At 38.4% G+C, this 972,338-nt stretch overlaps 1 protein-coding gene across 2 annotated transcripts; it reads left to right on the top strand.

Moving 5' to 3' along the window:
- The first annotated feature begins 210,087 nt into the window (after positions 1 to 210,087).
- On the top strand, positions 210,088 to 843,440 carry UNC13C (unc-13 homolog C). 2 transcript variants are annotated; one of them, XM_064267529.1, is made up of 33 exons: positions 210,088 to 213,317; positions 323,743 to 323,765; positions 324,353 to 324,408; positions 382,560 to 382,568; positions 415,636 to 415,714; positions 416,758 to 416,763; positions 418,025 to 418,096; positions 440,224 to 440,443; positions 458,845 to 459,072; positions 459,723 to 459,864; positions 504,215 to 504,384; positions 507,314 to 507,429; positions 509,550 to 509,713; positions 546,765 to 546,921; positions 569,908 to 569,976; positions 585,908 to 585,997; positions 591,718 to 591,846; positions 632,905 to 633,038; positions 646,089 to 646,174; positions 699,251 to 699,377; positions 701,254 to 701,350; positions 702,146 to 702,289; positions 710,337 to 710,414; positions 719,096 to 719,173; positions 746,567 to 746,655; positions 758,283 to 758,432; positions 763,526 to 763,649; positions 767,413 to 767,469; positions 773,621 to 773,701; positions 783,525 to 783,672; positions 833,378 to 833,470; positions 835,001 to 835,160; positions 841,670 to 843,440. In XM_064267529.1, the coding sequence occupies exons 1-33, from the start codon at positions 210,347 to 210,349 to the stop codon at positions 841,953 to 841,955; spliced, it is 6,633 nt and encodes a 2,210-aa protein (XP_064123599.1). In that variant the 5' UTR covers positions 210,088 to 210,346; the 3' UTR covers positions 841,956 to 843,440. The 2 variants fall into 2 exon arrangements, with proteins under 2 accessions (XP_064123599.1, XP_064123598.1); XM_064267528.1 differs by lacking the exon at positions 416,758 to 416,763.
- The last annotated feature ends 128,898 nt before the right edge of the window (positions 843,441 to 972,338 follow it).

Genomic DNA, 972,338 nt, shown 5'->3' with positions numbered 1-972,338 from the left:
CCTAACCCTCACCCTTAAACTAAACTTCACCCTAGCCCTAATGATAAACTTAACCTAAACATAAGACTAACCCTAAACATAACCCTAACCTTAACCCTAAACCTAACCATAACCCTAACCCTAATCAAACCCTAACAGCAGCATTAACACAACCCGAACACTAACACAAACCCTAACCTTAACCCTACCCTAACTCTAACACTAAGCCTAAACTCTAACCTTAACCCTAAGCCTAACCCTCACCCTAACCGTATCCCCCAACCATAACCCTAACCCTATCCCTAACCCTAAACCTAACCCTAAACCTAAGCCTACCCTAACCCTGAACCGGATCCTAACTTTAACACAACCTGAACACTAACCCAAATCTTAACATTAACCCTACCTTTTTAAACCCTAAACCTAAACCTAACCCCTAACCCTAACTCTAACTCTAACCTTAACCCTAACCCTAACCTAACCCTAACCTAATTTTAGCCCTTACCATAACCTTAACACTAACCTTAACCCTACCCTAACCCTAACCTTTGACTGTAACACTAAATCTAACCGTAGCCCTAACCTCACCCTTAACCTAAACTTCATCCTAACCCTAACCCTAATCCTAAGCCTAGCCCCCAAAATAACCCTAACTCTAACCTTAATCCTAACCCTACCCTAACCCTGACCCTGACCCGTAAACTAAAATTCACCCTAACCCTAAATCTAACCCTAACCTGAACTTTAACCCTAACACTAACCCTACGAAACCCTAACTCTAACCCTAACACTAACCCTATCACTAAACACTAAACCTAACCCTAAACACTAACCCATATCATAACCCTAATCATAACCTTAACCCTAAGACCTTACTGTAGCCCTATACCTAACCCTAACTCTAACCTTAACCCTAACTGCAACACTTACACTAAACACTCACCTTAACTGTAAACCTAACCCTAACCCCTAACCCTATCCCCAAACCCTAATGTTAACCTAAACCCCTAACCCCGAACCATGACGGCTAACATCAAAGCATAACTCAACCCCCAAACCTAAGCTTAACCATAAAACTAACTCTAACCCAAACCACAATGCCCAACCCTAAAGCCTAAACCTAAACCAAAACTGTAAACCTAAATCTAACCCCTAACCCTAACACCTAACATGAACCATAACCCTAACGCTATACCTAACACTCAACCTAAACCTAACCCTAGGCCAAACCATAACCCTAACCCTATCCTCACCCTAAACCTAACACTAAGACTAACCCTCACACTTAAACTAAACCTCACCCCAACCCCAACCCCAACCCTAACTCCTAATGCTATACCTAACCCTTAGTTTAACCCCAACCCCTAACCCTATCACCTCAACCTAAACCTAACCCTACTATTAACCCTAACCTTAACACTAAACTGAACAGTAACCCAAGCCCTAGCTGTAACCCTAACCCTAAACCTCAATCTAAACCTACACCTCAAACTAAATTAAACCTAAACCAAACAATAACCCAAACTGTAACCCTAACACTAACCCAAAACCTAACCCTAAACCCTAACCCTAAGCCTCACACATAAACTAAAAGACACTCCAAACCTAATCCTAACCCTCACCCTAACCCCTAACCATATCCTCCAATCCTAAACCCAACCCTATCCCTAAACCTAACACTAACCCTAAGCCTTACCATTAACATAAAATTAACCCTAATCCTAATGATAAACTTAACCTAACCCTAAAACTGACCCTAATCCTAACCCTAACCTTAACCCTAACCCTAAACCTGACATTAAACCTAACCCCTAACACTAACACTAACCCTAACCAAACCCTAACCCCAACCTTACACAACCTGAACAGTAACCCAAACACTAACACTAAACTTAACCATAAACCTAACCCTTAACCCTAACCCTAAAGCTCACAACCTAAACTTCTCCCTATCCCTAACCCAAACCATAATCCTAATCCTAACCCCAACCTAACTCTAACCTTCACCCTTAAACTAAACTTTACCCTAACCCTAACCCTAAATCTAACCCTAACCATAATCCTAACACTAAATCTAAACCTAACCCTAACTATAAACCTAGCCCACCTCTAACCCTAAACCTAAGCCTTACAGTAACCCTAAAACAAACCCTGACACCAACCCTAACTCTAATCCAAGCCATAATGCTAAACCAAATCTTAAACCTAAAATTAACCCTAAACATAACCCTAACCCTAATCTTAAACTTAACCCTAACTCTAACCATAACCCTAACCATACTAACCCTAAACCCTCACCTTAACTGTAAACCTAACTGTAACCCCTAACCGTATCCCCAAACACTAAAACTAACCTTATACCTAACACTAACTCGAACCCTAACCCTAACCTAACCCTTACACTAACCCTAACCCTACCCTAACTGTAACCATAAACCTAACCCTAACCACTAACCCTAACCGTAACCATCTCCCTTAACCTATATTTCACCCTAAACCTGATGCTAACCCTAACCACAACCGTAAACTTAATAAACTTAACCCTAACCCCTAACCCTAAACTACCCTAACCCTAACCACAAACCCTAACCTGCAACTTAACCCAAACCCTAACCCTAATCCTAATCCTAACCCAAACCCTAACCATAACGCAACCCTATCCCTAACCCTAACGTTAACCCTAACACTAACCCTTAACTGAACCCAAACCGAACCCTACCCCTTACCCCAACCCTAACCTTAATACTAACCTTAACCCTACCATAACCGTAAACTTAACCTTAACCCCTAACCCTAACACTACCTTAACCCTAACCCCTAACACTTACCCTAACCCTTAAACCTAACACTCACCCTAAACCTAACCTAACTCTAAACATAAACTTGGCCCACCTCTAACCCTAAACCTAACCCTTACAGTAACCCTAAAACTAACCATAACCCCAACCCTTAACCTAACCCTAACCCTAACTCTAATCCTAACCCTAACTCTAACACTAACCTGAACCCTAACCTGAACCCTGACCCTATAACTGTAACCCGAACCCTCACCGACAATGTAACTTCATCCTAACCCTAACCCTACTCCTAAACCTAACCCTAACCCTTACCCTAAACTTAACCCTATCCCTAACTCTAACCCTAACTCTAAACCTTACCCTAACCCTAACCATAAATGAAAACCCAACCCTAACCCTAACCCATAACCCTAATTCTAACCCTAACCCTCTCTCTTAACCTAAACTACACCCTAACCCCAATGGCAAACCTAACCCTAAACATAAAACTAACCCTAACCCTAACCTTCACCTGCAACTTAACTTAACCCTAACCTTAACCCTAAACCTAATCCTAATCATAAACTTAACCCTAACCCTAATGCTAACCCTGTCCCTAACCCTAACTCTTACCTTAACCCAAACCGAACCCTACCCCTTACCACAACCCTAACCTTAACACTAACCTTAACCCTATCCTAAACCTAACCCCTAACCCTAACCCTACCTTAACCCTAACCCTAACCCTAACTCTTAAACCTAACCCTCACCCTAAACTTAACCTAAACCTAGCCTACCTCTAACCATAAACCTAACCCTTAAAGTAAACCTAAAACTAACCATAACCCCAACCCTTCTCCTAAACCTAACTCTAGTCCTAACCCTAATCCCACCCCTAACCCGAACTCTAGCCAGAACCCTGACCCTAACTCTAACCCTAACAGTAACACTTATCTTAAACCCTCACCTTAACTGTAAAACTAACCATAACCCTCATCCTTAACCTTTACTTCACCCTAACACTAAATATAACCCTAACATTAAATCTAACCCTAACCCTAAACCTAACTATAAAGCTTACAATAAGCCTAACCCTAACCCTCACAAGAACCCTAACCATGACACTTAACCTAAATCTTCACATTAACTGTAAAGCTAACCCTAACCCCTAACTGTATCCCCTAACCCTAAATCTAAACTTATCCCTAACCCTAACCTGAACCCTAACCTAGCCCTAGCCCTAATCCTAAACCTAAACTAACCCAAACCCTAAAATAACCCTAACCCTAATCCTAAAACTAACCCTAACTCTAATCCTAACACTCAACCTTAACTTCACCCTAACCCTATCCGTATAACTAACGCTAACCATAATCCTAAACCTAACCCTAACCCTTACCCTAACACGAACCCTAACACTTACACTACCTTAACCCTAATCTTAACCCAACCCTAAACCTAAACCTACCCTAACCCTAACCGTAAATATAACCCTAACACTAACCCAAACACTAGCCGTAACCCTAACCCTCACCCTAAACATAAACATCACCCTAACCCTACCCTAACCTAAACCCTAATCCTAAACCTAAACCTAACCCTAACCTTAACACTAACCTGAACAATAACCCAAACCCTAGCCCTAACCATAACCCTCACCCCAAACCTAAACTTCACCCTAACCCTCACCCAAAACCTAAACCTAACTAAAACCCTAACCCTTCCCTAACCCTAACCCTAACCATCACCCTAAACCTAACCTTTACCTTAAGTTCCACCTTTACCCTAACCTTAACCCTAACCCTAAAGCTGATGCTAAGCCGAACACTAAAACTAACCATAACTGTAAACCTAACCCTAACCGTAACACAACCTGAACACTGACCCAAACCTTAGCATTAACCCTAACACTAACCCTCACCGTAAACTTAAACCTTGCGCTAACACTAACCCTACACCTAACCCTAACACTAACCCTAACCGTAACTCTAGCCCACCTCTAACCCTAAACCTAGCCCTTACAATAACCCTAAACCTAACCCTCTTAGTAGCCCTAACACTAAACCAAACCCTAATCTTGAACCTAACCCTAACCCCTAATCCTAACCCTTACCGTAACCTAACCATACCCCTTACCCCAACACTAAATTTAACACTAACCTTAACCCTACTCTAACCCTTAACTTAGCCCTAACTCTAACGCTACCTTAAACCTAACCATAACCCTAACCTTAACCCTTAAACCTAACAATAACCCTAAACCTAACACTAACACTTAACTTCACCCTAACCCTAATACTAAACATAACCCTAACACTAACACTCACCCTTGACCTAAACTTCACTCTAACCCTAATGATTAACATAACCCTAATACTAAACTTAACCCTAAACCTAACCCTAACCATAACACTAACCCTAAACTCAATAACCTTAACCCCTAAACTTAAACCTAACCTTAACCCTCACCCTTAACTTCACCCTAACACTAACCCTAAATCTAACCATAACCTTAGCCCTAATCTTAAAACTAACCCTCACCCTTAACTTAAATTCATCCTAACACTAACCTTAAATCTAACCCTAACCCTAATCCTAAACCTAACCCTAACCTTAAAACCTCACCTTAACTGTAAAACTAACCCTAAACCTCACCCTAACCCCTAACCCTATCCCTCAACCCTAAACATAAACCTAATCCAAACCTTAACCTTAACCTAATGCTAAACCTTACACTAAACCTAACCTTAAACCTAACCCTAACCATAACCCTAGCCCACTTCTAACCCTAAAACTAACCCTTATAATAACCCTAACACTAACCTTAACCCTAACCCAAAATGTACCCCTAATCCTAAAGCTAACCCTGACCCTAACTCTAACCGTAACACTTTCCCTAAACCCTCACCTTAACTGTGAACCTAATGCTAACCCTCACCCTAACACCTAACCATATGCCCCAACCCAAACCTTAACCCTATCCCTAACCCTAACACTAACCAAACCCTAACCCTAAACCTAACCCCAACCCTAAACCCAAAGTAAACACAACCTGAACAATAACCCAAACCCTAACCTTAACCCTACCCTAATGCTAACTCTAACCTTAATGCTACCCTAAAGCTAACTCTAACCTTAACCCTAATCCTAACCCTAACCCTCACTATTAACCTAAACTTCACCCTATCCCTAACCCTAAATGAAACCCTAACCCTAAACGAAACCCTATCCCTAACCGTAACCCTAACCCTAACCTTAATCATAACACTTACCCTAAACTTCACCCTATCCCTAAGCCTAAAACTAACCCTAACCCTAAACCTAATCATAACGTTAACCCTAACCTCACACTAAACCTAACCATAATGCTAAACTTAAACCCTAACCTAACGCTAACCCTTACCCTAACGTTAACACAACCTGAACACTAACCCAAACCCTAGCATGAACCCTAACCCTAACACTCACCCTAAACGTAAACTTCACACTAACCATAAACCTAACCCTAACCCTAAACCCAACCCTTACAATAACCCTAACCCTAACTCTAACCCTAAACCTAATCCTAAACCAAAACCTAACCTTAATCCTCACCCTAACCCGAACCCTAGCCCTAATCCTAACCCAAAAATGAACCCTAACCCAAACCCTGACCCTAAATCTAACCCTAACTGTAAAACTTACCTTAAACCCTCACATTAACTGTAAAACTAACCCTAAACCTCACCCTAACACCTAACCCTATCCACCAACACTAAACATAAACTTATGGCAAACCCTAACCCTAACCTAATCCTAACCCGTACCCTAACTTTAACCCTAACCTTAACCCTACCCTAAACCTAACCCTAACCTGAATGCTTAACCTAAACTTAAGCCTATCCGTCAACCTAACCCAGACACTAACCTTAACCCTAAACCCAAACCCTAACCCTAACACTAACCGTTGCCCTTAACCAAACTTCACTGTAACCCTAGCCCTAACCCTAAACCTAACCCTAACCCTTACACTAACCCTAAACCTAACACTGGCCCTACCACTAAAGGTAACCCTAACCCTAACTCACACTAACCTTAACCTTAACACTTACCCTAAACCCTCACCTTAACGGTAAACCTAACCCTAACCCTAGCCCCTAACTATATATCCGAACCCTAAATCTAACCCTATGCCTAACCCTAATCTGAACCGGAAACTTAATCTAAACCTAACCTTAACCCTAACCCTTACATTAATGCTAACCCTATCCCTAAACCTAACCCTAACTCTAGCCCTAACCCTAACCCTAACAATAACCCTAACCATAAACCTAGCACAACTCTAATCCTAAATCTAACCCTAACACTAACCCTAACTCTAACCCTAACTGTAACACTTACCCTAAACCCTCAATTTAACTGTAAACCTAACGCTAACCCTCACCCTAACACCTAACCGTATCCAACCCTAACCCTAACCCTATCCCTAACCCTAAGCTAACTCTAACCCTGACCCTAACCCAAACTCTAACCTAACACTATCCCTTATCCTAATCCTAACCTTTACCCTACCCTAACCTAACCCTAACTCTAACCCTAACCATAAACCTAACCCTGGCCCTCACCCTTAACCTAAACTTCACCCTATCCTTAATGATAGACTTAACACTAACATTAAAACTAACCCTAAACCTAAACCTAACCGTAACCCTAACCCTTTCCATGACCCTAACCCTAACACCTAATCCAAAACCTAACCCTAACCCTCACTCTTAACTTCACACTAACATTAACCCTAAACCTAAACCTAACCCCAACACTAACCATAACCCTCAATCTTAACCTAAACTTCACCCTAACCCTAAAGCTAACCCTAAGCCTAACCCTAATGCTAAACCGGACCCTACCCCTTACTGTAACCCTAACCCTAACGCTAACTGTAACCATAACGGTAACACTTACCCTAAACCCTCACCTTAAATATAAACCTAAACCTATCCCCAACCCTAACCAAAACCTAACACAAACCCTTACCCTATCCCTAACCTGAACCCTAACCATAACCCTACCGTAACCCTAACACTAACACCCACCCTAACCCCTAACCCTAACTCTAACCCTAATCCTAACCCTAAACCTAATACTCACCCTTAAACTAAACTTCACTCTAACCCTAACGATTAACTTAACCCTAACACTAAAACTAACCTTAAACCTAACCCTAACTGTAATCCTAACCCTAACCATAACACTAACCCCTAACCCTAACTCTCAAACTAACCTTAAAACCTCTCCTTAACTGTAAAACTAACCCTAACCCTCACCCTAACCCCTAACCCTATCCCCCAACCCTAAACATAAAGCTATCCCAACCCTAACCCTAACCTAATCCTAACCCTTACACAAAACCTAACCTTAACCCTAACCTAAACCCTAACTCTAACCCTCATCCTTAACCTAAACTTTATCATATCCCTAACCCCCAAACTAACCCTAACCCTAAAACTAACCCTAACCCTGACCCTAACCCCTAACAATAACCCTAACCCCTAACACTAACCCTTAACCTAAAGTTGACCCTAAGCCTAACCCTAAATCTAACCGTACCCGTAAACCTAAACCTAACCCTAAACCTACACTAATCGTAACCCTAACCCTAATTGTAACACTTACCCTAAAACATCACCTTAACTGTAAACCTAAGCCTAACCCTCACCCTAACCCCTAACCGTATCCCCTAACAATAAATCTAAATGTATCCCGAACACCAACCCTAACCCGAACCCTAACCTAAGCCTAAGCCTTACTCTAACCCTAACTTTAGCCCTAACCTTAACCCTACCCTAAACCTAATCGTAACTGTAAACCGAACCCTAACTCCTGACCCTAACTCTAACCAGTCTACCTGTTACTCCAACGCTAAACTTAACACTAACCTTAACCTGACCCTAACCTTAAACTTAAGCCTAACCCTCGCCATAACCCTAACCTTAACCCTAACCCCGAACAGTACCTTATCCCTAACACTAACACTAACCCTTAATCCTAACGCTAACGCTAACCCTAAGCTAACCCTAAGCCACCTCTAACACTAAACCTAAGCCTTACAGTAACCCTAAAACTAACCCTAAATCTAACCCTAACTAACCCTGATCCTAACCCTAAGACTAACCCTAATCTAACACTAACCCTTATCCTAACCTTAACTTTCTCGAACCCTCACCTCAACCCTAACCCCTAACCATAAACCTAACCCTAACCATAACCCTAAACCTAACCGTAAACCTAACCCTCACCCTTAACTTCACCTAACACTAACCCTAACCCTAAACCTAACCCTAACCCTAAAACTAACCCTTACCCTAAACCTAACCCTAAACTTAAACACTCATTTTAACTGTAAAACTAAACCTAACCCTCACCCTAACCCCTAACCCTATCACCCAACCCTAAACATAAACCTATCCCAAACCGTAACTTTAACCCTAACCCCCAACCCTAAAATTAACCCTAACACTCATCATAACCCTAACCCTAACCTAATCCTAAACTGCACCCCAAACCTAACCTTAACCCTACACTAACCCTAGCCCCTAACCCTAACTCTAACGCTAACCAAACCCTAATCCCTAACCCTAGCCCCTAACCCTAAACCAAAATAACCCTAACTATAGTTTTTTTTATAGCTCTAACCCCTAACCCTAACCTTACCCTAATCCTAACAGTCAACCTAAACCTAACCCAAGCCCTAACCCTAACCCCACTAACCCTATTCCTCACTCTTAAACTAAACCTCACCCCAACTCCAACCCTAACCCCTAACCCGATCCCCTAAACCTAACCCTAACATTAACCCTAACCTTAACACAAACCTGAACAGTAACCCAAAACCTAGCTATAACCCTAACCCTCACCCTAAACCTAAAACTCAACTTAACCCTAACCCTAAGCATAACCATAACCGAAACCATAAACCTAACCCTAACCCTTACCCTAACCTTAACCCTAACCATAACCCTACTCTAACACTATCCCTAACCCTAAACACTAAACCTAACCCTAAACCCTAACCCTAATACTAACCCTAAAATTCACGCTTAAACTAAACCTCACTCTGAACCTAACCCTAACCTCCACTCTAACACTAACTCTGACTCTAACTCTAACCCTAAACCTAACCCTAAACCTTAACCTAATCCTTGCCCTAACCGTAACCCTAACATTAACTCTCACCCTAAAACTAACCCTAACACTAACCCTCACACTTAACTTAAACCTCACCCTAACCCTAACCTGAGCACACACTCAAACCCTAGCCCTAACCCTAACCCTTACTCTAAACCTAAACCTCACCCTAAGCCTAACACTAAACCTAGACCTAACCTAACCCTACCCTAACCCTATCTCTAAACACTAAACCTAACCCTAAACACTAACCTGCATCATAACCATAACAATAACCTTAACCCTAAGCCCTTACCATATCCCAATACCTAACCCTAACTCTGACCCTAACCCTAACTCTAGCCCTAAATCCTCACGTTAACTGTAAACCTAACCCTAACCTTAATCCTAACCCTTACCCCTACCCCCAACCCTAACCCTAACCTAAACCCCTAGACCCTAAACATGACCATAACCCTAACCCTACACTCTAACCTTAAACCCTAACACCAAAGCCTAACTCAATCCCTAAAACTAACCCTCAACCTAACCCTTACACTAACCCTAACCCTAACACCAACCCTAACCAAAACAGAAACCTAACCATACCCAAGCCACAATGCCTAACCTGAACCCTAACACTAACCCTAAAACTAACCCTAAATCTAACCCAAAATATAACCCCAACCGTAACCCTAACTCTAATCCCTAACCCTAAACCTAACACTAACTCTAACCATAACACTAACCTTAACCCTAACCCAAACCCTAGCCCTAACCCTCACCCAAAACCTAAACCTCAGCCTAACCCTAACCTTAATCCTAACCCTAACCCTAAACACTAACCCGTATCATAACCTAAATCATAAACTTAACCCTAAGGCCTTACCATATTCCTATACCTAACCCTAACTCTAACCCTAACTCCCTAAACCCTCACCTTAGTTGTAAAACTAACCTTAACTTTAACCCTAACCCCTAACCCTATCCCACAACCCTAACCCCAATGGTGACCTAAACGCCTAACCCCTAACTGTAACCATAACCATAACCCTAGCCTAAACCTAAGCCCTAACCCTAACCTCTGACAATAACCCCTTATACCAAAGCCTAACTCAATCCCTAAACCTAATCCTCACCCTCACCCTAACACTAACCCTGACCGAACACAAACCTAACACTACCCCAACCACAGTGCCTTACCCGAACCCTAACCCTAACAATAACCGTAAGCCAAAATCTAATGCTAACCGTAACCCTAACCCTAACTCCAACCCCTAACCCTAAACCCTAACCCCCTAACTCCCTAACCCTAAACTTAACAGCCTAACACCAACCCCCTAACCCTAACCCTTAACCCTAACCGCCTAACCCTATAACCCTAACCCCAACCCTAACCCTAAACCCTAACAATGCTAACCCTAAGAACCCTGACCCTGACCCAACTCTAAACCCTACCCCTAACCCCTACCCTAACCCTTAAACCTCTAACCCTAACCTTCTAACCCTAACACCCTAACACCCTGACCCCAACCCTAACCCTTTACCCTAGCCCCAACCCCTAACCCCTAAACCCAACCCTAACCGCAACCCTAACTCCAAATCTAAACCCTAACCCTAATCCTAACCCTAACACTAACCCTAACCCTAAACCCTACACCCTAAATCCTAACCCGAACCCTAACTCTAAACCCTCTAACCCTAAACCCATAAACCCCTCACCCTAACTGTAATGCCTACCCCATTCCCAACACTAGCCCTACCCCCAACCCAAGCCCCTAGCCACTATCTCAGGGGCCATAGCTCTTAGCCAGTAGCCCCTAGCCCTTAACACTAATCCTAGCCCGAGGCCTAACCCTGCCCTAGGCACTGACCCTAGCCATATACCTAGTACAATCCCTAACCCTTGCCCTAGTCACTGACCCTAACTATATACGTAGTACAAGTCCTAACAGTATAACCCTAACACTGTAACCCTAACACCCTAAGCCTAACCCAGTAACTCCAACCCACTGACCCTAATTCCCAACCCTAGAACCCTAGCCCTAAAACCCTGAACCCTAAATGCTAACTGAAACCCCAAACCAACTCCACTCCGAAGCCCAAACCCCAACCCCCAACCCTAGCACTCTAACCCTCTAACCCTCTCACCCTAACACTAACCCTAACCCAACCCAAACCCTAACCTCTAACCCCTAACTCTAAAACGAAAGCCTAAGCCATATCCCCAACCACCAACCCCAACCCTAAACTGTAAATCCTAAACCCTAAACTGACCTTAACTCTGTTCTTTAAGTCTAACCCTAACTTAGAATCTGCTTGTGGTAATTATGAATGTGTCTTTTCTCTAGAACTTACCTGGATGGCCGCAGTCCTGGCAGTTAACCACAAGGAAACAGGCACACAGGCTGCTTTGATAAACGTATATTTATACATGGTCCAAGGTGCCAGGTACACAGTAGGTCCCCCATGTTTGTTGTTGCTAGGTGCCCTTGAGTCATTTCCAACTCACAGGGGCCCCATATACAACAGAAGGAAACACTGCCAGGTCCTGTAATAGCCTCACAATCATCGTTATTCTTGAGCCAATTGTAGCAGCTCCTGTGTCAATGCATCTCGTTTAGGATCTTCCTCTTTTTCACTGAGCCTCTCTTACCAGGCATGAATGTTCGGTATTTTGCCCATAGAATCCTTCACTATTACAACTTGAGGCTTGAATATTTTCTTCAGTTCTTTCAGCTTGAGAAATGCCAAGTGTTTTCTTCCCTTTTCCTTTTCTAACTCGAGGTCTTTGCGCATTTCATTATAACACCTTGTCTTTTAGAGCCACCCTTTGAAATCTGTTCAGCTGTTTACTTCATCATTTCTTCCATTTGCTTTACCTACCTGACATTCAAGGGCAAGCTTCAGAGTCTTTCTGACATCCTTTTTGGTCTTTTCTTTCTTTCCTGTCCTTGTTAATGACCTCTTGCTTTCTTCCTGTATGATGTCCTTGATGTCATTCCACGACTCCTCTGATCTTCGGTCATTAGTGTTCAATGTATCAATATCTAGTCTTCAGATGGTCCTTAAATTCAGGTGGGATATACTCAAGGTTGTACTTTGGTTCTTGTGGGCTCGTTCTAATTTTCTTCAGCTTCAACTTGAACTTACATACAAGCAATTGATAGTCTTTTTCACGGTCGGCCCCTGGCCTTATTCTGACTGACGATATTGATCTCTTCCATCATTTCTTTCCACAGATGTAGTTGATTTGATTCCTGTGTGTCTATGTGTATAGTCGCCATTTACATTAGTGAAAAAGGGTATTTGCAATGAAGTTGTTGGTCTTATAAAATTCTATGATGTGATCTCAGGCATCATTTCTATCACCCAGGCTATATTTTCCAACTACTGATCCTCCTTCTCTGTTTACAACTTTCACATTCCAATCACCCATAATTATCAATGCATCCTGATTGCATGTTCGATCAATTTCAGACTGCAGAAGTTGGTAAAAATCTTCAATTTCTGCATCTTTGGCGTTAGTGGTTGGTTCGAAAATTTGAAAAATAGTCATATTTATGGGTCTTCCTGGTAGGCATATGGGTATTATCCTATCACTGACAGTATTATACTTCATGATAGATCTTGAAATATTATTTTTGCTGATGAATGCAATCCCATTCCTCTTCAATTTGTCATTTCTGGCATAGTAGACCATATGGTTGTCAATTCAAAATGGCCAATACCAGTCCCTTTGAGCTCACTAATGCGTAGGATATTGATGTTTATGCATTCCATTTCATTTTTGATGGTTTCCAATTTTCCTAGATTCATACTTCTTATGTTCCATGTTCCAATTATTAATGGATGTTTGAAACTGTTTCCTGTCTGTCATTGGTGACACAGCAACATGCAAGCCCCCACAGTACGACAAACTGTCTAAACAATACAAACAGCATTGGTGCCCAGTGCTGTTGGGCGTCCCCTGGTGATTCCTCCCTGCTGCCACAGGGCACACACCACAAGGCACCTCCTCTGCCACCCGATGGCTAACTCTACCTCCCCCCATCTCAGAGGACCCTCCAGATCCAGGCGGGGATGGGGGTCCTCGCCCCTCCACATGGGGTAGGATCAGGGCCATTGTCAGCAACACCCATGACAAACTTTCTGCCTTTGTTCCCAGCCCTGGTAGAGGGGTGCAGAAGAGGCCTCCGGCTGCCTTCTCCCTCATGTTTGGGGCTGTGGTTACCCAAGACTCCCCTGTGATGGAACCCCTGGGCCGGGTCTTCCTTCCCAAGCCCTTCAAGCACCCAGGACCTACGGGAATCAGCAGCTGGACCCTCCCACTAGAGAGGCTGTGAATCCCAACAACCTGCTGTGTTTCCAGGGCCAGGGCTCCCTCCTGGAGCCCACTGGGGGTGCCAATTCCTGGAGAGAGGTGTGGGAGTCCTCACAACGGATCCCTCCCCTGCCCAAGGATGTGGCTGCCATCTCCCATGGTAATCACTCAAGGCAGAGCTGGGTGGGAGGGTGAGGTGTAAAAAGAGCATGCTGCTACTGTGGGTGGGAGATGCTGACCCGATGCCCCGGAGCCATTTACAACCCCCTTGGGTACCTGGGATGCACACACTGGGACACTGAGGTCCGGCAGGGTGCACTCACAGACTGGGTGCCACCAAGCTGGGTTGGAGCAGCAGATGGAAACACAGGAGGGTCTTCCTGGTGATCCCAATCCAGAGAATCGCAGGGGTGGTGGCATGGCACCTTCCCACACCTGCCCAACACACCTTCTTGGAGCGAGGCACGTCAGGCCTGGGAGAGGTTCACCCAACTGGGCTGCCCATGTCTCCTAACTCCAAGGAAGCCCAGCATGTAGAGCGGCGTGAAGACCTACCTCCAATTCACGCAGCACAGCCTGGTCGACACCTGCAACTGGCACCAATGACCCACATATTGTGGCACCTGGGCCCCAAGGCAGGGTCACCTGGCCATTGCCATGCACACTGGCATAGGTGTGGGGGCTGGCAACATGGCGGGGGAGGGGGGAGGGAGGGATTGAGGAGGCAAGAGAAGGATCCTGTGTGGGGAGTGAGGGGGTGGGAGAGATCAAGAGGATGCCCAGATGTGTGGAGTGAGGTGAGGGTGGTCAGAAGGAAGCCCGGATGTGGGGATTGAGGAGGTGAGAGTGACCAGGGAGGGCCCTGTGTGAGAAGTGAGAAGACGGGAGGGGTCAGAAGGCCCAGGTGTGCAGAGTTAAGGAGAGGAGCAGTCTCCATGAAACAACTTTCCCGGTACCTAACAACAAAAACATCAACAACAATCAGAATGAAATGGAATGGAATACATAAAGTAGAATGGTAAGAGAGTGACTTCAGAGTGTACATTATAGAGAATTTTGATATAAGAGGTTTTAAAATATTTAATAATAGAAATAAATAAAAAAGGCTCATAAAAAACATTTAACATTAAATACAACAATAAAGACATGGACTTAACTGTATTTCATATAAATCCCATAATCACACAGGAGAATGAACAAATAAAAAAGAACCAAAAAAAGTAATTTAAAGTGTGATACCTTGATTATATATTCTTAGGCTACGGATTAAATATAACTACAAAAACATCTTAAGGTTACTTAGGTTAATTTTTTGCAGTAGTGTGGTTGCAGCAATTCTGCAATTATTTTTGTGTGTATTATGTAACTAAGCATATGATTACATCTATTAATGTAATTGAAACCCTGGATCTTTACTGGAGAAAGGAGATACAGATACTGAAAGGGGGAGGAAGGATAGCTCCCAGGGTTAGATTAAAATTAAAAAGTTTAGCATCAGTTCATAATTGAAAAAATGGCTTGGGGGCAGTGTTTCACCTCCTCCAACCTCACAAGGGGGAAGGAGAATGAAGATCAACAGCCCAAGGCTGATTCCTATGAGATGGAGGCCAGACAAGCCTCCTCTCTCCCCGCCATCTTTACAATTCTGACAACAGTCGTCCCTCCAACAGCACTGTCTACCATGTTCAGTAATTCATTGCAATGGCCACACAGAACTCGCAGACCATACTCACAATTATGGGGGTAATTATATAAGTAACAGTTACAATTCAGGCTAAAGAACACTCAGTATATAGTGCTTCCATGAGGATACCCTCTCCTCAGCTGCGCTCCTCTCCCTGACCCTCAGTCTCTGCCCAAATGCACTCAGCTTTCTCTCTGTGGGCCGGGAAGCCCACTGTGCTGTCTCCTGCTGCCAGGTCTCTACTGCTGGGTGTCTCCTTCCTTGGTGGTGGTGGGCTACTCCTCCCTGCTCTGGAATTGGCTCTCTTTTAAGACAAAAATGACCAATCCCTTTGGCAGGCCACAATTACCCTATCACACAATCATCTGGGTGGGAGTTACAAGCCCAAGGCTAGAAAAGCCACCCATGAAAGTAATTAGTCGCACAACAATAATGTGCATATATACTTATGTGAAGAAAATGAAAATCTTCACAAACGGGACCATAAAAAAATATAATAATAAACGGTGAAGAAATTATAAAGTTATCAAGATTTCATCCTACTGGAATCAACAGTCAACAACCACGGAAGCAGCAGTCAAGAAATCAAACAATGTACTGCACTGAGGCAAATACCCTGCAAAAGACCTCTTCAGAATCTTTAAAAAGCCAAAACGTCACTTTAATGACTATGGTGTTTCTGAAACAAAACCACGGTATTTTCAATCACCTCATAAGCGTGCAAAAGCTGAACAATGTCAAAAGAATTGACCCATTTGAACTGCGCTGGCAAAGAATATTGAATGTACCATGGACTTCCAAAAGAATGAACAAATCAGTATTGAAGAAAGTACAGTTTGAATGCTCTTTAGAAGTGAGGATGGGAGAATTCATCTCGCTTACTTTAGACATGTCATCGGAAGAGATCGATCACTGGAGAAGGACTTCATGCTTGGTAAAGAAGAGGGTCTGTGAAAAAAAGGAAGACCCTCAATGAGACAGATTAACACAGTGAATGCAACAATGGGCTCAAAAAAAAAAAAAAATCCACAATTGTGAGGATGACACAAGACCGGACAACATTTCATTCTTTTATACAAAAGGTTGCCATGAGTGGGAGATGACTCAACGGCAACCAACAACATGCATACTTGTGGCCATGTGTGTCTATTTGCCAGCTCTGCCCACTAAAATGACCAAGAATCAATGACACATAGCAGCAATGAGCTCACCTAGCATCCACATTGTGATTTCTTACTTTCATTCCCCACTAAAAGGAACCAGGCCTCCTTGGACAAAGGGTTAATTGCAGTGGGGAATGTAGAAGACTACAGTTAGGGTAGATGGAGGGACAGGATCAACATGACAGTGCCGAATGCCATGGAGGCGGCGGTCACTCAGAGATAGACTACAGGCAGCTTGTGTTCTGAAAGGTCTTTGCCATATGTATGTCCTCAGAGCAGTCACTCCCCTCTCTTGGCACAATTTCAGCCCCTAACAGAACAAGGGGTTTCATCCTCCTCACCTGGACCCTCCTGATCCTTATCCTGTCCCTTTTCCCGATCCCATATCCATTTGCAACCATGGAATTGCAGCACCCACTTGGGAAGGAGTGGGCAGGTGCACACCAAGAGTTGGTGAGGTGGGCTGGTTTCCATTTTCTAATGAAATGGAGGTTTTGGTAAGCTTCCAAACCTGGCCCAGGAAGGCGGTGAGGTAGATGAAACATATCCTCCCATGGTAAAACTCGGAGAGGTGCAGGCCCCCTAAGGTTTCAGGGAGAAAACCTGAAAATATCTGAGAGTGGGGAAGTTGCGAGAGGGCAAACTTTATGGAGGGGCAAAAAAACTATCAACCAAGATAAATAATATTTCAATGCAATAGCTCTAAAAATGAAAGGTAATGCAAAAAATCAGTGATGAATAGAACATAAAAAACACAAAGACTGGATCCTAACAGTGTCTTTCTGAGCCATATTGGAGCCTGATACACTGTAATGATATTAGCCAGCCTCCACCTCATATGATGCGTCAGCATCCCCATTGAGCCCCTCTTCACCCTGTTACCTGGTGCACCACACCCCGCTGCAGCTAGCTGCCCCAGATAACCGTGCTACCGAAAACACCCAGGTTTTCCGCATCTCAGCTCCCCACAGCTGCCCCATTTAGATAGTTTCCACAGCCACCCTGCCTTACTTCGTGCACTTTAGTTTCAAGAGGACCAGTGTTCACTTAAAATGAGAATTACCTCACCCCACCCTGAGACCATAATAAAGGCTGTGCCCCAGGTCAGTGCGCTCTCTCTCTCTCCACCTACATCCTCTCTGCGTGTGCCACGGCCTATAGGTGTGCCACATACCCCCAGGACCTGAGAGTAATAAAGTTATTTCCATTTTTGTGACTTGTGGTTAAAGTGTGACTTTCCATCCGGGACAATACACAGAACCTGTGGGTTGTGGGAGATGGCTGTCTTCCCCACTCAGAGTCACAGCTAAGTTAAACACAATCAGGATATTCACAAAGAAAAATGTGCACCTGTATATACACGCTTTAATGTATTTTTACTTCTTTATGTGTTTCCAACTGAGAGAACTGCCGAGCTCAAAATTTTTTCTTGACCAAATGATGATCTTAAATAACTTTTTTTGTCCAACATGGATTTTTATCAAAAATTAAAAAGAAAAAAAAAATAAAGTCTCATTAATCCTGACCACTGAGTTTCTCGGTACCCCTTAAATATTTCCTTGTTCACTCTAACCTGACCCTGGTAAGGAGGCGGTGTATGGAGCCTGCAGGTCAGAGTTCAGGCCAGAGAAGGCCCTGGCTTTTTTCATCTCTGGGCCCCTCGACTTTCTGTCTGTTTCCTCTCTCCATACCGTTCTAACACTCAATAGACTTATGAATATTGAGCTGTGCTTTATTTCATGTCGTCTGCACCGTTCCCATCAAGGCACAGGATGGTGCACCCCACTTGAGTTTCAATCTCCAAATCCGTGGCTTAGAATCGTTTAAGGTGAATTTAAGCAATTTAGCGGATGGCCGCGAGAGGGCGCGCGAGCCACCGGTTCTGCTCACCTGGCCCCCTGAGCGCTGGAAACGCCCGGTGCTTGCCCGGGACAGACCTGGGCGCTGCTCCCATGGTGACAGCAGGAGCTTTCCTTCCCAGGACACCCACCTTTCCAGGGCGTTCTCTCAATACTCGCATTAATGCTACCCTTATCCTAACCGCCTCACTCACTCCTTCTGCTGAAGGGAGTGGGCCCCCGAGCAGGCCGAGCCTTCACGACCCGCCTCCCCTCACTCTGCCTTGGATACCTACAGGCACCTGCAGGGCCACCGCTCCGCGCCTGAGGCCTTGCCCCTCCGTGTACAAAGACCCCGCCTCACCGCGCCCCAAGACCCTGCAGGCCCCACTTGGTGCCCGCCCCCGGGACAGTCCCTGCCCGGCTCAGGGAGGACGCGAGGGAACTTTGGGAAACCAGTCCCCATGCGTGACTCCTACAGCCCATATTGAGACTATTATCACCGCGGCGCGTCACTCACGTTTGTCAGCCCCGCATCAACCCTGGGGAGCCGGGACCCAGAGCAGCCAAGCCCCCGGGGTCCGTGCCCACCGCCTGAGCCCTCAAAGCCCCTATAAACCCTCATAAACCTCCAGCTCAAAACCTTCAAATGTCAGCCTGAGAGACCCCAAATCTCCTCCAACCTCAAGGCTCCAAATTCCGCCAGCTTGAGGGGCTCCCAAATCCCCTCAGCACCAGAGACCCCGGTGCATAGCGACTGACACACAGCGTCGCACAAATATTTAAATAAACTACCTGGGTGCTCAGGACCCCTGCCTGCTGCTCCCCCAGTCACCCACAGGGGGACTGGAACCCGGACATCCACACTGTTAACCGACAAGGAGTGGGATCCCGGGCCAGCTCCTCTCCGGGTGAGGCCGGCGCACGCAGGGGCGAGGCGCCAGCAAGCGGGGTCGCAGCGGCGGGTGGGTCCTCTGCGTGCCCCCACTCCACAGGTTTGCAGACACGGCGGGCCGCCCTCTCTGTGCCCGCCGCACACACCTTCGCGTGACCGGGCCTGTTGAGCCTGGGAGCGGGTTCCCCGTCCGGGTCCCCGAGTCTCGTCTTTTTCAGAAAGCACAGCGCGTGAACCAGCACGAACACCAACCTCTCTCCACCCCGCGCCATCAGGTCTGTGCCCCCAACTCCCCCTCCACGCGCTTCCGGGGTAACTGGCACCGCGGCGGGGACCACGGCTGCAGGCGCCCCCCAGCAGCCCAGGTGAGGGGGCAGGCGAGGTGGGATTGGGCGGCAAGAGGGGAGAGAGGGGCAGAGGATCGAGGAGTACTCTCAGGTGCGGCTGAGTGAGGATGTGGGAGGGGTCAGGAGAAGGCCCTCTAGAGTGCAGTTAAGTATTGGTGGTGCAGTGGTTAAGCGCCTACCTGATAATTTAGAAGTGGGCTGTTGGACCCAGCGGCCGCTCAAGGATTGACAAGACCTGGCGACCCGCTCCCAATAGGTTCCAAAAAACCAAACCAAAATCGAATTCCGACTCATAGTGATTCTATAGGACAGAGTTAACTGCCCCATAGCGTTTCCAAGCAGCGGCTGGTGGATTAGAACTGCCGACCTTTTGGTAGCAGCTGTAGTTCTCAACCACTGCGCCACCAGGGCTCCATACATAAAAATTACAGCCTAGGGAACACTGTGGGGGTGTTGTAAGTTGTTGCATAGGTTATTATGAGTCAGAATCGACTGGAATGCACACAAATATGATTGTACTAAAAAAATTCCTCCACACATCTGTCTGCACGACCCCTGAACCACACATATGTGCATGCTATCACAGCATTGCGTCCAAAGATGGAAAATCACAACTGATCCAAGTCCACCTTTCAGCCAAAGATTGTTGTTGTTGTTAGGTGCCTTCAGGTTGGCTTCGACCATAGCGACCCCGTATACAACAAAACGAAACGCTGCCAGGTCCTGAGCCACCCTCACAATGGTTACTATGCTTGAACCCATTGTTGCAGCCACTGTGTCAATCCATCTCATTGAAGGTCTTCCTCTTTTTCACTGACCCTCTACTTTACCAAGCAAGATGTCTTTCTCCAGGGACTGATCCCTCCTAAGAACATGTCCAAAGTACCTGAGATGAAGTCTTTCCATCTTTGCTTCTAAGGAGCACTCTGGTTGTAGTTCTTCCAAGACAGACTTGTTTGTTCTCTGGCAGTCCATGGTATATTCAGTGCTCTTTGCCAACACCATAATTCAAAGGCATTAATTCTTCTTGGATTTACATTATTCGTTGTCCAGCTACCTCATGCATATGAGGCAATTGAAAACACCATGGCTTGGGTCAGGCTACCCTTAGTCCTTTAACTGACATATTTGCTTTTTAAGACTTTAAAGAGGTCTTTTGCAGCAGATTTGCTCAATGATTTCCTTTGATTTCTTTACTGCTGTTTCCATGGGTGTTGGTTATGGATCCAAGTAAAATGAAATTGTTGACAACTTCGATCTTTTCTCCATTTATTATGATGTTGCTTATTGGTTCAGTTGTGAGGATTTTTTATTGCGTTATGTTATGGTGTAATCCATACTGAAGGCTGTGGTCTTTGATCTTCATCAATAAGTGCTTCAAGTCCACATCATTTATCAACATCTGAAGGAGCGATGGTGGTGCAGTGGTTGGGTGTTCAGCTGCTAACTGAAAAGCCATTGGTTCAAACCCACCAGCCACTTGGAGGGAGAAAGATGTGGCACTCTGCTTTCCTAAAGATTATAGCCCTGGGAACCCTATGAGGCAGTTCTACTCTGTCTTATAGGGTTCCTATGAATTGATTCTACAACAATAATATATAATATATATATATATATAAAATCTCAACATCTGAGAGGGAGAAATACATTGTAATTAAACAAAGCTGGCTTTCTATATTTCAGACCATAACATCCTAGGTTGTAATTTGGGAATATTTTGCTCTACACCTATACTTAAACCCAAAAAACCAGACCTATACTTTAAAAAAAAAACACCAAACCCACTGCCGTCAAGTCGATTCCGACTCATAGTGACCCTATAGGACAGAGTAGAACTGCCCCCATAGAGTTTCCAAGGAGCGCCTGGCAGATTTGAACTGTTGACCTTTTGGTTAGCAGCCATAGCACTTAACCACTATGCCACCAGGGTTTCCAACCTATACTTAGGTGGATATTATTAAGAGTGCAGTTTAATCAACTTTGTAGAAATTAACATCGAAATAAGAGAATGCATTAGTCATTATGAATTATGTGGTTACAAAAGGTACACTACTTATAGGAGAATCTAAAGCTTATTCGTGTAAATTTAAATTTAATAAATGAATTGTGGGAATGTATAAAACAGTGGAGAGTGGCTGAGCGACTGCAAACTGGCTTGTACCCAGTAAGTATGGCTTTACAGTATCCAATGATCTCTTAGCAACAGTTAACAGTTCAACTATGAATAATCATTTAAGAAAATGATAAAAAACACTATCTTACCACCAATATATATTTTTCTTTTTCTGTATGATGTTATCTTCATCTGTGAGAAGTAAACTGAAAAAAAATTTGCTTCTTAAAGACTGTGTAAAACATGCAACTGAGGCACAGACTAACTCATGAAAAGTACCCCAAAAAAACCCATTGCTTTCTAGTCGGGTCCGACTCATAGCGACCTTACAGGACAGAGTAGAACTGCCCCACAGAGTTTCCAAGGAGCACCTGGTGGATTTGAACTGCTGACCTTTTGGCCAGCAGCTGTAGCACTTAACCACTACACCACCAGGGTTTCCTTTGTGAGCAATAGCAGCACATGATATCCCTTGGCTACGTTACCAGAACTCACCACAAATTATGCTCTTGCTTAGATCAGTATTTAAACTGAGTCTTGTGTAGAATACGCTGGTATGTAGAATTTGCTGAGTCCTAGAGTATACATCCAATGCACTCCTTTCTCTTTAGATTACTTTCTAAAAAGGCTTATAGTTGTAGAGTCTCAACTGACACCTTGCTTAACTTTTTCTATTTAAATGATCAATATCTCTTTTAGAAAATAGCCACATTAAAAAAGACAATTTTTATGACATATATAATTCTGAGAAAAATATTTAATAATTTAAGTAGGATTGAGTAATAATTTTAAAAAGATAAAATAGTATCGCCATAAATTTTTTTCAAATCACATATTTCATGCCACTATGGTTTTCTTTTTCTAGCTAAATTCTTTTGAAAATTAAGATTCAGGTTGCAGATGTAATCACGGCAGGCTGTCTTTCTGAGGTATGGGTCATTCCATCAGGACATATGCAGTTGCCTGTTTTCTAAAAACAATCTCAGAAAGAAATGGACAGTGGGACTTTATGCAAGGCAAAATTCTATAGAGCAGGGTCTAATTTAAAGAGATAGTTTGTTTACCTTGAGTTTGGTATGTTGGTCCTTTAATACTATTTTATCTTTTTACATGACAAACAAGAAATATGGAAAATCTTAAAATTTTATTTTCATTGTAAAAATAAAGTATGCTTATCATCTAAAAAGGTGAATACGTAGAAAGGATAAAATGCCATACCCTTGGCAGTATGTGTAATGGTTCGGAACACAGTCTTTAGAGTCTAATTGACCAGGTTCAAATCCCAGCTGTGCCAGCAAATAAGTGCATGACCTTGGGAATGTTACTTCCCTTATCTGTGCCTCATTTTCTCCATTTGTAAAATGAGGATGATGATAATAGTAACTATACCTCAGGGTCGCTGTGAGATCAAATGAGTTATTCAGGTAAGCCATCTGGCTCCAGTAAGTATTCAGTAAGCACTGGCTATCATCATCCCATCCAAAAATGGCTACTCTTGATGATTTGCTATTTTCTTGGGCTTATTTCCTTATGAATTTTAATATTTGTGATAATAATATGTATGTATGATGCATATATATGCATCTTGCCTTTCTGTCTTTTAAATTAATTTTTAATAATGTTTACTTTTTATGAGTGCAAAATTATTCCACAGTCTGTAGTATGAACAGCGCAGACAACACGTTGACTGAAAATATTGTTCTGATCATGGTATTTTGTTTGTCTTTTTACTGTCTGAACTCCACACTGACTTTAAAGTCCATGTTTTAGTTATCCAGTGCTGCTATAACAGAAATGCAAGTGGATGGTTTTAACCAACAGAAATTTATTCTCTCACAGTCTAGGAGGCTAGAAGTGGAATTCAGGGTGCCAGCTGCAGGGGAAGGCTTTCTCTCTCTGTCTGCTCTGGGGGTAGCCCCTTGTGTCTAGGAGCTTCTCAGCACGGGGACGGCAGGTCCAAAGGATGTGCTCTGCTTCTGGCACTTCTTTTTTGGTGGTATAAGGTCCCTCTCACCTCCTCTCTGCTCAGCTCTCTCTTATATATCTCAAAAGAGATTGACTCAAAATAAAACCTAATCTTGTAGATTGAGTCCTGCGTCATTAATGTAACTGTTTTTAATCCTGCCTCATTAACATCATAAAGGTTATGAATAATCACATCAGATCACGAAATGGTGAACAACCACACAATACTGGGAATCATGGCCTAGCCAAGTTGACACATATCTTGGGGGGACATGGATCAATCCACAAAAGCTTCCTTAAGGGTTAATGAAATCTGCTTTATAAATGGCTCCTTGCTAATTCCAAAGCCTCAAGGCATCCATTGAATGTCAATGCCTTATCCTCTGGAAAAGACTATGCAGGTTGGAAAGGTCTGAGTAATTGGAAGAGGATTGAGGTGGGGTTCCTTAGAGGAGGGATATGGAACGGTAAACTCTGATCTTGTGGGTAGCTGGGGGGAGTGTGGCTTTTTCCTCTTAAAATATCTAAGAATAAACACATCTTGACACTGTGAGAATTGATTTCCTTCTGGACTATTAACATGATTTAGATAAGAATTCTTGTAAGATAATAACCCTTCCATTATTTTGATAAGGTGCTCTTTTTGCTTGCTCACTTTGTCCAAGGTTATATTACAAAGCTTTATCACATTAAACTAACTATGGGTACAGAATGGCCAAATTGCTGCTTTCTAATCCCAGAGGTCTCCACTGAACGCCTGATTCCATTTGTAGAACGGCAGGGAGGGAGGGGGAGGAGGTTTCGAATTGAACCTGTTCCAATTGGCTCAGTTTTGGCCAAGGCACTGACACTGGAACAGACCCAAATTCTTAAAATTTGGATTATCCAAAATGATAACAGGAATGGGAAAAATTATGGGTCAGAGCATTGCGATGTGAGACTCGGAAGAGGCGCAGTGAGCCCTTTCAAGAGCCTGATGCGTGAGATTGGATTATTGGCAGGACTGTGGACAGTGGCACATAATTAAAGTGGTGCAGTCAGCCGCCATCTTTGAGCAAGGCACCACTGTTTTTGACTCTGCTCAAAATGCAGGGAGCAAGAGATTTGGTTGCTATGCAACTCATACACTGCTTTTGTTTTCTAAGAGGGAGATTAGATTTCTAGCAGGGCTTTGACCCGTAGTTTTTCCCATTCTGGTTCTCCCAAATTTTCAAAATTTGAATCTGTTCCTGTTTCACTTTCTTGGTCATGACTGAACCAGAAAAACATGTTTGAAGCCCTAGTTTCAATATACTCCCACCTTACTAACTATTGGAGGAGCAATTGTATTACATGCTTGGACTGATCAAGAAAAAATATCCAGGGCCCATTTAGAATGGTAGTCTACCATTCTTTATAATAAAAAGACCAACTGAACCAAGAAAAAAGGCGGAATTATCCGTGAGACGATCAGCCCCTGAGTTTTTTTTCTGGGTCTGGAGGCTAAATTCCAGACTTCTGTTAAATGTGCACCAGGGGTCAGAACAGGGGATGCTCTGGAGACCTGATGGTCTATACAGCCAGCCTCAGCAGGGTCTTTATCTCTGTTTCATGTGCAAGCTATTCCTGTCAACAAAAAACAGGCAGTTGAAATTGCTACATATGCTTTTGGCCAACCCATAAAGAGTTAACATGACTCCTGTGGATTGGAGGGATAAGAATAAGTTAAATTCTAAGTCAGACTCCAGATTTCATTACTCAGGGCTATGGAAATGCTATTTGAGGTTTTCTATATAGATCTTAAGGAGCCCTGGGGGTGCAGTGGTTAAAGTGGTCAGCTGCTAACTGAATGGTCAAGAATTTAAACTTACCAGACACTCAACAGGAGAAAGATGTGGCAGTCTGCTTCCATAAAGATTAAAAAAAAAAATTAAAATATTACAGTACTGGAAACCCTGTGGGACAGTTATACAGTCACCAGGAGTCAGAATTGACTCGATGACAATGACTTTTGTTATATAGACCTTAATAAGTGCCATATTTAAAAATAAAAATAATCATAAGGGCTGAAAGCAAGCTGATAATCCACCATTTTTCTTGACAGGCAGGTGGACACACTGCATCAGGATCTGCTGGCTTGAAGGTATAGTTTTAGGGCAGTAAGAGGCCTGCAGTCATGAAGAGGGCCACATGGGGGCAGTAAATCTTTACAATCATGAAGTGTTCGGCTCTAATTGTTTATACAACTCACAGATGAGATAGCATGTATCTCATGAGTCACCGAGAAGCAAGTGTTAGTACAACGGAAAAAACATTCATGACTTTGCTTTCTTTTAAGGGCCCTTCACAAGTAGAAGGCTGTAATGTTTGATCTTCATCGGGAAGTGATTCAAGTAGCCTTCACTTTCAGCAAACAAGCTTGAGTTATCTGCATACTGCAGGTTGTTAATAATTCTTGCTCCAATCCTGATGGCCCATTCTTCTTCATATAGTCCAGCTTCTCAGATTATTTGCTCATCATACAGATTGAATAAGTATGGTGAAAGGATACAACCCTGACATACACCTTTCCTAACTTTAAACCACGCAGTATCCCCTTGATCTGTTTGAAGGACTTCCTCGTAGTCTGTGTTCAGGTTCCTCGTGAGGAACATTAAGTGTTTTGGGATTTCCATTCTCAGCAATATTATCTATAACTGGCTAGAATCCACACAGTCAAATGCCTTTGTATAGTCAATAAAACATAAGTAAACATCTTTCTGGTGTTCTCTGATTTCAACTACAATCCATTTGACATCAGCAATGATATTCCTTGTTCCACGTACTCTTCTGAATTCAGCTTGAGTTTCTGGACCTTCCCTGCTGATGTATTATTGCAACTGCTTTTGAACGATCTCTAGCAAAATTTTATTGTGTGTGATATTAATGATATTTTTCTATATCTTCTGCATTCTGTTGAATCACCTTTCTTTGGAATGGGTACAGATAAAGATCTCTTCCAGCAGGTTGGCCAGGTAGCTGTTTTCCAAATTTCTTGGCATAGAGAGTGAGCACCTCTAGTGCTGCATCCGTTTGTTGAAACATCTCAATTTTTATTCTATCAGTTCCTGGAGCCTTGTTTTTCACCAATGTCTTCAGTGCAGCTTGGACTTCTTCTTTCAGTACCATCGGTTCTTGAACATATGCTACCTCTTGAAATGGTTGAACATCGATCAGTCTTTTCGGTACAGTGGTTCTGTGTATTCCTTCCATCTTCTTTTGACACTTCCTGCATCGTTTAATGTTTTCCCCATAGAATCCTGTGATACGGCAACTTGAGGCTTGAATTTTTTACTTTAGTTCTTTCAGCTTGAGAAATGCCGAGCATGTTCTTCGCTTTTATTTTTCTATTTCCAGTCTTTGCACATTTCATTATAATACTTTATTTTGTCTTCTCGAGCAGCCCTTTGAAATCTTCTGTTCAGCTCTTTTACCTCATCATTTCTTCTTTTCACTTTAGCTATTCTACATTCAAGAGCAAGTTTCAGAGTCTCTTCTAACATCCATTTTGGTCTGTTCTTTCTTTCCAGTCTTTTTGATGACCTTTTGCTTCCTTCTTGTAAGATGTCCTTGATGTCATTCCACAACTTGTCTGGTCTTTGGTCATTAGTGTTCAATGTATCAAATCTATTCTTGAGATAGTCTCCAAGGTCAAGGTCATACCGTGGCTCTCATGGACTTGTTCTAATTTTCTTTAACTTCAACTTGAACTTACTTATGAGCAATTGATGATCTGTTCTGCATTTGGCCTCTGGCCTTGTTCTGACTGATGATACTGACCTTTTACATGGTCTCTTTCCACAGATGTAGTCAATTTGATTCCTGTGCATTCCATCTGTCAAGGTCCATGTGTACAGTCACCATTTATGTTGTTGAAAAAAGGTATTTGCAATGAAGAAGTCATTGGTCTTGCCAAATTCTATCATATGATCTCTGGTATCGTTTGTATCACAAAAGCCATATTTTTCCAACTACCTATTGTTTTTATCCTTCTTCTTTGTTTCCAGCTTTTGCATTTCAATCACCAGTAATAATCAATGCATCTTGATTGCATGTTTCATCAATGTCAGACTGCAGAAATTGGTAAAAATCTTCAATTTCTGCTTCTTTGGGCTTGATGGTTGGTGCGTAAATTTGAATAATAGTCGTATTCGCTGGTCTTCCTTGTAGGTATATGGATATTATCCTATCCTTATACGATATACCAAAAAAATAACAAAACAAGAGAAGAACAAAAAACCCACTGCCTTTGAGTTCATTCTGACTCATAGCGACCCCATAGGATAAAATAGAACTGCACCATAGGGTTTCCAAAGCTGTAAGTCTTTACAGACGCAGACTGCCCCATCTTTCTCCCAGAGAGCAGCTGTTGGGTCCGAAGATGTGTAATATCATTTTGTCTAAATTCTTCTTCTTAAATAAAACTTTGGAAATCTTTCATGTTTTGTATTTACCAAGTCTCACCCACCAGAAATTCAATTCTCTTACTTCTCTCCTTAAAGTATTTAGACCTTATCTTTAAATAAAGCACATATTGAGTGTTCCAAAAACCAAAACACCAGACCCATTGCTGTCCATTTGATTCTGACTCATAGTTCCAAATTATTCCCTGATATGCATTCTCTTCTTTTCTATAATAACACAACTCTTGAAATCTAACTGGGCATGCTCTTCTTTTTCACCTTTTTCTTTTTTTCCACTGTCTTAGACCACATGGATGATTGCATAATCCCAATGTTGCTTCTTGGCAGAGGAACAAAAAGGACCCTTGGCCACTCAACTTGCCATTTCAGGGCTGCCTACACCAGGATATGAGAAAAATAACTTTTATCTTATTTAAGCCACTGTAGTTTGGGATTTCTTTTACAGCCAAGTGAGCCTGTCTCCTAATTAACACAAGCATCTAATATGTGCCAAGCAATAGTTGAGCACTTTACATGCATTGTCACATTTAATTTTCACAATCACTCTATAAGGCAAGTGCTGTCATTATTTCCATTTTGCAAATGAGTAAACCAAGGGATGAGTTTTAAGAAGCTTGGCCAAGGTCACATAGCTAATAAGTGGAAGAGCTAAAGCCTCTCCTCTGAACCATCACAACATACTTATATTCAAAGCTAACTCCATCCCTTCCCTCATTCCTTGCATATAATCAAGAAAAAGTCCTGCAAATCACTCTTCACAATAGTGTTGGAATCTATTCCTTTTTCTCAGCCCTGCTACCACAAGCCATCTTCATTCCTTATAATTCGTCTCCCAGTTGCTAATTATGTACCCCTGTAATTTTAACTCATTCTCCATTTAGCTTCCCAAGTTACCTGCCCCTAAAATAAATTTGACTGCTGTGTGTTGCCCATTTCATTTCTTAATCAGGTTATTTGCTTCCTTTCCTGTCTTTCTTTTATCAGTTTGGCCAGTGGTTTATTGATTTTGTTGATCCTTTCAAAGAACCAACTTTTGGTCTTGTTGACTCTTTCAATCGTTTTTCTATTCTCTATTTCATTTATTTCTGCTCTAATTTTTATTATTTCCTTTCTTCTGGTGCCCATGGGCTTCTTTTGCTGTTCTTTTTCTATTTGTTCGAGTTGAAACGTTAATATTTGATTTCGGCCCTTTCTTCTTTTTGGATGTGTACATTTATTGCTATAAATTGAGCTCTAAACACTGCTTTTGCTGCATTCCAAAGGTTCTGGTAAGATGTGTTTTCATTCTCATTTGATTCTATGAATTTCTTTATTCCATTCTTGATTTCTCCTATTATCCAGTAGTTTTTGAGCAAGGTGTTGCTCAGTTTCCACATATCTGATTTTTTTCCTTGCTGTTTCTGTTATTGATTTCTACTTTTATGGCTTTAGGATCAGAAAAGATTCTTTATAATATTTCAATGTTTTGGGTTCTGTTAAGGCTTGCTTTATGGCCTAAAATGTGATGCATTCTGGAGAATGTTCCATGTGTGTTGGAAAAGAATGTATACTTGACTGCTGTTGGGTGGAGTGTTCTGTATGTATCTACAAGGTTGCGCTGATTAAGTCTGGCATTTAGATCTTCTGTATCTTTATTGAGTTTCTTTCTAGATGTTCTGTCCTTCACCAAAAGTTGTGTGTTGAGTCCTACTACTATTACTGTGGAACTGTCTATTTCTCTTTTCAATGCTGTTAGATTTTATGTATTTTGGAGCCCTGCCATTGGGTGTGTATGTATATACTAGGGCTATGTCCTCCTGGTGCACTGACCTTTTAATTTTTATATAGTGTCCTTCCTTATCCTTTGTAGTGGATTTTGCTTTAAAGTCTATTTTGTCAATGATTAATATTGCCATTCCTGCTCTTTTTGGATGGATGTTTGCTTGATATATTCTTTTCTATCTTTTGAGTTTCAGTTTGTCTGTGTCTTTAAGTCTAAGATGTGTCTTTAAGTCTAAGGTGTGTTTTTTGTAGGTACCATATAGATGGATCATCTTTTTTTTTTTTTTTACCCATTCTGCCACTCCCTGTTTCTTTATTGGTGCATTTAGTCCATTTACATTCAGTGTAATTATTGATAGGTATGAGTTTTTTTTTTTTTGAGTTTACTGTTGTCATTTTGTGTGCTATTGAGTTTCTTTGTTCTACTTAATTTTCTGTGCCAAGTCATTTTTCTTTATGTATTTTCTTTTCATCTTTTTCATTATTGTTGATCTTGTGTTTGCTGAGTATTTTTGTTTTTCTTCTTTTTTATTTTGAAGGGTATGTTTGTTAGTTTCCTCTGAAGTCACTTTAAAATTTACATGTATTTTCTAAGTTTAAGCAGGTCTTTTATTTCTTGATATTGCCTTAACTTCCTCTCCATGGAAATTCTATGGCTGGACTGTTTAGTTCCTCTTCTTTGTTTTGACATTGTCATGTTTATACATTGATGTCTCTCGTTCCCTATTGTCAGTCTTTTAGCTTTGACTTGTTTTAGTGACTTCCCTATCTGGGTTGATAACTAGTTGATCTACCCTGTGTTCTAGTCTTGGGTCGTTGTCGGATATTGTTGATTCTCTAACTGGAGGCCCCCTTTAATATTTCTTGTAATTTTGGCTTGGTTTTTACAAATTTCCTTAACATCTGTTTATCTGCAGAAAACTTAATTTCATCATCATATTTGAGAGACAGTTTTGCTGGATACATAATTCTTGGCTGGAAATTTTTTTTCCTTCAAGGCTTTATATATGTCATTCCATTGCCTTCTTGCCAGCATGGTTTCTGCTGAGTAGACAGAGCTCAGTCTTATTGGTTCTCCTTTGTAGGTGACTTTTCGTTTAACCCTAGCTGCTCTCAAGATTCTATCTTTGTCTTTGGTTTTGGACAGTTTGATTATGATATGTCTTGATGACTTTTGCGATCTACTCTGTGTGGGATTCATTGAGGTTCTTGGATAGATATCTTCTTGTCTTTCATGATATCAGGGACGTTTTCTACCTGCAAATCTTCAACAATTTCCCTGTTTTTTCTGTTATCCCCCCCTCCCCATTCTGGTACTACAATCACTTGTAGGTTTATCCTCTTGATAGTGTCCCACATAATTGTTAGGCTTTCTTCACTTAAAAAAATTTTTTTTTCTGATTTTTCCATAAATAAATTGGTGTCAAGTAATTTATCTTCAATCTCACTAGTTTGGACTTCCATTGCCACAATTCTGCTCCTATGACCTTGTATTGAGTTGTCTAATTCTGAAATTTTGTAGTTAATCTTTTGGATCTAGTTGCTGTCTCTCTGGTTTCTAGAAACCTGTTAAATTTGTTGTTTTGTTCCCGTATTGATTTCCTGAATTCCCGTATTGCTTTATCTGTGTGTTCCTTGGTTTGGTTTGAGTTTTGCTGATCACCTTCCTGATCTCTTGGAGAGCTCCGTATGTTAGTGTTTTGAATTCTAACTCAGATAATTCCATGACTTATCTTCCTCTGGAAGGTTTCCTGGTTTTTAATTTTGGTCACTTGCTGGTTGTCATCTTGAGCTGCTTCTTTATGTGATTGGATATTGACTGTTGTCTCCAAGCCATTGATAAGTTATTGTATTTATCTACTGTATGTTTGTTTACTGTGTCCTAGCTTTTGTTTTGTTTTGATGTGCCCATGTAGGCTGGGTGTGTGAGCTACTTTGGTTATTGTTGTCTTTGAAGTGCTCACATCCTGTCTCCAGGTGGTTAGACCAGCTGATAGGTGTGTGAACCCAGGAGTGTGCTCACTTTTCTTGTCTGCATGCAGCACAGGTGTTCACATCATCAGTCACTAAGTGTGCGGTGCAGACTGTCACCTACAGTCCTAGATGGGCAAGGCTGTGTAGGGGTGTTCAGAAAAGGCACAAGTACCTGGCTGCAGTAGGGGCCTATGTGCTGAGCAAGGCAGGGAGCTGACAGCTGCCCCCGGGTGCCTCTGTGGAGGACATATCTCTGTCCCCTAGAGTGCGTAGTGGGTAGAGTATTGGAGCCGGCCCTTGGGCAGCTGGAGCCATTGGCTAGAGGGACTGGGAGTCACCACTTATTCTCAGACCCCTCTTAGTGGGTAGCTAGATGGAGTGGGTGGTACTGCCAGCCCTCAGGCTCCTGATGTGGGTGGGTGAGGTCCCTGCTTAATGGGCAGGACAGTGTCAAATGTCACAAATCTGCAGCTCCCCCTTGGCCACTGCAGCTGAATAGGGGCTTCAGGCATATGCTCTGTTGTTTTATGCTAATGAGGACATGCAGTGTTGAATCAGCCCACACAGGTCTAGTCAGGTGTGAAAGGTGCTGCAAGTTTATGGACCCCTTATGCCAGTGGTTGGATGAAAGAGCAGGGCCTCCTGATCTGCCCTGAGTTCCAGCTTAGGGGGCATGGCAGCTGTTGAATATTCCTGAACTGGTTTCAAAACGGACCAGGGAGGATGGTAGGCAAGGGGAAGGAAGCACTTTTTTGCTGTGAAATTCCCGGGGCGGGGGCTTATTTTGCCCCACGTGGTAGGTTAGACACTTGCACTTAACTTTTGCAGGTCCAACACCGCTTCCATCCAGCTCTGGAGGCTCCTGCAGACTCGCTACCACCAGGCCTCTCCGGAGGTGATGAGATGTGTCCCGAATGCTGCTGCTCACCTCAGCTTGAGTGCCCTGGCTGACCCGGCCAACAGGTTGCCCACAACCTTGCGACAAGCATGTCTTTGCTGCTTTTGAATTGTCTCTCTTTCCCCCTGCTGCTCAGTCTGACTCTTCAGCTTTTTCTTTGATGATCAGGGCTCCTAGATTGTCATATATAATTGATTCACTTGCTTTTTTGGGTCTTTGTTGTAAGAGGGACGATAGGATGCATCTTACTATTCTACCATTTTGGCTGCACCTCTTTTTTAAAAATTATTTTAAATTAAAATAATTTTTTTTTTTTTTAGTCTTTACTTTAAAAAATATTGTTCTGAACAATTAAGTCAAATCTGGATATGTTCTCTGTGGAAAAGAGAATCACCTCCAAATTTTCTTAATAAGTCAGTGCCTTGTACATTTTATTTCTTTTGTAAAAATAACATATTGGAAAAGTGAAAATTTTTCTTAGCAAAGAATGCATTCCTCCTAAATTTTTAAATCGCCTTGGTATTCTTTTTCAATTTATTTGTCAAACGTGTTTATGTGAATGATTATATATAGACTCCAACAGTAAGAAATTAATTTTGCTCCTGCAGCTGTTTTAAGTATATCTATGACTTTTTTGAAAGTAAATGCTGAATTAAAAAAAAATAAAAAATATATACAGACTATCGCTGTGAGTCGGAATCGACTTGATGGCACTGGGTTCTGGGATGTACATAGTCAAATGTAAAGTATATGATATGATTAAACAATTTATTAATTAACTTGTCATGCTGCATGTCACTATGTGTATATATGTGTGTGTATTAAAAAAAAAGTTGCTGTTGATTCCGACTCATGATGGCCCCATGTGTGCCAGAGTAGAACTGTGCTCCATAGGGTTTTCAATGACTGATTTTTTTGTAAGTAGATAGCCATATATATATATATGCTTTTTCTTCTTTGATCACTTTGTCAACACATTTTATCAAGGATGAATGGTATTTTTATTGAAACCATGTAGTTACTCTACAATGCTCCGTGAAGTAAGTTGGGCTAGTACTGTGCACTTTTACTTGGGAAAGGATACCCTGCAATATTAAATGACTATAAAGGGGTGGGGCTGGCTTTAAAGGGCAGGGCCTCTGAGAGATTTTTCCAGTGCTCTTCCTGCTACACTTTTTTTTTTGCGTGTCTTGTTCAGTGTTTGGTAGAGCTGCCCAAAGAGAAGACCAGGAGCAAAGCCAAGAACAGAGAGTCTGCAAATGGCATAAGGAGCTCTTGGCAAACAGTAATTTTACTCAGATCTGAGAACTAGAAGCTGGCTGGAAAGCTATACTATAAAAAAAAAAAAAGATCGACATAACTAGATAGCAAATCAATATTCATGCAGAATAAACTATATTGGCCAATTACTTCAATTTCAAAGAAGTTAATTTGTGTTGCAATAACTTTACAATTGTTTTCTGAAGAGCTGAAGAAATAGCCCAATAACGTTCAAACTGCATATTTGTTTTCAAGAAGTTTCATTTCAGGTCAGCTGGAGGCTCTCCTGGGACCAAATCCCGATCTATGATCTACAATCAGTCTGCTCTTAAAATAAGAGGATTTCTAACAGGGATTAACTGACATCCTCCTTTTACTCACTTTAAAAACTTTGTTATCATTCCTGTATGGAAATCATCACAAAAGAAGAGTTTGAGAGACAGTTGTTCTGCTGAAGACATTGCAGCAGATAATAGACAAGATACAGAGAGAGCTCACTGCCCCCTCTCAACAGCATTGTGTCTTACTTCCCTTAGAGAATACAAAACTGGGTTTTAGGATAACAAGGGCTTGGTTTTAATGTTTGTGAACAAAAGAAGAAGCCTGTGAATGAAGCCTGAGTTTGGAAGGCAATAACAAATGAAACATAAGTAGAGAGAAAAAGAACTTGGGCTAAATTGGAACTGGAACAGGAAAGAAGCAATTTTTTTTGTGCATTGCCCCAAGTAATATTGGGCTTGACAAATGCATTGCACCTTGAGTCAAGTTTTCGGCAGAGCCTAAACCATAGAAAGGAAATAAATCCATCCTTTAAAGGATGCATTAGCTCCTCTGGGTTACTTGAAGAAGTTGGAGGTGTATGTGTCAATTTACCCTGTGAAGGGAGAGAAGAGGAACTTAATAAATGTCTAGGTTTTCTATTCTGAGACTCAAAGTAGCCATCATTTGGAGAGAATGCTGCTTTACCCAGTTTTCACGGATGGGAAATGTTATAACTGAAAAATGTGTCCAAGTATATGGAGCTGCGCCCTATCATATGTTGTCAAAAATGTCTTAAAGTAGACCTAAATGTAAAATATAAAACGATAAAGATCATAGAGGAAAAAATAGGAACAACGTTAGGAGCCCTAATACCTGGCATAAATAGTATACAAAACATTACTAACAATACAGAAGAAAAACTAGATAACTGGGAGCTCCTAAAAATCAAACACCTATGCTCATTCAAAGACTTCACAAAAAGAGTAAAAAGATTACCTATAGACTGGAAAAAGTTTTAGCTATGACATTTCCGATCAGCGCCTGATCTCTAAAATCTACGTGATACTGAGAAAACTCAACTAAAAGACAAATAACCCAATTAAAAAATGGGCAAAAGATATGACCAGACACTTCACTGAAGAAGACATTCAGGTGGCTAACAGATACATGAGGAAATGCTCATGATCCTTAGCCATTAAAGAGAAATGCAAATGAAAACTATAATGAGGTTCCATCTCGCTCCAACAAGGCTGGCATTAATCCAAAAAACACAGAATAATAAATGTTGGAGAGATTGGAACACTTATACACTGCTGATGGGAATGTAAAACGGTAGAACCACTTTGGAAATCAATTTGGCCCTTCCTTAAAAAGCTAGAAATAGAACTACCATATGATCCAGCAATCCCACTCCTTGGAATATATCCTAGAGAAATAAGAGCCTTTACACTAACAGATATATATCTGCACACCCATGTTCATTGCAGCACTGTTTACGATAGCAAAAAGATGGGAGCAACCAAGGTGCCCATCAACAGATGAATGGATAAATAAATTATGGTATATTCACATGATGGAATACTATGCATTGATAAAGAACAGTGATGAATCTGTGAAACATTTCATAACATGGAGGAACCTGGAAGGCATTATGCTGAGTGAAATTAGTCAGTTGCAAAAGGACAAATATTGTATAAGACCAGTATTATGAGAACTTGAGAAATAGTTTAAGCAGAGAAGAAAATATTCCTTGATGGTTAAGAGAGGGGGGAGGGAGGGTAGGAGACGGGTTTTCACTAATTAAATAGTAGATAAGAACTACTTTAGGTGACAGGAAAGACAGCACACAATACAGGTGAAGTCAGCACAACTGGACGAAACCAAAAGCAAAGAAGTTTCCTGAATAAACTGAATGCTTCAAAGGCCAGCATAGCAGGGGCGGGGGTTTGGGGACCATGGTTTCAGGGGACGTCTAAGTCAATTGGCATAATAAAATTTATTTAAGAAAACATTCTGCATCCCACTTTGGAGAGTGGCATCTGAGGTCTTAAATGCTAGCAAGCGGCCATCTAAGATGCATCAATTGGTCTCAACCTACCTGGACCAAAGAATGAAGAACACCAAGGACACAAGGTAATTACGAGCCCAAGAGACAGAAAGGGCCACATAAACCAGAGACTATATCAGCCTGAGACCAGAAGAACTAGATCGTGCCTGGCTAAAACCAATGACTCCCCTGACAGGGAACACAACAGAGAACTCCTGAAGAAGCAGGAGAGCAGTGGGATGCAGACCCCAAATTCTCATAAAAAGACCAGATTTAATGGTCTGACTGAGACTAGAAGGACCCCAGTGGTCATGGCCCCCAGACCTTCTTTTGGCCCAGGACAGGAACCATTCCTTAAGCCAACTCTTCAGACAGGGTTTGGAGTGGACAATGGGATGGAGAGGGATGCTGGTGAGGTGTGAGCTTCTTGGATCAGGTGGACACTTGAGACTATGTTGGCATCTCCTGTCTGGAGGGGAGATGAGAGGATAGAGGGAGTTAGAAGCTGGTGAAATGGACATGACAAGAGAGAGTGGAGGGAGGGAGGGGGCTGTCTCATTAGGGGAAGAGCAATTGGGATTGTGTAGCAAGGTGTATATGGGTTTTTGTGTGACAGACTGACTTGATTTGTAAACTTTCACTGAAAGCATAATAAAAATTAAAAAAAAAGTCTTAAAGTGCTTTGTCTTGTAATGGGATAATAACCTGTGATTTTAAAACATTTGAAATAAAATTCATGTAACTTTTAATGGAACTTTGCTCAGAGATAACTTGCTTTAAGTCAGATTAATGTGAATGAGAAATAATGTAGAGAGCATTCCTTAGAAAATGAATAAAGGCTGTCAAGTTCTGGTTCCTATCCTTTGACCACAGTTTAATTGCTCAGTGGTAGCCACCAGACTCAAGCCTCTATTCAGAGCTAGAATTTTTGAACACATGATTATGAAGGCCTTTAGTCATTTCTCTATTGTCACGGAAATTGTGAGGTTTTTTAAAGTTGTTTTGTCACTTACAATCAGAGTCCTGATCAATACGTTTATTTGTTTGTGGAGAAATTAGAGGGCTCGTAGTTTCAAAATCTTTTGATGCAAAATCTTTTGATGCCAGTCCAAGAAGTGGAATATGCCCAAGTTATTAAATAAAACAATACATGATGCTGTTAAGATGCAAATATTATCTAGAAGGACTACACATCAAGCCTCTAACCACCATGCTCACTTTAACATTAATTATCTTTCTGCTTTCTAGTCAGCAATCTCTTCAAGTCTTGTTGGAAAAGTCCTCACAGGTCAGTTCTGAAGGAAAAAGAAAGGTCGGAAACAATGGTCATAGGAAGTATGGGTAAAATATCTGTATTTGAGCATGTCCAGAACATTCATGATAATAGTAGCTTAACCTCTGTAAAATGGGTATAAAAGAATACTTAGCTCAGTGGTTTGTATGAAGGTTGATTAGGATAATGCATTGTCAAGTATTGGAAATTATTTTATGTTCAGTAAATGTCAGCTATTGCTATTGAGAAACTGTTTTAATTCCCTTGAAGTCCAGATTTCTGGGTCCATGGAATTAGGGTGAATCACCTAGGCTATTTGCCCTTTGGTGTCCTTTTGAACCTTGGACCTTGGAGAAACTGGTTCCTGGGAATTGCCTTTGAGTCAAAAAATGGTCTAGATAAACTAGTAAGACTGTTTTTGCCTTGGGTATTGTGTTCTTTTAAAGAATTCAGTCACTTTTGGATCAGACTGGGAGCTATGTTTAGGGCAAATGGGTAATTATTTTAATTGTTCCTCAAGTTTATGCTGTGTGAAAACCCTTTCTGGTCACAAATTTATTTATCAATGTGTTTCGACCCTTTTTTCCATGTCAATGCCGATAAGATTTGGTGTAAGAGTGTTTTAAGGTTCTTTCATCTTTGGAACATTTTTGACTCTCTAGTTGAAATGTTTCCTGATTTGCAAATTGCATATTAAATAAACTTAAATCAATTTCTATTATTGGCTTTATATCATTTTTTGTTTTAACACTATTATTATAAAAATACTAAAATATTTAACGTAAATGAATGTTTTTTATTATGAACTATTTCAATGTTTCCCATAATCCAATGGCTGTTCAATTTTTATGAAAATACATTGTCTTTGGGATTTGTAAGTCTAGAGTTTTTTTTTTTTAATACTACATATTTCTTATCATGGTATTTGCTTATACCTAAGCTTTAAGGTCATCTTATTCTAATTTGTTATTCACAATACTCATGTGCCGGTAATACTCATTATTTGCATGCGTGTGTGCACGTGTGGAAGTATTTGTATACTTAATTTTATAATATGTCACAGTCTGATAACAGGGAATTGTACAATTACTCAAAGTGACAAGACTAGATGACTTGTGTGGCCCTTTGAGAAAAGACATTGTAACACTTTTTTACGATCATTTGATAGGATAACAGGGTTGAGTGAAGCACAGTTTGCATTTATTGAAAAATAGATTTGATGGTGGTGGCCCACTCTGTTCCAAGGACTCTGGTCAATCAACACAGCCAGGAAACCATTTTGGTGGAGGGGAGAGTGTAACATTCTTGAGGTCTGAGTTATGGATTAGCGTGACCTCTACAGAGGTTTTTAAGCATAAACTAGTTGGACAGATTTTTAAAAAGTGCTATTTTCCACTGAGGATTATGGTACTGTTTTTGTTAGTAGAGATTGTCTGGTCATCTCATTTTAATGCCCAGAGAATCTGAGGACAGCTATATAATTACAACATCTGAGAAAACTAATCTTGTAGGAAAAGATTCAATGGGGAACCAAAAATTTCAGTATTTTTTTAAAAATTTTGCTTAAAACAACACAAACATACTATCTTCCAGGTGTGTAGAACAGAAAGTCACCATGTATCTCACTGGGTGAAGATCGATGTATCAATGTGTTGACAGCAATTGCCATTTTGATAGATTGCAGACATCACAAAAAATGAGGTGGATTCTAACCTCAGAAAAGCTCAGTACATCCGGTGGTAGATCTGAGCCGTGGGCTGTATTCTTGGAAGCTTCAAAAATGGAGAATTTGACTGTTGATTTTCACTTCTGACATCAACTATTATTGCTGCTTACTCTAAATGTTTCCTTTTGGTATCAGACTTGCAAGAGCTGACAAAGAGAGCATGTTTCCTAGTCTTTTCGGTAGAATCAGAAGCAAAATATAACTCTTAAAAAATAACCTTTTTTTTGCATCCGATTCAAAAGTTACTTTCATTTTCTTAACCCAAAAGAAGAGAGCCAAATGCCAAATTGAGCCTATGACATGTCTTTTCATAGAATTGTTGGTAAAGCAATTAAATGCATAAATGACAGAAATGATAGATGTTGGTTCCATTATTGCTATTTTATGCAGGCAGAGTATCCATTTTTCCATGATTAGATTTTTATGACAAGAATATTTTTTCATCATAAAATACAGAAGAGTTATTTGTCAAAGAAGTTATATTTGTTTTCAGCCATTGCAGAAATCTCAGAGGAAAAATTTCCAGACTCCATTTTACTTTTAAGAGGTCTGTACAGAAACCTGAAACAGTGAGTTTTTTCTTTGACAATGAGTTTTGTTTTGACTTTGAAAGCCCCAGGCTCCCTCAAGTAGTTTAATACCTGGAATAAGTATATGAAATATTTCTGGGTACTGGTATTTATCTTACCACATGAACCTTGGCAAAAATTCGTAGATAAAATCTGAGGGTAGGTTTCTTTCATTTTCTCTGTACTGTTTGCAGTTTTGCCAAATTGTCTTTATGTCAAAGTCTATGGAAATTCTTCTGGTCCTGTGCACAGCTAAGTTAGGGTGTCTTCCTGGAACAGAGAGTCCAGTCAAGATGGCCATTCTGATTAGAATGGTTAATAGAAGAGAGTCAGAGAGTGCTTAAAGCTGAGAGAGGTTGTACAAAACAACTATACACTATTGCCAGTTTTCAAATGGGAAACTGAGGTGCACAGAGATGAAGTGACTTAGCAAGGTTACGTGGCAAGCTCATGTTAGAATTGTGACTCAGGCAGACTGACTCTCCATCTAGTGATTTTTCTCAATAATTTCCTGGGATTCTGTTACTTCACTCCTAAGTTGCCCTCATTCCATTCCATTCCATTTCAGCTGGCCCCTGATTTTGGCCACACTCTGGTTTTGGCCTCAATTCTGCCCAAACAGGATTTCGCCACCTCTAGTTTTGGCATGGAAACCCTGGTGGTGTAGTGGTTAAGTGCCACAGATGCTAATCCAGAGGTCAAATCCATCAGGTGCTTCTAGGAAACTCTATGGGGGGCAGTTCTACTCTGTCCTATAGGGTCATTATGAGTTGGAATAAGCTCGACAGCAATGGGTTTTTTTTTTTTTTAGTCTTGGCATAAGGAGCCCTGGTGGTGCAACGGTTAAGCTCTTGGCTGCTAATAGAAAGGTTGGCTGTTCGAACTCACCCAGTGGCTTCTGGTGATCTGCTCCCTTAAGAATTACAGCCTAGAAAACCTTATAGGGCAGTTCTGTGCTGTCACATGCAGTTGTTATGAGTTCAAACTGACTCAACAGCAGCTAACTCTCTGCGTGGTTTTGACATGCATTTTCTCCTTTGGAGGTTTCAGTTCCTGGTTAACTTGAGAAGGATTGTATTTTTAGTTCCAGCCTGTTTGTCTTTGTTAGTATTACTGATACTGCTATTGCTACTATTTCTGCTACTACCACCATCACTATAATATTTCATTCAGCTATTACTTTGCGTCAGGCACCATGTTTGGCACCTCATAAAAATAATCTCATACTCCATACAGTATTCTTTGAAGCAGATATTTTCTTCCCCTTCTTGCAGTGAAGGAAATTAAAGTTCAGAGAAGTTAAATCAAATCTCCATGATTTCACAGTGCCAAGTACCAAACCTGAAAGTATAACCCAGGAGTGTCCAAAGCCTGTTCTCTTTTCATGGCACTCCTCAATTCCTGTCTGCAACTGTTTAAAGCTCAGATTTTGAGTCACAAAATTATTGCAAATTTCACTGTTTAGGGAATTCTGCTTCCCTTTATTCTGCTCTGTAAAATATCTTTCTTTAGTTATGTATTAACAAGTGAGGCTTTCCTCTTTGGGCTTGTCTGGTGCAGGACTTCCTGGCTCTCTGCTCTGAGGGCCCTGTATTAGCTGTTCTACCCTGTTACATGTTCAGGATGTGGGAATGGGAATGGTTAAATGTCAGTTCTTCCCAACTTGATCTATAAATTCAGTATGATCCCAGTCAAAATCCCAGTAGGCATTGACACAATGTTAAGAATGTAACCAATGTCACTGAACAATATGTGCAGAAATTATTGAATGGGAACTTGTTTTGCTGTGTATATTTTCACCAAAAATACAACTACAAAATAGTTTTTAGGGGGTGGTGGGGCCAAGATGGTAGAGTAGTCAGATGCTTCCTGTGACCCTCTTACAACAAAGACCCAAAAAACAAGTGAAGAGATTACATTTACAACAAACTAGAAGCCCTGAACATCAAAGGCAAAGTTAGAAAACTGACTGAGCAGCAGGGAGAGGGAGAGATGGTTCAGAAACAGGGAGGAGTTGCTGGACCTGAATTGCTGGGAACCCTCAGGCACCATTCCCAGGAGCAGCTGTGGTGGGCTGGTAGTAGTGTTTGGCTTCAGTTTCCTCAGGGAGAAACATCCAACCACACAGCCCACTCACACCTCCAGAACCAGAGAAGAACGACACTCTTGGCAAAAGCTAAGTACTTGTATATATTTTACTGTGACCCCTGCCCGAAGCCAGCTTCAGTGGCTGTTGATTTCCCTGGGCCTGAGATAGGTCCTGTTGCACGACCTGAGCCATCCTCCTGGCCTTGGAGAAGGAATAAATTCACAATTGGGGAAAAGATAATCTGCCAGCTCCACTAAGCTGGGAAGCTCAGGACAGAAGCAGTTTCTGTTCAGGCATAAATGGTCCATGGACTTTGAATACTCTTCCCCCCTGCATGGACCTGTGTGGGCCTATTATAGGAGAATAGGCCCTTGTTGGCAGACTGCAACTGTTTCAGCTATGCAGTGGAGAGGTGGGTGTTTAATGTTTGACACCACTTTGCCTATTAAACAGGGTTCTCACCTACCCACATCAGGGGCCTAAGGACTAGTGGCTCCACTCATGTCACCAAGCCACCCATGACTGGAGTCCAAGGGTAACTGGTACGTCCTAGTCCTTACAACCAAAAGCATTGGGAGTCTAATGTTAGTCTGCAGAACCCACCCACCTGTGTGCTCTGGGGAACAGGGATGCACTTTCCTCACAGACACTTGGGGGACAGTTGTCAGCCCCCTGCCTTGTTCAGAGCATGACCCCCTGCTGCAACCAGGTACCAGTACCTACACCAACCACCCCTGCTCCCCTAAGACTGTAGGACAGAGCCTGTACCACACACTTGATGACCAACTACCTGTACACCTGAGCTGAATCCATACAAGAAAAGTGAATGGACTCCTAGGCTCATATACCTGGTGACAGCTGTAGCCATCTGAAGACAGGATGTTAGAGCTTCAAAGGTGAAAATAATCAAGCTAGTTCACTCAAGCAACCTATTTGGACATATCACAACAAAACAAGAAGCTAGGATACAGTAAGCAAACATAAAATAAACTAATACAATAACTTATAGATGGCTCAGAGACAACGGTCAATATCAAATCACATAAAGAAGCAGACCATGATTGCTACAACAAGCTCTCAAAACAGGGAATCGAGGGATCTTCTGGATGAAGGTGCCTCCGTGGAATTACCAGATGCAGAATACAAAATGTTAATATACAAAACTCTTCAAGACAGCAAGAATGAGATCAGGCAATACGTAGAACAAGCCAAGGAACACACAGATAAAGCAGTTGAAGAAATTGAAAAGGTTATTCAAGAACATAATAAAAAATTTAATAAGCTGCAAGAATCCATAGAGAGACAACAATCAGAAATTCAGAAGATTAACAATAAAATTATAGAATTAGACAACTCAATAGAAAGTCAGAGGAGCAGAATTGAGGAAGTGGAAGGCAGAATCTGAGAGACTGAAGATAAAGCACTTGGCACCAATATATTTGAAGAAAAATCAGATAAAAGAATTAAAAAAAGTGAAGAAACCTTAAGAATCATGGGGGACTCTATCAAGAGAAATAACCCACGAGTGTTTGGAGCACCAGAGCAGGGCGGGATAACAGAAAATAAGAGGAATTGTTGAAGATTTGTTGGCAGAAAACTTCCCTGATACTGTGAAAGAGGAGAAGCTATCTATCCAAGATGCTCATCAAACTCCACGTAAGGTAGATCTTAAAAGAAATTCACCAAGACATAGTATAATCAAACTTGCCAAAATCAAACATAAAGAAAGAATTTTAAGAGCAGCTAGGGATAAATGAAAAGTCATCTACAAAGGAGAGTCAATAAGACTAAGCTCGGACTACTCAGCAGAAACCATGCAGGCAAGAAGGCAGTGGGATGACTTATATAAAGCATTGAAGGAAAAAAAATTGGCAGCTAAGAGTCATATATCCAGTAAAACTGTCTCTCAAATATGAAGGTGAAATTAAGACATTTCCAGATAAACAGGAGTTTAGGGAATCTGGAAAAACCAATCCAAAACTATAAGAAATACTAAAGGGAGTTCTCTGGTTAGAAAATCAATAATATCAGATAGCAACCCAAGACTAGAACACTGGACAGAGCAATCAGATTTCAACCCAAATAGGGAAATCACTAAAATAAATCAAGATAAAAAAACCCCAAAACAGGGAAACAGTGATGTCATTATGTAAAAGAAGACAACATCAAAACAATAAAGAGGGACTAAGAAATGTAGTCGTAGATCTTTCATATGGAGAGAAAGACAAGGTGATATAAAGAAATAAAAGTTAGGTTTAAACTTAGAAAAATAGGGGTAAATATTACAGTAACCAAAAAGGAGACTAACCACAAATAAAATACAAGAAAAAAATAGAGACTCGGCAGAAACAAAATCAACTACAATGAACAGGAGGAAAAGACAAAGCACATAAAATTAAGTGGGAAAAAGAAACTCTCAAAACACACAAAAAAAAGACATCAAAACAACAGCACTAAACTTACAAAAAAAAAAAAAAACTTATACCCACCCATAATTATGCTGAATGTAAATGGACTAAATGCACCAATAAAGAGACAGAGAGTGGCAGAATAGATTAAAAAAAGTTCCATGTATATGCTGCCTACAAGAGACACACCTTAGACTTAAAGACACAAAGTAAAACTCAAAGGATGGAAAAAATATATCAAGCCAACAACAATCAAAAAAAGAGCAGGAGTGGCAATATTAATTTGTGATGAAACAGACTTTAAACTTAAATCTACCACAAAGGATAAGGAAGGACACTATATAATGATTAAAGGGACAATACACTAGGAGGATATAAGCATATTGGATATTTATGCACCCAATGACAGGGCTACAAGATACATAGAACAAACTCTAACAGCAATGAAAAGTGAGATAGACAGCACCAAAATTATAGTAGGAGACTTCAACACATCATTTTCAGTGAAGGACAAGACATCCAGAAACAAGCTAAATATAGACACAGAAGATCTAAATGCCACAATCAACCAACCTGACCTCATAGACATATACAGAATGCTCTGCCCAATAGCAGCCAAGTATACTTTCTTTTCCAACTAACATGGGACATTCTCTAGAAGAGACCACATATTAGGTCATAAAGCAAGCCTTAGCAGAATCCAAAACATCGAAATATTGTAAAGCATTTTCTCTGATCATCAGGCCATAAAAGCAGAAATCAATAATGGAAAAAGCAGGGAAAAGAAATCAAACACTTGGAATCTGAACAATACTCTGCTCAAAAACGACTGGGTTATAGAAGACATGAAGGATGGAGTAAAGAAATTCATAGAATTCAATGAGGATGAAAACACTTCCTATCAGAACCTTTGGGACACAGTAAAAGCACTGCTTAGAGGTCAATTTATATGAATAAATGCACACATCCAAAAAGAAGAAAGGGCCAAAATCAAAGAATTATCCCTACGACTTGAACAAATAGAAAGAGAGCAACAAAAGAAACCCTCAGGCACCAGAGGAAAGCAAATAAGAAAAATTAGAGCAGAATTAAATGAAATAGAGAACATAAAAACAATTGAAAGAGTTAACAAGACCAAAAGCTGTTTCCTTGGAAAAACTAACAAAATCGATAAACCATTGGCCAAACTGACAAAAGCAAAACAAGAGAGAAAGCAAATAATCCAAATAAGAAATGAGATGGGTGATATTACAACAGATCCAACTGAAATTGAAAGAACCATATCAGATAACTACAAAAAATCCTACAGTAACAAATTTGAAAACCTAGAAGAAATGGATGAATTTTTAGAAACACAATACCTACCTAAACTAATACAAACAGAGGTAGAACAACTAAATAAACTCATAAAAAAAGAAGAGATTGAAAAGATAAATAAAAAACTCCCAACCAAAAAAAAAAAGCCCTCGCCTGGAAGGCTTCACTGCAGAGTTCTACCAAACTTAGAGAGAAGAGTTAACACCACTACTACTAAAGGTATTTCAGAGCATAGAAAAGGATGGAATACTCCCAAACTCATTCTATGAAGCCGGCATATCCCTGATACCAAAACCAGGTAAAAAAAGAAAAAAAATTTTAAAGATACCACAAAAAAAGAAAATTACAGACCTATATCCCTCATGAACTTAGATGCAAAAATCCTCAACAAAATTCTAGCCAATAGAACTCAACAACATATCAAAAAAATAATTCACCATGACCAAGTGGAATTCATACCAGGTATGCAGGGATGGTTTAACATTAGAAAAACAATGTAATACATCATATAAATAAAACAAAGACAAGAACCACATGATCTTATCAATTGATGCAGAAAGAGCATTTGACAAAGTTCAACACCAATTTATGATAAAAACTCTCAGCAAAATAGGAATAGAAGGAAAATTCCTCAACATAATAAAGGGCATTTATACAAAGCCAACAGCCAACATCATTCTAAATGGAGAGAGTCTAAAAGCATTCCCCTTGAGATCGGGAACCAGACAAGGATGCCCTTTTTTTATTCAACATTGTGCTCGAGGTCCTAGCCAGAGCAATTAGGCTAGATTAAGATACAAAGGTCATCCAGATTGTTAAGGAAGAAGTAAAAGTAGCTCTGTTTGCAGATGACATGATCTTATACACAGAAAACCCTAAAGAATCCTCAAAAAAACTACTGAAACTAATAGAAGCATTCGGCAGAGTATCAAGATACAAGGTAAACATACAAAAATCAGTTGGATTCCTCTACACCAACAAAACGAACATCGAAGTGGAAATCACCAAATCAATATCATTTACAGTAGCCCCCAAGAGGATAAAATGCTTAGGAATAAATCTTACCAGAGATGTAAAAGACCTATACAAAGAAAACTACAAGACAGTACTGCAAGAAACCAAAAGAGACCTATATAAGTGGAAAAACATACCTTGCTCATGGATAGGAAGACTTAACATCGTAAAAATGTCTATTCTACCAAAAGCCATCTGTAGATACAATGCAATTCCGATCCAAATTCCAACGACATTTTTTGATGAGATGGAGAAACAAATCACCAACTTCATATGGAAGGGAAAGAGACCCTGGATAAGTAAAGCATTACTGAAAAGGAGGAACAAAGTGGGAGGTCTCACTCTACCTGATTTTAGAACCTATTATACAGCCACAGTAGTCAAAACAGCCTGGTACTGGTACAACAACGGATACGTAGACCAATGGAACAAAATTGAGAATCTGGACATAAATCCATCCACATATGAGCAGCTGACATTTGACAAAGGCTCAAAGTCAGTTATATGGGCAAAAGATAGTCTCTTTGACATATGGTGCTCGCTTAACTGGATATCCACCTGTAAAAAAATGAAACAAGACCCATACCTCATACCATACACAAAAATGAACTAAAAATGGATCAAAGACCTAAATATAAAACCTAAAATGATAAAGATCATGGAAGAAAAGATAGGGACAATGCTAGGAGCCCTAATACATGGCATAAACTGTATATAAAACTTGACTAACAATGCAGAAGAGAAGCTAGATAACTGGGAGCTCCTAAAAATCAGACACCTATGCTCATCCGAAGACTTCACAAAAAGAGTAAAAGGTTACCTACAGACCGAGAAAAAGTTTTTAGCTATGACATTTCTGATCAGCGCTTGATCTCTAAAATCTACATGATACTGCAAAAACTCAACTACGAAAAGACAAATAACCCAATTAAAAAATGGGCAAAGGATATGAACAGGCACTTCACTAAAGAAGACATTCGGGTAGCTAACAGATACATGAGGAAATGCTTACGATCATTAGCCATTGCAGAAATGAAAATCAAAAAACTACAGTGAGATTCTATCTCACTCCAACAAGGCTGGCATTAATCCAAAAAACACAACATAACAAATGTTGGAGAGGTTGTGGAGAGATTGGAACACTTATACACTGCTGGTGGAAATGCAAAATGGCCGAACCGCTTTGGAAATTAATTTGGCCCTTCCTTAAAAAACTAGAAATAGAACTACCATAGGATCCAGCAATCCCACTCCTTGGAATATATCCTAGAGAAATAAAAGCCTTTATATGAACAGATATATGCACACCCATGTTCACTGAAGCACTGTTTATAATAGCAAAAAGATGGGAGCAACCAAGGTGCCCATCAGTGGATGAATGGGTAAATAAGTTATGGTGTATTTACACAATGGAATACCATGCATTGGATAAAGAACAATGATGAATCTGTGAAACATTTCATAACATGGAGGAATCTGGAAGGTATTATGCTGAGTGAAATTAGTCAGTTGCAAAAGGACAAATATTGTATGAGACCACTATTATAAGAACTCGAAAAATAGTTTAAACAGAGAAGAAAATATTCTTTGATGGTTAGGAGAGTGGGGAATGGCGGAGGGAGAGGGGTTTTCACTAATTAGATAGTAGATATGAACTATTTTAGGTGAAAGACAGCACACAATATAGGAGAGGTCAGCACAAGTGGACTAAACCAAAAGCAAAGAAGTTTCCTGAATAAACTGAACACTTCGAAGGCCAGCGTAGCAGGGGCGGGAGTTTGGGGACCATGGTTTCAGGAGACATCTAAGTCAATTGGCATAATAAAATCTATTAAGAAAACATTCTGCATCCCACTTTGGAGAGTGGCATCTGGGATCTTAAATGCTACCTAGTGGCCGTCTAAGATGCATCAATTGGTCTCAACCCACCTGGATCAAAGGAGAATAAAGAACACCAAAGACACAAGGTAATTATGAGCCCAAGAGACAGAACAAAAAAAAAAAAGGGCCACATAAACCAGAGACTACATCATCCTGCCACCAGAAGAACTAGATGGTGCCCAGCTACAACGGATGACTGCCCTGACAGGGAACACAACAGAGAACCCCTGAGGGAGCAAGAGAGCAGTGGGATGCAGATCGCAAGTTCTCATAAGACCAGACTTAATGGTCTGACTGAGACTAGAAGGACCCCGGAGGTCATGGTTCCCAGACCTGTTAGCCCAAGACAGGAACCATTTCCAAAGCCAACCTTTCAGACAGAGATTGGACTGGATCATAGGATAGAAAGTGATACTGGTGAAGAGTGAGCTCCTTGGATCAAGTAGACCCATGAGACTATGTGGGTAGCTCCTGTCTGGAGAAGAGATGAGAGGGCAGAGGGAGGTCAAAAGCTGGCCGAATGGACACTGAAACAGAGAGTGGAGGGAAGGAGTGTGCTGTGTCATTAGAGGAAGAGCAACTAGGAGTATATAGCAAGGTGTATATAAGTTTTTATATGAGGGACTGACTTGGTTTGTAAACTTTCGCTTAAAGCACAATAAAAATTAAAAAAAAAAGTTTTTAAATCCCAGCAATCTATTTTGTGGATATTAACAAAAACTTTACTAATTTTTTAATTAATAAAATCTTATTATTAATAAGATTCTAAATTTTATATGGAAAGATAAAAGATCTGAAATAGATAACAAAATACTGAAGAAGAAGAACAGACTTCATTACTTGCTATAAAAAAAAAAGCTACAGTAATTAAGATGGTGTGGTTTTGGAGAAACAATAGGCACATGGATCAACAGAAGATAGCGTTGGAGAAAATCCTGGTAACTTTGAGTTTGGGAATGAGATTTTAGATACAACACTGTAGCTCAATCCATAAAATTAAAAAAAAAATAGGTTGGACTTTATTAAAATTAAAAACTTCTGCTCCGTGAAAGACACTGTCAACAGAATGAAAAGATAAGTCACGTATTTGGAAAAAAAAAATTTTCAAGACACAAATCTGATATCAACAACTAAATTCTTGATTAAAAACAACAAAAAGAAAATAATCACTTCAATTGAAAAATCAGCAGGTATGTGAACAGGTCCCTCACCAAAGGGAATACATATATTGCAAACAAGCATCTCAAGATGTTCAACATCATTTGTTATTAGTGAATTGCAAATTAAAACAACAATGATATATCATTACACATCTATTCAAATGACTAAAAAAATTTAAAAAATACCCAAAGCTGGGAAGGATGTAGAGCAAGAGGATCTCTCATTCACTGCTGGTGGGAATGCAGAATTGTTCACCCACTTTGGAAGTCAGTCTGTGAGTTTCTTAAAAAACTAAATGTAGTCTTACCACGCAATCAAGCAGCCAAGTTGCTAGGTATTTACCCAATTGAGTTGAGAACTTAAGTCCACATAAAAACCTGTACATGAATAGCTTCATTCATAATCACTGAAAACTAGAAGCTACCAAGATGTTCTTCATTCAGTATGTGAACGGATAAAAAAAATAACTGGCACAGCCATACAATAGAATATTATAAAATGATAAGAAAAAATAAGCTATCAAACCATGAAAAGACATGAATCTTAAATATGTACCGTTAAGTGAAAGTAGCCAGTATGAAAAAGATACATACTCTATAATTCCAATTATATGACATTCTGGAAAAGACAAAATTATAGAGACAGTAAACAGTTCAGTGGTTGCCAGGAGTTCAGGGCAACCCCGTGATGTGAAGTTTGCCCTCTCAGTTGTGGAGGGGGATGAATAGGTGAAGCATAAGATATTTTTAGAGCAGTAAACTAATAAAAATGTCAGTTTGAGGGCTAAGGTGTACCTGACACAATCCACGTTATTTTCAATCATCTCATATGCAGGTGAAAGCGGGATGGTGAATAACGAAGGCCAAAGAAGAATGGATGCATTTGAATTACCGTGTTGGTGAAGAATATTGGATGTACCATGAACTGCCAGGAGAATGAACAGATCTGTCTTGGAAGAAATATAGCCAGAAAGCTCCTTAGAAGTGATTGATAATGGCAAGACTTCATCTCACATACTTTGGACATGCCATCAGAAGAGACTAGTCCCTGGGGAAAGACATCATGCTTGGTAAAGTAGAGGGTCAGTGAAAAAGATGAAGACCCTCAACAAGATGAATTGACACAGTGGCTGCACTAATGGGCTCAAACATAGCAATGTTGTGAGGATGGTGCAGCACCAGGCATTGTTTCGTTCTGTTCTACATAGGGTTGCTATGAGTCAGAATTGACTTGACGGCACCTAACAACACAACAAAAAACTACTATGTATGATTCTATCGGTATACACACATGTATTTGTGATACCGTAATGGTGCATTATGCATTTGCAAATCCCATTGAACTTTATATCACAAAGAGTGAACTTTAATATAGGCAAAATTTTAAAAAATCATTTATAAGGTCAAGGGATTTACACAAGTTATGCAGGCTATGACAAGATAATCTAAATGTATTACAAATGTATGAAACAATCTCACTGAAGAGAGTAAAAGAAAAAGTTGGTGACTTAAGCAACTTTGAAAATTAATGGAGTCTATTTTTTTTTATAGGACCAAAGGAAAAAGGAACTCCACATAAGTATCGTACTCTTATTAATAAAGTTTTTTCCCAGGTTACAGGTTAATAATGGTGATACAGCTATCCAAGTATTCTGAAACTGAACAATTACTTAAACAAATAATGGATGATGGGAGTCAGGCTTCTCACTGTTGAACTGGGAATTTACAGATAACTAAGAGAGGAAAAAAAAAAAATATATATATATATATTCTTTTTTTTTAAGAGAGGAGGCTAATATGATCAACCCACATAGTAATGATTAAGAGCTGGAGACACCGGCAAGAATTCATGTTTAGCTTGATGTAGATACACACGGTTACACAGAAATATTTATAGATATGTGTATATATACAGGCTAGTACACAGTACACACATTTATTTCTTTGCTCTGTCAGCTGAGAGGCCACAAAGAAATGAAACTCCAGTAGTAGCAATGAGTGCATCTAGCACTCAGATCTTGGATTCTAATACTGTTCTCCAATAAAAGGAATCAAGGCTCCTTGCAGAAATAGCTGTTTCTAAAACAGGAGGAGGAAATATACAAGATGAGCCTGGAGCATCTTTTAGTGCCAGAAAGAAAGATTCTGCTAAACAAACAAAATCCCCCCAAAACAAAACAAAAAAAACACTTGACATTGATGTTGTTGTTGTTAGGTGTCCATGAGTTCTGTTCCTACTCGTAGCTACCCTATGTACAACAGAATGAAACATTGGCTGATCCTGTGCCATCCTCGCAATTGTTGGTATGTTTGAGACTGTTGTTGCAGCCACCACGTCAACCTATCTCATTGAGGGTCTTGCTCTTTTTCACTTACCCTCTTCTTTCCCAAGCATGATGCCCTTCTCCAGGGATTGGTCCCTCCTGATAACATGTCCAAAGTACATGAGATGAAGTCTCACCATTCTTGCTTCTAAGGAGCACTCTGGTTGTACTTCTTCCAAGGCAGACTTGTTCTTTTTTCTGGCAGTCCATGGTGTATTCAATATTCTTTGACACCACCATAATTCAAATGCATTGGTTCTTCTTCGGTCTTCCTGATTCGTTACCCAGCTTTTACGTGCATATAAGGCAATTGAAAATACCATGACTTGTGTCAGGTGGATCTTAGTTCTCAGGGTGACATCTTTCCTTTTTAACACTTTAAAGAGGTCTTTTGCAGCAGTTTGTTTGAGCTCCTGACTGTTGTTTCCATGGCCGTTGATGTTGGATCCAAGTAAAATGAAATTCTTCACAACTTCAATATACTCTCCCTTTATCATGATGTTGCTTATTGTCCAGCTGTGAGGATTTTTGTTTTATGTGAGGTGTAATCTATATTGAAGGCTAGAGTCTTTGATCTTCATTAGTAAGTGCTTCAAGCCCTCTTCACTTTCAGCAACCAAGGTTGTGTTGTCTGCGTATTGCAGGCTGTTAATGAGTCTTCCACCAATTCTGATGCCATATCCTTCTTCATATAGTCCAGCTTCTCAGATTGAATAAGTACGTTGACAGGCTATAATCCTGAAGCACACCTTTCTTGATTTTCAGCCATGCCGTATCCCCTTGCTCTGTTTGAACAACTGCCTCTTTATCTATGTGCAGGTTCCATATGAGCACAATTAAGTGTTCTGGAATTCCCATTCTTTGCAGTGTTATCTATAATTTGTTATAATCCACACAGTTGAATGCCTTTGCATAGTCAATAAAACAGGCAAATATCTTTTGGTATTCTCTGCTTTCAGCCAAGATCCATCTGACATTAGCAATGATATCCCTCGTTTCATGTCCTCTTCTGAATTTGGCTTGAATTTCTGACAGTTTCCTGTCGAAGTTCTGATGCAGCCACTTTTGAATGATCTTCAGCAAAATTTTACTTGCATCTGATATTAATGATATTATTTGATAATTTCTGCATTCTTATGGATCATGTTTCTTTGGAATGGGTACAGATATAGATCTCTTCCAGCCCATTTGCCAGGTAGCGTTTTCCAAATTTCTGGGCATAGAAAAATGAGCACCATCCATTTGTTGAAACACCTCAACTGATATTTCATCAATTCTTGGAACCTTTTTTTTTTTTTTTATAGCTTTTTTTTTAAATAATTTTTATTGTACTTTAAGCGAAAGTTTACAAATCAAGTCAGTCTCTCACACAAAAACCCACATACACCTTGCTACACACTCCCATTTACTCTCCCCCAAATGAGACAGCCTGCTCCCTCCCTCTGCTCTCTCTTTTCATGTCTGTTTTGCCAGCTTCTAACCCCCTCCACCCTCTCATCTCCCCTCCAGGCAGGAGATGCCAACATAGTCTCAAGTGTCCACCTGATCCAAGAAGCTCACTCCTCACCAGTATCCCTCTCCAACCCATTGTCCAGTCCAATCCATGTCTGAAGAGGTGGCTTTGGGAATGGTTCCTGTCCTGGGCCAACAGAAGGTCTGGGGGCCATGACCACCGGGGTCCTTCTAGTCTCAGTCAGACCATTAAGTCTGGTCTTATGAGAATTTGGGGTCTGCATCCCACTGCTCTCCTGCTCCCTCAGGGGTTCTCTGTTGTGTTCCCTGTCAGGGCAGTGATCGATTGTAGCCAGGCACCGTCTAGTTCTTCTGGTCTCAGGATGATGTAGTCTCTGGTTCATGTGGCCCTTTCTGTCTCTTGGGCTCGTAATCACCTTGTGTCCTTGGTGTTCTTCATTCTCCTTTGATCCAGGTGGGTTGAGACCAATTGATGCATCTTAGATGGCTGCTTGCTAGCGTTTCAGACCCCAGATGCCACTATTCAAAGTGGGATGCAGAATGTTTTCTTAAATAGATTTTATTAAGCCAATTGACTTAGATGTCCCCCGAAACCATGGTCCCCAGACCCTTGCCCCTGCTAAACTGACCTTCAAAGCATTCAACTTATTCCGGAAACTTCTTTACTTTTGGTTTAGTCCAATTGTGCTGACCCCCTGTATTGTGTGCTGCCTTTCCCTTCACCTAAAGTAGTTCTTTTCTACTATCTAATTAGTAAATGCCCCTCTCCCACCCCCCTCCCTCCCCCATCTCATAACCACAAAAGAGTGTTTTCTTCTCAGTTTAAACTATTTCTCAAGTTCTTATAATAGCGGACTTATACAATATTTGTCCTTTTGCAACTGACTAATTTCACTCAGCGTAATGCCTTCTAGGTTCCTCCATGTTATGAAATGTTTCACAGATTCCTCTCTGTTCTTTATTGATGCATAGTATTCCATCGTGTGAATATACCATAATTTATTTATCCATTCATCCATTGATGGGCACGTTGGTTGCTTCCAACTTTTTGCTATTGTAAACAGTGCTGCAATAAACATGGGAGTGCACATATCTGTTCGTGTAAAGGCTCTTCTCTAGGATATATTCCAAGGAGTGGGATTGCTGGATCGTATGGTAGTTCTATTTCTAGATTTTTAAGGAAGCGCCAAATCGATTTCCAAAGTGGTTGTGCCATTTGACATTCCTATCAGCAGTGTATAAGCGTCCCAATCTCTCCACAGCCTCTCCAACATTTATTATTTTGTGTTTTTTGGATTAATGCCAGCCTTGCTGGAGTGAGATGAAATCTCATTGTAGTTTTGATCTGCATTTCTCTAATAACTAATGATCGTGAATATTTCCTCATATATCTGTTAGCTACCTGAATGTCTTCTTTAGTGAAGTGTCTATGCATATCTTTTGCCCATTTTTTAAATGGGTTATTTGTTTTTTGCAGTTGAGTTTTTGCAGTATTGTGTAGATTTTAGAAATCAGGCGCTGATCAGAAATGTCATAGCTAAAAACTTTTTCCCAGTCCATAGGTAGTCTTTTTACTCTTTTTGTAAAGTCTTTGGATGAGCATAGGTGTTTGATTTTTAGGAGCTCCCAGTTATCTAGTTTTTCTTCTGCATTCTTTATAATGTTTTGTATACCATTTATGCCATGTATTAGGGAGCCTTGTTTTTTGCCAGTACCTTCAGTGCAGCTTGGACTTCTTCCCACAATACCATTGGTTCTTGATCATATGCTCCTGAAATGGTTGAAGGTTGACCAATTATTTTTGGTACAGTGACTGTGTATGTCTTCCATCTTCTTTTAATGCTTCCTGTGTCATTGAACATTTTCCCTGTAGAATCCTTCAAAACTGCAACTCAAGGCTTGAATTTTTTAATTCAGTTCTTTCAGCTTGAGAAATGCTGAGCATATTCTTCCCTTTTGGTTTTCTAACTCCAGGTCTTTGTGGATTTCATTATAATACTTTACTTTGTCTTCTTGGGCCTTCTTTTGAAATCTTCTGTTCTGTCCTTTTTCTTCATTTCTTCCTTTCACTTTAGATACTCTATGTTCAAGAGCAAGTTTCAGAGTCTCTCCTGACATCTATTTTGGTTTTCTTTTCTTTTCTGTCTTTTAAATAACCTCTTGCTTTCTTCATGTAAGATGTCCTTGATGTCATTCCACAACTCGTCTGGTCTTTGGTCATTAGTGTTCAGTGCAGCAGGTCTATTCTTGAGGTGGTCTCTAAATTCAGATGGGATGTACTCAAGGTTGTACTTTGACTCTTGTGGACCTGTTTTAGTTTTCTTCAGCTTCAACTTGAACTTGCATATGAGCAATTGATGGTCTGTTCCACAGTTGGCCCCAGCCTTGTTCTGACCTATGATAATAGGTTTCTCCTTCATCTCTTTCTACAAATATAGTTAATTTGATTCCTGTGTATTCCATCCAGCAAGGTCTATGTGTATAGTCATAATTTATATTGTTGGAAAAAGGTATTTACAATGAATAAATAAGGGTATCCACATAATTCATTTGAAACCACATTTTTAAGGGTATTTAAAGGGGCAAAGGAATCAAGCGAAAACACTCCCATGGCTAAAGCTTGAGAAATTTGAGCAACAAACTAAAGTAGTATTGGACTATGATTTAAAGTATAAAATAAATATTCATGAGACCATACTGATATAAATACATGATTAATAAAATAAATAAATGTGGGAGAAGAGAGAAATCTCCTATGCAGAAGAATTTCAAATAAATTATGTGAATACTTGCCTTCAACATGGGGGAGCATAACTCTGTCCTCCTTAAGTCTGGGCTGCACAGAGTGACTTCCTTCCAAAGAGTACAGTATGGATGGGGGGGGGCTTGAAGAGTAACCTTACGATGGATAAAACCTGATAAACATTACTTCAGCCAGATGATCAATGTCAACATCACGGTCAATCAGGTTGATAATACACACCTTTTATACTGTGTGGTAAAAATGGCACTTCTGTGATCTTCCTACAAAAATCTGTTGCCATCTAGTCAATTCCAACTTATACCAACCCTATAGAACAGAGTAGAACTGCCCCATAGGGTTTCCAAGGACAGCCTGGTAGATTTTGACTGCCAACCTTTTGGTTAGCAGCCATAGCTCTTAACCAGCATGCCACCAGTGTTTCTAATCTTCCTACTAAACAACCGTTATTCAAATCTAACCATGAGAAAAACATCAAATTCTAATAGAGGGTTATCCTATGATACACTTGACCAGTACTCCTTAAAACTGTAAGGGTCATCAAAAAAAAATCATAACCAAGAGTAGAGTTGAGGAGAGTTGACAAATAAATGTAAAGTACCCTGGGTGGGATCCTGGAACAGAAAAAAGACATTAGTAAAAACTAAGGAAATCTGAATAAACTATGTGCTTTAGTTACTAATAATATATGAATATTGTTTTATTAATTATCACAAATGCACCATAGTAATATAAAGTGTGAATACTAAAACCTGGTGCCATCAAGTTGATTCTAACTCCTATCGACCCTATGGGACGGAGTAGAACTGCCCCATAATGTTTCCAAGGCTGTAAATCTTTGTAGAATAAAACTGTTGCATCTTTCTCTCATGGAGTGGTTGGTGAATTTAAACCACCGACCTTTTGGATAGCAGCCGAGTACTTAATCTCTGAACCACCAGGGCTCCTGATATGAATACTAGGCTGTTCTAAAAAATTAATTGTATTAAAAAATTAACTTTGGTAAAAATGTTATCATCCTTATCCTAATAATTCTTCATTATTTAACATGTTTATCTTTTCACTATAAAGTGAGTCATTTCACTAAAAGAAATGTTGTTGGTGTTGTTAGGAGCCGTTGAGTCAATTCTGACTCATAGTGACCCCAAGTACAACAGAAATATAGGGGGGGAAAAAGAAAATTAAGGGTGAAATAATCACTTGGAGTCAAGGGCCCCTTGACTCCACTGTAAAGAATGTAAAATCCAAATACTCAATTTTCCAGCTTGCTTTGAAGCACGGAATGGTCATGTGAATGTCCTTGAGTTGGGAACAAAAGTCAGCTGACACCATCATTCCCTCTTCTTATACCTTGAAGGCAGACATGATGATTGGAGCTGTAGCAGCTGTTTGAGAACAAGGAAGGGAGTTGGTGAGCCCTGTATATCTTAAGACTTCTTGCTTTTAAGGAAATAAGCCCCCATCATTGAATCACTATAGTTGGGTTTTAATTGCTGCTAAAAACTTTTTTCTCTGAAGTAGTTGGATATTAATTTATTCATTTGCTGTTGTTGTTAGGTGCTGTCAAGTCATTTCTGACTCATAGTGACCCTATGCACAACAGAATGAAACTCTACTCGGTCCTGCACCATCCTCGCAGTTGTTGCTGTGCTTGAGCCCATTGTTTTGCAGCCACTGTCTCAGTCTATCTCATTGAGGGTCTTCCTCTTTTTCACTGACCCTCTATTTTACCAGGAATGATGTCCTTCTCCAGGGACTGATCATAAATAAAACTTTTATTATCTTCTAAATAGTTTCATTTTAGAACATTTCTAACATTTGCAAAAATAGAGAGATTAACATAATAAATCCCCGTGAACTTGTCACAAAGGCTCAAGAATATCTACACATAGCCTATCTTATTTCATCCGCCTAACACCTCCTCATATTCTACCCTATACTGTATTATCTTGATAATTATAATGCTTTCAAATTTAAATATTACATATAATTATGCAGAGAATATTTTCATGAATAAAGCTTTATCTGTTATTAGGGTTATTTCTTTATGATAGATCTTTAGAAGTGAAGTTATTGGTTCAATAAGTAACAATGTTAGTCTTTTGTAGGTTGTAGAAGATTCAGACATGGGCTAATACTGTTTAAATCTTAGCTGAGATAATTGGATGTCCATAAATTGACAAAATAAAACTATATTTTCTGTAAAATAAATTTCAGAATGTTTCTGTAAACCTAATTAAAATATATTTTAGCCTAAGTAAGCTGTATATATAATAATAACACACATAATCCCTTGCAGATGAGTTTTGCACTCTCCAGCTCTCTGTGAGATTAGAATTTGTGCAGATAGCTAAAGACTAAATAGTGCTTTTTTTGTTTCTTAGGAGTTACAGATGGGAAAGATTTACCCATCCCTGAGTTCATTATATCATTAAAGTGTCCACCAGTTTTGTGATGTCTATGCCAAATCCTTCAAATGTTTGAGAAATCACTGCTCTTTGATGAGCGCTGAAAGCATGAACCAAAACTAAAGTTAATCTGTTGATTAATTTTAGCGTCTTCAACAGAAGGGCTCTCATACGATGCAGAAAATTAAGAATTTCTGAGCCTGAAGGTGATGTTGAGGCCATTTAGTCCAGCTTTTTTTTTTTTTTTTTAACTTTAACATTCTCCAAGTTTCCTTAGAATTCCACAAACATATTTGATTTTTACTGTCATGGATTGAATTACGTCCCCCCAAAAATGTATGTATTAATTAGGCTGGGCCGTTATTTCTGGTATGGTGTGATTTTCCTATATGTTGTAAATCCTGCTTCTATGATGTTAATGAAGGAGGATGGGTGGCAGTTGTATTAGTGAAGCAGGACTCAATCTATAAGATGGATGGTGTCCTGAGGCAATCTCTTGAGATATAAAGGAAAGAAGCAAACAGAAAGACAGGGGGACCTCATACCAGGAAGAAAGCAGTGCCAGGAGCAGAGCGTGTCCTTGGGACCTGGGGTCCCTGCGCAGAGAAGCTCCTAGTCTGAGGAAAGATTGTTGAGAAGATTGACAGAGAGAGAAAGCCTTGCCCTGTAGCTAACGCCCTGAATTTGGACTTGTAGCCTACTAGACTGTGAAGAAATAAATTTCTCTTTGTTAAAGTCATCCACTTGTGGTATTTCTTTTATAGCAGCACTAGATAACTAAGACAGAATTTGGTACCAATAGAGTATGGAGCTGCTCTAACAGATACCTAAAATGTAGAAGTGGTTTTGAATCTGTGAATGGATATAGGACTGGCAGCAGCAGAGAACCCGCAGCAGCAGAACCAGGAGACCAGCGTGAGATGTTGCTGGAGCCAACTCACAGAGCAAGAGGGCTGAGTGCCTGTGTGCAGGAGGCTACCTGGAAGAGTGGGGTGCCTCCAGGCACTTATCAGTGGAGCACTGAGCTTTGAAACACTTGCTCCAGCAGGGCAGATGTGGGTGTGAGGCCTGAAGCTGAAGAGACAAGGAACACAAGAAGCCGAGCTGCCTTAGTCTCAAAAGGTATGGCCATGACCTCAGGGGTTTCAAAAGGTGGAGTCACCACTCAGATGGACTAGGAGAATGGTGTGCCTAAAGCCAAGGGAGCAGAGTTGCTGTCCCAGTCGGCCTGGAAGGCAGAGCTGAAGCCCAGGGCTGAGGGGCCTCCACTCAGAATCTAGAGAGTGTGGCCAGTACCTAGGGTCTAGAAGTCAAGGCCATTGTGTAAATTGTCTCAGAGAACAGAGGATTATTTTCAAAGATTTGAGGGCTAATGTAATATGTTCTGCTGACTTGCTTGATGCCTGTTATCCTTCCTTTTCCTCTAGTTTCTCCCATTTGTAATGGAAATGTCTAGCTTGTGCCTGTTCAGCTATTGTACCTTTGGAAACAGGTAACTTGTATTCTAGATTTCACAGATGAAGAGAATTTTTGGATTTTGGACTTGGAGTTAAGACTTTTGCTATGACATGATGGGATAAATATATTTTCACATTGCAAGGATGTGATTTTTGGGAGGCCAAAGGGTGGAATGTCATGGATTGAATTAGGTCCCTCCAAAAACGTGTGTATCAGTTGAGCTGGGCCATGATTCCTGGTATTGTGTGATTTTCCTATATGTTGTAAATCCTGCCTCTATGATGTTAAGGCGGTTGAGTTAGTGGGACAGGACTCAGTCTACAAGACTGGATTGTGTCCTGAGGAAATCTCTTGAAATATAAAAGAAAAAAGAGAGCAGAGAGACAGGCAACCTCATACCATGAAGAAAGTAGTGCCTGGAGCAGAGTGTGTCCTTTGGACCTGGATCCCTGCACAGAGAAGCTCCTAGTCTGGGGTAAGATTGATGAGAAGGTTGACAGAGACAGAAAGCCTTGCCCTGTAGTGACGCCCTGAATTTGGACTTGTAGCCTACTAGACTGTGAAGAAATAAATTTCTCTTTGTCATCCACTTGTGGTATTTCTCTTATAGCAGCACTAGATAACTAAGACGATTACTTAAAAATATATCTCAAACAATATAAATTATAATAAATAGAAACATAAAGATGCTATATGCCAAATATGACATTAGTGACCACCACCAAGTTAATGAGCTGCTAATGTAATTTACTTTTGTAGAGTTCTAGGACAACACTTCTCTAGTCATCTCTGGGAGTACATTTTATCTTTTAGACATGGTTTTCATTTATTTGGTGTTTGATTTTTAACTTACTTGAGACAAATGTGAGAAATACACAAGAGCATATATGTGCCAAACACAATTAAATGACAGTAAGACTAGATCTAGTAGTGAATTGTGCCTTTCATTACGGTTCAGCACTTACTCTAAACTTGTACTTCTGGCTAAGTTTAGTAGAAGGTTTTTCTGAACTTGCATGGGTTGTTTGTTTTCTAAAGGTATCACTTGTAAATACTTCTGTGTGAATTAGTATGTTCTTCTTGATATAGGATACTAGTATGAATATTATTGTTAGAATATTCAATATTATTATTAAAATAATACATTGGATGCTGAAGCAGACATATGTTTGTAACCCTTAAGCATTATGGCAGATACCACTAGTGATTTACTCAATTTCTACTCTAGCCTTCTTCCTCAAGTGAACCAGGTTATGTCCAGGTCAACAACGTGCTCAGCTGAAATACAAGGGGAGCCTGCCTGGAGTTCCAGTAAAGTCTGGCTTTTTTAATGCGTGCACCGTCCCTTCTTCTTTGGCACTTCCTTCTTTCCCATGCCTGGAAAGTGAATGTGAGATAGCTATCTTGCAACTATGGCTGTGAGCATAAAAACCACACCCTAAGGACAGTTGGAGTCCCTGGGTGGTACAAACAGTTAATGAGCTCACCTGCTAATTGAAAGTTTGGCTGTTTGAGTCCGCCCAGAAGTTCCTCAAAATAAGAGTCTGGCAATTCTGAAAAATTCGTCATTGAAAACCCTATGGAGCACACTTCTAGTCTGACAAATGGGGTCACCATGAGTTGGAATCAACTCAATGGCAACTTTTTGATTTTTTAAGGGCAGTTAGTAAAAAAACAGAAGGTACCTGAGACACTGATGACATCATAAAAATACTCCATCAGCCCTCAATGACCTACCTCCTAATGTCTTGTTAAATAAGAGAAATAAACTTCTATTTGGAAAAGCCAAATAGTGGAGTGAGTTGGGTTTTTGTTACATGTAATTACTTAAAAATAATGAAAATCACTGATGGATTCCAGCCTCCCTCTTTTGTAGGCGTGGTTACTGAACTGTACACTCCTTCTTTGCTTTCTAACACCTTATCCAACTTCATTTTTCTTTATGGTGTCTAATATGAGCTGAAATTGTGTATTTATTTGTTTATTTCTTTAATGTCTGTTCCACACTAGAATATAAATTCCATGATGTCTAGAACTTGGTCTTTCTTGTCCATTGCACTATGGGCACACATTGAAGATATTCAGTATATGCCTGCTGAATGAGTCATTGATCCCTCAGAGGGGTTAACCCTTTCCTGAACCATTTATTTTCTGCTTTGATTTTTTTGTTGATATCATGTGTTTTCATTAAGGGAAACATGCTGAATCATTGAGTGTGTCTGAATTTTTGGTAGGTAGTATGAATCTTTTTTCTTGGCCCCTCCCACAAACCTACCCTGAGTGTTTAGTGGTATGTATGAAGTAACACAAATTATACCCTTGGAGTTCCCACTGGAGTCTATTGGTGTAACAGATAAAAATTTTCAAAATTTCTGTTTTTCCTACCAAAAAATCAGATACCTCATACAAAAAACCCCCCAAAAAACCCACTACTGAGTGGATACTGACTCATAATGACCCTGTAGAGTAAAGTAGATTACCCAATAGGGTTTCCAAGGAGTGGCCGCTGGATTCAAACTGCCAACATTTTTGGTTAGCAGCTGAGCTCTTAATTACTGAGCCACAAGGGGTCATCCAATACCTTGTAAAAACAGTAATTTGTGGCAAATTCCCATTTCTTCAGTTTCAAACAGCCACAAAGGCCTCTGCTTGCAACAAGACAGTCAGTGTGCAGCAGCTTCCCAATAAACCTTCAGAGGCAAAAAAAAGTACTTGGTCCCTAGAGGTACCCATGAGCATGAAAGGGTTGTTAAGTGATTAGACCAAGAAAATGGTAAAAATAAGGATTAAAATCTAACTCCTGTTAACCAGCTCAGTAATCTTTCATTACACTATTTGATGCTTTGGGTACTGTTTCAAGTCTTGGATAGCAATGATAACTTTATACATACATTTAAAAGCAGTATGTTATAATTCAATAGAATCTACTTACAAGGTCTTCAAACTCTTATAGTTATCAGCTCATCAGGATTTTCTGTTAAGTGATGCCATCTTCGCCAACTTTTCCTGAATCGCCAGGACTGGAAACTGCCTCTCAAAGATCTCTCTGTACATGGACTCCTTTCTTGGAAAATTGCAAAGCACATTAGTGTATTAAATGTTCTCATAAGTAGTATAATAAAAAAATCTATTTCACTACATTTTAACAATTTCCAAATTTATTTTCTCTCACAATGCCCTGTCAGTTTTCATTTTCTGACTGCCCCTACTAAAAATCCCAAGGGAGTAATGTAATACTTGAACAACCCTAGGTCTTGACCACTGTAGTTTTAGTTTTTTAAGTCCTTCAATTTCTTATGATAAAAGCTTTGCTGAGCATTGGTGTCTGATGATAAAAATCCTGCTCTATACAAGTGTTCTCATATTCGGCTAACTCTTCCAGTTTTAAGACTCATGCTGCTCAGTTCAATATAAGAACCTCCTTGGAAACCCTGGTGGCCTAGTGGTTAAGAGTTTGGCTGCTAACCAAAAGGTCAGCAGTTCGAATCCACCAGGCTCCCCTTGGGAACCCAGTGGGGCAGTTCTACTCCGTCTGCTGTGAGTCCATTTACTCTGTCTCGTTATGAGTCCGACTCTATGGCAGTGGGTTTGTTTTTTTTTGGTTAGGTCACTTCCTCCTGCTGGTGATTATAGTCCTAAAAATGCAGGCTTTTCTCTTTTTGCTTGATTATGATGATAATAGTGATGGTGATGATAACCATCATCAACCATTTCAAGTGGTAAAGTTAAGACCATTATTTTTAAACCCATCAGGTTTATCTTTTAATCACGGTCTTCATAAAATTGCATTAAATGATCAGGGATAAAACAGAATTATAAGGTTAGTCAGTATCATGGATTGAATTATGTCCCCCCAAAAATGTGTGTATCAACTTGGTTAGGCCATGATTCCCAGCATTGTGTGGTTGTCCTCCATTTTGTGATGGTAATTTTATGTTGAGATTAGGGTGGGATTGTAACATCACCCTTACTCAGGTCACCTCCCTGATCCAAGGTAAAGGAAGTTTCCCTGGGGTGTAGCCTGCACCACCTTTTATCTCTCAAGGGATAAAAGGAAAGGGACAAGCAGAGAATTGGGGACTTCATACCACCAAGAAAGTAGCACCAGGAGTAGAGTGCGTCCTTTGGACCTGGGGTTCCTGCACCTGAGAAGCTCCTCAACCATGGAAAGGTTGAGGACAAGGACCTTCTTCCAGAGCTGACAGAGAGTGAAAGGGTTCCCCTGGAGGTGATGCCCTGAATTTGGACTTGTAACCTACTAGACCATGAGAGAATAAATTTCTCTTTGTTAAAGCCATCCACTTGTGGTATTTCTATAATAGCAGCACTAGATAACTAAGATAGTCAGCGAAGTTTTTATTTATATAATAATTCTAAAGTCCTGTCAAAATTCTCTTACACACACACACACACACACTTTTTTCCCTAATAACTGTATATAGTCTTCAAAAATTCGAACTTTTTCCCAACTGGTTTTTTTCAAGGTAGCCTAAAGAGAATGATCACCATGGCCTCCTCTAATCTCCTAGTAAATGAGAAAAGAATCAAAAGCATGAAAATGTTGACTGGGCCATTTTAAAGTTAATAAGTTTATAATAGGGCCAGATTGTCAACAAATTTTAAGAGAACAAGGTAGTATATGTTTTGTAGGCCCATAACAATTTGCTAGGGAATTGTAGATTGCAGTTGGAGAATGGTATCCATACATTCATTTTCCAGGTTATTGTTAGAAGGCACTGATCTAGTCAGACATATCCGAGTTTGAATCCGCCACTCTCCCAGGGCTCTGTTCTTGGCATTCTTCGTTTCTCCATAAACACGCACACACATACACACACACTGTCTCTTGATGATTATTCCCAGGTCTGTGGTTTTAAATAACACCTGAGGACTCCTTAGTGCTCATCTCCAGTTCTGACGTCTCTGCTGAACTCCAAATTCATATATCTAAGTCTAATGGGCATGTTAAGGTTAAGATATTCTAAATAACCGAAAAAACCAAACCCAGTGCCATGGAGTCGATTCCAACTCGTAGCAACCCTATAGGACAGAGTAAAACTGCCCCGTAGAGTTTCAAAGGAGCACCTGGTGGATTTGAACTGCCAACCCCTTGGTTAGCAGCCATAGCACTTAACCACTACACCACCAGGGTTTCCAGATATTCTAAAGAGAAAGTTTAATTTCTACCTCCTGCCCAAATTGCTTCTTTTCCAGTTTTCCCATTTCAGGAAATGGCCCAATCTAGTTGATCAAAGCCCCAACCTAGGAATCATTCTCGATTTCCGTTTTTTTCTTATACCTCAAATCCAATACATTAGTAAGTCCTGTCATTACTCCTTCTAGTTGAGTCCAACTCACATCCAAATCTGATTATCTGAAGCTGTGTTAACTGATAAACTCTGATCCAAGCCATTTTGACCTCTCATCTGGACTACTGCAACTGCCTTCTACGGATCTCTCTGGGCTCACTTTTGCCTACCTGGTTCATTCTCAATACAGCCAAAGTGATCTTTCCAAAGTGTAAATTGCATTATATCAGTCTCCTACTCCTTGGAAACTCTATGGGGCAGTTCTACTCTGTCCTATAGAGTCGCTATGAGTCGGAAGTGACTCGAAAGCACTGGGTACCCAAAACATTTCAGTGGCTTTACATGTGAATTAGAAGAAAATCCAAATCCTTAGCACGGCCTACAAGTCCCTCTATGATCTGGTCCTTGCTTATCTCCCCACCACATCACCTACAACTCTCTCTCTCTTACTCACTGCATTTCTGCAGCCCTGGAATTTTTTTTTTTTTTTTTAATATTTGTCCCTCAAACACACTATGTTCATTTCTTCTTGGAAGGCTTTGTGCTTGTGTTTCCTCTGCCTGGAATGATCTTCTGATGTGTTTTCAAATAAGCAGCCTCAGGTCAGTGCCACTTTTCAAAAAGGTGTCCTCTGATCACAGTTGCTCCTGTGCACCACAAGTCTCTCTATCCTATTGTACTACTGTACTTACTTATGTACCTGTGTACTTATGTACCTATGCCCACTGGAATATAAGTTCTTTGAAGTCAGGCTATTTGATTATTTTGTATCCCCAGTGCCTAACAGAGAGCATCTCATAACAAGTGCTCTACAAGAACTTGTTGGCTGAATAAATCTGGAATATTACAAACACTTCATTGTCCTCTCTCTCTAGTCTCTTCCTTCAAATCACTTCCTTTCCAAATTAAACTTTCAAAACATCCATTTCTTATGTTACCTTTCTAAAGGAATCAAGTTCCAAGTTAAAAAAAAAAAAAAGTTTTTTTTTCAAGTTACTCATCTTGAATTTCAAGATACTAGTTTTCTCAACCTACTCATCTGATTCAATTTTTTTAGCCACTGTTACCCAAAATGAACCTTCTGCTTGAAGTTTCCTCTCCCTGTCTCTGAGAGTGTCTCTTTCCTGCCTCTCATCTCTGCTATTGTCCCTCCCACTAGGAAGTCTGACCCAGTTCCACACGGTTCAAGTCCCCCCTCTTCCACCAAGCACTACTCCAGCCTATAGAAAGCTCTTTCTTTTCTGCCATATGTATTTTATACTTTATTTTGTTGTCAGGTTTTTATAATATAACCTATTTTATGTGGTATTGGTAATCTTCCTGAAAGTAAAGACTGAATCCTAATATTAAAATATCCCCTCAATCTCAATATCCCACAGATAGCACAGTCATTTAATTAATCATTAACGACAGACTAGAATGATAGCCTGTGGATTTAGTTAAGATGTACAAATTTGTTTTTTTAATTTTAAAATTTAGAAAGCAATTTATTTACATTTTAAAAAATTTATTTTGTTGTTGATACATTATTATTATTATTAGCATATTCCGTGATTTATTCCAGGATTGTAGATGCAGTGCTCAGGTGATCCAGGCAAGTAAAGTAAATTAGAGAAGTGGGCCTGTTTTATAGATATCAAGCATATAAAAATATTCTGAACTTCTACAAATAAATGTGTGTTTTTTTCCTTAAAACATGTGGCCCTTTCAGCTTCTTTTTTATTTTTGCAGTTTTACTGGACATGGCAACAGAAAAATATCTATTTACTATAAAAAAAATAAAAGAGTAAGGATGAAGACGAAAAGCAACTGTCTCTTGGCCTCATTGTGGAGAAGACAATGAAGTGTGGTGGGGATTATGGAAAATTGTAATTGCATAACTCCCCTAAGGAGGGCAGCCATAGCACATATGCCAGGGGATTATTGCTATATAAAAATGGAGACCTAGTGTTCATTAACCTTCTGATTTTTTCAAAGAGGGCCAGAAGTGCATATATCTTATGTTAAATCAGCCAATTTAACATTTTCAACATATCTGAGGTTCAGATCTGCAACCTTTCTTTATATTTTCAAGGTGTTGACTCATAAGATGTCCTATGTTGTAAATTAATTGCATTCCAGGAGTGTGTATTACATTCTCCCATTTTATCTTCATTTTCTATAAGGGCTCAACAAACATTCCTTTTATGTATTTTTTCTCCCTTTCCAACATTAGTCTTGAGAAATCACCAGAGATTATTTTAAAAGTATCATATGTATTTTCTGATAATAAAATTAGAGAAAATGTGGAAAATACTGAAAAGTATATATAAGAATGATTTGTCTACACACTGATACCATTTTCATTCTATATTCAATCTTGTTGTTGATAGCTGCCTTCAAGTTGGTCCCTGATTCACGGCAACCCCATGTACAATGGGATGGGACTGTTGCAATCTATAGGATTTTCATTGACTGATTTTTGGAAGTAGATTGCCAGTCCTGTCCTCCTAGTCAGTGTTGGTCTGAAAGCTCTGCTGAAACTATGGTATATTTAACCAACATAATAAAGTCAATGGCTTTTTTTTTTTTCTTAAAAGAATTTTTCCATAAAATTAAAAATCTTTGGTAAAAATCATTTTAATGGCTGCATAGATTTTCATTGCTTGGATGTACCAAAATTTATTTAGCCAAACCACTTCTCTGTTGTTGACAATTAGATTGCTTCCACTTTCCCCCCATATCAAATGATGTTGCAATAATAGTTGTTGTACGTAAATCTCTGTCTACATTTTGAATTGTTTTCTTAGAAATGGAGTCAGTGAATCCAAATATGAATATTTTTGAAGCCAAATTGATTTAAAAAAACCTTATGCCAATTTACAGTTCTACCTGCAGCAATTTCAGAATGTACATTTCACTGTATACTGAACATTTGGATAGTCTTATTTAAAAAAAGTGTTTTTAAAGGTAGTTGATTATTCCATATCTTCTTCCTTCTCCTCAGGTCTTCCCCCTTGCCTCTGACTCACCTTAGCAAATAACATTTATTCCTACTTAAAGTGAAAATCAGGTTTTTTAAATCCCTGTTTTGACAGTTACCCATAGCCACACTCATTCTTTTCCACATATCTCAAAGGAAGAAATGATCTTTTTGTCTTTGACTAATACCCCCATGTGCACTTTAGCACTCATCTGTTTCTATATCCTCCAAGATCATGCTCTGCCAGCCATACTTTCTGTCTTCAGTATTTTCAATGCCTCCCTATCATCTGATTCTTTACTTCCAACTTATAACAATACTTAAATTTACCCCATTAAAAATTCTTTCCTGAAATAATACAGGAACAAAATACCAAAATAAATTCACAGCTAGAAATCATGCAAAAAAAAAAAAAAAAATTAGAAATCCGAAAGATAAACAACAAGATTTCAGAAATGGACAGTGTCATAGAAAGGCTGAGGAGGCTTGAAACAATGGAAGACAGGATCAACAAAATTGAAGACACACACTTGGATACAACTTTGAAGAAAAATCAGAAAAAAGAACAATGAAAAATGAAGAAATCCTGAGAATTATGTAGGATACAATCGAAAGCAAAAATCTGTGAGTGATCAGAGTTCCAGAAAAGGGGGAGAAAATGGAAAACATAGAGAGGATCACTGAAGAACTCTGACAGAAAATTTCCCTAATATTATGAAAGATGAGAAGCTAACCATCCAAGAAGTTCAAAGAACCACACGTAGGATAGAATCTAAAAGAATTTTCATCAGGGCGTATCATAATCACACTCACTAAAACAAAAGACAAAGAAAGAATCCTCAGAGCAGGTACAGAAAAACAGAAAGTCACATACAGAGGGGAAACAATAAGACTAAACTTTGATTATTTGGCAGAAGCCATGCAGGCAAGAAGGCAATGGGATGACATATATAAAACCTTGAAAGAAAAAAAAAAATACCAACGAAGAATAATATATCCTGCAAAACTCCCATTCAAATGTGATAGTGAATTTAGGACATTTCCAGATAAACAGAAATTAAAGGAATATGTAAAAACCGAATCGAACTTATAAGAACTATTAAAGGGAGTCCTTCAGTTTGACAAGAAACTACATCAGACTACAGCCTGAATCTAGGATGCAAGATTGTACCAGCCAGATAACAACCTAGGAAAGGAACTCTTAAGGACCATCCAAAACCAAAAGAATTACAACAAGGAACCAGAGAGGTTAATCTGTAAATGACAAAAACATCAGAACAATAAAAGAGGGAATAAGCGGTATAGATACAGAACTTTCTAATGGAGAAGAAGGCAAGGCGATGCCAAGTAATAATAGACTGGTTCAAACCTAGGAAGATAAGGGTAAATTTCAAGGTAAACACAAAAAAAAGTTAAACTCACTCATCAAAATAAAGAAGAACATAGTCTCAGTAAAAACAAAATCTACAAAAACAAATGAAAAAAATCCACAAACAAAGAGAATTCAGCAAAGATTCCTGCATAGAGAAGCTCCTAGTCCAAGGGAAGATTGGTGACAAGGACCTTCCTCCAAAGCCAACAAAGAAAGACTTCCCTGAAGCTGAGGCCCTGAATTTGGACTTCTAGCCCACTAGACTGTGAGAGAATAAACTTCTGATTGTTGGAGCCATCCACTTGTGGTATTTCTGTTGCAGCAGCACTAGGTAACTAAGACAGTTACGTTTGCAATCATGCTGCATTTTGTTCACCTGAAGAGTAGGGATAATAGCAGTTCTGAAGAGTGGGTATGATAGTAGTTCCTTCCTCTAAGTGTTGAGGGATTAACGAGACAATAAATAAAAACAGCAACAGTACATAATAAATGTTAATCTGTTTAACCTGTTGCCATCAAGTTGATTTCAACTCATAGCAGCCCTATAGGATAGAGTAGAACTACCCCATTGGGTTTCCAGGGAGTGGCTGGTGGATTTGAACTGCCAACCTTTTCGTTAGCAGCCAAGCTCTTAACCACTGCACAGCCAGGGTTCCTAAGGCTAGACATTTAAAAAAGTCTCAGTAAGGGAAATAGCTATTCCAGTGGTCTTCGTACTGAGGCATGCCTGGAGAGGAAATCACAAGCAGAAATTATTTGTATTTGTTGGGCGGTGAGAGCATAACACATGGAACTCCCTGCTTCAGGGTCGAGATGTTCAATATGGAGAGCATATTGTTACCCTTGACACATTAAGCAGACTGAAAGTACAGGTGGTATCCAACTAACGATGGGGTTCTGTTCTGATGACTCCGTTCTGACCTAAGTTGAAATCTATTTTTTTAGTTTTCATTATTATTGCCTTTAACTATCTGTATCTTTATAAACACAATCTTTTTTGTCTTCGGGGGCTGGTAACATTACACATAAACTTACAAATATATTTTAATACCTATATACATACATAAAAAACACACAAATCATAAAAATTTGCTCCAACGATGAAGAAGAGTTGGACTATATTGGCATTTTGTCAGTTGTGGTAATAGCTCCACTTGTAGAAGCTTCTGGATCATCTGGAATTCTCCCTGGGAATGGGGATAATGTTTCCAGTCGGAACATTAGTGAGAGTTATCCGTATAGTCCTTTTTTTTTTCTTCATATAGTCCACGGTAACATCTCACTGCTTCCGAAGACTGTCTATTGATTTCAGCAAAGCAATCAGTGTTTGGGTCCATGTTTTCAAGCAGCTGAAGCCCCTGATTTAGTTTTAAAAAAGCTCTAGTTAATCTTTTCACTGTAAAATTTTTTGACAAACTTCTCTCCTTCCTTTTCTGTCTTGTCCAGCTCCTTCTTGAGTTTTTTGGCAGTTTCAGTGTTAGTGCTTCCCACTTCTCCGGTTATATGCACGTTATGGAAGCCAAATCTGCGTTTGAAGTGATGAAATCAGTCCTTGCTGGTGTTAAAGTACTCCACAGTAGTCTTCTCCTTGCTCTTGCTTCAGGTTTTCAAAATGGCTGCTTGCCTTCGTTTGAATCGTCAGTAAACTTGTAGGAATCCTCTTCTGGATTTGGTCTTCTATATAAATTACCAACAGCTTCTCCATCTCATGGGTTGACCCTTGCCTCTTCTTTGTTAAAATTGTCGATTTTATGCCAGTAGCTCCTTTAACTGCCTCCAAAATCCTATTGTTATCCTTAATGATTGTCGAAATGGTCGAACAAGACAGTCCTTCCTCATGTGCTACTTTGCCAACTTTCTCTTCATTATCATAGGTCTGAATGATCATCTTTATACCCAAGTCTTCCTCACCTTTTTTGGATTAGAAATTTCAGTGACATGACTTCTTTTGCTAGGCATATTGTTGGAGCTATAAGCAGTGCAGGTGTTACAGTTAGAGAAACTTGAGTAACTCAGCTTCAGATTAACAACTGATGCTGCTTATGGTATAAAATGGTGAATAAGATCATGCTGTAGACCTGTTCTACAATGAACTCAGCGTCAGTGCCATAATAATAAAGGCAGAATCATAACGGCTGTCGGGTGCATGTGCAGTTTGATTGCCATATGTTGCTAGAGTAGAACATCGCTCAACTTTCTATTTCTTATGACTTCTGACACGGACTTCATTGTAGACCAGGCCATAGCCTGCTATATGGCAGTGTTTTCAACAGTAAATTATAAAATTGAACATCTGCTGGTGAACATCTGGGAATGATACATCAGCAAATTACGCACTGCAACGTTGTACCTAGTACATATTGCTAACAATAAGATGCACCAAAAAAGATAGCATGGTCCTAAGTCAGTTCGTCTTAACTTGGATATACGTCGAGGACTACTGTACAGATGCTGTAATAAATGCTGAGAGAATATGAAAATATTCACTGTCCCACTAGAACAAAGCATATTTAGAGGCTGAAGGAATCCCAAGAGGCCAACTTAAAAGTCTCTGTAATAGGATTATATGAATAGCCTCACTACTGCTTTAGGTCTACCAATCCAAGGTGAGCTGTTTACATTGCTGCCTCCGAAGTTCTACAAAATTCTGATGTTCAGCATCCATTTCAGCAACAACTGCTTAGATGGCATCTGATGATTCTGTCTGTCTGAAACTGGCCTCTGTTCTTCTAGAAATGGCTTCCTCTTCTCATTTTGCAGATTCCCTGGATGTTGCAAACAGTTAACACCCTTGGCTACTAACCCAAATGATGGCAGTTCAAGTCCACCCAGGGGTATCTTGGAAGAAAGGACTGGTGATCTACTTCTGAGAAATCATCCATTGAAAACCCTACGGAGCACAGTTCTACTCTGACACACGCGGGGTTGCCATGAGCCAGAATCGTCTGGACATTAACTAGTGGTTCCCCTTTTGCATGGCATGACAAGGGGGAAGTCAGTCATGGTGTCCTATTCTTTCTTTGCCAGGGAGCAGCCAGGGAAATTGAACTTTCATCCCAGGAGACTGAATCTTGAGTAGATGGACTCAGGACTGAAATGATTATTGCTGATTCTTCCAGACAGCAGTACTCAGACCTGGGAAGAGACTGTTCTTTTTTGCTATCAAGGTCCCCAGAGCTGTTATGTTTTCTGCTTTTTCCAAAGCCTATTTCTGAACTTTTTCTTCAAGTATATGAGCTATCCCATATCCTTTCAATGATGTTATTTTTAATTTAAAGTGTTTTTCTGTTTTTACCATCGTTTTAGTATTAAGATACAAATGATATGTTAATTTTAGAACAATAAAAATATATCAAAAATTGGTGACAATATTAATCATGATTTTATTATTAAAAGATACTAAGTGGTTCAATACATTTTTAAACATATTTTTACATGGTTTATAAATATATACATATACTGTTTTATTGAGAACTCCAAACATATACATTATAAAAATTTAACGACAAAAAATATATTTAAGATACAGTATGATTTCCTCCCAGCATAGCCTGTCAGTCCCAATCCCCAAGCCACCAAGTGCCATGCCTCAAAGGGAGTTGCTTTTACTAGTTTGCTCCTAACATTGCAGAAATACCCAATTTATGTAAATATACTTATATATATCTCATTGCAAAATTCCATCTCAGAGCACTTTTCTACACTGCACTTTTTGTTTCTTACCATTTTATCTTGGAGATTTTATTCCATATAAACACAAGTTGAAATATGTATCTAAAAATGAAATATTAACTAAATTTAGCAGAACTCCTGAAGCACTAGAATAAGTTTCTAGTGCTCATATACTCCAACTCCCGTATTTTATGAAGAAATTGAGACTCAAAATTCACACTCAAAAATGTGAAAATGGCACAGTGATAGAGCAGAGACTAGACCACAGGCATTCTGATTTTCAGACCTATGACTTACATTACACCTAGAAAAAAGTAAAATATGGAAAGGAAGAGGAAAATCATAGGGTTGGCAAGTATAGTGGGCAAATAATACTATTACACTGTAAGATACTTGCTAACATTTTGCTGAGCGGCTTGTGTTTCTGACTCACTCACTGAAAAAAAGCTGGAGCAGATATTTAAAGCCCTCTGGAGTTTTGCTGTGGTTTGGACTTGAGTGAAAGAAGACGAGGGTGAAATTCCTAGCTCTCTATTGGCTAGAGAAAAGGAGAGAGAGTCCCCATCCCTCCTCTCCAGCACACAGCCTTCTCTCTGCCCTCGGGTATGCCTGCCCTGGACAGAGGTGGGTCCAAGGGATCTTAAGAGAGGCACCCAAGAGCTAAGGCTAATTCCTCTAGGAGTTGTTCAGTTCTCGGCCTGAGCCCTGGGGCCCAGGTCAGCCCAGTTCATCAATCAGAGCTCCAGGGGCTGTTTTTGCAGAAATGCTCTACCTCATTAGGGAAAATATTTTATAAGCTAAAAATCTATGGGGATATTGCTTTATCAATCACACTGGGGAGACAATCATTTTCTATTACTTTTAGCATTTTACTGTACTCATAAGCCAACTAACTAACCCATCACCTATCTGGAAACCCCTTTGTAAAAAATAGCATGAGGGCAGTGTCTGAGTTCCTCCAACTTCATAAGGGGAGAGGGGAATCAAAGTCAACAGCCCAAGGCTGATTCCTATGAGGCGGGGATCTGATTCCTATGAGGCGGGGGTCATATGTGCCTCCTCTTTACGCCATCTTTACCAGTTCTGACACTAACCGTCCCTCCCACAGCACTCTTTACTTATCTGCTGAGTTTGATAATTCATTGCAATGGTCACAGAGAACTCACAGATTATACTCACGATTAAGGAGTTCATTAGGGAAGTAACAGCCTCAGGAACACTCAAGGGTACAGTTCCCATCAGGACAGCCTCTTCTCAGCCTTGCTCGAAGGCATGCCTCTCTCTGGCACCAGGCCTCTGCCCAAAGGCACTTAGGATTCTCTCTCCACGGACTGGGAAGCCCACCATGCTGTCTCTTGCCACCAGGCCTCTGCTGCTGGGTCTTTGCTGCTGCTTCAGGGTTATAGCTTGTTGCCTGTCTCCTGGGCCCAGGAGCTTCTCGGTGCAGGAATTCCGGGTTCTAAAGACATGCTGGCTCATAGCTGTTCTTCCTTGGTGGTCTTTCTTGCCTCTGGTGTCACTTATTTCAAGCCCAGTGGGATGGTAAAACTGATCAATCCCTTTGGTGGGCTACAGTTACCATGTCTGCACTGTCTTGCCCAATTACTTGGATGGAAATTACAAGATTATGGCTAGAAAGGTCACACAAAAGTGATCCATTACCCTGCACCCTTCTGCTTCCCACAAAACAGCAACACTTCTCCCCCATGGAGGACTTTTCCCAGCTAGACTTTTAAGCAAAAGACTACTTGAATCTACATGTAACTGTGAATTTAGAGGTAGAGCATCTTTCCAATAGAGTGCTATATAGTTTACTTGTTGTTGTTCTTAGGTGCCGTAGTGTCGGTTCCGACACATAATGACCCTATGCACAACAGAACGGAACACTGCCCAGCCTTTCACCATTCTTACAATCATTGTTATGCCTGAGTTCATTGCTGCAGCTACTGCGTCAATTCACCTTGTTGAGGGTCTTCCTCTTTTCCGCTGATCCTGCACTTTGCCAAGTGTGATGGATAATATTGCGATGAGTGGGGATTCCAGAACACTTAATTGAGCTGATAAGGAACCTTTATATAGATCAAGAGGCAGTTGTTCAGACAGGACAAGGGATACTGGGTGGTTTAAAGTCATGAAAGGTGTGCATCAGGGTTGCATCCTTTCACCATACCTATTCGATCTGTATGCTGAGCAAATAATCCAAGAAGCTGGACTATATGAAGAATAATGGGGCATCAGGAGTGGAGGAAGACTCATTAACAATCTGCGGTTTGCAGATGACACAACCTTGCTTGGTGGAAGTGAAAGAGACTTGAAGCACTTACTAATGAAGATCAGAGACCACAGCCTTCAGTATGGATTTCACCTCAACATAAAGAAAAAAAAAAATCATCATGACTGGTCCAATAAGCAACATCATGATAAATGGAGAAAAGATTGAAGTTGTCAAGGATTTCATTTTACTTGGATCCACAATCAACACCCATGGAAGCAGCAGTCAAGAAATCAAAAGATGCATTGCATTGGGCAAATCTGCTACAGAGGACCTCTTTAAAGTGTTGAAAGCAAAGATGTCACCTTGAAGACCAAGGTGCTCCTGACCCAAGCCATATTTTCAATCACATCATATGTATGTGAAAGCTGGACAATGAATAAGGAAGACCGAAGAAGAATTGATGCCTTTGAATTGTGGTGTTGGAGAAGAATATTGAATATACCATGGACTGCCAAAAGAACAAACAAATCTGTGTTGGAAGAAGTACACCCAGAGTGTTTCTTAGAAGCAAGGATGGTGAGACTGCATCTTACCTACTTTGGACGTATTGTCAGAAGGGATCAGTCCCTGGAGAAGGACATCATAGTTTAGTAGAGTTAGAAATTAAATATTGAAATTATTTACTAAAGTCAATGTGTCTTGACTTTTAATTCAATTCCATAAATGTACTTTGAGCACATATATTGTATAAGTCTTTGTGCTGGGAATGCGGTAGGGAGGGTGACTGGGCAGAGTAAATGATGAATATAATATAGTTCCTACCCCAAGGAACTTGTACTGAAGCAAGGAAGTCCAACTCATGCATGGTTAGCAGGGATGGCTTACCCAGTAAGCAAGGTAGACATGGACTTATTTGTGCTTATTTACTAATCTGCAGTGCACAATTTCAAAGATGTGGTAAAACCCATGTGAAATTGCACACTACAGATTAGTAAATAAACACCATTAAGCCTGTGCGTACCTTACTTACTGGTTAATTCATCCCTGATGATTAGCTATAAGGCAGGTGGAACAACAACCAGGCTGTAGAGAAGAAAGAAGGAGCCCTAGTGGTTAAGCTCTTGGCTGCTCACTGAAAGGTTGGCAGTTCCTACCCATAAGCCACTCCAGGGAAGAAAGATGTGGCAGTCTGCTCCCGTAAAGATTACAGTCTTGAAAACCCTGTGGGGGAAGTTCTACTGTGTCCTATATGTTGCTGTGAGTCGAAATCCACTTGACACTATTGAGATTGGGGTTTAGAGAAGGAAGTGTCTCAGGTGTTACATGGGCCTAAAGAGAAACTGTTAGACAAACAAATCCTTGTCTGAAGTTCTAGAAGATGAAAAAGTGAAATAGGAAAATAGATGAATTTCAAGCATCTGGAGAGGAAATGAATTTTTATGTCAAGGAAAAAAAAGCAGATCATAAATGGAAATTTTTATAAATTGAACTGCTTAAAATGGTTTCTAAAAGATTTTGTTCATATGTTGTTTTTGTTAGGTACTGTGGAGCAACTCATAGCAACCCTATGCACAACAGGACGAAACACTGCTGGTCCTGTGCCATCCTCACAATTGTTGCTATGCTTGAGCCCATTGTTGCAGCCACTATGTCAATCCATCTCATTGAGGGTCTTCCTCTTTTTCACTCACCCTCTGCTGCCTTCTTCAGGGACTGATCCCTACTGATAACATATCCAAAGTGTGTGAGATGTAATCTTGCCATCCTTGCTTTATATATATGAAAAAAATCCAGAATAACCAAAGTAAAAATGCAGACTACAGACTAGGAACATATTGTAGCAGCTGAGTCCCACAGAGGATTAATATTTTTAATCTATAAAGTGTTCATATAAATAAAAAAATCACAAAGGCCTCAAAAGACAAATGGACAAAGGGTTTGAGTGGATATTTCAAAAGTGAAGGAATACAATTAAAAAATTTTTGAAAACATGTTCAACTTCACTAGCAAGCAGAGTAACGCAAATTAAACAAATGATTGTATCGTATTTTGCTTATTAAATCAGCAAAAATTTTAAAAGAATATAAATCAATGGTGTCACACTGTAATGCACTAAATAAATACTTGTTGAATAAGTGAAGAAATGGATTGGTGAATTTTAGGAAATATACAAGATACAAATTGTTTTACATCATGATTGAAATCTATGCATATGAATAAAAGTATATATATGAAAAAATACTGACAGGATGATATCACTGTTCTTTACGTCAATTTTCCTATCTGTAAAATGGAGGAAAAAAATGTATTTCTTTTACGTTCCCTTGCTTTGCTTTATTTTCCCTTTAAAATCTGTAATAGTGTTATATTCTTTATGCTCTTGAAATAAAAATCTGTAAAACAAGGGCTTCAAAATAAAAGACTCGGTAAATTGGAAATAAATTATTGTGGGAGGTAGGTATAGCAGTATGGTATAAGGTCAGGACTGTATATGAAAAATAATAGAACAGCTGAGATCTTAAGGCAGAGATCTCTGTAGTTGTTGGGTGCCATCTAGTTGATTTTGTCTTATAGGGACTGACCCCATGTGACCGAGTAGAACCACCCCATAGAGTTCTCTTGGCTGTAATCTTCACAGAATCAGATCGCCAGGTCTTTCTCCCTCAAAGCTGATGCGTAGGTTTGAACCACCAACCTTTTAGTTAGCATCTGAGCACTTCCATTTGGGCCATCAGAGATCTTTAGTATAACTTAAATCACTAACTATACCTGGGGTTGAAAAACAGACTAGGGGGAGTCAGCCCTTAGAATATAACCCAAGTGTCAGAGAACAGTGGCAAGGCCTCCAGCTCCACAGTGGGTGGTAAATATGAGCAGTCTGACAAAGACATCCTGATCAATGAAAATTCTACTTGTGATTTATCTCCACTATTTTTTCTTATAGATGTATAGGAAACCCTGGTGGCAGAGTGGTTAAAGCATTTGGGTGCTCCATGGAACAAAGATGTGGCAGCGCAGACCGCTCCCATAAAGATTACAGCACTGGAAACACTACGGGATAGTTCTCTTCCGTCCTGTGGGATCGCTATGAGTCATAATCAACTCGACGGCGATGGGTTTTGTTTTACAGCTACATATTCTCCGAATATCTTTACTCTTTAATAATGTTCTTGTCTTTTCTTGAATCTAAGAAGTAGGCTAGCCTGAAATGAAAAGGATGGGAGAAAAATAGCACTACGGAAGGAACCAGGGGCGAATGACAGAGGCCAGGACCTGTGAGCAAAAGAAAAGAGACCTAGCAGCAGTCAGAGTTGAGGAGCAGAGCCACCTGCATTGTCAAATACCTAGAAACTCCATGCAGTCTTGTTAAACGTGTATTCCTATAGCTTGCTTTTTTAAAATGCAGATTTGTAGCCTAACTCAGAACTACTAAATCCCAGTCCTTTCTCACGTGCATTTTAAACATCTTCTCAAAGTGATACCTGAGCATTTTAATGTTTGAAGACCAGCGGTTTTTGTTTTTTTGTGCTTTAAGTGAAAGTTTACAGCTCAAGTTAGTTTCTAGTACCAAAATTTATACATGTATTATTTTTTAACATTAGCTGCAATCCCCACGATGTCACAGCACACTCCCCTTTTCCACCCCAGGTTACCTGTCCCCTTCCCAGCTTTTCATCTTGCCTCAGGTCAGAAGCCCACCATTTGGTCTCGTGTATCTGATTGAACTAAGAAGCACATTCCTCATGTGCATTATTTTTTGTTCTATAGTCATGTCTAACCTTTGTCTGAAGAGTGGGCTTTGGGGATGGTTTTAGTTCTGGATTAACAGAGCATCTGGGGGCCATGGTTTCGGGGGTCCCTTCAGTCTCTGTCAGATCATTAAGTCTGGTCTTTTTATGTGAATTTGAATTCTGCCCGGCACTTTTCTCCTGCTCCATTCGGGACTCTTTGTTGTGTTCCCTGGAAGATCAGCTTTTTAAAGAATTGTCAGGGAAGTTTATAAAAAAATACATATTCCTGGATCCAAATTCTGTGCACTACAGCTGGGCTGATACCAAGGAATCTTCATTTTTAGTAAGCACCTTGAGTCTTTGAGGCAGGTGGTTCACAGGTTCTACTTTGGGAAACGGTACAATAGGATCTTTGAAAAAGTTTAAAATTGGCAGGAAAACAAAGACCCAGATTACTTGGCTGCATCATTAAGGCATCCTAACTAATTTCTTTTTTATTTATTTTTATGATATTCCAGTCCTGTTGAGTTTGTTTCAGTATTTAAATAGATGTAGTATGAGAACTTTGTGAGAGAATCTGGCCCTTTCTGCCTCCCACATCATCGCTATTGGTATATCGTGTAAGTTGTAAACCTGCATTGGGGTGACTTTTCTAAGCCTTCTCCTGAATGCGAGAAATGATTTCATTTGAGTTTTTCCAAAATTGTTAAGTGGTGGCTGCAGCTAAAACATGAGTCAGAAGTGGCTACCCTCCTAGTGTCGGTTATGGATTGAATTGTGTCCCCCTAAAATGTGTGTCAATTTGGGTAGGCCCTGATTCCCCGTATGTGTGATTGTCCACCATTTTGTCATCTGATGTGATTTTCCTGTGTGATGTAAATCCTACCTCTATGATGTTAATAAGGCAGGATTAGAGGCAGTTATGTTAATGAGGCAGGACTCAATCTACAAGATTAGGTTGCATTTTACGTCAATCCCTTTTGAAATATAAAAGCGAGAAGCAAGCAGAGAGACAAGGAGGACTCATTACCACCAAGCAAGGACAGGCAGGACTGCGTGCATCCTTTGGACCTGGGGTCCCTGCGCTGAAATACTCCTAGACCAGGGGAAGATTGATGACAAGGACCTTCCCCCAGAGCCAACAGAGAGAGAAAGCCTCTCCCTGGAGCTGGCATCCTGAATTTGGATTTCTAGCCTCTTAGACTGTGAGAGAATAAATTTCTCCTTGTTAAAGCCATACATCTGTGGTATTACTGTTATAGCAGCACTAGATTACTAACAGAGTGTCAAAGGCCCCGCTTCTTGCTGGCTATGCCTTTAAGACTGGAAATCAGTATGGAGATGGAGGACACTAGGATCCCAGAGATTTCAATAAAGAAAATGCAAAAAGAAAAGACAGAGAGAAGAGAAAGAAAGAGAAGGCGCAGGAGGAAGAGAAAGGAGGGGGGGTGGGGGAGGGGGAAGAGGAGGGAGGAGAAAAGAAAATGTTGAGTTTTCTTATTGGCCCAAGGGGAACTTGTAGTACATCAGTCCTCACATAACATGTGTTAGTTGATTATCATTTGTCTGAACACAGGCTTAAGGTTAGTGGACATCCAGGGAAATGAACATCCCAAAATTCTCATGGTGAATTTTTTGGATTTAGAGATGTATAACTCAGTGGAAATTCAGGCCATGGTCAGAAATACTACACATACGAAGGCCTCTTCTTCATTTCCCCTTTCCTTCCCACCACACGACTGCTCACTGCGGCTGTGGGCTGGTGCATAGCTTGCACGCTCACACAAGCACACATGTACACGTGCGCGTGCATATGCCTGCAGACAAAAGCATGTGCACACACGGATACTCACTCATACACATTTTAGTCATTTTGTTATTCTTCATCTGAAAGGCAGGGAAAGGACGGACAAGGTACATACAAAGCAGAACCAGCTTTTGAGGCTTAGAACATCAGGATTCGAGGCTATGTTAGGTCCTTAGCTACCTTCATGAGGAGCATCCGTTGGTGACATTGACATTTCTGTTCCCGGCTAGTGAGTCTTGTTTATGTCTGTTCCTTGCTATGACAGCCAAGTTAGTGCTGAGCACAGGGACCTGTCCCAGCCCTTGTAGCTGATATTACACACTATCTGGCTCATGGGAAATGAGACTGGTGCTGCTAGAGACTGAGTTCCCATTGCCTGGTGACTGCTGGGTCCCAAAGGGTTTTGCAAAGACTAATGGTGGTAAAGTAAGGATCCTGAAGCCAGACGAATGTTCCTGCAAGTGCTTCATCGGAGAGCCCGTGTCTCACATGTGATGGGATTTATCTGGTAGTGTAAGGTCATGGGCTTGTGAATTTGGTTGGGACATTGCTTAGTGCTATAGAGTAATTTTTAGAATGACGGGGCATGAGCAATGTCGATGGGTCGTGCAGCTAGACCTCCCCTCATTCTGCTCGAAGGCAATGTGTGGAATGGGATTATTTTCTCTTCAATCTTAGATTGCTCTTAATGATATGTACAGGTATAGGAATCATGACAATTCATGTGAATTTAACAATATAGAATAGAAACAGGTATTTTCTATCTTGTCAAATTTTGTCTAATGTTTTGCAAATCTCAAATTTTCATAGTAGTACAATATAAAGGTTAAATGTGTAGCTTTTGGGTTCAGTTCCTGACTTGAATACATGCCAACTCTCTGACCTTGGGCAGGGTATGTAAACGTTATGATGTCTTAATTCCTTTCATTTAAAAGTGGGGATTAATAACAATGTATAATCCATAGAGTTATTGTTTTTTTTTTAATTGTGCTTTAAGTGAAAGTTCATAATTTGTCAAATTTCTTATACAAAATCTTATACACACATTGTTATGTGACCCTAGCTGCTCTCCCTGCAATGTGACAGCACACTCCTTCTCCGCATCCTGTATTTCCCTTATCCAACCACCTCCTGTCCCACTCTGCCTTCTCGTCTTGCCTTCAGACAGGAGCTGCACACATAGTCCCATGTGTCTTCTTGAGCTAAGAAGCACACTCCTCAGAAGTATCATTTTATGGCTTACAGTCCACTTTTATCTTTGTCTAAAGAGTTGGCTTCATGAATGGTTTTAGTTTGGGCTAAAAGAGAGCTCAGGGACTGTGAGCTCTGGGGTCCCCCCAGTCTCAGTTACACAATTAAGTCTGATCTTTTTACTAAAATTTGAGGTCTGCATCCCACTTTTTTCCTACTCCATCAGGGATTCTTTTTTGTGTTCCCTGTCAGGGCAGTCATTGGTGGAAGCTGGACACCGTCTAGTTCTTCTGGTCTCAGGCTAATGGAGTCTCTGGTTTATGTGGCCCTTTCTATCTCTTGGGCTCACATTTTCCTTGTGTCTTTGGTGTTTTTCATCCTCCTTTGCTCCAGGTCTGTTGAGACTCATTGATGCATCTTAGTTGGCTGCTTTCCAGCTTTTAAGACCCCAGACACCACTCACCAAAGTGGAATGCAGAATGTTTTCTTAATACAATTTGTTCTGCCAGTTGACCTAGATGTCTCCTGAAACCATGGTCCCCAGACCCACACCCCTCTTATTCTGTGCCTCAAAGTGTTTGGTTGTATTCAAGAAACTTCTTAGCTTTTGGTTTAGTCTAGTTGTGCTGACTTCCCCTGTGTTGTGTGTTGTCCTTCCTTTCACCTAAAATAAATCTTGTCTACTACCTAATTAGTGAATACCCACCCCCCCTTCCTCCACACCATCGTAACAATGAAAGAATACCTCATTCAGTGTTTAAACCTTTCCTTGAGTTCTTACAATAGTGGTCTCATACAATATTTATCGTTTTGTGACTGACTAATTTCACTCAGCATAATGCCTTCCAGATTTCTCCATGTTATGAGATATTTCATGGATTCATCACCGCTCTTTATTGTTGCATAGTATTCCATTGCATGAATATACCATGATTTGTTTATCCATGCATCCATTGATGGGCACCTTGGTTGTTTCCATCTTTTTGCTATTGTGCACAGTGCTGCGATGAACATGGGTGTGCATATATCTATTTCTGTGAAGGCTCTTATTTCTCTAGGATATGTTCCAAGGAGTGGGATTACTGGATCTTACGGAGTTCTATTTCTGGCTTTTTGAGGAAGTGCCAAATTGATTTCCAAAGTGGTCGTACCATTTTACATTCCCACCAGCAGCGTATAAGTGTCCCAGTCTCTCAACAATCTCTCCTACATTTATTATTTTGTGATTTTTATATTAATGCCAGCCTTGTTGGGGTGAGATGGTATCTCATTGAAGTTTTGACCTGGATTTCTCTAATAGCTAATGATCATGAGCGTTTCCTCAGGTATCTGTTAGCCACCTGAAGGTCTTCTTTGGTGAAGTGCCTGTTCATATACTTCACCCATTTTTTAACTGGGTTGTCTTTCTCTTGTTGAGGTTTTCCAGTATCTCGTAGGTTTTAGAGATTAGACGCTGATCAGGTTTGTCAAAGCCAAAACATTTTTTCCCAGTCTGAAGATTGTCTTTTTACTCTTTTGGTGAAATCTTTGGATGAGCATAAATATTTGATTTTTAGGAGCTTCCAGTTACCTAGTTTTTCTTTTGGTGTTTGTGCATCATCAGTAATGTTTTATATACCGTTTATGCCATGTATTTAAGGCTCCTAGCATTTTCCCTATTTTTTCTTCCATGATCTTTATTGTTTCACATTTTATATTTAGGTCTTTGATCCATTATGAGATAGTTTTTGTGCATGGTGTGAGGTATGAGTCTTGTTTCATTTTTTTTTTGTAGACAGATATCCAGTTATGCCAGCACCATTTGTTAGTGATTATCATTTCCCTATTTAATGGACTTTGGGTCTTTGTCAAATATCAGCTGCTCATAGGCAGATGAATTTAGGTCTGGATTCTCAATTCTGTTCCATTGGTCTATGTATCTGCTGTTGTACCAGTAGCAGCCTGTTTTGACTACCATGGAGGTAAAATAGGTTCTAAAATCAAAGCCTCCCACTTTGTTCTTCTTTTTCAGTAATGCTTTACTTATCTGGGGCCTCTTCCCCTTCCATATGAAGTTGGTGATTTGTTTCTCCATTTCATTAAATGCCATTGGAATTTGGATCGGGATCGCATCGTATCTATGGATGGCTTTGGGTGTAATAAACATTTTCACAACGCTGAGTCTTCCTATCCATTAGCAAGTTATGTTTTTCCACATATGTAGGTCTCTTTTGGTTTCTTGCAGTAGTGTCTTAGAGTTTCTTTGTATAGGTCTTTTATGTTTCTGGTTAGATTTATTCCTAAGTACTTTATCTTCTCGGGGCTATTGTAAATGGTATTGATTTGGTGGTTACCTCTTGGAAGTTCTCTTTGTTGAAGCAGAGGAATCCAACTGATTTTTTTATGTTTTTCTTGTATCGTGGTGCTTTCTGAACTGTTCTATTAGATTTCTTGTGGATTCTTTATGGTTTTCTGTGTACAAGATCATATCATCTGCAAATAGAGGTACTTTTACTTCTTCCTTACCAATTTGGATGCCCTTTATTTCTTTTTCTAGTCTAATTGCCCTGGCTAGTACCTCCGGCATAATGTTGAATGAGAGTGGTGACAAAGGGCATCCTTGTCTGGTTCCTGTTCTCAAGAGGAATACTTTCAGACTCTCTCCATTTAGGATGATGTTGGCTGTTGGCTTTGTATAAATGCCCTTTATTATGTTAAGGAATTTCCTTCTATTCCTATTTCACTGAGAGTTTTTTTTATGAATGGGTGTTGGGCTTTGTCAAATACTTAGAAAAGTATCTGATCATCAACTGATAAGATATGTGGTTCTTATCTTTTGTTTTATTTAAGTGATGGATTACATTGATTGTGTTTCTAATGTTAAACCATCCCTGCGTACCTGGTAGGAATCCCACTTAGTCACGGTGAATTTTTTTTTTTTTGGATATATTGTTGAATTCTACTGGCTAGAATTTTGTTGAGGATTTTCACATCTACGTTCATGAAGGATATTTGTCTGCAATTTTCTTTTTTTGCAGAGTCTTTACCTGGTTTTGGTATCAGGGTTATGCTGGCTTCATAGAATGAGTGTGGGAGTATTCCATCATTTTCTATGCTCCGAAATACCTTTAGTAGTTAATTCTTCTCTGAAAGTTCGGTTGAATTCTCTTGTGAAGCCGTGAGAGCCAGTGCCTTTTTTTTTGTTGGGATTTGTTAAATTGCCTTTTCAATTTCTTCTTCCTCTTTTTTAAATAGGTTTATTTAGTTTTTCTACCTCTGTTTGTGTTAGTGTAGGTAGGTAGCATCTTTCTAAACATTTGTCCATTTCCTCTAAGTTTTCAAATTTGTTACAGTACAATTTTTATAGTATTCTGGTACAAATCTTTTTAATTTCAGTTGAGTCTGTTGTGATATCGCCCATCTCATTTCTTAATCAGGTTATTTGCTTCCTACCCTGTTTTTCTTTCATCAGTTGGCCAATGGTTTGTCAATTTTGTTGATCTTTTCAAAGAACCAGCTTTTGGCCTTGATAACTTTTTCAGTTGTGTTTCTGTTCTCTATTTCATTTAATTCTGCTCTAATTTTTATTATTTGCTTTTTTTCTGATGCCCAAGGGCATCTATTGCTGCTCTCTCTTTCTATTTGCTTGGGTTGTAGGGATAATTCATTGATTTTGTCCCTTTCTTCTTTTTGTATGTGTGTATTTATTGCTATAAATTGACCTCTGAGCACTGCTTTTGCTGTGTTCCAAATGTTCTGGTAGGAAGTGTTTTCATTCTCATTTGAGTCTATGAATTTCTTTATTCAGTTCTTAATTTCTTCTATAACCCAGTAGTTTTAGAGCAAGGTGTTTTTCAGTTTTCATGTGTTTGATTTTTTCTCTTGCTTTTTCTGTAATTGATTTCTACTTTTATGGGTTTGTTGTCATAAAACAAGCCTTGTAATATTTTGATGCTTTGGATTCTGTTAAGGCTTGCTTTACAACCTAATATGTGATCTATTCTAGAGAATGTTCCATGTGTGTTGGAAAAGAAAGTATACTTGGCTACTGTTGGGTGTAGCAGTCTGTATACGGCTATGTCAAGTTGGCTGATTGTGGCATTTAGGTCTTCCATGTCTTTATTGACCTTTTTGGGTGTCCTGTCCTTCACTGAAAGTGGTGTGTTTAAGTATCCTACTATTATTTTGGAGCTATCTGAACAATAATAGTTTTATGTATTTTGGAGCCCTGTTGTTGGGTGTGTAAATATTTATTATGGTTATATCCTCCTGGTACATTGACCCTTTAATCATTATATAATGTCCTTCCTTAACCTTTGTGGTGGATTTTACTTTAAAGTCTATTATGTGAGAAATTAATATTGCTACTCCTGCTCTTTTTTGATTGTTGTTTGGTTGATATATTTTTTCCATCCTTTGAGTGTTAGTTTGTTTTTGTCTTTAAGTCTAAGGTGTGTCTCTTGTAGGCAGCATATAGACGGACTGTGTTTTTTTTAATCCATTCTGCCACTCTCTGTCTCTTTATAGGTGCATTTAGTCTATTTACATTCAACATAATTACTGATAGGTATAAGTTTAGTGCTGTCATTTTGATATCTTTTTTCTGTGTGTGTGTTTTTGACAGTTTATTTTTTTCTGCTTAAATTTTTGTGATGAGTAGATTGTCTTTATATATTGTCTTTTCCTCTTTTTCATTGCTGTTGCTTTTGTAGTTACTGAGTCTTTTTTTTTTCTTGTTTTTTATATTGATGTGTAGGGTTATTAGTTTCTTTAGTACCTTAATATTTAACTATATTTTTCTAAGTTTAAATCAAACTTTTATTTCTTTATATCACCTTGACTTCCTCTCCATATGAAAGATCTATGACTACATTTTTTAGTCCCTCTTTTTTGATTTAATGTCATCATCTTTTACATAAGGATGTCTCTGTTTCCCTGTTTTGAATGTTTTATCTTTGATTTTTTTGTGATTTCCATATCTGGGTTAATCTGGTTGCTCTGTCCTGTGTTCAGTCTTGTTTTGTTATCTGATGCTGTTGACTTTCTAACCGGGGGACTCCCTTTAGTATTTCTTGTAATTTTGGTTTGGTTTTTACAAATTCCCTAAACTTCTCTTTATCTGGAAATATACTAATTTTGCCTTCATATTTGAGAGACAGTTTTCCTGGATATATAATTCTTGACTGACAATTTTTTTCCTTCAAGACTTTATATACATCATCCCATTTCCTTCTTGCCTGCATGGTTTCTGCCAAGTAGTCCAAGCTTAGTCTTATTGACTCTCCTTTGTAGGTGACTTTTCATTTACCCCTAGCCACTCTTAAAATTCTCTCTTTATCTTTGGTTTTGTCAAGTTTGAGTATAATATGCCTTGGTGACTTTCTTTTGGGATCTACCTTGTGTGGGGTACGATGAGCATCTTGGATAGATATCTTCTCATCTTTCTGCCAGCAAATCTTCAACAATTTTCTCTGTATTTTCTGTTATCCTCCCTGTTCTGGTACTCCAATCACTCATAGGTTATTTCTCTTGATAGAGCCCCACATAATTCTTAGGGTTTAGTCATTTTTTTTTAATTTTCTTATCTGATTTTTCCTCAGATATGTTGATGTGAAGTGCTTTATCTTCATCTCACTAATTCTGACTTCCAGTGCCTCAATTCTGTTCCTATGACTTTCTATTGAGTTGTTTAATTCTGAATTTTTTTTTGTTGACCTTCTGAATTTCTGTTTGCTGTCTCTCTATAGATTTTTGCAGCCTATTAAATTTGTGATTATACTCTAATCTTCTTAAGTTCTTCTAATGCTATGTCTGTGCATTCCTTGACTTGTTCTGCATGTTGCCTGATCTCCTTCCTGATCTCTTGAAGAGTTCTGTGTATTAATCTTTTGTATTCTACCTCTGGTAGTTCCAGGGAGCTCTCTTCCTCTAGAAGATTTCTTGATTCTTTGTTTTGGGAGCTTGTTGAAGCCATCATGGTCTGCCTCTTTATGTAATTTGGTATTGACTGTTGTCTCCGAGCCATCAATAGATTTTTTTATTTACTTTATATTTGCCTACAGTGTCCTAGCTTCTTGTTTTGTTTTGATATGCCCAAATAGACTGCATGAGTGATTAGTTTGATTATTGGTGTCTTTGAAGCTCTAATGTCCTGTCACCAGGTGGTTAAAGCTGTTACTAGGTGTATGAGCCCAGGAGTATGTTCACTTTTCTTGCAGTGGAGAGTTCACTCACACCTCTGGGGTCAGTAAAGAGCGGTGCTGTCAGCATAAGATAAGTATATGCATCTAATCTACCTTGCGGACAAAAAAAATCACCCCTTTGGAAAAAACCCTCTCCCATTTACCTGACTCCACCCAGCTCTGCCCTGGTCCTGAGCTGGCTTCAGTGATAGCCACTTTCCTTGGGTTGGAAGTAAGACCACTTGTGCTCCCTGAGTCATCCTCCTGGCTTTGGAGAAGGAACAAGTTAACAAGCGGGGAAAAAAATAATCTGCTGGCTCCTCTAAACTGGAAACTCAGGGCAGAAACAGCTCCTTTGCCTAGGCACAAGCATAAGCAGTCCATGGACTTTGAATGCCTTTCACTACTGCACAGGCCTGTCTGGGCCCATTTTAACAGCATAGGCTCTGATTAGCACAGTAGAAGAGTATACACCTGAAGTCTAACTTCAACTGTTTCAGCTATATGGTGGAGAGGTAGGTTCGTGACATTTGACAACACTCTGCCTATAAAGCAGGGACCTCACCTCCCCACATCAGGGGCCTGAGGACTGGTGGCTTCATCCGTGTCATCTAGCTACCCTTGACAGGGGTCCAAGGATAAGTGGTGCCTCCCAGTCCTCACAGCCAACGGCATTTGGTAACCATAGCCTGGATGCAAAACCCACACACTTACATGCTCTATGGAACAGGGTCACACTTTCCAAACAGACATTCAGGGATAGTTGTCTGTCCCCTTCCTTGCTCAGTATATGACTCCCTACTGCAGCTAGATACCTGTGCTTACACCAATCGTCCCTGCTTGTCTAAGACTGTAGGTGAGAATCTGCACCACACACTTGGTGACTGACTACTTGGACACCTGAGCTGAATCTGTACAATACTAGGAGCCTCTAGGTACTCACTGTCTTCACTTAAGGAATCCCTGGGTAGTGCAAAAGGTTAAAGTCCTCAGTTGCTAACTGAAAAGTTGGTGGTTTGAGTCCACCTAGAGCCACCTCAGAAGAAAGGGCTGGTGATCTACTTCTGAAAAATTAGCAGGGGAAAACCCTAAGGAGAACAGTTCTACTCTGATACACAGAGGGTCACCATGAGTCGGAACTGACTTAACGGCAACTGGTAACTGGCGTCTTCTCTCAAACCCATGAAAATATGCCACATATAGCACAATATTGTATTCTCAAGAATGGTATCTAATGTTTTGGTTAAAAATATTCTGTAGACAGCCTCTACATTTTACAGTCTGTAAACTTTTAAACAATGATCTTGATAAGAATAATATTATAACAAAAATACAATTAAAGAAAATTATCTTTTTTTTTTTTTAATCACTATAGTCTTACCACACCCTCATATTAGGTTGCTTTTCTTTTTCATGTTACTTTCCAAATCCATCTTTATAGATAAACACGTACATACTTTATAGATCAGAAGAGAGTTATATATTTTTGTATTGTCTTCTTATTTACTTAGCCTTATTTACTATCAGCATTTTTATGACAAAATCTTCATAATTATCCATTTTAATATTTAGATAACATTCCACTGAATGGATATTCTTTGTTTCACCATTTTCCTCTTGTTGGCTACTAAGGTCGTTTTCCTCTTATTGTTAGGATAATACTACAGCATATAAGTTTGTATATAACCCTTTCCTCCTTCTCTTGGATTCTTCCTCAAAGAATCAATTGAAAAAGTATTGTTACAGTCATTATTGCTAACTGGATTGTCTATCGAGCCCACTGTAGTTTTATTGGGTAAATATATAATCTTAAAGGAATTTTGGTATGGTAACTCACTCAGGTTAGGCAGGAGTGTTATTTATTTTTATTCAAGGGGAGATTCCAGCTATATGTGAATGTTTTTAAAATACTTTTATAAAACATTCACTCCTGGGTATATAAGGTCCTTCAGGAATAAAAACTCCAGACACAGAGTCTAGGGGAGCATATGAAGCATGGCTATTGAGAGTAGATAGATGCTTCTCCATTTATTCTCTCAAAAACATTGACAGAACATCTTGTATGTGTCGGACACTCTGCTAGAGCCTGAGGATATAATGGTGAGCAAAAAAGGCAAGTCCCCATTTTCTTAGAGCTTGCATCTACTGAGGGAGTCATTTTTAGTCAAATAACCACACAAATAAATAATACATAGGTCACATCTTTAATAATAGCTACAAAAAAGGAAATATGTATGTGCCATGAGGGTTTAACTATGGGAACTGAACAAGGCCAAGAGGCTCATGGAAAGCTTTTCTGAGGAAGTAGTATTTGAGCTGAGTTAGAAGGATGAGTAGGAATTAATTTAGGGGACTGGAGAGTTTTCCAGGCAGTGAGGAGAACATTTGAACCAGCCCTATGGCAGGAATGGAAAGGTTCATTGAAGACAAGAAAGCCATGACAGTATGGCTGGAACACAGATATTGAAGCAGCTTCTCTTTCGTGTAGCAGGAAGGCACATTACTCTAAAGTATTTACTCTGGATATGACTGGGAGAATCAAGTCAACGTTTTATTATTTTCTAGTCTGCACACTTCTCAGAGCTACTGAAAAACTAGTTCTAATGCTGGTAAAAGCCTTCAAAGCTGCTTGGTGGTCTATACATGCTTCTTAAAAATAATGTTCTATTTGTAATCAGTAAGAAATAGGAGTTGCTGTATTATTTGTAGAGCCCTTTTTAATGACAAGAAATTCACATCTCTAACTTAATGTCAATAAAGTCATTCACTCTCAAGATGACTTCTTCTGAGCCAAGCCAAGCCAAGCCAAGCAAATATAAATACTCTGGTTGACATTAAAGTTGCCCAAATCTGTAGAGATTATAGATTGCATTTGAAAGGAAGTCAAATTGCTTAAATATCTATTATTCTCAGAGCTTTCCAATTTAATAACTTCTTCAGCGGTATATCAGTGGTATATCAACTTTGCGAATGTCAGGACAATTTATAGCTATTTATGACTGAATCTTCCGTGGGCTGTAAAGGACTCAAAACACCTGGCATGCACATAATACTGAATAAGATTTGTAATTTCTTCGAGTCCCTGCAGGTGGACATATATTACAGATTACATCTCTGTAAACTACTTAACTCATTGCTGTGGAGTTGATTCTGACTCACAGGAACCCTATATGCTGGCAGACTATATGAAGAACACCACAGCATCAGGATTGAATGAGTGTGGTGAAAGGATACAAACCCTGACACACACCTTTCCTGATTTGCAACCGTGCAGTATATCCTTGTTCTGTATCAACGACTACCTCTTGGCCTATGTGGAAGTTCCACATGAGCACAATTAAGTGTTCTGGAATTCCCATCCTCAGCAATATTATCCATAATTTGTTAAGATCCACACAGTCAAGTGCCTTTGCATAGTCAATAAAACACAGGTAAACATCCTTCTGGCACTCTGTTCTTTCAGAGATCCAAGATCCATCTGACACCAGCAATGATATCCCTAATCCCCTGTCCTCTTCTGAATCCAGCCTGAATTTCTGGCAGTTCCCTGTCAATATACTGACACAGCTGTTTTTGAATGATCTTCAGCAAAATTTTACCTGTGTGTGATAATGATATTGTTCCATAATTTTCATATTCTGTTGGAACACCTTTCTTTGTAATGGGTACAAATATCCATCTCTTCCAGTTGGTTGGCCAGGTAGCTGTCTTCCAAATTTCTTGGCATAGACAAGTGAGGGCTTCCAGTGTTACATACCTTTGTTGAAACATCTCAATTGGTATTCCATCAGTTCCTGGAGACTTGTTTTTTTTGCCAATGCCTTCAGTGCAGCTTGGACTTCTTCCTTTAATGCCATTAGTTCTTGATCATATGCTACTTTCTGGAATGGTTGAATGGTGACCAATTCTTTTTGGTAATCCTTCCAAAATATACAGTGACTCTGTATTCCTTCCATCATCTTTTAATGCTTCCTGTGTTGTTCAATATTTTGCCCAGAGAATTCTTCAAAACTGCAACTCAAGGCTTGAGATTTTTCTTCAGTTGTTTCAGTTTGAGAAATGCTGAGTGTGTCCTTCCCTTTCGGTTTTCTAACCTCAGATCTTCACACATTTCAGTATAATACTTTGTTTTCTCGAGCTGTCCTTTGAAATTTTCTGTTCAGCTCTTCATCATTTCTTCCTTTTGCTTTATTTACTCTATGTTCAAGAGCAAGTTTCAGAATCTTTTCTGACAACAATTTTGGTCTTTTCTTTCTTTCCTGTCTTTTTAATGACCTTTTGCTTTCTTCACATATGATGTCCTTGAAGTCATCCGGCAGCTCACCTGGTCTTTGGTCATTAGAGTTCAGTACATCAAATCTTTTCTTGAGACAGTCTCCTAATTTAGGTGGGATACACTCAAAGTCACACTTTGGCTCTCGTGGACTTTAAAAAAAAATATTCTCCAGCTTCAACTTGAACTTGTATATGAACAATTGATGCTCTGTTCTGCAGTCAGCCCTGGCCTTGTTGTTGCTGATGAGATTGAGCTCCATTGTCTCTTTCCACTGATGTAGTCGATTTGATTCCTGTGTATTCCATATGGTGAGGTCCATGTGTATAGTCACCATTTATGTTGTTGAAATAGATATTTGCAATGAAGAAGTTATTGGTCTTGCAAAATTCTATCATTAGATCTCCAGCATCATTCCTGTCACCAAGACCATAGTCGCCAATGACCAATCCTTCTTCTTTTTTTCCAACTTCTGCATTCCAATCACCAGTAATTATCAATGCATCTCAATTGCATGTTTGATCAATTTCGGACTGCATAAGCTGGCAAAAACTTCATTTCTTCATCTTTGGCCTTAGTGGTTGGTGTGTAAATTTGAATAATAGTCATTTTAACTGGTTTCCCTTGTAGGTGTATGAATATTATCCTATCACTGACAGCATTATACTTCAGGATAGACCTTGAACGTTCTTTTTGATGATGAGTGTGACACCATGCCTCTTCAATTTGTTATTTTTGGCATAGTAGGCCATATGATTGTCTGATTCAAAATGGCCAATACCAGTCCATTTCATCTCATTAATGTCTAGGATATAGATATTTATGTGTTCCATTTCATTTATGATGACTTCTAATGTTCCTACATTCATACTTTGTACATTCAATGTTCAATTATTAATGGTGTTTACAGCTGTTTCTCCTCATTTTAAGTTGTGCTGCCATCAACAAATGAAGGTCTTGAAAGCTTTATTTCATCCGTGTTATCAAGGTTGACTCTACTTTGAGGAGGCAACTCTTCCACAGTCATATTTTGAATGCCTTCCAACCTGAGGAGCTTATCCTTTGGCACTATATCAGGCAATGCTTTGCTGCTATTCATAAGGTTTACACTGTTCAGTTTTTTTAAGATGTAGATCACCAGGTCCTTCTTCCTAGTCTGTCTCGGTCTGGAAGCTCCCTTGGAACCTCTCCACCATGGGTGACCCTGCTGGTATTTGAAATACTGGTGGCATAGCTTTGAGCATCACAGCAACATGCAATCCACTGCTGTATGACAAACTGACAGACGAATGGTTTCTAGTAAGGTATTAGTAGCACAATTTTACAGGTGATGAAGTGGAAGCCAATGGGGACAGACTACTTGTTCAGAACTACTTAGCAAGAATGAATCAGGATTAAATCCAGGTCTCTTAATTCTTGGTCTTTCATGTTTGCCCCCATTCCCTAGCCTCTTGGACTTCTTTTTTGGTCCAAATCCCCCTATTCAGGAATTACTCCTTTTTGTTTAAAGCAGAAAATAAGTAACATCTGTGGGGTCTATTAACATGACCCTCTTTCCTCAAACCATCTTCTCACATGTCACAAAAGACAATAAACTATTGACTTAAAACAATAGAATATACAACATCGAAGAAAGAATACTGGACCAGGTATCAGGAAATCTAATTTTTTGTCTTTTTTTATTTCTGTCATTTACTGTGTAATTTTAAATAAGAAATTTAACCTTTTTATGCCTCATCAAAAAAGATAATATGGATATGGCTGTAGATAAAAAAATTTTGTCATGAACATTTTGAGAATGTATGCAAAGATGTAATAAATGAAGTGTTCATTACTTAATAGACACAACTATCAACAGTAAAATGCATAAGGCAATATGTAGTTATTTACTCAGCCATTCTATACATTGCTCAGGAGACATTTTCTTTTTAATAACCTGTATTAGGTTGATAGAGGCTTTCCATGAGAATTGATGTATTGATTTGGATTTCACAAACTGCAGTTTGTGAACTGCAGTAGGAATAAAAAACTTCCTTTTCTACTCCTTGCTTACTGAGCTACTACTTAACTTATAAGAACCAAATCAAATGACGTAACTTCTATGAAACCTTCTGAACTCAGTTATACCATCCGCCAGGAAACCAAGCCAAAACTCATTGCTGTCGAGTCGATTCTGACTCATAGAGACCCTATAGGACAGATTAGAACTGCCCCATGGAGTTCCAAGGAGGGACTGGCAGATTCAAACTACCAACCTTTTCGTTAGCAGCCGTAGCACTTAACCACTACGCCACCAGGGTTTCCATCTGCCAAGAAGTAGTGCGATTATTTGTTTAGTATCTGTCCCATAAACAAAAATGATGTAGCCTCAGGATCTAATCTAGTGCCTGGCACATAATAATAGATGCCCAGTAACTATTTACTTGATAAAAGAAGACTCTGGGAAACATTTGGCAAGTCACCACGTCTCTGTCACTGAACGTAACTAGACAAAACACTTCAGATTATTTAGGATTGTCTTCATTAAATATTTGATATTATGTGATGTTTATGGTAGAAACAATAATAAAGAGGGTATAATAACCTGAGTAATCAACAACGCTGATAACTTGCAAGAAATTTCCCAACTGCTCTGACTTGTCCTCAAAAGCAACTCTGCAGCCCCATGCATTGCTACTTCCTTCAATATTAACTGTCACTACAGAGCTCAAATTGTTTGTTTTTTGGTGGAAACTATTAAACTGTAGAGTTGCAGAGAGTAGGATTCAGTTGGAAAGAGATGTGCACACAGAGAGCATGGGGCATATTGGGGGAGTGTGTGGTTCTTTCTCGGGATGGAACTATACCCCAAGAATCATCTCTCATTTTATATCATCTCCACAGCTGCTTCTCAGGAACCATTCTTTTTAGGCTTGCCAAATTTGTATAGTAATTGTTCAAGTTAGCAGCAGATAGGCAACCAATAGCCGTTTTGGTAGTAAGTGGCTTATTCTGGGTAAAGGGAAAGTTTATTCAAGAGAAGTGGCACAATGGAGTTTATAGACTAGATTTGTTTCCAGTCCTGCTATTTACCAGCTGGGTGACCTTGCAGAAGCCATGAAGTATTTCTAAGACTCAGTTGCTCGTTTGTAAAAAAGGGAGTAATGATGCCCTCTTCTTTCATAGAATTGTTGTGAGGTTCAGTTTTGACAATGAAAGGATAAGTGTTTGCAAAATATAAGATGTTATTATTAACTTCTACCACTTATATTTTACTTTCACAAATTCTGAAAATAATGACAGAATGTATTATTATTTTTAGCTTGCATTTAAGGGTAAATTTTAGTTTGGGATAATTTGAGCAGTAACACTGGCTCTATGATCTTGTGCTTAGTTTAACTCAAATAATTACTTAATTTTCACTACAACTTTAATACATTTAATATGTTATACATACTGGCTTTTCCTCAGAAAATTCAGAAAGAGATATTCTTTCCTAATCTCAAAGAGAGTCTGTGTTTCATTTGACTAAATCATAGACCTTCGGACACTGATCTTCTGATTATTATCATAGTCAAACTTTGACTGCTTTGAGCACACGTAAATACAGTCTGTAGATTTCAAAATATCGAGGCTTTTCACTTTAAGATGGAAAGTTGCTTTAAAACTATGCATTGGGGTATACGGCTATATGTGTGTGTGTGCATGCCTGCCTCTAAGAATCCCAAGGTGAGATGGGAATTGTTGAATCAGAGTATTGTTTCAGCCAACGGTTTTTGTAAAGAGAGAGCAGCACTTAGTTTCATGGGGAACGTCCGGGAACAAAGGGAATTTGCTTATATTATTCTACTTCTTCAATGGGGCGGATAAATGTCACCAGGTGAGTGGATTGTGTATTCATGGACTTTGATAGCAATTACATTAGATTCTTATATCAGATAGCCTCTCATAGGACTCAGCTAATCATATTAGATCTTTTTATGTTACAAAAAGTAAAACAATGCATATCTACAAAGAAGGCGCAAAAACAAGACACTCTTGTTTGGGTCCCATCATGATTTCAGATCCCAGAGGATATGTGTTTGGCAACACAGCCTCTTCTTCCCCAGAGAGAGGCTTGTTTTCTCTGTGGCAATTAGCATTTGCCATAGACCTGAATTTGGAAGGTGTTCTGAGGTGAAAAAAAACTGTTTTAGAGCTTTGGTATAAAGCCCTTTAGTCAAGCAGGGTAGAAGTGTTTTTGCATTTTTAAGTTCTGGCTTTTCTTAAACTCCCTGAAAAGGAAAAACAGGCTAGCCGTTTTATTTAGATTTTAAACACACAGCTCTCTTGGTAAAATTGCAGCCTGCCTCATTTAATTTGTAGTATCAGGAGAAACAATCCCTGGTGAAAATGTAAACACCAGACTATTATTTACCAGTGGCACTGGCTCTGTGCCTAATCTTCAGGTGTCTACAAAAACAATTTTTTAAAGAAAGAGCTTCTTTGTTTGGATCTTCTGAAAAATCATCATGCCTGACCAGGTGCCTTGTTTTTGTGACCATTTCTGGCTGGGTCTGTAAAATATGAAGTGACATTTCAGATGAGTCTTCCTTATCTGACTCCAAGGACTCTGTGCCCTTGGATAGGACCCACAGCATTGGTATCACTTTTATGGGAACACAATGTATTTTAAAATGACTCCCATCTGAGAGTTAACGAGAGATATTTGTAAGACATGAATGCATTTGGCTAAAAACAATACATTCTTGTTGATTAAAGTAAGCTATTTTGGTTGTCTCTTTTTGGTGGGGGACTATGAGTCTTACAGACTTTAAAGCAGAGGTACTTTTTGAGGGAGGTACCCACTGCTGTCGAGTCGATTCTGACTCATAGCGACCCTATAGGACAGAGTAGAACTGCACCATAGAGTTTCCAAGGAGAGCCTGGCGGATTCGAACTGCCAACCTCTTTGTTAGCAGCAGTAGCACTTAACCACTATGCCACCAGGGTTTCCTTTGAGGAAGGCAGAAGGACCAATATCGTTAATTTCCCAGAGTTTAATACAGAATAGTCAACTGTGCGGAGGATCAATGATTCTGAAAAAAAGCATAGGATTTGGAATTGCAAATCGAGGGCACTGGGTTCTGGGTGGGTTGGGTTTGAATAACAGCTGCATGATCCCAGGAAACCACTTAATCCCTGCAACCTTGGTTTTTTTACTGGTAAATTGGGGATAATTATTTTTCTAACTTTTGTTCTACCACTCAAACTCAAATGATGTAATGCATTTGAAAGTATTTTATGAATATTAAAGCAGTGAGATATTTTTATTACCACCACCAATACTATTGGGAAAGGAAGGAGAGAACTTAGAAAACAAAGTACTTAAAACTATTCTATAAACACTTGTTACATTTCTACTATGCACTAGAGATATAAGGATACATGACATCCTCCCTGACCTCAAAGAGCACACCTGATGAGAGAGATAGACTTGTGAAAAATAGAATTACAAAGCAGCGTGGTAAATGGAATGATAGAGGTATCTACTAGATCACAGAACAGCACCAAAAAGGAAGTGAGTAGTTTGGCTTGAGTGGGTCTGGAAGGGCTTTACAAGGAAGACTATACCCAATCTTTTATACTGATGGGTTGGTAGGAGTTCACCGACTCCCATGAGGAAGAGGGCACATTCCAGAGAGAAGAAAACGGAGGCATGAAATAGCAGGGTGCGTTTGAGAATCTGGGAATAGCTTGCTATGCCTGGATCTCCGCTCTTATGTGGAATAAACTGAATGAGCTATGGCCAGACAGGTAGGCAGATGCCAGATTATGGAGGGTCATTTTCCCCACGTAGCACTTTCCTCTAGAGAAAGATTTTAAGTAGATGAATGGCATCCATTTATCTGACAAATGCTTATATTGCACTTTCCATATGCCAGGCACTGTTCTAAGATCTTCGTACAAGTAAACTTATTTCATCTTCGTATCAAACAACTGAAGTAGATATTCTTTTTACCTCATTTTATTTCCGAGGAAAGTGAGGCAAAGAGAGGTTAAGTAACGTTCCCAAGGCCACACAGATAGGTAGTAGAATTCAACCTATGCTCTGGAGCACATACTCCTAACAACTCCACTAAGCTACTACTGAAGATCAGTTTCATGTTTTCCAAAGATCATCTTGGCCACTATTTAGAGAATGGATTAGGGAGGAAGCAAGGTTACAAGCAGTGAGTCCAGTTGGGATTCAGATGCAAGAGTCCAGGCAAAAAATGATGAATCAATGAGGAAAGAGAGAGAGAATAAATGGGTTCAAATGATGTGGCTGTTGTTGTTGTTGTTGATTTTGACTCATAGGGACCCCATGTGACAGAGTAGAACTGCCCTGTAGGGCTTCCTAGGTTGTAATCTTTATGGGAGAAGGTCACCAGGCCTTTCTCCAGTGGAGCCACTGCATGGATTCACACCACCAATTTTTTGGTTAGCAGCAGAAAGCTTAACTGTTGCACCACCAGGGCTCCCTAAAGGGTGGGTAGGAGTTAGAATTGATGCTACTTAGTGTAGATTGGAAAAGGAGCACTGGTGGTGCAGTGGTTAAGCATTCAGCTGGTAACCTAAAGATCAATGGTTCCAACCCACCAGCTGCTCCATGGGAGAAAAATATAGCAGTCTGCTTCTGTAAAGATTAGAGCCTTGGAAACATTATGGGGCAGTTCTACTCTGTCCTATAGGATCGCTATGAGACAGACTCAACAGTTTGGTTTTTTGATTTGGAGCGTAGGCTGGCTGTGGAGTGTAAGAGTGAAGAAAGAGTTGATGATCTCAGATTTCAGGTGAAAGCAGCAATGCCTGAAGGAATGTATCTTAGCCTAACTTACTATTTCATCTCTTGGATAAGAAATCTTAACACACAAAAATTCTTTATGTCAGTGGGAGAAGACTGGATTCTATTAACAAGACTGGAAGTATTGAAGGAAGAATAAGAGGGGAATGTGGATTTTTGGCGGCTGTGGAATATACAAGTAGGTATGTTTAAAATAAAAATGGTTGGGTGGATCTGGAATTCAAAGGAAAAATCTCAGTTTGAAAATTTGGATTTGGGAATAATCATTAGAAGCTGTGGGTATGTATGTGATTGCCCAAAGAAAACTTGAAAACAGATTGCTGCTGGTTTAATCTGCTTGCCGGATGTGCGTCCTGTAGACATTTGACTTTACCTTCTTTGGCATAAAATGAGGAAGAATAGAGGGCCTGGAATCAAACTCTAGGGCGGACCAGCTAACATGGTGTCTTCAAGGTGTTGAAGACTAAGAAGCTAAAGAAAAGATAGAATGAGTAAAATCATATCATTATATTCTTCCAGCAATTAGTTGAAATAGACATACGTAACTGCTCAATTAGAGAGTTTGTCAACTGGAGAAATAATAGTTTATAAAAAAGGAGAGGTAAAGGATGTCTACAAGTTGAATATTTCAGCATAGAAGTAGAAAATCTGACTACTCAAAAAGCAAGTTCTATCTTTTTAGAGTCCCCTAGGAAGACACATGATTATATCTGCTTTTAGTTTTGTTATGAGAAAATGTCATTGTAGACTCTTTCAGTTGGGATTTATAATAAAGTATGATTTTCAGTGAATTGCTTTCAAGTGGCAGGCTAAGATACATTCCTGCAGGCATTGCTGCTTTCACTGAGTACTGGGAGGCCTAACTTACTATTTCATCTCTTGGATAAGAAATCTTAACACACAAAAATTCTTTATGTCAGTGGGAGAACAAACAATTACAGGTGTGGGTCATGCCCATCACGTTCTGTGTGGGAAGACTCTATATCGAAATTCAGCCCTGAAGAAAGAAATGAAGGTTATATCATGACAGGAGTCACTGAAGACAAGGATCATAATCAGTGTTTGCCAAAAGGTTTTAAAGGGAGTTTACTTCATTGTACCATGTTATTTTGAAATGCAACTGAGTAAAAGTGGTATTGCCAGAGATTTTTTTTGATGCGTGCATCTACCCAAAGTGATTTTAAAACATCTAACACTAAAATTTAGAGTGGTAGAGGAAGAAGTCACTTCTCAGAAGAAAAAATATTAATATTTAAATCCATGGCTAGCTATACAGTGGGTAAGTTTGGGCCTAGATGATTTTATTTGGGTGCATATAGTGGGTGCAGGCTACATTAAATTTGTGCTGTGCTCTTCTTGTACTGACTGCTTAAATATCAGCAGAATTTCAAGAGTAGAACTTGTAAGCTTTTGAATAATGCAAGTATAGTGAATTTGATTATAAGCATTTTAGAGGCAGACTGTCTCCACTTTAGAGGCAGACTGTCATGTTATCTGGCACGGTACCCACTGGAAAATTTTAGAAACCAAGTATAGCTCTTCATCCTAAAAACTGCTTTCAACATTACAACTAAAGAAATCAGGGTACAATTTCTATGAGAAAATTACCAAAAAGAAAAAAATAAAGATGCTAATTGTGTTATAGAAAGGAAGAGCTGTAATGTCATTTGTTTTAGTTATCTATTGCTATGTAACAAACAAAAAGCTGAAGCTGAAGAAAATTAAAACAAGCCCATGAGAGCCAAAATACAACCTTGATTATATCCCACCTGATTTTGGAGACCATCTCAAGAATAGATTTGATGCATTGAATGCTAATGACCCAAGACCAGATGAGTTGTGGGATGACATCAAGGACATCATATATGAAGAAAGCAAAAGGTCATTAAAAAGACAAGAAAGAAAGAAAACAAGGTTGCCAGAAGAGACTCTGAAATTTGCTCTTGAGTGTTGTCTTGGTTATCTAGTGTTGCTATAAGAGAAATACCACAAATGGATGGCTTCAACAAACAGAAGTTTATTCTCTTACAGTCAAGTAGGATAGAAGTCCAAATTCAGGGTGGCAGCTCCAGGGGAAGATTTTCTCTATCAGTTCTGGAGGAAGTCCCTTGTCATCAATCTTCGCCTGGACTAGGAGCTTCTCCATGCAGGAACCTCAGGTCCAAAGGATGGACTCTGCTCTCAGTGCTGCTTTCTTGGTGGTATAAGATCCCCCTGTCTCTCTGCTCATTTCTCATTTTAATATCTCAAAAGAGATTGGCTTAAGACACAATCTAATCTCATAGATCCCATCAACATAACTGCCCATAATCCATCTCATTAACATCATAGTGATTGGATTTACAACACACAGGAAAATCACATCAGATGAAAAAATGGTGGATAATCACACGATACCAGGAATCATGGCCTAGCTAAATTGATACACATATTTTTGCAGGACACAATTCAATCTATGACAAGTGTAAAGTAGCTAAAGTGAATAGAAGAAATGATGAAGTTAAAGAGCTGAACACAAGATTTCAAGGGGCAGCTCAAGAAGACAAAGTAAAATATTATAATGAAATGTACAAAGACCTGGAGTTAGAAAACCAAAAGAGAAGAACAAGCTTGGCACTTTTCAAGCTGAAAGAACTGAAGAAAAAATTCAAACCTTGAGTTGTAATACTGAAGGATTCTATGGGCAAAATATTGAATGACTCAGGAAGCATCAAAAGAAGATGGAATACACAGAGTTACCATATCAAAAATATTTGATTGACATTCAGGCATTTCAGGAGGTAGCACATGATCAAGAGCCAATGGTATTGAAGGAAGAAGTCCAAGCTGCACTGAAGGCATTGGCAAAAAACAAGGCTCTAGGAACTGGGGGAATATCAATTGAGATGTTTCAACAAATGGATGCAGTGCTGGAAGTGCTCACTCCTCCATGCCAAGAAACTTGGAAGACAGCTACCTGGCCAACCAACTGGAAGAGATTCATATTTGTGCCCATTGCAAAGAAAGGTATTCCAACAGAATGTGGAAATTATGGAGCAATATCATTAATATCACACACAAGTAAAATTTTGCTGAAGATAATTCAAAAACAGTTGCAACAATATATTGAGAGGGAACTCCAGGAATTCAAGCCAGATTCAGAAGTGGACATGGAACAGGGACATCATTGTTGATGTCAGAAAGATCTTGGCTGAAAGCAGAGAATACCAGAAAGATGTTTATCTGTGTTTTTTGTGACTCTGCAAAGGCATCTGCTGTGTGGGTCATAACAAATTATACATAGTATTGCAAAGAATGGAAATTCCACAGCATTTAATTGTGCTCATGCAGAACCGGCACATATTCAAGGAGGCAGTTGTTAGAACAGAGCAAGGGAATACTGCATGGTTTAAAATCAAGAAAGGTGTGTATCAGGGTTGTTTCTGCTCACCATACTTGTTCAATTTGTATGCTGAGCAAAAAGTCTGAGAAGCTGGACTGTACATAGAAGAATAGACATCAAGATTAGAGGAAGGCTCATTAACAAACTGTATTATGTAGATGACACAACCTTGCTTGATGAAAATGAAGAGGGCTTGAAGCACTTACTGATGAAGATCAAAGACTACAACCTTCAGTATGGATTACACTTCAACATAAAGAAAACAAAAATCCTCACAGCTAGACTGTTAACCAACATCATGATAAATGGAGATAAAATTGAAGTTGTCTAAGATTTCATTTTACTTGGATCCACAATCAACACCCATGGAACAGTCAAGAAATCAAATGATGTGTTGCATTGGGCAAATAAGCTGCAAAAGACCTCTTCAAACTGCTAAAAAGCAAAGATGTCACTTTGAGAACTAAGGTGTGCCTGACCCAAGCCATGGTATTTTCAGTTGCCTTATATGCATGTGAAAGCTGGCAATGAATAAGGAAGACTTAGGAAGAATTGACATCTATGAATTATAGTGTTGGCGAAGAACATTAAATATACCATGGACTGCTAGAAGAACGAACACATCTGTCCTGGAAGAAATATAGCCAGAGTGCTCCTTGGAAGCAAGGATGGTGAGACTTTGTCTCAAGTACTTTGAACATGTTATCAGGAGGGACCAGTCCCTGGAGAAGGATATCATGCTTGGTAAATTAGAGGGTCAGTGAAAAAGAGGAAGATCCTCAAAGGGGTGGATTGACACCGTGGCTGCCACAATGGGCTCAAACATGGCAATAATTGTGAGAATGGCGTGGGACTTGGCAGTGTTTTGTTTCTGTTATACATAGAGTTGCTATGAATCAGAACCAACTGGATGGTCCTAACAGCAACAACAATGACAATATAACAAACTACCCCAAATCTTGGGGCTTAATACAACAACATTTTATTACTTCTTGCTATTCTGTGGGTTGAAGGAATGGTTCTTCTGCTCCAGCTGGGGTCACTCACTTGGCTGCATTTATCTGGCAACTGGGCTGGTATGAAACATCCAAGATGGCCTCTCTCACATGTCAGGGCCTTGGTGCTGAATCAGTTGAATCTCCTCAGTTCTACTTCTGGGTTTCTCATGGCCTCTCTCTCTACACGGTGTCTTATCTTCCAGGGTTTCTTTACATAGTTGTTCACTGCAGCAGGAGAGACCAAACTTCCTTAAATTAGTTCCAAGAGAGCCAAAGTGTGTGCTACCCAACTACGTGTAGTATTTGGGTGGTGCAAACATTTAACACTCTCGGCTGCTAACTGAAAGGTTGGAGTTTGGAGTCTATCCAATGATGCTTTGGAAGAAAGGCCCCAGTGATCTACTTCTGAAAAATCAGCCATTGAAAACTCTATGGAGCACAGTTCTACTCTGCCACAACTGGAGGGCAACTGTATTTTGTTTTTTTAACCATGGCATAAATGGTTAAGTACTTGACTACTAGCCAAAAGTTTGGCGGTTAGAACCCACCCAGAGGCACCTCGGAAGACACATCTTGTGATCTGCGTCCAAAAGATTACAGCCTTGAAAACCCTACAGAGTAGTTCTACTCTGCACACACAGTGTTGCCATGAGATGGAATCGACTTGATGGCAACTAACAACAACAACTTAAAGGCTAAATCCAGAACCGATACAAATCTTTTCATTGCATTCTGTTGGTTAAAGCAAATTTCAACAGCAGCCCAGATTCAAAGGGAGGAGAAATAATCTCTACCTATTGATTTTTTTTTTTATTGATGCCAGGTGTGGCCGGTGTCTAGAGGGATGGGAGAAATTTTTTGTGGCCATCTTTGGAGACTAACAATCATGTCATTAAAAGTACATTTTCTGGGAAAAGGGCTGCTTTGGCTCCTTCTAGGGTAGTAGTGAGCTAAGTATATACAACACTGGGATTGAAAAAGAACCTTATTGGTCTGTCTGTGTTGGGGAAAATTGTTTCTCAGTAGCCTTTGCTGAATTTTACTTGTATCTTCCCACTCTATACTGACGTGCTATACTCATTACCTAACTGAATGAATGTAATGTACATGTTTAAATTCCACTCTAATTTCTTTATTCAGCAAACTACGGAGGGCCTATTAACTGTTAGATCCAATGTTAAAGGCCATGAACAATGCAGACATAGAAGCTGCCCTTATGCATTTTAGTTCTGAGATTTTAAGATTATTTTTCAGTGTTGAGATTTCTAGAGCAAGGAAATAAAAGTATGATTTAAACCCAAATAAAACATTGTCAACTCTGCAGAGAACACTTTGTTGTATCAAATGAAAAATACTCTCTAGTCATTGTCTAATGGATCCTTCCTAAATTGAATGTGGTTGATTGGGAAGGACACTTAAGAGGTTTCCCAGGGAAAGAATCAGCAGGTGACAATTGTCTAATGTCAGTTCATGACAATGACTTCTTAAGTGAGATGAGCCCATCTCAGGTAGGAAGTTGCTTTTTTTTCCTCTTTTTTATTTGTTTCCTTATTAATTATAATCTTTGTATTACAAATTGTGTGTGTGTGTGTAAATTGTCTTTGAATCCTTGTTCCTAATCAAACAATTTATACACACACAATTACAGTTTGTCATTCACATCTAAGTGTTTAATCCATCTAGAATTGATTTTGGTATATATTTTAAAGATCGAACTTCATTTTTTTTTTCCTTCTTACTTGGATAGTCAGTGGTCCTGGCAAAATTTATTAAATTGTTTAGTCTTTAACCACTGATTGACAATGTTCCTTTTTCCTGTGGCAAGTTTCAGTGGATCTGCTTCTGAACTTACATCTCTATTTCATGAATTAATGTATCCACACTTAGGCCAATATTATACTATCCTTTCGTAATTATATAATAAATCTACTATCTAGTCGGAATCAACTCGATGGCACTGGGTTTGGGTTTTGGTTTTAGTAGGACATATTCCACAACTTAATTATTCTCCTTTATAAGTATCTTTGCTGTCCTTATCTCTTTGTAATTCCTGATTAATATCAGAATCAGCTTCTCTGCTGTTGTTAGGTGCCTTTGAGTCGGTTCCAACTCATAGCGACCCTGTGAACAACAGAAACACTGCCCAGTCTTGCGCCTTGCCCACAATCAATGGTCATATTGAGCCCATTGTTGCAGCCACTGTGTCAATCCATCTCGTTGAGGGTCTTCCACATTTTCATTGACCCTGTACTTTTCCAGGCATGATGTCCTTTTCCAGGGACTGATCTCTCCTGATAACATGTCCAAAGTTTGTAAGATGCAGTCTTGCCATCCTTGCTTCTAAGGAGCATTCTCATTATACCTCTTCCAAGACAGATTTGTTCATTCTTTTGGCAGTCCGTGGTATTTCAATACACTTTGTCAATACCACAATTCAAAGGCATCGGTTCTTCCTCTGTCTTATTTATTGCACAACTTTCACATGTATATGATGCAATTGAAAATACCACGGTTTGGGTCAGGCACACTGTAGTCTTCAAGGTGACATTTTTGCTTTTCAACACCTTAAAGAGGTCTTTTGCAGCAAATTTGCCCAATGCAATGCATCTTTTGATTTCTTGACTGCTGCTTCCATGGGTGTTGATTGTGGATCCAAGTAAAATGAAATTCTTGACAACTTCAATCTTTTCTCCATTTATCATGTAACTTATTGGTCCAGTTGTGAGGATTTTTGTTTTCTTTATATATATATATATATATATATTTATATTAAGGTATAATTCTCACTGAAGGCTGTGGTCTTTCATCCTCATCAGTAAGTGCTTCAAGCCGTCTTCATTTTCAGCAAGTTAGGTTGTGTCATCTGCATAGCACAGGTTGTTAATGAGTCTCCCACCACTCCTGATGCCCCGTTCTTCTTTGTATAGTCCAGCTTCTTGGATTATTTGCTCAGCATACAGACCGAATAGGTATGGTGAAAGAATACAACCCTTCCTGACTTTAAACCATGCAGTATCCCCTTGTTCTGTCCGAACAACTGCCTCTTGATCTATGTACACGTTCCTCATGAGCACAATTAAGTGTTTTGGAATTCCCATTGTTCCCAATGTTATCCATAATTTGTTATGATCCACACAGTCGAGTGCCTTTGCATAGTTGATAAAACACAGGTAAACATCTTTCTGGTATTCTCTGCTTTCAGCCAAGATCCATCTGACATCAGCAATGATATCCCTGGTTCCACGTCCTCTTCGGAATCCAGCCTGAATTTCTGGCAGTTCCCTGTCAATCAATAGACTGCTGCAGCTGCTTTTGAATGATCTTCAGCAAAATTTTACTCGTGCGTGATATTAATGATATTGTTTGATAATTTCTGCATTCATTTTTATCACCTTTTTGGGGAATAAGCATAAACATGGATCTCTTCCAGTCAGTTGGCCAGGTAGCTGTCTTCCAAATTTCTTGGCATAGACTACTGAGCACTTCCAATGCTCCATCCATTTCTTGAAACATAGCAGTTGATATCCCGTCTATTCCTAGAACCTTGTTTTTTGCCAATGCCTTCGGTACAGCTTGGACTTCTTTCTTAAATACCATTGGTTCCTGATCATGTGCTACCTCTTGAAATGGTTGAATGTCAACCAATTGTTTTTGGTATAATGACTCTGAGTATTCCTTCCATCTTCTTTTGATGCTTCCTGAGTCGTTTAATATTTTCCCCATAGAATCCTTCCCTACAACAACTTGAGGCTTGATTTTTTTTTCTTCAGTTCTTTCAGCTTGAGAAATGCCAAGTGTGTTTTTCCCTTTTGGTTTTCTATCTCCAGATCTTTGCACATGTAATTATAATACTTTACTTTGTCTTCTTGAGCCACCCTATGAAATCTTCTGTTCAGTTCTTTTTTTTTTTTTAATAACTTTTATTAAGCTTCAAGTGAACGTTTACAAATCCAATCAGTCTGTCACATATAAGTTTACATACATTTCACTCCCTACTCCCACTTACTCTCCCCCTCTTGAGTCAGCCCTTTCAGTCTCTCCTTTCTTGACAATTTTGTCTGCTCCCCTCTCTCTCTATCCTCCCATTACCCCTCCAGACAAGAGTTGCCAACACAATCTCAAGTGTCCACCTGATATAATTAGCTCACTCTTCATCAGCATCTCTCTCCCACCCGCTGACCAGTCCCTTTCATTTCTGATGAGTTGTCTTCGGGGATGGTTCCTGTCCTGTGTCAACAGAAGGTCTGGGGAGCATGGCTGCCGGGATTCCTCCAGTCTCAGTCAGACCATTAAGTTTGGTCTTTTTATGAGAATTTGGGGTCTGCATCCCACTGATCTCCTGCTCCCTCAGGGGTCCTCTGCTGTGCTCCCTGTCAGGGCAGTCATCGATTGTGGCCGGGCACCAACTAGTTCTTCTGGTCTCAGGATGATGTAGGTCTCTGGTTCATGTGGCCCTTTCTGTCTCTTGGGCTCTTAGTTGTCGTGTGGCCTTGGTGTTCTTCATTTTCCTTTGCTCCAGGTGGGTTGAGACCAATTGCTGCATCTTAGATGGCCGCTTGTTAGCATTTAAGACCCCAGACGCCACATTTCAAAGTGGGATGCAGAATGATTTCATAATAGAATTATTTTGCCAATTGACTTAGAAGTCCCCGCAAACCATGTTCCCCAGACTCCCGCGCTTGCTCCACTGAGCTTTGAAGCATTCATTTTATCCTGGAAACTTCTTTGCTTTTGGTCCAGTCCAATTGAGCTGACCTTCCATGTATTGAGTGTTGTCTTTCCCTTCACCTAAAGCAGTTCTTATCTACTGATTAATCAATAAAAAAACCCTCTCCCACCCTCCCTCTCTCCCCGCCTCGTAACCACGAAAGTATGTGTTCTTCTCAGGTTTACTATTTCTCAAGATCTTATAATAGTGGTCTTATACAATATTTGTCCTTTTGCCTCTGACTCATTTCGCTCAGCATAATGCCTTCCAGGTTCCTCCATGTTATGAAATGTTTCAGAGATTCATCACTGTTCTTTATCGATGCGTAGTATTCCATTGTGTGAATATACCACAATTTATTTACCCATTCATCCGTTGATGGACACCTTGGTTGATTCCAACTTTTTGCTATTGTAAACAGAGCTGCAATAAACATGGGTGTGCATATATCTGTTTGTATGAAGGCTCTTGTATCTCTAGGGTATATTCCTAGGAGTGGGATTTCTGGGTTGTATGGTAGTTCTATTTCTAACTGTTTAAGATAACGCCAGATAGATTTCCAAAGTGGTTGTACCATTTTACATTCCCACCAGCAGTGTATAAGAGTTCCAATCTCTCCGCAGCCTCTCCAACATTTATTATTTTGTGTTTTTTGGATTAATGCCAGCCTTGTTGGTGTGAGATGGAATCTCATCGTAGTTTTAATTTGCATTTCTCTAATGGCTAATGATCGAGAGCATTTTCTCATGTATCTGTTGGCTGCCTGAATATCTTCTTTAGTGAAATGTGTGTTCATATCCTTTGCCCACTTCTTGATTGGGTTGTTTGTCTTTTTGTGGTTGAGTTTTGACAGAATCATGTAGATTTTAGAGATCAGGCGCTGGTCGGAGATGTCATAGCTGAAAATTCTTTCCCAATCTGTAGGTGGTCTTTTTACTCTTTTGGTGAAGTCTTTAGATGAGCATAGGTGTTTGATTTTTAGGAGCTCCCAGTTATCGGGTTTCTCTTCATCATTTTTGGTAATGTTTTGTATTCTGTTTATACCTTGTATTAGGGCTCCTAGGGTTGTCCCAATTTTTTCTTCCATGATCTTTATCATTTTAGTCTTTATGTTTAGGTCTTTGATCCACTTGGAGTTAGTTTTTGTGCATGGTGTGAGGTATGGGTCCTGTTTCATTTTTTTGCAAATGGATATCCAGTTATGCCAGCACCATTTGTTAAAAAGGCTATCTTTTCCCCTATTAATTGACACTGGTCCTTTGTCAAGTATCAGCTGCTCATACGTGGATGGATCTATGTCTGGGTTCTCAATTCTGTTCCATTGGTCTATGTGTCTGTTGTTGTACCAATACCAGGCTGTTTTGACTACTGTGGCTGTATAATAGGTTCTGAAGTCAGGTAAGGTGAGGCCTCCCACTTTCTTCTTCTTTTTCAGTAGTGCTTTGCTTATCCGGGGCTTCTTTCCCTTCCATATGAAATTGGTGATTTGTTTCTCTATCCCCTTAAAATATGACATTGGAATTTGGATCGGAAGTGCGTTAAATGTATAGATGGCTTTTGGTAGAATAGACATTTTTACTATGTTAAGTCTTCCTATCCATGAGCAAGGTATGTTTTTCCACTTAAGTATGTCCTTTTTAATTTCTTGTAGTAGAGCTTTGTAGTTTTCTTTGTATAGGTCTTTTACATTCTTGGTAAGATTTATTCCTAAGTATCTTATCTTCTTGGGGGCTACTGTGAATGGTATTGATTTGGTTATTTCCTCTTCGGTGTTCTTTTTGTTGATGTAGAGGAATCCAAGTGATTTTTGTATGTTTATTTTATAACCTGAGACTCTGCCAAACTCTTCTATTAGTTTCAGTAGTTTTCTGGAGGATTCCTTAGGGTTTTCTGTGTATATAATCATGTCATCTGCAAATAGTGATAACTTTACTTCTTCCTTGCCAATCCGGATACCTTTTATTTCTTTGTCTAGCCTAATTGCCCTGGCTAAGACTTCCAACATGATGTTGAATAAGAGCGGTGATAAAGGGCATCCTTGTCTGGTTCCCGTTCTCAAGGGAAATGCTTTCAGGTTCTCTCCATTTAGAGTGATATTGGCTGTTGGCTTTGCATAGATGCCCTTTATTATGTTGAGGAATTTTCCTTCAATTCCTATTTTGGTAAGAGTTTTTATCATGAACGGGTGTTGGACTTTGTCAAATGCCTTTTCTGCATCAATTGGTAAGATCATGTGGTTTTTGTCTTTTGTTTTACTTATGTGATGGATTACATTAATGGTTTTTCTGATATTAAACCAGCCTTGCATACCTGGTATAAATCCCACTTGATCAGGGTGAATTATTTTTTTGATGTGTTGTTGGATTCTATTGGCTAGAATTTTGTTGAGGATTTTTGCATCAATGTTCATGAGGGATATAGGTCTATAATTTTCTTTTTTTGTAATGTCTTTACCTGGTTTTGGTATCAGGGAGATGGTGACTTCATAGAATGAGCTGGGTAGTATTCCGTCATTTTCTATGCTTTGGAATACCCTTAGTAGTAGTGGTGTTAACTCTTCTCTGAAAGTTTGGTAGAACTCTGCAGTGAAGCCGTCCGGGCCAGGGCTTTTTTTTGTTGGGAGTTTTTTGATTACCGTTTCAATCTCTTTTTTTGTTATGGGTCTATTTAGTTGTTCTACTTCTGAATGTGTTAGTTTAGGTAGGTAGTGTTTTTCCAGGAATTCATCCATTTCTTTTAGGTTTTCAAATTTGTTAGAGTACAATTTTTCATAATAATCTGAAATGATTCTTTTAATTTCATTTGGTTCTGTTGTGATGTGGTCCTTCTTGTTTCTTATTCGGGTTATTTGTTTCCTTTTCTGTATTTCTTTAGTCAGTCTAGCCAATGGTTTATCAATTTTGTTAATTTTTTCGAAGAACCAGCTTTTGGCTTTGTTAATTCTTTCGATTGTTTTTCTGTTCTCTAATTCATTTAGTTCAGCTCTAATTTTTATTATTTGTTTTCTTCTGGTGCCTGATGGATTCTTTTGTTGCTCACTTTCTATTTTGTTCAAGTTGTAGGGACAGTTCTCTGATTTTGGCTCTTTCTTCTTTTTGTATGTGTGCATTTATTGATATAAATTGGCCTCTGAGCACTGCTTTTGCTGTGTCCCAGAGGTTTTGATAGGAAGTATTTTCATTCTCGTTGCTTTCTATGAATTTCCTTATTTCCTCCTTGATGTCTTCTATAACCCAGTCTTTTTTCAGGAGAATATTGTTCATTTTCCAAGTATTTGATTTCTTTTCCCTAGTTTTTCTGTTATTGATCTCTAGTTTTATTGCCTTGTGGTCTGAGAAGATGCTTTGTAATATTTCGATGTTTTAGACTCTGCAAAGGTTTGTTTTATGACCTAATATGTGGTCTATTCTAGAGAATGTTCCATGTGTGCTAGAAAAAAAAGTATATTTTGCAGCAGTTGGGTGGAGAGTTCTGTATAAGTCAATGAGGTCAAGTTGGTTGATTGTTGTAATTAGATCTTCCGTGTCTCTGTTGAGCTTCTTACTGGATGTCCTGTCCTTCTCCGAAAGTGGTGTGTTGAAGTCTCCTACTATAATTGTGGAGGTATCTATCGCGCTTTTCAATTCTGTTAAAATTTGATTTATGTATCTTGCAGCCCTGTCATTGGGTGCATAAATATTTAATATGGTTATGTCTTCCTAATCAATTGTCCCTTTTATCATTATATAGTGTCCTTCTTTATCCTTTATGGTGGATTTAACTCTAAAGTCTGTTTTGTCAGAAATTAATATTGCTACTCCTCTTCTTTTTTGCTTATTGTTTGCTTGATATACTTTTTTCCATCCTTTGAGTTTTAGTTTGTTTGTGTCTCTAAGTCTAAGGTGTGTCTCTTGTAGGCAGCATATAGATGGATCGTGTTTCTTTAACCAGTCTGTGACTCTCTGTCTCTTTATTGGTGCATTTAGTCCATTTACATTCAGGGTAATTATAGATAAATAAGTTTTTAGTGCTGTCATTTTGATGCCTTTTTATGTGTGTTGTTGACAATTTCATTTTTCCACATACTTTTTTGTGCTGAGGCGTTTTTCTTAGTAAATTGTGAGATCCTCATTTTCATAGTGCTTGACTTTATATTAGTTGAGTCGTTACGTTTTTCTTGGTTTTTATCTTGAGTTATAGAGTTGTTATTCCTTTTTGTGGTTACCTTATTATTTACCCCTATTTTTCTAAGTAAAAACCTAACTTGTATTGTTCTATATCGCCTTGTATCACTCTCCATATGGCAGTTCAATGCCTCCTGTATTTAGTCCCTCTTTTTGATTATTGTGATCTTTTACCTATTGACTTCCATGATTCCCTGTTATGTGTATTTTTTTTTTTAATTAATCTTAATTTGTTTGTTTTTGTGATTTCCCTATTTGAGTTGATATCAGGACGTTCTGTTTTGTGACCTTGTGTTGTGCTGATATCTGATATTATTGGTTCTCTGACCAAACAATATCCTTTAGTATTTCTTGTAGCTTTGGTTTGGTTTTTGCAAATTCTCTAAACTTGTGTTTATCTGTAAATATCTTAATTTCTCCTTCATATTTCAGAGAGAGTTTTGCTGGATATATGATCCTTGGCTGGCAGTTTTTCTCCTTCAGTGTTCTGTATATGTCGTCCCATTCCCTTCTTGCCTGCATGGTTTCTGCTGAGTAGTCAGAACATATTCTTATTGACTCTCCCTTGAAGGAAACCTTTCTTTTCTCCCTGGCTGCTTTTAAAATTTTCTGTTTATCTTTGGTTTTGGTGAGTTTGATGATAATATGTCTTGGTGTTTTTCTTTTTGGATCAATCTTAAGTGGGGTTCGATGAGCATCCTGGATAGATATCCCTTCGTCTTTCATGATGTCAGGGAAGTTTTCTGTCAGGAGTTCTTCAACTATTTTCTCTGTGTTTTCTGTCCCCCCTCCCTTTTCTGGGACTCCAATCACCCGCAGGTTATCCTTCTTGATAGAGTCCCACATAATTCTTAGGGTTTCTTCATTTTTTTTAATTCTTTTATCCGATTTTTTTTCAGCTATGTTGATGTTGATTCCCTGGTCCTCCAGATGTCCCAGTCTGCATTCTAATTGCTCGAGTCTGCTCCTCTGACTTCCTAGTGCGTTGTCTAATTCTATTATTTTATTGTTAATCTTTTGGATTTCTACATGTTGTCTCTCTATGGATTCTTGCAACTTATTAATTTTTCCAGTATGTTCTTGAATAATCTTTTTGAGTTCTTCAACAGTTTTATCAGTGTGTTCCTTGGCTTCTTCTGCAGTTATCCTAATTTCATTTGTGATATCATTAAGCATTCTGTAAATTAGTTTTTTATATTCTGTATCTGATAATTCCAAGATTGTATCTTCATTTGGGAAAGGTTTTGATTCTTTTGTTTGGGGGGTTGGAGAAGCTGTCATGGTCTGCTTGTTTAAGTGGTTTGATATGGATTGTTGTCTCCGAGCCATCACTGGGAAACTAGTTTTTCCAGAAAATCCACTAAAAAAAAATGCAGTCAGATCCCTATCAGAGTTCTCCCTCTGGCTCAGGCTATTCCGATGTTAATGAAGCCGCCTGGGGAGGGTGGGGGAGGGAACAGAGAGATAGGAGAGTAGCACCTCAGAATATAGCCAGAGTTGCTTGTCTTGCTTGGAATGACTATTATATCTGAGATTCCCGCGGGCGCGTCGCCTATGTGTGCTGGCTGTGTGGAGATTGCCCCCGGGGGGTCTGGCCCGCTGGAGTCACGGTCAGATCCTCCGCTTCCAGCCCCACGCCCAGAGTCAAGGCTCCCCTACTGGGACGGTGCACTCCCGACTCCAAAATCAGTCGCTGCCTCCCGGGGACTTCTCGTCCCTCCAGCCGCGTGTCCGTGCCGCCCCCCGAGAACCAGTTGGGCCTCCTCCCGGGGTTAGTTCAGATGGGTGGAGCAGCTCCCCGTGCTTGTGCCGTGACCGAGTGTCCCGGCTGGGATGCTGTTCTCCCCGCTCCAATACCAGTCGCTGCCTCCCGGGGACTTCTCCTATCGGCTGTGTCCCACGCCGCCCGCGCGACACGGCTGGTCCCCTTCCCGAGGTTAGTTCAGGGGGGTGGAGCAACTCTCCGTGTTTATGGCGTACCTGCGTCCAGTCCAAAACCCTGCGGGACGGTTCCCCGGCTCAGACTCTGCTCTTTCTGCTCCAAGACCAGTCGCTGCCTCCCGGGGGCTTCTCCTACCGGCTGCGTCCCACGCCGCCCGTGGAACCGGCTGGTCCCCCTCCCGGGGTTAGTTCAGGAGGGTGGAGCAGGTCTCTGTGCTTGTGCCGTACCTGACTGTTACGCTGGCTCCAGGCTCTGGAAACAATCGCTGTTTCCCCGTATTAGTTTGTTCTCCGTCTCTAAACCTATGTTTGTTGTTCAGGGTTCGTGGATTGTTATGTATGTGATCGATTCACTTGTTTTTCCGTGTCTTTGTTGTAAGAGGGATCCAAGGTAGCGTCTGACTAGTCCGCCATCTTGGCTCCGCCCCCTGTTCAGTTCTTTTACTTCATCATTTCTTCCTTTTGCTTTAGCTGCTCAGCTTTCAAGAGCAGGTTTCAGAGTCCCTTCTGACGTCCATTTTGGTCTTTTCTTTCTTTCCTGTCTTTTTAATGACTTCTTGCTTTCTTCATGTATAATGTCCTTGATGTCATTCCTCAACTTGTCTGGTCTTCAGTCATAGTGTTCAAAGCATCAAGTCTATTTTTGAGATGGTCTCTAAATTTAGGTGGGATATACTCAAGGTCATACTTTGGTTCTTGTGGACTTGTTCTAATTTTCTTCAGTTTTAACTTGAACTTGCATATGAGCAATTGATGATCAGTTCCACAGTTGGCCCCTGGCCTTGTTCTAACTGATGATATTGAGCTTTTCCATTGCCTCTTTCCACAGATGTAGTTGATTTGATTCCAGCGTATTCCATCTGGCGACTTCCACGTGTATAGTCACTGTTTACGGTGGTGAAAAAAGGTATTTGCAATGAAGAAGTCATTGGTCTTGCAAAATTCTGCCATGCAATCTCTGGCATTGTTTCTATCAGCAAGACAGTATTTTCCAACTACCGATCCTTATTCTTTGTTTCCAACTTTTGCATTCAAGCCACTAGTAATTATCAATGCATCCTGATTGCTTGTTCAATCAATTTCAGACTGCAGAAACTGGTAAAAATCTTCGATTTCTTCATCTTTGGCCTTAGCAGTTGGTGCATAAATTGAATAATAGTCGTATTAATTGGTCTTCCTTATAGGTGTATGGATATTATTCTGTCACTGACAGCATTGTACTTCAGGATAGATCTTGAAATGTTATTTTTGACAATGAATGCAATGCCCTTCCTCTTCAAGTTGTCATTCCCAGCATAGTAGACCATGTGATTATCCAATTCAAAGTGGCCAATACCCGTCCATTTCAGCTCGCTAATGCCTAGGATATTAATGTTTATGCATTTCATTTCCTTTTGATGATTTCCAATTTTCTTAGATTCATACTTTGTACATTCCAGGTTCCAATTATTAATGAATCTTTGCAGCTGTTTTTTCTCATTTTTAGTCATGCCACATCAGCAAATAAAGGTCCCAAAAGCTTGACTCCATCCATGTCATTAAGGTTGAATCTACTTTGAGGAGGCAGCCCTTCCCCGGTCATCTTTTGAGTGCCTTCCATCCTGGGGGGCTCATCTTCCAGCACTATATCAGACAATGTTCTGCTGCTAATTCTTTTCAGAAGTAGGTTGCCAAGTCCTTCTTCCTAGTCTGTCTTACTCTGGAAGCTCAGCTGAAACCTGTACTCCATGGTTGACCCTGCTTGTATCTGAATACTGTGGCATAGCTTCCAGCATCACAGCAACACTCAAGCCCCCACAGTATGACAAACTGACAGACACACAGTTCCTTAAAAAAAAAAAGCCTCTTGGAATATCGATAAGAATTACTTTGAGGCTATATACCAATTTTGGGAAAACTGACATCTTATTTGTGGAAAAAATATATACATATATTTTTCAGTAAAGCTTACAGATACATTGAACCTTATATTTATGGAAAAAAATTATATATTTCAATAAAGCTTACTGATTTATTGAGCCCTATATAAGTAAACAGTTTATGCATGATCATTAAATGAAGCTTTCATTTTGAGACAATTATAGATTCACATGAAGTTTTAGGAAATAATAAAGAAAAATCCTGCGTACTCTTTGCCCAGTTTCTGTGAATTGTAACATCTTGCAAAACTATAGTACAATATTAAAAACAAACAAACAAAAAAAAAAACCATTGCTGTTGAGTTGATTCCAACTCATAGCGACCCTATAGGACAGGGTAGAACTGCCCCATAGAGTTCCCAAGGAGAAACTGGTGGATTCGAGCTGCTGACATTTTGGTTAGCAGCAATAGCACTTAGCCACTACGCCACCAAGGTTTCCATAGTACAATATTACAGTCCACAATATTGACTTTGATACAGTCAAGGTACAGTCTATTTCCATCAACACAAATATGCTTCCTATTGCTCTTTTATAGCCACACCCACTTCCCTCCCAACCCCAATTTCTCCTTATTGTCATTATGTGCCATCAAGTCAATTCTGACTCATAGTGACCCTATATGACAGAGTAGAATTGCCCCATAGGGCTTCCTAGGCTGTAATCTTTACAGGAGCAGATCATCAGGTCTTTACTCTCACAGAGTGGCTGGTAGGTTTGAACCTCCAGCCTTTCAGTTAGCAGCTGAGTGTTTAACCATTGTGCCACTAGGACTCCTTACTCCTTAATCCTTGGCAACCACTAACCTTTTCTCTATTTCTATAATTTTGTAATTTCAAAAATGTTTTATAAATGATATTGTTTTAGTCATCTAGTGCTGCTATAACAGAAATACCACAAGTGGATGGCTTTAACAAAGAGTAATTTATTCCCTCACAGTAAAGTAGACTAAAAGTCCAAAATCAGGGCATGAGCTCCAGGGAAGGTTTTCTCTCTCCATCAGCCTTCTCATCAATCTTCCCCTGGACTAGGAGCTTCTCCTCACAGGGACCCCGGGTCCAAAGGACTTGCTCTACTCCCAGAACTGCTTTCTTGGTGGTATCAGATTCCCTGACTCTCTGCTTGTTTCCTTTTCCTTTTATCTCTTGTAAGATAAAAGGTGGTGCAGGCCACACCCCAGGGAAACTCCCTTTACATTGGGTTAGGGATGTGACTTTATTAAGGGTGTTACAATCCCGCCCTAATCCTCTTTAACATAAAATTAATATCACAAAATGGAGGACAACCACACAATACTGGGAATCATGGCTCAGCCAAATTGATATGCAGTTTTGGGGGAACATAATGCAATCCATGACAGATATCATGTATGTAACCTCTTGAGATTGCCTTTTTTTCACTCAGAGTAAGTCTCTGGAGATTTATCCAGATTGTTTTTTGTATTAATAGTTCATTTTTTAAAAAAATTGTTGGAAAGGATTTTATGTTATGGTTGTATCACAGTATATTTAAGCACCCACACCTTGAAGGACATATGGGATTTTTCCAGTTTCTGGCTATTATGAATAAATGTTTCCTCATGTCTTTTGTCCACATTCTAATTGGATTTTTGGCTTTTTTTTTTTTTTTTTTTACTACTCTTGTGTCTTCAGTTCAGTATTATATTTTCTCCTTGTATTTAGCTTCTCTTTTTTTTCAGTTCTTAATAGAATCTTCTGCAGAGCAAATTTTTAAAAAATTTTGATGAAGTTCAGTTTATCAGTTTCCGTTTCTATAGATCATGCCTTTGGTGCCAAATCTAAGAAATTTTTGCCTAGACCTGGGTGTTTAAGTGTTTAAGACCTATGGCTGCTAACCAAAAGGTAAGCAGTTCAAATCCACCAGGCACTCCTTGGAAGCCCTATGGGGCAGTTCTACTCTATCCTCTAGGATCACTATGAGTTGGAATCGACTTGATGGCAGTGGGGTTTGTTTGTTTTTTTGGGGGGGTCCTGGAGATTTTATCTTATTTTTTTTTCTAGAAGGTTTATAGTCCTACATTTTACTTTTGCTTGTAGTATTTTGTAGCTCTGTATTTGATGCATGTATACTTAGGATTTTCTGTTTTCTTGGTGTACTGATCCTTTTATCCATACACAAAGTCACTATTTGTCTCTCACAATTTTTTTTTCTGCGAAGTCTACTTTATCTGATATTAATACAACCACTCCTGATTTCTTTTGATTAATGTTTACATGATACATCTTTTTTCATCCTTTTACTTTCAACTTGCCTATATCATTATATCTGAAGTGAGTTTCTTGTAACCAGCTTAGAGTTGGGTTGTTTTATAATCCATTCTGCCAATATTTATATTTTAGTTGAAGTATTTAGACCATTTACATTTAATGTAAAATGACTTCTCTGCCATTTTATTTTTGTTATCTGTTTTCTTTTTCCTGTCTTGCTGTAGGCTACCTGAACATTTTTTAGAACTCCATTTTGATTTATCTATGGTGGTTTTGAGAGTATCTTTTTGTACAGTTTAGTGGCCACTCTAACTTTTACTTTACATATACATAACTTATTACAACGTATTGGTGTTATCATTTTACTACTTTGTGTGATATATAGAAACTTTATTATCTCCCTTTACATTTTTTTACCCTCCTTTGTTTATAATATAATTGTCTTTAATCTTTCCTCTAGGGAACCCTGGTGGCATAATAGTTAAGCACTCAGCTGCTAATTAAAAAGTCAGTGGTTCAAACCCATCAGCTGCTCCATGGGAGAAAAGACTTGGTGATCTGCTTCCACAGAGATTTTAGCCTAAGAAATCCTGTGGGGCAGTTATGGTCTCTATAAGTTGGAATCGACTTGACAGCACATAACAATGAGAACAACAATTTTCCCTCTACATAAATTTCAAACCGCATAGAGAGTATAATAATTTTTGTGTCACCCATCAAACACAGAAGAGAAATCTAATGTATTTACCCATATTTTTACTTACGGTGCTCTCCATTCTGATGTTTGCACTTTTCTTTTGCTATCATTTCTTTCTTTAAAGTGAGAACTTCCTTTAGCCATTCTTTTATGGTAGGTCTGCTGGCAAAAAAAAAAAAAAAAATTGTCTTAGTTTTTCTTCGTCTGAGAATGTCTTAGTTTTATACTATATTATATATACTACATTCCTGAAGTATATGTATATTTGTTGTTGTTGTAAATAGGATCCTGGGTTGACATTTTTTCTTTTTCACAACTTGAAAAATTTTGCCTTTCATCCTTCTGGAATATGGTTGCATTCTATATTTAAGTACTGAAGCAAACTTACTATTGTTGTTGAAAATTTCTGCATCTTTACCAATTTTTAAGTGAAATTTACTGTGAGAGTTGATATGTTATTTCTCTCTATGTTCTATCAATTATTGCTTTATATATTTTGATCCTATATTTTTTAGGTATGCATATAAATTTAGAGTTAAATCCTTGTCACATTGTTGCAATAATTTTTTTTTTTTATTGTACTTTAGATGAAGGTTTACAGAAAAAACTAGCTTCTCATTAAACAAATAGAACACATATTGTTTTGTGACATTGGTTGCCAATCACACAACATGTCAACACTCTCCCCTTCTTGACCTTAGGTTCCCTATTACCTGCTTTCCTGCCCTCTCCTGCCTTCTCACCCTGGCCCCTGGGCTGGTGTGCCCATTTAACCTGGTTTGTTTTACGAGCCTGTCTAATCTTTGGCTGAAGGGTGAACCTCAGGAGTGACTTCATTACTGAGCTTTCAGGGTTTCCAGGGGCTATACCCTTTTTTTTTTTTTTTAATACCCTAGGGGTTTCTCCAGTTTCAGTCAGACTAGTAAGTCTGGTCTTTCTTTTCTTTTCTTTTTTTTTGTGAGTTGGAATTTTGTTCTACACTTTTATTCAGCTCTGTCTGGAACCATCTACTGTGACCCTCTCAAAGCAGTTGGTGGTGGTAGCCAGGCATGATCTAGTTGTGCTGGACCCAGTGTGGTGGAGGCTGTAGGATTTGTGGTCTATTAGTCATTTGGGCTAATCTTTCCCTTGTGTCTTTGGTTTTCTTCATTCTCCCTTGCTCCAGACAGGGTGGGACCAGTGGAGTATCTTAGGTGGCCACTCTCAAGCTTTTAAGACCCCAGACACTACTCATCAAAGTAGAATGTAGAACATTTTCTTTATAAACTATGTTATGCCAATTGAGCTAGATGTTCCCCAACCATGGTCCCCACAACTCTCAGCCCAGTAATTTGTTCCCTCAGGGAGTTTGGATGTGTCTATGGAGCTTCCATGATCTTGTCTTGGACAAGTTGCGCTGGCTTCCCCAGTATTGTGTACTATCTTACCCTCCATCAAAATTACTGTCTTAGGCTGGGTTCTCTAGAGAAGTAAAACCAGTAACATGTGTAAATATATATATAGAAATTTATATCAAGGAAACAACTCACGCAATTGTAGGGGTTGGAATGCCCCAAGTCCTTGGATCAGGATAGAGGTCTTTTCCAATTCACAGAGCCACAGAAGCTGGTGAACCCAAGATGAGTAGGTCGGACAGCAAGACTCCCGTTCACAGGCTGTGACAGTCTAGGAATCCCCAAGGTCAGCAGGCAAGACCTCAAGATTTCTCCTGAGTCACGTTGCTGCAGAGGCTGGTGAACCCAAGATAGGCAGGTAGGGGAGCAGGATTCTTGCTCATAGGCCGTGAAGATCAGTGAATCCCAAGATGGACAGGTAAGCTGCTAGCTAAAGTCCCAAGAACCACAGGTCAGACAAGAGACAGCTCCTGGATCCAGAACAAGCCAACAACCTTTGCAAGGTGAGCAGGAAGGAAGTAGCAACAGAAGGTGGAGAGATGAAGGCTGAGGGGGTGGTGAGCTGCCACAGGCCCCACCCCTGCTGGTACCACTCAGCAGATTCCATCATGGGGGTGATCACATATCAAATTTCAACAGGGAAGTGATTACAAAATTATACAACTGCCAAAACACTGAGAATCATGGCCCAGCCAAGTTGACACACAATCTTAACCATCACAGTTACCACTTATCTATTGTCTATTTAGTGTTTTTGCATCCTCAACCTTCCCCTCCCTTTTAACCATCAAAGATTGTTTCTTTTTGTGTATAAACCTTTTCGTGAGTTTTTATAGTAGCGGTCTTATACAATATCTGACCTTTTGTGATTGACTTATTTCACTTAGCATAATGCCCTCCGGATTCATCCCTGTTGTGAGATGCTTCACATATTCATCACTGCTCTTTATTGTTGTGTAGTATTCTATTGTGTGTATGTACCAAAGTTTGTTTATCCATTCTTCTGTTGATGGGCACCTAGGTTGTTTCCATCTTTTTGGTATTGTGAGCAATGCTGCAATGAACTTGGATGTACATATGTCTTCTTGTGAATGGTTCTTATTTTTCTAGGGTGTATTCCTAGGAGTGGGATTGCTGGATCATATGGCATTTCTATTTCTTGCTTTCTAAGGAAGTGCCATATAAAAAAAAATTTTTTTTTCTTTTTAAGTTTTCCAAAAATGATTGTACCATTTTGCATTCCCACCAGCAGTGCATAAGAGTTCCAATCTCCCCTTAGCCTCTCCAACATTTATTTTCTGTTTTTTTGATTCGGGCCAGTAACGTCAGGGTGAGATGGCATCTCATTGTGGTTTTGATTTGCATTTCTCTAATGGCTGGTGATCTCAAGGATTTCCTCATGTGTCTGTTAGCAGCTTGAATGTTTTCTTTTGTGCAGTGTCTGTTCATATCCTTTGTCCATTTTTTAATTGGATTATTTGTCTTTTTGTTGTAGAAGTGTTGGATTTTCCTGTAGATTTTAGATATTAGACCTTGGTAGGAATCGTCATAGCCAAAAATCTTTTCCCAGTCTGTAGGCTGTCTTTTTACTCTTTTGGTGAAGGTTTTTGATGAACATAAGTGTTTAATTTTTAGAATATTCCAGTTACCTAGCTTATCTTTGGGAGTTTGTTGTTGGTTATGGTTTGTGTCCTGTCAATGCCATGTAGTGTTGATCCTATTTTTTTCTTCTATGATCTTTATAGTTTTTGATTTTATATTTAGGTCTTTGATTCATTTGGAATTAGTTTTTGTGTGTGGTGTGAGGTACAGGTCCTGTTTCATTTTTGCCAGCACCATTTGTTAAAAAGTCTGTCTTTTCCCCATTTGGTGGACTTTGGGCCCTTGTCGAAGGTTGCATGACTGTAGGTGGATTGATTTAAACCTGGGTTCTCAATCCTGTTCCATTGGTCAAGGTATCTGTCATACTACCAGTACCAGTTGTTTTGGCTACCATAGCTATATAGCAGATTCTGAGGTCAGGTAGTGTGAGTCCCCCTAGTTTCTTCTTCAATAATTCTTTACTTATCCAGGGCCTCTTTCCTTTCTATATAAAGTTAATGATTACTTTTTCCATCTCTTTAAAGAATGCTGTTGTTATTTGGATTGGGATTGCATTGTATTTGTAGATTGCTTTGGGTAGAATTGACATTTTCACAATGTTGAGTCTACCTATTCATGAGCTTGGTACATTTTGCCATTTATGTAGTTTCTTGCAGTAGAGCTTTGTAGTTTTCTTTGGATAGGTCTTTTACATCTCTGGTTAGATTTATTCCTAAGGATTTTATTTTTTTAGGGGATGTTATAAATGGTATTGTTTTCCTGATTTCCTTTTCATCATTCTCTTTATTAGTGTATAGGAATCCAACTGATTTTTATATTTTTATCTTATATGCTGCAACTCTGCAGAATCTTTCTTTTAGTTCCAGTGTTTTCTTATGGAGTCTTTTGGGTTTTCTATGTATAGTATCTTATCATTCACAAATATGGACAGTTTTACTTCTTCATTACCAATTGGGATGCCCTTTATTTCTTTTTCTTGCCTTATCACTCTAGCTAAGACTTCCAGCACAATGTTAAATAGGAGTGGTGAAAAAGGGCAACCTTGGCGTGTTCCTTTTCTCAAGGAGAATGTTTTCAGCCTCTCTCCTTTAAGAATGATGTTGGCTGTTGGTTTTGTATAGAAGCCCTTTTTTTATGTTGAGGAATTTCCCTTCTATGCCTATTTTATTGAGAATTTTTTTAAGGAATGGGTGTTGGACTTCACTGAATGTCTTTTCTGCATTGATTGAGATGATCATGTGATTCTTTTCTTTTACTTATGTGGTGGATTACATTGATTAATTTTTTAATATTTAACCATTCTTTCATACCTGCTATGAATCCCATTTGGTCATGGTGTATTATTTTTATGATATGATGCTGAATTCTATTGGCTAGAATTTTTAGAATTTTTGCATCTATATTCATAACAGATATTGGTCTGTGTCTGAGTCATCTAGTTCTGCTATAACAGAAATACCACATGTGGGTGGTTTTAACAAAGAGAGGTTAATTCTCTCATAGTCCAGTAGGCTAGAAGTCTGAATTCAGGGCTCTGGCTTCAGGGAAGGCTTTCTATCTCTGTTGACTCTGGAGAAACGTCCTGGTCATCAGTCTTCCCTTGGTCTGGGAGCATCTCTGCAGGATCCTCAGGTCCAAAGGATGCACTCTGCTCCCGGGACTGCATTCTCAGTGGTATGAAGTCCCCATGTCTCTCTGCTTGCTTCTCTCTTTTATATCTCAAAAGAGGTTGGCTTATGACACTATCTAATCTTGTAGACTTCACCAGTATAATTGCCACTAATCCATCTTATTACATCATGGTGATAGGATTCACAACATATAGGGAAATCACATCAGAGCATAAAATGGTAGACAATCATACAATCATACAAGGGAATCATAACCCAGCCAAGTTGACAGATATTTTGGGGGGACACAATTCAATCCATGACAGTCTGTAATTTTATTTTTTTGTGGTGTCTTTGCCTGGTTTTGGTATCAGGGTTGTGCTGGCTTCATAGAATGAATTCAGAAATATCCCTTCCTTTTCTATGTTCTGAAATAGTTTGAATAGTACCGGTGTAAGCTCTTCTCTGAATGTTTGGTAGAATTCTCCAGTGAAGTAATCTGAGCCAGGGCTTTTTTTTTGTTGGGAGTTTTTTTTTTTTTTTTTTACCTTTTCAATTTCTTCTTTTTTTAATCTCTCCAGATTTTCAACTTAAGTTTGTGTTAGCTTGGGTGGGTAGTGTGTTTCTATAAATTTGTCCATTTCCTAGAGGTTTTCAAATTTGTCAGAGTATAATTCTTCATAATACTCTGTTATGATCTTTTTTTATTTCAGTTGGGTCTGTTGTAATGTCCACCATTTTGTTTCTTATTTGGATTATTTGTGCCTTCTCCTGTTTTCCTTTTGTCAGTTGAGCCAGTGGTTTGTGAATTCTTTCAAAGAATCAAACTTTTGGTTTTGTTGATTCTTTCTATTGTTTTTCTATTCTCTATTTCATTTATTTCTGCTCTGATCTTTATTATTTCCTTTCTTCTGGTGGCTGTGGGGTTCTTTTACCGTTCTCTTTCTATTTGTTTGAGTTGTATAGATAATGTTTTGATTTTGTCCCTCTCTTCTTTTTAATGTGTGCATCTATTTCTATAAATTTACCCCTGAGCACTGCCTTCAATGTGTCCCAAAGTTTTTGGTATGATGTGTTTTCATTCTCATTTGATTCTAAACATTTTTCAATTCCATCTTTGATTTCTTCTATTACTTAGTGGTTTTTAAGCAGGGTGTTATTCAGTTTCCATGTATTTGACTTTTTTTTCCCCCTTGGTCTTCCTGTTGTTAATTTCTACTTTGATGGCATTGCGTTCAGAGAAGATACTTTGTATTATCTCAATATTTTGGACTTTGTTCAGAGTTGCTCTGTGCCCTAAGATGTGGTCTGTTCTGGAGAATGTTCCATGTGCTTTCGAAAAGAATGTGTACATCATAGCTGTTGGGTGGAGTGTTCTATATACGTCTATGATGTCAAGTTGGCTGATTATGCCCTTTAGCTCTTCTGTATCTTTGTTGAATTTCTTTCTAGATGTTCTGTCCTTTACTGAGAGTGTTGTGTTGAAGTCTCCTACTATTACTGTGGAGCTGTCATTTTGTCTTTTCAGTACTGTTAGAGTTTGTTTTATGTATTTTGGAGCCCTATCGTTGAGTGCATAGATGCTTATTATGGTCATGTCTTCATGCTGGGTCATCCTTTTAATCATGATATAGTGCCCTTCTTTGTCTTTTATGGTGGATTCTGTTTTAAAGTCTATTTTATCTGAGATTAGTATTGTCACTCCTGCTCTTTTTTGGTTGCTGTTTGCTTGATTTTTTTTTTTTCATACTTTGATTTTTAATAAATTTACATCCTTGTTTCTAAGATGTGTCTCTTGCAGACAGCATATTGGTGGGTCCTGTTTTTTAATTCATTCTATCACTCTCTGTCTCTTTATGGGCACATTTAGGCCTTTTACATTCAGTGTAATTACTGATAGGTGTGAGTTTATTGCTGTCATTTTGTAGTGGGTAGCCATTGTTTCTTAATTACAGTATTATTCTCAGCATTAGTGTTCTCTGGAGCCATATGATTGTACTATCTTTGTTAATTGTTGTAGTCTCTTAAAGCTACATAAAGGAAAAATGGATTAGTTATTTTGATCATATAATTTGTTTGGCTCATTAAAAAAAAAATTCTTATTGTGGAGACTAGTAGGTTGCAATGAAGGTCCTAGCTTGTTATATTTGGTGACTGTGGAAAAGATCATCAATTGTTCATATGCAACTTCAAGTTAAAACTGAAGAAAATTAGAACAAGTGCTTGAGAGCCAAAGTACGGCCTTGAGCATATCCCACCAGAATTTAGAGACCATCTCAATAATTTGTTATGTTGAGCACTAGTGACCAAAGACAGGACAAGTTGTGGAATGACATCGAGGACATCATACATGAAGAAAGCAAGAGGCCATTAAAAGACATGAAAGGAAGAAAAGACCAAAATGGATGTCAGAAGAGACTCTGAAACTTGCTCTTGAATGTTGAGAAGCTAAAGCAAAAGGAAGAAATAATGAAGTAAAAAAGAACTGAATAGAATATTTTGAAGGGTGGCTTTAGAAGACAAAGTAAAGTATTATAATGACAAGTGCAAAGAGCTGGAGATAGAAAACCAAAAGGGAAGAACATGCTTGGAATTTCTCAAGCTAAAAGAACTGAAGAAATAAATTCAAGCCTCCAGATGCTATAGTGAAGAATTCTATGGGAAAAATATTAAACTACTCAGGAAGCATCAAAAGAAGATGGAAGGAATACACAGAGTCATCATACCAAAAAGAAATGGTTAATGTTCAACAATTTCAAGAGGTAACGTATGACGGGGAACCAATGGTACTGAGGGACGAAGTCCAAGCTGCACTGAAGGCATTGGTGAAAAACAAGGCTCCAGGGATTGATGAATTATCAATTGAGATGTTTCAACAAATGGATGCAGTTCTGGAAGTGCTCACTCATCTATGCTAAGAAATTTGGAAGACAACTACTTGGCCATTTAACTTGAAGAGATCTAGATTTATGTCTATTGCCAAGAAAGGTGATCCAGCTGAATGTGGAAATTGTCGAACAATATCCTTAATTTCACAAGAAAGTAAAATTTTGCTGAAGATCATTCAAAAGCAGCTGCAGCAGTATATTGACAGGGAACTGCCAGAAATTCAAGCTGGATTCAGAAGAGGATGGATGTGGAACCAGGGATATTATTGCTGATGTCAGATGGATCTTGGCTGAAAGCAGAGAATACCAGAAAGATGTTTACCTGTGTTTTATTGACTATGCAAAGCACTCAACTGTGTGGATCGTAACAAATTATGGATAACATTGGGAAGAATGGGAATTCCAGAATACTTAATTGTGCTCATGAGGAACCTGTACCTAGATCAAGAGGCAGTTGTTTGGACAGAACAAGGGGATATTGCCTGTTTTAAAGTCAGGAAAGGTGTACTTCAGGGTTTTATACTATCACTATACCTATTCAATCTGTATGCTGAGCAAATAATCTGAGAAACTGGACTATATGAAGAAGAACGGGGCTACAGGATTGGAGGAAGACTCATTAACAACCTGCATTATGCAGATGATACAACCTTTTTTGCTGAAAATGAAGACGACTTAAAGCACTTACCGATGCGGATGAAAGACCACAGCCTTCAGTATGGATTACACCTCAACATAAAGAAAAACAAATATCTTCATAACTGGACCAATAAGCCATATCATGATAAATGGAGAAAAGATTGAAGTTGTCAAGAATTTCATTTTACTTCGATCCACAATCAACAGCCATGGAAGCACCAGTCAAGAAATCAAAAGACGCATTGTATTGGGTAAATCTGCTGCAGGAGACCTCTCTAAAGTGTTGAAAAGCTGTCACCTTGAAGACTATGGTGCATCGGACCCAAGCCATGGTGTTTTCAATCACAACACATGCATATGAAAGCTGGACAATTAATAAGGAAGACCTAAGAAGAATTGACACCTTTGAATTGTGTTGGTGAAGAATATTGAATATACATACTGTAGAATACAAAAAGAATGAACAAACCTGTCTTGGAAGAAGCACAACCAGGATGCTCCTTAGAAGCAAGGATGGCGAGACTGCGTCTTATGTACATGGGGCATGTTGTCAGGAGTGATTAGTTCCTTGGAGAAGTACATTGTGCTTGGTAATGTAGAAGGTCAGCAAAAAAGGGGAAGACCCTCAATGAGATGGATTGACACAGTGACTGCAACAATGGGCTCCAGCATAACAATGATTGTGAGCATGGCAAAGGACAAGGCAGCATTTCATTCTGTGGTACGTAGGGTCGCTATGAGTCAGAACTGACTCGACGGGCACCTAACAACAGCAAGAATATACTTAGTGGCTAGCCTAGTGTGGCACATAGAAGATGGGTGATTAATATTTGTCAAATAAATTGATAAATGAATTAACAAAATAATTTATTAGCCCTCCACTGAAAAACAGTCTTCAGTTCAATTAGAATGCCCTTTCTTACATTTTCTCTTGATCACACCCAAACTCCATCCTTGAAGGCCCAATTCAAAACCGAACTCCTTCACAGCACTTTCTGAATTCTCTCCCAACTGGAAGCAGTCTGTTCCTTTCCTGAAATCATATATGAAGTCTCTCATCATGTCACCGATCACTTTCCACCTCTTGCTGCAAATATTTATCCATGTATCTTATTATGGCCCTCAATCTCTCTTTATTTCCTAAAGGGGGCATCTATGTCTCTTATCTTGTATCACCACATTCCCTGATAAGGTGCTTTGCACACTTCAGAAACTCTTGGTGAATTTGTACTTATTGCATGAAATTGTGACTGAATGAGATGATTGTTGCTCTTGTCTGGGAGTTATTATCTGATGATACCGAAGGGTTGTCAAGGTTAGATGACTCTCCGGCTTTCACGGCAGACAAACAGATGGGCAGAAAAACACCTACAACTAAAACTCGTGTCTTATGTCACAACAACTTTGTCTTCAGAACTATGTTATAGCATACATTTTGGCAAAAGCTAGTTAATATCTGTTGGAAAAAATTTAGCTGTAGTTTTAACTTTGTCAACAGAAACTGATTTGCTGTCTAATTCGGTAATGAAACTGTATGAATATATTCTAAAGGTAGATGAGCAAAAATTGAAAGTAACCAAAAGAGTAGGCTGGGTGGATAAGCCAGAACCAAAATCTTAATTTAAAAACATTCTCCATCTCAAAAGCTATCAGTATTAAAACTACCTAGATTTCCTAATATAACCACCTTTGTTTGTTTACTTTTTAAATTTTTAATTCTTTAAAGTGTCGATTTACTGAATTTTATTTTTGAAGGTGGTTTTCATGGAGATTTTAAAGACAGAAAAGATGACACTGCTTGCAAAAGAAAGCTAGCATAGATACTAAAGACCAACAGAAATTTATTTATTGCACCCTACCAACCTAGTGCTATACTCTACCAATCTAAAACTAGAGTACATTTATTTTCTGAGCTCTTAAATTAAAAAAAAAAAAAGAGGGTATGGGGTAATTTAAATTACTCTGGATGGATGTGTAGGAATTAACCAGGTGAAGAAATAGACTTTCAGGTAGAGGAAACAGGAAGAGTAGAGGCACAGAGGTGGTACAGAGTGTGATGTGTGAAGAGACCTTAGGCTGAAGTGAAAGGCAGGGGAACGATAATAAATAAGGCTATAGAGGTGAATTCAGAGCCTTAGATGTTGTGCTTAAAGAACTTGGAATTTATTCTTTGTGTGGGATAAAACACTAAAGGTATTTCCCATTGATTCATTTATAACTATTTACTGTGACAGGCACTGCCCTAGGGGTTGGAAATATAGCAGTGGGCAAGACATAGTGCTTGCCATCAAGGAACTTACACTCTAGAAAGAGGGACAGTCAAATAGATAGGCAATTAAGATATAATAAATGCTTACTTTTGTCTGCGGTGGATAGACTTGGCACCTTTCTAAGGAGCTGCAGTTATTTTAGATTGCTCACTCTTGCTGTGGTTTGGAGGATGGCTATAGGCTAGCAAAGCATGAGACACTTACCTTATTTAGGTACGGTGCCTACTGCATGACAGACACTTAGCCAATGTCCAGAATTCTGGTCTGCTTCCTACTAGTTAGAAGGGAGATCAGCAGATGTTTGAAAAATGAACACCTGACTGAGTGTTCACGGAGGTATTCACTGAGGTAACCAAAGGAAATCTGTAGAAGTTTCTTTTGATTTTGTACTGTGTTCCTCTTTGTCTTAAGAGAGAAACAAGAAAGCTTCAAGTTTTCTAAAGTAATTTGTGTAGAATAATTTCTAAATGATTAATTATGATCTCAAGTACTCAGTCATTTTTTTCTCCTATTTACCCATAGCATCTGTACATACTTCCATTAGTATTTACTGCAGTACTGTAATCATCTGATTACATAATCCAGGACTATGAGCACTCCAGGGCTGTGAGCTGAATCCTAAGCAGAGAACCAAGCACATCAAAGGGACATTTTTCTCAAAAGCATCATCCCAGAACTACCTGAGGGGCTTGTGAAAACACAGATTCCTGGAGCCCTGCTCCAGACGTACCGAGGGCTTGGGAATCTGCATTTTAAATACATTTATCAAATATTCTTTTGTATACTAAAGTCTGAGAAGCATTTAATAAAGACTGAACAGCATTCAAAAATTTTTTTACAGTGGAGAAGTTATCTTGCAGTAAATCTAGGTTTAACTAAAATGTTATGTAACATTAAACATCTCCACTGTCTTTTTTTTTCTTTGTATTTTTGGAATCACTATCCTCAATATCAGAAACACAAGCAGGAAGAAGATATGTCAATGCACAGAAGTGTTCTTAGAAAAACATTTGTGACACTGTCACCTTTGTCTATTATATCAGTACAAGATGGTGGAAAAAAATCCACGTTAACCCCAGCCAGGCAACTGAAAGTCATATCCATAGCAACTTCCGAAACTTAAAATATAAAGAACAGGCTGGGTAAAAATGATCAGTATTGAGAGTCCACAATATGGCACATATCTTACATCTCTGATCTTGTTTAAACTTCTTGATAGCCACATGAAATAGGGAATTTTATTTCCATTTTGTAGATGGGAAACTGAGACATGGAGAGGTCAAGCAATGTGCCCAGAGAAAATCTCTTTGTGTGTGTGTGTGTGTGTGTGTTTTCTTTTCATTATATAAGTTGTCTATCATTTTCCCCTTTTCATTTTCTCTCCTTTCTTTTGCCGGTTTAAAACACTAGCAGCAACAACATAAATAGAAGCTGACGTAGATTTTTTTGCCTCAGCAGGGGTTGGCGTTTAGTAGCTGATTTGCTGTTAGCCTTTTCCAGTATAATTGTGCCAGACCCGGATTTTGTAGTTACTCCTCAGATTTAACATCAGAAGACAGTGGTTGGGGAATTAAAGGCATCAACTGATACTTCAGGCTTTTTATGTTTTATTTTGAATTACATTCAGTGGGCCCACCTCCAGCATCTATCGACAAAGTGGCGCTCTGCAAGGCAGAAAACTGAGCGGAAACAGTCACATCTGAATAAGGATTCGGGGCCTAAGACATAGAAACAGCGAGGGTCAACCAAAGATCACACATTTTTCTCTCAACTGGGAGGGCAGGCTCAGGGTTAGCAGTAGGCTACAATGCCTTGTTATGCTTAGATAAGAGGTAGTTGTGTTCAAAGGGGCTTTCAGGAAACCAGGCAAGGTAAGTGCATTTTCTTCATAAATATATTCTTAAAAGTTTTAAGTCTTTATGTAGCAACATTTAAAAGATACATTATAAATAGAAATTTAATATAAAAATCTGGTGAGAAGATCTTTGGAATTTTACTCCTTTCTCTACCACTCATTGTGAGGGGAACGGAAGAAGATGAGGCTTTTTCTCTGAAGCTGTTTCCTAAACAGATTAATAGAATTTTAATAATCTATACCCTCAACAGATAAATATGAGCGGTGGACTGGATAATTTCTAAGGGTCCTTTTGATGAACTTTAATACTTACCTAATATGTCTGCTTCTATAGGCGTCGATTGTGGATTCAAGTAAAATGAAACCCTTGACAACGTCAATATATTTTCTATTTATCATGATGTTGCTTCTAGGTCCCATTGTAAGGATTTTTGTTTTATGTTGAGGTGCAATCCATACTGAAGGCTGTAGTCTTTGATCTTCATGAGTAAGTCTTCAAGTCCTCTTTGGTTTCAATAAGCAAGGTTGTGTCATCTGCATATTGCAGGTTGTTAATGAGTCTTCTTCCTCCAATCCTGATGCTGCATTCTTCTTCATATAGTCCGGCTTCTCGAATTCTGTCGTAGTTGTCTAGTGCTGCTATAACAGAGATACCACAAATGGATGGCTTTAACAAAGAGAAATTTATTTCCTCACAGTAAAGTAGACTAAAAGTCCAAATTCAGAGTGTCAGTGGCAGGGGGTGGCTTTCTCTCTCAATCAGCTCTAGAAGAAGGTCCTTGTCATCAGTCTTCCCATGATCAGGGTTCTTCTCAAGCCCAGAGACCCTGGGTCCAAAGGATGTGCTCTGCTCCCAGCACTGCTTTCTTGGTGGTGTGAGGTCCTCAACTTTCTGCTTGCTTCCCTTTCCTTTTATCTTTTGGGAAATAAAAGGTGGTGCAGTCCCCACCCCAGGGAAACTCCCTTTACATTGGATCTGGGAGGTGACCTGAGTAAGGGTGGCATTACAATCCGCCCTAATCCTCTTTAGCTGAAAATTACAATCACAAAAATGGAGGACAACCACACAATACTGGGAATCATGGCCTAACCAAGTTGACACATATTTTGGGGGGGACATAATTCAATCCATGACAGATTATTTGCTCAGCATACAGATTGAATACGTATGGTGAAAGGATACAACCCTGATACACATCTTTCCCGATTTTAAACCATGCAGTAGCCTGTTGTTCTATTCAAACGACTGCCTCTTGGTTTATGTACAGGTTCCACATAAGCACAATTAAGTGTTCTGGAATCCCCATGCTTCACATATCCATAATTTGTTGTGATCCACACAGTCAAATGCCTTTGCATAGTCAATAAAACACAGGTAAACATCTTTCTGGAATTCTCTGCTTTCAGCCAAGATCCACCTGATGTCAACAATGATAATCCTATAACTCTTCTGAATCCAGCTTGAACTTCTGGCAGTTCCCTGTCAATGTACTGCTGCAATCATTTTTGAATGATCTTCGGCAAAATTTTACTTGCGTATGATGTTAATGATATTGTTCTATAATTTCCACATTCCGTTGGAAGTGGTATCTGGCTTTAAGAGATTAAGCTAGCAAGTGGTAGAGAGGGAATGAAAACTCAGCTCTATTTGATGCAAAAACCCATGGTCTTAACCATTAACTTTCAGGGATTCCTTTTCCTGCAAAATTCTAAGAAAATGATGCAACACTGAAAAGGGCATATATATATATATACACACACACACACACACACACACCCCCACACACACACAAATAACCTTTACTCCTAGGACATTTTTCCTTACATTAAACTCAAATCTATATTGTTACAGGTTCATGTGATTCTTTTGGCTCTGTCCCTAAAGAGCTAGAAACCAGCTGGTCACAAGGATTTTATCTTTGTCCAAGGTGTTTTTATTCCTTAAATCTCTGTAAATGGAAAACTTTGACTGCAAAGAACAAAAGAATAGAGGTTGCACAGGATGGTGTACTTCTTCGGTTCATGCATCTGCTATGGTACTGTTGGGGGATTGAGAAATTTTGACGCTTACAATGGTGGGCTGAGACAACAAATACCATTGTCCACATTCTACAGAAAAGGAAATAGATTCAGACATCTTGTGACTTGCTTGCTCCATGTTACACAGAAATAAAGAAGCTGGATCTTGAACTCAGGAGTTCTAAGCCTAACTCATTCTCCCAATTCATTCTCCCTCTCCTCACCAATTCATCTCCCCCATGCAGCAATTAAAGTATATTGTCAGTAATTATCAAACATTCATTGAATATCAAGTTTGCTCTAGGTCTGACATTGTTTTCAAACATTGACACCTATTTGGAACATATTGGTATGTTTTAAAAATACTGATTCCTGCTGGCTGACATCCTAGATATTCTCATTTAATTGATATGGAGTGTGACCTGGGTATCAGAATTGTCAAAAGCTCTCCATCAAGATTGTCAAGTTAAGAAACCACTATGCTGTGTACTTGGTTAGGAATAAAAGGAAATCAGGCAATCTGATACCCTCAAAAATTATCAAGAAATAGAGGGTCAAACCCCATTCTTCTTACAACAATTTTATAGAAAAGCCATTAAAACAGTGACTCAAAATGTTCATAAAACTCATGGCATATATAATAAAAGTCGATACATTTTAGTCTCTTAGAATGACTGATTTTCTTCTGAGAGGCTTGGGGAAACACACAGCAAAAATGCAAACAAGATTGCTGTAGTGCCTGGCATTCATGTGAAGTGAAAAATGTGAAATATATGTCATGTCTATGTCCGAAACATTGCGTAGTAGATGCTAATAGGGAAAATTGCTACTGAATTAGCCCCTCACAACAAGGACACTCAGGAGGTAATTTGGGCTTCTTTTTATATTGTGCTTCAGACTTTGATGTGATGAGAGGATTTTGAAATACACTTTGAGAGTTCTTTTCCTCAGATTCACGTGGTTAAGTGATTGGAGATCACATTTTATTTATATGTAGAAAACCTCCATTAATGTGATGCAAAGAGGCACTTTTGAATCCTGAGGGGAATGAGAACTTAATGGCTTTTCTTAGAAGAGCCTGCAGGGTAGGCGAGCTTCTAGGCTTTGCCCACAGGCGGCTGCTGTTTGATGCTCCAGGTGTTGCCCTTCAGGAGGGCTCCAAGAGTCAAGGCACATTAGCAATGAGTCTCCAGCTTCCGTCCGACTCAATCCTAAGGAATCTTTTAGAAGCAGGGTTATTTCTGGAATAGTAATATTATGGCATCACCCAAGAGTGTTACAAAAAAAGCAAGTAAGTATTATTTTTGGACTTGGATAAAACTTGAACAAGTTTGTTCCAAAATGGATTACAAATTGACACAGTTGCTCTGTGGCAGGGACTGAAGGCAACGACTCAGAGACAGAATGAATATTTAGATATAACCTGCATGTCCAGTAGTATTTGTGATTACACTTGCCAACACATTTGACATTAATTTCGCCTGTGAAATTGTAGGATTGAAAGGGACACAAAGAATGCCTAGAGCTTTCTGGTTCTTCACTAAATTGCCTCTAAGCCATATAGGATTGATAGGTTTCCTCATTAGAAACCTCTCCTTGCTCTTAGATACCCTGGAAGCAGTGTTAGAGCAGAATCCAAAGCTTCTTTTTAACAGCCAGCAGATGCCATGTGCAGTTGGGTGTGAATGGACTGGCACCGTGGCTGCGGAGGGGCACAGAAGACAGGCAAGGATGCATGGCTCTGAACTTCAAATGGAAGGAGCAGCAAGGCAGCTCAGCTCTCCTCTTCCTCCCCCTTTATCTTCTCTTTTACTAATTTTCTTCCCATCTTTTTTTTTAATATTTAATTTTATTTTTGGTGAAACTATACACTGGAAAATGGCTTCCATTCCAGTTTCTAGATGTAATGATTGCTTACATTGTGTCAGCATTCTCATAATTTCTTCACGCTGTGTCAACATTCTCGTTATTTCTGTTCTAGTTGTTTCACTTCCATTTATTTAAATTCCCTGCCCCCCACAACTTCTCATCTATGCTTTAAAATAACTGTTGACCTTTTGGTTTTATATATATATATATATATAAAATATATGTGTGTATATATTTTATATATATATCTGTCCTACAGGGGCGCTGTGAGTCAGAATTGGCTCGACCGACGGCAGTGGGTTTTTTTAGTGGGTTGCCCTTTTGGTTTCTTATAATTGATTGTTCTAAGGAGCACATTTCTCTTGGGTGTTAATGTTTATTTTGGACTATAACATTGTAATTATTATTATTGTTATTAAGAGAAGTTCAGACACTGAGAGCAGAGCTCTGTCTTACCAGGAGTTTGTGGTGTTTGGGTGTTAAGTGACTCTTCCCTAGTCCAGGCCTGTCCCTTGTGCTGCCCACCCCTGCCCCTTCTCATCTCTCCAGGCCCCCACTCATTGCCCTCTGTGTCCCTCCAGGGTCTGCTCCACGAAGAAGGAGGAGGAGGCTTGTCCTACCTCCCTTGCCCACCCGTGGACACCAAGCCCCTAGACCATCTGGAACTCGGCCCTCTTGGCCTTGCCTGGACGGAATGTGACAAGGCAAGCTGACCACCACCCCACTCAGTCTTCAGGAAGCTGTAGAGGGCCTGGGAATGGGTACAATTGACTTCACAGGAATCCTTTTATTGTCCCTGGACAGTGACCTGACATGAACTGTCAGAGGAAGGCACTCCGTTTTCTGAGAGTAAGAGGCTGGCAGTGAGCATCTGGGAGGGCTGTCCTTTGTGCATGTCCAGCACTGGATGCTGGGATCAGGCAGCCTAGGTTCTGTTTCCAGCCCTACCGCTAATATCTCTGCATGACCTTAGGGAAGTCACCTGAATTCTCTGGACTTCAATTTCCTCACCAAGAAAATAAAAGGATTAGACTAAGATCCCGTCCAGACCTAAAATTTCACTGTTCCCTTGGCACACATGGCCCTATATTTGGAAAACAGCTTCCTTGGTCTCTCATTCAAGGTTAACCCGATTGGGAGGAGGATTTACGCTGTGTCAGATCCTATAACATCATATTTACATGAATTGCCTCATTTAATCCTCACAATAACTTTTCGGAGGCGGTATTATTGCCCTCATTTTACAGAGAAGAGAAGGCGCCTAAGGCTTGGAGAATAATAGGCTCTGGTAGTGCTGTGGTTACGAGCTCAGGCTACTAACCAAAGTGTCAGCAGTTCCAGTGTACCAGGCACTCCTTGGAAACCATAGGCGGCAGTTCTATTTTGTCTTATAAGGTCACTATGTGTTGGAATTGACTCGATGACAACGAGTTTGTATGTATACTTAAATGTGATACTCAAGGATGATAATCTGTACTCTTTGAGCTAAACTGTTACTTAGTTTACAGGTGACTTTAGGGGGCTGTTTCAGTTCAAGATTTGAAAAGCAACTCACGGCTGTAGTCTCAGGGACTTCTCCAGCCTCAAAAAGTCCAGGAAGTCTGGATTCTTTAAGAATTTGAAGTGCTGTTCCACATTTTTCTCCCTTTTTATAAGAATTCATTTATCGTGTCCTTGATCAGAATGTTCAGTAGTGATAGCCAGGCACCGTCTAGTTCTTCTGGAAACAGTGGTTAATGGAGACAATTAGTCCTACTGTCCAATTCCTTCTCTGATTCCTGAGTTTTCTTCTTTCGCTTTTGTTCTAGGTAAATAAAGACCAACAGTTGCATCTTAGATGGCTGCTTGTAATCTTTTAAGATCCCAGACACTACTCAAGATACTGGGAGATAGAACATAAACTTTAAGAACCATACTATGCTAATTGACTGGATTTTCCCTTGAGACCACAGCCCTAAGCCTCCAAGCCAAGAGAACTAATCCCTTGAAGTGATTGGTTATGTCTAATTAGTATCAGTGTCTGTAGTCCTCCCCTTTTTTTTGTTTGTTGTTATTGTTGCAAAGCCATACACAACATAGCATTTGCCCATTCACCCCTTTCCACTATGTACAGTTTATTGACATCAATTACATCAGTCACACTGTGCAAACTGGTGCCACATTTCCTTTATTATAAAAAAAAGTGACTACTACCCCCATAACCACTAATGGACATTAAAAAACAAAAAAACATTGCAACTCATAGCGACCCTATAGCAACTAATGAACATTAGTAGCTGTGTATTTACCTATCCTTGTCATTTCATAAAAGTGAGAACATAGAATATTTGTCTTTTTGTGATTGACTTATTTTGTTCAGCATAATGTCCTCCATGTTCATTATCATTGTAAGATGTTTTGGGAACTCATTTTTCTTTATCGTTGTGTAGTATTGTATTGTATGTATGTAACATATTTTGCTTATCCAATCAACTGTTGATGGGCACGTAGGTTGTTCCCAGTCTTTCTCATTTTTCAAAGAGCCTGAGCTTCTCGCAGTCCTGAAAAATAGGAGGAATAACTACTATGTGCTGGTCAGTTTTACAAATGTCATCTCATTTAACTCAAATAACTTGTCATGATCTATTATCATCACCTCCTCTGCCAAAGTCTGGGCTAGGCGTTTCTCTGCCATAGTCTCATAGTATTCTCCATGCCTAAATCTATAATTGCACAGTGTTATAATTGCCTATATGTTATTCTCCTCCACTAGACTGTGTGGTCCATGAGGGTAGTGAAAATATTTCTCTTTGAACTATCACTGGTTAACATGGCAGTTTCACATAATAGATAGTAGAATTATACATTTATTTAAAACTTCGGTACATGATTATTTGCTAAGGAAGCAAGTATTTAGTGAATCATCAGAGGGTACTAAGGTCCAGGGAGTTGAAGTGCTTTGTACAACTTTTCTAAACAGTTAGAAAAAGGCTCAACCTGTAACTCACACCCCAAAGCTTCAATTTTAGGTCTCAGGGCATTTTCTGCTGTCACACAGACTCTTTAGGTGAAGACGAAATGGAAAATTAGATGTCACCATATATTTTCACAGCTTGCTATTAAGTGAATTGCCCAGGTTTTGTCTTCCTATGGAAGTCATGAGTTAGATTTGCCTATTACAGAATTATAAATTTAGGTGGTTCCCAGGACAAGCTAATGAAGGAATAGTAAGATTTCTCGTTGGTATTTTGGTTTACGTATAAGGGATAGGGCATTTTTTGTCTCACATTTTTGGGAGAAACTTTATATGAATTATAGGTTTTTGGAGTCTCTGGGTAGTGCGCATAGTTAAATACTCAACTGTCAGCTGAAAGATTGGCAGTTCAAATCCACCGAGAGGTGCCTCAGAAGACAGGCTTGGTGATTTGCTTCTAATAAATCACAGCCTTGAAAACCCTATGGAGCAGTTCTACTCTGCACACACGGGGTTGCCATGAGTCAGAGCTGATTTCATGTCAACTAACAACAACATGACTATGTTTATATTTCACAAAATCATAATAAACTAAACATTTCTAGCCTTACATGGAGTTTCAGCATATGTTATTATTACTTTAAGGCATTCATAATTTACAGTGATACCAAAGTCAAGATTAAAGGTCAAAATCGAAGGTCAAAATGATCAAGAAACCAGCATCTTTTCACAGTTCACTTACAATAATAAAAAGTTGACCCAGCAAGGACATCTGAAATTCAGTTTCTGGGTGCCACTTTCTGAGTTTTGACAATATAAGAGACTTGGAGTGTGTATTTTCAGCCACAGAAGCACAAAAATATCAGTGCCTTTAAATGGCAGTCTATTTCAGGAAGATATATCTATATTAGATGTCTTGGATCGGCTATGGAATTTCCACTCCATAGACAGAGATGCTGGGCTGCTCTGTGAAGATTTCTGCCTCTTTTGTTCTGTGAAATCAAAGTTACAATCTTTTTTTTCTTAGACTCATATGTATCAAATTGAAATAGGAAAAAATTCATAATAGGAAAATAAGAAAAATTGAAATAATTTTTAATATTGAATGTGCAGAATTAAATACAACATTATAGAAGACAGGGTTAGTCAGAGACATGATTTTCTGTTGCTGTATTGCTGTTATTTCGTTAGAATGAAGAGAACTAGGATGTGAGAAAAATTGAAACTTCTCCAGCCAAAAATGATGCGGATAATTAGAGCAATCTACATTTGGCCGAAACACAATGAAATGGACAAGGTTGTTGAAATTCCACCTCTAAAACATTTAAATAAGTCGGAGTATTCTTTACAGCATCTTAAGGCAGTCAAGGTGTGGTAGGGTGTGAGTGGATGGTGTCATCAGCTCAGGAAGCCATGGGAGGGGAGTGCATGGAGTGGGAGATTTTGTACATGCCCAGTCAGCTGGGTGGTACAGCAGTAACACCATCACCTACTGTCCCATCCTGATACCTTCTCATGCTGGTCATTTTAATCAGATTTCACCTGTCTAAGAATATCAAAAGTATGGAGCATTCACACAACAAACATGTGTTTAGTTAGTGCCTACAACATGTATGTTATGCTAACTACTGTACTTTTAGACAAATAACAGGGGCTCTCTACAGTTTGTTTGCCAACCGCACCCTCCCCCCACCCCTCATGGCATTTTCCCAAGTTTGCTATGCTACTTTTTTTTTTTTTACAGCAACACGTTAAAAGGTCTTTCTTCCTAGTATGTCGTAGTCTGGAATCTCCACTGAAACCTGTCCATCATGGGTGACTCTGCTGGTATTTGAAATACCCGTGACATAGCTTCCAGCATCATAGTAACACGCAAGTCACCATCGTTTGGCAAACTAATGGACAGGTGGTAGAACGTATTACTGTATGCATATCGATTATGGCAATCATCACTGTGAAATTCTAACATAGGCAGTGAAAATTTACAGGAATAAAAATGTTCTCACAGTTGTGTTTTTAAAAGTGGTGGTTCCTTTCTTTGCAAATACTTTAATAGATTTAAAAAAAAAAACTTAAAAATCCTTCCCGACCCTCCCCACCCATACACAAATAAAAACACTTTGTGTTTACAGCCCAGAGATTCTGACTAGCTTGGTATAAATGCCATTTTCTTTCTGTGGTTATTGTTCAACGTTTAACAACTAACTATGACACAGTAAATGAGTAAGGAAAAGAGGAGAGTTTTGCCTTATTTTAAATTCAGTTTAAGTCACACATTAATTGAACTTTTTAGTAAATGCCAGGACTGTGCTAAGCTTTGTGTGGGAGGCAGCAGCGAATACCCTGCAGTCCCTGCCCCCTAGGAGCTCAGTCTAGTGGGAAAGAAGGGGCATCAGTAAACAGATCTCTTATGAGGCAAACTATTTGAAGGATTACCATAGTGGGTGGGAAGCAGAGACTGAGGATGATCTTATTCCTCATTTCCTGAGAGCTTTGAAAGAGATATTGAAGCAGTGCCAGATTATGTTTCCCATATAAATTTACAGGGGTATGAAAATCAATAGAGCTGGTGCTTAAAGAGAGCTGGGTGAGCTTCAGGGAATTTTCGACAAAGTTTTTTACCCAGTACCCCTTCTTCACACTTGGTATGACATGTTTAAAGAATTGGGGTTACTTCTCTAGTATCAACAACCTCAAACTTGGACAGCTCTACAGACACAGTGCGACATTCTTTCTCCCCAAAACTTTATTGGGCTCAGCCTCAGGCTTCCATGTGACTGCCTAATTTAAACAATTCTTTGCCTCCTTATTTCCTTCTACTGCCAAAATCAGAGTGAAGTGAATACCTGTGCTGCTGCTGTTGCCTTTTCACCTGGTTCCTTTAAATGAGACAGACCTCGTACTGACAGGGAAGTTAGACTGCATCTAATCCTGATGCCCTGTCTTACTTATGAGGGATCAGAGGTCTTGACTTGTCCAGAATCACCAGTCTTTTCATAGCGGAGCTGTGATAAGGCTCAGGCTCTCTGGCCCCCATTACAGGCTCCTCCCGCTGGCCCTGCCTCATACCTTATTTCTTACCCTTGCTAATGTTCACACTGGTAGCCATGTTAGTTTAAAGGTCATTGTTTATTATCCACCCACATCTAAAAACTTCCCCACAGTTTTAAGAGGCTGAGGCTGCTCTCTTTCATTTTCAGGGCTCAAACAAAGTCTTTATAACTCATTTTGGTAAATTATTGTTCACGGTGTTACTTGATAGGAATTTCATGGCCATGCTTTTTGTATTCAGTCCTTATAACAGAACACATATTCGAGCTGTGATATTATAGTAAAAAAACCCACTGTAGGAAACTCAATATATAGATGTCCCTGTTTTTCCTAATAAATCTTACAGCAAAGTTTCTTATGAAGTGAATTTCTATTCACATTTTCCCATGGACAACTTATGAAATCCAAGCTGGATAGCACTGTAATAAAATTAAACTGAAGAATGAAGCAAATCTTTACAAGTCACATTTTAGGAGAAAAAAAACTGGCATTTTAATAAGTGTAGGGAAGTTGCTAGAAGAAGGCAGGTTTTGGACTCTCTGGAAAAGAAATCTTTCTCCTGTGATTTTGTACACTTTATACTTCAGGAGAACATTGACTGAGATAACCTTCTTACCCAGGGTCACTGTTTCCAAGTAGCTGTGCCATTTCCTCCTGATTCATACAGCTACTAAAAGGACAATTTGCATCTGAGTAGAATCAGATCTGGGTTTGGATCCCGAAATGGTAAGAATTTCACTGGCTTAAGGGATATTATTATCTGTACTAACAACCTTAGTAAGAATATCAGAAAAATGAATACGTATATCTTTATATTAAAAAATAGAATAGGCAGCACAGGCTTAAATTACTAATTTGCTGATTATTTTTAGACACTGGCTTTTAAAAATACTAATAATATTTGAGTAACATTAATATTTTTGATATATTTACTTTCTCATTACAAAGTTATGATTTCTTTCAAGCACATAATTTGAAATTATTTTATTTTCATGTGTATGGGTCTCTGTTTGAGTGTATGTTTATTATATCAGAGCCCAGCCCTACTTTTTCAGAGAACATGTCTGATTTATAATCATGTCGAAAGGGAAATAAGACGCCCTTAGTCGCAATGGCTACCATAGCAAACTTAGTGACAACTATCTCTCTCAGAAAGCAGACAAACCTATAAGATGCTGACTGTCCCGCTTCAGTGTTGCAGCAGTCATCAGGTAACTGGCTGCAAAAAAGAACACTGCATTATTAATTCAAGGGAAGCAGGGAATATACTGAAGCAGATACCAACATTTTTAGTCTTTTTTTTCTTCAGACATAAAATGGAATCACAGAGGTGAGTCCCTGCTCTATTTAATTCTTCCCTTGGTTAGAATGTCAGCTTTCTTTTCTCTGCTGCCCTCATAAGACCCACCTGAAGGGAATAACTAAAAAGAGTTCATCTGCCATCTTTTGTACATAATAAAATTCAGGCTGCCTAGAAATCAAAGGTAACAAGTTATCCCCGCCTGCAAAAAAAATTATAATAAAGCATATTCTATAGATCTCTCTATTGCATACCCTTCTTCTTTAGTAGATTGGATTGCCAAGGTCAGAAGGCTAGTTTTGCTCTCCTAATTCTAAACTGACCGAAGGTTGATGATGTTCTAATGACCTTACTAAATGATTCCGGCTTTGCAGTGTTTGCGGAGCACAAATTAGTTGCGCCAGCAGGGGGCGAGCATTAGCCACACGACAGGCTCAGAGTTACGTTACCCTTTCTGGACGCATACTCACGGCCCCACTTTCCCACTCACATGCACTTGCGCGCTTACACTTTTATTCCTCTCTGAACCTTATTTTAAAATTAAAATTATTATATTTCTTCTCTTATATAAAAACCTTCAACTATTGTCTTCATTGCTTATCAAAATTATACCCACCCAGGCGTAATGGAATGCACCAAGCTTTGAATTAAAGTTAACCTGTCTGTTTGTGTTTGAACCCCAGGTAGCTGTGTAACCTGGCGCAAATTCTCTAACTTCTCTGAGCTTCAGTTTCCGCATTAGTCAAATGTGGATAATAAAAGTGCCAACCTTTTGATGTTGCTGAGATACCTATACGGGATGTTGTTGTGTGCCGTCAAGCCAATTCTGAATCATAACGACCCTGTGAGTCAGGATAGAACTGCTCATAAGATTTCCAAGGAGCGGCTGATGGATTTGAACTGCCAGCCTTTTTGTTAGCAGCCGAGCTCTTAACCACTGAGCCACCAGGGCTTCTATATGGGATGATACATGGAGTTCAGCTCAGTATCTGCTTCGTGGTAAAATCCTGGCAACTATTGTATAACACTAGCTCTTAGTTCAAATCCTGGGAAATCATAAACCTGTTGCCCTGGAGTCGATTCTGACTCATAGTGACCCTGTAGGGCAGAGAGTTGCCCCATAGGATTTCCAAGGAGTGGTGGGTGGATTTGAACTGCTGACCTTTTGGTTAGCAGCTGATCTGTTAACAGGTGCACCATCAGGGCTCCTGGGAAAGCATAGATACTCAAAAAACAGTAATAATACCCATTAAACAGGCCCTGTTAAGATTGGATTTGGGAAGACTTATTACAGGATGAGTCTGCAGAACTCAAGGAGGAGGTGCTCAAGGAAGACTGATGCATATTTTAGTTAACAAAGGTGATTTGACAGAAGTTAAGGAACCATGACTAAAGTTCACGGTTCACAAACCTAAAATGACGAAAAAATTGTCAAGGGAATTGAGCGCTGCACATGGAAATGGAAATAAAACAGCCTGGATGGTTTTATATCCAAAAACATGATTTACATTTAAGCAACCCGTCAGGACAGAGGGATTTTCTGCTTCTATTTTAGCACCCAAGTTCTTTCTGGCAGGATCCAAGGCAGAGCATATCTTCTGAAGTTTGGCACATCACAAACAGGCCCATCTGTTCTGGAAAGAAATGATGTTTACCCATTGCTCTTTTACAATTTAGAGGCTTGACTGATAAAAGATGTGAGCTTGGGGGAGCAAAAATGGGTTCCAGTTGCAGGAACTAAAATCAGAAAGGACCAACATGTTTATGGAGTAGAATGAGTACTGAGAACTCTCATGGGTAAGACTTTATCTACTTCTTTATCCTGAAATGTGTATTCAGGTGACTACTAAATCAAGCTACTTGATAGAAAAGGTTTTGGAAGCAAATTAACAATTTTGGGGGGATGTTCGTTTACTTGCTGAAAAGAGTCGATATATTTCATCTATCCCCCTAAATCCTGAATAATCTGTGGAAGTAGTATTTTAAGTATTGTAAGAATTACACTTAGTACAAACACTATATTTTCTCAGCTATTATCCCTATGAGTGTCTATGGAAATTAGGAAAAAAATAGTCTTTCTTCAAATAATTACTGAGCGTTCCATATTTCTCAGCAACCTGCAGACATGTAATGCATCTCAAGGCAAAATAAATTCTAAAGTGATGCTTAGCTGTTCTCCTGAGATACTTATATACACATCTAAATAAAATAGGCCTGGGTACCTACCCGAGTCAGAAATCTGTCATATTAAACAAAGACTTAGCTTTCATTATTAAAGGTGATACATAAAACGTGACACTTCTCTAGATGAGATGCTGTTTCTAAAACACTACTTTGAGTGTCTAAAACTCAAAGTATGTTTTAGAAATAATATCTAGAGTCAGCACTAGGTGAAGATTTGACAAGCAACAAGAAAACGTATAACCCTTTGGCACCTCGGAGGCTCTGACAGCAGACGGTGTCACCGGAGGGAAATGGCAGCACAGCATGAAGCCACGTTGTCAGCTACAATCACAGGCATGTAGTACATGCTAAGATGATTTCTGAATCGCCACGCTTTCTGTGGAGGCTGAACCTTGGAGAATTTTTTTTTCCAATGGTGGAAGTGGGTTTGCCATTTATGGTATCTTTGTCTTAATATAGCTGTTGTCATTAAGATTTTTCTGTGTGATGCTTGTTAAATATTATACCAGTTCCTTCCAAATCATATTTCATCAATGCTTAGCAGTGGTTTCTGATCTTTAGGCTGAGAAAGTTTTGCTTCGTTCACTCCCCAAATGCGCATCTTTTAAGCAAGAAAATACAGTTGTGCAGGAAAGCTGTGTTAACAACCTTGTAAGTTTTCTTCTCTGATTATGCTAATAAGCCCCAAATAATTTTTATTTATAATGGTATGGAAATATTTGGTGCATTGCACTCACACAGGTAACACAGCCCAAAACAAACTGGCCCCTCTAACCTGTGATCAGCAGGCATAAGCTAACTTGAATTGTACATGTTTTATTATGAAAAATTTTCACATATACAAAAGTAGGCAGATTACTGGAATGGATTTCCATACACCTAACAACTGGCTTCAATGACTATCAACTCATGATCAATCTTTCATCTATACCCCCATCTGTTCTACCCCAGCCTGTATTAATTTTGAAGCAAATCACAGACATTATGTTCTTTCATTTTTAAATATTTCGAAATTCATATTTAAAATATTTAAGCCCTTTTGTAACATAGTCTTCTATATATTGCTTCATAAATTAGCAATTATTCTGTGATACTCTTAAATATCCATTTAAATGTTCAAATTTCCAGTTATCTTGCGGAAGTTCTCTCCAACTTGCTCTCTTTTCTCTTTAAATCGGACTCCAAATGATCTGTAAAAGTTAAGTTTACTTGATTTGTCTTTCAAGTCTACATTAGTCTTTACCCTTCCCTTCTATGGCTTACTCATCTTTTTATTTTTTCTCTTCTGCAGTTTATTGGAACAAACTCTTGAATAAAGTTTCCACATTCTGTATTTTTCTGATTGGATCTCTGTAGCATAGTTAGCGCATTTTTTCTTTCTTCTATGCTTTATATTTCTGTAAATCAGTGGCTGAGTCTACTGGCTTGATTAGATTCAGATTCAATATTTTTCGGTAGGACTATTTCATAGGTGGTTGCATATTTTTCCACAAGAAAGAACATGACATCTGCTTGTATGTCTTTTTGTGAGGTTAACACCTGTAGATGGTTGATGCCACCATTTTTTTATATTAACATGTCTTCAGTCTTTTTGGTTATCTGAAGCTTTTTTTGTAGCATAGTGCTCAAGAAGAGATCACAAAAATAATATGCCTTCCTATTTTGTGTGTTTGTAGCAGCTTGTATCCATTAGCCTTGAAAGTCGGTTTGTCTGAATAACAAATTCATGGCTCATATTTTCTTTCCTTAAGCCTCTTAATTATGTTACTCTCATTGCCTTCTGTCATAAATTGTTTTAAAAAAGTCTGAAGATAATCTGATTTTCTTTCCTTGTAAGCGACTTGGTCTTTTTCTCTGAATCTCCAAATAATTTATTGCAGTATGTCTTGGCATTGCTCTTTTCTTGGTTGTTATTTCCAGGCACGCAGTATGCCCTCTCAAAACAAATATCAATTTTTTATTTTTCCCCCAGGGAACTGTCCTTAAAGTTTTTAGTATATCTCCCTGCCCCTGCATTTTCTTCTTCGGGGACTCTAGTTTTTTTTTTTTTTTTTTTTTGGACTGGCTCTATTGTCTTTTTATCTTGAATTCTTTTTTACTATCTTACGTATTTTTTATTTCAAAATTTTTACTTCTTTTATTTATATTTCACCTAAGGTAATACCTCTTCTGTTTATAAACTCTTGTGTTTTTGCATTTCTGCAATAATTTTGTTTTCATTTCTAATTCCGTCCTGAATTCTATAACGTTATTTCTAATTTTTCTTATATCATTTTCTTAATTTATCTAAGCTTATTTTGAAATATTAGGTTACTTTTTAAACCTTTTTTGTAAGCTTGTCTTTATGTCGTATTTTCACTTTCTTGAGGGATTTTATTCTGCCTCATATACTCATTTTTTTTCTGTATGACAGCTTAAAACCCATTACTGTCGAGTCCATTCTGACTCATAGCGACCCTGTAGGACAGAGTAGAACTGCCCCATAGAGTTTCTAAGGAGCACTTGGTGGATTTGAACTGCTGACCTTTCAGTTAGCATCCGTAGCTCTTAACCACTACGCCACCAGGGTTTTCTACGATAGATTAGTATGGGATTTAAACATGTTCTCTTTCTGTTTCTTACTTTTTCATGAAATTAGTTTTCCTAAATGCATATTCCTTGTAATCAGCCTAAGTTGAAGTGTGCAGCTACTGTTCTTAATGGCCTAGTGCTTTTTCAAATGGATACCTGTCTTAGTGTCCTAGAGTGGTGTTATGGGTTGAATTATGTCCCCCCAAAATGGGCGTCAACTTGACTAGTCCATGATTCCCAGTATCGTGTGATTGTCCACCATTTTGTCATCTTATGTGATTTTCCTATGTGTTATAAATCCTACTTCTATGATGTTAATGAGGTGGGATTAGTGACAGTTATGTTAATAAGGCAGGACTCATTCTACAAGATTAGCTTCTGTCATAAGTCAATCTCTTTTTAGATATAAAAGAGAGAAGCAAGCAGAGAGACACGGGGATCTCATACCACCAAGAATGCAATGCTGAAAGCAGGGCCTGTCCTTTGGACCTGAGGTCCCTGTGCTGAGAAGCTCCTAGACTAGGGGAATATTGATGACAAGGACTTTCCCCTAGAACCAACAGTCAGAGAAAGGCTTCTTCTGGAGCTGACACCCTGAATCTGAACTTCTAGCCTACAAGACTCAGAGAATAAACTTCTGTTAAAGCCATCCATTTGTGGTATTTCTGTTTTTGCAGCACTAGATAACTAAGACATGCTGCCATAACAAGTACCACAAAGTGGAGAGCTTTAAAGAACCGAAATTTATTTTCTCACAGTTCTGGATGATAGAAATCTGAATTCAGGGCATTGACAGGGTTATGCTCTCTCTATATCAGCTCTAGATTCTTCTCTGTCTCTTTCAGCTTCTGCTAGCCCAGTTGATTTGGCATTCCTTAGTTTGTAGACAGATCCTTACACGGTGTCTTCCACCGGTGTTTGACTCTTTGCCTCACTGCCTGTTCTCCCTTAACCACTCAGAAGTGGTTAGGAGCCCCTCTACTCTGGTATGACCTTGTTAACTGATAACACACACACAAAAAATCCTATTTTCAAAGAAAGTCACATTTATAGATACAGGGGTTAGAACTCCAACATATCTTTGTGGGGGACACAATTCATTCCGTAGTAGTATCTTTGTTTATTTTGAGGTTGTCCTATTGTCACTTTTTTAATACTTATTGTTACTTCCTTCTATTCCCTCTTACACAAAGTTAATATTAATGAAGTCTTACAGTTGTCTATTTGTCTCCACTTATTTATATTTTAGGAGCCCTGTTTGCACACTGGTTAAGATCTTGGCTGCTTACCAAAAGGTCGGCAGTTCAAATCCACCAGCCAGTCCTTGGAAACTTTATGGGGCAGCCCTACTTTGTCCTATAGGGTTGCCATGAGTTGAAATTAACTCGATGGCAATGGGGTATTTATATTTTGGAATTCATGGCAATACGCTGTCAACTGTTTTAGTTATTTTTGTTGTCTGTGGGTTTGGTTTTGTTATCCTATTGTTGTTGATAGGTGCCGTTGAGTTGGCTCAGACTCACAGCAACACTATGTACAACAGAATGAAAAAATGCCTGGTCTTGCATCATCTTCATAATCGTTGCGATGCTTGAGCCCCTTGTTGCAGCCACTGTGTCAATCCATCTTGTTGAGGGTCTTCCGCTTTTTTTTGTTGACCCTCTACTTTACTGAGTATGATGTCCTTTTCCAGGGACTAATCCCTCTTGATAAAATGTAAAAAGTACGTGAGAAGAAGTCTCGCCAGCCTCGCTTCTAAGAATTCTTGCTGTACTTCTTCCAAGACGGATTTCTCTATTCTTCTGGCAGTCCAAGGTATATTCAATATTCTTTGCCATCACCGTAATTCAAAGGTGCTAATTCTTCGATCGTCTTCATTCATTGTCCAGCTTTCACTTGCATATGAGGCGACTGAAAACACCATGGCTTGGGTCCGCGGCATCTTAGTCTTCAAGGTGATTTCTTTGCTTTTTAACACTTTAAAGAGGTCTTTTGCAGCATATTTGTCCAATTTGATTTCTTGACTGCTCCTGCCATAGGTTTTGATTATGGATCCAAGTAAAACGAAATCCTTGACAACTTCAATCTTTTCTCCATTTATCGTGATCTTGCTTATTGGTCCAGTTGTGAGGATTTTTATTTTCTTTATGTTGAGGCATGATCCATACTGAAGGCTGTGGTCTTTGATCTTCATCATTAAGTGCTTCAAGTCCTCTTCACTTTCAGCAAGCAAGGCTGTGTCGTCTGCATAATGCAGGTTGTTAATGAGTCTTCCTCCAATCCTGATGCTGCATTCTTCATATAGTGCAGGTTCTTGATCATTTGCTCAGCATACAAATTGAGTAAGCATGGTGAAAGAATACAACCCTGACATACACATTTCCTGACTTTAAACCACGCAGTTACCCCTTGTTTCGTTCAAGCTACTGCCTCTTGATCTATGTACAGGTTCCTCCCGAGTGCAATTAAGTGTTCTGGAGTTCCCATTCTTCGCAATGTTATTCATAATTTGCTATGATCCACACAGTCAAATGCCTTTGTATAGTCAATAAAACACAGGTAAACATCTTTCTGGTATTCTCCATTTTCAGCCAGAATCTGTCAGAGATCAGCAATGATATTTCTCATTCCACGTCCTCTCCTGAATGAGGCTTGAACTTCTGGCAGCCTCTGTCGATGTACTTATGCAGCTGTTTTTGAATGATCTTCAGGAAAATTTTACTTTTGTGTAATAGTAATGATATTGTTTGATAATTTCCACATTCTGTTGCATCACCTTTATTTGGAATAGTCATAAATGTAGATCTTTTTCAGTTGGTTGGCCAGATAGCTGTTTTCCAAATTTCTTGGCATAGGTGAGTAAACACTTCCAGCTCTGTATCCATTTGTTGAAATAAGTGAATTGGTATTCCATCAATTCCTGGAACCTTGTTTTTCGCCAATAGCTTCAGTGCAGCTTGGACTTCTTCCTTCAGTACCATCAGTTCCTGATCATATGCTATCCCCTGAAATGGTTGAACGTCGACCAATTTTTTTTTGTATAGTGACAGTGTATTCCTTCCACCTTCTTTTGATGCTCCCTGAATTATTTAATATTTCTCCTGTAGAATCCTTCGCTATTGCAACTCGAGGCTTGAATTTTTTGTTCAGTTTTTTCAGCTTGAGAAATGCTGAGCAGGCTCTTCCCTTTTGGTTTTCTAACTCCAGTCCTTAGCACATGTCATTATAATACTTTGTCTTCTTGAGCCACCCTTTGAAATCTCCCGCTCAGGTCTTCTACTTCATCATTTTTTCCTTTTGCTTTAGCTACTGGATGTTCAAAAGCAAGTTTTAGAGTCTCTTCTGACATCCATTTTGGTCTTTTCTTTCTTTCCTGTCTTTTTAATGACTTCTTGTTTTCTTCATGTATGATATCTTTGATGTCATTCCACAACTCTCCTGGTCTTCGGTCATTAGTGTTCAAGGTGTCAAATCTATTCTTGAGGCGGTCTCTAAATTCAGATGAGGTATACTCAAGGTCATATTTTGGCTTTTGTGGACTTGTTCTAAATTTCTTCAGCTCTGACGTGAACTTGCATATGAGCAATTGATGGTCTGTTTCCCGGTCGGCTCCTAGCCTTGTTCTGACTGAGCTTTTCCATCATCTCTTTCCACAGATGTAGTAGATTTTGATTCTTGTGTATTCCATCTGGCGTGGTCCATGTGTGTAAAAGTCACTGTTTATGTTGTTGAAAAAAGGTATTTGCAATGAAGAAGTCATTGGTTTTACAAAATTCTATCTTACGGTCTCTGGCACCTTTCTATCACCATATTTTCCATATTTTCCAACAACTGATCCTTCTTGTTTGTTTCCAACTTTTCAATTCCAAACACCAGTAATTATCAATACATCCTGATTGCATGCTTGCTCAATTCCAGACTGCAGAAGTTTGTAAAAATCTTCATTTTCTTCATCTTTGGCCTTAGTGGTTGGTGTGTAAATTTGAGTAACAGTCATATTAACGGGCCTTCCTTCTAGGGATATGGATATTATCCTGTCACTGACTGTGTTGTCTTTAGGATGGATCTTGAAATGTTCTCATGATAATAAATACAAAGCTATTCCTCTTCAAGTTGTGATTCCCAGCATAGTAGACCATATGATTGTCCTATTCAAAATGGCAAACGGCAGTCCATTTCAGTTCACTAATGCTTAGGATATCGATGTTTATGTGTTCCATTTCATTTTTTTAGATTCGACAAAGAACAAAGAGAAATTTATTTTCTCAAAGTTTAGTAGGCTAGAAGTCCAAATTCAGGGTATCAGCTCCAGGGGAAGGCTTTCTCTATCATCTCTGGATGAAAATCCTTGTCATCGATCTTCTCCTGGACCAGGAGATTCTTCACGAAGGAACCCCGGGTGCAAAAGATGCACTCTGCTCCTAGCATTGCTTTCTTGGTGGTATGAGGTCCCCCTCTGTGCTTGCTTCCCTTTCCTTTTATCTCTTGTAAGATAGAAGGTGATGCAGGGTATACTCCAGGGAAACTCCCTTTACACTGTATCAGGGATGTGACCTTAGTAAGGGTGTTATATCCCAGCCAAATTCTCTTTAACCACAGGCAGAGATTATGACTTACAACACACAGGAAAATCACAAAATGAAGGACAGCCTCACAATACTGGGAATCATTGCCTAACCAAGTTGACACATATTTTGGGGGGACACAATTCAATCCATGACATTCCACTCTTTGCCCCCCCAATTCATGTCCTTGCTACTTGTTAGACACATTCACCCCATTGTATCATAGCAAAAGTCTTAAATCCAAAGTCCCAAATCCAAAAATTCCTCTTCATCTGTGAAATCTAGAATACAAGTTAGCTGCTTCCAAAGTACAATGGTAGAATAGGCAGCCACAAGCTAGACATTTCCATTACAAATTGGAGGGAAAGAAGGCATAACAGGCACCAAGCAAGTCAACAGAACACGTTACATTAGCCCTCAAGACTCGAAAATAATCCTCTGTTCTCTGAGACCAATTATACAACAGCCCCGCTCTCCAGACTCTAGGTATTGGCCACACTCTCCTGATTCTGAGTGGAGGCCCCTCAGCCCTGACTTCAGCTCTGCCTTCCAGGCTCACTGAGACAGCACCTCTGCTCCCTCTGCTTTAGGTGCACAATTCTCCTAGTCCATCTGAGTGGTGACTCCACTCCGAGAAAGATCGGAGGCCATGGCTCCACCTTTTGAAACCCCAGAGGTCATGGCCATACCTTTTGAGAATGAGGCAGCATGGCTTCCTGTGTTTCTTGTCTCTTCAGTTTCTGCTTCCTGGTTCCTTGGCCTCTCGGCCCTTGAGCCTCACGCCCACATCTGCCCTGCTGGAGCAAGTGTTCCAAAGCTCAGTAGCCCCACCGATAAATGCCTGGAGGCACCCTACTCCTCCAGGGATCCTCTTTTGCACAGGCACTCAGCTCTCTCACTACATGGGTCAGCTCCAGCACTGTCTGGTGCTGGTCTCCTAGTTCCGTTGCTGCCAGTTCACTGCTGATGCCGGTCCCTCTGCTGCTGTTTCTCACCATCTGTGCCTTCTCCAGTGTTAATGGTATTTCTCACTTCCTTTTGAGTCTTCTTTCCATTCACAGTTTCAAAACTGCTTCCACATTTTAGGTATCTGTTAGAGCAGCATCCCACTTTCTTGGTACCAAATTCTCTCTTAGTCATCTAGTGCTGCTGTAACAGAAATACCACAAGTGGATAGCTTCAACAAAGAGAAACTTATTTTCTCACAGTGTAGTAGGCTAGAAGTCCAAATTCAGAGCATCAGCTCGAGGTGAAGGCTTTCTCTGCAGGCTCTAGAGGGAGGTTCTTGTCATCAACCTTCCCCTGGACTATGAGCTTCTCCACAAAGGAACCCTGGGTCCAAAGGACAGACTCTGCTCCTGGCACTGCTTTCTTGGTAGTATGTGTCCCCTGCATTCCATTTTGTTTTTGACAATTTCTAATTTTCTTAGATTCATGCTTCGTACATTCCACACTATGATTATTAATGGATATTTGCAGCTGTTTTTTTCTCATTTTGAGTCATGCCACATCACGAAATGAAGGTCCCAAAAGTTTGACTCCATCTGTGTCATTGAGGTTGACTCTACTTTGAGGAGGTAGCTCTTCCCCAGTTGTATTTTTAGTGCCTTCCAGCCTGAGGGGCTCATCTTCTGGCACTGTATCAGACAATGTTCTGCTGCTATCCATAAAGTTTTCATTGGCTAATTCTTTTCAGAAGTAGACCGCCAGGTCCTTCTTCCTAGTCTGTGTTAGTCTGGAAGTTCAGCTGAAACCTGTCTTCCATGGATGACCCTGGTGGTATTTGAATACTGGTGGCATAGCTTCCAGCATCACAGCAACAGCCAAGCCCCCACAGTGAGACAAAGTGACAGATGTGTGGGGGGTTGTTAATATGTATTAACATATTAACTTGTTATCCTAGTTACTGCATGTAGTTTTAAGAAGCATTCCCTTGAACTAGTCTTATGTATTAATACATAGATTAACAGAACACCCATTTCAGGTAGCAGTATTTTAATTTTCATATAGGATAATTCATTAACCTGAAAAAAACAAAAAACAAGTCTCTATTGTCATAATTTCAGGTATTGTAAAGGGCAGTGTTTTCATGCTGAAGCCTTTTTGAAATTTTTTAAAAACAAAAAGCCTTCTTTCAAAACATATATTAGTAATTGGAAATATCTTCATCAACATAAGAAGACTTTTATTTTCTCCTCTGTAATTATTATAATGCTATTGAATGCTGCCCCCATCCATCTGCTCCTGAGGTACAGTATCTCCTTCTCTAAAACTCAACCAAAAACAAAACAAGTGACGACGATGATAACAACGATGATGATGATGATGATGATAGCCAATAGGCTGCCAAACACTTTACATTTTTGACTCATTTAAACCTCACAATAGCCACATGAATGGGTAGTTACTCTTCACTTCATTTTTTAGATGAGTAAACTAGAGTTTTAACTAAGTGAATTGACTTTTTCAAAATCATACAGCAAGTAAGTGCTAGAGGCAGAATTTACTTGGGCTCCTCTGTCTCCATCTCCCCTACCCTCACTCCCTTTTGCAAATTCTGGGCCTCTTTATTTCTTTAATTTATTTCTATACATCTCTCATACCCCATTGTAGCCATTTCTTTCTCTCTCCAACTGGGAAATTCATATTTGTTATTAAAATTTTGGCCTAAAGCTGATAACTTCTTTCTAGAACATGTTAGCTTCTTATCCAGCTTTCTATTTCCACATAGAGATGGGGTAACAGAAATGTAAAATAAGAAAGACCCTCTAGTAAGAAGATTTAGTTAATCTGGGAGGGTATTCGATGAGGTATTACCTCCTAAAGTTTAGGTTAAAATGTTGCCATTTTATTTTTCTTATGAGTAACTCGACGGTACCTCTTTTGTCAAGAATAATGAACCTGGATAAAAGAAATCTAAAATTATTTCTGGCTATTTCTAGAGTAGGAGAACATTAAAAAACTCCAGTGGTCTCATTTTAGTTTCATGGTCAGAACTCCACTGAAGGGAAGGGAAGAAGACAGTGCTTTCAAATTGTCTCATCATTTGCTGGGTGTGTTTTTTTTGGGGGGGGTTGTCATCATGTACTATACGTTACTGCGTTAATTATTACTACATAACGGAAACGAAAATATGAAGATTTGGAGCATAAAATAAACTTCATAGTTTGTTTTAAGCTTGTGCATGTTTCTTCACGAAAGCTCTAGTGTACAGAGTATGCCATGGCTTGGTTTTAGTTTTTTAGGGGGAATTGGGAGATGGAGATAGATAATTAGTTTTAAGGTACCATCTGCTTCATGTTATAGGGGAGCAGAGTGCTTCCTTTGGGGTATCCTACTGTCACACTCAGTCTCTGAAATTGCTACTGCCCAGTAGTGGCCAGCCCAGGCAGTTTTTAAAATTGATTTCTCTACATAGCCCCTTGGGGAACTAAATCAAAACACTCCTATGCCTATGACATGGTAAATGCTGAATAAATGGCTGCTGTTGAAGATGAGGTTCTAGAATACCCAGCCCTAGGAGCATTAATGAGGTATAATTTAAATGTCAGCAGAAATGTCCCCTAAATAAGAATTACCAACTGTACCTAAGTGCTATAATGTCAGAATTATCCTGAAAAGGCTATGGGTTCATTGCCTCGACTTTCTCTTCCTCTTATGTGATATATATATATATATATATTTACAGTATAGCATTTATAATATAGCATTGGTTACTCGGAGCCTTTTTTCAGTAGAGATAACCAAAGTAACCAAAGAGTTGCTGAGGGAGAAATGAAAAAGAACAAAGAGCTGGAAAGTGAAGGGCTTGAAAGTCACACTTTATTTAGCTCAGGGTTTGTGTAGAGTCAACCCTCTGACAACCGTAAGAGGGCTTCTCTTCCTGGCTCCAAATCAAAAGGCAGAATTTTTTTTCCCCTTCCACACTCTACAGAGTATGTGGATATGCTCTGTGGAAACAGAAACTAGGAAACTGAGCAGAATATGAAATGCCATGGAGAGGAAGGCTATGATGGCCACTTAAATAAAATGTTCTAAGTGGGTCTATTTTTGATACAAGCGTTTTAGACCACTTTAAAGAAATATGTTCTTAACTTGCCACATGGCTTGTACATGTCCTAGGCAGTTATTGTTTAAGTTAGGTAGACAGGAGTTTCAGTACAAGGCATGAACAATTGCTTATAACCAGAAGCTGGGCAATTAAAATCTCTTAGGTATCAAATACACTTTTTGAAAACCTGCTAGACAAAGGGAATACCTTCGCAAGTTTTGAATCTGTGTAGTTTCTTGTAAACAATGGTTCTCACCCAATCATCATACAGCTTCTACTGAGGTCATTTTCACTGCTCTGGGAGTCACCAGTACATATTGACGAGCTCCTGGAATAATGGCATGGAATGTTACGATTCACAGTTACACTCCTTAGTCTTTGCAAGAGAGGGAAAGAAGTCACTGCTGTTTTGGGAAGAAAGAAAAACCCAAGAATCATTTATTTATCACTGTGTGCATAAATATTTTGTCTGAGAAATTAATTTCTTCTAATTTTGAACAAGATAACTCAATTTACATATGGACTTTATTGTTAAAGTATGTAAAGTGTTTGATGGACATAAAATGTTTATCAAGCAGACATAAACCATTAAGGATAGTAATTGCCATTTTTGTCAAACGAAATTGAAATTTGCATTTGGAAATCTATAAAGAATAGAAAAGGGAGAAATAAACACATACTTTAGGCACATCATACGTATGAACACATATATACGAAGGGAACTGAGGCTCAGTGAGGTTATGTAACCTGTGCAAGGTAGTACAGGTAGAAAGTCACCAAGCTACTAATAAAAGAGAAGCCTTTTTGGTGTTCTAAAAGTAGGGTTAAAAAAAAATTCTTATTAAAATTAAAATTAAAAAAAAAATTACTCCTCTGAAAACTTCACCGCTATGAATGTAGGGTAAGTTAGTAATACTAGGAAGTAATGAGAGTGATATCTGGTAAGAAGTTTTATGATATATTAATTATTATGAGCTAATATTTTTTTTTAATATTAATATTAATACCAGAAAGATGTTTACCTGTGTATTATTCACTATGAAAAGGCATTCGACTATGTGAATCATAACAAACTATGGATAACATTACAAAGAATGGGAATTCCAGAACACTTAATTGTGCGTATGAGGAACCTGTACATAGATCAAGAGGTAGTCCTTTGAACAGAACAAGGGGATACTGCGTGGTTTAAAGTCAGAAAAGGTGTGTGTCAGGGTTGTATTCTTTCACCATACTTATTCAATCTGTATGCTGAGCAAATAATCTGAGAAGCTGGACTATATGAAGGAGAAAGGGGCATCAGGATTGGAGGAAGACTCATTAACAACCTGCATTATGCAGATGACACAAACTTAACTCACTGAGGTGAAGAAGACGTGAAGCACTTAATAATGAAGATCAAAGACTACAGCCTTCAGGATGAATTACACCTCAACATAAAGGAAACAAAAATCCTCACAATTGGACCAGTAAACAACATCATGATAAACAGAGAAAAGATTGAAGTTGTCAATGATTTCATTTTACCTGGATCCATAATCAACACCTGTGGAAGTAGTAGTCAAGAAATCAAACGACGCATTGCATCGGGCGAATCGGTTGCAAAAGATGTCTTTCAAGTGTTAAAAAGCAAAGATATCACTTTAAGGACTAAGCTGTGACTGAGCCAAGCCATGGTGTTTTCAATCGCCTCATATGCAAGCAAAAGCTGGACAATGAATAACAAAGATTGAAAAAGAATTGACTCCTTTGAATTGGGATGTTGCAGAAGAATATTGGATATACTATGAACCACCAGAAGAACAAACAAATCTGTCTTGGAAGAAGTACAACCAGAATGCTCCTTAGAAGCTATGTCTCACATACTTTGGACATGTTACCAGGAGTGATCTGTCCCTGGAGAAGGACATCATGCTTGGTAAAGTAGAGGGTCAGCAAGAAAGAGGAAGACCCTCAACAAGATGGATTGACACAGTGGCTGCAACAATGAATTCAAGCATAACAATGATTGTGAGAATGGTGCAGGACTGGGCAGTGTTTCGTTCTGTTGTACATACAGTTGCTAGGAGTTGGAACTGACTTGACAACACCTGAGAACAGCAACAACAATATTATTTGAGTACCTACTACATGTCAGGAAACCCTGGTGGCGTGGTGGTTAAGTACTACGGCTGCTAACCAAGGGGTTGTCAGTTCGAATCTGCCAGGTGCCCCTTGGAAACTCTATGGGGCAGTTCTACTCTGTTGTATAGGGTTACTATGACTCGACCTCACTTGGTTTTTTTTTTCACTACATGTCAGGTATATACTACATTACTTTACATGGTTATCTCATTTGATTCATCAGCAACAGTATGAATAGGAATTATTATTATACTCATTTTACAGATGAAGCAATTAAAGCTTAATTAGAGAGATTAAAGCATTTGACCAAAGCCATAAAAATAGTACTTTCTAGAACCAAGTTTAGAAACCAGGCCCTCTGATTCCAAAGTCTGGGTTCTTTAATGCTCTGTTGTGTCATTAAGTCATAGTTTCCCCACATAAACAAAAGTCAAAGTAGTAAGATAAATCTTTTTACTCAATGTTGTCCAAATGCCATGTCTTCCAAGCATATATGTTATTACACTGAATAGCTTTCAACATCGAATGATGATTACCCCAGAAGAAATACTATTCTAATAGAGTATATGCTTAAATAATTTCACTCTTTTTATTCATTTAAATAAAATAAAAATAAACGCACAAAATTTGCCATCTATTTTGACGTTTGTTTAAATAAATACCTGACAGATTTGTGGTGGAAGTAGTTTTGAAGTAGGAATTGAATGTCTGGTTTCTAGTTGTGTCTCTACCCCTTATTAGTTCTGTAAAATCAGGTGAATCATAAAATCCTCCTGAGTCTCTGTTCCGTCATTATGGTATGGCGACGATAACACTACTACCATAATGTCTTGTGGGCTTTTTAAATAAGTATTACATGAGAAAATAGATGTACAAGCGTTTTACAAGGATGTCAAACAAACTTTAGACATTATTGAGTCACTGAGTCACTCTTATTGGAATATGGAGTTAGAAGGTTTGTTCTGGCACACATTTATAACATGGATCAAAATACAGAACAAATCTAATTACACAGGGGCTCAACCCATGGCCTTAACTTAATGCTCTGCTAACTAAGCCAACTGTTACGTATTCACTTACTCACTCACTCACTCATTGGACTGGCCATTTCTGATATGAAAATGATAAACCATGGTCTCTGTGCTCAAGGAGTTCACAGTCTATCGAGGAAGGGCAGGCAGATGAGTGAATTGTTACTAAGTTGTTATTAGCTGCCATCAAGTCTTTCAGATTCACGTTCTGTACCACAGAATAAAACGTTGCCTGGTCCCACAATCGCCAGCATGTCAAGTGTGTCATTGTGGCAATTGTGCCAATCCATCTCAGTGAAGGTCTCCCATGCTCTCATTGGCCCTTTACTTTACCAGACATGATATCCTCTTCTAGTTATTGATCCCTCCTGATGACATCCAAAGCAAGCAAGTTGAATAATACTTTATTGTGATCCATAAGATTTTCACTGGCTAAATTTGGAAGTAGATCACCAGGCCTTTCTTCCTAGTCTGTCTTAGTCTGGAAGCTCAGCTGAAACACGTCTACCATGGATTGACCCTGTTGGTATTGAAATACCAGTGGCATATCTTCCAGCATCATAGAAACAAGCAAGTCACCACAGTATGACAAATTGACATACGGGATGGTGGTTAAAATTCATAGGTGCACTTAAATCTGCAGATAAATAATAATCAATCTAAATCCTCATTTGGAAAATTCAGAGGTACATTTTTAAAAACTTAAACAATAAACATTATTTCACACTTTTCCTGGGTCAGAAATTCCAGAATAACTTAGGTATTTTAGGCTTGGGGTTCCTTAAGTAATTTCGCTTGGGGACTGCAGGCATTTGAAATCTTGTGTGGTTATCGGATCAGCTTCTTAAAATGGCACACTCACATGGCTATTGGCAGGAAACTTCAGTTTCTGGCTGGCTCTTGGCAGAAGACATTCGTTCCTTGCCACCTGGAATTCCTCCTAGGCTGCTTGAGTGTCCTTATGACATGCATCTAACTTCCTCTAAAGAGAGCAAACCAGGAGAGAGCGAGCAAAGAGAAAGCCGCTGTACCTTTTATGAGCTAGCCTCCAAAATCGCACACTATCACTTCTGCTTAAAGGTACGTTTTAAAAAATGACTTATAATTTAATGTAAAGTTGTAATTTAAGAACAGGGTCCAATGTGTGCATTACTGTCATGAAATCTACCAGTACCAGTTGCCTTTGAGCCGATTCTGACTCATGGTGGCCACGTGTGTGTCGGAGGAGAACTGTACTCCAGAGGGCTTTCAATGGCTAATTTTGCAGAAGTAGATCACCAGGCCTTTCTCCTGAGGTGCCCCTGGGTGGACTTGAACCTCCAACTTTTTGGTGAGCAGCCAGGCATGTTAACCATTTGCATCATGCAGGGACTCCGTATTATGTACATCTTTCCAAATTACATTGGATGGTTTATTCCTAAGTATTTGTTCCCTTATATATTATTCACTCACATTGAGCTAGAAACCCACCAACTGGCTATTATAGGTGAAATAATGTTTTTGTCCTCAATTATCTTGACAATGAATTTCACCAATTATTTTTCATGGGTACAGAAAGTCAATGACTGTTCAGTTTCCTAGATATAGTGAAGTCCACTGATTGGTCACAAATTCCCTAAAATAGTGAGGTCTTCTAAAGAGCTGAAAATTCAACTAAATGTATGAAAAGTTGATTTCATTTAAGCTTTTCAAGAATTCCTCCATTGCTTAACTTCAGGTGCCCAGGCAGGAACAAAATTCTTCAAGAAGGACCATTTTACTTGGTCCTTTTGGTTTAGTCAAGCTTTGCTACTAATAAAAAATGACCAGTGACCCAGACACATCACTCTTTTCCCCCCTGAGCCATAAATAAAGACACATGATCTGGCCCAGCTTATCTTGGGAGGGTGATGGTACCCTAGAGGTTTATTCCTCCTGAAATTACTGCTGAAGGATTTGTAGGAGAAAGGATCTTGTTGTCTTAATTCATCAATCTTCCAGCAAGTTTTGGGAGATGTACCTGTGGACATCACTCATTTCCTATCCGGTGTTGTTTAATGTTACTTATGCGAGAGTTTTAAAAGTTCTTTGCAGGAAGGGAACACATCTTATTGATAACAATGTGTAGGCCTGTAACTGACTGCTGCATTCACATCATTATGATTATACATTATTGAGACCAGGTACTCAGCAAGTGAAAACTACCAGTCAAGAGCAAATGAAATTCTGTTAAGGATTTTGGTGTCCCTGCAGGTCAATAAAGTCATCAAGCTCTGTCACTTCCTCCAGTAGTGACATATTTTATTAGCAGCTGGTATCCCTCTGATACATGACTCCTGCCACTTTTAGAGATGTAAACAATTTCCATTTTGAAATGTATAACGAGAATCATGATCGTTGGAGCTAAGCAGTACATTCGTCAGAGCACGTACACTGGCTTTGGAGTATTCGTGAAACATTATTTCTTCTTACCAGCAAAGACTGCTAGTCACCACTCTTGGTGTTATTTCCTCTGGGACAGTATTTGCATTAGAGCAATATTTTCAGAGTGCTGTTTATCACACTGAATATATATTCTGGAGACCACTTATGGTTAGGATCATCTTATTTGTATATCCTTTTGTAGGTTTAAACATTTAAACTACTGACATTTACTGCAGACTTTTATTTACATTGCAGTATGCTGGGTGCCATAGGCTCTCCTAAGCTAAAAAAAAAAAAAAAAAAAAGCTAAGCAGAGCTTTAATACTTTGGACTGGGTATTGCATACAATCCATAAGCCACCCTTTCCTCCCCTGGCCTCCCCCTAAAAAAAAAAAAAAAAAAAGAGGCTCTGTGGATAGATATTCTTTTCTCTGTGTATTGAAGTGCGTTCTTCAACATAGTGTATTGGCTAGCCTGGAATTCTCTTCATAAAAATATGAAGTTTTGCCCTACCATCTACTTTTAGGTCTAACCAGTTTTCCTTTGCTACTTCCTAGTGCTCACAGCCGAGGGCAGCAGAGCTTTGCCCTGCTCTCCAATTTAGTGGCTGCTGAAGGATCACACTGCCTGGTGTTTGCCCCCTGATGCGGCTCATTAGACCTTGAGCAGCTGCTTAAGTCCATTAACAGTCGCTTAAGTAGCAGGCTGGGAAAGTTGTGTTGCTATGAGCTAAGGGTGGGGTTGAGAGCTGGGAACGGGGTGGCTCAGCTGCCAGTACCTGGCTGTATAGACTGTCTCAAATTTGAGGACGATGCTTTCAACATAGATTATTCATTGGTTGTGACATATGGTATGCAGGACATGTATTGCCACAAGTTTTGCCAAAGAAAATGCTGTATCAATTTAACTGTTCATTTTGCTGGCAACTATTTTGTTAAATATTTAGGTAATTAATATTGAAAGTGGAATTATCTCTAAAGTTGGTAAAGATATGGTTATCTTTACATCAACTGGAAAATGCCATATAAATCTGTGTATATGCTTCTTGTATGGTTTCATCTTACTGCTAGTTGAACGTTCTTCAGTCTGAAAACATCCTCCTATCTTTTAAAAAACGAAGAAGAGTAAATATAACTAAGCCAGCTGACCAGACGCAGTTTAAAGCCTAGAAATTATTCCAGGACTTGAGCTTCTCTAAGGCTTTATTTTAAGACCCAGGACTTTTTGACTATTTGTTTCAACAGGAGAGTTAGAGGATTGAAAATGTTTTATTGATGGAAAGTGGGAGCTGTTACTACCCCACCTCCTCTACTCAGCAAAACTAAAAAAGAAAGCAAGCCTGTTCAATTCCCAGCCAGATCTTCTAACATCAAACGAGAAGAATTTATTTCTAAGTGAGAAAAAAAAAAATCTTTGTATCACTATAAAATTTCCACCATTTTCAACTTTGGCTTGTATATGTATCTTTAATTTAAATTGTGTGGAATCACCTTTACATGGTTTTCCACATTAAAAGGAAAAGGAAGCAGGAGCAGAAGAAAGAAGCAGGAGAAAAAGGAAAGAGCCAGGAGAGGAAGAAGAGGAAGTAAAAGAAAGAAGTAAACGAGTAAACCCCCCCTTAAAAAAAATTTTTTTTTTTAAGATGTGTCGGCATCTCCTCCGTCTAAATACTGGGTCCTGTTACCTGCCTCTCCGTGGCTCATTGGGAATTAAACTGTGTGCAGTGTACTTTTCACGATTCCAAGCACAGCCGACTACATCTAAAAGGGTTATCACTAAATCGCCCACACTAACAAAAAGGCTGCTAACACGGAATTGGCCATAGGATTGTCTCCTAGGTCACCACCCAGTGATAAAAGGAAGATGAGGCTAAGGAAGCGCCAGCATCCAGGCGTGTGACCCAGCGGTGAAGCTACGCCCGGCTCAGGGAGCTGTCAGTGCGATGGTCACGGCCACACCTGGCAGCGGCCACAGTGCATCTCCGGTTCCCAAGGGGTGGGCTCGTCCTGGCGGAGCTGCTCGGTGCAGCGGCGGCGGCGGCGGCGGCAGCAGAGGGAGCCGAGACGCTGGGCATCGCGGCGCCACGGCTGCACCCGGAGAAGTTCTCAGCACACACACACCGCCAGGCTGCTCTTCACCCTCAGTTGCTGAGGAGCCTTGGCGCTCGTCAACGCACGGGAGCGACTCCCATTTTGCTTTCTTAGAGGAAGGCTTGAGAAGCGAGCTGCCGAAGGAATTTGGCAATGAGACGAGTGAAAAGCAATTCTGTGCCAGCAGCTAAATCGTAAAATTGCTTTGGAAGCTGCCCGGGGATCAGGATAGAACTGACAAGAACAGACACCATTGCAGACCAGGGGCATGCCTGGCTGCACATGAGACGAAGCTCTGGGACGCAGCCTCAGCTCCTGTTCTAACTATTTGTGGCTGAATGAAGGAAAGGAGACTAGAAACACTATTGCGAGTGGTATTCCTGAAAGGAAAACACATATACTCAAAAGGAGGGGAGGAACAACCCAGCTGGTGTGTGCATTTTTTTTTTTTTTTTTTAGGAGAATCCGTCAGGTATGTTCTCTCCTCCTTAGCACTGCCTCATCTGCATGTTTTCCTGTCTGTCTTGTTGCTTCTTTTTGTTTGCACTTTGAATCACATCAATGGGGCTCTCCTAGTGTCAATGCTGACCTCGCCTGTGTTTACAATATGGGTGATTCCATTGAGAATCACGAACTCCTCAGTCAATGCTTTAAATGTGGAATAATAAGTGATTGCTTAGTTTCCACTCAACTTTCAGGGGAATATCTGCATAGGGACAAAAGGCTGTAGTATTTCCTGATCCCCTGGGATTTGGTGAAAAAAATTTTGTTTAGAGCCAAACGGATAGGAAAAGTTGAGGGCTTCTAGTAAGGGGTTAAAAGCCAAGATGTCATAGACCAGCATTGTGTCACCCAAGTGTTTTTCCAGCTCAGCAGGGAAACTGGAACAAATAGAGCTTTATCAATGGTTCTGCAGTTCTAGCTCTTCATCAGTCCTTCCAGATGAATATCTTGCAGATTTACTTTCAAGAAATGAATTGCTTTAATTGTGTTTCTAGTTCTGTTTTACGACTGTTCTAAGGTGCTGAAGGAGGTAGTCTAAAAAATACCCCTTTGCTTCAACAGTGTGAATAAGCCCTAACTTCTGCAATTACATCATCGATATATATGTATATGAAAAGAAAGATAGATAGGGCAACAATAGTAACGTTGGCTGCCTTCGTACCTAGGCTGAGATGACAAAGCTTAAAGTCAATTTTCCTTATGAGGCTTTTAAAGAGAAAAATGAAAGAGATGGGTGTATAACACACATAAAGATGAGTTTTTAAAATACACTGCATTTCTTCAAAAAGTGAAGAATATAAATGTCCTTATTTTGGAATTAAAAATAAATGTAATACTTGTTATCTAAAATATTTAAAATGCCATCTTTTACCCATCAAATACCATCTTATTTTCATAAAAGTGGGGGAAATTGGCAATAAAGTAAATGTACATGTATTGAAATTTAATGAGCTTTTCCAGGAGAGGAGAAGCAAGAGAATGAGAAAGTTCACTAAATTTCTGTGCATAGCAAAATATTTTTCAGATTTGTAAGTGTTTTGTTAACACAAAGAGTTACTATGAAGACTTCAGACTCTGAATTAATTATTGCTGGTCCTACTTTCTTATGGACTGGTGGCAAATGGAGTTTAAATTGTAATTTATTTATACTGTAAAGTAAGTCACCTCTCTGCTCTTTTAAAACTAAAACCTAATTTTTGTCAAATGGCAGCGATCTGGAGCACTGAGTTGGGCAGTACAATAAAATGAGGAAATCAGTTGTTTCAAAATTCTACACACTGCTATAATAACAATAATATTAAAATATGATAAGTAACTACAGGACTTCCCAGGACCAGGAGAGTGATTTAAAAGATGGGCAAAGAGATGAGATTACATTCATTAGTAGGGTGTGTAAAACAGTCTGCTTCTTCTGTCGGCGTCTTGTCTGGAGAGGGCTATTATATTTGTAGATGAAACACTGTAGCAATGATACAATAGTAATTTTACTGAATCTACTAAATGATTATTTTCCAAACTAATGAATAAACTGGTCTAACATAACTTAAAGAATATATGAATCTCTTATGTACTAAGTTGCCTTTTCAAACTAGAACGGAAATCTGTTGAGAAAGTAATTTCAATAGGATTGTGAACTTGAATTTGAAGGTGGATAAGCAGATACAGGTTTATTTCCTAACATTTGATTATCCCTTTTTAGACTTCTATTCATCAGATTTGGAAACTTCTCCCAGAGATTGTCATCACCATGTGCTTGAAGAAATGCATGCAGAGGTGAAGCCGGAGGTAAATATGCTAGATAAACGTAGGGAAGTCACTTTGCATGTGCATATCATTAATCAAGTAAGCTTGTTCCCTTCCTAGGCCATCTAATAACTTTCTGTGGCTGCTAGTTTTTAAATATGAAGCATTGAATTATGTGGTGCATAGAGTTACTTGCTTAGGAGGCAGGCGATCGTTGTAAACAGATGAAAACTGTGGTGTTTCTCCTTCCAAAGACAAATTTAGACCACCTAGGCATGTGTGTGTATGTGCAGGGGGTGGGGTCAGTCAGGAGGGGACTCTTCTTGGGCGTCTTTGAAGATATAGGGAAAACCTGTGTTTTTGAATGTCAGTACACTTTGGTATGATACTATCTTTTTCCCAGTGCTCCAGGCATTACCATTTGTATTGGCCCACTAGCTAATGCAGCCTATCAAATCGTACCACAGGTTGTCACAGGCATTATGCCACCTTACATTGTCTTCCAGTTTTATCACCATCGGTGCCTGCTGGTCATTCTTTTTTGTCCCGTAATCTTAACTGCAGAAGAACTTTTTCTAGAATTTTTGAAGATGTGGGAATCACCTTCTCACCTACAAAATTTTTCCTGTTTTTCAGCTGGAAATTTTAGGAATTTTACATACATGGCAAATTTATTTCTAAAACACACTTTTATAAACAGAAAGTCACTTTCTAGCTACGTTATGGTTTATACCTAATATTGACATATATGACAACTTACATTTAAAATATCACTTAAGCAATAATTGCAAATTTAAGGAACGAAATTTGCATTTTTTTTGTTTGTTTTGTTCTTATACATCTTTCCTGAGTCTTAAATGGTCTGTGCTTGGATTGCTAGGCTCCAATGTCCTTTCAGCTTAAAAAAAAAGTGGATTTATTAATAGCCTTCTCAGTCTGCAGCCTTTGAGCAAGCAGAAGAATGTGGGCTCTGTAATCTCTACACAGATAATGGATGCCACAGCCGTGTTCTTGCTCCACTTGTAGTCTTTTAAGGCATGGTTAGGAGGACAGGAATAAGTATTCTAACCTCTAGATCAAAAGCCCTTCAGAGGAGAAGTAGAAATGAAGACACACTGAATCATTGCTCCTTCTCTTGTGAAAAGGGTTTGTGACCAAGAGGCATAAATGTTTCCTTTCTCTTGATTACCCCAGTTATATTGTATAGTTTAGCCTCAGTGTATAGTAATTACTATCATCTAGATATGGGAGAGGGTTTTACACTATTCCCCCTACAGCAAGAGTTGAGAAAGCATTTTCATGGGAATATTTCTGTGCAACGAGATGTGATTCAACATAAATTGTACTCAGGGTTTTAAAAATATATTTTCAACGGTTAATCAGAAAAAATGGTTGTTTTCCTCAAATGCTACTTGTCTTTCTTAGACTTTTGCAACTCCACCTTCAGCCTATCTCTATTCCCAATAGCCAGTCTCCACTGGCCCAGGTCTTGTGGTCAGGGCAAAACGTAGTTCGTTCTGGAGTTCCTGGATCTTAGGCATCTGGGTGCGACATGTCTTCTAGACAGAGAAACAGTTTATGCTTACATAGAATCTGCTTTGCTTCATGGGCTTTGTAAGTTGAAATAACATACCCAAGGAGTAGCTTTTACAGGAGTATAAAATCTATACATGAATGAATGAATGAAGGCACAGCTCTTGGACAGGGCTCACGGTTTCTCTTTTACAGGTGGGAAAAGCTGCTGGTTTAGGCATGATCACTGAGGCACGTTTCTGAGAGCAGGCATTGTTGGCATGATCCTAGAGCAACGGCAGGAAAATCAGATGTGTTTGGAAGCATGTCATCGTTAGTGGCACCTAGCTGACAAAACCTAAACACATGCTTTATCAATGAAAAACCTTTAGCAACAAAAAAAGCCAGTGAGATAAGATAGAAAACTAATGTGCACATCCCAACAATAAGTTCAATACTTTTTGCTATTTAGTAGAAAAAAATACTGGAATCAGTAAAATCCTGGCTTAGTCTCCAACTGACTGGGTAAACTTGGACTGTCACTTTACCTTTCTAAACTTTGGTTTCCGCGTCTGTAAAAGATCAGTGTTTGATTAGATGCCCACAAAGATCCCTTCTAGTTCTCAGACTCAGAGAATCTCTTTCTGTAAAATTTATATACTGCAGACTCTATAGGGGTGACTCCAGTTGAATTGTTAGCTATGGTATTTCTTGACTGGTTTGCTTCTCCTGAGAAACTAGAAACATTTCAGTATCAGTTTGTAAGTGATATTTACCTGTCTGGCCAACTGAAGAAACACTATTAATCTTTTTAAGGTTGTTTCCCTTCTTATAACTAGGCAATGACAAGTGTTTGTCTAGTTATATTCAACACAAACTGCATGGTTTTGTCTAAGGTCCTGTATCTGTGAGTCGTAAAATGTTTGCCACAGCTTGGATAGATATTGAAATGCTGCCCTTTCATTACAAGAAAGAAACAAACGGAGTTTGGGTACTTAGCTGCTCACTTTATTAGAGTCATTCATAAATTAGCTTTACTGAGTGTTTTTTAAGATCCAGTATACACATATTGTACTTAGTTTTTTGAATAGATTTACTTTCTCTTCCTCAACCGTCTCCCTTTCTGGATGGGCACACTCAATGAGAACATGTTAGAAAGGAGGGACACGCAGGGTTCTCTTGTGGATAAAGGGGAAAACTTAACTAGGAAAGCTCACCAAGCCAAGGAAGAGTTTTTATTTCCTTGTTAATTTCAAAGTAGGTTGGTTGACAGGGGCAAAACATATAAATGATTTCATATATGTAAAACTTAAAGCTGAATTCTGGTACTTCTTAGAAAGTAATCCACAGGATTGTGTTTAATCACATATAAGGTGCCACAATATCACTGGGGGATAGTTAAAGCACATGTTAAAAAAAATCATAAGAAAAATAAATATAGACGAAATAAATATGTACTTCCATTACTGCCTTCTTCCGTTTAGCCTTGAGTGGGAGCATTTTCTTAACTTCTCTGTCTACGTTTGTCTTGGTGACCTGAATTACCTTAGCTGCCAAATCACCCCTTTGAGGATATTTCCACTAAGAAGTCTCACTATCACCTGAAGTCAAGAAATTCAGCTCCTCTAGTTCCCCCCAAACTGCTCCCCTTCCTGATTGCCTCAGTCTCCCAGGCTCAAATCCCAAGTCATTCTTACTGTTTTATTCTCCTTCATACCCCATATTCAATTACTCACCCAATCTCATTTTCTCTTTCACACATCATTTCTGACCTTGTCTTCTTTTCTCTTCTGATTGGCACCTCCCTAGTTCAAGTTTGTGTCACTTCGTGCCTAGGAGACTGCTCTACCCTTCCAATTGTTCCATCTGCTGTGAAGCTCTCCTCCGGGCATCTGTTCTGCATACCACTGCCAGATTCATTGTCCTAAAAAATGCTTTGATCATGGCACATGTCAGTCCCCTGCTCAAAAACTCTCAAGGACACCACACGGTATATAAAATACAGAACACCTTTACAATTAGAACCTATCCTGCCTTTTCAACTTTACTTTCCTCTAGTTTCTTAACCAATCCCTGGTAGACTTAAACAGATCACCCACCGTTTCCAAATCCTGCAATTTTATACAATTCTATAGTACTACATTATTTGCAAAATTCATTGTATGCTTTCCTATAAGATTTCTTCCTTGGTCTTGCCCTTTAGTTTAAACCTTTACTGTTGTGTGTGCCTTTTTTTTTTTTTTTAAATTATTACCCAGATTATAACCCCTTAAGTACAGTATCTGTGTATTTGGCAGTTTACTTAAAATTCACACATATCGATGTGTTTGCTTTTATATTTCATTTGCATTCTATGACACTATCAGTTATTAGAGTAAAAGACTAGTAAAGGAAGGAGAGAAACTGGTATACAAAGCAGGGGATATCGAAAAGGAAAAAATGTAAGGCCAGGAGGAAAAACTCAAACCTATACTGTGGCTCAAGACAGGAATTACCTCTGCAGCTACATTTAGGAAAAATTGGAATAACTTTGGACAACCTGTTTTTGGTGAAACTAAGTACCCCGGGAACCCAATACAAGCTTGTGTATGTTTTTCACAGTTTTAGAAGTCATCAGACCTTAATAACTTTCAATATTACAGCTGACATGGGTTTCAGGAAGAGCCTACTACCATAAAATGCTCCTAGGAATGTGAGGAGAGATTAGAGTGTGACCAGTGGTCCTGGTTTATTCTCATTGTTTAGAGATTCTTCCAGAGATTGTTATAACTATGCGCTTGGGGAAATCCATGTTCTAAGATAAGTATTAGATACTTCAGGAGACACTCACTAATTCCATAGGTCTAGTGCCCATGCAATTTATGAACACGACCATTGAAAGGCAGAAGAGGTATAGCCACAGAAGAGGTAGAAGATGGACAGTTAATAACAGGGGAGCTGCCTGCCTGACTTTACCTAGGTCAAAATCATGTCACATGATAAGTCACTGTCAACTTGTGATGGTGTTTGTCTTCTTTTTTTAAAACGTAATTGATTTGACTTGTTGTTGTTGAGAATATACATAGCACAACATAAACCAATTCAACAATTTCTACATGTATAATTCAGTGACAATGATTACACTGTTCAAGTTGTACAACCATTTTCACCCTCCTTTTCATAATTGTTCCTCCCCCATTAACATGAAATCACTGCTCTCTAAGTTTCCTGTCTAATCTTTTGAGTTGCTTTATCAATTTGATCCCATATAGATAGTTCTTAAAAGAGCATAGTGCTCAAGGCAGACATTCTTTACTAGTTAGCTAAACTGTTGTTTGGTTTAAAGAAGACATTGGGGGATATTTTTTGTCTTCCTCTTCTTGATCAAAGGTGCTGAGACTAAGCACTACTCTTTTTGGTTTGGTGTTTCTAGTAATAATACTTTCCTCACCAGCTCTGTGCCTCGTATTCTTCTTTGCTTCCTCTGAAATAAATTTTTCCCCTCTTGACTTCAGCCAATAATCTACAATGAAATCTACCTCTCTCCTATTTACTCTTGAAGTACAGCACAGCTGCGTCCTTATTATTGGTCTCTACTACTGTGGCTCCTGCTTGATGGCATCTAGTACCTGATGGCTTCAATATTCACAGCTCTGTGAAGAAATTCATGGACTTGCCAATGATCTTTTTTTTTTTTTTTTTTTTCCTGGAAGGATTTCTGGGAATCTATTTAGCTCAAGATAGGAGACAGTGTGGTTGATTGCAGACAGGTGCTTCCACCTGAGATATTTCATGTTGGAGGGAAATTCCTCAAAAAAAAAAAAAGATATGAATGACAAGCCTAAGCAAACTCTGCCTTAAGCTCCTTATTTGAGGATGAAATCTCTAAATTCCTCAATATTGATAGTAAGGGAAGGGTATGTGAATTAGGAGGCACAAAGTAATGTCACCTCTAGAATCTGTTGGGAGAAATCTCAAGTCTGGATTTGTGAATTTTCCTTGTGAGTTTCTTAGTTTCAGATTGTTGTTGTTGTTAGGTACTGTCAAGTCGGTTCCGACTCATAGCAACCCTATGCACAACAGAACGAAACACTACCCAGTCTTGTGCCATCCTTACAATCACTGTTATGCTTGAGCTCATTGTTGCAGCCACTGTGTCAATCCACCTTGTTGAGGGTCTTCCTCTTCTCCACTGACCCTGTGCTTTGACAAGCATGATGTCCTTCTCCAGGGACTCATCCCTCCTGACAACATGTCCAAAGAATGTAAGAGGCAGTCTCGCCATTCTTGCTTTTAAGGAGCATTCTGGTTGTACTTCTTCTAAGACAGATTTGTTCGTTTTTTTTTGGCAGTCCATGGTATATTCAATATTCTTTGCCAACACCACAATTCAAAGGCATCAATTCTTCTTCAGCCTTCTCATTGTCCAGCTTTCACATGCATGTGATGAGATTGAAAATACCATGGCTTTTTTTTTTTTTTGGGTCAGGCACACCTTAGTCTTCAAGGGGACATCTTTGCTCTTCAACACTTTAAAGAGGTCCTTTGCAGCAGATTTACCCAATGCAGTGCATCTTTTGATTTCTTGACTGCTGCTTCCAAGGCTGTTGATTGTGGATCCAAGTAAAATGAAATCCTTGACCACTTCAAACTTTTCTCCATTTATCATACTATGCTCCTTGGTCCAGTTGTGAGGATTTTTGTTTTCTTTATGTTGAGGTGCAGTCCGTACTGAAGGCTGTGGTCTTTGATCTTCATTGGTAAGTGCTTCAAGCCCTTTTCACTTTCTGCAAGCAAGGTTGTGTCATTTCCATGACACAGGGAGTTAATGAGTCTTCCTCCAATCCTGATGCCCCGTTCTTCTTCATATAGTCCAGCTTCTCATAATATTTGCTCAGCATACAGATTGAATAGGTATGGTGAAAGAATACAACCCTGACACACACCTTTCCTGACTTTAAACCAATCAGTATTACCTTGTTCTGTCTGAAGTTTCAGATTACCTTCCTCTTAAGACCCTTGAGGCTATCAGCCTTGATGAATTTCTCCATGTTTGATTCCAGTTGTCTGCACTTCAGGCCCTATCTAAAGTATATCATTTGCTGATTGCTGTGTTTGAATTATACAGTTTTCTCCCATGAGAATGAAAACAGTGTTTCTTAGAAAGCAGAACATTTGAAAAATCTACAAGATGTTACACAAATTTCAAATGGCAAATTTGATTCAAAATATAAACTGCTAGATCATTTTGAAAAATTCTAGAGAACAAAAAGTACTTGTCAGAGTAGTCACAGTTTCTGGATACTTAAGTTTTTTATTCAATTGCTCCTCAGTTAATCCATTTATCATCTCAATTTTCATTGTGAACTCAATCTCTTAGTTCAGTTAGCCAAAACTCTTAGAGGACTGATGATTTCATCTGGTACTGCTTTATACCAGATAAAAATGGACCAAGTATCAAAATGTGTTCATATTTTAATGCAAAAAAAAATTGTTACTATATGTCTGTGAGGAGCCCTGGTGGTACAGTGGTTAAAAGCTTGGCTACTAACCAAAAGGTTGGCAATATGAACCCACCAGCAGCTCCTTGAAAACCCTATGGGGCAGTTCTACTCTGTCCTGTAGGGTCATTGTGAGTTGAAATTAACTTGACAGAGATGGGTTTGGTTTTTGGTTTTTATATGGCTGTGGAAATTAGTGAACGATAATATGAAATGATCTGAAATTAATGAAGAGATGCTGTGAATTCCTATTTATAGGGAATTCAAACATTAGTGACCAATTAACTAATTTGGAGCAGTAGCTTTAGAAGAAAGATAAACATCATAGATCTTTATGGATGAGGATACTACTTACAGATTAAGACTTGTCATCTATGTGTGTAATATTTGCTTGATATATATTTTCCATCCTTTGAGTTTTAATTTATTTGTGTCTCCAAGTCTAAGGTGTGTCTCCTGTAGGCAGCATATAGATGGACCGTTTTTTTTTTTTTTTTAATCCATTCTGCCACTCTCTGTCTATTGGTGCATTTATTCCATTAACATTCAGCATAATTATGGATAGGTATGAGTTCAGTGCTGTCATTTTGATGTCTTTTTTGTGTGTTGTTGACAGTTTCTTTTTCCCACTTAATTTTTTGTGCTGAGTAGTTTGTCTTTATATGCTGTATTTTCCTCTTATTCGTTGTTGCCTTTGTTTCTGCTGAGTCCCTATTTTTTTGTTGTATTTTATTTTGATGAGTAGGATAGTTAGCCTCCTTTGTGATTACCTTAATATTTACCCCTATTTTTCTAAGTTTAAGCCTAACTTTTATTTCTTCATATCGCCTTGTCTCCTTCTCCATATGAAATATCTATGACTACATTTCTTAGTCCCTCTTTATTATTTTAAATAATGATATCGCTGTTTCCCTATTTTGAGTGTTTTTTTTAACCTTGATTTATTTTTATGATTTTCTTGTCTGGGTTAACATCCGATTGCTCTGTCCAGTGTTCTAGTCTTGGGTTGATACCTGATACTATTGATTTTCTAACCAAAGAACTCCCTTTAGTATTTCTTGTAGTTTTGGTTTGGTTTTTACAAAATCCCTAAACTTCTGTTTATCTGGAAATGTCCTAATTTCACCTTCATATTTGAGAGACAGTTTTGCTGGATATATGATTCTTGGCTGGCAATTTTTTTTCCTTCAAAACTTTATATAAGCCATCCCGTTGCCTTCTTGCCTGCATGGTTTCTGCTGAGTAGTCTGAGCTTAGTCTTATTGACTCTCCTTTGTAGGTGACTTTTCATTTATCCCTGGCTGCTCTTTAAATTCTCTCTTTATCTTTGGTTTTGGCCAGTTTGATTATAATATGTTTTGGTGACTTTCTTTTAAAATCTACCTTATGTGGAGTTCGATGAGGATCTTGGATAGATATCTTCTCATCTTTCATGATATCAGGGAAGTTTTCTGCCAACAAATCTTCAGCAATTCTCTCTGTATTTTCTGTTATCCCTCCCTGTTCTCGTGCTCCAATCGCTTGTAGGTTATTTCTTTTGATAGAGTCCCACATGATTCTTAAGTTTTCTTCATTGTCTTAAATTCTTTTATCTGTTTTTTCTTCAAATATACTGGTGCCAAGTGCTTTATCTTCAAGGTCCCTAATTCTGTCTTCCACTTGCTTGATTCTGCTCTTCTGACTTTCTACTGAGTCGTCTAATTCTGTAATTTTATTGTTAATCTCCTGAATTTCTGATTGGTGTCTCTCTATGGATTCTTGCAGCTTATTAAATTTTTCATTATGTTCTTGAAGAACCTTTTTAATTTCTTCAACTGTTTTATCTGTGTGTTCCTTGGCTTGTTCTGCGTATTGCCTGATCTCCTTCTTTATGTCTTGAAGAGTTCCCTGTATTAATCTTTTGTATTCTGCATCTGGTAATTCCAGGAAGGCATCTTCATCCAGAAGGTCCTTTGATTCTCTGTTTTGAGAGCTTGTTGAAGCAATCATGGTCTGTTTCTTTATGTGATTTGATATTGACTGTTGTCTCTGAGCCGTCTATAAGTTATTGTATTAGTTTATTTTATGTTTGTTTACTGTATCCTAGTTTCTCGCTTTGTTTTGTTTTGATATACACAAATGGGTTGCTTGAGTGAGCTAGCTTGATTATTTTCACCTTTGGACCACTGAGGCCCTGTCACCAGATGGCGAGAGCTGTTATCAGGTATATGAGCTTATGAGTCCATTCACTTTTCTTGTGTGGATTCAGCTCAGGTGTCCAGGTACCTGGCCATCAAGTGTGTGGTACAGGGTCTGTCCTACAGTCTTAGAGGGACAGGGGTGTTTGGTGTAGGTACCAGTATCTGGTTGCAGCAGAGGGTCATGCTCTGAACAAGGCAGGGGGCTGAGAACCATCTCCTGAGTGTCTCTGAGGAAAGTACATTCCTCTTCCTGAGAACATGCAGGTGGGTGGGTTCTCCAGGCCATGAGCACCCGATGCTTTTGGTTGTAAGGACTGGGAGGTACCAGTTATCCTTGGACTCCTGTTGCAGGGGCTGGGTGACCTGAGAGGAGCCACCAGTCCTTAGGCCCCTGATGTTTGTAGGTGAGGACCCTGTTTAATAGGCAAAGCTGTGTCAAATATCAAGCATCCGCCTCTCCACTGCAAAGCTTAAACAGTCACAGTCTACCAGCTACAGCCTATTTTCCTAGAATAGGCTCACACAGGTCCATGCAGGGGGGAAAGTTATTCAAAGTCCAAGGACCATTTATGCCTGGACAGGAGCTGCTTCTCTCCTGAGTTCCCCGGGTCAGTGGAGCTGGCAAATTATCTTTTCCCCCTGTTGTGAATTTATTCCTTCTCCAAGGCTGGGAACATGGCTCAGGGCGCTAAAATGGACCTATCTCAGGCCCAGGGAAATCAACAGCCACTGAAGCCCTCTTAGGGGTAAGGTGTGCAGTAAAATATATGCAAAACCCGTTGCCGTAAATATATGCAAGTACTTAGCTTTTGCCGAGAACGCCATTCTCTGGTTCTGGAGGTGTGAGTAGGCTGTGCGGCTGGCTGCTCCTCCCTGAGAAAACTGTGGCCAAATGCTACCACCAGCCTGCCACAGCCACTTCCGGGAGTGATGCCTGAGGGATCTCAGTGATTCAGGTTTGGCAACTCCTCTCTGCTTCTGAATGGTCTCACCCTCCACATAGGCCATTTTCTAAGTTTGCCTTTGTTGTTTAGGGCTCCTAGCTTATCATAAAGATAATCATTTCAATTGATTTTTCAGGTCTTTGTTGTAAGAGGGATCGCCGGAAGCATCTGGCTATTCCACCATCTTGGCCCCTCTCTATGTCTGTAATATTATATAACAATGGCAGATATTCATTATGATGGCATTGAATATTCTCAAGGCCTCTCATCAAAGCTTGCTATATGGTACGATATTAAATTATTCTTAGCATAATTAGTCTTTAACACTTACTCATTACTGAAAAACTGATAAGTATGTATTTTGGATAAATTGCTGTTGGTGTAAGGTGCCTTTGGGTTGGTTCCAACTCATGACAACCATATGTACAACAGAATGAAACACTGCCCAGTCCTGCTACATCCTTACAATCGTTGTTATGCTTGAGTCCATTGTTGCAGTTACTGTGCCAATCCATCTCATTGAGGGTCTTCTTCTTTTTTCACTGACTCCCTGCTATGAAGCATGATGTTCTTCACCAGGGAGTGCTCCCTCCTGATAACATGTCCAAAGTACGTGAGATGTACTCTTACCATCCTTACTTCTAAGGAGCATTCTAGCTGTACTTCTTCTAAGACAGATTTGTTCATTCTTTTGGCAGCCCATGATATGTCCAATATTCTTCGCCAACACCACAATTCAAAGGTGTCTGTTCTCTTTTGGTCTTCCTTCTTCATCATCCAGCTTTTGCATACAGATGAGGTAATTGAAAATGCCATGGCTTGGGTCAGGTGCACCTTAGTCTTCAAGGTGATGTCTTTGCTTTTCAACACTTTAAAGAGGTCTCTTGAAGCCGATTTTCCCAATGCAATGTGTCTTTTGATTTCTCAACTGCTGCTTCCATGGGTGTTGATTGTGGATCCAAGTAAAATGAAATCCTTGACTACTTCAATCTTTTCTCCATTTATCATGATGTTACTTACTGGTCTAGTAGTGAGGATTTTTGTTTTCTTTATGTTGAGGTGTAATACATCTGAAGGCTGTGGTCTTTGATCTTCATCAGTAAGTGCTTCAAGTCCTCTTCATTTTCAGCAAGCAAGGTTGTGTCATCTGTATAACGCAGTTTGTTAATGAGTCTTCCTTCAATTCTGATGCTCCATTCTTCTTCATACAGTCCAGTCTTCAAATTATTTGCTCAGCATACAGGTTGAATAGGTATGGTGAAAGAGTACAACCCTGACATCCACCTTTCCTGACTTTAAACCTCACAGTATCCCTTTGTTCTGTTTGAACTACTACCTCTTTATCTATGTACACATTCCTTATGAGTACAAAAATTAAGTGTTCTGGGATTCTCATTCTTTGTGATGTTATCCATAATTTGTTATGCCCACACAGTCAAATGTCTTTCCATAGTCAATAAAACACTGGTCACCATTTTTCTAATATTCTCTGTTTTTAGCCAGGATCCATCAGACATCAACAATAATATCCCTGATTACACATTCTCTTCTAAGTCTGGCTTGAATTCCTGGCAGTTTCCTGTTGGTATACTGCTGCAGCCACTTTTGAATGATATTCAGCCAAATTTTACTTACACGTGATAATAATGGTATTGTTCAATAATTTTCACATTCAGTTGGATCACTTTCTTGGAATAGGCATAAATATGGATTTCTTCCAGTCAGTTGGCCAGGTAGCTGTCTTCCAAATTTATTGGCACAGATGAATGAGCACTTCCAGCACTGTATTAGTTTGTGGAAATGCCTCAATTGGTATTCCATCAATTCCTGGAGGCTTATTTTTCACTAATGCCTTCAGTGTGGCTTGGGCTTCTTCCTTCAGCACCATTGGTTCCTAATCATGTGCTACCTCCTGAAATGGCTGAACACTGACCAATTCTTTTAGGTATAGTGACTCTGTGTATTCCTTCCATCTACTTCTTCTGATGCTTCCCATGGTCATTTAATATTTTCCCTGTAGAACCCTTCAGTATTGCAAGTCAAGATTTGAATTTTTTCTTCAGTTCTTTCAGTTTGAGGAGTGCTGAGTGTGTTCTTTCCTTTTGGTTTTCTATCTTCAGGTCTTTTTGCATGTCATAATGATACTTTACTTTGTCTTCTGGAGCTGCCTTTTGAATCTTCTGTTCAGCTCTTCTACTTTATCATTTCTTCCTTTTGCTTTAACTATTTGACGTTCAAGAACAATTTTCAGTGTCTCTTCTGATGTCCATTTTGGTCTTTTCTTTCCTTCCTGTTTTTTAATGACCTCTTGCTTTCTTCATGTATGATGTCATTTCACAACTCCCCTGGTTTCAGTCATTAGTGTTCAATGCATCATATCTATTCTTCAGACGGTCTCTAATTTCAGGCGGAATATACTCCAGGTTATACTCTCTCGTGGCTCTCATGGACTTGTTCTAAATTTCTTCAGTTTCAGCTTGAACTTGCATATGAACAATTGATGGTCTGTTCCACAGATGGCCCTTGGCCTTGTTCTGACTGATGATATAGAGCTTTTCCATCATTTCTTTCTACAGATATAGTCAATTTGATTCCTGTATATTCCATCTGGTGAGGTCCACATGGATAGTCATTGTTTATGTTGGTGAAAAAAGTTATTTGTAATGAAGAAGTCATTGATCTTGCAAAATTCTATCATGTGATCTCTAGTATTGTTTCTATCACCAAGGCCATAGTTTCCAACTACCAATCCTTCTTTGTTTCCAACTTTTGCTTTCCAATCACCAGTAATTATCAATGCATCCTGATTGTATGTTAGATCAATTTCAGACTGCAGAAGCTGGTAAAAATCTTCAATTTATTCATCTTTTTAAGTTTGAATAATAGTCATATTAACTGGCCTTCCTTCCTCGAATAAACAGGCATTTCCTATTTAGTTAAATAACGCAATGTTAATGATAAGGGATGGCTGACAGCTTAATTAAAGTTCTATTTTATTTGGTTTGGGAAATGGAAGAAATGATCTTTGAAAAATAATTAAATTCCTACATAGGTTGATTATTAGCACTCTGAGAAAATTCTGTCCCAAGATCATTGATCTGGAGCCCAAGAATTCATCTTGCAAGAGGAAATCTGAAAGGAATGCTGTTATACAAAATCTATCACTTTTCCCATAAAAGTAATTCAAAACGAGCCTCCTATTGAAGGGAAACCAGAGCATCAACTCTATGCATAAAGACAGTACGTTTTTCATAGTCCTGAGTTCTAGCAGGTTTATCTTAATTACATTTGCTTATGATACTACAGAAATTAGTCTGTGGGTCCTGCGAATTCAGCAGTTGGCTGTAGAGGAAGGTAGAGCAGGAGTGTCACAGTGATGGGAGAAAGCCAAGGTTGGATTTAAAGCTTACTATTTGTTTACCATACAATCCACATTGCAGAAATCCCAGCCCACAGAGCTGACGGTATTTACATTTTCTGTTCTTGCTGTATGCCTTAGGCTTAGGCTACCTGGGGGACACCTTCTGTATCTTTCTGGTTGAAAGTTATCTCCTGTCTCTGAGATGCTGCCTTTGTCCTAATTAGACAAAAAAAAAGAAAAAGAAACCCATTGCCATTGATTTGATTTGACTCATAGACTCATAGAGACCCTTAGACTAGCTATAAAACACTTGGAGTCTAGGGGATGCCTTCTTGGTTAATTACAGAGCTCTGAGCAACTTTTGCAGGAGAGATGAAGCAAGTTCATTTTCAGACAAGTTGTGTCTTTGTGTAGTTTAATGTATGGCTACCTGCTTAGCAGCCTAAGGGCTTGGCTTTCGCATCACCTCTCTTGCATCCAGTCTGGCCTGAATTTCTAGTGCCTCTACCTCTTTCAGAGCCCTGGAGGTGCAGTCCTTAGGAGATACAGCTGATAATGAAAAGGTTGGCAGTTCAAATCACCAGCAGCCCCTTGGAAACCCTGTGGGACAGTTCTACTCTGTTCTGTAGGGTTGCTATGAGTGGGAACTGACTCGACAGCAATGAGTTATTTATTTATTTATTTATTTATTTATTTGCCCCCTTCAAGAAGCCCTGGTGGTACCATATTAAAACTTTGGCTCTAACCAAAAGGTTGGCAGTTTGAACCCACCAGCCACTCTATGGGAGAAAGATGTGACAGTTTGATTGTGTAAAGATTATGTCCTTGGAAACCTTATGGGGCAGATCTACTCTGTCCTATAGTGTAACTATGAGTCAGAAAAAAAAACTCACTGGCATTTTTTTTTTAAACCAGTTCTACCCCTTTCTCTTTTTTATATAATGTCTTTTCCTCTTTTCCATTGTTGTTGCTTTTGTATTTGCTGAGTCTTTATGTTTTTCTTGTTTTTTATTTTGACGTGTAGGATTGTTAGTTTCTTTTGTGGTTACCTTAATATTTACCCCTATTTTTCTAAGTTTAAACCAAATTTCTATTTCTTTATATCGCCTTGACTTCCTTTCCATATGAAAGATCTACAACTACATTTTTTAGTCCCTCTTTTTTGATTTAATGTTGTCATCTTTTACATAATAACTTCTCTGTTTCCCTCTTCTGAGTGCTTCAGCTTTAATTTATTTTTATTATTTTCCCTATCTAGGTTGATATCTGGTTACTCTGTCCTGTGTTCTAGTTTTGGGTTGTTATCTGATGTTATTGATTTTCTAACAGGAGAACTCACTTTAGCATTTCTTGTAATTTTGGTTTAATTGTGGCAAATTCCCTAAACTTCTATTTACCTGGAAATGTCCTGATTTTGCCTTCATATTTGAGAGACAGTTTTGCTGGATATGTAATTCTTGCCTGGCAATTTTCTTTTCCTTCAAGGCTTTATATATGTCATTCCGGTGCCTTCTTGCCTGCATGGTTTCTGCTGAGTAGTCCGAGCTTAGTCTTATTGACTCTCCTTTGTAGGTGACTTTTTGCTTATCCCTGGCTGCTCTTAAAATTCTCTCTTTATCTTTGGTTTTGTCAAGTTTGATTATAATATGTCTTGGTGACTTTCTTTTGGGATCGACCTTGTGTGGGGCATGATGAGCATCTTGGATAGGTATCTTCTCATCTTTCGCGATATCAGGGAAGTGTTCTCTCAACAATTCTCTCTATATTTTCTGTTATCCTCCCCGCTACCCCCAGTTCTGGCACTCCAGTCACTCATAGGTGATTTCTCTTGATAGAGTCCCACAAAATTCTTAGAGTTTCTTCATTTTTTAAAATTCTTTTATCTGATTTTTCCTCAAGTATGTTGGTGTCAAGTGCTTTATCTTCAGTCTCACTAATTCTGACTTCCATTGCCTCAATTCTGCTCCTATGACTTTCTATTGAGTTGTCTAATTCTGAAACTTTACTGTTAGTCTTCTGAATTTCTGTTTGCTGTCTCTCTATGGATTCTTGCAGTCTGTTAAATTGTCATTATGCTCTTCTCTAATCTTCTTAAGTTCCTCTAATGCTATGCCTGTGCGTTCCTTGGCTTGTTTTGCGTTTTGTCTGATCTCCTTCCTGATCTCTTGAAGAGCTCTATATATCAGTCTTTTGAATTCTACCTCTGGTAGTTCCAGGGAGTTCTCTTCATTCGGAAGATTTCTTTATTCTTTGTTTTGGGAGCTTGCTGAAGTCATCATGGTCTGCCTCTTTATGTGATTTGATATCGATTGTTGTCTCTGCACCATCCATAAGTTCTTGCATTCATTTATTTTATGTTTGCTTACTGTGTCCTAGCTCCTTGTTTTGTTTTGTTTTGATATGCCCAAATAGGCTGCTTGAGTGAGCTAGTTTGATTATTGGTGCCTTTGAAGCTCTAACGTCCTGTCACCAGGTGGTTAGAACTATTACTAGGTATATGAGCCCAGGAGTCTGTTTACTTTTCTTGTATGGATTCAGCCCAGGTGTCCAGGTAGTTGGTCACCAAATGTGTAGTGCAGGTTCTCACCTACAGTCTTAGATGAACAGGAGTGATTGGTGTAGGCACAGGTATCCGGCTGCAGTAGGGGGTCACGTGTGGAGCAAGGCAAGGGGCTGACAACTGCCCCTGAGTGTCCGTGAGGAAAGTGTGTCCACTTTTCCTAGGCTGGTGGGTTTTGCAGCTGGACTATGGGCACCCAGTGCTGTTGGCTATAAGGACTGGGAGGTACCACTTATCCTTGGACCCCTGTTGAAGATAGCTAGGTGGCCTGGGTGAAGCCACCAGTCCTCAGGACCCTGATGTGGGTAGGTGAGTACCCTGCTTATAGGCAGAAAAAAAAAGCAGAGCAATGTCAAATGTCATGAACCTTCCTCTCCACCATATAGCTGAAACAGTTGAAGTCAGACTTCAGGTATATACCCTGTTGCACTGTGCTGAGGAGGGTCTGCGCTGTTGAAATGGGCCCACACAAGTCTATGCAGAGGTGAAAGGCATTAAAAGTCCATGGACTGCTTATGCCTGTGCCTAGGCAAAGGAGCTGTTTCCGCCCTGATTCCGAGCTTAGGGGAGCTGGCAGATTATTTTTTCCCCCTGCTTGTTAATTTATTCCTTTTCCAAGGCTGGGAAAATGGCTTAGAGCTTATGGCAGGCCTTACTTCCAGCCCAGGGAAAGCAGCTATCACTGAAACCAGCTCAGGCCCAGTGCAGAGTGAGGAGGGGTCAATTAAATGGGAAAGAGTTTTTTTCCAAATGAGTGTTTTTTGGCCCATGCAGTAGATTAAGTGCAAGCAGTAATCTTTTGCTGATTGTGCATCACTTTTTGCTGATTCTGGAGGCATGAGTGGACTCTCTGCCACTCAGTCTCTCCCGATGTGGAAAACATGTCCTGAATGCCACTGTTTGCCTCACCATGATCACACCAGCAGATCCGGCTTGCAGGGCACTGGTTCCAGCCAGGTCAGGTCTAGGAACTCCTGACTGCTTCTGAACTTCTCCCTACCCCTGACGCTTAGTCTGATTCTTAAACTTTGTCTTTGATGTTCAGGGCTCCTAGATTGTCATATATAATTGATTCACTTGTTTTTTCAGGCCTTTGTTGTAAGAGGGACCCCTGGAAACATCTGACCACTCCTCCATCTTCGCCTTGCCTCTGTACACCCTTCTCTTCATATCTTCTCTATATTATAAATTCTCTGAGGGCAAGAATTGTGGCTTTGTACTCCAAAACTTGTAGAATGCTTCTATGTATGAGGTGCAGGAAAAAACAAAACTATTGAATTAAAATGGTTCTAATGGAATGCAATGCAGCAGTTACCTCTTAAGTAAAAAAACAAAAAACAGTGCTTAAAAGAGCTTCGCTTGGTATTTTAAAGAAGGAGGATGTCATAAATTGTGATAGTTGGTCAAAGAATATTCCAAGGCAGAGAGATGCTTGTGGGGAAAAGGAAATAACACAGGTATTTTGAGTGGAGAACAGCAAGCTGCTTTTGAAAAAGTCTTTGCTGAGTGCATATTTGTCTACTAGGCACTTTGCTAGTCTCTGCAGAAGCAAATATGAAGATGAATAAAAAGGTGTCTTTCCATTAAGAGGGTCTTACAGCCTATGAGGGAGGGAAAAGATGGGTGCAAATTATTATACGAGGGATAAATTAAGCGGGGTTGAAAAAGTATTGAACATGGGTTAAAAATGAACTGCAAGTGGAAGGAATGAGTTTTAGGTTTCCATATTGTAACAGTGATAGTGTGGTATGGAGAAGCTGAGAATACAATCTACCCAAGTAAAGAGGTAAAGAGATGTCTTGGGTTAGGGAAGAGAATAATGAGGTGGGGAGTAGGGCAGGCATCAAGGAGTCACTGTTTGGTGAAAATGGCTAGAAAGATATAATATTGTTATTGAAATTGCTTGGTTAAATGACTATTCATTCTGATCTTACAGAGGGCAGGGATTATTGCTGTTTTGCTCATTATTGTACCCACGAAACCTAGTAGAGGTCACAACACATAGCTGGTGATCAATAAATATTTGTTGGATGAATGAGCAAGGTGTAGTTATCTCTGTTTTGTCAGTATTTTAAAGCTTTTGAATTCCAATCCAGGCTTCTAGCTGGTTAGATTACTCTTGAATAGAATTTTCCCTTCTTTATTATCAATAGTAGCAAACTCTGTGTAGACCATTACATACTGGGGTTTCAAAGAATGGTCTTGCAAATGAGAGGCTCACAGCCTTATAAGGGAGAGAAGACAGAGACAGATGCCATGTTTGGTGTGAGTAGAACATTACAGAGTAGGTTGAGCTGTTGCTCTAATATCAACACATTATTTGGTATTTTGGAATCTGTTCAATAAATATCCACTCTCCAAATTGTGATCAGTTATCTTACACCTGAATACTATGGCTTAATTTGATTTATCAATGAAGGCAAGGTTATGCAACCTCAATTACAATTGTGGAAAACTGTCAACAAAATCTGAGTAATATATACTGCTTACTTGTTTAAAAAAAAAAATCTAGGCACTCTTTTTTGATTTCTGCCTGAAACAATAGCCTTGCAGGAAATTCAGGGATAAAAAGAGGAAAAAAAAAAAATCATTAGTCCAAAAAATTCCTAAAGACAGGACAGTGAACTTCAATTAAAACTTCAATGCCTCATGCTGCACCTATGCTGATATGAAATCAATAGATTTCTTCTTTGTTAAACATAGGGTATTTGTAATTTGGTTCTTGTGTCTTGTAAAATTGTTTTGCTTTTTTTTTACTCTTGAATTAAAAACAGTGAAATATACACTAGATAGAGGATCATTTCTGTTGATATGTCAGCTGTATCTTAATTTATACAACATACGAGTTTCCAAAACATCTGCAAGTATGAATTTGCTTGTACTAATGAATAACTGGGCTTTTTTGAAATAGTGCACAGATTTGTGATATGACCACCCAGTTCTCCCTTTAAAGGGAACTGTTCTAGATGATGACGTGGAACTCTGCAATAGTGCCTCATCTCAGAGTTTATGAGGTGAAATCAGGAAAAATTGGGCTAAGGAGTCTGGCAGAACTCTATAATCATGCTTCTTTTTGTGATCACGAACACTATCCCTAAGTGGCATGATGAGGCAGAGGCAGGGATCACTGGGAAAACTCCATCTGCCACTTAACTAGGGAAAAACTCATAAGGAGAGAATGGGCTAGGTTGTCCAAAACATAAACAGGCCATGATAACTATGAGCACCTCTGCTCTGAAACCCTGGTCTATATCTTGTCTTCTGGCTGTATTCCTCATCCCACTGAGTTTCACATAGACTTGCCTTCTTACCTTAACCCAATTCTCCATCTATTTATTGATCCCTCTATCCTACTAAAACATATCTATTTTGTGTCTCAATTCATTAGTCTTTAAATTATTCCAAATATGCATATATTATTTCATGTACAAGGGATTACGAGCCCTGGTGGTGCAGTGGTTAAGCACTAGGCTGCTAACCAAAAGGTTGGCTGTTCAAACTCACCAGTGCACTCTGCAGGAGAAAAATGTAGCAGTCTGCTTCCATAGATTACAGTCATATAAACTCTATAAGGCAGTTCTACTCTGTCCTGTAGGGCCACTATGAGTCAGAATTGACTTGATGGCAATGAGTACCCAAGGGATTATCTATGAAAGACTATGAAAAAAGAATGAATAAAGTTTTTTTTTTTTTTTTTTTTTGCAGAACCCAACAAAAGATAAGATTAGATTCAGAGTAGATGTGCAAGGACCTTCCATTTTGCCTGTTGGGCAAGAAATTGGTGACACAACTCTAGCTTCAATTGGTTTATTCATATTTGTATATAAAGAACATACTAGAGTCTTATCTAAGTGTTATATGATAAAAATTTTAAATACTTCATGTTTTTTCTTCTAGTTTTCAGTGATGGTAGATGCACATATCTTTCCAAAAATGATAAATATACTTTGTTAAGTTCCTGTTTATTGTGCAATTGGATTTAAGCTTCCCTACTTGAAAAGTTTGAACTTCTAGAGAATGAAAACTATCTCAAATGAAGATAAACTGGATGTGTCAGGAGGAACAAAAATAGTTTTCATTTATTTGCTATAACTTTAGGTTGCATAAAGTTCATGTCCTTCTCCCCTCAGCATACGCTGATGCCTTAATTCTTACTCTAAAATTCTTCCAAATATCTCAGAAAAATAAGTTAGGCTGCATCAGTTATTAGCATCTTTTGTCATCATATTCTTCCCTGAAAATTGTGACAGGTCAGGTAAAACCTGAGTGTACTGAACACTTGAGTAAGGGCAAGTTTTTAACTGGGACAGAGAAGATGTGTAAAGGAGAGGACAATGCATTGGGAATAAATTTATTTACTTCACAATCCTTGTATTTGAAGGGCTAGAAATCTCTTCTTCTGAGGAGGAAAAACTCCAAGGCTCAGACCACCTGAATGAGAGCACCATTAAATGCTGGAAACCTTTGATTTAGGAGGGTGTTCATAGTTGAATACAGCTGGAAGTTGGAGAATCTACAGTGGAGACAGAATTTCTAATAAAGATCCACCAAAAATGATTTCTTACATTCTGTACCATACAAAGCCTTTTTAGCAGAATATTTAGTATTTTTTTTATATATATATTTAGTTTATTTAGTTGTCAAGGATTTCATTTTACTTGGATCCACAATCAACAGCCATGCAAGCAGCAGTCAAGAAATCAAAAGATGCATTGCATTGGGCAACTGTGCTGCAAAAGATCTCTTTAAAGTGTTAAAAAGCAAAGATGTCACCTTGAAGACGAAGGTGCACCTGACCCAAGCCACAGTATTTTCAATCGCATCATGTGCATGTGGAAGCTGGACAATGAATAAGGAAGACCGAGGAAGAATTGACACCTTTGAATTGTGGTGTTGGCAAACAATATTGAATACACCATGGACTGCCAAAAGAACAAACAAATCTGTCTTAGAAGAAGTACAGCCAGAATGCTCCTTAGAGGCAAGGATGGCGACACTGAGTCTTACATACTTTGGACATGTTGTCAGGAGGGATCAGTCCCTGGAGAAGGACATCATGCTTGGCAGAGTACAGGGTCAGCGGGAAACAGGAAGACCCTCAGTGAGGTGGATTGACACCAGTGGCTGCAACAATGAGCTCAAGCATAACAACGATTGTAAGGATGGCTCAGGACCTGGCAGTATTTCGTTCTGTTGTGCATGGGCTATCTATGAGTCAGAACCGACTCGACGGCACCTAACAACAACATATTCAACAGTATTTATTTGCTCAGCATACAAGAAGAATGGGGCATCAGGATTGGAGGAAGACTCATTAACAACCTGCGTTGTACAGATGACACAACCTTGTTTGCTGAAAGTGAAGAGGACTTGAAGCACTTACTGGTGAAGATCAAAGACTACAGCCTTCAGTATGGACTACACCTTAACATAAAGAAAAGAAAAATCCTCACAACTGGACCAATAAGCAAATCATGATAAATAGAGAAAGATTGAAGCTGTCAGAAATTTCATACTACTTGGATCCACAATCAACGCCTATGGAAGCAATAGTCAAGAAATCAAAAGACACGTTGCTTTTGGCAAATTTCATGCATAAGACCTCTTTAAAGTGTTGAAAAGAAAAGATGTCACCTTGAAGACTAAAGTGGTTTCAATAGCCTCATATGCATGGGAAAGCTGGACAATGAATTAGAAAAACCAAGGAAGAATTGACACCTTTGAATTGTGGTGTTGGCAAAGAATATTGAATATACCATGGACTGCTAAAAGAATGAAGAAATCTGTCCCAGAAGAAGTAGAACCAGAATGGTCCTTAGAAGCAAGGGTGGTGAGACTACATCTCACATACTTTGGACATGTTATCAGGAGGGATCAGTCCCTGGAGAAGGACATCGCGCTTGGTAAACTAGAAGGCCAGTGAAAAAGAGGAAGACCCTCAAGAGATGGGTTGACACAGTGGCTGCAACAACGGACTGAAGCATAACAATGACTGTGAGGATGGAGCAGGACCAGGCAGTGTTTCATTCTGTTGTACATAGGGTAGTTATGAGTCAGAACCTACTCGATGGCATCTAACAATAACAACATATTCAACAGTTTGGTTAAATGATTCAGCAGAAAGTTTAAATTGATGTTATGTTTTCTCTGGCAGTGTATAGTTACCTGGGTAGATGGCTATAGGTCTCTTTGGGGAAAGTCTAGGGGAATCATTACCATGTTCCTTTGTCATGGTGTTGCAAGGGCCTAACACCTGGAGATGTGGTCTGTTCTTCAGTCAGTGTGTTCAGGATTTGAATATGGCTTAGGTCTGGAAATGGGGCAAGAGATCTGTCTTCTTGTTAGGGAGGACGGCCTCAATCCCTTGACCACCCATTCATTATTTCTTTTGGTTGACTAAATTAAGCAATATCTTTGGTGTCCATCTATCCTGCTTCTAAAAACTGTGTTCTACCAACCATTTCCATATCTCTAAGTCAGACCTCCATGGCTGCCACTCCAACATTGCAGCTTATAAAAACTTCACCCACCTTGTTCTGATAATTAAACGCTACCTATCTTTTCTATTGTTAGAGTTCTGTAACATCCCTGGCCTATGGAGGACAGCTGTCACTGAGTTTCTCAATATGCCAGTGCCCCTCTCAACTTTACATTACTTATTTAATTGGTAAATGTTGTGTTCTTTGCTATTTCCTGAGGAACATTCTTGGCTGGAAGATTTTCAGGTTTTATGTAGTATATCCACTGTACCAAATCCACATCTCTGAAACTTACTATCTCTTTTTCTACTGTTTGCTATACTATTTCTACTTAGTGCAGAACAAAACTTTTGCAAGCTACAAAGAACCACCCTAGCTTATGTTTACATTGTCCCACATGGTCCTTGCCAGGGTGTTAAATTCTGTATCACAAGTGAGTGCTCCCATAGCAATAAATTTTCCCTTATTTAACTTTATATACTTCCTCACTGATTCAGAACTCTCAGAGTCTAGATCTAGTCTATAACTACTCTTACAGTTTCTATTGGTGCATGTTGATAAGATCCTGTAGATTCTTCGGTATATTTTCTCTTTCTTCCCTTAACAGACTCATCACTTCCCAGCTGGGTTATATTGTGACTTTACCCTCATTATTGGTTTGGAAATCCAAGACAGTGTTTGGGGGTAGATCTTGATATTGATCCAGAATTTTCCATCCCATGACTCACAGTTCCATTTCTTCTCAATCAAATCCTCATAGGCATAGTCAATCTGCCTAAGTTGAAAACTAAGCATTCTCTGGAGCTCTGCCATGATTATGATTAAGTTCTGGGTCTAGTGCTCAGCTTTTCCTGCCTTTGCTGCAGGAGGAGAGAATTTATTTATATAGTGACATGGAGATCCGTTGTCTTTACCCTTAACCTTAAACTGGTGATTAATCACTCAACCTTTCCTTGTCTTTCTCCCGAACAAAGTCTATTCTATTCCATAATGCTAATCACTTCTTCCCTTGAACCTCTCAAGTACCTGAGCTATTGTACCAACTAGTGTATTCCCTTCCACTGGTAACCCATCCCACCAACCACCAGTGAAAATTTTAATAATTATACCACTATAGCACACTACATGCTATCAGTTTTCCATATAGCATCAGTGCTTAGGTCTTCATTGACAGCCTAACAGAGAAGATCTGTCTAAAATTTTCATTTTAGAGTTAGCTTCCTCAGCCCATGCTAAGAAAGTACCAACTTTCTTAGGTCAAGTTCTCTGGGAAACAGGCTATGAAATAGAGATATATATGCAGGGCTTCTATTGGATTAGGTAGAGAGAGAGGCTGGATTGCAATACATTTGTAACTGAGGGCTCAGCCAATCCCACAGGAAGCTCTGATGTGGGAATGGCCCCTATATCAAAGTAAGGGGGCCAGGCCTTTTAACCTCCACATCATTTAATCATTGGATGTGGGATGCCCTAAAGGAGGGACCATAACAATTTGGACATGGGCCATTCTCAAAAGTGACACAGCTGTGAGCCTTCAGCAATCAATACTTCCAGCAGTTGGAAGAATGAGTGACTTCAAGCTGAGGGAGTATCTGTGTGGTGCAACTCGGTTACAACACACCATATCTTTCCATCACTTTTGAAGGTAGATTTGAGTGGGAGACTGAAGTGAAAATATTATGGTTGAGATTAAATTGATTTTAATAACCCGGGGTATACAGAAAGTGTACACTCTCTGGAATACCCAACTACGTTCCTTCTCTTAAGGCACAGAAGCTTACTCAGAGGGCTACTCAGAGGGCTTTTGTACTAATTAAAAAAAAAAAATCTGTAATGTTTTAGAAAATTAGAAGACTGTGGTTCCTGGGTGTCAGAGGCAGTATCTCTAATTTCCCACAGCATACTTCTCTTTCTTTGCCATATAGCTGCAGTCAAGGCATAAGGAAAAGAGTTGGGTTGATTCAGGGGGCCATGCAAACACAGGCACAGCCAGAGTTTGAATCTTGTCGTGGTTTATGTGACTGAGGAAGGGTTTACCTACCTTTGTGAGAAGAGGCTTTGGAATCCCTGAATTTAGATGAATGGACATGGTATACTTTTACCTGTTTGATTATTGTAGATGTAAGAATTTTATTATTGCCTTCTTAATTTCTTGGTATTTTCTTATTTCAGTTATATTACATCCACACCCAGAGTTGCTATAAATCAAGCTACCAGCTTCATCTATTGTGATTATTTATTCCTAGATGCTCTTTGAGGTCAGAGCTGGCTGATGCTAAGCATGTTTTAGTTTTAACCTGAAGAGATTTTATATGTATAATTGAGTATTCCATAATAAAAATATCATAAAAATTTTAAAGAACTGAATTTGATACCTCAGAATCTTCACTGGGGGCATGTATTACCTATCATTATGTGGAATGTGCCATACCGTTGCTGGAAAATTAGAAGATGTCTTGCTATTAGGTATTTTGAAATAATTTTTTTTTTAATAGATTTACTTAAAAAGCACCCTGTGATACAGGAAAAGGATGAAATTGTAGCTCTGTTTAGTGTGACACTAATTTTAATTTTAGTTTTAAATGCCCCACCCAGATTGCCTGAATGCTCTGAAGCATAAGTAATTGGCTTTTACCCAAGAGTTAGACTCAAATGAAGTCCCATTGTGTAAGGAAAATTGCACCGGATCTAATACTCTAAAGGGGAAGGGAGAAAGAATGCTAATTATGTAAGCATCTAAGTTCTGGTCTGCTGCCACCCTGCACAACATTCATTAAAGTTTAAAATTCTCACTTTTCCTACAGTACAAGGATGCATCTAGAATTATGCAGAATCATAAGACAGCTAGGAAACTATATCAAAAGTCAAGTGTGAAAGGCTGTGTGTGGTGAGGAGTAAATGAATTTTTTTTTTTATTGTGTACAGTAAAATTACTGGAATATCATAGGACCAACATAAAAATGTTCAATTTTTTGTGGATTTTTATTTTCAAACAAGAAGATAACCTTAAGAGAGCATTGATGAGTGACTGGGAATGGAGAGGAGGTATAGGAAATGAGAGGTTTTATAGAGTTAGGGACCACAGATTTAGGAACTGGTTAGAAGTGGGGAGCAAAGGAGATGGAGGAATCTAGGGTGAGCCTGGAGTTCCAGTCAATATGACTAGGAGAATGCTGGTTTTATTAATAAGTACTTTGAGAGAAAATCAGAAAGTATTTTCCTGATAGTAACGTGGAACACATTTCCATGTGCTTGTTGGTCATTTAAATATTTTCTTTGGTGAAGTGTCTGTTCAAGTCTTTTGCCCCTTTTTAATTTTTATTAAATTTTTTTTTCATTTATATAATATATGTATACTTGATCCAAGTCTTCTGCCAGACATAAGTATTGCAAAGACAATCTGTGGCTTGTCTTTTTATTTTCTTAATGATATCTTTGAAGAAGAGAAATTTTCTAATTTTGATGAAGTCCAGGTTATCAAATTTTTCCTCGTGTTAAAACATCTTTGTACTTTTTCTAAGAACAATTTCTGTATTTTAAATTTGTGACAGTATTTTTTGTGTTTTCTACCAGAACCTTCATCACTTTAGTCCATGTCAAATTAATTTTTGCATGCATTATAAGCTATTTTTTCATGTGTCTACCCTATTGCTCCAGCATCATTTGTTGAAAATGCTATCCCATCCCTGCTGAAATTTCTTTTCACTTTCGTAAAAATTAAATTGGTCATATACACATGTGTCTATCTCTGTACTCTGTTCTGTTCTAACGATCTCTTATCTCATTTGTCAATATCACAATTACTGTAGCTATTAGTAAATTTTGAAATCAGGTCGTGTAAATCCTCTTATCGTATTATTTTAAAAGATTGCTTTAGTTATCCTAGATTATTTGCATTTCTATATACATTTTAATATCAGCTTGTTAAATCTGAAAAACAAAAGTTTTAGATTTTAGTTGGAATAGCATTAAGTATATGGATCAATTTAGGAAGAATTGGCATAATAATAATACTGAATCTTATGAACATATATTGTCCCTTCATTTATTTGGTTCTTTAATTTTTTTCAGCAGTATTTTGTAGTTTTCAACACAGAGGTCTTGAACGTATTTTGGTAAATTTATTTCTAAGTTTATGATTTTTGATGCTATTTTAATTGAAATTTAAAAAAGTTTTACTTTCTAGTGTGTTGTTGCCAGCTTAAGAAATACACTTGTTTTATGTATATTGACCTTTATTCTGTCTACTTGATAAATTCACTTTTTAGCTCTAATAGTTGTTTTGTAGATTCCTTAACATGTTCTCATAAATAATCATGTTGACTGTGGAAAAAAAGAATTTTACTTTTTCCTGTCCAATATTTATGCTTTTTATTTTTTTTATCTTGCCTTATTGAACTATTTAGGCTCTCCTATTCAATGTTGTATTCAGTGTTGGATACAAGTGGTGAGAGTGGATATGCTAACCTTATTCTCTGTCTTATGGGAAAGGATTAAGTATTTTACCATTAAGAATAGTCTTAGTTGCAGATTTTTTTTTTTTAATCAAATTGATGACATTTCTAAGAAATTTTTTATGGCATGGGTGGGTGTTGAACTTTGTCCAATGGACTTTTCATTGTGCAAGTACTGATGTTACTATATGTTTTTCTTCCTTGTTTTAATATAGTGAATTACATGATTGATTTTCAAAAATTAAGTCAAACTTACATTTCTGGAACAAACCGCACTTATTCAGGATGCATTATCCTTGTTATACATTCTAGATTTAATTTGGTAATATTTTGTTAAGGATTTTGCATCTATGTTTATGAGAGTTATTGATCTGACATTTTCTTTTTTTTTGTAATATTATTGTCAAGTGTTGATATTGTGGTTTTGTGGGCAAATAAAACAAGTCAGAAAATGCTTTTTCCTTTATTGGAACAAGTCTATGTAAGATTAATATTTTTTCTTTATGTGCATACGTGAAACTACGTATATATCTATTTTTATATACACACACATTATCTGTCTGTTGTTTAATTTCAGAACTTGGGGTGGGGCATTTCTAGATATCTTATTGTTGCTGCTTTTTAACTTTATTATGATCATAAAACAAATTCTGTAAGATTTTGATCTTTTGAAAATGATTGAGAGTTGTTTTAAGGCTCAGTATATGGTCTATCTTGGTTAACGGACCATATGCACTTAAAAAGAATGTGTATTCTAGAGTTATCGTGTGTAATGAGTACATGATATTTTGACAGAGAAATTAGATGACTTCTGGGATATATTCCTTATTTCTAAAAAGGCAAATTCCTTGAGGCAGTACATCCTAAGAAAGAAGTATGGAGTATGTTTCTTAAAACAGAGTCCATAAGAATAATATAATAATACAATTTTATTATGTGGAAATTATAGAATCATTAATATCACACGCAAGCAAAATTTTGCTGAAGATCATTCAAAAATGGCTGCAGCAGTGTATCAACAGGGATCTGCCAGAAATTCAGACTGGTTTCAGAAGAAGACGTGGAACCAGGGATTATCATTGCTGATGTCAGATGGATCCTGGCTGAAAGCAGAGAATACCAGAAGGATGTTTACCTGTGTTTTATTGACTATGCAAAGGCATTCGACTGCGTGGATCATAACAAATTATGGATAACATTGCAAAGAATGGGAATTCCAGAGCACTTAATTGTGCTCATGAGGAACCTTTACATAGATCAAGAGGCAGCTGTTCGGACAGAACAAGCCGATACTAATTGGTTTAAAGTCAGGAAAGGTGTGCGTCAGGGTTGTATTCTTTCACCATACCTATTCAATCGTATGTTGAGCAAATAATCCGAAAAGCTGGACTATATGAAGAAGAATGGGGCATCAGGATTGGAGGAAGACTCATTAACAACCTGCGTTATGCAGATGACACAATCTTGCTTGCTGAAAGTGAAAAGGACTTGAAGCACTTACCAATGAAGATCAAAGACCACAGCTTTCAGTATGGATTGCACCTCGATATAAAGAAAACAAAAATCCTCACAACTGGACCAATGAGCAACATCACGATAAACGGAGAAAAGATGGAAGTTATCAAGGATTTCATTTTACTTGGATCCACAATCAACAGCCTTGGAAGCACCAGTCGAGAAATCAAAAGACGCATTGCATTGGGTAAATCTGCTGCAAAGGACCTCTTTAAAGTGTTGAAATGCGAAGATGTCACCTTGAAGACTAAGGTGCGCCTGACCCAAGCCATAGTATTTTCAATCGCATCATATGCGTATGAAAGCTGGACAATGAATAAGGAAGACTGAAGAAGAATTGATGCCTTTGAATTGTGGTGTTGGCGAAGAATATTGAATACACCATGGACTCCCAAAAGAATGAACAAATCTGTCTTTGAAGAAATACAACCAAAATGCTCCTTAGAGGCAAGAATGGCAAGACTGCGTCTTACATACTTCGGACATGTTGTCAGGGGGGATCAGTCCCTGGAGAAGGACATCATGCTTGGCATAGTACAGGGTCAGCGGAAAAGAGGAAGACTCTCAATGAGGTGGATTGACACCAGTGGCTGCAACAATGAGCTCAAGCATAACAACGATTGTAAGGATGGCTCAGGACCTGACAGTGTTTCGTTCTGTTGTGCATAGGGTCGCTATGAGTCGGAACCGGCTTGACGGCACCTAACAACAACAACAACGACAACAACAAGAATAATACGAAGACTTCAAGAAGAGGCAGAAAGATACCACAGGGTCAGGTACAGCCTCAGGTTCCACAAGCCAAGACTACTGAATTCTAACTCTGTGACCTGAAGCAAGGAACCTAACTTCCTGAAACTTTGGTTTTCTGGGAGGTAATGAGCCTCACTCCCGTCTTTGTTAAGCATCCAAAGCCTTTTTAAGATGAAGTAAGGGAATATATATGGAAACATTCTGAAAGTTGTCATAGCAAAACACAGGTAGCAATATTATTATACCATAATATAGCACAATTCTATAGCTAATTTTAGTCATATCTAAGTAAAACTAATTTTAGATTGTCCAGCAAGTGGTACTAACATTGATGGAATCTGTAAGTCAATACATTGTTCCTCACATAGGTCTTAGAAAACCACAGTTAGAAATCAGTCTAAAATTGTCACCAATTACTAAACCATTGTACTGCTTTTAAGAATGTACTCTTGGAATTTAGAGTGGATTAATGGACAGATCAATAAGTAATAAAACTGAGCAAAATGAACTACCATCACCTAATCAACCATGAAAATACTTAGTGAAGAGCCTCTTCTTGAGACACCTGAGGTGAAGAACTCATCAGATTTCATGAATTAGATTTGTGGGCATCTAATTTTTTTTTTTTAATAACTACAACGGAAACCCTGGTGGTGTAGTGGTTAAGTCCTACGGCTGCTAACCGAAGGGTCAGCAGTTCAAATCCACCAGGTGCTCCTTGGAAACTCTATGGGGCAGTTCTACTCTGTCCTATAGGGTCGCTATGAGTCAGAATCGACTCGACGGCACTGTTTTTTTTTTTTTAATGACTACAACAATATGCCAGCAATAGTTACAATTTTTTTATTATAGATACATTTAGTATAATTTTATCATGAGAAATGTTTTTGGCTAAAATAGTTTATTATATAGATAAATCTTATAAAAATACAATAAAACCATCTAATAATGAAACTTTTCCTTTCAGAATGTATGATAATTCCTCCCACAAGGAAAGTATTAGATTTCCTTTCCACTATCGTTTAGGTCAAGGTCTATTTATTGTTTAGAAGGTTATTTACAGTTTATGACAGGTTTGATGCATTTACTCATTATTTTTTTCCAGTGAAAAGTAATTGAACTGCTATTAAGTATCAGGGACCCTGATATATTTCATTAGAAAACACAGATGTAAAAAGGAGGAATTATGTTATCATGTGTTATGTGTTAAAATACATATAATGCTTCAGAGAGATATCTATAATGATTAAACGAACTGATCACATAGATAGATAAAGGAGTACATTAACTTGTGTCTGGACCATCAAAAGTTTTCTTGACCTGGATCTAAAATCTAGCTGCCAAGTCAGGAATTCAAGGCATTCTGCCTGTCTTCTTAAGTTTTGGTTTAAATAAAGTTTTGTCATGGAAAAATAAGAAAGAAAATGAGCATTAATGAAAGCAAACAATCTGCCCAGCCAGAAAATGTGATGTGTTCACTCACATTGCTGCACTTTCTCACCTTTGTCACAAACAACTCCATGAAATAAGTGATACCACTCCCGTTTTATATAAAGGAAACAAGTTTCTAATGATCACAATTCCAGTTTTAGAAACATGAAAATATGTCTTAGAATCAATCAAATATTAAGTAGAATCATTTTCATAAGATTGTTACCCACTAGTTTAGATCATATAACTTAAAAAGATAGCTCTTTATTTTCATATAACCCTACAGATTTTTATATTACAGACATCCAAAACTAATGTGACTCTTACTATACCTTTATATAAAAATATTGGAGAATTCATATTAGTCTAAATGAACACAAAAGAGGGACTGTGTTGCTGTGGGGCTTTCTTGGCTGCTCTGTACTCTGGAAAAGAGCACTCAGATGGAAATCTTGTTATCATTTATCAGTGAAACAACAATAAAACATTTTTGAGTGCTTATGGTGTTCCAGTCACTGCTCTAATTATTTCTTATTTCATATTTCTTATTCCAACATAAAGAAGTTAGAACGTTATTATATCCATATATCTGGTGAGGAAACAAAAGAACAGAAAAGTTAAGCGATTTCCTGAACCATGATTTAAAGCAGGCACTCTGGCTCAGGCCTCTACCCTAACCAGCATCGCCCTTGAAGGGGTATAGGTGCATGTTGGAGTTCAGCTGGGCACCAAATGAGTATGCCTCCCTCCTCATCAAGGTTGAGGTGGTCCTTGAATTAACTGATGTTATCCCATTTGAACAGAGTGGTATAGTAAGGCTTGGGAACCACACAGAAATTGCTCAAATCCTAGTCCTATCACTGGAGTAAATATGGAGTACATCACTTAGGATCTCTGAATCTTGCTTTTCTTGTCTTTAAAGTCAGAATATTTTCCCTAGTGGGTTTTTTTTTTTTTTTTTTTAAGAGCACAGAATAATCATTTTAGCATACGTAAACCAGAGTAGACATTTCCTGTACGGATAGAGACACCGCAAAGTTCTTAGGAAGCCCGGAGGTGGGGGTGCTGTGATTTGTTCTCACAGGGGGTCTATCCCCCTTCCTTGGCACATGATACCCAGTTGGTTAATGTGCCCATACTGGTGGAATAGAAGACGTGGGAAACAAAACTAGTAGCAACTTTTGCTCTAGAATAGTGTTCTTCCTCTGTAGCCTTCCTTTTATACAGCTGAAATCTCTTCTTATGGTTCTAATACATGCCAATTGCTGAAAGAATTTTCTTTCAGAAATCTCTTTTAATATCAAAGGACTTTCCAGTTTCAGGAAAGTACAGACATTGCCCACAGGGAATTAAGGTAAAAGCCAAGTTTGTTAAGGATGGAGTTAGATTTCTATCTAAGAGAATATTTTGCACAGTAGGAAGATGTCAAACCCTTCCCTGTGATTGCTTTTGAGAAAAGGCAGCACAGAACAGGAGTAAAAACAGTGAAGTTGAGGGCAGGAAACCTGCATTTTGGTCCTAGCTCTGCTTGTAAACTCAGACAAGTGTTTTGACCTTTTTCGGCTTCTGCTTCTGCTTCTAGAGGGGCCATAGGGGCTGCAGCTCAGGTGGAAACAGGAAGTAAATGGGACTCCAGTCTCACTCCGTTGACTTAAACCAAAAAGGAGCTGTGTTTTTTATCGATCGCAAGCATTGTGTTTTCATGTCTGGTTTTGTTTAAAAAAAAAAAAAGGAAGAGGGAGCGATTTCTGAGGATAAAAACAAAAGGAAGAATCTAAGCATCAAACACATAACAAATAACTTTGCCCTGAAATGATATCACCCTAAGTTTTTCATTTCTAAACAAGGGTGTACCAAGAAACCCTGGTGGTGTAGTGGTTAAGAGTTCGACTGCTAACGAAAAAGTCAACAGTTTGAATCCACCAGGCACTCCTTGGAAACTCTATGGGGTAGTTCTACTCTCTCCTATAGGGTCACTATAACTTGGAATTGACTTGATGGCAATGGGTTTGGTTTTAAGCGAGGGTACCTATGCTTTGTGCATGAACGGGCAGAAGTTGCAAAGATTGAAAAAGGTATAGTTCTTATCCTCAAGGAGTGTACACTGTAGATGGGAACAGAGCTAAGCCACTACCAAGACAGCAAGTGGACAAAGCTTATTCTAGGCTTCCTAGTCTCCCACTTCTGGCCTATCCTCCTACCTCTCACTTTGGTGATGGACTCTTCCCATCCTCAGGCTCCCTCGTGTTCTCTCTGCTGTCCCTCCTCTTGAGCAATGTTCTCATAAACCGTTTATACCGAGGTACAAAGTGATTGATAAACCTTAAAGAATGGAGTATACTTGGTGGTATTCGCATTTTAACAAGGACCAAAATCTTAAATAAAATGAATAAAGCTTTAATTGTAAAAGCTGGTATAAGTTTTTTTTTTTTTTTGAGGGGGGTGTGTTCAAACACATCACGAAGGTGACCACCTATTTCCCTAAGGTTGGTCCTCCCGTGCACAGTAGGATAGCATGATGATTATGAGAAAGAACTCTGAAGCCAATCAGTTGGGTTGTAATTATAGCTCCACCCACTTACCAGCTGTGTAGCTTTGGGCTATCCATGTAGACCCTCAGCTTCTTCATCTATAAAATGGGGACTAATACCCCATCTTCTACAGAGATTACTGTCAAACATTAGTGTAGTAATCTATAAAAAACACTCGAGACAGTGGTCAGCAAATAATAAATACTAAAAATGGACATGCATGTACAAGAGCTATATGGAAACAGTTCAGAAGAATAATTAAGGATTCAATGTCATGGTCAGGACTATAAGGACTGTAGGAAAAAAAGAAGACTGGGCAGTTAAAGAAACATTCATTGAAAAGATTAGTCTCGACCTGCCCCATAAAGGATTGGGTCTTAGGTGGAAAATATAGGAAAGATGAAGAACATGCAACTACTTTAGTGTCTATGAAACTCAGTACCCCGACCATAACCTGGAGATAATACCCTTACAAAGTTACCATGAAGATCGTATGAGATGATGAAAGCAAAATTGCTTTGTAGATTCTCATGTGCTACAGTGGTGTTAATACTGTATATCATTGCTCTTAAACCAAAGTAACAACAATAGAAGTGAATAAAAAGTGTATATGGGTTGGAGTTGGATGAATAAATTCACAAAATACCTGATTAGTTAGAATAAATAAGACAGAGGAGTTATTTCACCTTCATTCTAGGGGAAATGAGTCTTTCTAGCTTTTTTTTTTAATTGTAATTTATTAGCTTAGGATAAAACTTTTAATCACTTTCAAATTTAATCATTTTGATAAATGTTTTTAATATATTTTGATCTATTATTTTTGTTTTAAAATTAGGCAAAGAACTAATAGTTTCCAAAAACATTTCATAATTTTGTGTGTTTCAGCTATTTTCCTTGTCCAATTTTCATCGACCATCAGTTACATTATATAGTCGTTTTACTCATCCATAAGGAAAAGATCTAAAACAGGTATAAATCTGCACTGACCTAATAAGGATATTATAGAAGATGCTTTTTAAAACTTGGTCTTTAATATCAACTTATTTTCTCATCACCTGTCTTGTCCCAAAATGTTCCATCTTTGCTTGTTACAGCTCCTTAGTTCTTGTGACTCCTTACTGTCCATTGGTGTGGTTAGCTTTCTCTTCTGTCTCCAGCTACCCTGGTTTCCTGCTTTGCTATGCTTGAGAGGACCCTGCCTATAAATCTCCCCTGTCAAGGTGCTGGCCAGTGCTACTTTCCACTGGGTCTTTCTCAGGTAAATGAACTGTCCCTGAATTTTGTTAGGTTTGCTCCTTCTCTGCTACGGAATCCCCCTTTCCACCAGAGGGGAAGTTTTTTTCAGTCGGCCATCTTTCAAACCACCAAGAATTTACTGTTGAGCAGTTATATGGTGAATCATGTTTAGGTATCTCTTTTTTATTTACTTTTTGAAGAATTTCTTTTAAACCAGAAATTATAATACATGTTGTTGTTGTTAGGTGCCATCAAGTTGGTTCTGACTCATAGTGACCCTATGCACAGCAGAACAAAACACTCCTCGGTCCTGTGCCATCCTTACAATCATTGTTATGCTTGAGCCCATTGTTGCAGCCACTGGTCAAGCCACCTTGTTGAGGGTCTTCCTCTTTTCCACTGACCCTGTAGTTTACGAAGCACAATGTCTTTCTCCAGGGACTGATCCCCCTGACAACATGTCCAAAATGTCCAAAGCATGTAAGGCACTGCCAAAAGAATGGGCAAATCTGTCTTGGAAGAAGTACAACCAGAATGTTCCTTAGAAGCAAGGATGGTGAGACTACCTCTTACTATAACACATAGTTTAAGGGTGTTTATGGATGAGTTGCTGTTGTTGTAGTGAGAAGTAAAGGCTTTCTTGCTATGACCTTGTGGAGGACTAACTATAATCCTAGCAGTCCAGGATGATGCACACAAACCAAATGCACACTAAGAGGCAGTCATGAACTAGGATTCTAGTTCAAGAGATTGTGGTGAAATCCAGTAACCAGTAGTGTCTCCTTCTCAAAATGAACTTATAAACTTAGATTTTAAAACTTTTTCATAGTTTATTTCAATTTGGCTTGTTCAAACCCATATTTCTCTATTCCCTTTCATACTCATTCCTTCTGGCCTAGGTAGATACTTCTTCACCTTTGGCCATGACATGAATGTCTTTGGTGTTTGACTTTCACTTAAACTGCTACTCCTCTCTGTCTAGATTGTTTAGGGCCCAACTGAGGCTTCACGGAACCTCTATTGTTTATCTGTTAATCCATGGGTTTACTATTTATCCATTCATTCACTTACATATTCATATTTCCAACAAACATTAGAGTCTCCTACGTGTCGATAAATACGGATATTTAAAGTTAAATACAGCATGGCTCCTTCTCGTCAAGAGTTAACAGTCAGTTGGGGATACAGGCATGTAGATAAAATATTTCAAATAAATAATTATTGTATTGTTACAATTATCACAATAAGGTACATTCAAGGCATTGTGGGAGCACAGAGGAGGAAATGATGAACTCTGAGGAGGTCAGACAAGCTGAGGCCTACGTGTTGCTGGGTTCTAAGGATGTATAGATATTCATGACAGAGATGTGCTGGGGAAGAGGAAAAGGGAAAGACTTTTTTTAAATTGTGTTTTAAGTGAAAGTTTACAGTTCAAGTTAGTTTCTCATACAAAAATTTATACACATATTGTTATGTGACCCTAGTTGCTCTCCCTATAATGTGACAGCATGCTCCTCCTTTCCATGCTGGATTTACCATGTCCCTTCAATCAGTTCCTGTCCCTTTCTACCTTCTCATCTTGCCTCCGGACAGGAGCTGCTCATTTAGTCTCACGTATCTATTTGAGCTAAGAAGCACACTCTTTATGGGTATCATTTTATGTCTTATAGTCCAGTTTAATCTTTGCCTGAAGAGTTGGCTTTGGGAATGGTTTTAGTTTTAGGTTAACAGGGGGTCTGGGGGCCATGTCTTCCGGGGTCCCTCCAGTTTCAGTCAGACCATTAAGTCTGGTCCTTTTACTAGAATTTGAGTTCTGCGTTCCACTTTTCTCCTGCTCAATCAGGGGCTGTCTGTTGTGTTCCTTGTCAGGGCGGTCATTGGTAGTAGCCAGGCACCATCTAGTGCTTCCAGTCTCAGGCTGATGGAGTCTCTGGTTTATGTGGCCCTTTCTGTCTCTTGGGCTCATATTTTCCTTGTGTCTTCGGTGTTCTTCATTCTCCTTTGTTTCAGGTGGCTTGAGACCATTGATGCATCTTAGATGGCTGCTTGGTAGCTTTTGGAGATACTAGATGCCACTCACCAAAGTGGGATGCAGAAAGTTTTCTTCACACACTTTGTTCTGCCAGTTGACCTAGGTGTTCCCTGAGACCATGGTCCCCAGACTCCTGACCCTGCTACTCTGTCCCTTGAAGGGTTTGGTTGTACTCAGGAAACTTCTTAGCTTTCGGTTTAGTCTACTTGTGCCAACTTCCCCTGTATTGTGTGTTGCCCTTCCCTTCACCTAAGATAATTCTTGACTAGCGTATCTAATTAGTGACTACCCCTTCTCCTCCCTCCCCACCCTTGTAACCATCAAAGAATGTTTTCTCCTGTGTTTAAACCTTTTCTTAAGTTCTTATAATAGTGGTCTTATATAATATTTGTCCTTTTAGAACTAATTTCACTCAGCAGAATGCCTTCCACGTTCATCCATGTTATGAGATGTTTCGTGGATTCATTGTTGTCCTTTACTGTTGGGTAGTATTCCACTGTGTGAATATACCATTATTTGTTTATCCATTTGTCCTTTGAAGGGCACCTTGGTTGTTTCCATCTTTTTGCTATTGTGAGCAGTGCTGAAATGCACATGGGTGTACATATATCTATTTGTGTGATGGCTCTTATTTCTCTAGGATATATTCCAAGGAGTAGGATTGCTGAATCCTACGGTACTTCTATTTCTAGCTTTTTAAGGACACACGAAATCAATTTCCAAAGTGGTTGGGCCATTTTACATTCCCACCAGCAGTGTATAAGTGTTCCAATCTCTCCACAACCTCTCCAACTTTTATTACTTTGTGTTTTTTGGATTAATGCCACCCTTGTTGGGGTGAGATGGTGTCTCATAGCATTTTTTTAATGGCTAATGATCATGAGCATTTCTTCACGTATCTGTTAGCTGCCTGAATGTCTTCTTTGGTGACATACCTGCTCATATCTTTTGCCCATTTTTAAATTGGGTTATTTGTCTTTTTGTTGTTGAGGTTTTGTAGTATCTTGTAGATTTTAGAGATTAGACCCTGATCAGATTTGTCATAGTCAAATTTTTTTCCCCCAGTCTATAGGCTGTCTTTTTACTCTTTTGGTGAAGTCTTTTTATGAGCATAAGTGTTTGATTTTTAGGAGCTCCCAGTTATCTAGTTTCTCTTCTGGTGTTTGTGCATTGGTAGTAATGTTTTGTATTCTGTTTATGCCATGTATTAGGGCTCTTAATGTTGTCCCTGTTTTTTCTTTCATAATCTTCATTGTTTTAGATTTTATATTTAGATCTTTGATCCATTTTGAGTTAGTTTTTGGGCATGGTGTGAGGTATGGGTCTTGTTTCACTTTTTTTGCAGGTGGATATCCAGTTATGGCAGCACCATTTGTTAAAGAGAGTGTCTTTTCCCCATTTAATGGACTTTGGGTGTTTTTCAAATATCAACTGCACATAGGTTGGTGAATTTACATCTGGATTCTCAATTCTGTTCCATCAGTCTAGGTATCTTTTGTTGTACCAGTACCAGGCTGTTTTGACTACCATGGCAGCATAATATGTTCTAAAATCAGGTAGTGTGACGCCTCCCACTCTGTTCTTCTTCTTCAGTAATGCTTTATTTATCTAGGGCATCTAGAGAAAGACATTTGAGACAGGAGAAACAACATAGGTAAAGGCATATCGGTAAAGCTAAAAGTATTGTAATTAAGGAATTACTATTACCTCAAAGTGGCTGATATTGTTGGATAATTTCTTCACAAACAAACAGTATCATTAACATCACATGCAAGCAAAATTTTGCTGAAAATCATTCAGAAGTGGCTGCAGTGGTATATCAACAGGGATCTGACAGAAATTCAGGCCAGATTCAGAAGAGGATGTGGAACCAGGGATATCATTGCTGGTGTCAGATGGATCTTGGCTGAATGCAGAGAATACCAGAAGGATGTTTACCTGTGTTTTATTGACTATGCAAAGGCATTCCGCTCTGTGGATCCTAACAAGTTATGGATAATGTTGGGAAGAATGGGAATTCCAGAACACTTAATTGTGCTCATGAGGAACCTTAACATAAATCAAGAGGCAGTTGTTTGGACAGAACAAGTGTATACTGAATGGTTTAAAGTCAGGAAAAGTATGTGTCAAGGTTGTATCCTTTCACTATACCTATTCAATCTGTATGCTGAGCAAATAATCTGAGAAGCTGGACTATATGAGGAAGAATGGGTCATCAGGATTGGAGGAAGACTCATTAACAGCCTGCATTATGCAGATGACACCACCTTGCTTGACTGAAAGTGAAGAGGACTTGAAAGACTTACTGATGAAGATCAAAGACCACAGCCTTCAGTATGGATTACACCTCAACATAAAGAAAACAAAAATCTTCACAACTGGACCAATAAGCACCATCATGATAAATGGAGAAAAGATTGAAGTTGTCAAGGATTTCATTTTACTTGGATCCACAATCAACACCCATGGAAGCAGCAGTCAAGAAATCAAAAGATGCATTGCATTGGGCAAATCTGCTGCAAAGGGCCTCTTTAAAGTGTTGAAAAGCAAAGATGTCACCTTGAAGACTAAGGTGCACCTGACCCAAGCCATGGTATTTTCAATCGCCTCGTATGCATGTGAAAGCTGCACAATGAATATGGAAGACCGAAGAAGAATTGACACCTTTGAATTGTGGTGCTGGAGAAGAATATTGAGTATTCCATGGACTTCCATAAGAACAAACAAATCTGTCTTCGAAAACGTACAACCAGGATACTCTGTAGATGCAAGGATGGCAAGACTGCGTCTTACCTACTTTGGACGTGTTGTCAGGAGGGATCAGTCCCTGGAGAAGGACATCATGCTTGGTAAAGCAGAAGGTCAGCAGAAAAGAGGAAGGCCCTCAACAAGATGGGCTGACACAGTGGCTGCAACAATGGGTTCAAGCGTAACAATGATTGTTAGGATGCCACAGGACCAGGCAATGTTTCACTCTGTGGTACATAGGGTCGCTATGAATTGGAACCAACTCAGCGGTGCCTAACAACAACAACAACAATGTGGCTGAGGGACAAGATGTGCTTGGAGAGTGACAGGAAACAAAACTACTGAGGTAGGAGGTGTTTTAAGTAGGAGGAAATCTTTTAAAAAATCTTAATTTTAAAGAGGAAGACTTGGGAGAAGGGCTAAATTATAGTTAGGGAGATCATATAAGATACTGTTGTAATAGTGCAGATGAGAAATAGGGAGTTCAGAACTCAGGTAGTTCAGAAAAATGACTAGGTTTTAGATGGAGTTTAATTTTGGGCATCTAGGTGGAGATATTTAGAAAGTAGCTGAAATGTGGCCAATTTTTTAACAACATTTCTTGAATGCTTATTACATGTGCTGGGGTCAGGGCATTAAAATTTGGATAAGACATAATTTTTATCCTTAAAGTGGACCCACTCCAGTGAATAGAGACAGAAATATGATTATAATACAGAAGAATTCTGATGACTTTTTGAACTAGGTGGTGGGAGAGCATGGCAAGGAGATGGAAGAGCTTGGCTCCAATGGTTGGTGAAGTCCTCAAAGGACAAATGATGTTGCAGCTTAAGCCCAATTTTTACAGAGAAAGATGGATATGAGTGGTATACTAGTTAGACAGAACAAAAAAATTACGGAGGTGCAAAAGAGCATAAATCCCTTCACAAATAACAAGTCATTTTGCTTGGTTGAAATACAGAGTGAGTTAGTTCGTATGTGCAACTGTGGACAAATGACCTTGAGTTTGTGTTTAGTGGGGCAGGACTTAATCCAGATTCAATTTTCCTGCGTAAAATTGTTATAACAACTACTACTTATGATAAAAAATAGTAACCTTCAAATAGTAATGCAACTGCTCAGGAGGTCTAGATGTAGAATTTCATGAAAAGTTCAGAGGCAGTAATGAAATTGCTGCTTTCCTTTAAATACAAGGTAGGCATATGTTTCTAGGTTTGGGAGACCCAGTATTTTGGATTGAATGATTGGAGGAACAGTTTATCCTACCAAAGTCGATTTTAAAGTAATTCTTCTACTCTACTGCTACTTAACTTTTCAGGTGGAATAAGTGTTTTTTCAACAAGGAGTGGTCACAGAGAGGTACAATAAATACTTTTTTAATTTAATTCAGAAATCAATTTCTTGGCCTTTTTTTTTTTTTTTTTAGTAGAAAACAGATCTTGGTTTGTAACTGTGAGTACAAAATTGTTTTAGAAAAGAGGAATCATACTCTTGCAGTTTATGAAACCTAGAAGGGCATGGGCTTATTAGAGTCAGTCTCTTCTGCTCCCTTATCTTTTGCCTCCCTTCTTCATTTACCCTCTTTTTGTCGGTTGTGAAGTCTGGCTCCTGGCCAGAGCATATGTTTCCCAAGTCCCTTCAGAGCCTGATTGAAGTAAAATTGGTAGATATCCAAGTGGAGGGAGCTCGTAAAGAGTCTGCAGATTCCTACAACAATATGCAGTTTATGAAGTATTTTTTAATAAATTAAATAGATTATCTTGCCAAATATTAATACATACTCCAAAATGAGCTAAGAGTTTTAGTTGTTACTGTTATTCTGTGATACATTTCAGTGGTAAAATGGTAATTTCAATTGAACAAAATTTTATTTGAATGCCTATCATATGCAAAGCATAGTGTTAACAAACCAGTAAAATTAACAGAAAGTTTTTTCTTTTTCTTCATGTAATTCAAGAAACTAGCCATCATACAGATGATTTAGTTGTGGGTAATTTGCATTATGAAACCCCAAGTCATAAAATGAACTATGTTCAATCAATTCTTGATTATTGGTACTCACATATTATCTGTGGTACAATTTCTTTTTGTGATTTGGTACCCTGTTTCCTGTCATGGTCCTTGCCATTGGCGAACTTAATGACTACATAAGATTTATTTTCTCCTGGTGTTTACTTCATTACATGAGATATTTATTTGCTTGCATTAATTTAATCATTATTTAAGGAATTCCTAATCCTTGAATACCTAGAAAAGTGAAAAATTATTTGAATAAGAAAAGGTCTTACATAAATGGTTAATATTCATTTGATGAATTTTAAATATTTGAGGGAAAATACACTTAACTTTTTTAAATAAGTTTTATTGTGCTTTAAGTGGAGTTTACAAATCAAGTCAGTCTCTCACATAAAAACCCATATACACCTTGCTACACACTCCCAATTACTCTCTGCCTCATGAAACAGCCCGCTCTCTCCCTCCACTCTCTCTTTTCGTGTCCATTTCGCCAGCTTCTAACCCCCTCCACCCTCTCATCTGCCCTCAAGGCAGGAGATGCCAACATAGTCTCAAGTGTGCACCTGATCCAAGAACCTCACTCCTCACCAGCGTCCCTCTCCAACCCATTGTCCAGTCCAGTCCATGTCTGAAGAGTTGACTTTGGGAATGGTTCCTGTCCTGGGCCAACAGAAGGTCTGGGAGTAATGACCACCGGGGTCCTTCCAGTCTCAGTCAGACCATTAAGTCTGGTCTTATGAGAATTTGTGGTCTGCATCCCACTGTTCTCCTGCTCCCTCAGGGGTTCTCTGTTGTGTTCCCGGTCAGGGCAGTCATCGGTTGTAGCTGGACACCATCTACTTCTTCTGGTCTCAGGATGATGTAGTCTCTGGTTCATGTGGCCCTTTCTGTCTCTTGGGCTCATAATCGCCTTGTGTCCTTGGTGTTCTTCATTCTCCTTTGATCCAGGTGGGTTGAGACCAATTGATGCATCTTAGATGGCTGCTTGCTAGCGTTTAAGACTCCAGATGGCACTCTTCAAAGTGGGATGCAGAATGTTTTCTTAATAGATTTTATTATGCCAATTGACTTAGATGTCCCCTGAAACCATGGTCCCCAGAACCCTGCCCCTGCTATGCTGGCCTTTGAAGCATTCAGTTTATTCAGGAAACTTCTTTGCTTTTGGTTTAGTCCAATTGTGCTGACCTCCCCTGTATTGTGTGTTGTCTTTCCCTTCACCTAAAGTAGTTCTTATCTACTATCTAATTAGTGAATACCCCTTTCCCACCTTCCCTCCCTCCCCCCTCTCGTAACCACAAGGAAATGTTTTCTTCTCAGTTTAAACTATTTCTCAAGTTCTTAAAATAGGAAAATACACTTAACTTTAAATTGTTGTTTGTCTAATTTAACACAATTTTAGGGGTGGAAATATAGTGAAAATGATACTGTCATGAAATTAATATGGCTGTTTAATTTGTATGAAATTTTACTCAACCATTTCTAAATTATTATTGCCTGTTATTGTGTCCACTTATAATGGTGTAATGGTTAAGAGCTCGGCTGCTAGCCAAAAGGTTGGCAGTTCGAATCCACCAACTGCTCCTTGGAAACCCTATGGGGCAGTCTATTTTGTCCTATGAGGTTGCTATGTGTCAAACCATGGTTTGGTCCGGTTTTATAAATGAGTTAGGAAAAAATTATAATTTAAATATGGTTATTGGTACTGATTCGGTGTAGCTAGTTGTTTTAAAAGTAACTCTGTGTTGAAATTCAGGTATTTCCCCGTCCCCTCTCTAATTTTTCACACATTATTTTGAATATTTTTGGAAAATGTAGAAAATGGGATAAATCTAGCATTGAATTCTGATATTCACTTTAACCTTCCTTTTTTTTTTAGACACTACATGAAGTTATGTGGAATTGGAGAGATTCACAAAGCCCCTCTTCCAGGAGAGAATGTCTTTCATAAATGGAGAATTGCTTCTGGTTTTCAAAGAACATTGATATTGTGGCAGAGCCATAGCTGCACTTCCTGCTATTTTCGGTGATTCACAGACCATCTGAACAGTGATGCTAACCTTGGACTTACAGATTTTCAGCCTGATATCTTGTTTATTTCTTTGGGGCAGAAAAGCTTGCATTAATTGCTCTCCATGGTGGCCAGTCTTTTCAAGAGCCTGATTTTACCTTACATACATAAGCTTTGCAAAGGAATGTTTACAAAGAAACTGGGACTTTCAACCAAAAAAAAAGAGAATTATCAGCAGAAAAAGGACCAAGACTTTCCTACTGGTGGCCAGACCAAACACCCCAAATTTTCAAGTACCTTGAAAAGCACTGTAAAGAAGATTGCAAAGTGTTCATCTGCTCGAAACTTATCCACTGAAGAAGCCGAGGCTAATAGAGAATTTTCCCTCTCACCAACTTTCAGTTACCGAGCAGCTATTGCCAATGGCCTACAAAAGAATATTAATGTAACCAACGGTGATAATGAGGACCTGCTTCAAGAGCTGTCTTCAATTGAGAGTTCCTACACAGAATCATTAAGTGAACTAAGAAGTAGTACCGAAAACCAGGCACAATCAACACACAAGATGCCAGTTAGACGTAATCGAAAAAGTTCAAGCAGCCTTGCACCCTCCGAGGGCAGCTCTGATGGGGAGCGTACTTTGCATAGCTTAAAACTAGGAGCTTTACGCAAACTGAGAAAATGGAAGAAGAGTCAAGATTGTGTCTCCTCTGATTCAGAGTTGAGCACAATGAAGAAAACCTGGGGTATAAGAAGCAAATCTTTGGACAGAACGGCACGAAACCCAAAGGCGAACACCCTTGAGCCAGGATTTAGTTCCTCTGGCTGCATTAGCCAAACACATGATGTCATGGAAATGATCTTTAAGGAACTTCAGGGAATAAGTCAGATTGAAACGGAACTTTCTGAACTACGAGGGCATGTCAATGCTCTCAAACACTCCATCGATGAGATCTCCAGCAGCGTGGAGGTTGTACAAAGTGAAATTGAACAGCTTCGTACGGGCTTTGTCCAGTCTCGGAGGGAAACCAGAGACATCCATGATTATATTAAGCACTTAGGTCATATGGGTAGCAAGGCAAGCCTGAGATTTTTAAATGTGACTGAAGAAAGATTTGAATATGTTGAAAGTGTAGTGTACCAAATTCTGATAGATAAAATGGGGTTTTCAGATGCACCAAATACTATTAAAATTGAATTTGCACAGAGGGTAGGACATCAAAGGGACTGTCCAAATGCAAAGCCTCGACCCATACTTGTATACTTCGAAACCCCTCAGCAAAGGGATTTTGTCTTAAAAAAATCATACAAACTCAAAGGAACAGGAATCGGAATTTCAACAGATATTCTCACTCATGACATCAGAGAAAGAAAAGAGAGAGGGATACCATCCTCCCAGACATATGAGAGCATGGATATAAAGCTGTCTACTCTGGAGCCCAAAATCAAGAACAATTGGCAGTCGCCCGATGTCAGTGATGGAGAGCTGGAATCTGACCTCAATAGAAACGTTTATGCTGTGCTTTCCAAGTCAGAGTTTCAAACAAAAGGAAGTTCTTCCAAGTCAAGCTCAAAGTCTCACAACTCTAGATCCAAGAATAAAACTGCTAATGGCAGCAAAATTAAAAATAAATCAGATTATGATAAAATTTCCTCACAATTGCCACAATCGAATAACTTGGAAAAGAAAACCACAACCCATTATGCAGATGCAGCACCCCTGTGGCATTCCCAGAGTGATTTTTTCACTGCTAAACTTAGTCGCTCTGAATCAGATTTTTCCAAATTATGTCAGTCTTACTCAGAGGATTTTTCAGAAAACCAGTTTTTCACGAGAACTAATGGAAGCTCCCTCCTGTCATCTTCGGACCGAGAACTCTGGCAGAGGAAACAGGAAGGCACGCCTAATTTGTATGACAGTCCCCAGGACCAGCATTTGAATGGGAGTATTCAGGGTATCCAAGAACAAAATGAAATTGAGAACACAGAAACTGTGGATAGTGGAATGAGTAATGGCATGGTATGTGCCTCTGCAGACCAAAGTCATTACAGTGACTCACAGCTCTCTTTTCATGAAGATCTTTCCCCATGGAAGGAGTGGAATCAAGTAGAGCAAGGAGCTGATTTAGGCTTGGATTCGTCCACCCCGGAAGCTTTTAACTATGACCAACAGCTGGATGTTTACAATAAAGACCTAGATGACTTGGGAAAGTGCCATAGTGACCTTCATGATGACTCTGAGAGCTATGATTTAACTCAAGATGACAACTCATCTCCTTGTCCTGGACTGGATAATGAAACACAGGGTCGATGGGCTGGTCTGTATGATTCTTATCAGGAAGCTAATTCTAATGAACTGTACCAAAATCAAAACCAGTTGTCCATGATGTACAGAAGTCAAAGTGAATTGCAAAGCGATGATTCAGAGGATGCCCCACCCAAATCTTGGCATAGTCGATTAAGCATTGACCTTTCCGATAAGACTTTCAGCTTTCCAAAATTTGGGTCTACTTTACAGAGGGCTAAATCAGCCTTGGAAGTGGTATGGAACAAAAGTACACAAAGTCTCAGTGGCTATGAGGACAGTGGCTCCTCCTTAATGGGGAGATTTCGGACATTATCCCAATCAACTGCAAATGAATCGAGTACCACTCTTGACTCTGATATCTACACAGAACCCTATTACTATAAAGCAGAGGAGGAGGAGGACTACAGTGAACCAGTGGCTGACAATGAAACAGATTATGTAGAAGTGATGGAACAAGTCCTTGCTAAATTAGAAAACAGGACTAGTATTACTGAAACAGATGAACAAATGCAAGAATATGATCACCTTTCATATGAAACTCCTTATGAAACCCCACAAGATGAGGGTTATGATGGTCAGGCAGATGATATGGTTAGTGAAGGGGGACTGCAGCCATTAAATGAAACATCAGTGGAAATGGAAATAAGAGAAGATGAAAACCAAAACATTCCTGAAGAGCAAGTGGAAATCATAAAGCCAAAGCAAATTTGTCCTTCTTTTAAAGAAGCAGCTTTAAAAGCCTATAAGAAGCAAATGGCAGAGTTGGAAGAGAAGATCCTGGCTGGAGGTACTCATGTTTAAATACTACATTATAAGCTACTTGTGTTTTACCATTGAATGGTGTTTCTTTACAGCATGTTCTGTTTTTACTCTTGGTAGAAATAACTTATTTGCAATGATTTTAAATGCTTATTCTAAAAACGATTTTATTATACTCAAACAGTTCCCTTAACATGTTGGGTTTGATGATTTAAAATTAAAGCATATGTCAAGCAGGTCACATTGAAATGAGCCCTAACTTTCCCCTACACACTGTGGATTAAGATCTCTACTAGGCTTAGGCATACACCCATATCATATTAACCAACAACTCTGTGACATCAAATATTTGTTGAAGAAAGAATGAGTGAAATCAAAGAGCAGCCCCTTAAGTCAGCAGTCTGGGGTCTACTCCTTGGTTTAATTAGGTTTACAGGGATGGTGAGAATTTTTTAATCTTAAAAAATTTTGGAAAGATGGACTCTTAGACTTACTACTCCTTCTGTCATCAAATCTACATGTTGGGGCCTGCCAGTAGGAAGAGCTGGGTCTGCACAGCCAACTCTAGCCAGTTCCATGGAGGACCATGACCTCCCTTACTACCTACTGATGCAGCTGAGAGAGAACAACAGAGCCAAGAGCCCAGGCCAGGCATAAATCTGACCTTTAATCCAACATTCCTAATTAGAAAAGTCACTCTTTGAGGAGGAGTCAGTAAGGGAGTAGAGTAGAAAAGTTTCCTCCTAAAGAGTTGAGTGAAAATCCTCTCCCATTATGAAAATGAAGAGTACCTTACCTAACAATTTTACTTAATTTCCTGGAAGATGAGTTTTAGATCATATACTTTTGAAAAGCAGTTACAGGTAAATGTTTCATCTATACAGCAATCTTGATCTGCACATATCCCAAACCATTTTGCCTGCTTATCACTTATATCTTTTAGTTTGTTATATATTTTAATGAATTATGTATTTTTAATATTTGCCTGATTATGGCATTGACATCTTTAATTCAAAAATTTACTCCACATTATGTATCCTAAAGGTATATATTTATGTAATCGAGTATTACTTGCTATTATGAAATCCTGTAATCACTGCAGCCAGTAGCCGATTGCAGCTTCTTTTTCTTGACCAAAACTGTGATCAGATATTTCTCCAAACTGGCCATTTTCTGGTCAATATGAATGAATTATTGAATAATCAGAGACTTTAATTGTAAATTGTTTCAGGCTCTAAGACATTTGAAATAACAATTAGAGTTCTCTGTTCTAAAAACCTGTCTATATAAAACAACATGGCCTAATGTTATTCACTTAAAGAACAACATAAGTCACTGGGAATGTGGGCATTGGGTGTGATTTTTTTTTTTTTTTTTGAGGTGGGGCTTCTCAAGTATGTTTAAAACTGATTTGAAAATGCAAAGTAGTCAAATGCTGTGTAAATATATTTAATGTTGGAATAATGTCTATCTCATTTCAAAGCAACTTTTGGTAGTTATATGTATGTCTTATTGAAGCTCAGCTGAAAATTTTTGGGGACACAGAGCAGCAGTTTGGCTTTGTATTATATTTGCTGTTGGCTCAGAGGAGTCGTCTCAAATGCAAAATAATACTGAGCATTGTGTGAGTATGTATGTGTGTGTGTTATGATATAATAGATGAATGTTTCAATGCCAGTTGAAATATTAGGCATATCACAAAGATAAGGCCATCAGTTTCAGAAAAAAATAGATCTTCACCAACTTTTAAAAAATTCCAACTTAGCAAGCCTCTACAAAGCATACTTTTACAGCAAATGACCCTTCAAGTAGCTTACAAATCTTGTCAACTAATGGCACTTACTTTTGGAAAATATAAATGCACTTGGTTATCCATACACCACCAACTTAAAGATTCTACAACAGATAAAACAATATTGTGTCATATAACTGACACACCAGGCCTGGCTGTAGAGAACTCACACTCCTCTGCAGTCTTGGAGCTTGGCTTGTTATCCGGTGAACCAGTTTTGAATGGAATCTGTTGAATATCTCCTGTGCCAGGGGAAATCAGCACACACTTCTTTAAGACGCACTCTGGTTGCCGAAAGGTACCAGACTGACCACTCAGGAGGCTGAAGTAGCCTAGTTTTAAAAGGCTATCTGTATACCCCTTTGCAGCACCTAGGTAGTTTTCCTTACTCTGTGCCACCAACATGTCTCAGGAGGAAAGGCAGCCAAAAAAGGGCATTTTCCAGGCCCCTTCCCTGCTTGGAGCATCTCAATGAGGTGCCAATTGTCATGATTATTTTTGTGCCTATGGCCATCTGCTTACTGGGCTTTGGGCAGATGCCAATGGATTTTTCTCTCCGTGGCTTCAGTCAACATTAGGTAGCTGTGTTGTCTTTTTTCTATTACCAACCTGGCCAGATTGGACTGTAGAGCTCGTGCTGTAAAACCCTGTGGGATGCTCGTCCGCTGACATAGCTTTATAGAATCATAGGCTTATAAATTTGAGTTATTTATTTGAACTCTCTCATTTTCAGGTTTCTAGTAAAGAGGAATTTTTAAAATCCCAATGTTTATTTATGTAGATATTGTGGTAATAGTGTTTCTGAGAAACTTCACCTTGAACAGCATGCTAGTGGGGAAAGAGATCTTAGAATGTGTGTAGCCAGAAAAACACCCATGAGGTCAAATTCTTTCTTTATGGCTGAATCCTGCTGAATGGTAACCTTTGTGTAACTGGTCCAAACCCCACACCATGGTGGTGCCTCTCTAATCTCTCACCTCCAGTCCTTCACTGCCCATTGCCTTGCATTAACTGTTGTCTTCTCTGAACTCCACACTATGATGGTGCCTCTCTAATCTCTCATCTCCAGTCCTTCACTGCTCATTACCTGGGATTAACTTTCATCTCCTCTGAACCCCACACCGTGGTGGTGCCTCTCTAATATCTCACCTCTAGTCCTTCACTGCCCATTACATGGGATTAACCGCTGTCTCCTCTGAGCTCCCATTTACATGCATCTTCTTGTCACTTACCACTGGCTTCCACCTTATTTAATACCAATTTATGTCCATTTTCTCTTCTAAACTGTAATCTAAATACAAGAGATCTTGTCTTTTTAATCCTTTCAATTTTCACTGTGCCTAGACCAGTGCTTTTATACAGATATTGCACTGAGCTAATAATAATTGTTGGATGAACGACTGAATCAAAGGAGGCAGGCAGGATACTAAATAAAAAGCACAAGCTTTGGAGTGTGATCCGTATTCAAACTGGGGCCTTTAATTGATAAGACTGTGACTACATTTCCTGAGAGCTCAGAGCATGGTTAGAGAGGAAGGCTTACATTTTTGGAGCACTACTATGTGTCATGCACTTTCCTGGGATGTATGTGTTAGATGTTTTCATTCTTCTACATCTTACAATACCACTGTAAACTTGGTTCCGTTATTATCCCATTTTACAGATAAGGAAACTGAGATGCTGAAAACTTAAGTAACATACTCAATGTCACACAGCTAGCAGAATTAAATGTATGGTTATTTTAGTTATTTAAAGCAGCCATATGCTTACTCGCTTCAAAGATTGTTTTACTCATGTTTTAAGTTGGGAAAAAAATGATTAAAGATGGAGGACAGAGTCAGTCACTAGTTTTATTCCAGCTAAAGAATTTTCATGAGAAACCAGTGATAGTATGAAAAGCACTATGTTTTCTGACACACTGAGGTTTTGACATGAAATAGTACATTCTCAGTTTTTCTACTTCAAATCCCTGTATCATCTTATAAATCAAGGCTTGAAGAGCCCAATAAATACTGTGCTATAGCAACTTCTTGGAGGATGATGTTTTTAAAATCTGAGTACGCTTTACTTGGAATTAGAGCCTAAAGCCTGTTTGAAGTAAGATTTTCTCGTAGAAGAACAAGAATCTTGATTTGTTTTGAAATGCTATTCACAGGGTGTCTGTGGTTTCTGAAAAAGACTGTGACATTAGTAGTTAAGCATAATTATTACACTAACTTTTTTTAAAATCATGGTATGCACCTTATTTTCTGAATTCCTATAGAACTTTGTTGGAACGTTTTGGCTCCCAAATAAGGATATGACATTGAATATATAAATACTTTCCTGAGGTTGATAATTTATTATGTTAGGTCAGTGTTTCCCAATCTAGCCATTCACCATCTGGGGAAGGATAGTAATTTTTTTTATTGTTCCTGGGTGTTGTTTTAAAATTTCAGATTATGGGGATCCTATCATTGAAAAGTTTGATTTGGTGGGCCTATAAAAGGGGCTAGAATTAGGTATCCAAAATTTTATTCATTATTGATGCTCTTGTAATAAAACAACCACCACCATGCATATACACAAATGAAAACATAATATAACAAAATCCCCCAAATTCAAAAGTGAAATAGCTCCTCCCACTCTTCAGAGAGAAGTAATCAATTTCAGACACACATACACCTCTTTTCTTCATTTTCTAACATGATGTTAATACTGTCATATATTCATGTTCTGCACCTTTTTTTATGTAATGTATACTTGAACTTTCTTTTCATTTTTATACCTATTGCATTCTTTTTAATAACATGGAGCTTTCCACTACATAGTTGTTCTATAATTTATTTGACCAGTCACCTGTTAACGGGCATTTGAGTTGCTTACAAACTCACAAACAGTACAGCACCATCATCTATCTATATTTGGGAAATGAGATAATATGCATGTAGGATATGATGTTCTTAGATGTGGAATTACTGGGTCAAAGGATTTAATTCTGCTTAGAGGAGTTAGAAATTTATGAGCCCTAGGTTAATTCCAATACTTCATTCTCATAGCATCTATTCATAGTTACACTTTTTACACTTAGGTAAAAAAAAAAAAAAAAAGTGCTTTCCTAGGTATATATAGGGTTTCCTACACTTAGGTATATATGGTTATTTGATTATTGTAGGTCTCTTCCACCAGAGAGTGTCGAAAAGTCAGGGAGTGATTTTTTCTTTCCATTGCTATTGCAGTGTCAGAACCTGGCCCAGTGTCTGGGACATAGTAAATGCTCAATAAACATTTGTTGAATAGATAAATAAATTCTGGCCTCATTTCTAAGTTGCTGTCTATGTAATTCCACCTAAAGTGGAGAATTGTGAAATTTAGATAGCTTTCATTTTCTTTCTTTCAACCAAAAGGACATATTTTGAATACATATTTCAGTATAGTGGAATAACTTTAGTTGGTTTTAACTAGGGAAAGCACAACTGAGAGAAAATATGACGTCTTTTGGCTCAGTTAATCACATCTATGAGAAGACTAGCTATTCTTTCCATGAAGATGTAACCTAGACATCTCTAAAACCTTAGCTGAATTTACTTGAATTCCAGGCTTAGTGTTTATGATGAAGTGTTTTCTGTGGGGTTTGTCACCCTGACTCAAATCTGTGAAGTAGTGCTTCTCAAACTTTAGAATGTACCTGGGCCTCACCTGCAGAGAACCCAGATCAGGAGGGGTGGGGCATGCCTTTTTAGGGTGCCCCCTGGTGGTTCTGATGCAGGTGATCATCAGAGAACTTTCAGATGGCGCTGCAAACATTGGTAGCAAATAGTACACCTGTTCAGGCAGCTTTGTTTAATCTCTCCTTCTTTTTAAATAAGAAGGGGTAGAATCAGTCTAAGGAAAACGTGTTCATCATTTTCTTAATTTAAAAACAGATAAAGAATGATTTCCCAGTCCTCCAGAGGGATAGATTATTACATTTTATGAAAAGGCTTTGGTAATACCTAAACAATAAAACATGGAGAGGCAATAGATGTGTTCTTTAAAAGATGTATGTAAACTGAACATTTTAGAACTCACGTATTTCATAAGCCCTAGGAAATTTTGCTGTAGGAAACATTAAGTGGATAATTTAGACTACAAATAAATCCTATCATCCCATATTTTATCTGTTTTTGTAAGTTTGAGTTTTTCTATGTACATCTTCTTCAAAGCAAGCCCAGCAGTAATGGTAATAGTAGAAAAACAATCCAGTTGTTAAAAAGCAAGGCATAGCAATAAACTTTTAGCTTTAGTACTGTTCACTTCTTAATACTCTAGAGTAACCTATAATGTAAATTGATTATTTTGGTTTTTTAACAGACTGTGGTCTAGAAAGGAGACCTATGAGGGGTGAAGTGACCAAGGGCCCCTAGGGGCAGCAGAGAAGCAGCTGTGGTGGCTACTTCTTGTTACAGCTGAGACCTGAAGTGCCCAATGGGTAATCCTTCTGGGAGACATGGCTAGAACTCAAGGGATAAGTGTACTTGTAAATCAGCTGAGAGAGAAGACAGGAAATGATAGGATGTACAAGGAAATTAATCCATGTGAAGCCAAAGGTCTCAATGTGTACACTGGTCTGAAATGGAACTAAGAGAAAGGGATGGAAGCTAACATGTATACTGAATGCCTTCCTATCAGATTCAGTTTGAGATATGTTAAGTACATATTTAATCGTCACTAAAACCTTGGGAAGGAGCCTTGGAAGACAGACCTGGCTAGTGATCTACTTCTGAAAGATCATAGCCATTGAAAACCGTATGAAACATAGTTCTACTCCGACACACATGGGGTTGCTATGACTTGGAATTGACTCAATGGCAACTGTTTTGGTTTCTGATATAACCTTGGAAAAAAGGTGATATTATGCCTATTTACAAATGAGACTGCTGAGTCTAACAGAGGCAAAACATAGTCCAACAATATATAGCTAATAAAGATATTGATAGAATCTGATTGTACACCTGATGGAATCCAAAGCCTGAATCTCTTTCTATGGCATCCCATTCCTGTGTGGACAAGTCTTATAATGAAGGAACATGGTGCATGCATACATATAAGTTGAGCTTTCAAGGTCAACAAGTTGTGTGTTAATGGTGAAGTAAATATTGATTTCTGTTAACAAAAAGTGAGTGATAATAGTTTGGGCTAAGAGATGGTGTTATGTTGTTATGAAGTTTAGCAAATCCGGAAGGGTGACACTTGTCACATTAAAGCCTTTTTTAGGGATGAGGAAGTGCTAATAACAGTAGTTTCTAAGGAGTATAAAATTTTGACAGAAGATAGGGAAGAAATTCACAAGAAGGTAGGGCGGAAATTCACAAGTGAGTAGCCATGAACAGAAACAGTGAAAATGTTGTAGGGTTCAAAAATTTGTTGTTGTTAGGTACCATCGAGTCAGTTCCAACTCGTAGTCACCCTGTTCACAACAGAACGAAACACTGCCTAGTCCTGCGCCATCCTTAAAATTGTCACTATGCCTGAGCCCATTGTTACAGCCACTATCAATCCATATCATGGAAGGTCTTTCTCTTTTTCGCTGACCCTCTACTTTACCAAGCATGATGTCCTTCTCCAGGTACTGATCCCTCCTGACAACATGTCCAAAGTATATGAGATGCAGTCTTCCCATCCTTGCTTCCAAGGAGCATTCCTGTTGTACTTCTTCCAAGACAGATTTGTTTGTTCTTTTGGCTGTCCATGGTATATTCAATATTCTTCACCAACACCACAATTCAAAGGTGTCAATTCTCCTTCGGTCTTCCTTATTCATCATCCAGCTTTCCCATGCATATGAGGCGATTGAAAACACCATGGCTTGGGTCAGGCGCACCTTAGTCCTCAAAGTGACATCTTTGCTTTCAACGCTTTAAAGAGATCTCTTGCCACTGATTTGCCCAATGCAATACATCTTTTGATTTCTTGACTGCTGCTTCCATGGGTGTTGATTATGGAGCAAGTAAAATGAAATCCTTGACAACCTCAACCTTTTCTTCATTTATCATAATGTAGCTTATTGGTCCAGTTGTGAGGATTTTTGTTTTCTTTATGCAGAGGCGTAATCCATACTGAAGGCTGTGGTCTTTGATCTTCATCAGTAAGTGCTTCAAGTCCTCTTCACTTTCAGCAAGCAAACTTGTAAATGGCTTCCAAATTGGAACACCTGAGAAGCTCCCTAACCAGGGGAAGATTGAAGACAAAGACCCTCCTCCAGAGCAGACAGAGAGAGAAAGTATTCCCCTGGAGCCAACACCCTGAATTTGGACTTTTAGCCTACTTAACCATGAGAAAATAAATTTCTCTTTGTTAAAGCCATGCACTTGTGGTATTTCTGTTATGGCAGTACTAGATGACTAAGACAGAATTTTGTACCGAGAGTGGGGTGCTGCTCTAACAGATACCTAAAATGTAGAATCAGTTTTGAAACTGTGAATGGATAGAATTGCCACAGTGACAGAGGACCAGCGCAGCAGAGAATCTGCAGCAGCAGAGAAGTGGTAACAGCAGAGAACCAGCAGTGGCAGAACCAGGGGACCAGTGCTACAGCCAACTCATGAAGCGAGAGAGCTGAATGCCTGTGTGCAGGAGACCTCCCAGTGGAGTGGGGTGCCTCCAGATGCTTATCAGTGGAGCTACTGAGCTTTGGAACACTTGTCCCAGTGGGGCAGATGTGGGCATGAGGCCCAAGAAGCTAAAAGGACAAGAAACCATGAAGCTGAAGCTGAAGAGAAAAGGAACACAAAAAGCTGAGCTGTCCCAGTCTCAAAAGGCATGGCCATGACCTCAGGGGTTTCGAAGGGTGGAGCCATGGCTGGTGTTTCTAAGGATGGAGTTGCCACTCAGATGGCTGAGGAGAATGGTGCACCTAAAGCTGAAGGAACAGAGTTGCAGTACCAGTGGGCCTGGAAGGCGGAGTTGAAGCCCAAGGCTGAGGGGCTTCCACTCAAAATCTGCTGAGTGTGGCCAATGCCTAGAGTCTGGAGGATTATTTTCAAAGCTTTGAGGGCTAATGTAATGTGTTCTGCTGACTTGCTTGGTTCCTGTTATCCCTTCTTTTCCTTCAATTTCTCCCATTTGTAATGGAAATGTTTAGCTTGTGCCTGTTCTGCCATTGTACCTTTGGAAGCAGATAACTTGTATTCCAGATTTCACAGATGAAGAGGAATTTTTGGATTTTGGACTTAGAGTTGAGACTTTTGCTATGATATGATGGGGTGAATACGTTTTGCATGTTGCAAGACATGAATTTTTGGGGGCCAAAGGGTAGAGTGTAATGGATTGAATTGTGTCCCCCCAAAAATATGTATCAACTTGGTTAGGCCACGATTTCCAACATTGAGTGGTTGTCCTCCATTTTGTGATTGTACTTTTATGTTGAGAGGATTAGGGTGGGATTGTAACACCACCCTTACTCAGGTCACCTCCCTGATCCAAGGTAAAGGGAGTTTCCCTTGGGTGTGGCCTGTACCACCTTTTATCTCTCAAGAGATAAAAGGAAAGAGAAGCAAGCAGAGATCTGGGGACCTCATACCACCAAGAAAGCAGCACCAGGAGCAGAGTGTGTCCTTTGGACATGGGGTCCCTGTACCTGAAAAGCTCCTCGACCAGGGGAAGGTTGAGGGCAAGGACCTTCCTCCAGAGCCGACGGAGAGAGAAAGTCTTCCCCTGGAGCTGACGCCCTGAATTTGGACTTTTAGCCTACTTTACTGTTAGAGAATAAATTTCTCTTTGTTAAAGCCATCCACTTGTGATATTTCTGTTATGGCAACACTAGATGACTAAAAGAACACACACACACACACACACACACATACTTTCATTAGTCTTCTTAGGAACCCTGTAAGGTAGGTAGCTTAATAATGGCTAACATTTATTTAGTACTTCCTTATGTGCCAGACAATATTCTAAATATTTTATACTATATCAAGTCATATAATCCTCATAACAACTCTATGAGGTGCATAGCATTATTATCTCCATTCTTTGGTTAAACAACAGAGATACTATAAATGACCCAAGGGGAAAAAAAGCTAAGAAATGTCATAGCCAGAATTTGGACCCAGGCATTCCTCTTCCAATTCTATGCACTTAGTTGCTACTCTGTGTTGCTTAGTTTATTAGTTCAGAAATTAATATTGGTATTCAACTTTACAAGGTGGAGACACCAAGGTGGCAAAATGTTGATTTACCTGACAACACCAATTTGTCATAAGAGCTGCAATTACAAGCTATCTTCCCAAATCATAAGCCCAGAACACAAGCTATCAGACCATTTTCCCATTTTATAGGATATTATTATAGGTGACATGATTATTCAGGTGTCATTTCTGTGTAACTTGTGATAAAAAAAATTGTTGACTACATATAATAGTGCCAACACAAAATGACAGATTGAATATAATCTTCTTATTTTCCAAGGATGTAAGTCAAGCTTACTCTTTTCATAATGCCTGTTCTGATGCTTAGCAGTATCTTGTAGAAAGCCCATGATTTTAGCTTTTCTATTTCTGTTCTTTAGTGATTACAGTTGAAGGCCCACACAGTCTCACACTCACACACACACAGAAAATGTGAATTACTTAATGGTTAATATGGTATTTTACTATCTTGTAGGAAATTTCCTACTTGGTCAACATTCCCTTTGCATTTTCTAAAGACGCAAAGTGATTATAATATTTTTTAAAAAGTTAGCTATTACATATATAGAATTTTCATAAAATATCAATGAAGTAGACTGGAGCCAGTGACTAAATCCCGGATCTATGTTCTTTCAAGTTAATTACCAGTAGTTACGTAAACTGTAAAACTAGCAAGTAATGGTACCAGGAGTCAGGCCCAAGACATTTGATTCCTACTCTGATATTCTTCAGACAGCAACATGCTCTTAGCTCCTTTTGCGCATTTGTACTTCTTTCTTCTGGAAGTTAGAACATCTGGCATGTAACAAGCCTCTGGGGCTGTGCAAAGAAAATTCCTCTGCTGACTCCTGGACTTAGTGATTCATAGATTCTAAAATGATGAGAATCACCTGTAGGTACTTATTAAAAATACAGATTTCTGACCCAATGTCCTTTTAGTTAGAGGGAAAGTCTTCCCCCCTCCCCCCACTCTTTTCTGAGTGATTACATTTGCTCCATTGGCTTGAGTTACCATCTGTGTGTTGATGATTCCAAATCAATGTCTTTGGGCTAACTCTCCCCTCTTCAGACCCAGGCTATTGTATTTGTACCTTCACTCACCCACTCATTCATTAGGTCTTCAATATTTAATTGCCTGGCTGGGCATTTGGGATATGTTGTTGTTAGTTGATGTCGAGTTGATTTCAACTCATGGCAACCCTGCATGTGCAGAGTAGAATTGCTCCATAGGGTTTTCAAGGCTGCGACCTTTCAGAAGCAGATTGCTAGGCCTGTCTTCTGAGGCACCTCTGGTAGTTGAGCTCTTAACTATTTGTGCCACCTAGCAAATCATATTTGATCCATTAAATAGGTGAGATTAATTAATTTTAAAATTACACAAACAAATAATTATAAACTTTGATAAGTGCTATAGTAGTAAATACAAAGTGTGAGGAGAGCATATTAGAGTTTAGAAAAGGTTTTTCTGAGGAAATGATATTTTATCTGCAATAAGAAGAATGAATACAATGAAATAGGCTAAGAGAAAGAAAAAAAGAGCATTCTAGGCAAAGATGACAGCATGGGTCTGGGTCCTGAGGCAGAAAATATTGTAACACATTTGAGGACCTTAGAACTGGGTGTGACTAGACAGCATCGAGCCAGGTGAAGAATGGTGTGAGATAAATCTGGTGCAAGAAGCAGAAGCCAGATTTTTCTGAGTTTTGAGGATCATTTCGGGGATTTTGATTTTTCTCCTAGAAATCATGGAAAGCAATCAAAGAGATACAGTATGCATGTAATGATCAGAAGTAGACTGTAGTCCTATCAAGGAAAAGGCTGTACTGCAATCTTCAAACTAATTTCTACCACTGAATTCTTCTCTCTCACCATTGCCTAATCAGGATTCTCCTCCCAACCGTATTTCGGTAAATGGTACCACCATCCTCCTATGCACTCAGGTCAGAGAGTCTTCCTCCTTGGCTCCTTCCTTGTTACATTGAAGTGGACATTTGCCCAATTTTTGGATGCCTAGCATCTGAATTCCTTTATTTCTTTCTTCCAATATGTGAACCTTTGGAGGGAAGTCGTACCCTGTGTCCTACTGCAGAAGCTGAAAAGAGCTGGACGTTGCTTCTTCCCACCCCTGACAGCCTTGGCTTAGATCTGGCTAATTGGAAGATTCTGCCCAGTACTTTGAATGTGAAAGGAGTGATGTAAGGTAGCGATAATTAGAAATTATATATTAGCTTGTGTGTGGAATCAAGAATACAGTGGTAGTGTGTGCCAGGAGTGGTGAACTCGCTGTGGTGATCTCGGCTGTGTCTTACGCCACTTTAACTCCTATGTCTCTAGCCTGATTCTTGAGACTTCCAGTTGATTCTATGATCTTCCCAATGGAACTCTTATCTATTTTTATTAGCCAAAGTGAATTTTATTATTTGGGGTACACATATACCTCCAAACTCAATCATATAATAAGCCCTAAATTTTACCTCCTAACTATCTCTCAGGTACAACAAATTCTCTCAACCTCCATTACCTCTACCCTAGTTATAGTTCCATTATATCTTGTCTGAACTATCACTATCACTAGAGGTTCCTAACTGGTCTTCTGTCTCTGCACCCTTCTCCCCAACTTATCTCCTCTCTGTATTCAGAAACACATAGAGATCTGCAAAACTGTAAAACCATCCTTCTCTTACTTTTAAGGTAGGATTGAAAAAACAGTAAGACCATTTTACTGAAAACGTCTGCTTTCTTGTTGCTTCCTTCAGTAGGCTATCAGTTCACAGGAAGCAGGGGCTGCCTTGGCCTCTTACACAGTGCCCACCAGTAACCAACAGTGAGGCAGCCCAGGCAAGTATAAGCAGCCAAGCACAGCCAAGCAGGCATTCTGGAGTCAGCCTACAAGCGTATGATCTTGGGAAAGTTCTTTAACTTGTCTGTGGCTCCGTTTTCTCAGTAACAAAATGCAGATAATAATAGTATCTCTATGTGGCCAAAAAATACAATAAATAAAAATGATAAGATAGGCTTCCAGTCAACCCTGTAAGTAATTAATAAGATAGACAACCTCATCTGAAAAGGACAAAGACTTCTTCCTTTTATCTTAAACTATTTCTGAGAAATATGAGCCAGAAGCCAAATGCTACAATTACCTTCTTATATATTTCTTAACTGAAGTAAAATAACTATCCAGAATGCATTTTTGGAAAGTGATCAATTATCTGATTATTCGTATGGTTTGAAAGACTGTGGGCACAGGGAGCCTGATAGAACCTGACACAGTATTAATGGCTACAGTTATTGATATTTTCATAGAACATAAAAACATGCAACTGCCTGAACTCTCTGGCTTGTTGTCAACTGATTTGCCTTGGGAAAGTTTCAAAATAGAGAACCAAGTAAGTCCACCTATATTTATTAGTGCTAGAAGTATGATAGAATTAAGATGAGGGCAATAGGGAAGAGAAAAAAGATACAAGAGACATGGATTCTTTGCTTGATAGGGTTATAGTCTAGTTCGGGTCAATTCAGAATTATCTCTTGAGCTTACTGTCTTGAGAGGCATTGTGGGTAATAACAAAAGAAATAGACTAAGGAGTCTCCTGCCTTCATACATTATCATTCAATTGTTCATTAAAAAATATTTGTTGACACCTACCTGAATGCTGTCAAGGAGATCATAGTTATAATGAGAGGAGAAAACATAGACAAGATAAATAAATAACTGAATGACTAATGACAAAGTTACTAATAATAAGTTCAGAAAATAAAATGAAGTCATAACAATAAAAATAATAACTAACATTTACTCAACCCAATCTATATGATAAAAAGAGGTACTATCCATGCATTTTCCTATTTAAGTCTCCACACAACCTCAGGAAATACAGCTAATGTCCCTGGAAACCCGTGTTGCTCTTCATGACTTTCCTAATTTTAGCTGCAGCTGCAGTGGAGAATAGCATATGGACTCAGCCTCATCTTTCACTGGCAGTGTCCCACCTTAGCGAACACTTTGAGACTTTAGGATTTCTGCCCCAAAACCTTCTCGAATACTGAATGATTCTGCTCAGCAGTCCACAAAGAGAAGAGGTCAGCAGTTTATACTTTATATGAATATAACCTTTCATCTTTCACAAAGACAATTCAGGGTGGCCACTGGAACATTTCTGGAAGTCCTGGCTGAATCAAGTCCCATTGCCTCCAGTGACAACCTCAGTAATGAATCCTTATATTGGAGTTCCCTCCTTCTTTGTTCCTTTCTTCTCATTCTTTTATTCATGCTTCCAGGGTCTGCCTCCCAAATACACTACCTACCCTCATGGGCTTGTCCCAGGCTATATTTTTGGGAGACCCAAACTAAGACCTGAGGTTGTGACTATTAATATCCCCATTTTATGGATGAGATAACAGTGTCTTACCACATTAAGTTGAATGTCACTTAGCTAGATGACTGATCTTAAACAGAGCCAAGGTTTCAATACCTGCCCCTGCTCTTAAATTACTACACAACCTCTTGAAAACAATATGAAGGTAATTGTGGAAAAAGCATAATCACTGTAATTACAATAAGAATACCTTGATCTGAGGGGCCTTAGCAATAATCTAAGACAATGAAGGCAATTGGGTTAGAACTTATTGTTAATGACAGTAGTAAATGAGCAAAAACACCTCTGTGCTTGTTGAAAATCAACAGGGCAAAGTTGTGTGTAAATGAATGGGGCTTCTTACCAGCTTTTCCCCCCTGAACTGGCAGTGCCATGTCTTCCAGCTATCAAGGGTCCTGTAACCACATGCTCTCTGCTTCATCCTCCCCTGCCCTTCCAAACCTTGCTTTGTAGAATGATGTTTATCGTAATTGATTTTCAGTTAATAAGTTGAGTATCCTGGGGATGTTTGCATTTGATGCCTTTTTCTCCTTCATTATAGAATGACAGATTTTCTGCTGATAAAGGCAATCTAAGCATTGGCAAACAGGTGGGGTATAGTTTTTGGAGGGCAGAACTTGTCCAAATATCGTGAAATAACACAATATTAGCAACTGAACACATATAAAGATGGACTTGAATGAAATCATCTTTGAACAATTTGAAGCTTCTGTATTTTAGGGGAGTTAGAACTGATGGATGGACATGGAAAGAACCAGAGAGCATGATCTCTACATCAATTATTTGGAAAGGGGCACAGAGTGTATTTCTATGTAGGCATGTGCGTGCATGCATAATGACCTAACTCTACATATAGCTGGAGAAATGGCTTTCATCAATGCCTCCTATAGACATTCTAGAAAGAATAAAATTAGGGTCAAATACAGTAACACTTTGATCTGGCTGCATTAAATCAACCATTGCTGTTCTTTTCATGTGCTGTCAAGTTGATTCCAATTCACGGTGACACTATAAGGCAGAGTAGAACAGCCCAAAGTTTTTCCTAAACTGTAATCTTTAAGGGAGTGGATCACCAGGTCTTTTCTCCAGTGAGCCACTGATGGATTCAAACTGCTGACGTTTCAGTTAGCAGCTGAGTGCTTAACCATTGGGCCACCAGGGCTTCTTAAAAATAACCATAACCACCAGCAAGTATATTATCTGCTTAAAATGTCATCTCATTATTAAAACCAATTATTATGCAGAACGAAGTTTTGCATGTCATTCATGAACTTTGTAATAAATTTTATTTATTGCAACACCAAATTATTATGCAAGTGCTTACTCCTTATGAAGGTTCCGAAAACTTGACTCCATCCTCGTCATTAAAGCCAATTCTACTTTGAGGCAGCAGTTCTTCCCCAGTCATATTTGGAGTACCTTCCAGAGGGCCTCACCTTCTGGCACTATATCAGACAGTGTTCCACTGCTATTCATAAGGTTTTCACTGGCCAATTTTTTCAGAAGTAGACCTTCAGGTCCTTTTTCCTAGTCTGTCTTAGTTTGGAAGCTCTACTGAAACTTGACCACCATGGGTGCCCCTGCTGGTATTTGAAATAGTGGTGGCATAGCTTTCAGTATCACAGCAACATGCAAACCACCACAGTATGACAAACTGACAAATGAGTAGTGAAGTGGCATGACTCAAAATGAGAAGAAACAGCTGAAACATTCTTTAATAATCAGGACATGGGATGTACGAAGTATGAATCTAGGAAAGTTGGAAGTTGTCAAAAATGAAATAGAATGCATAAAAATCGATATCCTAGGTATTAGTGACCTGAAATGGACTGGCATTGGTCATTTTGAATCAGACAATCATATGGTTTACTATGCCAGGAATTACAAATTGAAGAGCATCACATTCATCCTCAAAAGAATTTTTCAAGATCTGTTCTGAAGTACAACGTTGTCAGTGATAGGATAATATACATAAAGTCTTGCAAGAAAGATCAGTTAATTAAACTTATTCAAATTTACACACCAAACATGAAGGCCAAAGATGAAGAAATTGAAGATTTTGTACCAAATTCTGCAGTCTGCAATTGATCAAGCATGCAATCAAGATGCATTGATAATTACTGTTGATGGGAATGCAAAAGTTGGAAACAAAGGAGAAGGAGCAGTAGTTGGAAAATATGGCCTTGGTGATAGCAATGATGCTGGAAATCGTATGACAGAATTTTGCAAGACCAATGACTTCTTCATTACCATTTTTTAACAACAGAAATGGCGACTATACACAGAGACCTTGCAAGGTGGAATACACAGGAATCAAATCAACTACATCTGTGGAAAGAGACGATGGAGAAGCTCAATATCACCAGTCAGAACAAGGCCAGGGGCTGACTGCAGAACAGACCATCAATTACTCACTTGAAAGTTCAAGTTGAAGCTGAAGAAAATTAGAGCAAGTCCACAAGAGCCAAAACTCAGCCTTGAGTATATCCCACCTGAATTTAGAGACCATCTGAAGAATAGATTTGATACACTGAACACTAATGACAGAAGATGGGACGAGTTGTAGGATGACATCAAGGACATATTACATGAAGACAGCAAAAGATCATTAAGAAGACAGGAAAGAAAGAAAAGACCAAAACAGATGTCAGAATAGACTCTGAAACATGCTCTTGAGCGTAGAGTAGCTAAAGCAAATGGAGGAAATGATGAAGTAAAACAGCTGAACAGATGATTTCATAGGGCAGCTCAAGAAGACAAAGTAAAGTATTATAATGAAGTGTGCAAAACCTGAAGTCAGAAAGTCAAAAGAGTAGAACAGGTTCAACATTTCTCAAGCTGAAAGAACTGAAGAAAAAAATTCAAGCCTCGAGCTGTAATACTGAAGGATTCTATGGGTAAAATATTGAATGATGAAGGAAGCATCAAAAGAAGATGAAAGGAATACACATACCCACTATACCAAAAAGAACTGGTTGATGTTCAACCATTTCAGGAGGTAGCATATGATCAAGAACCAATGGTACTGATGGAGGAAGGCCAAACTGCATTGAAGGCACTGGTGAAAAAACGGATCCAGGAATTGATGGAATACCAACTGAGATGTTTCAACAAATGGATGCAACACTGGCAGTGCTCACTTGTCTATTTTGGCCAACCAACTGGCAGAGATCCGTATTTGTACCCATTCCAGAGAAAGGTGATCCAACAGAATGCAGAAATTATAGAACAAAATCATTAATATCACGTGCAAGTAAAATTTTGCTGAAGATCAACCAAAAGCTGTTGCAGCAGTACATCAACAGGGAACTGCCATAAATGGAAGCCTGATTCAGAAGAGTACGTGGAATGAGGGAAATCATAGCTGATGTCAGACGGATCATGGCTAAAAGGAGAGAACACCAGAAAGATTTTGATGTCAGATGAATCATGGCTGAAAGGAGAGAACACCAGAAAGATGTTTTATTGACTATGCAAAGGCATTCTACTGTGTGGATTATAACAAATTGTGTGTAACGTTGAGAAGAATGGGAATTCCATGACACTTAATTATGCTCATGCAGAAACTGTATATAGACCAAGAGGCAGTCGTTCTAACAGAACAAGGGGATACTGCTTGTTTAAATTCAGGAAATTGTACATTAGTGTTGTATCCTTTCGCCATGCTTATTCAATCTGTATGTTGAGAAAATAATATGAGAAACTTGACTATATGAAGAAGAATGTGGTATCAGAATTGGAGGAAGACTCATTAACAACCTGCCTTATGCAGATGATACAGTCTTGCTTAATGAAAATGAAGAGGACTTGAAGCACTTACTGATGAAAATCAAGGACTTTAGCCTTCAGTACGGATTACACCTCAACATGGAGAAACCCAAAATCTTCACAACTGGACCAATAAGCAGTATCATGATAAATGGAGTAAAATTGAAGTTGTCAAGGGTCTCTTTTTACTTGGATCTGCAATCAACACCCATGGAAACAGCAGTCAAGAAATTAAACGACACATTGCATTGGGCAAATCTGCTGCAAAGGACCTCTTTAAAGTGTTGAAAATCAAAGATGTCACCTTGAAGACTAAGGTGTGCCTGACCCAAGCCATGGTGTTTTCAATCGTCTCATATGCATGCGAAAGCTGTGTGATAAATAAGGAAGATTTTAGAAGAATTGACACATTTGAATTATGGTGTTGGCAAAGGATATTGACTATACCATGGACTGGCAGAAGAACGAACAAATCTGTCTTGGAAGCTGTACAGCCAGAACGCTCCTTAGAAGCAAGGATGGTGAGGCTTCGTCACACATACTTTGGACATGTTATCAGGAGGGATCAGTCCCTGGAGAAGGACATCATACTTGGTAAAATGGAGGGTCAGTGAAAAAGAGGAAGCCCCTCAACAAGATGGTTTGGCACAGCAGCTGCAACAATGGGCTTAAGCGTAACAACAATTGTGAGGATGGTGCAGGACCAGGCAGTGTTTCATTCTGTTGTACACAGAGTCGCTATGAGTTGGAACTGTCTTGATGGCATCTAACAATGACAGCTCCTCATGATTTGTTGCTCAGGTAGCTTGCTTTTCTGCCAACAACTTAAACAGTGACAGGAAGTATTAATTAGAATGATTTCCTTTTCTTAAAGCAAAGACGTAACTGTAAATGTCTTAGAGACTGAGAAAGATTATGGAGAGAGGAAATACATCTGATTCACAGCTGAAGGTCAGATGATTACTTTGTGCTGAGTAGTATTATTGAGTTATGAATGCATTCATTTATTGCCAAAATTTGATTCTATTGACGATTTTGATTTCACTGGCATTTCTCAGTTTTAGTATGAATGATCTAGGTAGCGAAGCACGTTGTGGGAAAGGCAACCATAAGGCAATCATTTCCATGTCAAGGTAAATCAAATCAGATTGATAAGAAAACACTCCTTTGATCATGTTGTTGTTGTTAGGTGCCTTTGATTGTGAAACCAAAAAATCTGTCGACGTCGAATTGATTCGGACTCACAGCAACCCTACAGGACAGAGTAGAACTGCCCCATAGGATTTCCAAGGAGCACCTGGTGGATTTGAACGGCCAGCCTTTTAATTAGCAGCTGTAGCTCTTAACCGCTACACCACCAGGGTTTCCAATTATAGGGCTGAATAAGTATGAGGGATGCTCGGACAAGCCTAGAAGCCGACTCTTCAAAGAAACTTTTCCAACCTCTTAAGCTTCCTCACTGGACTGGGGAATGATTACTGGTGTTTGAAATGTAAGTAACTATTAAAGAGTTGTTTACTTGTCATACTCTGTTTAGCACACCCAAACCCAAACTCACTGCCACTGAGCCCATTCCCACTCATAGCAACCTATGGGACAGAGTAGAACTACCCCACAGGGTTTCCGAGGGTGTAAATCTTATGGAAGCATACTGCCACATCTTTCTTCCACAGAGCAACTGGTGGGTTTGAACTGCCAACCTTTTGATTAGCACTTGAGGGCTCAATCCCTGCACCACCAGGGCTTCTCCCATTTAGCATAAATTATCCAATGTTTTGAAAACCTGAACTCTCTCTTTTCAAGTGCAATAGCAGACAAGAAAAGATATGTAGATTTAATGTGGCATTTTTTAGATTGGAAGGGACCTTCTGGTTCATTTAGGCCAGTTCCATCATTCAACAGTTGAGGGAAAGGAGAGCCTGAAGGCTGGATGATTTGTCCAAGATCACACAGGCAATTATGTTAGGAATTTACTAGAATCTGGTTCTCCTCTTGTAGTCAGCTATAAAGCAAATGCTTAGTTGCAATAAAAGAATGCTGCTATTAAAATAGCTGTTCACTTCACCTTGCCATAGATGCAATTAATGATAAGACTAATTGCCTCAGAGTTCATCACATAGTTTATAGAAAGAAACGAAAATGCAAAATACTTCGGCACTATTTAGCAGTATTAGAATGAAAATCTGAAAATTCAAAAAGAAAAAAAAAAGGAAAAGTTAAAATATTTTTGAATGAGGTCGCAGAAATATCATTACTTTGGATATGCCCCAATTCTTTTTTGTGTGTGTGTGCTTTAAGTGAAAGTTTATAATTCAAGTCAGTTCCTTGTACAAAAATGTGTACACACATTGTTGTATGACCCCAGTTGCTCTCCCTACAATATGACAGCACACTCTTTCTCTCTGCCCTGTATGTCCTGTGTCAATTCACCCAGCTCCTCTGCCTTCTCATCTGGCCTCTAGGCAGGAGCTGCCCACATAGTCTCATGCGTCTACTTGAGCACACTTCTCACCAGTATCATTTTGTGTCTTATAAAAAAAAAACAGTGCCGTCGAGTCAATTCCGACTCATAGCGACCCTATATATATATATGTATATATATATATATATAGTGTCTTATAGTACAGTCTAATCTTTGTCTGAAGAGTTGGCTTTGAGAATGGTTTTAGTTTTGGGCTAATGGACAGTCCAGGGGCCATGACCTCTGGGGTCCTTCCAGTCTCAGTCAGACCATTAAGTCTGGTCTTTTTGCTAGAATTTGAGGTTTGCATTCCACTTTTCTCCTGCTCCATCACGGATTCTCTGTTGTGTTCCCTGTCAGGGCGGTCATTGGTAGTAGCCAGGCACCATCTAGTTCTTCTGGTCTCAGGCTGATGGAGTCTCTGGTTTATGTGGCCGTTTCTGTCTCTTGGGCTCATATTTTCCTTGTGTCTTTGGTGTTCTTCATTCTCTTTTGTTCCCGGTGGGTTGAGACCATTGATGCATCTTAGATGGCCTCTTGCCAGCTTTTAAGATTCCAGGTGTCACTTACCAAAGTGGAATGCAGAACAGTTTCTTAATACATTTTGTTCTGCCAGTTGACCTAGATGTCTCCTGAAACCATGGTCCCCAGACCTCTGCCCCTGCTACTCTGTCCCTCGAAGGGTTTGGTTGTATTCAGGAAACTTTTTAGCTTTTGGTTTAGTCCAGTTGTGCTGCCTTCCGCTGTATTGTGTGTTGTCCTTCCCTTCACCTAAGATAATTCTTGACTAGTATCTAATTAGTGAATACCCCCTCCCTCCCTCCCCACCCTTGTAACCATCAAAGAATGTTTTCTTCTGTGTTTAAACCTTTTCTTAAGTTCTTTTAATAGTGGTCTCATACAATATTTGTCCTTTTGTGACTGACTAATTTCATTCAGCATAATGCCTTCCAGATTCATCCATGTTATGAGATGTTTCACAGATTCATTGTTGTTCTCTATTGTTGCAGAGTATTTCATTGGGTGAATATACCACAATTTGTTTATCCATTCATCCACTGATGGTCACCTTGGTTGTTTCCATCTTTTTGCTATTGTGAACAGTGCTGAAATGCACATGGGTGTACATATATATTTGTGTGACGGCCCTTATTTCTCTAGGATATATTCCAAGGAGGGGGATTGCTGGATGGTACGGTGGTTCTATTTCTAGCTTTTTAAGGACATGCCATATCAATTTCCAAAGTGGTTGTACCATTTTATATTCCCACCATCAGTGTGTGTAAGTGTTCCAGTCTCTCCACAACCTCTCCAACATTTATTATTTTGTGTTTTTTGGATTACTGCTAGCCTTGTTGGGGTGAGATGGTATCTCGTGGTAGTTCTGATTTACATTTCTCTCTTTTTTTTTTTAATGGCTCATGATCCTGAGCATTTCCTCATGTATCTGTTAGCCACCTGAACGTCTTCTTCAGTGAAGTGCCTGTTCATATCCTTTGCCCATTTTATAATTGGGTTATTTGTCTTTTTGTTGTTGAGATTTTCCAGTATCTTGAAGATTTTAGAGATTAGACACTGATCAGATTTGTTGTAGCCAAAATTTTTGTCCCAGGCTGTGGGTTGTCTTTTTACTCTTTTGGTCAAGTCTTTCAATGAGCGTAAGTGTTTGATTTTTAGGAGCTCTCAGTTATCTAGTTTCTCTTCTGGTGTATTGTTAGTAATGTTTCTTATACTGTTTATGCCATGTATTAGGACTCCTAACATTGTCCCTATTTTTTCTTCCATGATCTTTATTGTTTTAGATTTTATATTTAGGTCTTTGATCCATTTTGAATTAGTTTTTGTGGGTGGTGTGAGGTATGGGTCTTGTTTCATTTTTTTGCAGATGGATATCCAGCTATGCCAGCACCATTTGTTAAAGAGACTGTCTTCTCCCCAGTTAATAGACTTTGGGCCTTTGTCAAATGTCAGCTGCTCATAGGTGGATGAATTTATGTCTGGATCCCCAATTTTGCTCCATTGGTCTATGTACCTGTTGTTGTACCTGTACCAGGCTGTTTTGACTACTGTGGCGGTATAATAGATTCTAAAATCAGGTAGTGTGCAGCCTCCCCATTTGTTCTTCTTTTTCTGTAAAGCCTTACTTATCCGGGGACTCTTACCTTTCCATGTGAAGTTGGTGATTTTTTTCTCCATCTTGCTAAAAAATGCCATTGGACTTTGGATTGGGATTGAATTGTATCTATAGATCCCTTTGGGTAAAAAAAAAAAAACACTGCCGTCAAGTCGATTCCGACCCATAGCGACCCTATAGAACAGAGTAGAACTGCTCCATATAGTTTCCAAGGAGCACCTGGCGGATTTGAATTGCCAACCTCTTGGTTAGCAGCTGTAGCACTTAATCTTTGGGTAGAATAGACATTTTCACAATGTTGAGTCTTCCTATCCATGAGCAAGGTATGTTTTTCCACTCATGTAGGTCTCTTTTGGTTTCTTGAAGTAGTGCCTTGTGGTTTTCTTTGTATAGGTGTTTTCTGACTCTGGTTAGATTTATTCCTAAGTATTTTACCCTTTTGGGGGCTATTGTAAATGGTATTGATTGATTTCCTCTTTGATGTTCTCTTTGTGGATGTAGACGGATCCAACTGATTTTTGTATGTTTATCCTGTATTCTGATACTTTGCTGAACTCTTCTATTAGTTCCAATAGTTTTCTTATTGATTCTTTAGGATTTTCTATGTATATCATACATAGAAGATGTCATATCATATCATCTGCAAATAGAGTTACTTTTACTTCTTCCTTACCAATTTGGATGCCCTTTATTTCTTTTTCTAGCCTAATTGCTCTGGCTAGGACCTCTGGGACAATGTTGAATAAGAGTGGTGATAAACGGCATCCTTGTCTGGTTCCCATTCTCAAGGGGAATGCTTTCAGACTCTCTCCATTTAGGAGGGTGTTGTTTGTTGGCTTTGTATACAAGCCCTTTATTATGTTGAGGAATTTCCCTTCTACTCCTATTTTGCTGAGAGTTTTTATCATGAGTGGGTGTTGGACTTTGTCAAGTGCCTTTTCTGCATCAATTGATAAGGTCATGTGGTACTTATCTTTTGTTTTATTTATGTGATGGATTACACTGATTGTTTTTCTAATGTTAAACCGTCCCTGCATACGTGGTAGGAATCCCACTTAGTCAGGGTCAATTATTTTTTTGATATGTTGTTGAATTCCATTGGCTAGAATTTTGTTGAGGATTTTTACATCTAAGTTCATGAGGGATATAGATCTGTACTTTTCTTTTTTTGTGATGTCTTAACCTGGTTTTGGTATCAGGGTTATGCCGACTTCATAGTATGAGTTTGGGAGTATTCTGTTCTTTTCTATACTCTTAAATACCTTTAGTAGTAGTGGTGTTAACTCTTCTCTGAAAGTTTGGTAGAATTCTCCAGTGAAGCTGTCAGGACCAGGACTTTTTTTTTCTTGGGAGTTTTTTAATTACCTTTTCAATCCTTCTTTTGTTATAGGTTTATTTAGTTGTTCTACCTGTGTTTGTGTTAGTTTCGCTAGGTAGTGCCTTTTTAGACATTTGTCCACCTCCTCTAGGTTTTCAAATTTGTTAGAGTACCATTTTTCATAGTATTCTGTTATGATTCTTTTAATGTCAGTTGGGTCTGTTATGATATCGCCTATCTCGTTTCTTATTCAGGTTATTTGCTTTCTCTCCCATCTTTCTTTTGTCCATTTGTCCAATGATTTATCGATTTTGTTGATCTTTTCAAAGAACCAGCTTTTGGTCTTGTTAACTCAATTGCTTTTCTGTTCTCTATTTCATTTAATTCTGCTCTAATTTTTATTATTTGCTTTCTTCTGGTGCCCAAGGGCTTCTTTTGCTGCTCTTTTTCTATTTGTTCAAGTTGTAGGGGGTAATTCTTTGATTTTGGCCCTTCCTTCTTTTTGGATGTGTGCATTTATTGTTATAGATTGACCTGTGAGCACTGCTTTTGCTGTATCCCAAGAGTTCTGGCAGGAAGTGTTTTCATTCTCATTTGATTCTATGAATTTCTTTATTCTGTTCTTAATTTCTTCTATAACCTAGTAAATTTTGAGCAAGGTGTGTTTGATTTTTTTTTTCCTTGCTTTTTTTGTTATTGATTTCTACTTTTATGGCTTGATGGTCAGAAAACATGCTTTGTAATATTTCAATGTTTTGGATTCTGTTAAGGGTTGCTTTATGACCTAATATGTGGTCTCTTCTGGAGAATGTTCCATGTGCTTTGGAAAAGAAAGTATACTTGCCTGCTGTTGGGTGGAGTGTTCTGTATATGTCTATGAGGTCAGGTTGGTTGATTGTGGCATTTAGATCTTGCATGTCTTTACTGAGCTTCTTTCCGGATGTTCTATCCTTCACCAAAAGTGGTGTGTTGAAGACTCCTACTATTATTGTGGAGCTGTCTATCTCACTTTTCGATGCTGTTAGAGTTTGTTTTATGTATTTTGGAGCCCTGTTGTTGGGTGTGTAAGTATTAATTATGGTTATATCCTCCTGGTACATTGACCCTTTAATCATTATATAGTGCAATTCCTTCTCCTTTGTGGTAGATTTTACTTTAAAGTCTATATTGTCAGAAACTAATATTGCCACTCCTGCTGTTTTTTGATTGTTGTTTCCTTGATATGTTTCTTTTTTCCATCCTTTGAGTTTTAGTTTGTTTGTGTCTTTAAGTCTAAGGTGTGTCTCTCGTAGGCAACATATAGACGGATCATGTTTTTTTTAAATCCATTCTGCCACTCTCTTTCTCTTATTGGTGCATGTAGTCCATTTACTTTCAGAATAATTTTGATAGGTGTGAGTTTAGTGCTGTCATCTTGATGTCTTTTTTGAGTGTTGTTCACAGCTTATTTTTTCTACTTAATTTTCTGTGCTGAGTAGTTTTCCTTTATATATTGTCTTTTCCTCTTTTTCACTGTTGTTTCTTTTGTACTTGCTGCGTCTTTATTTTATTTTTTTAGTGTTGATGTATAGGATTGTTAGTTTCCTTTGTCGTTGCCTTAATGTTTACCCCTATTTTTCTAAGTTTAAACCAAACATTTATTTCTTTATATCACCTTGATTTCCTCTTCATATGAAGGATCTATGGCAACATTATTTTTAGGTCCTTCTTTTTAAATTTAATATTGTCATCTTTTACATGATGATGTCTCTATTTCCCTGTTTTGAGCATTTTAGCTTTGATTTATTTTTCTGACTTTTCTATCTGGGTTGATATCTGGTTGCTCTGTCCTGTGTTCTAATCTTGGGTTGTTATCTGATGTTATTGATTTTCTAACTGGAGGACTACCTTTAGTATCTCTCGTAATTTTGGTTTTGTTTTGGCAAATTCCCTAAATTTTATTTATCTGGAAATGTCCTAATTTCACCTTCATGTTTGAGAGACAATTTTGCTCGATATATAATTCTTGGCTAGCAATTTTTTTTTTCTTCAAGGCTTTATATATGTCATCCCATTGTCTTCTTGCCTACTTGATTTCTGCTAAGTAGTCCGAGCTTAGTCTTATTGACTCTCCTTTGTAGGTGACTTTTTGTTTCTCCCTAGCTGCTCTTAAAATTCTCCCTTTATCTTTGGTTTTGTCAAGTTTGATTACAATATGTCTTGGTGACTTTCTTTTGGGATCTACCTTGTGTGGGGTATGATAAGCATCTTGGATAGATATCTTCTCATCTTTCACGATATCTCTCACCAAATCTTCAACAATTCTCTCTGTATTTTCTGTTATCCTCCGCCTCCCTCCCCCCCATTCTGGTACTTCAATCACTCGTAGGTGATTTCTCTTGATAGAGTCCCACATAATTCTTAGGGTTTCTTCATTTTTAAAAATTCTTTTATCTGATTTTTCCTCGAATATGTTGGTGTCAAGTGCTTTGTCTTCAGTCTCACTAATTCTGATGTCCATTGCCTCGATTCTGTTCCTATGACTTTCTATTGAGTTGTCTAATTCTGAAACTTTATTGTTAATCTTCTGAATTTCTGTTTGCTGTCTCTCTATGGATTCTTACAGTCTATTAAATTTGTCATTATGCTCTTCTCCAATCTTCTTAAGTTCCTCTAATGCTATGTCTGTACGTTCCTTGGCTTGTTCTGCATTTTGCCTGACCTCCTTCCTGATCTCTTGAAGAGTTCTGTATACTAATTTTTTGTATTCTACCTCTGGTAGTTCCAAAAAGTTCTCTTCATCCAGAAGTTTTCTTTATTCTTTGTTTTGGGAGCTTGCTGGAGCCATCATGGTCTGCCTCTTTATGTGATTTGATATTGGCTGTTGTCCAAGCCATCAATAAGTTATTGCATTTATTTATTTTATGTTTGCATACTGTGTCCTAGCTTCTTGTTTTGTTTTGTTTTAAATTGCCCAAATAGGCTGCTCGAATGAGCTAGTTTAATTATCGGTGCCTTTGAAGCTCTAATGCCCTGTCACCAGGTGGTTAGAGCTATTACTAGGTATATGAGCCCAGGAGTCCATTTACTTTTCTTATATGGATTTGGGTCAGTTGTCCAGGTAGTTGGTCACCAAGTGTATGGTGCAGGCTCACCTATAGTCTTAGATGAGCAGGGGTGATTAGAGTAAGCACAGATATCTGGCTGCAGTAGGGGGTCACAGGCAGAGCAAGGCAGGAGACTGACAACCACCCCTGAGTGTCTGTGAGGGAAGTATGTCCCTGTTCCCTAGGGCACCTGGCTTGGTGGGTTTTGAATCCAGTCATTGGGTACCCAGTACTGTTGGCTATAAGGGCTGGGAGGCACCACTTATCCTTGGATCCCTTTTGAGGGTGGCTAGGTGGCATGGGTGAAGCCACCAGTCCTCAGGCCCCTGAGGCGGGTAGGTGAGGACCCTGTTTAATAGGCAGGGCAGTGTCAAACGTCACAAACCTAACTCTCCACTATATAACTGCAACAGTTGAAGTCAGACTTCAGCTATATACCCTGTTGTACTGTGCTAATGAGGGCCTACACTGTTGAAGTGGGCGCACACAAGTCTATGCAGAGGTGAAAGGCAGTCAAAGTCTGTGGACTGCTTATGCCTATGCCTAGGTAGGCAAAGGACCTGTTTCTGCCCTGAATTCCCAGTTTAGGGGAGCCAGCAGATTATTTTTTCCCCATTTGTTCTTTCTCCAAGGCTGGGAGGATGGCTCAGGGCCAGCGATAGGTCTTACTTCTAGCCCAGGGAATCCAGCTATCATTGAAGCTGGCTTGGGACTTGGTGCAGAGCAGGGAAGAGTCAGTTAAATGTGAGAGATTTTTCCAAAGGGGTGTTTTTTGGTCCACATGGTAGATTAGACGTAAGTACTTATCTTTTGCCTATAGCACAGCTTTTTACTGATCCTGGAGGTGTGAGTGAACTCTCCACTGCTTGGTTTCTCCCAATGTGGAAAACATGTCCCAAATGTTACTGCTTGCCTTATTGTGCTTACGCCAGCAGATCTGGCCTGTGGGGTGCTGGCTTCTACCAGGTCAGGTCTGGCAACTCCTTGCTGCTTCTGAACCATCTCTCCCTCCTCCTGCCACTCAGTCCAATTCCTCAACTTTGCCTTTGATGTTCAGGGCTCCTAGATTGTCATATATAATCAATTCACTTGTTTTTTCAGGTTTTTGTTTTAGAAGAGACTGCCAGTATTACTACTTCACCATCTTGGCCCTGCCTTGGATATGCCCCAGTTCTTAATGTTATCTGTTGGGTGACCAGGAAAGTTATTCGTTAAATCTTCTTTCAATTTTACCTTATTGTCATGGAGTTTGGGAGCTGGAATGGATCTTGGAGGTCATTGAATCAGCTGTTCCCAAGCCTGGATGCATGCATATCAGCATCACCTGGGTAGAAATTTACATATGAAGGTTCTGGGGTCTTTTCCTGAGGATTCTCAATCAGTAGGCCTGAAGCAGAATCTGGGAATATGTATTGTCACTATGACCTCCCACATTTCTGAAGATCAGCCAGGTCTGAAAACCTCTGATCTAATCCAATCCTCTTGTTTCACAGATGAGAAAAGCTGAAACCTAGAAATATTACTTACTGGTTCAATTTTATTTTCAGGACACCATAGGAAATGGTTGGAGAGGAAGTTACCCCTTTCTCCTCTAGGAACACCCACTTTCCTCTACCTATTCCCAGTCTTGTGTTAATTACCAAGGAACCTTTGGTAAATCCAGGATTTGATAAACAAACTAAACATTGTTACTGATAAAAGCTTTAAGTCGTCCCAAATCCTGACATATCAGAGCTAAAGGGGCCTCTGTGAATGTGATGATCAAATTCACTTGTTCTCAAGTGGAAGTGCCGTTGGTATCTAGTGGGAAGAGGTAGGGAATCCTGCTAATCATTCTCTAGTGCACAGGGCAGCCCCCGCCACAAAGAATTATCTGGCTCAAAATGTCAGTTGTATCAAGGTTGAGAACCTTGGTCTAGACCAGATCTTTCATTTACAGAGAGAAAAACTGAACACCAAGAAAACTGTGGATTTTCTAAAGGCATTAAGAATTGTATATCCTGTTCAAAAATTCTTCTGTTTCAGTTCTTTAGATGCTTCTCTTTGGGGAATGTTTCAATGTGCCTGTAATAGCTTGGTTAGCTATATCCGCTATTAGCGTATATATCCATCACTTGTCTTTCAGTTTGTTGTACTGTGGTAGTTTGCGTGTTGCTGAGATGCTGGAAGCTATGCTATCAGTATTTAAAATACCATCAGGCTCGCTCACAGTGGACATGTTTCAGCAGAGCTTCCAGACTAAAATAGACTAGAAGGACGAGAAAATCTACTTCTGAAAAATGGGCCAGTGAAAATCTTATGAATACTCTCAGAAGACGAGCCCCTCAGATTGGAAGTCACTCAAAATAAGACTGGGGAAGAGTTGCCTCCTCAAAGAAGAGTTGACCTTAATAACATGGATAGAGTCAAACTTTCGGGACCTTCATTTGCCTGTGTGGCACAGCACGAAATGAGAAGAAACAGCTGCAAACATCTGTTAATAATCACAACATGGAATATATTAAGTATGAACCTAGGAAAACTGGAAGCCATCAAAAATTAAATGGAACAAATGGAAATCGGTGTTCTAGGCATTAGTGAGCTGAAATGGACTGGTACTGGTCATTTTGAATTGGACAATCGTATGGTCTACTATGCTAGGAATGACAAATTGAAGAGGAATGGTGTTGCATTCATCATCAAAAAGAGCATTTCAAAATATATCCTGAAGGATAATGCTGTCCATGATAGGATAATATCTATATGCCTGCAAAGAAGACTAGTTAATATGACTATTATTCAAATTTACACATTAACCACTAAGACCAAAGATGCAAAAATTGAAGATTTTTACCAACTTCTGCAGTCTGAAATTGATCAAACATGCAATCAGGATGCATTGATAATTACTGGTGATTGGAATGCAAAAGTTGGAAACAAAGGGGAAGAATCAGTAGTTGGAAAATATGGCCTTGGTGATAGAAATTATTCTGGAGATCCTATGATAGAATTTTGTAAGACCAACGACTTCTTCATTGCAAATAACTTAGTTTAACAACGAAATGGCAACTATACATGTGGAACTCACTGGATGGAATACACAAGAACCAAAATCGACTACATCTGTGGAAAGAGACAACGGAGAAGCTCAATACCATCAGTCAGAACAAGGCCAGGGGCTGACTGCAGAACAGACCTTCAATTGCTCATATGTGAGTTAAAGTTGAAGCTGAAGAAATTTAAAACAAGTTTGTGAGAGTCAAAGTATGACCTAGAGTATATTCCACCTGAATTTAGAGACCTTCTCAAGAACAGATTTGACACATTGAACACAAATAACCGAAGACCAGTCAAGTTGTGGAATGACATCAAGGATGCCATACATGAAGAAAGCAAAAGGTCATTAAAAAGATAGGAAAGATGAAAATGGATGTCAGAAGAGACTCTGAAACTTGCACTTGAAGGTAGAGTAGCTAAAGCAAATGGAAGAAATAATGAAGTAAAAGAGCTGAACAGAAGATTTCAAAGGGCAGCTCGACAAGACAAAGTGAAGTGTTATAATGAAATTGTGCAAAGACCTGGAGTTAGAAAACCAAACCAAAAGGGCAGAACACACTTGGCATTTTTCAACCTGAAAGAACTAAAGAAAAAAATTCAAGCTTCAATTTGTAATACTGAAGGATTCTATAGGCAAAATATTGAATGACGCAGGATGCATCGAAACAAGATGGAAGGAATATACAGAGTCACTGTACCAAAAATAATTGGCTTATGTTCAGCCATTTCAGAAGGCAGCATATGACCAAGAACCGATGGTACTGAAGGAAGAAGTTCAAGCTGCACTGAAGGCATTGGCAAAAAACAAGGCTCCAGGAATCGATGGAATATCAATTGAGATATTTCAACAAACAGATGCAATACTTGAAGTGCTCACTTATCTGTACCAAGCTATTTGGAAGACAGCCACCTAGCCAACTGACTGGCAGAGATCCATATTTGTGCCCATTCCAAAGAACGGGCAAATTTCAACAGAATATGGAAAGTATCAAAAATTATCATTAATATCACCCAAAAAATATCACATGCAAGTAAATTTTTGGTGAAAATAATTCAAAAGCTGTTGCAACAGTACATTGACAGGGAACTGCCAGAAATTCAGGCCAGGTTCAGAAGACGACAAAGAATGAGGGATATCATTACTGATGTCAGATGGATCTTGGTTAAAAGAAGAGAATACCAGAAAGATGTTTACCTGTGTTTTATTGTCTATGCAAAGGCATTCAACTGTGTGGATCATAACAAATTATGGATAACATTGTGAAGAATGGAAATTCCAGAACACTTAAGTGTGCTTGTGTGGAAACTGTACGTAGAAAAAGAAGCAGTCGTTTGAACAGACTAAGGAGATACTGCTTGTTTAAATTCAGGAAATTGTGCATCAGGATTGTATCCTTTCATCATGCTTATCCAATCTGTATTCTGAGCAAATAATCTGAGAAACTGGACTATATGAAGAAGAATGCAGCGTCAGGATTGGAGGAAGACTCATTAACAACCTGCGATATGCAGATGACACAATCTTGCTTGCTGAAAGTGAAGAGAACTGGAAGCACTTACTGATGAAGATCAAAGGCTACGGCCTTCAGTATGGATTATGCCTCAACATAAAGAAAACAAAAATCCTCACGACTGGACCAATAATCAACATCATGATAAACGGAGCCAAGATTGAAGTTGTCAAAGATTTCATTTTACCTGGAAGCACAATCAATGCCCCTGGAAGCAGCAGTCAAGAAATCAAAGGATGCATCTACCAAATCTGCTAAAAAGACCTCTTTAAAGTGTTAAAAAGCAAAGATGTTGCCTTGAAGACTAAAGAACCTGACCCAAGCTGTGGTGTTTTCAATTGCCTCATATGCATGGGAAAGCTGGAAGATGAATAAGAAAAACCAAAGAAGAATTGGTGCCTTTGAGTCATTGTGTTGGTGAAGAATATTGAGTATACCATGAACTGCCAAAAGAAAGAACAAATCTGTCTTGGAAAAAGTACAGCCAGAATGCTTCTTAGAAGCAAGGATGGTGAGACTCTGTCTCATATTCTCTGGACATGTTATCATGTCCATTTTTTAATTGGATTGTTTGTCTTTTTGTTGTAGAGGTTTTGGATTTTCCTGTAGATTTTAGATATTTGGTCTTTGTCGGATTTGTAATAGCCAATTTTTTTTCCCCAGCTTGTAGGTTCTCTTTTTACTCTTTCGGTGAATTCTTTTGATGAGCAGAAGTGTTTAATTTTTAGAATATCCCAGTTATCTAACTTATATTCTGAAGTTTGTATGTTAGTTATGGTTTGTGTCCTGTTAATGCCATGTATTAGGGTCTCTAGTGTTGGTCCTGTTTTTTCTTCTATGAAGTTTATAGTTTTTGGCTTTATATTTAGGTCTTTGATGATCCATTTTGAATTAGTTTTTGTGTATGGTGTGAGGTATGGGCGCTGTTTCATTTTTTTGCAGATGAACATCCAATTTTGCCAGCACCGTTTGTTAAAAAGACTGTATTTTCCCCCATTTGATGGACTTTGGGCCCTTGATGAAGATCAAGTATCCATAGGTGGGTAGATTTACATCTCCATTCTCAATTCTGTTCCATTGGTCAGTGTATCTGTCAGCATACCAGTGCCAGGCTGCTTTGACTACTGTAGCTGTAGAGTAGGTTCTGAGGTCAGGTACTGTGAGTCCTCCTACTTTATTCTTCTTCAATAATGCTTTACTTATTCAGGGCCTCTTCCGTTTCCATGTAAAGTTAATGATTGTTTTTTCCATCTCTTTAAGAATGTTGTTGGTATTTTTAGATTGTTTTGGGTTTTTGGGTAGAAATGTCATTTTCACAATGTTGAGTCTACATATCCATGAGCATGGTATGTTTTTCTATTTATGTAGATGTCTTTTGGTTCCTTGCAGTAGTGTTATGTAGTTTTCTTTGTATAGGTCTTTTACTTCCCTGGTTAGATTTATTCCTAAGTATTTTATTTTTTTTTTAGGGGCTTTATAAACGGAATTGTTTTCCTGATTTCCTTTTCTTCATTCTCTTTATTGGTGTATAGGAATCCAACTGATTTTTATTTATTTACCTTGTATCCTGCCACTCTGCTGAATCTTTGTTTTAGTTCCAGTAGTTTTCTCGTGGTCTTTTGTGTTTCTGTATATAGTGTCATATCTTCAGCAAATAGGGACAGTTTTAATTCATTACCAATTTGGATGCCCTTTATTTTATTTATCTATTTCTTGCCTTACTGCTCTAGCTAGGACTTCCATCACAATGTTAAAAAGGAGTGGTGATAATGGACATCCTTGTCTTGTTCTTTTTCTCAAGGGGAATGTTTTCATGCTCTCTTCATTAAGAATGATGCCCTTTATTATGTTGAGGAATTTGTCTTCTATACTTATTTTCTTGAGAGTTTTTATCAGGAATGGGTGTTGGACTTTGTCAAATACCTTTTTCCATTGATTGAGATGATCATGTGATATATTTATGTGATGGATTACATTGATTGATTTTCTAATGCAACCATCCTTGCATACCTGGTATGAATCGTACTTGGTCATAGTGTATCATTTTTTTTTGATGTGCTGCTGAATTCTATTGGCTAGAATTTTTTTGAGAGTTTTTGTATCTATATTCATGAGAGATATTGGTCTGTAATTTTCTTTTTTTGTGGTGTCTTAGCCTTTTTTTTTTAAAGAAAAAAAATTTCTTTTTTTTTCTTTGCCTGGTGTTGGTGTCAGGGTTATGCTGGCTTCATAGAATGAATTCAGAAATATACCTTCCTTTTCTATGTTCTGAAATAGTTTGAGTAGTGCTGGTGTAAGCTTTTGAATGTTTGGTAGAATTCTCCAGTGAAGCCATCTGAGCCAGGGCTTTTATTTCTTGGGAGTCTTTTCTTATTATTTTTAATTACCTTTTCAATCTCTTCTCCTGTTATGGGTCTGTTCAGATTTTCAACATCAATTTGTGATAGTTTGGATAGGTAGTGTGTTTCTAGAAATTTGTTTATTTCCTATAGGTTTTCAAATTTATTGGTGTATAGTTTTTCATAATACTCTATTATGATCCTTTTTATTTGTGTTGGGTCTGTTGTAATGTCCCCATTTCATTTCTTATTTGGCTTACTTGCATCCTCTCCTGTTTTCATTTTGTAAATTTGGCCAGTCGTTTGTTGATTTTGTTGATCCTTTCAAAGAGCGAACTTTTGGTTTTGTTGATTCTTTCTATTGTATATCTATTCTCTGTTTCATTTATTTCTGCTCTGATCTTTATTGTTTCTCTCCTTCTGGTGGCTGTGGGCTTCTTTTGCTGTTCTCTTACTATTAGTTTGGGTTGCATGGCTAATGTTTTGATTTTGTCCCTTTCTTCTTTTCTGATGTGTTTATCTATTGCTATAAATTGATCTCTGAGCACTGCCTTCGCTGTGTCCCAAAGGTTTTGGTATGATGTGTTTTCATTCCCATTTGATTCTAGAAAATTTTTGATTCCATCTTTGGGTTCTTCTACTACCCAGTGGTTTTTAAGCAAGGTGCTATTTAGTTTCTATGTAATTGATTTTTTTCCCTTGCTCTTCCTGTTGTTAATTTCTACTTTGATGGCATTGTGGTCAGAGAAGATACTTTGTATTATTTCAGTGTTTTGGATCCCATTGAGGGTTGCTTTATGGCCTAAGATGTGATCTATTTGGGAGAATGTTTCATATGCATTGGAAAAGAATGTATACTTTGCAGCTGATGGGTGAAGTGTTCTGTATATGTCTATGATTCAAATTGGCTGATTATGGCCTTTAGATCTTCTGTATCTTTGTTGAGTTTCTTTGTAGATGTTCTGTTGTTTACTGATAGTGTTGTGTTGAAGTCTCCTATCATTATAGTGGAACTGTCAATTTCTCTTTTCAGTGCTGTTAAACTTTGTTTTATGTATTTTGGAGCCCTGTCATTGGGTGCATAGATATTTATTATGGTTATGTCTTCAGGCTGGATCATCCCTTTAATCATGATATAGTATCCTTCTTTGTCTTTTATGGTGGATTTTGTTTTAAAGCCTATTTTATCTGAGATTAGTATTGCCACTCCTCCTCTTTTTTGGTGGCTGTTTGCTTGGTATATTTTTTTCCATCCTTTGATTTTTAATAAATTTATGTCTTTGTTTCTAAGGTGAGTCTCTTGTGGACAACACAGTGATAGATTCTGTTTTTTTTAAATCTGTTCTGTCACTCTCTGTCTCTTTATGGGTGCATTTAGGCCATTTACGTTCAGCACAATTATTGATAGGTATGAGTTTATTGTTGTCATTTTGTAGTGCTGATGATTTCTATGTTCCTCTTACTCTCCTGTGCTGAATTCCATTTGTTTGTGAATTTTTTTTTCATTTCTCTTGTGTTTGTAGATTTTGTTTTTACTGAGACTTTATGTTTTTCTTCTTTATTTTGATGAGTAGGTTTATTACCTTTTTTTGTGGCTACCTTGACATTTACCCTTATCTTCCTAGGTTTCAACCTGTATATTATTACTTGGTATTGCCTTGCCTTCCTCTCCATTAGGAAATTCTATACCTACATCATTTATTCCCTTTTTTTATTATTCTGACATCGTTGTCATTTGCGGATTAACCTCTCTCGTTCTCAGTTGTAAATCTTTTGGCTTTGGATAGTTCTTGAGAGTTCACTTTCTAGGTTGGTGTCTGGCTCCTCTGATCTTGTGTTGCAACTCTCCTCACTCTCTGTTCTCTGTCAGTTTCTTACTCCATTCAGTACTTGGTTGAGTTCTTTATCTCTTCATTTGATGCTTAGGGTTTCAGGATTGACATTTGTCTCTGTTTTTCTTAGTTTTGGGGTCTTTACTGTGGAGGGAGGGTGTGGTGTTCCTGTCTATAGCACCATGTTGGCTCTGCCTCTGTAGTGTTCATTTTAAAAAATAGCTGCCCAATTTGTAGAAGACACTCCCATGAATTCTTCTACAGCTATTCTAACACTATTCACTTAGCACTTAGAGACAAAGTGATTAGGTTGACCACTCATAAAAGTATTTTTGGAAGTACATTCAGCATTTTGGTTAACACAGGTTTTGTTTTGGGTCCTATTAAATTGTTTATTTTTTTCTCAAATAAAACTAATATATACTTACTGTATAAAATTTGAAAAATACAAGAGAATCAGTATTCTTTAAACTAAAATGTGGGAGGTGAAAAAGAGCTTTTTGTGACCTTAAAGGCAACTTCTGAGAAGAATTCTATTTACATATTGTTTTTAAATTAATATTTGATTTACTATAGCTGCAAATTTTAAAACATAGTTTTTCCTTATACTTTTAAGTTCAATTTGTATATATTGTTCTACTTATATATATATAGAGTAAATTTTGACAATTACTTTTAAGGAGGCTTTTGATCAATGTTATGTCCTGTTTACAAAGGAGGTCAGCTATACAGTTTAAAACTTTTTAAACTGCTTTTATACATTAAAGTACGTGGTTTTCTTTTTAAACATTTTAATTCCCAAGGTAGTTAAGTAATTCTTTAAAATATAATGAATTAACCTCATAAATATGTGGATATCAAGTTCTCCAGCCCAACACTTTTTAGAAACTTAGCTAAATTCTCTTTCAATAACTCAGATCACAACTTCAAAGTCAACTAATTATGGTTAAATTTATATGTTAAGTCTAATACAGCAAAAAATCTTAAATATTTCTAATACTTTACTACATATAGACAGATTGTTCTTATTTTTTGCGGAAATCATTTTCCCAAACTGAACACGCTTGTATTCCAATTACGGGTTTGAATTACCATTTCTGAGCTAAATTCTAAACCACCTCACTAACGGAGGGTTATCTTATCTCAGGCCAGTTGAGATTACAAAGTGCGAGATTTTCAGCCAGGACACGTTATTTGATTCTCCCTGTGTCACTTGCCTACGATTTGCACTGCTTTTCATAATTGTTATAACAATAGGGACTCATGCCCTTTAGAGAATGTTGCCCTCTCCTTGATTCAGGGTATTGTTATCTAACATTTCTGCCTACCCCCATTGAGCTTGTTGTAATTTTCTTCACTGCTTGGTTGAGTTTTGCACTTATTTGATCCTCCTGATACGTTTTAATGTCTTCCCATCTGGCTCATAGCACATTTTCTTTCTATTCTGTGAGATATTCCACACCCTTATGTAATACTTTTAAAATCTCATTTAACTTTATTGCCAGATTTCAGTTGTCAAAATTCTGTGTTGTTCTTATATTGCTCCCAACTGCCAGCCACACTCTTAATGAGAGAGAATGGCATGGCATTGAATGCTGCATGTCCCTTGGGTCTTTGGCTCCACATAACACTTGTAGTCAAGCTAATGACAGTAAGAGAAAATAACCACCTAGAGTACCTCCACACAGACACTGCTATTGTTGACTTTTAAGCATACTGACTTCCAATATTTCCAACATTGGAGTGTCCTAGGGCTCAATTCTTGGACTCTTTCTTTTCTCTATCTAACCTTAACTTTTTAAGTCCCACAACTTAGTCTCATCTAGTTCCATGACTTTAAATGCCGCATATATCGATGATGACAATTTTTATATTTCCTAGTGCAGACCTTTTTCCCAACCTCTAGGCACTGGGTTGTGTTTTTTAGACTGTTATATCCAACTGTTTACTTGACAAAGTCACTGCTTGCTCTTCCCACCCTCCACCAGGTGTCTCCATCTCTGCCCTGGGTTACTGCAATAGCCTTAGGACTGTCTTCCCTGCTTCTGTCCTTGACCCCCTTTGGTAGAGGCCTGTTTCTGGGTCTATCAACTTTGGTACTTTCAGCTTTCTGCATGTACTGACTGAGCACACTTCATGGTCTGGGGAAAAAAAGGGCCTGCAGGAAGAGAGTTACAGGAAAAAAAAAAAAAAGCTTGCAGTAAGCTGTCCTCAGGTGTGTAGAGATAAGCGCCCAGAATATGTGTAGACTAACAATGCTACCAAGATATTCTCTAAGCTTGATATCTCTTCCCTCATGTTCACTTGACTAAATCTTCCACCTCCTGCAAGTCTTTCCTCAGATCATACTGTCTCTGTGAAACTTACTTCTATTTAATTTTGCAACCTCCACCCACCAAACAAACATTTCCAATTCCTGTCACCCTGCTCTTCCCTTTCTCTTATCAGTTGAACTTATCCTTCTAATTTACTGTATAAAGCTAATTACTTAATATGTTGTTTGCCTGCCACACTGGTAAGTTAGCTCCACTAGAGCAGGTAAATTTTTGTATGTTTTCTTTGCTCATGGATATCATAGAGCAGAAGCTCTATGATATTTGTTAAATGAATACATTTCTGTATTTTTAAATACCACTAAACCAAAAACCAAACCCACTGCCGTCGAGTCAATTCCGACTCATAGTGACCCTATAGATAGTAGTGCATATAGTAGTAAGATATATAGTAAGATAGTAAAAAAAAATTTGGTATCCTGTATTTTGCTTAAAATTATAAGTATTTGGAAATCCTGGTGGTGTAGTGGTTAAGTGCTACGGCTGCTAACCAAAGGGTCGGCAGTTCAAATCCACCAGGCACTCCTTGGAAACTCTATGGGGCAGTTCTACTCTGTCCTGTAGGGTCGCTATGAGTTGGAATTGACTCAACGGCACTGGGTTTGGTTTTTTTTTGGTTGTATTTCTCATATTGTGAAAACTCTTAATAAATGTCATGTTTATTGGCTGCCAAATATTCCATTGTCTCTATAAATTATAATTAATTTAAACATTTTTATAACATTGAGCATTTAGATTGTTTCCTATTTTCTTTTTGTGATTATAAATTATTCTGTCATGAGCTTCTCTGAGCATAAATTTGTTCTCATTTTAAATATTATTCCTTTAGTATATATTCTTAGACGTTAAAGTATTGATACATACATATGAAATTGTCTTCCAGAATTTTGTTTTCATATGCCTCTGACCAGCAATGAATGAATATTCCTGAATCACTATACCCTTGCCATCAAACTGGAACAACATAGCACAATGGTTAAGAACAGGTTTCTGGAGATAGATTGCCCAAGATTGAGTTCAGTCTCTTTGATTTATAAGCTATGTGACTGTGCCAAGTTAAACTCTCTGTGCCTCAGTTTCTTCATCTATAAAATGAAAACAACATTGCTTACCTAATAGGGTTGCCAGTATTAAATTGCTTAATATAGGTAAAGCACTTAGACGAGAAACTGGTACATAATAAGCATATGTAACTGTTAGCTATTATTATATTGAAACCTTTCCTGATAGATAAGTCAACAAATGGCACTTTGTTTTTGCTTTATTTGCATTTTTGACATTGTGTCCTGAAGAAGTTGAAGATTTTTCCATATAATTGGTACTTTTTTTTTTTTTTGAGAATTGTATGTCTTCTTAGTGTTTTCTTATTGGTTCATATAGTAAGAATATTATCTGATATATTTGGGGCAAGTATTTTCCTAATTTAATATTTGCAGTTTAATTATTTTTGATATTCATAAATTTTACATGTTATGTGGGAACCGTATGAATATTTTCCTTTATGATATTTTTAATTTTTTAAGTTTAGAAGATTTTCCTCAATTAAAAATCAAATAGATATTCATCTGTGTTTTAGATTTTTATTTTTATTATTATTGTTTTACTTTTTGCTTCTCTTATCCAGCTAAAATATATTTTAGTGTATTTTGGATGCTAATTTCTCACTTGATATTTGTTTCCAAATTAGCACATGGTTTTGGAGGAAATTTGAATTAGGGCAGAGGCAAAAGTGGTCCAGTTTTCAAATCCAGGTACCAGAAGTTGTGGCGATTTGAACTTTTGTATGGGAGCAGTTAATCTGTTTTCATGAGCCCCATGATACTCCTTAGTGCTGCTGCGTAAAAAAGCATTTCTAATTGGCAGGAGGATTAACTCCAATACCCTGAGAGCTGGAGAGGTTGGTTCTCAAATAGTTTTAACTCAAGAGCAGGGTCCAAGAGAGGCTATGGAATGAGTGTTCTTAAGAGCACACAAAACATCTGGCTTCACATGAATAATTTTATCATCTCTCTCAGAAGGCTATTGCTGGGCATAATTTGAAATAATGGAACATTTCTAGTACTTCATCCCTACTGAAGCTTGTCTCTCCTGGGGATATAGTGCTGTCAGTGATGACGAGGATTATTTGGTAAGATTTATGGAGATAGTAATGTCTCAAAATGACAGTAATGTCTCAAAATTTGGTCTTGTACTTTTCAATTTATAATGGGGGCGCTGGAACTTGACATTATAAGAAACCATACTAGAACAGAGGCAGGTGGTAGAGTTCTAGATCCAAATAATTGCCAGAAAATTTTCTTACTTCCTAAAAATTTATTTTTGAGATAAATTATTGAATGAAAATACATGGGAATTTTTGAACTTATCCTTGAAAATCATAGTTGGGAGGGATAACCTTAACAGTGATTTTTTACTCCCAACACACCTGAAAGATTGAATTCGCACCTACTGGTAACATTAAGTGTAGTGGTTAAGACCTATGGCTGCCAACCAGTGACAGAAATAGGATGCTTCGTGGTTAGCATTCAGGTAAAAGGATATAGAAAACAAGTTCAGAAATGCAGTTGACTCCCAAACTCTCTGATCCTTAACTTGGAGTGTGTTCTAGGAATTTCCTACTGATTGAGGCCAAAATGCAAATGAGAACCCCACAGTGAACACTTGGCTCAAGTGTCACATTCTTTATAAAGATTTCATGTGCTTCCCTACCACCTGCAATTTCACCACACCCTTCTGCCGGCCTCTACTTACCGAATAGGTGCTTCCCTCAGAGTACCCAGCACATTCTTCTGCCCTTGTCAATCTCTTCCTCTTAGACTGTGTGCTCCATGAAGGCAAGGACCATAACTGACTTGTGTTTTTGTCCTCCTATCACAGTGCCTGGCTGAGGGTTGGAATCTGTTAAATGTTCTTTGGATGAATTTATGCAAACAGAATTTCATGAATAGAATTAAGTGTTATAAATCCAGGCCTCATATTCTAAAAGTTCTGATATTTTTGCAGAATCAAAAAGCTAGGATCATTCAACTGTATGTTCAGCATCCATGCTGTAAACTCTTGATAATTTAAATACAAGACTGTGTTCCAAATTTGCCCAAATTTCTTCGCTCCTTAAAACCTTCCATTTCTTCTGAATCTACAATGTACTAAGTCAGCTGTATTTCAATCATGAAGTCATATTATAATATTAGTTATTTATCTCCATTATGTATTTTCCTTTTATATCCTATTATGTAGATGAGAGCCCAAATGAAATTTTCACCAAAATATTTATCTTTGTGGTATTATTTTCTCCTATTGGCCCTTGATGAAAGTTACAGATAAACTGAAATGACTTTTGGGCAGATGATTTTTATTTTTTGTTAGGACTCATGATATCTGCTGTCCAATGAAACATCTGAATAACTGTGCCCTACATTGTTTGATTAGGGTTGTTTTATTGAGTTATTTTTATTTTTATTGTGCTTTAAGTGAAAGTTTACAAATCAAGTCAGTCTCTCATACAAAAATTTATATACACCTTGCTATATACTCCTAATTGCTATCCCCCTAATGAGACAGCCCGCTCCTTCCCTCCACTCTCTTTTTTCGTGTCCATTCCTCCAGTTTCAGACCCTCACTGCTCTCTCATCTCCGCTCCAGATAGGAGATGCCAACATATTCTCAAGTGTCTACTTGATCGAAGAAGCTCATACTTCACCAGCATCTTTTTCTATCCCATTGTCCGGTTCAATCCCCATCTGAAGAGTTGGCTTTGGGAATGTCTTGGGCTAACAGAAGTTCTGGGGTTCATGACCACTGGGGTCCTTCCCGTCTCAGTCAGGCCATTAAGTCTGGTCTTTTCATGAGAATTTGGGGTCTGCATCCCACTGCTCTCCTGCTCCCTCAGGGATTCTCTGTTGTGTTCCCTGTCAGGGCAGTCATCGATTGTAGCCGGGCAACATGTAGTTCTTCTGGTCTCAGGATGATGTAGTCTCTGGTTTATGTGGTCCTTTCTGTCTCTTGTGTCCTTGGTGTTCTTCATTCTCCTTTGCTCCATGTGGGTTGAGACCAACTGATGCATCTTAGATGGCCGCTTGCTGGGTTTAAAACCCCAGACAACCACTCTCCAATGTGGGATGCAGAATGTTTTCTTAATAGATTTTATTGTGCCAATCAACTTAGATGTCCCCTGAAACCATGGTCCCCAAACCCTGACCCCGCTACGCTGGCTTTCAAAGCATTCAGTTTATTCAGGAAACTTCTTTGCTTTTGGTTTAGTCCAGTTGTGCTGACCTCTCCTGTATTATGTGTTGTCTTTCCCTTCACCTAAAATAGTTATCTACTACCTAATTAGTGAATACCCGTCTCCCTCCCTCCCTTCTGCCCCCCCTCCTTGTAACCATCAAAGAATATTTTCTACTCTGTTCAAACTGTTTCTCGAGTTCTTATAATAGTGGTCTTACACAATATTTGTCCTTTTGCAACTGACTAATTTCACTCAGCATAATACCTTCCAGATTCATCCATGTTATGAAATGTTTCACAGATTCATCATTGTTCTTTATGGATGTGTAGTATTCCATTGTGTGAATATACCGTAATTTACTTATCCATTCATCCATTGATGGGCACCTCAGTTGCTTCCATCTTCTTGCTATTGTAAACAGTGCTGCAATGAACTGCATAGATCTGTTTGCATGCATATATCTGTTCGTGTAAAGGCTCTTATTTCTCTAGGATATAACCAAGGAGTGGATTGCTGGATCATGTGGTAATTCTATTTCTAGCTTTTTGAGGAAGCCCCAAATCGATTTCCAAAGTGGTTGTACCATTTTACATTCCCACCAACAGTATATAAGTGTTCCAGTCTCTCCACAACCTCTCCAACATTTATTATTTTGTGTTTTTTGGATTAATGCCAGCCTTGTTTTTTTTGTGTGTGTGTGTTGGGGTGATATGGAATCTCACTGTAGTTTTGATTTGCATTTCTTTAATGGCTAATGATTGTGAGCATTTCCTCGTATTTCTGTTAGCTACCAGAAGATGCTTTGTAATATTTCAATGTTTTGGATTCTGCTAAGGCTTGCTTTATGACCTAATATGTGGCCTATTCTAGAGAATGTTCCATGTGCACTAGAAAAGAAAGACTACTTGGCTGCTGTTGGGTGGAGTGTTCTGTATATGTCTATGAGGTCAAGTTGGTTGATTGCGGCATTTAGATCTTCCATGTCTTTACTGAGCTTCTTTCTGGATGTCCTGTCCTTCACTGAAAGTGGTGTGTTGAAGTCTCCTACTATGATTGTGAAGCTGTCTATCTCACTTTTCATTGCTGTTAGAGTTTGTTTTATGTGTCTTGCAGCTGTGTCATTGGGTGCATAAATATTTAATATGGTTATGTCCTCCTGGTATATTGTCCCTTTGATCATTATATAGTGTCCTCCCTTATCCTCTGTGGTGGATTTAAATTTAAAGTCTATTTTTTCAGAAATTAGTATTGCCACTCCTGCTCTTTTTTGATTGTTGTTTGCTTCATATATTTTTTTCCATCCTTTGAATTTTAGTTTGTTTGTGTCTCTAAGTCTAAGATGTGTCTCTTGTAGGCAGGATATAGACAGGTCATGTTTTTTAATCCATTCTGCCACTCTTTGTCTCTTTATTGGTGCATTTAGTCCATTTACATTCAGCGTCATTACAGGTAGGTATGAATTTAGTGCTACTATTTTGATGTCTTTTTTTGTCTGTTGTTGACAGTTTCTTTTTCCCACTTAATTTTTTGTGCTGAGTGGTTCACCTTTATATATTGTCTTTTCCTAATATTCGTTGTTGATTTTGTTTCTGCTGAGTCTTTAGTTTTTCCTTGTATTTTATTTTGATGTGTAGGATAGTTTCTCTCCTTTGTGGTTACCTTAATATTTACCCCTATTTTTCTAAATTGAAACCTAACTTTTGTTTCTTTGTATAGCCGTCTTCCTCTCCATATGAAAGATCTATGACTACATTTCTTAGTCCCTCTTTATTGTTTTAATGTTGTCTTCTTTTATGTAATGACATCATTGTTTCCTTGTTTTGGTTGTTTTTTTATCTTGACTTATTTTTGTGATTTCCATGTCCGGGTTGACATCTGATTACTTTGTCCAGTGTCCTAGTCTTTGGTCAATACCTGACATTATTGATTTTCTAACCAAAGAACTCCCTTTAGTATTTCTTGTAGTTTTGGTTTGTTTTTTATGAATTCCCTAAATTTCTGTTTATCTGGAAATGTCCTAATTTCGCCTTCATATTTGAGAGGCAGTATTGCTGGATATGTGATTCTTGGCTGGCAATTTTTTTTCCATCAATGCTTTATATAAGTCATCCCATTGCCTTCTTGCCTGCATGGTTTCTGGCAAGTAGTCTCTCCTTTGTAGATGACTTTTCTTTTATCCCTAGCTGCTCTTAAAATTCTCTCTTTATCTTTGATTTTGGCAAGTTTAATTATAATGTCTTGGTGACTTTCTTTTAAAATCTACCTTATGTGGAGTTTGATAAGCATCTTGGATAGATATCTTCTCATCTTTCATGATATCAGGGAAGTTTTCTGCCAACAAATCTGCAACAATTCTCTCTGTATTCTGTTATCTCTCCCTGTTCTGGTGCTCCAATCACTCGTAGGTTATTTCTCTTGACAGAGTCCCACATGATTCTTAAGGTTTCTTCATTTTCTTAAATTCTTTTATCTGATTTTTCTTCAAATATATTGGTGCCAAGTGCTTTATCTTCATGTTCACAAATTCTGCCTTCCACTTGCTCAGTTCTGCTCCTTTGGCTTTCTTTTGAGTTTTCTAATTCTGTAATATTATTGTTAATCTTCTGAATTTCTGATTGTTGTCTCTCTATGGATTCTTGCAGCCTATTAAATTTTTCCTTATGTTCTTGAAGAACCTGTTTAATTTCTTCAACTGTTTTATCTGTGTGTTCCTTGGCCTGTTCCGTGTATTGCCCGATCTCCTTCCTTATGTCTTGAAGAGTTCTGTATATTAATCTTTTGAATTCTGCATCCAGTAATTCCAGGAAGGCACCTTTATCCAGAAGATCCTTTGATTCTCTGTTTTGAGAGCTTGTTGAAGCGATCATGGTCTGTTTCTTTGTGTTGTTTGATACTGACTGTTGCCTCCGAGCCATCTATAAGTTATTGTATTATTTTATTTTATATTTGCTTACTGTACCCTATCTTCTTGCTTTGTTTTGTTTTGATATGCCCAAATGGGTTGCTTGAGTGAGCTAGCTTGGTTATTTTCGCCTTTGGAGTTCTGATATCCTTTCCCCAGATGGCTAGAGCTGTTAACAGGTGTATCAGTCTAGAAGTCCATTCACTTTTCTTGTATGAATTCAGCTCAGGTGTCCAGGTAGATGATCATCAAAGTGTGTGGTAGAGGCTCTGTCCTACAGTCTTAGAGGCGTAGGGGTGATTGATGTAGGCCCGGTATCTGATTGCAGCAGGGGGTCATACTCTGAAAAAGGCAGGGGGCTGAGTATCATCCCCCAAGTGTCTCTGAGGAAAGTGTGCCTCTCTTCCCTAGAGCATACAGGTTGGTGGGTTCTGCAGACAGACCATGGGGCACCCAATGTTTTTGGTTGTATGGACTGGGAGGTACCAGTTATCTTTGGATCCCCATTGTGGCTGGCTGGGTGACCTGAGTGGAGCCACCATTCCTTAGGCCCCTGATGTGGGTAGGCGAGGACCCCATTTAGTAGGCAAAGTGGTGTGAAACATCAACACCCACCTCTCCACTGCACAGCTGAAACAGTCGTAGTCTGCCAGCAAGGGCCTATTCTCCTGAAATAGGCCCACACAGGTCCATGCAGGGGGGATAGGTACTCAAAGTCCGTGGACTGTTTATGACTGGGCAAGAGCTGCTTCTGTCCTGGGCTCCTCCGGTTAGTGGAGCTGGCAAATTTTCTTTCCCCCAGTTGCGAATTTATTCCTTCTCCAGGGCCAGGAGGATGGCTCTAGGTGCTCAACAGGGACTGTTTCAGGCCCAGGGAAATCAATAGCTGCTGAAGCCAGCCTGGGGGCAAAGGGTGTGGTAAAATATACGCAAGTACTTAGCTTTTGCTGAGAGCACCATTCTTCTCTGGTTTCAGAGGTGTGAGTAGGCTATGTGGCTGGCTTCTACTCCCTGAGGAAACTGGCCAAACGCTACTATCAGCCCGCCACAGCAGCTCCCGGGAATGGTGCCTGAGGGCTCCCGGTGATTCAGGTCTGGTAACTCCTCTCTGCTTCTAAACTGTCTCTTCCTCCCCCTGCCTCTCAGTTCATTTTCAAACTTTGCCTTTGATGTTCAGGGCTCCTAGCTTGTCATCACTATACTCATTTCACTTGTTTTTTCAGGTTTTTGTTCCAAGAGGGCTCACTGGAAGTGAGCCACCTTGGCCCTACCTCTCTGCTAGATTGAGTTTTGTTTGTTTGTTTAATGATTATAATCCATAGACAAAAACAAACAACAAAAAAACAGTCACTGTCCAGTCAATTTTTACTCATGGCAACCTCAAGTGTGTCAGAGTACAAGAGTGCTCCAAAGGGTTTTCAGTGGTTGATTTTTCAGAAGTAGATCACCAAACCTTTCTTCTGAGGCACCTCTGGGTGGACTGGAACATCTATCCTGTCACTTAGTAGCCTAGCACGTTAACCACTGCACCATAAAGGGATTCCAGTCTACATATAAACAGCCATTATTTTAGAGGCTGAACTTTGTTTTGCTACATGCTACATTACGAGAATTGCTCGGTGTCTACAAAGGCAAATAATCTGTTTGATTAAATTCATTAAAACATGAAGCCATTTAATTGATTATTATAATAAAACACTCATGTCTTACTTCTAAACTGGTTAAAATACCTTATTTGTAGTATGTGAACAGGAAACAAATGGAAAAATCATAGTTCTGTATATTTGGGTTTCCCTGAACACTAAATCATCTGGTTAGTAGTTGGTCCTTGCCAACAGGATTATCAATTTTGTCCTATATTCTTTTCTGTCATTTCTCTAGTAAATTAATACCAAACTAACCATTCATTTATACTTTGGCAGGTGTTTAACTTGAAAAAATAGCTTTATTGAGATTTTATTTTTTAAAAAATTTATTTTGAGGTTCTTTTTTGATATGTACTGCTACAAAATAGTATGTATTATTATTGTATTGATGACAGAGATTTATTAATATTTGGTGCTTCAAGCTGATAAACTGAAAGATTTTAGTTCTGTAGCCATGTCTAGACAAAATTCAAATGTGGATATTTGATATATTTTGCTCACAGTCAGTATGTATTTGGACAGTATTGTACATACTGCTCTGCATTAACTGTTTTATAGAACTAATTAACAAGGCTTTGGAGACATCTTTGCATAAGTAGTGTTGGATTTTTCAGAATAAATTTATTCCTACATGTATTTGCTCTCAAGATGTTGATAGTCAATCTAAAGACAGGTTAGAATAGAGCCAAGATCACAAATAAAAATTGAAAGGCATGAATCTGAAATATCAGTTTTGATTTCAATGGGAAATTTTTACTATTGACACCAAAGAATTTTGTGACAACTAAAAAATAAAAGAGGAGAAGTCCCTAAAATGACTGTAGTAGAGTCTGTTGGTACTCTGGCTACATCCCCTGGAAACCCTCCATTGCTTGAAACATTTGTGCATTATTTCTCTGGCTATAGGAGCATGGAAGGTCCATCAGAGGCAGGCCAGAAATGTCAAGGAGTTAACATCCTGGGAGTGACCTTCAACTAACAACTGGAGGGAATTGGTAGATATAGTCCCCAGTTTTCTTGCACTTGAGTGGGGCAGCTCTGAGATGTGTTTAAACCATTTTCCTGTGGCCCAGAACAAAGCCTCACTCCCCCAAGGGGATAACTTCCTTATTTTGGCTTCCTTCATTTCACTTTCTCACTTTCCAAATCCTCTTCCTTTTTTTTTTTTTTTTTCTGGGATTACCTCCTAAATAAAGTTGCTGTTGTTGTTAGGTGCCATTGAGTCTCTTCTGACTCATAGCAACCCTATGCACAACAGAACGAAACACTGCCTGATCCTGTGCCATCCTCACAATTGTTGCTATACTGGAGCCTATTCTTTCAGCCACTATGTCAATCCATCTTGTTGAGGGTCTTCCTTTTTCTCTCTGACCCTCTGCTTTACCAAGCATGATGTCCTTCTCCAGAGACTGATCCATCTTGACCACATGTCCAAAGTATGTGAAATGCAGCCTTGACATCCTTGCTTCCAAGGAACATTCTAGTTGTACTTCTTCTGACACAGATTTGTTCGTTCAGTTGGCAGTCCATGGTATATTCAATATTCTTCTCTAACACCACAATTCAAAGGTATCAATTCTCCTTTGGTCTTCCTTATTCAGTCCAGTTTTCACATGCATATGATGCGATTGAAAACACCATGGCTTGGGTCAGGCGCACCTTAGTCCACAGGGTGACATCTTTGCTTTTCAAACACTTTAAAGAGATCTCTTGCAGCCCATTTGCCCAATGCAATGTGTCTTTTGATTTCTTGACTGCTGCTTCCATGGATTTTAATTATGGATCCAAGTAAAATGAAATCCTTGACAGCCTCAATCTTTTCTTCTTTTATCATGACATTGCTTTTTGGTCCACTTGTGAGGATTTTTGTTTTCTTTATGTTGAGGTGCAATCCATACTGAAGGCTGTGGTCTTCTTCAATAGGTGCTTCAAGTCCTCTTCACTTTCAGCAAGAAACGTTGTGTCATCTGCCTAACACAGGTTGTTAATGAGTCTTCCTCTAATCCTGATATCCCATTCTTCTTCATATAGTCCAGGTTCTCAGATTATTTGCTCAGCATACAGATTAAATAGGTGTGGTGAAAGGATACATCCCTGACACACAGCTTTCATGACTTTAAATCCCATGCAGTATCCCCTTGTCCTGGTTGAACAACTGCCTCTTGATCCATGTACAGATTCCTCATGAGCACAATTAAGTGTTCTGGAATTCCCATTTACAGCAATGTTATCCATGATTTGTTATGGTCCACACAGTCAAGGGCCTTAGCATAATCAATAAAGCACACGTAAACATCTTTCTGGTATTCTTTGCTTTCAGCTAGGATCCATCTGTCGTTAGCAATGATATCCCTTGTTCCATGTCCTCTTCTAAATCTGGCTTGAATTTCTGGCAGTTCACTCTTGATATGCTGCTGCAGCTGCTTTTGAATGATCTTCAGCAAAATTTTGCTTGCATATGATATTAATGATATTGTTTGATAATTTCCTCCTTCAGGTGAATCATCTGTCTTGGGAATAGGCATAAACATGGATCTCTTCCAGTCAGTCTTCCAAATTTCTTAGCATAGACAAGTGAGCACTTTCAGTGCTGCATCTATTTGTTGAAAAATCTCATTCGGTATTCCATCAATTCCCGGAGCCTTGTTTTTCACCAGTGCCTTCAGTGGAGCTTGGACTTCTTCCTTCAGTACCATCGGTTCCTGATCACGTTACCTCCTGAAATATTTGAACTCCAATCAATTCTTTTTGGTATAGTGACTCTGTATTCCTTCCACCTTCTTTTGATGCTTCCTGAATCGTTTAATATTTTTGCTGTAGAATCCTTCAGTATTGCAGCTCGAGGCTTGAATTTTTCCTTCAGTTCTTTCAGCTTGAGAAATGCTGAGCATGTTCTTCCCTTCTGGTTTTCTAGCTCCAGGTCTTTGCACATTTCATCATAATACTTTACTTTGTCTTCTCAAGCTGCCCTTTGAATTCTGTTCAGTACTTTTACTTCATCATTTTTTCCTTTTGCTTTAACTACTCAGCATTCAAGAGCAGGTTTCAGAGTCTCTTCTGATATCCTTTTAGGTTTTTTCTTTCTCTCCTATCTTTTAATGATCTCTTTGTTTCTTTACATACCATGTCCTTCCTGTCATTCCACAACTTGTCTGGTCTTCGGTCATTAGTGTTCAATTTGTCAAATCTGTTCTTGAGATGGTCTCTGAATTCAGGTGGGATATACTCAAAATAGTACTTTGGCTCTTGTGGACTTGTTCTAATTTTCTTCAGTTTTAACTTGAACTTGTGTATGAGTAATTGATGGTCTGATCCACATTAGGCCCCTGGCCTTGTTCTGACTGATGATATTGAGCTTTTCTGTTGTCTCTTTCCACAGATGTAGTCGATTTGATTATTGTGTATTCTGTTGGCGAGGTCCATGTGTATGGTTGCCATTTATGTTGGTGAAAAAAGGTATTTGCAATTACAAAGTTATTGGTTTTGCAAAATTCAATCATGTGATCTCCAGCATTGTTTCTATCACCAAGGTCATATTTTCCAACTACCAATCCTTCTTCTTTGTTTCCAACTTTCACATTCCAATCACCAGTAATTATCAGTGTATCCTGATTGCATGTTTGATCAATTTCAGACTGCAGAAGTTGGTAAAAATCTTCAATTTCTTCATCTTTGGCATTAGTGGTTGGTACATAAATTTAAATAATAATTGTATTCACTGGTCTTCCTTGTAGGTATATGGATATTATCCTATCGCTGACAGTGTTGTACATCAGGATAGATTTTGAAATGTTCTTTTTGAAATGAATGCAATGCCATTCCTCTTCAAGCTGTCATTCCCAGCACCATAGATCATATGATTGTCCGATTCAAAATGACAAATATCAGCCCATTTCAGCCCACTAATGACTAGCATGTCGATGTTTATGCATTCCATCTCATTTTTGATGATTTCCAATTTTCCTAGATTCATACTTTGTACATCCTAGGTTCCAATTATTATGGATGTTTGCAGCTGTATCTTCTCATTTTGAGTCGTGCCACATCAGCAAATGAAGGTCCCAAAAGCTTGACTCCATCCATGACATTAAGGTTGACTCTACTTTGAGGAGGCAGATCTTCCCCAGTTGTCTTTTGAGTGCCTTCCAACCTGAGGGGCTCATCTTCTGGCACTATATTAGACAATGTTTTGCTGCTGTCCAGTAGGTTTTCACTGGTTAATTCTTTTCAGAGGTAGAACACTAGGTCCTTCTTTCTAGTCTGCCTTAGTCTGGAAGCTCAGCTGAAACCTGTCCACCATGGGTGACCCTGGTGGTATTTGAATACCAGTAGTATAGCTTCCAGCATCACAGCAACACACAAGCCCCCAGAGTATGACAAACTGACAGACATGTGAGGGCCCAAATAAGGTACTTACACTAAATTCTAACTTAGGGTCTGCTTCTGGGAGAGCCCAACGTAAGTCTGTGACCAGGTTGCTGGAGGAAAGATAGTACTATGCTCAGTACTATTTGTACACTTTGGTTGCACAAACAGAACAAATGCCTTCTCTTTGCTCTTGTAAACTTGTCTACCTTTTGCCCTGTATCATAGATTTTTTAGTAATTAGACCACTGCTCAATTTTCATTAATACCAAAGCTCTCTCTATTAAAGCAGGGTTGGAACACATATACCAGCAAAAAGACTGATGAGGAAGCACTATATAGCTTCCTCCTCCCAAGTCCAGATCTTGAAATCTTACCTCCTTTGTTAATAGAAAGGCACAAGAGACTGCTTAGGCATGCATAAAGAGGAGAGAACAAAAGGAGCAACAAAAGGGAGCTGCAAGAGAAGAGATGAGTCCCTCAACATGGGGACAACATAAGGTAAAACAGAGGGTTCACATTCTACAAAACCTTTTCTTGCAGTACCTTGCTCATTATAAATACAGGCCAATTCTGTATAAAATCTGACCCATCAGCTTCCTCTCTCAGAGGCGGAAAGAATTAAGAAGGAAAGAAGGAGAAGGGAATGGGAAGTGAATAAGGCAGTTTCTCACCCTTTTTCTCTTACCACCACTAGTTGATATCGAATTGATTGTAATTCATGGCAGACGCCCATGTGTGTCACAGTAGAACTATGCTCCCTAGTGTTCTCAATAGCCAATGGTTTGAAAGTAAGTCACCAGGCTTTTCTTCTGAGGTGCCTCTGGGTGGACTGAACCTCTAATCTTTCAGTTAGCAGCCAGACACATTTCAGGGGTGGATAACTCTCTTACTTATTTAGTGCTGCTATAACAGAAATACCACAAGTGGATGGCTTTAACAAAGAGAAATTTATTTCTTCACAGTAAAGAGACTAAAAGTCCAAATTCAGGGTGTCAGCTCCAGGGAAAGGCTTCCTCTTTCTGTTGGCCTTCTCATCAATCTTTCCCTGAACTAGGAGCTTCTTTGCGCAGGGACACCAAGTCCAAGGGATGGGCTCTGCTCCCAGCACTGCTTTCTTGGTGGTATGAGGCCCCTTCACTCTCTGCCTGCTCCCTTTTCCTTTTATTTCTTGTAAGATAAAAGGTGGTGCAGGCCACACCCCAGGGAAACTCCCTTTATGTTGGATCAGGGATGTAACCTTTGTAAGGGTGTTACAATCCCACCCTAATCCTCTTTAACATAAAATTACATCACAAAATGGAGGACAACTACACAATACTGGGAATCATGGCCCTGCCAAATTGATATGCACATTTTCCAGGGGACATAATTCAGTCCACAGAAATCCTGATGGCATAGTGGTTAAGAGCTATGGCTGCTAACCAAAAGGTTGGCAGTTTGAATCCACCAGGTGCTCCTTGGAAACACTATGGGGCAGTTTTACTCTGTCCTGTAGGGTTGCTATGAGTCGAAATTGACTCAGCAGCAACGGGTTTAATTCAATGCATGACAATAACCCAGTAAGCAAGGTAAGCACAGGCTTACTTGTGCTTACTTACTAATCTGTAGTGAATTATTTTACAAGGATGTGGCGAAACCCATGTGAAATTGTTCACTACAGGTTAGTGAGTAAGCACAAGTAAGCCCATGTTTACCTTGCTTGCTGGGTCATCTGCCCCTGTCAGGGATTATAAATTTGAAAAGAGGCTTTGATTCTGTAGGAAGGTGCTGTGGGATTGGGAGAGAGACAGATGCCAGTGGTACCTAGAAGCAGAGTCTTTTTATTTTTTTTAGATTTTTTTTATTATACTTTAGATGAAGGTTTATAGAACAAACTAGCTTCTCATTAAACAATTAGTACATGTATTCTTTTAGGACATTGGTTAACAAACCCATGACATGTCATCACTCTCCTAGAAGCAGAATCTTTGATGTGGTGAAAAAAAAAATGGGAAATTATTCACTGCGGATGACCTGGTAAGCAAGGTAAGGACCATGCTTACCTTGCCTATTAGATAATCCATCCCTGCCCTAAAGATTATAGTGAGTACATTAAATATGTACTTAGCATAACGCAGTGGTTTGTAATGTGTCATCTTGAACCAGCAGCATCAGCATCAACTGGGAGCTTGTTAGAAATGTGAATTTTCAGTACCACTCAAAACTACTAAATGAGAAACTCTGGAGGTGGAGCCAGCGATCTATGGTTTAACAAGCCCTCCAGGTGTTTCTTATCCACCAAGTTTGATAGCTATTAGTATAATATTTGTTGACAGCTGCAAATACTGAGAGCTGATACTTGGTGGACAAAGAGGTTCTGCTGTAACTTGGTTTATGGATTAGCACCCCAGATTTGCCATTCCAAACCCTTTCACTATGAAAGACAAAATTATGATCAAGAGTGCTCATTTATCTTGATTCAGGAAGTTGGTGATAGTGAATGGGGAGATGGTTCACTCATTTTTAGCAGGGATAGACCTGGGGAACCATGGTGGGGATGGATTCAGAGACTGGGGTTTTTGGCTTTCTCTTTCATGGAAGAGAGAGGATGCCTTCCTATTCCAAGATATTTCCTTCACAGTGACTGAGATTTCACTAATTAGACTTAATAAGAAAACATTCCTGAGCAGGTGAAGGAGTATGTGGGGAGATAGTCATAAACTTAATGTGAATTAGTTTAATTAGGTTTCATTCTAATCAGCTTTCATTCTATCCTTGCTGAGATGCCTAAAGAAAATTAGAGCTTTGATTTAGGGAAGGAGTAATTATGAAGCAAGACATACATGTGTTAGAATAGGCATATGGGGCTTCATATGGGATGGAGGGGAATTCTATGCAGAGGCCTTGGTGAGCTTGGATAGGACAATAAAGGGGAAGGAGAGAGGTACAGACGAGGAAGTGTATGTCAAAGTAACTATTGTCTGTTTCTTACTTTTATTTAGAATCCGTTTTAGAAGCCACAAGCTCTCCATCAAGAATAGCAATCTTTTTTTCTTTTTTTTAACATCCTACTGACTTCCCCCTCACTTCTTTTCATTCTTGTGGGGTCAGGGAATATATGGAAGGAAACCAATATTTCTCTGGAGGAAAAAAAGTTGAAGAGGATTCTCTCATGAGTGAATTCTAGGCACCCAGTAAATGACAAAAGAATAAATTAACCTTAAAAAAAAAAAGGTCACTTTTTGTGTCAAGTATTTGGAAGAAATTCAATGCTTCTGTTGAATTCCATAAACACTTTTTGTGCAGAAAAATGCTAGTGGGAGGTACCACTAACTACTGCAGGAGATACCAAGATGATGGGACACAGGACCATCCTAGGGTGTCTCTCAGTGAGAAGGGGAAAAGCCAAGTAGACAGAAAATTGTAATAAAACTGGAAATAGGGGCTTTTTGTTGGTACAAAGGACAATAGTAGTTCTAAGGAGAGGACGGTGACTGTTGCTACTGATGAATTTCTGAGGTTTGAGCCATAGCCATGTGCTAAAGAAGCCGGATGAAGGCTTTATTGCCCTTCTCTATGTCTTGGAAACCCTGGTGCCGTAGTGGTTAAGAGCTATGGCTGCTAACCAAAACGCTGGCGTTTTGAATCCACTAGGCACTTCTTGGAAACTCAATGGGGCAGTTCTACTCTGTCCTATAGGGTCACTATGAGTCGGAATTGACTCAATGGCAAGAGAGTCTATGTCTTAACTTCTATCTCCTTGTCTCAGTTTTTTCTCCTTTTTTTCTTTAGGTTCTTAAGGTGTTTGATGCTTTGACTTCAACTTTTGGTGAGGTTACCCTCACAATGAATGCTTAGCCTATGAAGGTTAGGTACAGAGGCACTAACTCAATGTCATATGGCTACATAGAGATCCACGGCTCCATGATCTAGCCATTATTATATTTTGAATATAAATAGATTTTACTTGCTCTGCATAAATGTGATCAATTTCTTGCTAGAAAAATTATAAAGAAACTATTACATCTTTGAAGCTTAAGAAAATGTCTATAGTTCCCTTAAGAAGGGGAGACCACGATGAGGTCTCTCCTCACTTTAGAATTTACAGTAGGGTTTGGCAGGCCGAGGCCTTAGATTTCCACTCTGCTCCCCTTAGTTAGGATCAGCAGAGCATAAATTTGTATTGAGCTGGTACTATTTCATTCAATATGCAGGTAGAAGTAGTGAAACAAATGCAGTGTGGCTGATTTCCCAAGAGATTCTGAGATCTCAAACTCAAAGCTCATTCAAAGAATTAAGTAGAAATCTTCCAAATGTATATTTACTCACATTGGTCACTTCTCTTTCCCATTTCTATTATTTCCCCCTCCTGTGTGCTTAATCTGTCAACAGGAATCACCACCTAAGATCTAGAGAAAACCAGTTTAATTGCAACAGCTAGAGGTACTGTTCAATTTTCCTTTAGAGAGTAGGCTTTAATTGAAGAATTCACATCTCTTTTGCATGTGCTTGCCAAAACATTCTAGGTTTTAATTTGCTGTTGCTGACCATCACCAGGTGAGGAAGCTTTCATAGAAGAAAGTCTTGCATTTAGTTTCTAAAATTGGAGAGAAGCAAGAGTGTTTGAGAAGTGAAATATGTAAATAAATTCAGGCTGCAGGGATTTATAACTAATACTGCTTTTGTTACAAAAAACTGTCTGGGTTTAAGATTTACTCACTCCAGTTTCATGGTAACTTTGGAATTCTGAGCTAATGTTGAGGCCTCAGTTTTGGACTATAGTGTGCATTTCAATTGGCCTAACTCTACAGGATCTCACCTTCTAGCCAGTATCAGGGAGAGAAACAGCAGGTACAGTCAGGAAAGTCCTCAGGGCTCTCCTCCCTTCTAGAGAGAGTCCTGCTTTCCCAGCCTAACAAGAAAGCCACTTTCAGGGTATGTTCTCCAACTTCTGCTTGACCCCTGCTATTTCTGCCTTTGATTTGCCAGCAGTCAGCTCCCTCAGTTCCCAACTTCACTCTGTTTGTTTTTCCCACATTAAATAATCTCTGTTGCCGGCACTCACTGCTAACCGATTCTTCAATGCTCCTTTTGTTTGATGATTTGTTTGGAAATTTTGGATCCAAAACTATCTTCAGTTATAATGAGCCATGCTAAGGTGAGTCAGAGTACTGGCCCCTTTGATGTCCAGGTAATGCAGGTAAGCTGTTATAACAAACAATCCCAAAATCTCAATGGCTTAGCACAGCAAAGATTTACTTCTTGCTTACATTACAGCTGTGTGTGGATTAGGAGGTTAACTTTCAAATGGGAATGCAGGTATCCGAGTTCTTTTTGGGGGGAGGGAAACCCATCTTGGAGTCTTTCACTTCTAGTCAATCCATTGCCGTCAAGTCGATTCGGACTTATAGCGTCCCTACAGGACAAAGTAGAACTGCCCCGTAGGGCTTCCAAGGCTGTAACCTTTACTGAAGCAGATTGCCATGTCTTTCTTCTGAGGAGCAGCTGGTGGGTTTGAACCACCAACACTTTGGTTAGCAGCTGAGTGCTTTAACCACTGTGCCACCAGGGATCCTTTTACTTCCCATTAGTGGAAAGAAAAAGTTCAGGGCCTCATGGGAGCTTATAGGGCCATGCCATTCCATTGGCCAGAGCTGGTCCCATGATCCCAATCTAATTGCAAGTGAGACTGGAAATGTACTCTTCCTATGCACCCAGGAAGAGGAAATGGTATTGGTGAACATCTAGCTACTCTACCACACCCAGAAATTGGCAATAAAGGGAGTAATGTGAAGTGATTTTAGTATTGGCTTAAGGAAAAAAAGCAAGCATAGTTTGAGTTTAATGATTTCCTCTTCAGTGGTTAATTAATCATACCTACAAATTTTACTACCTATTAGCATGAACACCCATGTGAAGTTCTGGAAATCTGAATGACCTTGTCTCTAATTATGGCTTTAATACTACTTGAGCCAGTCTTAAGCAAATAGAAAAAAGTCCAAAGAACCCCTAAGCTAGTCAGCAAAGTCAGCTTCAGACCAGTTTCTGGGAATACTTTGTTTTCACTTTTGTGGTTACTGCCAATAAAAGATATTCATAGGTGGCTTGATTTAATGAGTAGCCGGTTGTAGATTTATTATGTCTGAGTCCTGGTGGCACAGGACTGCTAACTGAAAGGTTGGTGGTTCGAAACCACCAGCAGCTCCTCAGCTCCTTAGGAGAAATATGTGGCAGTCTGCCTCTGTAGAGGTTTACAGCCTAGGAAACCCTATGAGGTTGCTATGAGTCAGAATTGACTCATAGAAGTGGGTTTGTTTTTTTCTTTTTTGGTGGAGGGATGTCTGAGAATTTTCCTTCCTCCTAATATGTTTGTCAATAGCCTAGGATATAGTAGATACTGAATAAAAATCAATTCCTTTTCCCCTCCTCTAATAATTAATTCCTCCAATGAATCTGGGGAGAGTCTTTTTAAATATTTTGCTAGTAGATTTGGGCTCATGCTGTTTAGAGCCAGCCCGTCTTGTCACCACTTTTTCAAACATTTTTTCTAAGCTTGGAAGTCCACATTTAAATTCAATGTTATCTGTACTCTTAGTATGTAAAGCAGACACAGAGACAGTGCTATGGGCCAAGGATTTCATTAATCCTCTAGTTCTCAGCCCCACCCCAAAGTGGCTACGAGGACCCTTCAGAGCTCTCTCCACTAGAGAAAACTAAGACCCAGTAAAGTGAGATTGTGATTCTAAGAGAAAGTCACACTCTATACCTTCTGATGACTATTTCCAAGAAATAAATGACCAAACTGGCAAGCCTTTTCTCTCTTCTGAGAAGCAGAAATCAGAAATTAGACCAACAAGGTATTTGAGCCCTCACAATTGAGGAACAGGACAAAGAACTCCTCGACATGTTAGTGTCAAGACTTCCAACACGTTTTGTCCAGCAAAGTATTCCAGAAGGCAGAATTTTTTCCTGAAGAAATATCTAAATTTAATGCCTAGATTCCAGGGATCAATGTTTGTTATTAAACCTAAGCAGAATAAATGTTGTTTAATAGGGTTGTTACCATATTCACCCCATCTAATGTTTGGCTTGTTTGGACAGTTTTGTAGCTTATAGCCTTGGCTGATGCTGATATTTTTTGAGGCAAATGTGTTTCTTAGATTATTAAGACAGTAATTCTTCTCCATACCCTTGTTTAGTTCAATCTGATGACTGACTGTTTTCTTAATCATGGATGAGTATTCCTGAAACTGATGTTGCCTCAAGTAATTACATTTACCTCAAGGAAAACTGGATTGTCCTCACATAAACATTTTTGAATATTTAGGTCAGTGACATATTTAAAATGTCTTTTCATCATCTGCTTTATCTTCTGAGAGAAACAAGTTTATCTATTAGGATGTCTTTTAGGGCAACACACTCCATACCTAATTTTGGATTTTTTATTTTCAGATTTAAATTTTAATGTCTTATAATGTGTTATGAAATTATTAAATATTTTCCGTACTTCAGTTGATTAAAAAATTTCCCCTTCTCCAAAAGAAGGAAAATTCATTGTTTCAGTCAATAAGTCATGCAGTGACAGTTAAAGACTGTCTCTATGATGACTCATCTGAATACTGTTTTAGAAAATAGCTATAAATATTGGCACTGTGTAGGCAAAACAGAAGGATAATTGAAGTTTTCTACATCTGACAGGAATGTCTTTATAAGTGCCTACTGTACAAAGTAAATGGTAATTCCATAATGAATTAAATATTTGTATCTTTCTGAAGTTACTAGGGAATATTCAGATTTATTTGTCACTAACCATCTGAACTTGGATACTTTGCAAGTCTCTGCATTTCAGTTTTTTTCTGTTTAGAATGAGAGTAATGCTCCCTATGGCCAACAGGTGGGATGCTGTGAGGACATAATGAGGTCATATATGTGAAAATACATACATAAATATGCCCACAGTCCAACTCCTTTCTCAAAGTAAGGAATTTGAGTAGGGCAGCCAGATAAAATACAGGATGCACAGTTAAATTTAAATTTCAGACAAACAAATAATTTCACTTGCTAAATCTGGCAACCCCAGATTGGGGTTATTGAGAAGAGCACCAAAGGGCAGTCCCTGTCACTTCCAAAGGAAAGAGAAATTTTCTGCCCTTCCTGTCGCCTACGTTGGTGACTGGTTTTCAGGAAGCTCCTTTGGGAACCCCATTAGTCAGTCGTAAGGAAAGCCTTGATAAGCATTTCTGAATATACCCTGAATAATTCAATAGCCACTACTGTTTGAAAGGTTTTGAGAAATGACTCATGGATGTTTTAAAAAAGAAGTTTCATTAAAAATTATCTAATTTGCTCCATTTAGAGATGAAGCCTTAAGCCCAAAGTCGTAAAATGATTGCTTGCCATTACACAGGTAGCTAGACACAGGATCACAGCTACAACTGCATTCTTCTGACTCCAAGCCAACCGTCTTCCCGTTCCACCATACTGTGGGAGAAGAGTCAGCAAATAATGGCCAGGGGGCCAAATCCAGGCAACCACCTACTTCTGTTTATAAAGTTTTTTTGAAAGATAGCTATACCTATTTGTTTACATATTTTCTGGGGCTACTTTCTCGCTACAATGGCAGGATTGAGTGGTTGCAACAGAGATCATGTGGTCACCAAAGCAGGCCTATAACATATACAGTGAAACACGTGAGAGCCAGAACTCATGAAACTGCCTTGTTTTTCTCGGCCTTGAAAGTTTTCCACCTTTGACATGGTGAAGTCTTACCACTTTTCTATCACACGCTTTAGTGGAAAATATTTTAGTTATTCTTCTCTGACAGGTTTTCGCTTTACACAGGTTTCAGCTTTTTCAGGTTTGACTGTACTTATCTAGGCCTTTACAGAAAAGTTCTTGCCAGTCCTTGTTGTAGGAGAAAGGGTTGTTTCCCCCTAATGGTTGTGAGATACAATTGGGTTTGATCTTCTAATTATCACAGGCAGAACTATATAATAAATGTATAATTTCTTTCTAAAAATGACAAAGCATAAGCCACATACACCCATGAACAAATATATAGATTACTATAGCTGGAGTAATCACTGAATTACAGTAAGGTACACTAGAATTGTCAGAACTGAATTTTTTCCCCTTTACATTGTTGATCCCGTGAAGAGGGTAAACTACATGATTAATGAATAATACTTGTTGAGATGAAGTTGTGCACAGGACATTGTGGCTATTTTAGGCATTCTAAAACAAGGCACAACACATAGCTTTGCCATCAAGATGACACCTAAGTCGTGTAAAAAAGGGTAAAGTCTTATTCTGTATATCACAAATAATTCCAGAACGCAATAGGATATTGAATACATATGCATACAAATATAGATGCTCACACATTAAACTATCCTGTCCATCTACAGAGACCAGACTGAAGAGACAGTAAGAAGCAGCTCTAAGGAAGCTGATTCGGACTCAGTGTGATGAATGCTTCGTTATTGCTTTTGCAAATACAAAGGTCCTCACAGAAAGGTGGGAGTTTCCCCTCAAGTTGCAAGTTTTCAAGCAGCCCTAGGATGATCATCAGGAAGTTGTAGAGAAAGAGCTGAACTAGATGGCTTTTATAGTTCTTTTCTATACTGAGATTCTAAAATTAACAGCCCATGGTATTGTTGGAGTCCTATTTAAAAAAAAAAATCTCCTTTATATCACAGTCAAGGAGCACTGGTGGCATAGGGGTTAAGCACTTGCCTGCTACCAAGAAATCAGTGGTTTGAACCCACCAGCCGCTCTATGGGAGAAAGATGTTTGGCAGTCTGCTTCCTTAAAGGTTACAGCCTTGGAAAACCTATGGGGTAGTTCCACTGTGACCTGTCGGGTTTCTATGAGTTGGAATCTTCTTATCTGCCACAGTATACATGTTTTTCAATGGGACTTCTTATTTTAGATATTCATTAGATTTGCATAAAATAATCCTAGGGACCACATCCTGAGTAATTGCTCTGATGTATCTGTGGACAAGCACACGTTTTATGCTTTGCCAAGTTTGCTTCAAACTATTTTTTTTTTTTTTGAAGCTATAAGTATCTTCTTACCACAGGCCACACATTTAAGAGGTATTTTGATTGCTGAAAAAAAAAAAAAGAGTGATTTTCCAAGGCAACTGAGTAAGCCATCTGCTGAAAGTGACCCTAAAAGACAGAATACAACTGCCCCATAGGGTTTTCAAGGCTGAAAATCTTTGTGGAAGCAGACTGCCACATCTTTCTCTTGCAGAATGGCTGATGGGTTCGAACTGATGACCTCTTGGTTAGCAGTTGAGTACTTAACCATTGTGCCACCAATAGTGGATTTTAAATCATGTAAGATGCATTGTAAAGATAGATGGTGTTTTAAGCTATGGCAAGGTATGTCTGACTCCTGGGGATGTAATTTAATGTCGATGCTGAACAGCCATGTAAGGAGTAGTCCTCAATCTTCTGTAAGAGGTTTTCCATATTTCCTTAACCACATAAGCAAGGAAGAGAATTAGCAGTTATTGATACCTCTTCTGTGTTGCATATTTTATACTTTATTTCATCTAATCCTCAAAATGACAGGGTACATTCTTACCAGTGTTCTAGGTATTGTTGACCATGAGTTGTTGACCATATATATTAACAATGAGGAAATTAATTCTCAGAGAACTTATGAAGTAAGAGGTAATATAGGTTAAAAGCAAAGAAACTAGCATTATGATTTAGGTCTGCTGGATTCCAAAACCCATATTGGGGCTACTTTATCCCAATGTCTCCTACTAGCAATAAGGAATCCAAGTAACTCAGACTTGGGGCTGTTCTGATTTAGTCATACCTATTTATAGTCCAAATGTTTTCGTTAAGCCCTTGCTGTGTTCGAGGCACAAGGCACGATGCCCATTGTTACAGAAACTCAGAGATCCATCCTCTTGCCACCCTCAAGGATCTTATAATCTAGTTAGGAATAAAAGACAATTGAGAGATGAAAAGATAACTAAAAATGGAAGGTAACCCATGCCAAGAGCTGGCTGAGCGGAATATGTATATGTTAGAGGGCCCTGATGGCACAGTAGTTAAGCATTTGGGTGTTAACCAAAAGCTCGGCAGTTCAAATCCAGCACCCACTCCTTGGAAACCCTATGAGGCAGTTCTACTCTGTTCTATAGGGTCACTATGAGTCAGAATTGACTCAACAGCAAGTGGTTTTGTTTTGTTTTGTTTTTAAGAGTTTAGAGAAGGACAAGTCATTTCCAGCTATAAGTGACTCCAGAAGGGAATGGGATTTGTCTGAATGTAATGTAAGACATTATTGCAGCCCATCAGCCAGTTGGAGGTTATAGCATGTATATCTCCTCTAGCCTGCAGACCTGTTTTGTATTGCCTGCATAATTGTTGCTGTTGTGTGTGTGTTTTAATTTAGGTCAATTCACATGAAAATCAATTCCTGCTTTTCCTCAAAAGACACTTTTTAAGAAGACCTGGGCCCCGCATGCCCATATGGTAGAATCAGGGCTGTACGTTCCAGTTTGCTGCAGTGCAGTATCTGGTACTCACAGGGTACAGCTGCTCTGCTTCTCACATTTTTGAGCCTTGCCTGGCCCTGTGGGCATTTGAGTTTACAACCCCTGGTCCGGATGAGGAAACTGAAACCCAGAGAAGGTGAAGTAAATTTTCCAAGATTCTCAACTAATTAGTAGCAGAGGCTAACTTACAACCAAGATCTCCTATTAACCTCATTTTCTTTTTATTAGACCACGTTATTATTCATGAGAGTCAATTCATACTTTGGGAGAGAATGTGAAGTCAAAAGAGGTATACAACTCATTATACAACACTCATGTGCCAGGTGTGTTTGAAAGGTCAGAATTTGTTAAGGCTTAGAAAAGTAATACTGTTTGTATATCAACTATTCAGATATCCAACAGCATCTGGGGCAGCAAATTAGTATTTCTACAATGAAATATATGAATATTCACCCTAAATGGAAAAAATAACAGCAATAAATTGCCACAAGTCAATTCAGGGAGGCTTTTGCCATCACGTGAGTTCAGATCAAGTCACATTTTATAATACAAGTGTTTCCATTTTCTACACTTTTAGGATTTCAAAACTGCAAAGTTTTGTGGATAACTATCATTATCTTCATATTCTTATGTCCATTGCCTCAGTTTTCTTATCTATAAAATGGGAGTATTAACACCATTTTTATTCAACATTGTGCTGGAGGTCCCAAGCAGAGCAATTAGGCTACAGAAGGAAATAAAGGGCATCCAGATTGGTAAAGAAGAAGTAAAAGTATCTCTATTTGCAGGTGATATGACCTTATACACTGAAAATCCAAAAGAATCCACAAGAAAACTACTGGAAATAATAGAAGATTTCTGCGAAATATCAGGATACAAGATAAACATACAAAAAACAGGTAGATTCCTCTACACCAACAAAGAGAACTTCGAAGAGGAAATCACCAAATCAATACTATTTACAATAGCCCCCAAGAAGATAAAATACTTAGGAGTAAATCTAACCAGAGAAGTAAAACACCTACACAAAGAAAATTACATGACACTACTGTAAGAAACCAAAAGATACCTACATAAGTGGAAAAACATGCATTGCTCATGGATGGGAAGACTCGATGTTGTGAAAATGTCTATTCTACCCAAAGCAATCTACAGATGCAATGCAATCTTGGTCCAAATTCCAATGGCATTTTTTAGCGAGATGGAGAAACAAATCACCAACTTCATACAGAAAGGGAAGGGGCCCTGGATAAGTAAAGCATTACTGAAGAAGAAGAACAAAGTGGGAGGCCTCACACTACCTGATTTTAGAACCTATTATACTGCCACAGTAGTCAAAACAGCCTGGTACTGGTACAACAGATACATAGACCAATGGAACAGAATTGAGAATCCAGACACAAATTCATCCACCTATGAGCAGCTGATATTTGACAAAGACCCAAAGTCATTTAACTGGGGAAAAGACAGTCTCTTTAGCAAATGGTGCTGGCATAACTGGATATCCATCTGCAAAAAAATGAAACAAGACTTGTACCTCACACTACCCACAAAAACTAACTTAAAATGGATCAAAAACCTAAATATAAAATTGAAAATGATAAAAATCAAGGAAGAAAAAATAGGAACAATGCTAGGAGCCCTAATACATGGTATAAACAGAATATAAAACATTACTAACAATACACAAACACCAGAAGAGAAACTAGATAACTGAGAACTCCTAAAAATCAAACACTTATGCTCATCCAAAGACTCATCAGAAAAGTAAAAAGACAACCCATAGCCTGGAAAAAAATTTTTCGCTATGACAAATCTGATCAGCATATAAACTCTAATATCTACAAGATACTGCAAAACCTCAAAAACAGAAAGTCAAATAACCCAATTAAAAATTGGGCAAAGGATACAAACAAACTCTTCACTAAAGAAGACATTCAGGTGGCTAACAGATACCTGAGGAAAATGCTCACGATCATTAGCCATTAAAGAAATGCAAATTAAAACTACAATGAGATACCATCTCACCACAACAAGGTTAACATTAATCCAAAAAACACAAAATAATAAATGTAGGAGAGGTTATGGAGAGAATGGAACACTGCTGGTGGGAATGTAAAATGGTACAACCACTTTGGAAATCGATTTGGCGCTTCCTTAAAAAGCTAGAAATAGCAATCCCACTCGTGGAATATATCCTAGAGAAATAAGAGCCATCACATAAACAGATATATGCGCACCCATGTTTATTGCAGCACTGTGCCCAATAGCAAAAAGATGTAAACAACCAAGGTGCCCATGAAGGGATGAATGGATAAACAAATTATGGTATATTCCCAGAATGGAATACTATGCAATGATAAAAAACAACCATGAATCTGCAAAATGTCTCATAACATGGATGAATCTGGAAGGCATTATGCTGAATGAAATTAGTTAGACACAAATGGACAAATATTGTATGAGACGACTATTATAAGAACTCAAGAAAAGGTTTAAAGAAGAAAACATTATTTGATGGTTATAGGGGTGGGAAGGGAGGAAGAAGGGTATTCACTAACCAGCTAGTAGATAAAAATGATCTTAGGTGAAGGGAAAGACAACACACAATACAGGGGAAGTCAGCACAATTGGACTAAACCAAAAGCTAAGAAGTTCCCTGAATACAGCCAAACACTTGGAGGGACAGAGTAGCAGGGGCAGGGATCTGGGGACCATGGTTTCAGGGGACATCTAGGTCAATTGGCATAAGAAAGCGTATTAAGAAAATGTTCTGCATCCCACTTGGGTGGGTAGCATCTGGGGTCTTAAAAGGTAGTGAGCAGCCATCTAAGATGCATCAGTTGGTACCAACACACCTGAAGCAAAGGAGAATGAAGAACACCAAAGACAGAAAGAAAATTTTCCCAAGAGACAGAAGGGGTCACATAAACCAGAGGCTCTATCAGTCTGAGACCAGAAGAACTAGATGGTACCTGGCTACCCCAATGACCGCCTGGCAGGGAACACAACATAGAGTCCCTGATGGAGCAGGAGAAAAGTGGGGTGCAGAACTCAAATTCTAGTAAAAATACCAGACTTAATGGTCTGACTGCCACTGCAGGGACCCTGGAAGACATGGCCCCCAGACACTCTGTTAGCTCAGAACTGAAACCATTCCCATAGACAACTCTTCAGACAAAGATTAGACTGGAATATAAGACATAAAATGATACTCTTGAAGAGAGTGCTTCTTAGCTCAAGTAGATACATGAGACTAAATGGGCAGCTCCTGTCTGGAGACGAGATGAGAAGGCAAAAAGACAGGAGCTGGTTGAATGGACATGGGAAGTCTGGGTGGAAAGGGGAGTGTGCTGTCACATTATGCAGAGAGCAACTAGGGTCACATAACAATGTGTGTGTAAATTTTTGTATGAGAAACTAACGTGAACTGTAAACTTTAAGCACAATGAAAATAAATAAACAATGGAGAATTAAGAGTTCCTACTTCATATGATAATTTTGAGGTTTAAAGGGTTAATATATATAAAGAACAGTGCCTGGAATATAGTAAAATCTACGTAAATAATGATCATTGTTATTTGCTGTTAGTAGTATTTTAGTTTAAAATACTTATTTCATAAATCAGAGCCCTAATTTGTTCTTCTGCAACCATAACATAAGTGCCCTTTAAAGCATACAGAGATAACACCACAAAAAAAGTGAGACTGTGTATGAACGGCTTGTCTTGACCCATGACCCATTGGCCAAATGTGGCCTGCTGCCTCTTTTTGTAGGGCACGTATGCTAAAAGTGCTTTTTTACATTTTTAAAGGGGTGGGGAAAAAATCAAAAAAAGAGTAAGGTTTCTTGACATGTGAAAATTCAAATTCAGTGTCCATACATAGTTAATTGAAACACAGTCATACTCATTTGTTTTCTGTTGTCTATGGCTACTCTAATGAAATAGAGACTATATGGACCAAGAAATCTAAAATATTTACTGTCTGGCTCTTTACAGAAAAAGAAATAGAGACTGTATGGACCGAAAAGTCTAAAATATTTATAATCTGGCTATTTACAGAAAAAGTTTGCTAACCGCTACCCTGACCTATTCCTGATCACACATTCCCTGTTGCTCTTGCTTATTCTGGCTCCTGACTTGGTTGCCGTTCTCTTTCCATGTCTGGCCTTGCCAAGTGAACCCATTTTACTCTACCTGATTTCCTAAGATAGCCTTGGATTTGCTTCTACTATGATATAAGCATCCCCTTTCTCTGTTGCAGAATTTGACCCTCTCCTTTCCTCTTTTCTTGTCGCATGGACTTTGTATCTCCTTGTTTTCCCAGTTCCAAGAGTGGGAAAAATAAACCCGATCTATAGCTAAGTGTGGAAGGAGGGAGTGAGGAGCAGGGGTGCATTTGCTTGAGCATAAAACCATCTGTAATTTCAGCCATTTCAAGAATATCTGAAATGCCAGCCCTTCATAATCCTCCATCCCTAACCTTCCTCACCTTCCACCCACTCCAAAAAAAAAAAAAACCCGCCAAATTGATTTTTTAGAAAATCTATGTTGTTGTCAGGTACCATCGAGTCAGTTCAGATTCATGGGGACCTATGCACTCCTCACAATTGTTGCTGTTTAAGCCCATTGTTGCAGCCACTGTGTTAATCCATCTCCTCGAGGGTCTTCCTTTTTTTCGCTGACCCTCTACTTTACCAAACATGATGTTTGTCTTAGTTATGTAGTGCTGCTATAACAGGAATACCACAATTGGATGGCTTTAACAAACACTTATTCTCTCATACCCTAGTAGGCTAGAAGTCCAAATGTAGGGTGTCAGCTCCAGGGGAAGGCTTTCTATCTCCGTAGGTTCTGGAGAAAGGTCCTTGTCATCAATCTTCCCTTGGTCAACCGCAGAACCGATATCAATTGCTCATATGCAAGTTGAAGTTGACACTGAAGAAAATTAAAACAAATCTATGAGAACCAAAGTACACCTCTGAGTGTACCCCACCTGAATTTAGAGATCATCTCAAGAATAGATTCGAAGCATTAAACACTAATGACCGAAGACCAGACAAATTGTAGAATGACATTAAGGACATCATGTATGAAGAAAGCAAAAGGTCATTAAAGGAGAAGAAAAGACCAAAATGGATGTCAGAAGAGACTTTGAAACTTGTTCTTGAACATAGAATAGCTAAAATGAATAAAAGAAATGATAAAGTAAAAGAGCTGAACAGAAGATTTCAAAAGACAGCTTGAAAAGACAGAGTATTATAAAGAAATATGCAGAGAATTTGAGTTAGAAAACCAAAAGGGAAGAACATGCTCAGCATTTCTCAAGCGGAAAGCGCTGAAGAAAAAATCCAAGCCTCAAGTTGCAATACTGAAGAATTCTATGGGCAAAATATTGAGTGACTCAGGAAGCATCAAAAGAAGATGGAAGAAATACACAGGGTCACTGTACCAAAAAGAATTGTTGAACGTTCAACCACTTCAGGAGATAGCATATGATCAAGAACTGATGATACTGAAGGAAGAAGTCCAAGCTGCACCGAAGGCACTGGCAAAAAAACAAAGATGCAGGAATTGATGGAATACCAACTGAGGTGTTTTAACAAAGGAAGCGCTGGAAGTGCTCACTTGTCTTTGCAAAGAAATTTGGAAGACAGCTGCTTGGCTAACTGACTGGAAAAGATTCATATCTGTGTCCATTTCGAAGAAAGACGAATGAGGAAATTATTAAACAGTATCATTAATATCACACAGATTTTGCTGAAGCCCAAATCACTCACAAAATATGGAAAAGATTAAGGAAGAGGGTGTATGTAAACATCTTTGCCCAGCATCTCAGATTTAGTGAGTAGTGAGCTTTCCATAAATGATGATTTTTAGTACTATTAGAAATATTAAGTAGCCATTGTGGAATATCAGTCTGGCCAACTACAATGTAATTTATTATTGCAAATAACTGTTGGGTAATTTTGGTCAATTAAAAGAAACCCCCATTTGTATTTCATTCATGTATTCATGTGTGCACATGTTCAAAGACATTACCTGTATAACTACTATCTCCAGATATAATAGTGCCCGAAAGTAATTCTCAAATATTAGATATCTAAACATGCAAATTACATAGTTTTTTAAACCTGAAAAGTCAAAGAGGTTCTCTTAGTTTCTTAGTGCTGCTGTAATAGAAGTACCCCAAATGGGTGACTTTAAAGAACAGAAGTTTATTTTCTCTCAGTTCTAGAGGCTAGAAGTCCACATCAGGGTCTTGACCATGTTGATTCCTTCCTTGCCCATAGCCCTGGGTATTCTTGGTTCTTTGGTTTATAAACAATACTCACGTGGCCTCAGTCTTCCCCTCTGTGTTCCCTCATGTCTGATCTGCTTTTTCTGTAACTCAGAAGTGATTAGGTTTAGGACAAACCCTCATTAACATAAAAAAGAAAATATATTTCCAAATAGGACTATATTCATAGATATAGGGGTTAGGATTCCAACACTTGTTTTGTTGTTTTGTGGGGACGCGATTCAATCTATAACAGAGACCTTTGAGATCATCTAGTTAATTGCCTTCATTTTACAGATGAGTCTGCTGAGTAATTTGCTCAAATCCACACAACTAGTTCATGGCCAAGTCTAGTTCAGCATACGGTTCTCTAGAGTTCTAGGCCACTTCTTTCCACTCCTTCACTCAGACTCTTGCATTTAATTTCCACTGAAATGCTTCCTCTCCTTTCATTTGTAACCGAAGAAAACATTTAGGCAAATTATTTTTGAAATGCTTACAATTCCCCGGAAAACACATTTTCTTGGTACTCTAAATAGAAGTAGTTCAATTCTTTACTCAGAGCCCAGGAGGCTGCTAGCAATGGAGAGAAAGTTAGCCTCTATGTCTACCTCATAATGAGTTTGCTTCAATGTAAGGAAACCAGGAATTTGAATTGCTATCATACCTTCTCCCCTAAATGCACAGTTTTAGGCTTACTTCCTTGTTCTGTTTTAGAAAAATTCCAGTGTTAATATTCTTTGCTCTGTAGTAGAGATGAAGGGAAAAGAGATGGATGAGTTAAACAAATATTTCCACCTGTATTCCCTCCCTGAGAGTTGAACTTAATATTATTAGAGTGATTTACAGATTTACAAATTGTTTTGATTTATTTTTTAATCTGTATAATGGATGTTTTATACCTGTTTTTATGCATAAGAGAACAACATCTGAGAGACAAGTGATTTATAAAGGCACATGGCTAGTCAGTAGTTAAACCGTGTCTTTGGTTCTGGTCTTTAAGCAACAAGCCCAGGGTCCTTCTGAGAAGACCAGAAATCTTTTATTCCCCTGTGTTTATGGATCTCAAGCCACCTTGGAGGAAAAGGGAAATAAAAAAGAGGAAAGACTACGCAGAATGAATAGGCTATTTCTCACTGCGTATCTTGCTTAGAAAAATGCCAAATATGCATTCTTAGTACATGGAGATTATTAAACTTTTTCTTTCTTATGCTACACTTTTAATGAATTTTATTATTTTCAAATTTCATTCAGCAAGACTCGCATTCTTAAAACATCTAATTTAGTCATTGGCACAAAAATTGGCAGCTTTATTGGTCCCATAGTATCTAATTAAATTTAATAACAATAATTACAAACCAATTTACTAAACAAGAAATTGTTACCTAAACAAACCCATGTAATTTTCTTTCCCCATCATCTTTCTCCTTTGTTTTTGTACTCCTTCCACTCTATTCCTTTTGGTCAGTTGGGTGTGAGTTTCTGCTATACAATATGAATAGGTGGGTATTGATTATCTCAAAAACCTCTTTTTGCAATTGCATTTTATGGGCTTAAGAATTGATTTCCTAATCATTAATATCCTCATTTTTTTCTTAAATGAAAGAAGTTTTATTTAAACTATTGATTTCTGGCTTTACATATTCCCAGCTTCACGTTTGTTCTCTACATTTTTCATTTTCTAGATTTAGGGGTCCTGAGCCTGAATCTACCTTCTCTACCACCATTGCCATTTTTTAGGCATGTAGCTTGATTGGATTACTTGACTTCTCTGAACTCCAGTTTCCTTAATAGTAAACCAAAAATCAAACCCATTGCCATCCACATATGTTTGGAAATTAAGAAATACACTTCTGATGTATCAACCAGTTATGATACATAGATGTCACTGTTTATTTGGGTAAATAAACTGTAAAATATTAAGTTAAAAGAATTGAGAAAATTTATACAGAGTAGATACTGGGTTGTTTTCAAGAATTACTGTGGTTATTTTTTTAAAAACAGTTCTTGTATTTTCAAGCTATTTACAAATGAAATACTTGTAGATGAAATTATATGATGTTGGAGATTTGCTTCAGAATGACCCTAAGAGGGGAGGAGTGAATGAGGATAAAAGCAGAGGAAAAAAATACTGGCCAAGAGTTGATAATTGTTGAACATCAGTTATGAGTATGAGGGGCATTCATTAAATTAATATATTAACTTCTGTATATGTTTGAAATTTTTCATAATAAAATATTTAAAAAAGAAATGCATTGAGAAATAATGCCCAAATTAAAGAAGAAATTCCAATAAAAATTAGCAAATATGTTGAACTGAATGATATAAAAAAAAAATGGTATGTAAAAACTGTGGGATGTAGTAAAGCTAGGCTTAGAGAGAAGTTTATAGTCTTTAGTGAATATGTTAGAAAAGAGAAAAGGCTGGAAATCACTGATATAAGCATTCATCTCAATATGTTAGGAAAAAAAAAGCTCAGTAACAGGAAGAACAATTAAAAAAATCAAAGGCATGGAAACTGAATAACACCTTACTTAAGAATCACTGGGTAATAGAAGAAATCAAAGATGAAATTAAAAAAAAATTCTTAGAATCAAATTAAAATGAAAACATGTCTTACCAAAACCTTTGTGACACAGCAAAAGCAGTGCTCAGATGGCACTTTATAGCAATAAACGCACATGTCAAAGAAGAAGAAAGGGCCAAAATAAAACATTTACCCCACAACTTGAACAAATAGAAAGAGAGCAGCAAAAGAAGCCCACAGTCACCAGAAGAAAGGAAATAATAAGAATTAGAGCAGAAATAAGTGAAATTGAGAACAGAGAAACAATAGACAGAATAAGAAAGACCAGAAGTCGCCTCTTTGAAAGGGCCAAGAAAATTGACAAACCATTAGCCAAACTGACAAAATAAAAGCAGGAGATGAGATGGATGACATTACAACAGAACCAACTGAAATAAAAAGGATCATAACAGAATATTATGAAAAAGTGTATTTGACAAATTTGAAAACCTAAAGGAGATGGACAAATTTCTAGAAATACACTACCTACATTCGGTTGGATCACCTTTCTTGGGAATAGGCATAATATGGATCTCTTCCAATCAGTTGCCTGGAAGCTGTCTTCCACATTTCTTGGCATAGATGAGTGAACACCTCCAGTGCTGCATCTGTTTGTTGAAACATCTCAATTGATATTGCATCAATTCCTGGAGCCTTGTTTTTCACCAATGCCTGTAGAGCAGCTTGGACTTCTTCCTTCAGTATCATTGGTTCCTGATCATATGCCACCTCTTGAAATAGTTGAATATCGACTAATTCTGTTTGGTATAATGACTGTGTATTTCTTCCATCTTCTTTTGATGCTTCCCGCATCATTTAATATTTTCCCCATGGAATCCTTCGCTATTGCAACTCAAGGTTTGAATTTTTTCTTCAGTTCTTTAAGCTTGGGAAACACCGAGCATGTTCTTCCCTTTTGGTTTTCCATCTCCGGGTCTTTGCACATGTCATTATAATACTTTATTTTGTCTTCTCGAGAGGCCCTTTGAAATCTTCTGTTCAGTTCTTTTACTTCATGAATTCTTCCTTTTGCTTTAGCTGCTCGACACTCAAGAGCAAGTTTCAGAGTCTCCTCTGACATCCACCTTGGTCTTTTCTTTCTTTCCTGTCTTTTCAGTGACCTCTTGCTTTCTTCATGGTTGATGTCCTTGATAACTCGTCTGGTCTTCGGTCACTAGTGTTCAATGCGTCAAATCTATTCTTGAGATGGTCTCTAAATTCAGGTGGGATATATTCAAAGTCATATTTTGGCTCTCGTGGACTTGCTCTGATTTTTCTTCGATTTCAACTTGAACTTGCATATGAGCAATTGATGGCCTGTTCCACGGTCGGCCCCTGGCCTTGTTCTGACTGATGATATTGAGCTTTTCCATCGTCTCTTTCCACAGATGTAGTCAATTTGATTTCTGTGTTCCATCTGGCGAGGTCCATGTGTATAGTCGCCATTTATGTTGGTGAAAGAAGGTATTTGCAATGGAGAAATCGTTGGTCTTGCAAAATTTTATCATTCGGTCTCCGGCATTGTTTTTATCACTAAGGCCATATTTTCCAACTACTGGTCCATCTTCTTTGTTTTCAACTTTTGCATTCCAATCGCCAGTAATTATCAATGCATCTGACTGCATGTTCAATCAATTTCAGACTGTAGCAGCTGATAAAAATCTTCTGTTTCTTCATCTTTGGCCCTAGTGGTTGGTGTGTAAATTGGAATAATAGTCGTATTAACTGGTCTTCCTTGTAGGCGTATGGATATTATCCTATCACTGACAGCGTTGTACTTCAGCATATATCTTGAAACATTCTCTTTCACAATGAATGCAACATCACTCCTCTTTGAGTTGTCATTCACAGCATAGTAGACTACATGATTGTCTGATTCAAAATGGCCAATACCAGTCCATTTCAGCTCACTAACGCCTAGGATATTGATGTTTATGCATTCCATCTCATTTTTGACGACTTCCAATTTCCCTAGATTTATACTTCATACATTCCAGGTGATCCAACTGAACGTGGAAATTATAGAACAATATCATTAATATCACACACAAGCAAAATTCTACTGAAGATCATTCAAAAATGGCTGTAGCAGTGTATCGACAGGGAACTGCCAGAAATTCAGGCTGGTTTCAGAGGAGAACGTGGAACCAGGGATATCATTGCTGATGTCAGATGAATCCTGGCTGAAAGCGGAGAATGCCAGAAGGATGTTTACCTGTGTTTTATTGATTATGCAAAGGCATTTGACTGGGTGGATCATAACAAACTATGGATAACACTGCGAAGAATGGAAATTCCAGAACACTTAATTGTGCTCATGAGGAACCTTTACATAGATTAAGAGGCAGTTGTTCGGACAGAACATGGGGGTACCGATTGGTTTAAAGTCAGGAAAGGTGTGCATCAGGGTTGTATTCTTTCACCATACCTATTTAATCTGTATGCTGAGCAAATAATACAAGAAGCTGGACTGTATGAAGAAGTATGGGGCATCAGGATTGGAGGAGGACTCATTAACAACCTGCGTTATGCAGACAACACAACCTTGCTTGCTGAAAGTGAAGAGGACTTGAAGCACTTACTAATGAAGATCAAAGACCACAGCCTTCTATATGGATTACACCTCAACATAAAGAAAACAAAAATCCTCACAACTGGACCAATGGGCAACATCATGATAAACGGAGAAAAGATTGAAGTTGTCAAGGATTTCATTTTACTTGGATCCACAATCAACAGCCACGCAAGCAGCAGTCAAGAAATCAAAAGATGCATTTCATTGGGCAAATCTGCTGCAAAGGAGCTCTTCAAAGTGTTGAAGAGCAAAGATGTCACCCTGAAGACTAAGGTGTGCCTGACCCAAGCCATGGTATTTTCAATCACATCATATGCATGTGAAAGCTGGACAATGAATAAGGAAGACCGAAGAAGAGTTGAAGCCTTTGAATTGTGGTGTTGGTGAAGAATATTGAATACACCATGGACTGCCAAAAGAACGAACAAATCTATCTTAGAAGAAGTACAACCAGAATGCTCCTTAGAAGAAAGGATGGTGAGACTGCGTCTTACATACTTTGGTCATGTTGTCAGGAGGGATCAGTCCCTGGAGAAGGACATCATGCTTGGCAGAGTACAGGGTCAGCAAAAAGAGGAAGACCCTCAACGAGGTGGATTGGCACAGTGGCTGCAACAGTGAGCTCAAGCATAACAACGATTGTAAGGATGGCACAGGACCGGGCAGTGTTTCATTCTGTTGTGCATAGGGTCGCTATGAGTCAGAATTGACTGGAGGGCACCTAACAACAACACACTACCTACATAAACTAACACAAACTGAGGCAGAAAAACTGAAGAGACCCATAATAAAAGAAGGGGATTAGACCCTTGTCAGACATGTCATAGCCAAATTTTTTTTCCCCCAATCTGTAGATTCTCTTTTACTCTTTTGGAGAAACCTTTTGTTGAGCATAAGCATTTAATTTTTAGGAAGTCCCATTTATCTAGTTCATCTTCTGCTGTATGTGCATTTTTAGTTATATTTAGCATTCTATTTATGCCCTGTTTTAGAATCCTGGAGGTACAGTGGTTAAGAGTTTGGCTACTAACCATAAAGTCAGCAGTTTGAATCCACCAGCTGCTCCATGGAAACCCTATGGGGAAGTTCTCTGCTGTCCTATAGGGTAACTGTCATGGATTGAATTGTGTCCCCCAAAATATGTGCCAACTTGGCCAGGCCATGATTCCCAGTATTGTGTGGTTGTCCTCCATTTTGTGACCTGATGTAATTTTCCTATGTGTTGTAAATCCTAATCTCTGCCTGTGGTTAATGAGGCAAGATTAGGTTATGTTAAAGAGGATTAGGGTGGGATGTAACACCCTTACTCAGGTCACAGCCCTGATCCAATGTAAGGCGAGTTTCCCTGGGGTATGGCCTGCAGGACCTTTTATCTTACAAGAGATAAAAGGAGAGAGAAGTGAGCAGAGAGATGAGAACCTCATGCAACCATGAAAGAATTGCTCAGAAGTGGAGCACATTCTTTGGACCCAGGGTCCTTATGCTGAGAAGCACCTAGAATAGGGGAAGGTTGATGACAAGAACCTTCCCCCAGAGCCAACAGAGAAAGAAAGGCTTCCCCTGGAGCTGGCATCCTGAATTCAGACTTCTAAACTGTGAGAGAATAAACTTCTGTTTGTTGAAGCCACCCACTTGTAGTATTTCTGCTATAGCAGCATCAGATAGCTAAGACAGTCACTGTGAGTTGGAATCAGCTCAACGGCAATGGGTTAGCGTTGTATATGTTTTCTCCTCCATGACCTTTATCATTTTACATTTTATATTTAGGTCTTTGATCTATTTTGTGTTAGGTTTTGTGTATGGTGTGAGGTATGGGTTCTGTTTCATTTTTCTACAGATATTTGTTGAAGAGACTGTCTCTTCCCCATTTAATGGGCTTTGGCCCTTAGTTGAAGATCAGCTGTCCATAATGGATAGACTTATGTCTGGGTTCTCAATTCTGTTCCATTGCTATATGTGTCTGTCATTGTACGAGTACCAGCCTGTTTTGACTACTATGGCTGTATAGTAGGTTCTGAGATCAGGTAGTGTGAGGCCTCCTACTTTGTTCTTCTTCAATATTGTTTTACTTATCTAGGGCCTCTTTCCTTTCCATATAAAGTTGGTGATTAGTTTTTCCATCTTGTTAAAAAATGCTGTTGGAATTTGGATCGGGATTGCATTATTTCTGTAGATCGCTTTGAGTAGCATTGACATGTTTACAATGTGTCTTCCTATCCGTGAGTGTGGTATGTTTTTCCATTTATGTTGGCCTCTTTCGTTTTCTTGCAGTAGTGATATGTAGGTTTCTTTGATAGGCCTGTTGTGTCCCTGGTTAGATTTATTCCTAAGTATTTTATCTTTTGGAGGGCTATTGTAAATGGCATTGTTTTCCTGATTTCCTTTTTGAAGTTCTCTTGGTTAGCGTAGAGGGATTCAACTGATTTTCGTATGCTGATCTTGCATCCTGTCACTTTGCTGAATCTTCTGTTAGTTCCAGTAGCTTTCCTGTGGAATCTGTGGGATCTTTCTATGTATAGAATCAAATCATATGAGAATAGGAATAGTTTTACTTCTTCCTTGCAATCTGTATGCCCTTTATTTCCTTTTCTTGCCTTATTGCTCTACCTAGAACTTCCAGTATAATGTTGAATAAGAGCGGTGATAAAGTGCATCATTGTCCACTTACCATTCTTAAGGAGAATGCTTTCGGTCTCTCTTTGATGAGACTAATGTTGGCTGTTGGTTTTATATGAATGCCCTTTATTATGTCAAGAAATTTCCCTTCTATTCCAATTTTGTTGAGAGTTGTTGTCAGGAATGGATATTGGAGTTTATCAAATGTTTTTCAGCATTGATTGAGATGATAATGTGATTCTTTTGTTTTATTTATGTGCTGGATTACACTGATTGATTTTATAATGTTGAACCATCCTTGATACCTGGTATGAATTCCACTTGGCCATGAGGTATTATTTTTTTGATATGCTGTTGCTATTGAATTCTATTGGCTATAATTTTGTTGAGAATTTTTGTGTCCATATTCATGAGGGATGTCTTAGTCATTTAGAGCTGCTATAACAGAAATACCACAAGTGGATGGCTTTAACAAAGAGAAGTTTATTTTCTCACTGCCTAGTAGGCCACAAGTCCAAATTCAGGGCATCAGCTCCAGGGAAAGGCTTTCTTTCTCTGTTGGCTCTGGAGGAAGGTCCTTGTCATCGATTTCCCCTTGGTCTGGGAACATCTCAGCACAGAAACCTCAGGCCCAAAGGATGTGCTCTGCTCCCAGCCCTGCTTTCTTGGTGGTATGAGGCCCCAGTGTGTCTCTGCTCACTTCTCTCTTTTCTATCTCAAAAGAGATTAGCTTAAGACACTATCTAATCTTGTAGCTCTTAACAATATAGCTGCCACTAATCCATCTCATTAACATTGTAGTGATGGGATTTACCACACATAGGGAAATCATATCAGATGATAAAATGGTAGACAATCATACAATACTGGGAATCATGACATAGCTAAGTTAACAGATATTTTTAAGGGACACAATTCAACCTGTGACAAGGGATATTAGTCTGTAATTTTCTCTTTTTGTGGTGTGTTTACTGGCTTTGGTATCAGGGTTATGCTGGCTTCGTAGAATGAATTTGGGAATATTCCTTCCTTTTCTATGTTCTGCAACACTTTCAGTAGTATTACTGTGAACTCTTATTCGAATGTTTGGTAGAATTCTCCAGTGAAGCCATCTGGGCTGGGGCTTTTTATTTTTTAATTTTTATTGTGCTTTAAGTGAAAGTTTACAAATCAAGTCAGTCTCTCACACAAAAAACTTATGTACACCTTGCTACATACCCCCAATTGCTCAGCCCCTAATAAGACAGCCTGCTCCCTCCCTCCACTCTCTTTTCATGTCCATTTTGCCAGCTTCTAACTCCCTCTACCCTCTCATCTCCCCTCCAGGCAGGAGATGCTAACATAGTCTCAAGTGTCCACCTGATCTAAGAAGCTCACTGCTCACCAGCATCCCTCTCCAACTCACTGTCCAATCCAATCCCTATCTGAAGAGTTGGCTTTGGTTCCTGTCCTGGGCCAACAGAAGGTTTGGGGGCCATGGCCACTGGGGTCCTTCTAGTCTCAGTCAGACCACTAAATCTGGTCTTTTTACAAGAATTTGAGGTCAGCATCCCACTGCTGTCCTGCTCCCTCAGGTGTTCTCTGTTGTGTTCCCGGTCAGGGTAGTCATTGGTTGTAGCCAGGCACCATCTAGTTCTTCTGGTCTCAGGCTGAAGTAGTCTCTGGTTTATGTGGCCCTTTCCGTCTCTTGGGGTTGTAATTGCCTTCTGTCCTTGGTGTTCTTCATTCTCCTTTGATCCAGGTGGGTTGAAACCAATTGATGCATCTTAGATGGCTGCTTGCTAGCGTTTAAGACCCCACATGCCTCTCTCCAAAGTGGGATGCAGAATGTTTTCTTAATAGATTTTATTATGCCAATTGACTTAGATGTCCCCTGAAATCATGGTCCCCAGACCCTCGCCCCTGCTATGCTGGCCTTTGAAGCATTCAGTTCATTCAGGAAACTTCTTTGCTTTTGGTTTAGTCCAGTTGTGCTGACCTCTCCTGTGCTGTGTGTAGTCTTTCCCGTCACCTAAAGTAGTTCTTATGTACTATCTAATTAGTGAATACCCCTCTTAGGGCTTTTTTTGTTGTTGTTGTTGGGAGTTTTTTCTAAAATTTATAGAAAACTTCAGCACCTCAACAATAAAAAGAGAAAAAATCCAATTAAAAAAATGGGCAAAGGATATAAACAGACACTTCACCAAAGAAGACATTCAGGCAGCTAATAAACTTATGAAGAAATGCTCGCTATCCTCAGCAATTAGAGAGTTGCAAATCAAAGCTACAGTGAGATACCATCTCACCCCGACATTACTGGCACTAATCAGAAAAAAAAAAAGATAGAAAAACAGAAAATAACAAATGTCAGCAAGATTGTGGGGAGATTAGAACTTCCATACACTGCTGGTGGAAATGAAAAATGGTACAACCACTATGGAAAATGGCATGGTGCTTCATCAGAAATCTAGAAATAGAAATACCATATGATCCAGCAATCCCACTCCTAGGTATATACCCTGTCTCTAAACCTGTCTCATTAACATCATAGAGCTTAGAATTTACAACTCACAGGATAATCACATTAGATCACAAAATGGTGGATAACCACACAATACTGGGAATCACGGTCTGGCCAAGTTTACACACAGTTTTGGAGGACACAATTCAATCTGTAACAAAAAGGCAAGAGAGGACACTGGGAGTAACCCAAGAATAAAGGGCAACTGTGATAAATACTGTAACCTAGACAGTTCTGCAATGACAGTATTAACAAACAACAATTTATGAATGGATACATAGGTAGATAGATATGCCAAGAAGTGTGGGAGGATGTAAGGGAGCACATCTAGCAGCAGATACAGGTTTGGTGGTGATTTTTCTACATACATGACTATTGGAGCTTCTCACATATTAACATAGACAATAGAGTACACAAAGGAAACTTCTTATATATAACCAAACACCTTATGGGATGAAGTTCCTAGGCTTGAAGGCAAAGGGCCACAGACTTGGGGAACATCTATGTCAATTGGCACAACATAGTTGATAAAGAAAATGTTCTGCATCCTACTTTGGTGAGTAGCGTCTGGGGTCTTAAAAGCTTTTTGAGCAGCCATCTATGATGGAACTATTGGTCTTTTCCCATCCAGAGCAAAGAAGAGTGAAGAAAACCAAATTAGTCCAAAGGTCTAATGAACCACAACCTACCTAACACCAAGATCAGAAGAACTAGATGGTGCCTGGCTACCACTACCGACCTCTCTGACTGGGATTACAACAAAGTGTCCTGGACAGAGCAGGAGAAAAATGTAGAACAAAAAAATCAAATTCATAAAAAGATCAGACTTACTGTTCTGACACAGACTGGAGGAACTTCCGAGACTATGGCCCTAAAACACCATTCTGACCTGGAACTGAAGCTGTTCCTAGAGGCCACCGTCCAACCAAACAATAGACAAGCCCATAAACAATAACACATGAGAGGAATATGCTTCTTAGAACAAGCAATTATATGAGATCAAAAGGGCGATATTTGCCCAAAAGCAAAGATTAGAAGGGAAGAATGGGTAGAAAATCAGGAAGAAAGGAAATGAGGAACCCAGAATGGAAATAGGGGTGACACATTGTGGGGAATGAAACCAAGGCTGTGAAACACTTTCTGTACAAACTATCAAATGGGAATCTAATTTGCTCTGTAAACTTTCACCTAATGCACAATAAAAATTTTTAAGAAGAGCAACACAAGGAAAATAGAAGGCAGTGATAAAGATAAAAATGCAAATTAATGTCTAAAAAATGAATGTAAAAAATGGTTAACAAAGCCAAATGTTGGTTCTTTGAAAAGACTAATAAAACTGCTGAACACCTCGTGAGATTGATCAAAAACAAAACAGGAAAGAAATAACTAATGTGAGGAGTTAAAGAGGGATGTTACTGCAAGTCTCAATATTATCAAGATACTAATTCTCCCCAAAATGATCTCTGGACTTAATGCAGTGTAATGGAAACACCTAGAAGTTTACTTATAGAAGTTGAGAAGCTCTTTTTAATTGCAAGGATAAAAAATAAACAATAGATTATTTTTGTCATATATGAGATAATGTATTGATTTTTAATTTTTTATTGTAAAAGTTTTCCAGTATGCACAAGGGTAGGAAAATTGTGTAATGACCCTCCAGGTACTTGTTTCCTAAATTCCTAAGTTAACACTTAGCCATTTTTGTTTCATCTACCCCCTATATTTTCTTTTTTCTGATTTATTTAAAGGAATTTTTAGACATCATGTAATTTCACCTTTAAACACTAGTTTGTGCCTTCAACAGACAAAGACTTTCAAGACACTCTTGATAAAAAGTACAAGTTCAGAGGATTTGCTCTCTAAATATAGACATATAATAAAGTTGTAGTAAATAACATCAGAGGGATATTGATGTTAGGTTAAAAATACAGACCAAAGGATGAGACTAAAGAACCCAGAAATAGACCAAAGCATTTCTGGTGCTTGATTAACGATATAGGAGGCCCTATGAACCAACAGGAAAAGGGTAGTGTTTTCAATAAATGGTGCTGGATCGATTAGATATCTATATGGGAAAAATAAACGTTAATCCCATCCTCATATCACACATAAAAATCAGTTTTATTGGATTGTATATCTGAAGGTAAAAAGCAAAACAATAAAGCTCTAAAAGAGAAAATAGGAAATTGTCTTCATGACTTCTGGGGTTTAAAAGATTTCTCAAAACACAAAGAGCACTAACTATAAAGGAAAAGCCTGACAAATGGGAATACCGCTAAAATGAAGTGATTCTATTCATCAAAATATAGCATTAAGAGAGTGAAACAAAGGAAATCATAAAATGACAGAAAATATTTGCAATACGTATAACTGACAAATAACTTGTACTCAAATTATGTAATGAATGTCTACAAATCAAGAAGAATGAGACAAAAAAATAGAAAAAAGGGCAAGAGATACGAGTGGCACTACACAAAAAGGATATCCGGCTTACCAATCAACATACAAAAAACTACTCAGCCTCACCAGTAATCAATGATATGCAAATTAAAACCACAAAAAACACGTGTGTGTGCCACCAGAAGAGTTAAAGTGAAAAAGTTTGCATATGGGAAATGTTTGTTATCGTGTAGAGCGGTGGGATTTCTCACGAATTGCTGATAGGAGTGGAAGTAGGTTCAACCACGTTAGAAAAGTTTGACTTCATCTGGCACAGCGGTTAAATCTGTTGTGTGGTGTAGCCACCTTCATCAATTATTGTAGTAGGTCTAGGTAACTTGCTGCAGTGTCTACACCAGCATTTGCTGCTTGACCTTGCCCTTTTATGTTATGGAGATGGCTTTTTTCTTTAAACCTCATGAACCAACCTCTGCTAGCTTCAAACGTTTCTTCTGCAGCTTCCTCCCCTTCATAGAATTGAAGAGAGTTAGAGTCTTGCTCTGGATTAGGTTTTGGCTTAAGGGGATGCTGTGGCTGGTTTGATCTATTCAGACCGCTAAGACTTTCTCCACACCAGCAATAAGGCTGTTTGCTTTCTTATCACTCCTGTGTTCACTGGATTAGCACATTTAATTTCCTTCAAGAACTTTTCCTTTGCATTCACAACTTGGCTAAGTTTTTTATGCAAGAGGCCTAGCTTTCAGCCTATCTAAGTTTTTGACATGCCTTCCTCATTAAGCTTAATCATTTCTAGGTTTTGATTTAAAGTGACAGATATGCAACTCTTCCTTTCACTTGAACACTTAGGGGCCACTGTAAGGTTATTAATTTGCCCAATTTCAATATTATGTCTCAGGGAATACGGAGGCCTGAGCAGAGGGAGAGAGATGGGGGAACGGTCAGGTGGTGGAGCAGTCAGAACACACACATTTGTCGATTAAGTTTACCGTCTTATATTGGAACAGTTCGTGGCACCCCAAAACAATTATAATAGTAACATCAAAGATCATTCATCACAGATCACCATACAGATATAATAATAATGAAAAAGTCTGAAATACTGCAGGAATTACAGACACAGAGATGTGAGGTGAGCACATGCTGTTGGAAAAATGGCGCTGGAACACTTGCTAGACACAGAGTTGCCACAAACTTTCAATTTGTAAAAAACACAGTGTCTGTGAAGTGCAATAAAGCAAATCATAATAAAATAAGGTATGCCTAAACTCTAAATATTGTTATGCATATCTTTTAGCATACATTCGTCTGTTCATGCTTTTAGTTTGAGAATGTATTTAGCAGTACAATTGCTACGTCACAGGGTACGAGTATGTATAACTTTGATACCCGTTGCCGGTGAATTGATTCTGACTCATAGTGACCCTATAGGACAGAGTAGAACTGCCCTGTAGGGCTTCCAAGCAGCGGTTAGTGGATTCCAACTGCTGACCTTTTTGGTTAGCAGCCCTAGCTCTCAACCACTATGCCACCAGTTAAATGTTGTAATGTTAATTCTGACTTTTGGGTGTCTATCTTTTATCTTAATGTGTTCTATGATTTGGGAGTAGGGCAAAACATTAATTCTATTTATGGTAGAATCAAAGAATCATAAAATTTAGAAAGCCCGTGGAAATTCTCTGTCGGTTTATCAGTGCAGGTGTCCTTCCCATCACATCCACAACCGATGGATTTGTAGCCTCTGCTTGAACACTGCTGGTTTCAGGGAGCTCATTACCTTAGAGCACAGCTCTCTGCATTTTTGTAAAGCCCTACTTATGAGAACGTTCTCTTTTGTAACAAGTTGAAATACATAAGCTTGCGTTTCTCACCTTTTCTCACCCTTTTGGTTCTATCCTTGTTATGATGTTTGTGATGATTTTTATTTCCACTTTCCTCAGTAATCAGTGTATGCTAATTACTTACAGATTGTCAAAGATTCCCTAAGGTCCTCAGCTGTGCAGGTTACAGGCTTAAATTAGTGCATCCTGTTACCACCACAGGTGGATTTCCTCTGCCAAAACTACTCGGGGTACTACTGAGAGATGCCTACAGAGCAGTTGCCTTAGGCAGAACCTTATCTAGAACTCATTAATCTGCTTTATCTAGGCACAAAGGAGAATTATTATAGATTAGCCCCTGAACCTAAGAGGCTATATTTCTCTAATGACCAAAGCTGTCCTTCTACCAGGGACTTCACTGGCTGGGAAATTATCAAATAATTTCCAATTATAATCAACTCTGGTTAACCCAGATATTGAGAAGAAAGGATCTTAGAGACAATCTCCAATATTGTTTAGAACACAACTAGGAAAAATGTGGAACAAAATGGAATGAATGTAATTTCATTTACTCAAAATACATTCAATGTTGAAGAACACTTTTATCTGTCCTAAAGATACTATTGAAAAGTATACAAATAATGTCCATACGGCTTATGAATCCAAAATGTCATATGCATCTCTCAATTTTAAAATATACTTAAAGTTACTCTCTTTTAAGATGAGATCTTAAAGTTTTTGGATCAGCTGAATTGTCCTTTTTTTTTTTTTTTTTTAACATGTTAGACATAGATGCAGAAGCGGCTATAAGCTCCCTCCTTCTCTTCCCTTTTCTTACCACTTCACCAAAATTCTCCCCTTTCACAGCCTGAATTTCCCAGGATCCAAGCCTCAGGAATCATTTTCCCCCTACCCCGGCTCCTGACCTTCAGTTTGAGGCAAGTCAGCCTTTCACTCTTTGGAGAAGCTGGGTGGAGAAGGGACATGTTATCCTTGTGTATACAGGTCTGATTGTGAAGGGAGAAAAGCAATCTTATGCCTCGTGGTGAAAACGTGATTGATGATGCAATGTCACTTAGTTATACATGTAGAAGTTGTTGAATTGGCAAATGTTTTGTTGTGTATATTTTCACCACAGGAAAAAAAAAATATATATAATCGTAGATGTAGTTCCAAAGGAGAGATGGTTTCAAATGGGTAGGGAGCCCTGTTGATTCTTAGAAATTTAGATTTTCTTGCCAAAAGCACTATCATCATTATTGTTCTTGTTTGCTGTTGTTGTTGTTTGAATTATAGCTTGGCTACAAACAGATTTATCTCTTCCTGGACTGTAGTTCTTAACAGAATATGTTACTTCCTTTCCCCAAGTCATTCTCTTAAGGTTAAATTTGACATGGGAGCTAGCATTGTGGGTTAAGAAGAGAATGAATACCCTCCATCTGTCTTTTTACCTTTAATTTCTAAGCATTAGGAGACAATGTCATTTACAGTTTGGTTCAGCACTCATACTGCAAGCAATAAATGAGGATTTAAATTATTTCTACTTTTTCATGCATGGTTTACTTTTCTTTCTTCCAGTGCTGGGGGAAAGGGGTAGAAGAGAAGAAGGAACTAGTCTCAGACTACTGAAATAGAAGGAAAATTAGGATTGGTACTCACCTGGGCTTGAGGCTAGATAACTAGAGAAAAAAACATCTTGAAAGTTCCAGAAACTTGAAGCTGGGCCTAGCAATATTGTGATCCCATTGAATACCATACATCCATGCCCTAGAAAATTCTCAACAGCCCTGTTCCAGGTGTCCACTATGGTTCATTAAAGTGCCTCCTTTCCCAACTCCTTTCTGCTCCTGCCTTGACAATCCAATACCTCTTCCACGTGGTTCATGGACCTGCTAGGGGTCTGATCCTGGGAAAATCATTATCCTCTCCATGTGTGTAAGATGGAGTTAACAATACCTACCTTGCCCAGCTCTTGTTAAAATTAGTAATGAGATATGCCTAGTACTAGCATGGAGCCTAAAACAAAGAAAGCTCTCTCTATAAATGGTAACTCATTATTTGAGAGAATGTGCCTAAACTTACCATTTCTTCTCTTAATTTAATGGGAGTGTGGACATGGAATGTCATAGACTTAATTGGGGTTTGGGCTTTACATGGAAGAGAGTGGCCACAAAATTAGGATTTCAAATTCTTCACGTGCAGATTTCAGACAACAGGAGTCTTAAGACGGTGTCCTCTTCAAGATTAGAGGAAAAACTGTGTATATGTGTGTCAAGGTGAGGGTATGTGTGTTCATCAGAGAGGAGCTGGTTTTGTGTTGATTAGAAAATATTTACAGTCTTTCCACATTATTTTCTATTTCTCAAATTTTCAGTTAATTCAGCAAAAGCACTCCGATTATGCTCCAGGCATCCTTTCTTTCCCCAACGTAAATGCCTTACTAAGTTGTGTGATTGATACATTTTACTTTTGGATTCGGAATGGGACATTAATTTCTACTGACTGGAGAATCCAAAGGTGTGTGTATATATATATATATATATATATATATATATATATATATATATATAAAAGCAACTCAGAAAATATTACAAGAGTGTAAATACTATACATGAAAGGGAGGCTTAGCCCCATGTTCCCCAGACTGACTTCTGACAGTATGACCAGGACAAGCACTAGGACTTCCAAACATGTTGCTTCAATCAGGCCCTCAGTGTAATGTATGAGAGAGAACCTGAATCGTAACTGAGCTCTGACCTGTGTTACTGAGAGGGACATTGGCTGACACAAACATCCTGGGGCTTACATGTGTTTCTTTTGCTGATGTACAGAAAAACTGTGACATCAGTTAAAGTTCTTTCTCTGAGGGCATGTGTCACCTGCAAATGTCAAGTGATAATTCTGTTCTAGTCAAAGCTCCTGAAAATGGAACCACTTCAGAACTGCAAGAACATATTCTGTGTGGACCTTCTCTTGGGGCCTTGTAGGCTATGGTGAATTTTTTTTCGGATACTGTCTGAAAAGAGCTTTATCAGTAAGGACTCTGTCATTTGTGTAGGAAAAAAACTTGGCAAAAAAGGCCTAAAGTTGAAAGGACTAAAAGCTCTGTCTACTTAATACCAAATATCCTATTTAAAATAAGAATATAAGCAAATGCTTTTATAATAATTACATAATAAACATTCTTCTAAATGCTTTGTATATTTTCTCATAATCCTCACAATAGACTTACGAGGTATTATCTCAAGTTTACCAAAGGCAGGCCTAGAAAATTGAGTGACCACCCACAGTTAGAAAGTGATAGAGTCAGGACCTCAACCCACATACTCTGGCACAAGATTATGCTCTTAACTAACTGTTATATTTAGCCAGTCACTAAGAAGTCTATTCAGCACACGGCCAATCATTGAAATGTTTGAAAATACCTTAATAGTAGAAGTTACCCTCACCGTTTTTCCCATAAAAAACCATTGCTGTCGAGTTGATTCTGACTCATAGGATGTTGATATTCTATAGAGATGGCAGGTGACACATTCAATGGCTCCGGTGGAGGGGCTCTCAGTCCAGAAGACTCCATTGCTGGCCTAAGCAATCTGAGATTGAGTCAGGTGCATCAACTCTGTGAAGCCATCAACTTGGTTCTCTTCCTCCAAAACTAAGAGTGCGTGGTGGGACTGGGGCATACCTGTAGGAACCTGAGGATGACATGACTGAGGACTACCAAGGAGGATTTGGAGCCTAGATGCAGAGGGTTTGAGAATACTGTTGACACCCATTTAGTCTCTGGTTCTATAAGCTCTAGAGGTCATCCCATAATATGCATGAATCATATACCTTCCATAGAGGCTCACAGGGTTACCCCATCAGTGCCTTGGGGCCCTCCTCATTGGGTCTCCTCTGACTTCCTCTGGCTGACACTGAATTCTTGCTTTGTGACCCTGGTTTGAGCCTACCTATGACCTTTTCAGGCTAGTATTTGTACTTGTCCCTCATGAATTTAGAATCTTCTTGTCTTCATCATCTAGTGCTGCTATAACAGAAATACCAGAAGTGGACAGCTTTAACAAAGAGTAATTTATTTCCTCACAGTCTAGTAGGCTACAAGTCCAAATTTAGGGCATCAGTTCCAGGGGAAGACATTCTCTCTCTACCAGCTCTGGTGGAAGGTCCTTGTCATCAATCTTCCCCTGGTCAAGGAGCTTCTCAGCACAGGGAGCCTGGATTTAAAGGACGAGTTCTACTCCCAGTGCTGCTTTCTTGGTGGTATGAGGTCCTCATGTCTCTTGATCACTTCTCTCTTTCACATCTCAAAAGAGATTGGCTTAGGACACTGTCTAATCTTGTAGATCTCATCAGTATAATTGCCATTAATCCATCTCGTTACATCATAGTGATAGGATTTACAACACATAGGAAATCACATCAGATGACAAAATGGTAGACAATAGTACAATACGGGGAATCATGACCTAGCCAAGTTGACAGATATTTTTGGGGGACACAGTTCCATTACACTCTTCTTTCCCTAAGTAACTGTCTTGAAATGTCCAAGTAGCTCCTCTTACTTTGTAATGCCTCAGGTAGAAACTTCCCCTTCGTTCTGTCTAATCCCATTTTTTTTCTTGAATATTTTGCTCATTTATTCTTCCATGTAGATTTTAACGTCCTTTCATACGTTCTAAAATGTCAGTTGAAGTTTATATTGGAGCTGCCTTAAATTTGTGGGTTTTTTGGAAGGAATTAATATGTTTATAGTGATGAATCTTCTGACCCCAACTATTTTTTGTCTTCGTATTTAGTCAAGGTTTATTTATGCCTTTCTGTAAATTTTTTGCAGTTTTAAAATGTGTTGTTGTTAGGTGCCATCGAGTTGGTTCTGACTCATAGTGACCCTATGTACAACAGAATGAAACAATGCCCTGTCCTGCTCCACGCTCACAATCATTGTTGTGTTTGAACCCACTGTTGCAGCCACTGTGTCAAGCCTTCTCACTGAGGGTCTTCCTCTTTTTTGCTGACCCTCTACTTTATCAGGCATGATGTCCTTCTCCTGGGACTCATCCCTCCTGATAATATGTCCAAAATACATGAGATGAAATCTCACCATCCTTGCTTCTAAGGAGCATTCTTGCTGTAGTTCCTCCAAGACAGATTTGTTCGTTCTTCTGGTTTGTCGTTGTTGTTAGGTGCCATCGAGTCGGTTCTGACTCATAGTGACCCTATGCACAACAGAACAAAACACTGCCAGGTCCTGTGCCATCCTTACAATCGTTGTTATGCTTGAGCTCACTGTTGCAGCCACTGTGTCAATCCACCTCTTTGAGGGTCTTCCTCTTTTCTGCTGACCCTGTACTCTGCCTAGCATGATGTCTTTTACCGGGGACCGATCCCTCTGACAACATGTCCAAAGTAGGTAAGGTGCAGTCTCGCCATCCTTGCTTCTAAGGAGCATTCTGGTTGTACTTCTCCCAAGACAGATTTGTTCATTCTTTTGACAGTCCATGGTATACTCAATGTTCTTCGCCAGCACCACAGTTCAAAGGTGTCAATTCTTCTTCAGTCTTCCTTATTCACTGTGCAGCTTTCATATGCATATGATGCGACTGAAAATACCATGGCTTGGGTCAGGCACACCTTAGTCTTCAAGGGGACGTCTTTGCTCTTCCACACTTTAAAGAGGTCCTTTGCAGCAGATTTACCCAATGGAATGTGTCTTTTGATTTCTTGACTGCTGCTTCCATGGCTATTGATTGTGGATCCAAGTAAAATGAAATCCTTGACAACTTCAGTCTTTTCTCCGTTTATCATGATGTTGCTCATTGGTCCAGTTGTGAGGATTTTTGTTTTCTTTATGTTGAGGTGCAATCCATAGTGAAGGCTGTGGTCTTTGATCTTCATTAGTAAGGGCTTCAAATCCTCTTCACTTTCAGGAAGCAAGGTTGTGTCACCTGCATAACACAGGTTGCTAATGAGTCTTCCTCCAATCCTGATGCCCCATTCTTCTTCATATAGTCCAGCTTCTTGTATTATTTGCTCAGCATACAGATTGAATAGGTATGGTGAAAGAATACAACCCTGACGCATGCCTTTCCTGACTTTAAGCCAATCAGTGTCCCCTTGTTCTGTCCGAACAGCTGCCTCTTGATCTGTGTAAAGGTTCCTCATGGGCACAATTAGCAGTTCTGGAATTCTCATTCTTCACAATGTATCATTGTTCTGGTAATCCATGGTATATTCAATATTCTTCATTGACACCATAATTCAAATACATCAATTCTTTGGACTTCCTTATTTATTGTCCAGCTTTTGCATACATATGAAGTGATTGAAAATACCATGGTTTGGATCAGGTGCACATCAGTCCTCGAAGTGACATCTTTGCTTTCTAACACTTTAAAGAGGACTTTTGTAGCAGATTTACCCAATACAAACTATACTTTGATTTCTTGACTGCTGCTTTCATGGGCATTGATTGTGAATCCAAGTAAAATGAAATTCTTGACAACTTCCATCTTTTCTCCATTTATCATGTTGTTGTTTATTGGTCTAGTTGTGAGAATTTTTATTTTCTTTATGTTGAAGTGCAATCCATACTGAAGGTTGTAGTGTTTGATCTTCATCAGTAAGTGTTTCAAGTTCTCTTCACTTTCAGCAATCAACGTTATGTCATCTGCATAGTTTAGGTTGTTAATGAGTCTTCCTCCAATTCTGATGACCCATTCTTCTTCATATAGTCTAGATTCTTGGGTTATTTGCTCAGCATACATATTGAATAAGTATGGTGAAAGAATACAGCCCTGATGCACACCTTTCCTGATTTTAAAATATACAGAATCCTCTTTTCTGTTTATTGGTATGTTTATTTCTATATAAGTTAGATTTTTATTGTTCTTTTGAATGGGATGTTTAAAATTATTTTTCCTAACTAAATATTGCTAGTGTTTAGAGAAGTTATCAGTGCCTGAATATTTATTTTGTAACTAGTCCTTTTATTAGATCTTACAGTCTTTCAGTAGATAGGTTTTTCAGGAGGCATCACTTATATTGAATTTTTGTTGCGCAAGACTTAAAATTTTCCATTTGGCTTGGCTTCAACTACCAGCAATTCCTGTTGAGATTTGTCCCTTAATTTTTAGTGCTCTCATTGTTGGCAAGCTTTTTATTACTATGCATCAACCATGTTTTTCTCCTTAGTTTTGTTTCAAGAACATGGAAATGTTACTCAGAACCTAATATTAAAACTGGGTTATATTGGATTCAAATTTGCTGTACCTCTTGGGATTAAGAATTTTGACCTGGAATCCCTTTCTTAGAAGGTACAGAGAGGGTTCTTATGTTTTCTTTTTAACTTCTTCCTTCGACATTACTACCTTTCCAGGCCGTGGCTATGGTTCTCTTGCCTCACTGGTAGGATGTGAAATCCCAAAACACTCCTTATCTGAGATTTTTGCAGATAAGGATGCTACCTGAACAAATTAGTCAAGGATTACAGGGGGTGAGGTTATGAAATCATGTATTTGACATGGTTTTCTTTTTTTTATTATTTTGAACCTCCATAATCTTCAAAATTGGGAGTTATTCTTGGGGTGATAGTTAGGGTCGCTAAGGAAATTAATTCAACAAATATTTTCACAGCATTTCTATATATAATTTAAAAAATCATAGCTATGATAGTGATAAAAAATAATAGCAGCATTTTATAATTTCTATGTTTCTGGTGCTATCTTTAAATATATTACTCCACTTATCTTCGAAACAACATGGTAAAGTAAGTGTTATCTCTAAACTGTGTCTTGAAGAAGTTTACTAACTTGTTCAAGAAAGCATAGTTGGGGTTGGAGCTAAGATTTAAACTTTGCAAGATCCTTCCTCTTGCTCCACAAGAACACAGCTACTTGTTGGCAATGTGAAAAAATTGAAAAGAATTATGCAACACATCCGGTATGTTTAGAAGTCTACTGGGGGGTAGACATTGAAACAAGAAATTAAAATATAATATCAAAACGGTATATTAGTGGAGGTATATAGAAGATGCAACTGGAATATAGCGGACATAATTGCCTATGACATCATCATGTTTTTGTCTTTTAACATGGATTTTGACATTACCTCATTGGAGACCTCAGTGGAAATGGTTTGTAAATTTCTAGTTACTATATGACAAAGATGGGGAAAAATTCTTTGTTCAGAAATCAGTTTCTGACAATATCCTTCTCTCAGAGAAACATGAAATTACATAATCTGAGAAGAATCTCCTAGCTTCTTGGGTTAAAGTAGTACAGTTCTGTTTATCCTCCACTCATTCATGCCCTGTCCTTATTTGGCATCTACTCTTGGTTACAAGTCCTATACCAACTTATATTTGTGCCACCATTATTCATCTCTAAGGCTGTGTTTACAGATGCTAAAAAACATTGCTAAAAAGTATTTGCTTGTTTTTTGGCTATTTTGGCAATATAATCAAAGATTTTTCCCACACAAATATTTGAGACAGTCATGTATGTTTAACCTATTTATTTCTTATTGGATAAATAAAATGACTGATTGAATTGGTATGTCATGTTCCCCAGGGTCCTTTATTTTTATATGCATTTATTTAAATATGGCTAAAGGGTTAAGCTACTTGTGTTTGCTTTGCATCGTGTCTTCTTAACGTACCCTTTACTTTTATTGAAGTGTGTAATTTCATGATTAGAAACTAATAAAAAGCATAGTTTGTAATATATGTCAAGCAGGATATTAATGTTGCTGTCTTAAAATTAACAGTTTAATGAGAACATGTTTTATTTTTAAATGAGTTTTTATTTTAAGATTTCATTAATATCTGTGGATAATTACCAAATGCTATACAGATGGTGCTGCACTGGTCTAGATTTAGCATGATCTGAGAATCTTGGGAAAGCCATATTCAGATTCTTCCTGCTATAATTTAGGTCTGGTCTGGATATGTGTGATTGCCTCTTGCTGCTGTTCATGTATGTCTATATTAACAACTCCTTTTCACTTCTGATGAAGAGACATAGTCACATTTCACTTTATAAATACATTGTACAACAGCAGTTTGATAACACCCTTTAAAAATATGACAGCACAAGCCAGGGTTCTTCTTCAAAATGCTATTCTCTCAGTTCGAAGTCCCATGGCAAAAACAGTAAGTAAATAAGTAAATTGAGGTTTGTATAACCACTGTGGCGGTTATGAGAATGTGCCTCAGATCTCTGAATGTGGGGAGTATAATGGGCCTATAGCCCAGCTGCTGTGCTTTGAAATCCATTACTACATTCCCACAGAGGTCACGCTTCCCATAGGCCACTGCATGATTTTGACTTGAGGACTCTGCAAAGGCCCCGCTGAATTCTCTTAGATCCGTGCTGCTATCTAAGACACGTCCACCCAGCCTTGCTTTCTTCCATAACTCCTTCACCCAAGGTTAGTGTCAGGCCTGCATTGCAGTTTGGTGGCTAATTCTAGCCTTTCCTGGTTCTCTCCTTACTTTCCTTTATAGATATTTTCTCAAAATAAAACTTTTGTGCAGCTAATCTCATTTTCACAGCTGTTTCTTAGAGGACCCAGTCTAACACAACTACCTTTCAAGCTAACATGGTATCACTGATCTTTTTTTGTGTGTGTGCTTTAGGAGAAAGGTTAGAGAGCAAATTAGTTTCTCATTAAACAATTAATACACAAATTATTTTGTGACATTTCTTGCCAAGCCCACGATGTGTCAACACTCTCCCCTCTTCAACCTCGGGTTCCTCATTTCCATTCATTGAGTTTCCCTGTCGCTTCCTGACTTCTCATCTTTGTTTTTGGGCTGGAGTGCCCACTTAGTCTTGTAAACGTAACTGCATGTGACGTTGAACTACATGTGATGTTGTTTGTTCTGTAGGCTTGTCTGATCTTTGGATGAAGGGTGAACTTCAGGTGTGACGTCAGTACTGAGTTAAAAGGGTGTCTGGGGGCCAAGGTTTCTTCAGTCTCTGTCAGACTAGTAAGTCTGATCTTTTTTATTGACTTTGAATTTTGTTCTACATTTTTCTTCTGCTCTGTCTGGGACCTTCTACTGTGATCCCTGTCAGAACAGTCAGTGGTTGTAGCTGTGTACCAGCTAGTCGTTTTGGACTCAGTCTGGTGGAAGCTGTGGTAGTTGTGGCCCATTAATCCTTTGGACTAATCTTTCCCTTGTGTCTTTGGTTTTCTTAATTCTCTTTTGCTGCAGATGGGGTGGGACTAATGGATGTATCTTAGTTGGCAGCTCACAAGTTTTTAAGATCTCAGATGCTACTTACCAAAGTAGGATATAAAACATTTTCTTTGTGAACTATATTATGCCAGTTGAGCTAGATATATTGACCTAGTTTTATGCCAAATTTGCTTGGAGGTGATTGCAATTATGTCTTTAAACAAGCTAGATTCACATAATTCTTTGATAATGCTCATTTCTCTATGTGAAAACATAATCTGTGATAGACCAAGAACTAGGAACTCGTGTACTCCCTGGGGAATTTTATCAGGGGAACATGCTGGGTACAGTGCTTTCAAGCCTGCTATGGAGAAATGCCAATGCTCTGCTCCCCTTTGCAGCAACACTTCTCAAGTTCCCTCTTCTGCTTTCATTCTCTCTTCAATATGGGTTATACCCCATTTTGATGCACAGTCAGATGATGACAATTCCATGCTTTAAACAATTAAAAACAATTTCATATAAATTCCAAGTTCCTTACTATTGCCCCCAATTTAACATGGACCAGCTCCTGTCTTCTCCTGTGTGTTATTTTATACTCTTCTACCTCTTATTCACTGTATTCTAGTCCCCTAGGGCAGAGGCAGAATATAGATACAGATCTAGGCTAAAAGAAAAATAAAACCTTGTGTATTTCTTTATGTACATATATATGTAAATTATTTTTTAAATATCTAGAAGGATATTGAGACTGAGAGTGGGAACTCTTTTGTCTGAAATGTTCAAATTCAATTCTCTACAATAAAAATGAATACATGTACAAACTGACAATTATTTAAATCAGATTAAGTAAAAGACTCAGTATATGGTTTTTTTTTTCCTTCTCCAAATGCCCCACCTAGAGATAATTGCATCCTTCCTCTTCTGTGTTCCCATAGTAGTTTGATTACAGCTGTATTCTAACACTGAATTTCAGTTACTCCACAAATATTTATGGAGCACCTAGTATATATATACTTGGCTAAGATAGTCATGGCTCCTTCTCCCATGGAGCTCACTTAGCATAATGGTTTCAGTGACAATTTCCCCTTTAAAATAATCACTTATTTTACCACATATGTTATTTGTTAATTTGCCTTTTTCATTTTAACAATATATCTTTCTGATATTTGATATAAATATATCTCATCTTTACCACTGTGTAAGAAAATTGGTCATTTTAATGGCGAACTTAGGGCCACTCTTTGTAAGAAGATTGTGAGATGCCAGTAAATTGCAATGCCTTATATTCTGTATAACATGGGTTTTCTTTCCAGAAGTTTAATTATTTTCAGATACTTTTTCATTTATTCCTTCATTAACTTGTGGAGGAATCTGGGCCCCAGAGTAATGTATTATTTTCTAGGCAGAAGTGTAAAAGTTAAATAACTTACTCATCCTCATGCCAAATTCTAGGAGTGAACCCTAAAGGAGGTGTGGCCTCTAACGATCTCTAGATCCATTGGTGAATCTATCTGTCCACCTGTCCATCCTTCTTGGTACACAAAGGATTTGAAATGATTAACCGTGTTTAGTAATGGAACTGATATCTTATATACCCAGTAAACCAACAGTAAGAGGAATGCATCAAAATAACACTGCAATCAGTGTGGGAATAACCCTCCTTCAAAATGAGTGCTGTTATGGGAACAACAATCTGTGTGTAAAGTTTCTGGGTTTTTTCTTTTTTTTAGTAAGTACCCTCCTGTAAAGCCACATTTGATTTTTTAAATGATTATGAAAATGTATCTGCTATATCATTTTATGGAAATCCTGGTAGCATAGTGGTTAAGAGCTACGGCTGCTAACCAAAAGGTCGGCAGTTTGAATCCACCAGGTGTTCCTTGGAAACCATATGGGGCAGTTCTACTCTGTCCTGTAGGGTCGCTATGAGTTGGAATTGACTCAACGGCAACGGGTTTGGTTTGGTTTTATATCAGTTTACACTTGCTCTGTTAGAGGAGAATACAGATGAATGTGTTTTTTTTACTAGCACGGTGGTCAGTAACAAGTCATGGCAGATTCAGTGGTTTCAGCTGGGAAGAGCAGTCAGGGCACTTTTAGAGTTCATCTGTCTTGTGCAATAGGAATATCTAGGGAAAAAGATAACTATTTAGGAATAGCTGTGCTAAATAAAGCACACGGTCTACTCTGGTGTCTCCGTCTTACAACTTTCTTTCCTTTCTCCCAACACCAGGCAGCACCAGCTTCCCAATACCCTTTTATGTAAACACCTTTATATTCTTCCCAGGCATAAAGGTATTAAGTTTTTACTCTACGTGGGTTTCTTTCAATGGAGTAAGAAGAAAGAAAGACACACCACCATAAAATATATATGAAAAAAAGAATTTTACTTTTCCAATTCATATCACAGCAGACAATTATATACACTGTTGAACCTTTCCACAGGCACACTTCCTAAACTTTTTAGCAGGAATATCCTTAACAAAGAAATCTAATGTTTTCTTTTCAATAATTTGTAAGTGATGATGTCCTTAACAGATATTTCCGTCTTTGTCAAATGTCAGAGAATCCCTAAAGGACGTTTTTACTCTGTAATCCACTGAAAAAGTGGGTCAGCAGAGTGTGAAACAGTTGAGGATATAAGAAACAACCGCAATAGCTTCTACATGTTAGGGCCAGAAAAAGGGTTGTCATTTCTGCAACTATGCAATTTGTGACTGTCTTATGTATTTTAGCGACCAGAATATTTTTTCTGAGAGGCTTATCAAAGGCTCAGCTTTCTCTTTGTTTTAGCCAAAGATGTTCATGATATTTTGATACCACTTGGTGAAATTGTAGAGCTTTTTCCCTGAGAAAGGGCAATTTTGTCAAAGTAGAATCATTACCAACCAAACCAAACCTGATGCTGGTTAGTTGATTCTGACTCATAGTGGCCCTATAGGACAGAGTAGAACTGCCCCATATGGTTTCCGAGGAGCAGCTGGTAGATTCAAACTGCTGATCCTTTGATTAACATCCTTTGGTTAACAACCACTGCACCACCAGGGCTCCAGAACCATGACAAGTAGTAGCAAATTCAGATTTCCCTCCCTTGGTTTCTCTGTGCCTTGGAATGACAGAATTCTCCAGAGTGTTCCAGTGTAATGGGCTGTAGCATCTACGAAAAATGAAATGCTGCTCTTTCTCTTCACCTTCCTCCCATTAAATAACCCAGGGTGTGATTAAATCTAATTTTCCCACTGCTCCCGCGCTATGTTCCACATCAGTAGAGCTGCATTTTGCTAGATAAAATAGCATACCCTGACCAATGGTTTCACTATAAATCCCTGACCATGCATCTAAAAGGAGCCCTTTTCAGCAACTCAACTTCATTTTCTTAATCAATTTGCTTTTTAACTTCCCAAGATGATCTCATCTCTTCTCCTTTTCTTTAAACTCCAATATGCATGTACCCACTCTGATGAAGTTGTTTCAAACTTTGTTGAGATTACAGAAACATTAAGATGAGAAGTCCATTATTTTTCTATCATTGAACTCTGAAACTTACATGCATCTAGAGTATCTTCACTCTGATTATAATGGAAGAAAAGCGCCTGCTTCCTTCTAAAGTATCCTCACTACCACTTGTACTGTTCATCCCATCCGCTCTGATTTTTTCAAACATTTTGCTTCTATAGAGAAAAAACATGCTTTATATTCCATATAAAAAATTTTCTGTACCCTCCTCCAGGTTCCTCTTCTGTCCCTCACACAACAAAAGGGTTATCTCTATTTGCTGTCTCCACTTTCTCACCTCTTATGTCTTTTTGACTCACTTCTTTCAAGTTTTTGCCACCACCACTCCCCTGAAATACTCTCATTAGGATCAACAATGAACTCCACTCAGTCAAATCTCAGCCTGCAATTTACTCAGTTTCTCAGTGTAATACAATCTGATTGATCACTCACTCATTATTAAAATTCTCTAGTCTTGGCTTCTTTGACACCATGTTTACCTGGCTTTTCTCCTACCTCACTGGCCACTCCTTTTCAGTGTCCTTTGCTGTCTCCAGCTCTTGCACCCAAACTCTAAGTGCTGGTGCATTGCAGGGCTCAGACCTGGGCCTCCTTCTCTTCTCTGCTTTCACTTTCTGCCTACTTGATTTCATGCATTTTACAGTTCTCTTTTATGCTGAAAACTTTATATATACATGTATTTTTAAACAATGTCTAGTGCACCTTCATACAAATTTTATAACCTTTATATGTCTCATTTTCCTCATTTATAAAATGGGAATGATAACATTACTTACTTGATTAGATAATTGAGCGGATTAAATGACTTAATGTCTATAAAAATAGTGAAATTTTGTTAATGTTTTGAAAATACTCTGTATTCTTCTGCAACTTGATACATATAGCTCTAGTTTATTGATTTTCTCTACTTGATAGTAGGGCACTTCCTATTACAATTTATGTTTAGGTTACTTACACTTTTATCCTATTCAAAAAATGCTGTTGTAAGCCCTCTTGTACATGTCTCCTTGGGTACGCATGGAAGAGAGCCTCTATGGAATATACATTGTCCAATCGTGGACATGCACATTTTCAGCTTAACTCAGTATTAACTAATTGCTACATGGAGTTGTACCCAGTTGTACCAGAGGTGAATGAAAGCATAGTATATATTACATCCCTGCCAACTTTTTATATGATCAGATTTTCTAACTTCTGCCAATCTGATGGATGTAACATAGTACATAGGTAGAGCAATTTATTTATTTGTGTGCTTTCAAGTCATTCTTTTTTTTCTTCTTTGAATTGTTCATTCATGTAATTTGTTCTTTTTCTAATAGACTATGCTTTTCTCTTGGAGAGAAAAACATAAATACTTTACCTAATACCTTCTCACTTAAGTTGACTGTATCTTCTCACAGTCTACGACTTATCTTTTCACTCTTTTAGGGTGTGTTTTGATAAATAAAAGCTTTACATTTTATGCAGTCAAGTTTAACATTTTCTTCCTTTGTGAGATGGGGTTTCTGGAATTCGTTTAAGAATTTTTTCTCTACTCTGAGATCATATAGTCTCTTAAATTTTCTTTTAAAAATTTTAGGATTTTAATTTTTACAGTTATTTTTCTAATCCATGTGTGTTTTTAGGTACAGTATGAGGTATAAGTCTGTTTTTTTCAGATGCATAACTAATTATCCTAGCATATGGACTTCAATTTTCCACCTTTCCTCACTGATCTGTGATGCTACCTCTGCCTGGTACCTAGCGTATATGTGCAGAGCCTGTTGAAAGATCTCATTATATATTTATTGTCTTAGGCTGGGTTTTCTAGAGAAGCAAAATAGGTGAAGTGTACACACACACACACACATATACAGAAAGAAAGATATTTATCTCAAGGAAATGGCTCATGCAGTTGTAGAGCCTGGCAAGTCCCAAATCTGTGGGTCAGACGTCAGGCTGGAAGCTTCTCCTGACTCAAGTAGCTGCAAGGGCTGACAAACCCAAGTTCGGCAGGTCAGATGGCAGGACACTGGCTCACAGGCTGCAGAGGCTAAGGAGCCCTAAGATTGTCAGGTAAGCTGCTAGCTCAAGTCCCAAGAACTGGAGGTCAGATAATAATGAGCCAGTTGCAGGATCCAGAGTGAGAGCCTTGCTGGAACATCCATGTCTATACTAGAGGCAGACCACACCCCCAGAGAAACTCCCTTTCAACTGATTGGCTCCTCATGGCAGGTCTCATCATGGAGTTGATTACATCATTACACAACTGCCAAACTACATCATAACTGCCAAACCACTGAGAATCATGGCCCAGCCAAGTTGACAGATAATCTTAACCATCACATTTGTCTATCTCTAAACCAAGGCTTGGTGGCGCAGTGGTTAAGAGCATGGCTGCTAACCAAAAAGTCAGCCTTTCGAATCTGCTCCTTGGAAACCCTATGGGGGAGTTCTGCTGTATCCTATAGGGTCACTATGAGTCAGAATCAACTTGACAGCAACAGGTTGTTTAGTTTTGAAACCAAGACCATAGGGTCTTTACTACTTTATATTATTACATTTAGTTAAATTTACTGTAGTTTTTATTGTTTTCTTGGGTAAATTCAGATCTTGCTTCTTTCATAGAGATTTAAGAATGTACTCAATTTCCATGAAAAATTCTGTCAATATTTTGATTGTCATATTATTTCCATCACTGTATATCACTCTTTTTTGTACAATAAAAGCTTTAATTTTTTTATCTTTTTTTTTTTCTCACAGTTATGACTTATGATTTTGGCCTCCTTGAGAATCTATTTTAAGTCTGGATTTTTTTCATTTTGTTTTTAAGTCTGTTCATTAAATGGGAAGGCCAGTGATAACTGCTGTAAGATTCAGGGTATAGGTTTGAGAACTCAGGTAACTAAAAACTACCATGCCCATCAACACTAAAGAATTAACTGAAAACCAAGGACATCACTTTACTTCAGTAAATTAGTGTTGGGAGACTGCTGGTGAGCTACATCTTAATGGCTCTGGTCCATCATTCAGACTCTTCCTTTGCCATGGTAACACACAACGGGCTTCAGTTGACAGAGCACCGATTTTACAATCATTCATGTCTACTTCAAACCCACACTGCAACTTACTGGTTGTGTGACATAGGGGAATCATTTGAGCTTTGGTTTTCTCATTAGTAAAATTATAGTAATATACATATTACATGGTTTTGGTAAAAATAAATAAGATAATAAATGAAATAACACAGCATGCTATCCAGGATGTCACAGGTACTGAATAAAACATTTGTTTCCTTCTTCTTTGGAATTAATTTCGGGATATCTTACCTAAACTTTTGCCGAATAGCAAGAATAAGTATTCTTTTCAGGTGATTTAACTACTTGTTGAAGCAATAACCATATCAGCTCAATTAATTTTTAATGGCTTTTTTTTTTAGAGGAGGGTGCTTTTCTTCTATATTCTTTAAAATTATAAAGTGAAGCAAGATAGACTCTGAAACCAAACTCCTTTATTAGAATCCTGGCTTTACTACTTACTAGCTGTATGATCTGGAGAATTCAGCTTTCTTATAGGTAATATAAAAATAATTCTTTTAAGGTGTTTTATAAAAATGAGAAATAGTAGATTCAAACCTCCCACTGTACTACCTGCTATAGAGTGGGAAGTTGGAAGAAAATTCTGATTGACAAAACACCATCAAAAGTAATAAAAAAAAAAAGAGTATTACTCATTTTCATAATCTCTTCCTTGAAAAAGGAAAGACATTTAAATTAAAAAAAAAAAAAAACATGGATTTTTCCCTTTTGGCGAAGCACAAGAAACATGAAGGAAAAAAAAAAAAAAAACTACACCAAGGCATATCATAAGCAAAATGCTCAACACAGATCGTAAAGAGCAAATTGTATAAGCTGGCAAAGGATAAAAGACACTATCAGATCCACATTACAAAAAATATTAAGGTAAGCCTTTCAGGCAGCAGGAAAATCATATCAGATAGAAAAATGGATCCACACGAGGAATGAAAAGCCCCAGAAGTGGAACTACATGAGTAAAGATATAAGATATTGTTCCTGCTCATAAGGGGTCCAAATCTATTATAAGAATAAAAACTGGGTTGCATAATTCATCAAAAAGTGTTAAAGCCCCAACTCATTTGTCGGTTGTCATACAACAGTGGCTTGTGTGTTGCTGGAAGCTATGCTACCGGTATTTCAAATACTACCAGGGTTGCCTGCTGGTGGTCAAGTTTCAGTGGAGCTTCCAGACTAAGACAGACTAGGAAGAAGGACCTAGCAGTCTACTTCTGAAAAAAAATTAACCGGGGAAAACGTCATGAATAGCAGTGGAACATTGCCTGATACAGTGCCAGAAGATGAGCCCCTTACGTTGTAAGGCATTTAAAATATCACTGGGAAAGAGCTGCCTCCTCAAAGTAGAGTTGACCTTAATGATATGGATGGAGTCAAGCTTTCGGGATCTTCATTATCTGATGTGGCAAGACTCGAAATGAGAAGAAACAGCTGCACATATACATTAATAATAAGAATGTGGAAGGTACAAAATATGAATCTAGGAAAATTAGAATCATCAAAAGTGAAATGAAATACATAAACACCTATATCCTAGTCATTAGTGAGCTGAAATGGACCGGTATTGGCCATTTTGAATCAGACAATCATATGGTCTACTATGCCAGGAATGACACATTGAAGAGGAATGGCATTGAATTCATCTTCAAAAAGGACATTTCAAGATCTATCCTGAAGTACAACGTTGTCAGTGATAGAATAATATTCATATGTCTACAAGAACGACCAGTTAATATGACTATTATTCAAACATTTCAAAACTGGCTTTCTTCATTTAACGTAATGCCCTTGAGATCCTTCTAAGTTATTGCATGTATCAGTAGTTTGTTCATTTTATTGCTTAGTTGTAACCCATGGTATGGATGTACCACAGTTTGTTTTACCACTCGCCCATCATGGGATACTTTGGTTGTTTCCATTTTTGGGTATTACAAATAAAGCTGCTATGAAAAATCATGTGTAGGTTTTGTGTGGACATGATTTTTTTATTTTTCTAGGATAAATGCCCAGGAGTGCAATCGTTGGGTCATATTATAAGTGTATTTTTAGTTCCTTTTTTTTTAAAACAACTGACAAACTTTTTCAGAGTAACTACATTATTTTATATTCTCACTAACAATAAATGAGAAATCCAATTTTACTTCATCCTCTCCAGCATTTGGCATTGTCACTATTTTTAGTTTAGTTGTTCTAATAGGTGTGGAGAGACATTTCATCATAGTTTTAATTTGAATTCCCCTAATAGCTAACAATGTCGAACATCTTTTCATGTCCCTGTTTACTATCCATACATCCTCTTTAGTGAAATGTCTCTTCATGTTTTTTGCTTTTTTTCTAATAGTATTTGCGTTTCACTGTTGAGTTTTAAAAGTTCTTCATACATTGTAGGTGCTAGTTTTTGTCAGATGCATAATTTCCAAATGTTTTCTTCCGGTCCATAGCTTTCATCCTCTAAACAAGATCTTCCCCAGAGCAGAGTTTTTAGTTTTGATGAAGTCCAAATTATTGCTTTTATTTTTCTATCATGGTTAAGAATTCCTCACTCAGCCATGGGTCTTAAAGCTTTTACCCTATGTTTATAACCAGAAGTTTAATATTTCACATATAAATATATGATACATTTTTTTAGTTAATTTTTAAACAAAGTGTGAGTTTTATTTGAGGCTTTTTTTTTTTTTTTTTGCCTATGGCTATCCAATTGCTCAAACACCATTTGTTGAAAAGCCTATCTTTTCTCCATTTTTATTGCTTTTGCATCATTGTCAAAATAACAATTGGCCATAGTTGTTTGGATCTATTTCTGGGCTTTCTCTTCTGTTCCATTGATCTGTATGTCTTTCCACTCACCAATACCACACTATCTTAATTACTGTAACTATGTAAGTCTTGAAATGAGGTACAGTTATTCCTCACATTTTATTCTTTTTTTCCAGAATTATTTTTAGCTATTTTAGTTGCTTTGCCATTCATATGCATTTTAAAAGAGGAACCTAGTCTATATCTAAAAAAATCTTGTGATTTTGATAGGAATTGTGTTAAACCTATATATAAATATGGAGAGAATTGACATCTTTATTATGTTGTCTTTCAATCCAGAACATGGTATATACCTCTCCGTTATTAAGATATTCTTTGATTATTTTCATCAGCATTGTGTAATTTCTGCCTACAAGTTTTGTTTGTGTTTTGCTAGATTTACATCTAAGTATTTCATTTTTTGAGGAATTGTAAATGGTATGGCATTTTAAATTTTGATTTTGTATATACATTGCCAGTATACAGAAACAAAGTTTTTCTTTTATATTTATCTTATATTCTGCAACCTTGCTAAACTCACTTCTTAGTTTTTTAAGTTTTTCTTTTTGTGTATTTTTTTGAGATTTTCTGCATAAGCAATCATGTCATCTGCAAATAGAAACAGTTTTGTTGGATCTTTCCAGTCTGTATGTCTTTATTTCTTTTTCTTGCCTTATTTTTCTGCCTAGTGGTTTCAGTATTATGTTGAATAAGAGAGACAAGAGTCGACACACGTGTTTCTGATCTTAGGAGAAAGCATTGCGTTTTCACTGTTAAGCACATTAGCTATAGCTTGTTTGTAGATGGTTTTTTATCAAGTTATCTATTCTTTTCTAAGAATTTTTATCATAAATCATTGTTGAATTTTGTCAAATGATTTTTCTAAATCTATCGATGTGACCACATGGATTTCCTTTCTTCATCTGGTAACATGGTGGATTACATTGATTAAGTTTTGAATATTGAACCAGCCTAGTATCCCTGAAATAAATACTACTCAGTCACGATATTCTTTTTATATGTTGTTGAGTTGTATTTGTTAATATTTTGTCAAAATTTTCCACATCTATATTCTTGAGGATGTTGTTCTATTTTCTCTTTGTACTCTCTTTGTGTGGTTTTGGTATCAAGGTAACATCGGCCTCCTAGAATAAGTTGGGAAGTATCCCTCTTCCATGTTCTCAAAGAGATTGTATAGACTTGATATTAATTTTTTAAAGGTTTGGTAAAATTCTACGGTGATACCATCTGGGCCTGCATATTCTTTTTCAGGAGATTTTTAATTATGATTTTAGTTATGAGGCTATTCAAGTTATCTACTTGATATTGGATAGTTGGGATAGTTCGTGTGTTTTGAGAAATTGGCCCATTTCATCCAGTTGCCAAATTTATGTGTGTAGATTTGTTTACAGATGTCTGTAGGATCTGTAGCAATATCCTCTGTTTAACTCCTAATTTTAGTAATCAGTCTTTTTTTTTCCTTTGTGAGTCCTGCCAAGGGCTTGTTAATGATATTGATCTTTTCAAAGAACCAACTCTGTTTCATTGATCTCATTTAATTTTAGTTTAGTCGTAAATATTTCATACTTTCTATGGCGAGTTTTCTCTGTAAATAATATTAAGGAATGTTTATAAGTTTCCAAACATGTTTTTTTCTTTTTTGGATGGGGGTATTTTCTTTCTTTCTTTCTCTCTTTCTCTCTCTCTCTCTCTCTTCTTTCCTTTCTTTCTCTCTTTCTCTCTCTCTCTCTTTCTTTTTCTCTCTGTCTTTCTTTCTTTTTTTCTTCCATTCTTCCTTCCATTCTTCCTTCCTTCCTTCCATTCTTCCTTCCTTCCTTCCATTCTTCCTTCCTTCCTTCCATTCTTCCTTCCTTCCTTCCTTCCATTCTTCCTTCCTTCCTTCCTTCCTTCCTTCCTTCCTTCCTTCCTTCCTTCCTTCCTTCCTTCCTTCCTTCTTTTAAATGCCAACTATTGTTGATTTCTTATTTAGTTTATGTGATATACTTCCATTTGTGGCCAGGTACATCATCAATTTTTAATTGTATTTTATTTGAAAAGAATAAATGTATTTCAGTTTGGTGTGAATTCTGATCCCACACCCATACTTGATACAGGCCTAAGGTTACTATTTTTGACGGGTAAATTTTTCTATTCATGCCCTAAGTGAACGGAAACTTGCATGTTGCTTCTCCATTTCCATAGGTGATTTTTACCCCATGCATTTATACTGTATGAGTGTTTTTATACTGTGTTGACTTCTGCTATATCTAGGTAGCTCCAGAAAGTTCCAGCTTTCCTTGTGCACAGATTCAGTGGTGTGGGCTCACTTTTTATATGAAAATTCCATGACAAGCAGTGTTATTCATCTTTGGATCATGGCATCCCTAGTCCCTAGCATAATGCCTGGCACTTAGAAGGCACTTGATCAATGTTGGATGAATGAATGAATTGTTCCCACACCCCTGTGAGCAATTTTGGCTTTTACTCCATTCACTATTAGTTTTGAGTTTCTTCTTCATTTGTAGTGATTGGGATATTACTTTTTGTTGTTGTTTTTGAGCTTAAATGAGTTATTCAGTTGCCGTCGAGTCAGTCCCAACTATGGCAACTGTATGTGTGTCAGAGTAGAACTGTGCTCCATAGGGTTTTAAATCATTGATTTTTTGGAAGTAAATCACCAGACTTTTCTTCCAAGTTGCCTCTGGGTGGACTTAAACCTCCAACCTTTCAGTTAGCAGCTGAAAGTGTTAACTGTTTACACCACCCAAGGACTCCTTTTTGAGCTTAGATATGTTTTAATGTTTTTAAAATTACATTGCCTAGAATTTGTGTGTGGCATTGTGGTATAGGTGGACCAGAGGGCAGAATCTTTCTACACTATTTTTTTTGTCAGGACAACTGGACTGGGTTTAAAAAGAGAAAATAAAACTCTGATGTTATATTTCACTCTCTTGCTCAAAAACAACCTGTGGTTCTGCATTGCAAGTAGGATATAACTTAAATTTGTTCTTAGACCATATAAGGCTTTTCATACTACAAACCCTACACATCTACCTTTACTGTCACATATTTCAGTTCCTAACAGTCTGTGGTCTTCCAAGCTTCAGTGCCTTCGTAAATTCTTTTCCCTCTGCCAAGATGCCTTCATCCTTTGACAAACACCCACTTGTATATCATCTCTCCCATGAATCTTTTCCAAACCTAATGTCCTCTCTGGCTGAAGGGTTAGTAGTTCTTTTCTCTGTGCTCCTATATCGTGTTGTTCTCATCTCTCATATACCCTTATCACATTGTATTGTCATTGTGGCTCAATTTCTCAGATTTCTGTCAGCCCGTAAGGGAAATAACAATGGTATATGAGATATGAGTTACATTGGGATTACTCTCTCACTTGGCACCCACCCCATTTCGTCTAGAATGACACTTGAAATGTGAGCCATACCAAAGTGCTTCCTTTGCCTTAGCAGAGTGTGTTGATGTTGTTGTTAGGTACCCATTGAGTCAATTCCAACTCACCGTGATCCCATGTACAACAGAATGAAATGGAGCCTGGTCCTGCACCATCTTCACAATCATTGTTATGCTTGAGCTCATTGTTGTAGCCACTGTGTCTATCTCACAGATGGTCTTCCTCTCTTTCACTGACTCTCTACCAAGCGGAGTGTGATATGTGTTAGTACCTCACAAGAGAGTCAAAAAAATTCCATGAAAGAGCAGATAAAGTGCTTAGCAGAATATATAACACGTAGTAGGTACTCTGTAATGGTAAATAGAAACCCAACAATACTCTGATTACATTAATGAGTTTTCTCTAAACTGTTTTCAGCTCTCATGTGTCTACTTTCCTTCCGATAATATGTTCAAAGTATGTGAGACTTAGTCTTGCCATCCTTGCTTCTAAGGAGCAATCTGGCTGTATTTATAACAAGAAGATTTGTTTTTTTTTTTTTGGCAGTCCATGGTATTGTCCAAGGTGTGCTGAAGGCATTGGCAAAAAGCAAGACTCCAGGAATTGACAGAATAGCAATTGAAATGTTCGACAAATTGATGCAGTGCTGGAAGTGCTCACTAGTCTATGGCAAGACATTTGGAAAATAGCTCCCTGGCCGACTGACTGGGAGAGATCCATATTTACACCAATTCCCAAGAAAGGTGATACAACCAAATATGGAAATTATCAAACAATATCATTAATATTACATGTAAGTAAAATTTTTCTGAAGATCATCCAAAAGCAGCTGCAGCAGTATTTATTGACAGGGAACTGCCAGAAATTCAAGCCAGATTTAGAAGATGACATGGAACCAGGGATATCATTGATAATGTCAGATGGATCCTGGCTAAAAGCAGAGAATAACAAAAAGATGTTTACCTGTGTTTTACTGACTATATGAAGGAATTCAACCATATGGATCATAACAAATTATGGATAAGATTGTGGAGAACGGGAATTCCAGAACACTTAATTGTGCTTATGAGGAATCTGTACATGGATCAAGAGGCAGTTGTTTGAACAGCACAAGGGGATACTGGTTGGTTTAAAGTCAGGAAAGGTGTGCATCAGGGTTGTATTCTTTCACCATACCTATTAAATCTGTATGCTGAACAAATAATCTGAGAAGCTGGACCATATGAAGAAGAATGGGGCATCAGGATTGGAGGAAGACTTATTAACAACCTGTGTTATGCAGATGACACAAGCTTGTTAGCTGAAAGTGAAGAGGACTTGAAACATTTACTGATGAAGATCAAAGACCACAGCCTTCAGTATGGATTGCACCTCTGCATAAAGAAAACAAAAGTCCTCACAACTGGACCAACATAAATGGAGAAAAGATCGAGGTTGTCAATGATTTCATTTTATTTGGATCCACAATCAACACCCACGGAAGCAGCAGTCAAGAAATCAAAGGACACATTGCATTGGGCACATCTGCTGCAAAATACCACTTTAAAGTGCCTGACCCAAGCCATGGTGCTTTCAGTCACCTCATATGTGTATGAAAACTGGACAATCAATAAAGAAGACTAAAAAAGAATTGATGCCTTTGAATTGTGATGTTGGAGAAGAATATTGAATTTACCACAGACTGCCAAAAGAAAGAATAAATCTGTCTTGGAGGAAGTACAACCAGAATGCTCTTTAGAAGCAAGGATGGTGAGACTATGTCTCGCATACTTTGGACATGTTATCAAGAGGGATCAGTCCCTGGAGAAGGATATCATGCTTGATAAAATAGAGGGTCAGCAAAAAAAAGGAAGACCCTCAATGAAATGAATTGACACAGTGGCTGCAACAATGGGCTCAAGCATAGCAACAATTGTGAGGATGGCTCAGGACCGAGAAGTGTTTCGTTCTGTTGTGCATAGGGCTGCTATGAGTCAGAACTGAATCGACGGCACCTAACAATAACAACATGATATATTCAATATTCTTCACCAACACCATAATTCAAACCCATCAATTTTTCTTTGGTCTTTTTTATTTATTGTCCAGCTAATTCATATACATATTTTCAGGAAATATATGTTAAATTTATTTTTAATTGTTTTTATGGTCAGAAGTACTAAATAAAAAAATCCAAACGCATTGCTGTCGAGTTGATTCTGACTCATAGTACTAAGTAAAAAATATAGGAAATTTCTCAAATTTTTCTTTGTAATTTCTTCTTTCACCCCTAATTTCAAAAGTTTCTACTCATTCAATAGGTTTAATAAATATTCTTTATATTTTACTTTTTTTACTCTTTAATATATCTGGAACTTTAAGATATGTATGAGATAAGGATACAAGTGAATATTACAACTATTTAACTCATTGTCTAAGCACCATTTCTTGACTAGAGCTTCTCTTTCCCTTTGATAACAATGTGTTCTTTCTTACTTCTTAAAGTTCTTAAAGATAAGGATATGCTACTTGGTCATATTTTATGTTTCATTGATCTTTTAATCTATTGTTTTGCAAAGACCATACTTTTTTTTAGCTGTTACAGATTTCTAATATTTTAATATTTGTATACACCCTCTTCTAAATGCTCCATTAAAAAGTCTTAGTTAGTCTCACTTGTTTATTAACCTGTTTACACTTTGAAATAATTTCAAGTTGCAGCAATTTGCCATTAGGATTTTGGCTGTTAAATATGTAAATCTATTAGAAAATAATCTATTCCGTTTATACAAGAAGATGAAATAATGTTCCCCTTTATTCATATATTTAGGTGTTAGCCCTCATGGCACAGTGGTTAAGAACTTGGCTGCTAACCAAAAGGTTAGCAGTTCAAATCCACCAGCAGCTCCTTGGAAACCCAATGGGGCAGTTCTACCCTGTCCTGTAAAGTTACTATGAGTTGGAATCTACTCAATGGCAATGTTTTTTTCTGTAAAGTGTTGTAGCCAATTCAGGTGGTTTAATATATGTTCAGCAAACATTTATTGGTCATTTACTAATTTCAGAAAAATAGTAAAGACCTTAAAAAGAGGATTAAAAAACAGACTGTCATAAAGGAGCTCATATTCTGGCAGGACTGCAGATAAGTAAACAAATGATGAAGATGAGCACAGAGGAAAGCACCTTGAACAACACTTATGTGCAGGGCCATGGGTTTTTGGGTTTAGGCTCGAGCTGAGTTTTGGAGGATGATAGGGACTTAGCTAGATTAAGAAGGGGGTCAGTTATTTTAGAGGAAGGAAACAAGTGCAAAGGCAAATAGATTTGAGAGAGAAAGACAAGGAAATGGGATTTCAAGAATTCAGTTGAGGCCAAAGTGCAGGATGTGGGTGAGGAATGATAATCATGAGACCACAGTAGATCCGGATCAGATTTTCTTTCATGAGTGAGATGGGTGACATTGATGGGTTTTAAGAAGGGAAATAACATGATCATATCTATATTTTAGAAAAGCTTAAGGGAGGAGAATATAGCAGAGATACAAGAATGGAGTCCAAGTGAATAAAAGGGGCCGGCTGATAATTAAAAAAGGAGCCGTGGTGGCTCAGTGGTTAAGCAGTCGGTTGCTAACCGAAGGGTCAGCAATTCAAACCCAGCAGCCACTCTGCAGTGGAAAGATGTAGCAGTCTGCTTCTGTGAAGATTACAACCTAGGAAACCCTATGGGGCAGTTGTACTGTCCTATATAGTCACTACTTTTCAAGCATTCTGACATATTTTCTAGCTCTTTGTCTTACGAGGATCAAGTATCCCTGATCCCTTGGGGGTTCAACTTTGAAACTCTGATTTTAGACACTGTAACATTTTTTTTAACATAGTAACGCTTTGTTCATGTATATGTTTAAATGATTTCCTGAGAAGTTCTCCACCTAACATTTATCCTTTTCCTGATTCTCTTTCAGATAGCAGTTCTGTGGATGAAAAGGTCTTAAATCACGCTTTCTCTTCCCTTTCGAGGGATCTCGTCTTTTGTACATGTTTGTTTGTGACATATTAGATATGTTTTGGTTCCTCTGTTTTAGTTGTGAAATGTGCATGTTATCCCAGCTTTTCATTCCTTGGTTGTCCTTTAAGTGTGCCCCAGTATGTTGCATTTATGAAGAGGTTACACTTTGCCAGCTGTGCTTTCTTTAGCTCACACTTGCCAACCTAGGGGTCTGCTACAGTCAAACACAGCATCTGTTCTTAAGTGTGGCTAATCATAACCTTCCTGACTGATTCATGATCTTCACTGCACATTCAGCTTTGAAGGGCAAATAGTATTTGGAATATATTTTCTTGGACTCTGCCAGTGCTTTTCTTTAAATGCTGACAACTAATTTCAAAACCTCCACTCACAAAAACATGGTGGTTTTGACTTGGAGCTGACCCTACTCAGCATTTGTCTTAATAGGTGTCATGTGTCTAGTACCATTGGCCCGTGACCCAGTTTCGTGTACATAAAGCTGTAGTGTGCTAAAAGCCTGTTTTTTTTGTTGTTGTTGTTTTATTTTTTCTTGTTCTTCATTTAAGGCTCGAATAGTAAGTGGCAATGATTTGGATGCTTCCAAATTCTCTGCACTCCAGGAGTTTGATGGGTAAGTGTACATTCACAAACTTTCTAATTCATTCCATTCGTCAGTGTTACTTGGCTGTGCTCTCAAAATGTATATTTTGAATACAGACACATGATGATATAATTAGCTAGTCTAATTGTTGGATCCATTTTCAAAATAAAGTGTTATTTTTTTTAGCAATAAAAGGATACATGCTCATGGCAAAATTTTCTGACAATATGAATATATATACATACATACATATATATATGTAAATCACCTAACCAGATTAACTGTCAACACTGTCGTTTCAGAGGCAAATATAACTGTACAGTTTTACGTAAATGAATGTCATATTATTACAACTCATACTACCTTACCATTTACTTTTTTGCCCTTAATGATATGTGTGTGAGCACCTTTCCCTGTCAATAAGTCAATGAGTGTAACCTGTATCATTATATTGACTGTTGCATAGTATTCCATTTAATAACTGTTCAAAGTATTTGATATTTAATTACAAAACAATGTATGAATTATATTTTCCATGTAAAATATTCAAACAAAAGCAAAGGACTCCTGTAATTTTCCAGTTGCACACCAGCATATCAATTTGGTCTGTATCCTTATAAGCCTTTTTCTATGTGCATACATACATACCTATGTCACATAAAGTAAGTAATTTTGTATTATGTATATCTATGCATTTTAATATAAATTTGGCCATTCTATAGATAAATAAACACTAGTTTAGTGCTGACTTTGTGTCAGGTGACGTTCTAAAGGTTTCACGTGTATTGCCTTCCTTGATCCTTGCAGTAACCCAATGAGGTAAGTACTGTTTTGACCCCTACTTACAAATGAGGAAACTGATGTACAAAGTGGTTAAAAAAGCTCTTCTGCCATATAGCTAGGAAGTGACAAAGTCAGTATTCTGATCCTTTAATCTAGCTTCAGAGTTTCTGTTCTTCATAACTATGCTATATTGCCTCCACAACTTCCATTTTTCTTTTCTTTTTTTTCTATTTAACAATGTGTCTTAGAAAATTTTCACTCCATTATCTCTGATGTGAATATTTCACGACTGTTATGTAATGCTTATTTGTTTATTCTTCTATGGGTGGACTTTCAATATAATTTCTAGGTTTCATTACTGTAAATGATACTGTTGTAAACATAATAGCTAGATTTTTGAAAGTGTAATTGTGAACCGAAACTTATGTGTGCTTGTGTGCATGCACACACACACACATACACACATATATACAAATATGTATGTATTATATGTATGTGTTATGTTTTGAATGTTGAAATCTGAACACATTTGTGAAATTTAGATAGATGTTTTAGCTGCAGCAAGGATTTTTTAGGCAAAGATACAGTTTCAGAGTTCTGTTTTATAGTATCCTCATTCTTTGAAAATTGTTTGTTGAATATATCTATATGTCACTTTAGATAAAACATTTTTTGATTTAATTTGTTAAAATTTTAAAATTTCTGGAAAATGATATACATAATATTTGTTTGTGCCAAATAGAATTAATACATTATTTCTATAAACTCTTCAAAGTCCTCAAGATAAATATATGAATTACTTATATTCCATTTGTGATGTCGCAAGAAATTGAATGTTATGCAAACCAGTTATGATAAAAGCTCGCTATCAATTATTCATACAGAATTCAGATAATAAATGAACTACTCTGTTCTTCCCTATGCCATACAGAAGTCTTATCAGAGTGTGTGATCTTATAGGTCCTGCAACTTCCACCACCTATGACATGCATCACTTCATAACAACTCACCTTCCTAGCTCATGAGTGATTATGGACCTTTATTGTTATCAAAGCAATAGAGTTAACCTGCATCCATGTTTTTGTTAAGTGCCTGCTGTGTAAATATCTAATTAAAATAGGTCATCTTTGCATTTCGAATAGGTCACTTCCATGTCATTATTATACCAGAAACTGATAATTTCAAGGGCTTTCCAAGCAATTTTTCAGTTATGATAGTATGCGAAGGAGATGATAATTTTTATTTCCTGAGCCTCTAATCACAAGCTCTTTCAGAAAGATTTGTTTCTTATTTTACTTTTTCTGTAAATATTTATATATCTCTTTAATAAAATAAATTACTACTATTATCTCTCTAAGTAGCACAACTTCTACTGTCCTGGAGAGCTGAGACTGGAGCTGACTTTGAAGTTAGAGAGCCATTACTTCTTCATGACAATTCAACTACATTCTTTATTTTTCTACCTTCAACATCCCTAATCAGTTCAAAGCCAAACCACATTCATCCTTCCCTCCTCCTTCTCACGTGTCAATGAAAAAACAATCTATACACACTGAAACCAAATAATAGAGGTAACATTGCTGCTATCTTATTTCTGCTTAATCTCTGCCTATCTCCTGTAAGTATTGCTGTAAAAGACATGCCAAGTTTCATTCTGTTATTCCAATCTGTAACAACAAAAAATTTAAACAGGCTCTGGGAAAGAAATTGAGAGAGGGAAAGAGAAAAGTTTAACCAAAGGGGAAGAAGAGAGAGAAGACTGGAAAGATGCATGTTTTAGTGAAATCAATAAATTTGACATTTTATGCAATTTTGTGGTTTTATAAGGTTTTGTTAACTTTTGTCATATATGTCAGTTAAGAGTCATACAAGAAGCATGTACACAGTACAGTATTAGAAGTATAAGAACTTTATTGGGAAAACACTTCTGAAAGATAAAATGGAGAAACAACAGGAACAGGCAAGAAGAGCCTTTAGCTCATGATATGGGGCTGACACCCATGAAGGAGGGGGAGGGGGAAGGAAGGAGGATTGGGTTTGAAGAGCCTCAGTTTAACTGCAATGAGGTTATGAGACATTTCCAATCAGGCCAGTGGGGAGTCCTAGAGAAAGCATTTCCTGTTAGAGGAGTCCCACACTGGGTATAAATGGACCAGCTCTATTACTTCCTCCATGTTCAGTCATTGGCTGTGAGCAGGCTGGGGAGAGTGTGAATGAATGTTGCAGTGGACTATTGAGATGCAGCAAATGGAGGTTGTGAGGCAAGTACACACTTCTCAGCAGGTTCTCTCTAAGGAGATCTTAGTAATATAGCTCTGTGTCCCTCTGCATAATAAGTCAACCTGATACAACTACTGATAAGTCAATTTGATGAAACTAGTAAATGATAGTGAATAAACCAGGTGAGTACCTTCTCCAAATATGAACAACCTTTTAAATGAGAATGATACTCTTTTAGTGTTGCTTGCATATGACTTAAGTTCACCTTTCCCTGGGCATTAGTAGTCAGAGTTGTATGATGAAGAACACTGCAAGGCTTCTATATATTGTTTTCTTTCAATTATTGAAGTACCAGCCTTGTCTTCACCAAAATTCAAGCAAGTCTATAAAACAATGATGAAGATAACAGGAAATATAGTTTAAGAGAGGAGACAATCACCCTCTTTCTTTCCTTTCTCCTCTAGTCGTCCGTGCCCTCTGCAGAATGAATCTCTTGCAGCTAAGTTCTTTGAGTCTGTGTAGGAAGGTTTATCCCCTGTCCATTGTGCTGAACTAGGTTATGGCTGCTTTCCATAAACCCAGGATTCTGGTGACTCCTGTCCAACCACCACCAGGATTGTTGAATCTTGCCAGGGAAGAGGTGATGGTGAGAGAAACGAGAAGAAGCAAAAGGAGGGAAAAATTGAGAGAACCGTTGAAGGGCCAGGACACCAAGAGATTTACAAAAAAAAAAAGAAAAAATTCTGTTTTGACCTCATTTTCGAATGAGTACTATTACCAAAAAATAAGAAATAACTGTCAAGATACATGAGACTGTGCAATTATTGCCATAAACAAATAATTTGGTGAGTTTGAATAAGCCGAATATCATCCAAAGTTCTGTACTATTCCTTCGTTTTTAAATTTGCTTCTATTTTAAAATAGTGATTTTTATTGCTGTTGTAGAACCTGAGTTAAGTTTCATAACATATGAATGCAGCTGGTTTAATATACTATTGAAATTTCTGACATTGCTTTTTTATTTATGAAGTTTAAGAGGTTGCATACTGCCCACATGTCCTCTTCCCTACTCCTTGTTTTGACCTCTATGTTTAGCCTGGGTCTAAAATCGTAACAGAAGCTAAGGTTGTATTACTCTCCAGGGGCTTTTAATCCACCTTACTCTTACCAGAAGTATTCTGTCTAGTAGCTGATAACTTTGCTCAATTTTTCCTATCTAGTTTTTTTTAGTCCATAAATCAGATTATTTCCTTTTACCTCAGGTACCTTCCTTATTTCTCGAGGGCCAGAAATTCTCCTAAACCTAGACTAGAGCAGCTTCTACTGCTATAACCCCGTACCCATGAGGTGACTCTCCCACGTACACGACCATGCTTGCATGCTCTGAACCAGGTTGCCAAATATTAAGAAAATGGCACATGATATGACACAGCCCCCACGTGACACAGTTTACTTCAACCACAGTAGAAGGTTATTCTTCGAAGAAAGTGGAAGTCTTCGTCCTTCTCTGACTTCTAAGTTAGTTGTTTTATAGAAGAGTTCCCCAGGGGATTTGGTACATAAGGAGTGCACTATATGTTTAGGTAATGCTGAATTAGGGATTGTTAATTATAACAAGGGTTATTAAATGCAAAAAGAACTCATTTTAAAAATTTACTGTGTCATAGCAGTTTAATGACTGTGCCTGTATTTTTTCAATTTATTTTTATTCATATTGCCACCAACCTAGTTTTAGCCCTCAGTATATTTTACCTAAGTAGTCAGAATTGACTCGACGGCACTGGGTTTTTTTAATTGAAAACTGATATTCCTTCATGAATTTCTTCCTCTGCATTAAGTACATGCTACATGCTGTTAAATGTTAATCTCCTTAAAACACAGCTTTTTCTACTTAAATGTACTTAATGGCTCCCCATATTCTGCAATGTAAAGTATCAATGTTTCCACATAGCTTTGAAAGTTCTTCCTAATTTCTGTTCGTATTTTTATAGTGGGGAAGTAATCTTTCCCTTTTCTGGGTTCCCACTTGTTCATGTCATTTCTATAGTACATTTTACATTCTTAAATTACACAGTTTGAACAAGACTCTTATCCTCCAACCTGATTGTGTACTTCTTATGTGCATAGGGAAGGTCTCTCTCACTTAGATTTCCTTCCATAAAGCTTATGACGGCTCTTTGCCCATACTAGGACCTCACTTGTAAATTAGTTTAGTTTTAAAAAGGACAGCCTCTTGGATCAATTGGTTAGAATTACTTACCTGAGGATATTCTGGCCTATTGCATTTTAAGAAAAATGGTTCTTGAAACATTCATGGACTCAGCATGAGACACTCATGCAAAGTACTATGAGTTTAAAAAGCAGCTAGCCCCCACCCTCCTCAAACCAGTATTACTGAGCACTTACAGGAAAAAACTATCAAGGGATTTTCCTCATGTTAGAGCTAACCCCCTGATCAGGAGGCCACTCTGCTTTTGGCTGTGAACCCCCTTTTCTCTAGTTTGGAGGAATTTTGAAGGTTATACTGAGCAAAACTATGAAAATGTTACTGTAATTGGACTAAGATAAGAATTTTATCTTTGTTTCTATATCTAAAATCTAAGCACTTTAGACTACTCTAGATATAAATTCACACTGTGTTAAAGATTTCCTCTAATCCACTCTGTTATTACTTCTTTGAGAAGGAGACCTATTTGTGATTCACAATTGGAGAACCTTTTTCACATTGCTCTTTATAAAAGCAATGAATGGGAATTGTCTTGCTTCAACTACTGTAGGCTAAACAATCCCTGGCATCTCTAGGCTAAGGTCAGGTCCAATCATGCCACAAAGTATTTATAAAGCTGTAAAGGAGCCTGTGTGGTCCTTGGGGAAGTCCTAACCCTACGAAGAACTTCTGATTGTGCCAGGCCTGCTAATGCTCAGTACCTTGCCTCTGGTCCTTCCACAGAGCAGCCACATGTTACCCTGTGCACAAACTGGGCCTATGTAGACAGCCTCTTAAGTAGGAAAGCTGATAGCAGTACGGCCACTAAGCTTCTAAAGCCCATGCTTCAAGAACTGTTGCTAAGCTAGTAGCTTCCTGCAGCCAAGGACATTGCCCATCTGACTTTGGGATACCACAAGCTCTGTTATTTAGTTCAGGATCAGTTGAATGCTTCACTAGGCCCTCTTGGAACTTTGTCAGGAAGCACTAATTAGGTAATTACGGAATCTTTAGAGTAAAATCTGAAGTTAGCCACAGAGACCAGAAACGATCATTGACTCTAATGTATGCACTCACAAAACATCAGGGCCACGGCAGTGAACCCCTAAATTGGGAAATACACCTTGGCCTTTGGCGTTATATTTGTGGAAGTAAGAGCAAAGCTTACTAATTACAATCTTAAAAATTCCATAGGTTTCTTGGGGTGGATTTTTTTTTTCCATTGTAGATAGTGACAAAGAATTCACAGAACAAGCTCAAAGAAGTAAGAACATTGAGCTGTCATGCTCAAACTACTGATAACTCATGAAAAGTTCCATATGAAATTGTAGATGGACACCTTCTTCACCACATCATATCCTGGCCTGAGTTTGGAGCTTAACATTCTTGCTTACTAATGCAAAACCAGTAACCAGTAGCTGTTGACTTAGTTTTGACTTACATCAATCCCCTGTGTGTTAGAGTAGATCTGTGCTCTGTACAGTTTTCAGTGCTTGATTTTTCAGAAATAGATCACCAGGCCTTTCTTCTGAGGTGCCTCTGGGTGGACTTAAACCACCAGCCTTTTGGTTAGTAGCCAAGTGTGTTAACCATTTGCACCACCCAGGGACTCCTTTTACTAATCACGATAGACTAAAATCCAAGATGCTCAAGTATTGTTGTTGTTAGGTGCCATCAAGTTTGTTCTGACTCATAGTGACCCTATGTACAACAGAATGAAACACTGTCCTGTCCTGGGCCATCCTCACAATTGTTGTAATGCTTGAGCCCATTGTTGCAGCCACTGTGTCAATCCATCTAGTTGTGGGACTTCCTCTTTTCTACTGACCCTCTGCTTTACCAAGCATGATGTCCTTCTCCTGCGATTGGTCTCTCCTGATAACATATCCAAAGTACATAAGATGAAGTCTCGCCATCCTCCCTTCTAAGGAGCCCTCTGGCTGTACTTCTTCCAAGACAGATTAGTTCTTTCTTCTGGCAGTTGAAGGTATATTCAATATTGTTCACCAATTCATAATTCGTAGGCTCGAGTATCATCCACAGTCAATCCAGAGATACTGTTTAAGACTCTGACGTCTTCTGGTAATGATGTTACGGAACAGATCCCTCTGTCCTCACACATCCACAAGAAACCTGATATCTACTCTGATAGAAACCATCTTCTATGCTTGGAGGAAATACCATAGAAAAACCTTTCCCCAAATCATATTTTTACTTCTATTATTTAATGGTACCTGGGAATATGGAATTTCAGGATCATCCTGGATCTTAGGGATACCTTGCAGGCAAGGGAAACTCACAAATTGACATTCTGTATGAAGGCCACTCTTTCATCCTTAAGGAAGATAGTCTTCTGTTTTAGATGCACAGGATATATATGACAACATATCCCTGTCAACCCAGGATGCAGACAGTGGCTCCTTCAGGGAAAGAGACCACAGCCTTCAACTCTGACCACTTCCCTTTAGCCACTGGCACTGGCACCTTCCAAAAATTGTTGATTATGACTAGTGTTGTTCCTCAGAAAGGATCTGCTTTTCTTCTTATCCTTAGATGATTGCCAATAATAATAATAAAAAAAAAACAAGAAACTCATCTTTCCCTTCTTTTTGTGAGTGACTATCTCCACCTTACAGGACCTGAAATACATTTAAAGGAATCACAAATAATGCACTTTCTCAAGTTATAAGGCCTACCTCAATTCTAGTGATATAAATTGTATCATACCCCCAGACCCTGAGGCCAAATCTTTTTTAACTAGAAAAGTAAAACACCAACATAAGCTTAGGCATGGTGCTACTTCTACCTCCTCACCCTTGTAATTCTCATTCAAGACTCCTTTTCTTGCTCCAGATTCCAACTTGGAAAGTCACAAATATCTATCAGTCTAGTGTTAATTATATTCTCTTCTAATGCTGAGCATTTCTGTAGCAACTACTGGGGACAATCCAGCCTCAGAAAATAAAATTCCTAGTTACGAAATGTAGGGGAGTCTGCAGTATACTTGTTGCAGGAAAAAATTCTGTATAGAAGTACAACATTCTCCTAAAGCCTTCTCTGTATTCAATTTGCTTATTGAAAAATTTTATATATTATCATTCATTTTCAGTTCTTTTAAACTAGATCCATAATCGTGACCTCTAAAATCTATTACTTCACTTAAATTTATTAGGGAATCAATTAATCTATATGGGTAATACTGCACAGAATAAAGTTTAATCTTCTAATGCCTTCTGGATATTTTCTGAGTTTGAGGAGTAGCAAATTACAATCACAGATGCACCCTTTATGAAGATCGTATTCAAGTAGTCGGTCTTAAAACAGTGCCAGTTCAGTAACTACAAAACATATCATGTTACATTGAGCAGAATGGTCACTTGTGTTAGAAAATTATCAGCTATTAGTTCAAAAAAGGAAAAAAATTGAAAATAACCCCACAAACCAAGGTAACAAATATAATGAATACCTTGCTTCCTAAACCTGCTAGTTCTTTACCAAATGTAATTGATATGGCTGTTGAGTGCATCATAACATATATAATACATCTTTAAAAAGAAAAGGAGAATTGAGCGTAATTATTGTTATTTTCTAATAAAGCATATATACAGTATGGTTTTTAAGTTCTTCTAATAAATATCTACCATGTTCCTGAAGGAAGATAACAGATTTTTTTTGTATAGGCAGATAATTTAGTAGTGTAATCGAGCAATAAAATAATCACTGCTAACAAAAGTGTGCTTTTTATCACCTTATAAGTAATTACTCACTCATTGCTTACCTATTTAAAGTAATATGTTCGTTATAATTTTTATTAAATATTAAAATTTACTGCCAAAACTGTACCACAATTCTCAGGTCCAGCCAACTCTAAATCTAAGACTAGCAAGAATAAGATAGAGTTCTCAGATTTTTGTCATTTTTGGTATCTAGAAACAGTTTGAAATACGATAGGGTAGTTATAAGGAAGCATTTTAGATATTATTTTAAAAGTGGAGATAATGTGTCAAAATCATAATTATAAGATAGTAAGAAAATGTTTGAAATGTTAAAATACGCCAGACCCAGACCTAAGCATTTTTCATGCAGTATCCCCTTTAATCTTCATACAGCTTTTTGAGGTAGATATTATAATTATTTTTCTCATTTTATAGATGAGGGAACTGAAGCTTAAAGACATTAAAACTGGTCAAGATCAAACAGCAACTAAGCTAAGATTAAAACTAAGTCTCTCTGACTGCAGGGTGGGACTGCTTCACTATTATGTTAAATTGAAGTAATTTGCAAAGAAATGATGCTTATTTCTGGGTCAGTTCTGTGCAATTATATATGATATTTTTTGAAAATATTTTTTATTGTGCTTTAGATGAAGGTTTACAGAGCAAATTGTTTTCTTACCGAACAATTAATACACGTTTTGTGACGTTGGTTGCCAACCCCACAACGTCTCAACACTCTCCCCTTCTAGACCTTGGGTTTCCCATTACCAGCTTCTCTGTCCCCCCTGCCTTCTTGTCCTTGCCCCTGGGCTGGTGTGCCTGTTTAGTCTCATTTTGTTTTATGGGCCTGTCTAATCTTTGGCTGAAGGGTGAACCTCAGGAGTGACTTCAGTAGTGAGTTAAAAGGGTGTCCCCAGGCCACGTTCTTGGGGTTTCTCCAGTCTCTGTCAAACTAGTAAGTCTGGTCTTTTTTTGTGAATTAGAATTTTGTTCTACATTTTTCTCCAGCTCTGTCCAGGACCTTCTACTATGATCCCTGTCACAGCAGTCAGTGGTGGTAGCTGAGCACCATCTAGTTGTGCTGGACTCAGTCTGGTGGAGGCTGTGGTGCTTGTGGTCCGTTAGTCCTTTGGACTGACCTTTCCCTGTGTCTTTGGTTTTCTTCATTCTCCCTTGCTCCAGATGGGGTGGGACCAGTGGAGTGTCTTTAATGGCTGCCCACAAGCTCTTAAGACCCCAGACACCACTTATCAAAGTAGGGTGTAGAACATTTTCTTTATAAACTATGCTATGCCAATTGGGCTAGATGTCCCTCAAGATCATGGTCCCCAGCCATCAGCCCAGTAATTTGGTCCCTCAGAGAGTTTGGGTGTGTTTACGAAGCTTTCATGACCTTGGCTTGGTCAAGCTGTGTTGACTTCTCCAGTGTTGTGTACTATCTTATCCTTCACCAAAGTTACCACTTATCCATTGTCTAGTTAGTGTTTTTCCCTCTCCACCTCTCCCCTTCCTTGTAACCATCAAGATTGTTTCTTTCTGTGTGTAAACCTTTTAGGGAGTTTTTATACTTGTGGCCTCATACAGTATTTGCTCTTTTGTGATTGACTTATTTCACTCAGCACAATGCCCTACAGATTCACCCATGTTGTGAGATGTTTTGCAGATTCATCATTGTTCTTTATTGTTGCATAGTATTCCATTGTGTGTATGTACCATAATTTGTTTATCCATCCATTCATCTGTTGATGAGAACTTAGGTTGTTTCCATCTTTTTGCTATTGTGAATAATGCTGCAATGAACATGGGTGTGCATGTGTCTGTTCATGTGATGGCTCTTATTTCTCTAGGACACATTCCTAAGAATGGGATTGCTGGATCATAAGGCATTTCTATTTTTGGTTTTTAAGGAAGTGCCATATCATTTTATATATGATATTTTGAACTCAATAGCTCATTATATATTGGTCTGACAGTGTTTCTAGGTGTATCAAATACATTTTGTAGATATATTTCTATTTAGATTTCAAAAAATGTTTTGCCAAGAATTCTCAGAATATCTCCTAGGTGAGTAGCCCCTAGATGAATTAGTAACTGGTTGAATGACTGGATCCAAATTGTGATAATTTATGCATGATTGTGTACTCATGGGGAGACTTTTAGTGGAATGCCTCAGGAATCCCCCTGAAGCATATTATCCTCCTTTAGACATATTATTTTTTAATGGAACTGAATGGGAATGTAAAAGATCTGCTTATAGTATTTGTGGGTAACATATTCAAGATAAGTAGTATATTGAATAACAGAATTAATATAAAAAAGACATTCACAACAATGAGGTGACTCTTACAAGATGAAGTATAAATGGCATATCAGTAGGATAAGCTATGTTATGCTGTAATAGATTGATCAAATAAAGTTTATTTCTCATTCATACTACATTTTCAATGCATGTAGATGCTTGGGGTGGTGGTGGTGTGCTCTGCTCTTTATAATCACTAAGGGACCCAGGCTAGCAGAGGCTTTGTCTCAATATATCATGCCTTCATGATTTCACTGCAGGGAAGTTGTTGTTAGGCACTGTCTAGTCAGTTCGAACTCATGCAGATGCTGTATACAACAGAGTGAAACACTGCCAGGTTCTGTGCCACCGTCACAATCGTTGTTATGCTTGAGCCTATTGTTGCAGCCACTGTGTCATTGAGAGTCTTCCTCTTTTTTGTGACCCTCTACTTTATCAAGGATGATGTCCTTCTCCAGGGACTGAGTCTTCCTGACAACATGTCTAAAGTACGTGAGACAAAGTCTCACCATCCTTGTTTCTAAGGAGCGTTCTGACTGTACTTCTTCCAAGACAAATTCGTTCATTCTTTTGGCAGTCCATGGTCTATTCAATATTTTTCACGAACGCCATATTTCAAAGTTATCTATTCTTCTTCAGTCTTCCTTATTCATCGTCCAGCTTTCACATACATATGAGGCGATTGAAAACACCATGGCTTGGATCAGGTGTGCCTTAGTCTTTAAGGTGACATCTTTGCTTTTTAACAGTTTAGAGAGGTCTCTTGCAGATTTGCCTAAGGTAATGTGTTGTTTGATTTCTTTACTGCTGCTTCCATGGGCATTGATTGCGGATCCAAGTAAAATGAAATCCTTGACAACTTCAATCTTTTCTCTGGCAGGAAAATTAGAAGGTGGCAAATTGGGGTCTAACTCTCAAAGCTTCTACCATGAAGAGATACACCTCATTTTGTTCACATTTCATTGGGCAAAGCTAATCACATGGTAATACCCAGCTTTAAAGAGAAAATTTAAGTGTAATTGTACCACATGTTTGTAAGGAGAAAAGAATTGGAATATTTCATATATATATATATATTTTATTGCATTTTTGGTGAAAGTTTACACAGCAAATTAGGTTCCTATTTAATACATATTGTTCAGTGACATTGGTTACATTTTTAACAATGTGTCAGCATTCTCATTGTTTCCCTTGTGGTGGTTCTGTTTCCACTAATCTAGGTCCCCTGCACCCCATTACCTACTCATCTTTGCTTTAGGGTAAATGTTGACCATTGAGTCTCATGTAGATGATTACTTAAAGAAGTTTATTTTATGAGCCACTTGGTTATTTGGCTGAAGGGTGACCTCCAAGAGTGGCTTCAATTCCAAGTTTAAAGGGTATCTCAGGGCAACAGTCTCCATGGTTCTTCCAGTCTCTATCTGTCCAGTAAGTCTGAACTTTTTTAAAATTTAAGTTTTGTTCTCCATTTTTCTTCCATTATATCCTGTGTCCCTGGTCAGAACAGTCAGTAGTGATAGCCAGGCACCATCTAGTTCTTTTGGTGTCAGGATAGATGAAGCCATAGTTCTTGTAGGTTATTAGTCCTGCAGACTAGTTTATTCTTTGAGTCTTTGGTTTCCTTCTTTCTCTTTTGTTCCTGATGATTACAGAATATTAGTTGTATCTTAGATGGCTATATGCAAACTTTTAAAACCCCAGAAACTATTCACCATACTAGAATGTAGAAAATTACCTTTATGAAGTATGTTATGTCAATTGGCCGAGTTGTTCCATGAGATATGGCCCTTCAAACCAAGTAAATCAATTCTGTGAGGTAGGTTATGTTTGAGAAGCATCTGTAACTGTGTCCACTATGTGCTTTATTATAAGTATGAATATATATGCATGACACATAAACATGTGTATACATATGCCTACAGATACAGTTATACCTACCCATCAATATAGTGATATGTGCCTTCCTGTGCACATATGTGCATATATATCTACCTGTGTAACCACATATTTTTTTGTGTTTAGTACTGTTGTTGCAAACTTGTATATGTTACAGCATTTACTTAAATTGTCTTATTGTTGTGTACTTTTCAGTTGTATCATTTACCTTGGTCATGTTGTGCAGACTTCACTCATATTCGTTATAAACTTTCCCATCACCAAAAATAACAAGTGTCTATAAAGATAGATGTCAGAAGAGACTCTGAAACTCGCTCTCAAATATCAAACAGCTAAAGCACAAGGAAGAAATGATGAAGTAAAATAACTGAACAGAAGATTTCAAATGGTGGCTTGATAAGACAAAGTAAAGTATTATAATGACATGTGCAAAGACCTGGAGATAGAAAACCAAAAAAGGAAGAATGTACTTGGCATTTCTCAAACTGAAAGAACTGAGGAAAAAGTTCAAGCCTTGAGTTGCAATGGGAAAGGATTCTACGGGAAAAATACTAAAAGACGCAGGAAGCATCAAAAGAAGATGGAAGGAATATACACAGTCATTATACCAAAAAGAATCAGTTGACATTCAACCATTTCAAGAGGTAGCATATGATCAGGAACCGATGGCACTGAAAGAAGAAATCCAAGCTGCACTGAAGGCATTGGCAAAAAACAAGGCTCCAGGAATTGATGGAATATCAATTGAGATGTTTCAACAAATGGATGCAGTGCTGGAAGTGCTCACTTGTCTATGCCAGGAAATTTGGAAGACAGCTATCGGCCAGCTGACTGGAAGAGATTCATATTTATGCCTATTCTCAAGAAAGGTGATCCAACTGAATGCAGAAATTATCAAACAATATCATTAATATCATATGCAAGCAAAATTTTGCTCAAGATCATTCAAAAATGGCTGCAGCAGTATGTTGAAAAGGAACTGCCAGAAATTCAGGCTGGATTCAGAAGAGGATGTGGAACCAGGGATATTATTGCTGATGTCAGATGGATCCTGGCTGAAAGCAGAGAATACCAGATGGATGCTTACATGTGTTCTATGGACTAGGCAAAGGCATTCGACTGTGTGGATTGTAACAAATTATGGATAACGTTGCTGCGAATGGGAATTCCAGAACACTTAATTGTACTCATGAGGAATATTTACACAGATCAAGAGGCACTTGTTCAGACAAAACAAGGGGATATACTGAATGGCTTAAAGTCAGGAAAGGTGTGCGTCAGGGTTGTATCCTTTCACTGTACCTATTCAATCTGTATGCTGAGCAAACAATCCAAGAAGTTGGACTATATGCAAGAGAATGGGGCATCAGGATTGAAGGAAGACTCATAACAGCTTACAATATGTAGATGACACAACCTTGCTTGCTGAAAGCAAAGAGGACTTCAAGCACTTACTGATGAAAATCAAAGACCACAGCCTTCAGTACGGATTACTCTTCAACATAAAGAAAACAAATATCTTCACAACTAAACCAATAAGGAACATCATCATAAATGGAGAAAAGATTGAAGTTGTCAAAGATTTTATTTTGCTTGGACCCACAATCAACACCTATGGAAATAGCAGTCAAGAAATCAAAAGATGCATCTCATTGGGCAAATCTGCTACAAAGGACCTCTTTAAAGTGTTGAAAAGCAAAGATGTCACCTTGAAGCCTAAGGTGTGCCTGACCCCCCGCCAAAATTTTTTTTTCCATGGTATTTTCAATCACGTCATATGCATGTGAAAGCTGGAAGACCGAAGAAGAATTGATACCTTTGAATTGTGGTGTTGGTGAAGAATATTGAATATACCATGGACTGCCAAAAGAATGAACAAATCTGTTCTGGAGGAAGTACAACCAGAATGCTTCTTAGAAGCAAGGATGGCGAGACTGTGTCTTACCTACTTTGGACATGTTGTCAGGAGGGATCAGTCCCTGGAGAAGGACATCATGCTTGGTAGAGTAGAGGGTCAGTGGAAATGAGGAAGACCCTCAACAAGGTGGACTGACACAATGGCTGCAACAATAGGCTCAAGCCTAACAACGATTGTGAGGATGGCACAGGACCAGAAAGTATTTTGTTCTGTGGTACATAGGGTCGCTATGAGTCAGAACTGACTCGATGACACCTGACAACAACATTATGTGGAAAAGTGATTCTCCCTACATCCCTTTCACATCTCTGTAACCATCAAAGAACATTGCTTTTTGTATATATACCTGTTCTTGCCTTTTTATAAAAGTGAGTCCATACAATATTTGTTCTTTTATGATTGATTTATTTCACTCAGCATTATGTCCACCAGATTCATCTAAGTTATGTTTCAAGAACTTATCATTTTCCTCTCTAGCTGCATAGTATTACATTGTATGTATGTGCCACAATTTGTTTATCTATACATCCATTGATGGGCACTTATATTGTTTCCATTTTTTTACTATTGTAAATAATGTTGCAATGAACATAGGTGTTAAAACTGGAATATTTCTGAACATCTCTAATGTCTATCATATTTAGGAATAATGTTATTGTTAGATCCTGTCCAGCCAGTTCAGTACATAGTGACCATATGCATAACAGAATGAAACACTACCTGGTCCTGTGCCATCCTCATAATCATTGTTGTGCTTGTGCCCATTGTTGTAACCACTGTGTCAACCCATCATGCTGAGGGTCTTCCTCTTTTTCACTTACCCTCTACTTTATCAAGCACGATGTCCTTCTTCAGGGACTGGTCCTCCTGATAACATGTCCAGAGTACTTGAGACAAAGTCTCACTGTCCTCCCTTCTAAGGAGCATTCTGGGTATACTTCTTCCAAGAAAGATTTGTTCATTCTTCTAGTAGTCCATGGTGTATTCAATATTCTTTGCCAACACCATAATTCAAAGGCATCGATTCTTCTTTGTTCTTCCTTACTCATTATCCAGCTTTTGTATGCATATGAGGTGATTAAAACATCATGGCTTGGGTCAGGTGTACCGTAGTCCTTAACGTGACATCTTTGCTTTTTAGCACTTTAAAGAGATCTTTTGCAGCAAATTTGACCAATGCAGTACGTCATTTGATTTCTCGATTGCTACTTCCATGGACATCAAAATAAAATGAAATCCTTGGCAACTTCAATCTTTTCTCCATTTATTATGATGTTGCTTATTTATTTATTTTTATTGGTCCAGTTGTGAGGATTTTTTTTTTCTTTATATTGAGGTGTAATCCCTACTCAAGGCTTGATCATATGCCACCCCTTGAAATTGTTGAATGTCAACCAAATCTTTTTGGAATAGTGACTCTGTGTATTCCTTCCATCTTCTTTTGATGCTTTCTGAACCATTCACTATTTTGCCCATAGTAATGTAAAAAAAAAAAAAAAAAAAATTTTTTTTTTTTTTTTAATGTAGTAGTTAAGTGCTATGGCTGTTAACCAAAGGGTCGGCAGTTCAAATACACCAGGCGCTCCTTGGAAACTCTTTGGGGCAATTCTACTCTGTCCTATAGGGCCGCTATGAGTTGGAATCAACTTGACGCACTGGGTTTGGTTTGGTTTTGGTATCCTTCAGTATTGAAACTCGAGGCTTGAAATTTTTCTTCAGTTCTTTCAGCTTGAGAAATGCTGAGCATGTTCTTCCCTTTTGGTTTTCTAACTCAAGGTCTTTGCACATTTCATTATAATACTTTGTCTTCTTGAGCCACCCTTTGGACTCTTCTGTTCAGCACTTTTAATTCCTCATTTCTTCCATTTGCTTTAGCTACTCAACGTTCAAGAGCAAGTTTCAAAGTCTCTTCCCACATCTATTTTGATCTTTTCTTTCTTTCCTGTCTTTTTAATGACCTCTTTCTTTCTTCATGTATGATGCCTTCGATGTCATTCCACAACTTGTCTGATCTTCAGTCATTAGTGTTTAATAATTCAAATCTATTCTTAAGACGGTTTTTAAATTCAGGTGAGATATACTCAAGGTCATACTCTGGCTTTTGTAGATTTGTTCTAATTTTGTTCAGCTTCAATTTGAATTTACATATGAGCAATTTGATGTTCTGCTCTGCAATTGACCCCTGGCCTTGTTCTGACTGATGTTATTAAGCTTCTTCATTGTCTCTTTCCACAGATTTAGTCAATTCGATTCCTGTATATTCCATCTGACAAGGTCAACATGTATAGTCACCATTTATGTTTTTGAAAAAAGGTATTTGCAATGGAGAAGTCACTGATAAAATAATGTTGTGCAATCTCTGGTTTCGTTTCTATCCCCAAGGCCATATTTTGCAGCCACTGTTTCCTCTCCTTTGTTTTTAACTTTCACATTCCAATCTCTAGTAATTATCAATACATTTTGACTGCATACTTGATCAATTTCAGACTGCGGAATTTGGTAAAAATCTTCAATTTCTTCATCTTTGGACTTATTGGTTGGTGTGTAAATTTGAATAACAGTCATATTAACCAGTCCTTGTAGGGCTATGGATATTATCCTGTCACTGACAATGTTATACTTCAGGATAGATCTTGAAATATTCCTTTTGAAGAGGAATGCAATGCAATTCCACTTCAACTTGTTTTCCTGGCGTAGTAGACCATATGATCATCTGATCAAAATGGCCAATACCAGTCCATCTCAGCTCACTAATGTTGGTGTTTATGCATTCCATTTCATTTTTTGATGACTTCCAATTTTCCTAGATTCATACTTCATACATTCCACATTCCTATTAGTAATGTATGTTTTTAGCTGTTTCTTCTCATTTTGAGGGATAATATATATCTTAAGTTCAGATCTTAGAGAAGAGAGGAAATACAGTTTAATGTTAACACATGAAAAAGTTCAAAGTATATAATTTAATCTGTAAGACTGTGGCGATAGTGCAATGGGCCTCAAGGAAAGCCAACCCATAAATCCGTTTGCCTTTGAGTCAACTCTGATTCATAGTGGCCCTATAGGACAGAGTAGAACTGCCCCATAGAGTTTCCAAGGAGCACCTGGTAGATTCAAACTGCCGACTTTTTGGTTAGCAGCCATAGCACTTAACCACTACGCCACCAGTATTTCTGAAGGAAAGCCAAGGTACTCTTAAAGTACATTGAAAGGAGTGTAATATGCAGAATAATGGTAATAAAAAAACCCAAACCCGTTGCCATCAAGTCATTTCTGACTCATAACAACCCTATAGGACAGAGTAGAACTGCCCCGTAGAGTTTCCGAGGAGTGGTTGGTGAATTCAAACTGCTGACCTTTTCGTTAGCAGCCAAGCTCTTAATCACTGCACCACCAGGGCCCCAATATGCAGAATAGGGAAGTGAAATTCTGCTGCTTCTGGAGCTCTGTTGCTCTTCAGGACTGCTCTCCTCAGTTCAGGGCACCACATTTGAACAGATTGTGAACAAAGAAGAAAGCCTGCTGACCAAACCAGCAGATTGGAAAGGGATCTGAAACCACACCGTATGAAAGATCATCAAGGAACTGGAAATGCTCTATCTGAAAAACAGAAGGTTCAGATGAGAATATGTTAGAAGTCTTTACACTTTTCAAAGATGGGGCGTGGAAAAGGGAATAATTTTTTTTTTAGCTGCTCAAGGGGATATCACTAATCATTGAGTAGAAATCATGGGTAGGCAGACTTCTGCTCAATAGGAATAAGAATAAGAACTGCCTTTGTAAAAACTAAGTTCCCCATTTCTAGAGATATTCAAATACCCTGAGTGATCACTTGTTAGAAATGTTGCAAAGAAAATTGAAATATCAGTTGGCTAATTCTTTAAATTCGTTTCCATCCTTAATATTTTATTGTATCCTATTCTAATATAATTACTGTAACACTTAAATGTTGCTGTGTAACGAACCACCCCAAAACCCAGTGATGAAAAACAATACATGATCATGAATTCATTGATCTTTAGTGAATTCATTCATACATGTATGGTCGGCTGGACAGGGGCTTGTTCTCACATATCTGGTGGTTGGGCAATGTGTCATCTAGCAGGCCAGTCCAAACTTGTTCCTATGGCAGTGGCAGGATCCAAGGGAATGAGGGGAAGCATACAAGGCTACTCGAAGCCAAAGCTGGGACTGACACCATTACCTTTGCTGCATTCTATAATCTAAGACAACTCATAAGGCTAGCTCAGATTTAAGAAGCAAGGAAATAAACTCTGCTTCTTTATGAGATGGGTAAGGAATGAAGCCATTTTTTAAAGATTTATTGTAATCAAGCATACCTATAATTAAATATGCTTCAAAATAACTTACTTTTCATAATTAGAAGAAAATATAATGTTATTTCCTGCATTTATCTTCACTTACAACAAGATGTTCTCTGTATATAGAATAATAAAAAATAGCAATTACCAAGAAAGTATCAAAATCTCATTTTTGGTATTTATCTAATTATCTCAGCTACAATACAGGGTGAAGGGTGATTTACTTTTCAGATGAGTGGATAAAATGCTGTGAAAATTTAAGAGAGGAAAATATTTCTGCCTTGGAGTTATCAGGGCAGACTTTATGGAGAAGGTGGTGTTGAATCAGGATTTGAATGTTGGATGGAGTTTTGACATGTGAAAATGGAAAGGAAAAGGCAGACCACTAAGGAATACAAAAACTTTAGTAATGTCATGGCCAAGAAAATATTTAAAACTTGGAATACCTTCATACTGTGAAATATGACTCAGCTATTCTGAGAACATAGTGGTTGAACAATAACTACTGAATGATGATGAAAATGAGAGGAAAGAAGGTGGTAAATTTGCATTCACAAGTTTGTATAGTTTTCATTTGTCAAAACAGAGTCATCTGCCAAAAATATAAGAACAATTTTTTAGAAAGACATTAATCTCCAGAAGCAAATCCCTCAGGCATAGCAGTAGTCTTTTTTGCTTTGAGGACTTTTAGGGAGCTCTGTCAACCACGATAAACATCACTTTAACTCCTGCTCATTATCTTGATGTTTAGACTCTGAGGTCCCAGGTAGGAAAGGCCAAAGTGTGAGATTGGTAGAAGCCATCACTGCTCAGAATAATGACTCCAAATCTTTTCACACAAGGTTACACTGTCTGCCACATAATCTTTACATATAAAAGCTCCTTTAGGAAATGTTGCTGAGGAGAGTCCCAAGTTTATTGGTAAGATGCATTTATTTATGTCAAGTGTGTGAAGGACCAAATCTATAGAGTAAGAGTTAATGAACCCACGGTTTGAATATAACGGAATACCCCATTTGGGTCCGAGCTTAGATTTGTCAGTCTGATGAGATGTTTGAAAACTCTTTTCAAAATACATGTGTGCCTCCATTCATTTACACAGGGTCCGAGGAGAGTACCTGGGCAATGTTCACAATTGGGGTTCAGACCTAGACATATCTGGTGGAAGACTGGGTTAGAAGCAAGAAATTGATGGGATACAAAATTCAGGGAAGGATAGTAAGATCTGTGAAAGTTCTTTTCGTATAGGAACAAAAAGCCTGGTATGGCCATTCAGACTTAGCAGTAAGACCTGAACATCACAGGAAAGTAATTCTGATTACAGTGTGTGTGTGTGTGTGTGTGTGTGTGTGTGTGTGTGAAGTTTCCCTGACCCTGCCACTCTGGTTGTGCAGATGCTTTGGAGAAAATATGAATATATATGAATTTGAGCTGATTCTTTGAGATCCAGGCAAACCTACTGAGGTCACCCCTCACCAAATGGGTGCAACCCCCCCAAATTTACAAATTAGAGATAAAACACTAATTAAGGGCAAATAATACCTTTGCTTCTCCCATTCAGTCAATGGAAAACCTGAGGAGGAGAAAAACACACATTTCCTCTGAGGAAAAGACAGAAAATAGTGTGCTATATCAGCAGAAAACAGAGAACTTGGAATTAGAAGACTTAGTTTTATGTCTTGACCTTAGCATGTATACGAGTTTGGGTAATCTTGGAGTCTTAATACCTCATTAAAAAAATGACGGTTATAATCATAACTAGATCACAGGATCGTTTAGTGCTTCTCAACTTTTTAAATCTATGACATACAGAAAATAATAGTTTTATGATACATTATAGAAAAAGTAAAAACTCTGCTTATGGTGGCCAGAGGCAGGGTTTTCTGGGACTTTGGGGTTTCCCAGGACACAAGATTTTCAGTGCTGAAACTGGAAAAGTCCCAGGCAAACTGAGTTGGATTGGTCACTTTAGGGGCTTTGGGGTGACTCTGATTTAACTGGCCTCTGAGAAGATCAGCATCTCTGCATGCTTGTAACGTAAGTGTAGCTCACTAGAAGCTCTGGTTTAGACAATTAAATTAGGCAATAATTTATATAATATACTTCTATCTATGCAGCTTTGCTCCTCTGTGCTTTTTCCTAAGAAATTGGATAGATTCGATCTTGGAAAAGTAATTGTTTACTCCAGCCCCCTACTTGGCATATTTCATTAGACTTATGTGTTTACCTCTTGAAAACAGGAAGGTCATATCTCAAGAAGTCAAAGTATAGCCCATCTCCCAGAAAGACAAAGAGATGTGCAGAAAGAGTAGTCCTTAAGAGTCAGAATGGGAACTACATTTCTGGACTGAATTGTATAGTAAGGAGGAGAAACTTGTGTAGAGCAGAAATTTGTTCAGTTGTGCCTAAAGAAGCTATGACAAGTACAACTCAGAAAGCAAAGTCTCCTCTGTTTTCTAAAAACTTTGATGTTTGAGAGATGGCATGGAAGATATTGATAAACATGTTGCCTTTTGTTGTGTAATATGGTGTAGTTTTCTGCTTTTAATATTAACTTTCTTATCCTCTCAACTGAAAGGCCCCTTTCTTTCCTATTATTGCAAGCTGGGGCATTTTTTTTTTTTTCATGGGAGGGTTTTATTTCACTATCTTTGATCGGAAAGGCCAACTTCTTATTGGAGTCAAAGCTGAAAATAGATCTTGCCACTGCTTCACACCGTTAAACATCTCCCTAGTGGCTATATGTCTTATTTATTACTCTTTAGCTATTTCATGCTTACTATTTTTATTGAGCCAGCTACAATAGAACTGTCTAGTAAATATGCTGAAGTAATAATTTCCAAGTTTCTCTAGAATCCAAATCCTATTGAGGCGGCTGGACCAGGCAGAATAAACGCAGTAAAAGTTTGACACAATATAAATATCAATGGATTTGAGTAGAGAGGAAAAAACAGAGGATGAGGACTGCTTCATTTTAGTCAAAGTCAGGTCAACACCTTTATTGAGGGTGCGCCAAATGCAAAACCACTGTTCATTCCATGGGTATCTTTTGATTATACCAGAGGAGATGGTTGAGAGGATAAGACAGGCAGTGAATTAAAAGGACCATATGAATCAGGAAAGATTATTTTATCACCTGCATATCTCTCCTTTCCTTGAATAAAACCAGCTTTTGCCAATCAAGAGATATGAAAGCATTGGAAAAGGAAGTTAAAAAGAATTAAATCTTTGTAGCATGAAGAATGAGGTGGAAGAAGTGTATAATATATATTGGAGGCCAAAAAAAAAAAATTGGAAGACTTTTGGAATACTGTTGACAAAAACAGAGCATAGGGGCTACTTTATTAGAATAAATGATGAAATCAGCTTTAAGCCTCTTCAGCTTGGAGCAGATTTGAAATGGATAGTAAAACAGAAATGTTGGGTAGACCAAAAGGAAATAACGTTTAGGTCATGAGTGAGAGCTGAGGACTGGTATAGAGATTTGAGATTCAGTACAACAGAAATGATAGGTCAATATATGTAAATGGATAGAGAGGGGTATAGATACCAAGAGTGAATGACTAAGAGAAAAAGTATGTTATTGCATCCTCCTCATAATCCAGCACATGTACCTGTCAGTTTGTTGTACTGTGGTAGCTTGTGTGTTGCTGTGATACTGGAAGATATGCCACCAGTATTTCAAATACCAGCAGGGTCATCCATGGTGGACAGGTTTCAGCAGAGATTGCAGACTAAGAGAGACTAGGAAAAAGGACCTGGCAGTCTACTTCTGAAAAATCTGGCCAGTGAAAATGTTGTGAATAGCAGCAGAACATTGTCTGGTGCAGTGACAGAATATGAGCACTGCAGGTTGGAAGGCACTCAAAATGAAACTGGAGAAGAGCTGCCTCCTCAAAGTAGGGTTGATCTTAATGACATGCATGGAGTCATGCTTTTGGAACCTTCATTTGCTGATGTGGCACAACTCAAAATGAGAAGAAACAGCTGTAAACATCCATTAATATGAATCTGAAGTATGAATCCAGGAAAATTGAAAGTTGTAAAAAATGAAATGGAATGCATGAACGTCAATACCCTAGGCATTAGTGAGCTGAAATGGACTGGTATTGGTCATTTTGAATCTGACAGTCATATATTATACTATGCCAGGAATGACAAACTGAAGAGGAATGACAGTACATTCATCATCAAAAAGAATATTTCAAAAAGAATGTATCCTGAAGTGCAATGCTGTCAGTGATAGGATGATATCCATATGCCTACAAGGAAGACCAGTTAATATGAGTATTATGCAAATTTATGTGTCAATCGCTAAGGCCAAAGATGAAGAAACTGAAGATTTTTACCAACTTCTGCACTCTAAAATTGATCAAACATGCAGTCATATGCACTGATAATTACTGGTGATTGGAATAAGAAGGTTGGAAACAAAGAAGAAGGATCAGTAGTTGGAAAATATGGCTTTGGTGATAGAAATGATGCTGAAGATCGTATGATAGAAACCAATGACTTCTTCATTGCAGATACCTTTTTCCAACAACATAAGTGGCAACTAGACATGAGGACATTATCAGATGGAATACACAGGAATCAAATTGACTACACCTGTGGAAAGAGACAATGAAGACACTTAATACCTTCAGTCAGAACAAGGCCAGGGGTCAACTGCAGAACAGACCACCAATTGCCCATATGTAAGTTCAGGTTGAAGCTGAAGAAAATTAGAATAAGTCCACAAAAGCCAAAGTACAACCTTGAGTATATCTCACCTGAATTTGGAGACCTTCTTAAGAATAAATTTGACTCATTAAACACTAATGACTGAAGACCAGAAGAGTTGTGGGATGACATCAAGGACATCATACATGAAGAAAGCAAGAGGTCATTAAAAAGACAGGAAAGGAAGAAAAGATCAAAATGGATGTCAGAAGAAACTTTGAAACTTGCTCTTGAACATCCAAAAACCAAACCAAACCCAGTGCCGTCGAGGCGATTCCGACTCATAGCGACCCTATGGGACAGAGTAGAACTGCCCCACAGAGTTTCCAAGGAGCACCTGGCAGATAGAGTAGATGAAGCAGAAGGAAGAAATAATGAAGTAAAAGAGCTGAATAGAAGATTTCAAAAAGGAACCTGAGAAAACAAAGTATTATAATGAAATGTGCAAAGACCTCGAGTTAGAAAACCAAAAGGGTAGAACACGTTCAGCATTTCTCAGCTGAAAGAACTGAAGAAAAAATTCAAGCCTCAAGTTGCAATATTGAAGAATTCCACAGGGAAAATGTTGAATGACACAGGAAGCATCAACAGAAGATGGAAGGAACACACAGAGCCACTGTAACAAAAAGAATTGGTAGACGTTCAGCCATTTCGGGAAGTAGCATATGATCAAGAACCAATGGTACTGAAGGAAGAAGTCCAAGCTGCACTGAAGGCACTGGCAAAAAACAAGGCTCCAGGAATTGATGAAATCCAACTGAGATTTTTCAACAAACGAATGCAGCACTGGAGGTACCCACTTGTCTATGGCAAGAAATTTGGAGGATAGCTGCCTGACCAACTGAGTGAAAGAGATCCATGTTTTTGCCCATTCCAAAAAAAAATAACCCAGCAGAATGTGGAAATTATCAAACAATATCATTAGTATCACACCCAAGTAAAAATTATGCTAAAAATCATTCAAAAATGGTTGCAGCAGTTTATTGATAGGGAACTACCAGAAAATTCAAGCTGGATTTAGAAGAGGATGTGGAACCAGGGATGTAATTGCTTATGTCAGATGGATCCTGGATGAAAGCAGAGAATACCAGAAAGGTGTTTATACCTGTGTTTCATTGACTATGCAAATGCATTCAACTGTGTGGATCACGACAAATTATGGCTAACAATGCAAAGAATGGGAATTCCAGAACACTTAATTGTGCTCATGTAGAATCTGTACATAGACCAAGAGGCAGTTGTTCGGACAGAACAAGGGAATACTGCATGGTTTAGAGTCAGGAAAGTTGTGCCTGAAGGTTATATCCTTTTGCCATACTTAATTCAATCTGTAAATTTAGTAAATAATCTGAGAAGCTGGAGTACATGAAGAAGAATGCAGCATCAGGATTATAGGAAGACTTATTAACAACCTACGATATGCAGATGACACAACCTTGCTTGCTGAAAGCAGAGGACTTGAAGCACTTACTGATAAAGATCAAAGACTACAGCCTTCAGTATGGATTGCACCTCAACACAAAGGAAACAAAATCCCTCACAACTGGACCAATAAACAACATCATGATAAATGGAGAAGATATTGACGTTGTTAAGGACTTCATTTTACTTGGACCCACAATTAACACCCATTGAAGAACCAGTCAGGGAATCAAAGGATGCACTGCGTTGGGCAAATCTGCTGCAAAGACCTCTTTCTCTTTCAAGTGTTAAAAAGCATATATGTCACTTTGAGGACTAAGGAACGCCTGACTCAAGCAATGGTATTTTCAATTGCCTCATATGCATGTGAAAAGCTGGACAATGGATAAGGAAGACAAGAAGAATTGAAGCCTTAAAATTACGGTGTTGGTGAAGAATATTGAATATACCATGGACTGCCAGAAGAATGAACAAATTTGTCTTACAAGAAGCACAGCCAGGATGCTCCTTGGAAGCACCGATGGTGAGACTTTGTCTCATGTACTTTGGACAGGTTATCAGGAGGGACCAGTCCCTGGAGAATGACATCATACTTGGTAAGGTAGAGCGTCAGCAAAAAAGGGAAAAATCCTCAACAAGAAGGATTGACACTTTGACTGTAATGATGGACTGAAGCATAACAACGATTGTGAGAATGGCACAGGACTGGACAGTATTTTGTTCTGTTGTACATAGGGTAGATATGAGGTGGAACCAACTAGAAGGCACCTAATAACAACAATAATAATATATAGTTGAACCATATGTATATAATTTATAATTTTGTGTTTATGTTTATTGTTAAGTTTGTTGCCAGGTATTAAATATTTTTGGTTCCTTATGTAATTGGGAAGGAGCCCTGGTGACACAATTGTTAAATGCTTGGCTGCTAACCAAAAGGTCGGTGCTGCGAATCAACCAGTGGCCTTTTGAGAGAAAAGACCTGGTGATCTGCTCTCCTATTGGGCAGTTCTACTCTGTTATAGGGTCGCTATGAGTTGGAATTGACTCAACAGCACACAAAAACAGCATGTGATTGGGGGTCTCACCCTTATCTTTATTCTAATTGGTTCTTTTTTATACAGATGCCCCTCTATTTCAGAGTTTTCAACTTGAAGCTTTCGTATGCTCCAAAACCAAAAGTGGGTCTCTCTGCTAGTAACAGCAGATGGACAGTTTTTGTGCACAGTCATTTTGTTCTTGGACAGATCAAGTTATGGTTTGCTTCCTATGCTTCTGTATTTCTGAGGTGGCTTATGGGTAATATAATGCTAACAGAACCCTCATGGGGCAGTGGCTAAGAGCTCAGCTGCTAAACAAAAGGTTGGCAGTTCGAATCCACCAGCCACTCCTTGGAAACACTATGGGGCAATTCTACTCTGTTCTATAGGATGGCTATGAGTCAGAATCGACTGGACGGCAATGGCTTTATAATATTAACATGTCTGATAAATTCAATAACAGTGAGTATGTTAAAAATTATGAGCTTTAGAAATAAAGGTTCTAGGGTTCAACTGGAAATAAAGAAAAACAAAGAAAATTGGAAAATATAGTTGTTATATGTGCATATGAGATAATTTTTTGACAAGGGAACCATTTGGAAGAACACTGAATGAATCTTGCAGCACATTGTTAAGTGCTGTGTCTATGCAATCAACAACGATCAGCAAGAATTTAGAAAAGTGATTAATGAAATGGGAAAATTTCATTAATTTTGTGTGGCTGGAATAAACATCTATATCAATATTGGTTGCCTATTAAAAAAAATTTTTTTTTTTTTTAGCCTAGTGTTATTCCAGAAGGAGGGTAAACATGGTAGAGTGCTGCTGATGACCCTTTTGTCACAGGTTGGATAGGTTAAAGGCCCATCCACATAGGCACAGCATCAAAATGAATTGCGAGAAATGCTTTGCAGCTAAGTCAGCTGTTAAAGAAGTAGACTCTTGCTGAGACCATCAAAGGGGATGAGTATTTGCTTAAATTTTTTTGTCAATGTAGATTAAAATGGTCCTTTAAAAAAAAAGCCTGAGAGATGGTTTAGAAGACTGTATCTGCTTATACGTCTTTGTTAGACTACAGCACAGCACTATTTGATAGAAATATATCTAAGGACTATATGCTTTTTTTTTTTAAGTCAATTTGAATTTACACAATAATGCAATTATAAGCAGCTTTTCAGAGCCCATCCACTGCATAAGTAGAGGATTTTCTCTATGTAGAAAAACTACTGGCTTTTTAAAATATGTTGTACGTTACCAGTTACCACAGAGTCAATTGTAACTCACGGCAACCCCATGTGTGTCAGAATAACTGACCACCTTATTAAATTATCTCATGGGTTCCAAAAGGTATTCAGTTGACTACTAAAGTTTTCGGGGACATACTCTGTAAACTTCGGTATCCCATTGCAACTATGATTAGAATTTAATACCTTTTACATGACCTGCAAGAGTCTGGCTACCTCCCTAACCTCATCCCACACCCCTATTTCCTTTCTTCACCGTACTTTCTGCCACATTGGCCTGACTTGTTTCCTCAAATATGATTGTTGATTTTCCAACATTAGGACTTTAAACTTACTGTTCTTACTGCCTAGAGTATTTTTGGCACATTTAACCTCTCCTCACCATCTCTTGCTCATACCTTAGATCTCTGCTTACGGGACCCTTCTTCCAAGATTTCTCTGACCCTACAGTTAGACTAGGTTCTCCTGTCCTCTCTCCCTCAGGTGCTTTTTCTTCAGGGAAATTTTCAGTTTGTGAATCCATGTCTTTTGTATGATAATGTGTTTGATATCTATCTGCTTACGCACAAGGCGTAAGCTTTTAACCACTATATTCCTGTCCCTACATAGTGCATGTTATATAGTAGGAGCTCCATAAATATTTCTTGGGTAAATTGAATGCTTTCAAAATTGGTTCCTGTTTCTTTCAGATAAGACCTTACTATTTAGAAAGAAATAAATAATAGAAGCTTGTCCCTATCATGATGTTCATATTTGATAGTGACTTAATAGATTTCTACTGGAGCAGCATTTGTATATGATAAATGTACAATATATTAATGAACAGAGGGTCCTCTAATAATGGAATTCTCAGACATGAAAGTACAGAGTAGCAAGAGGAGAAAAATGGAAAAAAAAAAACAATCAGATCATAACACACAGGCGACTATCACTTTCAAGTTCAACATTTGGCAAAAGCCAATATCTGCTGATATGAATAGTATGGAGGGAGTTTAATTACACAAAAATAAGTATATTGTGGGGAACCTCAATATACGCCACTATTATCATTATATATATTTTTTTATGGTACTGAGACATTGTGAGGTTTCTTTTTTTTTCGTAGATTAAAAACATTTGGTAAGGATTTTTTTTAATAATTTTTATTCTGCTTTAAGTGAAAGTTTACAAATCAAGTCAGTCTGTCATGCAAAAACCCATATACACCTTGCTACACACTCCCAATTACTCTCCCCCTAATAAGACAGCCCACTCTCTCCCTCCACTCTCTCTTTTCGTGTCCATTTCGCCAGCTTCTAACCCCCTCCACCCTCTCATCTCCCCTCCAGGCAGGAGTTGCCAACATAGTCTCAAGCGTCCACCTGATCCAAGAAGCTCACTCCTCACCAGCATCCCTCTCCAACCCATTGTCCAGTTCAATCCATGTCTGAAGACTTGGCTGCAGAAATAGTTCCTGTCCTGGGCCAACGGAAAGGCTGGGGGCACTGACCACTGGGGTCCTTCCAGCCTCAGTCAGACCATTAAGTAAGGCCTTATGAGAATTTGGGGTCTGCATCCCACTGATCTCCTGCTCCCTCAGGTGCTCTCCGTTGTGTTCCCTGTGAGGGCAGTCATCGGTTGTAGCCAGGCACCATCTAGTTCTTCTGGTCTCAGGATGATGTAGTCTCTGGTTCATGTGGCCCTTTCTGTCTCTTGGGCTCGTAATCACCCTGTGTCCTTGACGTTCTTCATTTTCCTTTGATCCAGGTGGGTTGAGACTAATTGATGCATCTTAGATGGCTGCTTGCTAGCATTTAAGACCCCAGACGTCACTCTTCAAAGTGGGATCCAGAACGTTTTCTTAATAGATTTTATTATGCCAATTGACTTAGATGTCTCCTGAAACCATGGTCCTCAGAACCCTGCCCCTGCTAAACTGACCTTCGAAGCATTCAGTTTATTCAGGAAACTTCTTTGCTTTTGGTTTAGTCCTGTTGTGCTGACCTCTCCTGTATTGTGTGCTGTCTTTCCCTTCACCTAAAGTAGTTCTTATCTACTATCTAATTAGTGAATGCCCTTCTCCCAACCTCTCTCCCTCCCCTCTCTTGTAACCCCAAAAGAGTGTTTTCTTCTTAGTTTAAACTATTTCTCAAGTTCTTGTAATAGTCGTCTTATACAATATTTGTCCTTTTGCAACTGACTAATTTCACTCAGCATAATGCCTTCCAGGTTCCCCCATGCTATGAAATGTTTCACAGATTCCTCTCTGTTCTTTATCGATGCATAGTATTCCATTGAGTGAATATACCATAATTTATTTATCCATTCATCCATTGATGGGCACCTTGGTTGCTTCCATCTTTTTGCTATTGTAAACAGTGCTGCAATAAACGTGGGTGTGCATGTATCTGTTCGTGTAAAGGTTCTTATTTCTCTAGAATGTATTCCAAGGAGTGGGATTGCTGGATCGTATGGTAGTTCTATTTCTAGCTTTTTAAGGAAGCACCAAATCGATTTCCAAAGTGGTTGTACCATTTGACATTCCCACTAGCAGTGTATAAGTGTTCCAATCTCTCCACAGCCTCTCCAACATTTATTATTTTGTGTTTTTTGGATTAATACCAGCCTTGTTGGAGTGAGATGAAATCTCATTGTAGTTTTGATCTGCACTTCTCTAATGGCTAATGATTGTGAACATTTCCTCATATATCTGTTTACCTGAATGTCTTTTTTAGCGAAGTGTCTATTCATATCTTTTGCCCATTTTTTAATTGGGTTATTTGGCTTTTTGCAGTTGAGTTTTTGCAGTATCATGTAGATTTTAGAGATCAGGCACTGATCAGAAATGTCATAGCTAAAAACTTTTTCCCAGCCTTTTTACTCTTTTGGTGAAGTCTTTGGATGAGCATAGGTGTTTGATTTTTAGAAGCTCCCAGTTATCTAGTTTTTCTTCTACGTTCTTTATAATGCTCTGTATACTGTTTATGCCTTGTATGAGGGCTCCTAACATTGTCCCTATTTTTTCTTCCATGATCTTTATTGTTTTAGATTTTATATTTAGGTCTTTGATCCATTTCAAGTTAGTTTTTGTGCATGGAGTGAGGTATGGGTCTTGTTTCATTTTTTTGCAGATGGATATCCAGTTATGCCAGCACTATTTGTTAAAAAGACTGTCTTTTCCCCATTTAACTCTTTTGGGACGTTTGTCAAATATCAGCTGCTCATATGTGGATGGATTTATGTCTGGATTTTCAATTCTGTTCCATTGGTCCATGTATCTGTTGTTGTACCAGTACCAGGCCTCTCAATTTGTTCTTCTTTTTCAGTAATGCCTTATTTATCTGGGGCCTCTTTCCCTTCCATATGAAGTTGGTGATTTGTTTCTCCATTTCATTAAATAATGTCGTCGGGATTTGGATGGGAATTGCATTAAATGTATAGATCGCTTTTGGTAAAATAGACATTTTTATAATGTTAAGTCTTCCTATCCATGAGCAAGGTATGTTTTTCCCTTTATGTAAGTCTCTTTTGGTTTCTTGCAGAAATGTGCTGTAGTTTTCTTTGTATAAGCCTTTTACCTCTCTGGTAAGATTTATTCCTAAGTATTTTATCTTCTTGGGGGCTACTGTAAACGGCACTGATTTGGTGATTTCCTCTTTGATGTTCTTTTTGTTGTTGTAGAGGAATCCAACAGATTTTTGTATGTTTATCTTATATCCTGATACTCTCCTGAACTCTTCTATTAGTTTCAGTAGATTTCTTGAGGATTCCTTAGGGTTTTCTGTGTATAATGTCATGTCATCTGCAAATAGAGATACTTTTACTTCTTCCTTGCCAATCTGGATGCCCTTTATTTCTTTATCTAACCTAATTGCTCTGGCTAGGACCTCCAGCACAATGTTGAATAAGAGCGGTGATAAAGGGCATCCTTGTCTGGTTCCCGATCTCAATGGGAATGTTTTCAGGCTCTCTCCTTTTAGGGTGATGTTGGCTGTTGGCTTTGTATAAATGCCCTTTATTATGTTGAGGAATTTTCCTTCTATTCGTATTTTGCTGAGAGTTTTTATCATGAATTGGTGTTGAACTTTGTCAAATGCCTTTTCTGCATCAATTGATAAAATCATGTGATTCTTGTCTTTTGCTTTAATTATGTGGTGGATTACATTAATTGTTTTTCTAAGGTTAAACCACCCCTGCATACCTGATATGAATCCCACTTGGTCACGGTGAATTATTTTTTTTTGATATGTTCTTGAATCCTGTTGGCTAGAATTTTGTTGATGATTTTTGCATCTACATTCATGAGGGATATAGGTCTATAATTTTCTTTTCTTGTGGTGTCTTTACCTGGTTTTGGTATCAGGGATATGGTGGCTTCATAGAATGAGTTTGGTAGTATTCTGTCCTTTTCTATGCTCTGAAATACCTTTAGTAGTAGTGGTGTTAACTCTTCTCTGAAAGTTTGGTAGAACTCTGCAGTGAAGCCATCCGGACCAGGGCTTTTTTTTGTTGGGAGTTTTTTGATTACCTTTTCAATCTCTTCTTTTGTTATGGGTCTATTTAGTTGTTCTACCTCTGTTTGTGTTAATTTAGGTAGGTAGTGTGTTTCTAGGAATGCATCCATTTCTTCTAGGTTTTCAAATTTGTTCGATTATAGTTTTTCATAGTAATATGTTATGATTCTTTTAATTTTAGTTGGGTCTATTGTAGTATCGCCCCTCTCATTTCTTATTCGGGTTATTTGCTTCTTCTGTTTTTCTTTCGTCAGTTTGGCCAGTGGTTTATCAATTTTATTGAATTTTTCAAAAAAACAGCTTTTGGCCCTGTTAATTCTTTCAATTGTTCTTCTGTTTTCTTTTTCATTTAGTTCAGCTCTAATTTTTATTATTTGTTTTCTTCTGATGTCTGTGGGTTTCTTTTGTTGCTCTCTTTATATAAGTTGTAGGGATAATTCTTTGATTTTGGCCCTTTCTTCTTTTTGGATGTGTGCATTTATTGATATAAATTGGCCTCTGAGCACCGCTTTTGCTGTGGCCCAAAGATTCTGATAGGAAGTGTTTTCATTCTCATTGGATTCTATGAATTTTTTAATTCCATCCTTAATGTCTTCTATAATCCAGTCTTTTTTGAGCAGGGTATTGTTCAGTTTCCAAGTGTTTGATTTCTTTTCCCTGCTTTTCCTGTTATTGATTCCCACTTTTATGGCCTTATGGTCTGAGGAGATGCTTTGTAATATTTTAATATTTTGGATTCTGCTAAGGCTGGCTTTATGACCTAATATGCGCTCTATTCTAGAAAACATTCCATGTGTACTAGAAAAGAAAGTATGGTTGATTGCTGTTGGGTGGAGTGTTCTGTATATGTCTACGAGGTCAGCTTGGTTGATTCTGGCATTTAGATCTTCCGTGTCTTTATTGAGCTTCTTTCTGGATATCTGTCCTCCACCGAGAGTGGTGTGTTGAAGTCTCCTACTATTATTGTGGAGCTGTCCATCTCACATTTCAATGCTGATAGAGTTTGTTTTACCCATCTTGCGGCCCTCTCATTGGGTGCATAAATATTTAATATGGTTATATCTTCTTGGTGTATTGTCCCTGTAATCATTATATAGTGTCCTCCCTTATCCTTTCTGATGGATTTAACTTTAAAGTCTATTTTGTCAGAAATTAATATTGCCACTCCTGTTCTTTTTTGATTGTTGTTTCCTTGATATATTTTTTCCATCCTTTGAGTTTTAGTTTGTGCCTCTAAGTTTAAGGTGTGTCTCTTCTAGGCAGCACATAGACGGATCTTGTTTTTTAATCCATTCTGCCACTCTCTGTCTCTTTATTGGTATACTTAGTCCATTTACATTCAGGGTAATTATGGAAAGAAAAAAAATTTTTTTTTCTTTATGAATTTAGTGCTATCATTTTGATGTCTTTTTTTGTGTGTTGACAGTTTCTTTTTCTCACTTGATTTTCTGTGCTGAGTAGATTTTCTTTATATATTGTCCTTTCCTCATATTTGTTGTTGTTGATTTTGTTTCTGCTGAGTCTGTATTTTTCCCTTGTATTTTATTTTGATGAGTAGGACAGTTTGTCTCCTTCGTGGTTACCTTATTATTTACCTGTATTTTTCTAAACTTAACTTTTATTTCTTTGTATCCCTGTATCTTCCTCTCCATATGGAAGGTGTATGATTACATTTCTTAGTCCCTCTTTATTATTTTAATGTTGTGTTCTTTTATATAATAACATCACTGTTAGTCTGTTTTGGGATTTTTTTTTTAATAATCTTGCTTTGGTTTTTTGGATTTCACTGTCTGGGTTGACTTCTGGTTGCTCTGCCCAGTGTTCTAGTCTTGGGTTGTTACCTGATATTTTTGATTTTCTAACCAAAGAACTCCCTTTAGTATTTCATGTAGTTTTGGTTTGGTTTTTATGAATTCCCTAAACTTTTGTTTATCTGAAAATGTCTTAATTTCACCATCATATTTAAGAGACAGTTTTGCTGGATATATGATTCTTGGCAGGCAACTTTTTCCTTCAATTTTTTAAATATGTCATCCCATTGCCTTCTTGCCTCCATGGTTTTTGCCAAGTAATCCAAGCTTATTCTTATTGGCTCTCCTTTGTAGGTGACTTTTTGTTTATCTCTCGCTGCTCCTATAATTCTCTCTTTATCTTTAGTTTTGGCAAGTTTGATTATAATATGTCTTGGTGACTTTCTTTTCAGATCTACCTTATGTGGAGTTCCATGAGCATCTTGGATAGATATCTTCTCATCTTTCACAATATCAGGGAAGTTTCCTGCCAACAAATCTTCAACAATTCTCTCTGTATTTTCTGTTATCCCTCCCTATTCTGGTACTCCAGTCACTCATAGGTTATTCTCTTGATAGAGTCCCACATGATTCTTAAGGTTTCTTCATTTTTTTAAATTCTTTTATCTGATTTTTCTTCAAATATATTAGTGCCAAGTGATTTATCTTTTAGTTCAGAAATTCTTGCTTCTACTTGATCAATTCTGCTCCTCTGACTTTCTATTGCGTTGTCTAATTCTGTAATTTTATTGTTAATCTTATGAATTTCTGATTGCTGCCTGTCTATGGATTTTTCCAGCTTATTAAACTTTTCATTATGTTCCTGAATAATCTTTCTAAGCTCATCAGTTGCTTTATCTGTGTGTTCCTTGGCTTGTTCTGCATATTGCCTCATTTCCTTCCTGATGTCTTGAAGGGTTCTGTATATTAAACGTTTGTATTCTGCATCTGGTAATTCCAGGAATGATCTTTCATCTAGAAGATCCCTGGGTTCTTTGTTTTGAGAGCCTGTTGAGGTGATCATGGTCTGCTTCTTTATGTCACTTGATATTGACTGTTGTCTCCGAGCCATCTATAAGTTATTGTATTAGTTTATGCTTGCTTACTGTGTCATAGCTGCTTGCTTTATTTTGTTTTGGTGTACCCCTATGGGTTGCTTGAGTGAGCTAGCTTGATTATTTTCACCTTTGGAGTTCTGGTGTCCTGTCCCCAGCTGGCTAGAGCTGTTATCAGGTATTTCAGTCTAGGAGTCCATTCAAGTTTTCTTATATGAATTCAGCTCAGGTTTCCAGGTAGCTGATCATCAAGTGCGTGGTATAGGCTCTGTCCTACAGTCTTAGAGGGGCAGGGGTGATTGGTGTATATACCGGTATCTGATTGCAGCAGGGGGTCAAGCTCTGAACAAGGCAGGGGGCTGAGAACTGACCCCCAAGTGTTTCCAAGGAAAACTCATCTCTGTTCCCTAGAGCGTGATGGTGGGCGGGTTCTGCAGAGCGACCATGGGCACCCTAAGTTTTTGGTTGTAAGGACTGGGAGGTACCAGTTATCTTTGGACCCCTGTCGTGGGTGGCTGGGTGACCTGAGTGGAGCTACCAATCCTTAGGTCCCTAATGTGGGTAGGTGAGGACCTTGTTTAATAGGCAAAGCAATGTCAAACATCAAACACCCACCTCTCCACCACACAGCTGAAATGGTTGGAGTCTACCAACGAGGGCCTATTCTCCCGAAATAGGCCCACACAGTTCCATGCAGAAGGGAAAGGTGCTAAAGGTCCATGGACGGTTTATGCCTGGACAGGAGCCGCTTCTGTCCTGAGCTCCCCTGGTTAATGGAGCTAGCAAATTACCTTTTTCCCCCAGCTGCAAATTTTTTCCATCCCCAAGGCCAGGAGGATGGCTCTAGGTGCTCACCAGGGTCTATCTCAGGCCCAGGGATTCAGCCGCTGAAGCCGACTTGGGGGTGGGGGGGTGTGGTAAAATATATGCAAGTACTTAAATTTTGCTGAGAGCGACGTTCTCCTCAGGTTCTGGAGGTGTGAGTAGGCTGTGTGGCTGGCTGCTTCTCCCTGAGGAAACTGCAGCCGACTGACTGCTAGTACCAGCCCACCGCCTCCGCTGCTCCGGGAATGGTGCCTGAGGGCTCCCCGTGATTCAGGTCCAGTAACTCCTCTCCACTTCTGAATGGTCTCTTCTGCCCCGCCCCTCAGTTCATTGTCTAACCTTGCCTTTCATGCTCAGGGCTCCCAGCTTGTCACAAATATACTCGTTTCACTTGCTTTTTTGGGTCTTTGTAGTAAAGAGGGCTCACCGGAAGCGTCTATTCTGCCATCTTGGCTCTGCCCCTCTCAGTAAGGATTTTTTTATCTCCTTTTTTAAAAAAAGTGTTATTTTTCTGAGAGGCAGCCATTTTATTTTCATAGGTTATAGGATTTTATCTGTTATAATATGCAGCCTGTACTTCAAGGTGTTTGGATGTTAGATTAAAAATGGTCTTCAGAAGATACAGTACTCTACAGATACTGCTATTCGTTAGATGTTACTTGGCAGCAAAAGAGATATTTCATTTCAGGAAAACCCATTCTAATGCGTAAGTTGGCCCAGCCTTATGTAAAAGTCTCAGAGGATACTTGGTGAATTTTTCTCTAAATGTATAAGCTCCTGTCTTACTCAGTATCTGAACAGGAAACACATGGCATCAGCAAACTAGGAGAATTGAGGAAGTTTATTTACAAAGGGACTATTTACAAAGTGTGAGTATAGGGAAGCCACAAACGGATGGGACATATAAATTACATACAAGTGTACAATTTAATGAGTTGTTAAATGTATAGAAACTCATGTAATGAGCAACCCAATAAAATTTCAAACATTCTCATCCTTAACAAAACTTTCCCTCATGCATCTATGTGCTAACCCCCAACTCTAAACCATAGGCAATCACTGATCAACTTCTGAATGCTATAGATTAATCTTGCCTATTCTAGAATTTTATATAAATGAAGCAATACAGTAAGTACTCTTTGACTCTAACTTGTTTAGCTCAGCATAATGTAGTATGTGTCAATAATTTGTTCCTTTTTATTGCTGAGTAGTAGTCCACTGTTTGGATATACCACATTTTATCATTCCTCTAATGAAGCACACCTAAGTTGTTTTTTTGGGGAGGAGGGCGGGTATTTTTAATAAAGCTGCTGTCACATTTTTATATGTCTTAAACTGATGGCATCCAGTTTGTGTTTTTTTTTTTTTCTTTTTTGCGTAGTGCATTTTGTATCTTAAGAAATCTTTCCCATCTCAAATTTGTGAAGATTTTCTTCTATGTTTTCCCTTAGAAATTTTTTAATTTTAGCTTTTCCATTGAGGCCTGTGATCCATTTATATTTAAGTTTTGTATATATTGTGAAGTAAGACAGGAAGTTTATTTTTGTCCATATGGATACACAGCTGCTCCCGTATCATTTGTTGAAAATATTAACATTTCCCCATTGAGTTATCTTGGCACTTTTGTTGAGAATGAATTGACCTTTTATGAATGGGTTAAGTTCTGAACTCTATCGTGTTCACTGATTTGCATGTGTATGTTTATGCCAATATCACATCATCATGATTTCTGTAGCTTTATAATAAGCCTTGAAAATTGTTAGTATATTTTACCTATATTCTTCATCTTTTTTAAAACTTCTCTCTCGCTCTTTTTTTTTTTTTTTTTTTTAGCTATTCTAAGTTGTTTGGATCTCCATATAAGTATTTATAAGTTCTACCAAAAACCAGCCTGAAATTATGATTGGAAATGTATTAAATTTCTTAATAAATTAGTGTCATCTTAAAAATAATGAGTCTTCTGATTAAAGAACATGGGAGTTTTTTTTCATTTATTTACATTTTCTTCAGTTTCCCTTTGCAATCTTTTGTACTTTTCAGTGTACGAGTCTTGCATGCATTTGTTAAATTCGTTTATATTTCATGGTTTTGGATGCTGTCGTAAATTGAACCTCTAAATTTTATTTTCCAACTTTTCGTTGCTCATAATTAGAGATGAAATTTATTTTTGTATTCTACAATCTTGCCAAACTCACTAACTCATTTGCATAACATTTTTGTGGATTGCTTAAGATTTTTTATGTGCATAGTCTGTGTGGCTACAAATGCATACCGTTTTATTTCTTATTTATTCCTTTCCAATCTATATGGATTTTATTTCTTTTTCTTACTTTAATGCACTATGATCTCCAGTAAAATGCTGATTAAAAGTGGTGAGAACAGACATTCTTGGTTTGTTCCCAATCTTAAGGGGAAGCATGCAGACTTTTACCATTAAATATGCTAGTTGCAGTTTTATCATAGTTGCCCTTTATTATGCTCACTTTTATCCCTAGTATGTAAGATTTTTTTATCCTGAATTGATGTTAAATTTTGTCAAATGCCTTTTCTACACCTATTGAAATTATCATATGAGTTTTTCCTTTTAATCTATTGATATACTGAATTACATTGATCAATTACTAAATGTTGCACCAGTCTTGAATTCCTACTTGGTCATTGTCTAGTATCCATTTTATCTCTTACTGAATTCATCATGAATTCATGAGGTCAATTAGTTTCTGGTGTTCTGCTCTAATATTTTTGTCTGGGTTTGGTATTGGGGTCATACTTTCTTCATAAAATAAGTTGGCAAGTGTTCCTTTCTGCTCCATCTTCTGAACGAGTTTGTGTAAGAGTGGTATTTTTTTCTTGTTTGATAGAAATCACCAGTGAAGCCATCTGAATCTAGAGTTGTTTATATGGGGAGGTTATTAATTATGAATTCAATGTCTTTATAGATAGGTACTTATTACATGTTCTGTTTCTTTTTGTGTATATTTAGGTAACATTTTTTCAAGGAATTTGTTCATTTTATCTAAGTAGCTGAATTTATTGGTATAAGGTTATTAATAATTTTTCCTTATTAATCTTTTGGGTTTTAAGAATTCCTAATTAATAATCAAATATCCAATGAAAGTAGTAAATATTAAGAACTGGTACTTTTTTTGAGGGGGAGGACATTGATGGTAGCTCAGAAAGAGGCCTGGACCACACATTAATTCTACACTTATTTTTTTTATCTTGCTCTCAAGGAGCTCATAGATTAATAGGGGAGATAGATTCACAAACAAATAATTACAGTAGTCAATAGAAGATTTAATGGAGGAATGGATAAAGAAAGGAGAGGTACTTGCAAGGTATGACCTCTTGACCTGGGTCTGGAAGAATGAATGGAAATTTTCCACACGGATTAAAGAGAAAAAGACTATCAAGGCCAGAAAAAGAGCACTTTAAGAGGAAATGAGGTATAAACCAGGGTAGTGAATCTGGGAAACTACAAGAAGCTCAATATGGAGGAAATAAAGGTAAGATGGAACTAGCAGGAAGGAAGAGTGAAGATATAGGCAAAGTTTACATCATGAAGGGCTTGATTTGCCAAGTAGTGTGGGTCTTGTACAGGAAAATTTGGAAAGCCCCTGTGGTATTTTAATCAGGAGAATGCTAAATTAGATGTAGGTTTTGAGAAAATCAATATTATGTATCGAAGAGAAGGAATTACTAGTTTGTGAGAATGAAGGGGGGAAGAGGATCTTTTGACATCATCTGATATCTACCCAGACCTGCACCATCTTCCTAACATTATTATGATTGAGCCCATTGTTGCAGCCACTGTGTCAATCCATCCTGTTGAGGGTCTGCCTTCCTCTTTTTCATCAACTCTCTACTTTACCAAGCATGATATCCATCTCCAAGGACTGATCCCTCCTGATAACTTGACACAGTCTGTGAGGTTAAATCTCACCATCCTTGCTTCTAAGGACCATCTTGGCTGTACATCTTCCAAGACAGATTTTTGTTCTTTTAGCAGTCCATGGTGTATTCAATATTCTTCACCAACATCACAATTCAAAGGGATCAGTTCTTCTTTGGTCTTCCTTATTCAGCTTTCCATCCAACATCAACAACAATAACCCTTGTTCCATGTCCTCTTCTGAATTCGGATGGAATTTCTGGCAGTTCCCTGTGGATGTACTGCTGCTGCACCCGTTTTTGAATGATCTTCAGCAAAATTTTACTTGTGTGCGATATTAACGATATTGTTTGATAACTTCTGCATTCTGTTTGATTACCTTTCTATGGAATAAGCATAAATATGGATCTGTTCCAGTTGGTTGGCCAGGTAAGCTGCCTTCCAAAATTCTTGGCATAGATAAGTGAGCACTTCCTGCCTGCATCTGTTGAAACGACTCATTTGGTATTCCATCAGTTCCTGGAGGCTTGTTTTTCGCCAATCCCTTCAGTACAGCTTGAACTTCTTCCTTTAGTACCGTCGGTTCTTGATCATATGCTACCTCCTAAAATGGTTAAACGTCAACCAATTCTTCTTGGTACAGTAACACTGTGTATTCGTCCCTTCTTCTTTTGATGTGTCATTCAACATTTTCCCTGTAGAATCCTTCACCATTGCATCTCAAAGCTTGAGTTTTTTCTTCAATTCTTTCAGTTTGAGAAATTCTAAGGGTGTTCTTCCTTTTTAGTTTTCTAACTCTAGGTGTTTGAACATGTCATTATAATAATTACTTTGTCTTTTTGAGCCACGCTTTGAAATCTTCTGCTCAGCTCTTTTATTTCATCATTTTTTTTCTGTTCGCTTTAGCTACTTGACATTCAAGAGCAAGTTTAAGAGTCTCTTTGACATTCATTTTGGTCTTTTCTTTCTTTCCTGTCTTTTTGATGACCTCTTGCTTTCTTCATGTGTGATATCTTTGCTGTCATTCCCCAACTCATCTGTTCTTTGATCATTAGTGTTCAGTGCTTTAAATCTATTCTTGAGGTGGTCTCTAAATGCAGGTGGGATATACTCAAGGTTGTACTTTGGCTCTTGTGGACTTGTTCTAATTTTCTTCAGCTTCAAGTTGAACTGGCATATGAGAAATTGATGTTCTGTTCCACAGTCAGCCTCCGGCCTTGTTCTGGTAGATGATATTGAGCTTTTCCATCATCTCTTTCCACAGATTTAGTCGATTTGATTCCTGTGTGTTCCATCTGGGGAGGTCCATGTGTATAGTCACCGTTTATGTTGTAAAAATGTATTTGCAATGAAGAAGTCATTGGTCTTGCAAAATTCTATCATATGATCTATCCCCAAGGCCATATTTTTCAACTACCTATCCTTCTTTGTTTTCAACTTTAGCATTCCAATCACCAGTAATTATCAACGCATCTTGATTGCATGTTTGATTAATTTTAGACTGCAGAAGTTGGCAAAAATCTTCAATTTCTTCATCTTTGGCCTTTGGTTGGTATGTAAATTTTAATTATAGTCATATTAACTCTTCTTCCTTGTAGGTGTATAGATATTATCCTATCAGTGACAGCATTGCACTTCAGGATAAATCTTGAAATGATCTTTTTGACAATGAACATGATGGCTTTCCTCTTCAATTTGTCATTTACTGATAGTATAGCATATGACTGTCCAATTCACAACAGCCGATACCAGTCCATTTCAGCTCACTAATGCCTGAGGTATCAATTTTTATGTGTTTCATTTCATTTTTGACATTCCAATTTCATAGATTTGTACTTCGTACATTCTACATTCCAATTATTAATGGATGTTTGCAGCTGTTTCTTCTTATTTTGAGTCATGCCACATCAGCAAATGAAGGTCCCAAAAGCTTGACTCCATCCACATCATTAAGGTCGACTGTACTTTGAGCTTTGAGGAGGCAGCTTTTTCCCATTTGTATTTTGAGTGCCTTCCAACCTGAGGGGCTCATCTTTTGGCACTATATCAGACAATGTTCTGCTGCTGTTCATAAGGTTTTCACTGACTTTTTTTTTCAAAAGTAGAACACCAGGCCCTTTTTCCTAGTCTGTCTTAGTCTGAAAGTTCAGCCAAAACCTGTCCATCATAGGTGACCCTGCTGGAATTTGAAATACCAGTGGCATAGCTTCTAGCATCATAGCAACATGCAAGCTACCACAGTACAACAAACTGACAGACGCATGGAAAGTTGAACCAGTGTGATGGGTTATACTGAATTAAATTCATGGCCATTTTGTGTTCTTGATAAAAAATTCACTCATATCAGTAATGTCCAACAATGTTGTCTGAGCTTATTAGCCATAGTGTAAAAAAATAAAGACTGCGTAATAGACTAATCCAAATGCTAATATAAAAATATTCCACGTTTGAACAGTATAAACTCTCATTAAATGCCATTACAGAAATTAAAATCAAAATGGCATCTAACTTTCTCTGTAGAAATTGTACTTCACAAATTTTTAAAACAAAAATCCTTCCATTCCTGATTTCATATTTTTGCTCTTCTAGTTGCTCCATAATCAGTCTCAGGTACTTGAGTGCAGTCTAGGTTCCTTCTTGAGCATCAGCAGCCTAGGCTGTCTTTCACTAAAATGAGTTAGTTCCTTTAACATCTCGAGCATTAAATTAACTCAGCTCTGTCTCTCCTGAGTCCCACTTGTCCAGAGCACTAAAGGTTCAACAGGGCACATAAAAAGCAACACAAAACAAAACACAATTCGAAACCATTTATTTGGAGAGGGATGGCTGACTAGGCAGACGCTACCTCGGATCCCTCTTGCAACAAAAAAAAAAAAAAAAATTTTTTTTTCTTTTTTTTTTTTTTGACTCGGAAAAACAAGTGAATCGATCACATACATGACAAGCTACAAACCCTGACCATCAAACACAGATCTAAAGAGTTGACCTGAGTGACAGGTGAGCGAAAAGCTGTGTCCTGAACCAGCAGCCACTTCTGGAACCCGCTACCCACCCCACAGCCTTGAGCCCCAGTGGTTCCCTGGTGCCAAGTGGCAGGGCTGATTGCGGCTTTGTGAGGTGGGGCAGGCACGGGACACAGCCCTAACCCCTAGCCCCTAGCCCCCTGGGGAACCTCCGTAGAGACTCAGCCAGCGCAGGCAGGCTGCACACTGACAGGGCTAATGAGAGGGCGAGCAACCACGGGAAAGCAGTGACTGTTTTCAGAGCCTGGAGTCAGGATCCCAGCCAGAAAACCTTTGTGCCAGGCTTTGGACTGAGTGCAGGGGAGCTGAGCACAGCATCCTGAGATGACGCAAACAAGGGATGCAGCCCTAGCCCCCAGAAGTGACCTCGGGGGAAGCCCAGCCAGTGCACGCAGGCAGCGCAGCGACGCGGCTGATGGGAGGAGAAGTCACCTGGAGGCAGTGACTGGTTTTGGAGCTGGGAGTGCAGCATCCCAGCTGGGGAACCTTGGCACTGGGCTTTGGACTAGGAGCAGAGTAGCTGGCCATGGCTTCTGAGACAGCACAAGCATGGGAAGCAGGCCTGACCCTCGGGGGCAATCTCTACCCAGCCAGCGCACACAGTCGACGCGCCTCTCGGGAATCTCAGATAAAACAGTCATCCCAAGCAAGATAAGTAACTTTGTCTATATTCTGGGGTGCTACTCTCTCCTATCTATCTGGTCCCTCCCCTCCGCTTCCCAGGCTGCTTCATTAACGTTGGAATTTCCTGAGCCAGAGAGTGAAGTGCTCTGCATTTTTTTTCTTTGTTTGTTTATTTTGTCTTTTCCTAATCTTTTCTCCTGGCTTGTGAGAAGCAGCTACAAAAAACCCAGGGACCAAGAATTCTTCCCTGACTTCCCAAAATTGGACTAAAAATACAGAACCAGCTCCAGCCAAGCATTTGAGATCCACGGTCTTGGGCTTTTATCCCTACAGGGAACAAGGTGGCTATTATAATGCAAAGGCAATTCTGATAAGGATCTGACTGTAATTGTTTTAGGGGATTACTGGAAAGACAAGTTTCCCAGGTCTGATATCTCTACCTATTAAACAGAGCCCTCACTGACCCACAAAGGGGAACTGAAGGCTGAAGCTCCACCCAAACCACCTAGCCTCCTGCCATAGGGGTCTGAGGATAGTGACATCTACAAATCTGTACAGGTACATGCATTAGGTGCCTAAGGTACAGCAGCAGAGCCCACCCACCAAAGTGCTTTAGGAATAGAGACACACCTACCTCACTGGCACTTGGGGGAAGCCTGTCAGCATCCTGCTCCCCCGCCCCGGAATGTGACCCCCTGCCGCTACTACAATCTGGTGCACACAACTATCACCACCACTCCTCCAAGAAAATAGGTGACAATCTACCCCACACACTTGGTGACCCAAAATCAGATTCTACTCAAGAACAGTGAATGGACTCTTAGGCTTATATTTCTGGTAATGGCCCAAGCCAGCTGGTAAGAGGACATAAGTGATTCAAAGCTTACAACAAGCAAGACAGCACAATCTAGTAGCCCATCTACATACATTGAAAAAAAAAAAAAACAAGTCTCAGTGAGCCAATATAAAATAAACCATTACAGTATCTTATAGATGGCTCGGAGACAACAGTCGATATCAAACCACATAAAGAAGCAGACCATGATTGCTTCTACAAATCCCCAAATAAAAGAATCAAAATCTTTCCCAAAGGAAGATACAATCCTAGACTTGCGAGATGCAGAATATAAAAAACTAATTTACAGAATGTTTCAAGACATCAGGGATGACCTCAGAAATGAAATAAGACAATCTACAGAAAAAGGCAAGGAACACACTGATAAAGCAGTTCAAGAAATCAAAAAGATTATTCAAGAACATAGTGGAAAAATTAATAAGCTACAGGAATCCATAGAGAGACAGCATTCAGAAATCCAAAAGATTAACAGTAAAATTACAGAATTAGACAACTCAATACAAGTCAGAGGAGCAGACTCGAGCAACTGGAATGCAGAGTGGGGGAGTTGGAGGATAAGGCAAGTGACACCAATATAGCTGAAGAAAAATCAGATAAAAGAATTAAAAAAAAATGAAGAAACCCTAAAAATCATGTGGGACTCTATCAAGAAGAATAACTTGTGTGTGATTGGTGTTCCAGAACAAGGAGGGATAACAGAAAATACAGAGAGAATAGTTGAAGATCTGTTGGCAGAAAACTTCCCTGACATCACGAAAGACAAAAGGATAGCTATCCAAGATGCTCATCGAACCCCATATAAGATTGATCCAAAAAGAAAATCACTCAGACATATTATCATCAAACTTGCGAAAACCAAAGATAAAGAGAAAATTTTAAAAGCAGCCAGGGATAAAAGAAAGGTCTCCTACAAAGGAGAGTCAATAAGAATAAGTTTAGACTACTCAGCAGAAACCATGCAGTCAAGAAGGCAATGGGATGACATATATAGAGCACTGAAGGAGAAAAGCTGCCAGCCAAGGATCATATATCCAGCAAAACTCTCTCTCAAATATGAAGGTGAAATCAAAACATTAACAGATAAACACAAGCTTAGAGAATTTTCAAAAACCAAACCAAAGCTACAAGAAATAGTAAAGGAAATTGTTTGGTCAGAAAATCAATAACATCAGATAAAAACACAATACAGGGTCACAGAACAGAACATCCTGATATCAACTCAAATAAGGAAATCACAAAAACAAATTAAGATTAATTTTAAAAAGAAAAAAAATGCTCAAAACAGGGAATCATTGAAGTTAATATGTAAAAGATCACAATAATCAAAAAGAGGGACTAAATGCAGGAGGCATAGAACTGCCATATGGAGAGGAAAACAAGTTGATATAGGATGATACAAGTTAGGTTTTTACTTAGAAAAATAGGGGCAAATATTAAGGTAACCACACACACAAAAAAGAGGTCTAACAATTCCATAACAGAAAATAAAAACCAAGAAAAACATAACGACTCAGCAAACATAAATTTGACTACTATGAAAATGAGGAACATACAATTTACAAAGAAAAACAACTCAGCACAAAAAAGTAAGTGGAAAAATGAAATTGTCAAAAACACACACAAAAAGGCATCAAAATGACAGCACTACACACATTCTTATCTATAATTACACTGAATGTAAATGAACTAAATGCACCAATAAAGAGACAGAGAGTCTCAGACTGGATAAAGAAACACGATCTGTCTATATGCTGCCTACAAGAGACACACCTTAGACTCAGAGACACAAACAAACTAAAACTCAAAAGATGGAAAAAAATATATCAAGCAAACAACAATCAAAAAAGAGCAGGAGTAGCAATATTAATTTCTGACAAAATAGACTTCGAAGTTAAATCCACCACAAAGGATAAAGAAGGACACTACATAATGATTAAAGGGACAATAGACCAGGAAGATATAACCATATTAAATATTTATGCACCCAATGACAGGGCTGCAAGACACATAAAACGAACTTTAGGGGAACTGAAAAGTGAGATAGACACCTCCACAATTATAGTAGGAGACTTCAACACACCATTTTGGGAGAAGGACAGGACTTCCAGTAAGAAGCTCAATAGAGACATGGAAGACCTAATTGTTACAATCAACCAACTTGACCTCATAGACCTATACAGAACACTCCAACCAACAGCTGCAAAATATGCTTTTTTTTCTAGTGCACATGGAACATTCTCTAGAATAGATCACATATTAAGTCATAAAACAAACCTTTGCAGAATCCAAAACATCAAAATATTACAAAGCATCTTCTCAGACCACAAGGCAATAAAAGTGGGAATCAATAATAGAAAAATCACGGAAAAGAAATCAAATACTTGGAAACTGAACAATACCCTCCTAAAAAAAGACTGGGTTATAGAAGACATAAAGGAGGGAATAAAGAAATTCATAGAATGCAACAAGAATGAAAACACTTCCTATCAAAACCTCTGGGACACAGCAAAAGCAGTACTCAGAGGTCAATTTATATCGATAAATGCACACATACAAAAAGAAGAAAGAGCCAAAATCAGAGAACTGTCCCTACAACTTCAACAACTAGAAAGAGAGCAACAAAAGAATCCATCAGGCAACAGAAGAAAACAAATAATAAAAGTTAGAGCTGAACTAAATGAAAATAGAGAACAGAAAAACAATTGAAAGAATTAACAAAGTCAAAAGCTGGTTCTTTGAAAAAATTAACAAAATTGATAAACCATTGGCTAGACTGACTAAAGAAATACAAGAAAGGAAACAACCCGAATAAGAGATGATATAGGTGGTATCACAACAGACCCAACTGAAATTAAAAAAATAATATCAGATTATTATGAAAAATTGTACTCTAACAAATTTGCAAACCTAGAAGAAATGGATGAATTCCTGGAAAAACACTACCTACCTAAACTAACACAATCAGAAGTAGAACAATTAAATAGACCCATAACAAAAAAAGAGATTGAAACGGTAATCAAAAAACTCCCAACAAAAAAAAGCCCTGGCCCGGACGGCTTCACTGCAGAGTTCTACCAAACTTTCAGAGAAGAGTTAACACCACTACTACTAAGGGTATTCCAAAGCATAGAAAATGACGGAATACTACCCAGCTCATTCTATGAAGTCACCATCTCCCTGATACCAAAACCAGGTAAAGACATTACAAAAAAAGAAAATTATAGACCTATATCCCTCATGAACATTGATGCAAAAATCCTCAACAAAATTCTAGCCAATAGAATCCAACAACACATCAAAAAAATAATTCACCCTGATCAAGTGGGATTTATACCAGGTATGCAAGGCTGGTTTAATATCAGAAAAACCATTAATGTAATCCATCACATAAATAAAACAAAAGACAAAAACCACATGATCTTACCAATTGATGCAGAAAAGGCATTTGACAAAGTCCAACACCCGTTCATGATAAAAACTCTTACCAAAATAGGAATTGAAGGAAAATTCCTCAACATAATAAAGGGCATCTATGCAAAGCCAACAGCCAATATCACTCTAAATGGAGAGAACCTGAAAGCATTTCCCTTGAGAACGGGAACCAGACAAGGATGCCCTTTATCACCGCTCTTATTCAACATTGTGCTAGAGGTCCTAGCCAGAGCGATTAGGCTAGACAAAGAAATAAAGGGCATCCAGACTGGCAAGGAGGAAGTAAAATTATCTCTACTTGCAGATGACATGATCTTATACACAGAAAACCCTAAGGAATCCTCCAGAAAACTACTGAAACTAATAGAAGAGTTTGGCAGAGTTTCAGGTTACAAGATAAACATACAAAAATCACCAGGATTCCTCTACATCAACAAAAAGAACATCGAAAAGGAAATCACCAAATCAAAACAATTCACAGTAGCCCCCAAGAAGATAAAATACTTAGTAATAAATCTTACCAAAGATGTAAAAGACCTATACAAAGAAAACTACAAAGTACTAGTGCAAGAAACTAAAAAGGACCTACATAAGTGGAAAGACATACCTTGTTCATGGATAGGAAGACTTAACATAGTAAAAATGTCTACTCTACCAAAAGCCATATATACATACAATGCACTTCCGATCCAAATTCCAATGACATTTTTTAAAGTGATGGAGAAACAAATCACCAACTTCATATGGAAGGGAAAGAAGCCCCAGATAAGTAAAGCATTACTGAAAAAGAAGAAGAAAGTGGGCGGTCTCACTCTACCTGATTTTAGAACATATTATACAGCCACAGTAGTCAAAACAGCCTGGTACTGGTACAACAACAGGCACATAGACCAATTGAACAGAATTGAGAATCCAGATATAAATCCATCCACATATGAGCAGCTGATATTTGACAAAGTCCCAGTGTCAGTTAATTGGGGAGAAGATAGTCTTTTTAACAAATGGTGCTGGCATAACTGGATATCCATTTGCAAAAAAATGAAACAGAACCCATACCTTACACCATGCACAAAAACTAACTCCAAGTGGATCAAAGACCTAAACATAAAGACTGAAATGATAAAGATCATTGAAGAAAAAATAGGGACAAGATTAGGAGCCCTAATACAAGGCATAAACAGAATACAAAACATTACCAAAAATGACGGAGAGAAACCAGATAACTGGGAGCTCCTAAAAATCAAACACCTATGCTCATCTAAAGACTTCACCAAAAGAGTAAAAAGACCACCTACAGACTGGGAAAAAATTTTCAGCTATGACATCTCTGACCAGCGCCTGATCTCTAAAATCTATATGATTCTGTTAAAACTCAACCACAAAAAGGCAAACAACCCAATCAAAAAGTGGGCAAAGGATATGAACACGCACTTCACTAAAGAAGAAGCTAACAGACACATGAGAAAATGCTCTTGATCATTAGCCATTAGAGAAATGCAAATTAAAACTGCAATGAGATTCCATCTCACCACAACAAGGCTGGCATTAATCCAAAAAACACAAAATAATAAACGTTGGAGGGGCTGCCCAGAGATTGGAACTCTTATACACTGCTGGTGGGAATGTAAAATGGTACAACCGCTTTGGAAATCTATCTGGCGTTTTCTTAAAAAGTTAGAAATAGAACTACCATACAACCCAGAAATCCCACTCCTCGGAATATACCCTAGAGAAATAAGAGCCTTTACACAAACAGATATATGCACTCCCATGTTTATTGGAGCCCTGTTTACAATAGCAAAAAGCTGGAAGCAACCATGGTGTCCATCAATAGATGAATGGTTAAATAAATTATGGTACATTCACACAATGGAATACTACGCATCGATAAAGAACAGTGATGAATCTGTGAAACATTTCATAACATGGAGGAACCTAGAAGGCATTATGCTGAGTGAAATTAGTCAGATGCAAAAGGACAAATACTGTATAAGACCACTATTATAAGTTCTTGAGAAATAGTATAAACTGAGAAGAACACATTCTTTTGTGTTTAGTAGAGGGGGGAGGGAGGGATGGTGGGAGAGGGTTATTTACTGATTAGTTAGTAGATAAGAACTACTTTAGGTGAAGGAAAGGACAATACTCAATACAGGGAAGGTCAGCTCAGCTGGACTGGACTAAAAGCAAAGAAGTTTCCGGGATAAACTGAATGCTTCGAAGGTCAGCAGAGCAAGGGCGGGGGTTTGGGGACTATGGCTTAAGGGGACTTCTAAGTCAATTGGCATAATAAACTCTATTATGATAACATTCTGCATCCCACTTAGAAGTGTGGCTTCTGGGATCTTAAATGCTAAGAACGGCCATCTAAGATGCATCAATTGGTCTCAACCCATCTGGATGAAAGGAGAATGAAAAACACCAAGGTCATACGATAACTACGAGCCCAAGAGACAGAAAGGGCCACGTGAACTAGAGACTTACGTCATCCTGAGACCAGAAGAATTAGATGGCGCCTGGCCACAACTGATGACTGCCCTGACAGGGAACACAACAGAGAACCCCTGAGGGAGCAGGAGAATAGTGGGATGCAAACCCCAAATTCTCATCAAAAGACCAGACTTAATGGTCTGACTGAGACTAGAAGAATCCCAGCGGTCATGGTCCCCAAACCTTCTGTTGGCCCAGGACTGGAACCATTCCCGAAGACTACTCATCAGACATGGAAGGGACTGGACAATGGGCTGGAGAGAGATGATGATGAGGAGTGAGCTACTTGTATCAGATGGACACTTGAGACTGTATTGGCATCTCCTGTGTGGAGGGGAGATGGGAGGGTAGAGGGGGTTAGAAACTGGCAAAAGGGTCAAGAAAGGAGAGACTGGAAGAAGGGAGCAGGCTGACTCATCAGGGGGAGAGTAAATGGGAGTATGTAGTAAGGTGTATATAAGCTTACATGTGACAGGCTGACTTGATTTGTAAACTTTCACTTAAAGCACAATAAAAATGATTAAAAAAAATTTATTTTCCCTGAAGTAACAATATTTCATGAGCAAAAGAACAGATAAAGCAGGCATGACTAAAGATAGTCTTCTCAATTTCAATTTCACTAGGGTGCTGTTATGGATTGAGTTGTGTCCCTGCACCTCCCCCAAATATATGTCGTAAATGCTAACTCCTATAGTGGTTATGAAAACACTGGTGGTGTAGTGGTTGAGAGCTAGGGCTGCTAACCAAAAGGTAGACAGTTCTAATCTACTAGCTGCTCCTTGGAAACTCTATGAGGTAGTTCTGCTCTGTCCTATAGTATCGCTATGATTCAGAATTGACTCAATGGCAGGGAGTTAATGGGTTATACTGGTTATAATCCTATTTGAGTGTGTGTTTTCTTTGTCATGTTGATGAGGAAGTATTAATGTAGGATGTGTCTTAAGTCAATCTCTTTTGAGATATAAAATAATAGATAAAGCAAAAGAGCACAGTTGGGGGAAGAAGGATGTCATGCCATGTGAAATCTCCAAGGAACCAAGGAACAGAAACTGCAAAGAGACAAGGCCCTTCCCCAGAGTCAACAGAGAGAGAAATCCTTCCCCTAAAGTCGACACCCTGAATTCAGACTTTTAGCCTCCTAAACAGTGAGAAAATAAATTTCTGTTTGTTAAAGCCAACCACCTGTGGTATTTCTGTTATAGCAGCACTAGATAACTAGCTGCCAATTGTTCAAAGTTCATAAACTTTGAGTTTAAACTCATTTAGAGGAAACCTCTGATGGAGAGATTAATTTTTGCTTTTACCAAATCCGGCCAAACTTTTTTGCCAAGCCCAAGCCTGTTTACCCCACATGCTTCTTTTTGCATTTCCTGAGCATGTAATTTTGGTGGCCTAGTGAAAAACAGAGAAAGCTGTGCCTTTTTGTCTTTGCTCTGCTCCTCGATTTCCCAGGCTTTGGCTACTCTTCATTACTCAAAGGGGGCAAAATATCTCCCTTTCACCATTTTTTTTAAATGCAGTAGAAACTAACTTACATTGGAAAAACAAACCATTTATCAGCCCTGGATGAGAAAAAGACTAAACGGGGGGGAGGGGAGAGAAATGTTTCAAACTAAAAGTAAAAAGGAAGAGAAGGCCAGGGTGACCCATCTAACAAAATCCTATTCACCTACTAGGACCTAAAACATCATAAGTCAAAGATCTGTGTTTTTTTAGATGAGTCTTCCCTCTTTTCTGTGCATCTAATATCATTTGGGAAACCCTGGTGGCGTAGTGGTTAAGTGCTATGGCTGCTAACCAAAGGGTTGGCAGTTCAAATCCACCAGGCTCTCCTTGGAAACTCTATGGGGCAGTTCTGCTCTGTCCTATAGTGTTGCTATGAATCAGAATTGACTCAACGGCACTGGGTTTGGTTTTGGTTTGGTTAATATCATTTGGGTTGCTTAACTTAGATCCTGGTTATCTCAATGAGGTACTTTCCTCTCAAAATGCTAGTTCACTAACTAAACCTGCCAAAACTGTTGCTTTATGTTATTTTTTTAAATTATATTTAATGTTATCATAGCCAGTTATCTTTGAGATTTCTAAATTTCATCTCTAAATTAACTTTTCTTTGTGTGGAATTCCAAGTTGCCAATCAAAATAAAAATATTACTTTTGAAATACCTACACTAATGTTTGATACCTTAATGTAGGATTCTTTGGTAAAGCTGATATAGAGCATATGGTTCACATTGGAGATCTATGTGCATCTCCACCTCCAAGTAAAGCCTAAATCTAAATCTTGGAGTCTGTCATGGATTGAATTGTGTCCCCCCAAAATATGTCAACTTGGCTATTGTATGATTGTCTACCATTTTATCTTCTGATGCAATTTCCCTATGTGTTGTAAATCCTATCAGTATGATGTAATAAGCAGAAATTGTATTGATGAGGTTTATGAGATTACGTTAGTGCCTTGAGCCAATCTCTTTTGAGATATAAAAGAGAGAAGTGAGCAGAGAGACATGGGGAGCTCATACCACCAAGAAAGCAGTGCTGGGAGCAAAGTGTGTCATTTGGTTCCTGTGCTAAGATGCTCCCAGACTAATGGAAGGCTGATGCATGACAAGGACCTTCCTCCAGAGCCAACAAAGAGAGAAAGCCTTCGCCTGGAGCCAGTGCCCTGAATTTGGACTTGTAGCCTGCTAGGCTATGAGAGAATAAACTTCTCTTTGTTAAAGCTATCCATTTGTAGTGTCTGTTATAGCAGCACTAGTTGACTGAGACAGAGTCATACCATTATTTGATTGGCTTCAATGGACAGTCAACTTAGACATTCAAGTGAGGAAGAGGTGATAGTGTGTGCAGGGTAGTCCCCCAACCCACCAACCTACATGAATAAGTTGAGGAGAGAGTGGAGAGGAGAGGGAGAAGCGGAGGGATGATAAAACCATTACACGAATCTTTATCTACTACACTGCAGCCATAATTTTTAATGCAAAACAATCCTCTTGTTTTCTTTGTGTGTTGTTAAGTTGATTCTGACTCATGGCTACCCTGTATATGATAAAACGGAACTGCCCCATAGCATTTTCTAGGCTTTAATCTTTAAGGGAGAAGATCACCAGGTATTATCTTCTGCAGAGCTGCTGGATGGATTTCAACTGTTGATCTTTTGGTTAGCAGTCAAGCGTTTAACCACTGCACCACCAGGGCTCCTTATCCTAAAAAACCTTACCCTAGTCTCCTATAAATATAAAAAACCAAAAAATCAAACCCACTGCTATCTAGTCAATTCCTACTTATAGTCACCCTATAGGACAGAGTAGAACTGCCTCATAAGGTTTCCAAGTAGTGGCTGGTGAATTCAAACTACCGATCTTTTGGTTAGCAGCTGAGCTCTTAAACAATATGCCACAGGCCTCCTCTGTAAATATAGCTGGACTAATATCTTGAGCTTCACCAATTAGATGTGCAAAGACCATGGAGTTAGGAAACCAAAAGGGAAAAACACACTCAGCATTTCTCAAGCTAAAAGAACTGAAGAAAAAATTCAAGCCTCAAGATGCAATATTGAAGGATTCTACCAGGAAAATATTGAACAACACAGGAAGCATCAAAAGAAGATGGAAAGAACACACAGAGTCACTGTACCAAAAAAAAAAAATAGATTGACATGCAGCCATTTCAGGAGGTAGCAGATGATCAAGAACTGATGGTATTGAAGGAAGAGGTCCAAGCTGCGCTGAAGAGAATGGCAAAAAACAAGGCTCCAGGAATTGATGGAATACCAATTGAGATGTTTCAACAAATGGATGCAGCGCTGGAGGTACTCACTCATCTATGTCAAGAAATCTGGAAGACAGCTTCCTGGGCAGCAGACTGGAAGAGATCTATATTTATGCATATTCTGAAGAGAGGTGATCCAACAGAATGTGGAAATTGTAGAATAATATCATTAATATTGCACACAAGTAAAATTTTGCTAAAGATAATTCAAAAGTGGTTGTAGCAGTACGTAGGCAGGGAACAGCCAGAAGTTCCAGGCTGATTCAGAAGACAATGTGGAACAAGGGATATCGTTGCAGATGTCAGATGAATCTCAGCTGAAAGCAGAGAATACCAGAAAGATGTTTGTGTTTTTATTGACTACGCAAAGGCATTCAACTGTGTGGTTCATGACAAATTATGGATAACATTGTGAAGAATGGGAATTCCAGAACACTTAATTGTGCTCACGAGGACCAAGAGGCAATCATTCAAATACAAGGGGATACTGAGTGCTTTAAAGTTAGGAAAGGTGTGCGTTAGGTTTGTATCCTTTCACTTTACTTATTCAGCTTGTATGCTGAGCAAATAATTCAAGAAACTGAACTATATGAAGAAGAATGCAGCATCAAGTTTGGAGGAAGACATATTAACAATCTACAATATGCAGATGATACAACCTTGCCTGCTGAAAGTAAAGAGGGCTTGAAGCACTTACTGATGGAGATCAAAGACTACTGCCTTCAGTATGGATTACCCCTCAGCATAATAATAATAAAAAAAATTCTTACAACTGAACTAATAAGTAACGTCATGATAAATGGAGAAAAGTTCGAAGTTGTCAAAAAAAAAAAATACTGCATTAGAGTTGACTCCAACTTGTAGTGACCCTATAGGACCAAGTAGAACTGCCCCATAGGGTTTCCAAGGAGTGGCTGGTGGATTTGAACTTCCGACCTTTTGGTTAGCAGCCTGGCTCACTGTATCTCTTAATCAACGTGCCAGCAGGGTTCCTTTGAAGTTGTTGAGGATTTTCTTTTACTTGGATCCATAATTAATGCCCATGGAAGCAGCAGTCAAGAAATCAAATGACATATTTCATTGCGCAAATCTGCTGCATAAGACCTCTTTAAAGTGTTGAAGAGCAAAGATGTCACTTTGAGGACTATGGTGAGCCTGACTCAAGCCGTGGTATTTCCAATCACCTTCTATGCATGCAAAAGCTGGACAATAAATACGGAAGACAGAGGAAGAATTAATGCCTTTGAATTATTGTGTTGATTAAGTATATTGAATGTATCATGGACTGCCAGAAGAACAAACAAATTTGTCTTGGAAGAAGTATGGCCAGAATGCTCCTTAGAAGTGTGGATGGCTAGACTTCATCTTTAGACATGTTACTTTGGAGATGTTATCAGAGGGGACCAGTCCCTGGAGAAGGACATCATGCTTGGTAAAGTAGAAGGTCATCAAAAAAGAGGAAGATCCTCAACAAGATGGGTTGACACAATGGCTACAACAATGGGCTCAAACATAGCAATGACTGTGCGGATGGTGCAGGACCTGGCAGTGTTTCGTTCTGTCGTACATAGGGTCACTGTAAGTTGGAACCAACTCAACGGCACCTGACAACAACAAAAATATCTTTAGCTTCATCAATTAGATTAGGATTCTCTCCCTTTGTGAAGAAATCAGAATGGAATGGAGCACAGAGCGGGCCAGGGAAAAAGAGACATTTTGTCCTCAAAATCCATGTGGTGGTAAAAGAACTCTTACTGGTCCACAAGCAAAGACACAGAAGCTTAGAGTAAGAGTTCATAAAAATTTTATAGCAATTTAACATCGTCCCACCATTCCCACCTGTGATCCATGGGCTCATATGAATGAACAGGTATGGATCAGTTCAGATGTTGTATAACTGACATGGTGAAGTTCAGGGGGTGTATGCTGCATACCTGTTATCAGCAGTAAGACTACATACTGGTCTACCGTGCATAGGAAATTAAAAAAAAAAATTCTCACCATTCATTACAGTTTAAGAAATACCACTATAGAATACATCTTTTACTGCCTAAAATAATGTGTTTCTGCCATACATAGGATCTTTCTTCCCGACCACTCAGATGAAGTTTCTGCTTTTTAGACTCGTTGCCAATCTCTACCCTTTTATACTATCCTTCTTCATTTCAACCTCGTGGAATCATAGAATGAAATATCCTAGAAAAGAATTTGAAGATAGTACAATAGTCTCTTTAGCTGTCATCTTCAAGGTTATAGATTCTTTTTCTCTATTAAATTTCATGATGGCTGTTTCGTGATGACTTCTGGAAAATAAGAGTGAATCCCAGTGAATGTACTAGGATTGTCATCTTCCATCAAAGACACTATATGCCTCTCAGCTTGAGTTGTCTGTGCTGGCCGTCTGTCTCAATCCTTTTGAGTTTTGGGATCCACCTTACCTTGGCTCTCTAGTATAGTCACCTTTTATAGTATCTCCCATAACTCTGTTAACCTCTTTTAATAATGTTTCTGCAAATACTACATGTCAAAAAATGAGGTTGCAACAGTGTTTGAAAGTCTTAAGCTCTTTATCAAAAAGTTCTTAAGGAGAAAATTATAATTCTAATAATTCATATCTCCAGTAAGACCAGAGAGAATTAAAACATCTATATTTGAGCCTATAAACCTATCTTTCATGAAAACCTGACATTGATGAATAAATTTAATATTAGCAAATATTACCTTAAAAGTATAAATGTGGTATGGGTTTAATATTTGAGGACTGAGATATTAGATCTAAAATTAATTTTTGCTTCATCATGCAGTCATGATTTCTACCTTGTTCTGTGGAGCAAAAATATGAATAGTTTATAGGGGACATCTTATAATACTATAAAAATGTATAAATGCTAGCAGAATAATGACGTTAGAGTTTAATATTTTTTCTCAAATGGACACTAGTAGCATTGAGATTGATATCACTAAATTATCTTTAAACTGGGAGACTGAATATGTGATAGCATTGCCTATATCTAACCTCTTAAATGAATACTTCTTTCTGGTTTTAACCTAGAAATCTGACAACTTGAAAGTATTCTGAAGAATGGTCTTAAAAAGCGCCTGTGTCTAATAACACAGGTACTTATATTTTAGGATCACCCCATGCACATGTGTAAGGGGGAATGCAGTCAAAGAGAAATAATCCTATACAATTCTGTAAAATGCTACCACTGCTAGCTCCACCACCAGTAATAATTTTTTTTTTTTTACTAGCTCCACCACCAATAATAATAAAAATGATGGCGATAGTAATAGTTATCAGAGATACTGTATGTGTAGTTGGAGATAATGAGTACATTGACTCATTGGATTCTCCCCTTAGTAATACTTAAAAAGGTTTTTTCGCAACTCAGGATTTTATAAGCACAAAAACAATATATGAGCTGAGGCAGCATCCCCATGCCCTGGGAAAGGACTACTGTATTCTTATGCATAAAATACAGTACATGCCACTTGCTATATTAATACAAATATATATGCAATAAAAACCCCTTTGCTGTCGAGCTGATTCCAACCTATAGCAACCATATAGGCAAAAGTAGAACTGCCCCATGGAGTTTCCAAAGAGCACCTGATGGGTTCGAACTGCTGACCTTTTGGTTAGCAGCCTTAACACTTAACCACTATACTGCCAGGGCTTCCAAATATGCAATAGTCAAACAAAATACACATATAACTACATTGTAACTCTTGTATGAGTCTTCTGTCTCTCTTAACTAAGAGGTTAAGGGGAGGCCATCATCAGCTAAGTCAGAGAAAAAGCAGAAGGAAAAATGAGAAACTCATTTGGCCACTTTTGCTCTAATGTATTTTTTTTTATACTGTATTTCTATGCAAGTAACACATTCTTTCTGTGTTTCTTTACCCTTACAAGTGCTGCTATGCCAATTTTCTTGCACATGTTAGAAGCATAGTGTACTTATGAAAATAGTTTGCAGGAGAAGGGCACAGCCAGCAAACAGATGCAGAAAGCATGCATTATTTGTGTAAAAGAAGGGTACTGTTTTCTGTGGGCCTGTTTCCTCATAAAGGAGCTTGAACTTTTTAATTTAAGCATCAGATATAAACTCAGACACAGTGGTGTCACTAGGGAGGTGCGGGGGGTGTCGACCGTACCAGGTGACACTGCCAGAGATAACACTATAAAATTTTTTGTAGTATTTCAGCAGAAATTTACCATTTTTAATAAAAATATCCCTGTAGTTACTTATAACAACAAAATTTTTCTTAAGCCCAGCTTATATGTATCAATACACCTACAAGGCTAAAACTCTATGCTAATTTACTTTTTAACCTTCTAATGCACTCAGGTCAGAGCTGTCATTATTACCCAATTACAATGATGCTTTGAATCACGTGGTTTCGTCGCACATACCACAAGCACATGCTGTTGTTTTTGTTTTTCTACTCTCTGATTTTGTCAAATTTTCTGCAGTTCTAGCTATAATATTGTGGTGATTACTGTGATAGTGTGACACCATGAGTTACCACACTGGGTAACACCAACCCTAGTGACGCCACTGTTCAAACGTGATGAATGGTTAATTAAAATTGAAAAGTGTGCCCACCCCTAGAATACCCTGAAGTTACTGAGTATTTTATTGGTCATAAATAGTGGGTAGAGTTCACTTCAAGAGTCTTATACCTCTGTGTCTTATGCTCCTTGATATCATGGAGGTGGCAACAACAGAAGCTTCTCCTTTAAAAAAAAAATTTAGGAAGCTCTAAAGATCATTCTCATATCTCACGAGACTCTGAAGGTGCAAGCGCGGTCTTCCTTTAAAAACACTGCCTCTTCTTCTTGCAAAGTTCGCACATGCAGAAGCATTGTTTTGTCTTATGAGGGTAAGGTAGGAGTCGGGGAAAAGCTTCACCGTTGGTTGGTTGTAATAGATAATTCTATCATAACCCTGTATGTATAAATTCATATACATTTTAGCCATATTAAGCCTATAGGAATTAATCTAAATAGAAAATGCCAGTATTATCTAATGTTCATGTATACTGGCTAGCTATATATGAGTTTTTCCCCCACTTCATAGTTTTAATATTTGGAATAAATTCATTTGTTAAACTTGTTCGTTATGGAGTTGATTGTATGACATAAAGGTTATGAAAAAAAATGTGTAACAGTATTTTTTAAAATTTAGAAAAAATCTAATAGGAAGTTTAATTACTATGCATCCATCCTCTTCCTGAGTTAGGAAGATATAACAGCTGTTTTATTTCATTCCCAAGAAAATGATCTTCATTATAACAGATAAAATTCTGTTCCCTTCGTTGTATGTGGGTAGTATTAGTAAACATTTTTTCTCTTCCTCTTTTTTGTCATTTCCTTTAATAGTTAGTGGCATGTAATCCTACAGGAATTCATTACTCTAAATTTTATTACCTATGCAGGTTCTCTTTTTGCTTAAAATATAAGTATACCCTTCCTTCCTCCTTCTTACCCTTTAACTTCCATCAGGATATTTTTCTTTTAAGCAGAAAAATTACAACCTGTTTTCAGATATGGTAAACCTAGTGTTTCTTCATCAGGCATGGTTTTTAAGCTAAAAAATCATTTATTCAATAACTTATTGGCCATTGGGACAAATTGAAATTAAATATTAACATAAACAAAATTAATACATATGAATTATTGGTTTCCTATTTACTATAGCAATACAAAGTTTCTTCTATAAATAAGTGTATTTAAACTTAAAAGTAAGTTGATTTAAAGAAAAACTTAAATAAAAAAGATACTGATTGTACATAGATAAAAGAAATTTGGAAAACACTATTAAACAGTATTATACGGGGTGGATTCACTTCATGAATTTAGGCAAACTGTCGAACAATAAAAGCAAGTAAAATTTTTCTGAAGATCATTCAAAAGTGGCTGCAGCAGTCTATCAACAGGGAACTGCTAGAAATTCAGGATGGATTCAGAAGAGGATGTGGAACCAGGGATGTCATTGCTGATATCAGATGGATCCTGGCTGAAAGCAGAGACTACCAGAAGGATGTCTAAAAAAAAAAAAGAAGGATGTCTACCTGTGCTTTATTGACTACGCAAAGACATTCGACTATGTGGATCATAACAAATTATGGATAATATTGCAGAGAATGGGAATTTCAGAACACTTAATTGTGCTCATGAGGAATCTGTACATGGATCAAGAGGCAGTCGTTTGAACAGAACAAGGGGGATTCTCCATGGTTTAAAGTCAGGAAAGGTGTGCATCAGGTTGTATCCTTTCACCATACCTATTCAATCTGTATTTTGAGCAAATAATCTGACAAATTGGACTATATGAAGAAGGACGGGGCATCAAGATTGGAGGAAGACTCTTAACAGCCTACGACGTTATACAGATGACACAGCCTTGCTTGTCCTCTTCTACAGGTTGCTTTTAAAAAAATCAGCATAGTGTGCTTATAGAAATATCCACGGGTTGGGGGGAGGAAGGGTGTGGTTGGCAAACAAATGCAGAAGGTGTGTTATTTGCGTTAAAACATGGTAATATTTTCAACACCATAGTCTCTGCAATGCAGACTGTGCATTTCCTTCACACAAAGTTTTATGTCTAATTTAATTTGTTTTTTAGTCTTGTCTTATTTCTGAAGTAACAGAAGTTAATAAGACATTTAATAAGAAAGAAGGTCAAGGTGTTTTCCTATGTTGAATTTCCCAGTGTTTCTCTATTTGATTCATTATCTGTTTGCTCTATAGTTTAAATTTCTTTCCCTGAAAGTAGATGGAGAAAGTAAAATAAATTCTGGTATATACTTGATGCTTGAAAAGTTGATTCCAGTCAAGAATAACTGCAGAATTTACATTCATCAATCAAGTAGAGTAAAACTAAAATATTTTCTCCTTAATTATACAACATATTTCAAGATTCTAAAAACAAACTTGTCTCTTAAACATTTTTCAAGGCAGATAATCTATATTATGATTTTTTATAACTGAGAACAAATCCACCCCCACAGTGCAAAGATATTAATCAATACCATCTCCATATAAGAACACCTGAATACCTTTGGGCTCTTGGAGAAAATCTCAGTTATGGAGTTGAGAAATAAGACCGTGCCTTTGGCTTCTACATTACTTAATGCACATTGCCCTTAACCACCAAATTATAATGTTCTACAATTAATGTTTTCTCTTTCCACGAGATGATGAGGCTTACCAGGACCCAGACTGTGTTTTTACTTCTACAGCTCAAAATATCCAACAGAATGTGACTGTTGTTGTTGTTGTTAGGTGCTGTCCAGTCAGTTCCAACTCATAGTGACCCTATGCACAACAGAACGAAACACTGTCCGGTCCTGCGCCATCCTTATAATCATTGTTATGCTCGAGCTCATTACTGTAGCCACTGTGTCAATCCACCTCGTTCAGGGCCTTCCTCTTTTCCACTGACCCTGGACTTTGCCAAGCGTGATGTCCTTCTCCAGGGACTGATCCCTCCTGACAACATGTCCAAAGTATGTAAGACGCAGTCTTGTCATCCTTGCTTCTAAGGAGCATTCTGGTTGCACTTCTTCCAAGACAGATTTGTTCTTTCTTTTGGCAGTCTGTGGTATATTCAATATTCTTCACCAACACCACAATTCAAAGGCATCAGTTCTTCTTCGGTCTTCTTTATTCCTTGTCCAGCTTTCACATGCATATGATGTGATTGAAAATACCGTGGCTTGGGTCAGGTGCACGTTAGTCTTCAGGGTGACATCTTTGCTCTTCAACACTTTGAAGAGGTCCTTTGCAGCAGATTTACCCAATGCAATGCGTCTTTTGATTTCTTGACTGCTGCTTCCATGGCTGTTGATTGTGGATCCAAGTAAAATGAAATCCCCATCAACTTCAGTCTTTTCTCCATTTATTATGATGTGGCTTACTGGTCCAGTTGTGAGGATTTTTGTTTTCTTTAAGTTGAGGTACAATCCATACTGAAGGCTGTGGTCTCTGATCTTCATTAGTAAGCACTTCAAGTCCTCTTCACTTTCAGAAATCAAGGATGTGTGTCACCTACATAACGCAGGTTGTTAATGCATCTTCCTCCAATCCTGATGCCTCGTTCTTCTTCATATAGTCCAGCTTCTTAGATTATTTGCTCAGCATACAGATTGAATAGGTATGGTGAAAGGATACAACCCTGACTCACACCTTTCCTGATTTTAAAGGACTCAGTATTCCGTTGTTCTGTCTGAACAACTGTGTCTTAATCTATGTAAAGGATCCTTATAAGCACAATTAAGTGTTCTGGAATTCCCATTCTCTGCAATGCTATCCATAATTTGTTATGATCCACACAGCCGAATGCCTTTGCGTAGTCAATAAAGCACAGGTAAACATCCTTCTGGTATTCTTTGCTCTCAGCCAGGATCCATCTGACACCAGCAATGATATCCCTGGTTCCACGTACTCTTGTGAAACCAGCCTGAATTTCTGGCAGTTCCCTGTCAATACAGTGCTGCAGCTGTTTTTAAATGATCGTCAGCAAAATTTTGCTTGCATGTGTTATTAATGATACTGTTCTATAATTTCCGCATTCGGTTGGATCAACTTTCTTGGGAATAGGCATAAATATGGATCTCTTCCAGTCAGCTGGCCAGGAAGCTGTCTTCCATTTTTCTTGGCATAGATGAGTGAGCACCTCCAGTGCTGCCTCTGTTTGTTGAAACATCTCAACTGATATTCCGTAAATTCCTGGAGCCTTGTTTTTGCCAATGCCATCAGTGCAGCTTGGACTTCTTTCTTCAGTACCGTCGGTTCCTGGTCATATGCTACCTCTTGAAATGGTTGAACATCGACTAATTCTTTTTGGTATAATGACTCTGTGTATTCCTTCCATTTTCTTTTGATGCTTCCTGCATCATTTAATATTTTCCGCATAGAATCCTTCACTATTGCAACTCAAGGCTTGAATTTTTTCCTCAGTTCTTTCAGCTTGAGAAATGCTGAGCGTGTTCTTCCCTTTTGGTTTTCTATCTCCAGCTCTTTGCACATGTTATTATAATACTTTACTATGTCTACTTGAGCCATCCTTTGAAATCTTCTGTTCAGTTCTTTTACTTCATCAATTCTTCCTTTTGCTTTAGCTGCTCAACGTTCGTGAGCAAGTTTCAGAGTCTCCTCTTACATCCATCTTGGCCTGTCAGTTTGTCATACCGTGGGGGCTTGTGTGTTGCTGTGATGCTGGAAGCTATGCCACTGGTATTCAGATACCAGGAGGATCACCCACTGAGGACAGGTTTCAGCTGAGCTTCCAGAGTAAGACAGACTAGGAAGGGGGACCCAGCAGTCTACTTCTGAAAAGCATTAGCCAGTGAAAACCTTATGAATAGCAGCAGAACATTGTCTGATATAGTGCTGGAAGATGAGCCCCTCAGGTTGGAAGGCACTCAAAAGATGACTGGGGAAGAGCTGCCTCCTCAAAGTAGAGTTGACCTTAATGATGTGGATGCAGTAAAGTTTTCAGGACCTTCATTTGCTGATGTGGCATGACTCAAAATGAAAAGAAACACCTGCAAACATCCATTAATAATTGGAACCTGGAGTGTATGAAGTATGAATCCAGGAAAATTGGAAATTGTCAGAAATGAAATGGAATGCATAAACATCGATATACTAGGCATTAATGAGCTTAAACAGACTGGTATTGGCCATTTTGAATCGGACAATCATAGAGTCTACTATGCTGGGAATGACAACTTGAAGAGAAATGGTGTTGCATTCATAGTCAAAAAGAACATTTCGAGATCTATCCTGAAGTACAATGTTGTCACTGATAGGATAATATCCATATGCCTACAAGGAAGACCAGTTAATACGACTATTATTCAAATTTTTACACCAATCGATAAGACCGAAGATGAAGAAATAGAAGATTTTTATCAGCTGCTAGAGTCTGAAATTGATCAAACATGCAATCAGGATGCATTGATAATTACTGGTGATTGGAATATGAAAGTTGGCAACAAAGAAGAAGGATCGGTAGTTGGAAAATATAGCCTTGGTAATGAAAGAATGCTGGAGATCAAGTGATAGAATTTTGAAAGACCAACGACTTCTTCATTGCAAATACCTTCTTTCACCAACATAAACGGTGAGTATACACATGGACCTCACCAGATGGAGTACACAGGAATCACATCGACTACATCTGTGGAAACAGACGATGGAAAAGCTGGATATCATCAGTCAGAACAAGAACTGGAGCCAGCTGTGGAACAGACCATCAATTGCTCATATGCAAGTTCAAGCTGAAACTGAAGAAAATCAAAGTGAGTCCACAAGAGCCAAAATATGGCCTTGTGTATATCCCACCTGAATTTAGAGAGACCATCTCAAGAATAGATTTGATGCAGTGACCACTAGAGACCGAAGACCAGATGCATTGTGGAATGACATCAAGGACGTCATCCATGAAGCAAGCAAGAGGTCATTGAAAAGACAGGAAAGAAAGAAAGAATGTGACTAGTACATAATGAAAAAACCAAACAAACTTAAAACAGTTGTCATGGAGTCAACTCCAACTCATGGCAATCTCATGAATGTCAGAGTAGAACTGTGCTCCACAGGGCTTTTAATGGATGATTTTTTGGAAGTAGATCATCAGGCCTTTCTTCCAAGGTACCTCTGTGTGGATTTGAACCTCCAAACTTTTGGATAGTACCTGAGCACAGTAATTGTCGGCATCACCCTGGGACTCCTGGTACATATTAGAGCTTAATAAATGCTTGTTTAATATTCTTACATCCTTTAACTAATAGAAAGTCATCACATATGAAGCCAATCTAGTAGCATAAGAAGGCACAAAATGAACTTGTTTTAGAAAGACTCAAAATTTGTTAACCAACTTTCTGGTTATGAGGTATATAAAAGTAAAATTGTTATTGAGTTTTTATTGCACTTGTGTACTGGATACAGGCAAATTGTAATTATATGAAATATATTCTACTTCTTATTGTCAAAATATATGAATTTTAATAAAAGAATTTGATTAAAATATTTTATAATAATGATGATGAAATAAAAACTACATTTTGAATTAATTGTATGAGTGATAGTTGACCAAGCAATTTTCAAATATTATCTTATTTAATCTTAATGACTTCAGCTGTGAATGGGCTTCAAAGCCAGTTTACCTAACTCCAGAGCCTAAGCTCTTCATAATTCTACTACTGCTTCACTCTGGCAATTTCATGTATGTAATATTAGTCATCAATTGTTAAGCACCTCTTACGTGTTAGGCACTCTGCTTTGTGAGCTCACTTGCTCCTCATAGCTAGGTAGGTTTGTATTATGACTTTTTATGGTACTTTAAGTGAAAGTTTACAGAGCAAATTAGTTTCTCATTAAACAATTGATACACATATTGTTTTGTGACATTGGTTGCCAATGCTCTCCTCTTCTTGACCTTGAGTTCACCATTTCCATTCATCTGGCTTTCCTGTCCCTTCCTGCCTTCTCTTCTTTGCCTTTGGGCTGGTGTGCTCATTTAATCTCCTGTAATACATGTTGAACTGCGTGTGGTGTTGTTTGTTTTATAGGCCTGTCTAATCTTTGGCTGAAGGGTGAACTTTAGGAGTGACTTCAGTACTGAGTAAAAAGGGTGTCCAGGGCCATACTCTTGGGGTTTCTCCAGTCTCTGTCAGACCAGTAAGTCATCTTTTTTTGTGAGTTTGAGTTTTGTTCTAAATTTTTCTGCCACTCTTTCTGGGACCCTCTATTATGATCCCGATCAGAGCAGTTGGTGGTGGTAGCTGGGCACCAGCTAGTTGTACTGGACTCAGATTGATGGAGGCTGTGGTAGTTGTGATCCATTAGTCCTTTAGACTAATATTCCCCTTGTGTCTTTGGTTTTCTTCATTCTCTCTTGCTCCAGATAGGGTGGGATTAGTGGACATGTCTTAGATGGCCACTCACAAGCTTCTAAGATTCTTAATGCTACTCACCAAAGTAGGATGTAGGACAGTTTATTCACAAGCTATATCACGCAGATTGAGCTAGATGTTCCCCAAGACCATCGTCCCCAGTCCTCAGCCCAGTAACCTGGTCCCAGCCCTCAGCCCAGTAACCTGGTCCCTCAGTATGGATGTGTCTATGAAGCTTCTATGACTTTGCCGTAGTCGAGTTGTCCTGACTTCCCCAGTGTTGTGTACTGTCTTACCCTTCACCAAAGTTATCACTTACCTATTATCTAGTTAGTGTTTTTCCCTCCTCACCTCTCCCTTCCCTTGTAACCATCAAAGATTGTTTCTTTCTGTATGTAAACCTTTCCATGGGTTTTTATAATAGTGGTCTCATGCAATATTTGTCATTTTGTGATTGATTTATTTCACTCAGCATAATGCCCTCCAGATTCATCCATTTCATGAGATGTTTCACAGATTGATTATTATTCTTTATTGTTGCATAGAATTCCATTGTGTGTATGTACCATAGTTTGTTTATCCATTCGTCTGTTGATGGGCACTGACATGGATTGAATTGTGCCCCCCCAAAATATGTATCAATGTGCCTAGGACATGATTCCCAGTATTGTGTGGTTGTCCTCCATTTTGTGATTGTAATTTTATGTTAAAGAGGATTAGGGTGGGACTGTAACACCCTTACCAGGTCACATGCCCGATCTAATGTAAAGGGAGTTTCCCTCAGGTACGGTCTGCACCACATTTTACCTCTTAAGAGATAAAAGGAAAGGGAAGCTAGCACAGATGGGGGACCTCATACCAGCAAGAAAGCAATGCCAGGAACAGAGTGCATCCTTTGGACCTGAGGTTCCTGTGCTGAGATGCTCCCAGACCAAGGGAAGATTGATGACAAGGACCTTCCTCCAGACCTGACATAGAGAGAAAGCCTTCCCCTGGAGCTGATGCCCTGAATTTGGACTTGTAGCCTACTAGGCAGTGAGAAAATAAACTTCCCTTTGTTAAAGCCATCCACTTGTGGTATTTCTGTTATAGCAGCACTAGACGGCTAAGACAGGCACTTAGGCTGTTTCCATTTTTTGCTGTTGTGAATAATGTTGCAATGAACATGAGTGTGCATATGTCTATTCATATGACAGCACTTACTTCTCTAGGATATATTCCTAGGAGTGGGATTGCCGGGTCATATGATATTTCTATTTCTAGCTTTTTAAGGAGTAGTGTATCATTTTCCAAAATGGTTATACCATTTTACATTCCCATCTGCAGTTCATAAGAGTTCCAATCTCCCCACACCCTCTCCAACATTTGTTTTCTGTTTTTTTGATTTGTGCCAGTAATGTTGGGGTGAGATGGTATCTCATTGTGGTTTTCATTTGCATTTCTGCAATGGCTAGTGATCTCGAGTACTTCCTCATGTGTCTGTTAGCCACTTGGATGTCTTCTTTGGTCTATTCATATCCTTTGCCTATTTTTTAATTGGATTATTTGCCTTTCTGTTGTAGAGGTGTTGGATTTTCCTATAGATTTTAGAGATTAGAGGTTTTTTGGATATGTCGTAGCCAAAAAAATTTTCCCAGTCTGTTGGTTCTCTTTTTACTCTTTTGGTGAAGTCTTTTGATGAGCATAAGTGTTTAATTTTTAGAAGATTCCAGCTATCTAGCTTATCTTCTGGTGTTTGTGTATTGTTAGTTATGGTTGTATCCTATTAATGTGGCATAATAGGGCCTCTAGCATTGACCCTATATTTTCTTCCATGATCTTTATAGTTTTTGGTTTCATATTTAGGTCTTTTATCTATTTTGAATTAGTGTTTGTGTATACTGTGAGGTATGGGTCCTGTTTCATTTATTTACAGATGGACATCCAGATTTGCCCACACAATTTGTTAAAAACACTGTCTTTTCCCCATTTACTGGACTTTGGGCCTTTGTCAAAGATCAGATTACCATAGGTGGATTCATTTAAATCTGGGTTCTCACTTCTGTTCCTTTGGTGAATGTATATGTCATTATACCAGTACCAAGCTGCTTTGACAACCGTAGCCGTATAGTAGGTTCCGAGGTCAGGCAGTCCAAGGCCTCCTACTTTGTTCTTTTTCTTCAATAATGCATCCCTTGATCTGGGAGCATCTCAGTGCAGGAACCTCAGGTCCAAAGGACACACTCTGCTCCTGGCATTGTTTTCTTGGTGGTATGAAGTCCCCCATTTCTGCTAGCTTCCCTTTCCTTTTATCTCTTGAGAGGTAAAAGGTGATGCAGGCCACACTCCACAGAAACTTCCTTTACATTGGATCAGGGATGTGACCTGGTAAGGGTGTTACAGTCCCACCCGAATCCTCTTTAACATAAAATTACAATTACAAAATGGAGGACAACCACACAGTACTGGGAATCATCTCCTAAGCACTTTGATACATGTTTTTGTGAGACACGATTCAATCCATGTCAGTGCCCATCGACAGATGAATGGATAAATAAACTATGATACATACACAAAATGGAATACTGTGCAACAATAAAGAATAATAATCAACCTGTGAAACATCAGTTATGAGTCATAATCGACTCAATGGCAATGGGTTTTTTTTTTTTTTTTTGGTTTGGGTAGTATTGACATTTTTCACAATGTAGAGTGTACCTGACCATGAGCTGTTTTTTTTTTTTTTCATTTATGCAGGTTTTTTTTGGTTTCTTGCAGGAATGTTTTGTTGTTTTCTTTGTATGTCTTCTATGTCCCTGGTTAAATTTATTCCTAAGTATTTTATTTTTTTAGGGTCTGTTATAAATGGTGCTTCTTTCCTCATCTCCTTTTCATAGTTCTCTTTATTGGTGTATAGGAATGCAACTGGTTTTTTGTATGTTTGTCTTGTATCATGATACTCTGCTGAATCTATTAATTTCAGTAGTTTCCTCGTGGAAACTACTTGAGTGCTCTATGTATGGTGTCAGAAACCCTGGTGGCATAGTGGTTAAGAGCTACAGTGTGCTACAGCTGCTATTCAAAAGGTGAGCAGTTTGAATCCACCAGGTGCTCCTTGGAAACCCTATGGGACAGTTCTACTCTGTCCTTTAGGGGTTGCTACAAGTCGGAATCGACTCAACAGCAATGGGTAATGGTATGTATAGTATCACATCATCCATAAATAGGGGTACTTTTACTTCTTCCTTAACAATCCGGATATTCTTTATTTCTATTTCTTTCTTATTGCTGTAGCTAGGACTTGAAGCACAATGTTAAATAGGAGTGATGATAATGGGCATCCTTGTCTTGTTCCCATTCTCAGGGGGAGTGTTTTCAGCCTCTTTTCGTTGAGAATGATGTTGATTATTGCTTTTGTATAAAACCCATTGCTGTTGAGTCAATTCTGACTCATAGTGACCCTATAGGACAGAGTAGAACCACCGCATAGGGTTTCCAGGAAGTGGTTGGTGGATTCGAACTGCTAACCTTTTGGTTAGCAGCCAAACACTTTGTTGAGGAACTGTCCTTCTATTCCTATTTTATTGAGAGCTTTGATCAGGAATCGGTGTTGAACTTTATCGAATGCCTTTTCTGTGTCAATTGAGATGATCATGTGATTTTTTTTTTTTAATTTATGTGGTGGATTATGTTGACTGATTTTCTAATGTTGAACCATCTTTGCATACCTGGTACGACTCCCACTTGGTCGTGGAGCATTTTTTTTTTTTTTATATGATGCTGAATTCTATTGGCTAGATTTTGTTGATAATTTTTGCATCTATATTCATGATAGATATTTGTCTGTTGTTTTCTATTTTGTGGTGTCTTTGGTTTTGATGTCACAGTTATGCTGGCTTTATAGAATGAATTTGGAAGTATACCTTCCTTTACTATGTTCTGAAACAGTTTGAGTAGCACTGGTGTGAACTCTTCTCTGAATATGTGGTAAAATTCTTCAGTGAAGCCATCTGGGCCAGGGCTTTTTTCTGTTGGGAGTTTTTTTTTTTTTTTTTTAAATTACCTTTTCAATCTCTTCTCTTATTATGGGTCTGTTCAGACTTTCTACCTCAGTTTGTGTTAGTTTAGGTAGGCAGTGTGTTTCTAGAAATTTGTCCATCTCCTCTAGTTTTTCAAATTTATTAGAGTACAGTTTTTCATAATACTCTGTTATGATCCTTTTTTACTTCAGTTGGGTCTGTTTTAATACCCCCATTTCATTTCTTGTTTGGTTATACGCTTCCTCTGCTGTTTTTCCATAGTCATTTTGGCCAATGGTTTGTCTATTATGTTGATCCTTTCTAAGAACCAATTTTTGGTTTTGTTGCTTTTTCTTTTGTTTTTCTATTCTCTATTTCATTTATTCTGCTCTGATCTTTACTGTTTCCTTTCTTCTGGTAGCTGTGGGCTTCTTTTGCTGTTCTCTTTCTATTTGTTTGAGTCGTAAAGCTAACATTTTAATTTTATTCCTCTTTTTTTTTGATGTGTGCATCTATTGCTGTAAATTGACCTCTGAGACCTGTCTTTGCTGTGCCCCAAAGGTCTTGGTATGATATAACTTTATTCTCATTTGATTCTAGGAATTTTTTGATTCCATCTTTGATTTCTTCTATTGCCAATGATTTTTAAGCAAAACATTGTTTAGTTTCCATGGAATTGGTTTTTTTTTTTTTTTCCCCCTTGGCCTTCCTATTATTAATCTCTACTTCCATGACATTATGATCACAGAAGATGTTCTGTATTATCTCTAGGTTTTGGATTTTGTCGAAGGTTACTTTGTGGCTGAAGATGTGGCCTATTCTGGAGAACTTTCCACGCACATTGGAAAAGGATGTACACTTTGCTGCTGTTGGGTGGGGTGTTCTATACATGTCCATGAGTTCAAATCGGTTGATTGTGGCCTTTAGATCCTCTGTTTCTTTGCTGAGTTTCTTTGTAGATGTCCCATCCTTTATTGAGAGTGGTTTGTTGAAGTCTCCTCCTATTATTTTGGAACTGTCAATTTATCTTTTCAGTGTATTACAGTTTATTTTATGTATTTTGGAACCCTGCTATTGGGTGCCTAGATGTTTATTATGGTTATAGCATCATGGTGAATTGTCCCTTTAATCATTATATAATGCCCTTCCTTGTCCTTTGTGGTGGGTTTTGCCTTAAAGTCTATTTTATCTGAGATTATTTCACTCCTGCCCTTTTTTGGTTGCTGGTTGCTTGATATATATATTTTTCCATCCTTTGATTTTTAATATATTTATGCCTTTGTTTCTAAGGTGTGTCTCTTGTAGAAAGCATATTAATGGGTCCTGGTTTTTGTTTTTTATCCATTCTGTCACTCTCTGTCTCTTTATGGGTGTACATAAGCCATTTCATTCAGTATGATTATACATAAAAGGCGTGAGTTTATTGCTGTCATTTTGTAGTGCTTTTTTTTTTTTTTGCAGTGCTGACTTTTTTTGTTTTTCTTACTGTCCTGCACTGAGTAGCTTTTGTTTGTGGATTTTCTTTTTGTTTGTGTTTCCTGAGATTTTATTATTTTCTTCTTTATTTTGATGAGTAGGTTTAACTTTCTTTGTGATTACCCTGAAATTTACCTCTATCTTCGTAAGTTTGAACCAGATTTTATTATTTAATATCACCTTGACTTCCTCTCCATTTGAAAGTTCTATACCTACACTGTTTATTCTCTCTTTTATTGTAGTGATGTAAATATTTTAGTTTTGTTTTATCCTTGAGAGTTCATTACCTACGTTGGTATTAGGCTGATGCTGTCCTGTTTCTTAGATTCAAGTTGTTGTCTGATGTTGTTGGTTCTCTAAATGCACGTTCCCTTTAATAATTCTTGTAAATTTGGTTTGGTTTTTACACATTCCCTTAATTTTGGTTTATCTGGAAGTGTCCCAATTCTGCCATTATATTTGATCAAGATTTTTGGAGGATATATTATTCTTGGTTGGTAATTTTTTTTCTTTCTTTCAAGGTTTTATATATGTCATCCCATTGCCTTCTTGCCTGCATGGCTTCTGCTAAGTAATCAGAACTTAGCTTTTTTGTTTCCCTTTTGTATGTGACTTTTCATTTTTCTTGAGCTGCTCTCAGTATTCTTTGTCTTTAATTTTGGCAATTTTGATGATGATATGTCTTGCTGACTTTCTTTGGGGTCCTAGCCTATGTGGGGTTCCTTGAGCTTCTTGGATGACCATCTTTTCATCTTTCATGATATTAGGGAAGTTTTCTGTCAGCAGATTCTCAATGATCCTGTCTGGTTTCCATTTTCTCCCCTTGTTCTGAAACTCTGATCACATGGAAATTTTTGCTCTTGATTGTATCCCACATAGTTCTTAGGTTTTCTTCATTTTTTTTCCCCATTCTTTTCTCTTATATTTCCTCAAAGTTGTATCCAAGTATTTGTTTTCAATTTCACTGATCCTGTCATCCATTGTTTCAAATTTGCTCCTAAATCTTTCTATTGCGTTTTTAATTTCTGAAATCTTGTTGTTTATCTTTCATATTTCTAATTGTTGTTTTTATATGATCTCTAATTTTTTTATTTATGTTGACATTTCATTCTTATAATATTTTCCTGAATTCTCCCATCACCTGGTCTGTGTTGTCCATAATTTTATCTATGTTTTCCTTAGTTTTATCTGTGTTTTCCTTGATCTCTTTCCTAATCTCTTGGAGAGCCCTGAATATTAGACTTTTGAATTCCCTATCAGGTAGTTTCAGTGCCTTTCCTTCTACTAGAAGGGCATCTGGTGTTTTCCTTTGGTAACTTACTGGAGTCATCCTGTTCTTGTTTTTTTTATATATATGTTTTGATATTGTCTGCTGTCTCTGAGACATTCAGGAATTATTTTCTTCATTTATTGATAGTATGTTTGTTTGTTTTGTCCTGCTTTTTGTTTTATTTTATTATGTCTGTATGGGGGGGTTGAGCATGTTTTATTGCTTGCTCATCTATGGACATGATCGTTCTAACCATTTTTTCCAGGTGAACAGGGTTGGTTGCTTAGCTATGGTGCAGCAGGGCAAGTCCAGTGTAGGGGGTAGGAGCAGTGATGGGTCATCGCCTGTGGCACGAATTGGGGCTGGCAGTGCAGGTCTGGGAGCGGCACAGTGGAGTAGGGTCTGGGGATCTGAGGTCTGTGCCAGTCCTGCTCACAGGCAGTACTTGGCAGGGCAAGGCTGCAGGCAGTGATGGGCAGGGCCTGGGTGTCTGTGCTGGTGCTGCTTGGGGGCACAGTGTTCAGCAGGGTGGGGCCTGGTGTGGTACAGGGTGGAATCCAGGGTTCCAACCTGGTCCCGCTTGGGGGTTCAGCACTAGGTGGTGTGGAGTCAAGGGGTGGTAGAGGGCTGGGTCTGGGGGCTTGGAGACCAGCACCAGTGCCACTTAGGGGCACAGTGCTTGGCAGGGCTGGGCCACAGAAGGCATGGGGTGGGGTCCAGGGGTCTGTACGAGTGTTGCTTTAGGGTATGGTGCTATATGGTGTGCAGTGAGGGTGTGGCACAGAGTAGGGTGCTAGAGTCCAGATATCCATGCCAGTGCCACTCAAGGGTGAGGTGCTTAGCAGGGCAAGACTAGGCAATGCTGCAGGGTGGGGGCCAGGGGTTAGCACCAGTGCTTCTTGGGGCCACAGTGCTTGCTGAGGTGGTGCCAGGGGCACTACAAGACTGGGTCCAGGAGTCTGGAGATCTGAGCCCGTGCTGCTTGAGGGCACAATGCTGAGTGGGGTGGGGATAGGAGGTGGTGCAGGGTGAGGTCTGGGAGTCCAGGAGTCTGCATTATTGCCTCTCTGAGATGTGGTACTTGGTGGGGTGGGCCAAGATTGCAGCCTGGAGCAGGGTTAGGGTGTCCAGAAGTCCACACCAGTGCCATTTGGGGACATGGTACTCAGTGGGTGATACAGAGAGCAGAAGGGAAGGGAGATGCTGCGAAGTGGGACTGAGAAAGTAGAGAAAGAAACAAAAGCAAAAAAATCAGAAAAAAAATGGCAGCATGGCTGGAGGTGGCATATGGGGGTGGGGGAGACCTGGGGAGGCCATGTGCCAGTGGCCCTCTAGCCACTCTGTGCAGCAGAACCTATTGAGAAGGGGCAGAGGCAGCACATAGGGCTAGGTGGGTGAGAGAAAGGAAAGGAAAGTGTCTTGGTTATCTAGTGCTGGTATAACAGAAATACCACAAGTGGATGGCTTTAACAAAAGAGAAATTTATTCTCTCACTGTCCAATAGGCTAGAAGCCCAAATTCGGAGCATCAGCTCCAGGGAAAGGCTTTCTCTGTTGGCTCTGGAGGAAGCTCTTTCTCGTCAATCTTCCCTTGACCTAGGAGCTTCTCTGCACAGGGACCCCAGGTCCAAAGGACATGCTCCGATCCTGACACTGCTTTCTTGGTGGTATGAGGTCCCCAACTCTCTGCTTGGTTGCCTTTCTTTTTATCTCTTGTAAGATAAAAGGTGGTGCAGTCCACACCCCAGGGAAACTCCCTTTACATTGGATCAGGGATGTCACCAGGAAAGGGTCTTACATTCCACTCCAATCCTCTTTAACATAAAATTACAATCACAAAATGGAGGACAACCACAGAATACTGGGAATCATGGCCTAAGTTAATACACACATTTTGGGGGGGACATAATTCAATCCATGACAGAAAGAAAGAAAAGAGAGGGAAGAAGCAAACAAAACAAAACAAAAATATGGCATTGAGGGAATTGGCCGTTGGAGGTAGGACAGAATTGGGTGGTGAGAAGCTGGGGTCTTTTTCTCCAGGTGGTGCTGCATGGGCTGTCAAGACAGGGCAGAGGCAGCACAGGGCCTCGGTGGGAGGGAGAAGGAAAAGGAAGAAAGGGAAAGAGAAAGAAAAAGAAAAATATTGTGCTGTGGGAGCTGGGCAGTGGGGACAGGGCAGACACTGGGTGGCCGTGAGTCAGTGTCTCTATGGCTGAGTGAACATGGCCTGTTGGAAAACAGCAGAGGCAGTGTACAGGGCAGAAGGGTGAGGGATGGGAAAGCATGTATCTCTGGTTACTGGGTGTTCTGTCTCTGGTTGGGAGCTCTGTGAAGTTGCCTTCCAGTACTCCTTGCCCAGGGTTGTTGATGGCTGTGCTCTGGTATGGCGAAGCCGTGCCACATTAGCTGGTAGGGGACCTCCACTCCATAGCTTTCCTTGTTCTCTGTTCTCTGCCAGTTTCTTCTTCCATTCAGTGCTTGATTTAGTTCTTTAATCCCTTCATTTAATACTTACGGTTCCAGGATTGATGTGTGTATCTGTTTTACTTAGTTTTTCAAGTCTTCTCTGCAGAGACACGGCATGGTGTTTCTGTATATAGTGCCATGTTTGCTCCACTCTAGATTTGTATTATTTTCTCTATTTATTAGATACCCTGTTCATGTAGTTGTATTTGCTGCAGGGCTTCAAGCCAATTCAAACCAGTTCTGTCATGGCCAACAAAGAGAAACCAGAACAGAGCTGAATTTTCACAATTTGAGTGATCTGGAATGATAACTGCAATGGGAAAATTACAGATAGAAGCCCCGGAATGGGAAACTTAGAAGAGGCACAGTGAGTCCTTTCAGGATCCTGATGCATGAGAATGGATTATTGGCAGGACTGTGGAGAGCAACACACATTCACAGCAATGTGGTCTGCCATCATCTTTTAGCAGGGCACCACTTCTTTTTGACTGCTCAAAATACAACAGGCAAAAGGTTTTTTTGCTATGCAACACACACACTGCCCTTGTTTTCTAAGAGGGAGATTGGGTTTTAGGAGGGCTTTGACCTGTAATTTTCCCATTTCAGTTATCATCCCAGTTCACCCAAATTTTAAAAATTCTGGTCTGTTCTAGTTTTGCTTCCTTGGCCATGACTGGACCGAGAAAAACTGATTAAAAGCCCTGATTTATTGGCAGTTTAAAACTGATGATTACAAGCAGGGGAAATCATCAATGCTTAGATCTTATTGTCATTTCCAAATCAGAACTTTTCTGAGGAAACAGTGCACTCTTCCACTATGATAGTTTACAAAGGATATTCCAAAATATTAGCTATTACTAGAAAATCTGGAGATTTCTGCTTAAAAAAATAAAATAGCAAGGACATTCCATTGGATATTATGAGGACTAGTAATCTGTTTTCTAGATACGAGATGCTTATTTTCTTTGTCTCAGAGGTCAGTATCTGGAAGCAGAAAAAAATGTATAAAACTCCAGAGCCTACGCACTGCCTCAGAAAATTCTCTTCTATTCTCTTCACCCAGAAAATAAACTTTCAGTGGGCACACAAGGCAGAAATGAGTTGGAGAGTGTGAGTGCTCAGCTTCCCTGTTGATATTCCATTTAGAATTTCTTTTCTTATAAAGTAAGCTCTTTGATGTTACCTTTTTTAAAAATGCAATTTATTTTAACCGCACGTCCAAGAAAAACAGCACCAGTTGCCTACTGAATCTTTTGTAACTTTTAGGAAAATGAGTTCCATAAGTAATAACTACTTCAGTAGAAGTTATTAGTACATTTTAAGAGTATATCAGGGTGTAGAGCTGTTTCTGCAAGGGTAGGATGAGACAGTTGAGGCAATTTTCTAGATATTTTGGGCAAGTAGAAGCAAGATAATTAAGAGTTTTCCTGGTCATGAGTCAGTGTTAGTTACGGTAAAGTTTACAGGGCCGTGTTCAGATCAAGTTTTCATAAGGGGAGGAGTGTCACCTGCCGCATGATACCCATTTCTAAATCCTATTTTGGAAAGAATGCTACTGCAAAAGATAGAATTGATTTAAATGATTTGGAGAAAAAGTTCAGAAAAAATGTAACACTCCAGGTAAAGGCTCCTGTTTTTTACTAGTAGTTTTGCATTTATAAGAAGGCATAGGGAACAGAATTGATTCTATGAAAGTGTTCAGAGTGGCAATGCCTTACTCCTAGCACAAGGGCCATAGGTTAATGTGTAAGATTAAACTCTCTGGTATTCTGGTCCCTACAGGAAGGGGCTAAAACAACTGCATCTATCTGTCTATCTACCTGCCTATCTAGGATATTTCACTAATACAGTAACCCTATGAATTAATATTGTTCCCCCCCCCCCCCCGTTACAATGATAAGGAAGCTAATCCAAGTTTGCACAACCAGTAAGTGGCAGAGTAAAAACTCAAACCCAGAGAGAACTACAGAACTAGTGTTTTAAATTTTTTATTTTAAAAAAGAGATAATAAACAAGCATTATAAATAGTCAAAAGATACAAACAGTACATAGTGATAAGTCAATCTCCCTCTCACTGATAACTCTGGTGACACATTTCTTTTCCTTAGAGACAATCACTGTTACTCGCTTACTTATGTATCCCAGTGATATTCTGTGCCCTCTAAGCATTTTTATGTATATCTTTATGTGTGTAAAAAAAAGCAAATGGTAGAATATCAGATATATTATTCTGCATCTATTTTTTTTATTTATTTAAACAACATATCTTAGAGGTTCTTTCTTCCTCATTGAGGAAACAGCTTATTTCTCTTAAAAGCTTACCTTTTTTAATTTTATCACAAAGTCTATCCCTTCCCACCTCTTTCTTATTCCCTCTCCCTTTTCGTCATCCATCTCCATCCTAGAAGCTTCCACCTATGTTGAGACACCTATCAGCCTTACTGCTTTTCAATGTTTCCTCTTTTCCCATCTACCCAAAAGAGTTGCACTCACATTCCCTAGCCCTTCAATCTATCCTGCAATTTCTACTTTACCTTTACATCTAAATCAATTGAAGAGCTAGATTATCTACTGGTTGTGATCTACGTCTTACTAAGAAGGGAACTGAGGCAATAAGAGGTAAGTGATCTAGTCTTAATTCAGTGCAAGACCATCTCTTAAGAAAAATCCATCTCCTTGCAAAGATTTCCCTATTATCTGTATAGAAATTATTCCTAAATGTACATATCTGGGCTTAATTTATTGTTCTCATTTGGATCTCCGTTATTTTTAATGAATTACTAATGAGTTTGTACTAAAAATGAAAAATAAATTATTTTAATTAACTTTGTTTTTCTTCTTTACTCTCTATACAAAGAAAATAATGTTTTCAGTCTTATTCTTTCTCTATCAGTGACAATTTGTCTTATTTGCTTTCTAAGGTTTAAGACCATGTTGGTACTGTTAAACTCTCTTCCATCTTTTTTCCCCTGACATTATCAACTTTCTGAGTGGTCTCTATTCCTTTAAATTCAGTTTAATAATGTAATTTACCATGGATTTCTGTTAGTCCTCCTGCTTTCAATCTCTTCCAAATCTAATCAGATTTTGACATAACTCATGTGTGAGAAAAATTTGTCATACCAAGAAGCTCTACTACTACTTATTGGAGAATATTCTTTTATTCATCCATTCAAAAACAAATAGTAATTAACCTCCTACAATATCCCAGACACTGTCGTAGTCTCTCGTTAACTGTCATAAATAAGACAAGCAAGATAACACTCTCATGGAACTTAAATTCTGATATAAAAAGAGGAAGAAAGGAAGGAAAGAAGGAAGACAGGGAGGGAGGGAAGAAAGAGAGGAAGATAGGAAGGATGGAAGAAAAAAAGACATTTGAAATTATCAATGTTAAGTACTATGGAGGAGATAAAACAGAACAACGTCCTAGAAAGAGTCAGGGTGGATTTCCAGAATTTTTTCAAGGTGATAACATTTAAATGACAAGAAAGAAGGTTGGTATGCCTGAAATGCAGCAAACCAAGGGAAACAGTGGTTGAAGATGAGTTTGGGGAGAGGCAAAGCCCATAATCACCAAGGGTGTGGACTTTATTCTAAGTTTGTTGCTGTTGTTGTTATGTCCCTCATCAAGTCAGTTCCAACTCATAGCCACCATATGTACAAGAGAAAAAAACACTGTCCAGTCCTGCTCCATCCTCACAATTGTTGCTGTTCTTGAGCCCATTGTTGTAACCATTGTGTCAATCCATTTTGTTGAAGGCCTTCCTCTTTTCACTGACTCTCTACTTTTGCAAGTATGACATCCTTCTCCAGGGACTGATCCCTCCTGATAACATCCAAAGTATGTGAGATGTAGTCTCGCCATCCTTTCTTCTAAGGAGCATTCTGGCCGTACTTCTTCCGAGACAGATTTGTTAGTTTTTTGGGCATCCCATGGTGTATTTTATGTTCTTCACCAACACCACAATTCAAAGGCATCAATTCTTTGGTCTTCCTTATTCATTGCCCAGCTTTCTCATGCATATGAGGCGATTGAAACACCATGGCTTGGGTCAGGTGCACCTTAGTCTTCAAAGTGACATCTTTGCTTTTTAACACTTTAAAAAGGTCTTTTGCACCAGATTTGCCCAACACAATGTGTTGTTTGATTTCTTTACTGCTGCTTCCATAAGTGTTGATTGTGGGTCCAAGCAAAATGAAATCCTTGACAACTTCAATCTTTCTTCCGTTTATCGTGACATTGCTTATTGGTCAACCAGTTGAGATACTTCAACAAGTGGATGCAGCACCAGAAGTGCTCACTGGTGTATGCCAAGAAATTTGGAAGAGAGTTTCCTGGCCTACTGACTGGAAGAGGTCCATATTTATGCCTGTTCCAAAGAAAGGTGATCCAACCAAATGCAGAAATTATTGAACAATATCATTAATATCACATGCATGTAAAACTTTGCTGAGGATCATTCAAAAGTGGTTACAGCAGTCCATCAATAGGGAACTGCTGGAAATTAAAAAAAAAAAATTCTAATCTTAATGGAAGACAATGAGGGAATTTTAACTGAGAATCTGACATGTATTTTGCAGAGATCATTCTGGCCACTGTGTGGAAATTAGTTAGGAGACTATGCAATTATCCACCCTGGATGGGATAATGGTTTAGACTAGAGAAGTAAAGCAGTTGTTGATGTAGATGTCCCTATCCTGAAGGCCCTTCAAAGTACTTTGTCAAATTCTACTTTATCAATACTCTTAATTTTCATCTTTATGTGGAGGGGTGATTTTAATGTTTAAGGTAATGATAACATCTGCCATTTGTAAATTTAAAAAATTTTTCAGTGTCCTTTGACATTTTTGTGACAAGAATAACAATCCATATTTTAATCATCAAATATTTTCAATGCTAAATAAAAGACAAGTTTCAAGATTGAAGATATAATAAATAGTATTGGTTTTAACAAGATTCATGAGTATGCTAATACTTTATGCATTTAGTAAATGTTATTGAGCACTCAGCTCTGTATATTTTGCCCAGAGAAGTGGGGTAATGGGAGAAGGATAGAAGCAACATCCCTAAAAGAAAATGGTTAATAATTAGCATATTAGATCATCTCTTGTTTTGACATTTAAATGGCTGATGGTTATTAGAGCGTGGGCCTTGAATCAAGGCTTACAGCTTTTAAGGGTTCTTCTTGCTTCTACTTTCTAAGACAAAACAGATCATCATCACAGGCAGTAAACCAGGCTCAGGAGAAGGGAATGCCTGTAGGATATGATTCTGCCTAGACCAGACAGTAATTGTGTTAGACAGCAGTTGTCAGCAAGTGTAATATAAGAATGAGAATCTCGTGCAGCTGCTAAAAGATACACATACAGTGAATATAAAGAGTTGATTCAGTGTAGGTGAACAATCACAATCTGGAAAATTACAGCAAAGTGAAACAGCAAGGCAAGGCTCTTCACTTATGAAATTGATCTGACAAGATCACAATTCATGAATGTCAGAAGTCTAATATAGTAACCTCTGGTTATGTTTAAAACTCCCAATACTAAAGTATTGTGCTGGGGTTGTTAAAATATAACCCACTCCTAATGGAAAATAAAACCCAGGATGTCTGAAGGAGCAAGAATAACTTGGTTCCTAAATAAAAGTTATGACTAAAAGTTTACATATCACAGTATCAGAGAGGAAGTATTCCCATCCAATGCAATGTGGCTATTTAAGGTGGCAGCAACACCATGTTGATGGCATTTATGATGATGATGACAACGATGAAGAATTAAAGAAGAGGGAGGAGAGGAGTGAAGCAGGAAAGGGAGAAGCATTAATGGAGGTAGAGAGGAGGAAGAAATTGTGGAATCAGACGTATATCCTCTGAGATTCTGTAATTAACCAAATTTTTAAGGGAATAGGATGATCCATGTAAGTTAATTATCCATATGCCTGAAGTGCCTCTTTAAAAAACAAAAAACCGAGCCAGTTGCCATGAAGTCAATTCTGACTCACAGTGACCGCATGTGTTTCAGAAAAGAACTGCGTACCATAGGCTTTTCAATGGCTGTGATCTTTTGGAAGTAGAGTGCCAGGCTTTTCTTCCAAAGCACCTCTGGGTGGATTCAAATTGCCACTTTTCAGTTAGTAAACATGTGCTTGGAATTGTCCTGTAAAGATATTTAAATAATTAAAATATTTTATTGGCACTATTTTCAATAAATATCTTTCTAAAAGTATTGCATACATCTTTGCCTTATTAAATAAAATATTCAGGACATAATGTTATCACTATGAATATGAATCACTACTCTAATGGTGAAGAAGATGAGCTCTGAAGCCGGCCGGGCTGCCTAGGCTCAAGCCTCAGCACTTGATTTGATAGCTGTGTGATTTTGGGGTAAGATACTTAACTTTTCTGTACCTCAATATGCTCAGCTATAAAATAAATAGTTCTAGCTCATAGATTTATTGTATGGGTTAAATGAGTTAATATGTGTAAAGCAGTTATAACAACACCTGGCACGTAGTAAGAGCTCAGTGAATAATTATTATGGAACAGTTATAGGTTGTCTACTTGTTCATTCATTCATTCTAATACTGTTTATTAATTACTATGTGTCAAGCATTGTTCTGTACACTTAGGAACAAAACCAACATCACTGCTCTCATGGAGCTTGAATGCAAGTGGGTGTGTCAGACTATAAAAAAATAAGATAATTACATTACTTGACGTATAAGTCCACCACGTGTCTGACAGTTTGTTATACTGTGGTGGCTTGCATGTTGCTATGATGCTTGAAGGTATGCCACCAATATGCAAATACCAGCAGGGTCACCCTTGGTGGACAGGTTCCTGTGGAGTTTCCAGACTAAGACAGACTAGGAAGAAGGACCTGGCATACTACTTCTGAAAAAAAAATTGACCAGTGAAAACCTTATGAATACCAGCAGAACATTGTCTGATATAGTGACAGAAAATGAGCCCCTCAGATTGAAAACCCAGTGCCGTCGAGTCGATTCTGACTCATAGCTACCCTATAGGACAGAGTAGAACTGCCTCAAAATATGACTGGAGAAGAGCTACCTCCTCAAAGAGAGTCAACCTTAATGACATGGATGGAGTAGAGCTTTGGGAATCTTTATTTGCTGATTTTTCACCACTCAAAATGATAAAAGACAGCTGCCAACATCCATTAATAAGCAGACATGGAACGTAGGAAGTATGAATTGAAAGTCATCAAAAATGAAATGGAACTCATAAACGTTAATATCTTAGACATTAGTGAGCTGAAGTGGACTGATACTGGCCATTTTGAATCAGACAATCATGTGATCTACTATGTTGGGAATGAAAAATTGAAGAGGAATGGAATCTCATTCATCATCAAAAAGAATATTTGGGGATCTATTCAGAAGTACAAAGGTGTCAGTGATAGGATAATATTCATACACCTACAAGGAAAACCAGTTAATATGACTATTTTTCAAATTTACACACTAACCACTAAGGCCAAAGGTGAAGAAATTAAAGATTTTTACCAATTTCTGCAGTCTGAAATTGATCACACATGCAATCAAGATGTATTGGTACTTGCTAGTGATTGGAATGCAAAAGTTGGAAACAAAGAACAAGGATTGATAGTTGGAAAATAAGGCCTTGGTGATAGAAATGACCCTGGAGATCACATGATAGAATTTTGCAAGACCAACAACTTCATTGCAAATACCTTTTTCAACAATGTAAATGGCAATTATACATGGGGACCTCACCAGATGGAATACACACGAATCAAATAGACTACATCTGTGGAAAGAGATGCTGGAAAAGTTCAATATCATCAGTCAGAACAAGGCCGGGGGCTGACTGTGGAACAAACTACCAGTTGCTCATATGTAAGTTCAAGTTGAAAACCTGTTGCTGTCAAGTTGATTCCAACTCATATCAACCCGAAAGGACAGAGTAGAACTGCCCCTTAGAGTTTCCAAGGAGCGCCTGGTAGATTCGAACTGCTGATCTTTTGGTTAGCAGCTGTAGTTCTTAAGCACTACGCCACCAGGGTTTCTGTTCAAGTTGAAAAAGGGAAGTTCAAAAGGGAAGAACACACTCGGCATTTCTCAAGCCGAAAGAACTGAAGAAAAATTTCAAGCCTCAAGTTAAAATACTGAAGGATTCTATGGGGAAAATATTAAACAATGCAGGAAGCATCAAAAGAGGATGGAAGGAACACACAGAGTCAATATACCAAAAAGAATTAGTTGACGTTCAACCATTTTGAGAGGCAGCGTATGATCAAGAACCAATGACACTGAAGGAACAAGTCCAAGCTACACTGAAGGCATTGGTGAAAAACAAAGATTTAAGAATTGACAGAATATCAATTGAGATGTTTCATCAAACAGAAGCAGCACTGGAAGTACTCAGTCATCTATGCCAAGAAATTTGGAAGACTGCTACCTGGCCAACTGACTGGAAGATCCATATTTATGCCTATTCCCAAGAAAGGTGATCCAACCAAATGCGGAAATTATAGAATAATATCATTATTATCGCACGCAAGCAAAATTTTGCTGAAGATCATTCAGAAACAGCTGTAGCAGTATATCAACAGAGAACTGCCAGAAATTCAGGCCAGATTCAGAAGAGGACATGGAACCAGGGATATCATTAATGACATCAGATGGATCCCGTCTGAAAGCAGAGAATACCGGAAGGATGTTTACCTGTATTTTATTGACTATGCAAAGGCATTCGACTGTGTGGGTCGTAACAAATTATGGATGATATTGCAAAGAATGGGAGTTCCAAAACACTTAATTGTGCTCATGAGGAATTTGTACTTGGATCAAGAGGCAGTCATTCGAACAGAACAAGGGGATACTGACTGGTTTAAAGTCAGGAAAGGTGTGCGTCAGGGTTGTTTCCTTTCACCGTACCTATTCAATCTTTATGCTGAGCAAATAATCCGAGAAGCTGGACTATATGCAGAAGAACAGGGCATTAGGAGTGGAGGAAGACTCACTAACAAACTGCATTGTGCAGATGACGCAACCTTGCTTACTGGAAGTGAAGAGGACTTGGAGCACTTACTGACGAAGGTCAAAGACCACAGCTTTCAGTAGGGATTACACCTCTACATAAAGAAAACAAAAATCCTCACAACTGGACCAATAAGCCACATCATGATAAGTGGAGAAAAGATTGAGGTTGTCAAGGATTTCATTTTACTTGGATCTATAATCAATAGCCATGGAAGCAGCAGTCGAGAAATCAAGACACATTGCATTGGGCAAATCTGCTGCAAAGGACATCTTTAAAGTGTTGAAAAGCAGAGATGTCACCTTAAAGATAAGGTGCACCTGACCCCAGCCATGGTGTTTTCAATCCCCTCATACACATGAGAAAGCTGGGCAATGAATAAGGAAGACCAAAGAAGAATGGACGCCTTTGAATTGTGGTGCTGGTGAAGAATATTGAGTATACCATGGACTGTCAAAAGAATGAACAAATCTGTCTTGGGAGAAGTACAACCAGAATGTTCCTTAGAAGCAAGGATGGATCTTACATGCTTTGGACATGTTGTCAGGAGGGATCAGTCCCTGGAGAAGGACACCATGCTTGGTAAAGTACAGGGTCGGCAGAAAAGAGGAAGACCCTCAACAAGATGGATTGACACAGTGGCGGCAACAGTGGGCTCAAGCATAACAATAATTGTGAGCATGGCGCATGACCGGGCAGTGTTTTGTTTTGTGGTACATAGGGTTGCTACGAGTTGGAATCAACTCGACGGCACCTAACAACAACAAGGGGAAAATATTAAATGACACAGGAAGCATCAAAAGACCAAACCCATTGCCACTGAGTTGATTTCGATTCCTAGCAACCCTATAAGACAGTAGAACTGCCCCACACATTTTTCCAAGGAGCACCTGGTAGAATCGAACTGCCGACCTTTTGATTAGCAGCCGTAGCTCTTAACCACTACGCCACCAGCGTTTCCAGCATCAAAAGATGAAAGGAATACACTGAGTCACTGTACTAAAAAGAACTGATCTACATTCAATCATTTCAGAAGGTAGCATATGATCAAGAACCGATGATACTGAAGGAAGAAGTCCAAGCTGCACTGAAGGCATTGGTAGAAAACAAGGCTCCAGGAGTTGACGGAATAACAGTTGAGATGCTTCAACAAACTGATGCAGCATCACTGGAAGCCGTTACTCATCTATGCCAGAAAATTTGGAAGACAATTACCTGGCCAACTGACTGGAAGAGATCCATATTTGTACCCATTCCAAAAAAAAGTCATCCAACAGAATGAGAAAATTATTGAACAATATCATTAATATGCACAAGTAAAATTTTGCCACAGATCATTTAAAAGCAGTTGCAGCAGTACATACATACAGTACTGCCAGAAATTCAAGTGAGATTTAGAAGACAATGTGGGATATCATTGCTGATGTTAGATGAGTCATGGATGAAAGCAAAGAATATCAGAAAGATGTTTACATATGTTATATTGACTATGCAAAGGCATTCGACTGTGTTGATCATAACGAATTATGGATAACATTGCAAAGAATGAGAATTCAGAACACTTAATTGTGCTCGTGAGGGATCTATACATAGACCAAGAGGCAGTCATTTGAACAGAACAAGGGTATACTGAGTGGTTTAAAGTCTGCTTCTCTGACTTTCTATTGAGTTGACTAATTCAGAAATTTTATTGTTAATCTTTTCAATTTCTGTGTGCTGTCTCTGGATTCTTGCAGCCTGCTAAATTTGTCATTATGCTCCTATATAACCTTCTTAAGTTACTCTGTTGCTTTATCTTTGTGCTCCTTGGCTTGGTCTGCATTTTGCCTGATCTTCTTCCTGATCTCTTGAAGAGCTCTCTATATTAATCTTTTGAATTGTACATCCCGTAATTCCAACATTTTATCTTCCTCCGGGAGGTTTCCTGATTCTTTTTTTTTTTTTTTGGTCACTTGCTGAAGCCATCATGGTCTGCCTATTTATGTGATTTAATATCGACTGTTGTCTTTGGGCCATCAATAAGTTATTATGTTTATTTTATGTTTGCTTACTGTGTCCTAGCTTCTTGTTTTGTTTCATTTTAATATGCCAAAATAGGCTGGTTGTGTGAGGTACTTTGATTATTGGCATCTTTGAAGCTCTTATGTCCTGTAACCAGGTGTTTAGAGCTGCTATTAGGTATCTGAGCTCAGGAATTCATTTACTTTTCTTATGTGGATTCAGTTCAGGTGTCCAGGTCATCGGTCACCAAGCGTGTGGTGCAGGCTCTCACCTACAGTCTTAGATGAGCAGGGCTACATAAGGGTGATTGGAGCAAGCACAGGTATCAGGGGGTTACCTGCTGAGCAAGGCAGGGGGCTGATGGCTGTCCCTGAGCGCCTGGGTAGAAGGCGTGTCCCTGTTCCCTAGAGCGAGTAAGCGGGTGGGCTTTGCAGCCAGACTTTGGGCGTCCAATGCTGTTGGCTGTAAGGAATGGGGGTATCACTTCTTTTTGGACCCCTGTCGTGGGTGGCTAGATGGAGTGGGTGGAGCCACCAGTCCTCAGGCCTCTGATGTGGATAGGTGAGGACCCTGCTTAATGGTCAGGGTGGTGTCAAATGTCGTGAATCTGCCACTTCCTCTTAGCTGTTGTAGTTGAAAATAGGCTTCAGATATATATTCTGTTGTGCTGTGCTAATGAGGGCCTACACTGTTGAAATCGGTCTACACAGGTCTAAGCAGGAATGAAATGTGTTCAAAGTTTGCATTTGTGTCCCTAGGCAAAGGGGCTGTGCCTGTCCTGAGGTCCTGGCTTAGGGGAGCTGGAGGATTACTTTTTCCTGTTTGTTATTTGTTTGTTGATTTGTACCCTCTCCACAGCCAAGAGAATGGCTCAGGGCACATGAAGTGTCCCACTTCTGGTCCAGGGGACACAGCAATCACTGAAGTTGGACCAGGACCAGAGCAGAGAGGAAGGGGGAGGGTGAAGAGGAGAGAGATACTTCCCAAAGGGGAAGGGTTATTTTGATCCCATGAGGTGGGTTGGATGCTTGCACTTGACTTTCGCAGATCTAGTGCCACTTCCACTTAGCTCTAGAGGCTTGTGCGGGCTCTCTGCTGCTCAGTATCTCCCGATGTGGAAAACACGTCCCGGGCACTACTGCTTGCCTCAGTCCATGTGTGCCAGCCTATCTAGCCTGCATGGTGCTGGCCAGGTGAGGTCTGACAAATCTTTCCTTCTTCTGTACTGTCTCTTCCTCATCACACAGCTCAGTCTGACTCCTCAACTTTGTCTTTGATGTTCAGGGCTGCTGGGCTGTCAAATATAATCAATTCACTTTTTTTTGGTCTTTGTTACAAGAGGGAGCATAGGAAGCATCTGACTATTCTGCTGTCTCGGCCCCACTCACTAATTAGATGATTAATGCTCCCATCTAATAAGCATGGTCTTCTTTTTGCTTTATTTTGTAATGAAATACAATGCTGTACCATAATTATTTCATGATGAGAGATTCAAGCCTTTATGATACAAATTTCCCCTTTTTCCAGTTACCTGTTAAAATAATTCCTGTTTTATACTCTTAGGCAAAAAAGAAAACCAGGGGAGTTTTTTAAATTTCTGATCACCGAAGACTTTCAAATAGGTATATGTTTTTGTTTTAGAAAAGGATTCTTCCCATTCATTAATTTTACCAAAATTCATTTACTAAGTATCTGATATGTGTAAAATCCTATACAAATACTAGAGATGAAGAGTAAATTGTATATAGTTTCTGTTTTTGAGGAATCCACAATCTGGGGGCAAGTCAGATGTGAGCAGATAATTATAACACAGTGCTTGATGTGTGTTATAAAAGGAATAAATTTCCAACCCCTGGTTGGAAATCCATTAAAACAGTATCTGGTGTATACTTACCATTTTCTCTAAACTAGATTTTAATTCTACCCTGAGATTTCTGTAATATGAAAATGATTACACCACCATAGAATGACATACCATCAGAAAGTGACTCAATTGTCTTAGATGTGAAATGCAGTATTTCATGAAGAGTAAATGAAACATAAAGAACAGTGCTTGGCACTTAAGCATGAGTTTTTTGTTTTGTTTTGTTTTACTCTTTTTTCTTTATCTTTTAGGATGAGCAGGGCCTGGAAAGTAATCATGCCTTTCTTGGTACTACCCATCAAAGCTAGACTACTAGGTTGGGTCTGTCTTTAATCTAAGCTGGTGGATCATGTTATATGTGTGTTCCTGTGAGCATGAAATAGGGAAACTGTAAAAGAAATCAAGAACCATTGCCTAAAAATAAGAGGGATTTGAACTGTGAAAGTCAGGCAACCACCAAATAGCTTTAACTTCTCTTCAGTCAGATACCACTAATTTTATTAATGAGAGGAGAAGGATTATTAAAATTTTCAGGCAATTAAATATGCAGCATACTTCCATAATACGTGATTGTTTATGTTAGGTGACCTCAAGTTGGTTATGACTCACAGGGACCCTGTGTACAACAGAATGAAACACTGCCTGGCCCTGCATCTTCCTTACAATTGTTGTTAGGTTTGGGGCCATTACTATAGGTTCTGTGTCCATCCATCTCATTGAAGGTCTTCCTCTTTTTCGATGACCCAAAACTTTACCAAACATGATGTCCTTCTCCAGGCACTGGTCCCTCCTAACAACATTTACAAAGTATGTGAGATAAAGTCTCACCATCCTTGCTTCTAAAGAGCATTCTGGCTCTTCTTCTTCCAAAACATATTTGTTTGTTCTTCTGGCAGTCCATGGTATACTTAGTATTTTTTGCCAACACCATAACTCAAAGACATCAATTCTTCTTCAGTCTTTCTTATTCATCGTTCAGCTTTCACATGCATGTGAGGCAATTGAAAACACCATGGCTTGGGTCAAGTGCATAGTAGATTATATGATTGTCTGATTCAAAACGGCCAGTATCAGTCCATTTCAGCTCACTAATGCCTAGGATATCAATCTCCATGAGCTCCATTTCATTTTTGATGACTTCCAATTTTCCTTGATTCAAATTTCATGTATCCCACATTCTGATTACTAATGGATGTTTGCAGGTATTTCTTATCATTTTGAGTCATGCCACATAAGCTAATAAAGGTCCAAAAAGCTTTACTGTTTCCATATCATTAAGGTCAATTCTACTTTAAGGAGACAGCTCCTTGCTAGTCATATTTTGAGCACCTTCCAACCTGAGGAGCTCATCTTTCAGCACTACATCAATGTTCTGCTGCTATTCATAAGATTTTCACAGGCTAGTTTTTTTTTTTTAAAGTAAATTGCCAGGTCCTTCTTCCTAATCTGTCTTAGTCTGGAAGCTCCGCTGAAGACTGTCCACCATTGGTTAACCTGCTGGTGTTTGGAATTAAATCAATTACATCTGTGGAAGGAGACCATGGAGAAGCTCAACATCATTAGTCAGAATAAGGCCAGGGAGGCTGACTGTGGAACAGACTATCAATTGCTCATAGGCAAGTTCAAGTTGAAGGTGAAAAAAAATTAAAACAGGTCCACAAGAGCCAAAGTACAACCTTGAATACATCCCAATTGAATTTAGAGATCTTCTCAAGAATAGATTTGACACATTGAACACTAAAGAACAAAGACCAGAAGAGTTGTGGGATAACACGAAGGACGTCATCATGCGTGTAGAAAGCAAAAAAAGGTCATTAAAAAGACAGGAAAGAAAGAAAAGACCAAAATGGATGTCAGGAGAGGCCCTGAAACTTGCTCTTGAACATAGAGTAACTAAAGTGAATAGACGAAATGACGAAAGAAAAAAGCTGAACAGAAGATTTTAAAGGGTGGCTTAGGAAGACAGAGTATTCTACTGAAATATGCAAAGACCTGGAGTTAGAAAACCTAAAGGGAAGAACACCCTCAGCATTTCTCAAGCCTCAAGTTGCAACATTGAAGGATTCTATGGGCAAAAATTGAACATAGGAAGCATCAAAAGAAGATGGAAGGAAGCATCAAAAGAAGATAGAAGTATCACAAAGAACTGGTTGACATTTAACCATTTCAGGAGGTAGCATGTGATCAAGAGCCGATGGAACTGAGAGAAAAAGTTCAAGAAGCACTTAAGGCATAGGCAGAAACAAGGTTCCAGAAACTGACAGAATACCAATTGAGATACTTCAACAAACAGATGCAACATTAGAGGTGCTCACTCAGCTATGCTAAGAGATTTGGAAGACAGCTACCTGGCCAACTGACTGGAAGTGATATATATTCACGTCTATTCCAAAGAATGATGAAAAAATGGGATGCAGAAATTATTGAACAATATCATTACTATCACATCTAAGCAAAATTTTGCTGAAGATCATTCAAAATTGGCTACAGCCATACATTAACAGGTAACTGCCACAAATTCAAGCCAGATTCAGAAGAGGACATGGAATGAAAGGTATCATTGCTGGTGTCAAATGGATCTTAATGAAAGCAGAGAACACCAAAAAGAAGTTTACCTGTGTTTTATTGACTATGCAAAGGCGTTCGACTGTGTAGATCACAACAAACGTTATGAATAACAGGAATTCCGGAACATTTTCACAGCCTATATACTATGAAAAGGAGCTCTTGGTAGTGCAATGGTTAAAGCACTGGACTGCTAACTGAAAGGTCAGCGGTTCAAACTCACCAGCAGCTCTGCAGAAGAAAGATGTGGCAGTATGCTTCTGTTAGGATTTGTTACTTTGGAAACCGTGTGGGGCAGTTCTACTCTGTCCTATAGGGTAGCTATGAGTTGAAATCGAATCCATGGCAACAAGTTTGTTTGCTCGCTTTTTGGTATATTGTATGAAAAGTGGGAGCCCTGGTGGCACAGTGGTTAAGCATTCAGCTGCTAACCAAAAGGTCAGCAGTTTGAATCCCCTAGCTGCTCCTTGGAAACCCTGTGGAGCAGCTTTACTCTGTCCTATAGGATCACTATGAGTCGGAACTGACTCGATGGGAATGGGTTTGTTTTTTTTTTTGGTTATGAAAAGTGAATTTTTTTTATTACGATAAGTCATTTAACTTATTGAAATCATTGATCTTTTTCTCCTTTCAGGGCTGGGCGTGGACTTTATGGTATTGACAGTATGCCAGATCTCCGTAGAAAAAAAACTTTGCCTATTGTCCGAGATGTGGTAAGTTACTCCTGTTTAATCCTCTTTGATTGCATGTGTTGTCTTTTTCTCTATTATTATGCTGTATTGTCCTTCTCATTAACTGACTAGCCTGTATGTATTTCATGGAATAAAATATATAAGAGGCCAGATTCTACCAAGTGTTAGATTTATTATATCTTTAAAATCTATTAGATGGAGGAAATAATTCTAACCTTGTGACAGCTTCTGATACTAGTTGAAATTACAAATTGAGTTAAAATGACCCTATAATTGAGCAAAAGGAATCAGCAGCCTGAGTGAGGTGCTGCAACTGGGCTTTGATGTGTTCAGCGTTATGAATGACCACTAGTTTAATTTGCAAAGTTTAAGGCTTGATTGAACTTCTTTACCTTAACCCAGTAGACTTTAATACTTTGTAATGCAAGCAGGTATTAATCAGTCCTTCATTCTATTATACTAAAATCCAGTTTAGCTAAATTAATAAGCTATTCTGCTATCTAAAGGAAACCATGGTTCCCAAGTCATTAAAATTTTATTAGCCATGGATATAACATAACTCTCAATAACTCAAACTCTCCTATAATAAAATACTCTGGGGGTCACTTAGAGATTCAAAGGATTGATGATTGAATACAGTAGATTGGAAAAACAGCCCATCAGCATGGAAAACAACATGTTTTTCCAGCATTCAGACTGACTTCACATTTTTCTGTAGGCATAGTCTTAATAGTTTAAAGCATGAAAAATGAACTTTCCCTCCAGAGAAACAGAAATTTCCATCTTACCAACAACGTGTATAATTTACTGATACCAGCATTTTTTAAATTTTGCTAAGGAAATCTGTCTGAAGGCCATCACTTTGGTTTCTTATTAAGAAAAATAATATCTTGGTGCTTCAACTCAAAGCATGATTTGTCTGTATAATTGGCGCAGATTCCTGCCATTATAATGTGAACATTATTTTAACGTGTTATGTTTATTTAACCTCACTATGCTCTTTTCCCACTTTTGATATATCTAATTATTTACACTCTGTTTCCTCTCACTCCTGGAATCTTCAGGCCATGGTAAGTGGTTTTTAAATTTTCATAATTAATATTTGCCAATCTCTCAAATGCAGACTACATTTATTTATGGGATTAAAGAGGGCAAAATGGGGGAAAAATACAGAGACATACAATAATAAAAGTCTGGTTCTTCAAGAATCTAACAAAGAGTTCAATTCTGAAAGACAGATGAAATTATATATACAATAGGTAAAAATGACAGACTAAAATAGAATACAGACATTATTTTAGGGACAATATTGGTCAGACATGGAAGATCATCTTGAGTAAACTCTTGAAGGTAAGCTCTCTATAGGTTTTCATGGAAGGGGTGGAAATGGGTGAAGAGTGACTTCCTTACTTAGACATGTGCTTAATTTTATCTGAGTACCCAACTGTGGAGGCCTGGTGGCCCAGTGGTAACGAGCTCAGCTGCTAACCAAAATGTCAGCAGTTCAAATCCACCAACTGCTCATTGGAAATCCTGTAGGGCCGATGTACTCCACCCTGTAGGGTTGCTATGAATCAGCATCAACTCAAGGACACCAGGTTTTTAGGAGATATGAGCAGGAGTAGAGGTGATCAGGATTGCATTTTCCACTTTGACTTCCCTTTACCCCTACTGGGATACACATTTAATATTCCCATATAGATCTTATTTTATTTCCAAAGTTCTCTATAGCATTGCCAAGTTTATTACATCACATATATTTCAGGTTAGGAGCAGGTGATAATGGTTCTATTTTATAGATGGGAAACTAAAGTTTCCTGAGTTAAGATCATGTAAGTTACTAGTATCAGAAAAGAAAACAAATCTGAGTAAAATGATTCTCAGTACACAAAATGGCCTCTTGGAAGAAAATATCCTTGCTTAGATATGGAAGAATATTCTAGGGAGCTGTGAACAATCCAAGGACCATCAAACAGCAATTGTGATTCAGACCCTCTCAAAGGTCAGGCTGGCTCTGCATCAATGATGATGGTTTATAAAGGGATATGATCATGACTGTCATTGGGGAAAAAGTCATTGAAGCCTGTCTTTAGCCTTGAAACTGGTCATTCTGCCTTGTTGGACCTGAGTTTTCTCATCTGTAAAATGTAGGGGTTGAGTTTGATAATCTAAGAGACCTTTTACATCTGATATTGGAAATAGCAGGGGAGATGATCCCTACTGACTAAAATTTGAACAGTAATTGTCGTTCTTACATATTCACATTCTTCTAAGCGACAAGTACATGGCAGCCTCTCAGGTACCAATAAGTCATAATTCTATTTGTTTTAGACCCTGGCTGCCCGAAAATCTGGACTGTCCCTGGCTATGGTGATTAGAACCTCACTAAACAACGAGGAACTGGTAGGTGCAGTGCTAACTACTATGTATTGTTAGTTACTAACTAACTATCATTAGTAACCAATTACTATTGATCATAATCACAGGGTAAAAACCATTCTGCTTGAGCTACTCCTTTGCAGTGTTCATCCCAATGATCTAGGAATAACTTGGAACGTGGTGGAAAATCTGAGCACCAAACGTGCTTCCTTAGGGCTTCAGCTTTAGCCATGGTCTCATAACCCCTGCCAGATTATGGGTGGGACTATATAAATAAGGTGCTTGTGGCCCACCAAGGAAATTAGATAGTTTACAGGGGAAAGCCCGAGAGACTGTGGGCTAGAGAGAGGCACTCCTGCAGGCATGGCTGAGAAGAAGCTGTCCTGACTGAAGACATGTATATTGAGTTGTTTCTGTTCCTTAACTGTAACTTGTTACTTCCCTAATAAACCCCATAATTGTGAGTTTTGTCTGTGAATTCTGTGTGGCCATTGCAGTGAATTATCGAACCCAGTGGAGAAGTACAGAGTGCCACGGGAGCGACAGTTGGTGTGAGAACTGGTAAAAAGGGCTGGCGAGAAGGAGGTGTGTCTGACCTTCACCTCATAGGAATCAGCCTTGAGCTGTTGATCCCAATTCTCCTTCTCCCTTGTGAAGTTAGAGGAGGTCAGAGTGTCCCCCCTCCACCACACCATTTTTACCTGAGGTAATTCTTATGTATATATCTACATTTTAACAAGATCCCCATGTACATAAGAATCAGCTAGGGGTCTTGTTAAACTAGAGATGATGATTCAGTACATCTGGGGCAGAAATACAAATTCTCTGCAGGGGGTTGAACTGTTTCACAGCCCTGGCTGTGGATGCTGTGCATTGGTAACTCTGTCCTGCACAGACTCTTCCAGGGATGTTGCTCAAGACAATTTATGTGCATCCTCCCCTAAGGGAATGAACTTATCCTACCTTCCCCACATTTGGCAACTTTGTCATTCTTATGGAATAGAAGAATTGCCAACAATATTACTTGTTTTAGCTTTCTATACATTTAACATTTAAATACCATTATTTACATTTCTGAAAGAGCCTTGGTGGCACAGTGGCTAAACATTTGACTGCTACCTAAAAGGTCAGCTGTTCGAATCCAACAGCTGATCCGCAGGAGAAAGATGTAGCAACCTGCTTTCATAAAGATTACAGCCCTGGAGGTCATGGAAGGTCCATAGACACATCCAAATTCCCTGAGGGTCAGAATTACTGGGCTGAAGGCTGTGGGGAGCATGGTCTCTGGGAACATCTAGCTCAGTTGGCGTAACAGTTCATAAAGAAAATGTTCTACATTGTACTTTGGTGAGTAGTGTCTGGGGTCTTAAAAGCTTGTGAGCATCCATCTAAGATACTCCACAGGTCTCACCCCGTCTGGAGAAAGGGAGATTGAAGAAAACCAAAGACCTAGGGAAAGATTAGTTCAAAGGTCTAATGCACCACAAGTACCATGGCCTCCACCAGACTGAATCCAGCACGCTACATGGTGTCCAGCTACCATCACTGACTGCTCTGACAGGGATCACAATAGAGGGTCCCAGACAGAGCTGGAGAAAAATGTAGAACAAAATTCTAACTCACCAAAAAAGGACCAGACTTACTGATCTGACAGAGAAAAAAAAAAAAGATCTGACAGAGACTAGAGAAAATCTGAGAGTATGGCCCCTGGACACCCTTTTAACTCAGTACTGAGTTCACTCCTGAGGTTCAACCTTCAGTCAAAGATACAGGCCCATAAAACAAAATGAAACTAAATGGGCACACCAACCCAGAGGCAAGGACGAGAAAGCAGGAGGGGACAGGAAAACTGGTAATGGGGAGCCCAAGATCGAGAAGGGGAGAGTGTTGACATGTTGTGGTGTTGGCAACCAATGTCACAAAACAATATATTAGTTTTTTAATGAGAGACTAATTTGCTCTGTAAACCTTCTAAAGTACAGTTAAAAAAAAAAAAGATTACAGCCTTGGAAACCCAAAGGGGCCATTGTACACTGTCCTACATGAGTTGGAATCAACTAGAACACAACAGGATTTATGTATCTTATTCTCTTCTTCCTGTCATTGTCATGTTTCACCGAAAAGTCAACTTTTCCTAGGCTTCTCTAATAGCAAGCTACCTCCCATACAAAGACACATCTGTGAAACAATGTATGTCTATTTGAATATCGGGGTGCTACAGCAAGTTAAAGCATTTTCTGTTGTGCCATGGAATAAAAAAGTGTGGCTGCTTTCCCAGACCTACCTGGTATTAGTGTTACAATGCCATATAATATTTTGAGTATAGTGTGGGTACAGGAAAAAGTAGACATCTTCTTGTGCCTGAGAAAACCCCGTACTACTTGCTGAATCTCCAAGCATCTGGTCTTTTGTTTTTGAGGAAATAATTTATCCAGGGTCAAGACTTATTACTGATAAGCCCCTAAACCTACACAGTCCCTTTCTTGTATTTTAAAACATGGCATTTGGTTTGAGCCACAAATAATGTTTCTCATGGAAAAGTTAACAGGAAAGCAATAGAAATTAGTGGGCTGTTACTACATTTTCTGAGGCCCTGAAAAGGGAACACACCCTTACTTGATGTTTTAATTAGCTATTGATCTACTTTTCAGGAACTTAAAAATATCGCTTCCTTAGTTTCAGAAACCCAGAATAAAAGACTTCTTGTGTGGATGTTGGTGGATAAATCAACCTCCCAAAAAACCCACTGCCGTCGAATCGACTTTGACCCATAGTGACCCTGTAGGACAGAGAACTGCCCCATAGGGTTTCTGTTGTGGAATAAATTGTATCCCCCAAAAATGTGTATCAACTTGGATAGTCCACAATTTCCAATTTTGTGTGATTGTCCACCATTTTGTCACCTGATGTTATTGTCCCATGTGTTATACATCCTACCTCTATGATGTCAGTGAGGTAGAATTAGCAGCAGTTATGTTAATGAGGCAGGACTCAACTCCACAAATTAGGTTGTATTTTAAGTGAATCCCTTTTGAGATATAAAAGAGAGAAGCAAGCAAAGAGATGGGGACCTCATACCACCAAGAAACAAGAGCCAGGGGTATTGTGCATCCTTTGGACCCAAGGTCCCTGCACTGAGAAGCTCCCAGGACAGTGGAAGATTGAGGACAAGGACCTTCCCCCAGAGCCAACAGAGAGAAAGCCTTCCCCTGGAGCTGGTACGATGGATTCTGACTTCTAGCCTCCTAGACTGTGAAAGAATAAATTTCTCTTAAAGCCATCCACTTGTGCTATTTCTGTTATATTAGCACTAGATAACTAAGACAGTTTCCAAGGCTACATATCTTTACAGAAGCAGACTGCCATGTCTTTCTCCAGTGGAACAGCTGGTGGGTTTGAACTGCCAACCTTTTGGTTAGCAGCCAAGTACTTTAACCACTGCACCACCAGGGTTCCTTGGTGAATAAATAGAGTCCGTCAAATCTCTCTAAAGCTCATAAAGCCCATTTCCCTGGGGCCCATCATTCAAAAAGTAAATGAAATATGACTTCTGTACAACAGCCATATTAAATGTCATTCTTAACAAGGTGCCACATTCAGTCATTATATGGGCAACTAACATAAATGCTGAAGCAAGTAATTTTCCCTCCTTGGTGCTGAAAGTCTTCCTAGGCGCCCTTGATGTGAAAGCACGAAGTATTTGCTTTTACATGAGGGAAAACAGCTTGACCATGTGGAAAATATCAGTTGGTAGCACTTCTATTTTAATTAAAGAGATGTTGTTGTTAGGTGCCATCGATTGAGTCAGTTCTGACTCATAGCGGCCCTACGTACAACAGAACAAAACACTGCCAGGTCCTGCGCCATCCCCACAATTGTCGTTATGCTTAATCCCATTATTGCAGCCACTGTATCAATCCATCTCAGTGTGTTGGGGGTCTTCATCTTTTTCACTGACCCTCTACCAAGAGATATATGGTTAAAAAGCTCATTCATCTCTTCCAATGAGGCAGGGGGCTCCAAAATCTGATGCAAGATGACAGTGGGCCAGTCAGGACTGCCACCATTAACATTGTGCTGGCAGTGGGTGAAGCACTGCCAGGTGCCCCCATAAAGCACCAATTTAGACCCACCTAGGAAGAGCTATTAGGGCTAATTAGGAACCTCAGTCTAATAAGTCATTAAGGGCTATAGCTTCTGAAAATTTCCATCTGTCTATATAAGAAGGGATAACCAATCTAATATACGTATACCATAACAACAGTCTGCCTGACAGTATACTGTCCAGCTTTGTGCTTGCTTTCATAGAAGGTTAGTTTTCTAGGGGCAGACTCAAAGGATTCATTCAATAGTTCAGCATATATTTATTGAGTACCTACTGTGTCACTATGAGTCAGAACTGACTTAAGGGCAGCGGGTTTGGTTTTTGGTTTACTACGTGTCAGATATTGTTTCAGACTTTGAAAATAAAACAGTGAACTGTCTGAAATTCCCACCTTCATGAAGCTTGTATAATGGAGAGAGGAGGGCTGTATGCACTGTTGCTACAGGACATAATGGAAGCTTTTAGCAGACAGGAGTGTTTAAACCAAGGAAGACTCAGATGGGGGTTATGGGAAACTCAGGTAGAGCAAAGCCTAAGAGGGATTATAAAACCTTCTGTGTTCTACTTGGATCAGTGGAAATGTTTAGGAGGGCTAATCTAATGGCAGACTTCCAGGAAGTGTCAAGTCTCAGTAATGGTGGTTTGTCTGTGAGGAGCGGCTCCTTGTCCCCCCGTAGCAGGATTCAGGCCCAATCAAAGCACCTACATGATCTAGGTGAGAGGGCCCTATTCTTAGCATGAAGCTAAAAAGTTAACATGGAGGAAAAAAAAAAAAATTTTTTTTTTTTAGGCCAAAAAAAAAAAAATTTTTTTTTTTTAGGCCAAAATACCTGTCTGATGTTTGGGGTTCAATTAGGAAGCTGCAAGGTACTGCGGACTCCTTGCTAGAGAAGAGAAACCTTTGAGACCATGTGGACAAGCGTTAAATGATATGGGCTTGAATCTGAATCTCAGCTCCACCATTTACTAACTTTGAGAACTTGTTTCTTATCAGTGTTCTTCATCTCCCTGCAACATGTTTGCTTCATCTAAAAAAAGAAAATAATAATAATCTCACAGATTGTGAGATAAAATAAATGCCTTTTATAAAATGCCCCTTCTCATTCCTCTTTTCTCCTTATGTAGTGCCAGGAAGAGCAGGTGGCTGTCAGGGCAGTGGAGCCAGAAACTTGCCATCATGCCTGTAGAGTACAATGTCAGTCTAATGCCTCCCGATTGCTTTTGTAGCAGAACGCCGTATTCCTTTCCAGGGAGTGTTGAAAAGGGAACCAGTGGCAGTGACACCAAATTTAGGGTTAACTCTTTTTGACAAGTATTGGTATTGCTCCTGCTTCTAACCTTCAAAACCTTCTTTGGCATATGATAGATATGGTCCATTTTCACCTTTTACTAGTTGTAGGACCTTGGGCAAATTACTGAAACTCTCTTGGCCTCAATTTTCTCATATGTTTTCCAATTAGTTAAGATTTTGCAATTACATTCATGAATAAAAATAGCCAACGGTTTGCTGTGTTACACCTATGAGTTGCTTATTCTTGAACATTTTTTTAATATGCTACATGAATTTTTGTTTTGTTGTTGTTGGGTACATAGGTTTCAGGACTTTTATGTTACTGATGAATTGTTCCTTTCAATTTTATCTGGTCATCTTGTTAATCTCTGGCAACGCTTTTTCCTTAAAATCTATTCTGTTATATTAATACAGCTATATTAGTTTAATTTGCTTAATATTTTCCTTGACATATCTTTTCCTCTCTCTTTTTTAATCTTAAAGCGTTTATGTGTATCTCATTCATGGCACATAGCTAAATTTTAAATACTGCATCTGAGAATATGCCTTTTTACAGGTGCAGTCAATCAATTTACATTTATCACAATATATTTGAGCTTAGTTCTATTACTTTTTTTAAAAAATTCACTGTGTCTTTTCTTTTTACCCTTTAATTTTCTTTTCAGACTTCTTTTGTGTAAAGTGAGTCCTCTTTATTTTCTCTCTTCTCTTAACTGGATGAAAGTTATTTATACTATTTCTTTTAATACAGTAAATTCTTTTTAATGTTTAATAGGAACATTTTCCTTTTCAAATTTTAAAGTTAATCAATAATCTGAAAAAAATAACAAACTGAAAATGCTTAGCTTTTCACCACTACCCTCAATATCCTTGCGTATATATATTTTGTTTGTTATATTTATTTATTTTAAATAAATCTACTTATATAATGTTTATTTATATTTACCCATTGTTTACATTGCTTCTTGTACCCTAAGATTTCTTTTCAAGTTTAAACAGTTTCTCTTTTGATAAGTTTTAAATGAAGTTTTATGAGTGGTAAATTTTCATAGCCATGACTGTTTAGCTGGTTATAGAATTCTAAATTGACAGTTATTTTCCATCAGCACTTTAGATGTATTATTCCACTGTCTTCTGGTATCTATTTTTTATTACGTTGTAAAAAATCCTTCTTTTCTTTCTAGTTTAAGATTTTTCTCTTTGTCTTTGGAATTCTGTGGTTTCACTATAAGGTTTCTAGGTATAGACTTATTGTCACTTATGCCAGTTCATTTCTGGTTCAAACTGCTGATGAGAATTTGCATTTCTGCTCCAGATAGGCTGAATCAGAATCTACATTTTAACAAGATCCCCAGGTGTACATAAGAATCACCTGGGGACACATAAGAATACATAAAAGGTCCTGATTTATGTTCCATAATCAATGTGCTTCTTCAGTCTGAGGACTCATAACTTTCTCTAATTTGGAAAAATCATCAGCCATTATGTTTTCCAATATTACCTCTTACTCATTATCTATATTTTCTCCATCTTAAACTCTCACTAAATTAATATTGAGCTTTTCTCATTCCATTCCCCATTTGTCAATGTCACAATCATGTTTTTTAAAAACATGAGTTACTCCCCTGTGCAATATTCTGGGTGATTTTCCCAGATTTACTTTCTATGTCATTAATTCTTAAGTCAATTATATCTAATCTTGTTTATATTCTCCTGTATATATAGTTTTTTTTTTCAATTTCAACATCTACTTTTATTTTGTTGACATTCTATTAGGTTCCTTTTCAGACATCTCCGTACTTTTTATGTCTATGATTACTTTGTGATGGTTTATAGTCCTTCATGTTATGTTTACATATTTTTTAAACATATATATTTTATAGTTTATTTTGTTGTTGTTTGGTGTCATTGAGTCAGTTCCACCTTATAGCCACCCTATGTCCAAAACAATGAAACACTGCCTGGTACTGCACCATCCTTACAATCCTTGTTGTGTTTAACCCCATTGTTGAAGCCACTGTGTCAACCCATCTCATTTAAAGTCTTCCTCTTTTTTGCTGACCCTCTACTTTACCAGGCAAGATGCCCTTCTTCAGGTACTGCTCCCTCTTGATAACATGTCCAAAATACATGAGACAAAGTCTTCCCATCCTTGCTTCTCAGGAGCACTCTGGCTGTACTTCTTCCAAGACAGATTTGTTTGTTCTTCTGTCAGTCAATGATATATTCAGAATTCTCCACCAACGCCATAATTTGAAGGCATCAATTCTTCTTTGATTTTCCCTATTCATGGTCCAGCTTTCATATGCATAGGAGGCAATCAAAAATATAGTGGCTCGAGTCAGACATACCTTAGTCCTCAGAATGACATCTTTGCTTTTCAACACCTTAAAGAGGTTTTTTGCAGCACATTTGACCAATGCAATACATCCTTTGATTTCTTGACTGATGCTTCCACGAGTGTCGATTGTGGATCCAAGTAGAATGAAACCCTTAACAACTTCAATATTTTCTCCATTTATTATGATATTGCTCATCGGTCCATTGTGATGATTTTTGTTTTCTTTATGTTGAGGTATAATCCATACTGAAGGCTGTAGTCTTTGATGTTCATCAGTGCGTGCTTCAAGTCCTCTTCACTTTCGTCAAGCAAGGTTGTGTCATCTGTGTATCGCAGTTTATTAATTGGTCTTCCTCCAATTCTGATTCCTTGTACTTCTTCATATAGTCTGGCTTCTTGAATTATTTCCTCAGCATACAGATTGAATAAGCATGGTGAAAGGATACAACCCTGACACATATCTTTCCTGATATTAAGCCACACTGTATCCACTTACTCTGTTTGAACACCTGCCTCTTGGTCTATGTACAAGTTTGACATGAGCAAAATAAAGTGTTCTGAAATTCCCATTCTTCACAATGTTATTCATAATTTGTTATAATCCACACAGTTGAATGCCTTTGCATAGTCAATAAAGTACAGGTAAACATCTTTCTGGAATCTTCTGCTTTAAGCCAAGATCCATCTGACATCAGCAATAATATCCTTTACTCCATGTTCTCTCCCGAGTCTGGCTTGAATTTCTGGCAGTTCTCTGATGATGTATTGCTGCAGCCACTTTTGAATGATCTTCAGCAAAATTTTACTTGTGTGTAATATAAATGATAAAATATTGTTCAATAATTTACACATTCTGTTGAATCACCTTTCTTTGGAGTGGGCACAGATATGGATCTCTTCCACTTAGTTGGCCAGGTAGTTGTTTTCCATGTCCAGTGCTGTATCTCTTTGTTGAAACATCTCAATTAGTATTCCATCAATTCCAGGAGCCTTGTTTTTCACCAGTGCCTTCAGTGCAGCTTGGATCTCTTCCTTCAGTACCATCAGTTTTTGATCATATGCTACCTTCTGAAATGGTTGAACATCGACAAATTCTTTTTGGTGCACTGACTGTATATTCCCTTCGTCATCTTCTGATATTTCCTGCATTGCTCAATATTTTGCCCATAGAATCCTTCAAATTACAACTCGAAGCTTGACTTATTTCTTCAGTTCTTTCTGCTTGAGAAATGCCAGGTGTGTTCTTCCCTTTTGTTTTTTTTTAACTCCAGACCTTTGCACATGTCATTACAATACTTTGCCTTCCTGAGATGCCCTTTGAAATCTGTTTAGCTCTATTACTTCATCGTTTCTTCCCTTTGCTTCAGCTACTCTATGTTCAAGAGTAAGTTTCATGGTTTCTTCTGACATCCATTTTTATCTTTTCTTACTTTATTTCTGTTTCATTTTTTAATGGCCTTTTGCTTTCTTCACGTATGATGCCCTTGACATCATCCCACAACTCATCTGGTCTTTGGTTATTGGTATTCAATGTGTCAAATCTATTCTCTATTTGGAGATGGTCTCCAAAATCAGGGGGGATACACTGAAGGTCCTATTTTGGCTGTCATGATATTTTAATTTTCTTCAGCCTCAACTTGAGTTTGCATGTGAGCAATTCATGATCTGTCCCTCGGTTGGCCCCTGGTCTTGTTCCGACTGGTGATATTGAGCTTTTCCATTGTCTCTTTCCACAGATGTAGTTGATCTGATTCCTGTGTACTCTATCCAGTGAGGTCCATGTGTATAGTTGTTGTTTATGTTGTTGAAAAAAAATTTTGTGATAAAGAAGTTGTTGGCCTTGCAAAATTCTATCATGTGATCTCTGGCGTCATTTCTATCACCCAGGCCATATTTTCCAACTACCTATCCTTCTTCTTTGTTTCCAATTTTCACACTCCAATCATGAGTAATTATCAACACACCTTGATTGCATGTTTGATCAATTTCAAACTATAGAAGTTGATAAAAATCTTCAATTTTCTCTTCTTTGGCATTAGTGATTGGTACCTAAATTTGAATAATAGTCGTATTAACTGATTTTCCTTGTAGATGTATGAATATTATACCATCACTGACAGTTGTACTTCCAGATAGACCTTGAAATGTTCTTTCTGATGATGAACATGACATCATTCCTCTTCAATATGTCATTTCCGGCATAGTAGACCATGTGATTGTCTCATTCAAAATGACCAATACTAGTCCATTTCAGCTCACTAATGCCTAGGATATCAATTTTTATGTGCTCCATTTCATTTTTGATAATTTCCAATTTCTCTATATTCATATTTCATAATAACCAACATTCTGATTAGTAATGATGTTTGTAGCTGTTTCTTCTCATTTTGAGTTGTGCCACATCATCAGACAAAGGACCCAAAGTCTTTACTCCATTCATGTTATTAAGGTTGTCTCTACTTTGAGGTGGCAGTTCTTCCCCAGTTGTGCTTTGAGTGCCTTCAAACCTGAGGGACTCATCTTTCAGCACAATATCAGGTAATGTTCTGGTGCTATTCATAAGGTTTTTACTGGCCAATTTTTCAGAATTATACCGCTAGGTCCTTCTTCCTAGTCTGTCTTAGTCTGGAATCTCCACTGAAACCTGTCTATCATAGGTGACCCTGTGGGTATTTGAAATACCAGTGACATAGCTTCCATCATCATGGCAACACCCAAGCCACCACAGTATGACAAATTGACAGAGGTGTGGTGGTATTTTGTCTTAAAATTTTAAATGGCTTCTTTTTAGTTTCTTGGAATACTAGTTCTTTTTTGTCATGGGCTATTTCCTCATTAGTGTATTTGAGCCCTTTGTTTGTTTGTTTATGAACTCATATTTTAGAGTCCAGCTTATCCTGGGTTGTAGAAGTATTTTGCATATGTTTCTGTCAATAGCACCAGGGGTTTAACTGGAATAATTTTTTTTTTATAATTTTTATTGTGCTTTAAGTGAAAGTTTACAAATTAAGTCAGTCTCTCACACAAAAACTTATATACACCTTGCTACATACTCCCAATTCCTCTTCCCCTAATGATACAGCCTGCTCCCTACTGCCACTCTATCTTTTTGTATCCATTTTGCCAGCTTCTAACCCCCTCTACCCTCTCATCTCCCCTCCAGGCAGGAGATACCAACATAGTCTTAAGTGTCCACCTGATCAAAGAAGCTCACTCCTCACCAGCATCCCTCTCCAACCCATTGTCCAGCCCAATCCATGTCTGAAGAGTTGGGTTTGGGAATGGTCCCTGCCCTGGGCCAACAGAAGGTCTGGGGGCCATGACCACTGGGGTCCTTCTAGTCTCAGTCAGACCATTAAATCTGTTTTTTTTTTTTTTTATGAGAATTTGGGGTCCGCATCCCACTGCTCTCCTGCTGCCTCAGGAATTCTCTGCTGTGTTCCCTGTCAGGGCAGTCATCGGTTGTAGCCGGGCACCATCTAGTTCTTCTGGTCTCAGGATGATGTAGTTTCTGGTTCGTGTGACCCTTTCTGTCTCTTGGGCTCATAATTACATTGTGTCCTTGGTGTTCTTCATTCGCCTTTGATCCAGGTGGGTTGACATTCATTGATGCATCTTAGATGGCCACTTGCTAGCATTTAAAACCCCAGACACCACTCTCCAAAGTGGTATGTGGAATGTTTTCTTGATAGATTTTATTATGCCAATTGACTTGATGTCCCCTGAAACCATGGTGCCCAAACTTCTGCCCCTGCTATGCTAGCCTTCGAAGCATTCAGTTTATTCAGGAAACTTCTTTGCTTTTGGTTTAGTCCCATTGTGCTGACCTCCCCTATATTGTGTGTTGTCTTTCCCTTCACCTAAAGTAGTTCTTATCTACTATCTAATTAGTGAATCCCCTCTCCCACCCTCCCTACCTCCCCTCTCTCATAACCACAAAAGGGTGTTTTCTTCTCAGTTTAAACTATTTCACAAGTTCTTATGATAGTGGTGTTATGCAATATTTGTCCTTTTGCAACTGACTAATTTCACTCAACATAATGCCTTCCAGGTTCCTCCATGTTATGATGTTATGAAATGTTTCACAGATTCGTCACTGGTCTTTATTGATACGCAGTATTCCATTGTGTGAATATATCACAGTTTGTTTATCCGTTCATCCCTTGATGAGTACCTTGGATGCTTCCATTTTTTTTTGCTATTGTAAACAGTGCTGCAATAAACATGGGTGTGCATATATCTGTTTGTGTAAAGACTCTTATTTCTCTAGGATATATTCTGAGGAATGGGATTCCTGGATCGTATGGTAGTTCTATTTCGACCTTTTTAAGGAAGCACCACATCAGTTTCCAAAGTGATTGTACCATGTTACACCCTCACCAGCAGTGTATAAGTGTTCCAATCTCTCCATAGCCTCTCCAACATTTATTATTTTGTGTTTTTCGGATTAATGCCAGCCTTGTTGGAGTGAGATGGAATCTCATTGTAGTTTTCACTTGGATTTCTCTAATGGCTGATGATCGTGAGCATTTCCTCATGTATCATTAGCTACCTAAATGTCTTCTTTAGTGAAGTGTCTATTCATATCTTTTGCCCATTTTTTAACTGGGTTATTTGTCTTTTTGTAGTTGAGTTTTTGCAGTATCGTGTAGATTTTAGAGATCAAGCGCTGATTGGAAATGTCATAGCTAAAAACTTTTTCCCAGTCTGTAGGTAGTCCTTTAAATCTTTTGAAGTCTTTGGAAAAGCCTAAGTGTTTGATTTTTAGTTATCTAGTTTTTCTTCTGCATTCTTAATAATGTTTTGTATACTGTTTATGCCATGTATTAGGGCTCCAAAAGTTGTCCCTGCTTTTTCTTCCATGATCTTGATCGTTTCAGATTTTATATTTAGGTCTTTGATTCATTTTGAGCTCGTTTTTGTGCATGGAGTGAGGTATGGGTCTTGTTTCATTTTTTTGCAGATGGATATCCAGTTATGCCAACACCATTTGTTAAAAAGACTATCTTTTCCCCATTTAACTGTTTTGGGGCCTTTGTCAAATATCGACTGCTCATATGTGGATGGATTTATGTTTGGATTCTCAATTCTGTTCCATTGGTCCATGTATCTGTTGTTGTACCAGTACCAGGATGTTTTGGCTACTGTGGCGGTGTAATAGGTTCTAAAATCAGGTAAAGTAAGGTAAAATCACTTTGTTCTTCTTTTTCAGTAATGCCTTACTTATCCAGGGCCTCTTTCCCTTCCATATGAAGTTGGTGATTTGTTTCTCCATCTCGTTAAATAATATCGTTGGGATTTGGATTGGAATTGCATTAAATGTATAGATTGCTTTTGGTAGAATAGACATTTTTATACTGATAAGTCTTCCTATCCATGAGCAAGGTATGTTTTTCCACTTATGTAAGTCCCTTTTGGTTTCTTGCAGAAGTGTATTTTAGTTTTCTTTGTGTAAGTCTTTTACATCTCCAGTAAGATTTATTCCTAAGTATTTTATCTTCTTGGGGGCTACTGTAAATGGCATTGATTTGGTGGTTTCCTCTTCGATGTTCTTTTTGTTGGTGTAGAGGAATCCAACTGATTTTTGTATGTTTATCTTGTATCCCCATACTCTGCTGAACTCTTCTATTAGTTTCAGTAGTTTTCTGGAGGATTCCTTAGGGTTTTCTGTGTATAAGATCATGTTATCTGCAAACAGAGATACTTTTACTTCATCCTTGTCAATCTGGATGCCCTTTATTTCTTTATCTAGGCTAATTGCTCTGGCTAGGACCTCCAACACAATGTTGAATAACAGCGGTAATGAAGGGCACCCTTGTCTGGTTCCCAATCTGAACAGGAATGCTTGCAGGCTCTCTCCATTTAGGGTGATGTTGGCCATTGGCTTTGTATAAACACCCTTTATTATGATGAGGAATTTTCCTTTTTTTCCTATTTTGCTGAGACTTTTTATCGTGAATGGGTGTTGAACTTTGTCAAATGCCTTCTGTGCATCAATTGATAAAATCATGTGATTCTTGTTTTTTGTGTTATTTATGTGGTGGATTACATTAATTGTTTTTCTAATGTTGAACCATCCCTGCATACCTGGTAGGAATTCCACTTGGCCACGGTGAATTATTTTTTTGATATGTTGTTGAATCCTATTGGCTAGAATTTTTGTTGAGGATTTTTGCATCTATGTTCATGAAGGACATAGGTCTATAATTTTCTTTTCTTGTGGTGTCTTTACCTGGTTTTGGTATCAGGGATATGTAGACTTCATAGAATGAGTTTGATAGTATTCTGTCCTTTTCTATGCTCTGAAATACCTTTAGTAGTAGTGGTGTTAACTCTTCTCTGAAAGTTTGGTAGAACTCTGCAGTGAAGCCGTCTGGACAGGGCCTTTTTTTGATTGGGAGTTTTTTGATTACCTTTTCAACCTCTTCTTTTGTTATGAGTCTATTTAGTTGGTCTACCCCTGTTTGTGTTAGTTTAGGTAGGTAGTGTGTTTCTAGGAATTCATCCATTTCTTCTAGGTTTTCAAATTTGTTAGAGTACAATTTTTCATAGTAAATAGGGCTCCCTGTGATTCAGGTCCAGTAACTCCTCTCCACGTCTGAACAGTCTCTTCCTCCCCTTGCCCCTCAGTTCATTTTCTAAGCTTGCCTTTGAAGCTCAGGGCTACCAGCTTGTCACAAATATACTCATTTCACTTTTTTGGGGGGGTCTTTGTTGTAAAGACAGCTTGCTGGAAGCGTCTGTCTATTCCGCTGTCTTGGCTCCGCCTCTGGAATAAATTTTTAAAAAATAAATAATTTGCCTTGAAATTCCTTGTACATGTTCATGTAAATTTGGATTACACAACCATATATAGTTCAGGCTTAGATTTTTCATTTTTCTCACTCAGAGACCTAGGAATAAGGCAAGTTCACATGCCATGTCTGAAAATGACCTCTAAACCCAAGTCCCCCTTTCCTGGAATTTAACAGAATCCCAAATGTCCCTCAGCTTCCACAGAATCAGCTCTTGTAATTCTGGTATAAAGTTCCTTTTTTTTTTTTCTTTCTTTCTCTTTCTCCGGGAACCTTGGAAGTCTATTTCTTTTGAGCTTTTCTATATAATAAAATATTTTTATCATATTTTATACAACACTTCTCTAGTAAGAAGGGAGGCTGTATCACATCTGGTCTACCATGTGGCTAGATTAGTTTTACAATATGTAAAATAAATATGTTAATATTTCTGCAGAGTTTTGGGGGAAATCTAGTGAGATAAATATAAAGCATCTAAACTATTTTGACAGTAAATGTTAGTTATTACTTTTATTATTGGTTATGTTTCCACCATATACTTTCCATGGCTTCATAATTTGATTTGCTAGGTAGGGTACACAAGAGGCCAGTAGAATGAGTTACTTCCCTTTAAGGGGTATAATCACCCCTTTGCCTATCTTCATTTGACAGTTCCCCAATGTTTCTTAACACTTTTTCATGGCTTCTCCTAGAAACTTTATAAGAACTCAGTCTCTACCCCAAGTGGCAAAAATTAGATTTACTACATTAAAATGGCTGAAACTTCCCCCAGTAGAGAAATTCACATTATTTTCAGCCTCATATTTAACAAATTAATCATCTCATACCACCTCTGTTATTTATATATTCATTTTCATTGAGAGTTTGAATTGGAGAAATAGTGATACTTATACATCAAAAAAAAAAAAAAAAAAAAATTGTCATTGAGTCAATTCCAGATCATAGGGACCCTGTAGGACAGAGTAGAACTGCCCCATAGGGTTTCCAAAGCTGTAATCTTTATGGAAGCAGACTGCCACATCTTTCTCCCGCCAAGTAGCTGGTGAGTTCAAACCACAGACCTTTTGGTTACCAGCCAAGCGCTTAACCACTGCACCACCAGGGCTCCTTGTCACACCTATTAAAGAAAAAAAAAAAAAAGAAAAACCAAATCTGTTGCCATCAAGTTGATTCCTACTCATAGTAACCCTGTAGGACAGAGGAGACCTGCCCCATAGGGTTTCTAAGGAGCAACTGGTGGATTCCAACTGCCAACATTTTGGTTACCAATGAAGCTCTTAACCACTGCACCACCAAGGCCCCATGATACCTATAGGACATGATCAATCTATTGTAATTTGCTTCCAGATCATGTTGCATGTCATAATAAGGGGGATATCCTGTACTGTACTCTGCTTGAATTAATGAATTCTCCACTTTATCATCTTTCTGCCTTCTTTTTTGGACTGACACCATAAGTTAGTACTTAAGACAATGAAATTGTTGTTGTTGTTGTGTGCCATCAAGATGATTCCAGCTCATAGTGACCTGACATGACAGAGTAGAACTGCTACGTATGGTTTCCTAGGTGTAATCTTTATGGGAGCCAGATCTTTTCTCCCACCAGTGAAGGTTATCTGTTATAAAACAACACAAGTAAAAGTAAAAATTCTTACATGAATAAGCATATAACTTTTAGTCTCTGCACTTTCCCATATCAAAAAAATTATCTCAGCAATTTAATTTCTACAGTTAAACTTGCATGAAGATTTTTTTTTGATGAGTAAATCAGCACTGAAATTATGAATGTTTTTATACCCAGAAAATCATTCTAACTTTGTTCTGTCTTGATGTTTATAATGAATTCTAACAGTCACATTGAACCTAATCTTTCCTCTACAAATCTTTCTGATGGTTTTTGTCCAGAAACAGTAAAATGTGTGCCTACAAGACAGGAAACAATAGATCATTTTTTCCTAAAAAGCAAGTATCCAGTACATGAAAAATGCTTCAACACATAGTCTGTTTTTTCTTTAGAATTATCAAAATGCATTTTCTGGAGTATAGGAAGGGGGCTGTTCACATGAGAGAAACCTACAAGATGATGAAGAAAATAGAACTTCATTAGTTAAGTTCCTGGTTAACATACTGGGGATGTGAGGGGCAGGAAGGAGTATGAAGAACAGAGGCACACAGGCATTGTTCTTATTATAATTATTAACAGTTGGTAGATTGGAATGCTGATGGTCTAAAAACAGTAGTCATTGCTCTTGGCTGGAAGCCCGATTGCTTTATTTCTTAGACTCAATTTAGTTTCTTCACATAGTTATGAATAAAAAAGGCAATTAATATCCTTCCAGTGTCCTAATTATCCAAAAAGTGATATATTAGTAACTGACAAACTAACCCATTGCCATCGAGTCAATTCAACTCATGGTGACCCTATAGGACAGAGTAGAACTGCCCCATTTGGTTTCCAAGGAGCAGCTGGTAGATTTGAACAGTTGCCTTTTGGCTAGTAAACAAGCTCTTAACTACTGTGCCATGAGGGCACTGATATATTAGTACAACTCATTTTAAATTTCAGTTTCTTGGAGCAATAATTTTCACCAAAATATTTGTCCAAGATATGAGTATCCTTCCCTTATATAGTCTATAGTTTGTACTTGGCTCCAAAAGTATATTAGTTCACTCTACACTGGCATTCCACACTAGAAAATTATCTTCTTTGTTGAAATCATTTAAGCAATGTGAAAATAATGTTTATTGCTTTTTTTAATTGCAAAGGTCTTACATGCTGTCTATACATTAAAAAAAAAAAAAGACTAAGAGGAAATGCATCAAACAGTGCCTGACTTTAAAAAATTATGGTGAATCATTTTTATTTTAGTGCTGTTCTGTGTTTTATAAATTATTTTTGTAATGAACATATTTTTTACTATTTTCAGAGAATACATAAACTTTAGAAACTAATATATGCTTGTTGTAAAATATTTGAAATGTTTAGAAACATTTCAAATAGGATAGGAGCAAGTCACCCATACTTCATAATTTATTCTGTCCTTGGGTCCCAATCTCAGTAATTAGGGTTCTGCTTGTTCTTGGGACCACCCCCTCTACATGTTCTAGTTAAGACTTGTTCACTAGGCCAGAGACCCTCTCCTGGCAGCATGCTCCGTCCCATCTTTCCCTTTCAGCCAGGGCCCCAACTGTCTCTAGCTAATTGTCTGCTTGCTCTAAGTGCTACCTTTTTTTAAAAAAAAATTCTTCTCTCTTCCCTTTAATCCAGGTCCTAATGGTGAGCTACAGACTTCCACTTGCCATTGTTCATGGCAAATTTTAGAATTTCCCCTTGTTTTCTTCTACGTGGCTTGTATTTAATGCTTACACCAGTTTTTGCTTTAGTCCATAAAAATCTCACACTCTTCTGTCCTTCTATATGATCTTCTTTGATCTGGTCTTATTTTGCTGCTGAGAAAACACCTACTTTTCCTAAGATGCAGTATTCTCCTAAGATCGAGAATCCCCTCCTATAAAATGTGTTTTTACAAGCTGTCTTTAACTTTTCATTTCCCGAGTTTTTAAATTGACCATCACTCCATCTTATACATTGCTGTAGTAAAGAATGCTTTCTTCCATTATTTACTTTAGAGTTATTTTCAGCTTTTTTAAACACATACCTGTATCCCAAAAATCAAGAACAAAAAAGACTCGTTATAATTTCCCTGAGATTGTGTTCATATACCCTATAGAGATTTATCTAATTTTTTTTCCAGCTTCAGTAGCTTTTAAATGTTGAGATTTGCTTTAATGTCCCATTTGACTGATTTTCAATGTGCTGCCTAGTAAATTTTTCATGTTTCTTATTTTTTAAAATGTGCTTCATTCTCTCTTTGGATGAAATGAATCATGGTGATTTAACAAAACAGAACCAAGCAAAACTTTTCAATGACATTTTCTCAGATGTTTATTTAGAACTCTCTTAAATTTGTTTTCCTCCAGCATGGTTAAATTTTTTAGCAAGTATTACTCATACTCTTTATATATCCTAAGCACTTACAGGACTATTTAAAAAAAAAAAAAATCTCTTGCCATCGAGTCGATTCCAACTCCTAATTACCCTAAAGGACGGAGTAGAACTGCCCCACAGGGTTTCCAAGGAGCACCTGATGGGTATGAACTGGCGACCTTTTGGTTACCTGCAGTAGCTCTTAACCACTATGCCACCAGGGTTTCCAGGACTGACTATATATCACTTGAATTAAAGAAAATGGACATAGGGGATTAGATAAAATTCATCAATAATTTACTTAATCTTGAAAGATGTTGGTAAACTGATGTCCAAAAACAACTCTTGCCTAACTCTGCTTTCTAAGTTCACATGAATTTCTTACTTTTCTTGTGTTCAGAGCAAACTTTATTTTATCCCCAGCTAGTATTCTATTTATTGAGTTAGGAGAATTGATATTTTCCCCCACTAAGGAAAACAACAAATTGCCTGATGCAACTGCAAGTATACCTCGATTCCCTTCTTACTGTTTTAGCTAAAGCACAAACGCTATATTACACACACATACACATACACACACACACACGTGTACATGCCTGCTCACACACACAGCGCCCCACAACCCAGGTAGAAGAGGAGGCTCTGTCTGTGGAGATCTGATGGAAATCTTTATACCAAGGATCATTCAATTCACTTTAATGATATTGAAGATAACTTCTCTGCTAGGCAATAAAACAGAGGCAAAACCAAAAATCAAACCCGTTGCCATCAAGTTGATTCTGACTCATACCAACCCTATAGGACAGAGTAGAACTGCCCCATAGGTTATCCAAGGAGCGGCTGGTGGATTTGAACTACTGGTCTTTTGGTGAGCAGCCGAGCCCTTAAACCATTATTGGGTCAGGCAGTGATGAATAATACATGCACCTACCTCTCAAAGAACTCTCAACACTTCCTTGAACGACAAGACATCCCCATTATGAAATGAAACCAAGAGGTATCCTAGGCTCAGTTTATCTTTATTGAAAAAGTGATGAACCCAGTTGTTTTCTCCATATAACCCCCACTTGAATAATTCTCATAATTGACCAGACTTTAGACTCACTCAACATATAAGGAGCTCATGGTCACCAGACCCTCGCATAGTCTCGATCTAACTGTTCAGAATTAGAAAAATTTTTGGTGAGGCTTAACTCCCTGGCAGGGGATCTGCCAGTGCTGTTACCAAAAGCGTTACGGGAAAACACATAGTGAGGGGAATGTACTAATTAAAAAAAAAATGCTGTTATCATACCAAGGAATTGAAAAAATAATGCAAATTTGGTTATTTCAACACTGCAGGGAGATGTTCCCAAATGTTATTTACACATAATTAATACAAAATATAAATGCATTCTTTCTAACATTATCAGCTGAACTCCTACACAATTTATGTAAATATCCATTTATCATGCATTAGGCAGTTGTGTGAAGCTATCTGTAATGTAACCTCAGAGAGTGCTGGGCTTTCTCTCAGGAAGTACCTGCATAGTGGGATATGAAAAAGACTCAACCAATACAAGTCTTTTTTCTATCACCCTATGGTTGATTTTCAAAAATCCACCATCAGTACTGATAATTAGTATTCATTTAGTATTTTGTAGTTCATAGGATACTTCCATTACCATTATATAATTTGATCTTCAAAATAACGCCATGAGATGGGCCAGGCAGAGGATGCAAACAAGGCTTAGAATTTAAGTCTCTTTCTAGATCACAAGACTCATAAATGATAACGCACTCTTCATTTCACAAAAATGAATTTTACTCCTAGTATGTACCAGGGACAATGACAAGCACTGTTGAGGCACTAAGGAGAGAAAGATAGAAGACAGTTCCTGCCTAAAAAAGCATATATTTTAATACTATATGTTTTTTTGGGGGGTCTAAAAAAAAAAAATGCTAGGAATTAGCATAAACTCCCCAGAGAAGACAGAGGACCAAAGCTCAGGTCTCCTGCTACTTATTCAGTGGATTTTCCCTCTCCCAATGGCTTCTCTTTAGAAAGTTTTTCTATGTGCTATTAAAAAGTATCTTACTTTAAAAATTTTAAATATAAATTACCATGGGGGAGAGTCACATATAGCCTTTATCTCTACTAATGCTTCTGTATGAATTACTTCTTGATGTAGCTGCTGAAAGAAGAGCAGTTCCCTGCAGAATGGATTACAGAAGCATACCTTGGGGTTGGGCAGGGGTGCAGAGTCAGGGAGGGAGAAGAGTAAGGAAATGCATGCTGGAGTGGGATGGCACAAAGGAGTGGTGATGTTTCCGGAAGGTTAGGGTCAGCACTGAGAATACTTTCCATCTACTTCACAATCTTATCAAGAACTAATGTAGAATAAGGATAATAATATAATTTTACCTTTTTAAGCTAACATTTCCTGAGCACCCCTGTCATGCCAGAGGCTTGTTTGGGCTTTGAGGATAGATAGATATAACAGTGCGCAAGATGTTCACCCTCCCTACCCTCACAGAGAGTAAAGTATAACAGGGGAAATGTTCTCAAGTGCCCTCAAATTGGTTCCAACTCAGAGCGACCCAGTGTGCAACAGAACGAAACACTGCCCGGTCCTGTACCATCCTCACAATTGTTATGCTTGAGCCCATTGTTGCAGCCACTGTGTCAATCCATTTCATTGAAGATCTTCCTCTTTTTTGCTGATCATCTACTTTACCAAGCATGATGTCCTTTTCCAGGGACAGCTCCTTCCTGATAACATATCCAAAACATGTGAGACGAAATCTTGCCATCCTTGTTTCTAAGAAGCATTCTGGCTGTACTTCTTCCAAGACAGAGCTGTTCATTCTTCTGTCAGTTCGGTATATTCAATATTCTTCACCGACACCACAATTCAAAGGCATCCGTTCTTCTTTGGTCTTCCTTATTTATCATCCAGCTTTTGCATGCATATGAGGTGATTGAAACACCATGGTCTGGGTCAGGTGCACCTTAGTCCTCAAGGTGACATCATTGCTTTTAACACGTTAAAGAAGTCTTTTGCAGTAGATTTGCCCAATGCAACGTGTCTTTTGATTTTCTCCGCTTATCACAATGTTGCTTATTGGTCCAGTTGTGAGGGTTTTTGTTTTCTTTATGTTGAGGTATAATCCATACTGAAGGCTGTGGTCTTTGATCTTCATCAGTAAGTGCTTCAAGTCTTCTTCATTTTCAGCAAGCAAGGTTGTGTCATCTGCATATCACAGGTTGTCGATGAGTCTTCCTCCAATCCTGATGCTGTTTTCTTCTTCATATAGTCCAGCTTCTCGGACTATTTGTTCAGGGGAAGTAGACATTAGCAAGTCATTTTAATGAATGTGACTATGAAAGAAGCATGCACAACAGTGGAGCCCCCTCCAGTCTGGAAGATTAGAGAGTTCTTTGTCTTCCAATGACTGAATTGGGCCCGATAGCAAGAGAAAAGAACAAGTGAGCAGAGTTACAGTGCTTGCTGTCATCACTTAAATCAATAATCAAGGGGTTCCTTCAAAATAGCATTTTCAAGGTAAAGTGATAAAATGGTTTGTTTTACGTTGAAATTCTCCAGATTCACTGATTTGGCTTGCATTGGTAACTTCTCTCATCTTCACAGAAAATGCATGTTTTCAAGAAGACCTTGCAAGCATTGATCTACCCCATGTCCTCTACCACCCCGCACAATTTCGAGGTCTGGACGGCTACTGCACCCACCTACTGTTACGAGTGTGAAGGGCTCCTGTGGGGCATTGCCCGCCAAGGCATGAAGTGCTTGGAATGTGGAGTGAAGTGCCACGAAAAGTGTCAGGACCTCCTAAACGCTGACTGTTTGCAGAGTGAGTACTTGGTTAGGCTGAAGAATTGGCTTTACAATACCTGTTTTATTCCATTTATTTTGCGGTTAAACTTCTTTAATTCTTACTGTTTTTCAGCAAATCCTACCAGCCCACCTCCTGCCACGTACACAAAGAAACACATACTACCCATCATAGTCAAACAGTTGATTATGCATTCCTACATTGTGAAACTTACCCCTTTGCTGTGAGTTGATTCTGACTTGTAGCGAATCTATAGGACAGAGGAGAACTGCCTCATAGGGTTTCAAAGGCTATAATCTTTACAGAAGCAGACTGCTACATCTTTCTCCCATGGAGTGGCTGCCAGGTTTGAACCCTCGACATTTTGGCTAACAGCTGAGCGCTTTAACCACTGCATCATCAACCTACTCCTTAGTGTTAAACTCAGGAAAACCAAACCCATTTTTGTAGAGTCAATTCTGACTCATAGTCGACCCTATAGGACCCTATAGGACAGAGTAGAACTGTCCCATAGGGTTTCCAAGGAGCGGCTGGTGGCTTCAAACTGTCAATCTTTTGGTTAGCAGCCAAGCTCTTAACCACTGTGCCACCAGGGCTCCATTGTGGAACTAGGCCCTGTTAAAAATCCTCAGAATGAGCATGAGAAATGCAATTGCACTCTCATCAAGTTTTATACTCTTACCTTCAAATTGACTTGCAATCCACTTTTTCACTTTATCTCATAATGGCCCCATGTGGTAAGTGGGAATTTGTAAAATCATGCAGCCTAAACAGGGACCAAGGCACACCCTTGTAATTGCAGCAACTGGAATTATTTTCTAACCCTTACTGGGTGCCTATCTGACAGGAACCACGGTTCTTCCACAGCCCCTGCTCAGGCCATGGAATAAATAGGTTTTGGTTTGAATGTCAAAGCTGAATTTATTTACCAGATGTGTGACCTCAGACAAATTATTTAATTTCTGAAAGTTTTATTTTCCTTCACTAGATGAACAGGTATAATAAAATTTACCTAGGTATGTCATTGGAAGGACTAAGTCAAATAACAGGTGCTCAGCGAATATTAACAGCCTCCCTGTCCTCCGCTCTTTCACATTCCTGAATGCAAGCACGCCAGTTTGACCTTTATGACGAGTTAAATTTCCCACTTTTTTATAAGATGAGGTCCAGAAATATCAAAACTCCATACTCTAAAATTATCGACTTTTCACTGTTATGTTTGTTTGGCCATGCCTGTCAACCTCAAGAGAGCCTTAGTAGCTCAGTGGTTAAGAGCTCGGTTGTTAACCAAAACGTCGGAAAGGGGTTTGGTTTTTTGTTTTTGTTTTGGTTGACCTCAAAGCACTAAGCAACCACTGCAAATGGAATTTATATAAACATGGATCTTCATTTGAAAATAATGTTTTTTCACATCTAAACATTGTCCCCTCTATTTACTGTTTATATGATGCGCTCAATCTAAATATGTGAATTGGCTAAAATTGAGGGAGGCAGAGAAAAATGTCAAAATAAAGATTAAATCAGAAATATTGTCACACCTGGCTTGTTGTAGTCATGGTCAAATACATTTTATAGTTGTCTCCAACTGATTAGTATTCTCACTATACAATCAGATCAGATCGAGGTTGTGTTAAAGGTAATGAATACATTTACTTAGCAAAGGAAGTAGTATCCCTTCTTTGAAAAATAAAAATTATATTTTAGAATGACTACCTAAAGGAAGGGAGGTTGGCTCATTATTACTCACCCAATTTACTTGCAAAGTATCAAAATCAAAAATCCAATTTACTTGTTTAAAAAATGAATTGTAAATAGCCGTCTTAAAAAAAAAAGTCATATTAGAACTGTGAGGTTTGAGAAAATAAGAAAAACGTCATCTCAAAACAAATGGCTTGAATCTTTTAGAGAAAAAATTATGCAGATCATACCAAAGAAATGACCTCTTTCATCTTTCAGTCTTTCAGAGAGGAGAGCTGATACCCATTCATTCAACTTTAGAACCATTTTCATATGCATTATTTGATATTGGTTAAATAAATTAGGCAATCCAAATTTTTCATTGAGGTTATCCATTGAAATGCACATGTAAATTGGAAGAGTCAAAAATAGTGCAGAACAATGAGGGTGCTGTGTATGCCCCGGGAAGGGGGTATTTTCTTTAAAAACTCCTCCTCACTTTTCTGCTAAAATCTGCACTCTCACATTAAACGCAGAGGGTTTGCAGGTTTCTAAATTCAGCTTCACCACTTCCCACAATAACAGTTGCTGAAATTTTGTACTCTCCCTACAAACTCAGTGACTTTTTTAAAGAAAATTTTCTTATCATTTGGTTTAAGCCAGAAATTTGCAATGGAGACATCTTGTGTGAGGATACCTTAATGTATGCCAACACTGAAGAAAAGGAAAGAAAAAAAAAAAATTAAGAGAAATCAGAGCTAGAAGGCATAGCTAATTCAGCCTCCTGTAAATGTAAGAAGGTTCTATGATTTCCTTTTCCAAATGGTCATTCAGTCTCTGCTTGAATATCTCCAGGGAAAATTTAATACCTTGATTGGCATCTTAATTCAGCATTAGAAAATTCTAGCTATAAATTAAAATTTGAACCAAGGTCTTCCTCGGAGTAACTTTCACCCCTTAAACCAAATCTTACCACTGGAAAAAATATTTAATAAATCTTCTTACTTTGTATATGACAGTTTCCCAAATACTTAAAGATAATTTTTTAATTTTCTTCAGGCTTCTAGACCCCTCATTATTTTGCTGACTCTTTTCTGAAGATATTGCCTTTGTCATCACATGCACACAGAGAATTAAAGAAAAGAAAAAACAGAATGAACAAACAAAAAAAACACTCCACATGCGGTCTAACCAATTACCCGTGCAGAAGTGAGAGTATGTAAAGTTACTTCAAATTGATTTGAGTTTGGTATTTCATTCCCATCAAGTATTGGGTGTGTGACTTGCATACTTGCAGTCAAGTGGAATTAGATCAGGTAAATCTAAAAACCCACTCACTGCTTTCTTGTAGGTTTAGAGGTGCACGAAAATGCCAAATAGATACCCCAAACAGCCTCATCTCAACTCCTCTGTAGCTGATTTTACTTGGTGGTAAACCAAAAACCAAACCCATTGCCATCAAGTTGATTCCGACTCACAGTGACACTACAAGACAGGGTAGAACTGCCCCATAGGGTTTCCAAGGAGCAGCTGGTGGATTTGAACTGCCAGCCTCTTTGTTAGCCGCTAAATGCTTAACCACTGGTGCCACCAGGGCTCCTACCTGGTGGTAGTTCCTACATTTCACTGCCTTCCTGGCCCAAGGCTGATAGGAGGTGAGTAGGAGCAGAGGAGGTACAGGGAAACTGAGAGGGTAATCTTTGAGAAAAGAGAACTGATTTATTCTTCCCATCTTGGTTCCGAACCAGTGGCAGCACCAGAGTCCACCTGGTTTTTCTTAAATGAATTCATTTGTGCCCTGCCATTTACAAAGACACTCTTCTTTCTGGAAAAAGAAAAACACATATTGTTGTGGAATAATTGGCTAAAGAAGGAGCAGGTTCATGACCCTGAATAATAGTAATATAACCTATAGAAACCTGTTATAGCAGTTGCAGTGGCAGTTTTCCCCTAGGAAAAAGATAGGAACCATGTGTGTCGAATCTGGTGAGTGTTGTGTGTGTGCAGAATGAGACATAAATAAAAGAGAGATTATATGTAAAAATAATTTCCTTGATTTTCTTTTCAAAGTGAAAAAGAGACAACTATAGAAATTAGAAAAATGTGCAAATAATCACGCTACCTAACCCAACTGGTCTATACTTCCTTACACATCTCCAGAGAAGGAATCCCAGAGCCTCACTGAATAAACATTCTGCTTAATTATAATTCTTAACTGGAAATTTCAAGTACCTGCATAAGGTGAGAAAGCATTCTACCAAAAGTCCAGAGGAGCTGCATTTTGTAAGATGTGTTCTTTGCTTCTGTATTTTACCCACTGATGTTACATTAACCTTGTTGTTGTAGTTGTTAGGTGCCATCAGTCAATTCTGACTCATAGTGACTGTAAGTGACAGAGTAGAACTGCCCCATAGGGTTTTCTAGGCTGTAATCTTTACAGGAGCAGATCACCAGGTGTTTCTCCCGTACAGCCTCTGGGTGGGTTTGAATCACCAACCTTTCGGTTAGCAGCTGAGTGCTTAACAGTCCGACCACCAGGGCTCCTCATGTTAAAAAAAAAAAGATGTTAAGCTTAAAAAAAAAAAAAAAAAAACCAAACTCTTTGCTGTTAAGTTGATTCTGACTCATAGTGACCCTATAGGACAAAGTAGAACTGCCCCATAGAGTTTCCAAGGAGTCCCTGGTGGGTTTGAACTGCCGACCTTTTGGTTAGCAGTCATAGCACTTAACCACTACACCACCAGGGTTTCCATGTTAAGGTTGTATGTTCTAATATAAGCAACTGCAAATTCATAACATTAATAAAATTTTGTTAGTATACTCCTACCTGTAAATTAGATATTGATTCCTCTTTCTTTGTATTCCGAGTACCACATTCTGTAACCATGGTATTTTAAGACAGTCAGTTATTTTTATTTATTGAGCAGGCGACTGTGAATGGGAACTTTATTCTGGGTTTTCAGAGCTAGAAAGAAAGTAATATGTGTCTCTGGCCTCAACTTTACTTTCTAGAATTAACTCAGATGAACAGATGTGAACACAAATCAATCATGGAAACTCTTGACATTCTATTCTTTCAACTCCAATCATACAAAATACGTTTATGTAATGAATGCTTAGAAGTAGTACTCTGTGTATCTAGTGCTGTAGGGTAGGACCGTATTTTTTATTTTTCCAGAGCTTATCACACATGTAGTCACAACAGTTGCTCAATAAATGTTGGTTAAACAATTAATGAGGGCAAGAGAACTACAATTAGAAATGGCCTATAATGGTTTGAAGATCATCTTTCCATAAAAACAGACTATCAGGGGAGGCTTTGAGACCTTGAATCCAATCTACTGATTTTATTAACTTCTAGAAATTTAGTGTCTTGACAAAAAGAATCAAGTGGGTCACACAGGCAGGGTTAGAACACAGGTCTCTGAACTCCCAGCCTAGTGCTTTTTCTTAACTTATAAGGAAATATGTAAAGTTGGTCCTACAGGAAAAATGGGAAGTTGTTGAATTTTGCTTTTAGCATTTTCCTATGTGTTGCACCTGTGTTTTAGACATTCCAAACTGTCTAGACCTTGGCTTCTCAGAGATTCCTGTCATGATGACTCCTCAAGGGCTGCCCTCTATGGCCAATCCATCAATCTTGGAGTATACCCTCAAACACCAACACCTCTATCACAACATACTTAATGCATTGAAGTTCCAAAAAGATTAAGAGTGAAATGACCCAATAAATTAATCCTGGTAAAACCGGAATCAGTATTTAATAAGTTACCTGAACGCAATGGCCAGTTCCTAAACCTAAAGGAATGAACTTATAATGGAATATTCTCAGGTGTTGGGGTAGGCTAATAAAGGAGGATAAAGAGGGTGGGTGTATCTTACATAATAGCATATAACATATGCTATGAATATCAGTTTTTTTTTTTTTTTTGGTAGACTTGAACTACTTGAGAAAGATCTGGTTTCTAATTCCTGCCAGTAGGGAGATTTTTAAAAACCTCTCAGGGCATCACTTTCCTCATGTGTGAAAAGATAATAATGCTTGTCAATGCCCCCCAGCCAGAGATCACCAGGAACATACCTGCAGTTTGAAAAGTCGGGCTTATCACTCATTGTTGTGAGGGAGAATGCACGCCAGAGTTGAGCCATAGGGCGTCTCAGAGAAAGCAGAAGCTGAGTCTGGCCTGGGTGTTGTGTGGAAGTGAGGACATTCTATGACTGTCTTAATAAATGTTATCTAGAAAGAGGGAAGATGAGAGCGATGCTATAGCTACAGTTGCTAAAGAAGCAGCAACCATTCATATTAGCTGGGAAAGGGGATGTTTGGTATGTTACGGTTTGTACAGTGACCCTGTCTTTGTGCTTAGACAAAATTATGAAGTGATCTTATTTTGTCTCACTTCAGCATGGTCACAGGGTACCCTTGTCTGAGACTGATGTTCATGAGATTGCTGACATACAACAGGAGAATGACACGGCCCAGGTGGGAGCACCAGGTCAGCTTCTAACAGCACTGGGAATTCTTTGTAGGTGACAGCCAAGTTCATGGTGTCAGAGACTGTTTTTGCTTTATTGTGTGTAGAATAGTTTTTTTGTTTGTGTGTTTTTCTTTAAAAGAATATGAAGACAAGCTCTAACATTTTAAACATTGAATAAATGTATTTCTTCCTTCCATTTCTCCCTTTTTTCTCTTCTTCTCAAAGTCAATTTTTTTTTGAAAATTTAACACTTTATTGATTAGTCATTTGTTTACCTAATCATTATAGATAATTTTTGACCCTTTAGTGATTAAGAAGTCTCTAAAAAATCAATATGCTTATTAGAGGTAGTGGCTTTAACACGTAATAATGAGAATGTGTTCTTGATTTTGTATTTTTTAAATATGCAGACATTTCCTAAAGTTGTTTTAAATTTTTGCATTTAGTAATAATGGGATGATTGAATATAGTGGGGATAGCATAGGTAGAGGAAGAGAAAAGGTATTTGGTTTTGTTTTTTTTTGGCTTTGTTTATTGGCAATGAAGTCCTTTATAGAAGCTAGTAGTTCCTTGAAAGGTGGCTACCTGCCTACATTCTCCCACTGTCAATGGCTGGGCTGTCTTCAGGAGTGGGATTTGATACTATGTTAGATCTGTGCTCCCCCAGTTACCCTTAAACATAAGTCCTTTGTTGTTTGCAAGAAATCGTGTGAGGTGTGTGGCTTTGATTGTATAAGAAAAAGGAGACAGATGACTTATGGATTGGGGGAGTTGGGGGTCTACCCCTTGAAAAGATTGGAGGCATGTTTAAAAAAGAGGGTCGATTATCTTGAATGTAGAGCAACTAAAGAAAAGGGTGGAAAACACCAACTACATGCCCACCTACATGATTTCATAGGAAAGAAAAACAGAGAGGCACCAAAAGTAGACCCACCTACATGATCTTACTGCCAAAGAAAAGAAAAGCAGTAAAGACACATTTCTATGCTAGACATGGCTAGAGAGAGAAAGGAATATTCAGATGCCTCGTGTCGGACTCTCTGCATACATTCCATGGATGTTAACCACGTACCTCCTCTGGGTCCACCAGCCTCAGGCACAGACAACGGTTTACGGGTGTCCAAAAAGCAAATGATTTTCTCCAGTTTCTTTGAACTCTATTTTCTTTTATCTTTAAGAATTTCACTGGTCCCCATCAAAATAGCTATAGAATATCAGTGTTCTAAAGCATGTGACAGATCCTGTCCATGGGAGATTTTTCAAGGAGTTGCTTCATAGGTCAAGTAATTAAGAAGCTCAAACCCCTGAAATTCCCTGTTAGTGTGGAATTCTTTAATAAATGCCTATATCTTCACTTTTTTGACATTCTGAAATATATTTATTCAATTATTCTTATTGAAGCTATATGCATTGTCTCATTTAATCTTCTCAGTTACCCTATTAAGGAAGGCACTGCAATTGTTTTTCTTTTTTTTTCCAGAAGAGGAACCTAAGGCTTAGAGAGATAAAGTAACTATCCTAAGTTTCCATGGTTAGACCAAGATTCACATACAAGACTATCTGTTTTTATACCCAAAGCATCGTTAGCCACTATGGTCTTTTGCCATGTTTAAGAGATTTTCTTGATGTATTTCTTCCATTTATATTTGCATGTATTCTCTTTTTTTATGCTGATTATTAAATGCATGTATATGTTAAAAAAAACCCACTGCCATCGAGTCAATCCCTACTCATAGCAACCCTGTAGGACAGAGTAGAACTGCCCCATAGAGTTTCCAAGGAGTGCGTGGTGGATTTGAACTGCTGACCTTTTGGTTAGCAGACATAGCACTTAACCACTACGCCACCAGGGTTTTTTTTTATGTATACATGTATATATAGGCCAACCAAATTCTGCCTTCTAGTGATAGGCACATAGCCTTTTTTCTCCGAGAATTCCAAATCAGAAGCCAAGGGCCAAATATATTTTGTTCTCTGGCTAGGGTGTATTCCACAGCACGCTCATCATTTTACATTGAACTTAATCTTGCTTATCCCAGGATTGTGGTCTTAGTGTCAGAGTTTGCTAAAAGTTCATAACACATTACATTATACTCAGAGCCAAATAAATACTCAATTGTAGTAATTATTTTATCTTAGGCTCTGCTAAGAAACATCTTCTTGTTTCTGTTTATAGAGTATATGGCATTTTCTAAACACTGCTAAATACTTGAAATACACGTTTAATACAGCCTTATAGACTAGCATGAGGCTCGAATACAGGTAGCTATGTCAGTGTTAATTTTAAATATTCAACAATTTTGTGAGGCAGATGCTTGAAATCAGTCACGGTAGAATTTACACCATGGAAATGTGCTAATCCTACAAATCAGATTCTTTTTTTTTTTTTTTTTCCTCCCTAGGAGAGGAGAGAAGAGGAGAAAATGTGGTCAGTGAGTTTAGAAGGCCTCTATTTTCTGTTAAGTAGGAGATCAGATCATATGCTGACAAAGAGGATAATGAGGGTGAGGTAGGTGACTTGAAGAGAGTAGAAATGTTTTGGAATAGCTGTTGAGAAAAATAGGAAAGAGAAGGCACAGAGACCAAGGGAGAATGTTGTGGTTGTTATATGTATGTAGGTAATTATTTAGAAGAAACACTAAAATTGTCAATAGTTGAAGTGTAAGGGTGGTGAAATTGTGAATGAATGTTTCATTTGAAATTTAGATGTTTTGAATAATAAATAAAAACTTAAGAAAAATGAAGGGTTCTGGTTAATTGGTTGTCCCATTAATTGATGTGGAAGGGAACTGTGTGGCATAAGTTTGCCTCTGTCTAGGGTTTTACTTTCTTGCAGTTTTCTTGTGCATAATTTTATTGTTTGATCTATCAATTATTTTTAAAAGTAATAATGATTCATCCATTCCAGTTGGATAATGCATTATACTTTACTAAGCGCCTTTCCTGTACATTATCTCTTTTGATTTCATTTATTGGTGATCTCTGCATTGCATATTACTGTACTTCAGTGATGCTACTAGACCTTCTACCATACGTTGTGAAGGGAGACTCATATAAATGCAAATTTAATGTTATCTCTATGACTTTGAGATAAACAGGAGAAAGCTGAAGGAAAATAATAAAACCAAAGGGCTTAAAATACATGACAAGTTGCAACTATTTAAGAAATCATTTGATTAGAAAAATAAAATGAGGAATGTGGGTTTGATAAATAATAGGGCAATGAAAAATACTTGCAGATGAGTGACAAAAACGTAATTATGAATTTGTCTTGATCTCTGAGCTAAATAAATCTAAGCTGAATCATTTTCTTTCATTCACACAACAAACGTAAAAGTAAAAATAATATAGCTACAGATCTTTTCTAGAAATAACAGATAAAAAGCTTAAATATAATTCTCAGTTAACCTGATCTTCTTAGATTAACAATATTGCAGCTAATGGATCTGTCTGTTGTCTGTTCATACTAGAGTAGATTCTTTACTCCAACATCAAGATCAGAGGTGAAAGATTTCGAAGCTAATTGTCAAATTATCCAAGAGTCAGTTTTAAGGACAATATTGATTTCTTTGGATGAAGAATCACTTCACATTCTAGCTTTTAAGTTGGTAGCCATTGCTTCAGTGAGCATTTTTTGTGTAGGTAATAGCTGAGCTCTCCCTGAAATTAGAAAAAAACATAAAGTTTAATTCCAGGGACTCTAACACTCTTTCCTAAAGCCCTCGGGGGCAGTAATAGCCACAATAATAATAGTTGCTTAGATGTTAGCGTCACATGGATATTACCCTATCATGGATAGCTTTGAACTACAGGATAGATCTTGAAATTTTCCTTTTGATGATGAATGTTATGCCATTCTTCTTCAATTTGTCATTCCCAGCATAGTAGACCATATGATTGTCTGATTCAAAATGGTCAATAGCAGTCCATTTCAGGTCACTAATGCCTAGGATATCAATCTTTATGGGTTCCATTTCATTTTTGACGACTACCAATGTTCCTAGATTCATACTTCGTACATTCCATGTTCCCACCGTTAATTGAGGTTTGCTGCTGTTTTTTCTTATTCTGAGTTGTGCCACATCAGCAAATGAAGGTCCCAAAAGCTTAACTCCATCGACATCATTAAGGTTAACTCCAATTTGAGAAGGCTATTCTCCCCTAGTTGTATTTTGAATGCCTTCCAACCTGATGGGCTCCCCTTGCGGCACTATATAAGACAATGTTCTGCTGCTGTTCATAAGGTTATCAGTGGCCAAGTTTTTTCAGAAGTAGATTGCCAAGTCCTTCTTCTTATTTTGTTTTAGTCTGGAAGCTCTGCTAAAACCTGTCTGCCAAGGGAGACGCTGCTGGTATTTGAAATGCCAGTGGCAAAACTTCCAGTACCACAGGAGCACACAAGCCGCCACAGTAAAACAAATTCATGGTCATGCACCTACATGGAAGGGCAGTTAATATGGCTTTCAAATTTATGCACCAATCACTAATGCCAAAATTGAAGATTTTTATCAACCTCTGCAGTCTGATATTGATGAAGCATGCAATCAAGATGCATTGGTAATTGCTGGTGTTTGGAATATGAAAGTGGAAATAGAAGAAGAAGGCTCGGTAGTTGGAAAATACGGCCTTGGTGATAGAAACAATGCAGGATATTGCAAGATAGAATTTTGCAAGACCAACAACTTCTTCACTGCAGATACCTTTTTTTCACCAACATCAACTGTGACTATACGCGTGGACCTCACCAGATAGAAAATACAGGAATCAAATGGACTACATCTGTGGAAAAACACCATGAAAATGCTCAATATCATCAAACAGAACAAGACCAGGGGCCAAATGCAGACCAAACCATAAACTGCTCATATGCAAGTTCAAGTTGAAGTTGAAAAAAATTATAACAAGTCCACTAGAGCCAAAGTATGACCTTGAGTGTATCTCACCTGAATTTAAAGATTATCTCAAGAATAGTTTTGATGCATTGAACACTAGTGACTGAAGGCCAGAAGAGTTGTGGAATGACATCAAGGACATCCTGCATGAAGAAAGCAAGAGGTCATTAAAAAGACAGGAAAAAAGCAAAAGAACAAAATGTATATCAGAAGAGACTCTGAAACTTTCTCTTGAATATAGAGTAGCTAAAGTGAATGGAAGAAATGATGAAGTAAAAGCTGAACAGATGATTTCAAAGGGCAGCTCAAGAAGACAAAGTAAAATACTATAATGAAATGTGCGAAGGCCTGTAGTTAGAAAACCAAAAAGGAGGAACATGCTTGGCATTTCTCAAGCTTAAAGAACTGAAGAAAAAATTCAAGCCTCAAGTTGCAATTTTGAAGGATTCTATGGGGAAGGTACTGAACAATGCAGGAAGCATAAGAAGACGATGGAGGGAATACACAGGGTAAAAACTGTACCAAAAACAATTTGTCAATGTTAAACCATTTCAGGAGGTAGCATATAACCAAGAGCAGATGGTATTGAAGGAAGAAGTCCAAGCTGTACTGAAGACATTGGTGAAAAATGAGGCTTCAGGAAGTGATGGAATACCAATTGAGATGTGTCAACAAACAGATGCAGTGCTGGAAGTGCTAGCTCATCTCTGCCAATAAATCTGGAAGACAGCCATGTGGCCAACTAAGTGAAAGGGATATATATTTGTGCCCATTCCAAAGAAAGGTGATCCAGCAGAATGCCAAAATTATGGAAAAATATCATTAACATTACAAGTAAAATTTTGCTGAAGATCATTCAAAAGCAGTTGCAGCAGTACGTCGACAGGGAACTGCCAGAAATTCAAGCTGGTTCAGAAGAGAACATAGAATGAGGTATGCCACTGCTGATGTCAGATGGATCTTGGCTGAAAGCAGAGAATACCAGAAGGATGTTTACCTGTGTTTTATTGACTATGCAAAGGCATTCGACTGTGTGGATCATAACAAATTATGGACAACATTGGGAAGAATGGGAATTCCAGAACACTTAATTGTGCTCATGCAGGATGTGTATATAGACCAGGAGGCAGTCATTGGAACAGAACCAGGGGATACTGCCCGTTTTAAAGTCAGGAAAGGTGTGCATCAGGGTTGTATCCTTTCACCATACTTATTCAATCTTTATGTTGAGCAAAGAATCAGAGAAACTGGATTATATGAAGACAAACACGGCACCAGGATTGGTGGAAGACTCATTAACAACCTACATTTTGCAGATGACACAACATTCCTTGCTAAAAGTCAAGAGGACTGGAAGTACTTTCTGATTAAGAGCAAAGACTACAGCCTTCACTATGGATTACACTTCAACATAGAGAAAGCAAAAATCCTCACAACTGGACCAATAAATGACATCATGATAAATGGAGAAAAGATTAAAGTAGTCAAGGATTTAATTTTACTTGGATCCACAAGCAGTGCCCATGGAAGCATCAGTCAAGAAGTGAAGGGACATATTGCATTGGGCAAATCTGCTGCAAAAGATCTCCTTAAAATGTTGAAAAGATGTCACTTTGAAGACTAAGGTGTGCCTGACCTAAGCCATGAATTTTCAATCACCTCATATGTATATGAAAGCTGAACAGTGAATAAGGAAGATCCAAGAAGAACTGATGCCTTTGAATTATGGTGTTGGCAAAGATTATTGAATATAGCAGGGACTGCCAGAAGAACGAACAAGTTTGCTTTGGAAGAAGTATAGCCAAGGTGCTCCTTGGAAGCGAGGATGGCAAGTCTTTGGCTCACGTGCTTTGGACATGTTATCAGGAGGGACCAGTCTTCAGAGAAGGACAGCATGCTTGGTAATGTAAAGGGTCAGCAAAAAAGAGGAAGATCCTTAATCAGATGGCTTGACACAGTGGTTGCAACAGTGGGCTCAAATACAGCAATGATTGTGAGGATGGCACAGGGATGGGCTGTGTTTTGGTCTGTTGTACATACGGTTGCTGTGAGTGGGGACTGACTCAATGGCAACAGGTTTCAAGACATTTGTACTGTCCTTTCAAATTACTTTAAAAAGAATTAATTCATTTTATTATTTCTTTTTCATTTTATGTGATTCAAGTCCCCAAAGGTTAAAAATAAAGACAGGTAATCTGCTCTTTCTACGATTACAGTATTCATCTCTTTTAGTTTCTTCTAATCACACCCTGGCTATTATGAAAGTTGTTCCCCTCCCCTCCCCACTATAGGAAACAATGTTATACTTCCAAATAAATCAAGATTTTCGCTAAATTCTTGATGTCAACTTGTGTATGAGTTTATCATAGGGAAAGTTAATATTTGATGTTCCTCTTTTGTCTTAGCTTCTATTGACTTAAATTGGGCTTAACATTCACATAATTATATTCAAAGGATATTACTGAGGATATCTTTTGTTGTAAGAATTGTGTAGCTAAATTATCCCCTTTAGTCTCCACAATATTCCATGAGATATTGGTATGCCAATTTCTGAAAAAATCATGATAGAAATTGGGCAATGCTTTTACAATCATGTAGATGAAAATTGGAACAATTACTAGCTATGAACACATCTTTTGATCATTTTCATGACATCTCAGTTGCCTCTGTGCCAAAAAATGCATGGTCCCAGCAGTAACTGCTCTTGTAGACATTGGTAAATGAGCTTTTATTCTCTTTACTTAAAGCTTCCTAAATGTTCCAGTCCTGCTTCATCCTTACAATCACTGCTATATTTGAAAATATTTCTGTAGCCACTGTGTCAGTTCATTTTGTTGAAGGTCTGCCTCTTTTTCGCTGACCCTCTACTTCATGAGGGGCTCTGGTTGGCAGTTTGAATCCACCAGCGGTTCCTTGGAAACCCTATGGGGCAGTTCTACTCTGCCCTATAGGGTCGCTTTGAGTTGGAATCAACTCAACAGCAATGGGTTTTGTTTTGGTTTTCTACTTTATGACATGATGTCCTTCTCCACGGATTGGCCCCTTGTGATAACATGAGCAAAGTAAGCAAGACAAAGCCCCACCATCCTTGCATTCTGACTGTAAGTTTTCCAAGATAGACTTGTTTGTTCTTCTGTCAGTCTATGGTATATTCAATTTTCTTCCCCAGCACTATAATTCAAATATGTCAATTCTTTTTTGGTAACCTTATTCATTGTCTCCCCATGTGTCTGCCAGTTTGTCGTACTGTGGAGGCTTGTGTGTTGCTGTGATGCTGGAAGCTATGGCACTGGTATTCAGATACCAGCAGGTTCACCCATGGCACACAGGTTTCAGCTGAGCTTCTACACGAAGACAGACTAGGAGGAAGGACCCAGCAGTCTACTTCTGAAAGGAATTAGCCAGTGAAAACTTTATAAATAGTAGCAGAACATTGTCTGATATAGTGCCGGAAGATGAGCCTCCCAGGTTGGAAGGCACTCAAAAGACAACTGGGGAAGAGCTGTCTCCTCAAAGTAGAGTCGACCTTAATGGCATGGATGGAGCCAAGCTTTCAGGAACTTCATTGTTGATGTGGCATGACTCAAATTGAGAAGAAACAGCTGCAAATGTCCATGAATAATCTCAACGTGGAATGTACAAAATATGAATCTAGGAAAATTGGAAATCGTCAAAAATGAAATGGAATGCATAAACATCGATATCCTAGGCAGTAGTGAGCTGAAATGGGCTGGTATTGGCCAGTTTGAATCAGACAATCATATGGCCTACTATGCTGGGAACAACAACTTGAAGAGGAATCGTATTGCATTAATTATCAAAAAGAACATTTCAAGATCTATCCTGAAGTACAATGCTGTCAGCGATAGGACAATATCCATATGCCTGCAAGGAAGACCAGTTAATACGACTATTACTCAAATTTACATACCAACCACTGAGGCCAAAGATGAAGAAATTGAAGATTTTTACCAACTTCTGCAGTCTGAAATTGATCGAATGTACAATCAAGATGCATTGATAATTACTGGTGATTGGAGTGTAAAAGTTGGAAACAAAGAAGAAGAATCAGTAGTCGGAAAATATGGCCTTGGTGATAGAAACAATGCCGGAGATTGAATGATAGAATTTTGAAGACCAACGACTTCTTCATTGCAAATACCTTTTTTCACCAACATAAAAGGTGACTAAACACATGGACCTTGCCAGATGGGATACACAGGAATCAAATCAACTACATCTGTGGAAAGAGATGATGGAAAAGCTCAATATCATCAGTCAGAACAAGGCCAGGGGCCGACTGTGGAACAGACCATCAACTGCTCATAGGCAAATTTAAGTTGAAACTGAAGAAAATTAAAGCAAGTCCACGAGAGCCAAGGTATGACCTTGAGCATATTTCACTCGAATTTAGAGACCATCTCAAGGACAGATATGACATGTTGAACACTAATGACCAAAGACCAGACGAGTTGTGGAATGACATCAAGGACATCATACATGAAGAATGCAGAAGGTCATTAAAAAGACAGGAGAAAAAGAAAAGACCAAAATGAACATCAGAAGAGACTCTGAAACTTACCCTTGAACATCAAGCAGCTAAAGCAAAAGGAAGAAATGATGAAGTAAAAGAACTGAACAGAAGATTTCAAATGATGCGTTGAGAAGACAAAGCATTATAATGACATGTGCAAAGAGCTGGAAATAGAAAACCAAATGGGAAGAACATGCTCAGCATTTCTCAAGCTGAAAGAACTGAAGAAAAAATTCAAGTCTCGAGTTGCAATAGTGAAGAATTGTATGGGAAAAATATTAAACGATGCAGGAAGCGTCAAAAGAAGAGTCATTATACCAAAAAGAATTGGTCAACATTCAACTATTTCACGAGGTAGCATATGATCAGGAAGTGATGGTACTGAAGGAAGAGGTCCAAGCTGTGCTGGAGGCATTGGTGAAAAACAAGGCTCCAGGAATTGACGAAATATCAACTGAGATGTTTCAACAAACGGATGCAGCACTGAAAGTGCTCACTCGTCTATGCCAAGAAATTTGGAAGACAGCTACCTGGCCAACCAACTGGAAGAGATCCATATTTATCCTTATTTCCAGGAAAGGTGATCAAACTAAATGTGGAAAGTATTGAACAATATCGTTAATATTACAGGCAAGCACAATTTTTCTGAAGATTATTCAAAAGCGTCTGCAGCAGTATATCAGCAAGGAACTTCCAGAAATTCAGGCTGGATTCAAAAGAGGACGTAGAATGAGGGATGCCATTGCTGATGTCAGATGGACCCTGGCTGAAAAGAGAGAATACCAGAAAGATGTTTACCTGTGTTTTATTGACTATGCAAAGTCATTTGACTGTGTGGATCATAACAAATTATGGATAACATTGCTGTGAATGGGAATTCCCGAACACTTAATTGTGCTTATAAGGATCCTTTACATAGATAAAGAGAGAGTTGTTCAGACAGAACAACAGAATACGGAGTGGTTTAAAATCAGGAAAGGTGTGCGTCAGGGTTGTATCCTTTCACCATACCTATTCAATCTGTATGCTGAGCAAATAACCTAAAGAGCTGGACTATATGAAGAAGAACGAGGCATCAGGATTGGAAGAAGACTTATTAACAACCCGCGTTATGTAGATGACACAACCTGGCTTGCTGAAAGTGAAGAGGACTTGAAGCACTTACTGATGAAGATCAGAGACCACAACCTTCAGTATGGATTGCACCTCAACATAAAGAAAACAAAAATCCTCACAACTGGACCAGTAAGCCACATCATGATAAACGGAGAAAAGATTGAAGTTGACAAGGATTTCATTTTACTTGGACCCACAATCAACACCCATGGAAGCAGCAGTCAAGAAATCGAATGATGCATTGCATTAGGCAAATCTGCTGCAAAGGACCTCTTTAAAGTGTTGAAAAGCAAAGATGTCACTTTGAAGACTAAGGTGTGCCTGACCCATGCCATGGTATTTTCAATCACATCATATGCATGTGAAAGCTGGACGATGAATAAGCAAGACCGAAGAAGAATGGACACCTTTGAATTGTGGCGTTGGAGAAGAATATTGAATATACCATGGACTGCCAAAAGAACAAACAAATCTGACTTGGAAGAAGTACAACCAGAATGCTCCTTAGAAGCAAGGATGGTGAGATAGCGCTTTACATGCTTTGGACATGGTGTCAGGAGGGATCAGTCCGTGGAGAAGGACATCATGCCTGGTAAAGTACAGGGTCAGCGGAAAAGACAAGACACTGAATGAGGTGGATTGACACAGTGGTTGCAACAATGGTCTTAAGCATAACAATGATTGTAAGCATGGCACAGGGCTGGGCACTGTTTCGTTCTTGGTGCGAATGGTTGCTATGAGTCAGAACTGACTCGATGGCTCCTAACAATAGCAACATTCATTGTCCAAGTTTTGCATCCATATGAGGCAACTAAAAATACCATGGCTTGGATCAGGCATACCTCAGTCCTCAAGATGACATCTTTTAACATTTTAAAGAGGTTTTTTTTTTGCAGCAGATTTGCCCAGTGCAATATGTCATTAGATTTCTTGGCTGATTCATCCTTGGGCATTGAATGTGGATCCAAGTAAAGTGAAATCCTTGGCAACTTTAATCTTTTCTCTGTTTATCATGATATTGCTTATTAGTCCAGTTACAAGGATTTCTGTTTTCTTTTGCTGAGATGTAATCTGTACTGAAGACTGTAGTCTTTGATCTTCATCAGTAACTGCCTCAAGTCCTCTTCACTTTTATCAAGCAAGATTGTGCCATCTGTGTATCACAAGTTGTTAATGAGTCTTCTTCCAGTCTGGATACCTCATTCTTCTTGATATAATCCAGCTTCATTTAATTATTAAAAATTCCATCAACAAAGATAATCAGGTACTTTGGATAAACACGGATATTTGAAATATAGATTTCCTAGTGACATTTGCCATTTACATCCAATTTATTTCTTATTTTTTTTTTTGGTTAGTTATTGAGTAAACATAAAATATAACACATTTGATGGGTAAATTATTTTGTTGTTTTTAAAATTTCTTTTTAAAATTTCAGAGCAAATATTTATACAATTCCGGATTCAGTCCAGTAATAGAGTAAGAAAACTGGGGATCTGGTGCTCAAATCATTTGCCTCATGATACAAAAAAAAAAAAATTCTTCTGAATCTCAGGGTGGTAACTTATTATCCTAATTTTTTTCCAAGAAAGCCACCCTGACTCTTCAGGATGAAATCATTCATTCATTCTCATTGTGCTTCTTCTTTTTCTCCTTCCCTTGGAGTATCAAAAAGTAACCACACACACATTCACGACACCATCAATTTTTTTTCCATTGCAGGAGCAGCAGAAAAGAGTTCTAAGCATGGTGCTGAAGACAAGACTCAGACCATCATTACAGCCATGAAGGAAAGAATGAAGATCAGAGAGAAAAACAGGCCAGAAGTGTTTGCAGTAATTCAGGAAATGTTTCAGATTTCTAAGGAAGATTTTGTGCAGTACACAAAGGCAGCCAAACAGAGTGTGTTGGATGGGACATCTAACTGGTCAGCAAAAATAACTATTACAGGTAAAAAAAAAAAAAAAGTCTCTTCAGTCGCTTTTTTTTTAATGAGAAAACAAGTACCACTTTACTTACTCCTAGTTCAATATCCCTCATCCATCTGTGTGAGTCAAGCAATTTGAGTTTAGTGATGTCTAGTAATTTGAACTTCCGAAGTTACTTGTGTTGTTAACTCCAAGTCCCTATGTATCATGTTAACATTTGCCAAGCCTCTTGCCTTACTTGTACTGTATTTACAAGGCAAAATAAAGATGCTTCTTTTTACCGGGTTTAGTTGTTCAATACTGACTGCTAACTCATAAATCTATTTTAAGTCACAGACTTTTTTGCATGTTATATGTGCACCTTTTTTTCTCTATACATGTATACATTATTACGTGTCTGAATATACGCTTGTATATATATATGCATATGTATATAGGTAATGTTTGTTAAAGGTGAAAACAAATATTAGTCTATGGAAGATTTTACTGTTCGATGTATTCATTCTTTTATTTAAAAAACTTTAAGTCCTGTTTGTCATGAGACTGAAAGCAATGAGGATATAGCTACAAACCCAGGGGGCAAAGTAATAGAAATTTTTTTCTTCATAATTCTATAGATCTTATATAGTACTTACTCTATTATCTTTTTTTGTTTGTCTTGGTTTGTTCCAGTGGTTTCTGCTCAAGGCTTGCAGGCAAAAGACAAAACAGGGTCAAGTGACCCATACGTTACTGTTCAGGTTGGAAAGAACAAAAGAAGGACCAAAACAATTTTTGGAAACTTGAATCCAGTATGGGATGAGAAGTTTTATTTGTGAGTATACAATGTAAAACTATTACAAATATTAAAATATTTGAAATAAGTTAAAGAAGACATGCAAAGCATATAAGTAATAATTGTCTTATATTTATTTCAATAATCTCTTGTGCCCATTTAACACTCTCATAATAGTTGTTATTTATGCTTTATATTTGAAAGCAAGTGAATAACAAGAATATTAAAAAAAAAGACATGAGGAAGAAAATTGGGGTGACTTTGCAGGAGAAAAAGATTCAGAACATGGTTTAAAACTTGGAATGACCCAACAAAGCTAGTTAAAGAGTTGATTCGACAATATTTTGCCATCTGAAGATTTATGAGAAAAGACAATAAAGAGAACTTGGGCATCACCAGGCCCATCACTTGGGGTAGGACCACACCTGTGGTGGCCCATAGTGATGAAATGGTTGATGATAACTTTCATGACCTCTGATTTTCTGTTGGGCATTCATTTTTAAATCTCTTATATCTTGCACTGAATAGTAAGAAATTATTTTTCTGTCAAAGGTTCTTTCCTTTCCACCACTCCTTATACTCAGAGAGACATGAAATGATGTCCAATCACTGTTGGGTAGATATAAAAAGCATGGGTTTAAAGGTAATCCTTTCTTTCTCCCATCCTCTCTTAGCTAACGGTTTAAACATGGATCTTGCTTAACATGCTAAGTAAGCAAATCCAGCACATACAGATTGTTTGGGAATGTGGGTAATACTCGTAAGAATTACTGAGCTTTTCACTAAATAGACAATATATAAGTGGTAACTTAGGTGAAGGATAAGACAGTACACAATACTGGGGAAGCCAGCACAACTTGTCCAAGGCAAGGTCATGGAAGCTCCATAGACACATCCAAACTCCCTGAGGGACCAAATTACTGGGCTAAGGGCTGCGGGGACCATGGTCTCGGGGAACATCTAGCTCAATTGGCAAAACATAGTTCATAAAGAAAACGTTCTACATTCTGCTTTGGTGAGTAGTGTCTGGGTCTTAACAGCTTGTGAGCAGCCATCTAAGATACTCCATTGGTCTCACCCCACTGGAAGCAAGGGAAATGAAGAAAACTAAAGACATAAGGGAAAGATTAGTCTAAAGGACTAATGGACCACAGCTACCACAGCCTACACCAGACTGAGTCCAGTACAACTAGATGGTGCCTGGCTACCACCACTGACTACTCTGTCAGGAATCACAACAGAGGGTCCCAGACAGAGCTGGAGAAAAATGTAGAAGAAAATTCTAACTCATAAAAAAAGACCAGACTTACTGGTCTGACAGAGACTGGAGAAACCCCAAGAGTATGGCCTCCAGGCACCCTTTTAGCTCAGTAATGAAGCCACTCCTGAGGTTCGCCCTTCAGCCAAAGATTAGACAGGCCCATAAAACAAAGCGGGACTAAAGGGGCACAGCAGCCCTGGGGCAAGGACTAGAAAGCAGGAGGGGAGAGGAAAGCTGCTAATAGGGGACTCAGGGTCAAAAGAAGAGAGAGTATTGACATGTCCTGGGGTTGGTAACCAGTGTCACAAAACAACATGCGTACTGTTTAATGAGAAGCTAGTTTGTTCTGTAAACCTTCATGTAAAGTACAATAATAATAATAAAAATTACTGAGTTTTTTGTATACATGTGCTGAGATAAAAAAAAAAAAAAGGCTGAGGAAGGCAGTGTTAAATAGGTCTGGAAATCAGTTGGGACCAAATAACAGAAAGGGTGTACAGAGTTACAGAATTTAGATGGTTTCTCCCTTCAGATTGATGGGAAAACTTCCCTTAACATCCCTTTGTTTGTAACAGAAAACCAGAAGTCTATCAGTAGTCACAAATTCAAATTCCTAATAGGGTCAAGTAAATGAATAAAGCTGAATACGGAACACAGAGGTGAGAGGACCATGGAAAACTGCAGAGCAAGTGACTCTTGGAAAAGAGACAACTTCCATTGCCATACAATCATGCAGATGTAGTGCTGCTAGTGCTTCCAGTTTTTCAGGAGAAGCTGAAAATTTGAACTTTTAAAAACAGCTTTTTAGTGAGGTAAAATTGACATAAAATAAAGTCTACCTATTTTAAAGCATATGATTTGTTAAGTTTTGATATATATATAAAAAATACTTCCATGAAATCATCACCACAGATTAATGAACATATCCACCACCCCCAAAAGGTTCTTCATGACATCCCTTCCACCTCTCCCCATGCTGAGGCAATCACTGATCAGCTTTCCAATGCTGTAGAATACTTCTCTTTTTTTGCACTTTACAGTTTTACATAAATGCAATCATGTGGTAGGTATTCTTCTTTTGTCTGCTTTTATTCACTAAGCATAATTACTTAGAGATTTGTCCATGTTATAGTGTGTATCATTACTTCAGTTCCTTTTACTGCTGGGTAACATTCCATTGTATCACTATATCACAGTTTGTTAATACATTCATGTACTGATGGACTTTTGGGTTGTTTATAGTTTGTTTTTTTTTTTAATTAATTTTTATTAAGCTTCAAGTGAACATTTACCATTCCAATCAGTCTGTCACATGTAGGTTTACGTACATCTGACTCCCTTCTCCCACTTGCTCTCCCCCTATTGAGTCAGCCCTTTCAGTCTCTCGTTTCGTGCCAATTTTGCCATCTTCCCTCTCTATCTTCCCATCCCCCCTCCAGTCAAGAGTTGCCAACACACTCTCCAGTGTCCACCTAATTTAATTGGCTCGCTCTTCATCAGCATCTCTCTCCCCCCCACTGACCAGTCCTTTTCATGCCTGATGAGTTGTCTTCGGGGATGGTTCCTGTCCTGTGCCATCAGAAGTTCTGGGGAGCATTGTTTCTGGGATTCCTCTGGTCGCATTCATATCATTAAGTATGGTCTTTTTATGAGAATTTGGGGTCTGTATCCCATTGGCCTCCTGCTCCCTCAGGAGTTGTCTGTTGTGCTCCCTGACAGGGCAGACATCGATTGTGGCTGGGCACAGTTCTCCTGGTCTCAGGGTAATGTAGGTCTCTGGTTCATGTGGCCCTTTCTGTCTCTTGGGTTCTTAGTTGTCATGTGACCTTGGTGTTCTTCCTTTGCCTTTGCTCCAGGTGGGTTGAGACCAATTAATGTATCTTAGATGGCCGCTTGTTGGCATTTAGGACCCCACACGCCACAATTCAAAGTGGGATGCAGAATGTTTTCATAATAGAATTATTTTGCCCGTTGACTTAGAAGTCTCCTCAAACCATGTTCCCCAGACCCCAGCCCCTGCTCCGCTGACCTTTGAAACTTTCATTTTATCCCGGAAACCTCTTTGCTTTTAGTCCAGTCCAATTAGGCTGACTTTCCTTGTATTGTGTGTTGTCTTTCCCTTCACCCAAAGCAGTTCTTATCTAGTGATTGATCAATAAAAAACCCTCTCCCTCCCTCCCTCACTCCCCCCTTTGTAACCACAAAAGTATGTGTTCTTCTCCGTTTTTTCTATTTCTCAAGATCTTATAATAGTGGTCTTACACAATATTTGTCCTTTTGCAACTGACTCATTTCGCTCAGCATAATGTCTTCCAGATTCCTCCATGTTATGAAATGTTTCAGAGATTCGTCACTGTTCTTTATCGATGCGTAGTATTCCATTGTGTGAATATACCACAATTTATTTACCCATTCATCCATTGACAGACATCTTGGTTGCTTCCAGCTTTTTGCTATTGTAAACAGAGCTGCAATAAACATGGGTGTGCATATGTCTGTTTGTGTGAAGGCTCTTGTATCTCTAGGGTATATTCCGAGGAGTGGGATTTCTGGGTTGTATGGTAGTTCTATTTCTAACTGTTTAAGATAACGCCAGATGGATTTCCAAAGTAGTTGTACCATTTTACAACCCCACCAGCAGTGTATGAGAGTTCCAATCTCTCCGCAGCCTCTCCAACATTTCTTATTTTGTGTTTTTTGGATTAATGCCAGTCGGTTGGTGTGAGATGGACTCTCATCGTAGTTTTAATTTGCATTTCTCTAATGGCTAATGATCGAGAGCATTTTCTCATGTATCTGTTGGCTGCCTGAATATCTTCTTTAGTGAAATGTGTGTTCATATCCTTTGCCCACTTCTTGATTGGGTTGTTTGTCTTTTTGTGGTTGAGTTTTGACAGAATCATGTAGATTTTAGAGATCAGGCGCTGGTCTGAGATGTCATAGCTGAATATTCTTTCCCAGTCTGTAGGTGGTCTTTTTACTCTTTTGGTGAAGTCCTTAGATGAGCATAGGTGTTTGATTTTTAGGAGCTCCCAGTGTTTATAGTTTTTGACCATTGAAAATAAAACTGTTAGAAACATTTGTGTATACATATCTGTATGGATATATGCTTTCATTTCTCTTAGATAAATACATAATAGTGGAATAGCTAGATCATATATTAAGAGAATGCTTAATATTTAAGACACCAATAAAATATTTTCCAAAATGGTTGTACCATTTTAAATTTCCAACAAATGTAAGTATGACAGTTCCAGGTCATACACGTCCTCATTAACACTTGGTAAAATCAGTCTTTTTAATTTTAATAGATGTGTAATGGTATCTCACAGTGGTTTTAATCTGCATTTTCTTACTTACTAATGTTGGAGCATTTTTTCATGTGCTTGTTTGTTAACCATATATCTTCTTTGGTGAAGTGTATGTTTAAATCATTTGCCCATTTTTTTAATTGCTTTTTGTTTTGTTTTCTTATTATTGAATTTTTTAGGGTTCTATATTCCAGATAAAAGCCCTTTATAAGTTATATAATTTGAAAATATTTTTTCTCCTTCGGTGTCTTCTCTTTTCATTCTTTAATAATGTTTTCCAAAGAGGAAAATATTTTAATTTTAACGAAGTTTGATTTATTAATCTGCTTTTCTATAAATTAAACAAGAAAGATTGCCTAATCCAAGGTCATAAAGTTTTTCTCCTATGTTTTATTCAAGAGGTTTTGTAGCTTTATGTTTGTATTTAGGTCTATGATCCATTTTGAGGTGATATAGCGCACATTGTGGACCCCAGTTCACTTTTTTGCATATGGATACTCAATTATTCCAGCACCATTTTTTGGAAGCAATAGTCTTTCTCAATGAAATTTCTTTTGCACCTTTGATAAAATTCAGCTTCCCATATATATGTGTTCAAATCCACCAGCCGCTCCTTGGAAACCCTATAGGGCAGTTCTACTCTGTCCTATAGGGTTGCCATGAGTCAGAATCGACTCAACGGCAACAGGTTTTTTTTTTTGATATATATATGTGAGTCTACTTCTAAACTCTTTATTCTGTCTGTTCCACTAGTATTTGTCTATATTTATATGTGAGTCTACTTCTAAACTCTTTATTCTGCCTGTTCCACTAGTATTTGTCTATATTTATGCCAATACCATACAGACTTAATTACCGCACTTTATAATAAGTCTTAAAATCAGGTAGTATTAGTACTCCAACATTCTTTTTTTTTAAGTTATTTTGGCTTTTTTAGGGCCTTTGAATTTCCACAAGAATCTTTTTGTTGTTGTTAGGTGCTGTGGAGTTGGTTCTGACTCATAGCAACCCTACATACAACAGAATGAAACACTGCTGGGACCTGTGCCAGTATTTGAGGCAGGCCTCATCATGGGAGGCTTAGTGAGCATGGCCCCCAGGTGATCCCTCTTCCTCTCAGTTGGATCAGTCCTCACTTATTGGCCTCAGTTGTGGTCTTACTCTCAGAACCAGGACCTAAGTCCAAATCACTCACCACAAAGGGGTTCCAGACCCTGCAATTGCAACTACCCAGAATAAAACTATAGTTAATATCATAGTTAAACAGGAAAGGAATGCTTCCCACCCAAGATTAGGAATAAGGCTAGGATGCCTGCTCTTACCACTCCTGGCCAATATTGTACTGAAGACTCAGCCAGTGCAATAAGGCAATCAAATTTCATTAGGCTTTTTTAGTAGAAAATGATTAACTGATTCTAAAATTGCAATACAAAAAAAAAAAAAAATGCATTGCCATTGAGTCAATTCCAACTCATAGTGGCCCTGTAGGACTAGGTAGAACTGACCCATGAGGTTTCCAAGGCCGTCATCTTTAAGGAAGCAGACTGCCACATCTTTCTCCCACAGAGCCATTGGGTCGGTTCAGACTGCCCACCTTTCAGTTAGCAGCCAAACACTTAACCACTGTCCCACCAGGGCTCCTAAAAAGTTACAATAAGGCAACCAAATTTCATCAGGCTTTTTTTGGTAGAAAATGATTATCAAAAAAGCCTGATGAAATTTGGTTGCCTTATTGCACTGGCTGAGTCTTTAGTACAATACTGAACAGGAGTGGTAAGAGCAGGCATCCTAGCCTTATTCCTAATTTTGAGTGGAAAACATTCCTTTTTTGTTTAACTATATTAACTGTAGTTTTATTCTAGGTCATTGCAGGGTCTGGAACCCCTTTGCAGTGAGTGTTTTGGCCTTAGGTCCTGGTTCTAAGAGTAAGACAACAACTGAGGTGGGCTACAGCCCACTTAAGTGGACCTACCTGGCCAGGGGAAGGCCTGCATCAGGTAGGCTCCCATTGTGTCCCTCACCATGAAGCCAAGTGGAGGGCTTGCATGGATGAGTTTTTTATATCCACCGGGACAGCTGCCAGAAGCCAGGGAGAATCGGCAGTCATATAACTCTTCATTTCCCTCAAACAGCTTTTGAGCCATGGGGACTACCCAACTGTTGTATGCTGTCCACTTTCTGTTTTAAGTAATAAAAGCCACTGTCCATTTGCTAACACCTGTTTGGGCTCTGATCTAAAGAACATGATATTTAAGGAGCAATCCGTGTTAGTTATGAGTGCCCTTCTAATGGCTTCCAGGCTATCTGGAAGTCGGGTACAGCCTGTGAGAAATGCGCAGTTTTGTCCTATTGTCTTACAGACTTGGCATAGTCAAACAGGATTTCATAGAATTTAAAGAGGGCAATTTTTGTTTTAGGGTAGAGAAGTCAGCCCAGGGGATAAAAGGTTTGACTTCCTGGTGAAGTTGGTTAGAAGACATGGTGAGGGTGGAGATGAGGTTGCACGTTTGATTGGTGAAGCAGCAGCAGGCTTTTGGATAAGTGAGGCTGTTCCCGTGACCATTTGAAGAATTCCTGGGGTGCAGATGGCCAGAGACTTCGACCCCCTCAGGGTCCTGCCCTCCTCCTTCTGCAGCTTCTTCCTAGAGGGCTGTGTGATTGTAAATTCACGGGAGAAATGCTGCTTAGAGGGAGGCCCTGGGAGTTGAAAAGGGGCTGCTCCAAGAAAGAGAAAGGAATCCGCAGATTCTGGCAGTAAGGGAAAACAAAGGTTTGTGTTGGAATGCTTACAGTGGTTGTAGCTATGGGTAATGGGTAAAATGAAAGTGAGAGATGAACTGAGTTGAGATTCTGCAAGCTGAGAGAAACAGCACTAGCTTCAGGGCCCTTTCCAAAGGAAAAGGTTGTGCTGAGCAAAAAGTTCTATGGGAGTGGGGGACAAACGGGAGAGTGGAAAGGAGCTCTTTCCAGCAAGGGGGAAATTTGTAAATGGTTGTTAAAAATGTGATGAGTGAAGTAGCCATTACCTGAGACTGGGTGCAGAGATCTTTGCTGGTTTTCCACTGTTAAAAAGGCCTAAAGAAGCTCTTCCTACTTAATGCCAGTTGGGAGGAATTAAAGAAGCCAAAAGACAAAGGTAACCAGGAGAACTGCTGAAAATGGCTGGAGGCAAGGGCAGAGTGAGTGAATCAAAATGACTGACAAGTAGCCAGGAACCCGAGGCCCTTATAAATGAGGAAAATGGTCCTAGTGGAAAATGGAAGTTTGGATTAAAGCAGAGATTTAAACTGACTTTATGTGAAATATTTCGAAAAAAATGTTAATGTATTTTATAAAGAGAAAACATACTGTGGAAAACATTTTGCTTTGTATGTAAAAGTAGAAGAAATGCCAAGTTTGCCCTTCATGCCAGTACTGATTCGCTATACTACAAGAACTCCAGTTCTTATAATAGTGATCTTATACAATATTTGCCCTTTTGCAACTGACTAATTTCACTCAGCATAATGTCTTCCAGATTTCTCTATGTTATGAAATATTTCATGGATTCGTCAATGTTCTTTATTGATGCATAGTATTCCATTTAATTCTGCTCTAATTTTTATTATTTGCGTTCTTCTGGCGTCTGAGGGTTTCTTTTGTTGCTCTCTTTCTGTTTGTTCGAGTTGTAGGGATAGTTCTTTGATTTGGGCCCTTTCTTCTTTTTGTATGTGTGCATTTATTGATATCAATTGACCTCTGAGCACTGCTTTGCTGTGTCCCAAACATTCTGATAGGAAGTGTTTTCATTCTCGCTGGATTCTATGAATTTCTTTATTCCCTCCTTAATGTCTTCTATAATCCAGTCTTTTTTGAGCAGGATGTTGTTCAGCTTCCAAGTGTTTGATTTCTTTTCTCTGCATTTTCTGTAATTGATTTCTACTTTTATGGTCTTATGGTCTGAGAAGGTGTTTTGTAATATTTCGATGTTTTGGATTCTGCAAAGGCTTGCTTTATGACCTAATATGTGGTCTATTCACCTAATATGTGGTCTATTCTAGAGAATGTTCCATGTGCACTAGAAAAGAAAGTATACTTGGCTGCTGTTGGGTGAAGTGTTCTGTATATTTTTATGAGGTCAAGTTGGCTGCTTGTGGCATTTAAATCTTCCATGTCTTTACTGAGCTTCTTTCTGGATGTCCTGTCCTTCACCAAAAGTGGTGTGTTGAAGTCTCCTACTATAATTGTAGAGCTGTCTATCTCACTTTTCAGTGCTGTTAGAGTTTGTTTTATATATCTTGCAGCCATGTCATTGGGTGCATAAATATTTAATATGGTTATATCTTCTTGGTGTATTGTCCCTTTAATCATTATACAGTGTTCTTCCTCATCCTTTGTGGTGGATTTAACTATAAAGTCTGTTTTGTGAGAAATTAATTTTGCCACTCCTGCTCTTTTTTGATTGTTGTTTGCTTGATATATTTTTTCCATGCTGTGAGTTTTTGTTTGTGTCTCTAAGTCTAAGATGTGTCTCTTGCAGGCAGCATATAGTTGGGTCATGTTTTTTTTATCCAATCTGTAACTCTGTCTCTTTGTTGGTGCATTTAGTCCATTTACATTCAGCGTAATTATGAATAAGTATGAGTTTATTTTGGTGCCTTTTTTTGTGTGTGTGTTGTTGACAGTTTCATTTTTCCACTTACTTTTTTGCGCTAAGAAGTTTTTCTTTGTAAATTGTGTGTTCCTCTTTTTCATTGTAGTTGAATTTGTTTTTGCTGAGTCTTTATGTTTATCTTGGTTTTTATTTTGAATTGTGGAATTGTTAGTCTTCTTTGTGGTTACCTTAATATTTACCCTGATTTTTCTAAAGTATAAACCTAACTTGTATCTCCCTATATCGCCTTGATTTCCTCTCTGTATGATTATTGATTTCCTGTCTTTATTGATTGTCAACTTTTACATAATGACGGAAACCCTGGTGGCATAGTGGCTAAGTGCTACGGCTGCCAACCAAGAGGGTGGCAGTTCGAATCTGCCAGGCGCTCCTTGGAAACTCTGTGAGGCAGTTCTACCCTGTCCTGTAGGGTCGCTATGAGTAGGAATCGACTCAGTGGCAGTGGGTTTGTTTTTTTGTTTTTTATGTAGTGACATCACTGCTTCCCTGTTTTGAGCATTTTTGGGTTTTTTTATTTTATTTTTGTGATTTCCCTGTCTGAGTTGATATCTGGATGCTCTGTTCTGTGTCCTAGAGTTGTGCTGATATCTGATATTTTTGATTTTCTAACTAGAGAATTCTCTTTAGTATTTCTTGTAGTTTTGGTTTGGTTTTTGCAAATTCCCTAGGCTTGTGTTTATCTGTAAATGACTTGATTTTGCCTTTACATTTGAGAGACAGTTTTGCTGGATATATGATTCTTGGCTGGCAGTTTTTCTCCTTCAGTGCTGTATATATATCATCCCATTGCCTTCTTGCCTGCATGGTTTCTGCTGAGTAGTCTGAATTTATTCTTATTGATTCTCCTTTGTAGATGACTTTTCGATTATCCCTGACTGCTCTTAAAATTTTCTCTTTATCTTTGGTTTTGGCAAGTTTGATGATAATATGTCTTGGTGACATTCTTTTGGGATCTGCCTTGGAAGGGGGTCAATGAACATCGTGGATAGATATCCTTTCATCTTTCCTGACGTTGGGGAAGTTTTCTGCCAGCAAATCTTCAACAATTCTCTCTGTATTTTCTGTTATCCTTCCCTGTTCTGGTATTCCAATCACTTGTAAGTTATTTTTCTTGATAGAGTCCCACATGATTCTTACGGTTTCTTCATTTTTTTGAATTCTTTTATCTGATTTTTCTTCAAATATATTGGTGCCTAGTGCCTCATGCTCCATCTCCCCAATTCTGCATTCCAGTTCCTCAATTCTGCTCCTCTGACTTCCTATTGAGTTGTCTAATTCTGTAATTTTAATGTTAATCTTTTGAATTTCTGAATGCTGTCTCTCTATGGATTCTTGCAGCTTATTAAATTTTTCATTATGTTCTTGAATAATCTTTTAATTTCTTCAACAGTTTTATCTATGTGTTCCTTGGCTTTTTCTTACCTGATCTCATTTCTGATGTTGTTCCTGATGTCTCGAAGCGTTCTGTATGTTAATCTTTTATATTCTGCATCTGGCAATTCCAGGAATACATCTTCATCCGGGAGAGTCCTTGATTCTCTGTTTTGGGAGTTTGTTGCAGCAATCATGGTCTGCTTCTTCATGTGATTTGATATCGACTGCTGTCTCTGAGCCATCTATAAGTTATTGTTAATAATTTATTTTATGTTTGTTCACTGTGTCCTAGTTTCTTACTTTGTTTTCTTTCAATATACCCAAATAGGCTACCAGAGTGTGCTAACTTGATTATTGGAAACTTTGAAGCACTAATGTCCTATTACCAGATGGTTAGAGCTGTTGCCAGGTATATGAGCCTATGAGTCCATTCGCTTTTCTTGTATAGATTCAGCTCAGGTGTCCTGATAGTCAGTTACCTAATGTATGGTGTAGGCTCTCACCTACTATCTTAGAGGAGTAGTGGTGATAGTTGTATGTGCTGGTCTCTGGTAGCGGCATGGGTTCACAGTCTGAGGAGGGCAGGGTGCTGACAGCCTTCCCCCAAGTGTTCAGTAAGGAAGAAGTATCTCTATTCTCTAGAGTGCTCTGGTGGGTGGGCTCTGTAGCTATACTAGGCACTTAGTGCTTATTCCTGTAAACACTAGTAGGCACCACTATCCTCAAACCCTTTTTGCAGGCAGCTAGGTGGTGTGGATGGAGCCTCAGCCCTCAGGTCCCTTCTGTGGGTAGGTGAGAGCTCTGTTTAATAGGCAGAGTGGTATCAGACCTCCAAAACTTGCCTCTCCACCACACAGCTGAAACAATTACAGTCAGATCTCTAACAGATTTGCCCTTGCATTGTAATAGCCACCTGGTTCCATGTAGGGGTGAAAACCAAAGTCTGTGGATCACTTATGCCTGGATTAGAGACGTTTCTGCTCCGAGCTTCCAGTTTAGGGGAGTCAGGAAAGTATTTTTCCCTTATTTGCTAATTTGCTCCTTCTCCCAGGCCAGGAGAATGGGTCAGAGAGAACATTGCACCTTCTGTGTCAGGCCCAGGGAATTCAACTGCTAATGAAGCCAGCTGGGGAAGAGGGGGGAGGGATCAGATAGATAAGAGAGAGTAGTTTCAGAAGGCGGTATTAGATCCATGTGGTAAGTTTGACAAAATCACTTATCTTGTGTTGAGAGTGCTGTTTCATTTCAGACTCCAGAGGCATGTGTAGCCTGTGTGCACTGGCTGGGTCCCCACCGAGATTCCCCCAGGGAGTTAGGGGTGCATCCCACACTTGCCTTCTTTAGCTGAAGCACCTTTGTCCTAAACCCCACAGCCAGACCCATGGCCATCACACCAGGGGGTCGGGGTGTTGGCATCTCGTTTGCCTTTTTTCACTGAAGCAGCCACTTTGTAAACTCTGTGACTGGCCCAGCTAATGGACACACTACAGGGTAAGGGATGCACCACTTTGCTTGCCTTCTTTTGCTGAATCTGCAGTGTCTCAGGAAACTACCATCAGCTCCACCACATTTGCACTAAAGAATGGCCTCAAGGAATTTGAGCTGAGACACTGCATGGGTTTGGCAACTTGTTGCTGCTTCTGTACTGTCTCTCACTCCCCTGTCACTCAGATTGATTCCTTAGTTCTGTGTTTGATGCTCAGGGTTTGTAGATTGTCATATATATGTAATCAATTCACTTTTTTGGGGGGTCTTTGTTGCAAGAGGGTTCAGTGGAAGCTTCTGACTGGTTAACCATCTTTGCCCCACCTTGGTTTTGTTCTAGAATGTGCTTTAAAGATATTGTATCACTGTTTGTGCTTGTAGTGTGAAATATGCTGTTACCTTTATTTTTGTTCATCTGTATGTAATGTCTTTTTTTTCCTTCCTAGTGCTTTTAAGATTTTTTTTCTTTACTCATTTATACTATTTGATTATGAAGTGCATTAGTATAATTTTCTTCATATTCCTTGTGCTTGGGATTTGTTGAGCTACTTGGGTCTCTGAGTTTGTAGTTTTCTTCACATTTGGAAACTTTTAACCATTACTTCTTTAAATGTTTTTTCCTTATCCCAGCTCCTTGGAGGGGCTTCACTGATACATATATTAGGTCTCTTGAAGGTGTTCCACAGTTGATTGATAATGCTCTCTCTTTCTACTGTTTCATTTTGAATGGTTTCTATTTTTAAGTTTTTATTAACCTCTTCTTCTGTAATATATAATCGGCTATTAATTATTAATTAAACCACTATATGTTGCATCTTATATATTGCAGTTTCCAGCTTCAAAAGTTCAAATTGAGTCTTTTTTTTTCTTTTTTACATATTCCATATCTCTACTTCTTAAACATATGTAATACAGTTATAATAACTCTTTTGATGTCTTTGTCAATTTTGACACATGTATCAATTTTGGGTCAGTTTTGATTTTTTTTTCTCATTATGGATCATATATTTCTGCTACTTTGCATACCCGGTAATTTTATATTGTATGTGAGACATTGTTAATACTACCTTGTTGGGTACTGGATATGTTTGTTGTCCTATAAATGTTCTTGAGCTTTTTTTCTGGGATATAGTTAAGTCATATGGAAACAGTTTGATTCTTTTGGTTCTGGCTTTTAAACTTTGTTACGTGGAAATGGAGTAGTGGTTAGTCTCAGACTAATTGCCCACTCTTGAGGCATGACCCTTCTGTGTACTCTGCCTAATGACTTATGAATGATGAGGTTTTCTCATTTGTGTGTGGAAAACAGGCATTACTCCTAGCCATGGGTAAATTCCTGGCCATGGGTGAATGCCTGACATGGTTACATCTTGAGAAATCAGTGGAGTACTGATAAGTGCATGTTGTGATGAAACTACCCAAGACCGGAGTAAGAATCATCAAAAAGATTTAGGATCTCTCTGGTCCCTGTTACTCCCTTTTGACTAAAATAGAACCTCTGTAAGTCTGAATATAATAAACAATAAAATAAAACATGCCAAATGAAGTATAACATCCAGAGATTTTTGACTCACAGTTTAGCAGTTGGAATCTGTGAAATAAATCATCCATCCAAAGGAAAGCAGTAGTAAAAATATTTAATTTTTCAACTCTGCAATGGGTTCCCCTTGAAAAGTCGGGTGAGTATGCATAACAGCATGCATATGAGGAAACAGCCCAAGGGCAGGGTAAGAACTACCCAAAATCATTAGATGCGACAGTTTCCATTGCTCACCCAGGCAAGGACTAATACCTGTTCCCACCAGACAGTCTAGAAATCCTCATTATTCATGAGTACACAGACAAGTACACCACAGTTTAAATATAAATTATTTGTCCTCTAGTTGGTAGTTTTTGTTTTAGTATGTTGTGTGCTTCTTTTTTTTTTTTTCTTTTTGATAGGAGGCACTGTCTATGCTGACATTAACAATATATCTATTTTTAAAGCAACATTATTTTGAAGGAGGAAAAAATCAAATTTAAATCTACCTGCAATGCATGTAGAGTGTTACCCATATAATAAGAAAGCCAGAAAAAATTCCAATTTCCTATTTCAGTGAAATATGGAACAGTAAAAATATATAGACATATTGAACATAATTTTTTGTAAGATCCTATATTTTACCTACAAAATACTTGTTTTAAGTGAAGTCACATTTACAATTATTTTCCATTAGTCTTCTTCCAAGATTTAAAAAATGAATGCCAAAATTTTCTTTAACCTTAATTGTTGTCAGTTTTCTAAACTCCACAAAATTCTAACAATTCTGATAATAGAGGTTCTATAACTCTTAGTTCCAGAAATACTATTTTGAAGCTTTCTCATCAAAATGGCTTGAGAATTACACATTTTCTTTTCATTAGAAGGGGTTCTCATTTGCAGGAGGTAATAAGCTCTTAGTGAACTTATGTGCAGATTTTGAAAAATGTGCACGTATCATAGGCAATAATTTCATCAATGCAGCCCAGTATCTTGGCTCTTTTGCCCTGTGTCACTGGAGTGTAAAAACGTGTCTTCTCATTCTGAAAATAGAATGTCCCATTAACAATAAGGATTTGGTTTGCACCTTGGGAAATTTAACTTCTGAGCTTTAGTTTTCTAATCTGAATAATTGGGATAATAATATGTACCTCACAGGGCTGTTACATTTGTTCAGTTAATGTAAGTAATTCTCATAATACTTGTTAAGCATTAAAAATGACAATTATTATCACTACTAACATCAATAATACGGTCACATCACTTTTATTGAGAATCAGGACTTTACAGCAAACTTGACGGTAAGTAATATTCGGATGTCAGAAAAAGCTCCAGCCTAAACAGTAAGGCTGAGAGAGCTCCAATGAACAGGGTGCTGTATAAAGAAAGTACTGTTAAAATAAGAACTAGCAAACTGAGATTGGACAAAGGGTCTGAAAGACAGTTTTATCCAACTCCCTTACTTTACTAACTGAAAAAAATCAAAGCTCAAATGGGTAAAAGCAGAACAAAGCCTACAAAGAAGTCTCTCTGTTATGCAGCCACAAATAGAAGGTCCCCCTTTATGCAGCCACAAACGGGATATAAGCAGAAATAAGGGAGTGTTTTCTGCACTTCCCAACTTGTACCTTGAAAAAGTGCTGTTGACTACACAAAGCAGGCAGTCATAACGCTATTCAGATGACAATGTAATTGAAATCAGTTTTCAATTTTGGGATTTGAATTGAAAGCCTAATTGTCACCATATTAATGCCACTTTGATGCGCTTCAGAGATTAATGCTAAGTAATTTCAATGACCATAGGTTAAAAGCTTATAACTTTAATCTTCAAAAGGCCATGGCTGTTGTGTGACTCTAGAATAGGGGACTCTGGAGAGTATTGCACGGAGCAGAAACCTGTTGCCGTTGGGTCAATTCTGACTCATAGGGACCCTATAGGACAGAGTAGAACTGCCCCATAGAGTGGAGCACCTGGTGGATTTGAACTGCTGACCTTTTGGTTAGGAGCCATAGCACTTAACCACTATACCACCAGGGTTTCTGCAGGGAGCAGAGGCATGACCAATTGAGCCCTTGAGGACTTTTGGGCTAGGAGAGCTGTTCTAGGCTAGAAGAGCTGTAAATGTGTATCTGATTTTTAAAATATCACATGAGGATTAAGATAATGTATATGAAAGTGCTTTGAAAATTATAAAGTATTACAGGAATCTAAGGTGCTCATTATCTTTGCTCTTTGATCTTAATAAGAAGTATAGTTGATCATTTCATGATTAATTATGACATTTGATTTTACTTTCCTATGGTACAGATAATGAAATCTTTTATGCTTATAATAAACCATTCCCTCAGGAAGAAAAGGAATAAGTCTTTCTCTAAAAAGATTCTAAAGAGAAAATGGTATGCAGTCTCATTTGCATGTGAAATTTTGAAGTTAAGAGAGTCATATATTTTTGTATTTCAATACTACATTTTCTAAAGGACTGTATAGTTGATCCATAGTTGAAATGCTATAGATAAAAATTCTATATTAAAAAAAGAGTGCCTCATTTTTTGTTAACTTCTGAAATAAAAACAAAATTTAGTGTTGATCTCCTCCTGGAGGGGAGGTAGCTCATGAAGGTAACAGCTGGGAGTGGAGGTAGCTCATGAAGGTAGTAGCAGGGATGTGTTGATTATCTTTTTGTAGTTGGTATTAACCAATGGAGTAAAGAACCATGTTAAGAATATAAAGCTAGTCAGCACAATGCCTGCTGTAGGAGTACAAACGTGGCCTAGTTTACTTACTGTAGTACTGAATAGGAAGGGCAGTAATGTTTAAGCATTCTGCTTATGTAATTGACAATCGGCTCCACTTGGCTAGGGGTGATTACAACTGATTTCCACTCACATTTTCTTTCCTGAATGTCCATTTTATGTAAGGCACTGTGTTGAGTGTCATGGAGAATACCGATGAAGAGATTCCATGTTTTATTTAAAAGCTATCTGGTCTAGAAGTTTATAAATATGAGTTCCAGTCCTAGTCTGGCTTTAGCATGCTTCTTGACCTCCAGGAAATTCCTTAGCTTCTTTGAGCATCAGTTTCATAGCTAGGAAATATGAATAAAAATTATTCCCCATCCTGACTCAATAAAGTCGTTTTAAGAGTCAGTGTAAGAAAGGCTCTTTTCACACTTACGCCCATAAACTCAAGGCCGTTGCTCTACAGCCTTCATTCCCTTGGCCTCCTTGAAGTGTATGTCTGCCATGTTCAATTCACAGCCACCCAGATGGGATGGCACACAGAAAAGGCCTCAGGCCCATGGCCTTCCACTGTGCCGGGTGCTGTTCAGTCAAGGCTGAGTATGAATTAAGCATAAACTAAGCTCTATTAGAGACAGCTTATTTAAACACTGCAATTAAATAAAAATAACTGCATGGCACAGCATGGCAATACTTTTAAATGACAGCCTGAATGGAATCAAGCATTTGATTTATTGCCGAGATCACTGATTACTAGCACAGCCCTTTCCTAGACTACATGGTAAGGAGGCATTCCCTCATCTGTCTGAACCAGTTTACGACGACGGTATCAGCAAGTCATTTGTCATAGAAGAGAGTCCCCACAATTGTCTAAGAACAGAACAAGTTGTGAAGGAGTCTAGTCATACTTCATGAGATTAGAATTTTTTATGCTAATCATTGTTTGTGTTGTGACTATGCCTGGCTCTAGGGAGATAAAATAACCAACATATTGCTTTTCACTTAGTAAACGAGGTCAGGAAGACTTAGTACAATAGCATTGGCTTCATTACTGTTCCACACCAGAACTTCAGGGTTTTGTAACTGGGAGAGGATGAGAGTTGTAGAAAGAGACCTGGAGTGAATTTCATGAAATAGGAATTTAGGGTTATCAAAGCGACTTAATTTATAGCTTTCAAATCATAAAACATCTGAATCGGACAGATTCATAGAGGTAGCACTATGATAGCCTGTAGTCAGAGAGGCAAGGTGCCATAAACTTTACTTTTAAATTGAAGGCCAAACGGAATTGAAAAGAATCTCCCGAGTCTTTAGGGAGCTGTTGAATTACAAACAGCAGCCCTTGGGACAACAAATATCTCCTGGTGGAAAGAAAGAGAATCCCCCACACTATAATTAATGGAAAAGGCATTGGGAAGGGACAAATTTTATTATATGTGTAAAAATGGCTTCAGGGGCAGTATCTGAACTCCTTTAACTTCACAAGGAGGAAGAAAAATCAAGATCAACAGCCCAAGGCTAATTCCTGTGAGGTCAGACATGCCTCCTCTCTGCCACCTTTACCAACTCTGACACCAACTGTCCCTCCCACAGTAGTCTCTACTCTTTGCTGGGTTCAATAATTTATTGCAGTGGCCACACAGAACTCACAGACAATATGCAAGATTGTGGGGTTTATTAGGGAAGTAACATTTACAATTCAGACTCAGGATACATTTCTTCCATCAAGACAGCCTCATCCTAGCCCTGATTTCAGGCATGCCTCTCCCTGACCCTAGGCTTCTGCCTAAAGGCACACGGCTTTCTCTGCCTGTGGGCTGGGGCCCCTTGGTGCCTGGGGCCCCTTGGCGCCCGGGGCCTCTTGGCTTTTCTTCTTTGGTGGTGGCGGAATTTTCTCTCACCTATCTCTGGAGCAGCTTAGTTAAAGCCCAGCGGGATGACAAAACTAACCAATCCCTCTGGTGGTCTACAGTTACCATATCTGCACAGTCCTGCCCAATCACTTGGGTGAGAGTTACAGGGCCGTGACTAGAAAGTCCACACAAAAGCGGTCTACGGTACTGCAGGCCACCCCCTGGCTTTTCTAGCCATGGTTCTTTTATGCTTGGAGGATAACTTCCCCCTCCCAATCATTTTTCCAGTCCAAAACAGTCGTTAACAACTAGTCCAGCAGGTAGGACAAAGAGTCCTCAGGGTGATGTTATTCAGGGATCAGCTATTCAGGTCTGCTGCCGGCGTCCAGCTGATCTTGTCAGGCTCTCCAAAAGTCATCTTGGCTTCACGCTTTCTGGTGTCTGACAAAATTTAACTGAGAGAAGATCATTCCCTTGCTCTGAGCTTCACTGAGGTATCAGCATAAGCCAAACATTTAAGGGACTTCAGGTTCAGCCACGGTACTGAAGTCCACCAGTGTCTCCCCTCAGCCCACTCTTTCACACTTATAGCCTCTACAATTAGGTTTTTACAATCACAATGAACCCTGTTACCAATCAACACTCTCAACTGAATCACATAATCCTATCAGCATCTTCTGCCACCCTTTCTTCCCCAGACCCATCAGGAAAAGAGGAATCTATTCAGTGGGGATTATCCCTTGTCCCCCTCATTTAATGTAAGCACACTCACAAAAGCGTATAAGCCAGCCGCTTCGTGCCTTTATCTCCCTCCCAGTTCCCCTCCCCCCCCCCGTTTATATAGCTGGTGTTTAAATTACCCATCCCTATCAAACTTTTTATCAAACCAGTTCCACTGCTATTCATTGGCTAATGCTTTTCAGAAATAGACTGCCAGGTCCTTCTTCCTGGTCTGTCTTAGTCTGGAAGCTCAGCTAAAACCTGTCCTCCATGGGTGACTCTGCTGGTGTCTGAATACCAGTGGCATAGCTTCCAGCATCACAGCAACACACAAGCCCCCACAGTACAGCAAAGAATATTGAATATACCATGGACTGCAAAAAGAATGAACATATCTGTCTTCGAAGAAGTACAACCAGAATGCTCCTTAGAAGCAAGGATGGCAAGACTGCATCTTACATAATTTGGACATGTTGTCAGGAGGGATCAGTCCCTGGAAAAGGACATCATGCTTGGCAAAGTACAGGGTCAGCAGAAAAGAAGAAGACTCTCAACGAGGTGGATTGACACAGTGGCTGCAACAATAAGCTCAAGCATAACAATGGCTGTAAGGATGGCACAGGATCGGGCAGTGTTTTGTTGTGCAGAGGGTCGCTATGAGTCAGAAGGAACTCAACGGAACCTAACAACAACAACATCAAACCAGTACTCTCTGAGGAGATAAGCATGCTCCTTGGTCTTGGAGAATCTTCTGTTCCAGTTGGAACTTTGAGCATCTGCACCTGCATCCACAAGCAAAGCCCAGTCCAGAGCAAGGTGCCAAATTGCAGCAATCTACATGAGCTCAAGGTGTCAAACAACTTTCCAGTCATTGGGTTGGGTTCTGGTAAGCTCATCTCTAGCCGTCCAAGCTAAGTCACAATGGGTAGCAGCCTTAGACACCATAGTTCACACATACCTCCAGGGACTTCAGGCCTGCCTTTCACACTCAGCCCTAGCTCCCTTGGGCTAGGTCAACAGGTTCCACCCATAAACTTCAGGAATCCAACAACTCCTTTTACTTCTTACCAACCAGCCCTTCTTCTCACTCTCACCCATGTGCTAGGCCAATGGGTGCCAATGGAACATGTCCAAACTCAGCCCACCTCTTCATTGCTGCACTTTCCCCACTTGCACTCATTGAGTGCACCCAGGTTGTCACCACAAGCAAGCAGATCAAACTGTCTACTCACCAGCTCCCTTTAACTCCCAGTCCTGGAAGGGGGCTCCTTCTGAAGGACACTGACTTTTCCTGCTTTTATGTATTCAACAGCAAACTACTTGCTCAAAATTCAAAAAGCAAAATGGTCATTTTTTTTCCTTCTACAGGCCCTGCCTTCAAATGCAAATCTCCAGTTTCTTGGCAGTTCTGGGTGGTTCTGCACGCCTTTTCAAGTGCAAAATCTGGGTGGGGTTCAGGCTTTCGCCCTATGCCCCGCTGTATATACAGAGCTACTGCATTCAAATCAACAGCTTGTATTTTCTTGGGGGCAAATCCTAGCTTCCCTTTTAGCATATCCAATCAAGTATTGGCTAAAGGCAGAGTTATACCCTCTGTAATCTATAATATCCAATACTCATTTCTACTGTACATTTATGTCTGCTTTACAACACTTTTTTTTACAACAAGAGGCAGGAGAAATATTCAATATCTATAGTACATACAGATAAACAAGTAATCCTAAACACATAACCCTTTTTAAAACATCCTAGTTTTGTCTTCTGTTCTTCACACCTTAACTATCCTTGCATTCATATGCAGATGCCATTGGGTCTCTGGCTGGGTGGAGCCGGTATACCCTGGTCACCTATCAATCATCCCACTCATCTGACTTAGCTTTGGCCCCAGGGCACTCCAGGTGGGGCTTTTCACTCCTCAGCTGCAGCATAACCTTCCCTTCAGCCATTACAGGTAACAGCAACCAGAATAACCATCTAAGAATCAAAAGTTTCACTGCCTAAGCCCCATCATTCTTTCTCTTACAAAACCCTGTGCTTTCATGAGTCTGGAGCCATTGCAAAGAATCCTGCTTCTGATACCAAATGTAAAAAGAGTGGGGGTGGTGTCTGAAATCCTCCAGCCCCACAACGGGGAAGGAAAATCAAGATCAACAGCCCAAGGCTGGTTCCTATGAGGCAGAGGTCAGACAAGCCTCCTTTCTCAGTCATCTTTACCAACTCTGACAGCAACCATCCCTCCCACAGCACTCTCTACTTCTCTGCGGTGTTCGATAATTCATTGCAATTCACAGACCATACTCATGATTATGGGGTTTATTAGGTAAGTAATAGGTTATAATTCTGGCTCAGGAACACTCAGGGATACAGTTCTTCCATCAGGACAGCCTCTTCCCAGTCATGCTCACAAGCACTCCTCTTCCTGGCCCTGGGCCTCTGCCCAAAGGCACTCAGCTTTCTCTCTTCATGGGCCAGGAAGCCCACCACACTGTCTTCTGCTGCCAGGTCTTGCTGTCTGCAGTGTTATAGCTCTCTCACTCCTGTCTCTCTCCTTTCTCACACTTCTTGATATATCTCATATGTCAACCAACGATTTAGTAGGCAGATAAAGGAAGATCAACATGTTAATATGCTAGTACTGTTCGTATCCAAACTGGGAGTTTGTAGATTCCTGGGCAACTTTTTTCCATATCTGTTCCAATGCTCTCTATAGAAATAATTCATTCAACTGATATTTACATGTGAGTACTCTCTTAGGTTCTGGGAACCCTGAGGTGAATACTAGAGGCAAATACCTGACTCTTTTAGAGCTTTGATTCAAATGGAGAGGAGATAGTGCTGAGGCTAATATCACCAGCCACAGAGAGCGAATCCTAGAAGGTTGGGGAAACAATGGACAGCTCTGTTTGGTGCTGCCATGTTGGCTGGGCTTAAAAATGGAATTATTTTCTTCAAATAAAGAATGTTTAAAGCAAGGTACTCCTTGAAGACTGCACACAAGAAATTCTAGATAGGTATCCACTTTGTTGAAGAAATGACTAGGGAGGAAAACCTAAAACCCAAAGCATTGCAAGTATCACCATAATTATAAAATACCATAATTATAGGCACCAACATTTGTGTGGCATTTTCCTGTATCTGAACTGCTATCACATGCATTACACTTCAAAACTACCTTGTGAAGTGTTATCATTATTATTTTGTTTTATTGTTGTTCTCACTTTACAAATGAAGAAGCTAAGGCTCAGAAAAGTTAAGAGTTTTTCTAAAAGACTCCTCCAACAGGCAAAATGAAAGAGCCAGGATTTAAATTCATCTGGTGGCACAGTGGTTAAGAGCAACAGTTGCTAACCAAAAGGTCAGAAGTTCAAATCCACCAGCCACTCCTTGGAAATCCTATGGGGCAGTTCTACTGTCCCATAGGGTCACTATGAATCAGAATCGACTTGACAGCAATGGGTTTGGTTTTTTGGGTTTATCATCACAGTAAATGCCCTTTCCCCCCATCTCATTCCTTCACTAGTGCCAGTGGTTCAAAACAACCACACAAAGAGTGCCATGCAAGAGTCAGTTCAGAAAGCAGACCTCTGTTAGTCTCTTCAGAGTCCTGGACATAAGATACATCTACCCTTTTTATGATATTATTTTCATATGTAATTACTACCTCTGAATTTTGATTTCCAGCCAAGGTGGAGTAACATGGACCAGATTTACTTTCCCAACTGAAATAAAATAACTAGGCAAAATATGCAGAACAATCATTTTCAAGACATTTGATATGAGGCAATGAAAGATGGTATTGCCTGAGACAAAGGAAACAAATACGGTGTGTTCTATAGTATTCTCAGCTTACTGCTTTGAGAGGCTGTGAGGCATGGAGAGGAAAACCTGGGGGCGCCCAACAGACTCTGAGTTGAGAAGACAGCTGAAAATCAGGGAAGGTGGAGTAGTTGTGGATGAAGTTCACAAGACAGAGTACTGGAGCAGAGAGAGCTATACAGAGAAAGCACTCCCAAGGTTTGCAGAAGAGCCTCCTTGAAAATAGTTGAGTACTGATTTGCACGTGAATTTAAGAAAAATACTCAAATTTGTGGAAAAACTCATCCATAAGGATTAACCAACACTACCTACTTTTACACAGAGTGGGTAATAATGCCTGCCCCCACCAGCAAGATTGGAAAACCTCATAATTCATGGGGTACTGATTTTAGTATTCAGAGTATTTGGTATTCAAGTATTACTTGTCTTAGTGAGGAAAAATTTTCCCCTAGACTCAATTCTACTCTCTCCTCACCTAACAAGTCTTCAAAGCAGAATCTGAAAGAGTTAAACTGTTTCCAATTGACTTAACTTTTCCCAGAACAAAGTCCATGAATATTTATAAGAATACGAAACTATCCAGCACCAAATGAAGCAATCTTTATAAATCTAACATTCAATCAAAGATCAACAGAAAACAATCATATATTTTCTATCTCCTCCACGCCTTTATGCTGTTTTACCAAGTCTTGGCAAGGATGTGGAGGAATTGGGACTCTTACAGCTGGGAATATAAAATGTTACAACCACTTCAAGAAACTCTTAGTTTCCTGAAAAGAAAGCATGAGTCCACAGAAAGACTTGTGCACAAATGTTCCTAACTGCTTTATTTGTAACGGCCAAAAGCTAGAAACAACTCAAATGTCCATCATTAGGTAAATAAATATACAAGTAATGGTTTAGCATAGGTTTAAATACTGTTTGTCAAAGAAAAGGAATGAACTATGTGTATACGCAACAGGGATGACTCTCAAAATGATGCTGAGTGAAAGGCTGACAAACGGTACACACTGTATAGTTCCATCTACATAAAGTTACAGAAAACGCAAAACTGTCAACTAGTATACAGTGTGTAAAATCAGAGCAGTGGTTGCCTGGGGAGCAGGGAAGGGAAGGAGTAGGAGGGAATGATTATAAAGATGCCTGAGGAAATCTTTGCAGGTGATGGATATGTTGATTATATTTATTGCACTGGTGGGTTACATGGGTAAAGACAAGGCCTATCAATTTGCATATTTTAAATATGTGCATTTAATTGTCAATTATACCTCAATAAACTCTATATAAATAAAAAACTTCTGGCAAAAATTTATCACTATATTTTACCAGTCAATATTCCATAAATTATGCATTTACACTACACAAATTCAAGGTAATACAAAATTGCTGTTTCTAGACTGATGAGGAGGAGGACAATGACGCTGATGAGAATCACCACCACAACAGTGACAACGTCTGCCTTCCTTGATATTCTGGCAGTTTACGGTTTCTAATGTTTTTCTACACATCTAACATCAGCTAAAGTTTAGAAGAAACCCAGTACCATGGGCATTTGTATCCTCACATTTATAGTGAGAAAGATGAGCCTCAGACTTAAAGGAAGTTATGAATGGTGGAACCAGACCCCCAGCCTCTGCCTTTCATTCTAAGCCCTTGACTCTCAGTGGAAGTTCCTAAATGGAGCTGGTTGGTACATAATGTTGTTTTAAATTCTTCACAGTTTATGCATTGAATTTTTTTTTTTAATATTTATTTTTGGGGAGGCAATGTATGCAACCAAACATACACTCATTTATAATTTCTACACGAACAGTTCAATGACATTGGTTACGTACTTCACCTTGTTTCATTCTATCTATGCTCATGTCGTTTTATCGCCACCAATTTAGGCTCTGTGCCCCTTCAAGTTCTCATCTGTGCTTTAGATTAACTGTTGCCAGTTTAAACTCATAGACGATTCTTTATAAGAGCACAATGCTCAAGGCAAACATTAATTGGGCTGAACTGTTATTTAGTTAACGATGGATTAATGGGATAGTTTTGGTTCAAGGTTTAAAGACTATTTTCAGGCATTAGATTTGGGGGTTCCTCCAGTCTCAATGGATTCAGTAAGTCTGGTTTCCATATGAGACTAGAGTTCTGTTCCATACTTTTCCTTCTTTTGATCAGGATCCATCTATTGGGTCCTTGATCAAAATATTTGGTTATAGTAGCTGAGCACCATCCATTTCTTCTGGTCTCATAATAAGGGAGATATTAGTTTATGCAGCCAATTAAACCTACAGTCCATTTCCTTCTCTGATTCCTGTATCTCCTTCTATTCCGTGTGAATAGAGACCAATTTCTGTGCCTTGCAAACTCTTAAGACCCCAGGTACTACTCAACAGAACTGGGAGGTAGAACAGAAATTCTAATAACAATGTTTGGCCCATTGTCTAGATAGACCTACAAAGTTGTGACCCTAAACCTTGAAACCAAGAAAACTAATCCCATGAAGTTTTTAGTGGTACCTAACTATTATCAACAGGCACGGCCCTTTTTGTTTGTTTGTTTGTTTTTTGGCTACTGTTCATTGATTTCTATATAAAAAATCAAAATTAAAAGAATGTGCCATCTAGGGAAAATCTACTTGAGTTTACCATTTTTTCCCATTAATCTTAAAACATTCTAGGGGATTTTGATATAGTCCTTAATTATTTTCATGGTTTTTTAATATATGTTAGTATCATTTCTTACCCAAGTTTTCAGCTCTTTGAGAGTGGGGACCTCAGATAATACAAGGTAATCACTAGATGTTTACTCACTGATTATTTTCAAATGATAAATTCTAAAGTTAATTTCTGACCAATGAAAGTGTATTTTATAAACTTTTTAAAAATTTATTTTCACTATTGCTTCACCCTTAATTCTCTCCTCCTCTGTTCCTCAATGTCAGTTTCTTTCAGGAAACTCCAAAGACATGTCTTTCTTCTCTATGCATGCTACTTGAGCATTATTTTAGTGAACTGGGACATTGATGTTTTTATTAGCATAACCAGTATGTTTTCTTGCCAGATGAAATCTTAACAATACCATTAGTCTTCATGACGTTTGTTATTTTTCTGTCAGTTCTGTCTCTACCCAATAAACTTTGATGCTTCTTTTGATTAGAACTGGACATGAGGGGACAATAAAAAGGACAAAGCTTACTTTGATTTACCTAAAGAAATAGCAGAAGAAAGTAACCTCTTGAGCTTTTACTATGACTAGATTCGTGTCATCCGTCTTCACTCTGTCCCCACAGAGTGAAGGATGAAGTTAAGAAAACACAGGAAGGGAAACTACCACTAACTCTGGGGGACCTTTGGCATGTATGTTTACCTCTAGATCATTCTATGGCCTCTCTAATATCATAGGTTTGTTACTTTAGGAAATTCTACTATTGACATAATTAAACATTGTATTAAAAATTTCCATCGAATATTGTATCAAGTCATCTTACTGAGGATTTATTTGGCCTTCTATTTTACTAGATACAATGTCCTTTTCTAGTTATTGGTCTTTCCTGAGGGTGTGTCCTAAGTAAGTGAGCTGAAATCTTGCCATTCCTGAATCTAAGAAACATTCTGGTTGTATTTCTTCTAAGGCTGACTTGTTTATTCTTTTGGCAGTCTGTGATATATTCAATATTCTTTGCCAGAACCACAGTTCAAATGTTTCAATTCTTCTATCTTCCTTTTTTATTGTCCAATTTTGCATGTGTATAACCCACTGCTGTCGAGTTGATTCCGATTCATGGGAACACCATGTGTTACGGAGTAGAACTGCTCCTTAGGGTATTCTTGGATGTAATCTTTACAGAAGCAGATTGCCAGGCCTTTCTTCTGTGGAGCTGCTGGGTGGGTTCAAATTACCATCCTTTATGTTAGCAGCCAAGTGCAAACCACTTGCGCCACCCAGGGACCTTGCATACCAAACAAACCAAACCCATTGGCATAGAGTCAATTCCAACTCATAGTGACCCTATAGGACAGAGTAGAACTATCTATAGGGTCTCCAAGGCCATAATCTTTACGGGAGCAGACTGCCACCTATTTTTCCTGTGGAGCCGCTGGTGGATTTGAACTGCTGACCTTTTGGTTAGCAGCTGAGCACTTTAACCACTGTGCCAACAGGGCTCTTTTTTGCACGCATATTAGAAGAGTTGAAAAGACCATGGCTTGGGTCAGGTGCACTTTAGTCATCAAGGTGACATCTTTGCATTTAAAACTTAGAGAGGTCTTTTTCAGCAGAGCTGTCCAATTCAATATGCCGTATGATTTCTTGACTGTTGTTTCCATGGACATTGTTGATCCAAGCAGAATGAAATCATTGACAACTTCAATGTCTTCGTTTATCATGCTTTTTATCGGTCCAGTTGTGAAGATTTTAGTTTTTTTTTTTTACATTCAGGTGTAATCCATACTGGAAACTGTATTTTTTTCTTTTTTTAACTTTCATCAGTAGTACTTCAAGTCATCTTCATTTTTGGTAAGCAAGGTTACAGACTGAAGAAGTAAGGTGAGAGGATATAATCGTACTGCACACCTTTTCCAATTTTGAACCACATAGTATCCGCTTGTTCTATTCAAACAGCTGCCTCTTGATCCATGTACAGGTTCTGTATGAGAACAATTAAGAGCTCTGAAATTCCCAGAGTTTAAGATGGGTTAAGCTATGCTTAATTAAACATTTAATTATAAGCAATTTTTTATTTATACCTTTGTCCCAAAGAGGATTTGAAACATTAATTAGTTAATCCAGTTTTAGTTTCCAGTTATGCGTTCAGCCATAAGGATTGAAATGAAACTAAATGATAGAAATCCAAACTATTTTCTAAGACGGGAGTAAAGTGTCGGGGAAATGGTAAATAGGAGAAAATTAAGTTGCTGATGCATTTGCATAGCTAATAAAACACCATTTCTTAATAATTTTTCTCTTAAAATATTTTCATAAATTCAAAAAGATATATGGTAAAGATGTTCTGTGTAGCATTGTTTGTAACAGTACACAATGGAAACCACCTAAATGCTCATCTACTGTATATAGGGGATGAATTAAATCAATTAGGACACACTTAAATAACTATGTAATTACTAAAAAGAAATATATACGTGTGTGTGTATCAGGATGGACATGATATATTAAAGTCAAAGTGCCATGTGGCATGTAAAGTATTGTAGCAATTTGAAGAAGTGGATAAAATTAGAGAAAATAATGCATTAAGCCTTACTAGTGTTTTTTTTAGTGCTAAACAGTAATGTTCTATTGAAATATTGATAATGATACTCAGTTAATTAAGTAATGTAGTGAACACAAATAATCACAGTAATAACTGAGCTCACTGCAAATGGAGATTGGTAAAGGTGTGCTCCATCTTTCTGAAAAACACTCAATACTGTTAAAAGTATTTAAGCACCCATAAACTGATACAAACAAAAAAATCTGTTGCCATCAAGTCAATTCTGACTCTCTGTGAGTTTCTATGAGTCTACTTATACAGAGTGACTATGAAAATAATAGTTCGTGTGTATAGAGCATTACTATTTTTCCAAAGCATTTTTATTCCCATGATTTTTTTTCAATTCATTTACAACCAGAATGCTCCTTGGAAGCAAGGCTGGTGAGACAACATCTCGCATACTTTGGACAGGTTATCTATTGGAAGGGATCAGCCCCTGAAGAAAGACATCATGCTTGGTAAAGCAGAGGGTCAGAGAAAAAGAGGAAGACCCTCAATGAAATGGATTGACAGTGGCTTTGACAATGGGCTCAAGCATAACAAGGATTGTGAGGATGGTGCAGGACTAGGTAGTGTTTCATTTGGTTGTATATAGGGTCACTGTGAGTCAGAACTGACTAGAGAGCACCTAACAACAACCATGCAAAAGTGTTTATTATTTATTTTTCTTTTTTTTTAAATTGTGGTTTAAGTGAAAGTTTACAATTCAAGCCAGTTTCTCATACAAAAAACCATACACACATTGCTACACGACCCTAGTTGCTCTCCCTATAATGTGACAGCACACTCCTTCTCCCCACCCTGTATTTCCCATGTCCATTCAGCTAGCTCCTGTTCCCCTCTGCCTTCTCATCTCGCCTCCAGACAGGAGCTTCCTACATAGTTTTATGTGTCTACATGAGCTAAGAAGCACACTCCTCACCAGTATCATTTTATGTCTTATAGTCCAGTCTAGTCTTTGAAGAGTTGGCTTCGGGAACGGTTTTAGTTTTGGGCTAACAGAGAGTCCTGGGCCATGACCTCTGGGGTCCTTCCAGTCTTAGCCAGACCATTAAGTCTGGTCTTTTTTACTAGAATTTGAGGTCTGCACCCCATTTTTCTCCTGCTCCATCAGGGATTCTCTGTTGTATTCCCTGTCAGGGCAGTCATTGGTGGTAGCCAGGCACCATCTAGTTCTTCTGGACTCAGGCTGATAAAGGCTCTGGTTTATGTGGCCCTTTTTGTCTCTTGGGCTCATAATTACCTTGTGTCTTTGGTTTCTTCATTCTCCTTTGCTCCAGGTAGGTTGAGACCAATTCATGCATCTTAGATGGTCGCTTACTAACTTTTAAGACCCCAGATGCCACTCACCACAGTGGAACGCAGAATGTTTTCTTAATGTCCCCTGAAACCATGGTCCCCAGACCCCTGCCTCTGCTCCTCTGTCCTTCGAAGGGTTTGGTCGTATTCAGAAAACTTCTTAGCTTTTGGATTAGTCTGGTTGTGCTGACTTGCCCTGTATTGTGCGTTGTCCTTCCCTTCACCTAAAGTAATTTTTGTCTACTATCTAATTAGTGAATACCCTTCTCCCTCCCTCCTTACCCTCATAACTATCAAAGAATGTTTTCTTCTGTGTTTAAACCTTTTCTTGAGTTCTTATAATCTTGGTTTCAGACAATATTTGTCCTTTTGTGACTAATTTCACTCAGCAAAATTCTTCCAGAAACCTTCACGTTATGAGGTGTTTCATGGATTTATCGTTGTTTTTTACCCTTGTGTAGTATTCCATTGTGTGAATATGCCATAATTTGTTTATCCATTCATGGGCACCTTGGTTGCTTCCATCTTTTTGCTATTGTAAACAGTGCTGCAATGAACATGGGTGTGCATATATCTGTTTGTGTAAAGGGTCTTATTTCTCTAGGATATACTACAAGGAGTGGAATTGCTGGATCTTATGATAGTTCTATTTCCAGCTTTTTAAGGAAGTGCCAAATCAATTTCCAAAGTGGTAGTACAATTTTACATACCCACCAGCAGTGTATAAGTGTTCCAGTCTCTCTACAAACTCTCCAACATTTATTATTTTGTGTTTTTTGGATTAATGTTAGCCTTGTTGGGGTGAGATGGTATCTTATTTTAGCTTTAATTTGCATTTTTCTAATGACTAATGATTACGAGCATTTCCTCATGTGTATGTTAGCCACCTGAATGTCTTCTTTGGTGAAGTGCCTGCTCATATCCTTTGCCTATTTTTTAATTAGGTTGTCTTTTTGTTGTTGAGGTTTTCAGTATCTTGCAAATTTTAGAGATTAGTTGCTGATTGAATTTGTTGCAGCCAAAATTTTTTTCCCAGTCTGTCGGTTGTCTTTTTACTGTTTTGGTGAAGTCTTTGGTTGAACATAAGTGTTTCTGTTTGATTTTTAGGAGTTCCTAGTTATCTAGTTTCTCTTCTGGTGTTTGTCCATTGTTAGTAATGTTTCGTATACTGTTTATGCCATGTATAAAGGCTCCTCGAGTTGTCCCTATTTTTTCTCCCATGATCTTTATTGTTTTAGATTTCATATTTAGGTCTTTGATCCATTTCGGGTTAGTTTTTGTGCGTGGTGTAAGGTACGGGTTTTGTTTCATTTTTTTGCAGATGGATATCCAGTTACGCTAGCACCATTTGTTAAAGAGACTGTCTTTTCCCCTATTTAAGGGACTTTGGGCCTTTGTCAAATATCAGCTGATCATATGTGGATGAATTTATGTCTGGATTCTCAATTCTGTTCCATTGGTCTATGTATCTGTTGTTGCACCAGTACGAGGCTGTTTTGACTACTGTGGCGGTATAATAGTTTCTAAAATCAGATAGTGTTGAGGCCTCCCACTTTGTTCTTTGTCGGTAATGCTTTACTTATCTGGGGCCTCTTCCCTTTCCATATGAAGTTGGTGATTTGTTTCTCCATCTCATTAAAAAATGCCATTGAAGTGTCTATTATTTACCAATTTCCTTTTCTCAAATGAAGAATTTGATGATACGCCCTTGAAAATGTTTTTAGCACTAAATGGTTTTATCTATCAAGATACAAATGGCAAGACTTTTCAAGCAATGCAGAGAAATGCCGAAAGGAGTAAGGGAAAGAACCAAAGAAATATTTCAAGCTAGATGTATAGCTTTATGTATCTCCCTATGGCATTTTCTTCATGGGCTTGGCATACATGCTGGCCCTCACATTTATTCCCTGAAGTATTATTAGTTTGTTGTGTATCTCAGGGTATTGAACTCTGCAGGCTACATTTCCCAAATTTCCTTGCCCACTAGGTTTAGCCATGAGGAGGCACTGCAACAAGATCGAGGGTGGGAAGATAGAAGCCAGGCTTATTTCTCCCCTTCTCTCTCTGCCTTGGACAGCACCCCCAACTCTGTCTGGGTCTCCTCTATGAGTCAACCTCCCTTTGGTTCTCGCTCCCAACTGGAAGTTCCCCCTGTGGTTCTAGCCCTTGCTTCTGGGCTTCTTCTTTTTTTTTTTTTTTTTAAACTATCACTTCTCCGTAGTCCTCCAGCATAAGGTTGGTAACATCTCCCTGTTACTGCTAATTTCTAGGGTGCTCTATTCTTCTGTTTTGGATTCTCAGCTATACCATCCCTAGTATAAGCAATCCCCTGTATTAAATACGATAGAGAATTTCTGATGTTAACTGCATCTTGACTGAATTAGTAGGTTCTGATAAATATATGCAAGTATGCTTTTATTTACTTTAATCTGGGTGACTTAATCAGGCAAAAGCAGCGTCTGTTTTATCATTTACTCATGCTTTGTGGATATAAGGAGGGAGTAAGGTACATTATTTTCTGTGTTAGTCAAGTTTCAGTGAAAAAAAGATTTGTAAGAATTCCGAAGTACTGCGAAAACATATGCACAATTCAACTGCCCAGGTTTAATGTCTTGAACCACAATTCACCTTCTACACGCACCTGGCTCCTATTTGGTGCCAGGTACTGCACCACACACTTGGAGTATATGAGTGAGTGAGGCCTGGCCCCAGCTCAAATAGGGATTTCAGTCTTAATTCATTTGTAAATATGCAGTGAGTGTACAAGCAGTAGTCAGAATATTTCAGTTTAGAAAACGTCACTTATCTTAGTGTGTATGAGCGGCTACCAAATACAACCCAGAAAATGGAGTGTTTGTCCAGCAAAGTGGAACATTCCTGAACTGCAGGAAGTGCTTTGAATTGGAGTATATGTTCCTTTCTAGGACCAAGTCAAGTCCTTGTCCCAAGTTCTTTTTCAAAGAAAGAACAGTGGGCTCTCTGGGCCACCAACCCCTTTCCTTGGCCTGGGAAGAGCTCACGAACCTTTATGAGATAATCAGAAATAACTGCTGCTTCCCTGCCACCCATAGTGTTTGGCCTTTCTGATTTTTGATACCTTCCTGCCTGTTACGTACTGAGTTTACGTAAGATAGTGAATAGTTTCATCTTGCTCCAAATAAGATCATAGTTTTTTTTTTTTTTTAATTTAATTTTTTGATTTACTGGTTAGGCGAAATTAAGTTATAAAACAGAAAAGTTATTTTCAGCAAAACTTATACCAAATTAAGGCAAAATGAATACACAAATTACATTTTCTTTCCTGGCAGCTCACTGTTTTCATAGTTAATCAGGTAATTCACAGATAAGCAACAATGGGGAGAAAGTCTTAAAGTACAGATTCTCGTTAGTGGAATAGGTTGAAACAAGCATGTGTTTATTCAGCAAATATTTATAGTGACACACACATTAATTTGTTCTTACAGTGAGCATTCTGAGGTAGGTACTATTATTATCACCATTAAACAGATAAGAAAAATTTTGGTATCCAATTGTATAGCTATACATACAGATATATTTCCAATCATACAGACATACACACAGACATATATACGTATATTACTGATATTTATGCATACATAAAACATACACAATTTAAAAATTAGAATCATTTCTGTAAACTCTATGTTTTTTCTTTATTACTGATCATAAAAATTTCCACATTACAAAATATATTCCTAAAAGATTACTTTTAATAGTTGAGTAAGATTTTATTGTATCAGTATACCTCAATTATTTAATCAGTTGCCAATGCTTTGATATTTATGCTATCAAATTTTTCCCTGTTTTATGTATCTTTGTGGTAACTTGTCCTTTGCTGTTAAAGGCAAAATAGATTTGATTGTTTGAATGATATAATTAACTAGACTTAGCTAGGTAGCTGTCATCAGAAACCTACTAAGGTCTTAGCTCAGTTCTAAGTGTTTTACATATATTATCTCTAATCCTCTTAAAAAGATAATTATTTATATTTTCATTTTATAGATTGGGCATGGAAAGTCAGTGCAATTGTGTAACTTGCCCAAGGTCAGATTGCTAGTAAATGGCTAAAATGGAATTTGAAACAGGCAGGTCTTTTTCCAAGTTTGTTCTATCACCCCATCCTGCCTAACACACAATTGACCCTGAAAGTAAAATGCTAAAATGTATTCTTATACTATTAATCACAACTTTGGAATATTAGAACTAGAATAGGACAACCCCAAAACAACAGCAACACACACTGTTCCAGGCCCCTACAGTTATTTTTTCTTTTGCTCCTCATTATAACCCAGGACTATGGAGATCACTGAATCACAGCTCTCCTCTGTGGACAAAGAGACTTAAGAAAAGAGCATATCACCACTTAAAGAAAACGCATACTTTGGGAAGATAACACCTTTATTTAAATGTCAAATAAACGTGAAACATATATTCAGAGTAGACCCTGTTTCCAGCCTCAAGCAAATGGTCCAATTTCAGCTACATTATTATGCCACAAATTAGAACCTGCATATTTGTAATATTTAATGAGGAACAAAAAGAAAGAGTATGATTATTCTAGGAGTCCTGGTGGGGCAGTGGTTAAGCACCTGGCTGCTACATGAAAGATTGGAGGTTGGAGCCCACCAGCTGCTTTGTGGGAAAAAAGAGGTGGCAATCTGCAGCTATAAAGACTGTTATTTTTAGGTGCTGTTAGGAGCAGGAGGGACCTGATAACATGTCCAAAGTAAATGATACCAAGTCTAACTATCCTCACTTCTAAGGAGGATTCTAGCTGTATTTCTTCAAAGACATAGTAATCCTGTAAAGATTATACCCCAGGAAACCCTATGGGCAATTCCACTCTGTCCTATAGGGTCTCTGTGATTCGGAGTCAACACGACGACACACAACAACGACATGATGGTTCTTAAGCTGTGATATTTCACTTATTTATTCAGTAAATAATTTTTAAATACCTACTTACTGCAGGTGGTAGGGTTTGAAAATAATCAGATGAGCTTCCAGGGAACTTTCACACAGAGGCGAAGTTTTATCCGGGTTTGAAAGACAAGTAGGTGTTCACCAGGTAGAGAAGTAGGGGAAAGACATCCTTACCCTAAGGAACGCAATGAACAGAAGTCTGAGCTGGGAAAATATATGGTGAACCAAAAAATGGTGAGGAGAAACCACCACCACTACCACCACCCCACTGTCCCACCTTCCACCCACCCCACACTTGCACATATATACATTTCTCCTATGTTCTTGAGACAGTGATTTGACCCTTCTATTTTCTGATCTCTCTCTTCCTCCATGGTCTCTCTTGTCCCAGCAAAATGGACACTACCATATTTTTCTAAACTAGTTTCTTGCCTAAAATCATTCTCAAAACAGCTGTTAAAGTAAGTTTACTCTGCAACATTAGATTCTGTGAAGAAAATATTATGCATAGAAATATAATCCAAGACCCTGAAGAAGGTATGATTAACTTGTGAGGTGAGAAGGTGAGGCAGGGAAGTGGATGCATCTTATAAGGTCATACTGTGCCTTTTGTTTCTATGATCCTTTACAGCACGTGGACTTCTTCAGTCGACGGTAAATGCCAGTGCGTGAACACCTCTTCTTCAAAAGTGGCGCTAATAATATTTTCTTGTTCTTATTTTTATTGTCTTCTATGTCATTCATTGGCTCATAGAATGGGTCTACGAAGTCTAAACACTAGAAATATAAACCTCAAAGAAAACGTACACAAAAGTAAAATGTTGGTCTGTTTTTTGACCTTAACTCCTGTGATTTAGGGGTCACTGATGAATGCAGGAGGGAAAAGTAACTGCACTGTTGATGGTTTAACTTAGGGCTTGTCCATTTTCTGTGATAGAATTAAAAGATAATGGAGTTAAGGGTAATGAAAATAGGGGGTAGTTGTAATAAAAATGGGTTCCATAATTCATAACCACTAAGAGAATATATAAAAGTTTAATGTACCACAGTATTTCCATTTGTTGGGTCAGAGTTTAAGGAATTAAGCCGTAACTAGAAAATTAACGTTGGAAAGGCTACTGCTGTTTTACCTTAGGACTGGTTTTGCAGGAGGTTTCTGGCTGATGATTTTCTTAATCAATGCACAACCTAGACTGAACTAAAGCTGAAAGGAGACTATAAAATACAAAACATATAATAGAAATCTTCACTAATTCCCCCACCCATATTTTGAAATACGCCCTTATAGCTTGTTTCAATGCACACATGAATGTATATGTTTATTCCTATATATTATTTCTCTTATTACTGTGTCTTTTAATAAAACCTGGTAGAATACTATTTAACAAATTACAGACAGAACCTTCTTTGCTGTACTTAAAATATGCAGCTAGAAAATTTACATATTCTTAAAGCACATGATTTTTAATGGTGATGTCACTTACTACTGGCTTTTTTTTCTGATACAGTTGTCATGTTAGAGCTATTTTAGTTATTTCATTAGATCTAGCTCAAGACCATGGGTATTATTTTCATTTTGAAAGACCGTTTGCTTGTGTGTTCCTTTAGTAATGACTTTCCATCAGGGGAGGGCTATTGCAGCAGGAATTTGTTTTTTTTCCCCTTGGAATCAGGCTTCATTGTCTTTATGAAATCCAGGAGCACCTCTCTAGAGGCATTCTAGATACTTCTCCATTCCAGAAGGGGCTGCACTTTGCTAACTTGGATAAGAAGAGATTTTATTTTTGTTTTAACCATAAACCCAGTGCCGTCGAGTCGATTCCAACTCATAGCGACCCTATAGGACAGAATAGAACTGCCCCATAGAGTTTCCAAGGAGCGCCTGGTAGAAGATACATATTTGGGCCATACCTGGAAACTTCAAATCTTAAAATATTCAAACACCTTAGGGAGACCATTTGCAAAGCTGGAATAAGTAATTACAAAGATACTAGTCATTTGGATGACTGCCAAAAGAAAACTGGCCAAATAGTGATTGACTCTACAGAGATATGGCATCTGTGAATTAAAAACAAACAAAACAAAATAAAACACACATAATAATAGAGTCCAGAAAGGGGAAATGCGCTTTAATTTGGGAAGGAATAAAATACTTTATCTCTGTAAGAAAAAAAAAAAAAGTCCCTTCTTTAACAAAGAAAAAATATCAAATTAGAAATATGAAACACTCTTTAAGAAGGGAATTAGCCTTAAGAGAAAAACCACAAAGCAAATCGCTTGGACCTAAAAATAGCTACTTTATTAATCATTTGTGCACTAAAATATCTTAATCTCTGTTGATTAAAAAAAAAAAAATTCAAACTCACAAACTAGTAAACTAAACCAGGGGCCTTAATTAGCTATTTAATCAGGCTGAAAATTGCTAGTACAATGAGAGTTAATGGGACTATATGTGATAAATTTTTCTTTTGTATATAAAGATATTTCTCTTGCTTCCAAATTCTGTTTACTACAGAGCCTATCATTTCCCAGCTGAAATGTACACCCTTATATTTGTATAAAAGTCCAGGTTTGTGAAATACGTTTTGAATAGTGAATTCCATAAAACACAGCAAGTGTACAGTAACAGTTCATAAATCAAACTTGTTTTAAAATAGTTATTTTTTTAAATAATTAAACTTAAAATGAACTTACTAGGCTTTTTATTTTCCCCCTTGATTCAAATAGGATTGCATTCACTTTCACATTAAGCCACTAGCTCAAAAAGATTTATTTATTTCATCCAAAAAGAATTCTAGGTATAGACATTTCGAGGCTAGGGTGGTATCTTAGTTTCCTAGTGCTACTGTAACAGAAATACCCCAAGTGGGTGGCTTTAAAGAATAGAAATTTATTTTCTCACAGTTCAGGGAAACAGCCCGAGGGAAGATTCTCTTCTGTTGGCTCTGGGGGAAGTTCCTTGTCTCTTCCAGCATTCATCAGTTCCTTGGTGATCTTCACATGGCATCTGTCTTCCCCTCTTTTTGCTTGTGTCTGTGTCTGTGTTACTCCTTATAATTAAGATATGAATAATAGGTTTAGGTTACCCCCCCCACCCCACCCCATACACTCATAGGGCCTCACTAACATAACAGAGAAAACTCTTATTTCCAAACAGAATTACATACATAGGCATAGGGGTTGGGATTCTAACATATTTTGGGGGAACACAATTCAATCCATAACAAATGGTAATTCAGTTTTTCCATCAAGGATCTAAGCTCACTCTGTCTTCCTGTTTTAACATCATTAGTGAAGGCTGCTCTCCATCCACGTTCCAGAGTAGTAAAAAGAGAAAATAGAAGAGACCGTGTCAGAAGACTTCTGTTTATCTCATTGGATAAACCATGTCACATGGCCATCTCAGTTTGCAAGGGAGGCTGGGAAATTACAAAAATATAGGAAAGGGAAAGGCGGAGGGTGTTGAGAGGTTGTTGTGTGAAGTAACTTATAGTATCTGCCATTGTTTACTTCTTTGACTACTCAACATTTAGATATATGCTTTCTACCCACATGTTTACTTTAAAATGAAATAAATTTATCTTCTCCCTTTCGATGTAGGTAATCACAACACTATACAGCTACTGCATTTAGCTTAAAATCCACAATCTTTGTATCGTATTTAGTTTCTCCACGGCAGTGGGTTTTTCATAAGGATCCAGGTTTATTTCATTGTCATTCAGTGACATATAAATTAAAGACAAGTTATTTTCCTCCAACACTCTCAATGTATAATTGTGGAAAGGAAAGAAGATAGGATAACAACACTTAAAAAATTCCCATTCAGTTAGAGTGGAAGTAGGAAATACAGGGCTGGTCCTGGTACGTAACAAATATAGAGTCCTGCTGGAGAGGTGTATTCAGGACTTCCTGCTATCCTTCCAGAAGCAGTTATTTGGTTAGCCAACCTGGCAGTCCCTGGTACTTCTTTCTGAATGAATTATCTTTTATCCATTTTCCTCCAACTCCTTGGTTCTGCATATTGGTAGAACTTTCTTGCCTATTCTAGCAATACCTACACTTAACAGTAGATACTCTGTAAAGTGAAAGTGAGTGAAGGAAGGCTCTAAAAATAATCCAAAGGCATTCAGTGGTCTACAATAACCGTAAATTGTGACATTGCCAGGAAATCCAGGCATGTGGCCTTCCTAGTTGGGGAGATACTGCACTTGGAGCCCACTTCCTATTTCTGTTGTCAGCCAAACCTGAGGCGCGTTTGGCAATATTTTTCTCTGGAAGATTTACCTGGCTTTCAGGCTATGTGCTTCAGGGCTATTTTATAATCAACTACAAAAGCCTGGAAATTTTAACTCTTAGCTACTGGCTGTTCTGTTCTAACCAATACCGCTCCCTTAAACTAATGGCTGCTGCCTCGGGCCTTGTAAAATACTATGCAAAGGTGAGAATGCACCATCCTTTATCAGATCTTTGCCACTAAGTTCCCTCTCATTGTCACTCAGAGAACTCCTAAAGGAAGTTGTTTGAAAAGACCTGGGGCAACAATTTTATCTCTTTTCGAGCTGCACTTGGAAGCCTCTGCTTATATAGATACAATTTTTGATATAGAAGCAGCTAGATTTTCTCCACCCTGCAGGGCTCCAAATTATGATATTCTCAGTCAATTTCCACCGCAGGTCACACGCAGAGTGAGCCTCTGTTGGCATAGCTGTGTTTCCTTGCATCTCTGTTTGCAGACCATCTAGCCGTGGTTTGAGTGCATCTCTACTGCAGTACATTTTGAAAGTAGCAAGATTTAATAAGCACACACCAACATTCTGAATTTTATTCTTACCATTCCCGCTAATAAAAAGCCTCAGGTGGTTTAGGTTCCCAGGTAGAGCAAGAAACAGTTTGACCAGCTGTTTCCCTATTGCTTGTCGCAGTGTGTTGGCTTTCCAGCCTGAGGGGATTAAATCTTCACTGCCTGCCACATCGTTCCTCCAGAGAGTCGACTCCATATTCTAGGTTCTGTTACAGCTCCCTCCATTCTTTAAAAATGACTACATCAGTCAGTATTCTCAGTGGCAAACAACAGAATCCACTCTGGTTAGTTTATGCAGAAAAAGATTATTTCATAGACCATTAGGTCTCTCGAGAATCTTTGGAGAGATGAGAACAGCCTGTGAAGCTACACTACAGGAATAATGTCCAATTATATTGCAGAGTTTCTTTGGAATAAACACCATTGACACCACTGAACAATACTTTTGTCCCTCAGGAGTGAATAGCAGGAACTCCATACCAAAGAATGGAAACCACCACCATTATTGCCAGAAGAGCATTTCCCCAGAATAGAGACACTGTCCCTTTGCTCATTTTTGAGTTCATATCTTGTTTGAATGCAGGTCAAATACCTGGACCATAGCTACAAAGCAGTCTAGGAATGTGAGTTACCTACTTTCATCCCTGATAGAAGCATTCAGGGAGATAGAGCTGAATGGAAGGAGAGTATTCAGAGATGCTGGGTATCCATATAGGATGACTTTCCACACCACCTTAAACTAAATCTCTGTTCTACTCCATTACAAACACCTTCATCCTTCATGTAATTTCCAGTATTTGAAACAGGAGTCCCTCTGCCATCTTTACTCCATGGAGGGCAAAATATAAATTGCTGATCGTTTTAAAACTTAAAACATGATGCCAAAATGTTTTAAATTATTATTTCTCAAAAATACCTCTTTAGAAAAAAGTAGAAACTGGCTGGTCTTTATGGGAAAAATAAAATAATTTTAAAATTCAATCAATCAGTTCTAACAGATGTTAGTAATGTAAGATATTAACCAGAGGGTAATCTGGTGGGAGGTATAGAGAAACTCTGAACAATCATTGCAACTTTTCCATAGATCTAAAATTAAAAGTTTATTTAATTAAAAAAAAAATGAAAAACAGAATCAATGAGAAATGAAGACAGACAAACTCCCTCAGCAAAGTCACAAGTATGATTACAGGGGGTTTAAGATTGATGATTATTTATATTTTTCCTGCACCAATTAATATCACATATATTTTTTTTACTTTGATATTAAGAGTTTTGTTGAGTGAATTTGCTAATCTCACTAAGCCTCAATTGTGTCTAGCCTATTAAAAAAAATAATAATTTTTTTAACCTATTTTTTATTAGTAGGTGCTAAATAAAAAATGATAATGGGAAATTGGATGAATAGAAGGAAATCTGACAAGGGCATATTGAAATCATGACATCCTAATTTAAAAAAAAGACACAAACTAAATTTATGTAGAAACAATAATGGAGATATGAGCAGTCATTTGGAAGGTGTATTTCTACCTGGTATCAAAAAAAGGGCTGTTTCTAGCAGAAATTTGGAAAGAAATATAGTATTGCTTCTATTTCTTCTTGCTGCATAATTTGTGTGTATCTGTGCATTTATGCATATATATTTATGAACTATATAGAAACTACATGTACGTATACATATGTGTACATGTGTTGTTAGGTACCATCGAGTCAGTTCCAAATCATAGCAACCTTATGTACAACAGAATGAAATACTGCCCAGCCCTGCACCATCCTCAGGATCATTGCTGTGCCTGAGCCCAAAGTTGCAGTGACTGTATCAACCCATCTCGTTGAGAGTCTTTCTCTCTTTCACTGACCCTCTACTTTACAAAGCATGAAGTCCTTCTCCAGGGACTGATGCCTCCTAATAACATGTCCAAAGTATGTGAGACGAAGTCTTGCCATCCTCGCTTCTAAGGAGCATTCTGGCTGTACTTCTTCTAATTTGCATTTGTTTGTTCTTCTGACAATCCATGGTATATTCAGTATTTTTTGCCAACACCATGATTCAAAGGCATCAGTTCTTCAGTCTTCTTTATTCATTGTCCAATTTTCATATGCATGTGAAAACATCATGGGCTGGGTCAGGCACACCTTAGTCCTCAAAGTGACATTTTTGCTTTTTGATACTTTAAAAAGGTCTTTTTGTAGCAGATTGGCCCAATGCAATATGTACATATATGTACATATTATTACTATCTATATGGGTTACAATTTGTGTGTATATTTGACCAGCTTAAAAATCCTACCGTTCTTTTATAGCAAAAACTATACTCTGAAGAAATTCTTCATAATGAGACCAGATATTTTATCTTGTTAAATAATAAATTCTAAGATGCTTATTAAGCTTTATAATCTAGAGCTTGTTATTTATTGTACATGTTATTTGCAGGTAAAATACCTTTCTTACAAGTGTTTATGGGGAATAAATGAGATAACGTCTTACCACAATTAGGATAGTGGCAGATACATAGTTTTATTACCTCATTTTATAGATTAAAAAAGCTGAGATTCATAGAGGTTAAATCAGTTAAAAATAGCCAGTACTCAAAGTTCCCTTTTTATACAAAATCATAATGTAAAGACCCAGACACAACTACTGTAGAATACATATTTTAGTAGATACCTGTTTTCACCTGTTGGTAGAATCAGCATGAATGTGACCGTTTCAACTGCAGACTGATACAAATACTTTGACTTACTACTTTGTGTAGCTTTGATATTGGTGATATAATTTTTCAGAATGAAGAATAGCCTTTGGTAAAGTTCTAAGCAGGAACAAAAAATCTTCCTGTAATTAGTGACTTTACGTATTAGTTGCTTTCCTGAAAATTTCAGTGTCTATTAAAACATGCAAAAGACAAGGTGTTTTTTATATAAAAGACTTGGGTTCCAAGCTGAGATTATTATCAATGGATTTTGCACTTTAATGCCTGATGGGGCATTTCAAACTGTGCAGTTTGTATGGTAAACAGTGGTCTTTTGTACAGTAAAGCAAACAAACCCATTGCCGTCCAGTGGATTCCAACTCATAGCGACCCTACAGGACAGAGTAGAACTGCCCGATTGAGTTTCCAAGGAGTGCCTGGTGGATTTGAACTGCTGACCTTTTGGTTAGTAGATGTAGCTCTTAACCACTACACCACAAGGGTTTGGCAGGGTGTCTGAATCCCTGGCTTCAGCCTACTGAGTACCAATGGTGCCCTTCTATGTTTATGAAAACCAAAAACGCTCCAGAAATTGACAAAATGTTGTGTTGAAAACTCCTGAGATAAGTAGAAATAGTGACATGAGGATTTGTACATAGGCTCATCAGGCTCCAAATCCTATTATTATATATGCTGTATGATCTTGCCCCATAGGTTAATAGAAAAGACATCACACTTTCAGGTTTCTTAAATTATTTTTGCACCCTGGGCCCACTTGGAAATCCGGTGTAAGTCATCTAATGCTGCTATAACAGAAATACCACAAGTGAATGGCTTTAACATAGAGAAGTTTATTCTCTCACAGTCCAGTAGGCTAGAAGTCCAAATTCAGGGCACCGGCTCCAGGGGAAGGGTTTCTGTCTCTGTCGGCTCTGGAGGAAGGTCTTTGTCATCAGTCTTGCCTTGATCTGGTAGCAACTCAGCGCAGAAACTTCAGGTCCAAAGGACGCGCTTTGCTCCTGGCACCCTTTCTTGGTGGTATGAGGTCCCCCATCTCTGCTAGCTTCCGTTTCCTTTTATCTCTTGAGAGATAAAAGGTGGTGCAGGCCACACCCCAGGAAAACTCCCTTTAATTGGATCAGGGATGTGACCTGGTAAGGGTGTTACAATCCCACCCTAATCCTCTTTAACATAAAATTGCAATCACAAAATGGAGAACAATCACACAATACCAGGAATCATGACTAATCAAGTTGATACACACATTTTGGGGGGGACATAATTGAATCCATAATACCTGGTAAAGACTATGAACCTCCTCCTTTCTGTTTATTAAATATATAAAACACAGAATTGAAAAGAATATAAATTATATTTATCAGTACAGTAATGATAAGTATAAATAATATTTCAAGATCCTTAACACTTATAATTTTATATGTAAATATCTGATTTTATTGGTGACAAAATCTTACAGATATTTATAATACTGCCTGTATTTATAATTGTTTATTGCTTATATCCATAATTGAAGGAAAGTAAAGATTAAGTTGTTCTTTTTCTTCAAATCCAAGTTCAGGGACCCTCTGAACTCATCCACAGACTCCAAGAAAAAGAGCCCAGTGCTAGAGTGAATGCACGTACAGGGCATATCCAGAGCTCGGGGTTGATCATGAACTGCCTCAATAAGCTGGAGAAAAACTTATGCAGATGAAATGACTAGCTAACTCTTAAAGAACACTTAGTTAACACGCAGAGACGGAAGATAGATGCATTCTAAGCACAGGGAAGAGTGTATACAAATATCATGGGTCAGCAAAGTCCATAGTGTATGTAGGCAATACTAAGTAGTTTTTGTTGACAAGGGGTGGGGGGCCCAGAAAACCTGGAAATGAGGAATGGGCTAGAATGTGCAGTTTATCTTTCAAACAAAAGATTCTGCTGCTCTAATTCTACTTGATCTATCAATGTCTTATGTATTTACTGTTTTGTTAGTTTATTAAATATTTGTGCTTATCATTTTGTACTATGTGAAATCCACTTCCTCAACCCCCTGACAATACAATGAGCTTCATATTCATAGTGCAGAATTTTCTGGGCCGTAAATATATTGTTCAAGATAACTCTTACAATATGAAGTATCTCAATAGGTGAAAATATCCCAAGCAAAGAGTTCTGACGTGTATATGATTATATCTAGTTTGTTGTTGTTGGGTGCCATCAAGTCAACTTTGGCTGTTAGTGACACTGTAGGACAGAATAGAACTGTGCCATAGGGTTTCCTAGGCTGTAATCTTTACAGGAACAGATTTCCAGGTCTTTCTCCCATGAAGCCACTGAGTGGGTTCAAACCACCAATCTTTTGGTTAGCATCCAAGTGTTAACTGTTGAGCCACCATGGTTCCTTATGTCTAGTTCAATTAAATGAAATAGGATGGGATAGGTCAGGATTTTTCCTTATGAATATGATTCAACTAATGCAACTTTCCTCGATATCCTTAATACCTGCAACATCCCATGGATGGAATGGGCCAATGGAAAAATCTCATTTATTATGTAATTTACTATGTCTTTATAGATCAAACAGGTTTAACAGAAATTGCTAACATCGAATGCCATTTGGAGCAGTAATCAATGGTTGCTAACTTGTCCGCATTTATTTTCAGCGAGTGCCATAACTCCACAGACAGAATCAAAGTCAGAGTGTGGGATGAAGATGATGACATTAAATCCAGAGTCAAGCAACATTTCAAAAAAGAGTCAGATGATTTTCTGGGACAAACAATTGTAGAAGTAAGAACCCTGAGTGGAGAAATGGACGTCTGGTACAACTTAGGTGACTATCTTTAGGTCTATTTGAAAACAATTTCTATAAAGTTTCAGAGTATCTGTGGCATGAAGTATATTCCTATATCACAAAAACAAAGCCCATTGCCATTGAGTCAACAGCAACTCTATGGGACAGAGTGGAACTGCCCCATAAGGTTTCCAAGGAGCAGCTGGTGAATTTGAACTGTCTAACACATACACTTTTTGGTTAGCAGCCAAGCTCTTAACCACTTCACCACCAGGACACCATATTCCCATACAGGTAAAAATGGTTGGACTTTAGGTGGCTTAATTTCATTAGAAATTAAAGGTGGTAATTATTTATTCAAATTCAGCATTACTGAAATACGTGAGTAAAAAAAGCCAACTGGAGGTCTTTTAGAGAAAAATCTTGTATTGTTCTTAATTTTTTAATTCATAAAACAAAAGCTTTAAAAGCCAACAGTAGGAGAAACAAATAATCAACCAATGATTTAATGCTGTTTTGACTTATTTCCTTCTGGTGCCTTAATGAAATGTTGGCAATAAAGGAAAAAAAAAAATCTATTTTGGATGTTTTTCAAATGATGATAGAAATAGAGGTTTTAGTTGGCAAAGCCAAGTACATATGTGGACTTGTACTGACTGATGACAAAGATATTGAGAATGTTTATTGGCATGGTTTTTTAAATGAAAAACTATTATGGAATCAGGAATTAAATAAAGATAGGTTTTAATTTGACTTTTACAAGAATTGAATAATAACCTAGAATCTTCAGTACAGATTTAATAATCATAAAAATTATGGGTCACCTCAGTTTCCATAAAGGATATGATCCAGAGATTTCTTAATCATATCTTCTGAACTGTCTTAATTACATTTTTGAGGGCTATCTGGCTGTGAATCAAAAAAGACTTTTGTAGGATCACCATTTAGTATGCCAATATATTTTAGTGAATTAAAGATTGCTTTTGGATTTATAAAAACCTGCATAGTTCAAGTAACATAATATTTGACAAAGTGAAGGGAGAAGGGTACTTAGAATTAATGAAACAGTATTTTAAAGAAACAGAGATGTATAATTTATCTGGACAGAAATGATTCAAACTAGACTAAGAACTCATTGTCGAAAAATATGTTAAAGAAATATTCCTTAAAGAAAATCAGTGCTCCTACATTAAAAAATTATTGGAGTAGAATTTTTCCCTCAGCTATAATGAGCATCCCCCCACATCTTGCTTACATTATTAAATAACTAGTTATGAGAGCAGATATGTTAGGCAAGGATAAATTTCAGATCATTTACTCTGTCCAATACTCACAAACTGTGCTTTAAAGAAGCTCACCTACATACAGACATCTTTTCCGTAATAATTGAGGTGGTCACATTAAAATCCAGAATAAAAGTTCCTCAAATTCGTTCTTTTGACATAATGTACATGGGTATATTAAGTTTACCGAGGAACTTGAATGTGCTACTAACAACACCTCCTCCCCAGCACCCGTGCTGAAATGGTCCTTCAGTCTATAAGGGGAAGATGTGAAACAACACACTGTAAGCCTTCGTCTACTCACCATCAGTTAGTACTCTGGTGTCCTAATTTCACTCTCTGTACAACTTTCTTCCTTCTTCATCACTTAGAATTCATCAGACAGAGGAATTTTAGCCAAAAGGCATAGGGGCCCGGACAGCCAGCTTCCCGTGAATCCATTGGGATAATGATAGTGAAATCAAAGAGCCAGTAAAACTCCTCTGGAAAAAGCTCTGTGAGGAAAAGAAAGAAAGAAAAAATCCCAAGGACTTGCTTTTCACTTGGCCTCAGAAAAGGACTTTAATGTTTGTTGAGCTATCAACTGTCTCCCAGCCAGGAGGAGAAATGCTCATGCTCCTAGCACTCCTAAGTGAAAAATCCATGCAAAATAATGATTATTAAATAGTAAGAATGAGAAGTCAGCATACATTCAACAAGAAGAAAGTAGGCTCTGTGATTTAACTGCATCTTACGTGGCTAAAAATACACTATGTTTAGAAAGAGGGCCACATCTCTACCGCTAACTTTGCATCAGTTTACCTCCTCATGTTTCATTTATGAAACGGGGCCCCATACCTCTTCGTATTTCACCTGTGAAATGAGTATCAAGCTTAGGTTCCCTACCTACATTCAAATGCAAGGAATTTTGTGACTATACCTTTATTTCTCTCAAAATTTTGATACTGGACACACACACACACACACACAAACTTGACAGAATTGCATATTTATTCTATTCAACTAACCAGTTAATCCAACACTTATAAGTAAACACAAGCTGTAGGTCTTAGTCACTGACAGTGATTACAATGTGAGTTATCACTTAACTAACAGATTTTTTTGTTAGCCAGAACTTTGGTTTATCTTTTCAAACACATAAACGAAAAGAAGCAACAGATAAATAAGTTTCCTGGTTATAAATACAATAGTTTCCTGGTTAACTTCGTATTTTAGTTATCTTGTTTTTAACTGCCCAAATTATTTATTTAATTTCATTTTATAAACTTATCAAGTACACGATAATTTATCTAAGAATTTGGAAACCTTGGTGGCGTAGTGGTTAAGAGCTATGGCTGCTAACCAAAAGGTCGGCAGTTTGAATCCACCAGGCGCTCCTTGGAAACTCTATGGGGCAGTTCTACTTTGTCCTATAGGGTCACTATGAGTCGGAATCGACTCAATGGCAAGGAATTTTTTTTTTAATTGACTGTTTTTTTATTTAAATTATCTGCAATGCTGTTTGACAGTCACAATGATATGACAAGCAAACATTTTAATTTTTATTTGAGGACGATTATGGTTAATAGTCAAGTATTAATTTAAAAAGGGATTTAGCCACTTAAAATTTTTTTTTAAACTTTTGAGAACTTGTATGCAAAATATGGCATTGGTGAAAATGACATGGTTACGTTTTGCTTCATCAGAGAAACGGACAGATAAATCAGCTGTATCTGGGGCCATTCGATTGAAAATCAACGTGGAAATGAAGGGAGAGGAGAAGGTTGCTCCATACCATGTACAGTACACGTGTCTACATGAGGTAAGATGAATTATATTAATAATAAAACCTAGAAAAAGAACTGATCTTGATTATGGATCATGCAACAAAATATTTGGTTTGAAAATAATTGAATTAGGTTTATGGAGTTGTTACTGGAATTCTTACTCTGTGTACAATATTATAGTAGGTGAGGTCCTAGGGTATCAAAAAGCTTATGTATTTCTCCCTGTAAAGGTTGTAGTCTAATTAGAGTTTAGAAACAAGCACATGAGTCAGGTGCTAATAAATAGGGCAGTAAGATAATAATGCATAAATAGACTAAATTAGATTACTGTTCTTCCAAGGAAGAAAAAGAATGTTAAAAAGTGGCCATTGAGGAAACGAGTCATGATAACTATTTTAAAGCATTGAAGGATACAGTACTTTACTTATTCAGGAGGTGATCCAAATCATGATTGTTCTTGAGAATCCTGAGGTAGTGTTCAGATTTTTTGAAGATTTAATTAGGAGCATCGTTTATAACCAAAAATATTAAAAATGCTGATCTATCAATGACTTTTGAGAATCAATGTGATAAGCAGTCATTTTTTTCTTCCTTCTTCTGAGTACAACAAAGGACTTCATATTTATTAAACTCTCCTCCATTCTAACTACTCATTCCCACAGATACATATAGGTATGGAGAATGTGGTTACCCTACTCATGGGAGTAGAGAATAACTCACCCAAAAGGTAGGGTCTGATTGGACCTGGAGGGAGGTGGAGACCATCCAACATGAATCCAAAGACGGATTCACCAGGCCCTTGTGTGCTTCAGTATAGATAGATACATCAGACAAATAATCTTGGTTTCCTATTGGCTGCTTTGCATCTGAGAGTGAAGATACAGGTGTCACCAGAGCCTTTCTCTGATGAAAATGATACTTGTCCCATTTATCAAAACATAGGAGGTGAGACTGAACAATGTACCTTCCCTCACATTCAAAAAGGTAACAATGGAAATATTGCATTGATTAAGCGTAGGGTTGCACAGACAATTATCTTAACTGCTGTCAATAAATTGTACGCCTGTAAAATGTTGAAAAAAATGTGAAAATCACACAGATGATATCCAAACTCACAATATTGATAAAGTAGAAATTATTCTAATGAACTAAGAAAATCTAAGTTTAATCTAAATCTTTTAAGTCATAAAAAAGGGTAAAGAGCGAATACTTTCCCAAGACAGAAAAAGACAGCTGAAAGAACCTTTTCTCTTTTACATACTATTTTTAAAATATATCTATGAAAATTTATATATATAATTATTTGCACTCCATTCTTCTAAAGAAGGAATGAGGAACAGTGTTTAAGTTATTTACATATTGCACCAGTAATTAGGTATAGGACCTAGGCTTAACTTCCTGACAATAATCTGGTCTGTCATAGTCTTTCAAGAAAGTTGTTTCTGTTTTCAGACCAATAAAAAGAGCTTGCTTGACCTGGCCATGATGTGGAGCCAATTCTGGCTTTAAGATGTGAGTGGAAAAGATTCAGGATCAGACAAACAGCATTATTCTTTGCTTTTCAGAATCTTTCCTGCTGGTCCAAGGACCAGAAAGAACAACCCAAAAAGGGTGCTTCATTTGACTCAGGTTACACCCATGCAGCAGTTCTTACACTTGAATTGTGGGTAGTGATTTTTTCATTACAGAATTCTCAAACATTCCTTTCAACCTCAGTGAATGCCCTGCCTCCTACCATTTTGCAGCCAAAGCCTTTCTAATATCATGTACATAACCAAATGATGTACTAACATAGCCATAACAACGTTATTTGTCCAGGGCTTTGCAGTTTACTCAGAGCCCATGAATGCAAAATCGCTGTCATGTTCTAGCATGTAGAAATGTTTAAGTGCAAAAGATTTCATTTCCTTCTAAAAATGTTTTGGTATACAAAGAACATTTGAATCAATAAGTCTGTAGAGACCCAAGCAGAAATGAAAGCAGATTTTGTATAACAGATGAGGTGAGTTAATAAAAATACAAGATATTCCTATTGCCTATAAATGCTGATGAAACATTAGAAGCAATTACAAGTGTATTTTACTGAAAGTTGTAGTTAAATATTTCTGGACTATTGTGAGGAATTACAGAATAATTGAAAACCCTCTTACTTTAGAATCTGTTCCATTACTTGACTGAAGTGAAATCTAATGGTGGAGTGAAAATCCCAGAGGTCAAAGGAGATGAAGCCTGGAAGGTTTTCTTCGATGATGCTTCCCAAGAAATAGTGGATGAATTTGCTATGCGTTACGGGATTGAATCCATTTATCAAGCAATGACGTAAGTTCTTCAGAACATTTTCTTGTTCAAAAATCTGTTTGAAATCTAAAGAAAAAGTATCCATTTTACTCATCCAGTCTACATGAAAATTTGATTTAAGAGATTTTTTTTAACGTGAATGTTTGATGCTGAATGCCCCGCCTTTTGTAGCTGTAAAGTATTTAACAATCTGGAGAGTCACTGCCACCATCTTCCCAGCAGTATTCTTTACTGAAAGTATGGTCCCAGAGCAGCAGTATCAGAAACACTTGGGACTTTGTTACAAATGCAGAATAGTGGGCCTCATCCAAAACCAGCTGAGGGTGGGCCCTAGCAATTGTGCTTTATTATTATTATTAATATTTTTATTATGTTTTCAGGGTAGGTTTACACAGCAGTTTAGGTTCCCATTCAAAGATTTATACACAGGTTGTTCAGTGGCATTGGTTAGATTCTTCGCAATGAGTGACCATTCTCAATATTTCCATTCTGGTTTTTCTGTTTCCATTAATCTAGTTTCCCTGTCCCCTTACATTCTCATCTTTGTTTTAAGTAATTGTTGACCATTTGGCCTCTTATAGATGATTTTTTAAAGGAGCATAGTACTCATGGGTGATAGTCTTTATTTTGTGAGCTTATCTGTTATTAACTAAAAGGTGACCTCAAAAGCTAGTTTCAGTTCAAGGTTTAAAGAATAACTCAGGACAATAGTCTCAGGGAGTCCTCTAGTCCCAACTGGTACAGTAAGTCTGTTCTTTCTGTAGGAATTTGAGATTCTCTTCCACATTTTTCTCTCATTCCATCAGGGTCCATCTATTGTGGTCCTGGTCAGAACAGTCATTAGTGGTAGCTGAAAACCATCTAGTTCTTCTGGTCTCAGGGTAGATAAGTCTGTGGTTTGTGTAGACTATTAGTCCTGTAGACTAGTTTTTCTTTGAGTCTTTGGTGTCCTTCTTCTCTTTTATTCCCGATGAGTAGAGACCAATAGTTGTATCTTAGATGGCCATTCACAAGCTTTTAAGACCCTAGACACTACTCACCAAACAAGGATGTAGAACATGAGCTTTATGAACTATATTACGCCAATTGACTGAGATGTCTCATGAGACTATAGTCCTAATGCTTCAAACCCAGAAAACCAATCCTGTGATGCATTTGGTTATGTCAAAAAAGTATCCATAATATGCCCCCTATGTGTTTTATTGTATATATGAATATATATGCACATACAGTCACATACATGCATATACACATATACACATACATCTATATATGCTCACATATACCTACCTAGACAAGTATTTGTCTGCATACATACGTGTATTTTTTGGTTTTATTCCTGTTGTCTCAAAATTATACATGTCACCGCAATTACCAAAAGGTCCTTTTTTCTCATGTACGTTTTAGTGATGTTGTTTACCTCTGTCAAGGTATGCACAATTCACCCTCATTTGGTGTTACCTTTCCTATCACCAGAAATGACGTCTTTACTGTATAGAGACTGAATTCCTCTCCCCCACCCCTGCTATCCCTGGTAAAAAAAAAAAAAAAAAAGTAACCACTAATTAACATTAGTTTCAGTATATTTGCCTATTTGTCTCATTTCATAAAAGTGAGAGCATATGATATTTGTTTTTGCTTTTGTGATTGACATTTCTCTCAACATAATGGCCTCCAGGTTCATTATGTTCCAAGATGTTTCGGGAACTCATTTTTCTTTATCACTGAATAGTATCCCATTGGGTGTATGTAGCACACTTTGCTTATCCATCCGTTGATGGACACTTGTGTTGTTTCCAGCTTTTTGCTATTGTGAAAGTGCTGCAATGAACATAGGTGTGCATATGTCTGTCTGCCACTTCTCCTAGACCCCTAGGGTGTGTACCTAGGACTGGAATTTCTGGGTCATGTGGTGGTTCTATTTTTATTCTTTAAGGAACTGCCACACTGTTTTCCACAATGGCTGTATCATTTTGCATTCCCACCAGCAATTGATAAGGGTTCCAATTTCCCCATATCCTCATCAAAATTTGTTATTTTCTTTTTTGTTGTTGTGGGTTTTTTTTTTTTTAAAACTCTTAGCCACACTAATGGAAGTGAAATGTATTTCATTACGGTTTTGATTTTCATTTCTCTGATGGCTAATGACATTGAGCATCTTTTCATGTGTCTGTAGGCCATTTGAATATCCTCTTTTGAGAAAATGTCTGTTCATCTCCTTTGCCCAGTTTTTTATTGGGTCCTAGCAGTCGTGTTTTAACAAACCATTCAGGTGATTTTTATACACTCTAAGGTTTGCAAACTAATTTCATATTTGATATCCAAGGAAACTTAAGCCCTGATGTTTGAAGTGTACTATCCAAGGTTATGGAAACCCTGGTGGCGTAGTGGTTAAGTGCTACTGCTGCTAACCAAAAGGTCAGCAGTTCGAATCTGCCAGGCGCTCCTTGGAAACTCTATGAGGCAGTTCTACTCTGTCCTATAGGGTTGCTATGAATTGGAATCAACTCGACAGCAGTGGGTTTGGTTTGGTTTGGGTTTATCCAAGGTTATAAAGGCAGTTGCTGTCAGAAGCACATCCAAAGCCATTACACTGTCTTGTCCCTAATATTAGACTATTCCCTTCCTTTCAATATTAAATCAGTGTTGCTAATTCAGTAAAACAAAGACTTGTTTAGTACCCATGAAACCCAGATACGGTACTTAATGCGATACGCACATCACTTCTTTGAAGAATTTCAGTAAGACTTTACTTGTCTTATTACTTGCCTATAGTTTGATAAGTGCATTTGGTTCAGATGTGTGGTGTGATATGTAGACTATTCATATGCATGTATTAGAACACTTTTCTTTCATATTAATGGTAAAATCATATTTCATTTAACTGACTAGATGCTCAATGATTGAGATGGCTGATATTAATCGAACATCTGCACCAGTGTCTAGTCAGTTAAATGAAATATGATTTTACCACTAATATGAAAGAAAAGTCTTCTAATACATGCATATGAATAGTCTATCACACCACACATCTGAACCAAACGCACTTATCAAACTATAGGCAAGTAATGAGACAAGTAAAGTCTTACTGAAATTCTTCAAAGAAGTGATGTGCATATCGCATTAAGTACCGTATCTGGGTTTCATGGGTACTAAACAAGTCTTCGTTTTACTGAATTAGCAACACTGATTTAATACGGAAAGGAAGGGAATAGTCTAATATTAGGGGCGAGACAGTGCAATGGCTTCGGATGTGCTTCTGACAGCAACTGCCTTTATAACCTTGGTGATGGAAACCCTGGTGGCGTAGTGGTTAAGTGCTATGGCTGCTAACCAAGAGGTCGGCATTTCGAATCTGCCAGGTGCTCCTTGGAAACTCCTATAGGGTTGCTATGAGTTGGAATTGACTCAATGGCGGTGGTTTTTTTTTTCAATGATTGATGTGGATTGGAGCAAAATCAGTGCTCCTTTTCCAAGTTTACTGTACATTGCATTTAATCACAGCCAAATAACTCTAGAACAGCATAATGTAAGAATGAGTTTTATAACTATAGAGAAAGTATGACGTTTCAGCTTATAGAATGTTTTGATGCTAAATAATAAAGACTTACAGATGCTTAGACTCAAAAGGGACCTTAAAAGTCACTTAACTGAACTTCCCTCCCAAAGCAGAAGCCCTGTTACTACATCCCTGACCAGAAGTCATCACTCTGCTTGTACAAACCCAGTAACAGGGAGCTCATTCCTTTAGGGGCAACCTATTGTGTAATTGGGCAGCCATAATGGAGTCTGAGACTTTGCCATCTGCTTCGTCTCATGCTAACAGCTATAATTCAGCAGAGCACCTCGTATAAAGCTTGAACACAATTAAAATGCAACTATAATTAATAGTTGAAAGTAAATTAACTATTATGCCCAAAGAGACCTAGGTTAAAAAACCATGCCAAAACAACTTGCTTCAAGAAAGAATCCCAGTAAAAGGAAAGGATCAGGTTAAGCTTATTACAAAATATTGTGTGAGCTGATATTAGATTACTTTCATTTTTATGTTTTCAACATTCTGAGAAACATAGTCATATTAGTACAGAAAAATGGGAACTATATGATAATCGAAAATAAGAGAATTAACTTTTCTTTATCTCATTGCATTGCACATCCCCTTGCCTCTTAGCCCAAGTAAATAATAACAGTACTAAAATCCTTTTTTGGGGGGTACTCATTTGGAATTGAATGGTCTGCAGGTCAACTGCGTCCTAGCCTGTTTATAAAACTCAGGCTTAACAAAGCCCCTGTTCACACTAGATAACAGTCTGGTTTGCATGAGTCAACAAATTTCCTTAGTAATGGATCAGATAGTAACTATCTCAGCTTTCAAGCCCTACAGTCCCTATCACAACTGATCCATTCTGCAGTTGTAATGCAAAAGCAGCCACAGATAGTAAGTAAACAAATGAGTGAGGCTATGTTGCAATAACAACTTAGTTACAAAAGCAAAAACTGCAGGCTGGATTTGGCTTCCGGGCCATAGATTGCCAACCATTGGTCTAGAGAGGGAAAGCAAGGCAGATTGACATAAAGAAAGAATGTCTTGGCTTTTTGTGATAAATTGACAAGTATACTTCAATGATAAGCAAATAAGTGGTAGATTATATCTAATTGTCATATATTTGATCATGGATTGATATTTTTAATTAACTGTTTATTCGAGCATTGAATACAAAATTTACCATCTTCCCAGAATAAAAAACATTTCTATTATTTGGTAATGGGATAACTACTAAAAAGAACACTACCAACAAAAGTACAATCTCCTCACTTATTATTTACTGTTGAGCATTAGTTGTTGGAAATTGTTCTTATATGAAAACATGCAGGTACAGTACCCATTTTATATTAATATGTTGATATAATATATACATAATTATGTTTAAGAGAGATAACAGAATGGAATCACTCAAAGGTGCACTTGAATTCCATTTTCGAATTTACATACTGAAACGCTGAAGAGAGTAGTCATGTCTTTCATTGCTGCTTTGTAAGAAATCCTGAGTGCATGACAGAAACTCAATATGTATTTGTAATTGAATGAATCTGAAGCAGCTGTTTATTAGAATCACATTTATTCTCATCTCTGGCATATCTCTGAATGTCAGAGATTATCAGTTGCTGTCTTAGTCATCTAGTGCTGCTATAACAGAAATACCACAAGTGGATGGCTTTAACAAAGAGAAATTTATTCTCTCACAGTCTAGGAGGCTGAAAGTTTGAATTCAGGACACCAGCTCCAGGGCAAGGCTTTTTCTATCTGTCACCAATCTTCCCCTAGGTCTAGGAGCTTCTCTGTGCAGGGATCCCAGGTCCAAAGGATGTGCTCAGCTCCTGGGGCTGTTTTCTTGGTGGTATGAGGTCCCCACGTCTCTCTGCTGGCTTCTCTGTTTTGTATCTCAAAAGAGATTGATTTAAAACAAAACCTAATCTTGTAGGTTCAGTCCTACCTCATTAACATAACTGCCTCTAATCTTGCCTCATTAACATCATAGAGGTAGGATTTACAGCACATAGGAAAATCACATCAGATGACAACATAGTGGACAATCACACAATATTGGGAATCATGGCCTCGCTAAGTTGACACATATTTGGGGACACAATTCAGTCCATGACAGTTGCCAAACACAAGCAAAGTGAAACAGAAAAGTTTAATTAAGCTGACGTTGGTACCTATTTTAGCATTTATGCTGTATTTAAGTATTTTTTAGCACACCACCTTCATCGATCATTTCTAACAATGTGAGAAGGTTTCAGAGTATTGACATTTTCCTGTCAGGTTAGAAATATAATTTACTGAGATGCTTTTGACTAATACTTTCAACACAATAGTTTTGCAATTGAACCATAACTTGAGTCCCAACCTACTGTCATATATGAATAACTCAACTTAAAAAAATGGTTTATGTATAACTCTATGTTCAAATTTAAACCGACTGACTAATAAATCAGTATTTTTCTGTTGTTCTGAAGTCTTGTTTCTAGGTACCACAAAACAAAACCAAATAAACCAAACAACAAACACAACAAAACAAAAAAATTAGAAATAGACATGTCAAGCTCGTCTTGGATTTACTTTTGTCTTGTTTTTAAAATTGCAAAGTTGGGGGAACTTAGCTTAAGGAAGGAACCAGTGCCTTAACTGTGTAGTCAGAAAACTTACGAGTTTCAGGACGAGCAAACTGTTTGATTCTTGTGGGCTTTTTTAGACAACATTTCATCAGAAGCAGCTATCAAGTTGCAGTTTCTTTTGATATTTAAAGTCCTCTTACCAAAAACCAACCAAACCAAACCCAGTGCCGTCGAGTCGATTCCGACTCATAGCAACCCTATAGGACAGAGTAGAACTGCCCCACAGAGTTTCCAAGGAGCACCTGGCGGATTCAAACTGCCGACCCTTTGGTTAGCAGCTGTAACACTTAACCACTATGCCACCAGGGTTTCCAAAGTCCTCTTACACTCAGCCAAATCCCTAGGTAACATTGAAATCTCTTTTAGTAGAGATTGCTTGATTTCTTTTAAACATTCTCCCATTTCTTTGAAGATGGATTTGGAGCAGAAATAAAGAGGAAGTGTGTATTAAGTCAGAGAGTCTGGTAGTACATTATTAAATTTTCCTCTTGTGTATTGCTTATCATAAAAAGGAGGCTGAATCTATTTTGCTGGTAAATAACCTGAACATTAACACTGCACTTACCAGTTCTTCAAGGTACCTCCTGCTTACTGTATATGCACTCTCCTTTTACCACAGAACATTTTCTAGAGAGCACAATTCATTAGCTCTATTTGTCATATAAAGATGTATCCTTCACTCATGAGCACTTGCGAGAAGGGGGAAAAGGAATTATAATTCTCCTATTTGGACAAGTGGCTGATCAAAGACAGAAAGGATTTATTCCCACATGGTCAATGCAACTATCCACCTAAAATAAAAGCAATTTTCCAATTTATGACAGAACAGGAGTCTGTTCCCTCGCCTGAAGGGGAACAGCGTTCCACATTACTTTGCACCATGAAGTTGGCCCTAGAGTCTGTTTCCACCATGATGTTTTTGGAAGTCTTTGACACCCTTCACATATTTATACAAACATATATGTTCCTAATAATGTTCTGACAGACCAATTTTTCATCCCCAAACACACCCAGTGAATTTCATGTAAGATATTATGGGTTAAATAGTCCTCTGTTGGTGATTGCTTTTGAGCCAATACACTTTGAGTGCTTATTGAGCCTTTTATTTGTTGTAAAATGAAACCCAAAGTGTTTCACAAAATCTGGGATTCTATTAGATTATGATCATGCCTTCGTAATACCAAATGAGAGAAAAAAACATTGGGCCAATATTTTGACCTTGGCATGCTTAGCAAACAGCCTATGCTTTGGCACCAGCCATCTTAAATTAATTTAAATTTGAAACAAAACTGGATGCAGTTTAAAGTTACCGGTCTATTTTAGCTGTTTGAGCCGTATCCTGCTTTCTAAGAGGAGTTCTGCTTAATTGATTCATTCATTTATTTAAGAAATATTTGAGTGCCTACCATGTGCCAGAAGCTCTTCTAGGCACTGAGAATACAGCAGCAAACAAGAAGTCAAGATCCTCTTTCTTTTGGAGCCCTTATTATAGAACATGGCCTTCATTTATTAATAAGGCATTTTCCGAGTATCAACTAGGTATGAGGACTTATACAGGGTAAGGGAGAACGAGCAATAAAAGATAGCTATTGCTCCAATGAGCTTTCGATGTAGGAAAAGAGGTGTGCGTAATTTAACAAGACAGTGTGGTAGAGGTGTACGTGGGTGCTGTAGGAGCATAGCTGTAGGATGAACAAACACAGGCACGATGAGGAGGGGTCAGAGAGGGCTACACCTTCCTTCCTCTTCAACCTGTGTCACTCCTCTAAGCTCTATGCACTCCATGCCCTTCCTGTCCCACTCCACCGCCCCCATAGTGAAAACCTCCATGATTGTGTGAAAAAAACCTCCATGAATGTGAAAGGCTATGGTGCTCTTGGTCATAGGAGAAGTGATTCTTAAAGATTTGAGCCCCACTCCAGCGACAAGGATGAACAGCATACACAGTCGTCACAGAAATGCATTTTTTATATAAAGATGTATCCTGATCTGAGCAAGCATGAAAAATGTTGTTTCAGTGTATTTCTAGGAGCAAGAATACAGTCTTTCATCTTGTTTTGTTTCTTTGAAATCTCTTCCAATGGTATAAGAATCACTATCCTTTTTCAGCACTTCTTTCCAATCACCCTGTTCTTCTGTTCATTAAAAACTATTGAATTTTATCTTCTGAGTCAAAGACATTCCTTTGAAAACCACAAGTTGGGCGTGATTAGGGATAACATCCATGGAAAGGCATGTGAGTTAGATAATTGTTTTATTTTTCCATCACGGTGGCTATGAAACAATAGGAAGGGAGCTGAAGCCAGATACGCTGTTTGAGATGCACGTGACTTCCTGATATTTTGCTAAAATATTTTGGGATTTAAGAGTTGATAAATGTTGCAGTGGTTGTTTCAGCTGAAAACATGTCAGCAACTATCTCATTGGCAATTTAAACATCTAATATTTCCCACGGAACTGTAATTCAATTTGTTAAATTATTTTGACACTAACCCCATTTTCTCAAAAAATTGAAATCAAGTGCTTTTAACATTATTAATTTGTTGTTTTTAATCATGTCTTTGGTGGGAAGTGTTAAGCATTTCCAGAGATTGGAAAAGCACTTCTAAAGCTATTTGCAGAAGCACTTTTTAAGGCTATTTTATTTAAAGCCCTACTTTTCTGAAGGGCGGGTTGTCACAGGAATATGATCTGCCATTTTAAATTACAGATTGTGCTTTTAGTCTTTTCTTGTTCTCATCCAGAGATCAGTTTAAGTAATATTGGAACCACAGCCTTTCAGGGGAAATGCTTTTCAGTGGAGACTGTTAGAAGCAAAAAAAACAAAAAGTTTGCCTTGTCGGTAACTGCACATACCAAACCGGAACCAAAGCCGTGGCCATTGCATCGATTCCGACTCACAGGGTTCCTATAGGATAGAGTAGAATTGCCTCATAGGGTTTCCAAGGAGCAGTTGGTTGGTTCAAACTGCTGACTACTGGTTAGTAGCCAGCTCTTAACCACTGCGCCAGCAGGGCTTCTGTAACTGTACATAAAGGGGTCAAACTCAGGGATGCTGACACTTGTGCCAGATTGAAGACTTTGGGGAAGTTTGTTAATAGAAAGTTCTGCGAACAGCAATCGTTGCCTCAGGCTGACTCCCCTGTCCCCTTGCTTTTTGTCATCCTTTCTAACTCCTGACTCCATTAGAATCAAATGATGATAAAAAGTAATACATATGGCAGGACATAATGTGCTATCTATGTTCAGAGTCGCAAGCATGTTAGAACCAGTGAACATTAGGTCTTCGAACTTTTGTTGTTAGAGGGCTTCTAATTGCTGTCGTTAAGTTGCCACCTAGTGATTCTAACTCATGGTGACCCTATGTGTGCAGAGTAGAACTGCTCCATTGGGTTTACAAGGCTGCAACCTTTTGAAAGGGTATCCCCAGACCTGTCCTTCGAGGTGCCTCTGGGTGAGTTCAAGCTACCAGCCTTTCTCCTTTTTGTTATTAGGTGCCCTCAAGTTCATTTCGACTGACCCCATATGACAGAGTAGAACTGCCCCCTAGGGTTTTCTATGCTGTAATCTTTACGGAAGCAGATCCACCAGACCTTTCTCCCATGGAGTTCCTGGGGTGGGTTCATAGTGTCAAACTTTTTGGTCTGTTTGCATCACCCAGGGACTCCAGGTTTTTTAATGGCTCCTTAATTTTCAGATGGATAAAGTGAATCTAAGAGTGATGAACTCACTTTACTAAAGTCACAGAACAGGGTTAAGATTAGAATGAAACATGCTATGGAGCCTTCAACTCTAGAATGATTATCCAGAATCCATCTATTCTTCCACACAATAAAAAATAAATAAAATAAAAAAACTTTGCTGGTCATTTCTTCAAGGTTTTCAAAACATGTAGCTCATAATCCATTAAGACTTTGCCTTGTTTGTAAATTAAGTCTTTTATTTCTTTGTCCTTCAATCATCTAAGAAATGTACACTCTAACACATACTATTACTTCTAGCTTATCAACTATCTAATCAGTTACCATTTAGAGTTGCAAGGAACACTAGATAAACATGAAAGGCATATTCAGCGTAGATTATTGTTTTGGTATCAAGACACATCTTTAACTTACAAGCCTCCTAGTTACAGTTTCTAGAATAGGACTGATATTTTACCAGCTAGGAAAACGATTGGAGCTTTGGTGGTGAAGCAGTTAAGAGCTCAGGCTACTAACCAAAAAGCTGGCAGTTCGAATCCACCAGCCACTCCTTGGAAACCCTATGGGGCAGTTCTACTCTGTCCTATAGGGTTTGCTATGAGCTGGAGTTGACCTGATGGCATACAACAACAACAACAGGAAAAAGATAATACTGAGTTTTTGTAATGACTCTCCTTATTGGGATGATCTGAAAATCCTGTGTCTAAGTTGTAGTGTTGTTTTTTTTTTTTTAAATATTAAATGCTTATAACTTCGATCTTGCTACTCCAACTCTAAACTCTCAAGTCCCTAGTTCTCTCTAAGAAGAGCATTTTAATATAATTTCTAAGAGGTGGACAACTACTCCCTAAGTATTATTTATTTAGTCTTTAGACATACTGAGATGTATTCAGTTTAATCCTGTCCAAATTTAGGAAGCACGTATTTATGATTTTGATCAATTTGTCTTTTTTTTCCATCAATAACAAAAGTTCTGCTGATTAAAGTTTTAAATCAGTTGACAAAAAAATTGTAATGCTAAGGTGATATTGAAATTGTTGTAAAATCCTAATGGAAAGAAAAGTAGTATTAGGTGAAATACTGGGTTTTTCTTATTGGCCTAATTTGATTTTCATTTCACCATTCACACTTATATTTTGCTTTAAGAAATTGTGAGCCAAGATCATTCCATTAATATCTTTAAAATTAATTCTTGTGGGTCCAAGAGACATAAACCAGAGATTAGATCAGCCTGAGACTGGAGGAACTAGATGGTGCCTGGCCACCACCAATCACTGCCCTGACAGGAAACACAACAGAGAATCCCTGATGGAGCAGGACAGCAGTGGGATACAGATCTCAAATTCACTTAAAAAGTCTAGGCTCAGTGGCCTGACTGAGACTGAAGGGACCCTGGAGGTCATGGTCCCCAGACCCTTTGTTAGCCCAGTATTGGAACCATTCCTGAAGTCAACTCTCCAGACAGGGATTGGACTGGAGTATAAGAGAAGTAATGATACTGGTAAGGAGTGAACTTCTCAGCTCTAGTAGACACATGAGACTACATGGGCAACTCCTGTCTGGAGGTGAGATAAGAAGGCAGAGATAGAAAGGAGCTTGTTGAATGGACACAGGGAATACAGGGAAGAGAGAAGGAATGTGCTGTATTATTAGGGGGAGAGCAGCTAGTACATGGCAAGGTGTATATAAATTTTTGGATGACTGACTTGTAGACTTTCACTTAAAGCACAATATATAAATTAATTAAAAAGTTGATTCTTGGTATATTTAATGAAATCAAACTGGTATCTGTTTTATTGTAATCTTACAGTAAATTTTGCATCTACTCATTAACGAGAAATCACTAGGGGTCTATGATGAATTTTGAAAGAAAAAAAAATTGACTTCTTCCAGAAAACCTTGTTTAAGGTGCGGCCAAGATGGCGGAATAGCCAGACACTTTCTGTGATTCCTCTTACAACAAAGGCCCCAAAAATCAAGTGAAACAATTATGTTTATGACAAGTTAGGAGACTTGAACATCAAAGGCAGAGTTAGAAAATGGACTGAGCCACAGGAGGAGGGAGAGATGGTTCAGAAGCAGAGAGAAGTTACTGGATCTGAATCATCAGGCACCATTCCTGGGAGTGGCTGCGGGCCGCACAGCCTATTCACACCTCCGGAACAAGAGAAGAACAGCGCTCTCGGCAAAAGCTAAGTACTTGGATAAATTTTACCACGCCCCAGCCCCCAAGCTGGCTATAGTGGCTGTTGATTTCCCTGGGCCTGAGATAGGCCATGTTGAGCACCCTGAGCCATCCTCCTGGCCTTGGAGTAGAAATAAATTCACAACTGGGAGAAAAGATAATTTACCAACTCCACTAACCAGGGGAGCTCAGGACAGAAGCACTCCTGTTCAGACATAAACGGTCTGTGGACTTTAAATACCTTTCCTCCCTGCATGGACCTGTGTGGGCCTATTTCAGGAGAATAGGCCCTTCTGGCAGACTGCAACCATTTCAGCTGTGTGGTGAAGAGGTGAGTGTTTGATATCTGACACCATTTTGCCTATTAAGTAAGGCCCTCACCTACCCACATCAGGGGTCTAAGGACTGGTGGCTCCATGCACGTCACCCAACCACCTGCAACAGGGGTCCAAGGATAACTGCTACCCCCCATTCCTTAAACAAAAGCATTGGATGCCCATGGCCTGTCTACAGAACCCACCCACCTGTATGCTCTAGGGAACAGGGACACGCTTTTCTCACAGACACTCAGGGGATGGTTCTCAGCCCTCTGCCTTGTTCAGTGTGACCCCCTGCTGCAACCAGATACCAGTACCTACACCAATTACCCCTGCCCCTCTAAGACTGTAGAACAATGCCCGTACCACACACTTGATGATCAGCTACCTGGACACCTGAGCTGAATTCATACAAGAAAAGTGAATGGACTCCTAGACTGATATACCTGATAAAAGTTCTAGCCACCTGGTGACAGGATGCCAGAGCTTCAAAGTCAAAAATAATCAAGCTGGCTCACTCAAGCAACCCATCTGGGCGTATCAAAACAAACAAAGCAAGAAGCTAGGATACAATAAAACCAAAAACCAAATCCAGTGCCGTCAAGTTGATTCCAACTCACAGCGACCCTATAGCACAGAGTAGAACTGCCCCATAGAGTTTCCAAGGAGCACCTGACGGATTCGAACTGCTGACCCTTTGGTTAGCAGCCATAGCGCTTAACCACTATGCCACCAGGGTTTCCAAGGATACAGTAAGCAAACATAAACTATTATAATAACTTATAGATGGCTCTGAGACAATAGTCAATGTCAAATCACATAAAGAAACAGACCATGATCTCCTCAACAAGCTGTCAAAACAAAGAATCAACAGATCTTCTGGATGAAGGTGCCTTCCTGGAATTACCGGATGCTGAATTCAAAAGATTAATATACAGAGCTCTTCAAGACATCAGGAACAAAATTAGGAAGATCAGGCAATGTGCAGAACAAGCCAAGGAACACACAGATAAAGCAGTTGAAGACATTAAAAAGGTTATTCAAGAACATAATGAAAAATTTAATAAGCTGTAAGAATCCATAGAGAGACAGAAATTCAGAAGATTAACAATAAAATTACAAAATTAGACAACTCAATAGAAAGTCAGAGGAGCAGAATTGAGCAAGTGGAAGGCAGAAATGGTGAGCGTGAAGATAAAGCACTTGAAACCAATATATTTGAAGAAAAATCAGATAAAAGAATTTTAAAAAATGAAGAAACCTAAAGAATCATGTGGGACTCACTCTATCAAGAGGAATAACCTACAAGTGATTGGAGTACCAGAACAGGAAGGGACAACAGAAAATATGGAGAGAATTGCTGAAGATTTGTTGGCAGAGAGTGTCCCTGATATCATGAAAGATGAGAAGATGTCTATCCAAGATGTTCCTCAAACTCCACATAAGGTAGATTTTAAAAGAAGGTCACCAAGATATATTATAATCAAACTTGCCAAAACCAAAGATAGAGAAATTTAAGAGCAGCTAGGGATAAATGAAAAGTCACCTACAAAGGAGAGTCAATAAGAATAGCCTCGGACTACTCGGCAGAAACCATGCAGGCAAGAAGGCATGGGATGACTTATATAAAGCATTGAAGGAAAAAATTGCCTGCCAAGAATCATATGTCCAGCAAAACTGTCTGTCAAATATGAAGATGAAATTGGGACATTTACAGATAAACAGAAATTGAGGGAATTTGTAAAAACCAAACCAAAACTACAACAAATACTAGAAGGAGTTCTTTGTTAGAAGATCAGTAATATCACGTATCAGCCCAAGACTAGAACACTGGACAGAGCAGTCAGGTGTCAACTCAGACAGGGAAATCACAAAAATAAATCAAGATTAAAAAAACACTCAAAACGGGGAAACAGTGATGTTACTCTGTAAAAGAAAACAACATTAAAAAAATAGCGACTAAGAAATTTAGTCATACATCTTTCATATTGAGAAGAAGACAAGGTGATATAAAGAAGTAAAAGTTAGGTTTAAACTTAGAAAAATAGGGGTAAATATTAAAGTAATAGCAAAGGAGGCTGACTATCCTACTCATCAAAATAAAATACAAGAAAAAAATAGAGACTCAGCAGAAACAAAATCAACAACAATAGAGAAGAGGGAAAGACTATATATAAAGATAAACTACTAGCATAAAAAAATTAAGTGGGACAAAGAAACTGTCAACACACAAAAAAGACATCAAAATGACAGCACTAAACTCATACCTATCTATAATTACGCTGAAAGTAAATGGACTAAAGAGACAGAGAGTGGCAGAATGAGAAAAAAAAAAAAAACACAATCTGTCTATATGCTGCCTACAAGAGACACACCTTTGACTTGGAGTACAAACAAACTAAAACTCAAAAGATGGAAAAATATATCAAGCAAACAACAATCAAAAAAGAACAAGAGTGGCAGTGTTAATTTCTGACAAAATAGACTTTGAAGTTAAATCCACCACAAAGGACAAGGAAGTATGATTAAAGAGACAATATATTAAGACGGCAGTGGGTATACTAAGAGTGTATAACCATATTAAATATTTATGAACCCAATGACACGGCTGCAAGATACATAAAACAAACTCTAACAGTGTTGAAAAGTGAGATAGACAGCTCCACAATTAGAGTAGGAGACTTCAATATACCCCTTTCGGTGAAGGATAGGACATCCAGAAAGAAGCTCAGTAAAAACATGGAAGATCTAAATGCCACAATCAACTAACTTGACCTCACAGACGTGTACAGAACACTTCAACAGCAGCCAAGTATGCTTTCTTTTCTAGTGCACATGGAACATTCTCTAGAATAGACCACATATTAGGTTATAAAGCAAGCCTTAGAAGAAGCCAAAACATCGAAATAGTACAAAGGATCTTCTCTGACCGTAAGGCCATAAGAGTAGAAATCAATAACAGAAAAAGCAGGGAAAAGAAATCAAACACTTGGAAACTGAACAATACCCTGCCCATAAACCACTGGGTCATGGAAGACATTAAGGAGGGAATAAAGGAATTCATAGAATCCAATGAGAATGAAAACGCTTCCTATCAGAACCTTTGGGACACAGCAAAAGCAATGCTCAGAGGTCAATTTATATCAATAAATGCACACATACAAAAAGAAGAGAGGGCCAAAATCAAAGAATTATCCCTACAACTTGAAAAAATAGAAAAAGAGCAACAAAAGAAACCCTCAGGAACCAGAAGAAAGCAAATAATAAAAGTTAGAGCAGAATTAAATGAAATAGAAAACAGAAAAAAACACTCGAAAGAGTTAACAAGACCAAAAGGTGGTACTTTGAAAAGATTAACAAAGTTGATAAACCATTGGCCAAATTGACAAAAGAAATACAGGAGAGGAAGCAAATAACCCAAATAAGAAATGAGAGTGGCAATATTACAACAGATCCAACTGAAATTAAAGGACTCATATCAGATTACTGGGAAAAATTTTACTCTAACAAATTTGAAAACCTAGAAGAAATGGATGAATTCCTAGAAACACACTACCTACCTAAACTAACACAGAGGTAGAACAACTAAATAGACCCATAATAAAAGAAGAGATTGAAAAGGTAAATGGAAAACTCCCAACCAAAAAAAGCCCTGGCCTGGATGGCTTCACTGCAGAGTTCTACCAAACTTTCAGAGAAGAGTTAACACTACTACTATTAAAGGTATTTCAGAGTACGGAAAAGGATGGAATACTCCCAAACACATTCTATGAATCTGCGTATCCCTGATACCAAAACCAGGTGAAGACTCCACAAAAAAAATTATAGACCTATATCCCTCATGAACTTAGATGCGATAATCCTCAACAAAATTCTAGCCAATAGAAGTTTCGGTTCAGATATCATAGAAATAAAAAGACAAGAACCACATGATTTTATCGATTGATGCAGAAAAGACACTTGGCAAAGTTCAACACCCATTCGTGATAAAAATTCTCAGCAAAATAAGAATAGAAGGAAAATTCCTAAACATAATAAAGGGCATTTATACCAAGCCAACAGCCAACATCAGCCTAAAGGGAGAGAGTCTGAAAGCATTCTCCTTGATATCGGGAACCAGACAAGTATGCCCTTTATCACCATTCTTACTCAATATTGTGCTGGAGGTCCTAGCCATAGCAATTAGGTAAGATAAAAAGTAAAGGCCATCCAGATTGGTAAGGAAGAAGGAAAAGTATATTTGCAGACGACATGATCTTGTATACAGAATACCCTAAAGAATCCTCAAGAAAACTACTAAAAAAAAAAAAAAAACTACTGAAACTAATAGAAGAGTTCAGCAGAGTATTAGGACGTTGTTGTTGTTAGGTGCCGTCGAGTTGGTTCCGACTCATAGCAACCCTGTGCACAACAGAATGAAATGGTCCCGAGCCATCTTCACAATCGTTGCTATGCTTGAGCTCATTGTTGCAGCCACTGGGTCAGTCCACCTTGTTGAGGGCCTCCCTCTTTTCCACTGACCCTGTACTCTGCCAAGCATGATGTCCTTCTCCAGGGACTGATCCCTCCTGAAAACATGTCCAAAGTATGTAAGAAGCAGTCTCATCATCCTTGCTTCCAAGGAGCATTCTGGTTGTACTTTTTCCAAGACAGATTTGTTCGTTCTTTTGGTAGTCCGTGGTATATTCAATATTCTTCACCAACGCCACAATTTGAAAGCTTCAATTCTTCTTTGGTCTACCTTATTCATTGTCCAGCTTTCATATGCATATGATGTGATTGAAAATACTGTAGCTTGGGTCAGGCGCACCTTAGTCTTCAGGGTGACATCTTTGTTCTTCAACACTTTCAAGAGGCCCTTTGCAACAGATTTACCCAATGCAATGCATCTTTTGATGTCTTTGCTGCTGCTTCCATGGCTGTTGATTGTGGATCCAAGTAAAATGAAATCCTTGACAACTTCAATCTTTTCTCTGTTTATCATGATACTGCTCTTTGATCCAGTTGTGATGATTTTTGTTTTCTTCATGTAGAGGTGCAATCCATACTGAAGGCTGTTGTCTTTAATCTTTGTTAGTAAATGCTTCAATTGAAGTCCTCTTCACTTACAGCAAGCAAAGTTGTGTCATCTGCATAATGCACGTTGTTAACGAGTCTTCCTCCAATCCTGATGCCCTGTTCTTCTTCGTATAGTCCAGCTTCTCGGATTATTTGCTCAGCATACAGATTGAATAGGTATGGTGAAAGAATACAACCCTGACGCACACCTTTCCTGACTTTAAACCAATCAGTATCCCCTTGTTCTGTCTGAACAACTGACTCTTGATCTATGTAAAGGTTCCTCATAAGCACAATTAAGTGTTCTGGAATTCCCATTCTTCGCAATGTTATCCATAATTTGTTATGATCCACACAGTCAAATGCCTTTGCATAGTCAATAAAACACAGGTAAACATCCTTCTGGTAGTCTCTGCTTTCAGCCAGGATCCATCTGACATCAGGAATGATATCCATGGTTTCATGTTCTCTTCTGAAACTGGCCTGAATTTCTGGCAGTTGCCTGTCGATACACTGCTGCAGCCGTTTTTGAATGATCTTCAGCAAAATTTTGCTTGCGTGTGATATTAGTGATACTGTTCTATAATTTCCACATTCAGTTGGATCACCTTTCTTGGAAATAGACATAAATATGCATCTCTTCCAGTCAGTTGGCCAGGAAGCTGTCTTCTATATTTCTTGACATAGATGAGCGAGCACCTCCAGCGCTGCATCTGTTTGTTGAAACATCTCAATTGATATTCCATCAATTCCTGGAGCCTTGTTTTTCACCAATGCCTTCAGAGCCACTTGGACTTCTTCCTTCAGTACCATTGGTTCCTGATCATATGCCACCTCTTGAAATGGTTGAACATCGACTAATTCTTTTTGGTATAATGACTCGGTATATTCCTTCCATCTTCTTTTGATGCTTCATGTGTCGTTTAATATTTTCCCCATAGAATCCTTCACTATTGCAACTCTATGCTTGAATTTTTTCTTCAGTTCTTTCAGCTTGAGAAACCCTGAGCATGTTCTTCCCTTTTGGTTTTCCATCTCCAGCTCTTTGCATATGTCATTATAATACTTTATCTTTTCAAGCCCCCCTTTGAAATCTTCTGTTCAGTTCTTTTGCTTCATCAATTCTTCCTTTTGCTTTAGCTGCTCGATGTTTGAGAGCAAGTTTCAGGGTCTCCTCTGACATCCATCTTGGTCTTTTCTTTCTTTCCTGGCTTTTCAATGACCTCTTGCTTTCTTCATGTATGATGTCCTTGATGTTATTACACAACTCATCTGGCCTTTGGTCACTAGTGTTCAATGTGTCAAATCTATTTTTCAGATGGTCTCTAAATTCCGGTGGGATATACTCAAGGTCATATTTTGGCTCTCGTGGACTTGCTTTGATTTTCTTCAGTTTCAGCTTGAACTTGCATATGAGCAATTGATGGTCTGTTCCACAGTCGGTAGGTCCGTGGCCTTGTCCTGACTGATGATATTGAGCTTTTCCATCGTTTCTTCCCACAGATGTAGTCAGTTTGATTTCTGTGTTCCATCTGGTGCGATCCATGTGTATAAAAAATATATATATAGTTGCCGTTTATGTTGGTGAAGGAAGGTATTTGCAATGAAAAAGTCGTTGGTCTTGCAAAATGCTTTCATTCTATCTCTGGCATTGTTACTACCACCAAGGCCATATTTTCCAACTACCCATCCTTCTTTGTTTCCAACATTTGCATTCTAATTGCCAGTAATTATCAATGTATTAGGATAGAAGATAAAAATACAAAAATCAGTTGGATTCCTCTACACCAACAAAAACAACATTGAGGAGGAAATCACCAAATCAATACCATTTACAGTAGCCCCCAAGAAGATAAAGTACTTAGGAATAAGTCTTACCAGAGATGTAAAAGACCTGTACAAGGAAAACTATAAGACACTACTGCAAAAAACCAAAAGAGACCTCCATAAGTGGAAAAACATACCTTACTTATGGATGGGAAGACTTAACATTGTAAAAATGTCTATTCTACCAAAAGCAATCTACAGATACAATGGAATTATGATTCAAATTCCAATGACTTTTTTAATGAGGTGGAGAAACAAATTACCAGCTTCACATGGAAGGGAAAGAGGCCCTGGATAAGTAAAGCATTACTGAAAAAGGAGAACAAAGTGGGAGGCCTCCCTCTACCTGATTTTAGAAACTATCATACTGCCACTGTAGTCAAAACAGCCTGGTACTGGTACAGCAACAGATACATAGACCAATGGAATGGAATTGAGAATTCAGACATAAATCCATCCACCTATGAGCAGCTGATATTTGACAAATGCCCAAAGTCAGTTAAATGGGGAAAAGGTAGTCTGTTTAATAAATGGTGCTGGCATAATCGGGTATCCATCTGCAAAAAAATGATGCAAGACCCATACCTCACACTATGCACAAAAACTAACTCAAAATGAACCAAAGACCTAAATATAAAATCTAAAACAATAAAGATTATGAAAGAAAAAATAGAGACAATGTTAGGAGCCCTAATACATGGCATAAACAGTATACAAAACATTACTAACAATCCAGAAGAGAAACTAGATAAATGGGATCTCCTAAAAATCAAAAACCTATGCTCATCCAAAGACTTCACCAAAAGAGTAAAAACAGACTGGGAAAAAGTTTTTAGCTATGACATTTCCAATCAACATCTGATCTCTAAAATCTATGTGATACTGCAAAAGCTCAACTACAAAAAGACAAATAACCCAATTAAAAAATGGGCAAAGAATATGAACAGGCACTTCACTAAAGAAAATATTCAGGTAGCTAACAGATACATGATCATTAGCCATTTGAGAAATGCAAATCGAAACTACAATGAGATTCCATCTCACTCCAACAAGGCTGGCATTAATCCAAAAAACACAAAATAATAAATGTTGGAGAGGTTGTAGAGAGACTGGAACACTTATACACAGCTGGTGGGAATGTAAAATGGTACAACCACTTTGGAAATCGATTTGGCGCTTCCTTAAAAAACTAGAAATAGAATTACCATACCATCCAGCCATCCCACTCCTAGGAATATATACTAGAGAATTAAGAACCTTACATGAACAGATATGCCTTCCAATGTTCACTGCAGCACTGTTTACAATAGCAAAAAGATGGAAGCAACCAAGGATCCCATCAACAGATGAATGGATAAATAAATTATGGTATATTCACACAATGGAATACTATGCATTGATGAATTTGTGAAACATTTCATAACATGGATGAATCTGGAAGGTATTATTCTGAGTGAAATTAGTGGCAAAAAGACAAATATTATATAAGACCACTATTATAATAACTGGAGAAATAGTTTAAACAGAGAAGAAAATATTTTTTGACACTTATGAGAGGGAGGAGGGAGGGAGGGAGAGGTATTTTCACTAATTAGATAGTAGATAAATATTATTTTAGGTGAAGGGAAAGACAACACAATACAGGTGAGGTCAGCACAACTGGACTAAACCAAAGGCAAAGAAGTTTCCTGAATAATCTAAATGCTTCAAAGGCCAGGGTAGCAGGGGCACGTGCTTGGGGACCATGGTTTCAGGGGACATCTAAGTCAATTGGTATAATAAAATCTATAAAGAAAACCTTCGGCATTCCGCTTTGAAGAGTGGCGTCTCGGGTCTTAAATGCTAGCAAGGGGCCATCTAAGATTCATCAATGGGTCTCAACCCACCTGGAGTAAAGGAGACTGAGAAATACCAAAGACACAAGGTAATTATGAGCCCAAGAGACAGGAAGGACCCCATAAAGCAGAGACTACATCACCCTGAGACCAGAAGAACTAGATTGTACCTGGCTACAACCGATGACTGCCCTGATAGAGAACAAGGTAGAGAACCCCTGAGGGAGCAGGAGAACAGTGGGATGCAGACCCCAAATTCTCATAAAAAGACCAGACTTAATGGTCTGACCGAGACTAGAAGGACCCTGGAGGTCAGGGTCCCCAGACATTCTGTTAGCCCCGAGACAGGAACCGTTCCCAAAACCAACTCTTCAGACAGGCATTGGACTGGACTATGGGATAGAAAATGATACTGGTGAAGAGTGAGCTTCTTGGATCAAGTAAACATATGAGACTATGTGGGCATTTCCTATCTGGAGGGGAGATGGGAGGGCGGACGGGGTCAGAAGCTGGCTGAATGGACACAAAAATAGAGAGTGGAGGGAAGGAGTGTGCTGTCTCTTTAACGGGAGAGCAATTACAAATATATGGCAAGGTGTAAATAAATTTTTGTATGAGAGGCTGACTCGATTTGTAAACTTTCACTTAAAGCACAATAAAAATTAAAACAAAACACACACACACAAAAACAAAGCTGACCAAAAAACAAACAAATCTTGTTTAATGATACTTTAAAGCCTGTATAATTTTTTTTTAAAGAAAATTCCTATAAAGAAATTTTTACTTTAGGTAAAGAATAGAAGCAGGAGTGGAATTATCTCTTCTTATTAGTGCTTTTGGTTGCAAAGCATCTTCTAAAATCAACAATGGGACAAAACTAGAATGAACAAGATTTAAAATACAGTTGTATAGATATAGATATTTTTTCTGTTTAGGGTAATAAAACATGCTAATGGTAAATCATTTTGAAAATTACAAAATTCTTTAACTCCACTAAGACGTACCGGCAGTGGTAAGACGTAACCACTGTGACCATTTTATCAGTATTTCTTGCCAGATTTTTGGTTGTTTTTTTCTGTGTGTTTGTGTGTCCATGTGTATGTGTGCTTGCTCTTTAAGATCATAATGTAGGAATATATTTGCATCCTAGTAGTTTTGGTAACTTACAGGGTTCCTTTGAAGCCTTATTTGCTGATCACCTGGATTTTGTCAGCATCCACCTGAAGACCTTAAACTCCAGGGCAAGTGCCGGAAATTTTTCTTATCTTTGCCATGTCTGTATTTAAGAGCTTTACTCAAGCCCTCTTTTAGACTGGGGAAAGATATTCTCCTGTTCTTTTGGTGGCTTCTCTAAGTATGAGAGTCTGATTTTTTTTTTTTCTGGATAATGTAAACAACTTGCAAATTTTTGTCTTGCTACAAGCAGAACATAAATATATACACATAATCCCCAGGGTGTGCTGTTGCCAGTTTTCTTCCAGCTCCTCCTTCTAATGACTTTTCCATCTCATTGCGCATTCCCTATCGTTCAAGCTGTTGCAGTCTTGGGAGTTGTATACTGTTTAATGGATATAGAGTGAGAAACAGTGGAAAATGAGAAACAGTTTTCCTACCTGGGGAAGACATTACCACGGAATAAGGGAGTGATTGACAGCTTTGCTGGGCAGCATCACAGGCCGCAAATCTCTGATCTGGGGTGTACCATTATATTTCCTGGAAATATCCTCCTGTTTTCCCTCTGTTTGCTCAGGTTAATATTTTTCAATCAATATTCTCAATGTAGCCAACTGCCTAGAGTTGGAGTGAGTTCCTCCCAGAGTCTGGGAAATCTTTGGTTAGTATCTATTGTACTTTTGTGATTGTGTATCCTTTTTGGGTTTTGCAGACGTTTCCTCGGGAGACTTAGAGGGGTGAGTCATGCATAGCTAGCTACCTTCCATAATACCCCAGAAATAACCTCCATTAAACTCTAACCAGAAAGTGAAACATTCCTGCCAGTTCCCTAAGATGAATACATGCCTAATGCTCTGGAAAATGTAAAATACTGGTCTCAGCATACCAGTTCTAAATAGAATACTATTAGCTTCAAAGCTGCCATCATCATAACTGCTATGTATTTCAACTGAGTGTTCATAAAGTATTTGAATGTTTTGATAAACTGTCATACTAAATGTAACCAAGCATATGCCCTGTTCTTTCTAGCTCTATATAAATATCTTTGGCTCATATTGCTTTAGTTTGTTTTAAGAAATGTTTATTGGTCAACCCTGTGTGTAAGAAAATACTGTGCTAAAGCACCAGGCTGCATAGGAGGACAGCCAAGCATGAAGTAAACAGACACACTAAACAGATACACACCTATATAATATACTATATCAAAGAGAGTAAATCAAGCGTAGGTATAGCCTAGTGGTTCAGCCTTTTATCAACTTAACTTGATCTGTGACCTTAAATAATATTACTTCGTGTATCCAGTTCCTTATTTTTAAAGAGGTTAATGATCATACAGTACTTATCTTAGAAAGTTGCTCAAACAAATAAAAAGATTTAAATGAATATAATCCATAGTACAGCACTTAGCATAGTAATTATTTAGTATTACTAAATAAACTCTAAAATATTGGGAGAAGAGGAAAATAAGAGTGCTGAATGTGTTGAGACTGAAGTAGACGATCTTGGACAGTGGGCGGAACATTTTAACACCCCGCCTCAGAGTTATGTCCCCAAGATCCGTGGACTTAATTTTAGACGTTTCAAATTTGTCATGATACCTCTATTCCTAGTCTTTGCCCCAAATTTGGGCTGTTGTCATCTCTGACACAGATTTTTGCCATATCTTCTGGCAATTAAGACTCAGAGGGAAAAAAAAATAGAAAAGGGAAGAAACTGTTTCATTACAACGAGCACATGGGAGTCAGGTTTTAAAAGAATGAGCAAACCAAAGACAATATCAAGTATTTAAAGAAAAAACTGCAAAATTCCTAAGATTACCGAGTTTACATGATGTTTTCAGGATGTTTGTGGTGGCTTTCATATATCTACCTTGTTTTCCATATTTCCAGAGGTCATAATAAATGTTCAGGTACCAACAATAGTCAAAATAAGATTTAGAATTGTTTTGTCAACGAGGACAGGTTTTCGAGAATATTCAAGGTTTTATATTTTGATTATTAGAAGCAGACAGGAGTAGTCTTATGATTTTTTTTTTCAAGGTGCAGTTTTTTTTTTTTTTTCCTTCCTGCTGTGGTATGTGAAGTGCTTAGTCTAGTGGAAGCAGGACAAACTATCAATACTTGCCTCCATACCTCCTAATTTGCTTTTCTACTTCTAAGACCTCCTCATTACCATCCCTTCTTAGACCACTTCAAAGTCTTCCTTCCTTTCCTAATTCATACAACAATGTCAGTTCTCTCTGCAAAAACTCAGCAAATTCAATATTGTCTGCATGAGAAAGTCAAAATTCCTGAGCTAGATATACAAAACCAGTCAAAACCTAGCCTTGACTTACCTTACCTTGGTGGTCTCCTGACACTTTATCACTTTCATCCCTTCCTTTCTAGTGCAAATTTCTATCACTCCACTGACACTGATGTTGCGAAAGTCACAATGTCACAATGATGTTTGTCAAGTTCAGTTGTTTCTTTTCGGTCCTTCACTAAGATTTGTCTACTGCATTGAACACTGTCAATCATCCTACACGCTTTAAACTACTATTCCCGTGATTTCCCTGATTCCATGGTTCCCTGGTTTTCCTTTTACCCAACTGGTTTTTCATTTGGATTCAGTCCTCTTATGTATTGGTGTTTCTTCGGTTCCATTTTCTAACATTTCTCTTTTCACTCTATGTATTCTCCATGGATAATATTATCCATTCTCGTGGTGTTGGCTGCCTCCTACATGCTGATCCCAAATCTACATGTCTAGTCCAGGCCTTCAGTAACACAGTGGCCATTCCTACCTGGAAGTTCTGAGCACCTCAAGCTCAAATTCAACTTAAACACATCCTCTCCACCTTCAAATTCCTTTTCTTTTTGTAGTTCCTAGCTCACTTGACAAAAGCAACATTCATCCACTCACCCAAAATAGAAGCTTGTCACTTAACCCTTTTCTCTCCCCTATTCCTCATTTCTCGTCAGTCACCAAGCCCTGGCAGTTTTTCCTGTCTTAATATTCCTCCAATCCATTCCCTCCTCCTCATCTCCACACTACTGCCCTGGTTCAAACACTCATCATCTTCGTAGACTCCTAACTGGACTGTTTTCTCTAGTCTCAACCTCTCTTAAACCCATCCTTCTAAAAGCTCCTTCTCCCATATTAACCTATTTAAAATACAAATCTAATGTTGTCACTTCCTATTTTATTGCACTAGAGCTTCTTGGAGACTAGTTTTTACATTCATTGTCCCTATAAAATTTTGAATTTTCTTTGAAAAGTATTTTGACTTTTCAAACAAAACTCAGAATAGGCACAACTTGCCTGACATACTACACAAGACTGTCCTACATATCTATCAGTCGTACCTCTGGCCACATCAGATCTAGAATATTCTCCTGGAAATTTGGGCTCTACCAGCCTAAAATGTGTAGAATTTCCTATACATAATACTATAGTACTTTGTTTCTTTCCACTATGCCTTAGTTTGTACTATTCCATATATATATATTCATTACATATATATGTACGTAGGTATGTATATTTGTATGTAGGGGTGTGTGTGTGTGTGTATATATATTTATATAAACCCATTGCTGTCGAGTCAATTCCAACTTATAGTGACCCTATAGGACAGAGTAGAACTGCCCCTTAGAGTTTCCAAGGAGCACCTGCTGGATTCAAACCGCCGATCTTTTGGTTAGCAGCTGAGCTCTTAACCATTATGAAGATATGTATATACCTTCATTCATTCAGTGATGCCATGTATCCTTGTATGTAATGTACCCTTGCTTGTCTATCTCTTAATCATCTATTAGCCCACTCTCACTTTGAGAAGTCTTCCCTGACCCTCTCCACCAGGCTATGATGTACATACTCTGACTTCATGTCTTCATAAAAAAAGTGTCCCTTAATCCCTTTCTTTTTTATTAAAGATTCTAAATTTCTTGTGTTACTGGTTCCCCACTAGTCTGTAAGTAGATTCTTCACTGTATGCCCAATAACTGACAGTTTCTGTCATTCAGACATGTTCAATAAATATTTGCCCAACCAAGGTCTAGGGACACTAAACTATCCACTCTTTGACAGCCTTTACCTAAACTCTTACCCTCTAGGCCTTGCCTCATACTTTTCCCTCCGGCTCCCTCTCTATTAACCACTAGTGTACACAACTCAGCCTTTTAGCCTCAGGGTAACGGCCCACCTTGGAAGCTTTGCCCTGCATCACCAGGCCTTATACCTCTAACCCATGGCCCACTGAGTCTTATACTATCTCTCTAATAGCACTTCCTTCTGTATGACAAAATTAGCATTTAATGTGCATGCTTGCAATTAGGGGTATGCATTTTTTTTTTTTTTACACGTCAGGGATTGTGCTTTAATGAACTTTGGAATCCTACCACTGAGTACAGCACCAGAAATATGTGAATGTGTACTAAATGGGTACACCACGAAGGAAGAATGCTCTGACTGGATGGCTTTAATATAAAAATAGGTAAAACGTTAATGGAAAAACATTAGAATTAAAGAAACCTTCTTAGTGAGAATATTATAATTCTAGTTATATTTATTTTTTATAAAGAAAATTTCAAATGTTAGCAATTTACACTATTTTTCCAATATTTCTGTGGATAATATCTATTACCGTTAATGATAAACGCATAGCAAAGATTGTATTAAACTTGATAACTCAAAATTACATTTATTTACATTGCTTTGTCTATGTTACCCAAGTTTATTTTTTTTTTAATTTTGTATTTTATGTGAAAGTTTATAGTGCAAATTAGTTTTTCATTCAAAAATTTTATACACAAATTGTTTTGTGACATTAGTTGCAGTCCCTACAATGTGTCAGGACTCTCTTCCTTTCCCCTTCTACCATGGGTTCTCTGTGTCTATTCATCCAGTTTTTCTGTCCCTTCCTACCTTCTCATCTTTGCTTTTGGGTTGGTGTTGCCCATTTGGTCTTGTATACTTGATTGAACTAAGAAGCACGTTCTTCACAAGTATATTATGGTTTGTTTTATGTTGTTATTAGGTGCCATCAAGTCAGTTCCAACTTATAGCGACCCTGTATACAACAGAACAAAACACTGCCTGATCTTGCGCCATTTACATTCATTCATTCAGTTTGTGTTAGTTTAGGTAGGTAGTGTGTTTCTAGAACCTCTAGGTTCTCAAATTTGTTGGAGTACAATTTTTCATATAATTCCGTTATGATCCTTTTTATTTCAATTGGGTCTGTTGTATTTTTCCCCATCTCATTTCTTTTTTGGGTTATTTGCTTTCTCTCCTGTTTTTCTTTTGTCAGTTCAGCCAGTGGTTTGTTGATTTTGTTGATCCTTTCGAAGAACCAACTTCTGGGCTTGTTGATTCCTTCTGTTGTTTTTCTGTTCTCTATTTCATTTATTTCTGTTTTCATCTTTATTATTTCCTTTCTTCTGGAGGCTTTGGACTTTATTTGCTGTTTGACTATTTGTTCAAGTTGTAAGACTACCATTTTGATTTTGGCCCATTGTTCTTTTTTGATGTACGTGTTTACTGCTATAAACTGACCTCTGAGCACTGCCTTTGCAGTGTCCTAAAGATATTGTGATGTGTTTTCATTCTCATTTAATTTTAATTTTAAAAATTCTTTTATTTCCTCAGTTGTTTTTAAACAAGGTGTTATTCAATCTCCTTTTTTTTTTTTTTTCCTTTGCTCTGCTTCTTATTCTCCTCTTATGGCATTGTGATCAAAGAGAATGCTTTCCATCATTTTGATGTTTTGGATTTTATTAGGGGTTGCTTTGTGGCCTAAAATGTGTTCTGTTCTAGAGAATGTTGCTGCTGTTGGCTGGAGTGTTCTGTATATGTCTATGAGGTTAGGTTGGTGATTTTGGCCATTAGATCTTCCTTGTCTTTGTTGAGCTTCTTTTCTAGGTGTTCTGTCCTTTACCAAGACTGGTATGTTGAAGTCTCCTACTATCATTGCAAAATTGGCTATTTCTCTTTTCAGTAGTATTAAGAGCTTGTTTTATCTATTTTGGAGCCCTGCTATTGGGTATGTAGATATTTATTAAGGTTATGTCTTCTTAGTGGATTGTCCCTTTAATCATCACGTAATGTTCTTTGCCTTTTATGGCTGATTTTTCATTAAAGTCTATTTTATCTAAGATTAGTATTCCCACCCCTGCTCTTTTTTTTTTTGGTTACTGTTTGCTCGATATATTTTCTTCCATCCTTTGATTTTTGGTATATTTGTGTCTCTGTCTAAGGATTTCTCTTCTAGATACCATATTGATGGGTCTTCTTTTTTTAATCCATTCTGCCACTTTGTGTCTCTTTACAAGTGCATTTAAGCCATTTACATTCATTCAGTGTGATTATCGATAGATATGAGTTTATTGCTGTCATATTGTTGTGCTTTTTTTCGTAATGCTGATGTTTTCTTTGTTCCTCTTACTTTCCTGTGCTGAGTTCCATTTGTTTGTGTGTTCTTCCTTATTTTTTTTATTATTATACATTTTGTGTTTACTGAGTCTTTATGTTTTCCTTTTTTTTATTTTGATAAGTAGGTTTGTTAACTTTCTTTGTGGTTACCTTGAAATTTACCCTTATTTTTCTAAGTTTGAATTGATCTTTTATTACTTGATATCTCCTTAACTTCCTCTCCATTTGAACGTTATATACCTACGCCATTTATTCCCCCTTTTATTGTTTTGACGTTGTTGCCATTTACAGATTGACGTCTGTTTCCCTGTTTTAATTCTTTTAGCTTTGTTTTATTATTGAAAATTCTTGACTTTGGTTGGTATATGGCTGATGGCTGTCCTGTGTCCTACACTCTGGTGGTTGTCTGATGTTTTGGTTATCTAACCAAAAGGCTTTCTTTAATACTTTTTCTGTGTTTGGTTTGGTTTTTGTGAATTCTCTTAATTTCTGTTTATTTGGAAATGTCCTAATTTTGCCGTCATTTTTGAGAGAGAGTTTTGCATGATATATTATTCTTGGTTGGCAGTTTTTTTTTTTTTTTTCTTTCTAGATTTTATGTATGTCATCGCATTGTCTTCTTGCCTGCATACTTTCTGCTGAGTAATCAGAGCTTAGTCTTATTATTTCCCCTTTGTAAGTGACTTTTCATATTTCTCAAGTTGCTTTCAGGGTTCTCAAGTGATTATGATATGTCTTGGTGACTTTCTTTTGGGGTGTATCTTATACGGGATTCTTTGAACTTCTTGGGTGGTCGACTTTTCACCTTTCATGGTATTTGGGAAGTTTCTGGCATCAAATCTTTAACAATTTTCTCTGCATTTTCCATTTTCTCCTCCTGTTCGGGGATTCCGATCATATGCAAATATTTGCTGTTGATTGTGTCACACATAATTCTTAATTTTTCTTCATTTTCCTTTCTTGTTTATGATTTTCCCTCAAACAAAGCAGTGTTAATGAATTTGTCTGTGATCTCGCTGATTCTGCCTTCCATTGTTTCAAATTTGCTCCTAAACCTTCTATTGGGTTTTTCCTTTTCTGAAATTTTGTTGTTTCTTTTGAATTTCTAGTTGCTGTTTTTGTATGATTTCTAATTATTTATTTACTTTGACTTTTTTTTTTTTGGTATCATTTTCCTAAACTCTTCTATTGCTTTTTCTGTGTTTTCCTTGATTTGGGGTATGTTTTTGTCTGTGTTTTCCATGATTTCATCTATTTTTTCTTGGTTTTGTCTTTGTTTTCCTTAATCTCTTTCCTAATTTTTTGGAGAGCCTTAAATGTTAGTGTTTTGAATTCCATATCAGGTAGTTCCACTGCCTGTTCTTTTACCAGAAGGTTATCTGATTCTTTATTTTGATCACTTGCTGGAGCCATCTTGTCTTGCTCCTTTATATGTATTGATATTATCTGCTGTCTCTGAGACATTTAGGAATTGTACTCTTTATTTGTTAATTGTATGTTCATTTGTTTCATCTTGTTTCTTTGTTTTGTTTTGGTATGTCAGGAATGGTGAGCCAGGAATGCTTTACTGCTTGCTCATCTGTGGGCATGATAGTTCTTCCCAACTTGTCTGGGTGGGCAGGGCATCAGCAGGCAGGGTGAGCCAACTTCACTGTACACTGGTTTGGCAAGGTGGCTGAGGGTGGACTGGGCAGACACTGTCTTTCTCCTGATGTTGGTCCATCTGTGCATTAGCATTCATAGCCCCTTGCCAGATAGACGGTGGTGTTGGACAGGGAGTGGTATGGACTCACTTCCCTCCATTCAGCAGCTGTCAAATGGTGGGAGAGGAGGAGTGATGCAGGCTCAGGGTGATGATGGTCCTGAGCCAGGGACATTCTAGCCATGGTGGCACATCAAGGGCCAGCAGGAAGGATGGATGGCATACGGGGTAAGAGGGGAGGTAGAAAGCAGTGGGCTGGTGACTCTCCAGCTGTGGTGGTGTGGTGTGGCCCAACAGAAAGGGTGGGAGGTGGCGTATGGGGCTAAGTCAGAGGGATAAAGAAAGGGAAGAAAAAAAATGGTGTACCAGGAGCTGGCAAGTAGGACCAGGGTGTATCCACAGTGGTGGCAGGCCAGTGGCTCTCTAGCCACTGTGGTGCAGCATGGCCCATTGGGAAGGTATAGAGATGGCATACAGGGCTAAGTGGAAGGGAAAAAGAAAAGACAGAAAGGGGAAAGTATAAAAGAAATAAAATGGCTTAGAAGGTGGGAGGGAGAAAGACAAGGAGGAAAGGGAAAAAAATAATGCATTCAGAGCTGGTGGGGAGGGGGCATTGGAGGCCCGGGGAGAACCTGGGATAGTGGCGAGTCATTGCTCTCTATCCATGGCAGTGCAGTGTGGTCTGGCAGGAAGGGGTAGAGGTGGTGATTGTGGTTTGATGAGGGGGAAGAAAGAGGAAAAATGGTGTGCCAAGAACTGGCATATGGGGGCAGGGCAGACCTGGGCTTGCAGTGGGCCAGTTGTTCTCTAGCCAAGGCAGCATGTGTGGCTCATCAGCAAAGGGGGAAAAAGGGTGAGGGGTGGGAAAGCATGTTTCTCTGGTTACTGGGTTGTCTATCTCCTATTGAGTTCTCTGTAAAGTTGCCTTCTTATACATTTTGTATGGGGTCATTGCTGACTGTGCTCCAAGATGGCGGCGCTGTGCCATGTTCGTTGGCAGGGGACCCCCACTCCATATCTCTCCTTGTTCTCTGTGTTTCTTCAGTTTCATCTTCCATTCAGTGTTTGATCTAGTTTTTTATTCCTTCATTTGGTGCCTAGGGTTCCAGGATTGACATTTACATCTGTTTTACATCGTTTTTTTATGCCTTTGCTGCAGAGGGACAGTAGGATGCATCTGTCTAGGGTGCCATGTTGGCTCCTCCTCCAGTTTATAAATTATTTTGTTAAACACATCATTTTGGTTGTAAAACATTGCTTGCAGTCCCACAGTCATAAACCTCATAAGGCATTTTCATCAGCAAGATATTGGCTGAACCAACGCAAAGTGCAAAATAGAAGAAGCTTTTTTTTTTTTTAATAACCTGAGCCTTCCCATATTATGCTGATTTTTCCCTCAGAGGGATTATAAGTAGTCAGTATTGTTTAATCATTATGTCATTTTAGGAATAAAACCACTTTTTTTTACTTCATAAAAGTCACACTGTGTGTGCCTTAAGTAGGAAGGGGATTTCTATGTTCTCCATTATTTATGCTTTAATTAACTGCTGAGCTATTGCTGCCGCCTTAATAAGGCACCAAAAATCCAGGGTGGCAGCCACAAGAAGTGAAAACTGAGTACCATGACTGCATCATGAGGGCACCAAATCCTTTTTTAAAACCAAGAACGAGGTTATCGATTTGAGTTACCTCAGCAGCCCTTTTAATATATAATGCAGGCTCAGGAAAATAAATTTCTGGTCTTTAATTTGGCATTTGTCTATGATGTTTATCTTAGTTATCTAGTGCTTCCATACAGAAATACCACAAGCAGATGACTTTAGCAAAGAGAAATTTATTCTCTCACAACCTAGACAGCTGAAAGTCCAAATTCATGGTGCCAGTTCCAGGGGAAGGCTTTCTGTCTCTGTTGGCTCTGGGGGAAGGTCCTTGTCATTAATCTTCTCCTGGCCTAGGACCTTTTCAGCACAGGAACCCCAGGTCCAAAAGACACGTTCTGCTCCCAGTGCTGCTATCTTGGTGGTATGAGGTCCCCTATCTCTCTGCTTGCCTCTCGCTGTTATCTTTTTTTTTTTTTAATTGTGCTTTACGTGAAAGTTTACAAATCAAGTCAGTCTCTCATACAAAATTTACATACACCTTTTTTTTTATATATATACTCCTAATTGCTCTCTCCCTAATGAGACAGCACACTCCTTCCCTCCGCTCTGTCTTTTCATGTCCATTCAGCCAGCTTCTGGTCCCCTCTGCCCTCTCATCTCCCCTCCAGACAGGAGATGCCCACATAGTCTCATATGTCTACTTGATCCAAGAAGTTCGCTCTTCACCAGTATCATTTTCTATCTTATAGTCCAGCCCAATCCATGTCTGAAGAGTTGGGTTTGGGAATGGTTCCTGTCTTGGGCTCACAGAAGCTCTGGGGACCGTGACCTCCGGGGCCCTTCTAGTCTCAGTCAGAGCATTAAGTCTAGTCTTTTTTTGAGAATTTGGGGTCTGCACCCCACTGCTCTCCTGCTCCCTAAGGGGTTCTCTGTTGTGTTGCCTGTCAGGGCAGTCATCAGTTGTAGCTGAGCACCATGTAGTGCTTCTCACCTCAGGCTGATGTAGACTCTGGTTTATATAGCCCTTTCCATCTCTTGGGCTCATAATTACCTTGTGTCTTTGGTGTTCTTCAGTCTCCTTTGCTCTAGGTGGGTTGAGACAAATTAATACATCTTAGATGGCCACTTGCTAGCATTTAAGACCCCAGACACCACTCTCCAAAGTGGGATGCAGAATATTTTCTTAATAGATTTTATTATACCAGTTGACTTAGATGTCCCCAGAAACCATGGTCCCCAAGCTCCCGCTTCTGCTATGCTGGCCTTTGAAGCGTTCAGTTTATTCAGGAAATGTCTTTGCTTTTGGGTTAGTCCAGTTGTGCCGGCCTCTCCTGTATTGTGTGTTGTCTTTCCCTTTACCTAAAATAGTTCTTATCTACTATCTAATTAGTGAAAAGCCTTCTCCCTCCCTCCCTCACTCCTCACTCTTGTAACCATCAAAGAATATTTTCTCTCTGCTTAAACTATTTCTCCAGTTCTTATAACAGTGGTCTCACACAATATTTGTCCTTTTGCAACTGACTAATTTCACTCAGCGTAATGCCTTCCAGATTTATCCATATTATGAAATACCTCACAGATTCATCATTGTTCTGTACTGATGTGCAGTGTTGCATTGTGTAAATATACCATAATTTATTTATCCATTCATCCATTGATGGGCACTTTTTGCTTCCATCTTCTTGCAATTGTAAACAATGCTGCAATGAACATGGGTGAGCATATATATATTTGTGTAAGGGATCTTATTTTTCTAGTATATATTCCAAGGAGTGGGATTGCTGGGTGGTATGGTAATTCTATTTCTAGTTTTTTAAGGAAGTGCCAAATCAATTTCCAAAGTGATTGTACCATTTTACATTCCCACCAGCTGTGTATAAGTGTTCTAGTCTCTCTACAACCTCTCCAACATTTATTATTTTGTGTTTTTCGGATTAATGCCAGCCTTATTGAAGTGAGATGGAATCTCATTGTAATTGTGGTTTGCATTTCTCTAACGGCTAATGATCATGAGCATTTCCTCATGTATCTGTTAGCTACCTGAATGTCTTCTTTAGTGAAGTGTCTGTTTATATCCTTTGCCCATTTTTTAATTGGATTATTTGTCTTTTTGTAGCTGAACTTTTACAGTATCATGTAGATTTTAGAGATCAGATGCTGATTGGAAATGTCATAGCTAAAAACTTTTTCCCAGTCTGTAGGTAATCTTTTTACCCTTTTGGTGAAGTCTTTGGATGAGCATAGGTGTTTGATTTTTAGGAGCTCCCAGTTATCTACCTTTTCTTCTGCATTGTTAGTAATGTTTTGTATGCTGTTTATGCCTTGTATTAGGACTCCTAGCATTGTCCCTACTTTTTCTTTCATTATCTTTATTGTTTTAGATTTTATATTTAGGTCTTTGATCCATTTTGAGTTAGTTTTTATGCATGTTGTGAGGTATAGGTCTTGTTTCATTTTTTTGCAGATGGCCATCCAGTTATGCCAGCACCATTTGTTAAACAGACTATCTTTTCTCCAGTTAACTGACTTTGGACCTTTGTCAAATATCAGCTGCTCATATGTGGATGGATTTATATCTGGATTCTCAACTCTGTTCCACTGGTCTATGTGTCTGTTGTTGCACCAGTACCAAGCTGTTTTGACTACAGTGGCAGTATAACAGATTCTAAAATCAGGTAGAGAGAGGCCTCCCACTTTGTTCTTCTTTTTCAGCAATGCTTTACTTATCCGGGGACTCTTTCCCTTCCATATGAAGTTGGTGATTTGTTTCTCCATCTCATTAAAAAATGTTGGAATTTGAATCGGAATTGTATTGTATCTATAGATCGTTTTTGGTAGAATAGACATTTTTACAATGTTAAGTCTTCCTATCCATGAGCAAGGTACATTTTTCCATTTATGTAGGTCTCTTTTGGTTTCTTGCAGTAGTGTCTTATAGTTTTCTTTGTACAGGTCTTTTACATCTCTGGTAAGATTTATTCCTAAGTATTTAATCTTCATGGGGGCTACTGTAAATGATATTGATTTGGTGATTTCCTCCTCAATGTTGTTTTTGTTGGTGTAGAGGAATCCAACTGATTTTTGTATGTTTATCTCATATCCTGATACTCTGCTGAACTCTTCTATTAGTTTCAGTAGTTTTCTGGAGGATTCCTTAGGGTTTTCTGTGTATAATATCATGTCATCTGCAAATAGAGATACTTTAACTTCTTCCTTACCAATCTGAATGCCCTTTATTTCTTTATCTTGCCTCTCTCTTTTATATCTCAAAAGAGATTGGTTTAAGACAAAACCTAGTCTTGTAGATTGAGTCCTGCCTCATTAGTAAAACTGCCTTTAATCCTGCTTCATCAACATCATAGAGGTAGGATTTACAACACATGGGAAAATCATATGAGATGCCAAAATGGTGGATAATCACACAACACTGAGAATCATGACCTAGCCAAGTTGACAGATATTTTTGAGGGACAAAATTCAATCCATAACAATGCTCCTGTATCTCTTTTCCCCCAAGGTACACATATTTTTCTTTCATTTTACGCCATCTTCCACCCCCTTACATTTAGGCATTGCATATTCCACAAATTTTGATGGAAGGTTGTAACAAATATAATTACCTGTGAATTGTTGGGGGAAATAGTGATGGCATAGTTCTACAGTTTTATTTAAGTTTCTGTCTTTAATACCTCTGTATCATTTGTGGCGTTCTCAATAGATACTAATTTATTATAAGTAGTTCAGTATATAATGAGTTCAAAATATGTATCATTTACCTTAAAGAAGCAGCCGTCAGTGATAATCTAATCCCAGGGATAAATTACTCAAATTATGTAAATTATTATTCATGATCCTCAAAAAACTATGTTTAAAACTTTAGTCTACATTCATTAGCCAGGGCCATGACAGGCTAGGTGAGTGACCTGGTCAGAATTTTCGGGTCCACTATCCATTTATTTTGGGGGTGTCAATAGGTCCATTATTTGCATATATGCATTCTCTTTGAATTTAGGAATATAAAATTCAGAGATGCTGAGGTAGGGAATAAATTTCTGAGAGATGAGTGCAAAAATGACAAGATTCCAAAAAGCCCAAACCCACTGCCATCGAGTTGATTCTGACTCACAGCAAACCTATACGACAGAGCAGAACTGCCCCATAGAGTTTCCAAGGAGCACCTGGTGGATTTGAACTGCCGACCCTTTGGTTAGCAGCCGTAGCACTTAACCACTATGCCACCAGGGTTTCCAATGACCAGGTTAGATGTTGGAAATTTCCTTTCTGCATTCATATTTTATCTTTTCGCTTTTATCGTAAGTTTTGCTTTCAATTTTCAAGTCATTTGTTATAGTTAAGATGAAACAGGTTTCCTTGAGTGAAGAAACAGAATTGAATATTTGATGCACCTGATGGCTGTAAAGGATACTATTTTTCAAGGTTTAACAGAAAGGTCTTAAAGCATAAAGCTAACATAACTCAATCGGTCCTCGCTATTCATCCATTTTTCTTATTAAATCCTACTTATAAAAAGTGCTTAGAAAACAGAACTGTTATGGAAGATAGTCCTTTCAGAACAGTGCACATAAACTGGGCTCAAGTCAGGTCATTAGGTTCACTAGTTAGACCAATGTGTAATGAGAGGAGAGTTTCTTGCTATTTAATAAATGCAAGAGGAATACGAATGTGAAAGAACATCATTCTGGTTGGAAAATGGGATTTTGGGAATTGAAATAAGTGGGAATATAGTTGGTGTGAGAGGGAGACCTCTGTTATTGCTTCCAACAGTGCTAAATACTGTTGAATATTGGATTTTTGGTGTGTGCTCACAGCCCTGTCACAGCTGAGAGGAATTACGCTCACATCCCTGTGGCAAATCACACTGTAATTAAACCACTTCACATTTGTGAATAAGAACTTTTCAAAAGGCTGAAATTTCTTTCTCTTTTAATTAGAGTTTGTGGGGCTTTCCCCTCTCTTTTCATAGATGTGGTTGAGGAATTATTTAATTGCTGACGTTAGAGGATATGCTATTAATATGAATTAGTTTCTTCTCTAAGAGTTCTTAATGTTTTTGTCTTGCAGGCACTTTTCCTGTCTGTCATCTAAATATATGTGCCCTGGTGTCCCTGCCGTCATGAGCACCTTGCTGGCTAATATAAATGCTTTCTATGCTCACACAACGGTTTCGACAAATGTACAGGTTTCTGCCTCAGATCGATTTGCTGCTACCAATTTTGGTGTAAGTACCATTTTTTGAACATTAAAATTCTTAGTAGCTACTGGAGCTCTGGTGGCATAGTTGGTTAAGAGCTTGGCTGCTAACCAAAAGGTTGTCAGTTCGAATCCACCAGCCATTCCTTGGAAACTTTATGGAGTAGTTCTACTCTGTCCTAAAGGGTCACTCTGAGTCAGAGTCGACTCAATGGCAATGTGTTTTTTTTTTTTTTTTCCCGAATGTGAGCTCTTTCAAAGGGCTTTGGAATTAAGATATTTCTGAAATCTTAGTGCAGAAGGGGCATCATAGGGACTAGCTCCTAGTATAATGGGCTAAAGTTCAAAGTTCGTTTGAAACATTTTTAGTGAAATAACGTTATTTGACAGTCAATGGGAACCTTCATTAAATTAAAGCTTCATATCTGGAACACCTTTTTCAGTGAGGGAGGGGCAAGAGGGTGGATAGATTTTATGAGAGAGTGTTAGAATTGAAATATATTTTTATTTATGTATATAACTTTGGGATTCATTAAGTCAGATACCGTTCCCTGGTAAATGTGAGCTTGGCAGCCTTCTCTGAAGCTTGTTAGGCTCCATTCGAGCTTCCTGTTGACTCCTTCTGGTACTGGTGGATAACAGCACATCCCCTAAGTAAAAAATAACAGAAGTGTAAAGAGCCTAAGGGAACTGTCTGTACCTAAATAAGGCTGTCTCCCTGACATAATCAAATAGATCAAGAACACATTGAAAAGTAGAATTTTAGAAAAAGATAGTGATCCTAAAGGAGTTTCAAGAATTCATCCCTTGTACCCAATAACTTGTCCATTCGACCTACCTATCACTGTAACTCCATCTTTATAATTGTAATCAAAATGAAATTGGTGAGACTGGAAATAAGAACCTAAATTAAGAACAATTTTTGCAATGTGAGGGGCGCTAAACTAAGACAGGATCGGTAGAGGTGGACAAGAAAGAATAGATTCCAGAACAATTCCACTTATAGAATCAACAGCATCAAGAGCAACTGGAGACTTTGGGGATGTGAAGGGTGAGGGAAGAAGAAGGTACCTAGAAAGATTCCTAGATTTCTGACCGGGGCCACTGGGTGGGCAGTAGTGCTCTTCAACAGCCTGAAACAGGTATTTTTAATTTTTTTTCACAGAGAAAGCCAGATACAGTGTATCTAGCTTTTTCTACTGCATTTCCAAATTGGTTGACTGAATAGATATTTGTTATGGAATATGTTGTTAGAAGTCAAATTTTTATGTATGTCTATAGAGCAGAAATAAATGAGTCTCATCTATACAGTAAGTTAGCAAATAAAGGGCTATAAACACAATGGAAAAAAGAAGTCCCACTGCTGTTTACGATTTTCCTGTTCTTTTCATCTAAAGAGAGAGAACACACTATATTAGCTGTGTCAGGTGAGTCGGAATGAATCAAAGGCAAAAAGTAACACCCAGTAGAAGAAAACTCTTAGGGTTGAGAGTCATGGGGTTTGAGTTCATATTTGAATTTATTTTTATTTTTTTAGTTTATGAAATTATCAGCTGTTGCTTAATGCATTTTTTAATTTTTTATTGTACTTTAGGTGCAACTTTACAGAGCATATTAATTTCTCATTCAACAATTCATGCACAAATTGTTTTGTGACATTAGTTGCAATCCCCACAATGTGTCAAGACTTTCCCCTTCCACACCCCAATCCCTTATTTCCATTCATCCATTTTTTCCCATCCTTTCCTGCCTTCTCATCATTGCTTTTGGGCAGGTGCTGCCCTTTTGGTCGTCTGTACATGATTGAACTAAGAAGCATGTTCCTCACATGTGTTATTGTTCGTTTTACAGACCTGTCTAATCTTTGGCTGAAGGGTAAACTTCAGGAGTGACTTCAGTTCTGAATTAAAAAGGTGTCTGGGGACCATAGTCTCCAGGGTTCTTTCAGTCCCTGTCAGACCAGTAAGTCTGGTATTTTTTGTGTGTGTGTGAATTTGAATTTAATTGTACATTTTTATCCTGCTCTGTCTGGGACCCTTTACCGTGACCTCTGTCAGAGCGGTTGGTGACCGGTGACCAGGCACCATCTAGTTCTTCTGGGCTCAGGCTGGAGGAGACTGTGGTACTTGTGGTCCATTAGTCTTTTGGACTAATATTTCCCTTGTATCTTTGGTTTTCTTCATTCTCCTTCTCTCTGGGCAGGAGGAACCAGTAGGTGTATCTTAGATGGCTTCTCGCAAGCTTTTAAGAACCCAGACACTACTCAACAGTTTGGATGTAGAATATTTTCTTTATGAACTTTGTTATGCCAATTGACTTAGATCATCCCCGCGACCATGGTCGCTAGCCCTCAGCACCAGTAACTCAGTCCCTCAGGGTGTTTGGATGTGTCTATGAAGCTTCTACGACTTTGCCTTGGTCAAATTGTACACTATATTGTGCACTATATTGTGCACTGTCTTTCCCTTCGCCAGAGTTAACACTTATCTACTATTTAGTTAATGATTTCCCCTCCCTAATCCTTCTCTCCCTTGTAACCCTCAAAGATTGTTTCTTTCTGCATGTAAACTTTTTCTTGAGTTTTTTTTTTTAATAACTTTTATTAAGCTTCAAGTGAACGTTTACAAATCCAATCAGTCTGTCACATATAAGTTTACATACATCTCACTCCCTACTCCCACTTGCTCTCCCCCTCTTGAGTCAGCCCTTTCTTCTTGAGTTTTTATAATAGTGGTCTTTGTCCTTCTGTTAGCTACCTGAATGTGTTCTTTGGTAAAGTGTCTGCTTATATCATTTGCTCGTTTTTTTAATTGGATTATTTAGTTTTTTGTTGTTGAGATGTTACAGTATCTTGTAGAATTTAGAGATTAGATTAGTACCTTGTCAGATGTGTCACAGCCAAATTTTTTTCCCAGTCTCTAGATTTTACTCTTTTGGTGAAGTCTTTTGATGAGCACGAGTGTTTAATTTTTAGGAACTTCCAGTTATCTAGTTGATCTTCTGGTGTTTGTGCATTGTTAGTTATGCTTTGTATCCTATTTATGCCATACATTAAGGCCCCTAGTGCTGTCCCTGCTTTTTCTTCCATGATCTTTATAGTTTTATGTTTTCTATTTAGGTCTTTGGTCCATTTTGAATTAGTTTGTGTATGGCATGAGGTATGGGTCCTGTTTCATTTTTTTACAGATGGATATCCAGTTTTTCCAGCAGCATTTGCTAAAAAGGCTATCTTTTCCCCATTTAATGTACTTTAGGCCTTTGCCGAAGATAGCTGACCATAGGTGGATGGATTTACGCCTGGGTTCTCAATTCTGTTCCATTGGTCTATGTGTCTGTCATTGTACCAGTACCAGGTTGTTTTGACTTCCATGGCCGCATTGTAAGTTCTGAGATCAGGTAGTGTGAGGCTTCCTACTTTTTTTCTTCTTTTTCAATAATGTTTTGCTAATCCAGGAACTCTTTGCTTTCCATATAAATCATTTACATTCAGTGTGATTATTGATACCAAAATCAAACCCATTGCCATTGAGTTGATTGTGCCTCACAAAAACCCTATAGGACAGAGTAGAACTGCCCCATAGGGTTTTCAAGGAGCAGCTGGTGAATTTGAACTGCTGACGTTTTGGTTAGCAGCCGAGCTCTTAACTGGTGTGCCACCAGAGCTCCTTATTATTGATAAGTATGAGTTTACTGCTGTCATATTGCTCTGCTCTTATTGTGTTTCTAATGTTTTCTTTGTTTCTCTTACTCTCCTGTGCTAGGTTCTTTTTGTTTGTATATTTTCTTCTTTATTGTAGATTTTGTGTTTATTCAAACTTTGTTTTTCTTTTTTATGAGGTTTTGTTAACCTTCTTTGTGAATACCTTGAAATTTACCCTCATCTTCCTAAGTTTGAACCAGTTGTTCATTACTTGATATAGCCTTGACTTCCTCTCCATTAGAAAGTCTGTACCTAAGCTGTTTATTCCCCCTTGTATTGTTTTGACTTTGTGGTCATTTACAGATTGATGTCTCTGTTTCCCTGTTTGTTTTATTACTGAGAGTTCTTTATCTCAGTTAGTATCTGGCTGATACTGTCCTGTGTCTTAGACTCTGGTTGTTGTCTGATGTTGGTGGTTCTCTAACTGGAGGACTCTCGTTAATAATTCTTGTTAGTTTGGTTTGGTTTTTGTGAATTCCCTTAATTTCTGTTTCTTTGGAAATGTCCTAATTTCACTGTCATATCTGAGAGAGAGTTTTGCAGGATATGTTATTCTTGGTTGGCAGTTTTTTTCTTTCAAGGTTTTATGTATGTGATCCCGCTGCCTTATTGCTTGCAATAGTTTCTGCTGAGTAATCAGAACTTAGCCTTATTGTTTCCCCTTTTAAGTGACTTTTCATTCTCCTTGAGTGGCTCTCAGGATTCCTTTTTTGTCTTTGGTTTTGGCCAAGTGTGATTATGATGTGTCTTGTGTACTTTCTTTTAGGATCTATCCTTTATGAGTTTTGTTGAGCTTCTTGGATTGTCAGCTTTTCATCTTTCATGATATTTGGGAAGTTCTCTGCCAGCAAATCTTAAACAATCTTCTTTATTTCCCATTTTCTTCTCCTGTTTTGGAACTCTGATCACACACAAATATTTGCTGTTGATTATGTCCCACATAATTCTTAGGTTTTCTTCATTTTTCAATCTTGCCGAACAGTACAGCATGGCCATTCAGGAAGGGACAGAGGCAGTGCAGGGAGCTAGGTCAGAAGGAGAAGGAAAAGGGAGAAGAGGAAAGAGAGAAAAAAAAATGGCACTGAGGGAGCCAACTGGTGGGGGCAGAGCAGACTCGGGGTGGCAGTGAGCCAGTGCCTCTCTGGCCAAGTAACTGCGGCCTATTGGAAAGTGGCAGAGGCAGTGTCCAGGGCAGAAGTGTGAGGGGTAGGAAAGCATGTTTCTCTGGTTACTCTGGGTGCTCTGTCTCCTGTTGGGGGCTCCCTGAAGTTGCCTTCCTGTACTACCTGTTGCTGGCTATACTCCAAGATGGCAAAGCTGTGCTGTGTTAGATAGCAGGGAACCTCCACTCTGTAGCTCTCCTCGTTTTCTGTTCTCTATCAGTTTCTTCTTCCATTCGGTGCTTGATCTAGTTCTTTATACCTTTGTTTGATGCATAGGGTTCCAGGATTGACGTTTGTATGTTTTACACATCTTTGCTGCATAGGGATGGCATAGTACTTCTGTCTACAGTGTCATGTTGTTTCCTTAATCTCATATTAATATTTAGCTGTTCGTAGACATCTCTGTTCAGAAATTCAAGCCTCAGTTTCTCAGTATGCTGAATGAGGATAATAATTCTCACTTTAATAAGTCTCTCACATTTAAGATGAAGATTAAATGAGATCGAGGATAGAAAACCAATTTGTAAAAGTTGAAACTGCTCTACAAATAAAAGGTCTGAGGATTTAGTCCCTCCTGCCCTACATAGAGTATTAATGGTATACCATCAGCTACTTTTGTTAGACAGATTGACCCTTGTAAGAACTGGGCCAAAGAATTCTCCCTAGCCAACTCAACAAAATACTGTTATGACCAAATAACAGATCATAGAACAGTTTTGTTATAAAAAACCTCATTTTGGTAATAGTAGTCGTTGTCTTGGGATTTTACCTGTAACATAAACCATAGGTGTTATGACACTATTTTGCTTCTAATATTCTGCCTGGGTACATTGTAAAGAATAAGCCAACCTGTGGAACACTGAGCCTTTCTGCTCTAAGAAGATGTGCTTATGTGATTAATATCCACCATAAAATCTACTTGGAGGAAAATTAGATAACATGCTCTTTTACTTTATACTGACCCAAAGAAGAGAAGCCACATTGATTTGAGTACAATTCAGTGTTTCAGTGGTAAAGTGGTTAAAACAAATTTTGTTTTGTAGATCCATAAACTTATTATAGAGTTGAGCTAAAAAAAGAAATATTTCTTTAAACTACATCTTGATAAATTAGTGATTTGGTATATGAATTTGACTATACCGTTCTCTACTTATTGAAAATACTGCTATTGTTGAGTCAAATATTTCTATGTATACTATCTCCCACCTTCACTTTGGGGCCTCAAGCTTTTATTCACCTGGATACTGAAGCTGATACTGTCGCTTGGGACCCAGAAACACCATTATTTTGGCCCATCTTTATCCTTCTCAAAGGTGTAACCCAGAAATTTTAGTCACGCAAAATAAACCAATGGAAAAAGCTTTCTTACCTAGAAGAATTGTAAAACAAACAAATCTTTAAGAAAAGAAAACCATCACTTTTACCAGAATTCAGAATTTTTATATACAAATGTTACTGGAAGTCATGGTGTGATTGAGAAATGCTGAAGAATCAAGTGAAAGGAGATTCTCAAGGACAGAACCTCTGGGTGTAAAGAGGAGAGGCAAGCAAAATTTGTTGAGGAAAAATGGCTAGAGAAATAGGATAAAGATGAGAATAAAAAATGTGATATTATGAAAGGCAAGAGAAAACAATTTTAAGCAAAAGGAGTATATAACATTTTCAGTTGCTGCAAAAAATTCAAGTAAGATGGTGAAAGAAATTAACTGTATTTGGTGATTAAGAGTTGATTGTACAGTGGGGCAGTTGAGATTGAAGCCTAACTTCATGAAATTGTTTAGTGAATGAGACAGATGAATAGTTACATAAACTAGAGCCCATTCATTCACTAAAATATAAGAAAATTATTAAAAATCAAATTTTTAAAATTTAAAAGCAGTTCATGTCATTCAACAATTCCATAATGATAAATAAAAAAGTATGATACAAAACTCTATGTACAATCTGATTTCAACATTGAACATATACAAACACACGCATACACACACATAGAAACTGGAGTTATAAGACTGGAGGGAAATGCCCTAAAATTTTAATAGTGAAGCCACCTGGTGGAATTGTAGCTTTTGTGTGTGTGTGTCTTGTTTTTTATTTATCTTTATTTTAAATTTATGAAAATTTTTATACTGAATTTATATTGATTTTATAATAAGAATATATAAACAAACAAAAAAACAGAATGAAAGGAGATGAGGAAATAGAGCCTATTCTTTCAAGGAACTTAACTGACAAGGGGAAAAGAGACTGGGCAAGAGTGAGAAGGTTTGACAGGAACCACCCCCAAGGTGAACACTTCAGACAGGGATTAGACTGGACAATGAGTTGGAGAGGGATGCTGGTGAGGAGTGAGCTTCTTGGATTAGGTGGGCACTTGAGACTATGTTGGCATCTCCTGTGTGGAGGGGAGATGAGAGGGTAGAGGGGATTAGAAGCTGGTGAAGTGAACACAAAAAGAGAGAGTAGAGGAAGGGAGTGGGCTGTCTCATTAGGAGAAGAGCAATTGGGAGTATGTAGCAAGGTTTTTAGCAAGGTGTATATAAGTTTTTGTGTGAGAGACTGACTTGATTTGTAAACTTTCACTTAAAAAGCACAATAAAAAATAAAAAAAGAGTGAGAAGGTTTGGCCACGTAAAAAAAATTTTATTTTAATTTTACTCTCTGGTTAGGTAGGAATTTTATATATATATATTTAGTAAGAGATTTGAATGTATTTATAGATTACTAGGAAAGAAGCCAGGTGCAACAATGAGGTTGCAAGTTCAGGAAATGGAGAGTAAGTGATGTAGTAATATCCCAGAGCATTGGTGACACAGTGGTTAAGAGCTCAGGCTGCTAAGCAAAAGGTCAGCAGTTCAAATCTACCAGTCACCCCTTGGAAACTCTATGGGGAAGTTCTACTCTGTCCTATAGGGTTGCTATGTGTCCGAATCAACTTGATGGCATACAACAAGAAATATCTCAGAGGAGAAAAAAGGAACTGCAGTCAAGAGGACAGAAAGACAGAGGGAAGACCAAAGATGGAAAAAGAATTGTTGCATTAATTCAAATGGTGCTGGCAAAGAACATTAAATATACAATGGACTGCCAGAAGAACAAGTACATCAGTGTTGGAAGAAGTACAGCCAGAATGCTCCTAGAAGCGAGGACAGCGAGACTTCATCTCACATACTTTGGACATGTTATCAGGAGGAACCAGTACCTGAAGAAGGACATTATGCTAGGTAAAGTAGAGTGTCAGCGAAAAAGAGAAAGACCCTCAAACAGATGGATTGACACAGTGGGTGCAACAATGGGCTCAAGCATAGCAACAACTGTGAAGATGGCACCGGACCAGGCACTGTTTCTTTCTGTTGTACATAAGGTCACTACGGATAGGAACCAACTCAATGGCACCTAATAATAACAACATCCTTTGTAACGAATGTGAAAAGACAAGATCTACTCTGAAATTTGGGGAAATAACATGAAAGTTATTGCACAGAACATTAAGCTTTTGATAGAAGTGGAAAGTTGGAAGATTCATACCCTATTTCCTTAATCTTCTCTATGTGGTAAGATGAATGGTCATCTGCATGACAGGGACTGTGCGTGGGTTCACAAAATGAAGGAGGCTGGTAAGGGTTTCAATAAGCTACTGAAGGGAAGGAGCCCTAGTGGTGCAATGGTTAAGGGCTCAGCTACTAACTGAAAGGTTGGCACTTTGAACCCACCACCTGCTCTGTGGGAGAAAGATGTGGCAGTCTGGGAACCCTGTAGAAACCCTCTACTCTTCCCTGAAAGGAATAGAAAGAGGGAATGTTCCAGGGCCACCTAAGAGAAATTCCTAGTAAAACTGAAGCCTCATTTGATGTTGGAAACCATATATTTTTTGTAGCACCAATTCATACAGTTGTGAGATCTTCTCGGAGCTTCTCAGCATTCTGATGTTGAGGTGGTAACAGGTATGGCAGATGGTTGGATTGGGTCTAGGCTAAAATTTTTCAGAAAAGAAGCAATGGAATGATGAGGGAATTAGTATATAGATGATGTTGCCAATACCCAACCCAATCCATTTCCATCAAGTTGATTCCAACTCATAGCAACCCTGCAGGACAGAGCAGAACTGCCCCATAGGATTTCCAAGGAGCGGCTGGTGGATTTGAACTGTTGACCTTTTTGTTAGCAGCTGAGCTCTTAACCCCTGTACCACCAGGACTAGTTGAAATGATTTACCATGGGATCTAGGTTTGATAGAGAAAGACATGGAACCATGAGACACATGATTTAGAAAGAAAGAGAAAGAAAAAGAGGACTGTGGTAGGAATATCATAGCTCATTTAAGATTTCAAAGGGAAACAGTCTCAAGTCCAAGTTATGACTACAGGAGTTGTTTCTGTTGTTGTTATTGTTAGGTGCCCTGAAGTCAGCTCTGACTCATAGTGGCTCTACGTCCAACAGAATGAAACACTGCTTGGTCCTGCACCTTCCTCACAATTCTTATTATGCTTGAGCCCATTGTTGCAGCCACTGTGTCAATCCATTTTGTTGAGGGTCTTGTTCTTTTTTGCTGACTCTTTACTTTAGCAAGCATGATGTCCTTCTTCGGGGACTGATCCCTCCTGATAATGTGTCCGAAGTACATGAAACTCAGTCTCACCATTCTTGTTTCCAGGGAGCATTCTGGTTGTAGTTCTTCCAAGATAGATTTGTTAATTCTTTTGGCGGTCTATGGCGTATTCAATATTCTTCACCAACACCACAATTCAAAGACATCAATTCTTCTTCGATCTTATTGATTGTCTAGCTTTCACATGCATATTAGGCAATCAAAAACACCATGCCTTGGGTCAGGCACACCTTAGTCTTCAAGGTGACATGTTTGCTGCTTCACACTTTAAAGAGGTCTTTTGCAACAGATTTGCCAAGTGCAGTGTGTCTTTTGATTTCTTGACTGCTGCTTCTGTGGGTGTTGATCACAGATCGAAGTAAAATGAAAGCCTTGACAACTTCAATCTTTTCTCTGTTTATCATAATGTTGTTTATTGGTCCAGTTGTGAGGATTTTTATTTTCTTTATGTTGAGGTGTAATCCGTACTGAAGGGTGTGGTCTTTGATCTTCGTCACTAAGTTCTTCAAGTCTTCTTCACTTTCAGCTAGCAAGGCTGTGTTGTCTGTATATCTCAGGTTGTTAATGAGTCTTCCTCCAATTCTGGTGCCCCTTTCTTCATCACATCGTCCAACTTCTGCATGCAGATTGTTCAGCATACAGATTGAATAAGTATGGTGAAAGGATGCAACCCTGACAGACACCTTTCCTGACTTTAAAACACACAGTATCCCCTTGTCCTGTTCGGATGACTGCCTTTTGATCTATGTACAGGTTCCTCATGAGCATGGTTAAGTGTTCTGGAATTCACATCCTTCCCAGTGTTATCCATAATTTGTTATGATCCATACAGTCCAATGCCTTTGCGTAGTCAAGAAAACACAGGTAAACATCTTTCTGATATTCTCTGCTTTTAGCCAGGATCCGTCTGACATCAGCTATGATATACCTCATTCCACATCCTCTTCTGAATCCAGCTTGAATTTCTGGTAGTTCCCTGTCAATGTAATGTTGCAGCCACTTTTGAATGATCTTCAGCAAAATTTTACTTGCATGTGATATTAATGATATTGTTTGATAATTTCCACATTCAGTTGGATCATCTTTCTTGGGAATAGCCATAAATATGGATTTCTTCCAGTCAAATTTCTTGGCATAGGCTAGTGAGCACTTCCAGTGCTGCATCCATTTGTTGAAACATCTCAATTACTATTCCATCAATTCCTGGAGCCTTGTTTTTTGCCAGTTCTTTCAATGCAGCTTGGACTTCTTCCTTCAGTATTATCATGCTGCCTCCTGAAATGATTGAATATCGACCAATTCTTTTTGGTACAATGACTTTGTGTATTCCTTACATCTTCTTTTAATGTTTCCTGTGTCATTTATTGTTCTCCCCATAGAATCCTTCACTATTGCAATTCGAGGCTTGAATTTTTTCTCCAGTTCTTTCCATGAGAGTCAAAGTACAAACTTGAGCACATCCCAACTGAATTTAGAGACCATCTCCATAATAGATTTGATGCGTTGAACACTAATGACTGAAAACCTGACAAGCTGTGGAATAACATCAAGGACACCATATGTGTAGAAAGCAAGAGGTCATTAAAAAGACAGGAAAGAAAGAAAAGACCAAAATGAATGTCAGAAGAGACTCTGAAACTTGCTCTTGAACATCAGGTAGCTAAAACAAAAGGAAGAAATGATGAAATAAAAGAGCTGAATAGAAGATTTCAAAGGGTGGCTTGAGAAGACAAAGGAAAGTATGATAGTGACATGTGCAAAGACCTGGAGGTAGAAAACCAAAAGGGAGGAACATGCTCAGCATTTTTCAAGCTGAAAGAAACTGAAGACTATAGGAATAAATTGCTGAAAACTGAGTGGAAACAGTGGTGTGCTTGAACTGACTTGTATTTGCTAGTAAGAAGTGATTGCTGCATTTTCAGGAATATTTTGAGCTGGTTCTTAGACATAGTCATCCTTGAAATCAGCCATGTTGAGAATATTTACATCATATAAACTGGAATGCTACAAATCCAGACTTTGTGTTTGCAGAGCTGGTTTACTAGCATACCACTGAATGTAAAGGTTGTTTGAAGTTAAGAAGATCAAAGAACCTTATTGGATAAAATGTCTCCATGGGTACTGAAGATGTCCATGGGTAGATTAGGGGTTGGAAAGAAGGAAATGCCATGAAGCCGGGGGTCAGTGCTTCGGTTTTGAAGATAAGACTTTGAGGATTTTACTTAGTTATCTTAAAACACAAATAGCAAATAAATTCTTAGTAAAATTGATGTTTATTTAGCTCTGTTTTTTTCTTAGCATATATATTCTCCTTAACACAGCCAGTGTTAGGCAAAAACATATGTTAATATAGATCTCTTTACCATTAATATGTTATTTTATTTGTGCATTGTTCATTCAATACGTATTTATGTGATCCTCATGTAAGGCACTATGGCAGGTAGTAGAGACCTTGCAAGATAAATGTTGATCTCTGCTGTCTGGGGCTTACACTGTAGTGGGATAGTTATATAAATGTTTAAAAAATAACTATGACTTACTTCCAAAATAGAGTAAGTAACAAAAGAGTTTATATTTATAAATTTGCTTTGGGATTGCAGAGGAGCAAGTGATTAATTTTCTTAGGGACTCATGGAAGCTTAACAAAGAAATATGGCTGTTAGGGATGAGTAGTATATCAAAGTCCTAGAAGTAGTAAAAAAAACTTCTTAGGCCTAGGAATACAGTATGAGTAAAGACAAAGGGAGTGAAGAGAAAGATAAATTTAAAGAAGTGTGTGTGAAGGAGTCTGCCTACTGAGTAGGGCAAATAAAATAGAAGTAGAGACTGTGTCACTGAGTTGGCATTAGATAGTTCAGAGCCTTTAATGTCCACCAAGATGTTTGGATTTCATTCTTGAGGCAATAAAAGTTTTTTGATACGGTAAAATCTAATTGAATTCCTGATTTAGAAAGATCATTCTCTTGAGGAAATGTTGTGGAGGGGAGAGATAGAATGAGTATTAAACAGGGTTCAGTTGTTATGATAGAAATCATTCCAGTTACTTTAAACAGAAGGGAACTTAACGGGGGAAATTACTAGATCTCAAAATGGTGAAGAATGTTGAATATACCATGGACTACCAGAAGAATGAACAAATCTGTTTTGGAAGAAGTATAGCCAGAATGCTTCTTAGAAGTAAGGGTAGTGAGAAGTCATCTTATGTACTTTGAACATGTTATCAGGAGAGGCCAGTCCCTGGAGAAGGACATCACGCTTGGTAAAGTAGAGGGTCCGTGAAAAAGAGGAAGGCTCTCTATGAGATGAGATGACAGTGGCTGCAACAATGGGCTCAAATGTATCAACAATTGTGAGGATGGTGCAGGACTGGGTAGTGTTCCATTCTGTTGTACATATGGTCACTATGAATTGGAACTGAGTCGATGGCACCTAACAACAACACCACCATCACAATATCATCTGAAGAGCTGGAAAAGCCCTCCTAATAATTCTCAGAATACCATAGTGAAATTGATTTGCCAGAGAAGCTGCTACCTTTCTTAAAATCAGGAAAGTGGGAAATCAGGAGGTAGCCTACCTTGCCAATGCAGCTACCTTTTCAAAACCACAAAGCTTATGACCAGACACTGGAAGCTGAATGTCCCCATTGACTGTACCTGGAAGCAGAAGAAAGCCATGAAGCAGAAAATTGACCTTTATGTCACATTGCTTTCCAAATATAACAGTGCAAGTACATCTAATAGGCAGAAGCTAAGAACATTACAGATCCTAGCTGCAAGGAAGTTTGGTAAAAATGGTTTTTAAGTTTTCCATTCTCTGAAATACAGGTAGACATGCTAATGAAAGGTAAAATCAGTAAACCAATCATTGGTATTGAACACAGGAGTTCTAGATGGAATTTAGCGAGAAGGTTGATGCATTAGTCTTGGCAAAGCAGGTCATTCTGAATCTAGACAGTGGTTTTAAAAAAAAAAAAACAAGTGGTGTGAAAAATGAGAGAGTGGATATGGAAAACATTTTAGAGTGGGTTGTGTCTTTATGACTTGCCAAATGATTAGTTCTAGTCAGGGAAAAATCCAGGTTTTGTGCTACCTGAATCTTAGAAATTTGAGCAGAGGGCCTGTTTAAGAAGGAGAATTTTTTAAAAAGTTAATACAAAATTTGGTATAAATGAATATTTATAAATGAGAGAACAAATCACAATAAATTACAAATTCTTATAATCTAACAAACATCATAAACATTACAGAATCCAGAAAAACAACATAATATTTTTATTGAACCACCTGACAAACCTCGATGATACTGTTTTCTACAGTTTTTGGATGCAAATCTTTTTTAAAAGCTAATTTCAATAAATGAAAACATGCATTCAAATATAGATACAAAGATTACCTAAGAAACTTTAATAATAGTAAGGTGGCTTGGAGCAGTGCTTAGAGGTCAACTTATTGCAATAAACACACATATCAAAAAAGAAGAAAGGGCCAAAATCAAAGCATTAACCCTATAACTCGAACAGGTAGAAAGATAGCAGCAAAAGACACTCACAGTCACCAGAAGAAAGGACATAATAAAGATTAGAGCAGAAATAAATGAAATAGAGAATAGAAAAACAGTAGAAAAAATCAACAAGACCAGAAATTGGCTCTTTGAAAGGATCAACAAAATCAACAAACCCTTGGCCATATTGACAAAAAAAAGCAGGACAGGAAACAAATAACCTGAATAAAAAAGACATAGGTGGTATCACAACAGAATCAACTGAAATAAAAAAGGATCATAACAGAGTATTACTAATAATTGTTCACCCAAAAATTTGAAAACCTAGAGGAAATGGACAGGTTTCTAGAAACACACTACATAACTAAACTAACACAAACTAGGGTAGAAAAACTAAACAGACTCATAACAAAAGAAGAGATTGAAGAGGTAATAAAAAATACACCCAACAAAAACAACAAAAAGTCCTGGCTGGGTGGCTTCACTGGAGAATTTTATGAAACTTCCAGAGAAGAGCTCACACCAATACTACTTAAACTCTTTCAGAGTATATCAAAAGCCAGGCAAAGACATCACAAAAAAAAACAAAAAAAAAAAAACTACAGACCAATATCCCTCATGAATGTAGACACAAAATTCTCAACAAAATTCTAGCCAATAGAATTCAACATCATATCAAAATAATAATAATAATGATACATCATGACCAAGTGGGATTCATACCAGGTATGCAAGGATGGTTCAACATTAAAAAACCAATCAACATTAGTCACCACATAAATAAAACAAAAGAATCACATGATCATCTCAATCAACACAGTAAAGGCATTTGACAAAGTCCAACACCCATTCCTTATAAAAACTCTCATCAAAATAGGAACATAAGGGAAATTCCTCAACATATAAAAGGGCATTTATATAATACTGACAGCCAACAGCATTCTCAATAGAGAGAGATTGAAAACTTTCCCCTTGAGAATGGGAATCAGATATGGATGCTCTTTATCATCACTCTGATTCCACATCATGCTGGAAGTCCTAGCTAGAGCAATAATCCAAGAAAAAGAAATAAGGGACATCCAAATTGGTAAGGAAAGGTAAAACTGTCCCTATTTATAGATGATATGATCCTACAAGTAGAAAACACCAAAGAATCCACAAGAAAGCTACTGGAACTCATATGAGATTTCAGCAAAGTAGCAAGATACAAGATTAACATACAAAAATCAGTTGGATTCCTTCTCCACCAACAAAGAGAACTTCAAAAAGGAAATCAGGAAATCAAACCATTTACAACAAAGAAGATAAAATACTTAGGAATAAATTGAATCAAGGACACAACAGACCTATGCAAAGAAAATTACAAAACACTACTGCAAGAAAACAAGAGACCAACGTAAATGGAAAAGTATACCATGCTCATTGTGGCACAATGAATTACTTAATGTGGCCCTTACAGCCATGTTCCATGCTCCCAATCATTGTGTGTAACTACGAAAATAAGGTATATGATGGTTGGGTTTATGTGTTAACTTGGCTAGGCCATGATTCTCAGTATTGTGTGGTTGTCCTCCATTTTATGTGTTGTGCATTCTGACTGCTACATGTAGATGAGGCAGGATTGGTGTGAGGTGTGTATTGGGTCAAAGCCTTGCAAAAGGGCGTAACTCAAGTCCCACCATTACTCAAGTTATGCCCTTCCCTAGGGCGTGGCCTGAATCTAAGGTGTATGTGCAGATGCCCTGGCAGGACTCTTTGCATCTGGACCCTGTAGCTGGTTCATGATCATCTAACCTCCAATTCTTGAGGCTTGAGCCAGAGGCCTGCCATCTGAGCTGCTGATTCTGGGAATTGCCAGCCTCTGCAGCCCCATGGGCTGGCGGCCTATTGTCTGACCTGATTTGCCAGCTTCTACAGCCTTGTGAGCCAGCAGCCTGTGGTCTGAGCTGCCAGTTTGGGTTTGTCAGCCCCTGCAGCCATGTGAGTCGGGAGAAGCCTACTCCTGACTTACAGATTTGGGACTTGCTAGCCTCCACAACCATGTGAGCCATTTCCTTGATACGATTAATGAGTTCTTTGAGATGTTGCAGCAAATTAGGGAACCCAAAGATGGGAGAGAGACCACTGAGGTGAGGAGGGGTAGTTGACGTTAGAGTTGGTGGAGTGGTACAGCAGTTTGGCAAAGTTGGACGTTTGGGACATCTCTGACCTCTGCCTCACAGGAATCAGCCTTGGGCTGTTGATCTTCATTCTCCTCCCTCATGAAGTTAGAGGAGGTCAGACACCTCTGCCATGCCATTTTTACACTCATAGATAGGAAGACTCAACATTGTGAAAATGTCAGTATTACCCAAAGCAATCTATGGATAACAATGCAATCCTGATACAAATTGCAACAGCATTCTATAACATTGGTGGAGAAAGTAATCACCAGCTTTTTATGGAAAGGGAAATTGCCATTGATAAGTAAAACATTATCGAAGAACAACAAAATGGGAGGCTTCACACTACCTGATCTTAGAACCTACTATATAGCCAAGGTAGTCAAAAGAGCCTGGTACTGGCACAACAACAGATACATAGACACATGAAACGGAATTGAGAACCAAGATGTAAATCCATCCATCTATGGGCAGCTGATATTTGACAAAGGACCAAAGTCCATTAAATGGAGAAAAATAGCCTCTTTAACAAGGTGTTGGCATAACTGGATGTTCATCTGTAAAAAAAATGAAACAGGATCCATACCTCACGCCATACACAAAAACTAACTCAAAATGGATCAAAGACCTAAATAGAATACCTAAAGTGATAAAGATCATGAATGAAAAAACAGGGACAATGCTAGGGGCCCTAATATATGGCATAAATAAAATGTAAACCATAACAGTGCACAAACGCCATAGAAGATGCTAGATAATTGAGAGCTACTAAAAATTAAAAACTTATGCTCATCAAAAGACTTCACCAAAACAGTAAAAAGAGAACCTACAGACTGGGAAAAAATTTTTGACTATGACATGTCGACAATGGTCTAATCTCTAAAATCTATAGAATACTTCAACACCTCAACAGCAAAAAGACAATTTAATTAAAAAATAAGCAAAGCATATGAACAGACACTTCACCAAAGACATTCAGGTTGCTAGCAAGACACATGAAGAAATACTCATGATCATTAGCCATTAGTGAAATGCAAATCAAAACTACGATGAGATAACATCTCACTCCTACAATGTTGGCACTAATCAACAAAAGACAAAATAACAGATACTGGAGAGTTTATGGGAAGATTGGAACGCTTATGCACTTTTGGTAAAATATAAAATGGTACAATCACTATGGAAAAGTGATATGGTGCCTCCTTAAAAAGCTAGAAGTAGAAATATCATATGATTCAGTAATCCCACTCCTAGGAATATATCCTAGAAAAATAAGAGCCATCACACAAATAGACATATGCACACCCATGTTCTTTGCAGCATTATTCAAAATAGCAAAAAGATGGAAACAACCTAAGGGTCCATCGACAGATGAATGGATAAACAAATTACGGTACGTATACACAATGGAATACTACACAACAATAAAGAACAATGATGAATCTGTGAAACATCTTATAACATGGATGAATCTGGAAGGCATTATGCTGAGTGAAGTAAGTCAATCACACAAGGACATATATTGTATAAGATCACTATTATAAAAATCCAAGAAAAGATTTACACGCAGAAAAAAACAATCTTTGATAGTGACGAGGGAGGGGATTGGTAGGGAAGGGAAATCACTAACTGGATAGTAGACAAGTGTTAACTTTGGTGAAGGGAAAGAGAATACATGATATAGGTGAAGTCAGCACAACTTGACCAAGGCAAAGTCATAGAAGTTTCCTAGACACATCCAAACACCTTCAGGGACAGAGTTGTTGGAGTGGAGGGCTGGGGACCATGGTCTCAGGGGACATCTAGGTCATTTGGCATTAATGTAGTTCATGAAGATAACGTTCTACATCCTACTTTGCTGAGTAGCTTCTGGGGTCTTAAAAACTTGCAAGTAGCAATCTAAGATATATCCCATTGGTCCCATCCCATCCGGAGCAAAGGGGAATGAAGAAAGCCAAAGACACAAGGAAAATACTAGCCCAAAGGACTAAAGAACCATATGAACCACACCCTCTACCATCCCGAGCCCAGAAGAACTAGATAGTGCTTGCTACCACCACCGACTGCTCTGAAAGGGATCATTATTGAGACTCCTGGACACAGCAGGTGAAAAATGTAGAACAAAATCAAAAAGGACCAAAAAAAAGCACCAGGCTTATGAGTCTCAGAGAGACTGGAGGATCCCTTAAGAGTATGGCCCCTGGACACCCTGCTAACTCAGAACTGAAGCCACTCCCAAAGTCCACTTTTCCTACAAAGATTATGTAGACTTATAAAACAAACCATAACACACTTTTCAGGAATGTGCTTCTTAGTTCAATCAAATATAGGAGACCAAACAGGCAATCCTGCCCAAAAGCAAGACAAGAAGCCAGGGACAGGAAAACTGGACGAATGGACGGGGGAAACCCAGGCTGGAAAGGGGGAGAGTGCTGTAACATTGCAGGGATTACAACCGATGTCATAAAACATATGTGTATAATTTTTTAAATGAGAAACTAACTTGAGCTATAAACTTTCACTTAAAGCACAAATTTTTAAAAAATGTGGCGATGTGACTTAGGCTGCAGTGGAGAGGCCTGGCGGTCATGGAGGCAAGGATGCTGATTGAAGGCCCTAAAACCCACTGCCGTCGGGTCTTAGCAATCCTATAGGACAAAGTAGAACGGCCCCATAGAGTTTCCAACGAGTGCCTGATGGATTCAAACTGCTGACCTTTTAGTTAGTAGCTGTAACACTTAACTGCTACACCAACCAGGGTTTCCAGTGGAACGCCCTGTGGGATTCCCAGGTAACTTGGACGTCTTAGCTCCAGGAACTATGCAAAATATGGAATGCTTCATGGATATGTGGGTCATCCTCACACAGAAGCCATTACAGATTCTTTGACTGCTTGTTCATACAACAAAAATGCAGAAATTTCATTTTCTATAGAAAGAAAAAAATGATAATTCAGTCTTTTATCTAGCAGAGTTGATCAAATTTTGTATTGTTGGTTTAGAAAATAATTTTTTTTACCTTCACAACTTACCGATGATGTCATGTAAATTTTAATGGCTTTTGTCAAATTTAGGGACTTTTCTATTATGTTCCTTTCATAGGTGAAGTGGAACATTTCCATGACTAAAATTTCCCCTTGCAGTGACTCTTTTGCCTACTCATTGAATAGATGAATTTTATTCATCAGTTTATCACTGATGCCACTGTAGTGACATTTTATAATTTTATGGTATACCTATTGGTATTGGTATTAACCTTAAATACATTAGAAATGTAAAGTATTTTTCCAGTATGTTCATATGATTTACATTAATTGAATTATCAAAGAATCCATTAGCTTATACATTACTTCTATATGAAATGTATTTTTTCCTTTTGGTGAATTGCTGCTTTTGGTATGATCTGGGGAAGAAAAAAAACTACAAATTGCTAGTCTAGCCCAGGTCAAAATAATTTTTATCTTATTCATGCAAATTTTACAAAAACTTAAGACCATGTGAACACGTGGCTAGGGCTCCTTCCAGTGGCTCTGAAGGAAGTGAAGACCCCGAAGCCTAAGCTTCACTAGCTTCGGGGTAAATCCACCCTGGCCGTTGGAGGAAGGCTGGGAGAAGGAAAGAAGAATCAAAGAGAGAAGCTGAGGAAGACGCAGAGGTTTTCTCACCCCTTCCTTAAAAGAGACTCTCCTTCCACAGTTTCCAGGATTCTGGGGGAAATTTACTGGAGTGCTTTTGAGGGGAAACAACTGCATGCCCCTAGTTAAAATGCAGCCCAACTACTGTTGTTGTGTGGTCTGTGACCTAAAAATGTTTTTACACTTTTAAATTGTTGGAAGATAATCCAAACAAGAATATTTTATGATACATGGGAATTACATGAAATTCAAATTTCCATGTCCATAAATAAAGTCGCATTGGAAAACAGCCATGCCCATTCATTAATGTGTTGTCTATGACTGCTATTGTGCAAAAACGGCAGAATTGAATGGTTAGGACAAAGAACCAAAAGCAAAAAGTACTATCTGGCTCTTTAAAGACAGAGTTTGCTGACCACTGTTCTAGAGTTATTCTAATCAACTAATTAGATCTAAATTTTTGATAACCGAAGATACTTATCATTACTGGTTTGCCTTTGATCAGACAGACGTGATGCTTACCTAATGCAAAGAAGAGAACAATAGAGCAGTTTCAGGCATTGTGACATGCCCCTGAGGGAAAATGTTTTTTTTTAATTACCCAGCCTTTTGTTATTCCTCCAACAGGCTACACCACGCAGGCAGTAGGCCTCTTGGCTCTTACAAAGGCAATCTCACCCTAGTTAAATGAAAATATGGTAAATTAAATTTCAAGCTGTCCTGCTGTTTAATGAATGCCTGTGAAAATTCAATCAGTATCACACTTTTAATTTCACACCATCTGATACTGCTTGGGATTTAGTGACAGCAAGCACAGCAATTCTTTCCAAGGTTTTTTATTTTCCTTGAATGGAAATTTTCCAGCTGGGCACTGACGCCCAGGTAGAGAGACCAAATGTGTGATCTGCCTCAGTCAGAGTTCTTCCAACTGCATGAAACAGAAATTCAACTCATTAAACTTAACTAAAGAAGATTATTTTATGTGTGTGTAACCCCAAAGCCAGAGGTAAGGAAATCAGGGCCAGTGCAGCTGCTCAGAATTGAAATTTTTAAAAACAGCGTACAGATGGGGGGTGGTGTGGGATGTGGGGGCTCCTTCTTGCTTTCTGTTCCATCATTCTTACATTTGTTTAGCTTTTTATCTTATGGTCACCAGGGGAAACACAAAGTGCAAAGGAAAAAACCTAGAAGGTGTATTTAACAAAGAGTTATATAGCAAACACTAACGTAACAAACGCTGTCTGCCAAGCACTGCTTTAAGATCTTTCCAAATAATAATTCATTGACATTACACTAGCTGAGGCTGTCTTCTTTAATAAGCTTTCAAAGAGAAGTCTACATTCATCTCATTGGCCAGAACCATGCCGCATGGCCAAGCCTCGCTGAAAAGAGGTCTGAGAAGGTAAATATTTCATGCTGGGCACATTTGGCACCTGAAAAAAAAATGAAATTCTCTGAGGAAGGGAGAGAGGAAGAGTGCACATTGGGCATGCAATCAGCAGAGTCTGCCAACTATATGTAAAGGGACCTTTGATTGGGCCACTGCATGATTGACCAGGGTCACTTCAGCTCAGCTGTCCTGATGATTTGTACCAATCACTGTGGTCAGATGAAGAATCCAGAGACATGTAATGGATCACACTGACTTTTACAATTGCCTGAATGAATGATTTTACTGTGGCCTAAACTGATGATTGTAGTGGCCTTTTTGTTTTTCTGTCTTGATTGAAAGCCACTGTTCCAATGGATGGGGTTTCAGGGATTCAGAAAGGACAGCATAGTTACCCTTCTGCCCTAGGGAGGTATGAGGAGCATGGAAGAGGACAATATAAGACACTCAGCTCTGTATTTTTCAGTAGCTTTGTTGGGGTAGAGTCTTACCTGTCCAACAAGAATACAAGCTTCTGGAGGGCAAAACTCATTTCTTATGCTGCTTTATTGCCCTCACAGGGATTACCCCACAGAAAACAAACCCACTGCCATCGAGTCGATTCTGGCTCATAGCGACCCTATAGAACAGACTAGAAGTGCCCCACAGAGTTTCCAAGGAGCACCTGCCGGATTCGCACTGCTGACCTCTTGGTTAGCAGCTGTAGCACTTAACCTCTACGCCACCAGGGTTTCCTCACAGGGATTAACAGAGTAGATATTCAAACTTTGTCGCTGACCTGTAAACCTAATGGAGGCAGTTTACTCAGAAAATTAGAGTTTCAACTTAGGAACCATTCACCAACTCCTATTAATATTCAGCTCACTCCATCAAGAACAGTGACTCAAAGGGATAAGAGTTATATGTCCTATAAATCTACCTCCTAAGTGAAGCTACTAGGAAAACTTCCCATTTTTGCCAGAATCTTCCAAGGTACAATTTGATGTTTACAGAATATTAATGTAGAAAGAGAAGTTTACTGTCATTTAATTCTGCCCCTTCTATTTTTTACTTAAAAAATTTTTATGAGAAAACTGAGACTCAAAATGGTGAAGTATCTACCTGTGGGATCTGTATGTGTGACTTTAATGTTTTACTTTGTATTTAATCCATGCAACTTCACCTGCACGCGTATAAGCAAAATGCCTCATTCTTACCATCTCAAATCCTTCGGTAAAGAGGTCAGTCTAAAGCTAATGCAGCATCAGAGGGAAGTGGCAGTAATTTTTTTTGGCCTGATATTTTATGCTGTTTTTATTGCTAAATTATACACCTCCTTTAAAAGCTATTGATCTTTTCAGATTACGAAGCCTGTATTTGCTTCCAAAAGGAAAATACTTTTTGAAACGGCTTTTGACAAAAGCAATAGCTATTCCCACTTCCGTTGGTGGGAGAAGTTTAAAAAACAGTAATTTATTTCCAGGTTGTTGGTGCATGGGGATAGAAAGAGAGGTAGTTGACATTAAGTTGCTCTGAATCATTACATAGAGAAGTACGGTGACAATTCATTTGTCTGGGATCTTGCTACGGATAACAACTACATGGATACTTCATTGGAACAATTATGCATTTCACATCCATCACAGAGAGGCACTGATATTTATTGGAAAGAGCACGGGTTTGGTACAAAGACCTGAGTTTGAATCACTGTCCTAGCATGTACTAGCACTATGATGTTGAACAAGTCATTTGACATCTTTGAACCTAGGTTCCTTTCTGTGAAATGGGGAAAGACCTCCTCAAATTGCTGTGAGGATTATGTACCTTTTGAATGATGGTTTATTTCCACTTTCTTACTTTGTATTTGCTTTGTACAGAGAGAAAAATTCATAAAGCTTCTGGACCAGTTGCACAACTCTTTAAGGATTGACCTGTCAAAATATAGGGTATGTATAAAATTATTTCCCTAAAGGTAAAGTACCATGTTTGGTTCAGATGGTTTCTTGTGGTATTGCAAAAATTTCCCTATACAATAGAGAAGTATAATACTGATCTCTGATCCTGTCACATGAGATGGTCTTTAAGTAAGCTGGCTAGCCAATCTCCATTGTTGTTCAGACACTTTTCTTCACATAAGCCTGCAACAGTATTCTGTATGTGTGTGTTGTATAGAGCTTTGAGATTTTTTTTTAACTAACCATCAGAGCCATGGCTCTCAGCTAATTCATAAAGCACACAGTCCTCATTTTGAAAGCCATCCCTGTGACTGAGATATTTTGCTGATATTTCCCCAGTTTACGGGATTCCCACTCAGATTCACTGTTTAATCCATTTTTCTTAGATTGGTACAATGTGCTTTATTGAAGCTGTCCAGTGTTATTGTCAACAATTTCATACTTTACCCTGTATATATTTATACTTCACACATTGTGGTCTTTGTAATAACTATACCTAATCTGATAATCAGTGATGATAAAAGATGAAACGTTGTAGGGCAAAATTCTGCAGTGTACAAACTGCATTCACCATGTTTCTCTGACCTTGTGAGATTGTTAGAATGGAGAAAAGGTACTATAATCTAGTGGTGTGTTGGGGGCAGTTTGCACCAGGTCACAAAAGCAGACTGTTAAATTTTCAGGAATTATGCCATCTGGTTATTAAACACAGGCATTATTAAAAATTAAATTATTTTAATATTTTATTTAATTTTACATTTAAATAAAGTTAATACTCAAAACTCATCGCTTCCTATGTATTTTACTCCATCTTACTATTCTTTCTGTTCTTGAGGCTATTCATCTGCCTGGTGGAAATGACATACTGGAGTGGCTGGATCTCTTCCCTATTGCATGTTCATGATGTTGTGTTGGTAGCTTTAGATCAGTCATGGTGAAAAATGAGTAAATGCTACCACCAGGGTTGGATTTAGTGCTGAAGCTTGTTGTAGTAGAAACACCATATGTCTATTTAGGTCTAAAAATAAAGAGTTTCGTTAGGGCAATGAAAGCATTCTCCGAAAGGGGGAGACAGAGTGCTGGGAGAAATCCGACAATGTCTTCGGGTGGGTGGTGGTGAGGCTACAGAATACAAAGACTTATGAAGAAAAAATCCGCAGCAGCAGATTACAGCTAAATCAATTTTGATTGATTAATATATACAAAGCTGCAGGTGGCAATGCCTTGGTTGACTGGCAGATGTTGATATCTTTTGTAACTATGGCTGTAGGTAACAGGATTCTGGCAAACCACTAAAACCACATGTTTTCTGGCACGTAGGCATCTGTGGCACAGTAGTTAAGTGCCACGGCTGCTAGCCAAAAGGTCAGCAGTTCAAATCCACCAGCCGCTCCTTGGAAACCCTTTGGGGCAGTTCTACTCTGTCCTGTATGGTCGCTATGAGTCAGAGTTGGTTCAAGGGCAATGGGTTTGGTTCTTTAGTTAGACATCTGTGGTCTACTTTAAACTGAGTTACTTTAGCATTAAGATGGAGGACTGTGTTGAAACATAAAACAGAAAAGCTCTAGAATGATTATAAATGGAAATGCAAAGGAGACAAGAAGGTTTTTGATACATAAAAGCAGTAACTTTATAACATTAGTTTATTCCAAGTTTTAAGGGAAGTTAAGGTCTCCTTGGGTTTAGGCTGAACAAGGTTATTAAAAAAAAAAAGGCTTCATAAGGACTTAGGCACAGGCTAGGAAAACATTTTTCAAGGGAGGCAATGGGGACATTTTCTAAGAACTACCATAGTAGTTAGAGTCGAATGTTTAACACCTGCATAGGTCTTGAATTAATTTTTTTAAACATCAGCCATTTCTAACCACGAATGCTTCCTCTTCCTAGCAACAAAACCACATCTGTCTAGGTAGGTCAGGGTGCAGTGGAAGGCTTTGCAAAAATGTCAAGCTGCATTAGATGACAGAGAAGATCTCTAAGATGGAATTGCTTATGACAAGAAAGTGTCGGGCTCAGACCCTAGCTGGGAGTCTGAGTCACGTCAAGGGTTTTAGCTCTGGAATGTTCATTCTCAAGCTGAAAGAAGTCTTATCTTAATGAATATAATTTGTATGAAGGTCAGAAATAGTTTAATTGGAGGCTGCTTACAAAATCTAATGACAATAAATTTATTTGCAAAAGAATTAGTGAATTGAGATACAACTCCATTTGTCAAATTATGGTTGAATTATAGTCACAGGCATACAAGAATTTGGAAAAAAAATAAAGCATTCTATGAGAATCAGCTGGCTATATGACATTTACAATATAGGATATTAGTATTGAGTATTTTAATTTTATTTGTAAATTTTGAGCTAGATATCCTTTATATCAGTAAAATTCATAGTGAACATAGGTACATATTTTGCAGAGCTGGTTATTAAATATTTATAGGCAATTAGCATGAATTTCAAAGAAGTAAACAGCCTTCTTACAAAACTAATAAAGAGATGAAGCCAGGATTTGAGAGTAACTCATCTTGTTCTACAACTAGGGCTTTTTTCCAATTACCTTGAACTGCTGAGCGATATACAGCCTTCATGTCTTCATATCTGATAGTTAATGCATTACAAAAGCAATGAAAGTATTGTTTAAAAATGCAAACAATATGGAAGATTATAAATGGAAAATAAATTTTCCAGTCTCTCTTATCTAAAATAACCAGGGTATTGGTTTTCTTTTCAGTAACATTTTCTCTACGATATAAAACCCTTTGCAAGCGAATCAATTCTGACTCATAATGACCCTATAAGACAGAGTAGGACTGCCCCATAGGGTTTCCAAAGCTGTAATCTTTATGGCCACCACATGTCTGTCAGTTTGTCATACTGTGGTGGCTTGAGTGTTGCTGCAATGCTGGAAGCTATGCCACTGGTATTTCAAATATCAGCAGGGTCACCCATGGTGGGCAGTTTCAGTGTCGCTTCCAGACTAAGACAGACTTGGAAGAAGGATTTGGCAGTTTATTTCTGAAAAGCTGGCCTGTGAAAACCTTATGAATAGCAGTGGAGCATTGTCTGATATAGTGCCTGAAGAAGAGTCCTTCAGGTTGCGAGCCACTCAAAATATGACTGGGGAAGGGTTGCCACCTCAGAATAGAGTCAGCCTTCGTGATGTGGATACAGTAAACCTTTCAGGACCTTCATTTGCTGATGTGGTGTGATCAAAATGAGAAGAAACAGATGTAAACATCCATTAATAATTGAAATGTGGGATGTACAAAGTATGAATCTAGGGAAACTGGAAGCTGTCAGAAATGAAATGGAATGCATAAACATCAAAATCCGAGGCATTAGTGAGCTGAAACGGTCTGGTATCAGCCATTTTGAATCAGACTATCATATGGTCTATTGTGCCAGAAATGACAAATTGAAGAGGAATGGCATCACATTCATCATCAAAAAGAGCATTTCAAGATCTTTCCTGAAGTACAGGATAGGATAATATTCATACACCTACAAGGAAGACCAGTTAATATGACTATTATTCAAATTTGTGCACCAACTACTAATGCCAAAGATGAGGAAATTGAAGGTTTTTACCAACTTCTGCAGTCTGAAATTGATCAAACATGCAATTAAGATGCACTGATAATTACTCATGATTGGAGTTGCAAGTTGGAAACAAAGAAAAAGGATCAATAGTTGGAAAATACACCCTTGATAGTAGAAATGATGCCAGAGATTACATGATAGAATTTTGCAAGATCAACATCTTCTTCATTGCAAACACCTTTCTTCAATAGCATAAATGGTGACTATACACAAGGACCTCATTGAACGTAGAACACAAGAATCAACTCAGTTACATCTGCGGAAAGATACAACGGGAAAACTCAATATCATTAGTCAGAACAAGGCCAGAGGCCAACTGCAGAACAGGCCATCAATATTGCTGATAGGCAAGTTCAAGTTGAAGCTGAAGAAAATTGAAACAAGCCTGCAAGAGCCAAAATACAATCGTGAATGTAAGTATCCCACCTGTATTTGGAAACCATTTCAAGAATAGATTTCACACATTGAACACTAATGACCAAAGTCCAGAGGAGTTATGGGATGACATCAAGGACATCATACATGAAGAAAGCAAAGGGTCATTAAAAAGACAGGAAAGAAAGAAAAGACCAAAATGAATGTCAGAATAGACTCTGAAACTTGCTTTTGAATGTAGAGTAGCTAAAGCTAATGGAAGAAATGATGAAGTAAAAGAACTGAACAGAAGATTTCAAAGGGGAGCTCAAGAAGATAAAGTATTATAATGAAATGTGCAAAGACCTGGAGTTAGAAAACCAAAAGGGAAGAACGTGCTTGGCATTTTTCAGACTGAAAGAACTGAAGAAATAATTCAAGCCTCAAGGTGCAAATTTGAAAGATTCTATGGGGAAAATATCGAACAATGCAAGAAGTATCAAAAGAAGATGGAAGGAATACACAGAGACACTGTACCATAAAGAATTGGTTGGCAGTCAACCATTTCAGAAGGCAGCATATGATCAGGAACCAATGGTAATGAATGAATAAGTCCAAGATGCACTGAAGACATTGGCAAAAAACAAGATTCCAGGAATTGACCAAACACCAATTGAGATGTTTCAACAGACAAATGTAGCTAAGGAAGTGCTCAATCATCTATGCCAAGAAATTTGGAAGACAACTACCTGGCCAACCAACAGGGAGAGACCCATATTTGTACCCATTCCAGAAAAAGGTGATCCAACAAAATGTGTAAATTATTCAACAATACCATTAACACACACAAGTAAAATTTTGCTGAAGATCATTCAAAAGAGGTTGCAGAAGTACATGGACAAGGAACTGCCATAAATTCAGGCTGGATTCAGAAGAGGATGTGGAACCAGGGATATCATTACTGATGTCAGATGGATCCTGGTTGAAATCAGAGAATACCAGAAGGATGTTTACCTGTGTTTTCTTGACTGTGGAAAGGCATTTGACCATGTGGATCATAACTAATTACGGATAACATCGTGAAGAATAGGAATTCCAAAACAATTGTATTCATGAGAAACCTGTACATAGACCAAGAGGCAGTAGTTGGAACAGAGCAAGGAGACACTGAGCGGTTTAAAATCAGGAAAGGTGTACGTCAGGGTTGTATCCTTTCACCATACTTATTCAATCTGTACGCTGGGCAAATAATCCAAGAAGCTGTACTACATGAAGAAGAATTCAGCATCAGGATTGGAGCAAGACTCATTAACAACCCTTGATATGCAGATGACACAACCTTGCTTGCTGAAAGTAAAGAGGACTTGAAGCACTTACTGATGACTATCAAAGGCTACAGTCTTCAGTACGGATTACACCTCAACATAAAGAAGACAAAAATGTTCACAACTGGACCAATAGGTAACATCATAATAAACAGAAAATATTAAAGCTGTCAAGGATTTCACTTTACTTGGCTCCACAATCAATGCCCATGGAAGCAACATTCAAAGTATTGCATTGGGCAAATCTGCTGCAAAAGACCTCTTTAAAGTGTTAAAAAAGCAAAGATGTCACTTTGAGGACTAAGGTGCACTTGACACAAGCCATGATACTTTCGGTCACCTCATATTTATGCAAAAGCTGAACAATGAGTAAGAAAGACCAAAGAAGAACTGATACATTTGAATTATGGTATTGGTGAAGAATACTGAATATACCATGGACTGCCAGAAGAATGAACAAATCTGTCTTGGGAGAAGTACAGCCAGAGTGCTCCTCGGAAGCCAAGATGGCGAGACTTTGACTCATGTACTTTGGGCATGTTATCAAGAAGGACCAGTCCCTGGAAAAGGACATCATGCTTGCTAAGTTAGAGGGTCAGTGAAAAAGAGGAAGATCTTCACTGAGATGGATTGACACAGTGGCTGCAACAATGGGCTGAAGCATAACAATGATTGTGAGGATGGCACAGGACTGGGCAGTGTTTTGTCCTGGTGTATATAGGGTCATTGTAAATAGGAACTGACTCGATGGCACCTAACAATGACAACAGTCTTTATGGAAGCAAATGTAACATCTTTCTCCCACAGAGGAGCAGCAGGTGAGTTCAAACTCCCTACCTTTTCATTAGTAGCTAAGGACTTAACCACTGTGCCACCAGGGCTCCTTCTTTCTGTATATTATCTAAACACACATACACACACACACACATGCACAAATATATTCATAAATAGTGTGCATGTGAATGCATGCATACAATTTTAGTTAGAAAATATCTTAGTTCCAAAAAAAAATTTTAATTCCAAAAAACTATTACTTCTTCTATATCTTTCATTCTTTAATGATTTATCATAAATATCTTTCTATATCTGCGTTCATTTTTAGTGTTTATTTAATGTCTCTTATTAATAGATAGGAGTCCCTGGGTGGTACAGTCAGTGCACTTGACTGCTAACCAAAAGGTTGGAGGTTTGAATTCACTCAGAGGTATCTAGGAAGAAAGGCCTGGCAATCTACTTCAGAAAAATCAGACTTTGAAAACCCTACAGAGCACAGTTCTACTCTGACACACATGGAGTCTCCAGCTGTTGGGATCGACTCTACAGCAACTCTTTTTATTTTTTTTCCTAGTGGATGCCTTAATTTCATATTTAGATGCCTTCTGAAAATTGTAATATCAAATTTTGTCAACTTAAAGTTTAGTGTTGGAACTGGAACCGACATTACGAGAAGAGAATAAGCATGCCAGGCATTGAAAGAGATGTTTTGGGGCAAGCAGAGACTTGAGGCAACCTAATTCTCCATCATTTAGGCTCCCAATTCTCCTCAAATTCATGGATGCCTAGAAGTTAGCTGTGTTTTCTTCACGGCCCTTCAGAAAGCCAGGCAGAGAGTGTATCAATATGAGATATTTCTCAACCTTAAAGTTGTTTCATAGGTCAAACATTTTTATAATTACACTTTTCCTTTGCTTCAAAATCATGAACATCTGTATTTTTTTAAATAATTTTTTATTGTGCTTTAAGTGAAAGTTTACAAATCAAGTCAGTCTCTCACATAAAAACTTATATACACCTTACTACATACTCCCATTTACTCTTCCCCTAATGAGTCAGCCTGCTCCCTCCTTCCAGTCTCTCCATTCATGACCATTTTGCCAGTTTCTAACCCCCTCTTACCCTGTCATCTCCACTCCAGACAAGAGATGCCAACATAGTCTCAAGTGTCCACCTGATGCAAGTAACTCACTCCTCATCAGCATCTCTCTCCAACCCATTGTCCGGTCCAATCCATGTCTGACCAGTTGGCTTCGGGAATGGTTCCTATCCTGGGCCAATAGAAGGTTTGGGGACCCTGACCACCGGGATTCTTCTAGTCTTAGACCATTGAATCTGGTCTTTTTATGAGAATCTGGGGTCTGTATCCCCCTATTCTACTTCTTCGGGGGTTCTCTGTTGTGCTGTCAGGGCAGTCATTGGTTGTGGCCGGGCACCATCTAGTTCTTCTGATCTCAGGATGGTGTAGTCTGTAGTTCATGTAGCCCTTTCTGTATCTTGGGCTCATAATTACCTTGTGACCTTGGTGTTCTTCATTCTCCTTTGATCCAGGTGGGTTGAGACTCATTGATGCATCTTCGATGGCCGCCTGCTAGCATTTAAGACCCGAGACACCACACTTCAAAGTGGGATTCAGAATGTTTTCTTAATAAAATTTATTTTGCCAATTGACTTAGATGTCCCTTGAAGCCATAGTCCCCAAACCCTGCCCCTGCTCTGCTGACCTTCGAAGCATTCAGTTTATTCAGGAAACTTCTTTGCTTTCGCTCCAGTCCAGTTGTGCTGACCTCCCCTGTATTGAGTGTTGTCCTTCCTTTCACCTAAAGTAGTTATCTAATCAGTAAATAACCCTCTCCCACTCTCCCTCCCTCCCCCCGCTCATAACCACAAAAGAATGTGTTCTTCTCAGTTTATAAGTATTTCTCAAGATCTTATAATAGTGGACTTATACAATATTTGTCCTTTTGCATCTGACTAATTTCACTCAGCCTAATGCCTCCCAGGTTCATCCGTGTTATAAAATGTTTCACAGATTCATCACTGTTCTTTATTCATGCGTAGTATTCCACTGTGTGAATATACTATAATTTATCCATTCATCTGTTGATGGACACCTTGGTAGTTTCCAGCTTTTTGCTACTGTAAACAGTGCTGCAAGAAACATGGGTGTGCATATATCTGTTCATGTAAAGGCTCTTATTTCTCTAGGATATATTCTGAGGAGTGGGATTTCTCGGTAATATGGTAGTTCTATTTCTAGCTTTTTAAGGAAATGCCAGATCGATTTCCAAAGTGGTTGTACCATTTTACATTCCCACCAGCAGTGTATAAGTGTTCCAACCTCTGCACAACCTCTCCAACATTTATTATTTTGTGTTTTTTGGATTAATGCCAGCCTTGTTGGAGTGAGATGGAATCTCATCGTAGTTTTAATCTGCATTTCTCTAATGGCTAATAATCGAGAGCATTCCCTCATGTATCTGTTAGCTGCCTGAATATCTTCTTTAGTGAAGTGCCTGTTCATATCCTTTGCCCAATTTTTAATTGGGTTGTTTGTCTTTTTGTGGTTGAGTTTTAGCAGAATCGTGTAGATCTTAGAGATCAGGCGCTGGACGGAGATGTCATAGCTGAAAATTTTTTCCCAATCTGTAGGTGGTCTTTTTACTTTTTTGGTGAAGTCTTTAGATGAGCATAGGTGTTTGATTTTTAGGAGCTCCCAGTTATCGGGTTTCTCTTCGTCACTTTTAGTAATGCTTTATATTCTGTTTATGCCTTATATTAGGGCTCCTTTTAACTTTGTCCCTATTTTTTCTTCCATGATCTTTATCGTTTTAGTCTTTATGTTTAGGTCTTTGATCCACTTGGAGTTAGTTTTTGTGCATGGTGTGAGGTATGGGTCCTGTTTCATTTTTTTTGCAGATGGATATCCAGTTATGCCAGCACCATTTGTTAAAAAGAATATCTCTTCCCCAATTAATTGACCCTGGGCCTTTGTCAAATATCAGCTGCTCATATGTGGTTGGATTTATATCTGGGTTCTCAATTTTCTTCCATTGGTCTATGTGTCTGTTGTTTTACCAGTACCAGGCTGTTTTGACTACTGTGGCTGTATAATATGCTCTAAAATCAGGTAAAGGGAGGCCTCCCACATTGTTCTTCTTTTTCAGTAATGGTTTACTTATCTGGGGCTTCTTTCCCTTCCATATGAAGTTGGTGATTTGTTTCTCCATCACATTAAAAAATGTCATTGGAATTTGGATCAGAAGTGCATTGTGTATATAGATGGCTTTTGGTAGAATAGACATTTTTACTATAAGTCTTCCTATCCGTGAACAAGGTATGTTCTTCCACTTATGTAGGTCCCTTTTAGTTTCTTGTAGTAGTGACTTGTAGTTCTCTTTGTATAGGTCTTTTACATCTTTGGTAAGATTTATTCCTAAGTATTTTATCTTCTTGGGGCCTGCTGTGAATGGTATTGATTTGGTGATTTCCTCTTTGGTGTTCTTTTTGTTGATGTAGGGGAATCCAACTGATTTTTGTATGTTTATCTTGTAACCTGAAACTCTGCTGAACTCTTCTATTAGTTTCAGTAGTTTTCTTGAGGATTCCTTAGGGTTTTGTGTGTATAAGATCATGTCATCTGCAAATAGAGATAATTTTACTTTTTCCCTGCCAATCCAGATGCTCTTTATTTCTTTGTCTAGCCTAATTGCTCTGGCTAGGACCTCCAACATAATGTTGAATAAGAGCGGTGATAAAGGGCATCCTTGTCTGGTTCCCGTTCTCAAGAGAAATGCTTTCAGGCTCTTTCCATTTAGAGTGATGTTGGCTGTTGGCTTTGTATAAATTCCCTTTATTATGTTCAGGAATTTTCCTTCTATTCCCATTTTGCTGAGAGTTTTTATCGTGAACGGGTGTTGGACTTTGTCAAAAGCCTTTTCTGCATCAATTGATAAGATCATGTGGTTTTTGTCTTTTGTTTTACTTATATGGTGAATTACATTAATCTTTTTTCTAATACTGAACCAACCTTGCATACCTGGTATAAATCCCACTTAGTCATGGTGGATTATTTTTTTGATATGTTGTTGAATTCTATTGGCTAGAATTTTGTTGAGGATTTTTGCATCTATGTTCATGAGGGATATAGGTCTGTAATTTTCTTTTTTTGTGATGTCTTTACCTGGTTTTGGTGTCAGGGATATGCTGGCTTCATAGAATGAGTTAGGAAGTATTCCATCCTTTTCTATGCTTTGAAATACCTTTAGTAGTAATGGTGTTAACTCTTCTCTGAAAGCTTGGTAGAACTCTACAGTGAAGTCGTCCTGGCCAGGGCTTTTTTTTTGTTGGGAGTTTTTTGATTACCTTTTCAATCTCTTTTTTTGTTATGGGTCTGTTTAGTTGTCCTACTTCTGATGTGTTAGTTTAGGTAGGTACTGTGTTTCTAGGAATTCATCCATTTCTTCTAGGTTTTCAGATTTGTTAGAGCACAATTTTCATAGTAATCTGATATGATTCTTTTAATTTCAGTTGGGTCTGTTGTGATATGGCCCATCTCATTTCCTATTTGGGTTACTTGTTTCCTTTCCTGTATTTCTTTAGTCTGTCTGGCCAATGGTTTTTCAATTTTTTCAAAGAACCAACTTTTAGCTTTGTTAATTCTTTCAATTGTTTTTCTGTTCTTTAATTGATTTAATTCTGCTCTAATTTTTTTTATTTGTTTTCTTCTGGCACCTGTGGGTTTCTTTTGTTGCTCGCTTTCTATTTGTTCAAGTTGTAGGAACAGTCCTCTGATTTTGGCTCTTTCTTCTTTATGCATGTGTACATTTATCAATATAAATTGACCTCTGAGCACTGCTTTCACTGTGTGCCAGAGGTTTTGATAGGAAGTGTTTTCAGTTTCATTGCATCCTGTGAATTTCTTTAATCCCTCCTTAATGTCTTCTATAACCCAGTCTTTTTTAGCAGGGTATTTTTATTGTTCAGTTTCCAAGTATTTGATTTCTTTTCCCTGATTTTTCTGCTATTGATTTCTACTTTTATGGCCTTGTGGTATGAGAAGATGCTTTGTAATATTTCAATGTTTTGGATTCTGCAAAGGTTTGTTTTATGACCTAATATATGATCTATTTTAGAGAATATTCCATGTGCAGTAGAAAAAAAAGTATACTTTGCAGCTGTTGAGTGGAGTGTTCTGTATAAGTCTATGAGGTCAAGTTGGGTGATTGTAGCAATTAGATCTTCTGTGTTTCTATTGAGCTTCTTACTGGAACTCCTATCCTTTGCCCAAAGTGGTGTGTTGAAGTCTCCTACTATAATTGTAGAGGTGTCTGTCACACTTTTCAATTCTGTTAAAGTTAGTTTTATGTATCTTGCAGCCCTGTCATTGTGTGCATCAATATTTAATATGGTTATATCTTCCTGGTAAATTGTCCCTTTAATCATTACGTAGTGTCCTTCTTTATCCTTTGTGGTGTATTTAACTTTAAAGTCTATTTTGTCAGAAATTAATATTGCTACTCCTGCTCTTTTTTGCTTGTTGTTTGCTTGATGTATTTTTTTCCATCCTTTGAGTTTTAGTTTGTTTGTGTCTCTAAGTCTAAGGTGTGTCTCTTGTAGGCAGCATGTAGACGGATCGTGTTTTTTTATCCAGTCTAAGAATCTTTGTCTCTTTATTGGTGCATTTAGTCCATTTACATTCAGCGTAATTATAGATGAGTTTAGTGCTGTCATTTTGATGCCTTTTTTGTGTGTGTTGTTTAGAGTTTCATTTTTCCACTTACTTTTTTTGTGCTGAGACTTCTTTCTTTGTAAATTGTGTATTCCCCATTTTCATAGTAGTTGAATTTATTTTAGCTGAGTCGTCATGTTTTTCTTGGTTTTTATTTTGATGTATGGAATTGTTAGACCTCTTTGTGGTTACCTTAATATTTACCCCTATTTTTCTAAGTTAAAACCTAGCTTATATCGTCCTATATCGCCATGTTTTCCTCTCTATATGGAAGATCTATGCCTCCTGTATTTAGTCCCTCTTTTTTGATTATTGTAATCTTTTAGATAATGACTTCAATGATTCCCTGTTTTGAGCATTTTTTTCTTTTTTAAATTAATCTTATTTTGTTTTTGCGATTTCCCTATTTGAGTTGATATCAGGATGTTCTGTTCTGTGACCTTGTGTTGTGTTGGTATCCGATATTATTGATTTTCTGACCAAAGAATTTCCTTTAGTAATTCTTGTAGCTTTGGTTTGGCTTTTGCAAATTCTCTAAGCTTGTGTTTATCTGTAAATGTTTTAATTTCACCTTCATATTTGAGAGGGAGTTTTGCTGGATATATGATTCTTGGCTGGCAGTTTTTCACCTTCAGTCCTCTATGTATGTCATCCTATTGCCTTATTGCCTGCACGGTTTCTGCCTAGTAGCCTGAACTTATTCTTATTGATTATCCTTTGTAGGTGACTTATCTTTTATCCCTGGCTACTTTTAAAATTTTCTCTTTATTTTTGGTTTTGGCAAGTTTGATGATAGTATGCCTTGGTGATTTTCTTTTTGGATCAATCCTGTATGGGGTTCGATGAGCATCTTGTATAAATATCCTTTTATCTTTCACAATGCTGGGGAAGTTTTCTGCTAACAGATCTTTAACTATTCTCTCTGTATTTTCTGTTATCCCTCCCTGTTCTGCAACTCCAATCGCATGGAAGTTATTCTTCTTGATAGAGTCCCACATGATTCTTAGGGTTTCTTCATTTTTTTAATTCTTTTATCTGATTTTTCTTCAACTTTATTCGTGTCCATTGCCTTATCCTCCAACTCCCCCACTCTGCATTCCAATTCCTTGATTCTGCTCCTCTGACTTCCTATTGAGTTGTCCAATTCTGTAATTTTACTGTTAATCTTTTGGATTTCTGAATGCTGTCTCTCTATGGATTCTTGAAGCTTATTAATTTTTCCAGTATGTTCTTGAGTAATCTTTTTGATTTCTTCAACTGCTTTATCAGTGTGTTCCTTGGCCCTTTCCGTAGATTGCCTTATTTCATTTCTGAGGTCATCCTTGATGTCTTGAAGCATTCTGTATGTTAGTTTTTTATATTCTGCATCTGGCAATTCCAGAATTGTATCTTCATTTGGGAAAGATTTTGATTCTTTAATCTGGGGATTTGTAGAAGCAATCATGGTCTGCTTCTTTGTGATTTGATATTGACTGTTGTCTCTGAGCCATCTATAAGATATTGTAATGATTTATTTTATATTTGCTCACTGAGTCTTATCTTCTTTTTTTGTTTTGTTTGAATATACCCAGATAGGCTACTAGATTGCACTGTCTTGATTGTTGTAGCCTTTGAATCACTTATGTCCTATTACCAGCTGGTTTGAGCTGTTACTGGATATATAAGCCTAAGAGTCCATTCACTATTCTTGAATAGAATCAGCTTAGGTGTCCTGATTTTGGGTCACCAAGTGTATGGTGTAGGCTGTCACGTATTAACTTAGAGGAGTAGTGGTGATAGTTGTATGCACCAGATTCCAGTAGCAGCAGGGGATCATACTCCGAGGAGGGCAGGATGCTGACAGCCTTTCCCCATGTGCCAGTGAGGTAGATGTGTCTCTATTCCTAGAGCACTTTGGTGGGTGGGCTCTGCAGCTGTACCTTAGGTACCCAATGTTTGTACCTCTAAATATTGGTAGGCATCACTATCCTCAGGCCCCTTTAGCAGGTGGCTAGGCGGTTTGGGTGGAGCTTCAGCCCTCAGTTTCCCTCTGTAGATCAGTGAGGGCTCTGTTTAATAGGTAGAGAGGTATCAGACCTCCAAAACTTGTCTTTCCACTGGTCTCTGCTAAAACAATTACAGTCAGATCTCTATCAGAAGTGCCTTTGCATTATAATAGCCTCCTTGTTCCCTATAGGGATGAAAGCCAAAGACTGTGGATCTCATATGCTTGGCTGGAACTGGTTCTGTAGTTTTATTCCATTTTAGGGAAGTCAGGGAAGGATTTTCCCCCCGGGTTGTTAATTGCTGCTTCTCTCAGGCCAGGAGAATGGGTTAGGAAAAAAAAGAAACCGTGCAGAGCACTTCACTCCCTGGCCCTGGAAATTACAATGTTAATGAAGGCACCTGGGGCAGGGAGGGGAGGGATCAGATAGATAGGAGAGAGTAGCGTGTGGCAATATAGACCAAGTTACTTATCTTGCTTGGTGATGACTGTTTTATCTGAGATTCCAGACGGGTGTGTAGCCTGTGTGAGCTGGCTGGGTCAAGATTGCCCCTGAGGGTCAGGCCTGTGTCCTGTGCTTGAACCATCTCAGGAAGCTGTGATCAGCTTCTCTGCTCCTAGTCCAAAGCCCAGCACCAAGGTTTTCTGGCTGGGATGCTGCACTCCAGGCTCCAAAACCAGTTGCTGCTTCCCCGTGATTTCTCCTTCTCCTGTCAGCTGCATCATTGTGCAGCCTGCATGCACTGGCTGGGTTTCCGCCGAGGCTAATTCAGGAGGCTAGGGCTGTGTCCCGTGCTTGTGTCATCTCAGGAAGCCATGCTCTGCTCCTCTGCACGTAGTCCAAAGCCCGGCGCCAAGGTTTTCTGACTGGGATGCCGGCTCCAGGCTCCGAAAACAGTTGCTGCTTCCCCGTGGTTGCTCGTTCTCTTGTCAGCCGTGTCAGTGTGTAGCCTGCTTGTGCTGGCTGAGTCTCTACTGAGGTTACTCCAGGGGGTTAGGGGTTAGGGCTGCATCCTGTGCTTGCACCATCTCAGTAAGCCACTATTAGCCCTACCACTCTGACACCAGGGGACTGCAAGGGCTCAAGGCTGTGGCGTGGGATGCCAGTTTCAGACGCGGTTGCTGATTCAGGGAGCAGCTTTTCGCTCCCCTGTCACTCAGGTCAACTCCTTAGTTCTGTGCTTGATGGTCAGGGTTTGTAGATTGTCATGTATGTGATTGATTCACTTATTTTTCCGAGTCCTTGCTGCAAGAGGGATCCGCGGTAGCTTCTACCTTGTCAGCCATCTTGGCCCCGCCTCTCCATCTGTATTTTTTTAACGGCATTTTTTAACTAACCTCACTCACAACAACATCTGGTTGAAATCCGCAGTACTTGAAGGAGAGTCCATGTAGTAGAATCTTAGTTTTGAACTTTGATATTGTTTCTTTATGACTGAAAGTAAAAGTGACACATTTAAAAGTCCCCAAAGTATTTCTGAATAAAATAAACCCATTTCAAACATATGCTGCCTTCTTGCTTATTGTAGCAAAAAGTATTTTATGAGCAAGGATCAATAGCTTAATAGCCTTGCATTAATGATATTGTTTTGTATGTTTTTATTGCATTGTAAGGATATATAGAAGGTATAGTTTTCTAAGACTAAACCCATTGCTGTTGAGTGGATTCCTACTCATAGTGACCCTATAGGACAGAGTAGAAATGCCCCATAGGATTTCCAAGGAACAGCTAGTGGATTCGAGCTGCTGACGGACTAAGAAGATAATATTTCCAAATTATTTATTATCTGCAATATTTATGATAAAAATATTGTGAGAATAATTTAGAGATATTTTGAGTCCCTGAGTGGTGCAAATGGTTACACGCTCAACTACTAGCTGAAAGGCTGGCAGATTGAACCTACTCAGAGACATCTTTGAAGACGGACCTGGTGATCTGCTTCTGAAAGGTCACAGCCAAGAAAACCCTATGGAGCAGTTTTACTCTGCACACAGGGGGTTGCCATGAGTCAGAACTAACATCAACTAACAACAACAACGAAGGGCTATTATATAAATTTTATATGTTTACTTTCCATTTTTTTTTTTACAGAAAACTAGTTTATTTTTGTTATTTGATGATAACTTTACCCTGTATATTTTTTGTTTCCTAATTAACCAGGAAAATTTTCCCGCCAGCAATGCTGAAAGACTGCAAGACCTGAAGTCAACTGTTGACTTGTTAACAAGTATCACCTTTTTTAGGATGAAGGTATCTCATTTTATTTCTGTTCCTACCTTAATGAGACACAGAACACACTTATCCCCTGGTCAATTCTTATTTGATCCTCCTTTTGATGACTACTATTCAACCCCAGTGATTAAGTCATGCTCGCCTAGCCTGGTTTGAAGAAGGGATTATCCTAGCCACTTAGGGTATTTTAATACATTTGGCTCAAATTTAGTTTTAAATTAAATATATCTAAACAAACCTCTCTATAAATCTAAGTGGGCATGGCTCTTAAAAAAAAAAAAAAAAACCCTGAAAAATGTTAAATGGAAATGAGTTCACTTATTATTTTAGCTTAACTCAGGCATATTACTGACTTTTCATCTCCAGAGAGCAGCTGACTCTTTTAAGATTACCCGATTCTCCTGAATATCCTAACCATGTTATTCTTCCTGGTATGTAACCTTCCCAGTTGTAGCCATTTCCATTGCCATCCCTGACAGTGTCTACCTGGGAATATATTTGATCACTTAATCCATTACTGTAATTGGCTATTACCTACCAAACTATCCAGGCATTTCTTTTTAGATAGATCTATCTCCTCTGCTTTTATATCAAGTTCTCTGCAGTCATCATCTTGGCTAGTAGATTAGCTCAGGTAACTGTTCAGGTGAAGTACTTCCTAAAATTGCTTGTCAGGCTATGGATTGTGACTTTTTCTCTTTAAGGGTATTATGCTGTTTAGTCATAAAATTCCTGGACAGAAAAGAAAAAAATTAGAAAATTTTTTTTCTTTACTGTTGTCCATGAGTTTTTTTTCACTAGAGGCATTGAAAATAGTATTTTATGATATGAGAGGCAGAAAACAAACCCCCACTATATATCAAGTATCATTCAGTTCAATTAAAATCCATTTGGTTTAAAATTAGGGATAAATTGGGTGACTAGGATAAATAGAATGAAAAATAGGTTTTATTTTCAGTGTCAGTTCTGATGGAGGAGCAGTAGCTGCTGGTGCAATGTGTAGACAGTGATGTTGAGGACTCAGTCCAGGCTCAGTGGGAGGGTTTACTTGCCTGACAGACCACGTCTGCCATAGACACGGAGGGGTGAGGAAATGGCAGCGAGGGGTGGGAATGCCAACCTATGTGCTATGCAATTGCCACTGCTCAGCAGCAAGCTTTGCAGTGTTGAGAAAACACAATCTCCTTGAGCTTTTAGTTCTACCTCCTCCATCCTCATTTCGAGCTGATGACCTTGCTTCCTATTTCATTGAAGAAATGGAAGCAGAGCAGAGAGTACCCTAACTCCCACCACACACTCCTGCTATTCACCTCGTCTGGCTGCTTAGCTGTGTCTGTGTCCAGGTACTGTCCCTTGTCTTGTATTACTGTTGATGAACTGTCTTCTTAGAAAGGGCCGTCTGGTCCACCTGTGCAATTGACCCCATCTCCTCTTGCATACAGAAACATCAGTCCAACAATCCTCCCCTTTTTGCTGAATCATTAACTTCTCCCTCTCTCTCTTTCCCATCACCGAGCAACATTATCTTTCCAGTCTTGAAAATACTTACTGACTCCACCCTCTCCTACAGTTACTACCCCACTTCCTTTTTTTCCTTTAATAGCAAAGCTCATCAAAATAGTTGTGTGTTTTCTTCCCATTTTTCTTTACTGTCATTATCTTTTGAGTAAATTTCCCATTTCTTGTTGCCTTTTTTTCTCATTACAGGGAGTAAAACTCTTTGTTGTCATTTTTATTAGTTTAAAAAATGTGTAGTTGTGCAAACTCCATTACGGTGAAGATGCAGAGCAGATCCACAACCTCCAAAATTCTCTTGCACTGTCCCTTTGTAGTCAACGACTGCCCCACCCCATGGCAGCCCTTCTGGTTTTGCCACATAAAAGAAATTACACAGTATGAAGCCTAATGTGCTGTAGATTCATTCCTGCTGTTGTGTCCATTTCCTTTTATTGCTGAATAGTATTTCTTTGTTACGGATATACCACAGATTGTTTATCTATTCACTGTTGTTTCCAGTTTGAGGCTCTTACAAATAAAACCCCCCCAAAAAACCACAGCTATAAATATTCATATACAGGTTTTTTTTTTTTTTTTTCTTTGTAAACAAGTTTTCACTTTCTTTGGATAAGTGCCTGGCATGAGATTGCTAAGGAGCACTGGTTGCACAATGGTTAAGTGCTAGGCTGCTAACTGAAAGGTCAGGTGTTCGAATCTACCAGCTGCTCAACAGGACAAAAGACTTTGGCAGTCTGCTCCTGTAAAGATTACATCCTAGGAAATCCTATGGAGGCAGTTCTACTCAGTTACATGGGGTTGCTATGAGTTGGAATCGACTCAACGACACACAACAACAACAACAATATGAGGTTTCTGGGTCATATGGTAAATGTATATATAATTTTACGAGAAACTCTCAAAATGTGTTCCAAAGTGGTTGCACAATTTTGAACCCTCATCAGCAACATATGAAAGTTCCAGTTGCTCTACTTCTTCTCCAGTTCTTGGGTATTTTCCATGTTTTTGTTTTAATTTTTTTTTTTTAATCCATTCTAATAGAAGCACGGAAACCCTGGCGGCTTAGTGGTTAAGTGCTACGGCTGCTAACCAAAAGGTCAGCAGTTCAAATCCACCAGGCGCTCCTTGGAAACTCTATGGGGCAGTTCTACCCTCTCCTATAAGGTCACTATGAGTCGGAATCGACTCGACGGCAAAGGGTTTTTTTGGTTTAACAGGAGCACAGTTGTAATTTATTGTGGTCTTAATTTTATTTTCCTAATAACTAGTGATGTTGAGCATCTTGTGCTGATTTGCCATCTGAAAAATATCTTTTGTGGAAATTCTGTTAAAAATCTTTGCCTAGTTTTTTATTGGGTTGCTTTTTTATTGTTGAGTTTTGAGAGTTCTTTATATGTTCCAGATATATGATTTGCTAATATTATCTTTATGTCTGTGATTTGTCTTTTCATTCTCTCTCTTTTTTTAATCTTATCTTTATGTCTGTGATTTGTCTTTTCGTTCTCTTAACAGTATAAGTTTCCTTTTTAATTTCTATGAAGTCTAATTTTATTATTTTTTTCATTTATGGACAGTGCTTTTGGTATCATATCTAAGAAATCTTTGACTAAACCACGATCGCAAAGAATTTTTCCTGTACTTTCTTCTGAAAGTTTCATTTTACTTTTTATATTTAGGACTATGTTCCATTTTTTGGTATTTTTTTAATAAGGTGTATATGGATGTTCAATGCTTCCAGCATCATTTATTGAAAAATTTATTCTTTCTCCATCGAATTGCCATTACACCATTTTAAAATAAAAATCAATTGACAGTATTAGTGTAGATCTATTTCTGGGCTCTCTATACTATTCGACTGTCTATACTTTACCAATACAACGCTCTTTCGGTTACTTTAGTTTTATTATAAATCTTAAAGTGAGGCTGTGTTATTCCTCCAAGTTGTTTTTTTTTTCAGAATTGTTTAAAGGATTTTAATTTTTTTTTTTTTTAGGATTTTGATCGGGATTGCATTAAATTTATATGTCAATCTGGGAAGAATCGGCATTTTAACAATATCAAGCCTTAATTCTGGTAGAATAGTGGTTAAGAGGTATGGCTGCTAACCAAAAGGTCAACAGTTCACATCCACCAGGCACTCCTTGGAAACTCTATGGGTCAGTTCTACTCTAGGAGTCCAAATCGGCTCGACGGCAATGGGTTTGGGTTTTTTTTCCTTGTTTTAATCCACCCTTGTCTTTTGAACTGACTCCATACGTTTACCCCACCACTTCAAAAATGATCTTGTCAAAGTCACCAAAGGCTGTTGCTTTGCTAAATCTAGTGCTCAGTTATCAGTCTTTATCGTATTCAATGTTCAGCAGTAATTGACACATTTCATCACTCACTCCTTCCAGAAACCTTCTCTAGGTTTCCGGAACACCCTTCTTGCTTGTTTTTTCTCCTACCTGATTGGCTGCTTGTTTTCAGTATTCATTGCTTTGTTCTTTTTTATTTACCTGATGTCCTAGGGTTACAGTTACCCAAAATTTAGGTTGACCTCTTCTCTATCCACACTCACCCAGTCTCATTTCTTTAAATTCTCCTATAAGGTAATAATTTCCAAATTTGTATCCTTAGCCAAGACATGTCTACTGAACTCCAGACTTACTTATTGTTTATCCAAATGCCTACCTCAAACCTATACTTCTATGCCTGATGGCTATCTCCATCTTTTACTGTCCAAAACTGAGCTCCTGATCTCTCTACCACGGCCTTGTCCATCTAACCTGAGGCTACCTTCATGTAGCGGTTGCTCAGGCTGAAACCTCAAGGTCATCCTCGCTCCTCTTTTTCTCTCATACCAATCATCCAGCTGATCGGTAAATTCTAGTAGTGGTTCCTTCTAAACTTAAGCAGACTCTGATTTCATCTAACCACCTCTAGTCCTGCCCTCTTAGTGCAAGTACCTTCTCTCCTGACGGGGTTATTGCATGCTTTACATAATTGATCTTTCTGCTTTGTCTATTGCCCTTCTTAAGGCAGCATAAGCGAGTATTTTTAAAAGATGAATAAATTAGGTCTTTTTGTTTTTCTACTCAAAACTCTCCATTTCCTTCCCACCATTCTCAAAGATAAGGTCCTTAACAAGAAGAAAAAAAAACCTGTTGCCATACAGTTAATTCCGACTCATAGCAACCCTGTGAGATAGGTTAGAACTGCCCCATAGGGTTTCCAAGGAGCAGCTGGTGGATTTGAACTGCTGATCTTCTGCTTAGCAGCTAAGCTCTTAACCACTGTACCACAAGGTTCTTAAAATGCTCCAAAGTTCTTACAATGGTCTTTAATTTTTTTTTCCTTTTGTCATCCTGTTACTTCTCTGATTTCATCTGCTTGCCCTCTGTATTAATTATCTGTTACTTAAACACTTCCTATACTACTTTTCAGAAACCCTGGTGGCATAGTGCTTAAGAGCTACCACTGCTAATCAAAAGGTTGGCAATTAGAATCCACCAGGTGCTTCTTGGAAACCCTATGGGGCAGTTTTACTCTGTCCTACAGGGTCACTATGAGTTGGAATTGGCTCCACGGCAACAAGTTGGGTTGGTTTGGTTTATACAACTTTTCTGCTGTAGTTTTCTGTTCAACGCGTGTCATCATTTAATATATTTCGCATATTTAATTTTGTTTATTGTCTGTGTTATCCACTAGAATTTGAGCTCCATGAGGGAAAACATTTTTGTTTCTTTCGTTCATTGCAATAGCAGCATTGCCTAACATATAACCAAAAAAACCAAACCCATTACCATCGAGTCAATTCTGACTCATAGTGACCCTATAGGACAGGGTAGAACTGCCCCATGGGGTTTCCAAGGGGCGGCTGGTGGATTCAAACTGCTGACCTTTTTGTTAGCAGCTGAGTGTTAACTACGGTGCCACCAGGGTTCCGGCTGGCATATAGTGGCTGATAAATATTTGTTGAAAGATTGAATGGCACAAATGAATGAATTATCCTATGACTGATCACTGTGTTCCATCTGAATATTTACAACCACGATTATTTTCAAAAAAAGTTGTCATATAAGAAAACTAAAATGGATATTTACACATTTATGACATTTCTAAGGCCATGTTGCCTGAACACACACACACAAAACCAACTATAAGCATTTTTGGATATTGATTAATTTATACTGGATTAAAATGTTCTGTTTTTGAGTTTAAGAATATAATTTGTCTGCCAGGTTCTGGAGCTTCAAAGCCCTCCCAAGGCCAGCATGGTTGTGAAGGACTGTGTCCGGGCTTGCCTGGATTCTACGTACAAGTACATTTTTGACAATTGCCATGAACTCTATTCCCAACTGACAGACCCGGTAAGAGAAGACATGTGTCTTTTATTATCTCTACGTTTCTGTTTCTAATGCCTGTCTCAATGAGCTTAGAATGACAGTAAAAGAGAAGATTTGCTCATTTAATTTCGTACTAACCATAGATTTTATAATTTCCATATCTTTTTTCACATCACTTACATATCTGTGAACTAATTTACTCTTTCTAATAACTTCATGTGAGAAAGGTAGATGTAATTGCTCAAGTTTCTTCAGTTGAGGAATCCATTTCAGAAGAATTAAGGGATTTGCACAAGGTCACACAGGGGTAAGTAGCAGACTTGGAAATAGAATTTAGGATTCCAACTCCTGATCATATGTTCTTCCCTAACTAATGCTGCTTTTCTTGTTATTTTCCCTCATAAAAATGATAGTTGGGGAAATTTTTATAGAGAAGGAGAGTATAATTGTCATATGTTATTTTATTATTATGAAATATTTCACAAATATAAAAGTACAAAAAACAAATCAAGCATCCATATACTCACCACTGAGATAAGCAAATGTTAGCTTTTAGCTATATTTGCTTCTGCTTTTTATTGTTTAAGACATTAAGTGTTACACTTGAAATGGCATTTCCCCTCATACTTTTTCCAAGTTCTATTTCCCTCCCTTCCTGCTTCCCCAGAGATGAACTCTATTCTGATACCGGTAAACCTGAACATCTTTTTGTATATTCAGCTGACAACTTGAGTTTTACCTCCACTGAATTGCTTTTAATCATTTGCTGGTTTTTCTGTTGGCCTGGTTGTCTTTTTCCTAGTAATGTGTATAAAATTCTAAAATATATTCTGGATACTAAACCTTTGTTGGTTATGTGGATTTCATATATTGTTTCCCTCTTTTTAATGATGTATCTTTTTGTTGTATTGAAGATTTTTAATGCACACTACGATTTATATATTGCTATTTTATAAAACAATGTTTTTTAGTTGGCTTTTTGATGTGTATATATTCCATAGCATTTTCCTTGAAGAATTCAGTTGGTCCACTAGATATTGGCACTTGTGGAACCTCTTGGTTACTTGGGTAGAGCAGATTCTAGAAGGAAAACATTAGATGAAGGAGAGTAGGAAATCTGACTCTTTCAAGCTAGGTTTTATATAGTATTACATTTTCTTAGTGTCACTTACCTCAGCCTAATAGGAGGAAAAAAAAAAAAAAAAGTCCAAAGCTGGAGTTTTTCATTGTAAAAGCAAAGCAACATATAACCAAATAATTTTTCTTATCACCTCTGTTAGATGTGCTCCCATTTAGAAACCTGGTTGTCTGGAATTTCTAAGGATTATATTAGCCCTCACTTTTACTCTCCAATTCATGGCTTCTTAGTGGCTTCTTTTTGTCTAGTCTCTGTTCTCCTCCCACAAGGCTCTTTCACATTCTCTATAATAGTATTGTCTTTATTTTGTCTAAAAGATAAGATCCAAACTCTTTATTGTACCATATAAGTTACCCATTTATAACCTTCATGATCCCAAACTGGTTCCTTCTCATGGGGCCTGCATACTACAACTTCCATGAATAAGCCCTTATCTTTGCCACTTCCGTGTGTTTATATATCCTGATCTATATACCTAGAATGCTGTTAGCTGACTTCCTACCCATTGGGCTTCTACTCCTTCATCAAAAGCCAGCTTAAACATGACCTCCTGGTCTACTAACTCACATCCAGGAGATGAATCAAACCACAAAAGTAAAGTGAAGTAACTTATTTAGTGCCTTTCTAATACAAAGTAAGTAAAGGCTTTTTTTTTTTTTTTTCTGTAAAAGACTCTTATGGGCAGCTTCCATAAAGCACAAATATCCCTAATGAAAAACAAATGAATTGTATCACATCCAAATAAATTTAATAGAGCTAAATGTTTGCTGACTTGTCTTTCAAAAGAAAAAAAAAAGAGGAGTATTTACATAAATTACTAACAGACTAGTTTTCTTTTTTTTACATAAAATAAAGTTTTTTATATAAAATCTGAAAATTTTATATTAAAATATTGTCAGTGTGAGGAAAGTTTGGAGCTGAACTAAAATCTAAGAAAAGCAAGTGTTTCATAATCATTGTTCTCATTTAAAATTCTAAAGAAGAACCCTTTGAATCTGAATAATTTAGGAAACTAATACTCCCTAGAGCCCTTCTTGGGCTATCTGGGAAGAATGTAAAAAGATTAAGGCTCATCTTCTCTCAGCTGACTGCAACTCCATCCTCCTGGGCAATCGGATTAAGACTTTTTTCTCACACCACACATCTGACATGTCATCAAACCTTGATGAATTTACCTTCAAAATAGAATAGTTTATCTTCAAAATATATCCAGAATCTGACCACTTCTCCCCACCTTCATGATTTCACTCTGGTCCAAGCCACTATCATTTGCTCATATGGATTACTACATAACCTCCTAATAGAGTTCAGTGCTCCTACCCTCCCACTTTATGTCTATTCTCAGCAGAGGAGCCAGAGTGATCTTTTTTAAAAGTCACTTCATGTCACTCCTTTGCACAGAATGCTCTAAAAGGTCATTTCAGTCAGAGTACAATTCAAAGTCCTTACAATGGCCTATAAGACCCCACATGAACCGGCCCATGCTCTGCCTTCCATCCCCTATCCCCTACCCTTTCCCCTTTGCACATGCGACCCACACTGTGAGTGAGTGGGGAACCAGTGAAGAGTTACCTACAGGAAAGTGGCATAAACAATACTGTATCCTAAGCACTTATAACGGTGCCTGGAACATACTAAGTTCATTGCTATTCAGTTGATTCCTACTCATAGCAACCCTATAGGGTGGAGTAGAATGGCCCCATAGAGCTTCCAAGGCTGGAACATACTAGATACTCAAAACACATTTGTTAAATGAATTAAATAAATGAATCAACAATGATTTTTCTCACATAATACAATAAGAATTCAAAGATATATTTGGCCTATTTTAAACAAAAATGGAGGAAGAGACCCTTATACAGAAGACTCTCAAGATTCACCTAATGGCTATTGGATTTATACTGGGCCACATGGCTAGGTTGTGGCCTAAGAAATATGGAAGGAATTGACCCTGAAAACATTCTACAATAGCTTCAAGCTCTTTCTTTCTCTGCTGCAGTAACCTTGAGGGACACATATTCCAGGTGGCATAGTTGCCAGATGGTTAGGTGTTTAAGAAATGTCATTATTGCATTAATTCACCGTGTGGAGGTTTATTTGTTACCACAGCAAAACTTGCCCTATTTTAACTAATAGACCTTCAAATCCATTTTCCAACCTGCCAGTTAAACTATTTAAAATATATCCATATTTACGTGACTTTCCCCTTTATAACTCTCAATAATTCCCCTTTCACTCATAGAATGAAGTCCAAACATTTTTGCCATTATCTAAAGACCCTCCAAGACCTGAGCCCTGACTGTTGTTGTTGTTAGGTACCGTCGAGTCAGTTCTGACTCATAGTGACCCTATGCACAACAGAACAAAACACTGCCCAGTCCTGTGCCATCCTTACAATCGTTATGCTTGAGCCCATTGTTGCAGCCACTGTGTCAATCCACCTCCTTGAGGGTCTTCCTCTTTTCTGCTGACCCTGTACTCTGCCAAGCATGATGTCCTTCTCCAGGGACTGATACCTCCTGACAACATGTCCAAAGTATGTAAGATGCAGTCTCGCCATCCTTGCCTCTAAGGAGCATTCTGGCCGCACTTCTTCCAAGACAGATTTGTCCGTTCTTTTGGCAGTCCATGGTATATTTTACTTGGATCCACAATCAACAGCCATGGAAGCAGCAGTCAAGAAATCAAAAGACGCATTGCATCGGGCAAATCTGGTGCAAAGGACCTCCTCAAAGTGTTGAAGAGCAAAGATGTCACCCTGAAGACTAAGGTGCGCCTGACCCAAGCCGTGGTATTTTCAATCGCATCATATGCATGTGAAAGCTGGACAATGAATAAGGAAGACCGAAGAAGAATTGACGCCTTTGAATTTTGCTGTTGGCAAAGAATATTAAATATACCATGAAGCCCTGACTATCTTTCCTTATTTCAACCTTATCTCCAGTTTGTCTGGTCTTTGGTCATTAGTGTTCATTGTGTCAAATCTATTCTTGAGATGGTCTTTAAATTCAGGTGAGATATACTGGAAATCATATTTTTGCTCTTGGAGACTTACTCTAATTTTCTTCAGCGTCAACTTGAATGTACGTGTGCGCAATTGGTGGTCTGTTCATTAGTCGGCCCCTGGCCTCGTTCTGACTGATGACATTGAGCTTTTCCATTGTCTCTTTCCACATATGTAGATGATTTGATTCCTGTGTATTCCATCTGGCGAGGTCTACATGTATAGTTACCATTTATGTTGTTGAAACAAGGTATTTGCAATAAAGAAGTCATTGGTCTTGCAAAATTCTATCATACTGCATTCAGCATTGTTTCTGTCACCAAGGCCATATTTTCCAAAGGATCCTTCTTTGTTTCCAACTTTCGTGTTCTAATCACTAGTAATTATCAATGCACCTTGATTGCATGTTTGATCAATTTCAGGCTGCAGAAGTTGGTAAACATCTTCAGTTTCTTCATCTTTGGCCTTAGTGATTGGTGCATAAACTTGAATAATTATTGTACTAGCTTGTCTTCCTTGTAGGTATGTGGATATTATTACTGACAGTGTTGTTCTTCAGGATGGATTTTGAAACGTTCTTTTTGACAATGCATATGACACCATTCCTCTTCAACTTTTTATTTCTGGCATAGTAGACCATATGATTGTCCAATTCAAAATGGACAAAATACCAATAATGCCTAGGATATCGAAGTTTATTTATTCCATTTCATTTTTTATTATTTCCAATTTTCCTAGAGTCATACTTTGTACATTACATGTTCTGATTATTAATGGATGTTTGCAGCTGTTTCTTGTCAATTTTAGTCATGCCACCTCAGCAAATGAAGGTCCCAAAAGCTTTACACCATCCCTGTCGTTAAGGTCATCTCAACTTTGAGGAGACAGCTCTTCCCCAGTTGTATTTTGAGTGCCTTCCAACCTGAGGGGCTCATCCTCTGGCACTCTATCAGACAGTGTTCTGCTGCTATTCATAAGGTTTTCACTGGCTAATTCTTCTCAGAAGTAGACCTCCAGGTCCTTCTTCCTAGTCTGTCTTAGCCTGGAATCTCTACTGAAACACGTCCACCATGAGTGACCCTGCCAGTATTTGAAATACTGGTTGCATAGTTCGTAGCACCACAGGAATGCAGTACGACAAACTGACAGATAAGTGGTGGTGACCCACCATATGGAGAGAAAAAAAAGACTGGATTTTTCCTAGCACTATACACAAATATGAACTCAGGAGGATTAAAGAGCCAAATGTGAAGGATAATGATAACGACAGTATAAGACAATAACTTTGTGATACAGGTTAGAAGAGACTTCTTAAAACCAAAGCACAAATTTTAAACAGAAAGCTTTATTACTTTGATTATATTAAAATAGAGGATTTTTGATATATGTACACTGTGACAAAGAAACTGCCTTAAGTTGTTTGGAACATATGGTGCTCCATTGACTATTATATCTGGAGTCATCTTATTTACAAATAATTTATTCTGTCAGAGCACTGTGTTTTTTGTACTTACCTGGGAAATCAGTGGTTCTTGAATCTATTAGTTAAAAAAAAAAAAAAATTGTTGATTCAGGTGGGATGTTTTAATAAATCAAATTACTCTAAATTTTCATGATGTTCAGTAAATACAAGGACAGGGAAACAGACGTTTTCCTAAAATTAACTCTAGTGTTTTCCATTCTTCTCTACCTTGCGAGCCAATTAAAACACAGCTTCTTAGCCCCACTTCACACCCATCAAAAATAGGGTATTTAGTAAAGAGTCCATAAATCTATATTTTCAACAATTTCCACAAGCGTTATTTGACACTAAAGTATTGAATAGAATTTTAAGTCACTGTTTTGATTTTCTTTTTTTCTTCTTAGCAACTATCTAGAGAAAAAGAAAATGAAATAACCTCCATTGAAAACAAGCAATGTGGAAAGAGCTATATTATGGAGGGGATCTGCATAAGGACTATTTTTGGCTAAAAGTCTGAGTCATTTTCTAAGGCTTAGGCTACTGTTTCCCATCTTCCAAGAAGTATAAAGAATTCTTAATCTAATTCCTTTTTAAGAGAAAAAAAATGTTGTGAATGTTATAGGTGGTATTACTGATCCCTTGGTAAAATACTACTACTACTAAAATCACAGGGGAGACAATATGGTGGAATAGATTGTAAGTCACGCTGGAGTAGAAATCTTGTTTTCCTTGCTCATCAACGAATTCTTAATATCTGGTATAGCACCTCAGACATAAAGACATTTCAGAAATACTGGATGTAATAGTTTGGATTGTTGTTTATTATACATGTAAATTAAAACTATAGACTTTTGTTTCAATGCATGGTTCTACTACTTACTAATTAGACTTAGTAAAGAAATCAACGGTTAGCCACAGTTTTCTCATCTTAAAAATATACTCAATGATGCTTTTCCTCTGTAATGTAGAGTTAGTAGATCCTAAAATAAGAAAAAGGTATGTTCGAGAGCACCTAGTAAATTAGAAAGCACTACAGAAACATAACTAAAAGAAAAATATATACTGAATATAGAATTCAAATTATAGTAACATTATTCATTCAGTGATTTCACTGAAATACAGATGTTGGGTTGAAAAGCAAATGTGAAATTCTAAAAGAGGAGGTGAAGGACACTGGACCATCTGAAAGGAATTTCCGTAGTGATACTTGATGTATTTTTTTTTAATTGCTATTTATAGCCTTACAGAAAGCACTGATAACTATTGTCTTCATTATTTTGACTTTGTGTGTGTGTGTATACATATATATACACACACACATATATATAGTGCTTGAAGTGAAAGTTTACAAATCAAGTCAGTCTTTCATACAAAAACTCACATACACCTCACTATGTAACCGTAGCTGTTCTCCTCCTAACGTGACAGCACACTCCTCCTCTCCACTCTGTATTCCCCGTGTCCATTCAACCAACTCCTGTCCCCCTCTGCCTTCTCATCTCGCCTCCAGACAGGAGCTGCCCACATAGTCTCATGTGTCTACTTGATCCAAGATAGTTCACTCCTTATCAGTATCATTTTCTGTCTCAGAGTCCAGTCCAATCCCCATCTGAAGAGTTGGCTTTGGGAACAGTCCCAGTCTTGGGTTAACAGAGGGTCCAGGGGTCATCACCTCTGAGGTCCCTCCAGCCTCACTCAGACCATTAAGTCTGGTCTTTTTATGAAAATTCGATGTCTGCATTCCACTGTTCTCCCACTCCATCGGGGATTCTCTGTCATGCTCCCTGTCAGGGCAGCCACTGATAGTAGCCAGGCACCATCTAGTTCTTCTGGTCTCAGGTTGATGGAGGCTCTGGTTTATGTAGCCCTTTCTGTCTCTTGGGCTCATATTTACCTTGTATCTTTGATGTTCTTCATTCGTCTTTGCTCCAGGTGGGTTGAGACCAATTGATGTGTCTTAGATGGCTGCTTGCTAGCATTTAAGACCCCAGACACCACTCACCAAAGCGGGATGCAGAACATTTTCTTAATACATTTTGTTATGCCAGTTGACCTAGATGTCCCCTGAAACCGTTCCCCCCAGGCCCCCCTCCCTGCTACTCTGAGACTTTGTATATATTTAAAAAATTAGAGACAGGCATATACAATCCTAAGAATATTTTTGGTCATAATTATTTTAGTTCATTATTAGCAACAAGCTCGTGAACAAAATGGTATCACATTAATACAGTGGGATTTAATGTGTTGATTAGACATAATCTTTCATTAAAAGAGTCTGATATTTAGTAGCAGCTTCCTTTTAAAGCTCTTAACTCTTCAGCATAGTGTCAAATAGAAGGCATAAAACAAAAATATAACAAGCTATCAATTGTACTAACTTCTAGAATACATACATAGTTTAACTATTATCCATATAGTGCCTGTACACTTCCTCTAATCAATGGTTAGCAAAGGCAGAATAGACTGCAATAATCCAGTAAACCAATTACTCTTGCTATCTCCAGATCAAGTTAAAGGATAATGGAATCTCAAAAAGAAATGAATTGGTCCCTTTCTCATTTTCCTTGCTTCATTTTATTTTCCTTAAATCTGCTACCTGGATTTCCGTAGAGGTGTTCAGTTTCCTCAGCATTCTTTAAAATACCTTATTAAAAATTCAGTTTCTGAGCAGGCGGGGCGTAAGCGCGGGGACCAGTTATATTCCCCTGAATTGACCCCGGGGGCGGGCCCAGCCGTTCGTGCGGGCGACGCCCACCAAGCTCGCACGAGTGGAGCGGTGCGCCGGAGGGAGAAGTCCCCGAGAGGAAGTGACTGGTCTTGGAGCGGGGAGAGCAGCGTCCCAGCCCGGGAGCCATCCCACCGGGATTTTGGCAGGCGCGGGTGGAGCGTGAACGCGGGGATCAGCTCTATATTCTGAGGTGCTACACTCCTAGCTCTCTGATCCCTCCCCCACCCTCCCCAGGCGGCTCCATTAACATCCGAATACCCTGAGCCAGAGGGAGAATTCAGATAGGGATCTGACTGCATTTTTTTTAGCTGATTACCTGGAAAAACTAGTTTCCCAGTGATGGCTCGGAGACAGCAGTGCATATCAAACCACATAAAGAAACAGACCATGACAGCTTCTCCAACCCCCCAAACAAAAGAATCAAAATCTTTCCCAAATGAAGATACAATCCTGGAATTATGTGATAAAAACAGAATATAAAAAACTAGTTTACGGAATGCTTAAAGACATCAGAAATGAAATTAGGCTAACCGCAGAAAAAGCCAAGGAACATACTGATAAAACTGTTGAAGAACTCAAAAAGATTATTCAAGAACATAGTGGAAAAATTAATAAGTTGCAAGAATCCATAGAGAGACAGCATGTAGAAATCCAAAAGATTAACAATAAAATTACAGAATTAGACAATGCAATAGGAAGTCGGAGGAGCAGACTCGAGCAATTAGAATGTAGACTGGGACATCTGGAGGACCAGGGAATCGACACCAACACAGCTGAAAAAAACTCAGATAAAAGAATTAAAAAAAATGAAGAAACCCTAAGAATCATGTGGGACTCTATCAAGAAGGATAACTTGCGAGTGATTGGAGTCCCAGAGCAGGGAGGGGTGACAGAAAACACAGAGAAAATAGTTGAAGAACTCCCGACACAAAACTTCCCTGACATCATGAAAGACGAAAGGATATCTATCCAATATGCTCATCGAACCCCATTTAAGATCGATCCAAAAAGAAAAACACCAAGACATATTATCATCAAACTTGCCAAAACCAAAGACAAGCAGAAAATTTTAAAAGCAGCCAGGGAGAAAAGAAAGGTTTCCTTCAAGGGAGAATCAATAAGAATAAGTTCAGACTACTCAGCAGAAACCATGCAGGCAAGAAGGGAATGGGACGACATATACAGAGCACTGAAGGAGAAAAACTGCCAACCAAGGATCATATATCCAGCAAAACTCTCTCTGAAATATGAAGGAGAAATTAAGATATTTACAGATAAACACAAGTTTAGAGAATTTGCAAAAACTAAACCAAGACTGCAAGAAATGCTAAAGGAGATTGTTTGGCCGGATGACCAATAATATCAGGTACCAGCACAATACAAGGTCACAAAACAGAACGTCCTGATATCAACACAACTCAAATAGGGAAAGCACAAAAACAAACAAATTAAGATTAATTCTAAAATATAAATAAATAAACAAAATAATACACATAACAGGGAATCATGGAAATCAATAGATAAACGATCACAATAATCAAAAAGAGGGACTAAATATAGGAGGCATTGAACTGCCAGATGGAGAGTGATACAAGGCGATATAGAACGATACAAGTTAGGTTTTTACTTAGAAAAATAGGGGTAAATAATAAGGTAACCACAAAAAGGAATATCAATTCCATAACTCAAGAAAAAAGCCAAGAAAAACGTAACGACTCAACTAACATAAAGTTAAACATTATGAAAATGAGGATTTCACAATCTACTAAGAAAAACGTCTCAGCACAAAAAAGTATGTGGAAAAGTGAAATAGCCAACAACACACATGAAAAGGCATCAAAGTGACAGCACTAAAAACTTATTTATCTATAATTATGCTGAATGTAAATGGACTAAATGCACCAATAAAGAGACAGAGAGTCACGGACTGGATAAAGAAACACGATCCATCTATATGCTGCCTACAAGAGACACACCTTAGACTTAGAGACACAAACTAAAACTCAAAGGATGGAAAAAAGTATATCAAGCAAACAATAAACAAAAAAGAAGAGGAGTAGGAATATAAATTTCTGACAAAATAGACTTTAGACTTAAATCCACCACAAAGGATAAAGAAGGACACTATATAATGATAAAAGGGACAATTGATCAGGAAGACATAACCATATTAAATATTTATGCACCCAATGACAGGGCTGCAAGATACATAAATCAAATTTTAACAGAATTGAAAAGTGAGATAGACACCTCCACATTTATAGTAGGAGATTTCAACACACCACTTTCGGAGAAGGACAGAACATCTAGTAAGAAGCTCAATAGAGACACGGAAGACCTACTTACAGCAATCAACCAACTTGACCTCATTGACTTATACAGAACTCTCCACCCAACTGCTGCAAAGTATACTTTTTTTTCTAGCGCACATGGAACATTCTCTACAATAGACCACATATTAGGTCATAAAACAAAACTTTGCAGAATCCAAAACATCAAAATATTACAAAGCATCTTCTCAGACCGCAAGGCAATGAAACCAGAAATCAATAACAGAAAAACTAGGGAAAAGAAAACAAATACTTGGAAAATGAACAATACTCTCCTGAAAAAAGACTGAGTTATAGAAGATATCAAGGAGGGAATAAGGAAATTCTTAGAAAGCAACGAGAATGAAAATACTTCCTATCAAAACCTCTGGGACACAGCAAAAGCAGTGCTCAGAGGCCAATTTATATCAATAAATGCACACATACAAAAAGAAGAAAGAGCCAAAATCAAAGAACTGTCCCTACAACTTGAACAAATAGAAAGTGAGCAACAAAAGAATCCATCAGGCACCAGAAGAAAACAAATAATAAAAATTAGAGCTGAACTAAATGAATTAGAGAACAGAAAAACAATTGAAAGAATTAACAAAGCCAAAAGCTGGTTCTTTGAAAAAATTAACAAAATTGATAAACCATTGGCTAGACTGACCAAAGAAAAACAGGAAAGGAAACAAATAACCCGAATAAGAAACGAGAAGGACCATATCACAACAGAGCCAAATGAAATTAAAAGAATCATTTCAGATTACTACGAAAAATTGTACTCTAACAAATTTGAAACCCTAGAAGAAATGGATAAATTCTTGGAAAAATACTACCTACCTAAACTAACACATTCAGAAGTAGAACAACTAAATAGACCCATAACAAAAAAAGAGATTGAAACGGAAATCAAAAAACTTCCAACAAAAAAAGTCCTGGCCTGGACGGCTTCACTACAGAGTTCTACCAAACCTTCAGAGAAGACTTAACACCACTACTACTGAAGGTATTTCAAAGCATAGAAAAAGACGGAATACTACCCAACTCATTCTATGAAGTTACCATCTCCCTGATACCAAAACCAGGTAAAGACATTACAAAAAAAGAAAATTATAGACCTATATCCCTCATGAACATAGATGCAAAAATCCTCAACAAAATTCTAGCCAATACAATCCAACAACACATCAAAAAAATAATTCACCCTGATCAAGTGGGATTTATACCAGGTATGCAAGGCTGGTTTAATATCAGAAAAACCATTAATGTAATCCATCACATAAATAAAACAAAAGATAAAAACCACATGATCTTATCAATTGATGCAGAAAAGGCATTTAACAAAGTTCAACACCCATTTATGATAAAAACTCTTACCAAAATAGGAATTGAAGGAAAATTCCTCAACATAATAAAGGGCATCTATGCAAAGCCAACAGCCAATATCACTCTACATGGAGAGAACCTGAAAGCATTTCCCTTGAGAACGGGAACCAGACAAGGATGCCCTTTATCACCGCTCTTATTCAACATCGTACTTGAAGTCCTAGCCAGGGCAATTAGGCTAGACAAAGAAATAAAGAGTATCCAGATTGGCAAGGAGGAAGTAAAGCTATCACTATTTGCAGATGACATGATCGTATACATGGAAAACCCTAAGGAATCCTCCAGAAAACTACTGAAACTAATGGAAGAGTTTGGAAGAGTCTCAGGTTATAAAATAAACATACAAAAATCACTTGGATTCCTCTACATCAACAAAAAGAACACCGAAGAGGAAATAACCAAATCAATACCATTCACAGTAGCCCCCAAGAAGATAAAATACTTAGGAATAAATCTTACCAAGGATGTAAAAGACCTATACAAAGAAAACTACAAAACTCTGCTACAAGAAATTCAAAAGGACATACTTAAGTGGAAAAACATACCCTGCTCATAGATAGGAAGACTTAACATAGTAAAAATGTCTATTCTACCAGAAGCCATCTATACATATATCACACTTCCAATACAAATTCCGATGTCATATTTTAAGGGGATAGAGAAACAAGCACCAATTTCATATGGAAGGGAAAGAACCCCCGGATAAGCAAAGCATTACTGAAAAAGAAGAAGAAAGTGGGAGGCCTCACTCTACCTGATTTCAGAACCTATTATACAGCTACAGTAGTCAAAACAGCCTGGTACTGGTACAACAACAGGCACATAGACCAATCGAACAGAATTGAGAACCCAGATATAAATCCATCCATGTATGAGCAGCTGATATTTGACAAAGGACCAGTGTCAGTCAATTGGGGAAATGATAGTCTTTTTAACAAATGGTGCTGGCATAACTGGATATCCATTTGCAAAAGAATGAAACAGGTCCCATACCTCACACCATGCACAAAAACTAACTCCAAGTGGATCAAAGACCTAAACATAAAGACTAAAACGATAAAGATCATGGAAGAAAAAATAGGGACAAACCTAGGAGCCCTAATACAGGGCATAAACAGAATACAAAACATTACCAAAAATGATGAAGAGAAACCTGATAACTGGGAGCTCCTAAAAATCAAACACCTATGCTCATCTAAAGACTTCACCAAAAGAGTAAAAAGACCACCTACAGATTGGGAAAGAATTTTCAGCTATGACTTCTCAGACCAGCGCCTAATCTCTAAAATCTACATGATTCTGTCAAAACTCAACCACAAAAAGACAAACAACCCAATCAAGAAGTGGGCAAAGGATATGAACACACATTTCACTAAAGAAGATATTCAGGCAGCCAACAGATACATGAGAAAATGCTCCCGATCATTAGCCATTAGAGAAATGCAAATTAAAACTACGATGAGATTCCATCTCACACCAGCTAGACTGGCATTAATCCAAAAAACACAAAATAAGAAATGTTGGAGAGGCTGCGGAGAGATTGGAACTCTCATACACTGCTGGTGGGATTGTAAAATGATACAACCACTTTGGAAATCCATCTGGCGTTATCTTAAACAGTTAGAAATAGAATATACAACCCAGAAATCCCACTCCTCGGAATATACCCTAGAGATACAAGAGCCTTCACACAAACAGATATATGCACACCCATGTTTATTGCAGCTCTGTTTACAATAGCAAAAAGCTGGAAGCAACCAAGATGTCCGTCAATGGATGAATGGGTAAATAAATTGTGGTATATTCACACAATGGAATACTACGCATCGATAAAGAACAGTGACGAATCTCTGAAACATTTCATAACATGGAGGAATCTGGAAGGCATTATGCTGAGCGAAATGAGTCAGAGGCAAAAGGACAAATATTGTATAAGACCACTATTATAAGATCTTGAAAAAAATGGAGAAGAACACATACTTTTGTGGTTATGAGGGGGGGAGGGAGGGAGGAAGAGAGAGGGTTTTTTATTGATCAATCAGTAGATAAGAACTGCTTTGGGTGAAGGGAAAGACAACACTCAATACAAGGAAGGTCAGCCTAATTGGACTGGACTAAAAGTAAAGAGGTTTCTGGGATAAAATGAATGCTTCAAAGGTCAGAGGAGCAGGGGCTGGGGTCTGGGAAACATGGTTTGAGGGGACTTCTAAGTCAATGGGCAAAGTAATTCTATTATGAAAACATTCTGCATCCCACTTTGAAATGTGGCGTCTGGGGTCCTAAATGCCAACAAGCGGCCATCTAAGATACATCAATTGGTCTCAACCCACCTGGAGCAAAGGCAAAGGAAGAACACCAAGGTCACACGACAACTAAGAACCCAAGAGACAGAAAGGGCCACATGAACCAGAGACCTACATTATCCTGAGACCAGAAGAACTAGTTGGTGCCCGGCCACAATCGATGTCTGCCCTGTCAGGGAGCACAACAGACAACTCCTGAGGGAGCAGGAGGCCAATGGGATACAGACCCCAAATTCTCATTAAAAGACCACACCTAATGGTATGATTGCGACTAGAGGAATCCCAGAGACAATGCTCCCCAGACCTTCTGATGGCACAGGACAGGAACCATCCCCGAAGACAACTCATCAGACATGAAAAGGACTGGTCAGTGGGGGGGGGAGAGAGATGCTGATGAAGAGTGAGTTAATTAAATCAGGTGGACACTGGAGAGTGTGTTGGCAACTCTTGACTGGAGGGGGGATGGGAAGATAGAGAGAGAGGGAAGACGGCAAAATTGGCACGAAACGAGAGACTGAAAGGGCTGACTCAATAGGGGGAGAGCAAGTGGGAGAAGGGAGTAAGATGTATGTAAACCTACATGTGACAGACTGATTGGAATGGTAAATGTTCACTTGAAGCTTAATAAAAACTAATTAAAAAAAAATTCAGTTTCTGTATCTTGCCTTAGTGGTTTTATAATTTCACCTAGTGAAAAATTCTGTACTTGTGTTACTAGCATTTAAAGTCATACAAGAAAATAGGTTCTGAGCTCACTGCCTCATTTGGGAGAAAAGATTTAAAAGTCATTCCTTCATTCACAAATGTACAATAATTAACATTTGTCGAGCACTTGTATGTACTAGGCAACGTAAGAGAGCAGTATACAAGACAAACACCATCCCTATCCTCATGGGACTTGTAGTCTAGCCATAGAGATGGACATAAAGAAATAATTAAACAAATAACTAAAATAATGCTGTGTGACAGGAAGGGAAAATGCAGTGTGCTGTTAGAGCATGTAACAGGAAGATCCATCTTGCTCTAGGATGTAGGGTAGAATAGAACTTATATGGCTTCTGTTGGAAATTTATTAAGGCAAGCCCTTCCCTGGAGATGTTGATTCTGGAGATGTTTCCAGAAAGGCCAGGGAGATGTTAGGAAAGAAAAAAATAAACTCTTATGTTACCTTCATTGGAAACCACAGTGTGGTAGTCAGGACCTGGAATATTATAAGCAGTTCTATTGTTCGTTTCAGCAAAGGAGGTAAAGTAGACCCACTTCGTTGGACTTCAGCTACTATCCTTTACTGAAACTATTCTACCTATGTCACCAGGTATTTAAACCTTTCCTAAACCAAGCGTCAGTTCTCTAGCCTCATGTGCTCAACCTCTCAGTACCATTTGTCTTTGTGGACCACTCCATCCTTCTCGAAAGACTTTATTTTCTAAGTGTCCAATCTGCATTCTTACCAGTTTTCTTCCTACCTTACTGGCTGCTTCCTGGTGGTCTTTTTGCTGAATTCCCTTTTACCAGGCCTTTAAATGTTGGCATCCCACGGCTCTGTCCTTCTATATCTTTTCTAGTTACTTATATTGCCTTAGTTACTTAGTCCAATGCTTCAAACACGATGCAGTCCTTTAAAAAACATGGGAGAGCATCAACCAGTTGGAAAACAGGAGTTGTATGTCTGGGCCAGGATGAGGGAACTAGGGCATTTCTCAACAATTCTGATAACAGTTCTTACAAGTCCTAGAGAAGAACAGGTGGTCATGCCTGACATGTCAATGAATCATCTTGTTCTGTTTTGACAGGCAGTGGGGATATCTTCCTGATCTGGGTGATGCAAGCAGTTTATGATCGACTGCTAACCTAAAGGTTGGCAGTTTGAACCCACCCAGCAGCTCTGCAGAAGAGAGGCCTGGCGGACTGCTTCCATAAAGATTATAGCCAAGAAAAAACCCTATGGAACAGTTCTACTCTGAGACACATGGGGTCACTATGAGTCAGAATTGACTAGATGACAATGAGTTTGGTTTGTTTTGGGGGGGATGTCTTAGGAAGAGATTAAGTTTTCAAATCAGATATACCTGGATTCAAATAGAACCCCTCCACCCCCATCAGCTAGGTAGCTATTGTGTCTTGGATAAGGTATTTAATCCCTTTAAGCCTGTATTTCTTCATCTAAAAAAAAAGAGTTGCTGTAGGATTAAATGAGATAATGTTTGTGAATTACCTTTCTGCCTTTTTACCCTTTATTCCTTCAGTATTTACCTTATCTTTTTGCTAGAGTCACTGACAGCAGGAGTTTGTGATACAGTACCATATGCTGAAATGGGAACAATTTTTGGTTTGGTGCTTCTTTTGCTAATTCTATTAGCCCTTAAGGAAGAAGGAGATTGTAACACACAAGATAAACAGCTTGCTGGACCTGTCAGGCTTACTCTGACATTGCGTGCGCTCACAGAGCATCATCCAAACATCAGGAAGAACTGGAACGAGCTCTGAATTAAACTTGGCACTAGAGCCCTATCACAAGTGCTAGTCCTGTAACTGTACTTCACCTCCCCTTCCTTCCTTTAGTGGCCTTGGCTTTGGGGCATAGGTTCCTCTCAAAACTGGTAACAGGAACAAAGATTTATATGCCAAATAAGTCTTATCAACTCAAAGAAAATCTCAATTCTGCTGTTAATCGAGAAAAACAACTTAAAAATTAGTGTCCCAAGATTCTGCATCAGGCATATCTTGGAATGAAAAAAAAAAAATACAGAAATAGCTCCTTAATTATCGAAGAGAGGCAAGAATTGGAATTATTTCCATGATTATTCAGCTGAAGAGTCATGTTTGACCATCTCTGAGCTAATTTTTACTTATAATTTCATTGTGCTTTTAATTGAAGTTTTATTAAATTCTATTTGGTGATACATTCACTGGCTATGGAATTGAAAGGTATAAAGAGTTGACAGTAAAAAGTTTCCTGCTCATCCTGTTCCCCAAGTACTCAGTTCCCCTTCCTGGAGGCAAATAACATGATCACTGTGCTATGTATCCTTTCAGAGATGGTGTATCCATATACAAGCACATGCGCTAACTATATAGATAACAGACAATACGGCTATAGATGTATGTCTGTATATGGAGTTCCTGGGTGACACAAATGGTTTGTGCTTGACTACCAACCTAAAAGTTAGTGGTTGGAACCCACCCAGTGGCACCACAGAAGAAAGGCCTGGTGACCTGCTTCCATAAAGATTACAGCCAAGAAAACCCTAAGGAGCAGTTCTACTGTGTAACACATGGGAATCGACTCACGGTTTTGGCTTTCATGTTTGTATGTACAAGACACATGCGTAAGCATCCCCTCTCTTTTTACACAGAGACAGTACCGTACTGTATATTGTTTCACTCAATATGTCTTTGAGATGGTTTCATATCAAAGCATAAAATTATTTCCCATTTTTTTATGTCTGCATAGACTTTTCCTTGAATGTATATTTCATACTTTATTTTTAATCTGTCCCTATTGATGGACATTCAAGTTGTTTCTAATTTTATTGCAAACAGTGCTGCACAAATTAATCTCACATATCATTTAATATCTTACACAAATATATCTGTTGGATAAAATTCCAAGAGGAATTTATAGAAAAAAAGTTATATATATTTGTAATTTTTATAAATATTAGCAAATTATCCTCCAAATAGGTTTTACTAATTTTCAATCCCGCCAACAATGTGTAAAAGTGCCTGTTTCCTCACATTTCACCAATGAACTGTTCTAACAATTTTTTAAGTCTTTTCTTAATTTGATAGACGTAAAAATAATAATCACTGGGGCATTAAGTTGACATTTCTTTTTACAATGAGTTTAAACTTTTTTCATATATTAAAAAGTCAATACGCTGTCTGGTAAGAGCTTTGTTAATTTTTTTTTTTTTAATTGGCTTACTGTATTTGGTCTGTAGAATCTCGTGTTAAGGAAATTGACCTTTGTCTTGATAAGGCAGCAAAGATTATTTCTGGTATGTCATTTCTTTTGATTTTATTTATGGTGGTTTTTTCCATGTGGATTTTTTGGTAATTTTCACACTATAAAATGTATCAGTTTAAAGTTTTCCAGAGTCATGTCATGTTGAGAAATACCTTCTCTACTTTGAGATTATTTAATAGACTTCTTCCATATTTTTATCTGGAATATTTATAGTTCATGTTTAAAGTTGTGGCTCACCTGGAATTTATTTTGATATATAGTGTAATGGAAATACTATTTGAATGTAATATTTTACTGCAACTTTGGAAATAAGAGTTAAATATGAATTATAGTGCAGGACCAAAGCAACCAGAAATGGTTTTTCTTTGCATTCCATTCTGTCTTATAATACAGCCTATAGTTCTAGAAAAAGACTCTCTTGTTTTCTTGCTGTACACAATAGGTCTTTCTGTAAATTTTTTTTTTTTTTTAACAAAGTATTAAATATCAAAATAGCTGGTAATCTCAACTTTAGGGGAAAAATTTTCATTTTTGTTTTTTCTAGTCTAACCTTATTACCTAAGATTTCAAAAAATAAAAAGAGCTAACTTTTAGTACTACATATTTCCATATACACTTTGTACATGAATAAATATTAAAAGAGACAGCAGAAATTAAGAGAGACCTCAGGAAGCTCATATATTTAGAAAAAAAAAAGCTTTAAGCCTCCAAAATTAGCATAACTAGTTAAATTAGGAGATGTAAACTTTTTAAGAGAAATTGATTTGGGGATATAATCACAGAGACAGGAGGCAGGAATACAAACAAATCCTTTCATTTTTTCAGCAAATTCCCATTGCTCCTGGAATAGCACTTTCTTATAGAACATATTTTCTTTTTTGTTAACACTGGTGTTGTTCTTGATTTTTGTCAAAGTCTTCACTGTGCTAATTAGTGTTGCTCAAAGACGTCTTTTATTTATTTAAAAAAAAAGATCAAGGATATCCTGTATTGGTATACAATCTAGATTATTCTCATCATCAATTAAAATATTAAAAATTTAACCATGTGAAGCATAGTGGTGGTGGTAGTTGTTGAAATACTAGGAAAATACGATCAGTATTTAGCCAGGAAAGCTCCAAAGATAAATTTTTGCCCACTTAACCTCTGCCCGTAGGGTGATTTTAAGCCCCCAAGTATGGTAATTCATGCGATAAATACTCAAGTGTTTCCTATTCTGGATGAGGCATGGGGTTAAGCACTGGGCATATCAGAGTGAAGAACTCAAAGCCTTGCTTCTAACATGTGTTTTCTACGATGGCATTCACATCGCATCAGCTGTCACCTGGGATCTTGTTAGAAACACATATCCCCAGGCCCCACTCAGGAACTACTTGAATCAGAAATTCTGAGGGCAGGGCCCAGCAATCTGTGTTTTCTGAAGCCCTGCAAGTGATGCTGATGCACAATAAATTTGAGAATTATTGACCTACTGCATGATTCAAACAAGTAAAAAAAAAAAAGAAAAACTCATTGCCAGGTAGTCAGTTCCAAATCATAACAACCCGGTAGAACACCGTAGAAATGCCCCATAGGGTTTCCGAGGAGCAGCTGGTGGATTTGAGTTGCTGGTCTTTTGATTAGCAGTAGTAGCTGTTAACAACTGCACCACCAGGGCCCCCAAGCAAGTAACGAGAAAGTTACAATAAAGCATGGAAGGTGTTCTGTGAACCACAGGAGGCTTACCTAACGCCCTGGGAGGGAGGTTCCAGGAAGGCTTTAGGCAAGAAGCACTTCTGGGAAGATATTTAAAGCATAAGTAATAGTTAAGTGACCACAGTAGTTAAGGAGGAGAAGAATGGGGCATGGCGAGGGGCAAAGGACCAGAAAGAAGAGTGTGACAAACAGAGGAGGGTCCCACCTCTGTAAAATCTTAGAGGTGTAAGAAGATTTGATGTCTTCCAGAACTGAAAGCTGGAACAACTGTTACCAGCCACCGTGCTGAGCTGACCACTAGGCTTGATCAAGTCTGAGGGGTGTCACAAGTCATTTGATACAAACAGTTGTGACAGTAGTAGGAACCACAAATGGTCTCTTTTCACTGGTTAGAGGTAAGGCTGGGGAGGAAAGCAGATGTTTGTGAGCCAAGTTAAGAAGTTTGGATTGAAGCCAGAGCAAACGTGGAGCCACTAAGAACGTCAAGTAGGGGCAAGACAAGGTCAGTCCTGCGTTTTATAAAAGTGAGTCTGGCTGCAGGATATAGAATTAATTGGAGGGGCAGACTGGAGGTAAATAGAGCAGCTAGTAGGTTATCTGAGTAATCTAGCTGAGTTAAATTTCCCAGTAGATCTTGACTTGTTCTGGCTAAAAGAATTCACTTACAAAAATACATCCCAGCTCTCTGGTGTGTGTTGAGTAAGAACGATACATAAAGATTAAAGTGTTATCTCTTAAATAATGGTTTCCAACTTGGGGACCCTGGACAACTACAGATGTTTATAGAAAATACAGGGGAGTCACAAGCTATTTTCACTATATTAAAAAGCCCAACAAGAACCATACATCTGTGTAAAAGCAAACTAAAAACTCATGTTATTTCACTTCTGCCTGAAATTACATTACCTCTGTGTAAGCACTCTGGTTATTTAATGCTGATAGAAACTTCAGCTTGACCTTTACATATTGCTAGAGAACAAAACCGTAAGAAAATGAGCTCTTTGCTTAGCCAATACAGTATGAAAGAAAAAGAAATGTGATCTACGAGAGAAAAATAAATACATGTATCTTGATAAAGTTTTCAAACTGTGGCATGTTGTCTATTATGTGACGTAGCTGGACCCAAATGAATTAGGTAGCCATACAAGGGTTAGGCAGAAAAGTGACCCAAGGGGAAAAGAGAAATGAAATTGCATGAAAATAAACAGTTCAACTTGGGAATTAAAATTCTATTTTATTTATAAGTAATTACAGTCAGAGCTGCTATGAAAGTGAAACACATCAGCTCCCAACAAAGCCCTGAGCTCTGGGCATTTAAGCAGGGCCTCAATTCATTGTTCATTTTTCTTAGACACAGGGAGCCTACTGAGGCTTAATGCCACTTTGTTCCCGCTCAAATTCAATTCAGTCTCATCTTTTGAGTGTCAGGTGCTTTTATAATTTGATTGAGCTGATGACAGTTTGTACTTTTAGTGACGGACAGCAGGATTTCAGATTAATAACTTTTTTTTTTTTAAACGGGAACACACTGATAAAAATCTAAGTCAGAAGTCTGAAACCTTTGTGGAAAATACCCATTGCCATCAATTCTGACTGATAGTGACCCTATACGACAGCGAAGAACTGTCCCATAGGGTTTTTAAGGAGCAGCTGGTGGATTCGAACTGCCAACCCTTTGGTTAACAGACAAGCTCTTAACCACTGCACCACCTGGGCTCCTTGTGGAAAATACCTGTTGCCGTCAAGTTGATTCCGACTCATAAATAGTGGTGCCATATTTAAGGTTCACCTCAGGCCACTAAAATAATTGTATTTATCATGTTCCCCATTAAATAATTTAATGGACCTTACTTAATGCAATATGTGTCTGGAAAGTGCTAGTAACATGCTTTTCTAGAGATTGATTTTCACTGATTGATAATTGCGTCAACTAGAAAACTATGAATGCCTCTAATTCTAGCATGCCAGAGTCACTTTGGATTGGACATAAGAATAGTCAAACTGAGTCAGAATTGCTATGCCAGCTACTGCATGTCCATACGTTGGTGTTGACTGGGGGAATAGCCCTGGCTGGATTGTAAAGAATCTAGCCACTGAGATGGTGCAGTCCCACCGTCCATCTAATTTTGAAGTCCTTTCTTCTTTGCCCTGTATAGGAAACCCAGAGTCTTAAACTACCACTCTCAGATCTCCAGAGCTGCAGAACCAGGCAGCAGCCTTGGACCGTTCTACTGGTTTTTTCAGCCCTTTCCTGTCTCCCCTCTGTTCCTGGTGTCACACAATACAGGCACCTTACTGCACCACCTTCCCCTTCTGTTCACCTGGCCCTCTTCAGAGATTAAGTTCACTGTGTCCACTGAAAGTCCCCCCTTGGCTTTTCAGTACCTTGGGGAGAGGCATTTCTCTGGGTACTGCCCACAGGCCCTGTACTAAAGAGGCCTTTCCTTGTTCTTGTCCCAAATTTATTTCTCTTGTATTTCCAAGATAATCTTTGTATATACTCAGGAATTTGGGATAGCATAGAAGTCCACGTTGATTTATGGTTTTACATATGCTTGCCATTTCTTCTGGGAGTCTCAGCCTTTATGATAGAAGAGGAAGTCCTTCAGGTCAGTCCTCCTACGACATATATGCTAGGTTTTCCATCTACCCTGTCTCTTCAATTCATAGTCTCAGAAGCAGCTCCAACTTCATGAACACTTTGGAAACATTCTTTAGAATTTCTTCAGTTACTGTATATCTCCCTGGAGCATCAATAATTGGACTGTCATTTTTTCCATTGTAAATGTGTCATGGGTTTTATAAGAGGAAAAAAAAATATGTTGTTGCAATTTCTCATCTTGAAGATAGAACTTTTGTGACCTTTGCAGCACTTTGGACAAAATACTCTTGGCAAGTTTACGATTGTCTAGTGGAGTCCCTGGGTGATGCAAACGGTTAACAGGCTTGCTGTTAAATAAAAGGTCTTAAGTTCAAGTCTACCTAGTGATGCCTCAGAAGAAAATGCTGGTGATCTAATTCTGAAAAATCAGATACTGAAAACCCTGTGGGACACAGTTCTACTCTGACACATATAGGGTCTCCATGAGTCTGAATCGACTCAACGGCAACTGGTTTAGTTGTTTCATGAAAGAGAAACAATTTAGGATGTTGCTCGGGTGTATTATTTCATATCTTACTTTTATTAATGACTGCCTTTAAAATCAAGTGTCTCTTCTTCAGATGGAAACCCTGGTGGCGTAGTGGTTAGAAGTTACGGCTGCTAACCATAAGGGTCGGCAGTTCGAATCCATCAGGTGCTCCTTGGGAACCCTGTGGGGCAGTTCTACTCTGTCCTTTAGGGTTGCTATGAATCAGATTCAACTCGATGTCAGTGAGCTTGGTTCTTCAGATATAAAGGGCTTCTTTTTATTTTAAAGGTATCTATTGATTATAATGACACTACAATACAGAATTAATTCTTGATGTTTTGTATACATATAATTTTGCTGATGAATTTTCTACCTGCTGTAAAGCAGATTTTGTTTTATAACATGGCAAAATGTTACAAAGGAGCTGGCAGCTTGGACGACTTATGTTCAGCCCTTCCAGATTTCCCTTATGGCTTTACAAATGTGGATTTTAATCTTACTTCATATTTTGCTTGAGATTCATTTTCCAGCTCTAAGTCAGATCCCCAGGATGAAAAGCATTCCCGTCCAACTAGCATCTTATTATATTTTACTTATGTGCAGTGTACAAACACACAAACACGCATACATTATGCCTGATACCGTTAAAATTCCATACCAACCCAATGAACCCAGTTGCCACTGAGGCAATTTCGACTCAGAGCCACCCTATAGGACAGAGTAGAACAGCCCCATAGAGCTTCCAAGGAGCCGCTGCTAGATTCAAACTGCAGACCTTTTGGTTAGCAGCAGTAGCTTTTAACCACCTGTTTTTAATATCATAGTTCTTTAAGGTTTTTGTGCTAAAATTAGAAACATTAGTTATTCATTGGCTGAAAATGGTTAACTGTGACCAAGGACATCACCTGTAATTGACAGAAGCGTTACTTTCTGGAAGAAACAAATTTGACATGGTGACTGGAAAGGAAGTCTTCCAGTGATATTTCTATTAAACATCACCTTGGCAATGGACAGTGTTTTATTGCAGCAGTGTGCCCAAGCTTTCCCAGATTTTTTGCACAAAATCCGTAGAAGACATTTTTCTTTATTTTAGGAAAAATGGTTAACTTGTCTTTAAGGTATATTTGGACAGCCTGTGATTATATGCATATTATACCCTCAGTCTTGTAGGGCCTGTTAGCCAGTAATGTCCCCATCAGAACAGAGCAGGATGCCATTCCCTGAGACCCAGGTAGATCAAGAATTATTGGGTCTGACATCACTATATTCCCATGAGAATACTGGCTCTATATCACCAAACCCCAGATAATAGAAAGTGACTTTACAATTCATGGAACTCAGTATTTTATGTATAAGATCAGGTATTGATGACCTGATAATTATTTAGTAATTTAAATCTATTTACATGAAAAAAATCTATATTAAAATTGTTTCTCAGAAACCAGAGTAGAAGGAACCAACAAAACATAAAGTATGCCAACAACAACACACCATATATTCTGAGCAAACTAAACATTTATTCCTATGTGTGGCTGACAGTTTCTTCCTCACTTTTTCTTATAGAATTCTCCCTGCTAAGATATTGATATATTTCAGTCATACCTACTCCTAAAGCCTCAATTTCAATACTACCTTTTCTGTGAAGCTTTCTTAATCCAGCAGTCAATCATTCTCCCCGTTTTGAACTCCATTTAGGAGTTTGTTCTACTTCATATTTTTTTTTAAGTCTGATCTCATCAATTATGCCTAGGCCCTTTAGAGGAAGCATTTGAGTTGGATGGATCTCTTAAGCTTTCCCCATCCCTACCACACACAGTATCTTGCACCATGGTACGTGTTCAGTAAAAACTGGCATAATGAATGAATTGAAAATAAGTCTTTAAAGGTTTCTAGAGGAAAATTCAAATGATTTAATTAACAAAATCATAGAATAATAAAAATTGCTCTTATAATTTCCCTTATTTTGGAACCCATTCCTGCGCCTGGACTCAGATCAGGGCACTTATACTCAAATTGTGGATTAAGCCAAAGCAGCTCTGCCCAAAAGAATTTTCTGCAATGATAGAATTATTTTATATCTGCAGTGTCTGATACAGTTGCCACATGCAGCTGAACATTTGAATTGTAACTACAGGAACTGAGGTACTAAATTTTTAATTTTATTTAACTTTAGTTTAAATTGATATAGCCTTTTGTGGCTAGTGGCTACCATATTGGAAAACACAGCCCTGAAATATGAAAGTCAACTGTTGACTTTCACACTGTGCCCAAACAGTTCAACAGGGCTAGGACCAGGATCAGCCTCACTAGGGTGACACCCGCAGAGTCACATAAAAGCAGGGTCAACCCTAAGAGTGAGTGCTTTAAAATTTGTGCTCACGGAACACACTTGCCTTGCCCTGTTTCCAGCCCTACATTTCAGTGGCTATAAACCAGAACGTCTTACCACTGACACTTTACCTTATGTTGCTGGATCCACGTTAAGCCAAGAATGGCACTGACTATTCAAGAATGATACTATTTGTAGATTATTCACAGATCTAATGAAATGGTATTTCTGTTACTGTGAGCATCAAGACATGTTTCATTTTATCCCTTTCCTTTCCCTCAGTGGTCTCTTAAAGATCAGATCTTTTTATACTGAAGTAAAAGATTATCTCCTTGAGAGATGACTCTTGGTGTTTTACACACATACTTATCATAATAAAATTGGGTTTAAACCCTGAAAAAGCAGTGTGACCTCAAGCAAGTTATTTAACTTTTCTAGGCCTCGGTTGCCCCCCAAAATGAAGATGCTAATGCAGAATTCATGCTTATGCTCTTAAGATCTACTTAATGAGTACCTAGTGTATGCCTGGTATTTGTACTAAATACAAGGAATTCATTCAGCAAGGGAGATTTGGCCTTTCGTTACACAGACTAGACCAAAGAAAATAATCAATTGTGATAAGTGTCAATCATGGCTGCAAAGCTTCTGTTTTAATAACAGAAACAGAGTAGGCACTCATTAAATGGTGGTTTTTAGTATTATCCTTTCTGCTATTAATAAGACTGAGGAGTCTATTTCGTAAAGTCCAGAGAGTGAATGGGTCGGTATTAAATAACTATGTTAAACAGCTGCAGATTTGTCTCATCATAGTCACTGATAACCATTAGAATCATCTCCTCCATGAAATAATGATTTTTTTTCAAGTATATCTTTTAAGGATTTTCCAGAGCTACAAATGAAAAGACCAAGATGGATGTCAGAGAAGACTGAAACGTGCTCTCGAACATCGAGCAGCTAAAGCAAAAGGAAGAAATGATGAAAAGAACTGAACAGAAGATTTCAAAAGGTGGCTCAAGAAGACAAAGTATTATAATGACACGTGCAAAGAGCTGGAAATAGAAAACCAAAAGGGAAGAACATGCTCGGCATTCCTCAAGCTGCAAGAAGTGAAGAAAAAATTCAAGCCTCAAGTTGCAATACTGAAAGACTCTATGGGGAAAATATTAAATGATGCAAGAAACATCCAAAGAAGATGGAAGGAATACACAGAGTCATTATACCAAAAGGAATTAGTTGATGTTCAACCATATCAAGAGGTAGCATATGATCAGGAACCGATGGTACTGAAGGAAGAAGTCCAAGGTGCACTGAAGGCATTGGTGAAAAACAAGGCTCCAGGAATTGACAGAATAGCAATTGAGCTGTTTAAACAAACGAACACAGTGCTGAAAGTGCTCACTTGTCTATGCCAAGAAATTTCGAAGACAGCTACCTGGCCAAGTGACTGGAAGAGATCCATATTTATGCCTATTCCCAAGAAAGATGATCCAACAGAATGTGGAAATTATAGCAGTACTAGATAACTAAGATAGTTCCCTTTTTAGGAACTGTTCAATTGTGTTTTATTTTATGTGGCTATGAGAAACAAGTTGGTATTTTCAGTATTCTCCCAAATCCAGCATCTCACATTATATTCTTGACTTTTCCCATTTAAGGCAGGTGAAAATGTTGCCAAACTTTTCCTCACAAAATAACAGGGATCCTCTTTTATCTGACCTAAAATAACAGTTTCTTCACTGTCCATCGAGCTGTCCTTGAGCTTTCACTAACAATCTCCTTGAAGTCTTCCAGCTTCTGGCCCCCATCACTCAGCCCCAAATCCGTGCCACATGTTTTAGGTTTTTGTTACATTAGCACCTCACCTCTGGTATCAAATTCTGTTCTGGTTACCTATTGTTAAATTCAAACCACGTTATAATTTACTGGTTGCAAACAATAATAATCCTTTATTATGCTCCCAAATCTGAAGTTTGGGCAGGGTTGGGTAGTAACAACTCATCTATCCTCCATGTGACTTCAGCTGGTATGTCCTGACTGGGGCTGGAGGATCTACTTCCAAAATGGCTGATTCATATGGGTAACAAGTTGGTGCTTGCTGTCAGATGGGAGATATAGCAGATCTGCCAATTTTTTCCACATGGACTATTCATGGGGCTGTTTGGACTTCCTCACAGCATCATGGCTGGGTCTCAAGGGCAGATGTTCCAATAGACAAGAATTGAGAATTACAAACTTCTTTAAGACCTGGGCCTGGAAATAGACACGGGTCAATTCTGTCATGTTCTGTACATCAAAGTAACCCAGATTCAAGGAAGGAAATATAGACACACCTTCCAATGGAAGGATTGTCAAAGAATTTGAAGCCATCTTCTACAGCAGTCTAGCTGAGTAACCAAGAAAAAAAGGGAAATGAATTTAGTCTCTGCCACAGTGTTTTTTAGCCTTGTAACTGTGTATTTTCATCAAATAGATTGAAGATACGATCAGGATGTATTGGTAATTACTGGAGATTGGTATGCAAAAGTTGGAAACAATGAAAAAGATCGGTAGTTGGAAAATATGGCCTTGGTGATAGAAACAATGTTGGAGATCGCATGATAGAATTTTACAAGACCAATGACTTCTTCATTGCAAATACCTTTTTTCACCAACATAAACAGCTACTATACACATGGACCTCATCAGAGAGAACACACAGGAATCAAATTGGCTACATCTGTGGGAAGAGACGATGGAAAAGCTCAACATCATCAGTCAGAACAAGGCCAGGGGCCGACTGCAGATCATCAATTATTCATATGCAAGTTCAAGCTCAAACTAAAGAAAATTAGAACACGTCCATGAGAGCCAAAGTATGACCTTAGTATATCCCACCTGAATTTAGAGACCTTCTCAAGAATAGATTTGGCGTGTTGAATACTAATGACTGAAGACCAGACGAGTTGTGGAATGACATCAAGGGCATCATACATGAAGAAAGCAGGAGGACATGAAAAAGACAGGAAAGAAAGAAAAAAACAAAATGGTTGTCTGAAGAGACTCTGACACTTGCTCTTGAGTAGCTAAAGTGAAAGGAAGAAATGATGAAGAGTTGAACAGAAGATTTCAAAGGGCAGCTCGAGAGGACAAGGTAAAGCATTATAATGACATGTGCAAAGACCTAGAGATGGAAACCCAAAAGGGAAGAACATGCTCTGCATTTCTCAAGCGGAAAGCACTCAAGAAAAAGTTCAGGCCTCAAGTTGCAATATTGAAGGATTTTATGGGGAACATGTTAAATGACTCGGAAAGCATCAACAGAAGCTGAAAGGAATTCACAGAGTCACCATACCAAAAAGGATTGGTCGATGTTCAACTATTTCAAGAGGTACCATATGAGCAGTAACCAATGGTACTGAAGGCATTGGTGAGAAACAAGACTCCAGGAATTGACAGAATATCAATTGAGATGTTTCAACAAATGGTTGCAGCACTTATCTATGCCAAGAAATTTGGAAGACAGCTACCCGGCCTACCGACTGGAAGAAATCTATATTTATGCCTGTTCCCAAGAAAGGTGATCCCACCGAATGTGGAAATTACCAAATGATATCATTAATATCACATGTAAGTAAAATTTTGCTGAAGATCATTCAAAAGTGGCTATAGCAGTATATCAACAGGGAACTGCCAGAAATTCAAGTTGGATTCAGAAGAGGATATGGAACCAGGGTTAACATTGCTGATGTCAGATGGATTCTGGCTGAAAGTAGAGAATACCAGAAAGATGTTTACCTGTGTTTTATTGACTATGCAAAGGCATTGAACTCTGTGGATCATAACAAATTATGGACAACATTGGGAAGGATGGGAATGCCAGAGCAATTAATTGTGCTCATGTGGAACCTGTACATAGACCAAGAGGCAGTTGTTTGAACAGAAAAAGGGGATACTGCATGGTTTAAAGTTAGGAAAGGTGTATGTCAGGGTTGTATCCTTTCATCATACCTATTCAATTTTTTATTCAATCTGTATGCTGAGCAAATAATCAGAGAAGCTAGACTATAGGAAGAAGAATGGGGCATCAGGATTGGAGGAAGACTCATTAACAACCTGTGTTATGCAAATAACACAACCTTGCTTGCTGAAAGTGAAGAATACTTGAAGCACTTACTGATGAAGATGAAAGACCACTGCCTTCAGTATGTATTACACTCAACATAAAGAAAACAAAAATCCTCAGAACTGGACAATAAACCACATCATGATAATCAGGGAAAAGACTGACGTTGTTAAGGATCTCATTTTACTAGGACCCACAATCAACACCCACAGAAGCAGCAGTCAAGAAATCAAAAGACACATTGCACTGGGCAAATCTGCTGCAAGAGACCTCTTTAAAGTGTTGAAAAGCAAAGACGTTACCTTGAAGACTAAGGTGCACCTGACCCAAGCCATGGTATTTTCAGTCCCCTCCTATACATGCGAAAACTGGATGATGAATACAGGAGACTGAGGAATTGACACCTTTGAATTGTAGTGTTGGGGAAGAATATTGAATATACCATGGACTGGCAAAAGAATGAACAAATCTGTCTTGGAAGAAGTACAAGGATGCACCTTAGAAGCAAGGACGGGAAGACTGCATCTTACGTACTTTGGACATGTTGTCGGGGGATCAGTGCTTGGAGAAGGACATCATGCTTTGTAAAGTAGAGGATCAGTGAAAAAGAGGAGGACCCTCAATGAGATGGATTGACACAGTGGCTGCTACAATGGGTTTAAGCATAACCAGGATTATGAGAATGGCACAGGACCAGGCAATGTTTCCTTCTGTTCTGCATAGAGTCGCTATGAGTTGGAACTTGACAGCACCTAATAACAACAACACTAGTTTTATTTTCCTGACTATATGAGATGTCCAATTTATCTAATCTCTTTCTATACAACAATCCACCATTTGAGGACAGTTACCAAGCTACTGCTGAATTTTCTTTGAGCTAAACACTACCAGTTCTTCTAAAGATGTAACATCTTGAATGTGAAATAAATGCCAGCCAGACGTGACCTATTTCATTTTCTACCCATATATTTATTTGTTTGTATTCTCAGAAACATAAGATGAAGCTTGTATATTACCATCTCATATATTAGAAATACAAATCTCAAAGATATTAATGCTTGCCCAAATTTCTACAAAAAGTTAGTGGTTAGCTGGGATCAGAATACAAGAATTACCAAAATATTGTACAAGTTATCAGAATACAAGTTTCTGATTCCATGTTCAAAGTTGTTGTGTGCTGCCATAGCGTTATATAATTTGTATATTTTAAGGCCCATATTCAGAATTACAGTTATGTATAGACTACATAACTATGCAGTCTATTCAAATTCAAGGAACAATTTAGAGCTGTAAAAACCACTTAGAGTATCCAAACACTTCAAAATGTAGTTCAGAAATTTAAATGTCAATATACTTCTGATATACGGAAACAGAAAGAACCCAGTGAGGAAATGAAATTTTTGCTATAATCAAAGTGAAATATTCTAATATTTAGAAATTTCTTATTTTCTAACCAAGTTATTGTACTTTTAAGTTTTCAATAATTTTATTTAAGTGCACTAGTTGCTCTATTCTTCTCAATTAGCAACAGTTCATTAAGTCTTTTGAATATACTAGTAATTTTCTGGTGACTGTTAGTTTAAAAAATTAACTTTCACACAAGTTTCTAGATTAGGGTCTATCAGCAGCTGGAAGGGGCAGCAGGTAAACATCTAGTCACTATTCCACTTCCACTTAAAACTAGGCAAATTTCTGTAGTTGGAAACTTGTCCAGTGTAATAGTGAAACAGAAGTCTATTGCCATTATGACAGTAGCAAACCTTTGTCTGATATTGGCATCCAGGAGGAAATAGTATCACTCCTCTTTCTATTTAGTGACACTTACGTTTACCTGGCTTTAATTACAAGTTAGCAGGGGGTTCTTCCTGTGAGCATGAGTATTTCAGCAGAGCAACGTTGTATATACAAGCCCAGATCCTCAGGCCATAACTCCAGCTACCTTTATTTGGTAGGTCTGCTACAGGTCTCCAAAATCAACTGTATTTCCAGCAAGCAACTCAGGTGATTCTGACTTCCCCACATCTCTCCCATTCATGGTTGAGCTTAAATGACTTACAATATATCAGTAAAATTCAGTGAGCGATGAAGGCAGCTTTGACAGTGACATTAAAGTTCACTACTGGAAACAAACTTTGAAGTACATAGATCTTAAGATATACAGAGAGATTTATTAGGTCATTAATTAAAAAAAAAATAGCAATGCTTTCATTTAGTAACGACTCTCAAACATTTAAATGACTGGGAAGGCTCATAAACCCTACTGAGCAATAACTATCTTTGTTTCTGTCTTAACAGTAGGAAATATATATATATAAGAAATAGTGCTATCGATATATATATATGACTATTGTTTCTCTCACTTGAGAATTTTAACTCTTTTTTCTTTTATTGTGGTTTAGGTGGAAGTTTACAGCTCAAGTTAATTTCTCATTCAGAATTTTATACACGTTTGTGACATTGGTTACAACCCCTACAATGTGACATCACGCTCTCCCTTTCCACCCTAGGTTCCTTGTGTCCATTCGTCTAGTTGCTGTCCTTATCTGCCTTTTTGTCTTTGCTTTTGGACAGGAGCTGCCCATTTGGTCTCATATATTTGATTGAACTAAGAAGCACATTCCTCACGTGTGTTATTTTTGTTTTATAGGCTTTTGTAATCTTTGTCTAAAAAGTGGGCTTTAGGAATGTTTTCAGTTCCGGGTTAGCACAGTGTCTGGGGGCAATAGTTTTCAGGGTTCCTCCAGTCTCTGTCTGTCACTTGAGTAATTTTGAACTTTAGGAGAAGGATGTAGAGTGAAGGATAGTGTCTTGAAAAATCTTAAGTTTTTAAGATCTGGATTTTCTGATTTATATGAGCTGTGTGTCCCGGCTTAATCACTTTAACCTATTTTAGGCTCAGTCGCCTCATCTGTAGAATGCAGAAATTGCAATAGATGTTGCCTGCAGTCTTTTGGCTTTACGGTATGATTCAAGAACAAAGAAAAGAAGTACAGGGGTTGGATATGGCTGTGAGCTCCTGTCAAGAGTTGAGAAAGGAGAGAAAAGAAGTCGCATTTACTTATTCATTGATTTTAACTTGTGTAACTCTTCCTCTCGTTACACCTGTGGACAGCCTCCTGATCTCACTCCAGATGCCAGACCCTGGAATCTAGCCCCACTGCCTATGTCTTAACTGACAAAGAGGAGAAGCCATAGAGCTCTGGCATGGTGGCCAAGTTGTTCACATAAAGCTAAGCCACCTTGACGACCTGTTTCCACTGTTGTTGTTTTCTTTGGAGGAAGCCTCCATGAAGTACTTCTACACCTTGGTTTGTTGGATTCCTGTCCACACCTTCACACCAAGAGTAGAGACTCATGTTATTTTGTGTAATCAGTCAAGCAGAGTCCCTGGATGGTGCAAACAGTTAATGTGCTTTGTTGCTCATCGAAAGGGTGGAAGTTCAAGTCCACCCAAAGGTACCTTAGAAGGAAGGCCTGGCAGTCTACTTCCAAAATATCAGCTGTTGAAAACTGTAAGGAGTGCAGTTCTACTCTGACACACAAGGGGCTGCCATGAGTCAAAATTGCTACAGCAACTGATTTGGTTTAATCAGTCAAACGGTTGGGCTGTAGCGTCCCAGGATTACCAAGAGGAGTAATTTGAATATAGTAATTCTGGACACCGTGATATCGTTTTGTCTGTTCTCTATTTGGAGTAGCAGAGTAGGGAGCCTGTCAAGAGCGAAAAGCTAAACTCTTTGGACCTTCCCATTGTGTCCGTGTTGGGTTTTCCATACTTCCCAAAATTGAACAGAATTATATCAACTCTAATTGGAGCTGGAAGAAATATACGAAGGGACTAAGGTCATACAGGGAGTAAGGAATAGCAACATTAGAAGGAATTTCTCTTTGGGGTTAATCTTAGGAACAATGAGATGCTGATGATACAGTGGTGAAAATTAAGAAAGTTCTAAAACTTAGAGAAAACTAAATGAAGATTAACTTAAAACTAGACCTCATTCATGCCTATAACTCAATCCGTGAATGAATGCTGAACAGTCTTGACAGCCCAAGAGCTCAGGAAGGGTGTGGGATTTCACAAGTGTGTCAGTAACTTTATTCTCTGAAGGCTTCCCCTCTCATCAAGATGTGCAGCTTAGAATAAAATTTAGCTCAGTATTATTACTTATTATATAGTTTATATAACACAGTTGCCATCTGTGTTATATAAACTATATAATCAGGTCTTGGAGTTGAGGATATAAAGGAAAAACCAAAACTATAATTTTTTTTTTTTTTTTAATGTAGTGTATATTTTCTGTTCTCAGTTAAGAAGAGAAGGTAAGGATTAAGGTAATCCTCAGATTCTTCATCTATAAAATGAGAGCATTTGGCTGTGGAAAGAAATTAAGACCATCCAAATGAGAACAAATAGAGGCTATTTATGTAGCCTCCTACAGAAAGGGTGTCAACCACTATCACTTGGATTTTGAAAAGAATCAAAGGCAGGTAGGGGAGTGGGGAAGCTTTATTTATAGTAAAAACAGGGAAGGCTTCAGGTGTCACCGGACTGGAAGTTGTTGGCATGGTGAAGGAACCTGGGTGCTGGGTAACTAGAAGCAGAACATGTACGTGATTAGTTTGGTGAACATATTTGGCTTTCCCTGACTGGTCCTGAGTTGGAAATAAGGGCAAAATATAGGGAAGCTGACAGTCACTGACCAAGCCCTGACCATTCTGGTCTGATTGGTTTTAGAGGTTATGGATCAGAGTTCTGTCATACATGGTCTGGCCATTGTTCGTGTGAATATTCAATCTTTCATGTCTAGTGTTGGAATGTTCAGCCTCTGTTGCAGCTTTTGGAGGTGGTGGAGGTTTTATTAGACAGCGAGGAGAATCAGCAGTATCCCGGAAAGAGAATCCTAATGGGTGGCTCCACTGATGTCAAGAAGGTCCCAGTAGGTTGCCTTGAGATAGGGGAAGGCCACCTAGAATATTTCTCTTCATCGGTCTTGTCCGTGTATAGAACTGGATAAACATCCTCCCTCTACCTAACTGATGAACTATCCACATTGCTGTTCACAAGAATCATAGATTGACAGAGTTCCCATTTTGCTAGCCTATGAACTACCTGCCAGACCTAGGATTTTCTTATCTCAGAAGCATGAGGAAGCACACAACCAACTCAGAGTAAGAGGAAACCATGAACATATTACATAAAATCTATCTATTGATGATGTAACACTTATTTATTTGCCAGCCTTTTTAAAAAAATCTCATTTAAAATATTTTTCTTTTCAAATATTCACACTTACTTCTGTATCATTTTCTTTTTTATGTCTTTCCATCAACCCTGTCCTGATTTTCCAAATTTTCAGTGTCAGGACACCTTGTTGCCAAGACTTTAATTATTGCTTACCTACCTTGAACTAAAATTATCTCTATGCACATTGCATATCTTACTTGAGAAGTCACTGCCCTTGGCTCTCCTAGACCTCAGCTCCATGAGCCTTCACATACTCTCTATTCCAGCCTCCCTGTTCTGTGGTCTGAATACCTAAACAGTAAGACAGTGAGATCCTACTGACCACAACCTCCTGTCCTTTTACTTTTATCGCTATCTTCTTCTAGATCTGTTCCTCTACCTTCTCTCCCACTTCTTTTCTTTCTTCTTCTGGATATATATATATATATATAACCCATTGCCATTGAGTCAATTTCAACTCATAATGATCCTATAGGACAGAGTAGAACTGCCCCATAGAGTTTCCAAGGAGTGCCTGGTGGATTCGAACTGTGAGCCTTTTGGCTGGCAGCCATAGCTTCTTAACCAGTATGCCACCAGGGTTTCTATATATATATATATATATATATATATATATATATATATATATATATATATATTTGTGTGTGTGTATGTGTGTGTGTATATATACGCATGCACACACACACACACGTATATATTCTTCTTCCCATTGCCATCGAGTTGATTCCAAATTGGTGACTCCATGTGTTCCAGAGTAAAACTGCTTCATAGGGTTTTCCTGACTGTAATCTTTACAAAAGCAGATCACCAGGCCTTTCTTCCATGGTGCTTCTGGGTGGGTTTGAATCACCAAGCTTTCAGGTTAGTAGTTGAGCACGAACTGTTTGCACCACCTGGGGACTATATATATATATAGTCCCCAGGTGGTGCAAACAGTATATATATATAGGAGCCCTGGTGGAGTGGTAGTTAAGAGCTATGGATGCTAACCAAAAGGTGGCAGTTCAAATCCAACAGCTGCTCCTTGGAAACCCTATGGGACTGCTGTACTCTGTCCTATAGCATCACTATGAGTAGGAATTGACTCGACGGCAACAGGTATATATGTATATATTCCAGCACTTAACTGCTTTTGTCAAAACACTCAAATCTCTCTTTTCCTGCTGTCATTTTGCTCCAGTATGAAAACCCTCATTATCAACCCAGCACTCTGTTCCCTCAGCTTCTAGACCCAGCAATGGAGAACTCTCACGAAGGTCCAGATTAACGCCATGGTGAGATCAGGGTCCCATCCTCAACAGAGCTTCTGATTTACCTGACAGTACCCTATGTGCCCAAATGTGCCCAAATAAAGGCTCACTCTCATTTCTTGCAGTGGCTACGTTAAACCTTTACTACTTAACTCCTCTAGTACCCTGCACCTACTACTTCTTATCTTGGAATGGAAATTCCTTCCTCACCATCAACAAGACTGATATGTAAGACTCTTTTATCACCTGACTCAGAGGAAGCCATGTTCTTCTTGAGGTTTAAGGCTAAGCCTCCCATGTGTACTGTGGATCCCATTCTCTCTCATTTTAACAGGGGCCTCACTCTCCCACGTATGCTTCTGTTTCCCAAAATTTTATTTTTTTGGCCTTTTCAGATTTTCCTCCCAAGGTTTTATCCATTGATGTATATTCTCCTCCCACTCTTTTTTGGGAGATCTTATTCACACCCCATAATTTCAACTGCCACACATAACCCAGAATTCATCTGTCTACATCAACGGTCCAGAATGCTTTTTAAATTCTAGAATGTTTACCTAATAACCTTCTAGATTGCTCCACCTGATTCCTCCTCTCTTTTTTCTCTCACCAACTAGTCAATGATTCCTACCCATTTTACTTATTGGCTGTTTTGTAACTATGACCCTTCCCCTTCATTAAAGTTTTCTTGCTGTTTCCAATTCATTTAAAACACAAATGTGACCAAATACTCCCATATTTAAAATGCTTTATGGCACTCATCAACTTTGGTTCAAATGTAAACTCTTTGACATGACACATGTGGTCCTTTATGATTTGATACCTGCATCTCTCCCCAAACTTTAGTTTTCCAAAATGTGTTCTGAGAAACACTTATCTTGTGAAGAGTTTTGTAAGACGGAGTATGGGAAGTAGGAAGGGGAGGTGACACTTTACCAAGGTCAAATACATTTAAGAAATTAATGTTCCAGTAAAGTCTCTTAGCAGCAGTGGTTCTCAGTTGGGCCCTGGGCCAGCACCACCAGCATCATCTGGGACCTCATTAGAAATGCAGATTCTCAAGTCCCACCTTAGACCTACTGCATCAGAAATTCTGGGGATATGGTTCAGCAGTCTACATTTTAGGAAGCCATCCTGGTGATGCTAATATATGTTAAAATTTGAGGGCCACCATCTTAGAGCATCACAACACACATTAGCATATTCAAGGCTCCAAGAAATCTGGAGAGATAAACTATTTAACTATATGTAGTTAAGCAGAAGTTTTCTTAGTCTATTTGAGCATGGAATTGTACATGTATGAGTGTGTATGTATAACACTCAATAACATTCAGCAGAACTGTTAGAGAAATACACTTTGTCAAAAGCTGTTGTAGCCTCATCTTACTAGTAATTCTTTAAATATATATCTGTTGTGTGCTTTTGCATTCAAATATCCCATTTTGTATTCTTCTACCAAATATATCCCCCACCCTTGTGTAGACAGCTTTTTAGAATTACATAATTATATGCTTATTGAACAAATACATGGAATGGAACAAAAACATTTTATAGTGACTTCAGAAGTGTGGCATATGTACCACCAACATGAAGATATCACCTCTGTTATTGGGCATGTAATTATTCTATCTTTATTGGTATCTTCTTGATGGAATATCGTCATATATTCTTATGTAATGAAAGTATATATACATCCTATCAGTTTATCTGTACAAACTTTTCTGTAGTGAAATATCCTTTGATAAACTTGCCATTTGGAAGCTTTCTTCAGCCGATTATACACCCTGGCAGCTTTCCACTTTTCAAAATTCCTCTCCGCATTAAAAAAAAAATACCATTGCCTTCTAGTCAATCCTGACTCATAGTAACCCCACAGGACAGAGTAGAATTGCCCCCTTGGGTTTCCAAGGCTGTAATCTTTACAGAAGCGGGCTGCCACATCTTTCTCCCATGGAGCAGCTGGTAGGTTCAAACCGCTGACCTTTAGGTTAGCAGCCGAGCACTTAACCAGTGTGCCACCAGGGCTCCCTCTCTCCCCACTATACTCTCACAAACTTTCTTTCAAGTCTTTTTCTTCATGAAACTATTAACAAAATAATTTTACCAACTATTATAAGTCACTATAATTTCAGTTGATCTACTTGACTTAACGGCACTGGGTACTGGGTACTTAGTCATAGTTTTATAAACTTACTGTAATTTCATTTGTTTGTGGTTATTGATGAGTTCATAATTACTATATTTACTTATTATGACAATTTTTAGTTTATAAAGGCTTCAGTCAATATTAATATACTTATTGTTGTTGTTCTTAGTGGCCAATGAGTTGACCTTGACTCATGGCAACCCCAAGTGTGCAGAGTAAAGCTGAGTTGCATAGGATTTTCAAGGCTGTGGCCTTTCAGAAGCAGATTCCCAGGCTGGTCTTCTGAGATGCCAATGAGTGGGTTTGAACCACCAACTTTTCAGCTAGTAATTGAATGCTTAACTGTTTGTGCCACCCAGGGACTCCATATTAGTTCCATAAACTTTTACTATTAGATTCTTTCAACCATAGGTCAAATATCCTAGTAGACTTTCTCCAGACCTGTTGCTGTAGAGTCGATTCTGACTCATGACAACCTCATATGTGTCAGAGTAGGACTGTGCTCCATAGAGTTTTCAGCAGCTGATTTTTTCAGAATTAGATTGCCAGGCCTTTCCTTTCAGGAGCCTCTGTATAGACTGAAACCTCCAACCTTCTGGTTAGCGGCCGAATACATTAACTGTTCCATGCAGAAGCTCCAGTAGACTTCTAAGATATATTAATAAACTAATACTTAGAAAAATGTAATTCTTAAGAACCCAGGTAAATACATGAATATTCTTAATTATACCCCATTCCTTTAAATACGCAACCTATGAAAGCTCACTATTAAAATGGGAAAAATGCTGATTTATGATACTGTTGTATGGAATGTAAAAACTTAATGATTCAAGATCCAATTTGGTTTATTCTGTTACAACATAAAGAATTTGATGCAAAAAAAAAAAAACCATCAATAATCCTCTGGTGTCAAAAAAAAAAATGATAAAAGTATAATTTGTGACAGCTAAGGAACTTTGGAGTTAATGCATATTCAACTATTTCTGTGTCCCCTAATTTGCATATTACTCATTACAGGATGATAATACATGACTGTGATGTTAGACATACCATCTATAGTGATTTCCTTTCACTTAATCCCATTACCTAAAATAGGTTAGATGTATAGTTTAGCTATGTACACATCGTGGTGGTTAATGATAGTATTCTAATATAGTCCACTGTGGCCATCGGACATAATTTTGTTTCCAACTGTTAGCTCCCAGATTGTCTGGATTTCTAAATACTTAGTAGAGAGAGAAATCTATTGAGCTTGATATAATGAGTAAATAATTACATTAATGTGATAAAAAATAGTCTTATTTACAAAAGCAAAGATTAATTTTAATTAAAATTTTACCTTAAAAGTAGGCAAAGCTGGATATATGTAAGAACTATTGCTATATTTTTCTTCTTAAAAATTCCCTGATATACTTTGGTATACCAAATGTCTGCAGGAATTAAGGGAGGAATCCTGCCAATGAGTTTCAAGTAATTTTCAGGTAAACAAAGCTCTTAAGATCCTCTGGAGACTGCTTACAGTTTATTATGTCTATTTGAAATAGTTTGTGTCATGACCATTTTAATTTTTTGACCATTTGATCTCTCCATGTTTTAATATCGGCTATATTTTGAGCAGAAAGGTAAATCCATAGAGTCTGGAAGCACCGTAGGGCAATCTCCCTAAAGGTGCAGTGTAGCCTGGTGTGGCGGTCTCTAGTGGTAAGTGGATTTAAGATGGTGCTGTTATTTTAACCTAAATAAGAACAGTAATAGAATGATGACTCCTCTGAGGTAGCACATGTCTTGAGTAGCGTGGGAAGATATGGAACAATACGACTATTCAGCAGAGGAGGACTGGTCTGGTAAGATACGGCAGTGGGCAATAGTGGTACACTGGGCCAGATAAAATCAAAACCCCTTTTTAGATCAAAGAATCCATGAGTTCCCTGAGCTACAAATTGAAATTTTCAGAGATCCTAGACCTATACACCTGTAAATCATTTAGCAAGATAGTCAGGATTTCCAAGCCATATGTTTCCCATTTATTTGTATATTTGAGTGAAAATATCTCTGCCTAATTTCATCTTTTGGCCTAAGGTAAAAAAGTTAACATAGAAGTATCCTAAGAAGACTATCCAACAAAAAAATTAAATAAATAAAAATAAGCAAAATAGTTTATGTGTATGTTTAAAAGAATTGTATATGTTGAGCATGAAATTTATATGTGAAAATTACAATTGGTGTTGTAATTTGTTAATCTCAGTCTAGGGGTCGGTCATCCCAGGCCACTCTCTGCTGCTAGAGATGAGAGTGTGGGAATTCAGTCAGTGTGGTAAATAAAGATTCAAATAAGTTTTTTTTTTTTTTTTTTAAGGGAAAGGTAGATTTACAATGTTGTAGTAAACAAGATACATTTGTGCACTGAACGGAAGAGTTCCAGGTCATTCATGTAAAAGATATTTTCTGTGGAGCTTAACAGCCCTAACATGACTGGGCAGCCATGAGTTCTGCCCACTTATTACCAATGTAAATTTGGAGAAAATATTCACACAGGCTAAATTTCACACAGACACTCACCTTTGTACACGCTGAATTTAATCTTTACCTTGGAAGAAACCACAAGGAATAATTCTTCCAGTAATTCCTAAGATCATGAGCTATAATAATCAGAGGGAAGGGAAACCTCCGTTCCAGGTCCAAAATATTTAGAAACACAAGTCTCTGCCACCATGAGATCCCATATTCGGTGAGGAAAGGAAACCTGGTTTTAAGAGGTTTGGCTCCCATAATCTGAGACTTATTCCATAATGACTTTTCTTTGGTCCTCCTGTTTGACAGTGACATGGAACTAAAGCCATCCAATGTAACCTTTTCTTTTGCATGTGCGTGACCTTGTCGGCAGAATAAGAAACAGGACATTCCTCGGGAAGATCAAGGACCAACCACCAAGAATTTGGATTTTTGGCCCCAACTTATTACACTGATGGTCACTATTATTGATGAGGATAAAACCACCTACACGCCTGTCCTGAATCAGTAAGTACACAGTTTTGGAAATGAATGAGTTTTAGTTCATTAGAGTTAAGAAAAATAAAATATTTGAATCAAAGTTTATACTCTCAAGACAAGGAGAACCTTTTCCCAAATTAAGCTACAGAAAACAGTATTTTGTTTTATCCGTAGATATCAATTCAGTGGTATAATGAGTTTTTAGTTTGAGCCCCACTGAGTGCAATTCTTTGTATATGGAAACAAATATACCCTAAGATTTACTTTTTATTTGATGCAAAGCATTTCTTCTTCCTTCTTGTTCCTTTTATAGCTACCCCATAGTCTCAAAATACGCCCCCCAAAAAGCAGAAAAGAATGCTGAAGAGTTAATATTAAACATTTCGCTGTGGCTTTGTAATAATAAAGATTTGTCCACAAGCCTGCTTTCAAAATAGTCCTATGTGCTGGATTTAACAAATTTAGTGAAATATTTTATAGAACAAGTCCGTTTTCTCAATTAACAAGCTAAAGCCTATGCCTCAAGGCATAGAATTTAAAAATCACAAGCAGGTAGATAAAGGAGATGAATTAAAAATTCATGACTGTTCTAGGAGAGTTTGTAAAATCATCCTCTTATCAACTGAAACGCCACTAGCTAGGAGACCTTGGGCAGATTATCTAATTCCCCTGGGCCTCAGTTTTCTCAAATGTAAATAAGCAGATTTTACCAGGTGATTTCCAAGATTCAAGCCAATTTTTAAGTTGGATGACTTTACGGTTTACTTTTTATGCACATGTTAAGGACTGTACAAGAACATAACAGCTGACTCTGCCAACCTTGACTCTCAGTCTGATTAATGCAGAGGGTAAGACCTGAAATGCTGGGGGCAGCAGGAGCAGAGATCACGGTAATAGACAAACATGCTGTAAGAAGTAGAACATGAAGTAGATTCAGATTTACTGTAAGATTTTTTTTTTTTTTTTCAATCTCCTCACTGGTCAAGTCAATTAGGATCAAAGGTTATGTTGAATTCAATGAGAATTCCAATTACAGAAGATAGAAATTTAAGTATTCCAGTTTTTACTCTTTCCTGCCACTTAACCCCACCTGTTCTCATCTGTCCCAGTTTCCTCCAAATTGTGGAAAAAGTGTTCTGTTTGATGTGCAACCATGATAGCACCCTTAGGTTCACTTTTTCATTTATTTTCCTCAACCCCTAATCCCTATATCCACCTTTTCTTCCTGACTACCGGAGTGTCTCCTGATGACCCTGTGTAGACACGACTCTTCTTTCTCTTCTGGTATCCCAGGACTGAGAGAGCTCCTCTCCTAATCCATGACATGTCCTCAGCTCATCATGGCTGCTGGGTAGTCCTCAGGTCTCTGGCAACTTTGTGAAATAAGTATATTTTCTCATTTACTCTCTGGTCCTTTCTTGAGAACAGAGGAGTCTTCTTAAAAGTTGAGAGACCAACAGCTTGTTTAAAAACCATCCTTGAACTGGGAAAGGGCATTTGATAAATAACTTTTAAATGAAAGTAAACATCTGCCAATAAATGCAAATTAAAAGTTTTTGAAGGTTAGTCTCCTTTTCATACATTCTCCCTTGGGGAGCATACCTCCTTACTTACCCAATAGATTTACCAAATTTTAGAAAACAAGGTATGACTAGTAAAAGATATGTATAAAATCATGGAATCAATTACAGTTTCCCAGAATTGTCTTTAATCATGTACCACGTAAAATATACAAAGACTTTAGTAGAATTTTTATAATTGTATTAAAGCATGTGGAGTAAATACATTCAGTTATGGTAAAAATCAATTCAAAATTATAAACTGATTTAAGCCTACTAGATATAAAAATGAGCAATTACACATGGGAAATGGAGAGATGTCTTTGTTTCATTTTTTAATTTTATTTTTGTTGTCATTTTTCTTGTTGGGTGCCATCCAGTTTGTTCTGACTCATAGTGACCCTATGTACCACAGAATGAAACACTGCCCAGTCCTGTGCCACACTCACAACCGTTGTTATGCTTTAGCCCATTGTTGCAGCCAATGTCAATCCAACTCATCGAGAGTCTTCCTATTTCTCGCTGACCATCTACTTTACCAAGCATGATATCCTTCTCCAGGGACTGATTCCTCCTGACATGTCCAAAGTATGTAAGACGCAGTCTCGTGATTCTTGCTTCTAAGGAGCATTCTGGTTGTACTTCTTCCAAGACAGATTTGTTCATTCTTTTGGCAGTCCATGGTATATTCAATATTCTTTGCCATCATCACAATTCTAAGGCATCAATTCTTCAGACTTCCTCATTCCTTGTCGAGCTTTCACATGCGTATGATGCAATTGAAAATACCATGGTGTGGGTCAGGCGCACCTTAGCCTTCCGAGGCGACATCTTTGCTTTTCAACACTTTAAAGAGGCCCTTTGCAGCAGATATGCCCAATGAAATGTATCTTTTTGATTACTTTTTGGGGGGGGGGGCTTTAAGTGAAAGTTTACAAATCAAGTCAGTCTCTCATACAAAAATTTATGTACACTTTGCTATGTACTCCTGGTGACATCTTTGCTTTTTAACACTGTAATTTTTTTTTATTGTACTTTAGATGAAGGTTTACAGAGTAATTTAGCTTCTCATTAGACAACTAATATACATATTGTTTTGTGACGTTGGTTGCCAACCCCATGACATATCAATACTCTCCCTTTCTCAACCTTGAGTTTCCCGTTTCCATTAGTCCAGCTTTCCTGTCACCTCCTGCCTTCTCGTCCTTACCCCTGGGGTGGTGTGCCCATGTAGTCTCACATACATGGTTGAGCTACTTGTATTATTATTTGTTTTATGAGCCTGTCTAATCTTTAGCTGAAGGGTGAACCTCAGGAGTAACTTCAGTACTAAGTTAAAAGAGTGTCCATGGGCCATGCCCTCGAGTTTCTCCAGTCTCTGTCCGACAAGTAAGCCTGGTTTTTTGGTTGTTTGTTGTGAGTTTGAATCTTGTTCTACATTTTTCTCCAGCTCTGTCCGGGACCCTCTATTGTGATCCCTGTCAACACCGTCGGTGGTCATAGCTGGACACCATCTAGTTATGCTGGACTCAGTCTAGCGGCAAGTGTGGTAGTTAACGGTACATCAGTCCTTTAGACTAACCTTTCCCTTGTGTCTTTCTTTTTCTTCATTCTTCCTTGCTCCAGATAGGGTGGGACAAGTGGAGTGTCTTAGATGGCCACTCCCAAGCTTTTAAGACCCCAGACGCTACTCACCAAAGTAGGATATAGAACATTTTCTTTATAAACTATGTTATGCCAGTTGAGCTAGTTGTCCCCTGAGACCACGGTCCCCAGCCCTCAGGCCGGTGATTCAGTCATTCAGGGAGTTTGGATGAATCTATGAAGCTTCTATCACTTTGTCTTGGTCAAGTTGTACTGACTTCCCGGTATTGTGTACTGTCTTACCCTTCACCAAAGTTACCACTTATCTATTGTCTAGTTAGTGTCATTCCCTTTCCAATCATCCCCTCCCTCATAACTATCAAAGATAGTTTTTATAAGAGCGGTCTTATACAGTATTCATCTTTTTCTGATTGACTTATTTCACTCAGCATAATGCCCTCCAGTTTCATCCATGTTGTGAGATGTTTCACAGATTCATCATTATTCTTTATCGTTGTATAGTATTCCATTGGGTGTATGCACCATAGTTTGTTTAGCCATTCTTCTGTTGATGGGCACTTAGGTTGTTTCTGTCTTTTGCTATTGTGAATTTTGCTGCAAAGAAACCACCCACAGAACGTGGGTGTGTATATGTCTATTCGCGTGTGGGCTCTTATTTCTCTAGGGTATATTCCTAGGACTGGGATAGCTGCAGTATATGGTATTTCTATTTCTAGCTTTTTAAGGAAGCACCATATCATTTTCCAAAATGGTTGTATCATTTTGCATTTCGATCAGCAGTGCATAAGAATTCCAGTCTCCACACAGTCTCTCCAACATTTGTTATTTTCTGCTGATTTCAGTAGTTAACCTAGATCCAATCACAATTTTATTTTTCTTGGTGTATTTAAATTGAAGATCAGTAAAATGATGCCTTAGGTTGTAAATGTAAATAAAGAGAAAGCAAAAGGTTAGAAAAGGTGGCTGGGTTTAAATGGCATTGGTGATTGACTTATTTTATGGTAGAAGAGAACCTAAGTATAAAAGGAAAAATTATCACCATAGAAAATGTTCAGTTAAAGGAGTTCGCACTCTGAATGCATTCACACTTAACTGCAATGTTGTGATATATTTTAATTTCCCTTTAATACAGCTTTAATTTGTAAGGCTAGTTTACAGCTTAATGCTAACCAGTTGCCGTCGAGTCAGTTCTGACTTATGACGACCCCATGTGTGTCAGAGTAGAACTGTGCAACACTGGGTTTTCAATGGCTGATTTTTCAGAAGTAGATCACCAGGCCTTTTATCTGAGGGGCCTCTGGGTGGACTCAAATGGCCAAACTTTCAGTTAAACCAAGTGCATTAAGTGTTTGCTCCACCCAACAACAACAAACAACCAAAACCCTCACTGTTGAGTCAATTCCAATTCACAGCAACCCTACAGGACAGAGTAGAACTGCTCTAGGGTTTCCAAGGGGCAGCTGGAGGATTTGAACTGCCAACCTTTTGGTTAGCAGCGGAGCTCTTAACCACTGCGCTGCTAGGGCTTCATTATACCACCTGGGGACTCCAGTTTACTAGTGGAGAGTCCTGCTAATAAAATCTATTCTTCTTGGCTTTTCTTTCTCTTCATAACACTGGCAGTTAATTACATTAATATACATCCAGTATTCTTAAATGTAGAACATATTAACATGAGCTGAACTTTTCTTTATAATGTGAAAAGTGCACACCAGACTAAATACATCTTGAATTCTAGCTGATAATGAAGCTTCAGTTGTAGTCCTGACATCCAGTAGTACAGAACCATTGCTTACTCATTTGTAGCAATTAACACATTCTTCAAAGACAAACTTTGCATATCAAAATAATACTTCACTTTTAATGGATTCTAATTTTATCTCTTACGACTAGTGACTCAGTATTATCAAATTTGGCAGTGGTAGATTATGCTTTCTTTAGTTCACTAAGATTTGCAAGATAATAAATTGGGTTATTAAATTGTGCCTCATAGGATTCACAGTTTAAAACATTTATGCCTTGTATTAATTGCCATAAATTAAATACAGGAGACGTTCAAATAACGGTGGAATGAATCAGAGACTTCGTTAAACCTCCTTTTTTATAAATGATAGGCTAAATTCAGCTATGACTGCATAGAAAATGAAGAAGAGGTGGAGCTTTACATTAAAGAATTTAATTTGTATACAGCAAACCTTACTAATTTAGGACAGTGTGAGAAGGACTATTTTTAAAAATATATCAGCAAAAAAACAGTGGATCCCAACACATAGCGACCCTATAGGACAGAGTAGAATTGCCCAATAGGGCTTCCAAGGAGCAGCTGGTGAATTCAAACTGCCAACCTTTTGGTTAGCAGCCATAGCTCTTAACCACTGTGCCACCAGGGCTAAAAAAAAAAATATAGGAATATTTAAGTATGATTATTTAATGTACCATGTTTTAGATGTATTGTTTTACCTTGTAAGTATATATAATAATTCTACGAGGTTAGAAAACAGCTTTGGGAAGTTAATACCGCTTTCAGTCCTGCTTTTGTATAGTTTAGATTTTTTTTTTGTAATTAACGTATAAATTGCTAGCATGTAATCTGGGATTTCCAGTTAGCAAAACCAGTTTATGCTCATAAAAAACAAACAAACCCGCTGCCATCAAGTTGATTCTGACTCATAGCGACTCTTGTAAGTAAATAAAAATTCCCTCTGCCATCCAGATTTTATTAATAACTAATTTTGTTAACAGCTGTCTCACCTGTTTTTTCTGAAGACTGAATATTAGCGAATATAAACTCCTATTCAGTTTCTGTGATAATTTTTTTACATCAGAAATTAATAGAATCTAAGTAATATTTTATATGTTTTCCATTTATAGTCAGAATTTTATCAGCAGAAACATTTATTCAGTGTTCACTATGTGCCAGCAATTGTGCAGTGTTTACATGTCATATAATCCTCACAACAGTCTTCTAAAAAGTCCCAAAATAGACAATTACTATCATCCTCATTTGACAGATGAAGAAATTGCATCTTAAAGAGAGAATTTGATGCTCCACTTAGGTAAATGAGTTAAATTGTTGTTGTTAGGTGCCATTGAGTCAGTTCTAACTCCTAGTGACCCTGTAAGACAGAGTAGAACTGCCCCATAGGGTTTCCAAGGAGCGGCTGGTGGATTTGAACAGCTGACCTTTTGGTTAGTAGTGGAGTTCTTAACCACTATGCCATCAAGGCTCCAGTTGAGTTAAGCAGCAGAGAAGAAATCAAACCTCCATCTTTATGACTGCATTAAGGTTTAACTACCGCCTTATACTGTGATGAATTACACGTAGGAAACAGCCAGGAATGTGTTAAATTGTCGAAAATAACACTCTAGCAAACATGCAGATGCTGTGGATTTTTTATCTAGACCCGCCGCCTCCCCCCTCAAAAAAAACCACACATACAAAATTACTCAACTGTGGAGTGTGTTGGAAGAAAACAGTTTTGCCTTTGGAATCATGATTTGGTACTGGGAACACAACAATGATAAAGTATATAAAATTTGATGCTGAAGTGAGATTATAAATTTGCAAATCTACAAAGAAAATCTGGGCACAGTGCAAAGAACACTGTGTTTAGGAACATAAAACTGGAAATGTAAAATCTAGCCAGTAGTTCCTCTGAACTTGATAAAATTCTACATTATATGAAATACTGGATGTCTCCCTCCTCTTACTCTAAGCACTAATTTATTTCTTCATCTGTTATGTTTTGCTTACAGTCGTGAATTTTTCTCCCCTCTTTTTACTTGACAGATAGGAGTAAAAAAATTGTTTTGGAAACTGTCAGCTTTGCAGATGTCACCAGGTTATACTGTGGCCTCTGCAGTTGTTTAACATGTGTGGAGGAAATACGTGTACTGAGAAGACTGTATAAGCATAATTAATATTATCTGGTCCTGAAGGGGTCTAGGTGGGAGAAGAAGTGTTGCAGAATGCTGCACAAAATGGGTTAGAGGGAAAATATTTCTATGGTTTCATCAGTTTTGAACTATAAAGCAAATGTCAGTGAAATCCTATCAGCTAAGTTAAATCTTGCATCAGGAGTGAAATCTATGAAATTTTTACAGTACAAAAGCACTACCACAAATCTTAATGAGCTATGACACAGCTTACAGTCCTTATACTGTACTTTTTCCTATGCTTATTGTACTTTTTTTTTTTTGGTCTATTCATCTAATAAGGAACACTGATGGTACAATGGTTAATTGCTCAGTTGCTAACCAAAAGTTCAGTGGTTCAAACCTAGCAGCAGCTTCTCAGGAGAAAAGACCTGGTGATCTGCTCCCATAAAGATTACAGCCTAGGAAACTCTGTGGCCAGTTCTGTTCTGTCCTGTAAGGTCACTGTGAGTCAGAGTCGACTCAGTGGCACACAACAACATTCATCTCAGCCAACTTTTCTAGTAATCATCTTTCTCCTATAGATTACTAACAGTTCTTTTTATAATAATAATAATAGTATTCCTCTGTCTGTTACATGTGTTTAATATATTTACCAGTTGGTCATTTTTATTTTAGATGATTATTTGGTTTCACTTAGGTTTTGCCATCTTGTTGGTGATGAAACTCCTTGAACCACAGTTTTTCAGGAATGAAAATCAAACTTAACAGTGATTATGCAACTGAGAAAACCCCGGGACTAACATCTTATTTTTAGATTCTGTGTTTTGAAGTTCTCTGATTGAAGCTTCTAGATAAAGAAAAAATGTTTTAGAAGTTACTTTCAAAGTCTTTTCTTATGGTAATTACAGCCATTAACTGGGGTGCCCAGCAATCTCTTCTGCCAATTAATCTTTATAGTCCTTCAAAGGATACCTAGATCTTACTTTCTTACTCCTGCGAATAACTGCGCCAGTAATTTCTTCTGCATCAGACACTCCTAGCTTTATTGTGTTCAGTTAATTTTCACTTTCGGTTATAATGTGCTCCTTTTAATTGCCACCTATGTTTCTGGAAGGCTCATCAACCTTACAGTAGAAAATGGAATAGAAAAACAATCACTTAGTGGACTATCTTCGGCTCTTTTTGCTCCTGCTCTCTAGTATCCCTAGATTCTGAGTATCCTCTCAGCTACCGTCAGCGTTCTTTATTCTCCTTTTCTGTTCTCTCTCTTTCTATTCCCCTTGTTGCTCCTTTTCTGTTCCCTCTGGTGTCATAGCAGCCACCATCACTTACAGCATCCACCAGGTTTCCTGCTACATGCTGCTGCTTCCCGTTTCTGTAGAGACCACAGGAGTGATGATCCTCCACTGCAGATAAACTGCCGTCTCAGCCAGTGATAACCAACGATGAAGAGTTGTTATGCTATTTTTCCAAAATCCTTCATGTATACCAAAACCAGTCTGTTTCATGTAACTATCTCTTATCTTTTTACCCTGTAGTTTTCTTCATGGGACTTTTCACAGTTTTTAAGTAAATATATATATATATATATATTTTTCTTCTTTTACATTAGACTTTGCATTTGAAAGCAAAGACTGAGAGCCTGAGAAGCTAGACAGAAAGCAGCAGCTGAGAAACTGAGCAGCTGCATACAGGAACAGGGGACTACCTGGAACTCAAGGCCTGTAATGGTGGGGTTCTGGTAAACATCCCAGATATACAACTGGGGCCACTGATGGGCTACATTCTAGACATAAATGTGAACAAAATGAGCAGAATCCCTAACTGCCAACCCTAAGACACACCAGAAGTAAAATCAATCCTTTTCGGAGGACTACTGATATCACCCAGAGATTCAAACTATATATACAATTTTTACACACAAAATGTCTTGCATTCAATCAAAAAGCAATCAGGCATTATAATAAATTAATATAATGTAATTTATAGACTCAGACTTTATAGTAACTACTATTAATAAAGCTAAGAAATTAACAAAATGGAAAACTCAGCCATGAACTGGAAACTGTTATAACGATCAGAAGAAAATTCTAGAATAAAAATTACTACAAATGGAGTGACTTGTTTTATGAATTTAACAATAGATTACACGCAACTGAAGAGAGAACTAGGAGGCATGAAGACAGTCCAGAAGAAAATGACCAAATAGTGCTTAAGCAGATAAGAAGATAGAAAGTGAATAAAATATTTATCAAAATTAACTGCATGCTAGCCCAGAACCCAGTGCCCTCGAACTACACATTAGGATGTAAAAGTTTCAACAAATTTCAAAAGACTGAAATCATTCAGAATATGTTCCTTGGCTTTAGTCTAATTAAGGCAAAACTCAGTAACAAAAAAGATACTTAAGAAATCCCCAAATAATTGAAAGTTACAAAATTATGGTTAAAAGTGAGAAATAATTTGATTGCATTAATAATGAAAATGCATACCAATTTTTTAGGATACAGGTAAAAGAAATTCCTAAAAGGAGTTTGTACCTTAAATATTATAAGCGTTAGAAAGGAAGAACAACCAAAAATCAAATACTTAAATATAAGTCTTAGTTATCTAGTGGTGCTGTAACAGAAATGCCACAAGAGAGTGGCTTTGAGAAACAAATTTATTTTCTCACAGTATGGAAGGCTAGAAGTTCAAGTTCAGGGTGCTGGCTCTAGGGGAAGACTCTCTCTGTCCACTCTGGAAGAAAATCCTTCTCTCAGTTTGTCTAGCATTCTCAGTACTCCTTAGAGATCACCACCTGGCATCTATCTTTCCCCCATTTATGCTTGGCTCCTTGCTTCTGAGCCCAATCTTCTCTTTTTATATCTCAAAAGTGGTCGGTTTTAGACACACCCTACACTGATGTGGCCTCAGTAACATAACAAAGAAAACCCTATTTCTAAGTGGAATTACATCCACAGGTATTTAAAAAAAAAAAAAAAAAAAAACCATTCCCGTCAATTCCAACTCACGGCGATCCTATAGGAGTTAGAATTTACAACACGTATTTTGGGGGAACACAATTCAATCCATAACACCTTCATAAGAAGACAGAAAGAAAAGAAGAAAAAATTAAACCCAAAGAAAGTAAAAGGTGTCGTTGTTGTTAGTTGCCCCGGAGTCCATTCCAGCTCGTGGTGATTCCACAAGCAAAAATTGTGAAACAGAAAACAAAACATATAAGCCAAAAACCCACTGCTGTCAAGTTGATTCCAACTCTGTAACCCTGTAGGGGAGAGTAGAACTTCCCCATAGGCTTCCAAGTCTAACTCTTTATGGAAGCTGACTGCCACATCTTTCTCCTGAGGAGTGGCTGGTGGTCTCTAACTGCCAACTTTTTGGTTAGTAGCCAAGTGCTTAACCACTGCTCAACAGGGTTCACTCAACAAAAAACATATGGGCAAGGAAATGCCACCAAAATTAATGCAGAATGTTTCCATCACACCAAACATTTCTTCATGCTCCCTATAGTCAACCTCTCTCCCCATCTCCAACCCCTCGCAGCCACAGATGTTTTCTCTCCTTAAGTTTTCATCTTTTCAGTAATGTAGTATAAATGGAACCATTCAGTATACAACCTTTGAGTCTGATTGCTTTCATTTAGCGTAATTTATCTGATACTCATTCACATTGTTGCATTTACCAGTAGTTTATTCCTTTTCACCGCTAGTAGCTTTTCATTGTATGGATCTATAATAGTTTGTTTATCCATTTGTCAACTTAAAGACATTGATTGTTTCTAAAAAAAAACTAGTTGGGGCAATTATGAATTAAGTCACTGTAAACACTTGTATACAGCTTTTCATTTTCTCTTGGGTAAATACATAGTAATGAGAATATGGGTGATAGAGTAAATGTATATTTAACTTGGAGTCCTTGAATGGTACAAAATGTTAAGCACTTGACTACTAGCCGAAAGGTTGGTGGTTGGAATCCACCCAGAGGCACCTTGGAAGACAGGCCTGGTGATCTGCTTCTGAAAGGCCACAGACTTGAAAATCTTATAAAGCAGTTCTACTCTGCACACGTGTGGTTGCCGTGAGTTGAAATGGTCTCGACAGCAACTAATTAACAATAAGATATTTAATTCCGTAAGAAATTGCCAAACTCTTTTTGAACGTAACTAACATTTTGCATGCTCATTAACAAGGTATGAGACTTCCCATTGCTCTGCCTCTTTGTCAGCCCTTGATTTGTCAGTTTTTGTTTGTTTTTAGCTCTTTTAACAAACATGTAATAGTGTCACATTGTAGTTTTGATTTGCAATTCCTTAATGACTAACAATGGTCAGCATATTTTCATGTTTTCATCATCTACTCATCTTGTTCATTAAAATAGCCTTCAAATTATTTGCCCATTTTGAATTGGGCTATTTTTTTTCTTATTACTGAGTTTGAGAGTAATTTATATGTTCCGAATACTAATCTTTTATCTGATATGTATTTTGCGAATATTTTTTTTCCCAATCTGTGGCTTCTTTTCATTTTTTCAGCAGCGTATTTCAAGGAACAGATTTTAATTTTGATCAAGTATAAGTTTTACTAAATTTTTTGGTCATAAGATTGAGTTCTGAGTATTATTTAAAAATGTACAGCTCTAGATTTAAATAGAACTAAATTTTTAAAATATAATTGGACACTATTAGACAAATTGATGGATAGAAATCAACAAGAGATCCTGATGAAACCTATCCTGCTTTTGGTGGAAAGCTGGGCTAGCATAGTCTCTGTTGGTATTAGTGGTCTTTTCTTATTTGAGATCATATTTATTTAGGCCACTTTTTATTTCATTCAGGGGTTTTTAAGACAAGGTAGTACTCTTTTTGATTTGGACCTAAAAATATAAATGAGTTTGAGAATAATTTTTATATGTGTGTGTGTTTGGGTGTGCATATATATATATAAATATATAATTAAATTACATAAATATATTTATATAAATTATTCTTGTATACATTTCCTGTATTTATATGTGTGTATAATGTTTATTTGGAGCCACAGTGGTTAAGAGCTCAGGCTGCAAACCAATAGGTTGGCAGTTCAAATCCACCAGCCACTCCTTGGAAACCCTCTGGGGCAGTTCTACTCTGTCCTACAGGGTTGCTCTGAGTCAGAATCGACTCAACAGCAAAGGGTTTGGTTTTTTATAATATTTATTCATTTGTTAGAGCAGAAAAGATTTACATGCTGTGTGTACATATAGGTGTATAATTTTATTTGTTGGAGCAGAAAAGACTTACATGATGCACAGGGTGGATATTTACAACATAATGAAAAGTACATCATGTTGACTGGACTTATATTACTAGGAAATTTATCATGAGATAGAAAATGCAAAGAGAATACATATTCCACAGCAGTAGGAATCTTGTCTTTATCCTAAGTTTGTTTGGTCTAAAGCCACAGACCTGCCTAGAAGTTCTAGAATCCTAATGGATGGGTCCACCAGGGCACATTTTACCAGAGTGACTGAGGAGCTTTTCTTAACTCACCCTAAGGGAATAGAGAATGGATACACTCAAGGCTGTTTTGAGGAAAGTGGCTCAGGGATGAATGGGAGATGTGGGTGTTTTTTTTTGTTTTTGTTTTTAGTATTACATGTTATCTGTTACACAGATGAGATGCAGATATAGGAAGATGGAGTATTTCATAAAACTGAAGGGGTTCTTCAGACACAAACAAATAAGCAAAAGATATCCATCTGGAGCCCCAGGCACCATTAATTTGGCGATCATGTAATGGAGCTGTTTTCCTGCCACTAAAAATTTTTTATCACCATACCCTGGTGTGTAGCTTTTTTCCTACCTATGAAATTTCATAACTGGAAATATGTACTATATAATAACTATCCTAATATAACATACACTATGGTTATAACTATAATATATGTACATATAATAACTGTGATATATATGTGAAATGATGTTGTTTGGTGGTGGTATTTTAAGCACATTCCTCTCTCTACTGCACTAATAAAATGTGTTTGGCTTTAGGTTTCCTCAAGAACTGAACATGGGAAAAGTAAGTGCTGAAATTATGTGGACCCTTTTTGCTCAGGATATGAAATATGCACTAGAAGGTAATTAAAATATCTGTTATTAGAATAAATGGTTTACTTCAGTTGTGATTTTTGCATTCTTAGTTTTAAATGTAAGAAATCAACACATTGAGATGTTGATTATTGTGATAATTTTTAGGATGGAGATCAGAGAGGCTTGGTTCTAAAACTTATTGCTACATTGTAGGAAGACAAAGGTCTAGAAGTATTTAAATGCATTTTAAAAAGTACACGTATTTTCAATCAGGAGTTCTCAGCTGCAGGATCATAATGAGTATGTCACTTGGATGATAATGCTGAGACAGGAACATTGCCTGGCAGTGAGGTAACCAAAGCAGACCATGTGGAGGGGCGGGTGAATAGTATTCATCCAGGTATTTGTCTACGTGCACTTGGAAATGGTATCCATGACTAGGCATGTTAGAAATCTGACCAAAATTTGCTCAAAGACAATGGCAAGGCTTTTCACCAGAAATTCCACTCTCAGTAAGGCCAAATCGTAAGACGTAAAACAAAGGAGGCACAGCTCTAACCTTCACAGCTCTATAAACATCCTTGGGGCAGCATAGAGTTGGTGATAGAGCCATAAACCAATCTAGCATTTCTATCCTCTAGGAACTTATTTTTTTTGGAACTTATAGGCTAAAAGAAAGAATTTTCTTTGTTTATTCAAAAATGTATATATTGAGCCCCTAGACACTAAATATAGCTATTTATGTATAGTATTTATGTTAAGAAACTTAAACCTCAAAAATTTAATAAAATTTAAATAACAATGAAATTAGGCAGCCACAAGTATAGCATTTGTAACTTTGATCAGATGCTTATTGATAATAGGTTAACAATATATGTATAATATAAAAATGCCATTGCAAAATGCTGAGATCGTGTTATCAAAAAGGAGGGCCAAGGGGGCCAAGATGGCTGACTAGATAGAAGCTACCTCGGATCCCTCTTGCAACAAAGACTCGGAAAAACAAGTGGATCAATCACATACATGACAGCCTATGAACCCTGACCATCAAACACAGATCTAAAGAGTTGACCTGAGTGACAGAGACTGAGAACGAACAACCGTGGGGAAGCAGCGACTGTTTTTTGGAGCCTGGAGCCAGCGCCCCAGTCAGGAAACCTTGATGCCAGGCTTTGGACTGGGCGCAGGGGAGCTGAGCATGGCATCCTGAGACGGCACAAACACAGGACGCAGCCCTAGCCCACAGAAGTGACCTCGGAGGAAGCCCAGCCAGTGCACGCAGGCAGCGCAGCTGACAGGAGGAGAAGACACCGGGAAGCAGCGACTGGTTTTGGAGCTGGGAGTGAAGCATCCCAGCCAGGAAACCTTGGCACTGGGCTTTGGACTAGGAGCTGAAGAACTAACCACGGCTTCTGAGACAGCGCAAGTACAGGACGGAGGCCTAACCCTCGGGGGCAATCTCTACCCAGGCAGCACACACAGTCGATGTGCCCCTCTGGAATCTCAGGTAAAACAGTCATCCCAAGCAAGATAAGTAACTTTGTCTGTATTCCGGGATGCTACTCTCTCCTATTTATCTGAACCTTCCCCTCTCCTTCCCAGGCGGCTTCATTAACATTGGAATTTCCTGAGCCAGAGAGTGAAGTGCTCTGCAGTTTTTCTTTCTTTTTTGGTCTTTTCCTAACCCATTCTCCTGGCCTGAGAGGAGCAGCTACAAAAAACCCAGGGACCAAAAATCCTTGCCTAATTGGACTAAAAATACAGAACCAGCTCCAGCCAAACATATGTGATCCACAGTCTTGGGCTTTCATCCCTACAGGGAACAAGGTGGCTATTATAATGCAAAGGCAATTCTGATAGGGATCTGACTGTAATTGTTTTAGCAGATTACTGGAAAGACAAGTTTCCCAGGTCTGATATCTCTGCATATTCAACAGAGCCCTCACTGACCCACAACAGGGAACTGAGGGCTGAAGCTCCCCCCAGACCACCTAGCCTCCTGCAGTAAGGGTCTAAGGAGGGTGACATCTACCAATCTGTAGAGGTACTTGCATTGGGTGCCTAAGGTACAGCTGCAGAGCCCACCCACCAAAGTGCTTTAGGAATAGAGACACACCTACCTCACTGGCACTTGGGGGAAGGCTGTCAGCATCCTGCTCCCCCTGGAGTGTGAACCCCTGCTGCTACTAGAATCTGGTGCACACAACTATCACCACTACTTCTCTAGGTGAATAGGTGACAGTCTGCACCACACACTTGGTGACACAAAATCAGATTCTACTCAAGAATAGTAAATGGACTCTTAGGATTATATATCTGGTAACAGCCCAAACCAGCTGGTAATAGGACATAAGTGATTCAAGGGCTAAAACAAACAAGACAGGGCAATCTAGTAGCCCATCTATGTATATTGAAAGAAAAAAAAAAAAAACAAAATAAGACTCAGTGAACAAATATAGAATAAATCACTACAATATCTTAGAGATGGCTCAGAGACAGCAGTCGATATCAAACCACATAAAGAAGCAGACCATGATTGCTTCTACAAATCCCCAAACTAAAGAATCAAAATCTTTCCCAAATGAAGATACAATCCTGGAATTGCCAGATGCAGAATATAAAAAACTAATTTACAGAATGCTTCAAGACACCAGGGATGACCTCAGAAATGAAATAAGGCAATCTACAGAAAAAACCAAGGAACACACTGATAAAGCAGTTAAAGAAATCAAAAGAATTATTCAAGAACATAGTGGAACAATTAATAAGCTACAAGAATCCATAGAGAGACAGCATTCAGAAATCCAAAAGATTAATAGTAAAATTACAGAATTAGACAACTCAATAGGAAGTCAGAGGAGCAGACTCGAGCAATTGGAATGCAGAGTGGGGGATATGGAGAACAAGGGAACTGACACCAATATAGCTGAAAAAACTTCAGATAAAAGAATTTAAAAAAATGAAGAAACCCTAAGAATCATGTGGAACTCTATCAAGAAGAATAACTTGTGTGTGATTGGAGTTCCAGAACAGGGAGGGATAACAGAAAATACAAAGAGAATAGTTGAAGATCTGTTGGCAGAAAACTTCCCTGACATCATGAAAGACGAAAGGATATCTATCCAAAATGCTCATCGAACCCCACATAAGATTGATCCAAAAAGAAAATCACCAAGACATATTATCATCAAACTTGCCAAAACCAAAGATAAAGAGAAAATTTTAAAAGCAGCCAGGGATAAAAGAAAGGTCTCCTACAAAGCAGAATTGATAAGAATAAGTTCAGATTTACTCAGCAGAAACCATGCAGTCAAGAAGGCAATGGGATGACATATATAGAGCACTGAAGGAGAAAAACTGCTGGCCAAGGATCATATATCCAGCAAAACTCTCTCTCAAATATGAAGGTGAAATTAAGACATTTACAGATAAACACAAGCTTAGAGAATTTGCAAAAACTAAACCAAAGCTACAAGAAATACTAAAAGAAATTGGTCAGAAAACCAATAATATCACAATAATATCAGATGCCAGCACAACACAAGGTCACAGAACAGAACATCCTGATATCAACTCAAATAGGGAAATCACAAAAACAAATTAAGATTAATTTTAAAAAGAAAAAACGCTCAAAAGAGGGAATCATTGAAGTCAATAGGTAAAAGATCACAATAATCAAAAAGAGGGACTAAATACAGGAGGCATAGAACTGCCATATGGAGAGGGAAACAAGGCGATATAGGACAATACAAGTTAGGTTTTTACTTAGAAAAATACGGGTAAATATTAAGGTAACCACAAAGAGGTATAACAACTCCATACCTCAAAATAAAAACCAAGAAAAACATAACGACTCAGCAAACATCAAGTCAACTACTACGAAAATGAGGAACACACACTTTACAAAGAAAAACGTCTCAGCACAAAAAAGTAAGTGGAAAAATGAAATTGTCAACAACACACACAAAAAGGCATCAAAATGACAGCACTAAGCACATACTTATCTATAATTATGCTAAATGTAACTGGACTAAATGCACCAATAAAGAGACAGAGAGTCTCAGACTGGATAAAGAAACACGATCCGTCTATATGCTGCCTACAAGAGACACACCTTAGACTTAGAGACACAAACAAACTAGAACTCAAAGGATGGAAAAATATATATCAAGCAAACAACAAGCAAAAAAGAGCAGGAGTAGCGATATTAATTTCTGACAAAATAGACTTTAAATTTAAATCCACCACAGGAGGATAAAGAAGGACACTACATAACGATTAAAGGGACAATAGACCAGGAAGATATAACCATATTAAATATTTATGCACCCAATGACAGGGCTGCAAGATACATAAAACAAACTTTAACAGAACTCTAAAGTGAGATAGACCCCTCCACAATTATAGTAGGAGACTTCAACACCCCACATTTGGAGAAGGACAGGACTTCCAGTAAGAAGATCAATAGAGACATGGGAGACCTAATTGCTACAATCAAAGAACTTGACCTCATAGACTTATACAGAACACTCCACCCAACAGCTGCAAAGTATACTTTTTTTTCTAGCGCACATGGAACATTCTCTAGAATAGATCACATATTAGGTCATAAAACAAAGCTTTGTAGAATCCAAAACATTGAAACATTACAAAGCATCTTCTCAGACTACAAGGCCATAAAAGGGGAAATCAATAACAGAACAATTAGGGAAAAGAAATCAAATACTTGGAAACTGAACAATACCCTGCTGAAAAAAGACTGGGTTATAGAAGACATTAAGGAGGGAATAAAGAAATTCATAGAATGCAATGAGAATGAAAACACTTCTTAGCAAAACCTCTGGGACACAGCAAAAGCAGTGCTCAGAGGTGAATTTATATCAATAAATGCACACATACATAAAGAAGAAAGAGCCGAAATCAGAGAACTGTCACTACAACTTGAATAAATAGAAAGTGAGTAACAAAAGAATCCATCAGGCACCAGAAGAAAACAAATAATAAAAATTAGAGCTGAACTAAATGAATTAGAGAACAGAAAAACAATTGAAAAAATTAACAAAGCCAAAAGCTGGTTCTTTGAAAAAATTAACAAAATTGATAAACCATTGGCCAGACTGACTAAAGGAATACAGGAAAGGAAACAAGTAACCCGAATAAGAAACAAGATGGGCCAAGTCACAACAGACCCAACTGAAATTAAAAGAATCATATCAGATTATTACGAAAAATTGTACTGTCACAAATTTGCAAACCTAGAAGAAATGGATGAATTCCTGGAAAAACACTACCTACCTAAACTAACACAATCAGAAGTAGAACAACTAAGTAGAACAACTAAATAATATAACAAAAAAAGAGATTGAAACGGTAATCAAAAAACTCCCAACAAAAAAAAAGCCCTGATCCGGACGGCTTTACTGCAGAGTTCTACCAAACTTTCAGAAAAGAGTTAACATCACTACTACTAAAGGTATTTCAAAGCATAGAAAATGACAGAATACTACCTAACTCATTCTATGAAGCTACCATCTCCCTGATACCAAAACCAGGTAAAAAAAAAAAAAAAAAAAGACACCACAAAAAAAAGAAAATTGCAGACGTATATCCCTCATGAACATAGATGCAAAAATCCTCAACAAAATTCTAGCCAATAGAATTCAACAACATATCAAAAAAATAATCCACCACGACCAAGTGGGATTTATGCCAGGTATAAAAAAAAAATTTTTTTTTTTTATACCTGGTATAAATCCTTTTTTTTTAATGCAAGGCTGGTTTAATATTAGAAAAACCATTAATGTAATCCACCATATAAATAAAACAAAAGACAAAAACCACATGATCTTATCAAATGGTGCAGTAAAGGCATTTGACAAAGTCCAGCACCCATTTATAATAAAAACTCTCAGCAAAATAGGAATTGAAGGAAATTTCCTCAACATAATAAAGGGCATCTATACGACATCATTCTAAATGGAGAGAGCCTGAAAGCATTTCCCTTGAGAACGGGAACCAGACAAGGATGCCCTTTATCACCGCTCTTATTCAACATTGTGTTAGAGGTCCTAGCCAGAGCAATTAGGCTAGACAAAGAAATAAAGGGCATGCTGATTGGCAAGGAGGAAGTAAAATTATCTCTATTTGCAGATGACATGATCTTATACACAGAAAACCCTGAGGAATCCTCCAGAAAACTACTGAAACTAATAGAAGAGTTCGGCAGAGTCTCAGGTTATAAGATAAACATACAAAAATCATTTGGATTCCTCTACATCAACAAAAAGAACATCGAAGAGAAAATCACCAAATCAATACCATTCACGGTAGTCCCCAAGAAGATAAAATACTTAGGAATAAACCTTACCAAAGATGTAAAAGACCTATACAAAGAAAACTACAAAGTACTAGTACAAGAAACTAAAAAGGACCTACATAAGTGGAAAAACATACCTTGCTCATGGATAGGAAGACTTAACATAGTAAAAATGTCTATTCTACCAAAAGCCATCTACACATACAATGCACTTCTGATCCAAATTCCAATGACATTTTTTAATGTGATGGAGAAACAAATCACCAACTTCATGTGGAAGGGAGAGAAGCCTCAGATAAGCAAAGCATTACTGAAAAAGAAGAAGAAAGTGGGAGGCCTCACTCTACCTGATTTCAGAACCTATTATACAGCCACAGTAGTCAAAACAGCCTGGTACTGGTACACCAACAGGCACAGAGACCAATGGAACAGAATTGAGAACCCAGATATAAATCCATCCACATACGAGCAGCTGATACTTGACAAAGGCCCAGTGTCAGTTAATTGGGGAAAAGATAGTCTTTTTAACAAATTGTGCTGGCATAACTGGATATCCATTTGCAAAAAAATGAAACAGGACCCATACCTCACACCATGCACAAAAACTAACTCCAAATGGATCAAAGACCTAAACATAAAGACTAAAACGATAAAGATCATGGGAGAAAAAATAGGGACAACCTTAGGAGCCCTAATACTAGGCATAAACAGAATACAAAACATTACCAAAAATGACGAAGAGAAACCCGATACCTGGGAGCTCCTAAAAATCAAACACCTATGCTCATCTAAAGACTTCACCAAAAGAGTAAAAAGACCACCTACAGATTGGGAAAGAATTTTCAGCTATGACATCTCCGACCAGCGCCTGATCTCTAAAATCTATATGATTTTGTTAAAACTGAATCACAAAAAGACAAACAACCCAATCAAAAAGTGGGCAAAGGATATGAACACGCACTTCACTAAAGAAGATATTCAGGCAGCTAACAGATATATGAGAAAATGCTCTCGATCATTAGCCATTAGAGAAATGCAAATTAAAACTACCATGAGATTCCATCTCATGCCAACAAGGCTGGCATTAATCCAAAAACCACAAAATAATAAATGTTGGAGAGGCTGCGGAGAGATTGGAACTCATGCACTGCTGGTGGGAATATAAAATGGTACAACCACTTTGGAAATCTACCTGGCGTTTTCTTAAAAAGTTAGAACTACCATACAACCCAGAAATTCCACTCTTCGGAATATACCCTAGAGAAATAAGAGTCTTTACACGAACAAATATATGCACACCCATGTTTATTGCAGCTCTGCTTACAATAGCAAAAAGCTGGAAGCAACCAAGGTGTCCATCAATGGATGAATGGTTAAATAAATTGTGGTATATTCACACAATGGAATACTACGCATCGATAAAGAACAGTGACGAATCTGTGAAACATTTCATAACATGGAGGAACCTGGAAGGCATTATGCTGAGTGAAATTAGTCAGAGGCAAAAGGACAAATATTGTATAAGAGTACTATTATAAGATCTTGAGAAATAGTATAAACTGAGAAGAACACATACTTTTGTGGTTACGAGGGGGGGAGGGAGGGAGGGTGGGAGAGGGTTATTTACTGATTAGTTAGTAGATAAGAACTACTTTAGGTGAAGGGAAGGACAATACTCAATATATGGAATTCCAGCTCAACTGGACTGGACCAAAAACAAAGAAGTTTCTGGGATAAACTGAATGCTTCGAAGGTCAGCAGAGCAAGGGCAGGGGTTTGGGGACTATGGCTTAAGGGGACTTCTAAGTCAATTGGCAAAATAATTCTGTTATGAAAACATTCTGTATCCCACTTTGAAATGTGGCATCTGGGGTCTTAAATGCTAACAGCAGCCATCTAAGATGCATCAATTGGTCTCAACCCACCTGGATCAAAGGAGAATGAAGAACACCAAGGTCACATGATAACTACGAGCCCAAAAGACAGAAAGGGCCACATGAACCTGAAACTTACATCATCCTGAGACCAGAAGAACTAGATGGTGCCCGGCCACAACCGATGACTGCCCTGACAGGGAGCACAACAGAGAACCCCTGAGGGTGCAGGAGAACAGTGGGTTGCAGACCCCAGATTCTCATAAAAAGACCAGACTTAATGGTCTGACTGAGACTAGAGGAATCCCGGCAGTCATGGTCCCCAAACCGTCTGTTGGCCCAGGACAAGAACCATTCCCGAAGACAGCTAATCAGACATGGAAGGGACTGGACAATGTGTTGGAGAGAGATGCTGATGAAGAGTGAGCTACTTGTATCAGGTGGACACTTGAGACTGTGTTGGCATCTCCTGTCTGGAGGAGAGAGAGGAGGGTAGAGAGGGTTAGAAACTGGCAAAATTGTCACGGAAGGAAGGATCAGGCTGACTCAATAGGGGGAGAGTAAGTGGGAGTATGGAGTAAGGTATATATAAGCTTACATGTGACAGACTGATTCGATTTGTAAACTTTCACTTAAAGCACAGTAAAAATTACTAAAAAAAAAAAAAAAAAGCAGGGCCAAGATCAAGGAGGAATTAATGATTTTATCATCTTAACTTTTTGAAGCAAGAATCTCCTCCTTAAGAATTTGTTTGTATGACTTTTTTTTTTAGTAGCAGCTTCCTGAGATATAATTTGTATACCACACATTTCACTTATCTGAAGTGTGCTATTCAAGGGCTTTTACATTTGCATTTTCACTTGCGTTTTTAGAAGGGCGTGACAAAGGAAGTGAGGGAGTAACCTGCGGTGTATGGTTTATGTATCTTCTTCTTCCACAAGATGAGAAAGCTTTTGAGTGCAAGCATTTTGTTTGTCACCTTTGTATCCACTGAGCCTTAGATATTCAGTAGTGTGTGTTCATTTACTTTAGTCGAATTTCAAACGGGACAAGCCTATACAAAGAATTATGGAGACAAGGCCAGAATACTTACCACTTCTAAGCTAAACATTTGTGGTCTTGCAAGTTGGGAGGCAGGAAGGTTTGAAAGTGTGGGGAACAAAACTAGAAGGCTTTATCACTTACTAGCTATGTAACCTTGGGCAGTTAATTTATAACCTCTCCAAACGTTGCTTTTCTAATCTCTAAAATGACAGTAATAGTTCCCAGGTTGGTATGAGGAGGAAATAAACCTTAAGTGTACAGTGTAAACCCTAAATCATTATGCTAATGTGAGGGGAATTTTATTATTATGTTAAACCAAACCAAACTCATTGCCCTCATCGATTGCAACTCATAGTGACCCTATAGGACAGAGCAGAACTGCCCCATAGGGTTTCCAAGGAGCGGCTGATGGATTCGGTTAGCAGTCGAACAGTTAACCACTGCGCCCCCAGAGCTCCGTTTTTATGTTAGGGAAGAAAAATTATCAAAGTCTCAAAATAGTCTCCTTTAGGGATTATCTAAGGTTTAAATGCATTGGAGAAAGTTGACAAATACAAGTCATTCTGTTCACTACCCCTCCATGCTTCACTTTCACCATTTTTATCTAATAAGTGGATTTAAGAAACCTACCTTTTTTTTTTTTTTTCCCTAACGTAGCATGAATAATAATTATTAGAGGAAACTAAGGACTAAGAATATCTCACAGAGTAGAGGGCATATCCTTAAAAACATTCCTCTGGCAGGCTCTTTTGCACATCGATGGTAATGTCTTAGCCTCCTTATTTGCCTTATAGAATGTCGTTAAAATTGACTGTGGAGTAGTGCTTCAGGCTGCTGACCTAGAAGGCTCTGTGTTGTTATTATATAATTTGAGCTACATGGTTTGTCTTGTGATTAAAAGCATCTGAGCCTGACGGGTGAGCAACCTCTGATGAAGTCAGGTTGACAGAGGAGAGCTGGTTAGAATTTATGGCCTTGCAGCTTTATTTGATGCAGCTTTTTGCTTTATTTCGTGAACTCATCAGCTGCTCAAAAGAAATTATGTAATTAAAAAAATAAAACAACTGTTTTCCCCCAATTTTACTCAACCTAACTGGAGCCCTGGTGGCACAGTGAAAGTCAACAGTTCGAATCCACCAGCTGCTCCTTGGAAACCCTATGGGGGCAGTTCTACTCTGCCCTATATGGTTGCTATGAGTTGGAATTGACTCGATGGCAGCAGGTTTGGTTTTATATGAGCCGAGTTACTTTGTTTTCACATTTGACATTAATCACCTTACAGGTTTGATCAACAGTGATAGATTTAATCACTATGGAGATAAACTTATCGAATGAAATCAGAATACATCATCTTGCAAATTAAAATAAATGTACTCTCTGTTTAAGTGAGAGTGTAGGGAGAAAAAAAAACTCAGATGAAATATTTTATAGTGAAATAGAGTTGGTTTTCCAGACTTTTCTCAAGAATTTCATCTAAAAACTTCTAAAGTCTTTACCCAGGCAGGTTCAAATACGGATTTTGGAATAATTTAGACCTAGGTTTGAATTCAGTCTCTTTCCCTTTCTGTTTACTTATTACCTATGATTTGGGACAGGTTATTAAACTCATAAGCCTCAGTTTCCAATTCCACAAACCTGGTACAAAAAACCAAACCAAACCTGTTGCCATCAAGTTGATTCCAACTCAGCAACCCTATAGGACAGAGCAGAACTGCCCCATAGGATTTCCAAGGAGCAGCTGGTGGATTTGAACTGTCACGCTTTTGGCTAGCAGGCAAGCTCTTAACCACGGCATCACCAGGGGTCTCTTATAAAGTTGCAAGGAGAGAATCAGAGAGAAAGGTTTCCTAATGCATAGTAAATAATAACTAGTAGTGATTATCATGACAATCTCAAGGATTATAATTTAGTAAACAGGAAGTTGAAGACAATTCATAATACCATAAAAATGTTTAAATGCCTTATAAGTCACTGAAAAGTTTAATTAGTAATTCCAATTGAGTTGCAGATATTATATTTATTATCTTGGTATCTATTGAACTTGATTTCCTGTCAGTTATTAAGTTATGACAGTCCCTGTTCAGGGTCCCAAGTGTGTAACATATGTCTGTGTCTTCAAAGTCTTTATTAAGAGCAGATCCTTCTAGGCCCCATGATAGCAACCAGAAAGGTAGGCTGGGTCCACAAGGATCTAAAACCAGCAAATGGACAGTACACATAAATCCCCTGGGAACCCTGTTAAAATGCAGATTCTGATTGAGTAGACCTTCATGGGCGCAGATTTTCTGCATTTGTAGGAAGCTCTAAGGTGGTACCCATACCACCGACTGGTAGACCACAAGTTGAGTAGCAATCTTCGTCACTGTAGTTAAAAGTAACATCTCAGTTATGGACACTCTAACTTTTTATCACTAATCTTTGTTGTCTGCTGCTTAGGTACCAATAGATGAAAATTCCCAGGCTCACTTTGTAATTTTTTCAGAGTCTCACCGTTTTAACAAGTACCGCCGCTGCCATTAACTTTGCCCTCACGGTTTCCATGTACTTCTCTTGACTTAGGAACATTTTCATATTGAATAATATTTGGCTCTGCTTCACTGCTTTCATAGTTACTGTTTGGAGCTTCTCTTAAAGCAGTAGGAATCCCCTAATCTTCGCTTTTTCTGACACTTAATAGTAACTGTTGTGAAACAGTGAATACACGCATGGATAAAAGCCTGTGTCTATAAACAGGCAAAAACATAACTACATATGTTTTATTTCCAAACCCTAAATTCTCAGTCATACAACCCAACACAATCATTCATGTAAAGGGAGACATTCTTATGCTACGTGGTCACAGCAATTATTTTCACCACATGTTGTAATTGTAGCAGTTCTAGTGTAATAATCATAGATGTGGGAGAAAATACTGAATTATCTTTCATTTACCCTAAGAAGCTATGTATGCCTGTTTGCATGCATGTGTGCGTGTGTGTGTGTTTTGAATAGGTTGTAAGAAAAGATGGCGGGTTCACAGTGAGGTACAAGCTGTACCTCCTTGATAAATTGCAAATTATCTCTTCCTAGTTATTGTCCGTTCATGAGCCTTCACCTTCTTTTCTGTAACATCCCGCTACCTGTTTTTGTTAACATACCTTCCAACAGAAGCCCAAGCCTAAGTCAATGAACAACAAATGAACACAACACTAAAACAAAACTCTGGCTAATTTTCAAAACTCATTATGAATGAAAGAAGGAAATGGACTGGGCCAACTCCATTAGCATAAAACCCAATGGGAGAAAAATAAAGAGGAAGATTGGTGACTTAGCCAAGCAGGCATACAACTCTTGTTAAGAAAAGTCTAAAAATATTCAATAACATGTAGGCAAATGAACTTTCACTACAAAAGAATGAAAAACTTGCTTATTTTGTATACTTTTATTTAATAGAAAAAAATAAGTTCCTGCTGCATTTATGTCATTTTTCTTTTTTTTTTACTTTGCAGTCAATTCCAACAGGAGAAAATAAATTTCTTTTAATGTTTACATCATTCTTTAAATATTTTTTATTTTGAGTAGAGTAAAACTTAATGCATTTTGAAGCATTTGATGGTTTTTCGTACCATAATGCTGCATAAACCATAGGTTATAAAAGAAGGTAAATAACCAGCTTTACTAACATGACTAATTTTATGGAGATGACTTAACTGGAAATTTTGGTAAAATTTTTTGTAAGATTTTTTCCGTATTTAACAAGCTTCATATATACTTTGAAGAAAAAAAGGTTTATTACTATTATATTTTTTAGTATAATGAATGGTCTCCCAAATCTGTTGCTAGAGAGTCGATTCTGACTCATAGCAACCCTATAGTACAGGGTAGAAAGGCCCCATCGGGTTTCCAAGCCTGTAATCTTTATGGAAGCGGAGCTCCACGTCTTCTTCTGTGAAGGAATGTTCTTACCAGTGACACTTTGTTATATGAGATTGTGAGCTCTTTAGGGTCAAGGTGCCATGTTGCAGTCCTTAACACAGGCTTGAGCGATAATCCGAGTTGTGGAGTACACTAAAAGGGTATGTATGAATCCACAACCACCGCTTGCCATCGAGTCAACGTCAACTCCTAGCAACCTCATGCATTACGGAGTAGAACTGTATTTCATAGGGTTTTCAAAGCTGTAATCTTTCTTTCAGAAGTAGATTCTGAGGCACCCCTGAGTGGGTGTGAACTGCCAACCTTTAGGTTAGTGGGTAAGCACTTAACTATTTTGAGCCATCCAAGAACTCCTGTATATGAATAAAAGGTATGTGTAATTTAGAGCGAATTTCTTCTGACTTAAAGTCAGGGATGGTAAATTGTTAAAAGTTCCTATGTTTCCCGTACATTCTGTGTTAAAGCACATTATTCATCAATTTAATTGTCCGAATTGCTATTTGGACAACAGCATAGTAAAACTTCAGTTCATCAGAATGCCTTTCATCAGCTTAGAACCAACCCTAAGCCAAAGGCTTTCTAATGTATAACAATCTATTTTACATTAGCAAGCGGAGCACACAGAGCGTATGGTAAAACTCTACTTTTATGTGATAGAGCCAAATTTTAGCTAGCTGTCAGACAATGCAATCTAAAGTCTAAAACATCCCATTAAGTCACCTATCCCGTCTGAATGAGGAAATAGAAATCAATGAGGGTAGATGTTAAAAACCAGGCTAAGAGCAAAGTAGACGGAATGCACCTTCAGCCCTGCCTTCCTCTGCATGTTGTGTTTTTCCTTCCCACTCCCTACCTTCCTCCCACTCCCTTTTAGCACCCTTCTCCTTGGGCACCTGGTAGGCTCAGGGCTTTCCAGCAGATTGCATACACTAAGGTGTTTAGGGCATCCTGGATACCCCTTCCAAAAGTATCTGAAATCCAAATAAGGAAAGGCTTTTTAAAATTAAAATTTTGGAGGAGTAGGAATGGCAAATAAATTCAGCTTACGTGGGGAAGCTAGAAGTAGTCATGTGGGTATAAACATAAAAAAATAAAAATAAAACGTAATATGCGGAAATGAATCCTATTACCCTCTGCTTTTCACCTTCTAAGCACATTTTTAAGAGACGTAGGGGATTCTTGCCTCCTTTCATCTTTACTTTGAATGAAAACATCAGTGTCAATTCTAATATCCTAAACTGGAAAGCGCAGCGCCTCTTTCACACTTAGGGTAAATGCATTTCAGTTTCCTCCTTGCGGTAGTTCCTCTTCATTCACTGCCCCCCGCCCCCATAATTAAGTTGAAACTACTTGTTCTGTAACAAGAGGGTAAGCTGTGTGTGTAATCTAGAAACATGCTTACTAAAATATTTGACTTGTAAAGAACAGGAAAGAAAAATAGGCATCCGGGAATGTTTGTAATGCTATTATCCATCTTAACTTCTAGCTATTTAGCTAACTCACCTTATGATCTACTTCACTAAAAGATAGTTCAGATATGTTGGCCTGAGTAATACACCATGTTCCTTTGGTAGAAACGAATGTATCAGAGTAGGTGTGTAGTTAGCTGATCAGCCACTTTCTCTGGTCCCCAAATCTCCAACTCAAAATGTAAGCACACATGGCAAAAGCAGGGCTGAGCTAACTTCTCAGACTATGAACATGGTCTTACAAGTGGTCTAAGCAAATCCATTCGTCTAACATACCCCTTGTGTGTTTTGAAATGAAGTTCAACAGCAGTTAAGTTTACCTTTCCACGATGGTGAACTTTAGCAGAATCTCAGGTAAGTGGAAATGATTTTTGAAAAGCTCGGTGACCTGGTTTGTTAGGACCAGAAGATGGAGTATCACTTATTCAGATATTTCCAATTGTTAACATGGTCAGTATAACACGTAAAGGTCTCCGTTGGCATAGTCTCTCTTCCCAAGCTCAAGCTCTAACAAGAAAATCCTGCTTACATTGCACAGAATTCTGTTTATTTAGTTTTAAAATGAGCAACAACAATGGACACTGACTATTCAAGGGTTTAAGTAGGAGCACCGTCAGCTCCTAAGAGACACTGAGCTTTCTCATCCCGCCCCCCGCAAGATGTATTAGAATTTAAATTCTTTTGAACTCACTTCAGAGTCTACATTGTCATGAGCACAGCTGGCCTCTGTTGAGCTTGCCATTGTTCAAGAGTCATAGCTGTTTTCTTTCTCAGGATAATAAAGGCAGGAGATTGGGTTCTCTTTCTCTCTTACTCATAGGGCATGCCCACTTTACTAGATAATAATTTAATTATATCTTAGATGGGCTTAAAGAGTGAAAAAGGAATAAAATGAGCAGTTTACTTGCATTAGCACCAAAATAGCAAAAGAGAAACTCTGTTATCTAAAAAAATAAGGATTAGCATTAGCACATCAGTTACCTATCACTATGTAACAAATTGGAGCCCTAGTAGTGCAGTGGTTAATCGCTTGGCTGCTAACCAAAAGGTTGGCAGTTTGAATCCACCAGCCATTCCTTGGAAACCCTATGAGGCAGTTCTACTCTGTCCTATAGGGTTGCTATGAGTCCAAATCAACTCAGTGGCAATGGGTTTGTTGGATTTTGTGTTATGCAACAAATTACCCCAAAATTTAGTGGCTTAAAACAAAAGTAAATGTGTATTATCTCTCATAGTTTGTGTAGGCCAGAAGGATCTGGCTTGTGTGCTCATGAAGTTACAGACAAGATATTGGCCAGGGCTTTTTAGCCACTGAAGGCTTGAATGGACTGGAGGATCCCTGCCCAGGTGGTTCGCTGACATGGTTGGCAGGTGGTTGTTGTCTGTTGGCGGGAGGCTTCAGTTATTCATTCTCACCATGGGCCTCTCCACAAATCACTTGACTGTGCTCACAAAGTGGCAGCTGACTTCTCCCAGAGTGAGGGATGCAGCAAACACTAAAGATCATGGTGCCATCTTGGAGGATGGCTAGCACAGTTAATATTTGCCTCTATGATCATTGTTTATAACACTAGCATGTTCTATATTAAGCTGTTGCCACTGAGTCAGTTTTGACTTGTAGCGACCTATAGGACAGAGTAGAACTGCCCCATAGGGTTTCCAAGGAGCAGCTGGTGGATTCGAACTGCCGGCTTTTTGGTTAGCAGCCGAGCTCTTAACCACTGCACTGCCAGGGCCCCATTCTTCTATTAGGACAGATTTTTGTTTGTGTTGATTTTAAACAAAAGTAACAGTCAGCATGAATAGAGTCCCTTTAAACCAATTTTCCTCCTTCTGTTCCTTTTCCTCAGCCCCTCCCACTTCCACAGAAAAGGAAGTGAGGATTTGTTGGGCATAAATCAAGTCATGGAATTTAACGGAGATAAATTCATTCCCAAGATTCTAAGTCGCAGTGCTAAGATTCAGGTAGGGTGTAAGCTTTGCAGAAGTACCTGAAGTTACTTTGATGTCGCCCACATATGGTTGCCATTGATGGGGAGTCATTAATGGATGGAGGAAAGTGTGTGGGTTAACTCGTAGGGTCTTCAGAGGCGTGTTGTTAGAGAGCACGGAAAGTGAACTCTAGGTTTAGATGTGCAGCTACCAACTCTGATTTTTGCACCTAATGACCCGTGTTTTGGTTTAAGGTGTACTTGGTCTCCTTTGTAAAACCTTGAGAAATAAGTTCAACATAATTATATTAATTTTATACTCTTATTTAACATTGTTAATTCTAGGAGGCTTCTCTAATTTTGAGATTTTGTATCCCAGAATGTACTAATATTTCTGAATGTTAATTTTCCTTCATCTTTAAGTAACTTCGATGTTGGAAATAAATTAGTATAACGCCAAAAAGAGTGTATTCTCTTTGTCTATAATCATCATACCTTTTAAAGTCACTGTCTTCACTTGCCAGCTTACTACTTGTCCATCTTCCTTGAGAAGATGAAACATGTATGTTAAAAAAAGGAATACGGTAACATGTGAGGATTAAACCCAAACCAAACCTATTGTCATCGAGTCAGTTCTGACTCCTAGCAACTCTATAGGACAGAGTAGAACTGCCAAGTCCATCGTCCCCCCCCCCCCCCCCCGCCCCGCCCCATAGGACTTCCAGGGCTGTAATCTTTATGGAAGCAGACTGCTACATCTTTCTCCCCTGGTGTACTGGTGGGTTCAAACCACCAGCTTTTCAGTTACCAGCTGAGCACTTAACACTGCACCACCAAGGCTCTCTGTGAGCATTAAATGAGGTATATATAATGAGTGCTGCAGGTGCTAAAAGAAGGGAGCAGTGACTAGGCTAGGCCTTTGGGCAAGCTTCATTCTCACAGATGTCAATACTTTGATACATTTTTAAGGAAGCATAGGTTTGGCGGCACAAACAGCATGCCAAATTAAGTTTTTCCCCCCCAGTATAGCATTTCTTTCATCTTTTAAATTCATTCCCAAGATTCTAAGTCTAGTAGCTCCAACCCAGACCTACTGAATCAGAAACTCTGAGAAGGGGGTCCAACAATCCCTGATTTAACAAGCTCTTGAAGGAATCTCTAGTTTTCCCAGGTAAGGTTCTCTGGCAAGGGGAGTCTGGATCACCGAGAGGGCACTAACCTCACACTCTCAAGAAAGACATTCATTCATCTTGTCTTCTCTCTCCATTTCACAGTCATGTTTTTAAAAGCTTAGGCTTTTTAAACGCCTAAGCTTTATAAAACACTCCCAAGTTTTTAATCTTATTTAGTGAATACCTATTTAACACTTATTAGGCACTGTTCTAAATGATTTACAAATATAACTTATTTCTCACAACAAGCCTACGAAGTGGATACGATTAATAATCCCATTTTAGATAAGAAAGTGGAGGGACAGAGAGGTTAAGTACTTTGCTTAAAGTCACACAGCAATTGAATGGACAAGCCAGGATTTCAGGTTGTTCTAACATGCAGCCATTATTGAGAACCTCTACTCTTAATGTTGAATTTTGAAGACTTTCTTTGAGGATCCATTGAAATATGCAGGCTCTATTACCAGAAAGGATCCCTGGTGGCACAGTGGTTAACAGCTATGGCTGCTAACCAAAAGGTCAGCTGTTCGAATCCACCAGCCACTCCTTGGAAACCCTATGTAGCAGTCCTACTCTGTCCTGTAGGGTTGCTATGAGTCGGAATTGACTCAATGGCAACAGGTTTATTCCAGGAAAATGCACACGAACATTTTAGACATCAGTATTTTGCATATGTTCTCACAGAGATGTACACACAAACCCCTGAAGCCCATTTGTAGATTTCTTCAGAGATCCATGAAGCTTGGGTTAAGGACCTTTACTCACTACAGCAGTGGTTCTCCACGGACTGGCAGCATCAGCATCACCTGGAGAGTTGTTAGAGATACAAATCCTCAGGCTCTACCCCAGACCTACCGAATCAGAAACTTTTGAGAGTTGGCTCTAGCAATCCCCAGTTTAACAAGCCCTCCAAGTAAATCCAATGTGTGCTAATATTTGAGAACCACTGCTCTAGAAGAAGATAATTTTAGTGAAGGAGCCCAGCTTCATGGTTCTGCAAAGTCATCTTATTGTTCCTGGCCCACTCTTATGCGTGCAGAAGTCCTTTTCTAAGGTAGTTTAAAGTTGGATTTTCTTTGATAAAAGTGATCATCAAAGAAAGTCAATTACTAACAGTCATCCAATAATTCATCAGTATACTTATATGTCATTCTTTTAAGGTGTTCATGGAGTTTTTGCTCTCTGCCAGGCATCACGCAAGGCTCAATGCAACAAACAATATGAACGAAACAGGCATGACCGCTACCTCAAGGAACTTTTACTCTGTAATAAGCAAAAAATCACACAAATAAATGTATAATTATAGAATGTAGTCAGTGCTATGTATAAAATGTGTGTGTTAGACATCTCAAACTTACAAATCAGAAATAAACCTCTACATTTAAAACCTCACAGCCCAAATCCTATTCCTACCCTGGTCTTCCTAATTTCAGCAAAAGATGCCACCATTTGTGTAGTGTCTTAGACTCACCTTTAGTTCCTTTATTTCCCCTACTCTGTCACCATTCCCAGATGCAAAACACATGCAAATTTTTATTGCTGCTGTAATGATTAAAAATTTAGTAGCTTAAGGCCCTACAAATTTATTATCTTACAGTTCTGGAGGTCTGAAGTTTGACAAGGGTCTCACTGGGTTAGAATCAAGGTGTCAGCAAGACTGTCTTTCTCTCCGGAGGCTTCAGGGGAGAATTCATTTCTTTGCCTTTCACAGCTTCAAGAGGCTGCCTGCATTCCTTGGCTTGTGGCTACCTTTCATCTTCAAAGCCAGCAATGGTTGATCTAGTGTTTCTCACATTGCATCACTTGGATACTGATTCTTCCGCCTCCCTCTTCCACATCACCAGTACCCAGTATGCTGATGGCTTTATTGGGACTCCCTGAATAATCCAGGATAATCTTAAAATAATCTGGTATTTTAAAATCAGATGAGTAGTAACCTTAATTCCAACTGCAACCTTGATTCCCCTTTGCCAAGTAACATATCATATTCACAGGTTCTAGGAATTCAGATGTGGATATCTTTGGGGGCCATTATTCTGTCTATCACAATCAGTAATCCAGGCATGGTTTAGCTAGGTCTTCTGTCACAGGGTTTCTTACAAAGCTGTAATAAAGGTGACTGCTGAGACTGTCATATTTCCCAGCTCACTCTCCTAGGTGTTGTCAGAACTCGGTTGGTAGACTGAAGGTTTCAGTTCTTCCCTGCCATATGGGCCTCTCCAACATGTCATCTTGCTTCATCAAAGTGTGCAAGCCTAGAAAGCAGAGTGTACTAGAGAGTGAAAGTCATGGTCTCTTATAACACAATCACAGAAATAACATATTGTAACTTTTGTAGTATTCTATTCATTAGAAGCAAGTCACTAGGTTCAGCACACACTTAAGGGGAGAGAATGACCCAAGAACATAAATATCAGGAGGCAGGCACCATTTGGAGCCATCTTAGAGGCTGCTTGCCATAGCATATTTAGCACACGGACATGAAAATATATGAATGAGCAAATCCCTCAGATTAGTTCCCTGGCACGTTGTGTATGCCAGACCTAAAGAGCAGGTAAACTAGTACAACTGCAGAATCGTCAGGCAGTATGTCCTTTGGCCCACTGTGTGCTTCCCTGAAAGGCTGGTAAATTCCAAATGTGCCCCCCCCCCCCACTGCTCTATGGCACTCCCTTCCGTCACTCCATCCCTTCTGGGTGGGTGTTCATTCAAGTTCTGATGGATTTCTTCCTCTGTCTTAATAGCTGTTCCCTCCGTTGTTTCCCTCCTTACACCTAGTCCCATTTTTCCACATCTTGTATAACTCCTTCACGTTTTTGCATGTGAACGCCATCCTCCCCTAAGAGTCTTGGCTCTTAAAGGGTGTCGTGAGCATGAAACAGGTAGTCAAAGCGCTTTAGTCTGTGTTTACAGGCTTGTGCAACCATCACCATCATCTAAATTTAGAATTTTTTTTACCCCAAAAAGAAACGTTGTACCCATTAGCGATCATTCCTTGCCCCCTGTTGCATTGAATCTTACTTTAAATGGGTGAACTTTATGGTATGTAAATTGTATCTCAATAAAACTCTTTAAAAAAATGATTTATAAGCAGAAGTGTTAAACAGATGTCTCGATCGTCATGATTAAAACAGGAATAGAGAAACCCTCTGAAGGTGACAGATTAAAGACTTATTCTTTTATAAACTTCCCATATTTTGTACCTCTTTATCTTGTAAACATTAAATGATTTTTAACTTTATTACAGTGTTATTACAGAAATAATGATTTCTCTTAAAACTATAGCAGTTTTTTCTTACAAACCATAAAAGACAGTTCCATGTAAGTAAATATGGGAACATGTCCTTATAGGCAGATTTAACATACTAACTATAACTAGTAATTTCCTCATCATTTCTCTTTATCAAATTTATTCATGTCTAGTGTAATAAAAAAAAAATTTTACAGGTATATAATTTCCATTATAGTTACTGGTTTTATTTTTGAATATTTATCCACATTTAATTTTAATAACTTTTTTCCTGAGTTGAATTCTACCTAAGTTCGTTAATTCAAATTTTATCATCTATTAATTTTCATTCTCTGTTTGTATGGGAAATTGATACTGAAACTCTGAAGTCAGTGTAGAGACAACATTGCCGTTTCACTGTTCCTTTACTTGCCCAAGGAGAAATATATCCAGTCATTTTCAAGTAAACATCAGAAAATTAAAAGTACTGTAGTTTAGGATAAAATGAAAGAGATTTGATTTAGATAGTGAAATTGAGTTTTAATGGTATTTTATCTTTTATGGTTAAAGAAACAAACTATACCGAATTTACACTTGTCACTAAAGCACGTCATTACCAAAATAATATGACAGTTTGAAAGTATAAGCATATAAACAACTGTATAATTGGCTACCACTTCACTTTTTAGAGCACACTTTACAATATTCAGGCATATCTTTAACCTTAAAACATTATCTAATCTAATAGTACTAGCACATTGAAATGTTTAATTAGTGGAAGTCTCAGGTGTCACATTCTTGTGTGTGTGTGAGTAGGGAGAAATAAACTGTTCATTCTAGCCTTTTAAGTTATGTTTTATCTAACTTAATGTAGAGTGATAAAGGATAATTGTATCATTTTTCACTCCAGATTATAATGTCTTAAGCTTCTTGTTTAATGCTTAATAACAAAGCCCAGCTAGGATCAACTATCAATTTTTTTTTTTTTTAGATCATTTGCAGTAAAATGAAAAGAAATCCTGACATTATGTTATTATTTATCTTTGTATGCTTCTTTAGAGTTGAATTCTGACTTTCATTTATAAGTTTAGACAATTTAAAATATGTGCTTATTGGTAACACTCTTTATTAAATGTCTCAACATCCTGAGGAAAATTAGTATTAAATATCATTAATAGAATTTAAGCTACACCGAGGTTAAATGACTTGTTAACTCATATTTCCTATACCAGTGCTTTTAAAACAGTTGTGGTGCTTGGATTGCACTAACTGAATAAAACTGTTAGCATGGGAATTAAATCGCAGTTTGTTTTCACTACGTGGAAGAAAGAGCCCCTGAGATTGCTAACTACACTAAATACCACCTCAGGACTTTGGAGAAGTAGAATGAGCCTGCTGGGCAATGGAAGTCTTTCATTCATTTATTCCACTGAGAGGTTCTGGAATTTGACAACTTAATTCAATAGCTAACATAACAGAGGGAAATTTGGTGCGTGGGTTTAGATAGATTTTGCCCATTTAGTAATCCAAGTTAACCCATATGTTTTCCCACAGGAAATTTCAGATATCGTGCACTATGTTGCAAATTCTCTTTAGAGAAAACCTAGAGGAGAAATGGTAACACCCAAAGCAATTAGCAGTAATGCTTTTTTGCTCCTCACTTCCCTTACAAAAGAGTAATTTGTTAGCTCACTACTCAAAGAAGGACTTTCAGAATAATTAGCTGCTGATGCGAGTACTAGACTCGAGGATTTATTTGGCCGAATGTTTGGTTTGTTGAATTACAAGCTCAAGAAAAGTAATATATAAAGCTGATGCCATTCAGCTTTATACCATGAGCAAATTTCCTGGAATAATTGAAATTTTAAAATCTCAAATCTCCTCTAACGTGGGAGATGACACCCTGCCACTTTCCCAGTTTCATTTCCCTGAAACCCAGGATTTTTTCCTGATGAGGTAGCCAGTGCTTTCCCTGTGTCTTCAAAGGCTCTCAAAACTAATCTCTTTCTGTAATGACTGGGTACTTGGATTGTCGAATAGAATGTCTAACATGCAGTGTCACATCTTCTCAGTGCATACCGCTGAATTAAAATGTACATTCACCTGGTTTTATTTATTTTAAACTCTAAAGCTTGGTTAAATGAATTTTGATTCTGTTTCAGCACTCTTAGAAAATTCCCATTCTGTAAAACAGGTCTGCTTAAAATAATGTATGAGTAGCAATCTATGTAGCATGAATTGATTATAGCTGAGAAAGTAGTTTTTAAGACTGTTGGTTTTACGTTCTGCAAATTACACTCTTTGCTGAAGAAACATTTTTTGGAATTGAGAATATCCTGTAGTTATGGGGACCGTATTTTCTAAACAAAGTAACAGGACACATGGTCTGACAAGTAAGAGAGCACTTCCATATAAAGCAGAACCATGTATTTGAATCTGGAACAGGCCTAGAGACTCCAGGCCATATGGTCTCCCTACATGTAATACCTGGAAGCTCCAGTTATTCTGTAAGATCATTAGAAAATTAGAAAAATCTACTGCAAAAATATTCTTAATATATGAGTTAATCCATAATTTGTATTTAAATGCATTTTTAACACCCACAAAAATGTGGTTCATTCATTTGACCACTTAATAAGCTAGTATTTAAATGTCTATTCTGTGTCAGGCTTTGTGCATTATGTACTTGGGACCACAAAATAATAAAATCTCTGTCTCTATAGAGTTTATAGTCTGGTTGTGGAGACAGGTAATCATCAAATATTCAAGCTTATACGCTAACTGTGACACTTGCTATAAAAGACAGGTAGACGGTGCTATTAAAACATTTGAGGGGGGCATTTTATTTACAGAAATTCAGGGAAGTGTTCCCTACAGAAGTGATTTCACAAGGACAAGCAAGAATTAAGCAGTTGAAAGGGATGGGAAGATCTGTGTTAGTGAAAACTTTTGAAAGCCATAAGTGTATGGTAAAATACTTCAAACTACTTCTTTTAAATATTGACATTGACTCTGTAAGGAAATCACCTAGGAAATTTGGAGTCTGCATTTCTCTGTTGGCTGCCAGTGACGAGATTAGGTGGTTTCTGTGCATACGCCTTCTCCAGTTCCGCACGTCTGGAAACAAACCTGTTTCTTCCCCGTGGATAATTGCTCCCGCGGGTCACCACTTCGCATCAACTATTTTTGTATTGGCGAGTTCCCAGAAAGTTCCAAAAAAGGACATGCGCATCCATCTTTAGCTATTTGATTATGCTCATGATATTTTAGCCACGAAATAACTTTGAGCTGGCAAGCTCAGCCTACATATTCAGCAGTATCTAAATATTGTTGCTGCATCTATTACATAAGCCGCAAAGAAACTCACTGAACAGATGCTCCAAAATTTATAAAACTTGCAATTCTCAAAACATTTGGTGTTTTTATCATAAAATCTGAATCTCATCTGTGATTGATTTGATTGTTCACATTGCAACCCTTCCCTTGTCTGGATCTATCCAGTGTGCTTACTTTCTGGGCTCCTAAGTGTTCCATTTCTTCAGGGCTGGGCTGTTTTCCTGAAGTTAGGCCGTGTTGAAGTTCAGAGATAAGGAAGCTTATAGAGGAGAATCATGCCATGTTAAGACATCTCAGAGGGAGTGGAGTTAGTCCAATCTGTCCTACTGCAAACAAGAACATTGGTGGCTAGGAACATTGAAGGAGTGCTCAGGGTCACACACCTGAGGCTTTTGAACACTCTTCTGCAGAATCTGTGTAGTTTGGTTTCTGTTACATTTCTTTTCATTAGGTAATGATTAAAATCAGACACTGAAACCCTTGAAATTTAAAAAAAAAAGTTTTTGAGTAAGCTACTTTGCAACAACTCAAGGCATTGCTATATTTTCAGAATATGATGAGAGTCTGCTAATAAATTACTCCTATTACCTCACACCTCTTGTCCTAAAGAGTCTTCAACTATCTAAAACTCATAAATTCCTCTAGTTAGCAAGAATGGGGTGGGGGAGTCCATAAGAGGATATGGGGTGAAATGAATTTCAAGAAACACTAGTTTCGTTCCTTTACAAATATTTAATGAGGTTATTCTTAAGAAAAGGCTGCAGACTCTCCAAACAAAAATAATTGGCCACATTACTGGCCCGGTCCAGATCATCTTTTCAAGGTCCAGTCACCCAACCAGCAGCGAGGGTCTGACAGAAGGTAGAACCTGCATGAAGTTTGTGACTAAATCTTTCTGATCTCAACACATTCCCTGGAGAATGTCTCTTATAGCCCCGGATTCTTCCTCTAAAATATGGGTGGAAGGGGATCAAAATATAAAGATGCCTATCTGTTTGCTTTTCTTCTAGTAGAAAATGCTATACCTATGAGAGAATTGTATTTCAAACATTGAATTCTGTTGTTTCCAAGGCTTAGTGCTCACCAAACGTAAGCAATCACATTTTAAACTGTTTTTAAGTGTTGGTTGACCCCTCTACTCCAGTCAACCTAAGGTACACTTATGTTTATACCCTTGGTACAGTTAATATTCATACCCTTGCCATCTAGGCCCACAATAGCTGATTAGGTATCTAGGTGCCATTTCTTTATCTTTGAACTGCTTTTGATCTAATTATCAGTGAGTTGCAATTAGCCTCTCTAGAAGGTGGGTGGTGGAAAATACCTCCAGACACTCACAAGCTCAACAAGAATTTAACCTTTCTCCAAAGCTGTTCTTCCTCCTACGTTCCCTATTGTACGTGATGACCTTCGTCTGAACCCAGTAATCCCAGGCAGATCCCCAGACCTCCCTTACTCCTTACTTGGAGAGTCAAAGCTCTATCAGCTCTCACTTTCAAGTGTTTTCTTCTCTTCTCCCTTCTTTTCATGCCTAGCACCATGCAAAATTTTGGGACAAAATCATTTTCCCCATGGATTCCTCTGTACATGCCAGGCCTCTCAACGTGGTCCTCTCCTGCTGCATGAAGTCTGTCCAAACAAAACACCTCTCTCTGCCATGTGGGAGTGTCCTAAATACAAAATATTTCACTGGGACCCCACAAACAAGAGTGTTAAGTCCAAATGCCTCTGTGCTGGGTACCTACCTACGTAATTCTTCTCAAAAATGCCAATTACATGTAGGTATATTACTACTTCTTAAAGAGGAGTTAAAACTTACTTTTTCTTTGCCACTTTTCATTATTAGTATGGGCAGTATAAAGTCTGAATTAAAGTTTACAAAATAGAAAAAATATGCTCTGCTTTAGAGTACATAGAGATTGGTCCCCTAGGTGATTTTTAATAAATTGCTTTATTTTTATTACTCAATTGTCATAACAGAAATAGATATTTAGATTAGCCATGATCCTATCACCTCATTTTCTCGTACACAGAATTTTATATACAGTGAAACCTGTGAGAGCCGAAACTCTACAGGACTGCCTTCTTTTACAAGGTCTAGCAAGCTTTCCGCCTTTGATGGAGTTCAATCTTACCGCTTTCTTATCACTATCTATTAGTGGAAAATATTTTAGTTTTCCTTTTCTGACAAGTTTCCACCTTACACAGGTTCTGGCTTTCCCAGGTTTTACTGTAATTGTAATAATAGCTTAGATGCACTTTTGTATTTTTCACATTTTTCAGATTTTTGGCATATTGATCCATAGTTTCATTATCATTTTAATAGTTACATAATCCACCAAATATGTAAATCATCTCCCTATTTTTGAATAATCAGATTATTGGCGTTCTTTAAAATATTATGAATTGTGTTACAATGAAAACGTTCCTGTATTTTGTTTTTTTCTCCTTTTGTTTATATCCTTCGGAAAATTATCAAGGGTGGAATTACTAAGTCAAAGATGTTTAACACTTTGCTTATTGAAATGCATTGCCCAATTATTTCCCAAAGATTCTCACAGTGCACACTGCCACCAGCGATACGTGGGTGCTCTCATTTCAGCACATCTGTGACAGAATCGGATATTATAATGTTAATAGATAGTGGTACCTCATTGTTTGTGTATGCTTTGAACTTTTTTCATAACTAAGGAGTTGAACTTTTTTTCCATATGATTTTTGGCTAATTTTATTCATTCTCATACTTTTTTTTTTAAGTTCATACTCTTGTTCTTTTTATATTAGTCTTTAATTTGATGACCATGGTTTTAATTTTTCATTCCTGTGGGTTACTTAGGAACCCTGGTGGCAAAATGGTTAAGCATTCAGCTGCTAACTGAAAGGCTGGTTGTTTGAAAACACCGGTGGCCAAATTGGAGAAAGACTTGGTGATCTGCTTTCAGAAAGATTACAGCTTAGAAAACTCTGTGGGGCAGTATTACTCTGTCACATGGGGTCACTATGAGTCAGAACTGACTCCATGGCAACTGACAACAACAACATGAGTTACTTACATAGATTTTAATTTTTAAACAATTCCTATGTATACTTTTCTCAGTGTTTTCCATTTAAGTTACATTATTTTTTATGTGTTTATTATATTGTATAGTCTATCTTTGAATTTATAGTTTCTTTTAGCTTAAATGTTTACCAGAAAAATATTTTCTTAGTCTATAATTTGATTTTTATATTTATAATACTAATTCTTTAATCTTTCTTGTCTTAATTTTAGTATGAAAACTTCATTTAATAATGGAAAAATAGCATTTTTTATGGTTATGGGGAAGATAATACAGTAGACAGAGAAAAATTGAAAATACAAAAGAAAGAGTACACAATGACATCCAAGTCTTTGAGCAGAAAAAATGGGATGGGATTCAGTACATAGGCTGACTGGTTGGTCTTAGACAGTGGTCTGGGCATTTCAGCCACAGCATCAGGAGGGAAGGCCGTGGGTATGGCTACAGGATAAGGCAGGTTAGAATCTCTGACTTAGGGGCAACTCATACTTGCCCTTTAATGTTATGTAAATTTGCTGTCACTTTGAAAGGATCGAGCCTACCCCTACTTGCAACACATTCTTCATCACGATCACCTTTCCTTGCTGCACATGAAGCTTTTAAATCATTGAAAAGGCTTCCAGCCTTTTCTTGCACCAACCAAAAAAAAAAAACCCATTGCCATTGAGTCAATTCTGACTCACAGCGACCCTACAGGACAGAGTAGAACTGCCCCACATGGTTTCCAAGGAGCAGCTGGTGGATTCAAACTACTGACCTTTTGGTTAGCAGCCATAGCTCTTAACCACCATGCTACCAGGGTTTCCTTCTTGCACTAAAGTAAAGCTAAATAAGAATCATATGCACCAATGCCAATTTATTTACAAGTTCTTAAAGACACCTTTAGGAACAGATCTCGTTTGTAATCCAGGGACTGCCTGTATTGGGAAATGTGGAATCTAAGTCATCAGGTGAGAGCAAGGAGAGGAGAGAAGTTGTTGGATGTGTGAGAAAAGAGAATGCTGGTATGAAATAGTGACCTCAGAAATTAGAAGAGCAAAACACTTAGAGAAATGTAGAGCTTGCTAAGGGCTTTTTGAACTTTGTGGCCATTAGTTTGCAGGTGAGGCCAGTCAGCATGGTTGTATGTTACTCTAATCATGCTGAGGCACTGGAATAGAAGCACAGATAGACAAGGAGTTGGATTTATACAGGTTAGGCCTTTGTGCCAGGTGAGTATGACAAAGACAAAGAGAGGCCAAGTAGTTAAAGGAGAGATTACAATCATCGGCCGTAGACTCTCAGTAGACCAAAAAAAAAAAAAAAACCCATTGCCACCAAATTGATTCTGACTCCAGGAGGAGGTAAAGGTATGAAAAAAAAAAAAAAAAATTGCCGTCGAGTTGATTCCGACTCATAGCAACCCTATAGGACAGAGAAGGGCTGCCCCATAGAGTTTTCAAGGAGTGCCTGGTAGATTCAAACTGTTGCGCTTTTGGTTAGTAGCCATAGCACTTAGCCACTAAGCCACCAATGTTTCCAAAAAAACCCCGTTGCCATCCTAGCGACACTATAGGATAGAGTAGAAGTGCCCCCATAGAGTAACCAAGGAGCACCTGGTGGATTTGAACTGCTGACCCTTTGGTTAGCAGTTGTAGCACTTAACCACTAAGCCACCAGGGTTTCCAAAAGTATGAAGGGGGTTATTTGTAGAGAAGATGTATATCTCGGTGGGATACAAGACGGAGTAAGCTGAAAAGACAGGTAGTAATTAGTGAGTTGGATACTTGTCGAAGAGCAGAATGCTTGAAATTGAGATTTCAGATGGAATGCAGTTGTTGGAAATGACAAGATGTCGGGTAAGACCATGGGAGGAGATGGTTGAGGAGGGAGAGAGAATAAGATCAGTGGAGAAGTGGAGGTCAGACACTGAGAGCCAGGGCATTAAGTAGGCCATCTACACAGCTGTTAAAATTATCAAATGACAAAGGTGACGGCAAAGAGAAAGAAATATTGTGCTCAAGACTATCCAGGGAATAGTAATTTCCAATAAGGTTGTACCACTTAACAATCCCATTAACAGCATTTGAGAGTGCTCATTCTCCCATGTTTGCCAACACTGGGTATTATCAATGCATTTCATCTTCACCAGTTTCCTAAGTGAAAAACAATATCCTGGAGCTCGGATTTTTGTTTGTTAATAATGAATACAGTTGAACATCTTTTCCTATTTAGTCATGTGTATTTCCGTTTCTGTTTTCCTTTTGGTGTACTCACATTTTATTGGCAATTTGAAAGAAATTTTCCTGGAGTCAAGAAAACACACTCTGAACTATCATCTGCCTTGCAGGTGTTTTCCATTCATTTACATATGGATTTTTTTTTTATCTTAAGTATTACATTTAACCACTATGTGTGGGTTGGTGCATTACATTTAAAGTGCTCAAATTTCTCCATTCCTCAAATTTAACATTAAATTAATATACATATTTATTAGCTGGTTATAGATAAAATATCACATTAACGTATTTGCTAATCAGTTGTATTTAAATACAGTTTTCCTTCTAAAGGATGAAATCTCTTTGTATATGAGTTAAATATATTTATGAAAATTCCAGGGTGGCTATAGATATCACAAGGAAAAGGACATATTTTAAGTTTAACAGCACTTTTAATCAAAATTTCATTTCAGTAGCTTTAGAAAGAAGAACCTTAGGCTCTCAAGAGCAACAACACACTTATAAAATACTGGTCCAGATAAACTTGTTGGGCTATTTAGCAGATTATGAAAGTAAATTAATATAATGCTAAGAGAAATGCAACTTGATTGACTATTTTCCTGACTAATGAAAAAGCTTTAAGGACTCACAAGTAGAATGTTTTTAAAGGATAAATAGTTTCAAAGGTATTCACCCATTGCTTTTCTTTATATCTAGAGCTTTTGTAACAGCATGCTTTATTAGAATTTTCATTCATTGTCTAGTTCCAAGGAAAATGGAGCTGATTTGGTATGTAATGCAGTAAAAATTTTCCATATGTTAAACTGATAATACATATCTTTGGTACCATTCAGTGTGATATGTATTGATGTTATTGCTATTTGCTTCTGAGGTATGCCTGTATGCTCCAACTCATTGGTGTAGAGTTGATTCCGACTCATAGCGACTCTATTGGACAGAGTAGAACTGCCCCATAGAGTTTCCAAGGAGGGCCTGGTGGATTCGAACTGCCAAACTTTTGGTTAGCAGCTGTAGCACTTAACCACTATGTCATGAGGGTATCCATGCCTGTATAGTACTCTAGATTTAAAAAAGCAGTAAATGAACCAGAAAGAGGAAACCAATGAGGCAGTGAAGAAAATAGGATAAATTTCAGAATTTCAAATGAATTGTCCTATATTTGTGACTTCACTCATCTTCAAATGATCCTATATACATTTATTCACCCAGAACACATCAGAAAATAATTGTTTCATATATACGTAATTTGGCCAATAATTTTAACCTATGCCTGAGGAATTCCAATTCATTTATTCAGGTTTTGAGCTCCTTAATCTTTGACAAGCACTGATGTAAACACTAGGGTATACGTAAAAAAATATGAATCTCAGAATCATGTTCCACTTAGCAGAAGGGTTTTAAGAAAATACGTGGAGCCATCAGCATGATTCCCTAACTGCATAAGTGTCAGCATGGAATGGCACTAGCTGGTGATAATTTCTTTAATTATAAAAATTTAAACCTACATTTAAATAAGATCATGATATGGCTGAGGCTAGATGAAATGGAAATTCACTCAAAATGGGGAGAAAATAGCCAAAAAAGTGAACACACAGTGACCTCATCAGGATGGTCAGAATTGGGATACAGGGTGTAGATTAGATTTCAGGACTGATTCAGAAGCAGAATTATCAGAACAAAGGTACTAGGTCAGAGATAAACCAGAAGCAGTGTGAGGAGTTTGATGTTGAGTACATTTAAACTATTTTCTCCTAAAGCCAGGTTAATTCCTAGAAAGGTAGCTTTCAGACCTCAGTATGCATAACCATCACCTGGGGATCTTGTTAAAAAGACAACTGAACCCCAGACCCCGGGAATTTTATTTTAGTAAATCCAAGGTGGGTCACAGCAAACATTTTTAACAGTCACTCTTCCCTGTGATTCTGACGCATCTGATAGAAGTTACAGTTAGAGACAAACTCAGGGCTGCATCTACCTATGGAAGTCAAATGGCTTTTAGGGAGATTAACTATCAAGCCAGTAGGCTGTATTTTTAAGTAAAAAAAAGCTGCATATGTGATTATTTTGTTCTGGTAAATACAAACAGACTACGTGTGCACGTGCGTATGCATGCACGCACACACACAGATACGCCTGAGGAGAGAGGTATGTATGGACATACAACCTAATATTGTTTCCATAAGAGTAGGAGATAGTGACTTTTTTCATTTGTTACAACAAGCATGTATTACATTAGTAATTTCAAGAAAAAAAAAGTAAACTTCTCAAAACTAAAAAAGAACCTAATAGAAATTCATAGATAGCAATAATCAGAGTAGCAATAAATAAGGGAGAAAACCAGTTAAAGAAGAATCTTGAAATGATAATTTGGAAAGCTTAAATCTGGCCCTGAAGAAATCAGGGGACTTCTGAGTTTTTTGAAGCTACCATATTAGATAGTGCTGTTGTGGCCTAGTGGTTAAGTGCTACGGCTGCTAACCAAAGGGTCGGCAGTTCAAATCCGCCAGGCGCTCCTTGGAAACTCTACAGGGCGGTTCTACTCTGTCCTATAAGGTCACTATGAGTCAGAATCGATTTAATGGCACTGGGTTTTTTGTTTTGGTTCTAGAGCGGTGCTTTCCAAATCTGACTGCATTAGAATCAACTGTGAAGTTTATTCAAATTTCAAATTTCTGTGCCCTGTCTCAGAGCTTCTAAATCAAAACCTCTGGACACAAACCCACATAAGCTGTATTTTTAACAAGCACTGGGAATACAACTGTCAAGGCAGATATGATTCCTCGATTTATGGAGCCTATAGCAGGGAAACTCTTCATTAAATCCAGAAGAATTTCACAGTAAATGATGAAGGAGGAGTTTTGTAAAAATTTAGTTGCTTGATAAAACTAATTATGATAATTATGGCTGCTTAAATCCAAATGTGTTCAAATATTTGCCAAAAATCTCTATGTATCAATAAAAATAACAATAGCAAAAATAATCCCAACTCGAGCATAACTAGGAAACAGAAAACACTACAAATTTCAAATTGTGCATAAATAGTGAAATAAATACCAAATTGCAACAGAGACATCTGTCAATATCCCTCTACAAGCCTTTACCCATTTCTTATGCAAAGAGAGAGCAAGGGTGGGTCTTAAAAAAATGACATGGAAGGGGAAGGGTGGTGAATGGCGGGCCTAAAGATGAGCTAAGACATCTAAAAGGACCAAGTCAAAATGAGGGAAAAGAACCATCTTAGGGACTTCAAAGGGTGAAGGACTCAGGTGTAAAGTTGTTTTTCCTTTAGAAAAGTATTTCTTCTTGAGGCAAGGCAATAAAGAGTACCTCTTTTCTAAGTGATAGAAGAAAAAAAGAAAGAGGGGTAGAGTTAGTAAGTGACAGAGCTATGTCTTCTGGCTCCCTTGATCTATTCAGTCTGTCCTCTAATGTATCCATCTAACCCAAACTACAGATTGACCTTTTTGCATACAGCTGCTTAAACACGAGAACAATGTCCTAAGTTTCTTTTGTATCTCTGTAACACAAAGAATAGTGATTTGTGCATCATAAGCAATCAATAATACTTTCTGAGTTAAATTAAAATGTAGCGTGAACAAATAGAAAGAGAAAGAGAAAAGAATAAAAGTTTGTGCTTAATTATTGCTTTGAATATATTGATTCTATTTGTTTTCTGCCTAAAGAATAAAATTTGTTAGCTCAGACAATGAAAAAGTTTGATAAACACAAATAGAATATTGATTATATAAAGGTAGTGCTTAAAATGTAATTAAAAGATACAAAGTATTTGACTAAGAACTTATTAAACTTTCAGGTGGGAATCTAATGACTACAAATGCTAAATAGGGAAATACGCCAGAAGGCTTGCATCTTTCACACGGTGTCTGGTTTATAAGTGTTGCCTGAGTATTGTGCAGTGACATCAGGTAGCTTCTATATTAATAAATCTTCAATTACATAAAGTACTTTCAACTACTGAAAACCAAAAAAGAAAAAAAAGGCAGCTGCCATCGAGTCAATTCCGATCATGGCAACCGCATGTGTTGTAGAGTAGAGCTGCCCTCCACAGGGTTTTCGAGGCAGTGAGCTTTCAGGAGCAGGTTGCCAGGCCTGTCTTCCCAGGTGCCTCTGGGTGGGTTCTAACAACCAGCTTCTTGATTAGTAGTCAGCACTTAACTGTTTGTGCCACCCAGGGATGACTTCTCAACTACCGACCGTTGCCTAAAGGATGAAATTTATTTTCACAAGTAAATAAACCTTTTATCGAACTATAGCACACACATAGAAAGCCCACAAATCATAGATATAACCCAAACCCACCCACTGCTGTCGCGTTGATTCCTACTCATGGCGACCCTATAGGAGAGAGTAGAACTGCCTCACAGGGTTTCCAAGGCTGTAATCTTTACAGAAGCAGCAGACTGCCACATCTTTCTCCTGTGGAGTGGCTGGTTGGTTTGAACCACTGACCTTTCAGTTAACAGCCAAGCACTTACCCACTGCACCATGAGGGCTCCTAAGTCATAGGTATACAGCTCTACAAATTTTCGTTAAAATTTAACTATCAACAGAACCGCAAAAGCCTCTGTATGCCTCTTTACCCATTTACCCATATGGCTCTTTAAAAAAAAAAATTAGTCACTACTGAATCCCTATAATAAAGTTACTCACTATCTTAACTTCTAACACCATTGAAGAGTTTTCTGTTTTTGAACTTCATTAAAATGGAATTAATAGATCTTCCGTGCCTGACTTCTTTCACTCAACAGAATATTTTATGTAATTTTATCCATCTTGTTGCATCAAGTTGTAGTTTGTTCAGTCCCATTACTATATTGTACTTCAATATACAAATATACCACAATTTATGTCACCCATTTTACTGATGAGGTATATTTGGCTAGTTTCCAATTTTAGGCTATTGTGAATAGTACTGCTCTGAACACGTTTATACCCGTCACAGGGAATATATGTTCCTGTACCCGTTATGTGTATATCCAAGGAGTGGAATCGCTAGGCCGTAGGGTATGCATATGTGCAGTTTAGTTGTTGTTGTTAGGTGCTGTTGAGTAGGTTCCAACTCACAGTGACCCTATGTACAACAGAACGAAACATTACCTGGTCCTGCACCATCCTCACAATTATTATGTCTGAGCCCATTGTTGCAGCCACTGTGTCAGTCTGTCTCATTGAGGGTCTTCCTCTTTTTTGTTGACCCTCTGCTTTCTAAGCATGAAGTCCATTTCCAGGGACAGGTCCCTCCTAATAATGTGTTCAAAGTACATGAGACAAAATCTCACCTTCCTCATCTCTAAGGAATTTTCTAGCTATACTTCTTCCAAGACAGATTTGTTTGTTTTTCTGGCAGTCCACGGTATATTCAGTATTCTTTGCCAACACCATAATTCAAAGGCATTAATTCTTTTTCAGTCTATCACTTATCTCTTCGTTCGTCATACTGTGGTGGCTTGCATGTTGCTGTGATTCTGGAAGCTATGCCACCAGTATTTCAAATACCAACAGGGGCACCCATGGTGGACAGGTTTCAGTGGAGCTTGCAGACTAAAACAGAATAAGAAGAAGAAACATGGCAGTCTACTTCTGAAAAAAAAAAAATTGGCCTGTGAAAACCTTATGAATAGCAGCAGAATATAGTCAGTTTAGTAGATACTGCAAAATAATTTTCCAAAGCGGTTATACCAGTTAACTCTCCTACCGGCAGTGTATGAGATTTCCAATTGTTCCACAACCTCACCAGTGCTTGGTACAGGCAGTCCCTGGGTTACAAACGAGATCCATTCCTGACGGTGTCTTCAAGAATTTGTAGCTAAGTTGGAACAGGTGCATACAGTTCTTACTTAGCCTGACTTTAGTGCAAGAAAAGGCATGCAGCAAGTAAAGGTGATTGTGATGAAAAATTTGTGGCCAATAGGGGTTGGTTCAATTGTTTCAAAGTGAGGGAATAATTTACATAACATTAAAGGGCAAGTTCAAGTTGGTGGTAAGTTGGATGTTCATAACCTGAGGACTGCCTGTAGTGTCTGTCTTTCATTTTAGCCATTTTGGTGGGTTTGGGATGGTACTGAACTGTGGTTTCACTTCCGTTTCCTTGCTGACGAATAAATTGGGATACCTTTCCATTTGCTTATTGGACATTTGGATATTGTCTTTTATGAAATGCCTTTTCAGTCTTTTGCCCATTTATCTATTAGATTATCTGACTTTTTATTGATATTTTAAAATTCTTTATGTATTGTAGATATTAGCCCTCCTTTGAATATTTGCATTGAAAATATTTTCTCAGTTCTATGGCATGCTTTTTTACTCTCTTATTAATGTCTTATAATGAATAGAGTTTCTTATTTTTAATATAGTCAATTTATATGTTTTCCTTTATTGTTAATGCTGTTTGTGTCCTATTAATCTTCATCTTCACAAGATGAAGATAGTCCTCAGCTTTCTTCTAGAAGTTTGTTGTTTGACCTTTCACCTTAACTCTACAATCCACCTGATGCTCATTTTTGTACATAACAAACCACCTTTGATGAGGTCATATGATATGATGGAAAGAGCTTAGATGTTAAAGTCAGGCAGATCTGAAGAACAGTAACAGAAATAAGATAAATGTATGCCCAATGATGTACAACACATGGTTTCTTATCAGCCATTTTAAAAGTTGGTATAGATCTAACTTTATTGGCATGGAAAATATGTTGGATGAAAGCAGCAGATTAAAGAACAGAAAGTACAATTGTATTATGCAAATTGTATGCATACATTTATTTATAGGTTAATAGCCTTATTATTAAGGGTATTCAGGCATCATTTAACAGCATGGGATTTCTGAAAGTTCTCTGAACTTTTCTGTATTTGAATTTGTTTTCAGTGAACATGAATCTTGTTTCCAAAATAAACATAAACAAACAAGTCTTATTAGGATACAGAGAAGTACATAGAAGAGTCACCCAGACATAACACACTAACATTTAGGATCTTTTTCTATCCAATCTTTTTTCCTGGCGTAGGTAGGTGGTAGCTAGTTCATCCTTTAATAAAAATTGTAATTCCTACTTAATCGGACTTCTGAATCTGGTGTAAGCCTGGCTTGAGGGAGAGACTTTAACAGAGGAACTCCTTCTGTCCAGTTAATAGGTTTATTCCTGTAATGAAAAATAATAATTCATGATAAAACTTGTTGCTTTTCAGCTTTATCTTTATGATGTTATAAAAGTAAGAAACAGTTCCTTCACGTGTTGTTTGTACATTTATGAGTGGAGCCAGTTGAACTGTATGTACTTTGCCTTCCCATCAAAAAGTTGAAAATAAAATTCATCAGTACTCAGCAATTTCTCCTCATGACTCTGCAGGTATTTAGTTGTGTATGGAAGCCTCATGGGCCAGACTATCTGTTGTAACTAATTATATTCGTTTGTTTTTCTGCTAAGAAACATGTAAGATTTTTTTTTTTTTACTTTCTCTTCCAAACATTTTGGCAGGAAGTGTCTAGATGTATCTCTTTAGTAGTTGGCCTAGAATATTGAGAATCCTTTACCTTCATACTTTCTTTCTCTCCCTCTTTCCCACTACGATAATTTTAAGTTTATTATTTATTCCGTCTCATTTGTTTGATGTTTTCTCTTACATTGGTGCTCTACTTTCTGACTTCTGTGTTGATCATTTATTCTCTCATTTTGTGGTCTAAGATCTATCCCTGCATTCTGGAGGATTTTACCAAGCTATGCTGCAAATTAGTGATGTACTTTCCTGAATTGTCCATTCTGCTGTTCACTGTTCCTAGTTGTACTTTTTAATGAGGTGTTGGTTTTTGGAGATATCATACATGAGCATGGAAAAAAATATCAAATAGTACAAAACTTTTGTGAAAAGTTTCTCTTCCATACCTGACCAGTTTTCTTCATCAAAGACAATCACTGTTTCTGGTTTCTTGTAGATTTCCAGAAATATTCTAAGTGTATACTGGGTACAGGAGTACATATCTTCTTCTTCTATACACAAGCGATAATGTACCACTTCTGCTGTCCTCCACCTTGCCATTTTACTTTCCAATATATCTTGGACCTTGTACTATATAAACACATTAAAAGCTGCCTCATTCTTTGTCACAATTTTTATTTTTTTCAATGGAATGGGTCTATAAAACATATTTATTTACTTCTGTATCAATCGACGGCAATGGATGGGGTGGGTATCAATAGATATTTAGATTATTTCTATTTTTTTGCCATGATGAATACCTTTGAACATATATTTGTGTACCTGTGAAAATACACTAGTCAAAAAAAGATTCTTAGAAGTAGAATAGCCAAAAGATTTGTGCATTTAAAATATATATAACCAACTTTTCCTTAAAAGGCAAGATTTTTTGCATATAAATACCATCTCATTTAATTTTCTATGAATGAAGCTATGCATTTTTTACATGATTAAGTCGGAATCAAGTCAATGGCAGAGGGTTTTTTGGTTAAAAGCCATAGTCTATCTTTTTAATGAGAATTTCTATTTCTTGACCTTTTAAAAATGATATATCAACTATTAATTGATTTATAATGTTCTTTACATATTAAGAAAATTTAGTCACTTGTCAGAAGTGTTCCCCCCCAAAATTAGGTAATTTCTAGCCTTATGTCATTTTATGGTACTGAAGGCTGGTTTCCCTGCAACTCTGCTTTAGTTTATGTTATAAGCTTATCTCAGTCTCCTCTCTCTCATTTTTTCATGCCTATTTCCTAAGAACAATATCTTCTTGCCATTTTTCCAAATGTTAAGCCAAACTTATTTTCTCCTGGAATAAATTTTTCCAAGATTTGCCCTCCCTTTGATGGCAGTTGTTATCAGTTGCCATTAAGTTTGTTCCAACCCATGGAAATCCCATGCGTGTCAGAATAGAACTGTGTTCCATAGGGTTTTCAAGGCTTTGATCTTCTGGAAGCAGATCGCTGGACCTGTCTTTGAGGAGCCTCTGGGTTGGTTCAAACCACCAACCTTTTGGCTAGTAGTTGAATGCTTAACAGTTCATTCTACCCAGGATCTCCTTTCCACGGCAGGGTCTCTCACAATGTGCTACCCTGGTCACCTGCATCATATTCACTTGAATGCTTATAACTATATATGTAGTTCAATAATTTCCATATTCAGTTAGATCACCTTTTTTGGGAATAGGCATAAATCTGGATCTCTTCCAGTCAGTTGGCCAGGTGGCTATCTTTCAAATTTTTTAGCATAGACGAGTGAGCACTTCCAGTGCTGCATCCATTTCTTGAAACATCTCAATTGATACTCTGGCAAATCCTGGTGACTTGTTTTTCGCCAATACCTTCAGTGCAGCTTGGACTTCCTCTTCCATCACCATCAGTTCCTGATTATATGCTACCTCTTGAAATGGTTGAACGTTGACTAATTCTTTTTGGTATAATAACTCCGTGTATTCCTTCCATTTTCTTTTGATGCTTCCTGTGTTGTTTAGTATATTCCCCATAGAATCCTTTACTATTGCAACTCGAGGCTTGAATTTTTTCTTCAGTTCTTTCAGCCCGAGGAATGCCGACCGCGATCTCCCCTTTTGGTTTTCTATCTCCAGCTTTTTGCCCATGTCATTATAATACTTTGTCTTCTCAAACTGCCCTTTGAAATCTTCTGTTCAGTTCTTTTACTTCATCATTTCTTTGTTTTGCTTTAGCTGCTGGATGTTAGAAAGCAAGTTCAGAGCCTCCTCTGACATCCATCTTGGTCTTTCTTTCTTTCTTGTCTTTTCAATGACCTCTTGCTTTCTTCATGTATGATTTCCTTGATGTCATTCCACAACTTGTCTGGTCTTTTGGTCTTTTGTCATTAGTGTTCAATGTGTCAAATCTATTCTTGACATAGTCTCTAAATTCTGGTGGGATATACTCAAGGTCATATTTTGGCCCTTGTGGAGTTGCTCTGATTTTCTTCAGTTTCAACTTGAATTTGCATATGAGCAATTGATGGTCTGTTCCACAGTCAGGCCCTGGCCTTAACAACTTGTGTTATGTGGATGACACAACCTTGCTTGCTGAAAGTGAAGAGGACTTGAAGCACTTACTGATGAAGATCAAAGACTACAGCCTTCAGTATGGATTATAGCATAAAGAAAACGAAAACCCTCAGAACCAGACCAATAAGGAACATAATGATAAATGGAGAAAAGATGGAAGTTGTCAAGGATTTCAGTTCACTTGGATCCGCAGTCAACACCCATGGACGTATCAGTCAAGAATTCAAAAGATGCACTGCATTGGGCAAATCTGCTGCAAAGGACCTCTTTAAAGTGTTGAAAAGCAAAGGTGTCACCTTGAAGACTAAGGTGTGCCTGACCCAAGCCATGGTATTTTCAATAGCATCATATGCATGTGAAAACTGGACAATGAATAAGGAAGACCGAAGGAAAATTGACACCTTTGAATTGTGGTGTTGGCGAAGAATATTGAATATACCATGGACTGGCAAAAAAACAAACAAATCTGTCTGGGAAGAAGTACAACCAGATTGCTCCTTAGAAGCAAGGATGGTGAGACTGTGTCTTACGTGCTGTGAACGTGTTGTCAGGAGGGATCAGTCCCTGGAGAAGGACATCATGCTTGGTAAAGTACAGGGTCAGTGGAAAAGAGGAAGACCTTCAATGAGATGGATTGACACAGTGGCTGCAACAATGAGCTCAAGCATAACAACGATTTTAAGGATGGTGCAGGACCAGGCAGTGTTTCATTCTGCAGTGAATAGGGTTGCTATGAGTCAGAACCGACTGGATAGCACCTAAGAACAACAATATATATATATATATATTGTACATGTACCATTTAGTGACATTGATTGCATTCTTAGAGTTGTATAATCATTCTCATGCTCTTTTTTGGAGTTGCTCCTCCCCCATTAACATAAATTCACTGCCCCCTAAGGTTCCTGTCTGGAAACCCTTGTGGCATAGTGGTTAAGTGCTACAGCTGCTAATCAAAAGGTCGGCAGTTCTAATCCACCAGGCACTACTTGGAAACTCTATGGGGCAGTTCTACTCCATCCTATAGTGTCACTATGACTTGAAATTGACTTGATGGCAACCAATTTGGTTGTTTTGGTAAGGTTCTTATCTAATCTTTCAAATTGCTGTTGTCAATTTCATTCCATATAGATAGTTCTTCAAAGAACATAATGCTAAAGGCAGACCTTTTTTTACTAGTTAAGCTAAATTGTTTAGCTTTAAGACTTCAGGAGATTTATATCTTTATATATGTGTTTTAATAAGATGGACATACCTCACTCCAGATTTTCTGAATCTCTGGATATGTGGAGTGCAGGAATCTGCAAGACAGGAAGGAAAGAATAGACCAAATGGAAGTCAGAATAGACTCTGGAAGTTGCTCTTGAACATCAAGTAGGTAAAGTGAAAGGAAGGAATGTTGACGTAAAAGAGCTGAACGGAAGATTTCAAAGGTGGCTGGAGAAGACAGAGTAAAGTATTATAATGAAATGTGCAAAAATGTAGAGTTAGAAAACCAAAAGGGAAGAACATGCTCGGCATTCCTCAAGCTAAAAAAACTGAAGAGAAAATGCAAGCCATGAGTTGCAACACTGAAGGATTCTATGGGGAAAATATCAAATGATGCAGGAAGCATCAAAAGAAGATGGGAGGAATACACAGAGTCACTTACCAAAACGAACTGGTTGATGTTCAGCCATTTCTAGAGGTAGCATATGATCAAGAACCAATGGTAATGAAGGAAGAAGTCCAAGCCGCACTGAAGACATTGGTGAAAAACAAGGCTCCAGGAATTGATGGAATACCAACTGAGATGTTTCAACAAATGTATGCACCCTGGAAGCACTCACTCATCTGTGCCGACCAACTAGAACAGATCCATATTTGTGCCCATTCCAAAGAAAGGTGAGCCAACAGAATGCAGAAATTATTGAACAACATCATTAATATCACACATAAGTAAATTTAGCTGAAGATCATTCAAAAGCGGTTGCAACAATATATCGATAAGAAACTGCCAGAAATTCAAGCCAGATTCAGAAGAGGACATGGAACAAGGGATATCATTGCTGATGTCAGATGGATCTTGGCTGAAAGCAGAGAATACCAGAAAAATGTTTACCTGTGTTTTATTGACTATGCAAAGGCATTCAACTGTGTGGATCATAAGAAATTATTGGTAACATTGTAAAGAGCAGGAATTCCAGAACACTGAATTGTGCTCATGTGGAACCTGTACGTAGACCAAGAGGCAGTTGTTTGGACAGAATAAGGGAATACTGGATGGTTTAAAGTGAGGAAAGACATGCATCCGGATTGTATTCTTTCACCATACTTGTTCAATCTGTATGCTCAATAAATAATCCAAGAACCTGGGCTATATGAATAAAAAGATGGCATCAGGATTGGAGGAAGACTCATTAACAACCTTGCTTATGCAGATGACACAACTTTGCTTGCTGAGAGTGAAGAGGAGTTGAAGAACTTACTGATGAAGATGAAAGACTACAGCCTTCAGTGTGGATTACACCTCAACATAAAGAAAACAAAAATCCTCACAAGTAGACCAATAAGCAACATCACGATAAATGGAGAAAAGATTGAAGTTGTCAAGAATTTCATTATACTTGGATCCACAACCAATGCCCATGGAAGCAGCAGTCAAGAAATCAAAAGACGCTTTCCATTGGGCAAATCTACCACAGAAGACCTCTTTAAAGTGTTTAAAAAGCAAAAATGTCACTTTAAAGACTAAGATGCACCTGAGCCAAGCCGTAGTGTTTTCAATCACCTCATATGCATGCAAAAGTTGGACAATGAATAAAGACCAAACAAGAACTGATGCCTTTGAATTATAGTGTTGGTGAAGAATATTGAATATACCGTGAACTGCCAGAAGAACAAATCTGTTTTGGAAGAAGTACAGCCAGAATGCTCCTTAGAAGCAAGGATGGCAAGGCTTCATCTCACATATTTTGGACAGGAGGGACCAGTCCCTGGAGAAGGATATCACGCTTGGTACAGTACAGGGTCAGCGGAAAAGAGGAAGACCCTCAACAAGATGGATTGACACAGTGGCTGCAACAATGTGCTCAGGCATAACAATTGTAAGGATGGCGCAGAACCAGGCAGTGTGTCATATTGTTTTACATAGGGTCATTATGAGTTGGAACTGATTCGATGGTACCTAATAACAACAACAATGTTTGAGATGACTTTCCTTTTCTGTCATTTTTAATTTTTTTCAGAAGCCCCACGTTGTCTTTTCCACCTTACTCAGTCACTGTCTTTGCCATTATGTAGAATGTTAGGGTGATTCTAATTGTGGGAATCACACTTCCTACATTGCAAAATGCTATTGGCATTCATTTCCTTCTCTCTACCATTTTATCACCAGGGACATATCCATTCATAGACCACACACACACTTGATTCCTGGCCAGTTATTTTCTGGAATAATATTCTATAACTGTTTGTATAGTGAGTGGTGTTGATGGAGGCATTAAGAATCAGAACTCTGGCTGTCCTGAAAAATAGCACCTGGGCAGAAGAGGACTAGCTACACAATTATCTGAGTCTGAGGTTGTGAGGGGGTTGGAGGGCAGTTTTGTGGCTACATGAAAGGAGGTATGGAGAGGGAATCAGGATTGCAATTTGGAACATGCTGCTAGGTCCTTACAACAAATGTTAAGTGGATCATCTCTTGCTGTTTTATAGATGCAGATTTTTTGAAAATCCCTACTAAATTCTGACCATGGGTTATTGATCAGTTTTACTTTCCCTGGGGATGTCAGTGTTCATGTCTTTCTGTGTCTACTTATGTATTTCAGTGTAAAATTGAGACATGCTACATTAGGGACTCCTACCTAGATATGGTTTTAAAACCATAAGCTGAAACCTAACATAAAAAAAAAAAATTGTCATACAGAGAAAGGAAATGAGACTTATTAAGCAAATGGATTATCATTTAAGTATGAAAATGACCACTGGCACCAATAATAAACTTAAAATTAATAAAATATTTAGGATCTTTTAATTATTTACAGGTAAAATATAAATGAAGTGAACCATGTTTTTACCTTGTCTTCATGACTTATCAATTAGCTCCATTTCCTTTGTTAGTAATATAGAAATGAGAAAAAACTCAAAAAAGCTAAGGAAATAATAGCTTAGTTGAAATCTATCAAAAGGAAAAATTCCTACTTTTTTTTTGTATTTGTAGATAATTGATAGAAATCAATTTTATCCCTAGAAAAGAATCTTAAGTACAGGTTATATTTAGGTAATGAGAAAATGTACAGGAGGCTATAAGAAATGAAATACATGAAGATTTGAGTCTTTAAATAAAAAACTACAAACAATGATTTTGCAATTAAAGTTATAAACTTTTGAGAAACTTCATGAAACTGATTATTTTTGAATGGTTCATATGAGATATATATTGTGAGAGAGAAATAATTTTTTTATTTTATTGACAAAGCTTTAATAAAAATTTTTACTGACATAAACAAGGCTTTTCTTTTTAATATAGAAGATTGGATCTTTTAAGACACAGCAGTGACTTTTTCCCCATGGGAAACTATAAACCTGCCAATTTGGAGACCAAGTCCACTGTTGAACAGGTCTTCTATCAGTCTGATTGATCATCCATTCCATTCTCAGAGAGAGACTAGGCAAAAAAGCTGGATACTACTTTTACTTTCTTCATCTATCCAACTATCCATCCATTCCATCCATCTATGATTCTAAATAGGGTTCCAAATTTTATTAAACTGCCATTTCTATTATCATTGAGCTTATCTAGGAAGGGAAGTAAGAGGTATGGCTATGTAATGAAAAGACACAAAGCCAAGATTAGACCCCATGCCTCACCACTTGCACCACAAGCTACCACCCAACTCCAAGCTCCCTCTATCCATTACCTGTTTTACTGCAGTAGCCTCCTCTGTGCCCTCCCTGCATCTACCTATGGATCCCTAAAGTCTATTTTCCTGACAGCAACCAAATTGCTAATTTATAAATATAAAGATTATTCATAAATATAAATTAGACCTAAATCCTCCAAAGTTATACCATAACACTTCAGGGGAAGAAGCCCTTATCATAGGTTACAAGACTCTCCCTGACCTGGCCCTGGCTCCTCTCTGCACTCACCTCACCACTCTCTCCCTCACTAATTCTGCTTCAGCCACGCTGGCCTCCTGGCATCTCTTTGAGTTGTCAAGTAGCTTCAGGGCCACCTCACTTGCCCTGAAATGCTCTCCCAAGAGATGACTGCATGATTTGCTCTGACTTCATTCAATTCTGCTCTCATGTCAAATCATTAGAGACCTTCTCTGAGTACCCTATTGAAAAAGACATCCCAGCTCATCTACTCTCTTATCCTGCTGTATTTCCTTTCCTGTGAACATTTACCACTACCTTACATTATATTGAATTGCTTCCATTGTCTGTCTCTCCTCTCTGTAATATAACCTCATGATAGCAGGGACACTTGTCCATTTTCTTCCTTTCTGTATTTTCAGTGTATAGAATAGTACCTCGTTCATAGTAGATAATCAATAAATATGTTCCATAAATACATGAAATCCACATTTCAGTCCCTAGTTCTAAGTTTCATGGAAACACTCCATACTACATCTATTGCTAGGATTCTGGATGAAAATACAAAGTAAGTGAAGCTTATCTTTTGTTTTTGTTTCTTTTTTTACATCCTAGTCCATGACTTGCCAGTTAATGCCACTAGTTTCTTTGGATGTCTGGTTTTGATTGTTATGTTCCAGCCTGTTGGTCACTTCTCTCCTTTTGAACACTGATAAACTTCCTGTCCCAACTGTTCCTTGTAACTATCCACCTCTAGTTGCCTACCATCAGGTTATGTGGACGTGCCTTCATAGTGATTTTTGATTTTCCAAAACCTATGGCCCAGGCTAATTATGCAGCATTTTTCCAAGTCATACTGTTGAATGATTTCTTAACCTAAACACACCAGTATAGGTTTGTGGGATTGTGCATCTATACCAGATTTCTCAGTAGATACGTCAGAGAGTCTATCTCTAAGGTATGTCTGACCCCACCTCATTCCTGGTTTAATGAACTCAGGAGCCTGAGTTAGTTCTGGGCTTCTGCTGAGGGATTGGTTGTAGTTACGAGTGGGAATGCACACTACTAATCTGGCCTTAAAGCTGCTTCCGGTTCTGGCATCCGTGTCAGTGGCCATACAGTAAGGCAGTATTTTTAATTTTGCTTGGCTTCTAGTATTTTGCCAAAGTTCTGTTATCAGAAATGTATCCTGAAAGAAACTCCTTTCTTGCCCTAGAAAAATTAATTATGTTTGTTCTTTTATAGTCATTGATTGTTAAGAATGTTAACTACAGTGATTTATTACTGTGGCTAATCTTGTTTGCCTATTTTCCTTTCTGGAAACTTCATATTGGTCCAAATTACTTTTCTTAACATGTTATATATGCTAATTTATTTTATTTTATTTTATTACTCTAAGATTTATATCTTGTTAATACCATATTTTACTTTTAGCAGCCAGGATTTTAGGTGATTTCTCATCTTCAAAGATGTGCTGATATTACAAGATGTTTATAAGGCTTCGCTAAAATGGAAAGTGGTAACTCTAATTTATCCTTATTTATTGATTTTTTTTTTTTTTTTTACTGCTAATTACATGGCTTAACATTCTCAGTGTATAAAAAGAACCCATGATACCTACCTATAGATTGTTAATGTAAATGTATAGCTACCTTGGAAAGATGTTTAGGGCATATATGTATATGAAATAGCCTGGTACATATTTATTTTAGAACCAAAGTTCCTGGGTGGTAAGGTGAGCACACAATATCTAGCAAAACCTCTTATTCACTCGACCCTGATACTGCTTTTTTTTTTTTTTTTTTAATCCCTCCTAGACGTTCTATACTGCCATCTCTTATAGGTAGAGCAGGCTGTCAAATACTCAGGATTCTTAAGATGATGATATTGTTGTTAGGTTCCATTGAGTTGGTTCCAACTCGTAGCCACCCCAAGTACAACAGAACAAAACACTGCCCAGGCCTGCACCATCCTCATGATTGTTGTTATGCTTGAGCCCACTGTTGCAGCCACTGTGTCAATCTATTTTGTTGAGGGTCTTCCTCTTCTTTGCCAACCATGATGTCCTTCTCTAGGAACTGGTCCCTCCTAATAACATGTCCAAAATACATGAGACCAAGTCTCACTATCCTCACTTCTAAGGAGCATTCCGGCTGTACTTCTTCTACGATGGATTTGTTCATCCTTCTGGCAGTCCATGGTATATTCAATACTCTTCACCAACACCCTAATTCAAATACATCAATTCTTCTTCAGTCTTCCTTATTCATTGTCCAGCTTTCACATGCATATGATGTGATTGAAAATACCATGGTTTGGATCAGGCCCACCTTAGTCTGCAAGATGACATCTTTGCTTTTTAATATTTTAAAGAGGTCTTTTGCAGCAGATTTGTCCAATGCAATATGTTGTTTGCTTTCTTGACTACTGGTCAAGTAAAATGAAATCCTTGACAACGTCAATCTTTTCTTTGTTTATAACGATATTGCTTATTGGTTCAGTTGTGAAGATTTTTGTTTTCTCTTGTTGAGATGGAATCCATGCTGAAGGCTGTAGTCTTTAATATTCATCAGTAAGTGCCATCTGCATATTGCAGGTTGTTAATGAGTCTTCCTTCAATCGTGATGCTGTGTTGTTCTTCATATAGGCCAGCTTTTTAGATTATTTGCTTAGCATACAGATTGAATAAGTATAGTGAAAGGGTACAACTCTGACACAAACCTTTCTTGATTTTAAACCACACAGTATCCCCTTGTTCTGTTCAAACAGCTACCTCTTTCTTAGTACTATACTTAAGATAACCAAAAAACCAAACCAAATACGTTGCTGTCTAGTCAATGTCGAGTCGATTTCAACTCATGGAGACCCTAGAGGACAGAGTATAACTGCTCCATAGGGTTCCCAAGGAGCAGCTGGTGGATTCAAACTGCTAACCATTTGGTTAGCAGCAGAACTAGTCCTTACTGAATTGTGTGCTACCAACTGTAGGATAAAGCAGTATGTTTATGCAATAAAATGATTTCACAAATTAAGGACTGGATACTGACACTGCAATGATTGCAGCATATTTTCAATAAGCATGAAATTGGGTACCTAATACATAATTAGATATTTTAAGTAAACTAATACATGAGTGTACATTTCTCATTAGGCATAAAAACCTCATGCATAAATGCTGACTTTCAGAAGAAAATATACTCTTTCCAATTAAATGCTGGTTTAAACACCATTTAAGGAAAATAGTCATATTCTTCTAAATTGCCAAGCTTTTTCCTTGTATAATTTTAATGAAGAATTTTTATTCTGCTGGTAAAATATTCATATTTTGCATTGAAGTTCAAACACTAAATTTTGAACAAAATTATACCGTAGTTTAGAGAAATAATTAAATGTTTTATTTTGTAAATGTAATGAGCTATTAGAATCTTTGTTGCCAGAATTAAAAATGTAGGACGATTGATGGCTAAATAAATTCTAGAAGAATCATTCACATCATGTAAGATAAATGCAATTTTGTCAACCTAGTTTTACCACTAGGAAGAAGGTAATTGGAGTAGAAATGTAATTTGGAGTATATTTTTGAATTTGACAATTGGTAGGTGGTAGGTAGGATATAATTTAATTCGTTTGAAATATCTCTGGTATAATATATAATTACACATTATAGGAGTGCTATATAGAGACATTTTGGGAACCCTGGTGGTGTAGTGGTTAAGAGCGATGGCTGCTAACCAAATGGTCAGCAGTTTGAATCCACCAGGTGCTCCTTTGAAACCCTATGTGGTAGTTCTACCCTGTCCTGTAGGATCGTTATGAATAGGAATCTATTCAACGGCAGTGGGTTTTATTATACATATGTATATATAACCAAAAAACCAAACCCAGTGCCGTCGACTCGATTCCGACTCATAGCGACCCTATAGGACAGAGTAGAACTGCCTTGTAGAGTTTCCAAGGAGCGCCTGGCGGATTTTGAACTGCCGACCTTTGGGTTAGCAGCTGTAGCACTTAGCCACTATGCCACCAGGGTTTCCGTGTGTGTGTGTGTGTGTGTGTGTGTGTGTGTGTGTGTGTGTGTGTGTGTATAAAGGAACCTTGATGGTACAGTTGTTAAATGCTTAGCTGCTAACTGAAACACCAGTGGTTCAAACCCACCAGCTGCTCTGTGGGAAAAAGACATGCCAGTCTGCTTCTTTATAGATTTACAGCCTTGGAAATATTATGGGGAAGTTCTACTCTGTCCTACGGGGTTGCTATGAGTCAGAATCGACTTGATGGAGATGGGCTGGGTTTGGTTTTGGTTATATAGAGACATGAGAAAAGCAGGCATATGAATGTTGGAACAACAGGTCACTTAGAATTACTTAGGTGGTAACAATAACTACCTCAAATATAGTTGAAAGCACATAGGTATGAAACAAGGATGACAAGGTAAAAAGTGGTATTAGTCCATCCACAAAGCCTATGCGTTTTACTTACACGATTATTCAGAGCCTATGTTTTTATCTTACCACAAATTCACTGAGTTTAATTAATTGGTTTCCTATGTGATGGTGTATCAATTCACAAATCAGAAGCAGAGTGGGATCTTCTAGTGGTACTTGCACTGATATACCTCCACAAGGCAGGGGACAGCCTGAATACATGTGTATGCATATACACATATATGACGTACTTATGAAACAAAGAAGCAGAGTCAGGAAATTAGAAAGGAGAGTAGTTTGGAGGTTAATTAATAAGTTGGTGTAAATCTTTCAAAACCTTGTTGTGATACAACAGAATATTGTGTAGCTGAACTCAGTAACCATTTACTACAAGTTAGTTCTCACTTGTATGTGTCAAAGTAGGTATTTGTGATTGGGCAGATCTCATCTAAGGGTGGCTAAAGGGCCCAACCTCCCACCACACGGTGGCTGTACCATCCCGTTTATGCTTGGAATCCTCAGTTGGATTTTCTTCATCTGGTCAGCAGATGAGGGAAGAGAGAGCATAGAGGATTTCACAGGAGGTGTTTTAGGGAACAGAGTGGAAATAGCATACACTACTCTGCTCAAAACTCCATCACGTTGCCCTAAGTTCAATGAAAGCTGGTAAGTGTAATCTGGTCACATGCCTGGGAAGAAAAGGACATGGTTTGATGGCCAACTAGTTAAATCTGCCACAAATACTGAGATTCATGATGATTACCATAACTCACTACAAAAAAAAAAATCTAAATTATGTTTGTTATTCTCTAAAAAAAAAGGACAAGTATTTTTTTTTTATTCTTTACTTAAGGACAAGTATCACAAGCGGGTCTCATTATTCTGGTACATAGCATTTTCATTTTAACTTTCCTAAAGACCTACATCACCAACTAAACTCAAAAACTCAAATCCTTTTGCTGTATCAGCTGAAGTGCATTTTGCATGGAAAGATGTCAATTACTCTTTCGTTGAGTTTGAAGAAAGTGAAAACTGTTGATACTGTTCCCATCTATAAATCCATCTATAAATCCATCTATAAATCCATCTATAGGGATCCGTAAATATCAGTTGATAGCGCATGAGAGATATGCTGCTTAAGGGATAAAAGTTAATTCCTATTGATTGGCAAGCAATTCTGTAAGCAGGGAACTATTGGTAATTCTTATGTTTTTTTTCCAGTAAAAACCAAAACCCACTGCTGTCGAGTCGATTCCGACTCATAGCAACCCTATAGGACAGAGTAGGACTGCCCCACAGAGTTTCCAAGGAGCACCTAGTGGATTCGAACTGTTGACCTCTTGGTTAGCAGCCGTAGCACTTAACCACGACGTCACCAGGGTTTCCTTTTCCAGTAAAGGAGTTGCTAAAAGCCCTGATAATTTGAGTTATTACATTAGGTACATTCTTAGGAACTAGAGAAGGTGGTCTTTAGACTAGGGCAAAAACAGGTTTCATCATTTAGAAAAAGAATTATCTTTCCTTCCTCCTCTCCCATACCCATCCTCAATGGGGAGATTTGGGGAGCTGGGGGTGGGGGGGAGCGGGTAGTGAATTGGACACCTAGAAGAAGAGTTTCTTTCCTAGAACTGTGAGAATAGCAGGAATGAAGGGAATACAGCCACAGAGGGAGCTTGCAGAGTCCAGGGAAACGTGTTTGGTGATGTCTGTAAGTTCTGAGCAGATCGCTCAAACAGGAGAAAGGAAAGACTTCTGAGGTTATTGAGAATTGGAGTACAAATGGTTAAGCAAATAGACTGAAGGTCCTGGCTGAGAAACTGACTGGAACATGTCCCATAGGTGGTTTTTACCTGCAAAGTGCAAAGACTGCTGCCTTGTGAGGGGTGGGCAGAAGTTGGTGTACCCTTTTCTTTTACTGCACAGCATAAATTCAAGGTTTTAAGATGGCTTTTCTCCCAAGCTCACTACCAAAACATTTAAAAACGTGAATAAATGTATTGCCATTGAGTGGATTCTGACTCACAGGAATCCGATAGAACAGAGTGGAACTGCCCCATAGGGCTTCCAAGGAGTGGCTGGTGGATTTGAACTGCTGACCTTTTGGTTAGTAGCCAAGGTCTTAACCACTGTACCAAAAACATGAGTAGAGAGAAGTAAAAAAGCCCAAGGCCTTAATCTGGAATATACTTATCTAATTTCACAGAAGAGACGTATGTATCTTAGATAGCTTTCTTTATAAGTAAGAAAAATAAGTCCTGTTTTATGCTATATGTTTCTTCTGGTGCAAATTCCACCCTGTGCACTAAAAACCAGTATCAGAAAATCATTTTTCTATTTAATTGCTGACCTAAAGCACAAAGATGAGCTAAATTCATCTTGTTCAAGAAACCATGTCATTCAGTACATGTCAAGTCATGGCAGTTGCCATATTGCACTGAAATTCACTTCCATGTCATCCTTCCCTAGGCTCTTCGCAGTTCAGTTAAGGTTTGTGGGTCCTTCATCTTTATATCCCCAGTGCTGCACACATTACCTGGTATAAGATACATACTCAATAAACACCTTTATTATTAGATGGATCTAGATTAACCTTCCCTTCAAGGTTTTGTTAATATGCAAATACTCTTAAACAAGGTAACACAGGCTCTCCCCTAACATTTGCAAAGGCAAGAGCACATGTGTATGCATCTGTGTGTGTGTGCGTGTGTTTCCTGTCTCTCCTTCTTTTCTCTTTTTCTTTCTTTCACTTGGTTCTACAAATTGTCTTAAATTAATCATTGTATCATTTGAAAATTTTGGTTTGTGGTTGATGGTGCTGCCTTCTGTTATTTTACCATTAGAATTTAAGTTCCTCTCCAGTCAGGTTTTGGAAAGCAGGGATGCCCTCACTTTATTTATAACAGCCTAATTGTTTCAGTTAGTATTTTCAGAATTTAGCCTGAAATTTAAAGTACAAGATTTTATTTTTTTAAGTCAAAGCCTTTAACTTAAAGGAGACTATAGACCTCAGCCAGAACTTCTCAGATGACACCTTCAACCTGAATATAGCCAGGGATATTTTGGGCTTGGTGGCTTTTCCACTTGCACCCAAAATTGCCTGAAGCATTACTATTGGAAGAAGAAAGCAGACAAATATGTTCTGTACCATTATTATTTATCTTGATCCCCGGTACAATATATCCAAATCACAGTACGTAGTTTTAAACTGTATGTTTTGAGCAAAGAGAAAAAAAAAAGCCGTATGATAGGAAATGCTGCCAAAGAAATGTCAGAAAAAAAAGCTACAGGGTGCAAAATAACTTTAAAAAAAAAAAAAAAAAAAAACCCAGTGCCATCAAGTCGATTCCAACTCATAGCAACCCTATAGGACATGGTAGAACTGCCCCACAAGGTTTCCAAGAAGTGCCTGGCAGATTTGAACTGCCCACCCTTTGGTTAGCAGCCCTAGCACTTAACCACTAAGCCACCAGGGTTTCCAAAAATAACTTTAGCTGAATTTAAAAGTTGAAGAAGAAATCATATGGCTTAAAAGTGAGATCTGTTTCCTCCTCTTTTCAAGTCTTAATTCTTTAGGTGTTAAATACATAGGCTAGAAATGTGACCTACTCAGCCACATATCCAGGGTTAATCTATGATTATGGCTTCTAGTGTGATTCATATTTCATTCATGCTTAGAGTTTTTGGTGCTTTGCATCAGGCTGAAAATAGTCAAAATATGGAATCTTGCAGATAAATAGGAAATTATTATCATGTTATTACTCGTTGACTGCATCAGGATTATCACCTTACTCAGTAAGAAATATTAGACTATTCCAGTTACTTCCCATTACTACTTGACCTACGATTATTTTTTGCATTTTGTAAAATTTCAGGTCTATCGCTGACAATTCACTTTGTCTTTACCTTAAATAAACTATTTTCTTCCTTTTTGAAATACTGATAATAAAACTAGATTGGAACATGGCAGCATTGTTGGCCAATTAGACTTTATCAAGCGTTTGATTTTATCCGTTACAGAACACGAAAAGCAGCGGTTATGCAAGAGCACCGATTATATGAATTTGCATTTCAAAGTGAAATGGTTTTATAACGAGTATGTGCGAGAACTTCCTGCCTTCAAGGACGCCGTTCCCGAATACTCCTTGTAAGTGGTGATTCTCATCCCCAAGTTTGTTCTCAGTTCACAGCCCTGTAAAATTATACCTGAGTTATGCCGCCCTAAAATCTTTTCACATAGTCTTCTTTTGAATGGAAACGTTTCTGTAATAAAATTCTCCCTAACTGATTTGCATGTCTTTGAGAACCATATTTAATTGAATTGTTTTACGTTTTTCAAGTATGTCTTGCTTAGATATTCAACTCAAGAAGAAAGAAATATATAATAGGGTAAGGCCAATATGATGACATTATTTCCTATAAAAGTACTAGAACTCATACTTTGTTGAAAAAATGAGCTTGTATATTGATTTATATAATCAAAGTTCCCTTTTAATTCAAGCTGAAAAATGTCTTAGAAATTCATAACTTTAAAATAGAAATAATTAAACAGGTACCTTTTTATAAGCATGCCTATTAAACACACTTGTAATCATATAGTCATACTTGTAACATTCTGCATTTGATGTTTGTCATAATTCTATTTTATTCTATGAAGAGTGGGCTTCTATATGCCAGGTACTGTGCCAGTACCTGGCACAGAAAGGAGCTTGTACTCTAGTAGGTATTTCAGTACAAAAATCATGATAAAGCGACATATAAGGAAATCAGTGCTAGTTGAAGGAGCACAAGCAAAGTTCAGAAGGACCTCACATAAGTGAGAATACCCGTATCAAGGGAACTCCACACCACATGTACAGATGAGGCAGCATTTGATGTAGACATAGACAATTTGGTCAGGTTATGGCAAGAAAAGGGAAAGAGCTTAAGATGAACGAGAAAGATACAAACAAAATTATAGAAGTAGGCATATATGGGCTATGATCGTTGGGGTATAGATCACTCCAATGGGATATACGGTCTATTCACACAATGAGTAGAAAGTAATATAGGGTGAGTAGTTTTGAACTAGATTATTCTAAGTAAACATGTAGAGCTGGTATTGCATTCATTGGGCATTGTGGGGGGTGTAGGAGACTGAGAATGGGAGACAGGAAGAACTTTAGAGAGCAATGAGTAATGTAATGATGAGATTGGAACTGCCCTTTACAGGTAACTTTTCTCATAGAAGTATGTAGATGGAGTGGAGTACTGGGGCAAGCTTAAAGGCTGTATTAATAGTTAACGTAGAATGATCACAGTGGAGATGCAGATGTGTGGGAGAGAAATTCTGAAGATAGCGTTTACAGGATTTTTCAATGGAATAGATACAGGGATAAAAGAAAAGGGGAAGAGTTAAACACAAGGTATGTGTGCCCAAGTGATTGGTGGTATCATTAATTGGGGATAAGGAGGTAAAGAGGAGGAGCTTTTGCCAGAGAATTCTGTTTCTGGCTCTATGAAAGCAGCTTGCATGAGACTAACATGCCCACTGAAGACCAACTATAAGAGCTGAACAAAATTAAAAATGATACAGCAGTCTGAAAGCATCAGAGAGCAACCAAGTCATCCAGGAGTTGACAGGCAAACATCCCTGAGGAAAGAGAACTGCATTGATGCCAGCTCTACAGCTGCCCTTGTTTTCTCTGGTGCATCTGCTAATCTGCAACCCAGGGCAGAGGCTAAACCAGAGCAGCACCCAGAGCTTGTAGCCATCTCTCTGAGCTGGAAAAACAGATACGGGTGTTTGGGCTACCAAGGCTGCTTGGATTTGTGGAACCAAGACTCCAAAGGAAAGAAGAACTGCAAAGAGATGAGCCCAATATTCTACGTGCAGTTTCTTATTACTAATTTGCCCGTGTATGGAATACAGGCAAAAAAAAAAAAAAAAGGCAGAAAGTAGGCATTAAGTGATTAAAAACATCCACGGTTAATTATATGCAAATGATATCTTTTGTGGTAGTAACATTACTAATTATTTTCAGGTGGTTTGAACCTTTTGTCATGCAGTGGCTAGATGAAAATGAAGACGTGTCAATGGAGTTCCTTCATGGTGCACTGGGAAGAGACAAAAAAGATGGAGTGAGTTTAAATTAACATTGTCTATTCTCTTTTTTTTTATTCTCAAGATTCATTTATGCTGTTCAGTTTTAAGCTAATGGGAATTGTCAGGCTCATTGTTATTAATTAGATTTATTATTATAATTTTTTTAACTCTCCAATAGCCAAAATAAATTTAAAACATAATTTTAAAACACTGGTTAGAACCCTAGGGAATTGCTTAAATTAAAAAAAATCGGTCACCTCTTTGCCCCAAGGTACTTCTTTAAGTCTTGAATCAGTCTGAATCTGCAAGTTGCCTAGGCTTGTATGAACTTTGTTGGTGCCCTGGAACCATTCCCAGGTTTCTAGATTAAGAGCAGGTACCCTCCCAGCCCCTCTGGAGAAACTCCCAAAACCTTGAACCACAGCTGGTTTGTTCAACTATCCTAATGCCTGTGGGAAATGAGAAATAGGAGAGAACCAGGCTCTCCATTCAGCAGTGGAGAAACCAATTAGCAGAAGCCTACTCTCATGATATTAGTTCTTCTACACTTTCTAGAAAAGGCAGTGAGCAATCTTGAAGTGGGCAGGCATTTTATTACCAGGAAATTATGGTACATGATATGCTGTTTAACTGTTGATGTGAAATCACCAAGACTCTTTCCATGCCCCCTCTAATGTGCTTGTTGGGGGTTGTTGATGTGAAATCACAAAGGCTCTTCCCATGCCCCCTCTAATGTGCTTGTTGGGGGTTGTTGATGTGAAATCACAAAGGCTCTTTCCATGCCCCCTCTAATGTGCTTGTTGGGGTGATTTCATCTTCTCTCCCCTCAGTTCCAGCAGACATCGGATCACGCCCTCTTCTCTTGCTCAGTGGTCGATGTGTTTGCTCAGCTTAATCAGAGTTTTGAGATTATTAGGAAGCTGGAATGCCCAAATCCTGAAGCATTGTCTCACTTAATGAGGAGATTCGCAAAGGTAGGTTAAGAGGAATGAATCCCTTCTTTTCTGGGACTGTGGCATGTTGTCATTTCCTGCACAGAATCTGAAAAATGCTGCTGTTTGTCTTTTGTGAAACCATGACCCAAGTGTAATTTCTTATTCTAGTACTAATAGCTTCAATTGGTTACAGGGTTGTCATCTGGACTTCCTCTTTCTTTAATATGGGTTTGTCATATTAGAATCCTATTTGTTATTCACACAAATGACTCAGCCATTTGTAATTGAAGAGATTACCATAAATTGCCAAATTATTTCTGTTTCAAATGTGGTGCTTCCTAGTTGAAAGTAAGCCTTGGTATTTCATATTCAATTTGGCAAGTATTTTTTAACAGGCACTGTAGTATAATAAAAAGTACGTTGGACTTAAAGTCATGACTGAGTTCTGATTTCAAATTGGCCATTAACTTGCAGTATGAATCTGAGCAGTTTAGTTGATTTTCATGGATTTAGTTTTTTTTCTTTGACAGATGAATCTTGATCATCTAGATGACTCTTTTTCCTCTTAGAATTGAACAAGGCTTGCTGTGTGCTTACTACTCTGTTCAAGGGAAATATGAGAAATAAAAGATGCGGTTTTGGCCTTTCAAAATATTTTTTAAAATATTCCATATAATAACCAAGACCACATGACATGAACTAATTTGAAATGACATCAAGAGGGATTCAGCCTTAAGCATAGTTAGATCAACAGTAACCAAGAGAAGGGAAGGTAGCTGAAACAGAGGCTTCATGAGAACAGTGGGGCTTAAAGAGCCTAAAAAGGTGAAATAAGAGAAGTATCCTAAGCCAGGGAACTAGCAGAAACAAAGGGAGAGTGAAAGCTGAGCACGACATGTTAAGGGCGTGAGAAACAGCCCTCTTTGGCAAAAGAAAATCCATGAAGAAGTAGGTAAGGTTGGGAGAGTGAAGATGGGCCCAGGTCTTGAAGGGCTCTGATTTCCAAGATGAGAAGTTTAGACTTCATCTTTTGGGCAATTTAGAAAAACACTGACATTGGGAGATTTTTAAGCAGGGTAGTGACACGATAAACATAGTATTTTACACAGTTTGAAGTGCCACAAATTATTTCCACTCGGCTACTAACTGAAACGTTAGCAATTCAAATCTACCGAGAAGTGCCTTGGAAAAAAGGTCTGGCAGTTATTTTCAAAAAATCAACCTTTGAAAATCCTGTGGAGCACAGCTCTACTCTGACTCACATTCACATGAGGTTGCCATGAGCCGAAATCAACTTGACGGCAATAGGTTTTATGTCTAACTGACCGTAGGATAAGCCTGGCTTTGTGAATTGTGTGATGGCTGAGGTCTCAGCTGTTCATTCAACAAATGCCTAACTTGCATGCTTTACTAGCCAGTTCAAGGGATATAGTCATGAGTAGGCATAATCTCCGAGCTCAGAAAATTTACGGAGGTTAAATTTTGAGTAGGCCACACCTGTAAAGATCTAAGACAAAATGGAATGCTGTAATCTGGGCATCATAGAGGTTGAATGAGACCCAGACACATGCACACACACACACATATACACTCTCTCTCTAGATATATATATATACACATACATATATTTATGTATATATGTATATATATTAATTTATAGATTTATGTTCTATTTATATTTATTATACATTATATGTATCCAAAAACCCACTGCCATCAAGTCAGTTCTGACTCAAAGCAACCACATAGGATTCCCAAGGCTGTAAATCTTTATGGAAGCAGACTGCCATATCTTTCTCCTGTGGAGCCCCTGGCGATTTCGAACCATGCACCTTCAGGTAGCAGTTGATAACGCTATAGAGAGAGAGAGAGAGAGAGAAATGCCAAAACTTAGTTACAAAAATATTGTTATATTTAAAACATACACATTTAACATGCTACTGCTTATAACCACAGACACAAACATAATGACTGCATATAACTTCATTTGGTATTATCGTGAAAAGGTGAAGTTGAGGTCCTTTTCGGATGGTAGGCCTGGGCCTGGTCTCTTAGGAAAGTTTAAATCTGTTCTGCTGATAGATGGGTTGGGAGAGGCTTCTTGTGGGAGACGGCATCTTTATTGATAATTGTGATAGGGGAGTTTATTTATTAACAATTGTGATAGGAGAGTTTATTAATAATTGTGATAGGTGAGCTTATTTATTAATAATTGTGATGGGGAGTTTATAATTAACAATTATGATAGGAAAGTTTATTAACATTTGTGATAGGAGAGTTATTTGTTAATAATTGTGATTGGAGAGCTTATTTGTTAATAATTGTGATAGGAGAGCTTATTTGTTAATAATTGTAATAGGAGAGTTTATTAACAATTCTGATAGGAGAGTTTATTAGTAATTGTGATCAAGTTTTATTAATAATTGTGGTAGGAGAGTTTATTAAAAATTGTGATAGGAGAGTTTACTAATAATTGTGATAGGAGAGTATTAATAATTGTGATAGAGTTTATTAATAATTGTGATAGAGGAGTTTATTAATTGTGATGGGAGAGTTTATTTATTAATAATTGTGATAGGAGAGTTTATGCTGCACAAACAAGTAAACCCAGAAATCTCAATGGTTTAACCCCACAAGGTTGACTTTCTCCTGGTACTGCATCAGATATAGTTTGGGTTGCTCTGTAGGAAGCCCTCAACCACCCTGTGACTGAATGTTTCTAGCCCGAGAGCCCCCAATGAGGAGAGAGCACGGGAATCATAGAGCTAACCCGGAAATAGCTTTGAAGAAAGAATAGGCAAAGTAGCTGAATTTATTTTGTAGAAAACAAGAAGCCTATGAAGGCTTTTAATGCAGATAAACTGTCATTTAAACTGTATTAAGATATTTATCTGCCATGAAATATTTTGAACTCCTGTGTTTATATCTGTTAATTAGAGAGACTAAAGTAACTAACCACTTTTTTAAAACCATAACTAAAATGCATCCATTTGGATCAGTCCTAGAGGGGGCTGTCTTGATTCCAATGTCCCACTACGGTGAAATCTCAGTAAAATCTGAAGGATAATTATTCTAAAAATTCTGTAAGTAAGTCTTTTCCTGAGTTGCAGTGAGTTTTGGGTGACTGCCAAGAAAAGAATGAAATGGGGTCATTAGGCATAGTATTTGGAAAAGTGTGCCACATGCTGTTCTTGGAATTCTGTAGGACTCGTAGTGGAAGCAGGTTCACATGAGAACTTAAAACCTGCAGTTAATTAATATATTTAGTAACATATTAGAAAAGCAACTAGAATCTACCCTCGGAGTAGTCAGACAGCGGGTGATGTGAGGTGGGAGACACGAAAGCCAGTGAGAGAGCCACAAAAATCAAAATCAGGTTCCTGAGACCTGGGCTCTAAACCACCCTCCGTCCCTTAGTAGCTCTGAACTTTCTCCAGCTGTACAAGCTGAACCTAGGCATGTTGAGACTGGTAGGGGTATAGCTGAATGGACTGGAAGTCTAAAAGGGTTAAAAAAAAACAAAAACTGTACTGTTGAATCAGTTCTGACTCGTAGCGACCCTACAGGACAGAGCAGAACAGCCCCATAGGGTTTCCAAGGCTGTAATCTTTAGAGAAAAAGACTATCACATTCTTTCTCGCACAGAGCAGCTGGTGGGTTCAAACTGCTGACCTTTGGAATCGCAGCCGAGTGCTTAACCACTGCACCACCAGGGCTTCTCATATAAAAGGGTAGGAGGTCACAAAGAGGGTCATATTAGGATCCCAGGAAAACACATTCTCTGAAGCCAGAAGGAACACATTAGACTCGGTGTGTCCCTGAGGAAATGTGTGTGCTTATTGGTGCAGTTTAAAAAAAGAATTAATAATAAAACAATTTTAATCTATGGAAATTCAATACTATCTTATTATTATTACAAGAAAATAATGTAAGAACAATGGAAAACGTTTTCTAGGAAAATGGAAATTGAAAATTTTCACTGAAAAAGAAATTTTATTTTATTGGAGTGATTTTTTAAAAAACACGCTGATTTCTCTGTTTTTCTCAGTGGCTTACAATGCAAAATAAAAACAAAAAACATCAATAAAATAGATAAATATAAAAATGAATAAATGTCATTCAAGTTGATTTTACGAGTGCCTGCCTTTTTATCTGTAATTTGTAATTTCATTAACAAAGTGGATAAAAATGGGACTCTGTGATTAATATAATTAGCTATCTCACAGTAGCTGCAGGCTGAGTCTGTTTTGTTTCATCAGATGCGACCATCAGTCTCAAAAACTCTACCCTTCTGTAGGGTCGAGATCCTTGTATTAAAATATACTGAAATCACATGTTTCTGTACATTGCTTTAAACCATCTCCTGAGACAAGACATGTTAATATTATCTGCAGACAACTTAGAAGATTTAGCATTCTAACATTAAATTTAGAGGGATGGTTTAGGGTATTTTCAGGCACATAATGCGCACCTTCTACACTTGTTTGCCAACCGCGCCCTCCGCCACGAGGTATTTTTGTAAGAAGGCTATGCTTTTTTTTTTTCACGGCAACAGGTAAAAGAAAAATTGGCATAGCAGCGCTTATGAAAAATTAGAAATTCTGGTATGAATCAGAAATCAACTAGTAAGTTGAAAAGCAGAATATCACCATATATTTTTACCCTTGAAGCCAAATTTAGGCATCTATAGTGGAAGAAATGAGGAGTCTTATGCTGAATCTTATGTGTTAAAATGCAGTGCTATCGAGCATCGAGGTCACCTCTCTAATGCTGTCACTAAACAGTTATGACACAGTCTTCTTGTCCTCCACGTGTTGCTCTGATAGTGTAATGTTCCCTGCATAAAATATGACTGAAAAGTTATATTTTGAACCATCGTTCTTGTCTTACTGATCACAACAGGAATCCATTAGATGGAGCAACTGGTAGTGTTAGCAAGATATTTAGCACACTCCTACAAAGTGTGACATTAGCTCAGAAAACCACAGCTGCCTTTTTTTCAGGAATCGGTGGCTGTCCTGCTCCATGTTCTACCAGTAGCTGCATGTCAAGTCAGAGCAGATTGAGACTGAGAGATACTTTGGCCACCCTCCTGCCTGACCCTTTAAATGCAACAGAAGCACTTGGTTCACTGCCACAATCCTATTAGAATTTCACATTATTTAATCTGGATCTCTTGATATGGCAGTCCTTTGCTGCATTGGTAAGCAGAACCTGCTACACCTCATAACTGTCTCCTCAAACAGCTGTTTTATTGTAGAACATGACGGAACAGCCCTTGTTAGGCTGTCTGCCACCGCCTCTCTCTGCACTTCCCCCACTTCAGAAGCCCTATCCCCCAAAGATAAAATCACGACCTGAGTTCACACACCCAGAAGTCTATAAGTGCTGTCCTCCAGGCCTTGCTAGATGCCCCGTCATCATCAAGTTCTCCCTGAAGAGCTATCTCCACCCTGCTATGCGTTAGTTGTTGTTAAGCTGCCGTTGCGTCATCTCCAACCCATAGCAACCTTACATATGACAGAGCAATGTGGCCTGGCCCTGCACCATCTTCATAATCACTGGTATATTTATGTCCATTGTTGTGGTTGTATGTCAATCCATCTCATGGAGTGTTTCCCTCATTTTCACTGACCCTCTACTTTACCAAGCATGATGTCCTTTTCTAGCAAATGGTCTTTGCTGATTTCCTGTCCCAAGTGAACAAGGCGAAGTCTCGCCATCCTCATGTCTACACATTAGTTAGGATAGTGGTTATCAAACTTTAGCACACAGCAGAACCACCTGGAGGCTTGTGAAAACAGATTCCTGGGCCCACCCCAAGAGTTGACGATTCAGTAGATCTCAGATAGGACCAGATAATTTGCATTTATAACAAGCTCCCAGTGATGTGGGTGCTGCTGATCTCAGGATGACACTTTGAGAACTAATGAGTAGGTCTTAAGCAACTGCTTACTAATATTAGCCAAAGAACGAACATCTGGGAATGATTTTTGTTTTTAACAATTAAGAGTGAAGTGGAAGCGGTCCCTAAAATGACAAATTGTCCACTTTCATTCAGGTATACTTTCTACATTAGTAAAGAAGGCTATGGTTACAGTCAGTGTACCTGAACTCCTATGGGCAGGCAGCCCTAAACTATATGCTACGTGACTGAGCACTTTTCCTTACCTGCACCCAGGTCTGGCTTGCTAACTGCTGGCATTTGTAGGACAGTGGATGGATATTCAAGGATAAGTGGTCTCTAAGTAGAAATTCCAGGGATTGGGGTTTTCCTATGAAGTAGAGCAAAGCAGGAGACCTTTGACATACCCTGAGAGTGATGAGAAATGGGTGTCTGGATTCCTACTTTTTCCCCCAGAAAAAAGCAGGCTATTCAGCCTGTTACCCAAAGATGCCTGTGGGACACTGGGTTGTAGAGGATTTTGTGCTGCCCGAAGTAAACCTTGTACGAATTATAATGTCTAATTTGCAACAAGTTTCTAAAGTTAGGATTATAGTTTTTGTTGTTTGTTTTTGCAATATAGTTAAATGATTCCTGCAGTTCACATTGTCATTACAAAACTGTAAATTGAGAGTAGTGTTATTATATACAAACGGATTAGGGCTCCTTAGGTAAGTCCCAAAGTAATTTTCAGTATATTGTCTAAAGTGAAATTTGAACAGCTGCGTTCAGACGATACTTCATTCCGATCTACCATCTCTTATCCTAGATTTATTGATCTGCTTGCTGCTTGATCAGATTTTATAATTTCAAGGCCAAATTTCTATTTAAGTTTACGCATGTTATCGCAATACTTTGTGCCTCCACAAAATATTGATTTTTCTGTCTGCATGTTGTCCCTTATTTCAGATTTTCATTGTGATTTTAAAGCTTATAAAACAAGTTCATAGTCATATTTGCTGAATTCAGCTTTGTAGAATAAACATCTCTTTTCAGCTTAACTCCTTGGAGTGTCTCCTCCAGTTGATTCTGAGCCACAAAGAAAATTCAGAAGAACATGTTGTGCAAAAAGAAAAAAAGAGCTTTTTTGTCCTCGCTTTTCTATGAAAAGAGCTGGCATATTTCTACTGTTCTTATTGCTTTCTCTCTTCTAAGAAAATCGTGTCTACACTTTGCTTATGACAATTCTATTTATGTAAGTAAAGTCAGTAAGGCACAAATTCATCAATGTGTCTTTAAGTAACTGAAATAAAATTCAACACAGTTGGCTCATTTCCTTCTATTTTGCATTTTTAATGGAAGCAGAGGGCATGCTTAGGCTGAAATAGTTGGAGAATGGAGAAAAATACAGAATTAAGATGAGAAAGACAGAAAGAAAGGTTTAGGCAATGTTCTTCTTAGCATATAATAAACTAATAAATAATTCAATAAATAAAAAGTAAATGTATAGAGGTGTAGAGACAGTGTGATGCAATAAAAGCTGAAGTTTTAGATTTTGAGAGGTGGTCTTTGATATTATCCAGTGAAATTTGTCATAGATATTACTGAAAGTATTTACACCTAAGTGAACATGTATAGCATCACTTTGACACTGCTTATAATGAGGTATTTAGGACCATTGGAGAATGTTGAGAAAATGACCACCACAGAGATTTTTGGCATGATGTGTGTGTGTGTGTGTATGTAGAAAGGAACGAGGCGGAGGTTAATAGATAGGAACTAGAAACCGTGAGAGATGATGCACAGCAAAAGGCATCATTTATTCAGGAAAAAAGGGCATGAGAGGCCAGTAGGTAATAAGTACCCAAGCATAGAAGAGGCTGCCACAAGATGGTCAGTGTTCTGAGTATGTAGTAATAATGAATTTTATGATGGAGCAGATTGTGTTATAATGGGATGGATCCATGTGGGATGGAGAGCATGTGGAACAGCATTCAAACGCATTCAGAAATATAACAAATTGTCATCTTGCTTAATTGAGACCCTCCTTTTGGCAAGGTTGTAGCTTTAATAGCTGCTCGTGGTACCCTTTCAGCTGAAAAAGATACATGAAAAGTTTCCCTGGCTGAGCATTGATCTGGAGAGTGTCTATGCAAAACTGTGCACTTACCTGGATAAATCTCACACTGTTTTCTCTCCTAGACTATTAATAAAGTCCTGCTCCGGTATGCCGCTATTGTATCAAGTGATTTCAGTTCACATTGTGATAAGGAAAATGTGGTAAGTAAGAATATCTCTACTTTCAAGTATTCCTTAGCTGAGACCCACTTCTTCAATCTAATAAGTGAGCAAGAGAAATTGGTTTCTTTCTGTTTTCATACAGACTGGTAGGAAATAGGAATCGTAAGAAATTATTTGAAAACTTCTCTAGCAATCCTGAACTGGTTTCAAGACAGGATGAGTAGAAAGGTTGGGAGAGGCTCAACGCCAGCCAACTTGTGGTTTTCCATGGTGGTGAGAAGGAAGGCTCACATGAATAATTGAAAACCCCCGTACTCATAAACAGTGGAGCTGAGAACTAGGGTGTTAAAACTAGTTTAGTTTTGATATCAACTAGTTTAGTTGTGGACCAATACTGAAATGTATATAACTTAGTCTGTTAAATAAATTGACAAAGGATGGTTAACGTAGAAAACGATGCTGGCTTCTGCTCCGAATTACTAATATAACCTTTTAGATTTTTGATGACCAAAAAAGTGTTTATAAAATACAAACCAGTATTACAACTTAATTAACAAACAGGATAAAGAGAAGCAAGATAAATTAGAGATTTGGTGTTATAATCAGTGTTACTTTACAGTGGAAAGCGAAATCTTTCTTATTTACTATATGTCCAACTCCTCTTCTTGCTGAAACTTCATCGACCTCTTGCTGACAGCTCATTAAGATAAGTCAGACCTAATAGTCCTTGCGGATCCCAGAAGGCGCTTCTTTCCCTTAAATTAATATGCTACCCAGAATTTTCATTATAACTTTCAGAATTGACATAGACTATAAATACCCAGTAGGCAAGATGAAATATTTGTTTATTGCAAGAATGTATTTATAATTAAAGGAAAATACATTTGTAATATGCTATATTGAAAATCGAAACAGTGCTTGATAATTTCTGAAAAGATTCTGATTAGCAAAATTGAAGATTTTGAAGGGTGGCTATGAATTACCAAAGCTAATTCCTGTCATTCAGAAAGGAAAATTAGTCTTTAAAAAGACCCTACAGACTTCCATTTTATGTGTTACATTCTATACTACATTTTTAAAAACAGATTTAAAAAACCATAAATCAGTTTGTGGTATTATTCTGCATATTTTGTACTTTTCACAACCAAAATTTTAAAATGAAAAGCTCAGACAAATATTACAGCACAAGAACTAATTTTTCCTTTCCTCAGAGCTTTTCTTCCCTAATTACTAATATCTTGGTCCACCTTACACTCCATTGCTCAAATGCCAAGTTAGCTGCTTGGTACATATTTCAGTTAAGACAAGATGAAGAAGTATTTCTCTGATTTCTGTGTGTTCATATGACAGATATATTTCAATACAAAGAAGACCAAAACCTTCTTTTTTCCTCAGTATATGGAAATACACCTGTTTCATCTGCAAATTTAGCTAGAAACTTTTAAAGGTAGAAGTCATTTAAGAGATAATCATAACATTTTAATTTCCCAGGGGTCAGAATTATTAAAGACAACAGTTAAATAAAATGTGGCAGAGTAATTTTTTTCTACTGTGACATTTATAATTGGAAATATATAGAAAATTTTGAATTCAATTTTTTTCGTGTTCTAAAATTTGGGAAAGCAAAGAATTACTTGATTTTGAATAAGTCTTTTTGTGTTTTTTGGCTCAGAAACATAACTTCAACCATGTAAATATAGCCATAGTCTGAACAGAAATTTTAGATTCATCGTATTTCAGGTTTCTAATTTTGTTCCATAATTAGATCAAATGAAATGCATTATGATGTTTTTAGGGGAAAAGTAAAAATATAAAAATAAAAAGATTACAGCTTGGCTGCAAACGTAAATTATTTTACCTTACTGAACTCATAATAATACCTCAATTAGGTTAAAGTTTTCTTTATTGTGTGTGTATTTTTTTCTCATTTATTATTTCTTTAAAAAAGATGTTTCATGAGTAGGTTTAAAGATTTGTATAATCTAGTTCTCAACAGCGATTTGTTAATTTATTCAGTAAGATTAAGATTTGAACATTTCAAGGCCAGGGAAAGCTTAATGAAAGGGGAGAGTCACATCTTTATTTTTATCACCCACTGAGTAACGTCATCTTTTTTTCTTATATAGAATTACCAAGGAACAAGTACAATCTATGCCAAGTGAGCCCAGCTGTCTCTGTTCATTTAGTCCTCAGTAGCTCTTTTCCATAGGAGAGGATCATATTAAGAGTCTTGATGATTGCCTCTATTTATAAAGCTGGGACTACTGTCCTGTTACATGTGCTAATAAAGCTGAACATCAACATCACATAATCAAGAAAAGTCTGTCCAGCTAACTTGGGCCCATGGGGAGCAAGTGCTGAAACCCTCTACCCATATAGTCTGTCTGCTAATCATCAAAAGTCATGGCCTTACTTTGACCTTAGTTTTCTCCTTGATGGTATTGCCCAAATTCAAGCCAAATATCCCACTCTGCCAAGAAAAAAAGTTCCAGCGATCCTGTTCCATAGTGGAAACAGTCCACTGGCTCAGGAAATTGAATGTGGGTCAAGAGGTGAATCCTCTAACAATTTGGCCATATGTGCTATGAAAAGGACTAAGCCTAGATCAGTGGCTGGGGCTCATAATCATTGTGGACCATTTTGATTCAGTCTACTGAATCAGAATCTAAGGAGATAAATCTCAGGTATGTTAAAATATGTAACATGTGATTCTGATGTGTAACCAGACCCAGATTAGTTTGAAAGGAACAGCTGCCTGGTATATGCCTAATGAGGCTGTTTTGCACCATGGGTAATTTTCACATAGGTAATCTCTTTTTAATCAGGATTAGCTAGGACCTAGGAAAGAAAAATTGGGTTGTGCATGGCGATATAGATAGAATTATAACCTTCAAACACAGTGAGAATACTTTAGTCTGATGAAATAAGAAGCTGTTGCGATAAATTGTGCATCAGGTGATGTTGTCAATTGTCTTGCCCCATAGGTTTATAACCTAGAAACTTATAAATGACTGCGGTTATTGAAGGAGACCTTGATAGGTAAAAAGGAACACATGGTAACTTTGAAAATCAAGCCTTTAACTGAAATTGCCTGTAAAATAGATGCTAACAGGAAGATTCCCGCAGTGATCTGTCTTACAACTAGAGTTTTGGCTTGAGTTGTTACTAGGCATAAATTACTAATTTTGAGGAATAAATTTCAGTGTTTCTGTGACATGAATACCTTTGGAAAATGAGCATATATGAAAGGTAAAATTCATTTTACTATAACACAATCCATGTCCTCCCATCAGCATTTTAGTTTAATTCAGGTAAATTAGTTTAAATTCAAAATAAGGCCTACGCTGATACTACCTTTTCACTTAAATAACACCACTATCCTACATGTTAAGGAGCCCTGGTGGTACAGTGGTTAAGTGCTAAGCAAAAAGTTGACAGTTCAATCCTACTCAGCAGCTCTGCAGGAGAAAGACCTGGTGACCTGCTCCTGTAAAGATTACAACCTAGAAAACCCTATGAGGCAGCTCTACTCTGTCACATGTGGTCGCTAGGAGTTGGATTCGACTCGATGGTACACAACAAAAATAAATCCTACGTGTTGGTCTGAATTTTTCATAACTATTTCTGGCTCATGGCATCATCTTCATTCATTGGTGCCATGTATAACTCGAAAGAAAGTCAATTCTGTGACCTCACTTTCATACGACATTTGAAATTAATGTTTAGGATTAGTTTCACCAATGACAAATATATTACTGAAATATGGATTATCCTTCTAAATAGTGATTCTCAACCCTGGTTGAACATTGGAAGCCTATGAAAGGCTTTGAATATATAAAGCTTATGAATATCACTGCAAACCATACAGACGTCATAAGGATAATAAGGGAATACTATGATGGATTGTACATACCTAAATTTGACAACTTAGGAGTACTAGACCAATTCCTTGAAAAAGAGAGGCTACCACAACTAATATAAAATAGATCATTTGAATAGCCTTATAACTGTTAAGTATATTTATAATTAAAAAAAAAAAGGCCCCAAAGCAATCTCCAAATCCAGATGGTGTCATTGGAGAATTCTACAAAACATATAAAGAAATTAACACCAATTCTACACAATCTCTTCCAGAATGTAGACGTGGAGAGCACACTTCCCAGCTCATTTTATGTAGCTAATATTACCCTGATACCAGGCAAAGACAGTACAAAAGAAGAAGAAAGAAAGAAAACTACAGTCCATTATCCCTCATTAAATACAGATGCAAAAATCCCTAACAAAAAATTGTTGTTGTTGGGTGCCAACTCACAGTGACCCTACAGGAAAGAGTAGAACTGCCCCATAGAGTTTCCAAGGAGCGGCTGGTGGATTTAAACTGCTGACCTTATGGTTAGCAGCTGAACTTTAATCACTATGCCACCAGAGCTCCAAAAATTTAGCTAATAGAATTTAGCAATATATAAAAAGTTATATGCTATGACAAAATGGGGTTTATTTCAGGGACATAAGAATGCTTCAATATTAGAAAATCTGCCAAAGTAATCTACCATATTAACAGGCTATAGGAGAAAAATCATATGATCGATCATGTCAACAGATGCAGAAAAGGGGATTTGACAAAATTTGACTTTCTTGTGTGATAAGCACTCTCAGAAAAATAGAAATAGAGATAAGCTCCTCAACTTGATAAGGAAAGTTATCTACAAAAAACATACAGCTAACATTATACCTAATGGTGAAAAACTGAAAGCTCTCCCCTGAAGATTAGGAACAAAGCAAGTATGACCCACTCACTACTCTTATTCAGCATAGTATTAGAAGTTCTAACTAGTGCAATGAGGCAAAAACAGGACGTAAAAAGCATACAGATTGGAAAGGAAGAAATAAAACTGTCCCTATTTGCAAATGACTTGATTGTTTATGTAGAAAATCTAAGGTCTTTACCAAAAAAAAAAAAAAAAAAGGCCTAAAACTAATAAGTGAGTCTCAAAAGCTGAGATAAACATAAAAAATCAACTGTATTTTTGCATATTAACAGTAAATAGGTGGATATAAAATTTTTAAATATGATAAATATGTGGATATCAAATTTTAAAATATGATACCATCTACAATTGCGGAAAGAAAAGACCAAAATGGGTGTCAGAAAAGACTCTGAAGCTTGCTTTTGATTGTTGAGTAGCTAAAGCAAATGAGAGAAATGATGAGGTAAAAGAGCTGAACAGAAGATTTCAAGGGTCACTCAAGAAGACAAAGTATTATAATGAACTGTGCAAAGACCTGGAGTTAGAAAACCAAAAGGGAAGAACACACTCAGCATTTCTCAAACTGAAAGAACTGAAGAAAACATTCAAGCCTCGAGTTGTAATTTTGAAGGATTCAATGAGCAAAATATGTAATGACACAGGAATGACACAAAGAATTCTTAGACTTGACATTAAAACATGATCCATAAAAGTAAAAAAAAAATGATAAGCAGGACTTCCTCAAAATTTAAAACTTTTGCTGTGTGAAATATACTGTTAAGAGGATGGGAAGACAAGTTTAAAGACTAAAAATATTTTCAACCTACATATCTGACAAAGCACTAATCTCTAGAATATATAAAGAACCCTCAACACTCAGTAGTAAAAACAAAACAATTATAAAATGGTCAGGGAAAAAAAAAAACATGCAGAGACATTCAACTGAAGAGGATATACTGGTGGCAAATAAACACATGAAGAGAAATTCAACATCATTAGCCATTTGGGAAATGCAAATTAAAACCACAATGTGATATCACTGAAAACCTACCAAAAACCAAAAAAAAAACCAAACCCACTGCCATCGAGTCGATTCCGACTCATAGCGACCCTATATGGACAGAGTAGAACTGCCTGATAGAGTTTCCAAGGAGCGCCTGGCAGATTCAAACTGCTGACCTCTTGGTTAGCAGCTGCAGCGCTTAACCACTACGCCACCAGGGTTTCCGCAAACCTATCAGAGGGGCTAAAATAAAAAAAAATAGTGACAATACCAAATGCTGGTGAGGATGTGGGGAAACTGAATCACCTATGCATCACTGGTGGGAATGTAAATGGTACAACCATTCTGGAAAACATTTTGACAGTTTTTTAAAAAACTAAACATGCAATAACCATGTTGGTAACATGCATTGCCATTCAACAATTGCATTTCTGGGCATGTATCCCAGAGAAGGGAAGACTTACGTTCACACAAAAACTTATAAATGAATGTTTATGGACATTGTATGTATAGTAGCCAAAACATAAAACAACCCAGAAGTCCTTCAACGAGTGAATAGTTAAGCAAACCATGGTACATTCATACTGTGGGATACTACTTAGCAATAAAAAGAATAGAGTTTGATACATACAATAACCATGATGACTCTCCAGAGAGTATTGCTGATTAAAAAAAAAAAAACAATCCCTGAAGGTTACACACTGTAATACTCCATTTATGTAACATTTTGAAATGATAAAATTATAAAGATGGAGAAGAAATTAGTGGTTGCCAGAGGTTGAGGAGGGGATGGACAAGGGAGGAAAGTGGGTGTGGCTATAAAAGGGCAGCGTGAGGGATCCTCGCGGGAATGGAGAGGTTCTGTTTTAACTGTACGGATATCAACATTCTGGCTGTGATATTATGCTATAGTTTTGCAAGATGTTGCCATTGGGGAAAACTGAAAAGCTGGGTAAAGGGTACATGCAATCTCTCCATATAATTTCTAACAGTTGCATGTGAATCTACAATTATCTCAAAATAAAAAAAATTAAGAAACGTTAACCTCAGTTACCAGTCAGAACAAGACCCCAGTGAAAAGAGATCTGGCGCTGGATAAAGGGCTTCAGAACTTCTCTACAAATAGGGTCCAAGAAGCCACTGGCCTGTTACATGATTTGTTAAACAGAAATGGAAAGCCATTTCACATGAAACAGAAACAAAAGTGGATATTGATAACAATAAAAGAACACTGAAGTGTTTGGAATCAAGAGAACAGAATAGAAGCTTAAATTTGGGTTTTTTTTTTTTTACTCTGAAGTTAGGATAGGGTCACTTTAAAAAGCAAATAGAAAGTTTTTCAAAGGTCAATGATGTGGTTCAAACAATAATAAAAACCTGTTCATTGATGAGAGCTAATACCTCTCTGACCTTTGCATGCCTTCCTTTAACTCATTGTTGGCTCATTTCCCAGGACCTCGGAAGATACATCAATTTTCCTTCGTCTTCACGCTCCCCCATCTGATCCTTTGGAATCAATATGCAACAAATATAAAATGATTCTATAACTATTCTGAATTCCATTTTTCAGTTATAAATTAATTCTACTATTCTAGATTCAAGGAGCCCTGGTGGTGCAGTGGTTAAAGTGATTGACCGCTAACCAAAAGGTTGGCAGTTCAAAACCACCAGTGGCTTTATGGGAGAAAGATGTGACAGGCTGCTTCCATGGAGATTTACAGCCTTGGAACCCCTATGGGGTCTCTATGTGCCGGAATCGACTCAGTGGCTGTGGGTTTTATTCTAAGCCCACATCTAGTCCTATCACAAAGCTTTATATCTTTGTTACTGTTATATTTCTGCCTCTTTGACAACAACAAATCAAGAAACACTTCTGAAGTGTGTGCTAGTGTAAGGTGGTGTGCAGTCCGAGTTAGAAACCGTGGCAGACGCAGACACATGTGCACTACACTTACGGTCAGCTGGTAAGAGAGTGAAAAAAATCTCAAACATAAAGTGATGAAAAACTAACACCAAGTGAGTGATAAAAGGATAAAATCTAAGAGAGAGAAGGCTCTACCCTGAACGATGGATATGATTCAAACAGGCAGAGGAGGTGATTCAGGTGAGGAGTTCACATGGTGGGCCAGGACACAGTCTGAAAAGCACAGGTGTCGGGGGGGACCAACTGCTTGGAACATCTGAGTTGGAGAGTTTGCCATAATGCATCGCAAGGAGATGCAAAGGGAAACGTGGGTTGGAGCCCCAGAGTGGAGGTCCTTGACACCAGCCAGCGTGTGAACTTTATAGCCAAAGAGGATCAGATATAGGCGTTGCGTTTTGTTTTTTTAAATTCAGATGGTATTTTGATTTTTAAAACTCAGGGCAATAATGACTAATTTAAACTAATCTGCTTTTTCCTAAAATGGATCTTTGAAGAGAAAATTTGGTTAACTCCTAAGTATGAAATGCCACCATGTTAAGGATAAAAGAAACTTCAGTAGCGAGTGTCCTTTGGTTTATTGTTTGAGTATGTTATTAAACTTCATTCCCCAAAGTGGCCATTGGATTGTCCTCTTCTGCCTACGGAGCAGTTCCACCCTGTCCTATAGGGTTGCTATGGGTCAGAATCGACTCAATGGCAATGGATGCTCTTAACACTCGATCCCTGGTGGTACAGTGGTTAAGAATTCAGCTGCTAACGAAAAAGGTTGGCAGTTAGAATCCACCAGCCGCTCCTTGGGAACCCTGTGAGGCAGTTCCACTCTGTCCTATAGGGTTGCTATGAGCCAGAATTGACTCGATGGCAGTGGGTTTGGGTTTTCAGTTATTCTTAGCTGTTAAAAACAATACTATTGAATAGCAGTGTGATTATATTTGCCAAATACAATAGGACTTTAATAATAGCTGTAAACTTCTACTTTTAAGTAAAACTCGTTTAATAATTAATGTATAAAATTTTTTCACACCTCTCTCTGCTTTATTTAAAGCCCTGTATCTTGATGAACAATATTCAACAATTGCGAGTCCAGCTGGAAAAAACGTTTGAATCCATGGGAGGGAAAGAGGTGGGTATGTTCTTACCCTCGCATTTGCTAAACACCTGCTTGGAGATCATTAGCAGTGGATCTCTTTGCAATGGAAAATGTCTTCGTTAAGTTTTTAGGTGGGTTAGCTATCTATGAACAGGCAATGATAGTAATCTGAAATCCCATGAACAAGGAAGGTGATGCTATCCTTGTCAGAATTGTAAATACATTAGAATTGTGAATGGGGGAAGGAGTCAGTCAATAGCCTTTTGTTGTGTATACATATCTATAGATATATCTAGGGGTATATAGAAATATTCATTTACATATATACGTATGCTAATGATCTGTAATGTTCTGCAAATTGTAGACTTTTTTGCTTTGTTGTATAATGTCAGCTTGATATTGATGTTTATTTTGAAATGTGCTTTGTGGTGCTAGTGGTTTTTGGTGTATCCGTGGTTTTACTGTTCATGTCTAAAAATCTCTTGTCAACAACGTGCTGTGCGCTGTCTGTAATGTGTCGTGTTTTTGTCCTACATCTTTGACTTGCAATTCCATGAGCAGAAGAAGGAAGGAGAAAGATTCTTTTATGAGGTTTGTGTTAGTAAGCATCTCATCATTTTCCTGGCTGTTTTTATTTTTATCCCCTAAACCTAAAGACCACTGTACTTCCCTACTTACTGTCATGGCTTGTTTGGATCAGGCAGACGGTTAAACATTAGCTGTGTGTCTGCCTCCTCCTGCCTGCCTCCACTCTTCTCTTTCACAAACCCCAGCAAACACCTGGAGACCTGGGGCCTGGGGAGGGTGCAGAGGGGAGGATCATATGGTAGATGGGAGGACCGTACAGCAACAGAGGGGAGGACCGTGCAGCAGCAGGGGAAGGACAATGTGGCAAAGGGGAGGACCGTGCAACAGAGGGGAGGATCATGAGGCAGAGGGGAGGAGCCTGCAACAGAGGGGAGGGCCCTGTGACAGAGGGGAAGACCATGCAGCAGCAGGGGGAGGATTGTGCAACAGAGGAGAGGACTATACATCAGAGAGGACCATGCAGCAGCAGGGGGAGGACTGTATTGCAGACGGGAGGATCATACAACAGAGGTGAGGACCATGCAACAGAGGGGAGGATTGTGTGGCAGAGGGGAGGATCATAAAGCAGCAGGGGGAGGACCATGCGGCAGCAAGGGGAGGACAGTAAAACAAAGGGGAGGACCATGCAGCCACAGAGGGGAGGATCGTGCCACAGAGGGGAGGACCGTGCAGCAGCAGAGGGGAGGACCGTGCAGCAGAGATTCTCCCAGCAATCACCCTTCCACCCGCACCCCCCAAGACAATGATCTCAAGAGCGGCTGTGTCAAGAGTGTGGTAATATTTCTGTTTGAGATTTACTTACATTGTTGCTTACTGTGGTAAGTGTATGCGATATACAGAAAGCTAGGTTGGATTTCAAAGGAAAGGTCCCTTTTATTTCTAAATGTATAAGGCAGCAAATGCTTCTTTTAATTTTTTTGGCCTCTTCACACGTAGTGTTGCCTTTTACCCCCCAAAAGGCATTTATACATTTCCCCTCAATGCCTATTCCATTTTCCTCGAACCTCGGTCTTTTGAAAACTGGACTGGCTATTCATTTAGCATCCTACAAATGAGAAGCACTAAATACATGTGTAATGGTGCAAAACTTAAAAAACCAACCTTTATGAGCTGTGCTTCGACTGCAGTCTGTTTAATTTGTGCAAAACAAGGTTCAATTCCCCAGAGTGTGTTCACACTCCTTGCAAGGTCTGAGAGCATCAGTCTCAGTTTAGAATCCTGCTGAATGAGGCGAGCATCAGCAGCTGGGGATCAGAACTGTGACAGTCCCTCTTTAATCTCAGTGATGTTTTATATTCAGACTTTAAATTCACTTACCATTTGGAAAAGTATTGAAGAGGTCACTGATTTCTTGTAGAAAATCCTGTCATCTTTCAGTGAATTTTAAAGACCAAAGTGCTATATTTCTAGAACCTTCACCTATTGCTGCTACTACCTCATTACTACTCTGTGGTTGAACTCTAATGCGTATAATATGCCACTGAGCTGAATATTAACCACTAAAATAAGAAAAGACATGCTGACAAGATAAATCAGACCTGTACTTAAAGGAAACTGTGGGCCAAGCCACCTGCTACCTAACAAAACAAAAATAGACTTCCTAATTCAGATAAAGCTGCCAATTTGAAACGTACAGGTTTCACATTACAAATCTGGTTTCAAATACGTGGCTAAATCACACAACTCTTCTTGCTGGAGGAACTAATGAAGGCAGGAATACTATACTTGCTACCTTCTCTCTCCCTTTTGACGTGCCTATTTGCTAAACCCCTTGTGCATAATTTAAAGGGAAAAAATAAATTATGTAAACTCCTAACTTTTAACAGTGTAATTTACTAGAGGGATAGCACCGACCCTAGTTAACTTCTTTTCTTTCAAGTATTTCCACTCCCTTTCTGCCTCTTCCTCTTTGCCCTCTTCTGAACCTTCCTGCCTTTCCTTATGTACACAGTTTCTTTTCTTTTATTCTTTTCCATTCCAGCTCCTACCTTCTGTTGCTAAAAGCAGTCTTTAGGTAGGCCCAGTCGCACTGGCCTAGGGATTGATGGAATGTCAGGAGGAAGCAAGACCAGAACCCCAGTGACCCAAGTCTGAGTGTAGCATGCAGCCTCCTGGACAGAAATAAGCTTCATTAACACAGAATTCTGTTAGGGCTGCTGGTTGCTACAATCAGCCTCCTATAGGGCTCAGAATCTCAAAGTGTTGGTCATATGAAAAACAATTCTGACTCATAGCGACCCTACAGGACAGAGTAGAACAGCCCTATGGGGTTTCCAAGGAGTGTCTGGTGGATTTGAACTGCCGACCATTTTTTCTTGGATAGCAGCCATAACACTTAATCACTAAACCACCAGGGTTTCCAGGAAATAAAGCCCTTCTTATTCCATTGTCTATTTATATGGCAGTATCTAAGTGGGGGCCTTAACTGGCAGCTTTTATAAAAATGAAAAAGCACTTTGTTGAGGATGACAGAATTTACCCTTTGATACGAGAAGTATATATAGCATTTGATATTGACAAGTTCAATGGCCTTTGAAGATTATGTAATGTGTACTAATGCCAATTCCAAGGAGCCCTGGTGGTACAAAGGTTAAAGCACTTGGCTACTAACTGAAAGGTTGGCAGTTCGAACCCACCAGCCCCTCTGCAGGAGAAAGATGCGGCACTCTGCTTCTGTAAAGATTTACAGCCTTCGAAACCCTATGGGGCAGTTCTACTCTGTCCTACAGCGTCGCTATGTGCTGGAATCAACTAGATGGCAATGGGTTTTGAGTTGAAATGCCATTCCCAGTTTCTTCCTCACAGTGGAACTGGTTATAAAACCTTGACTGGTATTTGGCCTAGATCTTATTCTTCTTTGAGGTATTTGTTACTATTTGGTCCCCCAACATCTGTACTAGGATGTGCACTTCTTGCTACAAAGACCTAATCAGCAAATCATTGCTTGTGCACTTGCTCAAAGTAGTTTTTAATGCCATGTGTCAATGGTTGGCTTCTAAAAACAATGTTGCTCCCCTCTAATGCTGCTTGCAGGCATGGCTGCATGTTGCCGTGGCTCTCTGCTGCTCTAACCCAACCACTGTGTTTGGGCAGCTGCTCGCTCTTGGCAGGATCAGCCTCTCTGCCCTCTGGACACAGAAGAAGTCGTTAAGACCCTTTTGGTGGGAAGATTCACTCTCTGTATGGGGCCGAAGCTGGAAACATTGCCTAATACTATGACAATTTCAGGGTGATGTTGTTGACAATGGCTCTGAAAGCAATCGCTTGGGCAATCACTGTTAACGACTGCACACATGGTACTCCATGTGCAATTATTTTCCAGTACCTACTTAGACTCAAAGGAGTGAAAACAAACCACTAAATTTCTTCTCTTATAAGGGGACTTTCCAAAACACTTCCATGCATACAATTTAAGAGTATGTCTTGGCAAAATAACCCTGACTCCTCTAGAGAACAAAAAATAAATGTGCCACACAAACCATAAAACAAAAGCAACCTTTAAGAATGAGACAGCGAGAATCCGTTTTTTTAAAAAAGGTGATTTTATGTCCACACAGTTTGGGAATCACTATACTAAAGCAGGTAAAATTATCAACCCCTGTTATGGACTGACATGAGGTAGAAGTTAAATTATTTATACCACAATCTCTGTGCTGTATCACCTGTCCTTTGATGACACAGAAACAACCAAATGATGATCAGGAGGTCATGGTGATTCTCATTCATCAGTGACAGACTGCTTTGTTATCTGTAATAACTCAGAAAGCTCAGATATAAAACATATTTGGGCTTATTTTAATAGCTTAATTATTTCACGAATATAACTCAGTATGCATCAATTGTAAGTAAAAGCCGGACAATGAATAAGGAAGACAGAAGAAGAATTGACGCCTTTGAAATGTGGTGTTGGCGAAGAATATTGAATATACCATGGACTGCCAAAAGAATGAACAAATCTGTCTTGGAAGAAGTGCGGCCAGAATGCTCCTTAGAGGCAAGGATGGCAAGACTGCATCTTACATACTTTGGACATGTTGTCAGGAGGGATCAGTCCCTGGAGAAGGACATCATGCTTGGCAGAGTACAGGGTCAGTGGAAAAGAGGAAGACCCTCAATGAGGTGGATTGACGCAGTGGCTGCAACAATGAACTCAAGCATAACAGTGATTGTAAGGATGGTGCAGGACTGGGCAGTGTTTCGTTCTGTTATGCATAGGGTCGCTATGAGTTGGAACCAACTCGACGGCACCTAACAACAACAACAACCACCTAATCTTTATTTTAAAACATAAATATTGCTATAGTCTATGGAAAGGACTTGGTTGTATTTCCTTGATCAGCAGTCTAATTTGCACAAGTACATGAAAAAGAAAATCAAATCACCCAAAACTTAATTTGTCTTCAAGAAGACATAAGATATTTGTTATGAAATTCTACAGGATTTGTATTGTAGTCATTGATTTAGAATTATGACTGTACTGTGTAAGCAGAAGATGCATTACTCCTTCAAAATATAGAATTGATACAATCACCCTCAACAGAGTAGAATCCATAGTTACCTATAGGCCTGCTAACCTACTGACAGTACTTCAATTTCTCAAAGTTAGCCATTACTTGGGGAAAAAGGGGATTTGTTAGTCTGGCAAAATTCTCTCATTCTACTGATTACAAAGCAGACCAATAAGATATAATGATAAGGATATTTTTATTGATATTTCTTGAAAAATGATTAAATGCTCCTGACTCATTTCAGCATGGTGAACTTGACTGTGAGAGTAAATTTCACATATGTCCAGGATGAATAAAGCCAAGAAATAAGAACATAATTCTACCTCTCTTTAAAATGTACATACTTTAGTAAACAGCCTAATAGTACTTACTCTTTACCCATTGCCATCGTGTTGATTCTGACTCATAGGACCAAATAGGACAGAGTAGAACTGCCCCATAGAGTTTCCAAGGAGTGGCTGGTGGATTTGAACTGCCAGCTTTTTGGATCAATAAGCAACATCATGATAAACAGAGAAAAGACTGAAGTTGTCAAGGATTTCATTTTACTTGGATCTATAATCAACACCCATGGGAGCAGCAGTCAGAAAATCAAAAGACAGATTGCATTGGGTAAATCTTCTGCAAAAGACTTCTTTGAAATGACTTCTTTACTAGAAAATAAAGATGTCACCTTGAAAACTAAGGTGCATCTGACCCAAGCCATGGTGTTTTCAATTGCATCATATACATGTGAAAGCTGGACAATGAATAAGAAAGACCAAAGAAGAATTGATGCCTTTGAGTTGTGGTGTTGGAGAAGAATATTGACTATACCATGGACTGCCAAAAGAACGAACAAACCTGTCTTGGAAGAGGTACAACCAGAATGCTCCTTAGAAGCAAGGTTGGCAAGACTTCATCTGATGTACTCGGAACATGTTATCAGCAGGGATCAGTCCCTGGAGAAGGACATCATGCTTTGAAAAGCAGAGGGTCAGCAGAAAAGAGGAAGACCCTCAAGGAGGTGGACTGACACAGTGGCTGCAACAATGGGCTCAAGCATAACAAGAATTGTGAGGATGGCGCAGGATCCAGGCAGTGTTTCCTTCTGTCATATATAGGGTCATTATGAGTCAGAATCGACTCAACGGCACCAAACAACAACAATTATTCTTTTGTTTCAGAGATGCATATTGATGTCCCTTTTCATGTCTTAAAGGTGAATTTAATGTGTCAATTAAAAACTGCATGAGGGTGCCCAAAAGTATGCTCATGTAACTCATTGAAATTTATTGTAAAACCTATTAGCCATGTGGACTCAGTCATTACTCACCAGGCCCCTGACCAGAGTAGAAAGAAATAACCCTGTGCCATTTTTTACTTGGCACTATCCTACCAACCTTATATTTGCTAGAGCAAAAGATATTGAAGATCACTGCTTCAGAGGAAATACCGTCTATGCTGGTGGTTCTCAAACTTTAGCGTGCGTCAGAACTACCTGGACAACCAACCAACCAATTGACATATATGTCAGAGTGGAGCTGTGTTCCATAGAGTTTTCAGTGACTGATTTTTTTGGAAGTAAATTTCTAGGCCTTTCTTCCTAGTCTGGAAGCTCCCCTGAAACCTGTTCAGCATCGTAGCAATACACAAGCCTTCACTGACAGATGAGTGGTGGCTACGCATGAGATATATTGGCCTGGAGTCGAACCTTGTCTCCCAATAGAAGGCAAGAATTCTGCCAATGTGGTGTCATTGTTGTTGTTGTTAGGTGCCCTCAGGATGATTCTGACTCATAGTGACCCTATGTACGATGGAACAAAGTAGCACCCTTTCCTACACCATCCTCACAAATCCTTGCTCTGTTTGAGCCTATTGTTGCAGCCACCGTGTCAGTCCATCTCACTGAGGGCCTTACTCTCCTTTGATGACCCTCTACGCTACCAAGCATAATGTCCTTCTCCTGAGACTGATCCCCCCCTGATAATATGCCCAAAGTACATCTTAGCCATCCTTGCTTCTAAGGAGCATTCTGGTTGTACTTTCTCCAAGACAGATTTGTTCCTTCTTTTGGCAGTCCCTGATATATTCAATATTCTTTGCCAACAACTCAATTCAAAGGCATAAATTCTTCTTCAGTCTTCCTTATTCATCATCCAGCTCTCACATGCATACGAGGCAATTGAAAACATCATGGCTTGGGTCAGTTGCACCTTAGTTTTCAAGGTGACATCTTTGCTTTTCAACACTTCAAAGAGGTCTTTTGCAACTGGTTTGCCCAATGCAATGCATCTTTTGATTTCCTGACTGCTGCTTCCATGTGTGTTGATTGTGGATCTAAGTAAAATGAAATCCTTGACAACTTCAATCTTTTCTCCCTTTATCATGATGTTGCTTATTGGTTCAGTTGTGAGAATTTTTGTTTTTTTTTTTATGTTGCGGTGTAATCCATACTGAAGGCTGTGGTCTTTGATCTTCATCAGCAAGTGCTTCAAGTCCTCTTCACTTTCAGCAAGCAAGGTTGTATCATCTGCATAACACAGGTTGTTAACGAGTCTTCCTCTAATCCTGATGCCCCATTCTTCATGTAGTCTAGCTTCTCAGATTATTTTCTCAGTATACAGATTGAATAAGTATGATGAAAGGATACAACCCCGATGGACACATTTTCTAACTTTAAACCAAGCAGTATGTCCTTTTCTGTTCAAATGACTGCCTCTTGTTCTATATACAGGTTCCTCACGAGCACAGTTAAGTGTTCTGGAATTCCCATTCTTTGCAATGTTATCTATAATTTGTTATGACCCACATAGTCAAATGCCTTTGCATTGCCAATACAACGTAGGTAAACATCTTTCTGGTATTCTCTGCTTTCAGCCAGGATCTGTCTCACATCAGCAGTGATATCCCTGGTTCCACAACCTCTTCTGAATCCAGCTTGAATTTCTGGCAGTTCTCTGTCAATGTACTGCTGCAGCCACTTTTGAGAGATCTTCATAAAAATTTTACTTGTGTGTGATATTAAAGATATTTTTTGGTAATTTTTGCATTTGGTTGGATCACCTTTCTTTGGAACAGACATAAATATGGATCTCTTCCAGTCGGTTGGCCAGGTAGCTGTCTTCCAAATTTCTTGGCATAGACAAGTGAGCATCTCCAGTGCTGCATCAGTTCGTTGAAATGCCTCAATTGGTATCCCGTTAATTCTTGGAGGCTTGTTTTTCGCCAATTCCTCCAGTGCAGCTCAGACTTCTTCCTTCAGTAGCATCAGTTACTGATCATATGCTAACTCCTGAAATGGTTGAATGTCAGCCAATTCTTTTAGGTATGGCGACTCTGTGTATTCCTTTCATCTTCTCTTGATGCTTCCTGCATTCTTTAATATTTTCCCCATGGAATCCTTCAGTTTTGCAACTCAAGGCTTGAATTTTTTCTTCAGTTCGTTCAGCTTGAGAAATGCCAAGCATGTTCTTCCCTTTTGGTTTTCTATCTCCCGCTCTTTGCACATGTCATTATAATAATTTATTTTGTCTTCTTGAGCCACCCTTTGAAATCTTCTGTTCAGCTCTTTTACTTCATCATTTCTTCTTTTCGCTTTAGCTGCTCGATGTTAAAGAGCAAGTTTCAGAGTCTCTTCTAACATTCGTGTGGTCTTTTCTTTCTTTCCTGTCTTTTTAATGACCTCTTACTTTCTTCATGTATGATGTCCTTGATGTCATTCCACAACTCATCTGGTCTTCGGTCATTAGTGTTCAATGCATCAAATCTATTCCTGAGATGATCTCTAAATTCAGGTGGGATATACTCAAGGTCATATTTTGGTTCTCGTGCACTTGTTCTAATTTTCTTCAGTTCCAGCTTGAACTTGCGTATGAGCAAATGGTCTGTTCCACAGTCAGCCCCTGGCCTTGTCCTGACTGTTGATATTGGCTTTTCTATCATCTCTTCCCACAGATGTAGTTGATTCGATTCCTGTGTATTCTATATGACAAGGTCCATGTGTATAGCTGCCATTTATGTTGGTGAAAAAAGGTATTTGTAATGAAGAAGTTATTGGTCTTGCAAAATTCTATCATGCAATCTCCAACATTGTTCCTATCACCAAGGCCATATTTCCAACTACTGATCCTTCTTTGTTTCCAACTTTTGCATTCCAATCACCAGTAATTATCAGTGCATCTTGATTACATGTTTGATCAATTTCAGACTGCAGAAGTTGGTAAAAATCTTCAATTTCTTCATCTTTGGCCTTAGTGGTTGGTGTGTAAATTTGAATAATTGTTGTATTAGCTGGTCTTCCTTGTAGGCGTATGGATATTATCCTATCACTGGGAGCATTGCACTTCAGGATAGATCTTGAAATGTTCTTTTTCATGATAAATGCAATGCCATTCCTCTTCAAGATGTCATTCCTGGCATAGTAGACCATATGATTGCCCAATTTAAAATGGCCAATACTACTCCATTTCAGCTCACTAATGGCTACAATATTGATGTTTATGCATTCCATTTCATTTTTTTTACTATTTCTAATTTTTCTAGATTCATACTCCATACATTCCATGTTCTGCTTATTACCAGATATTTGTAGCTGTTTCTTTTCATTTTGAGTTGTGCCACATCAGCAAATGAAGATCCCAAAGCTTAATTTCATCCATGTCATTAAGGTTGACTCTACTCTGAGGAGGCAGCTCTCCTCCAGCCATCTTTTGAGTGCCTTCCAACCTGAAGGGCTCATCTTCCAGCACTGTGTCAGACAGTGTTCTGCTGTTATTCATAAGGTTTTCACTGGCTAATTATTTTCAGAAGTAGACTGCTGGGTCCTTCTTCTTAGTCTTTCTTAGTTTGGAAGCTCTGCTGAAACCTGTCTGCCATTGGTGACCCTGTTGGTATTTGAATACTGGTGGCATAGTTTCCAGCATCACAGCAACACACAAGCCCCTACAGTATGACAAACTGACAGACACATGGGGATCTGCCAATACAGGTCTTTTAAATCAACAATTAAAACAGAGATACTTCTTATCCACTATTGAAAGAGATATTGAGAAGCCAGATGGACCATAAGATATTGAGAAATCAAATGTTTTCCCCTTGGGGCAGGCATCACCTGTGGAAGACTGGTTAGAGCACACAGAGCTTGAAGACAGAATTCAGTCTTTCACTGATTCATTCAACGAATATTTTATTTGCTGAGTTCCTGTTATAAGCCCTGGATTTATTTGGCACTGGAGATAAAATCAGAAACCCTCGTGGCATAGTGGTTAAAAGCTACAGCTGCTAACCAAAAGTTTGGCAGTTCGCATCCACCAGGCGCTCCTTGGAAACCCTGTGGGAGTCGCTATGAGCTGGAATCAACTCGACAGCAATGGATTTGGTTTGGGGGTTTTTTGGGAGAAAAAGTAATTACCAAGATGCAGACCCCACCCTCAAAGAATTTAGAGTTTATCAAAAGAGTCAGAATAACTAAAGAGACAAAGTTTGTGAGAGGGAGAAAAAAAACCCAACATTTTCTAAACTCTAAAATACCGTTGAAATGAAACTTATCATTGTTATATCTTATCTTGCAACAATTCCAAAAATAAGCTCAAACCTCTGGTCTCTTACTGTGTGAAAAACTTAAATGTAAGAGTATGTTTGGCCGAATTCAGTAAAAGCAGCCTGTTATTTTTAGTTTCATGATACTAGATAACAAGAAGGATTAAACATTTGAAATTCTGGCCCCATATTTTGGCAGCATATAGATACTGCCTAATTGCTCTCTCCTCCTATCCACCTCTGCAATTAGCGTTAACAAATTGGACTTAATAGAAAATTAAGAGAATAACGAGGGCCAGAGGGCAAATGGCATTGAGGTGATTTAATAAATATGACTGAGAATTCAGTACTACTACCACATGAAGTTCAGCTAACAGCTAAACTTGTGAAATTAAGAGGTGTTACTGCAGTGGTTGAGAGGTTTCTGGGCTGTTGATTCATGTCAAAATGAAAAGCAGACTCAGGCATAGGCTGCTTGTTAACCTTATTCCCAAAGCTTTGCAGAGAAATCATGGGGTCACCCACTTACCACCAAGTCTCTTTTTAAACTAACCTCTCTCTGACCCTTAAAAAAACTTGAGAGAAAATACAAGCCACAGCCAGGAGGGACAGAAAAAGAGTCTTCTTTAACTGCCATTTTCTGTAATAAACCTATTCCATTGTCCTATTGTGATCCTCTGCAATCATTTAAGTCTGCATTAAATTAAAAAAAAAAAAAATCAGTGCAGTCGTTAGTAAATCTTGCTTTTTTAGCTCAGCCAATCCTCCCTGTTTTCACACTTGTCAGAGTGCTCCTCAGGCATCTCACACAGATAATGGCTCACTGAGAGAATTCTGTCCCCATTACTTGACGTTCAACAAGGGCTGAATTCAGTTGGATTGAACAGACAAAACTCCTACTGTTAAACAGTGGTTCATCCTCTCAGAGATGGACGCAGGAATGTGAATAGCAGAATAGGAAAGATAGACTTGGACAGGGCAAAAGGCTGTTTTTACAGAATAAAATTCTGAACATAAATTTTGTGGCTCACGCCTACTATTCCTGACTTTTCATTATCCTGTCCAGATTCAGAAAGTCAACCAACAGATGAAGATAATAAGCCCAAAGTTGCTTTGCAGTCAGGTTATCATACTTTGGGATTCTTTTGTTAATGAAAGTTTTCAGGAGTGAATTTCTTAAAAGAATATAGCTTCTTAGAGTGTCACTTTTCAATCGCCATGTGACTCCAAAAGTATAACATTATCTAGGTCTTGGTTTTTCCCACCTGTAAGAAAGAAAGTTGAACTATAAGATTTTTGAAGTTTATTCTAGCTCTAAAATTCTGTGATTATAAGAACAGGAAACTTGTTAGCAACCCATAAAGTGGAGGGGTAGTGCTGTGGGTGAGAAGGAAAAAATAAAAATAAGTTTAAACTAAGAGAAAAGAATATGTTATATTATTCATACTTAATTTAAAAAGAAAATTTTCAGAGTCATAGAAAATCCAAAATTGGCCATATAGTCACTAAATCAAAATCACGTTGAGAATGTGACAACAGATATGGCAGTCTGTTTTTCTTCTTCACTTGTCTAGGCTGAACAACCTAATATATCTCAAAGGGAGTTAGTTGATTTGAAGCAGAATAACAGTTGAATTTACTGCACAGGATGGGCAAGGTTAGAAGCATGGATTTATGTAACTGAAATCTCTAGCATTACAGTTCATGCGAATCTGAATAGGATAAAAATACCATAGTCTATATCTAAAAATGATAATGTAACTTTTGGGGAAAGGACCTTCCCTAAGAAAAATTTTTTAAAAAGGGTTGGGGGCAGCATTGGTAGAGCTGTTGCACACTTGTTTGCAACAGAGAGAATGTATATTCTTTCATTTCTGACAACACCACAGTGTCCATGCTGAACATCACAGATCTTCAATAAGATTTAGGGCATTTTAGGGAGAGTACTCTACTGTACATTCACTAGGGAATTTTTACTGATTCCCAATCATGTATTTAATTTGAGCTAAGCTTTATAGGGCGAATAGGTTCTGGTCAAGTACAAGGGCTGGACAGAAGTGGGTTTTTCAAGATAAAAGAAATAGCAAGAGCCCACATAAGATTAAGAGAAATTTTTTGAAGCAGATCCCTGGTTGAAAGCCATCTGGAGGAGGTCAGCAGGAACCATGATCAGATTTGGGCTTTATTAAAACAACTCTGGGAGCAATTAGGAGAATAGAATAGAAGGGAGAAAACATGAAGCAAGAAAACAATTTGGAGATGATTGCAATGGTCTGGATGAAAAAAAGTCTGCATCAAGATGTCGGAAATGAAGATGACTGGACAGATGAACAAAAATTTTCAGAGATATTATCAGTAATATTTTCTATCCAAATGAATGGGGAATGGAAGAAAACAGAGAGAAGTCAAAGGTGAAATTGACGTTTCTGTCTTGAACAACTGTACGCCATCAGCCAAGTCAGAGACGAGAAATAAATTAAGTAGGTAATAAATTCAGTTTTTGATCTGTAGACCATCCAAGTGGAAAAGTCTAATAGGCACTTGGGTGTGTAGACACGATGCTCAGGCATGCTGAAAAGGCTATAGATCATGGCTTTGGGAGTCATTAGCATATAGTTGGAGTTGAGACCATCAGCATGCATGGGATTGTTCAAGGAGAGAGGACAGAGTAAAAAGACAAAAATACTGGGAAGGAAAATTGACCCATATCCGTTGCCACTGAGTCCATTCCAACTCATAGTGACCCTATAGGACAGAGTAGAACTGTCCCATAGGGTTTACCAGGAGGGCCTGGTAGATTCAAACTGCCAGTCCTTTGGCTAGCAGCGGTAGCACTTAACCACTATGCCACCAGGGAAATTGAAGGATCCTAATATTAAAAAAAAAAAAATATTAAAGGAGTATGCAAAAGAAGAGAAGTCAAAGGAGATAAATAGTCATGGTCAGAGGAGTAGAAGGTGAGCTAGGAGAAGTTAGTCTCTAGAGAAAAAAAGAAGAGCTTGAAAAATAGAGTAAACAACAATATCAGTGAAAGCTCAGTAGGATAAATAAGGTCATTGGATTTGGCAGTTAAAGACAGCATTAGTGACTTATAGGTAAGCCATTTCAGTGCACTATCAAGAGCAGAAACCACACTGCAGAGGACTGATGAGTGTTTAGGAGATAAAAATGTGGGTTTTACATTTTTGTTGTCAGTAGTTTGAAGGTAAAGAGAAGACAAGATATTAAGTAGACGTTGATGAGGAGGTATTTCCAAATAAGTTGTGAAGTTGTGTTTTTTGTTTTGTTTTGTTTTTTATTTTAGCATAAGTGTTATTCAAGCTTATTTATAGGATAGAGTAATAAATATAATGATGGTGGATTAAAGATGGAGGGGAGGTATAGTAAATGAACAATCTAGAAAGAAGAAATCAAGAACTCAAGGGGAACAGCATTTTTCTTGGAAGTGAGGCCTTCTTTTCTTTCTTTCTTCTAATTTTATTGTGCTTTAGTTTACAACACGAATTCGTTTTTCATTGAAAAAATTATACACAAGTTGTTTTGTGATATTGGTTGCAACCCCCACATTGTGTCACTATTCTCCCCCTTTCTCTTTCCACCTCAGGTTCCCCGGATCCATTGTCCAGTTTTCCTGTCCCATCCTGCCTTCTTGTTGCTTTTGGGCAGGTGTTGCTCATTTGGTCTCCTATGCTTGATTGAACTAAGAAGAACGTTCCTCACTTGTGTTATTGTTTGTTTTATAAGACTGTCAAATCTTTGGCTGAAATGTAGACTTGGGTACCTCAGTTCTGAGTTAGCAGAGTATTCAGGGGCCGTAGTCCTGGGGGCTTATCCAGTCTCTGTCAGGCCAGTAAGTTTGGTCCTTTTCTATGTGAATTTGAATTTTGTTCTATATTTTTCTCCTGCTCTTTCCAGGACTCTTCATTGTGATCCCTGTCAGAGCAGTCAGTGACCGGTGACCAGGCACCATCTAGTTTTTCTGGGCTCAGGCTGGTGGAGGCTGTGGCTCATGTGATCCTTTAATCCTTTGGACTAATATTTTCCTGGCAGCTTTGGTTTTCTTCATTTTCCTTTGCTCCAAATGTGATGGGACAAATAGATGTATCTTAGATGGCCACTCACAAGGTTTTAAGGCCTCAGACACTACTCACCAAAGTAGAGTGTAGAACATTTTCTTTATAGATTGTATTATGCCAACTGGCCTAGATGTCCCCGAGACCATGGTCCCCAGACTTCAACCCCCGTCCCTCAAGGTGTCTGCATGTGTTTATGAAGCTTCTATGGCACAACTCAAAACGAGAAGAAACAGCTGCAAACCTCCATTAATAATTGGAATGTGGAATGTACGAAGTATGAATCTAGGAAAATTGGAAATTGTCAAAAATGAAATGGAACACATAAACATTGATATTCTAGGCATTAGTGAGCTCAAATGGACTAGTATTGGCCATTCTGAATCAGAGAATCATATAGCCTACTATGCCAGGAATGACCACTTGAAGAGAAATTGTGTTGCATTCATCATCAAAAAGAACATTTCAAGATCTTTCTTGAAGTACAACACTATCAGTGATAGGATAATATCCATATACCTACAAAGAAGAGCAGTTAATACGACTATTATTCAAATTTATGCACCAACCAGTAAGGCCAAAGATGAAGAAACTGAAGATTTTTATCAGCTTCTGCAGCCTGAAATTGATCGAACATGGGATCACAATGTGATCGGAATGCAAAAGTTGGAAACAAAGAAGGATCAGTAGTTGGAAAATATGGCCTTGGTGATAGAAACAATGCCCGAGGTTGAATGATAGAATTTTGCAAGACCAACGGCTTCTTCATTACAAATACCTTCTTTCACCAACATAAACGGTGACTATAAACTTGGACTTCACCAGATGGAACGCACGGAAATCAAATTGAGTACATCTGTGGAAAGAGACAATGGAAAAGCTCAATATCATCAGTCAGAACAAGGCCAGGGGCTAACTGTGGAAGAGATCATCAATTGCTCATATGCAAATTCAAGTTGAAACTGAAGAAAATCAGAGCAAGTCCACAAGAGCCAAAGTACAACCTCGAGTATATCCCACCTGAATTTAGAGACCATCTCAAGAATAGGTTTGATGCATTGAACACTAATGACTGAAGACCAGATAAGTTGTGCAAGGACATCATCCATGAGGAAAGCAAGAGGTCATTGAAAAGACAGGAAAGAAAGAAAAGACCAAGATGGATGTCAGAGGAGACTCTGAAACTTGCTCTCGAAGGTTGAGCCGCTAAAGCAAAAGGCAGAAATGATGAAGTAAAAAACCAAAAGGATGATTTCAAAGGGCAGCTCAAAAAGACAAAGTAAAGTATTATAATGACATGTGCAAAGAGCTGGAGATGGAAAATCAAAAGGGAAGAATGCGCTCAGTGTTTCTCAAGCTGAAAGAACTGAAGAAAAATTCAAGCCTCAAGTTGCAATACTGAAGGATTCTATGGGGAAAATATTAAACGACACAGGAAGCATCAAAAGAAGATGGAAGGAATAAGAACAGACATTATACCAAAAAGAATTAGTCAATGTTCAACCATTTCAAGAGGTAGCATATGATCAGGAACCTATGGTACTGAACTATGAAGTCCAAGCTGCACTGAAGGCATTGGCAAAAAAAAACAAGGCTCCAGGAATCGATGGAATATCAACTGAGGTGTTTCAACAAATGGATGAAGCACTGGAAGTGCTCAATTGTCTATGCCAAGAATTTTGGAAGACAGCTACCTGCCCAACGAACTGGAAAAGATCCATATTTAAGCCTATTCCCAAGAAAGGTGATCCAACTGAATGTGAAAATTGTCAAACAATATAATTAATATCACACACAAGCAAAATTTTGCTGAAGATCATTCAAAAGCGGCTCCAGCAGTATACTATCAGGGAGCTGCCAGAAATTCAGACAGGATTAAGAAGAGGACATGGAACCAGGGATATCATTGCTGATGTCAGATGGATCCTGGCTGAAAGCAGAGAATACCAGAAGGATGTTGACCTATGTTTTATGGACTATGCAAAAGCATTCAACTGTGTGGATCATAACAAATTATGGATAACATTGCAAAGAATGGGAATTGCAGAACACTTAATTGTGCTAATGAGGAAACTTTACATAGATCAAGAGGCAGTTGTTCGGACAGAACAAGGGGATATTGAGTGTGTCAGGGTTGTTTCCTTTCACCTTACCTATTTAATCTGTATGCTGAATAAATAATATGGGAAGCTGGACTGTATGAAGAAGAACAGGGCATCAGGATTGGAGGAAGACTCATTAACAACCTGCATTATGCAGATGACACAACCTTGCTTCCTGAAAGTGAAGAGGACTTGAAACACTTACTGATGAATATCAAAGACCACAGCCTTCAGTATGGACTGCACCTCAACATAAAGAAAACAAAAATCTTCACAACTGGACCAATAAGCCACATCATGATAAATGGAGAAAAGATTGAGGTTGTCAAGGATTTCATTTTACTTGGATCCACAATCAATGGCCATGGAAGCAGCAGTCAAGAAATCAAAAGACCCGTTGCATTGGGCAATCTGCTACAAAGGACCTCTTTAAAGTATTGAAAAGCAAAGAAGTCACCTTGAAGACTAAGGTTCTCCTGACCCAAGCCATGGTATTTTCAATCACATCATATGCATATGAAAGCTGGACAGTGAATTAGGCAGACCAAAGAAGAATTGATGCCTTTGAATTGTGGTGCTGGCAAAGAATATTGAATATACCACATACTGCCAAAAGAATAAACAAATCTGTAGTGGAAGAAATACAACCAGGATGCTCCTTAGAAGCAAGGATGGCTTACATACTTTGGACATGTTGTCAGGAGGAGTCAGTCCCTGGAGAAGGACATCATGCTTGGTAAAAATACAGGGTCAGCAGAAAAGAGGAAGACCCTCAATGAGATGGATTGACACAGTGGCTGCAGCAGTGGGCTCAGTCATAACAACAACTGTAAGGATGGGGCAGGACTGGGCAGTGTTTCATTCTGTGGTACATAGGGTCAGTATGAGTTGGAACTGACTCGATGGCACCTAACAACAACAATAACATGAAGCTTTTATGACTTTGCCTTGGTCAAATTGTGCTGACTTTCTCTATATTGTGTGTTGATGTTTCACCAAAGTTAACACTTGTCTACTATGTAGTTAGCGATTTCCCCCTCCCCACCCCTCCACTCCTTTATAACCATCAAAAAATGCTTTTTTTTTTCTGTGTGTAAACCTTATCTTGAGTTTTTATAATAGTGGTCTTATATTATATTTGTCCTTTTGTGATTAACTTGTTTCACTCAGGATAATGCCCTCCAGATTTATCCATGTTGTGAATGTTTTGTAGATTCGTCATTGCTCTTTATCATTGCTTAATATTCCAAGGTATGTACCATAATTTGTTTATCCATTCTTCTGTTCATGGGCACTTAGGTTTGTTCCCATCTTTTTGCTAATTTGAATAATACTACAGTGAATATGAGTGTACTTACATCTATTCATGTGATATCTCTTATTTCTCTAGGATATATTCCTAGGACTGGGATTGCTGGATCTGTGGTATCTCTATTTTTAGCTTTTTAAGGAGGCATCATATCATTTTCCATAGTGGTTGTACCATTTTATATTCCCACCAGCAGTGCATAAGAGTTCCAATCTCCCCACAACCTCTCCAACATTTGTTCTATTTTTTTTTTATTAGTGCCAGTAATATTGGGGTGAGATGGTATCTCATTGTAGTTTTGATTTGCATTTCTCTAATGGCTAATGGTTGTGAGCATTTTCTCATGAGTCTGTTAGCCCCCTGAATGTCTTTTTTGATGATGTGTTTGTTCATATCCTTTGCCTATTTTTTAATTGGATTATTTGTCTTTTTATTGTTGAGTTGTAGAAGTATTCTATAGATTTTAGACATTAGTCCCTTGTCAGATATGTTGTAACCAAAAATTTTTTTCCAGCCTGTAGGTTTTCTTTTTACTCTTTTGGTAATATATCTTGATGAGTGTAAGTTTTTAATTTTTAGTAGCTCCCAGTTATCTACTTTATCTTCTGTCATTTGTTTGTTAGTTGTGGTTTGTACTGTATTTATGTCATGTATTAGGGCTCCTGGTGTTATCCCTATTTTTCTTCCATGATCTTGATCATTTTAGGTTTTATAAATTAGGCTTTTGAACCATTTTGAGTTAGTTTTTGTGTATGGTGTGAGGTATGGGTCGTTTCATTTTTTTTACAGATGGACATCCAATTTTGCCAGCACAGTTTGTTAAAAAGACTGTCTTTTCCTCATTTAATGGACTTTGTCCCTTTCTCAAAGATCAGCTGACCATAGGTGGGTGTATTTACATCAGCATTCTCCATTCTGATCCATTGGTCTATGTGTCTCTCATTTTAACAGTTCCAGGCTGTTCTGACCACCATGACTATATAATAGCTTCTGTTTTTTTGTGAGATCAGGTAGTGTGAGGCCTCCTACTTTGCTCTTTTTTTTTATTTTTCAGTAATGCTTTGCTTCTCTGGGGTCACTTTCCTTTCAATATAAAGTTGGCAATTATTTTTCCCATCTCATTAAAGAATGCTCTTGGTATTTGGATCAGGATTGCATGGTATCAGTAGATCACTTTTTAGAATTGACATTTTCACAATGTTGAGTCTTCCTATCTGTGAGCATGGTACGTCTTCTCATTTGTATAGGTCTCTTTTGGTTTCTTGCAGTAGTGCTTTGTAGTTTTCTTTGTATAGAATCTTTTACATCCCTGGTTAGATTTATTCCTAAGCATTTTATCTTTTTAGGGGCTATTATAAATGGTATTTTTAATTGACTATGCAAAGGCATTTGACTGTATGGATCATAACAAATTATGGATAACATTTCGAAGAATGGGAATTCCAGAACACTTAATTGTGCTGATAAGGAACCTGTAGATAGACCAACAGGCAATAGTATGAACAGAACAAGAGGATACGGCGTGGTTTAAAGTCAGGAAAGGTGTGCATCAGGGTTGTGTCCTTTCACCATACTTATTCAATCTGTATGTGAGCAAATAACCCAATAAACTGGACTATATGAAGAAGAACGGAGTATTAGGATTAGAGGAAGACTCGTTAATAACCTGCGATATACAGATGACACAACCTGGCTTGCTGAAAGTGAATAGACCTTGAAGAAGATCAAAGAGTACAGTCTTCAGTATGGATTGAACCTCAACATAAAGAAAACAAAAATCCTCACAACTGGACCAATAAGCAACATCATGATAAACAGAGAAAATTGAAGTTGTCAAGGATTTCACTTTACTTGGGTCCACAATCAATGACCATGGAAGCAGCAATCAAGAAATCAAATGACATATTGCATTGTGCAAATCTGCTGCAAAAGACCTCTTAAAGTGCTAAAAAGCAAAGATGTCACTTTGAGGACTAAGGTATGCCTGAACGAGGTCACGGTATTTTCCTTTGTCTCATATGTATGTGAAAGCTGGACAAGGAATAAGGAAGACCAAAGAAGAATTGACACTTCTGAATTAGGATGTTGGTGAAGAATATTGAATATACGAAGGACTGCCAGAAGAATGAACAAATCTGCCTTGGAAGAAGTACAGCCAGAATGCTCCTTAGAAGCAAGGATGGTGAGACTTTGTCCCACGTACTTTGGACATCTTATCAGGAGGGCCCAGTCTCTGGGAAGACATCATGCTTGGTAAAATGGAGGGTCAGCGAAAAAGAGGAAGACCCTCAACGGGATGGATTGACACAGTGGCTGCATTAGTGGGCTCAAGCATAACAATGATTGTGAGGATGTTAAAGGACTGGATGGTGTTTCATTCCGTTGTGCATAGGGTCGCTATGAGTCAGAACTGACTTGACAGCACCTAACAACAACAATAAATGATACTGTTTCCCTTTTTCCTTTTCAAAGTTCTCTTTGTTGGTGTCTAGGAATCCAACTGATTTTTGTAAGTTGATCTTGTATCCTGCTTCTCTGATGAATCTATTAGTTCCAGTGGTTTTCTTGTGGAAACTTTGGGGTTGTCTGTGTACAAGATCATATCATATGTGAATAGGGATAAGTTTCTTCTTTTCCTATTTGGGTAAGCTTTATTTCTTTTTCTTGCCTTGTTGCTCTGGCTAGGACTTCTAGCACAGAAGTGGTGATAAAAGTCACACTTGTCTTGTTCCCCTTCTCAGGGGAAATGCTTTCAGCCTCTGTCCACTGAGAATGATGTTGGCTGTTGCTTTTGTATAGATGCTCTTTATTATATTGAGGAATTTCCATTCTTTTCCTATTTTATTGAGAGTTTTTATCAGGAATGGGTGTTGGACTTTATTAAATGCCTTTTTTGAGTCAGTTGAGATGATCATGTGATTCTTCTGTTTATATGGTGGATTATATTAATTGATTTTATAATGTTGAACAATCTTGCATACCTGGTATGAATCCTTTTCGTTTGTGATATGTTACTTTTTGGTGGGATGCCGAATTTTACTGGCTAGAATTTCCTGAGAATTTTTGTGTCTATGTTCATAAGAGATATTGGTGTGTAATTTTCTTTTTTGTTATTGTCTTTTCCTGGCTTTTGTGTGAGGGTTATGCTGGCTTCATAAATTGAATTCAGGAGTATTCTTTCCTATGCTCTGAAATAGTTTGAGTAATGCTGCTGTGGGCTCTTCTCTGATTGTTTGGTAGAATTCTCCAATAAAGCTGTCTGGGCCAGGTTTTTGTTGTTGTTGTTGTTAGAGTTTTTTTTAATTACCTACCTCTTCAATCTCTTCTGTTGTGGGTCTCTTCAAATTTTCTATCTCAGTTTGTGTTAGTTTGGGTAGTGTGGAGGCGTTCTTTTCCATAGAAATAGTGGTGAGGTTTGCAAAAATCTTGAAGAAGGCATGATCCCACGAGACCAATGATCAAATTTTGTGTTTTCTTTTCTTTTCTTTTTTTAAATTCTGCTTTAGGCGAAGGTTCACAGAGCAAATTAATTTCTCATTAAATAAATAATATACATATTGTTTTGTAACATTGGTTACCAACCTCACGACATATCAACACTTTCCCCTTCTTGACCTTGGGTTCCCCATTTCCATTTATCCAGTTTTCCTACCCTCCTGCCTTCTTGTCCTTGCCCCTGGGCTGGTGTGCCCATTTAGTCTCATATTCATGGTTAAGCTTCGTGTGTTATTATTTGTTTTCTGGGCCTGTCTAATCTTTGGCAGAAGGGTAAACCTCAGGAGTGTCTTCAGTACTGAGTTAAAAAGACCAGACTCTTAGGGTTTCTTCAGCTTCCGTCAGACCAATAAGTCTGGTCTTTTTTTGTGAGTTTAAATTGTGTTCTACATTTTTCTCCAGCTTTGTCTGGGACCCTCTATTGTGATCCCTGTCAGAGCAGTCAGTGGCGGTAGCTGGGCACTATCTAGTCGTGCTGGACTCAGTCTGGTGGAGGCTATGGTAGTTGTGTTCCATTAGTCCTTAGGACTAATCTTTCCTTTGTGCCTTTGGTTTTCTTCATTCTTCCTTGCTCCAGATGGGGCTGGACCAGTAGACATATCTTAGATGGCCACTCACAAGCTTTTAAGATCTCAGACACTACTCACCAAAGTAGGACATAGAACATTTTCCTTACGAACCTTGTTATACCAATTAAGCTAGATGTCCCCTGAGGCCATGGTCTGCAGCCCTCAGCCCAGTAACTCAATACCTATGGCAGGTTGGATGTGTTTGTGAAACTTCTATAAATTTGCCTTGGTGTGGTGTGATTAATTACTTTTATGTGTTGCCTTTCTATCCTTGGCTTGTGACTTCTATTCAGGTGATTGGGTCGATCTGTGCAAATAAGATAATTGTGGCCCATCGAGGGGATTGGTCAGTTTTGCCTTAAAGGAGAGCCAATTACAGAGCAGAGAGGAGAGCCCACCACCTCCAAAGAATGACAGGACTGCAGCAGAGACTGGCAGCAGAGACCCACAGGAGATGGTACAGTGAGTTTCCAGGCCCATGGAGTGGGAAAGCTGAGTGCCTTTGGGCAGAGACTGAGGGCCAGGGAGAAGCCTATGCCTGACCCACGAATTTGGGACTTACCACCCTCCAACCACATGAACCTTTTCCTTTATATAGTTCATGAGTTCTGTGAGATGTTGCTGCAAATTAGGGAACCTAAAAACAGGAGGGAGAATACTGAGACGAGAGGGAGTAGTTAATGTTACAGATGATGGAGTGGCTTGGAAAAGTTAGACATTTGGGACATCTTTAACCTGTACCTCATAGGAACCAGCTTTGTGTTGATCCTTATAAAAGAAGTTATTCATTACTTGGTCAAGTTGTGCTGGCTTCCCCAGTATTGTGTACTGTCTTACCTTTCAGCAAAGTTACCACTCATCTATAGTTAGTGTTTCTCCCTCCCCATCCCTCTTCATAACCATCAAAGATTTTTTCCTTCTTTGTGTAAACTTTTTCATGAGTTTTTATAATAATGGTTTCATAGAGTGTTTGTCCTTTTGTCATTGGCTTATTTCACCCAGAATAATGTCTTCCAGATTCACCCATATTGTGAGATGTTTCACAGATTCATCCTTGCTTTTCATTGTTGGGTAGTGTTCCATTGTGTGTATGTACTGTAGTTTACCTATTCATCTGCTGATGGGCACTCAGGATGTTTTCATCTTTTTGCTTTTGTGAATAATGCTGCAGTGAACATAGGTGCTCATATGTCTATTCATGTGATGGCTCTTATTTCTCTAGGGTATATTCCTAGAAGTGGGATTGCTGGATCATATGGTATTTTTATTTCTAGCATTTAAAGAAAGCACTGTATTGTGTTCCAAAATGGTTGTACCATTTTGCATTCCTACCAGCAGTGCATAAGAGTTCCAATCTTCCCACAACTTCTCCAATGTTTGTTATTTTCTGGGTTTTTGTGTGTGTGTGTGTGTGTGTGTGTGTGTGTGCCAGTTATGTTGGGGTGGTTGGTATTTCATTGTAGTTTTGATTTGCATTTCTCTTTTTTTTAATGGCTAGTGATCTTGAGCATTTCCTCATGTGACAGTTGCCTGAATATCTTCTTTGGTGAAGTGTCTGTTCATATCCTTTGGCCATTTTTTAATTGGATTATTTTTCTTTTTGTTGTACAAGTGTTGGATTTTCCTATAGATTTTAGAGATTAGACCTTTGTTTAATATGTTATAGACAAAATTTTTTCAGTTTTTAGGTTCTCTCTTTACTTCTTTGGTGAGGTCTTTTGATAAGCATAAGTGTTTAATTTTTAGAAGATCTCAGTTATTGAGCTCATTTTCTGGTTTTTGTGTTAATGATCAAATTTTGGAGCCTATGGATTCGAGGGTAAGGAAGTGATCTTCCTCCCTGATACTCATTTCTTTAACTGAACAAATAACAGGGCCTTAATGTAGATGAGTCAAACATGAGGAAAAGGAGCCTAGTAACCAGTAGAAAAAGATAAAGGAAATGAGAAAATAATGAGCACTCTGCAGAAGGAATGAAATTCTCAGTAAAAAACATCAACTTCTTCTATACAAAGTCTTTAGTTTTTGAGAGTGTTAAGCTGTCTGAAGAGTTTAAATGTCACTTTCCATCCCATAGGTTATATCTCTAGGAACAGCTTGATGGTTAATTTAGCAATTGCTGTTGTAAGTAATTGAAATAACATTCACTCCTGTTAGGTCCCTTAGGGATAGATTTTGAGCTAAGGAAAAAAAAAATGCAGGGTTTTTAGTGACCATATTTTCTGAACCAAACAAATGTCAGGATGTGTTCTGACATGGTCTGGCAATGAGACAAAATATTTGTAATCAGAACTGTCTTGGAAACTCTAAGATATATGGTTGCTGAAAGAGTGAAATATTTCAAAAGCAAAAATATTCTATTAATATTCAGTACAAGATATCAGTCCAAGGAGAAGGAGCGCTCTGGATTTAGAACTGCCTCTTTGGGTTTTTTTCTTTGAGAGAATCCTTTCATGTTTCTTTTTATTGTAACTTCCTTTTTCAAACATTTGGTAAATGCCTAGATATGCAGTTGATAGGCAGAGGCATTCTGTCTGCACCTACTTGCAAACATATACTTCTACCAAGAAATGGAAACTCTCATCCAATGTTTAAATTGATGTAGTGTGACAGTTTCAGATTTTCAAGAAATAACCAATTATTTGATAAGAAATTTCCATTCACAAAATACTTCAGGTGTACTAAAATAATTTCATGAGAAAATAGCATAATTTCATCCAGTGACTTACTAGTCATTTTTGTATGAGACTTTAAGATCATTATCTTAACAGGTAAACAAAAATGTACAATGTGTACATCAAATTAAATAGGAGAATGAAATATGCGTTTTAAATTGAAGCAAAACCATTTCCTGAAAAAAAAGCCTACTCTCAGAGCCATTTTCTGGAAATGGTAGATTGAGGGTAGAGAACTACTTCTTATTTCCTCCACAACATTCTCCAAGGCCCTGAAGAAAACCACATGGGGGCATTCCTTCTCTAATTTCTCATTCCCCAACATTTTTATGCAAGTGAAATCAAGATAATATTCATATTAGGGCAATAGCAAGACAATGAAATTAAAAACATCTAGCCTGTGTGGTTCTCTAGGATTGGGGATGAGCAGTCCTTTGGGGAATCATGGTTAGTTAGGCTAATTATATTTAAATACCTTAGGTCTGGTTTTTTGTTTGTTTGTTTTTTAAGTACTATCTAATTGTCCGTCTGAATCACTGCTCTACATATGGGTGTAGCTGCATGGAACTCTCAGAATGTGTAAGACTCAAGAATATTCAAATTTTCAACCCCTGAGACAGTTCTGTTCTGTAACACATGGGTTGCCATGAGTTGGAGGCCTGCCGGATAGCAAATGACAACAACAACAGAGGAGTGTCTTTCTGTTATGATGACCTGGGTATCTCTGGGCAAGAACTGTGAACCTAACTGATGATGGGGATAGAAGAAAGATACAGAATAATCCAGCAGAATCACACTGGCTCTCACTGAGAAGGGGAGAAACTTAACCAATCCTGAAATCACCTGGACTCGAGTAGAAACTTACATCGAGAACTGGGATGCCATATGTGATTTTTCCATTTCCATTCCAATGTTTGCAGTCACCTGAATACAACCTAGGGGCTGTTCACCTGCTGAGGCTTGTAAATAATACTTCTTCCTAACAGTTGCTTAGTATTAGAAATTGTTCTTGGAGGATTATAGGACTTATACCCTGTGGATACTGCTAGGAATAGTTCTCAGTCTTAGACTTGCTCCCAAATTTATTTGGCATCCAATTTAGATTCCCTCTTTTACACTAAGTCATCTTTCCATTTGTTCTACTCCCAAAAGTTTGCTTAATCCCATACCCCTTCTTTTCAATAGTAGTACAGTTTAGGCAAGAACAACGGATACTAATGATATGAAAGTGAGTTTCCAAAGGCTCAACGGAAGATTAACTTACATTCCAGATAATATTCCAAATTACCCTTCACCTGAATTGCTCTCTGCTTAATACAGTATATCTGTTATAAGCCATTTTTTTTGGACAACTAAATTGCCAAAACAAAATTTGTAAAAAGGAAAAATTTTTATAGTGTTCATGGTAAAGTATGTATTGGTCCTTCACTTTAACTGTAAAAATAAATTATGCAAAGTTAATAGATTGGTTTGTTTACTTATTTGCTTGTATGTATAGTATGGAGCCCTGGTAGTGTAGTGGTTAAGAACTCAGCCGCTAACCAAAAGGTCAGCAGTTTGAATACATCAGCCACTCCTTGGAAATCCTATGGAATAGTTCTACCCTGTCCTATAGGTTTTCTATGAGTCAGAATTTACTTGACAGCAGTGGGTTTGATTTTTTTTTTTTTTTTTTTGGTTTATTTACAGTGTAAACTCTCTTACAGTATAAGTTCTCTTGTAATATTATTTAACGTTATTTTAAGAGGGGAAGTTGGCTTTTAAGGCTTGCTCTGGAAGGACAAGCATCAGATTAAGTCATCTCATTACCTGATCTAATTCTTTTTTCCTTTGCCCTCAGATTTGCTATAAATACTTGAATGGATAAAGGAAAATAAAAGAAAATGTGAAACTTTAAATCTTGAATTGCAAAGTGGCATCCACAAAGACAAACTAGGCCTATCATCCCAAGAGGAGCATTGGAGTGCTTGGATAATTTGTTTACTACTTTTAATCTGATAGTTAGGAAAATAGGAAAACACATTTAAGTAAGGCACAATGCAATGCTCAAATTTTTTTTTTTTTTTTTTTTTTTACCAATTCATTAGATTTTTAATGGCCCTATTTATTTACAGGGATATTGAAGATTTAAATACACCTTGAAGCAACACATATATTCAACTAACATATGACATGTTAAAAAAAAAAATTTTTTTCGACATGTTAGGTTTTCTTAATTACGAAATTATCATGTTCTAGAAGATATTTTGTCATGGCTTTGCATCCCATTGCTGTAACCAACAAAGGCTTGCTATCTAGCTTGATAAATCTCTTATTTATATGCACGCTATGCTTTTCAATCAATTTTTCCTTGTATAAGAACCCTCATTTCTTTACAGTTTCCTAAATTAGGACGTGTGTTTGCACTTGATGTCAAAGATGAAAAAAAAAAAGAAGAAAGAAATAAAATATATATGTTATACTGTTTGAAGTTTACCTTATAATAAGCAAAATGCTTGTAAGACAAACATTGTTTCTAAGAAATGCTTGTAAGGAAGCATATTTTTCTCAGAACTCCAAAGTAATATTATTTATGGTTTCTCTGCAGCTAGATCCTGAAGCTAGTACTGTTCTCAGAGAACTTCAGGTTAAACTCAGCGGGGCTCTCGATGAGCTCAGCATCACTTATGGAGAAAGGTAAGTGACCTAAGTCGTTAGCAATATGCATTAATTTTCTGCTAATAGAAATCATGCCTCCAGTGCATTTCCCTCCTCTGACTGGCTAAATCCCATTTACCTTTAAGACCCAATTTAAGCATCATCTCGATGGCAGTGGGTTGGGTTTTTTCTTCTCTGGAAAGTTTCTGTGACCCCACAGTCTAATAGAGATGCCTTCCTACCTGCTCCCCCATACTCTATGCACCCTTCAGTCAGATGGCACAACACAATTTTCTTTTTGGTTTACCTGCTTGTTTCCCTCACTTTATGCTCTTTAAGGACAAAACCTATATCTGATTTCTATTTGTGATTCCAGTGTCCAAAATTTAGAGAAATAGCTATTGAAAGAATGGAAGAAGGAAAGGAGGAAACTTTACACACCTAAGATGTATGATTTGTGTTCACATCGTACATATCATTGGCATATGGGACAGTTCTACTCTGCCCTAAAGGGTTGCTATGAGTCGGAATTGACTTGACAGCAGTGTGGTTTTTTTTTAACCCTATAACCAAACAAATCAAGATTCTTGGTTCTGTTGTTAGTTACCATTGAGTCAGCCCCTGACTCATGGCAACCCCATGTGTTACAGAGTAAAACTGCTCCATAGGGTTTTTCTTGGCTGTAATATTTATGGAAGGAGCCCTGGTGGCACAAAAGTTAAGCTCTTGACTGCAAACAAAAAGTTGGCAGTTGGAACCCACCCAGCAGTTCCTGTAGGAGAAAGACCTGGTGATCTGCTTCTGTAATGACTACAGCTAAGAAAACCCTAAAGGGCAGTTCCAGTCTGTCACATAGGTTCCTTACGGTTTGAAAACGACTCGATGGCACTGAACAACAGTCTTAATGGAAGCAGTTTTCCAGGACTTTCTTCCACAGAGCCACTGGTGGGTTTGAACTGCCAACCTTCAGATTAGCAGCTGATATAAACCGTTTGCTCCACCACATGGGCAGAAGTTTGGAAACTACTGACATATTATATATATATATGTGTATATATATATATATATATATATATATATATGTTATTAGTTTAATATAATATATACATATATATATATTTTAATAACTCATCTTGTCTATGTGTGGTTCTAATGAAATAGAAGTTTGTCCTAGGAAATTTCATTTGGGTCTTATAGGAAAAAACCATCATCAAATGCTAAAACACATAGGAAAGCAAGCACATCTTTGAAGAGATTCATTAATTTAATATAGAATTTGCTTTAAATATAGTTCAATAAATACTGACTTACTATTTTTAATTATGTATCCCTTTCTTTAATGAGACTATAAAAATTGCTCTCAGGGAAGGGGCTCTCTCTTTCTACCTCATTCCTGATATAACTTTGTATTTTAAAAAGATATACGCTCAATAAAAATTTATTGATTAGTTATAGCACTTTTTTAACCAGAAACATTCAAAAGAAAAAGATGCGAACAGCGTCATATTTTTCCACCTGATATAGGAATGAGGCAGAGTAAAAACAAATACCATTCTCATCTTCCTCCTCAGTATCTGAGGTATGTTCATAACATAACCACCTTTAACCCAGTGGTTCCCTCTTTGGAGCCCACCTTTGTGGCCAGTCACTGACCCAGATGCAGCCCAGCTGTGTTGAGCTTAGGGTAATCCTTCTGCCTTCTGTTTTGTGTCATTAGTGACCAGGATGGTCTTGGTTCCTTGGCCTGGAGATTAATAAGCAATTTGAAGATTCTGTTTATCCAGAGATAGAGAGGCAGAGATTGTTCCAGAGAGTGGGGAGTTCGCTGGCTTTGACTTGAGGTGACTAAGTGATGAGGCCTTTGCTCAGCCATTTTAGGCTTGCTTCCCTTTATTCTAGTTGGGAACTAATATATGGCTAGCAGAAAGACTTTTTTTTCAACTAGGAAGGCAAAATCAGTGATTATTTACCAAAGATAAGGAGATAAAAAGGAGTAAGGAATAGCTGGAGGTGTTGAGAACCTTATTGAAAATAAGATGACTAGGAGGAGGGGCCAAGATGGTGGAATAGCCAAATGCTTCCTGCGATCCCTCTTACAACAAAGACCCGAAAAAGCAAGTGAAATGATTATATTTACAAAAAAGAAGGGGCCCTGAACATCAAAGGCAAAGTTAGAAAACAGACTGAGTGGCAGGGGAGGGAGAGACGGTTCAGCAGTGGAGAGGAGTTGCCGGATCTGAATTGCCGGGATCCCTCAGGCATCATTCCCAGGAGCAGCTGCGGAGGCTGGTGGTAGCATTTGGCTAAAATTTCCTCAGGTAGAATCAGCCAGCCACACAGTCTACTCACACCTCCGGAACCAGAGAACAGCGCTCTCAGCAAAAGCTAAGTACTCGTGTATATTTTACCATGCCCCCAGCCCCCAAGCTGACTTCGGTGGCTGTTGACTTCCCTGGGCATGAGATAGGCCATGTTGAGCTCCTGGGGCCACCCTCCAGGCCTTCAAGTAGGAATGATGTCACAATTGGGTAAAAGATAATTCGCCAGATCCACTAACTGGGGAAGCCCAGGACAGAAGCGGCTCCTGTCCAGGCATAAACAGTCTGTGGACTTTGAATACCTTTTCCCCCTGCGTAGACCTATTTCAGGAGAACTAGGCCCTTGTTGGTGGACTGCAACAGTTTCAGCTGTACAGTGAAGAGGTGCGTGTTTGATATTTGACACCGCTTTGCCTATTAAAGAGGGTCCTCACTTACCCACATCAGGGGCATAAGCACTGGTGGCTCCACTCAGGTCACCCAGCCACCCGTGACAGGGGTCCAAGGATAACTGGTGCCTTCCAGTCCTTACAAACAAAAGCATTGGGTGCCCATGGTCTTTATGCAGAACACACCCACCTGTATGCTCTAGGGAACAGGGACATGCTATCAACACAAACATTTGAGGGACAGTTCTCAGCCTCCTGCCTTGTTGAGAGCATAACCCCCTGCTGCAACCAGATACCGGTACCTACACCAACCACCCCTGCCCCTCTAACACTGTAGGACAGAGCCTATACTACACACCTGATGACCAGCTACCTAGATACCTGAGCTGAATTCATACAAGAAAAGTGAATGGACTCCTAGACTGATATATATACCGATAACACGTCCAGCCATCTGGTGACAGGACATCAGAGCTTCAAAGGTGAAAATAATCAAGCTAGCTCACTCAAGCAACCCATCTGGACATATTAAAAAAAAAAAAAAAAAGCAAGAAGCTAGGATACAGTAAGCAAACATAAAATAAACTAATACAATAACTTATAGATGGGTTGGAGACAAAACTCAATATCAAATCACATACAGAAACAGACCAAGATTGCCTCAACAAGCTCTCAAAACAAACAATCAATGGATCTTCTGGATGAAGGTGCCTTCCTGGAATTACCAGTTGCAGGATTCAAAAGATTAATATACAGAGCTCTTCAAGACATCAGGAACGAAATTAGGAAGGAGATCAGGCAATCCACAGAACAAGCCAAGGAACACACAGATAAAGCAGTTGAAGAAATTAAAAAGGTTACTCAAGAATATAATGAAAAATTTAATAAGCTGCAAGAATACATAGAAAGACAGCAATCAGAAATTCAGAAGATTATCAATAAAATTACAGAATTAGAGAACTCAATAGAAAGTCAGAGGAGCAGAATTGAGCAAGTGGAAGGCAGAATTGGTGAGCTTGAAGATAAAGCACTTGGCACCAATATATTTCAAGAAAAATCAGGTAAAAGAATTTTAAAAAATGAAGAAACCTTAAGAATCATGTGGGACTCTGTCAAGAGCAATAAACTACAAGTGATCAGAGTGCCTGAATGGGGGGATAACAGAAAATACAGGAGAAATGTTGAAGATTTGTTGGCAGAAAACTTCCCTGATATCGTGAAAGATGAGAAGATATTTTTCCAAGATCCTCATCAAACTCCACATAAGGTAGATCCTAAAAGAAGGTCACCAAGACATATTATAATCAAATTTGCCAAAACCAGAGATAAAGAGAGAATTTTAAAAGCAGCTAGAGACAAATGAAAAGTCACCTACAAAGGAGAATCAATAAGAATAAGCTTGGACTACTCAGCAGAAATCATGCAGGCAGCAAGGCAATGGGATGACTTACATAAAGAACTGAAGGAAAAAAATTGCCAGCCAAGAATCGTATATCCAGCAAAACTGTCTGTCAAATATGAAGGTAAAATTAGCACATTTCCAGATAAACAGAAATTTAGGGAATTCGTAAAAACCAAACCAAAACTACAGGAAAAACTAAAGGGAGTTCTTTGGTTAGAAAATCAATAATATAAGGTATCAACCCAAGACTGGAACACTGGACAGAGCAATCAGGTGTCAACTCAGACAGAGAAATCACAAAAATTAATGAAGATAAAAAACACTCGCAGCAGAGGAACAATGATGTTATTAAGTAAAAGAAGACACTAAAACAATAGAGAGGGACTAAGAAATGTAGTCATAGATTGTTCATATGGAGAGGAAGACAAGGCTATATAAAGAAATAAAAGTTAGGTTTAAACTTCGAAAAACAGTGGTAAATATTAAGGTAACCACAAAGGAGACTACCCTACTCATAAAAATAAAATACAAGAAAAAGAAAAAAAGACTCAGCAGAAACCAAATTAACAACAATGAACAAGAGGAAAAGATAATATATAAAGATAAACTACTCAGCACAAAAAATTAAGTGGGAAAAAGAAATTGTCAACAACACACAAAAAAAGACATCAAAATGACAACACTTAACTCATACCTATCCATAATTACACTGAACGTAAATGGACTAAATGCACAAATAAAGAGACAGAGAGTCGCAGAACGGATTAAAAAAACCATCCATCTATACGCTGCCTACAAGAGACACACCTTAGAATTAGAGACACAAACAAACTAAAACTAAAAGAATGGAAAAAAATATATAAAGCAAACAACAATCAAAAAAGACCAGGAGTGGCAATATTAATTTCCAACAAAATAGACTTTAAAGTTAAATCCACCACAAAGGACAAGGAAGGACACTATGTAATGATTAAAGGGACAATATACCAGGAGGATATAACCATATTAAATATTTATGCACCCAATGACAGGGCTGCAAGATACATAAACTCTAAAAGCATTGAAAAGTGAGAAAGACAGCTCCACAATTATAATAGGAGACTTCAACACACCACTTTCAGTGAAGGACAGGACATCCAGAAAAAAGCTCCATAAAGACATGGAAGATCTAAATGCCACAATCAACCATTTTGACATGATATGCATATGCAGAAAACTCCACCCAACAGCAGCCAAGTATACTTTCTTTTCTAGTGCACTTGGAACATTCTCTAGAATAGACCACATATTAGGTCATAAAGCAAGCCTTAGCAGAATCCAAAACATTGAAATATTACGAAGCATCTTCTCTGACCATAAGAAAATAACAGTAGAAATCAATAACCGAAAAAACAGGGAAAAGAAATCAAACACTTGGAAACTGAACAATACCCTTCTCAAAACAATTGGGTCATAGAAGACATTAAGGATTGAATAAGGAAATTCACAGAATCCAATGAGAATGAAAACACTTCCTATCAGAACCTTTGGGACACAGCAAAAGCAGTGCTCAGTAGTCAATTTATATCAATAAACGTACACATCCAAAAAGAAGAAAGGGCCAAAATCAAAGACTTATTCCTACAATTTGAACAAATACAGAGAGAGCAACAAAAGGAACCCTCAAGCACCAGAAGAAAGCAAGTAATAAAAATTAGAGCAGAATTAAATGAAATAGAAAACAGAACAACCACTGAAAGAATTAACAGGGCCAAAAAATGGTTCTTTGAAAAAATTAACAAAATTGATAAACCACTGGCCAAACTGACAAAAGAAAACCAGGTGAGGAAGCAGATAACCTGAATAAGAAATGAAATGGGTGATATTACAACAGACCCAACTGAAATTAAAAAAATCATAACAGATTACTACGAAAAATTGTACTCTAACAAATTTGAAAACCTAGAAGGAATGGATGATTTCCTAGAAACACACTATCTACCTAAACTAACAGAAACAGAGGTAGAAAAACTAAATAGACCCATAACAAAAGAAGAGATTGAAAAGGTAATCAAAAAACTCCCAGTAAAAAAAAAAAAAGCCCTGGCCCAGATGGCTTCACTGCAGAGTTCTACCAAACTTTCAGAGAAGAGTTAACACCACTACTACTAAAGGTATTTCAGAGCATAGAAAAGGACGGAATACTCCCAAACTCATTCTATGACACCAGCATATTCCTGATACCAAATCCAGGTAAAGACTCCACAAAAAAAAGAAAATTACAGACCTATATCCCTCATGAACTTAGATGCAAAAATCCTCAACAAAATTCTAGTGAATAGAATTCAACAACATATCCAAAAAATGATTCACCATGACCAAGTGGGATTCATACCAGCTATGCAGATGGTTCAACATTAGAAAAGGAACCAATGTAATTCATCATATAAATAAAAGACAAGAACCACATGATTTTATCAATCGATGCTGAAAGGGCATTTGACAAAGTTCAACACCCATTCATGATAAAAACTCCCAGCAAAATAGGCACAGAAGGAAAATTCCTCAACATAATAAAGGGCATTTATACAAAGCGAACAGCCAACATCATCCTAAATGGAGACAGTCTGAAAGCATTCCCCTTGAGACTGGGAACCAAACAAGGATGCCCTTTATCACCACTCTTATTCAACATTGTGCTGGAGATCCTAGCCAGAGCAATTAGGCTAGATAAAGAAATAAAGGGCATCCAGATTGGCAAGGAAGAAGAGTATCTCTATTTGCAGATGACATGATCTTATACACAGAAAACCCTAAAGAATCCTCAAGAAAACTACTGAAACTAGTAGAAGAGTTCAGCAGAGTATGAGGATAAAAAACTTACAAAAATCACTTGGATTCCTCTACACCAACAAAAAGAACATCGAAGAGGAAATCACCAAATTGATACCATTTACAGCAGCCCCCAAGAAGATAAAATACTTAGGAATAAATCTTACCAGAGATATAAAAGACCTATACAAAGAAAACTACAATACAGTACTGCAAGAAACCAAAAGAGACCTACACAAGTGGAAAAGCATACCTTGCTCATGGATAGGAAGACTCACAGTGTAAAAACTTCTATTCTACCAAAAGCTCTCTATGGATACAATGCAATTCCAATACAAATTCCATCGACATTTTTTAATGAGATGGAGAAACAAATCACCAACTTCATATAGAAGGGAAAGAGGCCCCGGATAAGTAAAGCATTACTGAAAAAGAAGAACAAAGTGGGAGGCCTCCCTCCCTACCTGATTTTAGAATCTGTTATACAGCCACAATAGTCAAAACAGCCTGGTACTGGTACAACAACAGATACATGGACCAATGGAACAGAATTGAGAATCCAGACATAAATCCATCCACATATGAGCAGCCAATATTTAACAAAGGCCCAAATTCAGTTACATGGGGGAAAGACAGTCTTTTTAACAAATGGTGCTGGCAAAACTGGATATCCATCTGCAAAAATATGAAACAAGACCCATATCTCATGCCATGCACAAAAACTAACTCAAAATGGACCAAAGACCTAAATATAAAATCTAAAACGATAAGGATCATGGAAGAAAAAATAGGGAAAATGCTAGGAGTCCTAACACATGGCATAAACAGTATACAAAACATTACTAACAATGCAGAAGAAAAACTAAATAACTGGGAGCTCCTAAAAATCAAACACCTATGCTCATCCAAAGACTTCACCAAAAGAGTAAAAAGATTACCTCCAGACCGGGAAAAAGGTTTTGGCTATGACTTTTTGGATCAGCATCTGATATCTAAAATCTACATGATACTGCAAAAACACAACTACAAAATGACAACCCAGTTAAAAAATGGGCAAAAGATATGAACAGACACTTCACTAAAGAAGACATTCAGGTAGCCAACAGATACATGAGGAAATGCTCACGATCATGAGCCATTAGAGAAATGCAAATCAAAACTACAATGAGATTCCATCTCACTCCAACAAGGCTGACATTAATCCAAAAAACACAAAATAATAAATGTTAGAGAGGTCGTGCAGAGACTGGTGGGAATGTAAAATGGTACAACCACTTTGGAAATCAATTTGGCACTTCCTTGAAAAACTAGAAATAGAAGTACCATGCAATCCAGCAATCCCATTCCTTGGAATATATCCTAGAGAAATGAGAGCCTTTATAAGAACAGATATATGCACACCCTGTTCATTGCAGCACTGTTTACAATAGCAAAAAGGTGGAAGAAACCAATGTGCCCATCAATAAATAAATGGATAAATTATGGTATATTCACACAATAGAATACTACGCATCGATAAAGAACAGTGACGAATCTGTGAAACATTTCATAACATGGAGGAATCTGGAAGGCATTATGCTGAGTGAAATTAGTCAGTTGCAAAAGAACAAAATTGTTTAAGACCACTATTATAATAACTGGAGAAATAGTTTAAACAGAGAAGAAAATATTTTTTGATGGTTACGAGAGGTGGGAGGGAGGGAGGCAAGGAGAGGGTTTTCACTAATTAGATAGTAGAATAGAACTAGTTTAGATGAAGGGAAAGACAACACAATACAAAGCAAGGTCAGCACAACTGGACTAAACTAAAAGCAGTTTCCTGAATAAAATGAATGCTTCGAAGGCCAGCATAGCAGGGGCGGGTGTTTGGGGAGCATGGTTTCAGGGGACATTTAAGTCAATTGGCATAATAAAATCTATTAAGATGACATTGCACATCCTATTTTGGAAAGTAGCTTCTGGGATCTTAAGCGCTAGCAAGTGGCCACCTAAGATGCATCAATGGGTCCCAACCCACCTGGAGCAAAGAACAACAAAGACACAAGGTAATTATGAGCCCAAGAGACGGAAAGGACGCATAAACCAGAGACTACATCAGTCTGAGACCAGAAGAACGGGATGGTGCTGGGCTACAACCGATGACTGCCCTGACAGGGAACACAACAGAGAACCCCTGAGGGAGCAGGAGAACAGTGGGAGGCAGACCCCAAATTCTTGTAAAAAGCCCAGACTAAATGGTCTGACTGAGACTAGAAGGACCCTGGAGGTCATGGTCCCCAGACCTTTTGTTAGCGCAAGACAGGAACCATTCCCAAAGCCAACTCTTCAGACAAGGTCTGGACTGGACTATAGGATAGGAAATGATACTGGTGAAGAGTGAGCTTCTTGGATCAAGTAGACACATGAGACTATGTTGGCATCTCCTGTCTGGAGGGGAGACGAGAGGGCAGAGGGGGTCAGAAGCTGGCCGAATGGACACAAAAATAGAGAGAGGAGGGAAGGAGTGTGCTGTCTCACTAGGGGCAGAGCAATTAGAAGTATATAGCAAGGTGTTTGTAAATTTTTGTATAAGAGACTGACTCAATCTGTAAACTTTTACTTAAAGCACAATAAAAATTAAAAAAAATAAGATGACTAAATGGAATAGAAATTGGAGTATAAATATGTAAATAAAAAATGTATTTTCAAAATGCTTTCTGTAATATATCCAAATCATTCTGATAAACAAGTACTTTTTGCTTTGTTTTGTTTTATCTTGTTTGAGGGGCGAATATTCAGGTTACAAAGGCTGAAATATAAATAATAATTTGAAAAAACCTGGATACACCTCAGAAATGAAGTAAGGTGTGATGCTCCTGGGAGGATTCTTAAATGGCTTTTGTCTCGTGAGGCAGCTATTTCAACCTAGGTGTTGAACGCCTGGCTACCCAGCACGCATTCCTTCATCGTTTTTTAAATATCAGCAATAATTTAGTACTTTGCTCAATGAAAGCTGGAATAATTGGAACAAACATCCCACATGCCATGCTTTACTTAAAAAAAGAACTGTTATTATATCCTTGTTGCTATGACTTTATTTCCCACACTACCAACCAGAGTCGCATCACACATACAGGATGAGTGGGAAGTCCACAGTGATCAGCACGATCGTGCTGTGAAGTCAAACTGGATAATTTTAGTCTGAATCCACCCTTCTTAGGGTCCAAATAGCAGTTGGCAGCTTTAAAATTAATTTCATAATTAATTGCTAAAAATCAATTTCATATGGTGTTAACTGAAACCCACAATTAAGTGATTCTACTACATGCAACTGGTAGGGTAACTTTGTAGCACAGCCTGGGTAGAGCCAAACCACATACCTAAGGTCTGAGTTCCTGGGCTCCTCATGTGTACACAGAGCACCCGCCTCAGAACTGAGACCTAAGGGATGTCACTTCAGTGCACCCCAAACCACTTTCTGCATTACCAGAGATGGTTCTTCCTTCTCTACCCCAATCAAGCCTGATAACTTGTGTGAAAACACAAATTATTTTCACAGAGCATCACAGAAGGAAGCCTCTGAAACGAGCCCCCTTCAAGCACAGGTTAGGAACTATTTGGCATCTGCTCTGAATGCTTTGAGTGACTCCTCTGCCCAGAGTCACCACAGCCCCACAGAATGGTAGACACATCCTTAATGAACTGGGTTATTTGGCAACTGGGTTATTTTTGTAGTATAGATTTGGTCTCATTGAGAAAAAAAAAAAGGAGAAGAAAGGCAGCAAAAAAATTAGTATTACTCTGTTCTTAAACAAAAAAGTCTTGGAGATTTTCAAAATATGTGCCGCTTGACAGGTTTCTGCTTGTGCAAACTCTGCCTTTTGGTTTTGTGGCTTACTACATTATTTTTAATGATACCTTTGGTACCAGAGGCTCGCTGGTTTAATTAAGTTAACAAAGAACTCAGAAACATTTCATAGGAGTTCCTCGGTGAGTATTTGGCTCCTTGGGTGCTCACAAAGTCTATCATTATTTACTGGCTCTGCTTTGATTTAAACTCATTATCAATAAAGCCTTTTTCAACCAAAAAGTGGATAGAAAAGGAGACTTTTTCAGGTGAAACTACCAAAAATTGATAGAGAAAAAAGACTTTTTGGTTGAAGGGCAGAGGTAGAATGCCACTGTCTGTTAACTCGGAGAATGCTTCCACCATGTCGATCCCACCCGCAGAGCAGACTTCTGTTGGGACTTTACCGCGTGGGTCTGTTGAAGGAACCTCCTTTTCACATTTCTGGAAACTGAATGTCATACCTTCTGTTCAATCTACCCAAACCTCATCTCACTGATTTGAGAATCAGGCAAAAGAAAGCACCTATTTCAAAGACCATTATTACTACAGCCAGCAGGACCATTTATGACCCAGTGGTAAATCGGCTACCCAGAAATTCTCAATTTTATTTACTTTCCTTTTATAGTGCCCCGGGTCTGTACAACCACCTGGGGCACTATAAAAGGAAAGTACTCCCACTACCACCAACTCCTTATTCATTTTCTCCGCTCTTCCCACTACCACCTCCAAGCACTACCTGACAAAAGTCCAAATGCAGGTCCACACGGATGACTGCCAAATGGTCAAGGATTTGGACTCCTCTGGGCCAGAACTCATTGAAGTATATCACACTTATTAGGGTGGATTTAAAACAGACTAAGGCAAAGCAAGGCAAAAATATTTGCTTCTATTCTAGAATTTATATTCCTTGTTTTTAGTTTCCAGCTTATAATTGAACAGTGTATAAAACAAATGAGTTTTGAACTAAATCGAATGAGATCAAATGGAAATACCACATGTAATAAGAACAGTGCAGCAATGGATGCAGAGATTGTGTTAAGACCACTCATGGACTTCTTGGACAAAACGTAAGTTTTCTAATCATTTTTCTCTCCATTTGTCTAACCACTCTTTACTGCCCTTAACGTGACTGATATGGCTTTAAGGGGAAAAATAAATTCCTTAATGCAAGGCTTTAAAGAACACACATTTAATGCAGCTTTAAAAGGACCTTCACAGAAGTACAGTAATTGATCAAAAAACAAAACACTTTTAAGTCACTAGTAGGTAGAAAAACTCTGGAATGACTTCATACAGAAAAGGAAAATGTAAAGAAAATAAATATTGGTGAGGAGGCGGCTGTTCTGAGGGAGGTGAGAAATTTAGGATTTCACGCTCCTCAGATAAAATATCGTTTTGCATCCTCCTGGACATAGAGGAGGACTGAGTTGACTTGATAGTATGTGATTTCATGTGAGAGCTTGCTGAAGAAAAGAAGAACGCAAGTGTAACTAGAATTAATTCAACTCAGAGACAAAGAGATAGCTGCCCTATTCAACCTTCTGTAACTATTTTATTGAGTGCCCACCTGTATCAAACCCTAGTCTAGACAGTGCACCATGATGACAAAGGAAGTCAAAGTTCCTGCCTCCAAAGACATTACAGTGCAGTAAGGAAGTGAGTGTGTGCTAATAGAAGCTAAGAAAATGTTCTTGTCAGAAAGTTGTTTTTTTGTTTTTTCAGTGCTTCTACTCAGTCTCTATCCTCAGGAATTCTAATTTATTAAGTTTGGAGTAGGGTCAAGGCACCTATATTTTAATAAGCAAACAGGCACATGATTTCCTAAACCAGAACTGAAAGTAGAAGAGAAAGGTAAGTAATAATTTTGGATGCCTGAAAAGGGACCAGTGTTATGTCTGATAGTTTACATAAGTTATCTCACTTAATACTGTTGTGACAGATTAATTCCAAAGGGACCAAGATAAAAAAGAGGAATAGGATACCTGCCTTTAAAGATAACGGCAACAAAGAATTAATAGGAAGAGCCTCTTATTATATTTATGATTTCTATTTAAGCCCATTCACTTATAATGTTACCACACAAGGAATACTAATGTCCTTATAATTTTCATGATTTGGTAGAAAAGTAAAGCCTTCCTTTCTTTTCTCTGCATGGAAGTGTCTGTAAGATAAGTGAGTAAGTGGGTAACTTATCAGGAGATAGGTTGGCAAATTGATCTAAAAGAAAGAAATGGAAGAAATAAGAGAGGGAGAGAGGAATAAACAGCAGGAAGAAAAGAGAGAGGGAAGGAGAAAAGTAGTTTTTTATTTGTTTGATTTCTGTAAGTAAACTTTTACTCTTATCAGGTAATTTGCTATAAAATCTCTTAAAATTTGTATCGTATCATGTGGTTCTTTCCTCTGGACAATACAGAACTGAGACCCTATTAACACACCAGCGTTTTGTTCTGAGTGTGATGGTAAGCAGAGGGCAGAGCCAGGCAGTCCTGACCCTCTTAAACTCCCACTGAAATGCCATCTGCTCTGTTTTTGTTAGAACTCTAGGCAGCAGTTGGGAAACATACCATTGGCAAAACTAAATTGGTTTCTGTATATACTATAAGGAAAAGTTCTGGAACAGACAGAAGGTTTTAATTAATCCTGACATTGCCAACTACTAGCTGAGTTACCTTGACTTCATTTCACCATCTTTAAAACGGGACTAATACAGAAAGTGGGCTGACCCTTAGGTATGTTTGTTGTTAGGTGCCATTTAGGTTCTTATTTTACTCAGTCTTAATCTTCTACTTCAAATGGAACTTTTTACAGTGATGATTCAGTGGTAGAACTGATTTCCATGTAGGAGAACTGGATTCAATTACTTCTGAAATCAGCCAATGAAAACCCTGTGACTAACAACAGCCCACAACTGATTACCGGGCAGCACAGGACCAGCAGCGTTTTGTTTCACTGTGTGCCGGGTCACCATGAGTCGGGACCAATTCAGTGGCAACTAATAACAACAGTGGCACTTTGTTATATCATCATAAACATCATTTCTTGTCATACTTAGTAGAGAGAGAGAATGTATAAAGATAGAAAAAAAAATCTACAGGCTTTAAATTTTTTTGAAAGAGATTTGTTACGGGCCATGAAGAAATTCTTAGAGCTAATACAGAATGCATACATTGAAAGCCGCTGGTTAGGAGAGATCAAAAAAAAGAAAAAGTCAGATATTGACTCTATTCCGAAGGAGCTAACAGAAACAAGAAAGATATGCAAATAGACATAATAAGATGCAAAGTGATAATCTCTTCAGAGAATCAGTAAAAATTTCATTTGGGTTTGATGTTTAAAGACGGATAGGATTTGGACCCATGGAAATGAAAGACAGGCATTCCAGGGACAGAGAAAACAGCTGGTTATATTTTCATGAAAATAGGATTAACTCTATGACAGGAGATCCCTATCACCGGTTAACATACCTGACCTTTGACAATTGTCTGGTTCATTGGTTCTGTGGTCAGCCAATCCAGATAGCTCAGCTTCCAAAATATATGCTTTTCAGCTTCCATTATCAGGTCGGTTAACTCTGATTAAAGGGGCATTTGCTAGGTTTTCCCTTTATCTTCTGTTATTTAAAACTAGCAATAGAGGGCTGAATGTCTTCAGGTTGGTTTTCAGAAAATCCCCTCAGGAATCATGTTATATTATAAATGTGTAGGCTCTCTTTGTGCCTCTCTAAATAAAACATATTTTATTATGTTTCACTTACTCTACCAAGACCTCACCACTTTATAGAACAAAGAGCTGTAAACTCCATTTCCAACTAGCAGAAATCCCATGAAGAACTGTAAACTTGTCAGTGATTTTGTTCCTATTCTTTCAGTTGTAAGCAGGGTTAGTTAGCATGCCAAGTACATAAGCTGACCATACAAACAAGATCAAGTTTTATATTGGAATTTTGGAAGTGGAAATTACACATCTGTAACAAAATTGGAAGATTTGTCCAATCTCAGATCACCATAGACTCTCTGAGGATAGGTTTGGTAGTTCTGTCATGGTACATCTTCTTATATATGGAAACCTAATACATAAAATTGGCTTCCTCTGGATGAAGGGGTGGAGGTTGGGCCCCTGAGGCATATTCATGGAACTCTCCAGCTCCACTAGTTTAGAAACCATTGTTCAAGGGAGCCCTCATAGCTGGCCGATGAATGTTCACATGATGGACATAGAGTAGAAACAAGATGCATCATGGCAGAACAATCAAACCTTTCTCAGAAATTTCTAGGATGATTTGAGTAGTGTTGGCAGAAATACTTCTGCATGGAAATGTATTTTGGAAATCCCTCCCTTTGCCTCTCACATGTCACATATCTTTAAATACTAATTGTTAATACTAATTATTATGTCTCTAAATGCTAAAAGCCTACTTTATAATTTCAGAATCCAAAAGTATATAAAGTTCTTAGTAACACTATCTAGGGTCACTGAGGCGGCCCTGAAATATGTGACCCACTTGTGAACCTCTGCAAAAACAAAAACAAAACCGATTGCCATGGAGTCAATTCTGACTCATAACAACCCTATAGGACAGGGTTGAACTGCCCCACTGCATTTCCAAGGCTATAATCTTTACTGGAGCAGATCGACAGGTCTTTTCTCCCACGGAGCTGCTGGCGGGTTCAAACTGCTGACCTTTTGGTTAGCAGCCAAGTGCTTAACCACTGCGTCACCAGGGCTCCTATCCTCTGTGAAGCAGGTTTAATTCATTCTTGAAAGGAGTGTCAGAAAGTCCCACATTGCATTATGGTACATTCAGTAAAAAGTCCCACATCACATTATGGTACGTTCAGTAAATGTTTATGTGGCACTGTCTCTGCTTCCTAGTACTGTGGTGACACATGTCCCATAAGTGGATGGCTTTAAACAACAGACATTTATTTTCTCACAGTTCTAGGGTCTAAAAGTCCAAATCAGGGTCATGGCCATCCGAATCCCTTCCTTGTCTGTAACCCCAGATATTCCTTCATTCTTGGCTTGTAGAGGTCCTCAGGTAGCATCTGTCTTCCTGTTCCTGAGAGTATCTATCTCTAATCTGCTCTTTTTATAACTCAGAAGTGATTAGATTGAAGACACACCCTACACTGGTATGGCCTTATTAACATAACAAAGGAAACCCTGTTCCCAAACAAGATTACAGTCACAGGTATAAGGGTTAGAGTTCCAGCACAGACACAGTGCGTTCATCATGGGCATCACTGGGTGTGGGAAGACATGCTGGAGTTAGAGGGAGAGGGCCTGACTTTGAACCGCAGCTCTCACTCATTAGCTTCACTTCCTTGGACAAGTCCCCTACCTTCTCCGAGCCTGTTTTCCAACTCTAAAATGGTTGTAGTAATAACTGAGAAAATACATGCGGAAATATATGTGATGTTGTCATCATCCTTATCATGAGAACAATTTCTAAGAATATCCAGAACTTATGAAAGTTGGAAAATACTAATTCTTGAGTGAAATGATATGTGTCTTCACTGTGTCATGCTGTGTCGGTTCAGTGCCATATAGTAATGAAAATACAGTTTTTTGGTTTTGGTCTCACACCATGAACTTGAGGCATGTGGGGAATACAAGCTGGTGGTGATGGTGGAAATCACATACTCTGGGAACCTGGTTGTATCAGGTAAATGGTTTGCCCTCTGCTCAGGGACCTCCGAACAGGTGGGTGAGAAAAAATATGGTTCTGTGGTTGTTTTCTCAACCCCCATGTCAAGCCCCCCTGGTGACTGATCTCAGAGATGGCACTTGGCGTAAAAACAATTAAATAAGGATAAGGAGGGGTCCCCTGCCTTTAACTGAATGTTTACTTTGTGTGTTTTCAAAGGTTTTTTCCCTTCCTAAGTCTGTCAATTTAGGAAACATTTGCGGAAAGAAATACCCCAAATTCATTTTCTACCCGTAATAGTGAATTATCTAATATATAGTATGATAAAATAGATTTTTTATTTTATGTCATCTTTGGTTTTGTTTTGTTTCTCAGTAAATGTAATTTAGCACTTAAAAATTATGAAGGTCTAGTCAGGTATTTGAGCTCTAGTGTTAATAACATCAATTTCTGACCCGTAAAATAAGTTGATATTGATACAGTATTTAAGAGTGAGTGCGTGTTTTATTTCAGATTAAGTCTTTCGGCAAAAATATGTGAGAAAACAGTTCTGAAACGAGTTTTAAAGGAACTATGGAAGCTAGTTCTTAACAAAATAGAAAAACAAATCGTTCTCCCTCCTCTGACTGATCAAACCGTAAGTATTTAATTAACATTTGGTTAGAGTTTCAATAACCCATCTGGTTGTTTTTGTTTAAATCAATGGTTTTGATCCACTAATTAAATCAATTTTGGGAAAAAAGTGTTTAGTTTACAGTTTTTTAACAATGATCACTCAAATGACAGTTTTCTACCCAAATCAACTTTAAATTGTAGCAATGGCAGTCAAACTGCATGCCTGCTTAGCACTCAAAACTTTATGTCTTGAAAAAGCATATCAAAGTTCACTTTGTAAGGTTATATGGTCTACACATATAATTTTTTATTTAAATTTATTGTAATCACAGAGAAATAGATTTAGAGTAGAATATAACAGTCGTGTTCCTGTCTTAGATTTTACAGTCTAAGGAGGTAGTTTCAGAGTTGCTCTATGGATGTTTTTTCACTTTTCCATTCTGCTGCCATCCATTGCCTTCCCACTTGGAGGTTAATAGTGGAAATGCCTTTAATGAGTTTGGAGAATGGGATTTTATCACACACAGTGAAATAAAAAAAGAACCAGAAGGATCAACTGGCAACAAAGTTAGACCATGGTCAAGTAGATAGTGCCAAGTGTCTTAGTTCACATATCCTGACCTAGCCCCAAAACTAAACCAACTGCAGCAGTCGATCCCTGCTCATAGCGACCCTATAGACTTCCCAAGGCTATAAATCTTTACAGAAGCAGATTGCCACATCTTTCTCCCGAGGAGCTGCTGTTGGTTTCGAAACCACCTACCTTTCAGTTAGCAGCCGACCTTCTTAACCACCGCACGAGGGGCCCCCATATCCTGACCCAGGCAGGGTAAAATAGTTCTAATAAACACCTGTTTGGACTATTTCGGTGACTAAGGAAAATAAATTAATGTAATGAGTAATTATAAACTAAAATACAGATTGACACCATTAATTATGCATACTCGATCTGTATTTATTCAGTGTAATTATATATATAGAAAATGTTTACTTTTACAGTGTTCCAAGTTACAAAAATGCATGTGTTTTGTTGATTTGCTGCCAACTGCCAGACAGTAATAAAATACAAATTACTTAGTTTTGTTTAATACCATGAATGCGTGGTATAATTATTTGTCACCTGCATAAACCAAAACCCACTGCTGTCGAGTTGATTCCAACTCATAGCAACCCTCTAGGACAGAGTAGAACTGCACCATAGAGTTTCCAAGGAGCACTTGGTGGATTTGAACTGCCGACCTCTTGGTTAGCAGCTGTAGCACTTAACCACTACATCACTAGGGTTTCCGTTACCTACATATAAACCAGAAAAAATAACCTGTTGCTGTGGCGTTGATTCTGACCCGTGGCGACCCTGTGTGTGTCAGAGTAGACTCACACTCCATGGGGTTTTCAAATGGCTGTGATCTTTCAGAAGAAGATTGCCAGGTCAATCTTCCAAGGCACCTCTGAGTGGATTCAAACCACCAACCTTTTAGTTAATAGCCCAGTGCTTAACCATTTGTGCCATGAAGGGGAAATCCTAGCCCACATATATGGATGGCCAAATTACATCTGCACACAGGTAATCTACCTCTCCAGAGAGATACACTTTGCATGGCTTACACACCTTGCAGGCTACCCTCCCCCTGTGCTGGTAGCTCTATGTGCATCAGCACACACACACGCATATACATACCCCAGAGCTTATTGTACTACAACATATTTTTATAACACTAGTCAGCTCCTACGTAATTGGTCAATAGGGGAAAGATGCCAGAATAATCTGGAAGTTGTTGTTGTTAGGTGCTGTCAAGTCAGTTCCACCTGGCAGTGACACTATGTACTACAGAACAAAACACTGCCCGGTCCTGCAACATCCTCACTATCATTGTTATGCTTGAGCCTGTTGTTGGAGTCACTGTGTCAATCCATCTCATTGAGGGTCTTCCTCTTTTTCACTGACCCTGTACTTTACCAAGCATGATGTCCTTCTCCAGGAACTGATCCCTCCTGATAACATGTCCAAAGTATGCGAGACGTGTTCTCACCATCTTTGCTTCTAAGAGGCGTTCTGGCTGTACTTCCTCCAAGATGGATTTGTTCATTCTTCTGACAGTCCATGGTGTATTCAGTATTCAATCTGGAAGTTGGGTTGGTTTATATGTAAATTTTCCTAGGTAAGAGGCTCTGGACTGTAAATAGAAGTATAAACTTCAGCAGAAAAGGAAAGAGCTCTCAGCTGGGCTGCTGCTCAGGCAGGAGCCCTTTTGCCCCTGTTTTAAAAAGAAGAAGAAAAAAGTGCTGCACCTAAGCTAGCTTTCTGGAGAGATGTACCTTGCACGGCTCTCACACCCGGTGAGCTACCCTACCCTGTGCTGGTAGTTCCAGGTGCTTCCGCATTATCTCTGCCCACAATTGTACTCTATATTTTGTTGTTTGTTTTGTTTTTCAGCATCCCCTGAGGTAGCCGTCAGTCTCACTGAGATCCAGCCAGCTGTTCAAGTCATCTCCCAACGTAGCAACTGCTGTTTTTGATAGTTCTTTGGCAACAAAATTCATGGGTTTTGACTGCTCTGCTCCACTGCTCTTTTTCCCATAAGCCCTATTACTTTCAATGTAGGCTTTTTTAAAATATGAGGTTTATCAAGAATGCATATATCATGTTATAGCAGAAATGCTATGTATGAAATTTCATTTTTCATACAAAGTTTCCCCAGGAAAGCTTACCATTACCTAAATGTTGATACAATGTAGCTGTTAGATCTTCAAGTGTGAACCCATATCACTCATTCATTCAGTGACTGTTCTTTGAGCTTCAACTATGTAGCCGAGGCTGTGACAGGTGAGGAGATCAGACAATGAGCACAGCTAATGTGGCGGCCATCCTCGCTAGCCTGCAGCCTCTCACTCCCCAGTGTACAGACATGCTCCACCAAAAACTGCAGAGTGCCACCCAGAAATAACTGATTTTCCTTACTTTTGAAAAGATTCTAAGCCACTGGTGAATTTAACCAATTTGGTAATTTTCCAATTGCATACACCTACAGACATGCATCTAGGGTTTGTTTTTTTTTCTTTAGTTAGTGCTATTTATTGCATAACCAGTCATTTCTCCCAGTGATTTATGATGCCAGAATTACCAGATGTTAAGTATTACACATAGAGGGTCTGTTTTTGGACATCTTTTGATTTGTACTAGCATCCCTGCTATTACTGTTTTGACTACTGTAGTTTTTTGTCGTAAATATATATATATAAACAAAACATTTGTTATCTCAACATTTTTTATGTTTCTGAGCGACTTATTCCAGTGTTTTTCAAACTCCTTTTCACCATGACCTTGGGACTCTAGGGCAATGCCTCTGGCCGGGGGAGGGGTTAAAAGCGCAGGGCTTGGTAGATCCGCCAGGACTTTGGGAGGGGCAGTTCACCTTTTTCAGCTCTCTATATTGAAGTTTTACATAGACTTCCTTTTTGCGGTGTGGAGTAAGGGAGTTCCTTCTGCTACAAATAAGTAAAAGATCACTGATTTAATCCATTGCTACATGGACCAGCTAGTTAGCAGCAACCCATTCATAACTCAAATATAAGCCTTTCAGAAGTGGACACCCATGCAGACTTTTATATTGCCAATAGAACTAGGTAACTTTGACTCAGTCTTTAAAATAGACCAAATAAAGTCATCAAAATCATAAATGTAATAAGGAAAACAGAAAATTCTCTATTGAGTACATTCCTACTATGCCTTATACTGAAGACTTTAAGACTGAATCATCTCTCTCTTTTTCTCTGTGTGTTTCTAGGGACCCCAGATGATTTTCATCGCAGCTAAAGATCTTGGACAGTTATCTAAACTGAAGGTAATAAGAATAAAGAACTTACTGATTTTCCATGAAACGAAATGAACTAACTATAACTCTGCAAGAAAGCATCCTCTTACTAGTCATGGTATCTGGCCTGGCACAAGCAGAAGATATGTGTCTGTGATTTCACATCTGCTCTAAGGATGAAATAGGTCCAAATTTAGGGACAGAATTTTACTGTTTTCCCTTTTCCCTGTGTTTCCCATGTTTTCCGGTTGGTAAAGGAAATGGGAATTTTAACCTGATGTTGTAGCATTCAGCATTACCGCTTTCGGAGTAAATTACAGAACATATTTTCCTTTCCTCCTGAAAGGTCACAGCCTTGAAAACCTTACAGAGCAGCTCTACTCTGCACACATTTAGTTACTATGAGTCAGGGTCAACTTGACGGCAACTTACAACATGACCAATTTTCCTTTCATACGACAAACTAACTTTGTATGAACTGAGGCAAAATGGAACACTGCAAAGAAATCCAGTGAAGTCTAGAGAAGTTTTAAAGATAAGAAACCTAATGTGGGAAAATTAAACTCAGGAAAACAGACATTGAACTTGATAACATGATCAACCCCGTTATAAGTGGAGATTTTGTTTTCTAAATAACCTTTAATTCCCACTTGAGATTCTCAAGACTTTGGGGATTTGCAAAGAACCTAAGGCCCTGTCCCTCTTGGTCAGAAACTTGATTGGCTAAAATGGATGTTGTTTTTATTCCATTTATATCTATTAAGATATAGTAGAGCATGGTGTTAAAGGGATGGTTTTCAGACAGATGGCCTTGGTTCAAATTCTGCCTCAACTACTTCTAACTGTGACATAAACCAAGGCATTTAACTTTTCTAAGCTTCGTATTTTTTGCATTTGTAAAATGAAGAAAATTTTAATACTTTTTATAGGATTGTTGTGAGGATAAATGAGGTATGCCTTCATCATCTTTGGCAATTCCAAGGAATTTGCCACCTACCATTTCCAGAGGGAGCTATCTGTCTTTCTCCTCCAGCTGGCAGCTGGATGTTAGGTTTTGTTTATAGAACACAAAGGAAGGATAATCTATTCTACTGTGTAATTATTGACTGTGTAATAAGATATGTGCCCTATCATCTAAGCATCCTGTTTTATCATCTATATTATCTTCTTCCTTAGAAAAACTTAAAAAGTCAATAATCGATCTGTAAGATGCAAGCATTATCTGAAATTGTTTCTGACCCCCACAGGTATCCAGCACTGTTGTTGGTTGGCAGGGAGGGTGCATGTCACTGCTGAACTGTTATTTTGGATCTTGGATCTCCGGCCCTTTCTGTATCCCTCTTATTGCCTCCCTGGGATTTCTGGTCCCTGATTTGAAAATGTGTATTTAAACAGTGTTTAAGTTGCTCATATGAAACCATGAAGATGAAGCAGCATTGTACCTGATTACAAAAGAAATGGTTCTAGCCATGATTTTAGCATCTGTGTGTTGCTGCATCTCCCTGGGCTTCAGTTTCCTATAAAATGAGGAAGTTGGATATTTCTTTTAGCTAGAACTCTTTCAGCTTCAAGTGACAGAAAGCCAAATTAACATAAGCAAAAATAATTTATTGCTGCATGAAATTTTATCATCCAGGGGTGCTGCTGGTCTCTCTCGCTGCCTGATCAGGGACTCAAATAATATTAGGGGACTCAGCTACTCACCATCTTCCAACTCTGCTCGGCTCTTTGTTTGATATATTGCTGTAACCTTCCTTCCTGTTTGAAAGATGGTTTTTGCTGCTGTATATCTTACATCCTTTCAGCTTCAAATATTGTATGAAAGAGTGCTAATCTGGGTCTGAAGTAACGCAGCAAAGTCCACTGGCACTTCATTGGCTCTGATAGAGTCATGTCATCCTTTCCTGAGCCAATCACTGTGGCTTGGGAATGAAATGGGCCAATTGACTTAACTCACATACCCATGTCGGTGCTGGGTGTGCAGCCAGCCCAGACCAAACCATACAGGCCAGGAGTGGCATTGGGACTGGCTCTCCAGAGGGTTTATGTATACTGGGCAGGAAAAATCAGAATGTACTGAAAATAAAACACTTTAGAGCCTTTTACAGCCCCAAATATCTTAAATTCTGTGAATTCTTTGTAAAAACCTAAGAACAAACTATGATTAATAATTTCCTAAAGAGTTACTTCATCAACATTGAAATAATCCGAAGGACTAAAAACAGAATCTTGTTATCCCATAGGCTATGGAAAAATAACTTAGTTTTGTACATATTATTCTATTATTGGCCCTTGATTTTTTTACTTTTGGATTAGTAGCCCATTTAGCTATTATTTTTTGAATTACAGAGCATAAGTCCTCTAAGATATTATGCAAAAATTAAAAATCTATATAGCAGAAAGAACTCCAAACTTTACAAAGCTATGTGTTTTTATTTTATTATAATGTTAGTTTTTTTTGTTTTTTTGGTTTTTTTGCTTTAAACCTTGAGTCTTTAAAACTTTCAAGCTTAGTTTGAAGGCAGGTTTGATTTGCTGAAAAGGTGCTATGTAAAATAATTACACTGATGCTTAGATTCAGGAATATTAACAGATAACAGCCTTACTTAACAGAATATAGAATCAAGGAAAATAGAACAAGAAGGGAAAATAATTGTTTTTCTGCATTTGACTATGATAAAGAGTCCTTCCATTAAACAAGTTTATTCATAGTTTAACATATTCTATAGTACTTCATACTCTTGGAGCATGAACTTCATAATAAGATATGAATGTAATGTAATAAAAACTGCTTTAATTTTTTGGTAGTAACCAAATAGAATCGTTTATAAGCTACTTACCAACATATATTAGTACCTGAGAAAGACCAAAAAGGAATTTGATAAAAAATAAAATGTTAAAGGAGATTTCCTGGGGGGAAAAAAAAAGCCAAGGAATTAATGGGGAAAATTTTGGATAAATGAATAGTGAGTAAAATAACTCCTAAATTTGAATGACACCTATGCCCAACTTATTACTGCTTAATGACCAGATTTATTTGACACTAAATTTTTAAAAAATTAATAAATCTTTATGGACTGGTAATGTAATATTGAAGCCAATTAATGAAAATATACTTGAAACCAGGCTTTCACTTGGGCAATAGCTCATTGCCATCCTCTTTTACAGGCTCCCATATTTGAACAAGCAGTTGTTAAATCCTATGAAGTTATATAAGGAAGAATTATGTGTGTAGCACCAGCATATATTATTTATGATCATCTTTTAAAAAAATAATGTGACCACATTGCGAAACCAGTCAAGATTGATGAAGCCAGAGAGTTATTAATATTAAAAAAATTGTATTTACTTGTCCTAAAGCATTTCCTCTTATAATTTAGCAATTTTTTTCCCATCACTCTTTAAATATTAAATGGGCATTTAATATTCCTGTTAAAAATATTAAATAGATGCACATATTTGAGTTAAAATCCCTGTATCAGGGTGAGCTACTATAAGATGCAGACGGTTATTATGGGTCCATGAAGCATCACACTTTGTTTTCAGCAATGTTCACATGTGTATGACTCTGTTTGAGCAGAGTGAACCCTGTGAGATATGCTGAAGGAAGTGCAATTCCATTATCAAAACTATTATTTATCAGCAGGGGCCAATTGGCATGACAGACACTAAAAGGCTGTTGAAGTGAGTGAGACATACATAGAGATTGCCTTCAGGAAGACATGGCATCTACTAAATAATAGAATAAGCAAAGAGCCTGAATAGAGGACAAAAATTGAACAAAAGTCCCCAGCTAAAGGAGCAAGTGGTGGGTGAAATCCAGCCCATGCTGCACTTCAAAGCCATGTGTGCTGACACACAGCTGTGCCCTTGTAGGAAAAAAGATGCCTTTTGTTACTGACCAAAGGCCCTAATCCATTGATCAAGCCCCACATTCTCAGAGCTGTGTACACCCATAGGGGCCTTTTCCTCCAATTCGCACAAAGGCACCTATATAAGCTAGAATTTAAGCTCCGGGAGGACAGAAATATTTCTTTTATTCAACAATATATCCCAATCACCTACAAGTGTTGTTCTTGTTAGGTGCCGTCGAGTCGGTTCCGATTCATAGTGACCCTACGCACAACAGAACGAAACACTGCGCAGTCCTGAGCCATCCTTAAAATTCTTGTTATGCTTGAGCCCATTCTTGCAGCCACTGTGTCAGCCCACCTCGTTGAGGGTCTTCCTCTTTTCCACTGACCCTGTACTTTGCCAAGCATGATGTCCTTCCCCAGGGACTGATCCCTCCTGACAACACATCCAAAGTATGTAAGACGCAGTCTTGCCATCCTTGCTTCTAAGGCGCATTCTGGCCGCACTTCTTCCAAGACAGATTTGTTTATTCTTTTGGCAGTCCATGGTATATTCAATATTCTTCGCCAACACCACAATTCAAAAGCGTCAACTCTTCTTCAGTCTTCCTTATTCATTGTCCAGCTTTCACATGCACATGATGTGATTGAAAATACCATGGCTTGGGTCAGGCGTACCTTAGTCTTCAGGGTGACATCTTTGCTCTTCAATACTTTGAAGAGGTCCTTTGCAGCAGATTGGCCCAATGCAATGCGTCTTTTGATTTGACTGTTGCTTCCATGGCTGTTAATTGTGGATCCAAGTAAAATGAAATCCTCAACAACTTCAATCTTTTCTCCGTTTATCATGATGTTGCTCATTGGTCCAGTTGTGAGGATTTTTGTTTTCTTTATGTTGAGGTGTAATCCAATCTGAAGGCTGTGGTGATCTTCATGAGTAAGTGTTTAAGTCCTCTTCACTTTCAGCAAGCAAGGTTGTGTCATCTGCATAACGCAGGTTGTTAATGAGTCTTCCTCCAATCCTGATGCCCCGTTCTTCTTCATATAGTCCAGCTTCTCGGATTATTTGCTCAGCATACAGATTAAATAGGTATTGTGAAAGAATACAGCCCTGACGCACACCTTTCCTGACTTTAAACCAATCAGTATCTCCTTGTTCTGTCTGAACAACTGCCTCTTGATCTATGTAAAGGTTCTTCATGAGCACAATTAAGTGTTCTGGAGTTCCCATTCTTTGCAGTGTTATCCATAATTTGTTACGATCCACACAGTCGAATGCCTTTGCATAGTCAATAAAACACAGGTAAACATCCTAGACACGTGTCTCTCAGTTTGTCATACTGTGGGAGCTTGTGTGTTGCTGTGATGCTGGAAGCTATGCCACCGGTATTCAGATACCAGCAGGGTCACCCATGGAGGACAGATTTCAGCTGAGCTTCCAGACTAAGGCAGACTAGGAAGAAGGACCCGGCAGTCTACTTCTGAAAAGCATTAGCCAGTGAAAACCTTATGAATAGCAGACAAGTGTTGGCAGTCTAATAAGCATTCAGTAAGTATCTGTTGGCTGTTGTTGAACAGGATAGTGGTAGCCCTGGTAAGGTTGTATCAACTTGAAGGGGCTGCTCAGGAATTTTTTAACTCTTTCTCTTAGACAGATTCCTATTTCCTTTGTTATATTCACCAACTTTCTACCATTATTTCCCTAAATAAGCTTTGAAGGATGGATTGAAACAGTTCATAGTGAATGGGGAGCCAAATTCTTTTGTAAAATATTGATATCAGCTCAAAAACACTGAAAAAAGATTCTAAAATATTGAAAATCTCCAAAGTCAAGCACAGTTTACTCTTTGGGGTTTTCCTGGTAACAAATAAGCATTAAGAAGACCCAGAAAGAATAAATTAGGGACATAATATTTAAGTAGACTTTTTTTATCAGTAGTAGCTGGAAGATGCTAAAGATCACTCCTTAAATCCCTTCCAGGCTTGGCCTTCCTCTGTGACAGAACATACAGCCAGGGATTAAGGGGAAAAAGCTTTGATGCACACATTCCAGGTGTCTGTCTTTTCTCCTAAAATAAATTAGCAAGTGAAAATAAAGCCATATATATATCAACGTACTCATCTTTAGGTAGACATTTAGCATTTCGTTTTTCCACAAAATGGATACTTATGAAATATATGATGAAATAATTATTTAAATGGACATATGAAGAAAATATTTCAAATTGGAAATGTTTCTTAGTGGGAATTATACAGATTTTGTTTGAAAGTAGTTGTTAAATAAATGAACTGGTTGTTTTATAAGCAGTTTTCAACCTGTGTTCCAGGAGCACATGACTCGAGATGATGCCAAGGGTCTGACACCAAGACAGTGTGCTGTAATGGAGGTGGTTCTGGCTACCATCAAGGTAAGGCTATAGCACCCTGGATAGGATGCAGACAGTCCTTCATGCCTCAGAGATAGATACTCCCCCACATAGCTGTAGACCTGTGTTGTCCATGGATATAGTGGATGTGTTGTATAAATGCATTCCTGAAGTGTGTTAAATTTATCCTTTAAAATATATATGTGTGTGTGTGTGTGTATAACATATATGTGAAAGTTTATAAGTTTATTTCGGAATTTGAAAAATTAATTTCTCCTCTAACTTTAAACTGTGGCTCACTCTTCCCTGAGGAAAGCGTATGTTACCTAGGATGTGTGAACAACGTAGTAGAGAACTGTTAGCTGCCATGAACCATTTGCAGAGTACAGAATGGTACCGCTGGATAGAAACAGACATTATAATGCTTTTCATTAAAACAGAGCCCTTCCTGTATAACAATTAGATGCTGTCAAAAAACTGTCACCTCATGGCTTTTGTTTTGCAGTTTCAGCATTTAATAAAAGGTTGCCTTTCAGTGCTGCAGTGTTGAAAACTGCAAACTGAAAGTCATGAGGCGAGAACTTTGTGACATCTGGTGGCAACTGGAAAGTGTGAATTTAGCAGTAACGTTACAGAAATGGAGTTTCTAGATACAGCTGGAGTTTTACCTGGAAATATGGAAACTTAGCAAAATAATTTTGAGGAAAAAAAATAGAAAATCTGAAAAAGAAATACAGGAAAAATTGCAAAACCAGTTCTTTTAAAAAATTATTTTCAAAAATGTGAACAAAAAATGACTGGCTTTTGGAGTTATAGCAGCACCAATGACTATGAACAGGGAAGTGCTAGTAGACAAAGCAAGAACTTTGGCATGTTCCATGAAGGGGAGACAAAAAAAGGTAAAGTTTTTAGTCTTCGAATCCAGCCCTTCATAGATTTTATTAGGTTAATGCGTGGTTTTAGGGGAGGAGAGAAAACACGTTTTGTAGAAATAGGGAATGGTGTTGCATGTGTGGACAGCCCTGGCTCCTATCTCTAACCCACGTTGCTCTCATTCTTCTTGGTGGGGCCACACGACCACCACCTGCAGGCCAAGGTTCTACCCAGATTCTGAGACAATCTTGATCCCCATGCAGATACTCCTGACCTACATATTACCAGCTCAAATATCCCGTCTTACTGTTCAGGTCTTCTGTAATCTTTTAATTTAGTCCCAGCTACCAGATTCTTGCCTTGTTCTTTGGAATAAAACTACTGTCTGGTGTCCAAGATCCGATAAGTGGGCCTGTGTCACTCTGCTGTGTCTGAATCCTTGTGGAGTCTGGTTCTGGGCATCCTGCACCTCAGAGCTTTGGCCAGGTCTCCAGTCCTATTCTCTGGCTTTTGTGATGCCAACTCTTTGGGTACCTCCATGTACTGCCTGCCCTGCGGCTTTCTTGGCCCTGTGCTCTGCTCACCAAGGCACCCCCTGCTGTCTGTTTCTAATGCTTCATTATCAGTTTGCCAGAGTTGGAATTCCCTTTGTCTTGTCTGCTTCTTGGATTTTGTCCCACTCACATTCCTACCAACCGTTAATTCTGATGTCAAACACGAAGAATTGAGTTGTAACTCAAAGAGCTAGAGGTTGAATGTCGCACTAGAGCCCAACAAAGCGAACACTGGAAGGTAAGCATGGGCTTCATGAGAAAGATGTTCTTAGGCCACAGCAGTAGTTGCTACCCAGGCTAATTCCCAAAGGCTGCCAAAGAGATAATCTGTAGTTTCTCTTGAGATCAGTTCAATCAAATAGGCTGAAAATGAGAAAGCGAGAAATGGAAGTGAATGCTATAGAGTTTGTAGAATACAGACTTCCAAAGTTCTGAATTTTTCAGATCTCTCATGTATGTACATCATCTCACCTGATCCTCACAACCATTTTGGGTGTTAGGTAGGTCAAGAATGACAAATTCTCATTTTATAGATTAGGACATTGAAGTTAAGGGGGTTTAAGTTGCTTGTCCAAGGCCACAGAGCTGCTAGTAAATGGTAGAACTAAGAAGGAACTCCAAAGTCCTTTCTTCTTGTCATGTGATTTCAGTAAATGTTTACAAAGCCTAAGTAAGGTGTAGCAGCAGGCCAACATGGACAGTATTTCTTCAGAGAGATGACTTCTTTCTAAATTAAAATACCTTACCTCGAGTACTTAAATTATCTCCTAATTATTTAAAGTAATTTAAATCTTTCATCCTCTACAAGTATTGATGAAAATATTAACTCTCTTAAGTGTGTGTTGTGAGACTGGAGATGGGGAAAGGATGCTAAGACAAACACTAAAACTTTCATTGGGCCAGGACTGTTCTGTCACACCACCAACATGTAGTTTCAGCTACAAGTCAAGAGTATAGAATGTGGCGCAAGTAACAGAACTTATGATGATCTGCTGCAGGTAGGATGACTGGGCCTGGAGCCATTCCATTTACCTGCCAAAGCAGACAAGTCAATAGTATTTGAAAATAAACACAGTACGGTGACAGCTATGAGGCAGATAACACACAACCTAATCGTGTGTGCAAACTGATGGAAAGACCAGTAGAGAAACCCTCATTGGAAATGGTCCTAGTTGGGCTTTTGAGACCCAGGCCCACATCTCCAGAAGACTCAGGTCTGTTATGGGATTCCCTGAAATGAGGGATGCAATAAAAGAATTGTGGACGAACTGCTGGGACTGCAGAGAGGGCAATTAACTCTCTGCATGGATAGGGGACAGTTTGTGGAGAGGGAAGTTTTGGGGTTTGGAAGTTAAAGAGGGGGAAAGCAATGGAAAAAAGGAATTCTAGGTCCAGGGAAAAGCATGATCCAACTGAGAGAAGGTATAGGTCAGCCTGAAAACTTCAAATAGTCTGGTACAGTGTGACAGATCATGAATGGCTAAGCATCACAACATTAGACTGGAGCCATTATCCAGGCTTAAACACCAAGTGAAGTACCTGAACTTGAGTTTGTCAGTAAAAGGGAAACTAAAGCATTTTAAGGAAACCTGTTGCCAGGAAGTCGATTCCGACTCATAGCGACCCTACAGGACAGACTAGAACTGCCCCATAGGGTTTCCAAGGAGCACCTGGTGGATTTGAACTGCCAGTCTTTTCGTTCGCAGCCGTAGCTCTTAATCACTACACCACCAGGGTTTCCAAAGTATTTTATGGAGGAAGTAGCATATTCACATCCTGTTTATACATATACTATTTTGGTAGCAATTTCTTATCATCACTTTTTTCCCTTCTGATACCTGTATCATACTCAGCAAATCCATGCCAACTCAACGAAAATGGGTTTGGGGTTTTTTTGTGTGTAAATGATGAAGCCTAGAATAAACCTAATACCCCAGCTGTGTCTTAACCAGTGGAGAGTGCTGCTGTATTGTACCCCTTGTCTTGACCTGTCTACTTACGTTAATGCGCTGTAAGCTTTCATTAGTTGGTATAGCAGCCCCATCGCTTATTATATTATGTTAAACCTGAGATCAAACGAAGCTTTACGGCTTTTAAAAATTTACTGCTCTTAAGCCAGGTCACTCTCTTCCTGTACTTTGCAGTAAACATTTTATTGTGAATACAGGCCTTTTCCTTTTCTCTTTGCCATTGCATCCTGTAAATGTTGACCTGCCATCCCAGACTGCCAAGATCTTTCTGAATCCTGATTTTGTCATCCCGTGTAGTAATCTCCAGCTTTGACTCAACTGCAAATTTGAAAAACATGCTTTCTGCCTTTGTCTGTCCAAGTCCGTGGAGAAACAATCAGCAAGACGGGGCCAAGGGCAGAGAGAATGTCACTCAGCTGACGTTCAACTTCTCCATAGTCCTCCAACTGAGAGCATGGAAATTTCTTTTCTGAAGGAGAAGGAAATGACCTGTCCCATCTGTTATCTTGCCAGTTATTTTCTGCTAATTTGCAGCAGTCTGAGTAGACATCTGCACAGAGCAAACTGGAGTTTCTTGGATTATGTTGCAGGTTGCAGAGGAACAGTACGAAACTGAATCCCAGTCTTTTGTTTAGAACTAATGGAAAAGAATCAACTTTTCACATGCTTGAAAGAGATATCCATAGGCTTTAAAACTCACATTCACAAAGTCCTCCTTTGCATAAAATTCGCCCACAAAATGCTGCTACAATGAATGGAGATAAACTCAGGTGCCCTGAGCTGTGGATAGGCATCTTGTTTAAAGCTAAAACCCCTACTTCCACACACAAGCCACACTTTATATCTTCCAAACTCAAGGCTCAGCAAAATACAAATTTGGCTCTCCTGTTCCTTCAGGTCACTGGCAAATAGTCAAAACTGAATACGAAATCTCTGAATGCCAAGGTCTGTGCAATAACTGCAGCCCCTTTCTCCTGGTTGTCTGTACCTATGAGATAACCAGAACCACGCTCTTCAAAGCTGCCACCCAGATTCTGAACACTGCAAGAGGCTTCCATAAACTAGCACTTTCATCGAGTTTGTATTTACATAAGCATATAAATCATTTCCCTTTCTCTTTGAATGAGGAGTCTATGGCAAGTATGACTTGTCTGTGTCCACTGAACGGGAAGCTTTCACTCTTAGCACCTTGCAACTTGTTTTCTCTTCTGGCATTGTTTCCATCTGTCCTGGGTTTCTGTCTCATAACATCTCCTATTATGAAATGCACTGATAAGATAAAGCCGTCATTTCTGCCCTTACAAATTTTCTACTGTTCACTAAATATTGTACAAAAGGCTTTAGTGAGGTGACACACAAGATTCTATGGCTAAAAATGGAGGAAATTAGTTTAGTATCACAACCTAAATCTCTAGAGAGGCCCTTAGGCCTTACTCAGGAACAAACTCAAACCTTTTTTATTTTTCTCTTCATGATTAGTCCTCCATGTTTCACAGTCCTACAAAATAACGCCTTAGTAGTAAAAACATAAGTCTTTCTATGAAATTGTAAAGGGTTTGTCTTAGAGTTCTCCAGAGAAGCAGAACAGTGATAGATAGCTAGACAGGCAAGCAGACAGACACACACAAACAGAGAAAGAGAGAGATTTACTACAAGGGATTAGCTCATGCAATTGTTGGAAATGGAAAGTCCAAAATCCTCACATCAGGTGGCAGGCTGAAGACTTTTACTGGCTCATGGGATTGGGGGATAGGGGGACTGGCAAGTCCAAACTCTGTGGGTCAGGTGGCAAGCTGAAGGTTTTTACTGGCTCATGGGATTGGGGGATGGGAGGACTAGCAAGCCCAAACTCTGTGGGTCAGGTGGCAGGCTGGAGACTTCTGCAGACTTATGTCCCAAGATCCATAGATCAGGGGATAGGAAGAGTGCCGAGTAGAGAGTGAGAGAGGGAGGGAGGGAGGGAGTTCAGTCAGAATATTATCTATAGTCTGAAGGTAGACCAGACCCTCAGTAACTCCCCTTCAAACTAATTGATTGATTACATTACTTTAGATTACATGGGAAGTAATTACATTATATTGAATTACATTATGGAACACCAACTAGTGTTTGGCAAAACTTCTGGAACCACAGCCTAGCCAAGTTGACACATAAAAATTAATCATCACAGCATTCAAAGACAAATGCCTACTTTATGCCTTTATAGCCTAACTCTAGTTTCCTTCTTCTGTGAAGCCTTTTAGGCCCTCAAAAATATGTCAGTTATATGAAGTCCAGTCACCTTCTTCTATTCTAGAGTTTCCCAAATCATATTCCATGGGACACTTCTGTCCTCGAGATTATTAGTATATGTCTTATAACACAGGTATATTTTGGCCAAGTAAGTTTAGGAACCAAGTACATTAACAAAAGGCTAAACAGATTTCTTTACCACAGTGGGTCTCAGAGCCTTTAATATTTTGTGTTGTGAATCTTTAGATGTACAATGTCATCTCTTAACTCTTCTAGACTCTTTACTGCTGCCTAGTAGCAATTTGTAGTTTCCAGGAAGCACAGTCTGGTGATGAGAATAGAGTAACAGTAGCAACACAGCATTTCTTAAGCTACAGCAAAGTAATATACTGTGAGACCTCCAAATGCTTTCATTCTTCCTAAGTAGTGCTGGGTCTTCCAGGATTTCTCTTGGTTACCATGTGGGACACTCTCTTTCTCTACCCCATTGTGGTGAATTATATACTGACTGGTGAAGTTAAAATGGCAGCCATTCCACTAATAAGCTCCAAAGCTGTGAAACTTTTACTCCCCCATATCTGTATTTCAAAATATTTTTCTTACATCTGCCACACATGATTGGAGTTATTTGTTTACATGTTAGTTACATTTCTTACTAGACTAATAATTCCTTTAGAGTAAGTACTGTGTCTTTTTTGCTTCAAATCCTTGGCATCCCACACAAGGGTCTGGCTTATGACACAGGCTTAATAAATACTTGTTAAGGGAGGGGTAGAGAGAACATGCAGGATGAGATACCGCCACTGAGGCTGTCACGTGAGCCCAGGGCCCATAGCCCCACAAATGAGACAGTAAAAACTGGGGTTACCCCTACAAATGCTGTCACCCATGCTGCTTTGTGCTCACTGTTAGAGAATAGCTTGTTACAGGGGGAATAACTCTGACTTCCATGCAGTTATAAAGCATGTCAATAATGTTATTTAACTCATCGACTAACAAGGAAACCAGTAAGATGTTACGAACGGCTCAAAGGAGAATTCAAAGAACCATATATGTATAAATGATAAGAAAAGCTGAAATAAATTTACAAATAGAAACAAAACAGATCTATCCACAGAGCAATACTCAGTTGCATTGTACCAGAAATAATTAATTTGCATTTCTGTGGATAAAAATCATTTGCATTGTTATCAGTTTCCTGAAATTTGCGGAGTTTTCAATTAGCTCAAAGACAATGAAATGCAAAGATAACCCAAATGAGTGAGCTAGACAGAACACCCACTTAGCTTTTTTGCCTCATTCAAGGTCTTTCATAGTTTTTCCTGATGACACTCAATAGTCTTGAGGAATGGCAAAACACCCTTTTAGATTTTCTTTCTTCTTCTTCCTTCTCCCTCCTTCTCCCTCCTTCTCCCTCCTTCTTCTTCAATAGATAATGTTCTGGCACTTATATGCTCATTTTTTATAAGACTGGGGCTTGTCCAAGAAACACTGAGAGTGGGAATGTCTTCCCTTCTGAAGGGACCCCCCCACCACGTTCTCATTCAGTGTACCCCACTGGTCTTCACTCTTAAACCATTTGCCAAGGAGTCAATTCTGACTCATAGAGAACCCCATGTGTTTCAGAGAAAAACTGTGCTCTATAGGGTTTTCAGTGGCTGATTTTTTGGTAATGGATCACCAGTCCTTTTTTCTGAGGCACCTCTGTGTAGACTCAAACCTCTGACCTTTCCATTAGCAGCTGAGTGCATTAACTGTTTGCACCACCCAGAGGTGCTCTTCATGCTTAGGAGAGTTATTTCTTCTGTGGCTCCTTGGTTTATTATGTAATCAGGCCTCCAGAGGGCACACCATCTCTCTTCCAGGAGGCACAGAATTAAGACCAAGTTAAACCTTCCCCTTCAATATGTCTGTTTAGTCTTCTTTCCACCCTTAAATAGCATGATATTATGTTTCTTGAAAAAAAGAACTATCATATTTCTTTTCATCCACCAAAGTACCTAAAATAATTCTGTATGAATAACCAAAAAAACTAAACCCATTGCTGTTGAGTAGATTACAACTCATGGTGACTGTCTTAGTTATCTAGTGCTGCTATAACAAATACTACAAGTGGATGGCTTTAACAAACAGAAGTTTATTCTCTCACAGTCTAGATGGCTAGAAGCTGAATTCAGGGCACCAGTTCCAGGAGAAGGCTTTCTCTTTCTGTGAGCTCTGGAGGAAGGTCGTTGTCATCAATCTTTCCCTGGTCTAGGAGCTTCTCGGCATAGGGACTCTGGGTCCAAAGGATGCACACTGCTGCTGCCTCCTCTTGCTTCGTGGTACTGAGGTCCCTCTTCTCTCTGTTCAGTTCTCTCTTTTATATCTCAAAAGAGATTTACTCAAGATACAACCCAACCCTGTAGATTGAGTCCTGCCTCATTAACATCATAGAGGTTAGGATTTACAACACATAGGAAAATTACATCAAATCACAAAATGGTGGACAAACACACGATACTGGGAATCATGGCCTAGCCAAGTTGTTGCACATTTTGAAAGGATATAATTCAATTCATAACTGTGACCCTACAGGACAAGAGAACTCTCCTATAAGGTTTCCAAGGCTGTAAATCTTTACAGAAGCAGATTGCCACACCTTTCTTCAGTGGAGCGCCTGGTGGGTTCGAATCGCCAACCTTTCAGTTAGCAGCCAAGCACTTTAACCACTGTTCCATCAGGGCTCCTTTCTGTACGAATAGTCCTCAGTGAATATTTTCTGCATGCAAAAATATTTTAACAAGAAAATTCAGGTGTAGAACAATTTTAAATATTATATTTTGTCTTAAAGTGTAAAAAAAAGGCTTTTCCTATTTTTCTGTGCCTCATCTTCACAACCATACCTACTTCACTTTTGCAACAACTTGTGTTTTCACAGAGTGATCAGTTAGAATCAGTGCATGGAGTTTTAAGTGACCATAGTCTTGTCTCCTTTGGGAGGGTGTCTGCAACTGTAACAATCTTTCTTCAGGTTATATCCCCACTGCTTTGTTTCTCTGGCCTATACCCTGAGTCTTCTCTACATTACACCCTTCGAAAGTGCACTCCAAAAACCAAAACTTGCTGCCATCGAGTCAATTCCAACTCACAGATGGCTGCAAATACCAAGAATATTTTTCTGTATCTGAGTAGGGGAAGAAACTGAGATTATTAGTTTACTGAATTGTTCTACCTCAGAAATTCTTAAAAGGTGGGCTAGAGGGATGATAATATCCATTTAAGAGTTTTTCTCAAAATCATCTGTTGAATTTTTTAAAAATATCCCATTCTGTGAGAATTGCAGATCATGGTGAGCCACAGATACCAATGAGTTGTAATTTTCTTTATCATTGTTGGTGCAGGGAGAGAAACAGAGAGTCATTAATCTAGCCTTAAAAATATGCTATAACTGTATTATCATCTGTAAATCATTAGAAAAAATACCTTAGTTCTAGCACATTATCTCTAGAAATCCTGCCTCTCTAACATCCCTCAGTGACCATATTTTTGACCAAGAGCATTTGCTTTCTCTATTATCTTACCTATAAATACAGGAACGTTTTGAGCTTTTTGGATGACAATGACAAAACATAAAAAATTACAATGTTGTATTACATTTATCACACGCAAGAGTCGGGGTGTTAGATTCCAAGGACCACTCTGCATCTTCTGTATCTGCGTGTATCTGCATTGTATCTGCTCTGTGGTGTATAGTTAGAGGATGGGGAAGATGAGACAGCAGGTACCCAGCCTAGACTCTCAAACTGGTGTCTGGAAAATACGTGTCTAGGAAATTCTGACAATCCTGGGAACAGATGGGCTTTCTCATGCTCTGGAAACAAAAGTCAATAACCAAGTTGGTGATTGTTACCAAAACTTGTCATCCTGTAAGGATTCTGACCACTGTGTCTTCATGATCCCATTTGCTTAACCAAAATGATGAATGAGAGGAAAAGGCTTAGGCCTTCAGTGCTCTTGGGTCTGTGAACCCAGAATTCACTTAAGAAATATCTATGGAACCTGAATTGGATGGTGACTTAGCAATGGGTGTGTGGTGGCACTATTTGTTTGAACCTACCCCACTTATATAGATGATATTTTATTCTTCCAAGGTGGGCTTCATAATAGGAGCAGTAAGAGCTTTATTCCCATCGTTTGTTTCTGAATGTCTCTCTCTCTCTCTATATATATATATGTATTTTTTTTTCCTTTTAGCAATACTTTCATGCAGGAGGAAATGGCCTGAAAAAGAATTTCTTGGAGAAAAGCCCAGATCTTCAGTCTCTGAGATATGCTCTCAGTCTTTACACCCAAACTACTGATGCCTTGATAAAGAAATTCATAGACACTCAGACTTCACAGAGTAAGTAATACATTGAACCTGAAGGTAAAGTAAATTGATAACTAAACTAAAATTTGAGGTAATCATTATGATAGATAGAATTAATATTTTAATACTTTCAAAGTATTTTTAAATGTTTAATATTAAATACTTTTAAATATTTTTTAATATTTTAATTTTTTACTGTACCAAATTAAAGCATGGTTAAAAAGAAGGATTATGGTACAGAATTACTAAAATTTTTACAATTCATGAATTATAATTTTATAAATAATTTCAATAACATTAAGATATTGTTAAATTCTAAAACTATAGAATGATTGACTCTTGGTTATCTTAACTTTCATAAAGTTACTTTAAGTGACACTAGCTTTGGATATCTTAGACTGTAATATTTTCTTCAATTCAGGGCAAAAGATCCAATGTTTCCTGGTTTTGGTAACTTCCCAAAAAATGATAATAATTTCCCAAATCCTGACCTCAAATATAAAATTTCATGGTCTGGAGTTTGTGGAAGAAAAATCTCATTTTATCTTATTTATATATGGGGAAAAAATCCAACTTTTACTTTGAAATGGGCCAGGAGGCAGGCATGGTATTTTATTTGAAACGTGTGCCTGTTTTATGTGGCAAGGTTCCCACCTCATAAGCTTCTAGGATGTTATGTTAACAACCTTTCTTTCAAATTGCTTTGTAATTTAGGGTATTTTAGTAATTATATGCATTTAAGATCTGATATTTATATGCATTTAAAATCTGATATTTCTGAAAGGTTACTGAAAATGTTGGTATGAGTCAAAAAGAGCCAGATGCAGGCTCAAGCTCCAGAACATAATAAATTGCAAGACAGAAAAATAAAAATAAATTAGAGGGCTTCTTGTCATTCATGAGAGAGCCTCAGGAAAGAGAACATAAATAGGTTTTCTTTTTCTTTTTTCCTTTGATGAAAATATTCCAGATTGGTGTCTTTCTTCATCAGTGCTTTAATTTTTCTTACTACACCAAAGACAATGTCCAGGTAGGTGCTATGTAGGTGCTAGCCTGTCTTTAATACTTCGTATCTTTTATCCCATTAAATGCTGCAAACATCCCTTTTAACATAATGTGTATACCTAGATTACATCTTAGAATGGCTAAGGAGAAAAGAGTTGAGCTTAGGTGGGGTTGTCAGGAGATACAGAAATATTTTAACATTACTCCTTGAATTCTTGCCTCCTCAAGGTTTTCTGAACTTTATAAATATGAATGCAATTCTAGTACATCAATAAACAGTATTGTAGCTTTATTCCCAGAGAATGTCAACGTATAAAAATGTTCACTTAGCTTTTATAGGTATGCACTTGTATGTGTGTGCACACACACACATGCACACACACACACACACGCACACACACACACACACATACATACTCATACATGCATAACCAATGTTTTAGTGTATAAATCACATGAGAAAACTACCCATATCAACTTCGGTATATGTAATTTGCCATACTACTTTTTTAATTGTATGTATTGCGTAGCAACACTGAAAACATATGGGGGAAAAAGGATCCATAATTCCAATAACCCACTAACTTAACATAACTGCTTTTAGTCTTGGTTATTCTTTTTCCCCCTTTTTCTAGCTATTTCCAAGTGTGCCTTTTTTTTTTTTTTTTTACATAACAAAAATCGATGGAATACTGATATGAAATGGCTCTGCTTTTTCTCTAATAACTGTCTTCATCTGTGCTCTGTGGAAACTTATTTCCAATTCCTCTTTACCCTTTTCATCATCCCTCCAACTGTCCCCAGCCAGGCACACTCAGGCCCAAAGGACTTGGAGAGCGAAGGGAGCTTGATGTGCCCTTTAGTCCTCCTTCCGCTCTCTTCTAGGTCCTTCTCTGCTTCAGGGTTTTGGGGATGGAGGCTGCAGGGAAGGAGGGAGATATCTTTGATGCTCCCTGTATGGTTGTATCCAAATCCTGGCTTTCTCACATGTGTATTTTTGGAGAGACCCAGTGTTGGGAACCCTCCTATCTGCACAGCTCCCTGATTAGTAGAATCGGGTCCAGCTACAGTCCTTTCAGTGACCCCCTCAGTGCCTGCCTCCTACAAACCATAGCTTCCAGTGGCCAGCTCTCTGGAATGGGGCCCCAGCAGGAAGGCTGAAGCCCAGCTTTCTCCTGTTGGGTGACCTTGAGCCACAAAAAACTCACACATTCTCTTTGTGCATTTAGTGGTAATATAGGGTTCTCCACTGTCACCTACTTCCTCCACTTCACTATTTCTGTTTTTTACCTTCTGAAATAGGTGTGTATACTTCCAAATGGGAGGCGGAGAGAGGCTGGAAAGTAGAATAGTACTGCTTAATATAACATAACCATTATTTAATTAAAAAAAAAAATGTGCTCATGAACATTGTCAAGTGCAGAGAAGCCAAAATCTCAACATTTAATATTCAGTGGATCCAGGATTTCTGAGTAATAGTCATTCCCTTCCTTCTTTTACTACTCTCAGTGCTGTCTCAATATTCAGTAGCCATATATATACATATACACCAAATAATGAAGTTAGCCACCAACACCATAACCTATATAAGATAGTGAGGTAATGGGGGAGGTAAGATTAAAATTACCTAAATTATAGATTTATGAGACAAGAAAGAAAATACAGTAGAGACTGCAATCCTCGTTTCTGTAACTGATCCTAAAGCCATGGTTTGTATTTATGACTTATAAATGCTCCTGTCCTGCCTTCGTTCCAGAGGTTTCACTAACTGACAGAGAAATATCCACAGAAAAGCTGACCCCTCGAGGGTCTCATTTATACTATTCCGTGAATATTTGCCACCGGATGTGCTGAAGTGAAGGCAATGAGGGTCTACCTCTTGGATTCCGTTTATACTCCTCCCTGCAGGTTACCATTTCCAGTTAAGGCTTAGGATCAACTTACCCCTTTTTTATACCTGGTGACTGAGGAGCCCAAAATAACAAATGAAGTCTTAGTTTCTAGTGTATTTGTCGTAATTATCCAAATAATTGTTAGGACTTAGCATAGTACCAAATAGCCAAAGAACTTACTATATTTAAGTTTTGTTAATCTAACTTACTTAATCCAATTTTGAACGATTATACTGTTATTATGGTATTTTTCAAATATAAAATGGTAAAAATAAATAGTAATAGCTAACTCTTCTTACTGCAAGCATCCGCACTCTCAGCCTGAGGAGCCATGGGTACATGCGCAGCACCAGGCAGTACAAGCTGAGGTGCCCAGAGGTAATGCTCCAGGGAGCAGCCATCCACTGGTAAAAGACAGGAAGTTAGCAGATAAAAGAAACGTCAACCTTTAGCTGCGACAACTCTGACTTGTGTTCCATACCACCTCCAGAGTTCACCTGTGAGATGAGCTCCAGTCCTGTCGAGGACTGACTTGATAACATACTCTTTTCTGGCTTCATTGCTTTTCTCTTTTTTAACCTCCCCACCCCTAACCAGTGTTTGCTGGGATCTCTTCTCAGGTAAACCACTTGCCTCTGAATGCTTGCTCGTCTCAGGTTCCCCTTCTGGGAGAAACCAAACCCAGGGTCACACGGCTAGGAAGTGAGAAACCAGATTCTAATTTAGATAGCCTACATCTACATATTATGTGTGCACATATTCTTGATGATAAATATGAATGAAATTTGCTTGAAATTTTTCCCTCATGCTTTCTTAAATTAGGAATACAGAACTAAATAATGAAATTCAACTTATGTTGTTGTTGGTGACCTCAAGTCAGTTCTGACTCATAGCAAGCCCATGTATAACAGAACGAAACATTGCATGGTCCTGCGCCATCCTTACATTGTTGTGCTTAATCCCATTGTTGCAGTCACTGTGTCAGTCCATCTCATTGAGGGTCTTCCTCTTTTTCACTGACACTCTGCTTTACCAAGCATGATGCCCTTCTTAAGGGACCGGTCCTTCTTGATAACTTGTCCAAAGTACTTGAGTCGACGTCTTGCCATCCTTGATTCTAAGGAGCATTCTGGCTGTACTTCAATCCAAGACAGACTTGTTCTTCTGACAGTCCACAGTATATTCAATTTTCTTTGCCAACACAATAATTCAAAGGTATCATTTCTACTTCAATCTTCCTTATTCATTGTCCACCTTTCACATGCATATGAGATGATTGAAAATATTATGGTTTTGGGTCAGGTGTACCATAGTCCTCAAAGTTACATCTTTACTTTTTAGCACTTTAAAGAGGTCTTTTGCAGCAGATTTGCCCAATACAATATGTCCTCATTTGATTTCTTGACTGCTGCTTCCATGGACATTGATTGGGGATCCAGGTAAAGTGAAATCCTTGACAATTTCAATATTTTCTCCATTTATCATAATGTTGCTTACTGATCCAGTTGTGAGGATTTTTGTTGTATTTATGTTGAAGTGCCATCCATGCTGAAGGCTGTAGTTTTTGATCTTCATCAGTAAGTGCTTCAAATTCTCTTCACTTTCAGCAAGCGAGGTTGTATTATCTACATATTGCACATTGTTAATGAGTCTTCCTCCAATCCTGATGCCCCATTCTTCATATAGTCCAGCTTCTCAGATTACTTGCTCAGCATACAGATTGAATAAGTATGATGAAAGGATACAATCCTGATGCACACCTTTCTAACTTTAAACCACACAGTATTCTCTCGTTCTGTTTGGACTGCCCCTTGGTTTATGTACAGGTTCCTCATAAGCACAATTAAGTGTTCTGGAATACCCATTCTTCATAATGTTATCCATAATTTGTTATAATCCACACAGTTGAATCCCTTTGCATAGTCAGTAAAATGCAGGTAAACATCTTTCTAGCATTCTCTACTTTCAGCCAGGATCCATCTGACATCAACAATGATATCCTTTGTTCCATGTCCTCTTCTGAATCCGGCTTGAAACTCTGGCAGTTCCCTGTCGATGTACTGCTGCAACTTCTTTCGAATGAACTTCAGCAAAATTTTATTTGCATTGATATTAATGATATTGTTGGATAATTTCCACATTTTGTTGGATCACCTTTCTTTGGAATGGCCACAAATACGATTCTCTTTCAGCTGGATGGCCAAGGAGCCATCTTCCAAATTTCTTGGAATAGATGAGTGAGCAACTCTAGTGCTGCACCTATTTATTGAAACATCTCAGTATTCTTCTGTTTCTGGAGCCTTGTTTTTTTCAACAATGCCTTCAGTGCAGCTTAGACTTCTTCCTTCAGTACCATTGATTCTTGATCATATGCTGCCTCCTGAAATGGTTGGATATTGACCAGTTCTTTTTGCTAGAGTGACTCTGTATATTCCTTCCATCTTCTTTTGATGCTTCCTGCTTCTTTCAGCATTTTCACTGTAGAATTCTTCAATACTGCAAATCGTGTCTCGAATTTTTTCTTCAGCTCTTTCAGCTTGAGAAATGCAAAGCTTGTTCTTCCCTCTTTATTTTCTAACTCCAGGTCTTTGCACATGTCATTATAACACTTTACTTTGTCTTCAAAATCTTCTGTTTAGCTTTTTCCCTTCATCATTTCTTCTTTTCACTTCAGCTACCCTACATTCAAGAGCAAGTTTCAGTCTCTTCTGACATCTGTTTTGGTCTTTTTCTTTCCTGTCTCTTTAATGACCTTTTGCTTTCTTCATGGATGATGTCCTTGATGTCATCCCACAACTCGTCTGGTCTTTGGTCATTAATGTTCAGTGCAACAAATCTCTTCCTGAGATGGTCTCTAAATTCAGGTACAACATACTCAAGGTCATATTTTGGTTCTCATGGACTTGCTCTAATTTTCTTCAGCTTCAACTGGAACTTGCATATGAGCAATTGATGGTCTATTCCACAATCAGCCCCTGGCTTTTTTCTGACTAATGATATTGAGCTTTTCCATTGCCTCTTTTTATAGATGTGGTCAATTTAATTCCTGCATATTCCATCTGGTGAGGTCCACAAGTATAGCTACCATTTATGTTGTTGAAAAAAGGTATTTGCAATGAAGAATTCATTTTTCTTGCAAAATTTATCATGCGATCTCTGGCATCCTTTCTATCACCAAAGCCATTTGTTCCAGCTAATGATCCTTCTCCTTTGTTTTCAGCTTTCACATTCAATCATCAGTAATTATCAATGCATCCTGATTGCATGTTCGATCAATTTCAGACTGTAGAAGTTGGTAAAAACTTCAATTTTTTCATCTTTGTCCTTAGTGATTGGTGCGTAAATTTGAATAATTGTCGTATTAACTGGTCCTCCTTGTAGGCATATGAATATTATCCTATTCCTCTAAGTATTGTACTTCAGGATAGACGTGGAAATGTTCTTTTTGACCATGAGTGTGATGCCATTCCTCTTCAATTTGTCATTCCCAGCATAGCAGACCATGTGATTGTTCGATTCAAAAAGGCCAATACCAGTCCATTTCAGTTCCCTAATGCCCAGAATGTTGATCTTTGTGTTGTATTTCATTTTTGATGAATCCAATTTTCCTGGATTCATACTGCATACATTCCACATCCCGATTATTAATGGATGCTTGTAGCTGTTTCTTCTCATTTTGAGTCATGCCACATCAGCAAATGAAGATCCCAAAAGCTTGACCTCATTCATGTCATTAAGGTTGACTCTACTTTGCAGCTCTTCCCCAATCGTATTTTGAGTGCCTTCCAACCTGAGGGGCTCATCCTCCGGCACTATATCAGACAGTGTTCCACTGCTATTTATAAGGTTTTCATTGGCAATTCCTTCAAAAGTAGACTGCCAGGTCCTTCTTCTTAGTCTTTTTTAGTCTGGAAGCTCCTCTAAAACTTGTCCATTATGGGTGACCCTGCTGGTATTTGAAATACCAGTGGCATAGCTTTCACCATCACAGCAACAAGTAAGCCACTGCAGTATGATGAAATGACAGATAAGTGGTAGATTCAACTTATAGATAAGTATTATTTGGAAAAATCTGACATGTTTTCATTTATTTTATAACCAAAATTACATATAAAATTATTTTTTATTTCCTTAATTTCTAACTCATACTCTACAGAGAAATTGTTTAAAACTGCATTGAAACATTATACAAGTGTTATTACATCAATCTACATGTGGTTCAAAAGGTCTTGGGATACTTTAGAAATCTAAGTGTACTTTTAAAACTTTCATATTTTGTTGCCTTTATTCTCATTGCATCTTCCTTTACTTAATTTTATTCTTTTCCAAAAAATTTTCTTTCTCATCTTTTTCTCTTTTCTGTTTTTTAATCTTGTTTGTCTGTGCTAGAAAATTATCTATTGTATTAAATATCAATTTAAAAAGCTAAATTCTAATTGAATTATATTTCTACTATCTTCAAATTGAAATATTTTCCTTTAAAATATTTTTATTTAAATTCAATTTTTTAATAATTGGGTTTATAAATATAGAAAAGGCTATTATATCTTGATTTTCTTTCTTCTTTTTTTTTCTTTCTACTTTATTCCTATTTTCACCTTGCTTTTCTCCTTCTCAGTTCTGTTTTTTTGGGGGAAAAGCTACTAAAAATTGAGTCCCGTTAGAAATTTATGAATGACAGAGTTCAAATGAGATCTATCAATTTGGAAAAACACTGTCTTCTCTATTTCAAAAAGAAGAAAATTAAAAAAGTCCAGTATGGATGTAGAAATATTCTTAAGTTCTTAAGTGAAACTAGGCTGAATTTATAAGGATAATGTGCTTGTTGCTCTAGCAATATGCTGCAATAGTAAAATACCATCTGACTCTGCACTTATTTAACAAATATTTATTGAGCATCCCCTCTGAACTAAGTTCCAGACAATGAGGCATATATTCAAAGGCAAATACAATAAGTCGTGTTCACCAGTTGCTCTAAAACAATGGCTCTCAAGTGGCTGTAATTTTGCCCTCCAGAGGTCATTTGATGATATCTGGAGACATTTTAGATTGTCACAGCTAAGGGTAGTGGTGGTGGTGGTAATGCTACTTATATCTAGTGGGTAGATGCCAGGAATGCTACTAAACATACCACAGTGCACAGGACACCCCCCAGCAACAAAGAATTATCTATCCACAAATGACAATAGTGCCAAGATTGGGATGGTCTGACCTAATATGAGGCTAAAAAAGTAAAAAGTGATATAAAATATTGTTAGAAGAGGTGAGCTGTTGGCTTGAAGAAACACAGAAGTTTTCCCAGAGGGGTTAGTTGGGTAGTGGGTAGATTGGGTCGTGAGGTAGAAAGGGATAGGTGTTCTGAAACTGTCCTGGCCAGCTAGTCTGGAATATGCTGGGAGTTGTTCAGCTCATCTAGAACATAGGGCATACGAAATGGAGTAATGAACAATAAGGCTAAAAAGGGAGATTGGGCAAGATTAAAGAGAACCTGCTTAGATTTAGGTTTTATTGAGAATAAATGTAGAGCAGACTGTTTATAATACAGATCCATTTTTATTCTACCAACCTCTCTAATGATACGAAACTCAGCATATTAGGGAGCAAAAGACTTACCTGAAGATAAGGAAGCCCATAATTAGACCTTGATTTGGCTGCTTTCATAGACTGATTGCTCCATTTATTTATCTATTCATCTTGTTAGAAAACCTGTACTTAGCAGGTACTAGTGCCATGCACTGTTTCTGGAACTTGGAATGCAGACTTCTGATACCTATCTATGAGTCGGAAATGACAACGGGTTTGGTTTGATTTTTTAACAGTCATTTTGACTTAAATTACCTGACACTGAGCTCCTGACCTGCCCCCACCCCAATGACCTGCTCTTCCCAGAGTTGTTCTCATCTTGGTAAAGGATCACACAAATCTTCCAGTTGCTCAGGTTATATCCAACATCCAATCCATCTGTAACTCTGGAGCCCTGGTGGTGAAGTAGTTAAGAGCTAGGCTGCTAACCAAAATGTCAGCTGTTCAAATCCACCAGGTGCTCCTTAGAAACCCTATGGGACAGTTCCACTCTGTCCTAGAGGGTCACTATGAATTGGAATCGACTTGAAGGCAATGGTTTTTTTTTTTTTTTTGTCTTGTTTTGTTTTGTTTTTTAGACCTGCACATTATTATCAAGAATCAGGTTGCATACCATCCATTCCATCCTACCATTCTAGTCCAAACCACATCATCATCTCTTCTCTGGATTTTTACAAAGCCTTCTTAATTCATTTTCTGGTTTTTGTCCTTGCCTTCCTTTAGTCTGGTCTCAAAACCACATGCAGAGGGATTCTGTTAAAATGTAGGGCAGATCACAAACCCTTTTGATGGCTCTCCAGCTCACTCAAAATAAAAGCCCAAGTCCTCCCAAGAGCTACAAAGACCTATACTATCTGCTCCTTCATTAACTTCTTGACTCATCTCCTACTCTTCCCTCACTCTCTGGTCCAGCCACACTCAACCCTTCCATTTTTCCTAAAAAATGCCAAGCATTCTCTTACCTGAGGACCTTCACACTTGCAGTCCCTTTGCCTGAACTGATCTCCCCTCAGATATGCACAGGAGTCACTCCCTCTTTTTATGTAAATAGTTTATGGGGTCTTTCCTGGCTATTCCCCTCACCTAACAGCTCAAGTCTCCTTCCCTTGAGTTATATTTCCTCTTAGAAACAATTCACCATCTCTCATGCTGTGTGTTCTACTTGTTTATCTTGATTATTGTCTGTCTTCCCCACTGAAATGTCAGGCCCATGATAACAGGGATAAAAAGATAGCAATGCTTGGTACATGTGTTGGCATTAAGAAATAGGTATTGAATGTTAAATATATGAAAGGATGGTGAAAACCAAGCAAACCATACCTGTTGCCATCGAGTCAATTCCAACTCATAGTGACCCTACAAGACAGAGTAGAACTGCCCCATAGAGTTACCAAGGAGCACCTGGTGGATTCAAGCTGCATTCCCTTTGGTTAGCAGCTGTAGCACTTAACCACTACACCAGCAGGGCTTCCATGAATGGATGCTAGTTGCATCCAATACCTTTCAGTCTGGTGAGGACCAAGCTAGTGAACAGATGTGTACAATACAAGGTAGTAAATGTATAATAGACATAAGCACATGGCTTAGTAGAAACCCATAGGAGGGGCACCTCATCTAGACTAGTGTTCTCAACTAGAGTGATTTTACTCCCCAGGAGACATTTGGAAATGTAAGATGTCACTTTAAGGACCAAGGTGCGCCTGACCCAAGCCATGGTGTTTTCAATCCCCTTGCATGTATGCGAAAGCTGGACAGTGAATAAAGAAGGCAGAGAAGAATTGATGCCTTTGAGTCATGGTGTTGGTGAAGAATATTGAATATACCATGGACTGCCAGAAGAGTAAACAAATCTGCCTTGGAAGAAGTGCAGCCAGAATGCTCCTTAGAACTGAGGATGGCGAGACTTCCTCTCACATACTTTGAACATGTTTTCAGGAGGGATGAGTCCCTGAAGAAGGACATCACGCTTGGTAGAGGGTCAGGGAAAAACAGGAAGACCCTTGAAGAGATGGATTGACACAGTGGCTGCAACAAAGGGCTTAAACATGACAATTGTGAGGATGGCACAGGAGTGGGCAATGTTTCGTTCTACGAGTCAGAATCAACTCGATAGCACCTAACAACAGAGAAACTTTGGTTGTCACAACTAGGGAATAGAAGGATTGATGCTGGCATCTAGTGGGTAGAGGCCAGGGATGCTGATGAACACTCTACAGTGCACAGGACAGTCCCTCACAGCAATGAATTACCCAGCTCAAAATGTCAGCAATCTCAAGGTGGAGAAATTCTGACTTAGAGTGAGGGTATGGGATAGGAGGAGGTCAGGGGAGAGTGTATAAAATAGTTATTTGGCCAGGGCAGAAGGAGGGAATTTTCTTCAAAAATGTCCCTCATTGACTATGAAAGGAATCCAATCTGGGAAATTATATACTTGTACTCTTAATTTAAAGATCCCAGGATCAAGCATAACCGCATTATTGTTTTAATCAGGAAAAAATATTTATTTTGCTTTTAAAACAAAATTTACAAGACCATCAATTTTTGATTAATAGATATAGTTAAAAGTGTCTTAGATTTTCCTGCACAATTAAAATATACAGAAACACTGTGGTAGATTTCAACATTACTAGAAATTACTTTAATATTCATAATAATTATCATATATTTTTCCACCTAAAATTGACTCGATGGTTTAAATTGAGTAATTAGCTTGAAAAATTATACTTGTTTTGTTCATTTCTCAAGGATGTGTTACCATTTTAAAAGCTGGCATAAAATACATGTCTTATAGGTTGAATGGGTTTATAGGTTGATAATAATATTCATCATCAAAAAAGGGTTTTTCTGACAGCTATTTCATTAGTCCAAGGGCTCTTTGAATATTCCATGCAGTAGCAGACACCAAAAACTGTGTGGAACTTTAGCATACTAAGTAGAGTTTCCCTGCCCCCACAACGGAGAACACAATTTGGAAGGGTGCACGTCATGATTAATTGTTGAGCCATCCTGAATAGGACTCTGTTTCCTCATCTGAGTTTCATTACAGCTGGAGGAGACTGCTGAATCACAGAAGATTTATATACAAAAGGGATATTTTATGTCTAAAGTCTGTTTAGTTACCACTGGCTCATAAAAAAATGCTCTTGTAGTTAAATGGCTATTGAATTAAAATGTATGAGCGGAAATATTTTTATTCTATCATCTGTCCTCTTTTTCATTATGAGTAAAAATTTTTAGTCCCTATTTATTTGAACTTTCTTAAAATTTAAATCAGATCATTTTGGTCATTTTAATAACCTGTATCCTGTTTCAAAAAAAACCTGGCGACATGGGAAACCCTGGGGGCGTAGGAAACCCTGGTGAAATAGGAAACCCTGGTGGTGTAGTGGTTAAGAGCTACTGCTGCTAACCAAAAGTCTGGCACCTCAAATCCACCAGGCGCTCCTTGGGAACTCTATGGGGCAGTTCAGCTCTGTCCTATAGGGTTGCTATGAGTTGGAAATGACTCGACAGCAATGGGTTCGTTTTTTTTTTTTTTTTTTTGGTATCCCGTTCAAGTGGATTATAATGTGTTTTAATTTGAAATGGAAGGCAGATAACTAACATTTTCAGGATCTATGATGTAATTCCTTTCCTTTCAGAATGCTGTTGTTGCCACTGGGTCAATTCCAACTCATAGCAACTGTATAGGACAGAGTAGAATTGCCCCATAGGGTTTCAAAGGAGCAGCTGGTGGATTCAAACTGCCAACCTTTTCGTTAACAGCCAAGCTCTTAACCACTACACCACTGGAAACCCTGGTGGCGTAGTGGTTAAGTGCTATAGCTGCTAACCAAGGGGTCAGCAGTTCAAACCCGCCAGGTACTCCTTGGAAACTCTATGGGGCAGTTCTACTCTGTCCTGTAGGGTTGCTATGAGCTGGAATTGACTCGACGGCACTGGGCTTGGTTTTGGTTTTTTGGTATGATGTACTTAAGTATATTCGTTGTGTTGCATTATTATTATGTGAGAATTAGTCACTTTTTTTTTATTGGTTATTTTTAGAATTTTAAGTGGAAGAAATATGGGTTACTTATGATATTATCTAGAACATTAGATGGGAAGTTTAACAGCTCAATTATATATCCAAACACATTTTATTCTTAGGAGTAAAATCTGGGAGTTTCTCAAATATAGCCATTTGAGTTCATATTACCTGGTGAAAGCATTAGTTATCTCTAACTATGTTTCTTAAAATATAGAAGATATGCCCAGTACTAAAGAAACCCTTTCTGAAATGGTCCACTGTGGGAAGGGTCTCTGCTTCTCTGAAATGTAGAGGAATTTAACATTACTATTATCTAGCTGGCAGAAGAAGAGGAATCAAAAGAAAGAAATGAGCTTTGGCCAAGGCCCATACTTGAAACTTCAATTAGCTGGTTGCCTATGGGAGAAAGTGCTGAGAAACATCTTCAGCCTACATGGGGAAGGTAATGTTATAGTCTGTGGGGCTATTTTCAGTTTAATACTGACTTTAAAACACAATCAGAAGTGGTTTCTCATTTTAGCTAATAAGTTTTTCAGAGATAACCAGACCTGGAATCTTGTCCACCAGATCTATGTCACTGTCCTGTCCTGAGGACCACTTGGCTAGCTAGCACTGGCCTTTCAAGAAAATAAGTTAGCATTTCTCTCAGAGCGACAAGTGAAATAACTAAGGAGAATTTGTGAAGTTTGGCTTTTCAAACATTGCATTCAGTCTAATAATATTCACATCACAAAATTGGATGCTCTTTAGTGCAGTCAAAAAGCTGCACTCCACTAGCAGGGGTGATACCATATGGCTCTGAATACATTGAATCGTTTCCCAAAGTAGAAATGGCAAGTGTCAGATAAGGTTATAGTAACAATGAGCAAATACCTTCTGTGAATCTAGCACATCGTATACCTCTGTGCTAGTCCCCCCAATAATCCTGTAAAGTCAGTAATTTTAACCACACTTACCATATGACTGAGAAACTGAGTCACAAATAGGTTATGAAACTTGTTAAAAGTCATGTAGATCAGTGGCCGAGCCAACTCTCTTCCTACTACTTCACCAAAGATTTTTGAGCGTATTATGATTTTCCAAGGCCGATGCTCCCTTCTGCCTAGTTTTGAATAACTGGGCTATCCTCCTTTTCAGTTTTTCATTGTAGTATAGCTAAATCTTTTCTCTGTTAAGGAGATCATATTTTTGTTTTCATGTCAGCAGCAAACTCCCTCTGCATATTTCTTATCTCTTCCTTTGCCCCCCAGCTTCCTCTGGTTCTGACCATAGATATTGAGCATGCTCAGTAGCCAGGATACCTTCTGAAAATTAATAGGAAGTATTTACATTGTAGGAATATAAGCTGAATGTCAGAAAATGTATACCAACTTGAGAAAACCCGTTTTTTTATAGTTGGATTTCATTCCTCTGGAGTTCACTGTGTCTATGCGTAGGATATACAGGAGAGCCCCTTTGGTCTTCCTTTCCCGTTCTAGTACCTCCCGTCTTTTCCCCCAGCAGCAGAAGTATTCGCAGCATCACAGCCGCCTAGCACATTGAATTATGTAGTGATTGCTCATTTATATTTTACAATGTAAGGCCTAGGAAAGCAGGGACATTACTTATTCATCCTTGATATCTAAATGCTTAGCACAACTCTGGGTACAAAATAGGTATCTTTATGCATTTTAGAAAAAATGAATGTTATTAAATTAAACACAGAAATTAAAAATTGACTATGTGATAGGACATGGTCCTTATATTTAGTATGTGCAGTTATAACCCTCTCAAACAGCTGGGTGGTATGAACAGTTAAGTTCTCGACTAGTAGCCAAAAAGTTGGCAGTTTGAACCCAGCCAGAGACACCTCTGAAGACGGTCCTGGCAATACACTTCTGAAAGGTCACAGCCTTGAAAACCCTATGGACCAGTTCTACTCTGTACACACAGGGTCTCCTTGAGTCAGAATCTATCTACCTGAGGGCAACTAACCACAACAACCCTTTCAACAACCTTTATTGAAAGTAACTATGTTCACACCCTTGTGCTAGACCCCGTAGAGCACTCAAATATACCTTAGAAAGAGGAGCTGGCAATTTTATGGGGGGGTATCTGGTAATTTCCATACAAGCCAAAAAATAGTAAGTACCAGTGGGGAAAAACAAAGTACAGTATAAAGTTAGACAGAGAGAGGGTGATGTCTAATTTTTATTAAGTTCTTGAAATTACAATGTTTTATTTAATCTGTTACAGGAAACATAAAAGCTACTAGGAAAAAACAATGTATGTCACTGTGCCCAGGTTCGGTCAGTGAGAGCAAGATCCATTGATCCTTTCATTTGACTCAATTTTAGGGACATTTACTGCGTGCCAGGCTTTGAGCTAGGTGCTAGGTAAACTGCAGTGTAAGTCTGTGCTGGATGTCCTCCATTTACCCCTCTTAATCTGCCCTTCCTTCTTCCCAGGAGTTTACAATCCCGGTCTTTCTTACTTCCTGTTTCCAATTTGGTTCAGCAAATAGGGAGGCCCTCAGATGCTCCAAGGGAGGGAAGAGAGTAGAATCAAGTATTCATTCTCCATGATCCCCCCAGCATGGTCCCCTTTGATTGCTCACCAAGTTTCTCAATGTGCTCTTCTGCCAGGACCCTCTAGTAACTCCTTCCACTCCTCAGGATTTATGGCACTGGGGTGTTTGCAGCTCTACTGCCCTTGTGGTTCCCCTAAAGCCCCACCTAAATCTGTGTAAATAGTCTCTTTCTTAAAGCTTCCTTCTTTTGAATTTCCATGTGTTTGCTAGTCATACCCTGGCTGGTGAGGAGGCACACATCTTCATGGATTTGCTAGGTTTTTCTGCCACGTTGCAGCTCTTTTATTTGTGTCATTAAACTTTAACATGTTGACATAAGCAGAACAAGTATCAGAATAATTATCTTTAGAGTCATGGAAAAACCCACATCTTGATGACTGAACAATCCAGAATGGACAAGACCGAATGTGCTTTTCACTTACAAGAATGTTTTCCACTGCGCACGGGGCAGGGCATCGAATCTTAGATCACACTTCCTCACAATGCGGTTTATCTTGCCCAGAGCCTCATCTTGCCTGGAAACCTGAAATCAGGTTGAGAAACTGGGAGTCACTGGTGAAATCACTTGTAAAATTTAAGCGTCCCCACAGCACAGAATAAGCAGGTGTTTGTTATATGTCACACAACAGGCAGATTATTGTTGTTAGCGCAGTAGTCTGTGCACACACATTTCCAGGTCATAACAGGTGTTCTTTCATTGTTTCTTGGTTCATTTTTTGGCATGAATAGTTAAGAGATTCATGCTTTTCATAACACCACCCATATAAGATCAACAACGTGTGTGCGTGCGCGCGCGCGTGTGTGTAACCCATCCTTCCATTTCTCAGTTAGGTGAAAGCCAGGGCTCGTTCCAAAGTCATGCGAAATATCAATGTAGTATTAGAATCCTTGTTTTCTGACATGAAATGCTCTCTGTTACTTGCCTCTCAAAGGCTAAGATTGATTTAGATAATACTGAAAGCGAGAAATGTATTACTTTAACAAAACCAAACAAAAACACTAAACATTTGGCTTCACATACAAAGACCTAACTAATAACCACTCATACTGGAGTTTACTGTGATTTATAAGCACCTTCACATGCTTGTTTTTTGCCTGCGCCTCAGAACAACCCTGCAAACCCAGACAGAGGTCTTCTGATTACTGGTCTAACATTCTATAAAAAAAAAAAATATATATATACCACCTCTTTTAAGTGAATTATCTCACCCAAGAGCGCAGGGTGCCACTGAGGTATTTTGAGCTAACAGTGTAGTGTGGAAAATGGATGGAAGAGAGAGAAAGCGGAAGCAGGCAGACCAGTTAGAGGCTGTAGCAGAAATCTTGGTGAGAGATGACTTGGGTCTTAGGCACTTGAGTAGCAGTGGAGAAATATAGGCAGAGTCAAGGGGTAGTTCTGCAGTAGACTAGTTGAAGGTGAGTGATAGAAATCTTGTTACATTAATTAAGATTTAGGATATAAATTCTTTTGCAGGGTTCTAAAATAAAGCAACAGTTACTTCTGTATGGTGAAATCATGGTAGATTTTTTTTTCTGCCTGTTTATAATTTTCTAAACTTTTAAATTCTCTCTAAATATCCAGGTATTTCTTTTTGAATCTTGATATTTCCTTTAAAAAAAGAAATATGAAGAACACATTTTGCTATGCAAATTAATTAGCCTAATCAGTATCAAAATGTATTTAATTCAGAGCCGTAGATGACGAAGTCTTTCAGGGCTTTGGGTTTAAATCTGTAGGTTGGAATAAACAGCCCAATTAACCTCCTTAGAATTCAAAGAATCTCAAAATTTCTCTGTGAGTTGGAGAATTATCTGGGGTGGCAGGCACACACACACACTATATATATATACTATATGCACATATGTGCATTGCGTATATATGCAAAATTTAAAAAACTTATAAACCTTATTTCATGAAAAAAAATTATAAAGAAACTACCAAATACAGTGATTGAATAATGCATTGATTAAAATTAAGCAAATGCTGAGTTGATGGTAAAGCAGGTATTTTTCAAAATTGTATAATACTCCTGTCATGGGTAACTATGATACTCTTCAATGTTTTTGTTATTTCTGTTATTTCTGTCTGGTTGGAAAGTAAACCAGAGGCTAGAATGAGTTGCTTGGGAATTTTATGGATGTATTGACAAACTGAGGTATCGGAAATCACTGAGTCAAGAAAGCAAATCACTGAGTCAAGAAAGCAAAATGTGACACATTTTCTTTGGACCCCCTGAGCTGTAACGGCTGTTTTTGCTCATTGAGAACAGGTTTTGGTACCAAGGGAGTCAGTGGCAGTAATTGAAAATTGGAGACGATCACCTCACGACCTATATATGCGTCTCACAATTAATTGCCAAGAAAAGACATTGGATGTTTTCTCCTTCAGTTAAAATGAATGTGAATTGTGTTAAGTGACATAGAAATTACAAATCTATTTCAGTGGGAGGCCCAGAAGAAGGAAATCAAGCCATTAAATGTAAAAAGGCTTATGTTATGCCATTTATTTTACATAAAAGAAAAAAAAAAGGACAAGAGAGAAAAAGGGAAGTAGAGAGGAAAAGAGGAATGGAGAAAGAAAGAGAAAAAAGAAGGAAAACCTTTTGGAAAACAATTTTACAACCTCGATATAAATTAAAGAAGCCTTGGTGGTGCAGTGGTTAAGAGCTATGGCTGCTAACCAAAAGGCTGGCAGTTCGAATCCACCAACCACTCCTTGGAAGTCCTATGGGGCAGTTCTACTCTGTCCTATAGGGTCGTTCTGAGTTGTAATTGATTCGATGGCAACAGGATTGGTTTGGTTTGACTGGTGGTGCAGTGGTTAAAGCGATCAACTGCTAACTGAAAGGTTGGCAGTTTTAAGCCACCAGGAGCTCTGCAGGAGAAAGATGTGGCAGTCTGATTCAATAAGATTTACAGTCTTGGAAACCCTGTGGAGTCACTATAAGTCGAAATTAACTCCATGGCAATGGATTGGGTTTGGTAATATAAATTAATAGCCAGGAAAGTAACAGCAGAAATAAGCAAAAAGTGATAAATATGGCAAATATCACAAAGGCAGGATCAACAGGTCATTACAAGATGAAGCAAACAAATAAGAAAGAGGGATGGGAAATTACTAGAACATTTAACCTTAGGTAACTTGGAGAACTGTGCACCCCATCCACCACTGACAAAAATGTGGAAGTGTACATAGGGAATTGTTTTGAGGCAATTGATAAACTCAGTTCTATTTATTTCTCTCAGTGTTACCAGTAGGACATCCAAGTGACTGAGCAGGTAGAGAGGAGAGATGTAGTTCAGGGCAGTCAGGTCTGGAGCAGCATTCAGGAGGCAATCATCAAAACCAGGCCAGCGGGTGCAAGCTCTGAGCAAGGCTTACAGTGTAGAGGTGCAGCAAACCATCATTAAAAGAAAGAAGTGGCTCAGAAAGAGAGCACGGGGATCAGGACAGAGTGAGATATCGGTGCCATCGAAACACTTTCACTAGCTGGCACCTCAAAAGGTGTTGACTTGAGTGTGAGCACTTCCAGAAGGACACACTGTGAGCCCTCTGGGTGAATCCAGGTGCTCATGAACAGGGCCTGCCCTGGCCCACTGTTGACATTGTGAGCCCTCTGGGTAAATTCTGGTGCTCATGAACAGGGCCTGCCCTGGTCCATTGTTGATGGTCTTCGGCACTAGCTAAAGGACCTATGCCCACTGGCCATTTATGTGTACTTGAGTAATGTGTTACCTACCCTCGTGGCATAGTGGTTAAGTGCCATAGCTGCCAACCAAAAGGTCAGCAGTTCGAATCCACCAGGCATTCTTTCAAAACTCTAGGGCACGGTTCTACTCTGTCCTATAGGGTCAGCATGAATCAGAATCGACATCATGGCAACAGGAACAGGTTATGACTGTAAAACGGTTGTTCTCAAACGTTAGTGCACATCAGAATCACATGGTGGTACAACGGTTGAGCACTTGACGGGTAACTAAAAGGTTAGCGTTTGGAAGCCAACAGCTCCATGGGAGAAAGGCCAGGCAATCTGCTTCTGTAAAGATTACAGCCAAGAACACCCTATGGGGCAGTCCAACTCTGTCACATGGGTCACTGTGGGTCAGGATTGACTCCATGTCACCCAACAAAAACAGAATCATCTGGAGGGCTTGTAAAAACAGATTGCTGTCCCCACCCCTAGAGTTTCTGATTCAGTAGGTCTGGGGCGGGGCTGGAGAATTTGCATGTGGAACAAGCTCCCCGGTGATGCTGATGCTGATGCTGCTGGTCCAGTGCACCAAAGCACTCACCATAATGAGGGCCACCTGCAGCTACTCCAGGGTAACCTGCTGGCTGCAAACTGTATTTGCAGGTAAATGGCTTAGCAATGTGTTTCCAGATGGAAACCTCTGTAAAGGGAACATTCAAAATGCAAAAGAAGAAAGTACAGAGTCAACAAAAATGTGTTTTTTCAAATCAAGGCATGTGTTTTATAGCCTCAAAGGAAGATTGTCATGTAGACTGCACTTTAAAAAAAAAAAAAAAATCCTGAAACTAAAATTAAGGTCTTCTATGAAAGAAAAACAAAAACACTTTAAATCTTGCCAAAGTTGAAGTTCATGCCTACATATATTCCTAACTTTTTTTTTCATATTTTAACTTTCATTTAAAATGGCATTGCCTTTTTACATGTTACGAGAAGAACCCAGAAACTCGATTCCTGCCTGTTATTTCAGACAAAAGTGGTTATTTTTAATTATTTTCAGTTTAGTGTTTGGGCATGCACAATGTTATATAAATGATTTAAAAGCCAGGTTCTGTGGGGAAGCTTGGCTATTTACTTATATGTTTGTGATATAAAATGTTTTTATGATAGATTAGAACACACCAGACCCATACTGGCTCTAAAGTGCGTTGCAATCTTGTAGTTGCAGTTATACCTCATTTCATTTTATTTTCCCCTTGAAGTCATTTCATTCCCTTGGTTTATCAACACCTTGATTTCTCTTTAACTGAAAAAGCAAGGTAATTTGATAGAGCATCCCCTTAGCAATCATAACCCCCAATGCAGAACCAAATTAAACAGGAAAACTATAGGCGACATGTCCTACATCATTAAAGAAAGGAAAAAAAACAGTACTGAAAGGCAGAGAAGCCACTATAAAGAAATTTGAAAGAGTGGAAGAATAGGCAGGTATACTGGAAATGGAAAAGGAGGAGGACAATTTTCTTTTGGAGTAAGCCTATTCTGGAAATAAGCAGGTAAATGTTAGGGTGTATTTTGATTCAAGGTTAGTGAATGCTAGACAAACACTTTAGGGTCACCATGGTCAGAATTGACTTGATGGCAACGGGAGATGTCAGTGACCCTGTAAGGAAAATGATATCCATTTTTAGATGAGTAGGCTAGGCTTCAGGAGGAGACTGGGTTCCTCTAAGAGTTATATAAGTATTTAGTCGGGGAGCTAGGCTCAAATACAAATTCTTCCAACTACAAACGCTAGGCATTTTATTACTGTTTTATTGTGTTTTTGGTGAAAGTTTACACAGTAAATCGGGTTCCCATTTAACAATATACATATTGCTCGGTGACACTGGTTACATTTTCACAATGTGTCATTCTCATTATTTCCATTCTGTTTGTTCTGTTTCCATTAATCTAGCTTCCTCGCCCCCTTACTTTCTCCTTTTTGCTTTAGGGTAAGTGTTGACTGCTTGGTCTCATATAGATGATTTTTTAAAGGAGCACAGTACTCATGGGTGATATTGTTCATTTTATGAGCCAATCTGTTATTTAGCTGAGAGGTGGCTTCCAGGTGTGGTTTCAGTACAAAGTTTAAAGGGCATTTCAGGGCAATAGTCTTAGGGTTTCCTCTAGTCTCTTCTGGTCCACTGTCTGGCCTTTTTTAAGAATTTGAGTTTTGTTCTATATTTTTCTTCCATTCTACCTGGGAACATTTATTATGTCCCTGGTCAGAACGGTCAGTAGTGATAGCTGACACCATCTAGTTCTTGTAGTCTCAGCATAGATGAGGGCTTGGTTTGTATAGGCTGTTAGCCTGGAAGACTAGTTTCTTCTTTGAGTCGTTGGTTTCCTTCTTTCTCTTTTTCTCTAGATGAGTAAAGACCAGTCATTCTCTCTTAGATGATCACCCACAAGCTTTTAAGACCCCAGGCATTACTGACCAGACTAGGATGTAGAACATAAAGTTCATGAACTATGCTATGACATTGATCGAGCTGTCACACAAAACTATGGTCCTAAGGTTTCAAAGCCAGTAAACCAATCCCATGAGGTCTTTGGTTATCTCTAGGAAGTATCCATAACTGCATCCCCATGCGCTTTGTTTTATATATGAATATATATATATGCAGCACACAAACGTGTATATACATATGCCTATACGTGCACCCATAAAAAATACATACACACATATACTTTCCTGTCCCCCACCTGTCTGTCAGTTTGTAGTACTGTGGAGGCTTGCGTGTTGCTGTGATGCTGGAAGCTATGCCACCGGTATTCAGATACCAGCAGGGTCACCCATGGAGGACAGGTTTCAGCTGAGCTTCCAGACTAAGACAGACTAGGAAGAAGAACCTGGCAGTCTACTTCTGAAAAGCATTAAAGTATTAAGTGAAAACCTTATGAATAGAGCGGAACATTGTCTGATATAGTGCTGGAAGATGAGCCCCCCAGGTTAGGAGGCACTCAAAAGATGCCTGGGGAAGAGCTGCCTCTGCAAAGTAGAGTCAACCTTAATGACATGGATGGAGTAAAGCTTCTGGGACCTTCATTTGCTGATGTGGCACGACTCCAAATGAGAAGAAACAGCTGCAAACATCCATTAATAATTGGAACCTGGAATGTATGAAGTATGAATCCAGGAAAATTAGAAATCGTCAAAAATGAAATGGAATGCATAAACATCGATATCCTAGGCATTAGTGAGCTGAAATGGATGGGTACTGGCCATTTTGAATGGGACAATCAAATAGTCTACTCTGCTGGGAATGACAACTCGAAGAGGAATGGTGTTGCATTCATCGTCAAAAAGAACATTTCAAGATCTATCCTGAAGTACAATGCTGTCAGTGATAGGATAATATCCACACGCCTACAAGGAAGACCAGTTAATACGACTATTATTCAAATTTCTGTACCAACCACTAGGGCCAAAGATGAAGAAATAGATTTTTATCAGCTGCTGCAGTCTGAAACTGATCAAACATGCAATCAAGATGCATTGATAATTACTGGTGATTGGAATGCAAAAGTTGGAAACAAAGAAGAAGGATCAGTAGTTGAAAAGTATGGCCTTGGTGACAGAAACGATGCCGGAGATCGAATGATTAAATTTTGCAAGACCAACGACTTCTTCATTGCAAATACCTTCTTTCACCAACATAAACGGTGACTATACACATGGACCTCACCAGATGGAACACACAGAAATCAAATTGACTACATCTGTGGAAAGAGACGATGGAAAAGCTCAATATCATCAGGCAGAACAAGGCCAGGGGCCAACCGAGGAACAGATCATCAATTGGTCATATGCAAGTTCAAGCTGAAACTTTTGAGGTTCCAGCTCTTTCCCAGTTGTATTTTGAGTGCCTTCCAACTTGAGGCGCTCTTCTTTCAGCACCAAATCAACCAATGTTCTGTTGCTATTCATAAAGTCTTCACTGGCCAACTTTTTCAGATCCTTCTTCCTAGTCTCTTTGCTAATATGAGAGACAATACTAGGCATATTATTCCAATAGGTATTAATTTCATTACAGAAAAGTTAAACATTTTCCATGTTTATTAACCTGTTGAATTTCTCCTGTTGTGAATTCTCTGACTTTTATTTATATACTGGCACCTTAGAGGTTATCAGTTTTTATAGCTTCTTTGAATATTAAGGACAATAAACCTCTATATGTAACATTTATTGCAAACATTTTCTCAGTTGATTCCTTGACCTTAAATTTTACATACGATCTCTTTTACTTACAAATTTTTTTAATGCACTTTCCTTCGTGATTTATTTTATTTTGCTTTTAAGACAAAAGAATCTTAACACATTCAGCCATCATATAAAAATTCATCTGTATTTTCTTCCTTTTGATTTTTCAACTTTTTTAGTTCATCACAATTTATTTCAGTATGATATGAATGTAAATGAAACTCTTTTTCTCTAAATAAGAAACCACTTCTTCCAAAATACTTACTGAATAATCTTGCCTATTCCTTTGTCATTGTCAACGATGATTCCTTTGTCGTTGTCCTAACTATATTGGAATTCTGTTTCTGGACTATTTATCCTAGTCTTTCTGACCATTTATTTTCCAGGATAAGACCGATTTAATTACTGTTACTTAATAAGATGCTTTAATAATTGATTAGAGTTTTACTTCTTTCTGCTTTTTATAAATTCTTAGTTAATATTGTCATTGCATTTCTAAATGAAATTTGGCTTCTGCAAAAATTTTAAAAAGCTTTTGGGATTCTTATTAGAATTTCATTAAACTCATAACAAAATATATATGTAAATGACATCTTGTTTTAGAGGCATGGTATATGTTATTTATTTTCAATTATTCTATTATGCCTGATTTAAACTTTATGGCTTTCATCACATATTTAATTAGGTTTATTTCAGGATATATCATATTTTTGCTGTTTTTGAAAGGATATATTATCATCAAAAATTATGTAATTATCTGTTATTCATATTTTTTCATCCCTTGAGTCAATTCAAGAAGCTCTCTTGTTAAGTCAAATAGATTTTCACCAATTACGTTAGCTTTTTATATAAGCATACTGTTGCAAAAAATTGATTTGTTTCCATTTCCCAGAGTCTTGCTATATATTCTGTTTTTTTTTTTTTTTTTTTAATTTATTGCCTTCATATGACTTTTCAGACCATGTATTTAATAAGGGTGATAGTGCATATTCTTAATTTGTTCCTGATTTTTTTTTTAATTTTTTGTTGTGCTTTAGGTGAAAGTTCACAAGGTAAATTAGCTTCCCATTTGATAGACTGTACATAAAGTGTTCCATGACATTGGCTGCATTCCCCACAATGTGTCAGCACTCTCCCCATTCTGCCCCACGGTCCCCGTTTACTTTCGTCTGGTCTTTCTACCCATTCCTGCCTTCTCGTCTTTGCTTTTGGGTAAATGTTGTCCTTTTGAGCTGGTAAATTGATTGTTCTAAGGAACATGTTCCTAACAGGTGTTACTGTCTATTTTACAGGACAGGCCTGTCCAATGTTTAGCTAAAAAGTGGTCTCTGGGAATGGCTTCAGTTCCAAGTCAGAAGGGTGTCTTAGGTCCATACTCTTGTGTATCCCTCCAGTCTCTGTCAGACCAGTAAGTCTGATCTTTTTTGTGATTTTGATTTTTCTACATTTTTCTACTGCTCTGTCTGGGGCCTTCTGTTGTGATCCCAGTCAGGGTGGTCAGTAGTGGTAGCCAGGCGCCATCTAGTTCTTCTGGTCTTAGGGCAGTGTAGGCTGTGGTTGATGTGGTCCATTAGTCCTTCAAACTAATTGCTCCCTTGAATCTTTTGTTTTCTTCACTCTCCTTTGCTCCATAAAGAAGGAGACCAATAGTTGTATTTTAGATGGCTGCTCACAGGCTTTTAAGACCCCAGGCGCTACTTACCAAAGTAGGATGCAGGACATTGTCTTTATGAATTATGTTTTGCCACTACAATTATGTATGTAGGAATAGCCACAACCAAACCTATATCTGCAGGTGGGTGTGCTCCCTTACACCCTCCCACACTCTTTAGCATACCTAGCTACCTATGTATCCATTTGTAAATTCTTGTTAATACTATCGTTGGAGGATTTTCTACGTTATACTAAGTGCTGTAGTTGCCCTTTATTCTTGTGTTTCTCTCAGTGTCTTCCTTTGCTTTGGTCATGTTGTGCTGACTTCCTCCGTATTGTGTGTTGTCTTTCCCTTCACCAACATTAACATGTCTTCTATCTAGGCAGTAATTTTCCCTCTTTTCCCTCCCATTCCTGGTAACTATCAAAGATTTTTTTTTCCTGTGTGTAAACCTTTTCTTGTTTTTGTTTTTGTAATAGTGGTCTCATACAATATTTGTCCTTTTGTGATTGACCTACTTCACTCAGCATAATGTCCTCCAAATTCATTCATATTGTGCGGTGTTTCACAGATCATTGTGTAGTATTTCTTTGTGTGTATGTACCATAGATTGTTCATCCATTCATCCATTGATGGGGCACTTACATCACTTCTATCTTTTTGCTACTGTGAATAATGCTGCAATGAAGATGGGTGTGCATATGTCTACTTGTGCCATGGCTGTTATATCTCCAGGGTATATACTTAGGAGTGGGATTGTTGAATCATATAGTATTTCTATTTCTAGCTTTTTAAGAAAGCAACATACCATTTTGCATGGTGATTGTACCATTTTACATTTCCACCAGCAGTATATAAAAGTTCCAATCTCCCTACAACCTCGCCAACATTTGTCATTTTTTGGTTTTTTTACAAACACCATTATTGTTGGGGTAAGATGGTACCTTATTATAGTTTTGACTTGCATCTCTCTAATGGTTACTGAACTTGAGCATTTCTTCATAGGTTAGCTGCCTCAGTGTCTTCTTTGACAAAGTGTTCATATCCTTTGTACATTTTTTAATTGGATTGTTTGTCTTTTTGATATTGAGGTGTTGAAGTTTTCTATAAATTTTAGAGATTAGACCCTTGTTGGATATGTTAGAGCCAAAATTTTATTCCCAGCCTGTAGGTTCTCTCTCGGAGAAGTCTTTTGATGCACATTAGTGTTTAATATTTCTTGTCGTTGTTAGGTACCATCCAGTCGATTCCGACTCATAGAGACCCTATGCACAATGGAATGAAACACTGCCCAGTCCTGTGCCATCCTCACAATTTGTTGATATTCCTGAGCCCATTGTTGCAGCCACTGTGTCAATTCATCTTGTTGAGGGTCTTCCTTTTTTTCGGTGACCCTCTACTTTATCAAGCATGATGCCCTTCTCCAGGGACTGGTCCCTCCTGATAACACGTCTAAAGTATGTGAGGCAGTCTCACCATACTTTGCTTCTAAGGAGCATTCTATTTGTACTTCTTCCAAGACAGATTTGTTCATTCTTTTGGCATTCCATGGTATATTTAATATTCTTCATCAATACCACAATTCAAAGGCATTAATTCTTCTTTGATCTTCCTTATCCGTTGTCCAGCTTTTGCATGCATGAGGCCACTGAAAACGCCATGGCTTGGGGTCAGGCGCACCTTAGTCCTCAAGGTGACATCCTTACTTTTCAACACTTTAAAGAGGACTTTCACAGCCAATCTGCCCAATGCAATGCGTCTTTTGGTTTCTTGACTGCTGCTTCCATGGGTGTTGATTATGGATCCAAGTAAAACGAAACCCTTGACAACCTTAATCTTTCTCCATTTACCATGATGTTGCTGATTGGTCCAGTTGTGAGAATTTATGTTTTATGTTTAGATGTAATCCATACTGCAGGCCATAACCTTTGATCTTCATCAGTAAATGCTTCAAGTCCTCTTCACTTTCAGGAAGCAAGGTTATGTCATCTGCATAATGCAGGTTGTTAATGAGTCTTCCTCCGATCCCGATGCTCCGTTCTTCTTCATATAGTCCAGCTTCTTGTATTATTTGCTCAGCGTACAGATTGAATAGGTATGGTGAAAGAATACAACCCTCACGCACACCTTTCCTAACTTCAAACCATGCAGTATCCTCTTGTTCTGTTTGAACGATTGCCTCTTGATCCATGTGCAGAGTCCTCATGACCACACTTAAGTGTTCTGGAATTCCCATTCCCTGCAATGTTATCCATAATTTGTTAGGATCCACACAGTCAAATGCCTTAGCATAGTCAATAATACTCAGGTAAACATCTTTCTGGTATTGTCTGCTTTCAGTCAGGATCCATCTGACATCAGCAATGATATCCCTGGTTCTACATCCTCTTCTAAATCTGGCTTGAATTTCCAGCAGTTCCTGTCAATATACTGCTGCAACCACTTTTGAATGATCTTCAGCAAAATTTTGCTTGCATGTGACATTAACGATATTGTTAGATAATTTCCGCATTCAATGGGATCACCTTTCTTGGGAATAGGCACAAATATGGATCTCTTCCAGTAAGATGATCAGGTAGCTAGCTGTCTTACAAGCTTCATGGAATAGACGAGTGAGCACTTCCAGCGCTGCATGTGATTGTTGAAACATCTCAACTGGTATTCTGTGAATTCCTGGAGCCTTGTTTTTCATCAGTGCCTTCAGTGCCACTTGAACTTCTTCCTTCAGCATCATTGGTTACTGATCATATGTTACCTCCTGAAATGGTTAAACATTGACCAAATCTTTTTGGTCTCTGTGTGTTCCTTCCATCTTCTTTTGATGCTTCCTGCACCATTTAATATTTTCCCCACAGAATCCTTCAGTATTGCAACTTGAGGCTTGAATTTTTTCTTCAGTTCTTTCAGCTTGAGAAATGCTAAGCGTGTTCTTCCCTTTTGGTTTTCTAACTCCAGGTCTTTGCACATGTTATCATAATACTTTGTCTTCTCAAACTGCCCTTTGAAATCTTCTTTTCAGCTCTTTTACTTCATCATTTTTTTCTTTTTCTTTAGCTACTCTACATTTAAGAGAAAGTTTCAGAGTCTCTTCTGACATCCATCTAGGTCTTTTCTTTAATATTTAGGAGGTCCCATGTATCTACTTTGGAGACCCTGGTGGCGTAGTGGTTAAGAGCTAGGTCTGCTAACAAAAAGATCAGCAGACACTCCTTGGAAACTCTATTCTGTCCTATAGGTTTGCTATGAGTCAGAGTCAACTCGATGGCAATGGGTGTTTTTCCTTTTATCTATTTCATCTTCTGCTGTTTGTGTATTTTTAGTTATGTTTGTTTTTCTATTTCTGCCATATGTTAGGGCCACTAGCATTGTCTCTATTTTTCATTGCATGATCTTTATAGTTTTAGATTGTATATTTAGGTATTTGATCCATTTTGAGTTACTTTTTGTGTACGATGTGAGGTGTGGGTCATGTTTCATTTTTTTACAGATTGACAACCAGTTTTGTAAGCACCGTTTGTTAAAGAGACTGTCTCTTCCCCATTTGTCTTTGCCCCTTGTCTAAAATCATCTCTCCATAGGTAGATGGATTTATGTCTGTATCCTCAACTCTGTTCCATTTGTCTGTCGTTGTACCAGGCTGTTTTGACTATCGTGGCTGTATAGTAGGTTCTGAGATCAGGTAGTGTGAGGCTTCCTACCTTGTTCTTCAGTAATGCTCTACTTATCTGGGCCCTCCGTTCTTTCCATACAAAGGTGGTGGTTAGTTTTCCATCTTGTTAAAGATTACTGTTAGAATTTAGATTGAGGATTTCATTAGATCTATAAATTGCTTTGGGTAGTACTGACATTTGCACAATATTAAGTCTTCCTATCCATGAGCATGGTATGTTTTTCCATTTATGTAGGTCCCCTTTGGTTTCTTACAGTAGTGTTTTGTAGTTTTCTTTGTATAGGTATTTTACATCCCTGCTAAGATTTATTCCTAAGTATATTATCCTTTGGGGGATTTATTGTAAATGGTATTGTTTTCCTGATTTCTTATTTTTATTATTAAATAATTTTTATTGTGCTTTAAGTGAAAGTTTACAAATCAAGTCAGTCTCTCACATATAAACTTATATACACCTTACTATATATTCCCATTTACTCTCCCCCAATGAGTCATCCCGCTCCCTCCTTCCAGTCTCTCCTTTTGTGACTGTTTTGCCAGTTTCTAACCCTCTCTACCCTCCCATCTCCCCTCTGGACAGGAGATGCCAACACAGTCTCAAGTGTCCACCTGATACAAGTAGCTCACTCCTCATCAGCATCTCTCTCCAACATGTTGTCCAATCCAATCCATGTCTGATCAGTTGTCTTCGGGAATGGTTCCTATCTTGGGCCAACAGAAGGTTTGGGGACCATGACCGCTGGGATTCTTCTAGTCTCAGTCAGACCATTAAGTCTGGTCTTTTTATGAGAATTTGGGTTCTGCATCCCACTGATCTCCTTGCTCCCTCAGGGGTTCTCTGTGGTGCTCCCTGTCAGGGCAGTCATTGGTTGTGGCCGGGCACCACCTAGTTCTTCTGGTCTCAGGATGATGTAAGTCTCTAGTTCATGTGGCCCCTTTCTGTCTCTTGGGCACATAATTATCTTGTGACCTTGGTGTTCTTCATTCTCCTTTGATCCAGGTGGGTTGAGACCAACTGATTAATCTTAGATGGCCACTTGTTAGCATTTAAGACCCCAGACACCACACTTCAAAGTGGGATGCAGAATGTTTTCTTAATAGAATTTATTTTGCCAATTGACTTAGATGTCCCCTGAAGTCATAGTCCCCAAACCCCTGCCCTTGCTCCACTGACCTTCAAAGCATTCAGTTTATCCAGGAAACTTCTTTTCTATTGGTCCAGTCCAGTTGAGCTGAACTTCCCTTTATTGAGTGTTGTCCTTCCCTTCACCTAAAGCAGTTATCTACTATCTAATCAGTAAATAACCCTCTCCCACCCTCATTCCCTCCCCCCCTCGTAACCACAAAAGAATGTATTCTTCTCAGTTTAAACTATTTCTCAAGATCTTATAATAGTGGTTTTATACAATATTTGTCCTTTTGCTTCTGACCAATTTCACTCAGCATAATGCCTTCCAGGTTCCTCCATGTTATGAAATGTTTCATAGATTCATCACTGTTCTTTATCAATGCGTAGTATTCCACTGTGTGAATATACCATAATTTATTTATCCGTTCATCCGTTGATGGACACCTTGGTTGCTTCCAGCTTTTTGCTATTGTAAACAGTGCTGTAATGAACATGGGTGTGCATATATCTGTTCATGGAGAGGCTCTTATTTCTCTAGGATATATTCCGAGGAGTGGGATTTCTGGGTTGTATGGCACCACATGATATTTCTATTTATAACTTTTTAAGGAAACGCCAGATAGATTTCCAAAATGGTTGTACCATTTTACATTCCCACCAGCAGTGTAGAAGTGTTCCAATCTCTCCGCAGCCTCTCCAACACTTATTGTTTTGTGTTTTTTGGATTAATGCCAGCCTTGTTGGAGTGAGATGGAATCTCATTGTAGTTTTAATTTGGATTTCTCTAATGGATAATGATCGAGAGCATTTCCTCATGTATCTGTTAGCCACCTGAATATCTTCTTTAGTGAAATGCCTGCTCATATCCTTTGCCCAATTTTTAATTGGGTTGTTTGTCTTTTTGTGGTTGAGTTTTAACAGAATCATATAGATTTTAGAGATCAGGGGCTGGTCGGAGATGTCATAGCTGAAACTTTTTTCCCAATCTGTAGGTGGTCTTTTTACTCTTTTGATGAAGTCTTTAGATGAGCATAGGTGTTTGATTTTTAGGAGCTCCCATTTATCTGGTTTCTGTTCGTCATTTTTAGTAGTGTTTTGTGTTCTGTTTATGCCTTGTATTAGGGCTCCTAACCTTGTCCCTATTTTTTCTTCCATGATTGTTATCATTTTAGTCTTTATGTTTAGGTCTTTGATCCACTTGGAGTTAGTTTTTGTGCATGGTGTGAAGTATGGGTCCTGTTTCATTTTTTTGCAAATGAATATCCAGTTATGCCAGCACCATTTGTTAAAAAGACTGTCTTTTCCCCAATTAAGTGACACTGCGCCTTTGTCAAATGTCAGCTGCTGATATGTGGATGGATTTATATGTGGATTCTCAATTCTGTTCCATTGGTCTATGTGCCTGTTGTTGTACCAGTACCAGGCTGTTTTGACTACTGTGGCTGTAGAATATGTTCTAAAATCAGATAGAGGGAGGCCTCCAACTTTCTTCTTCTTTTTCAGTAATGCATTATTTATCTGGGGCTTCTTTCCCTTCCATATGAAGTTGGTGATTTGTTTCTCCATCACATTAAAAAATGTCTTTGGAATTTGGATCGGAAGTGCATTGTATAAATAGGAGGCTTTTGGTAGAATAGACATTTTTACTATGTTAAATCTTCCTATCCATGAGCAAGGTATATTTTTCCACTTATGTAGGTCCCTTTTAGTTTCTTGCACTAGTACTTTGTAGTTTTCTTTGTATACGTCTTTTATATCTTTAGTAAGATTTATTCCTAAGCATTTTATCTTCTTGGGGGCTACTGTGAATGGTATTGATTTGGTAATTTCGTCTTCGATGTTCTTTTTCTTGATGTAGAGGAATCCAAGTGATTTTTGTATGTTTGTCTTATAACCTGAGATTCTGCCAAACTCTTCTATTAGTTTCAGTAGTTTTCTGGAGGATTCCTTAGGGCTTTCTGTGTATAAGATCATGTCATCTGCAAATAGAGATAATTTTACTTCTTCCTTGCCAATCTGGATGCCCTTTATTTCTTTATCTAGCCTAATTGCTCTGGCTAGCACAATGTTGAATAAGAGCTGTGATAAAGGGCATCCTTGTCTGATTCCCGTTCTCAAGGGAAATGCTTTCAGGCTGTCTCCATTTAGAATGATGTTGGCTGTTGGCTTTGTACAGATGCCCTTTATTATGCTGAGGAATTTTCCTTCAATTCCTATTTTGCTGAGAGTTTTTATCATGAATGGGTGTTGGACTTTGTCAAATGCCTTTTCTGCATCAATTGATAAGATCATGTGGTTTTTGTCTTTTGTTTTATTTGTATGGCGGATTACATTAATGGTTTTTCTAATATTGAATCAACCTTGCATAACCACTTGGTTGTGGTGGATCATTTTTTTGATATGTTGTTGAATTCTCTTGGCTAGAATTTTGTTGAGGATTTTTGCATCTATGTTCATGAGAGATATAGGTCTGTAATTTTCTTTTTTTGTGGTGTCTTTACCTGGTTTTGGTGTCAGGAATGTGCTGGCTTCATAGAATGAGTTAGGTAGTATTCCATCCTTTTCTATGCTTTGAAATACCTTTAGTAGTAGTGGTGTTAACTCTTCTCTGAAAGCTTGGTAGAACTCTGCAGTGAAGCCATCCGGGCTAGGGCTTTTTTTTTGTTGGGAGTTTTTTGATTACCTTTTCAATCTCTTTTTTTTTGTTATGGGTCTATTTAGTTGTTCTACTTCTGATTGTGTTATTTTAGGTAGGTAGTGTTTTTCTAGGAATTCATCCATTTCTTCTAGGTTTTCAAATTTGTTAGAGTACAGTTTTTAATAATAATCTGATATGATTCTTTTAATTTCAGTTGGGTCTGTTGTGATGTGGCCCATCTCATTTCTTATTCGGGTTATTTGTTTCCTTTCCTGTATTTCTTTAGTCAGTCTGGCCAATGGTTTATCAATTTTGTTAATTTTTTCAAAGAACCAGCTTTTGGCTTTGTTAATTCTTTCAATTGTTTTTCTGTTCTCTAATTCATTTAGTTCAGCTCTAATTTTTATTATTTGTTTTCTTCTGGTGCATGATGGATTCTTTTGTTGCTCACTTTCTATTTGTTCAAGTTGTAGGGACAGTTCTCTGGTTTGGGCTCTTTCTTCTTTATGTATGTGTGCATTTATCGATATAAATTGACCTCTGAGCACTGCTTTTGCTGTGTCCCAGAGGTTTTGATAGGAAGTGTTTTCATTCTCTTTGCATTCTATGAAATCTTTATTCCCTCCTTAATGTCTTCTATAACCTAGTCTTTTTTGAGCAGGGCATTGTTCAATTTCCAAGTATTTGAGTTCTTTTCCCTGATTTTTCTGTTATTGATCTCTACTTTTATGGCCTTGTGGTTTGAGAAGATGCTTTGTAATATTTCAATGTTTTGGATTCTGCAAAGGTTTGTTTTATGACCTAATATGTGATCTATTCTAGAGAATGTTCCATGTGCGCTAGAAAAAAAAGTATACTTTGCAGCTGTTGGGTGGAGTGTTCTGTATAAGTCTATGAGGTCAAATTGGTTGATTATTGCAATTGGATCTTCCATGTCTCTATTGAGCTTCTTACTGGAAGTCCTGTCCTTCTCCGAAAGTGGTGTGTTGAAGTCTCCTACTATAATTGTGGAGGTGTCTCTCTCACTTTTCAGTTCTGTTAAAGTTAGTTTCATGTATCTTGCAGCCCTTTCATTGGGTGCATAAATATTTAATAGGGTTATATCTTCCTGGTAAATTGTCCCTTTAATCATTATGTAGTGTCCTTCTTTATCATTTGTGGTGGATTTAACTTTAAAGTCTATTTTGTCAGAAATTAATATTGCTACTCCTGCTCTTTTTTGATTGTTGTTTGCTTGATATATTTTTTCCATCCTTTGAGTTTTAGCTTGTTTGTGTCTCTAAGTCTAAGGTGTGTCTCTTGTAGGCAGCATATAGACGGATCCTGTTTCTTTATCCAGCCTGAGACTCTCTGCCTCTTTATTGATGCGTTTAGTCCATTTACATTCAGCGTAATTATAGATAAATATGAGTTCAGTGCTGTCATTTTGATGCCTTTTTGTGTGTTTTGTTGACAATTTCATTTTTTCACTTAGTTTTTTGTGCTGAGAAGTTTTTCTTTGTAAATTGTGTGTTCCTCATTTTCATAGTAGTTGAATTTATGTTTGCTGAGTTGTTGTTTTTATTGGTTTTTATTTTGAATTATGGGATTGTTAGACCTCTTTGTGGTTACCTTAATATTTACCCCTATTTTTCTAAGTAAAAACCTAACTTGTATCATCCTATATCACCTTGTTTTCCTCTCCATATGGAAGATCTATGCCTCCTGTATTTAGTCCCTCTTTTTGATTATTGTGATCTTTTACATATTGACTTCCATGATTCCCTGTTTTGAGCATTTTTTTTTCTTTTTTAAATTAATCTTCATTTGTTTTTGTGATTTCCCTATTTGAGTTGATATCAGGATGTTCTATTCTGTGACCTTGTGTTGTGTTGATATCTGATATTATTGATCTTCTAACCAATTTCCTTTAGTAATTCTTGTAGCTTTGGTTTGGTTTTTGCAAATTCTCTAAGCTTGTGTTTATCTGTAAATGCCCTAATTTCACCTTCATATTTGAGAGAGAGTTTTGCTGGATATTTGATTCTTGGCTGGCAGTTTTTCTCCTTCAGTGCTCTATATATGTCATCCCATTGCCTTCTTGCCTGCACGGTTTCTGCCGAGTAGACTGAATTTATTCTTATTGATTCTTCTTTGTAGGTGACTTTTCTTTTATCCCTGGCTGCTTTTAAAATTTTCTCTTTATCTTTGGTTTTGGCAAGTTTGATGATAATATGCATTGGTGATTTTCTTTTTGGATCAATCTTGTATGGGGTTCGATGAGCGTCTTGGATAGATATCCTTTCATCCTTCATGATGCCAGGGAAGTTTTCTGCCAACCGATCTTCAACTAATCTCTCTGTATTTTCTCTTATCCCTTCCTGTTCTGGAACTCCAATCACGCGGAAGTTATTCTTCTTGATAGAGTCCCACATGATTCTTACGGTTTTCTTCACTTTTTTTTAATTCTTTTATCTGATTTTTCTTCAACTATATATTGGTGTCAATTGCCTTATCCTCCACCTCCCCCACTCTGCATTCCAATTCCTTGAGTCTGCTCCTCTGACTTCCTATTGAGTTGTCTAATTCTGTATTTTTACTGTTAATCTTTTGGATTTCTGAATGCTGTCTCTCTCTGGATTCTTGCAGCTTATTAATTTTTCCAGTATGTTCTTGAGTAATCTTTTTGATTTCTTCAACTGCTTTATCAGTGTGTTCCTTGGCTTTTTTTGTAGATTGCCTTATTTCATTTCCGAGGTCATCCCTGATGTCCTGAAGCATTCTGTATATTAGTTTTTTATATTCTGCATCTGGCAATTCCAGGATTGTATCTTCATTTGGGAAAGATTTTGATTTTTTAATTTGGGGATTTGTAGAAGCAATCGTGGTCTGCTTCTTTATGTGATTTGATATCAACTGCTGTCTCCAAGCCATCTATAAGATATTGTAATGATTTATTTTATATTTTCTCACTGAGTCTTATCTTCTTGTTTTGTTTTCTTTCAATACACCCAGATGGGCTACTAGATTGCACTGTCTTGATTGTCGTAGCCTTTGACTCACTTATGTCCTATTACCAGCTGGTTAAGCTGTTACCAGATATATAAGCCTAAGGGTCCATTCACTATTCTTGAATAGAATCAGCTTAGGTGTCCTGATTTTGGGTCACCACGTGTGTGGTGTAGGCTGTCACATATTAACTTAGAGAAGTAGTGGTGATAGTTGTATGCACCAGATTCTAGTAGTGGCAGGGGATCACAATCCAAGGAGGGTAGGATGCTGACAGCCTTCCCCCATGTGCCAGTGAGGTAGGTACATCTCTATTCCTAGAGCACTTTGGTGGGTGGCTCTGCAGCTGTACCTTAGGCACCCAATGCTTGTACCTCTAAAGATTGGTAGGCGTCACTATCCTCAGACCCCTTTAGCAGGTGGCTAGGCAGTTTAGGTGGAGCTTCAGCCCTCAGTTCCCCGTTGTGAATCAGTGAGGGCTCTGTTTAATGGGTAGAGAGGTATCAGACCTCCAAAACTTGTCTTTACACTGCTCTCTGCTAAAACAATTACAGTCAGATCTCTATCAGAATTGCCCTTGCATTACAATAGCCACCTTGTTCCCTATAGGGATGAAAGCCAAAGACTGTGGATCTCATATGCTTCGCTGGAGCTGGTTCTGTATTTTTATTCCATTTTAGGGAAGTCAGGGAAGGATTTTCCCTCCTGGGTTGTTAATTGCTGCTTCTCTCAGGCCAGGAGAATGGGTTAGGAAAAAAAAACAAAACCCTGCAGAGCACTTCACTCCCTGGCCCAGGAAATTCCAATGTTAATGAAGCCACCTGGGGCAGGGAGGGGAGGGATCAGCTAGATAGGAGAGAGTAGCGTTGGCAACATAGACAAAGTTACTTATCTTGCTTGGTGATGACTGTTTTATCTGAGATTCCTGAGGGGCGTGTAGCCTGTGTGCAGCTGGCTGGGTTGAGATTGCCCCCAAGGGTCAGGCCTGCTCCTGTGCTTGTGCTGTCTCAGAAGCCATTGTCAGCTCCTCTGCTCCCAGTCCAAAGCCCAGTGCCAAGGTTCCCTGGCTGGGACGCCACACTCCAGGCTCCAAAACCAGTCGCTGCCTCCCAGTAACTTCTCCTCCTGTCAGCCGCGTCATTGCGCTGCCTGCATGTGATGGCTGGGTTTCCCCCGAGGTCACTTCAGGAGGCTAGGGCTGTGTCTCGTGTTTGCGCCGTCTCAGGAAGCCGTGCTCAGCTCCCCTGTGCCCAGTCCAAAGCCCAGCACCAACGTTTTCTGACTGGGGCGCTGGCTCCAGGCTCCAAAAACAGTCGCTGCCTCCCTGTGGTTGCTCATTCTTTTGTTAGCTGCATCAGTGTGCAGCCTGCTTGCTGGGCAAGTCTCTACTGAGGTTACCCCAGGGGGCTAGGGGTTAGGGCTGTGTCCCGTGCCTGCCCCGCCTCAGTAAGCCACAATCAGTCCCACCACTTGGCACCACGGAACCATGAGGGCTCAAGACTGTGGAGTGGGATGCCAGTTCCAGAGGGGGTCGCTGCTTCCGGGTGTGGCTTTTCACTTCCCTGTCACTCAGGTCAACTCTTTAGATCTGTGTTTGATAGTCAGGGTTCATGGATTGTCATGTACGTGATCAATTCACTTGTTTTTTCGAGTCTTTTTTGCAAAAGGAATCCGCGGTAGCTTCTACCTAGTCAGCCATCTTGGCTCCACCTCCCTGATTTCCTTTTTGAAGTTCTTTTTGTTGGTGTAGAGAAGTCCAACTAATTTTTGTATGCTGATCTTGAATCCTACTACTTTGTTGAATCCTATTAGTTACAGTAGCTTCCTTGTGGAATTTATAGGATTTTCTACAAGGTGATGTCTCTGCTTTTTAACACTTTAAAGAGGTCTTTTGCAGCAGACTTGCCCAATGCAATACATTGTTTTATTTCTTGACTGCTGCTTCCATTGGCATCGATTGTGAAATCCTTCAGAACTTCAATCTTTTCTTCATTTATCATGATGTTGCTTATCAGTTCAGTTGTGAGAATTTTTGTTGTATTTATGTTGAGGTGTAATCCATGTTGAAGGCTGTGGTTGAATTTGATCTTCATCAGTAAGTGCTCCAAATCCTCTTCACTTTCATCAAGCAAGGTTGTGTCTTCTGCATAACGTAGGTTGTTGATGAGTCTTCCTCCAATCCTGATGCCGCATTCTTCTTCACATAGTCCAGGTTCATGGACTATTTGCTCAGCATACAGACTGAATAAGTATGGTGAAAGGTTACAACTTCGATACACACCTTTCCTGACCTCAAACCACACAATATCCCCATTCTGTTTGAACAACATCCTCTTGTTCTATGTAGAGGTTCCTCATGAGCAAAATTAAGTGTTCAGGAATTCCCATCCTTCACAATCTTTTCCATAATTTGTTATGATCCACATAGTCGAATGCCTTTGCATAGTCAACAAAACACAGGCAAACATCTTTCCGGTATTCCCTGCTTTCAGCCAAGATCCATCAGACATCAGCAATGATATTCCACTTTCCTTGTCCTCTTCTGAATCCACCTTGAATTTCTGGAGGTTTCCTGTTGATGTGCTGCTGTAACCACTTTTGAATGATCTGTAACATAATTTTACTTGCATGTGTTATTAATGATATTGTTCAATAATTTCCATGTCCTGTTAAATATAGATCTCTTACAGTTGGTTTGGCAGGAAGCTGTCTTCCCAATTTCTTAGCATAGATGAGTGAGCACCTTCAGCATTGCATCTGTTTGTCAAAACATCTCAATTGGTATTCTGTCAATTCCTGGAGACTTGATTTTTGACAATGCATTCAGTATAGTTTGGACTCCTTTCTTTAATACTATTGAGACTTTATCATATGCTACCTCTTTAAATGTTTCAATGTCGACCAATTCTTTTGGCACAGTGACTCTATATATTCCTTACATCTCCTTTTGATGCTCCCTGTGTCATTCAGTGTGCTGATTTAGCTATCTAGTGCTGCTATAAGAGAAATACTACAGGTGGGTTGCATTAATATAGAGAGATTTACTCCTGTACAGTTTAGGAGGCTAGAGCTGGTGCCCTGAATTTGGAAGGCTTTTTCTTTCTGTCTGTTCTGGAGGAAGGTCCTTGTTATCAATATTCCCCTGATCTAGGAGCTTCCCAGTGCCGGGGCCCTAGTTCCAAATGTTGCACTTGATCCTGACTCTTCTTGCTTGGTGGTATGATTTCCCCAACTCTCTGCTTGCTTTTCTCTTTTATATCTCAAAGAGATTGACTCAAAATACAACCTAATCCTGTATCTTGACTCCTGTCTCATTAATATCATAAAAAACCTGTTACCATTAAGTCGGTTCCAACTCATAGTGACCTTATTGGCCAGAGTAGAACTGCCCCAGGGTTTCCAAGCAGCAGCTGGTGGATTTGAACTGCCAGCCTTTTGGTTAGCAGACACTGTTCTTAACCATTGCACTGCCAGGTCTCCATTAACATCACAGAGGTTGGGATTTACAATAGGATAATCATATCAGGTCACAAAATGGTAGATAATGACACAATACTAGGAATCATGGGCTAGCCAAGTTGACATACATTTTGGGAGGACACAATTCAATCCATGACATGTCATTGACTCTAATCTGTCCCATAGCGACGCTATAGGACAGAATATAACTGCCCCTTGGATTTCCTAGGCTGTAATCTTTATGGGAACAGATCACCAGGTCTTTCCACATAGCGCTGGGTGGGCTCAAACCTCCTTTTGTTTAGCATCCAAATGATTAACCATTGTACCACCAGGGCTCCTTTTTATATATTTACTCATCCTCAAGTGAGAAGATCTATTCAGATACAGGTTTTTCAACACATAAGGAGTCTAGCTTACCTTTAGCCACTGCTCAACTCTTTTTGATTACTGATAGATCCTGATAGATCCAACAATCAGTGTGAAGCTCTGGATATAGTGATGCATAGCCCCTAGCCTGACCTCACTCATCTTAAGTAGCTCAACTTCCCTGACTATCAAAAACAAAAGATGCATTTTTAGGAGTGAGAGCTTCAGAGTGTATCATTCCCTGTCTCTTCCTGCTTGTAATGATTTACCTGGTGGGAATACACACACCCATAAGGAGGTAACCATTCTCATCCCTCTCTCCCCTAGGTAGTAGTATTTGCTGGGAATCGTGGTATAGGAATAGGTTTGGGAAGAAAGATGCAGATGCTCAGGTGAGAATAGATAACAACTGGCTACATTAGAAATAATTCTTAGGCACTAGTCAGGTTTGAGGAGACCTAGTGGCACAATGATTAAGGACTCAGCTGCTAATCAAAAGGTCAGCAGTTCAAACCCATCAGCTGATCTGTGGAAGAAAAGATTTGGTGATCTGCTCCTCTAAAGATTACAGCCTAGGAAACCCGATGGGGCAGTTCTTCTCTGTCATAGAGGGTCACCATGAGTTGAAATCAACTTGATAGCACACAGCAACAATAGTCAGGGCTGGAAGCAGGGTTTTGTTTTTTGCAACTTCTAATTAGGTCAAAGCCACATCCTACCTCCTTCCCAAATTCTATTATTCTTTGGCAGTCTGTTCTATCATGTGGATTCCAAAAAAACCTTTTAAGAGGCAAGGTAGTTTGTCAGTGAAAAGAGCCCTGAACTGAAAATGAGACCAGCTCAACTGTGGGAGCTGTTTCAAGACACTAAACCTCAACATTTCCTTCTCTCTGAAACAGATTGGACCACATGGTCTCCAAGGCTCCCTCTAACGTTCTTTATTTCTACAAAATTATTTAGATTTCTCACTCCTAAAGTAGTTCAAGTTAACTAAGCTTTACAAACAATTCTAAAAAGATACCCACTAGCTTAAGTGATTGCGCAGTAGTTAAGAGTTACGGCCGCTAACCAAAAGGTCAGTAGTTCAGATCCATCCGCCACTCCTTGGAAACCTTCTGGGGGCAGTTCTACTCTGTTCAATAGGGTCACTATATAAGTTGGAACTGATCTGAAGGCACTTAAGACAACAGCTTAAGTGATTTGCTTCACAGATTTGACAGTTATCCCAAGTGTTATTAATATGTCAATTTCTCAACACATTTCTGGATGCCATAACCATGGAGTCTCATTGATACAAAGTAGCAAATATAAGTTGTTTCAATCAGTAGTAAGTTTAAGGATAAATCACAGAAGGCTATGAAACATAGCATCCCAGGAGACAAAACTAATTTAAGTATTATATTGGAATAATTACTATCCAGTTTAATATAAAATATGGTGGTGTTTAATATAAAATTGCAAACCAAACTAAACCCAGTGCCGTCAAGTTGATTCTGACTCATGGTGACCCTATAGGAAAAAGTAGAACTGCCCCATTGAGTTTCCAAAGAGCTCTGGGCGGATTTGAACTGCCGACCCTTTGGTTAGCAGCTGTAGCACTTAACCACTACACCACCAGGGTTTCCATAAAATTGCAAATGCAAGCTAAATATTATCACATCAAAAAAGAAAACATAATCTTCAGATTTATAGATCTGATCAGTCTATGTAATATGTTTTTTTCTTTGGTTTCTCATACTTTCTTGTGGCTTTTAGTTCAGGAAGATTTTAAATGCCGTTAAAAAAAAGGCCAAGGGAGGATTTGCTTTTTCCTCTTTGATGTACAGGCACTTCCCGACATACAATGTATTCTAGTTACCATGAACCACACTTACAACTGTCTAGGTTGGTTTTGTATGTGTGTCTGTGTCTTATTAGTAATATGGACTACATACAGTGTCGCAGCACATGATTTGCTGATGTTATTCTCAGATGTCAAAGATCAGATTTATAAAGATACTGATAATAGAAGGCAATAACAATGAAAACAAACCAATAAAAAAAAAGGTGTTCAACTTACGTCGGAGCCCTCAGAATGGAATCCCATCATAAACTGGGGACTACCTGAAAAAAATGGGGAGGGGAAAAAGGCAGAAGAGAGCTACTCAATGAGGATAGCATAGCAAATTTTAAGTAAGAGATCTGAGGTTAAATCTCAGCTCTGCCATTTTTTGGCTTTGACAGGTAACTAACGTCTAGATCCATTTCTCCATCTGTAAAATGTACATCATACATTTATCTGATGGCACAACAAGATCTTATACTTAAAGCATTTAGCAGATGACTTAAACACACACCGTATTTTTACATAAATAATGTGTGCCTTCTACAGTTGTTTGCCAACTGTGCCCTCCCCTTGTGAGATATTTTCATCAGCATGCTATGCTAATTTTTTTTATAAAAGCAGTGTGTAAAAAAAATTGGCATAGCACCTCTTATGAAAATACCTCGTTGGAGAAGGGCACAGTTGGCAAACAAACGTAGAAAGCAGGAGTTATTTGCTTCAAGATATGGTGAGTGCTTAAAAAAATGTAGCCATTGTTGTTAATTATTGCCATGAATTCCTTCAAATATATACTGAATATGAGATAATGAGCAAACACAAAATAATAAATGTTGGAGAGGCTACGGAGAGATTGGAACACTTATACACTGCTGGTGGGAATGTCAAATGGTACAACCACTTTGGAAATCAACTTGGTGCTTCCTTAAAAAGTTAGAAATAGAGCTACCATACCATCCAGCAATCCCACTCCTCAGAATATATCCTAGAGAAATAAGAGCCTTTACACGAACAGATATATACACACCGATGTTTATTGCAGCACTGTTTACAATAGCAAAAAGATGGAAGCAACCAAGGTGCCTATCAATGGACAAATGGATAAATTATGGTATATTCACACAATGTTATACTACGCATCGATAAAGAACAGTGACGAATCTGTGAAACATTTCATAACATGGAGGAACCTGGAAGGCATTATGCTGAGTGAAATTAGTCAGTTCCAAAAGGACAAATATTGTATAAGACCACTATTATAAGAACTTGAGAAATAGTTTAAACCGAGAAGAAAATATTCTTTTTTGGCTATGAGAGGAGGGAGGCTGGGGGGGGGAGGGAGTATTCACTAATTAGTTGGTAGATAAGAACTACTTTAGATGAAGGGAAAGACAGCATGCAATACAGGGGAGGTCAGCACAACTGGACTAAACCAAAAGCAAAGAAGCTTCCTGAATAAACTGAATGCTTCGAAGGCCAGCGTAGCAGGGGCAGGGTTTGGGGACCATGATTTCAGGGGACATCTAAGTCAATTGGCATAAAAAAATCTATTAAGAAAACATTCTGCATCCCACTTTAAAGAGTGGCATCCGGAGTCTTAAACTCTATCAAGCAGCCATCTAAGATGCATCAATTGGTCTCAACCCACCTGGATCAAAGGAGAATGAAGAACACCAAGAACACAAGGTAACTACGAGCCCCAGAGACCGAAAGGGCCACATGAACCAGAGACTACATCAGCCTGAGACCAGAAGAGCTAGATGGTGCCCGGCTACAACCGATGACTGCCCTGACAGGGAACACAACAGAGAACCCCTGAGAGAGCAGGAGAGCAGTGGGATACAGACCCCAAATTCTCATAAAAAGACCAGACTTAATGGTCTGACTGAGACTAGAAGAATCCCAGTGGTCACAGCCCCCAGAACTTCTGTTGCCCCAGGACGGGAAACATTCCCGAAGCCAACTCTTCGGACATGGATTGGACTGGACAATGGGTTGGAGAGGGATGGTGGTGAGGAGTGAGCTTCTTGGATCAGGTGGACACTTGAGACTATGTTGGCATCTCCTGCCTGGAGAGGAGTTGAGAGGGTGGAAGGGGTTAGAAGCTGGTGAAATGGACACGAAAAGAGAGAGTAGAGGGAGAGAGCGGGCTGTCTCATTAGGGGGAGAGTAATTGGGAGTATGTAGCAAGGTGTATATAAGTTTTTATGTGAGAGACTGACTTGATTTGTAAACTTTCACTTAAAGCACAATAAAAATTATAAAAAAAGAGATAATGAGGAAAGAATAGGAAGTAAACCCAAGAGGAAAACAAGAGGAGGGAAAGGGGCTTAAGAGAAGCCACTTCCGGGTTTACTCATCTTGACGATGGGAAAAACTTAGAGAACCAGATGAGTTAGGTCACTCTCACCTGGAGTCCTGGACCTGAAAATGGGAGAAGCAGTAGAGCAGGTAACCTCTGATACTCAGGCCCCAGCCGAAGTCCATGGAGAAAGACAGAAAAGCCTTTGTCAGAGGTTTAAGCAGTTTAGATAACCTGTAGGGGTCATTTGAGAAGCTGTGATATTTTTCATCTAATACTTTAAAGGATGCTGGTTGGAGATTTAGGGGTAATAATCACTTTGAAAAAACTATATGCATAAATATCACTAAATTTATAAGACCATTCTCTAACACCAAAACCAAACGTGTTGCCATCCAGTCAATTCTGACTCATAGCAACCCATACCACAGAGTAGGACTGTCCCATAGGGTTTCCAAGGAGCAGCTGGTAGATTCAAACTGCTGACCTTCTGGTTAGCAGCCTGAGCTCTTAACCACTGTACCACCAGGGCTTGACACAATGGGTTAGTCTCTAATAAAATGTATTAAAATTATAGTGGCTGATAGACTCACTCTATTGGAGTGCTTATATCATGCTATATCATAATCTGATAGGACCTTTTATCCTCAAAAACTGATCTGAAAAGGACTTCGAGCAAAGCAGACAACCAGGTCTTTTAGCTTCCTGCCCTTCTGCCACGGTTTACTCACAGGAGCACTACTCATTCCCAGAGCGGAGAGTTTGGTATTTGTGACCAATAATGTTGGTGACAAAGGACACATTCTAAAGGCCCAGATGTTGATTTGAGACATATAGAGTCTAATTCCTATGGATTCAGAATAGGCAAGGTTATATAACAAGCATTAAAAAAAAAAAAATTGCTTTCGAGTCGATTTCAACTCATGGCGACACTATAGAACAGAGCAGAACTGCCCACGTAGGGTTTCCGAAGAGCAGCTGGTGGATTCAAATTGCTGACCTTTTAGTTAGCAGCTGAATGCTGAACCACTGTGCCACCAGGGTTCCATAACAGGCAGAGTGTTAAATGACTAAAGAATAGTTTATTAGATTACTTTTATACTCAATTTCATAAGAAATGGAAATCTCTTGTATTTTGCTTACTAACTGCCCGGTTAGTATATGCTTTCAACTTCAAAATGCTTTTTGTTCAATTCTGTTTTTATTTTGGGATGGGCAATTGGCAGATTTCACCATGTGCAAATGCTGGTCAATCAGATTTGAGGCTGTGGTGAACAAGACCCTCCAGATAGTATGACATGGGAGGTAAAAAGGACTGCCCAGTACAGCAGACATGTAACTCACCTGTGACTAACATAGCTCCCACAGCTTCAGTATCTGATGAAGAACTGAAATACATGTACAGACAGTCCTCACTTTGCACAGTCATGTGGGACCATAAAAGTGGCCAAACAAGCTGTGAAAAGCAATCTTAATAATCAGTAGGAAAATTCCACTTCTACAGTGGCTTTTAAAAAGTTTTGTCAAAACAAACACTCTTATCGTCAGTTATAAATGTATAAGGAAATGAAAAAATAGTGAAAGTAATATTTTTAGCACATCGTAAATTAAAACATTAGAAATATTAAGAATGAAAGTGTTTTCTTTCTCTGTAAAAACCTAATCAAGGACGGTGGCATAGGGGTTAAGAGCTCGGCTGCTAACCAAAAGGTCAGTTCTAATCCACGAGGCGCTCCTCGGAAACTCTATGGGGCAATTCCACTCTGCCCTATAGGGTCACTGTGAGTTGGAATCGACTTGAAGGCAATGGGTTTAATCAAGAGTAGTCTGAAAAATGTTTACCTTCTTCTCATCAAATAACTACATAGCAGGCATCTTTTCTATGCCTTGATGGGTTGGCATATTCCTTTCTAAGTTTGGATCATCTACCAACATTTTATCCTTTCTGCTTGCAATGTTATAACAAATGAGAGTTCCTTTAATGTGTTTTTTGCCCATATTACTTCCACTAGGACACCTTTATCCTCATTTATGCAGATAAGTTTGCCTTCACTAAGTTCCTTGGCTGCTTATCTAGGGTCTCTCCGATGGTGGCAGGACCAATATCCACAGGGTCAGTTATTTCTGCTTTAACTCCGTAATGTTCTATGACAATTCCACTCTGGCATTACATCAGTTTTCATTTCTTTGCTGCAGTTTCATCTTTGTTGGCTACTTCTTTCTTTTGATTATCCACGTTTGTTTGTAAAATATTGTCACTGGGAAACAAAGCAGCAACACAAGGACATACTTTGTCGTCTGCAGGAACAGAGTAACAGATGTGCAGTGACCAATCACGACAGGTTTTGAAAGAGGTGACTGGTCACTGATCATGATGTAAATCTGTTATTTACATAGTGATTTGTGGACTAAAGAACTAGCATCAAAGCTTGCTTTTTATCCAATTAATCACTGTTAATAAAAAATCATGGTAACTGAAATTTGAGCCATGTTGTTGGAGGACTGATGGTATTTAACCAAATTGTGGGAACTGAAATCCGGGCATATCAAGACTGTGCAAAGTAAGGAATGCCTGCATATTTAATCTATCAACAAATATCTAATTGGATACTTAAATCCATTGCCGTTGAATGGATTCCAACTCATAGAGACCGTATAGGACACGGTAGAACTGCCGATCTTTTGGTTAGCAGCCAAGCTCTTAACCACTGTGCCACCAGGGCTCCAGAGTTGGCTGTTTATATTTATCAATAGAATATTGTGAGTTTACCATATGAATTAAAGGTAAGCAGTATGGATAAGCTTCCTGGCATTATGAAATGTAGTTAGGGAGAAAAAACATGCATAATTAACTATAATACCAGAAATAATGTATGTGCCCCTAGAATGCTATAAACAAAGAGCCATGAAAGCATCAACCTGAAGCTCTAAAGTGACCATTATAAAAAGCACAATTATTAAGCAGGAATAGCAACAATGATAAAGTCATTTTAACCAGTTTCTTCTACCCATAGTTCTCAGGAAACTATTTAGTCCCTAATTCTACTTTTTTTAGAGTATGTGCCCCATTAAGCCAGTCACTCCTTGAAAACTCTACGGGGAAGTTCTACTCTGTCCTATAGGGTCGCTATGAGTCAGAATTGATTCTACAGCAATGGGTTTGGTTTTTGGCCCCATTAAGCAGACTATGTTTAACTTGATTGAGCAGCATATTTCACATTTTGTGCTAGAAAAGGAAATGTATACTTTGAGAGTCTAGTAAAGGTTTCCACCCAGGAGGTTTCAAAAAATGTTGAAGCGCTGTTAGTATGTAAGTATGATTTTTAAAGCTTTTCCCCCAATGCAGCTTCTGTATCTCTTCAAAAGACACACACATTTAGGATATACAAGTGGAAAACTACAGAAAGAAAGAAGACAAATTCTATGTATTAAAAAAAAGTACCTTTTAAAAGGATTTAGGTTCATTTCTTTAGCTGTTAAATGTTTTAAAGCAGCATAAAATTCTTCTACCATAACTAAGAGTAGTAAATAAACTCACGTATTTTTCTAATGGGATTTTATATATTCTACCATATAAATCTCAAATTCTGTAACAACATAATTAGGGCCTTCAAGTTAACTTGGTCATTAGAAACTCAGATGAAGAAATGCTTTGATGAAAAACATTAACTAATTTACAAATATGTTTAATCTTGATGTTTACTCTGGGCAGAAACTAGCCGTTGTTATATTACTACATATAGTAATTCATATAAGGTCTGCCACAGAAGTCTTAACCCAGGCACTAAGAAGGCTGAGATCCTTACTATAACAACAGAGACAATTAGACAACCTGACAGATCAGGAAAATTGACAAACTGACAAAAGAAAAGAAGAAGATGCAAATAACCTGAATGAGATAGGGGACATAACAACAGAACCAACTGAAATAAAAAAGGTCATAACAGAATATTATAAAAAATTATACTCAAACAAATTTGAAAACCTAGAAGAAATGAATGAATTTCTAGAAACACACTACCTACCCAAACTAATAAGAGATTGAAGAGGTAATTAAAAAAAAAAAAAAAAAAAACTCCCAACAAAAAAAAAGGCTTGCCCTGGACAGCCTCACTGGAGAATTTTACCAAATACTCAAAGAGCTCATACCAGTACTACTCAAACTATTTCAGAGGATAGGAAAAGAAGGGATACTCCCATATTCATTCTGTTAACCCAACATAATGCTGATACCAAAACCAGGCAGAGACACCACACAAAAAAAGAAAATTACAGATCAATATCTCTCATGAACGTAGATGCAAAAATTCTCAACAAAATTCTAGCTAATAAAATTCAACAACATATCAAAAAATAATACACCACGACCAAGTGGAATTCATACCAGGTCCTGTGATTCTTTTATTTATGTGGTGGACTATGTTGATTGATTTTCTAACATTGAACTATCCTTGCATTTATGTTCAATGTTAGATAGTTCAATGTTAGAAAATCAATCAACAGTCCACCACATAAATAAAAGAATCACAGGATTATCTCAATCGATGCAGAAAAGGCATTTTATTCAATAAAGTCCAACACTGATTCCTGATAAAAACTCTCAGTAAAATAGGAATATAAGGGAAAATCCTCAACATAATTAAAGGCATATATAAAAAACCAACAGCCAACATTATTTTCAATGGAGAGAGACTGAAGGCATTCCCCTTTAGAGTGGAAATCACACAACGATGCCCTTTATTACCACTCTTATTAAATGCTATACTAGAAGTCCTTGCTAGAGCAGTAGGGCTGTTCTAGCTCATTGTCTTTGGGAAAGGAGAAGCTCCATGGAACCTGCTGGTGTGAGGCTCATTTCCAAATAGTTCCCCTAAGCATTAATTGACTTTTCCAAGACACAAGAGTTGGCCACTTCTTCCTGCTGAGCATCATCTGGTACTACCATCTGCCACATTCCTCTGGGCACATGTCCAGCCACGATGATCCCTGATAAGACTGTAGCCTCCAGTCACATCTACCCTCTCTTGTCCCCAACTCTGGTGCATCAAAGGCCAATCATAAGCCGTCTTCTATATCTCTCAGGAACCATGAATTAAAGGAGCTGGTGCTGACATACTCTCTGGCTGGCTGGCCCCCACTTGCCCTTGCTAGTGTCATGTTGTCCGCTAAGTAGGCAACCAATCCAGTACTGAAATTCCCATCTTGCTAGCATTTTCATAGTTTAAAACTATTTCTCTCAGAGTTTTTCTCCTTACTCTGCAGGAAAAGGAAACATTCCCTTTACTCGTTCCCCCTCTCCCATGGAGCAGAGAAGAGAGGGAATAATAGCCCCTTTACTTACCCAAAGTGACAACTTTCTACCTTCCAATCTTCTTGTTATCAACTGGATGGGGCATGGAAGGTGGCTCCTTTTGGTGAACTGGCTCTTCTCAACAGAGCCTGTTGGGAGGTTCTGGCGCAAATCCTGGTGATTCTCTGAACTTAGAAACTGGAAGTCTCTTAAAACCATTTGTTTTTGGCTTTGAACAATAACCATTCTTTCTAGGAAAATAATATTCTTGTTATTCTTATACATTGAATATGTGAGTGTAAATTGTTACACTCTCTATGGAACAAAATTTAAACTGATAAGAAATATCACTTCTAGGAATTATCCTGTAGGTCAACTTATAAATATTAAAATTAATTATTCATTGTAGATTGTAATACTGACAGAACAGCCTAAATATGATTAAATAAATTATTGGATATTCATTCATATCATGGAATTAAGGCCCTGCATTATTTTAAGTGTCTAAATATTTGTGAACAGCTCAGTGATTCATTTTCGGAAAAGTATTTATTGAACATTTACTTTGTAGTTAGTGCTGTGGTATTCCAAGCCATATAATGAATGAGGCAGCTTTACATATACTAAAAGTAATACCCTCCATGATATATTTTTGGGTGAAAAGGTAAAGGGCAATGTAGAGCATGTGCTCCTACTTGTGAGAAAAAGTTATATGACCATGGATAATATGTTAATAGATGTGTATCTACCAAGAGGTTAGTTTTATTCTCCCTATTTACAAATGAGAAAGCTAAGGCTTAAGAATATAGTAAATTCGCTAGAACTACAGAACCATTAGTGGCATAACGAATATTTGAGTGGCATAATCAAGCTTATCTGACTCCAGATCACAAGCACTTTCCAACACAACATGTGGCATCCTTGACCGACTTTACAGGAATGCCCTGACCATTCCTTTTTATATCACGAGTAGATCTTATAAATACATCTATTATGGGGCTTATCACAGTATATTGCAATGATATGTCTACATATTGGTTTCTCCTGGCAGACTGTCAGCTCCATGAATGTAGGTGCTCTATAGAGTCATCTTTGTGTCCCCAGTGATCTGGTATGGTGCACTGTAGAAAAGTTCTTAACAAAGGAATGAAGACAATGATACATCCTCGTGCATAGTCAAGGAACTGCCATATGACATTTTAGTTCCAAATGATTATACCCAAGCCTCAAAACTGCACAGCAAATTTAACTTCATGAACACTTAGCAATACTTATTATGTGTTATTAACCAAAAGAACCATGCATTTGCTATTAACGTGCTTTAAAGTCTCTTTTGCAGAGGAATCAAGATGTTCATTATTAAGTCATCTAAAAGCTCGGGCCAGTAAACTTATGCTTACTTGCAGGTCGCTCCTCCAAAGATGCAGTAGGTCAGATATCTGTTCATGTGGATATCACTGCCACCCCAGGAACTGGAGAGCAAAGAGTCACTGTCAAAGGTATGTTTCAGGTCCAGGTAGATTAAACAGCCTATTAGACTTTATGCTCTGCACAACAATGATACAGAAAAAGTAAATTTTTTTCTCAGATCTCTGTTTTAAAGAATGTGTATTAAATGATTTTAGGTCATGCTCAGGATTTCTTCATTAAGCAAAAATTTTTTATTCAGAACTGAAAAAAAGTGACAGATGTTTAGCCTCTATTATTTGAAATATCTAAATAATTTTAACACATTGGTAATTAAATTTCAAAATTGTATATATGGAACATTTACTCTGTGGTTGGTGCTGTGGTATTCATTGAACATTAGTACTATGGCTGGCTCCAGACTAGTCAATCAAATTTTGGATGTTAAGTCAATAAATTCTTACTATTCACAGTCTACCTACTTCCTTGGCTTTCTATGTCACTGCCAACAATTGCTTTTAGTTTAGTTTTTTTTTTTTAATAAGTGGGTCAATCTATTGGTTTTATATTGTAAATGCGTGGTTTGAATATGGGATCATTTCAAAAGTGAAATTTCATGGTTAACATTTTGCTCAATAGAACCATGATCTATCCATTTTTATGGATATTCTCATTTTAAATATCCTCTTTCCAATTTATTTTAAAATTGCATTAAATAATGTATCTTTGTGTTATAAAAGCTAACGTAACCCAGCTGTAATACAGAATAGACACACACAGCACTAGCGAGGATACTATCAGTGTCCTTAAATATTATTTAAAAACATTTTGCCAATATATAACAAAAGCTATAAGGTTTTATGAACCTTTCGCATTAACAATTCTTATTGTAAGAATCTTTTAAGGATATCGTGACCAAAGGATGAACAAAATGTACATATGAGAATGTTCATAAGAATTGTTTATGATGGCTAAAATTAGGAAACAGTCATAAAGCTTAACAATAAGTGGCTGGCTAAATACAGGCTGGTATATCCATACAGTGAAATATTTGCAGTTAGAAAGTGTGTAATAAGTTAGAAAAATATGCATGATGAACTTTAAAATAAAGCTAATGTTAAGACCGCAATACACGATGACTTCATTCTGTGCATATGGCAATTCAATATTGAAAGCATACACACCAAGATATTAACAGTCACTATCTCTGAGTGATTAAATTATGGAGATTTGTCCTTTAATCTATTTTTTGTATATTTCATAATGAGCATATCTTAATTTTTAATGTGAAAAACATCGTGTTTTTACCTTAGAAAAGAAAGAAATTATAACTTTTCATTAGTATCAAGTGTCATTTCAGCTGTAGCTAACTTTTCACCTTGCCAATGTCACACAGCTTAGAACTGAAAGGTCCATCAAACGTGCATTCCAGAGAAGAAATTGTTTTCTCTTCAAGGACATTTTCTTGTCAATGGCATGAGAGGGTGCTACCAAATACAAGTTATAGCTTCATAAATCATTTTAAAAAATAAAAATTCACCCTAAGGACCAAAAGGAGGAAGCTGAGTTTCCACATACTTGCCTGATAACACTTCATACTCCTTTTCCTTTTTGTTTTTTAGTGATTGCTATTAATGACCTAAACTGGCAGACCACAGCAATGTTCCGCCCATTTGTGGAAGTTTGTATACTGGGACCCAATCTTGGAGACAGAAAGAGAAAACAAGGCACAAAGACAAAAAGCAATACGTGGTCGCCAAAGTACAATGAAACATTTCAGTTGTAAGTCATAAATCCAACTATTATTCAGCCATGCACTAGCCATTGTACAACTAAACTTACTGAGGGATTCAGGGTAGGAAGGGCACTGGGCTTTGGTAAGGAAAGCAAAGCCTTTAAGCTTACATATTCCTGTGCATCACTGATCCCAGGCAAATGAAGAAGGCTATGGTTTTAGTCCTTGTCTGTTTTTCGGTATCTGTTCAGTGCCTACCATGTGTCTAAGTTAGAGGCACTGCGTATACAAAATAGGAGATCCCTACTCCCACAGAAGTACTCCACAGAGACGAGGCACCTGTTATAAACAAAAAGACAAAGAAGTAAACAAGAAACTATCAGATGATAGTAAGATCTATGGAGAAAATTAAAATGGTGATTTAATAGAGTGGCTGGATGTTTAAGATTGGGTGGTCAGGGAAGACTCTTTAAACGTGTGACTTTTAAACAAACTTGAAAAAACTAAAGAACCAGTCATGTAGGTAATGGGGTTGAAAACATTTCAGGCCAAGGCAAATAGTTAGTGAAGGGCTCTAAGGCAGAACAAGCCTAGCATACCTAAGAAACAGTATTTAGTGGGCACGGGGGTGAGATAAAACGAGTTTGGAGAAGTGGTCAGGGTGCAAGTATCATGCCACATAGAGCTGTGCGGTCAAGGTAACAGAGTCTAGGTTACATTCTAAGTTCAGTAGAAGGCCCACTGAAGGGGATGAGCAATCTGTTCACATGTTTAAAATATTATGCTGTTTGCTGTATAGACAAATAATTTGTGACTTGGACTAGATGGTATAAGAAGAGGTGGAGAGAAGTGGGAAGATTCTGAATGTGTGTTGGAAGTGGTTTCTACAGAACTTGCAGCAGACTACATGTAGAACATGAAAGAGTATATCACTCAAGTTCCCAAGAACGTTCAATTTAGGATAATTGAAGAAGGGCCTATTTAAAAAGGAATTTACAGGGATATGAGTGTTGGAGAAACACAGCAAAAATGATATAACCTGGGCTACTAGAAGGTAGGCTATTAGCCACTCCTAAACCTGAAAGATGTTAAAAAGCAAAGACATCACTTTGAGAACTAAGGTGCGCCTGACCCAAGCCATGGTATCTTCAATCGCCTCATAGGGTCGCTATGAGTCAGAATCAACTCAGTGGCAACTGGGTTTTTTTTTTTTTTTTTTTTTCATCTCTATGCGAAAGCTGGACAATGAATAAGGAAGATCAAAGAAGAATTGACGCCTTTGAATTGAGATGTTGGCAAAGAGTATTGAACATACCATGGACTGCGAGAAGAACGAACAAATGTGTCGTGGCAGAAGTACAGCCAGAATCCTCCTTAGAAGCAAGGATGGTGAGCCTTCGTCTCATGTACTTTGGTGTAAAAATGGCTTGGGGGCAGTGTCTGACCTCCTCCAAGCCCACAAGGAGGAAGAAGAACCAAGATCAACAGCAAAAGGCTGACTCCCATGAGGTGGAGGCCAGACATGCCTCTTCTCTCTGCTATCTTTACGAATTCTGACACCAACCATACCTCCCACAGCACTCTTTACTTCTCTGCTGGGCTTGATAATTCATTGCAATGGTCACACGGAACTCACAGACAGTACTCATGATTATGGAGTTTATTAGGGAAGTAACAGTTACAATTAAGGCTCAGGAACACTCAGGATACAGTTCTTCCATGAGAACAGCCTCTTCCTAACCATGCTCACTGGCATGCCTTTCCCTGGCCCAAGGCCTCTCTCCAAAGGCACTCAGCTTTCTCTCTCCATGGGCCAGGAAGCCCACCCCACCATCTCCTGCTGCTGGATCTCTGCTGCCACCTCTTCTCAACAGCTTCAAGTTTATACTTTGCTCTCTCTCGCTCTCACTTTCGCACTCTCTCTTGGTCTCCTGCTTCTAGGAGCTTCTCTGTGCAAGGTTCCAGGGTCTAAATGACATGGTTTCTGCCCCTGGCTTTTCTTCCCTGGTAGTGGTAGGATCCTTCCTTGTCTTCCTCATTTTTGAGGGTAAGCACACCCAAAAAAGCATGTAAGCCAGCCACTTCATGCCTTTATCTCCCCCCACTGATTCTCTCACTGATTAAATTGCCCATCCCTATCAAACCAGTACTCTGAGGACACAAGCGTGTTCTTTGGTCTTGAAGAATCTTCTTTTCTGGTTGGAACTTTGAGCATCTACATCCATAAACAAAGTCCAGAGCAAGCCATCAAATTGCAGCAATGTATACCACCTCACTGTGTCAAACATCTTTGTCTTCATTCAACTGGGTTCCGGTCAGCTCATTCCTAGCCATCCAAGCCAGGTTACAATGCGTAGCAGCCTCAGGCTCAAGAGTTCACACACACCTCCCAGCACTTCAGACAGCCTGTCCACACTCTTATCCCTAGCCCCCTTGGGCTAGATCAGCAGGTTCTCCCATAAACTTAGGAGTCTATACACAACTTCCTTTACTTATGACCAGCCAGCCCTTCCTCTCTCTCATCCCTAGCCGTGGTGGCCTACCAATGGAATATGTCCAAACTCAGCATGTCTCCTCATTGCTGGACTTTTGAACATGTTATCAGGAAGGACCAGTCCCTGGAGAAGGACATCATGCTTGGTAAAATAGAGGGTCAGCAAAAAAGAGGAAGACCCTCAATAAGCTTGATTGACCCAGTGGCTGCAAAAAATGGGGTCAAGCATGGCAGCAATCGTGAGGATGGTGCAGAACTGGGCAGTGTTTCATTCTGTTGTACATGGGATTGCTATGAGTTGGAACGAACTCAATGGCACCTAACAACAACAACATACCTGAAAGGAGAGGAACAGTCTTTACTGAAAATTGAGAAGGTGAAAATGTGTGTAGTCAGCCAACCATAGAGGAGCAGCAACCACCCATGGAGGGCTCCAGTCTGCCTGAGGCAGCCTCACAGGCAAAGATCCAGGGAAATAAAACTCTGACTTCACTCCCATCACTACTTCTGGTCTCCTGATGGAGCTCCTGTTTGGCCAAAACCAACTGGAAGCTGCAGCATGGACAAACCATATTAATGTTGTCCTCATAAGTCAGTGTTCTATCGTGAAGTCCAAGGGGGGAGATGGATGGATCCAAGTGGGGCAAATGGAAAATACCTGGCACAGAATGAAATTAAAGATAACCCCCTAGGCTTTTGGCATGACCGACAAGATGATTCATCAAGATGGGGGCATAGGGACAGGAGATGATGAGATCAAGAATTTTGTTTTACACTAACTAGACAATAGATAAGTGGTAAATTTGGTGAAGGGTAAGACGGTACACAATACTGGGGAAGTCAGCACAACTTGACCAAGACAAGGTCATGGAAGATTCATAGACGCATCCAAACTCTCTGAGGGACCAAATTACTGGGCTAAGGGCTGGGGACCATGGCTTAGGAGGACATCTAGCTTAAATGGTGTAACCTAGTTTATAAAGACAACATTCTACATTCTACATTCTACTTTGTTGAGTAGCGTCTGTGGTCTTAAAAGCTTGTGAGCAGACCTCTAAGATACTCCACTGGCTCCACCCCATCTGGAGCAAGGGAGAATAAAGAGAAACAAAGACACAAGGGAAAGATTAGTCCAAAGGACTAATGGACCACAACTACCACAGCCTAACTAGATGGTGCTTGGCTACCACCACCGACTGCTCTGACAGGGATCACAATAGAGGGTCCTGGACAGAACTGGAGAAAAATGTAGAACAAAATTCTAACTCACACATAAAAAAAGAAAAAAAACAAAACAGGCTTACTGGCCTGACAGAGACTGGAGAAACTCTGAGAGTATGGCCCTCAGATACCCTTTTAACTTGCTACTGAAGTCATTCCTGAGGTTCACCCTTCAGCCAAAGATTAGACAGGCCCATAAAACAAAAGGAGACTAAATGGGCACACCAGCTCAGGGGCAAGGACAAGAAGGCAGAGGGTGGGGGTGACAGGAAAGGTGGTAACGAGGAACCCAAGGTTGAGAATGTCAGTGTTGACATGTCATGGAGTTGGCAACCAATGCCACAAAACAGTATGTGTATTAATTGTTTAACGAGAAACTCATTTGCTCTGTAAACCGTCATCTAAAGCACAATTAAAAAATGACTTCATTTTTAAATATGCTAAGCACTACTTTCCGCAAAAAAAGAGAGAAAAATTGTTTTAAATCTTCTAATTTGAAGATGCCTAGTTCTTTAGGGTCGCTAAGAGTCAGGATCAACTCAATGGCAATGGGTTTTTTATGGGTTAGGTCTATTCTGTCCTATAGGGTCCCTATGAGTCAGAATTGACTCAATGGTACACAATAACAGTAACAACATTGGACATCCAAGAGGAGATGTTAAATGTGCAGCTGGGTATAACGAGAATTATCTGCATACCCCGTCTTTACCAGTTGCCATCTAGTTGACTCCGACTTATGGCAACCCCATGTGTGACACAGTAGAAGTGCACCCCATAGTGGCTGGTTTTTTTAGAAGTAGATTACCAGGCCTTTCTTCTGAGGCACCTCTGGGTGGACTCGGACCTCCAACCTTTCAGAGAGAAGCAGAACGAATAACTGTCTACATCACCCAGGGATTCCTATCTGCATATAAACCCATTGCCCTTGAGTCAATTCCAGCTCATAGCGAAATGTTAATTCCATACATCTAGATGAGCTGCCCTAAGGACAGAGTATAGATAGATAAATACAGGGGGATCGAGCCCTAGGGGTTTCACACACACACACTCCAAAATAGTCCTTTACTGGTTTGTTTTCTGTTTATTCTTGCACTCTTGATTTCTAAGGGACCTTTCTACAGTCTGTACTCTGAATACTTAACCCTCTTATGCCTCAATAAAACTTAACCACCTAACCATATTTATCAAAAGGGTTCTAATTACACAAAAAATTTGATCAAATTCAAATGTCTTCTAAAAGGCTCTAGAAATTATTTGAATCACACAAAATTCAGATATCACACAGTGAGCTACTGGGACTGCTATACTGAGAAAAGGAGGCATTTTGGTTCTTTTTAATTCACTAAAAGATCTTGCTTCTATCATATTTTTCTATTCTCTATTTTCTTTCACATTATTTTGTATTCTAAAATAAGTACATGGTTTAGTTATCAATACCACCCAGAAATGAAGGTTTGGCTCTGCAAAACATTTGATCAGAAAAAAATCACTTGGAAAAGGAAAGAATTTGGAAGCTTGTGCTGCTGAGGAATAGACTGCATTCATGAGAAGGTCAAGGATATCTGAGGATGAATAAAAATAAGGGGCGGAGGAGAACTACCGCAGGCATATCAGCCCTCAGCCTTCTTCATTATGTTGAGTGCTGACGAGTTGTCTTGGATTGTTATTAGTAGAGGCCATCCTCAGCCCCACACTTGACAGGTCTAACTGTTGCCATAAGGGAAGAATTGGCATTGAAGCACCAAGCTCTGCTGGAACTGATTTACTCTGGAGATTTGTATCCAATTTAACATCTGTGAGTAGTGCTTGACAGCCTGTGCAGTGTATTCCCCTGAGAAAAAGTTCCTAGATATAATATCTTATTCAGGAGTCCAAGGTAAAGGAAAAAGATTGTAGTAACTGATACTGAAATGGAAAAGAAATTTTTCCAAGAGTTGTCCCTCACCCTGGCCTAGCTCCCACACTCCCTAGCAACCCCATCCTGCCCACAGTCTTTTCATCCAGCGGCAGGAATCTCACCACCAATTAGGCAGGATAAGCAAACTGGGTCTAGATTAGTGAGGATTATGGGTGCCTCAGGAGTTTGGACATTGATAAAAGGGAAAGCATAATAAAGTGATGAAAGACATGGTAGACCAGCACTTACATGGTTAAAGGTCAGAGTGGAAGCAATCTTCATAAAACAATATAAAAGCAGAGTAATCCAGATGTTTTCATCATTTCTGTTAAAAAGACCAGAAACCCAGAGACTGGTATTAAGGCCAAGCCTTATATTAGTGCTAAGATGAACTCACCATTTCCATTATTCTAGACGTAGTCAGAACATGACAATTAAACATTATTTTTAATATTATTACCATGCACATGGGGCCACCATGAGTGCGAGTCAACTTGACAGCAACAACAAATAACAATGCATTATATATATATTACTTTTGTATATTAATTATTAAACATCAATAATTTTAATTTAAAACATAAGAAACATAGGAATAAAGTACAAAACTTTTGCTTAAGATTAACAGTATCTTCATAAGTACAACATGATACTTTAATTCTAATTTCTATTAATATGTTTAACATCAGTGTAATAAAAAATGTTTAAATTGATTTGCTATTCCCACAGGGAAAGAAGGACTTTTTAATTTAGATCATCAATTAACATCTTAAGAAAACTGAAGCATAATTTGAAGGATATTTACATCAGGGTTAAAACTCTATGGTACCTCATTTCCTAATATTCAGAACAATGTATAAAATGCTTAATGATATTTTAGTACTGTCTTGATTCCTAGGTGAAGTAAATTTTTTGCTCAAAATTCATATTTTTAATCCATACAGCATTGTGAGTAATGAAAACAGCCCAGGGGCCTATGAACTTCATCTCTCAGTTAAGGATTACTGCTTTGCCCGAGAAGATCGAATTATAGGAATGACAGTCATTCAGCTTCAGAACATAGCGGAAAAGGGAAGTTATGGAGCGTGGTATCCTCTTCTGAAAAATGTCTCTATGGACGAAACTGGTTTGACTATCCTTAGAATCCTCTCTCAGAGGACCAACGATGATGTGGCTAAAGAATTTGTAAGGCTTAAATCTGAAACAAGATCTACTGAGGAGAGTGCTTGAAACGAAAACTGCACAATATCTTTGAGAATTCATAAACTATAATTGATGACTACATGCATGTGCAAATACATAGGAATGTTTATTTCACTATGTTTCCGTGTTTGCCGGTACTCTAGTACAGTGTCTACAAGGTATGTGGAAAACCTGCTGAACTTTTATACCCATTCTGGTCTTTGGGAAGTAAATGTTCCATAAAGTGCCAAAATTATGATGTAAAGTAAAATATCAAGAACATCTTTTAAAATGTTAAGTTTCATTACCAATTTCTCATCCATTGAACACACTAGAAAATAATTCGTCTTTGGTGTTTGTCCACCAGTTGTCTTTGTTAAATTAGTTTATATTGCCCATAGATCATAAAGCATTTGTTACTCAAATTCTGTTTTATTTAGACTTACCTCATTGTAGATGTCTTACAAATACCCTTTTCTAGTTACTTCTAGAAAGCGTTTGTAATTTTATAGTTGCAAATATATTGTGATGATTTTTGCATACAAAAATAGAAAAGGGAGGAAATATTTTATGCTGACCAGTTTCCAACCTTTCTGATATATCACTGTGAAGAAATGTTACTAAAGCAAACTAAATAGCAATGCTAAATAGAGTTTGTTAACAATGTTTGATATATTGAGAAACTTTGTTCTTCAAAACTGCCAAGGTCACATCACATTTGTAAAAAAGGTAAGTCGATGCATTTGCCATACCTTGTGTCTCGGCTTTACCAAATTTCATTCTTTAGAAAGCCATAGGGTTAATGGTTTAGAAATGGATGGAGGGATTGCTTCTTAAAATTACCTATGATAAGTAACTATCCTGTTAGTGTTTTCTCTCTGACAGTTATGACTATCTTTAGTTACTTAGCTCTATAATCAGTTCAATGTTTTCTTTTAAAAATATTCAACGACTTATACTGAATGCAGCATTACTATATATCGCACTGGAGCAAAACATCATGTTGTCATCTATTTAGTGAAAAATGTAAAATAAAGCCAAGAAATTGCTTACAGTTTTTGTAATTTTTGTTATTTATAAGCCCAAAATGCACCAGATGTAATAGGAAAATAATACAGCTCAGTACATAAAAATACACCTAGGTTGGTTTTTGAATATGAAATAGTCTACGAGTATTTTGACTTTCTGTATTTTTGTGGTTTGACTTCCTAGTGTCTGTACCTAAATACTTGGCTGTAGAACAGTACTTTATAATTGTAACTTACCGTCATAACTGTTAGTGGACTATCTACACTCAGAAACAAGAACCTGTTATAATGGTTGCAATCTGTGAACAAGCTGGTCTGCTATGTTAAGAGCACAGCTGAATAGTGTCATGACTTTGAGAACTGTTCTGCTTCTGTGCGTGAAAACACAGACCAGTAAGAACAACTAATTCATGTTAAATTGTTAGGCACTTGCTTTGCTAATGATTTATCCATATGCATAGTGTGATGCGATCCTTTGGCATATGCATTAATAAATGGATGTATATTGAGCACAAACAACATTTTGTTGTATCTTCTGCTATTTAATTTATGCAACATCTCTTCTTGTTCAGGGATAAAAACTCCAGGCTCTTTTTACTGTTCTTTTTTTTTTTCTTTGCACATGGATGTTCAATTATTCCAGCATCATTTCTTCAAAAGACCACAATTCTTCCTTTGACTTGGTTCTACACCTTCACCATAAATCAATTTGCCAAATATATGTGGGTCTATTTCTCAAATCTCTATTTTACTGATTTGTTTATCGATCTGTTATTTATTGATCTACCCTTTTGTCAATATAACATTGTCTTGATTAGTTTTATATTGTCTTAAACTTGAGCTTTGTGAGTCCACCATGTTGTACATTTTTCAAAATTGTATTTGACTATTTTAGTATTTTCCCTTTCTATAAAAAAATTAAGATCATGCTGGGATTTTTATTGGCATGACACTGAATCTATAGATCAATTTGGAAAGAATGATATTTTCACAATATTAAGTCTTCAATCCATGAACACACACTGTTTCCATTTACTTAGGTCTTCTTTGATTTCTTTCATTAATGTTTTGTAGTTTTCAGCATACAGATTCTGCCAAGTATTTCGAGTGTGTTTGTATGTGCGAGATAGCGTAAATGGTACTTTGAAAAAAAATTCAAACTGACATTTTATCTTGCTACCTCAGCAACCTTATTATTTGTGGGAGATTTTTGGTAGATTCCACAAGGCTTTCTGATTGACAGTCATGACAAGTAGAGACAGTTCTTTTTCTTCCCTTTCAATCTCTATGCATTTTATTTTTCTTTCCTTATCTCAGTGGCAAAGATTTCCAGTACAATATTGAAAAGGAGTGGTAAGAATAGATAAGCTTGCATTGTTCCCAGTATTAGCGGAAAACCATTCAGTCTTTTATCATTAAGTATAATTTTTTTTTTTTTTTTTTTTTTTTTAGCTGTAGGTTTTTCTTTATGTCATTTAGGAAGTTCCCTTCTTTTCCTACTTTGCTGAGAGTTTTTATCATGAATGACTTTTAAATTTTTCAAATGATTTTTTGGCACACACCTACTCCTCACTTAATGACTAGCTCCTTATCCACATTTTACATTTATGGCAATGGTAAAAACATCTACTATCAGACTATTTGGTGCATTAATGAGGCAGCGGGCATGGCTACAGAGCACCCCCTCCCTTGAGTAGGATCTCTGGAAGGCCTCTGGGAAGCTAGGCTGTGTGCTCTGCACCCTTTGCTCCCTCCTGCCAGCAGGGGCACCTTGTTCAGCTGCCTTGTAGGGCCAGCCTCCTCCATGGCCATGGCTTCTGGGCAGACATGCAGGCACTACCAAACCAGTGAGCATCTGTTCCCAGCTCCTGTGTGGCCTGAGGTACTGCAGCTCAAAAGTGCTGTGGGTGGAAGGGAAGAAAGAGACATTGGAGAAAGTGTTTGGAAGAAAGGCACCCCAGTTTAATGACATCTCAAAGTGAGCCGAATTGGACCTAAAGTCTCCTCCTCAGTGGGGCCGGTGCATGGCCAGGTTCCCAGCACCCTCACAGGAAGCCCCAAGGCTCAGTCACTTGCTAGGCCAAGAGGGCAGAGCAGCCTCCAGATCCTGAACATAGGGCTTGCAGGGATGAGAGTGGAGCCCTGGAGGTGGCTCCGTGACGGCAGCCCTGACCCAGCACAAGAGGAAGGTGCAGTGGTTGAGCCATGGGCCCTCCAGTCACACAGCCTGGTGTTAGCCAGCTTTGTCTCTTTTAAGCCTCCTTCTGCACAGAGGAATAATCTATAATTGGACTTGTCACAGTGATGAGCACATCAATAAATCTTTGCTACTGCTATTTCTATGATATTTTCAAAGTAGAAAAAATTCTCCATTTCTGCATAAGGCCTATTTTCACATAATGACCTGGTCTTTGGAACCAAACTATGTCGATAAGTGGGGAGTGGATGTATATTAAAAGGATCATATGGTTTTCCTTCTAAAGTCTGTTATTGTGGTGAACTACATTGATTTTTGAATGTTTAAGCAGCTTTGTTTCTGGGACAAACCCCATTTGGTCATTATGTATTGTCCTTTACATAAATATTGCTGGATTCAGTTTGTTAATATTTTGATGAATATTTTTCATCTATATTCATGACCTACATAGGCCTATAGTTTTCTTATAATGTTTTTGCATTGCTTTGGCACCAGGGTAATATGGCATCCTCAAAATGAGTTGGGAATCGTTCCCTCTGTTTCTATGTTCTGGAAGAGATAGTAGAGAATCGATATTATTTCTTCTTTAACTATTTGGTAAAAATTAACATTGAGAACATTTGGACCTAGATTTTTTCTTTATTGGGTGGTTTTAAACCACAAATTCAACTACTCTAATATATATGACTACTCAAGTTATTGAATGGTGCAGGAAGCATCAAAAGAAGATGGAAGGAATACACACAGTCACTGTAGCAAAAACAATTGGTCGATGTTCAGCCATTTCAGGAGGAACCATATGATTAAGAGCCAATGGTACTGAAGGAGGTCCAAGCTGCACTGAAGGTACTGGTGAAAAATGTTTCCAGGAATTGATGGAATGCCAAGTGAGATGTTTCAACAAATGGATGCAGCACTAGGGGTGCTCACTCGTCTATGCCAAGAAATTTGGAAGACAGCTACCTGGCCAACTGACTAGACGAGATCCATATTTGTGCCCATTCCAAAGAAAAGCGATCCAACAGAATGCAAAAATTATTGAACAATATCATTGGTATCACACACTGGTAAAATTTTGAAGATCATTCAAAAGCAGCTGCAGCAGTACATTGACAGGGAACTGCCAGAAATCAAGCCAGACTCAGAAGAGGACGTGGAACTAGAGATATCATTTCTGATATCAGATGGATCTTGACTGAGAGCAGAGAATACCAGAAAGATCTTTACCTGTGTTTTATTGCTTATGCAAAGGCATTTGACTATGTGGATCGTAACATATCATGGATAACATTGTGAAGAATGGGAATTCCAGAACACTTAATTGTGCTCATGAGGAACCTGTACATAGACCAAGAGACAGTTGTTCAAATAGAATAAGGGGATACTGCACGGTTTAAAATCAGGAAAGGTGTGCATCAGTTATCCTTTCACCATATTTATTCAATCTGTATGCTGAGCAAATAATCTGAGAAGCTGGACTATATGAAGAAAGTGGTATCAGGATTGGAGGAAGACTCATTAACAGCCTGTGCTATGCAGATAACACAACCGTGCTTCCTGAAGGTGAAGAAGACTTGAATCACTTACTGATGAAGATCAAAATTAGGGCCTTAAGTATGGATTGTTGTTAGGTGCCATCAAGTCGGTTTCAAATTTTTGTTTTTAGTGTGGATTACACCTTGACATAAAGAAAACAAAAATCCTCACAGCTGGACCAATAAGTAACATTATGTTAAATGGAGAAAAGATTGAAGTTGTCAAGGATTTCGTTTTACTTGGATCCACAATCAACAGCCATGGAAGCAGCAGTCAAGAAATCAAATGACGTATTGCATTGGTGAAATCTGCTGCAAAAGACCTCTTTAAAGTGTTGAAAAGCAAAGATGTTACTTTGAGGACTAAGGTACACCTGAGCCAAGCCATGATATTTTCAATTGCCTAACATGCATGTGAAAGCTGGACAATGAATAAGGAAAACCAAAGAGTAATTGACACCTTTGAATTCTGGTGTTGGTGAAGAATATTGAATGGACTGTCAAAAGAATGAACAACTCTGTCTTGGAAGAAGTACAGCCGGAATGCTCCTTAGAAGCAAGGATGGCAAGACCACGTTATCAGGAGGGACCAGTTCTTGGATAAGGACATCATGCTTGACAAAGTAGAGGGTCAGCCAAAAAGAGGAAGACCCTTGAAGAGATGGATTGACACAGTGGCTACAACAGTGGGTTTAAACATAGCAATAATTGTGAGGATGGTGCAGGACCAGACAAGGGTTTTATTCTGTTGTGCACAGGGTCAGGACGAGTTGGAGCCGACTCAATGGCACCTAACAATAACAACTCAAGTCATCTATTTCTCTTGAGTTTTGATTGTTTGTGTCTTTTGAATATTGTTCCATTTCATTTAATCTGTAAATTTATGGGCATGGAGTTGTTTTAATATTACCTTATTATCCATTAATATCTGTTGGATCTACTGACATTAGATTCCTGTTTTATTTTTTATATTGGTATTCTTCCTTGTCTTTTTTTTTCTTGGTCAACTTGGCTAAAGATTTACTTACTTTATTGATCTTTTTAAAATAACCAGCTTTGGTTCCATTAATTTTTCTCTATTGTTTTCTGGTTTGAATTTCAGTGAATTCTGTTTTTATCTTTATTATTTTCCCTCTATCTGTTTGCTTTGTGTTCAATTTTCTCTTCTTTTTCTAATTTATTGTTAGATTATTGATAACCTTATTGATTTGATATCTTTTGTCTTCATTTAATTTAATGCCATAAATTTTCCTTTATCTCACAAATTTTGACACATTGTATTTTATTTTCATTCATTTGAAAATATTTCTTTAATTTCCTTTGCAATGTCTTCTTTGATCCATTGGTTTTGTAGATGAATCTTGTTAATTTTCCAAATATCTTTCTGTTATTGATTTCTAGTTTGATTTCATATGGTCAAAGAATAAAGTTTATATGATTTAAGTTCTTTTAAATTTGATAAGGTTTGTTTTATGACCCAGGATATGCATGGTGAGTATTCCATATACACTAGAAAAAAAAAAATGTGTTTTGATATCGTTGGGTGGAGTGTTTTACAACCAGGTCAAATTGGTTGATAGTGCTGTTCATGTCTTAAAAATTCTTATTGAAATTTTTGAATTTTTTTCCACCAGTTACTGTGAGAGACGTGTTGGAGTCTCCACCTATAGCTGTGAATTTTTCTATTCCCCTTTCAATTTCTGTTTTTTGCTTCATGTATCTTGAAGCTCTGTTGTTAGGTACGTATATATTTAGGGTTGTTATGTCTTCTTTGTGAATTAACCTTTTTGCCAGTATGTGATGTTCCTCTTTACCCCTAGTAATTTATCTTGTCTTTAAGTCTACATTAGCTCATAGCAGTGTAGCTTTCTTTTAATAACCGTATACCTCTTTCCACCTTTTTTCTTTTAAGCTACCTATATCATTATTATTTATATCATTATTAAAATATGTATTTTAATAAACCTGTAGACTGCACATACTAAGATCTGTTTGTTTAATTCAATTTAACAATCTCTATTTAGTTGGTTTAATTAGATCATTTACAAAGCTACTTACGTGGATATTTTGAATTTTTTTTGCTGAAATTCTGAGCTGAAAAAGGTAAAATGAAAAGAGCTATGATGCATTGCTCTTTTTTCTCCTTCATAGAAATGCATTTAAGCCACAAGTTTGAATTTTGAATGTAGAGCTAAGTTATAAGCATCTGCATTGATAGTTCCTGAAACAGATATGACGGAATCATAAAATTTAAGAGCTGAAAGGAATCATGAAGCTCATTTGACTGAAATCTTCCACTTTAGATTAGAAACTGAGACCCAGAGGGGTGAAATAACTGGCCTAATATAACCCAATTAATAGCATGATAGGAAACTAGAACCAAAGTGAGATAATTTTGCTAAAGCTACCCTGTCTGTTCCACCCTCATACATCATGTGAGACGTTTCTAATTACTCCAAGACCAGTCCCCAGTAACTGCTTCCAGAAAGCAAAGGCATCAATTCAGACCAAATTATGGTATATTGCAAAAGTGGTATTTGAGTTTGAACCATTTTTTTTTGTAGGCATATATTAGATGGCAGAGAACTCTTTCTTTAAAATGTAGCATCATAGAAAGAGGTAAAAATTAACATATGCCAATCATCTTCTATGTTTCACATACCTAGATGAACTGATTTAATCCTAAAAAGGATCCATAGTCTGTGAAATATATATTTTTATCTTATAGATGAGGAAACTGAGTCTCAAGAAGTTTAAATGGTTTGGCCAGATTCATACACATTCTTGTTTGTTTATACTCATGTAAAGATGTGTGGGCAAGTTCATAACCAATTAGAACATATATTAGGAAAAAATAGCAAATGCACATCTCATTCACAACAGCAACACAAAAGTCACCTAGCAAGATAATAATTTCCTCCAAGCTAATCTACAAATTTCATTACATTCCAATGAAAATCCAAACAGGTTTTTTTTTTTTTTTTTTTTTGTAGTATGTTAAAAACTCATTTTTAAATTTATATGGAAGCAAAAGAATAACCAAGGGAATGCTAAAGAAGGATAAGCACCACTCCCCGGCTCTGTACCCCTGTCAGATACTAATATTATAAAGCTATAATAAATGAAATAGTGTTAATTTTACATAGGGATAAACAGACAGTGAAATAGATATCCTAGAAACAAATCTTCAAATATGTGGGAATGTGATATTATTCAGGGTGGGCTTGACTATTTAATAAATATAAGGAACATATCCATATAGTAATATACCAAAGTTGATCAAAATGCACAAAACAACAAAAATAATTAAATTCCAGATGGATTTAAGACTGAATCCTGACATGGCCAAGTGTCCTCTAGAAAATAAAAAACTCCCAGTTGAAAATTGCTATAAGAGCTAAGACCACAGACTTTAAATTCAGACTAGGCTGAGTTTAAAAATCTCTATTTCCTAACAGATTTATACCATTAGGCAAGTTACTTAACCTCTCTATGCCACCATTTTGTCATTTGTACAATGATTATTATAGTACCAACCTTAAAGACCAATCCCTAGAAAAGGGCATCATGGTTGGTAGAGGGTCAGCAAAAATGAGGGAAACCTTCAGTTAGATGGATTAACACAATAGCCAAAACAATGGACTCAAACATACCAATGATCATGGAGACGGTAAAGGACCAGGCCATGTTTTGTTCTGTTATACATAAGGCAGTTAGGAGTGGAGTCTACTCCATGGCAACTAACAACATTATTATTGTGAAGATTAAATAAATTGATGCATATAAAAGAGTGACTGGCACGTGATTGGCACTCAATGACAACAATTAGCTATTAAGCATTGTGGTCGATAAAGCATAAAGTACAACTGAATGAAAGGAACAAACCATTCATGGGAGAAAGATTGATAAGGTAAATATAAGTAATAGATTAAATTATGAAAAATAGTATTCTTAAATGACAGGATTCATTGCTCTAGAATAAACTGATTACCATATTTTTTTCAAATAACACACCTACACATATAACATGTGGCATAGCACATTTATGAAAATAGTGCAGGGGGGTTGGGCTGTGCAGTTGGCAAAAAAAGTATAATGTGCACTTTATTTGCATAAAATTACAGTAAGTCTAGGAAAGCATTTAAGAAACAAATAAATGTGTTAAATATCTTGACTAAACTTCTGGCCAACATGGCAGTTTAGTCAGAAACACCATGCCATACTTTTATAGCAAAGACCTGAGAAACCAAGTAAAACAGATACAGATGGTAATCCTGGAACCCTGAGCACCAAACGATAGGATAAAGAACTAGACTCAATACCTACTAGAAGAAGATATTGACTGAAAACAGTGAACCAGATGGAGTGGAGGGGCCCTGCCAGCCAGCCTAGCACAGGGAGGTCAGCTTGAGACAAAGACAGCAGCAATCCTAAGTGAGGAACAAAGATGGCAACTTCATGGAATTCTCAACAGGACAGAGACATACCTGGAGTAAAATAAGGTCCCAATTGCTGGCTGCAGCCAACAGGAAGAGCCCAGGCACCCTAGCCCAATGACCAGAGGAGCACATTCTCCCTCCCCCATGCTCCTGATGATTAGCAGCACAAATCCCCCTATCCCTCCAACCCCAACCTCGGAGGACCAAGGAACAAGCCCCCCCAATTTCCCCCAACCAGTCATGACAGCCACCCTCTGCAACCACCCCGCTGCCTGACAACTCCACCAAGTTGCAGGCCACTCTGGCACACTCCCAGCCACTCTCTACACCCCACCCCCTCGCCAACCCTGCCAAGTGGCTGCAGGTTGCTCCAGTGAGGCCGGCCAGCAGCCCTGTTCCTCCATCCCACCAGCACCACCAAGCAAAAAATAGGCCACTGAGATGCAGCACTGGCTGCCCACCACACTCCTCCCACCTGCCTGCTGACCATTCTGGGTGGCAGCAAGCCATTCCAGCATGGCATTGAATATTCACAGCACCCATGGAACCCCCCAGGCAATGGCAGGCCACTCCCAACCAACCAAGTGGCAGCAATCATGCACCCCCATGCTTGGATGCCCGTCACCTACCCCTCCTCCCTCAACAAGGAGCAGCTACTGTGCAGCTGCACAACTGGCCGATCATCACTCATCCCCCCCAACCCAGTTACCACATTTCCATGCCCTCACCCACCCACCACCCAATCCTCCCACCCTCCATCCTCCACCTCCTCCCTCACCTGGTAGTCGACGGCAACTACATCCCTGCTAACCTACCACATCCACCGCACCTGCAGCTCCACCCACTTGATGAGTACAACTGCCCATTCCTGCACCACTGGACATACAACAGATAGTGGCCAATGCCTGCCCAGACTGCCTGCAGCTGCCTGGCACAAACAACAAACGGAGATCTGCTCTCACACTACTAGCTGCTGCCCCACTCACCCAGAGAGAAGTAGTGAGCACGCCAGTGCTGCCAGACCTAAGACCAGTAAACCACACAAGCCCTGCCAGCCCAGATATAACAAAACAAAAAATGAGAATGAAACAAACATATTATCAATAAATAAATACATTAATACCTTAATGTCTCAAAGATAACAGATAATATCGTATCACATAAAGGAACAGGACAAGATGGCTAAAGCAAGTGATCAAAATACAGAGCTAGAAAATGATCTGAGGAAGAAACAGTATCTGAACTACCTGACATGGAATTCAAGACTTACATATAGGGTCCTCAAAGAGATCAAGAAATGAATCAAGGTACACAGAAAAAAAAAAAGGAAAACACAGACAAAACTCTAGAAGATTTCAGGAAAACAATACAAGGACAAAATGACAAAACAGGCTATTAGAAACCATAGAAAAACAGCAACTAGAAATCCAGAAGGTTAACATTAAAATTTCAGAAATAGATATTACATTTGAAGGACAAAGGAGTAAAATTGAATCAATGGAAGAGAGAATCAGTGAAATAGACGAAAAATCCCATGATACAAATACATTAGAGAAACAATCAGAAGAAAGAAAGAAAGAAGACAAATGAAGAAAGCCTAAGAGTTATCTGGGACACTATCAAGAGGAATAATTTAAGCATGATTGGAATTACAGAACAGGAAGAGAAAAAAAAGCACAGAGAAAATTTTTGAAGATTTGCTGAGAGAAAACGTCCCTGATATCATGAGAGATGAGACTATATCCATCTAAGAAGCCATCAAACCCCATACAGAATAGACCCCAAAGGAAAATCACCAAATATATAATCAAAATTTCCAAAACCAAAGACAAAGAAAGAATTCCAAGAGCAGCTCAGGAAAAATGAGATTATTACCTACAAAGGGGAACCGATAAGACTAAACTCTGATTTCTCGGCAGAAACCATACAGGAAATGGGCAATAGTAAGACATTTATGAAATCCTGAAAGAACAACACTGCCAACCAAGAATTATATAGCCAGCAAAACTGTTGCTCAAATATGAAATTAGGACATTTCCAGATAAGAGAATTTGTGAAACAACCTGAGATAAGACACATGAGAACATCACTCAGATAACAACCCAAATAAAGAATTTTCAAAAATAAAATAAAGCTACAAGACTGAAAACAAGGAACCAGAGACATTAATCTGTAAATGACAACAACTTCAAAAAAAAAAAAAAAAAAAAAGGAGGGGAATAAATGGCATAGTTATAGAATTTCGTATGGAAAGGAAGTCAAGGATACATCAATATTTAACAGACTATTTAAAATTTAGGGAGGTAAAAGTAAATTTCAGTGTAACCACAAAGAAAACTAATAAACTTTCTCACTAAAATAAAAAAGTAGAAAATTATAAAGACTCAGTAAATAAAATCAACAGGAATGAAGGAAATGAAAAGAAAATCCATAAACAAAAAGAACTCAACACAGAAAGTTATACGGAACAAAGAAATAATACCATAAAAAAACAAAACCCGTTGCCACTGAGTCAGTTTCAACTCATAGCAACCTTATAGGACAGAGTAGAACTGCCCCATAGAGTTTCCAAGGAGTGCCTGGTAGATTCAAACTGCCAACCTTTTGGTTAGCAGCTATAGCACTTAACCACTCACCACCAGGGTTTCCACCACAAAAAAAGCAGGACGAAGTGATAGCAGTAAATTCATACCTAATGATAATTACACTGATGCAAATGGAATGAATGCACTAGTCAAGAGACAGAGTGGCAAAATGAATAGCCATCAATACGCTACCTACAAGAGACACACCTTAGACACAAAGATAAGCTAAATTTAAAAGGGTGAAAAAATCTATCAAACAAATGGCAACCAAAAAAAGAGCAGGAGTGGCAATATTAAACTCTGATAAAATAGACTTTAAGGCAAAAATAAGCATAAGAGACAAAGAAGGGCATTACTTAATGATTAAAGGGTCAGTCTAACAAGGGGGCATAACCGTAATAAATATCTACACAACCAATGGAAGGACTCCAAAATATATAAACTTTAACAGAAGTGAAATGAGAAATAGATAGCTCCACAATAACAGAGGAGGCTTTAATACACCACTTTAGATGAAGGATAATACAACTAGAAACAGATTCAAAAAAATATACAGAAGATCTAAACGACATAACCAACTTGATCTCAGGCATATAGAGAACACTCCACCAAATACAGCACAGTACACATTCTTTTCTGCACACATGGATGATTATTCAGAATAGATCATATGTGGTCAGTAGGCCACAAAGCAAGCCTGAATAAACTCAAAAATATTGAAAAAATATGAAGCATCTTCTTGGATCACTATGCTATAAAATCAGAAATCAGTAATAGGAAGAACAAAGGAAAAACTCAAATTCATGGAAACTGAGTAACATCCAGCTTAAAAAAAACACTGAATAACACACACACACACACAAAAACAAACCCATTGCCATTGAGTTGGTTCTGACTCATGGCGACCCTATAGGACAGAGTAGACCTGCCCCATAGAGTTTCCAAGGAGCGCCTGGTGGATTTAAACTGCCGACCTTTTGGCTAGCAGCCAAAGCTCTTAAACCACTATGCCACCAGGGTTTCCTACCGAATAATAAACCAAAAAATGAGAATCAAATGAGAATGAAAACACAACTTAGCAAAACCTATGTTCTTGTTGTTGTTAGGTGCCATCAAGTTGGTTCCAAATCATAACAACCCTACATACAACAGAATGAAACACTGCCCAGTCCTACACCATCCTCACAATCGTTGCTACGCTTGAGCCCATTGTTGCAGCCACTATGTCAATCCATCTCTTCAAGGATCTTCTTCTTTTTCACTGACCCTCTACTTTACCAAGCACGATGTCCTTTTCCAGGGACTGATCCCTCCTGATAACATATCCAAAGTATGTGAGACGTAGTCTCACCATCCTTGCCCAAAACCAGTCCAGTTCAGCTCACTAATGCCTAGGATATCGATCTTTATGTGTTCCATTTCATTTTTGACAATTTCCAGTTTTCCTAGATTCATACTTCGTGCACATTCCAGGTTCCAATTTTTAATGAATGTTTGCAGCTGTTTCTTCTCATTTTGAGACAAGCCACATCAGCAAATGAAGGTGCTGAAGGCTGGACTCCAACCGTGTCATTAAGGTCAACTCTACTTTGAGGAGGCAGCTCTTCCCCAGTCATATATGGAGTGTCTTCCAACCTGAGGGGCTCATTCTTCCAGCACTGTATCAGACAATGTTCTGCTGTTACTCATAAGGGTTTCACTGGCTAATTCTTTTCAGAAGTAGACTGCTGGGACCTTCTTCCTAGTCTGTGTTAGTCTGGAAGTTCAGCTGAAACCTGTCCACCATGGGTGACCTTGTTGATATTTGAATACCGGTGGCATAGCTTCCAGCATCACAGCAACACACAAGCTCCCACTGTACTACAAACTGACAGACACATGGGGGATCAAAACCTATAAGACAACATCAAAAGCCGTGCTCAGAAGTCAATTTATAGCAATAAATGCACGCATCAAAAAAGAAGGGTCAAAATCTACACTTTAACCCTGCATTTTCAACAAGTAGGAAAAAAAGCATTAAAAAAAAAAAAGCCCACAGTCACCAGAAGAAAAGAAATAATAAAGATTACAGCAGAAATAAATGAAACAGAAAAACAATAGAGAGAATCAACAAGTTAACAAGATTAGAAGTTGGTACTTTGAAAGTATTAATAAAATCAACAAACCACTGGCCAAACTGACAAAGGAAAAGAAGATGCAAATAAGACACATAAGAAATGGGATGGCTGATGTTACAACAGAATCAACTGAATTAAAAAGGATAACAGAATACTATGAAGAACTGTACTCCAACAAATTTGAAAACCTAGAGGAAAAGGACAAAATTGTAGAAACATACTACCTACCTAAACTAGCACGAACTGAGGTAGAATATTTGAACAGATCCATAACAAAAGAAGGACTTGAAAATGTTGTTAAAAAAAAAAAAAAACTACCAACAACAAAAAAGGCACATCCCAGGTGGCTACACTAGAGAATTCTATCAAACATTCAGAGAAAAGGTGACACCAATTCTACTCAAACTATCCCAGAAAATAGAAAATTTTGGAATACTCCCAAATTCATTATATGATACAAGCATAACTCTATACCAAAGCCAGGCAAAGACACCACTAAAAAGAAAATTATAGACCAATATCCCTCATGAATATAGACACAAAAATTCTCAACAAAATCCTAGCCAATAGAATCCAACAACATATCAAAAACATATACATCAAGACCAAATAAGATTCATATCAGGTATGCAAGAATGGTTCAACATTAGAAAACCAATCAATGTAATTCAACCTGTAAATACAACAAAGGAAAAGAACTACATGATCATCTCAATTGATCCCAAAAAAGACACTTGACAAAATCCCAATCCATTCCTGATAAAAACTCTCATCAAAATAGGAATATAATGAAAATTCCTCAACATAATTAAGGGCATATACACAAAACCAAGAGCCAACATTATTCTCAATGGAGAGAGACTGAAAGCATTCCCTTTGAGAATGGAAACTAGGCAAGTATGCACTTTATCACTGCCCTATTCAGCTTTGTATTGGAAGTCCTAGCAAGAGCAATTAAGCAAGAAAGAGAAATAAAAGGCATCCAAATTGGTAAGGAAGAAGAAAAACTATCTCTGCTGATGATATAATTCTATACACAGAAAAGCCCAGAGATTCTCCGAGAAAGCTACTGGAACTAACAATTCAGCAAAGTGGCAGAGTACAAGATCAATGTACAAAAATCAGTCAGATTCCTCTACACTAACAAAGAGAACTCCTAAAAGGAAATAAGGAAAACAATACCATTTACAACAGCCTCCAAAATATAAAATACTTAGGAACACACCTAAAAACTTACACAAAGAAAAATACAAAATGCTACAGCAAGAAACCAAAAGAGGACTACATAAATGGAAAAGCACATGATGCTCATGGATAGGAAGACTCAACATTGTGAAAATGCCAATTCTACCCAAAACAATCTACAGATATAATGCAATCCTGATCCAAATAACAACACTATTCTTTAATGAGATGTGAAAACTAATCACCAACTTTAATGAAGAGGAAAGCACTACTGAAGAATAATAACAAAGTAAAAGGCCTCTCATTTCCCAATTTCAGAACCTACCACAAAGCCATGGCATTCAGAACAGCCTGGTACTGGTACAGTGACAGACACATAGGCCGATGGAACAGAATTGAGATTCCAGAATTAAATCCATCCATCTATGGACAGTGGATCTTCAACAAAATGCTAAAATTCTTTAAACGAGAAGAGAGAGTCTCTTTAACAAATGGTGCTGGCAAAACTGGGTATCCATTTGCAGAAAAAGGAAACAAAATCTATACCTCACACACCATACACAAGAACTAACTGAAGATGGATAAAAGACCTAATCATAAAACCTAAAACCAAAGATCAAGGAAGAAAAAATAGGGGCAAATCTAGGGGCCCTAATTTATGGCATAAAATAGACTATCAAACATAACTGAAAATGCACAAACAGGTGAAGATAAACTATACAGGGACCTCCTAAAAATTAAACACTTATGCACATCAAAAGATTTCTCCAAAAGAATAGAAAGAGAACCTACAGACTAGAAAAAAAAAAAAAATTGGCAATGACATATTTGATAAGGGACTAATCTCTAAAGTTCATAGAAAACTGCAATACCTCAAAAACAAAAAGACAATTCAATTAAAAAATGTGCAAAGCACATGAGCAGGCACTTCACCAAAGAAGAAATCCAGGGGACCAAAAAAATACATGAAGAGATGCTCACAATCACAGCCATTAGAGAAATGCAAATCAAAACAACAATGAGATGTCACCTCACCCCAGCAATAATGTCTGTGATCAAAAAAACAGAACACAAATGCTGGTGAGGGTGTGGGGAGACTAGAACTCTCATATGCTGCTGTGGAAAACTGTATGGTTCTTCCTCAAAAAGCTAGAAATAGAAATACCATATGATCCAGCAATCCTACTGCTAGGTATATACCCTAAAGAAGTAAGACCTGTGACATGAATAGGGATAACAAAAATACAGAGAGAATTGTTGAAGATTTGTTGGCAGATAACCTCCCTGATATCGTGAAAGATGAGAAGATATCTGTCCAAGATGCTCATCGAACTCCACACAAGGTAGATATTAAAAGAAAGTCACAAAGACATATAATCAAACTTGCCAAAACCAAAGATAATGAAATTTATGACCAACTAGGGATAAACAAAAAGTCACCTACAAAGGAGAGTCAATAAGACTAAGTTCGGACGACTCGGCAGAAACCATGTAGGTAAGAAGGCAATGGGATGACTTATACAAAGCACTGAAGAAAAAAAATTGCGAGGCAAGAATATTTTACCCAGCACAACTGTATCTCAAAAATGAAGGTGAAATTAGGACATTTCCAGGTAAACAGAAGTTTAGGGAATTCATAAAAACCAAACGAAAACTACAAGAAATACTAAAGGGAGTTCTCTGGTTAGAAAATCAATAATATCAGATATCAACCCAAATTTTGAACACTGGACAGAGCAATCACTTGTCAACACAGACAGGGAAATCACAAAAATATATCAAGGTAAAAAAATGCTCAAAATGTGGAAACAGCGATGTTATTATGTAAAAGAAGACAACCTTAAAACAATAAAGAGGGACTAAGAAACGTAATCATAGATCTTTCACATGGATAGGAAGACAAGGCAATATAAAGAAAAAAAAAGATTTAAATTTATAAAAATAGGGGTAATATTAAGGTGACAACAAAGGAGACAAAATATCCTACACTTCAAAATAAAATACAAGAAAAAATAGAGACTCAGCAGAAACAAACTCAATGATAATGAATAAGAGAAAAAGAAAACACATAAAGATAAACTGCTCAGCATAAAAAATTAAGTGGGAAAAAGAAACTGTCAACAATACAAAAAAACACATCAAAATAACAGCACTAAGCTCATAAAAAAAAAATTTGAAAAAAAGAAAAAGCTCATACCTATCCATAATTATGCTGAATGAAAATGGAATAAATGCACCAATAAGGAGAAAGAGAATGGCAGAATGGATAAGAAAACATGATCCGTTTACATGCTGCCTACAAGAGACATATGTTAGACGTAGAGACACAAACTAAAACTCAAAGGATGGAAAAAACTATATCAAGCAAACAAAAATCAAAAAAAAGTAGGGGTGCCAATATTAATTTCTGACAAAATGGATTTTAAACTTAAATCCACCACAAAAGATAAAGAAGGACACTATATAACGCTACAGGGACAATATACTAGGAGTATAAAACCATATGAAATATTAAGATACATAAAACAAACTCTATCAGCATTGAGAGGTGAGATAGGCAGCTTCACAATTATAGTAGGAGGCTTTGACATACCGCTTTCTGTGAAGGGCAGGACTTCCAGAAAGAAGCTCAATAAAGACATGGATGATCTAAATGCAACAACCAACCAACTTGACCTCGTGGACATATACAGAACACTCCACCCAACAGCAGCCCATTTTCTTTTCTAGTGCACATGGAACATTCTCTAGAATAGACCACATATTAGGTCATAAAGCAAGCCTTAGGAGAATCCAAAACACTGAAATATTACAAAGCATCTTCCCTGACCATAAGGCCATAAAAGTGGAAATCAATAACAGAAAAAAAAAAAAAAAAGCCGGGAAAAATCAAACACTTAAACTGAACAATAACCTGCTCAAAAATGAGTTTATAGAAGACACTAAGGGTGGAATAAAGAAATTCATAGAATCCAATGAGAATGAAAGTACTTCCTATCAGAACCTTTGGGACACAGTGAAAGCAGTGCTCAGAGGTCAATTTATATCAATAAATGTACCCATACAAAAAGAAGAAAGGGCCAATATCAAAGAATTATCCCTACAACTTGAACGAATAGAAAAAGCAACAAAAGAAACCCGCAGGCACAAGAAGAAAGCAAAGAACAAAAATTAGAGCAGAATTAAATGAAATAGAAAACAGAAAAAATACAATTGAAAGAATTAAGAAGGTCAAAAGCTGGTTCTTTGAAAAAATTAACAAAATTGATAAGCCATTGGCCAAACTGACAAAAGAAAAACAGGAGAGGAAGCAAATAACCTGAATAAGAAATGAGATGGGCAATATCACAACAGACAAAACTGAAATTAAAAGAATCATATCAGATTACTATGAAAAATTGTACTCTAACAAATTTGAAAACCTAAAAGAAATGGGTAAATTCCTAGAAATACACTACCTACCTAAACTAACACAAACAGAGGCAGAACAACTAAATAGATCTATAACAAAAGAAGAAATTGAAAAGGTAATCAAAAAACTCCCAACCAAAAAAAAGCTCTGCCCCGGATGGCTTCACAGCAGAGTTCTACCAAACTTTCAAAGAAGAGTTAACACCACTACTACTAAAAGTATTTCAGAGCATAGAAAAGGATGGAATACTCCCAAACTCATTCTATGAAGCAAGCATATCCCTGATACCAAAACCAGGTAAAGATACCACAAAAAAGAAAATTACAGACCTATATCCCTCATGAACTTAGATGCAAAAATCCTCAACAAAATTCTAGCCAATTGACTTCAACAACATATCAAAATGTAATTCAATATGATCAAGTGGGATTTATACCAGGCATGTAGGGATGGTTCAACATTAGAAAAACAACTAATGTAATCCATCATATAAATAAAACAAAAGACAAGAATCACATGATTTTATCAATTAATGCAGAAAAGGCATTTGACAAAGTCCAACTCCCGTTCATTATAAAAACTCTCAGAAAAATAGGAATTGAAGGAAAATTCCTCAACATAATAAAGGGCGCTTTCAAAGCCAATAGCCAACATCATCCTAAATGGAGAGAGTCTGAAAGCATTCCTCTTGAGATCAGGAACCAGACAAGGATGCCCTTTATCACCACTCTTATTCAACATTGTGCTGGAGGGCCTAGCCAAAGCAATTAGGCTAGCTAAAGAAATAAAGAGTATCCACATTGGCAATGAAGAAGTCAAAGTATCTCTATTTCTAGATGATATCATCTTATACACAGAAAACCCTAAAGAATCCTCAAGAGAACTACTGAAACTAATAGAAGAGTTCAGCAGAGTACTGGGATACAAGATGAACATACAAAAATCAGTTGGATTCCTCTACACCAACAAAAAGAACAGTGAAGAGGAAATCACCAAATCAATACCATTCACAGTAGCCCCCAAGAAGATAAAATACTTAGGAAAAAAATCTTACCAGAGACGTAAAAGACCTATACAAAGAAAACTGCAAGAAACTACTGCAAGAAACCAAAAGAGACCTACCTAAGTGGAAAACCATACCGTGCTTATGGATAGGAAAACTTAACATTGCAAAAATGTCTATTCTACCAAAAGTGATCTATAGATACAAAGCAATTCCAATTCAAATTCCAAAGGCATTTTTTAATGAGATGGAGAGAGAAATCACCAACTTCATATGAAAGGGAAAGAGTCCCCGGTTAAGTAAAGCATTACTGAAAAAGAAGAACAAAGTGGGAGGCCTCACTCTACCTGATTTTAGAATCTATTATACCACCACAGTAGTCAAAACAGCCTGGTACTGATACAACAACAGATACATAGACCAATGGAACAGAATTGAGAATCCAGACATAAATCCATCCACATATGAGCAGTTGATATTTGACAAAGGCCCAGTGTCAATTAAATGGAGAAAAGACAGTCTTTTAACAAATGATGCAGGTATAAATGCATATCCATCTGCAAAAAAAATGAAACAAGACACATACCTCACACCATGCACAAAAACAAACTCAAAATGGATCAAAGACCTAAATATAAAATCTAAAACAGTAAAGATCGTGGAAGAAAAAATAGGGAAAACATTAGGAGCCCTAATATGTGGCATAAGCAGGGTACAAAATATTTCTAACAATACAGAAGAAAAACTAGATAACTGGGAGCTCCTAAAAATCAAACACCTATGCTCATTCCAAGACTTCACTAAAAGAGTAAAAATATTACCTGCAGATTGGGAAAAAGTTGTTAGCTATGAAACTTCCGATCAGCTCCTGATCTCTAAAATCTACGTGATACTGCAAAAACTCAACTACAAAAAGACAAATAGCCCAATTAAAAAGTGTGCAAAAGGTATGAACAGGCACTTCACTAAAGAAGACATTCAGGTAGCTAACAGATACATGAGGAAATGTTCACGATCATTAGCCATTAGAGAAATGCTAATCAAAACTACAATGAGATTCCATCTCACTCCAACAAGGCTGGCGTTAATCCAAAAAACACAAAATAATAAATGTTGGAGAGGTTGTGGAGAGATTGGAACACTTACACACTGCTGGTGGGAATGTAAAATGTTACAACCACTTTGGAAATTGATTTGGTGCTTCCTTAAAAAGCTAGAAATAGAACTACCATATGATCCAGCAATCCCACTCCTTGGACTATACCCTAGAGAAATAAAAGCCTTTACACAAACAGATATATGCACATCCATGTTCTCTGCAGCGCTATAACAATAGCAAAAAGATGGAAGCAACCAAGGTGCCCATCAATGGATGAATGGATAAATAAATTATGGTATATTCACACAATGGAATACTACATATCAATAAAGGACAATGATGAATCCGTGAAACATTTCACAACATGGAGGAATCTGGAAAGCATTATGCTGAGTGAAATTAGTCAGTTGCAAAGGGACAAATATTGCATGAGACCACTATTATAAGAACTGGAAAAATAGTTTAAACAGAGAAGAAAATATTCTTTGATGGTTACAAGAGGGTGGAGGAAGGGAGGGAGGGAAAGGGGTATTCACTAATTAGACAGTAGTCAAGAACTATTTTAAGTGGAGGGAAAGACAATAGACAGTACAGGGGAGGTCAGCACAACTGGACTAAACCAAAAGCAAAGAAGTTTCCTGAATAAACTGAATGTTTCAAAGGCCAGCATGGCAGGTATTTGGGGACCATGGTTTCAGGGGACATCTAAGTCAATTGGCATGTTAAAATCTATTAAGAAAACATTCTGCATCCCACCTTGGAGAGAGGCATCTGGGGTCTTAAATGCTAGCAAGCGGCTATCTAAGATGCATCAATTGGTCTCAACCTACCTGGATCAAAGGAGAACGAAGAACACCAAAGACAGAAGGTAATTATGAGCCCAAGAGACAGAAAGGGCCACATAAGCCAGAGACTACATCAGTCTGAGACCAGAAGAACTAGATGGTGCCCAGCTACAACTGATGACTGCCCTGACAGGGAACACAACAGAGAACCCCTGAGGAAGCAGAAGAGCAGTCGGATCCAGACCCCAAATCCTCATAAAAAGACCGGACTTAATGGTCTGACTGAGACTAGAAGGACCCCAGTGGTCATGGTCCCCAGATCTTCTGTTAGCCCAGGACAGGAACCAGTCCCAAAGCCAATTCTTCAGACAGTGATTCGACTGGACAATGGGATAGAAAATGATACTGGTGAAGAATGAGCTGCTTGGATCAAGCAGACACATGAGACTATGTTGGCATCTCCTGTCTGGAGGGGAGATGAGAGGGTAGAGAGGGTCAGAAGCTGGCTAAATGTACCCAAAAAGAGAGAGTTGGGGGAAGGAGTGTGCTATCTCATTAGAAGGAGAACAATTAGGAGTATACAGCAAGGTGTATATAAATTTTTGTATGAGAGACTGACTTGATTTGCAAACTTTCACTTAAAGCACAATTAAAAAAAAAAAAGAAACACTCTTCCAAAACATAGAAGAAAGAAGGAATACCCCCTAACTCCTTCCATGAAATCAGCATCACCCTGAATACCAGAGCCAGGTAACGACATCGCCAAAAAAAAAAAAAAAAAATTACTGAATAATATCCCTCGTGAATATAGACAAAAAATTCTCAACAAAACTGTAACAGAATTCAACATATTGAGAAAATCGTATATCATAATCAAGTGGGATTCACACCATGAACTCAAGTGTAGTTCAACATTAGAAAATCAATCAGTGTAATCCAGTACAGAAATAAAAAAAAAAAAAAAAAACGAAAACCATCACATAGTAATCTCTCCTGAAAAGTAAAAAGCATTTGATAAAATTCAGCACCCCTTCCTGATAAAAACCTTCCGCAAAAGAGGAATCGAAGGGAAATTCCTCAACATAATTAAGGGCATATAGGCAAAACAAACAGTCAGCATTACTCTCAATGAAGAAAGACTGGGAACCTTCCCTTTGAGAAAGATAATGAGAGAAGGATGTCCATTATCACCACTCGTATTCAATATTGTACTAGGAGTCCTAGCCAGAGCGATAAGGCAAGGAAGGGAAATAAAGGGTATTCAGATTGGACAGGAAGACGTAAAACTATCTCTATTTGTAGAAGATGTGATCTTATACATAGAAAATCCCAGAGATTTCACAAGAAAGCTAATAGCCCCCACAAAATGTCTAGGAATCAACCTAACCTAACCAGGGATGGGAGCCCTGGTAGTGTAGAGCTTAAGCACTTATCTGCTAACCAAAAGGTAAGCAGTTGGAACTCACCAGCTGCTTTGAGGGAGAAACCAAAAACCAAACCCATTGCTGTTGAGTGGGTTCTGACTCATAGAGAAGACCTGGCAATCTGCTCCTGTAACAGATACACAGAGCAATAGAATAGAATTGAGAATCCAGACATAAATCCACCCACATATGATTAGCTGATGTTTGACAAAGGCCCAAAGTCAGTTAAATGGAGAAAAGACAGTCTTTTTAACAAATGGTGCTGGCATAACTGAACACCCATCTGTAAAAAAAAAAAAAAAGAAACAAGACCCATTCCTCACGCCATGTACAAAAACTAACTCAAAATGGATCAAAGACCTAAATATAAAATCTAAAATGATAAAGATCATGGAAGAAAAAATAGGGACAGTGCTACAAGTCCTCATACATGGCATACACAGAATACAAAACATTACTAACAATGTACAAACACCAGAAGAGAAATTAGATAACTGGGAGCTTCCAAAAATCAAACACTTTTGCTCATCGAAAGACTTCACCAGACGAGTAAAAAGGTTACCTACAGACTGGGAAAAAAATTTTTGGCTACAACATATCTTATAAGGGTCTAATCTCTAATATCTGCAAGATACTGCAAAATCTCAACAATAAAAAGGCAAATAACCCAATTAAAAAATGGGCAAAGGATATAACAGGCACTTCACCAAGAACACATTCATGCAGCTAACAGATACATGAGGAAATGCTCACGATCATTAGCCATTAGAGAAATGCAAATCAAAACTACAGTGAGATACCATCTCACCCCAACAAGGCTAGCATTAATCCAAAAAACACAAAATAATAAATGTTGGAGAGGCTGTGGAGAGATTGGAACACTTACACACTGCTGGTGGGAATGTAAAATAGTACAACTACTTTGAAAATCAATTTGGCATTTCCTTAAAAAGCTAGAAATAGAATTATCATACGATCCAGCAATCCCACTCCTTGGAATATATCCTAGAGAAATAAGAGTTGTCACACAAATTGATATATGCACACCCATGTTCACTGCAGCACTGCTCACAATAGCAAAAAGATGGAAGCAACCAAGATGCCCATCAATGGATGAATGGATAAATAAATTATGGTATATTCACACAATGGAATACTACATATCAATAAAGAACAATGATGAATCTGTGAAATATCTCACAATATGGATGAATCTGGAAGGCATTACGCTGAGTGAAATTAATCAGTCACAAAAGGACAAATATTGTATGGGACTATTATTATAAGAACTCAAGAAAAGGTTTAAACACAGGAGAAAACATTCTGTGATGGTTACGAGGGAGGGAGGGGAAATTCACTGACTAGATAGAAGACAAGAATTAGGTGAAGGGAAGGACAACACACAATACAGGGGAAGGCAGCACAACTGGACTAAACCAAAAGCTAAGAAGTTGCCTGAACACAACCAAACACTTAGAGGACAGAGTAGCAGAGGTAGGGGTCTGGGGACCATGGTTTTGGGGTACATCTAGGTCAATCGGCAAAACGAAGTTTATTAAGAAAATGTTCTGCATCTCTGTTTGGTGAATGGTGTCTGCGGTCTTAAAAGTTTGCAAGTGCCCATCTAAGATGCATCGATTGGTCCCAACCCAACCCTGGAACAAAGGAGAATGAAGAACACCAAACACAAGGAAAATGTTAACTGGAGACGAAAGAGCCACGTAAACCAGACTCCATTAGCCTGAGACCGGAAGAAGTAGATGGTGCCCAGCTACCACCAATGACTGCCCTGACAGGGAACAAAACAGACAGTCCCTGATGGAGCAGGAGAAAAGTGTGGTAAAGAACTCGAATTCAGGTAAAAAGACTAGACTTAATGGTCTGACTGAGACTAGAAGGACCCCAGAAGACGTGGCCCCCACACTCTCTGTTAATCAACCCAGAACAAAAACTATTCCCAAAGCCAACTCTCCGCACAAAAATTAGACTGGACTATAAAACATAAAATAATACTTGTGAGAAGTGTGCGTCTTAGTTTAAGTAGATACGTGAGAATAAATGGGTAGCTCCTGAGCAGAGGTGGAATGGGAGGGCAGAATGGGATAGGAGCTGGTTGAAAGGATACGGAAAACCCCAGGGTGGAAAGGCGGAGTGTGTGTCACATTGTGGGGATTGCAACTAGGGTCACAAAATAATGTGTGTATAAATTTTTGTATAAAAAATTAAGTTGAGCTATAAACTTACCTAAAGCATAATAAAAAAAAAAACTAATTTTAAAAAAAGTGCATAAGAAAAAAGGGTATTTGGGGTTAAGGATATGACAAATATAATTTTACAACCACAACCAACCAAAAAATAGACATAAAAGACACATGTATGGCTATGAATATGTGGATACATATGTATGCACAGATAGATGTATCTATAAGGCATATGTACATACCAGTATATGTGTGTTTGCATGTATATTCGTATATATAATAAACCCCATAGGGACACAATTACAGATACTTTTTAGACATAAACAAACATGTCACAAGATTGGTTTTCTGGGTTTGAAGGCTTAGAACTATGGCCTTGTTGGACAACTCAGCTAATTGGCATAATATAGTTCATAAAATGTACATTACACATCTCAATGTGATGAATAGTGTCTGGGGTCTTAAAAGCTTTCGAGTAGCCATCTAAGATAAAATTATTGGTGTCGACTGGTCTGGAACAAAAGAGAAAGATGGAAACAAAAGACTCAGAGAAGAAAGTAAGACAGGGAGCAAAGGCCCTGAGATCAGAGGATGCCTGTCTGAGAAACAGTGAAGAGACTGGTGCGGTTAGAGGAGAAGCAAGTGAAAGAGAAACAGGCTATACTATCAGGGAGGTAATAGGGGTTGAGCGTAGAACCTAGAGATTTAGTAAGACAAAGAACAGAGGGGCCTCCAAATCTGCAAAGTAACAAGAAATGGGCCAGGACGCAATGACAAAGCCATTCCCCAGAACAATGGGGCAGCGTATCTAAAAATTGCCCACAAACTTCTTTAAAGTTGCCTTTCAGAAGCAGCTAGACAAAACCAGGCCCAGGGACTTGTGCAGAACATCCACCTGTGACCACTGTGTGAACTTCCACCAGAGGCAGTGAAGGCTACAGCCCCAGCTGGGGAATTGAACCTGGGGAGAGGGAGACTGCGCAGGCACAAACTCATAATAAGTCCTGCTATGAATCCCAGAGACCTCCAGGACAGGAACCATCTTGGAAAGCAGCCGTGCAAGCACATTAGTTAACATATCCCTGCCTGTGTCCATGAATAAACATGAAAAGCTCAGGCTCGTCTTTTGTTCTGTGAGACAGGGGTATGCGTTGCTCTAGGCTCTCTTCATCCCCGCTTGCAAGCATCTTCAATAAAACTTTGCTCACGTGGAAAACTCTACATGCCTTACCTGCTCATTCTTGGCCAGTAAGAGGCAAGAACCTTATTCTGGTAACAGGATGATAAATAGCATTTTAGAAGTATTCTCTTTTATTTTTTATGATAACCAGTTGCCGCCAAGTCAATTCCAATTAATGGCAACTCCATGTGTGTCAGAGTAGAACTGTGCTCCACAGAGTTTTCAGTGGCTGACTTTTTGGAAGTAGTTAACCAAGATTTTCTTCCAAGTTGCCTCTGGGTGGGTTCAAACCTCCAACTCTTTGGTTAGCAGCTGGGAACTAGCTGTTAACCATTTATACCAACCAGAGACTCCATTTTTTATGATAAAGCCTACTAATTACCTTGACCTCCCCAACAAGGAGGGTTTTGGTGTTTTTTGTTTTTTAACTCTTTCCAGTATGATACTACTTATTTGGTGCACTGAAATTCTGTTTGTCTTACTTTTATGGCTCTTAAGGCTAAATCTTAACTTTTTATTTTGGGAAATTACCATTCCAGTAACTTTCCAGCAATATAATTTTATTCAACTTCTTCAATGACTACACTGTTCCACAGAAACTCCCAGAGTTTGAGGTTAAATGCCCAGTTAAGAAGTAAATTCATGTGAATGAGGAGAGGAAGTTCTCCATAATAACCTAGTAAACCCAAAATTTTGCAAAGAAGTGTCTGTTTCTTAAACAAACTCCCTTCCACAGTAAACAACGGTAAGACAGGTCCTGAAAACCTGGACAAAACTGGCAGTTAGGATGTGGAGCGAGTGATAAATGATGTAATTTAATTTCTCTGGAAGAATCAGTGTTTTCCCTATTAAATTTTGCTTATTTACGATTACCCTAAACTCTACGCAGATCCCACATCATTTTCATTCTTCTGCACATGCATGCTTGCACTCTGATTTGTGATAGAAAGCAACTTAGCATTGTGCTTTATCACACATTTTTGACATTTTTACACAGCTATTGAAATAAGTTAATTCCCCATCTTGATGGATTCTTTGGTAAAGAAAGCTCACAGTGCGGATTCATCTATGCACCCTTCCATTAAAAAAATAAAGTTCAGCAACTAACAACAAATCACGTTTGCACCACTGAAGTTCATTTTCCTTCTTGTTATTTTATTATAGTTATTGTTGGTTCAAATAAGAACATCCATTCAAGTGTAGCTGGCATTTTGTATACCATGGTCATGAAAAATTAAGGGAAAACCACACTGGTGAAGCATCTCAGGGCAAGAAACAACAGGAAGCAAGTAAAGGGAATGGTTACTGAAAACTCCTTAAAGTTCTAGACAAGGGTCACCCAACAGGACTTGTGGCCTTAGGCAGGATACACAGCCTATGGCCAGCAGAGAGCGGATCAAGGCAACAAACACACCAATCTCTCTTCCCACCCCCCACCCCTGCACCCCAATCTCCTGTTGGTACCAAAAGCTGACAGGCAAAAGAAACTGGTTTACACAATCCACAGAGGTCAACTTCCTGGAACACAGAGCAAGATAAAGGTGTAGAGAGAATCTAGAGAGGCAAATATCCAGCAAAGAAAGCATGCCACAAATTTTTATGCATCAGTTTTCAATTCTTACTGTAGAAATGGCCAGCTTTCTATTTCCCTAAGATGGAACCCACAAACAAAATATATTCTGTTTCCCCTAGCATTACAGCATCTATTTTTCCTGTCTGACTTTGTTCTCAGCATCCTATTAAGTCTGGCTGATTGACACAGGGGTCTGAAATGTAATCTTAAGTAACATTTACGCTTCCTTTAGAGCTGCTTAACTCCAGTCTGTGGGGCTATTAGTAGTTCACTCTGGATTCAAGGGAGAAAAATGCCCAACAATGTGAGCTGAATGTACAATAACAGCTGGATCACTCTATCCTGGTGTATTTCAGGGCATCAGGAAACTGTGATGGAATGTGTCACTGGCTTCTGGCCCTCACTCTAGCTTTCTGCACATTCCAAATTGGGGAGAATTCTCAGGCAGCTGCCAGCACACATCCGACACATGCTGTGCTGATATTTGTCCCAGTACTTCCTTTAGGAAGCCAATTATTTGGTCTAAACCATTCTGACACTGGTAAATACAGTCCTTTCTGGGAACCACTGGGCAATTGTGCGATTAGGAGAGGTCTATTTGTAGCTGTGATAAATCAAGTCTTTCTAGTAATAGGTGGTATTCAACCTTGGCTTTTCTTTGAGATGGAGGTATATTAATGATCACCAGGAGTCAACTCCAACTACTTCTTGGGGCAGTCCCATTTCAAATATTTTACTACTAACATTGGCTTTCACATTTTGAAAGAAAAAATTGGTATTTGGAAAATACTTTATCACGAGGGGCATCATTTGTTAGGATATAAGATTGTCTCTGGTTACTTTACAAATAATATAAGCACAGAGCCTAAGAAGTCTTTCAGAGGATTGAGCTATTTTTTTCCTTAATAATAACAACTTCTATTTAACAAGCACCCATCACAAGCCAGAACTGTGCTAAGCTTTTAGACACTTTATATTATCAATTATTATGACATACGCATGAAGTAAATAGCATTATTATCCTCCTTCAGATGAGACGCTGAGGTTAGAGAACTTACATAAGTTTTCCAAGGTCACATATCCAGTAAATGGCAGTGCTCATGGGAGTTGAATGCAGGCTTGTCTGATTCTAAAGCCAGTATTTCTACCTTCCTGATTTGTCCACCTAACAAAGCACCTGACAGAGCAGCTACCTCTCAGCCCCACAGGACAGCATTAGCTGCATGTGGAGAATATAACTGCGTGTGATCCAGCCAAACATCAGGTATTGTTATTTCTCTTTACGACAAAGCCTTAATTAACTTTACGTGATCCTGGAACTCCACAAGAGCCTTGAGTTCCCAATTGGGAACTGGATTTTTCCTATCTCTTTTGAGGGGATTTCTTGGGTTTTCTTTGACCAGCTTGGAAATTGTGGAACTTCACCATGAATGTCCCAAACGGTCTGCAACCTTTGGATTGGGATGGAGAGCAGGGGATTGCTAGTGCTATGCAGAGATGACTTCAAAGAATGTTTCTCTCAATACACTTCTTTCAGTGAGAAATAACTGTTACAAAAGTACAAGGAAAGCCATCTTCTAAGTAACTGACCAAACCTTTGCAGAACAAGCATGGAGTTCAGAATGGAATCAAATTGAAAATATAACTTCAGAGCAGGGCTATTTACAACGATAGTAAGAAACTCTACTAGTTTCAGACACTATTAATTAGCACTTGGGTCTCCAGGGATCTCAGGACCTAATGTGTGAAAAAACTAAGATCATCACTGAAAACAAAGGTCATTTAAATTTATAGACTGCATACTGGTAAGATCCTACATATCTAAAAGAATGCAGTATTGATTAATTTTTGAACATTGTACAAATAGAACGATGTCACATGGTACTCCATGTGTTATCTGAATGTTAAAGGAGTATGTCAGAGGCCAGTAACTTGCAGGAAATACAAGTTAGAATAATCTATAATTCATGTCAGGACCAGGGCTTACTAGATCACGTGGTAGCAGGGAGAAAAGAATAGCAAATCTATAATCCCAGCTAAAATGTATAAAAAAAACACTCAGAGAGGCAGATTAATTCCCCCTGCTTCAGAAACGTTCAGAAAATATCCACCATATCATGTAGTGTCTCCCTGCCATTAATAAACTTCTTAAAGAGGTTACCGTGCCAACAAGTGGATTCTGATTCATAGCAACTCTATAGGACAGAGAAGAACTGTCCTGTAGGGTTTCCAAGGCTGTAATCTTTACAGAAGCAGACTTCCATATCTTTCTTCCATGGAGGGGCTAGTGGGTTAGAACTGCCGACCTTTTAGTTAGCAGCTGACTGCTTAACCACTGCACCACCAGGGCTCCTTCTTGAAGAGGTTAGGATCCCACAAAATAATATTATACAACCAGCTCTCAAATGCCACTAGAAGCACCAGTCATAGTAGAGGTTCTCTTCAAGACAAACATTAGAGGAAAATACACCTCAAGTGGGCCTTGACAGCCATGTGTCTGATGAGCAAGAAGAAACACAGAGATCAAAAGGACCAAGACCCAGAGCTGACATTGACCATACCAGGTCACTAGGATTAGACAATTACAGTGCCGCCAGTGGGCTTCCAGGATTAACATTTTAGGTCACTTATAAAACCAGAGGTGTTAAATATGCTACTTTTTTAATATAATAAACATTTGCCCTTTCAACATTCTTCACATGTAAAATTCAGTGACATTAGTTATGTTTAACTACTTTTTTTTTTAAGTATAGACTGGGAAGGTAGACCGTTTCATTTCTCTCCTAACTATCAGTAACAACTTTGTGATTTTAGGTAAGAACTAACTTATCTCAGTCCATTTCTCACGTATTGGATCAAGTCGCTTATGCTGAACAAATAAGTAAGCCAACAAATGACAGAGCTAAAACTCACTCCACCTTCTGCTGACTCCAAAGTGTAAGCTGTCAAGTACCACGCCCTGCTGCTCCCACCAAGTCATAATTGATTTTATTAAAATGCATGTGTTTGGTGTAAACTTGAGTTTCATATTCCTATTCCATTCACAACGACCCCCCTAAAAGGACTTCTTTTCAACTTGCAAATTATGGAAATGAATAAAATTATAATACATTCAATATATGTTTGGGAGTCATTCCTTCGAATTAACAGAACTATTTAGATTCATTAAAACAATAAAAGGAATGATGCAAACCTGTTCATTAACCCTTAGGCATATGACTCTAAGGATTGTTAATCGTAAACTAAATAAAAACGGCACTTATATTTTACAGTAAAAAAAATGAAATAGGATAATTTGTAAGATCACATAGGTGGAAACAATTGATCACTTAGTTAACTCAAGAAGGTTAAAGTCACTTAAGTAATAAACGATAGACATGAAATTCAAACGTAAGTTTGCTCTATTTCAAAGTAAATTTGCTTTCTACTACGACATAAAAGATCTGTTGCAATACTCCAATCTGGAACACTGTTCTCTATAACTGACTATAATATTTAATAAGTCATTTATTTGCCTTATTTCTAAATAGTCTCACTGACATGTCAATATATAAACACAAATTATTGGCTATTTGTTGTAGTTGTTAGATCTGTTGAGACGCTTCCAACTCATAGAGACGCTACATACAACAAAACAAAATGCTGCCCAGTCCAGCGCCATCATCACAACTGTTGCTATGCTTGAGCCCATTGTTGCAGCCAGTGTCAATCCATCTCATCAAGGGTCTCCCTCTTTTTCTCTGACCTTCTACCTTACCAAGCATGATATCCTTCTGCAGGAACTGGTCCCTCCTGATAACACGTTCAAGCTACATTAGACAAAGTCTCACCATCCTCACTTGCAAGGAGCACTCTGGCTGTACTTCTTCCAAGACAGACTTGTCCATTCTTCTGGCAGTCCATAGTATATTCAACATTTTTTGCCAACACCATAATTCAAATGTGTCAATTTTTTTTCGATCTTCCTTATTCATTGTCCAGCCTTCGCATGCATATGAGGTGACTAAAAATATCATGACTTGGGTCAGGCACACCTTAGTCCACAGAGTGGCATCTTTGCTAGTCAACACTTTAAAGAGGCCTCTGCAGCAGATTTTCCCAATGCAATACGTCATTTGATTTCCTAACTGCTACTTCCATGGGTGTTGATTGTGGATCCAAGTATAATGAAATCCTTGGCAACTTCAAATATGCTCTCTGTTTATCAAGATGCTGCTTATGTTTCCAGTTGTGAGGACGTTTGTTTTCTATTTTGAGGTGTAATCCATACTGAAAGCTATAGTGTTTGATCTTCATCAGTAAGTACTTCAAGTCCTCTTCTCTTTCTGCAAGCAAGGTTCTGTCATCAGCATATCACAGGTTGTTAACAAGTCTTTCTCCAATCCTGAAGTTGCATTCATCTTCATATAGTCCAGTTTCTCCGATTATTTGCTCAGCATAGAGACTGAGTAAGTATGGCAAAAGGATACAACCCTGAGGCACACCTTTCCTGATTTTAAACCATACAGTATTGCCTTGTTCTGTTTAAACAACTGCCTCTTGGTCTATGTACAATTAAGTGTTCTGAAATTTCCATTCTTTGCAATGTTATCCATAATTTATTATATGATCCACACAGTCAAATGCCTTTGCATAATCAATAAAACACAGGTAAACATCTTTCTGGTATTCTCTGCTTTCAGCCAAGATCTATCTGACATCAGCAATGATATCCCTCATTCCATGTCCTCTTTTAAATCTGGCTTGAATTTCTGACAGTTCCCTGTTGGTGTACTGCTGTAACCATTTTTATTTTTCTTTAGCAAAATTTTACTTGTGTGCAATATTAATGAAATTGTTTGATAATTTCCACATTCTATTGAATCGTCTTTCTTTGGAATGGGCACAAATATGGATCTCTTTCAGTTGGTTGGCCACATAGCTGTTTTCCAAATTTCATGGCAAAGATGAGTGAACACTTCCAGTGCTGCATCTGTTTGTTGAAATATCTCAACTGGTATTCCATCAATCCCTGGAGACTTGTTTTTTGCCAATGCCTTCAGTGCGGCTTGGATTTCTTCCTTCAATACCATCAGTTCTTGATCATATGCTACCTCCTGAAATGGATGAACATCAACAAATTCTTTTTGGTATAGTGACTCTGTGTATTCCTTCCATCTTCTTTTGATGCTTCCTGTGTCATTCAATATTTTTCCCATATAATCCTTCAATATTGCAACTCGAGGCTTGAATTTTCCTTCAGTTCTTCCAGCTTGAGAAATGCTAAGTGTGTTCTTCCCTTTTGTTTTTCCAACTCTAGGTCTTTGCATATTTCATTAAAATACTTTGTCTTCTTGAACTCCCCTTTGAAATCTTCAGTTCAGATCTTTTACTTCGTCATTTCTTCCATTTGCTTTAGCTACTCTACATTCAAGAGAAAGTTTCAGAGTCTCTTCTGATGTCCATTTTGGTCTTTTCTTTCTTTCCTGTCTTTTTAAGGACCTTTTGCTTTCTTAATGTACGATGCCCTTGATGTCATCCCACAACTCATCTGGTGTTCAGTCATTAGTGTTCTATGCATCAAATCTGTTCTTGAGATGGCCTCTAAATTCAGGTGGGATATACTTGTCTTAGTTATCTAGTGCTGCTGTAACAGAAATACCACAAGTAGATGACTTTCACAAACAGAAATTTATTCTCTCATAGTTTAGGTGGCTAGAAGTCCAAATTCAGGGTGTCAACTCCATGGGAAGGCTTTTTCTCTGTGTTAGCTCTAGGGGAAGGTCCTTGTCATCAATCTTCCCTGGTTGAGGAACTTCTCAGCACAGGGTCCCCCAGACCAAAGGACGTGCTATTCTCCTGGCTCTTGTTTCTTGGTGGTATGAGGTCCCCATGTCTCTCTGCTTGCTTCTCTCTTTTATATCTCAAAAGAGGTTGAATTAAGACACAACTTAATCTTGTAGATTTAGTCCTGCCTAAAGTTTTTTTTTTTTTTTAATATAACTGCTGTAATCCTGCCTCATTAACATCATAGAGGATTTAAAACACTTAGGGAAATCACACCAGATGAAAAATGGTGGACAATCACACAATACTGGGATTCACAGCCTACCCAAATTGACACATGTTTTTGAGAGGCACAATTAAATCCATGACAATACTCAAGGTCATACTCTGGTTCTCATGGACTTGTTTTAATTTTCTTCAGCTTCAACTTAAATTTGCATATGAACAATTGTTGGTCAGTTCCACAATCGGCCCCTAGCCTTGTTCTGACTGATGTATTGAGTTTTCCAGTGACTCTTTCCACAGATGTAGTCAATATGATTCCTGTGTTTTTCATCCAGTGAGGTCCATTTGTATGTTGTTGTTTTTAGGTTCCATCAAGTCGGCTCCAACTCATGGTGGCCCTATGTACCACAGAACAAAACACTGCCTGGTCCTGCACCATCCTTACAATCGTTGTTACGCTTGAGCTCATTGTTGCAGCCACTGTGTCAATCTATCCTTTGAGGGTCTTCCTCTTTTCCACTGACCCTGTACTTTACCAAGCTGATGCCCTTCTCCAGGGACTGATCCCTCCTGACAACATGTTCAAAGCATGCAAGACACAATCTCACCATCCTTGCCTCTAAGGAGCATTCTGGTTGTACTTCTTCCAAGACAGACTTGTTCATTCTTCTGGCAGTCCATGGCATATTCAATATTCTTTCCCAACACCATAATTCAAAGGCAACGATTAGTCAATGTTACGCATGTATAGTTGCCACTTACGTTGTTGAAAAAATGTATTTGCAATGAAGAAGTCATTCATCTTGCAAAATTCTATCACGCTATTTCTAGCATTGTTTCTACCACCAAGGCCATATTTTTCCAGCTACCGATCCTTCTTCTTTGTTTCCAACTTTCGCATTCCAATCACCAGTAATTATCAAAGCATCTTGATTGCAGGTTTGGTCAATTTCAAATTGCAGAAGGTAGTAAAAATCTTCAGTGTCCTCTTCTTTGGTATTAGTGGTTGCTGCATAAATTTGAATAATAGTCATATTAACTGTCTTCCTTGTAGGCATATAGATATTATCCTACCACTGACAGAGTTGTACTTCAGGATAGATCTTGAAATGGTCTTTGTGATGATGAATGCAACACCATTCCTCTTCAATTTGTCATTCCCGGCATAGTAGACCATAAGGTTGTCTGATTCAAAATGGCCAATACCAGTCCATTTCAGCTCACTAATGGCAAAGGCATTGATCTTTATGTGTCCCATTTGATTTTTGATGACTTCTAATTTTCCTAGATTCATTCTCTGTACATTTCCTGTTCTGATTATTAATAGATGTTTTCAGCTGTTTTTTCCCATTTTGAGTCATGCCACATCAGCAAATGTAGGTCCCAAAAGCCCGTCTCTATCCGTATTATTAAGGTCAACTCTATTTTGAGAAGGCAGCTCTTCCCCAGTCATATTTTGAGTGCCTTCCAACCTGAGGGGCTCATCTTCCTGCACAATACCAGATAGTGTTCTGCTGCTATTCATGAAGTTTTCACTGGCCATTTTTTTCAGAAGTAGCCCACTAAGTCCTTCTTTCCAGCTTGCCTTAGTCTGGAAGCTCTGCTGAAACCTGTCTACCATGGGTGACCCAGCTGGTATTTTAAATATCAGTGGCATAGCTTCCAGCAACAGAGCAACAAGCAACCCACCACAGTAGGACAAACTGACAGACATGTGATGGTTATTGCCTAATTTATATTCTAAAAAATTACCAAAAAAGTCAAATTTGCAAAAATCTGTTTTTATGCATATTTCACAGTAGAATAACAGAATATTAGATCTAGAAGTTACTGTGTCAATCAATCTCATCAAAGGTCTTCCTCTTTTTCACTGACCCTCTACTTTACCAAGCATGATGTCCTTCTCCAGAGACTAGTCCTCCTGATAATGTATCCACTTACGTGAGACGAAGTCTTGCTATCCTTGCTTCCAAGGAGCACTCTGGCTGTACTTCTTACAAGACAGACTTGTTCATTGTTTTGGCAGTCCATGGCATATTCAATATTCTTTCCCAACACCATCATTCAAAGGCATCAATTATTCTTCAGGCTTCCTTATTGATTGTCCAGCTTTCACATGCATATGAGGCAATTGAAAATACCATGGTTTGGGTCAGGCCCATCTTAGTCCTCAAAGTGATGTATTTGCTTTTTAACATTTTTAAAGAGGTCTTTTGCAGCAGATTTGCACAATGTAACACGTTGTTTGATTTCCTGAATGCTGCTTCCATGAGTGTTAATTGTGGATCCAAATAAAATGAAATCCTTGACAACTTCAATATTTTCTTTGTTTATCATGATGTTGCTTATTGGTTCAGTGGTGGGGATTTTTGTTTTCTTTATGTGAGGTATAATCCATACTGAAGGCTGTAGTCTTTAATCTTCATCAGTAAGTGCTTCAAGTCCTCTTCACTTTCAGCAAGCAAGTATGTTAAGAGAATTAAAATAGGCAACATATGTAAAGCTTCTAGTAAAGGGGCCTATCTCCTCTGCAAAGAGATTTTTCTAATTCTCAAGAATAATTAATCTGTCATATATTTATTTTGTATTCTCCACATCATTCGTTCATTAGTTTATCATTAACTACATTTACTCAAGTGCATACAGTATATCAAGCACTATATTTGAGTGGATGAACAAGGGTTAAGACATACACCCTGACTTCAAAGAACTATTACCTAGTAGAGTAATAACTCAAGAGATAGTTGAAATTTATTAAATACGTGTTGAATTAAATGGAAAATTTCAGGAGGGTGCCCAAGTGGTTGTTTATCATCCAAGCTTTTTGTGATAGGAAAATAAAATATGAAGATAAAAGCAGTCTTGGTAGAAAATTACCAAGAAGATAATAACAAAAGAACAGATAAATTAAAAACAACAAAATGACACAAAGAACAGACTTCATATTACTTAGATTTACAGGTAACAGTGTCTTGAAGGTTTGTCTGTATTTCAGCCTTAGCATGCCTGCCAGCACACGGATACAATTAAGCTATTCAGGTCACGTTGTGTGTATAGGACAGATAGGGCAAGAGTGAAGACTAATGAAGACAAATAGCATTTGAAATGGCAGGATCTAATTCTAGGTTAGCTGCCCTAGAGCTGACAGCTGAAATTCACTCATACCCCAAAACGATACCCAACAGCAATTCATTACATGCATGAAATGAGATGAGAATCAGTGACCCAAGGTGTGTGTATGCCTGCTGGGGATTTCTGCAAGCAGGTGGCAAGCTGGATGCAAAGATCTATTCCACTCTGGGTAGAAAGGCATCTACTGTAAAAAATGCATATAAACAAGGCTAGTACCCACTGAGAAATCCTGAGTAATAGTAACAGAAAAGGATTCCTTGGTTGTCGCCTGTTACAACTCGTTGTGGGTTAATTTTCAAGTATATACCTGAAAGTATTACTATGTGAAGCAAGGTGAGGGTGGAGGGGAAAGGAAAAGCAGTGAAATGATACATTTGCAATTTCTTTTTTCAACAGATGCTCAAAATTGTTCATTGCACCATTACTTGTTAAAGTGTTTGTGCTGTAAAATCTGTAGCCAAGTCCACGGTGACAAAATCTATCTAAAAATGATCTCCTAGGCCAGTGCTTCCCAATAGTTTTCACATCATGGTATACATAAAAAATGGTGATGTTTGCACAGCAGTAACAACTAGAAACAATTGTTCTGGAACTATGCCCCCAGGTCCTGCCCTGTTGACCTAAAAGCTCCCAGGATGAATAACCAGAAGCCCCTGTAATCCATACACTATACACCATGCACTGCAGCATGCCATTCCTAGGCTAAGGGTTCTCAAACAGTGCTCTAATGGCCTTATACGTTCTGAGATAGGGCCCCAGGGATCCTGGTTAGATAGACTTCCACATGCTCAGCCCGGAACAGCTCTGCTTTTTCCTGTTAAAGAAAAAATTTCACTGGGAAAAAAAATTTTTTTTGAAAACTGCTTTGGTTCTAGGACCACTGAAATTGGATTTAATAAAAATAAAAGCAGCTTGGAGACATAGATATCTAACTAGAGCAATGTTTTTCAACCCTGTATGAACATTAGAATCACCTGGGGAGTTTCAAAAAATACACATGCCTGGGCCTTACCCTCAGTGAGTTGGATTTAATCAGTCCGGGCATGGTCAGGCATTTAGTGTTGTCTACAACCGCCCAGAGTCCCTGATGGTATAAGCAGTTAATGCATTTACAGCTGCTAACCAAAAAGTTGGAGAATCAAATACACCCACAGAAACCATGGAAGAAAGGCCTGGCTATCCACTTCCAAAACACAAGCCATTGAAAACACTATGGAGCACAGTTCTACTCTGACACACAGGGGGTCACCAAGAGTGGGCATCATCTTCGTGGCAACTTTTTTTTTTTTTCCTAACCTCCCCAGATGCTTATGTGTAGCAGGTTTGAGAAGCACTGAATTAAACAGACTAACTGGCCAGGTAGAAAAAGTCCCAGAAGAGGAATCAGTTGAGACCCAGCTCTGCTATATTCACCAACTGCAAATAACTTGTATGGGCTCTAATTTTCTTATTCTTACCCAGAGTGGAAAGGGGAGTGTGCTGTCACATTATGGGGATTGCAACTAGGGTCACATAACAATATGTTTATAAATTTTTGTATGAGAAATTAACTTGAGCTATAAACTGTCACCTAAAGCACAATAAAAAAAAAAACAAACAGATATTGTTTATCATGTTCTAAGAGGTAAAGAAAATTGAAGAGGCAGTCCAGAGGACGGACTATCACGCACTGAACATTTCTAGTTCAAACCAGAACAAAGTTCTGAGCTCTTGAAATAGGAAGATGGTACCTTCAAAAGAACAGGTTGGGGAGGTGGAGAACCAAAGCACTAAGATGTTGAGAATCAAGAGATAAAGGTGAATCTGCTAAGATTATGGGAGGGAAAAAGCACCCAGTCTTCATCGATAATACACAGCTTATGAGGCGTTTCTTACTTTTGCCTCACTGTTATTTATAATACAACAATAATTAAGACCCCATAAATTACAGAACTTCAAGACTTTCTCACTCTTAACATCCAAGGGAATTACACGTGCGTAAATGCTTAGTCAGGAAAGGTGTGCATCAGGGTTGTATTCTTTCACTATATCTATTCAATCTGTATGCTGAGCAAATAATCCGAGAAGCTGGACTATATGAAGAAGAATGGGGCATCAGGATTCGAGGAAGACTCATTAACAACCTGCGTTATGCAGATGACACAACCTTGCTTGCTGAAAGTGAAGAGGACTTGAAGCACTTACTAATGAAGATCAAAGACCACAGCCTTCAGTATGGATTGCACCTCAACATAAAGAAAATGAAAATCCTCACAACTGGGCCAATGAGCAACATTATGATAAATGGAGAAAAGACTGAAGTTGTCAAGGATTTCATTTTACTTGGATCCACAATCAACAGCCATGGAAGCAGCAGTCAAGAAATCAAAAAGATGCATTGTACTGGGTAAATCTGCTGCAGAGGACCTCTTTAAAGTGTTGAAGAGCAAAGATGTCACCTTGAAGACTAAGGTGCGCCTGACCCAAGCCCTGGTGTTTTCAATCGCATCATATGCATGTGAAAGCTGGACAAAGAATAACGAAGACCGAAGGAAAATTGACACCTTTGAATTGTGGTGTTGGCGAAGAATATTGAATATACCATGGACTGCCAAAAGAACAAACAAATCTGTCTTAGAAGAAGCACAACCAGAATGCTCCTTAGAAACAAGGATGACGAGACTGCGTCTTACATACTTTGAACATGTTGTCAGGAGGGATCAGTCCCTGGAGAAGGACATCATGACTGGCAGAGTACCGGGTCAGTGGAAAAGAGTAAGACCCTCAACAAGGTAGACTGACACAGTGGCTGCAACAATGAGCTCAAGAATAACAACGATTGTAAGGATGGCTCAGGACCGGGCAGTGTTTCGTTCTGTTGTACATAAGGTCACTATGAGTCGGAACCGACTCAACAGCACCTAACAACAACAACAACAATGTGCTTAGAGCACCTGTGCAAAGTTTGGCAGCATAAGAAGGCAGTCAGGTTAACACAGGGGCAGGTGGCAGAACATCTATAATGTCAGAGAAGTTTGTTTTGTTCACTTGTGCACCCTCAGAGCCCCAAAGAATGTCTGGCTCTGAATAAATATTTATTGAATGAATGAATTTATCTTTCTTATGATCCTGCTAGCAATAATAAAAAATTATACTCTTTTAGTGAGAAAGAAAAGAAAAATAATTTTGGTAGTAGTAGAAATGCAGAAGAAGACAAATACGTAAAATTTCCCAGAGAAGAAATCATGAGGGTGAGAGTCTTTACCAGAAAAAGGAAGGCAAAATAATTGAAGTGACAACAACATTTTGAGGGCACTGAGTTTACAAGAATCCAACACACAATGTTTATAAATGCCTCGAGGTGAGAATTATAAAGGGTGTGTATAAGTGTGTATGTGTCTGTGTGTGTATCTGTCTACCTACGTACCTACTTACCTATCTTTGTGATAAATAACCTTCCAATAAATATTTCAAGATTTAATGAGCCAACTCTTGAGACACTGGGTTCTCTGTGGCCATAGAGTTTTTCCAGCCAATAAAAAGCCAATGGTCTGCCCTGACAGGGAGCACAGCAGAGGACCCCTGAGGGAGCAGGAGATCAGTGGGATACAGACCCCAAATTCTCATAAAAAGACCAAACTTAATGGTCTGACTGAGACTAGAGGAATCCCGGCGGCCATGCTCCCCAGACCTTCTGTTGGCACAGGACAGGAACCATCCCTGAAGACAACTCGTCAGACATGAAAGGGACTGGTCAGCAGGTGGGAGAGAGACGCTGATGAAGAGTGAGCTAATTATATCAGGTGGACACTTTAGATTGTGTTGGCAACTCTTGTCTGGAGGGGGGATGGGAGGATAGAGAGAGAGGGAAGCCGGCAAAATTGTCAAGAAAGAAGAGACTGAAAGGGCTGACTCAAGAGGGGGAGAGCAAGTGGGAGTAGGGAGTGAGATGTATGTAAACTTATATGTGACAGACTGATTGGATTTGTAAACGTTCACTTGAAGCTTAATAAAAGTTATTAAAAAAAAAAAAAAACCTATGGGGCAGTTCTACTCTGTCCTGTAGGGTCAGAACTGACTCAACAGCAAAATAAATAAATAAATAACTGTTGGAGAAAAAAAAAAGCCAATGGTCTTGGGGAGGTTTTATAGCAGGACTAAAAAAGAGCATAAGCTCTTGAGAATGGTATGACAAGATGACCTTCATGTTGCCTCTCAGCTTTGGTTCCAGGTTTTTGTTCTTAAATGTAACTATTCTCTTTTATATCAAAATAGGATTATGTGAGAAAATAAACTTGAGACTCCTTTTCGTGGTGTGCTGAGCTAACTTCCAGTGATAATAAATATACTTGTTTGCATGTCGTTTTAACGTAAAGATTTTTTTTAAGGTAAAGAAGAGTGCACGGGCTGATGCATGTCGATAAACAGTGCTGAAGGTATTGTGTTTCCAGAGTCACAACAAGAACTGAGGATAGAAAAGATTAGCTTAACTGCTTCAAACTGCTTCATTCTGCTTCAATCCTCTGCTAATAATTTACATTTCTACCCCAAATATGGAAACGCTGGTGGCATAGAGGTTAAGTCTACAGCTGCTAACCAAAGGGTTGGCAGTTCGAATCCACCAGGCGCTCCTTGGACACTCTATGGGGCAGTTCTACTCTGTCCTATAGGGTCACTATGAGTCAGAATTGACTCGATGGCACTAGGGTGGGGACCCCAAGCATACTGAATCAGAACCTACATTTTAACAAGATACATAAGAATCACCTTGGGATCTTATTAAAATGTAGATTCTGATTCAGCATATCTGGGATGGAAAATCAAATTTTCAACAGTAGGTCAAACCAGAATGAACCAGTTCAAGGTTCTGGTTTGAATATGTTAGTTGTCTTTGCTCAAAAATGTCTTTTCTCCACCCACAGTAGGCAAAACAGCCTGGTACTGGTACAACGGCAGATACATAGACCAATGGAACAGAATCCAGAACCCAGATGTAAGTCCATCCACCTATGGTCAGCTGATCTTTAACAAAGGACCAAAGTCCATTAAATGGGGAAATACACTCTTTTTAACAAATGGTGCTGGCAAAACTGGATATCCACCTGTAAAAAAAAAAAAAAAAAAAAAGAATCAAGAACCATACCTCATACCATACACAAAAACTAACTAAAATGGACCAAAGACCTAATTATAAAACCTAGAACAATTAATGCAAGAAAAATTAGGGACAATGAGGGGCATAAATTTAATGCGAACCATAGCTAACAATGCACAAACACCAGAAGATAAACTAGACAACTGGGAGCTCCTGAAAATTAAACACTTATGCTCATCAAAAGACTTCACCAAAAAAAGTAAAAAAGAGAAGATGCAGGATGAGAAAAAATTTTGGCTACTACATATCTGACAAGGATCTAATCTCTAAAATCTATAGAATACTTCTATACCTCAATAACAAAAAAGACAAATAACGCTGATAACAAATGGGCAAAGGATATGAACAGATACTTTACCAAAGAAGACATCCAAGCAGATAAAAAGACACATGAGAAAATGCTCATAATCACTAGCCACTAGAGGAATGGTAATCAAAACTACAATGAGATACCATCTCACCCTGACATTACTGCCACTAACCAAAGAGACAGAAAAAACAAAAGCTGAAGAGATTGCAGGGAGATTAGAAGTCTTATGCTCTGCTGGTGGAAATGTAAAATGGTACAACCACTATGGAAAACAATATGGAGCCTCCTTAAAAAGCTAGAAATAGAAATACCATAAGATCCAGTAATCCTACTTCTAGGAATGTATCCTAGAGAAATAACAGTTGTCATATGAATAGACATATGCACACCCATGTTCATTGCAGCATTATTCACAATACCAAAAAGTCACTCATCAGCAGACAAATGGATAAACAAATTATGGTGCATAAACACAATGGAATACAACCAACAATAAAGAATAATGATGAATCTGCAAAACATCTCACAACATGGATGAATCTGTAGGGCATTATGCTGAGTGAAATAAATCAGCCACAAAAGGATAAATACTGTATGAGACCACTATTATTAAAACTAATGAAAAGATTTACACACAGAAAGAAAATCCTTGATGGTTACTAGTGGTAGGGGCAGGGGTGAGAAGGGAAAAACCCTAAATAGACAAAAGATAAGTGGTGGCTTTGGTGAAGGGTAAGACAGTACACAATATTGGGGAAGCCAGCACAGTTTGACCAAGGCAAAGTCATGGAAGCTTCGCAGACATATTCAAGCTCCTTGAGGGACTGAATTAATGGGCTGAGAGTTGGGGAGCATGATATCAGGGGACATCTACCTCAATTGGCATAACATAGTTTATAAAGAAAATGTTGTACATCCTACTTTGGTAAATAGCATCTGGGGTCTTAAAAGCTTATGAGTGGCCATCTAAGATACTGCACTGATCCTACCCCATCTGGAGCAAGAGAGAATGAAGAACACCAAAGACACAAGAGAAAGATTAATCCAAGGGACTAATGAACCACAACTATCACAGCCTCCACCAGACTGAGTCCACCACAACTAGATGATGACCGGCTACCACCGCCAACTGCTCTGACAGGAATCACAATAGAGGGTCGTGGACAGAGCTGGAGAAAAATGTAGAACAAAATCCTAACTCACCAAAACAGATCAGACTTACTGGTCTGACAGAGACAGAGAGACCCTGAGAGTATAGCCTCCGGACACCCTTTCAACTCAGTACTGAAGTCATTCCTGAGGTTCACCCTTCAGTCAAAGATTAAACAGGTCCATAAAACAAAATGAGACTAAATGAGCACACCAGCTCGGGGACAAGGATGAGAAGGCAGGAGGGGATGGAAAGCTGGTAATGGGAAACCCAAGATCAAGGAAGGTAAAATGTTGACATGCCATGAGGTTGGCAACCGATGTCACAAAACAATATGTGTATTAACTGTTTAATGAGAAACTAATCTGCTCTGTAAACCTTCATCTAAAGCACACACACACACACATACAAAAAAAAGCTGGACATAAATACTACACAATCCATCAACCCCACTCCTAGAAACATATCTTAGAGAAATAAGATCCATCACAGGAATGGACATATGTACACCCATGTTCATTGCAGTATTATTCACAATAGCAAAAAGATGGAAACAACCTAAATGGCAATCAACAGAAGAATGGATAAACATTATGGTACATACACACAATGGAACACTATGCAACAATAAAGAACAATGATGAATCCGCAAAACATGTCACAAAATGGATGAAAAGTGGAGATCACTATGCTGAGTAAAATAAGTCAATGACAAAAGGAAAAATATTGTATGAGACTACTATTATAAAAACTCAAGAAAATCTTACAGAAAAAAAAACTTTGATGGTTATGAGGGAGGGAAAGGACAGGGAGGAGAAATCACTAGATTGTAGAGAAGTGTTAACTTTGGTGAAAGGAAAGACAACACACAATGTAGGGAAAGTCAGCATAACTTGACAAAGGCAAGGCTTCCTAAACCGAAATAAAAGAAAACCAAACCCATTGCCATTGAGTTGATTCCGACACACAGTGACCCCATAGGACAGCAGAACTGCCCCATAGGGTTTCCGAAGAGCAGCTGGTGGATTCAAACTGCTGACTTTGTGATTTGTATCCGAACTTAGCTGCTGTGCTACCAGGACTCCTAGAGCTCCCAGATACATCCAAACACCTTGAAGGACCATATTACAGGGACTAAAGGCTGGGGACCATGGTCTTGGGGGACATCTAGGTCAACTGGCATAATATAGTTCATAAAAAAAAAATGTTCAACATCCTACTTTAGCGGCTAGCATCTGGGTTCTTAAAAGCTTGGGAACAGCCATCTAAAATTACATCTATTGGTCCCATGATGTTCAGAAGAAAGGAGAATGAAGAAAACCAAAGTCACAAGGAAAATATCAGTCCAAAGGGCTAAATAACCACATGAACCACAGCCTCCACTGGCCTGATCCCAGAAGAAATAGATGGTGCCCAGCTACCAACACCAATTGCCCTGACAGGGGTCACAATAGAGGGTTCCAGACTGACAAAGCAAGAGAAAAATGTGGAACAAAATTCAAATTTCTAAAAAAAAAAAGGACCAGACTTATTGGTCTGACACTGGAAGAACCCCCAAAAATAGGGCCCACAGACACTCTGCTAACTGAGAACTGAAGCTACTCCTGAAGCCCACCTTTCAGGCAAAGATTAGACAAGCCTATAAGACAAAAAACAACACATATGAGAAACATGCTTCTTAGTTCTCTCAAGTATAAGAGGCCTAACGGGCAACACTTGTCAAAAAGCAAAGATAAGGATACAGGAAGGGACAGGAAACCTGGAAAAATGGACAAAGGGAACCCAGGTGTAAAGAGAAAGGGGGAGAGTGCTGACACATTGTGGGAATTACAACCTGTGTCACAAAACAATTTATGTATAAAGTTTTGAGTAAGAAATTAATTTGCACTGTAAACCTAAAACACAATTTTAAAAAACCTTTTCTCATATTTAGCAGTTGTAACTATGTTTTCCCCCACATGTCTTACTGTTGGGGCTTGCATGTTACTGTGATGTTGGAAGCTTTGCCACCACTATTCAGATACCAGCAGGGTCACCCATGAAGGACAGGTTTCAGCTGAGCTTCTAGACTAAGACAGACTAAGAAGAAGGACTTGGCAGTCTCCTTCTGAAAAGAATTAGCAAGTGAAAACCTTATGAATAGCAATGGAACATTGCCTGATAAAGTGCTGGAAGATGAGGCCCCCCCCCCGCCCACTCCCGGTTGGAACGCACTCAAAAGATGACTGGGGAAGAACTGCCTCCTCAAAGTAGAGTCAATCTTAATGACGTGGATGGAGTCAAGCTTTCAGGACCTTCATTTGCTGATGTGGCAGGATCAAAATGAGAAGAAACAGCTGCAAACATCCATTAATAATCTGAATGTAGAACATATAAAGTACGAATCTAGGAAAACAGGATATCATCAGAAATGAAATGTAATGCATAAACATTGATATCCTAGGCATTAGGGAGCTCAAATGGACTGGTATTTGCCATTTTCAATCGGACAATCACATACTCTACTATGCCAGGAATGATAACTTGAAGAGGAATGGTATTGCATTCATCCTTAAAAAGAACATTCTAAAATCTATCCTGAAGTAAAAACACTGTCAGTGATAGGATAATATCCAAACACCTACAAGGAAGACCAGTTAATACAACTATTATTCAAATTTACGCAGCAACCACTGAGGCTAAAGATGAAGAAACTGAAGATTTTTATCAGCTTCTGAAGTCTGAAATTGATCGAACATGCCATCAGGATACATTGATAATTAGTAGTGATTGGAATGCAAAAGTTGGGAATGAAGAAGGATCGGTGGTTGGAAAATATGGCCTTGGTGACAGAAAAGATGCTGGAGATTGCATAATAGAATTTTGCAAGACCAACGACAACTTCATTGCAAATACATTATTTCACCAACATAAACGGTGACTATAAACATGAACCTCACCAGATGGAATACACAGGAATCACTACATCTGTGCAAAGAGATGATTGGAAAAGCTCAGTATCATCAGTCAGAATAAGACCAGGGGCCAACTGTGGAACAGACCATCAATTGCTTATGTGCAAGTTCAAGTTGAAACTGAAGAAAATCAGAGCAAGTCTATGACAGCCAAAGTATGAACCTGAATATATCCCACCTGAATTAAGATACCATCTCAAGAACAGATTTGATGCATTGAACACTAATGACCAAAGACCAGATGAGTTGTAGAATGACATCAAGGAGATCCTCCATGAAGAAAACAAGAGGTCATTGAAAAGGCAGGAAAGAAAGAAAAGACCAAAATGGATGTCAGAGGAGGCTATGAAACTTGCTCTCAAATGCTGAGGAGCTAAAGCAAAAGGAAGAAACGATGAAGTAAAAGAAATGAACAGAAGATTTCAAAGGGCAGCTCCAGAAGACAAAATGAACTATGATAATGACATGTGCAAAGACCTGGAGACAGAAAAACAGAAGGGAAGAACACGCTTGGCATTTCTCAAGCTGAAAGAGCTGAAGAAAAAATTCAGCCCTCCGGTTGCATAGTGAAGGGTTCTGTCAGGAAAATATTAAACAATGCAGGAATCAACAAAAGAAGATGGAAGGAATATACAGAGTCATTATATCAAAAAGAATTATTCAATATTCAACCATTTCCAGAGGAAGCATATGATCAGGAACCGATGCTCCTGAAGGAAGAAGTCCAACCTGCACTGAAGGCATTGGTGAAAAACAAGGCTCCAGGAATTGACAGAATATCAATTGAGATGTTTCAACAAATGGATGCAGTGCCAAAGTGCTCACTTGTCTATGCCAAGAAATTTGAAGACAGCTACCTGGCCAACCAACAGGAAGAGACCCATATTTATGCTTATTCCCAAGAAAGATGATCCAATGGAACACAGAAATTATTGAACAATATCCTTAATCCACATGCAAGCAAAATTTTGCTGAAGGTCATTCAAAAGCTGCTGCAGCAGTGCATCAACAGGGAACTGCCAGAAATTCAGGCCAGATTCAGAAGAGGAAGTGGAACCAGGGATATCACTGCTGATGTCAGATGGATTCTGGCTGAAAGCAGAGAATACCAGAGGATCTTTACCTGTTTTATTGACTTTGCAAAGGCATTTGACTGTGTAGATCATAACAAATTATGGATAACATTGCAAAGAATGGGAATTTCAGAACACTTACTTGTGCTCATAAGGAATGTTTACATAGATCAAAAGGCAGTTGTTCAGACAGAACAAGGGGATGCTGCATGGTTTAAAGTCAGGAAAGGTGTGCATCAGGGTTGTATCCTTTCACCATACCTATTCAATCTGTATGCTGAGCAAATAAGACAAGAAGCTGGATTATATGAAGAAGAACGGGGCATCAGGATTGGAAGAAGACTCATTAACAACCTGCGTTATGCAGATGACACAACCTTGCTTGTTGAAAGTGAAGAGGACTTAGAGCACTTACTAATGAAGATCAAGGACCACACCCTTCAGTATGGATTACAACTTGATATAAAGAAAACAAAAATCCTCACAACTGGAACAGTAAGCAACATCATGATAAACAAAGACTAAGTTTGTCAAGGATTTCATTTTACTTGGGTCCACAATCAACACCCAGGGAAGTAGAAGTCCAGAAATCAAAAGACGCATGGTATTGGGCAAATTGGCTGCAAAAGACCTCTTAAAAGTGTTGAAAAAACTAGGGGGCCAAGATGGCAGAATAGCCAGAGGCTTCCAGTGATCCCTCTTACAACAAAGACCCAAGAAAAGAAGTGAAATGGCTATATTTATGACAAGCTAGGAGCACTGAACGTCAAAGGCAAAGCTAAAAAACATACAAAGCGACATGGGGAGGCAAAGACGGTTCAAAAGTGGAGAGTAGATGCCGGACCTGAATTGCCGGAAACCCTCAGGCATCATTCCCAGGAGTGACTTCGGCAAGCTGTTAGTAGCATTCGGCCGCAGTTTCCTCAGGGAGAAACAGCCAGCCCCATGGCCTGCTTATACCTCCGGAACCAGAGAAGAACAGTGCTCTCAGCAAAAGCAAAGTACTTGCATATATTCTACCATTCTCCCCCAACCCCAAGCTGGCTTCAGTGGCTGTTGATTTCCCTGGGAATGAGCTAGGTTCTGCTGCATGTCCTGAGCCATTCTCCCAGCCTTGGAGAAAGAATAAATTTACAATTGGGGGAAAAGATAATTTGCCAGCTCTCCTAACCTGGGGAGCTCAGCAGCTCCTGTCTAGGCATAAACAGTCTGTGGACTTTGAATACTGTTCCCCCCTACATGGACCTGTGTGGGCCTATCTCAGGAGAACAGGTCCTTGTTGGCAGACTGCAACTGTTTCAGCCGTGCAGTGGACAGGTGAGTGTTTGATGTCTGACACTGCTTTGGCTATTAAACAGCTCCTTACCTATCCACATCAGGAACCTAAGGACTGGTGGCTCCACTCACATCACCCACCCATTTGCAACAGGGGTCCAAGGATAACTGGTACCTCCCAGTCCTTATAACCAAAAGCATTGGGTGCCCATGGTCCATCTGCAGAGCCCCCCCACCTGTGCTCTCTAGGGAACAGACACCCTCTTTCCTCACAGATACTCAGGGGTTGGTTGTCAGCCCACAGCCTTGTTCAGAGCCTGACCCCCTGCTGCAACCAGATACTGGTACCTACACCAATCACACCTGCCCCTCTAAGACTCTAGGACAGAGCCTGTACCACAAACTTGATGACCAGCTACCTGGACACCTGAGCTGAATCTATACAAGAAAAGTGAATGGACTCCTAGGCTCGTATACCTGATAACAGCTCTAGCCATCTGGAGACAGGAAATCAGAGCTTCAAAGGTGAAAATAATCAAGCTAGCTCATTCAAGCACCCTCTTTGGGCATATCAAAAGAAAACAAAGCAAGAAGCTAGGGTACAGTAAGCAAACATAAAATAAACTAATACAGTAACTTAGAGATGGCTTGGAGGCAACAGTCAATATCAAATCACATAAAGAAACAGACCATGATCACTTCAATAAGCTCTCAAACAAAAAATCAAGGGATCTTCTGGATTAAGGTGCCTTCCTGGAATTACTGGATGCAGAATACAAAAGATTAATATACAGAGCTCTTTAGGACTTCAGGAATGAGCTCAGGAAGGAGATCAGGCAATACACAGAACCAGCCAACAAACACACAGATAAAGCAGTTGAAGAAATTAAAAAGGGTATTCAAGAGCACAATGGAAAATTTAATAAACTGCAAGAATCCGTAGACAGACAACAATCAGAAATTCAGAAGTCTAACAATAAAATTACAGAATTAGACAACTCAATAGAAAGTCAAAGGAGCAGAGTTGAGCAAGTGGAAGGCAGAATTGGTGAAATTGAATATAAAGCACTTGGCACCAATATATTTGAAGAAAAATCAGTTAAAAGAATTTTTAAAAAATGAATAAACCCTAAGAATCCTGTGGGACTGTATCAGGAGAAATAACCTATGAGTGATTGGAGTACCAGAACAGAGAGGGATAACAGAAAATACAGAGAGAATTTGAAGATTTGTTGGCAGGAAACTTCCCTCATATTGTGAAAGATGAGAAGATATCTATCCAAGATGCTCGTCGAACTCCGCAAGAGGTAGATCTTAATAGAAAGTCACCAAGACATAACCAAACTTGCCAAAACCAAAGAGAAAGAGAAAATTTTAAGAACAGCTAGGGTAAATGAAAAGTCAGCTACAAAGGAGTCAATAAGAATAGGCTCGGATGACTCAGCAAAAACCATGCAAGCAAGAAGGCAATGGGATGATATATAAAGCACTGGAGGAAAAAAACTGCCTGCCAAGAATCATATATCCAGCAAAACTGTCTCTCAAACATGAAGGTGAAATTAGGGCATTTCCAGATAAACAGAAGTTCAGGGAATTCGGAAAAACCAAACCAAAACTACAAGAAATACTAAAGGGAGTTCTCTAGTTAGAAAATCAATAATATCAGATAACTCAAGACTAGAACACTGGACGGAGCAATCAGATGTTAACCCAGATAGGGAAATCACAAAAATAAGTCAAGATAAAAAAAATGCTCAAAACAGAGAAACAGCAATGTTATTATGTAAAAGAAGATAACATTAAAACAATAAAGAGGGACTAAATGTAGTCACAAACCTTTCACATGGAGAAGACGATATAAAGCATTAAAATTTGGGTTTAAACTTAGAAAAATAGGGGTAAATATTAAGGTAACCACAAAGGAGACTAACAATCCTACTCATCAAAATAAATACAAGAAAAAAATAGAGACTCAGCAGAAACAAAATCAACAAGAATGAATAAGAGGAAAAGACAATATACAAACTACTCAGCACAACATATTAAGTGAACAAAATAAAGTCAACAACACACAATAAAAGACATCAAAATGACAGTACTAAACTCATACCTATCCATAATTATGCTCAAAGTAAATGCACAAAATGCGTCAATAAAGAGACCAAGAGTGGCAGAATGGATTAAAAAAACACAATCTGTCTATATGCTGCCTACAAGAGACGCCCCTCAGACTTAGAGACACAAACTAAAACTCAAAGGATGGAAAAAAAATATATCAAGCAAACAATAATCAAAAAAGGGCAGGGGTAGCAATATTAGTTTCTCACAAAATAGGCCTTAAAGTTAAATCCACCACAAAGGACAAGGAAGGACACTATGTAATGATTAAAGGGACAATATACCAGAAGGATATTACCATTTTAAATATTTATGCACCCAATGACAGGGCTGCAAGATACATAAAACAAACTCTAACAGCACTGGAAAGTGAGATACACAGCTCTACAATTATAGCAGAAAACTTCAACACCCGTTCAGTGAAGGACAGAACATCCAAAAATAAGCTCAGTAAAGACACAGAAGATCTAAATGCCACGATCAACCAACTTGAACTTATACACACATACAGAACACGCCACCCAACAGCAGCAAAGTATGCTTTCTTTTCCAGCGCACATGGAACATTCTCCAGAATAGACCACATGTTAGGTCACAAAGCAAGTCTTAGCAGAATTCAAAACATCAAAATATTACAAAGCATCTTCTCTGACCATAAGGCCGTAAAAGTAGAAATCAATAACAGAAAAAGCAGGAAAAGAAATCAAACACTTGGAAACTGAACAATACCCTGCTCAAAAATGCCTGGGTTATAGAAGATCTCAAGGATGGAGTAAAGAAATTCATAGAATCCAATAACAACTAAAACACTTCCTATTAGAACTTTTGGGACACAGCTAAAGCAGTGCTCAGAGGCCAATCTATATCTATAAATACACACATACAAAAAGAAGAAAGGGCCAAAATCAAAGAATTATCCTTACAACTTGAACAAATAGAGAGAAAAAAAAGAAACCCTCAGGCACCAGAAGAAAGCAAATAATAAAAATTAGAGCAGAATTAAATGAAATAGAGAACAGAAAAAACAATTCAAAGAGTTAACAACACCAAAAGCTGGTTCCCTGAAAAACTTAACAAAATTGATAAACCGCTAGCCAAACTGACAAGAAGAAAAACCAGGAGAGGAAGCAAATAACCCAAATAAGAAATGAAATGGGCGATATTACAACAGGCCCAACTGTATTAAAAGAATCATATCAGATTACTATGAAAAATTGTACTCTTAACAAACTTGAAAACCTAGAACAAATGGATAGATTCCTAGAAACACACTATCTACCTAAACTAACGCAAACAGAGGTAGAACTAAATAGATCGATAACAAAAGAAGAGATTAAAGGTAATCAAAAAAACTCCCCCCCCAAAAAAAAAATACCCTGGCCTGGATGGCTTTACTGCAGAGTTCTACCAAATTTTCAGAAAAGAGTTAACACCACTACTACTAAAGGTATTTCAGAGCGTAGAAAAGGATGGAATACTCCCAAACTCATTCTATGAAACCAGCACATCCCTGATACCAAAACCAGGTAAAGACACCACAAAAAAAGAAAATTACAGACCTATAACCCTCAAAAACTTAGATGCAAAAGTCCTCAAGAAAATTCTAGCCAATAGAATTCAACAACATATCAAAAAAAAAAATTTACTATGACCAAGTGGGATTCATACCAGCTATGTAGGGATGGTTCAACATTAGAAAAACCATTAATGCAATCCATCATGTAAATAAAACAAAAGACAAGAATCACATGATTTTATCAATTGATGCAGAAAAGGCATTTGACAAAGTTCAACTGCCATTCATGATAAAAACTCTCAGAAAAATAGGAATAGAAGTTAAATTCCTCAACATAATAAAAGGCGTTTATACACGGGTCGCTATGAGTAGGAATCGACTCGACGGCACTGGGGTGGGTATACAAAGCCAATAGCCAACATCATTCTAAAAGGAGATAGTCTGAAAACATTCTCCCTGAGATCGGGAAACAGACAAGGATGCCCTTTATCACCACTCTTATTCAATATTGTGCTGAAGGTCCTAGCCAGAGCAATTAGGCTAGATAAAGAAATAAAGGGCATCCAGATTGGCAAGGAAGAAGTCAAAGTATCTCCGTTTGCAGATGACATGCTCTTATACACAGAAAACCCTAAAGAATCCTCAAGAAAACTACTGAAACTAATAGAAGAGTTCAGCAGAGTGTAGGGACACAGGATAAACACACAAAAATCAGTTGGATTCCTCTAAACCAATAAAAAGAACAGTGAAGAGGAAATCACCAAATCAATACTATTCACAGTAGCCCCCAAGAAGATAAAATACTTAGGAAAAAATCTTACCAGAGACGTAAAAGACCTATGCAAAGAAAACTACAAGACACTACTGCAAGAAACCAAAAGAGACCTACCTGAGTAGAAAACCATACCATGCTCATGGATAGGAAAACTTAACATTGCAAAAATGTCTATTCTACCAAAAGTGATCTATAGATACAAAGCAATTCCAATCCAAATTCCAAAGCCATTTTTTAATGAGATGGGGAGAGAAATCACCAACTTCATATGGAAGGGAAAGAAGCCCCAGATAAGTAAAGCATCACTGAAAAAGAACAACAAAGCGGGAGGCCTCACTCTACCTGATTTTAGAATCTATTATACCACCACAGTAGTCAAAACAGCCTGGTACTGATACAACAACGGATACATAGACCAGTGCAACAGAATTGAGAATCCAGACAAATCCATCCATATATGAGCAGCTGATACTTGACAAATGCCCAAAGTCGGTTAAATGGGGACAAGACTGTCTCTTCAACAACTAGTGCTGGCGTAACTGGACATCCATCTGCAAAAAAATGAAACAAGACCCATACCTCACACCATGTACCAAAACTAACTGAAAACAGATCAAAGACCTAAATATAAAATCTAAAACAATAAAGATCATGAAAGAAAAAATAGGGTCAACGTTAGAAGCCCTGATACATGGCATAAACAGTATACAAAACATTACTAACAATGCATAAACACCAGAAGAGAAACTAGACAACTGGGAGCTCCTAAAAATCAAACATCTATGCTCATCCAAAGATTTCACCAAAAGTAAAAAGATTACCTACACACTGGGAAAAAGTTTTTAGCTATGATATTTCCAATCAGCTCCTGATCTCTAAAACGTACATGATACTGCAAAAACTCAACTACAAAAAGAAAACCCAATTAAAAAATGGGCAAAGGATATGAATAGACACTTCACTAAAGAAGACATTCAGGTGGCTAACAGATACATGAGGAAATGCTCATGATCGTTAGCCATTAGAGAAATGCAAATCAAAACTACAATGAGATTCCATCTCACTCCAACAAGGCTGGCATTAATCCAAAAAGCATGAAACAATAAATGTTGGAGAGGCTGCGGAGAGACTGGAACACTTATACACTGCTGGTGGGAATGTAAAATGTTACAACCACTTTGGTAAAACATATGGTGCTTACTTAAAAAACTAGAGATAGAATTACCATATGATCCAGCAATCCCACTCCTTGGAATATATCCTAGAGAAATAAGAGCCTTTACATGAACAGATAAACACACACCCATGTTCACTGCAACACTGTTTACAATAGCAGAAATATGGAAGCAACCAAGGTGCCCATCGATGGATGAATAGATAAATAAATTATGGTATATTCATAAAGTGGAATACTATGCATCATTAAAGAACAATGATGATTCCATGAAACATTTCATAACATGAAGGAATCTGGAAGGCATTATGCTGAGTGAAATCAGTAAGTTGCAAAAGGACAAATATTGTATGAGACCACTGTTACAAGAACTCAAAAAATAGCTTAAACAGAGAAGAAAACATTCTTTGATGGTTATGAGAGTGGGGTGGGAGGGAGGGAGAGGGGTATTTGCTAATTAGATAATGGATAAGAACTATTTTAGGTGAAGGGAAAGACAACACACAATACAGGAGAGGTCAGCACAACTGGACTAAACCAAAAGCAAAAAGTTTCCTGAAGAAACTGAATGCTTCGAAGGCCAGCGTAGCAGGGTTGGGGGTTTGGGGACCATGGTTTCACGGGACATCTAAGTCAATTGGCATAATAAAATCTATTAAGAAAACATTCTGCATCCCCCTTTGGAGAGTGGCGTCTGAGGTCTTAAATGCTAGCAATCAGCCATCTAAGATGCATCAACTGGTCTCAACCTACCTGGAGCAAAGTAGAATGAAGAACACCAAAGACACAAGGTATTTATGAGCCCAAGAGGTAGAAAGGGCCACATAAACCAGAGACTACATTAGCCTGAAACCAGAAGAACTAGAATGTGCCTGGCTATAACCAATGACTGCCCAGGAATACAACAGAGAACCCCTGAGGGAACAGGAGAGCAGTGGGATGCACACCTCAAATTCTCATAGAAAGACCAGACTTAATGGTCTGATTGAGACTAGAAGGACCCTGGAGGTCATGGTCCCCAGACCTTTTGTTAGCCCACGACAGCAACCATTCCCAAAGCCAACTCTTCAGGCAAGGATTGGACTGGACTATGAGATAGAAAATGATACTGGTAAAGAGTGAGCTTCATGGATCAAGAAGACACATGAGACTATGTGGGCAGCTCCTATCTGGAGGGGAGATGAGAGGGCAGAGGGGGTCAGAAGCTGGCCGAATGGACACGAAAAGAGAGAGTGGAGGGAAGGAGTGTGCTGTCTCATTTGTGGGAGTGCAACTAGGAGTAAATAGCAAGTTGTATATAAATTTTTGTGTGAGAGACTGACTTGATTTGTAAACTTTCACTTAAAGCCCAATAAAAATTTTAAAAAAGAAAAATACCCAACTAAAAAACAAGTGTTGAAAAGCACAGTTGTCACTTAGAGGACTAAGGTGTGCTTGACCCAAGCCATGGTATTTTCAATTGCATCATCTCCTTGCAAAAGCTGGACAATGAATAAGGAAGACCAAAGAAAAATTGACGCCTTTGAACTGCGTTGACGAAGAATACTGAATATACCATGGACTGTGAAATGAACGAACAAATCTGTCTTGGGAGATATACAACCAGAATGCTCCTTAGAAGCAAGGATGGCGAGACTATGTCTCACATACTTTGGACATGTTATCAGAAGGGATCAGTCCCTGGAGAAGGACATCATGTTGGTAAAATAGAGGGTCAGCAAAAAAGAGGAAGACCCTCAACAAGATGGATTGACACAGTGGCTGCAACAATGGGCTCAAGCATAGCAACAATTGTGAGCATGGGGCATGATGAGAAAACATCGGAATTTTTATTTACACTCATACTTATGTTTCTATAAAAATGAGAACAGAACTAAATTTCACTTACTATATAGATCAATGAAACCCTGGTGGTGTAGTGATTAAGGGCTACAGCTGCTAACCAAAAGGTTGACAGTTCGAATCCACCAGGCGCTCCTTGGAAACTCTATGGGACAGTTCTACTATGCCCTGTAGGGTTGCTGTTGAGTCAGAATTGACGTGATAGCAACGGGTTTGGGTGTTTTTTGTTTGTTTGTTTGTATATAGATCAACACCATTGCTTTGTGTCAGACTTATACTTCCAGGATTGTGCCACCCCAAAGGAGGAGGGGAAGTGAGTCATCTTCACTCGTGCTCACCTCCAGTATGTTGCCACATAGTTCATTACACGCAATGATTGTAAGGATGGCGCAGGCAGGCAGCGTTTTGTTCTGTTGTACACAGGGTCACTATGAGTCAGAACCAGCTCCACGGCACCTAACGACAACAAATGGATTTTCAGTTTATGCTGTCTATTTTTGACCAAACCAATAGTGGCACAGTGATTAAGAGCTCTGCTGCTAAACAAGAGGTCAACAGTTCGAATCCACCAGCCGCTCCTTGGAAACCCTACGGGGCAGTTCTACCCTGTCCTATAGGGTTGCTATGAGTCAGAATCAACTCAATGGCAACGGGTTTGGTTTGGCTTGGTTTAACGGTTAAGCGGTCAACTACTGGCTAAAAGGTCGGTGATTTGAACCTACCCAGAGGCACCTTGGAAGACAGGCCTGGTGATCTGCTTCTGAAAGACCACAGCCTTGAAAACCCTATTAGCAATTCTACTCTACACACACGGGGCCTCCATGAGTCGGGACCAACTGGATGGCAACTAGCAACAAGAACTCTCACAAAAAAAGGAATAACAGATTTTAAAAATTCCTGCAAAAATTTTAATATATAATACTGGCACGAAAGCACAAATGAGCAACAAATAAACAGCAGAGCTGACACTTTTCCTATTCTAAATACAAGCACTCTGTCAGCTTTAAGGATTAAAAAAAAAAAAGGACAATCTAACAAGAAGTAGGCTCCAAAAACTGGGATTTATCAAAATTACTTAAAATATGGCTCTATATCCATGGTTTTTACCAGTGAAACCTGCTGTAAGTATACATTGTGCCTTGAGATGTTAACTAATGATTGTATGAAGGCATTTGGATTAACATACATTAAAAATTAGTCATCCAAACCTAAAGACAAATCTTTACAATGTTTCAGCAAGTCATGTGATTCTTAATCCAGGATACGACAAAATTCATGAAATGTAATTAAATATATACATACATATACATTTATGCCTCTTTTGAGATTTCTTACCTCACAAAGAGAAATGGCTTTTGGGAAAATACTTACCCTATCTGCAGCAGCAAAAATGGCTGAAATGACACGCCAAAAAGAATACAGTACCTAAAAAATGTGTTCCTTTAGCAGATAATTCTTTCAGGTGATGCACAGAAAACATTGCTGAAAGCTTGCAAAAACAAGCATTAGAGTAAATTATGTAAGTGGGAGGCTTGTGACAGCTGGTTGAGAGAACAGGTGTTTCTAACATTGTAGCGTACGATATTTGCTGGATTCTGTTTTAATAGTATGTCAAGAACTACTTTTGGTGAAACACTAAATGAAAGAGGTACACACACATAATTCTCAACAATAAGCGTTCCCTTTAATTTTTTAAAAAAGTCTGTATGGAAAAAATGTACAAGTATAGCCACTGATGGACTAGTACTCCAACTATAGAATCTTTAGATGATTAACAGACAGACAGGCAGGCAGACAGACATTTAGATTCATTCAGTCATTCACCCACTCAAGGTAATAAATGGTAATATTATAAATATTCCAAGGTAATATCTTAATATTCTTTTACTGTATAGACAGGCAGCTGGGTGGTACAAATGGTTATGCACTCAACCACTAGCCAAAAGATTGGTGATTCAAACCTACCCAGAGATGCCTTGGAAGCCAGGCCCGGTGCTCTATCTCTGAAAGGTCACAGTCCTGAATACTCTATGGAACAGTTCTACTCTATACACATGGGGTTGCTGTTGAGTAGAATTTGACTCAACAGCAACTAGCAACAACACTGTGTAGACAAGCAATTACAACAAAGAAGTGAGAGCAAAAAATGCATTAAGTGCTAAAGGATGTCATGATGGGGCTAATCGTGTAAAAACTATAATTTTAAAATATAGTAGAATCTTTCAAACCTGATAATGATATAGGGAACTAAAACCCGTTGCTGTCAAGTCAATTCCAACTCACAGCAACCCTATAGGACAGAGTAGAACTGCTCCATAGGGTTTCCAAGGCACGCCTGGTGGATTCAAACTGCTGGCCTTTTGGTTAGCAGCGGTAGCTCTTAACCGCTATGACACCAGGGTTTCCAATGATACCGGGAGAAAGCATAAAAATTTTGTGCACACAGAACTTTGCTCATGGCAAAGTACTTAAGAGAACTGTAGAACTGAGAAGTGAATGATACATTCTTCTGATACAAAGATCTTTTATTATAAGTGCTTCCTAGCAGATATTTTTTAGCATATACACATTTAATTTGTCCTTTCAAGGTAAAAGTTATGCTTTAACAATGAGAAAAGCAGTACCTTTTCTTTTTTAAAAGAAAGGCACACTTCAGCAAGAAAATTTTTAGGAACTGATATTTGGAAATTTTTCTAGGGTCATGTCATTTTGGTGCTAAGAACAATCTAAGCTTGTTAGGCATTTTAAAAATTGTCATATCTGCTCACTTTAAAAATTTGGAAACAGAATATTCTAGCCCAATTTCAAAATCTTTCAGAGTTCCAATGGGTTCTAGATCCACTTGTTAAAACACTAAAAATGCAGCAACTTCTTATCACTTCTTGAGAACAAGTAACTGACACCAGAGAAGATGGAAGCTTGCTAGTGAAACTGAAAGAAAAAGAAATCTTGGAAAAATTGATGGTTAAAATCGAAATATGGAGGCGCTGGTCAGAATGTTTTATCTGGAGCGTACAACGAGAACTGTGAAGAAGGCTGATCTACCAAAACAGATGGGACCTTTTCCTTCCTCTTCCTTCCCCAAGGATGAGCACAGTCGTTGCTATCATAGTTCACCTTCCTGGGGTGGTCTCTGATTTGTTCTTCCACCTCATTAAATGCTATTAGCATTTATATCTGCAATCAGCAATACTACTACTATCGTAATAATAACCTCTGCATCTTATTTTCATCATCCAAAAAAGAATGATTTCTATTGTATCCACATTTCAGAGCTCTTGTAAGAATCATACAATGGTTATGGAAGTACATGGTGAAGTCTAATACAAATATGATATTAATAGATTGCCTTTGTCTGTTTATCTTAATTTGGGTCTTCTGTCTCTCTCAATACCATGAGACTTCCGAAGATCTCATATCTACTACTTTTTTTCTCTCAAAGGTCGAAAAAGAAATATTTATTCCCAGGAATTAAGCCAGTTGTCATCAAGATGATTCAGACTCTTGGAGGCGCCATGTGTTTAAGAGTAGAACTGTGCCTCATAGGGTTTTCAATGGCTAATTTTCAAGAAATAGATTGCCAGGCCTTTCTTCCTAGGTGCCTCTGGAGAACTCTAACCTCCAACCTCCAACCTTCTGGTTTGCTGAGTTGTTAACTGTTTGCATCACCCTGGACTCCCTCTCAGTAATTAGATTATCATTTATTTCCCTTGATCTAAGAAGTTAGCAGAGACGGTAGTTAAGGATGGTAGAAAGTTCGGGGTCCGCAGATAGTCAGGCATCCCATATTAGTCAGTGGCTAAGCACACGAAAGGGAACAACATCCTTCCCAATATACTTCGGCTGCCCTCATGTCATCTTCTCCAGTTCTCCCCACACAGTCTTCACCAGAGCCTAACACGAGTAACTTTTGCCTCTCCAAAAGGCTGTAAGAAGAACGAAACTCGTATTGCACTCCAAACATTCATCTGAATGCTCTGGGATGAACAGATCTAACAAGGATTCACACATAACGAGTGTAAGAAAAAATCCAAAATGGCGTAGTAGAAAGTGTGCTAGACTGGTAAGATCCCTTTACACGTCCAGACTCCACCATCCCATTAAGTGTGTAATTGTTAGCAAATCCTCTAACCACGGTACAATGCCCAGCACATGGCTAATACTCAAAACATGCTACGTATCAGTATGATTACTGCTATAATTATAAAAACCTCTGAAACTCAGTTTCACCATCTCAAAAAAATGGGTGAGGGAACGATTCCTGCTACATTCACTTCCCAGAAATTCTGCAAGTAATCAAACCTAATTGCATATGAAACTACCTACTACATGATAAAACTCGATATAAGTGTCAGATATTAACAGACTGCATAGGACTAAACCTCCCTGGCTGGCTGTGTTTGCGTCCTAATCTAAATGAACAACAATTGTAAGTTGACTGCAAGGAACTTGACACACTTCCATGCACTCACACACGCACTAATGGCCAAGATTCTCAGAATCAGTGGATGAGGTAGGTAGGGGTCATCATGTGAGTCGCTGTTCCCAGATGCACTGATGGAGAATCTGAGACCCTTGAGCTGATGCAGACCCAGGAGAACTCAGTTTCCTGAGCATAGAGCAGTCAGTGTGCCCCTCCACCACGCTAACTTCCACAGAGTTTTCATAGCTAGTTATTTATAGATTTACAACAACCCATTAAGATGCCCTGTAAGTGTGCATAATTTTAAAAATACATCTGCTTAATTCTTTTTCCATAATTACAATAGATGAAACTTCTTCCCCTGGCTCGTTTATGATTCATGAGACTTGTTGTAGGATGACCACTTAGGTAGAAAATGCTTTAAAATACATCATTAGCATTAGGAAATGCCCATAAATTTTGAAGTCTAGGAAACCTTCAAGTGAGTGGGAATGCATTTATTTTGTATACCATGTTGTAACATAATACGATGAATTAATGCATATCTTTTATTCGCTTTTAAATGTAAAATATTTTCATTATTTTTGCTCATATTTGCTTATTATTTTTTCTCATTGATAAATCGAGTCAATGATATTATGTTTAATATCGCTTCCTTCAATAAGCATCTGGGAATAAAATTAAAAGTATAGTTTACGTATAATTATATTTATTAGCTGAATAAATTTGAAATTGAAAATATATCAAAATTTCTGATACTACACGGTTATCCCGTTTGATTTATACAATTGTCACCGTTGTTTCTTGTTTAATGGTTGCCTCCATCTATGGAATTTCCCAGATGACAATGATTGTAACCCTGCTTTTCACATAATGTCTCTCCTGCCTCGCTCAGCGTCCACCTCTGGCGAACACTCAATACATAGTTGGGAAATAGATAAATGGATAAATGGAAATCCTGAGAAAAATTTTCCTTTCTCATAAAAAATAGTATCCTAAAAATTCAATTCATTCAACAATTATTTTGATAAGTTTTTAACTTTGTATTTGGAAATAATCTACTCTTCTTGGATATAAGGGTAGTTTCCAGTGTTTTGCAATTACAAGTAACGCCTTAGTGACAAATCTTGAGCACATGTGTTTTCATACTGTTAGAGATTTATCTTCTAGGTATGGTCTTGGAAGTGGGGTTGCTGGACCGAACGAAGGGTGAATGTGTATGTGGGTTTGTTGGCTATCACCAACTTTGTCCCCGTAACAGCGTCCCAGTTTGCATTCCACCAGCAAAGTGTTAGAGCATGTGTTTCCTCAAGCTTTCAAAACTTTGCCAAATGAAGTGTGAAAAAAGTATCTGAGTGTCATTTTAATTTGCATTTCTCTTATCATGAGTGAAACCGAACATCTTTTCATATGTTTCAGGATCATTTTTGTTATCTTTTTTAGTGAATTGTTTATGTCTTTTGCCCGTTTGGAAACCCTGGTGGCGTAGTGGTTAGGTGCTACAGCTGCTAACCCAAGGGTCGGCAGTTCAAATCCGCCAGGCGCTCCTTGGAAACTCTACGGGACAGTTCTACTCTGTCCTATAGCGTCGCTGTGAGTCGGAATCGACTCGACGGCACTGGGTTTGGTTTGGGTTTTGGTTTTGCCCGTTTTTCTATAAGATTTTTGATCTGTTTTTCCTTAGTTTTTAAAAGATATATATTTTTCTCCCAGTTGGTTGTCTTTTGACTTTGTTTATAGTGTTTCACCCATATTCTTATTCATTCCTTCCTGTTTTTCTCAAGGGTTTTTATTAGAAATGCCCTTTGAATTTTTTCAGCATCTTTCTATGGAGTAATCTTATTAATGTTTTTTCTTCTTAGAAAATCTGCTATGGTGAATTATATTATTTCTCTAATTCTGAACCATCCTGACATTCCTGGTGTAAATGCCATCTGAGCACGATGTGTTGTTTTAATATAGTATTAGAGTCTCTTTGCTACTTTTTACTTAAAATTTTTGCATTCATATTCTTAAGTGATGTTGGTCTTTAATTTTTTTGTGCTTTGTTAGATTTATGTATCAATGTTATACTTGCTTCATAAAAAAGAATTTGTAAGGTTTTCTTCCTTTTCTATGCTACGGAGCAATTGATATGTAGTAATTCATCTGGTCCCTAAAGCTTTGGTAGAATTCTCCTGTGAAGCCCTCTAGGCCCAGTGTTCTGTATGGGATAATTCCTTGAGAGCTTCCTCCGTCCCCTGCTCATCTACCACTACCATAACCTTTATTTTCACCTGAAATTTTCTCTGCAAATAAATCAGTCACTTCTCGTCCCCACTGAGAACTCATTTATCCCTCAAAAACCTCTGTATCTAATAAACTTCCAACCTCAGTCCCTAGGCAAATCTCTGCGTTAATAGTTTATATTGAATTTGCATAATTCTTAATATTTAGTTTGCATGCTACGGAAAACAGAAGACTGCCAACATACTGTTCACATGACAAAAGGTGTCAGAAGTGATATTTAGAAACCTTCTCACTGTGATGTAGGAGAGAATAAAGACCAGGGAGCAAATATGCAAATTTTCTCTTTTAAGTATTATGTTTAAAAATGATAAAAGGCATAATTAATAATTCAAGGATTTTTTTTAAATCCTTTTCATTTGAATGGAGCAAAAAAGTCCTCAGGGAAACACAAAATTTTGGCTTAATTTTCTGTTGCTATTGTTGTTTTTCCTATACTTAATGAAAGTAAATTTTTCAAAATTGAAAAAGAATTTTATTATTACTACTTTTATTATTATCATCATTATATTCATCACCATCACTGATCTGAGGATGTTAAATGCACTCCACAACCTGACTGTTAAGATGCCGTAAGCAAAATCATCAGACACAAAATGGGGAGACAGCATTCAAGGCAGAGAGAAAGCAAAGGCAAAGGTCCTGAGGTAGATATAGCCCTGGTATGTTTAGGGAACTGCATGGAAGCTAGAATAAATGTGTTGTAAGTGAGGTCAGAGAAGAAAGAATGAAGCCATGATGTTTAGGGCCTTACGGGTTATTATACTGACTTTGATTTTTACTCTGAAGTGTAGGATCCCACTGAGGAATTATAAGCAGAAAAGTGACATGATCTGACTTATGTTGTTAAGGTAGCACTCAGGTTGATACTTTGAAAACAGATAGCAGAGTGTGGAGGCAAGAATAAGAAGCAAGGAGACCAATCAAGAGGCAATGGCAAGAACCCAGGTAAGAGATGATAGGGCTTGAACTCGGGTGTTGCCATGAGACAGAATAAAACCAGGTATTTTGTGGCTGGATTTCATTACAAAAAAAAAGAAACCCAAACCCGTTGCCATCAAGTCAATTCTGACTCACAGAAACCTATAGGACAGAGTAGAACTGCGCCATAGAGTTTCCAAGGAGAGCCTGGTGGATAGGAACTGCTGATCTTTTTTGGTTGGCACCTGTAGTTCTTAACCACAAGGCTACCAGGGTTTCGGGATTTCATTACCCGTTAAAAAGCCTGTTGCCGTCAAGTCGATTCCGACTCATAGTGACCCTATAGGATTTCATTACAGACATGATAAAATAGTAATGACGATTAGACATCTGTAGGGAGATGCTGAGTAGGTCATTAAATATGTGAATCCGTAGTCCAAGACAAAGGTGCAGTTATAAATGTGGAAGTTATCACCTGATTGATGGTATTTAAAGACTTTACACTGGATAGGATCACCTAGGTGAAGAGGGCAGATACAAAAGAGTAGAGGTCCAAGGAGTGAGCCTTGGAATATTCCAATATTCAGAGGTCTTGGAAAGGAGGAAAAGGCAAAGAAAACTGAAAATGAATTGCCAGTAAAGTAGGAGAATCAAGAAAGGCCAGTCTTCTGGAAGTTAAGTTAAAAAAAAAAAATTTTTTTGTGTGTGGAAAATGAAGTGGTCAGATGATACTGACATATTAGGTAAAGCAAGGACTAGGAATTGGCCACCAGATTTAACAACATGGAAATAACTTAAGGGTTCTATAGAGTGGTGAGGATAGGCCTCGTTAAAGTGGGCTCAAGAAAGAATGGGAAAAAGAGACAGGAAAAGTGGGGTGCAGAACTCAAGTTCTAGTAAAAAGATGAGACTTGATGCCTGACTGAGACTGGAGGGATCCCAGAAGACATGCCCCCTGGACTCTCTGTTAGCCCAAAACTAAAACCATTCCTGAAGCCAACTCTTCAGACAAAGATTAGAGTAGACTATAAGACATAAAATGATACTTGTGAACAATATGCTTCTTAGCTCAGGTAGATACATGAGATTAAATGGGCAGCTCCTGTCTGGAGGTTAGATGAGAAGGCAGAAGAAGACAGGAGCTGGTTAAATGGACACAGGAAATACAGGGTGGAGAGGAGTGTGCTGTCTCATTAGGGGGAGAGCAGCTAGGCATACATAGCAAGGTGTATATAAATTTTTGTATGAGAAAAACTGACTTGAATTGTAAGCTTTCACTTACAGCACAATAAAAAAAGTCAACTTTTAATGAAAAAAGGGTATGTTTATTTTTACTATTAAACAAAGCAACTTAAACACTCAAAAAAAAAAAAAATTAACAAGATACAAACCACAACCAAAAACACAAGAACTCCAGAAGATAAACTAGATAACAAGGATCTTCTAAAAATTAAACACTTAATGCTCATCAAAAGACTTCACCAAAAGAATAAAAGAGCCTACAGACTGGGGAAAAAAAAATTGGCTATTACAAATCAGACAGAGTTCTAATCTCTAAAATCTGTAAGAAAATCCAACACCTCTACAGCAAAAAGACAAATAATCCAATTAAAAAATGGGCAAAGGAAATGAACAGACATTTCACCAAAGAAGACATTCAAGCAGCCAAAATACGCATGAGGAAATGCTCTTGGATCACTAGCCATTAGAGAAATGCAAATGAAAACCACAGTGAGATACCATCTCACCCCGGAATTACTGGCACGAATCAAAAAAATAGGACATAACAAATGTTGGAGAGGCTGTGGGGAGATTGGAACTCTTATGTACTGCTGGTGGGAATCCAAAACGACACAACCATTTTGGAAAACAATATGGCACTTCCTTAGAAAGCTAGAAATAGAAATACCGTATCCTGATCCAGCAATCCCACTCCAAGGAATATGTCCTAGAAAAATAAGAGTCATCACATGAATAGACATATGCACATCCATGTTCATTGCAGCATTGTTCACAATAGCAAAAAGATAAAAACAACATCAACAGATGAATGGATAATCAAACTGTGGTACATACACACAATGGAGTATTACACAACGATAAAGAATAACGGTGAATCTGTGAAGCATCTCATGGATGCTTCTGAAGGGCATTATGCTGAGTGAAATAAGTCAATCACAAAAGGACAAACATTGTGAGACCATTACAGTAAAAAATTCATGAGAAGGTTTACGCACAAAAAGAAACAACCTTTGATGGTTACAAGGGAGGGGAGGGGAGGGGTGGTGATGGAAAAACACTAAATAGACAATAGATAAGCGGTAACTTTGGTGAAGGGTAAGACAGTGCATAATACTGGGGAAGCCAGCGCAACCTGTTTACAAGGCAAGGTCATGGTAGCTCCTAGGCACATCCAAACTCCCTGAGGGGCTGAATTGCTGGGTTGAGGGCTGTGGGGACCATGGTCTCGGGAAACACCCAGCTCAATTGACATAACGCAGTTTATAAAGAAAATGTTCTAATTCTACTTTGGTGGGTAGCATTTGGGGTCTTAAAAGCCTGTGAGTGGCCATCTAAGATACTCCACTGGTCTCACCCCTTCAGGAGCAAGAAAGAATGAAGAAAGCTACAGATACAAAGGAAATATTAGTGCAAAGCACTAATGGACCACATCAACCATGGCCTTCACCAAAGTGAGTCCAGTACAACTAGATGGTACCCGGCTACCACCACTGAATTCTCTGACAGGGATCACAATAGAGGGTCCTGGACAGAGCTAGAGAAAAATGTAGAACAAAATGCTAACTCAAAAAGAAAAGCCAGACTTGCTGGCCTGACAGAGGCTGGAGAAACCCTGAGAGTGTGGCCCCTGGACACACTTTCACCTCAGTAATGAAGTCACTCCTGAGGTTCACTCTTCAGCCAAAGATTGGACAGGCCCATAAAACAAAACAAGACTAAAGGGCACACCAGCCCAGGGGCAGGAACTAGGAGGCAGGAGGGGACAGGAAAACTGGTAATAGGTAACCCAAGGTTGAGAAGGGAGGGTGTTGACATGTTCTGGGGTTGTTAACCAATGTCACAGAATAATGTGTGTACTGTTGAATGTAGCAGAAAACATACTGAACCACAAATTAGAAGAATTGTGTTCTAGTCTCCACTTTAACAAATAGTTAGCTTTTTTTATCTTGGCTAGGCTTTCTTAATTTTTCTCACTTTATACAATTCTGTCAGGCTTGTTTTTTGCCCCAATAAATGCATTACTCTTTTAATCAAAAAAAAAAAGAGAGAAAGAGAGAGTAACTGTAGGCAACTATTCTGGGGACTCTTTTAGCAGCCCAGCGCTTAACCACTGCTGCACCAAGGCTCCTCCCCAGGTCGTACAGCGAGTAAATATTAGAAGCATACTTTCCCTGAGCCTAGGAGCCCTAGTGGTGCAGTCATTAAGTGCTCGGCTGCTAATCAAAAGGTCAGCAGTTCAAACCCACCAACCACTCCCCAGGAGAAAAGACCTGGCAATTTGCTCACATAAAGACTTCGGCCTAGGAAGCCCTATGTGGCAATTTTACTCCATCCTATTGGGTCGCTATGAGTCAGAATCAACTTGATGGCAGACAACAATAGCACATGTCTGAGCCTAAATTATGGGCTTTTTTTTTTTTTTTTTTTTAACCACTGGCTGAAACCACTAACATGTTAGGCTTCTGTAGTGTTTCTCAAAGTACAATTCCTGGACCACCAACATCAGCAATACCAATTAACTTGTAATAAATGCAAATTCTAGGATCACACCCCAGACCTACTGAATTAGAAACTCTGGGGATTGCAACCAGCATCTTGTTCCAACAAGCCCTCCAAGTCCAGGTGATTCTGAGGCACACCCATGTTTGAAAATCCTTTTTCTATACTAAGGAGAAATGAAACATCAAATAATTTACAGAGTATGATAAAGGGCATTATAAGTTCTTTAAATTCTCTCTTGTGTGTGTAGGTAGATCAGTGGGTAGGTAGAGCTATAGAAATAGCTAACCACCACCCCACCCCCATGCCTTTGCAAATACTTTCAGGATTACTCTTACCCGTTCATCATCAAAAAGAACGTTTCAAGATCTATCTTGATCTACAACACCGTCAGTGATAAGATAATATCCATACACCTACAATGAAGACCAGTTAATACGACTATTATTCAAATTTACACACCAACCACTAAGGCCAAAGATGAAGATATAGAAGACTTTTATCAGCTGCTGCAGTCTGAAATTGATCGAACATGCAATCAAGATGCATTGATAATTACTGGCAATTGGAATGCAAATTTGGAAACAAAGAAGAACGATCAGACGTTGCAAAATATGGCCTTGGTGATAGAAACAATGCCAGAGATCGAATGATAGAATTTTGCAAGACCAACGACTTCTTTATTGCAAATACTTTCTTTCACCAACATAAACGGCGACTATAAACATGGACTTCACCAGATGGAACACACGGAAATCAAATTGACTACATCTGTGGAAAGAGACAATGGAAAAGCTCAATATCATCAGTCAGAACAAGGCCAGGGGCTGACTATGGAAGAGACAGACCATCAATTGCTCATATGCAAGTTTAAGCTGAAACTGAAGAATATCAGAGCAAGTCCACGAGAGCCAAAATAGGACCTTGAGTATATCCCACCTGAATTTAGAGACCATCTGAAGAATAGATTTGACGCATTAAACACTAGTGACTGAAGACCAGACGAGTTGTGGAATGACATCAAGGACATCATCCATGGAGAAAGAAAGAGGTCGTTGAAAAGACAGGAAAGAAAGAAAAGACCAAGATGGATGTCAGAGAAGACTCTGAAACTTGCTCTCGAACATCAAGCATCTAAAGCAAAAGGAAGAATTCATGAAGTAAAAGAACTGCAGATTTCAAAGGACGTCTCGAGAAGACAAAGTAAAGTATTATAATGACATGTGCAAAGAGCTGGAGATGGAAAACCAAAAGGCAAGAACACGCTCGGCATTTCTCAAGCTGAAAGAAGTGAAGAAAAAATTCAAGCCTCGACTTGCAATAGTGAAGGATTCCATGGTGAAGGTATTAAATGACGCAGGAAGTATCAAAAGAGGATGGAAGGAATACACAGAGTCATTATACCAAAAAGAATTAATCGATGTTCAACCATTTCAAGAGGTGACATATGATCAGGAACCAATGATACTAAAGGAAGAAATCCAAGCTTCTCTGAAGGCATTGGCGAAAAACGAGGCTCCAGGAATTGATGGAATATCAGTTGAGATATTCCAACAAACAGATGCAGTGCTGGAGGTGCTCACTCGTCTATGCCAAGAAATATGGAAGACAGCTTCCTGGCCAACTGACTGAAGAGATCCATATTTATGCCTATTCCGAAGAAAGGTGATCCAACCAAATGTGGAAATTATAGAAAAATATCATTAATATCACACGCAAGCAAAATCTTGCCAAAGATCATTCAAAAACGGCTACAGCAGTATATCGACAGGGAACTGCCAGAAATTCAGGCTGGTTTCAGAAAAGGACGTGGAGCAAGGGATATCATTGCTGATGTCAGATGGATCCTTGCTGAAAGCAGAGAATACCAGGAGGATGTTCACCTGCGTTTTATTGGCTATGCAAAAGCATTCGACTGTGTAGGTCATAACAAATTATAGATAACAATACGAAGAATGGGAATTCCAGAACACTGAATTCTGCTCATGAGGAAGCTTTACATAGATCAAGAGGCAGTTGTTCAGACACAGCAAGGGGATACTGACTGATTTAAAGTCAGGAAAGGTGTGCGTCAGGGTTGTATTCTTTCACCATACCTATTCAATCTGTATGCTGAGCAAATAATAGGAGAAGCTGGACTATATGAAGAAGAACGGGGCATCAGGATTGAAGGAAGACTCACTAACAACCTGTGTTATGCAAATGACACAACTTTGCTTGCTGAAAGTGAAGAGGACTTGAAGCACTTACTAATGAAGATCAAAAACCACAGCCTTCAGTATGGATTGCACCTCAACAAAAGGAAAACCAAAATCCTCACAACTGGACCAATGAGCAACATCATGATAAATGGAGAAAAGATTGAAGTTGTCAAGGATTTCGTTTTATTGGATCTACAATCAACACACATGGAAGCAGCAGTCAAGAAATCATTGGGTAAATCTGCTGCAAAGGACCTCTTCAAAGTGTTGAAGAGCAAAGATGTCACCTTGAAGACTAAGGTGTGCTTGACCCAAGTCATAGTATTTTCAATCACATCATATTCATGTGAAAGTTGGACAATGAATAAGGAAGACCGAAGAATTGACGCCTTTGAATTGTGGTGTTGGTGAAGAATATTGAATACACCATGGACTGCCAAAAGAACGAACAAATCTGTCTTAAAAGAAGCACAACAAGAATGCTCCTTAGAGGCAAGGATGGCGAGACTGTGTCTTACATACTTTGGACATGTTGTCAGGAGGGATCAGTCCCTGGAGAAGGACATCATGACTGGCAGAATACAGGGTTAGTGGAAAAGAGGAAGACCCTCAACGAGGTGGATTGACACAGTGGCTGCAACAGTGAGCTCAAGCATAACAACGATTGCGAGGATGGCTCGGGACCGGGCAGTGTTTCGTCCTGTTGTGCATAGGGTCACTATGAGTCAGAACCAATTCGACGGCACCTAATGGCAACAAACAACATTACACTTCAGGATTTATTAAAGACAGTTAGGAGAGACACAGCATTAGAAACACATCCGGCTTAAACCTGACCATTGTGAGAATTTGGACATTAATTAGCGCAAGTGTTGCCTTTATTTTCTAGTCTGTTAATACATAAAGAAACAACAACTCATGCTCTTTGAAACGTTAATGCTTTCATTTCCACTACAAAATCCAGTGACTAGAGGTGTGTTGCATATTATGAGCCTCTCAATTTTACCAGAAACAAGACCTTGCCAAGTAGGACGGAGCAGTCAGGGGCTGCGAGACAAGACAACTGTCACGACTTCAATCTTGAATTCTGTATAGGGAACACTTTGTTAGGGAACACAAGACAACTGTCATGACATCAATCTCGAATTCTGTGTAGGGAACACCTTGTTAGAGAAGACGCTCTTGGTGCCACAGAGCTGTTGTCAGGAGCAGCTAAACCGCTAAAAGAGCCACTTAATCTCTTTTTCAGTGGGTAGAGAATCAACATGAATAGAATGCACCTGATATTTTTCTTTTTTTTTTTTGCGTTACACGGGTTTTTTTTTTTTTTTTTTTTTTTTTTGAATAACTGATTTTCATGGAAAATAGATTTTTCCAGAAATTACAGCCGGAGTTCTTGCACCTATCTCCAAACTTTACAACCAAAATACAGACCAATACAAAATCATTAACCAGCATAATACTTTTCTATCCCAGATGACATAATGACAAACTAAATCCCCAAGAAATAAGTTCCATAAGGAGAAAATCCTGCACCCACTATTCATTTTATGAGACACAGCTGGTTAAAAGGAATGGTGGTGGGAAGAAAGTAACCTCTTGCATTCGTATGTGTCTGCTAACTTTTTTCCAGCCACTTTATATCCGTTGTACTACCTATGTCATCGTCACAGAAGTAATTGAGAAAGGTGCAACTATCTTCATTTTCTTCTGAATCCAGAAGAAACAGTTGTTGTTACTTGCCACTGAGTTGACTCCAACTCATGTTGTTGCTGCTAGGTGCTTTCGACTCGGTTCCGACTCATAGCGACCCTAAGCACAACAGAATGAAACACTGCCCGATCCTGAGCCATCCTCACAATCGTTGTTACGTTTGAGCCCATTGTTGCAGCCACTGTGTCAATCCACCTCGTTGAGGGTCTTCCTTTTTTCCTCTGACCCTGAACTCTGTCAAGCATGATGTCCTTCTCCAGGGACTGATCCTTCCTGACAACATGTCCAAAGTATGTAAGACCAGTCTTGCCATCCTTGCTTCTCAGGAGCATTCTTGTTGTGCTTCTTTTAAGACAGATTTGTTCGTTCTTTTGGCAGTCCATGATATATTCAATATTCTTCACCAACACCACAATTCAAAGGCATCAACTCTTCTTCTGTCTTCCTTATTCATTGTCCAGCTTTCACATGCATATGATGTGATTGAAAATACCATGGCTTGAGTCAGGCACACCTTAGTCTTCAAGGTGACATCTTTGCTCTTCAACACTTTGAAGAGGTCCTTTGCAGCAGATTTACCCAATGCAATGAGCCTTTTGATTTCTTGACTGCTGCTTCCATGGCTGTTGATTGTGGATCCAAGTAAAATGAAATCCTTGACAACTTCAATCTTTTCTCCATTTATCATGATGTTGCTCATTGGTCCAGTTGTGAGGATTTTGGTTTTCTTTTTGTTGAGGTGCAATCCATACTGAAGGCTGTGGTTTTTGATCTTCATTAGTAAGTGCTTCAAGTCCTCTTCACTTTCAGCAAGCAAGGTAGTGTCATCTGCATAACGCAGGTTGTTAATGAGTCTTCCTCCAATCCTGATGCTCTGTTCTTCTTCATATAGTCCAGCTTCTCGGATTATTTGCTCAGCATACAGATTGAGTAGGTATGGTGAAAAAACTCTAACTCATGGAGATTCCATATATGCAGAATAGAGCTGCTCCATACGGTTTCCCAGGCATGGCCTTTTTGGAAGGAGATTGCCAGGCCTTTCTCCTGAGGCAGCTCTGGGTGGGTTTGAATCTCCAACCTTTCAGCTAGTAGTCAAGTGCTTAACTGTTCGTACCACTCAGAAGAAACTCAGGCCCATAGAAGTCTAACAGATAGGCATGGGTAATGCTCTAAGAGGTGGCCTGGTGGCACAGTGGTTAAGCATTTGGCTGTTACCAAAAAGTCAGCGGCTTCATGGTAGAAAAGGCCTGGCAATCTGCTCCTGTAAAGATTACAGCCTAGGAAACCCTATGGGGCAGTTCTACTCTGTCCTATAGGGTCACTATGAGTCAGGATCGACTCCACTACACACAACAACAACAATGCTCTAAACCAATTTTAGAACTTGTGTTAGAGCCTGATTCTCTTCATTGCCACCATCTATCTGATACTGCCCAGCTCTCACCTACCTAGCCTTCACAGTGGCCCGTCCAAGAGGGTATGTGCCACTTCCACACAACAGATGGCCTAGGTGATGACCTAGACTTAGTTCTCAAAGTGTGGTTCAGGGACATTCTTTTTAGGGTCCACAAGGTCAAAATGTTTTCATAATAACTCTAGGATGTTATTAGCCGTTTTCACTCTGGTTCACTCATGAGTGTACACAGGAGCCTTCCAGAGGTTACATGATGTGTGAAATGGCCACACTCTGAATGCAAAAGCAGAGAGGAAAACCCAGCATTGTCCTGTTAAGTCAGCGATTAAAGAGATTTGAAAAAAAAAAAAAAAAATGTAAAAATTGCCACTCTTCTTAATTTTTTTTGAGGGGGGCCAATTTTCATAAAATTGTTAGCAATGTTAACATGTAATGATTTTATTATTGTTTTTAAATGAATTAATAAACATCTCTAAAGCTTCTGAGTTTAATTTCTGATATGGTAAATATAAATAAAGCCACATAAACAAAAGCTCTTTGGGGTCCTCAGTAATTTTGAAAAGTGCAAAATGGACCTGAGAACAAAGTTTGAGAACTGCTGGTCTATACTAAAGAGCTGACCCACAAACTCCCATACTGCTTCAATTATGTTCTCTTATTTATTCATTCTTTTATTCAATAATTCAACACATTTATTGATCCCTGTTATGTATAAAACAGAACCATATACTGGATACACACTGATGAACAATTCAGCGGTCCTTACTCCCAATGGGGGTAGAAAATTAATAATCAAAACTACATTAGTATTTTAATCTCTGATAAATTTCTTTACCAAAAAAGAATGGGATTCTCTGAGGCAGAATAATGAAATGGGGGGAGAGAACCTCGTTTATATTGAGAAGGATAGGGAGGAACCACGATGAAATGAGTGAGAGAAAGGAGATGACAGAAGAAAACAGCATGTTTCTAAGATCTTAAGATGGTAAAGGGCTTGATGTACTCAAGGAACTGAAGTAAGGACAGGGAGCTTGAGTATAATGATTAAAGGAGAGACTGGAAAGGAAGAGATTGGAAACTGAGGCATCTTATGCCACGGTTTAAGAACTTGGATTTTATTCTGTGTGTAGTAGAAGTTCTTAAAGGATATCAAGCACAAGGATAGTATGACCTGCATTGAGTGGGCAGTATTGATTAAAAAAAGGATCTATTATACTGGAAGAAGGAAATATACCAGTTAACCAATAGAAAAAGAATGGGCAAAACCAATGCACCGAGGGAAATACTGATACACTAACAAAGCCTCATGGAGAAACAGGCTCACTGAGGGGGAAATATTTTAGGAGAATCGTGTCCCTTTGAGCAGTAAGGTGAGGTGAACTAAGAACAAGCTTAGAGCTTGACCAAATGAACCAGAGCTCATTTGAGGCTGAACTTCCCAGGCACCACTTTAGGTACCCTGGCACGCAAGGCCTTCTTGCCAAGTCAATAATATTGTAATTTAAAAGGAAAGCACACACAACCGAAATAAGCAGTAATTGCAGGCAGAGCAATACTTGGTCTAAATATGAATTGTTCTACCTAGGAGTTCTTAGGAGATCCTGGGTGTCACAAAACATTAACGCACTCAGCTCTAACCAAAAGGGTGGCAACTGGAGTCCACCCAAAGACATCTCAGGAGAAAGGCCTGGCGATCTACTTCCAAAAATCATCCTTGAAACCCTTATGGAGTATACTTCTACTCTGACATACATGGGGTCGCCATGAGTTGGAATCAATTCTCAACAACAGCTGGTTATTTTAAAAGATCTTAAAAACTGTTTGGTCCCTGAGTGCCTCAAGCAGTTTGCACTCAACTACTAACAGCTAGTGGCCCTGTGGAAGAAAGGCCTGGCAACCTGCTTCTGTAAAGACTGTAGTCAAGAAAATCTTATGGAGCAGTTCCATGTCACTATAAGTCAGAATCAACTCAAAGCAATGGGTTTAGTTTTGGTTTAAAGAAGAGTGTGGGATTGGAGAACAATTTGGAATTTATGCAAAAGAGTAAAATTGAGTCTGGGTATGGCACATCACCTGTCATGGAAGCTTGGGCTGAGAAATGGACTCAGTATACGTAAGTTGGCCTTAGACCAGAACAATTTAATGGTTATTGTTTAGACTGCTGTCCTTCCTGCTCAGTGAGAGAGATGGGGATAAACCCCAGAGTCAATAATCTGATCTATATTTTTAAAAGTTTGCTCCAACTACCATGTGAGGACAGATTGAGGAGAAGGGAGCAAAACTGGAGAGACTCATCAGGAGGCTATTACAGTTGTCAAAGAGAAAGATGAAGGTAGCTTGGATAAGATGGTGATGGTGAGAATACAGAGGAATAGGTGATTGTAAGATAAAGATTAGATAAAACATTAACAGAATTTGGATGTAATGGATTGTGAAGAGTAAAGAAAGGTAGAAACAATAGATTGCTCCCTGATTTCTGGATTTTGCAGCTGAGTAGATGATGATTCCATTTACTGGGATGAAAAAAACGGGGAGGAGGGTGGGAGAACATGTCAAGTAGGAGAGAAGGGAATCAAGACTTTGGGACATGTTGAGTGTAATTTCCACCACCCACCTGTGAAATTGTCATACTCTGGTGGCTTGTGTGCTGCTATGAGGCTAGAAGCTATGCCACCAGTAATTCAAATACCAGGAGGGTATTTGGCTGACAGGTTTCATCAGAGCTTCCAGACTAAGACAGACTAGGAAGAAAGGCCTGGCTATCTACTCCCAAAATTAACCAATAAAGATCCCATGGGCCACAACAATAATATTGTCCAATATAGTGCTTGGAAGGCACTAAAAATACACAGTGGTCACAACAATGGACTGGCGAAGGACTGGACCACATTTAGTTGTTATACATGGAATCACCATGAGTCAGAGCTGACTGGATAGAATTAACAACAACGACAGGCGTAACTTGTTTTCGAGATGTCTCAGTGCGAAAATGTCAAGGAGGCAGTTGGATAAAGTAGTGTGGAACAAAGATGAAAGGCTTGGAGTCATAGGTATGTAAATGGCATTTAAAGCCATGGAGATGGATAAAGTCACCTAGGCAGACAGTTTAAAGAAAAAAAAAAAAAGAGAGGCTAGCAGTTTAGTACCATGATGATTCAGCAAGTAAAGCTGGAAAATGGCTTGAGAGAGAGGAGGAAAGCCAGCAGAGTGCAGGGTCGCGAAAGCCAACAAGAAAGAATATTTTTAAAAGGATAAAAAGTTTACGCAGTTGCATTTAGCAACACGGAAGTCAGTGGTGACTAAAACAAGAGCAGGTTTAATGGACAGTTAGACTGAAATAGACTAGAGAGAACTGAAAGTGAATGAGGATATGAAGACACCAAGTCTTTTGAGAAATTTGGTGATAAAGGGGAGCAGATAAATAGGTCACTAATCTGAGTAAGGAAACCCTGGTGGCGTAGTGGTTAAGAACTACAGCTAACCAAAAGGCTGGCAGTTCGAATCTACCAGGTGCTCCCTGAAAACCCTATGGGGGAGTTCTACTCTGTCCTACAGGGTCTCCATGAGTCGGAATCGACTCAACAGCTATAAGGTTTTTGGGTTTTTTTTTTTTTGGAATCTGAGTAAAAGGAAGAAGTCTGTTTGAATTCTGTTAGGAACAATCCAACGGAGAAGAAAAATCGGCGATGCTAAAGAAGTAAGGGATATCCAAAGAAGACAGGTCCTCACAGAGGAAAGATGGAGCAGAGCACATCTGAAGAGAATGGTCTCTGATAAGAGCAGGAACTCATCATTGTGACAGGAAGAAAGGAAAAGTTGGGTGTGGATCCTGGTATTATGTAGATTTAATAGGAGGAAGAGAGAGCTCTTTTTGGTGAATTCTATTTTCCCAGTGAAGTACGAGGTAACAGTAGTTGCAACCGAGAGTAGGAGTTTGAGGAGTGAGGAGATGGTAAGAGAGAGACAATGTGGAAAGTGGAGAGTCCATGTGAAAACCATAGTAGAATTCTGATAGTGCAGCTATGACTTGGAATCAACTTGACAGCAATGGGTAACTATCACTTTACATATATTGTCTCTTCACTTAAAATTTACAATAACCAATCCAGGTTGAAATCATTTTCCCTGCTTCATACATGCGGAATTGAGGCTAGGGAAGCTTATGTAATTAACCAAGCTAGTAAGTGACAGGGCAATGAACTGAATTCGGTTCTATCCAGTGTAAAAGCCTTTGCTATCTGTACCACATCAGTCTGTCTCAAACTTGAACAACATGCAGACATGCAGTAAAGGAAAACAACTCTCATGGACTCTGCATTGGCTTAAATTAATTTTTGTTTTATTTAAGTATGTACAAACATAAAAATGAGAATACACTCTTCATATGTGTAGCTCTTATACAACTATAAAACCATATAAATTTATAAATTAGCAACAACAAAACTAAAATTCCAAATAATAACATTATTTTAAGGTGGTAGATCATGCTCTGTTAAAACGAAATCACTCGTAATAGATTTAATAGAAAAGACGTATTTGTGTGTGATATGTTTTTATTTCCTGTGATTCTTTTTATTTTGAACGTAACAGACTACCATGTCAGTCACCGTCATTATCATTATTTTTCCTTTCTAACAATGGACTCATTTTTAACCACCAATCATTATTTTTAATACTGTGTCATCTTAATGGAGTACTTCAAAATACAATACTAAAAAAAGTAAGGAAAGTCTCTCCTTTGTGAATTCACTACACATACAGCTAGTGAACAATTACAAGATGATACTTCTAAAGGTGGTGTATATTTGCACATTTTAGGTGTGGTCCTGACTGTCTCAGTGCAGGTACAGCTTAATGAACCAATTATCCCAACACAATTTGCATTTCCAACTACTGTAAAACTCCGTGCTGTGAAGTTATTTGGTCTTCTTTTTGCACCAGAAGAGCTATAAACCAAAACACAAATGAATACAAAGAGAAGAAATAAAACTATCCATAATCCATGTCACAGCATAAATTGGGAAACAAAGAATACAATGTAATACAATATATATGTAAATAGGAAAATAAAGACCTGACACAAGTAGAGTCAATTTCAGACCCATTCAGAAGTAGACGGTCAGGTCACGCTGCGCAGAAGGGTGGAGAAGGCAGTGGGGCCCAAGCCAAGGTGGAACACAGATAAAATGAATGCCAGGCACCACACATGAACTGGGGAATCATCAAGACCAAGTGTGTGGGACTGATGCTGGCGATCTTAGGGAAGGGTATTTCCTAAGGTTTGTAACTAAGAAAAAGCAAGCAGTGGAAATAAGGGTCCCATAGAAATAATGGGAAATACATAATATGTAATATTTTGCCAGAACATTTTAACCTGAGGAATGTCTAATCCTGAGGAAACAATTAGACGAATCATGTTTGAGAACATTTCGCAAGACAGTGGCTTTCAATTCAAAATGTTCTTCAAAAATATTGATGTCTTGAAATAAATAAATGAGGTAGGCAGGAGGCAGGCAATGTTCTAAATTAAAAGTGACTAAAAAATACAGAGAGAAAGTCCAATGTGTGATCTCTGATGGAATTAAAGGCTATTCAGAGACAACTGAAGAAGTTTATATCTATACTGTATACTGCATAATGTTAATGATTAGTGGTAAATTCCTTGGTTTCAATCAATGTTATTGTGGTTATATAGGTCCTTGTTCTTTTTCTTAGGAGAAACACACTGAAGTATTTAGAGGTGAAGCATCTTTAGATCTACAACTTACTGTCAAGTGGTACAGCCAGAAAAGAGGAGAAAAAAATACATGTGTGTGGAGAGAAAAAGAGAGACAGAAAAAGCAAATGCCAGAAAATGTTAACAATTAGAGAACTTGGGTAAAAGGCATATGGGTGTCCCTAGTACTATTTTTTCAACCTTTCTGTGGGTTTAGATAATAACTTTCAAAACAAAAAGTTGGAAAAGAAAAGAAGTCATTTGTTTATTCAGGGTGAATGTGGTATTCAAATTTATTTGCTGGACTTTGGTTTCCTGCAGTTCTTTAATGCTCTCATACCACTGGATCACTTTATGACTAAAATAAACCCAGCCACAAGAGAAAAACAAGCTATCAATGTAGACACAAAAGCCAAGCAATTTTTTCAGTGAATACAAAAAAACATGAGCACTGCATGTATTGGCAAGCGATATTCTCATAACCTGTTGCTCTCTCTCTTAATGCAACATAACCAATAATTGCTTTGTGTCAGCATCTACCAAGAGGGAGAGACAAACAGGCAGAATTTATGTCCAATTACGCTGTGGCAAATCTTTATACTCCGAGAGTAACACTATGTCAAACATTAATAAAAAGAATATACAGGAGGCATTTTTCATGATCTACAGGACAGGAAATAGCATTATCTCCCTCTGTGACATGATTAAGTATTGCAGGAAATGTACAATCAGTTTTATAGTCCTAATGGACAAGCATACAAGCTGTGTAAGCAATCCTGGTATTCCTCCCTATTACAACCACCCCAATTTGAAATGGAAAGAAAAAAAAATACACGTAGGAAGTTGCATTGCCTAAGAGCCAGAGTCCATAACAGAGTTATGCCTTCAGCTCTGTTTCTAAATAGCTCAATATTTTTTAGCAAGTCATTTCTCTTGTCTAAGCTTCAGTTTCCTTATTTGTTAAAAGAGGGAGGTGAGCTGAATTAAGATTGTTGAAACTGTAGAATCAAAGCCTATTCATTCTTCAAGGATTAGGGAGCAGAGCAAGCAATTTAAAATAATTTTTTACAAAACATAAACTCAATTTGATGTAGACATTATTATTCAGCAGAATTGGGGGGAGTAGGGGAGGCTGGATTGTAGGTAAAATCAGTCATCTTGAGGGGGTCACTGCTCCCTTTTAGACTAGGGGCTGCATTCAGTGGGAGGGTTACTTGTTCAGAGAGCCACTGGTGGAAGGAATAAAGGGTAGAAATAAGATTGGGTCAGCAAGATGGTCAATGGCTCCTTGTGGTCTGATGTGGTCATTCAGAGCCACAAATCCTTATATACTTGGTGTGGTTGGTTTTTGTTGTTATTATTCTTTACAACCCCTGGAAAGGAGCAATATTTTGTTACCAGGTAACAACAGAATGTAAAAGCCCTCACAGATAGAAGAGTGAACCCTGAGGAAGTAAGGTCAGAAATACCCAGAAACTGTCGTACTGGGGCTTTAAAAAAAAAAATTTGCCTAAATATCTGAAGGTATGAGACACCCTTAAGTAAGGTCTAGATTAATTCAAATACAGTAAGACCATAAGTGAGTAGAACACTTGGGAAATAGATTTTCGGGTTAAATAGATTATTGGGAGTCAACTAGAAAAATTTGTCTCTCACTCTCCACTATTCAAAGTGGTTTTGTGGAGGCGGGGCCAAGATGGCTGACTAGGTAGAAGCTACCTCGGATCCCTCTTGCGACAAAGACTCGGAAAAACAAGTGAATTGATCACATACATGACAATCTACAAACCCTGACCATCAAACACAGATCTAAAGAGTTGACCTGAGTGACAGAGACTGAGAATGAACAACCACGGGGAAGGAGCAACTGTTTTCAGAGCCTGGAGCCATCGTCCCAGTCAGGAAACCTTGGTGCCGAGCTTTGGACTGGGCCCAGAGGAGCTGAGCAGGGCATCCTGAGATGGCGCAAACATGGGATGCAGCCCTAGTCCCCAGAAGTGACCTCAGGGGAACCCTAGCCAGTGCACGCAGAGAGCGCAGCAACGCGGCTGACAGGAGGAGAAGTCACCGGGAGGCAGCGACTGGTTTTGGAGCTGGGAGTGAAGCATCCCAGCCAGGAAACCTTGGCACTGGGCTTTGGACTGGAGTGGAGTAACTGACCACGCCTTCTGAGACAGCACAAGCACAGGACGCAGGCCTGACCCTTGTGGGCAATCTCTACCCAGCCAGCACACACAGTGGACATGCCCCTCGGGAATCTCACATAAAACAGTCATCCCAAGCAAGATAAGTAACTTTCTCTATATTCCGGGGTGCTACTCTCTCCTATTTATCTGAACCCTCCCCTCCCCTTCCCAGGTGGCTTCATTAACATTGGAATTTCCTGAGCCAGAGAGTGAAGTGCTCTGTGGTTTTTCTTTCTTTCTTTCTTTCTTTTCTTGGACTTCTCCTAACCCATTCTCCTGGCCTGAGAGAAGCAGCTACAAAAAACCCAGGGACCAAAAATCCTTCCCTAATTGGACTAAAAACACAGAACCAGCACCAGCCAAGTATATGTGATCCACAGTCTTGGGCTTTCACCCCTACAGGGAACAAGGTGGCTATTATAATGCAAAGGCATTTCTGATAGGGATCTGACTGTAATTGTTTTAGCAGATTACTGGAAAGACAAGTTTCCCAGGTCTGATATTTCTACTTATTCAACAGAGCCCTCACTGACCCACAACAGGGAACTGAGGGCTGAAGCTCCCCCCAGACCACCTAGCCTCCTGCCTTAGGGGTCTAAGAAGGGTGACACCTACCAATCTGTAGAGGTACTTGCACTGGGGGCCTAAGGTATGGCTGCAGAGCCCACCCACCAAGGCGCTTTAGGAATAGAGACACACCTACCTCATTGGCACTTGGGGGAAGCCTGTCAGCATCCTGCCCCCCCGGAGAGTGAACCCCTGCTGCTACTAGAATCTGATGCACTCAACTATCACCACTACTTCTCCAGGTGCATAGGTGACAGTCTGCACCACACACTTGACCCAAAATCAGATTCTACTCAAGAATAGTGAATGGATTCAGGCTTATATATCTGGTAACAGCTCAAACCAGCTGGTAATAGGATATAAGTGAGTCAAGGGCTACAACAATCAAGACAGCCCAATCTAGTAGACCATCTACGTATATTGAAAGAAAACAAAACAAGATAAGACTCAGTGAGCAAATATAAAGTAAATCACTACAATATCTTAGTGATGGGTCGGAGACAGCAGTCGATATCAAACCACATAAAGAAGCAGACCATGATTGCTTCTACAGATCCCCAAACTAAAGAATCAAAATCTTTCCCAAAGGAAGATACAATCCTGGAATTGCCAGATGCAGAATATAAAAAACTAATTTACAGAATGCTTCAAGACATCAGGGATGACCTCAGAAATGAAATAAGGCAAGCTACAGAAAAAGCCAAGGAACACACTGATAAAGCAGTTGAAGAACTCAAAAAGATTATTCAAGAACATAGTGGAAAAAATTAATAAGTTGCAAGAATCCATAGAGAGACAGCATTCAGAAATCCAAAAGATTAACAATAAAATTACAGAATTAGACAACACAATAGGAAGTCAGAGGAGCAGACTCGAGCAATTGGAATGCAGAGTGGGAGATCTGGAGGACAAGGGAATTGACACCAATATAGCTGAAAAAAAATCAGATAAAACAATTTAAAAAAATGAAGAAACCCTAAGAATCATGTGGTACTCTATCAAGAAGAATAACTTGCATGTGATTGGAGTTCCAGAACAGGGAGGGATAACAGAAAACACAGAGAGAATAGTTGAAGATCTGTTGGCAGAAAACTTCCCTGACATCAGGAAAGATGAAAGGATATCTATCCAAGATGCTCACCAAACCCGTTTAAGATTGATCCAAAAAGAAAATCACCAAGACATATTATCATCAAACTTGCCAAAACAAAAGATAAAGAGAAAATTTTAAAAGCAGCCAGGGATAAAAGAAAGGTCTCCTACGAAGGAGAATCAATAAGAATAAGTTCAGACTACTCAGCAGAAACCATGCAGGCAAGAAGGCAATTGGATGACATATATAGAGCACTGAAGGAGAAAAACTTCCAGCCAAGGATCATAAACCCAGCAAAACTCTCTCTGAAATATGAAGGCGAAATTAAGACATTTACAGACAAACACAAGCTTAGAGAATTTGCAAAAACAAAACCAAAGCTACAAGAAATACTAAAGGAAATTGGTCAGAAAACCAATAATATCAGATACCAGCACAACACAAGGCAACAGAACAGAGCATCCTGATATCAACTCAAATAGGGAAATCACAAAAACAAATTAAGATTAATTTTAAAAACAAAAACATGCTCAAAACAGGGAATCATTGAAGTCAGTATGTAAAAGATCACAATAATCAAAAAGAGGGACTAAATACAGGTGGCATAGAACTGCCATATGGAGAGGGATACAAGGCGATATAGGACAATACAAGTTAGGTTTTTACTTAGAAAAATAAGGGTAAATATTAAGGTAACCACAAAGAGGTATATCAACTCCATAACTCAAAATAAAAACCAAGAAAAACTTAATGACTCAGCAAACATAAAGTCAAATACCATGAAAATGAGGAACACACAATTTAAAAAGAAAAACGTCTCAGCACAAAAAAGTAAGTGGAAAAATGAAATTGTCAACAACACACATAAAAAGGCATCAAAATGACAGCACTAAACACATAAAAAAAATAAAAATTTTTATTTATTTATTTTTAAACACATATTTATCTATAATTACGCTGAATGTAAATGGACTAAATGCACCAATAAAGAGACAGAGAGTCTCAGACTGGATAAAGAAACACAATCCGTCTATATGCAGCCTACAAGAGACACACCTTAGACTTAGAGACACAAACTAAAACTCAAAGGATGGAAAAAAAATATATCAAGCAAACAACAATCAAAAAAGAGCAGGAGTAGCAATATTAATTTCTGACAAAATAGGCTTTCAAGTTAAATCTACCACAAAGGATAAAGAAGGACACTACATAATGATTGAAGGGACAATTGACCAGGAAGATATAACCATATTAAATATTTATGCACCCAATGAAAGAGCTGCAAGATACATAAAACTAACTTTAACAGAACTGAAAAGTGAGATAGACACCTCCACAATTATAGTAGGAGACTTCAACACACCACTTTCGGAGAAGGACAGGACTTCCAGTAAAAAGCTCAATAGAGACACGGAAGACCTAATTGCTACAATCAACCAACTTGACCTCATAGACTTATACAGAACACTCTACCCAACAGCTGCAAAGTATACTTTTTTTCTAGTGCACATGGAACATTCTCTAGAATAGATCACATATTAGGTCATAAAACAAACCTTTGCAGAATCCAAAACATCGAAATATTACAAAGCATCTTCTCAAACCACAAGGCCATAAAAGCAGAGATTAATAACAGAAAAATCAGGGAAAAGAATTCAAATACTTGGAAACTGAACAATGCCCTGCTCAAAAAAGACTGGGTTATAGAAGACATTAAGGAGGGAATAAAGAAATTCATAGAATGCAACGAGAATGAAAACACTTCCTATCAAAACCTCTGGGACACAGCAAAAGCAGTGCTCAGAGGTCAATTTATATCGATAAATGCACACATACATAAAGAAGAAAGAGCCAAAATCAGAGAACTGTCCCTACAACTTGAACAAATAGAAAGTGAGCAACAAAAGAATACATCAGGCACCAGAAGAAAACAAATAATAAAAATTAGAGCTGAACTAAATGAATTAGAGAACAGAAAAACAATTGAAAGAGTTAACAAAGCCAAAAGCTGGTTCTTTGAAAAAATTAACAAAATTGATAAACCATTGGCTAGACTGACTAAAGAAATACAGGAAAGGAAACAAATAACCGAATAAGAAACGAGAAGGACCACATCACAACAGACCCAACTGAAAGTGAAAGAATCATATCAGATTATTATGACAAATTGTACTCTAACAAATTTGCAAACCTAGAAGAAATGGATGAATTCCTAGAAAAACACTACCTACCTAAACTAACACAATCAGAAGTAGAACAACTAAATAGACCCATAACAAAAAAAGAGATTGACAAGGTAATCAAAAACCTCCCAACAAAAAAAAAGCCCTGGCCCAGACGGCTTTACTGCAGAGTTCTACCAAACTTTCAGGGAACAGTTAACACCACCGCTACTAAAGGTATTTCAAAGCATAGAAAATGATGGACTACTGCCTAACTCATTCTATGAAGCCACCATATCCCTGATACCAAAACCAGGTAAAGACATCACAAAAAAAAGAAAATTACAGACCTATATCCCTCATGAACATAGATGCAAAAATCCTCAACAAAATTCTAGCCAATAGAATTCAACAACATATCACAAAAATAATCCACCACGACCAAGTGGGATTTATACCAGTATGCAAGGTTGATTCAATATTAGAAAAACCATTAATGTAATCCACCATACAAATAAAACAAAAGACAAAAACCACATGATCTTATCAATTGATGCAGAAAAGGCATTTGACAAAGTCCAACACCCATTCATGATAAAAACTCCCAGCAAAAGAGGAATTGAAGGAAAATTCCTCAGCATAATAAAGGGCATCTATACAAAGCCAACAGCCAACATCACTCTAAATGGAGAGAGCCTGAAAGCATTTCCCTTGAGATCGGGAACCAGACAAGGATGCCCTATATCACCGTTCTTATTCAACATTGTGCTAGAGGTCCTAGCCAGAGCAATTAGGCTAGACAAAGAAATAAAGGGCATCCAGATTGGAAAGGAGGAAGTAAAATTATCTCTATTTGCAGATGACATGATCTTATACACAGAAAACCCTAAGGAATCCTCCAGAAAAAACTACTGAAACTAATAGAAGAGTTTGGCAGAGTCTCAGGTTATAAGATAAACATACAAAAATCACTTGGATTCCTCTACATCAACAAAAAGAACATCGAAGACGAAATCATCAAATCAATACCATTCACAGTAGCCCCCAAGAAGTTAAAATACTTAGGAATAAATCTTACCAAGGATGTAAAAGACCTATACAAAGAAAATTACAAAGTACTACTGAAAGAAACTAAAAAGGACCTACTTAAGTGGAAAAACATACCTTGCTCATGGATAGGAAGACTTAACATAGTAAAAATGTCTATTCTACCAAAAGCCATCTATACATACAATGTACTTTCGATCCAAATTCCAATGACATTTTTTAATGTGATGGAGAAACAAATCACCAACTTCATATGGAAGGGAAAGAAGCCTCGGATAAGTAAAGCATTACTGAAAAAGAAGAAGAAAGTGGGAGGCCTCATTCTACCTGATTTTAGAACCTATTATACAGCCACAGTAGTCAAAACAGCCTGGTACTGGTACAAAAACAGGCACATAGACCAATGGAACAGAATTGAGAACCCAGATATAAATCCATCCACATATGAGCAGCTGGTATTTGACAAAGGCCCAGTGTCAGTTAATTGGGGAAAAGATAGTCTTTTTAACAAATGGTGCGGGCATAACTGGATATCCATTTGCAAAAAAATGAAACAGGACCCATACCTCACACCATGCACAAAAACTAACTCCAAGTGGATCAAAGACTTAAAAACATAAAGACTAAAACGATAAAGATCATGGAAGAAAAAATAGGGACAACATTAGCAACCCTAATACAAGGCATAAATAGAATACAAAACATTACCAAAAATGACGAAGAGAAACCAGATAACTGGGAGCTCCTAAAAATCAAACACCTCTGCTCATCTAAAGACTTCACCAAAACAGTAAAAAGACCACCTACAGATTGTGAAAGAATTTTCAGCTATTACATCTCCGACCAGCACCTAATCTCTAAAATCTATATGATTCTGTTAAAACTCAACCACAAAAAGACAAACAACCCAATCAAGAAGTGGGCAAAGGACATGAGCACGCACTTCACTAAAGAAGATATTCAGGCAGCTAACAGATACCTGAGAAAATGCTCTCGATCATTAGCCATTAGAGAAATGCAAATTAAAACTACGATGAGATTCCATCTCACTCCAACAAGGCTGGCATTAATCCAAAAAACACAAAATAATAAATGTTGGAGAGGCTGCGGAGAGATTGGAACTCTTATACACTGCTGGTGGGAATGTAAAATGGTACAACCACTTTGGAAATCTATCTGGCGTTTTCTTAAAAAGTTAGAAATAGAACTACCATACAACCCAGAAATCCCACTCCTCAGAATATACCCTAGAGAAATAAGAGCCTTTACATGAACACATATATGCACACCCATGTTTATTGCAGCTCTGTTTGCAATAGCAAAAAGCTGGAAACAACTAAGGCGTCCATCAATGGATGAATGGTTAAATAAATTGTGGTATATTCACACAATGGAATACTACGCATCGATAAAGAACAGTGACGAATCTGTGAAACATTTCATAACATGGAGGAACCTGGAAGGCATTATGCTGAGTGAAATTAGTCAGAGGTAAAAGGACAAATATTGTATAAGACCACTATTATAAGATCTTGAGAAACAGTATAAACTGAGAAGGACACATACTTTTGTGGTTACGAGGGGGGAGGAAGGGAGGATGGGAGAGGGTTATTTACTGATTAGTTAGTAGATAAGAACTACTTTAGGTGAAGGGAAGGACAATACTCAATACAGGGAAGGTCAGCTCAACTGGACGGGACCAAAAGCAAAGAAGTTTCCAGGATAAACTGAATGCTTCAAAGGTCAGCGGAGCAAGGGTGGGGGTTTGGGGACTATGGCTTAAGGGGACTTCTAAGTCAACTGGCAAAATAATTCTATTATGAAAACATTCTGCATCCCACTTTGAAATGTGGCGTCTGGGGTCTTAAATGCTATCAAGCAGCCATCTAAGATGCATCAATTGGTCTCAACCCACCTGGATCAAAGGAGAATGAAGAACTCCAAGGTCACACGATAACTATGAGCCCAAGAGACAGAAAGGGCCACATGAACCAGAGACTTACATCATCCTGAGACCAGAAGAATTAGATAGTGCCCAGCCACAACCGATGACTGCCCTGACAGGGAGCACAACAGAGAACCCCTGAGGGAGCAGTAGAACAGTGGGATGCAGACCCCAAATTCTCATAAAAAGACCAGACTTAATGGTCTGACTGAGACTAGAGGAATCCCGGTGGTCATGGTCCCCAAACCTTGTGTTGGCCCAGGACAGGAACCATTCCCGAAGACAACTCATCAGACATGGAAGGGACTGGACAATGGGTTAGAGAGAGATGCTGATGAAGAATGAGCTACTTGTATCAGGTGGACACTTGAGACTGTGTTGGCATCTCCTGTCTGGAGGGGAGATAGGAGGGTAGAGAGGGTTAGAAACTGGCAAAATTGTCACAAAAGGAGATATTGGAAGGGCTGACTCATTAGGGGGAGAGTAAGTGGGAGTATGGAGTAAGGTGTATATAAGCTTATATGTGACAGACTGACTTGATTTGTAAACCTTCACTTAAAGCTCAATAAAAAATATTAAAAAAATAATAATAAAGTGGTTTGTTTGTTTGTTTGTTTGTTTTTTAAGTATACAGTCAAGTTTTCTTTCCTAAACAGTTACAGTCTCCTGAACATTACAGAATCTTCTCTTGTTCGTTTCCAGTCCTATAGTACCTCCAAGTCATCATCTTCAATCCCTGCACAGGATTGAACATATGGGAGGTGGGGAGGGCAGAAGTGTTAGACATTGGTTTGACTGTACAGGTCTCACACATCCCTGAATATGCTTTTTTGGAGGGGGTAAATCTTGAATGTGAATTAATTTCTTACTCTTTGTCTCCTTGTCGTGAAATTCAAATGTAGGGTGAAAAAAAAGTTCCGTTGAGGATTTGATTAACTGGAGTTCATTTAATCAAACTCTTACTGTATTCTTGCTTTAAATCAAAGTGAATCAAATTGATGATCTCCCCTAATCCAACACCCCTTCATAAGGCTGCATTCTTTCAACAGAGCAATGACAGCAACATTTCTTTGCCCACACATTTTCAAGAAACTTCCTGCAGCTTACAAATGACAGGTCATTTTTTTAAACCATAGACATTTGGAAGCAGAAATTCTGTTCACAATTGAACATCCCTGAGTTGGCATACAGTGTTTTAAATTCTACTGTGGAACAAACCCAGGTTGAAAAGCTTGGGACAAATACAGTGTATTGTTTGCTTTGGGAAACTGTATCCATCAACAAATTTCTTGATACACAATGGCCAGTTCTGTTTAAGATGTTTACGCTCCTGGGAAGTTTTCCTAGCAGTCCTGCATTAGATGTATGTGTACACTCAGCCGGGTCTGCAAGCTTTAAATGGCATTGACATCAATTTGAAGAACAATCTCTAAACATCTACACATTATCAGGTTGAGGATAAATTCGATTCTGAATTAGGATGAGGTTTTTGGGTCTCTTCTTGAAAGTAAGATGCCTATTTGTTCAAATTCTTTGTTTAAAAAAAGAAGAAATGGGATATGAATGGGTAACTGGTAACAGCAGACCACTCCCTGGACTGGTCCACGGTAGCACTAACTGCCTGGGAGGATTTTGGACAAGAGTTCTTAAGGCAACAAGATGGGACAAAATTTTCAAGGTTTTATCTTGCTGTAATTAAGGGAGTAGTTTAAGACTTTAACTCTTCACATACAATCAAGATAAACGCTCTGGTATCTCTTAAGGACAAAGATATGCACATGGACCAAAACTGAATAAAACCTCACCCAATAAGCCTTATTTAGCTATTGTCACTTTCAAATGATGAAACCTGGTAGCAACAAAGACAACACTGAACCCCTAATACAGCACCGTCCCTTGGAGACCAATCGGCCATTTAGTGGCCAGTGGGCTATATGGGACCCCTTACAACCTGGAAGATATAACAATTAATTTAACAGGGATCACCACATATTCCAGGTCATCCTTCAACAAGCACCACTATCTCAGGGCTTACAGAGAGTGTGATCTACTGACAAGCCATCCTATACATTCTCACATAAGACCAAAGGAAAGGAAATATGGAGGTAAGGAAATAAGGCAGCAGGCATACGGCCATGGAACTCACTGGTGCCATCGCTTGCTTTGCTCTCCAGGAGCTGCCGGCCCACTACAGTGTTCATATGGACTGTTGACGGTGTTGCTGAAGCCCCAGCTTGGAGAAAATACCCTGTGAATTTGGGGTACCATCCTCTAGTACACACACTAACTCAGGGACCATATGGTGCACTGTCTCCAGTAGAAGGAATATGTAGGTCTCAGATTCAAGGCATGGAAGCAGGAGTGGTCCTCTTAGCCTCCCCTCCTGTGACTCACTTGGGGAATTTATGCTCCCATTTCCACAACTCTGGACTGTGCAGGTCTAGAGGAAGAAACCTTCATACCAGCAGACAGAGCAAAAGTCCCACTGGCCATTAAGATAGGACTGCTACCAAACACTTCAAGCTCCTTGCCTTCAGTGCCAACAAGAAAGAAGGGGCATCCCTAACCTGGCAAGGGAAAGTAGCCTGATCATCAGACGGAGTTGGGCTGCTGTAACGGAGTAGGAGGAATATGTTTAGCACCCAGGTGATTGATGGATCTTAGTAGTCTCTTGTTTAATTTTGATGATAGAGTAACAAGTGCCACACCCACAGCCTGAGAAAGGAATGGCAAACAGAGGTGTGGACCTCTCAGGGATGGAGGTCTGGGTTATCCCACCGGGTAGTTCTCAACCAGCAGAGGAAGTAGCAAGGGTGAGGGGATGTAGCCTGGAGTCCAGCTGTAGCAGCAGGAGTTGGAATTTGTCCCATTAACTTTCTCTAACAAGTTTCCCCAGGAAAGAGAGATCCTGAAGGAGCTGCTCCCAGAAGTTATGCAAAACAAGTGGACCCGAGGGCAAGGGATGGACTACCATTGTGAATGCTACACTGCTCAGACCTTCTTCCCTCCCTTTCTCACCTGCTCAGGACTGAAGGCTGATTTCCCCAGTTAAGTCAGTATGTAAGGCAGGCCTCATCTAAAAAGATCAACTCTTCACTGATTAGCCCCTACCCCAAAACTAGTAAATGTGGGAAAACAGAGACCCAGCCTCTCTCTCCAAAAAAAAAACCACCTGAAGGGGCCGGCCCAGCTTCAGAACTCCCTGTGGATTTGCCCTGACGGCACAGTGGTTAAGAGCTCAGCTGCTAACCAAAAGGTCAGCAGTTCAAATCCACCAGCCACTCCTTGGAAGCCCCATGGGGCAGTTCTACTCTGTCCTATAGGGTCACTGTTAGTTGAAATCAACTCGACGGCAATGGGTTTGGTTTGGGTTTTTTTTTTTTAATTTGTGCCTGCATTGCAGCCAAAATTTTTTCTGTGCCCAGCCCTGAGCCTTCCTTTCCCCTCACAGGCATTGGTCCCAAGACCTAATGAACATCCTGCATGCTCATTTCCATCTTACAGTCTCTTTCCTGAGGTAAACAACTGACAATGATAACCCTTTCTTATGTTGCTCTCCCAGATTACAAAAAAAAAAAAATTATATCCCTGCTTTACTTAGGTCATATTTTTTCCATATTCTTGAAGTATTTTATTTTCTCCTCTTAATGTCTTTCTAAGAGCAAAGACAATATCTTCCTTAATGATTTATATCCTAACAAGAGCCTCGATGTACAAGATTATTTTTAAAATAAAGAAGACATCCTTAATCTCCCAATATAGCCACATATTTAAGGCGGCTAAAGAACAAAGACAAACAGGACAAAGCGAATCTGGTTATGGAATCCAATATGTGGGTATTTGTGGCAAAGAAATTGATAAAATGTTTATTGTACTTAATTGGTCCATGACCATACACTGATCCAATACATCAGAAATCAAGTGACTTATACACTAGGATTGGATTATAACACTACTTGATAGCGCATCTTTCTTGTTTTCTCCTCCTTGTCTTTGCTCATCTCTCCATCTCTGAAATCTGTTTTCAAGCCTGGAATCCCAGTAGCTGTGCCCTCCTGCCTGTCCTCAGTCTCTGAGACCCTGAACTAGCCAGATGGCTCCTTCTATTCAATATCCATTGACTTGAAGCCCCTATTCCCTGGACCTGCAGTGTCCAATATCTGCTTGTCCTGACCAACTGTTTTATTTCTTAGTTATAATGCAGAGGAGATACAGCTCACTTAGGGGTTAGAGTCTAACATCAATCTGTTATGTAAAAAAAATAACATCCATATATTACCTTAAAAATTTCATAAGAACAGAAAAATACTTATCTCCAATAAATGCATCACTACTATTTTTCCCCCAGCATTGGAACTAGTCACTGCAATGTTTTGGCTTTCATTTAAGGGTCCATTTATTATCCAAATCGGTTGTTGTTGTTAGGTGCTGTCGAGTTGTTTCAGACTCATAGCGACCTTATGCACAACAGAACGAAACACTGCCTGGTCCTGCGCCATCCTTACAATCCTTGTTATGCTTGAGCTTATTGTTGCAGCCACTGTGACAATCCATCCAAATCAGTACCATGTTTAAATACTAAGGTTCCACTTGGCTTAGCCAGGTTCTCACACAATAAAAAGGCATGTGAGATGAGGCAGGGCCAAGACGGCAGAGTAGTCAGATGCTTCTGGTGAATCTTCTTACAACAAAGACCTGAAAAAAACAAGAGAAAAGATTATATTTATGACAAGCTAGAAGCCCTGATCATCAAAGGCAAAGTTAGAAAATGGACTGAGCATCAGGGGAGTGAGAGACGGTTCAGAAGCAGAGAGGAGTTGCTCGACTCGAATCGCTGGGAACCCTCAGGCACCATTCCCAGGAGCGGCAGCAGCAGGCTGGTGGTAGTGATCGGCTGCAGTTTTCTCGGGGAGAAACAGTGAGCTGCACAGCTTACTCACACCTTCGGAACAAAAGAAGAGTGGTGCTGTCAGCAAAAGCTAAGTACTTGCGTACATTTTACTGCCCCCCACCCTGCCCCGAAGTGGGCTTCAGGGGCTGTCGATTGCCCTGGGCCTGAGATAGGTCCCATCGCATGACCTAAGCCATTCTCCCAGCCTTGGAGAAGAAATAAATTCACAATTGGGGAAAAGATAATTTACCAGCTTCACTAACCCAGGGAACTCAAGACAGAAGCGGCTCCTGTCCAGGAATAAATGGTCCATGGACATTGAATACATTTCCCCCCTGCATGGACCTGTGCAGGTCTATTTCAGGAGAACAGACCGTTGTTGGCAGACTGCAACTCTTTCAGCTGTGTGGTGGAGAGGTGGGTGTTTGATGTTTGACAACACTTTGCCTATTAAAAAGGGTCCTCACCTTCCCACATTAGGAGCCTAAGGACTGTGGCTCCACTCAGGTCACCCAGCCACCCACAACTCAGGTCCAAGGATACCTGCTACCTCCCAGTCCTTACAACCAAAAGCAATGGGTATATAAGGTCAGTCTACAGAACCCACCCACCTGTGTGCTCTAGGAAACAGGGGCACACTTTCCTCGCAAACACTTAGGGGATGGTAGTCAGCCCCCTGCCTTGTTCAGAGCGCCACCCCCTGTTGCAACCAGATACCGGTACCTACACCAATCACCCCTGCCCCACAACAGAGTAGGACAGAGCCTATACCAAACACTTGATGACCAACTACCTGGACACCTGAGCTGACTCTATACAAGAAAAGTGAATGGACTCCTAGGCTCATATACCTGGTAACAGCTCTAGCCATCTGGTGACAGGACATTAGAGCTTCAAAGGCAAAAATAATCAAGCTAGCTCTCTCAAGCAACGTATTTGGGCATATAAAAAAAAAAAAAAAAAGAGCTAGGACACAGTAAGCAAACATAAAATAAACTAATACAATAACTTATAGATGGCTCAGAGACAACAGTCAATATCAAATCACATAAAGAAGTAGACCATGATTGCTTCAACAAGCTCTCAAAACAAAGAATCAAGGGTTTTCTGGATGAAGGTGGATTCCTAGAATTACCAGATGCAGAACACAAAAGATTAGTATACAGAACTCTTCAAGACATCAGGAATGAGATCAGGCAATATGCAGAACAAGCCAAGGAACACACAGATAAAGCAGTTGAAGAAATTAAAAAGGTTCTTCAAAAACATAATGAAAAATTTAATAAGCTGCAAGAATCCATAGACAGACAGCAATCAGAAATTCAGAAGATAACAATAAAATTACATAACTAGACAACTCAACAGAACATCAGAGGAGCAGAATTGAGCAAGGGGAAGGCAGAATTTGTGAGATTGAAGATAAAGCACATGCCACTATTATACTTGAAGAAAAATCAGATAAAAGAATTTTAAAAAATAAAGAAACTCCAAGAATCACATGGAACACTATCAAGAGAAATAACCTACGAGTGATTGGAGTACCAGAACAAGTAGGGATAACACAAAAATATAGATAGAATTGCTGAAGATTTGTTGGCAGAAAAGTTCCCTGATATCGTGAAAGATCAGAAGATTATCTGTCCAAGATGCTCATTAAACTCCACATAAGGTAGATCTTAAAAGAAAGTCACCAAGACATATTATAATCAAACTTGCCGAAACTAAGAATAAAGAGAATTTTAACAGCAGCTAGGGATAAATGAAAAGTCACCTATACAGGAGAGTCAATAAGAATAAATTCAGCTCAGTAGAAACCATGCAGGCAAGAAGACAGTGGGATGACTTCTATAAAGCACTGATGGAAAAAAATTGTCAGCCAAGAATCATATATCCGGCAAAATTCTCTCTCAAATACGAAGGTCAAATTAGGACATTTCCAGAAAAGGGAAGTTTACGGAATTTGTAAAAACCAAACCAAAACTACAAGAAATACTAAAGGGAGCTCTCTAGTTAGAAAATCAATAATATCAGATATCAACCCAAGACTAGAACACTGGACAGAGCAATCAGATGTTAACCAAGGTAGGGAAACCACAAAAATAAATCAAGATAAAAAAAAATGCTCAAGACAGGGAAACAGCAATGTCATTATGTAAAAGAAGACAACATTAAAACAGTAAAGAGGGACTAAGAAATGTAATCATACATCTTTCATATGAAGAGGGAGATAAGGTGATATAAAGAAATAAAAGTTAGGTTCAAACTTAGAAAAATAGAGGTAAATATTAAAGTAACCACAAAGGAGACTAACACTCCTACTCAACAAAATAAAATACAAGAAAAAAATAGAGGCTCGGCAATAACAAAATCAACTACAATGAATAAGAGGAAAAGACACTATATAAAGGTAAGCTACTCAGCACAAAAAATTAAGTGGGAAAAAGAAACTGTCAACAACACACAAAAAAAGACATCAAAATGACAGCACTAAATTCATACCTATCCATAATTCCGCTGAACGTAAATGCACCAATAAACAGACAGAGGGTGGCAGAGTGGATAAAAAACACGATCCGTCTATCTGCTGCCTACAAGAGACATGCCTTGGACTTGGAGACACAAACCAAACTAAAACTCAAAGGATGGAAAAAAATATATCAAGCAAACAACAATCAAAAAAGATCAGGAGTGGCAATATTAATTTCTGACAAAATAGACCTTAAAGTTAAATCCACCACAAAGGATAAGGAAGGACACTATATAATGATTAAAAGGACAATATACTAGGAGGATATAACCATATTAAATATTTATGCACCCAATGACAGGGCTGCAATATACATAAAGCAAACTCTAACAGCATTGAAAAGTGAGACAGACAGCGCCACAATTATAGTAGGAGACTTCAACACACCTTCCTGTCGGTGCAGGACAGAACATCCAGAAAGAGGCTCGATAAAGACACGGAAGATCTAAACGCCACAATCAACCAAACTGACCTCATAAATATATACAGAACACTCCACCAAACAGAAGCCAAGTATACTTTCTTTTCTAGTGCACATGGAACATTCTCTAGAAGAGACCACATATCAGGTCATAAAGCAAGCCCTAGCAGACTCCAAAACATCAAAATATTACAAAGCATCTTCTCTGACCATAAGGCCATAAAAGTAGAAATCAGTAACGGGAAAAGAGATCAAACACTTGGAAACTGAACAATACCCTGCCCCAAAATGACTGGATTATAGCAGACATCAAGGGTGGAATAAAAAAATTCATAGAATCCAATGAGAATGAAAACACTTCCTATCAGAACCTTTGGGACACAGCAAAACCAGTGCTCAGAGGCCAATTTATATGAATAAATGCACACATACAAAAAGAAGAAAGGGCCAAAATCTAAGAATTATCCCTACAATTTGAACAAATAGAAAGAGAGCAACAAAAGAAACTCGCAGGCACCAGAAGAAAGCAATTAAGAAAAATTAGAGCAGAATTAAATGAAATAGAGAATAGAAAACAGTTGAAAGAGTTAACTTGACCAAAAGCTGGTTCTTTGAAAAAATTAACAAAATTGATAAACCATTGGCCAGACGGCCAAAAGAAAAACAGGAGAGGAAGCAAATAACCCAAATAAGAGATGAGATGTGCAATATCACAACAGACCCAACTGAAATTAAAAGAATCATATCAGATTACTACGAAAAATTGTACTCCAACAAATTTGAAAACCTAGAAGAAATGGATGAATTCCTAGAAGCACACTACCTACCTAAACTAACACAAATAGAGGTAGAACAACTAAGTAAACCCATAACAAAAGAAGAGATTGAAAAGGTAATCAAAAAACTCCCAACAAAAAAAAGACCTGGCCCCGATGGCTTCACTGCAAAGCTCTACCAAACTTTCAGAGAAGAGTTAACACCACTACTATTAAAGGTATTTCAGAGCATAGAAAAGGACAGAATACTCCCAAACTCATCCTATGAAGCCAGCATATCCCTGATACCAAAACCAGGTAAAGACACCACAAAAAAAGAAAATTACACATCTATATCCCTCATGAACTTAGATGCAAAACTCCATAAAATTCTAGGCAATAGCATTCGACAACATATCAAAAAAATAATTCAACATGACCAAGTGGGATTTATACCAGCTATTTTTATATGCAGAGATGGTTCAACATTAGAAAAACAATTAAAGTAATCCATCATACAAATAAAACAAAAGACAAGGACCACATGAACTTATCAATCGATGCAGAAAAGGCATTTGACAAAGTTCAACACCCATTCATGATAACTCAGCAAAATCAGCATAGAAGGAAAATTCCTCAACACAGTAAAGGGGATTTATACAAAGACAACAGCCAACATCATCCTAAATGGAGACAGTCTCAAAGTATTCCCCCTTGAGATCAGGAATCAGACAAGGTTTTCATTTGCATTTCTCTAATGGCTGATGATCCTGAGCATTTCCTCATGTATCTGTTAGCTACCTGAATGTCTTCTTTAGTGAAGTGCCTATTCATATCCTTTGACCATTTTTTAGTTGGGTTATTTGTGCTGGAGGTCCTAGCCAGACCAATTAGGCTAGATAAAGAAATGACGGGCATCCAGATTGGTAAGGAAGAAGTAAAAGTATTCCTATTTGCAGATGACATGACCTTATAAACAGAAAACCCTAAGGAATCCTCAAGAAAACTACTGAAACTAATAAAAGAGTTCAGCAGAGTATCGGGATACAAGGTAAACATACAAAAATCAGTGGGATTCCTCTACACCAACAAAAAGAACAGCAAAGAGGAAATCACCAAATCAATACCATTTACAGTGGCCCCCAAGAAGATAAAATACTTAGGAATAAATCTTACCAGAGATTTAAAAGACCTGTACAAAGAAAACTGCAAGACACTACTGCAAGAAACCAAAATATATCTACATAAGTGGAAACACATACCTTGCTCATGCATAGGAAGACTTAACATTGTAAAAATATCTATTCTAACAAAAGCCGTTTATAGATACAATGCAATTCTGATCCAAATTCCAACGACATTTTTTAATGAGATGGAGAAACCAATCACTAACTTCACGTGGAAGGGTAAGAGGCCCCGGATAAGTAAAGCATTACAGAAAAAGAAGAACAAAGAGATTTTGGAACTTATTATACTGCCAGTAGTCAAAGCAGCCTGGTACTGGTACAACAACAGATACATAGACCAATGGAACAGAATTGAGAATCCAGACATAAACCCACCCACATATGAACAGCTGATATTTGACAAAGGCCCAAAGTCAGTTACGTGGGGGAAAGACAGTCTCTTTAACAAATGGTGCTGGCATAACTGGACATCCATCTGCAAAAAAATGAAACAAGACACATACCTCACACCACGCACAAAAATGAACTCAAAATGGATCAAAGACCTAAATATAAAATCTAAAACAATAAAGATCATGGAAGAAAAAATAGAGACAATGCTAGGAGCCTAATACATGGCATAAACACTATACAAAACATTACTAACGATGCAGAAGAAAACCTAGATAACTGGGAGCTCCTAAAAATTGAACACCTATGCTCATCCAAAGACTTCACCAAAAGAGTAAAAAGGTTACCTACAGACTGGGAAAAAGCGTTTAGCTATGACATTTCCGATCAGCATCTGATCTCTAAAATCTACATAACACTGCAAAAACTCAGCTACAAAAAGACAAATAACCCAATTAAAACACGGTTAAAGGATATGAACAGGCACTTCACTAAAGAAGACATTCAGGTAGCTAACAGATACATGAGGAAATGCTCACGATCATTAGCCATAAGAGAAATGCAAATCAAAACTACAATGAGATTCCATCTCACTCCAACAAGGCTGGCATTAATCCAAATAACACAAAATATTAAATGTTGGAGAGGTTGTAGAGAGACTGGAATACTTATATTATACACTGCTGGTGGGAATGTAAAATGATAGAACCGCTTTGAAAATCAATTTGACACTTCCTTAAAAAGCTAGAAATAGAACTACCGTATGATCCAGCAATCCTACTCCTTGGAATATATGCTAGAGAAATAAGAGCCTTTACATGAACAGATATATGCACATCCATGTTCACTGCAGCATTGTTTACATTGCCAAAAAGATGGAAGCAACGAAGGTGCCCATCAACAGATGAATGGATAAATAATTATGATATATTCATACAATGGAATACTACACATTAAGAACACTGACGAATCCGTGAAACATTTCATAACACGGAGGAATCTGGAAGGCATTATGCTGAGTGAAATGAATCAGTTGCAAAAGGACAAATATTGTTTGAGACCACTATTATAAGAACTCAAAAAATGGTTTAAACAGAGAAGAAATATTCTTTGATGGTTACTAGAGTGGAGAGGGAGGGAGGGAAAGGGATTTTCACAAATTAGGTAGTAGATAAGAACTATTTTAGGTGAAGGGAAAGACAACACACAATACAGAAGAGGTCAGCACAACTGGACTAAACCAAAAGCAAAGAAGTTTCCTGAAGAAACTGAATGCTTCGAAGACCAGCGTAGCAGGGGCAGGGGTGTGGGGACTATGGTTTCAGGGGACATCTAAGTCAATCGGCAAAATAAAAATCAATTAAGAAAACATTTTGCATCCCACTTTGAAGAGTGTCATCTCAGGTCTTAAACGCTAGCAGGCAGCCATCTAAGATGCATCAATTAGTCTCAACCCACCTGGAGCAAAGGAGAATGAAGAACACCAAGGATACAAAGTAATTATGAGGCCAAGAAGCAGAAAGAGTCACATAAACCAGAGACTACATCAGCCTGAGACCAGAACAACTAGATGGTGCCCGGCTACAACCAATGACTGCCTGACAGAGAACACGGCAGAGAACCCCTGAGGGAGCAGTGGGATGCACACCCCAAATTCTCATAAAAAGACCAGACTTAATGGTCTGACTGATACTAGAAGGACCCCAGAGGTCATGGTCCCCAGACCTTCTGTTAGAACCATTCCCAAAGCCAACTCTTCAGACAGGGATTGGACTGGATGATGGGATAGAAAATGATACTGGTGAAGAGTGAGTTCCTTGGATTAAGCAGACACATGAGACTATGTGGGCAGCTCCTGTCTGGAGAAGAGATGAGAGGGCAAAGGGGGACAGAAGCTGGCCGAATGGACAGAAAAATAGAGAGTGAAGGGAAGGAGTGTGCTGTGTCATTACAGGGAAAGCAACTAGGAGTATATAATAGCAAGGTGTATATAAGTTTTTGTATGAGAGACTGACTTGGTTTGTAAACTTTCACTTAAAAGCACAATAAAAGTTTTAAAAAAGGCACACGAGATCCTGTTCACCGTGGAAAATCGCTGGTGCAGAACGTATATGGTAATTCTTCCGTACTCTTTTTTTGTTGTTGGTTCATTATTTTGGTCACTATATATACTAGAATTCTTGTAAATTAAATGGATACATACAATGTAACCCAATGGATTTGACATGGATTTGAAAACCATGACATTGACTAATCCACCTGTCAAATGCAGCAACTTGCTGAAACCCTGCATCTGAACTGGTATCACATGGAAAGCTATGATTCAGCTTATGTATTTCCACTCACTTCAGTTTGACCTCAGTCAACATCTGGTTTCCAGCTCTGATATTCCATGTCAGCATTTACTACTAGATTATGATACAGAAGAGAAAAATAAACATGCCACTGAATTCATGCAAACATATTAGCTTTTTACAAATGAGGTCAACCCTGGCAGTGAAGTCTCAGCATCCATCTCTTGGTTCATTAGTGTTTTGAGCAAATCTAACCCTATGGTCCAAATTTAAACATGAGAGAAATTAACACACTTGCTACTAATGCAATCATAATGTCAATAATTTATAACATGAGGATAAAAACTGATACACCACATATTAATTACACGGGTTTATTCTGACACATTAATTATGTGACATTTTAAAATTCATTCACACGGTAATTAATCTGGGCCACATAGTTTTTATAAATTATAATCAAATACACTACAGTAGCATCCTTTCCTCTCTGTACATTTTTCCAATCCTGTTGGGCATTTGTAAAAAAATACCCCCTGGGATCAGACATATTTATTCTCCAGAATTTACCAGGCACTGCAAGTGTTTTTAATTCATATTAGTTCATATTAGTTCAATACGTTACCAGTGAAAGAACAAGTGACTCAGTAAACAAGTGGATATCTGAAAACACTGCTGAGCGCTCATGAATTTCATATTTGTTTCAAAGCTGAAATAAACTGCAAGACTTAGAAAGTAGCTTGAAAATTCAATGCATGCTCAATTCAGTGGAGCACTAGATGACTTCAGGAGGTTATGCAATTGTAAAGATGCAAACCACGTTATATCTGTGGGGAGAAAACAGAAAACTAAACCTCTTAATAAGAGTCTTAAAGATCCTAAAGGAAGTATCTCACAGGCCTACATTCAGTTTTGTTCTTGGGCTTTTTTGTAACAGTTCTGGTAGTGAATCAAGGTTTAAAAAACACAAGATGACATTCTGAAGCCACTTCAGCTCTCTAGCAAGTTGGGCACTTGAGGAGGAATGTTTGTAACACTTAGCTACCAGTGGGCTGCCACATAAGAAAAGCACCTTACATCCACATGCCCATTACAAACCACTCTGACGTGCATTGGTCTATTGGACCCTTTCAAGACAAGTTAATCAAGATTATTCCTATGTTAGAGTTTTGGAAACTAAGCTCAGCAAGATTTGGATTTGCTCAAGGTCATATATTTTCAACGGTGGAAGGCTTCCCAAGTCATCTACAGTTTTTATAACACTACACTTTTTTTTAATAATTTTTATTGTGCTTGCAGTGCAAGTTTACAAATAAAGTCAGTCTCTCATACAAAAACTTATATACACCTTGCGACATATTCCCAATTACTCTCCCCCTGAGACAGCCTGCTCTCTCCCTCCACTCTCTCTTTTCATGTCCATTTTGCCAGCTTCCAACCCCCTCTACCCTCTCATATCACCTCCAGGCAGGAGATGCCAACATAGTCTCAAGTGTCCACCTGATCCGAGAATCTCACTCCTCACCAGCATCCCTCTCCAACCCATTGTCCAGTACAATCCATGTCTGAAGAGTTGACTTTGGGAATGGTTCCTGTCCTGGGCCAACAGAAGGTCTGGGGGCCATGACCACTGGGGTCCTTCTAGTCTCAGTCAGACCATCAAGTCTGGTCTTTTTAGGAGAATTTGGGGTCTGCATCCCACTGCTCCCTCAGGGGTTCTCTGTTGTGTTCCCTGTCAGGCGGTCATTGGTTGTAGCTGGGCACCATCTAGTTCTTCTGGTCTCAGGCTGATGTAGTCTCTGGTTTATGTGGCCCTTTCTACCTCTTGGGCTTGTAATTACCCTGTGTCCTTGGTGTTCTTCATTCTCCTTTGATCCAGGTAGGTTGAGACCAATTGATGAATCTTAGATGGCCGCTTGCCAGCGTTTAAGACTCCAGACACCACTCTCCAAAGTGGGATGCAGAATGTTTTCTTAATAGATTTTATATGCCAATTGACTTAGATGTCCCCTGAAACCATGGTCCCCAAACCCCTGCCCCTGCTATGCTGGCATTCGAAGCGTTCAGTTTATTCAGGAAACTTCTTTGCTTTTGGTTAATCCAGTTGTGCTGACCTCACCTGTATTGTGTGTTGTCTTTCCTGTCACCTAAAGTAGTTCCTATCTACTATCTAGTTAGTGAGTTCTCCTCTCCCACCGTCCCTCCCTCCCCCATCTTGTAACCATCAAAGAATATTTTCTTCTCTTATAACACTACACTGTTGTTGTAGCGCGGAGTGAAGAGACCAGGCTTTGTTGGTATTTGTATCACTGGGGCACAGAGGAGTGCCCGGTACTCAGCAGTTCAATGACTGTTTAGTGAATGAATGATTGAAGAAATGGCTGAGTGCCTGAAAGACTGTTGGGTTCTGTAGGTGAGAAATGGTGTGGCTGCCCTTTAGTAGGGAACAGATGTTTTCAGCTCACTTGGTGGCACTCCAAGCTCTGTTGTTGTTAGCTGCCATGGAGTCAGTCCCCAACTTGTGGTGGCCTCAAGCACAACAGAATGAAATGCTGCCCAGTCCTGTGCCATCCCCATGATCAGCTGCAGACTGAAACATTGTGATCCATACCTAGGGTTTTCATTAGGTGACTTTCAGTAGTAGATTGTCTTAGTCTGGAAGCTCCGTTAAAACCTGTTCAGCGTAATAGCAACAAGCAAACCTCCACTGAGGGATGGGTGGTGGCTGCACATGAGGCACCTTGCCAGGTCTCCGGCATGCAAGGCGAGAATTCTACTACTGGGTCACCACTGTTCCGATAAACTTTAAATGATTTCAAAAACACAAACACATAAGGGCCCAGTTGTAATCTTCTTATAAAAATACCTGTACCACTCTACTGAGAAATTTTGAGGGAAAATATTCTGGTGGTCCAGGTGAAATTCAGAGGAAAGGCTGTAATTTGGGTGGACATAATTACTAAGTCAAATAGGAACCTGACTTTGAATCATCACCGAGTTCAGTGTTCTAGGCATTTCTAAAAATACTCCACTGGACAACTCAAACCTGGAATTAAATTAAAATTTGTCCCATTCAAAAAAATTTGTTGTTGTTGTTGTTCATTAGTAAATTGTCGGAATTTTGAGAAACCAGGATGATTTCCATGTGTAAAGATTCAATTGTGTGGCTCTCATTAAAATGTTCTCCAGTTTCTCTGAATACCTAGTCATTAAATTATAATCATGAGGTAAATATTTAATAATTTACTAGAAATACTCTGTTCTAGTTACTGTGAATTTGAGCATGGTCTTTTAAATGCCATCTAATCAGGCAGTATCCGTTGCCTCTCCATAGACAGTACTCTTCACAACATGCATCAGAACTCATGTGTTACCAATAGGATGAGGTAATTATTGCTGCTCGCTTAAATACTCAGTGTAAACCAAGGAAAGTGAAGTGAAAGTTTAATGGGCTAAAAAACTTTAGAGAAATAAAACCCAGCTAAGGCAAATACTGCAGACCCTGGTGGCATAGTGGTTAAGTGTTATGGCTGCTAACCAAGAGGTCAGCAGTTCAAATCTGCCAGGTGCTCCTTGGAAACTCTATGGGGCAGTTCCACTCTGTCCTATAGGGTTGCTATGAGTCAGAATCGATCTGACGGCAGCAGGTTTGGTTTTTTTGGTGAGGCAAATACCAGAGGAGTCAGGGCTGTGAAATCTGTTTCCTCTCAGATACCATGAATCTTTTCCTTCTTGTAGAGATTGACCAGTTTTTCTCCCAGAGACGGAGGGGACAATTGGGGCTATCATATGCAGAGGTATAGAAAGAGTAAGCTCTTAACTCAAAAGGATCTTTCGAATTGGTGTGAAATTAAAATGTAAGGCAAGTTCATCATGACAAAACTCAAATATGCAAAAATAGTAACTAATACTCATCATCATAATTTACTGAACTTCTACTGTGTATCATAGGTTGAGTGCTTCACATGAATTACCTCGTATAATGCTCTCAATACCATTATGAGCCACGTACTATTATTAACTCCATTTTACAAATGAGGGGACTGAGGCTTAGAGAAGTCTGAAGTAACTGGTCCAAGGTTGTTAGACTAAACTAGTAAGCATCAGAGATTTCTCTCACTCCAAAACTCCCATCTTTCCATAAGGCAGAGGAGGGACCAGAGTGGACTTGAAATGAACATGCTGAGTAGTATTTGGATAAGAAAAAAATAGGTGTTAGAGCAAGAAGAAAGAACATTGCCCGGGAAAGGGGAGAGAACAGGTGAGTCACGTTTGTCGTATAGTCAGGAGACCAACCAGGCCACTGGAAGAGTTGTGTTGAGGGTCACTAGCAGACAAGCTGAGGACTGCAGACTGGGAATAAATTATTCAAAGCATTTGAATACCAGACTAAAAAAGGCAATTAGAAGCCATTGAACATGTTTGATCTGGAGACCAGTGCTTGATAATTCTGTGCTTATGTTAGGAGAAGGAGTCACATAGGCCCACCAAAATTTACAGCAAGACTGAGTATTATAGATCATCTGGTTAAACGCCTCCAATTTAGGAACTGTTTTACTAGTTGGACAGCCCCACTGTCTGCTTCTAGGGTTACCTTATAAACCACGATAGGTGAACAGTTCATTATTTCTATAAGAAAAGAAATATCTAGTAGCTGCTTTTTGAACAGAATTATTTTAATCACTGTTGCAATATTTTGTTCCCTGTGAATCACTGATTCTCTAAAGAAAGTCAGTCCCTATACTTTCAGTAGAAGCTTTATAAATGCATACACTGAGCAAGGAAGCAAGTAATAAAATGGTACACGCCAGAGAAGACAGACTTAGGAGAAGTAATAAATACAAATTTGGGGAAAATCATACGCCTGAGACAGCCATGTGCCTCAAGACCCCCACAAGGCTACTCACCCATATCTGCTTGCTGACATTTTATTACTTTCAAGCTAACACCATGAAGATTTCTGGGCAGGGAGCACAGAGAAGGCCAACAGAACATCCTGAGTCACCTCACATAGTGAAACACTGCGCTTTCCACACCCTTCATCTAAGCCGTGAGCATCCTCAGCCATCAGCCACCTCAGATCAGCTTTCCTTTTCTCGTTTTTGATGAACGACTTGTAGAATTTTCTGCTACATGATACTGCAATGTGTGTTTATTTACACATGTAGGAACTGCCAAAAACAGTCTCAGGAGTGCTATGTTCCAAATCTGAGAACAGAGTTTTGGTTAGTTTCATGCACTGTTTATTATCAGGCTGGGGCAGCAAATGCACCCTTGAAAGCCCAGCATAATCTTCACTTCCTCTGGGAAGACTTCTAATCCAAAGCTCCTTCAAACCCAGGAACTGTCTTTCTATGAAGGACCAAAGGTGAGAAAGCCATGACTGACAAATTCAAGGTCTCATAACATAGTGGTTAGGGGGAAAGTAAATAGAAATGGCACTGAATAGATATGTTCACGTACATTGTGTGTACATATATGCATGTGTGTGTAAATTCCAGAGGCTATCCACTTTCAAAACAGATTGACTGATTTAAGTAATTTTCTGTTTCATTCCTCCTCCTGAATTACCTTTTTCAAAACTTTAACGAATATTGCTATAGTATTGAAATATCGTAAGATAGGTTCTCCTCCAAATTTTATGTCTTGCACCTTTTGAAAGGCAATTGAACTAATGCTTACTGGTTTTAAAATTAATGTCTTTGTTTATGAGCTTTTTCCCTTATTTTCTTGCAAAAGTCCTTGCCAAAAAAGAAAAGAAATAAAAAAACTGTCACTAGTTGATTTTCTCATGAATTAACTAGGCACCTAGGGTATGTTTTGACTGGAACCAGTATTTTATTCGTATACTGAGACAGTAGAATATAGAGGCATATTTTCTCTGTGGACAACCTCACAGAGCCACAATCATGGGTTAAAAGATGGTTATTACGTGCTCCCATGTTCACATGCCGTTTCGTTACCTACTGCTGCCATAACAAAAGTACAAGTGGGTGGCTATAAAGAGCAGAAAGTTGTTGTCTCACAGTTTTGGAGGCTAAGAGTCCTGACAGTGATGGCAGGGCTAGTTTCCGCCTGCTCTGGGGGAAGATCATTCCCAGTCTCTCTCAGCTTCTGATAGCTCCAGGTGTTTGTTGGTGTTCCTTGGCTTGTACATGGCCCTCACATGTTACCTACATCCTGTGTGTGTCTTTCTTCCTCTTTATAACCTGGCTTTATAAGACTCCACTCAGAGGAATTAGCATTAGAACCCACCCTGCTCTAGTATGGCCTCATTAACAAAACAAAAGAAAATTCCTAGGTCTAAACAGGATCACATTCATACTTACAGGGGTCAGGATTCAACATATCTTTTTGGAGAACACATGCAATCTATAACACATACACTCAACTGAATACAGCTTATACTTTAAAAAAAAAAATCACAAATATTTTCTCTTTGTTACAAAACCAAAGTTAGAAAAGGATTACTGCAGTCAACCCCACAAGTATCTCTCATTACTTCCTGTTAGCCTTTTAGTCAAAGCCTGTCAGTGTTGAACATTCATTTATCTCTCATTGTTTACTGTTTCCTTTTGGTGCTCTACATAAAACAGTTTTTCTTTCTTTTTTTATTGTCTATCATAGTACCACCCTCTCCCCACTCGAGCAATTACTGGATCTTTTATATAGCAAGTTTTAAGCATTAAATGAAAGATATTGTGATTTATAATTATCCTTTATATGTTACCTTCTTTCACTCTTAAAAAAACTATTTAAGAGAGACTTTTAAATTATGTAATTCACTTTGGCAATGTCTATCAGCAGCCATAAAAATGTTCATAAGCTTTGATCCATCAATCCCACTTCTGAGAATTTATCCTAAGGATCAAGAGATATATGCTATTTTTATATATTAAAATAAGTATTAATACCAAGTTTTAAATGCACATAAGTCCAGTAATTGGATAAATTATAATACACCTGTATAATGTAATAATGCACCCAACGTGCATGACGTGAATGTGAATTTTAGAAACTGAGGTGCTGGCATATCTAAGGTATGTGACTTCAGACCTAAATTAAAACTCCATTTTGGATTAAACTAAGATCTTCATTTCTACTCCTGTAAAGCAATCATTCAGCCTTTTGTTAAAGTTTTACTGCTTGAAAAACAAAAGCCAGAATTTCTAACTTAGATAAAGATTTTCTCAGTGCCTGTTAAGAATGTTTACACAGCTGGCCCCAGAGAAGGCCCTTGTTCAGCAGGAGGGTAGGAAATAGGACTGATAACGTTAGATGAAGTTAGAACTTATAAATACCTTTATACCCAAGATAGATATATATCAAGACTTAGTTTCCCATACGGACTTCCAAATTAATTCTCACTCATTGGAATTTTTCCACTGTATTTCTGATAGTTCTTTGTAAATTGGTAACTAGATAGAGACTAAATTTGTTAAAATAAAGAGGCACATCACAGCTATAAAAGTCTTGACTGTGACACAAAGAACGTGAGAATTCAAGCTTTAATATATATAAATATATATATTATCTTAGCTGCTTTCAGAGAATTCACTGTGAATGCCTGGGCCCTAATTCACTCCCCCTTAGCTAGATGGGCAATGTTTATATTTCAAAAGGTTTCAATTTACAGCTGATTTAACCTTCATGGCTTCTAACTAATGGTCGATTTTATATTTCAAGGACTCCAACTAAGTTCAACTCAGCCTACAACCCATTACCAAACCCCCACATCGAGAGTGTTTATATGTTTCACTTCAGAAGTACTGACTTAGACAAATTGTATCAAGAATAAAAGATTCGTATTAGGCTAGGAATTGATGTTAAGAAAGTTTGTAGGAAGTCAATATGGCACTATAGACAGAAGCATCATGCCATCCCTCTGCAGCAAAGATCCAAAAATCTAAGTAAAACAGATACAAATGTCAATCCTAGAACCCTTACAATAAAATGAAGGAATAAAGGACTAGATCAAGTACCAAGCAGAAGAAGAAACTGACAGAGAACAGGGAGCAAGGAGAGGGAGAGCTATGGAATGGAGGTCTCCTGACAACCAGTGTGGCACAGCTTTGCCATCTTGGGGTACAGCCAGCAACAACCCCAGACAGGGAGTACAAGAAAGCAACTTCACAGAGCTCCCAAAAGGAGAGAGAGACCCATCCGGTGTGCCATCCCCCCCTTTCCCATTGGCTCCCAATGCACCACCGCACATAGATCACCCTGGTACTCAGGCCTGCTGCCACACCAGGCCTGCACTGCCCCCACACACTTGACCATTGTAGAACAGTGGGAAGAGAGCCCACACCAGTCTTCCCTCAATCACCTCACCAATCAGTGTACAGTGAAGCAGGTTTACACTGCCTATTGCTGCAGTGCCCACCCAGACAAGGTGATTAGAACTAGCATGCCCATAGAAGAGCAAGCAGCAAAACATGCCAGGCCCACCCACACTGACATATCAAAACAAAACAAAATACAGGACAAAACTAATGAACACACTATCAATAAATAAAGAAAATAACACCTACTATCAATAAATAAAGAAAATAACACCTTAATGTCTCAGAGACAGCAGACAATATCAAAACATATTAAAAAAGCAGGACAAGGTGGCTCCAGCAAATGACCAAAATAAAGAATCAGGTGACTGCCAGTAGAAGAAAAGGCAAGGGAACTCCCTGATTTTAAATTCTAAAGACTAATATTTAGGACACTTCAAGAGATAAGGACAGAGATGAAGTAAAACAAAGAAAAAAACAATGAAAACACAGCCAAAATCAAGGAAAGCACAGACAAAGCAATAAGAAGAATTCAGGAAAATAATGCAAGAACAAAACATCGAAATAAGTAAATTAGAAATCATACAAAAACAGCAACTAAGAATCCAAAAGATAAGCAACACAATTTCAGAAATGGACAACTCGATAGAAAGTTTTAAGAGAAAAGTTGAAACAATGGAGGGCAGAATCACCAAAATCAAAGACAAATTCACAGATGCCAATCTGAGGAAAAATCAGAGAAAAGAATGAGGAAAAAATGAAGAAAACCTAAGAATTACATGGGACACAATAAACAGCAAAAATTTGCAAGTAATCGGAGTTTCAGAACAGGAGTAGACAAGCTTGTTGAAGATTCGCAGGCAGTAAACTTCCCAAATACCATGAAAGACAAAAAGCTGACCATCCAATAAGCTCAACGAAACCCATATAGGATAGAAACGAAAAGAAAGTCACCAAGACACATCATAATTACACTTGCAAAACCAAAGACAAAGAAAGAATCTTGCGAGCAGCTCGAGAAAAACAAAAGGTCACTTAGAGACGGGAAACAATAAGACTAAGCTTTGATTATTTGGCAGAAACTATGCAAGCAAGAAAGCAGTGGGGTGACATACATAAAACCTTGAAAGAAAAACAACTGCCAAACAAAAATAATATATCCTGCAAAACCTTCTCTCAAATACAATGGTGAAATTAGGACATTTCCAGATAAACAGAAATTAAGGGAATTCATAAAAAGCAAATCAAATTCACAAGAAATATTAAAGGGAGTCCCCTGGTTAGAGAACCAACAACCAGAGTCTAAGACACAGGACAGCATCAGTCAGATATCAACCTAGGTACAGAAATCTCAATAACAAAATAAAGCTAAGAGGCTTAAAACACGGAATCAGAGACATCAGTCTGTAAATGATGACAATGCCAAAACAATAAAAGGGGGAATAAATGGGGTAGGTATAGAACTTTCAAATGGAGAGGAAGTCAAGGTGATATTTTTATCTGAGATTAGTATTGTCACTCCTGCCCTTTTATAATAAAAAGCTGTTTCAAACTTAGGAAGATAAAGGTACATTTCAAAGGTAACCGCAAAGAAAGTTAACAAACCTACTCATAAGAATAAAAAGAAAAAAAAACCAAAGATTCAGTAAAAAAAAAAAAAAAAACTACAATATTGAAAGAAAAGAAAATCTACAAACAGAGCTCAACACAGGACAGTAAAAGGAACAAAGAAAATGTCAACACCGCAAAAAAAAGGCACAATATGACAGCAATAAACTCATACCTATCGATAATCACACTAAATGTAAATGGTCTCTGTAAAGAGACAGAGAGTGGCAGCACAGATAAAAAATACAACCCATCGATATGCTGTCTACGAAAGACACATCTTACATACAAAGGCATAAATTTACTAAAAATCAGAGGATGGAAAAAAATACACCAAACAGTAACCATAAAAGGGCAGGAATGGCAATACCAATCTCAGCTAAAATAGACTTTAAGGCAAAATCCACCATAAAAGACAAGGAAGGACATTATATAATGATTAAAGGGACAATCCACCAAGAAAATGTAACCCTAATAAACCTCTACACTCTCAACGACAGGGCCCTAGAATACATTTAAAAAAAAAAAAAAAAAGAACACTCTAACAGGACCGAAAAGAGAAATAGTTCCACAATAATAGTAGCAGATTTCAACACACCACTCTCAGTGAAGAACAGAACATCTAGAAAGTAACTCAACACAGATACCAAACCTAAAGATGAAAATCAAACAACTGGACCTCATAGACATATAAAGAACACTCCACCCAACAGGACCAAAGTATACATTCTTTTCCAATGCACAGAGAACATTCTCCAGAATAGACCACATTTTAGGCCACAAAGCAATGCTTAATAAAATCCCAAACATCAAAATGATACAAAGCATTCTCTCTGATCACAATGCCATAAAATTAGAAATCAATCACAGGAAGAACAGAATAAAAAGATCAAATACATGCAGTGACTAAAACCTTGCTTAAAAACAACTGGGTAACAGAAGAAATCAAAGAGGGAATAAAAAAAAATACCTAGTATCAAATAAGACTGAAAACACATCATATGAAAACTTTGGGACACAGCAAAGGCAGTGCTCTGAGGTCAATTTATAGCAATAAATGCACACATCAAAAAAGAATGGGCCAAAATCAAACCGTTAGCCCTACAACTTAAATAGAGAGAAACAGCAAAAGAATCCCACAGCCACCAGAAGAAAGGAAATAATATAAATTAGAGCCAAAATAAATGAAAGAGAGAACAGAAAAACAATAGAAAGAATCAACAAAAACAAAAGTTGGCACTTTGAAAAGATCAACAAAATCTACAAACCATTGGCCAAACTGATAAAACAAAAACAGGAGAGGAAGCAAATAGCCCAAAAAAGAAATGAGATAGAGGGCATTAAACAGACCCAGCAGAAATAAAAAGGATCATAACAGAATACTATGAAAAATTGTACTCCAACAAATTTGAGAACCTAGAGGAAATAGACAAATTTCTAGAAACACACTACCTATCTAAACTAACACGAACTGAGATAGAAAATATGAACAGACCCGTAACAAGACAAGGGATTGAAAAGATAATTAAAAAAAAAAAAAAAATGCTCCCGTGAAACAGTCCAGGCCAGGGCTATCAAACATTCAGAGAGGAGCTCACACCAGTACTACTCAAACTATTTCAGAGCAAAGAAGCACTAAGAACACTCTCAAATTCATTCTATGAAGCCAGCATAACCCTGATACAAAAGCCAGGCAAAGACACCACCAAAAAGAAAATTACAGACTAACGGCTCTCAAGAATATAGATGCAAAAAATACTCGACAAAATTCTAGCCGATAGAATTCATCATCATATCAAAAAAATAATACGCCACGACCAAGCAGGACTCATACCAGGTATGCAAGGATGGTTCAACATTAGAAAATCAACCAACATAATCCACTACATAAATAAAATGAAAGAAAAGAATCACATGATCATCTCAAACAATGCAGAAAAGGCATTTGATAAAATGCAACACCTATTCCTGATAAAAACTCTCGACAGAATAGGAATAGAAGGGAAATTTCTCAACCTAATAAACGGCATCTACAAAAAACCAACAGCTACCATCATTCTCAACAGAGAGGGGGTGAAAGTATTCCCACTGAGAATGGGAAAAGACAAGGATGAATTTTATCATCATTCCCATTTAACATTGTGCTGGAAGTCCTACCTACAGCAATAAGGCAAGAAAAAATAAATAAATAAAGATATCCAAATTGGAAAGGAAGAAATAAAACTATCCCTGTTCACAGATGATATGATACTATATGTAGAGAACCCCAAAGGTTCCACAAGAAAACTACTGGAACTAATAGAAAGATTCAGCAGAGTAGCAGGATAAAAGATCATCATACAAAAATCTGTTAGATTCCTACACCAACAAAAGAACTTCAAAAACGAAATCAGTAAAACAATACCATTTATAATCACCCCAAAAAAAATAAAAATAGGAATAAATCTGACCAGCGATGTTAAAGATCTGTTAAAGAAAAGTACAAAAAACTACTGCAAGAAACCAAAAGAGACCTACATAAATGGAAAAACATGCCATGCTCGTGGATAAGAAGACTCAACATTGTGAAAATGTCAATTGTACCCAAAGCAATCTGCAGGCATAATACAATCCCAATCCAAATTTACCAACAGCATTTCTTTAGGAAAACTAACCACTAACTTTATATGGAAAGGAAAAAGGCCCTGGATGAGTAAAGCATTACTGAAAAAGAACAAAGTAGGCAGCCTCACACTAGCTAATCCCAGAACCTACTATACAGCCATGGTAGTCAAAATAGCCTAGTAGGTAAAACAACAGGCACATAGACCAATGGAATAGAACTGAGAACCCAGGCATAAATTCATCCATCTACCATCAGCTGGTTTTTGACAAAATCCATTGAATGGAGAAAAGACAATCTCTTTAACAATTGTGCTCACAAAACTGGATGTCAGTCTGTAAAAAAATAAAGAGGACCCATACCTCACACCATACACAAAGACTAAATCAAACTGGATCAAAGACCTAAATATAAAACCTAAAAGGATAAAGACAATGGAGGAAAAAATAGGGACAACTCTAGTGGGCCTAGTATATGGCATAAATAGGATACAAACCATAACAATGCACAAACATCATAAGATAAACTAGATAACTGGGAGCTCCTAAAAATTAAACACTTAAGCTAATCAAAAGACTTCACCAAAGGAGTAAAAAGAGAACCTACACAATGGGAGAAAAAAATTGGCTATTATATATCCGACAAGGGTCTGAACTCTAAAATATATACAATACTCCAACAACTCAACAACAAAAAGACAAATAATCCAATTAAAAAATGAACAAAGGATATGAACAGACTTTTCACGCAAGAAGACATTCAGCCAGCTAACAGACACATGAGGAAATGCTCATGAGCATTAGCCATTAGAGAAATACAAATCAAAACTACTTTGAGGTACCATCTCATCCTGACATTACTGGCACAAATCAAAAAAAGAGATAACAAGTGTTGAAGAGGTTATGGGGAGATTCGAACTCTTATGCACTGCTGGTGGGAATGTAAAATGGTTCAACCACTATGGAAAATGATATCGTGCTTCCTTTAAAAAATCTAGGAATAGAAATACCATATGATCCAGCAATCCCACTCTTAGGAATATATCTTAGAGAAATAAGAGCCATCACACGAATAGACATATGCACAACCATGTTCATTGCAGCATTATTCACCATAGCAAAAAAATGGAAATAACCTAACTGCCCAACAACAGATGAATGGATAAACAAATTGTGGTACATACACTCAATGGAATACTATGCAATGATGAACAGTGATGAATCCGTGAAATATCTCACAACATGGATGAACCTGGAGGGTATTAAAGTGAGGGAAATAAGTCAATCACAAAAGAACAAACACTGCACGAGACCGCTATTATAAAAACTCAAGAAAAGGTTTACACACAAAAAGAAACAATCTTTGATGGTTACAAGGAAGGAGAGGGGTGTGGAAGTAAAATCGTTAACTAGATAGTAGATAAGTACTAACTTTGATGGAGGGACAAACAACACACAATATAGGAAAAGTCAGCACAATCTGGCCAAGCCAAAGTCATAGAAGCTTCATAGACACATCCAAACAGTCTGAGGGACTGGGTTACTGGGGCTGAGGGCTGGGGATCATAGTCGTGGCGGTCATCTAGGTCAACTGGCATAACAAAGTTCATAAAGAAAATGAACTACATCCTACTTCAGTAAGTAGCATCTGGGATCTTAAAAGCTTGTGAATGGCGAAGATACATCTACTGGTTCCATACTCTCTGGACAATGAAGAATACTAAAGACACATGGGAAATATTAGTCCAAAGAACTAATGGACCGCAAGTATCACAGCATCCTCCAGCCTGATCCCTGAAGGACTAGATGGTACCCACTATCACCACCAACCACTGTGACAAGGACTACAATAGAGGGTCCTGGAAAGAGCAAGAGAAAAATGTAGAACAAAATTCAAATTTACAAAAAAATACCAGACTTACCGGTCTGACAGAGACTGGAAGACCGTCTGAGACTATGGCCCCCGGACAATCTTTTAACTCAGAACTGAGGCCCCTCCTCAAGTTCACCCTTCAGCCAAAGATTAGACATGTCTATAAAACAAAAGCTTCACCTAAAACGCAATTTAAAAAAAAAAAAGCCACCCCCCAAAAAAGTTTGTAATTTAACAACCCCTTGCCTCCCCCTGCAACCTGTTTGATGTGAAACCTTGCATTTATTTACTCTGCCTATTAAATACCCTATTGTTCTGCCTGCAAAGCAGAACATGCGCTGCAGTGTGTATTGGATGTCACATGCTTCTCCATTCTGAGGAATGAAATTACTCCTTCGATAAAAATTTCTTTAATTTCTATTGGAGCTTTGGTCTAGTGTTTGCACTAGGATGATAGCAGTGTTAAAGACAAAAAGGGCGTAACACTTATACATTATGACAAACTTGGATATATTTTATATGGATAAACACACCAAAGGGCTAAAGGTGTGCCTCACTGAATGGTAGGCTTATATGTACTTTTTATCTTTATCCTTTCCTCCCTTACTTTCAACTATCTATAAATAGTTTTGTATCTAATATGATATGAAGGTAGTCCCCAACTTATCATGGGGTTTCTTGGAAATCCTATGGGGCAGTTCTACTCTGTCCTATAGGGGCGCTATGAGTCAGAATCAACTTGACAGCCACAGGTTGGGTTTTTTTCTGGTATATATCATATAAAAAAAACCCATTGCTGTTGAGTCAATTCTAATTCACAGTAACCCTACAGGATAGGGTAGAACTGCCCTATAAAATTTCCAAGGCTGTAAATCTTTGCAGAAGCAGATTGCCACATTTTTCTCCCGAGGAGCAGCTGGTGGGTTCAATCCCCCAACCTTTTGAGGTTAGCAGCCAAGCATTTAACCACTGCACCACCAGGGCTCCTGTGTATCATACATAAACCAAAAAACCAAACCCATTGCCAGAGAGTCAATTCCAACTCATAGTGACAGTGTAGGACAGAGTAGAAGTGCCCCCATAGAGTTTGGAGCAGCTAGTAGATTCGAACTGCCCACCTTTTCGTTAGCAGCCATAGCTCACCACAGCTTTTAACTGCTGCACCATCAGGGCTCCACATTTCACATAAAACCCCAAAACCAAACCCCTTGCTTTCGAGTCAATTCTGACACATAGCAACCCTACAGGACAGAGTAGAACTGCCCCATAGGGTTTCCAAGGAGCCAGCTGGTGGATTCAAACTGCCAGCATTTTGGTTAGCAGATAAGCTCTTAACTACTATACCACCAGGGCTCCATATATAGATAGATATAAATGTAAATATACAATTATTCCTGAGGTTAAGGAATATATAAGATAGCTTATTTAAATTTTGGAAAGGTTTAACCTTTAAAAAGTTCATCTTTAAGTTGAGATGAAATCTGTCCTAGACGGGGCTGGATTAATGCATGTAAGGGCCCTAAACACTGATAATCTGTGGTGCCCCCTCCTCTGCTTACTTACATATTAGAATGATAATTTAAAACTTTTGTGTTAGAGAAATATTAGTATTTCCAATATTTTTTTGGATATTTGCTATATTAGTATTATATTATTGCCCATGTTACTATTATATTAAATGTATGCTAGATTACATCCAGTGTATGACAAATGTATTTTAAAGTTAAGGTTGTAAATATTATTGTTTACAAGTCTGAGGACATAACTCTGTACATAAACGCTATACAGTTAAAAAGAAACTTGATTGAATTCATTGCAATGGTCGACTTATTCAAGTTCCCTCACTTTTGTGCCATCATCTGGGAGTAGAGGTCCCATTGGTTTGCCAGGACATTTGCGAAAGCATATTCTTGTGTTTATATCATGGCAAAGAGCATGGCTTGCCCTCCTGCCTGGAGGTACTGGATCAGCAGACATGGATGTATAAGATGGTTCTCTAAAAATGGATCAGAGACCTGTTAGCTATTAATATAATCCATCCTTGCCCAGTAACCACTCCTGTTGGAACCAGTTGCATATTGGGTGAATGTTAGACTCAGCAGCCCACATAATAATTAAAATTATTTTAATAATTTTTTTTTTATTAGAAAGAAATAGTATACCCACAGGACCCCCGCCAAGATAAGGAGTTTCGATTACACAGGAGGACATCATAGGAGACAGATGTCAACGAAGGCATTGAAGTGGTAAGGGCCTCACAGCTTACACAACCTAGCACATGGGCGCCCTAGTGACCCTCTGTGCACTTTATTTCTGGCCGGCACATTCTCACACGCTGGAGCTGGTATCAATTTCATTTAGTGCTCTGCCAAGTCCCTTCCACTGTGGTGCTGGCTTTTCCTTTTGTCCTGTCTGCATGTCATCTAAGTGTCTTTGCTCTGGACAACTAGTGCCCCTGTTTTGTTGATGCCCTGAGCACATGCTTTCCTTGCTTATTGGGTAATCTGTCCCTGGTCCTACATTTTGCCCTTTAGTTTAACTCAATAAGGCCTACTGTATTTGAAAATAATTCTAATATTTTTCCTGAATCTACACTTCTTCAGACTAATACTTCATTTCCTTCAACTTCTCCTCAGATGATATGGATTAGAGTTTCTTCATTCAGAGATGACATCAAAATACTTAATACGTACACTGACTCATCAGAACAGATGCTGACTCATCAGATAAGATTCAGGGCAACCAGAACACCTGCCAGCCAATGACAACGGACAGAGGTGAGTGCTCAGCCCATTCTGATTGATGAGGATGAGGCATTACCTCAACCCCATCGTTAAGCCACATGGCATATCCAGAGGTCCCTCAGAAGAGCCAGGGGTTTCCGTGGGGCATGAAGCTTGGGGTAGCAGCTAACAATCAACCTGTGTAAGTATTTTGCTGTTTTAACAACTGGAATAGCCATAATAATGCATACCGATGGGATATCAGCCTGGCCTTGCACTTCCTTCTAATGCTTTCTAGGGTGTCTAAGTTTCTTTCAAAATGTTAACAATAGAGTTGTGATCAAACATGACATATTAAATACAGGAATGTATCTCTGCTTCCTCTCCAAATACCACTTACATGCCAGGGAATGAATAAAACAGATATAAAACCATATAAGAGACAGCAGTCAGCAAGAGAGGTCAATCAACTTCGGGAAGACAGAAAACTGAGAGGCAGTAAGTGACTCTGCAGAAAGGAGAAAGGTGTAGCCTAAGTGGAGCTCAAGGAAGATGCCAGTGAAAAATAAGTTAACTTACCTTTGAGAACCCTGGAAGATTTCAGACACTGGAGATGCCAGGTGTCTCTGAAGGTGGGGGTGAGCCAGGATACTGAAAATGAGGGATAATCTGAAAGACTTCTGTACAAGAGCAACTAGACTCCCTGTCTCCTTCCTTGGCCTCAAGCAACCAGGAAATTTCACCTTTCCTCAATATGCCAGGAAATAAGTGATGTATTCTGTGGAAAAATTGAATTCAGGAGCCTCAGAATTCAGGGACAGAGACATACATTAAAAGTAGAGGTGAGGTGCCTTACTGAAAACAGGAGAACTTACTGAAAGTACTAGATCCAGCCCCCTTTCCTCATCCAAATTCTAAAATATTCACAGACAGGTTTATTCCTACAGACAGGCCAATCAAGGGTTAGTCTCTGCAGAAAATACTGGTGGAAATGTAAAATGATACAACTTGTTATGGACTGAATTGTGTCCCCCAAAAAATATGTTATAAATCCTAATCCCTGTATCTGTGGCGGAGCCCTGGTAATGCAGTAGCTAAGAGCTCAGGCTGCTAACCAAAAGGTCAGGAGTTCGAATCCACCAGCTGCTCCTTGGAAACCCTATGGAGCAGTTCTACTCTGTTCTATAGGGTCACTATGGGTCAGAATCCACATGACAGCAAGGTTTGGATTGGTACCTGTGGATGTAATTCCATTTGGAGATAGGGTTTTCTTCATTATGTTAATGAGGCCATGTCAGTGTAAGGTGCGCTTAAACCAGTCACTTTTCAGACAGAAAAGAGCGGATTAGGCACAAAAGCAAACAAGCATGAATGGGGTAAAGATAAATGCCAGTGGAGGCCTCTAAGTTAGGCCAAGAAGAATGTTAGAGAAGCTGAGACAAGAATTTTCGCCAGAGCAGACAGAGAAATCCTTCTCCTAGAACCTGGGACCTGATTTCATACTTCTAGCTTCCTAAACTATAAGAAAAAGAGCTCTGGTGATACAAAGGCACTCGGCCGGTAACTGAAACGTTGATGGTTCGAGCCCCTTCAGTGGCTATGCAGCAGGAGGACTTAAGATCTGCTTCCATAAAGATTAAAAAAAAAGATTACAGCCTAGAAAATCCAAGAGTAGTTCTACTCTGTCCTATGGGGTCACTATGAGTTGAAATCAATTAGTTGGTACCTAACAACAGCAAAAAAAAAAAAAACTGTAGGAAAATGAATTTCTGTTGTTTAGAGCCACCCGTATGTGATATTTCTGTTATAGCAGCAATGAGAAACTAAAACACAACTACTCGGCAAAATAGTTTGGCAATATTTTAAAAATTCAAACATACACTTACCATTTGATCCTGCATCCCACTCCTAGGTATTTACCCAAAGAAAAAAAGTATATGTCCATACAAAGACTTGGACATGAATATTTCTAGCAGCTTTATTTGTAATAGCCCAAAGCTAGAAATATCCTGAATGCCATTTACGAGGCTAAACAAAAGGTGGTAATCCCATACAATGGAATACTACTCAGCAATAAAACAAAGAACTAGTGATACATGCAACAACATGGATGAATGTGAAAATAATTATGCTGAGTGAAAATAAGCTATTAACAACAACAAAAAAAGTATATTCTGTGTGTTTGGAGAATGGGGTACGAAGAACAGTGGCAGCAAAAGATTACAAAGGAGCAGGAGGAAATTTTGGTGGTTGAGGGATATTTCAATTTCTTGATTCCTGTGATGGTTTCACAGCTATGTAATTATGCAAAAAACTTAATAAATAGTATATTTTAAATATACTTAGTTTATTGTAAGTTGATTATGACATGTTGTTGTTACTGTTGTTGTTAGGTGCCATCGAGTTTGTTCTGACTCATAGTGACCCTATGCACAACAGAACGAAACACTGCCCAGTCCTGAGCCATCCTCACAATTGTTGTTATGTTTGAGCCCATTGTTGCAGCCACTGTATCAGTCCATCTCGTTGAGGGTCTTCCTCTTTTTTGCCAACCCTCTACCAAACATGAAGTCCTTCTCCAGGGACTGGTTCTTCCTGATAACATGTCCAAAGTACGTGAGACAAAGCCTGGCCACCCTCGCTTCTAAGGGGTATTCTGGCTGTACTTCTTCCAAGACAGATTTGTTCGTTCTTTTGGCAGTCCATGGTATATTCAATATTCTTCACCAGCACCACAATTCAAAGGCGTCAACTCTTCTTCTGTCTTCCTTATTCATCGTCCAGCTTTCACATGCATATGATGTGATTGAAAATACCATGGCTTGGGTCAGGCGCACCTTAGTCTTCAAGGTGACATCTTTGCTCTTCAACACTTTAAAGAGGTCCTTTGCAGCAGGTTTACCCAATGCAACGCATCTTTTGATTTCTTGATTGCTGCTTCCATGGCTGTTGATTGTGGATCCAAGTAAAATGAAATCCTTGACAACTTCAATCTTTTCTCCGTTTATCATGATGTTGCTCATTGGTCCAGTTGTGAGGATTTTTGTTTTCTTTATGTTGAGGTGCAATCCATACTGAAGGCTGTGGTCTTTGATCTTCATTAGTAAGTGCTTCAAGTCCTCTTCACTTTCAGCAAACAAGGTTGTGTCATCTGCATAACACAGGTTGCTAATGAGTCTTCCTCCACTCCTGATGCCCCATTCTTCTTCATATAGTCCAGCTTCTCAGGTTATTTGCTCAGTATACAGTCTGAATAAATATGGTGAAAGGATACTACCCTGAAGCACACCTTTCCTGACTTTAAACCACATAGTATCCCCTTGTTCTGCTTGAACAACTGCCTCTTGGTCTATGTACAGGTTTCTCATGAGGACATTTAAGAGCTTTGGAATTCCCATTCTTCCCAGTGTTATCCAGAATTTACGATTCACACAGTCAAATGCCTTTGTATGGTCAATAAAACACAGGTAAACATATTCCTGGTATTTTCTGCTTTCAGCCAGGGCCCATCTGACATCAGCAATGATATCTCTTGTTCCACATCCTATTCTGAATCTGGCTTGAATTTCTGGCAGTTCCCTATCGATGTACTGCTGCAACCATTCTTAAATCATCTTCTGTAAACTTTTCTTACATGTGATATTAATGATATTATTCAACAATTTCCACATTCTGTTGGATCACCTTGGAATAGGCAAAAGTATGGATCTCTTCCAGTCAGCTGGCCAGGTAGCTATCTTCCAAATTTCTTGAGTGAGTACTTCCAGTGCTGCCGTCATTCGCTGAAACATCTCAACTGGTATTCCATCAGTTCCTTGAGACTTGTTTTTTGCTAATACCTTCAGTGCAGCTTGGACTTCTTCCTTCAGTACCATCAGTTCTTGATCATATGCCTCCTCCTGAAATGGCTGAACATCAATCAGTTCTTTTTGTTACAGTGACTCTGTGTATTTCTTCCATCTTCTTTTGATGCTTCCTGCATCATTCAATATCTTACCCATAGAATCCTTTACTATTTTAACTTGAGGCTTGAGTTTTTCTTCAGTTCTTTCAACTTGAATAATGATGAGCATGTTCTTCTCTTTTGGTTTTCTAACTCCAGGTCTTTGTACATTTCATTATATTGTAGGTTGTTTATAACATATATACCTAGATAAAAATGGAAATCCAGGGATCCCCTAGACCTTCACATCATTAAAGTTTGGTTGGCATTTTGAATCATCGCAAGCCTAGCAGTCCCCTCTAAATTACTAGTGAATGAGATAATAATCTTTAAGGTCTCTGGCAATATTATTTCTAATCTAACAATTACAAAAGTCATTTCTATAGTTATGTTCTTAAATATTTATGCTTTGGCTTTGATACAAAACTTTCTCAACAATGGACAACTCCTAACGCCTTTATAGAATAAAATTGAGAGGTGAAAAAAATAACATTTACAAGTACGAAAAAAATAACATTTACAAGTACAAAAAAAATGGTTATGCCTTTGTTTATTATGTAGGTAACATTACATCATACTGGTGATTATGTTCAATGTTACTTTACCCTTCCTTCAATGCTCTGATTCCTTTTATGAAGTGGTTCTCTTTAATGTATTATTCTGGGTCTAGTTTAAAGAAAGCACACATGTGTAATACTTGATACACTAGTTAATCATTTCTACTGGAATAAACAAGAATAATTTTTATATAGTCATTTGGAAAAGGTTGAAAATATCCCAATGGATGCAGCATAAATTACTTCCTTCACTACTTTATCAATTTCATTTTGAATAATTTGTCTTTGTTTGGATTTATAAATCATCTTTCCCATACACCTAGTATGATTCTATTTTTAAATTACTCATGTTTATTGTTTTAAATGCTTACTAGAATCATAATTTAGCTCGGAGGTTAATATTGGTTGCATATTTGCATCACCTATTAAAACCATAATGCCCAGGCTCCATTTGCAAAGATTCTGATTTAACTGGTCTGGGGTATGGCCGTGGCGTAAATAGGTTTAAAAGCACCCCAGCTGATTCTAATGTGCAGCCAGCATTGCAGCCCACTGACTTAACATACACTCTAGATCAGTGTTTCCCAAACTTATTTGAACATAAGAATCCCCAACGTGCTTATTAAAGTAAAAAACAAACAAACAAAAAGCTCTAAATTCACAAATTTCAGGGCCTTAAGCCATATCTAAGGAGCCCTGGAGGTGCAACGAATAAGAGTTTAGCTGCTGACTGAAAGGTTGGTGATTCAAACTCACCAGCCGTACAGTGGGAAAAAGATGTGGCAGTCTGCTTCCATAAAGATTACAGCCTTGGAAACACTATGTGGCAGTTCTGCTGTATCTTAAATGGTCATTCTGAGTTGGAATCAACTTCACAGCAACAGGTTCTTTAAGCCAAATTTCCTGAATCAGGAGCTCTAGAGGAGGAAATGAGATCAAGAGCCCCACACTGAGAACCACACTTCACAAGACTTCAAGGACCTGATAATGAAACCCAGAAGAATGGTGAAGGAAAACAAAACAGGAAGCAAATACACTTTAGGGCCTTTGAATCTCCTACCTCTTCATCCCCCTATCCAGTGCATCACCCATCTTTCTGGATTTTACCTCCTAAATATTTTTGAAATACCTCAGCTTATCTCCATAGCCCCTCATTGCCACTTTAGTACAAGCTCCTAACATCAAGCCTGGGTGCAACTGCAATACTCCCACCACCTAGTTTTTTGGCTTCCATTCTTCTTCCACCAATCATTTTCACCACTAGAGCCAGAGCAATCTTTTTGGAACATCAATGTTATCATGACCCCAGGGCTTGAAATATTTTCCATGACTCTTAGGATAAATAAAAAACACTTTAACAGGGGATTCTGGGAAGACAGTTGTGTAAAGAGACCATGGTTCCAACCATCGCCCACAAATACGAGGAAACAGTGATCAGCTTTGAAAGACTCTGAATCAGGAAGCAGGGGAAAGCAGCAGAGAACTGAAGACAGGCAAAAATCAACAAATCAACAATAAGTTGTATAGGATAGGAAAATTGCTTCTCCCAACATCCCTGCCCCACCCTCTGAGGTATGTGGGCTGCTGTGAACTGGGGAAGTGGCCCCAGAAAAAAGCCCGCTTCCATAACTACCACAGCTCTGGCCTGTCCAAAGAGACAGGGCCCCAACCTTCTGCTCTAAAATTTACAAGGCAGACCTCCCCAGGGATCCATTTGGAGTGTGCCAGTACCTCCCTCACCTGGACACTGTAAGCTGCAAGCCTACTGCAAATTGCTTTAAAAAGCCAGTACAGTGGAGTCTGTTCCTATAATAAACTCCCTACAGGCCTCCCTATACACCCCATAGTTCAGGATGGTGAAACCAACAGGACAGACCTCCTGGAGAGTCAGTTAAAGTCTGTCTAGTCCCCGTTTCAGTCAGTACTGAGGACTGCTGACTGAGGCTGCTGTGTGCTAGGAAGTAGGCATCTTTAGTGGAGGGTACACCTTCAGCCAACATACTACAGGAGGAGCTCTGATAATAGCAAGGCGGGCCCCCCCAGGGATCAGTGCAGAGTGTAACAATCCCTCCCCCAACCAGTAATTATCAGCTGCTGGATTCATACAAACTCCTACAGAAGGTACTCTACGGCGGAGTCAGGAGGTGGGTCACCTAAGCAGAGACTGCTCCCCCAACCACCACAGGGCCACTGGGGCTCTGAAACCAACAAGACAGATCTCTCGGGGGTCCTTCAAAAAAGTGCCAGACCTTCTTCCTCCTGAAACAGAGGAGAGTCTGCCTGTGCTTCCCCTGAATGCCAGCTCAGATACAGAGCAGCCCCCACAGAGCAAGGAAGGAAGCCTAGGGCAAAACCAGAGGGCAACACCCAGCCTCAAAGGAAGCTTGCTGGCTGTGGATTTTCTGACTAAAAACATGGTTGCAGAAACAAAGAAGGTAAAAAAAGTGGTAACCAGAGAGAGAGAGGACTGTACTTCCTGGTGGACAGACTGGTTAGTACACAATAACTCCCTGAGGGGTGGTACTTGCTGGTGGACAGCCTGACCACAGCACATTCTCTGGTGAGTTTGGGAGAGATTGAAAGTTGAAAACTGAGATCTGGAACTTTTGAATCCTAGTTAACCCAGGAAAAGAGAAGAAGCTGTCACAGAGAGGGAAAGAAAACTGTAAGCAAAGGCCGAAGGCTTCACCCACTTAAGCTTTTTCGCAGAAAGTAGTATGGACATAAATACCAAATACTGCAGAAAACTGAGAAAGTTAACACCCTCCAAAATTCCAATGTCCAAATGAAAAATCACAGCACACACAAAGAACAGAGAAACAATGGCCCATCCAAATAAACATGACAAAAGGAATGAAAGCTCATCTGGTGTCATTAGGTGCTGTTGAGTCAGTTACGGTTTGTCTTAGTCATCTAGTGCTGCTATAACAGCAGTGAATGGCTTCAATAAACATAAGTTTATTTCTCACATTCTAGTAGGCTAAAAGTCCAAATTCAGGGCATCAGCTCCAGGGAAAGGTTTACTCTCTGTTGGCACTGGAGGAAGGTCCTTGTCATCAATCTTCCCCTGGTCGAGGAGCTTCTCGGAACAGGGATCCTGGGTCCAAAGACACTGCTCTCAGCTCTGCTTTCTTGGTAGTATGAGGTTGCCATGTCTCTCTGCTTGCTTCTCTCTTTTATATCTCAAAAGAGATTGGCTTAAAACACAACCTAATCTTGTAGGCTGAGTCCTGCGCATTAACATAATTGCTGCTAATCCCACCTCGTTAACAACATAGAGGCAGGATTTACAACACATAAGAAAATCACATCAGATTACAAAATAGTGGACAATCACACAATATTGAGAATCATTGCCAGCCAAGTTGACATACATTTTTGGGGGACACAATTCAATCTATAAAATGACTCATAGCGACCCCACATACTACAGGACAAAACACTGCCCATTCCTGCACTATCTTCACAGTATTTGCTATGCTTGAGCCCATCGTCGAAGCCACTGTGTCAGTCTATCTCACTGAGGGTCTTCCTGTCTTTCCCTGACCCTCAACTTTACCAAGCATGATGTCCTTCTCCAGAGACTGGTCCCTCCTGATAACACATAAAAAGTACATGCGATGAAGTCTTGCCATCCTTGCTTCTAAGAAGTATTCTGGCTGTACTTCTTCTAAGACAGATCTTTTTGTTCTTCTGGTAGTCCACAGTATATTCAATATTCTTCACGAACACCATAATTCAAAGGCATCAGTTCTTCCTCGGTCTTCCTTATTCATTGTCTAGCTTTCGCACGCATTATGAGGTGATCGAAGATACCATGGCTTGGCTCAGGAGCACCTTAGTCCTCAAAGTAACAACTTTGCTTTTTAACACTTTAAAGAAGTTTTTTGCAGCAGATTTGCTATCAGTGCAATATGTTGTTTGAATTCCTGACTGCTGCTTCCGTGGGTGCTGATTGTGGATCCAAGTAAAATGAAGTCCTCGGCAATTTCAATCTTTTCTCCATTTATCATGATGTCGCTTATTGGTGCAGTCGTGAGGACTTCTGCTTTCTTTATGATGAGGTGTAATCCATACTGAAGGCTGTAGTCTTTGATCTTTATCAGTAAGTACATCAAGTCCTCTTCACTCTCAGCAAGCAAGGTTGTGTCATCTGCATATTGCAGGTTGTTAATGAGTCTTCCTCTAGTCCTGATACCGCATTCTTCTGCATATAGTCCAGCAGTCCAGCTTCTCGGATTATTTGCTCAGTATACAGATTGAATAAGTATGGTGAAAGGATATAACCCTGACCAAATAATGAAAAAAGGGGAATATAATACAACAACAGTAAACATAATTAAAGAAGCAAAGAGCTAAAAGAAATAAGAACAACACATCAACAAAATGCTGACATGAGAAAAATAGAAATATCTCAAATTAACAGTCTAACTCAACTAATCAAGGAACTGGAAAGAGGAGAGCAAACTAAATATAAAACTTCCAGAATAAAGGAAATAACAAAGATGAGAGCCTGCCCTCACCATTGCTATTCAATACCATATTAGAAGTCCTAGCCAAAGCAATAGGAAAAAGAAATAAAAGGTATCCAGGTTGAAAAAGAAGTAAAGTTATCTCTATACACGGTGATATGATCCTATATACAGAAAATCCCAGACTCCACAAGAAAACTTCTAGAGCTAATAGAGGAATTCAGTAAAGTTTCAGGTTACAAGGTCAACAAACAAAAATCAGTCAGGTTTCTACCAGCAATGAGAGATCTGAAAGTGAAATTAGGGAAACAATTCCATTTGCAACAACATCTAAGAGAATAAAATATTTAGGGATAAATCTAACCAGGGACGTGAAGGACTTATACAATGAAAACAAGGAAACACTGCTGAAAGAGATTAAAGACTTAAATAAATGGAAAGATGTTCCATGTTTACCGATTAGAAGATTTAGTATTGTTAAGATGTGAATACTACCCAAAGCGATTTATAGATTCAACACAATCCCAATCAAACTTCTAACTGCCTTCCTTACAAAAACAGAAAAACCAATCATCAAGTTTACATGGAATGGCAGAGGCCCCGAATAGCTAAAGGAACATTGAAAGAGAAGAACAAAGTAGGAGGACTCACACTTTTAGATTTTAAAACGTATTATGGTGGCACAGTGGTTAAAGCACTCAGCTGCTAACCAAAAGGTTGGCAGTTTGAACCCACGAGCCACTCCATGGGAGAAAGATTTAGCAGTCTGCTTCCATAAAGATTTACAGCCCTGGAAACTCTGTGGGGCAGTTGCCCTCTGTCTTATAGGGTCGCTATGAGTCAGAATCAACTTGACAGCAGTGGGTTCTATAAAGCTACAGTAATTAAAATAGCCTGGTACTATATAAATTAGACACATAGACTGATGAAATAGAACTGAGAGTCCAGAAATAAACCCATACATCTAGGGTCAAGTTTTGACAAGGGTGCTAAGTTCCTTTGAAGGGAAAAGACGAGTCTCTTCAATAAATGGTGCTGGGAAAATTGGATTTTCATATGCAGAAAAATGAAACAGGACCCATGCCTCACACCATACACAAAAAAAAATGGATTAAGGACCTAAATGTGCAAACTAAAATCTTAAAATTCTTAGGAGAAAAAGCAGGGGCAATGCTGTCAGGCTTAGCTTTTAACAATGGATTACCAAACATAATAACAGACACACTAACAACAAAAGACAACATAAATGGGACCTCATAAAAATTAAAAAATTTTGTTCATCAAAAGACTTTACCAAAAAAGTAAAAACGCAAGCTGACAGGAAGAATATCTTTGGAAAGCACATTATCTTACAAGAATCTAATAACCTACATGTACTTCAACAACTTAAGAACAAAAAGACAAATAACCCAATCATAAATGGGCAAAGGACTTGAGTAGACATTTCACCAAAGAGGGCGTTCAAATGGCCACCAGACACATGGAAAGATGCCCAGTGTCATTATTCACCAGGGTGATGAAATCAAAATGGCTAAGATTTAAAAAATACTGAAAGTAACAAATGTTGGTGAGGATGTGAGGAAATTGGAATCCTTACCTATTGCTGGTGGGAATGCAAAATGGTACAGACGTTGTGGAAAACAGCATGGCGGTGCCTGAAAAAACTAAAAATAAAACTACCATATGACCCAATAATTCCACTCCTAGGTATATACCCAAAAGACATGAAAACAGAGACTCAAAAAGAGACCTGTATACACCAATGTTCATTGAAACACTGTTCACAATAGCCCAAAAGTGGAAACAACCTAATTGCCCATCAACAGATGAACAGATAAAAGAAAATGTGATACGTACATACAATGGAATACTACTCAACCAGTAGGAGAAATGAAGTCTTAATACATGCTACAATATGGATGGAGCTGGAAGACATTAAACGGAGTGAAATAAGTCAATCTCAAAAGGACAAATATTGCATGATCTCACTTATATAAAAAGACAAAGTTTATTAGAGGTTACTTAGTGACAGGAGAAAGGGGAAAAATGAGGGTTAACTGTGATGGAAATATTACATTGATTAAGGATAGGGTTGCATGGCTGATTACTATAATTGCTGTCAATTAGTTGTACACCTGTAAAAAGTTGAACTAAGAAAAGTTGTAAGATAGATATGCTTACAATAATGGCAAAAACAAGAAAAAAAATGGCTGCTGAGGCTGTTTATGTTCAACCAAAAATTTATGGGGATTTGGTTCCTTGGTTTAGAAGTTTAGGGTCATGATTTTATGGGACAGCCCAGTTAACTGGCCGAATAATGTGCTTATTAGGCCTCCTAGTTTCATGTGTAGTGCCTGCAGCCTTAAAAGCTTTCATGTTGCCATCCAAGGTACAACAGTTGGTCTCTATTCACCTGGAACAACAGAGGAAGAAAGAGTCAGGAGCAGGAGGAGGATGTGGAATGTGTGGCTAATTACCTCCACGAACAACTGCCTCCTTTGCCATGAGACCAGAAAAACTGGATGGTACCCAGCTACCATTACTGAACATTTTGATGAAAAATTCCATAGAAGAATCTTGATCAAAAGGGGGAAAGTGTGGAACAGATTTTCAAATTATCACAGACTCCAGACTTCCTGGAGCCATGGAGGATAGATGAACCCTGAAACTATTGCCCTGAGATAATCTTAATTCTTAAACCAAAAATTCCCCTTAAATCTTGAAACCAAATAGTTTAGCTTAATTAGTAAAAAAAAATGTCTGCCTGGAGCATTAGGCTTGTTTAAGAACTACCTATGGGATCAAATTGACAACAGCAGCTCAAAAGATTAGACAGAAACCTTCGGGGGCAGTGAATTTATGTTAATGAGGGAGGAACAACTCAGAAAAGGAGGGTGAGAATGGTTGTACAACTTGAAGAACGTAATCAATGTCACTAAATGGTACATGCAGTAACTGTTGAATTGGTGTATGTTTTGCTGCACATGTTATCAACAACAACAAATAAAATCATATTTAAAAATGTTGAACTGGGAAATGTTTTGTTACATATATTTTTACCACAATAAAATAATTTACAAAACACCTACAAACTTTAACAAGGCCTCAAGGCCTGTTGTTGTCTAGCTCCCACCTTACTTTCCAGTCTTATTTACAGCTTACACTCCCCTTTAGTCCCTCTCATCTGGCCACAGTAGCCTCGGGCCATTTGCAGATGCTGCATTTACTGCCTGGAACACTCCTCCATCCTTGCTTTATCTAATTAAGTCCTATGTTTTTCTTCATCACTCAGATAATTGCCAAAACTTTGCATTTCTCTAGTTAGATCCAAGCTCTCAACTTCAGTGTACCGTACCATCTCCTTCCTAGAACTTCACCACTATTAGAACATTACATTTATATGGGAGAGTTCATTATTGGTTTTCCCACCTCCCCAATACCCATTTTACAAAGAACTCCATGGGGACAGAACATTATTTTTGCTCTCTAAGACCAGATGGCCTGGGTTGAAACCCTTGCTTTCTCACTCACTGGCGTGGTAACTTTGGGTTAAATTACTTGTCTTTTCGTGCCTCACCTTCTTCACCTATAAAATAAGGCCCATCGTAGTACCTACCTCATTGGGTTGGAATAACTAAATTTACACGTAGAATGCTTAGCAAGGTGCCTGTCAATTGTTATTATTCTCATCTTCCACACAGCTTAACTATCTGTGGTAGGCCAAATAATGGCCCCTGAAAGATGCCCATGCCCTAATCCCAAACAAAACCAAACCCATTGCCACTGAGTTGATTCTGAGTCATGGCCACCCTAAGTGTTACAGTGTAGAACTGCTCCACAGGGTTTTCTTGGCAGTAACCTTTATGGAAGCAGATCACCAGGCCTTTCCTCCACGGCACTGCTGGATGGGCTTAAACCATTCACCTTTAGGTTAGTAGTGGAGAACAAAACGTTTGCACCACCTAGGGACCTTCACCCCTAATCCCAAGTACATGTAAATATGTGACTTTACATAGCAACAAGGACTTTACAGATGCAATTAAGGTTACAGACCTTGAGATGGCAAGATTATTTTGGGTTATCCCAGTGGACCCAATCTAATCACACGAGTCTTCAAAGCAGAAAAGAGAAGCAGAAGAGTGTCAGTCGGAGGTAGAAGAGAAAGGAAGGGAGACTTGAAGGACTCGACCTGCCACTGCTGACTTTGAAGATAGAAAGGGGCCATGAGCCAGGGAATGCAGATGGCCTCTAGGAGCTGGTACAGCCTTCAGATGACATTCAGCAA

The sequence above is a fragment of the Loxodonta africana genome, chromosome 13 (genome assembly GCF_030014295.1).
Source record: "Loxodonta africana isolate mLoxAfr1 chromosome 13, mLoxAfr1.hap2, whole genome shotgun sequence".
Taxonomy (NCBI): Eukaryota; Metazoa; Chordata; class Mammalia; order Proboscidea; family Elephantidae; genus Loxodonta; species Loxodonta africana.
Note: the sequence above shows the minus strand (reverse complement) of the source record. Positions and strands in the feature narration are given on the sequence as shown.

Bases quoted from the DNA above. Each gene is read 5' to 3' on its own strand.
- UNC13C (XM_064267529.1), top strand. From the start codon at position 210,347: ATGGTGGCCAGTCTTTTCAAGAGCCTGATTTTACCTTACATACATAAG. The intron at 569,977-585,907 runs GTATGTATAAAA...CTAATTAACCAG, and splicing joins TTGACCTGTCAAAATATAGG to GAAAATTTTCCCGCCAGCAA. The intron at 773,702-783,524 runs GTAAGGCTATAG...TTTTCCTTTTAG, and splicing joins TGGTTCTGGCTACCATCAAG to CAATACTTTCATGCAGGAGG.